The sequence below is a fragment of the Chelonia mydas genome, chromosome 3 (assembly GCF_015237465.2).
Source record: "Chelonia mydas isolate rCheMyd1 chromosome 3, rCheMyd1.pri.v2, whole genome shotgun sequence".
Taxonomy (NCBI): domain Eukaryota; kingdom Metazoa; phylum Chordata; order Testudines; family Cheloniidae; genus Chelonia; species Chelonia mydas.
The window spans coordinates 73,636,730-74,790,162 of record NC_057851.1 but is presented as its reverse complement, the minus strand read 5'-3'; the positions used below and the strand labels follow the sequence as shown (position 1 = coordinate 74,790,162).

The window sequence follows — 1,153,433 nt, the reverse complement described above, 5'->3', positions numbered from 1 at the left end:
CTTTGTTCGCTGTCAAAGGGGACAAAAAGTATAGTCAGAACAGGTGAGAAGAGATTTTAAATCTTAAATTCTCCTTTATGCCTATTTCTAAAGCCACTTTAAGTTTCATTTACAAATATAAGTGGACAAACAATATACTTTTATAGACACCATCATACATGATAATACTTAGAAGTTGCAATACATTCAAAATACATAATAAATGAAATCTAATTAAAAACTTTTTTGAAATCACTGTTTCCAATTAAAAGGAGTACTTGTGGCACCTTAGAGACTAACCAATTTATGCTCAAATAAATGTGTTAGTCTCTAAGATGCCAACAGTACTCCTTTTCTTTTTGCGAATACAGACTAACACGGCTGTTACTCTGAAACCTGTTTCCAATTAATAAATATGGTACACTAATGACAAACAAAGTGCAAGTACATGGAAGGATGTAATTTTCCTGTCTCTCTAGCTATCCCAGCTATGTTGATATTTAACACATCATAGCTCTGCTTAAGAGGGACCAGGTTGATATACTTGAAAAATGTTTAACTGTTTACATTATCCATTGATTGTGGTTTAATATTCAGTGTCTGTAAAATCCTTAATATATATTAATAATCTCCACTGGCATAAAAAAAAAGAGTTAAAAAAACTACCTAGTTTTGTGTGGCTCATTTAGCACAGTATATATATATATATAGTTTAAATAAGCAGATATGAATATTCAACAAATGATACAGAATTTGATATTTTTCAAATTAAATATTAATGCAGTATCTGATAAAAGCAGAAGAGGTGAAGCTCTGTCAGCACAGTTCTTATAAAAGATCTATTATTTTCAAAAATTGTGTATAATATTAGACTGAAGGCATAAAGTAAGGACTCCTGATTTCCAATCAATGTGACAATTGTGGGGTTTTCAACTTTTTTTTCCAAGAAATTGAAACATTAAAACTATTATAATACAATAAATAATAAAAATCAATAGTTGTAGGAGTGAAAGACAACAGGGTTGGTGTGTTTTTTTTAAACAGGAAAACATCTGTTTAGTTATCTACCATTTAAAATAAGGCCTTTTTAAAAAATTAAGTATAATTATAATTAGTTATATCATCCTCTTTCACAGCAAAAGTGGGGAGCAGGAACCAGATGAACAAAAACTCTGAGATTCCCCCTGTAATTTCCTGCAATATCTTCTATTTATGGTTCACCCCTACAGGGGAAGAAGCAGAAGATCTGAGGTGAATTGACTTTAACGGGACCAGGATTTCACTTCTGGTTTCTACTCTGTGTTGATCCACTTTCAGGCTCAGTGCCAAACACTGTTCCATGATTAACATAGTTCTCGCTGGAATCGCACTGGAACTATGATACAAGGACCTCCTCTACTATTGTCTGTCCCTGGAACCTCTAATGAAGGGGATTACACTATGCAAAGGGTTGGAGGGGGAGGGACACAGAAGAGGTAACACAGCCTCGGGATGTATTATCTTATTGATGAAGTTCCTACTAGATGTCCTGGGAAAGAACAATACATGCTCCTGCCCTTGACCTGCCTCACAACATGTGGAACCTCAGAGCTGAGGAGTTTCTTCTGAAATATCTCTGTCAGAAGGAGATGGTGCCAGGGGGTGGCTGACACCATCTTTTGCCTTTTGACCTAGATGTGACAGTTGCTCAATACTGTTATTGGGTAAAAGCCACAGTATGTTAAATTTCAGAGTAGCAGCCGTGTTAGTCTGTATTCGCAAAAAGAAAAGGAGTACTTGTGGCATCTTAGAGACTTACAAATTTATTTGAGCATAAGCTTTTGTGAGCTACAGCTCACTTCATCGGATGCAAATTTGTTAGTCTCTAAGATGCCACAAGTACTCCTTTTCAGTATGTTAAATGTTTCCCATAGGATTAGTGAAGAGACATCTCTCATAAAAGCTCTATACTTTGGATGGGTACCCTATAACTATAAAGCCTGAGCTGACCTCACTCACACCAATGTAAGTCTGGTGCAAGTAAATGTATGCTAATAGAGTAACACCGGTCTAAAACTGGGGTAAGATAAGAATCAGTTCTATAGTTTCCATAGACTTCTAGCAAAACTTCTGAATGAGTAATTACAGTGCATGGAGTTTAAATACACTTTTTAGTATAAAAACTTTTATGATGTAATTAACTTTAATGGAGACTTTAAATATTACATATTTTTAAAAACATCTCTAAATACCATTATTGTTAATTTTTAGAGTACCATCAGTGTGTGTGGCTCTGGATAAGAACACAATATATGGGTAATATTTTTATACACATGAGGAAAAATCACATAGGCCCAACTGAAGTTAATGGCAAAACTCCCAAGGACTTCAATGGGGGCCAAGATATCATTCATAATATTTCTTTTTCACAAAATAAATGATGTTATCCTACATGCCAGATCAATTGATACCTACTATTAAACCACAAATGATTATATTCTAAAACATTACCACGTACATGCAAATATACAAGGCTATTTAGAACAAGGAATCAAACTTCCTCCTTAACATTCCCCATTGGGCAATCCCACACGTTATACATTCTGTGAGCTCTGCATAAATATGAGTGTGTAACTCTTCAGTATGCATCTGGTGCTGCTCATACATTTGAAAACATGAGTGTTAATTTCAGCCTCACTTTGCCCATCTCTAAAATAGGTATAATAATAATTACAACACAAGGAGAGTGTGAAGAATAAATAATGTTTATAAAACACATGGACATCATTGGAGGAAGGTGCTTACTGTGCAAAGGATTAACATCTCCTAGGAATGTTGTTATTGGATTTATCCAATGATTTCCAATAATCAGAGATCTACAGGACAAGAGATTTCTAAAATAGGCTGAAAAACCTTCTCATTTAGTGATATGTTGACTTGACTTGAGAAAACAAAGTATCTTTTATGATAAAGGAGAAGTTTTTATGTTAAATTACATAATCACATTTTAAAGAAGTCCATTGTAACACCAGACAAATATTTCTCTGTGTTATGACCAAATGGCTCTGGAATTAGCATAATCCAGAATATCTCCCTTTTTAAATGAACGTAAGTAAAGAACACAGTTCAAAAGATACAAAAAGAAGCAAAAATGACAGTTACTTTAAAATATTAGGTTGCAAGTAAATATAAATATGGTATTTTGTTTGAGGTAAAATTAGTATGGCTGTCCAGTACTAAGTCACATTTTTAGTCTATCAATTGTGAATGCAACTAATGACTAATCTGTAGGTGATAATTAAAATGAGATTTGGTCCTGTGACTTTAGAACAACTGAGTCACTGGATTGCAGGTTACAATTCTAAGGGTTTTGTAATTAGACAGGCATGCACAAACTAATCTATAAATTGGTATTCATACCGTCATAAATCCATCCAGCAAACCTGAATCAGGTTTAGGAGGTGCTTGCAATCGTTCCATGGACCACTTTTCAATGATGGAGGCCACCTGGCTGTTCTCTGTGTTTAAGATTCTGAATCCAGTCATGTTAACGCCACTATACCGGTAAGGTTCCACATCAAGAGCAAAAAGGTCCTGAAAGAGATGTTTGCAACATAAATGCTTTTTATATGTCATTTCTTAATGCAGGCATTTAACCACCTCCGTGGATATAAGCACTGTAATGTGCCATGACCAACAGTATTGTACATGCTACTAAGTGCCGTATGTTCCATGTACAGGTCTGGTTGGGGTCTATTCCATCTTATGCACACATAACTCCAACTGATGCTAGTGGGAGTTCCCTGTACGTAAAGAGGAAAGAACATATCCCACAGTCATAAACAAAGCACATTAGGAAAAAAATTAAGCCCAGTGGCTGAAATTGCTAGTTACAAATACTCCATAAAATGTAATCAGACTTTAATATTATTTGCTAATTTAACAATCCCTTTTTCTGTAGTTCAGATACTGAATTTAAATGACAAAATAAAATGACAGATTCCTTGCACTTTCCTCAGACTATTTCTCTCTTTTAAGCAGAATACACTCTTCCTGTTTTTATCTTGGTCTATTATCCGTAACATTATTTTTACCTTAATGAGCTACAGAACACCTTGTAGAGAATTAGTCTCCATTATCTCAAAAACAGAATAAATGTTAAAAGCTCATTATTAAATTTAGACATTTTCAGTTGGATGTTGTAGAAAAATGCATATCCCGAGTAACAAAATATTCTGGTTTTTATACATCTTTCATACTGATCTATCACTGAATACAATATTTTCCCGTTCTTCGGAACACATAAATATCTTTAATTAATCTGATCTATTAATTTCTCTATTGTATTACAACATTTTAATTAAGATCTTTTCTAAAAAAAAAATACGCATATGTGTAGGGGAGAAAATAAAGTTAGAAAAAAAGAAAAATAAATAGAAATTTTGGATGGAAAAAGTGATTTCAAGAACAAGGTCCCGATCCTTCACTGTGATTCTCCAGTGCAGACTCCAGCATCTCTGGGGAGTCCAGAGATCTTCACTAGAGTATTCTGATGCAGAATTGGAACTTAAATATGAAGTTGGTGAAAAATATAACTTTTATGACTCAGTAAGCAGAGCTTCAACCAGCAGAAAGTGCTTCAGTACTACATAGCAGGCTGCACCAAGACTGTTCTTTTTTCTGATTTCCTTAGTAATATGTTTAGTGAAGGTGATAGAGACCCTTATTTAGCAGTCCTGCACCAAATTATATTTTGATAAACACTGCATCCTCCATACAATTCAACCTACAGTGCTTGTCCTTCATCTCCTTTTTTTAAATTGCCCATTTAATATATTCTAGTTTTCTGTGAAATTGTAATGTTAGGGCTGATATTTATCAGAATGTATTTATTTACCCATTGAAGAGAAAGCAGAGCAATAACAGGGAAAGCAGTATATGATGAACTGCTCATTGTTAACATTAGAACTCAAACCTAATCTCAAAGATAGTTATCCTTCTGGATTCTAATTAGGGCTTATGGTATTATTTTTCACATACAATGTATAGGATATGTACAAGTATCAGGGGGGGGGGCGTGTTAGTCTGTATCCACAAAAACAACAAGGAGTTTAGTGGCACCTTAAAGACTAACAGATTTATTTGGGCATCAGCTTTCGTGGGTAAAAAACCACTTCTTCAGATGCAGAAGTGGTGTTTTACCCACGAAAGCTAATGCCCAAATAAATCTGTTAGTCTTTAAGGTGTCACTGGACTCCTTAGGATACGTGCAGTGCTTAATTGGTGCCAAGGCTTAACTTGGCTGAGCCCCGTCATCTCTCAGTTTGGCAGTTCATAGCCCCAGCACCGTTGGGCTTGCTGCATGAGTTATGACTGTAAAAAACTTGCTTGAGCTTCAGCACCTAATTGCTTGAGCCCTGGCACCTCTTTCATCACAAATTAAGCACTGGCTATGTCAGAATTCAGAGTGTGCCTGCAGTTTGACATCTATTTACAAATTTCCATACTTGCGTCCTTATTCTAAAGATATTGTACATTTTAGCAGAATAGCTAAAAGTAATAAGAACTATGTTGCAGTAATGCTGTACTCTTACAGAATTTCTTTCCCTTCAAATTTCAGATGCTTTCAAACATCTGCACAAAAAAACCCCAACCTCACAACTAATTATTTAATCCAAACACATTCATGTGTACACAAAAGTATAATAAATATACACAACAACTCGGTGTATTAATGAGCTAGTGCATTAGGCCCCTGAATCAGTCACTGGAGAATACAGTTCTGAAGACTGCTTTAAATGCCGTGATTGGAAAATTTATTTGACAGGCTTTCACTGTGTCAGGTAAGAAGCAATTAATAAATCAAAGCAGCTGAAACTCTGTTGCAAGTTACAGAGCTCTACTGCAGCATCAAAATCTATCACCTGCTGGCGTATGCCAAATTATCCTTTTCTGTCACTGATTCAGGCTGGTCCTTCAGGCATCTAAAGAAACTAGTGTTCCAAGAAGCAAATGGAAATATTTAATTACAGCAAAATCCTGATTTTAAAATTTAGTAAAAAGTCCATTCTAGAATATAAAGCAAAGAAACAAATGCAATGAGATAGAAAGCTCAAGTCACTCAAACCAGCAATTCTCACCAATGAGCCAAATTAAAATACAATATACAAAATTAAAACTGAGATGTCTGGAATCATTTGGTCAGTCTGAGAGCTTTGACAAGGTGAATTATAAACTGTGTGCAATTCCAGCATCTCTGAGTTCCACAAAGGCCCAAAGAAAAGTTATGGTTATGTAAAATCTTCTCTGCTTTTACTAACCTAATGAGGTTCATCTTTAAGAGTTATTTCATTAAAGGCCAGTACTCAGGCTGTTCCAGTGCTGCTCTTTTCCATGTTTTGCAATCTCTATACTATGATTCAGTGATGACTGTTCATTGAGTCCACATAAAGGTCTCATTTCAGCAAGGTACTTGAGCACATGTCTCATTTTAAACACATTACATAGACCCACTGAAGTGGGACCACCCGCATGCTTAAAATGACACACACGCTCAAGAACCTTGCTGAACTGAGGACTGAATGTGCCCATTTGATCCATAATAGGAGTAAGATAAAATAATGTATATAATTTGAATTTTCCTAATGTTTTCCCATTTCTCAGGGTGGAATTTTAAAAACTTCTAAATTCTTCCCTGATAGCCTTCTCATATATCGCTTGGAAGTAATGCAAGAACACATTACTTGAGAGTAGAGTTGAGTGAATTGTGAAAAAGATTGTCACATGAATATTTGTTTAAATTTGAAAGCATATTTAGATTCAGCTTTTCCAGTTCTTGAGTTTAGCACCGAATTTTCAGCATGAATGCTCCAATATTCAGCAAAATTGATTTTTGTGGTGCATATGTAATTCCAGAGCTCTCCATTCTTCCCATGGATGGTACCATCCTTTATGGTATTTACATAAAGGAAAAGAAACAATACCACATGACTTATGTAATTAATCACCACACAGGAAATTTTAAATTGTGGTTTGAAATTATTCACAATGAATTATTTAGGACTCAACCGTGGACCAAGAATTGTTTGCCAAAGAAATTAATAACTAACTTGGAATAATGAATATATCTGAGAATTTTACAACTTGTTCATTGAAAAAACAGTAAGGAGAAAAATGACAAGACTCATAGAATAATTATTAATTGTGGATTGATTATGCTCTCAGCTCTACTCAAAAATTTAAATCTCTAATGCTACAAAATAATTTTCTTAGGTCTATTAGTTACCAGTGTACAGTGTTGAACATTAATTAAAATATCCTCATGAGTTTTCATTGGACATAACAAAACTTGATGGAGAAAACATCCCATACCTGAGAGACCATTCCTGAGAGACCTCTTTCACATTCTCAAATAATGTAATTAAGATAGCTAAGGCCTTTGTTCGATGTTATTGGCATGTTTTTATAAGCTACTTACCAATGTGGTAAAGATATAATGATAGTATTCTGTCATCATTCCCATAGCTAAAGCCTAAAAAAATAAATGAAAGATTAATATTTTGAGGTCACATAACATACTTTTTAATTGCACCTTTACAGCAAATTAAAAAGCAAAAGTGGAACACTATTTGGAACAGACTATAAGGTAGGAATTATACTAAAATTAGGTCAAGCAAATCATTTCTTAATAGTTAGAACAGATTACTGACTATTAAAGGAATTTATGAACCAGATCTTCTGATAAAAAGATTATTATTATAATGTTTAGAGCTGTAATTGTGAAAAAGGCTTATAGTTTTACATATTAATGGAAGCATTAACTTGCCACACAAAATCTGAACTAAGAATATTTTACTTCATTGTATTTATAATGTCTCCACTAACTAATAACCTAATGAGAAACACAATTCTACTTTGATTAACAATATGACTCAATTAAAAACTAGTGTTAGCAAAATAAGTGGGATGTTGATTGATAGACAGACAGACAAATAGATGAACAGATCAAGCTTTGGGCACTTTTACCATATTTCTTTAGCATTAACAGAGCATATCAAATATCGGTACCATTATTCAAAAAGTATAGAAAACTAGCAAGTATGTCTTCCTGCCTTCCTAAAAGCACAACACAGAATAATTTCAGCTCAGTTGTGTATTTTCAATTTCGTATATATTTTTGTTGGCAAAATAAGGGCAAGTATTCTTAAATACAGTTTTAAAGAAGTGGGTTGGGGATCTCTCCTCATTCTAATTCATTATTCTTCTACCTTAAAGGGCAGTTCCAATCCGAAAAGTACTCTGCAGAACAGCCTCCTTTGTGTATTAAGATTTATATCCAATCATTTTAGTAACTAAAACTTTTAGTTACTTTTTTTTAGCACTGAAAAGATAACATAGCTATGGGAGAAGAATTTGGATTCTGTTTCTTTTTGTGCACCAACAGCATTCTTTTATCAATTACATCTGTTCGAACCTACTGATGGCAAGGGGACTACACAGGAGTCACTGTGAACACAATTTGGAAACAATTAATTTTTCAGATATATAAGTGAGATCCTAGTTTGTCCTCCAGAAGCTTTGCTGCTTGTGACACTGCATGAGAAGGCAAGACGCAACTAGACTGTAGTTATGGGGGGGAAAAGTTAGGAGTCTACAAGTTGAGTTCAGACTCAAGCATTACCTCATTTTCTTGCTAAGTGGTGAAACCTCACCACTGGGTACAGCTAAGGAATGTATGCACTGGGAATCCTCATTCACCAAAACTATAGAGCAGCAATGGAGCCACTCAGAGACCACTACTGCACCCTCACGCTGAATGTGCTGCATCACCTTAGACAGGGAAGGAGGATAACTATTACCCACCCCTACCACTTCCCTGTCCCTGTCCCTAAAGAAGTTGGAGGATCCCAGTGGAGTATAACTGTGCAGCATACAGCTGGTGCAGAAAGTTTGGGCAAGCTCTTGTGAATTCTGCCATATGCTCCTTGCATTCCCACGAGCACACAACGGAAATGCAGCAGTTTAACCATGTTTAGGGTCCTCCGCAATCATGGCAGGAGGGCAGAGAGAATTTGGCCCCTAAGAAAATACCCAAGGGGAACTGACAGTATGAGTAATTTTCTCAGTGGAACATATTAGTGTGCTCATCTGGTAAGGAAAAGAGAGATTTAATTTACAAACATACTCAAGTGGTTTGTCAATCAATGCAAGGTTGAGTTTTTTATTATTGAAATACACTATTGGAATTCTATTCATTTGATTATGGAATATACTAAAATTAGAAGTCTAAATTAAAATTGTTCATTGTGCAGAATAACACTAAACAAACATTCTAAATTTGCTTTCTGTTCAGAGTGCCAGTCTATGAGTGTAGAACCAACAGGACAGTCATCATTATAAGATAATATAAAAGATTTTTCCAGGTAACATTTGCCTCCAGAGACTTGTAAATAAAGCTCTTGCTCCATCCCAACCAAATAAAAGAAAAGTGGCTATCATTATAATCTCATATAACATTAGCTCAGGAGGACTTGGTTGATTTTCCAGTAGAAAGAGCTCAGTAAAATTCACACACAATTTTAAAATCAGTTGAGACTAGGTGTTCCTGTTATTTGTTAGGAAATATACTAGGCCATCTGAAGTGATGTAATGATTACCTGTTTTAAAATGCCTGCTGCCATTTCATGACTGCAGTCAAAGATCACATGGAACTCCTTGCCTCTTTTCATCTCCTTTAGTAAAGGCTTAGCATCCTTTGTGTCAGCTGGTAACTGACGGATTTTTAGTCTCAGGTTGTACCGTGATGGAGCTTTAATGAGCTCTTGTAATCGAATAAGGCCTTAAAGAAAATATGAAGGAGACAGGAAAGGAAAATTATTGAAACAAAAATGAAATGACCTGGCAAGAGAAAATAGCTTATTACAAAATATTTGCAATTTCCTGATTCTTTCCCCTTCTTATGAGTACACTACAGTGTGTATAAATTTGTGCTTAAAGAAATGTCTGGGATCCCATCACTTTCTTGTCACAATTCTTTTTTCTTCATTAGTATTAATAGACAGTAAGCAGCCTGAGTTAGGATTACGTCCAGGAATGCAGACAAATCTTCCTTTTTGCATTTTCTTGAAGCTATGATATTCTTCTCTAAAGAATATATATAATTATTATAATTCAATTAAAGCAATATCCCAGACTAATAGTTTGTAATCAGACTACTCATTCTCATGACTAATCTATCAGGTTTATATACACAGTTGAAGTTCATTACAGTACCATGGAACATTTTCACATAATCCACACCAGGCTACTAACAGCGTTAATTTATCTTTCTTAATTATACAATTAACAAGCAGCTTCAAAAGCACAGCAAAAAGGGGTGTAGAATAAACAGTAGGCTCATGTCACTTAATTCCTCTTTAACATACTACAAAACATTTTGAATTACTTATTCCGCCCCCGCCCCCCACCCAAGGAGTTACATATATGGAAATTTCTCAGAAATCTTTTAGTTCAAATCAATGTGACAGTGCAGAGTTGGTTTACAGATCATTGGTCTGTGACCAATACTAAACCTCATGTTGTTTAACTGTATTGAAAATGACAGCGTAAAAGCCGCTCTTCCCTAAAGTAACAGTTCATTTCAGTGTTAGCAAGAAAGATGTATTCTTATGGGTAAACTTTCTTCCTGGCATGTGAAGAATTGAGTGTGCATAACTCACTGGCAGTAATGGCTGTTATATGCCATCAGTACTTCATATGTGATGCTTGGGACCAATTTTCCACCTACCAAAGTCAATGAAAGTTCTGTCTTTGACTTCAGCTGGAGTAGGATCAGGCCCTAAAAGATATCTCCAATGTCTGAAATTACCTACTTCCTTTCAAGATAGAGATATTAATGAGGAAGGTTCATGAAATGATGTTAGCTGTCATGCATTATCATCATGTGTAACTTTACACAGAACAAAAAGCTGAAAATTCACCTTAAAATTCTATGTAGATATTATGCAATAGCAGAAGCTATCTTACATTCATTTGACCTATGGAAAACTTTACAAAATGTTGTCCCTCACCTATAGTTAGTGTGTTTTTACTTTTGTGACACTATGTAATTTATAAAATAAATGTAATTGTTCAAAGCACTTTATAACATGTAAGGAGTGACAAAAAATGAATAGAATATGTCAGTGTCTCAAAAAGCCTATTCCAAACTAAAGAGGCACAAACACTGACAATACAGAACAGTACAGTACAAATCAAATAGAATGACCCATAATTATTATAGATTGAATACTTCATGAAGCTAAGTGTTAAAGAACAGTGTCAGAGGCAAAATACCATGTACTTTATTCCTCTTAGTTTCTAAAACACAATTATTTTATTTGAAAAATTGAAAAACAATTTAACTTAGCATGAAACTGCATTAGCGTGAAACTGTATTATATTCTGAGTAAACCACTGGACTAAATTAAAGCTTTAACACAGGGCTTAAAACATACCTCTTTTCACTATACTTAATTCTTTAGTGCACTTTTTAAGTATATGTACCCAGTTCTCTGGTTCTTTGTTCTTCATCTAAATAAATAACTGTACTCCCAGAGAGACCCATGCACGAGGCAGATGTCTGCATGTAAATATCACCTTCTCCATGCAGGAGATGGAATCAGTCACCTCTGTGGCACCATTTTCTCTTTTTCGGACAGCATAGAGAAATCTACATGAGGGCAGAATCACACTGGGGATGGTGCAGGCCATGGCCCAGGAGTAAAGCCACATCATTCTCCTGACACCCCTGCATAGATTATGTGGAATAGGAAATACCATCTTGTACTGCTGCTACCTTCTCCATTAATCCTGTCGGTGTTGGGACAAACCCTTACAAGGGGTTCAGAAGGACAGCTGCTGCAGGTGCAAAGGCCTTGGAACCATGGCTCCACTGATGCCATGATGACAGGCTGAGATAAGCTCCCAAGACCCCAAACCCAATACAGGGCCACAAGGACTCCACAAAACTGCCCCTCCTTCCTCCTTAGTAAGCAAAGTAAAAAAATTCAATCAGAGACTTTTTTTTCCTGCTAAGGTAACTCTAAATTATCTTTGATTTTAAAAATTCACTTTGCCAAGTCCAAAATATGGTTTAATTGGTTGTTCTACTTTGAAAAGGAAAGTAAACAAACTGAAATATTAAACATTGAAAGTGTTATTTTTCTGTGCTCAGTAACAACTTTTCTTGAAAATTTTTACAAACTATCATATTCCACATCCTTGGATATATATTTACACACTCAAATCAGCATTGCTGTATAAATTACATTGAGTTGGTTTAGAACGGTGGTTCTCAACTCTGGTCCACCGCTTGTTCAGGGAAAGCCCCCTGGCGGGCTGGGCCAGTTTGTTTACCTGCCGCGTCCGCAGGTTCAGCCAATCGCGGCTCCCACTGGCCGCGGTTCACCGTTCCAGGCCAACGTGGGCTGCGGGAAGCGGTGCGGGCCGAGGGATGTGCTGGCTGCCCTTCCTGCAGCCCCCATTGACCTGGAGCGGCGAACCGCGGCCAGTGGGAGCCGCAATCGGCCGAACCTGTGGACACAGCAGGTAAACAAATCGGCCTGGCCCGCCAGGGGCTTTCCCTGAACAAGCGGTGGACCAGAGTTGAGAACCACTTTTTTAGAAAATAGCCTGAAGCATGCTGGATGGCTCAGGAAACATGTGATGAGACACAGAACCTTTTACGTTTAGGTTTCTGGCTTGAATATGATCCAAAACAGTAGTTATGTGAATGCCTTAAGATATGACCACTGATTAGTTGCCTCTGTGCAGCGTATTAGTGATCGCAGTCAACTTCCTAGTGGACAGACTTCCACCTCACAGAAACACCATTACATTCATTAGCACCCTTTCTGTGGAGATGCCATGTGCGGAACAGTCATGGAGACTGACTCACTTTCTCACCACTACTCATACACCCTGCAGGTTAAGACACAGGGTAAGGATAGCTGTGCTATACCTGATTTGGAGATAAATAGCAGATGTCAGTCCACAGGGTTGTAAAACCAGCACTTTCTAGAATTAAAATTAAAGAAAACTTAGCTAAATATTTATTTACCTGACACGCTGTAATGACACCGAGAGCAAATTAATTAAATTATTTCTTTGATGCATAAGTGGGTGTAACATAGCCACTTACTTAATGACTTTGAATAAAAGAATAAGTTAGTTTAAAAACATATTTTTTAATTTAAATTTATAAATATCTCCTATGCAAGATAGGAGTAAGCAAGGGTTATTTTTCCTCTCCTTTGGATCCACTTCTGCTTGCCAATACACACTTTCAATAACCAATCAGGAAAACCAGACTGGACCTGCTACAGCAGCCAAGGTATCATCTATTTGTGGTAATGGATAAGAATCCTTTAATGTGACTATTTATTTTTGCATAAATCACACAAAATCTGGTGCTTCCATCTTTTTTCTTAACCAGAATGACGGTTGAGGCCCAAGAACTGCTTGCAGGTTCAATTATGCCTTCCTCAATGGCCTGTAAGGCCTCTCCTCTTTTTGCTACTGGTAACCAGCAAGGTGGCTATTTTAACAGGCTGGCTTACCCTAGTATCAGTCTTATGCTGGACCAATGCAGTACAACCTATGTCTTTGCTGGATTGGGAGAACCTAACCAAGCAGTCTTACCTGACCTAACCAAAAAGTCTCTGAGGCCCTGGGCCCCTGCACTTTGCTGCCCAGCTCTATTCCTGGCCAGCTCTATCTAAGGGTATTCCAACTTTGGGGTCTCAGAGCCCAGGCTCCAGCCTGAGCCCGAACATCTACACAGCATTTTTATAGCACCACAGCCTGAGTCAACTGACGCAGGGCACCTACAGTGTTTTATTGCAGTGTAAACTTAGATAGAATCGGATGGGAATTTTTAGAGAAAACATTTTTTAAAGGAAAAAAGGTTAATTTATTGAAACCAAAACTATTTGAGAATCACAGCTGATTTCAATGAATTTTCTTACTCAAAAAATGTTGGGGGGAAAAAGGTCTGAAATGGTCAAAAAGTTTTGTTTTGATATTTTCTAAATGAAATATTCTGGTTTTTCAATTTGAAATGACTTTTCATATGGAAATTCTGAGTTTTGACCATCTCTACTACTATCAGCTGGTAATACAAGATACATAGAATAAAGAGATTCTGAGATCCTGTAATTATTTTAAAGCTGCTGACCATTTGGGGGTTATAAGAACCTTAGTCAAGCTAAGAGAGAATTTCTATTGAGTAAAATGCAGACTGGATGTACAAAATTGGTGTAGGAAATATGAGCCTTTCACTGCAAAGAAGGGTCACCCTACTACAGGGAAAGGTCCTGTGCAGCAGTATCTGCAAGCATGGGTGTACCAGTGGAGCACATTTGTGTTGATACACTTGTGCGTCTGCCTGAGATAGAGTCTGACAATAAATATTTGGTGGTAGCTATAGACTAGTTTAGAAAATGGCCTGAAATATACCCAATAAGGCACCAAGAGGCTATGACAGTAGGAGAGATTCTAGTGAATTAATTCTTCACCAGATTTGTGATCCTGGGTGAGTTACACACAAGTCAAGTAAAGGGAAAAACTTTGAATCCAAAGTGTTTCAGGAAGTTTGTGAGATTCCACACCCGTGCACCTGCAATCAGATGGGATGGTGCTAAAATGTAATAGGCCTTTGGGGGTTCAGCTGGCTACACTTGTATCCCATTCCTTTTGATGGTTTATAGACAAGCTGTCAAAGAAAGCAAAAGTGTAACCCAGCACTCCTAATATTTGGGCATAAGCTAAGAATCCCAGCAAACATAATGTACAGCGTTCCTGAAGAGGAACAAAGAGATTTGAGTCATTTGGAAGATGCAGAAACCCTCTAATACAAAACTAAAAAAGTGCATACCTTCCCTAGAGAAAATCTGAGGATAGCCACTGGCAAAATGAAGCATCCATGACGTAGGTCATGCAGGGAAACTTATAAAAGAGCGGAGCTGGTCTGGTTCCACAATACTAGGAGAAAGAAGAGTAGGAGCCCTAAGCTAGATAAAACCTAGGGAAGAACACTATACGGTGCCAATCCAACTAAATGAAATGATGTACTGGATATAGTTGGGAGTTATCCATAAGGACCATCTGCAGAGATATCCGGGGACAGGATTTTAGCATGGTTGCCCAATAACTGAGAATATAGCTTTGGCAACTGAGGCTGGGATGGTTCTGACAGAGATGCGTTCTCCATTAGGACAAAAGCCAGTCAGTTTCACTAAAACAATAGACATTCCTTGAGATCCTGAAATTCCATATGATTGAAAGGAAGTCAGGCAGAGAGAGAACAAGTCCAAAGAGATTTGGATGGAAGTGAAATTACATTGTGTTGGTGGTGTGAAACTGAAAAACACCATGTAAATAGTTACGCTTGTATCACTTGTAATTTAAAAAAATATTTATTTTCTTTCAGTTTTGGATGGATCATACAAGAATTAACCATTTTAGATTCCATCGAGATGATGGGCAGTGTGGATATGCTGGGGCTGGGTGAAACCTTGTTGACACTGGTGGCTGTGACAGCCACCCTTCATTCAGAACAAACGTAAAAAAGCATGTAAGCTTCCTTTATCAAATAGGTAGCTCAAACAATAGGAGCCACCACCCAAAACAGAGGTGACATGCAAGGCTGAAACCGGAGTTGAGCTATTTGGGGTAAAGGAGTTTCCCTAGAGTCTCAATGCAAAGTCAGGGGGATGAATATTTGATGGAGCTGTGTGTGAGTGAGTGAGAGAAGGAGCAGAAATACCACAGAAGCACACAGCTAAGGCAACAAGTAAGCTCCAGAGACTGCTAGAGATGTACTTGTAGCATGACCTTGAGAAAAAGCTACAAGAGAGAGCTTTTTGGTAGAGAGCAAGTTGAAAGACATTTGGAACTGTAAGCAAATATGCTGTCTCCTGTTGTTTGATCCATACTGTGTTCAGGAAAACAGGACTTTATGTATTGTGTTTACTATCTTGAATAGTTGTTACAAACTACTCAAGATAGTTAAGTCCCAAGCAGACTGTGAAGAGCTACAAAAGGATCTCACAAAACTGGGTGACTGTGCAACAAAAAGGCACATGAAATTCAGTGTTGATAAATGTCAAGTAATGCATATTGGAAAACATAATCCCAACTATACATAGAAAATGATGGGGTCTAAATTAGCTGTTACCACTCAAGAAAGATCTTGGAGTCATTGTGGATAGTTCCCTGAAAACATCAACTCAATGTGCAGCAGCAGTCAAAAAAGCAAACAGAATGTTGGGAATCATAAAGAAAGGGATAGATGATAAGACAGAAAATATCATATTGCCTCTATATAAATCCATGGCATGCCCATATCTTGAATACTGCATGCAGATGAGGTTGCCCCATCTCAAAAAAGATATATTGGAATTGAGAAAGATTCAGAAAAGGGCAACAAAAATTATTAGGGGTATGGAATAGCTTCAGGAGAGGAGAGTTTAATAAGATGGGGACTTTTCAGCTTGAAAAAGAGAGGACTAAGGTGGGATATGATAGAGGTCTATAGAATTATGACTGGTGTGGAGAAAGTAAATAAGGAAGTGTTATTTACTCCTTCTCAAAACAAGAACTAGGGGTCACCAAATGAAATTAATAGGCAGCAGGTTTAAAACAAACAAAAGGAAGTATTTTTTCACACAACACACAGTCAACCTGTGGAACTCCTTGCCAAAGGATGTTGTGAAGGCCAAGACTAATCCCACCTTAACACTTTTTAAAGAAAAAATAAGGCTATGACACAAACCAACAAATAGCAGACATTTTAGAGTTAAGGCTGTTTGTTTTTTCTCAGTGGTTTAAGTTAAGAACAGAAACCCAGCTTTACAGTTTCATTTGATAGTTTCTGCTAGTTTATTTCAGTTGGATACTAATCTTAGAGTAATCAATTCCAAGGACTGATCATCTACTCTGACCTCCTGTATTACACAGGACATAGAACTTTCCCAGAATATTCTCCTTCACTTCCTGTCCTAAATTGCCATATGACATTGTTCCAGTGTGTGCTATTAAACAGCTGTCAAGTTTCACCCCAGAAGAGATTACAGTTCAGTGGTTTAGTGAAGAGATTTCCATAAACAGATAAAGGTAAGTATTCATAGATTCTTTTGGAAAAAAGCTGCTATATAAATGTAAAATATTATATTAGAAGATGTTCAAGGGACAGATTACAACTACCCCACTCAGAAATGGTAAAACATTAACAGCTACTTCCTTTCAAAGGAATTCAGAAGGAAATTTTTCATTGTCTCCTGAATAAGCACCGTCAGTTGTGTTTATAAAGCTCAACTGAATTATGTAGGCCACAAAACATGTTCCACTGTACTAAACGGTTCACTTTGGTAGTCCACTGGGCCATAAGCTACAATAAATATTTGTTCATTCCTGTTCAGACTCATAAAATAAATCCATGCTGGCACTAATTCAACAGTTTTCAGCTTGTAAGGCTCCCTGGGGAATGACTTTGAAGAGCAAAAATCTTTCACTAGCAGGAGCGGCTGTCCCTTGCTTAGGATTTCAAGGATTCATCACTTTGTGGAAAATGAACAGTACAGAGAATTGAAGCTAAGTCTGAGGGAGTAGCACTCATTACAGTTACCCTACAGCTCCTACAACAAAGAAATGCTTCACAAAAGAATGATAATACAGTACTTAGTATCCATTTACCCATTGTTTTTATTTGTACATAACAGCCCAGAGTTGCAAGCTGCTGAGCAACATCAGCTCTCACTAAGATTTTACTGAGAATTCAGGTTGTTCAACGTTTCTCAGGTTTAGGTCAAACTTAGAAAGAACACATGCTTGTGCTCATGCACAGTGAAGGCTGACGCTCATTCCTGACACATTGTGTCCAGGACTCTCACTGGTGTGATTTCCACACAGGCTGCAGTAGAGCCTTTTTAATTTAACCTCTTTTGGATCCCAACTTCGAGGCTACAGTAAGGCTTGAATATTTATGTGCGGCAATATTTAGATTAAACAGAGCAGCGGGTGGAGGGATGCCGATAGAGCTGTAAGGACGAGCTTGCAAATGGAAATCTTTCCAGGTAGCATAATTTTCATTTCCCTAAGGGATACGGTGCATGAAAGGAACCCTCAGAACAAAGTATATCATTTACGCGGTGCCCAGGCATTTTTCGAAACTTCCACCCCACCCCGCACCCCAGTGATCATCTGTATACAACTTGGTTGATGGCGAAGGGGATGGATTGTTTTGGAGAACACTGTCTCCTGATCATTTCAGTTTTCTAATATTTTTTGTTTTCTTTTCTGGTTAAACACTTGCGTTGTGGCCCATGATTTGGGTACCAACCTCTGATTAACTTTAAAGTCCTGAAAAAGCTCATATAGAAGTTACCTCTCCCTTATGTTCTTTTACAAATGCTGTGATTTGCTGTGCCTTCTGCTATCAATGCTTGGAGTCTGTTTTTCCAGGACCAGTGATAGCACATGCCACCTTTAAGGCTTTTATCTTTATAATTCCCTCCCTCTATCTATGGTCCAACAGAGACCTCGTCTGGAGAACTTAAGAGCACATTTTTTTGTATAGACAAACTTCTGAGTGTACATCCCTCTGGAAATCCAAGGCAGGCATCCAACGTGCCTCTGGTTTACCATCCATTAGGATGATGCAGCATTTACTATTGTATGCTACGATTCACTTCTTCCTCATCCTCACTCTCCTCCTTTGGACTGACTTATGCCTGCAGGAAAGGGGCAGTTCCTGCAATTGCATCCAGTGGATATACTTAGGGATGGCTCCTTTCCACCCTTCCTTTCCATCCACCACCTCACACACATGTAAAAGGGACAGGCCTAAAAAGGTCTTAAGTAAAAAAATAAAATATAGGCATTCAAGACTAAGAAGAAAGTTATTTTTGTAAAGTTGCACTAGCTCAGAAGATCCCAAACCCAACACATTTCCGTTTATTTATAGTCTTCATTACAGCGGCAAAGAGTCCTGTGGCACCTTTCAGACTAACAGACATATTGGAGCCAGGGCCGGCTTTCCAAGCAGGTGCTTGGGGCGGCATTCAGAATGGGGCTGCAGTCCGTGTCCCGAGGCAGTAATTCGGCGGCAGCTCCACCGCTTTTCCCACTGTGGCGGCTTTTGGGCAGCAGCTCCACCAATCTTCCGGGCGTGGGGGCAATTCGGTGGCAGCCCCGGTGCTGTTGCGGTGGCAGCAATTTGGTGGCAACTGCTTGGGGCGGCAAAATTGGTAGAGCCACCCCTGATTGGAGCATAGGCTTTCGTGGCTGAATACCCACCATGTCAGATGCACGGTATTCACCCACGAAAGCTTATGCTCCAATACTGTCTGTTTGTCTATAAGGTGCCACAGGACTCTTTGCCGCTTTTACAGATCCCGACTAACACAGCTACCCCTCTGATACTAGTCTTTATTACAGTATCTCTTACAAATAAATGAAATAGGCAGGCAGGTAGGTGGTGCAATGACACACGTTTGCCTTTGAGGCCAGCAATGGAAAGGGGAGGGAACACTATAAAACTGAGAATTTTGTCCAATCTGAAGCATATTCAGGACTGAGTGCCCTACATTTCGAAGCAAGCTGCATGCAGCAATTTTCAGGAAATAAATTTCCCAGTGTGGGGCCTTAAATTAGGGGAGGAATAAAGGAAGGAAATTGGAGGACAGCAACAAAACAATTGATTATTTTATCATTTTGAATTATATCTTTGTGCTGACTAATTCCAAATTTCAGCCTTGAGCATTTTAACAGACTTACAATATAACCACATAGAATACAGCCCTGCAGATGAAATTCTGACCACTTATTTTATTGGTACTACAGGACCCTACTATGATGAGAGGAAAACAACTTGGGTAGACAAGCTCTTGAAATAGCTTTACAGCAGTGTGGAAGTGAAATAATTGTTGTATTGTGCGGGTGGGGGGTATATTTTCTAAAGTGACTTGTATCATGGACACCTTTTCTGCCCCTTTGAACTCCTGATTTTCATTTATTTAATTATTTATTTTGGCAGCCACTGTCATGAGCCTTATGTCTGAATGACTGAGAATATAGGCATGAGTCTCCTTTTTCAGAAGCTATAGTTCAGTTTTATGGAGAATCCTGAAGGTGCACTTTTTGAACACTTTAGCTGACATCCTCCTCCAAAGAGATCAATCCCATCACCTCCTCAACATGCTCAACTTCAACCAACTCCAAGAAGCAAGAGTCTCAAGTTTATTCTGAAAGCCAAGCTCAGCTTTACAAGCCATTGTTATACCAGCTGGCCAGCTCATCAAGCTATTTATCATTCTCATTAATGCTGTCTTTGTGGTGTACAAGAAGATATCAAACCAATGTACTTTGCAATGGGCTGTACACATAAACAGTTTTCTTGTATAATAGAAAGTTACACATTCTTTATTTAGATGAAAGCCAATCTTGGCCTGTTCTGAGCAGCAGGACACTCACAATGGGCTAAATATAAATATATTACCTTATTTTGCTGTTTGAGAAATTCCTTTATTTTCAATTTTTTGCCACATTTTCTGTCAGAAAATAGGATACTGGGATAGATGGACCTTTGGTCCCTCCCAATATGGCTGTTCTTATATTTTTACGTTCACAAATCTTGACTATTGGAACAGATTATCTGTGGGCTCCCAGAGTTGGCTCTATTTTCCCCACATCCTCTATTTACAAAAGACCTGTCTTTAATAAAATAATAATAATAATAAATCTTTTGAGAATCTGCACCTGCTGGTAGTATTGCACAGAAGGCGAGGCAACCTCAGTGCCATTCAGAGCCTTCTGGAAATAAAGTCAAAGTAAATGATATTTAAATCCACTTTAATACCCCTCTGTACTACTTAAGTGGTGTCAAGTGGCCTTAGTGTAAATAAACATCTGGTCCCTGGGATTTTTATTTTAAAAAGACAGAAACCTTGAGGTTAAAGGAATGTGATCTCCGAGTGCAACGCTGAGGCCAAAAGGACTAACACAATCCTTGGATGCACAAACAGAGGAATCTTGGGTAAGACTACAGAGGTTATTTTTCCTCTTATTTGGCACTGGTGGAACCAGTGCTGGAATACTGTGTCCACAATTCAAGGATGTTGATAAATTGGAGAGAGTTCAGAGAAGAATCTTGAGAATGATTAAGGATTAGAAAATATGTGTTTGTAGTATACTGAAAGAGACTAATCATTGTGCTTAACCAAGACCATATTAATTGTGACTCGATTACAGCCTATATACACCTACATGAGTGTAGGAATAACTGGCTCTTCAACTATTTGGGGGGAGAGATAGCTCAGGGGTTTGAGCATTGGCCTGCTAAACCCAGGATTGTGAGTTCAATCCTTGAGAGGGCCATTTAGGGATGTGGGGCAAAAATTGGGGATTGGTCCTGCTTTCAACAGGGGGTTGGACTAGATGACCTCCTGAGGTCCCTTCCAACCCTGATATTCTATGATTCTATGAATTTAGCAGAGAAAGGTATAACACGATCTAATGGTTGGAAGCTGAAGCTAGACAAATTAAATCTGGAAATAAGGCATACTACATGTTACCAGTTAGAGCAGGGATCAGCAACCTTTGGCATGCGGCCTATCAGGGAAATCCGCTGGCGGGCCGGGCCGGTTTGTTTACCTGCGGCATCCCCAGGATCATCCAATCACAGCTCCCACTGGCTGGGGTTTGCCATTCCAGGCCAATGGGGGCTGAGAGCTGTGCTGGCTGCCACTTCCCGCAGCCCCCATTGGCCTGTAATGGCAAACCACGGCCAGTGGGAGCTGCGATCGGCCGAACCTGTGGATGCTGCAGGTAAACAAACTGTCCCGGTTTCCCTGAAGGGCCGCGGGCCAAAGGTTGCCAATCCCTGCTCTAAATTTAGAGTAATTCACCATTGGAACAATTTACCAAGGGTCATGGTGAATTTTCCATCAGTGACAATTTTTAAATCAATTTGGGATGTTTTCTAAAAGATTTGCACTCGGAAATATTTGGATTTGCACTCGGAAGTTCTATGGACTGTGTAATACAGGAGGTCAGACTAGATGATCATAAGGGTCCGTTATGGTCTTGGGATCCATTCATTTCCTTCTGAGAAATGGCACTGGCTGTATTTAAATTATTTAGGCTAAATCATGCTTTGGCATAAAAACCCAGTTAGGGTTCCCTCATGAAGTTTCTTCTAACTTAAACCAATCAGAAGGAAGGGTCTGACCCCTTGAGATAGAAGATGGGGGACACAGCTTCAACCCTGAGAATCTGGAGATTCCTACAGATTCACTAAGATGTTGAGGGGAGTTGATGGAGGCCAGAGTCATCTGTGTGGTGGTCCTGTGCCTCCAGGCTACCTATAACTGCTCCGTTGGCTCCCTATCTGCTCTGCAATCCACTGCCCCTAGAACTTCCCTCAAATGGGAGTTCCGCACCATGGAGTGACTTCTATTCAGGAGTTAATACACCTTTACAGGATATTAACTCATGAGTGAATACCCTGCATTACTATGCATGCATCCTCCAGCTCCCCCAACCCCAGACCTCCCCATTTATGGATCCATACACTGGTATTGCAGCAATGAGTACAATGCCTAGGAGACAGCTGATTCTAATATTCCCTCAGAGAAGAGAGATATGCCAAACAGAATCCTTCGGCACAAGGCATGATCTGCCCCTTTAATTTTTTTAACAATATATTCTTCCCAAGTATCTTACTAACAAATGTTTCTGTCTCACTATTTTTTTCTAACAGCAACGCTAAGCCACCATATTTTAGAGTGAAAACAAAAGCCTTATTACTTTCAACCATTTTTCAAGTACTTCTCTCTGTTGGATACAAGCCATGCCAGTACCAGTGAGCACTTTTCAGGTTTTTGCTAGCCTCTTAAAGCACACTTTCTCTTTCTGGCATTTCTTTTTGGAACCCTGTTCTTTTAGAACCCTGTTATAGTTCTTAACCTTCACAACACCTTCTGGCAAGGAGTTTCATAGGTTGACTGTGCGTTGTGTAAAAAAATTCCTTCCTTTTGTTTGTTTTAAACCTGCTGCCTATTAATTTCATTTGGTGGCCCCTAGTTCTTGTGTTATGAGAAGGAGTAAATAACACTTCCTTTTTTACTTTCTCCACACCAGTCATGATTTTACAGCCCTCTACAGTATCATATCCCCCTTAGTCATCTCTTTTCTAAGCTGAAAAGTCCCAGTCCCCTCTCCTCATACAGCAGCTGTTCCATATCCCGAATCATTTTTGTTGCCCTTTTCTGAACCTTTTCCAAGTCCAATATATCTTTTTTGAGATGGGGCAACCACTGCATGCAGTATTCAAGATGTGGGCATGCCATAGATTTATAAAGAGGCAATATGATATTTTCTGTCTTATCATATATCCCTTTCTTAATGATTCCCATCATTCTGTTCACTTTTTTGACTGCCATTGCACATTGAGTGGATGTTTTCAGAGAACTAGCCACAATGAAGCCACGATCTCTTTCTTGAGTGGTAACAGCTAATTTAGACCCCATCATTTTATATGTATAGTTGGGATTACGTTTTCAAATGTGCATTACTTTGCATTCATCAAGAATGAATTTCATCTGCCATTTTGTTGCCCAGTCACCCAGTTTTGAGAGATCCTTTTGTAGCTCTTCACAGTCTGCCTTGTAACTATCTTGAGTGGTTTTGTATCATCTGCAAATTTTGCAACCTCACTGTTTACCCCTTTTCCCAGATCATTTATGAATATGATGAATATGACTGGGCAGAGTACAAACCCCTGGGGGACACCACTATTTTCCTCTCTCCATTCTGAAAACTGACCATTTATTCCTACCCTTATACAAATTATGTTCCTACCCTCATACAAATTATGTTCATCTACATGTCTGACAATTTTGTTCTTTACTATAGTTTCAACCAGTTTGCCCAGGATTGAAGTCAGGCTGACTGGCCTGTAATTGCTGGGGTCACCTCCTGAGCTCTTTTTACAAATTAGAGTCACATCAGTTATTCTCCAGTCATTTGGTACAGAAGCTGATTTAAATGATAGGTTACCGATGACAGTTAGTAGTCCTGCAAACTGGAAGTTTAACATAAAAAATATTTTATTGTGCCACTGAAACTTTTATGTGAGTAATCTGCCACTGAGCTAGATGAGCCTGTGAGATACTTTAAAATTCTACTTCCAGTCTGTGTGTGTGTGTTTTTGAAAGATTTAACTGCTGCCCTAACTCACTTATTGATGAAAATCTATACATCTTAAAATGCCAGTTAATATTTAAGAAGGATTTTAAACCAAACAAATGTGCAATCTTCTATGTATCAATGGGAAACTTGTTTTGCTTAATTGCAAGCATACTTGAATATCTTTAATTCCAAACTTTGACTTGGAGTCTGAGGATCAGATTTTAAAAAGTGTGCAGCACTAGCAGCTCCCATTACTGTCCATCTGGGGACAGTGTGGGTGCTGAGCACTTTTGAAAATCTGACCATTAGATTCAGTGTGCAAGGCTGTGAGAAAACAGAGCAGAAAGGGGGCACAGGGACCATAATTAATGGAAAAAAATAGATACAATTTACAAATATGGTCCAACTACCCATTTGTGCCAGCCTAGTCGAGGGTTGGTTCTCCTATCCCAGGGACATATCCTGTAACTTGAAGAAAATTATTTACTTTTAAAAACCGAATCATTCATTGTGTGTGTATGTTGTGGGGGGGAGTGCTTAAAATTACATTCAGGAATGCATACTAGTGCTGAGACCTCTGTGATGCCAAGGGAGGAAGCTAGATTGATGGTTAAGCCACTGGACCAGGACTCAGGAGATCTGGATTTAAATCCTGGCTCTATCAGAGACTTCTTCCATGATGTTCTGCAAGTCACTTAATCTCTCTGTCCCTTCTTTCCACACAACTTAATGTCAAACTCCAATCCCCTTTGTGTTCCTTCCTTTCAATACAGCCATGGAGAAATGTAGTGTAATATACTTAGCTGCCGCATTTTTTCCTAAATGTATAAGGGCTGAATTTTAGTCTCCATGCCAAATCAAAGTACCTATGTGCACTCCTGCCTTGTGTTTGAGTTCAATAGCCACTCCCTACTCTTTCCATTATTAGCATCAACCCTGTTCCAAAGCCACGGCTCTTCAGCACTGAAAGAGCCCACATGCAACACAGTCCCCCGAGAGGGTATTAATCCACTGTGCATGGTTATCGCAATTCTGACTTTTCTACATTTTCTATGCCCCCACATAAAGCAACTACACTGGTCTAGCTTTAAAGGGCCTCTGTGATCATGGAGCAGGGGCAAGTCTGGTCTTGAAGCATGAGCCATATTGTAAAGTCCCCAGAGCAGGGGTGGCCAACCTGTGGCTGTGGGGCCACATGTGGCTCTTCAGAAGTTAATATGCAGCTCCTTGTGTACGCGACAACTCCGGGGCTGGAGTTACAGGTGCCAACTTTCCAATGTGCTGAAGGGTGCTCACTGCTCAACCCCGGCTCTGCCCCAGGCCCTGCCCCCACTCCACCCCTTCCCCCAAGGCCCCTTCCCCTGAGCCTGCCATGTCCTCGTTCCTCCTCCGTCTCCCCCACACAGCCTCCTGCATGCCATGAAACAGCTGATCACAGTGGACAGGAGACATGGAGAGGGAAGTGGAGGTGCTGATCGGCGGTGCTCCCAGAGGGTGGGAGGTGCTGTGGGTTGGAGGGGAAGCTGATGCGGGGCTGCTGATGTATTACTGTGGCTCTCTGCCAATGTACACTGGTAAATCTGGCTCCTTCTCAGGCTCAGGTTGGCCACCCCTGCCCCAGAGGAACCACAATTATTAAAACTGTCCAGTTTTAAAATATGTAGGGGGTGAAAAGGCAACCAAAAATTAACTCAACAATCTTCTTACCAATAATGTTAAACAATAAATCCTGTGTAGTAAGATGAGAAACAAGAAGATGATAACAATAAATACAATATGTAATGTTTTTTTTCCAGACAGGGTCTCTGTCAGTTTATGTATCACTTAGCTGAATATATTTGAATATATTATTGTAGCACAGTCTTTGAAGGTATTTTTTTTTAAGTTTTGTTGTTGCCAACTTAAATATGTTATGAAAACTTCTGCCTAAACTGCTGAATACAGAAGAGGACAATGACAACTAAAGTTACTCTGAATTTCAATGAGAAAGTCTCAGGAACAGAATTTAATTGAGGGAACTATGCTCTACAAAATGGCTGACAAATATGAGAGGGAGAGATTAATGAAAGCAGGAGGGAAAAGCATGATCTGCTATGGTACAGGGAGGAAGTCAACTCTTTCTGCATCTCAGCTTTCAGAATTATGCTCAAAGGTTGGAGCAAATAAAGCAAACCTTTACCATAAGAGGAACAGAGGCAGCAGTACTGTACCAGTCAAAACAGGATGCTTACAGGAAATAAATACCTACTAGAAATTCCAGTAGACCTAGTTGGACATGTGACATTGTTGAACATTTTCAACTGGAATTTCCACTAGAGTAACAGGAATACTGGCTAACCACATTTATTTTGGGAGACTAAAACAGTGAAATTTGTGTTGCAAAAGTTGACAGAAGAAGAGAAGAATGATTCTAAAAATGAAGCTAAAAAGATTAAGATGGGAACATTTTATCTGAGACTGTGCAGTAAAGAACAGTGATTCCCTCAGTATTAGACATTTTCAACATCTTTAACACCCTCTCTAAAACTAGAGGACAAACTCGTGATACTGAAATGTATGTGAAAAATACAAGTAGTATAGTTAATTGTAAATTATTTATATTTATGATGCACTCAGGATGTTATAGCTAGTAGTTTTCCCTTTTCTCCTCCTTATTTTATTTGTCTTTTGTCTTTGTTTATCTATTTTGAATCAGTAACAAAATTTCAATTTGGCACTTATAGCATTCTGTATACTAGAAAGTAAGCTTGTTCGAAGAACCAATTCTAAGTAGTCAGTGTTCTATGAGACTTAAAAATTCTTAAGTGTGTGTGTTTTCCTCTGAATGGCACAGTACAATTTAAACTGTCATCTGGAGTAAGTTCATTTAATGATCCAATATTTTCTGGAAATATTGGCCCCCATCCTGTTCTCATTGAAGTCAAAGGCAAAACTCCATTAAGCCCATTATATTTTAAAAAATAAAGTTTTTTAAAAAAATACTTGTATTCTGGTCTTTTTCTGAAAAGCAAATTTAAGTCATGATCAAAAAGTTGACTCTGATTGAAATCAGAGAAGTTCTTTGACCCATGTATGGTATGGGCCTAAGTTGGTTTAATTTTTTTCTGCTCTTTTCAAATGCCCCATTACTTTTGAGTTCTAAAGAAATAATCACAAAGAAGCTTTATAGCATGACTGACCACAAAAGAAAAATTAAACATAACCAAAAGTCTCTCTCATACTATAGGGACTCAATTGTTAATCTAAAAACGTAAATAATTCTTAATATTGAGACTATATAACCATCAAAAGTAAAATTATGACAACACAAGATACTCTCTCTGGTTGGTATTTTTTTTTTTTTTTGTATTTTCATTTTGACATCAGGAAAAATACTTTCAAGTTTTACTGGGCAACTCGTCCAATAACCTTCTTGGAAACGTAATATATCAAACTATGTAATCAACTATATCCAAATACAGTAATTAGGTTTAACACATGATTACTAATTGTATTTGTGCTTGGAATTATTGCACACAGCACTAGAAATACTAAGTATTTAGAAGGTACTGCATAATATATAATCAGCCTGAATCTACATTCTCTGACCCTCTAAAAATAGTTCAAAATTATTATTTAATAATAATGAATATTACAGTTCATTCAAAAGCCATATTTATCTAGAATGGGGGGAAACGCCCATGTCCTCAGATGATAATGTCAAAAATATTATGCCTTTAGATATTCATCCATTCCATTTAAAAAGTCAGAATGACCATATTTTGTCTTTCAAGAAACCTAGAACAACAATGGATCTTCTAGCTTATCATAAAGTGCTAAACTCCCCTATCCTATTATAAGTCATACAAACCAACACAACTCTTTAAGTAGTTTGCACAACATTACTAATTTAGACGTGATCCCTCAGTGAAGTTCCCTGTGGCAGATTCTGCGTGTCATTGTTGTGGAACTTGCAGTGAGGATTCCACAGGAGGAATGAGTGGGAAATATGTCATGAGAGCCAAGCTGTGGAAAGAGCCAGAGTGCTGATCAGTGGAGTTGAGAATTTGATTCTAAATTAGGAGGGCTGAACGAAGCCTCACAAAAGATTTATGTTGATACCTTAAACAACAAACTTTTGACAAACTTCTATTTCCCAGGGCAGGGATCTTCACATTTCCCCCCTCATTCTCAAGTTAGTTTCTTTATTTTAAAATAGTAAATTAAAACAAGACTTTTCATAGTCACAGCCTCATCTCACATACACCAGGTAAGGCTCTGATTCAAGAAACCACTCAAGCAGCTGCTTATGAGAGAGGAAGATGGTCCAGTGGCCAGGCCAGTAACCTAGGGCTTAGCTCAATTCCCTGTTCCACCACAGACTTCCTGTTTGACCTCAGGCGAGTCACTTAGCCTCTTCCTGTGTAAAATGGGGACTTCCCTGGTGGTGGTGTGAGGATAAATACACTCAAGATTGTGAAGTGCTTTAAGATATACTGATAGAAAAGCACTAAAAAAGAGTTATGTATTATTAATATTAACTCCAAATTATGTAAGCATGTGACCATGTGCTTTCCCAAATACTAAACCGGGCACTAAGTCAGGAGCAACTCCAGTGAAGTCAAAGGAATAACATCTATTTAAAACAGGTATAAGTGAGATCAGAATCAGGCCCACTAGACTCTGGCGAAGTATTCTGTAATTGTTTCACTTGTCAAAAATTTGATCCTTAATTCTGTATTTATTTATTGTTTCACACTTTTTCTTTGTTATAACTACAATAACCTACCCTGACCTCAGTCTCTTTTAAACAATGAGCACAGGATAGATCGATTAGATATTTTGCTGATTTTATATTGAGGGAAACATAAATTCTGAGTTGTCTCTCTTGAGGCCACATGGCTTCTTTGTCCCCCTTCTCTCTCTGAATTACTTGTTCTTTGCAGTCTTAAACCCCACTTCCTGTCTCCAAGCACTGTTTACAAGACATATTTAAAGAGACAACATAGAGCGACGTAGAGTTAACCTCAGTTTCACTTCCAACAATTACTGAAACACATTCACTCTTTTTGTCTTTTTGTCTTTTAGTGATGACTGTTTCTTTCCCCCAGTTTTTCCCAGATTACTAAATTACCCCCCAAAAAAATTAGAACAGCTGCAAATGCAAGGGAAGTACCTTTAATTTATTATAAGTATATGCACAAGACAGTGTTATCTTTGGATGCGAGATCATATGAGATGTATAATACTACCCAGCACAGGTCCCAAGAAACAAACCCAAACTTTGTTTAAAAATTAGCAAACACCAAATTCACTCTCGTTAAAAATACCAGCAAAATGACACTTTTTTTCTCCTTTTTTCCCACCTCTAAAATGAGCCCCAGTGTATAAAATATCGAAGACCCCCTAACAACAGGTTCATTTCTGAAGACAATTCCATTCCATCTTTCACGTCGGTTCATCCAAGACCACAACAAAGGCTAATTAAGAAAAAAACTCAGCTCCTGTTTTTATCAAATTGATTTGCATAAGCCATTTGCACTATGTAATTGAATGGTATTAGCAACTAATGGCTTATGCAAATCAGGAATCAAGCTAGTGTTTTATATGATATCCACAAAGGGTTAAGCTTGTCAGCCTGCTTCACAGCTTCTTGTACCCCTGAAGTTCTCTCTAGGACTGATTTGATGTGTTTTCTCCTTCTTAGAGAAGGTTATCTCATGTAGTTGAATTTTTGAAAACTAGGAAGAAAGCTCTGGGACACTTTCTCTGTGGAGATATTAGAACTCAGGGGAAAGCCAGCTGGTGTGCATGTCTGCCATTCTTTCCCTTCTTTCTTAAAGCCATCTGACTGCAACATATCCATAAGCCTAAAGGGGACTTAATTAAAACCAATGGATAATTTACATATATCTAACTAATGAGAGGATCAGAAATTACCAAAAATACACTGGATCATATCCTGCCAACAATTCTTATGCAAAGCTCTCATTGAATCAAATATGAACGATGGTATGATACAGTTAAGGTTTTTAAACCTGTATCAGGACAGCTAGAGAGTTCTAGCGCCAGTTTTCATCAATTTAACAGATGGGCTACATCAAGGAGCCACAAGAAAACTGTACTGAGGAACTACAGAGGAAAGCAGGGGCCCAGGTGCCACCTAGCAGCCAAGCAATCAGATACAGAAACATACAGCAATCCCTAAACTTGTTCTTCCCTGAGTATTTTCTCTCCCTCCCATTCCCATGGCTTGATCCATACAATTCTGCCTAAGCAGAAGGCCTTAATATAAAATTAAAAGAACTGAAATCACTCGTATAATCTTCATCCATCTCATTTCTTCCTCCAAACATTTGAAAGTTTTGACCCTTTCTCTGTATCCTACAGCAAAATTCCCATCCATTCCATGATCTCCCATCCATTCCAAGATCTTGTATCCTCATTACTGCAATGTCATTCTCTCGGGTACTCACCTCATCTCTCTCCAACTGATTCAAAACATGGCTGCTATAATTTTCTTCTTGTCCCATTAATCTGACTACATCGTCCCCTCCTTTGAATCTGTTCACTGGCTCCCCTTCTCCATTACATATAACTCAGCCTTTCAGCCTTTCTGTTCAAGCCTGCAAATCTTCTCTCCTGCCTCTTTATCTAACCTTGCCCCTTCTCATGTAGACCCTGCCATCCCCACCACTGACACCCCCTTGGTCTCTTTCTTCCACAAGCCTCTTCATGCCTTTTTCCATGCCACCCCAATGCATGGAATACCCTCTCTTCTATAATCTGCCCAGCTACAATCTTCCACTAATTAAGAGGTCATGCCTGTGAGATGCAGAGCACTCTAGCCCAGACCCAGCAGTGCACTTTAAAGGGGCTTAAGTGAATGCTTAATTGTTTTCTAATATCAGAGCCAGAGCACTCAGCATTTTGCAAGATAAAGCCCTTAGGTTTTATCTGAAAATTCATCTCTTCATAATAGTGAGCCAAAAATAATTCACTATCTTCAATCTTTATCTTCCCTATTTTTGTACATTCAACCCCCACCTCAACCGTACCACTATGGTGTGTACATATCTGAAATGAAAATCCAAGTATTTCTGTAGCCTCATACTCCTTTCCCATCCCAACATACTGCTTATCCTCCTCACTTGTTACATACCACACTGGCTGGGAGTAAGAGGGGGAGGGGTCTATCTGGACCAGCATGGGTCCTAACTGGCATGGGGAGGAGTGTCAGTGCCCCCTGACAGCACCCTCTCTTCATACTTCAGCAGGTTTGCATGTGGACAGAGCTTGAGGGACCTTAATTCCTACCCTCATAATCTAATTGGCCCGTTTGTGGGCCAGGGTAATTTTTTTGGCTCCATAACACCCCCTTCAAATACACGGGGAGGAGAAGGCAATTTGCTACTCCTGGAAATTGGCCATCATTCATGCGCCTCCTTTTTTTGCCTCCATACCCATGTCCCCTCTTTCCCTTCCCCCGTCCTCCCCTTGGATTGTTTCTTTGTTGTTTTTCTTATTGCTAGATTTCCCTTTTTCCTCAGAGATTTGCCCAATGACCCTTTAAGAAAGTTCTTTACAACTCTGCAAATTGGTAGCTACAGATGTCTGGATTTTGCCTTCCACAGAGAACCTATAGGTAGGGCTAGTGACAGGATACTGTAGTACTGATATTTGTGTGGCAGGTGTCTAACGCAGGTTAACTGAGGCAGTGGTGAGGCAGAGTTGCAACAGCAGACATGGGCACTGGCTAGACTTGTTTCAATGTTTGATGCAGAAAGAGGCCCACCTTGATTAAGCCCACACCCATCACATGAGCAAAGGGCAGGGGCGATCTGATCCCTGGTAGGGGAGTAGGGCTAGCCTCACCTTAGGAAATGCTCTGCCTTTATGGCCATTTGTTTGGGGCAGTGGATAGTCTGAGTCAGGAAGATCCGCCGAGCAATTCCTTCTCTAGTTCTGTGTCACACCTAACAAAAACTGCAACTTTTCCTTCATACAAACCTCTGTAAAAGGACAGTTTAGTAGTCAGTGCACTAGCCTGGATCTCCGAACTAGGGTTCAAGTCCCTAGTCTGCCACAGACTTCCTGTGTGACTCAGTCACTTAGCTTCTGTGAAGTCAGGCCTTTAAAATGGAGATAACAATATAACCTACCTAACAGGGCATCATGAGAAAAAATACATTAAAAAGTTTGAGGCACTCAGACATTATGTTAATGGGTACCATAGCAGTGTTTTAGGTAGGTGGATATTTGCAGCAGTACCAAAGCCGAGATCTTTGGGGTCATGTTTTTTTTTTATTATTATTGTTGTTATTGTTGTGTTTCAACGAAGCACCTAACACATTTTGGGGCACTACAAAATAAAAAACTACAATGAAGAAGAAAGAAGATGCTAATACAAATTAATTTCACACTTCAAACCTTTAGGATTTTCCCACTGTTGGTTCTACCTTTATTTTTATAGGGTTGACACTGGAGTTGTGTGTGCTTTTACATCTATTTTTGTGATAGTGGAGTTTTGGGAGCTCATATGTACTTTTGGAACATCGAGCCATCATGATGAAATTTCCCATATTGAATGCAACATCATAAGGCAGTAAATGCAGTAGAGAATGTAGATGATGAAATTTCTGGAATGCTTTTGGGGGAGTGGGTTGGCCCTTTTCATCTAGCAGGGGGATACATTTTTCAGAGCTGCCTCATAACTGCATTACAGTTGAGGCCATGAAAATTAAGATATTGAGATAAAATAGTAATCTAAATTTCCCCAGAGTACAAATACAGCCTTCCAGAACCTCGCAATCCCTCGCTTCTCCCCCTTCTCCCTAACCCTCCCACCACCGGAGTCCTGGCTTTATTTGGAGACTTATCCTTTGAAAACTCTTAAAATCTTTTACATGCATTCCTCCCCAACTGCCCCCACCTTTTTTTCTTAATAAGACTCCTCATTTCCAGCAGTTTCCATCTAAATACAGAAGTAATAGAACTACATAAACGTAAACCTATCAAAAAATAATAATGAACCTTCAATTTTAGCAAGAAAAATATGATGCCGCATACCTGCGACAGCATATTATTGCTATTCCCATGAAAAGTGTCCATTTGGGAAATGTCCATTCAGAAGGAGAAAATCCATTAGTAGAGAACTTTATCATGAAAGTGAGTAGGCATGACTGGCTATCAATCCTAAATAGCTCTTAGAAAGAGGTGAAGGGGAAGGAGTAAACACAGAGAAACAGAGAAAGGGAAATAAGAGTGCACACTGATCCCCACATTTTGGGTGTCTCCTGCCTATGTTAGGAGATTGAGAAGTGCCTACAAGAACACAAATTCTAATTTTGTTTTTATTTCCTTCATTCATTTGAATGGATTTGAAACTAAACAAAATCCTTCATGGTCAAAGGGTCATTATGATACTGAATCTTCCAGTGTCAGTTTAAACTGTCACTGGATGTTTCAGCCCCAGCCTCCACCATTCAATGTTTACATTAGAAGTACCCATGAATTGAACGGAGCCCTTCTTAATCAAAATTAATTACCTTCTTTAACAAATGGTTTTTAAACCTGTTTACAGCCTAGCTTTAAGGTTTAAAGTCTGTTTTTAAGAGGGTTTCTTTTAGCAAAAAGTTGCTCCCATAAGCACTTCAAAAGCAGAAGATGCTGTGGACTTCCCAGCAGCATGCCCTTGGATTTGAAGTCTTTGAAGTAGGGAGATGCTTCCAACAAAGATATTCTGGCAGTTTTTTAAACCATATCCTCAAAATTTACTTACAGCCAAGATCATGAAAAGATTAAAAGTTTACTTTTTACAAGTACTGGTTTCTTTTTGGCATGAGCAGCTTTGCAAGGCAGAGGTACTGGGACTGAAAGTTCTCAGCTGACATTGTGAAGGTTTATGGGATCTTTAGAAATTAATTCAAAAATCATTTTAATACACATACTGATTTCTCATTCATAGTTATTTTAAAAGGAGACTAACCACATATTAAAACATATTTAAATGAACTCAGATTAACATTTCATATAGCTATTTAAAATAGCCATTTTGTATGCAAAATGCTGTATGTATACTGCACAGCAGATGCAAGACACCCAATCTTCATCCTCATTTCTCTTATATGTCCAAGCTGTGTGAATATCTCTCAACTATACGATCACCATATAAAATTCTTTACAGGAGTCTTAGAACCGGCCAAGATATTTTCAATGACATTTTTTCCAGTGGAAAATGCCGATTCATGAAAACCAAAACATTTTTTGGGAGTCAGTTTTGACAAATTTTTTTTCTCAAAAATATTTTGAAAAAAGTCTTGAAATTGTCAAAATGTCTCAACAATTCAGAAAACCTGAGCCAAAATTGATTACCCAGCCATGAAGCTAGCATACCCCACTTGAGAACTGGTTTCCTTCCATCACCACCAACAGCTATCTCCTCCTCTCAGCAAGCCTCGGTAGGGTAGTGACCCCCACTTACTAGATGAGACCTAAAATAAGGAGGTGGTTCCCATGGTTTGTTTTGAGGATAATGGTTCCTGTCAGAACAGCCTGGAGGATGTGGAGGGCTATAACATGGCAAGCTATGGGGAATTCCCCATTGGAGGTCTGAGGTTCAATGTTATCAAATCTGAATCAGCAAATCTGAATTTAGCTATGAAAATGAGCCTTCAAGTTTCATTTGCTTTCACATCCTAGGAGCCAGGCTGCAGGATTTCTTTTGCAAATCTTAGACTGCAGGCTTTACACAGCCCTATCCACGACTGAAACCAAAATAGTCATCATGGTGTGTTTCCTACCTAGCTGAAACCAGTGAGCAGGGCTGGTCTGGTCTTCAGCAGGCACTCACTGGTATCATGTAGCAGCACCTCTTTCAAGCTGCCTTCCTATTGTTCAGAACCTAAGCTTGTATTTTTTTAAAAAAAAACAGCCTCTAGATATTATGGTTGCAGAGACAGATTTGAAAACATGGACCAAGTGTAACTGATGCAGTGATGTCAGCAGAATCTGAAACAATAACTCAAAGAGATATGAACTGCCTTATTTATCTCAGTGGGGCTAACTCAGATGGCCTATGATAACAATGTCAACATTTAAAAGATTAACTATTTCACTACTCAAAGCCTATAAAAAAGGAGAGGGAGGATTATATTAAGGAGATCTACACAAACTACTATGAGTTTGTTCAGTTTGGCACCACCAGGCTCTTTAGATGCTTATCTGAACAATATAGGATTTGAGCTTGGGAGAGTTCTTGCTCATTTCACGGCCCCTTAATCAAGAAGGAGTCAATCCAAGACGCCACGCAGAGTCCTGAGGGACATCTGAGATCTCCCAAAGATCAGCCAAACTCAAGAAATACAATAGGGCATCTGACTCTACACCTCCCACCCGCCACCTTCCCTGCACACCCCCTTCGGGCAATCTGACCCCTGCAAGAAAGTCTGTTTTATGAAATTTTCAGCCCAATTTCTTAATCAAAGATGTTTGTGATAGGTTTGGATAAATATCCAGATCTTTAGATGCTTATCTGAACAAGATAAGATTTACCTATTACTTTTAGATTGATATATGAATAAAAAGGTGTATGTATACGTGTGCATATGAACTATGCACATGCAATAATATAGCTGTGCATATAAAACATACACATGCAGCATAAATGTATGCAAAACTGTTACGTGTTACACACCATTTTAGACAGAATTACCTGTGCTTCACTTAAAACTACATTTAAAAGGAAAAAATACAATAATTAGCAAGCAAAGCACACACATGAATAGTTCTGCACACAGTCCCATGGGTTAGCCTTACCAGTGCTGTCATCATAAACAACAGTGACGGTTTTCCACTTGAAAAACTGCACAAGGTCAAGGATGGCACGACTGAGAGAAGAGAAATCTGGGTAGAGGCTGACATAGAATGAGTCCTTGTTGTCTGAAACTTGATGTTTCCAGCGGGTCTGTATATGTGGAACACCCAGGGCATTGCAGATGGATTGCACGGCGTTAGCTGAAGAGCTATGGGAAGGTCCAAAGATGGCTGCCACCCCAAGGGACAGCTGATCACAGGCTGAAGAGGAGACAGAAGTCTGTCAATTCTGAGAGGAGAGAATGTGCCAGAAAGTATTGTACTATTCCCATTAACTAAATGGCACTTTGTGAAATATATTTTTTCCCCTGAGGGAGCCCCCTTCCTATTCAAGTTTAACATTTTCATTTGTACTGAGACTTTTCCTTTAAATAATGACCAAGTTGAACTACATCTTTAACTTTTCACTGTGATTTGATGAAGAACAATACTTAGCATGCATACAACACAACTACATTTTGTCAAAACTCCCACTAATGTCAATGGAAGTTGCCAAGGCTCAGCTCTGGCACGCCTTTAGAAAATGTAGGGGGAAGGGAGAAATCAAACGCTAATGCACCTTACAGCAGATGTAGGACCATAGAGGGCTGTATTTTTAAACCCAAGCTTTAGAAATGAATTTCCTCCCCAACCTACCCAGACTACTTCCCCAGAGAACCCAATTACTCAGTGGATTTCAACCTATTAAGATAATGTAACATTAAGCAGATACTGACTTATGTTGAAGTGGACTTTTGGGTGTATTGTTTTGAGAGGTATACATTAACTAGTAGAATGCAGGGAGTCAATATTTCTCTTTAAGGAGATTAATTGTTGGTATTCATTAAAGAATTAAATCAATGTACATTGTTACACACATCCTGACAGAATATTTGGAAATATTCCCATTTTGGCCATATATCTCTGAAATGGAACAGGTTTGTTCTTTTAAAATAGTATTGGGCAGTTAAGTTATACGGTCAGAAAAAGATCTCTGCCAGGAAGACGGCATTTACATGAGATGTGAATGATTAATATTGTTACAAAGTCAATACTGCTGACTGCCGATAAAGCAAACAGTAGAAATAAATATATCATCACTCTTTTCACTAATTTAAAATTAATCATTCTCATGTGTTTACATGATGGAGAGTCTACCAAGGTCCTGATTGTGTACTGCGAACTGGGCAAGAACACCCCTGAAGAGCACCAGTGACTTCAGTGAGCTTTTATATAGGCACCGGGACGAACCCACATGGCTGTGAGTGCAGGACTAGGGCCTAAGTGACTACATTTTGCTTCAAAACATAATTCAGCATTGCACTCCAATTTCTACTAATATTGCCCTTCCTAAGTGTAGTCCACAAGCTTTATGCAAATGCAAGTAGATGGGATCTAACACAACAGTGATAGCTACCAGATGGCTTTTCAATGGGCTTTTTATTTTCTGCTTCTGAGATTTTGAGAGTGTGATCGTTTTGCACGTGATTTAGTGCAGCACTTTTCTATAAGAAGCACACCATTTTTTCTAATGTATTGAGAGAGATTTGGATTGCATTTGCATAATTCTTTATTCTAACATCTTGGGAATATTGTGATCTTCCCTGGGGTTATTCTTCTGTATGGTACCTTTAAAAACTCATTAATCTCTCATCTGCAATCGACTCCAAGAGGCTATGTGATTAAGAGGTAAACAGACTGTATTTTTGATGCGATGTCTGCTTGCTCACTAATGGGCATAATCATGAACCATGTAAATAGTCAAATGCATCAACCCAGTTGTTAAAAACCTGCTTTGCAGCCATCATACTAAGTACACCATTTTATGCTAACCTTTAGCCTTTGATTCCTGACTAAAAAACCTTTCAGCACAAAAGTGGTTGTCAAATGTGTGAAAGTACTTTGGATTCATGAAGCCATGAACTGAAAGATTTTACAGAGTTTAATACAGTCTAGTTAACTGCAAATAAAGAAAAGGAGTACTTGTGGCACCTTAGAGACTAACCAGTTTATTTGAGCATGAGCTTTCGTGAGCTACAGCTCACTTCATCGGATGCATATGCATCCGATGAAGTGAGCTGTAGCTCACGAAAGCTCATGCTCAAATAAACTGGTTAGTCTCTAAGGTGCCACAAGTACTCCTTTTCTTTTTACGAATACAGACTAACACGGCTGTTACTCTGAAACCTGCAAATAAAGAGGTACTCTCTCATTTTGATGTACAAAAGGGACATATAAATATACCTCTATGGGTCTGTGAATTGCAGCATAAGAATAACAGGATAGACGGTGTCTTTGGGCATAACCCATGTAAGGAACACAAATTACTATGCTGCTCTAGGAAAATAATTAAGACTCAGAAAATTACGTTTTCTTTCCTGTTCCCTCCTTGTTTCCTGGGAGGAATAAGGGGGTAGAGTATTCCACTACAGACCCTTGCCCATAGCAAGTTATTTCCCAGGCCCCAACCCACCTGCTAGTTCAATAGGACTGGCTGGTGAATGGGCACCCACTCCATGCCACCCACCTGTTTTCTGAGGGTGGGGAGGGAGCAGCAATGCCCCCGATCCTGCTCTAATCTAGTATCTGGAGTGGTAGTCCAGGGAGACTCTGTCAGAGACCGTCTTGTTCCCCCTTCTCAGCCATGTAAGGCTGGGCCACACTCTGGCCCATAACATATTTTAAATGTGGTGTTAAGTAAAATGTAAATTTTGCATACTACCCAACTCTGTACATGTGTATAGTATCAAAATGCACTTGGTACAATTTATTTTAGGGCTGTCAATTAATTGCAGTTAACTCATGCAATAACTCAAAAAAATTGATCGCGATTTAAAAATATAGTCACAATTCATCGACATTGTAATCGCACTGTTAATAGAATACCAATTGAAATGTATTAAATATTTTGGATGTTTTTCTACATTTTCATATAGATTGTGTTCTGTGTTGTAAGTGAAATAAAAGTATATATTATTTTTATTACAAATATTTGCACTGTAAAAATGATAAACAAAACAAATAGTATTATTCAATTCACCTCATACAAGTACCGTAGTGCAATCTCTTTGTCATGAAAGTGTAACTTACAAATGTAGATTTTTTTTGGTTACATAACTTCACGCAAAAACAAAACAATGTAGAACTTTAGAGCCTACAAGTCCACTCAGTCCTACTTCTTGTTCAGCCAATCGCTCAGACAAGCAAGTTTGTTTACACTTACAGGAGATAATGCTGCCCGCTTCTTATTTACAATGACACCAGATTGTGAGAACAGGGATTTGCATGGCACTTTTGTAGCCAGCATTGCAAGGTATTTATGTGCCAGATATGCTAAACATTTGTATGCCCTTTCATGCTTCGGCCACCATTCCAGAGGACACGCTTCCATACTGATGACGCTCATGAAAAAAATAATGTGCTAATTAAATTTGTGACTGAACTCCTTGGGGGAGAATTATATGTCCCCTGCTCTGTTTTACCCGCATTCTACCATATATTTTGTGTGATAGCAGTCTCGAATGATGACCCACACATGGTTGTTCATTTCAAGAACACTTTCACTGCAGATTTGACAAAATGCAAAGAAGTTATCAATGTGAGATTTCTAAAGATAGCTACAGCACTCGACCCAAGGTTTAAGAATCGGAAGTGCCTTCTAAAATCTGAGAGGGATGAGGTGTGGAGCATGCTTTCAAAAGTCTTAAAAGAGCAACACTCTGATGCGGAAACTACAGAACCCGAACCACCAAAAAAGAAAATCAGCCTTCATTTGGTGGCATCTGACTCAGATAATGAAAATGAACATGCGTCAATCCACATTGCTTTGGATTGTTATCAAACAAAACCCGTCATCAGGATGGACACATGTCCCCTGGAATGGTGGTTGAAGTATAAAGGGACATATGAATGCTTTGCGCATCTGGCACGTAAATATCTTGCAACGCCGGCTACAACAGTGCCATGTGAACGCCTGTTCTCACTTTCTGGTGACACTGTAAATAAGAAGTGGGCAGCATTATCTCCTGTAAATGTAAACAAACTTGCTTGTCTGAGCGATTTGTTGAACAAGAAATAGGACTGAGTGGACTTGCAGGCTCTAAAATTTTACATTGTTTTATTTTTGAATGCAGGTTTTTCTGTACATAATTCTACATTTGTAATTTCAACTTTTATGATAAAGAAATTGCACTATAGTACTTGTATTAGGTGATTTTAAAGTACAATTTCTTTTGGGCTTTTTACACTGCAAATACTTGTAATCAAAAATTAATATAAAGTGAGCACTGTACACTTCGTATTCTGTGTTGTAATTGAAATAAATATATTAGAAAATGTAGAAAACATCCCAAAATATTTAAATGGTATTCTATTATTGTTTAACAGTGTGATTAATCGTGTGATTAATTTTTTTAATCACTTGACAGCCCTAATTTCCTCACATCACCCATTGCATTAAACTAGAAACCTCTGATAAAATCTGATTAGCTGACCACTACACCTGTGATCTTTCTACCATTCTGATTGTTCTGCTAACAATCAAAAACCTATGTAATTTCCTCTCTGATGTAGGAAAAAATGCATTTGCATAGAATGTGAGCTAACACAAGCTTGAATCAAACACCTGTGTGTTTTAGGAATAGAAGACCACAAAGACGGATCTCAGAACACAGCAGGACTTCTCTGTTTTACATTACTATGTATGATACCATACTACAGTGTTACAGTATATCTGAGGGATCACAATGAAAAGGTACAGAAAGTATAGCAGCAAGGTCTGAAACTACACAGGATTAACAATCATGGGAATCAGTTTTAATTAAAAAATAATCCATTTACTTTTAAGCAAATTTCGGAGGCCCTGATACAGCAGTCCATCCCTATTTGCCAAAATTCTTAAGCACAGGCTTAACTTATAACCATTGACTTTAAGGAGACTTAAGCATGAATTGAATTGGAGCCTGAATGCACAGGAAGAAGTTATTAGTTACAAATGACGTACTGTCACAAAATTCAGAACTTTAGATTCTGAACAGCCTAAATCAAAGGGTTTGGTTCAGACCTGTCTCTAATTTTAACAGATACTGGAAGCAGCAGCTGGAATCTCAGTGCAGTATGTGTTTACCCCATTGTGATTCATCTAGGTTATAGATGAATGAAAGATCACAACTGGGAAAATGCCTCACAGCCCAGGTGAACAGACTTGTGTTAGCAGGGCTCATGCTAGCATGCTAAAAATAGCAGTGTGGACACTGTGGCATCAACAGAGGCTTCAGCTAATGCTCAAGTGATTCTGAGCTCAGGTGGCTAGTCTGAGTATCCACCAATACTGCAACATCCATGCTGCTGGTGAGCCTTCTAGCATGAGTCTGTCTACTCGGGCTGGGAGGCTCACTTCCAGTTGCAGTGTAGACAGACCTGTAGTGGCCTCAAATGAACTTTGATTTGTGATGTCAATTGAATCAGTTCGTAACACTACCTACAAAACACGCACTTTAGGTGAGCAGGGAAAGCTTAGGTCTGAAACATCATGTTCTGCTAAATAGATGCACCAGCTACTGGGAGATAGGGTGACACAATAGGCCACAGCATGAAGGTCCTAGTCCTGCAAGGTGGTAAGCAACCTCAACTTTCACTGACTTCACCCAGAGTTGAGGGCACTCAGTGCCTTGCAGGATCGGGTCCAAAAAGGCTATTCAGTTTCCAAGGTTGCTAGTCTCTGAGGGTATGTCTACACTGCTATTAGACACCCGTGGCTGGCTCATGCCAGCTGACTCAGGCTCATGGGGTTCAGGCTGTGGGGATGTTTAATTGCACTGCAAACTTCCGGGCTCAGGCAGGAACCTGGGCTCCAGGACCCTGTGAGTTGGGACAACTCAGGCTACAGTCCGAGCCCAGAAGTCAACACTTCAATTAAACAGCCCCACAGCCTGAGTCAGCCAGCATAGGCTAGCTGCGGGTTTTTAATTGCAGTGTAGACATACCCTAAAACCACCCTCATCTCAAAATTGATTCTAAATATATAAGGAAATAATAATCTTTTGATGGGGAAGCAATGCTCACATGTAATTTTTTTTTCAAACTGTTACCTTTAAAGGACCATTTTTAAAACTTTTCTTTGATGTCAGTGGTGCACGCCTTAACCTTGTACAGTATCATTTCTGAATAGTTTACTGACAGGCATTTGTTCAGGTAGGTGAGCCAAGTGAGTTTTAGCTGCTGACATAAAAGTTTAAATATGCAAAACATCACCTTTCTTGGATGCTTCAAAACTGTCATAAAGATTTATCTTTTGGGTGTCATATGTTAATGTGGTGTTTGGCAGGAGAGTTCTGTTTCTGTTGATTGTGTTCACAGCAAATCTGAAGGCCAATTCCTCTGCTCCCATTGGGCCGGATTCCACACATTCAAAAATACCCCCTGGTAATGAGAGAAAGAGAGAGAGAGAACATCCAGTCAGCAAAACAACACCCAGCCAATGTTTCAAGATATGAGTTGAGTATTAGAAACTGGAATTAATAGAAATTTCTCAGTATTTGCCCCAATGGGCCTGATCCTAAGCTCACTGAAACCAAAGGAAAGCTGCCCATGACCTCAGTGGGCTTTGGAGCACATTCTAATTGCACAATATTATCACGTATTTCTCCAATGATCACATTCACAGCCATTTAAATTGTCAACTTTTCTTAATTTTTCTGCAATCCCTGTATTTATGTGATTGAGACCATGTGAGTATGAGTCTGTGGGGGGGGGGGGGAGGTAGATCATTTATAACATACCTAAATAATACTCAACACCAAAATAAAATGGAGGGGAAGAATTCATGAATATTCCCACTGGTGACAATTCTGAAGGGATTCCCTATCATTCCTGCAACCTCCACAAATCAGCTGCTGCACAGAAAGAAATATAAAGCTCCTGGAGGCCCATTTTCCACTGCACCCTAGGCCCTTTAAACAGCTCTGATAGAATAAAGAGCCACAGAGGGGGGCAGAAGCTACCCTAAGAATACTGCCAGTGTAAGAGGGTTCCCCGGGTGAGGGGCAGCTACTGGAATGGTTCTATGCCACTCTACTTGTGGCCTTAGGCATAAGGAAAGGGAGGGAGGAGGCATGATCAAAGAGCACTATGGTTTAGGTAACGCCATCTGATTACAGCCTGCAAGGGGACACTGCAGACAGAATGTAAGTTACAGCAGCCCCAAGCTGCCTCTTATTTATGCTGTGGGCTAGTGAGAACAAGAATATGGAGGCTGTAAAGGCAACTTAAATGAACCTTTGTTCCTATGCCAGCAACAATCAGGACCATTCTGTCCCTTCCTTCCTTCCTTCCATCCTTTCTTCCTTCCTTCCTAAAAGGCACTCCAGTGAGTTTACATATCCACTTTGCACAATTTCAAAACACTTACGACACGATGTAGTCTATTCCCACTTCCAGATACACACACCAGATAGTCTTAGTATGAGATGACTCTGAGGATCTGAAATCCAACACCTTGAAAAAAAATCCCTTGTGCTCATAACTGAAAGGTTTTTTAAAAGGGGAAGTTTCCAGGGCAGCCAAGGGCCACTCTGCCTGGGATCATTAACTACAAGTCAGGTTTTATTTCAGTGCAGCAGACATTTTGAATTCCCCCTTTTGTAATAGCTTGTGCCTGTTCATTTCTAAACTGACATTGCTACCTGGTTCTATATTATCTAAGAATTTCCCAATTCAACACTTCACTGCTTTTCAGTGGGAAGCCCTTGACAGAACGCAGATGTAGAGGGGCTGAGTCAGACGGAACACTGCTAACTACAAGAAACTTATAAACAAGACTGTTGAAGAGCAGAGTAGACAGGCCAGCCCTATAGGAAGAAAGTGGCTAGTTAGCTAGCACCTCACCACTTTCCTCCATCATATATTATAAATACTAAAAGCCTTTTAGTTTTACAACCATCCTACCACTTTCAGCCTGTTTCTCGCCACAGGTTGGAGAATAGGCATTAATTTTTCCCCCTGCAGGTGAGCCCTTAAAATCCTGACCAGACCCCTGGGGATAGATGCTCAAATAATATTAACTTAAAAATAGAAGCACTGCATATTGAGGAGAGAAATGGCAAATGGCTACTTAAATGTTAGCTATTTAAAACTCAAAGGGAGGCATAGGTGGGAGAAGTAGATGTTCCAATTATAGCTAGATATGTACAGAAATGATCAAAACTGACACAGCAATAAAGGCAGCTATATGAGATAAACAATACTACATGAAATAAACAATAATTATGAGATAAACAATACTACAGTAACTACAAAAGGGAATAACTTGGATAATATCCAGGTAAAAGTAATTGTAATACAAAATGATTAGGGAACATGAAAAATGATCACCTGAATAATAATACAACTTAAAGATTGGAGACAACCGAATATCGTGGGGAGTAAGGAAGTTATATTTCGCAGAATGTGGCTTGATAGACAGCCCTCTATATTTATGCTGTTTAGAGGCTTACAGCATCTACACATTAAAAGTCAGACTGTGATGTGTAGGAGGATTCTATTTTGATTTCAGGAGACTATGAAAAATACCTTTGCAACAGAAAGCATAAGATTACTCAGTACAATTGTTAAATATCGTTGCCAACTGTCAAGAAAGTGAAAGGAGGTTGCTTAAATAAGATCAGGATAAAAATAGAATATATAGACTTTGTTAAGATAACTGAAAAATTGTTACTCAAATATATAGATAGCAGGTAAACTGTAGCATTATTTAATGGAAGATTGTATCCAAAGTGACAGTGCATTCAATATCAACAACAGACAAAGCTAATATAATTTCTGGTGACATTTATTTTTTCTGATTTTTACATTGGAAGATTTTTTTTAAAAAAAATCTATGTTGATCTTAGGCTTGTTATCGTGTTTTCTCACTCATTCTTATTTATTGCTGTGTTCTCCTTCTGCTGTCTATGTAATATGCAATCTCTTAGCGATACAGCATAAAACTCACCCCAGGAGTGGGGGAGCTAAGATGGATTTTGGCAACATCTACGCACTCCAAATTCAGGGCTGCTGCCAATGCTGGTGAGTGCCCCCTACAGCAAAACTTAGTACTGCCAAAGTTATGGCAGCTCCTCCCCTACCTGATCTGGGAGGCAGCACCACTACACATAGCTGCAAATACTGCCATGTAACTGCTCAGTATTATTGTTGTTATGTTTACACTTTGTGGCCCTACCCCTCCAACCCCCACATGTTATCTTGCCCAGTCCCTGACATGTCCCCTATCCAGGGGCTTGTAGAGGAGGCTTTGCAGGGCAAAATAAGGTGTTTTGCATAAATTCTGCACCAGAGGAAATTCTCTCCTGGGCATCTCCACTTCCAGGGTTCTAATGTCTCTACAGCAGTTTTAATGGGCTCTACCCACCTTGAACCACTGGCAGCAGGATGATGCTATGTATTCACAGTTAAACCTGACAGTCATGAGAAAAAGTTGCTTGTTAATAAAACTAGCACTTTGAACTTCTGTAATACCTTCCATCAGAGGATCTCAACGCATATTTAAACACTGATAAATTACACCCCACAACACACCTCTGAGGAAAGCTATTTTATTGCAAAAACATGTTTCTTTCTTATTTAACTTTTCTCCTCATGCTACAACATAATTTTGACTATGAACATAATGTTACTTAAACCAAAAGTGAAAACACAAAAGATAATACATAGTATCATAAACTGAAGGGGCTTTAAAAATCAGAAGCTCTGATTCCCAGTCAAACAAGACTCCCTTGGTGTTTTCTGCTGATTCCATTTTTTTCTGTTAATAAACAAGAAAAGCATGTTCTGTGACCTTAGAGTATTACTTAGCAGCAGTGAACTTTCCCAAAGGAGGCACTCAACATCAGATCTTTAAAGCCATTTTTAGGAAAGCTATGATGATCATGTAGTTAGTGTTCACTGCAAAATGCTGCAAATCAAGGGGAAAAGTAAATGTGTTCGCCACAGATATGGTGCAAAACCATATCAACATCCAAATAAAATATCAGTCCATGCTTTTTCAGACGACACGTGTTCAACCCAACCTGTTGCTGAAAGGTTTTACAGAGCTTATGAAAATGCAATACACCTTCCACCAGGTGCGCAGAAATCAAGGAACTGTTTCTGATAAACTTCCAACTGTGGGATAACAATACAGAGTGTTTAGGATAAGGTTGACTGTACACTTGTTGTACCTTTGAGATCTGGAACATTTTGCGTAACAGGGTTTTTTTTGTTTGTTTGTATTTTTAAACAACAACTTGTTATCAGGAAGTTAGCTGCAGCTGGAGCTGGAGCTGGGCTGGAAATTGAACTCAGGAATGAAATAGTGCTAGAGTAAAGTTCCAATCCTTAAATGAGCTCCAGGTGAACACTGTGGTCTGCCCATGCATAGCTCATTGCAGCACTGGGGTCCTCATTTGTAAATAAGTGCTTGAAGCATGTTTTAGATACGTGGGGTCGGATCCACAAAGGGACTTAGGCACAGCAACCATACAAAGCGGACACCACCACCACCAACTAGATTTTGAAGGGGATCCAGTCGGGTAGGTGCTCTCTGGGTATGGACGGTTGCCAACTTTCTAATCGCACAAAACCAAACACCGTTTCCCTACCCCCCGACCCCGCCCCTTCTCCAATGTCACACTTCCCCTCACTCCATCCTCCCTCCCTCCGTTGCTTGCTCTCCCCCACCCTCACTCACTTTCACCAGGCCTCTGACTGGACTGTTAGTGGCCCGATCAGCAGTGCTGACCAGAGTCAACAGGATCCCTTTTCGACCAGGCATTCCAGTTGAAACCCAGATGCTTGGCAACCCTATGAGTATGCCTACCACAGTGGGGCCCCACATGCAAAATAGATGGAGAAGTGACTATATTTCCCTGTTCATGCATCACACTGGGGCTTAGATGGGCACTAGGTGTTTGAGAAAGGCAGCAGTGTGCATGCCCAGAGCCAGAAACTTAGATGCTGAGGGGACTTTTACTGCAACAATGTAGGTGCTAAGTGAGTTTAGGCACTTACAGGGTTAGGCAGAAGCCCAGGGGAGTTTCATAGACCATAGTGGTGCCTAAGTCTAGGACATAGGCACATATGTCTGGGGTTTAGGTAACAAACTATCTTTGTGGATCTGGGCTTTAGTAGTTGTTCTTCTTGTTGTTATTCCGATCCAACGAATAAATACAAAATAAAAAACTTATTGAAGTTAATTTTGAAAAGAGTGGCTCTACTGACTGAATCCTGAGAGATATAACACCAATCATACTACATTACCTGTAAAATGGAAAACAAAAAACAAAATAAGGTTTGACCCCAGTTTTCAGGTGCTCTCGATTATTATAAAGGATATTGGCTTCCAAGAGCTATTACAGCACATTGAGCTATGTTATTCCCTCCCAAGCAGACATTTCTTCTCTACTACTGTTGTGCCTTGTATTCAGGATAGCTTTACTAATAATCAAAGTGAGAGCATGCACATGCTCTTAGATAAGCAGACGGAAAAGGCATAAATCTTACCATTGCTATGTGGACAAGCAGCCAAACTACAATACTATAGTATATACTCACTTTATTTCCAAATCTTTCTGAATTGGAAAGTCAAAATATCAAAAAAATTCACAGAATGAAATGTTCCATATAATTTTGATTTTGAAATGTCAAAACTAAAAATGTTGACACTTTCTATCAAAATGAAATGTTTCAAAATGAAACAAATTTCACATTTAAAGTGTCAATTCAGAACAAAAAATGTGTTAATTATTCCAATAGAAAAATTGAATGTGTTAATTATTCTAATAGAAAAATGGAATCTTTGCTGTACAAGAATTAATCTACTTCTGTTTCTCATTTTTCCACTCAGTATCCTGTGTCTGGGTCACCATAATCATCTCAACATTTAATTGTGAAGCTACTGTCAAGGTTCCTTCCCCACTCTGAACTCTGGGGTACAGATGTGGGGACCTGCATGAAAACCCCCTAAGCTTATTTTTACCAGCTTATGTTAAAACTTCCCCAAGGTACAAACTATTTTCCTTTTTCCTTTGGACTTTATTGCTGCCACCATCAAGCTTCTAACAGATATATAACCGGGAAAGAGCCCGCTTGGAAACGTCTTTCCCCGCAAAATCCTCCCCAAGCCCTACACCCCCTTCCTGGGGAAGGCTTGATAAAAATCCTCACCAATTTCCATATGTGAACACAGACCCAAACCCTTGGATCTTAAGAACAATGAAAAGGCAATCAGGCTCTTAAAAGAAGAATTTTAATAGAAGAAAAAGTAAAAGAATCACCTCTGTAAAATCAGGATGGTAAATACCTTACAGGGTAATCAGATTCAAAACACAGAGAATCCCTCTAGGCAAAACCTTACAAAAAGACACAAAAACAGGAATATACATTCCATTCAGCACAGCTTATTTTTTCAGCCATTTAAAGAAAACAGAATCTAACGCATACCTAGCTAGATTACTTACTAAGTTCTAAGACTCCATTGTTGACTATGAGCCACCAATGTGATGCAACTGTAATCCTAGGATGCATCAGGCGAGGTATTTCAAGGAACAGAGATAGATCAGCATTAATAGCATTGTTCAAGGCAACACCTCATCTGGAATACTATGTACAGTTCTGGTCACCCATGTTCAAGAAAAATTAATTCAAACTGGAACAAGAACAGAGAGGAGCTACTAGGATGAGCAGGGAAATGGAGGACCTATCCTTTGAAAGGAGCCTGGAAGAGCTTGGTTTGTTTAATCTAGCAAAAAGAAGGCTGAGAGTAGATATGGTTGCTTTCTATAAATACATACAGAGGTAAACCCCTGGGAGGGGGAAGAGCTATTTATGCTAAATGGCAATGTTGTGCTATGAACAAATACAGACTGGAAATTAGAAGGTTTCTAACATCAGACAGATGATTCTCTGGAACAACCTCCCAGTTGGTTTTAAGAGAGAGCTGGACAAATTTATGAGTGCAGTTGTAGGACAGTGTTCCTTCTGATGGTAGGGAGCAAAGCTCAGCAAGCCTGAGGCTCACTTCTGGCTTATGTTCCTAAAAGCTCATGCTTCAGGGCTTCATCTAGCCACCTGCAGGCAGTAGGAAGGGAATCCCCCCAATGTAGTCTGGTTTTTGGATATTGGGTGGGGGTGGGTTTTTTTGATCTCCTTCCTCTGAAGCATCAGAGATGTCCATGGCTGGAGATGGGTCAGTGAAGAGAGTGGGCCAGTCCTCTGAGGTGACACTGAGCATTCTCTGGTGCGTGGCCAGCTGGTTCTTGCTCACATAATCAGAGCCTAACGATCGCCATATGTGGGACCAGGAAGGGATTTTCCTCCCATGTCAGATTGTGTGGGGAGGGATTTTGCCTTCCTCTGCAGTGTTCAGTTGCCAGGATTAACTGGGTATATTTCACTTAATCATTTCCATGCCACTGTGGGTGCACTTGAGTCCCTCCTATTCTCTGCCTGAGGCACATAATAGTCACATAATAGTGGGCTGTAATATTTTGGCCTAATTTTAGTTTTTTGTGGTTAGTGTGGAGGTGCTGCAGGATGCTGCTGGCCTGCAACAGACGGAAGATCAGACCAGATGATCTATGTGTCCCTTCTGGGCTTCAACTCTATGACTATGACTCTATTATTATTTATTTTTAAATTTTGCATTATTTTGAAAACTGGCCAATCAATGTTGAGCTGGGCAGGAAATGGTTTTACCATCCCATGGAAATTTGTGATATGCCAAACACTGTTCACATCCCAGATTTGGACAAAAATTGAAAATATTCACAAACTGAAAATCTAGGGGGAAATTATGCCGCATCAGTTGAAATATTTTGTTTCACTTATTTTGAAATATTATTTTGACTGACTTTTATTACAATAATTAGCTTAAATTTAGAAATAAAAGTTATTTCAAACTTGACTATTGGAATTATTTGTTTTGAAAATGTCAAAATGAAACATTTTGACAATTTTTTGAAACTTTTCTGTGAAAAAGGTTTTGAGTTGAATTTTTTTTCAAAACCAACCCTTTCTCATCCAGTCTCAGTTTTGATGAATCAGCATTTTCTGACAAAAAGGGATCTGTTGGAAAATTCCCGGTCATCTCTAAATCAATGTGTAAGAGAATTATAATGATAGCCCTTATTAATGCAAAAGTAAGTTCTTCATATAAACCATCCAAAAATTGAGTGGAGAAATAAGTAAAATCTTTGCACTGCATGTGGGTGACTTAGTTTAGCATAAGTCATGCAACAGAATATGATATAATTTACTTCAGAATGTAATAGCCAGTATCTCATCATTGGAGAAGTTGGTGGGGAGTCAGGATCCCTGGATTCTAGACCCAGTGCTACCACAGACTTGCTCTGGGCCCTAGGGCAAGTCACAACTTATCTGTATCACAAGGATATCTGTTTAACAGATATGGAAAATTTCTCACAGCACTGAACAGACTGAATATTCTGTAATACATCCTAAGCTACCTCAGGTGGCAGATGGGGAAAGCCCATACATGGTATAAGCTGCTCTGAATATGTTGAATAAGGAGCCATGGACCCATGGTTGAGACTCAGGTTGACAACCTGTCCATGTAAATAATAATAATAATAAAAAAAATACAGTTATGGAAGCAACCCAGATAGAAAAATGTCTCTCAATTAGCCATCTTGAAGGAGATCGCTTTTGGGATCATTGAGTTAAAAAAAAAGACAGTGGAGACAATTATTCAAGAAAGAAGGTTGAAGTGGTTTGGGCATGTTGTACAGATGTCAAAAAACATATTCGTAGACAAGCACTTCACTGGATACCACTTGGTGGAAGACAGAAAAGAGGAGGACAACAAATAACATAAGAAAAATATTGAGGAAGACATCACTGTCATGGAAACAGACTACAATGGAGCAAGAACCATGGCACTAGACAGATGGAGACAGAAACAATGGGTTGCCTCATGTGTCACAAGGCACAACAGAATCTAATCTAATCTAATTAAGGCTGTAATTTTATAGATTCCTAGATTCCATGGCCAGAAGGACGCATTGTGATCATCTAGCCCAGTGGTTCTCAAACTTTTCTACTGGTGACCCCTTTCACATAGCAAGCCTCTGAGTGTGGCCTCCCCCCCCCAATAAATTAAAAACACTTTTTTATATATTTAACAACATTATAAATGCTGGAGGCAAAGCGGGGCCAGGGGTGGAGGCTGAAAGCTCATGACCCCAGATGTATTACCCTCACGCCCCCCTGAGGGGTCCCAACCCCATTTGAAAACCCCATTCTAGCCTGACCACTTGTATAACACAGGCCACAGAACCAAAACAATTCTTAGAGCGTATCTTTTAGAAAAACATCCAATCTTGATTTAAAAATAGTCAGTGATGACGAATCCACCTTGATTCTTGGTAAATTGTTCCAGTGGTTAATTACTTTCACTGTTAAAAACTTATGACTTATTTCATGACCTAAAGGGATCCTAGCTATGGTTTGAAGGCCATGAAGAAAAGAATGTGAACTTGTAACAACACTAGTTTGAAAAATACCATATATGCAAAATACCATGCTGATTTTAACTTTACTTGTATATATTGTTTATTTCAGTCAAGATGCCAACAGTCCATGACCACAGATGGCTTATGGAATAAGAACATCTAAACATATGCATCTATATCGTGTAAAATACGTTATTCACAAGCTTCCTTCCCACATTAAATATACTTATAATTATCTCTGCCACACTAAGCAATTTATTAAGCGGCATGTTTGATTATAGTAATTAAATTGCCATCTTTCCTGAATGCCAGCATCCTTCATGACCATTGTATACAAAGGCAAACAAAAGCACTAAATGAAGATTCTTAAAAGCCCAGTTCCGCAAGATTTAGCTAAATTTGCTTTTCATCTTCTTAGCTGTTAAAATGTTACAACAAAACATATACCATGGCACCTCTGGTTCCACCTGGAAAACATGCAGCTGAATGAACAGTGAAACTCTGAGAGGAAAATAATCTCAACCTCTGGAAAAAAAACAACACTATTACTATTTGAGGAGTTTCAGAGTAACAGCCGTGTTAGTCTGTATTCATAAAAAGAAAAGGAGTACTTGTGGCACCTTAGAGACTAACCAGTTTATTTGAGCATTAGCTATTTGAGGAATATTTTAAGTAAATTTAATTAGTGTGAAGATACGAGACAAAGCCCTAGAGACTAAGGCAATATCCAATATAAAACCAATACAGTGCACAAGTTTCCCATACTCTTTCCTGCTAATATGCCTTAAAATTAATATGTTCTGGATGGTTTTATTGAGCTTAGCAAGAGCATCATGAGAATGTACTAAAACATGAACAAAAATCTACTTCCCCAGTTTTCCCATCATGATTACTATTAAAAACTAAATTATATTTTATTAGCTTAGCAAAAATAATTGTTCTTTCAGGAAAATGGGTGAATATAATTTTGAAAGGCTAATTTGAGCTCAGGTCCAGGATTCAAGATCACAGAAAATGAAGAAGCTGTGTACATAGACAATGAAGAAAGAGAAGCTGAAGTGGAATACCCACTGCTAATAATTTGTTTTAGAAATAAATGGAATTCAGAATTATTATTAATGATTAGCTCACAAAGTAATAATAGTTATAGTTAGTTTGAATTTAGCCTTTACAATGTAATTTCATAATTGTAAAGTCATGTGCTAAAGGAAGCAGAGAGGAAAGCTAAAGAAATGGGGCCAGATTCTCATTTACATGAAGGTCCTTTTTCATTGCTTTGACAAGGTATAGATGACTTACTGGAAACGAGAATCAGGCCATTAAAATAGAAATCAATCTGTAGCTAAGAAACTTGGTAAATCTATATAGCAGATGGCTTGATTTAAAGTAACTCCACCTTTAAATTAGATGACCTGATAGAGCCTACTCCTGCTCTGACATAAGTCAATGGAAAGTCAATAAATTCTTACATGTAACTTTTTATGCTATACTACAGAGATGTAATGAAAATTATTTTGTAAGTGAATAATTTGTAGCAATAAAAAATCCATCCAGAAACAATAATCTATATTACAATAGCCTCAAATTACTATAATGCATACCATGGAAAGTTTATTCCATTCTTAAGATGAACTTTCTTACTATGGTAAGTACCTTCAGTAACACTATGGCTCAGCTTTGGGAGTGAAATTCATTTCCGTGCAGAGAATCAGTGGTAGCCCATCTGCACCCATTTCCACACACAGGAAATCCATTATCCTGTAACTATCCATATCCCGGAACTCAATATGTATATTGGTCCTCTGTATCTGCACCATGCCCTGCTGAAGACATTGGCCTCCATTACTGTGCAGGAGTCTGTCCCCATGGATCCAGTTGCAAGATCTCACCCAAGAATAGCATGGTTAAGCAACTACCATCAACTTCTGAAGAGCAGTTCTTATACCTCCAATGACATCTCTCTATCTAATTTGCACAAGTTGTTAAAAGCTGCTTTACGCTGCTTTAAGCTTGCCTGCTGCATCCTTGCATTCCAAGGAAGGCCCTTCCTGGGATTACTTTGAAGATATACTGCAAGCTACTGCACCAACAAAATATCACAGGTTCTTACTCATGCAGTATGCAAATGCCTCTATGATGAGAATCACAATTTAAGTGACAGCAACACTTACACAGGGTAACTACTGTGCTTTTCACAAGCTTGCTGGTAACTAAACACTGACGTATCCTGAAACAATTGTGTTTTCTCAAGAGCTTATATTTTAAAGAAAACATAAGAAAATAAGAATACCAGAGTATTGTTTACATCTCAAAAGAAGTGCCAAATGAAAAAGATCCAAAAGCAACTATATTTGTGCTAAAATATCTTTTTTTTCTTTTATTAAAATAATCCTTCTAAATTAAAAGAACAATTTAAAATTATATTACCACGAGCCATAATTCTTTGGATTAATAAAACAGTTTTTTACAACCCTGGTGTGCAGGAAGTTGCTATAATTGTTTCTTTATTTCGAGGATTCATCCCTCTGATGTCTGGCAGTGATTTGTTTCTTTCCATAGTCAGACCAGATGGAGAATGGAACATTGTTTGTACACAGCAAAAAAGTGACAGCTCAAGGGAAGAACAAAAAATAGGTTTTGGGCTTTTTTTAAACAAAGATGGTATTGCAAAGGAAGGTTGAATAGCACTCTATTCAAGATATTTGGGTACACATTTTGACGTCACTTAAAATTGGCAATTGCATAAAAAGGTTGGTGACCTTTATCCAGGTTTCTTGCCTAAAGATGTTTTTCTGTCCAGTTTACTTTGAGCAATAGTCCTCAAAGAGCATTTCCTACTAGCATTCCGAAGTAGAGTGCCATTCAGTTTCCTCCACTCCTATTATACTAAAGGTCCAAGCAAAATAATGTATTTAATGCACATCTGAAAATTTAACAAATGTGAATTACAGAAATTGCACTTGGTAAAACCATATATATTAAAGAAATATTTTGATTGTGTAACATTTAAACTCTATGGGCCATTAAGAACAACTCTTTGATTTAGCTTAATTCCTAAACTACAGCATTTCTCTGTAAGGTCAGAAAGTAGTCTTGCGTACCAAATGGTATAATGGAGTTAACCAGCTGAATATATAAAATGTATCTGCACGCTGGTGTTTGGATGCTTTGTATTTCACCACAGATTTTACAGCTGAGCTGAGCACTCCTCATTTGCTAACACTATATAAAGCAATTGTCTGATATTTGACAATGTGCATATCTTTAAGGAGTGGTTTCCCTTGGTGAATATGGCATAAAAATAGGATATTCTTAATTATTTATATCACAGTAGCACTTAGAGGCCCCAAATGAGGCCAGATCCTTGTTGTGCAAGACACTGTATTAACACATATAAGAGACAGCTCCTGGCCTGAAGAGCTTACTATCTGAACAGACAACGGTTGGGGATGTGAAACAGGCACACAGAGGTGAAGTGACTTGCCCAAGGTCACACAGTGACTTAGCAGAAAAGCCTAGATGAGAACCCAGGATACCTGATTCCCAGTCCAGTTCCCTACAAATTGGATGACACTGCCTCTGAACATTAGCTTTATAAAGTTAAAGGCAAAGGAAACAGCCTCCACAATTTATTCAGTTTAAGCCCAAAAGCTTTTAATCTCTTTGCTATTGATGACACTGCACATGCTTGGGGAATGTCCATACCGTAAATTTTCACTTGCCATAATCCAATGTCAGTGCCCAAGGAAGCCTAAATTGTGCAGAAGATTAGAAATGGCATATAGCACTTCTCTCTCCTATGTCATTTTTTCAATTTCAAACCCATCCAGATCAGTAATGAGCAAGAGGTATCATATAATTGCTGATCAGTGGCCTATATTTGGCTTATGCCATAAAAAACCACTTGGCATGCACAGCAAAGGAGTCTAAGGTTAAATTGGTCATCTAGGTAGAGAGTGAGGAATATTAGTCAGACAATACAGGAAAGATTTGCACTGCCATGGACCACACTGTACCAGTTGTTTGGGTTAGATAACTTCAGTGTCAGGGCTGTCATTATGGTCCGTCTCATGAACACTAAAGAGATGCATTATATTTGATACATATATAATGTATTTGCAGTTTATATCCCAAGAAACGCACAGAAAGTGTACAGAATTATTAAATACCACTAGTTATTCTCTGGCACTGGTGAGTAAAGATATATGAGTGTGGGGAAAAGCTTGTTATTACTCTGGATAAAAAAGAATTCACACAAAAGAGAGAATTTTCTTCTATTTCACCAGCAGAAATGTTAGCAGCAGCTGCTGTTACCAAAGTGAGCAGATTTATAATTAAAAGAAGATTGAAAAAGACATCTATTCAGATTTCTTGCACTCACCCATTACTTAAGTTGCACCACTAACACAGCAGGTTACATTACGAAATGTAATATAATGTGACTTATGCAGCTGAGTGTGACATATGCAAACATGACATGTAAGCCCAAGAAATTTAAAAAAAGACATGTTTCTCTGAAGAAATGCATCAAATGTACTTTACTAAACACCATAAATAATAAGGAAGATAATTATACAATTCAAAGCTTTTTTGGAAGCTGTTGCTAGATATTTTCTCTAAATATCAAAGGACTAAACAACAGAAGAGTGCTGTCTAGCTTGAAAGCTTGTCTCTTTCACCAACAGAAGTTGGTCCAATAAAAGATATCACCTTACCCAGCTTGGCTTGCTAATATCCTGGGCTACAACAACACTTCAAACAGAATATCTTTTGAATATTTTCTATTTTAGAGCTATACAATTATTACTCTAACATTAACATTCATAACATTTCATTAATGTGTGTAAAAAAGTGAGTGGTTCTGAATCTGAACTGGAAATGCATTGGAATATTCATGTTGTAAATACAGTCTAGTGGGAATTTACATTAATGTAAATAAGCAACAATATTTAACAAGGCACATGAGGGGCTGTTTTAGTTATAGCAGAATATCAGACATGGTGTTTTGCTTTTTCGGTGACAAAACCAATTGGGTTCAATTCACAGAATATAGAAATAGTATTTAAAGGGGGAAAGTGTTGTACTTAAGCAGGGGAAAGTTGGAAAGTAAAATATTTAAGAGTCATGACCCTAAGATTTTACACTTTTATTCTTATTTGCAGCATTTTCCCTGCTGAATGATTTTCTTGTCAGGATCTGAATTGGATGTGCAAACTATACCCTTGACGTTTCCATTTTTCTTCTCACCTGCATCGAAGGCCAATGGGGCATGTTGAGAGCTGAGCACCCCCAGAATTCAGGATTGATCAGACCCAGAGTTTTGGTTCAGGCTCATCATTAATTAAAGTGATTTTCTTGCACTGAATCTAAAACCTAATATGTTAGCAGCTAATATGATAATTATGCTCTAATAAGATGTTCACTAATATGATAATTAGGTTCTAATTACTCTGCCTCTCAGGGAAAGAATTAAAATCTCTTTTTGGCAGGAGACTATAGCTATGTACCTCACCTGATTCTAGTCCTCTGAGAGACATACTTCTGTGAGGCCCACCCAAAATATAAGTGGGGTAAATATTAGCAGGCTGAGATATGTCACAATTCAGGGCAACTGCAGCTGTATTTCCCCCTTGTGGTGCACCAAGGGCTCCCAATATATGCTCCCAGCTCCTCATTCATCACCTATCTTGAGTGAAGAATCACATCTCTCCCCCTCCTGACTGAGGTTTTTCCTGTCTGCACAGTTCCCTGCTACTCTGTGATATCCCCAACAAGCCAGATTGCCTAAACAGGCCAGTGTCTGCACTTAGCCTTCCTCTTCTAAGGCTATGAACAACGTAATTGTCTGCAATTATGAGTTACCAGACAGATCTTTTAAGCAAGCACTTAAAGTGAAAGCATTACAGAGAAAACATAATAAAAGCAATAAAAGAACTTTCACACACTAATAAGCTTACTGAAGACCACCCTCCGCCTCCAGCAATGGTCTTTGGTAGGAGTCAGCCTTTTGAATCCCACAAAGGAGTATTCCTGTGGTTACAAGTTCATAACATCCTTCGTTCAGAACCAGAACACTACAAATAGTTCAGTCTTTCCTTTCATTCAGCTTGGGCCTTTGATCTTCAGATTCTGGGAACAGGTGATCATCAGCCAATTGTCCTCTCTACAGGGTGTAACTTCAAAGGATTGGGTTTTTTCATAACTGAGGGGATGAATTTGTATTCACCTTCCCCTAGATATTTCCCAGGAATTCCACTTCACATGTATTATGCCAAAAGATCATTCTTGTCTGCCACTTTGTTCAGTATAGTCCTTTGATCATCCAGAACCAATAGATAACATTTGCATGTAATACAATGGTCGCCAAAATTGCTTAATATTAATTCAATAAGATTTTCAAGGATATTGCAGGAAATTGCCTTATCTGTCACGCAACAGATAACTTGTTTTTCCCTAATTTAAGAAAACTTCCTCTGAAATATATCTGTGATTCTCACCTTTCAGCATCTGTCTCTGGTGCAGGGACTGCCTTGTTGCCTGTTGTCTTCTACAATGTCAGCATAATACTGGGTTTATAGTTAAAGGGACAATGTCAACTTAAATATCACAATTCTGTCTGCAAATTTTTGAACTACTTTGGTTACTGTTTAGACCCAAAATTACAATAACTAATAGAAGTTAGATAATAAAAACACTTATTTTTCAGAATGCTTACTTCAGGTATTAGACATTCAATTTCACCACTTCCCAATATTACAGTCTGTTTTCTCCTGTCTTTGAGTGACTCTGACACATTGCAAAAAGGGAAATAAAACAACAAAAACTGGACTCATGAATAAGTGTAGAATATGGAACCACTTTTAGTTCATTTTATTGACCAGATTACAAAGAAAAAAATTAATAGGTTTGTAATGTCATGATGGCAACACTTTCAATATGGTAGTTAACATATTTATTTTACATATTTTTCTGCATTTTGACAAGTTTCAGCCAATGGCCAATCTGTTTAGTGAGTTTTGACTATTTTGGCCTTTCTTAAGGATTTGAGTGGTATTTGAAAAGTAGGACATGGATTGAGATTTTGTATATCCTGATCAGTTTAATTCAAAGCATTTATAATAATCACTTTTCATTGTGGGAGATGGCTTGAAACCATCCGTCTATTTTTTTTTTTTAATATTCTGATTTTTTACTTCAATAGGATCGTTCCCAATGCATAAAGCTAAGTATGTGTAGAAGTTTTTATGGGATCAGGGCCTATATTCTTGCCATCTATTCTTATAATATGGAGTTTATTTGGGTACAAAAGATCAAAGAGAACTGCATCAAATATGAATAACAAGCAATGTTATGTTATGGTCATTTTTATTTATATTGCAGTAGTGCCAATCAAGGGTCAAGGCCTCATTGTGGTAGGCAAACAGAAAGTAATACAGTCTCTCAACCAGACAGCTCACAATTCAGGAATGTGACAAGGTGCACAGGTAGAAGAAATATCCCATTCATAGAAAGCACTTAACTGTGCAATTAGCCAGCGAGGCTTTACATCACAGAGGGCCTGTGCAAAGGGTGAATTTCGCCCTTAGTGAAATAAAAGTGTAATCCACAGCAAGCAACATCCTGTAATGCAAACTGTATCTAATGCATAATTTATCTGTTGCAAGAGAATATCTTCAAAATTGCTACCCAAATCTTTTCCATTTCATGTTCATAGCAGTTTGATAGATTTGTTTTACAGAAAAAGTAGTTTATCTACAGTATTTAAAATATTTTAAGCCTAGCTGAGAGATAGAAGTCCCAATAAATATTGCCTTAGTGACAAAGTATAGAACTGAAATATGTCATTAAAATTTATCAGCAATGGAAAGATCAGAGACAAAAATATACTTTGCATTTGCTGGGATATCAAAAACACAGCCACACTGTCAGATTGTAGTGCCGAGGCATAACTCAGAGAATGTATTGCTACTTGTGTTATTGACCTTCATTTTCTCCTCTAGTTTAAATGTTTAGGTTAACACAATTTCTGTTGTATTACAGAATTAAGTGCCTGTTTCTCAGTTTTCATATGAATAAGAGAGGAGCCAATATAGCATCTGAATTAACTAAAACCTCAAATTTGAAGGCTTTCAAATATTTTGCCTAGGAAGGGAATCAAATTGAAACACTGCGATCTGAATTTGGCTCTAGGTTTTGGTTCTGAGTGGTATTCAAAACAAGAGGTAGCTTATTTTTCTATTCTGTTTAAATGCATTGCATAAACAGCTGATTTCATGAGGTTTTCACCATTCAAGATGGCCCTCTTAACATCAGCACTTGATGTGTCAGTGCCCTACAACCCAAACATTAGCTCAAACTTAATGCAAAAGTTGGTTATTGACTTTTGTTGTTGGTAAAGATGCCAACTATTAGACTTGGGCAACATAAAATGCTATCTCCCTAAAAATGCATCTTAGCTTCCACGAATGCCCCACTGTCTTCTCTACAAGCACTGTGAACTAAGGATCAGGTTCACTGCTTATAAACATTAGTTTTACAAGCCAGCTGTGGTTCATCAGACTAGTACTTTCAACTGGCATACCAAAGTTGGTTCCCTAAATGAAATGTGAGCTGAGGAGGAGGACTTTTCTGGAGAGACCTACTGTGGTGGTCATGGCCATGATGGAATTACTGTGAAGGGGCCTGGTTATGTAGCAAGTCAGGGGACATTCAGATGGAAAACTAAATGAGGTGACAGCCCACCATCTGTGCTAGTGAGATGCCTCAACACCAACAGTCAATGACTGAGGCAAGGATAACTGAGACTTAATCATTCATTAACCTCAAAATATCGATGCCATGGCTGGTGTTGAAATGTAGGACTTGTGTGTATGGGCAAAAGGGAGGGAACAAACATTTTTAGCATGGTAAATATATCTAGTGAAGGCCTGAGATGTAAGGATGCAAAATTGTACTTTGCAAGCAGTGCAACTTTTTTGGTGTGACTCTTTTTGATGTATACCTGTAGAATTATATATCAGAGAGAGCAAAAAGTGCAAACTAGCTGAATGCAAGAAAAAATGGATGCTTCAAATAAATTATTCAATGAAAAAATGGCAATTTAATCAAATAAGGATTCTAACAAGAGTATTCAATCAGCTGTAATGAGAGAGATAGGGGAACATGTCTGTACTTACGCGCTTTTCTGAAGTGGTACCTAAATGACTGTGGTGTTCTTTGCAAAGAAGCAAAGATCTCTCATCTTCAACCACCATTTTTAAGATGCATACATGAAATGAAAAAGAGAAACCAAAACCTACTGAGTGGAGCTGCAACCTCCAGATACCGGGCTATGGGAAGGTATCAGTGTGCCTGCATCCCAAAATGGATGACAACCTTTTGACTGCATAAGGGACCAACAATATCAATTGTTTAAAAGTAGTCATCTTCTAAAATAACTGGGACAGAATTGTACTCAATGGGCCAGATCCTCAGCTGGTGTAAATCAGCACAGTGTCATCAACCACAACTTCAGCTATACCAATTTACACCAACTGACAATCTGGTCCTTACGCTGAGGGATACTTTGAAATGAACTCTTAAGACATGAAGTTACCGACCTAGAGTTGTACAGATGTCACTGTATATTTTCTAGACTGTGTAGCAGTATATGTATGTGTGAACACACATACCTACAGCAAATAAGAAAAAACACAAGCAAACAGTTAAATAGAATTTAGAGACACTGTTGCAGTAAAAGTTGCTTGTCCCAGGGAATACAATATATATTTGTAACTCATTTCATAGTTACAGTCCACTAGGTTTATTTTTATTATTCTTTTCTTTAGCAGTAGGATTTTTTATGATTTTTTCTTTTCCTACAGAGAAGTAAACACCTTCTTTTATATTACAGTCTATGCTGTTTTTATTTGTATGGAACAGGTACATTTATTCAACCATAAAACGTTTTGCTTCTATTAAAAAAATGTTCAAAGAAACATCAAAACAGCATGTAAATGTGTTTTATCCTCATACAGGTTTTTCCTTAAAACTGGTCACCTAATGATGATAACAAATGAAAAGAAATGGCATGAACTGGCCTTGCAGTAAAGGAAGAAATATTTTGTAAAATACACTCTCACAAATTATGGCTTTTCCAGCGCTACTTAGCAGCAATGCTTGCTTCAGAACTGACACAGGTGAAAGCAATCACTCCAGTGCAAGGGCATCCGGATTATTTTGTGGTATTTACAGTTATCTATACAATTTAAATTAGATTTAAACAAAGTCTTCTTAAATGACTAGCCAATAACCATTAGTGACTACTCTTAAGAGAGAATCAGGTTTTCTGACGTTTGTATCGATTTATTTAACCACTACCCCAAGTCTCTGCATAATGTGATTCGAAACAGGAATGAGTCAGAGCTGTGGAAAGGCCTACTCAGAATGAACAGTGACAAGTTAGTTGAAATGCTGCTCATGTCATGGAAACAATGAAGTGTGACATTTCATATGTTAAGTCTGGCAGCAAGTTTGCTGGAAAATAACATAAGACTCTCTCATTTGTTTTGTTTTTCTGGAGGGTGGTGATATGGGGGGAGATTTTTTTTTTTAATGGCTATTGCCTTTTCTTACCTTTCTAGAAGATGCTACTCATTTATGTGGTTACTTTCCTAATATTTTTTGGATGCCTTAGCTATTCTTTTAGTGTCTTTTACTACCCAGATATTTACAGGTATCCACATTACACACATCACAGAAATGTAGCATTCTTCTTAAACAGACATCTGATACACTAGTGTGGATGCAATCAAATAGAATATATATTTCCCTTTTGTGGTAATTAAGGCCCAACATCTGCAAGTAGCTCTGCACAGCCAAAACCTCACTATATCATCTTACCTCATAGTAAAAAAATAGAACACCTTTTTGAATTGCTTCCACCATATAGAAGAGTGTGTGTATATATATATATAAAGATAATACACAGTAATTATTGCTGACAATCAGACATTTAAACTTTGTAGAACTATACCTATCTAATGAAGAAGTTAAATGCTAATATGAGGGCTCTGGCTGGGGGCACGGTCTCTGGGGTGGGGCCGGTGATGAAGGATTTGGGGTGTGGGAGGGGGCTCAGGACCAGAGGGCTGGGGTGTGGGTGGTGAAGGCTCTGGCTGAGGAGGGCTCTAGGGTGGGACCGGGGATGAGAGGTTTAAGGTGCAGGCTGCACCAAGGCTGTAGTGGGGAGAGCACCTTTCCCTGGCTGCAGCAACTCCGGGGCTGGGGCCAAGGGGACAGGTGCCTCTCCTGGCTGAGGCAGCTCCGGGGCCGGGGCTGAGGGAGAGACGCCTGTCCCAGTCTGTGCAACCCTTGATAGTCTGCTGCGCAGCTGCACATCATAGAGGGAACTTAGAGGGTAAGTTTTTTGTCCCTTTTCAAGGAACATGATGGGAGTTTTGAAGATTAGATGTTTTTACAGCATGATGAAATATCTTCATGACCTTAATTCTCTACTCTGTTCAAGCTGCATTTGGACAGAATGGGACTCGCAGGGAGGCAGTAGTGGCTCCCTGACCCTGAGCAGCCTGGCCTCAGCACAGAAGTAAACAGCTGACTGGTGCTAGGGAAAGACTGGGTGTAGTGGCCTCTCCACTTCCCACACTTGAATGCCCCCTCCCTCCCTTTACCCTAGATCAGTGGTTCCCAAACTTGTTCTGCTGCTTGTGCAGGGAAAGCCCCTGGCGGGCCGGGCCGGTTTGTTTACCGGCTGAACCTGCGGACGCGGCAGATCACGGCTCCCAGTGGCTGCGGTTCGCTGCTCTAGGCCAATGGGAGCTGCTGGAAGTGGCACGGGCCGAGGGACGTACTGGCCTCTGCTTCCAGCAGGTCTCATTGGCCTGGAGCAGCGAACTGCGGCTACTGGGAGCTGCAATCGACCAAACCTGCGGACGCGGCAGGTAAACAAACCAGCCCGGCCCACCAGGGGCTTTCCCTGCACAAGCGGCGGAACAAGTTTGGGAATCACTGCCCTAGAGAGACTTGATGGAGATTAACTATTACAAGAGCTACATAATGGCCTTAACAGACCCCAGAATCTAGCCCACATACCTGATGTATCCTTAACTAGTTAAAACTATATATCTTTTAAACACACAATATCTATGTTAAAAGAATTAAGGCTACAAAGTGAAGAACTCAGAAATTAGGTACTGTGTGAATAAACATTGCCTGTGCAACCTTAATTCGGCAGCCTTTAATTACATGATCACATAATATTGTTTTCCACAGGACCCCTCTCTCAGTCAGTGTACAGGATGGATGGTAGTTGTTAGTGAAATGAGCAGGCTGACTCAGAGGCAGATTGAGTAGACGGGCTTCTTTGTTGCGGGGCTTGTTCCCCTCAACACAACTGTCGAGTAAGCACTGGATTGGTTACATCACACTCTTTTTATTTAAGTTAGTATGTAAACGCCTACATCTGCTACAACACCCCAAAAACCCTTATTAAGTAATAGAAACACCCATACTATGATTATACCCACCCCTATTGACTGATTACAGGATCACGCATATTATACACACATTTTTACCTTGAAAATACATTTCTTTGCAGTGACTGTTGCAACAAGTTCCGTTAATCAGCAGTTCTCAGAGGAGGGAGGAAGGGGCCATGAGCAGTTCTCAGGGGAGGGAGGGGGAGATAACACTTCTTTACACAAAGGTATCCATTAGACATCCATTCCTTATGCAGCTGCAACATTTATTTATCTCCAATAAGCTGAAAGGGAGGGTGAGGGATGACACTTATCTATCAAGCGATGACCGTGACTGCCTGTGACTCTACTCCCTAATACTACACCAGCACACCAGCGATCTCCCAGCTCTCTACTTAACCCTTATGTATCCCAACACTAGTCCCTTAATGAACAGCTAGTCAATATTCTGTTTTCTCCTGTTGTTCAGTTTGTGGCTCTGGGCCTTATTTACTGCATACTATTCAAACCCTGCTCTGAAGGCAGAATTATTGCTTTCCGCATAGGCTTTTCTATGATGCTTACAACTGTAGCATCTGAGTTCTTCACTAACGTTAATTTGTTTTCAGAATCCCCTTTTGAGATGGGGATATAGTTATCCTCGTTTTATAGATGGGGAACTGAGGCACAGAGAAGTCAAAAAGTTTCCACTAATTTGGGGTGTCCACTTTGAGACACCTAGGACGTGATTTTTCAGAGTACGTGCCATTTTATACATTCAAAGCACAGTTCCCACTGACTCAATTGCAGCTATGAGTGCTCCGCACTTCTACAAATCGGACTAGGGAGGGAGATGGTTGTCTATAGGGCGCCTGCTTCCTTTGTTGCAGAGGTTGGAAGGTGTGTAATGAATGAGGCAGGGGACTGTAGGAAGAGAAAGAACAATCTCATAGTTAACGCAGATTAATGCTGCCCTCAAGACTTGGATTCTATCCCTGCCTCTGCCACAGAGCTCCTGTGTGATGCTGGGCAAGTCACTTAAACCAAACTTTTCAGAGGTGGTCACTAATTGTATGTTCCTCTAATTGTATTTTCTGTGTGCCCAACTTGAGACCCTGGAGTCTTTTTGAGATTGTGGCATTTTTTGCTCAAAGACAAACCACTTTATACTCAGGATTTGGGACTGATGATGACGACAACGAGTGCCACAGCCTGAGCTTGGTGTAGACCACTGGAGTGGAGAAAGGTTGCTCTTTCCATAGCAACTTGATTGTTTTGTGGCAGACAGTTTGCTGTGATGCTGCCAATGACAATCTTGTAATAGATGAGTTCTTTGGCAAGAGAAGTCTTGTACGCAGTGCTTTTCAATGGTAGCACGTTCCATGGGGCAACACAGAACATACCATGAAGGTGAGATTTGGACTCCCAGGAAGCTGGGGTCATCAGGGCTGTGCTTTCTTTAAGTGGGGTTTGAGTCACACCCATCCTACACATGCAAAACATACCCCTCCAGCTGGAGTTGGTTACAGCAGGGGCTTTAAACCTGGAGCTATTGTTGCAGTCTGTCATGACTGGTTGCCCCTTCATTCCACTCTGCCTCCTTAGGACTGGGGACACATACAGGGGTTCTATTTTGTGGGATACTCCACCCCTTTCCCAGAAGTTCTTTTGCCAGATGCTGTTGTTTCCTGAGGGTATGGATGACCTTTACAAAGATCTAGTTTTTCTGCTGCCCTATGCAGTCCACACACCTAAAGTTGTGACCTATCCACCTTCAGCACCATTGGGAACTTGACCATTGTCCACAGGGTCCATTGTTGGCCTTACCTCATTATCCTGAGCAGGAGTCTTTATCATCTATTAGTTACTAGGACCAGTCAGACCCAAGGCTCACCTAGGCAGGGATGACCATACCCTGAAGTAGAGCTTTGTATACCACTACTTACTCACTACCAACATCCTTTAGTGAAATATAATATGGGGTGGACCTTCCCCTATGTCATAATTTTGCTAAACCAAATAAAATATGGCTGTTTTGATAGGTGAAGTGGACACAAATAGAATATTATATTTGAGCTGCAATTACTAAGTGAACTACAGAAACTGAGATTAACTGAATAGAACAATAATGAAAGTTAGTAATAGCATGCTGATCAGGTAGAGAAACACACAGTTGATCGATGATGATGGTAATAAGATTCCTATTAGAATTTCCGTCTACAAAGTGATCAATCACTACAGTCATCTATTTCAAAGTTATCACAATTTTTTCTTTGCACAAAAAGACTATCAACTGTATCCCTCTTTAGTTTCACCCTGCATTTCTTGCCTGTGGAGTTTTTTAGGGTTGGAACAGACAAAAAGGAAGTATGTAATGCTGGAATGCAGGTATATTTGCTAATGGGTGATTTAGGCACATAACAGCACTTTGCAAGTGCATAGTTGGAATAGATGCTGTTTGAGGATCCAAACTTGGAAAGAGATGTACTGCTACAGACCAGATCTTTGCAGAGTGTCATTGATTAGAATGGGACTTCATACGAGCATAAGTGTTTGTACCCATGCATCTATTTGCATGATCAGTGCCCTAAAAAAAGAGTATCTCCACTGCTGCCAGATCTGCATCTGTCCCTCCTGTACTGTTGCCAGGTCTGCATCTGTTCCGCTCTGTAATGCTTGTTATGTAAATCATGTCAATGAATACTTTTCCAGTAGTGCTTTTATTTTTTCTTTGCTTTTAACATAATCTGGCATTAGTTATAGATTGTTAGAAAGGCAATGAACCAAGTAATTAAAAGTTCAATTATGTTTTGTTAAAACCTAAGAAACTTACAAGCAACCAATTATTTTCTTGGAATTTATTTAGCATCTGTTTATAGTATATATTCTGTAACCAAGGGTATACAGAGTTCTTTTGAATAAAAGAACGGGTTGCTAATTGTGGGATTTCATGCAGCACCTTTAATCAGAAATGCATGTGAATGTTAAATTTGTGAATAATATACATTAACTTTAACACAAATGCACTGTAAAATATTTTACCACAGTCTAATATTAGCACAGAGAGAATTTATAGCACATAATTTATTCTATTGTGCATGAATTGTCCATCTGTAGCTTTTAATTTTCTCAAATATAATTTTTATTGAAAATTTCCCAGATTTCTTTGAATAATTCTTGCTCTATAGACTATTTACAAAATGTTCACTGTACTCAGTGTTTGACATTCAAGCTGTATCAGATAGTTTAGTTCAGACAAATAAATACAATTTGGGGCACTACAGTTTATGGTCTGGTTTCTATTTCCTGAATAGATGAGATCACCTAAAATGAGATTTCTGGTGTAAATATTCTTTTTTATAAGTCCACTATTCATTTTCCTGAATATTAAATTCAATTTAGCTGTTTCCTCAAACATTCTAACAAGTAAATTCATTCACTAGAATATTTTCACAGAAAGTTAACACAGTCCAAGCAAGTTTTTATTCCAGTTAATATTCAAAGTGCGAATGATGCAAACACTTATGCACACGATTAACTTTATTAGCAGGAGTAGAAGTCAGTGGGACTATTCAGGGTAGTAAAGTTAAGGAAGTGCATAATAATTTGCAGCATTTGCACCATCCATAGTAAAGTTGAAGTATTTGTAAGAGAAAAATAGCAGAAGAGATTGTGTCACAAAGTATTCATTAATTGGCCAGAATTTTCAGATTCATACACAATAACATATAATTAACATATTATTTAAATTTGCTATATGTAGAAATGATCATGAGTTGACCCTGTCCCTGTCTCTTTCCTATTACCACCCCAGTACACCTCCTACAAAGACCATCAATAAACACAGTCCCTGCACTGAGAGATGAGGCAAGCATGTAGGGCCTGTGGGAGATCCTTTAAGAACCATGCATCTTCACACTCAACTGTGGGCAAATGGCACAACACAGCCCCATACATCTAACGCTAGACTCAGACCTTAGGTGCTTCACATCTGGGCTGGCAGCTGTGCTATCACAAATCCAGAGGGAGTGGGGAAGGGGGAGAATAAAACAACTGTCCTTCAAGAACTGAAAATGCCAAGCTTAAATTCAGTGTCTTTTTCAAAGCAGGCAAAATTTTGGAAGTGTGATGCATCAGTGGTCATACAGTGCTCACTGGGTATGATCCATGGGAGGGTATCTAAAGCAAAGGATGGATTTTCCTCATTAAAATTTGCCAAGACTAGGGAGACTGTGTGCTTGTTTGCAACACACTGCTCCAAGGTGCTTCTTTCACTCATGTCAAACTTTAGTTAATATCATCCAAAATTGTGATATTTAATCCATTTGAAAATGGAATGTCTGTGTACAGCATATAGCCACCTCAACTGGGCTACAGCTGAGTGATTTCAGATACTAAACTCTGGTGTTTTGTATTTCAGATGAGACATGAACAGATGTTTCCCTAATACTTTGAATTGAGACAAAGAAAACATTTGGTGATGTTTCTATTGATAAGTTGCCGTTATTAAGAACAGTGAGATTAAGGAACAAAAAACATTTATTATTACATCGTATCTGAGCTTTTTTCTCCCTCAGTTTTTTCTACCAGTTTCATGAAACTCCATCCCCTCCCTCTTTTAGTAGCTTACTTATCTCTCTTTCCCTCATTCACTGATATTGCTTGGTTCGGTGGCGTGGTAATATCTTTCAATATCCTTATTAGCCTATTTGAAAAATTGTTTTGTTTAAACTTTCTATTTGCTCCTGAAGTTTACATGATATTCTCACATTCATGCTAGTAGTGAACAGTTTCTCTGGATACAATATGTCAACTATATTACAGTTTTGAAATCTTAAATGACTGTAGATCACCATAAAACAAACAATCTGTAAGCACCAAGAAGCCAACAGAAGCAGAATATATTTATAAAGAAAAAAAATCATGCCAAAGTTTTCCACTTTTCCTTTAAATATTATTGCAAGTGTGGTAGATGAGAGGAATTCAGGTATACTGAGGGCCCAATTCTGTTCACACTTAGCTAAATCCAGGCTTCTCACCAAAACCAAGTAGCCAAATGCACTAGGTTTTCCACAGACATGGTGTGGAAGAAAGAATCCCACTAAGCCAGGGCATTGCAATGGAACCGTGGCCACTGCTGCAGCCTGGGGGATTCAGTCGCCCCCATCATGCCTACGCACTCTCTCATTGGACGGTTGATGCCCCCTGGATGTGCACAGCGGATGGATCCAATCCCACCATTGCATCTCCCCCAGCCTGCCCCTCAACTGCCTCACTTAGGCTCCTTCACATGGATTCCTACCTCCCCATGTAGAGGAGCCATACTATTTATTCTGTTCTATGTTCTACCTTGCCCATCATTTGGAATCTGCTGCATCTGGCAACCTCTGTGACCACTGAACTACTGGCATGATTTTCGCCATTGATATCAACGGTGAGCTGGGCCAATAACTTAAAGTAGAACAAGTGAACGCTCATCATGTATGCATCTGTTAGGAAAACATTTGACAGTGTCTCAAATCTGTGCTTGAAAATTTAATTCAAATTGGCTTGGATCTGAGTACTCTCACTGGATGAAGGACCATCAACAATGGATAATGAAATGCCAATGTGGAGAACTGTCCAGAGGAATACCAGGAGAACTGTTAGGATCAACTGTATTATTTGGAAAAAAAAGTGTAAAAGTGTATTAATTACATTCACAGATAGTCTCAATTAGGAGATGCTGCCAACAGTAGAGAAAATGGGGAAATAATAGGAGTCAACAAGAAAAAATGCAGGATAATAATGCATCTGGGAAAAAATATCCCCAAGCAAAGATATTTGATTTAGGGAGTTGAAGGGGAGGCAGGGAAAGCAATAATGCTGAAAGACCTACAGGGGATAGGGGAGAGCACATCAGAGATGAGCTTGCAATGTGATATGACAGAAGAGGCACCACATCACAGGCCATGGAAGTTACATTCTCTGCATGGCAGTGGGAAGACTCCACCTGGAATATTGTGTGCTGCCCTCCTGGGCACGTAAAGATAGAAAAAGAAGAAATCTTGACAAATTGGAGAGGTTTCAGAGAAAAGTATCTAAAATGATTATGTTCTTGGAAGGAGGGACTGATAAAGGTATGTATCACATGCAGCAGACATAGGGTGGAATTTTCAAAAGCACTCAGTATTGGCTCTGCTCCCATTGCAGCTAATGACAGTTTTATCATTGACTTTAATGGAAGCAAAGCTAGGCTAATTCTGAGAGCTTTAGAAAAATCCACACATGATAACCATCTACAAGTATCTGATGGCTGCAATTGCCAAGGGATAGGTCATGCCACTTAGGCACAGGCCAAAGCAAGCAGTGTGCAGAGCCACACTGTGTCAGGGCCAGGGTGTGGGGGGCCTGATCTAAGGCCCTGATCTGATCATCAGGCACAGACCATGGGGCTAGGAGCCAATTAACAGGGATGCCAGGAGATCAGAACCAAGAGACAAACCAGAGGACAGGGATCAAGAGTCTGTTACCAGAAAGTCAGGCTGAGTCAGGATACCAAAAAGAGCAATTTAGGGTGATGGAACCAAGAGGCAGTTACCAAGCAACAGGCCAAGACATGATACCAGGAGGTCAGGATCAGAAGGCAGGAACAAGTAAATAACTGACCAGCAATCCATGGCAGGGTAAGGCCCAGACATACAACAACTTCCTGTTTCAGTCTCTGGCTTAAATAGGGACTGGAACCCTTTCAAGAGCCTCAGAGCTATCCCAATCAGAGTATGGGGAGGGACTTGTGCCTCAGTTGTGCTTCATGAACCCCAGTCCCAGCTGTTGTCTGTGAGCTGCAGGGTGGAGGATTGGAGTATGACGACTCCCAGGACTGCCACGGATCCAGGGCCTGACACACTGCCACAGGGGACAATGCCTCCCTGAGTCCCCATCACATAGGCTTAGCACACCCTCTACCACACTCCTTTACAGTCCCGAGCCATGTCAAGCCACCATGGTTCAGCCATTTATACAGAGGTATTGTATCATTTCTACAGTTTTGAAAAGAAAAGTAGGTTTTCCATTCCCACTTAATAATTGACAGGTTTCAGAGTAGCAGCCATGTTAGTCTGTATTCGCAAAAAGAAAAGGAGTACTTGTGGCACCTTAGAGACTAACAAATTTATTTGAGTCTCTAAGGTGCCACAAGTACTCCTTTTCTTTTTACTTAATAATTGAACATTCTGAAACTGTAAACAAATAGACAGATCCTTATTCGCAGGAGCAGTTCTATTGAACAACGGTTTTTACTATCAGGCTCTCAATTATCAGAGGGTTCCAATCATGAAGGTGATCTTTGTGAAGTGGGTACATACATAGTAAAATCTCAGTTAATGTAGGTTCCCTGAACGGGCATCAAGTGGCAGTGAATTTGGGTGATTACTGACCTGGGTCAGACTCACCCAAGTGTCATTGAAGTTAAAAGCTTTGCATTACTCAGGGGTCTCTTTCTCAGTTTTTTCCATACTTTCTGTAAAGCAAATTAAAACCATCCAGCAGGGTAGCTGAAGAACCTATGCTCTGCAAGTTCAGGGCTCAACCCTGTGAGGTGTTTAGCAACTCCTTCAAGGTGTTTCGTACCTTCTCGCTCTCGCTGACACAGGAAGTGCTGAGCAGCTCAAAGCATGGCCATTAGTGAGCCTATCCAAAGACAGCACTTGGGGGGAAAACCTACTAGAGAAGTCCTGTTCAATAGCTAGCAAGCAGATAAATGTTTTAAGAGAAATTAAATGCTATTAGTGGGAAAACACAATAATTAGGTACAGGGTCAGAGATTCTCAGGACTCTTATTTGGCTCTTATTGTATGCAAGTGCACTTGACATTCAACCCTGTGAATATCATTCAGTGGATAATTCCTTAATAAATGACCAAAGATTCTCATTTTCCTCATCTAATATTACTGTATTATATGGTGAAAGCTTGCACACTACACTTACCATAAGGCAATTTCATGTTCCAGTGCATTTATCATTGTTTTGCAAAATACTTTCACGGTTTATTTTCAGGTATTTCTCTGCATAATATCCAATAAAAATAAACCATATAACTCGAAGATTTTTTTTCATATCCAAAAAACTTTCAGTCTGACTGACTTTTAATTTGTATCAAGGAAATATTCGGTAAGAAAGAACAAATGTAAAGTCTCCATGAGAGAGTTTTTCTCCTCTGTACGCGCAGCAGCAATTCTGAAAATAAAATGGCTGCTGTCTCTGCACACAGACACTGTTATTCGAAATGGGAAGGTGCAGCACAGAAAAAAAAATTGTCAGTTCTACACCACAAAAAGCTCTGGCTCTCTCAATCTGTCCATTAGTTCCTTCAGTTTCTGGACACCAGCTGACATGTATTATCAGTTGTTACAGTGTGTTTTTAAGATTTGTTTACATAACATTTGTGTCTGGGTACATGATATTGCGAGCAAAAATAGACTATGCAAGGCCAGCTCTTTGTGCAAGATGGTACACCTGATATCTCATTGCTTTGGCCCATTGCCACATTATTAATAAAGCATCTCCAGAGTATTCCCTATTGATTATACATTAACAGCAATGCCTTATTAAAACAGAATTCTAAGGTCGGTGTCTGGCTAGGCTTTTTAATCAGTGATGCTTGATGCATTTAGAGAAATAAGCTTACAACAGAGTGCTCAGAATGCAACATTATTTATTTCTTCATTGTAACAGCAGTCTGACATTCTAGACTCAGACAGCTGGTATAATTATAGGCACCAAAGCATCCCTGAGGATATTTGAACTGCAGAGATTGGATGCTAAACTGAAATGCACAATAGTATAAAAAACCTGCCCAATGACATTAGTTTTGGTTCAAAATATTATCGCTGTTGGGCCCTCAATAGCCAGTCTATGAACAACAGAACTAATTAAACATACCAAAAAAAAAGACCTAAATTGAACAAACTAAATAGTACCATGATTTTTTTTTCCTTTTTGCACTTGAGGAGTCCAACACATCACTGTTATTATGTTGAGCAAGACAAAACAGTCTAATGCACAAACAATTACTGAAATGAGTAGGTGCAGTAGAAGCTTAATACTGGACAATGGATTTCTCCTCTGAAGACTAGTAGTCATGGGTGAATACAATTTTCAAGTCACAGGGGAAAATACACAGCTGCCAGAGATCCTATTTAAATACATTTCAATCCAAATGATGCATACAAAGATTTAAGCGCTCCATTCTCCAAGTAGTAGTGAAAGGACAAAGCATGTGGGGATTTTAAAAGTATGCGGGGATTTGGTTTGGTTTGGTTTGATTTGATTTTTACTAGCAACTCAGCACCCCGGAAATTCTGATGTCACTTAGTGTATGGTGTATATGTTTCTTCAGATGCATACCATAAAGTACTAGCTTCCATAAAATACAAGATGGCACAGACTTCTCTTTACACTACTTTATAGTAAAAAGAGTGCGGGAGAGGGGGACAGTGGCGAGGGAAGGGCTGTCATGTTAATACTGATATATAAGGAAGACTCTCCTGGAATTTTACAAGAGATTTGCAAAGAAAGAACCTTGTTCTGAACAAAAACAAAGTCAGATCCTAAAGATAATTTTTTTAAAAAAATCACTTTGAAAGGGGCAAAGTCATTAGATGACATATCTCCAGCAGAAGTATATAGAATATACGTTCACCCACAGTACCAAGTACTCGCTCCCCAGGGATTAGATACCAACTGAGGAACATCTAGCATATTGCTTGAGGAATATATTTGAACATCTCTTTTGTTAAAGCCCAAATTATTTCCCTGCATAAACTCAGTCTAATTTCACATACAGCAGAGAACAAAATAGTAATGAATATTTTCTCCTTCTACCACGGTTGCTGCGAGAGGCCCTGTTACATTAATTAAGAAATGAGCATCATACTCCCAAAGTAATAGAAATTTTAAAAGAGCAAAAGGGATGGCTTTGCTCCATGAATTACTCAGTCAGAAAGCTCTGCCAATTTAATCCAGAAGGAAATCTAAATGTAACATGATGTAATGTGAAAATGGATGCTGAATCAATTAAAATAGTATTCTTCATATTTATTGAGGCAAATATGTTCATACTAAATCTGAAAATATTTGGGTATTAGGAAGGACACAGAGTTCTACTTCTATTCCTTCTATTTCTATATTTTCAGAGTTTAGACCTCAAATTTGATCCACTCTTTCCAGTGAAGAAAGTCTATAGGATCACAGATGTGTGAAACAGCCACTGTTACATAAAAGTGCTGGATGTGGCTGCAGAAACCAAAGGTCAGACTCCACTTTGGGGAGCAGGCTGCAGGCAAACCAGAGAACAGATTGGTTTACAGCAGGCTCTCATTGCTGTGTTATAGTATGGTTAAATACATGCCAATTTTGTTGTTAAATACAAACGCTCCACGGCAAAAGAGGCCCACCATGCAATACTTTGGTTATAGCTGGGATGCTCCTAAAATATCCAAAGATCAACATCATTCAAAGATCAACACACTTTTAGAGGAAATGTGTGAACCTCTGAAGGCAGACCACCAGTTTCTCCAACCTCCCACAATACCTGCTTCCACCAGGAAACTCCTACCACTCGATCCCAGAAGCGTCACTGGTTTGGTATCAGACAGAGAGACAACAAACACAGAGTTACAACCCAGTCATTTCCAAAATACAACTCTTTGCAGCCTGTTCAGAGATCACACTGTATGTACCACAACCTTACCCCTTGCACTTCATGGTGTCAACCATTATCAGGCCTCTTAAAGGCACTGCCTATAATACCATCATATCCACAAGACTCTTGTTATTCTCTTTCCTTCCGACCTTCTTTCTATTTAAACAAGAAGAAATTACTTTATTGCTACTGCTTCTAGTTCCAGCATCTGATGGGGTCCCATTAGCCTAGGGACATATGTATCCCACAACCTTAGGACCAGCTCTGGCTACGAATCTCAGTATGCTGAGGTTTAATTATATTTAGACTCAATATTAGAGCTGAGAAGTATTTTCCACAACTTGTTTTCAATTTTTTTTTTTACAGAAATTTTGTGTCAAATGCAAGGGGAAAAAAGATTTTCTGGGGTCCTCACTTTCTCTCTTTTTGGGTGTGGGGGGGAATCTTTGTTCCACTTGAAAAAAGGGAGAGGGAAACAAACAAAAAACAACCAAGTTTTTCACATTTGAAATTGAAACAGAAGTTTGTTGGGAGTTTTTTGTGAACAATAAAATATGTTTAAAAAATAATAATCAAATGACAAGGAAATAGTCCACAAAAATGTCCATATGGTTCAAGAAGCCATTTTGCATTTAGCTGACAAACAAACAAAACTTTCCAAAGAACAAATCTGGATCAGCAGCACTCAATATATAAAAATTATAGGTTTTCTTTTACCCCTCAACTAGTCACAGAACATGAAGTGGGTCATTCACACTTATGCACCCTGGAGTGGTTGAGCACCATCACAGGTGTACAAATTTGTGTTTGGACTTCATCTTGACTTCACTGTTAGGTAACATAGCCCTAATGCCATCACCTGCCCTGAACTTACTACCCTACAAAAGGCCTGTGAGATGCACTTTTTTTTTTTTTTTTTTTACACACAAGTAACAGACAAGTGTTCTCCAGATTCCCTTCAATCCTCTACCTCCAACCAGAGTTGGCAACTCAGGGCTCTTGTTACTCCCCAAAAGTCAGGGCAGGGGGATCACTGTGTGGTAGGTGTCTTCTATTTCTCCTTCTCATGAAGTGGAACAGATCTGGGAGGTAAGGAACTTCCTTCCTCTTCCACACATGGGGAGCTGGGCTTTGGGGATCTGCTCCACCTTGTTATCAAGAGCCTGGAGATGGGGGAGGAAGAGCCATCAAGTGGCACTTCCTCCCCTTCTCCAGCATGAAGGTACCAACAGGAGGAGGAGAAGTGAGTTCATAGTACTAAGAACATCAACATTTCACTGCTCCTTTACCATTTTATTTTCCTTTCTCTATAACACAAGAACTAGTTTTTCATATATTCCAGCTTTGCAAAACGTTGTATAAGAGTTCTGTTTTAAAATATTTGCACTGTCAGTCAGAAATATTTAAACACAGTGCAGCTTAGTTAAATGTGTTGCTTTTGCCAAAAGGTCTCTATAAACATTCTATATGTTCAAAATTTCACACGGTTAGGGTGAAAATCCCTATCTTATCAATAACTAACCAGCCCTCTCCTGACTACCTCGAACTCCATCCTCCATGCCAGCCTTTCCGGTACTGGTGTAGACGCCCCCTCTCTGGGTAAAAAAGGATGAACACACACACACACACACACATTTGCTCTGCCCCGATCTCCCTCTCCTGTGAGGGGCAGCACAGGGTAAGTGACACAGAGAGCTTTGTTCGGGTCCTTATGGCGCAGTGCTTTTGAACTCTGAATTCATATTTGGCTGTATATACCCCTACAGAGAAAGATGTTCAAGGAAAGAAATTGCCTCTTGTACAAGTTCTCTGTAGAAACAATCCCCTGGTTATGTCAACCAGTCTTGTAAACTTGTTCATTATTGATCTGGAAGTATTTGTATAGGTCATTTTCCTATGCAATTTATCTTGTGGCCTCAGACTCCAGGTAAGGTTTATTGAGAAGGAAAGGCATTAAATATAAGACTTGAAGCTTAATTTCTAAGGTGAGGGTTGTGGGATGGGCTTCCAGGCCATTGTTTTGCCACTTTAGCTAACTGGCAATGATCTTTGCTGTTAGCAACTAAGTTCCAATACATATATTTTAAGAAATAATATGGCTGTGAAGAAAATTAATATGATGAAATGCACTAAAAATAATTAATAGCCAAATTCATTTTCCTTATTTATTTGTATTGTGCCCTAAGTAGGGGCAGTGCAGAGCTTCCACTCACCCCAGGAGAAGCTCACTGAAAGACTGTTTTAGTGAGCTCCTCAGTGCAATGAGGTCAGGAGTTTTGAGATGGCAGGGTACCCCTGATTGGCCCACTCTTTAGGGTGAGAGGGCATGCCTATGTCTATACCTCTTGACCCCCCGCTCTGGGGTAAATCGTTTCCAGAGTGATCGCCACACAAATCAGTATTTGTGCTTCCCTGAGATCTATGAGACTGCGACTGACCTATAGCAGAGACACACATTCTAAGTTCCTGCAGATATGTATGGTTTTTGTTTGGTTTGTTTTTTGCCTGCTCACCGATGTCAGGCAAGGTGGGTCTAAATATGCATGTCTGGTGTGGGAAAGATTGGCTCACATAAAGAAGCTGGACCCAGTGCTGAATGACGGCTGCCCCTACATCACAGGATGTCTAAAACAAACAAACCTGAACAGACTTTATGGGCTTGCTGGAATCACTCTACCATATATTAGTACAGCCATCACAAATGGAAAGTTTACGACAGGTCAAAGATACCCGACATCCTCTATTTGGCCACACCACAGCAGTTAGCCTCCTTCAATTGCAGAAAAACTTTCTAGCTGCAACAGAACCACTTAGAAAATCCCCGGCAGTTACACAACTAGAAATGTGGCACGCACAGCTCAAAATATGCAATGAGTATGTCAAATGCACAATGACATTTCCAAACACCTTCCTGAGGGTACAGAGAAAGACTGGTCAACATGGAGATGTTTAAATCCTCTCCAAACAAGAGTTGGCAGATCAAAAGTCAGTATGTGGGAGTGAGGTTATTCCAAAGACCCAGATGCATGTGACTGCTGTAAAACACAAATCATGGAACATCTGTTGGTGTGCCTGCTCCTGGGAGGAACCATGCACCATGGAAGATCCTGCCAAGGATATAGACAGGCCATATCATGTGCTCAACACTGGCAAAATCTAGGATTGGGGTGGAAGGACACAAGAAGAAGAAGAAGAAGGTGGTGGTAGATCCTATTAACTACAGTCTAGGAATACAAGAGGGATGAGATGTCCCTCTGAAGCAGAAAGAAGTAGGGAAAGGATGTCTTGAGGAAAACCCATGAATATCCAAGGTCTGAAGAAAACTTAGACTGAGGTTTGAGTTGCTTCGATTCGACTGACATTAACATTCAGAAATCAGGCTACTTGCACCTGCCACATACAAGCAAAGGCCAGTCAGAATCTGGACTAAACTAAGTGGGAGGGAAATTAAAACAGGGAAAGATAGATACAAGTTGAAATTTAATGTTTCCTCAACCACTGAAGAGGTGTAAACTTGTTCTTTAAAATAAGATAATAAATAATAATAATATTCCTTTAGTTCACCATTCATCCCTAAAAGGGATCCTTAAGTGCTTTACAAACCATATAGGTTTACAGGAGGCAACTCACCCATCAATTGTGCTAGAACATTGTTTGACTATTGACTCTGGGCTTGTCTACTCTTGAAATGCTACCGCAGCACTACTGTAGCACTTCTGTGTAGATACTACCTATGTTGATGGGATGGGTTCTCCAATCAGTGTAGTAATCCACCTCCCTGAGAAGTGGTAGATGGGTCGATGGAAGAATTCTGCTGTCAACCTAGCATTGTCCACATGGTGACTTAGGCTGGCTTAATTATGTCACTTGGGGTATGGATTTTTCAACTAAAATTTCACCTAAAATTCACCTAGTATTTCAACCTAATTTTCTAGTGTAGACCAGAAATAAGAGTGCCAAAAAAGCACTTAGCTATGTGCTTAATTTCACACAAAGTACCACCAAAGTAATTCAAGCACATGTTTAAATGAAGTGCTTTGCTGCATAGGGATAAGATTACTCACTTCTTAAAATTCAACACGTAGTTAAGTGTTTTACTGAAATAGGGCCTGAATTTCCTGAGGTAAACTGTGAATACCTTGGATGACTTCTATGAAACTACTTGTATTTCAGCCCACTGCATTATGAGCTTACTTCTCTTTCTAGTTCTCAGTAACAATAGTATTTTCAGAAAAGAAATATAATTAGTAATAAACAAAATCACTTACCAAATGGGTAGTTTGCAAGCAAATAAAGATGTTCTAGTTTTCTATTTCATTAATGTGTGTGAGTGTAGTTCCCATAAGCTCTCAAGATATTTGTGTGATAGCTACTCTTGGGGGGATTCTGCGTGACTAGGTGCTTGCAGAAAATGCCCCTCTGCCCCCGCAGAATTCCTGTGCTTCCCTGCAGAAAATGTCAGGGAAGCAAAAGGAAGCCACACAAGGAGGGAAACGACCATGGGCACAGTTTTTTGTGAGGGGAATTTCCCCCTCCAAACAGAGGTGAGATATGGGGGGCACACAGGGTTATGTGCCACAGCCCCCTCCCTCATTTTACAAGCACAGAGCTGCCCAGTAGCAGGAGGCTGAGTCTGGGCTCCCCTGACTCTGCAGCTCAATGCTAGCTCCTCGGTCCTAGTGCCCGTTGTAGTCCCCCCTTCTGTGTGCTGGGAGTCTTCCTATTTTCTGTGCAACAGTGAGTGCCAGTGGTGGGGCCAGGCAATGGGGGGTGGGGGAAATGAGGGAAGGGGGAGTTAGGGGGTGGGAGGAAGAGGCAATGGGGGGAATGTGGGAGTGAAGGGAGGGGGGTGGAAAAGAAAAGGGGATAGGGGAATCGAGGGGGGAAGCGGGAGCCTGGCATGCAGTGTGTCCTCGGCAGCAGCTGGCCCATTGAACCCTCACCATGATAAGCCCTACCCCCCACACCCAGACCCCTTTGATGAACCCCCCACACCCAGACCCCCACGCCACTGATCCCCAACCAGCTGCACCTGGACCCACATCCCATCAAGCTCCACTGTCCCAGCACCTGAGCCCCCACACTGCATCTTCCACACCAAGATCCCCCCACTGAGCCCCATCTCCCCACACCCTGACCCCCACCCCCCCGCTGACCTCTAACCACCTTCACCTGGATCCCTTGCAGAGTCCCATTGCCCCTGCACCCAGAACCCCTCCAATGAGCCCCTGTGCATCCAGATCTCCCACTGAGCTGCCCAGATTGCCCCACCCGGAAACCTCTCACACCACACCTGGATCCCCCCACACTAAGCCCCTCCACACTTGGATACTGCTGGTCTGGGCCTGCCCACCCACTACTGGTGCACCTTGTGCAGAGGAGAAGGACCCCAGGATGTTTCTGGGGCAGGCCCAGCCCTTGCACTGTGTCAGGGTCAGATACAGCCTCACTGCCGAGTCCCTGTACTGGGGAGGACAGTCTTCAGGGTGATCTCTCACCTCAATGCAGCCAGTGGCCTGTGCTCCCCACTGCCATGCTGGAGCCATATTTATTTATTGACAAATAAAATTTGCAGGATTTTGAAAAAATTTAAAATATTGTGTGCATATTTTTTTATTTTTGGCCCAGAATTTTTAATTTTTGCCACAGAATTCCCTCAGGAATCCACAGAATCCATTCTGCTAAACAGTAATAAGAAATCAGTCACCAAAAGCATTTCAACAAGCTATTGCCCTTTTATATCTGGAAAACATATGGATAATTGTGTGTATGTCATCTCACTCTTTAGATATTTATACAACAATACATGAAGAAAGCACTAGAGAAGATAACTTCACATTTAAATATATACATAGATTTATACTTTTTTTTAAAGTGTATGATCTAATTCCATTACTGTTTAACTATAATTGTAGAATCTAAATTTAAACTTCAGAGAGCTCTCTTTATTATTATTTTTTACCGTTGAACATCGCCAGGGTAGTGATAATGATCTTATCCAAATAATTGCATGGAATCAAAGTCAGTTAATTGTTCCTTAAATGTCTTTCTATTGCTCAAACACTGTATCCATACACTGCTAAATTCATGAAAAGTGAGTCCGTTGTTGCAAGGTCTTTTCTTTGGGATGCGTGAATTGCTTTTCAGATTTTGATAAGTAGTTCCTGATACTGAGTTCTCAGTGAAAATGGACCAATTTATAGTTTTGCATTGAGACCATTCAAAATTCAGCTTCTCATCATTTCAATATGAAACCAATAAAAACACATAGATTTTTAAAGGTATTTAGGTGCTTACAGATGCAGATAGATAACAAGTGGAATTTTCAAAAGCACATGGGTGCCTAGCCCCCATTGATTTCATTGTATGATAGAATCATAGAATTGTAGGACTGAAAGGGACCTTGAGAGGTCACCTAGTCCAGTCCCCTGCACCCGTGGCAGGACTAAGTACTATGTAGACCATCCCTGACAGGTGTTTGTCTAACCTGCTCTTAAAAATCTTCAGTGATGGAGATTTCACTACCTTCCAGGGCAATTTATTCCAGTGCTCAACCACCCTGACAGGAAGTTTTTCCTAATGTCCAACCTAAACCACCCCTGCTGCAATTTAAGCCCATTGCTTCTTGTCCTAGCCTCAGAGGTTAAGGAGAACAAGTTTTCTCCCTCCTCTTTGTAACAGCCATTTATGTACTTGAAGACTGTTATGTCCCATCCCCCACCCCCCTCAGTCTTCTCTTCTCCAGCCTAAACAAACCCAATTTTTTCAATCTTCCCTCATAAGTCATGTTTTCTAGACCTTTAATCATTTTTGTTGCTCTTACTGGACTGTCTCCAGTTTGTCCACATCTTTCCTGAAACATGGCACCCAGAACTGGACACAGTACTCCAGCTGAGGCCTAATCAGCACGAAGTAGAGTGGAAGAATTACTTCTCATGACTTGATTACAATACTCCTGCTAATACATCCCAGAATTAAACAAGTAATCTAAAAGAGTACTTGTGGCTCCTTAGAGACTAATCAATTTATTTGAGCATAAGCTTTCGTGAGCTACAGCTCACTTCATCGGATGCATGCTTAGCTCACGAAAGCTTATGCTCAAATAAATTGGTTAGTCTCTAAGGTGCCACAAGTACTCCTTTTCTTTTTGCAAATACAGACTAACACGGCTGTTACTCTGAAACAAGTAATCTAGGCACCAATAATTCTCAGTTGCTGCTTTTTGGGACTGTAGTGGCTCAATCAACAACCAAGTGAGATCTGATGGGAAACCAGTTTTATCTGTGTGGCTGTCTTGCTTGTCTTTCACTAGCCTGAACCATGATTGCCTTGAGCATGCTAAAACTGGGTCCCACACAATTCTGAAAATAGGCTGTGGACAGCTATCTATAAGGCCATGTCCACAACCTTACTGATCTGCATGTGCTGCTAATTAATGAATATGTAAGCTCTGCTCTCACCCAGACATTCCCCTTAAATATTCCATGCATATCCAGCTCCAGCTAGCTCCCCCAAAACATGCTTCTGGGTATTTGCACATGAGCAGGGTTTTGAAAATTTAGTCTCTGTTTAACACTCTGAAAAATGGGGATAAATAATACTCCCTGATCTATCATATGGGAGTGCTGTGCTGGTTAGTATATGGTTGTGAAAAACACTGTAGATATACAGGACTACATAAATGCCAGGTTTTATTCACTATTAACATTCATACAGTGATTTCAGTAACTGAGTAAGATCAACTGAGAATGATCATAAAATTTGTTGCAGTCTTATACTTTCATAGTAACAGCTATGTTACTGTAAGTCATCATTGTACGTGCCTTTGAAACAGAAATTAATGATGTCCTGTATTACACAGGAGGTCACACTAGATCAGGGATCAGCAACCTTTGGCATACGGCCCATCAGGGAAATCCACTGGTGGGTCAGGACGGTTTGTTTACCTGCACCATCTGCAGGTTCTGCCGATCGCAGCTTCCACTGGCTGCGGTTCACCGTTCCAGGCCAATGGGGCCTGTGGGAAGCGGCAGCCAGCATATCCCTCAGCCCGCACTGCTTCCCACAGCCCCCGTTGGACTGGAACGGCAAACCACGGTCAGTGGGAGCTGTGATCGGCCGAACCTGTGGACGCTGCAGGGAAACAAACCATCTGGGCCTGCCGGTGGATTTCCCTCACGGGCCACGTGCCAAAGGTTGCCAATCCCTGACTAGATGGTCTAATGGTCCCTTTGGGCCTTACACTCTATTAATCTAGAGATTTATTTTTAATTTATTTTTAACTTAGATAGCACAAACGGTAAAAGAAAGGATGACAAACTTTCCATAACTTACTCCTTCTGAGTTACTCTTTTATTAATACCAAGAATGAGTAACATTGTTTCATAAACTGATAAAGAGAAAGCAGCAGCCCGTGTCCATTGCAAAAAAGGACATAGAGAAGACAACTGATCACAACACCACAGAAGTGTCTCTCTGAGTACTCTAGTAGTAATGACAATAGAGTTAGAAAGAGAAACATGTGGGGATAATGCTATGACTTCATCAGTGCTGTGCTCCTCTGATACAGTCCAGGAGAGTAAGCAGTGTGACTAATCCACTCTAGATAGTTTATAAACCACTGTGGATTTTATCTGTAAAGCTGATTTTTCACAGCTGTTATTTTTTAAAAATTATACAGATGGCATTGGGAACTCTGAATACATTTCTTCTCAGTTATACCTACCCGTGTTGTTGCTGCAAGGTTCTGTTGCTAGGCAAACACAGAATAGAAACCACTGTTCTGGAAAACAGAGTCTTATGTTACTTTACTACAATGGCACTAGCGTGTGTCACTTCACTTTAAAGAGTGTAGAATGGATTTATCCATTACTTAAGGTCAGTGTTTCCCAAACTTAGGATGCCGCTTGTTCAGGGAAAGCCCCTGGCAGGTTGGGCTGGTTTGTTTACCTGGTGCGTCTGCAAGTTCGGCCGATCGCAGCTCCCATGGCTTCAGGCCAATGGGGGTTGCAGGAAGCAGTGGCCGATACGTCCCTCAGCCCGTACCACTTCCCGCAGCCCCCATTGGTCTGCAGCGGCAAGCCGCAGCCAATGGGAGCCGTGATCGGCTGAACCTGCAGACGCACCAGGTAAACAAACCAGCCCAACCTGCCAGGGGCTTTCCCTGAACAAGCGGCGGCCCAAGTTTGGGAAACACTGCATAAGGTCAATCAACCTTTTTTTTTTTCCTCTTCAGTGTGGAGACAGAAGTACCTTCAGGATTAGAACAGTTGGTTATTACACCAGCTGTAATGTTTCAGATTAAAAACACATATTCAGCATAGACACACTATGATGACTTACAGATTTCCAAACATCTAAAAACACATGCAAAGGGGGCAAAGGCCAGTTACTCCTTGGAGAGAAGTCTAAAAAAAGGGCAAGGATACAACCTTCTGCCTTTTAGCTAAAGATGAGCCCATGCCACAATGTTCTGCTCCAAACTACTCCAACGTTAGAGGCTATTCAGATCTATTGTTTTGGTTCGGGTCCAACACCACATTTAGCCATGCACAATTAACATTTCAAAAATCTTGAATATTTCATTGCATTGGAGAGCCACTAGCACTGAAAAAACTAATGTAATGTGAGAGAGCAAAGAGCGGTACAGAGTGTTCTTCATATGTAGTTGTTCATCTGAGATTAATGGGTGTTACTGGTCTAAGAGCTTCATGGATAGAAGGCTGATTGTTAAAAATAAAATATAAATATTTTATGTTTTGCAGTGCTGAGACAAAAAATGTGCTTGTGTTTTAAGTAAAACTAGCTACGTTAACGTGTTTTACCAACAAAAAATATGGTTGCTTATTCTATGTAACATCTTGTGAAAATCTCCTTGTATCCTTGGCAACTAGTAATCATCTATGTGTAGAGCAGATAAGTGGCTGCTAATGCAACATCAGTGAATCAATCAATCTACATCACTGTTGCACATATTATCTAAAAGTGACGGGGGCGGGTTATTTATAACATTTTAGATTTACTCACAAAGCTGTTAAAAAACAAAAGAAAAGGGGCTATTAGGAACAAATAAATAGTGTGCTTGCTAGATGTACACTATAAACACTGATCATGCCTTTTTATTCTGCAAGTTAGAGGCCTTCTTAAAAATAAAGCACGGACAAATAATTTACATGCTGCATAAAATGTGAATTTTATATATAGAATAGAATATTCTTGGAGTGTGTATATATATATACACACACACACACTCACATACACACACACACTCCAAGAATATTGTATTCCCTGTAAAATTTGACACATACAACTATTTAAAGTGAATATTTACCCTTTGTGAATATTTACAATGTTAAGGTGGTCAGTTTTCATAATAGCCCCACATTTATTAATACTGTTTAAAATATATGGACAATATCCTGCCATCTATCCACAAGCAAAATTCCTCTGGACTTCAGTAGTAATGCTGCTCATAGTAAAATGGTGGGATATGATTTGACATAACAGTACAATACATTTCACCACATAGTTGACAATGGAAAACCATACAAACACCTGAGAAAAGTTACAAGGGTGTTTTGAGTAAATCAGTAATTATGATCCCATAAGTAGCACTTGCCTTCCACGGGCACTGCCACTTTATTTCCCAACTGCTCTCTGAAGTAAAATTTCCATGCAAGCCCACTGTAGTCAATGATAATGAATAAAGTTAATGTGATTGCACTAGTGTGACTGAGGGCAACATTCGGACCAGCTATTTGGGGAATGACTTCACAGGTTCACCTGATATTTCTGGGATTTCATGAATATTTTGTTTTCCAGCCACCTGGTATCAATCAGAACAAAATGTCAGTGAATCATTAAATATTTTGGATGAAATTCCATCCTTGGTGGGATCATTGCCAACACAAAGACTTCAAAAGGTTCTTCAGAGCAAAATGTGGCTCTTTGAAATGAAGGTCTTGTAGTTAAAGCCCTAGATCACCTGAGTTCAATTTGAGGCGTGGTCACAAATTTTCCATGTGAACATGGACAAGTCACTGAATTTCTCTTTGCCTCAGATCCAAATTTTTTGTTTTTATATTGTATCTTTTCTTCCACCCTTCATCTTTCTTCTCTATTTAGACTCTAAATCTTCAGGGAAGGGACAATCTCTCACTATATGTTTTTACCTTGCCTAGCACAATGGGGATACAATCTTTGTTGAGGCTTCAAGGCAGTAGCACAGAAAAAATAACAACAGTAACTTCTGCAGATGTAGGGAATGTCTACACTAAAAACACTACAGTGGCACAGCTGCAGCTGCACTGCTGTAGCATTTCAGTGTAGGCACTCAGTATAGCAACAGGAGGGGTTCCCCCATCACTGTAGTTAACCAGCCTCCCCAAGAAGTAGTAGCTAGGCCGACCAAATAATTCTTCCACTGACCTAGCACTGTCTATACCAGGGCTTAGGTTGGCTTAGCTATGTCCCTCAGGGTATGGATTTTTCATAGTTATGCTTGTGTAAATTTGTAGTGTAGACCACCCTTAGCATAAACAGGGTGTTAATCTGATATAGGTGGATATAAAGAAAAAAGTCATAACTAGGATTTTATCATCAGAAAGGTTAAACCATCAGGAAATGCAACAATACACACTGTCACCTGCACAACATGTAACTCAGTGGCAGACAGGTGAGAATGCCAGGAATATGTAAAATATTCCTACTTGTATGACAGCTCATTGACCCAAGGAAGTTATCCAGGAATTGATGCATGCATAAGCTGCAGTCTAGCCCAGTAATTATTTGTTGCAAAAGATAAAGAGAGATAAGTGGATTAGTCACGAGCCCTCCACTTTATGCCCCTAACCCACCCCTATTCCCAGTGACAATGTAGAGCCATGGGCTGAAAAAAAGAGTAAACTATTTCCCCACTAGGCACAGGCACAGGCAGAAAGCATCTTGATGGGCAGCTTAGGCAGGAGCACATACAAGGAAACGTAGAATACAGTATGTGTACAGGTGCACACATTTTCCTGCAAAAACATCACCACAAACAATCTCTGATATGTCAAAATAGTGCTACTGCTACACTATTTATACTGGCTAAGAGGCTGACTTGTCTTAGGTGGGACTGCTACATACTGGCATGCACATTTTCCCTGCATAGTCACCCATAGTTGATTTTGCAACAGACAGACCCTTTCTTAGCTTGGTCATGATCTCTTTTGGCTTTTGCATGCCATCCTGCATGTTCATGGCATTTGAAAAAAAAATCACTACTGAAAGGGCTAATGGTATTAATATTTTTGCCTTGGGTGGGACCAAAGATGCCCTCTTGATTCACTGCTGGATCAAGCTTTTTGTAGTCACAGATTTTTTTTTATTATTGTCTTGGGTAGATCTGGAACTCATCAAAAGAATGGACTATTTTTCTTCAATTATCTTTGTATTTTTGATAAGAAACATCATCAATAGCTTCCATCCAACTCCAAGATCATTGTTTCTCTTTTCACTCATTGCCGTAAGAAATGATGCAGCTAATTCACATTTCAGTTACCAGCATTCCAACTACTATTCAAAAGTAATCAGAGGAAAATATAGCCTTTCCTTATTTTGATAACTATTCATTTTGCTGTACTTCTGATTTTATAGAAACTGTAACTAACATCTCTACAGGAAAATTATACTGTTATGTTTGTGAGAAAAGGATAGATAAAATGCTATTAAAGCATGACAAATTACATCCTGCCCCCCGCACCTCCCTCCCACACATACAAACACCTCAAAATGGTGTTTCCCTGTCACCTAATTAGGGAAAGCAACCTTCTGAATCTTTTCAAAATAAAATTTAAATACCGGCCAACTGACTGATTCAACAAATAGAACATTTGGCTATTCAGATATATGGCACATATCTGGACTCAAATACAAAAGCATTTACTTTTGATTAAGGATCCATCCTCTACAGCTATAATCTAAACAAAGTTAACCCACCTGACTGAGAAACTGAATAATGACTCTTCCTAGGAAAAACTCAAACATAGATGGCTGCTCCAATCCTGAATTTTTAAGCTACATACGTGGTTGGTTTGTTTGATGATTTGTGTAGGTAGTGCCCTGTATGCAGTTGAGAGGATCTCATCAATCATACAGAATCACATCCTGCCATCCTTAGTCACGCTAAATAATACTTTACTCAGTGAGTAGCCACAATTAAATCACCAGGACTTCTCCTAGAGGAAAGTACAACTTAAAATGAATAAGGGTGGTAGCATGTAGCCCATAATACTTTATTCAAGAACTTGGTGTCTGGCAAAACACAACAATTCACGAGCAAAAAACAAAAACAGCAAGGAAACTGCCAGAGAACCTCAATCCCACAAAGCAACCAATTCACGACTGTCTTTATCAGGACAATACAGTAGACAGGCCGTAGCAGGACTGCAGTCCAGATGAGATCATTTTTCCCTCTATAGACAGTATATGAGAAGAAATGGTACAAATTCCAAATAAATATATGACTTTTAAATGAACTGATGTAAGTAGGGTCTTCAAATGTCTTGCAATAAGGTATTGGTACTCAACTGCCAGATTAATTAAAAGCTGTCCGGAATTTTGGCGCTTCTGGTCCCCCAAACAAAGCCATCTTGTGATGCTGCTGGCTGACTCTTACTTCAGAAAAATACTCACATGTGGACAAGAATGAAATTATGCCTTCATTTTCAGGTAGTGCAACCAGGCAGTTATATTCCTTTATTTGACAAGTTCTGTATTGCTAGCACACTGATATAATCTCAGTTTAAACCTAGTATTTCATGAATGCTGCTCATTTCAAGGCCGGATTTACAGATACCAACAGTAAACATGCTATGCTTTTATTTTTTTCCCTCCCTTTTGTCACACAGTTTTTTGGATACATTTTGTTACATTAATGCAATTCCTACTTTATTGTGCTGCAACTGTACCTATTTTCTTTCAGCAAAATCTACATCAATTTTGTTTCTTGCAGAAAGCATGGGGTATTATGCTTCCAGAGTGAAACCATTTCAGCTTCAGTCATGAGCAATATGTTAATGATGTAGCACAGAGCCCAGCAAAATAATGTCAACATAATCTGCAATCTGCACAGCAAAAATGAAATGTCAGCCAATTCCACCAAATGGCAAATGGTTTTACTGTTCAAGGAGATGGCATATAAATCTATTAGTTCAGGCAACGCAACACAACAATGGGAAATCAAAGGCTTTGGAAAAAAAATCACTAAAACTACAACTTTTACATTTCCTCAAAGACAAGTAGTAGAATTTGGTGGTTGGTGGTATTTTTTCTAGTGGTATGCTTGATTGAACAAACAGGTACAAAGAGAAAAGAATCAATATCATTTTAATGTCCAAACAAAAATTACCCTAAGGAAAGCATTTGTTTATTCTTTGCAGAAGTGCAGCCCTTAAATGGCAGTATATGTGAAGTAAGACCTGTAAATATTTTGTTAAGGTACTATACAAATGGCATGTGCCACTAAGATCTGTGGACCAAATCCTTAAAAGCCTCAGATAGTCATGCAAACTGGCTAAACTTGGATCAGGGCCAGTTCACTCAGCGAGGGAGGTGAAGAGAGTATGCAGCCATGTTGTGGTTGGTAGTAGCACAGAGCAGTTTAGGGCAGGCGGAGGTTTTATGTATATGAGCAGTCTATCCCTTGCTATGTTGAACATTCCTATGAGGACCCTGACTTCTTGTGCCTCCTTTTGGGGATGCACCTGTTAGATTATAACCTTTGGAGTAGGGACTGTCATCAATTGTTTATGTCAGGCACACTGTTGGCACTAAAGAATAAATAATAGTATACTTTTAGTAGGAGATTACTAGGCAGTGTAGAAACTTTCTAAAATAACCCATATTCAACTCCTGAGGAGGAAGTGGGGGAGAAAATTGTTCCCCAATGTCAGGTTGAGAAGTTTGGTCACTGAGGGTCTCTCTCCTGATTCCTTGGGGTGGGCAAAGGGAGAAGATGATGAATCTTTAGCAAACTGACCCACCTTCTTTCCCAAAAGAAAGAAGCCAACAACCAGGGGAATGCAGCCTCTTAAAAGTTTTCTGTGGAGGAATGTCAATCAGTTAGAGAAAACATTTCCCCATCATTCCTCACCAAAATCAAGGTGGCCCAGGATAATTTCAATCTCTACCTCAGTCATCATTATCCAGTGCTAACTGCCACATATGGCTAATCTGAAGTTGGGTTCCACCCATGGTTAAAGTAGGTTCAAAATAAGAAAAAAGGGAGCTTATTAACCCAGCCAAGGGGAGGGGGAGTTGTGGGGGAGCCCTGCTCCTGAAGTCAGGGAAAGGAGTGGGAGCTCTCCCTTTGCTTTAAGCACTCAGGGTTCTAAGTGGCTACAGTGCTTTTGAAAATTTTACCCAATAACATGTAAATTTACAAAATGAATGTGCATGTGCATTGAATTATTTTTCCCCCTTTCCTAAGCTACCGAACCATGAAGTGCCAAATTGTGTTCTCCTTATGCAGACAAAACAGGGTAAAGACATGGAGGATGGTGCTGCGTTCAACAGGAAATATAAGTCTTAGGCATTATCTTCATTGCTAAAAAAAGAAGTGTTTTTTACCTCTGGATAACAAATGCATGTGAGCGTCTCAAGGTAAAAAAACCCACAATAAATACACACACTGTGGTTTTACTGCAAGGCAAACTAAGCAAGGTCAGCTGTATCCCCCCACCTGTGTTGACTCTGCTTAATTTCTCTCTCTAGAAACCAGAGTGTTCTCTTCACTGTGTTTTTACCCTGGGATAGCTTATGCATATTAACCACCCTGAGGTGAGAAACATCTTTTTTTTTTTTTTACCAGTGAAGACCAGGTTTAAGCCAGCAAACTCTACTTCAGTATTGTTCTTGAACACTAGAGACTGGTGTTCGAAACAAGAAAACAAAGTAGATTGAAATAAACATATGCTAAACAGAAAAAAATCCCTACCTTAGAGTTCAACTGACTCTGAACCATGGTGTGGAACATGACCTTCCCTAAAGCATTTGCACACCTCTGGCTAGAGTCTCAGCTGCTGTAAATTGACTTCAATACAACAACATTGATTTAAGCCAACTGAGAACTGGCTCCTTGCGTCTTCTAAGCAGCCACTATTACAGATCTTCCACTGAACATCTGTGCAAAAAGGAGGGGAAAGCTGAGCTGGAATTAAGTCCCCATTTACCAGATAGTGCATAGAGCCCAATGCATTGTCACAGGGCCAAATATAAGTAACAGATAGCCAAGCCTTTGCGTGGAAAAAGAGGGTTTCTACTGCATTCAGTATGCACTATTTCTATGAACACCAAAGATCAAGTGAAAAAACAGATCTGGGAAACTAAAAGTGCGGTGGAAGGTTAGAGAAAATGGACAGCATCAATTGGCTGGTGAGACGGTAATGATTAATAATCAATTTTAAAGGGTTCAGTGGCTCTATTTTATGTAAATATATTTCCCAATAACATTACTCACAGTTTAAAAGTCATTCCGGAAATAGCAGCAGATGTTAAGCTGTAAGCCTGCATCATTCAACAAAGATTAGGTATTTAATAACATAGATATGCTTGGAAAAATCCTGCCCTTATGATACTAAGCTGTCCAGAAAGGGGAGTAGCACCCAAGTGTGAGGTCTACCAGCTATTCTGCCAGAGTTGCACAGGATGGCTCAAGGAGACCGGGGAGTAATGCAAACAAATGGGACTCCCAGAAACTGCTGTAAAAGGCAATAGCATGCACACTTCTGCACCAGCACTTGGTGCCACTGGCAGATTATACATGTGTAAGGGAAGGCTTATCATGACTTCAAGTAGGCTCCCCACCCACCACTCAAAGGTTGGAATTCTGCCCAATTACTATAGGGTTCTGCTGGGCAGACAGAAGCCCCTGGCAGCCTCTCCCCCTCTAGTGCCTCTGTGCAGGATATTGTGTTTCTCAGTTAAGATCTCTTGGCACTACTGTAATACAAGTTAGTAATCCTAAACAACTGTGATAAGAAATATGTTCAACTGGATAGAAAAATATATTTCAAGATCATAAGAAAACATGTTGCATAGAATTACTATGGTTTTGAATGTGGCCTATTGGCACAGAATTTAAACTTCCTTATGACTCTCATTTGAAATATTATGTTCCATGTTGGCAATCCAAGGAAAATAGAAAATATGCACACGTTTACTGCTTCAGACATATACACTAAAAGTAGGTACAAGTCAGATGAGGATGCACAGCTGATAGGTGGACAAATTAGAAACCATAGATGCTAGATAAGAAAACAGAGGAGCTAGAGAAACAGATGTCAACTTTTATGGCTTTGACACAGATTTATACCATAGGAATCCAATAATATTTTTAATGAACAGAGGTCCTAGTGAGAAGGCAGTATGCAATGAGTAAAACTGTGTGAAATATTCAAGTTCAGGTTTCATTATATACTTGATACTTGGTCAGGTTTGCCAAAAAGTTCTCCGGTGTTCAAGAACCTGGGATTAACTCCAGCAAACCTGGGACAATGCATAACTTCTAGTAGAAACTGTTTGGAACTCGGCGAGTTCATCCCCAAACCAGATAAATTTGGCCACTGCAGCAAACTTATCCTTTGACTTTGACTCTGTTCAAGCCTTGAAACTCAAGGAATAATTAAATGGATTTGAACCCACGTGATCTACAACTGCAAATAAGAATGGAATAAATCTTTATGAATGGAAACTGCTGGGCTTTGCACAGCACAGTTCTATCAGTTACACTTTTTAAGATAGATATATTTAATGTAAACCAAATAATGTGTGTAATGTTTATAGGTTGGCAGGAATCTACTATTTTGACAATATTCTTTGAATAACAGAGAAACATTCTGTGCATGAGCAGTACCCTGTTATCGCACATAATCACATGGCACACCAGCGCCGAAAGCATTAAATGGATAGAGGCAGCAAAGTAAGTGCTGCAAAGCACTGGGTCAAAGTGAGCCAATTACATTAACACCACATTGATGGGGAAATAGTATTGTATTCGTGTAATTTATGCACACACACAGTATGGATTTTAGCCAGGTTTGTGGACTCATGATTCATGGAGAACTCTATTAAATCTTGCCTGTACAGATCAGAAGTAAAGTTAACGTGGATCCAGGATTTGTTTGTTGAAACTATTGTCAGGACTAACTCCTATCAGGGTTGAAACATGGTTTAAAGCTGTGCAGTGTGGAATGCATATCATCTTTCTTGCTTTTAAACAGTGATGATTTAAAAGTGGTAACAGAAGGCTTCAGACAGAATGATCGGTACCTGGTATTTAAGCCTCAGGTGTAGAGGAAGATAAAAGATTCTGATGTCTGCAATGAAGTAGGCAAATTTGTTTTCATTTATATACTCGTCCAAGCCCACTGAATTCCATAGAGTTGTCCCGATGAAAGGAATTAATTCGGCACCTATTGAAATCAATGGTAAAACTCCCATTGCCTTCAAAGGACGCAAGATCAGGCACTAAGTGAAGGCAAGATTTGGTCGCAAGTTTTCATCCTATCCATAGCTATCTTGATGATTCTAGTATATTAACTCCATTTCTTCCTTCCTCTGTGTTGCTTGCCAAGATTTTAGAAGAGTTAGAAGTTATTTTAAAATAATTAATCAGATTCTGTGTTTGAACCACTGTTTGGACATCATTTATTTTGTTAAATTATCCTGTCAGAGTGTTTAGTAATTGTCAGATATATTGCAAACAATGAAAGACAAATATATCTATCAACAAATCCCCATAAAGCAATTAGAAAAGCAAATTAATGAATGATAAGCCTAAGAGAATAAAACAATTGGTTTGGTGAGGGGGTGAAAAGGGGATTATTTTTATTTGTATCATTTCTCAAAATGTCTCCCCACACCAAGCAAAGGTAAATTTATGATTGCAATAATCTGGACGCATGTTTTGGTATGTCTGAAGCAGTGGGGATGGATTCATTAGAAGGAATTGTTCCTGTATTTTTTTTTTTTTAGTTTAATGTATTATAAAATGCAAGTGATTTAAGAGATTTAACTCTTTTGTAACTGGTGAAAGAATAAATAATTCATCTTATCAGAAGTGCCATTGTGTTCTCTTGTAATCAACAAGAGAGAACTTCCTTACAGGTGCATGATCATAATTATCCAGACTCTGTCCTTTTTATTAATTATTATTATTTAATTAAGTTATTTTATGTGTTATATTGTTTCCTCTTTTTAAGATAGTATTTCATTATTAAATGAAACAGTCAGAACCTAATTTTTAAAGGGGCCTTAACCTTGTCTCCCTTTATAGAGGGGGAAAACAATGTGGGCAAATAATCAGATTTAGCCATTTAACTAATTGATTTCAGGGACAATTTGGAAATTAGATGTCTAAATCCTGTCTCTGTCAGAAATTTTACATATAATTACATAAGACTGGTTAACTATCTTTTTGCCTGTGTATAAGAAATATTTTTCATTGCTCCTAAAATGGCATAAATGTTATTTTAAATTAGTATTAAAAATGTGGCAAGAAGGAATAAATAAGAAGGTATTATAGATGGTGGCTGCAATTTTCAAAGAAACCTATGAAATCCCATTAAATTTCAATTGAGTTGAGTTAGACTCCTTTGAAAATCCCAAACCAGGGCTGATATTTTGGTTAATTTAGCTGAGTTTCGTTTTCTACTAAATAGAAATGGATGACCCACTGTGTTAGAGACTCCAAAGATTCCTGAAACCAATAGTAATATTGACACAAACGGTGATGGTGCCCTAAATTTTCAAAATTGACTAGTGAAATTTGGGTGCCTCCATTTGTGTACCAAGCTTAACTCTTCAGAATGTACTGAGTACTTTCCTTCTGGAAATCAGGACTTTTTCATGACTCTCAAATTAAACAGCCAAAAACTGAGACACGCAAAATCTCTAGTTACTTTTGAAAATTTAAGCCATCATAAAGCCAAACTGTTCTTTCTTTTTTTCCCTGTGACATCACATACAATTTTTTTAAAACAGATTTCATGGATATAACGAAATATTTTCTTGAATCCTTTTCTATGGTTTATCTACGAGAATTTGCATATGAAACACTTGTGGAACTGATCCTTCAGTTTTCAGTTCTTCAGTGGCGTTTTTATATAAGGAAGGACTGCAGAAATCAGGCCTAGAAAATGTAAGTCAATATAATTGCAAAAGATAGTATCCAGGTATAATCAGAGCCATTCCACAACATCACTACACATTGCTGCTTCCACTATGTTGTTCCATTGATAAGTTGCATGTGGCACTTGAGAGTTGTAATTAGGCAGACAATTAATTATAAAGCTTTATTGTGAAGGTGATAAATGTGTTGAAGAATCAGATGGTGGAAGCATGAACACAAATTAAAATTTGTCTCTGGCTCTGTGAGATTCACTGTAGAATCATTAATATTATGGAAAGGTAGCTGTAATTTTGTTGTTTTCTTTAAAATGAACTAATTTTTCTGTTCTTCCTATTTGAATCATATGAAACTATCTACAACCCATCACACTAGAACCTCTCAATTCAGTTGTCAGGGAGTCAATCATTTCAACTCCTCAAAGCTGAAATTTAGTACACACTCAGCTTTTGGACTAGTTTCACATGCTGGGGAGATTTTCAAATATACAAATGGCAATTAGGCAATCTAGACTGCCAAGTTTAAGACAAGGATTTAATCATAATTAATAATGCCTAGTACATTTCATCAGTAGATCTCAAAGCACTTCACAAAAAATGAAATTAGACAAAGAAAGGTTAAAAAAACTGAGGCACAGAGGGGAGAAGTGACTTGCCCAAGGTCTTCTGAGTCTGATTCTTTCTCTCTCTGTCTTCCTCCCTCACCTCCAAAAGTGTAACCCGAAAGCCAAAGCCCATGTGCCCTTTATTTGAAGGGACACTCAAAAAATCTGCTGAAAGAGACCTCCAAGGCTTATTTCAGAGCCGTGAAGATGTCTGTCAAGATACTATTGTTGTTAATGTTAAGTGTTCTGTATTAGGGAAAAAAACATAAATGCACAGGTGATTATTATTTGTTCAAACTATGCTGTAAATTTCATTTACAATCATTCAGGATAGATTATTAATTATTGTAATCTAATTATTGTAAATAATTATTTGACCCCAATATTTAAAGTATATTGACATTTTCCTTGATTTCGGTGGGCTTTAGATCCGTCCCCACATAATAGATGGGCTCAATCCTTCCAGGTAAATGCAATGGAACTGCTCACATGCTTCAAGTTAAGAACATGCTTATGTGATTTCCTGGATTGGGGCTAGAGTGCTCAGCAACTTGCAGGCTTGACCTCAATAAACTAGTTCTGTATTAATGCAAATATAAAAGAAGAGGTTACTCATCTTGTGTAGTAACTGGGGTTCTTCAAGATGAGTGTTGCTATGGGTGCTCCACTTTAGGTCCTTGATCAGAGCTTTTCCATTAGTGGTGTCTGTTCACCCAGTGCATGTGCTCTATACAACCTCATGCCATTCACTGAGGATGTATAGGGCCACAGAGACAAACCACCCTCAGTTCCTTCTCTATCTGAATGTCCAACAAAGAACAGTCTGAAGCAGAGGAGAAACATGGCTGGTAGTGGAGCACCCATAGGGACACACATCTCAATGAACTACAGTTACTGTAGAATAAGAAGAAGTTACTCACCAAGCAGTGTCCCTATGGGTGCTCCAATTAGGTGGCTCCTGAGCAGTTTCCCCAGAGCTTCAGAGTCAAGTCCAAGATTAAATACAGTACAGCAGATCCAAGTGCCACATCAGAGCTGATGGCATGGACCAAGGCAGAAAAAGTATGCACTGAGGCCCATGTAGCAGCTCTGCATATTTCAGATACTGGAATGTTTTTGAGTAAAGCTGTGGAAGTTGCCCATAATCTGGTAGGGTTTGCTCTTATTTGGTGTTGTAAAGCAGCAGCTGTATCATCATGGCAAGCAATAATACATCCAGCGATCCACCTCAGAACTCTCTATGAAGAAATTGTGGATCCCAGGGACCTTTCTGCAATGCAGACAAACTGTCTAGGTGATTTCCAAAATTGCTTGGGTCCATCCAGATAAAAGGCTAATGCCTGTCTCACATCTAGTGCATGAAATCACTCTAAGATTTATGTGGTTTAGGGGAAAATACCAGTAAATGAATAGACTGCCTCAGATGGAAATCCAACAGTGCCTTAGTTAAGAATTTTGGGTGTGGCCATAAGGAAATCTTGTCCTTGAAAAATACCATAAATATCATCAAGGCCCCAATCTCCCCAACCATGCAGGCTGACATGATAGCTACTAGGTACCTTCATAGATAAGTGAAGCAAGGAGCAGGTTGCAGTAGGTTCAAACAGACAGTCCCATGAGCTCTCTAAGTCCCAGGTTGAGATCCCAAGTCAGAGTAGGATCCTTAACCCAGGGGTTATAGGTTCCCCAAACCCTTAATAAGTGTAGAGGACACAGGGAGAGCAAATATAGAAAACCCCGCTAGTGGGAATGAAATGCTGACATCACTTTTAATGGAGCTAATTGATAACCCTGTTTTTTTTAAGTTCAGAAGGTAATCCAAGATGGCTGAGAGCGGAAAATAGTCAAGCACAATGCAGTGAAAGTGACACCAGTGGTTTAACCTTTTCCATTTCTGAAGATAAGTAATTTGAGTTGACTTCCTCCTCGTGTTTAGTAATACCCATTGTCCTCCTATTCAGCAGGTTGATTCTAATCCCGTGAATCATCTAGAAGCCATTCTTGGAGGCAGAGGAGTCATCTTGGAGCCATGCTTGGGGTCTAGGTTTGGGTGAAACACATGACCTGCATCATGGGAGAGGAGATGTGGGATGATCAGAAGCTTGAATGCTGGTTGGACACATAGGCGAAGCAGACAAGGATATCTGCCAGGCACAGGGTTCTAGGTGGTCAGACTTGGTGTTTGGAGCAGTGGTGGAAGCCAGACATAGAGTCAGGACCAGGCCAAGGAAAGAGTTGAAACTGGGGTCTGTGGATGGCTGTGGGTCAGAACTGGGGTCAGAGTCCATGGACAAGCCAAATCAGGATCACAATCAGAATCAGGAAGCAGGCTGAAGGTCAAAACCGAGTTGTAGTCACTCCAAAGGTCTGGGGGTCAGGAGGCGGGTGCACGTCTGGGGCAGGACATGAACAGGGCTGAAGCAGGCTCAGGGAAGGGTACAGACAATGTTGAAGCAGGCTGGAACTAGGCTGACACTGGCTAGAACTAGTCTCAGGCAAGCCTGGGGTCAAGACCAGGAACCAGATTAAGAGCAGGCTAGAAGCCTAGGGAGTTTGTAACACTGTAAGGTGGCAACAGGGTTCCTAGCCTAGTAGTGCTGTTGCACAGACTGACTTGCAGCTCTAGCAGGGCCAGTGAAATACCTGTGCCTGGGGGTCATCTGATACAGGCCTGTTGAAGGTTGCTGCAGCGTGCCTCAGGGCTAAGTCACTGTAGGCTCTGATGGAGGTACCCCGAGTGAGCAGCCCTAGTCTGGCTGCAGGTTTGCCTCATATTACGAAGCTTGACTCATCCAGGTCAGTACTATAAGGATAACCTGGGTCTTGTCCTGTCTGATCTTGTTCATCACTCTTAGAATTAGTGGTGTGGGAGGGAATGAATGGAATAGGTCCTTCATCATAAGAACATAAGAACGGCCATACTGGGTCAGACCAAAGGTCCACCATCCAGCCCAGTATCCTGTCTACTGACAGTGGCCAATGCCAAGTGCCCCAGAGGGAGTGAACCAAACAGGTAATGATCTAGTGATCTCTCTCCTGCCATCTATCTCCACTTCTGACAAACAGAGGCTACGGACACCATTCCTTACCCATCCTGGCTAATAGCCATTAATGGACTTAACCTCCATGAATTTATCCAGTTCTCTTTTAAACCATGTTATAGTCCTAGCCTTTACAACTTCCTCAGGCAAGGAGTTCCACAGGTTGACTGTGCGCTGAGTGAAGAAAAACTTCCTTTTATTTCTTTTAAACCTGCTACCCATTAATTTCATTTGGTGGCCCCTAGTTCTTATATTATGGGAACAAGTAAATAACTTTTCCTTATTCACTTTCTCCACATCACTCATGATTTTATATACCTCTATCATATCCCCCCTTAGTTTCCTCTTTTTCCAAGCTGAAAAGTCCTAGCCTCTTTAATCTCTCCTCATATGGGACCCGTTCCAAACCCCTAATCATTTTAGTTGCCCTTCTCTGAACCTTTCCTAATGCCAGTATATCTTTTTTGAGATGAGGGGACCACATCTGTACGCAGTATTCAAGATCTGGGCGTACCTTAGATTTATATAAGGGCAATAAGATATTCTCAGTCTTATTCTCTATCCCTTTTTTAATGATTCCTAACATCCTGTTTCCTTTTTTGACTGCCGCTGCACACTGCGTGGATGTCTTCAGAGAACTATCCACAATGACTCCAAGATCTTTCTCCTGATTTGTTGTAGCTAAATTAGCTCCCATCATATTGTATGTACAGTTGGGGTTATTTTTTCCAATGTGCATTACTTTACATTTATCCACATTAAATTTCATTTCCCAATTTGTTGCCCAATCACTTAGTTTGGTGAGATCTTTTTGAAGTTCTTCACAGTCTGCTTTGGTCTTAACTATCTTGAGCAGTTTAGTATCATCTGCAAACTTTGCCACCTTGCTGTTTACCCCTTTCTCCAAATCATTTATGAATAGGATTGGTCCTAGGACAAACCCTTGGGGAACACCACTAGTTACGCTTCTCCATTCTGAAAATTTACCATTTATTCCACCCTTTGTTCCCTGTCTTTTAACCAGTTCTCAATCCATGAAAGGATCTTCCCTCTTATCCCATGACAACTTAATTTACATAAGAGCCTTTGTTGAGGGACCTTGTCAAAGGCTTTCTGGAAATCTAAGCACACTATGTCCACTGGATCCCCTTTGTCCACGTTTGTTTACCCCCCTTCAAAGAACTCTAATAGACTAGTAAGACATGATCTCCCTTTACAGAAACCATGTTGACTTTTGAGCAACAATTTATGTTCTTCTATGTGTCTGAAAATTTTATTCTTTACTATTGTTTCAACTCATTTGCCCGGTACTGATGTTAGACTTACTGGTCTGTAATTGCCAGGATCACCTTTAGAGCCCTTCTTAAATATTGGTGTTACATTAGCTATCTTCCAGTCATTGGATACAGTAGCTGATTTAAAGGACATAGTTGACCATAGATAATAGTTCCGCAATTTCACATTTGAGTTCTTTCAGAACTCTTGGGTGAATGCCATCTGGTCCTGGTGACTTGTTACTGTTAAGTTTCTCAATTAATTCCAAAACTTCCTCTAGTGATACTTCAATCTGTAACAATTCCTCAGATTTGTCACCTACAAAAGACGGCTCAGGTTTGGAAATCTCCCTAACATCCTCAGCCATGAAGACTGAAGCAGAGAATTCATTTAGTTTCTCTGTGATGACTTTATCGTCTTTAAGTGCTCCTTTTGTATCTCGATTGTCCAGGGGGCCCCACTGGTTATTTAGCAGGCTTCCTGCTTCTTATGTACTTAAAAAACATTTTGTTATTACCTTTTGCGTTTTTGGCTAGCTGTTCTTCAAACTCCTTTTTGACTTTTCTTATTACATTTTTACATTTAATTTGGCAGTGTTTATGCTCCTTTCTATTTATCTCACTAGGATTTGACTTCCACCTTTTAAAAATATGCCTTTTTATCTCTCACTGCTTCTTTTACATGGTTGTTAAGCCACGGTGGTTCTTTTTTAGTTCTTTTACTGTGTTTTTTAATTTGGGGTATACATTTAAGTTGAGCCTCTATTATGGTGTCTTTGAAAAGTGTCCATGCAGCTTGCAGGGATTTCACTCTAGTCACTCTAGCTTTTAATTTCTGTTTAACTAACCTCCTCACTTTTGCATAGTTCCCCTTTCTGAAATTAAATGCCACAGTGTTGGGCTGTTGAGGTGTTCTTCCCACCACAGGAATGTTAAATGTTATTATATTATGGTCACTATTTCTAAGCAGTCCTGTTACAGTTACCTCTTGGACAAGATCCTCCACTCCACTCAGGACTAGATCGAGAGTTGCCTCTCCCCTTGTGGGTTCCTGTACCAGCCAGTCCAAGAAGCAGTCATTTAAAGTATCGAGAAATTTTGTGTCTGCATTTCGTCCTGAGGTGACATGTACCCAGTTAATATGGGGATAATTGAAATCCCCCACTATTATTGAGTTTTTTATTTTGTCAGCCTCTCTAATCTCCCTTAGCATTTCATCATCACTATCACTGCCCTGGTCAGGTGGTCGATAATAGATCCCTACTGTTATATTCTTATTACAGCATGGAATTACTATCCATAGAGACTCTATGGAACAGGTGGATTCATTTAAGATTTTTATTTCATTTGATTCTACATTTTTCTTTCACATATAGTGCCACTCCCCCCCTGCACAACCTGTTCTGTTCTTCCGATATATTTTGTACGCCGGAATGATTGTGTCCTATTGATTGTCCTCACTCCACCAGGTTTCTGTGATGCCTATTATATCAATATTCTCCTTTAACATGAGGCACTCTAGTTCACCCATCTTATTATTTACACTTTAGCATTTGTGTACAAGCACTTAAAAAACTTATCACTGTTTATTTGTCTGCCCTTTTCTGATGTGTAAGATTCTTTATGTGAATGTTTCTCCAGGAAAGGAGAAATGTGTATTCTGGAGAGTGGTGAGCTTGGCTTCCTTTTGAGCCAAACAATGGGCACATCTTCTTGCTGAATGTGGTGAATGTGGTGTGCTGAATGTGGTCCATCTCGGGAAGTCCCCACCTTTGGAATATCCTGGGGAGAATTTGAGCATTGAACCCCCATTCATAGTCCTGCGAGAGGCGCCTGCTCAGCTGTGATATTCTTGACTCCAGGATGAGAAAGGGCTGAAATGTGAATCTGATGGGTTATGCACCAGTTCCACAACTTCACATCTTTGCCACACAGTGGGATGAGGAGGGAGAGGCTAAAAGGAAGTACTCAGTATTAAAAATTATCCTGGCCACCGAGGGTGAAACATTGTTTTTTCTGTGTGGGGGATGTATCACTATATGGAAATAGACATCCTGTACGGGAAGAGCCAAAAACCAATTTCCTGCTTCTGGAAAAGGGATTAGCTGCCAGTCACCATCCTGAACTTTTGAGACTTTACAAATTTTTCAGTCATCTTACATCTAAGATCCATCTCCACTCTGCATCTTTTGGTATGAGAAAATCCTTTGAGTTAAATCCTTTCCCCCTGTGAGGAGATGGGACTGGTTCTATCACTCTTAAATGAAGGAGAGAGTGTAACCTCTTGACTCAGTATAGTCTTGTGAGAGGGACAGGGAAGGGAGGTGGGAGGGAGGACTGTAAAGTGGATGAAGTAGTCTGATGTTATAACCTCCATGACCCACTTGTCTGTGCTATACACCATGAGGCCTGTTGGAAATTGGAAAGGTGGTCTCCAAAAATGGGAAGGTGGGGGAGAAGTTGCAGCTTGCAAACTAGAAGTGAGGGAGAAGCTGAACCCTTGACCAAACCATCAGAATTGTTGTTTCAACGATAACTGAGTTCTTGCTGAAGGAGGGTCAGAAGCACTTTTCCTCTGGAATTTTTGTCTCTTTCTAGTGGGTTCGGTGGTTCTGAGAAATCCAGAGAACTGGGTCAGACATGATCTCTGGACAGTTTGAGACCTGCTAAATCTCCTCTTGTTCATAAAGGTGTATAAACCTAGAGACCACAATGTGGCCCTGGAGTCCTTCAGAGTGTGCAGGAACTCATCCCTGGGGAGAGCTTCTGACCATCAAGCAGGAGATTAAGCTGGGGCCACAATGCCCTGCGCATAACAACCAAGATCCTGGTCTCCAGATTACCATTGCTTCCCACTACTACAGGATTCTCTGCACTCTTGTGCTGTCCTCCACCTCACGCCTTGGAGGACATTGAGGAGGATGAAGGAGACATTCAGCTATTCTCACCCCTCCCTCCCCCCAACCCACCCCAAGCTCTCATTTTATTTTCACTTACAGACAAGGCAGTCATGCCTCCACAACCAACAATTTTTGCCAGTTCCAGGACCTTGTGAAGAGTGTGGCTGACACCCTCCAGATACCTCATGAGGGGGTTAAAGACTCAGAACACAAGCTCCTGGACATTCCGCAGTTGGCAACACTCACCAGGGTTGCACTAGCCATTAATTAAGTGCTCCTGGATCCAGCAATGACTGTGGCAAACTCCTGCCACCATCACACCAACATTGTGAATGGGGAAATAAAAAAAAAATGTCCCTCCCTCCCTCCCTGCCCAAGGACTCAGCATTCTTGTTTTCCCACCACCCACCTAATTTCCTGGTGATGGATGCCATAACTGAAAGGGGTAGACAGAATTACTCAAAGTTGACTCCTTATGATAAAGGCCAAAATAGATTAGAACTTTTTTGGCTGAAAGGCATACTCATCTGTGACCCTCCAACTTCAGATCACAAACTATCAGTCAACGATGGCCATGCAGGACTTCACAAATTACAATAAGTTTGCAACCTTTATCGAGCATCTTTCACATAAGCATAGAGATCACTTCCAGACCATCAGTAAGGAGGGTCGGTTATTAGCCAGAATCTCCTTAGATGCCATGGACACTACCACTAGATCCATCTCCACAGCAGTACAGAGAGTCATTCGGTACCCACAGGCAGGGAGGACTCTGACTCGTTTAACACTGATAAGTCCCTGAATTCTGGTGGTACCAAGTGGGTTGATACTGAAGTACAAGTTGAGGCAGACAGTACCTTTGATCTGGCTGAAGGCCTCTGCCATTTTGATTTTGCTGAATGTGAAGGCACCATTGATAAATCTGATGTAGATGGTGCAGTTCTCAAGGAATGTATATCCTAGGCCTCCCTGTCCTTCACAAACAGTACTGGGGGCTTGCTGGAACCACGCTTCTCCAAAGTGTGCCAGGATCTCGTGGCTCCAATGGTATCAAAGGGAGAGTCCTTCACCTCCATGGTACCAAGCTGAGAGGTTGAGGCCTCCAAAACTATAGACTTACTGGGAGATTGGGCCCTTTTGATAGCGGTTCCTTGTGATGGGATATAAAGTGCCTCTTTTTCAGAGTCTTCCCTCTGTCCTCTAAAGTCTTCCCCTTTGTAGTGGAAACCTTAGCCCAGGTCAAAGGGGTGCTGGATCTGCCCAGAGATACATGTATGTGGGAGGGGAGGGATATGGGATTTTTCCAAGCAACAGATACACTTAGATGTGGCTGTCACTGACTGAGATAGCCTCCCAACAAGGGAGGCAGTGTTTGAAACCTGGTAAGCCAGGCATGCCTGCCAGGTCAAATAAGCCTCACAGAAAGAAAGGGGGGGGGAAGGGAAATGGGAAAAAATCCTAAATGTTATCTAACTAATTCTATAACACCACCACCAAATACTAACTAAACTAACTACAGAACAACTGTGAAATGGTGAGGCATGCACGAGCCAGACACGCTAGAGCTCCCTCTAAGGCCCAGGCAGGAGAGAAGGAAATGGGGATGGTTTGCCCACACAGCCCTATATTCCCTCAGTGAGCAGCACAATGTTGTGTAGAGCACGTGCACTGGCTTAACGGACACTGCTAAAGGAAAATCTCCAATCAAGTGCTCGAGAGTCACATGTGCACCTGAGGTGGAGCACCCCTAGGGACACTACTCCAAGAAGAATTATTGTTTTCTTTCACTGCCTATAGTAGCCTTTTCTTGATCAATACTTTTATTTTCTAAATTAATACAGCTAAACTGACCCCACTGTTTTGAAAACAAAGGAGTCTCTCCATTAAAATTAGCATCCATGGGACTATGAGTAAAGATCCAAAAGTCTGTTACACAGTGAAAATGAAACTGAATTTCACTCTGGTGCAAAGGGTCAGCACAAAGCCCTCCAGAGCATTTAAGCCTCACATAAGAATTGAGTGTGCTAAATGCAAACAGGAAGGATATGCAGGGGTGCCTTCCTACATTCTATATAACGTAAGGAGTGTCCTTACTGGCCCATGGCGTACAATGCCAACCTTAGGGGCAGACAATCAAGACGGACCACCCTAGGCACCACATCTTTTTTTAAATCTTTTTGCTTGCACGTTTTGGGGGATAGGGGTGGGGAATGTTTTCCGCACTGGGTGACAAAACACCTTGGGTCAGCCCTGGAGGCATATAAAGCCACAAAGGCATGGGACAGGGAAAGAACCATGGGATTTATGTGTAAGTCGAGCCAGCAAACCAATATCCAATACAACTAGCGCAGAGGGCTGCAGGTGTTATTCAAGCCTAAAGATAGGAATAGAAGCAGCAGCAGGGGAGCTGTGCAGCAGTCCCACTCCCCAGCCTTAGTTTGGAGAGTGAGATGGCACAGCTCCAAATCCTCTACTCTCCAGTTATATAGATCTAAATTACACAGCCTCTGTGCAAGCCCAATGGATTTTGCCTTGAAAGGAAAGGTCTAAAATATGAGTAGACCAAAGACTTAAGGACAGCTCCTTAAAAACATGTACATGATAGAAAAGTAAACCATAGCAATTATTATATATTGCCACAACCACTAGAAACAATACCAAAAAAAAAATCATGAAATAAATATAGCCAAAAGCTCCTTTCATACTTACACCCTCTAAAAAAGCCAGAGAAAACAATACAAAGGTTTGCTTTTCCAGTGTACGCATGTGACAATTATTTGCACAGGAGCAATTTTGTCTGACTTATTAAGAAAGCGCATTGACAGAAAGAAAACCTGGCAAAGATGATGAAAAACCTCAGAAGAACAAGAGAGTAGAATATCATTTAACAAAATAAAACGTTAATTAAAATTGGAGAAAATCTTTAGCTCTGATGCCCCACAAGTGCAAATCAAGTTCAATGATGATATAATTAGATTCTTTTTGTTAAAAATACTCTAGATGACTACAATAACACTTAGTATCATATTTAACAATGAACACAAGATCAGAGATAATCACTTAAATACATGCAAGCTGTAAACAGATCTCACATGCTAATTGCAAATGACTCCATTAGATATCAAAATTTAAGGAAAGGGACTGTCTTTTCCTATCTGTTTATACAGCACCTAGCACAATTGAGCTTTAGTCCTGCTTGGGGCCTTAGGCCCTATTACAGTACTAATAATAATTGCATTATTTATTTTATGTTTACATCAGTGCCATCTATAAAGCTCAGACTGGCATAATTTAGTGGGTATGACAAAGGGGGTAAAACAATCTGTTTCCATTTATACTTCTTTCACCCAAAGAATATGTCTCAAAACAAATTCTTTGTTGTAGTGTAGCTGCACTTTTCCCCCCTCCAGGATTAAAGCAGAAATATCCATGCTTTCTCTAAGAATGCTAGCGGATAGCATATTTTCCTTATTCCTTTCATTCCAGATTATGAGTAAACTGTCCCTACATAGAGTATGCTGTACAAACTGAAAAATGTTCCTTCCTATATTCATTATCACACTGACTTGTTTTAGTATTAGGTAAAATCATGAGATTTTGGTAACAGTCAGGTCACTATACAGTAAAATAAAACAACAAATCAATAAATAAATGCCATGCTCTAATATATCATTTTTGAATGCTATGCTAGACAGTTGCAGCTGGCTTCTGTTTAAACAAAAGGCACAATGGCAAACAGTGTGACTGGACTTTTGCTCAAGCACCAAGAAACTAACAGGAAAAGAAGAATGATTGCAAGACAGCATAGGCTGCTTTCTCAACCAGCATTTCTCCTATCTGCAGCAAATCAGCTTTTCACAGTAATGCTGCGTGATAGATAAATTGTGCATTATTGCTGTCAGGAGTGCATATGAAAGGAATGGATGACAAATTGTAGGCTTTTTTACTCAGAGTTGGGGGAATGGTGGTAACTTTTGCATCCAGTCAAAATGTGTGGGTTTAAAATTAACACACCAGCAAGAATTTCCATAGACAAAGCCTGTGTTATATTCCGAGTAGCACCCAAAGCTCCAAGTTGCATAGGCAATGTCAAGCACAGACATAATAGAATTCTGAGCACCTCAGGGAATGTATGTTGTCAGTGACTTTCACAATGAAATAAGACATCCTATTCCACCAATCCCCAGTCAATGAAAGGATAGAATTTCTAATCAATGTTTATGTTTTGATTATTTGTGCATTGCTTTGAGCTATTGCTAAGCTGCTGTTATGGCAACCCTGAGATACACTGTCCTTGGACCTGGAGAAAGAGATCCATAATGCATTAGGTTCACATTCACATAAACCTGTTTTCTCAGCCTCAAATGACATTGCAAACCAACCGGCAAAATTTAGGTCCATGCAGGTTCACTGGTATGCCAGAAGTCAGAGAGGTAGCCACACTAGAAAATATCACTGAGTTTTATTTAGGAGATAGTGAGGAGAAAAAAATGTACAAATATTCACACGTTTACAAAGCAAATGTTGAGGAAAGTAAGAAGAGCTTGAAGAAGCATCATGTGAAGGAGGAAGAGGAAGCATGAAGAAGAATGATAAGGGGCTGTAGAGAAGGAAAGCGAAAGTGCAGAGGAGCAGGCAATGGGACTGCAAAAGGAAGGGTAAAATGATCCAGAGATGCAGGTCATGAAGGTAGAATGTGATCTGATGCCTGGGATCGTTCTGAATCAAGCTATACCAAGCGGTATGTCATTAGCGAGCTGTCATTGGAGAAGCACGTAGGAATCGTGGCTATATGGGAAGTACTCAAAAAATTACATGGAGTTGTTGGAACAGTAGGATGGTCTTGGGTGGCTGGGTAGGTGGGGCTGAGTTTAAATGGTGCAGAATGTGGCACCACTGGTTGAGTCAGGGACTGCAGTAAGAAACATTATGCAAAATTATAATTCATGAGAGTTAATGAGGCTAAATAATAATGCAGTCGGATTCCACTAACAGAACTAAGAATGACAACGTGCCTACCAGGGCCACTGCCTGCCAGAGTCAGCCAGCTAGAGAGGCTATGATGAAATGTTTTCAAGGGATTTTCTGATTTTTTCCATCTGGATCAGATAGCTCAGCAAAAAAATAATCCATCTCTCACCCTGAGTAAAATAGCTTCTGACGACTTCTTTACTACATAAAGTTTGTTCAGCATATCAGAGGTATGGGGAACTGGGTATTATATACTACAGTGATAAGCATCCTAGATGTTAAAAATAAATTTAAAATTGCATAAAAAGTAGAGCAGGGTAAAAACAGGGTTGTTTTTTTTTCGTGGAGAATACCATGAGTTTGAATTTTTTTCTATTCCAAAACAGAACCAAAGCAAAAAAGTCAGAAATTTCCTGAAGAACAACCCCTCCCCTCAAAAAAAATCATTATGAGTCAACTGAAACATTTTGTTTCTATTTCAACTTTTTATTTTAATTTTATATCATACAAAATTTTAAAAATTGTAACAGTCATTTTGACACAGCACGTCAAAATGTTATGTCCTGAAAAGGTTGAAATAGAATGTTCCATTCTGACTTTATCAAAATGCATTTTTAAATTTTTTCTCTTTAAATGAACTATCGTTGAAACTAACAGATTTAAACAAAATGTTTCTCTTTTGACGATTCGGCATTTTCCAACAGAAATGCATTCCATCAGAAAATTCTCAATCAATTCTAAAAAGTGAGAAACTGCAAGACTTACCTCAAGTGGCCTTTCCGGGGTTTGAACTCAAAATGTGTCACTGAACCACAAACTCAGAATGTTCATTGCTAGCAGCTGGAGCAAATGTTCATTGTTCGATTTTGACAAAGAGTTTGCAAATTCAAGTGCTGATTTATGAACATGGAGTCAAGGCTGATTTTGAGTAAACTCAATGTTTTGAGTTTAAAGTTTCTGACACCTTTAGATAAAACATTTTTGGAACAAAGGACTGTATCATTACCAGAAAGAGCATTCATGAATCTATCATCTAAAATCATGCACAGAAGTCTTTCACTATTTTCCTCACTGTTACAAAATGACAGTTTCACTCCTTTGTTTCTGCAGTGCAACTCCATGAAAATTTTAAAAAAGATGGATCTTCATTATAGCATACTGACATACAGGAACTATTTGCTAGGTCAATATATTGCTGGGTCAATATATGGCTTTCAAATAAATATGTAATTTAAGGCAGCAATGAATGAACATCAAAAGAATCAGTAGTTCTGACTCTTGAGGTTTCCCTTAGTCTCTCCCATTTCTTTGCCTCTTATTCTCTCTTTCTGACCCCGTTTTATTCCCTTATCTACCCAAATTCCTCAACAACCTCCAAACAGATGTATTCAAACTATTTTTTCTACCCACTCCCCAAAAAGACCTAGCTCTCCCTTACAGAATCCTCAGTACTCCCAACACCCAGATGGTCCCAAGTCACTCTCTTTGATGACCACCATATCCCGTTCCTAGGTGATAATATGTCAAGGGAGTCTGAGACTTGGCACTTCCTCTCTTGGGTTTTCTTTGATGATACTATTAAAATCCTCCACCATCTGGGGCTTTCCACAGTCAGAGGAACCCCAGAACTCAAATGACTTGAAGACACCAGCCAGCAAGACTAACTCCTGCTAAGACTTCCCCAGTGGTATGTCTGTCTAGGTACTTATATGATTTCAATCAATGCCAAGAGAAACCAGCACCTACTGGGTGGATTCAACCAAAAACCAAAACTCAGTCCAAGTTCACTCAAAATCTTCACGATCCTTTTGGTGAACTTGTGCCAAGGTTCAGGAACTAGGGGAGTCTTGACTAACTAGCAATTTCATTGCAAACATTTTGCAACACTTGCACATGAATGCTGTACATATAAGTCAATGATTTAACATAAAATATGCAGCAGAATCATTAAAAATGCCTCATGGATCAACCATTGCGATAGATACTATTCAAGTTGCTACAAATATCACTCATTCTAGGTAAAGTGGGGAAATGGTGATACCTTAGATACCACCATGTAAATGTTGGCAAATGCTGATGTTTTAGTAGAACTCACTTTATCTTTTCCCCATGTTATAAACTAGGTAGAAACAGTCTCTTTTCAATTAACTTATTTTGGTGAATTTTGGCATTAATGAAACTTAGTTATACCCTTTTTCTTTCGTATGGCTAGTGTAGAGCAGCAACTACAGTTTCACTAGAAGTTGATCAAGCCAAATGGCTACATCAGGAGTAGCAGAATTTATTGCAGTAATGCCTCCTTCATATTTATAAATTGGGCAGTAGGTAGTTATATGTTCGATGCCTGTCACGGGGAACATCACTCACATGCCGGGGAGTCCTTGATTTTCCATTTCTGCATTAGATGTTCACATCTACCATGGTTGGTTCGGATTCAGATCAGAGTTGACCCAGATGACCGTGGAGGGTCAAACCGAGGAACCCTTCTGCCTGGGATCTGGCACAAAGTGACTTTTTTTAAGTCTTGTTTAGCCCAATCTGCTTTCCAAGCCTCCTTCTGATCATAGCCTGACTGCATGAGGCTACATGAATGTTCCCAGAAAGGCTTGCAAGGTGTTGTCAAGGTCTTAGTGGATAGGAAGTTATACTCTGAAGTACAGAACAGGCACAGTAGGGCAACTGAATGTCACATGCTATCTAGATCACATACTTGAGCTGACATTGAGAAACAACAGGAGGAAAAATGTGAACATAGGGGATTGATTGAGTTTGAGTAAAGAAAACAAAACCAAAAATCAATAAAATAAATGAGTACAAAGGAGAAACCATTACAAATGAAGAGATGAGTCAATTAAGAACTTGATCATTTTCCAGCTGAACTCAGTGGCAAAATTCCTATTTACTTCAATGGAACAGGCTCAGTTAAATGGAATGGGGAAAGGGAAGAATAAAACCTCTGACGTTACACTATTAAAGAAATTTCACGTTTAGAGAACTTAGCGTTCTCATGAACTGACTACTTGACATCTGTGTGCTATGGATCAACACCAAAAAAGCAATGTAGAGTCTCCTTTAGTATAGGCAGTACAAGTGCGTAGACAGATAGCTGAATGAATATAGTCGCACTGCTCACATGCCTAGCATTGTAAAACGAGAGTTTATTTTTTGAATTTTCTCACCTCCCCTTGCACAGATGCCAGAGAAGATAGAAGTTTAAAATCAATAAAGTCTTACTATAGGTTGCCCTAGGCATGATGCATATTGTCATGGGTAGCCTCTTACTAATTTTAGTTGTAGTTGGTTGGTTTTCACTTCAGCTTGAAATGTTCGGTTTCTTTGTGAAAACGTATCCAGGAAACCCGGTACCTGTGCCAGCACCTTTGTTTCCAGTACTCTGATCAACTAGACACTCATAACTAGCTGGCTATGGACAAAGAAAAAAATGATGTAATAATACTACCAGCAGTGATTCTTCTACTAGAAAACACACACATAAATAAATAATGGAAAAAATAAAAATCAGAGTGAAATAAATGCATTCTAGCCTTTTGACCACAGTAACTTAGCCACCTGAGTAACTGAGCAACCCACAAATATTCATTCATTCATTCTTGCAAACTCCCCCTGCCAGGGTATGGAAGCATTATTATCCCCATTTTACAGAAAGTGAGAGACAGAGAAGTAAAGGTCTCACGGGAAGTCTTTAGCAGAGCCACGAACAAAACCTAAGTCACCATTCTGTGCTTCAACCACTAGTTCTCCCCAGTTCTATACATTATTCTGCATTGTGAAACAGAACAAATATTCAATGAGATGTCCATATGTGGACAATTGCTCTGGTTCCTCAGACCATCTAATTCCTATGCACACACCAGTAGGGAGCTCCACAGGAACAGCAAGGAGAGCAACTGCAGCCTGGCATTCACTTAATAGCCTAGCAGCCAGAGCAAAAGTCTGAGGGACACTTCACAGCTGCCCTTACTCAACAAAGAGATGTGGAACTAAAGTGAATTTTACAGCCCCAACTAAGGTTTGACCTAAAGCTGCTACTGATAACACTACATTCATATAGCACCTGTCACATTTCATCCCAAAGGATTCCAAAGCACTTTCAATAAAGTAAAACTGGAAACTGGTAGACCAAAAGGCATGTTCCAGAAAAAAGAAAACCTAAAAATCAACCTTTGCCACTAAGACTTATTTTGCTTTGTTTTAGAAACTGTTGGATAAGGGCTACAGAAACTGGGCTCAGAGGAAGAATCTAAAATTAAAAACCAACCATGAAAGCACGCCTTCCAAATGTACAAAAGGGCAAGTAACCATAAAGATCCTGAAAAGTGTTTCTCATGGAAGTGAGTAGGAGTAGCAAGTATTCATCAGGATTTGGCCCAGATGTTGGTGTTTTCTGAAGAGCAGAATGTATTCAATTGGGAAAATAGCCTACGTGAAGTATTGAGGGGCTACACAGAACACTACCTCAAGGTTACAGAATTGCTTGTTATGTGGAGATAAACTTTCAGCAGAAATACAAATTAAATCTAGAGCAAACATTTCTCCCTGATTAGACCAATACAGTGAATGGTGATGTCTACTTAGGAGTTTCTTTCTCATTAAAGCTAACCAATCTGAAACAAAATGACATTTTCTTTCTTGCTTATTTAATTTTATTTCGTTTCTAGCAGTCATATCTAGAGTTGGAGTTTTTCAACTTCGCAGGCGAAAGCAACGCATCTGAGAGGAATGTGGTTTTGAATGAACGTAAATATTATATTTTAGAACATACTCTTTTTCCATTTAAGTTCTTGCACAGTGTATTCCACTATCATTGGAGAGATATGCAGCTGAACTGACAAAGCATGAAAGACTTGAATCATCATCATCAAGTAGTTTATTCTTAATGGATTTGGCATGTAATTCTATGCAAGGAAACCATGTGTGGTCTGCTGATATTGATCTAATTAATTTCTAATCAGGAGTTAGGCCAATTGTTTGACACAAGTTAGGGCCAAAGCCAATTGTTTGTAGGCAAATGCTTAATCATCCGCATGTCAACATTTTTTTGTCCCCTCCGGTAGATGAACAGAATGGCAGATCTGTCATGATTTGTGAATGGATGGCTGAATAAATGAATGAATACATATTCTTTTTCAGCATTTGCACAGTACAATAAGTTTTAAAAGATTGTATCTACTGTTTGTGCTTGGTTAGAACTACATAATTTTTTAAATTGCACCTGCCATCCACACAATACTTTTTTTGACTTTGCATTCGACATGCAAGGGTAGCAGGACTCCCCTCCAAAAGCTCCGTGGTGGAAATATGGAGTAATCAAAATTTGTGTTTCTTATCATTTTTACTAAATGAAGTCTTCTATACCCACAGGGGGTGAGGGGAAGGCATCTCATCTCATCACTTTAGAAATTATTGTTCTAAAGCTTTTCCATTGTTGCCATAACAGTTAGTTAATCAACCATGTGAGACGTTCTTTTTACCCCCTCTCTCCTTATTGACTTATTTTGTCAACATTTTGTAAAGGAACATGCAAGCAAGAAAATTAAATGTAATAAAAACTCAAAACAACATTGAGAGGGTATAAAGATATAACGTTCACAAAGGCATGAATTCCTGGGCAATTTCCATCTTTTTAACTAATGAAAGCACTTTCTTCCTTTATAAGACACAGAAGTGACATTAAATGTAACAGTACATTAACAGTGACTGTTTTCTCTCCAAATACAATTAAATAAACACTTGCAGTAGCACTTTTTAACTTTACTGCCAATATATTTGTCTTTACAACAAGACACACTCTGATAAACACTTTATCTTTCAATACTAAGATTGCAAAACTGTTAGGTTTCAGGACTTGCTTAGCATAAAAGTGAGTGTAATAGCTTTCATAGTACTCTTTTCAACAAAGTTATTATTTTTTTAAAAAAAAAAGGTTAACTTTTTTATTGGAATACCCAGACAATAAAATGCACATAATTAGATCTGGGACAACAGATACCATTGAGACTATATTTAATTATGGAAGTAGTTAATAAGAAACATAAAATACATACACCTTCAGGGCACTACACCAAAATGCCAGTTGCACAGTATTAATAGTGGCGGGCTACCCACTGTGTAAATATAAAGTGCTTAGGGAACAAGCAAGCTCTATGCATAAATAGTACATAACTCCTTTACCAAAAAAATTCACATAACAGCTAGGAATTCAGTTCAGTAATAGCCTGATTGAGAAATTCTTATTTCTCAGGTTTCAGAGTAACAGCCGTGTTAGTCTGTATTCGTAAAAAGAAAAGGAGTACTTGTGGCACCTTAGAGACTAACCAGTTTATTTGAGCATGAGCTTTCGTGAGCTACAGCTCACTTCATCGGATGCACGAAAGCTCATGCTCAAATAAACTGGTTAGTCTCTAAGGTGCCACAAGTACTCCTTTTCTTATTTCTCAGTTCAAGAAAACATTTAATTCAGGACATCACTTAAGAACATATTTAAATTTTCATCACATGCTTGAGATTATAAGTCCTGTCCTGAACATGGACAGACTTAAGGATGTGGTTAAATGGTTTCCTGAATGTAGGCCTTGATAAGGTGATCAGAACTTCTCAGATAACAGAAGAATTAGAAAATGCTGTTGTACTTGTAGCTGTTTATCATTGTGATGATTCTGGGACAAAATGTCTGTGACTGGTTGTTCCATTCCACTACTGTGAAACGACCAAAGAGACCAAAATTAAATTTGGAACATTTTAAATCTCTTTCCTAAAAAACAAAAGTGTTGAACATTTGGCAGAGTTCATTACAACTGCTTTCTCTCTCTCTTTAACTGAAATAATGTTTTGTCTCCCAACCATATTGCTGGGTAATGCCTACCTGATTAAATACTTTCAAAATGCATGGATATACTTGGCAGAAACAGGTACACTTGGCAGGTTCTATTTGCAGATTAATGACACTGAGCACTCAGTGTAACTTCTACGCTTACAGAAAGCAAAGAACTCCACCAAATCTGCATATCTGCATTTGTCACAGATTATATCTAAATTTTTCATCGATTTATTTTCAATATCTAGAAAAAATATAACATCATTATTAAGAATACTGTGGTTTTGGGTTAGCAATTAATTCTCACTTATGAACTCGCAATATAATGTATCTTCAGGGGTTTCTGATTTAGCTATAAAAATGGTTGGGTTGTTTTTAAGTTATCAAAGTGTAGAAATTGAAGTTTACCAGTTGGGAGATTTCTTCTTCTTCAACCTTCACAAAGGATTTTCATTTTTCTCTTCAACTTAGCGCTTATAAAAATCTAGGGTTGATAGCCCTGGACAGCAGTGGGAGTTAAGAATGGAGAGTCAGTCAGATAGGTTTATGTTATTAATATGTAAATTATTAATCATGCATGGCAAAGATTGTTTAAGACTAATTGTAAGGAGGACCTTCATTATTGTTCTCTTAGAAAGGGAGCATTGTTAAGGGCTATATGCTGAAATAGCTGCTTTTAGAACCATTTATCAAGTAGGATTAAGTTTATACATGCATATTCCATATGTGTATATATTATGAAATGAAAAGAAATTTGTACTAAAACAACAAAGTGCATCTAGAAGCCAACAAAAAGTATAATGAAGAGCACTACTATTGCTTTGTATGGATTGGTGGGTCAAGGACTTGTAGGTTAACTGTCTTCTCCCTTATCCTGGATTTTTAAAACCTTTGTATGAATTTCCTAGATGATTCTAGTTTTAAGCCTTACACTTCATATTACCTTAATATGGGTTGGTTAAGGTAAGACAGGGAAAACACAATCAACTTCAGTTTACAACATGTCATATATATTCCACACTGGCTGAAATTGCTTAACCTTTCATCGTCCTTTATATCTGGCTTACAAAAAAAAAAAAGCTGGACCCAGGGGCAACCAAGTGTAAATAAATTCAAGGCAAGGGGATAAGAAAAGAATATTCAGCCATGGCCAGTTATAAGGCCCCTTTATTTCTGTTTAAGACATACTACAAATCCTGAATTAAAACTTTCCGGACAAACTTTCATTCTGGTTTCTTTTTAAAAATCACATATGTTTGGTGTCTACCTAAATTTGGTACATTAGACAAGTTACCAAAAGTTAAATGTTGTAATATTTTTGATCCTTGGTGTGAAATAATTGCCCCCTTCCTGCAGTCTGAAATGGAAATTTACAAAACTATTATACTGCACATATGATCACAAAAGCTATCCTGATGCACACCACCAATAAAACTTCTAACATTTACAGCATGGTACATACACCAGCAACTGGTGTTTTTAACTGCCTGTGAGCATGTGTCAAGTCAAATAGCTTTGTTCTTGTAATGAACAGCCAGTCTACTGCCAGTAATCATTCCATTCATGGTACTGGAAACAGTTCTCATTCCTTTCTTGAATTAGTAGAGAAACGCCAAATATTCATAGATAGGATTTGAGATATATTTATGTGTAACAGTGATATCCAGAGGACAGGTAATTTAAACACAGGTGGTCTTCCCCTATGGATTTCCAAAAGAACACACATTTTGTCCATTTAAAGGGTGTTGCCAGAATTAAGTAGATATGGAAGTAGTGGCCCTCAAAAGCATCTCACTGCTTCACCAGTTTGCTGCTTATAGTTAGCTGGCTAACTACAGATCTGACCTGTGGCCAACACTTTAAAGAAATCCATTATCTTATCTTATAGTTATAAACAATGGCAGGACTGGCACATGGATCTGTTGATACATCTCAGAACTAACAAGTAGAATATTCATTGCCTTACTCTATTGCTTCCCAGATCAACAACCTCTGAGAGTGGTTTGAATGCCACTTACTCAGCCTCTATGGGAAAAAAGTGTCCTGTATAATTTGGAAGTGGCCTCTTCTAGTTGATTAAATGAGAGGGGATGACTACATACAAAAAGTCCCCATGAGCTGAAAGAATTGTGGATGTGGCAGGGAATCCAAAGGTAGGACACTTCAGGGCTCCAGTAGGGAACTTCTAGGAAAACAAAATAGGAAATGTGAATTATTCGAATTTGAACAAAGATGTTCTTTGCATTTCCAATATACCATATTTTGTTGGAGATGCAAGTGTTGCTTTATTAAGGAAGGATTTAGTGCTTGAGCCTGAAAACTAGTATTTAAGGGGTAGTCCTTACCCCTGGGAGTAGCATAACTAAAGTTATTTCTTCTCAGAATAAGGTAGATAAGATAGTATGTGGAATGAAAACAGAACAATGAAAAGAATGTGAAGAAAAGGGAACATTAAAAGGCTGCTTTACCATTCACTGTAGATATACATTCAGCTTTACAGTGATCTCAAAGTCACAAAGGCAAAGGAAAAAAAGGTGGAATAGCAGCTAGCAGCAGCCTCCACTCCAGACTGCTGGGAGCTGCTGCTGTCCTCCACAAAGGCATGTTATTAGGACAGATATGCATGTTTAATATATCAGCCCACAGAGATTCCGAGAAAGGGGCATGATTTAATTAAAAGCGAATGGTCTTATTCCCATTCACCAGCTGTTTGCATATCCCTGTCTGAAACAGCAGCACATCAGGAATCATGTTTCTAGACGGCAGTATATGCCTTGAATTTGCTGGAGTAAAATACGCACATAAAACTCCTTAGCGGAGCAGTCTCCCTTACATGAGATTTCACATAGCTTTCAAACACCCAAATGCAAAATCTAGCATGTGGATTTATGTCTTGGAAATTTGGGGTTTATAAAAACTAGTGTAGTCATTACTTTCCATTCATATGTAGATTTTATATCTCTGATGGATATGATTGGCTGAATATTTTTTTTATTTAATGAGTAATCCACATGTGATCCAGTGTGAATAACTAACATTTTTATTTTATTTGAATGGTTCAGAACTGCGTGAGAGAATGCAACATAATGAAAATTGTTCATACAGAACCGTAAGTGGTGATTGCAGAACTGTATGACGCAGTATTTTTGTCAGTGAAGTGAAAAACAGTCTTATTTAACTAAAGCACATGACAGCCAAGGTGGCATGTCACAAACAAAATCCATTTTTGACATGCATCACTTTCACTTCAGTGAGAATCATGCTACCTGTCACAAAGTGCTGCAACCCTAAAGCAGGAAGAAAGTTAAAGTACATTCTGCTGAGATATGTAAGTATTTCTAGGCTATATGTAAACTGTGATTTACAACAGTCACAAATAGAATATGAGAAATGGAGACAAAAACTAAAATTCTCTATGCTGTATTTTTGGTTTATACATATGTCAGAAAAGCTTTTTAGAGCTAAGTTTCATATGGACACTATTTCTCAAAATTTCTATAGTTTAATCCAGGGATTGGCAACCTTTGGCACGCGGCCTCCCAGGGTTAGCCCCCTGGCGGGCTGGGCCAGACCAGTTTGTTTACCTGCCACGTCCACAGGTTCGGCTGATCACAGCTCCCACTGGCCATGGTTCACCACTCCAAGCCAATGGGGGCTGCGGGAAGTGGCAAAGGCCGAGGGATGTGCTAGCCGTTGCTTCCCACAGCCCACATTGGCCTGAAATGGCGAACCGCGGCCAGTGGAAGCTGCGATCGGCCGAACCTGCAGACGCGGCAGGTAAACAAACTGGCTGGCCCACAAGGAGGCTTACCCTGGCAGGCTGCGTGACAAAGGAGGCCGATACCTGGTGTAGTCTGTGGTGTAGATGGTGCTGCCCTTGTAGCATGCAGATATCCAAAGATCAAGGAATTAAACTCTTAGAATTTGTTCAAAAATACAGATGTATCTTTGAATAGTAAATTCTTTAAACAGCACTTTTTAAATATTCACAATTTGGCTTTTTTTAAAAAAAAACAGAAGATCTAAAATATATTCTCCAGAAACCAAAGGTGCATTTTAATGAACAAATTTTTAAAATCCTTTTTTCCAAAAAACATATCAGGAAGTTCTGACAGGCTAAAGAACCTGGATTTGCAAGTGAGCTCACACAGGAGATCTCAGAATAAGAATTTGGGCATGCTCTCTCTTTACCCTCTTCCACACATCATAAAAGGCATGAATCAAGCTGAGCGGTGCTTACACTAGTCCTCCTACACCTAAAGCTTGTTTGCCCTGCAAAGAGTTTATTGTTTTGATTTGTATAATAGGAGATCATAGAGGCTTCCATCAAGAGAGCGGATTGATTACATTAAGACAACACATGATCCCAAACAGCTTACAATCTAGACAAATGGTGGGAGAATATAAGTATTTTAGTTCAGGAAATGAAACATAAAGTGATTTGCCTAAGGTCACAACAAGAAGCCTGTAGCAAAACCAGGAATGTTACACAGATCTCAGCAATCCCAATCCAGTTTTGTAATTATAAGGACATTCTCCTACTCCACTTTAGATCAGACTGGCACTGAGAAGGCCTACTACCACCACTCACTGAGATACAAGACAGGCATATGGGGCATGGGAGACATGATTTTTAGGTGTCAGTGGGCAGAGTCTGTTACCCACTGCCAACAAGAAAGGCTTCCTCCAAGTACTCAATATCTCAGCCATTTCATGCTGCATCTGACTGTGAGCTTCCTTTGTTCCACCATCTTGGCCACACCATACTTTGACTAGGGCTGCTTCTGAGGGCCCCACTACCCAACTACTTCTCACTGCCACAAAGGAGTTTCCTCTGGCCTCCAGATCTCCTATGTGCTGCAACCTGCACCTAACTGGAGGCTGCTGAAGGCTGTTGCTTTCTTTCCGCATCCCTGCACACCGTCTCCCACAGGTAGACCATCCCTGTCCTTCTGCCCCCTTTGTTCTCCATCCTGCTGTGTCCTCCAACTTCTTGAGCCCTTTCAGCCTTTCCTAGCTTACAGGACTTATATTCATCATTTTTATAAACTAAAAAACAGATAATTTTAATTATAAGCAGAGGGAAAAGGGGTGAAAATATTACAGGGGACAAAGATGCATCCAAGTGGGTCTGAATGAGTTCTCAGGTGTGCTTGAACCAGCTCTGAAACACATTATTCTTATGAATATCTGCTACAAAATCCATCACTTAAGTAAATATCTGAGGTTTCATAAAGAATATACATGGTAAACAGGGAAATATGCAATAAGAAGACAACTTCCACTGAATTCAAGGGCTTTGGATCAGGCTTCAAAATGCCCAAAATTTCATAACACAACTTAGTCATTATAGTATATTTGATCACTGAATGCAATATATAGGGATCATGAGTGCAGTACTTGATTGCAGACATGCCAAACCCATGGAAAAAATGCAGAAATTGGGCTTGTTTTTGGCTTAATTGGCTTGTGAGTTGCTTGATGGCTAGTTTTTGACTTGTAGCTTGTTTGGCTTCTAGCTTGTTGCAGCTTGTTGCTTCTAGTTTTTTATTGGCTCCCGGCAAGCAGGGGCAAGGGCGGGAGACAGTCAGGGGTGTACAGCGGGCCCACCACAGTCCCAGACTGCATGCCAGGAGGATCTAGTCACATAGAATGTTGGGTTTCTTAGGGATTGACTTGTTTTGGCCTTGTTTTGAAATGGGATTAGCTTGATTTTTGGTTTATTGTGAAAGTTGGGGTGCTTATTTACTGAGTGAATTTTGGCAAGTGTTCTTGATTGCCTTTTTGCTGTTGTAGAATTCCACAATTGGTCGGTGAAAGGAATATAGAGAAATGTGCTATTTGTATTTTTGTTAGGTATTTGATACTGTGTCTTGCATAATTTTACTTGAAAAATATATTTAAATAGACTGGGATAGTAACTGTCATGTGAAGGGAAAAGTACTTGAATGATGGCAACTCAAGTTGGGGAGAAATTTGTAGGCTGTCACAGAGGATTGGTATTAGATTCATAGGTATTTAGGTCAGAAGGGACCATTATGATCATCTAGTCTGTCCTCCTGCACAACGCAGGCCACAGAATTTCACCCACCACTCCTGCAAAAAACCTCACACGTATATCTGTGCTATTGAAGTCCTCAAATCATAGTTTAAAGACTTCAAGGAGCAGAGAATCCTCCAGCAAGTGACCTGTGCCCCATGCTACAGAGGAAGGCGAAAAACCTCCAGGGCCTCTTCCAATCTGCCCTGGAGGAAAATTCCTTCCCGAACCCAAATATGGCAATCAGCTAAACCCTGAGCATATGGGCAAGATTCATCAGCCAGATACTATAGAAAATTCTTTCCTGGGTAACTCAGATCCCACCCCATCTAATATCCCATCACAGGCCATTGGGCCTATTTACCATGAATATTTAATTACCAAAGCCATGTTATCCCATCATACCATCTCCTCCATAAACTTATCGAGTTTAAACTTAAAGCCAGATAGATCTTTTGCCCCCACTGCTTCCCTTGGAAGGCTATTCCAAAACTTCACTCCTCTGATGGTTAGAAACCTTCGTCTAATTTCTAGTCTAAATTTCCTGGTGGCCAGTTTATATCCATTTGTTCTTGTGTCCACATTGGTACTGAGCTTAAATAATTCCTCTCCCTCTCCGGTATTTATCCCTCTGATATATTTATAGAGAACAATCATATCTTCCCTCAACCTTCTTTTAGTTAGGCTAAACAAGCCAAGCTCCTTGAGTCTCCTTTCATAAGACAGGTTTTCCATTCCTCGGATCATCCTAGTAGCCCTTCTCTGTACCTGTTCCAGTTTGAATTCATCCTTCTTAAATATGGGAGACCAGAACTGCACACAGTATTCCAGGTGAGGTCTCACCAGTGCCTTGTATAACGGTACTAAAACCTCATTATCCCTACTGGAAATACCTCTCCTGATGCATCCCAAGACCGCATTAGCTTTTTTCACGGCTATATTACATTGGCAGCTCATAGTCATCCTATGATCAACCAATACCCCAAGGTCCTTTTCCTCCTCCGTTACTTCTAATTGATGCGTCCCTAGCTTATAACTAAAATTCTTGTTATTAATCCCTAAATGCATGACCTTACACTTCTCATTATTAAATTTCATCCTATTACTATTACTCCAGTTTACAAGGTCATCCAGATCCTCCTGCAGGATATCCCTGTCCTTCTCTAAATTGGCAATACCTCCCAGCTTTGTATCATCCGCAAACTTTATTAGCACACTCCCACTTTTTGTGCCAAGGTCAGTAATAAAAAGATTAAATAAGATTGGTCCCAAAACCGATCCTTGAGGAACTCCACTGGTAACCTCCCTCCAGCCTGACAGTTCACCTTTCAGTAGGACCCGTTGTAGTCTCCCTTTTAACCAATTCCTTATCCACCTTTCAATTTTCCTATTGATCCGCATCTTATCCAATTTAACTAATAATTCCCCATGTGGCACGGTATCAAATGCCTTACTAAAATCTAGGTAAATTAGATCCACTGTGTTTCCTTTGTCTAAAAAATCTGTTACTTTCTCAAAGAAGGAGATCAGGTTGGTTTGACACGATCTACTTTTTGTAAAACCATGTTGTATTTTGTCCCATTTACCATTGACTTCAATGTCCTTAACTACCTTCTCCTTCAAATTTTTTTCCAAGACCTTGCATACTACAGATGTCAGACTAACAGGCCTATAATTACCCGGATCACTTTCTTTCCGTTTCTTAAAAATAGGAACTATGTTAACAATTCTCCAATCATACGGTACAACCCCTGAGTTTACAGATTCATTAAAAATTCTTGCTAATGGGCTTGCAATTTTGGTGCCAATTCCTTTAATATTCTTGGATGAAGATTATCTGGGCCCCCCAATTTAGTCCCATTAAGCTGTTTGATTTTCGCTTCTACCTCAAATATGGTAATGTCTTCCTCCATATCCTCATTCCCATTTGTCATGCTACCATTATCCCTAAGATCCTCTTTAGTCTTATTAAAGACTGAGGCAAAGTATTTGTTTAGATATTGGGCCATGCCTAGATTATCCTTGACCTCCACTCCATCCTCAGTGTTTAGCGGTCCCACTTCTTCTTTCTTTGTTTTCTTCTTATTTATATGATTATAGAACCTTTTACTATTGGTTTTAATTCCCTTTGCAAGGTCCAACTCTACTTGACTTTTAGCCTGTCTCACTTTATCCCTACATGTTCTGACCTCAATAAGGTAGCTTTCCTTGCTGATCCCTCCCTTCTTCCACTCCCTGTATGCTTTCTGCTTTTTCTTAATCACCTCTCTGAGATGCTTGCTCATCCAGCTTGGTCTACAACTCCTGCCTATGAATTTTTTCCCCTTTCTTGGGATGCAGGCTTCCGATAGCTTCTGCAGCTTTGATTTAAAATAATCCCAGGCCTCCTCTACCTTTAGATCTATAAATTCTTCAGTCCAATCCACTTCCCTAACTAATTGCCTTAATTTTTGAAAGTCAACCATTTTGAAATCAAAAACCCTAGCTGCAGATTTATTTTTGTTAATCCTTCCGTTCAGTTTGAACTGAATTAGCTCATGATCACTTGAGCCAAGACTATCCCCTATAACCGTTTCTTCTATGAGGTTCTCACTACTCACCAAAACCAAATCTAAAATGGCATCCCCTCTAGTCGGTTCAGCAACTACTTGCTGAAGGAATCCATCAGTTATCGCATCTAGGAAAATCTGAGCCCTATTATTATTACTAGCACTCGTCCTCATTTTATTTAATATCATGCAAAAAGGAAGTAAATAGCATGTTAGCAAAACTCAAGAGATGATACTAAAGCCAAATTCCATCATCCTTCTTCACAGTGACAGGCACCTTTATACTGGGAGTAGCACCATTGATGGGGCAGAGACTGGCCTTAAATTGGGAGGAATTGCAAATGCTGGTCAAGGCAAAGAGCTACTACAAAGGGATTTAGAGAGACTAAAGATGGAGATAGAAAATAAAATGAGATTCAGGTTGGAAAACTGCAGGCTAATACATCTGGGGAAAAACCAGTCTCAGACACACATACTCAAAGGAGGGAGAAATCTAGAAAACTGTGATACTAAGATCTATGGATAACAGCAAACAGCAAATTAGGTGTGAGTTTTCAATGCACTATTGCAGCTAAAATGACCAATACAATTTGCATTGCACACTGTTAAATTTCATATACTTTACAGGAAATAGTTGTGCGGGGGGAAAGCAACAAAAATGCCCACTGTGGCTGGAGGAAGTTATTTATGGGTGGAAATTAAGGGTTAAATTGTGGCATTATGGTAAATCCCTGTGTTAGGAATAATGTGCAGCCTGCAAGTGGGAGTATTGGGAGGCATTATCTCTTAGGGAAGTATGGCAAAATAGCTTCCCAAGAGGAGTGATAGAGCTCACATCACATGGAGCAGCTAAATCTGGAATGGATAAAATAATATGAAATGTACAGTAGGAACAATCCTGCATAGACAGGGAGATAGACTGGATGATCATCTTTCACTTGTACGATTCAGTTCCATTGACTCCCACTAACAGAAGTTTGGCCAGAGTAACAAGGTCCACAATCAGGATGTCTAATTGAGTAAAGGTTTAGAGTGGTAGCTCTGTTAATCTTTATCAGCAAAAAAACCCAAAACAAACGAGGAGTACTTGTGGTACCTTAGAGATTAACAAATTTATTTGGGCATAAGCCTTTGTGGGCTAAAACCCACTTCATCGGATGCATGCAGTGGAAAATACAGTAAAAAGTTTTTTTTTTCCTCCTGCTGCTAATAGCCCACCTTAATTAATTGGTCTCATTACAGTTGGTATGGCAACACCCATTTTTTCATGGTCTCTGTGTATATATATCTTCCTACTGTATTTTCCACTACATGCATCTGATGAAGTGGGTTTTAGCCCATGAAAACTTGTGCCCAAATAAATTTGTTAGTCTCTAAAGTGCCACAAGTACTCCTCGTTTTCTTTTAATTGAGTAAAGATTGCTCGATTTTGCCTGTAGTAACCTATCTTCTGGGTCAGATATAGATTCTCATGGTAACATTTTTTTTAAATGGCCAATAAATGCATATCCAATATTTTGTCATGGCTTGCTGTGGTAGTTTCTTCTTCTCTCTTGTTTTAGTAACGCCTACTGGCTGAATTCTAGCATGTTAGATGAAGAATTCAGCTATAACCTTCAGCAGGCCTAGGAGGCATGAGCCAGGCCTTAATGGAGTATTAGTAGGGCCCTACCAAAATCATGGTACATTTTGGTCAAGTTCACGGTCATAAGATTTTTAAAATCGTAAATTTCATGATTTCAGATATTTAAATCTGAAATTTCATAGTGTTGTAATTGTAGGGGTCCTGACCCAAAAAGGAGTTGGGGGGGTTGCAAGGTTATTGTGGGGGGGGAGGGGTTGTGGAACTGCTACCCCTACTTCTGCACTGCTGCTGGCAGCAGCACTGCCTTCAGAGCTAAGCAGCTGGAGAGTGGTGGCTACTGGCCAGGAGCCCAGTCCTAAAGGCAAAGCCACCACCAGCAGCATTGCAGAAGTAACGATAACATGGTATGGTATTGCCACCCTTACTTCTGCGCTGCTGCCTTCAGAACGGAGCCCTTGGTCAGCAGCCACCACTGCCCAGCTGCACAGCTCTAAAGGCAGCAGGCACAGAAATAAGGGTGGCGTGGTATGGTATTGCTAACCTTTCTTCTGCACTGCTGCTGGCAGGGTACTGCCTTCAGAGCTGGGCCCCTGGCCAACAGCCACCACTCTCTGGCCGCTCAGCTCTGAAGTCAAACACAGAAGTAAGGGTGGCAATACCATGACCAAAATAACCTTGTGACCCCTCTGCAACTCCTTTTGGGTCAGGACCCCCAGTGTGAGAAACCTTGGCTTCCCCCGTGAAATCTCTATAGTATAGGGTAAAAGCACACAAAAGACCAGATTTCACGGTCTATGATGTGTTTTTCATGGCTGTGAATTTGGTAGGGCCCTAAGTATTAGCTCTAACTGAAAGATCAAAACACTATGATCTAATGAGACCACGCTGAAGTGGCATAAAAAGTATTTATAATACATTTAAATTAATTATTACTATTTCTGTAAGGTACAAACACAGCTACATATTTTCTACTGACAGTGCAGACAGACGTTTGACTTCTGCCTGGAAAAATAAATAAATAAATAAATAAGGACTGTCTAGGTCTTTTGAAATTCATTCATAATTCATCAGTCACTTTACAGCCAAGACAGACCATTTTATTTCTTACAGAAGACAAAAGTGAAATTAAAAATACACAAAAGTCCATAATTAATTCTTTTTTTCTAGGGCTTTCCAAGCAAGTAAAAAATTAATCGCGATTAATTGCACAATTTAAAAAATTAATCACGATTAATCACATGATTAATCATGTTGTTAAACAATAATAGAATACCATTTATTTAAATATTTAGGATATTTTCTACATTTTCAAATATATTGATTTTAATCACAACACAGAATCCAAAGTGTAAAGGGCTCACTTTATATTTATTTTTTATTACAAACATTTGCAATGTAAAAAACAAAAGGAATACTATTTTTCAATTCACCTAATACAAGTACCATAGTGCAATATCTTTATCATGAAAGTTGAAGTTACAAATGTAGAATTATGTACAAAAAATAACTGCATTCAAAAATAAAACTATGTAAAACTTTAGAGCCTACAAGTCCACGCAGCCCTACTTCTTGTTCAGCCAGTCTCTCAGAAAAACAAATCTGGTTACAATTTGCAGGAGATAATGCTGCCCGCTTCTTGTTTACAATGTCACCTGAAAGTGAGAACACGCGTTCACATGGCACTGTTGTAGCTGGTGTCGCAAGATATTTAGGTGTCAGATGTGCTGAAGATTCATGTCCCTTCATGCTTCAACCACCATTCCAGAGGACAAGTGTCCATGCTGATGACGGATTCTGCTCGATAACAATCCAAAGCAGAGTGAACCGACACATGTTCATTTTCATCATCTGAGTCAGATGCCACTAGCAGAAGGTTGATTTTCTTTTTTGGTGGTTCTGTAATTTTCGCATCGGAGTGCTGCTCTTTTAAGACTTCTGGAAGCATGCTCCACCCCTCAGCCCTCTCAGATTTTGGACGGCACTTCAGATGCTTAAACCTTGAGTCCAGTGCTGTAGCTATTTTTAGAAATCTCACATTGGTACCTTCTTTGCATTTGGTCAAATCTGCTGTGAAAGTGTTCTTAAAACAAACATGTACTGGGTCATCATCCAAGACAGCTATAAAATGAAATGCGGATAAAACAGAACAGGAGACATACAATTCTCCTCCAAAGAGTTCAGTCATAAATTTAATTAATACTATTTTTTTAAACAAGGATCATCAGTATGGAAGCATGTTCTCTGGAATAGTGGCCGAAGCAGGAAGGGGCATACGAATCTTTGGCATATCTGGCACGTATATACCTTGCAACGCCAGCTACAAAAGTACCATGTGAATGCCTGTTCTCACTTTCCGGTGACATTGTAAATGAGAAGATGGCTGCATTATCTCCTGTAAAATGTAAATAAACTTGTTTCTCTTAGTGATTGGCTGAACAAGAAGTAGGACTGAGTGGACTTGTAGGCTCTAAAGTTTTATATTGTTTTGTTTTTGAGTGCAGTTTTGTAATAAAAAAAATCTAAATTTGTAAGTTACTCTTTCACAATAAAGAGATTGCAGTACAGTACTGGTATCAGATGAACTGAAAAATACTATTTCTTTTGTTTATCATTTTTACAGTGCAAATATTTGTAATAAAAAATAATATAAAGTTAGCACTGCACACTTCATATTCTGTGATGTAATAGAAATCAATATATTTGAAAATGCAGAAAAACATCCAAAAATATTTAATACATTTTACTTGGTAGTCTATTGTTTAACAGTGCGATTAATCATGATTAATATTTTAATCACAATTAATTTTTTAGTTAATCGCATGAGTTAACTGCGATTAATCGACAGCCCTATTTTTTTCCAAAACAGTCCAATTTCAGTTTTGCTGAAGTCTAATTTGCTTCAACATTCATTGAAAGTTGTAAATAGACTTGCAGTTTCTACATAGTGGTATCTTTGAAAATTTACCCACTTGTCCCTTTCTGCCATTAGAGTTTTCCTTTTATGGCAAGACAAATTGGTCCACTGAACAGATAGCACTACAAAAACAAAATAATAAAAGTGTCATCATTTGAGTCCAGTAAGGAACAAATGTCTTAACTGATTGTACAAACTGAACATTGAGTCACTTCTTTGAAAAATTAGGGCCTATTTCTGCTCCCACTGAGGCTGTTGGCAAAACTCCCATTGATTTCAATGGGATCAGGACTGAGCCTTTACCTAATAAATCACTTTCAGCTATTCTGGCACTCAGATACTATGGTGAAAAAGACTTGTATAAGTTCCCATGTAGATAGACAATGTTTTCCTTTGGAAAGACAAAATAGTATCAATTTTTGGCAAAACATTCTTCAAGGTCTTGGTTATGTCACCTGTGTAACAGTATCCTCTGGACTCCATAGATACTGATCCCTGTAATCAGATGGGAAATGATCATTTATAAACCTATCATGTGCCTGGGTCCAATAAATAAAGTTCAGTCTCTTACCTGCACTTCATGCCTTCATTACACCAACTCACCTATTCCTGCAATCACTTAAGCATATGAGAATTACTCACATGAATATTCGCATTGTCTTTAATTATGTAAATCAAGAGAAACACCATTGAAACCAATGGAGTCATATCAGTTTAAGAGAGATCATGCGCGACTGTTAAAATGTGAGATTGCTGATACACTAGGGAAAATAAAACCATATTTTAATATATTGATGTTTTTGAATTGAACTTCTAAAGGTCAGAATCATAAATAAGGCTCTTGGGATTGAAGATGTTTTCAATGATAAAAATGCATTGGAAAAATAAATGATGAACCAGCCAAACACCCTTATAGAAACATCTGAATTTAGGACCCGCTATCTTCTCTTGCTTTGGTCTGGCAGGTACAGAGAAGGATGCGGAGGAAGCATGACCAGCCCCTGGGGAAAGAGCCATCCAAATTTTTATAAATTGGTAACTTCTTACTGATACATGGAATGGCTTTGATGCCTTCACAAGGGAGCAACATCCCCCCAGAGGGAAGGCCACTGCAGTGTTGGTCTTTGTAGGACAAGCTGATGGGAGGTAATGAGGAATCCCAGAGGATCCCTCCTTGAAATAAAAGAAAAGTAAATGGATTTTTTATAAATGAATGAAGAAGGGAATACATGAAGTCTCATAGAAACTAATATGCTGCTAAATTCATGACTGTATATGCCATTAGTGAACTGTGCACTGTACTTATAAATGAGCAAGTGCACTGTAATTCTTTGTCTTTCCTACTGAAACTAAACAGGTTGCAAAGAGCCATGTCCTTTTTATTAGCAAAACAAGTACAGCAAAACCGGCTTTAAACAACAACCCAAGGGACTGGCAAATGTCAGTTGGCTAGCAGAGATGATATTTAACTGAAAATCAAACAAAGCTGTACTAAAAACCTTAGGGATTCTTTCAAATGGATTATTACAACAAGGGCTTGTCTACTACAGGTAGTCTTTAGTGGTGGTTTGATTGCAATATGGTATTTGTGTACTTTACATTTATGGTAATATGCAGGCAGCTTTGTAATAGTAATTGCAAATATTCATTGCCCTTTCTCCTCTCCCACCTTTTAAGAACAGAACTCTCCTAAGCATTAAGAGGCAGTTTAGACAATGTATCAAGGGAAGAATAAAATCACTGCATCATAACATTTCTTTTATTGTAATCTGAAAATTCAGGTTTTATTTGGTGATCTACAAATACACCACACTTAACTGCCACTATTTGATTTCTCTAATGTTTTGCCTATACCAATTATTATTCTTATTAGTATAACGTTATTTGGCATTTAATAAACAACACAGCACATTTACCCACGGAATATTTTTACTGGATAAATATTAACTAATTAACCCTCTCAAACACCCTCTGAGATAAGTACCAGTACCCCAACTTTAGAGAAGAACAATGTATGGCAGAAAAGAATAGTGCCTTGTCCAGGGTCACTGAAAGCATCCTTGTCAGACCCAGAATCAGAAATGATGTGGCCCTAGCTCTCTGTCCTGTGCTTAGACCATTAGACCATGCCACTCACTAATGAAAACCTCTAAAAAGTCATTTAAAATTCAAAGCATATGATGTATTATAATAGCTGTCTGTAGCTGTTTCTGAAGGAGATTTGGAGGGACAGTTGTATGGAGGGAAAAAAAAGACTTAATGGTAGAAAACCAAAGCAATAAATTATCCTCAATGTTATCATACATTTATATATACATATATATCATTCATGTATATAATGCCTTTCAGTGTGAATGATGCTAAAGCCTTTCACAAGGCAAAGGGCACACCACAAGGCAAAGGGCAAAGAAAAGTAAAAACATGCAGGGTCATGCAGGGAAAAACTTGCAGGGTCACTGCATGTGTGGGAAAAGTATTTACATAGGATATTCCCTCTCTTTATAACTGCCTTTAACCCCTTTGCAAAAAGTCCTTCCTTAAATCTGGCTATTGTGACAGGGTCAGGCCAGATGGCTAGAGAAGAGTGATAGAAGGCAGATATATTAGCCCCAGGTTAAGCAGGTCCCTTTTCCCTGGGTAAGTTAACAGAGGCAGTTCCAGAACAATCAGGAACTTTCTGGAACCAATTAAGGCAGACAGGCTAATTAGGACACCTGGAGCCAATTAAGAAGCTGCTAGACTCAATTAAGACAGGCAGGCTAATCAGGGCACCTGGATTAAAAAGGACCTCACTTCAGTCAGTGGGGGGCGTTCAAGGAGCTGAGATTGAGAGGGCGTGCTGCCGGAGGACTGAGGAGTACAAATGCTATATGGCATCAGGAGAAAGGTCCTGTGGTAAAGATAAAGGTATTGGGAGGAGGCCATGGGCAAGTCGCCCAGGGAGTTGTAGCTGTCACACAGCTGCTACAAGAAACAGTAGACAGCTGTGATCCACAGGGCCCTGGGGTGGAACCAGGAGTAGAGGGCAGGCCCGGGTTACCCCTCCCCCGTATTGGATATAAGAGGAGTTGACCTGGACTGTGGGTCTCACCAGAGGGGAAGGCCCCTGGCCTGTCCCCCGACCCACTCGGTGGATCAGCAGAGACAGCGGGGTGTGTTCTCCTTCCTTTTCCTCATGCTGGCCAGTTATGAGGTTAGTTGAGTGAACGACACGTTTGAGCCACTAGCAAAAGTGGCCAAACTGAGGGCTGCCATGAATCTCTAAGGCAAGCAAATCCGCGAATGAGCGCAGGACCCACCATGGCAGAGGAGGAACTTTCTCACACCATGGTTCTGTGCAAGATTTCCTTAGTATTATTCTATTCTGCTTAGACCCTAACAATCTTGAAGGAGCTGGTGAGGAGGGATTGGGAATCGAGATTGTGGCCCTGGGTCCACACAGTCATACCTGCATGAAGTTTTACTGACTTGGTTTTCCTTCCAATTGTTCTCTATACTTATCTGTATAGATTTCTATGCACGGTATAAATCATTTTCCCGACTTTTAAAATACTCTGGGGATGAATCTGGTAGCTCTAATAAATCGCTGAATCACTCCATGCCATTTCAAAACATGAGGTGAAGAATACTGTATTCACATTAAGTCTAAAGCTTACTGCAAAGAGTTACAAAGGGATCTCACCAGACTGGGTGACTGGGCAACAAAATGGCAGATGAAATTCAATATCCATAAATACTAAGTAATGCACACTGGAAAACATAATCCCAACTATACATTGGGGCAGCATGACCCCAGCATTCCAGGGCTGGGGTCACGCTGCCTGATGCTCCAGCCCTGGGGGTGCTCAGGCAGGCTGAGGTGGGGGGGCAGTGTCCGCAGTGGGGGGTTCGGGGGCTCAGGCGGGGGCGGGGTGGTGCTGGGGGCTAACCTCCCCGAATGGGAAGATCACAAGTCGCCCATGCCTGCAGGACCCCACTCGATATGCTTTTCCAGCTCAATTGTGAGCCAATGATAACTATTCTCTGAGTATGATTCACAGGAGACAGTATCAAATGCTTTACTGAAGTCAAGGAATATGACACCTACTGCTTCTCCCCATACACAAGTTTTGTTACCCCATCCAAGAAGGATATTAGGTTGGTCTGATATGATTCGTTCTTGACAAATCCATGTTGAGTGTTTAATTAAATTATTTTTGCCTAGATGCTTACAAATTGATTGTTTGATTATTTGCTCTATTATCTTTCCGAGTACCAAAGTTAAGATGAGTGGTCTATAATTTCCTGGGTTGTCCTTATTCCACTTTTTACAGATAGGTACTATTTTTACCCTTTTCCCAGTCCTCAGGTATCTCCCCCATCCTCCGGTATCTCCCCCATCCTCCAAGAGTTCTCATAGAATCCCACAGATAATCGCTAATGGCTCTGAAATCTCTTCAGCCAGTTCCTTAAGTATTCTAGGGTGTATTTCATCAGGACCTGCCAACTTGAAGATATGTAACTTGTCCAAGTAATTCTTAACTTGTTCTTTTCCCATTTTAGCCTCAGATCCTACCCCATTTATACTGATGTGCTCTATATGAGTTATCAGATCACTGTAAACATTTTTGGTGAAAAATGAAACCAAAAAGGGCATTTAACACTTCAGCCATTGCTTCATTTTCTGTTGTTTTCTTTCCCTCTTTCTTTAGTAATGGGCTTACCCCATCCCCGGTCTTCCTCTCACTTCCCATGTATTTGTAAAATGCTTTCTTGTTACCCTTTATAGCCCTAGCTAGTTTAATCTCATTTTGTGCTTTGGCCTTTCTAATTTTGTCCCTACCTGCTTCTATTATTTATATATTCATCCTCTGTAATCTGATCTAGTTTCCACTTGTATGAATCTTTTTTTTGTTTCAGGTGACTGAAGATCTCTTGCTAAACCAGTGTGGCCGCTTGCACATACTTTCTATCTTTCCTATGCATTGGGAGAGTTTGCTCTTGTGTTCCCAATAATGTCTCTTTAAAAAACTGCCAACTCTTCTAAACAGTTTTTTCTCTTAGACTTGCTTCCCATGGGATCTTACCTACCAATTCTCTGAGTTTGCTAAAGTCTGCCTTCTTAAAGTCTTTATTTGGCTGTTTTCCCTCCTATCATTCCTTATAATCATGAACTCTGTCATTTCACAATCACTTTCATCCCAGCTGCCTTCCACCTTCAGATGGCCAGCTAGTTCCTCCCTGTTTGTCAGATCAACTCAATAATAGCCTCTCACCTAGTCACTTCCTTTACCTTCTGTAATAAAAAGTTGTCTCCAATGCATTCCAAGAACTTGTGGGATAATCTGTACCCTGCTGTATTATTTTCCCAACAGATGTCCGGGTAGTAGAAGTTCCCCATCACCACCCAGTCTTGTGTTTTGGATGATTTTGTTAGTTGTTTAAAAAAAACAAAAAAACACCTCATCCACCTCTTCTTCCTGGTTAGGTAGTCTATAGTAGAGGCCTACCATGACATCATCTTGTTCTTTTAACCCTTTTATCCTTACCCAGAGTCTTTCAACAGCTCTGCCTCCCACTTCTATCTCAGCCTCAGTGCAAGTATATACCTTTGATACACAAGGCCACCCAGACCTCTTCCCTTTTTTCTCAGCATGTTCTTCCAGAAAAAACTGTACCTATACGAATATTCCAGTCATGGATTATCCCACCAAGTTTCTGTGATGCCACCATTATTGTATTTGTGATTATTCATTAGTATTTCTAGTTCTGTTTATTTTCCAAATTTCTTGTATGAGTGTATAGACATCTGAGTTGTTTATTAGATTTCCCTTCTATATTCCCTCTTGTCTTTCCTTTGACCATGCTGCGATTTCCCATGTTCCCCTCAGATTCCAATCCTTCACCCAGGTCTTAAAGTTTTGGACTTACCAGTGGCTTTTGTCTCCTGTCTGCATCAAACATAGTTTAAAGCCTCCCTCACTAAGTGATGTGGTTATGTGAGAATCATCAGAGCATGATGGGTAGAAGCTGTAGGGAGACCATTGGTGGTAAGGAGAAGAGGGATCCATGTGGGATATGTGCTAGAGTAGACAGCAGACGTTACTTTGCACAGGGCCTCATATCCAATATAGTACAGTATATATATCCTATTATAATTTTTATTGTAAATCTGCAACATTTGCTGCTGAAGCCATAGAGGTGTTTCAGAATTCCACCAGGAACACACAGTACCATAGAAATTTAAACGTACATATTAGACTATCCAAAATATTTAATACTGGAATAGGAATTACGAAGAATTCTTGTTTTCTCATTTTCTAAAGCCTGCTTCTCCTAAACTGCTTTTCATAATGTCAAGCACACCATCAAGGCAATTGTTCCAAGATACAATTTAATTGTGTCTAGAAATCTGTTGATGGTTGCCATGGTGTTTAGTTTATGCAGAGACATTATCCTTCCTTGATAACTTACAATAGGTCTTTTCCCTAGATATCACACAAATCTGACATGCATTTATAACTCAGTATTGTAATATTCAAATAGGCTACCACCCTATTCAGTATCTAAACTATTTTTGGTAAACAAATGATATTAAGAGGCATGCAATTGTGTCAAATATGCAAGTTTCCTTAATACGAATACCAGCCCTAAAAGACTAGCAATATATTGAAAGGTTTGTTCTTTTAAAGAGCAGTGGAAGAATTTTTTTGTAAGTTTTATCATGAGCAAAAAAGGTGTAATTCTTCAAGGTATTTTAAGTCAATAGGTGCCACACGAGAGCAATACGAGAAGAGCAGAGCAAAATTTTTCAGCAAAACTCTTTCCTGGCAAAAAAAATTAAGATTCAGCACACCAAAACATGTAATAAATTCATGTTAGTTTTGCCAAATTCTTCATGTTGGGCCCCACCTTTCTCTCCCCCCCCCCTCAAAAATCAAAACATTTTGTTTTGTCATTTTCAAAATGAAACATTTTGATTTTCGGGTTTTGTTTCAAAATTTCTTTCAAGTAACTTTTTTTTTAAAATTAAATGTAAAAACCAATCAAACTCTAAGTAATATTTTTGTTCCAGGTCAAATTAAACATTTTGTTTGACCCAAAATATTTTTTTTCAATTTTTATGGGTTGCCAAAAAAAATATTCAAAATTAATTTTTGGTTCAACCCCAAACAATTTTTTTCCTGGGAAGGCCAATGAACCAACTAATCCATTATTTAACCAGCTATACTCCTAGGTCTGCCAGAACAATTGCCATAGATTTGTGGGAAAGGGACAACTATGGGTAAAGGATTTGGTACCACAGAGCCATTGTGTCTATCCTTCTACCTCCTTTGGGTACTTTCCACCAGTGAGTTTGTACAGTGCCTAGCACAACATGGTTCTGTTCCTGGTTGTGTCCTGTAAGTACTAATGTAATAAAAATACCATGGGATAGATTCGTCTTGATAATCAGATGGCGTTAGTGGTGCATTAATCAAAACTCAGATATTTAGAGCTTGCTAAATTCTACTTAGCACCTCCTCAACTCCTTGGATTTTCAGGTGTTCAGTCACACTGATGGCGACATTTACTGAGTATTGTGCTGCTCCACATTTTTTTTTTTTAATACCAGTGCTTTTATATTTGGTTTCTTGATTATACAGCTCTCCAATAATATGATCAGTAAGGTATTTCCCATTTTGTACTGGACTGTAGAACAGCACACTTCAGTGACATCCTTAGCAATAAATACACTTTACTGAGTAAGTAGGGCACATTACAAACTACTTTTCCAAGTATGAACAAATTTAGCTTCAGTAGGTAACTCTGAAAAGCTCTGGATGACAATATTTACTCTATAGCTCAGCTTCTAATATGTGATACCCCAGTGTGTCGTTGTCATCCTTTTACTTTTGTTTTTTATTATTCCATGTAATCCTGGCCGTTAGACCAGGCTCCCTTCCAAATAGCTTATATATTGGCTATTCATTTTAATGCCTTTGTGATTACTGTACCTGCTACTTTGCTTTGAATCTTTGTTGCTATGACAATAAAATACTCAATGAACAGTAAGAATATGTGTGTTTGTAAGACTTGGCACAAAGAAAAATCCTGTATTTAAAAAGTATATGCTGTCTTTGTAATATAATTCTTTCTACAGTAAGTAATCCAGCACAGTAAAAAGTGCATTAAAATTGAAGAGCCACAGAGAGTGAATACACCCAATTCCATCTTTGGTAAAGTGTGTGAACCAAATTCATCCATTGACACTATCCCTTCACAACCAGCAATGAATTTGATCTGTCCCATGACATCAGTACATTTTGTATAGTCATGATCTTATGTATTTCTCTCTGAACACTACATGCTTCCATCAGAAACACGAATCCAGCCTATAATCCTGACATCTATACTATACTAAATGACTACGAGGAATCTGTACAATGACAGAATACTTCATTAAAGAGCATCTCTTGACAACATGTAATTCCAAACCACCCTAGAGTTTCTGAAAAGAGAGAAGTAACAATCTACGAAGCATTCTATTTTACTCAGGCACAAATTGTTCAATCTTTCACTATTGGTCCTCCACCACACCTCCAGTGCTGCTGTCTTCCATTAATGTCAATGGAATGGCAGGGGACATACCTACTAGTACACAAAACAGGAAAGCAAGTGTTCGTGGATCATTCAGCAACAATTGAGTGGTTAAACTAATGAAATTTTATTTAATTCTTGGTTATGTTTGCAATTTTTGTACACACATTTATAAATTATAGGGCTGAAAAATAGCTGTATTTTTTCCCAATAAGAGGACAAAGGATTTCTCAACACAAAAGACCATTTTGACAATAAAATCAATGAATTACGCCTGGATACAAGTTCACTATTTCCACTGAAGTAAAATAGGAATTATAGCAGCGTACCAAAGGACAGAGTTTGGCACCGAGGTCCACAGTGCATTATTTTAGACCCAGCTACTTGCATTGTCGCTTTATCTTTCATTGTTCTCTCACCCATAATATGGTTTCTGTCTCTTAAAGACAGTTCTGGAGGTGCAAGCCTCTGCTCTAAGTTTGAATTGATTACTGCATTTAATGCTGAGACTTGACCTATTATGTACAAAAATAGACCATATCCTTCCCCGTGTTACAACACTTTGAATACTGAATTAATTTTCTGACAGTTTACAAGTTACTCTGTTGACTAGCTTATGAATTAAATTTTAATTTAAAATAGATCCTTCAACAAAATTTAGCACATTGTTCCAGGCATATTATTTGCCCGACACAGTGGTCATTGTGAAAGAGGACATCTTAACTGACATCAGCCTCTGGCCATGGTCCTACAGAGAATGGGAAATGGTGGCTATTTTGACAGAAGGAAAATCTTCATAGATTTCGCTGAAGGAGAAAGTTTTTGTTGCCAGTCTCTGTTCACAAATAACCTTTCAGTTATAGCATGACAGCATAAAATGATCATTAATACTAATTATTTCTTGTCATAAACTATTCATTGTATCAGATCTACACAAAAGGGAGAGATGGAAGGAAGGAGAAGCTCGGGTTGAGTGTGTGCGTGTGTGGGAGAGGGAGGGATGTGAAAGGCCAGAAAGTGGGGGCAGGAAGAAGGGCAAATCTGGGGGGAACGCGGAAAGGAGGGCAAAACCGGGTATGTGTGCAGTAAATTGGTGAATGAGGGAGGGGGCATTTGAGTTGTGTGTGTGCAGGGTAACGTGCAGGATAGCAGGGAAACTAGGGTATATGCTATGCTTCTTTGTCCTGTTCTGGCAGTGTAAAGAAACTGTAAACCAAGCTTAACTAACTACTGTGATCTGGCTGCTTTGTGCTGCTCTAGCATGGTATAAAGCAGCCAGAACATACTGGGGAATCTAACCGTACAAATTAAAATGAAGACTTTTTTAAAATGAATGTTCCTATTTCATATTTTCAGATCATTAGAAATATCAAATACTAACATTCATTTTGAGCTTACTGTTTAGTTTTCATGTATGAAGTTTTTAACAATTAAAAAACAAACAAAACAACAATGAAGGAAATTCCCAGACTATATTAAGAAGTTAAAGTGGATAGTATAAATGAGATAAACCACTTTACTATATTATTGTTTTAATTACCCCAAAATTACACATAAACTCAGGAAATTCAAAGTTAAGGATAAACTTAAAAGAAAATCCAAATATATTAAGATACGGAAATGCACCTTAGGGCACCGACACAACTTTAATTCTGCTATTTTGCTCTAAAGTACTCCCAACTTTAATTCCATTTTAATGTAGTGTTTGTCTGGGAATAATATTTGCCTCAGATATTTTTGCTTATTGTATGTTACTATCCTTTAAATTACAATAGTTTGTTTTTGTCTTAAATTCCCCATTTACTCTAAATTTCCCAAGTTATCACTTGGTCCCCCTGATTTTTAAGTGTCTTCCCAAAGTGAACAATTAGTCCTTGCACTACATTAATATTATAGTATTTCACTTAGCTCACTTCCAAATCTTCTGCTCTCTGAAGTGACTAAAAGCTCATTCTTCAGCCTTTCATTTATTGTGCGTATTTCTAAAACCTATAGTTGAAATTCTGGTTCCCCTATATTGGAGAGACATACCCCTGTGAAAAAATATCCTTTATGAAAAGGTTACCAAAATGGAACACTGTTCTTGATGGTATTCTATCTATGCCTTGAAGAGTGCCAGTTTTACTTATTTTGCTTTGTATTCTACGCTTTTGGAATATTTCAGTATCCTGATTCACCTCTTTTACTGAAACCACATGCTGGGCTGGTGGGTTGGGTTACAAACTCTTTCTACAATAACCCCTACATATCTTTCTGGGGAATAGCACTCTGCTCAACTCTTGCATGGTTTCTCATGTAGATTGGTTTTAGTGCCTTCCTCCCTACACTTATATGGCCTAACTAGAGTTGTGCTGCTTCCAGCTGAATTGAATTTGGTCCATTCACTTACACTGATCTACGTTTAAAATGTGCTTTCATTTCTGGACCAAGACTCCTAAGAAGACAAAATTTCTTCATTATTTCATATCCATGGAATTTATATGAACAGATTTTGCGATTTTATATTTGATAGTCTTACCAAAAACATATATACCTACCTCTCACACTCCAGTAAAATTCCCAAACCAGACCTTGGTTGCTAACATTCACATAACCCTACGTGATGGAGCGAAGGGATCCTATTCAGCTTCTGGCTGGCAGGCAATGCTAAAAGTGCTGGGCGGGACGGGTAGGGCAGGGGGTGGAAGGTAACAATGAGTTGCACAGGACCCCCCCCCAAAAAAAACAAAAAACCAAGCTTTGGGTTGCTGAGGGGGATACATTAAGCATTGTTTAACAAAAGTTCCTGTTCCCAGATTATGATAGATCCTTAACTTTTTTCAGACCACTTAAGCACTGTTGGAAAGGAGCTAAAACGGTTATCCAAACAAAAATGTTGGTAAGAGGGAGGAGTGGGTCTGCAGCAGCTCTGCACAGGAATTCTGATAATCCGCATTGGTAGAAGGTTTCCTCCGTGGCTGTGAAACCAGCAGCCACGAAGGGAAAGAGGTTGAAACTACAGGAAGATTTGGGTACAGTCTCAGCCTGCATGACAGCTGAAGCAAGCCTTTTATTCTGTTACTTCAGGGACTATGGATGAAACAAGCCCTCTGTCTTTTATGTCTGAACCTTGAAGTGGCATCTCTGTTTTGCAATAACTTCAGTTCCAATCACCCACACTTCAAACACCTATGAATCTAACCAGACATGCAGAGTCCATTGATAGACCTACCTCTGCTCCAAACAGCCTGTCACACCACTTTAAAGCTAGAAAAAAACAACATTTATAACAGACCCTTAGTTTCCTGGTTTGATGATCCAGTTTTCCCTTTAGCAAGCTCTTTTATTTCCATACCATGACTCCACACTTTGATCAAAAGTTTTTAATGCAAAATCCCATTAAAACCTAAGCAAAAATACCCACAGCATTTCTGTCACCTGTTATGGCATCAGGTATGCAGTGAGCCACTAGTCCACATTAATATGACTGTTGAAAGAACAGTCTACTGAACTTGCTGTAAGGACAAAATTGACATCACAAATGGAAAATCAGAGCTTTGTCTTGCACATTTAAAATACATGCTAGGTAGAATATAGTCTGCATAAACATTGTGAACTAAAACCTCACCTGTTTTTTATCAGCATAGCTCCATTGACTTCAATGTAGCTGTGCTAATTTACACTAGGTGAAGGATTTGACCCTATGTTTAGTTGTGAAGAGTACTGTTTGCTTATTACATGTAAAATAACTAGCGTATCAACAGCACACATCTGAAAGATGAGCCGCCTTTGAATCCAAGATCTCTGGCAAAATTGTACTGTGATTGTTAGACTGTTATAAACAATCATTTCTTACTTTTCTAAAACAAATCACAACATCTAAAAACTTATACATACCCTGAATGCTAAAATGAGTTCAACTAATCATGTTCAAATTTAATTCCATAGATTTGTTATTACCATATACTGCTAATGAACACAAACTTTTTCTTTCATTCCATGGAGAAGAAAACTTCTAGCACAAGAAATGAATTAAAGCAGAACTTAGCTTTTGGTGTTTATCCTAAAAGGGAATGTCTTGTATCCACTTATTGTCCTTTGAAAATGTAATGAATTGTACATTACTCATAAATCTTTTCTCAAAGCTGGTGTTTATTTTACTCTTAGATCTATTTAAATACAGAGAAATAGCCTTAAAGAAAAGGCTTAAATGGTCTCACAATACCCACACCTATCCCCTTGGTCAGATCAGTAAACCCAAGAAAGTCTGTTTTGATGCCTCAAGCTGCCACCACCACAAAAAACCTAAGACAATAAAAATGCTCCATTCTTTCATTTTTCCTTCATGAAATCTGTCTGATTAGTGCCTCAACATTGCCAGATCAGCTATGTTCCATATTAGCAGATGAAAACTGAAAAAAACGTTTATTTAACACACCTCTCACTATTATTAATGAAACTGAATGAAAAATGCCAGAGTAGTAAGTATTCTGTGTAATCCAATTAGCAATATGCTGCAATGGACTGATATTTTGAAACATAATACCAAAACCTCCCCCTTAAGAGCATCCCCACAGACTCGTTTTCTGAAATGCACAATTAATTGATTAGCATGTTCTAAAGTAGAGCAAATCCAGACCAAACTAGTCAGTCTTAAGGGAATACTGTACTTAACTCTGGATTCAGGTTACATTCAATTACAAAAATATACTAAAATAAAACAAGTACATTAGCCCTTTTGGAAGTAAATAACTATAGATAGTTATAAAGATTTTAACATCTGCTATTAAATATTGTGGTGAATAATGTATTCAATGTCAAACTAGCATAATATCTTGGCAGTAAAGTCCATATTCCTAAAATTAACTGTCATTTTGGTGCTCTTCCTCTTTCTGATTCCAACCACTATATCCAAGGAATATCTGAAACAAATTAAGGCTATGTTAGCTGCAACCAAAAAGTTATAAAACTATTCTATTAAAACAAAGGTTACAAGCCAACACTGGTAATTTCCCTGGTGTAAAACATTACAAAATACTGTAGGTGGACCTCAAATCCACATCACAGGTAATTGAAAGTGATTTATCTTTACGTCAATGCAGCATTTTTCACAGGTTAGCTGGGCTTTGTTGGGCCTTTATCATCTTATTACACTTCTAGAGCCTATTTTTCATTCATACTAAGGCCTCTTTTCACCACTCTGGCAGTGTGTAAAGGGACCTTAAAGTGGGTAAAAATTTCACCCATTTTAAGGTCCCTTTATGCAGCCATAGAAGTGTAAAGGGACTTTAATATCAATAACAATTAGATCCTGAGAGTCTTGGCTGGGCTGCTGAAATGAAAAGATTAGGAACCATAGCTCACCTTTGATTTCTAGATACTAAACTCTGTGGCCCTTACTCAAGTAGAGTTCCCATTTGGGGCAAAAAGCTATTTGATAATATGCACATATATTCAGTATGATCCTACCTTTGATCTTATTTGTTTCTAGTGATTATTTAATTGTCCTTTTTAATATTGAGAAATCAATTTTATTAAACTAATTACAATACATTATCATCACTAATTGTTTGTATCACATAGGGACCCCGCTGTGTTCCAGAAAAGCACTTTAGCACATACTTCAGTGCAATGTTCCCTCTAATTTTTGACAGGCCATGTGCACAAAACATTTCTTCTGTACAAATTGTTGTGCTTCTGTGCGTGCGGTGTTTCGCCGTGTACGCGGGGTTTAGGATCTGTGCGTGCAGGCACACGCGCACAACTTAGAGGGAACTGTGCTTCAGTGGTCTTCTAAACCAAGGCCATATCTAAAGAGAGCGAGAGAGCTAGTGAGAGCGAGAGCGAGAATGTCATTGCCCTAAATAAGTTACAGTCTGAATAGTTTTTTAATCATTTTTCTTTAAATCTTTTTCAGATGTTCCATGGTTGTTTGTGTAGTCTTGTTTTTTCCGATGTTTGTGGGGCAGATCCTTGCTTACTTCCCACATCACTTGCAGAAAAATGCAGAGAACACACCACATATGGGACTTACCATTTTCTTTAGTATCCATCACCATAGTATCTAACCTCACATAGTTTTTGTGATGCATACTACGGTATTAACATGTAACAATTAAACCCTTAAGGAAGAGTTATGTGTTGGTATATTTGTAATGGAAATACCTCCTTAATAGCTGACTCTACTCCTTAATGAGATTCAGATCTGAATGTTTAAAAGAAGCATATAGATTTAAATCTTACCGGCAGGTTTCAAAGATCCTTCCTCACGTCATAGCACCAATAGCTTACAACTTGTATTATATTTTCCCTAAAGGTGTATTGATGGTAAAAATATTTGCAAAAAGAAAAGGAGTACTTGTGGCACCTTAGAGACTAACCAATTTATTTGAGCATAAGCTTTCGTGAGCTACAGTATGCATCCGATGAAGTGAGCTGTAGCTCACGAAAGCTTATGCTCAAATAAATTGGTTAGTCTCTAAGGTGCCACAAGTACTCCTTTTCTTTTTGCAAATACAGACTAACACGGCTGTTTGAAACCGGTAAAAATATTGTCACTGTATGCACAGACTTCAGTAAACCACTCTATGCTTTGGGAAGAACAGATAATGATGTGAACTTCAAGAGCAAAGAGATTTCATCCCATCTTCTTGCTAAAGAAAAAGGTTTCTAATTAAAAAGAGGATTAAAGATGCTCTCCCTTTACGTTTAATGGCTATAATATCCAGATTTCTAGCACTATAAATATTGCTTGCAACTAAGAGGCTCAAAATCAATCTGTTTAAACAGGTACTGTTTTCTAGTTTCCTGTCAGAAATTCACTAGCATGGCTCATACAGGTATGTCAAAATCCAAGGTTCATGTCATAAACAATGTAGTAAAATTACATTAATATACTATTGAACATTTTCTCAGGAAATAAAAGTCTAAACTGATGGACAGTGACTTGCATGGAATACATTATCTTGTGCAACATTAAATGCAATCCCAGGGGCTTTGCTTGAACAGGGCTGGTTGAAACATCTGAGCCTTCTGCACTCATTCCAGATACTGGGTGGGGAAGGGTGAGGAAGCGGAGAGGAACATACCATAGGTGTAAACCTCAGGAGAAGCTCTTGCCTCTTAATATTCTACTGACCGTTTAATATGACTGAAGGGACTTGAATGATTGTTTCAGATGACGTTTGAAGAAAAAAAATGCACAAAGATATGGAAGGATATTGTCAAAAGAAATTTTAAAAGGCTGTAAAACAAGAAGAATCTGGAACCAGGCTACAGCATAATTGTAATTGGAAGCATGCAAGTACAGAGATAATAATTTTCCATCCTCTGATCTTGCTCATGCATTTTCTCTGTTGTATACTGTTGCCCATTTATTTATTTTATTCTTCAACAACAGTTTATTCTTTTGAAGAAAACTGAATACAGCAGGTTTTATTTTTAACTCAGAGGCTATGTCTGAGCAATATATTTGATTTTCTGAAGCCTGCAGTAAAAAGACATAACACTATCTGATTGTGTTGATTTATACTCTGGAAAGTGACTCTGTACTTTTTATTCAGTAGTCCCTCTTCTGTATTCAGAGTCATCTGCTCACTTGAGCAACAAAACTTTTCTTACTTCTGTTAGCCCTTGTAGTGGGGTGGTCACCCGCTCCTGCCCGTCGGGGACTTAAAGCCAGCCCTTGGGGAGAGCTGTGGGCTAGAAGCTGGGCTGATTGGGGAAGCAGCTGCAGTTGGGCCATGCCCCAATCAGGGCCCAGATGGCCCTTATAAAGGCTGGGAGCCAGAAGCTTAGGCAGAGTCTTTCCACACCCTGCCCCAACCAACCAGAGTAAGGCAGGGTTGGGGAAAGGCCTCAGGAGCTGGGAAGCCCTAGGCCAGCAACTCCTGAGGCCCACATAGGTATTGGGATTGCAGATGGGCAGCCTGATGGTGGGTAAAGGCAGCTTGTCCAAACCCCTTGTTGCCTGTCATGATTGGCTTTTACACTGCAGTCTACCCTAGGGCACGGGGGCTAGACGGTGACTGGCAGTAGTCACGACTGAGGTGATGTGGGGATAGAGGGTGAGGGTTCCCCGGAGTGGGGAGGCCCAGGAAGTGGGGGTACTGCCAGGAGGCAGCACCCAAGCCAAGGGCACCGGGTTCAGGAGGGAGACGGGGGCCAGTGGCAAGGCAGATCACCGGCCTGCAGAGGGTGCTCTGGGCTGGAAATCAAGCTAATTCCCAAGAACGACCAGCAGGAGGTGCCGCAGGGGTGAGTCAGAACTTTACCGCCCTATAGATGCAAGAGAGTTAAAAGAGTGAGCTGGACTCTACTCCTTCTTGGGTATCATCAACTAAATTGCTTATTCTGTTCCCATCAGTTACATTTGTATAAATCAACTGCTGACATTAGGACTGGATAGGTGTCATTGAAGACAATGGAGATGGAACTCAAAGTATAAATGTAGCCTGCAGTAGCTTTTCCACTTGTGATAATACAAGAGTAAAACACAGCTTCTCAACTGCCAACCGAGCCTGAGAGCTAATAAAAACATTTTTTTAATTTATAAACTAAGTATATTTGACATGGAACTCATTACAGTACAATAAACACAGAACCACACCATTTTGAAAGAGTCACTTTTCATAGCAGAACCACATTATGCTCTGTACAAATTTTATGTCTCTCAAGACATAAATCCTTGGCTTGACTAGTACTGAGTGGGAGCAGAGCCTAAACTGTGCGTGCTGTCTGCTACAGGAATGCTGCTAGAGCAGGATTTCACTGTAGTGCAGGCTTTGTTACTCCTGTGAGCAGCAGCTCAGTGCACCCCAGGTTAGTGCTTGTTGATGACTGTAGTGTACATGCTGGCCAGATGTGGGATTAGGTTATCATGCTTTCCTAGGGTCACGGTGCTCGGGCCTCTCTGTTAGCCAACCTTCCCTTCCAACTCTTTCTTGAGAGCTATACCTACTCAAGGGAGATGGATTGCCTAAGCCCTTTTCACACTTATATCCTACCCATTGTGCACCAGCTCAAGACAGGAAAATATTTAGCCTTTAGCATATACTGTACTGAACTCTTGACCTGAACTCTTTTGCAGCTCCACAAACAAGAATTTGAATAATGTAACTGTGACATTGTGAGTCACCAGATGGTGCTATTGCAGATAGTCTTGTTAGTTCTGTTCAACTACTTATGCAAGTAACTAGCTTGAGTGAAATTCTGATGGTTAGCAATGATGCACTTCTTTTCAAAGTCCATTCTGCCTGAATCATTCTAAGAATGACTCTTAGGTGCATGAAATCAAACAAAAAACTATATGGTGCCAAAACATGAAACCATTTTAGCATTAAAAAGTTATAGGAGGGACTGCCCACTGTTGGGAGAAAGCCTGGACCCTGCCACTGACTCCAGTGATGCTACAGCTTAATCACTTTGCCGGATCAGGGACTGGGCACAACACCTTTAAAACTTTGGCTTCCCTGGGCTACTGCCTCTGGAGAAGAGAGGCAAAGACACCCTCTGTGAGTGACTAAACTGGCATCCTGTTCACAAAAGCCTATTTCCCCCTAAACTCCCAGCACTGCTACCAATGGTGCAACTCAGTGATTGTGATAATGTATATGTTTATGTAATGGTGGCTCCAGCTTTTTAACCATCGTGTCGTCTAGACCTGCCCACCTCATTGTTTGCTGAATTAATTTGTTATGACATAACTGTGTTTTTAATTTTAGTTTTTTAAACTTGTATTCCAGGGCAAAGTTTTGCAGTAGTAGTCACAAAACCAATGAGCTATTAAATGTCTATTTTGGTTGAGCCATTTGTGTACACTTGAGAAGGTTTACTCCAATATTTTAGGTGTAATTACTATGCATTTTTCTATTTAGTGTCTTGTGATGGGGGTCATATACCCCATATTAGCAATGAGGAAAGGAATTAAAATGACTCTGTGCACACAAAAGGATTTAAACCGGAATTAATTATAGCCGTTATAAAAGCATGCCCCTTAGAAGGAGAGAGAGGTTCTTCTGGAGAAGGCTGAAGGGGAGAGATTCTCTGGAGATCAAGGAGGAAGAGACCCTGTCTGGAACAGCTAGCTGGGATTGTAACTATTAAAATGCACGCCTTGGAAAGAGGCTATAAAATTAGTGCCTGAGCAGGCCACAGGCTCAGGCACGGATGGCTGCTTTAAATAAAGCGGGGCTGGAGTAAAGCTCTTTGTTAGAGGCTTCCTTACTTTGGGCTCATATCAAAACAGCCAGCTTTTTCCTCTTAAAGGAAAAGTACCAATCAGGTAAATGGTCAGGTAATTTGGAACTTGACTGAATGTAAATCTGTAGTAAATGAAGTTAGAATGACAACTTCTGCAAGACTTGGGCCATCAAACTGGACAAAAAACAAGAAAACCCATTTGAGATAAAGAGCACCTGATAAGTCACAAACACCCATTCTGACAAATCAAATCAAACATCAAGACAAAGAGTTAAACAAATTCAAGGTCTTCAACCCATCCAGCAGGTATGGTAATTCTTTTAGGAAATCTGAAAGGGGTTAGTCCTGATAGAGACAAGGGAGTAAGACATTGGGTATGTCTACAGTGTAAATGAAGGTATGATTGTAGCATGGGGAGGCACAGCCGTACTAGCTTTAATGTAGCTATCACAAGTAACAACAATAGTGAAGAAGTGGTGACAGGGCTTGTATTCAAGTTAGCCACCTGCTAGGAATCCTCGCTGAAGTTCATGCGGCCACGTTTCCATACTACTGTACCCATGCTAACTAGATTAAAGCTAGCGTGGATTTGCTTATCTAGGCTACAATCACACCTTCATTTGCAATGCAGACATATCCTCTGTTGAAATATAAATTTAGTGAGATATTACGAGGGCCAAAAAGAGCTGCAATTGCAGGAATGGTGATGCCATTTTAAATATTCCCCTTGATCACAAGATTAGAAGATGGCCAAAAAGTTGAATACATGTTAGGACACTGGGTATCAGTAAATGTGGATTTAGAATTTTGCAACTATCGGGGTGAAATGAATCTACCTCAACTTTTGGATCCACAAGTATTTGTGTCAGTATTACAAGAAATTCTTGTTTCTTCTGCTACCAAATCAGCAGCACAACAGAGTCTGTATTTTTGTTTATTTTGTACTTTGTGACAATAGGAAGCAATTAATGGTATTGCTACTCACCCTACTGAGTGTCTTGAATGCCTTCGCCTACCCACACTTTGATTGTCCCATTCTATCTACAGCTGATACATGACATCATCTCCCTGTACTGCTTAAGTCTGATGAATACATGATAAGTTTTATTAAAACTTAAGAATTCCATATAGACAACTAATAACTGCAGAACAAATGCTCAAATATGATTTTATCATGACCAGAATGTCTGTAGATGAATAAAGAAGATTTTAAAAAGATATCCAGCCATAAGATTCAGGTCTTATTTTGAAAGGCTACGCAACCTTGAATATAATTTTGAAAAAGCAGATGTTACTAAGTGTGTGTGTGAGAGAGAGAGAGAGAGAGAGAGAGAGCGCGCGCGCGCGTGCACGCTCTTCAATTCCTCAGCTGCAACTGCATCTTTTAATCTCCTTCATTAGTGCGCAAACATTCTGGTCATGAATAGGTCATATTCAATCATTCATTCTGCAGTTATTAATTATGTATTGCATATAGTACATGCACTCTGAATAAATAAGCGTAAGTGTTCTTTATAACCCACAGGACATATGTACATTTCTTTGTACTATATTCTGGGGGGCGGGGGGGAGAGGGGAGATCACAATATACCATATCTTACTTTGCCACTTGAGAGATACAATTAAACTGTTATGAGAAAGATTGCAAATTTTAAACGATATTTTTGTTCAAACATTTCAGATCATATTTGTATAGATTAGTTTAAAATAATGGACCAAATCAAACCTGGTATGAGTGCAGCTCCAGTGAACTAAGATATTGAGTTGGCCATTAATTTTGCAAAAATTTTAGGAAGTACTCCTGAATGCTTGTGTATATGGGCATACTATATATAAGCAGATGTTACTAACTGTAAATAAAGGAAGGAAAGAGCACACTGTATTCCTTGCAAACTCATGAAGGCAGTATAAACAAACTGCTGCTTAAATATAGCTATAATTACAGAACAGCAAATCTGTTATGTAAATGAATTCCTGTGATCTGATAGGTGCTGAAATCAATTAGGGGCTTGCCTATTTGAAGTTCTTTCTGAAAGTGCCTGAGAATGAAAGACACTCTCTTCCTACTGTTGCTCATTTGAAATTGGCATTTCTATGTGGCAGACATGACCTTATCCTTGCAGTTTAGCTAAAATGATTTTTATTAAGCCTAAACAAGTGTGAACAGTACTAATTTCCTGCAGCAACAAAATCTGAATGAGTGTATATAAGTCCTGCCTCATCATATGAAACAGTGTAAATTGTGCCAAGATACTAGACTCCTGGACACAATAGGCAGCTTCTAAGGATTTTATCTGAATTTTCATTTTATCATTAGTCACAAAGCTAGAGGCCCAATTCATTTTAAGAAATCCTTCTAAGGGTTGCTGAGGGTCATTTGTGGTTAGTTCTGGTTCTGAACACTAAACAGGTTATCAAAAAAAGAGAGAGAGGAAAGCATACATGGGTTCTGGTGACTTGCTGATATAAGATGTCCAGTGTGGTGCAAACAGCTAGTTTTCACCAGGAAACAATCTGTTCTCACTGCTATAATGAATGATTAGACACAATTACTCCTTGAACCAACCACTCCTCCTCAGCTAGTTTGGGAGTACTGTCATTCTGCTCTGACAATATAAAAGCACACACGCGATATCCACACAAAGTTACTAGAAGTGATAGTGTACATGCTGACAGGCATCACTACAGTCTTGCATCTTCCGGGCATTCGCCGCAAGGGTGAAAGCATCATATGCTCTCCATCAGAGAAATGACTCACTGTAGGGCTCCTGACTCAATCTAATTGGTCCTCCAACTAACTACTTCAAAGAAAGAATGGAGTTTGGGGACAACTGCTTACGTTTTGAAAATCCTCCCTGGTCTGAAGCAGGTAAATGATTCTTTCCTGTTGAGACATTTATAGAACCTATTCCAAGTCTTACAATATTTATGTGAAGGAAACTTAAGTGAAGCATGATTACTATAGGTTAGATGCATGGCATTTTTCAATGACCCTAAAAGTAAAGAAGTGACGACTGTAATATGAGCCCTTTTCCTGAAAAGAAGAGTGATCTGAGTTTTATTACTGATACCAAGTGTAATTAAATGTGGTACAAAGATATTTGTTGGAAAGATAATGCTGAAGATTAATTATGCATAATGTTTTCAATTCCTTGGCTTTCAGAACAGCTTAAATCCTCAGCAGGAAGGAGAAGATGGTGCTCAATCTCCTCAAGTCAGAAGCACCTTGGTCACAAACAAAACAAAACAAAAAACAAAACATCTCTATGCTAAAAGAAGCCAGATGCTCCTTGGCTCTTCTTATCTCGATTCAGTATGCTGCCTGAGCTGCTTCCATCCATTTAGCAAATCTGGTGAGTAGCCAAAGTAAAAAAATGTACTGATGTCAATTGTGCCGTAAATTCTGTCTGGTTGTGACCTCTTGTATGTGACTGTGGCATGTATTTTTTGATGAGGAAGTCAAGGACACTGAAAGAACTTGTGGATTGAGCATGGGGCTAAAAGTCACCGTCAGACTGAGAAAACATCAGTGTGGATGGAATGAAAGTTTCTTCAGGGAAGAGAAAGAAAGAGGCAGTGGTAGAAGGGAGGTGAGAGAAGAGCGGCTGGCCACATTACCCGGGGGACCACTTCACCTTGAGTAGTCATTATTATTATTTTGACTTTCCAAGACATCTACATTACACTGAAACAGTGGAACTGTCAACCTCAGGAGTGAAAGTCCCATGTGCCAGAGACAGAGATCTCTTGTTGACTGACCCACAAATCTAAAACTCAGTCCTGGAAGACTTCAGCAAGACCATGTGCATCAGCATTTTCAGAGCAAACTATAAAACCTACATCTTCAGTCACATCAGATTAAAAATAGAGAAACTAAACACCTTCGGTAAACAGTGTCCAATCCGTGCTGACTGGAGGGGGAGGATGAGAGAGAGAGAAAAAGGTGTCTTTATGTGTACACTTTATAATTTTGGGAGGCATTCAGTTACTATGGGGGGGGGGGAGGGGGAAGAGGCCACATAAGAACCTAGCTTGATAGATGAAAGAAAGAAGGAGAGAGAGAGGTGGGCAAGTGGACCGGAGAAGGAAGCCAAGTATGTCTTGATGAATGAGTCTGAGCTCTCCTGTAGGGTTTGAGTTTGAATCCTGTTAAGAGTTTGAGTCCTCATGTAGTTTGCCAAGGTAACCAAAGGGAAGCACTTTAATACAGGTACATTACTGTAACCAATTTTATAACCAGAAACTTGCCACTACTACATCAAGTTGCAACATTGCTGGAGTAACTCTTTTTGAGCAGCAGGGTGAGTACAGCAGCAATCTCTTCCTATAGCTTAGACATGCATAGATGTGCATTTCCTTCAATTAGTGTTATTATCAGAGTAAACATAATATAACAATATGTACAACTAGCAGCACATAGGGGGTTGTACAAACATATTCTCAGCTTATTCTAAAAGGATACCAAAGGACACACTTCATAAACAGTATGCAGCCATATCTGGGTCAGAGGATGGTAGCTAAGCTGTGTACTTCACTTGGAGAAAGGGAATATACTCACTGGCAGTAAGTCAAACCCCACTTGTAAAAAATAGCAATGGGATGCTTAGTGTTCCAAGAATAACTCTTGGCTGTCTTGTTCTCTCACCATTGGGAAGAGAGAAGGGGTAGAAAATCTCCACAGGTTTTCTTTGCAGCAATTTGTCCCTCCACTAACTGCATAGATCTTAGGAGAGAGGCACGTGAAGTCTCCTGCTGTATGTGCTGGCTCTATGTCCCTTGTTCCCACTCCCCTTGCCTCCATAGCACTGCAGTTCTCATGGAACCACACTGTTCAGGCTTCTTCAGACACCAAATGCCTTGAGGACCACCACCATGCAGATTAGCCAACAGAAAGTTAATACAGCTGGGGCTGTTTTAACTTTCAGTGGGAGCTGTATTAACTTCCAGTGGGGAACTTTACCGGGGTCAGCGAGTGGGAAGGAAGAACGGTATGCATCTTCTTTGGTCACAGACTCAAGCCAACAACTCTCCATCCACTCTCCACTTGCTCTTTACCATGCTTCTCCTGATCATGCCTAATAGGCTACCAACAAAACCAGAAGCTTTTAAAAAAAAAAAAGAAGAAGAAAACAGAACAAGCTCCACTAATCCAATGGAAAATTCAGTCTTCTAGTTTAAGACCCAAAGAATTCCTAAAACATAATGAACGAGATCCTAAACTGATATAAATCAGCATAGCTCTGTTGACATCAATGGAGTTTCATTGGTTTATACCAGATGAGAATCTAGCCCAGTAATCTAATTCCAAGCCATATCTAATATAATTACACACAAAAAAACTATATAAAAAGAATGTTAAGGTTGTAAAGTCAAGCATTCAAAAGTTGTGAAATGCCAGAATTACGACTGTCTGTGCAACCCTCAGCATATCTATAGACCAGTTGTTAATAGTTAAGTGTCCACTGTCCTCAGCCTGGGAAGGACACACATTCAGGCTTACAGGACATGGGGATACACATATAGGGGAGTATTCATGATACAGCAGCTTTCATAAGAGCAACTCCATAATATTAACTAGAATTCATAAGTTGTAAAGTCAGATTCCCTCAAAATCACCACTCAGGATTGAATCCAGTTCTCCAGAATGGCATTCAGCTGACTTAACCATGAGACCATCTCTTCTCCTCAGCCTGCAATCCATTTCCTCATTCACTACACTCCTTCAAACTTCAGCAACAAATGAGGCAGAGTCCTACAGGCAACAGCCTCTTTTACTAAGTGTCCCTTATTCATGCCCAGAACAGGTCTGTGCACTGAATGAGGCAACCATCCTGTGAAATTAAAAACTATTATAATACATATAGTCTGATCAGCATGAAAAGTTATGAGAGGCTCAGGCATGCTCAACAAAGATGGACTCTTCAGAGATTTTAGCTACTGAAATTGAAGTCTCTACTGAGTATGTGAGATCTGTGATTTTTCAAAGGCTTATGAGTTGGCCAAATTTGTGTGGATTTTCATAAGGACAGCAAAAGATACATGACCAACACAAAGGCAACCCCCTGTCACATTTCAAGTTGCTGGTCCAAAGCATGTGAGGCGGTAAAGCGCTTAAAAGTAAAGGTCACCAGAATTTTTCAACATTGGCAAAACAATCTATTTTTCCCCTATTCTCATGTGTGGAAACGGCTGAACAATTTTGGCTAAACTTTTCCAGCCTGACACAGACACCCAGCATGTAAACTTTCAGCCCAAACAACTAAAGTTTGGCAAAGTTATTAGTTAACTGAAAACAGGGTCTTGTAATAGGACATGTTGTACAACCTTAATAATAGGCAGTAATACCAGCCTGCCTATTATACAATTTCCCTTTTATCTGTGTGCCAAGCTAGCCCAAGGCCAAGTGGTTTGTGTTAGGGGAGAAGTGCATGATAAAGTGAATGAGAAGAGTGCACAATGAGCAAAAAAATACTCCAAATGGTACTTTTAAGCACTTTTTAACAAAAGTAAATGAATAAATAAAAGAAACAGAAGCAATCAGAGCGAGAGGAGAGTATAAGAAGAACCGACCCCGAAACAGGACTTCTAATTGCTATTTAAGTAAAGGGGGGAAGAGTAAAGTGAGAGACAGAGGAAAATAGTACTGAGCAATAAACAATTCATTTAAAAAAAACTATGCAGCCAAAATATGAATATTTTATATTTAACTGCTGGAGTTCTGTACAGCCCAAAAAGAACTCTTAAGCCTTTTCATCCCTACACTGACTTTACTTAAGTGCTATTTATGCTGCAATTCCAAGCAAATTCAGAATTCCTTTTAAAAAAAAAAAAAAACTAAAATGTGACTTACTCACTGAAGGGAGTCCCCCAAGCTTGCCTAGGTATGGAGGTTATAATATTCTAGTCCTTTAAAAATGGCATTGCATCTCCTGAGTATAATACTGCTATCCTAAACATGAGTCAGCTTTGAGGTGCTTTGTTATCAGTCATCAGGAGTAGCCAAGGAAGGCTGATAAACGTTTCTTTCAGGCGGACTTTTTTTTAGAATGCCACAAAGAAAACTTGCTACTATAGATCAAGGCCAGGGTCACTCCTTTTGGTTATCTGGAAAGAACAAATGGCCCATACAATAAGGCACTCTGCAATCTGTAGTATAGGAGGTAACATATTGATTTATCAAGATATCAGGCTAGATGTTCAATCTGGTGACAACCCAGTGTCTTGAACATAAATAGTAACGACAATGCTGGTATAAGCAACGGGACTACACATTGCCTTAAGAATCTTTAAAGAGAAGTGTGATTATTGGCATTTCAATTTTTAAATAAGAAATATAGTGCCCGTTTACAGATTGTTCTCATAGAATATTACTTTTTAAACAGATCTTGGAGTGTTAATCCTCAAAAAGGAGCTGTTTCTAAAGGAGCTGGTTTGCAAGAACAAAAACTACTTGTCCACTGTGCTGGAAAATTTGCCTTCCTTTTTTTCTTAAAAGTGGATATTTTAAGTGCTATGACTATTTACCATAGAATTCTATAAGCCAGTCTCATATTAGCTGTTCGTACGGGTCATTGCCTGTGCTAAATTTTCATTATTATCGACTGCTATTGATACAGAAGATGACAAAAGAGGAAGATTAAACAAAATTACATTATAACTTCATCAAGATTTTCACACCAGTAACGGAACTAATTCTTCTGTTTTACAAAAGCAGAATTGGGCTAACAGTTTGGTGCTCATTCAAAAGATATAGAGCCCGAGGCTTCAACACAGGTCTAGAGAAGTAAAATAATCCATCACACAGTTGGAGGTGCAGAAAGGGTTGTGGGAAAGAAAGCCTTTGCTGCATGCTTCCTATGGTGTACATGTAGCTTGTATGATAATATTTGATTTGTATACTCCACCTTTAAATATACAGAAATCCCTGGAGCTACAGAGATGGCTGCCATTTTGTGTTCAGATGGAGCCTGCTACAGAAGAAAGAACAAAAGTGAAGTGTGTCTTTCTTTTGCTCTTTTTCTCATAACCTATAAAATAATGGTCATCCTAATAGAAAGGTAAATGTTTGTTCTCTGTATATGAAAAAAAAAAACAAATAAACCAAATACCCCTGGACCTAGCAAAGTAGCCCCTCTGTACTTGTACCTTGTTGTAAAGGTTGGGTGTGAATTATTAGATGGAACTGGGGTGCAGCCGCTATTCATTTGAAAGAGCATTCATACATCATCAATGCCTGCTAGCTGCTGAGAAGGAACAGTAAGGAAAAAGGGGAATGGGTCATGAAGACTGAGTGAAATCTCAGTAATGTCTTTGATTTCCCTGAAACTAAATATGCAAACCCTGTTACATTTTTAAAAAGTGGCTATTAGACAGAGGAAATGCCAGCTTAGGAAGTCTGTCTGTCCTATCTCTTTCCTTAGCATAACTTTTACCTGGTTCCATCAAACTGAAGACTGCTGAAAGTAAACAAAAGTGATGTGTAACTACTCTAAAAGTTACAGAGATGGATGTTAAAATAAAAATAAGGCAAGCCAACACTGCACCCAAGCAATTTTTGTTCATTTTTGTTTTGTTTTTTAAGAGTATGAAGACTAAACAATTGATTTTCTTTATAGCTGAAGGACTAGAATATAAGATCTTAATTTAACTTTTGTAAAATAAAGCAAAATGGAAGAATTTGGTAGCTATTACATCAGGTTTTTGTTTTCAATTTGGTGACTGATCACCAAACTTCCTTTCCTGAAGTCAAAGAACTAAGTGCTTTTCTTTAGAGCAGAGCTGATAAATTTTGTATCTAACATATCCAAGGGCACAAAAGGTTCTGTGAACATATCACTAGAACAAAGTGTATACCTGCAACTAACAATAGAATAATAGAGTTTGAGCTGCTTATTTGAGTGCTGCAAGGGCACTGAAAACAATCCAGAAAACCAATCCAAGTTACTTCATGTGTAGGTGACAAGTTATGGCTGAAGTATTACAAAATTAGTCATGGGTATGCTTTAAATGTTTAAAACTTTGTCTTCTCCTATAGCTCTTGAGAGCGGGGGGTGGACTGACATTTTCTGAAATGCATGGGTGCAGCAACTGCATTATGCTAAAACTGGACTCAGAACTTGAGCAATACCTTGAACCAAATTGTCTGCCACTGTAAATGGACAACGTTCTACTGAAGTCAATGGAGTTGCACCCATTTATATCAGCAGATAATTTGGCCCCTAAAATGTGTATGACTTTTTATTTAGCAATAGAGTAACAGTCAATTAATACACAGTTCTGTACAAAATTAAAAGCAGAAAAACACTTTCCCAAAATGGTCTTCTTCCTCACAAAAAAATGTCAGTTATAAAAAGAAAGAAAGCTTGATCAAGGGGGACGGGGGGGATTTGGCGGATTTTTCAGATCCAAAATGCTGATCGCAAAAAGAACAAGAAAACTAAAGTAGTGATCAGTTTAGTGAAGAAACAGGTTTGTTGTCAATTGCACAACCTGAAGCCTGCAGTCAGGCCATGTCTACACTTACAAGCTTACAGTGGCACAGTTGTACTGATACAGCTGTGACACTCTAAGAGTGCTCTTGTAGCTGTATTATGCTGACAAGAGAGCTCTCCCAACGACATAATAAAACTAGTTCAACGAGCGGTGATGGCTATGTTGGCGGGAAAGCGTCTCTCACCGACATAGCACTGTGCACATGAGCGCTTCTGCCGGCAAAACTTATGTCGCTCAGGAGTGTGAAAAAAAAAAAAAAACACATCCCGAGTGACAAAAGTTTTCCCGATATAAGTGCTAGTGTAGACACGGCCTAAATTATACAATCCCCACTTCAAAAGCAGGATTTCCAGGCTTTTGTTTCAATTAAATAAAACTGTACTTTTACATGTCAGATAATATCTCCTTTCTGCTCTCAGCTTTGTAACAGGGAGTCATCCAAATATTGTTCATACACAGAAATGAGGTTCAACAGACTGCAAAAATGTGTTCTTTGTAGAAGAAAATCCATTTCTCAGTACACATGGAAACTGCCTGGAATAGGCTGAATAAATGTGCCCAAATAGGACCATTAATAGATATATTCACAACCTCAAGTGTCAGGCTATTTCCCCACATACACACACATTCAGCCTACTCAAAGAACCATTAAGCTGAAAAACTGGAAAACAATATGGGTGGTAACTATCCAACTCCCTAAAGTACAACATTTCTACAGACGAACCACATATTATTCTTTAAAATTAGCAATCATGGAACTTTGAAAAGGAACAGTAGAACAAATTGTATAATGCTTTAAAAATGATCACGATGAAGGGCTGCCAATCAGCTAATTGTATTTACATACTGCGACTCTTAAAAAGAAACCCAAAATAGAAATCTCTCTTCATTCACACATTTTTTCTTCCCTCATCAACTTCATGAATTTTGAATGGATCTTTGTACCTTTCTATGGTTCTCTCTACAAACAGTCCTTGGCTTTCTATCCTCTAAATACATATATTCGACTTAGGGAAGATAAGATACGTCTCCTAGGATTGTACATTGAATATTAAAGTGAACACAAATAGCTTAGAATGAGTTGAAAAATGACAACAACAAAAACCTATCCTTGCTATTTTTGTTTTAAAGCAATGGTTTCTCTTCACAGGCAAAAACATTTCAAACAGGAATGTGACACAAGTAGAAGACACCTTTGAGAGGACAAATCCTCAACAGTATTAAAATCTCCAAAGGAAAAAATTCTCAACATGAAGAGTTTCAGAAAAAAAAGTAACCACTTTTATCGTCAAGCTTAACCTGCTGCAAGTGATCAAAGATAATTCATAAATATACATAGTCTCCTCCTTAGCAAGGGATCTCTCCAGGATAAACTTTCCTGATGAAGAGACAATCTCCAAGGAAATCCAGTTCCACATAGATGTTCTCAAGTAGTAAAAAACACATGCAAAATCATCTGGCAGAAGATAACCCAAAACACTAATGAAGTTTCAGAGGTGCTGAGCCTGTTTAAAATACCGCAACGTAAATGGAAGACGGTTATTTCTTCTGAAACATGAATTCTCAGGAGGTTATTAAGACGAGGCAGAAGGAACAACTAAATTTTAGAATAAATTGTAAAAGGATGCCACTGAACTCCTGCTGGGTATCCCAAGGGGAAAAAAAAATCCAATGAAGCAGGTCCTTGCTGCTCATCTGCTCAAAATTGGTATCCTCTGCCAAATTATGAGCCAATTAGCAATTGCGGTGCTGCTGCTTTTAATTGCCAACATATTATTGGGCCATTTCTGACACCCTTGTTTACACAGAGTCATGCCTTCCTCTGGAAGTTGTCTCATAAAAGAGGTATTAGAATCTATCCCTGATGAATTTTCAAAAAGATCCCAAAGGTGTGAAATCAGAGAAACTAGAACTGTACAACTAATGAAAATAAATTAATTTGTGATAGAAGAACAGCCACCTTTTAACACTGTCTATTAGTAATCTATCATGTAGACTAAAGTTCTTCATAAAACAGGGGTTCTCAAATAAGTGAGGACCATGTTTTAAGAGAAAGATTGTTTCCTGGTTTACTTCCCATCTCATCTGCAATTGCATGGCCCAGCACCTCTCCCAAGTATTTTGATCTTTTTGAATGAAAAATTAATCACACTGTTGACTTTCATTTCTTATCCTCCTGGTCTGCTCTGTTTCTCTCAGCTGGAAACCAGGAAAAGAACCAGTGTCATGTTACCAATTAGCTCTGAATGGGCTACCAGCAAGTGTCCACAGCCCACAATTTAGGAACCTCTGCTCTAGAGGTTCTTCAGACATAGTTTAGAAAACACATTAAACACTTAATGTCTTTCTGTATTGTCCAGCTTTTGTTTCAGAGAGTAATTTTAAGGAATACAAGAAGCATTGTATTCTCTTCGCTCCAAACCTTCCCCATCCCCCAAATCATGAAATCAAATCACAAGTGTTTATTCAGCTAGTTAGGTAATGAAATCTGGAGAAGTTCGAAAAGGAGAATCTTCAATATATAGGGACAAATGGGAAGAAATGCCCTCTTGCTGCACAATTCTGGTATGAAAGGGAGAGCAGGAATGGACTGTGTAAGCCCAAGGAATGGGTGTATATGTAACACACATCTACTCAACTAGGTACTCTCCATTATCGCACCTCTAGTGGTGGCTGGGCCACAAGGGGGTTGATAAACCTGCTACAGGCTTGACTAAGTCTGTACTAAGGAGGCCAGCTTGAACCACAGATGTGTGCAGTGACTCTTTGGAGGTAGGTGGAAAATAGGCTGGATACATGCTGGCGAATCCACTACTATGTACAGTCTCTGGTCTTTTCCCCATGTAGGTGGAGGGGGAGGCAAAAGGGCAACAGAGACTGCTCAAGCCAATAGGCTGCAATAATGACTACAGTGCAACTCTGCTGCCACTCCACTGCATGGAGACAGGGAGAAAGGAACCCATTGGAAGAATTCCCCAGTGCCCATCTGTCATCACCTCTTGGTGTGGTCTTTCTGGGGTCTTAGCTTTCCTAATTGGCCCTCTTCAGTTTTTTTTGCAATCAGAGCAGCTCATGGATCCCCACTTTAAATGGAAGCTAAACAGCCCTTCAGTTCTAGGGCTTGCAGTCTTTTTCTGTCTCCTGGTTGCTTTCTCAGAGGCAACCTGGTGTGGGACTGTAGCCCCTTTGCTAGCTCAGGCCCTTCTGTCTCCATCTCTGTTTTCTCCCTTCTACAGAAGGTCTTGTTTTTGCTATTGGTCACAGCTGTGGGTGCCTGTCTCCATGACTGGCTGTTCTGGCAGCTGCATGGGAGTCTGTTCAAGATGCTTCCCTGTAAACAGGAGAGGCTCTCCTTTCCCTTCTGTCTATCGTCAGTAAAGGGTTTGTAAACCCCATTGCACCATCCTGGTTGTTTGTGATGGACAGAAGATTTGGACTAATATGCATAGCACAGAGCCCACAGAGTTCTCTCTGCTGCAAAATTCTTACATTACCACCACCATTTTGTAACATTTTAAATTGACTGGTTCAAAAACTAGATTTGTTTTTATGCCGCAGACATTAGTATAACATGCGGATCAAGGAAGTACAAACAAACATCTTAATTATTGATTTAACTGCATGTGCTAGTCTAATCTTTACATGTGAATTTTTGAGATGGAAGAAGACAGCACTACCCCAGTGGACAAGTTTAGAGTCAAGCTTCACAGCCAGTTATTTTGATCTCCTGCCAGCACTTCTTCTAAAGGCTTGACAAGGAGAGTTACTCTGGATGGTGCACATTCAGCACAATGAGAGACAAGAGACTAGGGACATGCATAGATCCTGACATTTAGATTTACGTGTGTGTGTGTGTGTGTGACACTGGGATTTATTCTATCCATTACTTGCATTTGGAAATTAAGGGATGGAGAGCACTATTCAAAAGAATACTTATGAATAAGAAGTTAATTAATATTAAATTCATCCTAGAATATGCAAAGCCCAATTTCTATTCGCTGCATCAAGGGCAAGTGCAGGTTTTAACCAGCAGGTTTATTCAGTCAGTGATTGTAGGCAGGGGAAACGCTAGCATAGACATGCATAAGGAGTTCACTTCCGTGGTTTCAGTGCTTCAAAAGGGATCTCTTCTCCTCTCTCCTAACGTGCATGGGTCAGTCATCTTTTCTGTTATTTTTCCTTCCCAGTTCTCAACCTCTATTTGGGAACAATGGCCATGCAGGGAATAGAAGTAGGTTATCCAGATTTGCAGGTCTCCCAAGCCCAGAGAGGTCTTTTGATACACATCCACTACCCTCTTTTCCCCTCACTGTTCTGCTTCTCCTATATCCTAACAATGGAAAAAGTGACAACTCGAAATAAGATCAGGTCTTTTTTAACCCCTTACCCTCAGCTGTCCATTATCACCCTGTCCTAGTCTTGGCCACTACTAGCGATCAGGGGCTTTCTCCATCATATACACACCAATTTATTTCTGCATTTGTAGCAGTAACAATATGTTTTACCCAAACAATGATATTTTGGTTGTAAACAGGTCTGAACAGCAAGATGTCCATGCAATTTGGTAGTCATTATTCATATTTATGTGCATCCTGACAGACCTGTGAAGAAGTGGTAAATTTACTATATTTGTACCATGTCGACAGCTAGTGAACCAGAAATTTGTCTCAGGCTTCATCCAGAAACTTCAAATGAATTTAGACAGGTTCAGAGTTCACACTCACACTGTCTTCATAAGGAAGGTGTTGATTTCAGAAGTGCATGTGGGGGCACTTGAGCCATATCAGACATGTGAAAAATAAACAGATATTTCTCCTAGTAATGTTCATATTACAGACATTAAACAGACCCAAAGGGATTGATTCGCCATACAAAGTACACCCACTTTGCGCTAATGGAAATGATGACGTGAGCTGCACAACAATGGAGCATCAGGCCCTTTCTAAGTAATGATAACAAAATAAATCAGATTAAACCATCTGTTGCTTTAAGATGTGAACAAATCTGGCTCACTTGAAAGGAATTATAGATTGTAATCTGATTCCCATGTTCACTAAATCTAGTGTTTAACCTTGTATGTATAGTATTTATGTATTATTTAGCTCTTTTTATTGTATTTATAAAATTACCACTACAATCCAAAACCTCCCTTTCAGAATGTTTTTTCTGGCAGACATTAATATAGTTCTAAGATTTTTTGGTCTTTTATTCATATCAAAGATTGAAAGTGTTCCTGAATTTACATACTTAGCCTACTGAATAAAGACCCCCCCAGATTATTTTGCATGATTCATTACAAGGTGTCACCAGTTTTTCATGCAGAAAGAAAGGCTAAAAATTGTCATTTTGTAAAACAAAATGCTCTTAAGAGAATAAACTAAAATTCCTGCAACTGGTTTGACATATAAAAGGTAATGGAAGACTCAACAATGATTTTAGAGAGAATGTTATCAGGAAATATTGATTCTCCTGTCATTAGTGACACATGAGATTTCTACTGGATATTTTAAACATAAGTATACAAAGTATACTATCAGAGTATAAAGTTTGTGAGGCTTGCTGTCCCTGTTCTCTTGCTGGAAGGTGTTTTATGGTTCCCTATTTGATACAGAACTTAAGCATTCCCGTCATTAACTTTTCATATAATAATGACTAACAGGTGCACCCACAGAAAAGCATATGCTTCTATAACACAGGATAAAATAAGCAAAGCCAGTATCTTAAGCTGCTTGCTCAGCTGGTTTCCATTTCTCTGTTTGACAATGGGCTCTTCCACCTAGCAGAGAAAGGTATAACAAGATCCAATGGCTGGAAGTTGAAGCTAGACAAATTCAGACTAGAAATAAGGATAAATTTTTAACAGTGTGGGTAATAACCATTGAAACAACTTACCAAGGTGGATTCTCCATTACTGAACATTTTAAAATCAATATTAGATGTTTTTTCTAAAAGATAATGCTGTAGTTAAAACAGGAATTATTTCAGGGGAGTTCTATGGCCTGTGTTATACATAAGTTCAGACCAGATGATCACAATGGTTTTTTCTGGCCTTAGAATCTATGAATCTCTTTAAAGTTTTAGGGTGGTTGAATCAACAATGCTACCCAAAATATTCTTCTCCATGTTTTGAGGACACTGCTTGTAAAAAAAAGATAAGCACTGATGCACATCTTTTGTTCCATAGCTGAAGTCAATGGCAGTTTGAGTGTTCAAGACATAAAGCACTGGGCCCTAAATTATGCCAAGTTACTTATGTTCAAGGGCCTAACTCCAAATTGGGATTCTGCAGGGCAGAACATGCAAAATAAGGCTCTGATCCTGCAACCATTACAGCTATTACTAGCTCCACTCAATTCAATGAGTGTACTTATGAACATATGTGTTTACAGGATCAGGGTCTAAGGCTGGTATAGATCAAAGGTATAATGGGCAGATAATCTGAAAACAACATGGATACAAGCAGCCAAAAAGAGTACTACACCACTGCTTACATAGGTCAGTTTAGGGGCTGCAGTGAACAGCTTTTCATGTGCAAGGTGCTGAGCATCACCTCAGAGTAAGAGGTCGGTCGGCACCTAACTGGATCACGCCCTCAGTTAGTAGCTTTGAGTCTACAGGCTAATACTCTTAGCCTCTCCATCACATTACTGTAGCTCAATCACTTAATATGTCTGGGATTTACACCTGTCTTATTTAATACTATAATGGTGAAATATCTTAATGCACTTACATCAATATTTTAATCCATAGATCTCAAGGTATTTAACAAATGAAAGCAAGTATCTTTATAGCTATTTGACAGATAGGATCACTGGGCTAGAGACCTTAAATGCTTCCGCACTTCAAAATCCCAACTTGGATTTATCCCATTGAAAACAAATTACACTCATGGGGTTCATTTAGGGCAGGGATCTCAAACTTAAATGACCACGAGGGCCATATGAGGACTAGTACATTGGCTGAGGGCCGAACCACTGACCACCACCCCCTGCTGCCCCGGCCCCGCCTCCACTCCACCCCTTATGTGAGGCTCCACCCCTGCCCCACCTCTTCCCACCCCTTCCCTGCCCCCATTCCAACCCCTTCCCTGAAATCCCCACCCCAACTCCGCCCCCTTCCTGCTCCCAGGGGATGCAGGGTGTGGCAGGGGGCTCAGGGCATGGGGTTGGGGTGCAGGAAGGGTGCATCAGGGGGCTCAGGGAAGGGGGTCAGGGTGCGGTAGGCAGCTCAGAGCAGGGGGTTCAGCTGCAGGAGGGGTTTGGGGGGTGGGTCCGGCCCAGCGTGCACAGGGGGCAGGTCAGGCTGCCCTGCCCGCCCCTGGTGAGCGCTAGGCCGGAGCCGCTCTAGGTAAATGTGGGGGTGCCACGGGGAGCTGGAAGGCCGCAGAAAATAACCCTGCAGGCCTTGTGTTTGAGAACTCTGATTTATGGGTATATATGGGCTTCTTTTGCAGATATACTTGTCAGAATAAATAAATATAATGTTCCTGTTGGTATATCATTAGCTTGTCCTCCTTTTAATTAGCCATACCCCCATTTTTTACAGTGAGCACTCTTCTGATTCATGGCTGTAAGTAGAGTTGCACTTCTTTTGACAACTACAGAATTCCAAATTGACGAAACCAGTTGTTCCAAATTGGTGTTTTACTTATAGTCAAATTCTCACTAATTCACATTGATGTGCTGGCATGTCCACCCATTTTCTGACTAATTTGCATTCATGTATAGTAATTTATGCCACCATTTTTATTGCCACAAAACTGAGCACAGTAATCTTCATTGAATCAGACTCTGATTGTAGATTTCAATCCTAATGCCAAAACCTGGATCAGGATTTTTTGGAACAGTGCAAAATTCAAGTACCTCACACTGCAGGGGGAGGGGGAGAGGAGAAGACAGTTCCCAAAAGATATTTAAGTCCTGTCCAGGCTTCCCGTCCAGCCTGCAATATAACTTGAAAGTACAGCCTGATAAGGAAGGCAGCCAGCTTAGCAGGTATACTAGAGTATTTTGGAACAACTGCACAATGATAGCAATCAATAGAAAAGTAACAGGAGGCCTCAAGAGGAAAAAATAGTATATAAAAGGTATTTTAAGTACCAGGAATCAGATAAATTAAAAAACTGAATAAATTTATTGTAATGTCAGGGAAAAAAGGAAAAGCTAGTCAGTGATCTATACCCTTTAGGTTTAAACCATAGAAGTCAAACATTTCAAACTGTCAGTTAAGATTTATTGTCATAACTAATAGAACTGACATAATCAATGCCCTGGTAACAGAATGAATATTCCTAGGGAAGTACAGAGTATAATTACTATTACAAAGGCTAGTACCATAATTTTATCCCATAACCTCTTGTACAGTGTGTATTAAAGATCTGTCTTAGGGCTACATTACGTATTGCTCTGAACTCCATGTGACCCACTGAATGCGCATATTTAAGGAGTTTAGTTTGCAGCTTTCTGGCATTAGAAAGAACATTTTTGAAATAAATTATGCATTATTTTTAAATCTGCCAAGTGAGGTTGGTGATGGTATCTAATGCCATATTATATAAATCTGAGCATACAATAATGCTGCATAATATTATAATTTATTGCAATTTAAATTGGGTAGGAAAATACATACATATCAGAAATTCACTTTCATTTCAGTAAGCGTTCAGTCTACATTGTGCACGAGAAACACAAGCTTACATGTGAATCTGTTTTCTCCACACCTGAATTAGTTAGGGCCTGATCTTGCTGTCATTAACTGCAAACTTGCTTTGACTTCAGTGTAGAAGAAAAGTGACCTCAATTACTTATGGTCTGATTCTGTTCCTATGGAGGTCAATGACAAAATTCTCCCTTATTTCAGTTGAAGAAGAACTGGTCCCTTTACTAGTTAAGTATATCTTCAGTTTTTTAGAACCCATATATTTTATTTCATTGTGGCTATGTAAGTGCCGAGACCAGCGCTTTCAACTAGTTTATGTGAAGGAGTTCAAACCTATAACACAACCACATTTTAGTGATTACAACATCAATCATACAGATTGGGTTTAGCAGTGCACTAAAACATTAATACAGGCAATTTAAAAGTTGTGAGGATTTAGGCCTCTAAGGTGATCCTGATGAAAGTATGACAGACTAGACACATATGTGACCTGAGGCTACAAAGATCAGCATTTCACATAGAAAGCAACAGTGAAGAAAAGAACTTCAGCACAAAAAAAGAACTTGAATGTGTCTTAATAACAGTGACTAAAATTCTGCCCTCCATTACATCACTGCAATACCACTGAGTGTAAAGGGGGTTACATTGAATGTAACTGACGGCTGAATATGGCACCATGAATTTTCATCTAGTGTCAAGTTGCATAGTGAATGTTCTGTGAAATGGGAGTAAGTCACTCTGAATCCACAAAAAATCCTTTTTAAAAAATAATTTGCTGTATTGTTATGATGTTCTATGGGATGATTTAGAAGACCACAATGTAAATTAATATGCTTTAGAAGGGACATTTGGGAATAAACTGTTCCTCCTGGAAAATTAAAGGGATTAAAAACCTAGCCTAAAAGATCGAATAAGATATTACATGAAACAGAGTATTACTAGAGAGATGGGCCAAAGACACTGTTTTGATCTGAATGTGAACTAGGTTTAGGTAAGGGTTCAGGATTCAGACTCGAAATCAAATCCTGCAAGTTGTTGTCATGAAATTTCAGCCCCAACTATTTGTTTGTATTGTGGTGTAGCACTCAAAGGCCTTGGAAGGCACAAATCTTGTGAGAGCAGTTAATCACATGAGATTCCCATTATCTTAAAATTAAATCTTGCAATTTTTGAATGATTGTGTGAGATTTTCGCATCACCCAAACCAGAACTGGAGCATAGGTACTTTTCAGTTATAGATCTGATTTGGAAACAAAGTTGTAGTTGTATGTCTGAATGAAAGAATTCTCATCTAAATCTGATGACATTTGGATTCATTCAGGTAGGTTGGGACAGTAGACTAAGAAGTACAAAAGGGAGGATAGTACTTGCAAGCAGTAATGTAGAGAAAATATTAATAGCTCATAGTTGGCAAGCAACACAGAAAAGATGGAATTTGACCTGTGTTTCAAAAAAGAATGAGGAATTGTTGAAATGAACAGAAGGATACAGACTGTCCTATATAGCACAACAGAATTAGGACACTGAGAACAAACAAAGCAGAGGAAGCACAAAGGACCATAGAGAGAGATGCAAGTACAGAAGGTATAGCTACAAAAAACCTTGAGTATGAGGATTTTACATAAATGAAGAGCACAGTGAGTGATAAACAATCAACTGAGCAATCAGCTTCTCAGACCTCTGTTATAGTCAATTTAAATATGCACGTTTTCTAACAAGAAAACAGAAGAGAAACTATTAACTTAAAAAGTGCAGCTACTTAATTTACAATATTTATAGAATTCACTCAGCTGTCTAAATAGAACCTATAACATCCCAAAAGCCATTATGCATACCTACTGCTACATCCTAGTTTCAAGTCTTATATGTATAGTAGCTAGGCCAGGATGACTGAACCTTGTAACAGATTTCACCTGATTACTGAATAATTTAAGGGAAAGTATTGTAGCTGTCTTAATGAATCAAGAAAGACCCCTCTTGAAGTGTCTAGTTCAATGCAAGAGAGATTCTTTATCCCAACAGCTCACTACCACTAAGTTAAATATAAACAGGGTTCTTTTTTAGCCACATCAAAATTTGTTTGCAGGAGCATTTGCTTGTTCGTTGTTAAAGATACAAGCACTATAGATGAACAGAATGAATGAATGATGAATCCCTTCTATTTTTCAAATTATTATCCTATACAGACCCAAATGTGTAGAGCTGTGTAAGAGTGACCGACCCACCAGGCATGTACCCAGTTGGCAGACAGGGGATCACGTGCAGACGCAGGGCAGCTGAGAATATTCAATAAGCAGTTGCGGACCAACAAGCAACATCTTTCAGCTGGGTGTGGTGGGATAGGTGGTGGCACGGTTACCTCTGTTAAAAGCCACGGACGCCCTCTGACAAGGATGCAGGGTGAATAAAGACCACCTAAAACAAGTTGTGCTGGGGCAGATGGGGTTTGGAAGCCTTGGCAGGTAGTTCTCCTAGGAGAAGGAAAACTCTGACTTCAAACCAAATGTGTCAGGCGTGGACAGCTAACCTGTATACTTTGTACAGAAGATATGCTCATGTGAACTCATGTCCACGTCAAAGCTAGGGTGTTCCCCATCATGATGTACAACAGCCCTGCCTAACTGTGGTAACTGGGAAATGGCTGCTAACATTAAGCAAAGTTAAACATGGGAGAAAACTACTGAAAAGAATCTTAAAAAGAATCTTACATATGGAAAGGTCAGTATGGATTCATGCCAGGAAGGAACACAATTGATGGCATATTTGTGCTATGAATCTTCATGGCAAAGTTCAAAGAAAAGAGAAGGTAACTGGATATGATCTTGGTGGACCTGGAGAAGGCATAGGATCATATAAGCAAGAAAACTAGTTTGGTGGAATTTGCAATGGACAGGTATGCCAGAAGAATAATATGTCCATCTTATCCAGGATCTGGATGATGGAGTGACTACTCAAAACTAAAAGGGGCTAGAGAAGACAATTTCCAGTAAATACTGGCCCACATCAGGGATCAGGGTTGAGCTTCTTTTTGTTGGCATTGGTCATGAATGTGATACATGAGAATATACGAAGGGAGCAGCCTTGATATAGTCTGTTTGCTGATGACTTGGTGATGTATGCAGAGGATTGTGAGACCCTGCAAGCAAACTTTGAACAGTAGCAACATAGTTTGAGCAATCTGGGCTTAGAGTGAATGTCGGTAACACACAGGCAATGATAACTGAGGTAGGAAAACTCACCATAAAGGATATGTGATTGTGCCATTCACCTCCTGAGCAACTCCTATCATCTGGGTTTTGTGCAGCAATCTTTTCTTCCCTGCTCTTGGTGCCCCCTGTATGTTGCCAACCTCATTAGGTGGATCTTTAGTCGCTCAGCTCACTGGCCAGGTCACACTGTCCAAAAAATTTACCTCTTCCAGGGTAGCTAACAGTTCAACAAACTGTCTGCCCTCACCATGGTCTTCATCCCCGTCTCTGGGCCATTTGAATCCAGCCATTCACTCAGACGTACAAAGGAGCCTTGTCCCCATCTCAGATCTTTGACCACTTTGCCAGTGACCAGTGAGGGAACCTGGGCCAATCCCAGGGACCCTATAAAGAGCGACCACATATTGCTCCCTTCAACTAGCTGTTGCTGCATTCCCTGGGCCTCTTTCTGCCTGGTCCCTTTACTTTCACCTGTTACCTCAGGGTTACAGTTCTCAGGTCCTCTCGCTCCCAGGGCCAGTAAATGTAGCCCATCAAGCTTCTCTGGCCAGAGTGGAGCACCCTTCCTTGCCCCTCTGGTCCCACCCAGGAACATTTATCTGAGATTGCTGGGCTCTGATTGGCTGCCTTCATGAGGCCTCTCTAGACAGGCCTGGAGGACCCCATTCCAGTACTCCTTCCTGGGGTAGGACATAGTAGGGCTACAGGGCTTCCAGCAGGAAGCCACAAAGAGCTAGGTACAACCTATCACAGGATATCACAAGCAAAGAGTTTTGAAGATTGAAAGAAGGGATGTGAAAGGTAACAAGAAGGGTTTCTACAGGTATGTTAGCAACAAGAAAAAGGTCAGGGAAAGTGTGGGATGCTTCATGAATGGAGGAGGCAACCTACTGACAGATGATGTGGAAAAACCTGAAGTACTCAATTTTTGCCTCAGTTTTCATAGACAAGGTCAGCTTCCACACTGCTGTCCTGGGGGCAACACAACATGGGGAGGAGGTGAGCAGCCCTCAGTGGTGAAAGAACAGGTTAAGGACTATTTAGAAAAGCTGGATGTGCACAAGTCCATGAGTCCAGATCTAATGCATCCGAGGGTGCAGAGGGAATTGGCTGATGTGATTGCAGAGCCATTGGCCATTATCTTTGAAAACGCTTGGTGATCGGGGGAGGTCCCGGACAATTGGAAAAAGGCAAATATAGTGTCCATTTTTAAAAAAGGGAAGAAGAAGAACCCAGGGAACTACAGACCAGTCAGCCTCACTTCAGTCCCTAGAAAAATCATGAAGCAAGTCCTCAAGGAAACCATTTTGAAGCACTTGGAGGAGAGGAAGGTAATTAGGAACAGTCAACATGGATTCATCAAGGGCAAGTCATGCCTAACCAACCTGATTGCCTTCTATGATGAGATAAGTGACTCTGTGGATATGGGAAAAGCAGTGGATGTGATAGATCTTGACTTTAGCAAAGCTTTTGATACCATCTCCCACAGTATTCTTGCCAGCAAGTTAAAAAAGTATGGATTGGATAAATGGACTGTAAGGTGGATAGAAAGCTGGCTAGATTGTTGGGCTCAACAGGTAGTGATCAACAGCTCGATGTCTAGTTGGCAGTCAGTATCAAGCGGAGTGCCCCAGGGGTCAGTCCTGGGGCCGGTTTTCTTCAACATCTTTATAAATGATCTGGATGATGGGACTGATTGCACCCTGAGTAAGTTCGCAGATGACACTAAGCTGGGGGGAGAGGTAGATACGCTGGAGGGTAGAGATAGGGTCCAGAGTTACCTAGACAAATTGGAGGATTGGGCCAAAAGAAATCTGATGAGGTTCAACAAGGACAAGTGCAGAGTCCTGCACTTAGGAAGGAAGAATCCCATGCACCGCTACAGGCTGGGGACCGACTGGCTAAGCAGCAGTTCTGCAGAAAAGGACCTGGGGATTACAGTGGATGAGAAACTGGAAATGAGTCAACGGTGTGCCCTCGTTGCCAAGAAGACCAACAGCATATTGGGCTGTATTAGTAGGAGCATTGCCAGCAGATCGAGGGAAGTGATTATTTCCCTCTACTCAGCACTGGTGAGGCCACACCTGGAGTATTGTGTCCAGTTTTGGTCCCCCCACTAAAGAAGGGATGTGGACAGATTGGAAAAAGTCCAGCAGAGGGCAACAAAAATGATTAGCTGGGGCACATGACTTATGAGGAGAGGCTGAGAGAATTCGGGTTATTTAGTCTGCAGAAGAGAAGAGTGAGGGGGGATTTGATAGCAGCCTTCAACTACCTGAAGGGGGGTTCCAAAGAGGATGGAGCTAAGCTGTTCTCACTGGTGGTAGTTGACAGAATAAGAAGGAATGGTCTCAAGTTGTAGTGGTGGAGGTCTAGGTTGGATATTAGGAAACACTATTTCACAAGGAGGGTGATGAAGCACTGGAATGGGTTGCCTAGGGAGGTGGTGGAATCTCTATCCTTAGATGTTTTTAAGGCTGGCTTGACAAAGCCTTGGCTGGGATGATTTAGTTGGTGTTGGTCCTGCTTTGAGCAGGGGATTGGACTAGATGAGCTCCTGAGATCTCTTCCAACCCTAGTATTCTATGATTTTATGAGTATATTCCCAGATTTCAGATCAAGCACCTAATCATGATTAAAAGTATTGGTAACAGTCAGCCACTACCACAAAATACTGTCTCCTTCCCAAGTTTGTGGTGGTTATTAATTATTAGTAGTATTAATGTGGCACCAACATCCTAAATATGCTAGGTGCTTTTCAGACAGAGATAAACACTTCCCTACTCCCAAAACCTAAGTTAATACTTCCCTGTATCATTCAGGATGCCCACATGGAAAAAAAAATCCTGAGAAAAACAAGTCTGATGCCTCTGTATAGAACTATTGCTCTAACAACTTAGAAGACATCTGTCAGAATAGGGTAGTCATTGCTGAACAGCTACGTGAGGTATAAAACTTGGTTTACATTAATATCTCAAGACTGTAAAGCTCCTGGGACAAGGACTGTCCCTCACTTTGTAATTGTACACACCTAACACAATGGGCCTTCATTCCTAACTGGAACTTTGGCTGCTACCACACTACAAAAATAATCACGTCTAATTTTATCTTGTATGGTTACTCTTTTTATCTAATTGTATCACAAAAAGCTAGGACACATCCTCAGCTGATTTAAAGCAGAGCAACTCCACTGATTAAAATGAAGCTATACTTCTTTGAACAACCTGAAGATATATCTCATTTGTACCTTTATCATAATTTAATTTTTCTCTCACACACGTGTCTACATGATCAGTGCCATGGAGCTCTTTGGACTTTGTTTTGTTTAAAAGAAAAAGATATTACATTAATTCATAACATTGTTAGCTATTGGATGATCCAACCCAACCTAAAATTGCTAAAATGACTGCTGACCCTACAATGTTTGTAGATCTGGGAAGTCCCAAGTTTTGTTCTCCCTGGAGCTTCCCAAATGTGCTGTCCAATGTGAGGAATCCACAATTCAACTTAGCCAGATTGCCATGTAGCAATCAGGCACTTGTGAATGAAAGATTTTTAAAGGGTTATCTGGCCCCAAAAGAGATTTCTCTGTGGTAGCTTAAAGCTTTTTTTTTTTTTTTTTTGGATGGCCTGCAAGCTTGACTATCAAGCCAAAGTCACCTTCCCTAATTCATTACTGGAGAAGGGGTGAGGAAGGGATAGACAAAGGGAACTTTTTAATGATGGCAGGAAATCTCTCACTCTCCAACTAACCCTCATTGCCCAACTCAGATAATGTAGGCATAGCCCAAAACCTACATGAATACTTTGCCTCAGTTTTTAATAAGCATAATGAGGAGCTCTGGGATAGTGGCAGGGTGGCTAATGGAAATGAGGATATGGAAGTAGAAATTACCACATCCGAGGTGGAAGACAAATGCAAATGGCTTAATGGGACCAAATCAGGCAGCCCACATAATCTCCATCCAAGAATACTACAGGAACTGGCACATGAAATTCCAAACCCAATCACAAAGATTTTTAACGAATCCATAAACTCAGGGTTCATACCTTATAATAGGAGAATTGCTAATACTGTACCTATTTTTAAGAAAGGTGGAAAAGGTGATCCAGGAAACTACCGGCCCATTAGTTGGACCTCAATTGTATGTAAGGTCTTGGATCAAATTTTGAAAGTGAAAGTAGTTAAGGACAGAGAGGTAAATAGTAGTTGGGATAAAATACAACATGGTTTTACAAAAGATAGATCATGCCAGACCAACCTGATCTCTTTCTTTTAAAAGATAACTGATTTTTACATGATCCTAGGATGCATCAGGCAAGCTATTTCCGGTAGAGATGGAGAAGTGTTATTGCCATTATACAAGGCACCAGTGAGACCTCATCTGGAATACTGTGTGCAATTCCGGTCTCCCATGTTTAAGAAAGATGAATTCAAACTGGAGAAGGGCTACTAGGATGACATGAGTAATGGAAAACCTACCTTATGAGAGGAGACTCAAGGACCTTGGCTTGTTTAGCCTAATCAAAAGAAGGCTGAGTGGAGATATAATTACTCTGTATAAATACATCAGAGGGATAAATACCGGGAAGGGAGAGGAGTTATATAAGTTAAGCGCCATTGTTGACACAAGAACAAATGGGTATAAACTGCCCATCAACAAGTTTACACTTGAAATTAGATGAAGGTTACTAACCATCAGAAGAGTGAAGTTCTGGAACAGCCTTCCAAGGGGAGTAGTGGGAGCAAAAAACCTAACTGACTTCAAGACTGAGGTTGATAAGTTTATGGAGTGGGTGGTTTAAGGAGACTGCCCATAAGGGCACGTGGCCAATTGGTGACTGCTAGTAGCAAAACTCCCCAACACTGGAGAAGCAGCACTAGATGGGGAGGGCTCTGAGTTACTATAGAGAATTCTTTCACAGGTGTCTGGCTAGTGGGTCTTTACTGACATGCTCAGGGTTCAACTGATGGCCATTTTTGGAGCTAGGAAGGAATTTTCCCCCAGGTCAGATTGGCAGAGACCCTAGTGGAGTTTTGCTTTCCTCTAAAGCATGGGGCACTGGTCACTTGCAGGTTTAAACTAGTGTCAATGGTGGAAACTAGTGTCAATACTCTGTAACTTAAAGTATTCAGATCATGATTTGAGGACTTCAGTAACTCAGTCAAAGGTTACGGGCCTATTGCAGAACTGGGTGGGTGAGGTTCTGTGGCCTGCAATGTGTAGGGGGTCAGACGAGATCACCACAATGTTTCCTTTTGGCCTTAAAGTCTATGAGTCTATAAGTGAATTAAATATTGCATAGAATATTTCTGACCTTGTGGATAAGCAGATCTAAGTTTATTATAGTTTGATCTATAGACATGAGGAAGGGGGAGAACCTGTTTGGATACAATCAGAACATTTCTCTCTCCCCTCCCTTACATGTCCATTGCCCAACACTCAAGCCAAACCATTTTGAAGAAAAATCAGTTAGCTTTTTTTCCCTGTATTGTGTGTGTGCCCCCACAATCTCTCTTTTCAGCCAGATCAAGAAGTGGAACTGTTCAATCATTTCAACAAAGGCTGTTCCCTTTGTGTGCCAAGTTTAATCAGAAGTATCAGTTTCCAGAGATATAACAACAAAGCAAGGCCCTGTTCTCATGAGAATTCCAGGCCAACTTTGTAGAAGAGGTTCAGTATATAGGGCCTGATTCTGTAAGACTCTGAGTGCCTTCCACTTCTACTGAAGCAAATGGGAGTTGGGGACAATCAGGATCCTGCAAGAGGCATCTCACAATGTCAGGCCCAGAGTTGACATAGCATCTGGACTTCAGACTGCTTATCCTTTGGTTTGCCCAACACTAGTATATACAGCTGTCACAATTAAAAATAAACATTATTATATTATTAATCATCATTATTGTTATTATTTATTATTTACTATTTATCACTCTATAGTATCTGAGATATTTCCCTTTACTTAGGACAGGAAGTAAAAAAAGCCTCACAGATTATCATTATGTTAAATGCTATATTTTTTTTTTTTAAGAGTTACCACTGTACAGAGTTCTATGGTGGTTCTGTCACTGGATTTTTTTTTAAATGAGCACTTTCTTACCCAGTTCTCTAAGCTTTCCAGCTTAGATCCATGAGATCCAAATATATAAAGTACCAATATATCACAGCCGTATGATTTCATTACACATTACCATGGATTAAGCCTCAGAGGAACTAGGAGCCCTGGAAGAAAATGTATTTATTTATTGCAGTTAAGAAAAATCTTTCCAAAGACACTAAACTCCTTTTCTTTTCTCCTTTAATTGTCTGCTCAGAACAATGAGTTATTAGGATAGCACAAGGAGCAGCTTAGATTTGGCAGGTTTTCCCTCTAGCTTGGAAAGCCTCAGGCAAGCATGGGCAGTCCCAGTTTGCTCAACTCTGCTGCAGTTCATTATGCATTTAACCAGGTTATATCACTGAAAACATTTTCCTCTCTGATCCATTTCCTAAAATCTGTGTTTCTTACAGCAAGATGTCTACTTATGTTTGGGACATGCACTTCATTATTGGCCTATCTAGTTTACTTCAGCTTCTGGCAGGTTTACAGGCATGACTAAAATATATTCTTAAAGCCTTTCATAAATAAAAAATTAAGTTCGGCTGTACTAAAAAAAGCAAGTGTTTTCCTAGCTTTTCCTCTTGTACAGACTTCAATTATTTATGCACTGTTTTCCATTCACATTCTCTTTTTTGCTGGTTCAGTAACAATTATTTTTAAACATATATGTAATTTACATAAAATTTAAAATGGATGATGCTTCCAAAACTACATTACTAAGGATCAGTTGCTGTTATTAGAAAAAGGATCAGTGTAAAGTATCTGGTTTGATGTGAGTTGTTTAGACATCTAACAGTAAACTTTTATGTCACAACTCAAGGGATGGAGGCTTTCAGTAAAATTATCAGCATGTGATTCTAAAAGGAGTGAGTAGGTTTAACAAAGGTTATCTTCAAAAACAAAAGGAGTACTTGTGGCACCTTAGAGACTAACAAATTTATTTGAGCATAAGCTTTCATGAGCTACAGCTTACTTCATCGGATGCATGTTACTTGTATTCTGAAGCAATAAGCTGAAGTGTTAGTGGTACTTAAGTAAAATATCTGTGTGATGAAAGAACCTCATTTCCATGAGTGTTTTGAAGGTGACAAGTGAATTAGAACTTCATTTAAAATTACTTTCACCCACACACTGCAACCTTAATGAATATAAAACAGGAAAATATATTACAATACAAAGACTTTCTCTTCCTTCATACACACTCAATTTACATGTTTGAGATTTCTTTTATGGTGCTTTACTACCCAAACTTGATTAAGTTCTAAATTGCAAAAATACAGCATGTTCACATATGTAAAAAATGTAACTGGTGAACAACTACCTCGTTCCTCCTTTATTAATAACCATTCCCAGTTCCTCAGACTTCACGTGTGGTCCCCCAATTTCTGAGTCAAAAACAATTGGACAGAAATAAACAATACTGTTCCAAAGAGATAGTAATGTCTATAGCTGTTCCAAGGGGTAGAGAGAACCTTAGAATTTTTTTTCATTTTCACAACCTGCAATTGCTGGCATTCAAATTCTCCTGCTAAGGGCAGGAATGTGGACTATAGTATTCTCCTAACTCCTGCTGAAGTGGAATAAGAGGATTTTCCCTGCACCTTCATCCTCTGCCCTGTTGTTTATTTTTCATAAACTAAGTGGTTCCAATAGGTCTGAGAGTTAACCAACTGAAACCTAACTGGTATCAGAATCAACAATGACTTTGCCAACCAAAGCTATCTTTTCAAGTATTCTCAGTTGAGATGGTATTCTTCTACAGCATCATATTATATCATTGCAGTTGGTGATAACAATATAAGTAATTATGGTAATATAAATAGGAAAAAATTGCATCTGAACATAGTAACATTTCACAGTCAACTATCTAACAATCCTACTCATCTATTCAGGAGATCAGAGAAGATGATCACAAGGCCCTTCGGGCCTTGCAATCTATGAATTCTATTAGGCAAGGGAAAGGTGTAATTTTTTGTAATCAGTGCCTCTCTTAGTGTATTTCCTGCACTTTTATTAAAGGTGATTATATAGAATTAAGCCCAGATCCTGAAAACACTTCTGCTCTTGCTTAACTCTGCACGAGAGTGGTCCCATTGAATTAAAAGGGACTACTCAAACACGACCAGGGCCTATTCACTCATTACCTTTATTTGCTGTTTTGTAACAGCTGTGATTGGGCCCTATCCTACTCTCACTATTCAGGAAAATGGAAGTTTTGCTTGAGTAAAGAGTGGAGGACTGAATCCTTTAAGCTGTGAAATGTATATTTCTCTTATCTCAACAGATGTCCACTATATATGCCAACAGGAAATTTCATTGCAGGTGATATACATGAGGCACTTAAATCAGTCACCTTTCTTACCTTCCTACATGTGACAGAATACACCTGTGTCCACTATTGTAATAATCTTTGTACATAGTATACCTTCTGAGGTATCATTTGAAAACTCATAATTTGCTCGTCATTATTATCCTGGTACTATATGTGTGGCCACATTCTGTAAAGTTATAAGATTCCACTGTATGGTGTTACTAATACAAGTTCCAAGCTGGAGAGCGGTCAAACCAGTTCCTCAGTAACAAAAGGGAAGCTGATGACTCAGCCAGATATAAACTAGGCCAATGGGCCATTACCTGCTAAGTGGCCATTCTTTGGCAAGAAAAAAATCTTAGCAAAGAAACAGCCTGAGTTTCCTGTTGCACAGAGTCTGCCTGTCACCAAGCTCTCAGCTGGAAATGCTTCTCAAAGGGGGTTAGAAGACTATAAAAGGGAAGGGGAGACCCCCAGAGATCTCCTCCTCCTCCTCTTTCTCTCTGTTCATCAATTCACTGCACCAGAAGAAACAAAGGAAGCAGCCATTAACTAGAAGAAGGGGTTCTGGCCTAAGAAGTTTGGTCAGTATGACTGTTGAGAGCAAGTGGTGAGAAAAAACTGCTTTGAATTGTTGAATTGAGTTTGTTAAGTTAGGCATTAGTTGTGTTTTATCTTTATTTTTCTTGTAACCATTTCTGACTTTTATGCCTCATTACTTGTCTTCACTTAAAATCTATTTCTTTGTAGTTAACAAAGATGTTTTATTGTTTTATCTAACTCTTTGTGTTTAAATAGTTAACGACAAAGTGATTGGGAAACCCCATTTGGGATAACAAAACGTGTGCATATTATTTCCATTGATGAAATACCAGACCTATATACATTTGTATTGTCCAGGAGAGGGCTGGGCAGTACAGGACATACATTTCTGAGGGGAAAATCTGGTAGTGTTTTGGGCTCACCCTGCAGTATAACTCAGGCTGTTAAGAGCCAAGGTGCAGCACACACAGAGACATAGCTGGGAGTGACTTACATGCTGGGGCTCTTTGTGGGCAGTCCAGACTGGAGGTTACAGCAACAAACCATTGTAAAGGGCACCCCAGTTTAGAGGGTAGGGGTGACACAGCTATTCATCAGTGTGGATTGTACCCTGGGTATGTCACACTATAGCAGATGTGAAGCAGATTATTTCAGTACGACATTATTTTAATATGTTCTTGTTCCTATATTAAGAAATTCAATACATTATTTTTCTTCACATAGATTAACTGTTGTTCAGTGGATGATAAAAACTGAACTGAAGAATCTGGATACATTTATAGATCAAAGCCTTTTCCAACAAATAAAGGAGGTCCAATAGGCAATTCTAAGGACTATTATTTGGAGGAATCTGGGCAATAGTTGTCTATAATGCTTGTCACATTTCAGATGAAAAAAGGAAATACTGTCTATCATTTCACAATGTCTCATCCCCTCTCCACAAACAAACACAAACTATCTTAATGTTCAACAAGATGAAAGTTAATCACTGACACAAATTAAATTACAAATTAAAAAAAAAGAATAAAAAATGAACTAGGAATCTACAGAGAATGCCATAAAGAATTCAACTTCCTCTATCCTTAATACTTGCAATAACCATTGTGTCTTCCTGTCCTTAAGGCAGGAGATACTATCTTACCACAAACACAGTTGTTGAGCTCTTTAAGGTATGTACTGAATATAACTTTCTTCAACAGAGTCATGGAACACTGTATAATTTGGATGTCATCTTTCTTGCCCTGAGATTTCAACAAGACAAATGTATTTCTTGCTGGAGAGTCCATTATTAGTTCCTATAGATGATTTCTTTGAGGAAATTAAGCCATGAACAGTGAAAATTGAAGATTCACTACAGGCGGATATACCTGCTGTTCATAGACTGCACGCAAATTCAAACAGTAGGAGGTTGCCTTATCTCTCAATATGATATTATCACAAAACATGATACGTTCATCCAGTAGTAGGGACAGAATGTCAAATCAGAAGTTCAGTCTGTTTATTTGCAACACTACCCACAAGTGTTAAAGTTACATATTGTTATGTGTAATGTCACACACACAAAAAATCTATATAGTATCAACATGGTATACAACAGACTCAGTATGGAGTTTATTCGCCCATCAATAAGATGTATAACTGCCTTTGACACTAATGGGAATTGCGCACGTATATCGAAAGAAGAATAGACCAACTTAAGTGAGTAGCAGCACCTGTTCTTTACACAGCTAAGAGTTCTCTGGTGCCAAAGCATCATCAAAGCCTAAACTTATGCTCATGCTCTGAGCCGAATAAATACAGGGTTTTTTTTGGTTGTTAAAAAAAAAAAACACCTTTGCTATAAATCCATATTTTGAAGTATCTTACATGTTAATGTGATACCATAAGTATTTCTACAGTACAATAGTTTGATAGTTTGACGTCCAACTGAAACCAAGTTCATGTAAACCAATACATACAAAGTAAATTAATTGAACTGTTAGTATAATAAAATTATTTTCAAGTTCAAAACCTGACATTCCGTGATATTGTAAAGATCATAGATCGACAGATCTCTTTGCAAATGTTTTGGTCTACCATTTTGAAGTACTAATGACATGGCACAAAATCAAAGCAACTGATTCAACATATACACACACTCACAAGACAGGTGATTTAACATTTGCATGCTAAACCAGGTGTATATCTTTATGCTGCTGAACTGGAAAGTATTTCCATATTATTTTCAAAGTGCCAGGTCAGGGTTGAGGAACATTCAGTGAACAGAAACTTATACGTCGACTGGCTCCGGTAGGCCTGATATATGGAATAACTGAGGCCTTCAGTCTTCAGGGCTGTCACTAACGTAACTTTCCCTAAGAGTACATTCAATTCACAAAAAAAAATACCAATAAAAAATAAAGTGTAATTGGATTCTTTTTTAGTTAATTCTTATTTTGGTTTTTAACTATTTAGGTGCCATATAAATGTGTATATTATTAATCCATAACAAACAAAATCCAAGTTTAACCTAGCCACAGGCTTTTTGACAAGTCCATATATTACTAAATACAGAGGCTTTACTTCAGGCAGTATACACTCAGCAAGAGATTCAAAATCCTGGGATTCACAACACCCTGTATCCAAACCAGAGTAAGCTCAAAGTGGAAAATATGTCCTACCTGTGAAGGTGTAAAAACATCTCCCACCAAGTTCCCTCCCAGAACTTGTTTTAATGCTGGAAATGTTGATATATACACTCTAGTACATTCCCAATTATATTTTCTTGCAATTGTACATTATCTGCACTGAGTTTTATTAAATAGGAAAATGGAATCATACCCAGAATATATTTACAAAAGTTGGAACAGTGACTTGGAAAAGATCAAAATAATTCCCCCGCCCCCTGCAAGGTCACTGGCAAATGTATTTAACTCTTAATAATGAAACAATAAATGACTTTTACCACATCAAAAACCATAGAAATGTATGCCTTGTACTTTACTTCTTCCATGGAATGAATCATCAGGAGTCAAAATGAGATACCCCTAAAACCTTTGAATAGTTCCATTGGATTTCATTACTTGTGAAATAAGAAAACAATAAATATAAGTAGACTATCACAATATGGCCTAGAGTTTTAGCCAAGTAGTCCAGTGATGGGAAAAATTCAAAAGGGAAAGATTTTGCATTACGTCTTTCTTTCAGGTGAGCAGAAAATGGAACAGCCTTCCTCACAATCAAGCAACACTTTCACCGTTCATCCCCATCCATAATTTAGAAGCACAGAGGAGTATGAAAATGTAGAGTAATCACACAAAAGTTAATTGGACATTAAATGTTTAGTTGGGAACAAAGATGTAATGAAGGCTTGGATGAAATAAGAGGGTCTTATTTTATCCACTTAACCATGGAGTGTACAATATCTTTTATAGTGATCATCATTCATCTAAAGTAATAGTGAAACATCTGCTACTAACATGCACTTTGTTTTTAGCTTACTTCTGCTACTGTTTGATGGATAGCACACCTTCCCACATTAATGCTTTTGTGATAAAAAGGGAGGAGGAAGACATTTATTTTATAGCTGTGTAAAAATATCACATATATATTAATTGGGCAATTGCCAAATTAGCTAGAAGGTCTGTGCCTACATTTCATATTCCAAACCCAAGAAATGTTTAGCACATATACTAGAAAGTGGCAATTAAACCACAGGGCTGTCTTTTCTCACTTTAGCAGCGATATATCAAGCTAGCCTAAATCAGCAAGACTGATGTGATTTTGTGTGCCTTTAAAGAGGCCTGATTTTCAGAAGGCAAAAACTCAGCACTTTCTCGTAAACAGTCCCCCTTTAAGGTGTCCCAAGTTGGACACTCATAATCACTAGTCACCTTAAAAATGTAGGTCACACATATTTATCTCTTTATACCCATATAAAACTAGCCAAGGACATGCAAAATGAGCAAAACAAAAAGTCAAACCTAATGGTAAAGTCATGTCTAATACTTCATTTCTCCCCTCTGAGCCTGAAATTATATATTTACTTCCAGATAGCACATCAAATATAGGAAAACAGTGCTCTACAATTAATGGATAATAAATCTTGACTTTCTGTAACTAATGACAGATGAATCCTGAAAACTTCTTAAGTTCTCTTTGGTTTGGATCCTTCTCTAACTTCCCTAAATCTTTAAAGTCAGCAAAATTGGGATATAAATCTTGGCCTCTCTCAGAGTATTCAGATCAAAACACAAACATACCAAAGTACAGAGTAATAAATGGCACTTATAACTGCACTCTACACCATGGCAGGGCACTGGCTGAAAAGCAAGTAACAAAGAGCATCAGCTACTCAATCACTAGCCTCACTTCTACCCTATGTTTTCTTGGAAGTGTCCCCTTGTGGCTAGATGTGAGCATAGCAGGCATCCCCTGCTGCCAGCCACTCTGGACCCACGATGGTCTGCTCATGACTCAGCCCCTCAGCTAGGTCATGTTTTTATGTCCATCCCTTTTGAGAGATATAAAATTGTCTGGCAAAGGATAGGCCTAAAGTCATGTGAAGGGCTCCAGGCCTCTCCTGAGCCAAGGTCTCAGGGTCTTGACCCTTCTGGCTGCAGGATCTTCTCTTGCCTAGATTCTCTATGTCAGTGGTAGGCTTTCCATCTTCTGTCTCACCTAGGCATTGGTAGGAGAATCTGGACTCACACTCTCCACCAGTTGCCAATCCAAAATGCCCTGTGGTAGGCAGAGAAGGTCTAAAGCCAAAGCTGCGGTACCACTGCTTCCCTGAATTGCTTACCAGACTCCTTCTACCAAAGGAGAGTAAAAAGGCATTAAACTAAAATAAATCAAAGATAAATCTCAGACCTTTTCTCCTCAGCAGATCTGGTCGAGTCCTACTTACCAGAGGTCCAACCACCTGGACCTCACACAATGCTCCCTCCAGTGAGCTAAGAATTCACCTCTATTGACTGGCTCCTCCTACATGCTTTGAGGGTGCAGCGGGAAGGGAGCTGCCTGGACACAAAGTAGCTCTTTAACCCCTTCCTTTCCAGTCCAGGGTTTGTACACCCCATCACTGTCTCCCATTTAAGTGCTGAGTAGTCCTGACCCCGCTTTGTTCATAAGATTTGAGAAGAACACAGTACTTTGAAGCAATACAATGCAAACAGAAACTAAAACATCTTCTCCATACTTTAGGTAGGTTTTATAGTACTTTTGGGTATCAGAGTAGCCATCTTGCTCACTGACAACAAAAATATGAGTGGTGGTGGGGAGGGTTGGATATTTTTTTTTAAGTCAGGATTGTTCTTCACGTTTATGAAAACCAATGTGTGTCTTTGTCTCCCACTACTGACTGGTCCACCAAAAAGGATAAGAGATTACTTCAGTGGCCAGCTAGAGGAATTACTATTTTAGTGCCAGTGGTATAGCTCATCCTTCAATGTCCTGAATACAAATCCTATTGATAACCCAAGCTGAGTAGTTATTACAAAAAGTGGTACCTGAACAGGTATTTGAATGCTGGCAGAGGTGAGCGTCCTCCAAGAGAGTTTAGTGTATAAACCACAGGCAAAGTGTGCATCACTTCCTCTTATAAAGGCTGCTCCACTGAGGATAACAGACTTCTACTACTAACAGATAATACAATTACTCCTTTGATTTAAGTGGTAGACATTTGTGTTGTGGCATCTGGCTTCAAACCATGCTCATAACTCAGGTCAGGGGCCATTAAACAGAAAACTCAAATTGCCTCTTACCTCATTTGCATATAAAAACCTTTTTTGACAAACTAACACCACAAAAAGGTCTCAAAATTTAGAAATGGCTAAAGAAGGAAAAGCTACTCACAAAAGACCAGTCTGCATTTAAATCTTATTACTTTTACATTTTATCACTCTCAAGTTTGCACAAAGAAAGTGAGATTTTCCCTTTGCTGTAAGATCAGCATTTGGTATTTTCAAGTCTTGTTTCCAATGACATTTTCATTTAAAAATTGTATTTATGTTTTTTAAACAAACAACCGGATAGGCATAATTTTCCTTTAACATTGATATAACTCCATTGACTTCAACGAAGTCATTCCTGGTTCACATCTGTGTAAATGAAAAAATCCAACCATATTATAAGCAGAAACACTATAATATACAACTTCTAATTTTGGTTAGTTCAGAAGATCATTTCTCAGATCCCTTCCAAAAAAAAAAAAAAAATCTCTTCTTTCTGAACAACTTGTCATGCATGTTGGGTAAGTGGTTAAGGTGGGCAGGAAATTAGGGTGGAGAAATGCTAATATTACTAAGCAGCCCAAAATGTCCAATACAAACATTTCAGTGGTAAAGCTTTAGAAATAAATCACTCAAAATAAAATATCAAGAAAGTAATGTTGCAAAATATATTTAAATATTTAATCCCACGTACATATAAAATGTTTATTATTTCACAGTCACTCTGATGACTGATCTAAGATCTTTGAAAAAAGATGTTAATTCTTAACTGGTACTGAGAAATTTAAAAACTATCATGCAATCAGTTTAATATTTGTTTCAGAAGATTAATTGCAGAGGACATTTTCAAGTCCTCTAAGAAACTAAAATTGGAATCTGAACTTGATAAATGTTTTTTTCTAGTACTTGCAGATCGGGAATTTCATTTCTGTTTCAAAGATCACATAGACCTTTACGTCATTCTGGATTATTGTCAGCCTTCAATGTGTACATTGCAAACACTATAGCTATTCATTTGTATAGAACATTACAGAAAAACCTTGTGGAGAGCAGTAAAAACTTCATGGATACTTTGAGGAAGCTTTTACTGTTAAAGAAATGCATATAATCTGGTCTGGACTGGGCATCAGAAGGATGCTGGAAATTTTATTTCTTTTATAATTACAGGATGTGCAACACAGAACCTTATCGTCCGTAGGTTCCATTTTATATGTTAGTACATATCTAGAATGAAGTGCAAGGTTTCCCAAAACGGCTTTCAAAATGGCAAACGCAAAGGGAATGTGATACTTTTATCTATAGTTTTATCTAAGAATACAATACAGTGCATCTGAGGAGCTGATGTATATTTTACTATTTATTTAGCGTGTGCATAGTCATCTAGCCAAGCGATGGCATCTTAAGTGGCGTGAACCTAGTCAGCAGGCGTTCATCGACAATGTGCGTCGTTGTCTGTGTTGCACCACAGCTGCACAAAGGGCTGTCACGAAGGCCTCAGCGATACTGGTTGGCTGCACAGAGACCTTTCCCAGACCAGAACCTGTTCAACAGGGACCATTGGCGATGGGGCAGGTCAAAACCAGGCGAGCAAATTGTGGGGTCGGTAACAAGGGGCTGGTTGGGGATTATAGCAGATATCCATTCCTCTCGCCAGAGTGTTTTCAACCTAACATCCTGGCGTGGCAGATTTTACTCATCCCTATAATCTAAAATTGGAAATTCTGTCTCCAAACATGGCATGAGATTGATTAGTATATTGTCAATGTTTAATGTAACAAATCCCTTAAATAATAGTGTCAGAGATTTTATGCTAAGTGGAAATCTTTAAGATTTTTCTGAACCCAAATATGAGCAACAATATAATTTTTCCTTAACTTCCTCATACATTTAGATGCTGACCTGAGGAAGAGCTCTGTGTAAGCTTGTGTCTCTCACCAATAGAAGCTGTCCCAATAAAAGATATTACTTCTCCCACCTTCTTGCTCATGTGTTTATAAGTAAGTTTCACACTAGAGGTGATTATACTTGTTGCTTCCCATTTTGGTTCCTCGACTTCTTTTCTTTGGATTTTGTGTTGCATAATTTTATAAGGTGTTTTTATGTAGGTCAGATTCAGCTCAGTTGCTGAAAGTCCCCCATGGAAACCAGACATTCCTCGCACCAGTCACTCAAAGAATGGGCAATCTGGGCTAGGCCAGCTCAGTGCATCTCTGATTCTGTGTATCTCAGATGGAGTCTCTCCCGTAGCCAGAACTGAAATATGCTTCCCCTAATGGAACTCCCAGTATAGTGGAGTGGCAGCACCACTGACTACTCTCCTCTGGGAATGAATTACATCTCCAATGCAGCTGGCCCATAGTAAAAGAAAGAATTCAACTTGCACATTCCCACCCTCGCTGGCGTGAATCTTGCCCACTATACTGTAATTTTAGCTACAGGCATTTGATCAAAATTCTGCTGTTTAATATTGAAAGAAACAGAAAGAATTAACATTTGCAATGACAGTCTAATATGTGGGTTTTTTCAAGGATTTCATCATTTTTAAGACAGCATGATTCTGATTAATCTCTTTTTTGCTTTGTGTACCTATTGTATGGGGTGAAAAGTAGAGGAAAATGTGACTGCAGCTGCAAACATTCATCTTCAAGAAACAAGCTAATGAGACGAAAAGGAGACAAACAAATCATACCACACATACCTAACCCAACAGGAATTTCTTAAAAAAAAAAAAAAAGCAGTAAAAACAGTGACTATGCCATACTTGTGAATCGACACCAGTCATATTCAGTTGCTGCCAACATTCTGGCATTCCTTACAGGAACACCACAAGTATAACTCTTCATGCCTGACAGTGACTCAATCATTGCTCAGCAATGCAACAAGAACAGAACCCTGAACTTGGCAATCAGATGAAATTTCAGAGATAGCCTGCATGGAACACAAACCTGCATGAACAGGTCAAAACATCTAACAAAAATACAGATATGACACTAACAGCATGCATGTAATGTTCAATCAACTAACACATCCTGGATCTAATAAATGTAATGTTTTATTTCCTCTCGGTGACCTGTTAAGTTTCAATTTTTAGCACCAACCTATGAGATATGTTCCATGGGAGGCTAGAGAAGTATTTTACAAATATTACAATCCAACTTTAAATACTAAAAATTTTATACCTCCTCCGCTAACTTCAATTTGCATGTTAATTTTATAAAGTAGCTTGAAGAAATTGCCAAAACACTGCCTTTAAACAAAGAAATTAAGGAAGAACATGGTTATTTACATTCGATTTATGCTGTAACTTTTTTTTTATTGTTCTTTCAGTTTAAAACAAAAACCATGCCCTGGATTTTATTTGTTCAGCTTCCAAACACATTCTGTGAAGAATGTCTAGGTACCTAACGTAATGGATGTATTCCCAAAGTAGATCGCCCTCATTTCCCACCATTACCCTCATGCATCAAAGGTGGCACAGATACAAAATATACACTTATAAAGTATTTTTAATACAAGATGAGGAATATATCTTCTAGGAGGCTAGAAAGCTATTACAGAGCTATTCAGGAATGAGGAAGGCTTGAAGCAGGTATTTAAGAATTTAGAAGTACCATTTCCATTTAAAAGCAAACTTTCCCTTTAAAGACATAGATACAGCCTAAGTTCTCAGGTGGCTTAAATTTCTGTTGCAAAGCATCTGCCCATAAGTTGGTTCTGAGGCTCAGCATGGGGAATCCTGCCAATTGGCTCAGCCTGCATCCTGTGTCATGTGAATCATGTGAATTTTGATGTTTTTGAGGAGGAGTCATAATCACAGAGTTTGAGATGCAAGCTGAACACTCAGGGACTGATTATCAGAACACAAGAAGCCCAAGGGCATATGCAAACATGCGAGTGCAGCTACAAGTTTTATTTGAGCATGCAGTTATTGTGAGTAGACGTAAACCAGGAATTTTCATATACAAATGGTCAGTTACGTACAAATTTGACCATCTGTGCACATTCATATCTTGCATATCTGATGTTCTGAAAGTCAGGTCCATAGGGACACATCCTGATGTTGACATCAGCAGGGTAGGGATGTTCTGATTAAGTAAGGATGGCAGGATTAAACACTAACAGAAGGGGGGGAAGTTGAGTTTGTAAAAGCAGCTTTCTGATCTGTGCTGGGAGCAAGGATCTCCCAAAATAGATCAGAGACTTGCAGCCAGGGAACTTCCGCTGACATCACTGGAAGTGATGCATTCACCTGTCAAGGAAGAAATGGGAGCCTTGCTAGGAGCTGTGTTGGCTGCTGTTAAAAACATTATTTGTCTTATTTCAAAATCAATATAGCTGCATAAATGTTTTAATTGTAAAGAAAAGTAGTTTAAGTTCATTTCTTTTTGATGGATCTGCTGCAAAACTCACTTTCTCTGACCCGCTCTGACTGGCAGGTACAGAGGGCTCTGTGAACTGCAATAGACCCACCACGGCTGTGCGCCACAAGGGGAGACAGAATGTGGATGCGCAGGGGGATGTGTTCCATGGAGCCCTGCTCTGGAGTGCCTCTCTCAGTGGCAGCATGGGGAAACAAGCGTTGTAGGCATAGTGGAGGGAAAAGGGATTACCAGTGACATACACCACTGCATGGATTCACAGACCTAACAGATTCCTCACACATTAGGGATGCTTTAGTCTATTAAAGTAGTAGTGGCTGCAGAGCTAGCTGCTCATCTGATCCACTCCAAACCATGAGAGTGAGGGAGCGTGGATTTTTTTTTCCACATTAGTCCTCCTTAGATCTTCAGTATTTACTTGGGCTTAGCATAGCAAGAAAAAGAGGGCAGAATTTAGCATAAAAGAAATAGCCCCTACTCTAGGTCCCAGTGCAACCAGCCATTCAGTACTGAGACAGTAATGGTGCACACTACTTCAACCAGGCTTGATGGCATAAAACGCCTAATATGTAGTCGCAGAAAAAGGAAATAAGTGATTTGTCTCCAAAGAATAGTTAAAGGGAAACATAATATGAATAGCTCAAAATTTCCATTAAAAGATGCGGAGCCAATTCTGCCCTCATTTCCAGTGGTGCTATTGCCATGTCTTCAATGAGATGGCATCAGCATAAATGAAGACAGAAATTTGACCAACTGAACATATGCATTCATTTCTGAATATAGAAAAGATTAATACTTTTCCTTATTTACTGGTAAATTGTAATTTTCTAATCCAGTGTTACAATTTACTTAGACATAGTGTGGAAAAGATCCACCCTCCCCACTTTGGTGGCTTGGAATGGGCCAAAAAAAATTGCGGTTAACTCATCTGCAGCCAGTACTACTTTTAATGGAGACCCTCTGCACTGTGAATGTGTAGGGTATGTATGAGGTGTGTGCTTCCAGTCAGCAGTATATGTCACTGGTAATCTGCTTTCCCTCCACCACAGAATGCACACAAATATTCGTTTAATTGATAATGAAACAAACCATGTTGATTTTAGAACTCTATAACAAAAATTACCTTAGCTCTCAGTCTATGTTCTTTGGTTCTACCTCATTTCATTATATAATCATTTCAAAGAGGTAATTATAACCAAATCATTTCCAGGCCTGTTTTCCTAAAAGATATTCATCAATGGTGTAAAGTATTCTTCATTTCTTTTCTCAATGTTTAGAATATTGATTCAGAATATGTGCTCATGTTCCAAAGCTTTTATGCATTAAATTCAATATTTGACTTAATGATTCTAACTAAAACTCATTGGATCATATTATCTCATTTACAGCCATGCAGTACCATTGACAGGGACTTTCTCTATTAGCGTAAATGAAGACAGAATTTGGCCCACTGACCTTAGAAGACAGAGTCTTTTTTAAAAGGGAAACATTGATGTCTAGTTCTAAATGCTGAATACATTAAGGTTAGTGTATTATTTATAAGATTTCAAATCTTATGCTAGACTTCCTTGTGCATTATAAATAGTGAAATGGTGTCCAACAACTATCAGAATTGGGATATTTTTAAAGATATGCATACTATCAATGTGGTAAGATCAAGAATGTATAAAGTAATTAATGTCATAGGTTAGGAATTACAAGGGACACACGCCTTTTATAATAAACACTTCTGATCACTTTTTATTGCAATTAACAGCCACTTTGATAAACTTATTTTGCTGTTTTGATTGTATACAATAAAATGCCTGATTTTATTTTACAAAATAAGATATGTTTGCAATAATGCATCTCATTTTAACATGCTGTAGACTTCCTATTCTAAACTCTAATTTGCACAGGTGCATTCTTAGCACTCAAATTAAATTTTACTCTCTCAGGATGCATTTATTTTAGTCCAGTACTTGCCATATCTGTAGGACATAGGGCTTGATCCAAAGCTCACTGAAGTCAAAATGAGTCTTTCCATTGACTTCAGTGGGCATTAGATCAGGATCATAATATGTAGTTATGTATGCCTCTGAATCTATACATAGACTGAAATTTAGATACAAAATAATGGAAATTTATATATAAAATCTAAAATGAAAGGATATTAAGATTCTAGAATAAACAAAAAGTCAAAGACATTTGCAGGATCATATTATGTTCCTTTTTACACCAGTACAAATCCAGACTAATAACTTCAGTGGAATACTGCATATATAAACCAGTGTAATTGTCAGTAGAATGTGTCCCATAGTTAGTTCTGCTGTTAACTAGTAACATGCACAATATATTTTGTCCATTACACAGGCATAACAATTACATATTGCCTCCTCTCAGGGCATGTAATAAAATTTTTTAAGGCAGAGTTTGTATTTTTAAAATACTACAGATCAACTCCAGCCATAGAATTTGGACCCATATTTGGACCCAAGTACCTGGTATTTGGATTACAGTTTGACCCACTATGAACATTTGGATTGAGGTCCAGAATTCAAACCCCTCCAAATTTGGGTCCATCTTTAATTAATCTGATTTGATTACACAAAGATGGATTATCCCGCAATAGAGAAAAGGAGGGTGAGCTGTAACTCAATCACACTACCATACATTTTATCATCTTTTGAATCCATATAAACTTTGGTTACCAGTGTTAAGAGGCCTTCTCTTGTTCTTTTGTTTTGTTGTTTAATTCACAGTACATAAATTGGTGTTATTTTATACTGTAACATGATATGATGTCTCAGAAATTTAAGTAAAACCTTGTTCTCCCAAGTGAATACTCACTCTAAGTCAAATTCTGGAGCCTTTATTTAGTTTTTACTATGGTCATAGATTCATAAATTCAAAGGCCATTGTGATCATCTAGTCTGATCTCCTGTATAATACCAGCCATAGAACTTCCCCAAAATAATTCCTAGAATGTATATTTTAGAAAAACATCCAATCTTGATTTTAAAATTGCCCATGATGTAGAATCCACCATGACACATGTTAAATTGTTCCAGTGGTTAATTACTCTCACTATTAAAAATGTATATCTTATTTCCAGGCTGAATTTGTCTAGCTTCAACTTCCAGCTATTAGATCGTGTTATACCTTTCTCTTCTAGATTGAAGAGCCCATTATCAAGTATTCATTCCCTATGTAGATACTTACAGACTATAATCAAGTCATCCATTGACCTTATCTTCTTTAATCTAAATACCTTGAGCTCCGGGGTCTGCCACTATAAGGCCAGTTTTCTTATCCTTTAATCACCATTCTTATGGCTCTTCTCTGAACTCTCTCCAATTTAACACCATCTTTCTTAAACTGTACATTCTAAACGTGGACAAAGTATTCCAGCAGCAGTCACACCAGTGACAAATACCAAAGTAAAATAACCTCTGTACTCCTACTTGAGATTTTCCTGTTTAAGCATCCAAGGATCACATTAGCCCTTTTGGCTACGGTGGTGCACTGGAAACTCACATTCAGTTGATTATGCACCCCAGCCCCCAATTTTTTTCAGAATCACTCCTTCCTAGGATAGAGTCCCCCATCCTGTAAGTACAGCCTACGTTCGTTGTTCCTAGATTCACATCTAGGCATATGAAAACACATTATTTGCTTGCACCCACCTTACCAAGGGATCCAGATCACTCTGTGTCACTGACCTCTTCTCTTAATTATTTACCACTCCCCCCAGTTTTTGTGCCATCTGGAAACTTTATCAGTAATGATTTTTTGTTTTCTTCCAGGTCATTGATAAAAACGTTAAATAACATATGACCAAGAAGTGATTCATGCGGAAACTCATTAGAAACATACTCACTCAATGATGATTCCCCATTTACAATTACATTTTGCAACTCATCTGTGAGTCATCTTGTAATCCATTTAAAATGTGCCATGTTAATTTTATATTGTTCTAGATTTTTAATCAAAATGCTGTGTGGTACCAAGTCAAATGCCTTACAGAAGTCCAAATATATTACATCAACACTATTACCTTTATCAACCAAACTTGTAATCTCATCTATTTTTCATAAACCCATGCTGATTGTCATTAATGATATTAACCTCCTTTAATTCTTTATTAATTGAGTCCCATATCAGTCATTCCATTATCTTGCCCACGATTGATGTCAGACTAGCAGGCCTATAATTATCTGGGTCATCCCGTTTACCCTTACTAATATTGGCACAACATTATCTGTCTTCCAGTCTTCTGGAACTTCCCTGGTGTATCAATTATTAAAAATCAACATTAATGATCCAATAAGCACCTCAGTCAGTTCTTTTTAACTCTTGGATGCTGACTTTAAAATGTCTAACTTTTAGTAGCTGCTGTTTAACATCCTCCTGAGATACTACTGGAATTGAAATAGTATTAAAGTCAGCATGTGATATTGCTACACCATCTGCTTTCTCCCCGCTCTCTCCCCAATACAGAATACAAATATTTATTGAACACTTCTGCCTTTTCTGCATTATTATCGACAATTCTGACATTTCTATCTAGTAATGGACCAATACCATTCTTAGGATTCTTTTTGTTCAGAATATATTTTAAAAACTCTTTAGTATTGTCCTTAACTCCACTGGTCATAGATTTCTCCTTATGACCCCTTGCTTCCCTTACCAATTTTCTACATTTCATAGTTTTTTATTTATATTCATTACTAATTCTACTCTTATCTAGGCAAATTCCTATTGCTTTCAATAGGAGATTATCTATACAAGGACTGGGTAAAAACTGAGGCTCTGATCTTAGCAATAGTTACATATGCACTGGTTAATCTTCTGCCAAGTCAAATTGACTTTAATTGTAGCAGTTACCCATTGGGGAACAGTTACTCATATACATGTAACTGCAAGAGAGGGGCTGGAATAAGAATCTAACTTTCTACAGGTCCATCATAGCCATTTTGTAGGCAATACATATCCTTTTATTGCTGACAAATAACGTAGTAGCCTTAAACATTTTGTTTTAGAGATAAATGTTTTAAGGCATATGCTTCAGGGCTTCCTCACAAGAGTCTTGAAATGCCTGGTTTTTGGTTTCCATTATAGTAAGTGACCCATCCCCAAATCCCCTAAATATTTAGCTATGGCTACTTGAGAAATTTGTAAATATATTGATTTTTTGCTAAACATATTGCTGACTATGAAATTCAAAGCTCCATGCAACAATTGTAATGCATAAAACAGATGTATTTCCCCTTTATCCATAATTATATCTATTCAAAATATAAAAATATGCCTTTTCCCTGCACCGTTTTCAATCAAAATGTTTAACTGTACCAATGTAAATAATGTGTTGTGGCAAATTGCCAGTACGATTATGATGGATCCCGTGCTTCCTCTTCTTGGGGGGGTGGTGTTCAAGGCACAGTTTCCTGCCCCTGAACTAGGGTATCTACTATCCCACTAGTAACCCATAAAAGGGTAGTGGAGAGGAAGGGACCCGAGCCCGCCCTCTACTCTGGGTCCCATCCCAGGGGCCCTAGGGATAGTGGTAAACCACTTGAACTAGTGCTTCCTTCCCCTGGGCTACTTCCCTCTCTTGTTCTTCAGCTTGTGGAGCTTCCTGCCGCCCCCGCCCCCCTCTCTCTCTGCACAAGCCGGTTGTCTTTTACCTAGGGTCTTGGTCTTCTAGCCAGCCACAGCACTTCTCCAAACTCTCCTCTACTTCAACTCCTCCAAACTGCCCCTCCAACTCCAAACCACTCTGCTTCGACTCCTTCCCCTGGCTGATTGAAGCAGGTGTTTTTTATCAGGTGACTAGCTTCAGGTGCTCTAATTGGCTTCAAGTGCTTTTAATCAATCTATAGAAACCTTTCTTCCCTCTACAGAGAATAAGGTTTCTCCTCATCCTGGGACTTACATATCTCTCCTATATCACTCTCCTGCTGCCTTCTGGCCATGCTGTATCACAGTGTTTATAGTAGGCCACTGTGTAGCAAATTTCAAATGAATTAGACATTTGAAATGTATCATTGCTAATAAGACAATGAAACCATTTGCTATTAGACAAAGTTAATAGTGACTATCAATTTAGGCTATATGCCTGACAGTTCAAATATATTTTCTGGCCACATAACAGGTTTGCGAGTCATAAATGGTTTCACATTTCTCTAAACCATACTAAGAGCATCACATGAATATTTTAAGCAGCTTAGCTTTGATTTAAATATATTTGCTCAGGATATGCTGGCAGAAACCCAAAATGCAATGTAATACCCTCAAAGCTGGCAATCCCAGACTCAATTTAAGAAAGCAGATAATATGGACTGGCAGCATTAAAGCAAATAAAGTCAATTAACTTATTTTTTTTTCTTAATTTGTTTTCTCTAGCTTGAAATTGCAAAGGCTGGATAAAGCTGGGGGATTAATGAAGAAAGAAATTAATGGAAAGGGAATAAAAACAAGAACAACAATAAAAAGGAATAAGGAATTCTAACAGCTATTATTTATTACTCAGCTGTTACTAACGAGTTGTATAGTAATACTCATCTATTTAAGGTCACCCCAAGACAGAAAGGAAACAACTCTCATGGAAACTTGTAGATATGTCAGTACCATATTCTAAGAAGCAATATGCTAAACTGAAAACCTTCACTTTCTCTTTAAAAAAAAAAGAAATACAGTAAACATGTAATGATTCAGAGTAAGTATTATATTTACTGTAAATACCCAGTCTGCCAAATTATTTCTTCCCCAGCTTCCCCTCATACAAAGCAGTTTAATCCAATTCATTGTTAAATCAATTATGCAGGCTGCTGTATTTTATGTACATTGAGATGTTGGCACTTAGGTGTTCCAAGATGGGATAACAGTGAAACAGCCAAAATGGGTTGCAGAATACTAACACACTTTGCAATGAAAACAAGTGGTTTGCATTATTCAGTTATTGCTGGAAGGTATTTCAATTTTTGATGCCTAGAATTCACTCAGCATAAGAGTTGAAAAAACAAGTACCTTTTATGTTACACTCACCACACTTCCACTGGAGATGTTCATGAAAAAGTACTACTGAGTGGATTTTTTTATCCTATAGGGATCCGGGAAGTGGGAGGGCGAAGCCCACTGCTAAAGGATCCCTCCTCTACCCCAGCCTAAGAGGGGGATCTACAGGACCTGGAAGCCAAATGAGTATGGGGGCCAACTAATGAAATAACAGGGACAGGAGCGTGGTTAGAGGGTCAAACGAAGGGAACCAGACGGGGTAGTAACTTAACAATGTTTATTGATCTCATGTTTTGAAAGTAACCTTTTATTTTTAAGTAACAGTAAATATTACTGAAGGTCGATAACCTTTAATTTTTCTACCAGAGCATGTTATACTTCACTGTCAGTTACACGCTGGTTTTTTTTTTTTCATTCTGAAGTATTTTAACATAAGGAGAACCATATATTTTGCTTCAACATCTATATGCTTTGATTTGATGTATATGCTTCAAAATAACATTTATTTTTAGCATAAATATTCATTTTCTAGGAAACAAAAGTCTACACATTATCTATTTTAGTTAACAGGGACTAATTTATATCTTTTTTTTTATAAAATAAATTGTTTCAAACTTGTAATGAAAACTGTAAACTCTTTTCCCTTTCTGAAAGTGGTGAAATACTTTTAATCCATTATTATAGAATTCAAATGTAAAGCAAAATTGTCAAAAACTACAAAGACATTTTGTTAACTGAAGCCATCTCTCATGTGCTGTAGGCCAGGGATCGACAACCTTTGGCATGCGGCCCGTCAGGGAAATCTGCTAGCAGGCCGAGACAGTTTGTTTACTAGTAACATCCACAGGTTCAGCCAATCGCAGCTCCCACTGGCTGTGGTTCGCTGTTCCAGGCCAATGCGGGCTGCAGGAAGCGGCGGCCAGCACATCCCTCGACCCACGTCGCTTCCAGTAGCCCCCATTGGCCTGGACCAGCAAACCGCAGCCATTGAGAGCTGCAATCGGCCAAACCTGCAGACACTGCAGATAAACAAACCATCCCGGCCCGCCAGCAGATTTCCCTGACGGGCTGCATGCCAAAGGTTGCTGATCCCTGCTCTAGGCTCTCAGATACTATGGTGATAAGAGCCATATAAGTACTTACATAGCTTGCTAGCTGTCTGGATTTAAGCAGGGATATATGAGTCTTGCATCACAGTTTGATTTACAAGTGGAGTAAGTTCAGGTGACCAGCACAATATTGCAGTGCCGAGAATCTGTTTAAGCCTCAGTATCTGAATTCCTTTTTGCGTTGTGTGGCTGAGCATCGGGAATGTAGTGCTTGCAGTTCTCACAATGGCATGCTTTGCAACAGGAACACTTTCTGTCCATTTAATGCTGTGAGATGATGTACCCTAAGGAAGGCTCATGTCTGGTCTCATGATTGTGGGAATGAACCAGGGGATGCTTATGTTAGAGGATCCGAATATTCTCCTGTTAGGCAACACAACTCCTTGAGAGAGGTTTGGAATAAGAAGCATCAGGTTTATGGTTATCATCCCAGCTGCCACAATTCCAGGACAGCAAACACAGACTAGTTCCATCATATCAAGTCTATCCAGATATTAAAGAGAGACTCCAAAATTAAGGCGAATCCTCAGGGAAAACAGCTACCATTAGGGCTGGAAAAGCACAGAATTAGATAGTTATAGTCACTAAAAGCCAATGAGAATATTAATTACAGTGTATTTAAATGCTATCAGACCTATGCATTTAGGATTAGATTGTCCCTCTGTGCAACAAAAAGCTAAGTAAGGGCGTAAGTTTGACAACCAGCAGAATGCCTAACATCTTTATGCCACTACCAGTAACTGGAATGTCAGTTAATTTGCTCATTGCTAAAAGCAGTTAAGCTAACCAGTAGGCCGTTGCAGGAACTTTAGCATAATTAAGCAAAAGCCAGAGGGGATGGGGGCAGGGGGGTCACAGAGCAATTGTGAGAAGTGAACATGACCCTGCGTCTTTCCTGATAAGCTCACTTTTGAAATTTCCAGGATATGTGTCTTTGAAAAACAGAAAGTCTGGCTATATCTTTAGGATTGTTGTTATGGGGAAATGCAGCTGCAAGACTAATGGCTCAGAATTACTTGCCTAACATTTTTTTTTAAGTGACATGAGGTTTTTTGTAACACTTGCTTCTTGCTCAATGGTTGGTTTTGATTGGTAAGCTACGTAACACTTGTAAGGATAAAAGGGAAAAAGGGTGCTGGGTCAAGTGAACTCTGCTGTGAACCCATCTTAAGGTCCCCACCAGCAGCCGGAAGGCTCACACTGAAAATATGTCATTGGCCACTCGAGACCACTCCAGACCTTTGGGGTAACTATTGATTGGGGGAGATCAATAACTACTGCATTTGTATCTGCTCAAGATGAAATAAAGTAGAAGCTTTAAGTAAAAGCACTCCTGTGGGGGTGCTGGAGACAAATAAAGTAAAGGCTTTAAGTGAAAGCACTTTTGTTTGTGTCGACCATCTATCAGACGGACGTGCTGTGTCTCCATTGATTTATTTCCTGACACTGCTTCACAAAGTTACCAAAAGCTTTGGGTTCAGAAAACCTCAGGTAACAACTTGGGCACTGCAGAGACTTAGCAGCCTTGAAAATCAGGCCAAAGGCACACAATTCAGCAAAACACTTAATCACCTACTTAAGTCCTATTACTTCCTGTGACATCTTGCTCAGGTCATTCAGCACTGTGAGACATTGTGTGACCACTCTGCCTCAGCAAGAGCAAACATTGCTGCTGCTCAGCTCTGTGTCATCTCCCTGTCTCACCAGCGTGTTGCCTGGCCAGCAAACTCTTCAGGACTCTGCTTTCCAGGTAACAATCAGTGAATCCCAATTCCCAAGTTCCCCAGGGTCATCTCCCTTTCACTGGACATTCACAGAAATTATTAAGTTTGCTGCCTCCAAAGAGACAGAGCACACACCAACCTATGTTAGCTGAAGACTCACATTTCATTTTAATATAACAGCACTGAGATGTTTTTGTAACAAAACAAGAATAAGTTTATCAGCAAAGAACAGACATTGAAGTGATTTTGCATAAGAGTAAAAGAGAAATGAAAGGTTACAAATAAAAAAACCCCACACTTTCTAGTGACTAAAACTTAAGTTCAGCAAGTTATAATCTTTGTCTAAGCAGGTTTCTCACCTACAGTCAGTGCCCAGAGATCTCAACCCCCTTTTCTGAAGGATCCACCTTTCTCAAATTTCAAGAGCTCTGACCTTCTGTGTCCCTCAGGTGATAGATGCCAAAATGGCTTTTTGCTTCCATTTATACTTCCCCAAACTCACTGTTTTGTTCCCAGAGTCAGGATGGCTACCTGCTATTCTTTGCTTCCTGATGACTTCCGATCCCCCGAGGATAAATAAATGCTTAATTTACATTGGAAATTATCTTCTTTCCTATCTGAGAGAAAACCTGCATCCCCCTTTGGTCACAGACTTTAAAAGCATAATATCACTGAGTATCCATAATTCCCAATGATATTAATCACCAATGTGTAACCAGCTTTCATAAAAGACATTACTCAATATATTTTATAATACATTAATACTGTATACAATCAGTTGATTCAACTGTATACAATTTATTCTTTGGGGTTCAGACCCCCTGTTCTCCCATAGGTGTATCTGGACCCTGATTCTCACACCTCTTGTCTCCTGTAACACAATTCTCTCTCTTGTTGGGCGAGATTCAAACCTTATGCACCCCATTGACTTCACTTGAGCTGTACAAAGGATTGATTTGGCCCACTGTGTCTAGTGACTTTAAAGTGAGAGGAATAAGTCTAATTTATGCTCCAGTTTTCATAAAACAGTCATGTTGAGGGAGAACAGAATAAATATAACTGACTCAGAAGGGCTAATTATGCCTATTGGCCAAATTCATTTCTATGGTAAAAGGGAGTAACTTTAATTAAATTAATAGAAATAAACACATATACATCAGATCTGAATTTGTCCAGTTCTGATTTTATCCTGGCACCTTTTGGCTGATGTGCATTCCTCTCCCTGTGTACATATAATGCAGCTCATCATACAGACAAACATTCCAGTGGCAGAATTCTGCACTTATATTTTTAGGATTAGATATTTAGTGTGCTAATGTAGATAATCTTAGATATTAGTGTGCTAATGTAGATAATCTCAGCTACTTTAACATATTGATTTGCCAAAAGATTATTCGTGACACAAACATAGGCTGATTGTTTATTCCTGTTTAAAACTAATTTTTGTTAAATTCCCTTAAAATATTTAGAACTAATATTTACAGATCAAAAAGAATCACAAGAATAAATACTGGAAGGGATTTCAAATTACCCAGTTAAGTAAATCCATGACATCCAAGTAATGCATGTCATTACTTTTCCTGACTCCATAATACAAGGTGAAGAATTAATCCCTAAGCACTTCGGTACATTACTTAAAAGATATAATTGTTGCACAATTAAATCAAAATTCTCCTGGCATTAACTCTCAGAGAAGATGTGTGCTGTGTGTGTTGACCTTTCTGTTTACTGCTACTTACTCAGTTATAAAATCCCCTGAGAGAAGACTGCCTGCCTTTGAGGTAATTCCAGCAAAAATATACTCAGAAGTGTGATAGAAACCTGGTTTACTGCCATTCAAAGATATAATATAATATCATATAAAAAGAAAGCATCACAGTAATAGCTTTGTTTCTGGCATGTTGGTGGAATGAGGGGTGCCAGTAAGTCAAAAATTCCAGTTAACTAAGAGAGAGGGAGTTTGGGTGCGGGAGGGGGCTCAGGGCTGTGGGTTGGGGCATGGAAGGGAGTGTGGGGCATGGGCTCTGGGAGGGAGTTTGGGTGCAGGAGGGGTTTCGAGGTGCTGGATCCGAGTGGTGCTCACCTTGGGCAGCTCCCTGAAAGCAGCAACATGTTCCTGCTGCTCCTACATGGAGGAGCGGCCACAGGCCTTTGTGCACTGCCTCCTCCTGCAGGCACCGCCCCCGCAGTTCCCATTGGCTGTAGTTCCCAGCCAATGGGAGCTGTGGAGCCAATGCTCAGGGTGGGGTGGGGGCAGCGCATGGAGCCCCCATGGCCGGTCTTCCATCTAGGAGCAGCAGTGACATATCGCTACTTCCGGAGAGCCACGCGCTGCCAGGTAGGTAACCTACCGGCCCCGGGCCAACTGGACTTTTAATGGATATCAGAAATGCTGGTTTCTAGAGCTTTCTGGTTGGTAAAGTGCCAGATAACACAGCTTTTACTCTATTTGTAACAGTCACTCCAATAACTTTTTCAGACTACTCTAAGACAACAGCAAGTTGGTCTAAATTGTGGCTGTGCCTGGGCAGGAGTACTAGAGGGCAGGAAGATGCCTCAAAGAGCCTCCAAGCACATGCTCACAGGAGGGAGATACACAATAGACTCAGTGTTCCCTTGAGGGCTTAGGATATTTGGCCAGCCAATGGTCATGGAGAAGTATGGCCATCAAGGCAGGAGCTATGACCACTGCCCCATCCTACCCACCATGTTCCAGCTGGAATAGAGCATCATGGGCTGAGGCAGCATTCATTGCTCCTCTTAAAAGCAGAAGTAGTAGAAGACGGGAATGAGGCTGCCTATGACATTCTACCTGGATTTGTTCTGCTAAGGCAGATTGTGCAAGGTGCCAGCACTCAGTCATAATGGTGATAATTCTGATCTCAGCATAAACCAATGAAAATCAGGTAGCTCATTTTAAATCAGTGGCGTAACACTGGTGTAAAGCCACTGAGTTTACTCAGAATCAGGCCCCATCTCTGTACTTTCATTGGCACACATGGCTGCAAAAGAGAGAAATTAACACATTGCATTTAGTTTCTCTAGACCAAAACAGACAGATATATCAATATTACCACCTTTACTACAATGCAGTAGTAACACCTAGCTCTTATATAGCACTTGTTATCCACAAAGCCCAAAGCACTTTACGAAGAGGTCAGTATCACCATTTTACAGACATGAAACGGAGGCACAGTGATACAAGTGACTTACCCAGGGTCACGCAGCAAAGCAGCAGCAGAGCCAGGAACAGAATGCAGGTTTTCTAGGTCCTGATGCATTGCGCTATACAGAGCCCTCAGTATCACTTTATTGTTTAGGCTCCAAAGCCTCAATCCTGCAAGGTGCTGAGTACCCTCAATTCCTATTGACTTCAAAAGGAAATGAAGGTGCTCAGTACTCCATAGGGTTGAGCCCCAGTTGGTCCAGGTACTTAAGCCTGTGCCTAACCAAGCATGTACATAGTCCTATTGAAGTCAATATGAGCACTGGAATGGAGTGTGGAGACCTGGGCGCTATTCCTGGTTTTGCCATTGGCCTTCTAGATAACGTTGGCTAAGTCACTTCACCTCCCTATGCCACAGTTTCCCTATCTGTACAATGGATCTCTTTTGTTAAAGTGCTTTGAGATCTACTGGTGAAATATGCTATATAACATTAATACCTATTTTTATATAGTGCTTTTCATCAGTGAGAGTTAGATATTATTATTAATGTGACTATTCATGCTCAGAGTTAGGCATGTGATTAATTACTTTGCAGAATCAAAGTCGGTGCATTACACACAAAATGCTCATGCTACATGCTCTTATCTGATTTATGGGAAATATATATTTATTTCAGCCATGAAGTTTGGAGGGGAAAAAATCTTTAAAGTCAAAATACAACAGCCCCGCTTCCCTCCTGAAATGGCAAAGTATTATTTTAACTTTCCATCCTGGTTAAAGGTTAAAAGATTTATACAAGGCACCCAGTTATTACAAGGTAAATAGAATAGAATTAACTTACAAGGTGAAAAGAATAAAAACACAAATTCAATGTGTCAGTTTCTGAAACAAATGACTATTGTTGAATAATGAAAATAAAGAATGGCAGCCATTTCCTTTAAAATGGATGTATGAAGGCAGTAAACATGTTTTCATGATGTATACAGTGAAGCAGCAATTGCACGTGTGATTCAGAAATAAAATTTCAAGATCTCAAAAGATGCCTTGGTCATTTGAGCAGGAAGTAGGCAAATGTTCCTTGAATTTGCAAAGCAAATGTAGACTTCACTTGTTATCCAGATGGCTTGATTGTGTGGTAAAAGGCTAAAATGTATTGTGATTCATCAATAATAAATTATTAATACTTTCCATTTTGCTACATTCAGAGAATCTCAGTAAAATGGCTGTCCCTCTTTTCTTTAATGTAATCTTTCATTGTGTTATAAATTGTTAATTGGGAAGAGGAAGCAAAGCAAAGGGGGAGAAATACTTCATGACCTTCTTCAAAAGAAAAAATAGTTGAACCTTAAGACCTAGAAGCAATATGCCAGTTTATGAGTAGCTATAGTTTCCTCTTCAAATATTAAAATAACTGCATGCAAAAGATAACCCATATTGTCCTATTATGAAGTACAAAGAAATCTGTTTAAATTATTCAAATAAAAAAAGAACAATTCTGCTAAGAACCTTTGCCTTCTTACTATGTTTTTAGCTAATCATATTATTTTGAAATTCTGAGCAACAAATGATTAGACTAGATATATATATTCCCATCATGTTATGCAATCTTAATAGCAGAATAGGTTATTTAAAATAGTCACTCTAATCACTGGGCTGATAGACATCTCTCTATTCTCTGACTCTTGTGCAGTTAATGGCACACCTTTAACTGATACATAATATCACAAAATATAACTGTTTTTATTACAATTTTACAGAATTAGCCTTAGGTCAGGAAGTTTCTTTCCTTCTTGATTTTTACTTTTAAAAATTGTGACAAACATGTTTAAATAAACAATCAAATCTACCTAGCCCTTAGTGTCGGACTCAGACCCTTAGATACTTAGAGATGTAGAAAAGCTATGGTTGAACATGATAATCACAAATTCAGGGTCCCCCAAATGAAGGTTGCTAGCTGGATTTCTACAGTCTGATTAAATACCATTTAACTCTGGTGTGCTTCATGGTTTGATTAAAATACAGAATTACCAGGGAAGAAGTAGGAATGGAATAATTTATTACATTCTTGCAGGTACTGACGAAAAAGAGACTGGATTTTATTGAAAAGTAGCTTGATGTTACAGAAACCCACCCAAAGCCAATTCCTGGGAACCGCATCCACTAATGAAAGTATTATGGTTTTATAATGGCTGCAAGATGAAGAGAAGATTTTGGACACATCTAAAATAAAAAAAGACAATAAACATCAAGGATAAAAAGATACTGATCTTTCCAGACGCAAATCTTAAGACGCAAAATATAACAGAGGAATCAGTCGAACCTACAAAGTGATCTTGTATCAGCACTATACCCACCAAAGGTGTGAGTGCTTCATGAGAATAAAACATTCTTTGATTTGCTCTCTTGGCAAGATCTAGCAGGGTGTATCTACACAAAAATTAGAATACTGTTCCAGCATTAATTTGGGTTTGGGTATATATAAAAGAGCTACTAATCTTCCCCTCCCGCACTACAAATGATTGACAGACAGCAATAGATGATAGTGGAGCACACTGCTAAGATTTTCTCTTTTCTAAATAAATGTCTTGCTCTCTTAGCTCATTGCATGTGACATCATTAGACTTTCAAGGGTTAAAATGTGACAATAATCTTCAGCAAAGTGCATTCCTGAACATAAAAAATGACTAATAATTTCTGAAAATTAAACATTGTTTGTTACCTTATGGGTCAGCGCCAAGGCAGGCCTCAGACTGGTTACTAAAATAATCCAAAGTAGTGACTTCTGGTTCTGATGCAGAAATCTTTCCAGTAGTGATCCAACAATGGACTGTGTTGTAAAGGTGCACAAACTTCCTGTTGTAGCCCTTCCTTTACATACTTTTCGTATTTCTTGTACCATTTCTCAACACGTTTTTGACATCCTCAACAAGAGAAATGCTCATCTCATTTGTAGATTCCTAGGGGTCAATATTCTTATGATTGTGATGCAGATAAAGAACTTGCTTAAATATGTTGGCCCTCTAAACCTGATATTTTAGAATCACATTAGCTTCAATTTCTCTATCAACTATTTTAACAATTCTTGTTACATTTCTAGAGGCTTCCATCATGTCAGGTAGGTTTTAATTGTGGTTCCATGATCCAAGAAGTTCCATCTCCAAGAAATTTCAATCTGACAATAGCTAATGCCACAGGATATTTTTACTAGACTTCTTGAAATTCACCTGTAATTAATCTTTGTAGAGTTGCATCATTCAGTTCACAAGGAGCTATACAGTCATCACAAAGTTAATTGAACTTTTCCAGTTTATTAGGTCTGGAGAGAAATATTTCCAGAATTGGCACATGAAGAATTTTGGTATTCTGATAAAAATTATTTATCTTTCTTGCTAATGCAGTGTTTACAATCAGTGTCTAAACACACTGTGCGTAATAAGGCACCGACATCCCCATGAATTCCCCTGTGAAGATGTTAAATGATGAAATCATACTGTTTTACTTTGTGCAACCAGTGAGCCAATTGTCCTTCAGGGCTTTGGGGTTTCAATAGCTGCTGTAGAGCTGTGTGATCATTTTGAGTAATAAACTTTCTCCTATAGAGGTAATGATGAAAGTGATCTATTGATCTTACAATGGCCAGTAGTTCTTTTCTTGTGACACAATAATGTTTCTCAGCAGCAGAGAGAGTTTAATTATAATATAAAACTACTCTCTCTAGCTTCTGTGCTCCTAAAATAGTACTCTTCCCATTCCTAAATCACTAGCATTAGTGTCCAGAAGGAAAGCTGTCTTTCTAGGATGGGTAAGCTAAGATTAGTCCTATTAGTAGTGTCACTTCCAGCTGCTGGAAGCCCTTTTCACATTCTTCAATATAGTTAAATAGATGCCCCTTTTCAGGAAACTGGTGGAAGAAATAGACACTATTTGTGAAATTATGGAACAACTTGTAATGTTAGAAATATTTTGCCCCAATCCATGCAAATCCTTTAGACTGGTAAATGCACCATCGTGGGCTTTAATCTCAGATGATTTATCAAGTGAAATTGATCAGGCCTATTAAGTATTTTAATTGGAAACCTCCATCAAAACACCCAGATTTATTAGGCAACACTCTCCCTTTTGCAAAAACATTGAAATAATGTGCTAGCAAGACATTATGGGTTCACCGTGTTCCTAGGGGCTCGCGGATGACATTTAAAACAGAGCTGTTATGTTGACCACTGTGGTCACTGAAGATCTCATGTCAATATTTTCAAAATTAGGCAGATTAACTCTGGTATCTTGTCCTGTTCCAGATCTAAGTATCTGGTGCAAGGGAATTTCTTCCTATCCTATTCTTAGCTTGTTATTTTGTACATCTTCCATTGTATAATCAAGATCCCAAGTGCATTCACCTGTGATGTTGGTAACCAAAACCTCTGAGTGCTTTCTGCCATGCCAGCATTTATTTTTGCTTATAGTGGAGCCTATTCACCATTCATTTGTTTCTTGCATTATCTAATAGCATGCACTGTCTCTGGCATTTGACTTTTAAATTCTCTTTTTATATAGCATCTTTCATCCCAAAGGATCCATCACAGACTATACACAAGGATAACATTGCATCTACTTCGCCTGCTTTCATAAGTCCCTAGTAAAAGCATAGTAGTTTCCTGACCCATTGGCGCCGGGTATCATAGGCTGGAGGAGGCTGAGCCTCCCCAAACAGCCCCACCCATGCTCCAGCCCCAGGCGTGCCTGTGAGTTCCTGCTCTTTCTGGCCCAGGCTGGGGTTGGACATCCTGCCGCCGGGACTTGGGGAGGCCAGTGCTGGTGCCCGCCTGGCACGCCGGTCAGGGATGCTACAGCATCGCCGCCCACCCCGCACTCTGGGGCTGGGGAATGCTGCAGCGGCGCCACCCACCTGGTTGGGGTTGAGGGCACTGTGGCCGCGCCAACCGCCCTGTGTTGGGAATGGGGTCGGGGGGAGGCTGTGGATGGGGGCTCTGGCCAGAGGCAGAGGGGCCAGTGGCTGCAGTGGGGCTCTGCTACTCTGGGCTCCAGCAGGGGAGGGGGCAGAAGGGGAGAAAGAGCGGGGCCTCAGCGGGGAGGAGAAGGGCCTCGAATGGGAAGGGAGGGGCCTGTGGCAGAAGGGGAGGGGGCTAGACTCCCGCAACTGCCAGTTCACTCGCTGCCCATGCCCTGACCCATGTTTCTGCATTCACTGGTATTTTCTTCTACATACTTTGCTGAATAAAGGTGATGTTTGAACCTGTGCCCAGAACAGTCTCACACAGTATAACTTCTATTTTGTAATCCTTTTGATATTTCACCCCTCATATTGTATTTACCATTTCTTATTATGCAAGCTGGGGCTACGTCTAAAGTTGAAACTGTTCAGAACAAGTGTCTCAAAACTGGCTTACTTGATTTCAGCACTTCGGGACAGATCCATGAAGTGATTTAGATCAGTGCTTCTCAAGCTATCTGATGAGGGGGACCGGCTTTTTTTTTTTTCCAATGTTCGCGCAGACCGGCAGCCAATGGCTCGCGGACCAGCACCAGTCCACGGACCACCACTTTGAGTAGCACTGATTTAGATGACTAAAACACAGGTTTAGGTGCCTAAATCCCAGTTTTAGGCACTACTGTGATCCACAAAAACCCTGCTCTGCTGCCACCTAACCTGTAGGCACCTAAATTCATTAGGCACCTACATTTTCTGTGTAAAAGTTAAGTTCCCTAGGTGACTATGTTTCTGCCTCTGAGCACGTGCACCTCACTCTAGGTGCACAGACAACTAAGCCCCAGTGCAAACCAGGGTAAGATAGGTGGAAAAGCACCTATCTGGCCTGTGGGGCCCAATCGGGACGCATGCACAGAGGCCACCTAACTCTATATGAAGTGACCAGAGAATGAAGGGCCTTCTCTTATTTAGGCCAGTGGGTAGATACCCACTTGGGATGTGAGAGACCCCAGTTTAATTCCCCTCTCTGCCTAATAAGGTGAAAGGATATCCCAATTCTTGCGTGTGTGTATATATAGACTATAGAGTGAGTCTGACGCTTTCTCTGGCCTGAGTATTTAATTAAGAGGAATGTCTTCAACAAAAGAGACCCACATTGGAATATCCCATAGTCCAGTGGCTAAAGCACACCTGAGCTATAGGAGAACCCCTGTTCAAATTCCTTCTCATCAAGCAAAAGGGGGAATTGTTCTGGGGTCTATTACTTGCCATGTGAGTAACCTAACCACGAGGCTAGCATGTTGGCTTACCTAGAACCCATTCTTAGACATCTGACTCTCTCCATTCATTGCACCTAACCCAGGATTTGTGGATCCCACTGATTCTTCAGGCACCTAAAATTGCAAAATGTAAGTCCCTTTGTAGGTCCATGCCTTAGGACCCTAAGTCCTATTTTGTCTATGCCCAAGATCCAGATTTTAAAAGGCATTTCTTCTGCTCAGCATTGCAATGCCTAAGTCTCATTTTCAAAAGTGGCTTAAACACTTAGGAGACTACTGGCCTGATTTGCAAATGTATTTGGGAACCTAACTCCTATTGATTTCAGTAGTAATGCAGTGCCCAGCAGCTTTTGAAAATCACACTAGATGCTTAAGTGCCTAAATTGCTTTTGAAAATGAGATGTAGGTACTTTCGACAATTTTACCCTCTAGCTCACTCACATCTACCTGTAGTCACTATAGTGCTAGCAAGAATAAGGAGCAGTAAAACCTTCCTTTTATTACTAAAGTGATCAGATACTATTCTGAATACAAACAAGGAACAGCTCAATGGATTAAGGTGGTACCACTTGTGCCATTTTTAGAGTAGAATCACACTTTAAAAGAAATGGAAGCTTGGTTACTGTGAGTTTTCTGCCTTAATCCAATTTTAGTCATCTTTCCCTGGCTGTGAAATACTCTCTGATTTCAGATACTCTTCTTACCTGTTGTGGTAGTGACACCAAATTAACTTTCAAATATCTCAAAAGGTGACAGGCATCTAATTTTCAAGGAATGCAGATTTTTTGGAGGTGAAGGGAGGAGTTCAACTAACTCTTGCAGGAACATCATAATTTGCCTTAAATGTAACTGTCATTAATGATGGATGCTTATTTATTCCACTTTGAATTTTCTGTCCATCTTATATCATGGAATATTTTCTCTTTTGGAGGGTTTGTTGGACAGGCATTTTTTAATTTCAAAGTTTATGCCAGAGCTACTAAATGATAAAGGTTTATTTACTTTTCTCTTCAGTTTCTAGTTCACAGTAAGTAGAGCATATGTATATTGATATTGAGCTAAGACATCTTAGAGCTCTTCTGAGACATCTGGAAATGCATGTAGTAATCTGTCACTGTCTTCAGACAGTTCTGGTAGAGAATCCACATGTTCACTAGCACAATACAGGAACTGCACTTCTAGTGAATTTTGTTTGATGCTCAACTCCAACAGAATTAGTTAATGCAGTGACTAGGCTTAACAGCTTTTTCTATTTTTCTAACAAATTTCTTAGCAAAAAAAGTTCAGCTTCCTTTAGACTGGCACCAAGAACTGCTGTTGAAGGGTTTAATTTGACTTCTTTCAAAAGCTTCTCAGGATGGATTTTTCTTCAAAACTGAATGGTCTCTAATGCATTGCCTAAACAACTAAATTGTGTAGGCACATTCCTCAGTTCTTATGCTTGAAAACTATTGCACTGATTCTGCAAATGCTTAAAACGTGTGATTACCTAAATTGAATGGTCACAGTGGTCCCGTATGGCCTTGAACCTATGAATCATGTCTATAAAGTTAAAGTTGTAGAGTTTTGGCCTAACCCAATAAGGATATAATGAGACTCCTCTACTTTATCAGGACCTACCTTCATTTCTCAATAAAGAATTGTGGGCTTGATTCTCCAGTGAACAAAGTGCAGTGGAGGGAGAAGCGGAGTTCTGGGAGTCAGTTGCAGTTCCCTGATTCTGAGCTGCCCAGCTCCAGGACAAGTTAAAGTGGCAGAGGCTTTATGCCTATGGAAGGGGTAGGCCTCAATAGTGACATCTGTCTGCTTTGGATTCACCTTGTGGCACACATGCAAAGTAAAATTGGCAGACTTGAGAATTTGATTTTGTATATTGTAGCTCAGTCTCAAATCTCTGTCTCCTAGCTCTTCCCCAACACTGTTGATCCTCAAGATTTGAACGATTTTTTTTTTAAGTGGGCTTTGGCCCTTGATTCATCTCTCCTCTAGTCCTGGTGTGTTTTTGACAAGCTCCATCTCCTAAACATTTCTTAATAGTTTTTATGTGTGTTTGTGTGCTTCTTATTCACAGGACAACTATAATTAGCTTTTCTTTCTGACAGCATTTGATTTAGAACTGTTCTCCTTTCTTTGTGTGTAATTTGCATTTATTCCCTCACTTGATTTCTGCTGACTTTCATACCGTCTTTCATATGACCCTGAATGGTTCTTTATTTCCACCAAGTCTGTGAAAATACTGATGAAGTCCTCACCATGCTGTAGCAGAACAGTTTCTGCTACCTTCACACCTTTTTTGTTATCCCATTTTCATACCAGTTGTCATGAAACAGATGTATAGCCCATGAGTCCTTTCATGAAGGCTCAAAGGTTTAGCCTTGGGCAGTTCTTCCTTTTCTTCCAACTTATATTTTAAAGACTACTCAGACAAAGGGGAGTTCTTTTTTTCCTGCATAAAGGTTGCAGGATCACGCACAAATATGTTCCTGCGCATGCACATAGGTATGAGCATATATGACTATTGCCAACCAGTGCCTATCCTCAGGTAATAGAGATGCTATGTCAGGGGTGGGTAAACTTTTTGGCCCGAGGGCCACATCTAGATATGGAAATTGTATGGCAGGCCATGAATGCTCACAAAACTTGGGGTTAGGGTGGGGGAGGGGGTGAAGGCTCCCTCTGGAGGTGTGGGCTCTGGAGTGGAGCCAGAAATGAGGAGTTCAGGGTGCTGGAGTGGGGGTGCAGGCTCCGGCTGGGTGATGCGGGCTCTGGGGTGCAGGAGGGTGCTTCGGGCTGGGACTGAGGGGTTCGGAGGACAGGACAGGGATCAGGGCTGGGGCAGGAGGTTGGGGCACAGGCTCCAAGGGGTCCTTACCTCAAGCAGCTCCTGGAATTAGTGGCATGTCCCCCCTCTGGCTCCTACACAAAAAGCATGAGCAGGCAGCTCTGCAAGCTGTCCTGTCCGCAGGCGCTGCCCCTGCACTCCCATTGGCTGCGGTTGACAGCCAATGGGAGCTGCGGGGGCGGCGCTTGGGGCAGGGGCAGCATGTGGAGCCCCTAGCTGCCCCTCCACGTAAACCCCGGAGGGGGGGACATGCTGCTGCTTCCAGGAGCTGCACGGAGCCACAGCATGCGCAGAGCGGGGCAAGCTCCCGACCCCGCTTCTCAGCTGGAGTGCCGGAGCGGGGCAAGACCCAGACCCTGCTACCCGGCAGGGGCTCAAGCACTGGATTAAAACATCTGAAGGGCCAGATGCAGCCCCCAGGCTCTAGTTTACCCATCCCTGTGTTATGTTGCTCCGTCGTGGTTGCCTGCAGGCAACATTTAAAGTAAAAAGCCCAACTAAAGCGAACACAAACTGTTAACGGAGTGTCTCCTTTATCTCAAGTGGTAGATACCTGTAGTTTTTGAAATAAATAGATCCAGCATTCTATTCATGTTTATAAGTGTACATTTTGTTGTTTAGGTCTATGGTATTTTTACACCAGGCTGAGTAGATGGTCAGAACTGGCAATATCTATGATTCAGATGGTCAACGTAGCTTTTAATTCTTTGTTGTTATAGCTGGTTCTTGCTGGCTATAGTAAAGCAATGAAGCGTATACAGAATGAAGGAGACACAATGAAGCGATCTACAGTACTTAGCATGAAAACACAGTATATTTTTACCTTAACCTCCAATAAAAACATTTAACTAACAGTAAGGGTCTGCCTGAAGGTCACAAAAACCTAGACATTCATAACTAAGCATCAGATCTCCAGCATCTAGACACAAGAGGTCACAACTGGATGATGCTGGAGATGATGTCCTGTTGTGACTAGATAATGTTGGTCTGATCCTTAAATGAGATTTTCCTTGCTTTGGTAGGTTTAAGACAGACCTTTTAATGTCTTTTTAATGCAGTTCTGTTGAATTATTTTTTTCTAATCCATAGCACAGACCTCATACTAAATTTGAATGGGCAGACTGAAGTTTACTGCCATGAATGATAGACATTGCCAGGATCTGAAAACAAACTTTATTAAGAGCAATATTTTACATTTTTGTAGTGCTTTTCAACCTCAAGGATCCCAAAGTAATATATAAACTATATGTATATCATTGAAATCCAGCCACATGCAGTTCCCCAGCACACAGGGGTAGCACGTACAGTGCTGCATCCCTTTGTGAAGTGCAGTATATTCTCCTGTACACCAGTCCTGGCTCCTTCCATTCAGGAAATGCAATAATGCCTGTCCCTTACATGGACAAGGGTGAGAAAGACTGCATATGGCCCTAATTATCAGTACTATGTACAATTATGTTCAAACCTCCAAAAGGCAGTTATGGAAAAATCTGACCAGTCGGAAGGATTCCTCCTAACTCCCAAAGGTTGTCCTAGGCTGAATAGCACAATCATTTATATCAACTCCAAAGCTCTCCATGTTTTAATCTTTAAAAGAACAAGTCTGGATAGAAATAGAAATATTAAATCAATTTTGAATCCTGGTAAACCCCTGGTCTCAATGATATCTTGTGCCAATGAGTTCCACAGTCTAGTGTGCATTAATTGTGTATTAAAAGCATTTCTTTTTTATCTGTTTTAAATTTGCCAGTCTTCAGTTTCACTGAATGTTCCCCATTTACCTTCTCTATACCATTCACTATTGTGTACTTTTATCATGTCTCCTCTTATTAATTTTCGTTCTGAGATAAAGCGTTCCCTAACTTTATAATCTCTCTTCATAAAAGATTTTTTTATTATCACTAATCATTGTCATCAACCTTTTTATAAGTGATCATCATCATTAAGCTCTAAAAGCTGATCTATATTCTGTTATACCAGCAATGCTCTCAGATCATCATCAAATTGATTCCAGAATTTTTTGAAAACTTTGACCAGAGTGGGGTAACAAGTGGCCATTTTCAGGCACATTTAAGGATCTCAGTGGAAAATCAGGCACCAAGAAGTGTCTCAAATTATGTACCGTATAACTGAGGTGTCCAAAATCAGGTCACTTTTTTAAATAGTTACTATTTTTTATTTGTACCAAAGAGAGGTTCGCCACATAATCTACCAGCCAAATTCTAATCTCAGTTACACCAGTGTAAATCAAGCATAATTTTATTGAAGTAGCTGGAATTACTTTGCTTACGTGGTGATATAAACGAAGAACAGAATTTGGCTACACATGTCGGCTTAATTCAACTTGTAATATACAGTAATTTTTCAGGTGCCAATTTCAGGAGCTGTGATACAGACAAAGTATTTGAAGTTTAGTTTGATTTGTTTGAGTGACAGTGACAAGGTGACAGTAACTGACTAGCTTTTGTATTAAACAGGAATGCTTAGATTTTTATGTACTTCCTTGACAGAAAGACAAATAAAAAGTGTTTATGGGTCCTCCTTGGCATGCCACCAAAAGTGATATGTGTGGAGGGGAAGGGTTTTTTTCAGGCATCACAGAGAAAGGGGGACTTTTGTGAAGATACTAGGTTATGAAAACTCTAAACAACGTAGAACAGATAAAAATGAGAGAAGTAATAATGCTACAAATTAGCTTCCCTAAGGTGCTGAGTCCTGATATTGGTCCTCGTTAAGTGCTGTAACGTGCAGCAAAAAGAATGAATTATTTATATAACACTCAACTTATTCTATGAATTTCTTAAAGACTCCAGGAGAAGAATATGATTATCTTTCTATTGCTGAGATGAGCAAAATGTATCTGATAGCCAGTTGAATGTGTGTGTTGCCGTTAAGAAATGCAAAGCCTAAATGTAACAGATATAAAAATGTTAATTACTTTTAAAGAACAAATAATCTTGCTGATTTTAGGTAAATAGATGCTTATATTCTAAAAAAACATATTTCTTAACATTCTCACATATAGTTTTTGCTTTTCTCCTTGAGTTACAGACAATGCGGAATTCTGGAGCTGTAAAATTTTAAATAGAGATTTCCTGCCCTGTAGAATAAATGTCATTGAACAACACAGAGTTCTTGCTTAAAAGACACTCTCTTGCTCCAGACAATGTGGAATCTTAAGGCTCCATGACTATATTAGTCACTTTTATTTTACATACTACAGGAAGTGTCTGATTGCATATGAGTTATTGTCAGTAAAATCAGTGGCATTTACTACTACTGAGAGACCAATTCTAAAGCAGCAGGCATAACCTTTCTAGTTAATGTAATAAAGATTCGATCACTAAGAACCAAACCATTACCAACCATTTTCTGAAGCTTTCCCACCCAATATTTTAAGGTCTCGCTCCATGACTTTAATGTTCTTTTTTATGGTGTATTAGCTAACAATACCAATGGCTGGAAATTAAAGCCAGACAAATTCAAATTAGAAATCAGGTACTTTTTTTTTTTTTTTTTTAAAGGGAGGAGGATTAACCAAGGGGATAAACTACCAAGGGAAGTGATGGATTCCCCATCCCCCAAAATCTTTAGATCCAGACTGGATGCCTTTTTGGAAGAGATGCTTTAGTCAAACAGAAGCTATTGGCCTCAATACAGGGGTAACTGTATGAAATTTTATGGCCTGTGTTATACAGGTCACGCTAGATGATCTAATGGTCCCTCTGGCCTTAAAAAAAAAAAATCTATAAAACTATTAATAAATTGTCATTTATTACAACAGAAACACTTAATTTTTTTTGGCTAAGTATCCGTTTTGGTTAATGCTCACTGTATGCCATTTACTTTTGTTTCACAAACTTTAGTGCACAAATGAACTATATACTGCTTAGATAGCTTTACAGAAAACATGAAAGCACAATCCAATCTTTTTCATTTTTGTTTCCTCATATATAAATAGGACCCACATTCAGATCTCATGATATTACAAACAAAAAGCCACATCCCTTTAGCCTCACAAATATATAAAATTAAATTCTACCAGTATAAGGTCTCACATTACTTTAAAATTCCATATGATCCAAAGGGAAACCCCTGATCTGTGCTGGTGTGAGACCAGAATCAGGTCCGTAGTCTTCTTCTTTGGCTGTATGGACTAACAAAGATAACTGGCAGAGTTAATTAGCAAATTTTGATCTCAGCTACACTGGCATAAATCCCATGACTCCTAAAGGTTCCCAAATCTGCACAAATATTTTGTTAAATCAGTAAGACAGAGATAAGATGAGAAAGAGACTAATTAAAAAAGGATCAAAATTCATGTCCATACCTCCTACAATCTTCAGTGATATAGTCCCTGTTGTAATACTGTTTCCTGAAAGGAAAGAATGTACCTTAAAGATAGCTGGCAAAGGAAAATGACCAGAGGAAATTGCCAGACTGATGACAGAGGAAATTGACCACATTTGGGGGTATTATTTGAAGTGGGAGCTGGGGGAAAGCCCACACATGCCAAAGAATAATCAGGTTGGACAAAGACATCTTTCTGCTTGGGTCGTTGAGGATAGCAAAGTTTCAATCTCTGTATCCAGTAAAAGGTAGGGCAGAAAATACAGCTGAACTGGAGGGACAGATGGATATCACACAGACTTTAATTCTGGAACAGGAATAGGATATCACAATATGGAATTCAATAAAAAAAAATGCCAAAAATAAAAAGTACAAGTGTATTTTTAGGAATTAAACTAGGATACAGCAAACCTTTTTCAGGAGCTATAGACTTTTTGCACAAGGCCCAGTCTGACTCTTTTTTCACTCAGGCAAAACACTCAGTGAAATTAATGTGAGTTATGCCTTTGCAAAAAAAATGCACAAATCACAAACCAAACTGTTGATTAATTAGATCAGTAATAATAAGTTTGTATAATTCTTTCAAGATAAAAAGTGCTACATATTATTACATTACAGATGTTGGAAATTCTGAACACAGACACAGAGTTGCAAAGGCAAGCACGCAGAAGTGCACGCATACTGTTAAACATGTCTAATTATGTATATAAGTAACTGATGTGTGATTACAAATGAAGTGCTTCTGTGCACACATGACCATTTATATGTCTAACTGGTCATGGAGCGGAGGGAGGCGCACACATATTATGTACATGCAAGCCAGATATTTGTGTTCAAAACTTTGGCCATGCAACTGTATAAATTTGGTTGTACATGCCTACCTTTAAAATTTGGATGTGTGTGCGCGCGTGCGTATACTACACATGTAATACAAAGATAAAATGTACAGGAACAAATTCAGTAAACACAGCTGCTGAGTGGATGCTAAGTCCATGGAAGTCTGTGGGCCAAATTCAGCAGTAATGTATTCAGTGGTGTAAATCACGTAGCAGGAATAAATTGGTCATAAAACAGTTATAGTGGGGGTAGTGGCAAAGAAGCATAAACTTACACTGACTTAGCATTTAGTGACTGTGTAAAACATGCACAAAGGAGGCAGAAGGAGTATGCAGCAAGATAAACAACTGACGGGAGAATATAAAATAGAGCAACATACTCCCTGCTCCAAACACATACAGAGTCCGATCCTCAGCTGGTGTAAACAAACATAGCTCCATTGACTTCAAGGGAACTACATCAATCAATTTACACTTATGCCTACACACTATTCCCAACATTTCCAGGCAAAGTTGAGACCTGGAGTGAACAGATGCAATTTTCATCGACTTTGGTCTCACGGTACTAATGTGGTTTCTCACAATCGTGAAGTGCCATAGCAGTGTAATTTACACTCATTTTAAAACTCTCTTATAATTTGCAGGTCTGATTCCGATTTCATTTACTCTGATGTAAATCAGGAGTAACCCCACAAAACTAAATGCAGTTACACTCGTGTAAAAACAGTGAAAGTAAAATCAGAATCAGAGCCTACCTGTAATTTACACTGCAAATTAAGTTACTGCTAAATTTGGTACATAAAATGTAATTGTGAATAATGGCTAAATTAAAAGGTGCACGCAATTGATAGTTACACCTATGGCTATGGCATGAAAATAAGACACACTAAAGTGACCCCAGCAGCACTGCACTATCTCACACAGCTAAAGAAAATGTATTTCTATAATAATCTAGACAAGGTGCTTGTTGCTGATGGATGATGCAAAGTTAATTATGAATATAAATCAGTACTGTATCCCCCACCAATTAAAATAACCAGTTTTTTAGTTATTCCAATCTGAATAGTTCAGGTAGAAGTTAGAATTATCTTAACAATACGGTTGATTACTTGCAAAAAAAAAAAAAAAAAAAAAAAAGATGAAGGCCTTAATAAATATGAACACAGTGGGCTGTGGACCTCACACATTTCTTGTTAAAATAATGTGGACACTTGATTATTTTTATTATGTTATGTTCTATAGCCATACCATAATTGTGTTACTTTAAACTAGCAGTATAAATATAGACATATATCAGTTATAAACTATAGCAGAACCATAAAAGCCCAAATGGATGGCAACTTCAATTATAAGTATATCCTTAATAAATTTACTTGAATTTTTCCCTATTAGAGTGTATATACACATGAATGAATATTTTAACAACAGTATTTTGAATTCACCAGCAGTCAGTTTATTATAAAGACAGCTTTAAAGAAAGCATTGTTTTTGTATAAACACAGGATAATATTTTCTTTGAAAATCAAGATTACATGCTGTCCAAACATCTTTTTCTCAGTATGAACTTAATCATTGACTTCAGTTGGAGCTTTGCCATAGAGTTAGGCCCCAGTTCATCAAGGCATTTAAATATATGCTTAAGACTATTCTTATTCAGCACTTATGTATGTGTTTAGCTTTAACCACATACATACATCCCATTGAAATCAGTGAGATTTAATTATGCATTTAAAGTTAGGCATATGCTTAAGTGCTTTGCTTATTAGGGACAGCTTGCTGAATTGGGGCCTTAACCAAAACAGGACTGCATTTTATAGGCCAAGTTTGACAGCCCTTACTCAGCTGCATAGTCCTACTGACTTCAGGAGGACTCTCTTTCTCTGGGCTTCAGAATCAGGTCCTCACCCAGTAATCTCAATTAGTCCAGTAAATGGCAGGTTCTAATTTGCATGTCACATTCAAACGTGTTATGCTGAAAGTAATAAACATTTATTATATCACTGGGGAGTAGGGAAGAGCAAGTTTATAAATCCAGGGCCTGATCCTGCAATCACTTACTACCAGGTGTAGTGCTTACTGCCATTAGTAGTCCTATTGGTATTTTTGCTACTTAAAGGTCTCAGCTCCAATTTTTTCAAGCCTTTAATTTAAAGACAAGGCTGTTGAATGTTTAAAAAAATCTTTTTCTTTAAAATATTTTTCCCCCCTTAGGGAGCTTGAGGTAAGTAGGTGTAACAAAAAACAAATAGCTTTAAATAGTCTGATAAAAAAAAAAAAGAGAGAGAGAGTCACATTCTCTCATTCCGATTTCACTTTCTCCATATATCTGATGTCATAAACTGATTAGCTTTCCAGTCATCCATGGAGTTTCCCCATCAAAGTTAGGAAGTCCACGACCTTGCAAAAAAGAAGTAAAAAATATTTTTATTTTTTGTAAACAAAGGATAGGGAAAAAAAGACAATCCCATTTTTCTTTCCTTTGCAGTTCATCTTTAAGATTATTTTGTGACCATGTAAGACATATAGCTGCTTACTGCTATAATTTGTACTTTTTTACACAGATCAGTCATCTGATCCTGTAATCTTTATTCACATACGTTGAAGTCAGTTGCATTATTTGTGTAATAAATGATTGCAGAATGGGCCTAATAAATTGTTTCCATAAGAGCAAAAAGGTGGGGGAGGGGGAACATGGCATATTTAATATTTATATTATATAATAAATGACAAACACATATTTGGAAAATGTGTTATGCCCTCGATGTAAAGTGCATGTGTCCCTAAGTTGTTTTAGTAACCATAATAAGTAATAAAATCTTCCTTTAAGCAGGGGTTTTCATCCCCAAAAAATTAAAAACAAGTATGTAGGATTTGCTTCACCTACCTTTTAAATGCAATCACCTCTGTGGTGAAATGTAACAAGTTTAACAGAGTTCGGGAATGAACACGAAGAATATCAAATGTAGCAAACTGGAGGTGAATTGTCATGGGCAGAATGTGGATAACCAAACTAGACAGCTGCTGCTTATAAAAATTTGCAATGTTGTTGACCCAATAAATGAAATGAGCTTCTGTTGTGTGGATGCTGACATGGTGTTCTCTACAAAGATCACAGTATAGTTACATGCTGAACTACCCCTCAGCTTACTACAGACATCCAGTTATGGGTCTGACATTATGCAGTGGGAAATGCAGCTACTGTGTATTCATTTAAACAAAACTAACCAGGAAGAAAAAGCTCTGCACCGTTTGAAGAATCTGGAAATTTCTCTCCTAAGCCTATGAGATTCACTTAGAACGGTCAGAATGGATTCCCAAAAAATCTCTACAGAAGAGTGAAGGCTCACCCAAGAAGAATTCTTAGGTAATACTTGGATGCAAAACTACCTTGCTATTTACTTGCAGATTTTGATCCAAGTGTGACTTTTGGATGAGATGTAAAAGTGCCTTTTGGCAACTTTAAGATCCATGAAACACATTGCATGGCAGGCCTGATGTCTTTGTCACGTTCAAATACATGTATTCCAATTCCAGACTAAATAAAATCTCCCCATTAATTCAAGTGAATAAGATAGACTTCATTTACTGCCCTGAACTGCTTTAGCGTTATTGTATGCTGTTAAAATATCACCTCAGTCAACGCAGAGGTGGCTGCACTCCAGTGACAGACGAAGTGATCACTACATACAATGTAATTTTTAAATACGATTGCAAAATGCTTTGAATCTTTTGAAATTAAAAATTTGTTTTACAAACATAACACTATTAACATTATTATTACTATACATCATATCACAAAGGATCTAAAACAACTAAATAGTCAAAAAAAGTAATAAAGTACAAAACTATAATGGGAATTTGCAAGCACTTTAACATCACACTGACCTCTGATTCCTCAAGTTTCAGTTCAAATGTGACCTAATAATGTTATGTTGTGCATTGTTTAATCTAGTCTAACATGCATTACAGCACATGTATAATAAGCATATTCAGCCAACATTAATTTGCCTTGCAGATTGGAGAGTATGAAAATAAGGTACTTACTAACTGAACATATATTAATAGTTTCAGTAGAAGATATTAAGGGAAGGAAAGATTAAAACTATGAAAAACAAGGTATGTAAATCTAAATATGAGACATAAGACTTGCAGTTGTTTGCATTGACTGCAAAACATTTGTTAGTTTCTGATGGGAGTGGGTTTTCTCCTTGTTAAAAGGAAAATCCTTAGTATTCACGTTTAGAAAAGACAAGTAAATCTCTTTCTCTGGTTTCTTATCTCCAGTAACAGAAACCATTTCACTCATCAAGCACATTTACATTGAAAGCATTACGTGAACTTTCCATGACTTCCAAAGATCAGTAACAGTCAATAAAAAAGTAAGTTATACTTCTGATCACTTGATTCATGGCACAGTTGTGTGCAAATTCTTGTACAAGTGTGCTTGGTTCTAAACAGTGGGGTAAAGGGATCCAGGGATATTTGAAAAGCTCAACATCGAAGAGAGCTTACTTCACCTGCATTCAATCTTGATAATGTAATAATGAGTCCTTTAAAAGGATAATTTTAATTCCCCTATCTACAGCAATAAAGACTGTGTACAGCTAATCTTGTTTGCCCTTTCAATTAAACTTGTTCAGGACGTTCTATTTAGTCAGCACCCTGAATGGGTCATTAAAATTCTTGTTCTGTAAGAGTTGTGTGCAGTGCACTGTTGTTTTTAAATTCCATTAAATCCAAATGGTCTTTATCGCCCCGTGACCACTGTGACTTCAATCAGCCAGTTTAATTACCTTACAAAATTGTCAGCAGAAGCAGCAAAGACAAACAGGAAGGGCTGTGACGTTATCAAATTGAAATCTTCCTCTGTGCTGTTTAATCTGGACCAGTCAATAACAATGCTTCTCACCTCCTTCCTTTCTTCCTGGGGCTCTTAACCTTACTCTTCCTCCAAAGATTGCTGCTGCTGCTGCTGTTGTGTTTCAGACAGATTTTGAATACCTCGCTCTGAGGACTTTAATACACATTGAAGGCTCCTTGCCCTTGGCAAGTAAAATTTTCACTAGCTCCCAATAAGCAAAGAAATACAGCAGTCCTGAATCTTTAAGGGCTGCTGAACCCGACAGCTCTTTTCCAGATTTCACCGTTTCCCTGATCTGAAGGCAGATATCCCCTCCCTTCTCCCTCCCCCTTGCCCCCCACATGTGCACATGCATAGATTAAGTACATGTAGAAAGATGGGTAAATAGACTAGATCCTTCCACTTAAACTCAGTCTGACTTTACCTTCCCAGTTTGGGGATTGCAATGGCAATGTACAGTCATGTCGGTGGAAGAGGAACCAAATGGAAAGAAACTCCACACTTGAGATGCCTAACACACTATTGCCCGAGAGGTATAAATGTATGTCTGGGGTGCCTGCAAACTATATGATCTCAGTGTCCAGAAAGCCAGCTTTCCCTGTATGCTACGTAGTGTCTTTGCTAGTTTTAATGATGGTCTGGCAAAATGGTCAGTAATACATAGCTGGCCATCCGTGATGGCATTAGGAGCGAATTCCAGCTGCTGGCCATGTAGTGTCTTCCTTATTCAGGCACGTGGTAAAAGTTTCTATGGAAAGACTCATTTGGCTCAGTGGGAATGAACACAACAAAGCAACAACAGCGATGAACCCCAAATGCCAAATCTTCATTGAAGAAGCCCCTGCTGTGCAGTCATTCCTGTCACTGGGAGCCATTAGAAAAGACCAAAAATAAGGTGAGTTTTCTTTGTTATTTTTAAGACAATAAAACCACTTTCAGTTGTTTTCTGAACATATTTTCCCCAATTTGATGAAGGGCAAACAGGCAAATGTAATACTTGAAGGAGATGATAAGGGAACGGATCAATATTCCCTATGCTTTCCTTGAGATGGTCTCAGTTTAGTTGCTTTTCAGAGTTCAACCTGAAGTTCTTGCAGTCCTGACAGTTCCACCGCATTCCCCTAGAGAGTTGAACCTTCCTTTGCTATTGCACCCTCAGGGGAAAGAATCTGTGCAAGTAAGTTTAGAAGAGTAACTAACTCACAATATTCAGCTACCTCCCCTCATAGGCTTGAAATCTTCTTTTATTGGAGACATCCACAACATCTGAGCAACAAAAGGTCACTTTCTATAGGGAGTTGTAGTCCTGATTCTCAGCCTTCCTTTCTTTTCTGTATGTAGAAGTGGCATTTTGTGATTTCATTTCCTTGTAGGATTGTTTTTACAGTGATATTGAAAATAAAGAGAAGAGAGGGAGTGACATAAGGTCAAGGGACCAGTCACGGTTCAGAACTTTTTGTCTTCAATATACATTCACGGACAACACTTGTAATTAGAGGAAATGTAAATTAATCCCTAGTGACCAAATTCTGTTCTCCTGATTCCAGCCAGTTATCACGCTGATGATGTCCATGCACTACCAGGACAAAGAGAAAACGGGATCTGTCTGGCCTCAGATTCCTGCTGTTAAATATAGGAAGGGCCTAGCATGAATTAGAAATCCTGAAAGGTGTGATTTAAATAAGATGAGGCATGTTAAACTGCTCAAAACATCTAAAATAGGTTACTTGAAGTAGCCAAATGTTTTTAAATGCTCCATTGTCCCATACTACACTGGGGAGTGATGAATTGTTACTGTTGTTATAAACTGTATGTAGTTGTCATGATTAACCTCTTAGCACTAACAGTACTTACTGGGTGCTGCTTTTACACCAGGATTCCTGCTACCTCCCAGCGTCTTTGTCCAGTTTTGTTTTGTTAGAACCAGAGGACTCCAGTTCTTAAACACTGCTTGCTTCTGATCAGCTTGTGGTGCTTTGAAGAAGAGACTGGGGAGGTGATTATGCACTAGGAAAATATTGTGGACATTTAAAAAAAAAATCCAGGAATCCAAGAATCAGTAGTAGGTGCATCTAAACTCAGCATTAGCCAAAGTTGCTTATCTTGGTCCTGAAATGCTTTGGTCTGGAGCTCTCACTAACATAGTAACCCCACTAAGTAGGCTGCTGTGGGCAAACAAAAATATAGTGATAGAAAGACCATCATGAGTGGCGGTGAGGGCGGACTGATTTATGGAGTGGCTTAATGATGTCTACAGAGATGTATTTGTTTCAGGTTATAGGGCCTGCTTTTCTTATAAGTCAACAGTAAATTTAAAAAGTGATCCACAGACCGACTTACCTGTGCATTTCTGCTTTTGTGTAACTCCAAGAGCAAAAGTATGGATTTCTGCCAGAGTTTGACTTAACACAGCAGAGACAACAGTGATGCAAATGATAAGACACCATCCTGACCTTTCCTTTTATTCTAAATTTAGTACTTCGTGTTATAATCACAATACTATTTTCAGTGCCTTGCCTTAATTCTCTTTCAAATTCATGACTATCATGGGTGCAGGCCTCGTGCCTATTGTTTTCTGGGCTTGTGTAAAGGAAAGTATTCAGGAACTGCAACGAGAGATTTGGCTGTATGCCATTTATAAGGGATCGCTTTATTGCGGTGCCAAAATATTAGCTGGTCCTGCTCCAGCAACAGGAGTCAGAAATCCACGCAGACATTTTTCCTGCAACTGGACTGGATGGGTGAAGGGTAGGTTGACTTAAGGCTACTAGAGAGTTAGTTATCAGCCATTCCTGGGTTCGATCAACGCGCGTGGATAAAAATAAGTCTGCCTATGACAAATAACCCGGGCGTTCGGCTTTCCTGTGCTGTTGCTGAAAAGTAGCTTGAAGAGAGAGAGAGGCTGTCAGGACACGCCGGCTAGTCCCAACAGTGGCACAGCCGTGGGAAGGACAACGCGAATCTATCGTGGGTTCATTTGCACAGGAGGAATGAGGGGGCTGGAGCTCTGGCAAGCTACGAGATCTCCCCTGTTGCCATAGCGCTGCTAGCGAAGAAGGACACGCGGGGGCTGGCAGGCTGCCTTTTAAAGGGAATCTTCTGCGCTCCCGCCTAGACCCAGGGAGAACTCCGGTGGGCAACAACAGACAACCCATCAGTTCAGTAGCAAGGGCATTTCGGAGTGGCATGTAGCACGGTGGGAACGGGGGCCGCGGAGAGGGGGGCGCGATAGGATTACCACTTACAATAATTCAAGATTTTCATTACACAGTTGTTATTTCCAGCTTCCCCCAGCCAAATGATCTGACCCTCCTGGGAACGCACAGCCCTTCTCTTACACATTGAGCATAAGGGCAGTTTTACTCCTGGACGAAATTAAAAGCTAAACTCGATCACAACGACAGACATGCAACAGGCCACGCTGACAAGCAAAAAGAAGCCCTTTCCCTCACTCCCAGGACTCCACATGAGAAATAAACAAAATAACTTTGCCGCCCCGCCCCTAACCCGCAGAGACCGAAAGAAAAGGTGACTTTTTAAGCACCGAAAGGCAGCAAATGCTTCCAAAGTGTCTTTCTAGTTTGTTGCAGCAAACCAGTGTGAACACCAGCCATCGGAGTCTAACCCCAAAACCGAGATGTATGTCCGGGAGACAGATTGGGAAAGGAAGTTAGTCTAGAAAAAACACACTATATGCTGCCAAGAGGAAGCCCTTTGGAAAAGGCACCCTATAAAACCCCGCTGTGACCTTAAGATTGTTATTTTTCTAACATAAAAACACAGGTTGATCAATGATATTCTAATAAGTGTTCCAGCCTCACAATTCAACAAGGATGCGGCTACTGACGAGGACAGCTTCAATTACCCCTCAGATCAGCGTTTGTGATGGTGGGGATGGAAGGGTGCTTGTTTTCATAGCTACCTCTGCCAGTAATTCAAACGCACAGATACCAACGCTCAGCAACAACTGTGAACCTGTTTCGGGTACAGACGGATAACTGGGCAGCGCCAGGCGACATTCAGCCCTTGCATGATTACACTGCAATGCCAACGGAGCCGGTTCAATGCAAAATAAACCCCGCGATGATATATGGACCTGTTTAGCCGTGTCCAAAGAAACAAGCATTCCTGAAGATGGTTGCTAAGAGCAACGTGCCTTAAGCACCACCTTTAGACCAGATGAAGGCAAAAGAAAGTACACTAGGAATTCAGCACACGAGATCAATAGCAACCCGTCGCCTTCTTAATCATTACCAGCCTTCCATTCAACACGACAATGATTTTTTTAAAAAAAGAAATGCAAGACATTCTACCTTTCCCAAGCAAACGAGAGCTATTAATGGCTCCTGCAGTTGCTACAGTGTAAACAATGCAGATACAGAAAAGAAAAAGCAGTATTTTCTTTTGCATACATAACAAGCTGGCACACAGGATGGGCTTGTTTGACACGGCAACTTTTCCAAAGTGTGTACAATCTGAGAGAGTAAGTCACACACAAACACTAAGCTAGTACCACTTAGGCTGGCGATTGTTGAATGGATCAGTGCTCTTCGCAATTCTCACCACCTTAACTCTTACTTAGCAGAACTTTTCATGCCCAGGTCTGCCCCAATGGCAAGAAACAACATGAGCTTCGAGCTGTTGTTGAACATTCCTCTTGCTTCTGCTCCCCTGAAGCAACCCTATATGTGGGAGGCTTTCTATCAGAAATGTCACACCCGGTTTCTAATACTAGTTTCCACGAGACGCTGAGGATTTCTTTGATCTGGGACACCGCTACGCTTGCTTTCACGGATCTGCCTGTGACATCTCCCAGTCTCTTTGTCTTACAGGGGAAATAATGACCAAGTCATTTTCCCTGATGAGAGGAGCTTTTCTGAAATGTGTCATAGCCCTGCATCAATGCCTCTTTGGTATCCCACTAACTGTTGATAAAGAATCTGTTCTACTACAGCGGAACCCCCACTAAAGTAAACTAAAAGAAGAACAGAACTGAAGGTCTCTTCCAGTGTCACATTAATATTGAATCTGCCCTGACGCTCCAACTCAGAGAGGGCCATGGAAAAGCTGGAGGTCGAAACTTACCAACTAGTTGTCAGATTGTTAACTAATCAACAGCTATTTTAGCCGCGTTTCCTACTGCTATGGAAACAAAAAAGGCACAGCACGAGGAAGCCACACAAGCTCTGATCACCCCCCAGAGCTTCCGGGAAGCACGTTTGACAGTCATTTTTTCCCTATGGTTATTTATTACTATAATCGGCGACACACAAAAAAACATTAATTTAGCCATGCGGACACAAAATAAAGAGGGTCTTCGGTAACTGACTCCAAAAGCATCCCCCGGAGCCTCATCTCTCTCCCCGCTCCCCACCTATTGACATAATCATGCATATAACTATTCAGCTTGAAATACACAATGTAAAGTGCGGGGGAAATCTTACCAAATCTTAACACATGTGTAGTTCCTTGCGAATATCCAATCCACAAAAAGCAAAGAAGGAGTCTAATGGTGCATCTGAAGACTGGATTAGTTAGAATCGGGGAAATAATCTTCATGGTGTTTCTATGCACACACGCGCTGCCTTACTTCCCCCTTCTAAGCGTCAGGTTCCCCGGTAGGGTAAGAATGAGGATACGTAGACTGTTAGCCCTCAGACACGATCACGGCATGGTCACAGAGAGAGGAGAGAGTCTACGCTTCCCAAACCCATTAGCAATCCCTGCATGTTCTTCATTCACTGCGCCAAGGAGCAACCTTCAACTGCAAGGAATGGTGGGACATCCATGTTAGTCAAGGGAGAATCCTCGCGAAATCCAAACACACACAATGTCCAGCCGGGTAAACCTGGGAGGCAAGAAAGGAGGGAAATCAATAAGTAATCCAGCTCGAGAAATCGCTGAGCTATCGCCACATAGCGAGAGTCAACGAGCTCCAGGCGTTTTAGTAGCGAAGCTTTTGCTGTGCTCCCATTCTACTGCACTGCTGCACAGCTTCTGACGTGAAGCCAAGATTAAGTGAGAAAATTTGAGATAGCTCTTCGCTTCTTACGGCTGCCTGCCAGACAGCCTTCCCAATTTCTGCCATGCAACCGACCTGATCGCCTCGCGTTGTTGAAAAATCAGCTCCGTTTTACTGACGTGCGTACAATTATTATTTTTGTTTATTTTCAACAATAGCTATTTTCCTGCAAAGGGGCAGCTATGGTGTACGTGCGCGCCCGGTTCTATAAAAATCAGTTCATGAATTTTAACAGCTGACTAGCTGGGTGGAAATCACTTAGCCTCAGAGTTCTGCAAGAGGAGGCATTACAAGGGGTGACCGTATGTCATGAAGGGTATCCGGCTAAGGCTTAGGCTAAAAAGGTCCCAATAGTTTAATTCACTTTCTATTACTTATGCACATTTAATGCTATTAATGTAAACGCCATGACTTGTATACTGACTGTCTTTTGGCAACTTGTAGCGGACTCTGATCATTGAACATCCAAGCTTTAGCAAAGTACAGAACAATTTTGCAGTGTTAAAAAATAAATAAATCTAATTCTGAATTGAAAGTCCTACATATTCATTTCGCTCAGTTTGCTTAAAACAACAATGCTATTTGCAAGAGAGGATGTGTGGATTTACAGGTTTCATATGCTACAGTCCAAAATGCCTATCTTTGGTACTAAACTCTCTTTCACTGTGATTTTATTAAGGTTCTACTGTTTATACTTGCATAGCGAGACCTATGGTTAAAATGGGAGTGTAGTCTAAATACACATAATATTCCACTATCCTTAGTAAGTATAACAGTGCTTGCTAGTTTGCTTCTGGGACATTTAATTTGCATCTTAAAACAGCTCTGGACTTTTTTTTCCTCATTGTAAAGGTGCACTCATTTTCGGCAACATTTCAGATTTTCCTTGGAAAAACAATTAAGATACTTTGAATTGTGTATTCGCTCCTATATGCATTCATTAAAACACATTGGTCGAGAATGGACAGCGATTTTAAAAAAAAAATCTGAAAGTGAAGCTTTCACTGAAGCTATTTTAGGTTTTTATTATAGATATTAAGAGACCATTCCTAATATCCCACAAGGAAAATGAAGGCAGATTAAACTGTAGTCTGCCTGGGCTCTGCCCTCTCTTTAGTGCTGAAGAAAATCTCAATGAGAAAGATTTTTATCACAGATGAAGACAGCATAGATTTGGCTTTACAGAACGTCAGACTGAAGAAACACATTCTTGGACCTATCAGGAGTGTAACAACACAGACGTGAGTTATGGTTAATTCTTAATAATTCTATGCATACTTTAGACATGCAGAATAAGTGATATTAAAATGAAATTACCTATGTTCTAGAGGCCCTGTGTCCCTAAAAGTGTTAACAATTCACAATAACTTTCTACCCTTATGGGTTACTGATTTTATCTGCCCATATCTTCTTCAGATATTGTAAAAATGCTGATAAAATATTCTGCGAGGGGATTATTAAACATTACTGATTTCTTGTCTTTAAAATGGAGGCATAACTGCAGTGTCAAAAATAAGTATCATGAATGGCTAGTTCTGCAGTCTAGCAGGGAATTCAGTCAAATGATTTGACTATTGGAGTACTCTAAAAAGAACACCTAGTGCTAAAAGCAAGGATATCTAGCGACTCCTTCAGTTCCCATTTAGAATAACTCTCAGGAAAATGTACAGTTTGAGGTATTCTTTCATGTATTTGCTGTTTCATTTACTCTGAAATATCTGTTCATATCTTATCTTGGTCCAAGGAGGAATAAAACTGACCTGGGTGGTAACTGAGCATTCTTAATTTTGCTACAGTGATGAATTAGAGGAGGTTAGGTATCTTCAAATGCTCATTGTGTTGCGAATTATCAGAATGTAGCACTATTTATAGAGTGAACTTTAAAAAAGCATGGGAAATTATAAGATTCATTGTCTTCTTTTGTAAATGTAGCTCATTAATCAAGAAATGAAAATAAACAATTTTAACCATCTGTTATCCAAACTTATTTTCTAAACTACCTGGACAAATAGGCAGCTATCTGTAATAAAAAAAAACTAACAAAATTCCCAACTTGCCAAGGATCTTATACAATCACTGAAACTTCAAAACCATCCATTATAAATGGCTTTTAAAATTAGATGTTCAGTATTCTACATTCCAAAACCTGTGCACACGCATGACACTCAAATTAACTTTTCACGCTCAATAACCGTCCAACACTAACCTAACAGCACTCACCACCATGGACAGTGACTGGACCTGTCCCGCTGAAATACGGTGGCGATAGGAGGGCTGCATTCCCTTTTCAGCACCACGGAGAGCACCACTCCTTAAGCCTTCTTGCTGTTGAGCTATATTACCTAAGCCGTGTGTGAGTTTAGGTGTCAAAATACATTTTCTCCCTCCAATGGTTTCCCAATACAGAAAGGGAATTAATGTATTTTATCCACACTTTTAAAGATACACTCTATTCTTTACTATGTTGGCTGGACTGTGTTTTTATTGGTATTTCACAGGGTTGCCTTGAATATCTCCTATGTCCTACCATACATTTCTCTAGTATCTTATGAAAATATCTTTTTCTCAAGGAAGATTGTGGTTAACTCAGAATTCTTACATGGCGTCCTTACTTTCTGGTAAGGAATGTCTTGCAAGCCACCGAATATTTAAAACTCAGTAAAAAAAAAAAAACATTTGCCTACATTTGGTGGCTAAAACCCATTTATAAAATATATAATTAGCTAAAGCCTCAAACTCCACCACCTCCAGATTCCCATCTGTTAAGAGGATTTCAGTTTCATTTCCCCATTATTAAGCGCCTTTTAAAAAACCTTTTTTCTCTTCTAAACTATTTTTAGTATGAAAACTGAAAAGCGCCATAGCACCCCTCATTGCATTTTCGTTCCCAGTACTGTACACATCTAAAGGATTAACACGGCTAATTATACAGTATTTTACTGAGGGAGCTGGTCTTTTCAATGCTTGTCAACCCCGCTATTCAATCCTTTTCTGATATAGGGCTAGCTGAAGCTGGTGTCCACTGGGATCCTATCCTCCACATACCAATAATCCGCCACAATAGGGTTGAAATATTCAGTTTCTTGTTATAAGTCTTGTTTTGTTCTTCAACTTCACCATACGGAGCCTGGTAGCTACATGTTTTTAGTATCCAGGGCCAGCGCACAGGGAAGCAGATATGAAAATACATGTTTCAGCTACAAAAAAAACCTAAGTAGACATTGCATAAGTTAATTAAAAACTATGCTGGGTATTAAAAGCCTACTAATTGTGTGTGTGTGTGTGTGTGTGCCCTGTGTATACAATGATCTTCTGTAAATAATGTTTCCTTAGGAAAAGGGGGATTCGCTTAAATTGTGTATTTAAAGAATTACCTTAAGCGATTACATTTAAATGATTACCCTTTTACCTGATTCTTCTTCAGAGCATATATTTATGTCCTTTTCTTATACTAAAAGTTAATCTAGTTCCATTTAGCTGCCACCTGCTGGGATATACATTTTTACCACAACAATTTAAGACAATTCTTTCCATTATCAGCTACGTAACTAAGAACTGACTACAGAGCTTGTATATCATGGGCCTTACATCGCTTAACTTCGTGATCGCTTCCCTCACAAGGATAACAGAGAGAAATGTAGAATCGGCATGTGACATATGGTCCCTGACACGTTGTTCCTTGGACATTTTTCGGTGAATCGTTGCTAACGCCTCAGACTTGTCGGCCACCAGAGTCCTCCTGCTGTTGCAATCTGGTGAGAGGAAAGCACTAGCCTCCTGCAACACCTGACCAACCCCACCAGATCGGTACACAGAAGTATTGCAGATTTGCTGACAAATCAGTAACCCGGTCCACCCCTTTAAACGTTTGCCAAAGTACTAAAATGAATGTTGATGTTATCAGTTAAAGAAAACACAACGCGGCCCACTTGCACTCCACTCCCACAAGCTATAAAAACGGTAGGTCCCCCTTGTCTGTTATTAGCTTAGTCCAGATTTATAACCAAGTTTCTGCTGCGCCGATGATTAATGACATTTTAAGATGGTAATTAATTTTTTAGCTGCTGGAGAGACGTTCATCCTAATTAACGAACTGAGGATGTAATAGATTTACTTGTTCAGGCACTTTTGGACTTCACAGCAATGCACTCTTAGCATATTTTTAAGCAGCAAAAGCAAACATGAACGGCTTTCCCCATACATCAGCTCCCCCCCAACACACACACACACACACCAGTATCTGGGAAAGGTGGGGGAAAGATTTTTTTTTTTATTCCACCAACAAGTTTTTAAGAAAAAATGAAGGGAGCGTTTTCATTTGAACGCATTCCTTCATTTTCACTGCACACGCTGTATTAGCAGTCACGACTACATGGAACAGAAAGGAAGGTTTCCCCTTGAATACAGAGAGCCATAGACACTAGCCAGGTTAACAACGGATGGCTTCTCAAAGAATGTGGAATTTCATCTTCGATCAATAACGACAGGACTGGCTATCATAGAGTAGACGGCTGGTTGTATAATGTAGTAAATGACTGGACGGAGGAAGGGAGGAGAGAAGGGGGGGTGAGACATCAGATGAAGTACAGACTATTGTCCACCAAGTTAGAGCACATGTCTCATCCTTTCTCCTCATATGGCTAATCTTCTAAGGAAGGCGACTGGATGCATTTTTAAGACAAAATCGTGACCCCGGAGAAGGAAGTAAGCAGGGTCACAAGGGGAGATTACACCCCTCAAGCTTTGAAGATAACTCGGATTCTGCCCTGGCACCTCGTGGCGACATAGCGCCGGAGAGCCAAAGCAACAGATATCTCCGGGATACTTTGGGGGAAGCTGGTGTTGCTTTTGTTGCTCTAATCTGGGGGACTGGCTTTGCCAGCTGGATGACTGATATCTAGACAGTCCGTAGGAATCTGGGAGGCAGCGGTGCCCAGCTCAGCCAGCTGCAAGCCGGTCTGGATTTGTTCAAAGAAACCCCGACAATGCCACTTACAACAAACCACGCCCGGGGCAATCACCAGCCCGGCAGCTCCCGGGTGCCAGCTCTTCCGCGGGCCCCCTTCTTGCCCCCTTCCAAAGAGAGCAGGACACAACCACGCACGGCTCCCAAAGAGGCAGCGAGCCCCTCGAGCGGCCGGGGTCCTGCCCCGGAGGGCAGTTCTTACCTTGCGCGGCGGACAGGTGCTCGGCGGGGCTGGCCGTGTGCGCGGGGCAGGCAGAGCCCGGGACGGATGCTGCCCTCAAAGTAGCGCAGCAGTTGGCGGGGCTGTGGGGGCGAGGTGCGGCCGGCGCGCGGAGCGCGAGTGAAAGCAACAGCAGCAGCGGCAGCGGCGGCGGCAGCCCAGCAAAAAGACACGCCTCCTGCCCGGAGCTCTGCACAGCGCCCTTTAAAGGCACAGAGCTCCTTTTCCCGCTCCACCACCGCCGGGCCCCCGAAGCGCCCCACACACCGCTCACACCCCCAGCCCAGCCTGCCTCAAGCACAAGCCAGGCGGGTGGCTGCTTGTGACCCTGCTCTTTTGGCCCAGTCCCTCCCCCGCAGGCGTGGGCAAGCTCTGCTGCAGACACCTCCTGGCACAGAGCTCTGCTCTCGCAGCTGGGGCCAAAGGCAGCCACGAGCCGGACGCCACATTTTGGCTTGGGGGCACCGCAGAACTATAAAGCCGACCCCGAGGGAGTCTATGACACACGTCGGGCTTGGAACCTCCACGATTTGAGCCGCTGCCAATCGTATAGCAACCCTGAGTATTATTTTTTTTAAAGGGAGGGAGAAGGTGGGCAGAATCAGGGGGTTGAAGAGCTAAGGAACTCAAGCTGTCCTTATGTGCAAAATACCATCAAGGAAGCTGAGTTCCCTATAGCCTGCTGTGGGAACAGGGTCTGCATTTATTCTTCAAGAGCAGCTGTCTTGGCGTTTAGGAAGGTATTAACATGTACAAATCTAGTTCCCTTTGGCTACATCCCCCTATTGCTTCCACATGAGGGATTCCTCTTGCCCTCCCTGCTTGAATACACAGTTCTAAAAGTGGGAAGGAACTGAGTTCTGGCACTCTTCCCCCCCCCCCCCCCCCCCAACCAGGCAGGAGTGGAGTCCCAGCACTGTGAGAATGTAAGGGGTGTAGGTGAATTTCTCTGGGGGGGGGGGGGGACAAAGATGCAGAGGCTAGAAGAGTGAACTGAGATGTTAAAGGCCATAGTACTGGAAAGGAAGAAAGAAAAAGAACAGCTAATGGTAGATGTTTGATCAGACCTTCCCATCTCCCTCTCTGACTTGCTCCCTAACGCGACCTGATCCGCAACATTACTGGAGCTCGCTTCTGATAGGTCTAAAGCTCAGAAATTAACTGTAGAAGCAAAGGAGCCTGTCCCACTTGCCCAGCCAGCAAGCCCGAGCCCTGCCCTGCTTTAAAGCAGCGCTGCAGGAATTCCATGCATTCTGCTCTCCCCTGTTCAGGTCCCTATGCAGCATGACAAGAGTTTCCCATTCTCCCTTTGTTTTCTGCCTCCCACTTGAGACCTGCGTGGAAGCATGACAGGAATTCTCCTGCTTTCCTAACTGTAGCTTCCCCCTGCGTTCTTGATTTCCAGCTCAGCTATGCCTGGAAGCTTTAGAGGAATTCCCCGGCTCTCCTATCTTCCCCTGGGTTCTGCTTCCTACCTGGGGTGCGACCTGCAGCATTACAGATGTTGCCCCCCATGAAGTGCTGTTTACACCCCCCCCCCCCAAAGAGCTGCTTAAAAATTACAGAAACAATCTCCAGCTGCAATCAATGAGCTGGTTTCCAGGGGTCGGTGGGGCGGAGGGACCTCAAAGAGTTAGTTTTTTTGGGAGCTGAAAAGCTCCTGTAATTAAGTAAACAGCAGACTTCTTGTGCAGAGTAAATAAATAGTCAATGATTCCATTGTGCAGCAAAAAGCCGGCAGTACAGACGCGCGACTGACTCGCTGCGATTGGGCTCGGGTTGCTGTGACTTGCAGCTTAATCGGCCCCACAGTACACAGCTTAATTACTTCCGTGGCCGACAGAAAATTCATTAGCCGCTTAATTTGCCCGAGGCTGTAATGGCGATCGCTTGTGCACAGACCAAATACACTCGCATAGGAAAACACTCGTATTAACCATACGAGGTTAAAAGTGGTTGGGGATGAGGGGTGAACAGAAGCGGGGAGATCAGGTTTGGCAGAGCTCCCTTGTGGGGTGGGTTAGCGGAGAAGCTGAACCCATTGGCACCCTGAGGTCAAAGAGAAAGGAATTCCGGGGACATTGACTAAGTCTATTAAAAGATCTCCACGACAATGCAAACTGCAGCAGAAATGCCTGAGGGTCAACACTTCAAATCAACGGGGGAGGAGGGGGTGTCATGTTAAATCAATTGAAAAATTAATATTTTGATCTCAAATGACTTGATGGTTCAACCTACTTTGGTTTATTATTTATGATTAATTATAATTATGATCCAGACTCTTATCTCAAAATATTGGCATATATAGATGAGACTCTGATATATGTTTTTAGGAGGAGAAAAGGGGAGAGGGATAAAAGTAGTGTGGCATTTCAGTCCTTAAAAGGACATTGCTATTCCAAGCTGACAATGGGTGGCATACAGGTCAGTTTCACCTCTATTGTTTCTTTGGGGAGAGATCGGTTACTTCACATCTCCCTTTATTGCCCAGGATGAATTAATATGCCCAAGAGATCTATCTCCCGCTCTTTTCACAGTCCGGCAATACCTTTCCCTAAATCTGTCCCCCCATGAGACATGAAATATCAGATTCCCAAAAGCCTAGGTAATATTTTTAGCATTTATCATCCAGAGATCTTAAAGTACTTTACAAAGATTTCATTATCAGCATTTTCCAAACGGAGAAAGTTAAGTGACCTGCACAAAGTCACACATCAAGTCAGTGGCAGACTGGGAAAAGAACCGGGGTCTCCTTAGTTTCAAGTCTTCGCATACTCCGAAGTGGCATACCTTTCCATCTAGTTAAAACTCCAGTAGTTGTATTAGGAAAACAATGGGCACTGACAATATGGAAAGACTCGGAAGGGTCATCAGGAAACTGTAGCTCAAAGTTATCAAAGAAACCTAGATAATGGCATAAATCAGAGCATATAGAATCATGGGCAACAATTCATTAAGCAGAGCTCATTGAAACTTTTCAGAATTTGACTTCAGAATTTCAAATTCTGACACCAGACCCCCGTCCTCCCAAAAAAACAGGATGACTTTTTCAAACACTAAAATCTGATTTTTTTTTTTTTTGCTTGCTACAAAGTAGTCAAAATTGAGTTTTTGAAGTTTTGACTAAAATTACAGATTTAAACAAAATGGATGATTATTTGGCAAATATTTTCATAAAAATGTTTTCTATTGTTTGTCCAGTTCTGCTGTTAAGAACTTTGAATGGAATTACATGGACTCCCACATAGCTATGTCCTATTGCATTAATGATAAAATAGTACTACTCTCCTCACATAGAAAAGTACTCTTTGGTTACTCAATTACTGACCTAAAAGTGGCAATTCTTCAACAAAAAAACTTCAAAAACAGACTCCAATGAGAGACTGCTGAATTGGAATTAATTTGCAAACTGGATACAATTAACTTAGGCTTGAATAAAGACTGGGAGTGGATGGGTCATTACACAAAGTAAAACTATTTCCCCATGTTTATTCCCGCTGTTCCTCAGACGTTCTTGTCAACTGCTGGAAATGGCCCACCTTGATTATCACTACAAAAGGTCGCCCCCCCCCCCCCGCTCTCCTGCTGGTAATAGCTCACCTTACCTGATCACTCTCCTTACAGTGTGTATGGTAACACCCATTGTTTCATGTTCTCTGAGTATATAAATCTCCCCACTGTATTTTCCACTGAAAATCTGATGAAGTGAGCTGTAGCTTACGAAAGCTTATGCTCAAATAGATGTGTTAGTCTCTAAGGTGCCACAAGTCCTCCTTTTTTTTTTGCGGATACAGACTAACACGGCTGCTACTCTGAAACCTATAGAAAAGTACAGTAGTTACTCATCATACAGGACACAATGTATTGTATACCTTTTTATCTGTGTCAAGGTTCCTCCCCCACTCTGAACTCTAGGGTACAGATGTGGGGACCTGCATGAAAACCTCCTAAGCTTACTTTTACCAGCTTAGGTTAAAACTTCCCCAAGGTACAAATTAATTTTATCCTTTGTCCTTGGAATATCCACTGCCACCACCAAACTCTAACTGGGTTTACTGGGAAACGCAGGTTGGACACGTCTTTCCCCCCAAAATCCTCCCAACCCTTGCACCCCACTTCCTGGGAAAGGTTTGGTAAAAATCCTCACCAATTTGCATAGGTGACCACAGACCCAAACCCTTGGATCTGAGAACAATGGAAAAGCATTCAGTTTTCTTACAAGAAGACTTTGAATAGAAATAGAAGTAGATAGAAGTAAAGGAATCACCCCTGTAAAATCAGGATGGTAGATACCTTACAGGGTAATTAGATTCAAAACATAGAGAATCTCTCTAGGCAAAACCTTAAGTTACAAAAAAGACACACAGACAGAAATAGTCATTCTATTCAGCACAATTCTTTTCTCAGCCATTTAAAGAAAGCATAATCTAACACATACCTAGCTAGATTACTTACTAAAGTTCTAAGACTCCATTCTTGGTCTATCCCCAGCAAAAACAGCATATAGACAGACACATAGACCCTTTGTTTCTCTCCCTCCTCCCAGCTTTTGAAAGTATCTTGTCTCCTCATTGGTCATTTTGGTCAGGTGCCAGCGAGGTTACCTTTAGCTTCTTAACCCTTTACAGGTGAGAGGATTTTTCCTCTGGCCAGGAGGGATTTTAAAGGGGTTTACCCTTCCCTTTATATTTATGACAATCTGCGATATACATTTTTAAAATATTACAATTCCCACCGACTTCATTTAGAGTTTGAAGGGTGCATTGGAAGCCAATGTGAAGAGTCTTGCTTGGTTGAATATTCAACACACTAATATCATTTTCCTTCTTTCTTCTTTAATGCCACTGTAAACCTTGAAAGGTTCATGATCCCTCAAATAGGTTTTCTTGGAAGTTTGTGGGCAGAGTTTAACCTAGTCAGGGGAAGAGTCACAAGAGACTGACAAGAACAGCCATTTTGGAGGAGTTCTGACTGTTCTCAGAGGGCTGACGGGGTGGTGAGGCTTATAGATCCAGTGTAATGATTGCTGAATCAAATGCAGGGATTACATTCAGGACTTCTGGATGTAACAGTATAGGCCTCTACTTGAGCTAACGGACCAAGTCCATTAGCTCAGGACCAGTAGCAGACTCAAATCTCCATACTTTGTCTAGCTACTAGAGAGAACAAAGAGACACGCTGTGTTAGTGTGGCTACACACTCCATCTCAACACAGAAATTCCTCCCAAGCTTCAGAGACCTACAATTGTTTGAGTCCCTGTATGAGCCACCACTTGTAATACATGAAATGGCACTCCTGGTCAGGTTGTATACAAGGACTAATCTCTGGGCCTTGGTACAAAACGTGTCTATACAGCTTCAGCTAACAAAGCAGGTCATTTAGCTTAGATTCAATAGCAGTCTCATAAGTGTCCATACATGAGCTAGCCACTAGAAGGGGACAATAAGCCACATTGTGTTAGCATGGGATACACCAGGAGGGTAGTAATGCAGAATTGAATTTGTCATTGATTTTGTTTATGTCCATGTGTTACAGGGTACTGTTAATTTAAAAAAAAAATCTGCCTGACCATCTGATATCTTGCTTCATTTATTGCTATAACTTAATTGTGAGAGATGGCATCAAAAGAGTTTTAGTAAAGCAGTAATATATTTACCATGTCCACAAGAGATGACAGTTCTCTTGGTAATTCATATGTTTGGGTCATTATATGATTTAGCTACTGGCTGTCTGGGAACATGCTTCTCTTCCTTTGCACTGTCAAGGCAGATAAGTTCATCAGATAAGCTTACACTAAAATTCCTATGTCTGAATGTCTGGGGCAGGACCTTTCCAGCAGAGGGCCTGTAACTCTAGAAAAAGAAACGCTTATTTACCATAACTGTGGTTCTTCTAGATGTGATGCAGACATGTACTCCAAATAGGTGTGGGCACACCCCGCATGCCAAAGTTGGAGACTCTTGCCTAGCAGTACCCACAGAGGGGTGGCACTCACTCCTCATTCCTGTAGCCTCTCCCCTGGCTATAGAAGGCAGTGTCGCCCCGTCCCCCTTCAGTTCCTTTGCACTGAATGGCCAGGGGAAGACTCCAATGCAGAGGGGACAAAGGATGGGCCGTGGAATACACATCTGCATCACATTTAGAAGAACCACAGTTACAATAAGTAACCATTTCTTCTTCTTCAAGTAGATGCAGATGTGTATTCCAAGTAGGTGACTCACAAGCAGTACCCCCACCAGAAGCAGAGCTCAGAGTCTACATGAATAAGGATTGCAGGACCAATCTTCCGACATTAGCATCTGCTCTGAAAGAAGCAGCAACTGCATAATGGCCCATAAATGTATGTATAAACAACCATGTGGCCAGCATACAAATGTCCAATATGGGAATATTGAGGAAGTCTACTGACATTGCCTGTGCTTTTATCAAATGAGACCGTATCTGTTGAGGAGGCATAACTGACACTATCTCATATGCAGTCTTGATACAAGATGTTATCCATCTAGAGATGGTCTGTGCAGAGACTGCTTGTCCCTTCATGGGGTCCACATATGATATGAACAGGTGAGGTGAAGCACAAAACCATTTACCCCTGTTCAGATAAAAGGCTAGACAGTATCTAACAGATGGAGGTGTTGCTCCTCTGGGGAAGAATGCAGCTTGGGGGAAAATAGAGGCTAATACATTGCCTGGTTCAGATACTACTTTGGAAACGAACTTCAGGTGTGTCCAGAATGCAATTTTATGAGACAGGAAGGGCAGCAGACAGGAAGCAAGGTGTTGAATGGAGGCCCCATAACAGCTGCTAAAACCGTGTTCAGTTTCCACAGAGGGATCAGCTCTCAGACCAGAGAATGCAGGCAGAGAAGTCCTTTCAGAGATCTCAACAGCATGGCACTGGAAAAAAAACAGTTTCCCTTGGATACAGGGATGAAATGCCAATATTGCTGCCAAATGCACTTTCAGCAAACTAAGCACCAAGCTCAGTTCCTGAAGTTGTAGCAGGTACTTCAAGGTGTCCTGGATGGAAGTCCACACCAGATGGGCCCCAGAGGCCAAGGACCGCACCAAAAACCTCTTCCACTTCGCCAAGAAGGTTTCCTGCTGTTGAGTAGGACCTGTTGGACAGCCTCCAAGCAACGCTCTTCCTCCTTATTTAGCCATGGAGCAGCCACCCCACAAGGTGTGTGCTTTCAACCCAAAGCTCTTGGTAACTCTTGGTGCAAGGTGGTGTCAGAAAATAAATTAGGGGAGACCGATAGATGGCTGGCACAAACAGGACAACACAAGAGTGCTTTCACTTAAAGCTAAACTTTACTTAGTCTCAAGCACTTACACATGTCCACAACAGGTTAGTAAACCACCCCCAACCCTCGATAATTACCGAAGCTGAGTGTGGCTCTCGAGTGGCACAGTGGCAGCCCGTTTGCCGCTGGGGACTGCAAGATGTATCCAGAGGGAGAGTCCAGAAGAGTCCAACTACCTCAAACTTTCCCCCCTTATTTATACATTAGTAATAGAATGATATGTCCCTTAAAGAAAACTTGTTAAGCAAGCAGTTCCAATGGTCAAGCAAGAGGCTTCCTTCTGATTATTGATTAACCAGGTGTGGGTTTTTCGAAGAGTTTGCAGCCTTGAGACCCTGTCAGACACATTCCTGAGGGCACATCCTGCTCTTTTTCTCTGTTTCTTGACTTTAGCAAAGCTTTTGACACGGTCTCCCACAGCATTCTTGTCAGCAAGTTAAGGAAGTATGGGCTGGATGAATGCACTATAAGGTGGGTAGAAAGCTGGCTAGATTGTCAGGCTCAACGGGTAGTGATCAATGGCTCCATGTCTAGTTGGCAGCCGGTGTCAAGTGGAGTGCCCCAGGGGTCGGTCCTGGGGCCCGTTTTGTTCAATATCTTCATAAATGATCTGGAGGATGGTGTGGATTGCACTCTCAGCAAATTTGCGGACGATACTAAACTGGGAGGAGTGGTAGATACACTGGAGGGGAGGGATAGGATACAGAAGGACCTAGACAAATTGGAGGATTGGGCCAAAAGAAATCTGATGAGGTTCAATAAGGATAAGTGCAGGGTCCTGCACTTAGGATGGAAGAATCCAATGCACCGCTACAGACTAGGGACCGAATGGCTAGGCAGCAGTTCTGCGGAAAAGGACCTAGGGGTGACAGTAGACGAGAAGCTGGATATGAGTCAGCAGTGTGCCCTTGTTGCCAAGAAGGCCAATGGCATTTTGGGATGTATAAGTAGGGGCATAGCGAGCAGATCGAGGGACGTGATCGTTCCCCTCTATTCGACACTGGTGAGGCCTCATCTGGAGTACTGTGTCCAGTTTTGGGCCCCACACTACAAGAAGGATGTGGATAAATTGGAAAGAGTCCAGCGAAGGGCAACAAAAATGATTAGGGGTCTAGAGCACATGACTTATGAGGAGAGGCTGAGGGAGCTGGGATTGTTTAGTCTGCAGAAGAGAAGAATGAGGGGGGATTTGATAGCTGCTTTCAACTACCTGAAAGGGGGTTCCAAAGAGGATGGCTCTAGACTGTTCTCAATGGTAGCAGATGACAGAACGAGGAGTAATGGTCTCAAGTTGCAATGGGGGAGGTTTAGATTGGATATTAGGAAAAACTTTTTCACTAAGAGGGTGGTGAAACACTGGAATGCGTTACCTAGGGAGGTGGTAGAATCTCCTTCCTTAGAGGTTTTTAAGGTCAGGCTTGACAAAGCCCTGGCTGGGATGATTTAACTGGGACTTCGTCCTGCTTTGAGCAGGGGGTTGGACTAGATGACCTTCTGGGGTCCCTTCCAACCCTGATATTCTATGATTCTATGATTCTATGATTCTTCTAAGATGCATGTATCAGCAACTTCAACACAATTCTTGTCAGGAAGGATGTGGGGTCAAGCTGCCATTTCTGTGGCACCCAAAACCCCCTCCCCCCTGCCTTGGTGACACTGAGGTTGCTACATGGTCACTTTATGGCCTGCTGACTTGGCTGCTTTTAGCAATAAGCCATAGTGGTTTCAAGCACTTTACTGGTTTGCCAGAATCTCCCCGTACAGGTACAGGGAGCTGATCACCAGATGCAGGGTGTGGTTGCAGTCCTGTGTGAGGAGGCTGAGAAGGAAAAGTGGCATGGAAGGCTGAACCAACAGAACAAGGAGGTCCCAGAAACAGCACTGTCTCGGCCATGCTGGGGTGATCAGGATGAGCCTGGCTCAATCCATCTTGAGTTTGGTGATGATCTGGGGAACGACTGGGATAGCAGGGAAGGCATACAGGCAAATCAACTGCCAGCTGCAGTGGAAGGGGACAACGAGGAAGAAGAACAACTGGAACAGTGCTCTGGACCAACAAATCAAAATGGGTACTTAACATGTGCCAAAGGAGGGCAAACAGATGGTCTGGGCCCCGAACTCAAATGCTTCCTCTTGTGAGACCTGTCCCTCTTCCAGGGGAAGTGTTATTGTCTCAAGGGAAAGGGTTGCACAAAAGGATGCTGTGGCCTGAACAGCTGTTCTTGCTGCACCCCGTAGTGGTGCATCCATGTGGGCAGAGTATATGCCTTAGACCTTAAGTTAGCCCTCAAATCCTTAAAGGAATGCAAGGTTTTATCAGTCTTGTCTGAAAATAACATTCAGCCATCAAAAGGCAAGTCCTCAATCACTTGCTGGACAACCAGCACGATCCCTGAGTTTTGGAGCCAGGAAGCCCCCTTCATAGTAATTGCCAAGGCCATCACACTGGCCAAGGTGTCCTCAACATCAAAGGCATATAGCAAAGTCATCTTGGCCACCAAGCAGCCCTTGGTGACAAATACCTGAAACTCATCTTGATAGGCCTAGGGCAACTGCTCCTCAAATTTGGCCATAGCCAACCAATTGAGAAAGTCCTATTTGGACAGCAAAGTTTGCTGGGTCACAATCCTCATCTGTAGTGATTAAGAGGTGTATATTTTTCTGCCCAAAAGGTCCAAATGTTTAGATTCTCTGTTGTTGGGGGTGGACTTGAACCTGATCTGCTGGGTTCTGTCATTCACTTCCGTGACCACCAGCGAGTTCGGGACCAGATGGGAATAGAACCCCTTGTATACCTATACAAGCACAAAATAGTGCTTTCCCAAGTGTTTGGCCACTGGCATTACTGAGGCCAGCATACTCCAAAAAGCTCTTGCAGGTTCAAGGTTCATTAATTGGGAGGGCCATTCTCCCTGGGACAGAGATCTGGAAAATGTTCACAAGTTTATGGGTATTCTCCTGGAGAAACTCTGCTTGAAAACTGAGGGATGTGTCCACCCAACATAAAAGATCCTGGTACACATTGAAGTCCTCTGGGATGGAAAGGGAGGATGACTCAGACAGCACTGCATCATCCGGGGACTAGGACAAGGCTGTTGTCTGAAACACAGATGGGTCCTGCTCCTGCAGTAGCATCTCCAGACAAGGAAACTCCCGCAACTTCACAGGAAGGAGAACCGTGAGTGCCAGGGCTTGCAGCCAATCCACAGCTGCCAATGCTGCATGAGCAGATGATCTTGCCTTTGACTTGGATGATGAGTGAGGGAGCGAGGAGTTTCCCATTGAGCCCAAGGGGGCCACTGGTATGAGTAAGGCATTAGTGGCAAGAAGGTGCCAGGCCAGGGGCATCAGTCTCGGCCTCAGGGAATGTGCTTACCTTGGTAGCCATAGTGGTTTGCCAGTGGTCTTTGGACCTCCTCTGGAGAAGTGGAGCAGGAGAACAAGGATCCCAACTCTGAAAAAGAGGAGGCCGTGACCTCGGAGACATGCGGGGGGAGAGGGCAACCCTAGATGGGGCCAGCAGACGATCTGACTCCCCTGTGCCCAGAACAAGGTTGGAATCAGCATTCCAGATGTAGTCAGAGCCACTGGTGCTCAATATGTTGGTGCCACAGGCAGGATCAGTCCCAGTGCAAAAAGTGGTACCAGAGCACCTGAATGCCTTGACATTGAGGGTGGTGACAACTGCCATGAAAGCATCTGCAGCATCAATTGTGCCAATGCCAAGGAAGGGCCTGGTACCAAAGATCCCCTGTACTGGCTCCAGTGCTGTGTCCATGTCAACTACCAGGAAGGGTGCTTCCTGTTGCGGTGTGGAAGGTCCTGAAATTTTGGTGGTGTGCTCCAACTGGGGGCCACTGCAGATGCCAGCCATGCAAAGTCTTGGATCAGCGGTCGAGATGTAACCAAAACGCAGATTAGGTCCACTGCAGCCTGATATACTGATGTCACAGACCTCATCAGTACCGGCATTGCTCCAGTTGATACTAGACTCAACAGATGCCCAAACTGGAATCAACGGTATGGGATTTCTGCCCTCTCTACCCTGTACCAAGGGAGAGTCAGAGGTACCCTCACCATCCCACATGCCCAAACCAGTCCCATGCCAGTCGGCAGTCTTCTTAGGGGAGGCAGAACAGCCACCCGGGGACCTGGAGCACTCACAATTTGGCTTGTGAGATCTCTTCTTTGGTGCCAACAATGGAGACTGGCTCCTATGCCTCTCTGAAGAGGCCCCTGCTCCAGAATGAGAGGCAGCAGCACTTTCTGAGCCTGAGCCTGAGCACGATCTGTGGCTTGGGGAAGGCCTTGGTACCAGGTCAGGCCACGTGGCCTACTCAAGCAGGTGCTGCTTGAGGCAAAGGTCCCCTGCCACCTGAGTCCTCTTCTTGAACAATCTGCAAATCAAACAGTGCTTTTAAGGTGGGCTGCATCAAGATAGAGTAAGCACCACATGGGGGGGTCACTGTTGGGAATTGCCACTCCACACAAAGGGCAATGCTGGAACCCCAGTGAAGGCATCACCGGAGAACACTATATAACTTTTTTTAAAACTAACACTAGCTAACTAAACTAGCTATTATCTATGTACAAGGAGCTAGGCTAAGAGAATGAATGTGAGGTTGTGAAACAACCATCACACAGAGCTTCTACTCCAGTCGATGGGTGATGACAAGAAACTGAGGGGGGTCAGGGCAGGATCTTGTTCAGACCCACACTTAAGTACCCTATAATCTATTTTTCAAGGAGCCTACATTTTAGTTATTGAATCATGACTATGTTTAATACCCTGGCTCCAATGAGGCTCCCTTCCCAGAAATTATTCTTTTTGAAAGACAGTGAAGAAAATCAGATACTTGGGAATATGGCTCTTTACAGATTTAAAGGATGTGTATTAACATAACTTGGCAACTGGCAAAGGTTAAGGAAGGCAACAACTTCCTGTCATCGTCTGTAATGCCCCAATTCTACAACCCGTCCTTTATGGATGGCCACTTAAAGGCCCACTGAAGTGAATGGAGCAGTGAATCAGTGCCAGGATCAGGGCCTAAATTTATACCTGGCCCCAGAGACAACCATGATGGGCACATGTTTAAAAATGTTTTTAAAAATGAAATAAATAAGTCTTAAAAACACAACACTTGCAATCAATAATATAATGACTAGTGGGAACAGAGATTCTGGACATCAGACAAAAAACCGGAAAACTGCCCTTTTACAGGACTCTTGACAAAATTTAACAATACATAGTAAAAACATAAAACTGCAACTGGTGAGAAAATTATTTATCAAGTCTAAGGTTTTTCTTGGAATTTAATTTAATAAATTGGCAGTATGTAGATTAAAAATTATCTCCAAAGTAAGATGATGACAAACAGAGGAGGAAATCTGGATCCAGAATATTAAAATGCATTTTTAATAATGAACTGTCCCAAATACAGAATTTTGGGTTTAATTTGCCATTGGCATAGTGTTCCAAAAAAATTCAAACTCTAATAATAATTAATGTACAATTGTAACAGCTTTCTTGGATCACTGCTCAACTTTTGCCCATCTCACTCAGAATACCAGTACTAACAGATTAATAAAGCATCAGTGAACTGCATCAATTGTTTATATAGTTGATCAGATTAAATTAGTTGTATATTTAACATAATCTCTCCAGATTTTGGGGGCTGTGGGTTTGTTGACCACATTTACAATGTGTAAAGGGTTTTTTTAAGTAGATGGAAGTAATTTATGCTCTGAGAATTTATAGACATTATTTTCAGGGGGAAAAGACACTAGAGAGACAATGTATGTTATATATTGTTCCAGATGTCTAAACTTGAAGTAATAATATGAGCATGATTGATAGTTGATATGTTTGTGTTTAATGTAGTGGTAAGAATGGCAGTCTATGCCCACATTGTGACATCTTCAATATCCAGCCTTCTCAAGTAAGCCATTTGTTATATTTTCAGATCAATTACCATTCATCCCTCCTCTCTCCCTTGGACTTAGAAATCACCAAGGTGCAGTTGTCAGGATCCAGATATATGGCATCACACATCATATAGTAGTTACAGTGTTCAAAGTCAAGCACTAGATATTAGCTACTCACAAAGCACAACTGTCAAGAACAGGACCTTTCAACTGACTTTTAGTTGTCAAAGTCAAAAGGTGAAATTCACCCTGTGCAGAGAGCTGGCACATGTTCTATGTACCATTTAAGTCTCATTAAAGATTTTTAATCTAGACTGAAGTGAAATTCAAGTGGTGCACAGACCTTGTGTTGAATCTTTGCACAGGAATGAATTCCACCCAAGTGAGCATAAATTTCTAATCTACTTTGATAATTATTTTACTGAGGCTATATAAAGTAAAATTGGTTCATTTCAGTAGGGCAAGGAAATTGCAGAACTAATTGAACTTAAGCAGTTTATCAGTTATGTAAAGTTATTCCTAGTATGAGAAAATATTTATAAATCCATGTTCCTCCTCAAAATGTTTTTTATTTATACAGAAAATCATATAAGTCATAAAGTCATAAGTCATAAAATGACATTGCATTTTAAAAAAATAATTACGTTTTTTTCTTAGTAAGTGATGCACAAGTAATATGGAAAAATAAAACATTTTAATTAGGTCATGCAAGCTCCTATTTATCCAATATGTTTTCACATTTTCTTAAGCATTTTTAAGTGCTCCTTGGCTTCCTTCATCTCTCTAATGTCTCACTTATTTGCTGGTTGAAGGCACAGAGGATTCTATTTTATTTGGATTTTTTGGTGCTCCAATAGAAAAGAAAACCCCAAATGTCTGAGCTTCAGGGGAAATATCTACACCATTGAAGTTAATTAGACAATTATATGCTTAAAGTTAAGCGTGTATTTACATGCATTTCAGCTTAAGGCAATGTATGGACATTTTTATATGAAGAGTATTTCAGTGCTCTAACAGAGGCTGGATGTGTGGACCACATTTCAAAGACAATGGTTGTCTGCTTATGTACCAGTTTTGGCAAGGCTTGAAATTGACCTAGTTACCTTGATTATTTATGTCCTCATATTGTGAAAGGTTTCATTTTTCAGGATAACTTTCTAAAGCAGCAGCATGGGCGAAGGGCCAAGGAAGAAATTTTTTAATGGGTCAGTAGTAATGTAAATACTGCTGAACTTGAAGTTTTAATCTTTGACAAAACCTGTTTCATTGTTTTAAACACACACACACACACACTTAATACTGAGTGGCTTTTCAGCAGCTTGCTGGCAGGAGTTCCCTTTTCCAGCCTGTTTCCTTCTCTACCACCTGCCCACCCCTCTGCTTCCCAGCTCTTTTACCCTCCCTGTTGCTGTGAGGCTGCCAGTCAGCATTGACTGGCAGTACTTACATTTACCCGTTAGTTGTTGGGTGAGCATGGGATATATACACCTCATGACAGACCTCCCAGCCTTTGGACAGAAGTGGGAACATTCTCTGCAGAAGCAGTGATCCCCCTTTTCTGTATAAGAAATCTGCATTTGGGGGGGCAGGGGCTGGGACAGTGTTCTACTGAGAAGGAGTACAGTTGTAGGCTGATGTACCACCTCATTGTCCATGCATTTGTTCAGCCATTTTAGTGGAGCATAGTCAGTCACCAACAATAATGTGGTTGTCTAGTAGATAATAGCTTAGTGTCCTGGTAGAGCAGTTCACCACAAGGCACTCCTTTTCAATTATTATGTATGTTTTCTGGAGAGGGAGTCATTTACAGCTTAAGTATAATACCACATGTTCTTCACTGTCATGTTCTTGGGATTGTACTGTGTCTTTGGTGACTTCACAGGCATCTGTCTGGAGTGTGAAGGGCCTCTCAAAGTGAGGGGTTCATAGTACTGGTTGGCCACACAGATACTCTTTAATCCTTTGGAAGGCGTCCTGGCTTTTGGAAGTCCATTTAACTTTCCAGGGTGCCACCAGCATTATGAACATAGCCTCAAATTTTCTGTAATAGTAGACTAGACCCAAAAAGGACCAGACTTATTTTTTTGGTGTCAGGGGTCAGACTGTCCCTCAAAGCTTGTACTTTGTCAACTAGGGGTTTGATTATTCAGCCCCTGTAATAAATATAAAGGGAATCCCTCCTGGCCAGAGGAAAAACCCTTTCACCTGTAAAGGGTTAAGAAGCTAGGATAACCTCACTGGCACCTGACCAAAATGACCAATGAGGAGACAAGATACATTGAAAGCTCGAGGGGGGGAGAAACAAAGGTTCTCTCTGTCTGTCTGTGTGCTGTTTTTGCCGGGACTAGAGCAGGAATGCAGGACAGAACCCCAGTAAAGGGCTAATAAACAATCTAGTTAGATATGCGTTAGATTCTGTTTTGTTTAAATGGCTGATAAAATGAGTTGTGCTGAATGGAATGTATATTCCTGTTTTTGTGGCTTTTTGTAACTTAAGGTTTTGCCTAGAGGGATTCTCTATGTTTTGAATCTGATTACCCTGTAAGGTATTTACCATCCTGATTTTACAGAGGGGATTCTTTTACTTTTTCCTTCAATTAAAATTCTTCTTTTAAGAACCTGATTGCTTTTTCCTTGTTCTTAAGATCCAAGGGTTTGGGTCTGTGTTCACCTATGCAAATTGGTGAGGATTTTTATCAAGCCTTCCTCAGGAAAGGGGGTGTAGGGTTTGGGAGGATTTTGGGGGGAAAGACGTTTCCAAGCGGGCTCTTTCCCTGTTATATATTTGTTAGCCGCTTGGTGGTGGCAGCAATAAAGTCCAGGGGCAAAAGGTAAAATAGTTTGTACCTTGGGGAAGTTTTAACCTAAGCTAGTAAAAATAAGCTTAGGGGGTTTTTCATGCAGGTCCCCACATCTGTACCCTAGAGTTCAGAGTGGGGAAGGAACCTAGACAGCCCCGCAGCAGGTCCCCTTGGTATCATGTCTCCTTTCTCTCTGATCGCAAACTTGGCAGGGCTTGCTGTTAACCCAGCAGCCTTTAAGGAATGTAGAACAACAATCACCTTCTGTACATGCATCTCCCAGTCCTGACTGAAAATCACCATGTCATCTAAATAAGCAGCCACAGGATCTTTCCCATTAGGTATTGAAAGGTGGCCATTGCACCCTGTAAACCGAAGAGCATGGCTCCGAACTCAAAGAGTCCCCACAGTGCAGAGAAAGCGACCTTTTCCCAAAATGCTCTTGTTAGGGGGGCATCTGCCAGTACCCATTGGTCAGATCTAAGGTTATTATATACTGCACTTGTCCCAGACACTCAAGGAGGTCATCTACTCCAGGCACTGGGTAGGCATCAAACCTTGAGATTTCGTTGACCTTGCACAAACCTATGCAAAACCTGACTGAGCTATCGGACTTGGGAACCAGGACTATTGGACTACGCCTTGCACTTTGAGACTCTAGAATGACCACTAGCTTCCACATCTTCTAACTCCTCTTTGACTATCGCTTTCATCTTCTTCAGTATGGGCCATATGGCCTCTCTCACCTCCTTCCCTGGCTCAGTTTTGATGTGGTGGAATATCAATTTGATGTGGTGGCAATTTGGCCTGGCACTTCCAAGAGGACATCCTTGAACTCATGGATCAGGAAGTTGGCCCATCTCTTTTGCCTGGCGGGTCAAGTGTTCCCCCAGCTGTACTTTTGAATCAACAACTCACAATCCTATCTGTGATCCTAAGTCTGGTTCATAGGGGTATGGTGCTATTAGGAGTCCTTCTTTCGCTGTCCAAGGTTTTAACAAGTTGACATAATAGTTCTGTTTTTCCTTTTTTCTGGTCTGACTGATGGACTTCATAATTCACTGGACTGACCCAGTGGATAATCTTGTATGGGCCCTGCCATTTGACCCTGTAGTGGGTAATAATATTAAAATGCAGTCGCCCGGTCCAAACTCTTTTAGTCTGGTCCCCTTATTGTAGTTCCACTCCTGGGCTGCTTGGAACCTTTGTGGGTTTTGTTTTGTGCACTCTCACAGAGACTCCAGGCAGTCCCCTAGCTGTAGCACACACTGCACCATGTTGGGCATTGTATTGGCTTGCTCTTCCCAGCCCTCCTCAATTGGGCTGAGTATTCCCCTTGGTTGCCATTCATACAGGAGTTTGAAACTTGAGAAGCCTGCCAAGGTTTGTGTGGCATCTCATATTGCGAATAGAATCGGGGAAGGAGTGCCTCCCAGTGCCAGAGGTCAGTCTTCATGAATCATTTCAGCAATCTCTTCAGGGAACCAAGCTGTCTGTCTGTGGATGATATAAGGAGGTATGCAAGTTCTTGATTTGTAGTAAACTCCACACCTCCTTCATCAGCCTGGAGATGAATTTTGCACCATGGTCCATCAGGATCTCCTCGCATAGTGCTACCCTTGCAAATATTTTTAACAATTCCGGTGCTATCACTGGGGCCATAGCGGTTTGTAGGGGAACCACTCCAGGGTAGTGGATTGCATAGTCAATGACAACCAGTATGTACAGGTAGCTGGCGGAGATCTTATCTGTGGATCCTATAAGGGCTACTCCTATCTGCTCAAATATAACTTCCACTAGTGGAAGGGGAACCAGTGGGGCTTTTTGAACTCCTTTAGGGGCTACCCACTGGCAATCAGGGTAGGAAGCACAATAATCTTTCACTTCTTTGTGAATTCCTGGCCAAAAGAAGAAGGGTATCAGACAGCCAAGGGTTTTCTTCCAACCCAGGTGGCCTGCCATTGGTACCTCATGGCCTAGCTTGAGTATTTGCTGTCTGAATATGTGGGGTACAAGGAGATGTGTATATTGTTCCCCCCTCAAGGGTACCTCACACCTGGCGATACAGTAGGTCTCCTCATAGCTCAAAATGAGCCTCACCACTTCCTCAACTCTGAGAGATGTGCCTTCTTCATAAATGCTCCGGAAAGAATCCTCCCTTTGCTGTTCAACCCGCAAGTTGGATGATCCCAACAGCCTCCCCACATCTACTGGGTCTTGTTCAGGGTTCAGATCACTAGGTGTGCCTATTCCAGTGGAGTTGTCTGATTCACCTAGGCAACAACTTCAGCTTCCTTTATGTAAATCCAACCCCTCATGTCCAGTGGCACATTTCTTGTCTGGTCCAATGTGCCTTTGTCTGGGATAGAAAGTGGTCTTCATCCTTGAAGGGAATGTTCAGCTTCTTTAGTCATCTATGTTCAGCTCCTCAACATGGTTTGTAGCAGTGTCTGAAAGTGGGGCCAGTCTCATCCCAACAGAACTGGGTATGCCAGTTTATGTGGTAGACCTACCATGGGATGGCTTGTTTGTCCACCTGCCATTAGACATACTAATACAGGGGTAATCCCTCATGTCCTTCTGGAGGCATGTCAGTGACACTGTGCCTTCTGAATGGACCTCAGCCTCCCCAGCATGTCTTCTCTCACTAGGGTCTGTTCATAAGCTGAATCCACCAAGCTTGTGCCTCTAGGTTGTTGATGTGCACCTATAATGGTTAATTTCAGGCTGCCTGGTGTTTGGTCAAGGCCAGGGAAGGCCTAGCTGGCTCCATAATTACACTCCATGGTTGGGCAATCTTTTTTTGATGTGCCTTTCTTGGCCCCATTTAAAACAGATCACCCTCCCTAGTGAACCTTCAAATGGTGGGATACTCAGGGCTTCAGCCTGGCATGGCCCCCAAGTTCTGGCCTTCAGAGAATGGGGTGGGCAGTAAGCTAAGACCAGCCTTCAGCATTAGGACTTATCTGTCAGAGGTGAGGCTGGTCTCCATCCTGTGGCCTCGAAACAGCCATTCTCCCTTTGGTTAGCCCTCATTGACTTAGGAGAAGCAAGCTCTGTCCTCCCAGGCTGGGTTGGTGGAGCATCAGCCTCAAAATAGTTTTCGACTAACCTCACTGCTTCTTCCAGAGCCTCTGGTTGGTGTCTCTGTACCCATTCACACAAAGGAGTGGGGAGAGGCCAGAGGAACTGCTCAAAGACATTCTACCTGCTCATCCTGGCCTCAGGCCTCATCCACTTCCAGCCAACATCCTTGAGACTCTGAGCCAGAGCTTGAGGCCAAATAGTTGCCCTTTGAAACAGCGATGCTAAATCTCTTCACTTAATTGCAGCTGATCAGATATCACCACCTTCACCATTGGATAGTCAAAGGCAGCCTCTGGGCCCTGTTAGCAGCTTGTGGTTCTCCGACCAAAAGAGGTGCTAAGCAGATGGTCCATGTCTTGGGGTCCCAGCAGGCATAGGTGGCAAGACATTTGAAGGTCTCCAGAAAAGCCTCCGGGTTATCATCTGGTCCCGTCATGGACAACACAGGGCTTCTGGGCCAACTTGTCCGGTCCACCCTAGCTCCAGGAGGGGATATAGGGGGTGGAGTCATCTAGGTGGGTGACCAAATCAGTATGTCTAGCTGCTGTTGCTGGGTGGCTGCTATGTCCAACATCCGCTGGCTGTATTGTTGAGCCATGGCCTAGGCTTCCTGCTGTTTCCACTTGCAGCTTGTTTTGCCATTGCCGTGTCTGTAACAACTGTAGTGTCAAGGTCTCATCTGTGGTTGCTGCTCCTGTGCCGCTGCTTGCTAGTCTAAGGCATCAGCCTGCTTTTGAGCTAGCAACTGGAGTGCTTCCTCCATCTTAAACCTTGCATATCTGTGCTATGGTTCTGTGGGAGCAAGGGCACAGCAAGATTCCCACTTCTGGTACCACATGTGAGCTGGTGTGTTGGTGCAACAGTGCCCCTTCTGGACATATAGAGTGTTGCACCTGAGTTCACTCAACCTGGCAGGTCTGTCAGTCAGTTCCTGGAACCCAGGGGGTCTCAAAAACCCCCCCTGTTCTTAAGTCTCTCAGGGGTTGGTAGCGCAACCCAGGCCTGTCCACTCTACTGGGTTCCAGCTCACGGCCCTTAAGCTAGCCAGGCAAAATCAGGATTCAATGACTCCAGCTATGCTCTGAACTCCTTCCTACCTCCCCTGGTTTCTGTAGGGTCTTCAGCCTCTTGATCCGGTCATCCCTTCTTAGGTGCTGTCTCTGAGTGGTTTTTCAGCAGCTTGCTGACAGGAGTTCCCTTCTCCAGCCTGCTCACTCCTCTAGCAGCTGCCCCACCTGTCTGGTTCCTAGCTCTTTTATCCTCCCAGCTGCTGTGAGGCTGCCAATCAGCAATGGCCATCCAGACTTGCATTAACCCCTTGGTTACTGGGCCATCGTGGGGTATATACATTTCATGACAAGCATTCTATAAGCACAAACTGTTATATTGTTAATTACTATTAATTATTTCTGGTGTCCCACAGGCCACATCACATACATACTCCTTGCTACAAAGTTACCCACCTATCATCTGGGGTGAAGATAAGTAAAGGACATTAATCAGCTCTTTGCACAATCTTAATTTTCCCAAAGTATTTTACATATCCCTTTCCTTTGTATGTGCTCTGCAGTAAACAGAGAGCAATTCTGCAGGCTTCACATATGTCATAAATATAAAGGGAAGGGTAAACACCTTTAAAATCCCTCCTGGCCAGAGGAAAAACCCTTTCACCTGTAAAGGGTTAAGAAGCTAGGATAACCTCGCTGGCACCTGACCAAAATGACCAATGAGGAGACAAGATTTCAAAGCTGGAGGGGGGAGAAACAAAGGTTCTCTCTGTCTGTGTGTGATCTTTTGCCAGGAACAGAACAGGAATGGAGTCTTAGAATTTAGTAAGTAATCTAGCTAGATATGTGTTAGATTCTGTTTGTTTAAATGGCTGAGAAAATAAGCTGTGCTGAATGGAATGTATATTCCTGCTTTTTTTTTTTTGTCTTTTTGTAACTTAAGGTTTTGCCTAGAAGGATTCTCTATGTTTTGAATCTGATTACCCTGTAAGGTATTTACCATCCTGATTTTACAGAGGGGATTCTTTTTACTTTTTCTTCTATTAAAATTCTTCTTTTAAGAACCTGATTGCTTTTTTCATTGTTCTTGAGATCCAAGGGTTTGGGTCTGTGTTCACCTATGCAAATTGGTGAGGATTTTTATCAAGCCTTCCTCAGGAAAGCGGGTGTAGGGGGGAAAAGACATTTCCAAACGGGCTCTTTCCCGGTTATATATCTGTTAGCCGCTTGGTGGTGGCAGCGATAAAGTACAAGGGCAAAAGGTAAAATAGTTCGTACCTTGGGGAAGTTTTAACCTAAGCTGGTAAAAATAAGCTTAGGGGGTTTCCATGCAGGTCCCCACATCTGTACCCTAGAATTCAGAGTAGGGAAGGAACCTTGACAACATATATGTTAAAACAGCAATTAACTAGCAACATGAAATGTATACTTGGAAAAAAACAGTGTAACTTAAAAAAGGTTAACTGAATGTTTCTTTGCTTTTCAAGCATCACTGTTTGCATCAAACTGGGTTTTATGGGTTTGGTTTGGTTAGGGCTGGGCAGGGGTTGAGGGGGAGACTGATAGGGCTTACTGTTAAATAGAAAAAGAATTTAACAAGATGACCCTGGAATGCCTATGTCCTGATTCACCATTGCACTACACTGTACGTATAGTAATTTATACCAATGCGAAGTGCGAGGATAAAATCCTGTTGTGATTTACTAGCATTTTGTACCCACTTTGCACAGCTCTAAATGACTACGCGAAGTGCAAGACAAAGGAGAACCAGCCCCCTGGAATCTGAGGACAACCCCCAGAAACAAAGTAATTCTTTTTGAGAAACAACATCCAATCTAGACACATGCTGAAAAGCATGACAGCTTCCCAGATTTACCAGAAGCAACAGAGCATGGCCTCTCTCACATCCATTCTTTTTCTTCCAATATCCACTTGCTTTGTCTTAGTACCAAATGGCTGCATCTCATGCTCCGGACTCAACATTCTCTTAAGTCCTTTGATAAGAGCATGCAATTCAGACATATGTAGAAACAAACCTGACAGCGTGTATTTATAATAGGGATAGGGGAGGAGCCAGCACATCATATCCAGACTACTACTTAAAAGTTGGACACTTTCATTTCTGTCCATTCTTTCTTCCTGATCAAGACACACATCCAAGTAGGAAGAAGAGGAAATTATGATGTTCCACTCTTCAGATCTCTTATAATTAAAGTAGATCAAAATGGAAAAAAAAGAGGAAAGAGGATGTACTGAGATGTTATTTGAGAGAGAATCAAGCCAATGCAGAAACAAAGTGGCATGAAAAAATGGCTTATATCTGCAATAATTTCTCAGTGATCACCATACTTAAGCATGGCAATCAGTTAAAAAGTAGCAGGGGCTCTTTTGAATGTTTGCCCTAACTTTTTAGTCGCTTATTTATTTTCATTTGGAAATCTGCAAATTTCCATAAATAATCACAAACTTTCATGTAACTCCCTGCATTTTACAATAGATAACACTGTGAGTCAGATGGTTAGAGAAGGTTCAGGTTTTTAAGAAGTCGATTGTCCCCCAGGTCTTGCATATATAACAATGGAGATAATAGCTTCATGTAGATTTGCCTATGGCAAGGGAAAGCCAGAGGAGCCATTGCCTTATACTGTCTTAAAATGGCTGATCCATAATAAACAGAAGACTGGAACAGGTGGGGAATATATCACATATATGGTACGGATATGAAACTGTGGGAAGCATCTGCTGAGGTTAATCACATCAAGTTTTTTTCAGTAGAAAAACCTGGTATGCAAAAATGAGATCAATTGCTACTCCCGCACCCTTCTATATAGCCCTTGCAAAGCAGGTAAACTGCAGTGAATATTTGCAAAGACAAAGTATTTATAATCTTGCACTTCAGGCAACTATCAGTTGAAATTTTTCAATTGTGTGTATCTACAAATATGGAAGCCTCTTATTGCATGTAAGTGGCTGGTAGTTTCAAAAGTACCTGATTAACCTGGGAGCATAAGTCCCATGGATCCAACCTATGATCATAAAATCATAGAAATGTAGATCCGGAAGAGATCTCAAGAAGTCATCAGGTCCAGCCACCTACACTGAGGCAGGACCAAGTAACCAAGACCATCCCTAACAGGTGTTTATCCAACCTATTCTTTAAAAAAGTCAATGACAGGGATTCCACAATCTCCCTTGGAAACCTGTTTCAGAGCTTAACCACCATTATAGTTAGAAAGTTTTTCTTAATATTCAACCTAAATCTCCCTTGCTTTAGATTAAGTCCATTACTTCTTGTCCTACCTTTAGTGGACATGGAGCACAACTGATCACTGTCCTTTTTATAACAGTCCTTAACATATTTGAAGACTTTTATCAGGTCCCCCTCAGTAATCTTTTCTCAAGTCTAAATATGCCCAGGTGTTTAACATAATCTCGTAGGTCATTGTCATTTTTGTTTCTCTCCTCCGGACTCTCTCTAATTTGTCCACATCTTTCCTAAAGTCTGGTGCCCACAACTGGACACACTACTCCAGGTGAGGCATTATCAGTGCCAAGTAGAGCAGGGCAATTATCGTCCAGGTCTTGAATACAACACTCCTGTTAATATACCCCAGAATGATATTACCCTTTTTGGAAATGCATCATATTGTGGACTCGTATTCAATTTGTGATCCATTATAACCCCCAGATTCTTTTCAATCGTACTACCACCTAGCCAGTGAGAACCCATTTTGTAGTTGGGCATTTGATTTTTCCTTCCTCAGTGAAGTACTTTACACTTATCTTTATTGAATTTCACCTTGGTGAATTCAGACCAATTCTCCAATTTCCAAGGTCATTTTGAATTCTAATCTTGACTTCCAAAGTGCTAGCAACTCCTCCTATCTACATTGGTGTCATCTGCACATTTTATAAGTATACTCTCCACTCCATTATCCAAGTAGTTTAATGAAAATATTGAATAGTACCTGACCCAGGACTGACTCCTGTGGGTCCCCACTAGATATGCCCTCTCAGTTTGACAGCTGCCATAAGTGCAACAGAGAGTTTGACAGAAGACCATTGATCACTACTCTTTGAATGCAGTCTTTCAATAGTTGTTCACCCACCTTATAGTAATTTCATTAAGACTGCATTTCCCTAGTTTGCTTATGAGATTATCATGTGGAACTGCATCAAAAGCCTCACTAAAATCAGGATCTATCAGGTCTACTGCTTCTCCCTATCCACTAAGTCAGCACCCCTTCAAAGACAGAAATTTGGTTGGTTTGGCAGTATTTGTTCTTAACAAATTCATGCTGATTATTCCTTATCATACCATTATCCTATAAAAGTGTGTATGTGACTATTTAAATGAACAAATAAGGATATGTGACAAAGTGTGATATGGCTAAGAAAGTGTGAAAAATTCAGTGTGTGTATCTATCTATGTCATTTCATCTGCTGCTATGCAAAGTTGCTTCTTGATCTCACTTTCACCTCCTAGATTTTGTATGCTTCTTGAAGGATGAATACTTTTGTAACTTCATGTGTTCAGTTATTTTTAGAGCTGTTTGGAACCTTTTTGGCTAAATTAAATTTTGCTGAAGTGTACTTTTTCATGTTTTGCAGAGATGTGTTGGTTTCGACTGAGTTTTGGTCAGGAAGATGTTTTGGGTCCAGGATTCTCTGGAACATTTTTGAGCAGAGAGAATATAAGATACCTGAATCTAAAAGCTCAGCTTTTCAATCTTGAAGTGGACATTTTGACACATTCCATTTTGTGAAAACATCTGAAAGGTTTTGATTTTATTCCAATGCAGAATGAAAACAATTTTCAAAACATCAAAAGTTTCCACATAAAAAGATTTTCATCCTCTGGGCAGCTCTTTGTATTTCTCAGATATTCTTTTATTGGCCACCAAGATTCTACATTCAAGTTATTTCTTTATCTGTGAAAATTTACTCACTGTAAATGCTCTTAGGCTGCTTTCTGTTAGCATGTTTAGTATAACAGGTTGAGGTAATTTTCTACTTTTAAAGTTCTGATAAATGAAGGTGGGGTAGCTCCCTTTTATAGACACTCAGCCAGCCAGTTAGCTGTAAAATCCCTCTTGGTGTCTGTTCTCTGCTTGCTTTACCTGTAAAGGGTTAGCAAGCCCACAGGTAAAAGAAAAGGAGTGGGCACCTGACCAAAAGAGCTAATGGGAAGGCTAGAACTTTTTAGAATGGGGGAAAAAAAACTTCCCCTTTGTCTGTTGTTCTCCAGAGAAGGAGACAAGGAGAAGCAATGCTATAAGTAGGAATGCTGTGTAAGGCTTGAACCAGGTATGAAAATTCATCTTCCATACCTAGAAGAAATTATTGGACAGGGAATTTTTAAACAGATGCGATCAGGTTAATTTCTTTATTTTGGCTTGTGGAACTCTTCTGTGCTAACCCCAGATGCTTTTGTTTGTTTGTAACTTTTAAGCTGGACCCCAAGAAAGCTATTCTTGGTACTCGATTTTTGGAATTGCTCTTTTAAAAATCTAGCAAAAGCCTAAGTTCCAGATGTATTTTCTTCCTTTTTGTTTCTAATAAAATTTGCCTTTCTTAAGAATTTAAGGATTGGATTTTTGGTGTCCTAAGAGGTTTGTGAATGTTGTTTGATTAGCTGGTAGCAACAGCTAATTTCCTTTGTTTCCTATCTCAGCTCTTTCCTAGAGGGGGATGAAAGGGCTTAAGGGTACCCCACAGGGAGGAATTCCCGAGTGCTCCTTCTTGGGTTGAAAGGGTTTTTTGCACATTTGGGTGGTGGCAGCATTTACCAAGCCAAGGTCAGAGAAAAGCTATAACCTTGGGAGTGTAATACAAGCCTGGAGTGGCAAGTATTAGTTTTTAAAATCCTTGCGGGCCTCCAACTTCTGCACTTGAAGTGCCAGAGTGGGGATTCAAAAGTGAAGTCAGGGATTTAACTACATAGGCCACATTTGTCAAATTTGGGTGCCTAAAGTTAGATTCCTGAATCCACACTTAGATACCTAAATAAAAGTGGTCTGATTTTCAGTGGTGATGAGCATTTAGAACTCTCAATGACTTCAGTAGGATTAGGAATCCCCAGCACTTCTGAAAATCAGGCCATCTATCTAATCTAATCTATCTATCTAAGGATCTTATATAGCCCCCATTATAGTAGTATCTGAGAACCTCACAATCTTTAATGTATTTACTCTCTCAAAATTCCAGTGAGATAGGAAACTATTATTATTATTATTCCTATTTCCAGATGGGGAACTGAAGCACAGAGAGACTAAGTGACTTGCCTATGGTCACATTGGAAGTCAGTGACAGAGCAGGGAACTGAAATGGGTTTCCTGAGTCCCAGGCTTCCACAGAAACCACTAGACTGTCCTTCCTCATATTTGGATGATAAATACAGATTTGTGAACTTATTCGTGTATCTGAAGAACAAGAAAGTTGCTATATTTTTGTCATTATTCTGGTTCATGTAAAACATGAAATATATTTGGAAACTGCAATTACCTAAACATACCAGAAAGTTACATAATGTCAGTTGTTTACACACAATTCAAAACTCTGTGTCATGTTATGGGTGTGATCATTACCCGGATGGGTGGAAGAATAAAGGTCATAACTTCTTCATCTTTCATCCTGCAGGAGGAATTGATGGTTGGGAGAGAAAGAGAAAATCATAATTTTAATAATATAATTGAGGCCTGAGCCCCATCAATTGTAAACCAACATAGCTGCCTTGATTTCAGTGATTAGACTCTTGGACTATAGTGAAGCTTTATATTGTAATGTCATCTGGGTGTTCTTGAAAATATAATCCTTTACTAAACTTGTTATTTTAAGGAGGTTCAGCTGCTTGTATCAATTAATGCTCTTATTTATTCACTCCAGCCATAGCTGAAGTGGAAAACATAAAATATCCTTATTGTTACAACTGTTTAAAGAGACATCTATCCCCAACTTCTTTTCTGGAGAAGTCCTGGCACTCAATATATTCTCAGAACATTTTGTAAGTTTTTTGGAGAAATGTATGCCAGAAAGTTGAACTAAGAATAAGGTCTCATATTTATGATTTTGATATGAACATGATACTCAATATTTTATATAACATGAATACTGGTAATCCATCTCCTCTACCATAAATGGTCTTGGGACTTAAAATATCTGGACTGCACAGCTGAAAAAATTGCCACATCATCAGTGAAAGCAATCCATCTCCCTCTGGTTTTCTCATAAAAATGTTGTTGATCTGCTGAGACGAATACATTGCTCAGCTTGACCTGTAGCTCTATCGAATTATGATTGTTAAACGGACAGAACATTTTAAATAAAGTGGTAAAGATATTATCATTTGCTTTAACACCAAGACTAAAATTTTGCACTTCAGCAAAATCTTCCCAAAAAAGTGGTGGTGGTTGGGTGATGAGGGATTTTTTTAAGTTGACATTCAAATGGCTTCAGACAGCTGTAGGCAGCCCATAAAGCATAAAATGGCATTTTCCCTAATTCTATCATCAAAAGAAAAATGTCTGAACATATTCTCATTGCTCTCTCTGCCTCCAATCTAAATTGCTCCAGATGTCAGATTAACATGACTAGAAAAGAAGGAGCAATGGGCTATGAGCATTTTGAAGCCTCTTGTGGTATACAGGTCTTGCGGCTAAGGCTGCACAAGGGCTGAGAGGCAGAGCTGGAAGTCTCTCCTCCAGATGTTTTGGATTATGTTCCCTGATTCCACAGCACTTAGACTCACCCACACAAATCCTCCAAGGTAGGGAAGCCTCTCTCTATCTCACGGTTCTGCTCCTCAGTTAGAGATGAGTTATTCAAAATGGTTGTGAAACTGAAACCAATTTTAGCTCAAAGAAGCAAATCTCTGGCTTTGACTACATCCGCACTTTCAGAGGCCTGTCCCGTACAGGCACTGCACATGTAGCTACACAGCACAGTGAAAGGCTCTGACAGTGGGGATGCAGCAGGGAACATGGGCAATTTAGAAAAATTAATCCAAATGAACTAAAGGTGTGAATTTAAAGTGAATTAAACGAAACTAAATTAAGGGCACTTTAATTCTGAATAAGAGTGTCTACACAGAAATTTAATGCAGTTTAATTGATACACTTTAAATTCACACCTTTAGTTAATTTGGATTAATTTTTCTGAATTCCCTGTGTAGCCAAGGCCTAAGAGAAGACTATAATCATCATGAAAATGTGTAGTTTTTGGACAGGTAATCTTCGGGGGGGGGGGAGGGGGACATTATATATTACACACTAAAAACTATGTTAAAAGAATATTTTTAAAGTTACAAAGTCAAGCACTCAAAAGTTAGGAAATGCAACACATCTTTGATTCTTATGAATTATGATAGTCTTTAATTACATGATCACATTTTTTTCCCTTCCAGGATGCCTCCCTCATTCAGAGCACAGGATGGACCTGCTTTAGGGATGAATTACGGCTGTGTAGTAAAAGAGGCTGTGGTCTGTAGAACTGTACCTCATTTGCTGCTGAAGTTAGAAGCATGAGTGAAAGTGTGTCACAAATGAGGCAGGGGTTTGCCAGGAGAGAACGGATGGTCTCATTGTTGAATGCGACCCTGGAGAACTGGATTCTACCCCTGCCCCAGAGTTCTTGTGTGATGCTGGGCAAGTCATTTAAACCAGACTTTTCACAGGTGGCTTCTCTGTCCTCCTCATTTTCTGGATGCCCAATTTGATACCCTGGGGCAGGGCCGACTTTATGATTTATGGGGCACACCACCCTATGCAGTATTATTAAACTGGTGCCCAGATAGCATCCCGAGCTTGCATGTTTATTTTAGATAAGGGTGGTCTTTTGAAGGATTTATTTAAAAAACTATATGTCTGAAGATCCAAGCATTTAAGGCTAAAGATGAATACTCAGCTCGTGTACCTAAAAATCTATGCAAGGATTCTTTAGAGATGTGATTTTATAATCTTCAGCAACATACAAATGACATATTTTTAAAGAAAATTTTAAACTAAGGTCCTGTAGACTAACATGTTCTGAGTAAATATTACAGTAATGCCCAACTGTTTTTGTCAGTAAATTCAGAAACTGACAGTATATATCTGGGGGTTGGCAAATGCCTGTTAAATGGCTTCATTACCACTTGAATGGCTCTTTAACAGTTTCAGTGTTGAGCTAATAGGTCTGGCAGGCTACTTTCACTTTTAAGTACTAGGTCTCCTCCGGAGGAAGACTCACCAGTCTCTAAGGTGCCACAAGTACTCCTTTTCTTTTTGCGAATACAGACGGCTGCTACTCTGAAACCAGGCTGCAGCAGCCAGCCATGGTGGGAGCCTGCAGGAAGGGTCAGAACAGGGATAGAAAGAGGCGCTAGGACCCAGAGTGCCCTACACACTAGGAGTCTTTAAATGATGGAATGGAAGAAGTTTTCTCTCTGGTTTTGTGGTTGGTCATTGCATGGTATACACAGCCTATATAGCAAGAAAACCTGCTGTTCTGAGATCCTTGCAATGCCTTCACCTAAGTAAGTAAATCAAGGCATCCTGCACTAGGAACCTCTTTGCTTGTATTATTTATAGTCTTTATTTTAAAAGTACAGTGTAATATCTTGTTACAGGGTTATGTCAAATTGTACATTAAAACAGAATGTTGGTGATGTCAGTTTTTATATGAACGTTGCAGTATAGTTAATTCTGTACCACATTTAATCTGTTTATATTCCATGTTTCTATTATCAACATGTCTGCTTGGCGTGTTTTTGTTGTACTGTATTTGTTTTCAGTGTAGTTAAATTGCTAATGACATTTTATTGCCTTGAAATTTATCAGGGTACCAGTGCTGTGACAGCTTTTGAGATAAATTCTGCAAGACTCAATTTATTCAAAAATATCACTAAAAAGTGGTTTATAATTAGAGAAGTGCTTTAAAAATCATAATGTAAAAACCCCTCTAAATTAAAAGTATCCTCATGCCTTTACTTGCAATAATTTTGCAATTTGAGGTACCATCACAAAGTATAGTAACTCCAAAACAAAAAAATCTTAAGCACCCAGTGCTGCCGTCCTATATTAATACAATTGAATGGAAAACAAAATGACCCAAATAAGACTGCTGAAAGTTTTAGAAAATTGATGCTTTGTGTCCATTTAAACCTCTGCCTTATAATAGTGAACTATTGAAAATGTAGTACTGTGATACTCATAATGTGCATTCTTTCTGCAATGGAAGCTATTATGACTACCTATAATCCATGTGATGGGGGTAGTAATTAGAACAATACCAAAAAAATCATGAATGTGCTCCAATGCTAGGTCAGAAAAGATATAGATGAATTAGTTTGACCACCAGGCAGTTTGGATCATTACTAGTTATTTGACTGTTACCAGATGAGTTGTTTGCAGACTGCAACATCAGATATGGCAAGTCACTGTATCTTCACACTGAAGTGCTCTACACATTTTCAGAAAATAACACTCAAGAAAATAATCACAACAATTTATAACATAAGCACAGTGTGTTCTATTTTCAGCTTATGCAGACCTGCCTCAGGGAGGGCTTGCAGGATTAGGTTTTATATTAGCAAACCCATCAGTCATGTTAACTATAGCTTCTATGGGGTATTTAGTTTTTAAAGGGTTGCTTGTAAAATCTTCCACGAGTTCCTGTGCTTTTCATAGGGAAAATCAAGATAAAATGTATTGCAGAGCAGCAGGCTTATGTGTAATAAATTGGTGTTTCAGTACTGTTTCTATTGGAGATGTGTCCACATCACAAGAGCACAGTGGGAGAGTTGTGCCTTAGACACCTTTTAGTCGATCTTTAGTGCACCCCTCAGGTGACGGGCCTGGCTTCCCGAACCTCACCTCTGGGTGGAACCACATGGTCTAACAAGTCTTAGACTGGTTTCAGAGTAACAGCCGTGTTAGTCTGTATTCGCAAAAAGAAAAGGAGTACTTGTGGCACCTTCGAGACTAACCAATTTATTTGAGCATGAGCTTTCGTGAGCTACAGCTCACGAAAGCTCATGCTCAAATAAATTGGTTAGTCTCGAAGGTGCCACAAGTACTCCTTTTCTTTTTGCGAAGTCTTAGACTGTTTCTCTGGGCTTCAGCCTCCTGGTTCCCAACCATGGTAACCCAACAGGCCCACTGGTGTATGGCACCTGTAAGCTCTTTACCTCTGGAAGCCTGTGGCAGTGGCTGACTAGTGACTCAAAAACAGCTTCTTCAAAACAAAGCATTATTTATTCTTTAACCCAAAGGTACATAGCATGCAGAGCAAAGGGCTAACACAACAAAGTCCCATAGACATGTTTCTCCTTACATAGCTCTAAATCTTTCCTTGAAAGCATCTGTAAATTCCTCAGGGGGCAGGGGAATTGGGTTGTCAGACAGAGGTTGACACTCAGATTGACTGAAACACAGAGCCAGAGAGAGCATGCCATGAGCAAGGAAGGCTGCCTACGATGATGGTTAGCTGGACTAAGAGGAATTTACAAATGCTTTCAAGGAAAGATAAAGATGTAGGTAAGGGGAAATATGTGTACAAGACTCCTATCATAGTGCCTTATCTTTGTCACTGTTTAGTTTCCTGTTGGTTTCTCCCTTATAGTCTCCTTTGATTTAATTCTGTATTCAGGTAGCATAACGTCACATAGGTAACCTGAGTAAAAATACTACACAGCTCTCTCCTGCTCCACATACAATGCATTTGTTAGCAGTCTCCACAGAGAGGCCAAATATTGCTGAGGCAATGGTGCTGGCCTATCTTTTACGCCCAGAAGCAGTTCCTCCACATCAGGAGTAAGGCACACTGAAAGAGCGGTTTGAGGAGTCTTGGACTGCACCTGCCTCCGTTCTACTCTTATGTGCATAAATAGCAGAGAAGGCTCCAAACTAAAATACCAGGTTGAGGTTACATAGGCTTCATTCTTGTCTCATTTATATTAGTGTAATCAGGAGTAACTCCAAGGCAACCAGTGAAGTTTTACACTGATGTAAATTCAATGTGAGAGGAGAACAGGCCTCATCTCTCTGTAATTTACTAAATCCCTTAGATTTATTTTAATAGAGCTTCTCCGAAGCTCTAAGCACTTGAAAAACAACAAATTATATAACACTAAAATCAATAGCATAGTATACAAACTTACCCATCTTTTCCCAAACCATCCCCATTTTTCCAATAAAGCATCCATGAAATCCAATCATCATACAATAACCTCCCCAAACCCAATACCACACCTCAACAGAAAATGTCTGAGAAAATAGACTAGCTTTCTAGCATGTCCCAAATGTCACCAAATCCAGGGTCTGTCAGACCAAGGAAAGAAAGTGAGTTGCAGAAGTAAGGACACCAGCGAGAGGATACATTGCCATCATCCCCCTCTTTCTTAAACTTCTGGAGTGAGTTTGAGCACCTCCACTGAAGATAATTGCATGATACCACATAGGCAGTGAAATGCGGTAGGTCCCAAGCCACTTAGGCTTTTTAAAAGGTCAAAACCAACACCTTAAATTCTTCCAGAAACTAATGGAACCAGGGGTAAGCTATGGCACACTTGTGAAACATGCTCATTGTGTGACTTTTCACAAACAGGCAGCCACATTTTGTATGAGCTTAAATTTTCTAAAACTCCCCAACGGTTTGTCTTCTCTGCCAGTCAACTCAGGCTATAACTCACGTGTTGCCCTTAATTCAAGTCTCGTCCACACATAAAAACCCTTAACTTAAGGTGCTTTTAACTAGAGTTGGTTGGCCCTTTGGGAAACAGGCTACTCTCAAGTTAGTGCAACTGATCAGCTGGTCCCATGATCACGCTGTGCAGTTCCAGTGTTATTTTGCAGTGTGGCCGCTGTCACTTGAGCTAGACTAACTCTTCAAACAGGGCTACATTAATTCAAACTAAGAACTTTTTAGTTCATGCCCACTGCATCCGCACATGGAAGTTACAGTGCAGCACTTTGCTATAAACTGATATTCACATACCCTGGATTCCAAACTGTGGAGAAGTGCAGACAAGCCCATAGTCTATGTAATGTAGACAAAACCATAGCCTAAAGTATTGCTTTGTGTAGTATGATCTCAAGAGGTATATCTACACTGCATGGTTGATGCAGGAGCTTACATGGATTTTAGCCTTAACCCCTCTATTGTCCACACAAAAACCACCTGTCACCCAGGTTTGCAGATTGGCTTAGCTTGGTAGGTGTATGGGTTACAGCCTACATTCCACTTTAACTTGCAATGGAACCCACCACTTTGTAGTGAGGATGCAGGCTAAATCATTCAAGTGCTAATAGTCCTCCAAGACCATCCCACAATTCCCACCAAAAGACAGACAAGTTCTCCCACATTTGATAGGGAAAGAATCCTAGATGGCTGAGCACAAAAAAAAAATGGGATATGCCTCCAGACACACATTGGCAAGTGCAGAAAAAGTAGGACACAATAGCATGGATAGGGTTTTGAAATAGGAGTACCTGGTGATCGCTGTAACTTTCCTTAATTCCAGAGGTAGCTGGTCTCTCCATTATATACCCTCATTTCTTGTTTCAGTCTCTGAACCTCAGAAGCCACATCCATCTAGTTTCTCCCTAAGTTAAAAACTCCTGTACACATGATATAAATACACTCATTGTATCTTGTATTCAGATGCTGGTATTTTCTTATTTTATTAGTGTTAAAATCATGGGACCAGATCCTTAGATGGTGCAACTACACTAATCAAACTGCTGGAACTACACTGAACTAACATCAGCTAAAGGACTGACGGATGGCCCTCAAAGTGATCCTTATTTTCTTTAGTTATGGTTTTATCTGAGCTTAATGCAATTTCCTTTTTGCTGTAGTATTATCATGATCTGTGATCCCATTTTTGTCCAAACATATCAGATGACACCTTATATTTCTGTAATAATCCATAAGGAGCATCAAAAACAGATTTCAAGATGATATCTTTCAGTCCTAACAGTATTATGTTAAATATAGTATGGTACAATGTCACACATAGAAATCAGCATACCTGCTGAATATGTTAATTCTAGTAATATATGTATTAATCAATTACCAAAACAACCAAAAAAAACCTCCCCTCAAGCCTCCCCCTACCATATTTAAAATGTCTGACTTAAACCCACAAAAGGAAGAACATCCAGCATTCAGAGCATTCCAATGTTGGCTCATCACACTATGAACTGGAATTGAAGAACACATGGTACCATATGGGAAAGTATAGACTGTTCTGAGACTTCTGCAATACAATGGGTTTTGTTAAGTTTACAACAGCAAACTTAACCAAAAATGTACTTTCAGTCATCAGTTCACAAAATCAAATAATAGAGATGGAAGGGACCAAATATCATCATCTAGAGTAGACCATCTCTCTGTAAATGCAGAATTGGTCTCTATTGTACTTTTTTTTATAAATGCACATCTGATACGTTATGGAAAGAATAGCTGCAATAACTCATTGCATTTAAATAGCTCTAAAATCTTTGGCTGGAATTTTACTACCTAATTTCCATTAGCTGCAAAACCTGGCTTGAAACCATTAATATAGAAAAGATACTATGCAAAGAACTGTGCTGGAACCACTCTGCTGAGCAATAGAAAATGTCAAGGACCTGCAGGTTGGTTTCCCATTAGAGGAGAAATCAGTGACATAGACGGTAGTATATTCTTAGTGCAAATTTTTCATTTTACATTGTATTAGCTAGTTTTTGAACAGAGGTGGTCACAAATAACATGCAGGCAATCCTCTCTTTCAGGGGTCTCAGCCAAAATATCAATGCCCAGTGCCCAAGGAGAAACTGCCTCAAGAATTGACTCTAGTTCGAGAGATTAAGCAGAAATCAAACTCCCTTGCTGCTTGCCACAGCACGCCCCAAAATAAATTATATTACACAGTGAACAAGACGACAAGCATTTCTTTGAAGAATGAACAATGCTGACATACTAACAAAAAGAACTTGTAAGACTATATGTCACAGCTCTATCTGGTGATAACTGCCAAAACAGTATCAATGTGAAAGGTACTGAAGATAATATGGAAGAGTAATTTGGAGTAAAAGTAATGGAGATCATCAAAATTAACTAGTTTAGATTAAGAATTTAGGAACTAGTTCTGGCCTCAACGCTCCTTCAGAAGCACAGCAGATTAAGAGTCAATGTAAAGAGCTACACACTGAAAGACATTTGCAATGCACAATAACTTTTATCGGTCTGACAAAAACTATGAATAATGCTGCATATTATTGAGTGCCATCTACTGGAGCATTATCTACTAACTAACTAAAAATATATAGACAGAACACTCTTATTACATAGTTTCTATGTAATAATATGATAGGAAGAAAGAATCCAGACAGGCAAATTGAGGTCCATTTTCGGTAATAAGTCTCTGGAATTCAATGCAGGGCAAACAGAGCGTTTTGCAACAATCAATAACAGAGGTTCTGTTGATGTATGTAAGGGAACTCTTTCCCAATAACCTGAATTATCATCAACCATAAGAAGATATACTTGATTTCTCACTATGTATAAATTCTTGCCCACCCTTCTTCCACAGCTGATCAGATATTTTGTGCCTCATGAGTTGATTTGTTAGGAATTCATTGCAAGTACTGCAGTGCCTTATAAAATCTTTGACCTCTCTGTTCATGTTTGGCCAGCATAGGACCCTTCTGGCCTTGCATAGTCATGTTTCAGTACCAATGACTCTAGCCTATGCAGGCTAGCATGTCTTTGGGTAACATGAACCCATTGTCTTTATAAAGACCACCATTTTGTACTGTCAGTTGTTTCTCTTTATGTCCAGTACTCCTGAATACTAAGTGGCACCTTTTCCTTCCTCTCTGGCCATCCAGTCATAACAACTGTTTTGAGGGCTAGAAGCACAATGTCTGTTTGGGTAGGTCTCTGTATCTGCCAAAGCCACCTATGTGTCACAAAAAGGAATTCTGCTTGGTTGATGTGTTCAACGTCTTGATGAAGCTTCTTCCCCTTTGGCATATGTTGAGGATTTCATAATCCAGGACCTCAGCAGTCATTTTTATTTATTTGGGCACTACTGCTCTGGACAAAATATCTGCAATAAACGTCAGAGACTCTTTTGTACAATACATCCAAGAAATATTTTTGATTTTTGATTACAATTATTTGGAAATGTTTTGGAGCTGATAAAGACTTTTTGAAGATGGATTCGAGAAGTTTGTGGTCTGTGTCCACATGGATATGTTCCCATCCCAGGAGACGCTGTTCAAACTTGTTGCATGCAAAATCAATGACTAAATATTCTTCCTCTGTTTGAGCATAATTTTGCACTGTTGTAGTGTTCTAGAGGCAAAATTCTACAGGCTGATTATGCCTCAATAATGCTACTCCTAATCCAAATATACTGACATTACATTGAATTATCACAGATCCCTTTCCACTGCAATGGAATAGAGGTAAGGGGACAAGAGCTACAAGAACTAAGTGCCTGATCCAAATCCCCTTGTAGTCAACAGAAATAGTCTTTTGACTTCAGTGGGCTTTGGAGCAGGCACCAGGCACCTCTGCTGGAAGGCTGACCTGGGGGAGGATTCTTTCCCTGAAACCCTTTGAGTAGCACTTTGTGCATGGCCCATATTCTTGGGCAGCGTGATGGTTCCAGGATTTACCCCCAAAGGGATTGTCAACATTCATTTAGTTAGTGCTTATGGAGTTTCTGTGCGCTTGGTACATTCCTAAACTGAAAACAACACAGAATAAAATTAATCTAAACAAAAAAAAGTTCAGTTGAGAGATTTCATGCTGATGAGATTCAAACAGCTGATTAAACGTCTCAGACGCAGGATTTATGTTGAGTGACACAATCATTTCATACAGAAATGGAATGTACATTCAGTGCAATTTTCCTAACATGACCCAGGAGTGATTCTACCCAAGCTGAGAAGGGAGGCAGTTGGTTTAAGAGCAACAGCATGAGTAGGCCAGTATTGGTTTGCTGCTCAGTGTCCCCTGCTAATAAATGTACAAAAGATCCACAGTAGAAAACCTGACTGTCTGGGCCCCCATATACAATGTTCAAGTTATGGTTTTAAAAGAAGGTAGCAGGAGAATTGGATGAAATTTTTTCAGCTAAATTTATTTGTCAAAAAATGCATTTTTTGGTCAGACAAAACTATTTGCAAACTCAGGTTGAATTCAGCCAGTCGGTTCAGCTGAATAAAAATGTAGGAAAGTAGATTCTGAAATGCTGCAACTTTTTCAGTTCAATATTTTCAAAATGAAACATACCGACTTTTGGTTGTGAAATGATATTTCATTTTGAAATTTAAGTGATGCTTAAAAAAACTCACCAAAAAAAGACCATTCCTCCAATCTGAAAATAGTTCATTCTGGGTCAAATGTAACATTTTATTTAACCCATTTCATTTCATTAAAAAAATGACTTTTCATTTTGCCAAGAAAAAAAGAATAGTTGTTCTTTTGGATCAATCCAAATTTCAATTATTCACCTAGCTCTAAGTTGAACACATCAACCAAGCAGAATTCCTTTGTGTGACATACAGGCAGCTTTTGCAGATACAGAGACCTTCTCAAAGCGACAGTGTGCTTATAGCACTCAAAATAGATATGTCTGGATGGCCAGAGAGGAAGGAAAATGTGCCACTCAGTATTAAGAAGGAGTGATAATTATGTCAATCAAATGGTCAAAGAATTAAAATAAAAGAAAGAAGAGGAAGTTATTTATCCTGTGGACTAACTAAGATATGAACAGCTTTTAAGAATCATGCTGAGTTTATCAAACCAAAGAAAATAAGAGTGTGGTAGAGCCGTATATACAGTGGCAGGGTATTAATTCAGATCTGATAATTAAATTCAAAGAACTGCAGATCAAAGAACTGTGTAAACAAATCTGGTAGAGTTCTTCTCCTTATACTAGGTTTGTCTGGATTAGTTATTGGCAACCCTCAAAGGATTGGAAGTTCAGCTCCAATGTGCCTCCTGAATTTGTCCAAACACTTTGAGAACCCATAGTAAAAACAACGTGATATAGAGGTAATGGTAAGTGATTGCTCTTTATTTCCCAGCCCCACTCAAAGGGGATGGGCCTGAGTTACAAAAGGATTTCTCTCACGTAGAAGGAGCTACTGATTCAAATGACTACTGTTTCAGGAAACCTGTCCTTCCATCTCTTACAGTCTTCAGAGGGACCCAACTTCCTCCCTCCGTTGCCCTCATCAACATAGGTTTCATTTCCACCTTCCTAACTATCACTATCTCTTCTCTACTTTTCACAAGCTGAGACAAGTAAGAGTCAGCTTCAGCTCTATGATCCATATAGCATCTCTCTGTTCCAGTATCATGAGTCTGTAGAGAGGTCAGCTCTCCTATTGCTGTAAGTAGGAATTTCATGCAAATATATAGCGGGATATTGCCGTCAGGATCTAGAATGTGGAGCTTAGAGCAAAGTTTTGTTCTAGGAATTCACATTTTGGGCCATATCCTCAGTGGTGTCAATCAGTTTAATTTAAATCAGTTTAATGGTACTATGCCAGTTTACACTAGCTTATGGTCTGGCCTGTCATTTTCAGGACAGCATGCACCTAATGTACATTTGCCAGTAGTTATCACATTTATAACAGTAATTATTTTAGCATACAAAAGAGGGAGCACTTCTGTAGCACTGTGTACTAACTTCTGGCAAATACTGACTTCTCCATGGCGACCTCAGCAAATAGCAGCAGGATTTAAATCCCTCACTAGAATAAAACATTCTGAACTTTGAGAAATAATTACATTCCTAGCCAGAAAAAAAAAAGCAAAGCAGGTTTGTTTAATCCAGTGATAAATCTATGGTTGAAAAAAATGGAAAGTTTCAAAGTGTGGCTAACACAGTATGTGGGCAGCCAAATGCGTGATGCTTAAGGCCAATTATAAATATATTCAGTACACTGTCTGTTTGGACTGACAAAAAATTAGATGAAGTAGAAAATGAACTGTAGGAACTGGGTATTTCATTTCTCAAAATTAACACTCTTGGAGGCATATGCATATCTCACTTTCACACTGATGGAATGCACCAGTAGCTTCCAGCAGCAAATGACAGAGTACATATCAAACAAGGGAACTGTACACTTCAGCTATTTCTTTAAAAGAAGAACCCTTTATAAATATTACACTATTGTAAATTTAACTGTTATTGAGACAGCACCAGATGTAGATTTATCCTAGAGGATTTTATGTGTTTTGCAGCAGCATGTTTCATAAAAACTGCAGTAAATATGCTAATTTTTAATGTCTTTATAGTTTAGTTTCATATTTTATCAATGTATAAAACAAAGATTAAATATATATGGTTATTATATTCTTGGATATTGTTTTCCAAAGTGATATAATAAGGAGAATATCCAAATTAATATTTCAGTAAGGGGTGCGCAATTATTTATCATTTGTTATTTAGAATGCCCAAGTCTTTGGCCACTAGATGCTATTATCAAGGGACATTAGTGGAATTGATCTGATATGAGGTTTTCACCTTCACTTTAATCTTTTGGCACCAGTTGTTCTGGCTCATCTGTGAATAGCTTTGCATGAAGGCATTTAGCATTCGTGCTTAGTGCTGGGAAATCCTGATTCAATGGCAGAGGGTTAAGAAGTGACAGAATATTTAACAGAGGTGGAAGGGTGATGTACAGAAGTATTCTGTTTATCTTTCTAATTATCGGCCATCTGAGGAGGCAAATGCAACTTTGACCTTTCCAGTGAACCAAAATACAAAGTATTACCTGGATGTAATTAACACCCACCATGCAATTTCACAAACAGGTGGCAGGAAATGTCATGCACAGTGTATTTGTAAACCTTATCTACCAAGGCCAAACTTCACCTCTGTGATGCACGAACTTTGTGACAAAGTTCCTAATATGCATAGATATTTACCCATTACGCTAAAAAAGTAAACCTATACAACCATAATATTTGCTTGTCCCTTTATTTGCCTTGATCGTTGAATAGAAATCACTTGTTGGATGAGCTCATCAGTAATAAAATCAAAAGTCGAAGACATTCACATTGCTATTTTACAGAAGTAACAGTCATGAAGCCAAATTCAGGAATCATTATATATGGCAGCATAAATTATTCCTCTCAGTTTTGTTTCACCCCTGCTGACAAAGGGACATGCATCTCCACACACCAGCAAAGGCTGCTGTGCCCTGCCCTCCTCAGGTGGTTCATAGCCAAGTTGGGAGGAAATTACTTGCACTGCCTTCTTCTCTGGTGATTCAGTCAGCTGAGGGCAGCTTTTAACTGCAGTCAGAGCTGCCTGAAATATTGGGGCTGAATTGACCAGTGGAGGGCAGCCTTAACTTGCTGCCAAGGCTTCATACAGCCTTGCCTACAGAGGCTGTCCCAAGTGGGCACTAATCAACACATACCCCAGCCAACTTAGCTATCCCTCATTCAAAAAACCATCACCCACTTTGGGGCACAGCTGATTAGTTGTGGGCCTTCCCCCACCTCTTTAGAGAAACACAGGTTGTGGGTTCCTTGTATCACCACAAACCCATCCAGGTGAACTTTCTGCTGTCAGGAGCATTAGGCCCTGGGATAACAACTGAACTCTGTCCTGCAGGATAGGCTTCATCCCACCACATATCTAAGGATCACGTACAATTCAGTACTGTGGATAAACCAAGATATGGATAGTCTAGCAAAGCAAAGAGTGTAACCCAGTTGCTGAAATGGGGAAGAAGAGTGTTCACAGGCAAGATTTTTATCAATGGGCATTCTGACCTGCACATCAGTGTTTTCACAGCTGGACCAATTTCTGGGATGTATTTTTCTGAGTACTCACATTTGTGTTTGCGATTACAATACACCTGGTTTAGAGGCATAACCCTTCAGCCAGGGGTCATTAGCAGTACTAAGGGCCAGGTTCAAAAAATGCAATTTATTTTAAATGTTAAATTTATTAATTTAAAATAAATAAAATGGTTGGCTCAAGTCCCCATCTAAAACCTTATCTCGTCTCAGGTTTTAGGATCTTTAAATTTTAACTTCCTATCACTTTTAGTGGTAGTTATCTTCCCATTTCACGGGCACCCTTGGAGTCTCATTAACTTGAGAGAACAATCAGGTGTTATTTAGAGTACACAAGTAAGCCCATCAACAAACTACTTGGCCAACTGGTTAGTGCCTAACTCCCTTAAAACAGCAGCTCCTGATTAAAACCTACCTAGGTCTCACCTTTCAGTCCAGTCCAAACCCACCTCTGAAGGGTGGGAAAAGGGGGTTCAACATACCAATAACTTGTGTTTAACTAAAGCATAATTTGTGTTTGGCTAAAGCATAAAGGCATCCAGTCTTGATTTGAGGACATCAACAGATGGAGAATCCACCACTTCCCTTGGTAGTTTCTTCCAATGGATAATCATCCTCATTGGGTTTGTTAAAAATTTGTGTCTAACTTCTAATTTGAATTTGTCTGGCTTCAGCTTCCAGCCACTGGTTCTTGTTTATGCCTTCCTCCACTAGATTAAAGAGCTCTTTAGAACCCAGTATTTTCCCTCCATCAAAGTTTGGTGGGCATCTGCCAAAGTGTAATTCCCTGAGAAATCTGTTGTGGGGGTCATGGACCGAGGAGGGAGTGTGCACATAACTCTAACCCTGACCCTCTGATCTCTACTATCCAGCTGTTATTGCTTTGTTGAGACCAGCCATCAGGAGTCTCAACCTAACATGTATGTGTTAGAAATTCATTTCTCAACTGTTTGCAAAACTGCTGGACAGAGGCTACTGGATGTGCTGTGACTGCCTGACTCTGCTGCACCAGCCAACCACTGCCTCAAGGTGACAACAAGGCTAAAAAATCCATATTTTGAAGACCATTTCCGCACATTTTACCTCTCTGAGGTTTACCACTCTTGGACACTCTGTGTCTGATGGAGTGGATATGGGCATACAGGAGCTTTGCAGCATTTGGCGTATAATCTCTGCCTGATTTATGGCAACAGGAGCAGCCGGGTGGTAAACACTGTGTCAGTTTATAGAAGCACTGAATCATTGTTATTTGGACCCTCCCCCTGACATGAAACCTTTGTTTAAGCCACATCCTTTCACCTCCCTCCCTCCTATTTCTGCATTCCACCCTCACTCACCATCCTCATCTAACTCCAGTTACACCTGCTTACACTGGCTCAGAATTCCATGTGGACAGACTTTCTCCCCTTAACCGCAAATACTTCACTTTACCCCTGACATGATATTTCAATAAGAAATACATTGAAGATTGTGACCCACTTTGATACTATAGTAATGGGAGTCATGTATATACAAGGCCTGATCTACATAAAAATTTTGTACTAGCAAAAAAAATCACACCCTCAACTGAAATAGTTATACTGATGCAACTCATAGTATGGATAAATTATAAAAGTACCTTAGAAGTATAGTACCTATACCCTAAAAGGAGTATAGCTTACTCCCCTTCCCATATGGGAATAAGCTACTCTGGTATAAGCACTTTTACACCCACATAACTGCATCCACACTGGGAGGGGTGTACTGCTTAAACTACACCAATATACTTAAAGCAGTTCAACTTTTGTTAGGTAAATAGTTAAAAGACGCTTAACACAAAATTGTGCCCTCTTCTGTGCTGAACTCTGTGTGTCAGTGGAGGTTCCCAATAACAGCATGCTCAACGGGGAGTGGAGAAGATTGCTGCAGCACAAAAGGTGCATATGATGGAAGAAGCTAGGACAGACTCACTATAAATCCAAGCTCATTTTAGCCCTCCAATACCCAGCCACAACTGCCATTGATTGCATTCAATCCCCATGAACCAAAGTTAGAGAGAAATAGTGTATGTACAACACACACACACACACACACACACACACACACACACCTTGATTCATGGGGATTTAATGCTATGACTATGAAGTTTGGTTGCCAGACAGTAAAAGCTTCTATGTAGGAAGCATCTGTTAACATTTGCTACAAATAAAGCATTTTAAATTCAGGTACCTCTCCCAATCATGGAACTCCACTTGAAAAAAATAAAAAAAAACATGGAACCCTACAATGAGATTATTTTTAATCAGTCTCCTTTCAGAGTACAAACACATTTTAAAGGGACAGACATTGTGAGGTAGAATCTTAAAGAAAAAACTAAAAAAAAATCTGAAAGAGAGACATATGAAAAGGGATTTGGGGATTTATATTTTTTAACTGACAGCTGATCACTAACTAAAAAGAGTTTTAGTGACTCCAGTGTAAGGAGTCTTTTCTTCCCCACCCTCTTCTTGTTGCCATGACATACCCATTACATTAGGATTTAAATGACACTTAAAATTGGTTTATTTTAACAATTCGTTAGTTTATTGTGGTAATCGAAAGAATCAATTTTAACTGTTAATTGCTCCCAGGAGATTCCCATCTTAATTTAAATCTGGACCCATGATTAAGTTCTTATTAAGAATAAATATTCATTTAATGTATGTATATGTATGGGAAATAGTTTGAGGAAGAACAGGGGAAAGTTAGGAAAGTTAGGAAAAACCCTTCAACCTCATTTTTAAATTGTTTGGACTTTAAAGAAGCAACTGGTGGAGTTAAGGTGCTAGGCAGTGTTCCCTCTAAGATGCATGCCTGTGAGGCCACACAACAATCCGTCAAGTGCTGCACACTTGATTATTACAGTCGTGCATATCCTCAGCGATGGTGACTTGTGTTCAAGTGCCCCTCCTCCCGATGCTCTGCTGCTGCACTGCTCCTGTCCTCTGCCTTCGAGCCCCTGGCCAGCTGGTCCTGGGAGCCTCCTGCTTGCGGTGCAGAGCGGGAAGGACGGGGGGCGCTGATGTCAGGGTGTCCCCCTCTCCCCACGTACCCATGTATCTCTTTCTGCAGAGTGGTGGGGGGGCGGGGAAGAAGGGACAGAGCTCGGGAGTGAGATGGAGCTGCTGGTGGCTGCTGCTATGTCTGAACAAGCTTTCAGACTGGTGAGCGCTGCTCTGCTTAAAGTAACAATGCGCATTCTCTCATACACTTCCCCAGCACAAACACACTCTCTCTCTCTCTCTCTCACTCTCACACACACACACACACACAAACACACTCCGTCTCTTTCGCATTCACTTCCCAACACATACTTCTATTATTGTTGTTCTTCTTACTTCTTGGTACTTCCTGCTATGCACATATATTCTCTGTAATTTTATTCTTTCAACATGCTGTTATTGGAGTTTTTCAACTGGTCTATACATTTCATAATTTTATTTCTCTCTTATGCTTAAATTTATTTTTTTGAGTAGTGAGTTCTAAAATGCCTAACCTGTCCTGGCTGGAGTAATTATCCCTATGGCAACTTTTTAAAAATATATATCAGGGATCAGCAACCTTTGGCACATGGCCCTCCAGGATAAGCTCCCTGGTGGGCCAGGCTGGTTTGTTTACCTGCCACGTCTGCAAGTTCGGCCGATCGCAGCTCCCACTGGCCGCAGTTCGCCGCTCCAGGCCAATGGGGGCGGTGGGAAGCGGCGGCCAGCACATCCCTCGGCCCACGCCGCTTCCCGCAGCCCCCATTGGCCTGGAGCAGTGAACCGTGGCCAGTGGGAGCTGCGATCGGCCAAAACTGCGGACGCGGCAGGTAAACAAACCGGCCCGGCCTGCCAGGGACCTTACCCTGGCGGGCGGTGGCCCAAAGGTTTCTGATCCCTGATATATATTATATCTATGTTTTTTGTTTCTGCTGGTGGTGCACATCCACAAATTACCTCAATATTGGTGTACATAACAAAATTCATTCCGCACATGAATCAGAAGGAAAGTAAAATCAACCCAAAATGTTTTTTAATCTCATGATTTTTATGTAAATACCATGATTCTTGGGGGCCCAACTACATATGAAGCACACTCGGGTGACCTCTCATTCTCCCTACTGCATACCCAAATACATAGAGCCATGGGGTTAGATCGTCAGAGGGTGTATATCAATGTGGTTCATTGAAGCCAATAAGCAAAACTGATTTACACCAGCTAAGGACCAAACCCAGTATCCGAGGACATAAAGAATTATACAGATTACAACTCAGGTGTGTTCTCTCCCATACCAGGCATAGCCAAGAATAGCACATGCTTATGCATATGATAGTCAAGCTAACAAATGAGGAAGAGGAGGTAAAAATGGGATATAAAATATTTTAAAGTAAAACTTTAAAACATTTTTATGGCATACAACTAGATTTAATTGCTTTGATTCAATTATTTGCTTCTTTAATTATTACCAGTTACGTATTTATACTTATCACGAGAGTGAAGTGAGCTTTCTTGTGCTATTGACTTAGAAATCATACCACCTACCTATTACATAATCCTTCTCATCAGCAGATCTCAAAGCGCTTTATGAAGGAGATCATTATCTCCATTTTATAGACGGGGAAACTGTAGTACTAATATTGTACAGCCTCTCAGTATTGTAATAGCTTTTTATTATTAAATATGTATTCAATATCATTTGACTACTCTGAATTGATATCTACAGAAATATGGGCCCAGATTTTCAAAAGAGCTCAGCGCTCCAAGTGCACTCATCAGGCTGAGCTCTTCCACAAACCTCACCACCTACTTTTGTGCCTAACTGTGAACTGTGCTCTTTTGCAAATCAGGCCACGGAGAACAGATAATAAAGACAGTATTTCTTATGGACCAGAGAGAACCATCCAGCTTGATATAATGGTTAGCTTAGCTTTAGAAAACATGCTGTAATTTCTCTTAGTTGCCTATTACCAAGCATTTTCTCCGAGAATATGTTTTGCTCCTACAAGCGGGAGTATTTCCAACACTAAATTCTCATGCTGATTCTTTTTTAGCTCCCAAAAATCTCCACAATGTTTCAAGTATGAAACTGGCAGGTAAGCCACAACAAGACACCACAAACTGAGAAAAGAACAAACAAGTATTTGCGTACAGCATTGTCATTTACCAAATGTTTTAGACACAGTTACAATGGACTGAATCATCCATTCCTGCAAAACACACACATACAAAACACAGCAAGAAATCTGGCCCTATGCCCCTTTCCAGTCCATAGATAATGGCTGTTTATGGGATAAGGAGTTCCTATATAATACTTCACTGTGCACATGTCTATAAGATTATTGTTCTTATTTTCATTTTCTTTCTAAAATCACAAAACCATTGATGTAATTGTGTTTCTATTAAATGAAACCTCTGAAAAATAATCTTGTTATCAAATTAACTTTTGGGACACAATCTGCTTATAGCCAAAGGAACAAAACACCAAGGAGAAGTGTATATTTTAACATGGAGTAATAATTGAATCCCCATGGACTAAAGAATATCACTTAGCAGCCTGCACAATATGAGAGGCTAAAAGCTTTTCATTAGACTCTTACTCAACAGTGGTGAAAATATAATTTAAAAGACCACAGCTAAAGCTAAATGGTTAGTTTTAACTTCTAACACAATGAAGTTATAATTAGACTAAATTAGTTTAACTGTTCATTAGCCTTCAATAGAAATGTGGATGCAAAATGACTCCAGGTTACCGTATTTTCAGCCAGATCTTTAATTAGTGATTGGCAAGATGTTTATCTAGTTCAAAATACAGGCATATACAACAGTTTACATGACCACAGTGTATAAACTTTTGTATAATCTCAAATGGTTCTGCTAGGAAATTAAGATTTTATGTGATCAGCATACCCAAGTTGTATTAATAGAATTAGCTCTCTTCTATCTTGATCTTCAAAGTTTAACACAACAGTATTGCCACGTTTTTATTTAGATAGATTAGTAATAGCTAACATGTAGTAGAGCTGTATGGACCACCCACTCTCATGAATGTTAGCTATTACAATATTAAGTAAACAACACTGTAATTGTGTGTTTCCATGCCTCAAGAGAAATTATGTACTAGTCTAAATTTTCTGTTAGACTAAGACAAACTTCAATAATAAAAGGACAAAAATAAAGTCCCCATGAGGGATGAGTGTGTGGGCCACCACACTACGAGGCTACACTCATAATGAACAAAATCCACCTGCTGTTTTTGCAAGCAGAAAGTGTTCTCCAGAATGTAAAGGTGCAGTATACAGAAAAAAAAACACATCACAATCCCATGACTGTACCTATCACAGAGTCAGATACTTTGGCCTCATTGAATTCAATGGCAAAACTCCCATTAACTTCAAGGGATCCAAGATTTCACTCTGGGTATGCACAAAAGCCTAGTGAGTACTTCAGTGCTGCTTCCTCCACTGGTTCCACCTACTTAACAGATTTCCTCAAAAATGTGGAAGAGGAGTCTGATCCAGCAAACAGCTGCAGTTCAGACGTAGGTGCAGAACTCAAACTATGGGAAACCACTGGAGACCTTACCCTGCATTCTTTCAACACCAAAGATCCCCAGTGGGGGCCTGCTCCTGTGACCATTGAATTCAATGGTGTTTGAGGCATGCAAGGAATGCAGCTTTGGGCCACTGATGTTTCTAACTAGTAAGGAAATAAAAGAAAGCAAAAGTAGAAATAAAATCAGAAGCCAAATAGTGCCAAGATATTTTGGAAAAGTTCAGAAGTAAACCTAACCCATCAGGATTGGTTCTTTATGTTGGTGATTATTCAGAGCCAAATCCTGAGGGTTTTACTCAGGCTAAACTCACATTGGGCATCTTACCCGAGTAAGAATTACAGGATTTAGTCCATCGGTAGGTGTTGACTTTTAGCTTCTCTTTGCATATGCAGCCTCTCTCTTCATTTTGAATTGCTTAAGCCCCATCTTTTATTTCAATAGTATGAAGTTTATAAAGCAATAAGCATTTCAGAAATTATGATACACTTTAAAAATACACAAATGGATTTAAGTAATGCATCCTGGGGATAGTGAGTCATACGAAACTACATCGTGATTTACACTAAAATGCTGACATGTAGAAAAGAACATACATTGTGTTTTAAAATATGACAAGTTGATTTCTCTTTCACTCATTCTGAAAGTGTTTTTAAGTGCTGGATAGGAGCAATCTCTCACAAAAGAGCCCACAGAGTAATACTGAAAGTATCAAAGAAGAAATCAGAATCCAACAGCATTTATTAGCTTCCCTTCCAGCATAGTGAATTAGAACCACCTAGCTTGAAGTGTCCATTCAGTCCACAACCATCTCCAATACAACTCTATACCATTGTGCAAACTGCAGGCTTGAGGCCTGATCCAAGGCCTGTTGAGGTCAATGAGAGTTTTCCCACTGACTTTAAAGGGCTCTGTTTGAGGCATTTGATGCACGGTCAGTAGAGAAATTCAGTGACATATAGCAAATGACGACTGCCAAAATGTATTAAATTATCAGAAAGCTTTAGGTTAAGCAGAAATATGCCCACGGCTCCTGTAATACTAGCTTATTATGGTAGCCTCCAAGGCTATGCTGTAGCAGAAACTGTTCCTTAAATAAAGTATACTTTATTCTTGTTTGATGGTAACCTTAATCTCAGTTATTACTACCACCATATCTGAGCGACTGCCACAGCATTTATTTCTTTGTGCGCTAGTTCAGGTTCAAAGCTTAACTCACTGCTGCCAAACTTGCCCCCCATTTATGTTCATTCTGCGCAAATATTCAAACAATTGGGTTTCACTTGCATAAATACTTACAGGGCGTGATGCAGTTGCCATTGAAGTCAGTTGGAGTCTTTTACTTGACTTTATAGGAGTTGGATCAGTCCCATAGAGAGCTAATGCAAAGCTTGCTCACTCAAATATTTGCACCAAAAGTGATTTGTGATATGTGGTATAGGACAACGCTTAACACAGCAAGATTCCCCAAAGCGCCAATGAGAGCTCTGCTGCAGAGAAAATTAAACAGATGAGGATCTAATACCTTTAGCTGTAGGACTGTGTATGCATATGCAACATTTTTGTGCCCCTGACTTTCATGAAGACAGAAAATTACTAACAGCACATTCAATCCACTTGGCATGTTATTCTATATAGGGTGTTTGAGATAGTGTTTAACAAAGCTGGAGGACATTGTTCCCAATACACTCCACCCCGAGACAGAGTCTGAGAAGGATCTGATTGGATACTTCACAACTAGGATTCAACATAAATTAAGTTAAACTGAATTTTAACTTTGCATCCAGGCAATAAATCTTACACTGGTCTAGTTTTCCTAAGAATAATGCCTCAGACAATGCCTGACTAAACCAACAAGGAAAAAATGTTCTAAAATTCACTAACACCGATTATCAGCTACATCTCCCTAAGCAGCTGCCTCTCCCCAAGAAATTCAAAGCTCCAGTATTTTCATCAAGGCCTTCTCCTGATTGTAAGTTACTCTCATCCAATCAAGGTGTGATAGACAAATTTGCTTCTGGAAGATTAATCCTGGGAAAGCCACCATTGAAAGGTTAGCCCAGTAGAATGCACAACCTATAACAATTGCCTTCCCAGTTGTCTTATATGAAGCCCCATACAACAGCTAGAGAAGAAATCACTGCGGGAGGTGAACTGTTCACTTTAGAACTAGAATCACACTTCAATTTAGAACAAGTTTTTTTCTATTCTGCTTCCATTGAAGTTACTGTCAAAATGTGGGCATCTTTACCTTAGGAGAGTACAAACTGGGCCTTCTCTTGATCCAGGAGTCCAGAATAAGTCACCAAACATTGCTGAAAGACGCCATCTTGGAATCACTTGTGGGCCTAGGAATGTTGCTGGTTTATAGACTCCTACAGCCCACAAGGTGGCAGAAATGCAGTATTGCAGCTTCCTATGCAGTTGAGTGGGGAAAATGCAAAACATTGGCTCATGTCTGTTTTTATTTTTCTATCTTTGAATGGCTGGTATTAACTCATGTTGGATAGTACAGATTAGCTTAATTTGGCTAAAACCAACAATCACATGCACACAAATATGAAAAAACAGGTACTATTAGGGAAGTGAGGCATGGGAAACTGAATGGAAAAGGTAGAGAGGGTAGGCTGGCAAAAACCAAAAGGAGGTGGAGATCTAGTAAGAGCTACTATCCATCAGCTATGTAAAGGCATTTGGGCCAGAGCTCTCAACCAAACTTGGTCCTTGGAACCTGAACTGATGTGCAGTAGTAAAACTATATTGTTTTTCAGATATAAAGGAGTCTCTGTCCTCTTTTCCCTTGCTGCACAAGTGATTCCAAAATCCACAGCTCTGACTTCTTGTGTGATCAATCACAACTAACCAGCACAACTCAAATTGAACATTAATACTAGATATTCAGAGTGAACTGATCACAATGCACAGTAAAAAAAATATTTTAAAGAAAATTTGAATCCACTGGGAGATGAGATTGCTCAGTACCCATCAGAAGATACTCAATACTATGCAGGAGCTAGCTCATAAAATCCAACTAAACCTGAAGCTGAATAGATAGAGGTCAACAAAACACACACACAGAGGAAAATCTGAAAAGGGAGAGAGAATTTAAGTTAAGGGATGGAAGATGATATTACCTCATTGGACACCTGATGCCTGGTTGCTCACTCCTCCCAGCCACAAAATGAATTCTGTGTTCATGCGGATCTTCTCAAGATGAAGAACAGGGTATTACTGAGGGAGAAAAAAAGAACAAAAGACAAAACAAACAGGCTAGAATGAAGCCTCTGGCCCCTTCTTAGTTTCTGCTTTTGGATGATATGCACCCTTGTCTTACACCTAGATCAGAATTATAGGGCTTGTCTACACTTACTGTGGGATCAACAAGCGGCGATCGATGCATCAGTGGTCAATTTAGCAGGTCTAGTGAAGACCTGCTAAATCAACAGCAGATCACTCTCCCATTGACTCCTGTACTCCACCGGATCAAGAAGAGTAGGAGGAGTCGACAGGAGAGCATGTCCTGTCGACATCGCATAGTGTGGACCCCGAGGTAAGTAGGTCTAAGCTACGTTGATTTGAGTTACGCTAGTCACGTAACTCAAATTGTGTAGCTTAGATCGAATTTCCCCTGTAGTGTAGACAACATCACAGAAAGTGAAAAGATCTGATACCCTGATACAGTGAGCTGCGAACTGCAGAAATAATTGTTGTGAAAGTTGTTGTCTTGTAAATCAGAGGATTATGGAGCTTCATTCATAGGTAACCCAATGTATCTTTCATTTACAACAGATGCATAGGCCAGACAGTCAAATATTTAACATTTTGAGGGCCTGATCTTTTCAAATCTCCTTAGTCCCACTGTTTCTTGAGATATTTTTAATGATTCTGGCAATAGATGAAGAAAAAGAATGTTCTTCCAGAAAATACTTCCTGTTACAAGCAAGAGGCCCAAAGGAAATGAAGTACCTTCCATTTGAAAATAAAATAAAATAATAAAAAATAATAAATAAATAATAATAATACAGTGTTGTGAAATTCCTAGCTTAGGTGAAACTTTTCCAGAAATTATCAAATGTGCTACTCCTGTTATTTACTTCAATATGAATGGTTTAAAAAAATAAAGATGGAAACAGGAAAAGCAGCAGAAACTCGACTTAAAATAAATTTTAAGAGTATCAAAATGTATATCTATTCTACTCTTGAAGCCTCCTGTGATGCTGACAGAGCAAGTGCCAGCTCATGCCAAGGCCACTGGGCCTCATTCAACACTTCCAAATGCATGGCTGGAAACCCATCTGACTGTTAATTGTTAAAATAGATGTCAGAGTTATAAGAATGTGTTTAGTATTTAGATTTTATGGAATGTTTGTAGGATGCTGCATTATTAATCTCACTTTTAATCTTTGCAGTCCATGTTATAAGGTAAAGTTTAAGTGTTTTTTCTGTAACTATAAAAATGTTTGCTTTAAACCCCCACAGTCAGGGAAGAAGCATTACCAAGTGTGAAATACTAGTTTACCACAATAAATGTTATCTCCTCCTAAACAAATGAAGGCCTAGAGACACCAGACAAGCCACTGTGGAACATCAGTAGACAAAAGACTTTGCCCTGGTCTATACTACGCATTTAGGTCGAATTTAGCAGTGTTACATCCATTTAACCCTGCACCTGTCCACACAACGAAGCCATTTTTGTCTACTTAAAGGGCTCTTAAAATCGGTTTCTGTACTCCTCCCCAACAAGGGGATTAGCACTGAAATCGACATTGCCAGGTCAAATTTGGGGTAGTGTGGACACAATTTGATGGTATTGGCCTCTGGAAGCTATCTCAGAGTGTTCCATTGTGACCGCTCTGGACAGCACTTTCAACTCAGATGCACTAGCCAGGTACACAGGTAAAGCACCGGGAACTTTTGAATTTCATTTCCTGTTTGGCCAGCATGGCGAGCTCATCAGCAGAGATGACCATGCAGAGCTCATCAGCACAGGTGACCATGCAGTACCAGAATTGCAAAAGAGCTCCAGCATGGACCGAATGGGAGGTACTGGATCTGAACGCTGTATGGGGAGACAAATCCGTGCTATCAGAACTCTGTACTAAAAGATGAAATGCCAATATATTTGAAAAAATCTCCAAGGGCATGATGGACAGAGGCTATAACAGTGACCCGCAGCAGTGCTGCATGAAAATTAAGGAGCTCAGGCAAGCCTACCAAAAAACCAAAGAGGCAAACGGCCACTCTGGGTCAGAGCCTCAGACATGCCACTTCTATGATGAGCTGCATACAATTCTAGGGGGTACCCCTATCACTACCCCACCCCGTCCATGGACACCTGCAAGGGGGGAGTCTCACACAACAGGAATGAGGATTTTGGGGACGAGGAAGATGAGGAGGAGGAGGATAGCACACAACAGGCAAGCGGAGAAACCATTCTCCCCGACAGCCAGGAACTGTTTATCACCCTGGAGCCAATACCCTCCCAATCCTCCCAAGGCAGGCTCCCGGACCATGCAGCTGAAGAAGGCACCTCAGGTGAGTGTACATTTGTAAATATAATACATGGTTTAAAAGCAAGCGTGTTTAATGATTAATTTGCCCTGAAGACTTGGGATGCATTCACGGCCAGTACAGCTACTGGAAAAGTCTGTTAATGTATCTGGGGAGGAGCAGAAATCCTAAAGGGACATTATTAAGGGGACATTCAGAGGTGGCCATTCCTGCTGGGCTGTTTGCCTGTGGCTGAAAAGAAATCATCCCCGCTTTTAGCCACGCAGTGGCGGGGGGAGGGGGCCTGTTCACGCTGAGCTGTTCGTGTTTGGCTGGCAGGGATCTTCCCTGATACTAGTCACACGGTGGGAGGAGGGGTGAAGCGATCATCCCAGAGAATGGGGATTAGTTGAGGGGGGTGTTAGTTGGGTTTGTGCCGCACGTTAACCCAAAAAACCACAGCCCCTTCTTTTAAATGGCCAACCCAACGGGTGCTTGGTATGGGAAAGGAGGGCACTGCTGTTTGAAACCATTCCCACATGTTATGAAAGTTGAAGAAGCTGAAAGACTGGCTTACCATGGCTGCCTGCAAGCCGAATTCTGTTGCCTGGCCCTGTGAGTGTGATCTCTCACACCAAACCAGAAGACCCTCAATATAAGAGGCAAAATGCGACCTTGTACCGAAAGCACATGTGCTATGTTAACAGCTTGGTTCACCGTGAAACAGTCTACCCATTGTTCTCGAAAATGTGTCTTTTTAAATACTACTCTCCCTTTTTTTCCTCCCGCAGCTGCATCCCAGAGGCTAGCACAGATAAGAAGGCGAAAAAAACACACTTGTGATGAAATGCCCTCTAAGCTCATGCAGTCCTCCCGCACTGAAAGAGCTCAGCAGAATGCGTGGAGGCAAACAATGGCAGAGTCCAGGAAAGCAGAAAATGAACGTGAGGCCAGGAGGGACAAGCAAGATGAGAGGTTGCGGGAGCAAGAGGAGAGGTGGCAGCAGCGTGATGAAATGAGGCAGGATGCAATGCTGAGGCTACTGGAGGATCAAACTGATATGCTCCGGCGTCTGATGGAGCTGCAGAAAAGGCAGCAGGAGCACAGACCGCTGCTGCAGCCCCTCTGTAACCACCACCCTTCCTCCCCAAGTTCCATAGCCTCCTCACCCAGAGGCTGGGAGTAGGGGGAGGCTCCAGGCACCCAACCACTCCACCCCAGAGGACTGCCCAAGCAACAGAAGGCTGGCATTCAATAAGTTTTGAAGTGCAGTGAGGCCTTGTCCTTCCCTCCTCCCCTCATCCACCACCCCACCTGGTGCTTCCCTCCTCCCCCACCCCTCCCGGGCTACCTTGGCAGTTATCCCCCTATTTGTGTGATGAATTAATAAAGAATGCATGATTTTGAAACAACAATGACTTTATTGCCTCTCCAAGCAGTGATCGAAGGGGGGAGGGTGGTTGGCTTACACGGAAGTAGAGTGAACCAAGGGGGCAGGTTTTCATCAAGGAGAAACAAACAGAACTGTCACACCGTAGCCTGGCCAATCATGAAACTGGTTTTCAAAGCTTCTTTGATGCACAGCCCACCCTGCTGTGCTCTTCTAACGGCCGTGGTGTCTGGCTGCATGTAATCAGCAGCCAGGCCATTTGCCTTAACCTCCCACCCCACCATAAACATCTCCCCCTTACTCTCACAGATATTGTGGAGCACACAGCAAGCAGCAATAACAATGGGAATATTGCAAAAAGAAAAGGATTACTAGTGGCACCTTAGAGACTAACCAATTTATTTGAGCAGTTTCGCTGAGGTCTAACCGAGTCAGTAAACTGCGCCAGTGCGCTTTTAAACATCCAAATGCACATTCTACCACCATTCTGCACTTGCTCAGCCTATAGTTGAACAGCTCCTGACTACGGTCCAGGGTGCCTGTGTATGGCTTCATGAGCCACGGCATTAAGGGGTAGGTTGAGTCCCCAAGGATAACTATAGGCATTTCAAAATTCCCAACGGTTATTTTCTGGTCTGGAAGTAAGTCCCCTCCTGCAGCTGTTCAAACAGACCAGAGTTCCTGAAGATGCGAGCGTCATGTATCTTTCCCGGCCATCCCACGTTGATGTCAGTGAAACGTCCCTTGTGATCCACCAGTGCTTGCAGCACCATTGAAAAGTACCCCTTGCAGTTTACGTACTGGCTGCCTAGGTGGTCAGGTCCCAAGATAGGGATATGTGTTCCGTCTATCACCCCACCACAGTTAGGGAATCCCATTACAGCAAAGCCATCCACTATGACCTGCACATTTCCCAGAGTCACTACTCTTGACAGCAGCAGCTCAGTGATTGCACTGGCTACTTGGATTACAGCAGCCCCCACACTAGATTTGCCCACTCCAAATTGATTCCCAACTGACCGGTAGCTGTCTGGTGTTGCAAGCTTCCAGAGGGCTTTCGCCACTCACTTGTGAACTGTGAGGGCTGCTCTCATCTTGGTATTCTTGCGCTTCAGGGCAGGGGAAAGCAAGTCACAATGTTCCATGAAAGTGCCCTTACACATGCAAAAGTTTTGCAGCCACTGGGAATCATCCCAGACCTGCAACACTACATGGTCCCACCAGTCTGTGCTTGTTTCCTGGGCCCAGAATCGGCGTTCCACAGCGTGAACCTGCCCCATTGCCACCAGAATGTCCAAATTGCCGGGGCTCGTACTTTGAGAGAAGACTGTGTCCATGTCCTCATCACTCTCGTCACCGCACTGCCATTGCCTCCTCACCTGCTTTTGCAGGTTCTGGTTCTGCACATACTGCAGGATAAAGCACAAGGTATTTACAATGCTCATAACTTACATGGTGATCTGAGCAGGCTCCATGCTTGCCGTGGTATGGCGCCTGCAGGAGAGCAGATTTGCAGATGAAGCAGTGGCTGACGACAGATGCCATGAGAATAGATATTTATAGAGAACAACGAGAGGACCTGCGAGGTGGATTCATGAGAGCAGGAAAGCAAAGTTGCAGTGGAAGCAGTGAAGGACGCCGGTTAGCACCACACACATTTCCCGAGGAAGAACACACATACCCGGGAGCCCAAGGCAGACAATATGGAGAAATTCGCTATTGAGACAATAGCAGCAGAGCAGAGTTGCTGCAGAAGCAGTGGATGACGATTGTTAGCAGTCTTACTGCACCGTCTGCTGAAAGCAGTATGGTGTCCACACAGAAAAAAGGGGCAAAACAATTGTTTGCCATTGCTTTCACGGAGGGAGGGGCGACTGACAACATGTACCCAAAACCACCCGTGACAATGTTTTTGCCCCATCAGGCATTGGGAGCTTAACCCAGAATTCCAATGGGCAGCGGAGACTGTGGGAACTGTGGGTTAGCTACCCACAGTGCACCGCTCCATAAGTCAATGCTAGCCATCGTAGTGAGGATGCACTCCACTGACTTTTAATGCACTTAGTGTGGACATACGCAATCGACTGTATAAAATCGATTTCTAAAAATTGACTTCTATAATATTGACCTAATTTAATAGTGTAGACATACTGATTGCTTCCCCCACACTCCTGAAGAGGGTACCTGCACAAGTCCTTATCCCATCAGAGCTTGAATGCTGGGAGATAGGAATAAAAATGCCCGTTAAGGAGAAATTGTTATCCCTATGTTGCTTGAAGATTTCTAAGCATAAGGAAAGGTTCTCCAGCTGTTTAGCTTGGGTTAGCCCTGAATGACATATAGAGCTTGCATATTATAGCAGCTACTATCATCTTTAGGAACCTAAGACAGTATCTCATTTCTGTGTGTATATTTACCTGCTTTAACCTTATGAATAACTCTTATTGCTTTTTCTTAGTTAATAAATCTTTAGTTAGTACTGTAGGTTTTGTTACAGGCATTGTGTTTAGTTTGAGATCTGAGGTACACTTGACCGGGGGTAAGTGACTGGTCCTTTGGGGCTCAGAGTAACCTGAATATTGTTGTGATGTTTGGTGTAAGGGACCATCTATCGCAAAGATAGGTTTGCCTTAGTAGCAAGATAGACCAGAGTTCCCAAAGGGACTGTCTGTGACTCCCTGTTAAGCCTAGTGCTTTAGGAGATCACACTTGTTACTTGGTTGGTAAAATCTAATTATAGAACATACAAGAAGTCTGGGGTTTGTGCCCTGTTCCTTGACAATCTACCCTGAGGTTGGCACTCACACTTGTGAGCCACTCAAGACAACTTCATACTCCCCATGAGAAAAAATAAAAGAGGAAAAGCTCAGTCAGTTGGATTCTCCTCTAACACTATCTTTATTCCACTATATGGGTATTGACTTCAGTGAGATTACTCCTAATTCACAGCAGTGAATTGAGAGTCGGGAGCAGACTCAAGGCAAGGCTATATAAAAACTAAGGCAGAGCGGGGGGCTAGTGGTTATGAAAGATAATGCCTAGAAACAGGTACTGGTCTCTGCTTTACATAAAGCAACCTTTAAGTTGCCCTAACTACAAATTGAGCTTCCCCAAGAGAAAAGGGCCAATGGCATGTCAAGGGGAAGAGGACATAGCGTGGTGACTGCTGATAATCCTTGTCTGCCAAAATGGTCCTTGGGGTCTGATGTACACCAGAGAAAGTTAGAGCAACCTTGAGACTGCTCTAAATTATACTAGGGGACATTTGGCCCTGGTAGCCCTAGGAATCAGGAGATCACAAAGCTGATGTACAGCTGAGTAAAACTGAGCCAGGCCCCAGGACAGGGACCATTGTCTTCATCCAGAATATCACTGTGATATGAGTTACATCAACTTTATTTAAAATAATCAGTAAATTGTCTGGAAAGCAAACAGACAACAAAAGTTATTTAGATTACCATGGGTAAACAAAGAAGCAAACAACCTAATTAGAGCAAGATATAATGCATTTAAAGTACTATTTTTCCATAGTTTTTATAAGTGAAAAACCCAGAATACTGCTACATGGTACCTTTTAGTCATTACTTTATTTTAAAGCATGATTTAAAATATTTTCTGTGTGGTTAACTATAGTTTTACCACAGGCATCAAAATTAAAAGTTAATTGTTTGTATAAATGTAGCACAATTTGCATTTTTCTTAAATGAAATTGCCAGCTACTCACAGCACAGGAACACTGTGAAACTACTGAATGATAACTATACACTGATTTCTTAGTCACACAATCCCCTACACTGACGAGCTAAGGGATCTGATTTGTACAATGACAGCATGATTATTAACCAATAACCACAGAGAATGCAAAGGTATCTAATCAGAAAATTTGTGGGGGCTATTCTTAACCAATAACCCACTATCATTGTACAAATCCTCCTCCTTGATTGGCTACTGCCCTCAGAACTCTCCATCTACCTGCCCACAATAAAAATGGTCACCTCAGCTCTGCCTCCCCTACTCTAACGCAGCAGCTGACCCCTATGAAATGCACTTTAATTATAAAAAATGATAATTACTTTCTTATGGGGAGGGAGAGGAGCAGAAAGCCTTATTCTAGAAACAAGGAAGAGTAGGGACTGAAATATTGAGAAGGATGGAAGGTGGGGAAAGAGGGTCAGAAGTTGAAGCATTCGTGTTTGCAGTAGGCATTTGCATGGGTCACTGTAAAAATAGTAGTCAGTCAGAACAGAGGGAATGATAGCAGACAATCAACGCTCAGGGAGATGGGGACAGAAATTAAGAATTTAAATATTATAATTATGACAATTTGAAGAGGCTCTGTTAAGTGTAGCTCAGTTTATAGCCCAAGAACTTGTCTAGCTTAATGTAGCTTGTAAACTGGAAATGATCATGAGATACTTATATATTGATATGATTTACCAAGAGGGTATTATCTGAAATGATGGCACATAAGAAACCACTGTTCTCCTTAGTTTCAGTAGTGTGAGAGTAAGAAACTATGTAATTAAAATAAAATTGTAGTTTTTAATCAGTGAAACACAATGATATTGGAAAGTGTACTACAGTTAAAGGGAAGAGATAGAATGAGGAGGGGAGTAAAAGGAGAATCGTAAAAGGCAGTGGAGAAAGTAGCTTTTCCTTTATTGCACTGTGGACTTTCTCCTACGGCATCCCAATGAAAAGCAAGTGGTATATGGCCTGATAGCATGTTGGAATCCTTAAGCAACACATGACATCTGGCATCTATGTGTTTGATTTTGTATTTGCCAGCTAGCCAGCAGACACATTTTTCTGAAGTGGATTCACAAACTAATTCTTCGTCACAAGCTTGTTGCTTTATCTGCTTGGTTCATCATCGCACTTCTACTGTGAGTCATAAACAGATACTATACCCTGCCTTGCAGCTACATATAAGGTTGCTTTTGTTGAAGTTAGCTGACTACTCATCGCTGTGTTTCTCCAAATACAATTCCCTACAGTTTATTTAAGTTTTGCTCATTGAATGATTTATTGAGCAGAGCAGGGCTTTTTGGACTTTTGCACAATAAAGGTTCAAACCTACAGTCAAAGAGATCTTACTCAAGTCCCTATTTTATAACAAATCTCTAAACACTCATAGGATTGCTCAATTTTTACTAAATTCTTGCATACCACACATATAGGAGGAAAAGGTGGTGATGCTGGTAGCTCAGGTTGCATAAGACTTCGCAACCTGGGGTGAGCCCACTGAGGCTTACACCCTAACGACTTCTCTGAGTAATTACTGCATCTCCTGAGGAAGCTCATAGTAGGAAGATAATATGGATGGGGAGTGTTCAGCTGTTGTGACCTGCACTGGATGTGCCATGTTTGTCTTTCTTCCACAGGACAGAAGCGACTTTGTGTCTCCATATTGGAAGAGAAGGTTCAAGGTCTGGAGCAACAGGTGTCGTCCCTGTGTTGCATAAGAGAAACTGAAGATTTCCTGGACAGACGTCAGGATATGCTTCTACGGGCAAAAGGTTCTGAAGATTCAGAGCAGGCTGCGCAGCGGGGACAGGAGGACGGTGAAGAAATTTGGCAACATGTGACCTCCAGAAGAAGAAGGGGTAACGTCCATGTACCAGCAACGCAGATACAGGTAAGTAACCATTTTCATGTTCTCTCCACAGGTACCATTGCGGGGAGTGGCCCAGATGATATGTCTGGGGGAAGGGAGCAGAAGGAGACTCCACCAGTTGAAAGGCATGAGATGCACTGTCCTAAGGTTGGGGGTTCCATGACCACCACTCTCAAGAGAAGGAGGCGGGTGGTGGTGGTCGGGGACTCTCTCCTCAGGGGGACTGAGTCATCTATCTGCCATCCTGACCGGGAAAGCAGAGAAGTCTGCTGCTTGCCAGAGGCTAAGATTCGCGATGTGACGGAGAGTCTGCCGAGACTCATCAAGCCCTCGGACCGCTACCCCTTCCTGCTTTTCCAAGTGGGCACCAATGATACTGCCAAGAATGACCTTGAGCGGATCACTGCAGACTATGTGGCTCTGGGAAGGAGGATAAAGGAGTATGAGGCGCAAGTGGTGTTCTTGTCCATCCTCCCCATGGAAGGAAAAGGCCGTGGTAGGGACCGTCGAATCGTGGAAGTCAATGAATGGCTACGCAGGTGGTGTCGGAGAGAAGGCTTTGGATTCTTCGACCATGGGATGGTGTTCCAAGAAGGAGGAGTGCTAGGCAGAGATGGGCTCCACTTAACGAAGAGAGGGAAGAGCATCTTCGCCAGCAGGCTGGCTAACCTAGTGAAAAGGGCTTTAAACTAGGTTCACCGGGGGAAGGAGACCAAAGCCCTGAGGTAAGTGGGGAAGCGGGATACCAGGAGGAAGCACGAGCAGGAGCGTGTGAGAGGGGAGGGCTCCTGCCTCATACTGAGAATGAGGGGCGATCAGCGGGTTATCTCAAATGCCTATATACAAATGCACAAAGTCTGGGAAACAAGCAGGGAGAACTGGAGGTCCTGGCAAAGTTGGGGAATTATGATGTGATTGGAATAACAGAGACTTGGTGGGATAACTCGCATGACTGGAGTATTGTCATGGATGGGTATAAACTGTTCAGGAAGGACAGGCAGGCCAGAAAAGGTGGGGGAGTTGCACTGTATGTAAGGGAGCAGTATGACTCCTCAGAGCTCAAGTATGAAACTGCAGAAAAACCTGAGAGTCTCTGGATTAAGTTTAGAAGCGTGAGCAACAAGGGTGATGTCATGGTGGGAGTCTGCTATAGACCACCGGACCAGGGGGATGAGGTGGACGAGGCTTTCTTCCGGCAAGTCGCAGAAGCTACTAGATCGCACGCCCTGGTTCTCATGGGCGACTTCAATCACCGTGATATCTGCTAGGAGAGCAATACAGTAGTGCACAGACAATCCAGGAAGTTTTTGGAAACTGTAGGGGACAATTTCCTGGTGCAAGTGCTGGAGGAACCAACTAGGGGCAGAGCTCTTCTTGACCTGCTGCTCACAAACTGGGAAGAATTAGTAGGGGAAGCAAAAGTGGATGGGAACCTGGGAGGCAGTGACCATGAGATGGTCAAGTTCAGGATCCTGACACAAGGAAGAAAGGAAAGCAGCAGAATATGGACCCTGGACTTCAGAAAAGCAGACTTTGACTCCCTCAGGGAACTGATGGGCAAGAGAAGTCAAGAGTAACAAGAAGGTATGTTGGCAACAAGAAGAAAGCCAAGGAAAGTGTGGGCCCCTTACTGAATGAGGGAGGCAACCTAGTGACAGAGGATGTGGAAAAAGCTAATGTGCTCAATGCTTTTTTTGCCTCTGTCTTCATTAACAAGGACAGCTCCCAGACTGCTGCGCTGGGCATCACAACATGGGGAGTAGATGGCCAGCCCTCTGTGGAGAAAGAGGTGGTTAGGGACTATTTAGAAAAGCTGGACATGCACAAGTCCATGGGGCCGGACGAGTTGAATCCAAGAGTGCTAAAGGAATTGGCGGCTGTGATTGCAGAGCCATTGGCCATTATCTTTGAAAACTCGTGGCGAACAGGGGAAGTCCCGGATGACTGGAAAAAGGCTAACGTAGTGCCCATCTTTAAAAAAGGGAAGAAGGAGAATCCTGGGAACTACAGGCCAGTCAGCCTCACCTCAGTCCCCGGAAAAATCATGGAGCAGGTCCTCAAAGAATCAATCCTGAAGCACTTACATGAGAGGAAAGTGATCAGGAACAGTCAGCATGGATTCACCAAGGGTAGGTCATGCCTGACTAATCTAATCGCCTTCTATGATGAGATTACTGGTTCTGTGGATGAAGGGAAAGCAGTGGATGTATTGTTTCTTGACTTTAGCAAAGCTTTTGACACGGTCTCCCACAGTATTCTTGTCAGCAAGTTAAAGAAGTATGGGCTGGATGAATGGACTATAAGGTGGATAGAAAATTGGCTAGATTGTCAGGCTCAACGGGTAGTGATCAATGGCTCCATGTCTAGTTAGCAGCCGGTGTCAAGTGGAGTGCCCCAGGGGTCGGTTCTGGGGCCGGTTTTGTTCAATATCTTCATAAATGATCTGGAGGATGGTGTGGATTGCACTCTCAGCAAATTTGCGGACGATACTAAACTGGGAGGAGTGGTAGATACACTGGAGGGCAGGGATAGGATACAGATAGAGGGACCTAGACAAATTGGAGGATTGGGCCAAAAGAAATCTGATGAGGGTCCTGCACTTAGGATGGAAGAACCCAATGCACAGCTACAGACTAGGGACCGAATGGCTAGGCAGCAGTTCTGCGGAAAAGGACCTAGGGGTGACAGTGGACGAGAAGCTGGATATGAGTCAGCAGTGTGCCCTTGTTGCCAAGAAGGCCAATGACATTTTGGGATGTATAAGTAGGGGCATAGCGAGCAGATCGAGGGACGTGATCGTTCCCCTCTATTCGACATTGGTGAGGCCTCATCTGGAGTACTGTGTCCAGTTTTGGGCCCCACACTACAAGAAGGATGTGGATAAATTGGAGAGAGTCCAGCGAAGGGCAACAAAAATGATTAGGGGTCTGGAACACATGACTTATTAGGAGAGGCTGAGGGAACTGGGATTGTTTAGTCTGCAGAAGAGAAGAATGAGGGGGGATTTGATAGCTGCTTTCAACTACCTGAGAGGTGGTTCCAGAGAGGATGGTTCTAGACTATTCTCAGTGGTAGAAGAGGAGAGGACAAGGAGTAATGGTCTCAAGTTGCAGTGGGGGAGATTTAGGTTGGATATTAGGAAAAACTTTTTCACTAGGAGGGTGGTGAAACACTGGAATGCATTACCTAGGGAGGTGGTAGAATCTCCTTCCTTAGAAGTTTTTAAGGTCAGGCTTGACAAAGCCCTGGCTGAGATGATTTAATTGGGGATTGGTCCTGTTTTGAGCAGGGGGTTGGACTAAATGACCTCCTGAGGTCCCTTCCAACCCTGATATTCTGTGATTCTATGATTCTATGATCCCCTGGGAGAATAACATGAGGGGGAAAGGAGTCCAGGAGAGCTGGCTGTATTTTAAAGAATCCTTATTGAGGTTACAGGGACAAACCATCCCGATGTGTAGAAAGAATAGTAAATATGGCAGACGACCAGCTTGGCTTAACAGTGAAATCCTTGCTGATCTTAAATACAAAAAAGAGGCTTCCAAGAAGTGGAAGATTGGACAAATGACCAGGGATGAGTATATAAATATTGCTCGGGCATGTAGGAATGAAATCAAGAAGGCTAAATCACACCTGGAGTTGCAGCTAGCGAGGGATGTTAAGAGTAACAAGAAGGGTTTCTTCAGGTATGTTGGCAATAAGAAGAAAGCCAAGGAAAGTGTGGGCCCCTTACTGAATGAGGGAGGCAACCTAGTGACAGAGGTTGTGGAAAAAGCTAATGTACTCAATGCTTTTTTTGCCTCTATCTTCATGAACAAGGTCAGCTCCCAGACTACTGCACTGGGCAGCACAGCATGGGGAGGAGGTGGCCAGCCCTCTGTGAAGGAAGAAGTGGTTTGGGACTATTTAGAAAAACTGGACGTGCACAAGTCCATGGGGCCGGATGCATTGCATCCGAGAGTGCTAAAGGAATTGGCAGATGTGATTGCAGAGCCATTGGCCATTATCTTTCAAAACTCATGGCAATCAGGGGAAGTCCCGGACGACTGGAAAAAGGCTAATGTAGTGCCAATCTTTAAAACAGGGAAGAAGGAGGATCCTGGGAACTACAGGCCGGTCAGCCTCACCTCAGTCCCCGGAAAAATCATGGAGCATGTCCTCAAGGAATCAATTCTGAAGCACTTAGAGGAGAGGAAAGTGATCAGGAACAGTCAGTATGGATTCACCAAGGGCAAGTCATGCCTGACTAATCTAATTGCCTTCTATGACGAGATAATTGGCTCTATGGATGAAGGGAAAGCAGTGGACGTGTTATTCCTTGACTTTAGCAAAGCTTTTAACACGGTCTCCCACGGTATTCTTGTCAGCAAGTTAAAGAAGCATGGGTTGGATGGATGCACTACAAGGTGGTTAGAAAGTTGGCTAGATTGTCGGGCTCAGCGGGTAGTGATCAATGGCTCCATGTGTAGTTGGCAGCCGGTATCTAGCGGAGTGCCCCAAGGGTCGGTCCTGGGGCGGGTTTTGTTCAATATCTTCATAAATGATCTGGAGGATGGTGTGGATTGCACTCTCAGCAAGTTTGCGGATGACACTAAACTGGGAGGAGTGGTTGATATGCTGGAGGGTAGGGATAGGATACAGAGGGATCTAGACAAATTGGAGGATTGGGCCAAAGGAAATCTGATGAGGTTCAACAAGGACAAGTGCAGAGTCCTGCACTTAAGACGGAAGAATCCAATGCACCGCTACAGACTAGGGACCGAATGGCTAGGCAGCAGTTCTGCAGAGAAGGACCTAGGGGTGACAGTGGACGAGAAGCTGGATATGAGTCAACAGTGTGCCCTTGTTGCCAAGAAGGCCAATGGCATTTTGGGATGTATAAGTAGGGGCATTGCCAGCAGATCGAGGGACGTGATCATTCCCCTCTATTCGACATTGGCGAGGCCTCATCTGGAGTACTGTGTCCAGTTTTGGGCCCCACACAACAAGAAGGATGTGGATAAATTGGAGAGAGTCCAGCGAAGGGCAACAAAAATGATTAGGGGTCTGGAACACATGACTTATTAGGAGAGGCTGAGGGAACTGGGATTGTTTAGTCTACGGAAGAGAAGAATGAGGGGGGATTTGATAGCTGCTTTTAACTACCTGAAAGGTGGATCCAAAGAGGATGGATCTAGACTATTCTCAGTGATAGCAGATGACAGGACAAGGAGTAATGGTCTCAAGTTGCAGTGGGGGAGATTTAGGTTGGATATTAGGAAAAACTTTTTCACTAGGAGGGTGGTGAAGCACTGGAATGCGTTACCTAGGGAGGTGGTGGAATCCCCTTCCTTGAAAGTTTTTAAGGTCAGGCTTGACAAAGCCCTGGCTGGGATGATGTAGTTGGGATTGGTCCTGCTCTGGGCAGGGGGTTGGACTATATGGCCTCCAGAGGTCCCTTCCAACTCTGTTATTCTATGATTCTATGATTCTATGATTTGCATTATAAGACCCTGCCAGAGTTCAATTGTTTGATGGCTTTCATGACCTCTTCAACTGATGGAGGAATGTCAAGATCCTCCTTGATGGGTTCCTTGGGTAATTGATCAAGTACACACTAATGGACTGTGGATGGTCTATTAAGTAGACTACTGATGTGTTCAGCCCATCTCTGGATGATTCCCTCATTGTATTTGATGAAAGTTATGCCATCTGTTGCTTATAAACTTAGCCAAACTCTAACTGTTTGGGCTGAAATTTTCCCTGGTGAGTGTCTGCTTTAGGATCATTATTATTATAAGTTTCAGCATAAGCAGTTCAGCCATTTTCATAGCAAGAGTAGGGGAAAATATTGTACTGCCATGTTAAAAAATGTCTTACCACAATCCATTCTGTGCACTGAATGTAGCAGGGGACTTGCGGAAAAAATAGTATGTGATCATGTAAATAAAGACTGTATCATAATGCATCTATATGTACAAAGGGAACAAATTAAGGCTGCACAGGCGATCTTAATATTGGCATTTCTTAACTTTTGAGTGCTTGAATTTACATGTTTAATGTTCTTTTAACATAGTCCTTTTATATTTTGTTTGCAATGTATTTATAAATCTAAAATTGCAGACCTTAAGTCTGCCGACTCAGTCCCATTAGCATATGGGTGATTTTTAAAAAATGTATGCATATGTTCTGTGAATCTTATTCAGTTTATTCATCTGATAGTGTAGGTGTTAATGTGTTGGCTTCTCCAGTAGAGCCAAGTTAAGTAACTAAGTGTATATCTATACTGCAAATAGATACCTACAGCTGGCCTATGCCAGCTGACTCGGGCTCACAGGGCTTGGACTAAGGGGCTGTTTAATTGCTGTATAGATGTTCAGGCTTTGGCTAGAACCCGGGCTCTAAGACCCTACAAGATAATCAGGTGATAAGTAACAGCATGGATTTGTCAACAACAAATCATGTCAAACCAACCTAACAGCTTTCTTTGACAGGGTAACAAGCCCTGTGAATAGGGGGGGAGTGATAGATTTAATTTATCTCCACTTTAGTAAAGCTTTTGATACTGTCTCACATGACCTTCTCAAAAACAAACTAGGGAAATACTATGTAGATAGAGTTACTATAATGTAGGTGCAAAACTGGTTGGAAAACCATTCCCAGAGAGTAGTTATCAGTGGTTCACAGTCAAGCTGGAAGGACATATCGAGTGGGGTCCCACAGGGATCAGTTCTGGGTCTGGTTCCATTCAATATCTTCATTAATGATTTAGATAATGTCAGAGAGAGTACACTTATAAAGTTTGCGGATAATGGACAAACTGGAGAAATGGTCTGAAGAAAATATGATCACATTCAATGAAGACAAATGCAAAGTACTCCAGCTAAGAAGGAACAATCAGTTGCACACATACAAAATGGGAAATGACTGCCTAGAAAGGAGTACTGCAGAAAAGGATCTGGGGGTCATAATGGATCACAAGCTACATTTGAGTCAATAGTGTAATGATGTTGCAAAAAAAGAAAACATCATTCTGGGATGTATTAGCAGGAGTGTTGTAACCAAGACACGAGAAGTAATTCTTCCTCTCTACTCCACGCTGATGAGGCTTCAACTAGAGTATTGTGTCCAGTTCTTGGCACCACATTTTAGGAAAGATGTTGACATATTGGATAAAGTGCAGAGAAGAGCAACAAAAATGATTAAAGGTCTAGAAACCATGACCTATGAGGGAAGATTGAAAAATATGGGTTTGTTTAGTCTGGAGAAGACTGAGAGGGGACATGATAACAGTTTCAAATACATAAAAGGTTGTTCAAAGGAGGAGGGAGATAAATTGTTCTCCTTAACCTCTGAGGTTAGGACAAGAAGCAATGGGCTTAAATTACAGCTAAGGAGGTTTAGGTTGGACATTAGGAAAAACTTTCTAATTGTCAGGATGGTTAAGCATTGGAATAAATTGCCCAGGAATGTTGTGGAATCTCAATTTTTTGAGATTTTTAAGAGCAGGTTAGACAAACACCTGTCAAGGACGGTTTAGATAATACTTAGTCCTGCCATGAGTGCAAGCGACTGGACTAGATGATTTCTCAAGGTCCCTTCCAGTCCTACAATTCTATGATTCTATGATTCTATAAGGTGGGGGGGTCTCAGAGCTTGGGATGCAGCCTGAGGCTGAAAGTCTACACAGCAATTAAAGAGCCTCGTGAGTCCGAGTCATCTGGCATGGGCTAGCCACAGGTGTCTAATCACAGTGTAAACATAGGCTAATACAATGTCCACAAAGGAATAAAAGGAGTGCCTTCTGAAGCTAGAGGCTGCTTTAAGATCTTTAGAGAGCCTCCCCTGTAGCTGATTCAGATGAATGAGAATAATTAACATGAATCTCCAGTGTCAGAGCAGGAGGCAAGTGGATGGTTAAACAGTTAAAAACTCTGACTTTATGTTACCAAGATTCCCTGTTTGGTTGAATTTGTTTCTATCTTTTTCCCTTGCATTGGAGCACTCTAAAATAGTATAAAGAATCTTACTCACAAAATCAGAACAAGCCAGTGAGCACCATGTTAGCCCTGTCATTACTTCAGTGACTCTATGAATAGTACGTAAGCTTTAGTCAATCAAATAAAACGCTAAGGGTCAATACCAATCAAGTAAACATAATATACAACCTAATCTACTTCTACTGGATTCGATGGCAAAATTCACACTGACTTCAGTGGGTACATGACGGGGCAAACAGTAAGCAGTCTGTAATAAATCTCTTCAATCACGTCATGGCAAACTACTTTGAATCTATAAGTATGAACTCAGATATTATCAAGTTACATATCCAAAGAAAATAGTAAGTAAGTCAGAGCCAATAAATAAAAATGTGAGAAATTAACACTTATGTTACAGTTATTACATTGGATGATGAGCATGTGGATCTCGGACACAGAGTTAAGGAAGAAGGGAGGCAAATGGGAGAATACCAAGTATGACAACAAAATTGGGATGAGGATCTGAGCCATGAGGAGAGTGTGAAGAGCTACATTTAAAGCATATAGTCATATAGGTAAAAGAAGTGAATTCGAGGAGATGATCTGTATATTAATAATTTCAAAGTAACAGTATATATGAGAAAGGAAAATATGCTTCCTTAGAAAACTGGAAAAGGAGAAATGGCCTGAAGCTAAGTAAAGAAGAATTTAAAGCTAAATAGTCGAGACATTCGTTGCCTGAGAGGGAGAATAAACCATACATCACAGATGTTAGTCACATTATTTAATGCCTTACTAGAATGCACCTCAGTGATGAGGGTAGTAACTGAATCTATGCAGAATAGGATAGAATATTAAGATCAAAAAGGTTATAAAACAGAGTCCCAAGGGAGATGGTGGAAGCACTATCACTACAGGGATTCAAGAACAGCTTAAAGATAATGCAGGCTCTGGTCCTGCAAAATGCTGGGGATTAAAATTGGTGACCCAAGTGGTCTCTTCTGACCCCATTTTCCATTACATGAGTTATTTTTATCCATATGTACTGTGTGGTAAGCAGAGAGAGAGAAAATGTTTATATGTCCCTTGACATTTGAGCATATCTAGTCCTCCACACAAAGGTAGCACCGTTGGCCACTTAGTTTTTCTGACTTGATTTGTAACCAAAGATATCATTTGTTTGTTACTACTATACTGCAATGAGTCATAAAAAGTTGCAATCAAATATATAATATCATTCCTCATGCTAAAGCGAATAGTTCAAGAATTATCCAAGAGACAAAAGCAATTTGTTATGCTCGGGACTGGACAAAATCTTGAAGTTTATGGTCAGTTTTCAGAATGGAGAGAGGTAAATAGTGGTGTCCTCCAGTGTACTGGGACCAGTACTATTCAACATATTCACAAATGAGCTGGAAAAAGGGGTAAACAGTGAGGTGGCAAAATTTGCAGATGATACAAAACTACTCAAGATAGTTAAGTCACAGGCAGACTGTGAAAAGTTACAAAGGGATCTTACAAAACTGGCAACAAAATGGCAGATGAAATTCAATGTTGATAAAGGCAAAATAATGCACACTGGAAAACATAATCCCAATGATACATATAAAATGACGGGATCTAAATTAACTGTTACCGCTCAAGAGAGAGATCTTGGAGTCATTTGGATAATTCTCTGAAAACATCAACTCAATGTGCAGCGGCAGTCAAAAAAAAGTGAAAGGAAAGTTAGGAATCATTAAGAAAGGGATATATAATAAGACAGAAGATATCATATTGCCTCTATATAAATCCATGGTACACTCACATCTTGAATACTGCATGCAGATGTGGTTGCCCCATCTCAAAAAAAAAAGATATATTGGAATTGGGAAAGGTTCAGAAAAGGGCAACAAAAATGATTAGGGATATGAAACAGCTTCCATATGAGGAGTGATTAATCACTTTTCATCTTGGAAAAGAGATGACTAAGGTGGGATATGATAGAGGTCTATAAAATCATGACTGGTGTGGAGAAAGTAAAAAAGGAAGTGTTATTTACCCCTTCTCATAACACAAGAACTAGGGGTCTCCAAATGAAATTAATAGGCAGTAGGTTTAAAACAAACAAAAGGAAGTATTTCTTCACACAATGTGCAGTCAACCTGTGGAACTCTTTGCCAGACGATGTTGTGAAAGCCAAGACTATAACAGAGTTCAAAAAAGAACTAGATAAATTCATGGAGGAGACCTTTTGTCTGATCCAGCATGGCCATTCTTATGTTCTTATGTTCACTTCAAGATAAATGTAAGAAACAATTAAGCTCCTTTATGGAATGAGATAACTGCAACAGTGGGAGCCACTGGCCAAAACACAGGCTACATCCAACACCAGTCAAAAACCCAAGCTACAAGAGTGGAAGGGTTTCCCTGTGATCTAAATGCGAATACAGAAGTTCTGGATATTGTTTTCATGGAGTTAGGTGTGTAGGTGAAGAAGAATTAGCTGAAAACACCACAGAAGCTGACAGAGAAGCAGCAGAAAGGAGAGAGCCAGACCAATCACTGGGATCATGGCCCTAGAGAGAGACCTTTTGGGGTCAGTGCTGACTGAAAGAGGCTTGGAACTGTGAGTAAAGAAACTCTCTCCTGCTGTTTTACTCCTATTGTGTTCAGAGAAAAAGCACTTTATGTACACTCATTGTAAATAAAGAGGATTGCATCAAAGAAATACCTGTCTCCATCATCAATTTCTCTTAACAGAAAAAGTCTGCAAGACCCTGAATACTGGCTAACCCCTTGAGTCAAAAGGGGTAACAAAATTTTAGGCACTGTTAGGACTCTTTAATTCTGAACTGCACAGGGAGGGGTAGTGGAATGGCACCATTCACATAAGGGCCTGTGGAGACATTATGTCTTTCCATAGATTCACAGATTTTAAGGCCAGGAAGAATCTCTGTGACCATCTAGTCAGACCTCCTGAGCATAGAATTTCATCAAATGATTCTTGCATCAAATCCATGACTTCTGTTGGGGCTACAGCATCTCTTTTGAATCCCTTGATGATTACCTGTTCTGTTCATTCTCTTTGAGGCACCTGGCATTGGCCAGAGTCGGAAGACAGGATACTGAGCTAGATGGACCTTTGGTCTAACCCAGTATGGCCGTTCTTATGTTCTTAGGATGTCCAATCTTGATTTTAAGTTCCATCAAGAGATAGAGAATCCACTACATCCTTAGGTAATTTGTTCCAATAGTTAATTACTCTCACTATAAAGAAAAATATGTCTTATTTCTAATTCTAATTTGTCTAACTTCAGTTTCCAGCCACTGGATCTTATTATGTCTTTGTCTGCTAGATTAATAGAATTTTTCCCCCATTTAGGAATATATAGCTCATAATCAATTCACCCCTTGCACTCTTAAGTGCTTCGCGGCCAACCCATAGCTGCCTTCTGGGTGAGTGCAATGGGGAGGATGGGGAAGATGGGCATAACTGCATCCTCTCCCCATTCTAGCACACTCATGTCGTGCAGACATAAATTAGCTCTTGCTAGGTAATTTTTTTAAGGGACAGATAATCCTAGCCCAATGAAGTTAATACTGGGGTTAAATTAAGAGTGGTGCAACTCTTCGCCCCCCCCCCCCACACACACACACACACTTCTGCTCAAAGCAGAGAATGAGTTTAACTCCTTCAGAGCTCCCTTCCTCCCAGGCTACTGATTTTGAAGTGGGAGCTGCCCAAGAAGCTGGTGTGTGGCTGAAGAGTTTGTGGGGCTCCCACCTTTCTTGCCAGTGGATGAAGCAGCAACAGAATCTAACAGGGAGAAAGGAGGTGGCCCGGCTAAGAGATCCTGTCCTTAAAAGGAGGATCTGTCCCATGCATTGGGTGTCACTTCCCTCCCTGAGGAGAGGGGATCAAGGAGAACCGCAGATGACTAACCATTCCCTCCAATGCGGAAAGGGAAGGATATGTTGGATCATATTAAAGAAGTTCTGTATTACAATCACAAATGAGTTTGATTCCCCATCGTTTAAATTCCAGGATATGACTAATTAAGAGGTCTCTTGGTTTTTGGTACTGTTTCTCTCCCTCTATGTGTGAAACTTGCAAGCTGCTAATTGTGTTAGTACATTCTAAGACAGAGTCTGTTCTCAAAGCAATTCTTTGTAACAACAACTACTCACACAGAGAGAGGCTCAAAGCAATACTCTGTAACAACAGAAACAGCACCCAGAGACTCCCCGCCCTTTTGTTGTATTCATCTCTCTTTGTTAACAATTGTGATTAAAATAGAGATAGAGGATGTATGTGGATGGATGCTTGGTGTGGATAATAACTGAATGATCAGGGAGGTGCCAGCCTAAGAATCCAGTGTCCATCGGCTGAAGAAGGCGTCAAGTGGAAATAACCAGAGGACCCCCGGAGGGAAGACTGGAATCCAGCCAACAGCCTCAAGGATGGGAGAACTAAAGAACAAGATAACATCTGGCAGCACGGAGCCGTCAGGAATGTGCCATCTGCTGATTGATTCAGCAACAGCATGATGAAGCAATTCCCATAGACTGGCATAGGAAGGAATTTCTATAAAAATGGACTCTAGAAAGTGAGAACTTTGGGGTCTGATTCTGCAAACCAACTTCCAGAAGCATTAGATGAGCATCTGACAATGCTCTGCTCCCTCCTCATGTCCAGCCCACCTGGCCAGTGGCTTGGCATGAGCAACTCTAAGGCTGGTAACTATGATAACAACCTTGCAGAACCTGTGTGTGTGTGTGTGTGTGTGAATGAATGTGTGAATAAATATGAAATTGAATGGAATGTTATAGCTATAACTAACTGCTTACTATGATTCTTTCTGTATTCACAATAAATATGGCATTTTGCCTTTCCCCCTTTAATAAGATCCTGCTGGTTTTTATTTTATTGGTATAACTGACATACTCCACTGTAGCTCCTCTTCACCTCAGGGGAAACAGATAATACATCATACACAGATCCTGCACACAATTTCTCTCTTAAAATTCCTTTAAAACTTATAAAAGGCTGGAAATTGCACCAGGTATTTTAGAATCTTTCAAGGAAGAAGTCCCTGGTCTCCCTATATAGATCTAGATAGATATCAAAAGAAATTCTCTATCCTAAAATCAGAGGGGTAGCCATGTTAGTCTGGATCTGTAAAAGCGGCAAAGAGTCCTGTGGTATAGACTAACAGACATATCAGAGCATAAGCTTTCGTGGGTGAATACTCACTTCGTCGGATTTCTTCTATCCTAAAAGAAATTCTCTATCCTAGTCAAAATTATGGTTGCACATAGTAGGGCTGGGCCCTTGCTCAGAACTGCACATTGCAAGTCCACACTGTACGTATATAGACACTTTTGCTTGGTTGACTATAGGTCTGCTTGGGGACATGAACTCCTTTTGGCCACATAGCTTTTTTTGTAGTCCCTCAGTCTCTTCCCCTTGCTGTAGCCCAACACAACAGGAAGATGCAATTACACATCCTCACCACTTAACACTGAGAGCTGTCCAAAATAAGCAATATCTTCATCCTAGCTCTTTAACCACTGAGTCAGTGGCACCTGTGTTATTGATTAATGAGAGCAGGATCAAGGCCAAACACTTTACAGAAGTAGATATCTCAGCCCTAGAGCATTTTTATGTCAAGTACAAGCATGCTAAATTTACAAGACCAGCTATTGCTTTTACTGACAGAAATGGATAAATGATTTATTTTTTATTCTAAACAGAGTAGATGAACTGAAGAAATGCTTACAAAAAAGACTTTGGAAAGTCCTAAAACAGTCATAAAATAAATATTCAAATAATAATCTCCCCAACAATGTTTTCTTTTATAAAGTTAGAATCTTGGGTCAACAACCCAGCTATACCATAGAAACCATCTTGCCACCATCCTCCCAAGATAGCATGATGATGCCAGCTCCCCATGTTTCTGCTTCTGAGCATGAGAACTGCTGTCTCAAGCAGGCATCCAGATACCTCTCATGTATTCTACAAGGAGCCAGGGCTTTGTGGAGTCCAGTGATTTTCAAGTCACTTGAAAGCTGCAATAGTCAGCATCATAACGCCTAAATCCCTTTATGGATCTGGGGCTTAAAATTCAATGAAGAGAATGATAGAATCATAGAACTGGAAGGGACCTCAGGAGGTCATCTAGTCCAGTCCCCAGCACTCATGGCAGGACTAATTATCTAGACGAGTGGTTCCCAAACTTCTTCCATCGCTTGTGCAGGGAAAGCCCTTGGCGGGGCAGGCCGGTTTGTTTACCTGCCACGTCTGCAGGTTTGGCCAACTGCGGCTCCCATTGACCTGGAGCAGTGAACCCTGGCCACTAGGAGCCGCGATAGGCCGAACCTCCGGACGCTCCAGGTAAACAAACTGGCCTGGCCTGCCAGGGGCTTTCCCTGCACAAGTGGCAGAACAAGTTTGGGAACCACTGATCTAGACCATTCCTGACAGGTGTTTGTCTAACCCGCTCTTAAAAATCTCCAATGATGGAGATTCCACAGCCTCCCTAGGCAATTTATTCCAGTGCTTAACCACCCTGACAGTTAGGAAGTTTTTCCTAATGTCCAACCTAAACCTCTCTTGCTGCAATTTAAGCCCATTGCTTCTTGTCCTATCCTCAGAGGTTAAGAAGAACAATTTTTCTTCCTCCTTCTTGTAACAACCTTTTACATACTTGAAAACTGTTATCATGTCCCCTCTCAGTCTTCTCTTTTCCAGACTAGACAAACCCATTTTTTCATAGGTCATCTTTTCTAGACCTTTAATCATTTTTGATGCTTTTTCTGGACTGTCTCCAGTTTGTCCACATCCTTCCTGAAATGTGGCGCCCAGAACTGGACACAATACTCCAGTTGAGGCCTAATCAGAGAGGAGTAGAGCAGAAAAATTACTTCTCATGTCTTGTTTACAACACTCCTGCTAATACATCCCACAAGGATGTTCACTTTCTTTGCAACAGCGTTACACTGTTGACTCATATTTAGCTTGTGGTCTACTATGACCCCCAGATTCCTTTACGTAGTACTCCTTCCTAGGCAGTCATTTCCCATTTTGTATGTGTGCAACGGATTGTTCCTTCCTAAGTGGAGTACTTTGCATTTTTCCTTATTGAATACCATCCTATTTCTTCAGACCATTTCTCCAGTTTGTCCAGATCATTTTGAATTTTAATCCTGTCCTCCAAAGCACTTGCAACCCCTTCTAGCTTGGTATCATCCACAAACTTTATAAGTGTACTTTGTATGCCATTATCTAAATCATTGATGAAGATATTGAACAGAACCAGACCCAGAACTGATTCCTGCAGGACCCCACTCATTATGCCCTTCCAGTCTCACTGTGAACCACTGATAACTACTCTCTGGGAACTGTTTTCCAGCCATTTTTTCACCCACCTTATAGTAGCGCCATCTGGGTTGCATTTCCCTAGTTTGTTTATGAGAAGGTCATGCAAAACAGTATCAAAAGCTTTCCTAAAGTCAAGATATACCCATCTACTGCTCCCCCCCCATCCATAAGCCTTGTTACCCTATCAAAGAAAGCTATCAAGTTGGTTTGACACAATTTGTTTTTGACAAATTTATGCTGACTGTTACTTATCACCTTATTATCTTCTAGATGTTTGCAAATTGATTTATTAATTGTTTGCTCCATTATCTTTCCAGGTATAGAAGTTAAGCTGCCTGGTCTGTTAATTTCCTGGGTTGTCCTTTATTTCCCTTTTTATAGAATGAGATGGCTCTATGAGTAATGGTGGCTTATACCCACCTACGTTGAAACTCTACCAAACAGACTTCAGTAAAAAACAAACAAAGTCATTATGTTAGCCAGATGAAAACCCAGTTCCACCCACGAATTTAACAATATTGTGGCTAATGCCAAATTACCCAGAAACTAACTTGTTAAAAACACTAAAAGGTTTATATTCCACAAGTAAGGTGAAAATGTGGGAAAACTGGTAAAGAGCTTTTCATCAACTCACTTGTATGATTGTGCCCCCATGAAATTGCATCAGTAGAAAGTTTTTACTAAAAAATCCCACCTAATGTAGTCATAGCCTAAGGCCCCAATCTTGGAAAGACTAAAGAAGTGCTTGACTTTGTACACATGAATCATCACATGCATAAAGTTAAACATGTGCCCAAGTCTTTGAATGGACCTCTTAGGCATCTCTTGCTCTCGCTGTATGCTTTGAGCTGAGTCCTAGACTCACTTTGGGATAAGGGGAGATGCTTGCTGTGAGAAGCCCATTTAAATTTATTTACTGGACTCTGGCTACAGCAGAACTTTTGCCTTCATGTATCTCAAGTCGAAAGCTTCTGTTTTGCCTCACCTCTGTTTAAATGACATCCCCTATGCAGTTATACAAATTAGATTTAAATGACAACAATTTATCCTATGGTAATTTGAATAATAAAATATATATGCCATAGGACAATTATGCAAACACTAATCATTTATGGTCATTACATGACTGAATATTATTAAAGATGTTTTTACATTATTCATGCACTAAGTTAGATGATTACTCAAAACATTTTAAAAAAACAATCTTATAAGCACCAGTTGGTGTTAAATTAAAGGTAGCACAATAGGATGGGAGATTGTAAGACTCTATGTATCTGTTGGCTTATCCAAGGTGCTTAAATCCTTCATTAAGATTCAGGGTAACTACTGAAGAAGCATGCTGAAAGGTGGATCGCTCCAAACAAAAAATAAAAGGGATTGGAATTTCTCCAATTAGTCAAAAAAACTCCTGCGAAGAAGACCTAGGAACAACCAGGTTTAGGGAGAAAGCTTAGACTGAGGTTCATGATGTGTTATTGCTTTTGAGTCGCTGAGAAAGCAAAACCTCAGGAAGGGGATAAGTTTGGATATGAACTCAAGGTCTGTGTGCTATGTTAAAGAAAGGGAGACAGCCTGTTCACAGATGGCAAAAAAATATATTCAAGCAATAGAAAAATGTTTTAGACCTAACACTGAAAGAAGATTCAACTTCAAACCCATGAGAGTAATATTCACACAATAAAAGGTAATTATTGGTTTGGAAAATAAACTAAATGATCTAAAATACAGACCATACTTCAATCTTTTTGATTGATCATTATTCTTACCTATTTGCATAGATCAATATTTTTTGTTTGGGACCAAAAACTGGGGAAAAGAGGAAGAAAATGAGGTGCACAGGGGCCTCCACCCCAGAAAGGACTAAAGAAGAAATTCTCTGCATTTTAAAACATTGTTTTAGTTGTAGTCTATCATTGATTTCTTGGTTTGATTTCTGTCTTACAGAGAAGGAATATAATACTGAAATATTGACTGTTGATATTTTATCCAAAAATATAAAACAAAAATAAATATTTTACAAAACAAAAGAGGTAACAAAAAGTAGCAGATAAAGGAGATTTTATATTAACACTACTTACAATTCAAACAGTGCTTTTCATTTTCAAAGAGCTCCATTAACATTAACTAATTATTGAAGCTTTTGTTAAAGGCTTTTAATGAAGCACCTTACATTTGCTTATTAAGGAAGCTTGATAAATGCTCAGTGAAAAGCAAAGACTGTTCAAGGATCATAGACTGCCTATGAGACAGGACACCAAGATTAGGAATAATGGTCAATTTGCATTGTGGGAAGAGGTTAATAGTGGGATCTGCTAGAGGATGTATAATTAGACCAGCATTGTTCAATACCATCTTGTCTAGAGGAAACCAGTGCATTTTGAGGGATATGCAAGAAGAAATCCAATACATTATTTTGTAAAGAATTCCCAAGGTTTTGGGTTATTGGATCACAAGAAGATTTTATTGCTCATGTATGAAGAGGTTAAATAGCAGATGAATGTATCTCCAACAAGACTGCCTTCTAAATACCCCTCTTGTATAAAGAAAAAAGGAGCATTCCTCTCGTGAGATTGAACTAAGAGGGACAGTGCAGATGCCTGCTCCAAGAGACTGAGTGAACTAAATTGAGAACAGAGAAGTAATATACCTCATGTGGCAGATTCTCATGTTAACTGAGTTTACATTAACAAGGTTTTTAATTGTGTGAAGTATTTCTTTGCACTGTACAATTGTTTGACTTCGTGAATTATTGTAATATCTGAAGGGAAACATATAGGCTAATGGTCACAAAGCCTGCCCTGCACAGACTAGGATAGGATGCAATAAAATCCCAGCCATCTCATCTGAAATATTCTCTTGGGTTACTTCTGTGAAGATTATAGATTAGGGAGAAATTGGAAGGCTGTTTATATGACAAATACATTTATTTGGTGGGCTGGAGGATACTGAAGTGACAATGAGGTTATTCATGACCTGTGATGAGTCCAAGGAACTCTAGAAATAATGTAACAAGGCAAGAAAAGCAAGCAACACAATGATAGACAAAAGTGAATTTAATGTACGAGCAAAAACAAGGAATCCTTGTGGCACCTTAGAGACTAAAAAATTTATCTGGGCATAAGCTTTCATGGGCTAGAACCCACTTCATTATACTTGTACATAGAGACATATCCCGAATGTAAATGTAACAAAAGATGTAGGAGTCATTACTATACAACTGTTAAATATGCACTGGGGTCAAAATTTAAACAAAACATTATGGAGACAGAGCATAATATAAATATATTGGTGCCTTTATGCAAACCAATTGAATACTCTTCTCTTGAATATCATGTTTTGTTTTTATTACCTTCTGTCAAAAGGGAACACAGCAAACATTAAAGATCAAGAGAAATGGAACAAAAATGATTGGCGAGATGAGGGATAACCATTCAGAATATGGTAAAAAAAAATAATGAAGGCTTTCAATCTGTATGATTCAAGGAATAATTTCTTCACTGCCTCCACTAACAGAAATTTCACAGAGGGACAGTTGTGCTCTGCCAATTTTTACTTTCCTCTGAAGCATCTGAATGGTATATACTATGTCAGAAACAGGCTATCAGATGGGATGGACTTCCTTGTTCCACTACAGCACTTTTTGTGCTACAGTATTAATATCGCCAGAACTTACTTCTGGGTTCAAGCTTGCCCTGGGGTATGAAAAGAAATGAAGTGTTTGGTACTTAGGACTGGTTGGCCATTGGATTGAAAATAGGATGCTGAGTTTTTCTTGTCTTTGTCATTGGTTCAAACCCAGACCAGCTAACCAATGGCCTGTGGGAATTGTAGCCTGTGCCTGACTCCAAACCATGCTATCCATTTTTTCTTCATTACTGCTATCCATATTTAATAGATTAAATATATAATGCAGATTAAAACTGATCTGAACCATAGATAGAAAAATTAATATGAGAAGGGACACTTGGGGCTTGATCTCTCTATTTCCTTTGATTGTGCTGACACTTATAAACTAATGAGTTATTTCTATTCTTCCTCTCTCCACTGAAGACCTTGCATAAACTCCTGTTCACAATATACTTACCATAAAATGATAACTGGGAGAGAAAAGCAACATTAAAAAAAGGTGACTAAATCCTTCACCTCTATTAGTTTTTGTTTGTTTAATTTTCAGGGAGTGAAAATGAGGGGTAATCAGAAGGCAGTAAAGTTTTCTGAGATGTGAAGACATGGGTTAGAGGAGTTGAAGAAGCAGGTCCAGCTATGGGCAACGGAAAAGAGGCTGCCTTGACCTGGAGCTTCAGGGAAGAACTGAAGCCTCATCAGGAATCAGGAGATGAGGCCACCATCAGGAAGAAATAGGAGAGGCAGATCAATAGAGGAGGAGAAGATTTAGGTCAGGCAGATGATGAGCAGGAGAGATGATCCAAGGTGGGAGGGTGATACAGAGAGAGGAGAAGAGCTTGACGAGAGAGATTGTGAAATCCAATTGCTGCACTACGAGAAAGCTATAACCCTTTCCTTATAAAGCAGAAGTGACATTTCAGGTTTACAGAGCTAATAAAGAGCTTTGTTTCTGACGCACTCTGAAAATCTCTAGCTACAATATTGGTTGTCATATTTAAGTATAATAGCTGTTTACAGAAGTAGGACCAGGTTCACGAGCCTGCTACAGCTGCTCTGCACCATTCCAGAAACACAAAGCAGCCATATACCTGGTTCAACTCTCCTAGTAAGTGGAGTTTACACATTCTGTGCGTCACTGGAGAAGTGGAAAGCACCTGGATCACATTGGTAAATCTGGTTCTTAGGTTCTCCAACAGTTGTGCTACCTAGCACACTCTAGGCCTGATTTTTCTCTCACCTAAATTGCTGTAAATCAGGAGCAACTCAATTAAAGTCAATGTAGGTAGGCTCATGTAAAACTAATGCAATCAAAAATAATCAAGCCCCAAACCCATCAAAATCACATTTTAATCACTCTCTAGGGAGTAGTAAAATAATATGTATTATATGGTCTAAGGACTATATATTAGTTTATGGAGATAATGGATTGTTTAAGTTTGGTTATCATATCTGAAGTTAGCTACTATCTATTTTCTCCCCTTTTCTAAGTTTCTGAGTTGTCAAACAGAAATGTGTATTGCTGAGCTTCATTCTTTACTCAGTAGGGTGTTTGGTGAGGAAGGGTTGTTTCTGTCATCTCTGGGCCAGACACTCTGAACAGATTTTTCGAAATAGCCAGACTTAGCCTGTGCTATCGGCATGTGTGTGACATGTAAACTGCTTCCTTTTGTCTTGGCAATGAGTACACACCACCCAAAGTTTGTGCTGGAGAGCTGAGAGGGTGTTTGTCTACTTTTCATCAAGCAGTTTCAATATACAGAGATCCATTATGCAGCGTGATGGAGACTGGACTGTGGGGAACTAGAGAAGTAATTTATCTGACTTTTGTAAGACCACATAAATAATGGTTCATTAAATCCTCAGCATGGGCTTAGTGTAGAAGGTCAGAGACGCCACCCATACATCCTTCCCCTACTGGGATTTAAATACCATTTTAGCGTGTATTTTTATAAGACAAAAGTTTCTGGGTGGTCGCATAATAAAGACAAGGATAAATGGCAAATTCTGCATGCACACACACCAAGGGGTAACATATTAAAGAGAAACAGACTTCTGGTGACTGTTGCTGTGAATTCTGACAGCACAATATTACGGTGCTCGTCTTAAGACTACAAGAATATTTAAATATCTTGTGGAAAAGGGTGGAGCAAGGTGGGTTTGTGGGTGAAAAGCTTTTGCTTCCTTAGCCTTCAACTCCTAAAAACACCTTTTTGGAAATTGCAATTTTTGATCAAAACTGCAACTAACAATGTCTAAAAATAAAAAATCCATCAATGCAAAACTTCTCTAGAAATCAGCAGCCTGGAGGGAAGGGACTATTTTTCATAATTGATGCAGAGGTCTGCATACCCCAGCACTCCTCAGACAGTGTCTGGTGATAACGTCCAATATTTGCTAGCAGAATTTAGTATTGGCAGAAAGTCATCATAACCTATTCAGGTGGCCAAAAACTCCCAAAGACGACTCTTAGACTTATTTCCTCAAATGTATTCAGGCACCTAACAGCCATTCAAATCAATTAGGCACCTAAATACCTTTGAGTATCTAAGCCCACATGTCACTACTCTAGAAAATTCCATGGACACATCAAAGCAGACACTAGCACAAGCTGCAAGTGATCTTAAGGAGCAAAGAGGACAAATAATTCAACTCAATATACTATATCAAAGCATTTGCTTTAGCGCTATGTTAGATCAGGGCTCTGGTGAGGGACTTCAGCTTTACGCATGGCTTATGAGATTTGTAACATTCTGTTTCTCTGAGATCTACTCACTAGAAACTTTGAAAAATGCACGTTTACTGTGTATCATTTGAAGAGAACACAGTAGAAATAATAATTTTTCAGCAAACAAAACAAATGCTTATTACAGTATTGCTGCACAACTTGGAAAAGTAAAATTAAAAAGTTTTAAAGATTTTCATTTCGAGTTCTGTTTATTATGTCAAAAGCTACTTTACTCGCAATAGCCTCTTTTTGAGTTAAATTTATTTTCATTCAGTATTTCTAGTTATGGAAAATCTATTTTACAATATAGTGTTATTATGGTGCAATTTAATAAAATGCTAATGTGATTAAACCGATTACATATATAAATTGTAATTTTAGAGGACAAAATTATTATGATTATTGTTCTTGGTAATTACAAATGTTAATTATATTTGAAGTTACCATAAAAACTTGAAGCTCATAAATCAACAACAAATAACTATGCAATTCTTCTGCTAGCATGCCAACAAAGTAGATTCCTTATAGTAGCAGTCAATTTCAAATCCGTTATTAAGTTCAGTATAGACAATATACTATATTTTATAAAGACATAAATGAGATTACATAGCACTCTTTATAAACCAGAAAAAAATAACTTGCTCAGGTTTGATTTATAAGTCAATTTTACTGTACAATTTCCCGGTTTTTTATGCTTTATATATGCAAAGGAACTAAAGCTTAGTAAATAGTCTCTAACATTGGTAATGTGAACTGAATATAGCATACAGGCAAAAGAAAATATTTTTATTCATTTTATTATAGAATATCACAGGATAAAAATATTTGAATTATGCAGATGATGGTAGAACATCAATTTTTCAGATATCTCACATATATATGATATCTTATTGAACATTTGCTTATGAATGGTGACTGTTGTTCTCAGAGTGTTACATCTGCAGTATGTATACTTCAAGAGTTGTCTTGGTAGGAATAACATGTCCTCAAGATGTAGATAATAATAAGATGTCCTCATGTTTGTTGGTAAAATACCAGCTGAAACAGAAAATGTAAATGTTCTTGAAAAAAAAATGCATACACAACAGCACAAGAGAAGATTAAGTATTTAACAGATGGCTAGCTCTGTAGAGATGTTTTAACAGATGGTTGGCATGAAGGTCTGAAAAAATAAAGGGCATTAGCTAGAGTTTGGTAGTTAGATTCTTACTGAGCAAGAGTTTTCTATGTTCCAATGAAGCCAGTAGATTGCATGGCTGCTGTACTGTTAGAATTTGAAAGTATGTCATTTGAATGACATAATTCTGGCACTGTGAATCCCAGTGAAAGAGTAAAAATTATTGGCAAAAAGAACAGGAGTACTTGTGGCACCTTACAGACTAGCAAATTTATTTGAGCATAAGCTTTCATGGGCTACAGCCCACTTCATCAGATGCATCAGATGTAACCCATGAAAGTTTATGCTCAAATAAATTTGTTAGTCTCTAAGGTGCCACAAGTACTCCTGTTCTTTTTGTGGATACAGACTAACATGGCTGCTACTCTGAAACCAGTAAAAATTATGGTATCCGTTCTGTCTTCTGCTTTTGTGGCCAAAACGGAACCCATATCTGCATCTGCTTGCTGAGGGTGCCGCTTCAAGAATATGCTCCTTTCTTCCTCAAGTCTCATAGAAGCCCTCTGTGGGCAAGAAGGAAACAAAATGCTGGAAGCCAAACACAATCCACCCAAACAGACAAACTCCACACTCTTCTGCGATATGTTCCTGGGGCACCATGACTGGGGTTGTTCATAGCAACTATGTTATCCAAAGCCACATATGGATAAACTTCAGCGTGAAAGCCCCTTGCCTCCATAAGATCCTCTATGATCTGAAGGTTTGAGTGGGCCAAATCTTCTGCCACTGCCACGACCCCATCCAAAACACAGAAATGGGAAGAATTAGAGGGAAGCACTGAACAGTTAAAACACAATGAGTTTGTATTCTTCTATTCCTTCTGCAGAGCCTCAGGGAGGTTATTGCTGTGTAGAACATAGAGCCCAATCCTTCACTCTTTACTTTGGCAAAATTCCCTTTGAAGTTGATGGAAGTTTCGTCTAAATAAAGTTGGCATATTGTGCCCTTAACAACTGTTGTGTGACATAAGTAGAGTGGTGAGACTATTTCAGCATGGATAAATTTGATGACCAATGTAACAGAAATGGAAAATTTATCCAAAATGTAAAAACACCTATCAGTTAGCACTGAATCCTGCTATGTTGAAGGTAACAAGGGTTTTGCCATTGACTTCAATCAGAGAAGGACCAAGCCTTATTTACAGCTGCAGTTAAGAAGTTCAGTTACTAAACACTTGATCCACACAATTTTGATTACTTGCTGGTCTTGTTAACCAGTTATCCAAGGATATAGTAACAGTAACTTCAGGTAGTAGGTATTTCCAATCTGACCTTGCTCTCTCTAAGAAAAATCTGCATACTGACTTTGCTTCCCGGGGTTTTGAAAGTTATTGCTTTTTCATTTGTGTCTGAGACACAGGAAGTTTTCAGTAATCACTGCTTCATTCTTAAGGAAAATAGAAGCTTTGCAGTTGTGGGAGGTTTAAGTAATTTTGACAGACAACTTAACCAAAGGAAAGGTAAAGAAACATTGTGTGGCAGGTGAAAGATTGATGAAGGTGATTAAGGAAAGCTTTTGTAGACCTAATGTAATGGGCAAGATAACAAGGGCTCATTTCATTATATGATTTGAGTATGGAGATCCAGGTGGATCCACATGGACAATCCAATTCCAAATGATATTTCTTCATGAATGCTAATGTGTTCTCTCCAATGATTTATTGTTTACAATAGAGTCAGACAGTGAGGATGACATAATTGATGAGATCTTTGATTTTTTTTTAGCCTACAATAAATTACCATTCAAATGGCAGAATGTGGTGACCTAGTAACACATCTTATACTTACACAATGAAATGTAATTATGGACCGTGATAATTAATGAGAGATAGGATCTTGCTATATGAAATATACCAGAAATAGAATTACTTAGTGTTTGCGCATACAATAAAATATTTGGTTTTGTTTGTAACATGATTTAAAATTACAGTAATGTATGGAATGTGAAATAAAAAATTATCCTATAATACATGTATTGTTTTTTAAATACATATGAAGAAGGAAGGGCACATTTTCACAACATATAACTTGAAAATGTTGCTTTCTGTTACTCAGGAAAGGACATCCTTTGCATACTGTTTTAGTTAGCCATATGTCAAACTATGACAATCAATTTAAAAAACACTAAACCAACAGACATGCAGTATGTGGACAGCACAGAGTGAAAGTATAATGGCACTACAGTGGTTTTACAAATACTAAAGAAGCAGAGGTTTGAAAAAGACCTGCAACCATGAGTCTTACACGCCCAGATATTGGTACTGTGGGTATGCAGGCTACAGAGAGGGAGAGAGATTACCCACAACAGACTCAAACAAGAAATCAGAGAATGCTAAAATAATATTGCATGTAAGAGATGAGGTTTAAGATGAAGCTCAAAACTACAAGCATGGGAAGAAAGATAAATACAATATTTTCCAAAGAAACTTCTGAGGAGGGTGTTACTAGTCAAATTTTAAAAGTTTAAATCAAGATATTACCATTATTTCAGAACCATTATAATCCAAAATACATAGGACTAGATTCTGCTACCCTTACTCCCATTGATTCCAAGGCCAGAAGGAGAATTGTAATCATTTAGTCTGTATAATACAAGACATAGAACTTCATGAGTACTCCCACTGAAATGAACTCACTCTATGCCCATGCTTATGATTATGCATGTGAGTCGTTCCTTTGACTTCGATGGCTGAACATGTGCATAAGCGTTTCCAAGATCATAGTCTAAAACAGTAATTACTGTGAGTAAGGGTACCAGGATGTGACCCACAGTGATATTTTTAATACGTTAAATAGTCAAAGGGCTTGTGATCTTTGAGCACATTTTTACAACCAAAATTTAATAGTACCAATGTTAATTATAAAGCACTCCTTGCTGAGGCACTGAGTACTCTGCTACCAAATAAAAACATTTTAGACGACGATCTCTAAGTGCTTTAGAAATAAGGAATGACTGAAGCCTCACAAACCCCTGTAAGGAACAGAGGCCACTATCAAAGACTCCGCAAGTTACATATTCAGGTCCTTTTTTACTCACACCCTTCTAGTAAGGGGCATGCACAATATGCAGAGTACAGAGAAAAAGATATCTTCTGTTTTAGATTCACTACCTTTCCAAGCAAATACACAAAATGGTGTCATGAAAGTTGCAAGCAATGAGTTCTTCAACTCTCCTGAGCTTCTGGCACCATCAATGGATGAATAGCAAGGCACTAATCCCTTCCTCTCCCGCTTCTCTCTCCTGCTAGCTATGGTTCAGAGGCTCCACCTGGTGACCCAGCACATGCATTGTGTGTCACTGTTGGTTCCCTTGCATGAATCTTTCCAAAGTAGCCCTAATACTTCAGCTTTGTAGTCAATATGTTTTCTTGGGGTGGGAGGTTGGCATACATGATTTTAGTTTTAGAGCCATGGAGAATTTTGACTCTTCAGTGGAAATTCAAATACCAATATATTTTTTTGGCCTAAAACAGAAATATTTTTATTTGAAAGTGATGTTGCAGTGCCTCATGGCAGTTGTAATTCAAGTGCCTCACATTTTCCTCCACAGGCCTGGCTCTCTGGTTGGACTATGTATCCCGTGCTGCAGTATAATCTCCCTTTTGGAGAGAAGTGGTGCATCATAGGAGTCCCTGGCTATGGTACATCATGGAAAATATAGTCCATTTGTCATTTTGTCAATTAACCCAACTTTCTGTTGGTAAGCAGTTTTGACCAGCCCTATTTTATATCTGAGTGTAAATAGTTAACTAATAAGGTACCAGAAAATGTCACTCAAGAATAGGGAGCATGATTCCTGGACTTTGTAGGACCCATGAAACTTGTTGTACACTGCAAATGGTTTCCTTTGTGTAGCTCTTTACATTAAGTTCTTTACCATTTTGTAATTTTGTAACTGGAACTTAAGTAGCCCTTGAAAACTACACATCCAAAATGGAAAAAACAGTGTTTTCCCAACACATTTCATTGTGTCTATTTCCCTGTCTTAGGAGAAGCTGGATTTGGGGTAGGCAATGGGTCTTAGTGTTTCATAAAAATAATCTTACTGTTACTTCATTCCACTGAAAATAAAAACAAGTTTATGTAACAATATTAATAATATATAATACTTCAACATTTTAAAGCACCTTGAATCTAAGAACCTTAAAGTGCTTTACAAATATTTACTACAAAGTGGGGGCTGAGGTAACAACTTGCCACTGTGATGACAGTGATTGTAAGTGAAGCACACTGAAGCAGGGATTTGTGTTCTTACTTCTTTAGCTAAAGGAAGGATTGCTGAAACAAAACTTTCCCTCTCTCTCTACCTAGGTTTCAAGACCATTAGAGATACTTTGTAATAATATTGAAGCTGAAAAAAATCTCACACACACACAAAATCAAAGGAATCAATTAAAAAGAATAGAATCATAGAAATGTATGTCTTGAAGGAACCTTGAGAGGTCATCTAGTCCATGCTCCCCCACTCCCAAAGTAGGAGGTGTGACCAACTATGCATTGACTATACCTGACAGCTGTTTATCTAACCAGTTCTTAAAAACCTCCAGTGACAACGACTCCACAATCTCCCTTGGAAGCCTGTTCCATTACTGATCTATCCTTAGTTACAAAGTTATTCCTAATATCTAATCTAAATCTCTTTTGCTTCAGATTAAGCCCATTACTTCTTGTCCTACCTTCATTGGACATGGAGAACAATTGATCACCAATCTCTTTATAATGGCCCATAACATATTCAAAGATTGTTCTCAGATTCCAGTCTCAGTCTTCTTTTGTCAAGGCTAAACATGCCCAGGTTTTTTATAGGTCCGGTTTGTTAAACTTTTTCTCTTTCTGTTTTTCTCTTCTGGGCACTCTCCAAATTTGTCCACATATTTTTTTTAAAGTGCAGCATCCAAAACTGGACACCGTACTCTAGCTGTAAACTTTATCAGTGCTGAGCAGAGCAGAACAATTACCTCCTGTGTCTTACATACAACACTTCTGTTAATACACCCCAGAATTATATTAGCCTTGTTTTCAACAGCATCATATAGTTGGTGCATATTCAATTTGTGATTCACTATAACCCCTAGATCAGTGATTCCCAAACTAGAAGCACCGCTTGTTCAGGGAAAGCCCCCTGGCAGGCCAGGCCAATTTGTTTACCTGCTGCGTCCGCAGGTTCGTCCGATTGCGGCTCCCACTGGCCACGGTTCACTGTTCTCGGCCAATGGGAGGTGCGAGAAGCAGCGCAGGCCAAAGGACGTGCTGGCTGCCCTTTCTGCAGCCCCCATTGGCCTGGAGTGGTGAACCATGGCCAGTGGGATCCGCGATTGGATGAACCTGTGGATTCAGCAGGTAAACAAACCAGCCCAGCCCGCCAGGGGCTTTCCCTGAACAAGCAACACCCCTAGTTTGGGAACCACTGCCTAGATCCTTTTCTGCAGTCTTAGGACCTAGCCAGTTAGTCCCATTTTGTATTTGTGCATTTCATTTTTCCTTCTTACATAGAGTATTCTACATTTGTCTTTATTGAATTTCATCTTGTCATTATCAGACTAATTCTCTAATTTATCAAGGTCATGTTAAATTCTAATCCTGTTCTCCAAAGTGTTCGCAACTCCTCCCAGTTTGGTGTCATCTGCAAATTTTATGAGCATACTGTCCATTCCATAATCCAAGTCATTAATTAAAATATTGAATAGTACTGGATTCAGGACAGACTCCTAGTTTGAGAGTGAACAATTAACTACTCCTGAGTATGGTTTTTCAACCAGTTGAAGCCTATGACCTTCAAAATTAAATTGATCATGCTCAGAAAGGTTGTGGATACACTAGAGAATTTTTAAAAAATTAAAACATTTCCACCAGTTTGAACCAGTTTGAGACACAAGGCACCAGTGGCTTCTAGTAGTTTTATTAGTGATATATGGTCAAACTGGGTCTGGTCACAGGAACCTTGTTTAGCCTAGGGCTCCTACCAGTACTGTTAAGCATGGAGGGTTTTTTTGTTTTGTTTTTTAAAGGATCGGGGTAAAATTTCCTGGTATAGGCTAGACTAAAGAGCAAATGGCCAGTCATAAAATACAGATACGTCAATAACAAACAGTAACAGGCACTATTATGATATAGATTTCCCAGTAGAGTCTATAGTACCTGTAAGATATAATGCCTGTTGAAACCTGTTGCTCTGTTCATCCTAAATTCAAAAATATTATTAGTCATGAATGAAAAAGTTTACAAGCTTCCCCATTTTGGTCTCTAATTGTCTGATTCAATAAGAATCTGCGAAATCCTCACAAAAAGGGATGGAAGGCCCTAGCTTCTGCTCCCTTTGATTAATTACTATGTGTATATATAACTTCATACTGTATAGTAGGTGATCTTTCTCCCCAGCATGACTACCTACACTTTAGGTAGATTAGGTTTTTAACTTTGGAGAAAATGGGTTCAAGGCAGTTGGATTCTCTTTGTAAAACTCTCCAGGTCCATTTTCCTGGTCATTGCTGTGCCTCCATAATAAGCCTTATTATGGTCTTCGTTCCCCCCACCCCACATGTGCAGGGTCTCGATATGCAACCCTGAACCGCCTGTGAAGACTGGATCCTCATGTGGATGTGGCTGTCCAGAGGGCAAGGGGCAGGACCTAAGGAGCAGGGCTCAGGAGAGGTGGCAGGCGAATGGGAAGGAAAAATGCCTGGGGGCAGGCATACAGTGATGAGGTCAGAATTAGAAGTCAGAGGCTGAATTCATCTCTATATGGTGTAGGGTCCATAACAGATGGATGTGAGTAAAGAGCAGATGGTGCCCTGCTCCTTACACCTAAGCACTGCCAGAGTTGAGGGCTGCCCCAATATGCACCCCAGTGCCATGGCTCCTATGTGCCTTACCACAAGCAGGTAATGGAAAGACTGTGGTCACATGACTGACACATCCCCTGCCAGATCCCCGGCATGACCCCTGCTCGAGCAACTCTGCATCAAGGGAGTCTCATATCACCTCTTTGTGACCACATTGCACAGCCATCCAAGGCACAAAGTGGCCATAGCATAGGGGTGAATTCCTTCCTCCCCAGCCTGTAGTCCTGATTTTCAGATTCTGCTCTAAACCATTAGAAAGCACTCCCTCCCTTAATACAACATGACATAGAAACAACTGAAGATTGAGGGGGAGTTGTTTTCTGTCCTGCTGTATATGATACTCGATACAATCTATTTTATTATCTTATCACTACATATGAAGCTCCACGGAGACCCCATTGGCTGTTCTTATTACTTTACAGTGCTTTACCCATTATTCTGCCAGAATCCATCTTACTTTGTGTGAAATTGATTATGAAATTTTAGACCATCAATTAATTAAAAATGAAGGAACAGTAAGTAAAAATATTACTAGCAGGCATAAAGAAACAGTCAACATTGTAATTAAAAGATGATACAATTTATTTCCACCAATGCAAGCCTCAAAATATACAAATGCAATACAAATTTAGATTGTGACATTTCATAAAATTTACTCGGACAAGATTCCTGTCCAGAGAGGTGATATTTTCTAGAGACAAGAAAGTAGCCTGTCCCAAACAAAAGGGAAAATGATGAAATGGAAGATGAATGTATCATATTTTTAATTTGAATGTTATGGGCTACATCCACAAAGGGAATTTAGACTTAGCATTGCAGCACCTAATGTTTAGGTGCCCTTCCGCCTAGTGGAATCCATGGCCCTGAGTCAGGCATACGTGCTCCCTAGGCAATGTATGAAGAAAGTTAGGCACCTAAAAGTTAGACACCACAAAAAGCCAGCAAGCTGATTGGGGCCAACCGCCCCCTCTCAGGCTATGTCTACACTACCCCCCAGTTGCTGCCCATGTTGGCAGCATGTGGGGTATATGTATCTACATGCCACCATGAAAAAGAAAGCTGTGTCCACACTGCAGTGCGTTGCTACACGTCATTGAAAGGCATACTCTGAGCAGATAGGGTCCCCAAGCGAAGTAGGCAGGGGAGCACCTAGTCTGAGAATCCCACTGGGGCTTAGGTGGCTAGGGGCTCAGTGGTGTCAGGACTTAAGAAGCTTTGTGAATGCCTGCCACTAGAAATTTAGGCAGCTACAGGGTTAGGTGGTAGATGAGCAGGGGGGTTGAGGATCTAAATTTTGGATGAAGGTGCTTAAAGAGTGGCAGTTAGGTGCTCAAATCCCTTTGTGGATCTAGTCCTATCTTCCTCCATGAAGCAAAGAAAAGGTTGACTTTAAGACTGGAGATTTTATTTTCTAAGTGGTGTTGGATTCTCCTGTCACATCACCAGATGAGTGTTCAGCTAGTATTGACTTAAGTTCTGAGTTTATTTGTTTTTATGGCTTCTCACGTGGAGCAAGTCCAATCCTGAATTTTCAAATGCGGTTGCGTGCCTTGCAAGTGTAATTGTTGTTGAGGGGAGGGTTTGAGGCATTAGCCTTATTAAGTGCTCTTTTCTCCTGCTAAGAATGTCACTCCTCATGGGACAGAGCTCTCCATCTGGAACTGTCCAGTGCAACAAGTTCCCAGGTTTTCATGTCTATTTTGCATGCTTTGAGGTTGTCCTTCAAGATGTCTTTGTATTGGAGGATGGGCTGACCCTCAGAGCAGGTTCCTGTGCTCAGCTGGCTGTAGAACAATGCTTTTGGTATACAAGAAACCTCCATGTGCACAATGTGTCCGACTCACCCAACTTGAGCCCTGATGAGCATACTCTCAATGCTTTGTCTCTTCTCATGGCCTTCAGTGATGGGGATCTTGTTCTTCCCCTTGATGTTGCAGATAGATCTTAGGCAGTGAAGGTGGAAGCTCTCCAGCTATTTAATGTGGCATGGTTAGAGCATCCATGTCCCACAGCCATAGATGAGTGAGGTGAGTACAACAGTGTAGCAGATTTTTATCTTGGTTCTGAGGCAGACTCCATGCTCCCTCCAGTGAGTGAGCCTGGCAAATGGGGTCTGTGACAGGGTCAAGACTCACCACTGCTGGCACCTCCTGCTGGTTGCTCTGTCCAGTCATGGAGCACCTTTTTCACATGGTGTCTTGCCCTTCGTCTGCTCTGTTGCTTTGGGGACCCACATTGCTCCCCGCTGGATGGCTTCCTCTTTAGGACACTGCTCTCTGGCAGTGCCCACTGCTCCGGTCTCACCTCCTTCCGGGGGTTTGGTGTTATCAGCAGTCTTCGCTCTACACCTGCCCTAGTGGCCAACTGCAGCCTCAAAGTCTAACCCCTTTGTCGCAGGGGCCAGCCAAAGCCTGTGTCAGGCCACGCTCCTCCTTAGCCAGGTGTAGTACAAGGGGGAAGTGGGGGACACAGGCCCACCTGCTACTCTGGGTCCTGAATCAGGGACCCTCTAGCAGCAGCCTCTCTGCCCTCCTTCTCTCCCCTCGTCTGTCCATCCTCCCTGGGTCACTTCCCCTCTGACCCTGTGCACCCTCTAGGCCCTTTGGGTCAGGGTCCGCAGTCTGACAGGTATCGGGCTGGAGCTCTCCTCTGCTCCTCCAAGCCCGCCCAGCACCGTGCTGTCCGAGGTGCTGGTCTCCTTAGCTCAGGAGACAGACCTTCCCCACTGAAGGCCTGGGAGAGACTGCCAGCTTCTCTCCTGAACAGCCTTTATATAGGGCCTAGCCTGGCCTTGATTGGCTGCCCTCTGCTCTGCACTGATTGGCTCCCCCACAGGCCCTCTCTGATTGGCTGCCGTTCTGCGCAGCCACTCTGGCCTGTTGTAGCTCAATCTTGCCTGGGGGTGGGGCACTGCCCCACCACAGGGTCCCATCTTGAGTAAGTGTGAGGAACCCCTAAACCTCTCTACCAGAGTCACGGCAAAGTCTGCATCGGCAGACAATGCAGAGAGGAGAGCGATGAAGTATAGGTCTTATGATAGCACATAAGGGCAACCCTCATTATGTATGCGGACATTGGTAAATCACTACACCCATGGGCAGATGAAATGCTTTAGCTCAAGTTGGCAGATCATCTAGGAGAAGGACAACTCTGAATACAAATCCTGCACCCAGGTCAGCTGCTCTAGAATCTATTGCACCAGCTTGGAAACAGCTGCTTCCGCAAGAGAGTGGGAAAGGCTCTGAACAAACCTCTCTCTAACTAATATCCATTCATAATGCAGGTTGTTCAGCTAATTCATTGAATTTATATAACCAATCAACTGACCAAAGTCCTATGGTGATGGGGAAGTGGCGATGGGAACGGGCAGAGAATGCTGCTGGGAGTCCTTAGTAACAACTCTGCATACACACAGCTTCAGAGTGATGGTCGTTCTCCATATGTCAGGGCAGATTTGGAGTTCATATTCTCCTGAGGTGACAGAGACAGCTTTTTTAGGTGCAGCACTTCCCTCCCAATCCAGGAAAAGGGGACTGAAAAAGAACACAGCTTGACTTGTACATACCAGTTGGGCTACCACTCCTGGCTGGTCATCAACTCAGCGGCCAAAGTAAAACAAAGATTCACAGACTGTCATTTAGGTCATGGAACATCAGCATTCTTGACAATAACCAAAGACCAGAACAAAGGGCAGCCCCTACTGCCAAAACATTGAAGAAGTATAACATAAACATTGCTGCTCTCAGTGAAACCAGACTGGCTGCTAAGTCCCACTTTGAGCAGCTAGGAACAGCCTACACCTATTACTGGATTGGCAAGGCTAAGGATGAGTCAAGACAGTTGGGGGACAGGTTCACCACATGATCTGACATTGCCTGCAAGCTTTACTTGCTCCCCAAGAGAGTCAATGACAGACTTATAGTGCTCCGCATAAACTTGTCCAGAGACCAGAGTGCCACCATTATCAGCGCCTACACACCAACAATGATTTATTCAGATGAGATCAAGCAGGCACTTTATGAAGATATCAGCAGGGTTATCACAGGGATGCCACACCAGGACAAAGTCATTGTCCTTGGAGATTTTAATGCTCATGTAGGAGCTAACTCTGACACGTGGAAGAGGGTACTAAGCTATCACAGCATTGGAAGGTCAAACTCAAATGGCCAGCTGCTTGTCTCCAAGTGTGCTGAGTTCAATCTCACTATTACTAACAAAGTCTTCCAAGCCAGTAAATATATAAAACATTTTCTAAGTACAGTCCCGAAAAATACTAAAGTGAAGAGGATAATTGTTGAAACGTAATATTGAATTTATTGTGCCTCTATGTAAAAAGAATGTCTGGTAGAATACATTTCTGGTGCTTGTCCACTGAACCATTCAATCTAGCTCCAAAAATTGTGTTAAACTATATGTTTGAACAATCATTTAAGTTACACAGCCTACAGATCTGAAATATTAAGGCACAAATTATCTGTGGAAATTTGCCCTATCTTACGTTCTCATCAAAGAGTGGACAGTTAATATGGTCAAGCAAGCTTCATTTAGTTATTTCAGAAAAAGAATCAAAGGACAATTTCGGTGATAGGGCACAAACTTTAAAGCAATAGTAGGAGGAGTTTTTTGTGAAGCTGTTACAAATTACAAAGCAAGCTAGTATCCAGCACATAAAATAAAATAAATAATTTATTAAAGCAGATTCCACTAGTGAGAAGACTTGTTCCAATGGCACTTCAGGACCAAGCTGCTTAGGTGGCACTTCAAAGAGCAGCTGCTGACACAGTGCTTTGGAACTAGCAATAATTTAAAGAGAGTAATGCAACAGGGGCATGGTTTATGATTTCAGAATCCCTTGCCAAAATCAAAATAACAAGCTAGTTTTGAACTATGCTATTATGTCATCTATATATTTGGGAGAAAAAAACATTTCAGATAAGGACCTCATCATCCAATATATTATATGTAGTACACATCCACAAACATGTAAAAATCAGAAACATGCACAAAAAAGAAGGTGAACGTTTGTTACACTGATTAGCGATCCATATCATTTTCAAAAAGGTAAGAAATTATGTGAGGCAGAAGAGATGCTTAAAAGAGACTGATATAAAAGTGTCAGGGATTTTCCTAATATACCTAAAGATATAAATGTAGACTGCTACCATTTGAATTATTATTCAACTCTGACTAGCAAAATCATGATGAATTACAAGGGACCAACTAAAATACTTTTCATACTTTATATGAACCTCTGAATTTATGTGCTATGCATGTGGCTCTCCTCTGTAGTCTCCTCTGTAGCCTGTAAGCTAGCAGGGTTATCACTGTTATAAAAATTCAGAACACTTTAATTACTCTAAAGATTTACAATTAAAGTTCAAGGTTATGAATCTGCTTTGATGTTCCTAGCGGCGAGTTCTCTCTAAATGGCTGCATTATGCTAAAAGGAAAAATCCTACTTCCAGCATTATCAATTTATTTTCTGAAATTTTGGTTAATTTGGATTTCGTCTAGCTACAATTTAACAAATTCTTTGCATAATTAGTAATCTGCCCAGTAGAATTTCTGGAATTACATACTTATACCTCTGCCATAACCATTGTACAGGATAGACGCTATCCTCCTCCCATTGAAACTTTGCCATGAAAGTCAACTGAAACAGGAGTACGTCCTGTTAAAATATATATCCTAAAGCAACAATATGTATACAATGGCAAAATTGAAAATGTTATTGACCAAAAAACCTGAACATCACTTAAAGGCTAAAGCAAGCATGACTAATTCGTGCTCTAAGTAGCAACAAGTGAACCAGTCTGATATAATAAGAACCTATAAACATAACCAGAGGAGTTTCTGAAACCTGAAGTTCAGTCCAGTTTATTCTGGAATGGAAGTGGATATACAGAAAGACTGCTCTTCAGGTATTTCTGGCTTGGGCCATATCAAAACCTTTGAAGATTGAAAAGTCTTGTGAGAAATCCTGATCTTGAGAGATTTAAAGGCCAAATTTCCTGATCAAACTGGCTTGCATGCTTTTACTTCTCATCCTATGAATTTTCTATACAGAGTGATAAGGGAAATTTTTTTTTAATTCTTTAAACATAATTTCACTGATAAAAAATAGGATATTTAATAGGATATTAAACTTGCTAGTAAGATAATTAGCCTCTTTTTACATCTTCAGTGTATATTCTCTAATCAGTACTCTGTAGTTCACTTTAAAATACAAAGCCAGTTCCTGCTGGCCTCACTTACAAATTGCCACAAATTTTGTCATATGATGTACTGTCCTCAGAGAAATCTTCAGTCCTGTGGAGGGTTAGCGACTTGGCCCCAATGGCAATATTCAGATGAGTAAGTCCCGCAGAATTTGACATAGAATACAAATATTTTCTGTCCACCAAACAAACCAATCAACTGTAGAATGATGGAAATCTTTAATCTAAAACATAGTTATTTTAAATTAAGAAGTGAGTAGGATATGACAGTTTGGGAAATCTGTCCATATACAGCTTAGTAATTCTAAATGATTTTATGAATCTGTGGATAACTAACCCTCAGTGTGCACTGAATAAGCCATTTGCTGACAAGGACCAAGTTACATCTCACACATTCCATCAAAAAAGTCATTAACACAGAATGATTTTGCCTGGTAGAAAAATGAATATGTTAAATAGATTGGCCAAGATGAAGGAAACTAATTATTCTAGGTCAGTGGTTCCCAAACTTGGTTCGTGGCTTGTTCAGAGTAAGCCCCTGGCAGGCCACGAGATGCTTTGTTTAACTGAGAGTCCCCAGGTACGGCCACTTGCAGCTCCCAGTGTCCACAGTTTGCCGTTCCCAGCCAATGGGAGCTGTGAGAAGCAGCATGGGCTGGGCCACTCCCTTCCTTCCATCACAGCCATCAGATTCAAGAGGTAGCAGATTCAAGGACTTCTTCTGTTGAGTCATTCTGAAGTCATGTGCTTGAAACCTGTATAGAGAAAGAGAAATTTTTCATGTTCATGTTAGCAGATACAAGTTATCTTCAGCCATGAAGTGAGAAGGGCTGGAGACTCTCCGAGGCAGAGGGAAGTAGGAGGTTGGACATAGGGATCCTACAACAAAAACTCTATGAATAGCTAAGACTGAGGGGAAATGTTTTGTTATTATTTGAATTACTCCGAAGCCAAACCCCAGGAATGGGCTACATTTGGAGCACAATCAGGTTGCCTATCCTTTGTGTGGGTGGGAGTACCCTGCTTACACCCACTTTTTGCTGATATGGAGAGAGTGATATGGTGGATTTATACTTTAAAAAAATAAATCAGTTAACACACACACTCAACAATCATTGCCCAAAAAGAACCTTGAAAATCCATCGAAGCCTGAGTGAACAGAAAGGCCTTCAAGCATGCCCTAACATTTAACAAATCCTGTTAAGCCAACAGGGGAATTAAGTTCTAGAAATGAGAGCCCCTCATCAAGAATGCCTTTACTTCTGTGCCCAAACATATACATTTGGGAACCATTAGCTTTGAGCACCACAGATCATTTCAGGTGTCAGTTTAGAACACTAGGCTGTCATGGATGCCTCATCACCACCCCATGGGTCTCCAGCCCCACCAATCATCTCTTGGGAGGATAGCCAGACTCAAAAGGTGCTGCTGCAAGTGTGAGAACACCCTCACTGTACAGGGGACAACTAGGAATGTAGGGTCTGCCAGCCCCTCACCCATTTGACCAAGCAGAAGTCTAAGAGGACCCTCAGGAGAGATGAGTGGTCACCCAACATGGCCTCTAGGTTCCCCCAATGCAAAACAAATGGAAATTACTCAATCTCTGTCAGGGTTTGGATCCATGTCAACAAAAATGAGTGGTCAATAGTACCAAAGGAATTTGACAGACCTAAAAAACCAGCCTGGATAACTTGGAGCCAAATTCATCCTAAATGTATCTCATTTGACTGTAGTGGGTTTGCATCAGTAATAGAGTTGGCCCTTGTCTTGTCTTTTTCCTTTCCAGAAGAAATCATCAACCAATGAAACGTGTGTTGTGGATGTATCATATCCAGCTCTCTGTACTCCATCCAAGTCTAAAACTATTGCTTATTTTTATACATGTACATAGCACTACATCTTGAGTGAGATGTGTCTAACATAAAAGAGCTCCTGAATGAAAAGCCTACATTAACTCAACTTCTCCAGGTTGTTGGAATCAGGGTATACTTTCCATTCTTAACCAACACAAAGACATGTTGCATACATGCACTTAAGAAAACAAGCATCTTCCAAGAGGGTTTTACACAAAACCTCTTCACATGGATGAGAGAAGAAAAATACATACATATTCTCCTTCCAAGGCTGAGATTGAGATGAATTTATTTTTTACCCTAAAGCTGTATCGAACTGCCAGCAACACAACAGTAATTCTTTCTAAATCTCATTCCATTCCAGATTCAGATTCAACAAAAAGGGATTGCAGTTTGTACAGCAGTAGCAGGTGAGATATCCACAGAAACATAAGTTTGTCACAATACACAGTAAAAGGGCATGCTGACTTAAGATGCTTTGTCACTCAGAATTTTCCAGGCTGTGGCATGAGAAATGCTAAGGCAACCAAATGGATGATTCAGGCTTAGCTGATCTTGCAGAAAGTGTAGTTCTCAGATGAAAGTAAACAGTGAAGTAAAGACAGTACAACTATTAAGCTGCTGTACACAGCCCTTTATGAAGATTCTAGTGGTCTACTGGATGCATCACATGTGGTGTTGACCTATACTAATTCTCCAGACTGGTATTGGACTCTCTAATGGCTGATTCAATCTTTACTGTAGAATGTCAGCTACCCCATCTGCTATATTTCTTCAGTTTCACTTACCCTCCTTTGGTATATAAACAAATTAGTTTTTATAACCACAAAACAGCATATGCTGAGATTCTGACATTAATACTGTCCCAGGCATGTTGATTCTGCTTCCAGGTACAATATATGTGTCAAATGCTTTTTGGTCTTTGTTATAATCTTGTTTTGCATTAGTGCTATACAAGATAATACATTAGCTTTTTGCTCCCCACCTTCACAAAGTGATTTAAAAATACTAAATAATTCCAAATCAAAACTCTAAGATAGAGCAAAGTTTGCATGTTTCTTAAACCAGAATAACCACATTAGAAAAGCTTTGTTAGCAATCAAACAGGTATTTGAAAGCCAGGAAATTTGGAGTTAAGATTCCATAAAGCTGTGTTTCTATAAGCGGTAAAATATTTGAGACTTAGAACTGAGGCTGGGGAGAGCAGCTTTCTCAGCTCTTTTCTAGGTGGCATGTTTCCCAAAGTCATCTCTCAGGTTCTGTCTTCCTAATCCTTTCGTACTGAGGGTTTGAAAGGAGTAGAAGCAAGATGAAATGTCTCAGACCCTTTCTACATTGGGATTTGACAACCAGCTATTTGGTGAAATCTGTTTTAAAATACACTAGTGCAGCATGTGTACACTGGGGTGAACTGTGATCCTCTTGAAATCCGTGATTCCAGTGACTTCACTGGAGGCATGATTTCACCCTAGGGCTTTGCACTAATGCAGCCAAATTGGTGGATCAGAGGCTACAATGCTAGTATAGACAAGGCTTTAGTTACTGCTGTGATTCTAACAATTTTCCCTGGTGTATCTAAACGAAAGTGCACAGAAGGTGAAGGTTTCTCCACCTGTCTCCTTGGTGCACGACTGGACGGGGGAGGAGCATTAGTCACGGACTAGAGTGAAGTTTCTGGTCTGAAGGCTGAAGACAAAGGGTTGTAACTCAAATTAACAAGATTGTAACTAACGCAATTGTAAATGCTAGTGTACTCCATAAACGTGAGTGCTAGGACACAAATATTTGTTCCTGGTCATGGTGAAGAACCACAACTATGGCATATCTAGAGCCTTATGGTGAGCCATAACCAAGAACAAACATTTGTGTTGTGGAACAAATATTTGCAGAGCATCTACATTAACACTTACAATTATGTTAATTGATTCAAGTTAATTTTTTTAATCAATTAACTTGAGTTACAAAACAACTGAAAATTCTCGACGAGACAGGACCCACGATTCTCATCAAAAGAAGCAAGAATTCAGGTTAGTAGGTGTGGTTACCAATGCCTGGGACAAAAACAGTGGTCGGAGCTATTTTGCTGACACTCTTGGAAGGAATACAATCCTGGTATTCAGTTTACATTGTGTACAGCACCTTTTCAAAAAAAAGGGTTTTTTTTTTCTTTTTCTTTTTTCAAATGAAGGTTTAGTCCTCAGACATCTGAAAGCATTTATAAACTCTGTTGGGACCTGATAGAGCAGCTGAGCATAGAAAAAACAGTAGTAAGTACAAAATTTTGCACCAAAATTTAGCAAATATAGTTCTCTGCACTAGATCTTATTTGAGACTAATCTGGGAATAAACCAATTTGAAGTTTCTAGCCTAAACGGTTTCTTATTTTTTCCCCCTTTGAAAATTGACAAACACCTCATTTTTCAAAGTCTGATATTTCAAAAAAGCATTATTCAATTACACTGAAACTTTGCTTGAAAAGTCTCTTATCACAGGGAATATTCCATATAAATTTTAGTGAGAATGGATTTTTTGCTTTTAAGGAAATCAAAATCACGTTTTTAATGGAAAATAGTTGAAACAATGGAATCACCACTGATTCTATAAATAAGTTTCACAATATACTTGTAAAGTAATTTAGCATTATTAAACCCAGGCTATGTCTACACTACAGCCAGGATCAACCCTAGGAGATCGATCGACCGGTGGTCGATTTAGCAGGTCTAGTGAAGACCCGGCAAATCAACAGCAGATAGTTCTCCAGTTGACCCCTGTACTCTACCCCCAATGAGAACAATAAGGTAAGTCAACGGGAGATTTTCTCCAGTTGACTCCCCCCCCACCCCCCCCATGGTGTAGGCCCCGTGGTAACTCGACCTAAAGTACATTGACTCCAGCTACCTTATTCACGTAGCTGGAGTTGTGTAGCGTAGGTTGACTTACCGCAGTAGTGTAGACATAGTCCCATTTTACAGATGGATAAATGCAGACACACAAGGGATAGATCTTTAGCTGGTGTAAATGGTATGACCTCATCTGACTCATTTCAACAGAACTATACTGATTTACACCAGCTGAGTATCTGGCTCTAAGGGCCAGTTTTAAGGCAGCTATACACCTAAATATACATATAGATACCTAATGAGACTTGAAACCAATCAAATTTAGAGACACAAGTGTTTGCTCTGTAACTATAAAAATGTCTACACAACCACCTGTGAATATTCTATCTCCCGAGGAACATAGTTACAGTGCACAGCACTATGTCTGCAGGAGAGCTTCTCCTGCCAACATAGCTTATGCAACTCACAGGGGTTGGTGTTTTTATGCTGACGGGAGAGCTCTCTCCTGTCGGCATAGAGTGTCTTCACCAGACACACTGCAGTGGCACAGTTGTATCAGTACAGCTGCACCATTGAAGCACTGTATGTATAGACATGGCCTATGACTGTAACCCCCTACCGTCAGGGGAGAAGCATTACCAAGTGTGAAATACTAGTTTGCCACAAGAGATATTATCTTGTCACCCACAAAAGAAGGCCCATAGACACCAGCAAGCCATTGTGGAACATCTGTGGAGAAAAGACTTTGTTGATTTCCCCGTGCCCCTGCACATGTCTTTGTCCCATCAAAGCTTGAATGCTGGGGAAAAGGAATAAAAGTGCCTGTTTAGGAGAAATTGTTATCCCTATGCTGTTTGAACTCTGAGGGGAGATTTCTAAGTATAAGCAAGGAGTCCACAGCTGCTTAGCTTGGATAAGCCCTAAAGGACATTTAAAACTTGATAACAGCCACTGTCATCTTTAGGAACCTAACACTGTATCTCATGTGTATGTGTATGTTTATTTGCTGTAACCTTGAGAAATGACTCATTTCTTTTTCCTACTTAATAATCCTTTAGTTAGTTTATTATAGGATTGGCTACTAGCATTGTCTTTGGTGTGAGATCTAAAGTGCAATTGACCTCGGGTAAGTGATTGGTCCTTTGGGACTGGAAGTAACTTGAAAATTGATGTGATTGTTGGTGTAAGGGACCATCTATCACAAAGGCAAGCTTCCCTGGATGGCAAAATATCCCAGAGTGCCCAAGGGGACTGTCTGTGACTCCATGTTAAGACTGGTATAGTGCTTAAGGAGTTTACACACGATACTTGGTTGGTGAAATCCAGTGATGAGCTGCCAAAATCTTAACAACCGGTTTCCTCCTCCTTTCCTTGATGCAGCCCCCCCCCGGACCCATGCCCCATCCACTCCCCTCCCCTGACTTCCCCCAGAACTGGGCAGAAGTGTCTCATGGGCCACCGTAGTGGGTGCCCACCCCGCCCCTAAGAGCCAGAGGGACCTGCCGGGGGGCGAGGTGGGGAGTCCCGGCACTGCTTACCTGGGGCAGCTCCCAGGAAGCATCCGGCAGGTCCCTCTGGCTCCTAGGGGTGGGGGAGCGTAGCTGGGGGGGGAGCAGGGGGAGCAGCCGCTCCCCCCACTGATCACATCAAAGGTGGCGCCTTAGACACCTACTCCGTGGGTGCTCCGGGGCTGGAGCACACACAGGGAAAATTTGGTGGGTGCAGAGCACCCACCGGCAGCTCCCCACCCCGCTCCCGGCCCCAGCTCACCTCACCTCCACTCCACCTCCTCCGCTGAACGCACCACCCTGCTCTGCTTCTCAACTCCCCCACCCCCCCAGCTTCCCGCGAATCAGCTGTTCACATGGGAATCCTGGGAGCCTGAGAAGCAGGTGGCAGCTTCTCACTCAGGCCCAGGGAGGCGGAGGCCAGCTGGGGCGGGGAGCAGTTCCCCTGTGCCCCCCTGTTAGGATATAGATATTCAGGCCTGTCTGTAAAGGCCTATACTCTAATTTAGGTGTATTCTTATCACTGAGCTAGTTATAGAGGTATAAAAGAGAGAATCAAAATCACTGTCTGACTGTATAAGGCCTTTTCCCACTGTGACAGTCTGAGGCCCTGTTCTTAGGCTAAGGCCTCCGGCTAATCAGCAGAAGCAGCCATAAGCTGGGAAGTGAATGGTCACCTGCTGTGGCACAGGCAGCCCTCGTCACGTCCCCCCGCCTCAGCTCACCTCCGCTCCTCCTCCACCTCCCTGGGCCTGAGCGCGAAGCCGCCACTGGCTTCTCAGCCCTCCCAGGCTTCCCGCGCGAACAGGTGATTCGCGGGAAGCAGGGCGGGGGCCGGAAGCGGGGTGGAGAAGCAGAGTGCGGTGGCACGTTCAGGGGAGGAGGCAGAAGCAGAGCAGAGGTGAGCTGGGGCCGGGCGTGGGGCAGGGCGGGGAGCTGCCGGTGTGTGCTCTGCACCCATCAAATTTTCCCCGTGAGTGCTCCAGCCCCAGAGCACCAACAGAGTCAGTGCCTAAAGCGCCACTTTTGCCTGGTTGTTAAATTTAGAAGCCCTTTTAGAACCAGTTGTCCCTCATGGGTTCTAAAAGGGCTTCTAAATTTAAGAACCGGTTCTAGCGAACCTGTGCGAACCAGCTCCAACTCACCACTGGTAAAATCTAAGTATAGAACACACAACCAATTTGGGGGTTGTGCCCTGGTTTGTGGTAGTCTACCCTAAGGTTAATACCCATGTTCATGAGTCACTCCAGACAGCATGACACTAGTTTTCCTTCAGTAAGAGTGCTATGGCCAGATATGATGGGTCTGTCTGGGTTCCCTCATTTGTGTATTTTGAGAAGCATGTAGAAGGTCCCTGGGGTGGGTTTGTGAGGGACAAAGTTGTTGAGTTTCCCTTGGGGTTGTTTGGAGAAGGATTTGATGATATCCTTAAATTCCTGGGTGAATTGTGGTGTGGGATCATCTTTGAGCTCTTTATAGTAGGTGGTGGTAGAGAATTGTTGGTTGGCCTCACTAATGTTGTCATCGCAGTTGAGGACTACAATGGTTCCCCCTTTGTCTGCTGGTTTGATCACTACCTGGTGGTTGGATTTCAGGGACTGTACAGCTGTCTTCTCAGCAGTGGAGGGATTGTGGTGGATGTGATGTTTGTTAAGGATTTCACAAACAAGACATGAGTGGGCCACTACAAAAATAAAAACTTAAAGCATGAAAAAATACCAATTCACTGCATTGGAGTGAACATTGTCATTTGAAGAGAAGCAGAGTTCTATTGTGTTGTAAATATGATTAAACACTGCCAGCTCAAGCAAATCACTTGTTAATGGGGCTATTGTCCGTTTTGTAAAGTAATGTGGGCAGTTACCACATGCATCATCAAAGCTATCTACTAACCATTCATCAGCATTAACTGTCATTGTGGTTTTAGAAGCTATATATATATATATATTATATATATATATGAAAGGCAGGAATTTCAAGCTCTGATCAGTTCACTTCAGATATTTATTGACTACACAGTTGCAACCACTGTATTGTTGCTTTGGAACTCAATTGAAATAATGGCCTGAACGATGAACAGGACTATAATGATACTACCACAGAAACTGAAGATCTTTAAAAGCTTGAATAATTATGCCACAAAGAAATATTATGTAGCTGCTACTTGAAACATCTGTACAATTGCGAAGGCCAAGGCCAAAATTCTACTTGAGTCTCAGAAAGGATGCTGTTATGAGAGTGTGTCAGGAGGGAGGGAGGAAGAGAAGAGGTTGAATAGAAGTGTGAGGGGAAAAAGAAGCCCTTCTGCTTGTATTTCATTGTGAAACAGAAAAAGGAGAATGTTCAGTATTAGTGAACAAGCTAAAATATTTGCTAAGATGTGCCTTGAAATTTACCTTTGTAAAAATTAAGCTTGAATTGTGAGTAGCAGTACTTGCTGGCCATGCTGAACAGGAATTCCTAGCAAGGACCTTTATTTTGGCTCCCTGTGGGGAGAGACCCCATAGTTTCCATCTGTGGGCTCAGATAATTTGGCAGTTTTCCACATATAGCTGCTTCATGGACCTCTGAAAGATACAGTGAGATCTAATATACACTCCTCACTCTGAAAAGAATTTATTGTGATTTACTAACCAAATACCACCCTACATTATGCACTTAGCTTTGGTCAGTACAAATAATACAGAATTATAAGTGTAATCAGGAGCATTTCTAGTAGGCAGCCATAAGTATTTAATAAGGTTTTAACAGTAAGAAAGCACTCTGAAAACCAACACAATATTAGGCCGTAGAAGCAGTTGAAAATTCTAAAAACATTATGCTAGTATTATTCTTACTTTACTGCCACATTGTCTCTGAAGTGTGTAAATAGCAAACCAGAGCTCCCACAATCAAATGGACTCAATTATCAATGGCACAGCCTTATGTGGAATATTATATACATTTCATTACCCTCTGGACAACTTTTTGATTATTATCCACTTCAGGTTTCCTTGCACCTATCTCTGAAGCATCTGTCATTGGACACTGTCAGAGATGGAACATTGGACTAGATAAGTTGCTGGTGTGATCCCAAATGATAATTTCTATGTTCTTCAGTATTATAAATTTTGTATAATATATATATTCTTATTACGCCTGTACTAGGAACTTGCTTCATTTCTCTTCCTAACCTTCTATTTCTCTTATTATTACAAATATATTTAATTTATATTTTTAAACTAATAATTATTTAGCAAGAGCTATACATTTGAGAGACCTATACTGACCAAATATGCTTTAACAGCCCCAGAGAAGCCATTGCTGTTTATCAAGTCACTATATGAACTTAAAGTTTCTAAGTAGGTCATGACACAAGAGACTGTGCTGGCTAAAGAGAGCTGTTATGATTTAATCAGATCTTGACTCCTCTGGAGTTGTTATAACCTATGAGAAGAATCTGAGGTTTTTTTCTAACACATATGTAACACATTTTTAAAAAATCCCCTGAAATTGCAGTTGTTACCCATGAAGGTAATCGCATATTCACTTGGTAATTTGGAGGAATCAGTATGTGAAGTAAATATAACAAGGCATAGTTTTCAAAAATAAAGTCATATAAAATATTCTTTTTTGAATATTATTCTAGCTCAAATATTGTTGTATGCAATGTTGTTAAAGCAGAGATGGTCTCAGAATATTAGAGAGACAAGGGGGGTGAGGTAATATATTTTATGGGACCAACTTCTGTTGGTGAGAGAGACAAGTTTTTGAAAAAGCTCACCAACAGAAGTTGGTTCCAAAAATTATATTACCTCACCCGTCTTGTCTCTCTAGCTCAAATAGACAGTCAGGTACATATAAATAATGCTAGTGGTTTGGTGGAAACTTGTAGGAAGTAAGGAAATTTGGAGCTAAGACAGCAAGAGTCAAGGGTGACACTGACCTTAATGCACCTCATTGTCCCCAGATACTGAATCATGCACGCATCTCAGGCAATAAGGCGAGAAAGCCTGATCTTGCATTTCTTACTTAGGCAAAACTCCCATTGACTGTAGGATTGTGGAATCAAGCCTAGAGAACTGGCCTGCATTTTAGCCTTGCCTATGTTTCTTTGTTTTGTGATTTGCATTAGGACAGATCCTTTCTGTTTCCTGACTGCAATTTTTTCAGATTGCTGTACAGCTACTGTTTTCTGACAATCACTATGCCTAGAAGATTCTGTACACAGCTGGGATTAGATGAAGGTATTCTTTAAAACTAACTCTTAATAATAGTTTGGTTCCTTAAAGTGATGGAAGGAAAATCTAATGAACAAATCTGTATGCTGGACTGTATGACAGGTAGAGATAAAGCAAAGCTTTTGGTTATCAAAAAGTGAAGTAAAAAGCCCTAGTGCTTAAGAGAAATGAGCTGAAATTTGCTGTCTGTAGGCGCTACAGCAAATGCTAAGGTATGGATAACAGGTTCCATTTTCACTTTCTGCTTGCAAAAGATTGATGGCAAGTGCTACATGAAAGAAAGAAAAATTGCACCAATCCTAGATATGTGCACAGTGTATCTGGATGGCTCCCTGAAAAAAGGTTTAACTTATTCTCCTGATACGTAACGATGCATTATGACTCTACCAGGTGATCAAAGAGCACAACTCCAATCAGCATTACAAAGGGTAAGAGATATTGAGGACCCAGTGTGACATGGACATCAGAAACAAACACAAGATGGTCAGAAACGACCACGGAATTCAACCATATATGTTTGGATGTAGGGTGAAAAACTGAAATCACTTCTATTCTACAGCATTTCCAAATTAGAAGGTGACCATATTTTCCATGTACTTTTACAAGTGTAATTGTAATATAATCCATGCAAGTATTCAGCTTTATGAATTCCATATATTTAAAAATCCTAATAAGGCACAGATCCCACCTCCATGTGAGCTCCTGGTGTGGCAGTATGAAGGACTCTGGCAGGGGACGGGCCACAGGACCCACCACTCCCTAGAGGAGGGACACTAAGAATGCAGAACAGCTGATCTCAGGTGTTGGAAGGAGGAGTCATACTCCTTAGACACAAATACATGTCCTCCCCTGCCATTGATCCCTAGTGTCCAGCCCAGCTACTTCTTTACAACTTAAATAATATAGTTTTCCTATCCCCATACAATTGCTAGTAACTTTAGCTTCAGGAAAATATTCTAATCCCACAATCTTTTCCAACTCCCTTTTGGACTGACTTGACTTTCACATCCAAAGGATTAAAGATATCACTGGGCCACTTATGAGACCCTTGCACTGTAGAGGAAAAATAAGGAAAGAGCAAAGCTGTTAAACCTAAACTTTACAGTTGGCTGCCCTGTTCTGTAATGGGGCGAACTAAACTCCAGGATCTGAAAGCCCTGGATTTTGGATCCAGATTTTATATATATATTTGCATATATAATTACAGATTTTAATTATTAAACTTCTGGGTGCAACCCTCTGTTCCAGAGAACTATTAGTTTACCTGCTTTGCACTCTTGATACTAGGAAGTATTTGAAAATGGCTGAGGCTCAATTTTTGGTCTGATTAATAATTTTAACCCCAAGAAGCCATTTTCTATAGAATCATTTTTTCTTCACTGGAACTACTCTAAAAATATTTTGATGGCATGCGTCACCAATGGCTCATCTTACCTCAGTTAAATGTTGTTCTCATTTTAGAGGAACGTAAGAGTATTTTCTCCTGTATAGCTGGTTTACATATATAGCTCATCACAACCTGGCCCAGTCCCCGTCTCTGAACAGACATCAGTGTGCTGTGCTTTGATACATTCACCAAATCCCATGTTCCTCTAAGCCCCCTGAGTCTGGTCACTCTTCCTAACTTTGGATCTCTCCCAGGGTGTCAACATTATGTCTGACGCCATCCTCTGTCAGTGGAATCCTGTAGTCCAGCCACCAGTGCCATATCTGCTCCCACCTCCCAACCCCGAGTTACTTGGACATGTTCTCTCCCAAAGTCCATTTGGCTGAAGGAGGTCTGGTTTCCTAGTTACTGCTTTCAGGGACAATGTGGCAGTAAAACAAGGAAAACACAGGCCTAACAAAGAAATGTCTTAACCACAAACAATTTTACTCTTAAACAAGCAGTAGAGTTACAGGTCTATGGAAAACAAAAAATTCCTGTACTCAGCGCAATCTCCTTCAGTGTGTCCTCACCATCCCTGGGAGTCCTGGGTTTGGTTCAAGTCCTCAGACCAGGCAGCTCTTCCTGCCTGCTTGACCTGGTCTTCTGCAAATGGTGTTGGACTAGCCTCCTGCTTAGAGAAGCAGCCACCTTTTAAGCCCATCTCTGTCCCTTTTCTGCCTATGTGCTGTTGCTGAGGAACTGCAGACCCTTTCCCCAGCCAGCCTTCTGTACAGAAAGACGTTCAAAATCTAGAGCTCTGCCGGTGGAACATTGAATCACTCTTCCATACTGGAACAATGTTGATGGCCCTTAACTGCTTTGTCACAGCATCTCAGACATAGTCTGTGCACAAGGTGTCATGCCACTACTATAAAAATGGATGCTCTATCCACAATGAAGGTTACAATTATAAATGGCATTCACCAAGACAAAATGGAATTCATAATTTGACACAGACATATTCTCCAAACTATCACTGCCCTTTTCTGATCATTTTACCCAAAGTATCATCTGGCCATGGCATTTAAAGAGAGTATCCAATCCCTAAAGCCTCATCGAAATATGGGTTGAACATTTTTCTTGAATATTTGCCACAACTTTGTCATAGGATTCAAAGGTTAGATTTTCAGAGCAATATTGTCACTACATCAGGGTCTTGTGTCATAAATACAAAGGGAATACCTTTAAATCCCTCCTGGCCAGAGGCAAAACCCTTTCACCTGTAAAGAGTTAAGAAGCTAAGATAACCTCGCTGGCACCTGACCAAAATGACCAATAAGGAGACAAGATACTTCCAGAGCTGGAGTGGGAGGAACAAAGGGTCTGTCTGTCTGTGTGATGCTTTTGCCGGGAACAGATCAGGAATGCATCTCAGAACTCCTGTAAAAAGTTAGTAAGTAATCTAGCTAGAAATGTATTAGATTTCCTTTTGTTTAATGGCTGGTAAAATAGGCTGTGCTGGATGGAATGTATATTCCTGTTTGTGTGTCTTTTTGTAACTTAAGGTTTTGCCTAGAGGGATTCTCTATGTTTTGAATCTGATTACCCTGTAAGGTATTTACCATCCTGATTTTACAGAGGTGATTCTTTCACCTTTTCTTTAATTAAAATTCTTCTTTTAAGAACCGGATTGCTTTTTCATTGTTCTTAAGATCCAAGGGTTTGGGTCTCTGTTCACCTATGAAAAATTGTGAGGATTTTTATCAAGCCTTCCCCAGGAAAGGGGGTGTAGGGCTTGGGGGGATTTTGGGGGGAAAGACATTTCCAAGTGGGCTCTTTCCCGGTTCTATTTGTTAGACGCTTGGTGGTGGCAGCAATAAAGTCCAGGGACAAAAGGTAAAATAGTTTGTACCTTGGGGAAGTTTTAACCTAAGCTGGTAAAAATAAGCGTAGGGGGGGTTTCATGCAGGTCCCCTCATCTGTACCCTAGAGTTCAGAGTGGGGAAGGAACCTTGACATGGTGGCAGAGCTGTGGGATTAACTTGAAATCATTTTGAGATCAATTTGAGATTTTTTGAACCAGAAGCACAGATTTTAAAAAAGGAATTTTTTTTCCTTTGGGCTGCTGGAAAGCAGGTTTTAAACTGAAAGCAGTTAGAGTTTTTTTGTCTCTGCTTGAGGGCCAGAGCAGAGACAAAAGGGAATTGTCTTTTGTGAGCTTGAGTTTTCTCTAAAGTTCATCTGTGCGTGGCTACAGACCATTTCTCTAAAGGCAGGGTAGTTAACCTCCTGCAGGGAATTCACAAGTCTTCACAGACCTGAAGAGGTATTTTTTAGCTAAGAGCAACTAGAGGCTTTTTCTGTCTATTTGCCTGGAGACAAAGGTGTTAGTTTTTGTTTTTTACGGATTTTTCTGTAGGCTGACAATCACTATCAGAGAACATAGGTATCCGGTTACAGCACAACCTATTTTTTTTGACAAGCCAAGTTTTTTTGTTTCTTTGTTTGTTTTCTTTTGTTTTGTTGTTTTCTTTCTAACTCTCAGGTTAGTTAAAAACAGAGAGGCTAATACGACAGAAACCAAGGCACAACACAAATTGGAGTTAACCAGACTGGAGGCAGCGAAAGAGGCAGAAAAAGCCCAAGAGGCTGCCCACAGAAGAGCTATGGATGCAAGGGAAAAAGAAATGGAGGCAAAGGAAAAAGAGTGGAAGCATGCACTGGAGATAGAGAAGGCAAAGGCTCAGCAGAATATACTGGATAACCCTAACAATCCTTCCCCAACAATCCACAAATGGGAGCGACTATGTCCACGGTATGATGAATCCAGTGATATTGCTGAATATTTTCTCACGTTTGAGAGACTGTGCACACTCCATAAAATTCCTGAAGCTCACAAGATGACCACATTGGTCGCAAAATTGACTGGAAGAGCTCTGGACATATTCAATAAGATGCCTATTGATGAGGCTTTTGACTGTAATAAATTCAGGGATTTGGTTTTAAAGCAATTTCAAGTTACACCTGAAATTTACAGAGTAAAATTTAGAGCCCTTAAGAGAAAACCTGGACTAAGTAATGTGGCTTATGTAAACCAGATGAAGGATCTGCTAGATAAATGGGTCAAAGGAAGGGGTGTAACTAGCTCTGAGGGAATGTGTGATTTGATGGCTCAGGAGCAATTCCTGAATATGTCCAAGGAGGAAATAAAACAGTGTTTACGGGATAAGAAAATGGACTCAGCAGAAAGTCTTGATTCTTATGCTGATCAATACGAGTGGTCACAGACCGCCAGAGAGGTGGGGCAAACCGGAACAAAACGGGTGGAGGGAGGAGAGAGAAACAACCCTGGTTGCAGTTGGAGCGGATACCAGAAGGGACACCCTCAGACCACACCCTACTACCGAGGGCAGCCCAAGTCCCCAACTACACACCAAGGAACACTCCAGACGCCTTATCGTCCCGCCACACCATTCTCCAGCAACCCACCTAGCCCCAGTGACCCGTCAGATGGATGATGTTTTAAATGTAAAGAGCTGGGGCATATAAAGGCCAACTGCCCCAGGAACCCCAACAGATTACAGTTCATTGCACCAGAATCACACCAGTGGTCCTCAGGCCCAGATACCTCCCAGATACCATCGGAGTGGAGGGAAACTGTGAGTGTGGGCGGGAAGAAGGTCACCGTGTGGAGGGACACCAGAGGACAAGTGTCAGCTATCCATGCTTCCTTAGTGGACCCCAATTTAATCAACCCGGAGATCTAAGTGATGATTCAACCCTTCAAATCAAACTCTTTTGACTTGCCTACAGCCAAGTTGCCTGTCCAGTACAAGGGCTGGTCAGGAACGTGGACTTTTGCAGTCTATGATGATTATCCTATCCCCATGCTGTTGGGGGAAGATTTGGTCAATCATGTGAAGCTAGCCAACACGATGGGAATGGTCACCTGCAACCAGGCTAAGCAAGCTGTCACACCTTGCTCTGTTCCGGAAACTTCTACCAGGCCCCGGTCAGAGGTGATGGAATCGGACCCCATGCCAATGTCTGCAACAGCAGTAGTGGATCCAGTCTGAGAGACCCAGACAGAGCCAGTCCCAGAACCGGAACGGGCGGAACAACCAGCACCAGAACCATTGCCAGCACTGAATCCAGTACTTGCAACCCCAACACCAGAGGGCCCCACCAAACCTGCACCAGCACAAGCGGTTAACCCTTGGATAGGATAACCCTACACAAGAGGCTCAGCCGGAACCTGAACCCCAACATAGTGCACCAGCAGAGCGCGGTTCACAGTCAATGGAAACAGCCCCATCACCTGCACCACTTCCAGAGGGACCAAGCCTAGGTCCACAATCCAATGAGGAACTGATGTCTCCAGCATCAAGGGAACAGTTCCAGACCGAACAGGAAGCAGATGAAAGCCTCCAGAGAGCTTTGGCAGCGGCACGGAGCAACCCACCACCTCTCAGCTCTTCTAATCAATCCAGGTTTGTTGTAGAAAGAGGACTTTTATACAAGGAAACTCTTTCTGGTGGACACCAGGAAGACTGGCATTCTCAGAGACAGTTGGTAGTTCCAACTAACTACCAGGTAAAGCTATTAAGCTTAGCCCATGATCATCCTAGTGGCCATGCTGAGGTGAACAGAACTAAAGACATTTGGGATAGTCATTCCACTGGGAGGGAATGGGCAAGGATGTTTCTATCTATGTCCGGTCTTGTGAGGTGTGCCAAAGAGTGGGAAAACCCCAAGACCAGGTCAGAGCCCCTCTACAGCCACTTCCCATCATTGTGGTTCTATTTCAGTGAGTAGCTGTGGATATTCTGGGTCCTTTTCTGAAAAAGACACCCAGAGGAAAACAGTACATACTGACTTTCATGGATTTTGCCATCTGATGGCCGGAAGCAGTAGCTCTAAGCAACACCAGAGCTAAAAGTGTGTGTCAGGCACTAACGGACATTTTTCCAGGGTAGGTTGGCCCTCCGACATCCTCACAGATGCAGGACCTAATTTCCTGGCAGGAACTATGGAAAGCCTTTGGGAAGCTCATGGGGTGAATCACTTGGTTGCCACCCCTTACCATCATCAAACAAATGGCCTGGTGGAGAAGTTTAATGGAATTTTGGGGGCCATGATATGTAAATGCGTAAATGAGTTGCAGCAGTTGCTCTTTGCCTACAGAGCTGTACCACAGCCCAGTTTAGGGTTTTCACCATTTGATCTTGTATATGGCCGCGAGGTTAAGGGGCCATTACTGTTGGTGAAGCAGCAGTGGGAAGGAACTAACATTCTGGACTTTGTAACCAACCTACAGAACACCCTCCAAACCTCTTTAGCCCTTGCTAAAGAAAACCTACAGGATGCTCAAAAAGAGCAAAAAGCCTGGTTTGATAAACATGCCAAAACCAATCCCATGAATACACCTCTTTTCAGATGACTTTCCTTTCCAGAAGAAGGTATAGCCACCTCCATCTTCTCTCAGTTGGCCTTCATCTGCCTGATGGATCTCATTTAGGGCAGCAATATCAATGTCATATCTTGCAAGTTCTCTAGCTATTACTGCACTTCTTCTTTCAGGACAGATTAATGAAGTCTGCCACTTGGAATGTTCACACTTTGCTTCATATGTTCTGACCATGGGTAAAGTGATCCTGCTGGACATGGCCATCCATCCATCTTCTCTTGTTGAAGACCTCCTTCTGGAATCCCTATGTGGTTTCAGACCATCTCGAGGCACCACTGGCATGATTTTTCTTGCACAACAGATCCAAGAGAAGTATAGAAAAGAACACCAGCCATTGTTTATGGCATATATTGACCTAACTGAGGCCTTTGGTTCCATCAATTCTGAAGCATTATGAAATGTTCTGTCTAGGTTTGGTTGTCCATTGAAGTTCGTTCGCTTTCTCAGGCTACTTCATGATGGGATGGCCACAACTGTCCTCTGTAATGGGTTGGAGATGGACCTGTTCACCATCCGTACCGGTGTTAAGCAGGGCTGTGTTACTGCCCAACCCTTTTTGCCATCTATCTTGCTGTGATCTTGATTATTATTCGTGACAGACTCTCTTTTGGAATTGAGATTGAGTATCATGCGGATGGCTAGCTCTTCAACCTACGGTGTCTTCATTCTAAAACTAAGGTCACCAGGACTGCTATTCCCAACTTTGAGTATGCAGATGACTGTGCCACCCTCATGCACACCGAGGCTGACTTGCAATCCACCCTAGATCTTTTCTCAGTTGCCTGTCATAGCCTGGGATTTTCCCTCAACATTGGGAAAACTGCCCTGGGGTGCTTGGGGAAGGATTTGTGCTTCCTAAGGCATTCTTTACACAGCTTAGCTATCTGGACATGCTTTGCCTAGAAGAGCTTGTGAGATTCCTGATCTGTTGTATAAATAACATAGACTTGATATGTGATTATCCTCTGCTTGGGTGGTGGGGGGTTGACTCTAATACCCAGGCATAGGAAGACAAAGATCACAACTTTTGAGGTACCATACCCACCCCACAAATAAGGCAAAGTACCCACAGTGGAAGAGACACACATACAAAAAGATTATTTTTATGTGTTTTGTTGCATCCTCATGTATACAGAATGATCCCAAACACAAAACTGTGCCTGCCATTAGAAATATGCCATACATACATAGATTGCAAGGCTAAAAGGGACCATTGATATCCAACCTCAATTTAAAAATAGCCAGTGATGGACAATCCACCACAAACTTTGGTAAATTGTTGCAATAGTTAATTACCCTCACTGCTAAACATTTACATTTTATTTCCAGTCTGAATTTATCTAGTTTCAGCTTCCAGCCATTGCACTGTTATACCTTTCTCTGCAGGATTAAATAGCTCATTATTAAATATTTGTTCCCCAAATATAGACTGTAATCAAGTCACCCTTTAACTTTCCCTTTGTAAAGCTAAATAGATAGGCTAAAGGAGTTCAATCACCATAAGTCATGTTTTCTTGTCCTCATGGCTCTTCTCTGACCCCTCTCCAATTATCAATAACCTTCTTCAATTGTCAACACCAAAACTGGACACCTATTCCAGGAGCAGTCACACCAGTGGCAAATACCAAGGGACCCTCATCCTCACCTCAGTCCCTGGAAAAATCATGGAGCAGGTCCTCAAGGAATCGATTCTGAAGCACTTAGAGGAGAGGAAAGTGATCAGGAACAGTCAGTATGGATTCACCAAGGACAAGTCATGCCTGACTAATCTAATTGCCTTCTATGATGAGATAACTGGCTCTGTGGATGAAGGGAAAGCAGTGGACGTGTTGTTCCTTGACTTTAGCAAAGCTTTTGACATGGTCTCCCACAGTATTCTTGCCAGCAAGTTAAAGAAGTATGGTCTGGATGAATGGACTATAAGGTGGATAGAAAGCTGGCTAGATTGTCAGGCTCAACGGGTAGTGATCAATGGCTCCATGTCTAGTTGGCAGCTGGTATCAAGTGGAGTGCCCCAAGGGTTGGTCCTGGGGCCGGTTTTGTTCAATATCTTCATAAATGATCTGGAGGATGGTGTGGATTGCACCTTCAGCAAGTTTGCAGATGACACTAAACTGGGAGGAGAGGTAAATACGCTGGAGGATAGGGATAGGATACAGAGGGACCTAAACAAATTGGAGGATTGGGCCAAAAGAAATCTGATGAAGTTCAACAAGGACAAGTGCATTGTCCTGCACTTAGGACGGAAGAATCCAATGCACCGCTACAGACTAGGGACCGAATGGCTCGGCAGCAGTTCTGCAGAAAAAGACCTAGGGGTTACAGTGGATGAGAAGCTGGATTTGAGTCAACAGTGTGCCCTTGTTGCCAAGAAGGCCAATGGCATTTTGGGATGTATAAGTAGGGGCATTGCCAGCAGATTGAGGGACGTGATCGTTCCCCTCTATTCGACACTGGTGAGGCCTCATCTGGAGTACTGTGTCCAGGTTTGGGCCCCACACTACAAGAAGGATGTGGAAAAATTGGGAAGAGTCCAGCGGAGAGCAACAAAAATGATTAGGGGACTGGAACACATGAGTTATGAGGAGAGGCTGAGGGAACTGGGGATGTTTAGTCTGCGGAAGAGAAGAATGAGGGGGGATTTGATAGCTGCTTTCAACTACCTGAAAGGGGGTTCCAAAGAGGATGGCTCTAGACTGTTCTCAGTGGTAGCAGATGACAGAACAAGGAGTAATGGTCTCAAGTTGCAGTGGGGGAGATTTAGGTTGGATATTAGGAAAAACTTTTTCACTAGGAGGGTGGTGAAACACTGGAATGCGTTACGTAGGGAGGTGGTGGAATGTCCTTCCTTAGAAGTTTTTAAGGTCAGGCTTGACAAAGCCCTGGTTGGGATGATTTAATTGGGGATCGGTCCTGCTTTGAGCAGGGGGTTGGACTAGATGACCTCCTGAAGTCCCTTCCAACCCGATATTCTATGATTCTATGATTCTATGAAAGCAATTGCTCCATTCTTACTTGAGATCCCCCTCTTTATGCATCCAAGGCTTGCATTAGCCCTTTTGGTTACAGCCTAACACTGAAAACTAAGGTTCAGCTGTTTATCCTCTGTGACCCCATATCTTATTCAGAATCACTACTTCTAGAATCTTGCATCTTATAAATATGTCTTATGGGAAATGCATGTGCATAAGTGTCTACAATAATTATTTAAGAAAGGGGGAGGGAAGAGAGGAGGCCCAGGGGGCAGGAAATGAATTCTCCATGATTGGCTGGGACAGACTCATAGAATGTATTGATCATCTTGTCTAAGGCACGTGTGGAAATAAGGGGATAACGTTGCATAAAGCAGAACTGGGGTTTGGCCCTTTGCACTCTGCATCTTCTGCAAAAGTGTGATAAGATAAAGAAGGATTAGCCAACATTTTAATTATAAATGTTTCCCAAAAAAGAGCACCTATTAAATTGATTTTTGTATGTGACTTCTGCATAAAAAAAGCTGTACTAAAAAGAACCAAGTTTTAATGCCTGGTAATTCCAGAACTTCCTATCAAGTTTGGTCAAACATAGATAACAAACAACAGATTTACTTTGCAAATTTGGCTTAAATCACTATCACAACTCTCAGTACAGGTCTGCTTAGGCAACACACACCAGACTGTAATAACCTGCTCCAAAGAATGATAAAAATGTGAGTGGGGGTTTGGGGGGGGGAGAAATCAGTGAAATTCTGACATTTTAAAACATTTCTTATAGTGAAAAGAAATTCTCAAACTAGAAACTTTCAGAAATATATTTATGTGATCAGAAATAACTAAAACAGGAAACTCTAGATATTAATTTAACATGAGAAAAATCTTCAAAACTATTTCATAAGGAACTTTGCAGGACAACACCTGGAGAAGTACAGATTATGGATTGCAAAAATGGATTTTGCACGTGATTGTCATGCTTATCTAGCCTGTTGGAGTTATTTGACGATGTTACTGCTAAGAGATAAGGGGAATTTAGTGGACATAATATATGCAGATTTACAAAAGTATTTGACAAGGTTGCACACTAGGGATTAATGGGTAAGGTAAAGAGCCATGGAATAAGGGGTAAAATAGGATACTGGATAAAAAACTGGTTTGAGACTAAAGTTTAAAGTAGAGCTATAGATGGAAACCTTTTTAAGTTGGAAAGGGATTTGCGATGAGTCAGTTTTAGGAGCGTGTGCGTAAATTTAGAACTACACAATTTTCCTGTGATTTACAGTACCCTAACTGCCAAGGTTCTAGAGGATACTAAAGGCAGAAACAAAACAAATAATAAGAAAAAGATCACTAAGCTTTGAAAGAGTTGGACCAGAGTAGCAGATAAGCAAATGAAGTTCAATTGAGAAAAAAGCTCAATAATTTAAAAAGGAATCAGAAAGCAACATGAGAATATTCTAAATCATGCAGCACACTCATTGGGAAAAGTTAACAAGGCAAAAGTAATTGAAAATATAAATAGATGCGGGTGGGGGGAGAAAAGCAAACAAGATAATGCTACCACCACTGTAGATTTTATTACCAGTGGAATAGAATACAACATTACAGTGCTTATGTTGTTGCTGTATAAGGTACTTGCCAGTGTCCTTCTGGAGTTCTGTACATTCCCATTGTAGTAGAAGAAGGATATCAGTACCTTGTAGGAGTTCATGCTTAAGACAACAACAATTACAGCAGGTCAGGAAAAATATGCAGGAAGGGAATTGGTTTTGTTCTTAGTGAAGAAATAAGGACTTTGAGGCTAATACTTGTTTTCAAAATTCAAGAAAGGATTGACAGAGATGGGGAGGTGAGAAGTACATTTTTACACCACCAAAGAGGTTAATAAACTAGGGCCTTTGAGCCCTATAGGCCTATGAGCTTCCAGGATCCCTCACAGGATCAGGGAATGTCAGGGAGCCAAGCAGTATATTTGGCTTTGAGCATATTAAACTTATGTAGGAGGTGCCCTAAAAGAAATGGAAATATGTCTAGGGCATGACCTATAAAAATATAAAAAATAGCTGCTTAAGGTTGTTTTTGTGCTTGTTATTTCAGTCATCGGAGCCAATTACAAATGAAGAGATAACTGAAACCACAAGAAATGAATACGTTTTGCAGATGCATAGGCTATTCTGACTGCAAAGAGCAAAACAAAATCATTGGTTTAAAAACAAAAAAAAGCGTTACACAGCTAACCATCATATTGTCTTTATTGTTTAGCAGGCCAAAATGTTATGAGCTCTTGTAAGTATGTTAAGTTGGAAGCTTGAATCCTATGTTGTCCAGATCATGAAACATAAGGGTAACATTTGATGGTGATTGGATGGTGCCAATTATGCAAATAACCACAAGCTGTAGAAAGAGGTAGACAAGCAGTCTATAAAAACTGTATACTTGTAAACCACTCCAGACCAGTATGAGCTGACGGGCCTGGACCCTAGATTGGTGACTACCAACTTTCTGCATCCTGCAGTTCTATTTTTAGTTAGAGCAATCTGATTTAATAAACCCAATAGAGCTCGGATAGCTGATGTCTCATTGATTATTAATAATCTTACCTGAACCCATTATTACAGAACAATCTAAAAACTAGGAACCTGAAAGCACATAGGAAAAAGTAGACAGAACAAGTTGATGTTAAAAGGTACTACATGTAAAGAATTAGTCCCAGGGGAAAGTCACTGAAGAAAAAAAATAGCGAGACTTTAAGAAACACCTAGTTTCTGGAGAAGAAAGGGATTGAAGGGGTATAATGATAGAGGAGAATGGTGATACTAAGGCCTTATGTACACTGGGGATTTTTGCCACTATATATGTTACCCGGGGTTCTTTCAACCCAAAGGTCTTTGAGTCTCCTTTCATAAGACAGGTTTTCCATTCCTCGGATCATCCTAGTAGCCCTTCTCTGTACCTGTTCCAGTTTGAATTCATCCTTCTTAAACATGGGAGACCAGAACTGCACACAATATTCCAGATGAGGTCTCACCAGTGCCTTGTGTAACGGTACTAACACCTCCTTATCTCTACTGGAAATACCTCGCCTGATGCATGCCAAGACCGTGTTGCAGGCAAAACGGAGGAATTATCCCCATACTTTCCTGTGTTTTTGTTCTATAGGCAGGCTAGGTTTCAATGGCTCCTATCTTTTACGGGTTTAGGGGAAATTATCCCACTGATCAGTTATTAAATTCATGAGGTGATGTACCTCAGTTTTTCTTCTTATACAGCAGACCAAGTTTGCAATATTCTTTAAGTGTTAAAGAAGCTGTGCTAAGCTTTAAGTGTATTCACAGGTAATAGCTGAGAAGTATCATTACCATATGACCTTTTAGCTTTTTTCAAAAATCATACACACCATCCATTGTTACAGGGGTATTTATTAACATTAAATTTATCCTAATGTTTAATATTAACATCAAATCTATTGAAAACTTCAGATTTCAGCACTGCATACACACACAAAAAGAATATTTTTCCTACTTAGGGTTAACCTGTCCCTCTCTTATTTTTAGGTTTGACTTCTTTTCCCACCATCCTCTATCAGTAAGGTAATTTGAATTTTCACAGATGCTTTCTGGCTTGCTTTTGGATCCAAAGCCATCAGCAGGTCAGAGAGCCTCTCTGAAAAGGGGACACAATCAACTTCCACCTGAGTTTTGATTTCTTTTCACTTTCAGCTTCTGCTTCCAAAACACACAGTGATCTGAAAAACAAAATACAACCTACTCTAGCTCCCTTTAGAGCCCTAATAGGATTTTAGTTAAGTAGCATGTTTTGTTTGCATTTCTTTTACCCCTTCTACAATATACACTGCACATGTCCTGGGAAAAATGCACATTCCTTTCATAGGTTAACTTATATAACATTATATTAGCCATATCAATTTTTACATAAGGTGTAACAGTTTTTTTTGTGCTCACACAAAGTTTTCATGTACCTTTATCAAAGTGACAGTTTGATTACTCAGAGCCATCTTAAGGCTCAGTGTTTCTAATGTTGCTTCTTTTTTTTTTTGTGCACCTCACCCCTGCTGTTGCTCCAGAGGGGCAGTGTCTTCTTTTTAACTTCTTATACTACAGCTCTTATCTGCTATTTTGTTACCAAAAAAAAGGATCCAGAATTTCTCCCCATTCTCCTGGGTTTGACTGCCCTGCTGCAGCCAGGACTTTGGTCTTTAAAAGAAATATTGAACTGTATAAAGCATTGAGGCATCTTAAGGGTTAAATGCTAAATACCAAAGCCAAACAACACTAGTCACCTTTGTCTGGCAAACAAGTGTTTCTCAGTTTTGCAACTTTGAATGAAAGATTCAGATGGCTTTTTAGTGGTGTTATTTAAAACCAAACCAAACCAAAAAACAATTTATCTTAAACCCACAAAACAGAGTTTCACGAGCCAGGAGCGCCGGCCTTGGTCCCAAACACTCCACACACTTACACAGTATATCTATACACACACACACACACAGATACAAGCATGCTCTTCTGCTTCACATCCCTTACACTGCTTTAATTTTTACACAGCTGTACATAGATTACATTGGTATATATTTGGGGTCAGGTAAATTCCAGTAGAAACCCCTTTATGTTTTTTTGGCAAATTTGACTAAATTGTTTGGTCAAATGAGTCAAAGCAGATTGTCTTTTTGCCTGGCTTATTTACAAACATTCCTTTGGAAAAGGGCCCATTTTTCCTTCAGAATGGCTGCAAAGAAACCAAGAATTCTTTTTCTATAACACTTTTTCTGTTAACATTTGTACAAGGTTCAACTGCTTAATTCCCTCCAGCCTCTGCAGAGTTAATTTCTCGCTCTCCTTATCTGTTGCCTGCCTGCTTGTCTGGGCCTGATCCTGCTTTCCTCCCTGAACCGCCCCTTCCCTTGGGCACAGGCTTTGTCCCACTAACCATTTAGCAAGGAGGGTGGGTTCCTCAACTAGCCCCCACCCCTCCTGGTCCCTTTTCTTTGTTCCCTTTCTCTCTTGTTGCTCTGGGGTGGCCACTCTGCCAGATAGGTAGCGACCCTTTCTGACAGAAGGCACAGGTACTTTGCTATTGTTTACGGTGTTAGACTCTATCAGTTCAGTCCAAAAGCCCTTAGGCTGCCTGCATTCGCTCCACCAAATTCGTTAGCTGCACAAAATTCTCTGTTACTCACACATTCAAGGGCACCCACCTTTTCCCCAGTTCCTAGGGCTCCAGGCAAAAAGCACCTAACCTTACCCCTCCATGGGCTCTGGGCTCTACTCCTCCATGGTCTAAGGGCAAGTACCATTCCCTGTGAACTCTGAGCAAACTCCCTTTCCCTGTGGACTCAGGGCTTAATCTTTTGTGGGTTTATGGGGTCTTTTACCAGTGAAAGAGCCTTACACAGTAATATACTATATAACCTCTATTTCTTAATAATCCCAAAACAGAATTCACACACATACAGTGCTCACCACTCCCAATAAGACAGATGGACTTTTCCTGATGGCCAGTCAGAATCAGGTCCATCTGGGGGACTCCAGTTTCTGCACGGTGTCACTGACAGAGTGTTAAGGTCTGGCAGCTCTGATCTTTGGGGCTGTGTCCTGGAGTTGGTTCCCTGTCTCTGGACATAATTTCTCCACTTGAGTAGGCAATCAGCCTGAGTTCTGAGTCCCAGTAATGGAATGTATCCATAAATGAACTCGCGAACTGCGACACAGGAACTTGTAGGGAGCAACCCCACCCCGCCATCTTTTACCTCCTATTGCAATGGACAAACTACAAACTGTTTGTACCATCTGTCTCCTTCCTCTCTACCAATCCTCGCTGGGGCCTCCAAATTCTGTTACCCAGAGTTCTTTCAACCCAAAGCTCTTGGTAACTTTTACTCTGTGCAAGGTGGTGTCAGGAAATAAATCAGAGGAGACACGGCAGTCTGACCGATAGATGGCTGGCACAGACAGGACAACACAAGAGTGCTTTCACTTAAAGCTAAACTTTACTTAGTCTCAAGCACTTATACACATGTCTGCAACAGGTTAGTAAAACACCCCCAACCCTTGATAATTACCAAAGCTGAGTGTGGCTCTCGAGTGGCACAGCAGCAGCCGGTGGGGAACACAAGATGCATCCAGAGGGAGAGTCCAGTCCTGAAGAGTCCCACCACCTCAAACTTTTCCCCCTTATTTATACATTAGTAATAGAATGACATGTCCCTTAAAGAAAACTTGTTAAGCAAGCAGTTCCAATGGGCAAGCAAGAGGCTCCTTCTGATTATCGATTAACCAGGTGTGGGTTTTTCCAGAGTTTGCAGCCTTGAGGCCCCAATAGATATTCCTGAGGGCACATCCTGCTCTTCTAAGATGCGTGTATCAGCAACTTCAACACAATTCTTATCAGGAAGGACGCAGGGTCAAGCTACCCTCTCTGTGGCACCCAAAAAACCCGCTCCCCTCCTGCCTTGGTTAAACTGAGACTGCTGAATGGCCAATTTACAGCTGACTTGGCTGCTTTTAGCAATAAGCCATAGTGGTTTCAGGCACTTTACTGGTTTGCCAAAATCTCCCCATACTTATGCATAGTGTGCATACAGTGTACCAGAGTAAACTATGACTTACGGGTGAAGCTTCCTCCAAAGTGTCTGAAAACGCAATTGTAGACGAGATAAACACACACACACCACAAGTTGGGTCAGTTGGCTTGTAGCTGTTCTTAAATTTCTTGTGTTCCACTGCTTCTGCTTCTTTTTTTCCCTTCTGCATTTGCCAACCATTTCCCTGTTTCAGCTACAAGCTGTGTAAAGAAGCATTGTTTGAGTTCTTTGATTCCAGGAGGCACAAGTTCCTGGCACAAATAACTTTACTTGTAATGGGACATGCTGATGCCAAAGTGCTAACTGCTGCAGAAAACCTGAAATAATTTTGCAAAAGTTAGGTTATAAATGGAAGGGAATGCTGGCAAATCTCTTCAAATTTTCCTTTGACACAAAACTTGCATTGTAATTGTAAAATCAAGAATCATTTTGGCTTCCACCTATTGTACTTTTTCAGTTTCTCCTGTATCCTTTCAATGATCAGAATGGTCCAGAAGTATTGCAAATATGGTCGTAGTAGCATTTTATTAGCCAAGAAGTGTAAGCGAAAATAGAATTTAGCTACACAACACATACAAAATCATCATTTGCTATCTTTACTTATATCATAAATTCATTGTATGTTTCTGACTTGGTAGGTTTGAAATTCATTCAGCTCATACTTTGCTTCTATAACTAATATAAATATTGGTTTACACCCCAAATTGTAGAAATAAATGTTATGGCATTCTACACAGTGCATTCGGCTGCTATTTGTATAGAAATGGTTTATAGTCCAAAACACAAATTTTAAGTCAAAGTAAACTCTATGTCATAAAGTGCTTAGAAAAGTGACTCCATGTAAATAACATTTTAGGACTACTTATTTATTTCTTATAATGATTTCTATATCAATAGTTGTTTAGTTAACATGTGAAAGATTTTTGTCTTTTAAATTGATGGTATAGAAACAACCTAGCATCTGAAAAAAGTCACCCTGTTCTTTCTATCAGTTACAACATCATTTCCAGCAATAATGATGTTCCAATTAGCATTTAGCTGATGATATATATGTGAGGTACAATAGAATCCAGCTCATTCATCTATGGTCTGTTGTCTAATGTGAACAAACATGCCTTTTCAGGCCACTGTGGTCAAATTGCTGAGTAAAGGGGAGTCATCTTTATACATGGTCACTGTTCTAATCATAACTATAGTTCAGTATTATATCTCCAGTATAAATTGATGAAATACACATTTTATTTTAACATTAACAGAGAATTTAGCATACTAGATTAGATAATTGTGCTGTCAAAAGTCTGGAATCCTGCAAACAACAGTGATCAATATACAATGCTTCAAAAGAAGAAAACAAATGGGGTGGGCTGTGCTCTGTAAAAGACAGATCTCAATGTCTGCCCATGGTTTGTCACTTGAGAAGGTGCCAGTAGAGTTGGCTGAAAGACAAGATTTGTGGTTGATGGGATATGTTGCCTTTTTTGAAGTTTGGGGTTGTTATGGATCAGAAAAAAATCCACTTTTTTCCCAAAATTTCCCAGAAATTGGAAATCCTAAAGAAAAAGTGTTTCAGAAACACTAACTGTAATGGGGTTAGCACCCACCTCTCACAAGTACCCCCTTTGGTTGGGTGTGTCTGTAGTCTTTAAACCAGTCCGACCCTGGTATGGGGTTGTATCCCCAGGACTTCCTCCCTGGAGAGGCTACCTTCCTATGGCCCTCCCAGGGCTCAGACCCTACTCAGTCCCCGCAGCCAACCAGGTGTCTCTTCATTGCTCCCCCGGTCCCTGCAAGCCAACTGTCTTTGGCTCATTCCTAGAAGGCAGCCAGGAACCTCTCACTTCCCCAGTCCCTGCCAGCAGTCTTAGCTGTCCGTAGTCCTGCTGCTCTTCCACCCAGGCACACAGTCCTTTCTTCTCCAGCTAAACTAATCTATGTGTTACTGAAACCTATGCACCTGAAACCTGAACACACCATTTTCACTAATCCAGCTTCCCATCCCCTTGTGAAGGGCACACTCACAGTTGGTGGAATAGGGGTTGGAGAGTACTGGTGACTGCCTGACCATATTTGAATAATTGGGAAAGTACTGACTGGAGTTCCTGCTCTTATATCTTCAAAACTACACTGGGCAAAACACTAGAAAATATAATAGAAACAATCCTGCATTGATCCCTGGGACAATAGCCTGGATGGGACCTAAAAAGTCTTTTTATATCATTGGCTTTTTTCATGAATACACTTTTTTCTTTTCTTGTTCCATTTGATGGTTGCATATTTTAAATAATGACATTTTGACTAAATTTGGATCTGTAAGGCATCCCATGTCCAACCTAAACCACCCTTGCTGCACTTTAAGCCCATTGCTTCTTGTCCCATCCTCAGAGGTTAAGAAGAACAATTTTTCTCCCTCCTCCTTGTAACAACCTTTTATGTACTTGAAAATTGTTATCATGTCCTCTCTAAGTCTTCTCCAGACTAAACAAACTCAGTTTTTTCAATCTTCCCTCATGGTTTCTAGAACTTTAATCATTTTTGTTGCTCTTCTCTGGACTCTCTCCAATTTGTCCACATCCTTCCTGAAATGTGGCTCCCAGAATAGGACACAATAATCCAGTTGAGGCCTAATCAGCAAGGAGTAGAGCGGAAGAATTACTTTTTGTGTCTTTCTTACAACACTCCTGCTAATACATCCCAGAAGGATGTTTGGTTTTTTTGCAGCAGCGTTATACTGTTAACTCATATTTATCTTGTGGTCTGCTATGACCCCCAGATCCCTTTCCGCAGTACTCCTGCCTTGGCAGTCATTTCCCATTTTGTGTATGTGCAACTGATTGTTCCTTCCTAAGTGGAGAACTTTTGCATTTGTCCTTATTGAATTTCATCCAATTTACTTTAGACCATTTCTCCAGATTGGCCAGAGCATTTTGAATTTTAATCCTATCCTCCAAAGCACTTGCAACCCCTCCCAGCTTGGTATTGTCTGCAAACTTTATAAGTATACTCTTTATGGTGTGCAAGAACACGCAGCACTTTTCATTGGCTTTATAGAAACAGAAAAATTCTTGTTTTTCACTGTAACTGGCTTCTTGTTGCAACTCTTTATATGCAGCTGTCATAAATATAAAGGGAAGGGTAACCACCTTTCTGTATACAGAACTATAAAATCCCTCCTGGCCAGAGGCAAAACCCCTTCACCTGTAAAAGGTTAAGAAGCTAAGATAACCTCGCTGGCACCTGACCAAAATGACCAATGAGGAGACAAGATACTTGCAAAGCTGGAGGGGAACAAAAGAGTCTGTCTGTCTGTGTGATGCTTTTGCCAGGAACAGAACAGGAATGGAGTATTAGAACTTGTTAGTAAGTAATCTAGCTAGGAATGCGTTAGATTTCCTTCTGTTTAAATGGCTGGTAAATAAGCTGTGCTGAATGGAATGTATATTCCTGTTTTTGTGTCTTTTTGTAACTTAAGGTTTTGCCTAGAGGGATTCTCTATGTTTTGAATCTGATTACCCTGTAAGGTATTTAACATCCTGATTTTACAGCGGTGATTCTTTTACTTTTTCTTTAATTAAAATTCTTCTTTTAAGATCCTGATTGCTTTTTCATTGTTCTTAAGATCCAAGGGTTTGGGTCTGTGTTCACCTATGCAAATTGGTGAGGATTTTTATCAAGCCTTCCCCAGAAAAGGGGGTGTAGGCCTTGGGGGGATATTTTGGGGGGAAGACATCTCCAAGTGGGCTCTTTCCCTGTTCTTTGTTTAACATGTTTGGTGGTGGCAGCATAGGGTTCAAGGACAAGGCAAAGTTTGTACCTTGAGGAAGTTTTTAACCTAAGCTGGTAAGAATAAGCTTAGGGGGTCTTTCACGCAGGTCCCCACATCTGTACTCTAGAGTTCAGAGTGGGGAAGGAACCTTGGCAGCAGCTCTGAACAAAGAAAAGAGTCTTATTTTCACAACCAGTACATGGGTGTTCTGACCTTGGGATCAGAGTAGGAGTTGGCCTGGATCAGGTTACTAGGAGATCAGACTCAGGCAGAAGGAGCAAATCATGCAGGGGAGGCAGTCCACCTATCAGATCCCAGGCTAGAGTCCTCTATCAGAGTTCATTTTCTATCCACTGGGTGACAGGTTGGAACTGCTTAGCTCCTAAGAGCCCTGTGGACCAGCATTCAAGACCCACCGTCCCTGACACTTATTCTCCAGGTTGCTGAGTGCTTTCAATCCCTAAGGGATGTGAATGGGTCCACTCTTGCAGGAGCAGAAGGTAGAGAGGCCAGACTGTGTAACAGTGAGAAGAGAGCTACATGTGGAGACAGAGAGAGGGGCTACATGTGGGGACAGCCTGTCCCCATGCAGCTGGCATCCCCTACAGGGAACAGTTCTTAAACATTCCTTTAAAAAACCTAAGAAAATTTCCCAGGAAAAAAACCATTATGGCAGAGATGAAATTGAACAAAGATAATACTAATCTTTTAATAAAATGCCTTAAAAGAATATTATAGTTTTTTTAAAAAAGTTACTTTAAAAATCCTGGAAATCCAAAGCTCAGTCTCCACTTAAAAATGTGAAAGCAGAAGACATTGGAATGTCTATACCAGAAACCTACTGACTGCTATGCCTACCTACATGCCTCCAGCTTTCATCCAGACCACACCACATGATCCATTGTCTACAGTCAAGGTCTACGATACAACCGCATTTGCTCCAACCCCTCAGACAGAGACAAACACCTACAAGATCTCTATCAAGCATTCTTACAACTACAATACCCACCTGCTGAAGTGAAGAAACAGATGGACAAAGCCAGAAGAGTACCCAGAAGTTTCCTACTACAGGACAGACCCAACAAAGAAAATAACAGAACGCCACTAGCCATCACCTTCAGCCCCCAACTAAAACCTCTCCAACGCATAATCAAGGATCTACAACCTATCCTGAAGGATGACCCATCACTCTCACAGATCTTGGGAGACAGGCCAGCCCTTGCTTACAGACAGCCCCCCAACCTGAAGCAAATACTCACCAGCAACCACACACCACACAACAGAACCACTAACCCAGGAACCTATCCTTGCAACAAAGCCCGTTGCCAACTGTGCTCACATATCTATTCAGGGAACACCATCATAGAGCGTAATCACATCAGCCACACTATCAGAGGCTCGTTCACCTGCACATCTACCAATGTGATATATGCCATCATGTGCCAGCAATGCCCCTCTTCCATGTATATTGGCCAAACCGGACAGTCTCTACGTAAAAGAACAAATGGACACAAATCAGATGTCAAGAATTATAACGTTCAAAACCCAGTCAGAGAACACTTCAATCTCTCTGGTCACGCGATTACAGACCAAAAAGTGGCAATTCTTCAACAAAAAAACTTCAGAAACAGACTCCAAGAAGAGACTGCTGAATTGGAATTAATTTGCAAACTGGATACAATTAACTTAGGCTTGAATAAAGACTGGGAGTGGATGGGTCATTACAAAAGTAAAACTATTTCCCCATGTTTATTCTTCCCTCCCCGCTCCCCCCGTTGTTCAGACGTTCTTGTCAACTGCTGGAAATGGCCCACCTTGATTATCACTACAAAAGGTTCTCCCCCACCCCCCGCAGTCCTGCTGGTAATAGCTCACCTTACCCTATCACTGTCGTTAGAGTGTGTATGGTAACACCCATTATTTCATGTTCTCTATGTATATAAATCTCCCCACTGTATTTTCCACTGAATGCATCCAATGAAGAGAGCTGTAGCTCACAAAAGCTTATGCTCAAATAAATTTGTTAGTCTCTAAGGTGCCACAAGTCCTCCTCTTCTTTTTGCGGATACAGACTAACACGGCTGCTACTCTGAAACCTGTCATTGGAATGCATAGTTATCAGCAAAAATCTGTAATTTGGCCCCCATCTCACGTGAGAGCAACCAAAAAATTAGACAATCTGGCCCAGGTGGGACACACAGGTTCACTTAATCCAGACTCCAAAACAAACAAACATTTTACTGAACTCCCTTATCTTACCTTTACAAGGCCACAGTTCATAGAAGTGATTTGCTCAGAAAGGAGACTTCTGTCTCTCTTTTTCAGTTGGTTTCGTATTGCAGCTTCTCACCTTGCCACCCTGATCTCACTGCTCTCTGCCTAGGTCAGGGACAGTCTGTCAGGGGTCAATTCTACATCTAATTTAAACTTCCTAAAACTTGAGCCCTAAATAATGACATTTGCATGGTAAGAGTAAAGAGAGTGTGGTGGGCCAGGAACACATTTAGGCCCCAGCCTGAAAAGACTTATGTGTCACACATAATTTTGACTTTAATTTGGACTACTCACATACTTTAAGTCTCAAGATGATAAAGGCCAGAGTATCAAAGGCAGACATATATAAACTCAGTATACTGCAGAACACATTTACTATACTCCATATGAAAACAGTACAAATACAATGGCTCTTTCAGATGTAAGAGACCCACAAGTTATTGCTGCAGAAGTCTTGGAGCCTTTATGAAAAAAGAAAACATCTTTAATAAAAATGGTCAGACAAAATCCTTCAACAAAAAACATTATATCTGAAAAAGTGCTAGATATGTTTTCAGGTCAGTGGTGGTACTGGAGAAATGTTAAGGGTTTGGGGGTAAGCTTAAATGTGCATCTCCAAACTTTCCAGTGTTTGGTGGGGATTTTGGTTTTAAGTGGAAACCTCACATTTTGGATTTCCCAGCTTTCCAGCTTTGTGTTCATTTTGCTGTTTAATCTGCTTTGTTTTTTAAACAGCAAAATTATTTTCTGGCATTTTTCAGAGAGGCTAGGGCTATGTCTTAATTTCATTTTAATGGCCTTTCTCTCCCCTGCCCCCACCCTGTCACCCCTTTTGGACTGTTATATGTACTATTCTGCTCCCAGCCCTTTACAGAAAAGATTTCAGAAAAAAATTTTCACTTTGAGCACACAGTTATGCTTCCTGCATTTACCAACAGAGACATTATCATTAGTGCTCAAACAGTGAAGCTTTGAAAGCTATTAAGCCCCTACATGGGGAAAAAAACAACATTTATGAAACTTGCCTGCTGCATTTCAATTCTGCCTGCGCCCACTCAAGGAATGATTCATCTTGGCAGAACGGTTTTTGAGGAACATCAAATAACTGGCTGCAGGTGGTCCCCCAGATAACCTCTTCTTTAAGGGATGTGGATAAGACTGATCGTTTTTGTTAATGAAAAAGAAAAATCATTTTTCTTTTGGGAAGATAGAGATCCACACACACCATTCCCTTCAATTTTGGGCAACTTCCCTCCTGATTGAAGAAACCTGCTTAGATTTCACTTTAACTGATGGAGAGGTGTTTTGTTGCAGAGTCCTTTAGCTGCTCAGAAACTATTCAACATTTGTTTTGATCTCCCAGAAAAACAATCCTAACAAATAAATTCTATGGAGGTTTCTCTTCCTGCTCAAAAATGGCTAGATTTATTCAGTACCAATAGGGAGAATATTTAGGAACTGATTTTCTCTCGAAATATGATCAGTTTTCAGTAACAGTCTTTTTGAAATAATGTTAAAAGTGTATCGGTTCAGGTGCAATAAAAATAATATTGCAGGCAGTGGCTACGGAAGTGGCTGTTTAAGGACACCATCCTGGTTGGCTTTTTTCGGTACAGAATCTATCTAAATTTCTTTTCTTTTTAATTTCAGCAAAATGATATTCACTTTTTTTTAAATGGAAAGTTCCGTTCCTTATTTTCCGATCTCCCGCATCAGTCCTGGTGGCAAAGGCAGAATATTAGCCAATCACTTCATAGTGTTCTGACATCTCTTATGCAGCAGGTGGGGTCAGTTTCAAGTTCAGAGAAAAAAGTACTATGATCATTTTGTACAAAAATGAAAGCCAACAATACTGGAGTTGGTATTTAATTCATTTTCAAGGAATGTCACAGGCTGCATGATGGAAAGAGATCTTCAAAAAGGCAGCTCAGAACAAATTGGGGTGAGATGCATAAATCAGAACAATAATTAGCAAGAATTAAAGAGTAATAAAAGTGGTAAAAATACCAAATGAAACACAGATTTATTGCTATCACTTGTGTTTTAGATAAAACCATAGCCCATAAATGGAGTTAATAGGCACTATAGATGAATCTAGCTTAGCATGGAGTTGGAATAATTGGCAAGGACAAAAGAAATTTTTAAAGGTGATGGGCTGATAACAACAGACATTGAAGCCTTTGATCCTCTTCCTCAACCAAAGACTTGAAATGGCTTCTTTAAAAAGTGTGCACGCACGCGCATCCTGCTTATTATTTCCTATTCTTATACCTATTTGTCTCCTAGTTTCTGATCCCTGAACTCAGTGTTCCAGGTCCACAAATGGCATTCGGAGTATGCAGTTACTCAGGGCCTGCTGCAACATATCTGCCATTTGGACTGCTATTATGTTTTGTTGCTGACTTAACTGGTTCATGATTATTACATGTTTTGCTTGAGCACATACCTGCATGTCTTGCTTCAATTTCCTTGTGTTTTGGGATTGCTATTTTGGGGAACATCAGAATGTAACATACGCCATATCGCCTGACACAGTACTTAAGGATTTAAGTATTGAAATAAGGAAACTAACCCCAAGCCTGAAGTTGGCCACAGGGGATAACTCTTCAGTTCTATTCTTTGGTTGTTTGTGAGATTTTGGTGGTTCATTATATATTAATGTCTGTAAAGAGCTTGGAGAGATTCTTAGGTTGCCATTAAGTCTTCAGAGTAACAGCCGTGTTAGTCTGTATTCGCAAAAAGAAAAGGAGAACTTGTGGCACCTTAGAGACTAACCAATTTATTTGAGCATGAGCTTGCATCCGATGAAGTGAGCTGTAGCTCACGAAAGCTCATGCTCAAATAAATTGTTTAGTCTCTAAGGTGCCACAAGTTCTCCTTTTCATTAAGTCTTCATCTACACTACAAGTATATCCATATTTCTCCAGTCAGATTATGATACTCTTTTCTGACCCAGTTACAACAAACATAGATGACTCGTGTGCATATGCCAGCTTTTTCACAACACAGTCATGTTGGTGTGTGAATACTACCATGCTGCCTAACCATGGCTGGGGAAGTCTGGATAGCTATTCCATGCTGCCTTAGAGTGCTCAGAGGACTTGAATACAGAACAGCACCAGCAGCTAATGAAGCGATGCACTGTGCAATCTGAGACTGTCAGCAGAAGTTTCCATTGAGTTTCTCCACCTTCTGAAGAAATAAAAAATTGTCTCCAATACATTCCGAGAACTTTTTGGATAATCTGTGCCCTTCTGTATTATTTTCCCAATAGATGTCTGGGTAGTTGAAGTCCCCCATCACCACCAAGTCCTGTGCTTTGGATGATTTTGTTAGTTGTTTAAAAAAAAGCCTCATCGACCTCTTCTTCCTGGCTAGGTAGTTTGTAGTAGATCCCTACCATGACATTGCCCTTGTGTTTTACCCCTTTTATCCTTACCCAGAGATTTTCAACAAGTCTGTCTCCTATGTCCATCTTAACCTTGGTCCAAATGCATATATTTTTAATATACAAGGCAACACCACCGCCCTTTTTTCCCCTGCCTGTCCTTCCTGAGTAAGCTGTACCCTTCTGTACCAATATGCCACTCATGCATATTATCCCACCAAGTCTGTGATGCCAACAATGTCATAGTTGTGTTTATTAACTAGCATTTCAAGTTCTTCTTGCTTATTCCCCATACTTCTCGCATTAGTTTATAGACCCTTCTCCCAGGTCTCCATGTTTTGGACTTATCTGTAGGCTTTTGTCATCTGCCCTGTAGAACCTAGTTTAAAACCCTCCTCACTAGGTTAGCCAATCTGTATCCAAATATGCTCTTCCCTTTCCTCAATAGGTGAACCCCATCTCTGCTTCGCTGTCCTTCTTCCCAGAACAGCACCCCGTGATCAAGGAAACTGAAGCTGTCCTGGCAACACCATCCTTGCAGCCAGACATTCATCTCCAGGATGCATCTGTCTCTACCTGGGCCCCTACCCTTGACCGGAAGGATCCAAGAGAACACCAATTTCACCCACAACTCCTTCACCCTTACTCCCAGAGCCCTGTAGTCACTTCTGATCTGCTCAGGGTCACATCCATTGGTGCCCACATGGGTGAGTAGCATGGGGTAGTAGTCAGAGGGCCAGATGATCCTCGACGATCCCTATGTAAGGTCTCAAATACGGGCCCCTGGCAGGCAGCATACCTCCCAGGATACCATACAATACAAATATTAATGTAAATTTTAATAAACTCATGAAAACTTACAGTCACAGATCCTTGTAGATAAATCATGTATCCATGATGTCCCAGGATATGTCTGCACTGCAGCTGGGACCGTGCATCCCTGCGCAAGTAAACAGACTTGTGCTAGGTTGAGCTAGCACGCTAAAAATAGCAGTGTGGACGTTAAAGCTCTGGTGAAGGCGCAGGCTACCCACCCAAGCTCAGATCCAAAAGATTGGGTGGAGTTGAAACCAATGCTGCCACCTGACCTACAATGTTCACAGTGCTATTTTATATATATTTATATTTTGATTAATTTTTCAAAATACAACATATATAGCAAAATACCAGATTCATCATAATACACAAAGTAAAGAAAAGTGAATTAGGATAAAGGGAAGGGAGAGGAAGCAACATATTTATTTTCAGGATCTACATTAATCATAGGTGTCTAAAAAGTCAGCCCAAATTGCTCTAAAGTTTTTGGATGTTCCCCTTCTGTGGAATGCCAGTCATTTGTTAGCTGCAAGTTCAGCCATATCCCTCAGCCAGGCATCAAGGACTGGTGGTGCTCAATACACTGCTATTTTTAGCATGCTAGCTCCAGTCTGTTTACCCAGACTCGAAGGCTCATTCCCAGCTCCAGTGTAGACATGCCCACAAGTTTTTCAGAGCTGTTTATCTTTTACTAAATTATTTGTATAACCAGCACATATTTCCAATATCTGGGTTGGACTGTGGGTAGAACTTGAAGAACTACAACCTTCTGCACATTGGCAGAATGCAACCAATATCTACCCCAATATATGTGGCTAAAATTAAGGATATTTTGTCATAGAATGGGTTGCATAGTTATTTCATTATTGTGCATGGCTTCTCAATGAAAGGGTATTCTCAAAATGAAAGATTCAGTCTACATTTTTAAATTTGTGTACCTACATCCACATTTAAATGCCTAAATCCAAGTGGCCTGATGTTCAGAAGTGCTGAGCCCCCAGAACTCCCACTGAAGTCAGAGGGAAAAAAAATCAATCCACTTTTATCCAAGTACCTAAGAGTGAATTTAGATGCCAGAGTTTGAAAAAGTTGGCCACACACATTCATATTTAATGCAGAGTTGGGTTTTTTTTTTCAAATTACAAGAACGTTTTGATATGGTTATAAACTTGTCCTGCTCTGTCATGTATATCACTATGTTGGACTAATAGAAAAGGAGCAACATTTTATTATTTAATTAAATTTATAACAAAGAGGGGAAAGCACCTATGCTGGATGCTAGGTGCCTTTGAGCTCATTTTGAAAAAATGCAAGATCATAAAAAATAAATATAGAACACCAGCTGCTTCCTGAAAACCAGACATATACCAAACAGATTTCAAATCAAGCAATATTCCAACAATACCCTACCCAGTTATTATGCCTCTTCTTCCCCAAAAGCTTGCAAGAAAAAAAAAGGCCTTATGGTGTACCCTGAAGCTCAACAGATCTTAGTTATCTTGGAACAAGAAAGAGGAGTGAATCTGAGAAGTTGAAGGTCCAAGCAGATCACACTATCTTATATCAAGGAGGGTCCAATTCAAGTGACTCCACGGCCCTCGACTTTAGAAATATGGCCTAGGGGGACAGATAAACTCTCAACTAGGTGGGCCCCGATCGACTTACAATTTTGTAGGTCAATGCTACCACCTTAAACTCCACCAAGATCAGAGTACTGGTGACATGTACTCCTGGAGAGATATACTGCTTACCATGTAGGCTATCCCATTCTGCAGCAGCTTTTTGAACAGACCAGCCTCATATTGGGAGTCACCCATACATCCTTTTGGAGCACTGCCAGCTGTAGCACCCCAGACACATGATGTTGCACTTAAGCACATTTAGAGTTTCTGTAAATTCCTGATTAGTATCACTCAAGTGCTTCAGCCCATTTCCCCAAAGTTACATGCAAATGGCTGTGGCTGTAAACTTTCACACTGTTTTTTGTTGCTAAGTTGAATATTTTATTTAAAACTTGATTATGAGCTACTGCTGAGATGCCAATCAGAAAGGCAATATACCAGGAGGACACACACAACAACCATGAAAACAAAAATTAATACCTACTTTCTTTAATACCATTAGTTGGCTGTAAAACCATTTCTTAGATTTTTCCACTTCATTCCGGAGTGTTCATATCACCAGTATTCAGATATGCTATTTTATGACACCAATCCACAATTTTCTTTTTAAGCTTGCTGCTTTTACAGGTACAGTCTACAAACACATTCATAGAATCATAGAATATCAGGGTTGGAAGGGACCTCACGAGGTCATCTAGTCCAACCCCCTGCTCAAAGCAGGACCAAACCCCAATTAAATCATCCCAACCAGGGCTTTGTCAAGCCTGAACTTAAAAACTTCTAAGGAAGGAGATTCCACCACCTCCCTACGTAACGCATTCCAGTGTTTCACCACCCTCCTAGTGAAAAAGTTTTTCCTAATATCCAACCTAAATCTCCCCCACTGCAATTTGAGACCATTACTCCTTGTTCTGTCATCTGCTACCACTGAGAACAGTCTAGAGCCATCCTCTTTGGAACCCCCTTTCAGGTAGTTGAAAGCAGCTATCAAATCCCCCCTCATTCTTCTCTTCCGCAGACTAAACATCCCCAGTTCCCTCAGCCTCTCCTCATAACTCATGTGTTCCAGTCCCCTAATCATTTTTGTTGCTCTCCGCTGGACTCTTCCCAATTTTTCCACATCCTTCTTGTAGTGTGGGGCCCCAAACTGGACACAGTACTCCAGATGAGGCCTCACCAGTGTCGAATAGAGGGGAACGATCACGTCCCTCGATCTGCTGGCAATGCCCCTACTTATACATCCCAAAATGCCATTGGCCTTCTTGGCAACAAGGGCACACTGTTGACTCAAATCCAGCTTCTCATCCACTGTAACCCCTAGGTCTTTTTCTGCAGAACTGCTGCCGAGCCATTCGGTCCCTAGTCTGTAGCGGTGCATTGGATTCTTCCGTCTAAGTGCAGGACTCTGCACTTGTCCTTGTTGAACCTCATCAGATTTCTTTTGGCCCAATCCTCCAATTTGTCTAGGTCCCTCTGTATCCTATCCCTACCCTCCAGCATATCTACCTCTCCTCCCAGTTTAGTGTCATCTGCAAACTTGCTGAGGGTGCAATCCACACCATCCTCCAGATCATTTATGAAGATATTGAACAAAACCGGCCCCAGGACCGACCCTTGGGGCACTCCACTTGATACCGGCTGCCAATTAGACATGGAGCCATTGATCACTACCCGTTGAGCCCGACAATCTAGCCAGCTTTCTATCCACCTTATAGTCCATTCATCCAGCCCATACTTCTTTAACTTGCTGGCAAGAATACTGTGGGAGACCACGTCAAAAGCTTTGCTAAAGTCAAGGAACAACACGTCCACTGCTTTCCCTTCATCCACAGAGCCAGTTATCTCATCATAGAAGGCAATTAGATTAGTCAGGCATGACTTGTCCTTGGTGAATCCATACTGACTGTTCCTGATCACTTTCCTTTCCTCTAAGTGCTTCAGAATTGATTCCTTGAGGACCTGCTCCATGATTTTTCCAGGGACTGAGGTGAGGCTGACTGGCCTGTAGTTCCCAGGATCCTCTTTCTTCCCTTTTTTAAAGATGGGCACTACATTAGCCTTTTTCCAGTCGTCCGGGACTTTCCCCGATCGCCATGAGTTTTGAAAGATAATGGCCAATGGCTCTGCAATCACATCCGCCAACTCCTTTAGCACTCTCAGATGCAACGCATCCAGTCCCATGGACTTGTGCACGTCCAGCTTTTCTAAATAGTCCCGAACCACTTCTTTCTCCACAGAGGGCTGGTCACCTGCTCCCCATGCTGTGCTGCCCAGTGCAGCAGTCTGGGAGCTGACCTTGTTTGTGAAGACAGAGGCAAAAAAAGCATTGAGTACATTAGCTTTTTCCACATCCTCTATCACTAGGTTGCCTCCCTCATTCAGTAAGGGGCCCACACTTTCCTTGACTTTCTTCTTGTTGCTAACATACCTGAAGAAACCCTTCTTGTTACTCTTAACATCTCTTGCTAGCTGCAACTCCAGGTGTGATTTGGCCTTCCTGATTTCACTCCTGCATGCCCGAGCAATATTTTTATACTCATCCCTGGTCATTTGTCCAATCTTCTACTTCTTGTAAGCTTCTTTTTTGTATTTAAGATCAGCAAGGATTTCACTATTAAGCCAAGCTGGTTGCCTGCCATATTTACTATTCTTTCTACACATCGGGATGGTTTGTCCCTGTAACCTCAATAAGGATTCTTTAAAATACAACAAGCTCTCCTGGACTCCTTTCCCCCTCATGTTATTCTCCCAGGGGATCTTGCCCATCAGTTCCCTGAGGGAGTCAAAGTCTGCTTTTCTGAAGTCCAGGGTCCGCATTCTGCTGCTTTCCCTTTTTCCTTGTGTCAGGATCCTGAACTCGACCATCTCATGGTCACTGCCTCCCAGGTTCCCATCCACTTTTGCTTCCCCTACTAATTCTTCCCGGTTTGTGAGCAGCAGGTCAAGAAGAGCTCCGCCCCTAGTTGGTTCCTCCAGCACTTGCACCAGGAAATTGTCCCCTACAGTTTCCAAAAACTTCCTGGATTGTCTGTGCACCGCTGTATTGCTCTCCCAGCAGATATCAGGGTGATTGAAGTCTCCCATGAGAACCAGGGCCTGCGATCTAGTAACTTCCGCGACTTGCCGGAAGAAAGCCTCGTCCACCTCATCTCCCTGGTCCGGTGGTTTATAGTAGATGCCCACCATGACATCACCCTTGTTGCTCACACTTCTAAACTTAATCCAGAGACTCTCAGGTTTTTCTGCAGTTTCGTACTTGAGCTCTGAGCAGTCATACTGCTCCCTTACATACAGTGCAACTCCCCCACCTTTTCTGTCCTGCCTGTCCTTCCTGAACAGCTTATATTCATCCATGACAGTACTCCAGTCATGTGAGTTATCCCACCAAGTCTCTGTTATTCCAATCACATCATAATTCCTTGACTTTGCCAGGACTTCCAGTTCTCCCTGCTTGTTTCCCAGGCTTCATGCATTTGTGTATAGGTACTTGAGATAACCCGCTGATCACCCCTCTTTCTCAGTATGAGGCAGGAGCCCTCCCCTCTCACGCGCTCCTGCTCGTGCTTCCTCCCGGTATCCCACTTCCCCACTTTGGTCTCAGGGCTTTGGTCTCCTTCCCCCAGTGAACCTAGTTTAAAGCCCTCCTCACTAGGTTAGCCAGCCTGCTTGCGAAGATGATCTTCCCTCTCTTCGTTAGGTGGAGCCCATCTCTGCCTACCACTCCTCCTTCTTGGAACACCATCCCATGGTCAAAGAATCCAAAGCCTTCTCTCCGACACCACCTGCATAGCCATTCATTGACTTCCATGATTCGATGGTCTCTACCCAGGCCTTTTCCTTCCATGGGGAGGATGGACGAGAACACCACTGTGCTATGGTGGAATAGAATATGTATTAACAAATATTCTTCAATGAATGCTTAAGGAAAAGTACTGTTGTATATATACAGTTATAGGACTCTGATTTCCCCTTCTTTCTTGAAAATAACATTAATTGCTTTGAGGGAATGGGATCTCTAACTATAGTATTCAGGTTCTATGCAGCCGTCACCACTGATATATCTCAGCACTGTTCCAGAAGTGAATTAAAGCAAGATGCCGAGTACCTATCATGTGTTTGTGTGGGGGGGGGGGGGAGGGGGAGTGTCTCTATTTCCCTCTCCAGGGGAAATTTGAGGGGGAGGGGTTAATTATTAAAATATTTAATATATGTACATTGTGTGATATCCGCACACATTATTATACATGTAAATTACAGTGAAACAGGGAAACAGACTAGAGCTCAGGTAGTGGAAATTTTGGGGTGAAGCTGATCAACTATACTCTAAAATAAGTGTGTAATTCTTATGATATACCCATGTGGGAGACACAAAAAATACCAATCTTTGATTCCATCGTAGCATCAATAAAATCTTGAACAAAAGATTCGTTTTGAGTCATGGCTAGTTTTGGTCATACTGTGAGCAGTGTTGTTCAGTTGATAAAGCAATGGATCAGGACTCAGGATAGGAGACCGGGGTTCTGTACTTCGCCCTGACACTGGTCTGCTGTGAGATCTTGGGCAAGTCACTTCTCCTTTCAGGCCTCCATTTCCCCTTGTGTACTTCATATGCCTTGTCTATCATGATTATACGCTCTTTGGGGCAGGAACCATCTCTTACTAAAATTTTGTACAATAGATAGCACAATGAAGCCAGATATCCCATTGGGAACTGTTGGTTCTACAATAATACAAATACTAAATAATAATTACTGGCTGTATCCATTCTGTGGCTGATTAGCTCCTCTTATTGTGAGGAAATTGATCATTTTCAGAGGGGAAAAAAATCACATGGATTTGACTCAAACTGTCTGCTACCATGAAAGCAAAACAATGATGTATGAGGACAAATGCTAGGTTGTCTCTATTTTTATTTCAGCCAACTGTGCTCTCTGAAATACTGAAGGTGCTGGAAAAGTTTCATACCATAAACTGAAAGGTATTCTGTGCCTCCTGTGAGGTGCTGAGTGTTCTCAAGTGCATTTGACTAAAAATCATTTACTGCAATGGGAGCTAAAAGAATTCAGCACCTTACAGGAAGCCATTCAGCATCTTGTAGAAGTGGACTATAAGATTGTGAAGTGTTTATGGCCAAGGAACATGCATGACACTTTGTAAAGCACCATATACAGTAAATTTATAGCACTTCCGTTAATATTAATCATACTGCATAACGAAATTACTTTAATCTGAAAACTTCATTTTCTTGGTCCAGGTACAGAAGAGAATTACTTTGGAAAGTTTGAAGAAAATTGGCTCAGCCATTTGTGAGGCATAAGGTAATGAATATGTAACATTTCTGTCTTTCTGCAAAAAGTTAACCTTTTCTGATCACTCATAACTCAAAAAGGGCTGGTTTTGATTTCAGGCTAGACAAATCCTGTTTGTCTACAACAGCTAGGATGACCTTTTTTGCTCCCTCTCATTTAAAGAAAATATTGATTTGTTCAGCAGTGAAAATAGAACAGACATCTACTGCATATTATGCAAAGAAGAAAGGACACAGCATGATGATGTCTGCATACAAAACACAGGAATCAAGTAAAAAAGTACAGGTTCAAAAGAGTAGCAAAAACAACATAATGGTGACATATATCAGTTTCATTAGGGAGTGATCATAAAGTGGAAGAGAAACTTTCAAGTGTTCTCAATTAGCAACTGTAATGGCTGGGGTGTAGGCAGCCAGGCCAATAGTGTCCACTGGGCTGGGGTTGAAGGCAGGAGTCAAGACTAGTTACCAAGGTGAGTCAGGAGACAGGTACCAAGGTCAAACCAGCCTGGGGTCGAAGGCAGGAATCAGATGCAAGATAGGGTAAAAGATGAAGTCTGCAGTAGTAGCAAGCCAGAGTCTGCATTTTTGCTCAGACAGCTCTGTGAGGTAACTCCCTGGTTTAAATATTTGGTGTGGAGGGTTCTGTCGCTCTGGTCTGTTCAGACAGTACTTCCTACAGCGCCTAACCCTCCAGCAATTGTTGGATGCTGCTTTGCCAGATCCATTGGTGTTATGAAGGCATCAATCACCAAGATGCCACAACCCTGCATTCTAGACCTGTAGATCCTTACAGTGGCATGCTGTTATCCCGTTAACATTTAAGTCAATAGACAGGATGGTTCCCAGCAAAATGTTTCTAAGTTGTTATAATCAGGATTGCTATTAAGCAGAATCTATTGTATTGTTATGGTTTCTTATACAGATAAAGGGTCATGAAGAAATCTTGTGCCAGGCCTTCTCCTTAATGATATTCTTTTTCTAATGAGACTACATTGAGAACATGAAGTAATCCAAGTTTTGAAAGCTGGCCGGTTTGAAAAACTTCCAGTATTTTGTAACATTTCTTTTGGCTGACAATAAAACCAGATGTATAAATTTCCTGAAGCATGTGTTGTGTGCAGGATCATTTATACCTTGAACAGGCACATGACACAGGGAGGAATGATGGTAGAACTCAGAATCTCACTGACCGCACGGGCAACAATTTTCAATATGAATCCAGTTCTGCTCCCATTAACGATATTGAGAATTTGGCTGTTGACTTTAATAAGCAAAGGAATGGAGCCTAGATGAAGCCATACCACAACTCGTGAGAAAAGGGCCATTTTAAATTTTGAACATTTGGATGACAACTTATAGTGAAATGAGGTTGTTTTCACTGGATTAAAATATGTGCAGATAATAGTTTATCACATTTTGCCCCACACAGATAGACACATCATTCAATAGCTGAAACAAGTCGTCTCGTTTCCTGCCTAAAGTGTTTACTGTATATGAGTGCCTCACAATATAGGTCAGGTCCAGTTCAATTACGCAATTCTCTTTTTTCCTGGGCACTATTTTGATCTGGCAGCTAAGCTTAACCCCCATCCTCTTCTCCACCTACACCCACTTTTGCTACATATGAAGCTACAGAAAAGACTTTTCAAACACTGTCCTATTAGAATTATGTCCAGAGTTACAGCTAGCGTTTTGTCAAAGGTGGTGACCAAAATGTGTCACAATTGGTCATAAAGGGGTAGACACTTTGCAGAAAGACTAATCTTTACTTCCCTGTAAATTATTTGATCTTTGCTCCTTGTTTTATATATTTGCTGTTAAGATGCCAGGGTGAACCTTGAGGGCCACCCAGTCTTCTTTCTTTTGTTTGTTTTTATTACAAGATTCACCCATCACCCTGTCCCTTATTTATACCCTCTCCCGCACAGCCCCTTGTCACCATGATCTAAATCCACCAAGGCAATCTCGGCATTTAGATATGAGTTATTCCCCTACCTTCCAAGCCAATCACCTGAAGTTGAAGTGGCCTTGGATTTAGGACCCTCTCTCAGCTCCCCACTACTCCTCTCCCCTCTCCAGCCTGCTGATACCTCTGCACAATAAAACTTCATAATTTCACTCTCCCCTTGTGCTGTAGCTCTGGAGAAGAGAAAAGATGAGCTGGTTTTCCCTGAACTCTGGCTCCAAGGGATCGTGAGACATTAGTGATTAGTTTCATTTTGGAAAATCTGTTGTGTGAAGAGTACAGCAGTGAGGGACACAGACAGATTCAAAGGGGGAAAGAAGTCAAAAAGAAGAGGTAATGGAGGGGCTAGTTACCTTCAACCTTCTCTCATCTTTCCAGCACTTCAGGAATGCCCTAGTTCTTCACGATAAAACTATGACTGGTGTTATAAAATCATGATTGTAAACTGCTGAAATGGCCCATCTTGATTATCACTACAAAAGGTTTTTTTTCTCTCTTGCTGGTAATAGCTCACATTACCTGATCACTCTCGTTACAGTGTATATGGTAACACCCATTGTTTCATGTTCTCTGTGTATATAAAATCTCCCCACTGTATTTTCCACAGTATGCATCCAATGAAGTGAGCTGTAGCTCACGAAAGCTTATGTTCAAATAAATTTGTTAGTCTCTAAGGTGCCACAAGTACTCCTTTTCTTTTTAAATAAGGAAGTGTTATTTACTCCTTCTCATAACACAAGAACTAAGAGTCACCAAATGAAATTAATAGGCAGCAGGTTTAAAACAAACAAAAGGAAGTATTTTTTCACACAACGCATAGTCAACCTGTGGAACTCCTTGCCAGAGGATGTTGTGAAGGCCAAGACTATAACGGAGCTCAAAAAAGAATTAGATCAGTTCATGGAGGATAAATCCATCAGTGGCTATTAGCCAGGATGGGCAGAGATGGTGTCCCTAGCCTCTGTTTGCCAGAAGCTGGGAATGGACGACAGGAGATGGATCACTTGATGATTCTTTGTTCTGTTCATTCCCTCTGGGGCACCTGGCATTGGCCACTGTTGGAAGACAGGGTACTGAGCTAGATGGACCTTTGGTCTGACCCAGCATATCCATGCTTGTGTTCTTATGTTCATTCACTTCTACCCTCAGTACTCTGCTTTGCCTGAAACATATGGCCAAAGCAAGGAGCCAAGCCCTCAGCAAGGGAGAGCTCTGCCTAACACACACACACACACACACACAGCTATTTAGCTCTCAATTCTGACCATCTGTTCCAGACGGAGTGGTAAATGCTTATGAGGAGAGGGACTGAGAAAGGAAAGGGAAGGCAGTAAATGGCTCTCCCATAGCATTGTCAGGGTGAGGTGGGTGAGGAAAGGGAGATCTGGGCAGGACTGGAAGTGGGAGGCAAAGTAGAAAGCCAAATCCAAACTCTCCAGTATAGAGAAAATCTCCTTCAGTTCGATGGCTGAAATTTAGGCCCTTTGAATTCCCTCCTGCAAAGGGCTCAGCACATTTTTTTTAAGCAGTGCTCCCATCCCTTGCTGGCCAAGGGACCAAGCCCAGATCCAAATAGCTAAACCCAGATCTGATAAGATGGATCTCCTTTGGGTGTCAAACTTAGGGGCCAGACCTGAACCACTCCCGTCAATGAGAGCTTTACTACTGACTTCACTGTGAGCAGGATCTCACATTTACTTTGTACTGAACCCCTCCTTCTGCACTCACTCCGTCACATGTAATCTGTCCACTCATCCTCAATTATCTTCTCCACACAATCTTTCCATCCTGCTTTTTCCACCCTGGCTCCCATCCTCCCACACTGGTTATCACTTCCATCTCTGCCTCCTCACTCCCACTTGTACATGAATGCTGCCCACCTCCAAGGATACCAATCTACCCCTACTAGCTAAGATTCCTATAGAGCACCTATCAGAGCACATAATCTTTTAGAGTATTTTTCCTCACAACATCCCTCCTAGAATCATCTCCCGGGTGAGTGCCCTAATCACTGGGCTACAGGATATTCTGAAGGGGCCTCCCTCAATCTCTCCTGTTGAAGTCATTCTACTTTGTATTAAATAATTAAATATTAATTGGGCCAGAGACAGAGTGAGAATGACTCTTCAACCCACAGGTTAGAGAACTCTCCTGAGAGTTGGGAGATCCCTGTTCAAATCCCATCTCCTCATCAGACAGAGGGAGCAACTGAGCTGGGGTCTCCCACATCCTAGGTAAGTACCCTAACCCCTGAACTAAAAGTTATAAGAGGGAGGTTGCTGCCACCCCCTCCCTTGGCTGTTTTGTGTGGCTCGGCATGCTCTGACCACACCTACTGGATCAGACCTGTAGGCTAGATAGGTATGGCAACACCTATTTCCAGTTGGTTTGAGGATCACGCTGGGGCTTAGGTGTGAGGTAGGCATCTGGATGTCTGCCTGAGACAGCAATGCACAGGCCCAGAGGCAGAAATTTAGGTGCCAAAAGACCTTCTTCAGTAAAAAGTTGGGCACCAGCTGAGTGTGTGTGTGTGGGGGGGGCAATTGTGGATTTCAGTAACTCCGGCCAGGGTTTAGGCATCTAAGTGACTTGCAAGAGGTCACCCAGGAAGTCTGTGTCAGAACAGACAGCTGAATCCCAGACTAATGTTCTAATCCCAGGACCATTCTTTCTCTCCTCTTCCTCTTTATTACTTAAGCTGGGGTGGACCAACCACCCCCCTTTTCTCCACACAAACCTGGTAGTTAGCATACTTGTGGCAGAGACAGCACAGCATGCATCCATGAATGCCTAAAATGTGTCACTCCTGCTGTAGGCAAGTTATTAAGCAAGGGAAGGAGTTCCTTTGGTTTGAAAGGTGGCATTATTTTATATTTGCTTGCTATTGTACTTGAGGTTTTGATTGTTGGTTGCTGAGGTTCTGTAATTTGCATAAATAAAGTTCCTTTAACGTTTGCACAGCAGTTGTTTGATGTAAAATAGTAATAGTCAAAGGGCACGGATTTCCTGAAAGCTATATGTGCTTTCAGAGAATATTGCACCAAATTGTTATATTGCTACCTTAGCAGCTGCTGACCTTGAAAAATATTTTTAAGATCTGCATTTTAAATAGAGTTATATGTTGTTACCACAATTACTATTTTCCTTTCTTTACTTTTATTGTCTTCCACAAATAAACACTCCCATCTGATTTTTAGGTGCCATCTCATCAATCTATGTGCAGGAAGAATACCATACATTCATTACAGACTAGAAGGATCTCTCTACCTACTGCTTCCCAAATCCTGCTCTATCAGCATGATGCACTGGAATAATCATGCCAAGATGTCACCGTGAAGCAAGGTAAAATCATGGTATGGACATGCACAGCCATCACAGTCATTTTGAATCCCTGATAGGATTGAAATGGATAGCAGTGACAACAGAAATTTTTCTGCAATAAGATATAATATTCAGGGCACAACTGGAATCTGGGTTATATTTTGTTAACTGTGCTCAATTTACTGCTCTTGATGATATGTCCCTTTTACAAATTCCATTTGTATTTTTAAGGATCCTGTGCCACTGTACTTGTTACCGTTGTGTATAACATAGTGTGTATGATTTTTGGGACAGAATATTTATACAATCTCATTGTTGGTATGCAGAACAGAGTACCAAAAGAAAAGAGGACTGAAGAATGTATGGCATATAAGAGAGACAGACAAAGAAAGGGAAAACACTAGTGACTGCCTGAAAAGAGAAGGTGGATGCTCCTGCACAGTTACTTTGTATTTTCTGATAGTACCAGTACAGACTTGCATATTTTGCTATGTTCCTAAAGCAAATCCATCGAACTCCAGCTCTATAAAACTTACCTTGTTTACATAACGATAGTATATTAGTGCCCTATAATCATTACTTATACAGTGTCAGAAAGGTATATGCCCCTTTACTGTCAAATATAAGACACAGTCTCCATCCTGAATAGTTTACAATGGATGGCGCCAGTCCCATAATCTGATGAACGTAAATGAATCCTGCCTCTATGTGGAAACCTGTTAACTTCAGTACAAGTCCATGTGGAAATAAGGTTCCACACACTAGATTGCAGGTTCGAGGAAGAGAGTATGAGGGATATAGCAATAGGATCATGAGGCTGCTTCTATTAGTAATGCAGGCATCTTGAGAATTCCATAAGGAGTTAATGCTTTTTTACTGAGGTAAGACTAGGATTTACAGGTTTCATGGAAAACATGTGTTTTAATGAGAGATTAAAGCAGGAAGAAAGTGAAGACAGGGAGGGACTGGGTCAGGCAGAGGGTTTTAAGCACAGCAGGTCAGCTAGAAGAAGGCACAGGGCTGGGAATGGGAGAAGAAAACAAAGAGATGGTTGTCTTGAGTGAAACAAAGCAAGTGAGAGGAAGTAGAAATATGTCAGAACACAGAAGCTGGTAAGAGCTATGTTGTAAAGACAAGAATGAAGAATATAAATAAGCATTTATTGAGTGCTATATCTCTCTAACTTGCTAAATGTATGTTAAATGCACAGCTCTTGCAACTGGTCCAAAGAAGACATGGGGATTCATCTTGACAGTGCTTAAAGGTGACCGCTTCTGCTACAGTCAGAACAATCAGCAACCATTTGCTTCCAGAAAGAGGGGTCATCTGTAAGACTGAAGATACTGATACCATAGAAAAGAAATAAATATCTACAGGATAATACCTCACAGAAAATATTCCAGAAGAGCTTGTTTCCCTTTTAACTATATGCTATGTGGGACTGTATCCAAAAATTCACCTGATGACATCTCCCATATTCACTATCTGCACATCACCAGGGACATATATTTGATTCTAAGAAAGAGTTTTACAATTTTTCATTTCATCAGTATTTTCATATATGAATTATATTACATATCCAAATGTTGAATATATTGAAAATGTTGCCAACTGCAGCCCAAGACACGAGGCCAGGGGTCAGAAGAAGATACCCCCTGCCACAACTGTTCCATCTGTCCCCTTATTTGCAATGAAGATTAAAGCTGAAATATTTTTGCGAATCCTCAGGCACACAACGCACAAGTTCTGTTGCGTAAGTAGCTTACTTGTGACTAAGCTCTCATGCTCTAATGTTTGATCACTTTCCAAGGATCCTGGGCCTGATACCCTAGGTTTATACTGCACGAGTACAGCATATCCTCTGGAAAGTCCCAGACCCCATGACTTCAGCACGACCACAGATGTATTTCATGATTATTGGTTAGATGCTATCTGAAATGTCTGTCTAATGGACGCACCAATATTTGTTGTACAGCTAGATTAGAGAATATTTATTTCAAGTTTACAAATGCTTGTTTAATCAGAACCCAAAATCATCATCATCTGAAATTTGGCTCAGCTTTATTCTCTCTTTGATGACTGTAGGCCAGCTGGGGATCAGTGTCAATAAAGCATTTTGCTGTATTAAAATCTCTTTAATAAGGAGGAGGAAGTGATTATTACACCATTCCAAGTGATGTGCCATTTTGCATCTGTTTTTTCTTGTTCAGATCATTCACCCCACAGTACTTAGTGTCAGTGGTTAAAAGAACAGATAGTTACAAATTGTTCAGTTTTTCTCATGATCTATCAAATGCAGTCTCCCATCATAAATTTTTCTGTTTATTTTAATCTCATACAGTTCTTCTTTAGTCTCTGATTATTCAAGATGACACAAGCTCCCCCAGTGGTCTCACATACATGCTGACTAGGAAAGGTGACATGGGTTTAGCCTTAGTGATGAGAACGAGTAGCTGCTTATCTTAACACTTAAAGCTTCACTGTATAACGGGTGTCATTTGCTAGGGGGCAGTTCACCATGGCCAACTTTTCATAGGTCCATATGCTCCATTATGTCTTCCACTTTTTGTTCTTTACCCCCAGACTTAGCAGGATATAATTGTTGGAATCTCCCATTGTGGTCGATGTATGAGAGTCAATTTGTTTCAATGCATCTTCTTGTGTGAATGTAAATAGATGAGGGATCTGCAGATGCATCCACATGTCAGCAGATGTGGCTGCATGTTTTTGCCACTGCCTGGTTTCTTCGCTCACGCTTCTTGTTGGCTATTTCTCTTCTGCTATTCTTGGTGATTTTAACTGCAGACAAACAGGTCTGCAAAAACCTGATCTGTCAGCAGCAGCAGCTTCCCTTGTGTTCAGGTCAACTTGGCAAGCATTTAGGTGAACTTTAAGAGTGTTTATATCATATTCATTGGCCTCCCTGCATATGTGCTCCCGTTTTCAACTGTCCATAAAATATGACTTTGGGAGTCACATATCCATACATACAAGGTGACCTGGCCAGCAAAGTTGCACCTGTATGATTAGGGATTCAATTCTAGTCATACAGCACTGGTTCAGGACTTCAGTGTGGGATATCCTGTCTGACCATTTGATGTTTCAGATGAGATGCAGATAGTGAATGTGAAAATGCTCCAGTTGCTTTAAGCACCTGCTATAGAGAGTGTCCATGTTTCACAGCTGTAATGAAGAGTGCTTAACACAACTGAACAATAGACACTAATCTTGGTGGGAAGCAAAATGACTCTCACATTCCACAAGCAGTGACGGAGTAGACAATGGGCAGATCTAGCTTTAGAAACGTACTGCATGATTTCATCATCAAACATGGTATTATTAGATAAAGCGCTCTCAAGATAGCAAAATTTTTCTACTGCATTAAGCAGTATGTTATCAACTGTGATTTCAGGGGCAGAATTCACTTTTCCTGGAGAAGGTGGTAAACCATCTTGGTTTTCTTGAGGCTGGTAGTTCAAATTACTTTGCAAATCTAGACAAGCAGTCAATTAGACGCTGCATGTCTTAGACAGTATGTGCCTCAAGTGCACATCAAAAAAGAAGAATTGCCTGATGAGCAAGTTGATCACTTGAGTGCAAGTATGAAGATCCTGGAGACTGAAGATGCTGCCATCTGTGCAGAATTGCATGTAAATACCCCAGTTGCAGTCTTTGAAGGAATCTAACACCATAGCACCAAAAAGAATGGTAAATAGTGTCAGTGCAAGCACACTGCCCTGCTTAACACTATTTGTGACAGAGAATGATGAAGCACAATTTTCTCTAGCCAGCATGACATCATGGAATGAGCACATGATGATGAACTTGTGTGGTCACCCAACTTTGTGCAAGATCTGCCGGAGACCCTCGTAACTAGTAGCGTTGAAGGCCTTTGTCAGGTCTGCAAACACTATGTAGAGGTCATGGTTTTGTTCCCAACACTTTTCCTACATTTGGCGAGCAGCAACAATCATATCCATTGTTCTGTGTCGCACATGAAAGCCACACTGACTCTCTGAGATGTTGCTATCAGTGATGGTGGAGAATCTATTGAGCAAGACATGCCAAAATCTTCTCGGTAATGGAAAGAAGAGAGATACCACAATGATTGCTGGAGACTATTCGGTCACCTTTGCATTTGTATATATGGATAACTGATGGCATCCATCTCCTGCTCCCAGATGATGTTGAACACCCGCATGAGCATTCAAGACATGCAATATCCACCATATTTACAGACTTCTGGGGTATTCCATGTAAGCCAGGTTGTGCGAGCATTTCAAACATTATATGTGCTTATATTATAGCAGGATATAATATAATCACATATAATATTTGATATGCTCAGACAATTTTCCCTCTCCTCCCCACAATTTTTTCTGAAATTATGCCCCTGTTGGATAAGAATAAGTGGACCCATCTAATAAAACCCTGGTGTAATAGGGTCCCTGGTGTACTGGATATCCTTGGGGTTAACACCCATCCAGTTGTGGGGGAAGTGGTAGGGGAACCCAGGCCCACCCACTCCACCAGGCTCCAAACCAGGGCCCTAGGAAGGTCTGCAGTGTTTGGTCTCCAAGAGGGCCCTCTGACCTACCCTCCTGGGGATACCTCCTACCATTGCCTTCCTCCATCAGCATCGAGTCCCAGATAAGTAAAAAATGAAAATGAAAAAGAAACCAAAGTGTCGGCCCCAGTCAGAATCAGCAGACAGTCCTGTTCCCTCAGGGAGGCTTCTCCAGCCCATTTTGTCAGCAGCCTTCAGAGTAGGTCTGTCCTCCTCCCCAGCCTCCGCCTTCTGAGCTAGGTTTTTCCCTTTTCAACCCTGTCTCCAGTTAGCACATGCTCTGCGGCATTGGAGAGGTGGGGCTACCTGGGCCTAGTACTCTTCTTTAATCCTTTCCACTGCAGTGTGGGGCTTGTATACAGCATCACACCTGGACACTCATGCTAAATCATACAGGCAGGCCAGCAGTACCTCACACTGAATGGTTTCAAAGACTGTTGGTACATCCAACAATGCTAGCATGGGCATTTTACCTCCATCTATGCCAATGAGAAGATCGTCCATCAGAATGACAGCCATACTTTCCATGCCAATTCCAGGCCTAAAGTCAGACTGGAAGTGATCCAAGATGTTGTAGGGTGTAAGGTGCTGCTGAAGTTGGCCCAAAGGAATCAGGGTGGAAGACAGTGGAAGATTCTAGGACCCTATATGTGGAGTCTGATATTGAACCCTGCTGCATCTGTCCCAGTTGGTTAGAAACAGGAACAACAGGTTGAATGAGCAGGAACAGTAAAGAGAACCTCACATTCCCATGAGAAGAATCATTCTATTCAGGTTCTGACACCACACCCATCACCATGGCATCTGAGTGTCAAACTATTATTCATTAGCAGATGTCTGACAGGGTTGAAAGAACAAGACCAAGCCCCATATCTTCATCATGGTTGGGGCTACTATAAGGCAATTTAAAGTAAAAAAAAAATGATACTGAGCAAACACAGTCATGTTCACTATTTGTTCTGTTCACTTCTACTGTCCATACACATCCATTTGATTTTCCACTACACTTCCCCTTTTGTCAAATGATTTGATATATATCAGCTGCTCCAATCACATCACAGTCCCTTAATTTCACAATGCAACGCAGCATGATGTAATGGAGCTTAAACAATTCTACTCTGTGTGGCCATACAAAGAAGTTCTATAGTAATTTTGAAAGTGGGGTTGAATGACTTCCAAAGTATCCATCTATCCTTTTTGTTTGTTTCTCTAAAGCCATCCATCAGAGAGATATCCTCCCCATCCCCAGAAGGAGAGGACAAGACACTCTTCTCCCGCCCCAAGCAGCTGTAATAGAGTGAAATAGTAGCGGTTTTCCACTGGACTGAATTATATAGTCATTTGAATCTAAACAAAGAGGTTCTAAAGAGTTTCAAAAATGTGTCTTGAATGACATACAAAGTGTTATTTAGCAAATGTATTTTTAAAATTGTTTTTCCAGACACATTCCATCAATTGCTGGGGTTAGAGGGAGGGAAAGAGGAAAACAGCTATATTCACAGTACAGGCAGCTGTACAAGGCATGTGAACTAAGACTGTGTAACTGGGCTCAATTCTTTAATTGTTTGTTAGACACTGGACCAAATTCAGACCTGGTGTAAATAGGCAAACTGAAATGGATGGCAGTTTGGATCCTTTTACACACGGGTTGAATTTGACCCATTGTATGTGTTAGGTCTTTGGAGCTGTTCAATTCAAGAATGTTGTCATTGTGTTGAATGTAAATTTGTGGGTGTGTTTTGGATGAAATATTCCATGAGTCAATAGCATTATTCAGACAAAATAGTAATCAATCATGCCTGGGTGAAGGAATTTGAATGGCCAACATGGTCACCCCTTGAGAAGTCTGTCAAAGACAACATTAATATGCAATTGTATTTTCAGTAACATATTCTTTCCTTTCTCTTACTACTGCAAAGCTTTTTTATTACAGATCCAAAGCTTAGCATCCCCCATAACATTAACCTAATTTTCTTTAAATGTACTTTTAATGTAATAGTTGCATAATAATTCCCTTCTTTCAGCAAAGCCAGCCTTGTTTTTAGCTAACGCCACCCCTTCTACACATATCACTCTTCGAAACCACAGAAATGAGATTGAAACAGTTGCACATAAAGAGTGAAGGGCTCCTTAGGGAATGTACGTATATTCAAATATCACATACAATGGGTGGATTTTGAGTGTAAATGGTGTCTAAATGGTTTGTGAATCAACTCTTACTATATGAAGTCACCATGCTAGCTCTACCAAGGCAAAATTAATGGTTGGCTGGTCTAAGCAGGTGTGTGTGTGAATATCTGTTGTAGTTTCTGTACTGCTTTGTGCTCTTGTGGTTTCTGTACCATATTCCACTATTAATTTTATTTGCTTGCATTTTGAATGATACCTTTTTACTCTCCTTTAAAAGCCCAGTTTTTGCTTTCACCTCCTCATTAGCTGGAATAATATAAAAATGTATTTAAGGAAAATAAAACTTTGCAAAAAAGTCACTTTTTGAATTCTTTCCAATCTATTCACTTTTCAAGAGAAATGAAACCCATACATTTAAAGCATTTCCATTAAAATTCTACCCCACAAATTTTATATCACTTTTACAGAACTAAGAATATTTGTGCAGGATATTTCATAATGGTAGGGTTACTTGAACATAAATACATACAAATATATTTTATACGGTCTTGACCCACTGATAAAACAGTACAATAAAATGCAAAAAAATAAAAAAATAAAAAATAAAAATCTAACATTCCAGAGTGAAACCATGTTGGTTTTCGAATGGGTTCAATAAAGAAAAACTTGGAAACTGATTACACTGAGCCCATGAAAAATTAAAGCATTGCAGGTGGGAATGCATAAAAGTTTTATGATGGTTCAGATTAAGGAAATATATGACAACTGCTCTCAGTACGGTGATCAGAGATAAATGAAATAAAAAGGTAAAAATAGGCAAACGTAGTTCTGTCAATGGAAAAAGCTATTTGCTAGCAGGGTACTGGATATGAGGTATTGTAGAAGTAAATGGAACGGTTGGTAAAACATTTGCATCCTCATATGCAGCAGGCTCTCTCACTGATCCATGGTGGTACTTAGAGCCAAATGCCTGGGGGGCAAAAATGACAAAAAATGGCTATGATTATCTGTGCATTGAAGCAAGAATTGTGGAAGGCTGTCTTTGTTTATAGGGGTAAATTTTGAGGATACATAGGGACTTATGCACAAAATTCCTATTTTCATACACAATACTAAATTGATATGCATCATGCCAGATGCGAATAAATTAAAAACTAGCTGGGTGAGGTAATAACTTTTATTGGACTATTTTCTGTTCATGAAAGAGACAAGCTTTTAAGCTCCTCCAAACTCACTAGATTCCTTATCCAGGTCCTGAAGATGAACGCTGTGGATCTTGAAAGCTTGTCTCTTTCACCAGTAAATGTTGGTCCAATAAAAGATTATCTCATTCACCTTGTCTCTCTCATATCCTGGGACCAAAAGGACTACAACACTGCATACAACAATAAATAAAGAAGTTGGGCAGCTGCTCCTCCCATTTAAAAAAAATGACAATTAGTATTACCTGCCCTCTGACAACCAAATTTGATCCTATCTTCTAAGTCTTTGAAGAGTCCAATTTAGAACAAAGTCAGTAGAAGTAGAGGTGTTGAGCTAGCGTCTTCAGCCAAAAGATCACCAAGATAGACAGTAGACCAATCAGACCCACTGGCATAAGGATATGTCACCAAGCTGAAGAAATGCTGATTGAGGATTATGCGAATCAAAAGAACAGGTGGAGAACCATCTGACCAGGAGGAGAGACCAAAGAATGTTGGGGAAAAGAAGTTTGTCGGTCAGAGAAAGAGGGAGAGAGAGAGAGAGAAACAAGAAACAAGTGTGTGAGAAGATGAAAGAAAACTAATAGAACAGGAAGGAGGAAAAAAACAAATGGGAAAGTGAAATAAAAAACAGAAGGGTGAAAATGAGGAGAAGGAAACAAATGGGGGCAAATATAAGGAAGATAAAACCCGGAGAAGCCCAAGGGGAAAACAAATGGACTAACCAAGGAAACAACAGTCATAAGAAAAGTGACAGATTACACTAAAGTGGGAGACAGTAAAGTGAGAAAAATACAATAGATCAGGGGGAAGCAATGGAAAAGAAAACAGAGTAGGGAGAGTGTACTGGAAAGACAGCAGATTCAAATGAGGATTTATTAAAAACAGAACCCAACATTTTAATTATATAAACCATGGTAATCATTTCCCAAAATTCTTAACTAACCTAGGCCTTTGTACTGTTTAAGGGTTTTCCCCCCCTCTTTTTTTTTATGACTGAGACACTGGATACTTATGCTGTTATTAGTGTCCACTGTACTAAAACTTAGATAGTAAAACTATTGCCCAAAAAACGACAAAAATCAAAGTCCATGAAACTAGGGTTCAGTTCCTCACAGATTCAGATCCTTAATCTCCTTGAAGGAAGTCTTGTGTAGTTAGGTATGTGTAAACCAATCTGCTTTTTTAATTTGATTCACTGACAAGAGTTCAAGCTTGCTAGATTCCCTCACAAAATTATGTTTGATAGTGGAGATTGTTGTCATTGACAACGATCACAATCATAGAATATAACGGTTGGAAGGGACCTCAGGAGGTCATCTAGTCCAAACCCCTGCTCAAAGCAGGACCAATCCCCAACTAAATCATCCAATAATGCAGCAGCAGTAATCTCAAGATTTTATACCATCCTGTAAATAGTACCTGAAATAGCAGGCCCAAAGTGCTCCATAGCCGGTTGAATAAAAACCTTCTGGCATATTCAATACATGACTAAAACCAATTGGTTTTATATATTCCCTGAAATGTCACTTTAAGTCATGCAGTAATCATTGAGGATGTACCATTTAGACATGAACCATATCAATAGAAACTTAGATTCTTAATATAGGGTAACTTAGATGATGAAGGTCTATCAGACTTCTGACCATCATGATAAGTACAAAATTCAATACAGAATGGTTGGACTTTTAGCTAATTATTTACAGAAGTCCAATAGCACTGTCATTGTATTTTAAAATAGAACGGTTCTGTGGGTGCTTGTTTGGGATAAAAATCAATTCTACAACCACAAACAGCATTGATATAATTTAGCTTGGTATGTCTGTCCCCCTGGTTAAAAGCAATGAGTCACCTCTTACAGCGTTGTGGATACTTGTTCTTGCTAATGAAGACACCATGCCTTACCAAGGTTTGAATCAACCAGTGTCCAAAGGTGTTCAATCCATGGTTAACAGTTTGTTTTCTCCTCATTCATCACCTTGACGAATAACCAAAAATTAGGTTAGGACTGTTTCATCTAACCTTGACGTGACAAGGGCAGCACTAACAATTTATCTCCTTAAGGAGCTGAACCACTAATCATTTAGAATTTCCCATATATCAAGCTATCTCAAAGACAAAAAAAATCTCAGAGTTTTTATATTCATTGCCAAGTAACTCTTTTAAAAAGAGAGCTTTACCTGGTTGAATTAGCCATCCCATTGGTGGAAAAGCTGGATAGTCTAAAAAAGGGAGTTTAAATTCCTCATAATAGCTTTTCCTTATTAAAGAGGCATATTCTCCTCAGTTTCTCTATAAAAGAAGCTAATCTCATACCCATTGAAATCTTTCACAGCTTTTAAGATACAGTAAATTGCAACTGGAATTAATATGTAACAAATCTTTAAGATAGGAAACACAAAGTCAACAGAATGTATAGCTTGGATTTTTCTCCGCATTTAAAGGTTCCTTTGTATGAGAATACCAGGTATTCTTTTCATGATCATCTGTTACTGGGTATTTGACGGACATTTTCCTTAAATTATTATAGTCATGATATATTTATGAGAGTGAAAAAACAGAACATAACAGATCAGTCATCAATCTGACCAACTTTTTACGCCAACCTCAACCCCCTACTCTTCCACTCTTCCCACAGATATGCTAACACTTTCTTCCAAACCAGACAGGAATGCCGTTCCTGAAACATTCTGAAAGGCTACTTCCCACCTCTGCCTCTGAAATCCTTCACAAGATCCATTTCTACCATATGACAGAAGAAATTGGCCAACATTTAACAGCAGCAATGAATCTGGGACAGGTGGCTGAAGGGTCACTAGAGAAACAATATTTGTTTGTTTATGTAATTAATGAAAAACAAAAGTTAAAAACAGTAACTATATACTATGTATACAGGGATTGTATTAGAAGTGGGGCTGATAGCACCACTTAATACAGGTGTCAGCAACCTTCGGCACACAGCCCATCAGGGTAATCCGCAGGCGGGCTGCAAGACATTTTGTTTACATTGACCGTCCTCAGGCACACCTCTCCCCCGCAGCTCCCAGTGGCTGCGGTTCACTGTTCCAGCCATTGGGAGTTGCAGTAAGCAGTAGCCAGCACACCCCTGCGGCCCACGCCGCTTCCCACAGCTCCCATTGGCCAGGAACTGCGAACCACAGCCACTGGGAGCTGCGGGGGCCGTGTTGCAGATGGTCCACGTAAACAAAACGTCTCACGGCCCACCAGTGGATTAACCTGATGGGCCGTGTGCTGAAGGTTGCCGACCCCGACCTAATATGAAAGTTGGCCAGTGCTTCCCATTATAAGACCTGTTTCCATATGCTTATAACTTTACCAAACTTTTATTGTTTGAATTCAAATTTTCTAAGCCAGGTGTCTCCCTCAGGCTCATTTTTAATTTGTTTTTTTGCAGGGTGGGAGGGATGGGGGTAGGGGAGAATTTCAGCCAAAACAATTCAGCCATTTCCAAAAACAAGGCTAAGGAAAATAACGTTTTTCAGAGTTAAAAAAAACTTGTAACCTTTTCTTTAGAAAGCTCTAGTGCTCCTGTGCTTTGGAACAGGGACTTGAAATTTAGCAGGAGGGTGGCCTATGTGTCAGGAATGTGCACTTTGCTGTCCCCCAAAATCCAACCATATTTGGCCAAGTTATAAGCTGATGAAAAATTGCAATTCAGACATGCTTGATAGAGACTTGTGAGAGTTTAATAGCTAAATTCTCTGAAGATTCTATCCTCACTTAGCATGCTCAAGCCTCTCACAGCTCTAGTGCAGGCCCAACACCATCCCCACAGAGTGAATACTGGGGAGTTGGGGAGACTGGGACTGGTTTGAGACTAGTACTTACTAGGCAGAGAAACTGGGACTGAGGTGAGGAGCCAGTGGTGCAATAGAGACAGGGACAAGTTGGAAGGGCTGGGCTGGTGCAGCTTTGCTACCACCACTACCTCTTGCTGTCAGTGCATTGCTGTGTCCTTGGTCTGGTCAGATCCTGTCCAGTTTCACGGCACCACAACCACCTAACACAGCTATTAGTAATCACTCAGTTAGAACTTCCTGCATATGGGATCACCTTTGCTTCTCGCTCTCTCTCACCACACTGCCTTTAGCCACAACACCATGCTCTGAGGTTTCACCACCTAGTGATTTCATTGGGGGGTGGGGAATCTCACTGCAGCTGCTCTCTGTGTGCGGTCTTTCACCACAACACTGTCTCCACATCAGATCTAAGGCTCAGTTCATAGACCAGCTTTATCAGCGAGTCAGTTCCAGTAGAAACTGAGAAGAGACTAGGACCCTCAATTGAATCATGTTAGCTGTGTCTTTAAACTCTGGAGTTGACATGTCACAACCGTCTCCCTCTTCTGCCCCACTCCCCCATTTCACTTGCATTTGGATCACTACCCCATACTTAATTAATGAGATTTATGTTATGGTGACCCCTCCATTAGGGTATATGAAGTACAGTTCTGTTGATCTTTGTCATAATAAGGATAACAACATTTCATTATCCCTGCATCCATGACTTAAGACAATTTTAATCCAAAACAGCCAAAATTGACCACCTGGACAAAGTAGGTGTATCTATCCAAATAAGGTCTGCTCATGAGTGCTCAAAAGATGGAAGGCGAGAATCCATTCAAACTACTGGCTTACAAACATACAAAAAAACCCTAGGACGTTACATACAAAAAGAGCATTATTAAGGTTGTGAAGTCAAGAACTCAAAAGTTAGGAAATACCCGAAAAAAAGGTTCCCCGTGAAACCTTAATTCATCCCTCTTGTGTGTATGCATTATGATGCAGTCTTTAAGTACATCATCACATCCTATGTTTTCCACAGGACCCCTGCCTCATTCACTGCATATTAGGATGAGGATTAATGATCAGCCTTTCAATATTTTGTTTTCTCCTCATCTTTCAGTGTTACTGTTCACAATTTAAACCCTGCTCTGAAGACAGAATTCATAATTTCCCCATAGCCTTTTTTATGGAATCCATCATACAACTGTGGCTCCAGGAGGAAGCCACAGTTTGCTCTCAACTGGTGCATGTGTGTAGGATTTCCATCTTGTCCTCAATGCCAGGAGGGCTTTTTTAGGAGAAGGTAAATGGGTTGCACTCTAAGACAGTGGTTCTCAACCAGGTGTACATGTACCCCTGTGGGTACGCCGAGGTCTTCCAGGGGGTACATCAATTCATCTAGATATTTGCCTAGCTTTACAACAGGCTACATAAAAAGCACTAGCAAACTAAAATGTCATACAATGACTTGTTGATACTGCTCTATATATTATACACTGAAATGTAAGTACAATCTTTATGTTCTAATTGATTTATTTTATAATTTTATTGTAACAATGAGAAATTAAGCCATATTTCAATAATAGTGTGCTGACACTTTTGTATTTTTATGTCTAATTTTGTAAGCAAGTAGTTTTTAAGTGAGGTGAAATTTGGGGTACACAAGACAAATCAGACTTCTGAAAGGGATATAGTAATCTGGAAAGGTTGAGAGCCACTGCTCTAAGAAGTATCAGTGTACCTGTAGCTTGGTTAAGGGAGCATGGGTTACTGTGTAGTCATGCTGGTGTGGGAGATCCCCCAACTACCAGGATCTTTATGAAGTGGCATGCCCTGATTCTAGTAGAGAGGAGGCTAAAGAGCTCTTCTGGGCTCAGCCAGCACTAACCAGGCACATCTGTAAGGCTTGCTCTGCCTGGAAGTGGGGGAGCTTAAAAAGGGAAAGCCTGTCTCAGAAAGGGGTGGTGAACAGGAAGAAGACCGCTGTACCTCAGCTGATCACAGACTGATCACCAAAGAGGGAGACAGTCACAGGCCTCACCACCCATTTCGGCTTCCATGGAACTGCTGCAACTTTCCAGCAGCTTATGAATAGGATAGTTAGCCCACACCATCAGTATGCTGCATCCTACATAGATGACATTGTCATCTGCAGTCCTACTTGGGAAGATCACCTGCAGCACTTAAAGGCAGTGTTAAAGGCCCTCAAAGATGGAGGGCTTATGGCCAATCCGGCAAAATGTAGACTAGCTGTGACTGAAGTCACCTATTTTGGGTACTGCATAGGCAGTGGCCTCAGGAAACCAGTGGTCCACAAGTTACAGGCCCTAACATCATGCCCAATTCCCCAGATGAAGAGTCAAGTGAGGCATTTTCTCAGCATAGCAGGGTATTACTGAAGGTTTATCCCCAGTTTTGCCTCAATTGCAGCACCTCCCCTTCAAAGGCGTCATACAAGGTAACAACTTCAAAAAAGATCTGATGGGATGAGAAATGTGGGAAACCTTTAGTGAACTGAAAGCGTGACTGTGCCTGATGCCCATGCTCTTCAGCCCTTATTTTGCCTGTGAGTTCATACTTCACGCGGATGCCTCAGAAGTCTGATTCGGTGCCATGTTCTCACAAAACTTCATAGGAGAAAAACATCCAATTCTGTACCTGAGTAGGAAGCTATTCCCTAGAGAAAAGGCCTACTCAATTATTGAAATGGAGGCACTAGTGAGCAAGTGGGCCATCAATTCCCTTGATCACAGATCATGCTCCCCTACACTGGATCCATACCCTGAAAGACATGAACCTATGTATAATGTGATGGTGCCTTGCACTAACAGCCCTATTGTTTCAGAGTGCAACACCGGGTGGGAAAGGACCATACTACTGCCAATTTCTTTTCATGGGAAATCGGAGATGGAGACAACCTGCCCCAGGACTGCCTTGCCAACTTGAGGGTTGGGGTTTGTGAAGGGGCACACCCTGACTCTTGTAGAAAGCGGGCGAATGAGCTCTTCTGGGCTCAGCCAGCATTAACCAAGCCTACTTGTAAGGTTTGCTCTGCCCAGAGGGGAAAAGCTTAAAAAGCTTAAAAAGGAACAGCTTAGAATAGGAAGAAGACTGCTGACCACAGAGAGAGATCAGCCAAGAGAGAGACAGTTGCAGGCCTCTCCACCCCTGAGACTGCATAGATGAGGTATAAAGTGGGGTGACCCAGGAGGAGAGGGCTAGTGGCAGACCCTAATTAAAGACACTATGCCAGCTCATAAGACAAGTCCCAAAGGGGTAACCCTAAAAAGACTGCTTACAAGACAGACCACCTTTGCCTTTCTTTTCTTCTACTCTGATTCCCCCCGCCCTCCCCTCAATGGAAAGAGTGAGAAAAGGACTTTTTTTCCTTTGGCTTGGAGAACGCCTTGTGTGTGACAAACAGAGGAAGGACACTGTAAACAACTTGAATCATGGTCTGGTGGGGACTCAGGAGTCCCCCAACACTCCCCCCCTAAGCCTCCCAATGAAGCCTCCACCATTTTAATTCTTAACATCAAGGGCTATAAAATGAACCTCCACAGGTGCACTACTACCTTTGGGCAGGATAATACTCCATAATCTTCCTGCAGGAGACTAACTCTGATCTGGTTGCAGAAGCCAGGTGGTGGCTGGAGTAGGGGGGCCAAGGTGTACTTCAGCCACATCATGATCATCACCCCATCCAATGACTCAGTGTTCCCCGTAACCCTATGGGCTGAGGTGCTGGAGGTTGCCAAGGTCATGACAAATTGCCAGCTGAACTTTTTGGTCCAGGTGGAGGGGCTGATCATCAACTTCATTAACATCTATGGCCTGATACCAGGCCCCCAGTCAGTGGCAGTGTTCGTCCTGTGCAGGCCCCCCCCAACCCAAAGCTCAATTCCAAAGACCCTACCAGTGTTGCCAGTGTATTTGAAACACTTCTGAGTGGCGAATCCCAGGGAAGCAGGGGATTGCTCACCAAAGAGCCCATCCTGTCCCCTGGCTGTGCCCAGCTCCTGCTCCCAGCCAAGGGCTCCACCATACAGATGACCCCACTACTCAACTCCAGCTCCATCTCTGGGTATACCCCACCCTGGGCTCCTAGCAGCTCCAAATCAGTCCAAGGCTGCAGGGTCCCTGAGATGACCTGCCTCTGAGCACCTTCCCACCCACCCCCAACCCAGGCCCAGCACCTGTCAGCTTAGAGTTTGCTCTACAGGAGAGAAAATGGGCCCACTTGGCAGGAGAGCATATGGGCCAGAGGCTATGAAGCTACTGCAAGGACCTTCCATTTTGCCCTCTGGGGCTTCAGCTGTTCCTTCCTGCTCCCTGCTGAGGGATCCTGTGACACGGTGTGCTGGCCCCGCACTGGAGCAGAAGGGTTCAGGCAGCGCTCTTAGCGGCAGAAGCTATGCCTTCCCTCAACCCTGTTGAGCATGGAGCAGCCTAGCTCAGTCTGGGCTGACTGCCCAGGAGGGAAGGATGCAACTTGCTAGCTGAGGAGCAGCCAGGTACCTGAACCGAGGGAGTAGGAGATGCTGGGGCCCAGACAGGCACCCACAGATGCCCTAGAGAGACTACAATTGCCATCTGAGGCACCCCCAAAGCACAGTAGGAAGCAATCCAGGGAGGAACTAGCCAGTGTCCCGGCAGCCGGCAGCAAGTTGCGGGTGGATTCCACGCTGGCTTCGTGGTGAACCCCACTGCCACTACCAGGGCCCTGGGCTAGGCCCCAGTGGAGCAGGGAGGGCCCAGGTCTCCCTAACTAGCACCCAAAAAAAGGGGGGGTGACCCACCAAACCCCCCTTCTATTGACTCTGGCCATTGGACTGTGCTTCCCTGCAGACAAGGGGAGTTCTATTGACTCTGGCCATTGGACTACACAGCCCTGTGGCTAAGTGCAACCATATTGACTTAACCGCAGTGCTACCTCACCCTTACCCCTCCCCCAGGGTGATGGGGGAGGGGTTACTGGCCCCACAACAGGTCTGCTGTAAATGCAGCTCCACTACCCAACTCCAGCTGGCACCTGGCAGCTCAGGTCTTTGAGCTCCCTGGTTGCCAGGCATCCCCTTTCCCTCCCAGCCATAGAGGATCATCTGAGCCAGCGAGGGCGGAGAAAGGCACTCAGAGGCAGGTCAGGCTGGAAACACTGCAGCTGCGTCTGGGTGGGGAAGTTGCCAGAGCTGCCGAGATCCCAGGGTGGAGCTGGGTAACACAGCTGTCCTTACAGTGGAGCTCCCAGCAGGGAGCAGGCCAAACAGAAGACCAAGCAGAAGTCCTTCACAGGTCAAATCTGCATTTCAGGGGTCCCCCTCACTGCCCCTTGGGATTGCTTGTGTTGCAAGTGCCTAACATTTCCACTGTGTCACAACCAGGATGTTGGTGGTCTGACCTAGCAGTCGGAACAGGTGTTGGAAGTCAGGCAGGGTCAGATGCCCTGGAGGTCAGAGTCCGAGGCAGTCCAGAGGGCAAACCAAGAGTTAGGCATCAGGAGGCAGGCAAGGTAATGTTTCTCAGACAGATATTCCTAAATATACATTTGTTGCTTTTGTCTGAATCCCTCAAGTTTGTATGTGTCATATAGGGATGGTTTAGTCAGTCTGAAATAGTTAGACTTCCTGAAACCACAATATGACAAGTATATAAAGCTCATTGAAACTGATGCAGTTTAGGCCTTGCCTACACTTATGGACTGATTCTCCTTCACACTAAGGCCTCATCACACCATCTGGCAACATAAAGGGACATTGAAGTGGATATAAATTACACGCTCATGTGATGTAAAGAGGCCTTGGTGTCAGTGAGAGTCAAGATCTGGATTTTTTTAAACTACTAGTTTAGTTGTCCTGGTGCAACCCCCTAGCATAGATGTAGTTTACACCAGTGCAATGCAGTTTGTACTGGTGCAGCTTAGAGCTTGTGCAGACAAGGGCTTGGAATAGTTCAGCAATATTATTTAATATGAAATATACAGCAAGAGGGAAAACTGCTACTAATCGATTACTTATTTGTAAAAATAATGAGGAAACTATAACATACTTTCTTGTTTTAATGAATAGTCATGTCATTCATTCCTTACTACTTATCTTGTTCAGTAATAAACTGATAATAGTTTACTAAAAAATTAAAACAGAAAACTTCTTAATTAAGGATTTCAGATGAAAAATTGAAAATATCAAAGAGACTGGAGAATGAAAGAGGAGTAGTGAGTACTGATCAATCAGTTGTTTGTGCAGCACTTTGAAGATGTGACACTGTAAAAGTGCTAATTATTATAGAGAATATAATTAGTTATGTAGTAGTTGCACAGCCAACCATTTTGTACCAACCAGTAGATGTCATACCATTTTGTTAATAGCAGAAGTAGCATGTTGGGGTAATATGTTGCCAACGACCTGCACTTACTGCCACCATTCATTTACTGTGAAATATTCTCCTGTTCTACTGTGAAATATTCTACTGTGAAATATTCAGGGTACAGGAGCTTTCCCTGAACACAAGGTAAAGTTTTGGAAGATGAATTAGCATGTATTGAGTTCCAGTATGTGTTGATATCAGTACTGGAAATCAAACATAACAGTCAACATACAACATAGCTCAGAATTTGTATTATTCAATGTAGCAAGGTGAATAGAAGTAGTATTACATATGAAAATTATTTTAAGTTGTTAGGACTTCATTTTTCCTAGCTATTCACTAAATACATTTACACTGACAAATATAAATGTAGTCATCTTGGATGGAAAACGTATCGACTTCAATTTAACTACATTCTGTCATACCCCACTATCACTATGTAGTTTAAAACCATTTTTCATGGAACTCATTCATTCATAGTGTGTTTGCAGTGTATTATAATATTCACATTGCTCAGCCTTCTTTTAACCCGTCCTTCAACAAGAATTACACTGCTTTAAAGTGTTATTTTTGGAATGTTCTAATCATTAGCTATATCTGTTGCAAAAATATACGACAGTATATGGCACCTTCTACTCACAATGCTCAGCTGAGATGATCATGTAAACATTTATGCATTCATATTTAAATTATAAAGTAAATTTAATTACAGTATGTCAGATGGTTTTTTTAAATTAATAGATTATCTATTATTACAAAGTAATAAATGTCTATATACAAAATTTACAAAATTGCCTGAATTATTAAAAGTCTAATCTAGAAAATGAAACAGTAAATTTTAATAAGGGATTGCTGATATTATAACCACATGAAGTATATGAAAAGATCTAGCATAGCTTCAGTATATACTCAGTACCCATTCACAACCCTGTGCAAACACAATATAAAATAGAGGCTATCTTAGGTTACAATGTTATGAAATATTGCTATATCCTGGAATATCATTGGGCCAAGTTCAGAGGTAATGTAAGATACACATCAGTTAATCAGTGTGAATAAATTTTCAAATTGATGGAATATGTATACGGAGGATGGCAGGGGGTTAATTTGTTGTTCTGTCCTGCCCTATCCCCACCTCCTCGCATAATGTAATCTTACAGCAAAAAGCAAGTAGAGCCAGAACCACGTGCCTTGCCAACTCTTTGTGGACAATGAGTAAGGCTAAGATTTTGTCATGGATATTTTTTAATAAAAGTCACAGACAGGTCATGGCCAATAATGAAAAATTCATGGAAGCCCATGACTATCCCTGACTTTTATTAAAAATATCATCACAAAGTGGGGAGCCTGGGCATCTGCCAGTGGGCTGGGAGTTCCAAGGCCCCCATCACCCGTGGGGGCTAGAAACTCCAGGGTCTCCCTCCACTGGCGACTCCACGCAGCAGGGGTCCACCAGCCACCTGTGGTGGCCAGGAGCTGTGGGCAGTCCACCTGCTGCCCACAGCTGGCCTGGAGCTGCAGGGGTACCCCACAGTGCCCTGCCTCTGCAGACAGCAGAGGACCCTGTAGCTCCCAGCCAGCGCTGGCTGAAGTCATGGATTCAGTGACCTCCGTGACTAAATTACAGCCTTAATCTTGAGCACATGCTCCACAGGCCACAGATTAGAACCCAATAAATAAAAAAAAAATCCTCCCAATGACAATTTACTTTATTCTACATACAGTGCTAATTTCTTACATGTTTTGACTGCAAAAGAATGGATAGATGTCCCTGTACTCATCTTGGCAAATGATCATATTATCCCACTCAAGCCCCAAGAAAAGGTTTTCCTCAGTTTGACTCATTCTCAAGTTGCCATAACCGAACAGTCCACATAGTACAGTAAAAGTATTACAATAGGGTTGAGTGTAGTGGGGAGTTACAGTAGAGATGTTTTCCATAGGGCAGGCTTGCAAAGGAAGTAGATTTTTTTAAGAGACTTTTCACTTGCAGTTTATGCCTCTTCTTCCCATGGCTGGTTTTGTGCAGTGACCTCAACTAGCAAACCACTGGGTGGGTGAGAAAAATCTATTCAGCAATCTTGTCGATTTATTATGAACTCTGGTGTGGGGACTTTCTTTTATTGTGTGTATGTACAGTATCTAATACAATGGGGTTCTGATTTCAGGCAGGACTTCTGGGCAGTAATGTAATACAAATAATTGAAGTAAGCATGTGGTCTGAATGAACTCTCTGCTGCCATCTATTGAGGAACTGAAAGAAAAGACCTCATGAATAGAACGTATTTGTCTTGATATATGCTCTGCCAAGGTGACCAATTCTGGCTGTTTTGGGTTAAAATTCACTTAAGTCTTGGATACAGGCGTCATGAAATGTTGTTTTCCTTACTGTATGACTAAAGGCAACAGAACTGTACTTAATAGGTCCTAATTGAGTGGCCACCATAACATTAGTCTAACTTGCTAAGCATGGGGCAGTGATCCAAATCCAAGTGAAAGCCAAAGGAGGTGGGAGACAAGAGTTTATATCTGGTGGGTAGGGTTGGATGGTGGCGGCTTGCAAAGCAGCAGTGGTAATAGTGGCACACGTTTCACTTCCCTGAGAGCTGAAGATGAACCCATCTGATGTTCCCCTGGACTCTGGGACTTGTCTGACCTCCAACAACAAACCATTAGTGATGTTCAGCAGAGAGAAAGGGGGCAAGATGTACTGAAGAGACATTTGTCTGTTGGACTTTCATACTGCCAGATGGAAAACCGGGGCAAAGGACACTGCCTAACATACGGTGGGGGAGAGTACGGGGTGGGGCTACTTATTGTTTGCATACTTTTGCATGATTGTTTCTGTTTTCCCAAATTAATGTTGTGCTCCCTTTCCCCTTAATAAAAGTTTTCTTTTTGTTATGCACAGACTCAGTGCTTACTAGCAGGGACATACTGCCTATTAGAGGTGCTCAGGGGAGGTATTCAGTTTTTGCAGGTTTCTGGGTTGGGGCTAGAGCAGGGTCTCTTTTGTAATTTTAAGAGAAACCCCTCGATATTGAACCCAGCCCTTACTGCTGCCAACACCATCTGGCAGAAAGGTTACATTAACAATAATTAGTGTGGATATATTTCTGGGTTCCTCCATTGTAAAATGGAAAACAGTGTTGCTACACAACTCGGGTGCTATCAGTCTATTGGTGAGACAATGAGTTGGCCCCTCATCTCACCTTTCCATAAGGTGGGACTAGTATTCAGCAAGAAAGCCAGTTGTTCTCTCCTAGCTGGCTACATCCACTCTCAGTGTAAAATGTTTAATTAATAGTTTATCTGGATTAATAGTTGTCACTAACTGAGGAAAGAGGGACTGTGAGATGTTAGTGAGTGAGCAAACAAAACGAATTAACATCTTTCAGCAGGCGGGACTAGCTCCAGGCATCCTTACCTATAACCAGAAAAACACTGATCACCACCTCTCTAATTTCAGGATAACCCAAGCCCAGAATCATGAATACATTTTGGACATGAGGCCCAAACCCCAGACTGGTCAGATGGTAGCTATAGAAAAAACAATTCTTTCCAGAAAACAAACTGCTACTGAATGAGTGGACATATCATTGATGTGCCAAAACATCCCTGTCCTGGCACTTGGTCAACTAGTTAAGTAGCCCCTGAGTGCTCAGACCAGGCAGATCAGTGATTTTACTGCTCTTCCTTGGGGTTAGTTTTAAAGCATATAAAGTTGTTCTCCACACACACAAAAATCCAATGTGTTTCTTAAATCTGCCCAAACTCTTACCTGAAATGGTCATGTTCTGCTCTCCACCCCGTACTTCCCACTAAAACAAGAGAAAATCACGCTAAAAGGTAAAATGGAACGGAACTCACTTGAAGCTCAGCGTAGATTCTGACCAATGTCCACATTAGCAAAGGAAATAGGAGTTCATGGCTTACCTGTAATCCAGACATCTACTCCTCATGCCTGCCTTCTTCCATTCTGTGAGTAACAAAGCTTCTCACTGCATAAGAGTGAACAGTAACTGTTATTTATTTATGAATTAGACTGACATGGTGTTTTACAGAGTAAGACATGTTCCCTGCCTTGAAGCATTTATAAAAGAAAGAGTGAAATGCCACCAAGTAAACTGTAATGGAGAAAGGAAACAAATTGTGTCACCAAAACCACCACAAAGCTCTGGTTTTGGTCCTCCAGTATCAGCCAAATACACATGCCAATCTTCTCCTGGAAGAAGAGAAATGTATTATTTATTGCATTAGCCACATTCCATTTTCTCTGACCGATGGAATAACCTATCATATATCAGATCATTCATTTACCAAGGTCTCTGTGAAGCCAACAACATCTGCCTCAACCTTATCCTGAAGGTACTAGCAATATACCTATTAATAACAGATCCATGAACTCTGAAACAAATGTACTGTAATAAGCACTGCAGAACAAACATGCATAACAGATGCACAGCCTCTGGGGACTTAGACATGGGATGATAGTCAATATGTACAACATAAGGCCTATCTTTCCCCCCCTCCCCCCCATTTCTCCCACCAAAAAAATCACTATTTTGTTCTTGAGATTAATGGTCTACACTGTATCATAACCAGAATGGGAAATAATTAAACAAGTATATCCCATGTTGCTCATAGGATCGCACATGTAGTGATTTCCATTTGTAGCATACTCAGGAAAGACTGACTAGATTGCAGGTCACAGAGGGATAAATTCACTCACCACTAGATAACTCCTCTGATGTCACAGGAGCTACACCAGGGATGGATTTTGTCCAGAATGTTTAAAATACGTGTTTTTGAAATTATGTGTCCTTTAAAAAAATTAAATAAATACATTAAGAGTGGTGTGATCAAAATTACTTGATAGCTTATTATATCTCATGAATTTACATTATCATTAACAGAAATAATCGCAGACAACTAACAACATTTAGGTGATTAATTATATTGCAAAGAAAAATAAAACATTCCACTAATTGCATGCACAATACAGCATGTATTGGATTTCAGTAATTTGGGGTTGTTTTTCTTATTTGCAATTCTTGTGATAAGATACACACATTTTTCATTAGTTATAAGGTCCTTAAAATGCAACATTTGATGAAATACCCTTGCACAACTTTAGCAGGTTTTCTATTAGGAGAATCAAAGATATCAGTGAACTCATCAGGCTTGGAGAAATGAAGATTAAATGCTTGTTTTTTGTGGATGAGTTAGGCTCATGGATTATGAACCAAGAGTATTAAAACCTTATGACAAAGAAAATCAAACAAGTCTCAAACCCTTCCTGAATTGTGTAGAATTATGGAAGTATGCATTATAAAAATTAAGATATCAGCATGCCCCTCAGCCTATTTCTATAAAGCTCAGCATTTAATCATTTATTTTGATAGTGCTTTACCAGCAGAAAACAGTATAGACTCTCTTCTGTTCAGATTCTTATACCAGTGTCATCACTGTAGTATCTGAGCACCTCCCAGGAGCGTATTGAACAACGACTAACATCTGACAAGCGTGGTTCATCCTTTCTTACCTTCTATACCTGTCCGCACCCCAGGAAAAATTGTATGAGGTGTTTGTTTTTTTAATTTCCATTTTTTAAAATAGCTCCATATATTATATTTACACTATGCTCTGTGTACCTGCACCCTCACTTTACAGATACATACACCCAGATATCACCTGGGTATGTATCATCTCATCAAGAATTTTAAATAGTTAATATCTTCATGGTCCAGGGATGTCCTAACATCTGCATAGGTTGTGAATGGGCTGAGTCCCTACCCTACCCCCAGTACCACACATGCTGTATTAATGTCCAAAGCACACACACAAGCCTGGTCTCCACCTGGGTTTTTCCTTTACTCTTACTTGAACAACTAACACATTTTAGCCTGAGCTTCCTCATAAGCTGGATACTTCTAGGGTTATTCTTTACAAACCCTGCTCTCACACCTCTTACCCTCTCTCTTGTCTTGTACTCTCCACCTTTTATCATCCTGAGTTAGAGCTAATGAGGCCCACCTGATCTGGCCGCCAAACAAACAGAAAAGACCTGCACCTCTGTGGAGGGTTCTAGAACCTGACATCCTGTCACAGACCACAATGTGTTTTGGGTGGCAATTCTAATACTCATGAGCACACAGGTACCTAGGTCCCCACTGCATGAGATGGGGCAGAGGAAATGGGAGCCAGATGGCCTTCATAGTGAGGCCTAGCTAGATCTCCTCCTCTGGAACAGGATCTGGACCCCTTCTTTCTCAGCATTAAAAGGGAGACAAAATTAAACCCATGAAGTCTACAAAACCACCACAAAAATGACAGGCGAACTCAAGAAAGAAAAACAGGAACCCAATAAAATATTAAATTTTAAAGAAAATAGAGTAATAGTAACAAACCCTCTATCTCCTTACCTCTTCAGGCACTGCCACCCAAAGATAGCTTTCCTCATTGCAACAGACTCTGGGCTTCCAGGCACAGATTCCATGTGGCACAAGCTTGGGGTGAAGTGGGTGACGCTGCACCATAGCACTTGCAATTTTAATGTGAAGTTGCCTCTCTGTTTCTTGTGTAGGACAGAGACATTCACAGCATCCATCAGAACAAAGCAGAAGTGTGAACTAATGCAAACAATAATTAGTTCTTATGCAATCTTTTCATCCTTGGATCTCAAAGCCCTATACAAAGGGAGGGAGGTGTCACTATTCCTTTCCTACCAATGGAAAAAACTGTAGGAAAAGAGAGGTAAAGAAACATGCTCAAGATCATAGAGAGGCTAGTATCAGAGCCAAGAACAGAATCCAGATCTATTAATTCCCAGTCCAGTGTCCTAGCCTAGACTAAGGTGGTCTGCCTATATAACAAATATTGTATATTGTAGATCTCATATACTGCTGCAGGAAACTCTACTGAAAATTTTGGGATAGATGCAACAACCTACAGAGCCTGCAAAGCTTTCAGGAAAGATAGTGTGTGAATACAGTGCATTGGATGCACCCAACACAAGATGGATAGCTTGGGCCATTACATTGGAATCTTGGCTGTGTCCATCATAGCAGTGCCAGCTGAAATATAGCAATTCTTTGGTGTAGCCAGGGCTTATCTGTCCAGTGATTTTTGAAAGTCACCCAAGTCCTTGCTCAGTTCCTTAGATATTAATACATTCCAATCAGATACCATACCACATCACCTACAGGTGTCAGCAAAGTTCTATTATTCTCAGCAAAGTTCCATTATCTCCATGACTATAATAAAGAAAGGCAGAACGGAGCTAGACTTTTTAAATTAGATTAAAGGAAGGAGACTAGGGGAAATGAACTTCATTTCTATTCTTATTGCCTTGTTTTCTGATGTACACATCTTCCAAGTTTGATACACAAATGCAATCCCATTAACAAAGTAACTTAATTAGCTTCAACTATAGCAAAGAAACAATTAAATATGTGTGCAGTGAAACATCTTGTTATATACATTTCAGTTTCAAATTTAACACAAAGGAGTTCCTCCCCTGAGTCTCAACTACGTCAAAGATTCTGGACCCGTGTTTTTTATTGAAAGAAATGTGACTTAGGTTTTCTTGGGTTTTTTTGTAAGTATTTTAATAAAATTGATACTATCTCCTATCTTAGCTGCTATTAATAAACTAAACTAAGAACAAAGCAATACAACATTCAAATAGCCAAATCAAAATAAAAACAAATTAGTCTCAATATTGAATTGGAATTAAATCAAATTAGTTAAATCACCAAATTTATACCCACAAATAATGAATCCTTATGCATTCTAGAAATGGCAGACTGATCTTTAAATCCCAAAATTTTACCAGGCAGTCAATCAGATCTATAGTTTGAATGGTTAAATATTGAAACCAAATTATTATCTAATGTCTGGACCATAACCTCAGAGCCAATTATAAAACTTCCCTGTTAGATTCTTGTATGGTGGCTAATCCTTCCCTCCCACTCCACATCCAACCCTGCACAGAGATACTATAATACAGAGTTTTTCAGAAATCTCCTGATAAGTTTAACACCTCTTATTTACCAGAAATTGCAGATGATAATTGCAAGCTTCTTAGGACTTTTTGACATAGAACACATTCTAATGAGTATCTTTATGAGACAATATTTAGAGCTGTTCAAAGCTGGGGAACTTCTTCAGGTGCCTTCCTAACGTGGAGTTGGAGTGTGCTCACATATAGATGCAGGCACAAAGCTGCACTTTCACATCCAAAAAGTATCTGGGATATCTCCCACTTAATAAAAAACAAATGACAAAAAATAAACTAGGAGGAAATAAGATACTTACAATACCCAAAGTGTGGCAAACTCCTCACCTCTTGAACTCTCAGAGTCAGAGCTGGAACTTCAGTCAAAGAGCCACTTAGTGATGTTCTGCTGCCACACAGCTTCTTGCTAGGGGGCCTTCTTCAGGTGCTGCCCGGAAAAGACTGGTCAAAGACTGGAGTGGCCTGGATCCAGAACCTCAAACATATTTAGACTCCTAACTTTCATTGAAATCAATGGGTGTTAGATGCCTAAATACTTTTGAGGAGCTCAACCCTGATGGTTGATGTCATGACTTTCTCTCCCTACAGTGATCAGTCTTGTATATTCTGGAACATGAGTCTTCCCTCAGATGGCTTGTTGACGTGAAAGCCGAGACTTCTCAGCCTTATCCTTGATCCTCATGGTTTAGGAATTTTACTTGCTCTGCCTTACAGCACCTCCCTCCAAGGTCTTTGGACAAATCAGGTGTGAAGTCTGTCTTGGAATTATGCAACTTAGTCCAGTCAGGTTTGAACAATCATCATTAGCAGGTCAATTTGGAAAAGTCCCATTTAACCCAGAAATGTGAAAAATATCCAGTGTTGTGCATACCACAAAGATTGTTAAGTCTGTGACACCTCTCTACCTCCCCTCAAAATAATAAAAAATCTAGGTACATGAGACCACTTTTGAGGAAGCTGGCATGGTCTTATCTGGGTGAAATGTCTTAAAATGACACTAGGTCAGCAATTTATGGAAAATTCAGCATAAAAATCTTTCTAAAAATAGCTATTAGGAAAAACCTAGCACAACAAAAGCACTCATTCAACATTCATCCATCAGCAAAATTAAAATAAATTCATATTTAAGATACATTTAGTCATCTCCAGTCAATATTCTTATTCTTGTTGCAAACAAGAAGTACAGTAATCTTTCTATTTTGGAACTGGACTATAGGTCAGACAGCTTTTCTTCTGCAATCTAAATTGTGATAGAGAAAAATGATTTTACAGCTCAAGATTAAACCCATTTGAAATACAAAATGTAATTGTTATATAAGGTCTGTATTTCCATATATGCTGTTCTCCTCACAGGAAACTCAATGGCTTGTGGGGATTTTCCACAAACCCATAAATTCTCCAGTCATGAATGCACAAAGAAATTGCATGAGGAGAATTATGGAAAGGTCCCATTCCCTATATCTACAGTAAGAGGTGGGAGAGTTAAGTGAAACATTGAGCAGGTAGCAAATAGCCATAAGGCCGGTCATATGTTCCTCAAGATGTGAACATAAGGTCTGTACTGCAAGGCAGACATGGAACTCCTGGTCTTTTTGAAGTCTATAGCAAAATTTCCATTGATTTAATGGCATCAGAATTTTACTCCTATTCCCTTGCATTAGCACATAATCAGCTCTGGTTATTATCCAGGGACTGATGATGGAACTGGACCAGCTTCAATCCCGAAAGAGTCCCCCAGTGGCTTCAGATTGTACTGCACCCTATAGTTTAGCACTCCCACTACACACTATGTGATGTCTTCTACAGTGTGGTTGACAGCTGGGGCATTATTGGTGGGGTTTAGCTCCACCAGCTCATAGTGACCTGGCACTTCCAATAGTATGGATATCATCTTCATCAGAATTGTGCTGCACTGATTTGTGCATTTCAGCAATGTGGTGCCACTTTGCTCTGATGCTACCTGTCTCAACCTCAGAAGCAGTCAATCTACTCTCAACCACACCTTTAACTGCATCAAGACTATAACATGAAAACTGAAGCTCAGAAGTGCTCGGGCTTCATAGTGTGGCTCTGCACTGAAACTACTTACATTAAACTCCAAGAGCTGAGGTGAAGGGCTGCCTTTGTGACAGGCTTTAGAGAGCAGTTTTGAAGGGCAGTTCTATGCCACTAGTCCATATCAATAGGCCTTCCACCATCAAATCTTCCCTACTGTAGAGAGTAGCTTGACAAAGCCTTGGCTGGGATGATTTGATTGGGGATTGGTCCTGCTTTGAGCAGGGGGTTGGACTAGATGACCTCCTGAGGTCCCTTCCAACCCTGATATTCTATGATTCTATGAAAGGCTGGCATTTGGATACTGGGTCCACAACCTGCTCTGAGGCAGACACCTTCCAAGCACTCCAGACCCAGAATGGCTCAGAATTATTAGTCTCTCTTTTGGAGACTTCAGGGCATGGACCTCTCTGCCCAGGGAGCTTGAAGTGATACCTCCATGACAGAGTGATACCCCAAAGTAATCCCTAAGGGCTCTTCACCTCACCCAATACATCTAGCAGACAAGAGATAAAAGCCATAGAAAAATAATCTCCAGACAGTAAGAAAATGAGTCAAAAGTAATTACTTAGCTAGGGAATTCAGCATGTCAAGGGATGTGGCCAGACCACTGATCATCAGCAGAGCACTGAGGCTCCTGAAATGCTGTGCAAAGAAGGAATATCAACAACGAAGGAAAAAAAGGCCAGTGACCCACAATGTGCCATGCATATCGAAGCATATGATCCGTAGCAGCTGAAAAGTCCTCCCTTTCTTAGGATTCAGAGTAGCAGCCGTGTTAGTCTGTATCCGCAAAAAGAAAAGGAGTACTTGTGGCACCTTAGAGACTAACAAATTTATTTGAGCATAAGCTTTCATGAGCTCTCCTTTCTTAGGAGAGGCACTGACAACACAACAACTTCAGCTACTCAGTTAAAAGTTATATATAAATATATATATATAAATAAAAGACAATCAGATCTGTGAAGAGCCACTCCAGAGCCCCAGGAAAATAAAGAAGAACAGGAAAAATCAAGAGGATTTAGAAATGGCATCTAAACCTACATAAAAATCCAAGGAGGCAGCAACGACTGGAAGCAGATGTGACAGCCACAACTCCATGTTGTTATCCTCAGAGAGCGCAGTCTGAATGGGGGAAGATCTGATACACTGGCAGTTGATCTCAGGATAGTGCTGAATGAACGATGCCTCATTTGGCCAAAAATCTGAGAACTAGACAACTTCCATCTCGCAACTACACAGCTGATAAAAAAACAGTGGAAATCCAGTCAATATGATTTCTTTAGAGGACACTTAGCAATAATAGCATTTTCTTTGAACTGGACCAAGGCATTTCTGCTGGTCCTTTTTTAAAAAAATAAGAGAATATCTGACTAAAATTACAAAGAAAAATTATACAATGCAGTGAAATATGGTCTGAATCTCTACTGGCCAATGAATACCCAAGAAATTCACTTTTTGCATGTTAACGTCTCTATCTGGCATTAGTTCAGTCACTGTGTCTTCCACTTATTCCCCCAAGATAAATAAAATAGTGTGTGTTTAAAAAGAATAGGAAATACTTGGCTTAGCACTAATATCTGTAACTTAAGGATGAGTCAATCTGCATTAGTGCTAAACAGGATGGTGCCTGCTAGCAACCTCTCCAATTGTCTTTCATATTTTTGGCTTTTGCATGAAGCTGCACATAACAGGCGCACAACTTCCAATATCCTCTGCCACATCATATTCATTCACATTTTGAGTAATTTCACACATATCAGTGCCTATAATTGTGACAGGCAGTCCAATAGCACATGCTTCACTGATGTGTGCTAATCCAAGAGGATTGTTTTTAGTCAACACATCCACCACAAAGAACGGCTATCAGCTTTAGTAGTTAATTTTCACTGCTCTCTCTCTCTGTTGACAGTTTTTTTTAAGTGTCTTGGCATGTCAAGCTAAGCAGGATAGCTAGTGAGCCCACATCATTGTTTTCTGTAGAGTGTAATTCTCTCTAATATACTGTGTTGCCATGGCTGTTGATACCCAAATTTCCCTGACCTGGTTTCTATCTTCAAGCATAGAGTTATTTGGGGACACATGAGGTATCTGAGGTGGACTTTGCTGCTCATATTAACATTGCCTCTTTGACCTGAGCGGTTAGCCAATATTTGGGGCTATAACTGGGTGGTCTGCTCCTTTAAGGATCAAGAGGTGATAAGCCAGTCAGCCCTGTTCAATTAAGCCCTGTCCTGTTACAACTGTGCAGGGTTGGACTTAAGAGGAAGGAAGCCCAGCAGTGAAGGATGGCTGGAGAGGAGAACAGCAGGTTCTGAGAAACCAGAGGAAAGCACAAGGTAGGTGGGTCTGTGGAAGACACCAGGCAGAAAAGCCTGGCATTAGCTGCCTGGGAAGGAGCCCAGAAGGGTCTGAAGGGAGAGACAAAAAGGAGCCTGGGAAGGGTGAAAGCCGAGCCTGGAGGGTGATCAGAAGAGTGCTTGAATCTGAGGAAAGACGACAGACCTCCTTGGGAAGGAGGGGCTCTGCCCAGTTTGAGTCAGGGACAAAGACTTGGTGTTTTGTTTGTTTTGAATATGGATACATCGGAAGGGGTTGGCTTTTGTTAATGGCTTGGCTGGAGGGCCAAGTCACTGAGGGTAAGCTGAGGCAGAGCTGCTGTAATGCCCCACTATGTCATGAAGGGGCATTCTGGGACAGTGAGATTTGTGACAGGGCCCTGCTGGGTTGTTTCCATTAGAAGGAGAAATTGATTATACAAGTCAGATATATTTGGTGCAATCTTGTTTGTTTAAGAAGAATGTAACAGTCCTGTTTCCCTGAGCACATTAGAAACAAATGGGAGGAAGTTTCTTTGCTCACTGTTTCCAAGTCTGCACCTCCGACCCCCCAGTCAGTTTTGTGTCCCAAGAAGCTCTGTCTTGCTGTTCTGTCTCAGGGACACATTTGTAGCTACTTATCTTGCTGTCTGCTCACTTTCTCCACCCAACACACACATTGAGATTGCCAAACAATTCCCTAGCCCACTCAGAACCCCACAGCTTAGGTTCTGATCAGGCCTTGCCATGCAGCCCAGTGCTTTGGACAGTGGCTTCTACTGTTCCAGCTATCTCACTTAATAAAGAAGCTTAATTTTGCCTTCCATTTAGCCTGAAAGAGCGACGCTTAGCACACCCACCAGATTTATCAGGTCTTTAATAGCCTATAGATCAAGAACCTGAAGGATGGCAGCCATTCATTAACATTTTCCAGCAGAACATTAACTTTAGTGAGTTCTGCCCTGGGGGAGGGGCATTAATATTATTTTCCCCAGAAACACTGCATTCTTGTCAGAGGTGACAATAACATAACAATCCTGTAGCTTAGTACCTCCTTATGTGTCTTGTGAGGCATCTCTTGCTAATCATCTAAAGGACTGTGAGTTCTTTTGTCAAAGCAAGTATGTTCAAACACTGATGAAATTTTGAATTTACTACAAAATATTTTTAAGATTTAATAATAAAAGGATAAAACCTGCAAGAGTTCAAGTCTAGAACATATGTGATTTTTTTTTTGGCTTTCTTTAAAACCCGGTTTAGTCTTATCTTTTCACCTTAATAATGTGGAATTTCACAGCCATCCATAGCAAGGGTAGGTTTCAGAGCAGCAGCCGTGTTAGTCTGTATCCGCAAAAAGAAAAGGAATACTTGTGGCACCTTAGAGACTAACGAAAGGGTAGTACCTTCAAATGCAGTTCATTCTATCCTGTGGAACAAAGGACATTTCATTAGTTCCTGGCAACCTCCTCTTCATCCCTTTCACTTTTCATTATTGGTCAGATTACAAAGAATTGCACAACTCCTACTACCACCATGCTACCAGCTGTGCATCCCTTTGAAGTCTTAATCCATCATCCCTACATTTCAAAGTTTCAGCAGGACTTTAGCAGCAGACACTTGGTCAGTTTATCTTGGTCACAGCACAGACATTAGTGGATCTGCATATATAGGGACAACTTCTGGGGTCTTACATTTAATGCAGTCTTGCCAACCTCAAACATTCAAAAAATCATGAGTCTGATTACCCTCCTCATAACATTTACTTAAAACATCTTTTGGGTTCTTTTTATTTATATATGGTGTCAGAGTCTTTAGAGTTCATATTTTCAAGCTTTTTTCCATAACCATCAGGGCTAGAGCCTCATGTAGTCACACGAATCCAGGAACTGGAGATCTAAGAAAAGCACCAAATATTAAGAGACTTGCACAAATAATGAGAGTTGGCAACACTATTAATAAAGGGATGTACAGAGAGCACAGGGAGCCTTCTCATCTCTCTCTTTCTCTCCACTGTTGGTTGTGAGACTGTGTATCTATGGTGCAATCAGAAATGAGATTGCAGCTCACGTAGGCATATATATGCTAGCTTTAACTTAGCCTACACAGCTAAAAATAGTGTAGTAGTGACAGCACAGTGGGTTCTGCGTAGGCTCGTGCAGCCAGAGCTGAAGCCCGCACTGCCATATCTTCACTGCTGTTTTTAGCTGCACTAACGAGATTAAAGCTAGCAAAGGTATGCCTACACACGTGCTGCATTCACACCTCTGACTGCTGTGTAAATACACCCTTTGTGTTTGGTTCTCCTCGGGGCCTGTTCAAAGCTTGCTGCCAAAGCATGTGTTCAGAGCATGCTGCAGACATATGGGGACCCCCACCAATTCAAAGGCACTGAAATGTTGGTGTGCCAAGAAGTAGGGTACAAGCTGAGTCAGATCTCTGTGCTGATAATTTGAGCCCCCTGGAGAGTCAGAGGGTCTCCACCTTTAATGAGACTGGTTTGAGGTCAAGGGGAACCCTACGCAGCATTTTGGAGCGAGTCTCCCAACCTGGGTGGACAGACTTGGGCTAGTGGTGCTCACATTACCACTGTGTAGACAGCACTGTGAAATTGCGACTGGGGTTCTGCAGAGTTCCAGCTCCAGCCTGAACTGAAATTTCAAAGTGCTGTCTACACAGCTAGGTTTAGAGCCCTGGCATGAATCCCACTAACCCAAGTCTGTCCACCCAGGCTGGGAGGCTCACTCCAAAATGCTGCATAGACATACCCAAGAGGTTGGACAATCAGCAAGGGGCCCTTTGTGTCCTAATGTAAACAAAATGTTTGTCCCATTGCAACACTTTCAAAAGCAGAAGCAGCTAGGGAACAGCTCACCAGCTCTGCGTATCCTTCTCTCGCCTTGAACAAGTAGCTCCTATTCCATCCACAAAGAGGCTAGGTAGCAGAGCAGCAGATGAGCAGCTGCAGACAATTGCCTTCAATTCTGCTAGTGGTCTAAAACTTTACTCCTCAATCTAGCACTCTCATCCCCTGGGAACAAAACAGGAGGCTGGTACCACAATCCCCAACTTTTTCCACTCTGCTGATACATGTGGCACAAAAGAGGCCAGAAGTAACCTGGAAGATTTCTTCTACCCTGCTACCCCACTTATTCTGCCCCTTCTTGAATAAGCAGCTTAGCAGGACAGTACGAAGGAAGCAAAGTCATCTGCAGAGGCTTTGGAGAGAGGGAGAGGTTCTCCAACAGGAGAGAGATGTAACTGAGAGGAGCAATGGGAAGGAGGCACAGGCATGGGTGAGCAGGTATTCCCGAAGGCAGGGAGATGCATTTGAGAATCCTGAAGGCATTGGAAGTAAGAGGTAGAGTCTGCAGCAGGAGTTCCAGGGTCTATCAGATGGAGTGCAAACAGAAGGATTGCTTGCATTGCCCTCAACATTCTCAGAACACTTACAGCTCTGCAGTAAGATATTGATTATAATCAAATCTCATGCTTCATGGCTTCAACCACTCATCTACAGAGGTCAGAAAGACTTTTTTCCTCCAGTGTACAAGTGGCTAGAAGTAGTCAGGTGCAGAGCAAAGGATGGGGAGGTTCACGTTCCTCTGAAGCGTCAGATTGACCACAATGGGGACAAGACACTGGACAGGTGTTCTGAGGTGGTACAGAGAAACTTCTTTCTAGATATCTGCCTGAGATGTCTTGTTCACATACACTGGGTCAAACTGATTGTCCGAGTTGGCATCAAGAAAGAATTTTCCCCAAGGTTAGATTGGCTGGGACCTTGGGGGAGCAAGTGTGGGGCAAGTGGGGTTGGCTTCCTCCACAGGATGGGGCATGGTTTGCCTGCTGTGATCAACTGGGTATATCTCACCTAAATCAATTCCCTGCCATGGTGAGGACCTCAGGCTTTGGTGGTGCCTTGGTTTCTCCTATTCTCTCCCTGTGGCACAGTTTACTTTCCTGATTATGGAAATGTTTTAGTCTCACTAAAGTATTTGGGTAAAAATGAATGGCCAGTGTTATACAGGAGGTCAGACTGGATGATCTCATGGTCCCTTCTAGCCTAAAGTTCTATGACACTTTAAGAGAAGGCATCAGCTTTTACCAGCATGAGCTCCTTTGCCTCTCCAGCTCCCTTTTCCTAAACTCCACATTGGTCCTTACCATTAGAACCCTCCAGTTCATTTACCCACTATGGAGTGATTATATAATTCCAGGTCCTCTACATTTTCCAGAGAGGACCTGGATGTGTTGCCAGGGGAGCTTAATAAACAGAGGGACTTCACATTCAGGTGGGTTTCTAAGACATAGCTCTTTGTGTGTCCCGCTTAAGACATAGCTCTTTTTGTGTGTCCTCACACTACATTGTGTGGTAAGTGAGCGACCCCTCTCTTTAAAGAAGGAGTACAGGAAAGAAGGGAGACTCTCAGACTGCTAGTGTGGAGAGTGGAGAAAGTGGGAAATCGGGGAAGAGACCTATGAAAGCTGTAGAAGGACGGATGCAGTGTCCTGTGCCCGTACAGCAACAGAATCCATAGTGCAAATGGTTGAGCTAGAGAAATTTGATTGTGGAAACTTAAGCATCTAGTCTTTCTGAATCTGGAGTTTGGGGTGAGTCCAGAAGGCTTCTGGTTAACAGAGAAACACAAGAACACCAACCAGGTAAATGGTCTGATATTTGCCATGGGTGATGATGATGATGACGATATCCTCTGTCCTTATCCTGATGAGGAAAAGAAAAAATACAGAGTGAAAGAAGCTTTTATGCTCATTTCACAGAAATAATATCTTATACAAGAGGGTCAAATTTAATAGGAGATGCCAGGAACAAGGGGAAACAGCTGAGGCTTTCATCACTGCATTTTATAGTCTTGTTGAACATTGCAAATATGGAATGCTAAAAGAAGAATTAATAAGAGACAGGATATTTAGTGGCATGGGCAATGGCTGGAGCCCCACTTCGGGGAGGCTAGCCCCCGGCTCCACCCCTTCTGTCCCGTCCTCCCTCCCCCTGCAGCCTGAGCTGCCTTGCCCCCCCATCCCTGTGGCCCAATCCCTGAGCCACCCTGCCTCCCCATGGCCCAAACCCCAAGACCCCAGCCCCACTCTGCAGCCAGAGCCCTAAGACCCTCTCCCCCCCCTCCATAGCCTGAGCCCCGCTCCCACCTCTGCGGCTGGAGCCCCAAGACCCTGTCCCCCGAGGCCAGTGGAGCCCCGGGCCAGTCGGAGCCCTGAGCCCCACCTCAACCTGCTCGGAAGAGCCCTGGGCTGGCAGAAGGCCCTGCAGCTGCGCTTTTCCTCTCCAGACCCCAAGCCGCCCCACAAAAATTCAAAAGCTCTTCTCTTATTCTCTCTTCCAGAAGAAGAACCTGAGCTTTTCCTATGCCCCATGCAGGTTCCGGGGCGGCTGAGGAGGTGGTATGTGTTACTCAGCATCCCTGGAGTCCAGGGCCATCACTGATGAACCCAGGAAGCTGAATAGCACATACTGCCTCCTCAACCACCCCAGAAGCTGCATGGGGCATAATAAAAAGCAAACATTTCTCCCGCCAAATCCGCAACTGGGGGACCTGCAGCAACAGCTGAGCTAGGGGAGGCAGAGCCTCCCCTGGCCTATTATACCCGCCACTGATGTTTGGTGGCATACAAGACACCAACTTATCACAGCTTCAGTTACACCCAGATCTCACATTAGCAAAAGCTACAGCAAAAGTGAGAATGGAAGAAACAAAAGGAACAGCAATAAGACCAAATCACCTTAATAGGGGGAAAGATTGGAAAAGCTGTATGCCAGGTCTATGCTTAAATGTTAGGTTGTCATAGCTATGAGCGCTCAGTGGTGTATGAAATTCACTAGGTTGATGAAAGTATGTTTCCATCAAACTAACTACCATCACTTGTGGATGTGGGTTACATGCAGTAACAGAAAATTCTCATCTATCGCTGTAGGAAACGTTTATACTACAGTGCTGTACGACATAGTAGCTTTACCACTGCAGTGCCTGTAGTGCAGACAAGACTGTAGAAGATGTGGCAAGACACCAAGCCACAGCTGGCAACAACGTCCAGTAAAAGTAGGAGGTACCACAAATTCAGACCTTAGTAGAGGGCTGTGAGGTATGTAACAAGGAAAAAGAAATCAATCACCAGAGCCATTACTCTCTGCAAAGCTACCTGGCAGACCTTGGAAGTGGGTAGCAACAGATTTGCTGTTTCTGGAAAGGATCCACGTATTATTGTAGTTGTTTACTTCTCCTGTTATATTGACTTGGCTATACTTACATAGATCTCATTGGCACTGGTCATCCAGAAACTAAAGTTAATATTTCCAAGGCATGGAATTACTGAAGATTTCATGTTAGATAATAGGCCTCAATTTACCTCCAAAACATTCCTAGCATTTGCACAGGATGTACTAGTAGTCCACGTTACCCACAGAACAATAGAGAGATGGAGAAGGTACTGCAGACTTTAAAAGTATGTCCGCAAAAATCAGAGGACCTGTATAAAGCACTCTGTCATATCGGTCAACACAGCTTCCATCTGGACTGTCGCCAGAAGAACTTCTGATGGGAAGACGAGTAAGGATGCCTCTACCTGTTACGCCTGCAGATACTGCTTAAACCGAAGTGGCCCACCTTGAAGGAATTTCAAAAATGGGATGCTGAAATAAAAATTTTGCAGCAACAAAACTTCAATATTCAGCACAGAAAAAAAGTGTTTGGCTCAAAACATTTGGCTCACAGATATTGGGAACTTAGCAGAAACTCCCAGATCCTACCTAGTAGAGTCTCTGAAAGGACTTCTCTGGAAAAATTGGGTTCACCTTCAGTATTCCCTAACACAACATTAGAAAGTGTATTTTTACTTTTGTTTGTTTGTAACCCTTCCTTTTACTTGGCATCCCTTAACCTATATCCTTTTGTTAATAAACTTGTTTTACTTTTAGACTAAACCAACGGCGTCCTGTGTTTGAATGGAAGTGATTGTTAACTCCAGCTACTGTGGCAAGCTGCTGGGTATTATCTCTTTAAAGGAGCAAACAAACCTTATTCCTCTGAAGGGACCATGAAAGGACTGGACATTGCTGAGCACACTATTTTGGAAAATTTGTGACTGGAGGGTGTTGGTGTCATCTTGCCAGGTGCATCCAAAGCTAGTGGAAACCAGACTGGGGCTGTGGTGTTGTAGGCAGGCTGCTCAGGTCAGAGCATTGAACCAGGGTTGCACAGCACATAGACACTCAGGTTACTGAATGCTTATCTGCTGGCATCTGAGCTGTGAGCCTCAGCAGCAGAGCAGTTAAGGAACCCAGAGTTACAGGACAAGTGGTGACACAACCCCGCACTGGTCTGGATTGCACCCCAGAATGTGATAGAGTGACACCCAGAGTCACACCCCCCCAGGGATCTCTGTAATGGGAAGTGAGGAAAAGATCTTCAGGAAGCTCTCCAGGAAACTCACCTTCTGAACATCAGCTGCCATCTCTAGTGAAATCACAGCCAGCAGGGATGGTAGTGTCATCAGCTGTCCCTTTTGAAGAGACATGCTATTTTGTGATTTAGTTTTGGGTCAGCTGATATTTAGAGGTACATTTTTAGTCACTTAAAGGAAACCAGGTTATTTATATGCTGATTATTCAAGGGCAGGATATGCTGTAAAGACCCAGGGCCCACACCTGTTTCTAAACGGCTACTTTTCATGGGGACCCAGAGCTATGATCTAGGGGAGCCCAAATGCAGCGATGCAAGGGGTTTGGTAGTCTTACTTTCCCCTAATTTCTTTGGTGACTCTACTAAGGCTTGTGAAAATCCATAAGTGCAAGTTTTAAGGGCATCCATTGTATAGACACACATATAAAATCTTCTGTAAAAAATGCTGATTTACAAGAATGTTGAAATCTAATAGATAAGATAATTGGATAGATTAATATCTCATGTGGTAAGGATCAAATACAGGGGCCATTTTTCTGTTATGTGTTTGTTCAGTACCCAGCACAATGTCACTGATCCTTGACTGGGGTGACCCCTGTGCTATTTCTGGCTTAACTGAAATGATTCAATTTGCCAGTTGTATGGAGTTTTTATATGTGGTACATGGTCCCAAAATGGATGAGTGTGTTTTAAAATAATTAATAAATAAGTTCATCTCAAAGTGCTTTCCAAAGGTCAGCATTCACTTTTTACAGATGGGGAAACTGAGGCACAGGGAGTTGAAGTGACTTACCCAAAACAGTAGCAGAGCCATGCATACAATCCAGATCTCCTGCCTCCCAGTATCCTGTCCTTGGGCCATGCTTCCTCCCGGTCTGAGAAGATCATTGGTGATTGCATCAAAAGTGTCTCTGGATACCCAAGACTTAACATGTAAAATACTGGAAGGAGTAAACTAGCTGGTTCCTCTGTAAATATTTCAGTTTCAGTAAGTTGTAAAATAAATCATGGTTTGTCAGGTAAAGCACTGAGTAACTTATTGTTATTAGTTTCAGCTCACTGCTTGTAGCCTGCAGAAATAAAGGTACTACACTGTGTGTACACTTTAAAAGCAATTTCATAACCTTAAAATGCCACTGGTTTACCATCCATGTTGCTATAATTATTTCAAATCATTTTATAATTTTCGAGGAAAAACTGACTAAAAAGTAATTATGTTAGGTCCAAGTTCATTTTGCAGGAAACAATTGCCTGACCCTGAAGCTGTTTCTTTTTTATTCAGGCACCTATTTTACACCTAATATTTATTTTTAAAGTAACAGTCTTCTGGCCATTCAGCACAGATTTAGAAATTAAATGTTACCAAAAAAAAATTGCTAATGCAATGAGGGTTACAAATTTCAAAGCAAGCAGGGAATGAAAAGTGAATGTTCTCAGAGTAACCTTAAGCTGTCCATACTGCCCTAAGTAACAGCCATGAATATGAGTTGGACTGTTGAATGTATGTATATAATAGACATGCATGTACCTCCCTCAACAAATTGACTAGATATAAATCTTATTTCTCATTCTATGGGTGATTGGTGGTACACTATGGTACATCCCACTGTGACAGATTTTCATTACCAGTCTGCCTGGGGCGTCAGTTGATCAAGCTGATGCCGCAGGATCTTTTGCATGGAGATGATGTAACACACCAAGTGTCTAAGTTTTAAAGCTTTATTGATAAAATAACAGCAGAGTGTGCTGGGAACACTCCCACATCACTCAGGGGAAGAAAGAAAGCGTTAACGCCCCAAACCCTAACCCACTTTCATACTCACACATGCACTACCCAAAACTGGCCAGGCCTCGGTGTAACATCAGAAGAAGAGGTGGGGGGGGAGTGGTGTCCTGGGCCCAGGTCGTCCAAGGATCTGTTGATCTTCCAGTTGCTCCAGCTCTCAGGAGGGTTTTAAGTCCTGAGCTCCTCGGGGGGGATTCCACTCAGGACCTCTGCTTCTGGTGCTTTTTGTGCCAGTCCAAACTGGCTTGCTGTGGCCGCCTCAGTTTCCCAAAACATCCCGGCTCCGGAGACTTTGTTTTCCCTTCTATTGGCCTTTGCTGTTGCCGTCTCATTTGTTCTCACTGTTATCTCTGCAGCTCCGCTCAACTTCGTTCTCATGGCTGGGCAACTGCTGATTTCTCGTCAAACCCATGACCTAGGGCCAGGGCCAGCATCTTATCTTCACATGGAGCTAGCTGAAGTGTTGAGTTAACCTGTTCTCTGCTCTTCTTCTTTCTCTCTGCCGCCCCCCCCTGGCGCAGCCTCTCATGTTCTGCAAAGGAAACTTCCATTCTCCACTCACACACCTTTGACCCTTCCCAAAATGCTTTGCAATGTTGCAACAGTGTTAGCCACGTACAATGCTGATCTGCCTTCCTCGGAGACTCCCTGAGGGAGGGGGCCATTGGGGTGGGACACCACCCATGGAGTGACCAGGTCATTATTTACTCAGAACCAGAGATCCACTGGAAGCCAGTTCTCTATAAAAATATCCTGGTGTCTCTATGCCAGCTCTGTGGTCTTCTGTACCTTTTACAGCAGAACCAATGTTTTCAGGCCTTCCCCACTAGTGGATGCCCCTAGAAAAACTGCCTCAAGGGTTTAGGGCTTCCCCAGAGTGGAGGGATCTCCATGATATACTGCTGGTGTCCATGAGCTGACTGTGTCTTCCTGGTACCTCTCAAATACAAATTGCTAGATCCACAGTGGTTGGTGGAGATGGTAGTGTGGAAGATGCTGAGCCCCCTCTACATGCAAGAGTGGATATCAACTCACACTAACCTGAGGAGGAGCTAAAGTTTTTTAAATGGTGTCTGCAAAAAAAAAAAAAAAAATACAAGCTGCATTCATGCTGATGAGATTTTACGAGGACACTGTATTGACTAGACTTACAGTTGCAATTAGAGGATACAAATTGCTATTGTCAGAGAGTCTCTGCCAGAAAAATGACAGACCTTTCAGTTATTGCATTAACATTACACTTTTTCATCAATGACTTTTTAAGAGTAGACCTGCAAATGAAATCAGTAAATCGTACAAACTTCATGAGAGTCCAAAAGTTGCAGAAGTTAAGTAATTCTTTTGGGGCTCTCCAGTCATGTACTGCTGATACTATAGTAATTTTATTCTGCTAAATGAGTTAAATTACTATGCCCAATTCTATTCCATTATTGGGACTGATAAAGACCCAGACTGTTTTCCCAAGAAGTTGTGTTTATAATTTGATACATCCAGCTACCAGACAACACTAAAAAGAAATGTTGGCCCTTTAGGAACAGACATGCTGCAACAAAATAAAAAGTTTATTTTAAAAAGCCATAGATGTTTCTTTTTCCAAACAATAAGGATTACCCTGTAGAACTGTGCACATAACTGATTTTTTTGGTTCATTGGCAGTGCTGGAAAATAAAAATTTTAAAAAGGGTTGACCCAAACAAATTTTTTCAGAACTTTAGGTGAATCAAAAAGTCAGAAAAAAAATTGTTTCATGTTGCTTTATTCTTGTGTCTGGTCCAAAGTGACTGTGCATAACAAGTGCACAGTGCCCTGCCCAGACTGTCTGGGAAATTCAGCTTTTAAAGGCAAATATCCTCCTCTACAAAATGATGCAGTTTATCAGTGGTAAATGGCAGACACCAACAAACACTCATCAGGAACAAACAAAGACACCTATTAACAACCGAAAAAGAACAAGAAATGTGCTGGACAGAGCATTTCAAAGAATTGCTGAACAGGGAGCCACCTATAGAGGAAGCAAACATCCAGGAGGCAGAAGATCTTGATATCAACACAGACACCCCAACGAAGAAAGAGATCATTCAAGCCATCAAATCCTTAAAAAATGGGAAAGCTCCTGGCAAGGATAATTTGAATGTAGAATTGTTCAAGATAAATCCTAAATTTAGCAGCATCTATCCTGGCCCTCTATTTACATCAGTCTGGGAAAGGGAAAACGTGCCAGATGAGTGGACCTATGGGGTTATAGTGAAGATATCAAAGAAAGGAACTCTCCGTGATTGTAATAACTGGTGTGGTATCACACTTTTATCTGTGCCAAGCGAAGTATTGTGTAAGATCATAGTCCAGCGTATATCAGAGGCAGTTGATAGTATTCTCAGAAAAGAGCAAGCTGGGTTTTGGAAAGGGCGTAGATGCACAGATCAGATCTTCACTCTACGAAACATAATAGAACAGTGTTTAGAATGGCAATGGCAACTCTACATAAATTTCATAGATTTTGAAGCTTTTGATAGCATTCACAGGACCAGCCCATGAAGCATTCTGCAGGCATATGGAATTCCTTTCCGTATAATCAACGTCATCAAGAGATTCTATTTCAACTTTACATGCAGTGCTGATCACAGTGAGCTCAGTTTTCAAGTCAAAACAGGAGTACTTCGGGGTGTGTCATGTCAGCAATCCTCTTCAACATTGCCATCAACTGGGTAATACGGCGTACAACAGAAGACATGCCAAGAGGCATTAAATGGACACTCTTCTCATCCCTTGAAGACCTGGACTTTGTAGATGATGTCGCTCTCCTATCACATACCCAACACCATATACAAGAAAAAATAACTCAACTCAATGCATTCAGCCTGCAAATTGGACTGAAAAATCAATCGCAATAAGATGGATATCGTGACCTTTAATATTGCCTCACCATCACCAATAGGGTTAGAGTATTATGTGCTCACCAATGTAGAAACATTCACTTACTTGGGAGCACCATCAGCCAGGACGGTGGAACAAGCCAGGACATCCAGAACAAAATCAATAAAGCCAGGAACACTTTCAGGAGCTCAAATACAGTCTGGAAATCATCAAAATACAACACCTAATTGAAACTCAAGATTTATGAGAGCTGTGTACTTTCAACATTACTTTATAGTGCAGAATGCTGGGGAATGAGAAAGTATGACATGTCCAAACCATCTCCATACAACCCGCCTCAGAAAAATCCTCTGTATCTTTTGGCCCAGAACAATCTCAAACCAAAAATCTATTGACAAAGTGCAGCCAAGAGGAGCTGAGCACCATCATTGCCAGGAGGAGATGGATTGGCCATGTGCTTCAGATGGAAACTGATTCCATCACCAGATTCTATCACGCTGTACCTTCTCCTTGAATTCCCTGGAGTTCTGGAGGGATTGTGCCTCCCAAACACACCATCCCTCCCAACACTCCCTCAGAGCATTGACGCACCACAGCATTGAAGCACCATGCTGTTCCCAATGCAAGGCAGTATGTAAATTGCACACTCTAGCCCAGAGTGTTATTCTGTGCCACAGCAACAGAACCAGTGCCAGTTAGCAATCCCAGCCTCAAATTCTTCACTTCAGCTTTATGCTGGTGTAAATGCATTGATTTCAAGTGGACTTGAAGTGGATGTGAAGCTGGTGTTATGGAGTGGAGAAACAAGTCCAGAATCAGAATGGAATGCATTTGGCCCAGTGGTTACCTATTGTCCAAATTCAAATAAATAAATAAATATTTACTTCATCTAGATGTGACATTGTCTTTCACCTCCTCTCCTGGTTTTGCTTTTATGTTTTTCTCTTTCTCCTTCTCTGACAGACACTCTACTCACACACCAGAGCAATGCAAGCTGGGAGAACCTGCTCCTGTTGGTATGCTCCTGCAGGAGGAGGAAAGAGGCATTCCAGGCAGTCTCCCAGCCTGTCTGACCAAACACCACCATGGGATCATGAAGAAAAGCTGGAACTATTATCTGCTCGCTTCCCAGCTTCATCCCCACCTAGAAAACACTATCCAGAGATTCACAGTTTTTAAGCCAGAAGGAAACATTACAGTAATCTTGTCTGACATCCTGTGCATAACCTAGAACTTCACCCAGTAATTCCAGCATTGAACCCAATAACTTGTGGTTGAACTGGAGTATGCATTCTTGATTTAAGATCTTTATGTCATAGAGGATCCCTACATCCCTTACTATTCTGTTCCAACAGTTAATAACAGTAGAGGCAAGAGTGTAGAAGTTTCTTCATTCCCCACTGCTCCTTTTGTCATCATCTATGTTGACATTTCCTACCACTTTGCCCACCTGCTCTCCCTCTTGTGGGCTACAGAGAGATGGGGGTGGACAAATGGGCCAACACTTGGAGATCCTTTCATTTAACTTTCTCTACTGGTGTTGCAGTCTGAGTGGCACTGATGGTTATGTGGAGATGGACCTGCCACATCACTGAAGTATTCTGATGCCCCATCCCATTCCCCCAGAACCTCTAAAGTTCCCTGTGTCAAAATGCTCCTATAACATAGTCCTCCATGAGCTGACCTGTCACCTTGTTCCATTCTCTCCAGCAAAGATCCTGTTTATTGTTCCCACTTCTCATTTTAGATATTCCCTACAAGAATGCCCTTGTGCCAAGTAAATTTCTGACTGTCTCATGAAGGCACAGAACTCCCCTAAGATACTCTACTCCATTTTACTGAGACTCCCTTTACACTGCCCCTACCTGAACTCCCAACACGCTCTCCAGAAAGAGCACAAGTTCATTTCTCTTGGTTCTTTCCATTGCATGATGGATCTTTCCCCTCTATCAACAGTGAGCTTCATTTTACTATGAACTAATGAAAAAAAATTAATTGTATTTGTTGTAGTAGTACAGTCTTAATTCTGTTGTCTGCTTCCCATTTTCAGGATATGACTAGCTTATGAAAATACTCTTTTTTTAAAAAAATTCTCCCCAAAGTAAAACACAAAGATAGAAAGGAATGCTCAGATTTACACGGTACAAATAGCTCTAACTGGAAGAATAATCAAAGCACTCTTTTCCTATACACAAATGATAATTACCTCTAATAAGCTTACTAGATACAGTAAGTTCATAACACAAACTATCATATGGCAGACTATTAAAAGATAAAGCTGACATTTCTTGTATTCTCACGTAAGCAGTCCAGAATAAAAATCTGCCAGCCATAAATGCAAGGGGATTAGATTGTCAGGTTATATCACAAACTTGATTTTTTTTGGTGCATTTCTTTTTGTAGCTTATTTAAAAAACACATTTCTTGTGGAAGGCTGTAAAATGCTCCTCAGTCACTTACCCAATACACCAGAATGGCTCCTCTGGTACCTGTAAATATATACTTCAGCAGTTTTTAAAAGCAGCTGCTACTCAAATGAAAGAGATCACTCAAAGCTATTTTTTGGTCCACAGAGGGAAGCTGTCCCTATGTACATACACACTTTTATATACGTGTGTGTATGGATTATATAAAATCATAGATATTTTCTTAAATCATATATGATATTTAGCAATGAAATAGCATTAAGATATTCTAACGTACAAGGTAAGTATTCAGTTAATTAGTATTTCTTTTAAACGTAATGTATATTAAATATAGTACTGATAGGCTAAAGTCCAATGCCAATTCACTCCTGGGTTCGCACTAGTGGTTCAGAGGGCTAGAGAGGAGCATGATAATCACAAACTCCCCTGTGCTGGGGGACCCACAACCAGCCAGTACAGAACCCAGTCTGAATGGTGCTACCTGGTGTGGAGTAAGCAATCATGAAATGTTATGATTAAGTACATCAATGAGAGAAACAGCAAGGGAGAGACAGCAGGGATACCGGAGGAATCCTTCCTGGGGTTGAATTTGCATCTTGCTATAACAGCTGTGGGTTCTCACAACAAAATTTTTGGTGGCCTCAGAGTGCAGCCACCAACTCTTGCTGGTGGCTGCTCTGACAATTTTTCCTAAAATACTTAATTAACTTTAGGAAGAAGAAATAAATATGCACATAGACGTGCAAAATATTGTAATTTATTTATGTAGGGTTTTGTTTTGTTTTTGCAGACTCAGTAAAAATAATGTACAGTTGTCTCTATTCTTTACAGGAACCAAACAGAACAGAAACACAAATAAGGTGCTTTGCATATTTTGCTTTTTCAGTTGCTTTTTCCGGGGGTGGGGGTGGGGGTTTAGACTTGATATCTAGTAAGTCTGCTATTGTGAAAAGTGATATTTGCATATTTGTTAGTCTCTAAGGTGCCACAAGTACTCCTTTTCTTTTTGCATATTTGTTAATATCACTTTTCACAGCAGACTTACTAACTATCTGGAGGATGTGAAAAGTGATATTAACAAACATACAAATATCACAGCAGACTTACTTAGCCCTGGCAAGCTGGGGGACAAATTAAGGATGGGTGGGGAGGGGGTCAGGAGTGATGAATAGGGGGCTGAAGGAGGTAGCGGGGCTCGGAATGACGGGGAGTCGGGGGTGAGCCCAGGGCCAGAGCCTGAAGCCCTGTGGCTGGGGGATGGAGCCTGCCATCTCATAGCCAGAGCCTACTGCCCACCCCGCAGGACTGAAGCCCGAAGCCAAGCCCCACTGCCCCTGGGAACGTGGGGAACTCACACTGGCCACCTGCTCCTACAGCGTTTGTGGCTCCAGAATGGGGCAGGGACCACACTGTGCTGGCAGCCCCCAGAGACGGACCGCTTCTTTGACTCCCCACCCCAATCACCGCCAGGAGGCTGTGGCCGCAAAAAAAGCCCCTGGTTGCCACATGCAGCCACAGTGGCCACATTTGAAAAACGATGAGCACCTGTCATGAAGTATACATATACCCAATTACGTAGCTAATGGATTTACTCACGAGTAAGGTAAGCAGGACTTAGCCCAATATGAGTGATAAATCATAACCTAAATCCAAATTTTTACATAGATACTATATAGATGGTAAAATTTTGCTGCTCCTGAATTAGTTTTCCTCAATAGTAAGAGTAGAAAATAATATAGTGGTACAGGTTTCAGAGTAACAGCCGTGTTAGTCTGTATTCGCAAAAAGAAAAGGAGTACTTATGGCACCTTAGAGACTAACCAATTTATTTGAGCATAAGCTTTCGTGAGCTACAGCTCACTTCATCGATGAAGTGATGATGCATCTGATGATGTGAGCTGTAGCTCACGAAAGCTTATGCTCAAATAAATTGGTTAGTCTCTAAGGTGCCACAAGTACTCCTTTTCTTTTTATAGTGGTACAGGCGAATAGCATTCTGCAAGGTTATATAGAAGAATGAAGAACTTATTCTAAAGGTGCACAGCACAGTATTTTTATGATACTAGAATTCATTTTTATTCTAGCCTATGTAAATTCTTTCATAAGATGGAAAAACAAACCACGTGAACAGAACTTTAAAGGTGCAAAGGGAAAAAAAGGTCAAAGTTAAGGTTGCCTGTGAACTCATAATTATGTCTTTTGTGTATTTGCATTACGGTGCAATCTTTAAATGCATGACCCTATAAGTTTTGTCCCATGGATCCTTTGCCTCAAAGGCAGCATAAGTTGGGCAGCATGCAGAGAATGAGGCAATATTCAATATTTTTATCCTCATTATGCCATGAATCTTTGGCTCAATCACTATACACCATCCATCCAGTCCAGTCAGGACATAAATATGCAATCAAAAACACTGATGTAAATCAGTATTTTCTGTACATTTACACTATGGTATTGCAAACAGAATTTCATCCCAATTCTGCAGGATCACTGTGTCATTCACTCTGTAAGCCTGCCTCATTCAACCTATGTAATGAATGAGACAGGAGTCTTGAGGAGAAAAAAATAGCATAAAATCATCTTATGAAACACTGCTGTCAGGCATATGCACAAGAAGGCAGAGCTAACTTTGGGGTGTTTTCTAACTTTGAAGTTCCTCATTTTGCATCTGTATTAGGGCTGTTGATTAATCGCAGTTAACTCACACACTTAACTCAAAAAATTAATCTTGATTAAAAAACTAATCATGATTCATCGCAGTTTTAATCACACTGTTAAACAATAGAATATCAATATAAATTAATTAAATATGTTTTATGTTTTGCCATAGTTTCAAATATTTTATTTCAATTTACAACACAGAATACAGAGTGTACAGTGCTCACTTTATATTTTTATTACAAAAACGACAAACAAAAGAAATCGTATTTTTCAGTTCACTGCATACAAGTACTGTAGTGCAATCTCTTTATCATGAAAGTGCAGTTTACAAATGTAGATTTTTTTGTTACGTAACTGCACTCAAAAACGAAACAATGTAAACCTTTACAGCCTACAAGTTCACTCAGTTCAGGCAATTGCTAAGACAAACAAGTTTGTTTACAAGAGATAATGCTGCCCAATTCTTATTTACAATGTCACTTGAAAATGAGAACAGGTGTTCACATGGCACTGTTGTAGCTGACATTGCTAGGTATTTACATGCCAGGTATGCTAAACATTTGTATGTCCCTTCAGGCTTCAGCCACCATTCCAGAGGACACGCTTCCATGCTGATACTCTCATTAAAAAAATAATGCATTAATTAAATTTGTGACTGAACTCCTTGGGGGAGAATTGTATGTCTCCTGCTCTGTTTTACCTGCATTTTGCCATGTATTTCATGTTATAGCAGTCTCAGATGATGACCCAGCACATGTTGTTCATTTTAAGAACACTTTCACTGCAGATTTGACAAAACACAAAGAAGGTACCAATGTGAGATTTCTAAAGATAGCTACAGCACTGGACCCAAGCTTTAAGAATCTGAAGTGCCTTCCAAAATCTGAGAGGGTCAAGGTGTGCAGCGTGTTTTCAGAAGTCTTAAAAGAGGAACACACCAATGCAGAAACTACAGAACCTGAACCACCAAAAAAAAAAAAAAATCAACCTTTTGTTGGTGGCATCTGACTCAGATGATGAAAATGAAAATGCGTCGGCCTGCACTGCTTTGGATAGTTCTCTAGCAGAACCCGTCATCAGCACAGACATGTCCTCTGGAATGGCAGGCGAAGCATGAAGGAACATATGAATCTTTAGCACATCTGGCACATAAATATCTTGTGACTCCAGCTACAACAGTGCCATGCAAACGTCTCTTCTCACTTTCAGGTGACATGGTAAATAAGAAGTGGGTAGCTTTATCTTTGCAAATGTAAATAAACTTGTTTGTCTGAGTGATTGGCTGAACAAGAAGTAGGACTGAGTGGACTTGTAGGCTCTAAAGTTTTAGATTATTTTATTTTTGAATACGGGGGGTTTTTTGTATATAATTTTACATTTGTAAGTTCAACTTTCACGATAAGGAGATCGCACTACAGTACTTGTATTAGGTGAATTGAAAAATACTATTTCTTTTGTTTCTTTTTTACAGTGCTAATATTTTATAAAAATATAAAGTGTGCACTGTATACTTTGTATTCTGAGATATAATTGCAATCAATAAATTTGCAAATGTAGAAAACATCCAAAATATTTAAATAAATGGTATTCTATTAGCAGAGCGATGTTATCGCAATTAATTTTTTAATTGTACGATTAATCATGATTATTTTTTTAATCGCTTGACAGCCCTAATCTGTATGTTTATTGATAATTGTTTATATGGCATTTCCTTTTAAAAGAAAAATGATAAACCCAAGAAATTCTATCACATGAAGTGCTGTGCCCTGCAGAAGATGATCACTCAGGGAGGCAACTGGACCTTCAAGCATCAGATGGAATGAGACCTTTGGAATGATCCCCCATTCTGTATACACCTATGAATGGACCATTAAACTCTATAGAGACAAAATGCCATATTCACCTCAGTGACTGAAAATCCCATTCCAGTTACACATGCACCCATGTGCAGTATTATCAGAATACTGGGAGATCATTAATGAAAAAACTCATGTGGTTAGTAAAACATGAATGCACTTTCGCAAATTCTGTTCTTTAAACCTTCTGACCTAGTCAAATCAAAGCAGATTTTCACTGGAATACAAAAAGGCACATACTTTTTGAGGCATTAGAACTGTTCAGAAATAGTGAAATACATAATTTTAAAATGACAAAAGTATATTTATTTATAGTCTTTTTTTTTTTTTTTGCTCAGACTTTTCCTAAAAAAATGTTATCTTGGGCAGAGACCTGGCCTGCAAAATTTCTGACCAAAAGATTAAACTTAGCAAGAAATAAGCAAACAAAAAAGCACTTTATAGTGAAAATTCATGAAACCTTCACTACAGGGGTCAGACATTCTGCCTATAGATACATACGTGTGTGTGTATGTAAGAAATAGAAACTGAGCTTTTTTCTTGTTCGCTGAAACAAATGGCATCAGTGTTTATCCTAGTTTCAGACTGTATTCCAAACACACAGCTCTCATTTAGTGCAAAGAAAAATATTCTCTCCTTATTGAAACAGGCCTCATTTCAAGCATAAAACAAGCACTGAAAGCATATGAAATACACATGATTCCAGTGCTGTAATATCTGTTTTATATCTGTTGCCTGTATGGGCAGAATACATCGGTTGTAGTGAAACTATAGGGCATGTTTTTATCCTATCTGCTCAGCATCTGAACAAATTTGTTTCCATATGACAGGTATACTACAATAAATACAACACAAATAAGTGGCTAAACTTTGGGCCTAGATCTGGAAACTCTCTATACATGTAACTTTCATTGAGTTTAAGGGCAGTTCTGTACACAGACAACTTACAGGATCAGATACTACAAACCCAGATTTTCAAGAGAGTGGTGATTTTGGATGCCCAAATCAAAGGAATTTGAGAGCATTGAGCAGCCACCCTCTTAAAATTAAGTCCCTCTAAGGTGTCACAAGTTGGGGATCCAAAAACTGAGGCACCCATATTCATTGCTGTGCTTTTAAAATTTTAGCCGACAGTGAGTCCAGGTCATTATCACAATAGGTTCTAAGGGCTTTCATGGGAAGTAAGAAGTAATAAGATTATAATTTAAGAGGAAAATCTATCAGATTTCTTTGAGAACCGGAAATAGTGGCAGAAAAGAACGTGTCTGTAACGTGGTTAGAGACGGACGGTATGCTACGTTAGACTAGCACTTCAATTATTCGTTCATAGGAGTGAGAGATGATCCATCACCCAGGTCATCTCCTCATCAAATGTGAGACTGTCTCAGCAGCACATGTTTTATTCTGATCCACTTGGAATTGCCCCAGATGATGGGACTTCCCACACTTGCTTTGGGAGACTATTCCACAATGGAAAGCTTTGCATTGATTGGAAGAAATTTATATTATTCAGCCAGAAATTTCCTTCCCTTTATTGCATCTCATTACTCCTAGTTATTCCCCATGTACCACACTAAATACTAAAGAGGGAGAGGATATGAGATTCTGTATTTGTTTGAAATATTATTAATAGTATGGGCATAATTTATTTGACATTTGTCTAGTGATAGCACCTAGAGACCAGCTAGTTTGGGGATCCATTACGTTAGACCCAATACAAACACAGTAAACGATAGACTCTGCCTCAGATAACTTATACTCTAGAGCTATTGCTTAGGCAAGTGATAAAAATTTAACGCTTTGTAATATTTTCTTATGTCAATTCCTCTAGCTTCCGCATCATTTTTATTGCTCTTTGTTTGAATTCCTTCCTCAAGTTTGTCAATAACTTTCTAGTAATGTGGTGCCTGGAACTGAACACAATATTCCAGGTGCCATATACAAGAGCCACCCTGCTCCTTGACTACTCTGTAGTGTGATAACTTTACATAAATACATTGCATCTGTCCATGGCTAAGAGGACATCATTCCCTAGTACTGTTTTAGTAAAGTTTCCTCTTCTGAAGCCTGACTGAGATTAGGTACTGCTGGAGTTATTTTGCCACCAGATTGTCTATTATCCTACCCAAGAAATGGAGGATAGAAATAGGACAGCAGTTAGTGAGATCATTTGTCATTTCATTGTAGCTGGTCAGCTACCCTCCCTGAAGGAGATATTAATTATCTTTGTTAACCAAGAATCCAGATTCCATTATCTGATTTTCAGCACCCATGGGAGACATCAGTGTTCTTCTCATATAATAGCGTAGACATTGCTCAGTGCTTTGTAAATCTCTGGTTACCCAAATGCACCAAATTCAGGGAAATTTTGAGTTTGCTGTGCATTCCTTTGACTCAAATTTATTGGACCCAAGAGAGAACACAAGCTCAGACACAATTGAGCTTTTCCACACACTAGACTGGGAATTCCTCATAACTTGTGTGTGAAGACAGTCAGAGTTGATTAGACAGATCACTATTCAGAGCAGTTCGATAGATCAAGACACAAAAGCTGTAGCAGAAAAGGCTCTCATAGACTCTCTCACAACCATTGAACTGGATTGCATTAATTAGTTTAGCTGTACCTGATTGGTTTCAGAACACATTAAATACCTCTAATCCCCTGCATTTGTACTTTATCTAATGTTCATTAACAGTAACCCAAGGAAATCTGTAGAGTCCATGCAGAAGGTGCGGGTACTTCAGGGCTACCATACCAGCAGCTGTATATTACAAGTGATTATAGTACCTAACAGGTATATGAATATACTGATCCCATGGTGAGACAGCTTTGTGCTGTAGACTCACTGAATCCATGAATCTTCATGGATAGACCAACACATTCTGTTTCACTACCCATAAATACTGCACATATAAAATGATGGGGTCTAAATTAGCTGTTACCACTCAAGAAAGATCTTGGAGTCATTGTGGATAGTTCTCTGAAAACATCCACGCAATGTGCAGCAGCAGTCAAATAGCAAACAGAATGTTGGGAATCATTAGGAAAGGGATAGATAATAAGACAGAAAATATCATATTGCCTCTATATAAATCCATGGTACATCCACATCTTGAATACTGCATGCAGATCTGGTCACCCTATCTCAAAAAAGATATACTGGAATTGGAAAAGATTCAGAAAAGGGCAACAAAAATTATTAGGGGTATGAAACAGCTTCCATATGAGGAGTGATTAATCCGACTGGGCCTTTTCAGCTTGGAAAAGAGATGACTAAGGGGGGGATATGATAGAGGTCTGTAAAATCATGACTGATATGGAGAAAGTAAATAAGGAAGTGTTACTTACTCCTTCTCATAACTCAAGAACTAGGGGTCACCAAATGAAATTAATAGGCAGCAGGTTTAAAACAAACAAAAGGAAGTATTTTTTCCACACAATGCGCAGCCAACCTGTGGAACTCCTTGCCAGAGGATGTTGAGAAGACCAAGAGTATAACAGGGTTCAAAAAAGAATTAGATGAATTCATGTAGGATAGGTCCATCAATGGCTATTAGCCAGGATAGGCAGGGATGGTGTCCCTAGCCTCTGTTTGCCAGAAGCTGGGAATGGGTGACAGGGGATGGATCACTTGATGATTACCTGTTCTGTTCATTCCCTCTGGGGCACCTGGATTGGCCCCTGTCGGAAGACAGAATACTGGGCTAGGTGGACCTTTGGTCTGACCCCGTATGGCCGGTCTTATGTTATGTAGCCATCAGGGAAAGGGGATAGTTGGTTCAGGGCAAAGGCTTACTCCATTCTCCCATACCATACAGAGACACACATTGAGGCCAAAGATTAGATGCAGTGGGTCAGCATTGTGTGCAAGTCTAGAGACAACTTGGAAGAATCACAAGCTAGGCAAGACCACCCTGAGTCCATAAGCCACATGGGTATTGAAGTCTTTCAGGAAATTAATTGAGGAGGCTCCATTACCAAGATGGAGAGCATCTTTGCTAGTGAAATAGTGCTAAGATTTCCCCAATGATAGACATTCACACGCATCACAATTAAAGCTGGTCTGAAAATTTTCAAAGTATTTTTAATAGAAAATGCTGATTTGTCAAAACCAAAACTTTTCACATGAAAGGGTAGTTTTCTATGACCATTGGTGTCACCGGGTGACACTGGCCCTTTAAGAGGGAGCAGACCCAGTGCACCTGTGACTAGGCAGCTGATTCCAATTGAGCTTTAATAGAGGATACCTTGATTTAGAAAGAGAGAGAATGAATGACCTGCTGAGGGGGAGTCAGGCTATGTGCCAGTCAGGAAAGGGATGGAGAGAGTGGGCATGGGGCTGTCACAGTTTGCTCTCTGATAATAGGGTGCTTGGAGAGCTAGGCATTGCTTAATTTGTGCCAAGGCTGATCCCTGGAACTTCTAGGCTTAGCAGTTCATAGCCCTGGCACCTCTGGGCTTGTCACCTCAGTTACGAAAGTATAAAAATTACTTGAGTCCCAGAACCTCTTTCATTACAAATTAAGCACTAGAGCTAAACCAAGTCCTCTGGAAAAGGAGGCAGGAAAGCAGGACTGCTAGTGTCCCCTCAGAGGGGAGGTGGAAGGAATCTAAAGTGGGGAATTTTTGGGAGCTGTAGTCCAGGGCAAGCTGAGGAACTGTGTTTTTGTTGATTTGACCTAACTTTGGATAATAAAATTGCATAAAGGCAACTGTGGGTATGGCAGTGAGCCCTTAGCAAGCTGGAGAGAAGCTCTGCCTTGTTACAGTTAGGCAGGAAGATTTCTGTGGTCCAGGATGAAATTTCTGTTCAATACCAAAGAGAGAGACCGATACCCACCCTAGAATAACAGATAACCTGGTGTTTGGTACACTCCCCTGTGATATGTAAGGCCAAGAGTCAAATTCCTGCTCTGAGTCTCCCACGTCCTAGGGGAGTGCCCAAACCATGGCACTATATAGTCACTGTTTCTCATGGCTTCAAGCAATATTTAATTATATGAAGTGAAACAGCAACAACAAGAGAGACAGACTATATAGCCTAGCCTGCCTAATTTGGAGCAGGGACACGAACATGAATCTTCCATATCCCAGGTGAGTTTCCAAAACACCAGGGGTAGTTCCTCTCTCTCTGGTTTAGACCAATTCAGAACAGGACATGTTTCGAACACTTGAAAGTTATCCTGGTACAGCAAAACCCTTTCCTACCCAGCTCTAATCACCACCACAAAACAAAAATAAAAAGAGAGAGAATTGTGGGAGGAATTTAAACATCACTTAAATGACCAGAAGGAAGAAGCCAAGGCTTTCTCTGTGTATAAGTACAGGTTCAACTGACCCAATCATATTCAGGTAAATAGTGTTTGTGTCTTTGTATCTCTGTATGTGTTTAGTTAAAATATGTTTGGTAGCTATGAGGGGGGCAGGGGCTCCCTCAAGTCCGCTCTATACTCTGCTTCCACTCCTGTAGAATATCTTCCTCCCCTCCACCACACATAGCAGACATCCCACGGCAGGGGAGGGGTTCTTCAAGCAAATAATGATTTTCTTCCTTCCCAGAGGGGAGTCCACAAGAAAACAAAGAGAGGCAAGGGTGACCTGAATCTCAGGCAGTCTTCATGGATCAGCCCTTTGGCCTTAATCTGAAATGGGGTCTACCTCCAACCCCTCCTCTTGGGGCATACTGCTCTGAGGCTGGGTCTTACAGCTTGGGGAGCTGTGAGGACCTGCTACTGTCTCCCTCTCAGTGGACCGGTCTCTGCTGTCTGAGGTAAGACAGCCTTCTTCTTGTGGCAGGTTTTCCCTTTTAAGCTCCCCCATCCTCCAGATAAGACAAACCTTGCAGGTGCGCCTCTTTGGTGTTCAACAGGCCCAGAAGAGCTCATTAGTCTCCTCTCTGGCAGAGTGAGGGTGTGTCCCATCACAGTTGGAAAACTTAAAGTAGCCATAAAGCAAATAGTCTTGAGATCCTTTGATCTAAAATAAAATTATTAAAAAGTATAATAGATATACACAACAAATGTAAAATGACCAAATGTTATTTAAAATCATTGAAGTACTCAAATAGATCAAAATAACATTGACTGATTCCAAAGGTGACTTGGGGTGTGACTTTTATTCCTGCTATGTCTACTCCTCACTCTTGAACATAAGAAATACAAACTCAGAATAATTCCCACTGATTAGCTGGTGAGAGACTGAAGTTTGCATTTGCAAGATTTCTCTGGTTTGAAGTCCAATGTTATCAGCACCTCCAGCCTCTGCATTTATCTTATACTAGAATTGCCTCAGGGCTGTATTACTACTGTAGGCATATGCCACACAGGAATAAAGTTAGTAGAGCCCACGTTTGCTTTCAAATCAGAGCCTCCTGCTGTGCAAGCCTTGCAAATCTTAATGCTTTAGCTTAGTATCAGCTCACTGCAGAAAGAGCAGGACGAACAAAGTTGTATATTTCATTCCATCTTAGAGAAAAATCAATCAAGTCACCTATAGGCATTAGAGATCCCGATGTAGAATTTGAGTAATAATTTTGACCCAGGCTCTTGGGAAACTAGTGCCTATCTCCAATTCCCAGCAACCAAGCCTGTAGTGACTCCGGTATACAAAGCTGTTAATGAATTGTATGCTGTGAATAATCATTGACAATATGCAACATGAAACACTCCACCGAAAAGGGTTCAATATAAAGGGTCTAGCCCAAAGGACATAGTGAAAGCTGGCTAGAGCAAGTATATCAGAGGAATCGCATGGGTTAAGCATTCTCTTGTATCTAGACGGACATTAGCAAGTGAACTAGTTTCCATTGACATTTAGCCTAACCCAAGAGCCAATGGCAATAACAAGGGCTAGGTTCAATTTGTCAAGGGGGCTATTTTCTGAAATAAATAAAACTATGACCTACCTAGAGCTGAACTCTTATTTCTGGTTGTGAGAAATTAAAACCTCCCTCACTATTTTTGCAGGAGGTTCTTCCCCACTCACAAGCACTCAGCTTGGGGAATATGGAATCACAAGTATCTTTTTATTTGGGGAAATGGAAAAACAATCAAAAACATGAAAACCTAGTATATATTTACATACAGGAAAATGAGCAACCCAAATCAGTGTGTTCGGGCGTTAGGTCAACTCCATAGTTTCAGATAATTGTCTGGCTGATTGAGATCCAGAATTCTTAGCCCCAACACAGACCCCATATAAGACCCCACTCACAGAACCAGATCAACTCAATGGTAATTAAGTGGCATCAGTCTCCTCCAGTTCAGAATGAACTGCTCTGCCAGGTCCTGCTCCAGTGTTCAGTTACCTGGTCCTCTGGCCACGCTTGCCAGGCAACAGTGAAGGTTGAACTCTGATCTGGCTCTGATCCAGTTGGGCCTCATTACAAAGTAAGCTCGGCCCAGCTGCTGCTGGACTAGCCCTACAGATTCATTCCACAAAGAGGCACAGAAACTCCAGGTAGGGAACCCAAAGTAAAACAGGAGCCTTAGACAAGAGGAACAGACAGTGTGCTAAAAACTTCAATAGATTCAAGGAAGGGTGGCTACAATGCTACCAAATTATATTCACTCACATAGCTAAATTATGAGGTATGTCATGCTCCTGACTTTGTGTGTGTGTGCGCATGAGTGTGTGTTTGTTTTTAGTATATAAAAATGAAAATTACATAGAGACATGGAAAAGTGACTTATTACTGGTGGCCTAACTAACTCTTCAGCTGAGAATATAACAGTGTCACTTTTTCCTCCAAAAATTATTATTCCTGATGCTGAATGCACTTTCAGAAGTCAGATACTGTCTGACTGCATGGATCCAAAGACCCAAACACTTGAAAAACAGCCACAGAGTGGGCCACAGTTGTTGCTACAATCCCATAATTGCAATAGCAAACACATAGGGGCTGCACAAGTGTTCCATACCCTATCCCTCAACTAAAGAGAGAGATTTCCCTTCCACCCCCACCCCATATAGGCCATATATTTACCAGAATTTGTTTATATGTAAACTTTGATTTTAAAGAAGGTACATACATTTGTGCAAAAAGTTCAGTCCCAGGAGTTAATCATTAATGCACAGAGTTTGCGTAGGTTGAATAGTTACTCAAGCACATTCTCCCACCAGTTTAAAAAAAACCATAAAATCGTTCTCCTCCAGACTTCACTTTGAAGCAAGGCCAAGCTCCTAGCATGTTGGTGAGGGGGGGAGGGGTGGAATCCGTGAGGTGTGATACGTTTCTAAAATGTGTTTGTATGCTCCTATTAGGTTTCTCAGTGCATGTGAGATAAAAGGAAACACATTCATCCTCTGCACCTCCACTACTAATAGTATCTGAAAATTAAGGTAATAGGGGTCAGATCCTATAAGGTGCTGAGCACCCTTATTTCCCACTGCATGAATACCTCCCACAAGAGACATTCAGCACCTCAAGGTCAGACTCAGGTATGTGTCATTTCTGTGGTAATTTGACAGAAGGTTAATACATTTTTCCAATGTAGTGGAATGTGCTTTTAAGGCTATGTCTACACTTGCATACATATTCAGCTAATTGACAATATACATATTTGCGCATGTTCTCCATACAGTGTCGGCATGTGCTGTGTACACTTGAATGCTCATGTCCACACTGCTGCATTTGTTACACATTGTCAGCACTACCATTTCAGGAGTGGTATCACAGGAGACGCCCTTAGGAACTACTTTGCTGGGAGGTGTTGGTATTGTCCACATTTGCTGAAGGTAGTTCCTGCTCAGATCTCCCTCCTGTCAAACTGTGTGGAAGACATGGAGCAAGTGAATGATGATGTGATTCTGCTCATGCTCCTTATTGAGGGACAAATGTTTATGGGGTGCAGCAGGTGATTGGCAAGACACTGGATGGAATTGAGGCAGAGCTTACTAACATGGAAGATGGCTGACCATGAGAGTGATGACATTTTGGTCCCATGGAACAGATACAGTGACTGCCAGTATTGCCATGGTATGTCCATGGATGGACCATCACTTCTGCTCTGGCAGATGGTGTTGTAGGATCATATCATTTTAGAAACAAGCAGTGGCTTCAGAACTTCTGAATGAGGAAATAGACCTTCATGGAGTTGTGAGAGCAGCTCACACCAACCATCTAGCATCATAACACTCAATTCATATCAATACAGAAGCAGGTAGCTATTACCCTGTGAAAACTGGCAACACTGGAGCTGTTTACCAGTTGCAAGCCTTTTTGGGGTTCGGCAATCCACTGCTGGGCTCAGGTTTGCAAGGCAATTAATACGGTGATCTACCCATGGGTGGTTATCATAAGCAAAGTTCCAGAAATAATAGCTGGATGTGAGAGGACAGGGTTTCTGAACTGTGCAAAGGCCACTGATGGCACCCACATCCCAATACTTTGCTCACCAAAAGGGGAAAGTGAGTATGTGAACTGAAAAGATTACTTCCTTGTTCTGTAAGACTTAGCCCTGGTCTACACTAGGACTTTAGGTTGAATTTAGCAGCATTAAATCGATGTAAACCTGCACCCGTCCACACAATGAAGCCCTTTTTTTCGACTTAAGGGCTCTTAAAATCGATTTCCTTACTCCACCCCTGACAAGTGGATTAGCGCTTAAATCGGCCTTGCCGGGTCAAATTTGGGGTACTGTGGACACAATTCGACGGTATTGGTCCGGGAGCTATCCCAGAGTGCTCCATTGTGACCACTCTGGACAGCACTCTCAACTCAAATGCACTGGCCAGGTAGACAGGAAAAGAACCGCGAACTTTTGAATCTCATTTCCGGAGACTGCGGGAACTGTGGGATAGCTACCCACAGTGCAACACTCCGGAAGTCGATGCTTGCCTCGGTACTGTGGAAGCACTCTGCCGAGTTAATGCACTTAATGCACTTAGAGCATTTTCTGTGGGGACACACACACTTGAATATATAAAAAACGATTTCTAAAAACCCGACTTCTATAAATTCGACCTAATTTCGTAGTGTAGACATACCCTTAATGAACCACAGAATCAGGTTCATAAATACCAATGTTGGAAACACTAGAAAGGTTCATGACTGAGTGCTGAGGAGTTCGGGTTCATATATTCTTTCTCTTCACCACTCACTATCGGGGTCATAAGTGGACTTTGCAGATGTTAAGCATCATGACACCCAAGTCTAAAAATGGTCAAGGTTGGCTGGAGTTGGGGGAGGAGGGACCATTTAATCATTGTTCAGTGGCGGATGTTTTTGATGTTACTTTAATTGTGTTTCCTTGTTCCATACATGAACCAAGCCATAAAGATGTTTATGTACCCATTTTCTGTACTGAGACTTCCGCTGCTTTTAAAGCTACCAGTTCTTTCTAAGCACATAACAATATACTTTCCCCATCCCTCTGGTGTATTTTTTGGAATTTGGATATTTATGGACCTAAGGGAGGCAGGGGGAGAAATGGATGTAGGAGGGTCAGAAAAATATTTGCAATACGCTGGCACCAGAGTGTTATACTATTCAAAGACATGTGCATGTGCAATCATTGGGCCCAATCCCAAACTGGAAAATATTTCATGTTCATCATACTCAAAAAGAATCCACACACAAGTCAAGGAACCAATAACATTTATTAAAAGTGGTACATGGACCGTAAAATTGAAACTTTTTTTATAAGGAACTGTAAATGAAAGACAACAGGTCTATGTCCACAAAGAACACCCAAATGCTAACATCTCTGAACTCATCACCTTGCCCTTCCATTCTGCCTGACAAAGTGGGGGCAGGAACGACTGCAGAAAATTGTTTGGGGACAACCCGAGACTTGTCCTGAATGGGGTTTAGAGACCACACATTGGTTGGGCTTCAGAGACTGCCCCAGGCTCATTGTTCCCCTCCTATATGCTCAGGGGGTCCCACTGGAGAGTATTATCCCAGGAGTCCTGCCAGCTCCTCCCAGTCACTCAGTGGAGCAGAGGGATTGGGTCCTCTTCCTCAGCAACATCTTGGGTGGCAGCCAGAGGAGGAGGTGGTGCCACTTCGGAAGAGGAGCAGTGGCCACAGCAGCAGGCAGGCCCTGAACTCATTCAGCCCACCAATTGCGTCACACTATTCGCTCCCATGGTCTTTGGGCAAGCTCCCATTCCTTGTGGCATGTATCCTGCTCTAGAAACTGATTCATCAGTCCTTCTTCCTTTGAAGAGCCCAATCCTCCCATGCCTGAGGAACTGCAATCGTTCCTGGTTCCTCCTGTCCATGCCAATAAGCAGGTCTTCCAGAGTCTCTCTCCATCTACCTCTGCTGTGGTGATGCTCCTGCCCTCCCAGCAGAATGGTTCACCTCTCAGGAGCTGAAGGTCCTGCCAATTCACAGACAAGGGTAGCATTATATATTTTTTTTCCTTTGGAAGACGCTAAGAAATCCCCACACATAACATAATTTGCTGTAGAAGGCAACAATATTGATACTTTTTAGGGAAGAAGGAGGATCTGGGGAACTACAGGCCAGTCAGCCTCATCTCAGTCCCTGGAAAAATCATGGAGCAGGTCCTCAAGGAATCAATTCTGAAGCACTTAGAGGAGAGGAAAGTGATCAGGAACAGTCAACATGGATTCACCAAGGGCAAGTCATGCCTGACTAACCTAATTGCCTTCTATGACAGGATAACTTTCTCTGTGGATGCGGGGAAAGCAGTGGACATGTTATTCCTTGCCATAGCAAATCTTTTGATACGGTCTCCCACAGTATTCTTGCCAGCAAGTTAAAGAAGTATGAGCTGGATGAATGGACTATAAGGTGGATAAAAAGCTGGCTAGATCGTCGGGCTCAACACATAGTGATCAATGGATTCATGTCTAGTTGGCAGACGGTATCAAGCAGAGTGCCCCAAGGGTTGGTCCTGGGGCCGGTTTTGTTCAATATCTTCATAAATGATCTGGAGGATGGCGTGGATTGCACCCTCAGCAAGTTTGCAGATGACACTAAACTGGGAGGAGTGGTAGATACGCTGGAGGGTAGGGATAGGATACAGAGGGCCCTAGACAAATTGGAGGATTGGGCCAAAAGAAAGCTGATGAGGTTCAACAAGGGCAAGTGCAGAGTCCTGCACTTAGGACGGAAGAATCCCATGCACCGCTACAGACTAGGGACCGAGTGGCTTGGCAGCAGTTCTGCAAAAAAGGATCTAGGGGTTACAGTGGATGAGAAGCTGGATATGAGTCAATAGTGTGTCCTTGTTGCCAAGAAGGCCAATGGCATTTTGGGCTGTATAAGCAGGAGCATTACCAGAAGATCAAGGGACGTGATCGTTCCCCTCTATTCAACATTGGTGAGGCCTCATCTGGAGTACTGTGTCCAGTTTTGGGCCCCACACTACAAGAAGGATTTGGAAAAATTGGAAAACAACCAGCGGAGGGCAACAAATATGATTAGGGGTCTGGAGCACATGATTTATGAAGAGAGGCTGAGGGAACTGGGATTGTTTAGTCTGCGGAAGAGAAGAATGAGGGGGGATTTGATAGCTGCTTTCAACTACCTGAAAGGGACTTCCAAAGAGGATGGCTCTAGACTGTTCTCAGTGGTACCAGATGACAGAATAAGGAGTAATGGTCTCAAGTTGCAGCGGGGGAGCTTTAGGTTGGATATTAGGAAAAACGTTTTCTCTCGGAGGGTGGTGAAGCACTGGAAAGGGTTACCTAGGGAGGTTGTGGAATCTCCTTCCTTAGAGGTTTTTAAGGTCAGGCTTGACAAAGCCCTGGCTGGGATGATTTAGTTGGGGATTGGTCCTGCTTTGAGCAGGGGGTTGGACTAGATGACCTCCTGAGATCTCTTCCAATCCTGATATTTTATGATTCTATGATTTCAGGAATGTGACTGTTAGATTATCCTTGCTTCTTAGACAGCTTTTGCAGCCCCCAGAGAAGGAGTCCAGGCTAATAATGGTAAGTGTAGTGGTCCCTCAGTCTCAAGTGAGGAGGGAGGTCACTCTGCCTCACTGCCGCAGTAGTTGGGCTTGGACATCACTGGCCGGGGCCAAGCAACAAGCAGTCTATAGCTTGCAGCCTCCTGGCTGGAGCAGACCTCAATCAACAGTTTAAAGCCCACAGCCTCCTAGCTGGCACAACCAACAATCAAGGCACAGGCCTTCAGGCCGAGGGTGAGTGTGCCGCTAATCCCCAGGTGCAGGGTAGCAGCAAAGAGGGTAGAGGGACCCAGGCCCACCCTACTCCACTGGTTCCCAGCCCAGGGCCCTGTTACACACTGCCTCGCTTCCCATCACCACAGCCAGACCAATAGCCCCGGGCTATTTCCTACCCCACTTAGTTGGTGTTGCCATCAAGCTGGGGCTCTGTCTCTCTGCCTCGCAGTCAGGCATTGGCCACTTCAGCCACTACTCAGAGTCTTCTGTCTCTTCGCTCTGTAGGGTGCTGGTCTGCTCGGTTGGTGGTCCACAGTCCTTCAACAGGCTTGACTCCTTGGTGCAGCTTCAAATGAGCTGTAGGGCCCTCCCTTTATACTTCCTTCCCCACCCCAGTACTTCCAATGAGGAGGGTGGAGCGGGTTTGGTAGAAAGGTAGTAGTCCCTTGCTCTCAAGTCTGGGTGGAGGCCACTCCCCCTCAATACAGTCAGATACATGTAGTAATGTTTTTTAAAAAGTTGTGTTCATAGTGTCTTGGGGGGTTAGTTCTTTCTGGGGGCTATGCTACCAGTTTTCAATTTCTTCTTTAAAAGCTAGCCATCATTTGAGATCATAATGGTTTTCAAGGTACCAGAGAGGGAAAAAAGAGATGGCTTTCTAGTCCCGAGGAGGAGATCTGACAATGTATGCCAGAGAGATGTTTCTGCTAATGGTCACTGTAGCAAGAAGCAAGAAGTTGAAGCATGGGGCCTGGAATAAGGCCGAATGATGGAGATGTTTTGTTGAAGATGTTTTGTTCAAGTAAACAGGTACAAGGTGTAGGATTGGTTATTATCCATGCCAGGATGTAATATGTAACTTATTTGTATCACTGTATAAAAGAGATGGTATAGGATATAGGGGTCTCTGTCCAGCCTAAGGGGCAGCAGAATGTCCTGCTGCTGACTGAAATGAGTGCTTGCCACTGGACACTCATGTGTTAGAGTACCTGTAGAACATTGATCTGGAAAGCTAGACTATGTCTTGAAGACTATAAACCTGGTCGAGCGCCTTCCCCACCAAACTGAGTCTGTAGTCTTTCTAAGTAATAATATCGAGGTCTGATGAGCCAGCTATCTGCACAGAGCTGGGATGGCACATGGAGAGGTCCCACATGCACACCAACTGAGAACACTGGTGATCCCAACCACTGATTTGGTAAGTGGTGAACTATCCACTGTAGGAATCATGATCTAACACGGCAGAAAACTCCAAGATAGGGAACCCCCTTATCCCCTCCCTTCAAATCCCCAGATTTTAATAATGTTTGGACACACTGAGTAATGAAAAAAAGCAGTCTATATGAGTTTTAAAAGCAAAGTGGGGAAGAAATATGGAATGGAATTTGTACGGCTAGAGTAGAGACTGTAGCCTTGAAAAATAATAAGGGTAATAAATATGCAATATTACAAACTATGGCCATGACTGTTAAATGGTTAAGACAACATGTCACAAAATCGGTGGGGCAAGTAACAGAAACAAAGAAAATGTCAGAAGACACAACGGAAGCAACAAAGTACTAGAAAGCACAGGAACAGAATACAAAATTGGAAACAGCGGTAGAGAATCTCAAACAAGAGAAGTGCTGTCCTCCATTATAAATCTTGTTGGGCAACAACAGACTTCAAGTACTTATATAGTGCCTGAAGAATGGGGACAGAAATGGAAAAAAGTGGCCCTAACAAAATTAAAAAATGGAACATTGGATGATTGGAATGGGTGTTGCAATGGGGACACGTGGAATGACTCAGACCAGCAACCTAACAGCCAAGGGCAAGGGCGACTGTATTGCAACCATCAGTGTACGATAAGAATCATGTTCTGGTAAAACCTAAACCAAGACCTGGATTGTCAGTACAGGAGAAATCAGTGCAAAGGATGGAGAAGTAGCAAACAATACTTTCACTGGATTGGTAAATCAGATGAAGTTAAAAATGGAACAGTTCGCAGACTACGTTAAGAAAGAGGAGCTGTGACTTGATTGCAGGGGAGTGGATAAAAAGAATTTCAAAGTTAAAAATTTAGAGTGAGTTGGTTAACACCTGGAATTGATGCAATAGCATATGGAGTTGCCCAGAATCAGTTAACTGCAGCAGGCAAGGGCACTCCTGCAACCCATCTGGCATGCAGAGAAAAACAACAGACACTGGGGAAACAAATTCAGATTTAGCAAGAGCAGGTAACAACCCTCACCCTCCTCTCAGAGCCAGGATAAAAACCAGGAGTATGGGTTCCCAACCGTTTTAACCCCCGGAGCCCCACTCCTTGATCTCACCTAATAATATAACCGTTGTCAAATATTTTTATGTACTAGTTAAGTTTTCCTTTACATCCTCTCTCAGTCTGCTAAACTTGCTGCTACTGCCCGTAGTTTAAGATTAATTAACTCTATAGAGCAGGGATCAGCAACTTTAGCACGCGACCCGCCAGGGTAAGGCCCCTGGCGGGCCAAGCCAGTTTGTTTACCTTCTGCATCCGCAGGTTCAGCTGATCACAGCTCCCACTGGCTGCGGTTTGCCACTCCAGGCCAATGGGGGCTGTGGGAAGCAGCACGGGCTGAGGGATGTGCTGGCTGCCGCTTCCACAGACCTATTTGGAATGAGAGTAATATGAAAAATTATATATATAAACAAAACATTAACTATTTTGACCACCAGGCAGCCGAAATGATCTCTGAACTTGTAATTTATGGTGTTAAGGGCCAGCTACTGAAAAAACAGTACACCACTTATAATGTGCATGACATTGCTAAACTGTTTAACCAAACACAAGTAAAAATTAACCAACTAATTGCAGCAAACAGTAAGAAGGCAAGGAAACAACAAATTGGTAAAGAAATTATTTGTACTACTTATGGAAGTTACACAGTAACTACAAATTGTGTAGACAAATTCCTTGTTAGTACCAGTCATAATTTGGGGTCAGTAACCATTACCAATCAAGCTGTATAATATTACCATGATACAAATCAGCTTCCCAGCAAAACACTGGAATATGACATTCAGAAAAATGCTGAGGGTTTTCTGCACCAAAAAAAAAATTCTGCACACAATATTTTAAGATTCTGCAAATTTTATTTGTCAAATCAATGTGGAGTCTCCAGCACAGCAATGGGGAGCAAAAGCCACTGGCTGCACAGAAGTGGGAGATCACTGTGCTGTTCCTCCACCCCAGGACACAAACATGGACTCAGCAGTGAAGCTGCACCCAAGCCTGACACAGCAGACCGGGCCTGCCCCAGAAACACCCCAGGGCTCTGCTCCTCTGTGCCTGGTGCACAGGGTGTGAGCAGGCAAGCTCACCAAGGCAGGATCCAAGTGTGGAGGGGCTTTGTGTGGGGGGATCCAGGTGTGCATTGAGAGTGTTCTGTGTGGGGCGATCTGAGTGCGGGCAGCGCAGTGGAGGATCTAGGTGCTGGGGGATCTGCATTTACAGGGGCTTGTTGGGCCGGGGGGGGGGGGGGCAGCGTTCTGGTTGCAACAGTAATGGGACTCTGCAGGGAGGTCCAGGTGAAGGTGATTGGGACTCAGCAGGAAGGGGTCTGGGTGGGGAGGGGCCCAGTGAGGGGTCCAGATGCTGGAGGAGTGGTGTGTAGTTGGGTGGGGATCCAGGTGCAGCTAGTTGGGGCTCAGTGGGGTGGGGAACCAGTGCGGGTGGCTTGTCAGGGTGGTCCAGGTGCAGGGGAAGTGAGGCTTATCGGGGGTGGGAGGGTTCTAAGTGCGGGGAGGTGAGGCTTGGTGGGAGAGTCTGGATATGAGGGAGTCTGAATGCATGAGGGTTGGGGGAGCAGCTCTCTGTACAGGGATCCCTCCGGCTGCAGCTGAGGAGCGATGGGTGCAGGAAGCGCGGGTGGGGGAGTTTGCAGAGCTTTCTGTAGCTGGGGGAGAAATCTAGGGGTGGATCTGACCTAGCCCTGGATGCCATGCAGGAGAAGAGGAAATCCCATCCTCCCCAGCCGGAACTAGCAACTGAGCCTGGCGCAGGGTAGGAGCCACCAGCCAGGTCTTCGTCTTTCCCGCCCCCTGCCCTACAGTGATTTACCTCTCTGCTGGCTGCTCTGGGCACCTGAAACATACTCCTGAGGAGGGTCACATGACTGCTTTTGTGGCTTCCCTTTGCTCCCCCGTCAGAAAGTCATTTTTCTGTGGGGATGCAAAGAAATCTGCGGGGGACATAAATTCTGCGCATGCACAGTGCTGCAGAATTCCCCCAGGAGTAACAAGGGTACAGCTAAGCTTTAAGCAATAGAGGGGTTGTATTAAAGGAAAAACAGCAAAACTGCACCCTCACTGGACACTTTAATGGTAACATGTTATCAACATATTTTCACTATGTTATTACCACCAGTTATGGGGATTATTTATTTGTACCCCTTTCTAAAAATGTCAAAAATATGGATAGGTATTTTCTATATCTAAAACCAATAAAGACTGCAAATGTGAACAGAACTGAGGGAAAATATATGCACTTTTAAATTATGAATGGTCACATCACTGATAAATCTCACTCATAGATTAAAAGATCCACATTAATAGTGCATCCCACATCTAGAGTGGCCACATGAACCAGCAGGAACAGCAAGCTGAGCACATGATGAGAAACGGTGCCTTCCTTCCAATAATTCAGCCCATTCACATTAAGAGTCATGAAAACTCCAACAGTAAGAAGGATTCTTTTGTGTCTCTGATTATCCCTGCACTTCCAGAATGAGAATAGAGAACATCTAAGACTCCTACTAACTGAATTATCAATACCTCCTGTAGCGGAGTGGTCACCTGCTCCTGCCCTTAAGGGCTTGAAATCAGCCCTGGGAGAGGGCTGAGACTGCGAGAGGGCTGCTGCTAGGGAAAGCAACAAGCCTCAGCTGATTGGAGAAACAGCCACAGCTGCAGCCACACCCCAATCAGGGCCCAGCTGGCCTTTATAAGAGGGCAGTGGGCCAGGAGGACACAGTCTCTCTCTCTCTCTCTCTCTCTCTCTCTCTCTCTCTCTCTCTCTCTCTCTCTCTCTCTCTGTGTGTGTGTGTTGAAAGGGAGGGGCCTGACTGCTGGGAGCTGAACAGGGTACCTATTAGTGGAGCAGGGCTGGGGGAAGGCCAGACGAGCTGGGGAGCTCCAGCCTGAGAAACCCCCAGGCTGCAGGCCTTGATAAAGGCCTAGGAAAAGGGTACTGGGGTTGCAGAGGGCAGCTCAAGGGTAGGCAGAAGCAGCAGGTCCAGACGCTCCTTGCCGATGATGAGTGGCAATTATACTGCAGTCCACCCCAGGGAGCAGAGACTAGATGGTGAATGGCAGTAGCCAAAGACTGAGGCGAGGTGGGGATAGCGGGTGGGGATTTCCGGGGGGGGACCCAGATCTGTGGGGGTACTGCCAGGGGGCAGCACCCCGGCTTGAAAGGGGCACCGGGGTCCAGGAGGGACTTGGGGCCCACAGCAAGTGGGACACCAGCCTGCAGAGGGAGCTCTGAAGGCTGGAAACACTAATTCCCTGGAGGACCAGCAGAGGTGCCACAGGTATGAGTCCTGCCCCGCCACACCTCCTTTGACTAACAAAATTGATCATGTATCCTAAAACATGCAATTGTCTGATTAGTCTAATGTCTAAATACATTTTCTCTTGACACTAGAGATTTCATGAGCCACTGCCAGTGTCTAATCTTTTGTAAGCAAGCGAATCAAGAAACTAGTAGAAAGCAGTGCCACTTGTCAACTGCCAGTATTCTGGATCACTATCAGCCAGACTTCAGACCAGGTCACCGTACAGAAGCAGCACTTTTTGCCCTGGTAGATGCCCTCCTTCTGTCCAGAAACAAGGGGAAAAAACAGTTACTCGCCTTCTTGTAACTATCGTTCTTTGGGAGGTGTTGTTCATATCCATTCAATTAGAATGGATAATTAGTTTGGAATGGATATGAGCAAAACGTCTCAAAGAAGAACACTTACGAGAAGGTGAGTAACCGTTTTTTCTTCTTCAAGTGATTGCTAATATTGATTCCAATTAGGTGACTCTCAAGGCTTACCTAGGCAGTGGAGTCAGAGTTATGGAATTGCTGATTGGAGCACCGCTCTGCCAAAAGCTGCATCATCTCTGGCATGCTGGATGATGGCGTAATTAGAGGTGAACGTATGTACCGAGGACCAAGTTGCTGCCCTGCAGATTTCTTGTATCGGGATCTGGGCCAGGAAAGCCACCAATGAAGCCTGAGCCCTCATGGAGTGTGCTGTAAGAGCCAGGGCTGGTATTTTGGCCAGCTCATAGCATGTGCGGATGCATGACGTGATCCAGCAAGATAGTCTTTGAGATGAGACTGGGAGTCCTTTCATCCGGTCTGCCACCGCTATGACTAACTGGTTCAACTTCCAGAATGGCTTAGTGCACTCTAAGTAAAAGGCTAGTGCTTGCTGAACATCCAGGGAGTGCAGCCTCTGCTCATGGCTACTGGCATGAGGCTTAGGATAAAAAACAGGCAGGAAAATGTCCTAACTAGTGTGGAAGTGTGATATGACTTTAGGAAGAAAGGCCAGGTGAGGTATGAGTTGCACCTTATCCCTGTGGAAAACCATGTAAGGTGGGTCAGAGGTGAGGGCCTTTAACTCAGACAGCCTCCTTGCTGATGTAATAGCGACCAGAAAGGCTACCTTCCACAACAGATAGAGAAGGGAGCAAGTCGCCAGCAGTTCAAATGGGGGCCCCATTAGCCTGGAGAGGATCCATTAAGGTTCTATGCAGAGACAGGCTGTCTGATCTGGGGATGTAGGCATTCCGACCCTTGAGGAACCGACCAACCATAGGGTTGGTGAAGACAGAGCATCCAGATGCTCCTGGGTGGAAAGGCAAGATAGCAGCGAGGTCTACCTTTATGGAGGATGCTGCCAGGCCTTCCTGTTTCAGGTGCAGAAGGTACTCTAAGATGAGAGGTACAGGTGCCTGGAGAGGGGGTGTATGACGCTGGTCACACCAACAAGTAAATCTTTTCCACTTTGCCATATATGTGGCTCTAGTGCAGGGCTTCCTGCTGCCAAGTAGGACCTCCCTTACTTGTTCTGAGCACAGAAGCTCCATAGGGTTCAGCCATGAAGTTTCCAAGATGTGATGGGGAGGGATTGCAGGTCAGGGTGATGAAGATGACCATGGTCCTGAGTGATCAGGTCAGGGAGAAGAGGCAACGTGACCAGGACATCCACTGACAGTTCTAGGAGTGTGGTGTACCAATGTTGTCAAGGCCATGCTGGTGCTACCAGAATTGTCTCTGCCCCATCCCTGCAGACCTTGAGTAGGACCTGGTGCATGGGAAGGAACGGGGAAAAGGCATAGAGCAGGTGGCCTCCCCAGGGAAGCAGGAATGCATCTATGATTGAGCCTGGACTGTATCTCTGGAAGGAGCAGAACATTGGGCACTTTCTGTTGCTCCGGGTGGTGAAGAGATCGACCAGGGGAAACCCCCACCTCTGGAAGATGGAATGTATGACATCCGGCCAGATGGACCACTTGTGATTGCAGAAGGACCTGCTGAGGTGGTCCGCCAGTGTGTTCTGAACTCCTGGTAGATCGGATGCTTCCAGGTGAATGGAGTGGGCTATGCAGAACTCCCACAGCCGGACGGCTTCCCGACATAGGGGAGAAAACCAGGCTCCACCCTGCTTGTTGATGTAAAACATGGCAGTGGTGGTGTCCATCAGCACTGCTACGCACTGACCTTATAGTCAGGCCTGAAAGGTCTGGCATGCTAGTCACACTGCCCTCCACTCCTTGATATTGATATGGAGGTAGAGCTCATCCTGCGACCAGAGACCCTGCATTTGGAGGTCTCCCAAATGCGCACTTCACCCCAGAGCTGACGTGTCCCATTACAAGGGACAAGGAGGGCTGGGGGTTGTTGAAGGGGACTCCTTTGCACACTGTGCGAGAGTCGAGCCACCATTGAAGGGACTCGGGCACCTGCCCTGGCACCATGACCACTGAATTTAGGCTGTTGCACCCCGGGTGATAGGCTGATGCAAGACACGCCTGTAGAGGCCTGAGCCTCAGTTTGGCATGCTGGGTCGCATAAGTGCAGGCTGCCATGTGGCTGAGGAGACTCACGCATCCCCTTGCTGTAGTAGTCAGGTATTGAGGAGGAGATCCAGTCTCCTGAATGTGGATCTAACCAATCGTACTTGAGACTCCACCTGCCCCCTGGTGCAGCCCCTGAGCAGCCAGTCATCGAGGTTGGGGTATACCTGCACCTGCCTCCAACAGAGAAAAGCCGCCATGACTGACATGTACTTGGTGACATTCAGGGGGCTGTTGAGAGGCTGAATGGAAGGACCGTGAATTGATACTGTTTGTGATCAACCATGAAGCTTAGGAATCGCCTTTGTGCAGGCCAAATAGCTATATGGAAGTACACATCTTTCATGTCAAGCACGGCACACCAGTCTCCCAGATCCAGAGAGGGAATAATGGTTCCCAGGGAGACCATGCATAAGCTCAACTTTACCATGAATTTGTTGAGTCCTTACAGATCCAGAATAGGTCTGAGACACCCCTTGGCTTTGGGGATTAGGAAGTATTGGGAATAGAATCCCTTGCCCCTGAGCTCCTGAGGAACCTCCTCCACTGCTCCCATGGCGAGAAGCACCCACACTTCCTGGATGAGGAGTTGCTCATGAGAAGGTTCCCTAAAGAGGGACGGGGAAGGGGGGTGGGAGGGAGGGTACGAGCAGAATTGGAGAGAATATCCCACTTCCACCATATGGAGAACCCAGTGGTAGAAGTGGGACAGACGATTCAAGAAAGATGGGAAAGGAGCTGGAATTGAGGCTGGTGTGCCATCCTCGGGTGCACCTTCAAAAGGCCTGCTTTGAACCCGACGATGGTTTTGGGCGGGGGGGTTGAAGGCTTTCGACTGCCATTCCTGCCCCTTCTCCTATAAAAGTCCTGCCTTGGCTGAGGAGGAGGAGGGAGGGGGAGGGATAGCTCAGTGGTTTGAGCATTGGCCTGCTAAATACGGGGTTGTGAGTTCAATCCTTGGGGGGGCCATTTGGGATCTGGGGCAAAAATTGGGGACTGGTCCTGCTTTGAGCAGGGGGTTGGACTAGATGACCTCCTGAGGTCCTTTCCAACCCTGATATTCTATGATTCTATGATAGGAACACTGCTGCTGCTGCGAGGGCTTGAATGTTTACATTGGGTTGCCGGGGTGGGCATACCCAAGGATTTCATGGTAGCCCTGGAGTCCTTTAGGCTATGCAGCCTAGAGTCAGTCTGCTCCACAAACAGACCTGCCCCATCAAAAGGCAAGTGCTGCTGGGTCTGTTGAACCTTGGGCAGGAGTCCTGAGACCTGCAGTCATGAGCTACACCTCATGCTAATACCGGAGGACAAGGTGCACACCGCTGAGTCCGCAGCATCCAGTGAGGCCTGTAAAGAGGTCCATGCCACTGCCTTGTCCTCCTCCACTATCGTTCCAAACTCTTCCCTGAACTCTGTTGGCACCAGCTCATGGGCCTGGTGGTACACCCCTGGAGTCCAAAATGGCCGCTGCGCCGGTCCCTGCCACTGAAGACAGGGACCGTGATGGCCAGGGTGGAACTAAATGCAGCTGAACTGGGGAGCGGCACTGCGAGGAATGGTGTCACGATGCTGGGGAGTGGCGCTGTAAGGCTAGGAGAGGTGCCACGATCTGGAGCAGTACCGAGATCGGGATCTGTGCGGGGACGCTGACCAGTGCCGGGATGACTGGTGCTGAGAGCGGGACTTGCTGCACGACTGGGATTGGCATGAGGATCAGCATCGCAATCAGGAGCACTGGCGCAAGTCCAACTGGTGCTGCGATTGCGAGCAGCACCTGGACTCCGAGTGGCACCAGGACTACGAGCAGCACCGTGATTCCACAGGCAGTGGTGAGGGACGGCACATAGCCAGTTTGCCTCGAGATTGTGCCACACGTTGTGGTCCTGGAGGCTTGGCTCGAAGGACTGGGGACCGTGGTGCCATCATGGCGATGAGGTCCCTTGCAGCCTCAAAGGTGTCTGGGGCGGATGGCAGTTCCACCTCCTCAATGACCTGGCTCGGGGAGTCCAACAGCACCGGACTCAACAGTCCCCCTTGCAGGGCCAAAGTCAATGGTACTAGCTCCAAAGTCTTAGGCCCTGGGTGCTCCTCTCTGGGATGCGCCCCATTGGCCGGCTCCAAAAGGGTGGGTCTCTGAGTCAGAGATCCACTCCTCCCTTGCTTCTGTTGCTGCTTCTGCGCAGGGAATGGGACTGGTGCTGGGTTGAGCCCGCTGGTTTCGGCGCCAGGGAGCCGCAGTGTCACGGGTCTCTCCCAGAGTTCTTTCTCAGTGCCACTTCTACCACTGCCGCCGGGACGCTGCACACTGATGAGCTCAGTGTCGTGTCTTGCCGTGCCGATGTAGGTTGCGGTCTAAGTGCCGCCTCCATAAGGAGCTGCTTGAGGTGAAAGTCTTGCTCCTTTTTTTTTTCTGGGGCAAAACCCTTTACAAATCCTGCACTTGTCCACTTGGCGTGCTTCCCCCAGCACTTTAAACAAGTGTTGTGGGGGTCGCCTGTTGGCATGGGCTTGTTGCAGGGCTTGAACCCCTGGGACTAAGGCATATAAGTCCACCAAGTAGAATGCAGTCGGGGTGGAGGGTAAACCCCCCCAACCCAACAGCTAATTAACTACTAACCAGAATAGGGGTGACCAACCTGAGCCTGAGAAGGAGCCAGAATTTACCAATGTACATTGCCAAAGAGCCACAGTAATACGTCAGCACCCCCCATCAGTTCCCCTCCCCCACCGTTCCCAGTGCCTCCCACCCACCGGCAGCCCCTCAAATCAGCGCCTTCCTCTCCTTCCCCCACCTCCCCATCAGCTGTTTCATGGCATGCAGGAGGCTCGGGGAGGAGGGGAAGCAAGGGCACGGCAAACTCAGGGGAGGGGATGGGAAGGGATGGAGTGGGGGCAGGGCCTCTGGCAGAGCCAGGGGTTGAGCAGTGAGCACCCCCTGGCACATTGGAAAGTTGGCACCTGTAACTCCAGCCCCAGAGTCGGTACCTATACAAGGAGCCGCATATTAACTTCTGAAGAGCCGCATGTGGCTCCGGAGCCACGGGTTGGCCACCCCTGAACTAGAACTACAATAACTAAGAACTAACCAGTTTGTACAAACAGTCTGAATAGAAGCTAGGGAAACGTGGAGAGCTTGCAAAGCAAGATACCACAGTTCCAATAACCATCACTGGTGGTCAGAAGGAACTGAGGAGGCAACAGGTTGGCAGGGTCATATATTGAGTGCCATGAAGGTGCCACTCCAGGGGGCTCCACAGCCGACCCGGCAAGTGCTGCTAGGGGGAAAACTTTCCAATGACTGTGCACATGGTGCATGCACACCTACTTGGACTGGATATGAGCAATCACTTGAAGAAGAATTATTCATATTTATTCTGCTGGGACTCTCCACAGCATCCAATGCCATTGATCTTGAAGTAATCCTGATTCCCACCTCCAAGAAGCTGCAAGGCAGAATGCAGATTCCCTGAAATGGTGTGGATCCTTCCTCTCAGACCTAACTTTATTTACCTATTTACTTAAAAGATAAACATTGCAAATATTTTAAACACCTCTCTCTTTTTACATTTTATCATTTCTTGTGGTCCTTTATAGTTTCTAAGGGTGGTACTAATTATCAGCCATTGATTTAGGGTTTCCTGACCATACACCAAATGCAACAGGTTTTCCTCCTAGGCAGGAAAAGCCTTTCAGCTGGTCATGGGCGTGTAAGCAGAGGCCAGACATGGTATGGCAAGACCCAAGAGGGGAGGAAGTTGGGGCTTGGACTGGTATTAAAAGTTATGGTGATTTGGGAAGAGCCAAAGGTGGCATAACTGTTCATGGGTCAAAAGAGGTGGGCTCAAGTGGGGTGATTGAAATCCAGGGACAGAATGGCAATGCCAAAGGTAGGCCAAGTTTCAGAAGGGAATAGATTTATGGAACTGACATCATGAGAACAAGCATAGCTTATCTGATCTGTCAATCTTGATTTGACACTTACTAAAATCAACATACTACTTTAGTTTTTTTTCCAGTTAAACTTTAAAATGTTTCATGGGATGGGGCTTCCACCATGAAACTATTATGAGGGAACATAAGAAAAGACATTCTTTTCAGTTTATAGGTTATGAGACACCACTTGGCTATATGTCTGAGAAGAGGACCAACAAACAGAAACTTCCTACTCAGAAGTTTGCAAACAAAAGAATTCAACAGAAACTTAATTATAAATACTTAGTACTTATGCAGTGAAAATAGATATTGTAAGAAACATCAGGACCATCTACTGAATGAATTGCAAATAGAAATTCGAATCAGGATTAAATAAGAGAAAATTCTTGAAATGAGTAGATAACTCTATGAGGAAAGAGAGTACATTCTGCACTTTTTCCTTATTGTGACATTGGACTATGGCACATGTGGTAAGCATCAGCAGTGTGGAAAGAATTTCTGAGCATCATAATCCAAAGTGAACACTGATTATCAAATTTTGCAGGAAAATGGATATTTACTAATGCAGGCAAGTGCTAAATATTTAAACCACAGATGTGTTGGTGACCCCCATAAGATAAATTGCATATATCAAGCTATATGAATTCCTCATTTGCACTCTACCCACCAATTCATCTATAGCCAAACTACTTCTAACATTACAAGCTTATAAGGCACTATGGTAATACAAATAATAAATCATATTATTAAACACCTTCAAACCACCATATTTTAAATGCCATAGACATATATCCTGCCTTTTTCCTACATGTAAAATTCTTCTCCCTAAATTACAATGTCCCACGGCCAAGGTTGGGCAATATTTAACTGTATACTAATGACAGGCTTGAAGCCTTACAAGCTTATATCTCATAGGGTGTACAAGTTTTATCCCATTGGAAAAGTATGATCTCCCACGTTCTATTGACACACTAACCACTTCCCTCTAGTCTTTGAGGATTCCATAAGATTAGACCTTAAAATTGTGATATTATTAGGTAACTGTTTTAGAATCTTTTTAAAGATATTTTCTATCATTTTAAAACATATTGCCAATAATTCTTCACTCCCTCACAAGACTGCCTGGTTAGACGCACAGCAACAAAGGGAGACTGGTGGAGGGATAAGAAATCCAGTGCCATTTACAGAACTGGCCTTTAAATTCATGAAGCCTGTGACCAAAGTCCCCCAACCCCTGTTTTAGGGAAGCTACAAATGTAAAGAGAATCATGGCTGTCTAACACATAACTAGTCCTGATCCTGGCAAAGAAAATCTGTAAAATGATATAAACCCAAGTAAACAAATTGCTAGTATTAAAAATGCAAGCAGTTGGACGCCAGCAGCAGGCTGGAAGGTACCTGAGGTAAACTCAATTTATTATGAAATTAAATAGTCGAAAGCATAATTTAATGACTTATTATTTATATTTAATTCAATAAAAACCTTCATTGTAATTTTTTTTCCTGAAGTTGCCACAGCATCAGAAGTGTCATGGAATGCCATGTTCTTGCCGAAGAATGTAGGTCATAATTGCCATGGAATGCAAGGAGCTTTCTTTGTGTCTATAATCTGTTATTGATGTGAAAAAGATATCACTCTACATTTCTAGGCCTTATCCCTCCCTTCACACTCAGCAAAAACTCCTGTCTAAAACAGAGGGCAATTTACTTTATCAAGGACTGCAGAAACAGGCTGTGACACTTTGGGGATTGACCCAGACTGGTAAAATGTTCTGTTACCACCTGCCTTGTAATCCTGGGAATCTCTGTGCTCCCAGATACCAGCAGCATGCTCACAGCACAATGATTTTACCCAGGCTTCAGCCCAGTTATTCCTTTCAGGGTGACACCAACAACCCTTCTGGTTCCAAGTCTCCCCAAAACCATCTCCCCTGCGGAGTCCAGTCCTTCTTATTGGGCACACACAGAGGTAACACTAAGTTTCTTGCCTCCAAAGAGCCAGTCCATACAACAGCTTGTTAGTTCAGATGGGGTTATACACTCCACTTTAGCACACAAAGGGGGTAACTGAACCTGGTTCCCTACACAATGAATAGGGAGTGGCTTAAGCTCCTAAAATGCTTGTTATGGGACTGTTTGGCACTTGCTTTACTCCACATGGAGGAGCAGTGGTGATGGCACTGTATACCTATAATTTGTAGCCCTGTGATTTGAGCACTTGTTCAGGATGTGGGAGACCCAGATTCAATCCCCCTCTCCGCTGTAGAGGAAAAAAGAATTTGTAGAGGGTTTTTTTCCCCTCTCAGGAGCATGCACAAACCACTAAACTATATAGAATATTCTGATATCAGGTCTCCCATTGAAGCATCTCCACTGTGGATAAATAAAGACTAATAGGAGCAGGGGGATTGGACCCAGGGTCTTCCAGATGGATGCTATAACCAGTGCAGTTCTAAGTCTCTCTCTAAAGACTGTTCCACTGAGTATAAATACTTAAATGGTTTTGTAGTCCAGAGAGGTTCTCCCTCAATGTCTGTCCTCTTTATAATGCTGTGGTAGCCTAAGGGGCTATGACAGTGCTGTATCCACCCAGGGAACAATTTATCTGGCAGAAGAATTGAGTAAGATAGCCACAGAAGGCCTATGAGGCCTCCTCTGCAAGGCCTGGCACAGGGGTGTGCTGAGGGCAGGATTATAGTGAAAACTGCTATGGTGATTTTGGGTGGTACTGTAACACAGAAGCAAATGAATTTGGGCTGCAGTAACTTAAGCAGCTGGGTGACATTTCAGTTTTCTCCAAGAGACACAGCACAAAGCCTCACCCATATTGCAAACTCTGCTACTTTAGTACAGTTACATAATCTAGCCACAGAATGCACTATAGGATTAAGATGATGACTCACACAGCACTTATAATGAATAAAGAAAAGGAGTACTTGTGGTACCTTAGAGACATGAATAGTGACTTTATATGATGAACACAATTTGAAGGCAACACATAGGCTGAATTTTGTTTCCATTAAACACTCAAACATTTACAAAAGGCAAACAAATTAGTAACAATCTAATTCTTTTTTGTAAGCAGGAAATATGGTCATATTAAAAGAATGAATTGTTCACTACAGATAGTTTGCCCAGCTCTATTCAGTTATATGAATCATATTAACCATTTGAGCAAGAAAACTTCAGAAAGACTTGTAGAGACTTGATTTTGTTGATAATGATGAGACACCTTGAAAAGGCACAGGTAGTAGAAGCAATGGCTTTCCTCAGGTTTATTTAGGCATTCAGAACACAAAAATCACTACACTTATTAAACCGGAAAGAATGTTGCCTGCAGTGTTTATTGTAGCTGTGTTAGTCCCAGGATATTACAGAGATAAGGTGGGTGAGGTAATATCTTTTATTGGACCAACTTCTGCTGGTGAAAGAGACAAGCTTTCAAGCTTACACAGAGCTCTTCTTCAGGACTGGGAAAGGTACTCAGAATGTCACAGATAACTACAAGATGGAACATAGCATAAGGAGTTAACATGAAAGAGACCATTCAGGGCAGTGGGCAATTAACACCTCAGCAGTCATAGGCCAAAGAAGGGTTAGTGGGTTATAGATTGTTGAAATGGGCCATGAATTCAGTGTCTTTATTAAGTCCATGATTGGGGATGTCTAGCAGAGTTATGAATTTAAGCTCCCAGGCCCATCTTTTGAAAGTGTTATGCAGGTTTCCTTTGAGGACAAGAACTGAGAGGTCAGGTATGGAGTGATCATTTTTGTGAAAAGTGTTCACCCCTGGGTTATTTGGTGTTTCTGTCTTTTATCATTTTTCTGTGAGAGTTCATTCAACAGCATAGTGATTGTTTGGTTTCACCCATATAGGTGGTATTGGGACATTTAGTGCACTGGATGAGGCACACCACATGTTGTGATAGGCATGTGTAGAACCCAGGGATCTTGAAAGGTGTGTGGTGGGGGCTATTTATCATCTAGCAGTGGAGATATGTGTGCAGGTTTTGCATCTGTTGTTATGGCAAGGTCTGGTGCCACTTTAATTTTATGGGTCCTGGTCTGTGGGGCTCGGCTTCTAACGATGATGTTGGCAAGGTCGGAGGGTAATTGCTGGCCAGAAGCGGGGGCTTGGGAAAGATTTATTTCAGGATGAGTATGGGTTGTAATTGTGTAATGATACCCCATAGGGATTCCAGAGTGGAGTGGTAGGAGACAACAAGGGGTGTGAGGTCATAGGGTTTTTTTTTTTTCTATATTGAAGCAGGATATTTGGGTGGCCTGCTCTATGATGTGATCTGCTCCTCTGATTGAGTGTCTTTGTTTGGTGAAGACAGTTTTAATGTGTTGAGATGTGTATGCCAGATTTTCTCCTCAGAGCATATTCTGTGGTATCTGAGTGTCTGGCTGTAGATACCAGATTTCTTGTTAATGTTGCCTGCATTCTCTCAAAATTGGTGTTAAGTCAGAAGGGATGCTCAGCTTTCTTGTATATATATTGTATCATTTAATTACCTCATAGTAGCTGGCATGGATGGGTTCAAGCAGTACTTACCTAACACCTGGAGCTTGTTGAAGCATTACTGCTTTGAGAGATAAGTGTTCAGTGCCCTCAATACATTTAGTTGTGTTTTGTTTGTTTAAAGCATCTGATAAAAATGTATTCACAATAGAGTTTAATGACTTAAATAGGGTAAATAGTGTGCTGGATAGCTAACCAGCAGAAAACATGCCAATTCCAAATGTGTGTCACCTGGGATATTTGAGTTAAGAGGCAGCCTTATGTCTGGGAAGAGAAACAGATTCTGGCTTCTGGGAGGATGGACCAAGTAGTGCACCCACACTACCTTCTGCTGCCAGTAAAGCCTTCCTCACCAAACCAGTTTTCTCAGTGTGACCTGCTTCCCCCTGCTCCCAGGTCATGATATATCTCAGAAATTGGAAAACAGCAAGCTAGTAGGCAGGTCATGTCAGGAGATCAGATTGCAATAAAGAGTGGACATCTTAGGCCTAAATCCACAAAGGTACTTAGGTGCCTAAACCCCAGATTTGGGCACATAAGTCCCAGTTTTAGGCACCACTGAGATCCACAAAATCTCTGCTTGGCTGCTGTGTGGCCCTGTAGGTACCTAAAGTTACTTGGCACCAAAATTTTCACTATACAAGTTCCCTGTGTGCCTAAGTTTGTGTCTCTGGGCATGCGCACTGTTGCTTCACTCTACATATCTGGATGCCTAAGCCCCAACATAATCCCCAAACCAAGGGAAAGTCTCTCTTGCCTACGGTACTAGGGCCCATTCGAAATCCAGCTAGAGGAAGTGGTGGTGGTAGTGATATACTTTCCCTTGTAACTTTTAGTCCAGTGGTTAGATCACTCCCTCGGGGTGTGAAAGGCCTAGGTTCAATTCCTTCCTCTGCCTGATGAAGCAAAATGATCTGAAGAGATCTCCAGCTGCCTCAGCAAGTGTTCTAACCATTGATCTCTGGGATACTGTAATGTAGGGACTCCCTCAATCTCTCTTGTTAAACCTGTTCCACTGACACTTAATAGCTATGTTTGTGGATCTTAGGCTGCAAATTGCATAAGGTGTATCTTAGGGTAGATATTTACTCATTATGATTTCCAGACAGTGGGAGCTGCGATTGGCCAAACCTTTGGACGCGGCTGGTAAACAAACCAGCCCGGCCCGCCAGGGGCTTTCCCTGAACAAGCAGCGTCCCAAGTTTGGGAAACACTGCTGTAGAGAAAGCATTCGTGACAGTGTTTTGGCAAATGGATGTGTTGGAAAGAAGCATTCCATCCTGTGAAGGATGGTAGGTTCCATTTATTAATTTTGGGGCTCTTGAAAAACTTGAAATAGAACTTTTGATAAGTTGATTAAATCACCAAAGTTCATTACAAATACAATCCAGAGCCATAGTGGAGCACATGAAGTTATGCAGTTTGTATTCAGAACACTGGGAAAATGAGGTCAAATGCATTGCTGGCACAAATAGGGATAATTTCATCCAAGTTAAATTAATGGAGTTGCGCCTGCTTATGTAAATAGTGAATATGCCTGCTGTTTCTAGGTTCATGGCCAAACTTGGCAGCTTGGCTAAACATTGTAATTATTTTATTTCACTAAATGAATAACTGAGAGATTTTCTGGTACAGTATGAGGTACTGATGAGAACAACAATCAAAGCAAGCTGGTTTCAGAGTCTACACAGGATTCTACAAAAGCATTTGAGGTTGTTTGGTCTGTGGAGTCAGCAACAAGTGATGCATGTGAGGTAAAGGAAATGGCACCATCTCCAGTACCTGTGAGGGAAATGCAGTAGCCCACAGGAGCGAAGTATATTGATTGGATGCTACCATTGCAGAGGGAGTCACTGAGTTGTAGCATTTTAAAGATTTCAGTGGCTTTCGTTCTTTTACCAAAAAAAATAAAAGCTGCTTGTAGAAATGAAGAGAGAGAGAAAAAACAACAACAGCTGCAATGGTAGAAGTAGCCAAAGCTTAACCCTCCTCCCCAAAAATCAAGATGTGCTAACTTAGGTCTGGGAATCTGATGATGCCTATGCCACATGAATGACCTTATAAACAAAAGCACACAGAGGCAATTAATCATGTCTTGGATGATTACTGCAAGAGGTACAGATGACTGGATACTGGTGTCTCTCAGACACTGTTAATGAGGCAATTATGAGTAAACAAGAGCATCTCACAAGTAAAAATAAAGCAGCTACAACACTGCTTAACACAGACACTGGGGAAAACATTTCTGATTCAGGGAAAACAGTGTCCAATTTATCAAATTAAAGGGGATTTGTTTAAATTCACTAGTCAGGGCCTGCTTAGTGGAAAAATATTCAGACTTTTAAAGAATGGTAGTTCTCAGCGTTTCTCCTGAACTTAAGTATTTTTCTGCGCAGTAAATGAGTCTGAATAAGCCAAGTAAGGGAAACATGCATTTGAGCCAGATCAGTTCTCATTGGCCATACCTATCACATCTATGGTGAAAAAGGAAGGAACTACTTACAGCAGTAGCAATAAAAACTCACAGTGAATAGAATCTAGATACATACCTAATAACAAGGAGAGGCAAGCTTTATTTCTTCATTACCAAATAGCTATATTAGTGAACTTGACAAAAATGATGTATATCAATGAAGGTTTCCTGACTAGAACTCCTGATAATATTTATTTACCACAGTCATAGTCACATTTGAGAAAATATGACTAGCTCATGCTTTAGGTACATGAACAAATTAGGTTTTTTGTAAAAAAATACATAGAGATTCAAATTAAACTGATTTTAATTACAATCCTCCCCACCCTTTAAAACTGAGACCTTCTACTCACCCCCTAAAAGCTTAGGAAGGTGGACAGGCTTTGCAATTGGAGAGCTGTATAGAGCCTTTCCTCCACAGAAAAACTCTGATTGGTTAAAGATGAGGTAGGCATTCATCTCCAAGTTTCCTGGTCCTGGCCCACCTCTCATTGTGAAGATAGAGTAGCAGCAGGAGATTGGCTACAAACTGCCTAATTCTCATGAGAGAGGAGGAATGTCACTTCAGGACAAGGACAGGGAATTGGCAGTAGGCCACCTGGTTGGCTCTGGGCCAATCAGCAGACACAGAGGTGGAGCTGGCAAGAATGCTTCTGCGACTTGCTGTAGTTTTGGTTTGTACTAGACTCTGGTTCCCAAACTTTCACAACCTATGAACCCCTTTCACCAAAATGTCAAGTCTCGCAAACCCCTTCCTAAAAATGAATATTTCCAGGGATTTTCTCCTTTACCTGAGTATAAATTATAAAAGCAGTGATCTTAGAAATATAAAATATGTTTTATGACATGCTTATTACACACTATTTATTATTAATTATTTATCATTACAGTATTTTTATTACGTTATGAAAATGGCAACACTCTTCCAAGATCTCACTTTCATAGCTTGTATCACTTTGAATAAGCTTTTTATAAGACAAGGCTCCTATGTTTCATCAAGGAGTATCAGATGTGAAACAGCATGAAGGTATTTAAGAAGCCAACTCAAATCTTTCCTCCTACATGAGCATTCAGGTCTTGAGCAGTCCAGGCAAACAATGCACATTACAACAAAGCTTAAACTTGTTCTTCATAATAATTTTAAAAACAATACTAACTGCCTATTTAATTTTAAAAACAGCAAAAAATATCCATCTCCCTTTCCATTTCTTATAAGGAGTCTTATAAGTTTAAATCTCCTCAGTGTGATAGATATGCTTGCTTTGATCTGCTTAGGTCTTGGAAGTCCAGGGGCTCCGGACTGCTGGCCCCATGCTGCCCGGGGTCCCTAGGGACAGCTCTGTCTGCATTAGGGAATATTTCCCCAAGAACCCCCTGTAACATTTCGTGAACCCCCATGGGTTCACGAACCCCAGTTTGGGAACCACTGTACTAGAGGAGAGAATGAAAACATAATATGTGGCAGAGTGGTCTGACCCAGGGAGCAGCTAGAGCTACCTGGGAAGTCCAGCCCAGCAATGATGGAGACAGTCCTGGCAGCAGACATCAGAACTTGGGACTCTGAGTTCTTATTGCACTCTAGCATACAGTGACAACAGCAGAGGGTTGGTTTGTACTATGTATGGGACAGAACAGGCTGGGCAGTGGATGTTGGGGCTCAATCAGTTGAGAGAGCATCAATTTGTATATTTAGGCTCTGAGGACTGGGCATGTTGTATTATTGCAGTCACCCCTGATACTCACTGAGGGCTTACTATTCAGATAAATATTGCTTTACTGGGGAGAGCAGAGTCCATTCCTGGGGCCAACTTCTGCCTTTCCATGGGGAGAGGGGAGGCTGGTTCTTAGTCAAGGACAAGGGAGATTTATCCTAGGCATACAGTCTAGGATTTGAGAGCCACCAAACCCAACCCAGCATACCCCCACTTGACAAAGACATATCTTAATATTCAACAAATTCAGGCTCCCTCAGACAAACAGGGGAAATTATTCCAGAGTCAAGGACCCTTCACTAAAGATGTTCTGCCATCAGTCTCTCTTGTTTAAATCTGGGGTGCTGTTTCCTACACTAGAGCAACACTACTGCACAAAAGAAAGGAGGTGATTGCTGAGGTTAAGGACCCAAACAAATTGGAGCTTTAAAAGGTCAAAAACACCTCAAGTTACAACTAAAATCAAACTCAGTGATCACAGAGACACATTTTGTTACAATCAGTTGATGTCTGGGTCTATGTTACTTTTGGAATATCCAAATAATTGTAGCCCGCTGACTCAAAGACAGTTCACAGAAATAGTCTGTTTAGGTGATTAAAAGTCCTGATGATAATTTGAGACAAGTTATTAGAATACAGCACTATTGTTTCTACCACTACAAATCATAAGAACATAAGAATGGCCATAATGGGTCAGACCAATGGTCCAGCTAGCCCCGTATCCTGTCTTCATATAGTAGCCAATGACAGGTGCTTCAGAGGGAATGAACAGAAAAGGTCATCATCAAGTGATCCATCCCCTGTCATCCGTTCCTAGCTTCTGGCAAACAGAGGCAAAAGACACCATCCCTGTCCATCCTGGCTAATAGCCATTAGTGGACCTATCCTCCATTAAATTATCTAGTTCTGTTTTTAACCCTGTTATAGTCTTGGCCTTCACAACATCCTCTGGCAAAGAGTTCCACAGGGCGACTGTGTGTTGTGTGAAGAAATACTTCCTTTTGTTTGTTTTAAACATGCTGCGTATTAATTTCATTTGGTGACCCCTAGTTCTTGTATTATGAGAGGGAGTATTTATTTTCTCCTTATTTACTTTCTCCGCACCAGTCATGATTTTATAGACCTCTATCATATCCTCCCTTAGTAGTCTCTTTTCCAAGCTGAAAAGTCCCAATAAAGTCTAATTCTGATGGGGAATTTGTGGTGTGGCTTTGGCAATACCAGCCACTGAATTCCAGTCATTTTATGGGGTTTTGTTGTTGTTTTCGGTTTTTTTGTTTTGTTTTGATGGTTAATTATTTATTTGCATACTTACTTATTTACAAAACCAATCAGTCCAATACAATGGATACAAAAAATAAATTTTCCTGGCTGATGTGAAGTGACTAGTTTATGAAAGTACCTGTATATTCATTGAATTGTTACTTAATTCACTGGAATAATATATAATTAGATTTATTCACATAGATCTGGATAGAACTTAAGGAAATTGTTTGAACATCAGCCCTAATATTGAATTGTAATTAACTTGCCTCCTTGAAATTTCAAATATTGTATTTTTCTTTTGTAAAATAAATTCCCCCAATTTTAATGAAAAAGACTGTATAACCTAGTGAATAAAGTTACTACCACATTTTGAAAAGACCATATATAGAAAACTGTGGCTATGCTGTTTTTATGAGAAAAAAAAAAATCAGATTGCTCATTTTTAAATAGATCGCTACAGTTTCAAAACTTAATTGTCTTTACATTCCCCGAATTCTCTGCATTTAATAAAAAAAAAAATATTTCTCTCAGATGAAGAAAACTCTATTAAACTATAGTTTCAGGATTATTTAAGGCTAGAAAGAACAATCTGATCATCTTGCCAGATCTTCTGAATCTCACAGGCCATTAAATTTCACCCAGCTATACCTGTATTGAACCCAGTGAAGAAAACATTACTTCCAGAAAGGCACCCAGTCTTGATCTGAATTCTCCTTCTCTTCATATTTTCATCATTTCTTTTGGTAGTTTGTTTCAATAGATAATCACCTTCACTGTTAAAAAATTGTGCACAATTTCTCATTTGAATTTGTCTGGCTTCAGTTTCCAGCCATTGGTTTTTGTTATGCCTTTTAAAGATATTTTTGGTATCCAGTCTCCCCATGAAGCTGCTTATACACTAATCAAGTAATTTCTCAATCTCATTTTTGATTAACTAAAATGATGGTACTCTTTATGGCACTGCAAGGCATTTTCTCCAGCCCTCAAATCCTTTTTATGGCTCTTTCCTGCCCCTTCTCCAATTTTTCAACATCCTTTTAAAGTGTTGACATTAGAACTGGACTTAGAATGGTATTGTCAGTCTCACCAATGCTGTATACAGAGGTAAAACTCAGCTCCCTACTTTTTCATGCTACTCCCCTGTATATATATCTAAGCATTGCATTAGCTCTCTATATATCTAAAGATAGCACTGTAAATATATCTAAAGATTGCATTTGCTACAGTATTGCACTGGGAACTCATGCTGGGTTGCTTGTCCACTATGACCCCTAAATCCTTTTTAGATTCACTGCTTTAGAATCATAGAATATCAGGGTTGGAAGGGACCTCAGGAGGTCATCTAGTCCAACCCCCTGCTCAAAGCAGGACCAATCCCCAATTTTTGCCCCATCCCTAAATGGCGCCCTCAAGGATTGAACTCACAATCCTGGGTTTAGCAGGCCAGTGCTCAAACCACTGAACTATCCCTCCCCCCCCCCCCCCCCCGACTGAGCTATCCCTCCCCCAGTATAGAGTCCACATTCTGTTGGTATGGTCTGAGTTCCTTGATCCTATATGTATAACTTTGCATTTGACGTATCAAAATGCATTTTGTTTGAATGAGCCCAGCTTACCAAGTGACCTATATCATGCTGCCCTGTGTTATCATTATTCACCATTTTGCCAGTCTGTGTCATCCACAGATTTTATTAGCAATATGTTTATGTCCAGATCATTCATGAAAATGTTGAATAGCGTCAGGCCTAGTGCCCATCCTTGCAGAACCCACTAGAAACACCCCCTTTCATTGATTACTACTTTTTGACATTGCTTTGATATTTCATAGTGCTAATTTTTAAATTAGAATATTGTATGGTATTAAGCCTTGTTGATTGGCGTTAATTATATTCCTATCCTTTCATTCTTTATCGGTTGAATCCCCAAACAGCTTTTTCATTATTTTACCATCCTACAGTTACCCAGGTCTTTCTGCTTGCCCTTTCTAAATATTGGAACAACATTAGCATGCTTCTAGTCTTCTGGAACTTCTCTGGTATACCAATATTTATTAAAAATTAAAAATCAGCAGACCAGACAACTCCTCAGACAGCTCTTTTAGGACTCTTGAGTGGAAGCTATCTTGAACTACTGATATAAAAATGTTTACACCTAGTAGATGTTGATTTATCTCTTCCTTCATTATTAATGGAATGAAAAGTACTTCAGCATCCTCATAGAATCATAGAATATCAGGGTTGGAAGGGACCTCAGGAGGTCATCTAGTCCAACGCCCTGCTCAAAGCAGGACCAATCCCCAACTAAAATCATCCCAGCCAGGGCTTTGTCAAGCCTGACCTTAAAAATACCTAAGGAAGGAGATTCCACCACCTCCCTAGGTAAAGTTTTTCCTAATATCCAACCTAAACCTCCCCCACTGCAACTTGAGACCATTGCTCCTTGTTCTGTCATCAGCTACCACTGAGAACAGTCTAGGTCCATCCTCTTTGGAACCCCCTTTCAGGTAATTGAAAGCAGCTATCAAATCCCCCCTCATTCTTCTTTTCCACAGACTAAACAATCCCAGTTCCCTCAGCTTCTCCTCATAACTCATGTGTACCAGTCCCCTAATCATTTTTGTTGCCCTCCGCTGGACTCTCTCCAATTTTGCCACATCCTTCTTGTAGTGTGGGGCCCAAAACTGGACACAGTACTCCAGATGAGGCCTCACCAATGTCGAATAGAGGGGAATGATCACGTCCCTCGATCTGCTGGCAATGCCCCTACATATACATCCCAAAATGCCATTGGCCTTCTTGGCAACAAGGGCACACTGTTGACTCCTATCCAGCTTCTCGTCCACTGTAACCCCTCGGTCTTTTTCTGCAGAACTCCTGCCGAGCCATTCGGTCCCTAGTCTCTAGCGGTGCATGGGATTCTTCCATCCTAAGTGCAGGACTCTGCACTTGTCCTTGTTGAACCTCATCAGATTTCTTTTGGCCCAATCCTCCAATTTGTCTAGGTCTCTTTGTATCCTATCCCTACCCTCCAGCATATCTACCTCTCCTCCCAGTTTAGTGTCATCTGCAAACTTGCTGAGGGTGCAATCCATGCCATCCTCCAGATCATTTATGAAGATATTGAACAAAACCGATCCGAGGACCGATCCTTGGGGCACTCCACTTGATACCGGCTGCCAACTAGACATGGAGCCATTGATCACTACCCGTTGAGCCTGACAATCTAGCCAACTTTCTATCCGCCTTATAGTCCATTCATCCAGCCCATACTTCTTTAACTTGCTGGCAAGAATACTGTGGGAGACCGTGTCAAAAGCTTTCCTAAAGTCAAGTAACAACACATCCACTGCTTTCCCCTCATCCATAGAGCCAGTTATCTCATCATAGAAGGCAATTAGATTAGTCAGGCATGACTTGCCCTTGGTGAATCCATGCCCACTGTTCCTGATCACTTTCCTCTCCTCTAAGTGCTTCAGAATTGATTCCTTGAGGACCTGCTCCATGATTTTTCCAGGGACTGAGGTGAGGCTGACTGGCCTGTAGTTCCCAGGATCCTCCTTCTTCCCATTTTTAAAGATGGGCACTACATTAGCCTTTTTCCAGTCGTCTGGGACTTTCCCCAACCGCCATGAGTTTTCAAAGATAATGGCCAATGGCTCTGCAATCACATCCGCCAACTCCTTTAGCACTCTTGGATGCAGCGCATCCGGCCCCATGGACTTGTGCTCGTCCAGCTTTCCTAAATATCCTCATGTGATACCAAAACACCATCTTGCTTTTTCCAAATACCAAAAAGGAATATTTATTGAATACTTATATTTTCTGTATCATTATAAACAATTTTTCCATGTCCATCTAGTAATAAGCTTCTTTCATTGCTAGGTTCTCTTTTGTTCCTAAATATACTTAGTCCTGTCAGCCATGGCTTTTCCCCTGATGTCTATAGCTTCTCTTCTCAATTTTCTGCCTTTCATAACTTCTAGTTTATCTTGATGGCTATTTATTTGCCCCATTTTTCCATTTGTTATATACTGCTGCCTTCACTACACTAGCAAACCAGGATAGGCTGTTAGCCAAAGTTTTCCTCATTCTTGATTGTGGAATTGTGGCTTTTTGTATACCTAATAAAACTCTTCTTAAAGACCTCCCAATTTTCATTCATATTTTTCTGTCTAAATCTGTCTTCCCAGTTTTGCTCATAATTTTCCTCAGCTTTGGGAAATGAGCCATTCTGGAGCACCAAATGTATATTACTGCCCGAGACTGTTCCCTGTTTGCCTGTAATCAGGTTATGATTAGGGAACCACCAACTTCCAGTCCAGTGATCATAATAGATCAAGACGAATTAATGAGGTCCAAAATAGAGTTACCTCATCCAGGCACAATACCTTTTACATTAAAATTATAGATCATTTTTAGAAACTCTGATGATGTTTTACTACTGGCTGCATGACACCTCCAGCATGTATCTCTCAAACTGAAGTCCCTTATAACACCACAATTCTTCTTTCCACACATAAGTCAGGCACTTAAGGAGGAACTCATCATGCTTCTGGTTTAATTAAGTGGTTTATAATAGACCCCCCCACCAGTACCCTCTCCTAGACTTTGTTAGTTAGCATATTGGTCCACATGCATCCAGTGGTTAGGACTTATTCATAATTCTAAAACAGGTAATGGTGTGCTGTGAACCAGGATGTGGACAATCCAGCCTAGTAATCAGAGCAGAGCAGTATGTTCACACCAGGCGGACAGCACCCCCGTCCTGAATCCTTTGCTGAATTCTCTGTCCGTTCTCCTTAATATGGAGTTGCTGATGATGACTGCTTGCCTTCTTAAGATGGTTGAAGAACCTCTCTTGCTAACTCCTTGCTGAACACCACAAGAACCACCACCAGATATGTCCACTGTTGCTTTGTGTTCCATTCCTCCAGAGACATATTCTTTGTAGTTAACTTGCTGAGTATCTGATAAAGATTTCAAAAAAAGAAAAGGAGTACTTGTGGCACCTTAGAGACTAACAAATTTATTTGAGCATAAGCTTTCGTGAGCTACAGCTCACTTCGTCGGATCTGAAAACACTTGATATTATTAAGTTCATTGCTATTTTCAAGAGAAACATAGCAAGAAACATAAGAAAACCACATGGAACAAGAGTATACTTTAATTTTATGTTCACCAGTCAAATAAAAATAAGGTCGTAATACACACAATCTTAAATAGGAGCATTTTACCAAAGCATCTTTATTATTCAGTTCACATGGTAATAGTCCTTTTCTTTAGGCTACTAACTGATTCACTACACAGGCTTCAAATGATGAAAGAATCATGATGATCATACTAAAATTATAAACATGCTTATTTTGTGTAGTAAGAAACATCTGAACAATTGTTGAGTACTTTATGGGACACCAAGAAACAGTCTTAGAAATGGACATGATTTATATTTTTGCACTAAAATATTCTTATAAAAAATGTTTGGCTGGTGTTAGTTTCTAAAACTACACAATTATTGTTTCCAAGCTGATATCTGCAACAGTGTTTGAGGAAGGGCACTCATATTTGGGACCCACATTCAGGCCGTTTCCACTACTAACATATATCGGTATAACTGAAATTCTGTGGCCTGCATTGTGCAGGAGGTCAGACTAGATGATCATAATGGTCCCTTCTGACCTAAATATCTATGAATCTGTAAAACTGCATCGCTTAGGGATGTGAAAAATCCACACCCCTGAGTAAGGTAGTTATACTGACCTAACCCCCTGTGCAGATAGTACTACGTTGAAGGGAGAGCTTCCCCCATCAACAGCTACTGGGAGGTGGATTAACTATGCTGATGAGAGAAACTCTCCTGTCAGCGTAGCAGCATTTTCACTAAAGCACTCCAGTGACAGAGCTGCACTGGTGCAGCTGCACCACTGTACTGCTGTGCATGAAGACAAGCCCTCAAAATCTTGGAAGATTTTTTTAGCTCAATCAAAGGCTGCTTTAGAAAGACCCAACAGCAGCTGTAGCCAAAAAGAAATTTTGCCGTCTGCGTCTGACTAGAAGAGTCTGAGCTTTTTTTTCTGGTACATGCCTTGCTGCCATCATCTGTGTTTTTGCCACTATAGGACTAACCTAATGTGCTCTAAAATGAAGACCACTTAAGTGAATACAGAATGCAGCCACCCAGGAAGGCATCACACAGGGAACATATAACACCAATACACTGAGATGGGCAGTGCTAAGGACTATGGCCCCGTTTCTCCAGTGAGCTCCCAGTGGTGGACACCTGTGCTTGTTTTCAGCCCCCTGAAGTTACTGGGGATATGAGAGGGGGTCACCCACCTATAGCTCACTGCAGCACTGAACTTTGTATAGTACTATACTATGGGTAACTGCATTGACACTGACCTAATATGGCAGACCACCTTGCTTTTCAAAAAAAAGTTATGACGTGTAAGTCAAAATCTGAATTTTTTTTTTGGCAACATCATGACCAGTCTCTGAAGATGAGATAGTGATACCTGTTTGTGATGAAGCAGAGAAATTGCCAGCCAGCAACAAAGGGATTAAAGAGCCTTGGGGACCAGCTAGCCCCGGCCCGCTATACCTGCACCCAGTGCCAGGCCTGGAAGGGGGAGAAAAGAAGAGAGCCTGGCTTAGTTTGTGGTTAACTGCAAAGAGGCAGGAGCTAGCTGTCTCCATGCCTGAGGGGAAGGAGCATTAGCCTGCCAGCCAAGGCAGCCAACAGGAAGCAAGCACTGGCTCCCCAACCAAGGGAGACTGTGAAGGGGACCTAGGAGCTTCCAGCACTGGAGGTAACAGAGTGTGAATCCCAGAGACATTGTGGGGCTTGCCCTCACCAACTTGCAGCTGCCTTGCCCGAAGGAGCCAGGGACTGTGGCAAGGCGCCACCCAAGGGAGGACCCTACGGGAAGCAAGCAACCCAGCAAATTGGACTAGAGGGGCCATGCCCCAGACTGAACAGAGTGGCAGGAAGTAGTCCAGGGCAGTGGATTTTTACTCCCTGCTAGGAGGGCTTCCCCCATTCAGGGATTGATGTACACAGAGCCCTCGGCTGGGGCCCAGTGAGAGGGAGAGCCTGGGTCCCCCGAGCCCACCTGATCTTAAAGACTGAGGCTCCTCAACCAAGCAGTGGGCTGAGAGCCAGGAGCTCTAGTCACTAGGTGGCCTGGCCATCCAAGCTGCCTGTCACACTGTTTCTGTACAGTTTGCATTACTTTGATAAACTTAAAGAAAAATTGCTAACAGTACTGTATGAATTTTGGCAATAACAGACCAGAGATAAAAAAGTAATTCTTGAAGACATACAAAAAGAGAGGAAAGAAACAGAAAAGAACATGAAGTGATAGGTGAAGTCTACCCTGCAGGTTGCAAATCTGGTAGTACAACATCAGCAATCTATATTGTTCACTCCACAAGGATACAAACTTCACTATAGTGACAACAATGAATCAAATGGCTAGATTTCTGGCTCCAAGATTTTTTTATGTATCTCAACTCAATCCTCTTCAAACACAGTGTTGAATATAAGTAAGGCCAGATTGTTATTCATGGAGCAGTCCTGCCAATTGTTTCAAAATTAGAGAGAGTGATAGAAAAAATGAGATATCTGCAGAAAAGTGTATATTGGTAATGATCGCTACTTTCCAATTTATGTTTGTGAGCTGATGCCATTCTCAACCTATTCTTAAACACAGTCCACGCACTATGCATAGTTCAACCACAGAAATTAACAGCACAACACTCCAGTTCAAATCTTGTCCCCTGGCTCAGTTCCTACTCAAGGACTCTTCAGCCTATATCTTAGATCCTCTTGCCACAAAGTGCTCCTTGTACAGCACCTGTATATTCAGATAGGGTAAAGAGACACCTACCTCAGTGGATCACCAGACCCCTCTTAACATTCCCCAGAAGGATTCACTTCTGCTAACAAGGGGCGGCGTTTCAGGCAAATACTGACAGCTTATTACAAAGTTGTTTACTATCCATTATTAACCATACAAGTTGCAAATAGTGATTTTCTTAAAAGAAAATTATTTTTTGTTTTCAAAATGAGATGATGCTCCCATTTGTTTTGCTTTCCTTTTTCATTCCCCTCCGATACAGGAACTGGCAAAACATGTCATTGCAAAGTCAAGAAACATGACAGTGCACTCATCTTGAAAATATGCAAGCATAGTTAAAGCGAGAAACATGACTGAGATACATAAGCACTACGGATCAAGGAAAGCTGTTAAGAATTCAGAGTGGAAGCCAACATTGGAGAAATGCCTTAAAACATTTTCTGGTATTCACTTAGCCTGGTCTCCTGTTGGATATAACATCTAAGTTCCCATCAGAGGGTGTTGGGTGGGTTGTTTTTGTTTTTAGGGGACCAGTTAAAATGTCATGGTTCTGTGACAGAGGAGAGGAAAGAGAATATGGTAACTATTGATGTGATCATTACATAAAGAAAAATACTCAAATGAGATGATATTTTTTCCCCATAAAAATAACAGTATAGCAAATAATCGCAGAAAACTTCAGTATTAGTCCTGAATTAAAGAAAATGACAAAGATTTGTCTAACATTGTTTATACTATTTCTGTCGTAGGTACCTAGCACACTGGCACTTTTGAAAAAATGTAAGGAAAGTCAAGGATATTGCACAATCATAAATGGACAATAAAATAATCAGATATATTATTTGTTGTGAGTTATTCACTCTACTCTAGTAACAATGATATTCACCCACTTCACAGGAGTACTGTGATGATTAATTTTTAGATCCTTTGACAAGATATATAATTGCTATGAAGGTGTATTCTAAGAGTTAAAGAGAGTGAGTGAAGAACAGTTAAAGGTAAATCTAAATATAGTTATACTCAGTGGAAGACAATATTAATAGATTGAAACTAGAGATCAATCTAGAGAATTAATAATTGAGATGATATATTATGTTTATTCTATCCAGTATAAGGATGAAAAAGAATCAAGTCCCTAATAACAAATTAGAATTGTGACTTGTTATGCAGTGGTGGATACAGCAATATACTATATCTCACAAGAAGATATTAAGTTTCAAGGCCTGACAGCCACTTACAATCTCTCTGTGACTTTTAAACAAAGTATTAAAAGCCATGGGAACAAGAACACTAAAGAATTACAGCTGATTTGAATGACAGCAACTCAGTTAGACACAGGAGCTTTTGCAAGCATTGCAGTTGTTGCCATGATCAGCATGATTGCTTCATAATCATGGGCAATAGATGTTGAATGTTTTCTGAGGAAGTCGTATTATCTCCACATAATAACATTGATTTGGGATTCTTCTCACAATTTCTGTAACAGTGGCATCTGCAGAGAGGAGTTTTGTTTCCGTCGCTTGATACTCTCACAACAGAGATCAACAATGAGTCAAGTACGTCTGTCATGTTTAGCCTATAACTGCAGCTGAGGATGAAATTGAGTCTTCTTGACTACAGTGATTTAATAAATAAGTTTGCTGTGATTTAATAAGTTTGCTGCTATCAAAATAAAGAGAAATATTCTAATTAGTAGTCTTTCACTTTTCTGGATCTGAAGTACACTTTAGTTAACTGTAAAATGTATGGTTCGTGTGTTAAACTTACTTTTTTTTTATAGTTTTGAAAAAGAAACCAAAGAGTCCATTTAGTACTCTGTTCTACTGTCATGGTACAACTGTCACCAGCTAGCCGTGGTCACAGTGGCTGGAACTAGACAGCAGCACTATTAGGGACCTATGGTTCCCTAACTTTCATGATGCTTTTCACATGAGAACTGTAAAAATCAACTGACTTGTATACTTTTCCTGAATGTGATATTACTTGGATAAATCTACATGGCATATTGCAAACATGTTGATTGCCCCAATGAGTTTCCAATCTAAGGACCTGTTTTTGTTTTCCCTTACTCATATGCATAAGTGAGGACTTCTCACCTGACTAAGTGTTTGTAGACAAGAGGCAGTGCCAGCCCACTGGGGACCGTAAGCAGGACTATTTGAGGGGGTGGTCTCCCCACACACAACACATACTAAAAAAGCAAAAAAGGGGTTTCCTTGAGTTGCTCTGAGCCCTAAGCAATTGCTTAGTCTGGTTATGCCTGGCACCATCAGTCTTGTAGGCTCAGGCTGTAAGAGCATCCAGAGATAAGATGAGAATTTACAATTCCTTTTGACTTTGTCCTCAGCACCTCTCTGGAACAGGCTCTAAATAAAACACAACAAACACACACAGGACAAGACATGATGGTCAGTAGTTTTAGATAAGGAAGATTATTGATATACAGCTAATGAGGTCACACAAAAGGCAATAAAGGGGGAATGGGATTAAGGATCAACATCATCAGAAAAAACTGAAGGAAATTTTCCTGAGGAACAAGATCCTCATAGGCTTATCTCAGAATGTACATTATTTGGCTGTTTTAGCTTATCACTGCAGTTTCCCTTAATACAGAGTCCCCTTTCTCCTGCTGCTACTTGTCCATAACTACTTTATCCAAACACATTCAAACTTTAAAAAATAAAAACTGAAAAGGTTATATAAATAAATTAACCACTTCTTAAATGACCCAGTGTTCATTTAGGAATCTTTAGTTTTCAATTTGCAGGTTTCTGTACTTAATTTAACAATCATGCTGTTTGAAGCAACAGATTCAATATAACATGGCTCTCATCTGCTTATTCTAGAACATATGAAGAAAATTATTGCTGTTTCTGAAGTACAGATCATAAAATTTACTTATAATATGGAGTCACTGAGAAGCAGCTTCAGCAAAAGTATTTTTTGTGATTACTTTCAGGGTACACTACAATTTTTTTTTTGGAAAGCAAGAAGGTAATTGATCAAACCATTCCTAAATTAGGGATACATAAAAATGACTTTCTTGAAATTTTACTCAGTGTCTAGTGTTTTTGGTTCTACCTGGAGTCTAGCTGAAAAACAGCTTTATTGTAAAACTTGAAATTATACATATATATGAATGATAATAATACAATTTAGGGTGTGGGCTAATTAATAAAAAATCAGTTACAAAAATGGGCTTACAATTTGGTAGAGTCAATGCTTCATAAAGTATGTGTGACCTACTGTTCACTTTAGATCTTTGAGTGACAGGGAGAAATGAGAGATCAGTGGCATGCTTCTAAGTTCTGCTGAGCAGTGCAAGGCAGGGGAAACTGAAGACAGAGCTTCAAAGCACAGCAAGATAAGAAGCAGAATGAAATAGAGTCTCTGTGAACTCATGACATCCCAGAAAGCAGTGTGAGCTCAAGGGGAACAAGGGACTTTGCACAGCTCCTAAATCTTTTACATATATACACGTGTAATGAGTCATTTATTATTGAATATTCCAAAAATAACCTTAACTCTGTCCCTGTATAGCTGTTTACTATCCCTCTAACAAGAAGAGCATTATATGATAACATAACCACAACTTTAGAACATTTTTGTATTATTGACTACAAAAGCAGAATACATTCTGCAGACATATGTACTTCATTCTTTCCTCTATGATAAATAAGCCTCATTTATGGCAATACTGGCCATAATAAGGTTTGATGAGTGACTTACTGAGGCCAGTGACTTGTATGCGCAGAATAGATTGGATGAAAGTAAACATATGATATCTGTAGGGAGGTCTCTGATTCATAAGGAAAGGATGACATGCGAATGTGTAATGGAATTTCCAATCTAGTTAAGTAGGATAGATGAGGTGGTTTGGTTTTTCTGACTTATAAACTGTTCATGACAGGAACCATGTTTCTTGTGTGTTTGTACAAAAGCCTACCATAAGGCCCCAGTCTTGATTAGGTCCTTGGATGCTATCATAATATAAACAAAGAAAAAAATTAACCATAGTGGATCCAGGGGATATAAGAGCTTGCCTCTGGGCTTTGCATGGAGAATACAATGTAGTCAAGTCTATGATATATATAAAGACGGAAATAAGCAAGATGTTGGTGTTTCTAAAAATGAGTGGGTAAACTAAAGGATGGACTGTGGTTGGGTGTATGGATTGTGTATAATAATTTGTAGCCCATATTGAAAATATGATTTAGGATGAATGAGGGGTAAGAATTTCAGGTCTATAGGATGAGGCTGGGTGGGAAATACAGGGACGGAGTTAAAATTGGTTTTGGAATAAGCAATATAATTGTCTTCATAACTACATTTTTAAGAGATTGTATAAACTATGATTGTATTTTAATATTTACCTACCTATCCCTAGATGCTCATTCTTTTTCTTGTACAGTTTTATTATTTTTAAAACTGTATAATTTCTTTGCCTTTTTTAGGGCTAGTGCAATCCCCAGTAAAACATGCATCGGAAGTCACAATGAAAGGAAAATCTGTTATTTGACAGATTAAACTCATTTTACATTCAATCAAAATCATATCTTGTTGTATAAATTAAAAAGTGATCATGTCAATATTTACAGCATACACTGTACTGTAGAAACAGAATAGCTCATAGGAGGACAGTGAATATGCCTTATTTTCCAAGTGTTAGGGATGACGTTTTATTTGTGGTTTATTCACACCATACTGTTGATATATAAATTATTCCATTTTTAGAACATACTTTTCTGTCTTGATCATTTGCTTGTTATGAAGTTATATGATAAATAGTGAAGAGCCAGCTGTGTCCATCAAATGGTTATGGATCACTGATTTTGAGGCTCATTCTGTGCATACTTGGCATACTTTAAACCTACAAATTTTACAGTATGATGGTTGGATATAGGCTCCAAGGGACCATACACAAATTGCAGATTTCTAGTGATTGGTAGCCAGGGCTACAGGATGCGTAGACCAGAGTCAGTATAGCAAGCTCTATGATTATATTTGGCCCTACCAAATTCACGGCCATGAAAAACGTGTCATGGACCATGAAATCTGGTCTCCCCCAGTGAAATCTGGTCTTTTGTATGCTTTTACCCTACACTTTACGGATTTCATGGGAGAGACCAATGTTTCTCAAACTGGGGGTTCTGACCCAAAAGGGAGTTGCAGGGGGCGGGTGTCGCAAGGTTATTTTAGTGGGATCATGGTATTGCCACCCTTGCCCAGCTCTGAAGGAGCACCCCATTTGCAGCAGTGCAGAAGTCAGGATGGTAATATCATACCATGCCACCCTTACTGGGCATCCAGAGAGTGACAGCTGCTGACTGAGGGCCTAGCTCTGCAAGCAACAGTGCAGAATTAAGTGTGGCAATACAATACCATGCCATCCTTACGCTGCACTGCTGCTGGCGGTGGCTTTGCCTTCAGAGCTGGGCTCCTGGCTAGCAGCCACCATTCTCCAGCTGCTCAGTTCTGAAGGCAGCGCTGTCACTAGGAGCAGCTCAGAAGTAAGGGTAGCAGTATTGCAACCCCCCCTACAATAATCTTGTGACCCCACAGCAAATCCTTTTTGGGTCAACACCCCTACAATTACAATACTGTGAAATTTCAGATTTAAATAGCTGAAATCATGAAATTTAAGATTTTTTAAATCCTATGACTGTGAAATTAACCAAAATGGACCCTGAATTTGGTAGGGCCCTATCTATGATACTAGGGAATCTCCAGATAGAGATTTGGATGCTTTGGCGCTCTGACTAGGTGTGGTTGTAATGGTGTATGAAATATGGGAGACACTTTATGATATTGTTAATACCAATATTATAAAATTGGAAGGAATCTGACCAGTTATGCCATGTAAACTATCTGTGAAAATGTTATGATTTGCCAAGTATGATAATCTTGTTTATATGTTTCTATCACCTTTGTATTGTGAGTTATAAATATGTATGATGTATCTGTATTTCAAAACTTGTGCTGTGCATCTGCCTGACACCCCCAGACAGATTGGCATCAGCACTACCTAGCTTGTTCGACGACCCATCAAGAGTCCTCAGCTGTACAAAGAACCCATTGAAGGAAGCCAGGGGCTATACCTTATGAGTCAGCAGGGCTTGTAGGGGCATCCCTATGGACAGGGAATTCCAAGACTTTTCCATGCCATGTGCTGTGAAGCTTGTGTTTGGGACACAGGAAGTACAAGCCACATGGCAAAAGGAATGTAAAGGGCAGCTGCATCATCTCCATTTTGTCTTCATTCCTGCTTCTTACCTCTGGAGTAACTTTTCTACAAACGAAGCTCTGAACAAAGGACTGAATGACCCATCCAAGCTTTGGAGATATTCCAGAGGAACTTTCAAGCCAGCAACTCACCAACCCTGCTAAGAACCTGATATATGGACTTCTGTATGTATCTGATTGCTTTACCATTTAACCACTCCACTCTCTTCTTGTTCTTTTTTCTTTATAATAAACCTTTAGTTTTAGTCACTAAAGGATTGTTTGGCAGCTTTGTATTTTGGGTAAGCTCCAAACTAATATTGACCTGTAACGTGGCTTACCCTTTGGGGTCAGAAGAGCATTGTGTATAGTGAGCAGAGTTTCTGAATAACTTCTCACTATGCTGGATTTAGGTGTTGACTGGGAGCCAGAGAACTGGAATGCAATAAAGGGGGCTGTGTGATTTCTTTTTTTAGCTTCTTGATAACCAGTGTGGGGGATCAGAAGCACAGTTTGTGACTGGTTGGTGAGTTTAACTTCAGTGGTAACCACCAGTTTTGGGAATATCTGCTCCCCCTTTAGCAGCCTGCCCTGACCTTGGTATTTTCAGTGAGGCACACCGGGTCTTAGTGGTGTCACAGGGTTTTTTCTCTCTGAACTCTCGTCATCTAGGTCCACTGGTGGCCAAGTCACCTTGTGACTCCGCCCTCCAGCCAGTCACATTTAGTCTCACTCCTTTTGGGGTAAGCCAGGATTTTAACTCAATAGTTCTAGGACCTTCCATCAGGTCAGCAGCCTAAGCCCACACCCAGTAGGCCTCCCAACGATTTTTGTCTGGGGTGTTCAAGCTGGTCTGCACACTGGGGCTGTAGAAGAACCTAGTCCATCACTCCCTCTGCCCTGGGTTCCAGCCCAGGGACCCTCATAGCAAGCAGTTAAGGCCTATCTTCCCAGACCTCTTGATTCTTTCCCGGGGGCTCATCTCCTCAGAAGAGGTCTGCTCTGAGGTTAAGGCCCTGGTCTGACTTCCCACATAGCAATGGAAAACAAAATTAATAGAAATAAACAGCAGCACCCGCCCTTCTGTCTTATCAGGATGCTTCAGTTATCTATTCTACTGCTCTGTGCTCACAAACACCTAGGCTGTCTGCTGTGCTCCTCTCTGGGAACTGAGAATGATAAGTCTGTCCACCTCCCTAGGGCCCTCTGAGTTGGGGCTCCTTTTCAGGCTCCTCCTCCAACCCCAAGTGTGGTGGGGTTGAGGCCACCTGACCCCAGAGCTGTTCTTTAACCTTTTTGTTGCTGGCACTGCTTTTTAGACTTCAAGATTCTCGATCAGTGTTCAGTGACCATGTTGATGGCACTGGTCTTGCTCAAGCACTTACCAGGGAGAACCACATGAAGATTGCCATCTTCCTTCCCCAAAATAAAAAGAAGAGGAACAATATAATCCACAAAATTAGCTGGGGCCAGTTAGGAAGCCAATGCTCACAACTTGAAGACAGCCACCTTGGCCCTTGTCTTCTCAGCAGTTGAATACTATGTGTTAGTATGGGCAGGTAGCATACATATGAAACTTGTTTTCATGCAATTGAACACTGCTATGAGATTTGTCACATGAGTGCTGAAGTCAACTCTGACAGTCTGTCTGCCTGTCCTCACACATATTTTATCACCATTCCTTCAAAGAGATGCAGCAATAATACAAGAATATAACTGCATGATAATGAACCCAAACTTGCCCATCTATGAAGATCTCCAACCCGAGCCTCCTGGCCCCACCAATCCCAAAGATGCCTCCTTAAATCCAGGAACCCCTTCTGCTTAGTGGCCAAAGCTCTCAAAACCTCAGGCCTGTCACCAAAAGACAAAAGTGGTGGAGGCTGTGAGAACATAGCGTGATCAAGAATCAACACTGGATCACAGATCCTGAAGACCAGCCACCAGGCCTCACCATGCCATTTAAGATATGGATGATGGTGAACTGCATAAAAACCTCACACAGGCATTACAATTATCTGGCTATACAAATGGAAAATGAAGGACAGCCCAATATGTGAATGTGGAGAAAGCATCCAATTCATGGAACATCTAGTGAACCACTGCCTTCTAAGTTCTTTCTTTGGAAGGATGGTCTTGGTTCATTTCATGTCAGTGGAAGCCACAGAGTCGATGACAAACTTGGACATAGTCCTTTAATGCTGCTTTTCAAGAAGAATCCCTCTTGTCTACTTTGTATAGCCCGTCACAAGCCCCTTGTGCTGATGGTTTGTAGAAGAGTCTAGTCCTTTAGCTGTGTGCTTGGACTGTCTTTCTATATCTCTCATGTCTATACAAGCATATACATATAATACATCTGCATTTCAAGAACACAGTAACTGTCATAACAAAACAGACAGAAGATGCATTTTGTCCACTATCCTCTATCTGACAAGGGCAATGCTAAATGCTTCAGAGGATGGTAAAACTGAAGACAGAAGTTACTAGTCTAACTCTGAGTGTTAATATGTATACAGCTAGGTGCTTATAGTAATACGAGTTTTCATGTGTGTATCCAGGGTTCACTTCCTCCATCATAATACGTCTAATTGAACATTATTATGGGAGGCAGGGAAGATATTTCTTCTTTATCCTAGCTAGGTTTTTCCCTAAAGAATGATGACTGACCATCCTTGTAAATGTATCTGGACTTTTCTTCATATTCTCAGCCTTTCTTTTCCTCCCCATGTAATCTCTAAAACCCTGACCTACCAGATACCTCCATGCTAACTTCTAAATCAGTATCAGAGGGGTAGTTGTGTTAGTCTGGATCTGTAAAAGCAGCAAAGAGTCCTGTGGCACCTTATAGACTAACAGACGTATTGGAGCATAAGCTTTCATGGGTGAATACCGACTTCATAGGATGCATGTAGTGGAAATTTCCAGAGGCAGGTATAAATATGCAAGCAAGAATCAGGCTAGGGATAACGAGGTTAGTTCAATCGGGGAGGCCCTCTTCTAGCAGTTGAGGTGTGAACACCAAGGGAGGAGAAACTGCTTTTGTAGTTGGCTAGCCATTCACAGTCTTTGTTTAATCCTGAGCTGATGGTGTCAAATTTGCAAATGAACTGAAGCTCAGCAGTTTCTCTTTGAAGTCTGTTCCTGAAGTTTTTTTGCTGCAGGATGGCTACCTTTAAATCTGCAATTGTTGTCCAGGGAGGTTGAAGTGTTCTCCTACAGGTTTTTGTACATTGCCATTCCTAATATCTGATTTGTGTCCATTTATCCTTTTACGTAGGGACTATCCAGTTTGGCTGATGTACATAGCAGAGGCATTGCTGGCACATGATGGCGTTCATTCACCTGCACGTCCACCAATGTAATATATGCCATCATGTGCCAGCAATGCCCCTCTGCTATGTACATCGGCCAAACTGGACAGTCCCTAAGTAAAAGGATAAATGGACACAAATCATATATTAGGAATGGCAATATACAAAAACCTGTAGGAGAACACTTCAACCTCCCCGGACACACAATAGCAGATTTAAAGGTAGCCATCCTGCAGCAAAAAAACTTCAGGAACAGACTTCAAAGAGAAACTGCTGAGCTTCAGTTCATTTGCAAATTTGACACCATCGCTCAGGATTAAACAAAGACTGCGAATGGCTAGCCAACTACAAAAGCAGTTTCTCCTCCCTTGGTGTTCACACCTCAACTGCTAGAAGAGGGCCCCATCCTCCCTGATTGAACTAACCTCGTTATGCCTAGCCTGATTCTTGCTTGCATATTTATATCTGCCTCTGGAAATTTCCACTACATTCATTTGACGAAGTGAGTATTCACCCACGAAAGCTTATGCTCCAATACGTCTGTTAGTCAATAAGGTGCCACAGGACTCTTTGCCGCTTCTAAATCAGGAGTCTCCTGTGCTCAACATCCTTATATCTTTTCTTCTCTACAGTTCCCCACGTCCTCCTAACAATTACATATATGACTTGAAATAGTGCCTGAATCCACCCACATTCCAATTTTCACCAGCATGTGAAGGGGTATAAAAAGGGGCAGGGAAGTTGTACTGGGTGTATGAGTGAATAACTGAGGCCTGAGGTTGGCTCAGATGTATGTAGATTTAAGTGGAGTGGGGGGAGCAGTATGTAGGGGAAGTCAGAGTAGGGAGCAGTATATGGAAGAAAGGGACAATATGGGTGGGGCTAGGAAAAACAGTGTGTAGTGGGGACTAGGGGTAGGAATATGAGACAATAAATGCTATGTAAAATATGTGGATGAGAACTGTATATGAGTGGGAATGGAGCTGGGGATAGAGCAGCATGAGGGGTGGGACGTATGTGGGTGGAAACAGAGAATGGTATATCAGAGCAGTATGTGGGGTAGTATACATGTGGGTGGGGTGCAGAGAGCAGAGCATAGGATCAATATGCACGCTGAGGTCTGTCTATGCAGGGTAGGGGAATAGCATCGGGTGAGATACAGGGGATAGCATGAGGGAAAGGGTACAGGTGTGGCAGTAGAGGTAGGGCATAGCAGGAGGTAGGGTACAGGTATAGAAGGTCTAGATTAGCACAAGAGTGGCAGTGCGGGTAGCGGATGCCTGGGGTAGGGTACACACATGGCAGTAGGGGTGGGGACAGCAGGGTAGGGGACAGGTGTGGCAGTGGGGATGGGCTAGCGGGGGAAGGGGACAGGTGTGGCAGTGGGAACACAGGATAGCGAGGGGCAGGGGACAGGTGTGGCAGTAGGGATGGGCTAGCGGGGGAAGGGGACAGGTGTGGCAGTGGGAACACAGGATAGTGAGGGGCAGAGGACAGGTGTGGCAGTAGGGATGGGCTAGTGGGGGAAGGGGACAGGTGTGGCAGTGGGGACAGGGGCTAGCAGGGGTTAGGGGACAGGTGTGGCAGTGGGGACAGGGGCTAGCTGGGGACAGGGGACAGTGTAGCAGTGGGGACAGGGCCTAGCGGGGGGGCAGAAGACAGGTGTGGCCATGGGGAAAGGGGCTAGAAGGGGCAGGGGACAGGTGTGGCAGTGGGGACAGGGGATAGCAGGGGCAAGGGACAGGTGTGGCAGTGGGGACAGGGGATAGCAGGGGCAAGGGACAGGTGTGGTAGTGGGGACGGGGATAGCAGGGGCAAGGGACAGGTGTGGCCGTGGGGACAGGGGCTAGCGGGGGGGCAGGGGAGAGGTGTGGCCATGGGGACAGGGGCTAGCGGGGGGGGCAGGGGACAGGTGTGGCAATGGGGACAGGGGATAGCAGGGGCAAGGGACAGGTGTGGCAGTGGGGACAGGGGATAGCAGGGGCAAGGGACAGGTGTGGCAGCGGGGACAGGGGATAGCAGGGGCAAGGGACAGGTGTGGCAGTGGGGACAGGGGATAGCAGGGGCAAGGGACAGGTGTGGCCGTGGGGACAGGGGCTAGCGGGGGGGCAGGGGAGAGGTGTGGCCGTGGGGACAGGGGCTAGCGGGGGGGCAGGGGACAGGTGTGGCAATGGGGACAGGGGATAGCAGGGGCAAGGGACAGGTGTGGCAGTGGGGACAGGGGTGGCAGTGGGACAGGGGATAGCGGGGGGAGGGGACAATGTGGCCGTGGGGATGGGGATGGGGACAGGCGTGGCAGAGGGCACAGGGGCTAGCGGGGGGCAGGGGACGCCGGGGGCGGAGACAGCGCGGTAGGGGACAGCAGGGCAGTGCGCTTTGGAGAACGCGGCACGGGGCAGGAAGTCTGTATCTGTCAGTTGGGATCAGCAAGCAGGGCGCTGCGCGTGGGGCGGGGTCAATACGGGATTAACGTCAGTGCGAAGGGATGGGCCAGACAGGGGGTGGGGGCGTGGCGTCCATCGGGATCTACCCACCGCTCTCCCTCAACTGGCCCCTCCCGCTCTCCCTCGCTTTACGGCCGTGTCACGCCCGGCGCTGTGCTCTTCGCGGCAGCCGGAAGGCAGGTGAGCGGTCGGGATCTCGTGGGAGGGGGTCGGCGGGCAGTGCCTACGTGGCCTTGGCTGCTGGGCCCCGCCATGGGTCTCCTCAGCTCGGAGCGGGGACGCGCTGGGGCCGGGTGCCCTGTTCTCCCGCGGGCGGGGGCTTTATTCTCCTGCCCACGGGGCGGCGCGGGGACGCAGCTTTTCCCGGAGCTCGCCCTGCCCTGTGGCCGCCTGGCTGGTGGGGCGCGCTCCCTCCGCAGGGCTGAGTATAACCGGCGTCACCGCCCCTCTCCGTGCCTCAGTTTCCCTAACGGCGCTGTCTCCTCCCTCCCCCCCCCCCCGGGGGCAGCGGGGGATGAGCTTGCCCGGCGGGTGCGCAGGGTCCGGGGCGCTCTTTGGTGACGCTCCCCGGAGCTTGGGGGCATCGGCATCGGCTCTGTCGCTCCGCAGAGCGGAGCCCGGCCGCAGCTGTCCCACTGCGTCTGTGTGCCGGGCCCCTCCCGGCTGCTCCGTGCCCAGCCGCCGGCACCGGGCTGTCAGTTTCATGTAGCCTGTGCTGCGGCCTTTGCTCTGTGTGTAGCCCCGGGTGTCTCGACTGGCTGTTTTCTGTGCGCTTCCAGTGCACCTGGCTTCAAGATTGCTTGCTTGCTTCCCCAGCCGGCACATTTGTGGGGGTAGATGTTTTGTAGGGACAGTGTCAACGGACAATCATTTGATAACAGTGTCCTTATTAAAATTGTTAACAAGTATGGATTATTAGCCATTAAACATTTTACAAATCCAGTTTACGCTACAGCTCTTACTGTTCTTGTTTCCTTTCTCTTGGACATGATAAATCAATTAAGTCAGTTTCACTTTCGAAACTGTTGTAACACTTTGCAGTTCTTAGTGTTCTCCTGCTTGGATTTCAAACACTGCTGGGGAATATGCAGGTGGAATTTAAAACAAAATAAAGATTTAAAAAAAACTTGGTCAGGTTTTACAAAAGTTCATAAATAAAATTTGTGTGTAATGGTGCTGAAGTCCTGTTGGTCCCAGGATATGAAAAAGAGAAAGTGAGTTTGATGTTTATGGAAGGGACAAATTTACTCAGAGCTCTTCTTCAGGTGTGGGAAAGGTATTTGGCTGTGACACTGAGCACAAGGTGGAACAGATTTTTAAGCATAAAGAGTTAACACATGTTGTTAGAGACTGTTCAAGACCAAGTTGTAATGAGACCTAAAACCAGTGTCTGTTGAGTCTGTGATGTTTAGTGTCCAGCAAAATTTTTTGAAGGTGCTGGGCACATTTCTTTTGAGGCTGAGGACTGAGAGGTCAAATATGGAGTGATCGTTCTATTAAAAGTGTTCATCTACTGGTGATACGGTGTATTTTGCCTTGTGTCATTGTTCTGTATGAATTAATTTAAGACTGTATTGTTTGGTTTCACCCACATAGTTGTTGTTGGGGCACTTGCTGCACTGGATGAGGTATACCACGTGTTGTGATAGGCATTGGACCCTTGAAAGATGTGTGGGGGAAGGTGTTGATTATTGCACCAGTGGAGATATGTGTGCAGCTTTCGCATCTATTATGGCAGGGTTTTGTGCTGCTTTGAACTGGTGTATCCTATAATCTTTAAAGACTCATTGATCCTACATGTGACTATCACAACATGTGGTGGAAGTTAACACTTCTGGAGTTGGGCCATTTAAGTTAAGCTATTAACGTATACATGTTTATTACCTTTTGAATATGAGGGACTCTATACTTGTTACTATTGCTTAAGAAGGTAAAACAAAACACATTAAGATTAATATTTAGGGCTTTTAGCATGTGTTCCTAATTGCTTTGTATGGAATAGAGGTGAGTTTGTAGTTCCTAGCAGATTAAATTGTAGTGGAAATATCACTTCTCTTAAAGCAATATTAGATGCTCTCTTCCTATCTATCTTCTTTGATTAAAGAAGCGGTGGTGACATTCTGGAGGAACCTCATCCAGTTCTCAATCAATAGCAGGAGTGAGTCTGTAACATGGGACTTTAACTGTAGAGAATATAAGACAACTAAAAATGTTGTGAGACCAAGCCAAACAGTTTTCAGGAGGAGACAGAGGGACCTCTTGGAGACATTAAAGCAGGGTACAGGAGACCCTCAAAGATATGAACACCAGAGTTATGGACTTACCGGTCAACTGGACACCCTGTGGAACCGGAAGTAATCAAGCAGCTGGGGAGACCGAAAAAAGCAAAACAAAACAGCAAATACTGTGCTGCATCAGGGCTTTAGTCCTGGGGTTCAGGGCTTCAGCAACTGGGGGTTGGGGCTGCAGCCATGGGGTTGGAGGGAGGGATTGGGGCTTCTGACCCTTAGGAGCAGTGGGGGATCAGGGCTTTAGACCGGGGCAAGCATCAGGACTCGGGGCTTCAGCCCCCCGGCTCTGTTCCCTGCTTGATCCCTGGTGCGCCCTCCACTGGCTGAAACCGGGAGTGAAGCCCTGAGTCCCGGCCCACGCTGTGGGGCAGAAGCTAGGAACAGAGCCGTGGGGCTGAAGCCCTGAGCCCCAGCGCTCCTTGCGAGGCTGAAACCGGGAGTGGAGCCATGGGGCTGAAGCCTCAAGCTCCAGTGTTCCCCCCAGCTCTAAACTCCAGAGCCCTGGTGCTCCCCTGGGGAAGACACCCTGAGGCCCCCACGTGGAGCCGTGGCACCCTGAGGGTCAGAAACCCCACCCACCCACTCAGAGCCTTGACACCCACACACTTTGTGGCTGCAGCCCCAACTCCCTACGTGGCTGAAGTCCGTAACATCTTGTTCCAAGTTAAAGAACATTTCAGAGTTACGAACAATCTCCATTCCTGAAGTGTCCGTAACTCTGAGGTTCTACTGTACTTGCATGTTTTGGAAAGAATATGTGGATTACTGCCTTCTGTCTGAATCAGTTGAATATTGTCAACTGTACATCATGTTCTAATAATAATATTAAATATCATGGAATTTTCTTTCAAGGCAAACAACAAATGATGCTGCGTATTTGTGTTTTAAAATATCTCTGACTTAAGTGCAGAAAAGGGGAATGGACTTTTTCACAACCAACATTGTAGAGGTAACGGGAAACTACGTGCAGGGCAATTCTGAAGATCTCGTCAGTGGTTTCAGAACAATCACCATTTATGTCAGCCTCTTACAAATTTTAAGGAGTTGTTCTTGGAATATAGATGCCAGATTCCATTGTGCATTGAACCCCTTTCTAATTTGCTTTAAGTGCTCTCACTCTTTAAGGTTCATTGTTACATCATAAATTGCTGCCAGAGAAGTGCTTTTTGCGAGTAGGTGAACATTTGAAATAGTACATTTATTGATATTTAATCAAATTCCATGTAATTAGTAAAACATCTGAATTAGCTAAAAGGAATGACAAAGAATGAAGAGCACTTATAAACAGCTTAAAAAAAATCCACTTGCACAGAACAAATAGAAGACTTTCCCTGGATGAGTGCCAACAACTGCAGATTTTAAGTTTTCATTTAAAAAAAAAATTTTTTTAACCTTCTGAGGTTAAACTTGTCAACTGTTTTTCCTACACACTTGTACTCTTGAAATGTTAAAATAAGAGCTGCCACTTTTGTTCTTGATACGGTATTGTCTGCTGAATAGTTGCAGTGTAAACTCGCATAAGGTAATAAATATTATTTCAGAGAAATATTGACTTCATTGTTGATGCTAATACACTGTGCAGAGAGAAGGGCAGAGTAGCATTACATTTTGACTTCAGTACATGTGTTCTTATTTAAAGAATACATTGGTTGATTACCATATCAAATTGCTGAGAACAACTTATTTTATTTCACCAATTGGGACTACATTTACCAAGCAATGTGCCCCAAATGTACGGATGTGTAGAAAGTTTCTGAAGTAGTAGTGACGTATTGTTAGAGAAGTACTGAACACAATTTAATGTAAAAACAATGAGGAGTCCTTGTGGCACCTTAGAGACTAACAAATTCCTGTGTAGCTATACAATATGAAAAAGACGGCTTGGACTAACACATCATGGAAAATCCTAAAAATGTTATAACCACTTCTTGTTTGGCAGATTGCCAGAAATAATACCAGAAAGAATGTTGTAACTGGAAATTGGAATTAATATCACTGAATACCAAAGTATTAACTGATAAATGCACTTCTTAATAAGCTTTTTTGGCTAGTAAGCTCCATAGAACTAAAGTTGACATGACATGCATCAAAATGCATTTTAGATTTTGGAATGCATACAATCTATTTCATGTAACACAACAAAAATACACAGTACTCAAATTTAAGAAAATCTTAAATTGCATTTGTAATATTGAGGGACTACTGTCCTTTTGAGTACAGTTAATTCGTTGATTAATTGTACTTCCTAATATAATTTGAGTAGAAATGGAAATACTTTTTTAAAATTGCTGGAAAACTACATTATACCAAATAATAGCATAGACATTCTCCTGGTAAATTGCTTTTGGTAGCAATATTTGAGCTTTCTGTTAAACACTTTTTAACCAGCATGTTTTCATTGAACACGAAAATGGCCTTTAAGTCAGGCAAAGAAAAAAAAACAAAAAACACTCCATTCCAGAGATATGTATCCTATTACAAAGCAATTTAAGATAACACCTATTAACATACAGTGCAAGCTGGTTTGAAATGAGCTATTTGTGTAGTCTGATCAGTCCTCTTTGAACAGGTATCTGTCAGTTTGATTCAGCCATTTATTACAGTCTTGCAGGCCAAACCTCCCCATAGCAACTGCCACTGGAGCCATCCTGTCTGGTTGCCTTTCTGCTAGCCCCTGGCGTAGTCTTTCATGTTCTGTGGTGCAGTGTGTGAAACCTGCAATTCTGTCTTTTAAAGTAAATATTCCCTCTTAGTTTTCAGAGGTATAATGCCCTCTTAGGTGTACAGAGTAGAGGAAGGATGGGGTGGTGGTTGGGTGTTAGTTGGAGATGCGGGAGGTTCAATTTCCTGCTCTTCCACAGACTTCCGGTGTGACCTTGGGCAAGTGACTTGGGCCTGGTCTAAGCTATGAAGTTTAGCTGGCATACTCTGGCTAGGAGTGTGGAGAAAATTGCACCCTTAGATGAGGTAGCTCAGCTGGCAGAACCCCTATTGTAGATACACACATGCCAACAAAGAGGTTTCTATTGGCATTGTTAATGTTGTTAAGGGAGATGATGTAGCTATGCAGGCGGAGGAACTTCTGCTGGCTTATGTTGTGTCAACACTAGGGGGCTCTGCCAGCATAGTTATGTTGGCCAAGGCTCTATAGTGTAGACTAGTGGTTCTCATCCTTTCCAGACTACTGTACCCCTTTCAGGAGTCTGCTTTGTCTTGAGTATCCCAAGTTTCACCTCACAAAATCAGACATAAAAATACAAAAGTGTCACAGCACACTATATAGCTGAAAAATTGATTACTTTCTCATTTTTACCATATAATTATATAAATATTATACTTGCATTTCAATGTGATACTTGAGTCTCTTTTTTTTATTGTGAGCTTTGTCTGAAGCCTGAGTACCAGGCCGCTGGGCTGAAACGTGTAACTTATCTTTTGTGGGGCACCCTGAGCAGTTGTCCTGCTTGCCACTCCTAATGTCGGCCCTGCACTTGCGACTCCCCTAAACCTGTCCTATGCCCCACCTTGGAGCTGCAACCCTGTAGTTGAGAAACACTGATCTTGAATACCCCCGGAAGACCTCTGAGTACCCCAAGGGGAACGTGTACCCCTGGTTGAGAATTACTGGTGTAGACAAGCCTTTAGTCTTTCTGTGCTTCAGTTCTGCAACTGTAACATGGGGATATTACTTCCCTGCCTCACTGGGGTGTTGTGAAGATAAAGACACAAGACTTTGTGGTGGTCTCATACTACAGTAATGGGGGCTGAATAAGTACAGAAGATATTTCCTTGTACTGTGGTGCACTCATAAAAATATACCCCTACCTTTCTGAAAATTATCTCCTATGGAGAGTAGTATTAAATTCTTGCTGGAATTTTTCTAATTGTGAAATAGGTAAGTGTTAAGGAATGAGCATACATCAGTCAATGCAAAATACACTTTGACACATAGAAATAGCCGTCGTGCTTGAAAGTTGTACATGCATTCCAAGGGGGCATCAATAAATGTCTAACATGCACTTCAAACATTTTACAACTGAAAATTATTGATCTGACTGTGAGATCCCAAGGGGCTATTTCTCCCTTAGTGTCTCAGCCATTCATAGTAAATCTAGACATTACCCTTTTCCTGGAATGACTTTATTTCCTGCATTTAGCAACTGTGATCAAAATATAGTGAAACCTTTTTATATGAGAAATTATACAGGTATCTTTAAAGTGTTCTCATGAGCATATTGCCAGTGACACAGGCAAACCGCCCAGGAGGAGTGTGCAACAGCTGGTGGATTTGTTTCCAGTTAGCACACATTGGAATGTTTAAAAGAAAGCTGCACTTCCTTTCAGTACAAAGAACAGTAAATCAGTGCTAATTTTAAGTTGTCTTAAATATAATACAAAATAATGAAATAGGAAGTTGCCATTTTGCCAGTCAGCTGGCATGTTATGTGTTGAAGGTGCTGCTCAGCCTGTCAGTGCCATAAAACAAGAGGAGACAAGGGGACTTTAACTTAGTCTGTTTATAATTTTGGAAATCAGCATCTATACAGCATGCTTGCAAATATTGTTTAAACCTATTTCCGATTAACAAGTGCTTCTGGTAAATAATTGCTTCTGGTCTTCAGCCTGTTGCATGCCCATCTGTTAAGCAGCATTGCTAGTGGTTCCTTTGTCACAAACTGTCAGAATGGATTTCTTGGTAGTATGTAACAGTAAAATAACAATGTTGAGAGATATTAGAATCTCTGGGTCTTAGGGCACATGCACTTGTTACAGCCCTTGGGCTTTTTAACACTGGGAGATGTTGTGTATGCAGGCAGTTGCATATAAGTGGGGCCCTACCAAATTCAGGGTCCATTCTGATCAATTTCATGGCCATAAAATTTGAAAATTTCACGTTTCAGATGTTTAAATCTGAAATTTCAGTGTGTTGTAACCATGGTGGCCCTGTCCCGAATGGGGGCTGTTGGAGGGAGAGGGGGTTGCAAACCTATTGTCGGGGGGTCATGGAATTGCCTCCCACGCTTCTGTGCTGCCTTCAGAGCTTCCTGTAGCTGCAGGAGGTTCCCGGAGGTGGAGATGAGTCTGATCTCCCCTTTGCTGCTGGGAGTGCCCCAGTCAGGGAATCCTAGCTGCTGGGCCGGCAAGAGAGAGGACTTGTCTTTCCCCTGCATGGCTGCTCTTGGGTGGGAGATCAGACCCACCTCCATGTACCTGTTCGTGCTGCAGGAAGCTCAGAGGCTGATCTCCTCCCCAGGAGCAGCCATGCAGGAGAAGAACAAGTCCTGTCGCTCCCCAGCCCAGCTGGGACTAGCAGCTAGGAGCCCCTGTTTGGGGCACTACCAGCAGCAAGGGAGAGATTGGACCACAAGCCTCCTCCAGCTGCAGGAACTTATGGGGTTTCTGCCAAGCACCGGATATTCCTGCAGCAGGGGAAGGCATGAAAAAATACCTCCCCGCACCCAAGTAAGTGATCGCTCTCCTTACAATGTGTATGATTTGTGCTGGAAATGGCCCAACTTGATTATCATACACATTGTAAGGAGAGTGATCACTTTAGATAAGCTATCACCAGCAGGAGAGTAGGGTGGGGGGAGGTATTTTTTCATGCTTTGTGTGTATAAAAAGATCTTCTACACTTTCCACAGCATGCATCCGATGAAGTGAGCTGTAGCTCATGAAAGCTTATGTTCAAATAAATTGATTAGTCTCTAAGGTGCCACAAGTACTCCTTTTCTTGAATACCATGTGACCTTGATGCCTTAATGTGCTCTTTGAGGGTTTGATCTAACTTTCAGTGAAATCAATGGGAGGAGTTACACTTACTTCAGCATTTGTCTTGATATTTAGGGTATTGGAATCATCTCTATCTAGCATTGCAAATACAGTTAGTAAGAAAGCTAAAATGAGATTAGTCCTTTCTGAGAAAAGCAACTCCATGCAAAGTCACAGAAAAAAGCATCTGGTATAGAAACTGATCAGCTTTGTTTTCAAACATGCACCTGTGCTATTATACTGCTTTTAATGTTGGATGATTACTTCCCATTTCCATTTTCTCACTTTTAAGCATTACAAGACACAAATGGGTGTTGTTTTTTTTTTGGGTAATTTAGGACGACTAGTTGAAATACTCAGAAGAATAGTAATTTTGTTTATAATCTATTAAATAAATCATTAAGAGGAGGGATGTATGTTTTTCATTGTTGACATTTTGTCTTCTCACTGGTCATGGGTCAATGCTCAAAAATGTTTCCTAGTCCTGAAAGCATTTGTAATATGCTGTTGAGGTGTTTCTGGTAATAGCAGTTTTTATAAAACATCACATCTTTTAAAAATAACACACCTTTCCTAACATGCTTTGCTGCTTTCCCTATTTCAATTCTGACATTATTGTAGCAGCTGGCATATCATGAACTGAGATTACTGTCATATGCCATTCAAAACTGGTGTTTGAAGCGCTTAACAAGTTACAGTTACATCATTGTTGTTTTAGCTCTAGCTGCTCTTGTTATGAGAGCCTTTGAAAAATCATTTTGGAATTGCTGGGTCTGGGTCAGGAGAAAGCAAGAGAGCAATCAGGATGTGCTTTTAAGGCCAGGCAACTTGCTGGGTACAGAAACAATTTCTATAACTACTGTACTGAGAAGCAGAGATTTTATACCCAGTGGACTGAGAGGGCTGCAGTGAATAGAGCTCCAGATCTGGCCTTTTACTTTAGTCATTACCATACTTCGGTGGGGATATACTTGTGAATCTGGTGATTGATTTTAAGATGCCAGAATAAGATCTGGCTAGCTCAAGACTTTTGTTTCCTGTCTTTCAAAAGGTTTGGGGTGGGGCAGTAGACCCCCTCCTCCCCCCAAACCATTCAGTTTCCTTTTGGAGAGGTTTCAGAGGGGTAACCATGTTAGTCTGTATCAGTAAAAACAATGAGGAGTCCTTGGGACACCTTAGAGACTAGCAGATTTATTTGAGCATATGAGACTAAATTTGTTAGTCTCTTAAGGTGCCACAAGGACTCCTTGTTGCTTTTGGAGAGGATTACAGATCTGACTGCAAAGACCAACCACAGCACTGGAGAAAAAGTGCCCTTGAAGACACAAATGTCTAGAGAGGAAGGATGGCCAGTGGATATGGTATTAGCCTAAGACTTTGGAGATCTCTGCTCTACCTCAAACTCCTTGTGTGATTTTGAGCAAAACACTTGGGCTGTGTCTGCACTAAGCACTACAGTGGCACTGCTGCAGCGAAGCCACTGCGGTGTAGACACTTGCTGCAGTGAAAGAAGGGGTTCTTCCGTTGCTGTAGTAAATCCATCTCCGTGACAGTGGTAGCTAAGTCAACGGAAGAATTCTTTTGTCGACCTGGCAGTGTCCTCCGGGGCTTAGGTACGTCTTTCAGGGGTTTGCATTTTTCATACTCCTGAGTGAAGTAGCTAGGTCGACCTAAGTTTTAGGCATAGACCAGGCCTTATCCTTTTTGCGTGCCCATTTCCTCATCTGTAAGAATCAGGTTAATAGTACTTCCATACTGCACAGGGTGTAGTGAGAATATATAATGTGAGGTGCTTAGTTACGACAATGCCAAAGGCTATAAAAGTACCCGAGATAGGTAGAATGTGAACATAATCGTTAAAATTAAAGGAGTGGATAAAAATTCAGTTGATGAGTAATAAAACTTAAAAGAAGTGCAGCTTTGGAAGCTTAATAAAGTTTATTTAGCTGAGCTACCCAACGTCAAGCGTAGGGTGTTGAATGGGCTTGAGCTCAGGTGGTAAGCCTGAATCTCTGCTGGAGCCACAGCATCCACACAAGCTGTTTTTTGTATGCTAGCGTGAGTCTGTCTACCCAGGCTTGGAAGCTGTGCTCCCAGCTGCAGTGTAGACATACTGTAAGTGCTTTTGACACTGCTCCAGAATTGACTAGAGCAAGTCCTGGAACTCAGATCAGTGTAGCTACTTCTCATTCACCCACTTTCATGTTGCAGCACTAGAATTCCATGAAAAGAGGAAGTAATTTATTCTTCCTTTAAAAAAAGCTGGACTATTTCACTTGAAAATAAACTGGGTTGTGTGTGTTTGTCATGTGAGTTTAATGTTTTTAGATGGGATTGTTTTGGGAATATTGGATTATGAAAGCAGAGATCCTGTATATTTGTCAGATCTTTCTCTTTTTAGTCCTGAAGGCTTATGGCTATCAGTGTGGAGCATCAATTTGTCTTCCATGTGTGAAGAGAATCCTAAGAGAAGGCTATAACTCCTTTATCTTGAATTCAGCCATGGGTTTTCCCCATTCCACTCATCCCCATGCCAAATGGCAAGGCTTAGTGAGAGATGTCTTAGAAATGTAGTTCTGTTCTGGGACCTCACAATTTTATCAGAATTCCAGGAAAGAACTATCACAGTGCTCAAAGGACACATATCTGAGCCACTTTAAGTTATTCAGCGCTACTTAAAAATTCATATTCTGGGAAAAAGCTTTCTTTTAAACTTAAGTGATTATCTTTTTACTTATGGCTTACAGGCCTACATGAGGATGAGACTGTTTTAAAAAATGAAAAAAATTTGAAAGGAGTAGTGAGTTTTGTGTTCGTGTTGTGTTTGTTTTGAAAAGGAGCACACAAATAGTGGGAGTATTGTCAGTTATAGGATAGATACAGCCTGGGTAATGAGCACATACTTCCCCTCCCTCCTTTTCAGTGCAGAGCTGGAAATATTGCTGTAGCTTATTATAGTAATGTGTTTGTGATATTCAGTGCTGGGATTGCGTTTTTAAAATCTGTGATGCTCTCCAAAAGTTTTAATTAATTCTTGGCTATTCCTATGGTACTGTCACAAAGATGTGTGTTTTGGTGGTGATTTTTTATTATATGAACAACTGTTTACTATGAAGTAGACTGAGAAAACCAGTGTTCTCTTTAAAAAGTGCTTGAGACTTTACAATAACCTGTTTTGATATATATACACAAATAAAATTGTGCCTATTCCATGCCTTGGGCACCCCTGAAGATCATCACTCAGAAGAAGTGGACCCAAGACTGAACTCAAGTGGCAAACTGTTGGCACACACCCCCTTGTTATTTTTGCCATCTCATCTGGTTGCTTTGTTCAGCCTATCAGTTATTTCAGGTTGTTTTCTGAACTGCCTTCGTTCCATGTATAGTAGTCCAATAGTAGTCACTGGCTGTAATACATAGTTTTGGACAGTGTGTCAAGTTCTGTTTCAGAATATACATATTTGCATAACCTCTTAATAGTGTGAGAAGTGAAATATCAAGGGCAGCAAGAGGACTGAATAGCTCAGGGTACGGGGGGGGGATACAAAGTAATTTTTCACTTCATGGTTACAGGTTTCAGTCTGACTTATGGGAAATGACCAGACATTGCCCCATAAAGCAGGTGTTTGCTAGTTTATGTGAAATGTTTTGAGTGCCTGTCATTTAAACAAGCTTATGATTGGCCTAATCTAAAAAACCCCATGGTAGTTAGGATGTGTTTCCCACTCTCAGAAAGCCAAGCTGTGGGGGACCATCCAGTGTGGAAGATGCCTGCTGGTGGAATCTCTCAGAAAGCAGGTGGGAGAGCTACAGGAGGAGGTGGCTAGGCTGAGGAGCATCTGTGCCCATAAGGAATTCCTCGAGAGCAGTCACATGGAAACATCCAAGGCCAAGGAAGCTATCCAGCTACAGAGGACTGTTGTCACACCACTAGGGGAGGAGGATATGGCTCTGTCTCAAAGGGGACACTGGCTTCTGATTACTTCTGGCAGCAGGCAGTGCTCCACCCCTACTCCCAACCCATCCACCATGGTGATGGAAAACAGATGTGCTGCCCTGGCAGCGAGTGATGAGGAATCACCCAGAAAAGTGGAGGAGGAGAAGCCATGTACCCCCACGGCTGGGAGGATCACAGCCACCACTCCCAGGAGGAAATGTAGGGTAGTGGTGTTTGGTGACTCTCTTCTGAGTGGGACGGAGGCATCCATCTGTTGCCCTAATATGGCATCCCGGGACGTATGTTTCCTGCCAGGGGCCTGTATCTGAGACATTACGGAGAGGTTGTCGAGGATCGTCTGGCCCTCTGAGTACTACCCAATGATACTCATCCATTTGAGCACTAATGATACTGCAAGGTCTGATCCTCAGCAGATCAGAAGTGACTACAGGGCTCTGGGAGTAAGGGTGAAGGAGATGGGAGTGAAGGTGGTGTTCTCTTCAATCCTTCCAGTCAAGGGTAGGGGCCCAGGCAGAGACAGATGTATCCTGGAGGTGAATGCCTGGCTGCGTGGATGGTGTTGCCAGGAGAGGTTTGGCTTTCTTGACCACGGGATGCTGTTCCAAGAAGGACTGCTAAGCAGAGATGGGGTTCACCTATCATGGAAGGGGAAGAACGTATTTGGATACAGACTGGCTAATCTAGTGAGGAGGGCTTTAAAACTAGGTTCGAAGCGGGCAGGTGACCAAAGCCCACGGATAAGCCAAAACATGGAGACCTGGGAGAAGGGTCAGAATTTGGGGGAACATGGGCTGTTACAGCAGGGATAAGGAAGACAGAACTAATGGGGGGAATCAAATCAGTATCTTAGATGTCTCTATACTAATGCAAGATGTATGGGGAATAAGCAGGAAGAATTTGAAATGCCAGTAAACAAACACAACTATGACATAGTTGTCGTCACAGAACTTGATGAGATAATATGCGTGATTGGAATATTGGTGTAGAAGGGTACAGCTTGCTCAGGAAGGACAGGCAGGGGAAAAAGGGGAGGAGGTGTTGCTTTATATATTAAAAATGTATACACTTGAACTGATGTTGAGATGGAAATAGGAGACCGACTTGTTGACAGTCTCTGGGTAAGGATAAAAGGGGTGAAAAACAAGGGTGATGTCATGATAGGGGTCTACTACAGATCACCTAATCAGGAAGAAGAGGTGGCTGAGACTTTTTAAAAACAACTAACAAAAGCATCCAGAGCACAGGACTCGATGGTGATGAGGACCTTCAACTACTCAGACATTGGTTGGGAAAAATAACATAGCAGGGCACAGGATATCCAACAAGTTCTTGAAATGTATTGGAGACAGTTTTTTTTTATTTCAGAAGGTGGAGAAAGCTACTGGGGAGAGGCTGTACTAGATTTGATTTTGACTAATATGGAGGAACTGGTTGAGAATTTGAAAGTGGAAGGCAGCTTGGGTGAAAGTGATCATGAAATGATCATGATTCTAAGGAATGGTAGGAGGGAGAACAGCAAAATAAAGACAGTGGATTTCAAGAAAGCAGACTTTAGCAAACTCAGGGAGTTGGTAGGTAAGATCCCATAGGAAGCAAGTCTAAGGGGAAAAACAATTGAAGACAGCTGGCAGTTTTTCAAAGAGACATTATTAAGGGCAGAAGAGCAAACTATCCCACTGTGTAGGAAAGATAGGAAGTATGGCAAGAGATCACCCTGGCTTACTAGGAGATCTTCTATGATCTAAAAATCAAGAGTCCTACAAAAAGTGGAAACTAGGTCAAATTACAAAGGATGAATATAAACAAATAACACAAGTATGTAGGGACAAAATTAGAAAGGCCAAGGCACAAAATTAGATTAGCTAGAGACATAAAGGGTAACAAGAAAATATTCTACAAATACATTAGAAGCAAAAGGAAGACCAAGGACAGGGTAGGCTCGTTACTCAATGAGAGGGGCAAGACGACAGCAGAAAACGTGGAAATAGCAGAAGTGCTTATTTAGGGTTAAATCCTGGCCCCATTGAAATCAGTTTTAAAGCTTCCCTTCCTTAACTTCACTGGAGCCAGGCTTTCACCATTAGGCTAGGTCTACAGTACAGACCTACACAGTAAAATTGGAAATTAAATATGTTTAGAATTATCACAAATAATATAAACAAAAGGCTTGACTTGTAGCATAATCCTTGATTTTCTGTTCTTAACTCAAAATCACTTTAGGGTGCGTCATGTCATGTTTTGCAACAGCTAGGACAGTGGGACTGAGCTGAAGTAGTCTAAACTCTACCTGTGAATTGCCTTGCTTTATACTTAATTTCATCTATTTGTGTTGTAATCTTAATATTTAGGAGTGGCTCATCATTAGCGAGTAAAGAAAGACTTGAATTTACCATAACTTACCTGCAATTTTTTCACGCACTGAAATGTAAATATGCATTTTTTAATGTTTAAGAAATTGTTTCAATTTACACTATATTAATTGTCTATACTGGTCAAATAGTTTGCCTTCTGTGGTTCAGAAATACACAAGAGTCAAAAATACAGTTTTCCATAGACTGAGACACACGAGTAGGGGCAAAGGAGGAAAGTAGGTGTGCTATTTGAGGAAAAGGCAGAAGTGGGAGGGAAATTAAATAGCCAGCTGGAATATAAAGATGAAAATTTGATCCACTATAATGAAATCTACCTGAATTTCATTTTTCTTTAAGGATAATAGCCTGATAAAATTATGGTCCAGGCTTACCTTTAAAGCAGCAAAGCCTGACAAGTTTCCTGCCTGGTGCTGATCGTAGTTAAGATTGTAATCTTCTGTTGTGGCTTCCCCCCTTCTTAAAAATTTTCAAAGGAAAAATCACATGTATTTTAAAAATAAGTATAGTAAAATTTAAAGTACTCAGACTTCATCTGTAGATTTCACAGAGCTTTACAAAGCTCCCTGAATCCCTTTTTTACAGATATAGAAATTCAAGTGTCAAGTAGGTAAGTGACTTTTTTGTAGTAACATAACAAATTAAGGAACAAGTTTCAGTTCCTTGTCATAAAGCATGCTGCCTCCAGTAACATTAAGATTTAAAATGTTTAACAGAATATGTAGTCAACTTCATGTCAAATGGTGACTTTTAAAACAAAGTAATTGAAACCAGTTGTTTCTTCACTTAATATTATTATTAGTTACAGTAGCACCCAGAAGCCTCATTCAGCATTGGGTCCTCCGTGCTTGTCACTGTATAAACCATAAAATAAGACAGTAACTGTCTGAAAGAGCTTGAAATTTAAAATGCAAATTTTACTCTTGCATCTTTATAAGTGAGTCCTCCAGAATAAGGTTAAATTACTGATACCTGCACAACACCTGACCAGTGACTACCTTGTCAATAAGCTTTGACTTGTTTTGGAGGCTGTCCGGAGGGAAACTTAACTATCCTTGTAAGTCTATATGTTAGATGGTGTCAGAGAGACCGTAGAATTAAGACCGTTTCCCAACGTCCTTGGGAGGGTAAGGACTGCATGATGAGGAGGGAGAGAATACATGCATCTATCAGTTGTTCTGCAGAATCTCAGCTTTTATTTATTTATTTTTTTAAGAAAGCTGTTATGGTTGTGTCAGGGTTCCTGCCCCACTCTGGGGTACAGATGTGGGGACCCTCATTAGAGACCCCCTATTCTACCAGCTTAGGTTAAAACATCCCCAAGGTACAATTCCTTTCCTTCTCCTTGGACAGTATTGCTGCCACCACCAAGTGATTTACACAAAAAATTCAGGAAAGGAGTCATTTGGAGTCCCTGTTTCCTCCAAAATATTCCCCCAGTCCCTTCACCCCCTTTCCTGGGGAGGATTGAGAATACTGTGAGTACCGACCAGACCCTTTGTGTCTAGGACACTGAAAATCAAACAGGTTCTTAAAGGAAGAACTTTATTTAAAGAAAAAGTAAAACAATCACACCTGCAAAATTAGGATGGAAGGTAACTTTACAGGGTAATAAAAAGATTTAAACACAGAGGATTCCCCTCTAGGCTCAGCTTCAAAGTTACAAAAAACGGGAGTAAAACTCCCTCTTAGCATATGGAAAATTCACAAGCTAAAAACAAAAGATAATTGAATGTATTTCCTTGCCCTTACTTACAATTTCTCTAATTTTAGATGTATCATTTCAGGTATGTTTTCAGGAGATGTTTTACCTGCCTGGTCTCTCTCTCCATCCAGAGAGGGAACAAACAAAGAGAGCACAAACAAAACCTCACCCCCCCCCCCCCCCCCCCCCCCCCCCCCCCCGACCCCCAGATTTGAAAGTATCTTCTTTTCTTATCGGTCCTTTTGGTCAGGTGCCAAGCTGGTTATTTGAGCTTCTTAACCCTCTCAGTACATCTGGCCAGGAGGGATTTTCTGCTACTGTATACATAAAGGTTGTTACCCTTCCCTTTATATTTATAGCAGGTTGTATAAACCTTCAAAATGTGAGGGTAGTGTAACCAATGCATCAGAGCTTGCCTGAGTTTTCAGAGAACCTGAAAAGATAGCTCTGAGGTGTGAGCTGCCACATTTATTTCAATGGGTGCTACCTCAGATGCAGAGGTTTGTGATACTTAAAATTGTTAATGTTGACCTTTAACTGTTCATTATAGCATGTAAGAATAAGAAAGGAGAGAGAGCATCATATTGCAAAGATGGACAACTCCATTTTCCAAAGTGCGGAAGACTCCAGACAGACTCCAAGGAGAGATTGCTGAATTAGAATTAATTTGCAAACTGGATACAATTAACTTAAACTTGAATAGAGACTGGGAGTGCATGGGTCATTACACAAAGTAAAACTATTTCCCCATGTTTATTCTCTCCTCCTCCCACCCCCCCGGCCCCCCGTTCTTCAGACGTTCTTGTCAACTGCCAGAAATGGCCCACCTTGATTATCACTACATTATTCCCCCCCTCCTCCTCCCCCCCCCCCACTCTTCTGCTGGTAATAGCTCACCTTAAGTGATCACTCTGGTTACAGTGTGTATGGTAACGTCCATTGTTTCATGTTCTCTGTGTATATAAATCTCCCCACTGTATTTTCCACTGAATGCATCCGATGAAGTGAGCTGTAGCTCACGAAAGCTTATGCTCAAATAAATTTGTTAGCCTCTAAGGTGCCATAAGTACTCCTTTTCTTTTTTCCACAGGTAAGTAGCACTTTAGATTTACAGCAAAGCCAAATCCTATAGCCAATCCTTTAATAAACTATCTAGAGAGTGATTATATAGGAAAAGGAAATGAGTTATTTACAAAGTTCAGAGGTACACGTACACAAATGAGTTCTAGTCTTAAATTTCAAAAGTAATAGAAACTTCTATAATAAGCAAGCTCTTTGTGTCCTTTAGGGCTAACCCGGGCTAAGCACTGGACATCTTTTGCTTATGCCTAGTGATCCTTGTCCCATAAAGTCCACACAGCATAAAGATCCAGTTCCTCCTGTTATTTCCTTTTCCCCCTTCCACTTCCAATTGCAAACTCTGTTGATGGGTAAGTCTCATCTCATCTCCATGGAGGTGGGGAGAGTAAACAACAAAGTATTTTGTCCCTTTTAATGTTTCACTCTAGTCCATCTGGTATGGTTGGGCCTTCCTTGTCAAATAGTAGCGTAACAACTTCTGTTGGAGACTAATATTTCACACTAATCATTCTCTCCTGTCTGGTGACTTACACAGTTATAAAGGCTTACAATATAAATGGTTAAATATTATAGTACAGTATGGGATACAGATGTTATATGTGAGATTAATGCATGCAAGAACTTAAAGCATTCAATAAAGTCTAAACACTAAGCACATTTTTATTCCTCTAATACCTATTTTAATAATACTAATACATAGGTGAGTCAGATTGGCTGACCAGCTAGGTATTTGTAAGTGTTCACTGGAGACATGGGGATCTTGGCATGAGTTGGCACCTGGTCCGCCAGTGTCACACTAACACATGGTGAGGATGGGGTGGGAGGCTGAGGGGTACAATGGGTTAACAGAATAATAGAACATCAGAGTTGGAAGGGACCTCAGGAGGTCATCTAGTCCAACCCCCTGCTCAAAGCAGGACCGATCCCCAATTAAATCATCCCAGCCAGGGCTTTGTCAAGCCTGACCTTAAAAATATCTAAGGAAGGACATTCCACCACCTCCCTAGGTAACGCATTCCAGTGTTTCACCACCCTCCTAGTGAAAAAGTTTTTCCTAATATCCAACCTAAATCTCCCCCACTGCAACTTGAGACCATTACTCCTTGTTCTGTCATCTGCTACCACTGAGAACAGTCTAGAGCCATCCTCTTTGGAACCCTCTTTCAGGTAGTTGAAAGCAGCTATCAAATCCCCCCTCATTCTTCTCTTCTGCAGACTAAACATCCCCAGTTCCCTCAGCCTCTCCTCATAACTCATGTGTTCCAGTCCCCTAATCATTTTTGTTGCCCTCCGCTGGGCTCTTTCCAATTTTTCCAAATCCTTCTTGTAGTGTGGGGCCCAAAACTGGACACAGTACTCCAGATGAGGCCTCACCAGTGTCGAATAGAGGGGAACGATCACGTCCCTCGATCCGCTGGCAATGCCCCTACTTATACATCCCAAAATGCCATTGGCCTTCTTGGCAACAAGGGCACACTGTTGACTCAAATCCAGCTTCTCGTCCACTGTAACCCCTAGGTCCTTTTCTGCAGAACTGCTGCCGAGCCATTCGGTCCCTAGTCTGTAGCGGTGCATGGGATTCTTCCGTCCTAAGTGCAGGACTCTGCACTTGTCCTTGTTGAACCTCATCAGCTTTCTTTTGGCCCAATCCTCCAATTTGTCTAGGTCCCTCTGTATCCTATTCCTACCCTCCAGCGTATCTACCTCTCCTCCCAGTTTAGTGTCATCTGCAAACTTGCTGAGGGTGCAATCCACACCATCCTCCAGATCATTTATGAAGATATTGAACAAAACCGGCCCCAGGACCGATCCTTGGGGCACTCCACTGGATACCGGCTGCCAACTAGACATGGAGCCATTGATCACTACCCGTTGAGCCCGACGATCTATCCAGCTTTCTATCCACATTATAGTCCATTCATCCAGCCCATACTTCTTTAACTTGCTGGCAAGAATACTGTGGGAGACAATGTCAAAAGCTTTGCTAAAGTAAAGGAACAACATGTCCACTGCTTTCCCTTCATCCACAGAGCTAGTTATCTCGTCATAGAAGGCAATTAGATTAGTCAGGCATGACTTGCCCTTGGTGAATCCATGATGACTGTTCCTGATCACTTTCCTCTCGTGTAAGTGCTTCAGAATTGATTCCTTGAGGACCTGCTCCATGATTTTTTCCAGGGACTGAGGTGAGGCTGACTGGCCTGTAGTTCCCAGGATCCTCCTCCTTCCCTCTTTTAAAGATGGGCACTACATTAGCCTTTTTCCAGTCGTCCGGGACTTCCCCCGATCGCCATGAGTTTTCAAAGATAATGGCCAATGGCTCTGCAATCACATCCGCCAGCTCCTTTAGCACTTTCGGATGCAACAGGTTTATTTTTCTGAAGTGGGCACTCCAGTTTTTTTTCAAAAATTTGGGGAAACACTGGTTGTTAGCTAATGTATGGTATTTGTAATGATGGTTTTAGTGATGAGAATGCCTTTTCACTAGGAGCTATGCTGAGATGACTAATTTATGTAAGTCACTAAACATCTAACAGAATATATCTTTTGGTGGCCTCGGCCAGAGTTTGAATTAGAGGTGGAAGGCTCTTCCTCATTTCCAGTGTCGTATGCTTTCATTGCTCTTAACTAATTTCATACTTGGAATTTGTGCAAGGTTGATGAGTTAGGGCATGTCCCAAAATAGTGTTTTTCATCGAACTTGTTTGTTGCCTGAAATACTAGTTGGCCGAGGGAGGAGAGACCTTATAGTGAATTTGATGGCATTTCTCCTTTTGTCTGTAATGTGATAATTTTTGAACATTACACTTGGATTTACTTTCAGACTGAACTGTAAGACTGATGACAAAAATGTAGATGAAGCTGTAAAACATTGATGAATGTTAAGGAGACTTGGAAAACTACCAGTTCCAAAAGAAAAGTACTATTTATTTTTCAAGATAATGCACGACTAATAAAAATAATGCAAATTCACTTTCACTCTTGCTGCTCTGTTTCTAGACTAGATCCCACTAAATAAAGTTTAAAAAAAATCTGAATGGCTCTTTAAACATGTTTGGAAGGATTGTTGTGTGCAGACTATTAGATCAGTGGTAGCATTAATAGAATTTTAAAAGCAAATCTAAAACAATATCCATCTCTTATGACTAGTAATTGTGGTTGCAGGCATTGGATTGAAGGAGCTTGAAGTTAGGATTATAAAATGGGGAATTTAAATATATAGATATGAATCCATACATCACATTGTAAATAAGAATGTACACAATATAAAAAATGGTGTTCCTGAGACCCTGTGGAGACAGTGGTGCTGCAGAATAACAGAGGTGTGTTTTCATGTGTGTAGGTGAATGTAGCTTGAGGCATTCTTTCTAGTTGTGCAGTAACATTTTGTTTTTCCTTTTTCTTTCTTAAGAGTTTGGAAGGGTGAATATTGTGAACCTCAGTTTGAGTAAAAATGACACTTTTTAAAATTACTTTGTGTGATCCCTTGATTGTCTGTTTAAAAATTGTGGAGTCATTTCCAAGGAAGAAGATACAAGAGAGCAACAGTGCAATGGTGAAGCTCTCTTTTACATTGCTGGAAACAGTTGAATGAACTGAAATCTGCCAGAACTTCCTGATTGAAAATGAATTCCCAAATAGATAGTAATTCTTTGTTTGTCACTATGTTAGTCACATAGATTTACTGTAATACCTTTGTGTTGATAGTGATAAAGAAGTAATTTATGCTCTTATCCATTACTGGTAACTTTAGTTCATGTAGGTGGGGTGGGGGGAGCCAACCAGAGTAACCCCATCATCTTATTTTATTATGGTCCTTGTAGTTCCCATCCCTTTATCTATTTTCCTGTTTCCTTCTCCATACTTCTTATTTTTGCCTGTTTGTGTATGTCAAGGAAAGGACCCTGTTTTTGCTTGCTTGCATGAAGTCCCTAGCATAGTTTTCAGTGCTCAAAAATAGCGGTTCTTAAACTGTGGGTCAGGACCCTGTTTTAAAGGGGTCGCCAGAGCTGGCGTTAAACTTGCTGGGGCCCGGGGCCAAAGTCAGAGCCCCACTGCCTGGTGCCGAAGCCCAAGGACTTCAACCTTGGGTGGCAGGGCTCAGGTTACAGGCTCCTCACTGGGACTGAAGCCCTTGGGCTTTGGCTCCCCTGCCCGGGGTGGCGGGGCTCAGGCTTTGGCTTTGGCTCTGGCTCCCCTGCCTGGGGTGGTGGGGCTCGGGTTGTGTCTTCAGTCCCCTCTTGTGGGGTTGTGTAGTAATTTTTTTTGTCAGAACGGGGGTCATGGTACAATGAAGTTTGAGAACCTCTGCTCAAAAATAATGAATGTCTGTTTCTACCTGTTTGAAAGTAGGCTTATGTTAATTTGTTTTTAAAGTGTCAGCAAAGTTTCATTTTGTTCTTTTTGTTCTCTTTTAGGTTTCTACAAGTTGGAGTGTGACTTAATTTCTCATCGTATGGATCACTGAATGAGTAACAGATGGCCTTACCTCGTCTTACGGGAGCTTTACGCTCCTTTTCAAATGTCACTAAACAAGATGATTATAGTGAAGAATTGGGTGACTTAATGGTAAAGATACTAAGTTTTATCTTTTTAGGTTTTTTTGTTTTAAATTCTAGTGGATGTTGTAAGAGTCTATTTATTCTGTTTCCTTAAGGTAAACTGCTATTTTATTAATGGCAAGATCAGGAAGACTATTTAAGTATAGATTCCTTGTGCATTTCCTGCTTATCCCATTATGTTCATACAAGACTGAATTTACCTTGGCTTGGAGGGTTTGTGCAAGGCCCTATCTTCTGCTTTGCACCAATGGCTACCCATGTGGGGCAGCTTGGCTGTATAGAAGGGCTTTGCAACTTCATGCAGGAGTAATAAGAGATTGCAGGCCAGACATGCCAAACCTGTGGAAAAAAACACAGAAATTGAGCTAGTTTTTGACTTGAGTTGCTTGTTTGGCTAGTTTTTGACTTGAGTTGCTTGTTTGGCTAGTTTTTGGCTTGTTGCTTCTGTTTTTTTTTTTTTGATCGGCCCCTGACAAGCAGGGGCAAGAGGGGAGAGAGAGTTGGGCCCACCACAGTCCCAGACTGCATGCCAGGGGCATCTAGTCACATAGAGTGTTGGGGTTAATAGGGATTGGCTTGTTTTGGCCTTGTTTTGAAATGGGATTAGCTTGATTTTTGGCTTATTGTGAAAGTCGGGGTGCTTATTTACTGCTTGAAAGTTGGCAACTGTGCTGCAGGCAGAAGTCTATCAACAGAGTGGGGGCTATGGGCAGGTGGCGGATGTGTGTATTCGGTGCAAGTTGCTCCTGGCTCTCAGAGACCGTGTACGTGCTTTGGAGACCAGGGTGGCTGAACTGGAGGAGCTAAGGGAGACAGAGAGGTACATAGATGAGACTTTCTGGGATATAGTAAAACAGTCTCACCCTTGATCTGACAGCCAATTAGACAGGCAGAACTGCAGAGTCTCAATCTGTGGATGAGACAATGGTATAGGGAGGAGGGATTTAGATTTATTAGGAACTGGGGAAACTTTTGGGAAAGGGGGAGCCTATACAGGAAGGATGGGCTCCACCTAAACCAAAATAGAACCAGATTGCTGGCACTTAAAATTAAGAAGGTCGTAGAGAAGCTTTTAAACTAAGGACTGGGGGAAAGCCGGCAGGTGCAGAGGAGGTTGGGGGAAAGACTACATGGTTTGGACAGTGACATCCCTTCGGAGAGGATCTATTAAGGGAGATTCTCTATCTCCTAGTAAGGAGGAGAGGATGGAAGATGATAAAGTACGGGTGGGATCTGGTGAGAAACAGTCTAATGAAAAAGAGTCCCATTCAGTTATATCATGTAATGGCAGACAGCTAAAAAGTGAAAAGTTTTTGAAGTGCTTATATACAAATGCCAGGAGTCTAAATACTAAGATGGGTGAACTAGAATGCCTCATATTAAATGAGGATATATAATAGGCATCACAGAAACTTGGTTGGAATGAGGATAAGCAATGGGACACAGTAATAGCAGGGTACAACATATATCGGAAGGACAGAACAGGTCGTGCTGGTGGGGGAGTGACACTATATATGTGAAAGAAAGCATAGAATCAAATGAAGTAAAAATCTTAAATGTACCAAACTGTACCATAGAATCTCTATGGATAGTAATTCCATGCTTGAGTAATAAGAATATAGCTATAGGGATATAGTACTGACCACCTGACCAGGATGGTGATAGTGACTGTGAAATGCTCAGGGAGATTAGAGAGGCTATAAAAATAAAAAAAAACCTCAGCAATAATGGGGGATTTCAGTTATCCCCATATTGAATGGCTACATGTCACCTCAGGATGGGCTGCAGAGATAAAGTTTCTTGACACCTTAAATGACTGCTGCTTGGTGCAGCTAGTCCTGGAACCCACCAGAGGAGAGGCAGTACTTAATTTAGTCCTAAGTGGAGCGCAGGATCTGGTCCAAGAGGTGAATATAGCTGGACCGCTTGGTAATAGTGACCATAATATAATTAAATTTAACATCCCTGTGGTGGGAAAACACCACAGCAGCCCAACGCTGTAGCATTTAATTTCAGCAAGGGGCACTGCACAAAAATGAGGAAGTTAGATAAACAGAAGTTAAAAGGTACAGTGTCAAAAGTGAAATCCCTGCAAGCTACATGGAAACTTTTTTTAAAGATACTGTGATAGAGGCTCAATTGAAATATATACCCCAAATTAAAAAAACTTAGTAAGAGAACCAAACAAGTGCCACCGTGTCTAAACAACCAAGCAAGAGAAGCAGTGAGAGGCAAAAAGGCATCCTTTGAAAAGTGGAAATTAAATCCTAGTGAGGAAAATAGAAAGGAGCACAAACTCTGGCAAATGAAGTGTAAAAATACAATTAGGAAGGCCAAAAGAGAATTTGAAGAAAAGCTAGCCAAAGACTCAAAGTAATAGCAAAATTTGCTTAGTACAGCAGAAGCAGGAAGCCTGTTAAACAACCAGTTGCGGAGAAACTAAATGAACTCTTTGTATTGGTCTTCACAACTGAGGATGTGAGAGAGATTCCCAAAACTGAGCCATTCCTCTTAGGTGACAAATCTGAGGGACTGTCCCAGATTGAGGTGTCATTAGAGGAGGTTTTGGAACAAATTGATAAATTAAACAGTAATAAGTCACCAGGGCCAGATAGTATTGACCCAAGAGTTCTGAAGGAACTCAAATGTGAAATTGCAGAACTACTAACTGTAGCTTGTAACCTATCATTTAAATCTGCTTCTGTACCAAATGACTGGAGGATAGCTAATGTGGCACCCATTTTTAAAAAGGGCTCCAGAGGTGATCCCGTCAATTACAGGCCGGTAAACCTGACTTCAGTACCGGACAAACTGGTTGAAACTATAGTAAAGAACAGAATTGTCAGACACATAGATGAACATAATTTGTTGGGGAAGAGTGAACATGGTTTTTGTAAAGGGAAATCATGCCTCACCAATCTACTAGAATTCTTTGAGGAGGTCGACAAGGGGATACAGTGGATATGGTGTACTTAGATTTTGGGAAAGCCTTTAACAAGTTCCCTCACCAAAGGCTTTTAAACAAAGTAAGCTGTCAAGGGATAAGAGGGAAGGTCCTCTCATGGATTGATAACTGGTTAAAAGATAGGAAACCAAGTGTAGGAATAAATGGTCAGTTTTCAGAATGGAGAGATGTAAATAGTGGTGTCTCCCAGGAGTCTGAACTGGGGCCAGTCCTATTCACCATATTCATAAATGATCTGGAAAAAGGGGTAAACAGTGAGGTAGCAAAATTTGCAAATAGAAAACTACTCAAGATAGTTAAGTCCAAAGCAGTCTGCAAAGAGCTACAAAGGGATCTCACAAAACTGGGTGACTGGGCAACAAAATGGCAGATGAAATTCAATGTTGACAAATGCAAAGTGATGTACATTGGAAAACATAATCCCAACTATACATATAAAATGAGGGGTCTAAATTAGCTGTTACCACTCGAGAGAGATCTTGGAGTCATTGTGGATAGTTCTCTGGAAACATCCACTCAATGTGCAGCGGCAGTCAAAAAGTTAACAACGTTGGAAATCATTAAGAAAGGGATAGATAATAAGACAGAAAATATCATATTCCCTCTACATAAATCCATGATATGCCCACATCTTGAATACTATCTGCAGATGTGGTCGCCTCATCTCAAAAAAGATATATTGAAATTGGAAAAATTTCAGAAAAGGATAAGAAAAATGAGTATGGAACGGCTGCCATATAAGGAGATATTAAGACTTTTCAGCTTGGAAAAGACACGACTAAGGGCGGATATGATAGAGGTCTATAAAATCATGACTGGTGTGGAGAAAGTAAGTGTTTTTTACTCCTTCTCGTATCAAAAAAACTAGGGGTCACCAAATGAAATTAATACGCAGCCGGTTTAAAACAAACAAAAGGAAGTATTTCTTCACACAACGCACAATCAACCTGTGGAACTCTTTGCCAGAGGATGTTGTGAAGGCATAGACTATAACAGGGTTCAAAACAACGATGGTGTCCCTAGCCTCTGTTTTCGAGAATCTGGGAATGGGCAATGGGATGGATCACTTGATGAGTACTTGTTCTGTTCGTTTTCTCTGGGGCACCTGACATTGGCCACTGTCGTAAGACAGGGTATTGGGCTAGATAGACCTTTGGTATCACCCAGTATGACTGTTCTTAACATTTAATGAAGTTGGCATCTGCACTGGCCCAGAGTACTCTGGTGACCACTGAGATATGGAGATCCTCCGGTGTAAGCCCTATCCCCTCTACCTCCAAATAACATACACGTGCTATTGGCTGGATAGATGGTATTCATCCCTTCACACCATTACGGTGGTCCCTCCATGAGGTCTGATTATACAGGGTTTGGGAACCTTTGTATGTATGTGCCTAAGGTGCATGCCATACTTTAACTAGACAATTGTGTTAAATTGGATTTTTCATATTGGTAAAATTAAGCATTAAAAATAGACCAATAGGAAATTAACTGTGAAACAAAATAATTGCTATGCATAATTAATGAACAAAAAATGAGCTGAACTTCTGGTACTTGATTGCTGAAGAGTAGTTTTTTTTCATGAATTCACTGAAAGATAACCAACTTTTGAAATGCCTTTCCAAGTTTGTTTTATCCATAGGGATTTTTCTCCATCTCTAATATTTTTCCAAATTTAGTCTAGCCAGAGCGGTGGTATGGGAAAACATTTCCTTCTCCCACCAGTAATTGGAAACAGAACATTTATCTGTAATAAAAGTGGGTTGTTGATTCTTACATTTTGCTGAGATAATTATACTCTTTATTTACACACATTTTAAAGCTAAATATGTTCTTGGTTGAGTTTACGCAGAGGTGACATCTCAGAGTAATGGAACATAGGCAGTTGTTCCCTCCACTTTGAGTATTTTTTTAAGTTTTAGTACCATCTCTTAAACCTCCCTGCAGTATGCCCTTGTGACATTTTCTACCCTGAGCCGTTGGACAGCCTGAGAATGGCGTGCCAAACTTTTTGGCCTGCCAGGGGGCACACAACTTTTCCCAACCCAGAAAATCATGCTTTTTGGAAGCAAATTGTGTTTAGCTAACCAAAACTGTGTTCAAGACATCTGACCTCTATCTGTGACAATCTCTCAGTAACTGAGTGATATTAAAAGAAAATAGCCATTACATTTTACACACTTTTTTGTGTGTATGATACAGTATGTCATTGGACTGGCTTAGGAGTTAGAACCTGTTGGACCTGTAATTGCTGTGTGTCTCTTGTAGCATCACTCTTCTAGTTCTACATAAGTTTTATCAACAAACTATGATAACCATTAAAAATATCTGAGTGAGATGATAGTGGCCAGTGTATTTGTTACCCAGAAAGGTTAGTCATAGCCTTGTATCTGTTAAATAAAAATCTTAATCATAGTTTTGCTATCCTGAAAGATGAATTGCTACTTGCAACATTTTTGTGCAGCCCTTTGTGAGAAATTTCAAAGTATATATGCCTCATTAAACAATTTTTTGGGGGCTTAGAGGCTGACTATTAATAGGACTATTGAATGTTAGAGGAGAAATTGATTCTACAGGGGGGTGGAATTACCAATTTTCACTTCACAAATGTCAGTAATGATGTCTAAAAAATTGTGATTTTTCTGAAAATGTTAGCATTGTAATATGGCTGCAAACCTCCGGAAACTGTAGTTTGGGTGAAAAAACACATGGAAATCTGCAAACTCTAATAGAAGTAAATTAGAAGTTTTTATTTTGGTTGTGGGGGAAGCAAAAAGCAAAGGAAGACTTGAGCAAAGCAATACTAACTTAGAGGATCGGTAATGGTATTGTGGAAAATCAGAGTCTGTATGCCTGCATATTGATGACTAAGCATGAAATTCAAATCAAACACGTTGTTCAGTGGTTGCGTATCTTGAAACGTATATGCGTACGTTCTTCCATTAGCAGGGACTACAGATGTGGCTCATCCTGCGAGAATTAAGTAAACTTGTTACCTTAACTCTTCAGTAAGTTTATGTTGGGTTTATAGTAGCTATTTTTAAGTCACTGAAGTTAAGGTGGATGAAATCTTCATTTATCTAAACTGGTGGGCTCTCTATAGAGGGAGACTAGGCTGCTTCCAGTGGCTGACAGATTTGTCTCCAATGCTACAAGTAAGCTGAAGATCGAAGGTTAGAATCTGTGGATTTTGCTACTTGAAAAAGGAAATGTTCAAGTGGAACACAGGTAATTTTTCCTTTTTAGTTTTGTACAGAGAACAATGAGATGCTAATCTTGACTGGACCTCTTAGGTGCTTGTGTACAACTAATTATAAATAATTATTAAGATCAAGGCAAGGCTGATTACTGTACAAGTGCCGGTTTCAGAGTAGCAGCCGTGTTAGTCTGTATCCGCAAAAAGAAAAGGAGGACTTGTGGCACCTTAGAGACGAACACATTTATTTGAGCATAAGCTTTTGTGAGCTACAGCTCACTTCATTGGATGTGGATTACCCGATCACTCTCCTTACAGTGTGTATGGGAACACCCATTGTTTCATGTTCTCTGTGTATATAAATCTCCTCACTGTATTCACTTCATTGGATGCATTCAGTGGAAAATACAGTGGGGAGATTTATATACACAGAGAACATGAAACAATGGGTGTTCCCATACACACTGTAAGGAGAGTGATCGGGTAAGGTGAGCTATTACCAGCAGGAGAGCCGGGGCTGGGGGGGGAACCTTTTGTAGTGATAATCAAGGTGGGCCATTTCCAGCAGTTGACAAGAACATCTGAGGAACAGCGGGAATAAACTTGGGGAAATAGTTTTACTTTGTGTAATGACCCATCCACTCCCAGTCTTTATTCAAGCCTAAGTTAATTGTATCCAGTTTGCAAATTAATTCCAATTCAGCAGTCTCTCATCAGAATGCATCCAATGAAGTGAGCTGTAGCTCACAAAAGCTTATGCTCAAATAAATTTGTTCGTCTCTAAGGTGCCACAAGTCCTCCTTTTCTTTGTACAAGTGTAGCAGCTATAAAGGAAGCTGAACCTTAAGACAATCCTTATAAAAGTCCAAAGGAGTAAAAGTTGCTGACTGTATTCAACAGTCAATTTCTAAAATGAAAGGTAAAGAAAAAAATCTATGGCATGATCTTTTTTGTTGTTGTTGTTAAAAATGTTTCTCTAACCAGCCAGATATCTCTTTAGAATAAATTACTAGAAATAAATTGGTATCTGGCACTTTGGATCTATGTGAAACTCCCACGCAGAGGAGAGCACGTGAGGCCAGATTCTGAATTCATTTACACCTATATAAACACCTAGTAACCTGACTGACTTAAATTTACTTTAGATTTTCACTAATGTAACTGAGATCAGATTTTAGCCTTCTATTCCTGTTGTTTCTAAGGTATTGCGCTTATGCTACTAAGTGAAACGTTAAAAGAAAATCCATCCACTGAACCAAGCATTAGCAACAACTAATACAGCATAAATTGGAGGGAAATATTGCACTGCACTTTATTTAATACTTTTTTGTTAAGTAATCTCCAGTGGTGAATGTCATAGAGTAATCTGAATAATAAACACATTAGTATTCCTGGGGTCCAGCACTTCTAATTACCACTTCTCATCCAGGATGATGCCACATGAATGAATGGAGCTGGTAAAGGAGAAAATACTTTTTGAGGAATGGGATGTTTACGTATTTTAAAATTCCATTCTGTTGATCATTACATCTTTTTTCCTTAAAACAGAAAAAAATAGAGAAGGGCAGTGGTAATAACTAGAATGAGGGATGGTTTTGGTGGTGGGGGGTCTTCCCTTTCAGGAAAGCTTACAAATACTGATATTCATGATTTTGGTTGGGAAAAGAGAAGATAGATAGCAAATAGAATTCATAAATAGGTGATGCAGGTAGCAACGCCTCTAGTGAGGGTTGCCCAATGCTTCCCGTTATAAAGATCCTGTTTTCAGTAGCTTATGAGTGGTGCCAAACTTAAATCATTCAGGTTGAAATTTTTCATGATGGTTGTCTGCTGGTCACCCTAGCAGCATCCCAAAACAGCAAGAGGCTCACTAATACCTGGTGGTAAGTTTCAGTTGGCCTCACCAGTTCAGTGTGCCCCAACTCACTGATGTATCTAGAAGGTGTCATGTAAGATACCAATAGAAAGCTAATACCATGCTGAAAATTAATATTATTGTGCGGCATATGTACAGAGGACAAATTAAAACATTGAAAATTGTTATCAAATTATGTCTGGCAGGCAGGACTAAAGCTATCCCACTCTAGACAAGAGTGCCACCTTAAAGGTACTTCCAAAGTACATTAAGAGACAATGGAAATGTAATTTACATAGATGATAAACAGGATCATCAAGCCAACAAGCAGAGGAAATGACCTTTCAGCATCGTTGCGGGGGAAGGAGATTGAAGGAAACAGATCAGTCTGTATTTTAGCAAATTCCATCAGGGGAAGAAACCAGTCTGGAACTTCCTTTGCCACCAGACTCCATGTCGTTTTCCTCACAGCTTGAATGAACTTTACCTCCTCCCCCAAGTAGTCTTCAGAAGAATCCATTTCAGAGGTGCACTGGAGTATAAAAGAGGGGCAAAGAACCCCAAGTGATCTTTTACCTAAGACAAAGGAACCCAGCAATCTTGACTTTGTGGGAGATCCTGACCAGAGGGGTGGTCAGCCATTTTGCTGGAAAGTAGATTGCTAAAGAAACTATGTTGAACAAAGGCTGTAGCTTGTTTTTTTAAGTCTTAGCCTCTAGAAAAGGTGTTTAATTATGTCTAGCGCTATCCTTTATACTTAAAATTCCCTTAAAATCTTACCTCTTTTTGAGAATAAACTTGTTTTACTTTCAGTATAAACCAGCCCAGTGCTGTGGTTGAGGAAAAGTGAATGTTGGGTATTGTATCTTTAAAGGGACAAACAAACGTTAATATCTCTGTATGGTCCAGGAGAGGGTTGGACATTGCAGAGCACATGCTTTTGGGAAAATTTGGGACTAGGGGATTTTGGGTAATCAGGCAGTAATGTAACAAGCAGGCTGCTGAAATCGGAGCGCTGAACCAGAACTGCTTAACAGACAGATACACAGTGCATTCTTTTATGATGGCTGGAAGTGTCCAGTGAAGAGAGTAGCAGCAAAGCATTTTGAGGCACTTGGGGTTACAGGACAGGCAGTGACACACCCCCTCACTGGTCTGCATTGCACCCCACAGTGTGACACTGCCTCATGCTGAATTTTTTTTTTTTTTTTTTTTGCAAAGTTTTAGCAAAAATGGTTCAGTCCGTTTGAAAATTGGGACTAAAGAAAAAGACATTGATTTGCTCATAATAATGAACTGGTTCGAAGAAGTTATTTTGAGAAGCTCTAACACCTCCAGGCTTTGGAGCAGGCACTTGACATTTGGAAGGGGGTTCGTTATGGTGTCAGGGATTTGCCTTCTACTGTTCTTGTGAAATTTGTCCAAGTTGTGGGCCTTCAAAAAAAAAAAAATCTTGATTTGCACATGCTTTTGAGAGACTTATTAGAGTTCAGCAACTATATTCTCCAAAGATTACATCTGCACTGAGCATGTTCTAGAGTGGGGCTGTGGGAGCTGAGCAAGGCTTTCCTTGGAATTGCTTCTCTGGGCTGCTGTGGGGCTGATCACAGGGGCTAGAGGGTAGAGGCAAGACAGATTGGATGAGAAGCTGGGTGTGTGAGAGAAGTAGGGGACTGTGGCAAGGAGCCAGGGTGGAGAAGGAATGAGGTCAGTTGAGGAGCCTGGGGTTGGGGGACTGGGACTGGATAGGGGTAAGGAGAAGACCGATTGGGAGAGGACCCAGCTTTGTGGAGTGGACTTGACTGACTGGATAAGGAGCTTGTTGTGGAGATTGTGACAATGAACTTAGTGCAGGAGAATGGGGCTGGGAGGAGAGCTTGTGGTGTATGTATGTGGGGACAGGGGCAGAGGCTGATGTCTGGAAGGTGGATGAGGGTGCAGTGGGAAGATGGATCAGACAAGAAGCCTTATTTTGGTCCTGTAACAGGGTGGCCTGCCCCTTTAATGAACAGGGCTGGCTGGCTCCAAGCCTCTGGTCCTTAATTGAATGCTACTAAGAAGTGAATAGGTGTTCCTTTATAAAAAACCTGTTGTCATTAAGGAGAGGTGAACAGGAAGCAGGGTCAGTGGAATAGTTTTTGGGAGAGTGTCAAGGTTCCCCCCCCACTCTGAACTCTAGGGTACAGATGTGGGGACCTGCATGAAAACCTCCTCCTAAGCTTACTTTAACCAGCTTAGGTTAAAACTTCCCCTAGGTACAAATTAATTTTATCCTTTGTCCTTGGAATATCCACTGCCACCACCAAACTCTAACTGGGTTTACTGGGAAACGTAGTTTGGACACGTCTTTCCCCTCAAAAATCCTCCCAACCCTTGCACCCCACTTCCTGGGAAAGGTTTGGTAAAAATCCTCACCAATTTGCATAGGTGACCACAGACCCAAACCCTTGGATCTGAGAACAATGAAAAAGCATTCAGTTTTCTTACAAGAAGACTTTTAATAGAAATAGAAGTAGATAGAGGTAAAGGAATCACCTCTGTAAAATCAGGGTGGTAGATACCTTACAGGGTAATTAGATTCAAAACATAGAGAATCCCTCTAGGCAAAACCTTAAGTTACAAAAAAGACACACAGACAGAAATAGTCATTCTATTCAGCACAGTTCTTTTCTCAGCCATTTAAAGAAATCATAATCTAATGCATATCTAGCTAGATTACTTACTAAAGTTCTAAGACTCCATTCCTCTTCTATCCCCGGCAAAAGCAGCATACCGACAGACACAGACCCTTTGTTTTTCTCCCTCTTCCCAGCTTTTGAAAGTATCTTGTCTCCTCATTGGTCATTTTGGTCAGGTGCCAGCGAGGTTACCTTCAGCTTCTTAACCCTTTACAGGTGAGAGGAGTTTTCCTCTGGCCAGGAGGGATTTTAAATGGGTTTACCCTTCCCTTTATATTTATGACAGAGAGGCTGCCAGAGTCCCCTGGGAGGGGAGGCAATGGGAACCTGCTGGCCAAAAGAGGCTCTAGGGAGAAAGCCCTGGAAGGTGGTGCTTGGTTAAAACATCAAGTAAGGACTCTGCAGAGCCTGGGAGTATTGGCAAAGAATGTGCAGAAGAGGTGCCCAGAAAGGGGGGCAAATTTATATTTTCTTGTGTGTAGTAAGAACTTGCTCTGAACATTATTGAAGGTCAGCATGGGAGAGGAGCCTTGGTGTTGGCAGAGAGCCTACATTTCTGAGTCTGTTGGACATTGTCAGCTTGGACTCTGAGGAGTTTCTTTGGATTTGGAATATTTTGTGTGTTAATAAATGAGCTCAAACAAAGGTGTTACTGAAACAGAGACTTTGTGAAGTCCCTATTCAAGATTCAGAAGAGGGGGAAAACTGAGGCAGAGCACTGCAACGCCAGGTCTCGCTGCGAGAGGGTGTTCCAGGTAGTGTGTTTTGTAACAGGCCCATTTGTGTATTATGATATAGTCTTTAATTATGTGGTCACATAATCTCTCCCCTGACCCCCCCAAGACCCTTGCCTCATTTAATGGACAGGATGGGTCTGCTCTGGGGGTGAATCAGGGTTGTAATGAAAGAGGCAGTTGTAGGATCCTACCTCATTGGTTGCACAAGTTGGAAGATGTGTAGCAAATGAGGCAGGGAACTGCAGGAAGAGAAGGGATGGTCTCATGGTTAAGACAATTGAATGCTTCCCTGGAAAATTAGATTCCATCCCTACCTCTACTAGTGAATTCCTATATGAAGCTAGGCAAGTCACTTAAGCCAAACTTTTCACAAGCGGTCACTGTGTTTTCTTCACATTCTGGTTGCCAGATGTGAGATTCCAAGGATCTGATTTGTGGATGTGTGGAGCACTTACAGGTGCAACTGAAGTCAAAAGCAGCTGTGATTTGATTATATAAAATGCTTTATTATGCTAAGTACTCAGAAAAATCAGGTTCCAGGCATCTCAAATTGGAGACACAACTAGTAGAAACTTTAGACCTTAATCTCACTGTGCCTCAGTCACCCATCTGTAAAATGGGGATATTAGTAGCCCTTCTCATCACAAGAATACTGAGAAAATAAATTCAATAATACTGTGAAGAACTCTCATGCTATAGTGATGAGTACTATAGAAGAGCTTATCTGTCTTCCGAGCAGAGTTTGAATAATGTGCATTAAAAAGGTCTTTAGCACCACATATTGAACAAAGAGAATTTAAAAAAAAAAAAAAAAAAAAAAAAAAAGGGGGCAGCTCATTAGGTGAGCACCATCCATCCTGGGCACTGAATAAGGAAAGTTCCTGTGGGAAATAGTCTTTAATTACATGATCACATACTACCGCCATATATGCACACAAGGAGGCCAAATTAGTTTGGGACTTCCAAACTTTTTGAATGCTTGACTTTGCAACCGTAATGTTCTCTTAACATAGCTTTTTAATAGAAAAATATTAGTGAATGATGTAGAGAGGCTAATCTGGTGTTGCTCTTCATTTTCTCATTTTGTGTGTGTATGTGAGGGAGTGGGGTTCAGACCCAGTGTTGGTGGCTGGGTAGTAGGAACAACACAGCCAGTTTCTGACATGAGGCTGTTTGGGTTTAGAACAGGTAAGTATCACCCAAACAGGAAGGGAAAGGACTGAATATTTACACTTTGGGCCATTTCAATGGGAATACATTAGGTTGCTTCATGTATGCAGTAAAGAATTGCATCTGCACTAACTGGAAAAATAGTTATAAGAATACAGGAAGAACAGCTAGTATTTACATTGAGAATCCCATCTCGTATCTTAAAATGTCAGATAAAACCTTTATCTACAACATATAATTAACCTTTGGAATTTACTGAACTTAGATATTTGAGGCAAATAATGTTAGTAAGATTTTAAAGCTTAGAACACTCTACTGGTATGAAGAAGTCTAAAAACTGCGGTAACAATATGGTCATTGATCCTTCTGCTTCAAGGTATAAACTGACCAGCTGGGGTCAGTAAGGAATTTCCCTTTACGGTATGAAATTGCATGATCAGGGGAATTATTTCATGCCCTCCTGAAGCATTCGGCTTTGGTTATTGTTAGAAATTCAATAGATGAACCGTGGTCTGTTTAGGTGTGTGTGTTCTTATGCCTATCATCCTCTTAAATAGCTTGGGGCTTTTTGGTAACATCTTACTATTCCCCCTTTGTCTGTTCTTTTTAAAAATATGTGGTGTATCAGTATGACTGTTTAATATGTGATGCATCCCATACTCCAGTAAGTACATCTTCAAGGATAAAAGCATAATTCTTGTAGGGAAACTGTTTAAAACAAGGACAGGCTCCGCAGCTCCAATTAGCCTTTGTTTTTACGAACTGCATGTTAATTCCAAACAAAATACACATTTCTAACATTTATTTTCTCTGATTAATCTATTCTTTTTCAGAATAAAAGATCAAAATTACATAAACAGTTAATGAACTCTGAGCTTACATGGAAGAAGATAGTAAAATTTGTTGAAGACAGTTTGGACAAGAAAGAACAGCAGTCTGTATCTGGAGATTTAAGAACTATATTACAGGCTGCAAAACAAATAGGTAAGTCTTAATTTGTTGTTAATCTAATACCATCAGCCTGAAAACCAAATTTTAAGTTGATATGTTTTGTACTCTTCAGTTCTTCCCTCAGATATACCCTGGCAACTAAAGCCAGTCTGTTACACGTGCATATCTAAGGTTGGAATTGGGGCCTCAGGATGTCTTTTAACTTCGATTTAATTTTCCATTTTCTGGAATTGTTGCTTCTCATATTGTTAGAGTGCTGTCTCTTACTTCTCTTTAATCAACCTCCAATAATTAAAAGTTGCTACAGTTACTTTTGGCACATCAACAAGTGGAGAAGAGAACAAGTCTGGTGGTATCTACTTCAGTGCAGAAATAGCTGTAATATTAGAGAATGGATTTTTTTAACAACTTTATCATTCTGAAACTAGGCACGTAGGAAACAAGAGACCGAGAAGAAGCCTCTAGCCTCTCCACCCCTTTTACCAGTATAGGGGACGGAGTGGAGTTACTGTTTTTAGTTTTTGTTGTTTTTTTTAAAAAGCGGTGGAGTGGGGGAGAGGAATTTCCCAGTCAGTCAAAATGAAAATGTTTCAAAAATTTTGAATATTTTTCAATAAACAAAACTTTGAGACAAAATGTGTGGGGAAAAATTTGTTTTCAACAAAACCCTATTTTTTAAAAAAAACTTTTTGTTGAAAAAATTTCAATTAGCATTATTAGTGGGGTTGAGCCCCATTAGCTCCTAGTCACCCCTTGTCAGCATGAGGGTCAAGGAGATGTTTTGTAGGTTTGTTTCATTCATAGTTGATGCTTGGCTAAGGATTATCTCCCTGAGTTTGATGGGGGTAAGCTTAAATTTTCCTGTATTCTTTCCTCGTTACTGTTTCAGAAATCTCAAACAGCAGCCACAGGGTAAATATGACTGGTGGGGATTAAGCTATGTAAATCTGTTATGTGTAAATATGGCAGCCTATCACCTTGGTAGTCCTATGGGATCCGAGTCGTACATCCTTGCACGTGACTGCCTGAATGACATCTGCAGAAAGAAACTGCTTTTCTGTGGTTTGAGACATTTTGCTCCAAAGAAGAAAACCCTTGGCCAGGCTGACATACAAAGTGACCTTCTGTCTGGGAAGCAGTGTCCGTTTTTGCCAGTATCCTCTCTGAGTCCAGCTATACTGGGCTATTTACTTTATCAGAAATTGATGTCAGGTGTCAGTGGCATAGCGAGGATGGGAACACGGGTCGGCCCCGACTTGGAGTGGGCAGGCAATGGTGGGGGTAGGAGTGATCAGGGCCACCTTCCCCTCCTCCAGCCAGCCCTGTGTGGGGAGGAATGACACTCTGGCCAGGGCCCCCAGAAAACTGGTGGGGACCTGTAAAAATGTGCTCCCTGCGCCCCACCTACTCCGCCCCCCTACCTGGTGCTTAAGGCTTGCTCCTCTTCACCTGCCTGGTGCTCCCGCTGGGGAATGGGGCTTGCCCTGCTCCGCCTGCCTGGCGCACCAGCGGGAGAGTGGGGGTGGGGCCTTGCGAGCCCCCACGCCCCGCTCTCTGACAGGAGCGCTTGGCGGGCAGTTGCTGGGCAAGCCCCCCTGCCACGACCCCGCTCCCCAGGTGGAGCGCCGGGTCAGAGGAGTCGGGCGGGAGCAGAGCTGGGGCTGCAGGGTGGTTCTGGATGCTAAGTGGGTGGGCTGCAGGTATACTTGTATTAAGCTAAGGGATAGACCTGGTAGCTATTCCACGGTTCCCACAGTCTCCGCTGCCCATTGGAATTCGGGGTTAAGCTCCCAATTCCTGATGGGGCAAAAACATTGTCGCGGGTGGTTTTGGGTACATGTCATCAGACCCCTCCCTGCTCCGTGAAAGCAACAGCGGACAATCATTTTGCGCCTTTTTTCCTGGGTTACCCATGCAGACGCCATACCACGATAAGCATGAAGCCCGCTCAGCTCACCGTACATCTTCTGGCTGCTGCTGGCAGACACAGTACTGCATTGCTACACAGCAGCAGCTCCTTGCCTTCACGGCAGACGGTGCAGTAGGACTGATAGCCGTCGTCCGTCTCCTGGGTGCTCCTGGCAGACCTCAGTGAGGTAGATTGGGGCGCCTGGACAGACATGGCTATCCTCCTCTTCGAGCACCGAATGGGAGCCAGAGGTCATTCTCTTCTTTAAGTTTCGTCTCATGGAGATTCAGTCCTGCCTGGAATATCATGCGAGCTGGAGGCTTCTGCCTCAGGTTGCTCTCCCAGCCAGCAGCATCGTGCAGTCGCACCTACCCCAGCCTACCCCTTGCTCCCATGGCTCATGAAGCCGGGACAGTTGTAAGTAAAAGTTCAACTATAGGCTGAGCAAGTTCAGAATGGTGGTAGAGTGTGCCTTTGGATGTTCAAAAGTTTGCTGGCGCTGTTTGCTGGCTAGGTCAGACCTCAGCACAACCAACATTCCCATCGTTATTGCTGCTTGGTGTGTGCTCCATAATATCTGTGAGAGTAAGGGGGAGACATTTATGAAAGGGTGGGAGGTTGAGGAAAATCGCCTGGCGTCCAATTTTGAGCAGCCAGACACCAGGGCAGTTAGAAGAGCACAGCAAGGTGTGCTGAATATCAGAGAGGCTTTGAAAACCAGTTTCATGACTGGCCAGGCTTCGGTGTGGCAGTTGTGTGTTTCTCTCCTTGATGCAAACCCACCCCCTTTGTTGATTTTAATTCCCTGTAAGCAACCACTCTCCCCCCCTTCGAAATAAAGTAACTATTGTTTTGAAACCATGCATTCTTTCTGTATTAATTTAAAAAAAAAAAAAGGAGAGATAAAGGACAAGGTAGCCTGGGTGGGGTGGGGTAGGAGGGAAGGACAAAGCCACGTTGCTTATTGTAGCCACACTAAAAATCAAACTTTTTGAATGACAGCCTTCTGTTGCTTGGGCCATCCTCTGGAGTGGAGTGGCTGGGTGCCTGGAGCCTCTTCGACGTTCTTGTGGATGCAGCGGGGGTCTGTGCTCTTGTTGGCTTTCCTGCAGCTCCAACAGATGCTTCATCATGTCCGTTTGCTCCCCCATTAGCCTCAGCATCGTGTCCTGCCTCTGCTCTTCGCGCTCACTTAATTCTTTCCTGGCCTCTGTCACTTAATGTCTCCATGTATTAAGCTGTGCCCTGTCAGTGCTGGAGGACTGCATGAGCTCGGAAAACATGTCATCGCGAGTGCAGTTTTTTTTGCTTTCTAATCTACAATAACCTCAGGGACGGAGATGATAGGGGGAGCGTAGAAATATTCTACGATGCTGGGGGGACTGCATGATCACCTGTGCTGCTAAGTTCGCCACACTGACCAAACAGGAAATGAAATTCAAAAGTTCCCGGGACTTTTCCTGTGTACCTGGCTAGTGCATCAGAGTTCTAAGTGCTGCCCAGAGTGGTCACAATGGAGCACTCTGGGATAGCTCCTGGAGGCCAGTACCGTCGATTTGTGTCCACACTACCCCAAATTTAACCCAGCAAGGTCGATTTTAGCGCTACTCCCCTTGTTGGGGAGGAGTACAGAAGTCGACTTTAAGAGCCCTTTTGGTCGACGGAACAGGGTTGGTTGTGTGGGCTCTGTCATTTTTTAAATCGACCTAACTCAGCTAAATTTGACCTAACCCCGTAGTGTAGACCAGGCCTTACATAAAATAAATCAGAAACATGTTCCCCAATTTTTGCAACATAAATGAGTAGTGGAACTTGTTAAATCTAGCCATCTTATTGAATTAAATTTACCTTATTAACCAACGAGAATGATTTAAATAACTTTTTAAATTACTTTGAAGTTACTTTGAACATTACTAATCTTGCTTGTTTTGAATATTCATTACTCAGTTGTGGCCTGATGTTTCCAAAGGTGCCGAGTACCATTGACTTCAAGGTTTCTTAGCATCTTCTATAACTACTCCATTAAATCCTTGTGCAGAAAATCAATTTATTTGTAATTACTTTCTTCTTATATATGATGAAGAATATTTTAAATCCTGGCTATTCAGCTCTATATACACTATATAACAATTTCTTTGTGTGAACAGATGGTGACATCACAGAACTAGTTACTGAGTCGTCTTCATCATCCCAATTCTTGAGGTTTTTTGTCTTCATGTCCAGTGCTTTTCTGAGGAGGAAGTGAAGTTAAAAGTTGATATACTCAGATCTCAGAATTAATATGATTGAAACCTGTTGGAATTCCTAAGGATATTTTCTCCAATATTTTGGTGCTGACTAGATTAACTCAGCTTTCATTGCTTAGAGCAAGGAGAGATCTAGTTTATTCTATCCTAGATATAGAAATAAGTTCAGGCTGGCCTGCTACTGTGCTTTAAACTCAACACCAATGTCTTCAGTCAGGCACAGGTGCTATCACTTATAGTTAGACAATCATCAGCATTCAGAGTTGTCTTAGAAATATTTAATCAGAACTAACTCGCACTGTGACTGACAGCATTATTTGTTCTACTGGGATACAAAGAAGTAATTGCTCTCTAGCCTATGAACGAAAAAACCTGAAACTTTTCAAAGATGTAGAGCAGCATCATATTCTTGGTGACTTTAAGGAATATGATTTGTATTTACGCATGAATATTTGAGGAGGTGTTTATGGATGGATTTTTTTTGTCATTGGATTCCTAGGATATCTGTGTTTAGTAATGTAACACTTTAAAAAGGATTAAAAGTAACCAGTGATCAGCTACATTGGAAACTATGTAATTAAATTCATTGTTTGCCCTTTTGCTTCCCAAAGCGCCTGATATATTAAAGCTAATTTAGTACAAAGGATTTTTTGGGTTTCTTTGTTTTTTGTTTTTATCCCAGAACAGGGGTAAGCAAATAAACAAAACTTAGGGGTATACAGTGTCTGTCAAAATTACATATTTCATAATTTCACTATAAATGAGTATATTTACGTATTACTTGTAAAAAGAGACAAATCAAGAACAAGGCAAATGAAATAATCATCATCAGAACCAGCAACAGCTAAGTTAAAGGTTCTCTTGGCATTTGGTTCCCAAGGTTCTTCTTGACTCTGATTTATAAATATAGATGGTAAAATTAATATTCTTTATGCTTTTGTTGATTTGAGCACACTGTAAATTTGTTTCTGTCCATAGAAAAATATCTGTATCCAGCATTAACTGATACAGATAAACATGATGTTGCATTAGTTCTAAAATTAGAATGTATGTATTGTACAGTATGCAGTAAATTCCTAATGGCTGAATCGAGCTAGGGTAGCAGAGAAGAGCTTTTGTCTTTGTCTTGTGTTCTAAAGTAAATTAGAACATTCAGTCAGGTTACTTGATTTACATTCTCAACACCTTCTCCAATTTTTAAAAAATGTTGGTTTGTACAAAGAATATTGACGGTGTGAAAATAGGTTTGTTTTTTTTAAGTTCATATAGGACAGTGGTTCTCAAACTAGGGCCGCCGCTTGTTCAGGGAAAGCCCCTGGTGGGCCAGGCCGGTTAGTTTACCTGCCGCGTCCGCAGGTTCGGCCGATAGCGGCTCCCACTGGCCACTGTTCGCCGTCGCAGGCCAATGAGGGCTTTCCCTGAACAAGCGGCGGCCCTAGTTCGAGAACCACTGATATAGGGTATCAAAATGATAGACATAGAAATCCTTAATAAATAAAAGTACAACTAAAAAGAGTAAAATCTAGATGCTTTATTATTACAACACCTTTTGTAACTGTAAAACCCTGCAACGACTTATTCTTATTGTTTTATTCTTAGATTAAAGATTCATGTCACTCTAATTGCTCATATGGCACTATTTGGAGCAACAAATTGAATACATTTATGTGATAGGCAGTAAAAGAGAATTATTGTAGTTGTTAGAATTTAGGTAGTGAAGTTTCTTTTGTTTTTGTGCACAGTAGGAACTGAAAATGGACAAGAGGCAATTGAAAGTGGAGCTGTTTTTCTCTTTAAGACGTTTCACATGAAGGAGTGCGTTGGTCATGAAGAAACAAAGGCAATCAAGCAGATGTTTGGGCCCTTTCCATCGTCGTCTGCTACTGCCGCCTGTAGTGCCACAAGCCGGATTGCTTCTTACTTCACTGAAGAACAGCTTACTGCACTTATACAGATTGCTGAAGAGCAAAATGGTGATAACAGAGTATTCTTTGGTAAAAATATAGTATTTTCATTTGACATGCATGACCTGGATCACTCTGAAGAACTGCCAATAAATGGTGAGGCTGCTGAACAGAAAACTATAAGCTTAGATTACAACAAATTTCTGAATAACCATTTGGAACACTTCCAGAATTGCTATGGCGATAACTCTGATCTCAAGTCCTTGGAAAAAGTGGACGATTCTTTTCTGTGGTATGAGGTTGGGAAGTTTCTAAATGAATCACTAAAAGGAACCCCTGGAGAACCAACAACAGATGATCTCTGCTGCACTTTGTATGAGATGCTTGCATCTAGTAAAAGTGGTGACGAACTTCAGAATGAGGTACAGTAGTTATATTCGTAATACTGTAGGAGAATTTATTTAAAGTGACACAGATATCAAACTTTCCTTTTTTTACTCATTATTTCAAGTTTTCCACATACAAAAAAAAGATGTCCACTTGGCATTAACGGGCTAGAGACAAGTTTCTTCTTGAAGGTAAAAGGCAGTGACTATTCTGGTAGCTTTCAAGACTTGGCATATTGCTAAAGCTGTAGTCCACAGCTGTCAAGGGGCAATAGCTGAGTTGGGTGATATCAATGTTTTTGTCTTTGTGTTAATAAAAATGAAATCACAATATCTTAAATCACTATACATGAGTCTGTATAATGGTTTAAGATACTGCAGTGCACTGGGGCAGAAAGAAAGCATTGTATAAATGTTTTTTCTGTTTATATAGGGAGACAGTTTTCTTTTGGTCACTGTTGTATTGACTTGGATGGAATATATGGGCAAACGGCATTAACATAACACAATGTCCAATGTTAAACCGTATTCAGGTCTGTGATTTGGTGTACAGAGACCTCAGACTGCTTAGTACCATGGCAAACACATCACTAAACATCCTTTTTAACTTTTATTAAAGATTAAAAAAAGAAGGAAAAAACTTAACACTTTTATTTTAAACATTTGAAATGTTTTATTTAATTCTTATAACATCCCTTGTTCCTTTCCCTTTAGCTGGAGAAAATGTTTAGAAGGAAAACCCCCTTGTCCAGTCTCTTAAATGGTACCAAATATGGCAAAAACTGTCATTTTTTGGGGAAAAAAGAACCTAGTTAAGAATGGGCTGGAGCTGTTCTTGTAGCTGTTGTTAAAGTCAGATCCCATGTGGTGGCTGAGATTTTAGCTGGAGCTGGTAGCAATGTTACCTGGGCCCTCCTTTTTGGCCCAGTCTGGTCAGGACATCTCAGGATTAGGATGATGTAGGCCTGGGGTCCGAAGAGACAGTGGGGGTGTAATGGTGAAGCTTTCTTCACTAGTCTGTCTGTTTTTATTTTTCCCCAACAGTCTTTCTTAAAGGACCTAAAAGAGGAGTGATGGGTGGAATAGCCCATTTTGTCATGTCCAGCAACTGGACCTAATATTCAACAAACCAATTTTGGTTCATTAATTTTTGGACCCACATTTTTTGTTTACAAAACATGATTTTAACTTTGGGTTATATTAACAGGCTTTTTTTTGTTTGGATTAATGTAGAGTTTTTGTCTGGCTTTTTTGCACCTATTCCCTTTACATTTGTTATAGGTTATTGTGACACTTTGTGAACTTGCACTTACTTTTTACAGTTGAACTTATGATTAGGGTAAATCTGTAGGCCCTGTTACATCACTCACCCTGTTTTTTCTTTTTTTTTATGGCGGATGCCGTACTGTTCCCCGTGGTTGACATGTCTACTTACACAGTCTTGTTAGGAAGCAACTGTTTTAGATGAGAGGTCGAACTTTTATTATCTTTAAAGATCTTGTTTAACTTCCAAATGTTCATTAATTTTAAAGTGCAGTTATACTTTCTAGCTACACTTTAAAAAAATCATTTGGTACTTTTAAATGTGGAAAAAATTACCTTTTTAATTACTTTTCTGCATTAGTGGTCACACTTCCTGTTGCAGATCCTCTTTTTGCTGCTGATGCAGGAGAGAGAGATCTGCTTTGAGGTGGAAGTAGGGGCAGGTAGCTCTGCAGAAAGACCCATTATAAATCTGCTACCTATTTCCGCCTTTAGAAAGTGGTCCAGGAACTGGTGGAAGCTAGTAGGATGAAGGAGTGACTCCTTCAGAAGGAGGACAGGGGACCAGGCGCGGCCCTAGACTAGCTACCAGCAACTGGCGCCCTAGGCGAACCTTGCAATTGGCGGCCCCACCCCCAAACCTCAAGGGCAGATCTAGGCTGACATGAAATTTTCAGAATAGATTTGTACACGAGAGCTAGATGATGTATCAGTCAGATTTCAAATAAAAATGCATTAAAAATGTTTATAATTTTTTTATTACAAATCCCAAATCATCCATTACGCTAGCCTGCTTTAACTGCCATTACCACCACATCCAATATAGAAAGAAATAAGAAAACTCTTCAGTGAACTTTAACCTGTATTTACAAAACATTCAGAATAAAAAACATTTTGTGCTCTTAAAACATGACTTTTCTTGCTTTAAGTTTTGAAAATTCAGTCACTAGTTCTTTTAGATCCAGTTTTCCAGCTATTTCGTGGTCTGTTGACATTGTGGCAAGTCCAACAAGTCTCTCTTGCACCATTGTTGAACGCAGATATTTTTTATCAATTTTAACTTTAAGAAGCTACGTTTCCCACTAGCTATGGAAACTGGCAAAGTTAAAAGAATGTGTACAGCTATAAAAATATTTGGAAAACTGTCAGAGTTCATTTTCACGAACAAACTTGAGTACTTCTTCAGGAGTGGAATGTTTCTTAAGTCGTCTTGAAAAAACCTGAAGCTCGCTACACAAATCTGTAGCATCAATGTCTTTTGAATTTTCATGAGTCAATGCTGACTCCAGTTTTATACAAAATTCTCTTATCTGTTTTGCTGTTTTCTTTTGCGAGCTGTGGATATTATATAGAAAGCCAAATACTGACTCTAGCTGCTGCATTTGTTGAATTCTTTCGTCAACCGAGTGAATAGCAGTATCAAGGACTGCAAAGTAGAAATTCACTTTGAACCTTTGTTTTGGGTTCTGAATGGGTGTGTCTGTCCTTCATATGAAAAGTGATGTTTCTTTTGCTGAATGCGAACTGGCCCTGGTTCAAATTCTGTTGGAAAGCCTATTTCTTCAGCAAGCCTGAGAAAATCTACCAGTGTTCTTTCGAACCCTTCATCACTTCTGAATTCCTCCAGAATATTTTTAGTTTGCGGTGTTTTTTGAATAGCAGAATGTATGTTCAAGTTCTTTTCCTGAAGCTGCTTACTGGTGAGGTTAACCTTGAAAAGGATATTCTACCACAAAATGAGCGAAGTCACAAATTTAAACTTGGAAAGGCCATTTGCAAGAGCTTCTGCATCTGAATGCGCCATATTGCCAGATGATCCGGTAAAGGTAGTATCATCAGAAATTTCAATTCGGGCATCATAAATGTTTCCAAATTCATAGCGAAGAGGCTTCAAAGCATCAGTGCGATTCTCCCATCTTGTCTGACTAAGTTGTTTCACAGAGAATTCACATGGCGAGTCAGAATCTCCCAATGGCGTGTTGAGCCTGAGAAAAACACGTTGCACCAGGTCAAAGAAACTGCTTGCCTCCAAACACCATCTAGCAGCATCATTGACAATCAAATTCAGAGAATGTGCACTACAAGGAACGAAAAAGGCCCTAGGGTTGATTTCCATTATTCTCCTTTGCACACCATTGTCTTTACTCTTCGTATTACTCTCATTATCATAGCCTTGACCACGTAAGTTTTCAACAGATAATTATGTTTCAAGCTCTTGTAGAATAGTTTGTCATAAATGCTCCAGTCGTCTCCTTCAGCGGTATGAAACCCCAAAAATGTTCCTTTATGAGCACTTCAACATTATCTTCATACTGCAGACTTTTCCATATCCACAAAATGAATGATCGTCATTTATTCAACATGACTCACGTCTGGTGTGCAGTCCAGTATTATTGAGCAGAGAATTTTCTTTTCTTTCCATCCTTAGGGAAGGGAAATTCATGAACTTGTTCGGGTCCATGTTCCACGAGAATTTGCCGCACACTGTCATCACATCTGGGCCATAAAGCTGGGTCCCCATACTGTAACTTGCTTGTAACTTCCTCATCCTTTCTTCCTTCTACTTCATTTACTTCAATTTCTTCACGTGTCTCTGAAGGTGAATAAATTTTCTCCACTTCCATATCAGTCTGATTCTGTGAGCTGCCTTCATCTAGAAGGAAGTTTCCATCATCTTGAGTTTCCAAACTGCTTTTCTGTGGATGTGAGCTACCCTCATCTCCAAGTAATATACGTTCATCTTGATGTTCCAAACTGCTTCAATGCTGATGTAAGCTAACCTCCTCTCCAAGTAAAATTCCTTCATCTGAATGCTGTGAACTGCTTCCATCTTCATTTGGCTTAAAGAGGAGATATTTCAGGAAGGATCCCTGCTGTTTTGCTTGGTCCTTTTCCTTCTCAGCCTTTCATTTACGATACTCAGCTGCTGATCAACAGCAGACTTCTTTCATAGAATCATAGAATATCAGGGTTGGAGGGGACCTCAGGAGGTCATCTGCTCAAAGCAGGACCAATATTTTGCCCTAGATCCCTAAATGGCCCCCTCAAGGATTGAAATCACAACCCTTGGTTTAGCAGGCCAATGCTCAAACCACTGAGCTATCCCTCCCCCCCCAGTTAATACTCTTTGAATGTGAGTAGTGGCTACTAACCTGGAAGAGGAAGGAGTGGGACGCGGACTAATAATGTGTCGGAAGAAAGATGAGTAGAGGTGGAGAGTGGAAATGTGTCCTGTAATAGGACAGTGTTGGGTTGGGGAGACCTGGACCTGAGGAGGAGTCTGCTGAGCGAGAGAGAGCAGACACATTCAACTGGTGAAGGTGGCTTACCCATCAGAGAACACTGGTGTGGAGTACGGAGTGAATTTTGAAGAGAAAACTACCACCTCTTTCTTCCCTTTTCCATCATAATTCTTCAGTACTTCGTTCAACTGAACCTTTTAACTTTCTTTTAGAAAATCGACATTTCAAACTACTTAAAGATCCCTCTGTAGCTTTTCTGAAAGGGAGTAGAAACACTGAAGTGGTGCCTCAGAGTGTTACCTAATTTATCCATGTTTAATGCTTAAGATATTTAAGTAACGGGTTTAAAAATTCCCTTAAAACTAGCTAGAGTGAAAGGGGATTGAGAAGAATAACCACCTTCCATAATAAGTCTTGATGATAATAAAGAAGTCTTGTAAATCAAGTATACAAACCAAAAGCATGCTGCTGATCTGTATGAAAATGCCATCCTCTAACTTGTTTTGCAGGAAAAAATGTTAAATTTCTTTTTCAGGAAATCATAGAATATCAGGGTTGGAAGGGACCTCAAGAGGTCATCTAGTCCAACCCCCTGCTCAAAGCAGGACCAATCCCCAATTAAATCATCCCAGCCAGGGCTTTGTCAAGCCTGACCTTAAAAACTTCTAAGGAAGGAGATTCTACCACCTCCCTAGATAACGCATTCCAGTGTTTCACCACCCTCCTAGTGAAAAAGTTTTTCCTAATATCCAACCTAAATCTCCCCCACTGCAACTTGAGACCATTACTCCTTGTCCTGTCCTCTTCTACCACTGAGAATAGTCTAGAACCACCTCTCAGGTAGTTGAAAGCAGCTATCAAATCCCCCCTCATTCTTCTCTTCCGCAGACTAAACAATCCCAGTTCCCTCAGCCTCTCCTCATAACTCATGTGTTCCAGATCCCTAATCATTTTTGTTGCCCTTCGCTGGACTCTCTCCAGTTTATCCACATCCTTCTTGTAGTATGGGGCCCAAAACTGGACACAGTACTCCAGATGAGGCCTCACCAATGTTGAATAGAGGGGAACGATCGCGTCCCTCGATCTGCTGGCTATGCCCCTACTTATACATCCCAAAATGCCATTGGCCTTCTTGGCAACAAGGGCACACTGCTGACTCATATCCAGCTTCTCGTTCACTGTCACCCCTAGGTCCTTTTCCACAGAACTGCTGCCTAGCCATTCGGTCCCTAGTCTGTAGCTGTGGATTGGGTTCTTCTGTCCTAAGTGCAAGACCCTGCACTTATCCTTATTGAACCTCATCAGATTTCTTTTGGCCCAATCCTCCACTTTGTCTAGGTCCCTCTGTATCCTATCCCTGCCCTCCAGCGTATCTACCACTCCTCCCAGTTTAGTATCATCCGCAAATTTGCTGAGAGTGCAATCCACACCATCCTCCAGATCATTTATGAAGATATTGAACAAAACCGGCCCCAGGACCGACCCCTGGGGCACTCCACTTGACACCGGCTGCCAACTAGATATGGAGCCATTGATCACTACCCATTGAGCCCAACAATCTAGCCAACTTTCTACCCACCTTATAGTCCATTCATCCAGCCCATACTTCTTTAACTTGCTGACAAGAATACTGTGGGAGACCGTGTCAAAAGCTTTGCTAAAGTCAAGAAACAATACATCCACTGCTTTCCCTTCATCCTCCGAACCAGTAATCTCATCATAGAAGGTGATTAGATTAGTCAGGCATGACCTACCCTTGGTGAATCCATGCCCACTTTCCTCTCATGTAAGTGCTTCAGGATTGATTCTTTGAGGACCTGCTCCATGATTTTTCCGGGGACTGAGGTGAGACTGACTGGCCTGTAGTTCCCAGGATCCTCCTCCTTCCCTTTTTTAAAGATTGGCACTACATTAGCCTTTTTCCAGTCATCTGGGACTTCCCCTGATCGCCACGAGTTTTCAAAGATAATGGCCAATGGCTCTGCAATCACAGCCGCCAATTCGTTTAGCACTCTCGGATGCAACTCGTCCGGCCCCATGGACTTGTGCACGTCCAGCTTTTCTAAATAGTCCCTAACCACCTCTTTCTCCACAGAGGGCTGGCCATCTACTCCCCATGTTGTGATGCCCAGCGCAGCAGTCTGGGAGCTGACCTTGTTAGTGAAAACAGAGGCAAAAAAAGCATTGAGTACATTAGCTTTTTCCACATCCTCTGTCACTAGGTTGCCTCCCTCATTCAGTAAGGGGCCCACACTTTCCTTGGCTTTCTTCTTGTTGCCAACATACCTGAAGAAACCTTTCTTGTTACTCTTGACATCTCTTGCTAGCTGCAGCTCCAGGTGCGATTTGGCCCTCCTGATTTCATTCCTACATGCCCGAGCAATGTTTTTATACTCTTCCCTGGTCATATGTCCAACTTTCACTTCTTGTAAGCTTCTTTTTTATGTTTAAGATCCGCTAGGATTTCACCGTTAAGCCAAGCTGGTCGCCTGCCATATTTACTATTCTTTCGACTCATCGGGATGGTTTGTCCCTGTAACCTCAACAGGGATTCCTTGAAATACAGCCAGCTCTCCTGGACTCCTTTCCCCTTCATGTTAGTCCCCCAGGGGATCCTACCCATCCGTTCCCTGAGGGAGTCGAAGTCTGCTTTCCTGAAGTCCAGGGTCTGTATCCTGCTGCTTACCTTTGTTCCCTGTGTCAGGATCCTGAACTCAACCAACTCATGGTCACTGCCTCCCAGATTCCCATCCACTTTTGCTTCCCCCACTAATTCTTCCCTGTTTGTGAGCAGCAGGTCAAGAAAAGCTCCCCCCCCTAGTTGGCTCGTCTAGCAGTTGCACCAGGAAATTGTCCCCTACGCTTTCCAAAAACTTCCTGGATTGTCTATGCACCCCTGTATTGCTCTCCCAGCAGGTATCAGGAAAATTAAAGTCACCCATGAGAACCAGGGCGTGCGATCTAGTAGCTTCTGCGAGTTACCGGAAGAAAGCCTCATCCCCCTGGTCCGGTGGTCTATAGCAGACTCCCACCACTACATCACTCTTGTTGCTCACACTTCTAAACTTAATCCAGAGATACTCAGGTTTTTCTGCAGTTTCGTAGCAAAGCTCTGAGCAGTCATACTGCTCCCTTACATATAGTGCTACTCCCCCACCTTTTCTGGCCTGCCTGTCCTTCCTGAACAGTTTATAACCATCCATGACAGTACTCCAGTCATGTGAGTTATCCCACCAAGTCTGTGTTATTCCAATCACGTCATAATTCCTTGACATCACCAGGACCTCCAGTTCTCCCTGCTTGTTTCCAAGGCTTTGTGCATTCGTATATAAGCACTTGAGATAACCTGCTGATCGCCCCTCATTCTCAGTATGAGGCAGGAGCCCTCCCCTCACAGACGTTCCTGCCTGTGCTTCCTCCCGGTATCCCGCTTCCCCACTTGCCTCAGGGCTTTGGTCTCCTTCCCCCGGTGAACCTAGTTTAAAGCCCTCCTTACTAGGTTAGCCAGCCTGCTCGCAAAGATGCTCTTTCCTCTCTTCGTAAGATGGAGCCCGTCTCTGCCCAGCACTCCTCCTTCATGGAACACCATCCCATGGTCAAAGAATCCAAAGCCTTCTCTCCGACACCACCTGCGTAGCTATTCATTGACTTCCACGATTCGATGGTCCCTGCCCTGGCCTTTTCCTTCCACGGGGAGGATGGACGAGAACACCACTTGCGCCTCAAACTCCTTTATCCTTCTTCCCAGAGCCACGTAGTCCGCAGTGATCTGCTCCAGGTCATTCTTGGCAGTATCATTGGTGCCCACGTGGAGAAGCAGGACAAATGTTCTTTGTCATTGTGGTTAAACTTGAATTTTGATTAGATAAGAAAAAAGACTGCCCCCCCCCCCCCCCCCCCCGGGCTTCCTTCATGAAGGTTGTTGAGCAGGGAAGAGTATCTTTCTTTAGAGTAGCATTTTGGGACTGTCATCAGGGGGAAAAAATATGGCATTTCCTTTCATGGATTGCAAGCAATAATCTCAAGGAAGTTTTTAAAATGTTTAATCACCTGTCTTAATATATTTCTTAACTATTTTTAACTTCTCTCCTTGTTCTGTTCATTTACTCCCCATTCACTTCCAAAAAACCCTTCCCTGCTTAATACAAATATTAGGTGGTTGGCATGTCACCTTTCATCATAACAGTCCCATTAATTCATTGCTCATTTTGTTGTGTTTATGTGGGGCCATTGAGACAGTTTGTAATTCAGCAGATTTTGCGAAAAGCTGGCTTACTTTGTTATGTCCTCCATTAGGGCAATAATGCTTTGAAATTTATTGCTAGTTTTGGGTTGTGCTTTCATGCAGTTTTTTCATTGTAGTTGGTTGTGTTTTGATGTTTGTTTGCTACTGGCATAATCTAGTGTCTTCATGCAAATGAATTTCTGTAACTTAAAATAGTCCTTTTCTAGAACAAAGTGTGCAATAGACTTGTAACTAGCATTATTGAGATAGTGTGACAAGTGGCTGTTTCCATGTGCATGCTCTGAGGATCTTGCATTGAGTGGGTTGATATTTGTCTGCTGAAGTCGCTGTGCTTTGTAAAATTCTCTCATCATTTATACACTGGGAAATAAGGAGTATTTGTATGAATAGTCTGGAATGGACTAAGTGGATGGGAATCTGGGAGGCAGTGACCATGAGTTGGTTGAGTTCAGGATCCTGACACAGGGAAGAAAGGTAAGCAGCAGGATACGGACCCTGGACTTCAGGAAAGCAGACTTCGACTCCCTCAGGGAACAGATGGCCAGGATCCCCTGGGGGACTAACATGAAGGGGAAGGGAGTCCAGGAGAGCTGGCTGTATTTCAAGGAATCCCTGTTGAGGTTACAGGGACAAACCATCCCGATGAGTCGAAAGAATAGTAAATATGGCAAGCGACCAGCTTGGCTTAATGGTGAAATCCTAGCGGATCTTAAACATAAAAAAGAAGCTTACAAGAAGTGGAAGGTTGGACATATGACCAGGGAAGAGTATAAAAATATTGCTCGGGCATGTAGGAAAGATATCAGGAGGGCCAAATCGCACCTGGAGCTGCAGCTAGCAAGAGATGTCAAGAGTAACAAGAAGGATTTCTTCAGGTATGTTGGCAACAAGAAGAAAGTCAAGGAAAGTGTGGGCCCCTTACTGAATGAGGGAGGCAACCTAGTGACAGAGGATGTGGAAAAAGCTAATGTACTCAATGCTTTTTTTGCCTCTGTTTTCACTAACAAGGTCAGCTCCCAGACTGCTGCGCTGGGCATCACAACATGGGGAGTAGATGGCCAGCCCTCTGTGGAGAAAGAGGTGGTTAGGGACTATTTAGAAAAGCTGGACGTGCACAAGTCCATGGGGCCGGACGAGTTGCATCCGAGAGTGCTGAAGGAATTGGCGGCTGTGATTGCAGAGCCATTGGCCATTATCTTTGAAAACTCGTGGCGAACGGGGGAAGTCCCGGATGACTGGAAAAAGGCTAATGTAGTGCCAATCTTTAAAAAAGGGAAGGAGGAGGATCCTGGGAACTACAGGCCAGTCAGTCTCACCTCAGTCCCTGGAAAAATCATGGAGCAGGTCCTCAAAGAATCAATCCTGAAGCACTTACATGAGAGGAAAGTGATCAGGAACAGTCAGCATGGATTCACCAAGGGAAGGTCATGCCTGACTAATCTAATCGCCTTTTATGATGAGATTACTGGTTCTGTGGATGAAGGGAAAGCAGTGGATGTATTGTTTCTTGACTTTAGCAAAGCTTTTGACACGGTATCCCACAGTATTCTTGTCAGCAAGTTAAGGAAGTATGGGCTGGATGAATGCACTATAAGGTGGGTAGAAAGCTGGCTAGATTGTCGGGCTGAACGGGTAGTGATCAATGGCTCCATGTCTAGTTGGCAGCCGGTGTCAAGTGGAGTACCCCAGGGGTCGGTCCTGGGGCCGGTTTTGTTCAATATCTTCATAAATGATCTGGAGGATGGTGTGGATTGCACTCTCAGCAAATTTGCGGATGATACTAAACTGGGAGGAGTGGTAGATACGCTGGAGGGGAGGGATAGGATACAGAAGGACCTAGACAAATTGGAGGATTGGGCCAAAAGACATCTGATGAGGTTCAATAAGGATAAGTGCAGGGTCCTGCACTTAGGATGGAAGAATCCAATGCACCGCTACAGACTAGGGACCGAATGGCTAGGCAGCAGTTCTGCAGAAAAGGACCTAGGGGTGACAGTGGATGAGAAGCTGGATATGAGTCAGCAGTGTGCCCTTGTTGCCAAGAAGGCCAATGGCATTTTGGGATGTATAAGTAGGGGCATAGCGAGCAGATCGAGGGACGTGATCGTTCCCCTCTATTCGACACTGGTGAGGCCTCATCTGGAGTACTGTGTCCAGTTTTGGGCCCCACACTACAAGAAGGATGTGGATAAATTGGAAAGAGTCCAGCGAAGGGCAACAAAAATGATTAGGGGTCTAGAGCACATGACTTATGAGGAGAGGCTGAGGGAGCTGGGATTGTTTAGTCTGCAGAAGAGAAGAATGAGGGGGTATTTGATAGCTGCTTTCAACTACCTGAAAGGGGGTTCCAAAGAGGATGGCTCTAGACTGTTCTCAATGGTAGCAGATGACAGAACGAGGAGTAATGGTCTCAAGTTGCAATGGGGGAGGTTTAGATTGGATATTAGGAAAAACTTTTTCACTAAGAGGGTGGTGAAACACTGGAATGCGTTACCTAGGGAGGTGGTAGAATCTCCTTCCTTAGAGTTTTTTAAGGTCAGGCTTGACAAAGCCCTGGCTGGGATGATTTAACTGGGAATTGGTCCTGCTTCGAGCAGGGGGTTGGACTAGATGGCCTTCTGGGGTCCCTTCCAACCCTGATATTCTATGATTCTATGAATCTCCCTCCTAAGAACAGGTTAGACAAACATCTTTCAGGGATGGTCTAAGTATACTTAATCCTGCCTCAGCGCACGGGGCTGGACAAGATGGCCTTCTGAGGTCCCTTCCAGCCCTACGTTTCTATAATTCTGTGAAATAAAATGCTACTTTCTGGCTAGATTCTAATATGTCCTGTTTTCGATGTAGTCCCTTAACAGTCACTTACAAATATATCAAATGAAAGGCATGTTTACATATCAGTTTCAACCCATAACAAGGTTTCTCTCAGTTCATAACTGTAAGAAATCTGCTTTCATTAAGTATTGCCTCACTCTTACTCTTCGAATACATGCAGCAGTTATTTTCCACGATGAACAAATGTAGTCAAATTAGATTATATACATTACATTGCAGATAAATGATTTTAACATATTTCAGCTTAAGTTTGTTAATGACATAACTGGTAGTGACATGTAAGAAGCCAATTACGTGTATATGAGAGTAGAGAGCCATTGTTATTGACATGGTACATTCGGAGTTTAGCCATGATAGCTGCGTCAATGATTTTTCTCAAGATTTAGTGTATGGTATATTATTCTTAATATCCCATTCACACACACAGCAGCCACCATAATGGCTCTTTCAAAACAATTAAATAATAGGAGTGTTTTAACAAACCTAACTTTCTTAGGATAACTGGAGAATGCTTTGCTCCAGTTAGATTTTAAAACAGAAATCTTGCAAAATTACTGCATCCGCTCTTGACTTACTGAATGTTATTCCCTCAGAGAGATTCTTTCTCCAATTAATACTTAGAAGTTATAAGTAAAATACTGATGCTTTTGAGATTTTTCTTTTTTTTTTTTTTTTTTTTTTTTTTTGGAAATACAATAGAAGTGACTAACACCATTAGCTCGGGGACCATTACAAAATAATCTTAAAATAAAAAGACAACCATTACACTTCCTTCAATTGCTTACATGTTAGAGGTACAGAGAGAAATTAAAGTGGACCCTGAAATTCAGGAGAAAAACGTGAAGAAGCAGCTTATATGAAAGTTCATTGTAAACGTTTATTGAATTCTGTTTTCCACGTTATAGCATGAAAAAGGAAACGTCTGAACAACTAAAACTAAGAAGCTGGAGTGTCATTCAGTATGACAGCAAACTATTCAGCATGTCACATGTATAGCTAGACAAAATGTTAAACGTTATATAAAATATGAGTAGAAGGGAATTCGATGATTATATGAAAATATCTATAATACAAAAGTATATTATTGCCACTTATTCACAATGTATGATGTTCGTTTGTATCTAGATAAACACATGAAATTCTTACACTTTTGCCAGTCTACTAATTTTTGATTGTATGTGTGTGTATAAAAATAGGTAGATACATATTTACAAGCACATAGACTTAGAATCCAAAAACTATATTTATCTAATTTGCAACAGGCATATCTGTCATGAATAGACTGATTGGGCAAGTTTTTCAGTGTTATACAATGGAAAAGATAAATACGAAAAAAATGAAATGTCAGAAGAATGAAAGACTTATAAGAGAAACTTATCCTGATGTTACATATCATTAATCAGTAGATAAACAATCCCAAGGTACCTTGGTATATTGCCTTTGAAGTTTATGGTTTTCTAACAAGATCAAAAGAAGGCTAGAGGATATACACAAGACGTGTTTTTGTTCTGTTTTTTAAAAATAAGTTTTCAAGATTGCACTACTTTGTTTGCCACAGAAGACTGAGGACTGATTTACGAGCTATTTGCTGTTAGCAAATGCTTTTTAAAGTAACTTGTGTTTTTTCCTTTCCCTTTAACACTAATATTAAGTGTATTTTCTCAAAGAGTCCAGAAAACTTCCATGGAGCAAGTTTACCTGGGTCTGGTGTAGGGGGAAATGTGAGCTCCTCTTTGTTTTACTACTTCCCCCTACCTGAGCTCCACCCCAGCCTACATTACCCTTGTTCCCCATTCTTCCACACATAATATGTGTTTTTTTTGGTCCCTGCCTGTCAACAAGGCTCTGGACGGTGTTTATTTAGAAAAACACAAACAAACAAAACTCAGTACTCTGATAAACAGACCCTGCAGTTACCGCAATTCAAATGCAATAAACCACTGACAAAACATTTATAACCAAAATTAATCAATATTCCCCATTCAATCCCCAATAAACTTCCACAAAACCTCTCCCCATCCCTAGGGAAGCCTTGTAGTATGTTCAAACTTGGACAACTGATGGCCTGAGGAGGAACTGAATTTCAAAAGCCCATGGTCCTGACGAAGAATGGCCGCCTCCCTTTCTATCTCCCCCTGCCCCCCCAAACTTATACTGACTGGAGCTTCAGATAAGATGCTTCTGCTGACAGTTTACACTGAGGTATGTCACGGGGAGAGGCAGGTAGGTCCCAAGTCAGTTAGGGCTTTTGAGGTCAAAACTGCTGTCTCAAAATCAAAATGGAAACCACCAGGCAGCCAGTGTCTCTTGTAGAGCAGGTTTAGAATGGACCTATCATTCATTAACTTCAACGTGAAGGTTAAGTATGCTCACAAAAAGAAACACAGCTTAAGAAGCAGGCTGCAGAATTCAGCACCAGCTGCACTTTCTGAATAGCTTTAAGTATTAATTATAGGAGCTACTGGTTGCAGCTTGGTAGTTAAAGTTGTATTCTCAAATAGGCATAAAAAGGGGTCTAAATTACCATTTTTCTCTTCCTGTAGTTGGTCTTCGTGTATGAAATTTCAAATAGTATTAGTTTTAATGTCCTTTGAATTTTCTGTGTAGCAACTGGCTTCCTGACAGCCCTCTTTCAACATAGCATTCAGACACAACTCACATGTGGTTGAAAATCTGATTGAAGCTGATTTTTTTTTTTTATTCCTAAAAAAAGCTTACGATTTTTAAGTCAGTTTGATTTTTTTGAATGCTTCAATTTGGCAGTAGTGCTTCTGTTGGCTTCCTGTATTTCTCTTACCACAATCCCGATTTCTTTCTTTTCTTTGTATCCTAACCCCTAAACCCTACAGAGGTAGGAACAGAGGGAAACTGATGAGCAGAAACTCTAGACAAGTGGAATTCCAGGCTCCATTATTGAGCTGGGTCTGACAAACATCATCCGGTTAATCACAGGGGAAGCTCTGAGTCTGCTGTCAGCTATTCTGAGAATGGGGGAACAGAACGATGAAGTGAAGCAGAGATTGTACGGCTTTTCATGTTGGTGCAATATCTCATGCTTTTAAATATTAAAAAAAAAATTAAAGCACCCTAGGAAACCTAATATACAAAAAAATAACAAAACTTTGGGGTGAAGCACACAAGCCTGGTAAGAACCCAGTATACCTGACACACAAGCAAGAAAACAAAAAGTTAAGCTACCTAGCAGTACATCTCTCTCTCATTCGGCCCACGCCCCTTACCACTGGTTGGAGGTCGCAAGAGATGACTGCGGAAGCATGATATTAGTGTTATAATCTAATGTATTGGTCCAAAGGTTCATCCAGTGTCTGCTGATATAAGGAGGCTGGGGAAGAGGGGGCACATGGGGAGTGAGTCCCTGGCCCTGGGAGAGTGAAGGAGGAGACCAGGTAAGGATTGCAGGGGCCAAATGGGGAATGGCCCCTGATCAAAATTAATCCCTTTTCGCTCTGTTAGAGTATGTTTCTCGTAACTAGGCTAGTTTCAGTGGGGCAGTGTAGCTCCTATTTAACATTTTGACATTGGAAAACCATTATAAAGCTGGTCTAATCAGGCAGTTAAATTGGGTTTATGGAGTGCCCCAAAATAGCTGGAGCGTACCAGAGACTCTTGTCCCATGTGCGGTAGGATCTAATCCTATCTGAATAGTGTATAGCTTAAAGGTAATTAAATATTACAGATCTTGGTGCAGGATGGCATTTTATCTAGTCAGGTAACATTTCTATTCTATGGAAGCAGACATACCATAAGTGCCTGACTTAAACAGTAAAATGTAAAATGGACTAAGTATCATGATCTTTGAAAACTGCTGAGGATGTAATTGTTTTAATAGTTTAATTGCATGGCAGCATGTATCCTTGTATTTGGTTTCTGTGATATATTTGTGACTGTCAATACTTGTTTGCATTTGGTATTCAGCCACATGATTGGTGAATCCAAAGCAAATACTGTTTGTGATCAATTGCAAGCTTTTCCATGAGCAGAATTGTGGGTTGAGATATAAAGATTTATGGTTTGATTTCCCAGTGACAGTACTCCCCTTTTTATGGCACTAACTCATTTAATTCCGTTATAGTAGAGCAGTGATTTTCAACCTTTTCTCATTTGCAGATCCCTAAAAAACTTCAAATGTATGTGCAGATCCCTTTGGAAATCTTAGACACAGTCTGCAGAGGGGTTCCCAGGGGTCTGTGGACCGCAGGTTGAAAACCATTGTTCTGTGGTAATGACAACCTTTTGCGGACCTCTTAAATGTAGTCTGCGGACCCCAGGTCGAAACTGGTGACTCCATCCATTAGGCTTTTTGACTTATTACATGGGTGCTTTGGATGTGTGTTGCTATTTAGTTTAAAGTTTGGAATATAAATGCTGAGTTATTTGTTTAAAAATATCAAAACAATTGAATGGACCTGCTAAGCACAAGAAACAAAAGGAGACTAGTGAGCAAATTGTGAAGTTTCCAAAAAAATAATTTTTTTCTTAAGACTCTCACTACATCAGATACACCCACAATCTCTTCAGCAACCACTGACAAAATCTCAGAAAATTGGCAGTGTATGTTGAAAATGTTTCAATCCCTGGTAGCCCGAAAATATTCAAGCAAGATAATGTTCAAAGAGCAGACTCTGTTCAGAATGGAAATATGAACACCTCTGCAAGAACCAGTAATACCTTACTGACTGATTCCAGTGACATTCAAACTGAGTTGGTTAGAGAAAATCCCAGTGAAAAGTAAAAATTTAATGTTGAAATTTTAAGTTCAGAACAGAAATATTTTATTGTAAAACACGGCCTTGGTCAAAGTGAGGGACTAGTCCCACAGTACTTGAAGACAAGTCAGTGCTCTTCGGCATCTTATTATGAAACAGTGTTGAAAGTCAGACTCAAATTTAAACTAACCTGATTGTGCTGTGGAGAAAAGTTACTGCCAACCCTTTTGGCTCTTTGGGGATTGGGAAAAAAATTCAGATGACATAGCATGTATAAGTGGAAAGAGAGACTGGCAGTATTTTTCTCAAAATATAGCAATACACGAAACAGCTGATTCATTTTGGAGCTTGCTTAATATGTGATCAGTGGCATTTGCATAATATCATTAAAAATCTCAAATTGAAAATAAGGAAAAGAGTACAGTTACTACAGGCAGGTCCTCAATTGTGGTGTTAACAGCATATTCACTTGGGCTATATCTGATCTTGCATTTTGAGGTCATAGAGATTATTGGTGAAGGAAACAGTGGTAATTTTTTTTCTATTGAACTATTGGCCAAATATAATCCTATTCTTGAACTCATAGGGAAGCCAAAAGACTCGACAACCCAGTCCAGTAATTGAAAATGATGTCATACAGCTGCTTTCAGGACACATTACAGAAAGTATTGTTAATGACCTTAAGAACACACTTTGTTGCTTTGTCATAATGGACATGATCCAGAACTTATCCAGAGTTGACCAGCTAAGTTTTTTGGTAGGTTACCATAGAAAAAGATGAAAAGGCAATCCTGCCAAAAAGAAATATTAATTAGTTTTTTAGGATTTCATGAAGTAAGTGGTCAATCAGGTGCTAATCTTGAAAGCTATAAAAAGCATATCGAAGACAAAGATCTAGAACCATTGAAAGGATGAGGATAGTTGAAAGTAAATTTCCAGTTTATTGATTTTCCCTCCGACCCCCCCTAGTTTAAGTTATATACAAAATCAATCTAGGGAAATGAGACAAGTATGAGGAAGTTTAGATTAAAAAAATGAAAACAACTTGAAAAAAGGTTCAATAATCTTCACTTTCCTTCACTTAGTGCAAGAAAACCTGCCTTGTCTCTTAATATCTTGAGACCAACATCTCTACAACAACACTGCATACAAATTAAATGACCCTCTGATTCACACACAATCAAAATCAGCATATGTTCTTTAAGATCAGGAAACTTTTCAGTTAGTAAGGTCACACGGTAAAGAAAATGTAGAGTTGGGTTTTAAATACACTAATGTACCTAGATTTAACCTTACTTACAACACATCTAATTAATTATAGCGTGCAGAAAATAAATAGTCCTCACATTTCAAATCATCTTAATTAAGTTGTAAAGTGATCTTGGCTTCAGTTTTGTAAATTGGTCCACTAAAGTAAGTATGTGTAAATAATGGGCATTCATTATTCAGAGAAGTCATTCATTTAGTTTGCTGCAATAAACAGGAATCTGGCGTGGACACTTTAAGAGAAAATAAGTGCAGTCTTAATTTACATGGCCAAATTGTTAATGCTATTTAAGAATTTAATTTTATAAGTGTGAATATTCAAAATTATTCTGTCTGGCAAGCAAAATTAAGGCTAATGTGAGAAGTGCTGTCTGAGTGACACTCTAGTTTATGAAATTACAATAAAATACTATTCCTTGAGAGATGGTTTTAGAATTTATATTTGCAAGTCAATGGTTAAAACCAATTTTAATATTTCGAACACTCTGTACACTTTATGCGCATCTTGTCTGTTTCATATAAAGCAGCACAAATGCAAATTTATTGCATAAAGCAGCATTTTTCCTTCAAAATACAATGGGAGAAAGTATATGTAGATTTTTACTAATTTCTTGTCATTACTGTAATCTGCAGACGCTCTTCTCACCCTAACATGTAGTTTTTCTGCCAATTAAACTGTTTGATTCATGTAGTAGCCACAATATTACTGTGTGGTAGAGTGACCACTCTTGAATGGTCTGTAATAACGTGGCACCCATCTCCCATGAGCACCCGCTTCTGGCCAGGTGTGTCTACAGTCTTTAAACACACCTGGCCCTGGTATCGAGCTGTACCTCCAGAGCTTTCTCCCTGGAGGCAGTGGTTTTTTCCCCCTCTGCCCTTCTGGCCCGAGCTCTCCAGCTGGACCACTGAGTAGTTCAGATCCCCTTCTGGAGGGTTTATTGCTGTCCAGTTGTAAGCCACTTCTCCAGTGGCCTATACGGGGGGTTGGGGAACCTGGGCCCGCCCACTACTCTGGGTCCCAACCCAGAGACCCTAAGAATAGCAGCCATGTGCTGCTGTATCCCTTTAATGAAACTGTTTTCAATTCCCTGTGCTACTTCCCCATGGCCTTCACCGATGCTTCACCTTTAGCTCAGGGCTCTTCTATGGTTAGGCCCAGCAGCCAGTCAGGAGCTCTTTTTCACTCCCCATGTCCCTGCCTGCACTGAGCTGTCCGTGGTGCTGCAGGTTCCTTTGGCCAGCCAGGAGTACCACCTGCACTCCTCAGGCAGTTTCTTCCTGAAGCCAGTCTTTGACTATGCGGTTTCATTTTATATGGATCTCCTAGGCTCTGATTGGCTAGACCTTTGAAGCCTTTCTAGGCTTCTTGGAGGACTTAGCGTCACAGCTCCTTTCTTGGGACAGGTGTGGGCCTCTGCATTTTTCTGTGAAGCTGCAAGTGCTTTTCCCAGACTTGAAGAAGAGCTCTGTGTGGTCGAAAGCTTATCTCTCTCACCAACAGAAGTTGGTCCAATAAAAGATATTACCTCACCCACCTTGTCTCTCTAATGCCCTGGGATGGACATGGCTATAACTACACTGCATGCAACTGTGTGGATTCACGGGTAATATATTTAATTATCCTGCCCTTGCATTTAGGGTCTGATTTTTAGAAGTTGATGAGCACTTCCTGAGAAGTTTTAAGTGTTCTTAATTCTCACTGATTTAAGTGTTCAGTTTAGCACTTAGTTGGCCTTAACTAAGGATTATCATGGACAGTCTGAATGTTCCATTTGTGTTAAGTCTCTCCTGTGCCATTGCATTATAATATATAAAGCCCTCCTGGGCCATAGTATTAGTGTGTTTGTCACCAAAGAATAGCTATAGCTATTAATATTTTCAACACTAGTACATTCATGGAACGTTCTTTTTCAAATGACATTTGTCATGCTTTCTCTATCCAAGGGGGGATTTTTTTGTAAGAGCTTGAGCAAAATCCTTCTAGCTGCTTTTGAATTAGGCAAAGACAAGGGGTAAAAACATTTTCCCTATGTTTTAATATATATATTTTTAAAAATCTAGCCATACTTTTTCTGATAAGGTTACTTTAGGAAGACTGATACCTTAAATTCAGTACAGTTTTTTTGTCAAAATTACTATTAAAGAAGTGGCTCAAACTATTTAAAATGTACTATAATTATTATTCTGTTTGTAATTTCACTTAGGTCTTTCTTGTTTTTTGGAGGTTTGACTTAGGTTACCTGTTTTCTTTAAAAATTCATTCTTAGTGCACTTTTTTCTTTGTGCCGGTATGGAAGCCTAATATGTTTTTAATTTTCCATATGAATGATATTGAACATCCTTAGTTCTCAAGTTCCCTGAAAGTTTATATCTGAATCAGACTCTCTCTCCCTCCAGATAGGCTGAGACACATTTCTGTTCGATAGCTCTCAGGGCCATGAAGTTCTTCTTTTAAAGAGGCAGAGTTGAATTCCTGAGAATCATCTATTGTATTAATATTTTACAGATCCAAGTAATGGGAAGAAACCGCATTTAAACTGTGTGTGTGTGTTATCTAAGTGATCAGGTTGTGTATCTCCGAAGTATGTAATGTTCAGGGTCTGTCATGTCACAAAGGGATCCAGGTCTGTTCCATGAAGGGAACACATTCTGAACAGAATAGATCTTCAAAGCTACCTTGTTTTTCCCTGTTTGCTACTCTGCTGGGCTTTATGAAGCAGACTTTTATACTTGCGATGCTTCTTGTTACTTCTAGTCTGTCTTCTTGAATGTCATGTCCCATAATTTATAGAGAGATCTCCTCTAACTGAAGATTGATTTTGTGCATACAGACAAAATAATTCTTTCATGTTAAATAGTATTTACATACAGGACAAAGTCAGTGTAATACTTTGCCCTCACTGTTGTGTTTTTAACAATAGTTAAAAGATGAAAACTCTGTTTCTGATATCCTGATTCTGAATTTTGTATCTATTTAGGGAAGTCTTTGCTAGAGTTTGTACTTGATGGATAAGATACACTTTGAAGTTATGTGAGATTCCTTTAGTTTTCTAACTAGGTGTGTCTCAACTTCTAGCTTGTAAATCTGTTTGGGTACTCGAAATGCTATTTGTCTCTTTGAGACTTTTTCACAATATGGACCTTAGAGAGAGTCTGTCTTGGAGATTATCTCTCCTTCCATTGATGAATGTGAGGAAAAGCGGACTGTGCATTTGTGACCGAGTGACATCTGTGTGGCAACAGTCGCAACTGCTAATGTGGCAAATTTAATGTTGGGAAAATATTTAATGTCTTTTCTGATGTCTTCTCATGTGATTTAGCAGAACGAAACAAAGAATATAGAACCATATGATCAACTAGCTTTCCGCAGATCACAAGTGATTACAGACCATGCTTTGGAGCTACTGTGCTATAAGATTAGTACATGGGGAGCTAACCTGAACTTTGAGAAGAACATGGGTGGTGCTAAGAATAAATAAAAATCTGCAATATAATTGGTGTGTCATGCTGACTGCAGTGTGACTTAAGCAAAGGCTCACCTAAGTTATAGGCTGGCCTTTTCCATAGGAGAAATGCCATGTGCAGAAATGAGTGGTGGTGTTTGTTTTCTTTTACTCTAGATAAAACATCATATAAGACACCAGCACTTCACTGCTCTGTGGGATATTTAGTTTGAATTTTGAAGATATTGAGGATTTAAGAATATGGTATTTTGTAATGTTTTGTTTTTGATAGCTTTTATTAGTGCAATCTGTTCCACTAGTACTGGATGCTGGCAGTAATATAATGGACAAAGTAAGTTTCCCAAACCAGAGTTGTGGAAAATAGCATGTGCTGTCATTTACACTAGCTAGAAAATCAGTTTTACTCATCACTAACCAGATGCGTCAGAGTCCCTCACACCTTCATCCTCTAAGCTGGCATGCTGCTCTCTAGCTGAATCCAGGGCTTAGTTTCTCAATATAAGCTGCTGCTCTTTCCATAGTGGAATCCACATCCAAGATGCTTAGATGCTTTCCAGCTGCTGCTTTTTTCCCCTGTTCGAAACAGAACCAAAGGTGCTCTCAGAGGTCCATGTTCACAGCTGCTTTCCTCCCTGTCCTGCATAAAGCTGTTCATCCATTCTAATCAATCAAGCCATTAAGTGAAAGAAATGTCAGGTTAAAATTGGCCCCAAAATTAGGCTTTATAAGTCCTAGATTTTTATCATAGTGTTATAGAAATGTAGAACTGGAAGGGACCTTGATAGGTCATCTTGTCCAGTCATCTGCGCTCAACGCAAATCTAAGTAATAACTAGATAATTCCTGACAAGTGTTTGTCGAACCTTCACTTAAAAACATCAAATGATGGAGATTCCATAACCTCCCTAGGCAACTTATTCCAGGGCTTAACTACTCTGACAGTTAGAAAGTTTTTCCTAATGTCCAACCTAAACCTCCCCTGCTGTAGTTTAAGCCCACTGCTTTTTATCCTATCCTCAGAGGTTAATGAGAACAATTTACTTCCCTCCTTCTTGTAGCAACTTTTTAGGTACTTGACTTTAATAATTTTTGTTGCTCTCCTCTGCACTTTCTCCAATTTGTCCACATCTTTCCTGAAATGTGGCACCCAGAACTGGACACAATACTGCAGTTGAGGCCTTATCAGCAGAGTAGAGCGGAAGATTTACTTCTCGTGTCTTGTGTACAGCACTCCAGCGAGTACATCCCAGAATGATGTTTGCTTTTTTCCAACAGTGTTATACTGTTCATTCATATTTAGCTTGTGATCCCCTATGATCCATAGATTCCTTTTTGCAGTACTCCTTCCTAGGCAGTCCTTTCCCATTTTGTGTGTGTGCAACTGATTGTTCCTTCCTGAGTGGAGTGTTTTGTATTTATTCTTAATGAATTTCATCCTATTTACTTCAGACCATTTCTCCAGTTTGTCCAGATCATTTTGAATTTTAATTCTATCCTCCAAAGCACTTGCAACCCCTCCCTGCTTGATATTGTTTGCAAACTTTGTAAGTGTACTCTCTATGCCATTATCTAAGTAATTCATGAAGATATTGAACAGAACAAGACTCAGAACCGATTCCTGAAGAACCCCACTCAATGTACCCTTCCAGCTTGACTGGGAACCACTGATGATTACACTCTGGGAATGGTTTTCCAACCACTTATGCACCTGCCTTATGGTAACTCCATCTAGTTTGTATTTCCCTAATTTGTTTATGAGGTCATACGAGACATTATCAAAAGCCTTAGTAAAGTCAAGATATACCACATCTACTGCTTCCTCCTTCCACAAGGCTTGTTATCCTGTCAAAGAAAGCAGTTCAGTTGGTTTGACACTATTTGTTCTTGACAAATCCATGCTGACTGTTACTTATCACCTTATCTTCTAGGTCTTTGGAAATGGATTATTTGCTCCATTAGGTTTCCGGGTACTGAAATTAAGCTGACTGGTCTGTAAATCTCCAGGTTGTTGTTATCCCCCGTTTTATAGATTGGTACTGTATTTGCCCTTTTCCAGTGCTCTGGAATCTCTCTTCCATGGGTTTTCGAAGATAATTGCTAATGGCTCAGATATCTCCCCAGTTAGCTTCCTGAGTATTCAAGGATATATTTCATCAGGCCCTGGCAACTTGAAGACATATAACTTGTCTAAGTAATTTTTAACTTGCTCTTTCCCTATTTTAGCTTCAGATACTACTTCATTTTCACTGATGGTCGCTATGTTAGACATCCAATCATTACTAACCTTTCTGGTGTCAACTGAAACAAAGTCATTTAGCACATCTTCCATTTCCACATTTTCTGTTGTCTTTTCCTCCCTCATTGAGTAATGGGCCTACCCTGTCCTTGGTCTTCCTCTTGCTTCTAATATATTTGTAGAATGTATTCTTGTTACTCTTTATAACTCTAGCTAGTTTAATCTCACTTTGTGCCTTGACTTTTCTAATTTTGTACCTATATTCTTGTGGTGTTTTATATTAATCCTTTGTCATTCAATTTAGTTTCCATTTTTGTTGTAGGACGCTTTTTTTTGCGTTTCAGATCACTGAAGGTCTCCTGGTTAAACCAGTTTGTCTAACCTGTTCTTAAAAACTTTCAGTGAGAGAGATTCCACAGCCTCCCTAGGTAATTTGTAACAGTGTTTAATTACCTTTGCAGTTAGAAATCTTTTCCTAATGTCTAAGCTAAATCTCCCTTGCTGCGTTTTAAGCTCACTACTTCTTGTCCTGTCTTCAGCAGTTAAGGACAACAATTCATTACGTACTTGATGACCGATACCACGTTTTGCAGAATTTGAGGCCAATAAACACTGTTTCCATAATCTTTTGAAAAAGTTTGTAGACAAGTTTAAGAAATAAAACCACCTGAAACTTTAAAGCATAATGTTAATGCATGAGAATTAGCGAATTGACTAGAAAACATGAACCGTAGTAAAACTGACTAGTCTTATTGTCCAGAGAAAGACAAATTCAAAAAAGTAATCTGAATACAAAGCAAAAACTAAGTTGGATTTTAAAATTAAGTACAATAGGTAAAGACGACTTGGGTGAAATCCTGGCCCCGTTGATATCAATGGGAGTTTTGCCAGTGATTTCAGTAGGGCCCGTTTTTCCGTTCCTTTATGTATAAAATAAAATGAGTAAATTGACAGTGGCCATGTAACTTGTTCAGCAAATAAGGATTAGCTATCCAGTTGGATGAACTCAAACTCTGAAGATCCAGCCAAATAACTAACACTAAAACAAGATCAATGTGCAAGGTGATACTTATTATAAAATAGTTTTTAAAGAAAGTTACACTATTCTTATATTTTTATGAAATCTCACTCATGGGAATACCTATATACCCACCTGGATCAGAAGTCTCACTAGCTAATCAGCCTTTATTTAATCCAGCCAAATTTACAGTGTTAATAAAGTAGTCTTTAAATAGCTGATGTAAACAGCTCTAGTAACTGATGCATTAAATATTTAACAGACAAATTAAATGTTAGTGTTCACTAGTGCAGGGGAATCATGTTTTGGCTATTTTCCTCACTTTGTTTTTAAGGTGGAAAACTGAGTTAGGTTGCGTTCTGGTTGTTCCTTGCTAAAATTATGAATACCTAAAAAGCTTACTCCAGGTGGGAAAGTTGTGTTCCTGCCTCAAATTGTTAACAGGTACTAATATTCAGTACCACAATTATTGATCTAATGAGAGTGAGAGGATTATGAAGCAACTTTCTGATTTGCATGAAGCTAAGCTCAGTGCAAAAAAGAAAATGCTTCTTATTTGATTAAAAACTTACTGGCAGGTATTTTGCATATGTATATGTAGGCCTCTAAACTTATTTTTAATATTATCTTAATATAGTGCCATAGGTGTGCATGCTGTTTTACAGAACAAATAAAGACCAATCCGTATCTTAACAATTTTACTTTATTATCTGGATATAATACTATGACAGACTGTACCCCTGTATTCACCCTTTGCACACTATTGTAATAATCTTTATACAAAATATGCCTTGTGAGGTATCATTTGAAAATTCATAATTTGCTCATCATTATTGTCCTGATACAATGTCTGTGGCACCATTGTAATAGAAGTTATAAGATTCCACTGTATGGTGTTGTTTAACACCTATTCCAAACTAAGGTTGACAAACAGATCTTTCTCAAACAAAGGAATGTGTGTTCTGCTCAATTTGCATTTAAACGGTAAATGGAGTCATTAAGCAAGAAGGGAAACAAAGGAAGCTCAAATAGATGACGGAAAAAGCAGCAGGAAACATCTCTCCCCATAGACTTTTTGTCTCCTGGTATCCAGCTGGGAATGTTTTTCAGGAGGAGGACTGACTCAATAAAAAGGAGGGACCAACACCCAAAGGAGGCCCTCTTTCAAAGTTGTCCCCATCAGATGGCCTATCACATTCATGGCCCCTGAAGTGACAAAGGGAGCATTTCTTGGATTCTGGGGGAAGAGGTCCCGACCTAAGAAGTTTAGTCAGTGAGACAGCTAAAAGCATGTGGTGAGAAAACTTTGCCTTGATTTTAACAGAATTTATATTTGGCTATGTCTACACTTGCCAGTGTTTGCGTAAAAACCATGGTAGCGTCTTCATTGGGAATCCCCATTTTGCGCTGAAACTGCTAAGTTTCAGTGCAAAAATAAAACCACCGCAACGAGAGTCTTTTTGCTTTTTGCGCTGATGCTTTTGCACGGATGTGCCAGTGAAGACTCTTGATTGCTTTTACCAGTCTAATTGTCCTCCGGAGCCATCCCACAATGCAGAGCAGGAGTGGCCACTCTTTGAAACTCAGCAGTCCTGCCTGCAGGTGTGCACCCTACCCCTTTAGCTGTGTTCTGACAGCTGGTGCTGTCACTGCTCCGGGACACAAAAGAAATAATTATTGTGGAATGCTCCTGCTGCCTCCAACAATGCAACAATGTGCTGAGCAGAGTCAGGGAGGGAAGCAGGGGCTGAGGTGGGGTCTCCCCCTTCCCTACCTCAGGACTGGTTGCTTCCCGTGGCTGTCACACACACACACATCCACCCCTGCCACAATAATGATTTGCTTTGTGTCGCGGAGCAGTGCATAGTGGGATAGTTATCACAGTGTGCTCCTCTCATCTGTGATGCAAGTGCTGCATATGTAAACACACTCTGATGCGTGTGGAAAACAATGTCAACACAAACGAGCGCTTTTAGCGCTTTTCTATCACCGACAAAACTGTCAGTGTAGACATAGCCTTGGGCACCCGTTGTGTTTTATCTGTAATTTTCTTGTAACCATTGCTGACCCTGCTTTCACTCACTTACAGTCTCTCTTTATAGTTAATAAACTTGTTTTATTGTTTTATCTAATCAGTGTATTTAAATGAAGTGTTTGGGAAATGCCATTCAGGGTGGCAAGTTGTGCGCTTATTTCCATTAAAGAAATAACGGACTTTATATAAACTTGTATTGTCAAGGAGAGGGCTAGGCAGTGCAGGACATACATTTCTGGGGGGAAATTTAAGACTGGAGTGTGCTGGAGTATAACCAAGGCTGGTGAGATCCAGAGTGTAATGAAGGTGTGGCTGGCATATTGCACAAACATTAAGGGTGTGGCTTACATGCTGGAAGGCTGTTTTTGACAGCACAGGTGGGAACTCCTTCAGCAAGGCATTGTAAAGCACCAAGATTGCAGAGCAAGGGTAGCACAGCTGCTCATTAGTCTAGATTGTACCTGGGAATGTCACAGATACATATTTAATGAGAGAAGCCCTCAGCTGGTTATTGGGATTAGCTATGTGGAACCTCAAAGTAAGAATGGTAAAAAGAATATGAGATACACTTGTGTTGCATAAATGTCCTATTTATTTTTTTTCTTCTTAATATTAAGAGACTTTTTTTAAAGATAAGAATTGAAGGTACCTGAGTCAAGTGGTATTCCCCTAAGAATTTAAAAGTTGAGTTTGAGATAGCAGGAGAGTCAGTGAGCCTCCTTTTATCTTCTAAGGGTGAATCTTAAGAAGCTGCAGCATATAAACATGCTATATGATGTGCTAACACGTAACCATTTTCAAAACAAAAACATAATATTCCGGGATGCTAGACAAACTATTGTACTTTAAAGGTTGACGAAATGTTGCTGAAAGCACTTAAAAATGGACATGTACACAGTCATGCAGATACTTTTTTCTTAAAAATACAACAACTTCATCTAGGCTGGAAGCAATCCAAAGTTAAATCAACTCTATTTATATCAAAATATCCATCTATAAATAGTGGCATAAAGTGGTGACGAGTAATTAGATTATTAAAACAATATGCCAATGAATACTTTTAGCAATGATTATGCTTACAAAATTACATTGGTGTTCCATCAGATGTGAAGAACCTTTTGACACAGGCTGTCTAGTGCAGGCAAGCCATTAACAAAAGGAATATTTTAATTCCGCCTTAGCCATTCATAATGGTAGAGTGAGCTTTAAAAATTGCTAAAAGGTTTGCTAGGCCTTTGCTGTATAGGAAATAGAATGTAATGGGGATAGAATGTGAAATGAAGGGCAGAAAAACTGAAATAATGCATCGAAGTGCTAGTCTGTCCAGATGTAGAGTATCTGTAGTACAAAATAATAAGCAGCGTGTGGCATACTTAGTGTGGGAGTGACACACCAACAGAATACAACTTTGGGAAAAAAGACACACTAATAGAGGGGAAAATAGCAATACAGTGTAATACAAACGTTTTGTAAATATTGGCAATTTTTGTTAGCCAAGAAAACATTGTTACCATCTTTCAGATTCTAGGCAATGGTTTTCCAGTTATATCATAGCCTTGCCATAACTAAGTTATTAATTACTAAAGTTAATGGTAATATATGAAACTTCACTTCCCAGAACCCTAATGCATAGTTCAATTGGTCTGAAAGATCTTCACTATGTGGAAATGTGCTTGTTATGACCTAAACAAGCAGTCTTCAGCCTTGAGGAGCTGGAAAGCTTATTGCATTAGTGTTAACATTGATTGTAAACATGCCTGAGAAGCATTATAGTCATACAACGTCATTATGAACATACTGCAAAACAATTTCAGAACGATGTTTTACTTGTCTAATGGCTATTCTCAGACATGTGGACTCACAGAGCTCAAAAGAGACATTGGAAATCACAGGTGGAGTATCACTACTGGAGCCAGTCAAGTCAAACTACTTTTATACAATGCATGATTGAAGAGGTTTCCAGTGTTCTCCAGAAGTGGAAATTGGCACATTTTGTATTAGTATGGCTTCTGCATCTCTGTGCAATATATATTAATATACTGCCAAGGATTTTCTTTTGAGATGTTCTGGTTCTGGCTGCAGGGAATGAGACTTGCCATTGAGTCGTTTAATTTAACATCTTTCTTTTAGTAGTGTCTAATGCCTGAATCAGGGAAAAAAAATATTAAAAACTGCACGCTGCACTGACAGAGTTGTATATGGTTTAATTCTGATGATGGGGGAGAGGAAAGGACAATACATTTCTGACCCCCTGAAGATGACAAACTCTTTTGCTGCAGCAGAACATTTGATCACGCTTTTAATCTCAGCTTTCATAGCTACAAATTTGAGTGGATGTAAAATTATCCAGCCCTTTATGAAGTCTACATTCAGTATTTGTCTCAATGACCAACTATGTCAGTGAATTCCGCGCTTCAGCTCTACACCGTGTAAGTGTTTCTTTTTTTAAAAAAAAATACATGAAAATGTATTTTTAATATTTTTAAGAGTTCACTTGTTCTTATAGCTGAGACATGGTAAGGAGGAGGGATTGCTCATATTCATCACTTTAAAACACCTTAAATTCCTTCCAATGCCTTTTCAGGATAAACTATCTTTCTTTGCAATCTCTTATCTTTCAAAAATCCCATCATTACTACTAATTATCTTCAGAGAGCTTTCTAGTGAATAAAATTGGCAAAGAACTCCAGAGACAGTTACATCATTATTCAACATAGTGTCCTAATGTTTTCTGTTTTTTCTATTGTTGTTTTAATGCTTATTATTTACTTTTTAAAAATTACTTCTGGGCACTGAGTTGACATTCGTATTCACATAATGCATAAATCTTTTCTCTTAGAGGATCTTGATAAACGGAGACACTTTAGGGCTTGAGAAATTTAGATAATTTTGCATGTCTCTTACTGTGTTTATTCAAGTTAAATTTTGTCTGCAACCCTATATATTTTAATTATGCAACCCTATATATTTTAATTTCATTTGTGTTTCTCAAATTCCTGTCTTTCACAATTTTGTTAGCCCACTTCCTGTGTTAACTCATTAATCTTCTCACAACGAATGTTTTCAAGCGCTGATTCCCAGTAGAATATTAGTATTTCCTAATAAGTTACCTATTTGCTATACCACATATGACAGTACTGGGAACATTTCTCTACATAACTGGTACATTTGTGAAGCAGTCTAATGACTAGTTAATATTTTAAATATTGTGTCCAGGATTGACATCCCTTGTACTTTTCCTTTCATTTTGAGACTATTTCTTGTTGCTTACCCTATTTTTAATTCATGTCAGACCTTTGCACCTCGTCATGGTTATTTTCTTCAATACTCTTAATGCACTGAATGCATCCGATGAAGTGAGCTGTTGCTCATGAAAGCTTATGCTCAAATTTGTTAGTCTCTAAGGTGCCACAAGTACTCCTTTTCTTTTTGCGAATACAGACTAACACGGCTACTACACTGAAACCTATAAACATCAACTGGCAGGACTGTGTGCATGGGGTGTGAGAATGTGTGTGTGTGTGAAAGAGAGAGGTTGAAAAGCATATGCTAACTGTTGTATTCTCAATAAATACGGCATGCTGCCCTCTCCCCTATGAAGAGCCTGTGTGCTTCTTATAAGTATAACATATGTATCTGTGTTATTTGTTTTGTCCCCAGTCGGGTTTGGAAACAATTGTTCATGCTCAGAAAAGGAGTCCAGGGAAAAAGGAGTCCAGTGAAATATCAATTATCTATCAACTATCTAGCGTGTCTCAACTCATTCGGGGAAAAACTGATAGAGAGTAAATACAAACTAGTATAAAATTTTGTTAAGTATATCCTGAAGGGGTCAAACTGTTACAACAGTTGTAACTGAAAATAAGCTCTCTCCTTTCTGATATACAATATTAAAATGATGCTGTCATTTGGGAAGAAGAGAAAGCTACCGGAAATAAAAGGAACCTGCTCTCACCACCAGCCCAAGAGCTGTTTAGGTGAACACATTTTCTCTGCTCTCACTGTGGTTTCCTCACTCCTTGAGTTCTATCCTCAATACTTAGCACTCAAACACCATTTAATTTGGTTTCTTAGGAGGAGAGATGGAAGGACACTCTTGACACTTGCAAAGCAAAATGTCTGCTTAATAGCATGACTCTGCCAGTCAGTTGCCTAGCATGAGCCCTTCCTCGTACATCTTCAAAACAACACACGCAGTCCGTGCCTTCAAATATGAAGAGAGAACCAGGAAAAGGGAAAAGAATATATAAAATTAAACAAGTTAAAGTTTGGGTTTTTTTTTTTAAATTCAGGTTTACTATTTACAGATGTCTGATCATATAAATATGCATTCTAGAGCCAAAATTAGTGAGACCCATACTTCAAAATGGTAGTTAAGCTTGTCGGTATTGCTTACTTAGACTTTCAAAAAGCTTTTTATAAAATGTCTCTAATAAGAGTTTTGGAGTAGCAGCCGTGTTAGTCTGTATTCGCAAAAAAAGGAATACTTGTGGCGCCTTAGAGAATAACCAATTTATTTGAGCATAAGCTTTCGTGAGCTACAGCTCACTTCATCGGATGCCTTCAGTTAGTTACCATCCCAGAGTCTGGATCAATCTACTGGCCAGCCAGATTGGTCGCAGAGGGGAGCAGGGCTCTGTCGGTCGCTATCCGATGCTTCTGGAGTGTGGCAAGACTAACCCAAAGTCCCATGGCCAGGCACCCTGTTCTTATAGTCTTTTTTTTTTTTTTTTTTTTTTCCCCCTTTGTTGATTTGTGACTGGTTACTTCTTAATTGGTGTATCTTTTTGATGTAAGCATTCTAATACACCTCCAAGAGGGTCATCCTGTCCTAGTTCCCATTTAATCAATTGTCCTGTCTTTAGGGGTGCCAGCCTTCACCTCAGAGTCCTCAATCTGCCCTTCCTTCATTATGGATGCGTGTTGATGGTTCTCTGATGTCCTTAAGTCTCTTCACACTTTCTTAACCATCTGGCTATAACAATGGCCTTCACACCTTATCTTTTCCTGATGCGTGCATTCCTCATTCACACAAACAGTGTTTTACAGAGACCTTCAAAGGTATACAGCACTTTTTATGTTATGCAAGAAAGGCATTGTAAATTAAACCTTCCTCTAATCTCCTTAACATAGACACAATACAAGACCTTGTCACTTACTAAACCTTAAAACAAAGAAATGTATATTTAACTAGAGTGCCTAATTTGTAATACATATGGGAAGTATTGTAATACATAGTAGACATAACTTATCCTAAAACAAAAGGGTGACCATAATCAGTCATAAGGATTGTTCTGGTCTGTCCCTGCCTTAACATCAGTACAGACACTGTCAGTCTGTCAGTTGCATTTCTACCAATGTCCCAGAGGGTTATTCCTTTCTGTTATTCCAATGGGGTGGCTGATAAAATGAAATCAAGACGTACATTAATTCTTATAGTACAAATATAAAATCCTGCTCCTACACATACTTCAATCTTGTGATACCTTCTAGCAGCAAGATTCAAGTAAATATGCTGTAAAAAAACAAATAAAATTGGACTGAAAAAATCTACTTCATCTTATTCCATGATTTAAAAATTCAGTCTATCCATAACTAAAGTCCCATTTTAACCCTGATTTGTCCCCTTTTGCTAAAATCCACAAAGTTACATAAAATCAGTCTCAAAATTGTCAGGCTGCAGGTGGAGGTATAGAATATTCCTACAAAATTTAAAGTGATTTGGGCAAGAGGTTGTTGAATTAGGAACTTCCCAAATTATATTGGGTGAATACAATTTGATGATAATTAATCCTTATTTAGCACTTTGTATTTATTAAATTTAGCCTGAAAGAGAGGTATATAATGGAAGTTTTTCCATTGACTTCAATAGGTGCCAAGATTTCACCTTACTGCCTTGGATCCTAGTGAGCTGTAGCTCACGAAAGCTTGTGCTCAAATAAATTTGTTAGTCTCTAAGGTGCCACAAGTACTCCTTTTCGAGTACTTATTTGCGAATACAGATTAACACGGTTGCTACTCTAAGACCTAATCTATGAAAAGTTATTGCATTTGCTTTTTGAGAAAGAGCAAGGGAATATCTTCTCTGTCCATTTTAGGTGTGCTTATTAGGGAACTCCTTGAGTGCAGAGTTTCCAGGTAAACAAAACAAATAAAACCCTCAAATAAAAAAAAATCCAAAATGGAAATCTGTAGTCCTTTTCTCTGCAGATGGTTACACTTTGATATCTTAATATCAAGAAACTACGATAATGGCAAAAAGAGTGACTAGAACTGAATAGAACAAATTTAGGCAATGTAATTTTCATTTCTTAGTAGTGTTCAGAGTGGTACAAATTGGGCTCTTTTCAAGGTGCCACATAGTTTATTGTAAGGCAGGAACACTTATTCTTGGTTACCTAGTAACATATTACTGTAAAATACAGGGACTTTCTTTTTTCTTCGTTTTATAATAACATTCCATTGGTACTTGTAATGTTCAAAATAGCAAATGCTACATAGTGAATAATTTTGTAGTATTTAAAGCAAAAAGGAACAATTAGATCATAGTCTGACTGTATATTGCCGTCCATTATATTTCACAGAGTTTCCCTTCTGTTGAGCCCAATAGCTTGTTTGACCAACGTGTAATTTGTGTTTTGACAAAAGCATATCTCCCAGAAGGGCATCCAGTCTTGATCTGAAGACATGAGGAGATGGAGAAACCACCACTTCTCGTAGTAGTTTGTTCCAATGGGCTATCACCCTCACTCAGACGTGAAAGTAATATAAAATTCTTACTGGTACGGGGTCGCAGAGCGGGCCCCTGGAAGGGGTGGGGCCTCAGGTGGAAGGGGCGGGGCTTGGGGGGTCAGCCTCCCCAAGCCAGCCCAGTCACGCTGGCCTCCTGGGGTTACGGTGGCGATTTTAAAAGGGCCCGGGGCTCCAGGCTGCAGCTACCATGGCAGCGACTGGAGCCCCGGGCCCTTTTAAATCGCTGGCCCCGAGGCAGCTGCCCCTTTTGCCCACCTGCCCCCAGTTGGAGGCCTGGGGGGCAAAAGGGGCAATGATGTTAAAGCGCTGTGGCAGCTACCGGCCCACTTTCATCCCTGCCCTCACTGTTAATATGTGCTTAACTTCTGATTTGAATTTGTCTAGTTTCAGTTTCCAGCCATTGATTCTTGTTATGCCTTTTTCTGCTAGATTAAAAAGCCCTTTAGTACCCGTTATTTTCTCCCTGTGAAGGTATTTGTAGTTATCAAGTCATCTCTGTTTTCAGTAGGGAAGGGTTTTCCATTCAAAACGTTTAAAAAATAGTTTGCAGCCTTCTGAGAAATTAAGCTTTTTGGCTGAAATCCTAACGATATAGATATTCTTATGCCAGTGGTGATTTTTATATGTATAAATGTTTTATTTTTCTCAGTTTTTGAGTTGAGTGGAAAAAAATCTTTTTTTAAAGAAAATTAACTTTGTGCCTAAGTAACTGAAAGAGAAGTGAAAACTTCCGAGGTGGAATATGACCAAGGCTCTGTGAATACTATTTCCCATGCTAAACTTAAGTAAAACAAATATTTGTGTATGCATAATCCATAACTCCTTGTTTTTTGTAGAGAGGAAATGGAACATTGTTCAATCGAAAAACCTGGAAAAAACAAAAGCAATTAAATGAGGGGGGAGGGGAAGCCTCCAAACTTAGCTAAAGTAACAGTAAGGTTGAACATTTAAATACACAACTCAGGAAGTTCCAAAAGTAGAATTAGGGCCATGAAAATGTGGTCTTTTTAGAGATTTCTTTGCAGAATCAGGATTTGAACTTGCTATAATTGCAGCTTATAACTTGTCAAACATTCCAAATGTTTGTAATGTAACTAACAGAGCTATCAGTGTTAAAAATTAAGACCACAATCCTACAACTTATTCCATGCAATGGATTCTTGTGCCAGATTCACAGTTCAAAATTAATGCCAAAGGAATATATGTGCCATATTGTGAGGCCTAGTTCAGCAGAGGCCTAATCACTGAATTGACAAATAAAATTCTACAGAGGAGCCATGGCTCAGTTTGCTGTTACTGATGTCTTCTTTAAAATGTAACTTACGGAATATTTTTCTAATGATAGGTGTCTTTTATGAAGTGTCTTATGTCCTATTTTTTTTGGTCTTAACCATGTGTTTATATTTGCTATGGCAAATAAAGCAATTTAAAAATAATTTTTAAGCTGTTAAATAAACTCTCCTGCTTTAGAGAGACCACTGATTTTTTTTACTATACATCTCTACCCCGATATAACACGGTCTGCAGGAGCCAAAAATTTTTTACCGTGTTATATGTGAAACAACGTTATATCAAACTTGCTTTGGCCCCCCTGCTCCTTGTCCCCTGACCGCCCTCTCCAGAGACCCCAACTCCCTGTTTCCTGACTGCCCCGACCCCTATCCACTCCCCTGCCCCCTGACAGGCACTCACCAGCAGCGGTGGAAGCGGAGCACCCCAGCTCCAGCCTGCTCCACTCCACCAGCTCCCAGCCGTGGTGCTCCACTTCCTACCGCTGGTGAGTGCAGGGAGGTTGGGGAAAGGATGCCCCGCGCACTCACCGGCGGCAGGAAGCAGAGCGCCGTGGCTGGGAGCTGGTGGAGTGGAGTGGGCTGGGGCTGGGCTGCTCCGCTTCCGCCACTGCCGGTGAGTGTGGGGTGGGGGTGGGGAATCCCTTTTTCCCCCAAGCTCCCTCCCCCGAGCAACATGGCTGGGGTGAGGGAAGTGGAGCGGGCTGCTCCCGGCCCCCCGCCAATCACCCGGGCCACTCTGGGCCTGTGGGGCCCCCAAAAGTGGCCCCCCCATAGCTCCTGCCTCCCAGACCCAGGAGAGGGAGGGCCTGCTTTACCGTGTTGTATGCGAACCCATGTTATATTGGGTCGCGTTATATTGGGGTAGAGATGTATAAACTTTATTGCTTTAGCTAGACTCATAGACTTCAACGTCAGAAGGGACCATCATAATCATCTAGTCGAGTGGTTCTCAAAATGGGAGTCAGGACCCATCAGGGGGTCGCAAGGTTATTACATGGAGGGTTGCGAGCTGTCAGCCTCCCCCCCAAACCCCGCTTTGTATCCAGCATTTATAATGGTGTTAAATATATGAAAACGTGTTTTTAAGTAAAAAGGGGACTCACTCAGAGGCTTGCTCTGTGAAATGGGTCACCAGTACAAAAGTTTGAGAGCCACTGATCTAGTCGGACCTCCTGCACGTTGCCGGCCACAGAACCTCACCCGCTCCCGTAATAGACCCCTAACCTCTGGCTGAGTTACTGAAGTCTTCAAATCATGGTTAAAGACTAAGTTAAGAGAATTCACCATTTACACTTGTTTAAACCTGCAAGTGCACTGTGCTGCAGAGGAAGGCGAAACTAGTTAGTTTTAAAACTGAAAGTTGTGTAAGATTGGGAGGAAGGGGAGGGAAGGAGAGGATCTGATTTAAAGTAAATTTGATTATGCAGAGACAATTTAACTATATCAGAATTTGATTCGCCAGCTAGTTTAATGTCCACAAGAGAGCTGATTTGAAAAACGCTAACAAAATGTAGTTTTAATTGTAATGTGCTGATTTGGCAAAATCAAGATGTTTTGCAGAGACAGTTTGATTTTACCAAAGCTCCAGTGGAATCCAGGCAGGTTTCCAGTGGAACTCTGATTTCCTGCCAGCTCATCTTTCCTAGGTCTGTGGACTACCCTGAGGCCAAGGGACTCCAGGGCTTCTAGAGTCTGCATCTCTGGAGCAGCCTTGGAGTTGGGGAACCCAGGGCTTCCAGGGGTTGTAGCTCTGGAACAACCCACCATGCAGATTGCCCCATTGATGAGATTCAATTCCCTTGAAGAGAGAATTTTGAAATTTGTGTTCCTAATCAGAACAAAACCAAACGTCAAAATATTGCAGCAAAATGCAATTACCTTTCCTCAGCCAGCTCTAATAAGCCATGTGAATCAGATGCCTGACCTATTTAAATAGTTTTTCTAGGCACTTTCATTTCACCATGGAACAACTAAAATAAGTGTTCCACTCTAGTCAGCTAAATCTGTCTGTTAAGGCTGTATTTAGTACATAAGAACTGTCATACTGGGTCAGACCAAAGGTCCATCAAGCCCAGTATCCTGTCCTCTGACAGTGGCCAACGGCAGATGCCCCAAAGGGAATGAAGAGATGGTTATCAAGTGATCCATGCCCTGTCACTCAATCCCAGCTTCTGGCAAACAGAAGCTAGGGACACCATTCCTGCCCATCCTGGCTAATAGCCATTGATGGACCTATCTTCCATGAATCTATCTAGCTCCCTTTTGAACCCCGTTATAGTACTGGCCTTCACAACACCATCTGGCAAGGAGTTCCACAGTTTGACAGTGCGTTGCTTGAAAAAAATACTTTCTTGTGTTTGTTTTAAACCTGCTGCTAATCTCATTTGGTGGCTGTAAGGGATGGCGGAAGACTTTGTTACGGCCTAGGTAGGGAACTTCCGCTTTCTCGGAGCCGACGGGTCACTGTAGGACATGGATAACCAGCTATAACCGGCTTTAGGCCGGTTCTGTCTGCCCTATATGGCCCTTTGCCAGTTTGCGGAAAGCCCCTTTAGGAAAGTACCTAATTTTATATTCATGAGCTGTTTGTGTGTACTGCTTATTATGGCTCGCTGGTCACTCTTTCTTTGGACTCCGTCCCAGGCAGCGCTCCGGTGCGCTGGGTTCCCCGCCTCCGTGACAGCAACGCTTGGAGTCCCCGTTGCGGGTGCGTCACTTACCTTCAATAAAGCCAATAACTCGCTGCTTTGCTGTGTGTAGGCCTCGTTCTTTCGGAGCACTCCTGATAGGCCTGCGGCCTAGCACAGAACAGTGGTCCTTTGTTCTTATATTATAAGGAGTAAATAACACTTCCTTATTTACTTTCTCTATACCACTCATGATTTTATAGACCTCTATCATATCCCCCCTTAGTCATCTCTTTTCCAAGCTGAAAAGTCCCAATCTTATTAATTTCTCCTCATATGGAAACTGTTCTATACCCCTAATAATTTTTGTTGCCCTCTTCTGAACCTTTTCCAATTCCAGTATATTTTCTTTTTGAGATGGGGCGACCACATCTGCATGCAGTATTCAAGCTGAGGGCGTACTATGGATTTATATAGAGGCAATAAGATATTTTCTATCTTATTATAAATCCTTTTCTTGATGATTCCCAACATTCTGTTTGCTTTTTTGACTGCCGCTGCACATTGAGTGGGTGATTTCAGAGAACTATCCACAATGATTCCAAGATCTTTTTCTTGAGTGGTAACAGCTAATTTAGACCCTATCGTGTATGTATAGTTAGGATTATGTTTTTCCATGTGCATTACTTTGCATTTATCAACATTAAATTTCATCTGCCATTTTGTTGCCCAGTCACGCAGTTTTGTGAGATCCTTTTGGAGGTCTTCGCAGTCTGCCTGGGATTTAACTATCTTGAGTAGTTTTGTATCATTCCATATTGTATTATTCCATAGTTGCCAGTGCTATTAGTTTTGTAATGCTTTTTCTTGTCAAGGTGAACATCTGCATTTGTGACTTTCTGGAAAAATTGTTGCTATGCCTACTGTAGCTGTTTATAAATTTACTTATCCCAGGATACTAACAGTTGTTATGGATGATTTGATTCTGACCACAGTCAAAAAATTACTTTCACCTTTTAATGGATGTTTTGCAAGAGCTGTCGCTTGCTTGCTTTTATTTCTAACTAAATATTTGTCCCTGCCACAAAATGAAATTGGTATTTGTTTCCTAGTAACAAAGTTTTTTGGTATCTCCATTTTTTTTTCTTTGTGGGGATCTGGGATTTGTATTGCATAGTACTGATTCAGGCATCTGTGCAGTACCTTTACAGATAATCACTGAGTAGTGCCAAAATAGCCGGCAGCTTACGTTGGAACTGGACCTGCTCTCAATGCTGGGAAAAATGGCAAGTGTGATGGCACGCTAACTTTAGAGGTTTTTCGTTGTTTATAATCCGCTGATCCCTAGGATAGTGCTGGGGATACTTCATGGTAGAACGAGTCACATTACTGATAACAGAACAACTTTTCCTCTAGTTTAAGTAGGTCTTTAGGGCTTTCTTTTTAAAAAGGTCATTTGCACTTTGGCACTCTGCTTTTTCAGCTGAGTTTGAGATTTCTAATTCTGATGGTCTATAGGCTCAACATGCTGCTGGGTTAATCTTGTGCCTATATTATTTCTGGTACACATATATTCAGTACTCCTGGGGGAATTCTGTACCAAAAATTAAAAAATTCTACGCACAATGTTTTAAAATTCTGCATATTTTATTTGTCAAAATAACACAATATAATCACTCTGGTTTCAATTATTTCGGTAATTTATTTAAACTACAATACAATGGATGGAGAATGGGAGTGGGGAGCATTGAAGGAAATCCCCAACCCCCCTTGCCTAATAGTAATGTGGCTAGGTTTGACCCTTTATTCTAGTTATTAGTTAACAAATATATGCAGCCATATGCTCAGTGTTACATCACAGGCAACTGAAGAGCAAGTGAGGGCTGGGGAATCAAACTCACAATTTATATTGGCTACTGACCATCTCCAGAAAGGTCAGTAGCAAACCGTTCATAGAGCACATTTTGATGGGAAATTTTCCAGTCAAAAAATTTAGACCAGATCTAATCACGAAAGCACCATAAGCATTTATAAGGCCATACTGTCCATTACACCCTTCTGGCAATGTGAAGGAGCTTTAAAACTTTAACACCTATTTTATACTCCTGGAGGAATTAACAAAAACAATGGGAACAATTCACTAAGCACGCAGGATGCTACATTCTGCTCTGCCTGAGGGGATAGAGCCTATTCCATGCCTACCTCCTCAGAAACACCCTGAAGCCCTGCCCCTCCATGCTGAGCATGATGCAATAGCAAGCAAGAAGGACAGTGTCTGTCTGTCTATCTGTGTCTCTCACTTGCACGACTGCCCAGCGCCCTTCCTCCCTCCCCTGCCCCCCCCCCCCCCCCCCCCCCCCCCCCCCCCCCCCCCCCCCCCCCCCCCCCCCCCCCCCCGTGGTGACTTACCTCTCTACCAGCTGCTCCGGGCGCTCAAGCCACCCTACCTGTGCTTCCGGTGAGGGTCACATGATCACTCTTGCAGCTTCCCTTTGCTTTCCTTTCAGAAATAATTTTTCTGCAGGGAAGCAAAGAAACCTGCGGACAACATGAACTCTGCGTACGCGCAGTGAGGCAGAATTCCCCCAGGAGTGATTCAGATTTCTAATTTGTTTTATTGGTTAGTAGTTAATGTTAGAAGAATGTCTCCCTTTGCTTATCTTCAACAAGAATTCTAAATATTAGAACTTTCTGTAGACTTTCATGGATCTATTAGCATCTTATTGTCAAATACAGCAAGATATTTTCATGTGGATTTGTTGAAGAAGCTGGAGACACCTTTGAAACAAATCTTTTAAAATTGTTCTGAGACACATTATTCCATTGGATGACTGTCAGAAGGACACGGAAAAAGGGTATTTATCGAGAGCAAAAGGTATTAGGAAATAAAATGTGTTACTTCTTTCTACTTATATTGGATAGTATCTCATATAAGTCTTGTACTGTAAGTCAAAACAGTCTATCCAGTTTTTCTGTAACTGATTAATTTATGGTGGTTTCAGTTAAACTTACATCAACTTAAGGAAAGTTTCCTGTGCAAGCAAGTCTACAGAATGCAGCTTTGTCTAAAACATCTAAGAAATGTTATCACTGTACTTTTACCGAGGTTGTCATCCATTAAATTGCAAAGTGTTCCTTAAGTTCTTTTTTTATTTAAATTCTGTATTTGAGATAGTGTTACGTGTGATGGGAGTAAAAGTTATTTGTTACAGGAGTATACCCTTCCCTCCACTTTAAATAACTTCAAAAAGAAAAGGAGTACTTGAGGCACCTTAGAGACTAACAAATTTATTTGAGCATAAGCTTTCGTGAGTGAGCTGTAGCTCATGAAAGCTTATGCTCAAATAAATTTGTTAGTCTCTAAGGTGCCACAAGTACTCCTTTTCTTTTTGCGGATACAAACTAACACGGCTGCTACTCTGAAACCGTTTAAATAACTTGTATTTTTCGGGGGGAAGGCATTATGTGCTTTATAAATTACATAATTACCTATGGATATGGAAATACAGACCAACCTAGAGGCAAAAGCCCATGTGTTGAAGAGGCAATATTAAAAAAGAGAAAGGGGTTCTTAATAGGCTGGGTAAAAGATACTGCAGTCAGCTGATAAAATTTTCATAATCAAGCTCTGGTAGAGATACCAACATATATTTTTTGTTCATTTCTTTATTCTGATATTTGTTTTTTAACCAGGTAGTGTTCTTCTATACCTCATCAACCCCAAATTTAGATTAGTTCCGGGTTACAGTCACTTTCCAGACTTAGGAGTAAGTAGGGCTTTCGATTAATGGCAGTTAACTCACGCGATTAACTCAAAAAATTAACTGTGATTTAAAAAATTAATCGCGATTAATTGCACTTTTAAACAATAGAATACCAATTGAAATTTATTAAATTTTTTAGATGTTTTTCTACATTTTCAAATATATTGATTTCTCCTACAACACAGAATAAAAAGTGTACAGTGCTCACTTTGTATTATTTTTATCACAAATATTTGCACTGTAAAAATAATAAACAAAAAGAATAGTATTTTTCAATTCACCTCATACAAGTACTGTAGTGCAACCTCTTTATCATGAAAGTGTAACTTAGAATTATAGAATCCTAGAATATCAGGATTGGAAGGGACCTCAGAAGGTCATCTAGTCCAATCCCCAGCTCAAAGCAGGACCAATGCCCAACTAAATTATCCCAGCCAGGGCTTTGTCAAGCCTCACCTTAAAAACTTCCAAGGAAGGAGATTCCACCATCTCCTTAGGTAACGCATTCCAGTGCTTCACCATCCTCCTAGTGAAATTTTTTTTCCTAATATCCAACCTAAACCTCCCCCACTGCAACTTGAGACCATTACTCCTTGTTCTGTCATCTGCTACCGGGGAGAACAGTCTAGATCCATCCTCTTTGGAACCCCCTTTCAGGTAGTTGAAAGCAGTTGTCAAATCGCCCCTCATTCTTCTCTTCCGCAGACTAAACAATCCCAGTTCCCTCAGTCTCTCAACATAAGTCATGTGTTCCAGTCCCCTAATTATTTTTGTTGCCCTCCGCTGGACGTTTTCCAATTTTTCCACATCCTTCTTGTAGTGTGGGGCCCAAAACTGGACACAGTACTCCAAATGAGGCCTCACCAATGTTGAATAGAGGGGAGCGATCGCGTCCCTCGATCTGCTGGCAATGCCACTACTTATACATCCCAAAATGCCATTGGCCTTCTTGGCAACAAGGGCACACTGTTGACTCATATCCAGCTTCTCATCCACTAGGTCCTCTTCTGCAGAACTGCTGCCTAGCCATTCGGTCCCCAGTCTGTAGCTGTGCATGGGATTCTTCCATCCTAAGTGCAGGACTCTGCACTTGTCCTTGCTGAACTTCTTCAGATTTCTTTTGTCCCAATCCTCTAATTTGTCTAGGTTCCTCTGTATCCTATCCCTGCCCTCCAGCGTATCTACCTCTCCTCCCAGTTTAGTGTCATTTGCAAACTTGCTGAGAGTGCAATTCATGCCATCTCCAGATCCTTAATGAAGATATTGAACAAAACCGGCCCCAGGACCAATCCTTGGGGCACTCCCCTTGATACCAGCTGCCAACTAGACATGGAGCCATTGATCACTACCCGTTGAGCCTGACGATCTAGCCAGCTTTCTATCCACCTTATAGTCCATTCATCCAGCTCATACTTCTTTAACTTGCTGGCAAAAATACTGTGGGAGACCGTATCAAAAGCCTTGGTAAAGTCAAGGAACAACACATCCACTGCTTTCTCCTCATTCACAGAGCCAGTTATCTTGTCACAGAAGGCAATTAGATTAGTCAGGCATGACTTGCCCTTGGTGAATCCATGCTGACTGTTCCTGATCACTTTCCTCTCCTTTTAAGTGCTTCAGAATTGATTCCTTGAGGACCTGCTCCATGATTTTTCCAGGGACTGAGGTGAGGCTGACTGGCCTGTAGTTCCCCAGATCCTCCTCCTTCCCTTTTTTAAAGATGGGCACTACGTTAGCCTTTTTCCAGTCGTCCGGGACCTTCCCTGATCGCCATGAGTTTTCAAAGATAATGGTCAATGGCTCTGCAATCACATCCGCCAACTCCTTTAGCACTCTCAGATGCAGTGCATCCAGCCCCATGGACTTGTGCATGTCCAGCTTTTCTAAATAGTCCCGAACCACTTCTTTCTCCACAGAGGGCTGTGGAGCACACCCTATGCTGTGCTGCCCAGTGCAGTAGTCTGGGAGCTGACCTTGTTCGTGAAGACAGAAGCAAAAAAAGCATTGAGTACATTAGCTTTTTCCACATTCTCTGTCACTAGGTTGCCTCCCTCGTTCAATAAGGGGCCCACACTTTCCTTGACTTTCTTCTTGTTGCTAACATACCTGAAGAAACCCTTCTTGTTACTTTTAACCTCTCTTGCTAGCTGCAACTCCAAGTGTGATTTGGCCTTCCTGATTTCACTCCTGCATGCCCGAGCAATATTTTTATACTCCTTCGTGGTTGTTTGTCCAATCGTCCACTTCTTGTAAGCTTCTTTTTTGTGTTTAAGATCAGCGAGGATCTCACTGTGAAGCCAAGCTGGTCACCTGCCATATTTACTATTCTTTCTACATGTCGGGATGATTTGTCCCTGTAACCTCAATAAGGATTCTTTAAAATACAGCCAGCTCTCCTGGACTCCTTTTTCCCCTCATGTTGTTCTCCCAGGGGATTCTGCCCATCAGTTCCTGAGGGAATCAAAGTCTGCTTTTCTGAAGTCCAGGGTCCGTATTCTGCTGCTCTCCTTTCTTCCTTGTGTCAGGATCCTGAACTCGACCATCTCATGGTCACTGCCTCTCAGGTTCCCTTACAAATGCAGATTTTTTTTTTTGTTACATAACCACACTCAAAAACAAAACAATGTAAAATTTAGTTCCTACAATTCCACTCAGTCCTACTTCTTGTTCAACCAATTGCTAAGACAAACAAGTTTGTTTATATTTACGGGAAATACTGCTGACTGGACTTATGACTCATTTTCCTCTTTACACTCCCCAGAAGATCATGACGGCAGGTTGCTCCTATCTGGAAACAGGGAGTATCCAGTCTCCATTGAAAAAAAGGGGTAGTCTGATCAAGAAAGGGAGTGATTTTTAATAATTCTTAATAAGTCTGCTAATGGGCATGTTGATCTCCGTGATATCTTTTAATGCAATATGGAAAAACGTGGATACTTTTCTTGGGCCTGATAGAAAGCCCACTGAAGTTAGATTCTTTTCATTTACTTCAGTGGCATTTGGATCAGAGCCAGAAGGCAACATGGGAGACAGCAAAAAATCTGAGGCATTGCATATAAGACCCAATGACCAAAACAGAGATATTGAGGAGAAACATACGGCTTCTGTTACATTAGAAAAGTCAACACCAAGTAGAACTTGCTGTGCAGAAAAGAATACATAATTCATGACTTACTATTAGGGCCACGTCTGCCACCCTATCTCACATAGAGTAATACAGTACTCCACGTTGTCCCATTGAAGAAAATTGGACAAACTGTGGTGTAAGATACTTCTTAGTGCAAGTGTGGCAGGGTCTAGTGTTTCTTTGATCAGGTGTCCTCTTTCCCCTGTGAATTTAAATTGGATCTATTTATCCCTGGAGAGGTAGGGCAATTTTGTGGCCAGAACAATTCCTAATCCTCTCTCCCTCTCTTTGGATTTATATTGCCACTCATCATAAAATGTGAGTGCTTTCTGTTCTAAAACTGATAGAAGTAGTGAAGGCACTGGATGAATACGAGGTGTGACCTATTTTGGACAGAATTATTTTTGTTTAAATCTCCAAGAAATACAGTGTTACCCAGGGCAAAATTATTATAGACTCTTAGTTTATAAACTCTTGTTCTAATTTGTGGAAAAATGTTTTAGGAGCATGATCTTTTTGTTTTCTATTTTTCCTTAGTTATTTGAGCTGTTAGGCCCTGAGGGCTTTGAACTCATAGAGAAACTCCTACAGAATAGGACTATGATTGTGGAGAGATCTCTGTCCTGGCCAAATGATTATAAGCTGCAGTCTCTACAAGGTAAGAAACTGTTGAAATCTTTTCAAAATCGATTGAAGTCAGAGTTTTTGAGTTTTAAACTGCCTGATTAGATAAATCAAACAAGTTTTCTTTATCCCATTAAAAAGTTTTCACTATATGCATATATTGAAGAAGGGAGCATGCTTTGCTTGCCTCTAATTTTGAATTAAAAAAATAATAGTCTCTTTCGTTTTACTCTCCAATGCTCATTTTTTACCATAGACATTGTGTTGCTCCTTCACCAGATTGTCATGCAGCTGAGTCGATGTTTGGTTATTCTTCGTGTTGCTTTCACCGCATGCTCCTATTGCTCAAATACAAGTCACAGGAGAGTAGCACCTTTGCATTGTAGCCACTTTTCAAAAGAATGATGTGTGAAGAAAGGTCAAGGTGGTTTGTTTTTATAAAGTACATTGCCTTGCATTATAAATAATTAATTTTAAATCAGTGTTATAAAGTAAAGAAAAAATGTCTGAGCGCTCAGGAAAGGCAATAATCCAGGCTATGACACTGACTCCACCCAAACTTTCATGGGACAATTATGGTAGAAATGACAGAAAAGCAAGAGACTGAGCCAGCCGCCTCCTGTAGAAGTTCCCCAAGTGTATGGAGGTTCCAAGCCGCCACCTTATTTATCTTCCTTCAGCTCCTTCCTCACCTTTCACCTCTATTGCAAGGAGTACAGAAAATTGCTATCTGGTAAAGGCTAAGCAGGTGACATGCTTTGATTGCGGCTACTAATTGGCTAAGAACTGTGCACAGTGCTATGCTGTCCTAAAACATCCGATTGTTTTTGTTACCCTGTTTTCCCCCATCTTCCCACTTGTTTCTCACCCTCATGTCGTATCTTTTTTTTTTAAATTGGAAACCATATGGAATGGAAACATTCATTTTGTATATGCCCACACGGTATACAGCAGAATGGGGGCCTAACCTGCTTGAGGCCTTCAGGTCCCACGGCAATATAAAGTTAATGACTGTGGTGCTCAGTTGAGAACCCACCTAGTGATCTGCTGGTTAAAGACTTGGGAGCAGGAAAAGATATCTCAGCTGAAAAAAAGTAGAGCGATCTGCCAAGACATCAGTGGTTTTTCCAGTTCCCTGAAGGCATTATAAACTGCACAGACAGTGGAGACACTACTAACTGTCCTGCAGAACCTACATGTCGCAGCTCTCTCAGGCCACCAGGAGAAGCTGATGGTTAGATTGGTGAGAGAGAAGCTGCTCATACCTGGGCTTCTTGCACACTACCTATATCAGTTCACTTGTTACCGAGTCAGTTACAACAGTCGGAAGCAGTACTTGTTTGACTGTACTGCAGATTATATTAATAAATATGTGCCCAAAGTGTCCATCCAGAGATCCCAGTATGCCAGGAGTTGCCAAGAAATTTAAACTGAAGGATTTGGCAAGATGACCAGTTGGAGAAGGTGTTTTCACTCCTCTTTTTAGAATGGGAAACCCATGAATAGGATCATTACAATTAACTTAACCAGCGGTAAATTGCTTGTGGTTTCAGTTTTACAGATCCTAAATAGAAAGTTTTGCTAGCCTGTAAAACTTATGGCTGACAGTAGTAGACTGCAGAGCGGTGGTAGTTAGAGAAGAGTGGATTTATGTCACAATGTATGCCAGCCTTGTGGAGTTGGTAACCCATGTGGACTCTCAAATGGTCAGGGGATACTGTATTTTTCCTCAGTGTTCAATCTTTAGGTTGCGTGTTAGATTAAAGCCTGAGTGTGTAGAAAATATTTTTGTGCCAGTTAATTTGTCTCCCAATACACTAATTGCAAATATGAAGGAATTTTTTGGCAAAGGGTGGGCGGCACATAGGGTATGTGTGCACAGCCTGTGGCAGCAAGCTTCTCGGTCTGGGTTGAGTGACTCAGGCTTGCGGGACTCGCCCTATTGCACTAAAAATAGCTGTGTAGATTTTGCAGCTCGGGCTGGAGATCAGGCTCTGAAGCTTAGGGAGGTGAGTGGGTTCTGAGCCCAAGATCCAGCCTGACCCTTAACTTCAATATGCTGTCTACACTGCTATTTTTAGCATGGTAGCGCAAGCCCTGGGAGCCTGAGTCTGTCAACCTGAGCTGGGAGAAGGCATCTGCAGACTGGACCTTCTAGATCTTCCCAGAAAAAAAAATGGCAATAGGTGGAGCATGTGAGAAGGGCCCATAAGGGTAGTCTACAGTTTTTCAATGTTAATATTAAATAACAGAATTTTTAACATTGTTTGGTGCAGAGAGCCACTCTGGATAAATATGGCATCACAGCCATGTTTGGAAACAAATTTTTTTTTCTGTCTGCAGTATACGTTAGAATTCCTTTCTCTGCTTCTGAAACACAGCTATGTGTAGTATGAATACAGTGTATGGCAATGGAACATGACAGTGAAGAGTGGGCTGTTCTGGGTTTTGCAGATGCAGCCTGGGAATTTGTCTCAGATGAATTCCTAGTCCCGCCCCCAGTTTACCAAAATGCGTTTTTCAAAGGTTGGCCATAGTTTTATATTTGCAGAATTTAAAATTTGAGGAGTCAGTTGTAAGTTGGAAAAATTGTTGAAAGCAAATATGAGATATGAGGAATTGTAATTGTATTTAATAATTTCAGACCTAATTTACCTAAAATCATTTTCCTTTTGAAAGTTACATTTTAAATGAAAACAACTCTAGCAGAACATTGATTAAAAAAATGTATACCACTGTATTAAAAAAGCAACCATCAAAGAAACGAAATCCAATGTGTAGATCACTAAACACCTAACATGGATAGATTTTTTTTCCAGTCCAGGCATACCTAATACTTCCTGTTGATTAAATCTGTTAATGCCAAAACATTTCTTTACAGAAGAATAACTGTGTTAAATCAAGATGAGTCTATATTTTAACTGTACGTGTCTGATTTTTCTGTCAGAGTGGCATAGTCGATATTGCACGGGACTGTGACTTAGAACAGTGGTTTCCAACCTTTTCTCTGCCATGGCACGCCTTGAGACCTTGAATTATTTTGAGGCACAATACCATATTGTCTCCAAATGAACTCATGAATATTCACGAGCCAATCCAGAACAAGGCTAGCAGATTTAAAATCAAAACAACCATAGCAGCTAACGTTAGATCACAATCTGTCTTTTTTGTGCCAGAATTAACATTTTCAGCGGTGGAAACTAACAAACATTAAAACTCAGCCTGTTTTCGTCCAGAGTTCTGATACACAGTGGAGAAAGTGACATCCAGCCCCCACTTTCCCAGTTCAGCCCCACCCCTGACCTCTACTTCTCCTCCTGGGGTTCTTCCCTTCTCCCAACCCTGGGGGACTGTAGCGGAATACCCACTTCCCTTCTAGGCTGTGTGGGAGTGGCGGCTCCAGAGGCTCATACATAATATTTGAAAGAGGCCTTGTCCCGGAGAGCAAAAGTACAGAATGCAATCTGGCGCCGACACTAATTCAAATACAAGGCAAAGGTTTTTTTGTTCTCATTCTCACATGTAGTTTTTCAAAATATTCTGCAGCACGCCTGTTCAGGCCTGATGGCACACGGGTTGGGAAATACTGAACTAGGAGACCTGGGTTCTATTCCTGGCTCTGCCATGGACCAGCTGCTTGACTTTGGCCACGTCACATTACCTTTCTGTGGATCAGTTTCCCTATTTGTTAAATGGGGATGATAATACTGACCTAATTTATAAAAAAAAAAAAAAAAAAAAAAATCTATAAAAATAAATAATAAAAAATTTATGGTTTTATAGATTGTGGCCAACATTTTCAAACCTGGGTGCCTAAAGTTAAGCTCTTAAACTGATATTTACGCATCTAAATAAAATGTTTTTCAGAAGTGGTGAGCACTTGCAAATCTTACTGAAGTCCGTGTAAACTGCAGGTGTTTTGGCAGCTTTCATTTACATCAGGGCCAACGTTCTCAAAAGTGAGGGCCTACAGTTAGGAACCCAAGGCCATATTTAGGAGTTTAAAGCGGTAGGTTGATTTTTCAAAAGTAATGAGTGCTTAACAGCCTCTGTTCTCTTGAAAGAGCTATTTATCTATTCTACAGTCTTTGAAATCAGGTCATTTATTTACGTGCTTAAATGTGGACTTAGGAACCTGAATTATAGACTCTCACTTTGAAAATAATAGCCCTCATGCCTAAATATGTATTCAGAAGTCTAACTGTAGGCACCTAGATTTGAAAACTCTGGCCTGCTTATATCATAAAATAAGTTCCAGACTTCTATGCTAGGAACATCACTAGCTTTCTACCTACCGCTGATCTATATAACCTAATAGCTATGTTGGAAGAATCACCATTTTCCTTAGTGTATATATGTGAACTATGTAAGACTACTTTAAGTATCCCTCCCTTTGACTATACACAGCTAACTGCCTCCTTTCTAATGTGATGTAAGTGGAGTATTTGAGCATGTTTTAGAGTAAAATGTCTGATATAATGTATTTGCACAGCACCAACATGTGCATGGTGCTTTATAGATAAGTCAAGTAACAGGCTCTGCCCTGAGGAGTTCAGTCTGAATTAAACTTAATACAGTGAGAGATGGCAATAGATACAGGAAGGATGAGGATTACAACAGTAAGAGTTTGAGAAGTGATTAATATAATGTGTGTATCTTGACAGTTTCTCTTTAATGAATCATAACATCAGACTTATCTAATATGGATATTGAGAGAAGTGGGGGCTTAGTCTTTTGGATGTCAGTGTAGGTGGAAGGTATGTGCTGCAAAACTTTTACCCCCATCAGAATTTAACTCCTGGGTTTAGTTGTTGAAGCTGAATAATCTTCTGCAGAGCCAGAATTACCCAACCCCCATGCTCGTAGACACAGACTGCGTAGGGAAGAAATACATTGTGTCGGGTCTGTAACCAGTAGAACATCCATTATGCAGTGCAGCTACATTGGCTGGTACATTGGGAAGGGGCAGACAAAGGTGCCAACCAGTTTCCACTCCGATCTGCCCACTTCAGGCATTGGGTTGTGGGGGAGGAGTTGTTAGAAATTTTGTGGATCTTGCTTACTCTGATGGCATGGATATATGTCTTAGGGTAACAAGGGAGTAATTTTCAACCCTGTACACCCGTTCACCATCATGCTAGGTGTTTCACAATTTGGCCCCAAGTGCTGTTGAATGAAGAATTATGTAGTTGAACACATGAAGTGAAGCATAATATTTTCCTAATGATAATGTTTAAATTGTTTTCTCTCTGGGCATGGGCTGTCTTTTTCATTGTGTTTTGAAAGAACCTAGCACATTTGCAAACTAAATAATGCTAAACAATTTTAAGCATTAGTAGTCTGTCACAACTTGCGTTGTATTTTGAAAAAATTAACAACTTTTTAAAATCATTTAGAAAAATAAGTCAGTCTCTAATGTTCACAGAGAGCCTTATCTATTTCCATGTTGCAGAACAGTGTAAAAAACTCGTAGGGGACAACACTAAACCCAATTATGGTTGTCAAGTCACAATTCAGTCTGAACAAGAAAAGCTATTAATGAAACAATATCGTCGGGAAGAAAAACGAATTGCCAGACGAGAAAAACGAGCTGGGGAAGATGGAGAAAGTTTTGGAGAAGGACTAATGTGCTTTGATCCCAAGGAGCTGCGGATGCAAAGGTAATAAATGCCAAAAGTTGAAAAATGCTTGTGCTGTAATTGCAACTTTAATGTATCATAATCATTTATTTTCTTTTAGTTCACCTTTGGCGATTAGATGATTCTCACTTCAAGTCACGTCTTATTACAAGTCTAGAATTTTTTTTTGTATGAAAACCTTATTTTCTGGGATAAGAAAGCAGTCATCTGCTTAATTAGAATCTTCTTGGTTTCATCCACATGGGTTAGAGATGTAGATTAGGGAGATAAGCCATCTTCCTTGAGTGCTGTGCACACACCACTAGCTTAAGATTTATGAAGTCTGTACCAAGTGTTTCAAATCTCCTTCTCCCCCAGCCCCCAGATTAATGGGTATTGTTTTCCATGTTGTCATGTAAAAGTGGAGTCGGGGGGAGGGAAGGCAAGCAAATAAGGCATTGCCTTTGGTATTGAGAAAAACAGCAGTTGGAATTTTAAATATGGAGAATCATAAATTTTGATACACATTATGTACCTGGGAGTGAGAAGAACAAAAACATCAATAAGAACATTCTGTTACTATGATATTAACATACTGTATTTGTTTGTTGTTGTTTTATTTTTTGGCAAGGTAGGCCTGTGATTGGCAGAATTACTTCAGTTATTTTTCTCTTTACAGAGAACAATCACTTCTGAATGCTCGAAGTGTGCCGGTCCTAAGCAGGCAGAGAGAGATGAACTTTGAAAAAATTCATTATCCACATGTTTATGATTCCCAGGCTGAAGCTATGAGAACGTCAGCATTCATTGGGGGTGCAAAGGTATACCTTTGCTATATGACCTTTTCTCAACAATGCATTTATCCTAGTAAATAATATGCAGCTGGGTTTCTTTTGTTACCTCAGATGTTTTACTGCTAATTGAAGCACTGTACCAAATTTTGCTTCTGCAAATGGTTGAGTATTTTCATATATTTTATTTTCACTTAGACAATAATCTTTCTTCTGATGGGTTGGTTTTCACTTCCATGGAGACTTAAGTCTTTACATATATTTTTTTTTTCTTCCTCAGTTGTTTTTCAGAAGCTGTTGAATTGATTCTAACAAAATGTACACTTCCTGAAAATCCAGGCTTTTAATAATTTCCTCTCCTAAAATTTAATTAGACCTGTCATTTTTAACAGGAAACAAGTATTGTCTAATTCATCTCAGTTTTATGAATGAACCTCTGGATAGTAAAATGCTTGTGGTTTTTTCCCCCCATTTTTTGATTCTGTTGCTACCTGTACAAGTAATAAACATATAGGGATTTTTCTAACTTCAAGTTCAGTCACATTAGTTGTTAACTATGTATATGTAAGGACAAGAGATAAATCACTGGTCACTCAATTCATTATTTCTAGCATATTTTAATGCCATTTTTTCTTTCTTCCAGTAACTTTTTTTTTTCAAATTGTTACAGATGCTTCTACCGGAGGCGATCCAGAGGGAAAACAACAAAATGTATGAAGAAGTAAAGATCCCCCATAGTGAACCAATGCCTGTTGGCACTGAGGAAAAAATAGTTTATATCAAAGACTTAGATGAGGTGAGTAAACCACTTGAAAAGGTAATTAAATGATAGTTTTCTTATTTTTTATAATTACTTGTTTGAAGATAGATTAATACTGAATTTTGCAATGATCTGTGATCCTTTTAAAGTTTTATTTAATAGGTTATATTTAAATGTTAATATTACAAGGAAGTACTACTGGTGAAAGCACAGGACTCAGTCAGTAATTTAGAGCTGTCATTCCATGCTAAAAAAAGCAACAAAACTACTGAATCAGGAGTACAATATAGTTGGTTACTGATTCAATTAAAATGTGGCTGTCACTTGTAGTGTCAATGGTAACATTAACAATGCTCCTGATTGGATTAAAGTCTTATTGAAATGTCCACTCACAGTTCTATGTGACTGAGTAAATCACTTAGCTTCTCTTTGCATCAGGATCCATGTTAGTTTAAAAAAATATTTAATTGAGTCACAAGGATGTTGTGAGATGTTACTCATAAACAGTGGAAAACTGCTCTGGAATCTCAGTGACAATACCTTCAGAATTCAAACTAACTATGAAAACAACAAGGATTCCGGTGGCACCTTAAAGACCAACAGATTTATTTGGGCATAAGCTTTCGTGGGTAAAAAACCACTTCTTTAGATGCATGGAGTGAAAATTACAGATGCAGGCATTATATACCGACACAGGAAGAGAAGGGAGTTACCTCATAAGTGGAGAACCAGTGTCGGCAGGGCCAATTTGATCAGGATGGATGTAGTCCACTCCCAATAATTGAGGAGGAGGTGTCAATTCCAGGAGAGGCAAAACTGCTTTTGTAGTGAGTCAGCCACTCCCAGTCCCTATTCAAGCCCAAATTAATGATGTTAAATTTGCAAATGAATTTTAGTTCTGCAGTTTCTCTTTGAAGTCTGTTTCTGTGTGTTTTGTTCAAGTATAGCTACTTTTAAATCTGTTATAGAAGGTCCAGGAAGATTGAAGGGTTCTCCTACTGGCTTTTGTATGTTACCATTCCTGATGTCCAATTTCTGTCCATTTATTCTTTTACGTAGGGACTATCCGGTTTGGCCAATGTACATGGCAGAGGGGCATTGCTGGCACATGATGGCATATATAACATTAGTAGACATGCTGGTGAATGAGCCCCTGATGGTGTGGCTGATGTGGTTGGGTCCTCTGGTGGTGTCGCTAGAGTAGATAGTAGGGGACAGAGTAGGCAATAAGGTTTGCTACAGGGATTGGTTCCTGGGTTAGTGTTTCTGTGGTGTGGTGTGTAGTTGCTGGTGAGTATTTTCTTCAGGTTGGGGGGTTGTCTGTAAGCGAGGACTGGCCTGCCTCCCAAGGTCTGTGAGTGAGGGATCATTTTCCAGGATAGGTTGTAGTTCATTAATAATGTGCAAAGATAACTAAAAAGATCTTCTTTGTTAATAGGATGCCAAAAAGTTGACCTTTCTGTATTATCAGTTGGTAGAGTATATACAGTATTGGAAATACTATTGGAAAAGTTACTGAAGTGGCATATTGTATATATCCTTTGGAAATAAAGTACTACAGTTTTTGAAAAGGATAACAAAATTGAGCTAATGGAACATGCAGCATTATGCCCACTGCTAGCTGAGGGAATGGTGAATTATGTTAAACACAGTATGAGGACCAAAAAAATGCCACCATGGCTAAACAACAAAGTAAAAGAAGTGGTTAGAGGCAAAAAGGCATCCTTAAATCCTATCGAGGAAAATAGAAAGAATCATAAACTCTGGAAAGTCGAGTGTAAAAGTATGATTAGGCAGGCCAAAAAAGAATTTGACGAGAAACTAGCTAAAGACTCAAACTAACCACAATTTTTTTTTTTTTTTAAGTACATCAGAAGCAGGAAGCCTGCCAAATAATCAGTGGGGCCACTGAATGATTGAGGTGCTGAAGGAGCACTCAAGGAAGATAAGGCCATTGCAGAGAAGCTAAATGAATTCTCTGCATCAGTCTTAACTGTAGAGGCTGTGAGGGAGATTCGCACACTTGAGACATTCTTTTTAGGTGACAAATCTGAGGAACTGTCCCAGAGTCAGATACTGATAGAGGAGGTTTTGGAACAAATTTATAAATGAAACAGTAATAGGTGACCAGGACCAGATGGTATTCATCTAAGAGTTCGAAAGGAACTCAGCTATGGAATTGCAGAACTACTGAGTGTGATATGTAAATTGTCGCTTAAATCAGCTTCTGTACCAGATGATTGGATGATAGTTAATGTGTCCCCGACTTTTAAGAAGGCTCCAGAGGTGATGATGGCAGTTACAGGTTGGTAAGCATAACTTCAGTACCAGGCCAATTGGTTGAAACTATAGTAAAGAACAGAATTATCAGAGACAGAGATGAACATGATTTATTGGGGAAGAGTCACATGGCTTTTGTAAAGGAAAATCTTGCCTCACCAATCTATTGGAATTCTTTGAGTGGGTCAACAAGTATGTGGACAAGAGTGATCCAGTGGCTATAGTGTACTTGTACTTTCAGAAAGCTTTTGACAAGATCCCTTACCAAAGGCTCCTAAGCAATGTAAGCAGTCATGCAATAAGAGGGAAGGTCCTCTGATGGATCAGGAACAAGTTAAAAGACAGGAAACAAAGGGGTCGGAATTAAATGGTCAGTTTTCAGAATGGAGAGAGGTAAATAGTGGTGTTCCCCAAGGGTCTGTACTGGGATCAGTGCCGCTCAACATATTCATAAATAATCTGGAAAAAGGGGTGAACAGTGAGGTGGCAAAATTTGCAGATGATACAAAACTACTTAAGATAGTTAAGTCCAAAGCGGATTGTGAAGAGTCACCATGAGATCTCTCAAAACTGGGTGACTCGGCAACAAAATGGCAGATGAAATTCACTGTTGATAAGTGCAAAGTAATGCACATTGTAAAATGTAATTCCCAACTATACATAAAAAATGATGGATTCTAAATTCACTGTTACCATTCAAGAAAAATATCTTGGAGTCATTGTGGGTAATTTCTGGCTGTAAAAAGAAAGGTAACAAGGAGAAACACCTAAGTAAACCAAGTATATCTACTTCTCTGAATCCTAGTGCTGATAAATCTCATAAACCTGAGGCAAAGGGAGAGAAAATGATTTTGAGTGCGAATTTAGAAATGGTCCGATTTTGTCTCTTGGCAGGAAAGAAATTGTTTTAGGGCACACCCCAGTGTAACAGATGTGGGGGGACACCCCCTCCCCCCAAAAAGTCATCATCCCTCTCAATGGACAAACACGTCAAAGTATATATTGGAAAAGTGGGATATTGTGGCCTTTTGGCTTTTCCTGTTTTTTTTTATTGTTCTAGGTTGTACTTTTAATGTTTTGTAAATACACTTACCTATTCCATGATCTATCTTAAAGTATATTTCAAATCAAATTCATTAAATATGTAGCATTTAAATCTGCCACAATGCATACAGAACATTGCCATCTGATAATGGATGGAGAGGTTGTGAGCGATTAGTTTGCTGTTTATGTATTGTGCATACAGCTATCTCTGCTAAAACATCCAGTTATTGTTAACTCCATCCTCCCTCCTCTCACTCAACTGTTTTATGTTGTCTCTTTAGACTGTCGCTTAATATATATGTGTACAATGGCTAGATCCCTGTCCTAGTAAGCCTGCTAGGTATTAAAATAATAGATGGTAACCTAGACAAGAGGAATTCTTGAGTGTTATTTTTGAGGCACAAGTACTTTAGCTTGTGAAAAAATTCTTTAACCAATCTTATTCTAGGACTAAAAGTGTACGTCGGAAATGGTATAAAGGGGCAAATACTCACACCCTTACTCAGTAGAATATGAGGCTTCTCACAGAGTGAGATGCTGTTTAACTAGATGAAGGCTCATGAAAAATCTGCTAAAAGTTTTCAAGCAATGCAATGAAGGTTTGATAAAGGGGGATGACTGTTCACAAATTACTCGAATGCTTTTGAAGTTGGACCCTAGAGGATTTTTTTTTTAAAACCTATTATAAAACTGGGTTGTAGTTAAAAAGCTTTGTTTGATATATTTTGGAATAAATGAGAGAGCATGTACGTGGAAACTTAAATTAGTTCCTTTTTTTTATATATAAGGTAGAACTTTAATGTATACTTGAAAATACAAGTTCCCTAAAGATACGCACCTATTAAAAGGAAAAATTAAATGCTCTGAAATATTTGCATAATTGAATAATTTCAGGGCTCATTTATTTTAAATGTGTTATATGTTTTGAAATGCGGAAACAGTTTTCATTAGATAGTTAATTCTAGTTGAGCTCATTTATCTGAAATATTATGAACGTCTCTCAGAATTTTAGAACTTCTATTGGAGGATTACAAATTTGCAGAAAGGGTTTAGCTTTGTGCTTTGGATAAGATTTTTCACTGGAGAAAGTTTTATGCTGAATACTGATATTAAAAATGTCACATTTTATGGCTGCAGTAGCTCAGTTTTTCTCTCCATTTATGCTGTCAGCCACTTGAAAAATATGGCAGTAGGTAGTATCAGCCAAGATTACAAAATAATATGGTGAGATTTTTATTTTAGCTGCCTTCTCTTTTAAAGAGGGGGTGTGTGTGTGTGTGTGTGTATGCATGCAAGAGTTTAAGATATTCCTGAAATGTTCTGAGTAAGAGCACTAGATTAATTCTCTTCTCCTCTTAACCCTCAGAACAGAGGTGGGCAAACTGCAGCCCACGGGCCACATTCGGCCCGCGGGACCATCCTGCCCCGAGCTCCTGGCCAGGGAGGCTAGTCCCCAGCCTCTCCCCAGCTGTTCTCTTCCCCCCATGCCCCTCTGCAGCCAAGCTGCCAGCGCTCTGGGTGGCGGGGCTGTGTGCTCATGCAGGGCAGCGTGGCAGCATGTCTGGCTCCGGCCGGGCGGCACAGCTGCCAGACATGCCGCTCTGAGTGGCATGGTAAGGGGGCAGGGGCCGAGGGGTTGGATATGGGGCAGGAGGTTCCGGGGGGGGGGGGGGCAGTCAGGGGACAGGGAGCAGGGGGTGGTTGGATAGGGCAGAGGTTCTGGTGGGGGGACAGGCGATGGAGAATGGGGGGGGGTCCATAGGGGATGGGGTCCCGGGGGGCAGTTGGGGGGGGTCTTGGGAGGGGGCAGTCAGGGGACAAGGAGTGGGGGGGGTTGTATGGGTGGGGAGTTCTGAGGGGGGCAGGCAGGGGCTGGGAAGTGGGAGGGGTCAGATAGGGGGCGGGGGCCAGGCTGTTTGGGGAGGCACAACCTTCCCTACCCGGCCCTCTGTACAGTTTCGCACCCCAGTGTGGCCCTTGGGCCAAAATGTTTGCCCACCCCTGCTTTAGACGATAACTGTACAATCTTTCCATGGTATACATTGGAGGAAAACCAAAAAAAAATTCAAGACTTGGTATCTTCAAGTGTACGTGTGCTTTTCACTCATTATGGTGAATGAGTACTGCTCCTATTGAAGCGAATAGCAAAACTCCATTTATCTCAGTCTTGCAGGATCATTCTCTGTGTGTGTGTGTGTGTGTGTGTGTGTGTGTGTGTGTATTTGATTTTTATTTATTTAAGGACAAACTCTCTATTAAGATCACTACCATTTGTTACAGTAGTAATATACAAAATTCAGGACTTTCTATTTTCAAGCACATATACATGAACACCACTCATTTTTTTAATATATAAAATAGAAAGTCCTGGATTTAGTTTATTACTACTGTGATAAACTGTAGTGATCTTAATAGAGTTTTTCCTTAAATAAATAAAAATCAAATTTTAAATAACAAAACCAAACTAAAACACCTTTCTGTAGGGAAAAAAATGTTTTCACTTTTCCATATTCTCCTAGCAACCATTCAGAATATTCAAATTTACTTTTATTATTTTTTAACCTCTGAATTAGCTATAGTTTTAAGGGGAGATTATCTCTGGTTAAAGGGATAGGAAAGGAAGAAGTTGCCCTGAAGAACACACAGACATAGGCAGTCTATCATACTGTAAATACTAGAAACGTTATGCCCAAATCCCAAAGAGATCATTCAGTTAAGTATGGTTTTTACAGCCTTTATATTTCTCAATTTTCCCTGAAATCCAGCATGTAAGAAAATTGAGCTTTGGCAGTTGCATGGCCAGTCAGGAAAGGTCCTGACAAGATCTCTGTTTTTGGATAAGGGAAGGGGAAGTTAGATCTTTTACCTATATTTCTGGGACAGTTTACTCTGGGACCATGTCTCTGTCTCCAACTACCTTTTAAATATACTAGCTTGGGCTTTAGGTCTGTGGAAATAAAGCTAATTTTTCCTGACTTAATTACCAGCAATCTACAAAGATCTACAAAACCCAGAATGTTATCCATATCTTGGCTGGGAGACGCCAATTCCAATCCAGTCAATGAGCAAACTTTTGTTTGTCCCAAGTTCCATGATCTTTGAGTTATTGATTTGGTGTGCTTGCCTGGTGTGAAAAGACTGAAATTTATGTGCTGATGTGGGAAATTTGCAGTTGAATTTACTACTGAGCTTCCGTTATAATCTTCTGTAAGCGACTCCTTCCTACAATGGTAGCGACAGAGGAGTTGGAACTTGATGATCAGCACTGCTGCAACCAGACATGGTGAATTACTGAATGAAGTTTAAGATGTTGGGGATAACCTATAAAGTCTAAATGGGCTGGGACTGACCTGCCAGAGGCATCACCACGCTCCCTATGCTGCACTACTACAGCTGAGCTGGAGCTGCATCTCCTTGTAAAATAATGGGTGGCTCGCAGGCAGGCAGAGTGTTCTCTGTGAGCTCTCTAGGACTCTGGAATGTGCTTTCTGAAGCCTTAGACTGGAATTGCCTGAATTTGGTGACCTGGGTGGCACGCTACAGAAGAAATCTGTTTGATAGGGTTTTTGGTTAGGGCCCCAAAGAGGTTACAAAGAGGCTGTGTCTGTCTTACAAATAGATAAGACAGACACAGCAGAATGTACAGTGTGCTGGCAGCAAACATTATGTTAGTTCCACAGTTTTATTTGATCATTTTGACTATAGGATAAACTAAATAGAAAAAGGGGGAGGAGTGGAGTGAAACTGGAATGAGGAGACTGAGGAAAAGGGAGGGAGAGGGTTGTAGCAATGGCCAATTGGCACAGAGCAGAGAAAGTCCAGCCAAAACTGTAGAAAGTTCTCTGAATGATGGAAGGTCCTTGCTCTTGTTGCCGGCACCCAGTGCCAGAGGCGAACAACATCGGGGGGGTTCGTTACCCGGTGTGCTTCACTCAATAATCACAACGGGGTGGAGAAAAGTTTATTTGCAGCTGCAAACAAGGTACAGGGAGAATAGAATCTTAAATCCTGCACATCAGAGTAGGTCATTACACACACTTTTATATTCCTTTGCATATTCAGCCAGTCTTTCCTTGGGAAGCATAACCCTATTGTTAGTCTCATGTGCTTTAGGGAGATTTTCCACAGTGTCACTTAACCTGTGGCCTGGCTAGGGCGATACTAACTGAGAAAGCCCAAGAAGCACAAACTGTCCTTTACTGGCTGCCAATAGCGTCCCTAACTTGTCTCATTGTAAACTGCATTCCTTAGTCTGAGGTTAGATAATGTTACCTTCCATATATCAGAGACACAAGGTAGGTCAGGTAGTATCTTTTATTAGACCAACTTCTGTTGGTGAAAGAGAACATTTTTTTTTCTTTTTCGCTAACAGAATTTGCTGCAGTAAAAGGTATTGCATCACCCGCCTTGTCTCTCTAATATCCTGGGACCAATACGGCTACAGCAACACTGCAAACTTACCATATATGGCACATTAGCTAGGTGTGGAACACTGTTCTAAGAGGACAGGTTAAAATGAGGCATGAGTTTGGATTTCTTTGCTTGATATACATCCTGAACATTACTTAAATATAGTTGTGTATTTATAGTAAAAGTGTTGCTTCCCCTTCCCCCCCTTTTTGGCAACTCTTTAACAAATGTATCTTTAAGGTAATGAAAATTATGTAAGAAGATGGAGAAAAAGTGGTTCTGTCTAACAAATCACTGTTGCTGATAAATGGCTCTAGCTTTTCACCTAAAGTGGATGCTCGGGATAGGATTTATTTATTCATTTCATGCTATTTCCATTTCCTTTTACTTACAGTACTTACTGGTCCAAATAAAAAATAGTTTTTTTGTTGTTGCATAATGCTTAGGAATTATTACAAAATCAATACTCCCCTTTTCTTGCTGTAATGCTCTATTGTTTTTATAATTTTACCAAGTAAGCAAGGTGGGTGAAGGTAGAGGCATTAGTGTATAATTTATACTTCTCACATTATCCTTAAGAATGTTTAGCTATTTATTCCACTGTTGATATGGTGGTATATTTCATTTGTACTTTTTCAACTAATATTTGACAGTTGGGCTGCATTGATTAGTTTTTGAATTATTTTTATGTTTAGCGGTCATACCATCATCTAGTCAGTAAAAAATATAGTACAAACTTCTTTAAAAAGTTTACCAAGTACAAAATTGTTAATACAGTCTAAAATTGGAAAAATATGTTGGACTTGAGGTGCATTACCAGCAGCTTAGACTCTTTTACCAGTAATTGCAATTCACTCTTACATTTTATGTGCCAACCATGGAGGATAGGTCCATCAATGGGTATTAGCCAGGATGGTGAGGAACGCAACCCCATGCTTCGGGTGTCCTTAAACATGTTTCTGACTATCAGAAACAGGGACTGGGGGACAGGTGATTTATCACTGGATAATTTCCCTGTTCTGTTCACTCCCTCTGAAGCATCTGATACCAGCCTGTTGGAAGACCGGATACTAGGCTAGATGGACCACTGGTCTATTACACCAATGCAATGCCAAATTACAAAACAAACAAAAGTTAAGTTGGTAAATGGATATCCAAGTTAAAAGAGCATTATGGAATACTGTAGTTATAACAAAAGCAATTTGAAAGTCAAGAAATTCAAAATGGAAATACCTTTGAAAGTTAGGCAACTTGAAAATTGAAGCTCAAAAAACCAAAACATCAACAAATGTGGAAATACTCTGGTTTCCAACTCAAAAGTACATTCTACTCCCTACGATTCCTTCTAACTAAACACACACGTGCATAACTTCAGTAACTACTTGTGTAGTCCTACACATGTACTGACAAGTTTGCAGGATCATAGCCTAAATTTCATATGTAACAGAACCTCTGCTATTCCAGGCACACACCTACATGGTGTCATGCAAACTATAGAGCTACTCACTAATTAGAGGCTCATGTTCAAACCCTCCACCTTTCCAATGAGAGAGGTTTGTTATTCATACCATAGTGCTCCCCCCCCCCCTTTTTTCCCCCCCATACAAACACACATTATCCTGTACCACATCACTATGGGCTGGATATCCAGATCTATCTCGCTATCCATTTCCCCTCCTGATACCTTATGGAGACTCCATATGCAAGTTAGTTATGAACTTTTCCTGTGTAGATCCTGACCATGTAGGTCACAGATATCCCCCGTTTTGCAATATGGAATGTGCTTTCTTCCTGTACTTCACATAGATTATATTAGCATACAGTATAATACCATACTGAGTTCATTATAGTTAATAAATATTATTTATTTCATGTTTCTGGTAGCACCTAGCATGTACTAGAAATTGTACAAACACAAAAGCACATGGCTGTTTCCTGATGAGTTAGACTTTACATAACCATACTTTCTACTATAATTCAATAAGCAATATTAAAATTCCTATGAAGAGGCTGGTAGTTGCATTCTACGAAGACCTGGAGGACAATCAGGGTGAGATAGCAAAATTTAAAATGGAGTGAGAACCCTAACTGTGTGTTTTCTAGCATTTGTGTTTTTGACCTACAATGCATCCTTCTAATTTCTGGACTTTGAAAAATGTGTGATAGCAACAACATTCTAATCTTTTTTTTTCTTTCTGAAAATAGAATGCATTTATGTGTATGTATTTTTCATGTTTATTGATGTCCACTGTGGGAATATTAAAATTGTGATTTATATAGAATGTTTTTTGTACCTATGTTTTATGAAATGTAGATTTAATAGACTCTTTTCACTGATGTATTCTGATGAAATATTGTAATATGTCTTTTTGTTTTAAAACAGCAATGTAATTGTGTGACTAGACACACTTAGGCCATATAGCTGAAACATTAAATTTTTTTATGTACCTTTGCAGTCATGTTCGTTTTAGTAGGCATATCTGCTAATCCAACCTCTGTGGTCATCCCATTAGTTGTTAGTAACCACTAAATTTAGGGTTGAGTAATTGCTTGTTTGTATTATCAACTACTACTTTCATATACCCAGGCTATTTCTGTTTACTTCAATTTCTTTGTAATATATGTGATCGGAAGAGTATTTTGTTTTTACTCATTCAATACTAATGCAATATTTAAAACTTTTTTTCTGAAAGATCAAATCCTATGCAAATATTGTCTCGTTCAATTTTGTGCATTTCGATTTTGCACACCGGATAAGAGTCTGAACTGATGAGGATTTGCATGCAAGCATGTACTGTAGATATAAAGTGATATATTTTATCTCAAAACAGGACTTTTAGTGTAAAATTGTTAGTGTTTTCTGCATTAGCTACAAAATTTTCATGAAAGTGCCTCTACAAATGTCATACCAAATAGATCTGTTGCTGTTCTATAAAACCTGTGAATGCAGGTCATTAAACTATCTATACTTCAAAGTGGGAGAAATGGGAATGTGTATTACTGGATCATGGTTGCTGAATTCATACAGTCAGCAATATTACAGAAGGCACCAGCTGCCAATACATAATTGGAGTAGGCTTATTGCTCTTTAATTTTTAGAGAACAGAAAGAATTTTCTCTTGTAGAGACTGGAAGTATGCTAGAGATTTCTGGGTTTTCCTGTCAAGTTTTTTTAAATTGTCTCAGGACAATTTTGATGATCTTACTACCTTCAGCCTATTTTACTTACTATTTTCATGAACTATAATTCTTCATGAAAACTATAACTTTTTGCCAGCTGGTAAACTAATTGTTAAAATCCTGGGTTTGTTGTGATATATGCAAAAAAGACTCCTTCAGCGCTCTGGTCATGGTAAAGTTATGACCTTCACACAGCATTAGAGAAGGTAAATTCAAATACAGGTTGTGGCTTATTGTTAAACAAAGATGATAAAGACCGTATGGTACAATATAATCTCAGCTAATTATTATTTTGTTTTAGGGGGTGGCTGGTAATTATCTGTTCACTGTCATGTTAGAAGACTGGTCATCCCAAGGCCCTTAACCCCGGGCAGATGGTCCATAACTGTTTCCTTAGGAAATACTACATCAGAGTCTCCGGGGTTTACATGACTTCATTAGCAGTGCATAATACAACACACGTTACATTTGTCCTCTCATCGTGTTTGCAGTTGTTTCCTTTTGAAGATAAGATACTATTGGTACCTGTTCATTGAGCAGTGACCTATTTTTATAAACATGCACCTCACCTATCTGTGTCTCTTCTGAATTCTCAGCACACCACTAATAATGGTATCCTCAATATGAATAAATGTTCTTCTCAAACAGTCAAGTAAACAATACTTCTTATTGAGTAGCAATAATTTTGTGCTACTTTCACTTATGAATCAAACCACTAAAAAAACCCCCTTAATTTTTTATCACAAACTGAAAGTATTTTTTCATCATCGAAAGAAACAATGGAGCCTATAATTTAAATATCATACAGTATATTTACAATTCACAACAACCTTTTTCTAGATGAACTGCCAGTGTGCTTTTTTGCATATAAGAATTTTCTCCTATAAATGTTCTCCATTTTGGGAAAGTTAGAGGCCTTTTGTGCAACACCGTTCTATGGCTATTCATTTTGTAGTTTCCCAAAACTGAGAAACAGATATTAATTCAAGTTATCTCTGTAGTGTTTTTAATAGAAACTATATTTAAATAGTTTAGAACAAGGAAAAAAGGTAGATACAAGAACTCATAAAAATACAGCAGAAGCAGTACACGGTAGACTGGAGCAGAAAGCTTGTAATTCAAATACAAAATATATTAAAGAGAGAAGGAAAGATTTTGTGAATGGGGTAAGGAAAGTATTTGTGGGAATTAATCAAGAGATGAAGCAATGAAGATTTTCATGTGAGATTCAAAAGGGGTAGCTGAGCGGCTCCTAAGGAAGGAAAGTGTGAACGAAAGCTAGAGATGGTGTTATAGGCAAAGAAATGAAGAGGAAAAGGTAAAATTGGCAATGGAGATTATTCCAAACTTTCTAGCTTGGAACAGGCTTTGTATATTTAAGGAGACTGACAAAAAATGTGAGGAAAAAATGGGACTGAACAGATTGTACACAGTAGAGGTAGGGTTTTCAGTGCTGAACAAGTATCAGACATTTATTTAAGTTGAGGAGATGTGGCTTGTAGCTGCTGCTTTCTCGTTGAAAAATGTGATTTTTTTTTTAGTGTTTTGAGACATCTATTCTCCTTTGACCTCTTACCCAATATACCAAATTTACTGGTACCCACATTTTGTTTTAGATTTTTACTATCTATTTTTTTTTTCTGCGTTCAGATTCCATGTATGTGCAGGATCATAGAAACTGGATATGACAGTGCCTTTTTCATACTGTTCATCCCTTTGCCAATGCACGATTTCCTCCAGTGTGAGTGCTTTGTTCAGGTCATTTTTAAATAGCTTTGTAATGCTGGGGCAGCCAGTAGTAAGGACTGTGGCACAAACATGGACTTTGAAGACTACTGTCTTTGTCATGGAGTGAGAAGATGGGGCTAACACTAATTTAATTACAGGAAACATAAGAATGGCCATACTGGGTCAGACCAATGCTCCATCTAGCCCAGTATCCTGTCCTCTGACAGCAGCCAATCCCAGGTGCTTTAGAGGAAATGAATGGAACAGGCAACTGTTGAATGCTGCAGTCCCTTCTACTTCCAGCTTCTGGCAGTCAGAGACGAGGGACACCCAAAACATGGGGTTGCATCCTTATCCATCCTGGCTAATAGACATTGATGGACCTATCCTAAAGGAAGTTATCTAATGCCTTTTTGAGCCAAGTTATAGTTTTGGCCTTCACAACATTTCTGGCAACGAGTCCACAGGTTGACTGTACATTTGTGTGAAGAAGTATTTCCTTTTGTTTTAAGCCTACTGCCTGTTAATTTTATTTGGTGATGCCTAGTTCTTGTGTTATGTGAAGGAGTCAATAATACTTCCTTATTCATTTTCTCCTCACCATTCATGATTTCATGGAACTTTGATATCTGCTCCTTGATCCTCTTTTCCAAGCTGAAAAGTCCCAGTTATCTTAAACTTTACTCAGATGGAAGCTGTTCCATACCCCTAATATGTGTTGTTACCTTTCTCTGTACCTTTTCCAATTCTAATATATCTTTTTTTGAGCTAGGGCAACCAGAACTGCATGTAGTATTCAAGGTGTGGGCATACCATGGACTTGTATAGTGGCATTATGGTATTTTCTGGCTTATTATCTATCCCTTTCCTAATGGTTCCTAACATTCATGAGGCCTCTATATCTCATTTAAAAGGGGCACTATCAATTTGAAACAAAGTCCATTTTAAAATAAAAAGGAATTTAAAAGTAGATTCAGGTATTCCTTGTCCTTGAAGTCCCTGTCCTTCTTTGAGGTTTTAGAGTTGCATTTTCCCAACTTTTGAAATAGGTTTTTTCTCGAGTGTTGCTGTATGAAAGATCTACCCAAACAGCAGAAATTTGGTTCTTACTAGATTTACAACTAAAGTGGTAAACTAAGCCATATCACTCAAAGTATGATTTCTAAGTTAAAGGTCCCTTTAACGTATATTCTCCTAGCAATGACAGGTTTAGAGAAGCAGCCGTATTAGTCTATATTCGCAAAAAGAAAAGGAGTACTTGTGGCACCTTAGAGACTAACCAATTTATTCGAGCATAAGCTTTCGTGAGCTACAGCTCACTTCATCGCTGTAGCTCACGAAAGCTTATGCTCGAATAAATTGGTTAGTCTCTAAGGTGCCACAAGTACTCCTTTTCTCCTAGCAATGGTGAGGGAGAATTGTTTCAAACCATTATTAAAGTAAATTAATTTCTGTTGGAGAAATTTTTGTAGTTAAAGTGGAAATGGATGACAAGGATTGTTAAATGCTCCTAATAGTAAAGTTTTTCACCAGTTGACTGTTCAAGCAGCAAGGTGAGTCCAACTGCAAGAGTAGAACAATCAGTGATAGATATGGATCTGGAAGAGGTTTAGTGGAAGTTATAAACAGGTTGCAGAATTTGTACTACTTACTCCATCCCTTAAAAGATGTATACAAATTGATTATATCCTGACAGCCTGATTCCAAAGATTTTAAGCTTAGATGTTGGCAGTTGTTTGATCAAACATACCTTCTTGTGTGTGTGTATACTGCAAAGATACAGCCTTTATTGTCAGAATGATTTTGAAGACTGAGTTACGATACAGACTTGCTTGAAAACAAACTGCTCCTACAGGAAGCCAAATACTGGTAAATCTCAAACTCCTACTTGAGAAGGCTGGCTGAAGAACATATCCTTTTTTGGGTGAAGGGTAGGGTATAACACAAAATTGCCATTTCGGAGTTAACTTAGGGTTACAGGGAATACTGATGAAGCGTGTAAGCAGCCCAGTAGTATCCATATTCTCAGGTCACAAATGGACATGTCATAGTCCCTGTCAAAGGACTTTCTAAATGACGTAAACAATCACTGACTCTTATCCCCTTGCTATTTAGGATTCTGTCAGAACCACCATCATAGATCCATTTTTAAGGGGTTTAACAACAGGATTGTATGTTTGCTTTGAAACTAGACATAGAGGGAATTGCTCTGTTTCCTTAGGTTCTCTTAGAAACAGCTGGAGGGTACATTCTTTTGGTAAAGATCCATTTGTTGTGGATATTCTGAGAGAATTGTGCCACAGTTCTTTGCTAGCTCTTCTTATGGAAATACTACAGATTTCATCTGTTTTGTTTGGTGGTTTGAAATCACTTTTCCTTCTTTTAAACCCAACTCCTACTCAAATCTTACCTGTTTGTGTAAGTGTAGAATTTGAGCCTGTTTGTTTCTGAGATGTTTTGCTTTGTGGTTCCTTGGATTTTCTGTGGTTCTCCTTGGCTGTGCTTTTGAGTTTCAAAGTGTTCTATATTGTATGGCATTGAAGTGCTCCATAAATGAGTTAATTAAAATGTTAACAAGAATTCTGTGGACCCATGAACACATCCAAGCCCTTTGACTTTTTTACAGGCACCAGCCTTTGAACATTCTGAGAAGAGCATATTTGGTTGTATAGGGTAACCATGTGGGTTTCCAGCATAGGCTAATACGTTTGCATGCTCTCTGAGCTCCCTATACAGCTGTCTGAGGGATATAATGTATGCATGAGCTGGATTTAAGACCCTGGAGATCTTGGGAGGTGGAGTATCTCTGGAAAATTAATAGCTATGTTCTTTGTTGTATCAGCACTATATGTTTCCTCAAGTATATTAAAACAAGTGTTCATATTAATCAGAACAAGTGTTGATGTGTAGTGCTGAGCAGTGTAGTTATAGTAATAGAAAAACCCCCAAATTCAAAGAAAAGGATGTATTATACGTAAATATATTTTTAAAGAACATTTGCTACAGCTTTGCTATTAATTGAAAGTTACTGAACATGATTATTATTTCAGGTTTGTGGGACTGTTTTTATCCCTTACTTATGGCACAGATAGTGAACATGTAGAGAAAAGAATAATTATTGTAGTACCGGGGAAATATTTTAATACGTTGCCAACATTTCGTCATGCCGTTAGAAAACTATATGCTGTAGAGGGATGACCATTGAATAACTATGTAAAACCATATTTGTTACTGTATCTTGCATTCTATATGTATTTTTAGACTCATTGAAAGCATATGTATTGTGTGGCTGAGAATTACATGTTTCACAGATTTCTAGAAAACCTTTTTCAGTGCAAGTCGCAACATGAGATTCACATGTTTTTACTGTTGTTTGGGAGCTTGCTGGTAACTACTGGCCTTGTAATGCAAAATTAATTATGAAAATGAAAGAACAAAACTTTTACCTCGCTTTAACATTAAAATTACATACATCTCACTTGATGCAAAATATTAGCTGTGCTTCTCTTTCTGAACAGCTACTAAGTGTGTCTGTCTGCTGTGTTGTGCTGTGCTTGTGAAAATGGTTGACAGTCTGATGGGAAACTTACAAACAGCAAACCAGCAAAGGGCACCAGCTGCTGAAATAGACCTGCTGAGCCACTGTGGGAGGAGATGCATCTTCCTGTAGCTAGAAATAATTTAACCAAGTACCTATTTTACCTGCCAAAAGGATTTTGGTTCCTTGATGGCTCACATGCTTGTAAAACAGAATAAGGGGTATTAAATACTGAAGAAAAAAATATTTTGTGCAAAATGGCAATATATTCAAGTGATAAGATTCAAAATAGCTCAGCATACCTTTGGAGTATTTTTATAAGCCTTCAGAAGTTGTGATGGCAAAAGTCTTGGTGACCACAACAAACTGAATATTAATCCTGTAATAAAAACAACAATGTGTAGGACTAGATAAATCTAGAGAGGGCACTCAAAAGCCTCAAGTGCATTATGGGTAGTGACATATACTGAGAAACTGCAAGACACAGCAAGTATACAATAAATCCTGCTGTTCTAATGGCAGGACATCACATAACTGTTGGTTCCATTTGTTGAGAGATGTTTCTTAGGGTATGTCTACACTACGAAATTAGATCGAATTTATAGAAGTTGGTTTTTTAGAAATCAGTTTTATATATTCGTGTGTGTGTGTTCCCACAGAAAATGCTCTAAGTTCATTGAGTGCATTAACTTGGTGGAGTGCTTCCACAGTACCGAGGCAAGCGTCGACTTCCGGAGTGTTGCACTGTGGGTAGCTATCTCACAGTTCCGCAGTCTCCACTGCCCACTGGAATTCTGGGTTGAGATCCCAATGCCTGATGGGGCTAAAACATTGTCACGGGTGGTTCTGGGTACATATCGTCAGGCCCCCATTCTCTCCCTCCCTCCATGAAAGCAAGGGCAGACAATCGTTTCGCGCCTTTTTTCTTGAGTTACCTGTGCAGACGCCATACCACGGCAAGCATGGAGCCCGCTCAGGTTACCGTCACCGTATGTCTCCTGGGTGCTGGCAGACGTGGTACTGCATTGCTACACAGCAGCATCAACCCATTGCCTTGTGGCAGCAGACGGTACAGTAGGACTGGTAGCCGTTATCGTCATGTCCGAGGTGCTCCTGGCCATGTCGGCCAGGAGCGCCTGAGCAGACATGGGCGCAGGGACGAAATTTGACTGACTTGACCAGGTCATTCTCTTTAGTCCTATTGAACCATCTTATGGTGAGCAGGCAGGCGATACGTCTAGGGGACTCATTCCTCTAGGTCACACTGCAGTCACTCACAGAGAAGGTGCAGCGAGGTAAATCTAGCCATGTATCAATCAGAGGCCAGACCAACCTGCTTGTTCCAATAAGAACAATTACTTAGGTGCACCATTTCTTATTGGAACCCTCCGTGAAGTCCTGCCTGAAATACTCATTGATGTAAAGCCACCCCCTTTGTTGATTTTAATTCCCTGTAAGCCAACCCTGTAAGCCATGTCGTCAGTCGCCCCTCCCTCCATCAGAGCAACGGCAGACAATTGTTCCGCGCCTTTTTTCTGTGCGGACGCCATACCAAGGCAAGCATGGAGGCCGCTCAGCTCACTTGGGCAATTAGGAGCACATTAAACACCACACGCATTATCCAGCAGTATATGCAGCACCAGAACCTGGCAGAGCGATACCGGGCGAGTAGGCGACGTCAGCGCAGTCACGTGAGTGATCAGGACATGGACACAGATTTCTCTGAAAGCATGGGCCCTGCCAGTGCATGCATCATGGTGCTAATGGGGCAGATTCATACTGTGGAACGCCGATTCTGGGCTCGGGAAACAAGCACAGACTGGTGGGACCGCATAGTGTTGCAGGTCTGGGACGATTCCCAGTGGCTGCGAAACTTTCGCATGCGTAAGGGCACTTTCATGGAACTTTGTGACTTGCTTTCCCCTGCCCTGAAGTGCATGAATACCAAGATGAGAGCAGTCCTCACAGCTGAGAAGCGATAGCCCTGTGGAAGCTTGCAATGCCAGACAGCTACCGGTCAGTTGGGAATCAATTTGGAGTGGGCAAATCTAGTGTGGGGGCTGCTGTGATGCAAGTAGCCCACGCAATCAAAGATCTGCTGATATCAAGGGTAGTGACCCTGGGAAATGTGCAGGTCATAGTGGATGGCTTTGCTACAATGGGATTCCCTAACTGTGGTGGGGCCATAGACGGAACCCATATCCCTATCTTGGCATCGGAGCACCAAGCCGGTGAGTACATAAACCGCAAGGGGTACTTTTCAGTAGTGCTGCAAGCTCTGGTGGATCACAAGGGACGTTTCACCAACATCAATGTGGGATGCCCGGGAAAGGTACATGAGGCTCGCATCTTCAGGAACTCTGGTCTGTTTCAAAAGCTGCAGGAAGGGACTTTATTCCCAGACCAGAAAATAACTGTTGAAATGCCTATATGTATCCTTGGGGACCCAGCCTACCCCTTAATGCCATGGCTCATGAAGCCGTACACAGGCAGCCTGGACAGTAGTCAGGAGCTGTTCAACTACAGGCTGAGCAAGTGCAGAATGGTGGTAGAATGTGCATTTGGACGTTTAAAGGCGCGCTGGCGCAGTTTACTGACTCACTTAGACCTCAGCGAAACCAATATTCCCACTGTTATTACTGGTTGCTGTGTGCTCCACAATATCTTTGAGAGTAAGGGGGAGACGTTTATGGCGGGGTGGGAGGTTGAGGCAAATCGCCTGGCTGCTGGTTACGCGCAGCCAGACACCAGGGCAGTTAGAAGAGCACAGGAGGGCGTGGTACGCATCAGAGAAGCTTTGAAAACCAGTTTCATGACTGGCCAGGCTATGGTGTGAAAGTTCTGTTTGTTTCTCCTTGATGAAACCCCCCGCCCCTTGGTTCACTCTACTTCCCTGTAAGCTAACCACCCTCTCCTCCTCCCTTCGATCACTGCTTGCAGAGGCAATAAAGTCATTGTTGCTTCACATTCATGCATTCTTTATTCATTCTTTCACACAAATAGGGGGACGACTACCAAGGTAGCCCAGGAGGGGTGGTGGAGGAGGGAAGGAAAATGCCACACAGCACTTTAAAAGTTTACAACTTTAAAATTTATTGAATGCCAGCCTTCTGGTTTTTGGGCAATCCTCTGTGGCGGAGTGGCTGGTTGGCCGGAGGCCCCCCCACCACGTTCTTGGGCGTCTGGGTGTGGAGGCTATGGAACTTGGGGAGGAGGGCGGTTGGTTACACAGGGGCTGTTGTGGCAGTCTGTGCTCCAGCTGCCTTTGCTGCAGCTCAACCATACACTGGAGCATACTGGTTTGATCCTCCAGCAGCCTCAGCATTGAATCCTGCCTCCTCTCATCATGCTGCCGCCACATTTGAGCTTCAGCCCTCTCTTCAGCCCGCCACCTCTCCTCCCGGTCATTTTGAGCTTTCCTGCACTCTGACATTATTTGCCTCCACGCATTCGTCTGTGCTCTGTCAGTGTGGGAGGACAGCATGAGCTCAGAGAACATTTCATCATGAGTGCGTTTTTTTTTTCTTTCTAATCTTCACTAGCCTCTGGGAAGGAGAAGATCCTGTGATCATTGAAACACATGTAGCTGGTGGAGGAAAAAAAAAAGGGACAGCGGTATTTAAAAAGACACATTTTATAAAACAGTGGCTACACTCTTTCAGGGTAAACCTTGCTGTTAACATTTCATACATAGCACGTGCTTTTGTTACAAGGTCACATTTTGCCTCCCCCTACCGCGTGGCTATCCCCTCAACCCTCCCCCCTCCCCGTGGCTAACAGCGGGGAACATTTCTGTTCAGCCACAGGCAAACAGCCCAGCAGGAACGGGCACCTCTGAGGGTGCTGAAGAAAAGCACCCTATTTCAACCAGGAGACAATGAATGATATCTCACTCTCCTGAGGATAACACAGAGAGATAAAGAACGGATGTTGTTTGAACGCCAGCAAACATACACTGCAATGCTTTGTTGTACAATGATTCCCGAGTACGTGTTACTGGCCTGGAGTGGTAAAGTGTCCTACCATGGAGGACGCAATAAGGCTGCCCTCCCCAGAAACCTTTTGCAAAGGCTTTGTGAGTACATCCAGGAGAGCCGCGAATGCCAGGGGAAATTAATCCTTTCACATGCTTGCTTTTAAACCACGTATAGTATTTTAAAAGGTACACTCACCGGAGGTCCCTTCTCTGCCTGCCGGGTCCAGGAGGCAGCCTTGGGTGGGTTCGGGGGGTACTGGCTCCAGGTCCAGGGTGAGAAACAGTTCCTGGCTGTCGGGAAAACCGGTTTCTCCGCTTGCTTGCTGTGAGCTATCTACAACCTCCTCATCATCATCATCATCTTCGTCCCCAAAACCTGCTTCTGTGTTGCCTCCATCTCCATTGAAGGAGTCAAACAACACGGCTGGGGTAGTGGTGGCTGAACCCCCTAAAATGGCATGCAGCTCATCATAGAAGTGGCATGTTTGGGGCTTTGACCCAGAGCGGCCGTTCGCCTCTCTGGTTTTCTGGTAGGCTTGCCTCAGCTCCTTAAGTTTGACGTGGCACTGCTTCGGGTCCCTGTTATGGCCTCTGTCCTTCATGCCCTGGGAGATTTTGACAAATGTTTTGGCATTTCGAAAACTGGAACGGAGTTCTGATAGCATGGATTCCTCTCCCCATACGGCGATCAGATCCCGTACCTCCCGTTTGGTCCATGCTGGAGCTCTTTTGCGATTCTGGGACTCCATCCTGGTCACCTCTGCTGATGAGCTCTGCATGGTCACCTGCAGCTTGCCACGCTGGCCAAACAGGAAATCATATTCAGAAGTTCGCGGTTCTTTTCCTGTCTACCTGGCCAGTGCATCTGAGTTGAGAGTGCTGTCCAGAGAGGTCACAATGGAGCACTCTGGGATAGCTCCCGGAGGCCAATACCGTCGAATTGTGTCCACAGTACCCCAAATTCGACCCTGCAAGGCCGATTTAAGCGCTAATCCACTTGTCAGGGGTGGAGTAAGGAAATCGATTTTAAGAGCCCTTATAGTCGAAATAAAGGGCTTTATCATGTGGACAGGTGCAGGTTTACATCGATTTAATGCTGCTAAATTCGATCTAAAGTCCTAGTGTAGACCAGGGCTTACTGTTTCTCTCTGCAGGAGTAATGTGCTCATTGCTAGTGGAGCTGGTTTCCATTTGCTCATAAACTTCAATGTCAGAAAGGACCATCATGATAGTTTAGTCTGACCTTCTGTACATTGAAGGCCACAGAACTTCATCCACTCCTGAAATAGACCCCTGACCTCTGGCTGAGTTACTGAAGTCCTCAAATCATGTTTTAAAGACTTCAAGTTACAGAGAATTCACCATTTACACTAGTTTAAACCTGCAAGTGGCCCCATGCTGCAGAGGAAGGCAAAAAACCCCTAGGGTTTTGCCAGTTTGACCTGAGGGAAAAACTCCTTCCACACTCCAGATATGACAATCAGTTAGATCCTCATCATGTGGGTAAGACCAGGCATATATCTGGGAAAAAATTAAGAGCTCTCCTCATCTAGTGTCCCATCCCAGCAGTTGGGGATTTTTGCTACTGGCAGTTGCCGATGGGCCACATGCCATCTTACCAGTCCCTTCAGAGCACCCCGGTCTTGAAGCCAGTTAGGTTTTTGCCCCCAGTACTCCCCTTTGAAGGGTGTTCCAGAACTTCACTCCTCTGATACTTAGAAACCGTCATCTAATTTCAATCCTAAACTTGTTGATGGCCAGTTTATAGCTATTTGTTCTTTTGTCCACATTAGCCCTTAACTTAACTTGTCTCCCTCCCATCTGATGTATTTATAGAAAGCAATCATATCTCCCCTCAGCCTTCATTTGTTTAGGATAAACAAACCAAGCTCATTGAATCTCTTATAAGGTACGTTTTCCATTCCTCCGATCATCCTAGTAGCCCTTCTCTGCACCTGTTGCAGTTTGAATTAATCTTTGTTAAACATGGGAGACCAGAATTGCACACAATATTCAGTATTCTTCATGAGGTCTCACCAGTGCCTTGTATAATGGTATTAACACTTCTCTGCCTCTACTGGAAATACTTCGCCGGATGCATCCTAGGACTGCATTAGCCTTTTTCATGGATACATCAGGATGATGGTTCATCCTGTGATCAACCAATACACTCAGGTCTTTCTCCCTGTCACTTCCAACTGATAAATCCCCAGCTTATAACAAAAATTCTTGTTGCTAGTTCCTAAATGCATGACCTTGCACTTTCACTATTAAATTCCATCCCATTTCTGACAGGTTTCAGAGTAGCAGCCGTGTTAGTCTGTATTCGCAAAAAGAAAAGGAGTCCTTGTGGCAACTTAGAGACTAGCAAATTTATTTGAGCATTTTTATTATTCCAGTTTACAAGGTCATTCAGATAATCTTGTGTGATAGTCCAGGCCTCCTCCGTATTGGCTATACCTCCCAACTTTGTGTCATCTGCAAATTTTATTAATACTCTCATTTTTTGTGCCAAGGCCAGTACTAAAAATATTAAATAAAATTGGTCCCAAAACCGATCCCTGAGGAACTCCACTAGTAACCTGCATCCAGTGTGACAATTCGCCTTTCGGTATGACCCGTTGTAGTCACCCCTTTAATCAGTTCCTTATCTACCTTTTAATTCTCATATTAATCCCCATCTTCTCCAATTTAATTAATAATTTTCTGTGTGGAACTATATCAAATGCTTTACTGAAATCCAGGTAGATTAGATCTTCTGCATTCCTTTGTCGAAAAAATCAGTTATCTTCTCAAAGAGGTCAGGTTGGTCTGGCACAATCTACCTTTTGTGAAATCATGTTGTGTATTTTCCCAATTACCATTCACTTCTGTCCTTCGCTACTTGCTCTTTAAAAATTTGATCCAACGCCTTGCATATAACTGAGGTCAAACTAACAGACTTGTTGTTCCTGGATCACTTTTTTTCCCTTTCTGAAAAATAGGAACTATATTAGCAATTCTCCAGTCATAGGGTTCAATCCCTGAGTTTACAGATTCATTAAAAATCATTGCCTCTGGGCGTGCAATTCCATGTGCCAGTTCCTTTAATATTCTTGGAAGGAGATTATCCGGACCCCCCTGATTTAGTCTCATTTGTTTGAGTTTGTCTTCCACCTCGGATGTGGAAATTTCTACCTCCATATCCTCATTGCCATTAGCCACCTTTCCACTACCCCTTAGCTCTTCATTAGACTCAGTAAAAACTGAGGCAAAGTATTTGTTTTGGTGTTGGGCTATGCTTAGATAATCTTTAATCTCCATCCTCAGTGCTTAATGGTTCCCACTTCTTTCCTTTTTTTTTTTTTTTCTTATTTATATGGCTATAGAACCTTTTACTGTTGGTTTTAGTTCCCTTTGGAAGGTCCAACTCTGCTTGGCTTTTGGCAGGTCTCACTTTATCCCTACACTTTCTGACCTCTAAGAGGTAGCTTTCCTTGCTGATCCCTACCATCTTGAATTCATGGGCTTTGTTTTCTCTTAATCACCTGTTTGAGATGCTTGCTCATCCAGCTTAGTCTGCATCCCTTCCCTATGAATTTTTCCCCCTTGCTTGGGATGTAGGCTTTAGATAGCTTCTGCAACTTTGACTTAATCATTCCAAGCCTCCTCCACATTCAGATCCTTGAGCTCTTCAGTCCAGTCCACTTCCATGACCTGGGACCTTGTTGGTCCAGGGGAGAGGGGCGGTGGCACGCAGCTCAGGACTCTGCTGGCTCTTGGGTGCGGGGGAGTGTTGGTGGGGCTGGCAGGCTCCCTCCTGGCTCTGACCGGCATGTCCCTGCAGCTCCTAGGGGGAGAGGCAGCTAGGGGGGCTCCGCATGCTGCTCCTGCCACAAGCGGCAGGAACCATAGCCAATGGGCCCTGCGGGGCCGGCGCCTCCGGGTATGGCAGTGCACAGAGCCCCCTGGCACCTCTGCCTAGGAGCTGCAGGGACATGTCAGTGTCAGGAGCAGGGAGCCCCTCTCCGGAGTAAGCACCGGCTCCCACTCCAACCCCCTGCCTCCATGGCCAGCCACTGCAGAAGTCACGGAGCTCCTGGGGGAATCTTGTGCCAAAAATTAAAAATTCAGCTCACAATATTTTAGAATTCTGCATGTTTTATTTGTTAAAATAACACTGCATAATAATGCCAGTTTCAATTATTTTGGTAATTTATTTCAAAATACCTGTGAACAAGTATGTCTGTAACAATAGACACAACAAAAAAGATTCAGGAAATCTTTTTTGACAAATAGATTCCGTCCTAGGCATATTAATGCTTAAATTTGAGTAATTCATTTAAACTACACTACAGAAACATTTCTTGCACCCCTCAAAAGCAATGCAAAGGCTTGGGGGAGTCAGGGGTAACGGAGGAGCTGAGGGAGAGAGAAATATTTGCTGGGAAGGAGCTTGGGAGTGAACCTGTAGGGTTGTTGGGTGGGACAAGTATGGAACTTTTTTTTCGGGGTGGGGAGGGGAAGGGATTATTAGGGAGTTGAGGAGCCTCCCCCATGCAGACGCAGGCTGACCCCTAGCCTCTCCCATTTAGTCAGGCACATCTGCTCTGACCGGATGTGTCCCTGCATCCCCATTCAGCCACTCCCTGCCTCATCCCCATGTCTCTTCAACTTCCTGTCCCCATGTGTCCCTGTACCTCCACTCAGCCACCTCTGTCCCCATGTCTCTCTGTGCCTCTACTCTACTCCAGTCTGACCCCCACTAGCCCTTCTGAACTCTAGTCTTTGACTGCCCCCCCCCCCCCCCCATCCTGTGCCTCCTCACCTGGCCGCACAGGCAGGGTGCTGTGAAGAACGCAGTGTCTGCTGACTGCTACGGCTGGTGAGCCAGTTGCCTCTATTCTAGCACCACAGCTGCTCCTAGTGAGCAAAAGGCATAACTGCAGAGCCTCTCCAGCAGAATATTTTCTGTGGAGGAAAAAAAAACCTGTTGGACACATGAACATGAATTCTGCATGTGCGCAGTGGCGCAGAATTCCCTCAGGAGTAATCTGCTAGTTTTAATGCCTTACTGTGTACTGTGACAGGTATTTTGTGGGTAATCCTAAAGGACACACTGCTTCTACAGCAGTCTTGTAGCTGTTAACACCCCATTTTGCTCTTTCCACACTTACACAGGCATAGATAAGATTAAGCAGTGTCTTGTGGCTTTTTTTTTAAATACTTGTGGATTTTGTGGTCTATATTTTGTACTGGTAAGCTGGAGACAGCCAGTCAAAAGCTTCATTTACCAGTATGTAACAGTTCCAATATCATTGCACACTTGACCTTGAAAGCACTCCATACCTCATGTATAAATGTAACTAAGGAATGTGCTTAGGAGGGAAAGAATACTATTTAAAGTTTTGAGGAAAAATACTTGTGAATAGTAGAAGATATTTTAGAAGTCTTGATTAGTGTCCGTACTGTAAGGCTGATTAAAAGAAGAAGCAGTGTAGTTGTGTAATAGCATGTGGTCTGGGGATTTAGGTTCAACTAGTTGAACATAAAATTATGCATTTTCTCTTAAAAATATGGATGATCATGGTTGCTCTCTTTTTTTTTTTAAGTAAAATTATGGTTAAATGCATTTTACATCTACCTTCAAAAATCACTTTAGTTTCTTCTCTTTTATTTCATTTCATGTTGCTGCTAACCAGAAAGAAATTGAGTCAAAAAATTTCAGAAGATCACGACATCAGTGTTTATTCCTTTAGGAATTTTCTTTCCATTTGCAGATGTCTCATTTTTACTTGATGGGTTAACGTTATTACTACTGTCAGGTATTATTAACTTTAAAGTAGTCTGTTTGTTCTTCCCCCTTTTTGTTAAATAGATATTGTAACACCAAGCTTGAAGAGGTGGTTTATATTTTATATCATGGGATAAAATTTAAATACATACATTAAAAATTACTATTCTTTAGAGATTGAGAGATTTTCAGAGATAAGATTGTTGAAGATGTCTTTAACCATGACTCATACATGAGCAGTTAGAATTCATGCCATTAGCTGGTGTCCATAAGACAGGATTGGATTCACAAAGTTTTTCAAAACAAATAGAAGTTAAAAGGGTGTGGGTATTTAAATATAGCATTAAAACAACTCACAGAATTAACCTAAAGTTTAGCCCTATTGCAGCTTAAAAAAAGAGAGCACCAGTTTAATTCAAAGTTGTCTTTTAAAGAAAAAAAATGCAGATGTTTCAGGCCCACAGTACTGAGAGTCACCGTAGTGATTCAATGTAAATTTAGAAAAAGCACTGCTGCTATTGTCGCACAAATCCGGGGAAATCTATGTTGGCTTGATAGTAACAGTTAGGTTTTGTTACACATTTATGTGAAATATAATTTTCACCAAGAAAGATCCCAAAGAGCTTCAGATATACATATTCTGCCACTGAAGTGTACACATTTCTGGCCTAGGGGGCTCCAGCCTCCAGTTTACAGCACTCTGTGATTTTTTTACACAGCCTTATTCATTCTAGTATTTTAACAGGTGTCCAAAATGAATCTAGCAATAACTAGGTGACTTTATTTGAAGCTTTTGTTTATTGGTATTGATAAAAGGAAAATTGTAAGTAAAATATTTTTGAAGATGAGATGCTCTCCTGGAATCCTTATTTTGTATGCTTTTAGAAAAAGTTTGTTTCATGTTACCTAAACGCAGAGTTGCTCTTCTAGCATATGCCACATATCGGGGTCTGTAATGCCTTGTGTGTGTGGGGGGGAAACAGCTACCATAATTTTAGGCATCCTGGAAACTAGTAAGCTTCATGATGCTTTAATCAGAATATCATTGTAAAACTTAAAGCAGTGTCCCCGTTGTTTTTAATCATTAATATGGCAGTGATAGGAATAGTGTGAAGAGAACCTGTGCATACTCTCCACACACCCTGATTCCGAAAAATCAATGAAGTAAAACTAGTGGTATTGGAGACCAAGATTGATTTGTAACATAAGTCTTAGCTGCTGTGAGCCAGAATAATAGAAACTGACATCTTAGCTTTGGGCAACAGAATAGCTGGAGAGTTGCTAATTCGCTTCTGTTTCGTCCTGTCGTGATCCAGAAGTGGAGCCAGTCAAGGTTTCACAGTGAAAATGTGAGGTTCCGTAGCTGCTAGTATCAACTGTGGAATGAAGAAAACCTCCCAATTCTGCAGGGCATGCGAGGTTGACTTTAATGACAACCCTGCACAATCATTTGAAAGGAGAATTTCGTCCATTGGAGTGTTTGGTCTTCAATTTAACTAGAAATGTAGATTGATGTTTTAAATTCTAATTAAAATTCTACTCAAGGATATAAAATAGTTTGGCCAAGTACAGTTTTTATTTTTGTTGGGTTTAATGTCCATGCAGGTGAGAGATTTTAGATGAGGGCAGAGCATACACTAAGTCTTGCACACTACTGCCTTTAAAAGCCTCAATCTTATTAGCAAATCTTATTTAACATTAACCATAACTTAAGGGATTGTCCTTAACTAATACAGTTTAAGTGCATTATTTTGGAAACTGAACTTTGCTTTTGGGGCGCTGAGATTTCTTTTTCATTCCAGTGATAGAAATGGGGCTTGTTTTGGTTGCCAGAGCCAAGGGATTAATTTAGAAGTTGTCAGGCAGTTTTAAATTTTTTAAAAATTATTTGAGATAAAGAAACTAAAGAGATGTGACTGGCAAAAAGGAATTGCTATCCACATGAGATTTATGGTCTTCATTCACCCCCAAATTACATGGTAACTGCGAACAGTAGAAGGTCTAAATTCTAGAAGATGAATAGTTATAGATTTTACCAAATCACAGAGAAGCATATAGTACGTAGGCTGAAAGAGAATGGCATGTCATTGATATCAGTAATTTTGCTTTCTTCTATATTCTGAAACCTTGTTAAACTAATAATCAAAAATGATCTGTCTATATTCATCTGATGATTAAAATGATTGATCAGTGAGTTTCATGAGTATTACAGGATTTACCTACCCTTTCATCCAAAACATATTTGGAATTAAACTAGAATGGGAAATCTATAAACCTTTCCCCAACCCATCAAAGCAAAAATAAAGCAACTTTTATTCATAGTCTATGCTATAAAATAGATACCACAGAACATAAAATACTTGACATTTCTATACAGTATCTTTCAAGTTACATTTTCAAATTCCACCACCACAGATTTTTGTCTATGTCCTCTTCCGTTGTTTTTCATTGGATCAAGTAGTGTGATATTTCTCCACTTCTTAGCAAACAAGTAATTACATAAGGGCCAGCATTTTCCCTTCCTACCTAGTCTTTTGTTGTTGTTGCTGCCTTGCCTGGGAAGTGCAAAACCCGTATCTAAACCTTCTGCTTTATTTTTCCTTCCCAGAAGCAGTCACCTCTCTCCTAGCTGTGCATGGCATAAAATTGTTTACAAATAGGAATTCACAAATTCTGTACTTTCTCCTCCCAATGGTGTGACTTGAATGAAATGTAAACTTCTTTATTTAAGCCCTATGCATCTTGATTAAATTCTGACTTCTGAAGTTAACTGTTAGGAGCTGCTTCAGCTGCCATGCTGTTCCTCCTCACAAACTTGGTAGGTGTGTAATTCAGTGTAATTTTCTTGCATAAATTAGCGGGCTATGCCATAGAGTACAAGGAGCCATAATAACAGGCAATATGCTGATCTCAATTGCACTGATGTGCATCTGAAGTAATTCCACTGACATCCGTGGAGTTATTCTAGATCCACATTGATGCCACTGAGATCAGAACCTTGCCTAGTATGTCAAATTATATGCCTAAGCCTATGTGTTGCAGTGGCGTATTGTAGAAACGATTTATTTTAAAATACTCGTTTTGAAATGCTTTGTTATCCTATTGCTACAAATCCAGTTACTGGGAGACAGTGACAAACCCACCATTTCACTCTGTCTGAAATCTGCTGCCTCAGTGTAGCTAGTATCAGGAGTGCCGCGCCCACTGTCCTTGACTTAACAATATGCCCTTTTATTCATTCAGGGGATGAGACTCTCTAAGCTCCCATTACATATTTCCCATCAAAATTATGGCCATGCATCACTTCTTGGATATTATAGGTTAAACTAGAGAATATTGTTTAATAATACTTTAATATTATAAAAAGCAGATAAGAGGTAGAACAGTTCAGAAAGAGAATTATAGAAGTTAACAGTAGTAGACGTGTTATTGTGTTAGAATGTCTAAATCGTAACTAAAGCAAGAAACTGAAATATATACATATAAATATATTTAGCTTTAAATAAACATTTAAATATGAGGGATGAAATCTTGGCCTGACTGAAGTCAATATTAAAACTTTCACTGACTTCAATAGGGCCAAGTTTTTGTCCAATATCATTTGTAGATGATGTGCCAATATGCATCTCATTGGATGACAGAACTCTCCTGTTGAAGTGAGCTGTAGCTCACGAAAGCTTACGCTCAAATTTGTTAGTCTCTAAGGTGCCACAAGTCCTCTTTTTCTTTTTGCGGATACAGACTAACACGGCTGCTACTCTGAAAACTCTCCTGAATACTTGCTAACAGCCCTTGCTGCTCATTGAACTTTCTTCCTACCCCTTTTTGGGGAGAAAGTATCAGCCCTAACATTCTTTGGTCTCTTACATTGATTTATTACTTTTGATCCTCTTCCTCTGTTTGTGGGGACTATTAGAAACAAAGCGCTATACTCTATACAAACCCAAAAGAAGGCATGGTCCCTGTCTGGAAAAGCTTGTGTGAAAAAAAAACCAGACAAAGGGTAGGGAAAAGAGGTGCAATATGCAAGTACATTTTGTTGTAATTTATTCTTTAATTAGGCTTCTTTGCATTCCCTCAGGGTGGAGAATGGCTCTATTGTAGTACAAAGTTCCTCTTTCTGGAAAAACACACATTATATGAGCCACTCAGTATTTTTCACTGCTCTGAGAACTGCTTAATTGCTTAGCAAATTGAGTACTTCAGAATTTTGACAATCATGAGTAGTGAAAAACTGGTGAGGACATTGTGAATCAGTATGTAAAAGCAGTAATCCAAAATGAAGTAAAACCTTGGCTCCTTCTTGAGGAGCAGATTGATTATAGTGATTTCTGATAACTTTTTTTTGTTTTCTGATGGAAGCATAGACTATTCTTCAATATGCCGATCTACTTTAAGGACGCTCATCTTTTCATCTGTAAAGGCCACAATTTCTAGTAAAATGCTCTTTGTAGACTTTTTTTCTTGTAACTATCCCATCAAACTCTAAATGAAGTATACAGTGCATGTTTTGATGTTAATGGCTGCAAAATATTACCTGGAAGTAAGGAATATTCCTGAGTTTGTAGTGGATACACTAATTAGTATCCTATTCCAGGACCAGCTTAAATGGTTCTCATTTGCAAGGTCAACTATTCTGGCTTCAGCCCAGACAGCTAATTTTGCTCTGAATGCAAGTCTTTGGACTTCTGTTCCCTCCTGTTGTTGTTACTTAGCTGCCTTTTTATGCCGTAGTCACTTTGCAGCCAGTAGTTCTTCCAGATGCGCCCCCTCCAACCCCGCCAACCAGGGTGGGGCATAATTTGCGGAGCAACTGCAATGCTGACTCTTAAATTTTAATTAACATCCATCCTTATAATTTCTATATCTATACGTATCCTGCCAGTCCTCACAAAACAGTTGTCATTCTGTCTGGAGTGGCTCTCAACTGTGATTGCCTACCTCAGGCAGACTGTCAGAAAACAGGGCAGACACCCCAAACTGGTGGTCTGTTCTATAATTCATTTTCACGAAGCCAGTAACAAATGGGAACTCGTGAGTCACTATGCCAGTCTTACCATAGAGTCACAGACAGTCCCCTCAGGCTATGTCTACACTACAAAATTAGGTCGAATTTATAGAAGTCGATTTTTTAGAAATTGATTTTTATACAGTCGATAGTGTGTCCCCCCACTTAAGACCATTAAGTCAGTGGAGTGCATCCACAGTACCGAGGCTAGCGTCTACTTCCGGAGCGTTGCACTGTGGGTAGCTATCTCACAGTTCCTGCAGTATCCACTGCCCATTGAGATCCCAGTGCCTGATGGGGCAAAAAACATTGTCGCGGGTGGTTCTGGGTACATGTCGTCAGGCCCTCCTTCCCTCCCTCCCTCTGTGAAAGCAACAGCAGACAATCGTTCCGCGTCTTTTTTCTGTGCGGACACCTGACCACGGCAAGCATGGAGGCCGCTCAGCTCACTTTGGCAATTAGGAGCACATTAAACACCACACGCATTATCCAGCAGTATATGCAGCACCAGAACCTGGCAGAGCGATACCGGGCGAGTAGGCGATGTCAGTGCAGTGAAGGGGTGATGAGGACATGGACACAGACTTCTCTCAAACCATGGGCCCTGCCAGTGTGGGCATCATGGTGCTAATGGGGCAGGTTCATGCCGTGGAACGCCAATTCTGGGCCCGGGAAACAAGTCTTGTTTCCCGGGCCCGGGTCATAGTGTTGCAGGTCTGGGACGATTCCTAGTGGCTGCAAAACTTTTGCATGCGTAAGGGCACTTTCATGGAACTATGTGACTTGCTTTCCCCTGCCCTGAAGCGCATGAATACCAAGATGAAAGCAGCCCTCACAGTTGAGAAGCAAGTGGCAATAGCCCTGTGGAAGCTTGCAATGCCAGACAGCTACCGATCAGTTGGGAATCAATTTGGAGTGGGCAAATCTACTGTGGGGGCTGCTGTGAAAGCAACGGCAGACAATTGTTTCGTGCCTTTTTCCTAGGTTACCTGTGCAGACCATACCGTGTCAAGCATGGAGCCCGCTCAGCTCACATCTCCTGGGTGCTCTTGGCCGGCCTTAGTGAGGTTGGTTGGGGCGCCTGGGCAGACATGGGTGCTCCGGGCAGACCTCGGTGAGGTCTGTCAGGGGCGCCTGGACATAAATGGGAGTGACTCGGGTCATTCTCTTTTTAAGTTTTGTCTAATGGAGATTCAGTCCTGCCTGGAATATTGGCAGTGGTTTGAGCATTGGCCTGCTAAACCCAGGGTTGTGAGTTCAATCCTTGAGGAGGCCATTCTGCCTCAGGCTGCTCTCCCAGCCAGCAGCACCGCGAGCACCCAGGAGACGATGACAGCTAGCAGTCATACTGCACTGTCTGCTGCCAGCCTACTCCTTGCTCCCCCCCCCCCCCCGCCACCCGTGAAAGCAACGGCCGACAATCATTTTGCTCCTTTTTCCATCCGGGCGCCATATTGCTGTCAGCGTAGTCATGCACCCGCCGCTTCCACTGCCGCTCTGCTCTCCTGCAGACGCCATACCACGGCAAGCATGGAGCCCACTCAGATCACCGCAGCAGTTTATGACCATTCTAAACATCACGCACATTATCCAGCAGTATATGCAGAACCAGAACTAGAACCTGCAAAAGCAGGCGAGTGGGCCACGGCAGCGCGGTGAGGAGAGTGATGAGGACATGGACACAGACTTCTCTCCAAGTACGGGCCCCGGCAATGTGGACATCATGGTGGTAATGGGGCAGGTTCATGCTGTGGAATGCCGATTCTGGGCCTGGAAAACAAGCACAGACTGGTGGGACCGCATAGTATTGCAGGTCTGGGACGATTCCCAATGGCTGTGAAACTTTTGCATGCATAAGGGCACTTTCATGGAATGTTGTGACCTGCTTTCCCCTGCCCTGAAATGCCAGAATACCAAGATGAGAGCAGCCCTCACAGTTGAGAAGCGAGTGGCGATAGCCCTGTGGAAGCTTGCAACTCCAGACAGCTACCGGTCAGTCGGGAATCAATTTGGAGTGGGCAAATCTAGTGTGGGGGCTGCTGTGATCCAAGTAGCCAACGCAATCACTGAGATGCTGCTACCAAGGATAGTGACTCTGGGAAATGTGCAGGTCATAGTGGATGGCTTTGTTGCACTGGGACTCCCTAACTGTGGTGGGGGCAATAGACGGAACCCATATACCTATCTTGGCACCAGAGCACCAAGGCAACGAGTACGTAAACCGCAAGGGGTACTTTTCAATGGTGCTACAAGCACTGGTGGATCACAAGGGACATTTCACCAACATCAACGTGGGATGGCCAGGAAAGGTACATGACGCTCTCATCTTTCGGAATTCTGATCTGTGGGAATGGCTACAGCAAGGGACTTACTTCCCAGACCTGAAAATGACTGATGGGGATGTTGAAATGCCTATATGTATCCTTGGGGACCCAGCTTACCCCTTAATGCCATGGCTCATGAAACCATACACAGGCACCCTGGACAGTAGTCGGGAGCTGTTCAACTATAGGCTGAGCAAGTGCAGAATGGTGATAGAATGTGCATTTGGACATTTAAAAGCATGCTGGTGCAGTTTACTGACTCGGGTAGAGCTCAGTGAAACCAGTATTCCCATTGTTATTGCTGCTTGCTGTGTGCTCCACAATATCTTTGAGAGTAGGGGGGAGACTTTTATGGTGGGGTGGGAGTTTGAGGCAAATCGCCTGGCCACTGATTATGTGCAGCCAGACACCAGGGCAGTTAGAAGAGTACAGGAGGGCGTGGTGCGCATCAGAGAAGCTTTGAAAACCAGTTTCTTGACTGGCCAGGCTATGGTGTGAAAGTTCTGTTTGTTTTTCCTTGATGAAAACCCCTGCACCTTGGTTCACTCCACTTCCCTGTAAGCTACTACCCTCCCCTCCCCACTTCGATACCCGCTTGCAGAGGCAATAAAGTCACTGTTGCTTCAAATTCATGGATTCTTTATTAATTCATCAAACAAATAGGGGGATAACTGTCAAGGTAGCCCGGGAGGGGTGGGGGAGAAGGGAAGGACAAGGCCACATTGCACTTTAAAACTTACTGAATGCCAGCTTTCTGGCAGTTGCTTGGGCAGTTCTCTGGGGTGGAGTGGTTGGGTGCCCGGAGACCGCCCAACTGCGTTCTGGGTGTCTGGGTGAGAAGGCTAAGGAACTTGGAGAGGAGGGCGGTTGGTTACACAGGGGCTGTAGTGACAGTCTGTGCTCCAGCTGCCTTTGCTGCAGCTCAACCATACACTGGAGCATACTGGTTTGATCCTCCAGCAGCCTCAGCATTGACTCCTGCCTTCTGTCAGCAAGGTAACGGCACCTATCATCTTCAACCCGCCACCTGTCCTCGTGTTCATATTGGGCTTTCCTGGACTCTAACATTGTCTGCCTCCATGCATTCTGCTGGGCTCTTTCAGTTTGGGAGGACTACATGAGGTCAGAGAACATTTAATCGCAAGTGCATTTTTTTCGCTTTCTAATCTTCGCTAGCCTCTGGGAAGGAGATGATAGTGTGAGCGTTGAAACATTTGCGGCTGCAGGAGGGAAAAAAAAAGGGGGAGAGTAGTAGTTAAAAAGACACATTTTAGAGACCAATGGGTAGACTCTTTCAGGGTGAACCTTGCTATTAACATTACATAGCACATGTGCATTCGGTACAAGGTCTCATTTTGCCTCTTATACTGAGGGTCTGCCGGTTTGGTGTGAGAGATCACAAATGCAGGGCTGGCAGGCAACAGAATTCGGCTTGCAGGCAGCCATGGTAAGCCACAGTCTTTTGGCTTCTTTAACCTTCATAACATGTGGGAATGGTTTCAAACAGCAGCGCCCTCATTTCACATACCAAGCACCTGTTGGGTTGGCCATTTAAAATGGGTTGGCAATTTAAAAGGAGGGGCTGCGGCTTCCGGGCTAACATGCAACACAAATCCAACTAACCTCCTCGCCCCCAACACACACACACACACCTAATTCTCTGGGATGATCGCTTCACCCCTCTCCCCCCACCGTGTGGCTAACAGTAGGGAAGATTTCTGTTCAGCCACAGGCAAACAGCCCAGCAGGAACGGCCACTCTAAATGTCCCCTTAATAAAATTCCCCTACTTCAACCAGGTGACCATGAATGATATCACTCTCCTGAGGATAACACAAAGAGATAAAGAATGGATGTTGCTTTAATGCCAGCAAACACCGGGACCATACGCTGCCATGCTTTGTTATGCAATGACTCCAGCTTACATGCTGCTAGCTTGGCGTGGTAAAGTGTCCTACCATGGAGGATGGAATAAGGCTGCCCTCCCCAAAAACCTTTTGCAAAGGCTTTGGGAGTACATCCAGGAGAGCTTTATGGAGATGGCCCTGGAGGATTTCCGCTCCATCCCCAGACATGTTAACAGACTTTTCCAGTAGCTGTACTGGCCGCAAATTAATCATTAAATACACTTGCTTTTAAACCATGTATTCTATTTACAAAGGTACACTCACCAGAGGTCCCTTCTTCGCCGGGCGGGTCTAGGAGCCCACCTTGCGTGGGTTTGGGGGGTACTGGCTTCAGGTCCAGGGTGAGAAACAGTTCCTGGCCCTCAGGGAAAACCATTTCTCCGCTTGCTTGATGTGCACTATCTTCAACCTCCTCCTCCTCCTCATCTTCCTCGTCCCCAAAATGCGCATCCCTGTTGCATGATAATCCATTGACGGAATCAAAGCACGGGGTGGGGTAGTGGTGGCTGCACCCCTTTCCCCCCTCTCCCGATTTGAAAGTATCTTGTCTCCTCATTGGTCATTTTGGTCAGGTGCCAGCGAGGTTATCCCAGTTTCTTAACCCTTTACAGGTGAAAGGGTTTTGCCTCTGAGCAGGAGGGATTTTATAGCACTGTATACAGAAAGGTGGTTACCCTTCCCTTTATTTTTATGACACTAGCACATTTTGGATACTACCACACTAAGTCAAATTATTAGGATACAATTTTAAAGCTAACAGTATAAAACAAAGATAGAGAATATTGTATACGTGATAGTCAAATGAAGATGTTATAGAAGTAACAGTAGGAAACAATGGTATATTTATAAAGAAATCCTTAGAAAGGTACAGTGTATATTCCGTGTGTTTTCCCAACCTGCTCTGAAGCTTACAAATGGTGGGTCTTACAGAGAAAGAAGAAAAGAAGATACTACTAGTAGAAAATAATATACTGAGGAGAATGGCAGACAGAGCATGCATGGAAGAAAGTAAAGGGAAAATGAACTTAGGACTCAGCGGTAGACAGGCTGGAGAGTCCACATTTGTCGTGAACTGGACATGTGATAAGAATGGAAGAACAGCCGGCAAAGAAAATGTGCAAGGAAGAGGCCAGCAAGAAGTGATGTGGAAGACTAAAGATACAATGGAAAAAGTCTGTCAGAAGTTTGCAAAGGACTGAAACTCAAAGACCTATGAGCTGGAAGGAGTGACAAAAAAAAAAATGTGGCCACCTCCAACCCAGTGTAAACAGGAAAAGGAGTTGAGAAGTAAAGTGAAATCATTAGAAAGGAGGTGTGTATGTATGAGAGAGAGAGAGAGCCATCTGTCAGAACTTGCGTGAGAGACAGAAGTTTTGCAACTGCAATGAGATCTTAAAAAAAATTTCTGTTCATTATTAAATATTATTTCCATAACAAAGCTGGCATTAAAATTTCAATTTTCAAAGAAGCAGGGGATCGTGAGGCAAACAGTCCCCTGTACCATTTTAAAAAGTTTCTTCATATTATCCAAGCTAAATATATTCTTTATAATCTTTAGCCATTCTGAAGTCCATTACTCCATCTTATATTTTTCTATAATCATGCAAATCTAATGCCTTTAGAGTCCCACAACAGATCATTTTTTCAAGAATTGTATCATTTCAATTGATCCTCTGAACAAGAGTAACCCAACATGAATCCTAAAATTACAACTAAAATATGGAAAAGAATAAAGCACTTAAATTAGAATTACTTACCTGATTATACTGTTTTAAGGAAAACCACCAGCATAGTGGGGACAAAAATTACAACTGTACAAACAAATGTATTGTGCAGTAATTTTATCTTTATCATCTTGTTTTGGTTGAGTGAATGTATTATTTGAATTGCATTTTCTACAGATGTATATGCCGCAAACTTCACCTTAAAAAATTTGATTTTAAAACTTTTATAGGCATTTTAAGCAATAGATTACAACATGCAAAAGAACTGAACTGAAGGATGGCTGGATCTGTTATTTCTGGTATTACAATCCCATCAGTGAGTTTGATAGACTTTAAGGGACCAGGTTTGTGAGGACTGTCAGGATACATGCCAATATAGAAATTATAACAATGGATGTCAATTAAAATTTAAGAATGACATGACACTGGCAGACGAGGTCATGCTACAGTGTATTCAGGTCAATTCACTTGTGTGTATTGGTATAGATCAAAGCGATTGTTAAATGTTTAAGTGTAGTGGGTGTTTAAACTTCATAAAACTAATGGGATGTTACGTGCATTGTTTTCTCTTATGTATATCCTGTTATGATGCAGTAGCATACAGTAACATTGTAAATACCCCTATAACTAAATAACTCAACAGACATCAAAGAAGCCTTGTGAAATGCTAATGAAGGACTTTATAAAAAAAAAAAGTGTTAATTCCAAAGAACATGGCCATGTGTGTGATGACCAGAGGTCAAAGACTCAAAGTGCTTCCTCACTCATAGTCATCAAAGCAAAAGCCCACATTGGTAGAGACTGTCAGCTTGTTTTCTGTGAGAAGAAGCTATAAAAAAGGATTCAAAGAAAGATCCTTCATATCTGGACTGTTTGGATTCTTACAGGGAAGTGTACCAGATGAAAAGCAGAAATCCCCAAACAGACAGACAATTTGGGCACCCTGAAAATTCTTTTGGGAAACTGGCAGTTTACTACATCACTACCACCATTTGAAGTTACAAACTGTGATTCACCCGTACATATATTTTACCTGCTTTAATCTCTCAATAACTCTCATTTCCTTTTCTTAGTTAGTAAACCTTTAGTTAGTTTACCGTAGAATCTGCTGCCAGCGTTGTCTTTGGTATAAAGTGGAGTAACAGTTGATCTGGAGCAAGTGACCAGTCTTTTGGGACTGGGAGTAACCTGATGTGGTGTGATTTTTGGTTTAAATGACTATGAGCACAAAATCCAGTTTGTTTGGGTGGCAAGATAGACTTGAGAGTCTGAGCCCTGATCTACACTACGAGTTTAGGTCAAATTTAGCAGCGTTAGATTGATTTAACGCTGCACCCCTCCACACGACGAAGCCATTTACTTCGACTTAAAGGGCTCTTAAACATTGATTTCTGTACTTCTCCCCCGAGAGAGAATTAGTACTGAAATCGACCTTGCCGGGTTGAATTTGGGGTAGTGTGGTCGCAATTAGATGGTATTGGCCTCCGGCAGCTATCTCAGAGTGCTCCAATGTGACTGATCTGGACACCACTCTCAACTCAGATGCACTGGCCAGGTAGACAGGAAAAGGCCCGCAAACTTTTGAATTTCATTTCCTGTTTGGCCAGCATGACAAGCCGCAGGTGAGCGCAGATCTCCTCAGCAGAGGTGACCATGATGGAGTCCCAGAATCGCAAAAGAGCTCCAGCATGGACTGAATGGGAGGTACCGAACGGGATCTGATCGCTGTATGGAGAGACGAATCCGTGCGATCAGAACTCCGTTCAAAAAGACGAAATGCCCAAACATTTGAAAAAATCTCCAACGACCTGAAGGACAGAGGCTATAACAGGGACCCGCAGAAGTGCCACGTGAAACTTAAGGAGCTCAGGCAAGCCTACCAAAAACCCAGAGAGACAAACAGCCGCTTGGGGTCAGAGCCCCAGACATGCTGCTTCCAGGTTAGGTTATCCTGAGTGCATACCGAGCTGGTCCAGAGCTTGGTTCAATCAAGACTCTAGCAGGTTGAGAAACTTTGGAGATGGCTAGGACATCAGATAGGAAGATGGAGAGGCAGGAATAACCAGCAACCCGATTTGATTGGCAGTTTTTATTGAGCAATGATTGACTTTAGTGAATCTTCTGTGCAGTCTGGCTTTTTTCTTAAATGCTTTTTATTTGAACTCTTGCCAGTATGCTAACGTTGCTAATGATTCATAATGGTAAAAAATCAAATAAGAAAAATAAATTGTGTACAGCATATATTGCATAACCTAATGCTTAAGTGTTCATAACTAATTAGTGTATAATTGCTGTTTGGACTAAGAGCTGACACAAGTGGCTTAATACCCACACCCCTTCAGATATTGGGATATTTCCCCAGGAAATCATTCTGATCTGGGATTTTCACAGACACACTAGTGTTGCCAACTGTCTAATCACACAAACCCAAAAACCCTTGCCCTATCCCGCCCCTTCCCCAAGTCCCTGCCCCTGCCGTGCCCCTTCTCTGAGGCCCCACCCTGCTCACTCCATCCTTCCTACCTCTGTTGCTCGCTCTTCCCCACCCTCACTCACTTTCACCGGGCTGGGACAGAGGGAGGGGGTGTGGGCACTGGGCTGGGGCTGAGGGGTTCACAGTGTTGGAGGGGGTTTTGGGCTGAGTCTGGGGCAGAGGGTTGGGGTGCAGCAGTGGGTGCATGGTGCAAGCTCTGGGAGGGAGTTTGGGTGCTGAAGGGGGATCCGGGCTGGGGTACAGGGTTGGGGTGCAGGAGGGGGTGTGGAGTGCAGGCTCTGGGAAGGAGTATGGGTGCGGGAGGACGTTCAGGGCTGGGGCATGTGTTGGGGGTGAGAGGTGCAGGCTCCGGCCAGGAGACGCTTACCTTGGGTGGCTGGCATGTCCATGCGGTCCCTGGAGGGAGGGGGTAGGGGATTCTGCGCTCTGCCTGCGCCTGGAGGCACTGCCCCTGCAGCTCCCTTTGGCTGTAGTTCCTGGCCAATGGGAGCTGCAGAATTGGAGCTGGGGGGGGGGGCAACGCGCGGAGACCCCCTGTCCCTCCCCAGGGGGGTGCAGGGACATGCCGGCCTCTTCTGGGAGCAGTGCAGAGCCAGGGCAGATAGGGAGCCTCCCTTAGCCCCGCTGTGCCGTTGGACTTTTATCAACCTAAAATCTCCCTGTTTGGCCTCAGTCTCCAGGAGATAGAGCCTGATTCCGGAAGGGCTGGCAACCCTAACACATGCGCACATGCACACACAGTGCTTTATCAGAAATATATGTATGTATTACCATTTCTGATAAAACATCAGAGGATAGATTTTTTTTTTTTTCAACTCATGTCTACTTGTGTATGCTGAATAATGCATGAAGCCCTTACATGCCTGTGCCCTAGGTAGGTGTAACACCTCTGTGTTAATGCTTGTCTGCACCCTTTAAGTAATCTAAAACCTGTGACTGTTCAAGTATTAGATTTTATTTATTTTTTTTTAGCAAGTATGAGCACTTGCGCAGAGCATGTGAGAGTCTCAGGTACGTGCCAATTTTGTATGTGCAAAAGTGGAGTCCAGGTCGAGCACTGACTGAAAATTCCTATTAACCTAGTTTACTTTCATGGATAAACCAACATGGGGGAGGAGGACATCATAGCATAGAGATTACTTAATCACATGGCTGAGGAATATCCAGATCTTGCTGAGGTTCATAGACTTGCTGTAAGACTACATAGGTAAGTCATGCTATATTAGTGAGATTAATTATCTCCTACCTCAAAGTGCAGTAAGACAAGTGAATACAGCATGGGGCTTGTAACATGTAAAAGGTCCATTGATTATGGCATTTATTCAAATCAAACCAATTAGCAAAAGCTGTATGTTTTAAATTTGTGATCTGAGCTAAATGTATAACATTTATGATGTACGGTGGCTAGGCGCCTGTTTTTTGACAGGAAAGTCTGCTCAGAAAGGGGACCTGACAATGTCCAGTCAGATCTACTGAGTGGACGCCTAAAGTCCGGTTACTGCAAGCGGGGGAGGCGCCGGGTCATCACATGTGCCAGCCCCTACTTCCTTCATCAGGCAGCTGCAGCTCCCAGCCCCGGCTCTGCAGGCCAGTCCCTCTGGACCCGGGCGGGAGGTGGGAGGGAGGGCAGGCAGAAGCAGTGAGCAAAGGGTGGGAGAGGGGCAGAGGACTGGATGGAGGTGGGCCTGGGGGGAAGAGGTGGGGCAGGGTTGTGGCTTTGGGGGGTAGAGGCAAGGCAGGGGAGGTTCCGGCACTCCTGCTGAAGTGCCCGTTTTTTAAATATTACCAGGGTGGCAACTCTATTATGATGAATGAGTAATAAACTCTTTAATTTGTTATATTAAAATAACAGATGTTAGCACTGTAGAACATTTATCTTAATTAGATTATTGTATGCTGTACAATTAAGACACAAGGACTAAATTTTTCATTTAAAATAAGAAATAATCTGAGTCTAGTATTGGGTGAAATCCGTCCAGAGAAATGAAATTGATGAATGTCAAATACCTATTTTTAAATTAGAGCTGTTGAGCGTGTGCTACGGATAAATCAAAGTACTCACACATTTCAGAAAAATAGTACTCAAATCATTGGCTGTGGGAGATTAGTAAAGCAAGGGAGAAAGTGAAGAAATTTGGTCTGCCATTGTTGCTTCAGATGGCTGTGTGAAGAATGCTATTTTAACTCTGTGCCTGGAAGCATTAAAACTGTGAGCTGCTGCTAAAGTCCTAGCATAATAGCTTTAAGCAGACTTAGAAGCATACTGAGCCATCTAGTGAAATTTTGTGATATTAGAGTTGACTCTCTGTGACAAATGGTTTCTGCTAACTATGGTATTTATGCACTACATGTGGAATTTAGCAAACATGGAGAATCCACACAAGGCTCTCTGCTGCTAATGATTGTATCAGTGGTGTTCTGCTCTGGGCAGGAAGGGGTCTATGCACAGACCTAAGAGGCCCGCATGAAAGAAGCTGTGCAGGCCTATTGGAACTATGCTTATGTGGATCCAGTAGCCCTGCGAGAAGGGAGGCTCAGGAAGCTTATGGATCCAGTGCCCTAAAACCACCTGCGTGGCAGGTACTGAGGAGCTGTGGCTTTTATTGCAATCCGTGGGCAGTAAATACTGACTGGTGGTGTAGATGTTTTTCCACCCTGTAACTTGACCATTCACTGGAGGGTGGATTTCTCCAAATCACTGTAGACTTTTCCCATATGCAGCCCAGTTGTTCAGGTGGTTGTGCATGCCTGTGAATTTCACCTTAGATTATTGACTTGAAGAAGATTTTCACACTTAGCAATTTCTGGTTTGTTGTTTATAAATTAGCATAAAAGCACCAAAGTGAATATCTTTTGTGGTGAATTGACTATCCTGACTATCTTTACCTAATCTGTAACCTGGAAAGCAGTGATTCGTAAAAGGATGTAGGGGTCATAGTGGACAAGCAACTCAGTTTAAACTTCCAATACGACATTGTGGCAAAAATGTGTTCCTTGGATGTATAAAATGCTTTTATATGGCATTAATGAGAATGATCTTGGAATACTTCATCAAGTTCTGGTGCCCACATTTTAAAACAGATATTGAAAAATTCAAGAGGATGCAGAAAAAAGCCACAAAAATGATTTCGAGTCTGGAGAAAATGCCTTACAGTAATAGACTTAAGGATCTCTGTCTGTTTAGCTTATCAGAAAGAAGATTGAGAGGTGATTTTTATTACAGTGTACAAGTACCTTCGTGGGGAGAGAATACTGTGTTTTAAAGGGCTCTGTAATGTAACAGAGAAAAAGGCATAACAAAGACCAATGGCTGGAAGTGGAAGCCAGACAAACTCAAATTAGAAATTAGGAACCAATTTTTTTTTTTAATTTTTTTTTTTTAAAACAGTGAAGATGATAGACTGTCAAGGGAAGTGATGTATTTCCCATTTCTTGGCATCTTCAAATCAAGACCAGATACCTTTCTGAAGGATATGCTTTAGCCAGACAGTTGTGCTTTAGTTAAACACAAATTATTGGGCTGAATACAGGGATAACTGGGTGAAAGTTCAGGGTCTTGAATATACAGGAGGTTAGACTAGATGATCTAATGAACCCTTCTGGCCTTAAATTCTATGAATACTAGAACCTCAGACCTCATGTTATGAGGAGCTCCTGTTTTATGCCTAAAGTAGAGTGTGCCTGACAGTGTCTGGTCAGATATACTAACTGGACATACAAAAGTCCTAAATGTCCTACAGCATTTGGGGCACACTGGATTCAAAATTGAAGTGGGAGATAGCTAGAGAGTCCCACTCTCTAACTGATTTCAAGCCCATCTTGAAGATGGCTGTCTCTTGGCTGTGGAGAGAAAGTAGAAGTCACAGTGGTCTTTTATATTATGGATAATGACTATATAAAAATGGTCCCTTCTTACAGCAAAGATCTGCTCCCTGTGTGCATTGAGAGTAAATTTTGTCGGATTCAGTGGCAACAATACTTTTTTTTTTTACCACCCTGTATCTATTGCAGAGACAACACAATTGGACCCAGTTACTTCTCATGTACCTTCAGTCAAGAGTCAAATTTTGTCCGCATATGTCTTTGCAATTCCATTGAGCACAAATGGGTTGCCGAGATGTAGCTGAGAACAGAATTTTTGGCTTGGAGAATTTTTTGCTGCAGATGATTTGCCATAAGATAAGCACCCTGTTTGACTTTTAAACCAGTTTAGGTTTGCAGGGCTAGTGTCAGGGTTCCTTCCCCACTCTGAACTCTAGGGTACAGATGTGGGGACCTGCATGAAAAACCCTCTAAGCTTATTTTTACCAGCTTAGGTTAAAACTTCCCCAAGATACAAACTATTTATTTATTTTACCTTTTGTCCCTGGACTTTATTGCTGCCATCACCAAGCGTCTAACAAATATAACAGGGAAAGAGCCCACTTGGAAATGTCTTTCCCCCCAAGCCCTACACCCTCTTTCCTGGGGAAGGCTTGATTAAAAAATCCTCACCAATTTACGTAGGTGAACACAGACCCAAACCCTTGGCTCTTAAGAACAATGAAAGAGCAATCAGGTTCTTAAAAGAAGAATTTTAATTAAAGAAAAAGTAAAAGAATCACCTCTGTAAAATCAGGATGGTAAATACCTTACAGGGTAATCAGATTCAAAACACAGAGAATCCCTCTAGGCAAAACTGTAAGTTACAAAAAGACACAAAAACAGGATTATACATTCCATTCAGCACAACTTATTTTATCAGCCATTTAAACAAAACGGAATCTAACACACACCTAACTAGATTGCTTACTGACTTTTTACAGGAGTTCTGACCTGCATTCCTGCTCTGGTCCCAGCAAAACACACACACAGACAGAGAACCCTTTGTTTTCCCCCCGCTCCAGCTTTGAAAGTATCTTGTCTCCTCGTTGGTCATTTTGGTCAGGTGCCAGCGAGGTTGTCTTAGCTTATTAACCCTTTACAGGTGAAAGGGTTTTTCCTCTGGCCAGCAGGGATTTAAAGGTGTTTACCCTTCCCTTTATATTTATGACAGCTGGCAATTAAAATCAATAAACTGGGCCTATTTTATATAGAAATCATTGACAGTGAGCTTGGAACTCCATAATACTATTTTAGTCACTTATCAGAACCAAACCACATTAACATTTTTCCAGTATTCATGCTCATTCTTGTAGTTTAAAAAAAATCAAGCTTATTTCTATGCAATTCTCCTACATTTTGTTCAAGCGTAATTTTTTAAAAAGTTAGTCAGTTCGAAGACTCTGATCTACAGTAAAAAGTACTGTTGTATCCTGAGTGTTCAGTATAATTCTGTGATTAAGTATTCCTTAGTGGACGCTGTAACCGGGTTGCCTTCCCAGACCTTCATCAGCTACTCTGCTCCCTCAGTTTCCCCCTCCACTCCTTCCTATTGTACTCTTCCAGTTCTCTCTCAACACAAATAGTGTTTCAAACTAAAGTCTAGTATCTGGTTTATTAATATCATTAAATAAAAAGTATGCCTCCTTTTGCCTCTATATCTGGCTCCTATTTGATCTTCCCCAGTCATCCTTGTGTGAGACTTTGACTGCTCTGTTTAGCAAGGACTTCTGCTAATCTTGCTTCTGGGCTTGTGCCCCAGCTCCCTCTGCGCTTGCTCCACTGGTTGCGTTCTGAACCCTTAGCTTCTGTTCTTTCACAGAGAGTCATACTTCTGCAGTTATCTGTGGAGAGATGCGCAAAAGCTCGTTCCTAGTCCATGATCTCTTTGTTTCTGCTGGTCCCAGCATCCAAAACAGGAAGCTTTGCATCTTGTTTCCTGTCAGTCACATGCCTGCTTCCAGTCACGTGCCCTGGGTCTACAGCTGCCAGTCTTACAAGGTGCCGGGGTTCCCTCCCCACTCTGAACTCTAGGGTACAGATGTGGGGACCCTCATGAAAGACCCCCTAAGCTTATTTCTACCAGCTTAGGATAAAACTTCCCCAAGGCACAAACTTTTTGCCCTTGGAGTGTACGATCCCACCACGAAGTGATTTAACAAAGAATTAGGAAAAGGACCACTTGGAGTTCCTGTTCCCCCAAAATATCCCCCCAAGACCTTACACCCCCTTTCCTGGGGAGGCTTGAGAATAATATCCTAACCAATTGGTTACAAAGTGATCACAGACCAAAACGCCTGGGTCTTAGGACAATAGAGAAATCAGTCAGGCTCTTAAAAGAAACAGAACTTTATTAGAAACAAAGAAGGTAAAAGAAGCACCTCTGTAAAATTAGAAGGGAAGTTAATCTCACAGGGCAATCAGATTTAAAACACAGAGGATTTCCCTCTGGGCCAAAATTTAAAGTTACAAAAAGAAAACCAGGAATGCACCTTCCTCTCGCACAGAGAAAATCACAAGCTAAAACAAAAATAAGCTAATGCATTTCCTTGCTAGTACTTACTAATTCTAATGGAGTTGGATTGCTTGCTTTCTTGATCTCTCTCTGGCAAGCACACAGAACAGACAGAGAAAAGCCTTCCCTCCTCTCCCCTAGATTTTAAAGTATCTTGTCCCCTTATTGGTCCTTTTGGTCAGGTGCCAGCCAAGTTACCTGAGCTTCTTAACCCTTTACAGGTAAAAGGATATAGTGTCTCTGGCCAGGAGGGATTTTATAGTACTGTATACAGGAAGTTTGGTACCCTTCCCTTTATATTTATGACACAAGGCCAAAACCCCTAATAGATATGCTGGGTCACACGTGCGCCAAATGACTAACATTCTGTTAGACTCATTTGCCAATAGTTTATCTTCTAAACATCCTATTTAAAACCAGTCTATTTTTTTCCCATATACCTCTCAAGGTTGCTAAATATAAACCTAATTTTTCTTATAGGTGTCTAAAGTTACTTTCATTTGTGTGTGCTAGCAAATTCCTATTAAAGGTGTTTTTGTATTTCCATACAGCAGTGACGGTGGTCATATACCTATTTAAATGAACCACACGTCGTGTATTAATATATATTATTTTTGTTTATTTGGATTTATAAACACATAAATAAGCACCAACTGCGTACTATTGGGGAACCCTTATATATTTCACAATAAAATACATGAATATAAAGAACTGGCCTGCTTACCCTGTTAAGTAAAGGCAACTGAATATACACCTTCCACAGAAGATATAAAAATCCCTCCCTGAATGCCAGGGGGAAAAAGGATGAACCTTTTGTTGTGTCCTGAATGGTTAACAGACTCAGACTTAATATAGTCTTACAGGCCCTGATTCAGCAAAATAGTAAGCACATACTTAATGTAAGCATGTGAATAGTCCTACTGATAACAGGTGTACTAATGCACTTAAATACATATTTAATTTATTTGCTTAATCGAGGCCATATTCCTTTTTTCACCATACTAAAGGCTATCTCCAGCTGAACTGTTACATTACTTATACCTTTTTAAAAAGACATTCTGGTAAAATCCCATAAGTTACTTGAGTATTTTATTCAGCTTTATTATTTATTCATTACCTATGTATATGTTGTTCTCCAGTAATTCCTTCAGTATGACCTGCAAATAGTTTGCACAGAATGAAAAACCTAATTAAATGGAACTTTAAGAAACAAAGAAAAAAATACAACCATTTTCAAAGGTGTTTTAAGAATTCCTAAAATTAAACAGTGCGCAAATGGGAAACTCAAGACAAATAAAAAGACTATAAAATACATTGATCGAACCCTGATATGGCTGTGCAATCATTGCCTCTGTAGGGAGCTCATTAACACTTTATAATAGCCCCATTGATGAAAATGAAGAGACACTGAGTAAATGTACATACGGCAGTAGATGGGAAACAAATGGCTTTCCATCTACAGTTTTGCAAATAGAATAACCTATAAAAGGATATTACTAGTGAAGATTGCTGCAGTGTTGAAACACAACTTAAAGATATAAGGAGACCTCCTGAAAAGTTCTGGAAATACTTTAAAATAGATCAAGGCAGAAATAAACATTTTTCTGAATCACAAGATTCAGTGAACTATAGCAGACATTCAGGTACACTTGGGATATGTGTAGAAGCATGAACTCAAATGCTGTAAACATAAGTACAGACTGAGTTTGAGTAGCACTGCTACTATTGTGCATAAGGGAAAACTAAGAATTTTCATACACAAATTCTTTGCTAATTAATTTGTGTTCTTGTCCCATATCACTACATTTATAAAAGCATATTTTATATTAAGCTTTTGTGCCATGTGATTTTCATTTACGATAGTATTATTGCTTAAATATTTATGGCTTATTGTGATGAAAAGGCCTGTTTGCCCTTTTGATTAATCAGGCACTCCGATACCAAAGAATATATTCTGAGGAGAAAGTCCGGGGTATACATCTTAAAACATTTAAACTGCCTTCACCAAACAAGGACACTCCACCAAAGAAGTAGATTGCATCATGGAATGTGCCACCCAAATACCCTAAGAGAACCAGCTTCAGTATGGGGGCAGGGAGGAATCCACTGACCTCACACCCCTACGAGTCATCTACCGCCCCACACGGGAACCCAGTGGGGTATCATCAAACAATTATAACCTATATTTCACATCCTGAAAGAAATCTTTCCCAAACCCCCTTGTCTGCCTTTCAAACTCCTGCCTCTGCCCCCAGCCTCTCCAAGCTCATCATCAGAAGCAAGCTGCCCACAGACCAGGACACACCAACTCACAATAGCACTGTACCCTGTGAGGACAGATGGAAAACCTGCAGATATATCCACACAACTACAATGACCTACACTCCCCACAACATGCCTTTCAAGATTCCTGGGTCCTACACATGCAGCATTGGTGTACCTTGTCCAGTTCATCAAATGCCACAATAACTATGTAGGTGAAACCAGATAATCACTACCTTCTCAAATGAACACTCACAGAAAAAATAAGACAAATTCCTGTTGACAAACACTTTTTTTTACAAAAGGGCTGGGGGAGAGCCGACAGGTGTGGAGGAGCACATGGTTTGGGCAGAGACATCCCTTAGGAGAGGATCTATTAATGGAGATTCTCTATGTCCTAATAAGGAGGAGAGGCTGGAAGATGATAAAATATGGGTAGGATCTGATGAGAAACAGTCAAATGAAAAAGAGTCCCATTCAATTACATCACATAATGGAAGACAGCTAAAAAGTGACAATTTCTTAAAGTGCTTATGTACAAATGTTAGAAGTCTAAATAATGGGTGAACTTGAGTGCCTCGTATTAAATGAGGATATTGATATAATAAGCATTAGAGAAATTTGGTGGATTGACGATATACCATGGGATACAGTAATACCTGGGTACAAAATATGTTGGAAGGACAGAACAGATGGAGTGGCACTATATGTGAAAGGAAGTGTAGAGTCAAATGAAGTAAAAATCTTAAATGAACCAAACTGTACCACAGAATCTCTATGGATAGTAATTCCATGCTTGATTGATAAGAATATAGGAGTAGGGATATATTACCGACCAACTGACCAGGATGATGATAGTGACTCTGAAATGCTCAGGGAGATTAGAGAGGCTACAAAAATAAAAAACTCAGAAATAATGGGGGATTTCAATTATCTCTCTATTGACTGGGTACATTTTACCTAAGGATGGGATGCAGAGATAAAGGACATGGCTACACTTGCAAGTTAGAGCACATTAAAGCAGCCCCGGGCTCCCTAACTCATGACCCGTCCACACTGGCAAGGCACTTAGAGTACCTGGACTCTGCAGCTGGAGTGCTCCTGGTAATCCACCTCCATGAGAAGCATAATGCTTGGTGCACCTCAGCTGAAACGCCCCAGGGTCAGTGTGAATAAGGTGTTGCATTACTGTGCTCTGATCGGCCTCCGGAAACATCCCATAATCCCCTTAAGTCAAGTGGCCACTCTTGTCATTGTTTGGAATCGGCTACAGGAATGCAGATATGCCCTATGAAAGCTCCGTTTCTGACATTTGGCATGCTTATCTGCTCTGGGACGAAGCAACCATTAGTGTTGAATGTCGCTTGAGAGGCGGGGGAGAGAGGGGTCTGCTGTTGTCTGAACTTACAAGACAGTATGCTGACATGCTCTCAGCTCCCCCCCCAAACCCTCTCTCTACCCCCACATACACACAACACACTCCCTGTCACATTCCACCCCACCGAACCCCACTCCATTTGAAAAGCACGTTGCAGCCACTTGCATGCTGGGATAGCTACCACAATGCAGTGCTCTCTGTGGCCGTTGCAAGAGCTGCTAATGTGGCCACGCCAATGTGCTTGAATTTGACAGTCTGGACACAGTGCAGCGCTTTCCCTACTGCACTCTCCGAGGGCTGGTTTAACTTACAGCGCTCTACATCTGCAAGTGTAGCCATGCCCAAAGTTTCTTGACACCTTAAATGACTGCTTCTCGGAACAGCTAGTCCCGGAACCCACTAGAGGAGAGGCAATTCTTGATTTAGTCCTAAGTGGAGCACAGGATCTGGTCCAAGAGGTGAATATAGCTGAACCGCTTGATAATAGTGACCATAATATAATTAAATTTAACATCCCTGGGATGGGGAGGGGAGACACCATGGTAGCTTACCATGGTAGCATTTAATTTCAGAAAGGGGTACTACACACAATAAAGGAAGTTAGTTAAATAGAAATTAAAAGGTACAATCCCAAAAGTGAAATCCCTGCAAGCTGCATGGAAACTTTTTAAAAACACCATAATAGAGGCTGAACTTAAATGTATACCCCAAATTAAAAAAAACATAAAGAACCAAAAAAAGTGCCACTGTGGCTAAACAACAAAATAGAAGAAGCAGTGAGAGACAAAAAGGCATCCTTTTAAAAAGTGGAAGTTAAATCCTAGTGAGGAAAATAGAAAGGAGCATAAACTCTGGCAAATGAAGTGTAAAAATATAATTAGGAAGGCCAAAAAAGAATTTGCAGAACAACTGGCTGAAGACTCAAAAAGTAATAACAATTTTTTTTTAAGTATATCAGAAGCAGGAAGTTTGCTAAACAATCAGTGTGGCCGGCCGCTGGATGATTGAGATGCCAGAGGAACACTCATGAAAGTAAATGAATTCTTTGCATCCGTGTTTATGGCTGAGGATCTGAGGAAGATTTCCAAACTTGAGCCATTCTTTTGAGGTGACAATCTGGTGGTTTTGGAACAAATTGATAAGCTAAACAGTAATAAGTCACCAGAACAAGATGGTATTCACCCGAGAATTTTGAAGGAACTCAAGGACTGTACTTAGATTTTCAGAAAGCCTTTGATGAAGTCTCTCACCAAAGGCTCTTAAGCAAAGTAAGCTGTCATGGGATAAGAGGGAAAGTCCTCTCATAGATTGATAACTGGTTAAAAGATAGGAAACAAAGGGTAAGAATAAATGGTCAGTTTTTAGAATGGAGAGATGTAAATAATGTGTCGCCAAGGGGTCTGTACCAATGCTCCCTCTAATTTTTACATCCATGTGTCGAATGAATTTTGCTATGTGCACCAATATGGAGGTGATGTGTGGCTGGGGCGGGGGGGAGTGAGGGGTTCAGAGTGTGGGAGGGAGCTTAGGGCTGGGGCAGACGGTTGCTCTGTGGGGGGGTTGGGGTGAGGCCAGGGATGAGGGGTTTAGAGTGCAGGACGGGGCTCAGGGCTGGGGCAGAGGGTTGGGGTATGCGGAGGTGAGAGCTCTGGCTGGGGATGAGGAGTTTGGGGTGCAGGCTGCCCCTGGGCAGACTCCCCCCCAGCTCTCTCTCGCTGTGACAGCTCCAAGGCTGGGACCAGGGGAGAGGTGCCTCTCCTTGCCTGCGTGGCCCTTGATAGCCTGCTGCACGGCCGTACAGCTTAGAGGGAACTTAGGTCTGTACCAGGACCAGTACTGTTCAACATATTCATAATTGATTTGGAAAAAGGGGTAAACAGTGAGGTGGCAAAATTTCCAGATGACACACAACTACTCAAGATAGTTAAATCCAAAGCAGACTGCGAAGAGTTACAAAGGGATGTCACAAAACTGGATGACTTGGACAACAAAATGTCAGATGAAATTCAATTTCGATAAAAGCAAATTAATGCACATTGGAAAACATAATCCCAGCTATACATATAAAATGATGGTATATAACTATACATATAAAATTAGGTGTTGCCGCTCAAGAAAGAGATCTTTGAGTTATTGTAGATAGTTCTCTGAAAACATCCACTTAATATGCAGCAGCAGTCAAAGTTAACAGAATGTTCGGTATCATTAAGAAAGGGATAGATAATAAGAGGGAAAATATCATATTGCCTCTATATAAATCCAGGATGCCCACATCTTGAATACTGCGTTCAGATCTGGTTGTCCCATCTCAAAAAAGATGTATTGCAATTGGAAAAGGTACAGAAAAGGACAACAAAAATCATTAGGGGTACGGAACAGCTTCGATACGAGGAGAGATTGATAAGGTTGGGACTTTTCAGCTTGGAAAAGAGACAGCTAAAGGGGGACAAGTTAGAAGTCTAAAAAATCATGACTGGTATGGAGAAAGTAAATAAGGAAGTGTTGTTTGCTCCTTCTCATAACACAAGAACTAGCGGTCACCAAATGAAATTAATAGGCAGCAGGTTTAAAACAAACGAAAGGAAGTATTTCTTCACACAGTGCACAGTCAACCTGTGGAACTCTTGCCAGAGGATGTTGTGAAGTCCAAGACTATAACAGGGTTCAAAAAAGAACTAGATAAATTCATGGAGGATAGGTCCCTTAATGGCTATTAGCCAGGATGGACAGAGATAAAAAACCATTCTCTGAAGTGTCCCTAGCCTCTGTTTGCCAGAAGCTGGGAATGGGCAATGGGGGATGGATCAGCTGATGACTACTTGTTCTGTTCATTTCCTCTTAAGTATCTGGCATTGCCCACTGTTGGAAGACAGGATACTGGGCGAGATGAATCATTGGTTTGACCCAGTATGACCATTCTTAGGAGATCATCCTTTCTCTTCCTGCACTCCTCTGCCTCATTGACTAGGCACCCTCCAACTTCTGCCATATACGAAGCAGGGGTCCTACAGAGTATATCTATATTGCACTTTAAACCTGCATCTGTAGGGATCTGGGCTTATGGACTTGGTATTTCCAAATCAGTGCTTAAACATCCACACTGCATCATAAACCTGGGCTTGCAGTTGCTGGACCTGTGTCTCATAGCCGTGCTTACATGTCCATAGTGCACTACACAGACTTTTTAACTCAGATCTGCAGCTTGAGCTGCATCCACACTGCAAAATGACAGGGCTTGGACCAGAGTCACAGCAGGGTCCTAGGACCTGAGCTTGCTTACCCAAGTCAAACTGATTTGTATGTCAACAGAAAGGGGTCTTGGGTTCGAACCCGAGTCAGAGTCTGGGTTTAGTGTGCAGTGTATATATACCCACAAACAACCGTCTCCACTGCAATACCCTGACTGCTGTGCACTGAATAACACAAAGGTCCTGTGGGAAAAGTAGTAGTACTGTCTGATTTAAAAAAAAAAACAAAAAACCCAAACACCCAGGTTTTACAAAAAGTTTTTATTCGTTTTTTTTTTTCTAATTTTCACCCTACTTCTGTATCATTCAAATATATAAAAATAATTTGTTTTATTCGGAAAGTAGGAGATATTTCCTGAGATATGTACTGTGATAATACATTAGTGTGGGTGTATACGCAAAGCTGTCTGTTGAAGTAAGGCTATGTATTAGTCTAGAACAGTGCTACTCAAAGTGGTGGTCTGCGGACCGCTGCTGGTCCGCGAGCCATCGGCTGTTGGTCTGCATGCACATTGGAAAAAAAAATTGCCGGTCCCCCACATCAGATAGCTTGAGAAGCACTGGTCTAGAAGATACACACAATAAACAGGCTCACACTCAAGCTCTGTAGTCCATGCGCATCTTAATGTACTGGTGAATCTCACTCCCACCATGTACATATTTCAAGCTGTTAGCAGAGAATGGTTTAAATATCTGACACAATGGAAAAAACAAACATCTATCAGAATACTTTTCAGAACGCAAGGATGTATTGGAAAGTTTTTAAAAAACAAAACAGGCAAAAAGGATGAAGTTGAGTGTATGCGCTGCAAATGTGTGGCCCCGGTTATTAAATGTAAATATTTATAGGCTAATAGTTCTAAGTCAAAACAGTAAAACTGTTTTATTCAAATGAAAAGTTTTGTTTGGGGACTAGAGATATATTGTTTTCTTAAACTCAGAGTGGCATTTTGTTTTTAGTTCTGCAGCAAACCACATAGAATTCCATTCATCAAAGCATTAATCTACTGAATGCTTTTTTCCTTTGTCCTTCCGTCCAAAAAAATAAACCCTGATTATTTACCCAGAAAAAGTAATAGTTTTTTCCACCGATTTTCACCTGCTTTTGTTGTTGTAGTATAAACACCGATAAATTCCTGGGAAAAATTAAATACAATAAAACAGAAAAATGAAGGGCCCTAATCATATTGCATATGCTAAAGGGGGTCAGCATAAGGCAGAAAAGCAACCTTAGTTCTGGCATTTCCTAATTTTTGTGTGTTTGACTTTGTAACTTCAATATTCTCTTAATATTGTTTTTTAATGTAATAGGTTAGTTTATATTTTTGACTTTTCGTTTAGCTATGCAGTCTATATAGGTAGTGGCCTGACAATGCTCTAAAGGTGTCTCTTCTCATCAGAGAGGAGGAGGAGATTGTTTCCTCGTTATGCCTTAAAATGGCTTTAGGATGTCAACTTAGTACATCTTTCCTAATTTATAAAGTACTATAAAGGTCTACATTTTTTTCACTATAATTATGTAATTATGTTTAAAATACAAAACAATCATATAATCTATTAATACTGTTTTTATGCTAATATTCATTAACTCTTAATGAAGTTTGGTCAGTGTGTTTTTGGTAAAGTGAAAAAACGTAACTGTGTAGTTAAGATTAACTGATTATGTTAATGTTTTAAAAGTTATCCTACTTGGAATACGTAAGAAAAGAAATTTGAAGTTTCCAGCATAGTAGATTTAGCCTTTGGGATTAAAGACTTGTGACTAATTTCTAAGAGGATCCAAAAATTACTCCTTTAATTTTGCTGTCCTTGTATTTTCATTGCAATACTTTGTTTTCTTTCAGATTGGGCAACTTGTTTTTAAAGGCATGAAAAGACTAAACCGAATCCAATCAATAGTTTTTGAGACTGCCTACAGTACAAATGAGAACATGCTGATCTGTGCACCCACTGGAGCTGGGAAAACTAACATTGCCATGCTAACTGTCCTGCATGAAATTCGCCAGCATGTTCAGCAAGGAGTTATCAAAAAGGATGAGTTTAAGGTAGGAATTCAGTGAACCAAAACCAACTTTTTTAACTCATAAGATAAAACCCATTATACAGTTCTACCCATTATATGAAATCAAGAAATTTCCAAGGGTATTATACATCTCCAAGTCTCATAGAAAATGCTGGTGATTTACTTCATTACTATTAAACCAATTCCTATTTGTGTTCTGAAAATCTATTACCCATGTGAAAAGCTATGAAAATACATTTAGCTTTGATGCAGATCCAATTCTCAAAGTAATGAGGCTGTATAAACAAATCCATTGTCCTCTAACAGGGCACACTTATCTAACAAAGATAACTACTTTTCATATATCGCTATTAAGATTTTTCACTGTAAGTGGCTACAATCATATTTCATAATAAATTGTGATTTGTGTTGGTTGCCATGAAACAAATGACATTGTGCAGTTTGCTCATTTATCAAGCTCGTGTCCTTTTGGTGCAGATTGTGTATGTTGCTCCTATGAAGGCTTTGGCAGCTGAAATGACAAATTACTTCAGCAAGCGTCTGGAGCCACTAGGCATCACTGTGAAAGAGTTGACGGGTGATATGCAGTTGTCAAAAGGTGAAATTCTGCGAACACAGGTATGTTTTGTTTCAGATGAATAGTGCCTGTGTGCACGCATGTGTGCACACTTTCATTTGTTAAAAAACTTCGTTGTCAAATGTTGTAGTAGTTGGGATGTAACGTGCTATTAATTATACTGCGTATGTTTAAAATGGGACCAAAGTTTGGAACACATTCACAATGGAGAAAACTTTCAGATAGATCTGAAACACAAACCTGAAATGATCTATTTTTTCACTGAAATTTGAGGTTCAATCTACAACCCTATAATACACCCACAACCTTCCCGGTTTTATTAGGTCCCTGGATAGACCCATGGTCTCTTCATTGCTTATAACCATTAGTAGAACCAGGTCCCTTACTTCTGGATTCCAGCTTTTTAATGGATTATTCCTACCTTTGAATGATTATGTCAGGGATTGTGGTACTAGGTATTCCATTTAAAAAAACAAGAAAAAACAACCCCTCCCCCCACATACACCCAAAAGTCAAGGAGCATCAGGTCCTTAGATGGAAAATGCAAAACAAGTTTGAAATATTACAACAATATTGTTGTGTAAATGAATATTTTGTCAGACGTCTTTTTAAAGTATATAGTGGTGTTGTAGCTGTGTTGGCCCCAGGATATTAGAAAGACAAATTGGGGAGGTCATGTCTCGTATTTGAAGTTGGTTCAGTAAAAGATATTACCTCACCCACCCTGTTAATCATCTTTTTAAAGGGTTAATAAAATTGAAGATTCTGCTGATGACTAATCTCAGTATATTTCCTCGGATAAAGAGCGTTTAAGTGATGAAAAATATCAGGCATCATTAATGAAATTCTTTTTGCCTTTTGAGAAATTCTAGACATTTTAATAACTGAATTTGAATACATGACTTCATGTGCAGGGTTGTGCAGCATGCAAATTTTTCGTTAGCAGATACGACTATTCCCATATTGCCTAATTTGTTTAGAAAAGAGGCTTTTATCAGGTGTACATTTTGGGCAAGCAGTCTTTCAGCCAGTGATGTAATACTTTTTCCACAATATAAAACAAGCATTTGTGTTTTTATGCTTAACTCCTTGTTGTTACCCTTTTGACTCCTAATTCATGAATCCGAATAAGCTTTGGCTGTATTGATTATGTATTATGAACACTTATGTGTCATTAATCCTGTGGTAATTAACATTGATTCAATTGAGATATACTTTTTTCTTCTTAGTTTTGATATGCTTTAAATCTCCGTTATTAGACTGGAGAGTTCTTTTCCTATGTTAAAAAGAAAATGTAGATTTATGGATTGTAAATCCAGAGGCGATGATTGTGATAATCTAGCCTGACCTCCTGTAAAATACAGACCATGGGATTTCCCTGAATTAATTCCTGTTTGAACGAGATGTTTTTTAAAAAACATCCAGTCTTGATTTGAAAATTTCTCATGATGATGGAGGTTCCACCACAGCCCAGGTATGTTGTTCAATAATTAATTACTGTCACTGTTAAAAATATACACCTTACTTTTAGTTTGTCAAGCTTCAAGCTCCAGCAATAAGCTCTTGTTATACCTTTGCTGGACTGAAGAGCCTTCTCATCAAACTTTTATTCCCCATTTTCAGTGCAGACTGTGATTAAGTTACCCCTTAATCTTTTCTTTGTTATACTAAACAGATTGAGCTCCTAGAGTCTTTCACTATATGTAGGGCTCAGTGTCTGTTACGTAGGTCATGGAAAGTCACAGATTCCATGACTTTCCACAACCTCTGTGACTTCTGCAGCAGCCAGTGTGGCTGAATCCAGGGCTGCCCAAGCAGCTGGCTCTAGGGCCAGTTGCTCAGGTGGCCCTGGGGATAGCCACACCAGCAGCTGCTGGAGCGGCCCTGCATCTGGCTTCTTGGGCGGATCCATAGCCAGCTGCACTGGCCACTGCTGAAGTGGCCCTGGGGCCAGCTACACCAGCTGCTGCTCAGGCGGCCCTGGGCAGAGGTCCCGGGGTAGCTGGAGCAGCTGCTGGCCCCACCACGCCCCCCTGCAGTGGACCCCTGGCTTTTTCCTCCAGCAGTGGCCCTTCGTGGCGCACCCCCCATCCCCCCCCCCCCCCCAAGATTTATTCAGGAGTATTTATAGTATAAAACATGGACAGATCACGGGCCATGAATTTTTGTTTATTGCCCATGACCTGTCCATGACTTTTACTAAAAAATACCCATGACTAAATCGTAGCCCTAACTATATGGCATGTTTTCCAATCCTTTGTTTATTCTTGTGGTTCTTTTTTGAACCCTCTTCAAATTTTCAGCATCCTTCTTGAATTGTGGACACCAGAACTTGACACAATATTCCAGTAGCGGTCACACTATTGCCATGTACAGAGGTAATATAACTTATCTGGTCCCCCTAGGTATTCCCTCTTTATACATCCACAGATTGCATTAACCCTTTTGGCCATAACATCACATTGGGAGCTCATGTTCAGCTGGTTATCAACAATGGTCAGAAAGTCTTTTCAGAATCATTGCTTCTCAGCTTAGAGCCCCACCATGCTGTACGTATGGACCACATATGTGATTCTTAGATATATGACCTTACATTGACCGTATTGAAATATGTTTGCTTGCGTCCAGATTACTAAGTGATCCAGCTAGCTCTATATCAATGTACTGTCCTATTAATTATTTACTACAGCCCAATCTTTGTCATCTGCAAGCTTGATAAGTCATTTTTGTTTTCTTCCAAGTCATTGACAAAAATGTTAAATAGCATAGGCCGATCCCCACCAGATCCCTTTACGAACACACCAGCTTGATGATGATTCCTTATTTACAATTACATTTTGAGAGCTATCGGTTAGCCAGCATTTAATCCTTTTAATGTGGACCATGTTGATTTTATATCATTCTAGTTTCTTAATCGAAATATTTAGTGGTACCAAATGAAGTGTTGTATAGAAGTGTCTAAGTATATTACATCAACGCTATTACCTATATCAACCAAACTTGTCTTGTTAAAAAAAAAAATCAAGTTCGTACGACAAGATCTGTTTTCCATAAACCCATGTTGACTGGCATTAATTATATTACCTCATGGTTTTGCCCAAGGAGATAGAGTGCAGCGGGCTGCTGGTGTCTCTAGTTGTTTCTCACTGCTGCATATTCCCACCCAGTATCCAGATTTAGGTACTGGATTATGCTGAAGTTGAAAATCTGTGCTTCCTGCCCCCCGCTTATTTTCCATCAGTGACGAGCACCAGCACTGTTTGTACTGCTTGGGGGAATCCCATATTGCGATAAGGTGCAGTATCTGCCTCTCCTTCCGTGCCCATGCATTAGAAAACCAGGTTCTCTGCCTCAAGAAGCACCTCATGGAGGTTGCCATGGGACCAGCGTCAGATCCTGGCCAGGGAACCTCCCCTTATATCAGCCTGAGTAGGCGAAGAGTGCTCCCCCTACTGCAGAGCCTCCATTGGGTTCCGCTGGTACCAGCACTAAGGGCCCTGCTCCGGGGCCTAGCCATGAGGCAAGGGAGCATGCACATAAGCATGGCAATAAAATTTCCTCCACGCCTAAGAAGGATTTGGCACCATCCACAAGATCCGGCCATGGAGGAACCACGCTTTCCAAGACTCACAAGAGCAAGAAAGCCTGCACCGATCACTGGATCCATTGGTACCGACCGTGGATCCTGTGACTTCGCCAGCCCCTGGGAACCATTGGTCTCCAGACAAATGCCGTTACCAGTACTGGTCCCTCCAGTGGAACGACTACCATTGACTGCTAGGAGACTCTGAAGTGCTCTGGGTCTCCATGAGTTGTCTGCATTTGAAGGGCTGCTGTCATCCTGAGCCCCGACCTGGTCACCCGCTCACAGGGATCCTTCCTCCCGCTATGTTCCTACCACCTCCCATTCTGGTGGCTCCAGCAGCACCACCATTTGGGGAGGTCTCTGACTCCTCTGATTCGGATGATACAGATGTGTACATTGGCCAAACCGGACAGTCTCTACGTAAAAGAATAAATGGACACAAATCAGACGTCAGGAATTATAACATTCAAAAACCAGTCGGAGAACACTTCAATCTCTCTGGTCGCTCGATTAGACCTAAAAGTTGCAATTCTTCAACAAAAAAAACTTCAAAAACAGACTCCAACGAGAGACTGCTGAATTGGAATTAATTTGCAAACTGGACACCATTACATTAGCTTTGAATAAAGACTGGGAGTGGATGTGTCATTACACAGAGTAAAACTATTCCCCCATGTTTAGCCCCCCCCCCCCCCACCACCACACTGTTCCTCACACATTCTTGTCAACTGCTGGAAATGGCCCACCTTGATTATCACTACAAAAGGTTTTTTTCCCCCCGCTCTCCTGCTGGTAATAGCTCACCTTACCTGATCACTCTCCTTACAGTGTGTATGGGAACACCCATTGTTTCATGTTCTCTGTGTATATAAAATCTCCCCACTGTATTTTCCACTGAATGCATCCGATGAAGTGAGTTGTAGCTCATGAAAGCTTATGCTCAAATAAATTGGTTAGTCTCTAAGGTGCCACAAGTCCTCCTTTTCTTTTTGCGGATACAGACTAACACTGCTGCTACTCTGAAACCTGAAAAACTAAAGTCACTGTGGCAAAATAAAACACGTGCATGCCCAAAGTATAGGGACAGTTCTGAAGAACTTGAATTTTAAAAAGTGGTGTTCTCCCGCTGTTGGCTGTACAGCAGCAATTTACAAACTCATCTTATTTCTAGAGCAGTGTGAATATCAAGCAAGGAAGTAAACAAAAAGTCTTATTAATTTTAAGCTTCATTAGGAATAGGGGGGGGGGGGGGGGGAATCAATGCTTACCAGATGGAAAAGGGAAAAAATGGTCAGTGAAATACATCTAATTCAGCTTCTTTTAAGGGGTTTACAGAACTGAAAGTCAAGTGTCTTTTTAATAGTAGTGAACAACTGAGAAGTAATGTTTAAAGTGCTCATTTAGAACAATTTAGTAACATAAAATATATTCAATAAAACTTTGATTCTTCTTGGTACCCTTGTTGCTCCAATAACATCCTTTCTTCTACAAAGTTTGCTATCCAGTTTCTGTGGAAGAGATCAAGAGATAACAAAAATCTGCTAGTGGTGTATATAAATGGGCAAAGAGGAACAAACTTCACTTGAGACATACTTGTTCTTTTTGTGCAGAGATTGGCTGAGGATCCATTTCATCTCTTCATTGAAAGAACAATGAAAATGCAGACTGGTTAGATAGGCAGAGAATGGTCCAATTGAACTATTGTCTAAGGCATCCAATTTCCAAGTAATATAAACATTTAGAATTCAACATGAGGCTTGGTTGCCCAACTGTCACCATACAAAAGCATTCAGCTATTTTTCCGAGGAGAGAAAGTGGTGAGAAAGGATGCCTTTTCTCACCACTAGCCACAATCCTCCCTGTATACATTCCATCTGAATCCTCAGTCTCCAAAGTACTCTGAAGGATGAAATCAGAAAGCACAAAGTAATCCTAAATATCCTAAATTTACTAATAAAACCATGTTGTTCAGACCAGTTAGATGTCTGTAGTCCACACCTGCCTCTACTTCACAGCTAGATGCCCTGTTTCATGGTCTGGTTCTATATGCAAAATCAGCATACTGTGATGTTGCACTCCATATGCTTTATGAAAGTATGCTTATGAATGTGAATATGATGTAACTGGAATATGCTTTATGCAAAAAGTCTCTTGTAAGGTATCGTTACAAAGCTTATAATCTACTGAGTGTGTTCATCCTATTTGTATGCATGTATCATCCTTGTATCTGAAGCTAGAAATATGAAGTATAACTCTGAGGTCCGATTGTAACTGTGCAAAGTGTGGGCCATTAACGGTGGTTTAGAATCTTGATGGCTCCCATTGACTCGGACAGTTGGTTGTAAATGGTTTGTTTACCTGCAAGCCTTCCTGTGTATGTGTGGGCCAGCCCATGGGTAATGAAGAATGAGGTCTCACAGGGACATGTGACCATGTCACCTGATAATGAAATCCATCTTAAATCTGGTACTTTTCCATTCAGAAGGAGGGGTGGTGACCCAGAGAGACAAAAGATTCCAGCTTGTGCCAAAGCTATAAAAGGGACTTGAATAGGACAAAGGGGTTCTAGTCATGAGAAACCCCCTGCTTATCACCTAAGATGTCTGCTGGAACTAACAAGGACTGAACCAGGGAAAGGATTGGACCCAGACTAGGAAGGAGTCTAGTCTTTGAAAGAAACTTATTGGAACATCTCTGAGGGTGAGATATTACCTGTAAATCAGTTTCTTAATGTATTAGGCTTCGACTTGCGTGTTTTTCCTTATTTTGCTTGGTGACTTACTTTGGTCTGTCTGTCTGTTATTACTTGAAACCACTTAAATCCTACTTTTTATACATAATAAAATCACTTCTGTTTATTAATGAACCCAGAGTAAGTGATTAATACGTGAGGGAGCAAACAGCTGTGCATATCTCTGTCAGTGTTATAGAGGGTGGACAATTTGAGTTTACCCTGTATAAGCTTTATACCGAGTAAAACAGATTTATTCGGGGTTGGATCCCATTGGGAATTGGGTGTCTGGGTGCTGGAGCCAGGCAACCTGTTGAGCTGTTTTCAGTTAAGTCTGCAGCTTTGGGGGCATGGACCAGATCCTGGGTCTGTGTTGCAGCAGGCTAGCATATCTGGCTCAACAAGACAGGGTTCTGGAGTCTAGAGTTGGCAGGGAAAACGGGCTCGGAGGTAATTTAAGCACATCAGGTGACAGTCCCAAGCTGGTCTCTGTGACCAAACCAGTAACACGTGTCTGAATCTGACTGCTTGGATCTAAGGGCTTGTCTACACTGGCACTTCACAGTGCTGCAACTTTCTTGCTCGGTGGTGTGAAACCCTCCCCCCGCCACCCCCCCAACGAGTGCTGCAAGTTTCAGCGCTGTAACATGCCAGTATAGACAGTGCACCAGAGCTGGGAGCCGCACCCCTTGTGGAGGTGGTTTTTTTTAGAGCTCTGGAAGAGCTCTCTCCCAGCGCTGTGCCGTGGCTACACAAGCCATGTTAAACTGCTGCCGTGGCAGCGCTTTAACGTTGCCAGTGAAGACATGCCCTGAGACAGACAAGGTGGGTGAGGTAATATCTCTTTAGATGAACTTCTGTTGGTGGAAGAGAAAAGCTTTCAAGCCACACAGAGCTCTTTTTCAGGTCTGGGAAAGGAACTGCCAGTGTCACAGCAAAATGCAAAGTGGAACAGATTGTTTAGCTTAAGTAGTTAGCATGTATTCTAAGAGTCCATGCAAGGTAGAATGGCTCGCTTACACCTTTGCAGTCATAGGACAAAAAGAGTGGGTTAGTGAGTTAGTCTGTTGTAATAAGCCATAAATCCTGGTTTCACTACTCACATAGTTGTTGGGGCAGTTCACACACAGCTGATAGGGTGTTTTTGTCTTTTATCATTTCCCTGTCTGAACTCATTTGAGAACAGAAAAGGAGTACTTGTGGCACCTTAGAGACTAACCAATTTATTTGAGCATGAGCTTTCGTGAGCTACAGCTCACTTCATCGGATGCTGTATGCACGAAAGCTCATGCTCAAATAAATTGGTTAGTCTCTAAGGTGCTACAAGTACTCCTTTTCTTTTTGCGAATACAGACTAACACAGCTGTTACTCTGAAACCTTTGAGAACAGAGTGATTGTCTGACCCAATAAATATGTGGGTGAAACCAGGATTTATAGTTTTACTACAAACTATAACCCACTAATTCTCCTTTTTTGTCCTATGACTGAAGAGGTGTTAACAGGCCACTCTTCCTTGAATAGAATGAATATTCCTGTCTGTGTGTCTTTTTTGTAACTTAAGGTTTTGCCTAGAGGGATTCTCTGTGTTTTGAATCTAATTACCCTGTAAGGTATTTACCATCCTGATTTTACAGAGGTGATTCTTTTTTACTTCTATTAAAAGTCTTCTTGTAAGGAAACTGAATGCTTTTTCATTGTTCTAAGGGTTTGGGTCTGTGGTCACCTATGCAAATTGGTGAGGATTTTTACCAAATCTTCCCCAGGAAGTGGGGTGCAAGGGTTGGGAGGATTTTGGGGGGGAAAGATGTTTCCAAACAACGTTTTCTCAGGAACCCAGATAAAGTTTGGTGGTGGCAGTGGAAGTCCAAGGGCAAAGGGTAAAATAGTTTGTACCTTGGGGAAGTTTTAACCTAAGCTGGTAAAAGGAAGCTTAGAAGGTTTTCATGCAGGTCCCCACATCTGTAGCCTAGATTTCAGAGTGGGGATGCATCCGATGAAGTGAGCTGTAGCTCACAAAAGCTTATGCTCAAATAAATTGGTTAGTCTCTAAGGTGCCACAAGTACTCCTTTTCTTCTTCCTTGAATAGTCCTTTATAATATGTGCTAAGTACTTCTGCTAAACCATCTGTTCCACCTTGCATTTTGCTGTGACACTGGGAGTTTCTTTCCCTGACCTGAAGAAGAGCTCTGTGTGGCTTGAAAGCTTGTCTCTCTCAGGAACAGAAGTTGGTTCAATAAAGGATATTACTTCCCCCACCTTCTCTCTCTCAGATCTTGGGACTAACACGGCTACAACTTTGCTGCTTGGATCTTGTAAGAGAGTTAATAATAATTGAAGCAGTCTATTTTCAGGAGATGTTCCAAATTCTGTTTGCTTCTAGCAAAAGATCCACCTCAGTAGTGTCCTCCAAACAATGGAAAAGGTTACAAAGAAAGTATCCAGTTCAAGAACTCTGGGAATCTGAACATCCTAAAGTTTCTACAGATGCCCTTTCCTTACACTTAATGTAAAGATTCCTAAAGGAACTTGGTACAAAGTCTTTGCATTCAGGGACTTTATCCTTATTCCCCCAAAACTTCACCTGGCTCCAATCCACCTGCAAAACTTCTGGTCTCTCTTCTCCCCAGTATAACTTCTGCAATGCAGTTGTATACTGTCAATGCAGAAATCTTTGCCACATTGGAAACTGACTGTGATGACTGTGAAAAATAAATAATAACAAACTACCGTGCTGTTTCTATTCCTCATTTTTGTAATTATTTCAATTTTTTAAAAATCAGGGGTTTTAGTTGAAATAGAGCTTTGCAGTTTTTCCATTTTGCTTCTCCAGAGTGCAGAATTTAGGGACCTTGCTACAGAATTTAAGTCCAGACTGCTATGGAGTACAAGTTCCTTTCTTGTGTACAGTTGACTGAGTGTGGCTTTGAGTCTATTCTATTCTTTACAGGTTCCTTTATCACCATAGTATATGAGTGCCTACCAGTAGTGCATTAAGTGACATAACTAACATCTGCTACATGTGATTTGTTATTTCCTCATCCTCTCTCCAAGGGGAAATGGCAGTGTAGTAGGATTTTTTAACGTGTACATGCTGCTTAATGTTTATATTACAGAATATATACGTAATGATGGTATTGGGATATCGGCTATCATGGGGTGTTGTTCATTTGGGCTTTACAGTAGCCTCAAAATGCTTTTGTTTTATGTAATTGACAAGAATGTATGCTACAGCTTTGAACAGGGTTTATCAAAACCCCCCGAAGAGAACTATCCTTTATAGTTCTGCCCAATGTCTTACAGTAAACAATTACAAATATCTTTGAAACCCCCTGGACCATGGAGAACGCAAATGGGTTTGAACTAGTACAGATTTGTTTGTAAATCACTAGGCTAGGAGATATAACATGTTTTTGTGACGCTGGGGTATGCTGGCATTTTGTATTATAAACAGATGGCTCTGTTAGCATGATGTCTTAGCCTGTGGTAGACAGCTGTAACCTTTAGAGAATCACAGAAATAGCTTCCTGGCCCCCAAGCATATTAATGCCTAGAGGGAGATAGTATTGAATAATATGATTTGATACATGTGTGGGTTCCACTTTAATTGCATTTATGCTGAATTGTGCTTTTATTAAGGATGTTTTATTGCTGTATATGCAAAGGAGCTGGCTGTTTAAAGATAAGTAGGGAGATCTATGACATGGTAATAACAGGAAAACACATTTAAGATGGTTTCATGTTCACACAGTAGAAACATGGAATTTCTTTACTTTTCAAGAACCATCAAGTCATTTTGCTATTTTGAGTGTGAAGGCCACATTTGCCAAGGTAGGTGCAACTAGTGTATTCACAAAAATGCACATGCCTCTGCTGGCTTTCCCTTGTATTTATGTATGCTGACAGATTTGGTGATGCATATCGGTGGTGGTGGTGGTGGTTGTTGCAGAAAAAGGCTTGTTAGAGAATGGTATGTCAGTCTCTGAGTTGTTGGTGTCATCTTTTTATAGCTGCTGAATTAAAGTGTTAATTGTAGTTTGAGAGTTGTGAGGAAAGGAACTTTTGCTTGGTTATCACAGCCATACTTATAGAATTTATTTTAAACACCACAAAAAACAGAAAAATAAAACATTTGGGGCTCAAAAGTGGAATGAAATAATTAATTTTGAGATTTCCCCTTTTTGTTTAGAATGTCTTTTACTAGTAGCAAAAGTTCCCCTTGGAAGAAGTCATTTTGCTGTTGGATTTCAACTTCAGTTCTTAAGACATTTCTTGCCCCTTAGACACACATGACAAACGTATACAAGAGGGAGAATGAAATAATAAAAGGAAAGGAAAACTTCTGCCTGGCTCATTCTTGCTTCATTCAAGTGCTGTAGGCACGATATGGGACACACAGTTCAGACTAGCACAGATTCATTTCAGCTGCTTGAACCCATGGTGCTTGCGCTTTCTGGGTTGAACTCTGGTGGGCAATGTCTAGTGTCCTTCCAGCACCGGTACTGCTTCTTGCTGGGGGAAGGCTGCCTGTGCTTGTTATGTTGGTAAGATCATGCAGTTCAACTAATACAGAATCTGGCCAAGCTTGAAATCGTTTAGATAGAAGACAATAAGGATAGGAAGGAGAGAAAGCTGGGACAAAGTGACAGCAGAAAGCTTAAACCTTGCATCCTGGTTTAGGATTTAACCAATCTGATGGTGTTTGACCAATGTCCATCTGTGGCCTGGATATATAGGAGAATTTCCCCAAAATATTGTCTTAGATGAGATAAGATAGCAAGGTTCCTCAAAACTGTTTGGCTACTTAGCCTCTTGTATGCCATTACTTTTTATTCACATTTAATCTGAGAAATTAGAACACTCTTAAATTTCATTAAGGACCTGTAAAAAGTGTGTGTTAGCTCCGCATATGGACTTCTGTGCTTTAAATCATAGAGTTCTCATACCCATATGTTTCCCAATTTCATTTTAATCCCAAGAAATGGGGTTTCACCTCCTCAAAAGGATAAGACACTGGTGCAGTTGGATTTGTGCTGTTGCTACTGGTGGGAAATCATGGCTCCTGGAATGTTTCAGAGTAGCAGCCTTGTTAGTCTGTATTCGCAAAAAGAAAAGGAGTACTTGTGGCACCTTAGAGACTAACCAATTTATTTGAGCATAAGCTTTCGTGAGCTACAGCTCACTTCATCGGATGCATACTGTGGAAAGTGTAGAAGATCTTTTTATATACACACAAAGCATGAAAAAATACCTCCTCCCACCCCACTCTCCTGCTGGTAATAGCTTATCTAAAGTGACCACTCTCCTTACAATATGTATGATAATCAAGGTGGGCCATTTCCAGCACAAATCCAGGGTTTAACACGAATGTCTGAGGGGGGTGGGGGGGTAGGAAAAAACAAGGGGAAATAGGTTACCTTGCATAATGACTTAGCCACTCCCAGTCTGTATTCAAGCATAAGTTAATTGCATCCGATTTGCAAATGAATTCTAATTCAACAGTTTCTCGCTGGAGTCTGGATTTGAAGTTTTTTTGTTTTAATATTTCAACCTTTAGGTCTGAGATCGAGTGACCAGAGAGATTGAAGTGTTCTCCGACTGGTTTATGAATGTTATAATTCTTGACATCTGATTTGTGTCCATTTATTCTTTTACGTAGAGACTGTCCAGTTTGACCAGTGTACATGGCAGAGGGGCATTGCTGGCACATGATGGCATATATCACATTGGTGGATGTGCAGGTGAACGAGCCTCTGATAGTGTGGCTGATGTTATTAGGCTCTGTGATGGTGTCCCCTGAATAGATATGTGGGCACAGTTGGCAACGGGCTTTGTTGCAAGGATAGGTTCCTGGGTTAGTGGTTCTGTTGTGTGGTATGTGGTTGCTGGTGAGTATTTGCTTCAGGTTGGGGGGCTGTCTGTAGGCAAGGACTGGCCTGTCTCCCAAGATTTGTGAGAGTGCTGGGTCATCCTTCAGGATAGGTTGTAGATCCTTGATTATGCGTTGGAGGGGTTTTAGTTGGGGGCTGAAGGTGACGGCTAGTGGTGTTCTGTTATTTTCTTTGTTAGGCCTGTCCTGTAGTAGGTGACTTCTGGGAACTCTTCTGGCTCTATCAGTCTGTTTCTTCACTTCCGCAGGTGGGTATTGTAGTTGTAAGAATGAATGAGACTTCATATTTTCCAAGGACCTAAATCACCAATGTTTCTCTATGTATTATTGTGTTGTTTTTTTTTTAAATTCTATGGTGGGGATCATCAACCTCTGGCACGCAGCCTGTCAGGGAAAGCTGCTGGTGGGCCGGGATGGTTTGTTTACCTGCAGTCTCCACAGGTTGGGCTGATCGCAGCTCCCACTGGCCGCGGTTCGCTGTCCCTGGCCAACGAGGGATGCAAGAAGCGGCGCGGGCCTCGGAATGTGCTGGCCACCGCTTCCCAGAGCCCCCATTGGCCTGGAGCGGTGAACCACGGCCAGTGGGAGCTGCGATCGGCTGAACCTGCGGATGCTGCAGGTAAACAGACCGTCCTGGCCCGCCAGCTGCTTTCCCTGACAGGCCGTGTGCCAAAGCTTGCCGATCCCGTTCTGTGGTGTGGGAATTTGCAGTGATATTTGCCTTGAACTTCCACTTCATCCTTCCACATCTATAAATGTCAGTAATCTTTTCTTAAAAGCGTGCAAGTGATGTGAAAATGGTCAGAAAAGAGGGAATTTAAATACCTTGATGTCACTGAGCAAGCAGTATTTCAGTTGCTTATAAGTTTACCAAACGTTAACAGGTTTCAGAGTAACAGCCGTGTTAGTCTGTGTCCGCAAAAAGAAAAGGAGTACCTGTGGCACCTTAGAGACTGACCAATTTATTTGAGCATAAGCTTTCGTGAGCTACAGCTCACTTCATTGGATGCATTCAGTGGAAAATACAGTGGAGACATTTATATACACAGAGAACATGAAACAATGGGTGTTCCCATACACACTGTAAGGAGAGTGATCAGGTAAGGTGAGCTATTACCAGCAGGAGAGCTGGGGGGAACCTTTTGTTAGTGATAATCAAGGTGGGCTATTTCCAGCAGTTGACAAGAACGTCACCTTACCTGATCACTCTCCTTACAGTGTGTATGGTAACACCCATTGTTTCATGTTCTCCGTGTATATAAATCTCCCCACTGTATTTTCCACTGAATGCATCCGATGAAGTGAGCTGTAGCTCACGAAAGCTTATGCTCAGATAAATTTGTTAGTCTCTAAGGTGCCACAAGTACTCCTTTTCTTTTTGCAAACGTTAACAGTTAGGGGTAACATTTTCTATGCAATACATTAGGCTTGGCTTAATTTAGTTTAGTTTTAGTTTAGTTTCAGCAAAAGTAGTTCAGCCATTTTCTAGGACTAATTATGGAAAAAATACATTTTTGTTCATGTTTAAAAAAAAAAACTTACCTCTGTTTCATTCAGCATGCTTTGAAGCAGGGACTCGAAGTTTGTCAGAGTGGGTTGCCCTTTTGTCAGGAATGAGCCTTTTGCTGTACTTTGTAAAATATCAGTTCGCACATTCTGTGTTCCTGTGGTGGGGGGGAGGGAGTCTTTAATTCCATCATCACGTATTATTAGGAAGGTGTTAAACTAATAGCAGAAAGGGAGGGTAAAAAGAGGGAAGATATGAGCATTCAGCACAAAATCAAGATGCTGAGACAAAATTAATCAAGGAACCAAAGGACATGAGCACAAGAAATTCTTTAATTGCCTGTACACCAATGCTAGGAGCGTGGGTAACAAATAAGAGGAATTGGAATTGCTCACTTATGAACATAAATTCAATTTAGTTGGAATTATTGAAACCTGGTGGGTTGATTATCATATTTAGAATATTAAAATCAATGGTTATAACCTCTTTAGGAAGGGGAAGTGGCACTCTGTCAAAAGAAAAAGGTATTACCTATTTCCAAGTCAATTATAATTCAGAAGAAAATGGTTTTGAGTATTTATGGATCAGCATCCTAGCAGATAAAGCACAATGTGGGGTACGAGTTGGTGGCCTGTATTATATACAGGAGATCTGACTAAATGATCACAAGGGTCACTTCTGGCCTTGGAATTTATGAATATATCATAATGCATATACACAAGGGGGACAAATTTATGTTGTGTAATTCTTCCATTTTCTAACTTTGAGTGCTTGACTTTGCAACCTTACTTTTTTTTAATGTAGTTTTTTAATGTATGATGTTTTCTTTGTCTTTTGATTGACAAACAAAGCTTATAAGATGCAAGTTTTTTTATTTAAAATGATCTGTTTTACAGTTCTCTTTAGCGTCCAACACTTTAACTTCTCAGTACTTAAAAACTAACAGCTTTATGTGTTTCATTGTAGGACTAATTGCTTAAGGAGAATATTGTCACATACCTAATGGGGGGAAAAAAACTGCAGATCACAGCCTCCATAGTGACTGATAGGCTCTTCTTGCATGGGTAGACAGGGAAGGGACAGAGTGGTGAGTGGGTAAACCTCCCAATGTGCCAACCAGCAGAGCCTTGCTGGCATAGAGGTGGCAATAATTCACTATTGGCATGGATCCAGTAGCAGATTAATTCTTTCCTGGGAGTCACAGTTCTTTCCTTGTGCTGGCCCATCCCAGGAGTAGAACAGCACTGACATAATTCCCTCTCTTCCTTCCCCCCAATATAAAAATGCCATTTTTATGGAGTGTATTGGCAAATTTAACAGGGCAACATTGAATGTCATAAATACTTTCATGCTTGATATACAAATAATTTTAAGGATCCCTTACTCTGAAAAATTCCAAGAAATTTCAATACAATCAACTTAAATGTTTTTTTGTTTTGCAGCAGTCTGTGTTATAGGGAAATTCTTTGGTTTTATGCTCCTGCATATTTTGTTTCAGTGCAGCCTGCTGAAAAAAAAAGTCATTTTAATCACTTTCATTGTTACTAGCACACAAAGACAACTGACTATCATGTTTGTTCTCTGCTTGCTTGCCAAAACTAAATGATGATGATATTTTGAGCTGATTTCTTAAATTTCCTAGAGTTATATTGTAAATTTTCCTTTGTGAAGATATTATCCTCAGTGGTTTTATTGCTGGAACAGAGCTGATCATCAGGAAATGCAAGGATAGGACACATTAAAGGATTTTAAAACTTCTTCTGCTTGCAACTATCTGTTATAAAATAAAACAAACAAACCAACCCCCCAAGCATTCTACAATATAAAAGTCATGTAGTTTCTGAGCATACTCTGCCAAAGCATTTTTTGTAACCCTGTGTTTAAGAAGCTTTCCTTGTGACTAACACCTTAAGGTAAAGTGTCAAGGACTTACATTACATCATTCAAGAATCTTTTTTTATGTGCTGTTCTCCAGAGGAATTATAATATGGATGCTGTAACAGCACTGGTTAGTTAAAATTATCATTTTCACTGAAACTTTGACTTTGGTAGTTTGAAACTGCAGCATACAGTTTGCCATCTTGGCTATATGAATTTTTGTAAACAAAATGTGTTTAACTTCGAGCAGTGTGGAGCTTGAAAATTGCAATACATACCATTTTAAAGAAAAGCATTTTCTTTAATTTTTTTTTTTGACTGGGATAAGCTGAAATCTACTATCCTCAGAACAGATGCAGCTGTGTCATTGCAATGCTTACATACAGTGTATACCGCTTCTTTATTTTTCTCAAAATAGTAGAAAAGATGAGTAGGTAAATATTAGGTTTATGTTGAAGTTAGTTTTAAAAGGATTAAGACATTTTTGGTCTAGCACTTTGCTTTTAAAGTTTTTATGGAAAGAGAAATATTTTTGTTGTGCAACTGTAAAATAGCCAAAACACACACAAATGACTTGGATAATTGCCATATTAAAACTATATATGAAAACAATTATGACTGTCAATGTATGCCACAAAGTTCAATATTGTGTAGTTTGAAATGGAAGGGAGATTCTTCTTGAAAATTAGAAAAGAGAAGAACATTAATCACCTCCTCGGAAGAGCATAGGTAATACAATACTGATATAAACAATTTGTTTTTCAAAAAGCCACTTTTGAAAAATAAAAACAGAATTTATGCAAGTATGGTTTTTAGGGGCAAAGATAATTGTCTGGTTATTGGTGCAGAGATGATTTTTCTTGAGCAGAGAAAATAGCTTAGAGGACTGAATAGAGTGACATCTTAAAGATTAGTTGATTAATTGTACTTGTGATGACAAAGCAGAAGTGAGAAGTGAAGCAGAGACTATAAGAGTGTCAGAGCTGATAGGGTGAGTGGTACTGAGGATGGCAAATGGCATCAGGATCTTTGAGAAATATGGATGATTACCCTGATGGGTTTTGTCAGCTGATGGACTCTAATATTGAGTCATGAAGGCTTTATTCCCCTTTGAAATCTGATTCTAATACAATGGAATAATGCCTTTCTCTTTTTAAATTCTCACCTGCTAAATAAAACTAATCAGCTCCAAAACTACTTGAAGTAACAGAGAGAGCTATAAGTCTGCAGTGTCAGTCTCTCTTGTCTGAGATCTGCAGTGTTTTACATATTACGTACAAGTCTCATGATCTTAATAAAACAGATTTAGTAAGAATTTGAAACCAATTGTATTTTTCTCTGTGTAGGAGATGGAAAATGGAGACAGTACATTTGTTTCTGCAATGAGTTAGATGGCAGTGTACTGTGTTGAACACCCATGCTACTAACTACATGAATGGACTTACTATTAAAAGGTGTGGGTGTGTGTGGTATATTGATGAGTAGTGACACTCTAGTAGTTGAAATGGAAATTGCACTTTCTGATTATTTTTTGTCATATAAATTTCTCAAAACATTAACCATTGCATTCAGATTCTTCATGCTTCGTTTCAACCCACAAATAATGGGTTTCTTTAAAAAAAATAAAATAAAAAACAATTTAAAAAAATCCAGACTTCAGGAATTATTTGAATTTGAAGTATAGCTTTTAAAAAAATATTTTATTAAACTTCAGAGGTGGCAAAAATTAATGACAGAATTGTTACTAAGCCATTCAGCACAAGGATACCCATCAACTTCTGGATCTACTCAACTGTGTAACTACTCAAGCAGTCTGGATTGAGGACTAGTGTCTCTGCTTGATTGACTAATTTGTTTTTAAGTAACTTCTAGAGGTTTGAAAACGATAGTGTGCATTAGTAATACATTATTTTCCTTAACGTCAGAAAGATGTACTAAGCTACGGTACTCAAAATATGTGATTATTCTAGAAAAATTATGCAAGTGATGTGGATTATTTGGGGGTAGGGTGGAGGGTTTATATAGTGCAGTGCTTCCAATATATACTAATTCAGATACAGTACAAAAATAATAGTTTGGAGAATACTTGTATTCTGAGAAGGTTTGCTTGCCTTTTGTAGATCAGCTCCATCCTTTTGTAGATCATCTCAGAGCTTTGGTCATAGCATGAAGCATGCAGAGGTTTCCATTGCAGGAATCAAGCAGCAATAATGAGGAGGAGTGCACAGGTTTTCAGAGTTGCTGTATTACCACAGTATTAAGTAGCCCCGTATAGTTGGTGTCCTAGGTGAGGTCAGTGAGTGTGAAATTCCACTTCCTGTTGGCCAGTAGGGAAACATCCATATTATAGAACTCAGATTTTTAAAAAGACATTAGATCAGTCATTTCCTTGCTAATGAATTTCCATCTCTGATATGATTCTATGTTTGAGAATACTTGATACACAATTCTTTTCTCAGGGTTTCTTTGTTAGGAATAGAAAGGGGAGAATCAAAATCATGTATTTATCAAATTGTATTCGGGATCTGTCTTGTCCAGGTTCCCTCACTGACTATCATGGTTGGTGGAAGCTTTGTACTCTATATCCTTTTGGCAACTACAGCAATTGTATACATTGAAAATATATTAGGTAAAATGTCACTTGTTGTTCTGTTGGCTCTTTAATACATTGGGTTGTACACTTCTGTTCTCTGTATGCTCCATTGCTGACTAGTCCATTTCTTCCCTACTTTTGCTGCCTGATTGTTAGGTATTTATTTAGCTCTCATCTCTGTAGTGTCGGAATCTGGCGTTCCCCTTCTCCAATGGACATTCATTTCTTGATGGTGACTCCTTTATCTTCCAGCTGGTAAGTCTCAGGGTTTGTTGAAAGCACTAGTCTTGCTGCTGACACCAGACTGTAAGGGTATGTCTACCCTTCAATTCAACAGCTGCTTCTGGCCTGTGTGAATTGACTCAAGCTTGGGCAGCGGGGCTGTAAAATTCCAGTGTAGAAGTCCCATCCCCACTCCCTTACAAGGTCCCAGACCCTGGGCTTCCGCCCAAACGTCTGACACATTTTTACAGTGCCACAGCCCAAACCCCATGAGCTTGAGTCAGCTGACACGGGTCAGCCATGGGCATTTAATTGCAGTATAGACATACCCTCAGAGTGACTCCCTTTTCCCCTTGTTTCCTCCTTATGTTACAGCATCCCCTAAAGGAGACATTTAGACAGGCTCCTCTTCCTTATTTCCCATGCTTTACATTTACTGGGCTTTCTACAGTGAAAACTTTAGACATCTGTGAAGCAGCTGAAGCTAGGAAGACAATCCATGAGCTGATCCACCAGCTCTCTACAGACTACCAGAAATGGTTCTTGGGGCACAGGTGAGAACCACACAGTGGCTACCCTTCCACAGCTTTGCATTTGAAAAGAAGAGTTAAAGCCAGGTAACACTTCTAATATTTCTTCCATTGTGACTAACGTGAATGCACTGCACAGCCACAGAGCTCCAGAAGCAGAATCTCCTCTTTTGATCAACATTTGGACTGGGAGATGTAACTTTACCAAAGGGCATCACAGTCTAATGCTAATAAAAGTAGTAAGAATTTTTTCTTCTCCCACAACATTTCTCTGTGGCATAATCATGCTGAAAGAAAACTTCCTTTATTCTGAATGTTAAAAGATATGATCTTTTTAAAACCAGATTTTTTTCCTCCCTTTAAATGAAGTACTAAAAACTTTTATCTTTCATATGAGACACAGTGTTCCAAAAGATTGATGTGGTGGTCAGAGCTGTGAGATACTTTCTAAAATGTATACCTGTCCTTAAGAAGATCAAAATCTCTTTATACCATATCGTTTCTGTTATCCAAAGTCTTCCCCATCTCATGCTGTGTCATTTTCTTATGGATTTTGCTTTGTATCAGGTGGATTTACACTCCACAGAACAAAAACTTAGTTCCCTGTTATTTCTTCATTCTGCCTTTAGGGCAGAACTATGCATTAGAAAAGCAGCCCATCTAGAATATCTTCTGAGACAGGTAAGACTTAAAAATCTACAGATTCTGTATCAAATTCCTTTGCCTCCTTACTTATTAAAGCATCTTTTCTATAAAAAGATAAGGCGACCGCTTGGTCACTCTTGAGATCAGATATTAGGAGCCTGCTGTGCCTCCGCCTAGGAGCAACTGGGACAGGTAGCCGCTTGCAGGGAGCCACGCGAGGTGAGCACCCCCTGGATCCGGCACCCCACACCCCCTCCCATGCCCCAGCCTGCTGCCCTGAGTCTCCTCCCGCACCCAAACTCCCTCCCTGAGCTTGAGCCCTAGCCCCGCACCCCCTTCCATGCCCCAACCCCCTGCTGGCTCTGCGCCCACCGGACTATAAACCAGAATTTCAATGAAGATCAGAAATGCCAGTTTATAGAGCTTTCCGGTTGGTGAAGTGCTGGATAAAGCAGCTTTTACTGTACCGATGCAAGATCAAAAGGCAATAATTTGAATCAGAAGCATTAGTCTCCACATTAGGAATTGGGGATACTTTCTGTGGCCTGTATTAATCTCTAATTTTATAAAAGCATGAATCAAATCCAGTACAAGTAGCTCCCTTGTTTGCTAACTGCTACTAAACATACATTTGAATTTTATATGTGAATTGATTTCTCTTTCAAACAGTGAGGTCATGGTTTATTAATATTACAGTGTGTGCTGTTTTGCCTAAGACTTCATGAAACATTCATATACAGTAGACAAGTTATCTACTTTGCCTTTAATAATAGATGTCCATAGTCTGAGAAAATACACTATTAAAATTGGTATTTAACATTCTGTGTTTGAGCTACTCAGATCTTTTTATCTGGATTTTCTCAATTTGCCCAGGAAGGGGAGGACAGAGTTAATTTATTGCTTTGTTTCTGAAGAAAAATTCAGTTGAAATGATGCCAAGTAAAATTATAGTAATTTTGTACAGCAACAAACTTCTTCCACTCAATTTCTATAGTTAAATTGTATAGGATTGTCTTTAATTGCATACTTTGTTGTGCATTCTTGTTTATTGGAAGTAAATTTGTTCACACCTGACTATTCTTGTTTCCTGAAAGTTTTTCTAAACCTGTCTGAAAATGAAGTCTCAATCTAATTTTTATTAATAAATGTCTATAATCTCTGTCATGTATTTTATTTCAACACTAAAATCAAACTATGCATAAGTTCAGTTTGGGTGAATAACCATTGCTCTGAATATATATATATATATATATATATATATGTATATATGTATATGTGTTTTTCTACAGTGTGCACCTTTTTTCATTTATTTTAAACTTTATCTGAATAAATTCAGTTTTTAATATATCTAAACTTGAAGCCTTTATATTAGTCACTGTCTCTGCAGAGGCTGGATATTACCGTGGAACTTTAAAGAACTAATGTACAAATATAAAGAAAATAATTGTGTTTGGGATACATGATCGATCCAGACTGCAGCTGAACATATTGAGAGGAAATATTTACTGCTTGTGGCTTTTTGGTTGTGTGGATAAGCCCAACAGTGTCACCTGCAGGTGAAACAAAGAGCTTTCTTAATCCTTCAGATGGGAAATCTAAGATATACAAGATAAAGTATTTATTGAAAATCAGTGAATAATTTTATAATGCATATTTTAATGATTCTTGCCTTTTATTCTTAGTGTCAACTGTGAACAGATGGTAATTTTCTCAAATTAATTTGCTATAAAAAACTGCAAAATAATTTCTTGAAACAATTTGTTATATTTAACTTGCTTGCAAAGAGTTCATTTTGAATATTAAACGAGCTTAACTGTTAGAGTCCAGGGTCTGGTGAGAATATAGGCATTTTTCTATTCATATTCTGCAATATTTCTTTAAAATTCATTTTTAGTGAATACTCCTGTTAATAAATTCATGCTAGGATATTTGCAGAAAGGAAATAAAAATGGAATGCACACCACAAAAGTGTGTTGAATTTGTGTTGAAATTCAAATTAATATTCACACAACTTTTTTTTTAGTTTTCTCCCAACTGTAGAAATATCTTGGAGAATCAACTTTACTTAAGGAAAAAAAAATACGTAGAACAGATTTCTTTCAGTTAAAAACTGGGACAGCTTGCATTTGAATGAAAACTAATATTCATTGTAAGATTTTAGGAAGAAACCTAGTTTGACCAAACTACAATGGGGTGTATTTCGTTTGAGAAGTTATAGTACGTAATGAAGGCCCTTTTTCATTCTAAGAATGTAAAAATATATTGGTATTAGCTTAGTAAATCTGCAGTTTGAATATGACATGGTGTACCATGATTGCATAATGGCTTATACTTTAAATCCTTAATGCTAGGGTTAGAATTATGTTTTTGGTTATCTTTGGAGATTCTCTCAATCCTGAAAGGACTTTCCTTCGCTATTTTCAGATTTTACCTATGTCACAGAAACACTTGTTTAAATGTGTTGTGTTGTGGGATTTTTTTTTTTTTTAATTTTTTCTTTTTTCTTTCCAAAGGTACTCAGCGTGGGTAATGTAGCTAGGAAATATATGTAGGCAAGCGTAAAGCTAAACAACAGTAGACTATTCAAAGGCATGTTTAAGACAGGCATACTTGATCAAGGAAGTAGCAAGAGCAGCAAAGCAGTGATGCATTTATCATCAATATGGCTTCAGTATAAAGAAATAAAGTTTAATTTTTTTTGGGGGGTGTAATCATCTAAAATTCTTCTCTTCTTGAATAGCAGGTATGTAGTAAAAGGCAGCACAAAATAAAGCCAGGTCTCCTCTTAAGAAGTTAGTTCGACCCAGCTACGTCGCTCAGGGTTGTTTCATGACTGTCTATTTGACCAAGTGTGGCCACACATGGTTCAATCCTGAACTCAAAATTTATATCCATTTATTGTTTTTTATTCGCATTGTGGTAGAAACTAGCGACTGCAACTGCACTGTGCAGACATATAATGCAGAGACTGTCCCTGCCCTGAAGAGCTTACAATCTAACTGTAAGGTGAGATAACAGGTGGACACAACAAACAGCGGATAGCACAAAGGTGACCAGTGAGATAAATAACATTCATAACACCTCACCTGCCTAATGAGTAGCGATCCATTATACTGAATACTGGTCTGGTCTATGTTTTATATAGTGTTTCTAAAAGGAGATCATATGCTCTTTAAAAAGCTTAATGCTTTATTGAGAGGACTTGAAGACTGAATAGCCCCCACAAAATAGTGACAGACTAATTAGCTTCCTCACATTGCCCTCCCAGTATGTCCCCACATTTATCTAGAGGGATCATTAAGCTGAGGTAGAAAGAGGGATAGTTAAATGCCTATGACCAACATTATCATCTTTGTCCTCTCATCTAAAACTGCAGGACACAAAGTGATTCCTAGCATGGTGGTGGCTTTCAGGAGGAAAATATTTGTCCATAGTGAGTCAGACTGAGGCGATCAATTCATTTCATATAGCTAATGAATAAGTTTTAAATTACTTTTGATCATTACTGACCTGGATTGTACTTTAGCGTCTTACCAATGGGTACAAAGCTAAACCGCCCATTCAACCTATTCTTTGAACCTTCCCAAAGTCTGCTAACTTAGGCCATGTCTTCATTAGAAACACTGTAGCAGTACAGCGACAGCACTTCAGTGTATACATTCACTACAGCAAGGGGAGAGATTCTCCCATCAATGTATTTAATCCACCTCCCCGAGAGGTGGTAGCTAGGTTCCATCAATCTGGCGCTGTCCTCACCAGGGGTTAGGTTGGCTTAACCACATCATTCGGGTGGTGTGGATTTTTCACACCCTTGAGCAAAGTAGTGGGGTTGACATAACTTCTTAAGGGGAGACGTGAACTTATTTAGTGCTGCTGTTTACTGCATATCTGCTATTCAAGAAGAGAAGAATTTTAGATGATTAACCCCCTGCCCCAGAATTGAACTTTGTCAGGGGTAGCCAACCTGTGGCTCTTCCGAAGTTAATATGCAGCTCCTTGTATAGGCGCTGACTCTGGGGCTGGAGCTACAGGCGCCAACTTTCCAATGTGCTGGGGGGTGCTCACTGTTCAACCCTGGCTCTGCCACAGGCTTTCCACCACTCCATCCCTTCCCATCCCCTCCCCTGAGTTTTCCGTGTCCTCGCTCTCCTCCCCCCCCCCCCCCCCCCGAGCCTCCTGCGAAACAGCTGACCAGGAGGTGGGGGAGGGAGAGGGAGGCGCTGATCGGTGCGACTGCCGGTGGGTGGGAGGAGCGGGGTGGGGGATTGATGAGGGGCTGCTGACTTATTACTGTGGCTCTTTGGCAATGTACATTGGTAAATTCTGGTTCCTTCTGGAGGCTGGCCACCCCTGCTTTATATTGAAGCTGTACTGATGATAAATGCGTCACTGCTTTGCTGCTCTTGCTACTTTCTTGATCAAGTATTCCTATGTGAAACATGCCCTTGGCAATCTATTGTTGTTTGGCTTTACACTTGTTTACATATATTTCCTAGCTATGTTGCCCAAGGTGAATATAACTGGGAAATGCAAAAAAACCCCAAACATACATACATAAAAAAAACACCCACACCAAAAAAATGGGTTGAACCCTCTCAAGGGAAGAACATTTAGAAAAGAAACCTTTATCATGGTATGGTTTCTAATATAATATTAAAAATTCTTATAACCTTATTGCTTTGTAGTATTTTCGGTAAATGGCTGTTGAGTTTTTAGCATTAGGTCTGTCTCAGCGACTTTCATTACTTTCAGAGTAACAGCCGTGTTAGTCTGTATTCGTAAAAAGAAAAGGAGTACTTGTGGCACCTTAGAGACTAACCAGTTTATTTGAGCATGAGCTTTCGTGAGCTACAGCTCACTTCATCGGATGCATCCGATGAAGTGAGCTGTAGCTCACGAAAGCTCATGCTCAAATAAACTGGTTAGTCTCTAAGGTGCCACAAGTACTCCTTTTCTTTTTTCATTACTTTGTTTACTAGAAAATAATAGAAAATTACCCCTTAACCATGTACCTAAACATAAATACCATCGTCCCAATATTACACCTGTAATACTACAGTGTATATTTAAAAGTTTCTGCTGGTAGCTTCCTTAATATATTCCTTTTATGTATATAGAGTGATTGTTAAAAGAATAGCCCATACAACACTATTTTGTTCAGACATTGGGAATGCCTTACTTGCCGCTTGCTTTGCTTCAGGAAATGACATTTATGCTTTATAAATGTATGTCTATAGCTTCCATGTGAAATAATCCACAATTTAGTGGCCAGTAGTTCTCTCTGAGTCATTGGAAATTTAAACAAGTTACATATTATTTTAAACCAATTGTATTCTAAAGAATGACACAAGAAATATATCCGTATGGAAGGATATATTTTACATTTCTGCATTTTGTGAAAATCTGCGTGGTCAGATTTGTGATTCAGGCATGCATTACTTAGGGCAACTAGAATAAAATATAGTTATACACCTCACTACAGTGCTGTCCATATGCTTCATACTTCAGTGAAGGATGATGCAATGCTAATCAATTCAATTACAGTTTAATACGTCACTTCAGTATTATATTTATTTTAAATCTAGATGGCAAACACCAAAGCTTTTGGGTTTCAAGAAAACTCAACAATTCTGTCAACTATTAGTGTTAATCATGTTGTTCAACATTGGTATTTATACCTGTCTTTCCAGTTTTAGATTTTTGCCTTCTCTAGTTAAATTGCATACGGTGTTGACTACTGTGTAGCAATAAATGATGAACAATACAAATTAATTTAGACACCATCCTGCATGTGGAGAAGTTCCTTAATTTTGGGTCTGTTTTGTGTTTGCAGAAGATACTTTATGAAATACATTAAAAATTCTAGCCAAAACCAGTGATAGTGGAGAGGGTGTGGGGGAAAATACAGCTGTGATTTTATATTTTCTAATTTAAGATCAAGGCTGGAAATCTTAATGTTAAGCTTTTTTAAACATTAATACAAAGCTGCAGTAAGAGAAGTGAATAAGTAGTTCCTGAGTTTCTCAAAAGAAGACTATCTAAAAAGATTTAGAATTCTTATATAAAATGCTAATAGATTGAGGCTTGAATAAGTAGTCTTATGAAATGATGTTGCTCATAGGCATATAGTTAATGAGATCAAGCAACTTATTTAAAGCACCAAATATAAAACAAATATTTTGATGCCAAAGAAAGCTGTTTGTCTGCATAGAAGGCATATTATTAAGAAAACTAATAAGAGAGTCCCCTTTTGAAGAATGTCTCATTACTTTTATTGATCACTTAGTTGAAAAATAGTTGTAGCACTGTAGATCCCCTGGTGTTGGTTACTGATTATTTTTTACTTTTGCAAGGTTTAATGGTCTCTCATAAAATAACTTAAAATGTTCTGTGCAAAGAAGTCCATATATGTCTATAAAACTACTGTATAACTGTTTTGTGCTTCCTCACATACAAAAAAAAAGCACTATAAATTTTAAAGGATAAAAAAGCAGTCTTTATAGTTAATGCAAATGATGCATTAAGCTAGACCCTTTTCCCAGAGTACAATTTAAAGGTACTCACAAGTCCAATTATCCTTGATTTAGCTGTAAAAATTGCAGAATAACATCTGTGCCTGCTGAGTTAGAATATTCCTCTGAAGAAAGATGGCTTATTTGAATGGGGTGGAGAGGAAACATGTTCTGTTAGTATTTGCTTTTTCTGGCTCTTCACCAGATTTATTTAACATTTTCTGACCTGTTATGTGTGTGGCCATCTTTCACAGACTTAAATTAAGAAATAATATTAAAGCAGTTTATAGGTTACATTCTCTAAGTTACTTTGCTTTTTTCCACAATTAGTGTATTTTTTATTTAGCATTTAATATGATTATTTATGGAAAAGGAATAACTTTACCTTAAATAAGACTACAGATAAATGTCTGTACATAATTCCAATTTATTTTGTAGATTATAGATATAAAGTGTATTCTGATTCCACAGCTGCATCACAGTGAAAGTCCTTAAGAATCATTATAGAAATCACAATATTTACAGGCTAGTTCAGTAATTATATCTATGTAAAAATATAAACATGCATTAATGTTAATTTATTTCATGTTTGACTGAAATAAGCATGCTTAGAATTTACATTTGAGAGGTTATTAGAAATAGTACCTTATTTTCAGAGAGATTTTAACCCAACCAAACAATAATTTGTGAACACTCATCGATTAAATGTTTAATTAATTGGTGGTCTTAATTGTGAATACTGCAATTAAATTGCAATTTAAGGTTGCATAATAAATGTTTGCTATGGTCAGGTAGCAAATCCTGCAGGAATGCAAATTACTAATTCTCTGGTATGCAGTGGTGGTGTAGCCGTGTTGGTCTCCGGATACTTTCTAGTAACATTTAGGCTTATAGTCTCCCAGTTATGAGTTGTACTGTACTGTAGGTTCACTATTTCCCATTAGCAAGATGACTTGAATATATAACTTTCTCTAGAGTGCAGATTAATATATAGCTTGTATTGTGGTTTTGTGAATAAGTAGAATGATTAGGTCTCTTAATGTAATGTCTGTTCTTCCCCTTCACTCCACCCCTGTTCAACCTATGGGATAACAGCAGCCCTCCTTAGTTATAATTACAATGTGGCATTCCAAAGTAATTGTATTGTGAAACTAACTTAGAAAAACCGATGTTGCAGGACCCTATCCCAGGAGTATGGTTTGCAGGGCAGGACACAAGAGGAACAGCTAGCCAAAAACAGCCCTGTGTTCTAAGAGCAATTCCTGGATAACTGAGGAAAAAGTTGGATACTCCCATTCTAGAGAATGGGATCCCACTATATTTTGGGGTGGCATTGCAGTGTAGTGATGTCCTGAAGCAATTTGAGAGAGATTTTAAGCTTGTTTTAGTACCAACTTGCTCTGACTGAACCCATATTTCTTTCTGGCATAAATTTTAAAAAATGGCAACTAATTAAGGATGCTTGGACTTAACATTAATGGCTAATTATAGATACTCAGGAACACAGGGTATCTCTATACTTCAGCTGGGAATGAGTCTCCCAGCCTAAGTAGACAGACTCACACTAGCTGGACTCGAGCTAACATACTAAAAAGAGCAGTGTGGACGTAGAAACGCAAACTCTCAAGCCAACTCAACCTGCTGGGTTTGAGATCAGGTGGCTAGCCCCAGTCTCTACAGCATCCACACTGGTACTTTTAATGCACTAGCTCAAGCCCTGCTAGCCTGACTCTGTCTACCTGGGATGAGAGGATTGCTCCCAGACGCAGTGTAGACATACTCCCAGATGCTATTGTGATGAGTCCTGGAGAGATGCCCGTAAACAAATATTTAAAATTACGTAGCAAACTACATAATCTTCTAGTGGGACTTTTATTTGTATATTAAATTACACAGTTGAATAACTATTAGAAGTCATTGTTGGCCATTTTGTACCTTTTGAGACAGTCCCTATTATCTCAAAAGGTACAAAAATTGCCATTCCACTTATATTCAATTAAGGAAAAAAGGCATTTTCATAGTGCTTTTTGTCTTTTGCGTTATTGCTAATTAAAACAGCCCCTTATTATTGAATGTACAGGAAAGATAATTATAGGAAAGGAAAAATTACTCATGTGACAGGATTGGGCCGGATGGCTACAGGAGAGTGATAGAAGGCAGATATATTAGCCCCAGGTTAAGTAGGTCCCTTTTCCCGGGTAAGGTAACAGGGAAGGTTCCAGAACAATCAGGAACCTTCTGGAAACAATTAGGACAGACAGGCTGATTAGAACACCTGCAGCCAATCAAGAAGCCGCTAGAATCAATTAAGGCAGGCTAATCAGGACTTTAAAAAGGGTTTAAAAAGGAGCTCACTTCAGTTTGTGGTGCGCGTGTGAGGAGCTGGGAGCAAGAGGCGCTAGGAGCTGAGAGTGAGAATGTGTACTGTTGGAGGACTGAGGAGTAGAAGCATTATCAGACACCAGGAGGAAGGTCCTATGGTGAGGATAAAGAAGGTGTTGGGAGGAGGCCATGGGGAAGTAGCCCAGGGAGTTGTAGCTGTCGCACAGCTGTTCCAGGAGGCACTCTAGACAGCTGCATTCCACAGGGTCCTGGGCTGGAACCCGGAGTAGAGGGCGGGCCCAGGTTCCCCGCAAACCTCCCAACTCCTGGTCAGACACAGGAGAAGTTGACCTGGACTGTGGGTTCATGAAAACAGCCAAACTGAGGGCTGCTGTGAATCTCCGAGGTGAGCAAATCCGCCAATAAGCGCAAGACCCACCAAGGTAGAGGAGGAACTTTGTCACATCTGAAACAACTTCTTTTTAACATGGTCCGAGATAAAGGGCAAATGATCATATTAGAAGTTTCGCACAAATGCCAGTAGATTTCCCAGCAAATACCCTTGTACTTGAAATCTTTACTGTTAATAGTAAATGCTTATCCAGTAAATGGAAGTTGTCATTCTTGACCCAAATACAATCATGAACATGCTTCAAAGTGCATAATTATGTACATTAACATTTATTTATGTATTTGAATGTTATTGCTATTGCAGTATACATTTATTCTGTAGAAGAGGGGGCAGCAAAAGGGAGAAAAAAGGAGCATAGGGAAGACATTAAAGTGAACAGGTTGGTTGGTTGTGCCCCAAGAGACAGACACTAGCTGAAAGTTGTCAGATCTGATTAAAGGGGTATTGGCATCAATCAGAGCTGACAGTGGTATATCTGAGCTTAGTATAACCATAATTAGTGAAGCAATTGACAGCAAAAAGAAAAAAAAAAGTAAGGTAACATTTGGAATTCAAGCTCCTGTTTAAAACATTTAAATCTTTATTTAAACTTACAGGTTGTGTAACTAATTATATATTTTTACAATATAAGAGCTGAACTTAATGAAGCATGCAAGCTGTTCTCTTTCATCTGTAGCCCTGGCTGTTAACATGTGATTTGTACTAACTCCAAACAGACTGTTTTTACCCCAGAAAAATATATGGAGCAGGTGTGCTTATGATATTACTTTTCACAACAGTAAATATGACCCTAGTGCCTGTTGCTCTGCATAGTTGCTCCTTAGAGTTCATGTAACTAGGTTGTATATACAACATTATGTTCTTCTATTAAGAAGCACAGCTTTAATGCTTTCACTGCACGTGAGAAAAGGAATTATCCACCTGATTGTCTGCATTTGATTTAATTCCAGTTTATTATGATTGTCACAGTCCACTATATCAAGTTTAAATGGAATACCTAGAATTTCTAGGGGAATTTTGTAATCCATTTTATCTGTCTCTTATCAATATGAAATTGTGAATCCTCCTGTGTAGGATTTTGCTCTACTTTGTAAGTTATACCTTGGTTGTTTTTAATGTATGACTATCTGAAATGTTAAACATACAATTGACATAAAACATAAATTTATCTAAATTAAAAAAATCTGTTGATTGAGAGTTTTGAATTGATCGTGTTATATATCTGTCATCTAGACATCATGGAATTCTTTACACATGGCCTGTACAGAACTGCAATTTATTTCAGTCAAATAGAGAAAATAATTTTATAGCCAGGACTATGGCGTTTTTCTGGTATCAAACAACTTCTTTATACATTCATGTTAATAGGAAATTCTACCCTCTGTGCCAAATGCGCTGGCAAGGTTTAGCGTAGAGGGGTGGTTCTTCCACTCCCAACTATGAAGCACTAGTGGAACTGCTCTACAGCTGCTATTACAGCTTCATGTGTTCAGTACCTGTGTTTTCCCCTACACAGAGTGGACTGATTGGTGCATCTGCATGTTAATAGATCTACAGTCACATCTCTAATCCATCTGGAACTGGGTACATGAGATCCCTATGTAGCTATTGGGCTTTAGATCAACAGTCCAGGATTCCCAAGTTATGTCTCCTTGTGTAATGGAGCAACACCATTTTTATTATTTGGCAACTTTTCAACTGTAGTGGAGGAGGCAGCATAGCCAATGAGAGCACCAGGTTTTCAAGAACAAGAAAATTTCACTTGTTTTTTTTATTTTCATTCATTACTTAGAAGAGAGAGGCTATCTTCCTTGTTTTGTCTCTATTACCAGTTGGTTTCTCTGAATAATGGTCTAGACCAAATAAATATAAAGCTGAAGCCAATTAAGCCAAACATTTGTTTACCACCTCAAGGAAATGCTGCTTCTAAGTGTCTGGTGACTGTCACTAGTTTGCTGGACTAACTTCCTGGATAATGTGGTTCATCATTAGCTCTGCTACTGATTATGGTTGGCAGATTTAATGGGTTATTAGTAGATTCCCATGGTATAGTAATATCCATCTCTGTTTGTTAAGCTTCCCTCCCCACTCTGAACTTTAGGGTACAGATGTGGGGACCCGCATGAAAGATCCCTTAAGCTTATTTCTACCATCTTAGGTTAAAACTTCCCCAAGGCACAAATTCTCCCTTGTACCTTGGATTAGGTAAATGCTGCCACCACGTAATTTAACAAAGAATCAGGGAAAGGACCACTTGGAGTCCTATTCCCTCAAAATATCCCCCCAAGCCCAACACCCTCCCTTTCCTGGGGAGGCTTGAGAATAAACAAGATGAGCACAGACCAGCGTTGGTTTTTTTAGGACACTAAAAAAACCCAATCAGATTCTAAAAATACCCAGAACTTTATTAGAAAGGAAAAAGGTAAAAGAAGCACCTCTGTGAAATTAGAATGGGAGATAATCTCACAGGGCAATTAGACTCAAAACACAGAGAATTTCCCTCTAGGCAAAACCTTAAAGTTACAAAAAGAAAAACCAGGAATATACCTTCCTCTCAGCACAGAGAAAATCACAAGCCAAAACAAAAGATAATCTAACACATTTCCTTGCTAAATACTTACTAAGGAGTTGGAGTGCTTGCTTTCTTGTTCTGTTTCTGGCAAAAGCCACACGGAACAGACAAAGCCTCCCCCCTCCCCTCTGCCCGCAGATTTGAAAGTATCTTGTCCCCTTATTAGTCCTTTTGGTCAGGTGCCTGCCAGGTGACTTGAGCTTTTTAACCCTTTACAGGTAAGAGGTTTTTGTGCCTCTGGCCAGGAGGGATTTTATAGTACTATATACAGACAGGTGGTTACCCTTCCCTTTATTTTTATGACACTGTTACATCAGGAATCTTCACAGTGGGTTGTTTATCCATCACTGAAAGTTAACTACTAACTCTGAGTCCTCAATCTTCCATCTAACTCCTCAGGTTAAGTGTAATATTCTGGCGAGGTGATAACTTAGTCTTGAAAGCCTCAAAAGCATATGTCATTAAATCCTCTGTCATTACCATAACCTTGATCTTTACTTTGGCCTCAGTGTCATTAAACTGCGGGTTAGCTGTTGATTCAAAATGTGTTATACCAATAAAATAAAAACCAGCAGGATCTTATTAAAGGGAAAAAGGCAAAATACCACATTTATTGTGAATACAGAAAGAATCATAGTAAGCAGTTAGTTATAGTTATAACATTCCATTCAATCTCGTATTTATTCACACATTCATTCATACAAACACACACACACAGGTTCTGCAAGGTTATCATAGTTACCAGCCTTAGAGTTGCTCATGCCAAGCCGGTGGCCTGGACATGAGGAGGGAGCAGGGCCTTGTCAGATGCTCATCTGATGCTCCTGGAAGTTGCTTTGCAGAATCAGACCCCAAAGTTCTCACTTTTTAGAGTCTATTTTTATAGGAATTTCTTCCTATGTCAGTCTATGGGAATTGCTTCATCATGCTGTTGCTGAATCAATCAGCAGATAGCACATTCCTGACGGCTCCGTGCTGCCAGATGTTATCTTGTTCTTTGGTTCTCCCATTCTTGAGGCTGTTGGGTGGATTCCAGTCTGCCCTCCCGGGGTCCTCTGGTTATTTCCACTTGACGCCTTCTTCAGCCGATGGACACTGGATTCTTAGGCTGGCACCTCCCTGATCATTCAGTTATTATCCACACCAAGCATCCATCCACATACATCCTCTATCTCTATTTTAATCACAATTGTTAATACAACAAAAGGGCAGGGAGTCTCTGGGTGCTGTTTCTGTTGTTAGAGTATTGCTTTGAGTCTCTCTCTCTCTGTGTATTGCTTTGAGAACAGACTCTGTCTTAGAATGTGCTGACACAATTAGCAGCTTGCAAGTTTCACAGTACCAAAAACCAAGAGACCTCTTAATTAGTAATGCCCTGGAATTTAAACTATGGGGAATCAAACTCATTTGTGATTTTAATACAGAACTTCTTTAATATGATCCAAACCTTGATCTTTACTTTGGCCTCAGTGTCATAAACTGCGGGTTAGCTGTTGATCCAAAATAGACCAGGGAGACATGAAATGAAATCGTACGTTTTTCTATATATTGTGAGATTTGCCCATCGATCTCCGTAATGATAGGATTTCACCCCATATATCTTAAAATATAGTACTCAGACCACTCTCTCTTGATTCCGGAAAGCAACACTATATGATTTCAACATCTGTTATGTTAATGCTTTCCTACCTAACGCAAGTTCCTATTCAAAATTGCTGCTGTTTTTAGTCTTCATGTAGTTAATCTACTCTCCCTCTTTGACTCCTGATCACGTAGAATTCAAAGGCAAACCTTCCATTGGTTTCCGTGGAAGGAAGATCAGGCCATAAATGTATGGCCATCAGTTTTCTCATTAGCCTATTGGCTCTTTCTGTGAATTTTTACCTAGCTGCATGGCTGTAGCTTGCACTTGACTTCTGTTAGGCCATTTGTCTGCACATGACGAACCTTCCTGTTCATTCTGGCCTTTCCGTTGGCCTCATTAGTGCAATGAGCCTGCAAAATATACTTTTTGGTTAGTTAATTTTTTACATTTCTCCCTTTTCATTTATAGCCTTTGTATATGTCATAAATATAAAGGGAAGGGTAACCTCTTTTCTGTATACAGTGCTATAAAATCCCTCCTGGCCAGAGGCAACATCCTGTAACCTGTAAAGGGTTAAGAAGCTCAGCTAACCTGGCTGGTACCTGACCCAAAGGACCAATAAAGGGACAAGATACTTTCAAATCTTGGGACGGGGAAAGGTTTTTGTTTGTGCTCTTTGTTTACGGGGTTGTTCTCTCTTGGGACTGAGAGAGGCCAGACAGAAATCCATCTTCTTCAACCCATCCTAATCCAAGTCTCCAATATTGCAACCAGTATAGGTAAGCCAGGCAAGGCGGATTAGTTTATCTTTTGTTTTATGTGAATTTTCCCTGTGTTAAGAGGGAGGTTTATTCCTGTTTTCTGTAACTTTAAGGTTTTGACCAGAGGGGACTCCTCTGTGGTTTGAATCTGAATACCCTGTAAAGTATTTTGCATCCTGATTTTACAAAGATGATTTTTACCTTTCTTTAATAAAAAAAAAAAAAAAAAAGAAAAAAGAAAAAAATCCTTCTTTTAAGAACCTGACTGATTTTTCCGTTGTTCCAAGATCCAGGGGTTTGGGTCTTTTGATGATTTTGGAACCAATTGGTTAGGATATTATTCTCAAGCCTCTCCAGGAAAGGGGGCTGAGTAGGGCTTGGGGGGATATTTTGGGGGAAGACGTCTCCAAGTGGTCTCTTTCCCTGTTCTTTGTTTAACACGCTTGGTGGTGGCAGCATACTGTTCAAGGACAAGGCAAAGTTTGTACCTTGGGAAGTTTTTTACCTAAGCTGGTAAGAATAAGCTTGGGGGGGGGGGGTGTCTTTCATGCGGGTCCCCACATCTGTCCCCTAGAGTTCAGAGCGGGGAAGGAACCTTGACAGTATATCATACTGTCCTTTCTGACTGTGATTTTTTTTTTTATTGAACTCAGCTCTGTACAGACTTTTTTGTCGCTATCTTTCCAGGGTATTCAGAGAAGGCATCCCAAAGTTGACAAGTGAGCCCCCCCACAGTCTTTATTCAAGCCTAATTTGCAAACTGGCCCACCTTGATTATCACTACAAAAGGTTTTTTGTTGTTTTTTTCTCTCCCCCCACTCCCCCCACGGGTAATAGCTCACCTTACCTGATCACTCTTGTTACAGTGTGTATGGTAACACCCATTGTTTCATGTTCTCTGTGTGTATATAAAATCTCGCTATTGTATTTTCCACTGCATGCATCGGATGAAGTGAGCTGTAGCTCACGAAAACTTATGCTCTAATACATTTGTTAGTCTCTAAGGTGCCACAAGTACTCCTTTTCTTTTTGCGGATACAGACTAATATGACTGCTACTCGGAAACTTCTCATGTCTTGCTTACAATACTCCTGCTCATGCATCCCAGAATGATGTTTGCTTTTTTTGCAACAATGACTCATATTTAGCTTGTGATCCACTATGACCACCGCATCCCTTTCCGCAGTACTCCTTTCTAGGCAGTCATTTCCCATTTTGTATGTGTGCAAATGATTAATTCTTCCTAAGTGGAGTTCTTTGCATTTGTCCTTATTGAATTTCCTCCTGTTCACTTTAGACCATTTCTCCAGATCATTTTGAATTTTAATCCTATCCTCCAAAGCACTTGCACCCCCTCCCAGCTTGGTATCATCCGCAAACTTTATAAGTGTACTCTCTATGCCATTATCTAAATCACTGATGAAGATGCTGAACAGAACAGGACCCAGAACCAATCCCAGCGGGACCCCCCTCATTATGCCCTTCCAGCATGACTGTGAACCACTGATGATTACTCTGTGAGAATGATTTCACAACCAGTTATGCACCCACCTTGCAGTAGCTCCATCTAGGTTGTATTTCCCTAGTTTGATTATGAGAAGGTCATGCGAGACAATATCAAAAGCCTCACTAAAGTCAAGATATTCATGTGCCAACTTTAAAGGGCAATGAAAAGCAGATAGATACTATACCTCTTATGCTTGCACCGCTGCCTCTTCTAATACAAGTAAATGAATGAGAAGTCAAAAGATTGTGTCCTGCTACTTTGTAGGAGAGGGCATCTCTGTAATTGAAAATTTACCTATATTTATCTACATTTATGCTTCCCCAGCATCCGTGCTCAACTAGCTGGACTGTGGTGGAGTCAAAAACAGGTCCTGACTCTCTGCGTAGCTGGATCCCTCGGTCACTTGTCCCCTGTACTTCTCCTCCTCCTTCCTCATCCACCATCCTTGCTGTTCATTGTAGACGCTTGTTACTTGGGCTCCTCAGTGATATCCAGGGTGCTCTTGGGGGTGGTGGTGGGGTCTCTGCTGAGGATGGCATGCAGCTCTTTGTAAAAACAACAGGTCTGCTGCTTTGCACAGGATCGCTTGTGGGCTTCTCTATCCTTCTGGTATGCCTGCCGCTGCTTGTTCACTTTCATGTGATCTGGTCCCTGTAATACCATTTCCCCTGAGCAATCAGCTCATATGTCGATGTTTTTATGGCTGGTTCGGAGCTGTGCCTGCACAGCTTCTTCTCACCACCAGCCCAGGAGATCCAGTATCTGATGTCCAATCCTGGCAGGTGTGCGTCTGGAGCGTGTTGTGGGCATGGTCAGCATGGGCAGGTGCACTCAACAATGGAGAGCAACTTGGTGTGCTCGTCAAGCTGGGTAATCAGGAAAAGGGATTTTAAAAATTTGTGGGGCTTTAAAGGGCTATGGTGGCTTCTAGTCTCCGTGACCACTGGGCAGTGGAGTTCACGACAGCGATCAGTATGGGGCATTATGGGACAACTGCTGGAGGACACGTAAGGTCAACATAACTAAGATTAAGATTCCATCATGGTTATTTTTAATAAAAGCTGTGGACAGGTCACGGACAATAAACAAAAACTCATGGGAGCCCATGACCTGTCTGTGAGTAAAAATAATCGGAGGGAGGGCTGAGTGGGATGTGTGTGTGGGGGAGACTGACAGCTGGAGTGCCACAGTCACAAGGGGATTGGGGGGGAGACAATCCCGGCCGCAGCTGCTGACAGCTGAAGCCGAAGAAGTCACGGTAAAGTCACAGATTCCGTGACTTCTATGATCTCGTTGACTAAATCCTATCTTTAAGCATAACTGATGCAGTATCTACACTTGCACTGTGTTAACCTAAGTACATTGACTGTTTCTCTGTGCCACTCAGGGAGTTGGTGGTTACTTTTGTGTTGGCGTAGGGGGGTGCTTAAAAAGGTGGGAGACCAGTTGAGGTGTAAACATGTGTAAAATTAGGTTGACATAAGCTGCCTTGCATTGACCTAACTGTGTCGTGTACACCAGTCCTAAGTCTCGCTGAAAGTCAAAGGAGATAAGCTCCTAAATCCCTTTGGCACTCTGAAACATTTTGCTCTGTAATTTTGATATCTGTAAGTTATTTTACAGTATTCCAGATAGTTTCATTAAAGTAAAACTTATTTAATAATCATTTTCACCAAGTGATGAAATAGTTTCCAATTATCTTATCTGACCAAGATTTGTTTGTTAAATGTCTACTTTCTAAAATATCTAATGTATATTTTGCACTAGGGCAACTAGATTTTATTTGTTTCTGACCTATGTTTCAGCTGTTGGCATTATCCCCACAACAAACACATATTTAGTTCCAGCTTCAGTATGTTCAGTCACAACTTTTTCCTTCATCAGCAATATGAACAGCCCCGACATCATCAGTCATTGCACAGGAGGAGCACACTGGGTTAGCATTTAAAAGGCAGAGGCAGCAGGAGAGCATGTGAGCACATATAGAGTATTAAACATGAGGTGCCTCTAAAATTGTTTAAAACACAAATTCTCTGCATTCTCAAGAAAGACGAGACAGTGAAGGCGGTTAAATAATGGAAAAGAGAAAGGAACAAACAAGTAGTGATACAGAATGGAAAAAACAATAGCAATTAATCAAGATAGTTGAAGGAAACAAAGGGAAAGAAAAGGAATAACATGCTGTGGAAAATATCTTTCTGTTTTAGTATATGTGGTTTTGCAAAATTATTAGTAATAATGTGAGCTTTATGTATAAAAAATATAAACAGAATATTTTTGTTTTGTTATCAGGTATTCAAATTGTTCCATAATGAGTAGGATACAAGATTTTTCATATACCTATGTATAGATATGTTATATATGGGATCCCAACCCACATTGTAGATAAGACTTACGACCAGGAGGGTGTTCATGGAGGTCAGTCATGGATCAGAACCTCTAGTTCTGGAGTGAAAATTGCATCTAGAGAAATCCCACAAGGACGATATCTTTTTAACAGTGCCTTGTGGGGCATGTAATGGTCAGAGTCATGGACAGCCTGTTTACCTCTTGCTTATTAGTAGACTTCATTAGATTGCTTGGTCCATTTGATGGAGGGCTACTGTTGAAATAGTGCAGTGTGAAGCTAGTTGCCTAAATAAAAGACATGGTCCTATTTTCCTGACGTTTTATTTATTCTGGTTCTGTCTGCTTAAATAGGTTCTGTTTGCCTTATCATTGTAAAAGCAGCATAAAGTAGCGGAGCTACAAGATGCATATTTTTATGTTGTAGTCACTAAAGTAGTGCTGGACTACTGTGGTAGGATTTTCATAAATGCTCATTGTTGGCCTAATTCTGCCCCTGTTGAAGTTAATCCACCCTTATTCTAGTTTCCCCACTAGCTCTACCGCAAATAACTGAAGTCTTTTGGTGATGTAAATACAATAATTAGGCCTTAATGTTCAAAAGTTCATATGTGCTCTTGCATGCACCCCAAATTTAAGATATATTTTTGTACATGCATATTTGGGTGCGTTTACATAACTGATGTGCAAGTCAGGTGCACACACTCTTTAAGAGCTTGGAGATGGAACAATATGTTCTACAGTTAGTTAAGGTTAACAGAGACATTTGGGCTGCTCTTGGAGAAATTTAACAATCCCTATCACTCACAAAATGCCAGCTGCCCTCAACAGGTGGTAGTTGGGCTTGATACTCAGGGGAAAAAAACACCTTCCATTCCAAGTTCAAGGCACATTTCTTCAACCTTGCGTTTTCTAATATAAACATATGGAAAAGTATGTATTAGTATTATTTTATAACCAAAAAACCCCAAAACATTCTACTGCATACATACCTACCCTTGGGAAAAGAATGAGAAAACAAACACATGACCAATGTTAGTTATGTTGCTTAATGCACTGTTGGAAGGTGCTCAGATACTATAATGATGAGTGTGATGTAAAACCTATATACAGTGCAGGACAATACAACAGGATGTTAACAGTCTTTCAGGTTACTGATTTGTTTTAAACTTACCCGTTTTAGGGGAGTTTGTCAGGAAAGGTGTGGTAAGGTTATTCTATCAAAACTTGCAGGCTATATATTTCTAGAGTCCTCCTTCATCTAGTTTCAGACCGGGGTATGGACTGAGTCAGTTACTATTAATAGTGATTTCCTCCAGGTAGTGGAGCAGGATAAGATGTTGATGTTGATTTTATTAATTATTAATTATTTTATTTTTTATACCTTTTGATTTATAAAAGATTACCAACCCATCGGTAGAGACTGATACAGTGATCCTTCTGTTGTTTGGGTTTTTTTCTTCCTTTGTGAGAGATTCCAGACAGCAGTGTTTTGGCTTACCCTTCATGAGGGATTGTACATAGTCACACAAGCATCCATCTGTCACAAATTCTATTCAACATCTATATGAAGCTACTAGGAAAGATGTTTGGGACTGACATATCACCAGTGTGTTCCTGACACTCTGAGGAGTAAGTCAGCAATGACATTGTTTTAGTAGCAAAATGCTGCCCAAATTTACTAATATCCTTAGAAGAATAATGCATTGGCAGGGCTAAAATCTATATTTGCCTGAATAGATAGAACTTCAGAATCTTGATTTATACTGAAGAGCACAAGTTGATAATTTTATTTTCTGCAGAATCAAGCAAAAATGTCTTAGGGAATATTAGTTCATATTCCTTTATTAAGTTAATATATAGCTCTCAAGGCTCTTATAATTCACTTTAGAGCGACCATATCTGAGCCACTTACACCATAATTTTTTTAGAAAAAAGAACAGAAGGAATGCGCTGCCTTTGGCCCCTAATCAATAAAAGATGCAAGCTATGAATTTTGCAACTGATTCATTAAGAATACTTGTTGCCAAATATTCCCAGGTTACCAAGAGGCTGGGAAAAATGTAATGTAAAGAACTAATTTTATATCTTGTATTGAGAGTTCACAGTTGCAGAAAAAACACTGGAGATGAGCATTGGCATCAACATGAACAGACGATAAGTAGCTATGCGATTTGTTTATGTTCAGGTGGAGAAGGTTCTCCAAAATGGGTTCCTCTGAATTTTCATCTTGTGTTTCAATCCTCTGGAATTTTCAATACTTGTGGTGTACATACTGCCTTGCTAAACTGTTCCTTTTCTAGCCAGAGCTTTTATCCAGGCCCTCAGTGTAATCATCTAGACTTATTTTCTTGGGCATCTTCAGTCTGCATGTGGGAATTGTAGCTCTTCTGGGTGGACTTATGATCTCATAGCTGCTTTGACACTGAATCAGTGGCTCCCTAATATTCTCTGCTCATAGTAGTGTTCAGGTGATTTTAATTTTCAGATTGAATGCATATGGTGGAGGTTAGAGCAATGGTGGCAGGAATTGCTCTCTGAATTGGACTGATTGTGGCATAGAAATGTTTTGAAATTCTATGCTCTGGCAACTGTGGGGTAAAGAAGGTATTATTTGCCTCCACAAGGCAATATCTGAAGTCTAACCCTCTTATCAAATTTAATAAATAAGCGTTTACTTTTCAGTCATGCCAGTTTTGATTGAATTCTATTACATTTAAATAAAACATTTGGAATATCTCTAACAAGGAATGGAGTGCATTTTATTCCATTTTATGCATCATCAACAACACTGTTACTAAGCTCCAATCAGTGATGCCGGTGCAATCCCAATAGGTTACATAGCTGTCACTGAGAGCATAATTTGGCCTGCAGAACTTCTCAACTGGGGATGATGGAAAGAACCCAGCTCAACTCCCAGGACCCAGGCTGTTTTCAGGGCTGTCAGAAAAAAGGGGGAAAACATTCTTTTTTGCTTGTAAACTGAGTACATCCTTGTCATGCTTTGTCCCCCAAGTCATGTGAATTAGTTATATGTTTTGGCTAACTAGCTTACATACCCATTGTTCCAGAAAGGCCTGAGCTGAATGTGAGGTGAGTGATTAGTCCACTTTCTAAATCCAAGTAGATTATAGTTTGAAATTTCATTTTTCAGGATGATCATTGGTTTCCTACTGTCCTAATGATTCACAACCTAAAAAAAGGAATATTTCCTTCTTTGTTGTTGTTGCTGGAATGACAGTATTTATTATCAGTACTTTCAAGAGCCAGGCTTTTTATTATACTTTGGGATGGTAGTTACCTGAGCAGGTATCCATTTCCTGCAGAATTGAGGAACGTGTCAGCCTGCCTGGGGTGCAGTCCAGCAAGTGGTGTTACACAGTATCATAGAATCATAGAATATTAGGGATGGAAGAGACCTCAGGAAGTCATCTAGTCCAATCCCCTGCTCAAAGCAGGGCCAACACCAACTAAATCAATTCAGGTGTGTTGGTGTGGTTACATTGCAGCTTTGGAGACATTTGATTCTCAGAGGGGTTCAAGCTTCGGGGCTCTGGCTATAGAAATGCCTTATGCCTACCCTGTAATGTGGCCGAGCAGGGCAGGGGGAGAATATGAGCTAAATCTTTTGTGCTTACAGTTTTCCGGAAATCTCAGAAACAATGTGGATATCTGGGTTTATAGGCATTAGAGTCTACCAATCCCTCAAAAGGGTAGGAGAACGGCAAATAGGTCGCCACTCTGCTTCGGGTCTGAAGTTGTCCATCCTCAGCGGTTTGGGAGGAGAGCATCTTGTGGGACCAGTTCAGGCTGGTACTGTGCCACCTGATGGGTGAATCACATACCTGTATGTAAAAAGAAAAGGAGTACTTGTGGCACCTTAGAGACTAACAAATTTATTTGAGCATAAGCTTATTTCGTGCGAAAGCTTATGCTCAAATAAATTTGTTAGTCTCTAAGGTGCCGCAAGTACTCTTTTTCTTTTTGCGGATACAGACTAACACGGCTGCTACTCTGATACCTGTATGTTGTTGTTTTAGGGGAGAGCAATCTTAGAATTTGTGCTGGAGTGAATTTGAGAGTCAGAATTTAGCAGGAATGTATGTTGGATTACAGATATGGCTGGGTACCAAATGTGCTTTGGTCTAAAATGATTATAAGGTCTTGATTGTGTGGATCAGGCCTGGAAGGTTGTGAACTAAAATGTCACCAGAGTCATCTTAGACACTGGCAGTGTGGTGATCGCATACTGGCAAATCTGGGATGATGATCCTGAGATTTACATGAAAGATGGGCTCATTTGTCAGACATGGGAACTGATATGTGGTTGGGAGACCTTAGAGATGGGATTGATGGGAGGCAGAAATTAGCTACTGAGGTGGAGGTTGTGACGAAGCTGTTTACTGACACCCTGTGTGACTGGTGTCAAAGGGGCCAGCTCCCATAGGTAGACATGAAACTCAGAAGGATAACTGGTTGACCCTAGTAGCCTGGAGGAGGAAGGAGAGTCCCTACATTTTTGCAAACTGAAGTACATTTCATATTTCTCATTTTCTGTCATAAGGGAAGGGTGAGAGGATTCAGAGGTGGGCAGAATGTTAGGGATTAGTCTGAAGAGGGTCAGACCATTTGGTATGGAGGCCATCTAACGCTGGACTGAACCAAAATAAAAATGCCTGATTTTTGGCAGGGAGATGGGGGGGAAGTGGGGTGTTAGTCCTTCACCCCCGTTAAATTTAAAAGATCATTAAGTTGTGGTCTTCCACTTAGATATCTATCTCCTTGTCTGTGTTTCATTGTTTTGCATGTCCTGATCAAGTTTCAAACCCAGGTGTCTGGAACAGATAGGGAGCCCTGGCACAAAAGATGATTTTGTCCAAAATGACAGTTGTCTGTGTGGTGCTTTTTCTTCTAATCTCCGGCACAACTAGAATCTAGGACCACTGGGATCCTAAGTATTTTCACAGCTTCAGGTCTGTGACCATTTTTTCCTCCATGAATTTTATTAGCCCAAGTCTGCCAAAATTCTGAGGTGGTTTCTCTGGTTAGGACAGCAGATGAAAGATAGATGCCTGCCAAGAGGCTACAGTTTGTGGATTGACTATCAGGATATGACTGTTCTGAGCAGTTGTTGCTGTCTTGGAGCATGAGCATGTTATATCTATGAACGCTGAGCTCCATCATCTTGTTTATCCAGAGACAAAAGGCTGATTTGGGTTCTGAGTATTTCATATTTCAGCTTTGCTCCTGAACTAAGTTTAACTGAAAGTTTTAAAACATTTCCATTTTATGATCATTGGTATAAATATCAAATTGCCACACACTCCTAAACTTGGTAAGCAAGACCTTTTGTATAATTCTGATATCCATGTGTACCTGCTTTGTACGTTTCCCAATGGGCAAGTTAAATCTGGAATGGTTCCTAATAATAATTGGAATACTGCTGGGAAAAAAAAAATTACATGGGCAGAGAGAAATGTAAGTTGACAGTAAAAATATTGACAGTTAACCCATTTCTATTCAGCCATGCCCTAATACGAAAGCCAGATTGAAATGTCTTGCATGAGTTCCAATTCATTAAGCAAATGTGACACTTTATTTTCTCACCATTTCAGTGCTGAGAGAAATGAAGTGGTGAAATAGTGATATAAATGAATGCATTTCTCACTGTGCTGATAACTGAAGTCAAAGGATATCAGAGAATGCACAAGAAAGACATTTTAAGATTCAGTTGTAATTTTTACAAAGGATAAGTAGCGCAGCTTTCTGATGACTCAAAATTTAGAGTTTATAATTTAATGGATGAAACATGTCATTGTCCCTGAAAGCTAATTATGAGAGAAATGCCGGTGCAGCATTTAAAACTAATTATTAGGTGAATAGTAAGAGTGCTTGTTTATTATTTTAATTGAAAAGAGTAATCTGTAGTTTTAGCATTTGCTAGTTGACATTTTTATTTCCGCTTGTATTTTTAATTAGCGTTTAATATTTTTGAATTTAATTTAAAGTTTAGTAGACTTACTGTTTCAGAAACAGTCCACAGAAAGTTTGTTTTTCCAGAGGAATTTTTTTTCATAACTCTGCTTGCTACTTTCAAAATAAATCTAAGAAATAATCACAATTGCTGGCAAGATATTTGCCAGAGGTCTCCAGCTTCCTTAAGTATGCCTATATCTCATGTGGTTTTTTATTTGGGTCATTATTTAGAGCATCTTGAGCCATTATTTTAAAATAAGATTCAAAGACATAAAAGAGCATTCATTGTAGTGTATGGTGAATGTTTAGACATATTTCAAAAACAGGAAAAGAAAGAATATACATCTGTTTATAATTAAAATTTCTGATAGCAAGACTATGGCTTAAAAATTAGTGTGATCTCAACAGTACTAATTTAGCTTTAGCAAATTAGTTAAGTAGCTTGCATTCGTAGTATTTCACACTTTAAATTCTTAATATGCATTGCTAAATATATTTCATCACAGTTTGCTAATTAATGTTCTATGTAAATACAGCTGCTAATTTTTGTGGTTGACATGGCTCATTTCAAAGTGATAACAGCTGCATCTGTAGTAGTGTCACAATTTAGTTAATAAATTATGGTGGTACGTTTCTCCACCTTGAATTACCGTGGAGGTCCTTAAAGTCCACATTTACCAACTGCTAGCACAAAGTAGTATCTGAATAATAAATAAATAATTCTAACATAATATCTATGCTTAGCTATTATTGCATGGTAAATGTTGGGATAGCACAGACTTTCTTGTGATATGACTCTTCAGAAGCAGTTTTAGAATTACTGGCAATTGATAAAAACCTAGTGTATTCCAAAGGCAAATAACACTGCACTGGAACAATATCTGAAGGTGCTCTAGGGATAACTGTCTCTGGGAAACATGACTAAGTAGTGTCAGGAGAGAGGGAGGGAAGGAGTGAAGATTTTCAAAAGCGGCTAGTGATTTTGGGTGCCTCAATTTTGGGGTGTCTTACTTGAGAAATCTTAAAGGGGCCTGATTTTCAGAGATGCTGAGTCCTTGCCCTGTTGAAACCCAGGCAACTTTTAAAATGGCTCAAGTTAAGCAGTTATGGCAGAGGTGCTTAATGACTTCTTTGTTTCGGTTTTCACCAAGAAGGTTGGTGGCGATTGGATGTCTAACATAGTGATGCCAGTGAAAATGAGGTAGGAGCAGAGTCTAAAATAGGGAAAGAACAAGTCAAAAATTACTTAGAAAAGTTAAAAGAAGAGGAGTACTTGTGGCACCTTAAGAGACTAACAAATTTATTTGAGCATAAGCTTTCGTGAGCTACAGCTCACTTCATCGGATGCATTCAGTGGAAAAGTTAGATGTCTTCAAATCACCAGGGCCTGATGAAATGCATCCTAGAATACTCAAGGAGCTGACCGAGGAGATATCTGAGCCATTAGCAATTATCTTTGAACAGTCATGGAAGATGGGAGACATACCAGAAGACTGGAAAAGGGCAAATACAGTGCCCATCTATAAAAAGGGAAATAAAGACAACCCAGGGAATTACAGACCAGTCAGCTTAACTTCTGTATCTGGAAAGATAATGGAACAAATAATTAAGCAATCAGTTCGCAAAAACTAATGATTTTTGGTGCCTCGGTTTATCGTAGAATCATAGAACTGGAAGGGACCTTGAAAGGTCATCTAGTCCAGTCCCCTGCACTGAAGGCAGGACTAAGTATTATCTAGACCATCCCTGACAGGTGTTTGTCCAACCTGCTCTTAAAAATCCCTAATGATGGAGATTCTACAACCTCCCTAGGCAATTTATTCCAGTGCTTAACCACTCTGACAGTTAGGAACTTTTTCCTAAAGTCCAATCTAAACCGCCCTTGCTGCAATTTAAGCCCATTGCTTCTTGTCCTATCCTCAGAGGTTAAAAACAATAATTTTTCTCCCTCTTCCTTGTAACAACCTTTTATGTATTTGAAAACTGTTGTCATGTCCCTCTCGGTCTTCTCTTCTCCAGATTAAACAAACACAATTTGTTTCAATCTTCCATCATAGGTCATGTTTTCTAGACCTTTAATCATTTTTGTTGCTCTTCTCTAGACTCTCTCCAATTTATCCACATCCTTCCTGAAATGTGGCTCCCAGAATAGGACACAATAGTCCAGTTGAGGCCTAATCAGTGTGGAGTAGAGCGGAAGAATTACTTCTTGTGTCTTTCTTACAACACTCCTGCTAATACATCCCAAAAGGATGTTTGGTTTTTTTTCAGCAGCGTTATACTGTTAACTCATATTTAGTTGTGGTCTGCTATGAGCCCCAGATCCCTTTCCGCAGTACTCCTGCCTTGGCAGTCATTTCCCATTTTGTGTATGTGCAACTGATTGTTCCTTCCAAAGTGGAGAACTTTTGCATTTGTCCTTATTGAGTTTCATCCTATTTACTTTAGACCATTTCTCCAGCTTGTCCAGAGCATTACGAATTTTAATCCTATCCTCCAAAGCACTTGCAGTCCCTCCCTGCTTGGTATCATCTGCAAACTTTATAACTGTACTCTCTATGCCATTATCTAAATCATTGATGAAGATATTGAACAGAACCAGACCACTTCCTGTAATCGCATGTTCTTCCAGCAATATTATTGATCTAGCTAAGGTTCCTGTGCCAATTATTCTGAAGATGTTTTGTGGTTTGTGAAGATGTTTTAAGGCAGGATCTTTGGAATCTGAGTCTAGTGATCTGAGAAGGCCTAGAAGAGTGAATTGGTGAAAAATCAATAATTTTTGTAGCTTTCCTAGCTGAGTTGAGCAGCTGAAAGGAAGAACTTATTATGGGAGCTGGGGAAAGATATTCAAGAAGCTATGGAAGAAAGAGGTGAGGGGAAATTGGGAGGAACAATCTCTGAAGTAGACCCCAACATTTTGGGAAGAGGGAGCAAAATTATTGTGGATCCCAGCCCAATTTAATCTTAATCTACCCTTACAGGTCTTGCTGAAAAAACATTAGCGAGTAATGAGAATATTTGGTATATCTTCCTTGTTTGTATCTAGGAAGTGGAGTACTAATTTTTAATAATAGCAAGCAGGCTATTTCTTCCGTTACTGTAGGGTATTTCAATTATTATAAAAATGTGGATAAGACTGAACCTGGCATTCTGTCACAGAATTTAGGAAATATCTTGCAGAAATGGATTGCTTGGAGTCTTACTGTAAAAACTTTTCTTAGATTACAGCAAAATTGTATAGAATGCAAGTAGCTGCTGTGTGAGCTTTTCTAGAGACTTGCTATTCGTACATTCAATCTGCAGACACTGGCATCTGCAGAGATGATTGTCAATTTACTCTTCATGATGTTTCAGTTCTGAGCTTCTGAAAAGCTGAGATTCAAAATTGCATCCGGTTTTGAAAAGTAGGTTTTTTTTTTTTTTTTTTTTAAAGGTTACAAGAACCTGTAAGGAAATTGCAGAATGTTTTTTCTTGCAAGGCCTGAGGGTTAATTCTAATTTTTGGTATGAAGCACTGATTGTTTAAACACGAAACATTAAAGTGAATGTGGCTTTTTTCCGCTGTGCAAAGTTGAGAAAGATTGTTTAGCTATATGTACTGAAAAAAAAATTCATATTTTTTTCATTTAGATGTAAATACATGAAAGTGTCCTGAAAAGTTCATCTTCTGTTTTTAATATAGCTACATTTTATATCAACACTCAAACTAGAATGACTTGGTATGCACTCTCCAAACATACCTTTGAGAAAACCATGTATTCAAAGAGGATTCAGCTTTGAATCATAGATTGATTTTCATAACTTGCAGATAAATGTTTCACAAACATATGATGTATTCATAATATAGGATACCCGTTTTTATGGCAAACTATTTTGCAAATTCTGGGTAGTTTTGAGAATAGCGAAGGGGTATGGATTTTACCTTCTAGATCACTGGCTGAAATCTGGACCACATCAGTAGTAAGCGAAAGCAATCCCCAACTACGCAATGGCATATATAAAATGAATTAGTGGCGTCAGTCCAATTCTTAGATGACAAGTGTATACATTACTAAAACCTCATCAGAAATTGACAATCTTATAAACAGTCATAGCAAAGGGAGCAAATTTTCAAATGCACTGCAGAATGAATTATCCTCTGTTTGAGAGAATCCTTCCTGGTCAAGGGCAATATGGAAAAAATGGTCACTTCTATCCATTTTCTATTATTAAATAGAAATACATTCACTAATAAAAAAAAAAATCCTTAGCCTGTGTTAACACTATAAAGTTAATCAAAGAATCCTTATGCCCCACTGTTGATTAAAACAAGAAGAACAGTCTTAATTTTGCTCTATAAATCATAAGAATATTCTGGTTTCTTAACTCTTGTAATACAGTCTCAATGAAATATCCAGGCCTGAACTGTAATTATTCTCTTTAGTTTACAAGTTGCTTTTCAGATATAATGGTATTACTGTAAGCTTTATTTCAATAGTTAAAAGTTGCTTTTCTACTGAGCCTAAAGAAAAAGAGGCAGATAAGGTTTCTACATGTCCTTGAAGTCTGAGATTTATGACTATCAGGGCAGTGATTTATCACATTATTTATAAGGGCGTAAATAAACAACAAATGACTGTCCTTAACTCTCAGTAGGGTGACCAGGTGTCTGGTTTTCGTCCGGAACACCTGGTCGAAAAGGGACCCTGGTGGCTCCAGTCAGCACAGCTGACCGGGCCATTAAAAGTCTGGTCGGCGGTGCTGCTCAGATAAGGCAGGCTAGTGCCTACCTATCTTGAGGCACCGTGCTGTGCCCCAGAAGTGACCAGCAGATCCGGGTACTAGGTGTGGGGGCCAGGAAGCTCCACGTGCTGCCCCTGCCCTGCGAACCAGCTCCGCACTCCCATTGGCAGGGAACCGGCCAGCGGGAGCTAGCGGGGCAGTGCTTGTGGGTGAGAACACTGCATGGCACTTCCTGGCCCCCCTGCGCCTAGGACTCAAACCTGCTGGCTGCTTCTGGGGCACAGCGCGGTGCCCCAGGACAGGCAGGGAGCCTGCCTTAGCCCTCCTGCTGTGCCGCTGAGCATGAGCCCCCCCAAGGTAAGCCCACGCCCCAACCCTGAGCCCCAACCCCCTGTCCTGACCCCCCTCCAAACCTGGAGCCTCCTCCTGCACCCCCAACCCCCCATCCCTGTCCCCACTCCAGAGCCTGCACCCCCAGCCCAGAGCCCCCTCCCACACCTTGAACCCCTCATCCCCAGTCCCACCCCAGAGTCCTTACCCCTTTGTGCACCCCAACCCCCTACCTCAGCCCACAGCCCCCTCCCACATTCCGAATCTGACAGCTCCAGCCTGGAGCCCCCTCTTGCACCCTAAACCCCTTATCTCCAGCCCCACCCCAGAGCCCTCACCCCTACCACAGCCCAGTGAAAGTGAGTGAGGGTGGGGGAGAGTGAGCCACTGAGGGAGGGGGAATGTACTGAGCAGGGATGGGGACTCAGACAAGGGGCAGGGCTAGGGTGTTGAATTTTGTGTGGTAGAAAGCGGTAATCCTAACGCTCAGCCATAAAAGCCTGGCAGTAAACACCCAAAAAGTTACCATTGTTTGCCAGTGTTCAGTGTTGAGGGGTATATGAGACATCCATTTGCAGAGTATAGCTATAATATTGTTGGAAAATATCTTTAATGGTGGCCATTGTATCGGCAATTTGCAAATTAAAGATGTTGCTTCTTATAGCATAAAGCTGTAACCCGTAGTGTCTGACTGGGTTATCAGACAGTGTACAGAGTGGGGCAGATACCTGTACTGTTTTTTATGCATATTATATATACATCCGCTTACCTGCTTGATATTATTCTGACTGGCTACACAGAGTGAATTAAAAGGGGCAGTTAGGAAGAGCAAGCAGTAAACGAATCAATGGTAGACATAAGACACCTGGGTTAAACAACTTCAAGACAGTGAAGATAACAATAGCTGGGTCATTAATTGGGAAGATGCTGTTTCCAGACACCAGCGAAGTTACTCAGCTTTGGCCAGAGCTTAGAGATCAAAAGAGCCATAAACAATTAAAAGTATACCCTTGGCTAAAGATAGGGTTGGTGAGTCAACAGCACTTCAGGAGGTGGGGATGGAGAGAGAAACAGGACATTGGCGGACACACAGTAAGAGGCCGAGAAGGCTGCAGGGCTGTCTCTCTCCTGTCCCAAAGATTGAGGTCTCTAGGCTAAGTAGAAATCACCAAAACTTGTAAGGAAAGGATAAGGTTTAAGTAAGATGGAGGAGAGGGGGGAGGATGTGTGTGGAGAGAGAGACACACATGTACTACACTTTCATAATTTTAACTCGGGTTTTGTTTGCTTATTATGTACCTTTGTATGAATAAACAATAAGCTGGTTTTGGAAAAAAAACTGTCGTTAGCCACTGGTCACAGCTCCTGAAGGAAAATCTCCTGCAGGGGCCAAGATCACCTGGATCTGCTAGAGGAGCCACAGTTGGTGAATAGGGGAGCTGCAACCCAGAGATCAACCACTCAGACTGGAATAGTGGGGTTCTACTTTGGAGAGAAGTAAAGGAAGAAAATCCTGTCACCTGAGGAGTACCCTCAAGAGGGGCTGCAAAGGGGTCTGAAGTGCCCTGTAACTGACAGGTGGTGAAAATTGGAAACATGCTATTATTTTATTTATCACTGGTATCATTCAGTGAGACTTAGTGTATGTTTACAGTGCAGTTTGATGTCCGTGCCAGCTGACTTGGGCTTGTGCGGCTCAGGCGAAAAGGCTGGTTAATTGTAGTATAGATATTTGGGCTGGGACTGGAGCCTGGGCTCTGGGACCCTGTGAAAGGGGAGGGTCTTAGAGCTCGGGCTTCAGCCTGAGCCTGAACATTTGCACCCCAATTAAACAGCCCATTAGCCCAAGCCCTGCAAACCTGAGTCAGCTGGCACAGGCCAGCCCCAGGTTCTTAATTGCAGTGTACGCCTACTCTTCATCTCCTAAGTCACTTAAATGCTTTTGAAAATTTCACCTGTAGTGTTAGATTGATAGAATTGTTGTTTTTTGTTGTAGCTGGTACGAATTTGCCTTTGCGGATGCTTAGGATTCTTTTTCCTGTTTGACAGATGCTTGTGACCACTCCAGAGAAATGGGATGTAGTGACAAGAAAGAGTGTTGGGGATGTAGCACTCTCTCAACTTGTAAAGCTCCTGATTCTTGATGAAGTGCATCTGTTGCATGAAGACAGAGGACCAGTGCTAGAGAGTTTAGTGGCACGCACCTTACGTCAGGTAAGAGTAAAAATCTTTACATTGACTTTCAGAAATAATTCAAGAATAAATAGAATTTAGAGGTAAAAAATCAAGTATTTTAAAATATTACCTCATGGTACTTTGGCAGCATGTAATTCTTTTAGTTGTAATAAATGCTACAGTACAAAGGAAGGAGGTGTATATTTCATTTTTGTCTAGCAATCGGACTTCCCCTATTGTATCATATTAAATGACTGGGAAGGGATGTCAAAAATTATATAATGTAAATTTTATTTGTGCTACTTTTGGCTACCAGTCTAAGGGGAAAATCAAAGTGTTTTTTATCGTTAAATTAATATTATATGTGAATAAATTTTTTAGGATTAATGCTTCATTAATGAATTATTAGTGTCTTAGCCAGAACTATGAATGGGAACTTACATTTTACTAGCATTTTTCAATACTAAGTGAAATCTGCTGATATGATACTGTTTGACAAAGCATGAATGCAGAGTAGTAGATTGAAACTAAGGAAGATTTATAGTGCTGCTGGAAAAGTATTATGTAAAGGAGTAATAGAAGCATAATCTTGTTATGTGATACTCTGACTGGTTTTTTTCTAAATACCAGAGGGGTGTGTAGCAGAGGGGGGAAAGAGGGAATGGAGAGCATAGAAAAATACCAGATTCTCGTGATTCAGTACAAATAGAAGAAGTTCAGAGATCGACAATGAATATGATTAGAGCCATGGTGCAGGCTTCCATATGAAGAGAGATTTTAAGTGCAGGACTGTTCAATTTAGAGAGGAAGTGAATAAGAAGGGACATGATAAAGTAATGAATGATATAAAGAAGATAAAATGGAGTTCCTATTTATCCTTTTCATAATACAAGAACAAGGGTACCTACAATGAAATTAACTGGCAAAACAATTGAAATAGATAAAAGGAAATATTGTTGTGCTCAACACGTTGATCAAAAAAGGGTTAGACATTTCTTTGAACAATTAGCGCACCCACAAGTACACTGTATAGGACAACAGTTTTAGAAGGACTTATAAACTCTCACGCTTTGTGGCCGAAGCCAACCATTAACAAGCAAGGGCTAAAAATAAACTTCCTTATAGGCAGGCTATTCCATAAGAGCCAACTGAAGGTTGCTTGCATGACAGGATACTGGACAAAATGGACCACTGGTTAGATCTACTATGATAATACTGATGTCCCTGTGTAAGTGCAATATAGGTGATAATTATTACCATTGCTACTGTTGCTACAAAATGTTGGAAAACTCTACTTTGTGCTAAGACCCCTTGTCTTTGAATAAAGCTTTAAACCTTCCAGATCAGTGGATTTTTGATGAGTTCTGTGCAATTTTGTGTACACTGTTCTTTTTTCTTTTGTGGGAGGTATTGTTTGTTATCCCAGATGTCTTATAAAAAAGACCTGGTACTCTAGTGCTGATTTCTCTATTTCTAATGTAGAAGAGCAGCATCTACATACTCTTTTGTTCCTATGAGACTTGCAGCATCATTTTTTCATAGCACAAAGATATTTTGTTTCAAATTGATATCACTGGAATTTTAAGACAATAAAAACTGAACTCTTGAATCACTGTTGGACTTCAGCTAATTTTGTGTCCAGTAAATATGTAATTAAGTAACCCCTCTCTCTCCCAAAAAACAAACAGGAAAAATCTTAAACCAAAAACAAACAGAAAAACACACTACCACCAACCATAGTTAAGCAGAAATTGTAGCATCAGAAATCGAGCCCTTATGAATCGCCACTTGCTTTCATAATGGCAAGAAGAAGAAGAAAAGGAGAGTGCTGCATATCTTCATAACAGAATTTGCAAAATTGGGCGGAAGGGAAAAGAAATGAATATAAAAATATTGAGATAGAAGAAAACCTCACTATGATAGACACACATTCTAGAAGAGAAGGCTAATCAACAGAGAAAACAAAACTGTGTAAACAGAACTTTTTGTAAAAGATTAGAAGGTAAGCGGTAGAAACAAAAAAAGATCAAAATGTTTTAGAATAATGAGCCCTCCAGAGGTGAAGGACAAACAAGCTGCATCTATTTTGAACAACAGCTGCCTAATATTCTTAAAATGGAAGCAAAAAATTTGTGAGTTTGCAATCTGCTTTTTATAAAATTAAAGAGTTCATTGCTGCATGAGGCGCTACAAGGGAAGAAATGCCTATTGTTTCCATTTATATTTGCTTTAGACAGATTAAAGCAGGTTACTGCCATTGACATCCTTTTGGACAGGATTTCACCCTAAAAAATGTAGAATAGTTCTCTCAATACAATCATATATCTTATGCCAAAACTCTATTTTGTTTCAAACAAACATAAAAAGTCTGGCCTTTTAAGACAGAGAGACTGATGTGGACTTGAAAACAATGAGTCAAGAATGCCAATATGGAACGTGCAACTTTATTAACTAACAGGGACTTTTCTCCTCCCCACAACACATGCACAAACACACACACTGTCGCTGTCTCTCTCAAATTACCAGCAGGGCCATTCTAGTGCAGGGCTCTACAAACTTGAGGCTGATATGAGGGCACTGCCTTCTCTACACCTCCAGACCTGGGACTCAGAGTACCAACCCTACTTTCCTTCACTCAGGAAGTAAGAGAGATGAGATGACAGGAGCCATGTGCTATGTGACAGATGGATGCATGCCTCCTCACCATGTGATGTCATGCTCTGGACCCGTACCCACACAGCATATTGGAGAAATATAGTCTAGACAAACTGTAAGCGGTAAACAGGGTTCTCGAGACAGCAGGGAGCGGAGATGGCAGGAGACCAAGAAAATTTGCATTTCGTCAAACACAGGTGAGAAGAATGAACATGGAGCCTCCTTCTCTACCAGACTCCATTTCACCTTCTTTACTGTTGGAATAAACTTTGCTTTGAGCTGTGATTCTCTGAAGAATCCACTTCCAAATTAACTGGACTGTAAAAGAAAAGGGCAGAAAATCCCAAACTCATGCTCTCTCTCTTTGACGTTAGAAGACAAAGGAACCAGCCCTTTGACTTCAGCGGGAGATCCTGACCTGAGAATTTGGTCAGCCATGTTGCTGGGTACATGTGGTAAGGATTTTACCTTGAACCAAATCTATCTTGTTAAGTTTTAGCTACTAGAAAACATTTTATCTTCTTTTCTCATGTAATCATTTCTGACTTTAATTCTGATACTTGAATTCGCTTAAAATCCTATCTTCTTTTGTTATTAAAGTTGTGGCTCACAATTGCGCGGGAAGGGCACATAAAGTGGGGTCCTTCCGAGATCTGTCTTGGGTCCAGGTCTATTTGATATCCTCATGGATTATGAGATAGAGAATATGCTTATGAAGTTTGCAGATGATACCAAGATGAGAGGGATTTCAAGTGTTTACAGGATTAAAATTTAAAATGATCTTGACAAAACAGACAAATGGTCTGACAAATCCTAAGCACTACACTTAGGGAGAAATAATCAGTTGCACAAATACAAAATGGGAAATGACTGCCTAGGAAGGAGTACTGCAGAAAAGGACCTCGGGGTTATAATGGATTACAAACTAAATATGGGTCAACAGTATAATACTGTTTGGGGGAAGAACGCAAACATCATTCTGGGATGTATTAGCAATACACAAGAAGTAATTCCTCCACTCTACTCACCACTGGAGTATTGTGTCCAGTTCTGGGCAGTACACTTCAGGAAAGATATGGACAAATTAGAGAAAGCTCAGAAGAGAGTAATAAAAAAAATGATTAACGATCTAGCAAACATGACCTAAGAGGAAAGATTGAAAAAACTGGGTTTGTTTAGTCTAGAGAAGAGAAGACTAAGGTGTGACATGATAACAGTCTTCAAGTACATAAAAGTTTGTTATAAAGAAAAGGGTGATAAATTGTTCTCTTTAACCAATGGGGACAGGACAAGAAGTAATGGAATTAAATTGCAGCAAGGGAGATTTAGGTTAGAAAAAAATCCTAAATGTAAGGGTAATTAAGCACAGGAACAAATTACCTAGGGAGGCTGTGGAATCTCCATCAGTGGAGGTTTAAAAGAACAGGTTAGACAAACACCAGTCAGGATCTCCTAGATAATATTTACCTCAGAGCAGGGGACTGGGCTAGGTAACCTACTGAGGTTCCTTCCAGTCCTACATTTGAATGGTTACAGAGCCCTCCAATTGGTTCCTTTTTGACCTTGCAACTGCACTGAAACCTGCCACAGAGGAGACAGTAATCAGCTTACACATCTACCTGAATCCTGCCAGGCAGCTAGAAAGGCATCCACCTGCTGCCTGAGGTCCCTTTAAAAAAAAAAAAAAAAAAAAACACAACCCTTTCACCCCATGTTGGATAGCTGTACTCCATCCTGTCAAAACAGTTCATCTTCATCACTCAAGGTTTGCAAGCATGGCAAACCATTCTTTGCTAATCTCTGTGAGTGAATTGTCCTTTTGATCCACCCAAGGTACCACATCATCCATCCATGATCTTCTTTTTCTGCCTCATGTTCCTCCATCAGTTTTCCCTTCTAGTGCTTGTGTTTAGGGGTTGCCTGCTGAACCTCTTAAATTGTATCCTATAAATAGAGTCTTGCATTTAATGAAATCTTTGACTAGTGTTTGAAGAGTTCCAGTCATTTCCAGTGCTTTTTCATTGAGAATATGACCTGTCCATGATACTTTCGGAACTCCTCTCTATCACCATAATTTGAAGGGTTGTAATTTATTGATTGTTTGAATGTCCTTGTTTCACAGCCATCGTTTAACACAGACCAAATGTAAGTTTTTAAGAGCTGGACTTTATTCTTCAGATTTACATCTCTTCTCATCAGATGTTTATTTTTTCAGAATGTCTCTTCAGCTCTTTCTGTTCTGGTGCAGACTTCAGTATCTGATCTTCCATCTAGTGTAATGATGCTTCCTGAGTAGCAGTAGTTTGTCACTTGATGTATGGCTGTGTCACTCACTGGAATCTTGTATGCCATCATAATTTGTCTTGTCCGCATTCAACTCTAGACCATATTCTTTGCCATATTCATGTATAATTTTCCACTAACTTCATTAGATTATCTTCTGAATCAGCCAACTACACTGTCATCTGCATAGTGAATGTTAATCTGTTTTCCATTTATCTTAATATCTTCTTCTGTTTCTTCAATTAATTTAATCAAACTATAAATGTTGAATAAAGTCGGTGGCAATATACAACCTTGTCTCACTCTTCTCTTGGTCTCTTAGATTTTCGCTTCCATCTCTCATTTATAATTGCCTTGTGATTCCAATATAACTGTGTTATTGGGAGTTTATAATAGCGTTTATCTTGACTTTCCACATTTGAAACCATATTGTTCTTCGCATATTTCCTTATCAAACTTTCCTTGTATTTGGTCTTGAACAACTCGCAAAAGTACCTTAGAGGCCTATGACACTAGGCTGAGTGTTCTGTAGTTGTTACAATCCATGGCATTGTCTTTTGGAAGAATGTAGATACCCAATTAAGTTGTAAAGTTGTCCGGTGATTTGCTTGTCTCAAACATAATCTTCGTTACCTCTGATGGGCCTTTCAAGCCTTCATCCCCTATGGTTTTTAACAGTTCAGCTGGTATTCCAATGCAGCCTAGTACTTTTTCATTCAGAAGTCTTTTTTTTTTTTATTGTTGCCATGACTTCATCCATTATTGGAAGGCTTACTTTATTAATCTTTGGTTGAGAATTTTTCAGGGCTATCACCACCATATAGTTCTTCGATGTTGTCTCACCATCTCTCATTCTTACCTTTCAGGGTCTTTAAAATACTGTCAATTTTTGTCCTAATGTGTCATATGGTCACCTTTCTTCTGTAATTGAAAGCTCTTATCTTTTGATTCATCTCACTTGATTTGTTCTTTGTCCAGCTGTTCAACTTCTTTGCATTTCTAATTCAACCATTCAGACTTCACAAATCTCCAGTTATTCTTAATCATTTTATTAATCTTCGGTATTCCTCCTTTTCTGTTCTCAATCTGTGCTTTTACTTTGTGTTATATCCATAAGAGCAATGATTTCATTTGTCATCCAGAGGCTTTTCTTAGTTATTTACTTCTTCCTTACATATTTATCTGAAGTTTCTTTGGTAGCATCTTTCAGACGTTCCAAAGTCAATTTATCTTTATTGTCATTAATGATCCACAACACTTCTTGTGAGTGAGTTTGTATCTCATGATTCCTCAGAGCTTTAGTGTTCCATCTTAGTAGCATTTGGCTTTCTGTAATTTTGTCAGTTTGATATTCAGTCTTATTAATACCAGTCTATTTTCTGATCCACAATGTGCACTTGGCATAACTTTAAGTTTCCTAACACCTTTTCTGTACCCATGGTAGATTGATTTACAAAAATTTTTTGCTTTTTACATCCCTCTTGCTGATTTTCATGTATGCCTGTTGCTTTTTTGTTGAAAATAAATATTGCAAATAATGCAGTTGTATTTCTTACGAAATTATATGAATATTTCTCCTCTGTCATTTCTTTCACCAAGGCCAAATGGGCCAATTGCCACAGTTAGTTTTTACCTTTCTACTTTTGTGTTCCAGTCTCCCATAAGGTTTATCACTCTTTCTTTCTTTTCACCACTGATTTTCATTACTACTTCAATGTTTTCATAGAATTTGTCAGCAGTTCTGGGGAGATAAGTTTACTCTCCGTATGGGAAACCACTGTATCCCCTTTTGTTGTAATATACTTACCAGTTTCCCAGTTCACTTCCAATCTTGCCTGGTTGATCTTGGCAGGTCTGGCAGTTCCTCACCAAACCTATCTTGGAAACATCTCTAAACAAAGACAAATCCAGGGAAAAGAGCTGAAATGAGGCTGACATCTCTCTTTATTCTGATGATCAAATTAACCTTTTCCCTGTGTCTAAATCATTCTCCCCCAGGTGAATAACAATAGTTTGTGAGGAGTGGGTGAGTTCCTGATGGGCAGGATCCCCTGGGAGAATAGCATGAGGGGGAAAGGAGTCCAGAAGAGCTAGGTGTATTTTAAAGAATCCTTATTGCGGTTACAGGAAGAAACCATCCAGATGTGTAGAAAGAATAGTAAATATGGCAGGCAACCAGCTTGGTTTTACAGTGAAATCCTTGCTGATCTTAAACACAAAAAAGAAGCTTATAAGAAGTGGAAGATTGGAAAAATGACAAGGGAGGAGTATAAAAATATTGCTCAGGGATGCAGGAGTGAAATCAGGAAGGCCAAATCACACTTGGAGTTGCAGCTAGCAAGAGATGTTAAGAGTAACAAGAAAGGTTTCTTCAGGTATGCTAGCAACAAGAAGAAAGTCAAGGAAAGTGTGGGCCCCTTACTGAATGAGGGAGGCAACCTAGTGACAGAGGATGTGGAAAAAGCAAATGTACTCAATGCTTTTTTGCCTCTGTCTTCGTGAACATGGTTAGCTCCCAGACTACTGCACTGGGCAGCCCAGCATGGGGAGGAGATGACCAGCCCTCTGTGGAGAAAGAAGTGGTTCGGGACTATGTAGAAAAGCTGGACGAGCACAAGACCATGGGGCCAGATGCGTTGCATCCGAGAGTGCTAAAGGAGTTGGCGGATGTGATTGCAGAGCCATTGGCCATTATCTTTGAAAACTCATGGCGATCGGGGGAGGTCCTGGACGACCGGAGAAAGGCTAATATATTGCCCATCTTTAAAAAAGGGAAGGAGGAGGATCCGGGGAACTACAGGCCAGTCAGCCTCACCTCAGTCCCTGGAAAAATCATGGAGCAGGTCCTCAAGGAATCAATTCTGAAGCACTTACACGAGAGGAAAGTGATTATGAACAGTCAGCATGGATTCACCAAAGGCAAGTCATGCCTGACTAATCTAATTGCCTTCTATGATAAGATAACTGGCTCTGTGGATGAGGGGAAAGCAGTGAATGCGTTATTCCTTGACTTTAGCAAAGCTTTTGATACGGTCTCCCACAGTATTCTTGCCAGCAAGTTAAAGAAGTATGGGCTGGATGAATGGACTATACGGTGGATAGAAAGCTGGCTAGATCGTCGGGCTCAATGGATAGTGATCAATGGCTTCATGTCTAGTTGGCAGCTGGTATCAAGTGGAGTGCCCCAGGGGTCGGTCCTGGGGCCAGTTTTGTTCAATATCTTCATTAACGATCTGGACAGTGGCGCTGACTGCACCCTCAGCAAGTTTGCAGATGACACTAAACTGAGAGAAGTGGTAGATATGCTGGAGGGTAGGGTTAGGAAACAGAGGGACCTAGACAAATTAGAGGATTGGGCCAAAAGAAATCTGAGGAGTTTCAATAAAGACAAGTGCATTGTCCTGCACTTAGGACGGAAGAATCCCATGCACCACTACAAACTAGGGACCGAATGGCTCGGCAGCAGTTCTGCAGAAAAGGACCTAGGGGTTACAGTGGACGAGAAGCTGGATAGGAGTCAACAGTGTGCCCTTGTTCCCAAGAAGGCTAACAGCATTTTGGGCCGTGTAAGTAGGGGCATTGCCAGCATATCGAGGGACGTGATCGTTCCCATCTATTCGACACTGGCCTCATCTGGAGTCATGTGTCCAGTTTTGGGCCCCACACGACAAGAAGGATGTGGAAAAATTGGAAAGAGTCTAGCGGAAGGCAACAAAAATGATTAGGGGCCTGGAACACGTGACTTATGGGGAGTGGCTGAGGGAACTGGGATTGTTTAGTCTGCAGAAGAGAAGAATGAGGGGGGATTTGATAGCTGCTTTCAACTACCTGAAAGGGGGTTCCAAAGAGGATGGATCTAGACTGTTCTCCCTGGTAGCAGATGATGGAACAAGGAGTAATGGTCTCAAGTTGCAGTGGGGGAGGTTAGGTTGGATATTAGAAAAACCTTTTCACTAGGGGGTGGTGAAGCACTGGAATGAATTACCTGGGGAGGTGGTGGAATCTCCTTCCTTAGAAGTTTTTAAGGTCAGGCTTGACAAAGCCCTAGCTGGGATGATTTAGTTGGGGATTGGTCCTGCTTTGAGCAGGGGGTTGGACTAGATGACCTCCTGAGGTCCCTTCCAACCCTGATATTCTGTGAGATATTCTGTGAGTGAGAACAGCCTGCCATAGAGTTAATGGAGGTTCACTCACTTTTTCCACAGTGTCCCTCCTTCTCTGTCCTCTCAGGCAGCCAAACTGGGGAAGCCTAGCTGGAGGTGAAATGCCCTTTTGTGAACCCAATGAATAATAATAAGCCCACATATACAGATAGCTATAGGTCAGGCTTTGCTGCTGGATCCTGAAGAAGAACAAACAATAGCATGTTCAGCCGTGAAAGTTCCAGTTCAAATATTATTACCTTGAGGAGGCTGAATCTAAGACCTAAAGACTTGTGATTGCAAGTGTCCAATATTATGTATCTCATTTGCTGCCTTTCATAACATTGCAGAGAATGTAGCTGACCTGGTTCTAAATGAATAGGAGTCAGTCTTTTGAAGGCAAACTGAGAAACTTGACTTTTCTTCATCACTGCTGTGAACTGAAACATGTTTTAAAAAAAAAAAATCTCATCTTTGTGGATGAACAAAGGTCCTGGACCCAAACACTCAATTGTGATGAATGCTTTTAATGTCTGCACAGGGCAAACTTCTACTTTGCTACTCTCATTCAGCACAATCTTGATATCTCAACCAAGCTGACCTGTTTTTGAGTGATGTGAAGTTGAGCTGACTTCTTCCTTGCTTCACTTGAAAATCTCTCCTTGTACCCTGTCTGACTCATTGTTCTTTAATTAAGAACTAGAGGCCCTACACTAAAATCTTCCCAGAAGACAACTGGGAATAATGCCTTAAAGAAGAGAGCCTTGCTGTCACTCCTATAAATCTAAATAGTGACTGGTTCTTCTTTGAGTGCTGGTCCCCATGTGTGTTCCACATGTGGGTATGCATGGGCACCATGCACCTAAGATTGGATATTTCTATAAAGTAGTGTCTGTTGTTCCATGCCTATGCAGTTACTTTCCTTTTGCTCCAAACTGAGGCTATAAGGGGCAGTAGACCACCAGCAATTCTGCCTTAAGCAGAACTGCTTTGCTGCCACTACTACGAATTTGAATAGTGACTGGTATTCTGGAATCTACTGTAAGGCCTTTTGAACATGACCAGCCTTACAGTAACACATGAACTAAAACCCTAAAGCTTGAATCAAGGAATGCCACCACCCTTGCACAAAAATAAATGTCTGCTTGTCTACCTGCAGTTGCTGATGTCAAACTTAATTAAGCCTATCATAAATTGGACTACTTGAGATTCTAGGATAGACCATATGTGGGAAGGACCAACATTTCTTCTACAAAAATTACCGACAAAAACTTCTTTTTGGGACTTAAGGTTGTTCATTTGATATATCAAAGGATTTTTTTTTAAAGATTATGCTTCGTTAAAAAAAAGATATTTTAGCCATCACCTCATTTATCTTTATAAACAAGCTACATTATAAAATAACTGGATGGAATGTGTTTGTCCATTATCATATACTAATTTAAAGGTGGCAGAATCTGGCCGTTTATGTCATGTTGTCTCATTGAGTAAGATGCTGCTCAACATCAGTAAAGATGGTAGACTGAAATGAATATATAGGATACATAAATTTTTAGACTGCATATATGATAAAACATATTGGTTAGGTGGCTTGTGATAAAATAAAAACTAGGGTGTATTACTTAATAATAGCTAACATTTATGCCCTTAATGTGTATCAAAAGCACTATGAAGCGTAGCAATATGATGGCTGCTGGTGAGTTTAATTATTAACTAAATGGGCAGACAGACCATCTCTTCCTCGGCTAACTCCAAGGAATTGAAAGATACCTTAAAATGTTTTAATTGGAGTAATGTATTTAGGGATCCCCCAACATATAAAGATCGAGTTTCATTCCAACCCTTCTCAAACTAATTCTGGAATGGATATTTCTTTTCATCTTAAACTGTTCAAACAATGTAATCTCTACAAACATAGCATTCATAATCATATCTAATCATGCACCAGTGTTTTGAGGGATTAATAGCAGTGCTACTCACACAAGATAAGAATGGAAAGTTCAACATTGTTATTAAAATATATTCATTTTACACATGAAGTTAAAAAATCTGCAATCCATACTGTTGAACAATAACTACCCATGGAACAAATCACATATTGCTTCCTAGAAAATAAGGAAACTCTTGCAGATAAATAGCCCAGAATGTTGCTTACTATTTACCAATTCCTGTTTTAAAGATTTAATAATATTGTTATATATATTTTCCTTGTTAGTGATTTTACACTGAGGTCTGAAGGGAGAAAATGTGTATTCTAGAATTTCCTGCCTAGTCATACTGCGATATGTATTACCTATTTTACATACTACTTTTGTAGCTATAACCAAGTTTCAAAAATAGGTGGGGGTTTTGCGGGGGGAGGAGCGCATGGGAGGCAGCAAGACATTCTCGGTGCATAGGCATCAAGGAAGTGTCAAAAGTGTTCACTGATTTTGTTGCCAAACGAGACAACTTGGACCTAAGGTTCAGAGACAGCTTCCATTGACTTAACTTGGAAATGTAAGTGATTAAGTACTTATTGTCTGAAGCTGGATACCCAGGAATTGAGGATTGAGGTATGCACAAAATTAGAGGGCACTTGAAAATTTGGACCTTAATGTGTGTAGGGGGAGAAAGAGGAGGGGAAGGATGTTAATTGTAATTTAGAAATAGATAATGGATTTTTCTTTTGAAGTTGTACGCATTTGGCCAAATCCCTTTCTCTGTTACAGCTACTTTGTGCCAGTCCACCAGCGTAAAACATCTGCAAAGCTGACTTGCCAGGCTATCCAAAGATGGTGTTGGTGTGGGGGAATCCCCAGGTGGGCTACACTGGAGAGTAGGAGCTGTGCCCTAAGTTGCACCTAAGGCTAGAGAGGGTGTAGAAAAGTCTTGTGGCCATGTTGGGGGGCCCCTCCTTACCAGGTGTGCTGGGTACCAAACCTGTGACATTGAAACACCTGAAAAAAGATATGTATAATAGAATTGCTGACATAATCTTAGCTCTAGTAGAATGAACAGCTCATTAATGCATTTTTCATTTGCACGTTTCAATTTTTGAAGAATGTTTTTGCAAGTGATTTAAATTGACTTTACTAAACTTTTTTTAGTGGAAAAAATTGCTTTGAGCTCTGTTGATATACTGTGGATATAACATCAAAAGAGTTCTTTGAAACTATTTTGTAGCTTTGATGTTTAAAGTTATGTAGTCTTGAGCATAACACAGATGTAAAATCAAAATGTTTAAACCTTTTTAATCAAAATTTCTACAGCTCTGTAATATCTATTTAGCATATTGGTTTAAAAGACCAGTTGAACTGTTTTCTGAATTGGTGATGCATATTCTGAAGAATCTGGTCATTGTTATCCAGAGATATTGATGGCTTCTTGACACTTTTGCTACTTAGGGAGGTAGCTCCCTCACAAAAGACATACTGGATATTACACTAATTCTTAGCTGAACAGTGGGAATAGCATTTGAGTTTTTGTGATTCTCCCTCCTTCCCAAATGAATCACAGATTAAACAACTAAAATGAAAATAAATTATAAAAATCCTGTCAATAATTGAATAAAACTGAACACAGAGTACCTAGAATTGGTCAAAACATTTTGGTGAAACAAACTTGTCCTCATTTTTGACCAAAAAAAAAAAAAAAAGTTTAGAAATTTTTCAGCCAGCTTGAATACAACTGAAGACAGATACAAATCTCTTTAGGCAGTTTACTCTATCACATTGAAATTGTAGAATTAATAATAATCCTAGTTAATATAATACACAATATTGTAAGGCTTGCAAAAAATAATCCTAATATGTACCTTGTATGTAAAAATCCTAATATGTACATCCTCATCTTAATTCATGTCTTTTGGCCAAAGGAGCAAAATAAATAAAATGAGCTTTGAGGTAATTTTAAAAATGAGGGAGAACACAGTTGTTGGTGTTCTCGTTCACCTTTCTTGCTGTAAGTTATTTTTTATCAAAAACACTTGAGACCTGTAATATGATTCAGGATGTTTAGGTAGTCATTCAGAATATCAGTTTCTCAGAATAATTTTCTGCTTAGTGCCTCTCAAATCCTTTGAGTATGAGTTTTAAAAAACTGGTTTGTACTAAAAATCTCCAATGTATATCTCTTTAATAATAATAATAATAATAATAATAATAAATCTGTCTGTGTTCCTGCAACATTAAGCACTTCTTTTGATATTTCTTTCATCCAAACATATCCTCAGCATAAATATGCTAGATCAACTTCTTGTTATCTACACTTGGAACAACTAAATTAGGTCATAATCATTGGTTGAGACAACTGGAATAGACAGTGTTTATGATTTTAGTTGTAGTAAAGGAAAATGTCAAAGATGATGCTTTTGGGTGAACATTATTCTACCTCTGATATCACGTCTGTATTGTATTCATAACATTTAGAAAATTTATTTTCTAACGTTTATTAGGAGTGTACTTATAACAGGCAGGCAGGCTCCCTGTTTGACTCCCTTGACTCTCAGGAGCACTTGTGATTTTTAGATGTTAGGCTGTATTTGCTATGTTTTTCCCCGACAGAAAAAAGGGAAATAAGCATTCTCAAATCCTCCAGAGTGAGCATATCCTTAAAACATAAATTTCCTAGGTTTCTAATAAAGCCAACTGAACCCTCCCACTAAAATTCCATTATGTGGCATCATATTTACACCCACATGGGCTATCAGAGAGGCTGGAACCTTGAGATTCACCACTCAGAACACTGCTATTTGAGTTAATGAAGTAACTGATAGCAGTGTTCAGAGTAGGAGCAGTGTTAGTCTGTATCAGCAAAAAGAACAGCTCACGAAAGCTTATGCTCAAATAAATGTGTTAGTCTCTAAGGTGCCACAAGTACTCCTTTTCTGATAGCAGTAGTAAGTTATGTTTATGTGGACCATCGTTAAAGTGGGATGAGATACATTGCCTATGGGTTTCATAAATATTTGCTGAGAGTAGAACAACAGTGGTACACAGCAATCTCTGGTTCTGGAGGGGAGTGTGTTGTAGTGGTCACAGACCTTTCTGCCTGTATCCCATAAGTTTGACCCATTCTGCCCCATCTTCTCCAACCTGTCCTTGCCCCAGTCTCTCTCCTCCACCACTAGCTCACCTTATCCCAGTTACCCCTTCTCCCCATGGCATTTTTTATCCCAAACAGGGTCTCTTTGCCTACAATTAATATAAGGCCATCCAGCCTGGGTAATCCTCCTTTCCCTTTCTGAATATTGGCCCATTAGCAATCTTCCAGTCTTCTGGAATATTTCTGCTATTCTAAGGAAAGAAGGAACACAAGCTAGAATAGGGAAAGAATAGATTAAAAAATGTTTAGATAAATTAGAGGCATTCAAGTCAGCAGGGTGTAATGACATTTATCATAGGGTACTTCAGGAGCTAGCTGAAGCAATCATGAAACAGTTAGCAATTATCTTTGGGAACTCATGGAGGACAAGTGAAGCTGTTGAGGAATGAATAAGGACAAGCATGACACCTGCCTTTAAAAAGGGGAGCAAAGAGGACTCAGGGAATTATGGACCAGTCAGTCCAACTTTGATACCAGGAAAAATACTGGAACAAAAGATTAAACAGTCAGTTTGTAAGCACTTAGAGGATAATAGGGTATTATGGAATAGCTAACATGGATTTGTCAAGAGACAAATCATGCAAAACCAACCTAATTTCTTTCTTTCACAGGGTACAAACTTAGTGGAAGGGGGCAATGTATAGATGTGATATATATTTATTTTAGTAAGGCTGTTGACAAAGTCCCATGTGACATTCTCATAAGCAAATGAGGGAAATGTGGCCTAGATGAAATTACTGTAATGTGGGTGCACTACTGGATGAAAAACGATACTCAGAATAATTATAACTGGTTCACTGTCAAACTGGAAAGATGTATCTAATGGGGTCCTGTGGGAGTCTGTCCTGGGTCTGTTAGCAGTCAATATTTTCATTAATGACTTGAATAATGGTGTAGGAAAGCATGCTTATAAAATATGTGGATGACACCAAGGTGGGTGGGGTTGCTGGCTGTTTGAAGGACAGGATTAGAATTCAAAACGACCTTGAGAAACTGGAGAATTGGTCTGAAATCAGCAAGATGAAATTCAATAAAGACAAGTGAGAAGTACTATACTTAGTGGATCACAAATTGAATATTTGCCAACAATATGATGCACTTGCAAAAAAAAGGCTAATATCACTCTTAGGTAAGTAAGTCACTTACTCTTAGTAAGTCACTGGAAGTAATTGTCCCACTCTAGTTGGTATTGGGCGGGCTTCAGCTGGAGTACTGTGTCCAGTTCTGGATGCCACATTTTAAGAAAGATGTAGTTTAAAAAAAACTCCCAACATGTGTTGTCTTGATAAAAGAAGACTGAATGCGGACCTGTTTATAGTCTTCAGATATGTTAAAGGATGTTATAAAGTGATCAACTGTTCTCCAAGTCCACTGACGGTGGGACAAGAAGTAATGGGCTTAATCTGCAGCAAGGCAGGTGACAGGAAAATCTTTCCAACTGTAAGGAAAGTTAAAACACTGGAACAGGCTTCCAGGGGAGGTTGTGGAATCCCTGTCCTTGGAAGCTTTTAAGAACAGGTTAGAAAAACACCTGTCAGAGATTGTCTAGGTGTACTCGGTTCTGCTCAGTGCGGGGGCTGGACTTTATGACCTCTTAAGGTCTCTTTCAGCCCTACATTCGTCTGAATCTAAGATGAATTAAAAATTAAAATCCAGATCCTGATTAGGTTGTGTGCTTTTTGAGAAGACCAATACATTAGACAGTATTTTGCTACTTATAAAAATGAGTCTGAGACCTACTGGGGTTGCATTGCATCACAGAGTCCATCTTTCCTTTTTGTTCACAAGTTAAGGAACATACTCCTTCTGGTAGGGGAAGAAGCAGCTAAAACAGGAACTGCTGTAGTGGGCAGGATCCAGCCAGGCCACGCCCCTCGCCACTTTCCAGCACCACTCAGACGCAGAATTTTGCAGAAGAGAGACCCTCAACGCTCGGGGTACTAGGATCAGTTAGTAGCCAGAGAGCAACCAGACAGAGCTCTTACTTACATGGTTGTCTAATGCTCTCTTCGGGGGTGTGATTTCTAAGAGCATTAATATGCTGCACATTAATTGGTCTGAGCTATGTTAAAGCATGCTAGGGAACCCTTTAATGTGCACCAGCAAGGTCTACACAGATTAATTCATGTACAGCCTGTAAGTGCACTTCAGAAATCACACCCCTGAGAGCATATTACCTCACTGTGAAGACAAGCCCAGAAACTGCAGCCAGTAGGGGCAGAAGCAGCAAAGGAAATTATTTTTGGAAAATTAGAGAATTTTCCAGTTTGACTAGACGTTCTCTCTCCTCTGCTCCTGGTGAGGGGTCCAAACCTCCTGCTCCCTCTTCCTGACTGGGCTTGTTTACATGAACATTTAGTTTGTGGCAAGCTGGGGTGTAAATCTACCCTTCACTAGCCTGCTGCACATTGAGTGTCTGTGTGGATCCTGCTGATGCGCGCCCCAACAGTTCGTAATGTGCTTTGATCTACCCCACTTTGAAAACAGGAGTTAATCTAAATGCAGTAGGGCGGTAGTTCTCAAATGTATTTAATCTGCCCGCCCCCCGTTCTTTGTGTTTGTAGTCATTTAATCCCGCCTTCCCAAGTACATATACCGCCACCCAGCTCTGAAGGCAACGCTGCACCAGCAGCAGTACAGAAGTAAGGGTGGGAGTGTGAAAAGTGAAATTTAGCACCTCATTGCCACCCTTCCTTCTCGGCTGTTGCTGCCACTCTATGGCTAACTGCTGGAGCCCTGCCTCCTCCAGGTGCAGGACGGGGGTTGGGGGAAGGAGAGCCCAAGTCCAGGCTGCCTTCTGGTGAGGGATTGGATGTGGGAGAAGAGTCTGAGTCTGGGCTGCCTTCTGGTGAGGGATTGGGGTAGGAGGAGGAGAACCCAGATGGCGGTGCTCCAGCTGTCACTTCCAGTTCGGTGGGGCTCCAGTTGTCTCCTTTTCCCCTGCCTCCTGGATGTGCATGGCCCTTCTGCATGAGCCCCAGCCATCTGAGCTTTTAAAAAAAAAACCACACAGCTCACATCTTCCTTGACGCTTTCCCGTGCCTCCCTTGGGAGGCTCGTCCCACAGTTTGAGAACCGCTGCATTAGGGAACTGTTAGTGTTGTCAGCATGGTCCAAGTGCATGGTAGGTTAGTGCTGGGTAGATTTACACCCTAGCTTGCCACGAACTAAGTGTTTGTGTAGACAAGCCCACAGTCTCTTCACCTTAACTTCACTCCACACCTGACTCTCTTTTCCACTCCCTCCCCCAACACGCTTCCCTTTTCTTTCCATTAACTGATCCCTCCTAAGTAAACCCATCCAAAAACCAAAACAACGTGGAACTAACGTGACATTTGCTGCCATCGTGGTGTTCACTGTGTGTGTGTGTTGTACCTCTTCCCCATCTTGTGTTCATCATGTCTATTTAGATTATAATATCTTCGGGGTAGGTATCTGAACAATGCCTACCATAATGGGGCCCTCACGTCTGGTCGGCCCATAGGCATGTCCATAATAAACACGTTAAATATTAAGGAACAACAATACGCTTACCATGTGTTTTGCAACTTTGTCATTCATGAGTATTAACATGGGGTTGCACAGGACTGTGATACTTCTCTAATTAACTTTCAAGATTTAAGCCATTGAGAGGCAACGTAACACATACTTAGCATGCTGGCTGAGGGAAAATTATCATGGCTCCTAAGCATGGCAGGATAGTATGAAAACATTGTTCTTCATTTTTTTTTTTTCAGCATACTTCTTGATTTTTGTAAAAGTGCTGTAAGTGGAGAATGGTGAGATCAGAGTATTTTAAGCCCTTGGAGTCAGTGGTGGCAGAATTAAACTCATTTATAAAATTACTCAACCAGGTGGTTGCCTAGTAACAAATGCATTCTGTTCCGAATACTTAAGGGGCATAGATTTTTAAACTGAATCCTATATAAGACTGATTTTTTTTAAAAAGTTTTTATAGTAATATGCTTTTTGATTTTGCAGTTATAACATTTTCTTTTTGCTCTCCCATTTACCATTTTTGTTTATTAAAGACAAGAAATTATATTCATTCATTGTAATGTTACTAACCTTTAATAGAACCACAGTATTTCCTATTGTTTAGTAATGGTGAAAAGGAAACTGTTGCTAACAAAATGGAAGCTTTGTACTGAAACTCTTAACTCCTTTAATGTATGGCTTGGGGTGTTTTGTTAAAAATCATTCCTAAAAGATTTTCATGACTCAACAGTTAAGGTTTTTTAAAAAAGTTTCCATTATAAACCTACTGTTGATCTCCTCCCCACCCATCTTTAAAAACAAACAAAACCAAAGCAGCAACAACGAAAATTAATGACTATTCTTAGCTAGGTTTCAAGGGAATTGTTTTTTATACGAGATTTGATGTTAATTAGATGATATGCTTTGAGACAAGAATTAGGGGAAAAAAGTTAAATTATTTTTTGAAAAATTCTCACCCTTTTCTGTAATATCATGGGGGAGGAGGGCAGGGAGCAGCTTAGTCTTAAAAACTCCAAAAATGTTTTTCTCAGTGAGAAATAATTTAAAATATTTTTTGCAAGTTACGATGATTAATTTGTGAGTTTTGAATTTCATAGTGAATAACTATTGATAGATCTTTGAGGAGTAGATATACATCTAGGTAGGTCTTGCGGAATTACAAACTTGATCTGTGAAGTTTCTAAACTCCTTTGAAATTTTCCTTACTTTTTACTGGAGGGGATTTAAAAAAAAAAAAAAAGTGTGAGTGTTCATGAATTGGGATTGATGCTTTTACCTGGTGATCAAGGTAAAATGATAAGGACTGACCAAGAGAGAGCACTAATGTTGTTACTCTCTTTTCTGTTCATGTCTATTACCATGTGAACAGTATAAACCAGTGTAAATAGCCAATAAGCAGTAAGGCGTGGAAAAGGAGAAACATGTTTAGTGCAGTCACTGTATAGGGAAGTACAGAAATACTGCCCATCACAGTGACCAACTCAGCGGAGCTGGTGTTTCATGACCTGTGCTTCTGCATTGCTGCTTATGGCTGCAGAGAGAACGCTGATGTTAGTACTTCACTGCCTGGTTTGGTTCCTGTGTTTCTTTGCATTCAATTAGGGTTTCATTGGGTCTGTGTCAGTGTTTCTGGTACTCCCAACACCAGCTGGATTATTCTCCCCCCCCCCCCCTTTTTTGGGGGGGGGGGCATCTGGGACCCCTGCTTGAATCTTGAGGTCTGTGTCTGCAGCAGTTCTGATGATTCACCTCAGCACTTTGTGTTTATAGGATGCCAAACTGATCAACACCTAAGAAGGATGGAGAACTGTTTTGTAGCTTACAAACCATGTCCTTGTGGCTGGTTTATGTTGGTGGCAGAGAACCATCTCTGTTGCATCATTTGCCTTGGAGTTGGCTGAAAACTCAAGGGAGGCTAAAGTTACTTGCAGATGTCACTTAGGACTCTAAGAAAACATTGGGAATGGCTCTCAAGTCATCCTTCAGGCATGCTGGCTTATCTGATGAAACAGAATCTCTGCAGAAGGTGTTGAGCCATTGAAAGAGAGCCAGCAACTCATTGTCACAATTCCCAGCCAGTATAGTTACAAAAGTCCCAGATTTATCCCTTCTGCGTTCATGTTTTTGTGGCAGAGATAAAGACAGTGATTCGAGTATATACTGGGTGACCTGCTCATCACAGTGTCCTCTCTGAGGCTTCCATTAAGCCGGGGTGGGAAAACTTTTTGGCCCGAGGGCCATATATGGGTATGGAAATTGTGTGGCGGGTCATGAATGCTCACAAAATTGGGGGTTGAGGTGCGGGAGGGGGTGAGGGTTCTGCCTGGGGGTGCGGGCTCTGGCTAGGGCTGGAGATAAGGGGTTGGGGGTGCAGGAGAGTGCTCTGGGATGGTACCGAGGGGTTCGGAGGGCAGGAAGGGGACCAGGCCTGGGGCAGGGGGTTCGGGTACGGGAGGGGGTCAGGGGTGGAGGCTCCAGGCAGCGCTTACCTCAAGCAGCTCCCAGAACCAGCAGCACGTTCCCCCTCCGGCTCCTACGCGGAGGCACGGCCAGACAGTGTGTGCTGCCCCATTGCTTGGGGTGGGAGCAGTGTGCAGAGCCCCCTGGCTGCCCCTACATGTCGGAGCCGGAGGAGGACATGCTGCTGCTTCCAGGAATTGCACGGAACTCAAGGGTAGGATTAAAACGTCTGGAGGGCCGGATGCAGCTCCCGTGCTGTAGTTTGCCCACCCCTGTATTAAGTCATCAGTGCTAAATTTGAAGCATTCATCTAACTCTGAATGAGGAGTGGTTGGAGGGTTTTTTTGCACAGAAATTAGCACTCACATCTAGATAGTGGTGATAGAGGCAACAATGGCTCGAAGGAACAGTTGCTGCTCACATGGTAGTGATCTGTAGCGTTGGGTTTCTTTTGTGCATTGTGTTACCAATCTGCAATTGCCACCTTTAATAATAGATTATTAGGCTTTCATGGCCAAACGGATTAAATTATTTTAAAGAAGAAGAACTGACTTGGTCAAATCTCTATCCAACAAAAAATACCAGGAACTTAGCAACTTGGTGGACAAAGGTGTAGGTCTGGTCTGGTATCAGATGTAGATAGGTTTTGATGCAGATGATACAGCAGCAAAAGCTAGTGCCTTGGGATTAGGCTCCCATAGGTCTGCTTGGTTTCAGCTTTCCTTATTCTGCTGTCTGATCCAGAGAGAGCTTAGAGCTTCCTTACGCAAGAAACGTCTTGTTTGGGAAGCAGGTGAAGGCTCCATTGTGAAAGGCTAAGTCCATGCTGAGTTCTCCTGGGCCAGTGTGTCATCACTTGGACCCTTTCCACAAAGGGAGGCAGTCCTCTTCATAAATGGACTTTCACATCAGCCACTGGCTTTAAGGTGACAGTGCACATGACTGAATGGTCTGAAATTCTGTTGCTCTGAAGAACTTAAGACACTCATCCACACCTCCTTTCAGTGTCTGGATGTTACTTTTTGTGATGTTTGATTTTTGGCACAAGAATTTTTTTGGCATATGTTAAATAATTTCTATTTAAATTACTTACTACTTTTGGAATCATTGCCTTTTGTGCAATCCATATTTAACTGGAAGTCCAGCAGTTAATTTGAGCAGATAGCATATGATTGGTAATAGGGGGAGGGTCAGGCTTGTGTTCCATTCTGCTGCTGCCACCTTTTGGGGTATACATTTTCAAAACCACGTGGTGTTCTCAATGTTTTCATGTGAGGGAGCTGACATCTGGGACTGAGAGTCCCATCAGAATGATAACAGGTCAGTAATTTCTCCATACCTCTGCTACATTTGGAATTTACTGATATGCCAACATGCCTCTCACGAAATGGGGATTCATCTTTATCAATGTCTGAGTAAATGATCGTTGCTCAATACATTGTTGTGTAGTAGGTCAAGCCAACTGGTGTCACATGTATTAAACCTTTCATTTTCTGTCTTTTTTTTTTTAACCTGTAGAATCAAAAACTGAACTCTGCAAAATTTTAGTCTTAAATTTGCTTCTAATAAAAATTTTCATCTGGCCTATAATGGTTAAAAGTACTGTTGCAATGCGCACTGTGGTAAAACTGAAGCACAATGTCAGAATATCTATAACTCAAAACATGTCTGGAGAAAACAACTCATGAGTAAAATCATGTCTGCAAAGCTAATTTTTAAACTTTAAATCAAAATCCTGCCCAAAAGAATTTAAATCAGAAAGATAATCAAGGAATCATTAAACCAGTGATGACTAGATGGGCTAGATTCACAAAAGGACTTAGCTGCCTACATCCCACTGGGATTCAGAAAACTGCTGTTCATTGACCCCCAAACCCTGAGGTGCCTAAACCTGCCCAATGCCTAAATTTTTGCAGCAAAAGTTCCCTAAGTGCCTGTTTCTACCTCTAAGCCTGTGCACTGCAGCCCCTTTTCAGGCAGCTAGACTCCTAAGCCTCAGTTCAATGCACAAACAAGAGGAAGATAGGCAATCCTTCGCCTAACTTGCCTGTGAGGCCTGATCCAGTAAGGGTGTTCAGACCTCACCTGCTGGATCGAGCCCATATATAGAAGCTTACATGAAATGCTAGAAATATAGTGGGGGGTGCCAGAACTTCCTCCATAACTTTTAGCCAAGTAGTTAAGGTACTCACCTGGGATCTACCTGAGGGGGGGAAGGGATTTGAACTGGGATCTGCCACCCCTCAGGTGAGTGCCCTAACCACTTGGCAATAGGATATTCTGATGTAGGGCTCCTTCAGTCTCTCCTGTTGAAGCTGTTCCGTGGTGGTTAAATTATTTTTAAAAGTAACTGGAATAGCGGGACTTGATTCTGGGCCTTCCACCTTCCTGTTGAGTGCTCTAACCATCAGGCTACAGAGTCATTCTAATGTTTGCCCTCTGGCCTAATGATTCTTTTATTATTTATCCAGGGTGCAACACTGGGCCAGAGTGAGAAAGCAAGCCCCATCCTCCACCTCTGCCTGCACTTCTTTCTAACATGGTTTAGGGTAAGCTTAGGATCTACCCCTCAATTTGGCACCTCCTCTTGGCTTTCTGTAGTCCGGCGTCTCCTACGGTTCTGGACATCTGGGCTGCTCTCCTCTCTGCAGCTCATATATGCGGAACAGTGTTTTGGCATCCATGGTTCCCTCTGCTCCTGTTTCTTTGTCTCCACAGCGGCAGATAGTAACAGTTTTCTTTTCCTTTTTTGTTTTTGTGCTGCTTGGGAAGAGGTTTAAGCTACACCAAAAAAAAGACACACTTGAATAAGATAGGGGGAATTATACCTGTATAACGATATCGATATAACCGGTAAAACTGTCCCATGTAGACAAGCCCTATATCTAATCTAGGCATTACTGTGGACCATATTACTGCATTGTCAGAGTGCCATAAACATGAGCTGGAATGAACAAGAGTGTGTTTTGGTTACAGCATTAATACCTATAGGACTCCTTTCAGGTATCAGTCAAACTAAAGATTTTCCACCTATGCACTTTGTATCTTAGGTGTTCATTAATATCTTCAATTTGCATGGTAAGGTAATGCTTTATAGATGCATAACTGAGCTGCCCAGGACAGAAACCTGTATGAGGAGTAACAAAGTCAGAGGCATTTAAATCCAGATTAGGTGTGTCTAGCAAGCCTCAATTACTGTAGTGTCTGAGCAGCTCATAAGTTTTAATGTACTTATTCTCACAACTCCCCTGGTAGGAAAGTACCATTCCCATTTTACAGACAGGGAACTGAGGCACAGAGAAACTAAGTAAGTGGCAGCAGGGAGATGAACCCAGCTCTCCTAAGTCCCAGGCTAGCATCCTAACCATACATCAAAGATTAATTTGTATAAAGTGTAGTGATGTCTGTCTTGTTTAATTCAATGACAAAATTAAACGATGCATGAGAGATGCATTCTGTTTTTATCAATCTTGATTCTAGGAATACAGTGTCTTAATAGGTGAAAACGGGAAACTTGCTAAGAATATGAAATCTAGTGAGAAGCATGGAAGGCAGATAAAATGAGTCTTCCCATAGACTTTCCATAGTCTCACAGGATGTTGTCTGTCTACTTAAATTGTAAGCTTCTTGGGGCAATCTTAAATTGTAAGCTTCTTAAGGGTTCAAAAAAGAACTAGATACGTTCATGGAGGATAGGTTCATCAATGGCTATTAGCCACGATGGGCAGGAATGGTGTCCCCAGCCTCTGTTTGCCAGAAGCTGGGAATGGGTGACAGGGGATGAATCACTTGATGATTACCTTTTCTTCTTCATTCCCTCTGGGGCACCTGGCATTGGCCACTTTCAGAAGACAGGGTACTGGGCTAGATGGACCTTTTGTCAGACCCAGTCTGGCCATTCTTATGTTCAGAGACCTTCTTTTTATTCTGTGTTTGTACAGTGCCTAGCACAGTGGAGTTCTGGTCCATGAATAGAACTCTTAGGCACTATAGGAATACAAATAATAATATAATGTGATGTTGATTTAACGACACAATAAGAAAGAAAGACCTATCTACTCTGAGCAATCTACACTATAAAGTACATATCAGTTATAAAGGATCAAGTGTGAGCATAAGAGCAGATAGTGCTGGAGAAGGGTGCTCAGCAACGGGTGGCTAATATTTACATCTCTTTTTATATAAGTATAGTGTGTCATAGACTTATAAAAAGATATGGTGTCGGAATCTGGGGGGAGCATTGGCCATTATAGCAGGGATAAAGGAAAGACGAGAGAATAGAGATCGGGGGGGTGGGGGGTGGGGAATCAAATCAGTATCTTAGATGTCTGTATATCAATGCAAGAAGTGTAGGGAATAAACAGGAGGAACTTGAAATACCAATTAATAAACATAACTATGACACAGATGGCAAACAGAACTTGGTGGGACAATAAGCATGGAATTGGAATATGTGTATAGACGGGTACAGCTTGGTCAGGAAGGACAGGTAGGGAAAAAAAGGGAGGAGGTGTTGCCGTATATTAAAAATGTATGTACTTGGACCAAGATTAAGATGGAAATAAGAGACACTTGTTTAAAGTGTCTGGGTAAGGATAAAAGGGGTAAAAAAAACAAACAAACAAACAAAAAAAAAACCAAGGGTGATGTCATGGTAGGGGTCTACTACAGATCACCAACCAGGAAGAATAGGTGGATGAGGCTTTTTTTAAACAACTAACAATATCATCCAAAGCACAGGACTTGGTGGTGTTGCAGGGGGACTCCAAATACTCAGACATCTGTTGGGAAAATAATACAGCAGGGCACAGATTATCTAAAAAGTTCTTGAAATGTATTGGAGACATTTTTTTAGTTCAGTAGGTGGAGAAAGATACCAGGGGAGATGCTCTTCTAGATTTGATTTTGACAAATAGGAAGGAACTGGTTGAGAATTTGAAAGTGGAAGGCAATTTGGGTGAAAGTGATCATGAAATGGTAGAGTTCATGATTCTAAGGAATGGTAGAAGGGAAAATAACACAATAAAATCATGGATTTCAAGAAGGCAGACTTTAGCAAACTCAAGGAGTTGGTAGATAAGATCCAATGGAAGCAAGTCTAAGGGGAATAAAACAGTTTGAGAGAGTTGGCAGTTTTTCAGAGAGATAATTAAGGGCATAAGAGCAAGATATCCCACTGCATAAGAAATACAGGAAGTATGGCAAGAGACCACTCTGGCTTAACCAGGAGATCTTCAATGATCTGAAACTCAAAAAAGAGTCTCACAGGAAGTGGAAACTCGGTCAGATTACAAAGGATGAATATAAAAAGACCCCCACAAATATATAAGGACAAAATTAAAAAAGGCCAAGGCACGAAATGAGATTAAACTAGCTAGAGATATAAAGGGTAACAAGAAAAGATTCTGTAAATATATCAGAAACAAGAGTAAGACAAACGATAGAGTAGGCCATTACTCTGCGAGGTGGGGGAAACAATAATAGAAAATGTGGAAATGGAAAAAGTGTTAAATGGCTTTTTTTTTTTTTTTTTTTTTTACCAAAAAGGTTAGTAGCAATTGGATATCTAACTCAGAGAATGCCAGTAAAAATGAAAATAGGGATGGAACAAGTTCAAAATTACTTAGGCAAGTTAGATGTTTTCACGTCACCAGGGCCTGATGAAATACATCCTAGAATACTCAAGGAGCTGACTGAGGAGGTATCTGAGCTATTATTGATTATCTTCGAAAGCTCATGGAAGACAGAAGAGATTTCAGAGGACTGGAATAAGGAAAATGTAGTGCCAATCTATGAAAAGGGAAATAAGGATAACCCAGGGAATTACAGACCAGTCAGCTTAACTTCAGTACCAGGAAAGATAATGGAACAAATAAGCAATCAGTTTGCAAATACCTAGAAGATAATAAGGTGATAAGTAACAGCATGGCTTTGTCAAGAACAAATCATGTCAAACCAACATAATAGCTTTCTTTGACTAGGATAACAAACTTTGCGGATAGTGGGGAAGCAGTACATTTGGTATATTTTGGCTTTTGATACTGTCTCGCATGACCTTCTCATAAACAAACAAGGGAAATATAACCTAGATGGAGTTACTATAAAGTGTGTGCATAACTGGTTGGAAAACCATGCCCAGAGAGTAGTTATCAGTGGTTAACAGTCAAGCTGGAAGTGCACATAGAATGGGGTCCCGCGGGGATCAGTTCTGGGTCCAGTTCTGTTTAACATCTTCTTCAATGATTTAGATAATGGCATACAGCATACACTTATAAACTTTGTGGACAATACCAAGAGGGGAGGGGTTGCAAGTGCTTTGGAGGTTAGGATTAAAATTCAAAATTATCTGGACAAACTGGAGAAATGGTCTGAAGAAAATAAGATGAAATTCAATAAAGACAAATGCAAAGTACTCCACTTAAGAAGGAGCAATCAGTTGCACACATACAAAATGGGAAATAGAAAGGAGTACTGCAGAAGGGGATCTGGGGGTTACAGTGAGTAAACAGTGTAACACTTGCAACAAAAGCAAACATTCTGAGATATATTAGCAGGAGTGTTTTAAACAAGAAACGAGAAGTAATTGTTCTGTTCTACTCTGCACTGATCGGGCCTCAACTGGAGTATTGTGTCCTATTTTGGGAGCCACATTTCAGGAAAGATGTGGACAAATTGGAGAAAGTCCAGAGAAGAGCAGCAAAAAAATTAAGTCTATAAAACATTACCTGTGAGGGAAAATTGAAAAAAAAAAATCGATTTGTTTAGTCTGGAGAAGAGAAGACTGAGAGGGGACCTGATAACAGTTTTCAAGTACATAAATGGTTTTTACAAGGAGGAGGGAGAAAAGGATAGGACAAGAGGCAGTTGTCTTAAATTGCAGCAAAGGGTGTGTGATGTTCCCCTGGTGTTATCTGGACTGGTGATCTGCTAGGTCACTGCAATCCTTGACTCTGGGAGCCAGTCTTGTCCTGCTCTGCTGTGAGAACCCCCACTCCTGGGCTATTCACACACAGCCTCTAGCATGTAAGTTGCTCCCAGCTACATGAGTGAGCACTTTTGTCCAGCTGCTGCTTGGATTGTGCATCTGAATGACACTAGCCAATATCTCTGGTCCCAGACACAACCATAGGAATCTCCATCTTTTAGTGTACAGTTATGCCCACTGGATACTGCAAGCTTATATTAGTTCGTCAGTGTAACAAAGACATTTATATGCACCAGGCTTGTTATCCCAAGGGGAGTCTCTGACATACTTCAAACCAAACACACTGCTTCAGGTAGAATAAACAAACAAGTTTATTAACTAGAAAGATAGATTTTAAGTGATTATAAGTCAAAGCACAAGAAGTCAGATTTGGTCAAATGAAATAAAAGCAAAACGCAGTCTAAGCTGATCTTAACACTTCCAGTGCCCTTACAAACTTAGATGCTTCTCACCATAGGCTGGCTGGTTGCCCTTCAGCCAGGCTCTCCCCTTTGATCAGCTCTTCAGTCGCTTGGTGGTGGTGTCTGTAGTTGGAGGTGGAAGAGCAAGAACATGGCAAATGTCTCTCCCTTTTATCATGTTCTTTCTTCCATCTTGGCTTTGCCCCTCCCTTCAGAGTAAGGTGAGCATTACCTCATTGTAGTCATAAACTGATCAAGGGAACGGGGGGGTAACTCACTCAAGAGTCCAACAGATCCTTTGTTGCTGTCTAAGCCAGTGTCCTTTGTTCCTGTGAGGTTGGGCTAGATTTGTCCCATACAAGCCCTGATGAGGTGTGAACTGCCCCTCTGCTCCTAGGGTGTTTTGCCTGGGCTTATTTTAAGCCACGAGGACACATTTTGAGCCTCATAACTACTTACGTGAAATTGCAACCTATAACATTACTATAACAACAATGCTTCGTGCATCATGAGCCTTCCAAAGACAACTGATATGACAAACTTTGCATTGGATACCACACAATCATATTATAAGGATGAACAGGGGGGTACTGAGTGTTCCCTCGAGGTACAGTGTGTCACAGGATGGTTTAGGTTGGACATTAGGAAAAAAATTCTTAAGTGTCAGGTTAGTTAAGCACTGGAATAAATTGCCTAGGGAGGTTGTGGAATATCCATCATTGGAGATTTTTAAGAGCAGGTTAAACAAACACCTGTCAAGGATGGTCTAGATAAAGTGCAGGGGACTGGACTAGGTGACCTCTTGAGGTACCTTCCATTTCTGCGGTTCTATGATTCTGTGACAGCATTGGCTAAACGAAGAGAAGATGTGCTGTCACTTTCCCCAACAGAACTGTAGTTTCCTTTGAATTAGATACATATATAAAACAGCTTTATTCCTTGACCTAATCCTGTTTCTGAAGTGTCATAACAGCCTGTTTATCAAACTGATAAGGCACAGTGAATCCTTTAAAGAACTGGACACAGAAACAAGATTGCTATTTATTCCTCAAAAGGAAATCTTGTAACTGTTGAGGTTTCATTGCAGATTTTTCTTATGTGAGATCTTTAGCTCAAGATTATTGAAGACATCCTCCATCTAAACCCTAAGAATAAATTCTTCAAGGACATGTTTCAGTAGAATGCAGAACACACTTAAAGTGAATACCAAGGTCAACTGGTTTAGATTCTAAATTACATTTCTAAAAATAACTGTTTCATTATTTTAGAAATGTTTAGATTTGGGACACTCAAGCAATTTCAGTAGTAAAGGTGTGCCCAGTGCTTAGTACGATGGGGTCAGAGACTTTCTAGGCACAACTGTAATAAAAACAATGAATGACACAGGAACACCAAAATATGAATTTTTATGCAGTGTATGTATATAAAATATGCAAATGGGTGTTAAGGCAGACTTTTCAAAACATACATGGGCAAATATAAACACAAATTAACACGTTCAGAGATTACAAATGAAGACACAGTACACAAAATATACAATCAGTTTTGATTCCCACATTCTAAAAAAATCTGTAAATCATTAGAAAAAAATAAAGTTCACATCTGGATATAAATCACTGAAAGGATAAAGCTATAATTACAGCAGAAAGAGGAGGAGGAGAAAAGGATATACAGTTAACTTTTTTTCTCTGGCCTTTTACAATTACCACAACAGCATTAGGTTAGCCACGCTGTATCTCCTGGGTAGTAGTAGTGTATTGTATTTATAAAGAACTGTAAGCATGCATGATACTTTACAGATAGCTTATGACCCAAATAGCCTTCAATTCAGATTACATATACAAGCACAAAGTAGTTGAGCAAGGAGAGTGATGACTGTCAAGCAATTTGACTTGTTTAGGTTGAGCACACTTCTTGTTGCTCCCTGGTTCTTTACTTATTTAAAAAAAAGTTTGTAGTATTTTGTATGAATAGAAGGACAGAGTGGTGGAGAGCTAGCGGTGGAAGGCAAGTGGATCAAAGTGAGTTTTTAGGAAAGAGTTGGATGTGAGCAAAGAATCTCGGTACATGATCAAAGAGGGATTCCAAGGCACAGGGAAAGGGCACGATGAAAGGAAACAATGAGTCATATTTTATTGTATTGCTGATTTTATATGAAAGTTTTGGTACAGTGACTGTTACTAAAAAGTCAGAATTTTCCAACAATTGCCACACATTTTCTGAGATTCCTATGGCTGACAAATATTGACTTTTCTAATTACTTTTACTATACTGTAGAGCAACTGGTTCCATAATTAAGGTATTTTTAATTAGTAAGCCTTATGTTGATAAACTCTACATTTATTTCAGTAGAGGAAGGATTAGTTTCTGTTGAAGAGCTCACATGCAGACTTCTTTGCACATGGGACTGTTTTGTGTAAATTTGATGTTAATCTGCCAAGATTTTTTTTTTTTTGAGATATTTTGTATCCCAACCTCCTGCTTCCCTTTTATTTTTAAAAGCAGTTCTAGTTCTGGTCCTAACTTTGAGTGCTGAGAACACTTTTGGGGGAGGAATCTGGTGTGGTGTGGTTTTGTTTTTGTTTTTTTTGACCCAGTGCTTAAATGGTTCTCTCTTACCTGTTTTCCTTCTTTTAGATCAGGATTTAGGTTACTTGCTCTTGGGGATGCCCAATAGTGATTAACTTTAATGTAACAGTCCATACAATGTACCACATCATTGACAATAACAAAGATGTGAACTGACCCACCCCAACCCTGAAAAATAATCTTGATAACGTAACAAACTTCATGAAGCCAATGAAATTCCTAGTCGAGGCTCCTACTCTAATGTGTCTACTTTAAATACTGTTGACAATACAGAAAAATCAGAGAAATCTGATTGAACATACTGTGATGCGTGTATTGGAGAACACTGACATATTGAGGGATGATTTTAAAAAGCATCCGATTTAATGTTGAATATTCTGTCACTTGTGGCTTTAAACTAGATTATTAACAGTATTTCAATGAGTATTTTGTTTATATCTTCATATTTAAGCAAAATAAACCCCCAGAATTTACCTGTGGATTTATTTCAGAACTTTCCAATATTTTTATGGGTTAATGTACATGAAACAGAAGAATCGTCGCGCTAAAAACTTTAACTTTCAGATATTTTAAGCATTCTTTTATGTAGAAAAGGAAATTCCATTAGTGATGTTTGATACTTTGAGATATGCTTGCATCGATGTTAATCCTCCCATTTGAGTTTCATATGGAGTTAGAATGCAGGACAGATTTTTTTCCTATCTTCTAATTAGAGATCAAACTAACTCATTTGCCAGATGAATAAATTTTAACTGAAATGTTAAATTTACAATGGTGTCACCAGTGAAGCCTTGCAAATTACAACTGGTATTTTCAAGCTAAAATGGTATAGTTTGAAGACATTGGTTTATTGGTTTGCTCAGAAACCATGGTCTATATAGCACAGAACTATATTTGATGTGCAAGACAGTACATTGTTCCAGAGTTAACATGAAGTGTTTCTGTTAAATGCTTCATGTAGTTTTACTGTGTGTTGAATTAAAGGAACCCACAACTGCATTTTGAAGCTAATATTTTCTTACTTTAAGGGCCTTAGGAAAATTAATATATAGTATTAACTTGTCTAGATCTCAGTTTCTTTATGGATTAGAAGAAAAGAATGCAAGTAGACTTCCAGATTAACATGATGTCATCTTGCTGGTGCCTGTGAACAAGCAGCAGAACTAGTATATCAGCAAATGCCCACTGGTCTTAGTTTCAAGACCAAAAGAGTTGTTTAAATAGAGAAAAATGGAATTGATTTGAAATCAGTTCACATTTTATGCTTCTGAAGAGTTATTAGCATCAGGCATATCCAGCACAGGTTTTTAAACTATAATTTGTTCCCTGTGATAGGTCACTCACCTCTCACGAGCGCCTTCTGTCAGCTAGGTACAATGCTGCAATCTTTCTTGGGTCTGGCACCTCCTGTCGGCTGCTGTTCTCACTAGGCAGGTTTTCAGTGGCTCAGCTGTCCAGCCAAGTTATGCACAGTTAATATGCATGAATGAACCCCTTCCTGGCTAAAAAAAAGATCCAACGAGGACTATCATTGTGCCCTTGTTAGTGTCTTCATTCCTGTCTCTGGGCTCAGTTCTCAGCCTCTTCTGGGCTAACTTTAGGTCCTTCAGCTGCCCTGCTATAGAGCACTGCCCCTAGGGCTTTCTCCCTGGAGACTCTTGTCTTCACTGGTTCTCACTGCCCCAGCCGTCCAGCTAGGTCCTCTCTCAAGCTCAGTCCCCTTCCAGGGGAGAGGGGTAACCAAGGGTTCACCAGACTGTCTAGCTGCTGTTCCCAGGGTCTTCAGCCCCTCCCTGAATTCTTTAAATTCCAGCCCTTTCTTGTCCTCTTCTCAGGTATGAGGCCACTTCCCAGTTGCCAGTGGGTGAAACTGGGCCTGTTCACTACTCCAGGTCCCTACCCAGGGACCCCAGGAACAGTGGTTATATACAGCTCCCTTTAACTCCCTCCATTAGCTGGTACTATTTTTCCTGGTCTTCTTCCCACCAGATCTCTGCCCTGTCACCCATTCCCTTGGAGTTACAGTTCTCAGATCCACTCTATCCTTGCAGAAAGCAAAATGTAACCAGAACTCAATTTCTGGTTCTCTTGAGCTTCTATGGCCAGAGTGGAGCACCCTTCCTTACTGCTCCAGTCCCAGCCAGGAACTGAACTACTTATGCCCCTGCAGCGCTTTTAATTAAGACTGCTGGGCTTTTATTGTCTACTTCATATGAAGCCTCTCCAGAAAGGCATGGAAGACCCACATTTGCTGCAGTAGAGTCATGGGGCCTCCAGCAGGGGGCCTTAAAGGGCCTGGTACACGCTTTCACGTATCTCTTCCTGCAGAAAGGATGGGACGGGGGCTCTATTGAGGATAACATCTCCTCCTATGCAGTCTTTACCCTGCTTGCTCAGGGTCTCTTCTCCGAGGCCTCTCTTGGTGCAAGACTTTTGAATGTAAAATCTTCCTTTTCACAAGGCGACTGGCCCTTAAGGAGGAAATGGGTCCAGCCTCAGGTGTGACACAATTAGCTCTACTTCCCAGGTGCAGAAAATAAGCAGTGTCACATGACAGGCAGGTGTGTGTCTAAATGAGGCATGGAGTGTAGATAAGAGAGACACCTGTACAGTCAAAGGGGAGAGAGGGAATCTCTGGGTACAAAGTCCTGGAAGTTGAGAGATTCCAGGGAGCAGGAGGACTGAATGAGATATTCTACAGAGTGATTCTTCCTGGCTCTTAGACAGAGGGCTGGGGATGCAAGTCTGCACGGAGCAGGAGCCAGCTAGGAAGACTGTAGTGTGAAGAGTAATTCTGCTAGAGGAAAGCAGCAGGGATGGGACTAAGAACCCTGCATAAAGGGTTGTGAATCAGCTTGGAAGGCTGGGTGGGAGTTCTTGTGTTGCCTTTTAAACTTTAATAAACCTAGACCCCCCAAGGAGAGGTGTTACTCAACATATGAAAGTCTGTCAAAGTTATTGAGGTTCCTAAGAACAGGGACCCGAGGCAGTGGGTGGGCGATTCTGCTATAGGTCTGAACCACTGCTTATTCTGGAGATTTTTTGTGTGACCTCTAATAAAGGACTAAGTGTGAGTTCTCCCTGTGCACATCTGTTCTTCTTGCTTTATTGTGTTCTATGAGAACCAATCAGTTAGCTAATGTTACTGTATTCCTATGCTATTGAGTGGATCACATCCACTGCCTAATCATCCAAGTTGTGATCATTGCACTCACATTACTACACCACTTTATAAGTACACTTTGGCCACTTGACAGCTATTTCTCCTTATGCATGTTTGTATTTTTGATCAATTACGGTGCTTGTTGTAACGGTCTCTGTACACAGGTTTTCAAGTTTGGGCTCTCTGTGCATCAGGAATCTTTCCTCTTCATGTCCCCTGAGAAGCGTGTCCTCTCTTTTTTTCTCAAGAATATTTAATCCTTCCACATTAATCAAGACATCACACTTTCTTTGCTTTGTCTTTATGTAAAACACCCTACGATTGAGTCCTTTGCTGCCCTGATATTCAAGACATACTTGATGCTTCTTTGAATAGGACATAATCAGGCAGAAAATCAGGCTCTTTGTTCATCCTTCATGCATTTCAGAGAGACTAATTAGGTATTTAGTGTGAAACTTCCACTCTACCGCACCAATATCCTTAGATTAAATCTATGTCCGTTATTTGGAATTAAAGCCACACTAGCAAAGCAGTTATGGTTCAGACCACAATAATGGTGGTCTGAACCATTATCAGTGGTTTACAACTTTTTAAATTGGGATGAAATCTCTCAGATGTTGGGATGAAAACTCTCTCATATTTCCAGGTCCCAAGTACTGGGTTGTGGGTGTGTGTTTTGGAAATTTGAAGGAAACCTAATGAGCTATTATGCAATAGGGAGTGTTTTTCAGTTGGTGGGCAGGTAGGACCAAAACAAAACCTCTTCTGCAGTTGAACATTTATAAGGTGGTCAGATAACTTTAAAAATACAATTTGTTTAAGATATCACATTTGGCATAGTACAAAGACTTCAGGAAACAAATTTGTTTGAGAAATAAAAATGACTGAGTGAAAACAATATGCTGCATGAGTAATGTTGTTTTTTCTTTGACTTAAATGCACACAAAATGAATTATCCAAATATACTGTATACATTCTGTAAAATAAGCCGCTTAAACTGGACCATATGGGCAACAGAGGCCGTTTTGGAGAAATAAATTAAAGTGCAATGAAAGCATCTTACTGTACACAAATAATTGTTTTTAATATGTTCTTTGTTCGTTATTTGCTTTTATCATACTTTTCATATTATTTTTAACAAATTGTGCTTCCATACATTTGCACGGTGATTGTGTTAATAAAAAAGGACTCATTTCCTGGGAAGCTGAAAAAAAATGTCTTGCTTAAAGGCAGTCTGGCCTGTATATTATTTCTTGTTTAGTACTCTTGGTTTTTTTACGAGAAACCAGACTGTGGTTTTTGTCAGTTCATCTGTTTCTACTAATTAATCCCTGCCTGGATGTACAATCCTGTTTCTGACACTGTCATCATCTCTACACCAATGCATTTGATTTAATGAACAGGTATGATCCCATTTAAGGCATAAGCAACAGGACCAAGTTAGCTCATTAGAGACAAAAGTCTAGTTTTCATATAAGGTGCCCCAAGTAGTTTGGAACATGGGAATTTGAGGTAAGCCCCAAGGGTCCATCACTTACGGTGTGATGTCCTTGACATGGCTAATGTCCAGGAGCTTCGGGGAGGATGGGGGTGAAGGAAATCCTATTAAGGACAATGAAAGAACAACCTGAATATAAGAAATTTTCTTCTTAACCCCATTTTAGTGATTGGATTATGCCCTGAAGTATAAGGGATTTAGATTCCTTAGGGGACAGGTCCTGTGTGTGTGGAATTTTCCATAAACAATCATTTTATGTATGTGTGTGTATATATGTATGTACATATACATGCATATTGTGTGTATAGATACACACGTGTATATACACATGTCTAATATTATTTATGGGAAATTCGTGTGTGCGCACGTGCACATATATATACGCAATCTGTCTGTACACACACATATATAAAGTATTTGTGTGTATAGTGTTCCATAAACAGCTTTTTTCAAAAGGATTTAAGGTTGTGTGTGTGACATCTCACCCATGCAAACTCTAAAAAGCAAGGAAATACCAAGTTATGGGACATCTCTTCATTGACTCTTAATGCTCACACAGTATATTTTCACTGTCAGTGACAGACTCCACAACTGTTCACAAAGTACTTTCTTTTTCCTCCAACAAATAGGGAAACATGCTTCATCCAACAAATTAATCTTCATACTATAATGCAAAACTCTGAGTGCAGCCTGAGCTACGTCGTAGGTAGTAAAAATGGTAAAGGACAAAATGAAAACTTGGCAAAGCACTAGATAGAGCATCTGCCAGTTTAACAGTTTGTGGTCCTGAGAGTCGGAGCAGAGTTTAAGTTAAAACCTGGGATGGGTGCAGATGAAGACAGTCACCTGGCACACGTTGAAAGCTTGTGATGATGAGACGACTGATTAAAAGTACTGAACTTTTCAATAAAGTATGGGACCAAGAAAAGTCTCCAGAAAAATGGCACTGTGATCAAAATAGCAAAAGAAAGGTGATCTAAGTAATTATATTAAATTGAAAGGTGTTACATTCCTTTCAGTGATAGACAAAGTCTTCTACAGTATCATCTTTTGTAGAATAAAGGAAGCAGTTGTAGCAAAGCTAAGGGAAGAGCAGGCTGAGTTTAGAATGAAAATAAAGGTACAAAAAACCAAATAACTATGGCAGCAAGTCTCAGAGACCAGGTTAAGTGATTTGGGCTCACACTCCAGGGCTAAAAGTAGCCCTGTATATGTTCGGGCTGGAGCCTGGGCTCTGAGACCCTCCCTCCTCACCAGGTTTCAGAGCCTGGCGTCCAGCCCAAGCCTGAACATCTACACTATTATTTTTAACCCTGCAGGTCTTCTTTTGCTGCGTAGACTTATCTAATGTCTGTCATGGCAAGTGTGCCATTGGGCAGCTGGAAGAAGACCTAAAAGATGCCGAATGAAAGAATCCCTCCATGAAGTGATACTTAGGGTATGTGTACACTACAGTGGCTATAGCAGCACAGCTATGGTGCTGCCGCTGTGCCACTGTAGTGCCATAATGTCGATGCGTCCTATATCGACCAAAGGGTTTTTTCCATCAATGTATTTAGTCCACCTCTCCAAGAAGCAGTAGCTAGGTCAATGGAAGAATTATTCTGTTGACCTGGGTCTATAGTGGTGTTAGGTCAACCTAACTAGGTTGCACAGGGTGTGAAATTTTTCCCACCCTGACCCATGTAGCTAGGTCGATCTATTTTTTAGGTGTAGAACAGGCCAAAGAGGGGGAAAGGTTTTGAGACTTACAACACTGAGGACATGCAAAGAGTGTCCCAAGATAGACAGGTATGACAGAGCCTTTTTCGTGCCCTAAGTGACATCTGACAGTGCGGAAAGGATCAGATTCTGTCAGAACGAATAGCAGAGTTGACAAGAGAGATAGAAAAGGAAAGGTGTGAAGTTCAGTTTTGAAGAGTGAGAGTTTCAAATGGAGACTGGACATCCAAAAATAGATGACGGGGGGGGTGGGGGGTACGTTCAGATGAAAGATTGAATGTGGAGAGGTATTATTATTAGTATTTAACTCCCCAGAAGTGTGCTGTGTGCTTTAGAGACATGCAAATGACAAGTGGCATGTTTTGAAGAGTTTGTGTTATGTTTAATTACAGCATGATTGATAGCAAACGAGTTGGAATGGGAAGATGCCAATAATATTAGCATTACGTTTGCCAAGTTCATATCTATATTTAGGAACACAGGAATTACCATACTTAATCAATGTCCATTTGTACCAATATATTCTGTTTCTGATAGTTCCAGAACCAGATACTTCAGAGGAAGATGTAAGAACCTAGCAGAAGGGAGACATGGGATAACCTGCCCCCTGCATAGGTCTCATTCTAGACTCTAGTAGTTAGAGATTGACCTATGCCCCGAAACACAGAATTTTTGTCACGAATTATTTTGTCATAACTCCTGGATATTCTTGATATCCATATAAATCTCCAATTCCTATTTGAATCCTGTTAAGTTCTCGTCTTCAGTGATTTCCTATAGCAACAAGGTCTGCATTTTAATCACGTGTTGTGTGAAAAAATATTTCCTTTTATTGGTTTTGAATTTCCCACCTTTTAATTTCAGAGTAATGTTCCTTTATTCTTGTGTTAAAAAACTGGGAACTTCCATTCTGCCTGTCAGCCTTTTCTGTCTCATTCTTTATTTTATACACTTTTATCGTGTTCCAGTCTTAGATGTCGTCTTTCTATTTATTAGTATACTATTTTTAAAAAATCAGGTTAATTTCTTAAATATCTTTTTTTATTATGGAGAAACTGGAGTGTAAAGGAGAATAGCTGGAATGTGACAGCATGAATGTGAACAGATGAAGGGGAAAGGTGAGGAGGTCGGAGGGATGAGGAGAGGAAGATGATGGAGAATGCTGAAAATTTTCTCCCACTCTGGTTTCTCATAGGCTTTGTTTTCTTGAATGCACTCTCTCATGAGAGGAACTTTAACATGCCTTGTCTTTGAAAAATGGAAGTCGTCATGTGTTTGCTGCATTGAATCTCTGGCAAATTTGTCTCAATTTGCCATGGAAGGTAGAATCAGAGATTTCTCCTTAGCTTGGATTTCCTCAACAGAATAATGCATGTAGTTGTATTTTTCTGCATCAATTTTACTCTTCTTACAAAAATCGTAAAATCTGCACTGTTTACAGGGAAGAAAATAAATTTATGTATCAAAAAGAAATCATAATGCAAAGGAGATGATACAAATTGCACAATTAAAAAGTGATTATTTTATGATGGTTTGTTACTTTAAAGATTGCTTTGAGGTTTATGCAAACTAAACTAGAATAGTAAAAAAATATATATATTTGAAAATGGTTTTTCTCTACAAGTACAGGTAACATATAAACTCTTATGTGAAAAGAAATATCTCATGCAACAAAAGCTTATGTGAGTGTATCTGATCAAGACATTTCATACATAATGTCGTTACATTAAAAAAGTTATATAGTTATAAGTTGACATTTTTTTCCAACAGAGACTGTATATCAATTCAGAGGGCAGACAGCAATGTTAGAATGAATTAACCTAATTATACCATTTAAACAGCTATCTTGGTATTGTCTTCAGGTTCATAAACCTCACATTTGTGGTCTGAATTGGAGTGAGGGAGCCTAATTATCTTTTCCTTAACTAAACCCTGTATTGACCTTTTAAATGTGGCTGTTATTACAGATACAACTTTTTTATGGCAGTACAAAACTATTAACTTTGTTGGGTGAAGTAAAATGTTTTAATGAGAAGAGGTATTAGAATGTTTTAATGGAGATGCGGTGTATAGAATAGACAGCAACCACCAGCTTGTGTTCTGTTCTCCTCCTTTATGTTTAAACTATTAGCTGTTTGCAAGAAAAAATAGTGTGACTCACTTATTTTATAAGGTATGTTTTAATCCTTTTCTGTATCTGATTTATAAAACTCAGATTATTTACTCATATCTAAGTCATTTGTTTAATTTTTTGATAGGTTGAATCTACACAGAGCATGATCAGGATTTTGGGCCTTTCGGCTACATTACCTAATTACCTCGATGTTGCCACCTTTCTACATGTTAATCCCTACATCGGACTATTCTATTTCGATGGCCGTTTTCGACCTGTACCACTTGGGCAGACATTTATAGGAATTAAGACAACAAATAAGGTAAATGACTATGGAAAATCTGGAAGATGTTTTTTTGGACATTTATACAGAACTATGGATTCCAGCATGTGTGCTTATAAATGCCTTCCTACCTATCTGGGTAGTGGTTGAATACTCCAGATTATATTATTCTTTTCGTGCAGGAGCCTCATGCATTGTAAGTAGATCTCTTCACAAACACCCGGGCTCAGAAGTTACTTCCAAATTTTCAGAATAGTACCATCTTGCATAACTTAGACTGGAACTTAGAATTTTCACTGTGGTTAAGCACCATTTATCTCCTTTGTACTCTCCTCATTAAGCAGAGTGTTTGATAACAAAGCTCTATCCTGATTAAACAGCAGTTATTATGATCAGTTGGTGAGTTTCCGTACCAAAATCTTGTTGTGAAGTGTGTTTTCAAAGCAGATTGTTCTGTCCAGTTCTCCCATTTCAGTCCCTATCTTTGGTGGAAATTATGGAATTTGGTTTGTTTTGCTGTTAGGATACATAAGAAGTGACAGCACTCAACTCAGTGGAAAGTACTCAAGTAGTTTGGACATAAACGTTAAAAATATGATTTGATGTACTAAATGCCATATGAGTAATTTATGATCAAAACCTGTCATAGGAAAAGCTATCAGCTTTGATACATGCAGTTTTGATAGCGAGACATGAAAGTAGTCTTTAACCCAGTCTTTTATATTCTTTTCCAAAATGAGAAAAAGAGAGAAAATATAACCAAGGTATACAGATCATGTAAAGGTAACTATATTTGTATTAGAATTCATTACTGCATATTAAATCAGTCTGAGATAAATGTACTTGACGCTTAAAACAAAAATACTAATTCTGCAGTTAAATACAAGTTAAATATACATCTTTTCGTGATTTGGCTTGGAAATAATTCCCCTATATTTTACTCTCTGATTGCTAAAGCAAAGTAAGATAAGAAATCATGTTATTTTGTAGGCCAACTTGTCACACTACCTTAGAATATCCTACTAGACTGTAGGTTGCCTATTTTTTTAAAATTACGTTTTCAACCAAAAGTTAGTGTCAGAGCTCCATCGATAACATGGTAGGTTTTTAAAAGCGTGAAAAATGACTTTCTCATTAGGTTCTTTAAATAATTCACTCCATCCGCAATGCAGAAAAGAAAGGTGCCTTAAAACCATAGGGGAGCCATTTCACGTATGTGCACACAAGGATAAGTTTACCATATGGTACTTATTATGATGTGCATATTTTAACCTTCATTAATTGTTTCAAGTACCTTCAATAATATTTGCTGTTGCCTTTCTTTAAACATTTCTTAATACTTCATTTGAATGTTTAGTTTATTCGTACTGTATCATTAGAAAAAGGCAAAGATGTAGTATCCTAATAGCAGCTTTGGAATAAGCTTTATAGCTTTAAAATGAAAGCAGACAACTATGTCAAGTACTTCACAAAGTATTGTTGAAATGACCGTGAAATAACTAGTTCCCCTTTCCCTGCCAAAAAAAAGGTAACAAGGAAGTGAAATTATCAGTGAATGACCCCTCCTCATGTGGACAAAAAAAGGTAGACAGATATGATGTTTCCGTTAATATCACAGGCCAAGAAAAAGTCCTTGTATTGCTCAGAAGAATGTCATCAGACATTTGAGGTAGAAAAAACACTGTGGAGTCAATTGAATGTGCCTTACAGCAGCTGGCATCTTCAATGAGGAATGCAGAGTATTGAATCTCCATGTCAGAAGATTTCTCCCAGGACAATATAGGAACTGAACCTACCCAAACAGAGTGTGAGACCTTGCAGAACCAGGCCTCTGTCTGCATTCTCCCAACCCTCCCATGACCAAGGAGACAGCACAAACATGTTTGTGGGGCCAACAAGCAACTCTTGACACAATCCACTAAAGCAGCTGTTAGGTCTAATAATATTAGCATGGATTCTTAATCGTTGTCCGTTGTTAGGAGGAGATCATCAGCCAACACAATAGATGCAGTGTTTGTAGCTGGTCTGGCAAGTATCAAGGAGCTATGAGGCTGGCAAATATCAAGGAGCTATGAGGCAGCTAGATATTATGATAGTTGCCTTGCCACAACCTTCCCAGTAACCTTATCCGAAAAAGTGAAGATTGGCCAATTAGCAATCTGTTTCCAGATTGTGTGTATAGACTGCTCACAAGGCCCCTTCAAAACAGACAGCATCCTCCTCACTTTAGTAGAAGCAGCCATAATATGAACACTGTCATTTCCCCACATACTTTCAGCAGCTAGGAGGCACATGGGTCTAAGGCAGTGGGGGCCAACCTGGGCCTGAGAAGGAGCCAGAATTTACCAATGTACATTGCCAAAGAGCCACAGTAATACATCAGCGGCCCCACATCAGCTCCCTGCCCCGCCGATCAGCGCCTCCCCCTCCCGGCCCGCACCTCCTGACCAGCTGTGTTGTGGCTTGCAGGAGGCTCGGGGTGGGGGGGCGGAGCGAGGGCATGGCAGGCTCAGGGGAGGGAGTGTAGTCGGGGCAGGGCCTGTGGCAGAGCCAGGGGTTGAGCAGTGAGCACCCCCTGGCACATTGGAAAGTTGGCACCTGTAGCTCCAGCCCAGGAGCCAGTGCCTATACAAGGAGCCGCATATTAACTTCTGAAGAGCTGCATGTGGCTCCGGAGCCACAGGTTGGCCACCCCTGGTCTAAGGCATTAGTCTGATGTTTTTCAGAAACCTTTCCTACCTCAGTGAGTAACAAATGCCAAAACTTAAACAGAAAAGACCTTTGCATTTGTCCCTCTCTGGTTATTGTTCTGGTCAAAAGGGCAGATACATCTCAGCCCAGATTGGAAAAATACCTAATAGTTGGATTGGAAAACAAACTGGTTTTGGGTCCCTAGTGTAGAAGGTGGATAAAACTCTTAGGTACATGAGTTAATGCGTATTTGTTTCTTTGTTATTAAGTCCAGACACTAGACAATGACAGTGCTTTTTTCCCTCTGTTTTATTTGATATGGTTAGAAAACAATTAGCTACAGTGTACAACCTGGCCTGCACAAAATTAAAACTGGCCAAAGAAAGTACAAAATAATTCTCATTCCAAATGATGCTCTTCTGTTTAAGTGAAAACAGAACACATGGTTTCAAAACTTACTGTTATTTGTACAAAAGTTTGGTTCCATACCAGTGTTAAACATCAATTAGGCAAAAATTCCAGTCAGAGATTCTTTCTATCTCCTAACATGTCCTGAAGCACAATTTTGCTTGATAGGACTTTAAATGTAGTATATGGTTAAAAGAAAGATTGAGACCCCATAATAAAATCAGTATATGTGAACAAATGACTTTTCAAGAAATTTCTGAGGTAAAAATAAGAAGATTGATTGAATGCTGTGAATTTACCATATGTTTGCGCTCACTAGCTAAAGAGTCCTGTTCAGTTACATCACATGGTGGCAGACAGCTAAAAAGTGACAAACTTTTTATGAATGCTTGTATGCAAATGATAGAAATCTAAATACTAAGATGGGTGAACTTGAATGCTTGGTATTAAATGAGGATATTGATATAATAGGTTCCACTGAAACTTGGTGGAAAAAATAATAATTAATGGGACACAGTAATACTAGAGTACAAAATACAGTAGAACCTCAGAGTTAAGAACACCTCAGGAATGGCAACTGTTTGTAACTGAATAAAATATTATTTTTTCAAAAGTTTACAGCTGAACCTTGACTTAATGCATCTTTGAAACTTTACTGTGCAAGTGAAAAATGCTGCTATTTTCCATCTTAATTTAAATGAAACAAGCACAGAAACAGTTTCCTTACCGTGTCAAATCTTTTTTAAACTCCCCCCCCCCCTTTTTTTTTTGTAGTTTATGTTTAACACAGTACTCTACTGTATTTGCTTTTTTTGTCCCTGCTGCTGCCTGATTGCATACTTCTGGTTCTAAATGCGGTGTGTGCTTGACCAGTCAGTTTGTAACTCTGGTGTTAATAACTGTGAGGTTCTACTGTATATAGGAATGACAGAGTAGGCTGTGCTAAGGGGAGAGTGGCACTATATGTGAAAGAAAGCATAGAGTCAAAGAGAGGAAAAATCATAAATGAATCAAACAATACCATAGAATCTCTATAGCTAGAAATTCCGTACTTGAATAATAAGAATATAGCAGTAGGAATATACTATCAACCACCTGAGCAGGATGGTGATTGTGAAATGTTCTGGGAGATTAGGGAGGCTATAAAAATAGAAAACTCAACAATAGTGGGGGATTTCATCTGTCCCCCATATTGACTGGGAACATGTCACCTCAGGACAGGATGCAGAGAGAGTTTCTTGTCACCATAAATGACTGCTTCTTGGAGCAGCTAGTCCTGGAACCCACAACATGAGAGGCAATTCCCTTAAGGGATCTGAGGAAGGGGATTGGGGGCTCCTATTTCTGGAACAGTGGGGAGCTGATACCCCCCCCACACACACACACACACACTTTTATGACCTCCTTTCACCTCATATGAGGGGAGGGTGGCAGGATCCCAGGTCAGGGATGGCTGGGATCAGTCTGGGGATTATGTGGACATGAATAATGAAATGATGCTGACTCTGTACTGTATCATTTGTTGCTGGGTACTTCCAGATATTTTAAGTGAATAAAGTTGTGGCCTAATTAAAGCACATCCATGGCCTCCTGCCTTTCTTCCAGCATTGCCAGACAAAAATTTATTTTCCTTTTATTTGTATTTCTGTTCTTGTTTTTCTGATGGTAAGCACATTTAAGTAGTGATGCTAAGCAGCAACAGTGTGCTCAAAACATGAACTAAGGGGTGGTCCCTATTCCAAGAAGTGTATAACTTAAACAGAGTCTGTTCTGTTGATGCTGAGAATGGAACCTTTTACATGCACCATCCTTCAGCTCGGACAGACAAATGGGGCTCTTTCTTTTTGTTTCACCGAAATTCAGATACTACCTACCAGAGTGACCATATTTTCATGTGTATTTTATAAAGCGCCCATGTATGTTTATGAAACTATAAGAAAAGTAAATAATTTAATTTCTTCTAATCCTAAATAGGTCATCATTATCTAAGCTCAGCATTGCTATTAGCATTCACTTATCCTTTATTTTATCTTTTTGATCTACTTCTCACAATTTGTTCATTTCGCTTTTCTTTCCTTTCCTTTCTTAGTATCATCAGCCCCCTCAAAAAGTTTTTTCTTTTCCTTTTTATTAAGTAGTGTGTAAAACCTAAATTGGGATAGTACAGTGGAAATTCTCATTAGCTATGACAATTTGAATGGAAAAGAGGAGGGTGGGCCAGGTAAATGTGTGATGCTCTGCTTATAGAGGATTTGAATGCCATACTGTGCTTTATGCTTTTAACTCATTTTATCTTTTAGAAAGTTTTCATTCACACAGGAAAGACCTAACCCTGTATCATGAAATTAGTCTATAGAATATGAAATGTAATCTATAAAATGTTGCTCTTAGTAATAATGCCATGTTTGAAAGACACATGTTGTATTCTTATTCTCATGGCATTCATGTGACACCATATATGGATATATTTATTTCACCCATGTAAAGTTATTTTTTTCCATTAAATCCATGTTTAACAATTCTTTCAACCATTCTGAATATACCAGAGAGAGGTTACATTTCCATTTTCTGAATGTTGCATGTTTTTCTACTGGAAGATTCAACTCATTTATCAAATGTCACCCCCCCACCCCCCTTAAATGAACAAAATGAGCTAGAGACTGAGTGTCAGCTCTGACTTTGAATTCCCTTGTTTCATTTTGTCACAACCTTAATGTTGTATAACCTTTGTTTGAATGTAAGCAGTGATATTGAGAGAGTCAGACAAATATGTGTATGTTTATATAAATTGCATAGATCTTAAGTTTACAGTGGTTCTATTCAAATGAACTACTCATCCCCATTAGATTGTAATACCTTCCTACAAGAGCTTAATAAGATATGGACAAAGTTATTGGCTTAATACCTTAAATGTTTGTAACTAAAGCCACATTTAGTGATTGTTTGTGAGTCACTGGATAATCTTATTTTAATGTTACTCTTGACATCCTTGCACAGCACTGTCTTCTCTCACTTGCATCATGTCAGAAATTTTGATAGTAAGTTCTTGGTACAGAATTACTGATAAATAATAATGTGATGGATTCATAGAACTCTGTGTAAAAAGGATCTGCTACTCTGCAAAATTCTTTCCACTTCACATGACACTCGTACACCTATAGAGAATCCTCTTAATACTAGCTGGAATTATCTGAATTTATGTGGGGGAAATGAACAATGACTTGGAGAGCTGATCTTATATCTGTGGATGTTACTATATGGATAGCAAATACATTTTGCTTTATTAATCAATTCTTAGATGTGGTTGATATTGAAACACTTGTGTTTGATTTTGATAGACCTACTGTGCTATGTGCATATGCTAGTAGGACTTTATTATGACAGGAAAAAAACTAAGTGTTTTTATATTATATTTTTTATTAGACGTTAATATTTGTTTCTAATAAGTATTTGGGTGGATTCTTTTTAATTGATTTAATATAAAGTATGTTTCAACTAGAATGAAAGATTGCCTTTTACTTTCAGTTGGTAATGTCACTTATTACTATCCAGGTGCAGCAGATGAATAATATGGACGAAGTATGTTATGAAAATGTTTTGAAGCAAATAACAGCTGGACACCAGGTATATTTATTTTTTATTGGTTTTTTTACTCAGAATCTGTTTCTTGAAAAATATCTGAACAAGAATTTCTAGTCTGTATTTTAAATAAATGCTTTGTTTTCCTCTTCTGTGTTCTAAGACAGTTAACTCGGAGACTTAATTTCTGAGTTCTTCTGAGCAGTAAAAGTATTTTAATGAGAAATATTTTCATGCACAAAAACTTAGACTAAATGTTAACTTTTAACTAAGAAGCATAAGGCTGAAAATGTCTAGTATTCTGGTATAGCGCTTTAAAACAACTGATATTACTATATCAAGTGATTATAATTAGTTTTGAATCATAATGCATGGTAGGTCTGGATTTTAGACATATTACATTTTATAATAAAAATAAACTATGTTATAGAACTACATCATAGAATCCCAGGGTTAGAAGGGACCTCAGGAAGTCATCTAGTCCAACCCCCTGCTCAAAGCAGGACCAATCCCCAATTTTTCCCCAGATCCCAAATGGCCCCCTCAAGGATTGAACTCACAACCCTGGGTTTAGCAGGCCAATGCTCAAACCACTGAGCTATCCCATCCCTCCCCTCCCTCAAAAGTGCTTCTGCAGAGATTCCCCATACCAGCTGAACAACCTGCTTTTATTCGGGTTTGATGTATCGATAAATCAACCATTGACAATTGCGGGATGTGTAAATATATTTCCTCCTATAATGATGGTAATAAGGTTCATTACTGAGAAGTCCATCTCTTTAACAGATATCATTTCTTCCTTTCCACTTACATAAGAGGTCATTAAACCATTCATCTCTCATTTGATTCTATTCAAAGTTTGCTGTAAATAGTTTCTCTCTTTCCTGAGTGACAATTCTAAAGTATAGTTTTAAATGTAGCTAAATGTAACTTTAGTGATCAGAATTTCTTTCAGCCTTTCCTAATCCCACCTATGTTTTAAGAGGTGTACTATCCGAGATTAATATGTCCATCACAGGCAAAGAATTCCATTGTTTTTGAAATGTGTAGTAGAGCATCTCCTATCTCTTGCTCTTTGAAATGTCCCATATAAAAATCACAATTAGTCCTCCACTTCAGTCTGCAATGGAGGTTTCTAAAGTGCATTTTTAGGTTTCAGACTGATGTCCAATCAAGAAGCAGTTTGGCGAGGGGTGGGGGTGGTTATTATCCACGTGTCTGAATAGCTTATCACTCTTTTATTTCCTGCTTCTGGATCACCAGCTTGGTGCATCTAAGACAAATGGCCATGGTCCTTATGGTGCATGGCCAGTGCAGCAACAGATGCTAACACGTGCTCAATCCCTGCATAGTAACTCCAGTAAAAGATCTAGAGGTAAAAGAGATTTCAGTTCCCTTCCCAAAAACATCTAAGAATAAACACTTTTTGGAGGGATTTCAAAATATGTTCTCTTTCTCAGAAGAAATATTTGGTCAGGACTAGAGGAAGTGGATGTTGAAATTGAGAGAAATTACTTCAAAGGTCCTCAATCTTCAAGGTCCCCAAATTAGTCAGTGTCAACCTCTTATTCTCCTCCTTCTGATGATGTGTTGTCAAGAAATGGCACCATGGTCCATCTGGCCTAAGCACTAGAGAAATGACTTTGTCACAAATAATGCACACAGAATCTCTGATCTCATCGAAGTTAAAGTAAAGGAGAGGTAGCCCATTTTGTTGTTACAAGCAAGGTGGATTTAGCTGATTCTTCATACAGTACCATTTGTAAATAGAAAAACAAGCATGCTCATTAAGTGCCCGAGCAATTAGGTGAGTTTTATATATCATCTTTCGGTTCTCTCCTGGTTTGCTAGTATTGTCTCTGGCTATGCATAGACCTAATGGTACCAATCTCTTTAACGCCGTAAGATTTAAATATGTACAATTTCTGGTATTGCCACAGAAAAATATATATTTTTACAAGATAATAAAAAATCTCTATTTTGTGATTATATTAGACTATAGTAGATGGCAATAATCCATCTCCAAAGACAATGGTGTAAGCGCCAAAGCAGTTCAGTTCAGTCATACAGCATCACAAGTGGTTAAGAAGTCCACTTCTCAAGCGGCGGTCCTTGCCACAGATAGTGCAAGTGTAAGGCACAGGGCCGGAAGATGAAATGGCACACTATTGGCACTTGAGGCCTGCTGTGTTTTCCTCTTTGCTCTCTTTTTCTCCACAACCTCTCTTAGGCTTCTTTGACTCCCTGGTGCTGCACAGCCCTCCAATGTAGCCTATCACTAGCTGCCTTTTCCCAGCTTTCAATGTCAGTGTTGAAAGTTTTCAAATCCTGCTTGCGATCATTCTTGAACCTGAGCCCAGGTCAGCCCAGTGGCCATGGAGAATCCACAAGTTCTCCATAAAGAGGTCATTTGGAATGTGTCCATCATCCAGCTGGTGCAGATGACTGAGCCAACAAAGAAATTTGTGTTTAAGAATAGTGATTGTTTGGCAATTTTCTGTTTTCAAGTATTTCAGTATCAGGAACTTTGGTTTCTGACTTGATATTTAAGTCAGTGGGTGTGGAAGGTGTTTAGCTTTCTCTCATGTCTGAATACTCAGAACGCATAACTTTGTCAGCTTCCTATTACCTCACATGCACTCAGTCAGTTGGCTGAATGTGATGGCTGGCTTTCTGATGTGAGAATTAAGCCTGTAATCCAAAAATAGATTATCCAAGGTAGTTGATCCAGACATGGCTTGTGCATAACTTCTATCATAATGTCAGCTATTAAAACTTCTTGTGCTATCAATACATCTTGTGCCATAATCATTATCTTCTTTAGACTGATGATTAGTCCAAATTAATCACAAGCTAACACAAAGCTATTGTAAAATTTCTGGAGTTCCTATTCACTGTCTGCAATGAGCACTGCGTCATTGGTGAAAAGAAGTTCTTTCATCAACACATCTTTAACTTTGTTTTGTTCTCATGTGAGCAATGTTGAAGAATTTTCCAACTGATATTGTATAAAGTTGTGTACCCTTGGTGGTAGATGAGAGAGCATGATGAACCACTAAAGAGAAAAATATATTGATGAGTGTTGCTGCCAGATCACATCTTTGTTTCAGACCACTGCTAATTTCAAAGCTGTCATACTGATCACATCATATGGGACTGTAACTTGCTGGCTGATCTACTGGCACAGAAGCCAGATTTATGCTCTTGATGGTCAGCAAGAACTTGCAATCTGTTGAAAGTGACCCAGGAAAATGCTCTTCCAGCAACACCCGTAACTATTTCACATTTGGGGACAATGTATACCTTCAAATCAGCAGCACTGCTATGGGTACCCGCATGGCCCCACAGTATGCCAACATTTTTATGGCTGACTTAGAACAACGCTTCCTCAGCTCTTGTCCGCTAATGCCCCTACTCTACTTGCGCTACATTAATGACATCTTCATCATCTGGACCCATAGAAAAGAAGCCCTTGAGGAATTCCACAATGAGTTCAACAATTTCCATCCCACCATCAACCTCAGCCTGGACCAGTCCAAACAAGAGATCCACATCCTGGACACTATGGTGCTAATAAACGATGGTCACATAAACACCACCCTATACCGGAAACCTACTGACCGCTGTTCCTACCTACATGCCTCCAGCTTTCACCCAGAGCACCTCACACAATCCATCGTCTACAGCCAAGCTCTACAATACAACCACATTTGCTCCAACCCCTCAGACAGAGACAAACACCTACAAGATCTCTATCAAGCATTCTTACAACTACAGTACCCACCTGCTGAAGTGAAGAAACAGATGGACAGAACCAGGAGAGTACCCAGAAGTCACCTGCTACAGGACAGGCCCAACAAAGAAAATAACAGAATGCCAGTAGCCATCACCTTCAGCCCCCAGCTAAAACCTCTCCAATGTATCATCAAGGATCTACAACCTATCCTGAAGGACGACCATCACTCTCACAAATCTTGGGAGACAGGCCAGTCCTTGCTTACAGACAGCCCCCCAACCTGAAACAAATACTCACCAGCAACCACATACCACACAACAGAACCATTAACCCAGGAACCTATCCTTGCAACAAAGCCCGTTGCCAACTGTGTCCACATATCTATTCAGGGGACACCATCACAGGGCCTAATCACATCAGCCACGCTATCAGAGGCTCGTTCACCTGCACATCTACCAATGTGATATGTGCCAGCAATGCTCCTCTGCCATGTACGGTGGTCAAACTGGACAGTCTCTACGTAAAAGAATTAAATGCACACAAATCAGACGTCAAGAATTAGAACATTCAAAAACCAGTTGGAGAACACTTCAATCTCTCTGGTCACTCGATTACAGACCTAAAAGTTGCCATTCTTCAACAAAAAAACTTCAAAAACAGACTCCAACAAGAGACTGCTGAATTGGAATTAATTTGCAAACTGGATACAATTAACTTAGGCTTGAATAGAGACTGGGAGTGGATGGGTCATTACACAAAGTAAAACTATTTCCCCATGTTTATTTCCCACCCCCGACCCCCCACTGTTCCTCAGATGTTCTTGTCAACTGCCGGAAATGGCCTACCTTGATTATCACTACAAAAGGTTCTCTCCCCCCCCCGCCCCACCCTTGCTGGTAATAGCTCATCTTAAGTGATCACTCTGGTTACAGCGTGTATGGTAACACCCATTGTTTCATGTTCTCTATGTATATAAATCTCCCCACTGTATTTTCCACTGAATGCATCCGATGAAGTGAGCTGTAGCTCACGAAAGCTCATGCTCAAATAAATTGGTTAGTCTCTAAGGTGCCACACGTACTCCTTTTCTTTTTGCGAATACAGACTAACACGGCTGCTACTCTGAAACCTGTCACAATAGAGAGTGATTCCCCTGTAGTTGTTGTAATCACTCTGATATCCTTTATTTTTATACAACATTATGTTGTTGTCATCCTTTATGTCTTGTGCTATCACTCCTTCCCCCCAACAAGCAAGGATATTGTACAGATATTTAAGCACAATCTGTCCTCCTCCTTTCAGTACTTTAGTGGAATTCCGTCTTTTCCTTTGGGCTTTCTAATGCTAGGGAGGTGATCACCTTTTCAAGATCACTTATAGATGGTTCTAAACTAAGCTCTTTGATAATTTGGAGCCTGGGGATCCCATTTAGTGCCGCTTCAGAAACAGTGGTTTCACATGAGTAAAATTTGTGATAGTGTCCGCCCAGCATTGCATCTGTCAGTGATGCCTCCATTAGGAGATTTGAGTGGAACAATCTTCTTGGCTAAAGGACAAATTGCTTTCTTGATTTCATTGTGCTACAAACTACAATAACCTTATATTATTATAGAGGAAATTCAAATAAAACTTTGTAAGCAGTGTAATCTCCTTGGAAGAAATTTTTTTGTTTGTGTAACTTTACTTGAAAATCATTTTGAGGTTCAGTACAAATAAAAATATGACTGTGGGTTTGCATTTTACTTTGAGGTCTATACTATGGCTGAGAGAAGTCAAATGAAGTTTGTCATCTTAATGTAACAATTTCAATAGCTGACACAATCACTGAACTCAATTTTTGAATATTATATTTCAAACTAACAGCTCAATAAACAGTACATTTTCACTCTCAGCAGAATTATTGTTTTCTTTGCTATTTAAATCTCAATTTGGTTCCACGTTGAGAGATCCAGATTGCTGTTGATAGTAACTTTTTAAAGACACTATAAGTTTGAGCACTTTCTTGTTTAAAAGTTTAATGTATGGATGTTATATAATGGTTTTAACTAGTGAGTGACAAAAATGCTGTTTAGTGCACAGAGTTGTTTAGCTTACTGACCTTAAAATTTCAGGATAAATATGGTTGCTTGACATTTTCTACTTCAAACCATTTGCAGATGTGTTTTCTTGTCAGTACGTTGAATATCCGGAAGAGAAATTTAAATACTGCATGCATGTAAAATTACAACAAGTCAGTTTATTGTATTTTAATTCAGTGATGCCCACAGTGTATCAGATGTAAGTAGCTGAGGGATATCTTAAAAAAAACAGATGTAATTGAGAAAACAATCTTACGGAAAATGGTAAAATGCATATTGAAATTACCAACATTTTTCTTTTTAATTTGAAGTTTTAAAATATGCGTGTTTCTGTGTTAAGTACTAAAGAAACATAGGATTTACCATCCTGGAATGGGCTGATTGTCTGTGTAGTCTGGCATCCTGCCCCTGACAATGTAGAATGCTTCAAAAGAAGCATAAACCTATCCATAATCCACATGGTGTTGCAATAGAGTATTATAGTTTGAAGATGAAGGAATTTTTGTAATGACTCTAGCTGGTGATTGGTGTTTCTTTCTTTTTATCCTAGCTATTGTAACTGCAGAGTCTATTCTCTGAATATGTGGTCTTTTTTTTAATTCCCACTAATCCATTTGCCGTCATACTACTCTGCAGCAGAGTGTGTTGTAGATTAATATGAACCATGTTAGGCAAATTGGTTGCTTTTTTTCCTACTATCAAGATAGCTTCTATAGTCACTCTTGCTATCTAACATTATATCAAAATGTGTAGTAAAAATGTAGACATTAATGTGTCTCTGGATCCTCTATCCTCTCCCCAGGTGGGAGGACAGATAGCACCCCGGAAGGAATTTTTGAATCCTTTAAGAGTAGCATTTGTTTTTCTAGAATTGTCATTGTGTGACGCTCCTTGTTTTACAAATAAACTTTTTTGCATCCAGGTTGGGCATGAGTGTGTTTCTTTAATATTGCCTATTATGTTTTGCCATTCTATATTTTTATATATGCCTCAAGCTACTTACTTCCTGAGAGTATGGATTGTGTGTACATGGTATCTGCAAATCGTTTCCTCTCCTTTACATGTAAATCTCCTTCTTTGTAAGATATTTTAGAGGATTATTTCACCCAGCTAAGGGTCATGCTCTTTGGAATCTTTCTTTGTATCCTTTAGGCTGTCAGTGTGCAGTTTAGTAACTAGCTGGAAGGTTCTAGGTGCTGAGGAGGTAGTGTATTACTGTCAGAAGAGGGATATCTCATGTTCGTCTCTACTATCACTACCTCAGAGGACCAAAAAGCTGTATGCTCTGTCTCACACTGAAGCAGAAGATGCAATAATGAGAATCCTGTGTGACAGAAACAGAATTAGAGGGAAATAACTATCCTTTTTTTAAATCCAGGACCGGAATTAGTACTTCCCTTTTGTGGTTATCAAGTTTCCTCTGTGTGCTCTTGTGAGAGTCTTTACCAAAAACAAAAGGAGGACTTGTGGCACCTTAGAGACTAACAAATGTATTAGAGCATAAGTTTTCGTGAGCTACAGCTCACTTCATCGGATGCATACAGTGGAAAATACAGTGGGGAGATTTTATATACACAGAGAACATGAAACAATGGGTGTTACCATACACGCTGTAATAAGAGTGATCAGAGAAGGTGAGCTATTACCAGCGGGGGTGGAGGGGGGAACCTTTTGTAGTGATAATCAAGGTGGGCCATTTCTAGCATTTTACAAGAACAGTAGGAGGGGAAATAAACAAGGGGAAATAGTTTTACTTTGTGTAATGACCCATCCACTCTCAGTCTTTATTCAAGCCTAAGTTAATTGTATCCAGTTTGCAAATTAATTCCAATTCAGCAGTCTCTCATTGGAGTTTGTTTTTGAAGTTTATTTGTTGAAGAATGGCAACTTTTAGGTCTGTAATCGAGTGACCAAAGAGATTGAAGTGTTCTCCAACTGGTTTTTGAATGTTCTAATTCTTGACGTCTGATTTGTGTGCATTTATTCTTTTACGTAGAGACTGTCCAGTTTGTCCAATGTACATGGCAGAGGGGCATTGCTGGCACATGATGGCATATATCACACTGGTAGATGCGCAGGTGAATGAGCCTCTGATAGTGTGGCTGATGTGATTAGGCCCTTTGATGGTGTCCCCTGAAAAGATATGTGGACACAGTTGGCAATGGGCTTTGTTGCAAGGATAGGTTCCTGAGTTAGTGTTTTTGTTCTTTCCAACTAGGAACGTTTTTGGTAAGTCTTAGGGCTGGTATACGCTACCGCGGTAAATAGATCTAATTTATGCAACTTCAGTTATGTGAATAACATAACTGAAGTCGACGTAGTTAGATCCACTTACTGCGGTGTCTACATTGCGCTGTGTTGACAGGAGACCTAATTTACTCAGACTAAAGTCAGGTTGGTTTGTTCGTATCACATTATTTTACTACAGATTGCAGTGAGATATTCAGCTGAAGTTGTATGTTCCTATGTTTAATGGATGTAATGTGCATTTTCATTTTTAAAGAGTAAGGACAGTAGGAGGTAGTTGTATTCTACATAGGCATGTGTTAAGACAGATGGAGAAAATCTTTTCATGTTGATTTTTTAACAGTCATACTCTGCAAGACTCAAACTCTTCCTGGCTACTGGGAAATTAAAAGTTGGTGATTCAGCCTTTAATTTTGATCCATCTGCTCAAACTAATGAGACATCTCGTTTGTGGGCTTCACTTTGAATTACAAATGCAAGTGGAGCTATATAATTTCTCTGAGTGAACCCCCCCCCATGGATAATAATGGATGTTTGCCCAACTGTGTTTTGTTTCTGTTTTGTAAACTTTCTTACAGCTACAATACTAAGAAAACAGAGATTAGAAAATGGCTCAAAGGTTTCCATGTGCTTTTTAATTTAAACTGCTCTTTCTGTAGTGTCGACTAAAGATGTAGATTTCCATCACAAGATTTTTTTATCAAAATACCTCCTTAAGACTTCAAGTGACAACTCTTGAAGCCATTAAAATTGAAAGATAATAAAGTTTTTCTGAAAACTTTGATATGTGCCTAGCATCAGCTGTTGTATCTTTGTTCCCCATTCACACACCAAACTTACTGTGTTCTCATTTTTGTATTGTTTTTCTCATACCCACCTGTTGGTTAGATCTTCCTGACTGATTTTCTTTGTTTTTAATAAATGATTTATTCTTTTAAGAAAAACATTTGATAATTACACAGTGATAGAGAAGAGGCTGTAGCAGCAGAGAGGGAAACGGCAGTCCTACTAACAGGATTATCTTCTCAGCCAGTATTGGTGGCATTTCATAGAATGGCATGCAGTTGCTTTGTTCCAAAATGTAAACCAGGCACAAATGATCCTAAAATTGGATGAAGTAATTGAATAGAATTACAGGGATGTTACAATCTTAATATGTTTTATAACTGAAGTGAGAAACCACATACATTTGTTTTTTCTAGTTTATTTCTAAACACAAACTCTGCTTTTCTTATCTATGCAACTTAGCAAATCTTTCTTTTTCAAAAACAAGTTTTATGTTTCTCAGTGTTTCATCCGGAAGCTTCTAGTTACTTTACACATGCCATTACTTGTGTCTGCTGTACACACTGTCAGTCCCACACACTATCAATCATCTGCCTTTGCAGAAATCTCTCAGCTGCTCGAGCAATCAAACTGGTGTTTTACCATACCTTCCCTCCTTCCCTTTGCCCTTCCTGTGCCCAAGTGCTGATCATTTCTGAAGTCCCCACTTGATGACATAGGAAGCCATTTCAGTGCTGCTTTTATAGACTTTTTAATGACAGGTTTCAAAGTAGCAGCCGTGTTAGTCTGTATTCGCAAAAAGAAAAGGAGTACTTGTGGCACCTTAGAGACTAACCAATTGATTTGAGCATAAGCTTTCATGAGCGTTTAATGTATTACCAGTTGAATGGACAAGAAGGTTGCTTTCACATTTTCTTTTTTCTTTATTCTCTTTTTAGTCACAATTTTTCACCGTTAACTACATTTTCTGTTTCATAACTCCACAAGCAGTGCATGGTTGCATACTAAACAGAACCAAAGAAATAACTAGGAGGACTTGTTGCACCATATCCTTAAATTTTGTACATATTTTGGACAGATGTCAGTCTCTGTCATGCATGGATTTTGTTGTAATGAAGGTATTCTGCTACATCTCCGTTCTCCTACAAATGATCTTTCTGAATCAATTTCTTCATGTGCATATGTCGGTGAAAAGATTTGGGGGGTGGCTGGGGATGAGGGATAGTTTGTTTTTTGGAAATACTGGCATTTTTAAGAAATCTTTGAATTGCAGTTTTCAAAAAGTTTAACAGTTTTATGCAATGACAACTCAACATTTGGGTGGAAGACAAATTTGAAGTTTGTTTCCGCCATGATATATTTACAAGATGCAATGAACAGGACAGTTTTTATGAAGTTACACAGGAGATATGAAAACAGGCTGAGTGTCATATCGGGCTGCATGACATCCTTAAGACTGTGACAGATGTTGCAACTCCCTGCAGTATCTTTGGGAGAACATACTGTATTAAGTTTTTAAATGTTTTTTATGGGCCAGGGAGTATATACAACTCCGGGGGGCGGGGGTTGCCACAGCTCCTCTAGAAACTAAAAACAATGAGGCTAGGGGGTGATTAAGGTGATCACTCAGGTTGTAGATACCTCCAGAGAGAGAGCACCTCTTGGAAGGCTTGAATATACTGGTTCAAAGTGAGTTTTCCAGAGACAATTGAAAAAGAAAGGCTTTTCACATAAAAAGGCTGGACTTAAACAGAGTGAGGGCCTTCTTTCTGATACAGCCAATGGACAGGAGTGTATGTCCGAGGGGGGCACCAACCCTTCCAAATGGGTCAGAAAGACTTTAGTCTACTAGGGCCCCATAAGATTGATGGGAGACCTCTGGTAAGCTTTTAACATGTATGTAGGAATGCTTATTTTTTTGCTATGTTTTCTATAATGCTTTTACCTTAAGAATAAAAGTGCTTGCTTAGAAAGAGCTGAATGGTAACTTGTAATTGGTGGGAATGCAATATACTGTTCATAGCTCTTGGAGAGAAAGCAAACTGCAGGTGCTGGCCTTCAGGCAGACTGGCTTGCTGGGGGTATCTCCGTGTAAGGCAGGGATTTGTGAAACCTTAAGACCCCTGGTCAGAAGGGAATGGGACAAGGTTCACTGTCCAGAGACAGATACTGTTGGAGACCTGACTGGGCACTCTGGCAGTGGACCACAGAGGGAGATACAGGTGCAGTTACCCTGAAACTGTGACAAACACATCTGTAGAAAGAGATGCTCAGTCTAACGTGCTTCATTAGATTGTTTAGTAAGGATTTTATTCTCTCTCTCTCCTTTCACATAAAGAATCCTCACAGAGCAGAGGTAGCGAAACTTACTGACCCTCCAAACAACATACAACACAATGTTCAGAAGTTCGGGAACTGGGAGGCACCTCCTAGGGTTTGGGGCTCACGTGCCTCTGCCCCAGATTTTTACCACGGTTTGCTGGCTTTGCTCAGTACATGGTGCCGCAGGTCCCCCTCCCTGAATGGCAGCTGCTGGAGCCAGCGCATGGGAAGAGGCAGTGGTAAACATCTGGGAGCTGCAGGGAGAGCTGCTGCTTTTGCTGCTGCCTCTCCCTGGGGAGCTAACACCTGGGAGCTGCGGGGTAAAGGGGGCATGCCAAGGGTGTGTGACTCAAGCTGTTGGGGGACAGCAAGCCTTTAAATTGTGCTTCCTGTCTCAGCAGGTACCAGTTATCTCTGGCAAAAGGCCCTAGCCCCACCACCCTGCCACATGGTAGAAGCCCCAGGCTTCCCCTTTACCCCCAATCTGATAGGCGGAGAGTGGGGGCAGAGGCAGGGAAAGGCTCTGCGAGTCACACTTTAATTGTAAAAGTTATGTGCCGCTCATGAGCCACTGTCATAGAGGATGGACAATGCACAGGTTTATAATGCAACACAGTTGCAGAGTTAAAGTTGCTTGGGGCACCTTAACTCTTCAATTCTTTGCTTATCTAATTTCTGTCAATTTGAATCTTACACACACATTTTACTACAGGTATAAGTGTTCTCTCTCTCTCACATACTGACATGCATACAAAAAAAATATGTAACACAGACACAAATACATATTATAGAGAGTTTGTAGTCAATCTATAGATAAGGCTATAACCAGTTCTCCTTTATAGTCCTGATATTTTCCTCCCTCTGCATACTCAGAAAAGATAATTTCTGCTTCAAATGTTATACATGCAGATCAGAGGAGGCTTCTTGGTCAAATTCGAATTAAACAAGGTAAACCATTTGTGAAAGATCGGAAAAAGAAAAATTAGGTTTAAATCAGCTTTTGGAACAACTCAGTTTTGTCATGAGTTAAAGGAATGGTATTAGAAATGTTTATAGGTGTGCATATGTGCATCTATAAAAGTTACTGGAAGCTCCCAGTGAACTCAGCTGAAGAATGACAATACAAGGCCAGAATATATTGTTGCTGTCAGCGATGGTTCTCAAACTCTGTAACATATTGTCTAGAGGTGAATGTTATTCCAGTCTTTATCTGCCAACAAAGTGCTTAATTAAAATAATGCATGGTCTGCACTGTGTTTTAAAGACCTAGAAGGAGCACTGCAAGGGAAATTTTTGTCACTTCATGAGGTTGTGGAAGCCATATTTGCCTATTGGCTTGCTACTTTAAATAGGAATGCTGTCCTGATTAGTAAGGAAAAGAAGAGGCAGAGCTGAATGAGATCAGGGGTTATAAATCTCTCATCTGATATTGTTGAGTTTATTGGGAAGGGCAGTATGTTGTTAAGTGAGAGCCTTTTAAGAATTGGAGGGATGGATTATTTTGTATGCTAATGTTTTAAAACCTGTAACGTTTTGGATGCAAAGATTGTTTCTGACCCAAACTAAGGAGAGAAAGTAAATTAACAACAGCGGAGCGAATGCTGCTAGTTACTGACACGTCTTAAAGATCTTTCAGAATATTTCAAATACTGTTGTTTGTATGAAATATAAATATTTTCATACTAAGCAATTGCGTGATTTTTTTTCCCCCTCTGAATATGACTGAGAGGTCTTAAGAGCTAAATTCAGGGTTTTAAATACTGTAGCCTTTGGTTTGATTCCGTATAATGCTTGCTTTCTTGTCTCTGTTTCAGTAAAGATTTAAACTAAGTTGCAGAAAAGGCAATGTACAAGTAGTTGTATATAATTTGCCTGCAATAATCCCAGTTACATATGCTCCCCATCTGTGGCCTGATTCTCCTGCTTCAGGGGTAACTTGGTCTTCTGCCAGATGCTTTACTTTCTGCTTTTTGTTGTCCTCTTTCCTGTAGGTGTTACAACAAAGTGCAGTTCCCTTAAGCCTATCTATTAAAGTTGGTCAAAATTTTTCCATCTGTCTTTCAGACAGAAGATTGGGTATTCAACTAAACAAAACCTTTTGTGAAAAGTGTTTGCTTTCCTAAAGAATCTTTGATATATTTTTTTCCTGTTAGTTTTCAGTTGGCAAAACTGGGGTGAGGGGGATCAGTTTTCAGCTTTTCAATGAAAAGTTGAAAGTTTCTGCCAAAAAAAAACACTTTCTGACCAGCTGTGTCTCTGTGTTGCACTGGACGATGATGCGAGAATGTGTGGCATAACTGGGCATGGAGTATGTGGAAACTTACAGTCTGTGGAGAGCTGGCTGGTCTTACTGTATTGGCCAAATTACATTTAAAGATAAAGTAAAGCCCACTAAATACTTATCTATTATTATTTTTCTTTGTAAGCAGCTGTAAGCAGGGGGAGGGAAGTGAATAACGAATGGGAGGACAGGTGGGACGTGAAACAATTTCTGGATTAAATTGTGGACCACACTGTGAAAACATTTGCCCATGCATTAGGAGTTGTCGATTTCCAGGGTAGTGTGAAGATACCAATGGCAGAAATGATGCTGATTAACTTTACATTTCTGTTTTTTTATTTATTTTTGTAGACGTAATGAATTGCTTAGCTTGCAGGGTTTTATTGATTTGGTTTTTAAACATAACATGGTTTATTAAAGACTCTTTCCTGTAGGCAATTAGTACATATTTGCAACCATAACACCAATTTAAGTTCTTTTGCCTGGAAAAATGTGTTCTTGCACTCTGATCAGGTTTGGGTGTCTGAGTAACTTGGTCCCAAACTCCTTTCCACTCAGATCCCATTTATTTTTTGTGTGGTCATCTTTTCTGTCTCATGCCATTGTTGGCCTCTTGCTGTTTTATCTCCTTGTCTCTGTACAGAGCAAGATCTGATCTCATTCAGGTCTTGAGCTGCTCTCAGATTATCCCCATCAGCTCTGAAAAGGCTTGCTGCTGAGAATTTGAGTCTTATTGTCACTTAAATACATAGGTGTTTTATGGCTGACAGGACTTCCTTTGTAAAGATAGTATACAAAAAACTAACAGAACATTTACCTTTCCTTCACCAAAACATTACCTATCAATAGTTTGTAAAATATGAAATAATGGCATCATTGATGGTTTTTATCAAGGCCTTTTGAGAAAATAATGCTTTCCTCAGGCTGCACTTACGACCCTTTCTGGCTTTTTTCTGAAGTTCCCCGACAGCTTGAAGGCCCCCTCTGTTCCTCCAGCCTTTTTTGTTGCCCAGATGACTTTTTCTTATGTTACTTAAGCCTTCAAAACAAGTCCTTTGTTCCCCAGGCCTCCTATGCTGTTTCAACAGGCCTCTGATATCTACTTCTCTGCATTGTGCTTTTATACCCCCTCTATTGTTTTCTGACTCTTACTGAACTTGGTAATGTTTCTATTGCTTCCCAACCATAGGGATTCTGTTGCTGGCTTCTCTGTTCCTTAGCCACCACTGTTTAATCCTTTGCCATTTTGACTGTTTCTTAGCTCCTAACCTGGGCAATTCTGCCTTAGGTGCTGTTTTCTCAAGTTCTTCCCCTCTTTTGATAAACTTTTAAGAAACATCCTGTCCCAGTTCCTGCCCACAACCTTGTGAATGTTTTTCATACAGCTCTGAAGCTGCTGAGTCTGCTGCTCTTTTGTATTACAGCTTTTCTCCCCCAAGCTCTGCTGCCCATGGGCACCATTGGCCTTTCCTACAGTATAGAGTTGCACTTACAATTCTACTGAAGTGCTATAATTTCTGATAGTGCAGTTTCTCCTCGCTAACTTTGGCTAGTATAAAATTACACAGGATATCTACACATAGCACCCACTGTCAGGGTTACAATACTGGTATATTATGGGTACACATCTCACAGTTCACAGGATAGGCCCGCAAAAAGGAGTGTCAATTCCTAGTTGGAGAGGTGCTGTATCAACATTTTTTTAAGTGTGAACTGCATAAATTACGAGGAGTCCGGTGGCACCTTAAAGACTAACAGATTTATTTGGGCATAAGCTTTCATGGGTAAAAAAAACCCACTTCTTCAGATGCATGGAATGAAAATTACAGATAAAGGCATAAATATACTGGCACATGAAGAGAAGGGAGTTACCTTACAACACTGGAGAACCAGTGTTGACAAGGCCAATTCAGTCAAGGTGGATATGGTCCACTCCCAATAGCTGATAAGGAGGTGTCAATACCAAGAGAGGGAAAATTGCTTTTGTAGTTCGCCAGCCACTCCCAGTCCCTGTTCAAGCCCAAATTAATGGTGTTAAATTTGCAAATGAATTGTAGCTCTGCAGTTTCTCTTTGAAGTCTGTTTTTAAAGGTTTTTTTGTTGAAGGATGGCTACTTTTAAATTTGTTATTGAATGTCCAGGGAGATTGAAGTGTTCTCCTACTGGCTTTTGTATGTTACCGTTCCTGATGTCTGATTTGTGTCCATTTATTCTTTTACGTAGAGACTGTCCAGTTTGGCCAATATACATGGCAGAGGGGCGTTGCTGGCACATGATGGCATATATCACATGTGCAGATGAATGAGCCCCTGGTGGTGTGGCTGATGTGGTTGGCTCCTTTGATGGTGTCGCTAGAATAGATATGGGGACAGAGTAGGCAACGGGGTTTGTTACAAAGATTGGTCCTGGGTTAGTGTTTCTGCGGAGTGTAGTTTCTGGTGAGTATTTGCTTCAGGTTGGGGGGCTGTCTGTAAGCGAGGACTGGCCTGCCTCCCAAGGTCTGTGAGAGTGAGGGATCATTTTCCAGGATAGGTTGTACATCCTACAGGGCTTGCATTAGTGCTCGAGCAATTGTACATGTTCAGGAGAAAGTTCACCATTGCCACATCCAGCAAGGGATCACTCTGCACACTGAGTGCTACTGCAGACAAAAATAGATGGCATTGCAGTTCTGTTCAATGTCTCCTCTACTACTGATAGCTTTTTACTTTGCTGCTGCTACAGTTTAGGTAATTTCATACATGTGCATTTCTAAGATCCAGTGCGTGCAATCTTCAGGCTTTAGATTTTTCCCCAAAAAACCCCAAAAGAATATTTTTATGCACCACTTTAATACACCACTAAACAGCCACCTGATGCTAGCACTGCATATTCGGTTAAAATCAGCAAGAGCATGGACTTTCAAACCCCCTCCTCTTTCACCTTCACTCAGTGGTCCTATTGCTTTTATGACTCACCTGTGCAGGCTGAAAAACTTGTGATGATATGAGAAGGAGCGTCAAAGCATTTTCTGTTCAGCACATCTGAAGGCTTAAGTATGCTTTTCAACTAACATAAACCAGATGACTTGTTTGCATGTTTTTAACAGCCTTCTGTGTGTTAGCAAGTGCCCACCTCAACATGTGTCTCTACTGGGAAATATGCTGTCTGTAGTGCCCTTTGGTGCTTCGTAAATTCTCTCATCCTGGCATTTGCAATCATGTCTTCTGTACTGTTGTTTGAGCCTTCCATTTTGCTTTTTTAAGGCTGTTCATAGGCTGTTTCTCTAATTGTTATCAGCTGTTGGTTTAGTAATCTTCACTATCTTTTTCCTGTCTCCACGGTACTTTTTCAGCATTTTCTTCCCCTCCCACTGGGTCTATTCAGAGTCTTTCAAAAATTTCCAGTAAATTATTAAAATAATTCCTTACCTTCAGTACCAGAATACACCCTCTTCACCCAAGAAATCTGAGATCATGATCCTGCCTTAACCTCTCCTGCGATGGAATTCCACACTTATCCCACTTTTTGACTGGATCCTGGTCTATAGCTCCTTGAGTATCTACAGGGCTTACTCAGCAGGTCCAGCTGGATTTGGCACCTGCAATTCTTTCCTTCCTTATGGGAACTATGGTGAATATAGTGACTGGAACATGGGTTGATGGTTGAAAAAGATTTTGGCAAAGATTTTTATTTATTTGTGACTGATAATACTGGGCAGGGTCAAGTGCAATTAAATAACTGGAAGGGAATAGAGGGAACAGGTTTTGAAATGACTGAAGACTCATTGCAAGCATAGCCTTTTAAAATTATTTATTTGCAATTTTAAGTGCAGAAGATCAGGATGAATAGTTGGGTTCTGGCACATGGAATTGAAGGAGAGATTGGTTATCTGTTCATGTTATTCACATTTTTGTTTGGATGCAGGTATCATGAGAACACTAATATTAGAAAAGAAGTATATTTGTGGGTTGGGCGTGAAACTGAGTGCAATTAAATATCTAACAAAGCTTTCCATTTACTGTTTAGCATTAGACTTCTTTTTCACTGCTATGCATGTGGTCTCCTGCTTGTTAAACATTACATTGACATTAATTTTGAAGGGTAAAGAAATAATGACACTTACCAAAAAACGATAACTTCCATCATTGTCTTTCGTCTTTATTGGTAACAATTTATGGGGTAATATTTCTACCTTCTATTTCATATTGCTGACTAGTCATCATTCAAGGAGATGAGAATGATCTAAAAGTGAGATAGGGCACAAGAGAGGGGATCAGAAAATGGAGTAATAATCTCCTTTTGCAGTAGATTGTTTTAGGCACCTTCTTGTATCCCATTTTTACTGGGAGTGTCTGCAGAATAAGGAAAACTCTCATCAACAGTAAACAGCTGCAACCACTGAAGAGTTCATCAGAAATAAATTACTTCGTTTTTCATGATTTTTCCCTTCTAGTGATAAAAATGTATGTATAGCTAACCCTGCATTTCACAATACTAGGAGATGCTTGCGAACTTATTTTTATTTAATATGTAGGCATTGCACTTTGAATCTGACATTGTTTCTACATTATTGCTTTTATAAAAATAATCCATATTTGGGTTACTTAATAAAAAAAAGTTGAGATTTTTATAGCAGAGCTGGAGGCTAGAGCACTGAAACCTAACTTTACAGATTTCACAGAGGTTAGATCTCTTGGGAAAGTATGTCAGTGGGACTTTGGTTCTTATGTAAATCCCACTACACACTTATCTATGTTTTAATGTGCCCAAATTCCTTTTAAAATCTTTCCCTACATATCTAACAGCAATGTAATATCCTCTTTTCTGCCGTTGGTAGCTAGTTAATAATGTTTTGTGTCAATCTTTCACATACAATATGAAACTCAACATTCTTAGGTCTAAATATCTTGAGAATCCATGCGGGACAGACCTTTCCCTTTCAGAGTGAGTGCAGCATTATGAACACACTTAACTGCAGAGCCAATTATTCCAATGACTATATTGGCTCATGGTGTTGTGACCTGATAGGTCACTGTGGTATCTGCAGTCATCACTGAACTCAAGCAAAACTGTGCAAGTTCTTGAAATGAGATTAACTGGAAGAAATGAGGCATTATTTTAAATCATTTAAAACAAATTGACACCAGTGACCCCCTAAAGTAACAGCAGAGATGCTGCTAAAAATACATATGTTGCTGCACGAACACAACTCTAATAAACAAAAAATATGTGAGCAGAGTTAACATAAAAGGAAACAGTGAATAAATGCTTGAAGGTGCACTTTGAAAGTTTCAAATGTACAAACAAGAGTTCAGTGTAGAGTTAAGATTTGTTCTAAAGTTTGATGTAGAAGAGCTTTAAAATGATGCCCAGAAAAAAAGGCACATTCCTGTATACAGTATTTATCTAATCATTTTTAATTTGTGTATTTTAGTGTGCCTGGTGCAAATGGCAGCAAATACAACCTTAAGCTTCATCATTACAGTATCAAGACCATATTTTCTACCCCTTAGTGCACTTCTGTGCCGTAGGGCTCTTTTCTTTCAAGAGTGATATCCATTGAGAAGTGGACTCACCAATCAATATTGCTAGTTTGTGGGGTATTTGACCGGTCCAAAAATAATTGGTCAGTTGACCAGTCAAATATTGTCAAATAATAAAAATTGTCAAATATTTTAAAGTACTAATTTATTTGAACAGGAACAAAAGAAAAGTAATACTCTGTGGTCTCCAATGGGCTTAGCCTTTGGCAACATCTACACTGCACATGACTGAGGGTAGTGTGGAGGGTATGGATAGCTACACGCTGCAGTGAAAAGCAAGCTGTGTCCACACTGGTGTGTGTAGCTACACGTGTCAATGAAAGGCTGTGGGACGGGAGGGGAGGGGAGAGACAACAGGAAAAGGCTCTGGACGATGGGAACTGCCGAGGACTTTCCCTGCTGCCTCCCCCAGCCAGAACCTTTCTCCGCTGCTGGAGTCTTTCACTGAAGCAGGGAAAGGGTCCAGCAGTGGGGAGCTATTGATTCCCATGCTTGGTCCTTCTCAGTGTTAATACCGCTCTAAAGGTTAAACTGTCCAGTACAGTTGGAGCTCCTGAAAACATTGTGTCTCAGGGCTTATCTAGACAGCATGGAAATGCGTGCCAGTGGCGTGTGAATTTTAAAGCGCACCGACATGTTGCACACTGACTTGTATAGACCCTGCTGGCATACACCGGAAGTTCCCTAGTGTGCACGTTGGTGCACTTTAGAATTCAACACCCTCCCCAAGTGAATTACTGCACTGTATAGACAAGCCCTCAGTAAAGCACAAGGCCTCCAAAAGCAGAGTACGATAATCACCACTATGCTGTCCTTTGACTTGGTGCAGCGTGCATGCCTGCCCCCAGGGTAACTTCTGAAGTTCTGATTTTTTAAAATGCATTTATACGTACTACCTTTTTCAGTTATTTTCTACATTGAGTCAACCTTATGCAGTTTGCTTGCTGGATTATTTCATCAGAATTTACATACTTAATTACAATTTGCTACATTCCTATGCTGTTCTGCATGCAGACTTTATATTGAAATGCTACAAATTAGTTTAATAATGCATTAGAAGAGGCTGAGGATTTATTTAAATTATCACCTGGCACTGATTTTAGTCCTTTATTCTGTCCTCAATCCTCAGGTTATCAGTGTCATGGACCAGGCCTACTTATCATAAAAGGTTATATTTTTAATTCAAATATACAGAGCTGCTGTTTGTGTTACATATATTGTACATCTTGGATTAACTTAGTATCTATAATAGTTTCCTGTTTACGATAATTAACTTGAATTTGGCAGTACTTAGAAATTACGTCTTGTTTTTCTTACAACAGCTACCTTAGACCAGAAAAAGAAAACTAAGCAGCTATTTTAAACCCATTATATTAAATTGTCAGAAGTGAATTTGACAGATATTAATTTCATCTGTAAGAATGATGGATTGAATTTCTTTATTATCTGGTTTCCAGCTGTTGTTTGGGCATAGAAGCCATGGGATGATAGAAGTTTAATAAGCTTAGTTACCACAAGCAACTGTTGACAACATTTATGTAGCTGTGTCATTAGATAAGATTTAATAAACAATATTTTCCTTGGAGGTCTCTCTAGAATTTGGTGCCTTGAGGATTAAACGTATTTAAGGCTTCTTTCAGGGAAGACTACTCTACTTTATACTCACACTTGTGACTACTTAATACTGAAAGATTACCTGATTAGTCAAATTTATATTTTCTGTTCAGGAGTTTTTATCAAGTCTCTAATTCCATAACCATAGCTAGAGGGCTCGTATCAATCTGTCCCTCTTTTTGCTTTCTTGTCCTCTTAATTACTTCTACATTGCTTCAGCTTATTTTACAAATAATTTGTGACACTCTGCTGGGGTTACCAGAATTGGGTTACTGTGTTATCCCTTTCAGCATCAACAAGTGAGAAGTGCTGCTAAGCTATGTGTTAGCTCCCTGACACACCAGCTTGTCTGCCTTGCCAGCAATCTCTTCAGGACTCTGCTAGTCCCACCTTGCCTAGCAGGTACAATCAGTTGAAACCCATTTGCTCCTAGAGACAGCACACAGCAGCTTATTACCTTAACTGGGGTTAACAAACACTTCTAGTAAAAGTAAAATAGTTTTATTAATAAAAGGATATAGGTTTAAATTATATCAACTATAAGGAAATAAAGATAGAAAGAGTTATAAACAAACAAGTAAGAATATGCTTCAATCTAACTTAACAAACTAGAGTGGGGCCACAGGATGATCGATGCACTTAAGGAGCACTCAAGGAAGATAAGGCCGTTGCAGAGCTGGTAAATGAATTCTTTGCATCAGTCTTCACTGCAAATGATGTGAGTGAGATTCCCATACATGAGCCATTATTTTTCGGTGACAAATCTGAGGAACTGTCCTAGATAGAAGTGTTAATAGAAGAGGGGTTTGGAACAAATCGATAAACTAAACAGCAGTGAGTCACCAGGACCAGATGGTATTCACCCAAGAGTTTTGAAGGAACTCAAAAGTGAAATTGCAGAACTACTAATCATGGTGTGTAACCCATTGCTTATATCAGTCTTTGTACCAGATTCTGAAGGGTAGCTAAAGTAACGGTGATTAAAAAAAAAAAAATGGCTTCAGATGTGGTCCTGGGCAATTACAGGCTGGTAAGCCTAACTTCAGTACCAGGCAAATTGTTTGAAACTGAAGTAAATAACAGAATTATGAGAACAGATGAACACGATATGTTGGGGAACAGTCAACCTGGCTTTTGTAAAGAGATATCATGCCTCACCAGTCTATTAGAATTCTCGGAGAGTGTCAACAAGCACGTGGACAAGAATGATCCAGTTGATATAGTTTACTTGGACTTTCAGGAAGCCTTTGACATTGTCCCACATCAAAGGGTCTAAAGCAAAGTACACAGTCATGGGATAAGTGGGAAGGTCCTTTAATGGATAAGTAACTGGTTAAAAGATAGGAAATAATTTTACTTATTAGCAAAACAACTCCCAACCAAAAAGCTTATGGTCATAGACACACAGATTTCCACATTTTCTTTGATTTTTATTAATGTTATGTTATTTCTTTTTAGTAACAACATTGTAGCCGTGCAGCTGTTTTGTCTGCTAAAGCAAAGGCGTGGTGTTCTCGCTTTCAGCTAATGGTGGCTGAGTACACAAATGGCTGAGGTTATGTCAAGTCCAGTTTTCTTGTAACAACCTGAGGATCTGTACTGAGACCTATGCTGTTCAACATATTCAGAAAGAGTTTGAAAAAGGGGTGGTAAAGTTTGAAGACAAGACTAAATTACTCAGGATAGTTAAGTTCAAAGCTGACTGCGAAGAATTACAAGGGGATTTCACAAAACTGGATGGCTGGGCAACAAAATGACAGATGAAATTCATTGTTAAGTGCAAAGCAATTCATGTTGGAAAAAATAACCCCAACTATATATACAAAATGAAGGGGTCTAAATTAGTTGTTACCACTCAAGACAGAGATCTTTAAGTCATTCTAGATAGTTCTCTGAAAAATCTGTTCAATGTGCAGTGGCAGTCAAAAAGGTTAACAATGTTAGGAACCATTAGGAAAAGGATAGATTAAAAAGACAGAAAATATCAGAATGCCATGACATAAATCCATGGTACTCCAGCACATTGTATACTTGATGCAGTTCTGGTCTCCCCATCTCAAAAAAGATATATTAGAATTGGAAAAGGTACCGAGAAGGGTAACCAAAATGATTAAGGGTATGGAACAGTTTCCATACAAGGAGAGGTTAAAAAGACTGGGACTGTTCAGCTTAGAAAAGAGACGACTATGGGAGGGATGCTGGTGGGCCGCGGGCCAAAGGTTGCCAATCCCTGACTTAGGGGTTTGCTCTCCCTCTCTTTATAGTCCAGTGATCCTTTGAAAGTGTATCCCCAGATAAAGTTCCTTTCCCCTGCTGGGTGGGACACCAGGCTGTCTGGTGTAGACTCCATGCTGGTTCTTCCCAGCTGGTGATTCTTTTCAATGTAAATGATCTCTTCCTGTAACCTCTGATACAAATGAATAGCCTATTGAATTTCACCCCACCTGGTTTGAGGTGTCGGCTTCTTTTCTTTGTCTGGAGAAAACCGGTGGATCAACTCCCCCTCCCATGCCTGCTGTAAACACATTTGTCACATATTTCCAGCACATGTGTAAAATTCTTTGTGGGTTAACTGTACATACATTGCACAAGAATATTAATAATCAGTGAGTTACTGTTTTCCAGTGATAGATTACATGCCACCTTTTGGGTAAATACAATGACAACAGTGGTCCATCTGGCCTTGGGGTGCTCTTAGGATCATAGTATTATTGCAGTTTAGAAGTAAAAATACAAAACTGAGTAAAAGCAGCTTGTAGCCAGCACTAGGTTATAGTGGAGGGCAGGCCACATCTCCAGAATGGCATTGCAGTGCCTGCTGGCTAATTACAGGTGCTCTTACTATGAACTGCTATTGGTAAGTTTGGCTATTTTCAATAATTTTTAGAGAAATTAAGTAGTCAGTTTCAGACACACATTTTTATTTCAATTTTTAAACATGGTATTCTCACCAAACTCTAGATAATATTATCTAATTATGATATAGGGCTCCTAATTATCCCTAATAGATCCTTGATACAATTTAAAATATAGTTATGGTAGGTAACAGAATTTTCTGTCTAAAATAGCCCAAGGTTTATATCTGCCTTAGAAGAAATATTTATTGTAATTTAAAAAAAAATCCATACCAATATATCAATTGTGTAGTCAATATCATTCAGAAACTATAATATATATTAATAATTCAAAGAAGCTACAGGGTAGGGGTAATGCTATACAAATACTATTTTTCACTAGCTCTCCTGTTCAAATCTAGTATACGTTCGTGCTGACTGAGTCAGGGACGATTCATGCCTGCTGATAGTGGACAGGCGGAATGAGGGCAGCCTGCTTCAGCAGTATTATTGAGTATGCTCAGTACAAGCCAAGCAGCAAATCTGGGGTCGTGGGGGCATGTGACCCACCATATTACCTCTGCTGAGAGTTATTACGATCTGAGATGTGGTTTTGTTTTCTTAATGCAGAGTTGTAGCATGTTGGTGGAAAAGTTCATTCTGAACTTAATAAATACCAGGACTATAACTTTTAAACATTAAAATAATTTGTTGCGGTGGTGTTCCTATGGTCTTATTTAGGTATGCAATAATTTCTTTATTCTTCATGGGAAATGTTAGTGCTTGAAAGAGTAGTTTCACACAGTAGGAACTGTTCTGCTGTTATGCATGCCATACAGAAATCTTTTTAAATCCTCATCATAAATTTAATTAGGTTCAGAATTAACAGTCACTGTCATCTTCCTCTATGTGCACATTTGTGAAATATCAGAAATATTTGCTCTGTGGTTGGCTAATAGGCTACCTCTGGACATGTTTAAATTTTCAAATGTATGGCTCTAGACCAGTGGTTCTCAACCTTTTCCATAAGGGGGTACCCTTACCCCTCCCCCAAAACAGCCCTCCCACTTTTCCAGGACTTCCTCAGATTTAGCCATAGGGTAGGGGAAGGATAGCATGGCCCCAGTCTTCCTTCCTGACCTTTGAGATTTTGCAACCTCCAGATTAAGAACCTATGCTCTAGACCATGTTCCAAAGCTCCTGTAGCCATGGAAGAAATTGAAATTGTTCATTTAGATATTGGTGAATGTGCATCAGCAGATCAGTGTGTAGGACCATTATCAAACCTCATGCAAACTTTTAAAAGTAGTCAGTCTTCCATTTTGAAGGAACAGATGGTGGTGTCTTCCAAAACCCTATCCTCAAATAAGTATAATCAAATGATCCAGATACGATGATGGTTTTGAACTGAAAACTATACAACTTGACAGACTTTTGTGAAAACAGCAGAGTCTGTCTGGAGAAGCCAGTGAGGCTGGGGAAGAACGGATCCCTTTTGGGATGCAAGAATGTGTCAAGAGTGCCTTAGCATATTCTTTTGCATGGCTAGAGAACACTAACTGAATAATGTCTATGTATCTGCAGGCAGTCTAAGCATCTATTTGTGTAGAAGCAGACCACACTCTGTGTCCGTTAGAGGCAGGTCCAGCTTCATATGTGTATAGGATATGTGCATTTTACCATGTACGTGCATGTAGGATAGGAAGACAGCGTCTTTCCTGGAGTGGGTATTGTAGGAGGCAGTCATCCCCTATTTATCCCCTTTTCTGTGATTACAGGGTGAGTTGTTCACTGCTCAGATGGGATATGGGGCATGCTTTCATCCTTAAAATTCAGACTTCCTCCACTTCTAGTTGAGGAAACCTCCCTCCCACAAATTTCTCACAATTTCTAGCAGTCCTCTCAGTAACTAGGACAAGCTATTGATCGCTGATTATCAGCTGCTGAAATCTTCCTAATGTTCATCACTTTCAGTGGCCAAGTGCCTCACTATATAATCATTTTATATAGTCCAATGTGTTGTTATGACGTCCATAGAATGCATACATGTTTGCAACTTTCCAGCTTGGGAAGATAGTCCAGAGTTAAAGGAACAGTCTCTTGTATACCTGGTGGAGTCTCAGGTTTGGCAGGGGTTTTTTTCTATGGAAAATGTAGTAAAGATGAGCCAAGAAATACACCAAAAACTGATCTTTTACTAATTAGCTGTATAGTAACTTAAAAGACTGACTCCCTGTGCTCAGTGAAGAGGGGCTGGCCACACAACTGTGATGCCTTTTTCTGCTTATTGGAAGGTAAAGGGCAGAGGAGGGAAGTGGTATCAGGATGGCTCGCAGTCCCACCTCTTTCCTTTCCCTTTCCAATGAGGTGAAGGTGGTAGTATATTTGGGGCCAGCCTCTGTCCCTATATGGCATAGCAAACCAGTAGCTATGTTTACAGGTTCCCTAGAGCTGAGCAAGGGAACTTTGGGAGCCACAGCATGGGGCTGCAGATCCCATTTTTTGAATTCTCACTCTAGAATGAAGACTGTCAAATACAACATGGTGATTTTACTGTATTTAGTCAGAACGGCTAATGTCAGAAGAAAAGAAACACTTGAAACAAATTCTTGCATGTTCTTGTTTTTCAGAAATTAGATTCAGTCCACAGCTTCTTATAATGTTGAATAATAACTGTCCTTCAAGTCCATTGGCATCTGCAGAGATGCAATTGTTAGTTGTCTAATGACTTATATTTGCATAATAATAGAGTAGCTGCTCTTGCGTAATTTTCTGTACAAGAACAGACACCATTATTTCTGTGCTGTCAGTAACAATTGAGAGTAATTTCTAGTACCCCTAGGAGTCAGTCAAGTATTAAGTATTTGTGTTCATTCTAGTAAAGAAGCTATCTTCCTTGTTGACCTTCATTCTGTTTATACTACCTTTCAGTTCAATAAGGACAGTGCCTCATATTATTTTAGATTAGCACTGAGCACTTTCTGGAAGCTGTGGTACACCCTCACAGTTGAAGGTGTTCAGCACTTCATAGCGATTGTGGGAGAAATCTTGGCTCCACTGAACTCAAAGGGACTTTTGTTACTGACTTTAATGGGCCAGGATTTAACCACAGGCTCCCTGGGTTCTAAACATTTATTTTCCTTTATTCCATGTACTTACGTAATTTTTCACATGCAGTGAATGCAATATGGCTGTAATACTATTTTATTTATTTATGAAGACAGTAGCTGCAAAAGTAATATTTCTGTAGTTCTTAAAACATGCTTTTTTTTCTTTTCTTTTTCTTTTTTTGAGAATGGACATTAAGATAAATAAGACACTGACAAAAGTGACAGAGAGTAAAAGCCTGTTCTGGTCACATTTAAAGTTTACCAGAATATGATGTATGCAGATCCTTCCTTATGGCTCACTTCCTCCGCAGGAAGTACTGTAAGAAAAGAGAAGTAAGAAAACAAACGTACAGCAAAGCTATGCTCTTTGCACCTCATTTCAAGTGTAAGATACTTCTTGATCCCGAACAAAATCTGTGTTTGTACATCTTGTATGTGGGAGGTGGAGGGGTTAAAACAAGATTAGTTTTGGTGTACAGGTTGACCTGATGTATAGTGGAGACAGAGTCATGGGTGTGAATCAGCTAACTGAGGCTCAATACAGATAGGTAGAGCCCTACCAATTTCACGGTCCATGAAAAACATCTTTCCCCGTGAAATCTGATCTCTCCCAGGCTCTGGGCTTCAGCCCCCCACTTTGTGGCTCCTGCCACAGCTCCAGGCATCAAGCTCGAGGCATCCTCCCATGGTGGGGCTGGGCTTCCGCCCCTCCCTCCACTCCAGCCGGGGCTCGGGGCTTCAGCCCCTGCTGCTCCAGCTGGGTTCAGGGCAGTCCTGGTTTGGGGCTTCTGCCTCCCCAGCCGGGACAGCCTGGGCTTAGGGCTTGCCCCCAAGCTGGGGCTTGGGGAAGTCCAGGCTCGAGGCTGCCCGGGCTCGAGACTTCTTCCCCCAGGGCTACTGCCGGGGCTCGGGTGACCCAGTCAGGGCTTCCACCCTGGGGTGGCTTTTGGGGCTGGGGCCCCAAGTTTGGCTGAGGGGCCTTTCCTTAATCTGTCACTGGCCTGGAGTAGCAGCTAGAAGCCCCCAGCAGCAGCATGGAGGAGATCTTTGCCACCCTCACTCTGAGCTTCCTGCAGTTAGAGGAGGTTGGTGGAGGTGGATATCTTGGGATCCCCCCTGCAACACGTTTGGAACCCCCCCTTGCCCCCCGATCTCATTTTGGTTCAGGACCCCAACAGTTACAACATCCTGAAATGACCAATTTTAAAACCCTCTGTGAAATTGACCAGAATGGGCCGTGATTTTGGTAGGGCCCTACAGATAGGACTGAGGTGGTGCTGTTAGGTTAGCGGAAAGAGCATGAAGATATGGCACAAATTATATCCACTACTTGAGTCTGGGAATGTGACTCTCATTTTTCACTGAAGTCCATAAACTATGTTTTATTAGATGCACAACTGCTTATAGATGATTAGTTAACAGTGGTGACCAGGACATTTTCCCTTTGTGTCTGGTTGGAAGGCTGAGTGAGGCTTTTTCTTTCACATATTGACCATAAAAAGAAAAGGAGTACTTGTGGCACCTTAGAGACTAACACATTTATATAAATTTAAATAAATTTGTTAGTCTCTACGGTGCTACAAGTACTCCTTTTCTTTTTGCAGATACAGACTAACATGGCTGCTACTCAAACCTGAATATTGACCATGTTATCTATGTCAAGAGAATATTATACCAGAGCTAAATAGTCTGCATTAGTGTCCTTTTGGTTTTCTCATGGAATTTGTGGTGTTGGTTTTAACCTGTAACATGTTAGTCTCTAAGGTGCCACAAGTACTCCTTTTCTTTTTGCAAATACAGACTAACGCGGCTGTTATTCTGAAACATGATAAATTATGTGAGACCTGTCTTTGTGAATGTCACCTCTTAATATGCCATACTTCTGCACTTGTAATCAGTGAAGGAATCTGAATTGGAACCACTTTGATTTGGGGGAAGGCTGATGAGAGTATTTTCAGGGAAGGAATTCCCTGAATTCCTTTGAAATTCATTTCCTCTCTGTTTTTCCCATCACCAGTTTAGTCTGAAATAGTCCAAATTTGTTGATCTACAAGGTCCATTCACTTTCTCTGTAACAATTCATAATAAATAACACAAAAAATTATTTTTAAAAATCTTGATGGTATCTTCTGGTAGTTCATATACCAAATCAAATTGTGCATTCTTATTTGTTGTTCTTTACTTCATCTCCTCTTTAGTGTTTTACCCCTGCTCAGCATGTAATGTCTAAAACAAGACAAGATTTTTAGGGCAAGGGGTTTGGCAAATATTTTCGAAAGTGACTACTGTTTTTTCAATGCTTCAGTTGTTTTGGTGTTTAACTTGACACAATTTAATGGGGCCTACTTTTCAGAGGGTGCATGCTCAGCACTGTCTGGAAATCAGACATCTTTGAGTTGACTCAGGTTGAGCACTCAGAAATTGAGGCACTCAAAATTACTAGCCGCTTTTGAAAATCTTGCCCAAGACTTGTCTTTCTGTTTATTCTGTCAAGGGCTGTGGCTTGTTTTGTTGCTGTATAATAATAATAGTTATTTTAATTGCCTTTGACGCAGAAGGCAGGATTCAGTCTGGCTTTCACCAGTGAAGCACAGACTGTGAGTGCCTTGTGGTAGATGGTCTGACTGGAATAGGGCACAAGTTGACCACTAACCTTGCTCTAGGTAGCAACCATGCGCCAGCCAGCCCAGACTGCAAAGAGGGCAGGGAAGGGACAGAGACTGGGCTGTCTGTTAATGTACTGATCTACAACCCAACCTGGGCAGCCGGCAGATCTGAGTTGAAAGCTGCCCTCCTCCCTCAGAAGATGGTGGTAAAACTGCCATCTACTCAGCCTGCTATGGGTGAGTCCTCACTAGGAATCGGGAGTGCAACTGCTTCCATGAGACCGAATCAAGCCCAGTATGTTTAAATATGCGTTATTACTGTTAAATATTTGATTTTCTCTTGACAGATAATATGAGAATTTAAATGAGCAGAAATTAGGTTAGTTGCTTGGTGCAATAGAACCGTTGCTTTGACGGGCTTTGCTTGCAAAATGTGTAAGAGCAGTTTGTCTCTAAAAGAAGTAAAATATCAGATGAAATCACATGACATGAGCAAAGAAGAAAGAGGAATTTAAAACTTGTCAAAAAAGAAAAGCTTTATGTTGGTGGAGAGATTATTGTCCAAAGCATGAAACTGTGGCAAATAAAACATATGTTTCAGCTATTGTACTTTTATATAAGAACCTAATTATCAGAAGTGCTGAAATGCCTTATTTATTGTACACTATTCAGCTCTGAAGACAGACTTACTAATTTTCTCAGGGACTTTTCTGTGCTACTCATCACTATAGTATCTAAGTGACTTTGCAGATATTATTTAATTTACCTTCACAACACCCCTGTGATGTGAGGAGGTATTACCCTGTTTCACAGATGGGGAACTGAGGTACAGAGGAATTAAATTCGAAAGTTTCCACCATGGTTGTTCCCATGGTCCCCACACACATTATTAAAGCTTGTTTTCTCTTTTTGTTTTTGCTTCCCCTCACCCCCCTTCCTGCTGTTTATCAGGTATTGGATCAAAGGCTTTGCTATGCTAACATCTGTCCTCTATGCCTCTTATCCCCCTAGAGTGTCCTTGGAGGATGTGCTAGGGAAAGCCAAACCTCATTTTCCAAAGAAGGAAGCTCAGGAGGTGAAAGGGGATCCCGTAGCACAGGGGCTCTCAAACTGGGGGTCAGGACCCCTTAGGGGGTCATGAGGCTATTACATAGGGGGTCGTGAGCTGTCAGCCTCCACCCCAAACCCCACTTTGCCTCCAGCATTTATAATGGCATTAAATATATTAAAACATGTATTTAATTTATAAGGGGGGGGGGGTCACACTCAGAGGCTTGCTATGTGAAAGGGGTCACCAGTAAAAAAAAGTTTGAGAACCACTGCCTTAGCAGACTGGGAGAGCAGGCTCTGAAAGAGGAAGCCTGCTATCTGGCCAGGTTGCCCTGAGGATGTGGCAGCCAAAGGAGAAAGAGCCAAAAATAGCTGTATTCAGGTGAGATACCCAGGCCTGTTTATCAGGTATTGGATCAAAGGCTTTGCTATGCTAACATCTGTCCTCTATGCCTCTTATCCCCCTAGAGTGTCCTTGGAGGATGTGCTAGGGAAAGCCAAACCTCATTTTCCAAAGAAGGAAGCTCAGGAGGTGAAAGGGGATCCCGTAGCACAGGGGCTCTCAAACTGGGGGTCAGGACCCCTTAGGGGGTCATGAGGCTATTACATAGGGGGTCGTGAGCTGTCAGCCTCCACCCCAAACCCCACTTTGCCTCCAACATTTATAATGGCATTAAATATATTAAAACATGTATTTAATTTATAAGGGGGGGGGTCACACTCAGAGGCTTGCTATGTGAAAGGGGTCACCAGTAAAAAAAAGTTTGAGAACCACTGCCTTAGCAGACTGGGAGAGCAGGCTCTGAAAGAGGAAGCCTGCTATCTGGCCAGGTTGCCCTGAGGATGTGGCAGCCAAAGGAGAAAGAGCCAAAAATAGCTGTATTCAGGTGAGATACCCAGGCCTGTGACTGCTACCCTGGAAATGTCAGACCCACCATTTCAGGAAACTCTTAAGTCACTTGAATCCCCAGGGCAAGGAATGGACATCAGCTCTGACCAAGAGACCATCTGGCCTGGAGAAGAAAAGGGATCACAATACTTTCTACCCCTAAGAAGGGGCTGGTAGAAGTAGGATATTCCACAATACAGCTGTTCAACCCGGAGTCTCCCCATGGGTAGCCCAAGACACAAAGTTCTGCTTGGCTTGTTCCTGGACTTGGAACTGCTGCTGCCGAGAGTTTCCCCCAGAGTGTAGGACTCCGAGAATAACCTCAGCTCCCTAGGTAACTGAGCATAGTAAACCAGCTCTTGCAGAGCCCAGACCTGAAGAAGAGCTCTGTATAGCTTAAAAGCTTGTCTCTTTCACCAACAGAAATTGGTCTAATGAAAGAAATTACTTCACCCACCTTGTCTCTCTAAGAACCCATTGGCTAATTCTTCCCAATAAATTATTTGCATTACAGTTGCACCTAGGAGCCATGATAAAGGCTCCAGTAGTGTGCAAAGCACTGTACAGATGCTTAACAGAAAGACAGTCCCTGTTCCAAAGAATTTACAATCTGTGTATAAAGTGAAACACAACAGCTGGATACAAGAAACAGATCGGGGGAACACAAGGTAACAATGAGACAATCAAGGAGAGCTTGATAAGCAACAGTTGCAGCACCTCAGTTGCCAAGCCAAATAAGACCTTTTCGCAAAGATGTATTTGCATTATTGAAGTGGGGACAGTCTGATATCTCCCATCTGCACCTCTGGGAGAGGAAAGTGAAGTGTTCTAGATAAGTGGCACTCAACCTTTCCAGATTACTCTACCCCTTTCAGGAGTCCGATTTGTCTTGCATACCCCCAAGTTTACACCTCACTTAAAAATTACTTGCTTACAAAATCAAACATTAAAAAAGTGTCATAGCACACTGTTACTGAATTGCTTACTTCATCATTTTTACCATATAACCACAAAAAATAAATTGGAATATAAATATTGTACTTACATATCTGTGTATAGTATATAGAGCAGTATAAACAAGTGATTGTGTGTATGAAATTTTACTGTGTACTGACTTCATAAGTGCTTTTTATGTAGCCTGTTGTAAAACTAGGCAAATATCTAAATGAGTTGACGTACCCCCCTGGAAAACCCCTGTGTACTCCCTGGGGTACTCTCACCCCTGATTGAGAACCACTGTTATAGATTTTTTTAAAATATTCGTTACAGCATATAGTTGTGAATTGGGGCAAGCTTCTATATGACATGTAAATTGTTTGTTACAGGCAATTTCAGCCATATTTTCTAACAAACAGCCATTTCAAAATGTACGGCAGGAAGAGGTGTCAAGGATATAAATCATGTAATATCGAGATGCTTGTCATTGACAGGGAGTCTGCTAGCTTACTTCTTGTCAATAGCATCAGTTAGCCTTGGTACATGTGGCATGATCAAAGAATATACGTAATACAAACCCCACTGTTCTCATACTCCTCTAATCAGTACTGGACCATCATATTCTGGTCCTATTACATTGCAGAGGAATCCAGCACATCTTATGAAATATTTAAACTGTATTATATTTTTATCTTATTTGACTAAAACCATTTGGGCAATTTTAAATCTTGACCAATGTTATAGTTTCAATTTGTACTCCCAGTGTTCCTTTTTTCCTCTTAAGCTTTTGAATTGCTTCCAAAGAGTAATTTACTTTTTGGTAGATCTGTGTATAGTTTTGAAACTAGATTTGATTGTTTCAGAATTCATTATGAAATTTACCACCTTGAAGCTTTGAGTTGGTAAATGGAGCATCAGGGTAAGAGAGTTAGGTATCTGTTTACATTTAGGTTCCTAAGCACAGGGTAAGTTACATATTTCTTCTAAGTTTTTGAAAGACCATGATTCAGCATCCCTGTACAATATGGTTCCTCTCTAATAAGGTCTTCTAAGTCTGCATTTATATTAACACTTCTCCAGATAAAAAATGAACTAGACAATTGGCAAGTTTTGCGGTGCAACCCAGACCAGTGAGAGATTGTCACTGCTTGTTCTGTCACCCTGTATGCCTTAAAATGCTCTGTGGTGTAGATCCCTGACTGGATTCTCCCAGCCAGCATACAAGCATGCACTGAGTGTCTGTATGGATAAACAGACCTAATTCAGCAACTTTTACTCCAGCATGCTGCTCGTTACACCATGGCCACTTTGGTTTCCATCAGCCTTGGTTACTACTAGCCAGGTGGCCACAACACTCCTCCAGTCCTAAATTTCCCCAAAACCATCTGTCCTGAAATGTCCAGCCGTATCCTGGAACATAAGGTCGGATGCTCTTTTAAAGGGATAAAAACACAGCAGTTTTGTTGCTTTAATTGGAGTTAACAATGACTTCAAATAGAGCACTGGGTTGGTTTAGATTAAAGGTAAAACAAGTTTATTAACAAAAAGGGAGAGGATTTTAAATGAGTTCAAGTGTAAGGTGTAAAGTCAGAAATGGTTACAAGCAAAGAAAAGTGAACAGCGCTTTCTAGTGACTAACACTTAACAAAACTACAGTCTTGGTTCAAGGTAAGTTTCTTACCATATCTCCTTCCAGAAAGGTGGCTGACCTCCCGCAAAGTCCAGAGTGCTTGGTTCCTCTGTCATCTTAAGTGAAAGATAACTTGGGGTTCTTTGCCCCCTCTCTTTTATAGTCCAATGAACATTTGAAATGTATTCTTTTGAAGGGTACTCCCAGATAAAGTTAATTAGTTCATGATGAGTAAAAGGAGCCATGAAGTCTGGAAGATAAGGGTCCCTTGTTGTTCCAACTTACTGGTGGTTTCTACTGTGCAAATTCTCTCTCCCTGCTGTAATCTCCTATACAAATTAATAGTCCATTGAATTTGGGCCATGCCTGGTTTGAGGTGTCAGCCTCCCTTTTTTGTCTGGAGAAACCTGTTTATCAACTCCCCCTGAGACGCCTGGTTTAAATGTCTTTAGTCACAGATTTTAAAGCATGAAATTAGTGAGTATCCGTAATTTGGCGTGCAGCATTGATACATGTATTTTAAATTATTGATCAGTGTGTTACTAGTCTTCAAATAATACCTCATGAGGCATATTTTGTATAAAAATTATTGCAGTAGTGTGTAGGGTGTGAATACAGGGCTGCCTAAGGTGGTAGCAATTCTAGTATGTTTTTTGGATATTGGATTTGAGTCCACATTATTTTATTGTATTTAAGAAATGAATTTTCCAGTCTGTTCACTGGGGCAAAGCTAACCTGTGTATTAGGCAAATAGCAAGTCATAGCTAATTTATTAATACATGCTTTTTCTACTGTTTCCTCATCCTTCCTCGGTTTTTTTGTTCGGGTGTTGTGTTCTGTAGTTAAATGGATCATAAGTTCTTTGGGGGCAGAGGCAGGCTTTTCATAAGAGTTTTTTGTACAGTGCTTAACACAATGAAATTCTACTCCTGAAAGAGGTCTTTATGAATTACGGTAATACGAATAGTTAATCATAATGCATGCTGTTTTCAAACTCAAGGGTGTACACATATAAGTTACATCAGGACAATATAAAAGCTCTCTTTGGATTAGTAACTATGAAAATAAATGAATTCCACTACTTACTGTATTTCAGACTTTTTGTTAATACTTCAGTTGTTGATGTTAACAGATTTTTTAAATTTATTTTTCCTTTGGATGATTAAAATTCTATATGCTGTACATGCACAATAACTTTACCCCTTCCCTAATCGTACGTATATATTAACTAGAAATTTCCTACCCAATGGATATGTTGCTACTCTTTCTAGAGGCTGTTTTAACTGATGAGGAATTATAAATGAAAGAGAAATTTAAAATGTATCAAATATCAACAGAAATAGGATTAAATAAATATGCATTATGCTAACGATGAAGTGTGTTCAGTAGGTTCCCCTGTGGATGGGCACACACTCAGAAATCTCAGTTCATTTTATTTAAGCAGGAATGATCAGCAGTGGATTTTTTTTTAAAACTATTGAGTCAACATTTGCAGGAGACACCAGTGAATGGTGATATATAAGAATTAAAAATGGATTATAACATATCTGATGGGGCATTGTGGAGTACTTCACTATTATTGATGAGAAATCTTTTCCTTTAAAATATGACTGCTGTTGCGTACCTCTGTTCTATTTCAGCAAATCTTGGAGACAGTTTTTCTTTAATTTACATATGTATGTAAAGAGAGCTGTTGAGTGATCAGCAAACTAAAAAACATAAGTCAGTAAGACTGTTTGAAGGAAGATTTCCATCTTTTAATTGGACACTAAGAGTAAGTGTAGCCTGCTTTCTAACTTGCCAAGATTTTATGCTCTAAAGACCAAAAAAGTTGTATAGAATATATGCCATTACCTCTAGCTTGTATGCTCTTTCGGCAATTCATCAATTTTCTAGATGCCTTTTAAAAATAGGAGCTTAATTCAAATTTAGTTTACAAGAAATATTCCCTGAAATCTGAGGTAGTTTAATTGTTAATAAAATGGTTGGAAAATACATTTGTATTTTGGAATTTTCTTGTTGCTTAGATAAGTTATAGAGCCTACTTCGCTTCCCCCCACCTCCATATTCTTCTGTGTTTAAAGGGTTAAGACTTGACATTGAGTTCTGTAAGTAAAAGACTGAGAGTCAAATAGAAAATAAGGATTAAGAAATAAATTCAAAAAGAGAAAGCTGCAGCACACATTACAGATGGAATGAGAGTGTGTTTGTTTCTATTCCTTTAATAAATCTTTCAGTTCTAATCAGACCTTCATAAGTTACTAAATTTTAGTAAGGATAAGAGAGGAAAGAGGAAACCCCATTTTCTTTCCACTCTCCCACCAACTTCCCTTATCCTTCATCAAAACCTTCCCTGTTACAGCCCCACCCACATTTCCCAGTTTTTCACTTTGAAAACATGATCAGCTTGTGGGCTAGGGAAGTGGGAATGTATACTGTACTTGCAGCTCCGCACCACCTTTTTCAGCTCAGCTAGTTATGCCCAACAATAGAAGGCTGAAAATAAAGTTTCTTATTGGATAAAGTATGTGAATATATATAATATAGGATTTTAGCATTTTATGGAAACTTTCTCCAATTATCTTTGTTTCTGTCATTACTATCAACAGGTATCAGTTACACTATATAGTTTGAGATATTTATAAAATGCATTTATTATGCTTATAATTTTTAGTTTAATGTCTGAAATATAGTAACCAGTCCTGCAAACTTGCTTGTGTGAATAGTCCCATGCTTAGTGGTAATGATGTTCACTGTGTTATTTCTCACATACTGTGAATAATACTGTCATAAATATAACGGGAAGGGTAACAACCTTCCTGTATACAGTACTATAAAATCCCTCCTGGCCAGAGGAACAAAATCCTTTTACCTATAAAGGGTTAAGAAGATCAGGTAACCTGGCTGGCACCTGACCAAAAGGAACAATAAGGGGACAAGATACTTTCAAATCTGGGGTGGGTGGGTGGGAAGGTTTTGATCTGTCTGTTATGTGTGCTTGCCGGACACAGATCAAGGAAGCAAGCAATCCAACTCCATTAGAATTAGTAAGTACTAGCAAAGGAATGCATTAGCTTATTTTTGTTTTGGCTTGTGATTTTCTCTGTGCTGAGAGGAAGGGTATATTCCTGGTTTTTCTTTTTGTAACTTTAAATTTTGGCCCAGAGGGAAATCCTCTGTGTTTTTGAATCAGATTGCCCTATAAGATTATCTTCCATTCTAATTTTACAGAGATGCTTCTTTTACCCTTTTTCTTTCTAGTAAAGTTCTGTTTCTTTTAGAATCTGATTTTGTGTGTGTGTGTGTCCTAAAAAAACCCAAGGTTGGTCTGTGCTCATCTTGTTTATTCTCAAGTCTCCCCAGGAAAGGGGGTGCAGGAGCTTAGGGGGATATTAGGGGGGAGTAGAACGCCAAGTGGTTCTTTCCCTGAGTTTGTCTAAATCACTTGGTGGTGGCAGCATTACCTAATCCAAGGTATAAGGGAGAATTTGTGTCTTGGGGAGTTTTTAACCTAAGCTGGTAGAAATAAGCTTAGGGGGTCTCTCATGCGGGTCCCCACATCTGTACCCTAGAGTTCAGAGCGAGGAGGGAACCCTGACAAATACACTTTTCAGTACTTTGGTAAAGTACTGCTACTTGTTACAGGGAAACTACAACATGTACAATATAAGGTTTTTGAGGCTTAAGCATACATAATTGTGAAGCTTAAACAATCTTCAGTAAAAGTGGTTTGTTTTTTTAACATACTCTGTATAAAATTTTGCAGTATTAACCTAGGGACATTAGCTTTGTGTTTACTTGGCATATTTTGTCATTAAAAGCCTAGGTTTCATGAGAAGAGCTACACGGACTCTCAGCACTAGACGCCAGAGCTAGCTTTGTACTGCAGAGTACAGATCTAATTACACAGCTTGTAGCTGTGGAACCACTTCTCTATTCTAAATTACTTTCCCTAACTTATTTGCATAATTTAATGCACAGAGGTTAGCCAATGAAATATAACATTCTCTGACATAGCTAGGACTATGTTGCTATTTCCACAAAATAGCTGGCAAATGCTTACCCTGTTTGTTGAAGAAATATACATATTTTGTGAGGACTTTGTATAGTGACCGTTAATCAAAGCTGATTTTTACAATCACATTTGATAATGTACAAGGATTAAAAGTAATCAGTTGTCAGCTCTAGCATTAATCATAGTACTGTGAGCCTGTAGTTAGCTAATAAAGCTGTCCTATTTTTATTGCTCAAATTTGATGCCCATTCTACAGAAACAGAATGTGGAGATCTTATGTTCACTTTCAGCAATTGCACCAGCATTTTACATTGCTTAAGAGTCTGGTCGTAGAATAGACCATCATAAAATTCAAATGTGAATTATTTGGTGAGCATGCATGGGAGGTGAATTTCATACAGAAAAGGTGATTCTTAAAAGTTAAATACATAAGTATTGTAGAAAGATTTCCAAACAAAGGGTAATTCTGCACATACTTGCTTTCCTTTTATTATAGTTTGACCGAACAAGGTCTCTTGAGTTGAACGTTTGCTGTAATATGATATCTCATATGATGATGCTTCTAATAGAAACTGTACAACAGCTATATAAAAATAGTTTCAAATGTGTTTCCAAGATAATGAATGTGGTATGTTTTCCACAGGGCCACTGCCTCATTCAGTGCATAAGATGGACAGTGCTCACATAATGAAACAAATAAAAGGAAGTATTTCTTCACACAACACACAGACAACCTGTGGCACTCCTTGCTGGAGGATGTTGTGAAGGCCAAGACCATAACAGGATTCAAAAAAGAACTAGATAAATTCATGGAGGATAGGTCCATCAATGGCTAGTAGCCAGGATGGGCAGGAATGGTGTCCCTAGCCTCTGTTTGCCAGAAGCTGGGAATGAGCGACAGGGGATGGATCACTTGATGATTACCTTTTCTGTTCATTCCCTCAGGGGCACCTGGCACTGGCCACTGTCAAAAGACAGGATACTGGGTTAGATGGACCTTTGGTCTGACCCAGTAGAGCCATTCTTATGTTAGCTATTGAATCTTTTGTTTTTGCCTCGTTCAATGTATGGCCCAGTGCATTATCTACTCCACACTATTCAAACCTTGATCTGAAGACAGAATTACTAATTTCCTCATGGGCTTTTCTAGGATGCTCATCAGAAGAGTACCTCAGTGCTTCACAAATATACATTAATTTATTTTCGCAACATCCTGTGAAATGATAGAGGATTACTGGCAGCATTTTATAGATGGGGAACCTGAAACACAGAGAGATTAGGGTCAAAAGTTTCCACAAATTTTGGATACCCTAGTTGGAGAATTCCTAACATTATACAGCTGCTCAGAGTACAGCTCCCATTGACTTCAGTTGCAGCTTTGAATACTCAGTACTTCTGCAAATCAGACACCAGAGTCTCAAGTCAGGCACCCACAAAACGAGGAACTCACAATTAGTGACTACTTGTGAAAAGTTTGGTTTAATCCAGTGGGAATCCAGTTCTCCAGGGCCCCATTTAACTGCCTTAACTTTCTCTCTTTGAAATCCCCTGCCTTGTTCCTCAACAAATGAGGCGGAATTCCTACGGAAAATACTTAACTTCATAACCCTGATTCATCTGGTCTTTCATTCCAGGTTCTGGAGAGGCGTGTGCTCTAGTTGTCAGCCCCCAACCTTGACCCCTACTGCCCCATCCCCTCTAACCTGTTTTTGTCCCAGTCCTGTCTCTTTTCCAACCTTGGTTCCTCATCCCAGTCTCCTTCCCAGTAAATCCTACTATCGCCTCCCTAGTCTTTCCATCCTAGCCTATCCCCACTTACTCATGGTCCCAGTCCTGCATCGGGTTTCTTGTCCCCAGCCTCCTTATTCTCTCCGCCCCCCAGCTCTTTGTCCCATCTCAGGAGGTATGCCTTCCGCTTCTTGTCTCAGTTTTTGTCCAGCCAGTCCTAATTCTCCCTCCACAACTTGGCTTCTCATCAGATGTCTCCCCTTCCCTCCTACCACCTTCTTGTCATCCCTTGTCTGCCACTCTAATTGCTCAGACAGTCTCAGTCATGCACTTCAGCTCCCAACCCCAGTTTCCCTTTCTCTACCCTGTCAGCCTCAAGTTCCAGTCTCCCCCCCACAAGTTCCTTTTCCCAGTCTTACTCCACGCCTCTTCCCCTCCATCCCACCCCAGTCTGTCTTTTCTCCCCTCTGTGTTCAAATCAAGCAGCCTCTTCTTCCATGCTGCCTGGGCCCAGCGAATGGGGGAAGGTGGGGTATCATCCGAGAGTCGAGGAGAGATGGGATTGCTGCAGTCGGTTCCAGTGCCCATCCCGTAGCATCCTAGAGATCCTGCTAAGCTCCAGACTGGATCATGCCCAGTACAGATGGAATCTTCTGGTGGTTAGCTGTGAAGCTCTAGCACAGTGGTTTTCAGTCTGTGGACCCCGGGGGATCCGCAGACTATGTCTAAGATTTCCAAAGGGGTCCGCACCTCCATTTGAAATTGGTTAGAGGTCCACAAATGAAGAAAGTAGAAAACCACTGCTCTAGCAAGTCTCTACTGAGACTGCGTACACCACATTTTTTCTGGTTTTATTACTTGGCCAAATCTGGATAGATTTTCATGGTGATGGCGAAAGCCCACACCCCTGCCAAATTTCAGTTCCCTGCTCCAAAGAATGATAGCACTAGAGCTTCACAAAGAAAATGCCACCAGAAATGTTTTTTTTTAACATAGGCAAAGCAACAGATTTTTCCCTAGCTTCATTTTTGGAAATGGCTAAACAGTTTTGGCTGAAGTTCTGAAAAAAATTAAGCCTGTGGCAGACACCCAGCATGGAAAATTTCAGCCTAAGTGGTTAAAGTTTGGTGAGGTTATAAGCAACTGAAAACAGGATCATATAGTGGAAGTAGCAGGTACCCTTAAAAATATACAGTACTATCAATTCCACCTGTAATAAGGGTTAAACTCCAAAAGCGTAAATTAGATTAATTTTACTAACCATAGCTATATATATATGAATGTATTTTAGTGTAAAGATAAAAACATTTGCAACTTTAATAATCAGAACTGGTATACGCAAAAAGTAAAAAAAAAAAAAAAAAAATTGATTCAAGGCCATGAGAATATTGTATGCTACTATAAGAGTAAGGAACACATGGATCCTGCTTCTGCATCTTCCCAATATGAGCATGGGGTGTACATTTGTAATATTTCCTTGTTAATAGTCAGTACTTTCCTTCCAATTTACATACTGTTAAACTATTTATCATTTGAATTAACCTTAAAATGAAAACATAAGCAAGAAATGTTCAGAGTCATTTCTTGATCGCAATCTGCTTAGAATTTGTTTGAGATGTGGAAGAGGAATTAATATCAGGGAAAAGTGAATAACAAAAGCCAATGTCACAATATGTAAGTTTTTTATTTTTATGGGATTGTTTTGCCAAATTGTGAATTTCCATAATAACCCAGCTGAGATTCTGGGTAACATACACATGAGCCCATGAAGCATAGGTATTAAAGTACTGTATTGTCCATAAAGAGCCAGAAATAACTAGAGCAGTACAGGAAATAAGACCGCTAAAGAAGTTAAATTGAAATTTCCTAGTTAGACATAAACTTTGATAGGGTTGCCAAAGGTTCTTGCAAAAGAGTCTAATTGGTAAAATAAAGATATATATAGTCTGATGTGTTGGGCAGGGAATTGATGCCCAATGAAATATGGATTGCACAATGACTGTAGTTAGTATCCAAAAGGATATACTGATAAAGCAACAGTATAATTGTTATAAAATTGAAAACCACAAAGAAATTGTTTAAAATGCTTGTTAAGAAAAGTGGCGCTTCCTTCTTTGCATTGGGACTATGCATGCTGTGCATGGCAGAATGGTGCCAGGAAAACAGTTGGGCAGACAAGGGTAATTCCTCCCCTCACTTCATGGGAATAATGACATCTGGGCCAGTCTGGTGGGTGCCCTGATGCCAGAAGTGCTGGAGATTGAATGTCATTGGCAGGAATTGGAAGACTTTAAACCTGATGGGAATCCAGAATTGGCTTCTGTATTAGTGCACAGAAAATTAAGGTAGTAATCACTGGGAGAGGATTAGAGTCTAGATTTGATCATAAATCTCTTGAAGTCCATGGAGTCATGCTGCTTTAAAATTAGAATCATACAGTGGAGAATCAGGGCCTTGGTTTAAAAGGTCTTTGAGTCAGAACTTTTTTTTAATCTGTCACTTCTAATTTTGTGTACTCTATTTGATTTATTTATGGTATTTTTAAAGTTCCCCTTACCTTGGTACCCAACAAACTCTATAACAGTCAGTGGTTCTAGTGTCCATAACAAAAATGGTGGTTTTACTTTGCATGTATTCTGTGAATTGAGGTGTGTATATTTAAGTGCCTGTTAAGTGCCATCTGCATTTATTATTCTATGTAAATAACAGTGTCATAAATATAAAGGGAAGGGTAAACATCTTTAAATCCCTCCTGGCCAGAGGAAAAACCCTTTCACCTGTAAAGCGTTAAGAAGCTAAGACAACCTCGCTGGCATCTGACCAAAATGACCAATGAGGAGACAAGATACTTTCAAAGCTGGGGAGGAGGGGGGGGGGACGACAAAGGGTTCTCTCGGTCTGTGTGTTGTTTTTGCCAGGACCAGAGCAGGAATGCAGGTCAGAACTCCTGTAAAAAGTCAGTAAGCAATCTAGTTAGATATGCGTTAGATTCTCTTTTGTTTAAATGGCTGATAAAATAAGTTGTGCTGAATGGAATGTATATTCCTGTTTTTGTGTCTTTTTGTAACTTAAGGTTTTGCCTAGAGGGATTCTCTGTTTTGAATCTGATTAAGGTATTTAGCATCCTGATTTTACAGAGGTGATTCTTTTACTTTTTCTTTAATTAATTTTTTTCTTTTAAGAACCTGATTTCTTTTTCATTGTTCTTAAGATCCAGGGGTTTGGGTCTGTGTTCTCCTATGCAAATTGGTGAGGATTTTTATCAAGCCTTCCCCAGGAAAGAGGGTATAGGGCTTGGGGGGATTTTGGGTGGAACAACGTTTCCAAGTGGGCTCTTTCCTAGTTGTATTTGCTTGGTGGTGGCAGCAATAAAGTCCAGGGGCAAAAGGTAAAATAGTTTGTACCTTGGGGAAGTTTTAACCTAAGCTGGTAAAAATAAGCTTAGGGTTTTTTTCATGCAGGTCCCCACATCTGTACCCTAGAGTTCAGAGTGGGAAAGGAACCTTGACAAAAAGTAAATAGGAATCCTCACTTAACAGCCTGTTTTCCTCTACCCTCTTGCCTTTATCAAAGTAATTGAGGTAGGGTCCACATTTGGGCAAGAGGTTCTCTGCTCTTCATCCTCAAGTCTCAAAGCTACCCAGGTATAAACCAGGTCAAGATATGTTCAGTGTTTTGGACTGATGGTCCCAGTTTTCACACAAAGGAGTAAGCCAATCGTAATGTTTGTGGATATAAGAGAGTTTTCTCCTTGTGTACTGCTGTGTTTTTTCCAGCTTCCTCTCATACCTTATGCATAGATTAGTAATAGACAACTGTTTGCACCTTAGGTCATGGTGCAATGGGTTTTTTTTTATGTGATTGCTGTCAGCTGCTATGTTTTATTACAAATGCTCTCGCACATGTTGGGGGTGCTGATGAATGGTAATTTGACATTTGCTAATTTACAATTTTCGATCAATTAGGCTGTATGATCAGCTTTTGTCTATTCTTACTTTACCATCTATAGTCTTACACTACACCCACCGCTTACGTTTAAGGGTGGATGGGACTTCCACGTTAGTACAATTAGAGTAGATGAAGCTAAAACACATACTGAGGTCATGTGTCTTTCATTCTTATTTTAACTCTTTTCGGCATCAGGTTAATTTTTATGCTTAGGTTTCCTCATAAAACTAAGCCTGCTAATAACTGGGCAATCTACTCTGACCTAATCAATAATTGTACTTTCACTTGAGGCTAGAGAGTGTAATTTTTCAAAGTATTTTCTTTAGTTTAAACAGATGTGCTACAAGAAAGATCATACCAGTCTTCAAAGTCTTACCTATTTATTTTATTTAATCATGAATATAAATTGACTAATAAAATAATGGAAAGAGGGTAAAACATTTTCCCAAATTAAACAAACATGTCAATTCTTTAAAATACACCAAAGAATGAATGAATATATTTAATTTTAATGTCCTATTTCTAAATAATTAAATACCAAAAGAACTTGTAAACAACAGCGGACATGGTGTACCAGGTCCCCTAGTTCTGCACCATCCCTCACTTATTTGTTACTGGCTTATGGCTACATCCAACTTGATTTCCTGCTGCTGCTTTGATGTGCGAAGGTTACCACAGTATTATACCCAAATCATATTTGGGAAAGTGTGGTTTGTGTAGTTTGGTTTTGCTTCCTAAGATCCCTCTCTCTTCTTATTTTATTAAAACTAGCACAAATGGCAGGTCCTGGTTAATTACAGGGTCTATTGGATTTAAATATATACTTGCTTACAGACTTGAGCTTGTTTTTTTATATTCTTATCCAGGTGATGTCCCTTCCAAACTTTAAAGATTTCTTTCTTGAGCTTTCTCTTTCTCCTTTTCCTCAACAAAATCATTTTTGTCCTAAACCTTTGTGTCACAAAGCTTGTAGCAATTTTAGGGAGGAGGGGAAAACAAAGTCACAACACACTTTGCTTGTTATTGGATAACGAGTTTACTAAAAATGAGAAGAACAAACTCCGTGTTTATCAATATGATGCCAAAATATGCAGAAATATTTATTTTAATACACTTCAACTAAATAAATTCTAATGCTATATAAATGTCATGTGGGACACAACCTTTTTGGAGCTAGAAATAGGCCATTCCAAAATTGCTGCAAGAATGAACATGAAAATTGAGTCTGAAACAGATTAAATTGTATGTAAAACTAGTGAACAAACCCATTTGGTGGTTAAATCATAAAACAAAAATATAGCTAAAGCATCTGTGCCACTTTTTAAGCAACCAGCATTAAAATGTCAAATACGACTATATTTTCTTTTAATTTTAAAGCTCCCCCCTCTCCCCGACACACACCTTTTCCAACAAAAAAATTACTTGGCTCGAAGCTACAGTTCCTGTCCTGAATTAAGTCCTTATACCTACTTCACTTGAACTACTTCTCAGCTTTCAGTGCTATCTTATCGAGATTATTTGCAGGTATTTTTGTCAGATCAAATTGGGTTGTTTCATTGTATAGATTCAAACGTTCATATCGCTTCTTTTAAATAAGGAAACAAATCAACAAATGATAAAATCAAGTACATTTTTAGATGTTCAAAACCTTGCAGTGTCTTAAGTGAAGCCTGTCAACACACAAGCCTATGATATGAGAGCTTAGTGTTTGTGGTGGGGAGTTGTAGGAAATGGATCCTTTTATAAAAGGAAATTGTTGTTGTCTAGCTATGCTGGAAGGACAGGAGACACTGGATGGTGTTTAATTAGGTCACAACTTAATTCTTAAATGGTTGGGAATACCTGGCAGATAAAAGTGTACAGTGAAAGGTAATTCATAATAATTTCAATATGTACCTGGGAGGCTTCCATGAGTCTTCCCCATCAACCATCCTGGTCCCCAGACAACCCGCTGCTGGGACCTCACCACCCCCTGCCCTCAAATGCAGGTGGGGGATTGGCCCCTGCCTTACCAGTCATAAGAACCCTGTTTCTGCTGCTCAACTAAGCCTCCCACCCCACTGTGGGGAAGATGGGGGGGGGAAAACACTTCCCCTTGGCCAATCTGGCAGTGAGGGAAAAATTCCTTTCCAGCCCCCTGAGAAAGGCGCAATTAGCACAATGCCCACAGTGGAGCCTGAGAAAACCTGCAGTTTCACCACTTCAGTGGGTAGGAGGATGGGTGCTGCTCTACCTAGTCCAGGTAAAAGATTGGTTTTTCTGCCCTGGCATAGACCTACCTAGTCCTCCCTCTCTTCCAGTCACCTGGAAGTGGGGATGGGTCAGCTGCAGCAGAAAATCACTCCCTGGCTCTCCAGTCTTTAAAAAGACACACACCTTTTCCAACAAACCAGACAAGGGCCCCCACCACTTAGTGTGCAGTGAGATCATTTTAAGTTAGGTTTATCCAAGCTGTTCTAGAAAATAAATCACAAAATGATAAACTGACAAGTCAAACTGAAATGGTTAATGAATATTTAGGGTCATAATCTACTTCCTTACAGCTCTGCATGTCTCCGATTTTGGAGAAATTTAAACAAGATTATGCCATTATGTGGCATGTGAACAACAGGAAATTGGTATGCAGCCATCAGTGGTATTTACCACATCCAAGAGTGTTTGTAGTTAAATGAAGGGGTCTAATTGCAAGAGCCATAATGCTATGAAGGATTATTATCGAATCATAAAATAATTAACTAATGAAGCATGCATGACCAACCAAAGTAACCACAATGTTATGCATGCCATCCCATCCCCTTATTGACCCTATGGTCTGACTTCACTTGTCCATTCTTAAATTGAAAACTCTTTGAGACAGGGACTGTGAATTTCAATATGTATAGTGTTGAATAAATCTTTAATAATAATACTTCCTTCAAGAGAAATTAAAAATGTTTTGAAGTTTGGTCTTAAAGAATTAGGATGAAAGTTGTTCTCAAAGAATAAAGTTAAACTTAATCTCCTTATTTTCAAGTACAATTGAAACATTCTTCCTCCAAGTAAAGGAGGTAATACAGTGGGGCAAAAGAAAAGCAGTATCATTAGCTTTAAGGGAGAATGGTCTGAAAGTACATAGGTAAAATACTGTTTTTCTAGTATTTGACCTGCTGAGTATAACACAAAATAAATGTCAAACCGTAAGAAGGAATTGTGTACTGTGTTGGGTAGTATAACAATGTTTTTGCTTTGGATGTTGTCCTCTAGCTATCAGTTCGCTAGTATTTTGAGAGGAAAGATGTGATTTTTAGTTATTTAGCTATTTGAGGGAGGTGTTTGGATTTTTTGCAGAACAATCTGTTTGAGACTCGGAAGGAGTTAGTCTCTTACCCATATAACTTTTTTCAACATGTTTGAATCACATCAATAGAATATTTTCACAAATCGGTTCACTTTGTACATTTGGAGCCCATGAGTTTGTCATATAGACGGGTACATTATTGAGTATTCCCTATACTATTAGGTACCATCTTGAAAAGCAGGGAGTTGGGGATCATCATAAATAATCATGTCACATGAGCTTTCTGTGCAATGCCATGGTTAAAAATGGTTTATGCAATCCTTGAATATATAAAAAGTGGACTATCTAGAAGTAGGGACTTGATCTTGCCTCTATATGCAGCAATGGTAAGAGAGCTACTAAAATACTGCATCCAGATCTGGTGCCCACAGTTCAAGAAGGACATGGAAATATTAGGGTTCAGAGAACGGCTACAAAATAGATTCAGGGGCTGGAAAACAAGCCTTACAATGTGGGGTGGCCTTCCAATGTACGGAGCTCAATTTATTCAGCTTATTGAACAGAAGATTGAGAGTTGACTTGATCACTGTGTATAGGTCCTTACACAGCAGAAGATAACTGACAGTGGAGAGTTATACCTTGCTGACAAAGGTATAACTCAATCCCATGGCTGGAAATTGAACTTAGACAAATTCAGCCTTGAAATAAGACTCATTTTTGCAGCTGTGAGAGTAACTAAACACTGGAACAGCATACGGATGGTGGACTCCCCATCACTTGGAGTCAAAAATGAGATTAAATCACTAAAACATATGCTTAAATCTAGGCTCTGGGCAAACTTCTGCAGCCTGTGTGTGCGTGTGTGTGTGTGTGTCCTGGATGAGGAGGTTCCGCTGGCCTGGCAGGGTGGTCGCATCTGGCCTTGGAATCTGTGACTCTATTAATTCTCCCGTTCATTCCCTACCTTCATGGGGATAACATATAACAGTTGAGGGGAAGGATTTCAAAGGTATAAACTCAGTATAGAATTTAATGGTCTCTGATATACAGGAGATCAGACTAGATGAACGAATGGTCCCTTCTGGCCTTAAACTCTGTGAAACTATGAAACATACGTCTTTCTAGTTGTTGTTGCAAGTTTGGAATTTGCATACTGATAGGTAAGGTTACTCAACTGTATTGTACCATTATATATTCTCACACTAATTTTGCTTCATTTTAAAATGCCCCCTTTCTACCTAATGTCTCTTTTGTATATATTACCTGAGTTGTTTTTGTAAAGATATATATGTTGATGTCTTCACCCTTTTAGCAATATAATCTTTCAGTACATGAACACACAACATACATATGGTAGTACAAAATCCTACATGCCTATATTTAAGGTTATAGAAGATAATGAAGTTCTTTTGTAATAAAGCTGTATATGTTCTTCCCTGCCTATTGAGGTCATTTTCCTTAGTGCATGATGGTGAAATGTGTACACCAATTATGTTTCCATATTCTTCTTAATTTAGAATTTCCTGATAGCATGCTTAAAATTTCAGATTTGCTATTATGTGAATGTAGATATTTATGTATCTGTCTCTTGAAATTATGGTAAAGAAATTGCCATTAATTTACCAGTTTATTTAGTAATTTAATACAAAATATGCAGACAGTGCATTTCACAGATCTAGGGTCTGAAAGATATTCTAAATTGTGATGGCACTGCAGCAACAGCTTCTAAAGGACTGTTCTGGCAACAGTTGACCCAGAGTGCAGGCAGCATTTTGGCTACCCAGTTTCCTCACAAGAGCTCTTCCTACGTTGAGGGATGTTTAAAGCTTCTCTTCTCACTTGGGATTCCTCTACTCCAAAGCTATTCTCAGTTAGCGAGTTAAGGCTTCATGTAAGGCTGTTTTGTGCAATGCAAAATAGCCTTTAGTAGAGGTCAGGATTTGCTCCCGAAATGAGGATTTATTTTTTTTTTTTTGCTACATGTAACAGTTGAGGAGGAGGTTTTCAAAGGTATAAAGGACTATTAAGCACCCAATTTACACTGGAAGTCAATGGGAGTTGGGCATCTAAACTCTCATCTCCCTCTTATACTTTTAGAGAAACACTTCCTCTCTGTTTTTTAGGTATGCTGCTTAAAATAGGTAAACATTGTACTTTGTTGCTGTTTGAAATTGTTTTGGTATTTTTGCAGACTAATAAAGAAGGGTTAGTATAAATTTAAATGGTTTTGCAGAAGTATATGAGGTGAAGCATTTCTAATCTTTTTGTATTACTCAATAAAAGAGAGGTGCAGTTATTTCAGCAGAAATAACTTCATTACCACATGGGGAGTTTAGTTATTTTATTAAGTGTTTTGTTATTTATCAACAACTCTTTCCTTGTATCTTAAGGTGATGGTGTTTGTTCATGCTAGAAATGCCACTGTACGAACTGCCATGGCTCTTCGAGAGAAAGCAAAAAACAATGGTCATATTTGCTACTTTTTGCCAAACCAAGGACCTGATTATGGACAAGCTGAAAAACAAGTAAGTGATACATTAATTTATGGTTGATAATCTTTAAAGCCCTGATTGTCTGGGGCCTGGTCTACACTGGTGGGGGGGGGGGGGGGGGGGGGGGGGGGGGAGAGTGGGGGGTGGATCAATCTAAGTTACACAACTTCAGCTATGTGAATAATGTAGCTGAAGTTGATGTACTTAGATCTACTTATTGCGGTGTTTTCACTGTGGTAAGTCGACGGCTGATGCTCCCCCATCGACTCTGCCTACGCTTCTTGCTCCGGTGGAGTACCAGAGTCAACAGGAGAGCGCTTGGCAGTCAATTTATCACGTCTAAACTAGACGCGATAAATTGACACACACACACCCCCACTGGATCGATCGCTGCCCATCAATCCAGAGCATAATGTAGAATGCCTTGGGACTCAGCAACCTGACAGACTGTTTCTCTAACCCAACAGTTCAGACAGACTTGGATTTTTCTAGCTATAGACTTAGATAGATTTAGTTTCAGTAGTCTAGCACAGCAGGCTTTCAGTATCGAGGGATATTGCTCCATTTGCAGTTCACCAGAGCCCAAATATGTCTGCTATCAGAGTGAAATGTAAGGTGTAATAATTTATTGTAGCATGCTATTTTGGTGTTTCCTGACATAATGGCTTACAGAGTTAGCTGTGACTTCAGTGCTCTCTATTTTGGGTACTGTTGTATTTGCATCCTTTTTACATTTTGTTTGTTTGGATGCCAGGTCTATTGAGGTTTGAGTGTTCATATACCATACATGTGGAATATATTTTCTCGTGATAGTATGTGATTTTAATATAAGAATGTACATAATTATAAAATTTTCATTTTCAAGTTTGAGACAGCTTGAGCTAACAGATGCTTGTTTTCTGTAGCATAGGTGAGATTTTCAAGAGAGCTCATTTTACAGATTTATATTGTCATCATTTGACATGTTTTTCTTAAGTAAAGTTGCATTTGAAGAGTTCAACAGTGGCATATGTGTTATAATATCCTACGGTTATTTATTCTGTGTTGATTGCACTTCTCTAAATATGGCAAATGCATTATCACTTTTGTCAGTGCTGGCATAATCTCAGTTTAATCCAGGTTGTTGTTAAAACAGTATTTCAGATTGTTTTTAAAGAGATAGTTTTTACATTTCCTGAATGCTTATCTTTTTGAATATGTGAGGTTGAAATGATTAGCTCATTAATATTTTTTGGCTTCAGATAGGCTGCCGTTTAAGGTTTACTTTTAATAAAAACTAGGACGACAATGCTAGGTAATACTTCCACAGTAAACGTTTATTTAGTATAAATGTCCCATACAATCTGGCATCAGTAGAGTGATATTGAAACCCTTGTGGCCTATTTTTTATATTGAATTGTTTCCTAATGAAGGCATATCCTTTTGGAATTTGATGTATATTACAAACGCCAGTTAACTTCAAACTTCACCAACACCACTATTGTTGACCAATGCGGTTAAAGGGAGACCAGTGAATGGATTAAAGAACCAAGCAGCAGGCGAGGCCAGGGAAAGGTATATGCAATATTCTTCACCCATTAATTAAAAACATTACACAGATCTGGCACTCTTTAAACCTAGAATACGGCTATTCTCTAAGTACTTGTAGGGCATTGTCCAAACCATAATACACTCAAAAGGTATTGGCCCAGTCTACTCTAAACATTTAGATAGACACAGCTATGTCACTCAGGGGTGTGAAAAATTCACACCTCTGAGAACATTAGCTATGCCAACCCAACCTCTGGCTTGGTCGATGGAAGAATGCTTCTGCTTTCTTAGGTCTGGTCTACACTTAAAAATTAGATCAACCTATGTCACACAGGGCTGAGGAAAAAATTGTGCTCTGAGCGCCTTAGTTAATTACCTACCCTCCAGTGTAGATGTAGCTAGGTCAATGAAAGAATTTTTCCATCCATCTAGCTACCACCTCTGAGAGAAGTGGATAAACTATGTTGACAGAAAAACTCTTTCCAGCAACATAGCGTCTACACTACACATCTACATTGTGCCGCGATGGCCTTGGTAGTGTAGACATAGCTGTAGCGACTGCTGCTCAGGGAGGTGGGGTTCCTATATTAATGGAAAAATTTATTCCAGCACTATGTGACGCATCTACACTAAGGTTGTTACAGCTATGCCCCTGTAGCCCCCTTAGTGTAGACAAGCCCATTGTGTTTGTATGAGTAGGAACTTGTCCATCACACTTTCTTTGTGACCATTACATTCGTAGATAATAGGCAGTGGACACGACTATTACAGCAAAACTTTTGGAGGAGAAATGAGTTCATAGTAATGATTAATACATTTGAAATGGCTGGGAGTTTGGTTCATCTTGTCTAGACATCAAAGATTTAGATGTGTGTCTTATTCATTCATCTTAACTTCCAAAACTGTGGAGGTTCCTCACAGCCACTCAAAATGTAAAACTTCTCCATCCTTTACATCTGCACCCATTCATACTGCATGACTTTCCCTCTAAGTCCCTGTTGGTGACCCGCCAAACAGTGGCTGACTTGAGAGTCTGTGATGGGAAAACAATTTGAATCCTACAAGAGCAGCCTGTCTCCCAACCCAGCTTGATGTTAGCTGTACCATAAAACTATAGATGAACACTGGTCAGGTTTCAGAAGTATTCATATGGCTCACAGGACAATAGTACTTTCAACAGTAGTTGAATATTGACTAACTGTATACAGTACGTTAAAAACTGACAGTAACTCAATATCTCTGTAATAATGATTGGTGCTTGTGTCTCAATCCCAAAGAAATCTTTGAAAAAAGGCAAAACGTTTCCTAAAATATAAGAAATAAAACTTAGGCAAAAGACTTAAAAGTTTTTGTAAACTTTCTCATGCATTTAAATAATGACCTTGTATCTATGTCAAGACAGTGTTATCCTAAATGATTGTTAATTTATTGTATTATATATATATATGACACTTACATTTTTGGTGATAAATTCTTAATCTAGTTGTTAGAATAATATTTAAGTTGTGTGAGTTTTCCCTTAGGAATAACTTCCCTCTGCCACCCAAAGTTAAATATCTGAAAATGAGGGACATGTTCATTAATTATCGTTGTACATGTTTGATGTACATATAAGTTAACTTCTACCACTGAGGATATTCATAGCTCGCCTATGGAGTAGGAATTTTGTGTTTTAGGCTCTATGCCATAGCTCCATTTAAATAACTATGTTGTCTTTGAAGTGTCCTTTGACAATTACTTTATATTGTGTTGAAGGATATATGGAGAGTTTTATTCCAACCCAGTAATTTTTAATGGTACTAAGGTTTTGTGGGTGTTCAGTTCATATTTCTGAACTGCCAAGAATATCTTTACAGAGAATATGTACTGGATTTTTTTAGTATGTTGTTTACAGCCAGATTTGTAAGCGAGAACTATTCTATCCATAAAAGTTGACAGCATTATAAACAGACATGCTGAACATATTTCACTTTGTAACACACTGCAAAATTTAAATTCTATTCCTAATGGTTTGCTAATGTGCACAGAAGTTTAGAAATTAGTCCCAAATTTGAACAGATAATTTGTTTCCTGAACTATTTAAACTAGAAAATTGTTCACTTGAAATTCCTTAAGCCAAAAATATATTTATAATGTATATATTGCTAGAAATTTATATTAATAGGCAGATTTATACTTTCATAATTTCCTGTCTGTGACAGGTTTTCTCTGTAACATCCAAAACTAATCTTGTGCTTTCTGTGGTCAGATTTGTATAGCAAAAGTCTTTTAGGAAATATGAGGGGATAACTAGAATGGGGTTTTTTATGATAATTTTTTAAAATACATTTAATAGATTGTTTGCTCATGAAAGGTGACAGATTGACAGCATTTGAAAATGGAGTTTATCAAACTAGACAGGCAACAGATTAAAATTATAATGTATAGTGTTTAATCTACAAATTATATATATATATATATATATATATATATATATATATATATATATATATATATATATATATATATAGCAGAAAAATACATTAAAAGAACATTATTAAGGTTGCAAAGTCAAGCAAGCACTTAGAAGTTAGGAAATTTCAAAATTAAGGCATAAGCTTGCCTGTGCAACCTTGCTTTTCCCCCTTGTGCGTCTGTATTTTGATACAGTCTTTAATTACATAATCACATTCTATTGTTTCCACAGGACTCCCTGCTTTTCCTCATCACGTCTCATCTCCTTGTCAGATCTCTCTTCCCTCTCCACATACTAATCCCTAGTCCCATTCTCCTTGCCCAAACAGTTCCAGCCTCCCCTTCCCACTTTAGGTCTCAGTTCCAGTCTCTTCAACCCACTGTTCTCCTGTTTCTCTCCCCCTCCAGGCTCCCCACAGCCCTTGATCACCACTAGTAGGATTGCCAGGCATCCGGTTTTCGACTGGAATGCCTGGTTGAAAAGGGACCCTGGTGGCTCCGGTCAGCACAGCTGACTGGGTCCCTAAAACTCTGGTTGGCCTCAGCGGGGCAGGCAGGCTCCATGACCGGCTCCGCAGGGCTCCCAAAAGTGGCGGCATGTTCATCTGGCTCCTAGGCAGAAGCGTGGCCAGGGGTCTTTGCGCGCTGTCCCTGCCACCCTGAGCACCAGCTCTGCATCTCCCATTGGCCAGGAACTGCAGCCAATGGGAGCTGTGGGGGTGGCTCCTGAAGGCAGGGGCAGCGCACAGAGCCACCTGGTCGCCCCTCAACCTAGGAGCCAGAGGGACATGGCAATCACTTTCTGGGAGCTGCCTGAGGTCAGCAGCACCACCAAGAGCCCATACCCCAAACCCGCTCCTGAGCCCCAACCCCCTGCCCCAGCTCAGAACCCGCTCCCGCACTCAAACTCCTTCCCAGAGCCCGCACCCCCCACACACCCCAACCTCTTGCCCCAGCCCAGAGTCCCCTCCCACACCCTGAACCCCTCATTTCTTGTCCCACCCCAGAGCTCGCAGCACCAGCCAGAGCCCTCACCCTCTCTCTCACCCCAACCGTCTGTCCCAGCCTGGTGAAAATGAGCAAGTGAGTGACAGAGGAAGGGGAGAAGGAGTGAGTGGGGGGTGAGGGCCTCGCAGAAGCGGGGGCCTCAGGGAAGGGGTGGGGCAAGGGTGTTCAGTTTTCTGCAATTAGAAAGGTTGGGAACTCTACTCACCAGATTCCTTATCCCAATTTACTTCTCCCACCCCCATCCAGTCTGGCTTTTGCCCCCTCTGCATTCGGATCAGATGGCTTCTTCCTCCTCCTCCACATTGCCTGGGGCACAAGCAGGAGGGTCACTGAAAGCACAGGAGAGACAGGTCCCTTCTCTCAGTTCCGGTCCCAGCCCAGTTTGGAGCAACCATTACAGGAAAAGTCCAGCTTTTCTCCCCTCTAGGCCTACGCCAGAGTGATCACGTTCAGTTGCTCTGTTAGGATGGCACGTATGCAGTCTGGTCTGCACTAGGGACTTAGAGGAGCTGAAGTCTGTGTGATTCCGGTCCTCTTGGCCAACACACTAAGGTTTGAACGAGGGACCTCCAGAGCCAAACGGATGAGCTGCTACAACTTGAGCTAACGAGACAAGATTCTGTAGCTTGGGGCTGTAACAACTCATATTCTGTGTGGATCAGCACATGCACACCAGTGATTACACACTCATTTGGTCTCTGGGGATGGTATATGCACAGTCTGATCAGCACTAGGAATTACAAGAGGTACGAGCATGCTCAGTGAGGACAGAATCATCAGAAATCTTAGCTAATATTGAAGTCTCTTTTGAGAATATGCGAACTGTGATTTTTTCAAAGGCTTATAACTGGGCCAAATTTTGGCAGGTTTTCACAGGGACAACAACAGGCACATGCCTTACACAAAAGCCACCCACTCTGCCAAATTTCTGGTCCCTGCTCCAAAGCATGGAGGTGCTAAAGTTCAGACAAAAGAGTTTTTTTAATATATAGAAAACATATTTTCCCCTTGTACAATAGAGTATAGCTTGTATAGTTCAAGACATGCAACTTTATTGTGAATGGAAGTTGGAAGATAATTTGCCAGGTTGAGGCATGCTCTATGTAATTCATTTGGCTGAGAATGCTCACTTGTGCACCCAATTCTGTCGCAATTTTTTCAGTGAAAATCATTGTGCTGTATTAGACCTCCCTATAACTCTTCATTGTATAACCTGCTTCTTTTTTCAGTGATTAGTATAGGAAAGTTAGAGACTATACAGATTTTTTTTTATTATTATTTGGAATATATAGTAATGCCGAGGAAGTCAGTTGAGCTTGTACAGACTGTTAAGGTGACCCCTATGATATAAATTAACAGTGGTAGATTTAGATCAAAACATTTGTGAATGCTGATTAGGGTTAGGTGGTTGGTATAGTGTCTGAAACAGCTCCTTCTGTTCTCTAAGTGTATTTATCCATCATACTTAAATACAGAAGACACTGAAATAATTTGTGATAGCGAGTCCTCCTGCTGTTTCACTGTTTAGGTGTTCAATATCCATTTGTTTGGACTGAATCCAAACATCTGTTTTAAATCAAAATTTAAATTGTTTGAGGATTGCAGCCCCAAATGTTTATCTGTGCAAAAGGATTGTAAATAAGCTGATTTTGTTTTAAAAGATTTATATGAAAGTCCTTGTACATACCTTCTTTAATTTTTGTAATAAAGCAAAAAAAAATGTTCTTCATAGTGATTAAAAATCTGGGAAGTCCTTCTGTGATGTTTCATATGACCCTCTTATTTAATTGACTCTAAAGTAGCATTATTGTAGTAGGGAAAATATTTCTTACTCTTCTCTTTTCTCTGAAGGCTTATAGAAACTGTATAATATGAAAAGTGATTGGTAAAATATATGAGTCATATGAAGATTAATTTTACATACTGTAGTTTAACAAGACACTATGGGTTTCATTTTACTACCTCAACTTTTTGAGAAGGTAAATTAATAAAACAAATACCAAAATAAGAAAGGAACTTTATCAAAATTCAACTATTTTATTCTGGTGCTCAATAAATTTCAATGGACAGGGCTGGGAATTCTTGGAAGTCTGTAAAAACCTGTCACACAGCAACTATCATATTAAAAATATTATTAATCATTCTTGGAAATGTGTTTGAATATTTGCGTACAGTATTTCATTTTAAAGCTGTGTGATGAATACAGATTGAGACAGGAAGTGTCTAAACGTAGAATAATGTAAATGGTCTAACAATATCAGGTGATTCTTTATTTTAGATAGTATTACCTACTATAAAAGATGAGTAGCATATTTGAAATATCTAGGTTTTACTATTAAGTTTATTATTGTATGATAAACAGCACTGTTAAATTTAAAATACATGAAGGAATTAATTTGTGAATTCATACAAATATATGGCCCACCTTGATTATCATGCACATTGTAGGGAGAGTGGTCACTTTGGATAAGCTATTACCAGCAGGAGAGTGAGTTTGTGTGTGTGTGGTTTTTTTGGGAAGGGGGGGGGGGTGAGAAAACCTGTATTTGTGCTGGAAGTGGCCCACCTTGATTTTCATGCACGTTGTGGGGAGGGTGGTCACTTTGGATGGGCTATTGCCAGCAGGAGAGTGAGTTTGTGTGTGTGGTGAGTGAGTTTGTGTGTGTGGTTTTTGGAGGGGGGTGAGGAGGTGAGAGAACCTGGATTTGTGCAGGAAATGGCCCACCTTGATTATCATACACATTGTGAAGAGAGTGGTCACTTTGGATGGGCTATTACCAGCAGGAGAGTGAGTTTGTGTGTGTGGGGGGGGGGGGGGGCGCGGAGGGTGAGAAAACCTGGATTTGTGCTGGAAATGGCCCAGTGATCTTGATGATCACTTTAGATAAGCTATTACCAGCAGGAGAGTGGGGTGGGAGGAGGTATTGTTTCATGGTCTCTGTGTATATAATGTCTTCTGCAGTTTCCACAGTATGCATCCGATTAAGTGAGCTGTAGCTCACGAAAGCTCATGCTCAAATAAATTGGTTAGTCTCTAAGGTGCCGCAAGTACTCCTTTTCTTTTTGCGAATACAGACTAACACGGCTGTTACTCTGAAACCATACAAATATACAGTTGCTCTTCAACTGTATGAATATATCAAGGGCCATTCTGCAACCATTACTCATGTAAGTAATCCTTTCTCACATAAGTGTTTCCATTGAATTCATGTGAATAAGACCAGTTACTTAATGCGGATGTGGGCTGGAGTTGGTATGTTTCCAGATTATGAATATAGTAAACAATATCTGAAAAATGCAATGCATTACTTCTGCCATATTTTTGTGTTTGGCATTTACTGTAAAACATAAAGCAAAACTTATTTATTTATTTATTTAAGAAAACATACTGTAATTAGATAAATAGTTTAATAAAATATTCACAAACTTTATAATAACTGTAGCTAATAATGAAATTAGTGAACACATTTTATGCTGTCCTAGATTCAAGTACATTTCCATAATAGCTCTTTTCTCTACTTATGCATATTAGTTTTTATTAGTAGACGAAGAAGAACAGTATACATTTTTAATCTAATTTTAGAAACTAAAATGTAAATCTTATGCAGATTTTTAGGTATAGGTGTTTCAACTCATTTCCATTGTTTTTAAATTTGATGTACAACTTGTGGAAGATTTTGGGAATATATGTTAGTGAAACCATGTATGTATTCCTTTCTCCAGTTGCTAAAAGAGGTGTTTTCAGAACCCAGACAACATGTTTTACTTCCCTGTCATATTTGTTTTTCAGTAAATATAACTTGGATGTAGACGTAGCCATAGAATACAGTATAAACCACTGGTGTCAGCATGTAGGGTATGTGTAGCAACACACCACAGTGAAAAGCAAGCTGTGTCCATACTGTGGTGTGTAGCTACATGACAGTGAAAGGTTTCAGCAGCTCCCCACTGTCAAGTTTTCCCTGACGCAAGTAAAGTCTCCAGCAACAGGGAGTTGGTGGAGCCTTTCCTCATTGCTGAAGTCTTTCCCTGCAGCAGGAAGGGCTCTAGCTACAGGGAGTCAGCGGGATACTACACTGCTAAAAATAGTAGTATACACAGGGACTCACTGCATGGGTGAGTTAAGAGCCGTGTAGGGCATGTACTCTGGTACATAACCACATACTTCAGGCATGTCTTTGCCATCCTAAGTTATACCGCGTAGATGTATGCTGCTATTTAAACCCATGCTAAGAGGGCTACCTCTGTTTATATCTACATGCTGCTGGAAGAGGCATGCAGTGTAAAAAAACATAAGAACAGCCATACTGAGTCAGACCAATGGTCCATCTAGCTTAGTATCCTGTCTCCCGACAGTGGCAAATGCCAGGTGCCCCAGAGGGAATGAACAGAACAGGTAATCATCAAGTGATCCATATCCTGTCACCCATTCCCAGCGTCTTTTTTTAATTTAAAAAAAAAAAGCGACATATTAGCTATCCTCCAGTCATTTGGTACAGAAGCTGATTTAAATGATAGGTTACAAACCACACAGTTACTAGTTCTGCAATTTCACATTTGAGTTTTTTCAGAACTCTTGGGTGAATACCATCTTGTTTTGGTGAGTTATTACTGTTTAATTTATCAGTTTGTTCCAAAACCTCCTTGAATGACACCTCAATCTGGGACAGTTTCTCAGATTTGTCACCTAAAAAGAAAGATTCAGGTTTGGGAATCTCCCTCACATCCTCAGCCGAGAAGACCAATGCAAAGAATTCATTTAGTTTTTCCGCAATGGCCTTATCGTCTTTGAGTGCTCCTTTAGCATCTCAATCGTCCTGTGGCCCCACTGGTTGTTTAGCAGGCTTCCTGCTTCTGATGTACTTTAAAAAAAAAAAAAAAAAAAGTGATTACTTTTTGAGTCTTTAGACTCAAATTCTTCAAATTTGTTCTTCAAATTCATTTTTGGCCTTCCTGATTATATTTTACACTTTGTTTGCCAGTGTTTATGCTCCTTTCTATAAACTTCAACTTTTTAAAGGACGCCTTTTTGCCTCTCACTGCTACTTTTACTGTGTTGCTTAGCCACGGTGGTTCTTTTTTGATTCTCTTACTATGTTTTTTTTGTTTTTTTTGGGGGGGGGGGGGGGGAATTACTGCATACATTTTACCCACAGCAATGAATAACTAACAAAGCAGATTCCTCCAGACATATCAAGTCTTCAAATGTCTCTGTGCATTGACTCTAGATGGTGCTGTGTGTTTTGACAGATTTCTGTTAAGCTTGAATAGCATTATACAAATCCATTGCTAGCTGTACGTTAATCCGTTTGTTACGCCATGGTGTGCACATTTAATTGTTAGCATTGAAAACAATTGCAGTTTTGCTTTTGCTCTTATTACAATGGATTGTTGGCCCTGTTTGAATCAATGCCTTACTGTTTTTAATATTTAGTGAAAGTTGCATGTTGATTATTTTGTATCAGTATGTGTGCTCGTGTGGCAGAAGTGGGGCGTAAACCACCACAGAGACGGGGAGCGTCTGTGATTAAGTAAGTTTGAAAACCACTGATTCATAGGATTCAGCTTGTTAGAGAAATGGGAAGGAAGAAGATGGAGAGGAAAATAATAGATTTTCTTCTTAAACCTCATTTGAATTTAAAGAGCTCTCAGAGAGAGAAAAGGAGTACTTGTGGCACCTTAGAGACTAACCAATTTATTTGAGCATAAGCTTTCGTGAGCTACAACTCACTTCATCGGATGCATACTGTGGAAAGTGTAGAAGATCTTATTATATACACATAAAGCATGAAAAAATACCTCTTCCCACCCCACTCTCCTGCCACTCTCCAGCACAAATCCAGGTTTTCTCACCCCGCCCCCCCCGCCCCCACACACACACAAACTCACTCTCCTGCTGGTAATAGCTTATCTAAAGTGACCACTCTCCTTACAATGTGTATGATAATCAAGGTGGGCCACTTCCAACACAAATCCAGGTTTTCTCACCCCCCCCCCCCACACACACACACAAACTCACTCTCCTGCTGGTAATAGCTTATCTAAAGTGACCACTCTCCTTACAATGTGTATGATAATCAAGGTGGGCCACTTCCAACACAAATCCAGGTTTTCTCACACCCCCCCCCCACACACACACACAAACTCACTCTACTGCTGGTAATAGCTTATCCAAAGTGACCACTCTCCTTACATTGTGTATGATTATGATAAGCTATTACCAGCAGGAGAGTGAGTTTGTGTGTGTGTGTGGGGGGGGGGGTGAGAAAACCTGGATTTGTGTTGGAAGTGGCCCACCTTGATTATCATACACATTGTAAGGAGAGTGGTCACTTTAGATAAGCTATTACCAGCAGGAGAGTGAGTTTGTGTGTGTGGGGGGGGGGGGGTGAGAAAACCTGGATTTGTGTTGGAAGTGGCCCACCTTGATTATCATACACATTGTAAGGAGAGTGGTCACTTTAGATAAGCTATTACCAGCAGGAGAGTGGGGTGGGAGGAGGTATTTTTTCATGCTTTATGTGTATATAATAAGATCTTCTACACTTTCCACAGTATGCATCCGATGAAGTGAGCTGTAGCTCACGAAAGCTTATGCTCAAATAAATTGGTTAGTCTCTAAGGTGCCACAAGTACTTCTTTTCAATTTTCAGTGTAACTTAAAACAGAAGTAATACCTGCATCATTCATCTTCCAGCCTGGACCAAATAGGCATAGGTGAACTTTACTAAAGGATACCACCGAGCTGGAATAAGTACAGTCCATAGCATTTTGTAGCCTTTGCCCTCCCCCCGCCCTTTAAAACTCAAAAGCAGTCCCACTTATTCACTTAATTGTTTCTCAAATGTTTTTAAATGATTAGGAAATGAATTTTTAGAGACCATCAAATATTTGCTATTTGCCCATTTGTTTGACATGTAATTATTTCCATGCAAATTCTCATTTTATTTTTATTAATAACATCCAGTATTTGATGTGTTGTTAAAAACGATAAAATAAAATGGATTTGTATCCAAATACATTAGGCTGCATTAAATTTCACATGTACAATGAATATTTGAAATTCCATATTTGTTTTATAATTATTACAATTTTCTTTTTAGTTTAGAAATTAAGGTATTTTAAAGTTCTTGCAGTCAATATGGAAGTTAAGAGTATTTAACTTAAACATAACCCAGTAAAGACCGATGTTATGTAATTAAGAAGGGCAAACACTTTGAGGAACTTTTCAACACTCTGACTTCCCTCCAACTTGATGATCTGTGGCTTCGTGCTTCAGATCACTGGTGAAGTCCTGGAGTCATGGTGAAATCTTTTCTAGTTTTAGGTATACAGTACCACAATAGCAAGGAATTCTTCTTCGAGTGCTGGTCCCAATGGATATTCACTGTGAGTGTACATGCACTCCGGGTGCCCAACTTTGGAAATTCTTCAGTAGCAGTATCCTTAAGTAGATTAGTGAAGATCAGTATACTATCCCAAAAGAAAGGAGATTTCTGTCAATAAAGCTGTCAGATGAATAAAAGAATATCCTTTTTAGAGACTTTCTGATGAGAGTATACTATGAGAGCAAATCCCATTTGAAAACTTAGCATTAGCCATTCTGTTTTATGAAAGGAAATTACTACTCTTACCACACGATCCAAATATTTCCATCTTCTTTTCTGGGTAATTTTAGAGATAAGGGGCTGTTGAACTTTGTTGAATCTTGGCATTTGTTATAAATATACTCCATTTAATTCCTAGTATTTTTCTAAGGCATTTGTTTTTGTATGTATTTAGACATCTGTGTGTACCTTCGGTGGGTTTCCAGCTTTCTCATCCATACGTTAAAAATAAAATAACATTCAGTTGAAGATTCATAGTTTAGTCTTTAAATTGTAGATTTTCAATGACCAAATCTTATTTAAGCTGGTAAATACAGCTGCTGCCATGCCAGTTCGTGACATTGTGCTCACCGCAACTGAATGTGGTTGGTCTTTCTAGATGGCAGAAAAAAAGGAGTTGGGACTCTTTTAGGGGGTCTCTACTACATTTGGGTTATGAGGAAAGGGAATGGGGTACTTACCAGAGTGGAGTCGAGGGGGGAACAGGAAGTGGCTGGACCAGATGGGTGGGGCACTGACCCAGAATGTACACCGGGGGAGAGGGGAGCAGGTATTTATAACCATTCCAAAGCTATGCCCCTCTCTCATTTGTCATGGCTCAGCAGCAACCTCCCTTCCAGCAATGTGACCAGAGTAGGACCTGGCTTTTATAATCTGTGGTGAGCCTGGTACTAGTTGCCTGTTTTCTTGTCGGTCTGGGAAGGAATTTTTCCCTGACTGTCAGATTGTCAGAGGTGGGGTGGTTTTTTCTCCTTCTCCATCACAGTGCAGGGACCAAGTGGGTTAACCTAGAGGATAGGTCGGAAATACCAGGTGTCCTGTCTGGGTACTCATTACTGATATAGTTCCCTGATAAACAGGAGTTGGAGGTGGATTTAGGGGGAGGCAGCCCATAAGGATGTCAGGAAAAGGGAGATGGGTTTGGCCTCCTAACATCTGCGATAGGATGGAGGGAAAAAACCTTTTATTCCAGCCTGTTAACCCTCATACAAAAGAAGAGCAGCGGAGTCCCAGGTTAGGAAGGGGGATGGCTGATGGCAGCCCTCCCAAATAGGTGAAAACTATTTAGGAAAGAATGATGACCTGATCCCTAAAACTTATTGCCGGGCATTTCCATGTATGTTAATAAAATTGTGGCCTAATTAAACCACATCCCCTGCATCTTGTGTTTCCTTCTGCATGGCCAGGACACTATTTCCTTCTGGATAGCCTCATTGGTTTACCTGTTACCCTCAAGGTGGATAAATTGGCAGATACGAGATTAGATATTGGAAATAGTTTGGGACCAAAATCTCTTCTGAGGGAAATTGGCAGACCTCATTTGCCTTCCATAGAGCTGTGCAAATTTATACCGTTAGAGAAGTTGGCTTTATATGGTCACATTGCTTAACAAGGTCTGCAGTTGGTTAATGCTAAATTAGGAGATGTTGTGGTAAAGCTCTCACCCTTGGAGTGAGAGCTTGCGTTGGTGCTGGATGTTGCTGCTATCTCCATCTTCAGTGCTTCCTGCTTGCTGCCTGCCTGCCTCTGACTCTAGGTCTTCTGAAGCTCAGTTCTCCAGCCAAGCACCAAGTTCAAACCTCTTCCGGGGTATCACAAACAAGACAAGATGAATCTGGATACTTCTCCTGCCCCCTTGGGCTACTGAAGTCCTCTCCGCATACTTACACCAGCCCTATCTTGGGGCTTCCCCTGCGGGAGCCTACAATCCCCCTGTAGTGTGCTGCCCACATTAACCCAAGCTGTTACGCTAACACTAGGCTTCTCTGAGCCAGAGGGACCTGTCTCTTCTGGAGTATCTCCCTCAACTGAGCTTCTTAAGGCTTAGTCCCGCCGCCTCTGGTAGGGAGCCAGTTAGCTCCTCACCCTCCCAGGTGCAAAGTACGACTAACTGGGTGCATTGGCTATCTTTCCAGGTAGTAGGGGGTAAGCCCCATCACAGATGTTTATAGTCCAACAAATTCCAATTTAGCACATTAAAGATGTTCATCTAATGACTACCTGATAGCAGCAGTGTGCTGTATAAGTTAGAACCAAGCTGTTAACAAACAGCAAGTCTTTACTAAGAGGAAATAATGTTTTCCTCTGAAGGTACCCAGTTGTTCCTTCATTAGTGAAAATGTAATGACATTTTCAATGCCATGGGAGACAAAGGAGGAGGAAAAGAAGCTCTGGTGTGCTGAAGTATAGGGAAAAGTTTTATTTTTGCTCTTGTATTCAAAGTTTTAACTATCACTTAAGAAAATAGTAAAAATATATATGCAATACAATGTGTCAAAGACTTCACTCAAATGTAACCTTGTTCCGAAGTGCAAGAGTTTAATGCTTCTAGTAGCCTTAGTACATTTTCCCCTCTGCACTTTGGTATTTAAATGCCAAGTTTTAGCTGGATATGAAGTTGTAATGAATTCTGCCATTTCATAGTGTTTTTTTTTTTAAAAAGTGTTCTCTCTCATGATGAGTGAAAATGGAAAATAAGGATTTTCTTTATAACCTTTTTACTTTGCTGAGTGAGAAAGTGTTAGCAACATACTTTTGGAAACTTAGAATTGTTTAATTTGAGGCTGAGTGAACATATCCGCAAAGAAAAGCTTCAGCAAAACATATTGATAACAATATATTTGTTTGTTTTAAGAAGGATTGCTTTTATTTTGCTTCATAGCTACTTACCTAATTTTATTACTATATATTCTATAATGTTGTGCTATTGAAAAAAACATTTCAAAGCTGAATAAAAATCAAATACTTGCTGTGACAGAATATACCTGTGTCCACTATTATAGTTATCTTTGTATAAAGTTTGACTGGTGAGGTATACTTTGAAAACTCATAATTTGGTACTCATTATTGTCCTTGTAAAATAAAATGTGGAAACATTGTAAGTAAAGTTATAAGATTCCACTGTATGGTGTTACTAAAATATGTTCTAAGTCTGGGGAGTGATCAAACCACTTCCTCAGAGACAAAGGGCAAGCTGATGCCTCAGCCAGTTGTAAACAAGGCTAAAGCACCATTACCTGTTAAATGGCCATTTTGAGGGTCAGGAAAGGGGGTGTGCATGAAAAATCTACATTTTAGAGACTGCCTATTGCCATGCTCCAAGCTGGGGATGCTTCTTAAAGTTGGGAAAGGACTGTAAAAAGAAGGGGCAGACACCCCAAGGGCCCCCCTCCTCCTCGCTCTCTGTCCATTGTTTCACTGCACCAAAAGGAACAAAGGAAGCAGCCATTAAACAGAAGAAGAGGTCCTGGCCTAAGAAGTGTGGCCAGTAAGCCTGTTTGAGAGACTGTGGTGAGAAAAACTTTACTTTGAACTTGACATAGTTTAAGTTAGGCATTAGTTGCATTTTATCTTTATTTTTCTTGTAATCATTTCTGATATTTATGCCTCATGACTTCTATTCACTTAAAATCTATTCTTCTCTAATCTAGTATAAACTTGTTTTATCTGATGCAGTGTGTTTGAAATGAAGTGTTTGAGATGCTCCATATGGGGTGGCAAATTATGTGCATATCATTTCTATTAATTAAATGATGGACTTTATATAAGCTTGTATTGTACAGGAGAGGGCAAAGGCAGCACAGGACACACATTTCTCGGAGGAAATCTGGGACTGGGGATGTGTTGGTGTCACCCTGCGGTATAACCAAGTCTGGTGAGAGTCAGACTGTAACCCAAGTGTGGCTGGAAGGCTGCATTTACACACAGGCACTCAGGGTGTGGCTTGCATGCTGGAAGGCTATTTGAGTGACCCAGGTGGGAGCTCCTTCAGCAGGCATTGTAAAGCACCTAAGGTTGCAGCGCAAAGGTGACACAAATAGTCATTAGTCTGTTTTGTATCCTGGGTATGTCAAAGTTGCTCATTGGTCCTTTATACCCCAATGCAGTTTTATCCCTGTAGACTTTTTTTATAGTAGTGCCTCTTTTGAATTAGTATTTTCTCTGCTTGTCCAGGGTCCTTAGTGACTAGGAATAATTAGGGTGCACATTTGCACTTTTTAGGGGATATAATGTGTGCTTATTAAAGTCCTTTGTGCATAAAACCATATATGTTTAAAATAAACAAAGGATATGCTTAGCTTTTTAATAAAGGAATAATCACATATTTATGAGAAACATTTGTCATCTTAAATGCAGTCTGTTACATATAGGAATTAAATAATTCTGTATAGACAAAACATTACAGCTACCATTTATTTGTTTTTTAGTTGAATCTAAGGGTATGTTTTTCACACCATTGTTTTCCTTTTCCAAAGAGAGAGGTACACAAAAGCTCCTTATCCTTTACATCTGCATGGGTGATCTTATAAGGTGTCCTATCCTGCTAAGCAATGTGTTTCTTCATCACATTAAAATAACAAAGCGTGTCTGTTTTAAAAATCTAATTCAAAACTCAAGTATGCCAATTTCAAAGTGGCTTTTTGGGGAACTGCTTTTCCAGCTACATTCAGATCATTTTATAAAGCGATAATACAGTATTTTAAATGTAAATTGCCCTGAGTTTTAATGTCCTAAATTTATATTTTGTGTAAGATTTTAGTATATAAAATACTATATAAATTTTCAGGGAGATCATCCAAAACATGTATGTTCTAAGAATCACATACAAACAGTTTGGGATATTCAGAACAAAGCCATTGTTCTTTTTAACATATTATATTATTGCTCTATAAATTAAGAGACTGCAAGGAGCTGCCCAAATAAGTAGCTTGGTTTTTAGAGTTTCCGAGCATCCCCAACACTCATTGATTACCGTGAGAATTATGATGCTCAACATCTCTGCTAATCAAGCTCCCCATTTAGTTGTGTGCATGATGATTTAGGTGCCCAATTTAAGCACCAAAGTTAGACCTTAGTAGTCTTAGCTCACAACATATGGCACATACTTTTTTTCCCCCTGAGTCTTTTTTCCTATGCTCAGGATTTTTGCAATTAGGGAAAGAAATATTTCTTAAATATATACAATTGACTAATTGGGTGATTAAAAATGTAGATAAAATAATAGATGTATATCTTATACTAGTCTGTCTTGTTTTCTTCATTCATTAATATTAAGATGTTATTGTATCCAGTTTTAATAGTCTACAGAAGTCAAACAAATATGGATTCTGTTATGATCATCTACTCTGACTGCCTACATACTACTGAGTATAGAATTTCATCCAGTAATTCTGTATCAAGCCCAAAAATTACTGGTTGAACTAGACCACATTTGTTAGGAAGACATCCTGACTTGATTTAAAGACTTCAAGTAATGGAGAATCCACCACTTCCCTTGCTGAATTGTTTCAATGAGTAATTAACATCACTGTTAAAAAAAAATTGTACCTAACATCCATTTTGAATTTAACTGCTTTAATTTTCAGCCATTGGCTCTTGTTATGCCTTTTTCTGATACTTTAAAGAGAATTCTATTTTCAGAAATCTTGTCCCTCGATATGTGATCTCTTTTTTAACCTTATCTTTGCTATATTAATTGAGATGCTTAAGTCTCTCATGTAAGGCACATTTTCCAGAACTCAAATCATTCTTGCGGCTCTTGGCTGAACCCTTCCTAATTATTCACCATCCTTTTAAAATGGACAGAGTATATGTTACTGCAACTGCTAGTCAATAATCTACTCCTAGGAGGGATGTTTAATTAGTTAAGTTGCTTCTTAATTCTTGTAGAAATCATATTTCAAAATTTGAATTCTTGAATATAGAGATTAAAAAAACCCCAGATTCAGAGACAAAAGGGGCAGATTGTATACCAGTACCTAAAAACCTTCTGTCTACTCAAGTGTATCAAAATGATACTATATATGTGGTAAAGAGGGTGATTCCAAATAGTTCCTACTGTCAGCATCCTTTTAACTGACATGAATACATAAATAATTTTTTTTAAATATGTTGTTTCTTTATAAAAATCTCTCTCCCACCCCAACGTTTTGGTAATGAGTTGACAAGGATAAGAGCGGATAGCATACGTACTGAACTCTGTTGTCAACTGCAAGTGCTTAGCATCTCTGAAAATCAGACCATTTATTTAATTCTTAATTAAATAAAAATTAAAAATTGTGGCCCAAGTGTGTCTGGGCCACAGGGATGTCTGGGAGCTCTGACTTCCACAGCACTATGGCATAGTGAATATCTTTTCTACAGTATGGTTTGAAAGTTAGAATGGAGGAATTGTTTTGTCATAGTCAGGTATCCTAGAAATCTATTTGCCGTGGAAAAACACAAAATTTGCATTTTTACAGAGACTCTTTAGTTTTCACATTTTGTGAAAAAATAAAAACATTAGTTAATAGTTAATATAAATTTACTGAAAGCACCAGTGTCACTTACTCAGTGTGTGCAACCTCCCCCTCTTGTGGTTGATTTTTGAATGTTCTTTAAATGTACGTAGTTAAACATACTCCAATAAACTGCTTCTGGCGTATAGAGGTTCATGTTTTAATGCATCTCAAATTTCACTTCAGCCTCCAGACATGAGTAATTAAAGTTATGAAAAGATGCTGAAAACTGTAAATATCACCCCCTAAAGACTGTCACTGAGTTTGGTGAGGACAAAGTTGATGGTAATGTACTGTACTGTACGCAGCAAGGCTATAGATTACAAATTGAAATTCTATTCATTTTATTTTATTATAATAATTGATAAGCTTGGTAAGCTTAAAAATTGTAAATCTATCCATAAAACATTGTGTTCAACTGATACCTATATATATTGTGGCTAGGGAAACTAAAGTTCAGCATTTCATTTTAATCATGTTTTTTTTTTTTTAATCTGATAATTTCTTTTTAATTATGGAAAACTAGGATCCCAGTTTATAATCCATGGGCCTGATCATATATTCAATTTTACCTATCATAAGCTACTATAGATTGCCATGCACACATTCATTGCTGGGAACCTGTCCCATGAATATCTGTTCTAACTCTAAAAACTGCGGGATTGCAAATCTGTTTCTAGAATGCTTTTCCAGACTACAACTACGTCTGTTTGATAGCAGTACTGATGTTTGAGTTCAGGGAACAAACCAGAAAACTGGTTTATGCTTTTGTGTGCAGTTTTTCAGCAAGATGCTGTTCAGGCTAAAATCAGTATCAATTCTCTACACTACGATTGGACATTAGGATGATTTTACAGTCTTTTCTTATAAATCCTCAACAGAAATATTCTGTTCAAGTATACGATAATTTGTTGCTTATAGCATCCCCTTTCATTGTTCACAAAAATTCTCATTAAATCCTAAACACAGAATAGGCTATGGAGCTTTGTAAAACTGTTAGAATCAGTTGTCATCTTTATGGTATGATTAAGTTTCTTTCCTTAAATTGCATGTACCACAACCCCCTCAGGATATCTAAAGGATATTGTGTTTACCAGTCTTTCTGTGATTGCCCATTTTGTAGTAAACATGTTACTAAAATATGCACTTTATTTAGTGTGATTGGAAGTATAGATGTTGAAATCCAATGATATGTTGTTTTTAATAGAAGTGATTAGCCTCCAAATTTATAAACAGTAAATCTCTTTTAAAACTATACTAAACTTCACTTTCTCCCTCCCTCACATTCATGCAATTTCTCTCTGGTCTGGACTGGTCAATGGCTGATGTATTACCATGCCTGTACCATGCCAGTCAGTTCCAAAAAAAGAGGGGTTTTCTGTGATGAGGAGACACATTTATGTTAAAATCAAATTACTTATTACTGTAAAATCTAAAAAATATTGCAATTCTAATCAAGAGGAATTAAGTGTTGGTGAGATTTTTATTAGTTACTGAAACTATTTTCAGGAGTTCCTAGATGCATCATTTCTAGGATGCAAAGGCTTGCATATACAGATGCAGATGGCTGTCTCTGTGTACTGGCAATTTTAATTTACAATGGCTCTTTAAAAATTTTACATTAATTTTAAAGCTGTATTACTTATTGAAGACCCTTTAACTTATTTTAATACCTTGTGTATTTAATCAGTATTTTTTTCTGTGTGCATTCTCAGACATGCCTGACAATCTGAATTGGTGAGTTACTTGGTTTTGTCTAGGTTAACCTCATCTTTATGGAAGCCAGAACATCTTGTCTTTTTGACCCTTCACTGTGAAACTTCCCTGCAGTTATCCTTCAGAACATATGGTCTGTTATAGCATTTAAACCAAGCCAGTGAAAAAAGTGTTTGTTGCTGCTTTCAAGAATTGCTAATGACTCATATTGTATAATAGTGCAACATCCTGTTGACATTTTGTTATAAAAATCTTTATTTGGAACCAAAAATACTGTTTTCCTGATAATTGCTTGTTAAATATATTATTAGTAGAACTAAGTTCATTTAGCAGTGAATACATTCTTAAACATTGTTTGGAAAAACAAAAAAGCTTTAATCCTTGACCGTCTAATAACTTCATAGCTGTTGAGTTTACTCTGTGGTATAGCCACCTGGACATTCTCAATGCAGGGGTATAGTATAATCCTCCTCCTGAAAAAGTATAGACTGTTAGCCTCCATTAGTTGTTAGCACTAATTAGTTTATCCGTTCTTATGCAATCCAGTTAATGGTAGTGGTGTGTGTGTATATATACTAGCCAGTTCATCACAATGCATAAGAAAATCTTCACAGAAAAATGGACAAGATTCTTTCCCCTTTGCACTATCTGGAGGTGACGGGTTCAAAATCTGGTGATATCTGGCAGTTGAGAATCCACCCAGGGTGGTGGAGTTCTTGGCTGATATAAAGGCAGTGTAGCCGTTTCCTGCACTTGCCCCCTCCTAGCCCCAGCAAAGAGGTTGTTTTGGGAGCAGGCTCAAGCTCAGCTGTGCTCTGGCTGTTATCAGCTGGTGCGGACTATACCTTTGGAACTGTTGACAGCTGTTGTAGGTTTACAGCAGCCCTGAGGGACCTCTAACCAGAGTCAGATCTGGGGCTGAGCCAGACAGGTTCAGAGAATCATAATTGGCTCATTTATGGCCTTCGGGTCTTATAAACACATATATGCCCCATGCTGTGCCAAGCAGATCTTGGCTGCAGCAGAGATCGTGGTGCTATATGTTTCACAATCAGATTGTATACAGTAGCCAAATACTCAGACCTTTCTTTTTGTGACACACCAGACCACAGTGGCAAATGCCTCTTGTTGTCTGCAAACTGAGTTTAAAGTTGAAATTCATATTTTAAAGGGACACCATCTACTTGAAATTCACATTTGTCGGAAAATGTAGCTACCATAATTTAAAGTAATAAAGATTATAACTGAAAGAACTTATCAGGAACAGTGGTTTTTCTTCTGTTTTTCCTGTTTGCTTACTTTGTGCATATGACAGCCCTTAGAGTATAGTTGATTCACTGATCTGTTAATGATCAGCTGGATTTCGAATCTCATGGATGATTATATTGCTCACATCCAGACTTACTACTGCACACTGATTGTTTGGCATATCTATTAGCAATTCTGTTACCCTTCTCAAGCTTATGCTCTTGGTGACCAGAAGCAGGTAATACTCTTTTGGGACCTGCTGAGTCACACTAGATTTGAGTTTTATTCAGCTTACTGTTTGATTGATGAGGAAGCAGTGCAGAAGTGTCAAGTCTGGTAAGATTACTGAGATGGGCTGTATAAGTAAGTAGATTATACATTTTAAGGTTGATTGGGGGGTGCAGGCCATCAATTCAGTGATGCAAGTTACCACAGAATAATACTTGCTTCAGCTGGGGATTGGAGTGCGGGGGATTCCCATGCCCCACTCGCCTGGCCCTTCTGCCAGGGCTTCTGCTGCCCAGAGTGGATTTCTGCTGTGGTGCCCATTTTTCCAGGGGCTCCCAGTTGGTCATGACATGGGCTCTATCAGCCCATTGGATAATCCATTACTCATCATTTCAGTTCTTTTTATCTTTTATTTTCATCGTCTGTTTTTTAAATGGTAATGGTGAGAACTAGAGTGCTAGAAACATCCTAGGGAAGAATCTGAAAGCTGAAATTTTACTAAACGCTGACACTTTGTAGTTGCTTTCATTTTATTCTATTTTTAGTCATCTTATTTTCTCAGCACATTTCACCAAGCCTCATTGTGTATTCCTTAAGCAGGTGCCATGATATGCAATGCAATTTCTTCATAATAATTTTGTTCCACAGATGAAATTTACTGTATATTGGTAATTTCAAATTACCTGGACATCAGAATCACAAGACAGTCTTCAATTATGTTAAAACTTAAATTCATAATGAAACCTGTACCACACTGTTTAGGCACCCTTGTACACCCAAATATAGTGAGTACAGTTCTGTTTAATCTTTATCCCAGGACACCACCTACATTCAGTGACTATTTTTCCTCAGTCCCTTGCATGGGTCACTTGAGACAGTTTTCATTGTGTGTGCTTAAGTAAAAGGAATAGACATATTCTTATAGGCTGTTAGCTCCTGTGGAAGTGAAGTATTCTACCACTGATTATTTCAAATGGTGCATTTTCATAGATATCCAACTTGATGGTTATCTTCCTTTGTTGTATTTAATGTTATTTTCTATTTAAAGGCATTATTAAAGTAAATACAATAAACAAATGTATACTGTGACATGAAATATATATTAGGCCGATAACAGAACAAAGTATTTTATCCCTCTGCTTAGCACAGACTGTGTAATACATTTGATTTTTTTTCCAAAATACTTTTAGATTCATTTTTTGTTTAGAATACATAGTTTCCATAACAGTTGAAATAAAAACACTAAATTTCAGATACCTTTTGTTCTTAAGATCAGAAATCTTCTCAAAATATAATGTAATTGGATAATCATAGAATCACAGAATCATAGGACTGGAAGGGACCTCGAGAGGTCATCTAGTCTCATCCCCTGCATTCATGGCAGGACTAAGTATTATCTAGACCAGTACTTCTCAAGCTATCTGATGCAGGGGACCGGCAATTTTTTCTTCCAGTGTGCGCGCAGACTGGCACTGGTCCGCGGACCAGCACTTTGAGTAGCACTGATCTAGACCATCCCTGACAGGTACTTGTCTAACCTGCTCTTAATGATTTGACAGAATTGTTTAACTGTTTGTATTCAGTGACTTTGATTTTAATTGTCTTTCCATCTCCTCCTTACCTCCCAGAAAAGCAGTAATTTAAGCAAAGCTGAGTGTTTTTTTAATTTATTTTTTTTATTGTTACTTTCTTTAGTTTATCTACACAATATTCAGAGTAAATCACACCATCCATTCAATGCTTATTGGTACAGATCTTGGCATCTGGTTAAAATGAATATACTGCAAATATGGGTAAAATGAATGTTTTACATAAAGAACTGAGTCTTGCTCAGCTTGCTTATGAAAGTGGGTGAGCTGGATTTGCCTCGTATTCTATAAATAGTGTGTGCTGTGTGCCAATATTGTCTTTTTTGGGGAAAAAATGAGGCTAACCCCAACAAAAAAGAGCGGGAGGGAAGAGAGATGTTGTGCTCTTACTATTTCATCCCTTTAAAAAACAATTTACTGATTTTTACCAATTAATTACCAATAACTTCCTGGATTTCTAAACTGATTTTAGCAATTTGGGGGGTGAAGGGTAGGTAGGAGTGTAATTTTGGTATTTAACAGGGATTTTAAATTTTTGCCATAAGCAAGGTGGGAAAAGAAAACTTCCCTATGGTGGTGAAGCATAAGCTTTGGAAGGTGTTTTGGTGTTTGCGTCTTTCGGTGTTCTTTTCTCTTTGTGCTAAATTCATCTTACTATCCATGGGCCAAACTGCACAAAAATAGATGAGAAGCTCACCTTGAGTAGAATCTCTGCTTCTTGGGCATCAAAGTGCTCTGAAAAAAAAGTTTCTTCTTGTAGCTTAAGCACAAGCAAATGTTATTTTTATTCCTTTTTATTTACCTGCTCAAACTTCTGGCACTTCAAAACTTTTCAAACAATAATATTAAATACATTTTAGAAAGCCAGACCAAATTTATTGACTTACCAATACATAAAACAGATCTGAACTACAGGTTTTACATGGACCATTTTACTTAATAAAAGTGAATCTATGAAATGGTATCACAATATCTTTTGTAGTTGATAGAGATCTTAACAAGATTGTATATATCATATTGTTTAGTCTTAATGGGATAAAAGAAGTGGATCAGAAAGTTTAGTGGACTGTTGAGACTGTTCCACTGGACTACCTAGTGACATCTGTGTGATCAAGTAAGTGCATTGAGTGCTTCAACATTTCATTTTAACAGTTTGAATATTTCAGAAGTCACATATTGGTCACAAACATAAGCCAATGAACAATTATGTTCAAAGAAAGTCAGATTTGTTGTTTAAAAAAAAAAATCTCAAATTGATAGTGTGGCAGGTGACCCCCCCCTCCTTCTGGAATGCCACGTGATGTCCTGGGATTTCACTGAGGCAGCCTGCTCCACTAACCTGAGCTCCCTCTCCCTGTTTTGTTGAATCAGTTTTTCCGGCCTCTGGCAGCACACACATACAGGTAGGGAACACCAGCTGTAGAATCACACAGAGGCTGTAAATAGTTCTCTATGGGAAGGTTCAGCTAGGAAGTTGCCCAACACTCAAGTGCAGCTTCCCTCTGGAAAGTACACCCAAGATAATATTGTCTTGTGCTGTATAGAAAGAACTGCACAGCGCAAGCTCATAAAAATTTTCCCTCTCCCACAATGTGAAGAGAGAGATGCACAACTTCTTGCCCTTTCCCTAGTTATAAATGGCACAAACTGGGTTATGTTATAAACAAGAAATAAGCTTATTAGCTATAAAAGTTAAATTTTAAGTGATTATAAGAGATAGCAAGCAGAACAAACCAGATTACTAACCAAATAAAACAAAACACACAAATTAAGCTTGATTCACTAAAGAAATAGGTTACAAAATGTAATTTCTTACCCTAAATGTTGAATTAGGCAGGATGCAGAGTTTCTGTAGCTCAGAGCTCCAGTTATTTCTCTTTTACTAGACTAGACTCCTCTGTCTGTCTGGACTCAGCTCTTACCTTTCCCCCCGCTCTGTTCCTTTTTCTTTAGGGGAATTTCAGCAGTCTTTCTTCTTGAGCAGGAAGGCAATGGAGAAGAGTCCTGTTTGCCTTACTCCCCAGCCTTAAATAAGATTTACATAAGGCGGGAATCTTTTGTTTCCCAGTCATAGAATCATAGAATATCAGGGTTGGAAGGGACCCCAGAAGGTCATCTAGTCCAACCCCCTGCTCGAAGCAGGACCAAGTCCCAGTTAAATCATCCCAGCCAGGGCTGTGTCAAGCCTGACCTTAAAAACCTCTAAGGAAGGAGATTCTACCACCTCCCTAGGTAACGCATTCCAGTGTTTCACCACCCTCTTAGTGAAAAAGTTTTTCCTAATATCCAATCTAAACCTCCCCCATTGCAACTTGAGACCATTACTCCTCGTTCTGTCATCTGCTACCATTGAGAACAGTCTAGAGCCATCCTCTTTGGAACCCCCTTTCAGGTAGTTGAAAGCAGCTATCAAATCCCCCCTCATTCTTCTCTTCTGCAGACTAAACAATCCCAGCTCCCTCAGCCTCTCCTCATAAGTCATGTGCTCTAGACCCCTAATCATTTTTGTTGCCCTTCGCTGGACTCTTTCCAATTTATCCACATCCTTCTTGTAGTGTGGGGCCCAAAACTGGACACAGTACTCCAGATGAGGCCTCACCAATGTCGAATAGAGGGGAACGATCACGTCCCTCGATCTGCTGGCAATGCCCCTGCTTATACATCCCAAAATGCCATTGGCCTTCTTGGCAACAGGGGCACACTGCTGACTCATATCCAGCTTCTCGTCCACTGTCACCCCTAGGTCCTTTTCCGCAGAACTGCTGCCTAGCCATTCGGTCCCTAGTCTGTAGCGGTGCATTGGATTCTTCCATCCTAAGTGTAGGACCCTGCACTTATCCTTATTAAACCTCATCAGATTTCTTTTGGCCCAATCCTCCAATTTGTCTAGGTCCTTCTGTATCCTATCCCTCCCCTCCAGCGTATCTACCACTCCTCCCAGTTTAGTATCATCCGCAAATTTGCTGAGAGTGCAATCCACACCATCCTCCAGATCATTTATGAAGATATTGAACAAAACCGGCCCCAGAACCGACCCCTGGGGCACTCCACTTGACACTGGCTGCCAACTAGACATGGAGCCATTGATCACTACCCGTTGAGCCCGACAATCTAGCCAGCTTACTACCCACCGTATAGTGCATTCATCCAGCCCATACTTCCTTAACTTGCTGACAAGAATACTGTGGGAGACCGTGTCAAAAGCTTTGCTAAAGTCAAGAAACAATACATCCACTGCTTTCCCTTCATCCACAGAACCAGTAATCTCATCATAAAAGGCGATTAGATTAGTCAGGCATGACCTTCCCTTGGTGAATCCATGCTGACTGTTCCTGATCACTTTCCTCTCCTCTAAGTGCTTCAGGATTGATTCTTTGAGGACCTGCTCCATGATTTTTCCAGGGACTGAGGTGAGGCTGACTGGCCTGTAGTTCCCAGGATCCTCCTTCTTCCCTTTTTTAAAGATTGGCACTACATTAGCCTTTTTCCAGTCATCCGGGACTTCCCCCGTTCGCCACGAGTTTTCAAAGATAATGGCCAAGGGCTCTGCAATCACAGCCGCCAACTCCTTCAGCACTCTCGGATGCAATTCGTCCGGCCCCATGGACTTGTGCACGTCCAGCTTTTCTAAGTAGTCCCTAACCACCTCTATCTCTACAGAGGGCTGGCCATCTCTTCCCCATTTTGTGATGCCCAGCGCAGCAGTCTGGGAGCTGACCTTGTTAGTGAAAACAGAGGCAAAAAAAGCATTGAGTACATTAGCTTTTTCCACATCCTCTGTCACTAGGTTGCCTCCCTCATTCAGTAAGGGGCCCACACTTTCCTTGGCTTTCTTCTTGTTGCCAACATACCTGAAGAAACCCTTCTTGTTACTCTTGACATCTCTTGCTAGCTGCAGCTCCAGGTGCGATTTGGCCCTCCTGATATCTTTCCTACATGCCCGAGCAATACTCTTCCCTGGTCATATGTCCAACCTTCCACTTCTTGTAAGCTTCTTTTTTATGTTTAAGATCCGCTAGGATTTCACCATTAAGCCAAGCTGGTCGCCTGCCATATTTACTATTCTTTCGACTCATCGGGATGGTTTGTCCCTGTAACCTCAACAGGGATTCCTTGAAATACAGCCAGCTCTCCTGGACTCCCTTCCCCTTCATGTTAGTCCCCCAGGGGATCCTGGCCATCTGTTCCCTGAGGGAGTCAAAGTCTGCTTTCCTGAAGTCCAGGGTCCGTATCCTGCTGCTTACCTTTCTTCCCTGCGTCAGGATCCTGAACTCAACCAACTCATGGTCACTGCCTCCCAGATTCCCATCCACTTTTGCTTCCCCCACTAATTCTACCCGGTTTGTGAGCAGCAGTCTTGATCTCCCCCTCCTTTTAGTAGAAAATTACTACAAGTCCAAGGTAGTATTTAGTACTAGGTGATAGAACCACCTGACTTAGTAGTGTCATTGATATGTCCCAGTACGCCTCTCAGGAAGAAAAGAGATTCATATCGTTAAAGTCTTATTGTTTCTTCCTAATGGCCTATCAAAGCTGATGGCCTGTTGTGTGGTTGGGTGTCTCCCAAATACACACACAGTTATAATAGTTACATAATCAATATTCGTAACTTTAGATATGGAAATGATACATGCATACAAATTGGATAATCACATTCAGTAAATCATAACCTTTCCAATGATACCTTACATGACCCATCTTGCATAAAATATATCTTATGCCATATTCATGTCATAACCATATTTTTATGAAAAATATGGGGTGTAACATGACAGATAATGGTAAAGGCAATGAGAAAATGGAAGATTGAGAAGTTTTGCAGTTTTGGATTCAAGAACACATACAAAAGAAAGATGATGAGCATCTGAAATGTAGCCCCAACATGAGATATATGATCTTGCTGAGAGCCCTAAAATTATATAATTCAATTCATACATACATTGTTTTTTGCAGGGCATTTACTTTCTTTGTGGATGACTGCAGGGAACAAAGGTAAAAAAAATCAAGTTAATCATCCAGAAAGTTATCAAAGAGAGGGTAATCAGCAAAATAATTTAAAATATTTATTTAACACTTTACTTTTCAAAAGTGCTATACATACATTAATTTTCACAATTCTTTTGTGAAGTAAGTATTATACCCGTTTTGCAAAGATGTAGAAGTCAGTGAGAGCCAAGATTAGAAATCAGCAATTCCTGACTTCTGGTCCTGTACTCAGACCATTAGATGATGCTATCCCTCAAAATATGTAAATGTAAATGATATAAGCATTTGGAAACAAGATTATGGAGTGCTGGTGAATTAACATGGTATCCAGCTTAGTTTCTGATGAATCAGCACATGCTCAATATCACTCAGGATGTGCATTTGTTGTTCATTTTTGGTTTTCCTTGTCCTGAAGTCAGGTTTTATTTCTGTAATCATGTATGTAATACCTGCATTAACTGAGACCATGTATGCTTGTACAGAAATAGTGATGTCTGTGTATTGTCTTTCCTGGGATGCTGTTATCTCATCAAGCCTAATTATGGCAAAATATGTCAAATCAAGTTGAATTAGGAAACTAGATGTGCTAAAAGAAAAGGAGAACTTGTGGCACCTTAGAGACTAACAAATTTATTTGAGCATAAGCTTTTGTGAGCTACAGCTCACTTCATCGGATGCATTCAGTGGAAAATAAATTTGTTAGTCTCTAAGGTGCCACAAGTACTCCTTTTCTTTTTGCTAATATAGACTAACACGGCTGCTACTCTGGAACCTGTCATAGATGTGCTAAAATTGACTTGTCTTGTCCATTTCATATATGTCTGTCATTACACCAACCCTTATAAGAAACTATTCGTTAGTCTTCCAAGCTATTGATACATGTCAGCAGGAACACTGCATAGTTCCAGGGAATGAAAGAGAGAGCCTAAGTTCTTTAACACAGTTCCTACGACTCTGCCATGTACTATAGATAGACGTGGAAACATTAGCTTTTTATTGGTAAATGTAAGTAAACATCAATTTCACTTACACATAGACTCAGGAAAAAATATTTCCATGGATAACTGAAATTTGCAGATGGGCAAAGCATGGAAAGTGCTGTTTGAGAACTTATTATAGTTTTATTTAAGGATATTTGTTTCGTATGTTTTGACTTGTGAATTTTACAATTTGCGTTTTAAGGTTTATAAAACTTTAACTTTTTGACTCTCAACATCTACTGTCGTCAAATAATTGTCTGACCGCCCCACCACATAATTTCCTGCAATTGTGAAAATTTAAATAGATAATTATTTTAAAAATGCTTTAAAACCATAATGTTGCACAAAATTGAAATAGATAATCTACAAAAAAAATTAAACAAAACATTGATGATATCTGTCAAAATTATATTTTAAAAAATCCAGTTCTACCAAGCCTAATTGTTGATGGGAAAACCATTCAGGTTGGATGTAAAGGACAGTTCTAATGCACTCAGAACATGAGGTAGATGCTAAGAACAAAGGTGATAAGCCTAGAAGAACATTTGGAGACAAAGGAAGCAATTGGAATCCTCAACTCCCAACAGAGGTTCTCAAATACAGAAGTTTTCAGTCTTTTGTCAGCTAACATCTCTGTCAACCTAAGCTAAATTAGAAACACAATATTATGAAAGTAAAAATTATTTATTTTTGACATAGTAATAGAAGATGATCTGCATATGGCTTGGAAGTTTTTCCAAGAATTTTATACAACATTTAATGTGAAAGTACTTTAATCTCAAAATGCACGTCATGCTATGATTCATTTTAGAATACCATTCTAACAGAAGATTGTGCCTATAAGATGACCTTTTTGGCCTCATACTAATATTATCAAAAAGTACTTAAGTCCTTTGCTACTTTACAAGAGTTAGAAAACCCCAGTGAAGAATTTTTTGCATGTAAATCTCCCATGTTTGAAAGTGACATTTTTAATCTGATTGTAGAATGTTCAATTTTAAAATACTCCTTTGTCTTAAGCACATTGCCCTCAGAACTCAGTGGGTTTTAAAAAAATATATTATAGCCATTCTTTTTTTTGCATAAAAGGTTCTATTTATAAATGGTTTATAGATGTGAAATTATAGACATGAGTACCATCTATTATAGATGGTTATAAGCATTGAAGGTGTTATAGGTGTTTATAAAACACTGCTATAAACAATCCATTGGTCTGTTGATTAATCGTTTAATAAAACATATGTTACTGATTTTGCACTCAAGAAGTATGTATTGAAGAACAGTAGAGTAGAGATTCAGGTTAGAACTGTGACATTTACTCCATGCCACCAATCTGGCACAAGCCTCAGAAAACATAGTTTCCCATGTTAGTCTTGTACTACCCACTGCAACAGAGATCAAAGGACCCATGTTGTCCTAACCATTCCAGCTATGCAGGCGATGTCTAACCCTCTCAATCCCCTGAAGGGCCTCATGAAAGAGCCACAGCTGGTTGACCAAGTAAGGGCCTCCAGAGTTAGAAAAGGCTATCTATCTGTAATGTATCTGTTACCCGCATACTGCACCCTTATCCTCCCTCGTGGGTACTCAGGGTGTAATTTTGGGCTCTCACCCCTACCTGTCCTTGTGGATACTCAGGGTATAAGGAACCCAATTGTACCCCTCTGTGGGCTCAGTCCTCTACCCCTCTGTGGGCTCAGAGCAAACACTCATTCCCGGTGGACTCAGGGATTTACAGGTCTGTGAGGCCTTTTCCCAGTGAAAGAGCCTTCACACAGTGAATATCCTTAAACATGTGTGCGTATTTATTAGCAAATAACAATCAATCAATAGAATACACACACCAAGCATCTAATATTTACCACTCCCAGTAAAGCAGACAGACCTCTGCCAATGGCCAGTCAGTATCTTATCTCGTCCTGGGCGCCGGCTTCTACACAGTCTAGTCATGCAGGGGTTAAAAATCCTAGCAGCTTTGGTTTTAATCTGTACCCCAGAGTTAAGTTCCAGCGAGCTTATTTTCTGACCCTCATTATATAGTCAAAATGAGGATTTCTCTTATCTGTGCCTTAGCCAATTATTTTACTTAAAATGGTTAGTGTTTTTTGCATAGCTACAATCATTTTTACTATACAGGGGTTCACATGCCTACGGCTGCCTACTCATTAGCTTTTACATTTTTCAAAGTTAGTAAAACTTCTCAGGGTCTACTTATCTTTGTGCTTCGTTAGGGGGATATACTTGCAACAGCAAAATCTCATACTATTTATTGTCAGGAAGAAGCTGCAGAAACTCAAGATTAGCTTGTCGATTTGCTCCCCATTCTCGTGACTTTGTGAATATATATCTATCCCTGTTAGCAATGCTACCGCTGATACTTTTCTATCTGTATGCCTACTTCAAGGCCTAATTCTCCTGACTCTTTAGTTTTGTTTCCAACTTGTGGTGGTTGTGCATACAAGATGGCTGAGGTTATGCTAAGTCCATACAGAAGATGGCTGTGAGTCATGTCAAGTCCAGGTCTCTCGTTACATATCCTCCTGTAAATCTTAGGAAAAAGTGAGAGATGAACCAAATCAACACAGAATTCATATGCACAGAATATGAAAGTCTTGCAAAATGCTCAGTGGTCAAATGGCATTCTGTGATTATGGAATTTGTTGAGGCCAATATATCTAATAGGATCAAGACAGTGAACTGAAATTTACTCCATGCAGGAGTAAATCATTACAAACCCTGATAAAAGCAGTGTGTGTATTATGGTTTGGCCTAAAACTGAATTGATAATTTCTGGAGTAGCTGACTATCTGATGAGTACTGCACTTAGGACGGAAGAATCCCATGCACCGCTACAGACTGGGGACCGAATGGCTAGGCAGCAGTTCTGCAGAAAAGGACCTAGGGGTTACAGTGGACGAGAAGCTGGATATGAGTCAACAGTTTGCCCTTGTTGCCAAGAAGGCCAATGGCATTTTGGGATGTATAAGTAGGGGCATAGTGAGCAGATCGAGGGACGTGATCGTTCCCCTCTATTTGACATTGGTGAGGCCTCATCTGGAGTACTGTGTCCAGTTTTGGGCCCCACACTACAAGAAGGATGTGGAAAAATTGGAAAGAGTCCAGCGGAGGGCAACAAAAATGATTAGGGGACTGGAACACATGAGTTATGAGGAGAGGCTGAGGGAACTGGGGATGTTTAGTCTACGGAAGAGAAGAATGAGGGGGATTTGATAGCTGCTTTCAACTACTTGAAAGGGGGTTCCAAAGAGGATGGATCTAGACTATTCTCAGTGGTAGCAGATGACAGAACAAGGAGTAATGGTCTCAAGTTGCAGTGGGGGAGATTTAGGTTGGATATTAGGAAAAACTTTTTCACTAGGAAGGTGGTGAAATAGTGGAATGCGTTACCTCGGGAGGTGATGGAATCTCCTTCCTTTGAAGTTTTTAAGGTCAGGCCTGACAAAGCCCTGGCTGGGATGATTTAATTGGGGATCGGCCCTGCTTTGCAGGGGGTTGGACTAGATGACCTCCTGAGGTCCCTTCCAACCCTGATATTCTATGATCAGTAAGATGATACAGAAGTTATAGTACAGCAGTCTTCTCTAGTATCTTTGTCGATAAATGGAAAATCTCTAAATTTTTACACTAACTGTTGTCTACATATTTTCATAGAGTGATAGAACACTTCTGCCTAAAGATGGATTTTTTTAATAGATTTTTCCAAAAAAAAAAAAAGAAATATTAGCAATCTTAGAAGTTATTTGAATGGTGACCTAAAGGAGACACATTGGACAAGGTCCTAAAGAACATGTTGCTGGATGTATTCTACTAACCACAAGGACAGCTAGGTCCATTACCCTTCTGAAGGTGTTAAAGTGTGATCAGAGAAAGATGCAATATAGGCAAAAAAAAAATGTAGGAAGACAGCTTGGCTATAGATGATTAATTTGGGATTTCTACAATATTAGAGAACTGCTGACATAATTCTAAAAACCTATTAGTGGATGGGAAACCCATAAGACCCGACGTTTTAGAATGTCAATAGTTTGAAAAAAAGGCTTGCCTTTGTTTGCCCTTTATAATCATACTTGAAAAGTAATTATCTCTGGAATCTGCAGGGGATTTCCAGTAGCATTACATGTGTGATTACTAAATTTATTAATGTATATTGAACCCCAAATTCCTCCATAGATGGTAAAACTTCCAACTTTTTAACTTTGGTGCATTTATTATTTTACACAGTTTTACCATGGGGAGTGATCAGAAACTGAAGTCTGACTGGGGTGGAGCCATTATTATTACTGATATGGTTCCATAAATGTACATGGTGTGGTTTGAAGTGTAAAGATTTTGTATAAATGAGTGAGCCTATGCCAGAGCTTACAGCTGAAGGATCTAGTTGAAAAACACATTGAAATCCATGGGAAAGGCTCCCATTGACTTTGGTAGGCTTTGGCCCTGGCCCTAACATTACAGCTTGGTGCAATACAAATTAGTGTATATATCTATCCCTGTTAGTAATGCTGCCGCTGATACTTTTCACACAGTGTGGAGTTTGAATGGTTCCCAGAACAGGTGGATTTTCAAGGGATTTTTGTAGAAGGTGAAGGAAGGGCAATTGGAAAATGTTGATTTGGAGGCTGTTCCAACCTTCGGGAGTCAAGATTTCCTGTATAAATGGAATAATATTTTCCATAGTATCTTTAATCACTTTTAAAAATTTGGGGATGAGATCATCACCATGTAAAAGTGCACGGATTAGGATTTTCTTCATGGTTTAAATCTTGTTAAACTCTTTGAAATTTTAAACTTCAGAAATGCAAGCACCCTAGTGAGTACGCAGAGTGCCAACGCAAGCAGCCAAGTATGCACTGGGCAGTACAACAACATAACTTGCGTTGACCAACGTCTGTAGAGTAGGTGTGGCCTGGATCAGAGTAATCAGGGAAAAAGACAGTTGAGGGGAAAAAAGCTTATGGTGCAAAATACAAATTATATTTCTGCCGTGAAACCTAAAACTGTGAGGATTTCTGGCTCCATCAGGTACAATTCTAAGGAGTTACACACAGTTATTGGAGTTGGTCCTCAGATTGATTGAGTTCTTTAAAAAGTGGCCACAGGATTACTCATCTGAGGAACAAATACAAGATGATGTTGTGGTAGGTTTCTTTGGTCCCACAGAGTCCTACAGAGGTTTCTAGAACTTTTCATTGATGCTGTTTACTGTCTGTCTCTCTGTCTGTCTGTCTGTCTGTCTCTCTCTCTCTCTCTCTCTCTCAAAATATGGATTTTTGTTATTTTCAGTGATCAGGTTAATGGCATAATGCCAAAGTGGTGGCTAATGTGTGTAGTCTTCATTGTTTGTGTGAGATGGGTCTTACTGTCACTAGTGGGGAAAACTCATCTCCTGCCTATTGAACACATTGTTTTGATTTATATATTAGTATAATAACAGAGTAGCTTTGCACCTGTTAGGGATTCTTCCTTTTTTTTAATTAGGTGGAAGTTGAAGATCTCACTAAGGAGCACTTGCTATATCACACAGTTAACAAAGAGAATGTTCTTTTTGTTGCTTGAAATATTCTATGTCTAATGAGTTAAACAGGTGCTATTTGTATTTCTATTTAGAAGTTATAACTAACAAACTTCAGTAGTTTGTCACTCATGAAATAGATCCCTCAGTAGACCCAGACTCCTCCTTACTTTTAATTGTCTGTCCTCCTGTCTATATCATTAGGATATATTCAAGGGACATACTGCTAGTTTCCTCCACCCTCCTGTATTTAGAGGACTCAGCCAGACTTAATCCCATTTCTGCCCACCACCATATTTTCTTTCCCCAAGAACAGAATCTACTTGAAAGGCGGCACTGGAGTGAGCCAAACAACATTCCCAACCCCAACCATTCAAAAGTCATGAGTCATGCTCAGAAACTCGTGAGATTGGCTTAAAAATCATTAGATTTTAAAAATAATTACAGGTTTTTTTATATTTGCTATCTAGTTTTTGAGCCTTTAAGATTGATGTTTTCAAGCTTATATGAGAGTTAGATACTTCAAATGAAAGCAGAGATCCTCACATAAATGACTCTAGAAAGCTGGGGTGTGAAGGAAACCATCAAATACCACAAGACTCGTGAAAAAACCCCACAATATTTGGTAACACTACGGAAAACTCTTGAAATTAGACACATTTAGCTTCAGAAGTGTCACACAAGAAAATTTGGGAGGACACTAGTGGCAGACACTTGCTTTTATACCCATACTCTAATGCCCATCTAATAAGGAAGATAAGAAGCTGGCTAGCTAGTGCCTCATAAAAATTTGGGGCATTAGAAAGGGGCCTTCTAGTGACCCATCAAAAGACACACACACAAAAAACCAGATGACAAAGGTAAGGAATACAGTTTGAGCATATTGGAAAAAGGCAGGATGTGTGAGTTAGGAAGAGTTCCAAGCTGCCCCTTCTTTTCTTCAAAGTATATGGTTTGATGTGAATGTTTCACCATGTTGAATTATGATATAGAACTAACTCTCGTAAATAGTTGTAAATTCAACAGAATAATTGACTTTCCTCTTATTTTGTACATATAAAATCCAACTAACAGTAAGAGTGTTAGCATTCTTTTGTGCAGTTTTCTTTTATGAAGATGGTGATACAGCTAAGATGCAATCTGCAAAGGCTCCATCTACATCTTTTACAAGAAGGTTTGATAATATTTTTAATTTATTTTGTTACTTGATTTTCTAAAGCATTTTTCTATCATGGGAATGAGAGGGGAAGCTTCCAAAAATAATTGAGAAATGCTTTTACTGTGTTTCAACTTATTACAACATTTTTTAAAGTTCAGTTGTTAATAGAAATTTTAAATACTGAAAATAAAATTCAGATTAGAATATTATTTTTTATTCAGCTTCAAACTGATCAACTGTATTTTTCAATGTTGAGCATTGAGAGCCACCTTGTGGATCTCTCATTATTGCACAGATACTGTGATCACTGTGTTTGTAGCTTAAATGTTCACAAAAGTGTGGGTAACCTCAAGGCAGTCTTGAGATGTTTTGCAATTAGAGCATAAGTACTTGTGTTTTCAGAAGTTGTTTTCACTGTTCAGCAAGTTACAGTACTGTTTTTGGTGTACTCATATGGTACTATATTGAAATATAATGAAAAGAGACAGGGAAAATGGAAATCCTTGCAAGATTTTAGCAATATCTGCAGGGATTTTATTGCAGAAGTCTATGAAAATCTGCTGGGAATTGGGGACAGGATTCTCTGAAATAGAAGAGAGAAAGAGGCTCATAACAGAAATTTCACAATATTTGTCACCTGTTCTTACGTGTGAATAGCAAATGGAACTGTAAAATACAAGGATTATATATATGTTTTGTATTTTAAAATGGGCGACTGAAACAAGTTATATGCAACTTTTCAGTGTCTAACAAAGTACAGCACAAGAGCCTATCAGTTTTTAGCTAACAGTTTAAATAATCGGTATTTAACATAATTCCAGGAGAAAATGTTCTGATTATCTGAATAAAAGAGAATTTTCATTAGAATCGTTGACTATTTTCGTATTTCAAACTCAGTTGTTTTTTTTCTGAATTAAATGAGCTTTAGCCATCTGACCAGAGGAAGTTGGAGGGATGGGAATACCACCTGGCCCTGTGTAGTAGCTACTTGTCTGGGAAAAATACCTATCAAGGTTTAAATGTGACCCAAAAACAGACCTTGGGTAAGAAATATAAGCCAGTGGTAAGGCCAATAGCCTATAACTTGAGACTTGGGTTAAATACCCTGCTTTGCAGAGGTGATGTGGCGGGAGCACATCAGGTCACATGCCTGTCCCCAGATTTCTGGAAGCGCCAAGCTGCCCTTGCAGGGCTCAGAGCAAACTGATTCCAGGGCCCCACAATGGCCAGGCACTGCGTGACATTGCATGGGCCCAATGTGCCCAGTGCTGTTCCCTCGCCAGCTCCTGTCCCTTCACCACAACTCAGCGGCTGCTCCTGGGCTTGCTCTGGTTGGCTGGGCGGGCGCTATCCTCATGCTGCTTTCCTCCCTGTCACATTTCTGATTTGCTTAGCCCCTCTTCCCAGCAGCTGGGCCCAGGCGCAGCTGATTCTCCTACCAGCTGAGGTGAGCCACTTCAGGTCGCTGCCTCTGTGCAGCATGGTAGCTGCCTGCTAGAACCCAGCTGGCGGTGGTAGCCCAAGCGGCAAGTAACCCTGGCAGGACAGGCAGAGCACGGTGGCCCTGGGCCAGGTACAGGGTGGGAGGTCACCGGGGAAGGCGCCAGGAGCAGGTTCCATGTGCTCAGCCTGAGTTAGGGGCATTGCCCGCACACCTCCCCCGCTAAAGTGTCCATGAGGGTGTAGGAACTCTGAGGGAAAACTTTGTTGCTGTGAGTTCCCCACACGGGGCCAGGGCTGACCCAGCAGCATGTATTCCACATTCCTATGGCCCCAGATCCCCAGGAGTTAGTGGGATTGGTTGCCCTAGGCCCAGGTAGGTGGGGTTCCTGCACCCAGAGGCGATGCGGAGGGCAGTCACATCCCCCGCCCCCCCCCCCCCCCCCCCCCCGAACCTTTAATTTGTGCTCCCCTACTATAAACAATTATGTGTCATGTCTGCTGCTCTGACAGACTTCCTGTGTGGTCTTGGGTCTACACAGGAAGCAGGATCCCATGGCAGCAAGTCTCCGAGCCAGGGTCTACAAAATCAGGCTTGCTCTACAGCACTAAAAATAGCTTTGTAGATGTTTGGTTTTGGGCCAGAGCTCGGTCCCCTCTCTAGGCTTCAGAGTCTGAGCTTCACCTCAGGCCTGACAGCTGTTTTTAGTGCCATAGTGCGAGCCCCTCAAGCCTGAGTCTGAAAACTGGGGCTCTTACACACACTGTCCAGGATCCTATTTGTTGTGTACACATACACTCAGTCTCTCAGTGCTTCAGCTATCCATCTGTAAAATGGTGGTGATAGTACTTCCCTACTTCACAGTAGGTGTTGGGGAATAAATATATTAATGATTGTGAGGTGCTCAGATACTACAGTAACGGGGTCATGTAAGTACTTACAACACATAGGGTGTGTCTGCACTGCAATTCGATACCTGTCGCTGGCCCGTTGCCAGCTGACTCAGGCTAAGGAGCTGTTTAATGGCAGTGTAGACATTCAGGGTTCGTCCAGAGCTCGGGGATCCTCCCATTTTCAGGGTCCTAGACCCCAAACTCCAGCCCAAGCGGGAACGTCTACATTGCAGTTAAACAGCCCCTTAGCTCGAGCCCCATGAGCCTGAGTCAGCTGGCACGGATCAGCCACGGGTTTCTAATTGAAGCGTAGACATACCCCTAGATAGCATTTAGGATTAAACATTCAGATCCTTGAAGGTTATGTTTGGACTTCAACCACTGGAAATAACTAAGGGTTTCACACATTAGAGTTTGTCAGCTAGCTGGCAGAAGGTACTTACTGGTGGCAAGATACAGTTCATGTGAGAAGACTTCATATTCTTTTAGCCTGAGAACCTGTTGCGTATGAATGAGGTTTGAAGGTGTAAGAAGTGAAAATTGCAGGTATTAAAGTTCTGAATATTATGTGGATTAAACCACTTTGCTAATTAATCAAGATAAGGACTTCTGCCACTGTTCTCTAATTCATGGGTGTTGTTTTCATTTGACTCTGTCTTCATGGAGCTCTTTCATAGAAGATAGATCCATCAGTGTCTATTAGCCAAAATGGTCAGGGATGCAACCCCATGCTCTGAGTGACCCATGCCTCTGTCTGCCAGAAGCTGGGAGTGGACATCAGGGGAGGGATCACTCCATGATTGCCTGTTCTGTCCATTGGCCACTGTCGGGAAGACAGGATACTAGCCTAGATGGACCACTGCACTGAGCAAATATAGTTCTTATGTTCTGTAGTGTTTGAATCAACAGGTATGTCCTTCCTCATTAGAGGAATATCTCAGCTAGATATTCATAGTAAAAGCATCATTAGTAAAATTGTTAGTGCTGGCATTTAAAATTCATAATTAGGCTTCAAAATTAACATTCTACTTAAGTAAATGGGAAACTGTTCACATCTCTTTGCTGTTGGTACAGTCTGTTTTTCTGAATGTTTTGAGCAGCTTTTACTACTGTAGCTCCACAGGCACTAGCATTGTAGGCTGTCTGCCAGAGTTCTAGCCCTGCACAAAGCAGATCGAGATAACAGGCTGGTAAAAATAAAGATGGAGAATTTACACTTTTCCCTTGGAACTATTCTGGAGGTAAAGCAATGGTGGGAGAATTCAGAAAATCCTCAATATTCAATAAATAAAATCACTGGCTCTTCACTGCCTCTCTGCAGTTGGCTCAAGATGAGAGAGTATCTCAGTGTTGGATTTCACAATAAAAAGCCCTTCCAGATTTTTAAAATGTATTCGGAGTAAAACGTACAGTATATTTAGCTTTTCATTTGTTTGTTCAGTTTCTGCATGAGGGGAGGTATTAAATGCTCAAGAAGCATCAAAATAAGCAGGGATCAGTATGAGGGCTAATCTTAAGAACATAAGAATGGCATACTGGCATACCAATGATCCATCTAGCCCAGCATCCTGTTATCTGACAGTGGCTAGTGCCAGATGTTTCAGAGGGAATGAACAGAACAGGGCAATTATCAAATGATCCATCCCCTGTTGTCCACTCCCAACTTTTGGCAGTCAGAGTTTTATGGACACTCAGAATATGGGGTTGCATCCCTGACCGTCTTGGCTAATAGTCATTGATGAACCTATCCTCCATGAACTTATCTAATTCTTTTTTGAACCCAGTTTATTTTTGGCCATCACAACGTTCCCTGGCAACGAGTTCCACAGGTTGACTGAATTTTCTGAAGTGCTTCCTTATGTTAGTTTTAAACCTGCATTCCAGTGCAAAATATCAGTGTTATTATCCAGCTGCTCTTCTCATCCCCAATCTGCACATTGTTTTGGAAGTGCTGTTTACATCACTGAGGTGGTATTTATATCTTCAAAGGAACAACCATCAAACTCTCCTCAGAGAGAGATTGCTCACACAGGGCCATGGGGGGGGGGACGAATTTTTTCACTGGGGATCTTTATTATCTCGTACTTGAATGAATTGAACCTACCCGCAATTGGTTTTTATGACTGATAAGAGAACCAAGCTACCAGATTATGTTGTTAATAAACTATGAAAGCAGGGCTCTCGTCATCTTTGTGGTTAAGAAATTGGAAGACTTACTGTCAAGATTAATAATTGCAGAGAGAAAGTTTAAGATATGGAAATAACTGTTGATGAACATAGAGCTATTTTAACAAAGAATAGTATACTGTAAATCCATATGCGTTCAAACTGATGACCTGAAAAATGAGTGATGATAAAGTAATAGTAGGTTGGCTGTCCTGAAACCAAGCCATCTGAGTGAGCCATAATGGAAACTTGTAGAGCACTAGCAATTTCTGGAGTCAAAACTAACTTTTTTTAAAATACTTCATGCAGGTCAGTATTACTACTAAGGTAATGGAACCTTTCACCTCTAGGTCACTGGTCTGAATCAGGAGCATGTTAGCCCTGACCAGCTTATTGCTATCTGATAGCTGTTTGACCTATCTGAAATTGTGAGTTGATTATCTTAGATCCAAGTTGACATGTGTTGACATCACAGAAAGCATTCCAGCAGGGTTTTTTTTTTTTTAAACTATTATTAGGGGGGAAAAGAATTCTGACAATGGTATTTGTCCTCTATTAGATGGAAATGGTAGAATTATCAATAATACAGAAAAGGCAGCAGTGTTCAATAAATATTTCTGCTCTATATTTGGGAGGGGGCAAAAACAGATGGTATAGTTTCCTCATATTGTTGTAACTCTTTCGATTTCTCTAGTATCTCTGGAGGATGTTAAAAAGAAGCTGCTAAATTAGACATTTTTAAATTAGCCAGTCCAGATAACTTGCATCCAAGAATTTTAAGAGCTGGCTGAGGAGCTCCTTGGAGTGTTAATGTTGATTTTTAATAAGTCTTAGATTACTAGGATGCTCCAGAAGACAGGAAGAAAGTTAATATTCATGTCTATTCCACAATAGGTGTGCATGCTCGCCACGTGCACCGGTGCCGGAAGTTTTTCCCCTAGCAGTGCCCATAGGGGGGGAGCGCCCCCTGTGACCCATGGAGTGGCGCCTGCCTAGCGCGGTATAAGGGGAGCTGCGCGCTCCCCCCTACCCCCAGTTCCTTAGTGCTGCCAGCAAAGGTGTGTCAGAACTACTCTGCTCCAGCTTTGCTGTAGCTCGTCCCCAGAACTGTTCGTTCGTTCAGTGTTAGTAACTGTAGTTAGTTAGCTGTTTAGTTAATTTAGTTAGTCAGTGAGCCCAGGCCGGGGCATGCCCCGCGCCCCAGGGTTTAAGTCGTGCAGCTCTTGTAGGCGTTCTATACCAAGAAGTGACCCACACGCAGACTGTTTGCGCAGTTTGGGAGAAACCCATATCAGTGAAAGGTGCAAGATTTGCACGTTGTTTAAGCCTCAGACCAAAAGAGAAAGGGACATTAGTCTCTGAGCCATCCTGATGGAGTCAGCGCTGACCCCAACTCTGGCACGCCGTTCCGAACCGGTACCCAGCACCACGGTGTCAGTACGCGGCCACCCTCTGGTGCCATCGACCAATTGGCACCGCTCCCCATCCACGGGCCATGCCAAGAGGGCCAGGAAGATTCCCTCTTCTCAGCAGCACCAAGGGAAGTCTGGGACAGAGGTTAGGCCCATGTCGGGCAGCCCTCGATCTCCTCCGGGCCCCAGGCCTCCGACTCACATTGAGCGGAGTAGCCCGGCCCCTTCAGAACAAGCCTTTCGGATGCCGTCCACACCTGAAGCTCTCCAGGTGGCCCGGGACATTATGTCCATGCTGGTGCCCAGGGAACTGCCAATGTTGACCCTACGCTCCAGAGGCAAGCTGCCGCTGAGATCTCCGCAGTCGTCTCCAGCCCGGTACTGGTCTCGGTCAAGGGAACATTCCTGACACCATTCACTGCCCAGCGACCGTTCGGGTCGGAATCCATGTGCATCGCCCTCAATGCTGACCAGACTGTCTGGCTGGGACTCTCGGCACTGCTCGACCTCAAGGAGCGAATATTGACGGGACCATGGCAGGCGTCGCCAACAGTCCTCGTCTCGGAGGGGCTACCGCAGTCGGTCGATGCCGTTCCCGCTCCAAGTCTCCACCAAGACATCGAGGCTGTTCGCGGAGCAGCTGTTACCGTCGGTACCAGTCCTCCACGTTGAGATCGCAGTTCCATGGCCGACGTAGATCCTGGTACCGCCACTCCTCCTGGTCCAGAGACAGCAGCAGATCTTACTCCAGCCCGGCCTCCATTCGTAGCCATCGTTCGATAGGCCAGGCCAGCCAACCCGAACAGCTGGCCCTGCCCTGGTGGGAGCTCACTTGGTGGCTGGAGCTTCGGAAGCACCATTGGCCTCCCTCTCCAGACCCCCAAGAAAGGAGTTGGTGGGACGTACGTCCTTGGCACCATGCCCAGAGTCCGACCAGGTGGTGGACCCTCCAGTGCAGGCTGATATCCAGAGCACCCCACTGGCCTCCTTGCCCCGCCCGGAGGAGGCGATTGCAGCCCTGCCTGCTTCCACCCTGCAGAAGGACTTCAGGGCCCATCAAGAACTCTTAAAAAGGGTGGCAGCAAACCTCCACCTCCAGGCAGAAGAGATGGAGGAGCCCTCAGACTCTCTGTTTAACGTGCTATCCCCGTCGGCACTGGGTAAGGTGGCCTTGCCTCTCCATGAAGGGGTGGCTAAGGTTTCAAATGCCCTGTGGCAAACGCCGGCCTCGTTGGCCCCCATCTCTAAGAAGGCGGAACGCAAGTACTTTGTACCCACTAAGGGGCATGAGTACTTGTATACCCACCCAGCGCCCAACTCCCTGGTGGTCGAGTCGGTCAACCATAGGGAACGGCAAGATCAGCCAGCCCCAGCCCCAAAGAACAAAGACTCTCGGAGACTGGACTATTTCAGAAGGAAAATGTATTCATCTTTGAGCTTCCAGTTACGTGTGGCAAACAGTCAGGCTCTCCTGCGCCGGTACAAATTCAATCTGTGGGGCTCCCTGCCCAAGTTTGAGGACTCCCTCCAGGAGCACGATAGGTAGGAGTTCAAGGTGCTAGTGAAGGAAGGGGCAGCGGCCACTAGGGCGTCCCTGCAGGCAGCCTCGGATGCTGCAGACACAGCCGCATGATCCATGGCCTCCGCGGTATACATGAGATGGGCGTCATGGCTCCTGCTCTCTGGGCTGTCCAGGGAGGCGCAGTCTTCCAAGCAGGATCTCCCGTTTGATGGGAAAGCTCTGTTTGCGGCGGAAACAGATACAAGGCTGCATGGCATGAAAGATTCCCGCACGACCTTACAGACTCTGGGCCTCTATGTTCCAGGTCTGACAAAACCTAAGTTCAAGCCCCAGGAGACTCCCTCCCAAGCCGCCCTCCCGAAGTATGAGGCCACCAATAAGAAGCAGTGGGACTACAAGAGACGCCCTCAGAGGCAGTCTCGGCCTGCCCCCCAGCCTGGATCCTCCAAGGGCAAGGAGGCGGGGGAAAGGCACTTTTGACGGAACGCTCGGGGGCACCCCGCCAGTCCTCATTAGGGATCCACCCCAATAAAGCTCTCCTTCTCCAACCGTTTGTGTGCTTTCCTCCGGGAATGGTTGCGGCTAACCTCGGACTGATGGGTCCTCAACACCATCTCCCAGGGTTACATCCTCCAATTTACTTCCTCCCCTCCCAACCACCCCCCTCTCCGTCCCTCTTGGGGGACCCCTCGCACGAAGCTCTGCTCGAGCAGGAGGTGGGGCAACTCCTAGGACTAGGAGCGATAGAGGCGGTGCCCGAGGAATTCATGGGGAAGGGGTATTACGCCCGTTATTTCCTTATCCCGAAGGCCAAAGGGGAGCTCAGGCCCATCCTGGAGCTGCGAGGTCTGAACCAGTACATGGTGAAACTCAAGTTCCGCATCGTTTCCCTGGCCTCCATCATCCCCTCCCTGGATCCCGGGGACTGGTACGCTGCCCTCAATCTACAGGATGCATACATCCACATCCACATATTCAAGGGGCACAGGTGCTTCCTCCATTTCGTGATGGGACAGTTCACTACCAATTCGCGGTCCTCCCATTTGGTCTGTCCACTGTCCCCAGGGTGTTTACAAAATGCATGTCGGTAGTAGCAGCCTACCTCAGATGGTGGGGAGTCCAGATATTTTCCTATCTGGACGATTGGCTTGTCAAGGGCACCTCCTGGTCGCAGGTTTGGGATCACGTGGCACTCCTCCTGTCCACGTGCACTGCCTTGGGCCTTTTGGTAAACAACACAAAGTCCATGTTAGTCCCAGTCTAATGCATAGAGTTTATCAGGGCGCTCCTGGACGCAGCGTCGTCAAGGGCCTCTCTCCCGCCAGACAGATTCGAGACCTGAAAGGTCTCATCAACTCGGTCACAAGATTCCCGGTGACAACAGCCAGGGTTTGCCTGCAGCTCTTGGGTCACATGTCAGCGTGCACATATGTGGTCTTTCATGCCAGACTCAGGATGAGGCCCCTGTAGGTCTGGTTGGCCTTGAAGTTCTCTCAGGCAACGGACAGGGTGGACAAGGTCCTCACCGTGCCAGACTCTCCCTACAGTGGTGGTCCGCCCCAAACAACATGCTCTAAGGGGTCCCGTTCAGGGACAGGGCCCTGTCGTTGAAGCTGGTGTCTGATGCGTCGGACCTGGGTTGGGGGGTCCATGTGGGGAACTTTCAGCCACAAGGCCTGTGGTTGGCTCAAGACCTGACCCTACATATAAACGTCAAGGAGCTCAGGGCTGTGTGGCTGGCATGCATGGCTTCCGCTCACACCTGGAGGGCAAGGTAATCAAAATTTCCCTTAAAATGACGAAAACAGTATAATAGAATTTTGATTACTTTAAGTGTTTAGTTTTTGCCACCCTGTGCCCCCAACAATCCTTTGAACAGACATGATATTATAGAAGCCCAGATTCTGGTTTTAGACGGGAGTGCAAGTGGGGGGTGTACACACTAGTACACAGCACCAACAAGAGATTTTTAGCAGGTATAGGATACCTGAAAGACTTGGGACTAGCCCCGCCCCCTTCCAGAGGGGGGTGGTGTGGGGCTGCGCTCTGCTCCTTAAAGGAACAGAACGCGGCTAGGGAGGGCATTCATTCTTTATATGGTTTTAACAGCACAATACATACGCTAACAAACTTAAACAAAGGTTTCGTTTAAGTTCGTTAACATATGTATTGTGCTGTTACCTTGGTCGGCAGTCCTCAAGAGGGGAGGATTTGGGGGGACGGAAGATGTTTAAACAGTGTTTTTGATTCTGTTTCTCCCCATTGGTCTGAATTATCCATAACATTCATACTGCATCACATCAAGTCCAAATCACTAGAGGAATGTCTCTGCTTGCACTGACCAGAGGATGTTTGGATTCTGATGTCAGCCCAGTTCCTCAGCCTGACAGGAATCAGGTGTTGTCCCCAGTGTACATAGAATTCTTCTTTGCAGCCAAACTCGTCTAACATGCATTTTGTTAACTGGAACTGGAGCAGCAAAACTAAGAAAACAAATGCCTCATTTTCCAGCGTCGTGGGTGAGAGAACTATAAGTGAAGATTATAATGCCAGACACTGATGGCCTTAAACCTGCCGCCTCAGGAATCTGCCAAGAACTTTGCTGAAAATATGTTCTTCATCTTAGTAACAGAGCTAAGACTTATCACACATCTGCCCACCTTTATTCGAATGAAGCTCCTTCTGATCTGACAGCTCAGGCATTGTCAGTTTCATCCAGAACAATTTACAAAGTAGGAACCTAATCCTGTAAACCCTTAATCATTTGATCAATCCCACTGAAGACAGTGGGACTATTTGTGGGACTATGGACCACTTCTGTGGACTGGTAAGAGTTTCAGGAGTCTGTTCCTATAAAGGAAGTTGAATTCCCCATTGAAAAGCAATGTTTGGGTACAATACCATAAAGCAGTTTAGGATACAGTTCTATTTAAAATTTGTCTTTTAATAAGTCATACATATGCTGAAATGGCTCCTCACTCAACTCCCATATTCCATATAAACAGACTGAATACTACATATGTGGGGGGAACGTGAGTAGTTAAGCATGTTGATGTTTGTATATACAAAGCGGGGTGTCGGAGGGGACCGGGAGAGCTTGGGGGCCCTGGGTTGGGGGCAGGGCGGGGAGGAGTCACATGGAGGATCACTGGGGGGGAGGTGGGTCCTGTGCCCCCCTTTGTGTCCCTCCCATGAGTGCAGCACCGGCAAGAACTGATTTCTACTTGCACCTCTGGTTTTAGTTGACAGAATTGTGCAGAGCCTGTTGGGGAAAATGTGCTGCACCCAAAAAGTATATTATTTGGGAGTGAGGGATTGAAGATGAAAATATTCCTTGAGCAAAGATACCAGCTAAAAGTTGTATGCACACTTTCAAAAGACTAACATGGGAGCTTAAATTCATTACTCTGCAAGAAACTAAAAATCATGGACTGAACAGAGACATTGATTTTTTGGCTTATTACAACAATCTGTAACCCACTAACCGGCTTTTTGTCCTGTGTCTACAGAGGTGTTAACAGGCCACTCTACCTAGAATGGTTCCTTATATGTGCTAACTACTTATGCTAAACAATCTGTTCCGTCTTGCAGTTAGCTGTGTTGCTGGGAGTACCTTTCCCACACTTGAAGAAGAGCTCTGTGTGGCTCGCAATCTTGTGTCTCTCACCAACAGAAGTTGGTTGAATAAAAGATATCATCCACCTTGTCTCTCTTGAAAAAGTAAGCCTATTCATCTTTAAGGGGCAAAGTTGTTAATATAATTGCAAGATTTAAATAATTTAAATTCATGGTGTCATAACCATACAGCTAAGGGTAGCCTAGAATTCCTCCTTACCTGTAAGGGGTTAAGAAGCTCAAATAAGCTGGTTGGCACCTGACCAAAAGGACCAATGGGGAAAGAGGATACTTTCAAATCTTGGCGGCGGGAGGGGAGGGGGGCTTTGTTGTGTGTGTTCTCTTGGGAAGCAGAGAAGCATCAGGTCAGAAAACTCCTTCTCCTATAAACCATCCTAAAAGTCTCTCATATTACAAAAATTGTAAGTAAAAGTCAGGCAAGGCGTGTTAGATTATCTTTTGTTCTGCTTGTGAATTTTTCCTTTGCTAGAGGGAGGTTTATTCCTGTTTTTTGTAACTTTGAAACTAAGCCTAGAGGAAGTTCTGCTGTGTTTTTGAATCTTTTGTTACCCTGTAAAGTTATTTTCCATCCTGATTTTACAGAGGTGATTTTTACCTTTTAAAAAAAAAAAATCTTTCTTTTAAGAACCTGACTGATTTCTCTATTGTCCTAAGACCCAGGGTTTTGGGTCTGTGATCACTTTGTAACCAATTGGTTAGGATATTATTCTCAAGCCTCCTCAGGAAAGGGGGAATAAGGGCTTGGGGGGATATTTTGGGGGAATAAGAACTCCAAGTGGTCCTTTCCCTGATTCTTTGTTAAATCACTTGGTGGTGGCAGCGTACCCTCCAAGGGCAAAGAATTTGTGCCTTGGGGAAGTTTAACCTAAACTGGTAGAAATACGCTTAGGGGGTCTTTCATGTGGGTCCTCACATCTGTGTCCTGGAGTTCAGAGAGGGGAGGGAACCCTGACACATGGTATGGCATCTTGTGCTTTCCTTTAACCATCATCACATAATGTGTGTACTGGTAAATAAAGATAATATTCAGAGACTAACATGTACTTGAGCCAGATGTGGCACTTCCTTAGTTTTCCATAATTTCTATGTGCTATTTGGAAAGGAAATCTGAAATTAGTTCATTTGATTGCTAAAGTATCTGTTTAAACTCCTTTTACAATCATAATATATGGATTATGATGTGTTGACAACAGTGAGCTCCGTAGTTTTGATAGGGAATTTTGGCAAAAAAAGGACCAAGCTTACAAACTTCAGATAAGCAGATTATATATTGGTTATGAATTAAACATTGAGACAGTGTTTTTTTACCAAACACTGTTTAAATATGTAATACAAAAATTAATTTGCACAAGAAAAGAAAATGCCCTATGCCAAAAAATCAGCCTTAAAAGAGAGCATCATGTATATTCACAAGAAAAGTGCTTACAGAATTACAGATGTAGAAAAGCATCCTTCAAAGGCAAGATTAATTATGCACAATTGTTTTAGTCATTGTGCCATCTCTTGAATTTTCTAACCAGATATCTTATTGGCTATATGAAATATAAACCAAATAACACTAGTACTGTACTCTCCAGTTAAAATACTGGAGACTAAAGATTTTCTTTTTAAATACAATAATTAAGGAAAGTGGGTTTAATAGGTAAGAAACCTGTCATTCTCTTCCCTTCCAGGATATAAAACTGGTGGGCATATCTTATTTCAGGCCAGATCAGTGGTGAGGAAATTCCCGAAATCTGAATTGAGTCCAGCTGCAAGGAGTGTTCAGTCAGCTCTCAAGAGGTGCCACTGAAGAGTTCCTCTTCCCCTTCTTGAATCAGCTGAATTCCTCTTCATTCTGGCAGTGGGTCTAGCACAGCTGCCTCATGCTAAGTGACATCCTGACCCCAGCCTCCCATCCAAACAGTGTGAACTAGAGTCATAGATGTCAAGGTCAGAAGGAATCATTATGATCATCTGGTCTGAGCTTCTGTCCAACTTCCCCCAAAATAATTCCTAAAACATATCTTTTAAATAAGGGGAGGAGCGGTACTGTAAATATCCTTGACTCCATGTTTCATTCACTGCTGGGCGTGGATGCATGTGGAGATATAATGCTCCTTTATGTGCCCACAGGGATCATGTCACCATTTAGACTGACTTTGTGCCCAGTACTTGACAATCCACAAATTTCACTGGTCTACGCTTGGGCTCCCGCGCCCATGAGAGGGGTCTGGCCAGTAATGTACTACTTTATAGTGTGAGGGCCACGGCACTTTATTTCCTGTCCATACACATCCACTTGAAGGGAGTCCAGGAGAGCTGGCTGTATTTCAAGGAATCCCTGTTGAGGTTACAGGGACAAACCATCCCGATGAGTCGAAAGAATAGTAAATATGGCAGGCGACCAGCTTGGCTTAATGGTGAAATCCTAGCGGATCTTAAACATAAAAAAGAAGCTTACAAGAAGTGGAAGGTTGGACATATGACCAGGGAAGAGTATAAAAATATTGCTCGGGCATGTAGGAAAGATATCAGGAGGGCCAAATCGCACCTGGAGCTGCAGCTAGCAAGAGATGTCAAGAGTAACAAGAAGGGTTTCTTCAGGTATGTTGGCAACAAGAAGAAAGCCAAGGAAAGTGTGGGCCCCTTACTGAATGAGAGAGGCAACCTAGTGACAGAGGATGTGGAAAAAGCTAATGTACTCAATGCTTTTTTTGCCTCTGTTTTCACTAACAAGGTCAGCTCCCAGACTGCTGCGCTGGGCATCACAAAATGGGGAAGAGATGGCCAGCCCTCTGTAGAGATAGAGGTGGTTAGGGACTACTTAGAAAAGCTGGACGTGCACAAGTCCATGGGGCCGGACGAATTGCATCCGAGAGTGCTGAAGGAATTGGCGGCTGTGATTGCAGAGCCCTTGGCCATTATCTTTGAAAACTCGTGGCGAACGGGGGAAGTCCCGGATGACTGGAAAAAGGCTAATGTAGTGCCCATCTTTAAAAAAGGGAAGAAGGAGGATCCTGGGAACTACAGGCCAGTCAGCCTCACCTCAGTCCCTGGAAAAATCATGGAGCAGGTCCTCAAAGAATCAATCCTGAAGCACTTAGAGGAGAGGAAAGTGATCAGGAACAGTCAGCATGGATTCACCAAGGGAAGGTCATGCCTGACTAATCTAATCGCCTTTTATGATGAGATTACTGGTTCTGTGGATGAAGGGAAAGCAGTGGATGTATTGTTTCTTGACTTTAGCAAAGCTTTTGACACGGTCTCCCACAGCATTCTTGTCAGCAAGTTAAGGAAGTATGGGCTGGATGAATGCACTATAAGGTGGGTAGAAAGCTGGCTAGATTGTCGGGCTCAACGGGTAGTGATCAATGGCTCCATGTCTAGTTGGCAGCCGGTGTCAAGTGGAGTGCCCCAGGGGTCGGTCCTGGGGCCGGTTTTGTTCAATATCTTCATAAATGATCTGGAGGATGGTGTGGATTGCACTCTCAGCAAATTTGCGGATGATACTAAACTGGGAGGAGTGGTAGATACGCTGGAGGGGAGGGATAGGATACAGAAGGACCTAGACAAATTGGAGGATTGGGCCAAAAGAAATCTGATGAGGTTCAATAAGGATAAGTGCAGGGTCCTGCACTTAGGATGGAAGAACCCAATGCACCGCTACAGACTAGGGACCGAATGGCTAGGCAGCAGTTCTGCGGAAAAGGACCTAGGGGTGACAGTGGACGAGAAGCTGGATATGAGTCAGCAGTGTGCCCTTGTTGCCAAGAAGGCCAATGGCATTTTGGGATGTATAAGTAGGGGCATAGCGAGCAGATCGAGGGACGTGATCGTTCCCCTCTATTCGACACTGGTGAGGCCTCATCTGGAGTACTGTGTCCAGTTTTGGGCCCCACACTACAAGAAGGATGTGGATAAATTGGAAAGAGTCCAGCGAAGGGCAACAAAAATGATTAGGGGTCTAGAGCACATGACTTATGAGGAGAGGCTGAGGGAGCTGGGATTGTTTAGTCTGCAGAAGAGAAGAATGAGGGGGGATTTGATAGCTGCTTTCAACTACCTGAAAGGGGGTTCCAAAGAGGATGGCTCTAGACTGTTCTCAATGGTAGCAGATGACAGAACGAGGAGTAATGGTCTCAAGTTGCAATGGGGGAGGTTTAGATTGGATATTAGGAAAAACTTTTTCACTAAGAGGGTGGTGAAACACTGGAATGCGTTACCTAGGGAGGTGGTAGAATCTCCTTCCTTACAGGTTTTTAAGGTCAGGCTTGACAAAGCCCTGGCTGGGATGATTTAACTGGGACTTGGTCCTGCTTTGAGCAGGGGGTTGGACTAGATGACCTTCTGGGGTCCCTTCCAACCCTGATATTCTATGATTCTATGATTCTCTGTGAACTATAGCCTGCTCTTTCTAGTGGGGGGGGAAAAGGTGCAAAAGTAAACACAGTATTAAAGGTATTGCTGGTGGTTGAAATGCAATGCTAGTGATCAAAATGAATCCAACAGGTGTCAAGTCCAAGAAATATTTCTATCCAGCTCAGAAACTAAATGCCTAGGATCTCTTTTATGATTCTTTTTATATCATACCAAATCATATGTAGTTGCATTTTATATCATAGTCTGTACTTTAATGCATCATACATATTTGGATTTTGACATACAACTCAGCATTAACAATTACAATTGTAACACTAAATTTCCTTTTAATAGAACATGTATTTTTTTTCTTACGCAACCAATTTTTGTTACAAGTAGAGTTGTACCACCATAAAAAATGTTAGAATCGGTTTCTACCTGCACACACAAAGTACAACTGATAATTAATTCACTTTATCAGATGAGACTATACGCAGCATGTCACATAGAAACACAGTGACACATCTAGTAATGTTTGCCCTAAGGACTAGACATTCTGTGACATCTTGTGAACTGCAAAAATAAGAATTGTTGAGGAATTTCTTTTAAATACTGCCATAGAGTAGCAGTAACATAGTATTTTTTTTGTATAATTCTGTTCATTTTTTGCTTAAAATAAAGAGTTTGAGTTATATTTTGGCATTTCCAAAGAAATATACAAACTTTATAACTTAACGGAGTTGTCATTTATGTGTAGATCAGTGGAATAGAACTGGCTCACCTGCAAAATAAAATAAGGACCTCTGGGTTGTGCTTATTTAGTACACATCCTAAACAGCCTCCACTCCCGGAGCTCCTGTGGAGTCCAAGCATCTCTATTCTCTTCTGTTCTTTATAGGACCATGTACAGCGCTCATTGCCTTATTATCTATGCACCTTCCAGTAGTGCATGAAGCAGTGTGCCTAGCATCTGTCATATGTTGTTCTTTCTTTTCCCCTCCTAGGGAGAGGATGAATGTTCAGTGGAGTGTTTTGTTTTGGATTTTTTGTTTTGTTTTTAGATATATATTTGTGCATGTTTATACACGTTTTAGAGAAGGCAGAGACAAATAAATACACCTTTCACTTAGAGCAGAAGATGGTGAGGCCTGTGATAATCCTTATTATCTGGGGGAGTTCGTTCCGTAGGCTTGGGTTGGCCTCCAAGAAAGTATTGTCTCTTGCACAGAGCTTTACCATTATTGTAGAAAGTGACATTGTGCTAGAGGAGCAAAGTTGGGAATTAAAACTCCCATCATCCAGGAACAAAACTTGAGAGAAAGTAGTAGCATCATCTTCTTGTCCTCCCTCAGGGTAAATCTTCCCTGAGGGTCAGGAGAAGTAGCTTGTGCAAGGAGGTATAAATTATACCCCCACAGAGCACAATCCTCTGTAAATATGGGCAACTAATTTAATTTTTGCAGTTACTTTGCTTTACTTGAATCTTCAAATAATATTAATTAGTATATGAAGAGGAACTTGTGGGTATGAGCCTAAAATGGAATTTTATATTATTAAGGCTTTTTATTTGACACTTTATTCAATTTTAATGTGTGTCCTTGGATTACTATCTTGGGGCTTGGTTTTATACTCACAAAATTCAGTGGCAAAGCTCCTATTGGCTTGAATGATGCAGGATTGTGGCAGAGTATTTGGTGTTTTGGTTAGAATAGTTTGTGTTAGTATATTAATGTCACCTATTGTGAGTCACTAAAATAATTCTGGTTGGCACCTTAGCTTCGAAACATATGCAACTTTTATTTCATTTACTTGTGTTTATCTTTTGTAATCACTGCTTAGTCTGAAGATTTTTCTTTCACCTATAAAATTCAGGAAAAATTCTAAAACCGGAAAAATACTAAAATCAAATTCCAAAATCAAAAGACATTTAATCCCAATATTTTATATCCCTAAAAGGAAACAATTATTTTTTGTTTACGCCTGCCAGAGCTTTGATAACATCCAGTATCTGTCTTTTCCTGATCATACATAGTTATGCCAATCTAAAACTATACAAGGCCTAAAGCCTGTTGATTTATATACCGTGCAATTACCTTCACCGATAAAGTAACCTTGCATGGCTGTTTTTCTCATGCAGGATGAATAATGTTGTGTGTCAGTTAGTACTCCTGGGGGAATTCTGTGCCAAAAAAAAATAAAAATTCTGCACACACTATTTTAAAATTGCAAATTTTATTTGTCAAAATAACAATACATAATCCAGTTTCAATTATTTTGGTAATTTATTTCAAAATATCTGTCAGCAAGTATACCTGTAACAATACAGACACACACAAAAATCTCCCAGGAGTAGAGAGTTAAAGAAACTCCTATGACAACCCAGTTCCTGTTTCTCTGCCCCCTCCCCACCTCCACAGCCCAGCCTTTCAGGCCTGACACCCACAGAGCCCAGCCACAGCGCCCCCCCCCCAACCAATACACCCAAACCCCCTCCCCCTCCAGAGCATAGCCATGCTTCCTCCCCACCCCCAGCCCAGATACCTGCAGCCCCTCTTCCCCAGATCCCATCCATGGGCCACCCCTAGCTCAGACACCCATCCCCTTCCCCCCCCAGAGCCCAGCTGCAGGGTTCCCCGCAGCCCAGACAACCACCCTTCTGCTCCTCAGAGCCCAGGAATCCAGAGGGAGAAACAGCCTGAGGCTCAAAGTCCCAGGCTTGCATGGAGTTTCCTGCGTGCACACTGCCCTCTCCTTCCCCCAGGGGATGTGGGGAACTGCAGTTGCTGGGAACCCTCTAGCCCTCCTCCCCCCATCAGTGTCTTCTATGTGCAAGCTGGGCTCTGTTGGGTCTAGCAGCCCCTACTGGTGGCCAGGAGCACTGCTGCCCAATTCTGTGGGGGAAAAGAAATTCTGCATGCACAGCATTAATTTCTGCAAAATTCTGTGTTGCACAGTGGTGTAGAATTCCCCCTGGAGTAGAACATATCTGCTTTGCCTTTGCACTAAAAAAACACTATGGCACACTCAGAGCCAGCTTTAACATTATTGGGCAGAACTGCAAAACAATTTTTGCCTTCCTCACACCAAACTTAAATCACACCTGTCAACCATATTCACACAACTAAGTAAAGTGATAGTTTTAGGATATTTTGGAAGTGAAGGAAATGATTCTCACATATAATTGACATATTTATGCAAATGAAAAAAGGGTATATTCATGCAAACACCAGCCTTCAGTTGCAACAGAAATGGTTTCCTAGCTCTCGTGCTGAAGTCTGTGCATAGTTGCCAACAATTAGAAAAGGTTCTGAACCCCAAAAGTATTTTGGTGAATTTAAATGTACACTTCTTTATTGTCACAAACAACCTGCAGAACTGAGATCAGAACACAGCTGTCCCTTGCTCTTAGTCCAGTGCTTTTTCTATTGGGTCATACTGCCCTCACGTATCATTGAGCCACATCATCTATGTGGCTGTTTCTTCCTTTTCATGGAGTAGTTTCCCTACTCTCACATTCATACTTAAAACATCACTAATAGCCACAGTGAGCAGGGTGAATGAGAAAGGATTCTTGACTTTCCCTCGAAAGCAGAGACTCCATATGTTGTAAATTGTTTTAACAAAACTAATGACCAGATTTCTTTTCACGGAGGGGGATGAACATGGTTACTTAGCCTTCTATATATCTTCCTAATGTAGGAATCTTTTCATTCCAACTTGAGAAGACAGAATATGTAGGCTCTGTGTGATTTTTACATATAAACTTATTCAAATCCTTTATAAAAACACAATGTTATGATGGTAATTTCTTGGTCTTGAGTAATGTACATTTTCATGACTTAACTAAAATGAATATATTAACTGTTTTCGTTAAGGCTTGTGGCGTTTAATAAGGCTTGATACATGCTTTTCTGTTTGGTGTGCATGTCTGGATTTCCATCTTACTGAAACAATGCAAAACAATATTTTTAAAAATTATATTACTGTTAGATCTTCTATAAAACACTGGAAAGACCCATTTCGTTGTTTATACAATGTGCGGGAAATATCTTTTTAAATTGAGGAACACTTATAATTCAAAATAATCACATTTGCTTTCCTCCTTTAGAGAATTTTTTAGACCACTTTGTGAAATTTACTGACATGATTTCAGTAAATTGATAGGGATGATGGGTCATCAGTTTCAAGACATTCTAACTCTCCTGTAGAGAACCCTATAATAGCTGTGAGAGACATTGGGATTATTTCAGAGTAACAGCTGTGTTAGTCTGTATTCGCAAAAAGAAAAGGAGTACTTGTGGCGCCTTAGAGACTAACCAATTTATTTGAGCATAAGCTTTCGTGAGCTACAGCTCACTTCATCGGATGCACAGTATGCATCCGACGAAGTGAGCTGTAGCTCACGAAAGCTTATGCTCAAATAAATTGGTTAGTCTTTAAGGTGCCACAAGTACTCCTTTTCTTATTGGGATTGTTGATGCTCTTGTAGAAGAAATTCAAACTGACTCATATCTGTGTGCTAGAAATACTACAAATACATCCTTTAATTATAACCAAGTAAAAGAACTTGTGTTGGATAAAGACATTACTGCAGTTAAAAAGTTAATATAGAATGGCTACCGACACTACAGAAGTAGTGGTGAAGATTTAGATAATGACCATGCAGACTCTTTCAAAAAGAGCGCAGTGGCAAGCCTGCCTCCATTAAAAATGACCTGCTAGGTCATCTCTGTTCAAAATACTTCTCCATCTTTTAACTCGCCACAGGGTCCAGCCACAATATAAATAGAGAGCAGAGTCCCCACTCCATGCTAGCAACACTGCTAGCCTCCCCCACAAGGACTAGGAGAGTCAAGGTGAAAGGCCCTCACCTCACGCATGCGCACAGGCACCCCAAAGATTGTAGATGATAATTACGTTAAATCATTACATATTACGAAGACACTAGCAATACTATGGAAGGGTATTAATCCAAGCTATAAAATGTGACTTAGTCTCTTTTTTCCTGCCAGGTATTCCACATTTCATTGTGGTTTTCATCATTATATTTCTATATATATCTGTTATTCCAAATTAGTCAAAGATCAGAATTTTCTATGTCTAGTTGAATGAACACTCTCTCCAATTTTACACTCTTTAAAGCAACTCCTGAGAAAGCAGTACCCTTAGAGTGATCTTCAGTTATCATTTTCTGCTTCCAGTCATAGCTTACCATGCAATCATACTGCACAAGCTGTCTGAAAGAGAATTAAGAAATTTAAATCAGGCTGTAAATTGAGTATCGTACTTCATCTTAGGGTTTGGCTTGTACTGAGGTCACTAACCGAGGAACCTCTCTTCTGAGTCTTTGAAATCTATGGACTTAATATCTATTTTGGAAAATAACCTTCCTACTGGTTATAACCTCAGTAAAGTGGGAGAGCTGTAATTTCGAATGATAAATGGGGCCTTTATAAGTTTCACTAAACAAGCATCCTGAACGAGAGAAACTGCATCATCTGATAGATGGCACTGCTTTGTTTTTGGCTAGAATGCACATTTGTTTGTCTCTCCAGCATATTAGATGTAATAGTATCCATTACAAAACATACCTTACTGAAATAAACAGTCTCACATATTAGAGGTTTACAAAGTTAAAAGTAAGTACTTTTCTTCACTTCTTCATGCTATTCCACAAAAGAGTTAGTAGTGGTTTGGTGTCTTAAAGTAATCTTTAGGACAGCTTCCAGGAAATCTAGTAAAACCTTTTCCTCCCATCGTAAATGTTCCTTTTCCTAGTTCACTGTTCTCTTCATTTTGCTTCCATCATATGACACTCCCAGTTCATCCTTGTCCTAGGAACAATTGCTTGGCAAATTTACTCATTGTGCAAGTAAGGAGGAATACAGGGAATAGCATTAATCCATGTAAGAAAGGTTCTCGCGTATAGCCAGCTCAGAAACGTTGCTTTCTTGGTTTCATCCCTTTATCTCTTAATATTACCCTATTTTTCTGTGTTTTCACTAGCATTCATAAGGTGATGTATAGTGTCATAGCTGAGGACACTATTAGATAACTTTCTCTTGACATCATGTAGTTTCTTAAATTTTTGTTAGATAAAAATGACTATGCATGTTGAGTAAATATTTTTTACATGAAACATCATAATACATTGAGTTGAAACTGCACCTACCAATTGCTGTGATTTTAGTGTTTGTTCTACTTGTTCTCCAATACTTCAGTGGAACAGAGGTTTCAAGTAACTCAGTGCTCTCTAGCTGCCCCTTTAAAACAGCAACTGTAAATTGAATATAAATAGTCTTGGCAGAAATTGATTTGTGTTTTATAATTTTGACGGGTAATACCGATGTTTGTTTTTTTCTATTTTTATCAATTTAAATTTTCACAGTTGCACAAAATCATGGGTTTTAAGATTCAGTTTTTACAGTTGTGGGAAATTAAGGGGGTCAGACAATAATTATTTAGTGACAGTAGATATTGAGATTTAAAAAGTTAAAGCTTTATAACCATTAAAACAAAATTAACAATATCATATATCTAAATATACAATGTAATAGCCTTAAATCAAACACTAATAAGTTTTCAAGCAATATTAAATCCAATTCAAGGAATTTTTTTTCTTTCTTTGCCTATATGTAAATTGTTTGTTGTCAATGGAAATATTTGTCATCAGTTTGTGTGTTTATTGTGAAATTGACATTTATCAATATTTACTCATACAAATCTAACCCGTCCAAGCCTAAATAGAAAATAAATGGGTAGAAATACTGTGTCAAAGGTGTCATGAGCCAATAGGGACAATATTACATTGATTAATGTACTTCTCTCAACCTCTCTGTATTACACTGTGAAAAACAGAAGCCTGTAGAGAAAAAATAAAATGTTGAATCTTCGTATGTAGGTCAGGTTTTTCCTCACTTTGGGTCCAATCTCATTTGCTTCAGTGAGAGCAGGAATGAGACCATTGGCTGTCTTCTTCCCTGTCCTTTTTCCACATCTCTTCCCCTTCAGTCTTTCTGTGTTGCTCTCTCCTTCCTGAATGGCTCTCTGTCCCTTTCCTCTGATGTATAGTGTCATCGCTATATATCTAAAAGTGGAAATCTCAGCAGGCCACTTAAGAGTTACTATTCACACATGTTTAGAAAAGTTATTACATAATTATTTTAAAAATACTGAATTTGCAGCCAGCACTTCAATTTCAAGGGATATGTTAAGAAAGATATAGATGATGGAAGCATGCACATTTACTAAATCTATTACTAATAGCATATTAAACTTGCTTTCTTGGAGTCTGCAGCAGGATTAGTTTGTTTTGGTGGTTGGTTCGTTTGGGAGTTTTTAACTATATTTTGTAATTGGTTCAAAAAGGCCTGTGGTATATGAACACACATATTCATCAGGATGAAGCTTAAGTAGACCTCAAAAAACAGTGGCCAAAACTGTTGAGGTCTTTCAGCTAATGAAGAGTGAAGTAGAGAATGAGAAGGGTGGACTTAAATTGTTCACAGTTGCTCAAACCAATGAAGAAATATTATGCTGCTCTCTGCAAAAGCTAAAACTGATGCCCTGTTGTGAACCTGCAAGGAGGAAATTACAATAATTCAGCCTTGTGGTCTCAAGGATAAAGTTTTGCTGTAGCACGGTAACTATGAGATAAGTAGGGGAGTAGCCAATGCCATTTATGTAGCTGGAAGAAAATACCTACATGTCAATCAGAAACATGGCTTTCTGTAGGAAAGACAACAAAATTCTTGACCTGACTTAGTAGCTGCAAACAAATCCAAACAACTAACCTTGTCCTCGCCAAAAAAATCAGTCATTGCAGAGTTCAGACAAGCCAATGATGATGTACCCAGCCTGTCCTGAACCAGTCTAGAGAAGGAAGATTATAGAAATCATTGTTTTATGTCATTTCACTTTTAATTCTTGATAGGTTGGCCTATGCTTCTTTTTATCAATCTCTATCTGAACATCCAAGTGAAAAAGGTGATAAAGTAAGACAAATATAACCATAAGTCTGTTTCGGTCAAACAAAAAGCAGGTAGTTTGTATTCTTCCATGAATGATGATATCTCTGTACTATCAGATGAAAGGAGAAGGTAGGGAAGAGTGTCATGTTCTGTTTTTTATCTCTGTAGTTGAAAGACACCAATGCATGATTAAATCTTTTTTTCATTTTGTACACCTCACTTCTCATTAAAATTAAGTGGCACATTTTTCTCTGAGTCACTGTAGACAACTCACTGTACTGTTTGTAACACTGCCATTTTTAATGCGCCCTCATAGAAAGCATCATGAAATTCAAGACTCTGAAAGGAGAAATATAGATATTGCCATGGCTATCTTAGCTGTGAAGTTTATTAAATATGTTCTATCAAGTATTTAATACATACTCTTATTGATGCGGACACACGTGAAGCAAAAGGTCATAAATTTGCAGCTAGTTGAGCAATGGGGTTAAAAAATCAATTGTAATTAGGACACTGGAAACAGACTTCGTAATAAGGTACTTCACCATCCACCTTGAAGCATTTACCATTTCAGATAAATTGTAACATAAACTCTTTAAAACTGTGATAAAAAACAAAATGAAGGTAACACATCATTTCATGTTTTACAGCTTTACTTTTCATATATATTAATCACTGGTTTTGTTGCTTCCGGAATAACGTAAATCAGGGTTTAATAGAACAGTGCTGTAATTAATGGAGATGGTGCTTAGGTTTGTCTGCAAAGGTGCTGTCTTTAAAGACTACACACTGGCTAAGAACGGCCATACCAGGTCAGACCAAAGGCCCATCTAGCACACCTCTTCCGACAGTGGCCCATGCCAGGTATCCTAGAGGGAATGAACAGAATACGTAATCATCAAGTGATCCATTCCCTGTCACTTATTCCCAACTTCTGGCAAAATAATCTTCCTTAGGATGATTTAGGAATTTACCCACTTCATTCCTCTTTGAAAATGAGGACAACTTGAGAAATGCATGATATTTCTTACTCGAAAGTGTGTAATTCATAGGGATTAAATGTAGAATTCAGCTGTTCACTTGATCTGTAGCATTTTATCATAAGAACATAAGAGTGGCCATACTGGATCAGACCAAAGGTCCATCCAGCCCACTATCCTGTCTACGACAGTGGCCAATGCCAGGTGCCCCAGAGGGAGTGAACCTAACAGGTAATGATCAAGTGATCTCTCTCCTGACATCCATCTCCACCCTCTGACAAACAGAGGCTAGGGGCACCATTCCTTGCCCATCCTGGCTAATAACCATTAATGGACTTAACCTCCATGAATTTATCCAGTTCTCTTTTAAACCCTGTTATAGTCCTGGCCTTCACAACCTCCTCAGGCAAGCAGTTCCACAGGTTGACTGTGCACTCTGTGAAGAACTACTTCCTTTTATTTGTTTTAAACCTGCTGCCCATTAATTTCATTTGGTGGCCCCTAGTTCTTATATTATGGGAACAAGTAAATAACTTTTCCTTGTTCACTTGCTCCACACCACTCATGATTTTATATACCTCTATCATATCCCCCCTTAGTCTCCTCTTTTCCAAGCTGAAAAGTCCTAGCCTCTTTAATCTCTCCTCGTATGGGACCCGTTCCAAACCCCTAATAATTTTAGTTGCCCTTCTCTGAACCTTTTCTAATGCCAGTATATCTTTTTTGAGATGAGGAGACCACAAATGTACGCAGTATTCAAGATATGGGCATACCATGGATTTATATAAGGGCAATAAGATATTCTTTGTCTTATTCCCTATGATTCCTAACGTGCTGTTTGCTTTTTTAACTGCCGCTGCATACTGTGTGGATGTCTTCAGAGAATTGTCCATGATGACTCCAAGATCTTTCTTCTGATTAGTTGTAGCTAAATTAGCCCCCATCATATTGTATGTATAGTTGGAGTTATTTTTTCCAATGTGCATTACTTTACATTTATCCATATTAAATTCCATTTGCCATTTTGTTGCCCAGTCACTTAGTTTTGTGAGACCTTTTTGAAGTTCTTCACAGTCTGCTTTGGTCTGAACTATCTTGAGCAGTTTGGTATCATCTGCAAACTTTGCCACCTCACTGTTTACCCCTTTCTCCAGATCATTTATGAATAAGTTGAATAGGATTGGTCCTAGGACTGACCCTTGGGGAACACCACTAGTTACCCCTCTCCATTCTGAAAATTTACCATTTATTCCTACACTTTGTTCCCTGTTTTTTAACTAGTTCTCAATTCATGAAAGGATCTTCCCTCTTATCCCATGACAACTTAATTTATATAAGAGCCTTTGGTGAGGGACCTTGTCAAAGGCTTTCTGGAAATCTAAGTACACTATGTCCACTGGATCCCCCTTGTCCTTACGTTTGCTGACCTCTTCAAAGAACTCTAATAGATTAGTAAAACATGATTTCTCTTTACAGAAACCATTATTTTTTATATTAAAAGTGATCATGACCTTATAATGGGGAAATATTGAACTTCTATGTGTAATAGTTCAATAGTAATCAAAAACCAGAAGCTAAAGCGACTAGAGCAGTTACCTTTAAATGAAGTTTGAATATTATGGAAAAGTAAAATTCAGATTGCAAACTAAAATCAAAAGAAGGCCCCCGTGAACTGGAGCGTGATTTCATTTACAGTGTATGTATTAGTAATATGTTCTGATTGATACCGGAATCTAAATCATGTTAGAACCTTTCTGTAGAAATTTGCAAAGCCTAATATTAATCCTCTAAGCTTCTGAGTGAGTCTTGGGACGTGCTGAGCATGTTCAACTTCAGCCATACTTGCCAACATTTAAAAAAAGTTCTGTGCATATTTTTTTTTATAAAAGCTGGCTATCGCTATGGGTCAGAAAATTTGTCTTTATTCTGGTGAATTTCATATTATTTTTACTATGACTGTGTTAATTATCAGGACCTCAACAAGTTGGAAGTTCAGATCAGTCAGTGTCCCCAGCGTGTTTTCTTGTTTGGTTGGTTTTATTTTCTTTGTTTGTTTGTTTGTTTTAATGGTGGTTTTATTTTGTAAAAGCTAATAGCAATCATTCAAGTCCCAGAAACAAAAGTGATAATTCAGTTGTATCACTCATTTAATGACTGGCACATTTTCTTTCTGTTTGGCTCTGCTTTTTTCTTTTAGCTGTTTATATTTAAGAATCTCTTTGGCCTTGATAGAGCAATGTGCAATCCTTCAAACAGAGATTTTGCATATGTTACAGCCGCTGAATATTTTTGCATATCACATGTGTTTTTTCTCTTTGATGCCTATTTGCAGTTCTTGCTTTTAACACCACTTGTTTGATTTGATTCTTTTATGTACAACAGAACTCTTTGCATTGGTAGTTCCAAACCACCAGTGCTTTACATATCATTTAATTTTTCCAGTGCCGTAGATAGTCTGAGTCTAGCCATCATTATTGTTTTTCACAATATCAAATGTGTATTGTGAACTCTGTAGCATACTATTGATAATCTTGCAGTAAAATAAAGTTAATCTCTTAAGTACCTGTTGCACTAAGATAGCCAGCATTGTAAATCTGATAAACAAAACTGAGAACAACTAAATTCTTCAAGAACTTTATTTTAAGGCATTTGGTATATTTTGGGTGCAAATAAATATTTAAATATATTATAAAATACTCAAGAATGCTCAGCTATTTGGAATACTGGAATGATTAAACCTTTTCTCTTAACTTTTGTTTTTCCTCACAAACACACTTCCCATGCTCCTCCTTTGGTCTCCATGAAGAGCCTCCCTCTTCTCTTAATCTAATCTAAAAGAACTGCATGTCAGCACCTGGTCTTTCTTATTAATAGATTGTTTTCCCAATATTAGTTTGACTGCATCTCACCTGGAATGGCTTGCCAGAGGAAGGGTAGTCGTGCTTTACGGGTGAGGGGAGGCAGGAGGTCAGACGCTGCTGCAGGAGGTCAGAAGCTGCTGCTGCTTTACGGATGAGGGGAGGCAGGAGGTCAGAAGCTGGGGGTCAGCGTGGGCGACACTGACTCATCCACTGGGAACATAAGTGCAAAAGTCTTTAAAAGGGGCAGTTTTGGGCATTAAAAGCCCTTTCTCCACGCAGTTAGCAAGGCAGCACCCATCCTTCCTCCCCTCAAGATGGCGAATATCAGAGTGGATAGGACCTGCTGTGGGCTTTGCACTAGTCACTCCTTTTTAGAGTGGTTAGGAAGGTATTTTCCCTCACCACTATGTTCATTTAGGTGGAGTGGGGGTTTTCACCTTCCCTACAGCTGGTTTTAGGGAGGGCTTACTATGGTGAGGAGGAAAAGGGGTTAGTTATTATGTCGCAACTCATTTTGTAAGTGTTGAGTGGATATTCAGTGCAGGTACTGCATAGAGAAGGCATCCAATGACTGGATAAATGGCTGGTAAAGGACTTAAAAAGGAGGTGCTGGTTAAAGGAATGGAATGGGGGAGTCCTATGATTGGTAAGGTAGGGAGCCACCCCCCCTCCCCCGTTACTTATAGCCCATCTTACCCCTCCTATGGGGAAGAAGGGGGTGGATGGTAAGGTCCCAGCCATGGGCTGGCTATGGGAGCTGGATGGAAAATGAAGGGCGGGGGAGGGGGGGGGGTGCGGGTGGAAGCCCCGAATAGTTATTTGAATGAACATGAATTTACCTGCATTATAATTTTTATCTGCTGGGTAGTCCCAAACATCTAATAATAAAGTTCCGGACTGAGTAAATCCATATGAAGAGTCTCCTGTCCTTCTTTCGGTATAGCTGGACAATGATTTTTCTGAAACTTATTGGGCAACTGTTTTAATATCAACAGCTGCTCTTGTTCACTATACCTTGTATGGTTGCAAAAGTGTCTCAAGTTTTGACTAGAGATTGGAAGTTCCTTGGTTCTAGTATTCTCAACTTTGACAGTGAAGCAAATTCACATTTTGCTTACATTAAGACAACAGGCAGATGAAGAGATTTTCTTTTGGGGAGGTTGATTTGCTACATACAATGGCCTTTTGCACATTTGTGTATTTTATAAAATATTTTGTTTTCCTTTTCTAACTTTCAAAGAATAGTTCCCATGAAATGCATTGCTTCATATTTATTCATTCTCAGTTTCATATTTATACATTCTTAAGCAATGCAGCAGTTAAGTTAAATAACATAATGTGATTTTTCTACTGACTTACATAAAAATCCTCGTGAACACTTCACCAATTTGAAGCTTAGTTTGGTTCCCTTCAAATGAATAAATAAAAACTATTGAGACAGTATAGCTCAGGTATTGAGAAGCTTTGTCACCCCCTTCAGTCTCTCATTAGCCCCAATATATTTTTCCCAACAAGTTCTCAGAACCCAGAATTATTAACTCTGAAAAAAGTAGATGAGCTGAATTGCTTTCATTAAGTATTCGTTTTCCTCTCCCCCCGTCATCATTGCACTCCTTCCCGTCTCCCTATTTATTTCTGTGCATGCGGAGACTTATTATGTGTGTTTGGCAACATGCCAATGTAATGATCCAAATTCTGCTCTGCTTTACCTACTGTGCAACTCTATGGGCTCTTGGTAGATATATGATGCGTGCGAGACAGCAGAATTGGGACTAATATATCTAATGATAAAGCAGAAATTGAGATTTGCCACAACTGAACATAAAATAAATTAGTTATAATACAGTATGTAGTGCTGAAAAAACTGTAGTGTCGGGTGCTCTAGAAATCCACAGATAAACATAAAGAGTCTCAGTTGGTAATGAAGTGTAATAAGATGCTTCTAATAGCAGGAAAGTAACAATCATTCTTGCCAATAGAAAGAGTTTATGTTAAAAAGGAAAGAGAAATTCAGGATTTCAAATATCTTTTCATACTGTGAATCGGTAAATCTGAGCCATCTGAGCTTAAATGAAGCCAGTGTAGTATAATGCTCATCTGGCTTCTCTGGGTCCCAGTAAGTAAATTCTTTTGCAAGTAATTATGGGAAGCAATTTGATTCACTTACAGTATATAAACAGGTGTTTGTATGTACTTAAATTTCCCCATTAGTGGAAAGGGTTCGTTTTTATATGGTTCATAATAGTACTGACTAATCTTTTTTTTTCTTCTTCTTGAAATAGTGATAATTCGAATCCTTTTTAAGTATGGTGCTTCCTGTACTGTAGTTCTAAGTGAATTAATGTGTTTCCTTTACCCATTGTAGGTACAAAGGTCCAGAAACAAGCAGTTACGTGAATTGTTTCCAGATGGATTTAGTATTCATCATGCAGGAATGCTGCGGCAAGACAGAAGTTTGGTTGAGAACTTGTTTTCTCATGGACATATCAAAGTCCTCGTTTGTACAGCCACATTAGCCTGGGGTGTCAATCTTCCTGCTCATGCTGTTATTATTAAGGTAAGAGCTTATCCTGCTCTGCAAGTGAATGTGTCTTAAAACAAACCTGTAAAAATGCATGTATAGCAAGATCTTGGTTGTGGGTTGTGGGGGGTCTGATTGACTTGAAATGTTATTTATATCTCGTTAAACTGATTCTCTCCAGTCAGAATCCAGTTTGTATAGTACAGATTTAAATATATTGCAGATTATAAAAGGATTAGTTAAGGTACACTTTTGAGATCATGCTATATTTGCGTAATTTCAGTATTCAGCTCATCAGGATTATATTCGTGTGTGTTTATGGTAATTTTTATTAACTTTTCCTCAACCAGGGAACACAAATATATGCTGCAAAAAGAGGCTCGTTTGTTGACCTTGGAATTTTAGATGTCATGCAGATATTTGGTCGAGCTGGACGGCCTCAGTTTGACAAATTTGGAGAAGGCATCATTATTACAACACATGATAAACTCAGCCATTACCTGACTCTGCTTACTCAGCAGAACCCAATTGAGAGCCAGTTTCTTGAAAGCCTTGCTGACAACTTAAATGCAGAGGTAACATTTGATAAGTTGTTAAGAGAAACTATCTTAAGATGACAAATTTTAATCACAAAAAATGCAATATTCATATATTCAAAATATCTATAAAGTAATAGACACTGCACCCAATAAAGGGATTTTACAGGTGTATATTTTGATTTAAGAGAAATTAACAATAAGTAACACTTTGCACAGGCGTGGTAAGTATCACAAGGCACTACAAGCACAGAAGAAAGTAATTAAAGATATTACAAGTCAAAATATGGAGAGTCAACATAGCAGATATAAGCCCCGGCTACAGAAAAATCTATAATCTTTTTTATATTTTTACCCAGAATTATTTTAGGAGAATCTGAATTTAATTAGCATAACTGGATTGCTCTGTATAAAGTGTATTAATTAAGGGAAAGTATAAAAGTAAAATCAAATAAATATATACACACACACACAGAAAACAAACTAACAAGAAATTTTCTAAAAAATAATAAATTTTTGTAGAAGTTATCCTTTATTTGTGAAAACTCTAATATTTAATTTATTGAACCGGAGCTAGGAAGTCTAACACACATTCTGGTTTGACGTTCTTTCTCTTTGATATTAGTTTTACAGTAGTAATTGAAACAGATTTGTTACAAGTGGCAAGTCATCACTTTGCTTAAATTAAAATCTCAAATGAAAATATATTTTCATTTGAAAATGTCATAGTTATTTGCAGACTACATTTTGCTTTAATCATACTAAAATATAACTTTTCAAAGGCTAGTCATTGTAGTAACCAATTAAAAAATAATTTTTCTGGGACATTCAGAAATCTAAGTAAGTATTCCAAATCAAGAAGGGTAAATCACTTTTCAAAAGCACTTATTAGACTTTTTTTCCCCAATAAAAGTAAAGAAATTCACAGTTATATTTAACTTAAATGCCCTTCAGTAACTTATTGAAACCCTGAAAGCCTTAATGACTTTGTTAATGGATCACATTATGTCTTGATGTTTGGGTATTTAAGATATGTTTCACTCTTTTATCCATGTATTTCTTTGCTTTATTATTTGTCATTATGTTAGTCTTTTTTTTTTTTTGGTAATTGTTGTTTTGTGATTGGAGGGCCAAGTTATATAAAAAAGGAAAAAATATGAGTAATATTTAAAAACCAAACATAAAGCTAAAACAGATGTAATGGTTTCTGAAAAGTGCAGGTCTAGTCCTTGGTACCACTTTTCATAGAAGTGTGACGGTCAGGGTGAACAAATGGCCAGATTTGGTGTCTCTTAGTTTTTGATGGGTTTGGATCTCTTGTTTGAGACTCTTTTCAATCCCTGTTTGCAGGAAGAATGCCCAAGTAGATTTATACATCAGTACAGCCCAGGATATAGTTGGGGCTTCGGCACCTGCCTGAAAAGGTTTCAGCTACTTCAAAGAGCATTAGCCATAAAATACTATGGAAGGGTGGAAATGTTCACATGTGCTTCCCATCCCTCTCCCACACCACCATATAGTTAAAAAAATATCTGGAGGTTTTGGAGTGTAGAAAGAGTTCTGGACAGGAGCACCTCCTAGTGGTGCCCCTCAAGGAACCTGGTGCAGGCTGGGGGGCAAAGGGAGAGAGAACCCCCTCCTGCCACACACCCCAGAAAAGGAGAGAGAGAGACATGAGCGTTAGAAAAGGAAGCACCTGTGACCAGTTGCTATCCCTCTTTCCCCCAAAATGAGGTAGCGCAAAGGGAGAACAGCATTGGAGGGAGATTGGTGGATCAACTACTGTTCTGAGCACTGAGTTCCGCGCATCTGCTGCTACAGAGCTGACAGCAGTCCTGCTGTGCTCCTCTACTAATACACCTTTGATCTGCTTGTGGGAAGAAGAGGAGATGGGGCCTGTGAATCTCCCACCATTTTCCCCCGACCAAGATTTCATACAAACATAGAAGATTTGGGTAAGAAGAGACCTCAGGAGGTCATCTAGTCCAACCCCCCTGCTCAAGGCAGGACCAATCCCAACTAAATCATCCCAGCCAGGGCTTTGTCAAGTCGGGCCTGAAAAACCTCTAAGGATGGAGATTCCACCACCTCCCTAGGTAACCCATTCCAGTGCTTTCTGTTGCTCACTCGCTCGCGCTCTCGATTGAAAGACGAAGGTTAGTCATTAATATACTTTAATAAAAATTGAGGGTCAGGGAAAGAAAAAGGGGAAGTGAAGCTATAAATCTAATAGCTGTGGTAAAATAGAAATGAAACTCTGAAAAGAACATACTGTAGAATCCATCAAGTCTTTCTGCTGCGTAGGTAGATCAAGCATTTTTATTGATTCTTTCTAACCCAGGCTTAAAGAGTAGGTCAATACTCTGTCCATGCAAAAGAATGTAAACAATATGTCTAACAGAGTAATTTGTGCCTCAGCTAACTTACGTTCCAATAAATTGGGCAGGTAACACAATATCCAAAATAAAAAATTCAAGCAATACTGTACCTGCAAATAGCAGACTTGAAGTAAACTGAGCCATTTTGTCAAGCACTTTGAACCAGAAATATCCCCTTGATAGATTTCTGACATATGTCACATTGTGTTATTACCACATTTGTATATATTTGGCGTAACTAGGTTTGTTGTCTTGAACACATCCTGTATGCATGTCTGGAGGGACCTGTGCACAGTGAAGCAAAAATTCCAAAACTTAATGTGAATGGAGATCTTGTCTATTCAGGATCTACTGGAAATCTGTCACCTCAGCACAAGTTGCAGTGGAGTTTTTTCTTAACGCCAGTTCATGAGTTGAGGAAACAGTACCTAACAATTTGAGTTCTGAGTGAATAGATTTTCTCTATTTCTTTTGTATTCTGGGGTAAAAATTTCAAATAAGTGAAGCTACTAGGCTCCACTTTAAAACCGCAGCTACTAGAGTGATAGGATGTATACCATAAAGTGATTTAGCTGATGCTGAAATTTTCAAAGCCAACTAGGCCATAACAAAGTTATTAAGATAGTCAAGTCCAGAAAATACTGTGAGGAACTTCAGAAGGACTTAATCAAGGTAGCAGAATGGTCTACAAGATGGCAGATGAAAAACAATGTTGATAAATACAACGTATTGCAAAGTGGAGGGGAAATTTTCTAGTAATCATAAACCTTACAGGGTTCTAAATTAACTGTACTAATACAGGAAAGAGATCTGGGCATCATTGTGATCCACTCCGTTAATACCTAAGCTCAATGTGCAGGTTTGGTTAAAAAGAGTATCCAGGATGCAATACAGAAAAAAATGAAGAACAAAATAGAAAAAAAAAGTATAGTGTAGTACAGTATTATAAAAATATATCAAAGATGCAGACTCATATGGAATATTGTGCACAATACTGATCACCCCATCTCAAAAAGGATATTGCAGAAATAAAGTGGGGTTCAGAGGAGGGAAGGAATATGATTAAGTGGGGAAAAACTCTCATATGCTGGCTGGAAAGATTGGGATTTTTTACCTTAGAAAGGAGATGAGTAAGAGGAAACATGATAAAAATATATGTCAGATGTTCTCCCTGTTTCATAATGCAAGAAAAAGGAGTTATTCAATGAAATTAAAAGATGGCAAATTAAAAACTTATAAAGGAAATACTTTTACACAGAACATGTATTTAGACTGTGGAATTCATTGTTGTATGATGTCATTGAGGCCAAGAACTTATAAAGCTTCAAAGAGGAATTGGACATGTGTATGAATAACAAAACTTGCAGTTAATGCTAATGAAAAGAACAATGGAAGGATGATAAAATCTCATGTTTCAGGGTTTAAACCAATCTCTAACAATTGGATCAGGATGAGATCTTCTTCAATGACAGGTTACCACATATCTGCTTCTTCTACAGTTTCTTGTGCCTTCCTGTGAAGCATCTGGTACTATCCAGTGTCAGAGTCATGATAGTGAACTAAATGGACCATACATCTTACCCAGTATGGTAATTCTTATATCTCTGTGCATTTTGATACACAATTTCCATTAAAATATACCCTCACTTGGCTTTGAAAACCACAGTCTAAACCTATACCTTAATCTTTGATTTAATTTAGACAATATGGAGATATGGAACGCTTCATATCCATAAGTTAAGGGGTTTTGAGTGTTCCACAGCACACTAAGGTTTCAGTGATCAAGCTAATTGGTTGTTGTGCAGAAAAGGCAAAAAATCCATGAAAGGAGACAACCCTGTTTTGTGTCTCTGTCAGAAAGAAAACAGTGCAAAATTAAATAGCTGTAATATGTAACAGAAGATTGATCCAACTAATAAAGGGCTTGAAAGTTTCCAACTCTCATACCCAGCTATTGTGTCTGACTATTGTCCTTTGAACAAAAGGGGAGGTAACTCCTTTTCGAGTTGAAGAAATCCTATCAATCAGCTGTCTTACCTTATAATATCTGAATACTACATGCCAATAAAAAGTTCAATTGAGTAGGTATGGATAATCCTATGACTGAAAAACTAGGATTTTAGCCAAGATGTTTATATCTGTTAAGCATTTATTCATCTATTTAACTATAAAAAATATTTTTAATAATTAATTAGGCTACCTACGATCTTTTCTGGGGTAGAGATATTAAAATAACAAAACATAAATTATATATGATTGAGAGGTTGGAAAGAGAACTTGGAGAAATTTCTGACAAAACTTTTTGGCCAAGAGTCTTCTGATTTCTAGAAGAGTGATGGGTTCCCCCTAAGTGCTCTGTTTTCCTAGAAATTGTGGTAAATTACAAAATCAGAGTTACTGCAATTTTTAATCATGAATGGCCTAAGAGCAGAGAAGTGTCCGTCTTTATAGAGCTGTTTTAACACCAACATTGGGGCATAATGGTTATTGCCACAAGTTATTGCCAAAACCACTTCAAGTTTTCTAATGTAAGTAATAGTAATTTTCTACCTTTGTGATTTTAAAGAAACAGACAATTGTATTGCCTGTTTTTAAGCAAGTTTTCTGGTATGAACTTACCATAAAAGTGTAGCTGGTTGTGCATTTGTCTTTCTAGAATCTGCCTTTTTAATGTATGGGGAGCTATGTAATTGTATTTTTCCTGTCTTGAAGCATTATGCAAAGACTTTATTAATGAAGCTTTGCCTTTTTTGCACAACCAGCAATGGATGTAGTTTAATTAGGCCTCAACTCTCCTCATTTAACTTATCTGGGAATACTCGAGAAGAAATTGTACAGGGCTTTTCTCAATCATTTCCACTTATTTGTGAGGACTGCTGTCAACTCTCTCCTTTTCTAACCTGCTCCAAGCCTGTTGCTGGGACCCCTCCACCTTCCTCTCATGGGAGGATTAAGAGGAACTGGGGAAAAAAGGAGGGTGGGTTGTCTCCCTGTTGTCTGACTTTAGGAGCTCCAACCCTCCTTTTCCCAGCTTCTTTAGTGGATGACTTCCCCTAAATCCCCATCCAACTGCTGTTTGTTAGGAAACTGTATCATCTCTGTTAACAAGTACTGCACTGGACACCTGGTACCTGCTAAATTGTGGTATCTTGGCTTAACCTCCTTATCTACCCCACTGGATCCCTGACCTGTGGGCAAAGTGAAAAGCTCACCCCATTTCAGCCAATTTGGCAGTGAGGGAAAAATTCTTTCCCAGCCCTGAAAGAAAAATGATGACTAGTGCAATGCCCACAACAGATCATAAAAACGCAGTCTTACTCTGATTCCATAGTTGGAGGGTGGGTGTTGCTGATCTATGATTAATGAGAGAGAGGGTTCCTTCCAGAGTGCCTGGGTATAAATGCTCTCCTCTTGACCAGTGCATGTGGTGGCTCAGTTCCTCCACCTGATCCAGCCACTTCCTGTTCCACCTTTGGTTCCACTCAGGTAAGTCCCATGTAACCCTAATTTAGAAGAGATGCTTAAAGGAGCCCCAAACTTTTTTCTTCCTCCTTGCCAGACAAGACTTTCAGTTTCAATGAGCAATTCTGGAAAACTTAGGTGTGGAATTGGTGTTTTCAAAAGCCTATATGCGAAGTGATTTGTGAGTTCTTTTGCCCCTGGAGAAGTTCACAAAACTGTTACTTGGAGTAGCACAACATATAGGATATGCCAGTTTAGCTGCTAATGCCAGTGTTAATGTGACTGATGTCATGACTCATATATTCTAGTAGAGATAGTAATTACTGGTGGAGGTGAGGAAGAAGGTAGAAGATTGTAAATCACATTGACAGATGCACAGTTCTTCCAGGACAATCACTAATTAATGTATTGTACAGCTATGATATAAATCTTTAACTGTGATGGATGTAGGAGGACCCTTTTGATGGAATCGAATGAAGGTAATTGATAACACCATGTAAGTCTCTCCCCATCTTATTTTCTAGAGATACTATTTTTAGTTGATATAATTTTATAAGATTATATAGGAATTTTTATTTAAATACATAACACACTATTGCTAATTAGCACTTATGGAACAGAGCAATGTTAATTATAGTTAGTTTTTTCCCTATTAAATCAAATGATTATGATTATTATTTTTTTAAATATAAAGCAGGCAGAACTTGTCCAGCTGAACTTTAAAATCTTAGATACATGCTGGCAATTGGGACTGTTGCAAAATGAATGAGTGCCCTCCTACCCAGACTCCACACACGCACATTTTATATTTATTTATCAAAACATACAAATTAGGGCGCTGGATGATGATGAAGATTCTTGAATGCATGCAACCACCTCCAATGTGAAATAAAAACATATCCAGACACGGTAACTAAAATAATTCTTAGGCTGGTCAATGGTTCTGATCCAGCGGTTCTCAAACTGTGGGTCAGGACCCCAAAGTGGGCCGTGACCCCATTTTAATGGGGTTGCCAGGGCTGGCGTTAGACTTGCTGGGGCCAAGGCCAAAGCCAAAGCCTGACCCCCATTGCCAAGGGCTGAAGTTGAAGGGCTTCAGCCTGGGGCGGCAGGGCTCGGGCTTAGCCCCCCACCTGGGGTTGTGTCGTATTTTTTGCTGTAAGAAAGGGGTCACGGTGCAATGAAGTTTGAGAACCCCGGTTCTGATCCAATGAAAATCCATAATATCCTGAAAACATGTGATGAAGTTATGTAAAACTATATAAAGATCTTGATTCAAAGGAAGGTGAGCTAATAAATCAGAACAATAACATATCAACCCACAGTATTCTTGTCAGCAAGTTAAGGAAGTATGGGCTGGATGAATGCACTATAAGGTGGGTAGAAAGCTGGCTAGATTGTCGGGCTCAACGGGTAGTGATCAATGGCTCCATGTCTAGTTGGCAGCCGGTGTCAAGTGGAGTGCCCCAGGGGTCGGTCCTGGGGCCGGTTTTGTTCAATATCTTCATAAATGATCTGGAGGATGGTGTGGATTGCACTCTCAGCAAATTTGCGGATGATACTAAACTGGGAGGAGTGGTAGATACGCTGGAGGGGAGGGATAGGATACAGAAGGACCTAGACAAATTGGAGGATTGGGCCAAAAGAAATCTGATGAGGTTCAATAAGGATAAGTGCAGGGTCCTACACTTAGGATGGAAGAATCCAATGCACCGCTACAGACTAGGGACCGAATGGCTAGGCAGCAGTTCTGCGGAAAAGGACCTAGGGGTGACAGTGGACGAGAAGCTGGATATGAGTCAGCAGTGTGCCCTTGTTGCCAAGAAGGCCAATGGCATTTTGGGATGTATAAGTAGGGGCATAGCGAGCAGATCGAGGGACGTGATCGTTCCCCTCTATTCGACACTGGTGAGGCCTCATCTGGAGTACTGTGTCCAGTTTTGGGCCCCACACTACAAGAAGGATGTGGATAAATTGGAGAGAGTCCAGCGAAGGGCAACAAAAATTATTAGGGGTCTAGAGCACATGACTTACGAGGAGAGGCTGAGGGAGCTGGGATTGTTTAGTCTACAGAAGAGAAGAATAAGGGGGGATTTGATAGCTGCTTTCAACTACCTGAAAGGGGGTTCCAAAGAGGATGGCTCTAGACTGTTCTCAATGGTAGCAGATGACAGAACGAGGAGTAATGGTCTCAAGTTGCAATGGGGGAGGTTTAGATTGGATATTAGGAAAAACTTTTTCACTAAGAGGGTGGTGAAACACTGGAATGCGTTACCTAGGGAGGTGGTAGAATCTCCTTCCTTAGAGGTTTTTAAGGTCAGGCTTGACAAAGCCCTGGCTGGGATGATTTAACTGGGAATTGGTCCTGCTTCGAGCAGGGGGTTGGACTAGATGACCTTCTGGGGTCCCTTCCAAACCTGATATTCTGTGATTCTATGAACTGGTGCCTGCTAGTGCCTACAACAGTAGAAGTTGCAAAATGATCTCTTATAATGCTGTTTTCACATTCATAACTTCCTAACTATTGGCTTTTTTAGATGAAATTGTACATGTTTAGTTTTTGCTGCAATTGATTTTCCTTTTTAATTCATCCATGGATGAGTTAAATAGTACATGTTTAATTTAAAAAAATCTAGCTGTACTCTAGTAAATAGAGCTAATGAAGAAACAGTGTGGGCCAGATCATCAACTGGTGTAAAGAGAGCTTTAGTGGCACCAATTGTCCCTTTAAGTTTGAAACTTTGCTTCAACATAGTGTTCACTGGGGATTAGTGATTTTGCTTGGCATGGGAAAACTTTTTTTAACTATAATTTTTTTAATTGGAAAAACAATCACTTCTGAGCATCGCTGTGTGCCATCTATTAAGATTTTTAGAAGAGCCCTAGCCCTGTTGTGACTTCTCCATGTTCTTGGGCTGCTCAGAGGGCTTGGATTAACATAGGAGATGATGCTCACAACTCTGCTAGGACAATTTGTGTTAGGGATAGTGTACGTATTTTCACTGGAAAAACATACAGCAAAATCCTGAAAGATTTCATCGGAAAATATTGGGTTTATGCCTTTTATTTGTTTCTTATGATTTATGAAGAAGGCCTGAAAGGGTGATACTATTTTTTTACTATTTTTTCCCCTTCCCAAAAAGTATTTATTTTTCCACTTTATTTTTACATTATAAATTCAGGTTTTCTCTGTCCTAGGACGAGTGGTGAATGAGTGAAATGATAGCATCACAAGCATTTGGAATAATTCAGGAGGAACGGGACCTTCAGTTAGAATGTCTAAAATTCTGGGTTTTGTTTCTTTTTCTTAATGTCTGTTTAATTCCAGTGACTGACTAATATTTTGGAGAAAGAGGAGTTTTATTAGAGAATCAACACCTTACCTCTTCAATTAAGGTATAATATCACAAGATACTTTTGCTTTTTCAGCAAAAAGAAAAACCATACCTGACATTGTCAGAGCAAGCAGAAATCATATCTCTTTTTGAGGGAGAGGAGGATTAATTTTTGCAGGCCTTTATAGGGTAAAGAAAAGAAGGGCAAAAGTCCAATTTTTTTTTTAATTAATTTGCACTTTTAAAATCAGACCTAGGTAAACATCTAGCTTCATATCAAGGATAGGTAAACATCATTTTAGGGACATTCTCATTTTTGTTTGCTGTTTTGCTGTATTCTAGAATATTCTGAAAATTCAGTTTCCATTTTAAATGTTTGTTTTGTTCATTGCAAAGACGAAGCTAGTACCTACCATTTATTATGATTTATTATATTCTAGTGTAACACCCAAAGGCTCTAGTTAAATCAGGACTTCATTGTGCTAGGCATTATACAAACACATAACAAATCAATGTACCAAGCTTCTGCTAACCCAGACTTGCTGCAGCTGTCTGTTATCAAACAAATGTGCCGTTAGCATTGTTTTTGGAACCCTAACTTTTGCATTTTCTGGCTTTGTGATTTTAACTGTGATGCTTTAATGTAGCATTATTATTTGTTTTTCTTCCATTTAATAATAAATTATCTACATTTCATTAGCTTAGACACCATCAAACAAAACTAATTACAGAAGACTTGGAAAGGTAAATATCATTCCATAGTACCAGCTGAGCTGGTATGTATCCAAATGGGCACTTAATCCTCATGTAGAAGAGTCATAAGGAAAAGGAGTATTTAAAAGCAAGACAGATGAGGGAGAAAGTGCTCTGTAATGTTGGAATAGTACTCATCTGGAGTAACTGCTAGGCATCAACATACTTAAATTTTAAAAAATGGAGTGCAAGTATTTCATTTTCCTAGTAAGACTAACATCCATAACAAAGTTAGCCTGTTTATGAAGAATTGTAAGTAATCTATAATATTGTGGCTGCAGATATATAACATAGAGGAATATGATAATATTTTACTAAATAGGCATGTATTTCACAAGTGTTCAGTAGCATAATTTAATGTCCTCAAACATGAATGAAATGCATCCTTGGCCCAAAGGTGGACTCAATGGAAATTGAAATGATCCTTAACAGTAACTGAATACTCAAATTGTATTCTGTAAAAACGCTACGGCTTTTTTATCCATAGCAAAGACAATATCATAGATCACACAGTTACCTTCAGTATGAAATGTAAAGCAATGCATTATAAAGTCAGAGATGTTAACAACACGAGCAGGATCACGTAATACATCTGAATCACATAATACATATACTTTAGTAGTCAGTAAGACTGACCAGATCATAAAAAAAATTAGAGAATATGCAATATGCTGAAATATAGTAATTTTTATTGCACTAAGTTAAAAACTGAGAGTGAGAGGGGAGAAAGAAAACTGGCAAACGAGTGGAGAAAGGAATATTTTGTATGCAAAATTCCCAAAATAATAAACATGCATGACTATCTTTTTGTTCTGTGTTTGTACAGCACCTAGCACAATGGGATCCTGGTCCAAGGCGGAGGCTCTTGGGTCCTACAATAATAAAAATAATAATGAATAATAAATATTATGTGACTTAAACGGTTAAAAAAACTAAGAAGTTGTGATATGCTGCAACACTAAATTAGAGAATCTCTTAATTATTGGTCCACCACATAAATAAGCAAAGGAGTAGAATGAAATTTTTAAAGTCTGATTATTTTTTTAAAAGACCAAATGTATTGTAATGTAATTATAATATTTCACTTTAAGGGCTGTATCCCCAGCTGGTGCATGCTAATGAAATTCCACTGGCTTCAGTGCAGCTAAACCAGCTAGGAATCTATTGAGAAGTATGCATTTGTTTATGTTTATGAACATTTTAGTAGAAGTAGCAATACTGTAGGTTAACTGAAAATGCTGAAAAGCCAAAGTAAGGCATTGACAAGACCATGAAACAACCATTTTTTTATGGCCTCTGATATGCAAGACATGATTTATCCTATGACAAGGCAGGAAAGGTTGGTGTTCACGTGATTACAGAAAATCAATAGTAAGTCAAACCAGTTACACTAGTCTATTGTTTTTCTATATGGCAACCTGATCGATTGTCTCTTTGAGTTCAGCAATAGTCTTATACTGATTAGCTCTTTGCATATATACTGGTTAGATATAAGCTTGCAGAGTTGTAGGAATCATCATAAGTAGCAGAAGATGTCTCCAATAGGCCAAAAACACTTCAGAGGAAAAAATAAAATAAAATGCAAATGGGAGACCATTACACTGAACAGTGGCACACCATCATCTGAGGTAGTGTGTTCAGTTTTGATCACTTCAATTAGGCTGTATCTACTCTGGCTTTTTTCCCCCAGAATCTCCCAGCTATTGACTGTGGCAGAAACAATGGGAGTGGTTTTGTAGAGCGGTCACCAGCATGGTACCACTAGTTGTCTAATTCCTTTTAGAGCGAGTCTAGAAGATATGGTGGCTTGAAGAGTTGATGGCCACCGGCACCTTCTCTATACAAGAGTCTCTCCCTCCCTCTGCCCCATTGCTAACTCTGTAAAGTTGCACCAGTGCTAGCAAGATTCACAATTTTTTTTAGGGACAATGAGATGAGTATAGACAAGCTATTTAGGAAGAATCTAACTGAGATAGAATAGGTCCAGAAAAGTTCGGCAGTAGTGGATCTTACATTTCAGAGGAAATGACCAAGCCTGAGATTATTTAGCATGGAAAAGTGAAGAATTAAAGAGAATTTGATTCTGATAGGATTTACTGAGCTTTTGTTTTTTAGCTCTAGCAAAGAGACTATGTTTAAAAGATAGCAAATTGATAGGTTGACTTTATTTGATCTTTGTATAGGAGATTCAAAGAAATGATAAGAAAAATAGTTTTTACCATATTTACAAAATAAAAATCTACTATATTCCTGAACTTAAATATAATGCTTCTATAGTTCAGATTTATTCAGTCAAATTAGCCCTCTTCTGTGTGTCTTTGCCTTTTACTCAAGTTCTTTACCTTTACTGAAGAACGATACAGCTTCCTTCTCTTTATTGGGGTAGGACAGTTTCTCCTTTCAAATCTCAAAGTATTTCTGATTGTACCATATTTATAAAGAGAAATCAGCCTCAGGGCCAATCTGCTGAGTCCTGTGAAAGATCACTTCTGTAAAAATGTTTTTACATAATTAAATGAAAATATACATAATTATGTAAAAACATTTTTACAGATGATGTACTGTTAAGAATATTGACTTGTTTAAACTAAAACTGAAAAATTAAACTGTATTCTGAATTGCTGCTCACCTCTCTAAGCTCTTTGCATATGGCTTTTTTAAATTAAAACTATTTATTATTGCTGTTACAATTTTTTTTCAAAGTCACAGTTGTACTGGCATAAGCCCTTGACTGATTAGTTGAAAAATTCTTAAACTGACTACTTAAATAACCTCCATTTTCACTCTAATACACATTGTGAGCTGAATTTTTAAAACTCAGCCTTTCATTTTTCAGGCACAGTTTGCAGTCACAATTATTTATGTGAGCAATGTAATTATTAGTTGTCTATCCATCAGATATAAAGGTGCAATCAGGCAGTTCAGTTTCAACATGATATGTATTTTGTAAGGCCCAGTGTTTTTTCTTATAACAGCCAAGTAACTGTTTAAGGAGTTAAAAAATTAAAACTGCTGTACTAAGACTATGTTAAATACAACAATTTAGAATTTTGTTTCTGACTTTGTTAAAGATGAAAACACCTTTATTAGTCTTTTCACTCCACTTACCAGTCCTAAATTTCCAAATCTATCAGAAGCTGCCTTCTCATTTTATAGACCATTTGTTTCATAATTACTCTTAAGTTTGCAGTAGAAAGTACTTTGTTGTTAGCCTTTATTGACCTTATCCAACAATCCACAAGAACTTTAGGTGGTCACTAGATGGCAGCAAATATTCAGAAGTAGCTTTCACTGTTTTCTCCATATGGCATTTAGTGAGTTCCATCCTTAAAAGAATGATGAGCATTAATAGGTTTTGAAGCCTTACAAACATTTATAGATTTCATCTGCAACCCATCTACACTACACATTCTTACTATCTTCCTCCTTAGCTTTGCTTTTAACTATGGAAATATTTAATTTTGAACAAATCTAAATGCAAAATGAGTAATTAAAATGAATGAGGTAGAAACAGTGGTTTGTTTTTGACTCGTGTAAGACTTTGCTATCTTCCAGGATAGGAGCTTTATACCTTGATGTTTCAAAATTAGATATTTTCAGGAGGGGTTTTGTAATATTGAAAGATGTCATTATGCTACTTCAGGGTATGTATCAGAAAGGGGTTTATTGAGTCATGGGGAGAAATCAAATGAACAAATAAGTTTGGGCAGCAAATTGAGAATAGGCTTATTCACGAGATAAGATGTCTTCCCTCCCTTTCAACTGAGTTAAAGTAGCTTAGGATAAGTGTGCATTCTTAACCCATTCAGTGTCCCATGAATATATGCACTTATCAAAAATATTACTTATTTGGTGTCCATTTCTATCCTATTGGGAAACAATCCAATCTTATGAAGCATAGCCCTAGCTGAGATTTAAGTATGAAGATTCATTATTGAAATCAAAAGGGGTTACTCCAGATTTAAACTGGTTTAACTAACAGTAGTTTTGGGATTTCAGTAATATTTTTAGGGTAAGGTTGGGGTTTTTGTTTGTTTCATATTTCATAATAATGAATTTCCCTATTAACATATAGATCTGTAGATCTGAGAATTTGAAATTGCTTACCATCGTGTGTGCTTTTTTTCAAGTAAATTTAAAGGATTTATGGGAGAGACAGACTGTAAAAGCAAATTGGTGTTTTAACAATGTTTAGTCGTTGTTAAGGAGTTTGCCAAACAATATGGAGAGAAACAAAGCAAAAGAGTATATTTTGTTTGAGTAGTATAATGAAAATCTTGAATTCTCACAGCAAAGTTAAAATAAAAACAAAAATAATTGTTGCCTTTTGTGACTAGAACTGATAGAGAATAGAACTGAAGTCGCCTTTTTAAAAAAGTAAATACGTAATGTGTCAATCAATTTGATGATGAAATACCACTAACTTACAAAAAGATTCCTGAGTGAAATATTGTTTCAATATGGTTGCATTAATAGTCTACAGAAATAAATTACCCACTCAACTTTCAGTTACATTCTGATACCACAGCTGTGTGCTAAAGTCAGGGGCAGCCCTAGCCATTTTGCTGTCTGGGATGAAAAACGTTTTTGCAATCCCTCTTCCCTCCACACTGGTGACCGGGCCAAATAAATAAATAAATAAGCTGGCCAATCAGCGGAGCAAAAAATAACAATAATTTAAAAAAAAAAAAAGGCTGTCCAGTCATAGCAAAGCAAAACAGAACACCCAGCGGTATGGCACCCCCGGAAGTTGCCACCCATGGTGAGTGCCTTGCTCTGGCTAGTGGCCATGTGTATGTGAATCTTCAAAGATAAAAGGCAGGTGAAACCTATTTTTAAAGTGATGACAATATATGAAGACATGGTAAAAAGCCTTGTGTGCCAATGTTGTTTGATTTGAAAAATATTTATATTAATCTTATTTCCACAATTTCAGGACATTTTCCCTTATAATATGGCTTCTTAAACACATATGAGGATATAATTGAAAAATTATCAATTTTAGTCAGGTTGCAAACATCTCACTTAAACTCAGACAGGAAAGTAAGTTTGCATGGCTTAAAAAGTTTAAAATATGAATTTCACATGAGTCTTGTTCATAGAAGAATTACAGATTCCTTGTAGTAGAAGCCTGTATTGCGTGATCTTTTCTACTGTTTATAAATTTTACATTAAAAGATCATTTAGGTGCTCAGATATCTGAAACCTACTGTGAAAAAAGGTACCATGGTGATTCATGCTTTAGAAATGCAGATATATAGGTGGTTCAGAAGAGATTGTTATATGATTATTATTTTTAGTATATTTTAAATGGAAAGCTACAGACACTTTCTCTAATCTAGTGCTAATGGTCTGAATTCAGTATATTATGAACTTAATGCTTGTGTTTTCCTCTAATATGTAAGTTCAATTTTTGTCTCTCTTCCTACTTACAGGTTGCTCTTGGAACAGTAACTAATGTGGAGGAAGCAGTAAAGTGGATAAGTTACACTTATCTTTATGTACGGATGAGAGCAAATCCATTAGTATATGGCATCAGTCACAAGGCTTATCAGGTAGAAAATGCATTTAAAAAAAAATCTAACCTGCTTTCTGGTTCTGTAAACCTTTCCTGATGTGAGGATAAATATTTGCTATTTCTGCTTTACCTGACATCAGCAATTCTTTAAGTGTATGAAAGGGAGAAGATATTTTCTATAGCAGAGAGTTATTTTTTAGAAAAATAGTAAATTAAAAGGTCCCTTCTGAGTTGTCCTGTCTAACACTTTTACCCACTATCATACAAAATACGTTTTCAATGGCCAAATTAGCCATCAACGCATAGCACTCATTCTTATCAAAACAACTATCATGCTTTAGTCACTGTCAGCATTTCAGTAGTGAAAGTCAGATATGAATTATACAGTCAAGTCTTCTTGAAGCCATAGCTCTGCTCTACACACAGTATTTCCTCTGTCAAGTATTTGTTTTAGAAGATCTCACCACTTGCAGTATCATAAATTATTAGACAGAATATTTGTTAATTTAATAGATTAATAAAATTAATCATTCAATCATATTTGAAGTCTCTTTCTTCTTGGGATCCAGTCATTTAAAGAGTTTTACTCCTTTGTTTTATGTTGTTTTTAGATATTATTTTGTGTATTGGAATAAATCAGAACACAGATATATTTTTTTCATAGTGGAATTCCTTATTTTTACTTTTTGGTGTGTTTCATAGTTTGCAGGAAATGTAAACACCTATCTTTCTTTAACACTGCTGTATATGCTCTACTAGAGCCTTCAACAATAGTAATTCGATAGGTAGGAGAAGAACATAAACTGGTAGGAGGAAAAAACGAAGGAATTATTTCTCTGGAAGATTTATTCATTTATTATTTATTAATAGCAACTGTTCGGAGCTGCTTAGAGGGTTTTGCGGGTAGGAGTAGTCCTGTTGGATGTAGTTTAGTGGTCAGAGTGCAGATGAGATGGTCAGAGGTTCATGATAAATGTAATTTATTTCACATCTCCACAATTTGTTGCATGGCTGCATAGTTTTTCAAATGATTATCAACACCCCGGTTTTGAGTATGTACAGTGTTCATAGCAGTATGCCAGTGTCATGTTTCAGGTCCAAAATCTTTGTCCTTGGGGCTGGAAGTGGGATTTAAACGATAGGGAAAGTAGGTAAGAATTCCATAGTTCTCAATACATTATAGTGAGGTGTAATTTAAATATTTTATGGGCTCTCATTTAGAATGGCTTTCTGAGTGCAGTCATCCCAAATGCATATTAATAAAACTCTTATACTACATTATAGTGTATTTGTATATGGTTAGCCAAACTCACATAGCCAGGGAAATGAAACGTATAATATAACGTGTTATCAAATACTATATCTAGCTGGGGCTCAACAGTGGGAGTTTTGACATATCCTAGCTCTGTAGAATTCCTTCACGCCCATGTCTCTGGCAAGCAGTACTGAGTTCTATGGCAAATTATTAATTGATTTAAGCATATTGGATAATTAATGTAAATCTGTTTGGTAACACCAAATGATAACATTAAAACACAATTAACAGGAATAATTTTTAAAACAAAACTGACAAAAAAATGTTTGTGACATTCTTCAGCCAAACAAGCAAGTTCCAATCCTGAAGGTCCACCAGTGCTCTGCCATTCCTGCAGCTGTCTCCTTCGCTGCCACATCCTGTACTGAAGTGGCCTTTGCTCTTTTGTGTTAAGATAGAAACAGACTATGCCTATTAGAGGTGGTGTTGATTTGAATAGCAGAGAGCAAGTAGGCCTTCAGACCTAGATATTATCTTCTTTCTTGGAAGCATCTGATTTATGGTTTTACATTGCCGTGTTATGTTATACAGAGTGCAGGGCAGTTGTGCAGTTTCAGGTGCAGCATAACTATAGTTTTACCAGTTATGCAATTCCTTTTCCTCCCTATCCAGTTGTGGGTGTTTAATTTTCATAATCAGTATACAGTTATTTCTTAATAATCTTGATAATCTTGTGATTTGCCAATTTATATATCCATATTGGTCCGTCATTATTAGCCAGTCTAGCCATTCAAAGTGCATTGATTTGCATAATCACTTTTGGTCAGATTGTCCCCAGATGTATAGTGGGGATGGGAGTGTGCAACGAACCTTCTCTCTTCCCCCCTGCCCTTTATGTCCTGTGTAAGAGCTACACAGTATTGCAGTTCCTGCTCCCATGAGGTCTCTCAGTACCACAAAAGGTGCAGGAAGGGGGCGAGGCAAGGCCAGGCTGCACACCGCCCCACCACTCCAAGGAGCATGCTTTGCTCCCCAAAGGGCTGTAGCAGCTCTAGGACCTCGGAGTATTGGTTGATCACAGGATGACTATGAGCCGCCAATGTGGTATGGCCGTGAAAAAAGCTAATGCGGTCTTGGGATGCATCAGGCGAGGTATTTCCAGTAGAGATAAGGAGGTGTTAGTACTGTTATACAAGGCACTGGTGAGCCCTCATCTGGAATATTGTGTGCAGTTCTGGTCTCCCATGTTTAAGAAGGATGAATTCAAACTAGAACAGGTACAAGGAAAGCTACTAGGATGATCCCAGGAATGGAAAACCTGTCTTATGAAAGGAGACTCAAGGAGCTTGGCTTGTTTAGCCTAACCAAAAGACTGAGGGGAGATATGATTGCTCTCTATAAATATATCGGAGGGATAAATACAAGGGAGGGAGAGGAATTATTTAAGCTCAGTACCGATGTGGACACAAGAACAAATGGATATAAACTGGCCATCAGGAAGTTTAGATTTGAAATTAGACAAAGGTTTCTGACCATCAGAAGAGTGAAGTTCTGGAATAGCTTTCCAAGGGGAGCAGTGGGGGCAAAAGACATATCTGGCTTCAAGACTAAGCTTGATAAGTTTATGGAGGGGATGGTATGATAGCCTAATTTTGGCAATGAATTGATCTTTGACTATTAGCGGTAAATATGCCCAGTGGCCTGTGATGGGATGCTAGATGGGGTGGGATCTGAGTTACTACAGAGAATTCTTTCCTGGGTGTGTGGCTGGTGAGTCTTGCCCACATGCTTAGGCGTTTATGATCGCCATATTTGGGGTTGGAAAGGAATTTTCCTCCAGGGCACATTGGCAGAGGCCCTGGGGGTTTTTCACCTTCCTCTGCAGCGTGAGGCACGGGTCACTTGCTGTAGGATTCTCTGCATCTTGAAGTCTTTAAACCACGATTTGAGGACTTCAGTAGCTCAGACATAGGTCAGGGGGTTGTTACAGCAGTGGGTGGGTGAGATTGCGTTGTGCAGGTCGTCAGGCTAGATGATCATAATGGTCCCTTCTGACCTTAAAGTCTATGATTCTTCTAACTGTTGGAGAATCCCTGTCTCTTTCCTTTTGAGTCAGCTTAGGAAAACTGTAAATAAAAATGTATTTCAGTTATTCTGAAGGAAAGGCCTTGCTACTTAGGAATATGGGGAAATAAAGAAGAGGATGAATTATATAACGGATTAAAAAGTTTCTAAAATAATGTCCTTTTCAACAGTTTGTCGACAGCCCATATTTGGACTTTGTGATTTTTTTCTCTTTCATTTCAGTTCTGAATATTTCATTAAAAATATCAACATAAGAAAAAACTAAGCTTTCTTCTGATTAGGGCATTGATCCTGCAGACGCATGCTTAACTTTATGCACATGAGTAGTCCAGACCTGTTCAGTCTCTTGTAGTAGCCAGGAGGCTACTGTTTTTAGAGGCATCTGAGCTGCTGTTGAAGTTGCAGGTGCTTGGGAGCTAAAATTGTCTCATTTGGTAAGAACCATTCTAGGCAGGATCTCTATTGTCGAAGTCCTTCAGCATTCCTAACTATAGAGATGCAGCCATGAGGACTCTAACTACAGAGACACAGCAGGCAGGGGCAACCAGTGCTGGACACCCAGCTATGGGCTAGCAAGTCAGCCAGAACTATATTTTAGTAATAAATACAGCAACACCATCATTAGTCTTTCAGTGCTATAACTATCCAGGGTCAAGTAACTTCCCTGTTGTTGTTTTGTTGTTGTTGATGAAATATAGTATAATTTTGATGATGGACCAGTATATTGGCTGCATTTTCTCATTTTTATTCATGTTTGGTATGTGTAGCAGCTTTTTGTGAACTTAGCATCAGTATAACTGGTATTAATAAGGACTGAACTAATTCTTGGTGTGATAGTCATGGCCTTATTTTATTTGTTTTGCAACTGTATTTTGTTTCTGGCTTTTAGAAAAGTTGAATTATCTCGGTGAAATGCCTCATTTGTCACTTTTGTATTTTGTTCATGGTCTCTAGATGGATCCAGGGCTAGAGAAGCACAGAGAACAACTGGTGATTGAAGTTGGCAGAAAGCTAGACAAAGCCCGCATGATTCGTTTTGAAGAGAGAACTGGATTTTTTTCTTCAACAGATTTAGGCAGAATTGCCAGCCACTATTATATTAAGTATAATACTATTGAGGTACAACAACCTGTTCTACTTCTGGTATACTTCTCTCTTTTTAACCCTTTATATAAAATGGTCATGAGAAGATTTTATAGGTCATGTAGCAAATTTAACACTGATATCTTTTTCAAATCATGATTACAAAAGAAACTGTCTGAGCATATGGCAATAGAGAAAGCTCAGCAGCATTGATTTGGTCAGATTTGGTTTTGGATGATGATTTCTACATTCTCTGCCCCTTCTTAAGACTTAGATATCTTATCACCTGTATGTCCATTTGCAGGAAATAGGATTTGCATGCACAGAGCCCACTAACAGAAATGTTTCTGTGGGCTCTGTGCATTCATGTGATAGAATTTATCAGTGCCATACAGGCAAGTGTTAGTGCACTGAAGCGTGTGTAGATGTGCATATATGCCCAAAACTGTTCCTGCTCCATTGGAGCCTGGGAGTTGAAAATGTGTTGTATCGTTCTTTAATTAGGCATTTATCATACACATTCGAACATAGTGTGGACAAGATTTTCAAAAGTGACTATGGATTTTGGTTGCCTCCATTTTTGGGTCTCCAGCTCGAGACAACTTAAAAGCAACTGTTTTTTTAGAAAGTGCAGAGAAGGCCCTCTGAACATTTGGTCCTCTTTAAGTAGTCTGAAGCTGGGTATCCAATAACCAAGACACCTGCTTACTTTTAAAAATCTTAGAGACTCTCTTCTTTGAGTTGTTACTGAAAGCAGAATTGTCTTTAATTTTAAGTTGGTAGGTCAAAATCATTGTTTTTGCATTTTTATTTTTAACAGTAAATGAAATCATTTTATTTTTGATAGACTTTCAATGAACATTTTGATGCTCACAAAACAGAAGGTGATATTCTTGCTATAGTATCTAAGGCAGAAGAATTTGAACAGATCAAGGTAAGATTGCATCACTTCATCCAGAAGGACACTTTTAATGGAAGTAGACCCTAATCCACAGTATCAGGTCCATAAAATGCATGACCAGTGGTTGGAGAATGAGTGCGGCTTTTAACCCTACTCTATGAGTCCTCTGGATGTCAGGTAGTCAGGGCCTGATGGAAATGGCCCCCAACTGGTTCCCTGTAGGGGCCAAACATTTACTGTCTTTAAATAAATTTTAGACTGAGACTGTCAGTCTCAGTAGATTTATGGTGTGTTTTGCATTCTCATCAGTGAGAATGTAAAATGCTATGCATTATTCAAACTGTAGATATGAATATTTCTTTACTTGTATTAAGACTTAATCTTATTAACAGTGAAAACTGTAATATCATGAATCATAGTACTTTACAGTTTTGAGCTAAGAACATATTATGACACATTATATGACTATAATGAATGCATTTAATGTTAATTCAAATTTTCCCTAATCCAGATGGACAGAGGTTTTACTCTGGTCAAATAAAAAATGAAATCTCATCAGATGGAGGATGGTAGGGTCAGAAGATTCAATTTTTGTGGCATATCAAATTTTTGTGTGTCAATGGCAACCTTAATTGATGGTGATGAATAATAAAATGTAATTGTGTCACTATTAAGATAGTTTCAATTAAGTTCTATTAGCTACAGTCTGGAAGACTTGTTTTTTTGGGGGGGGTGGGGGGGTTGTGTGTAAAACTAGACTCTGTTTAAAATAATGTTTCTAAGAGATAATGGAAATTTAATTTAGTGTGAAAGTTTTTGCCAAGTTACTCCAACCTCTTCAAACTTATTTATTGTGTTTTAGGTAAGAGAAGAAGAAATAGAGGAACTGGATGCCTTACTGAACAATTTCTGTGAACTCTCTGCTCCCGGAGGTGTAGAGAACAGTTATGGAAAGATAAATATCCTCCTTCAAACATATATTAGCCGAGGAGAGATTGATAGTTTCTCCCTTATTTCAGACTCTGCATATGTTGCACAGGTAAAAAAAAAAAAAAAAAAATTATAAAATCTCTTCATTTGTCTTTCTTCACATCTTTCATTTACCCAGATATATGGATAGCTATGTGGGCCCAGATTTTCAAACGTATATGCACATATGATTTGAAAATCTGAGCACTAGCTTTTGAGATTTCAACACAGAATATTTTTGATTTAGTGGAAAATAATTGCTAAGTGCTAATTTAGGACGCCAAGTTGTACTTTTTTAGTTGAGTTTGAATTAGTTTTCCAGTATAGTAGCCATTAACTGTTGTTTGTTATCTTTCATAGTTTAAATTGCAATTGCATACAAGATATTAGCCTTAAACCTCAGTGTTTCCTAAATTTACCAAAGTGTAAATTCATTTAACTTTCTTGCATTCTAATTTTATGTTTGTTTTGCAAAGCATTATAAAATTGGTTTACACCAGAATATGTTTTATTAATATTGGTCTTACAAATCTTAAGTAGGTTGCATACACGCTTGTCAGAATTGGCTTTAAGTTCACACCGCATACCATTAAACAGCTAGATTGACCCTAGAAGTTCACCAGTCATATACAGATTGACATTTGCTTAATTTGAACATACACTTATTTGAAAGGGACTAGCCTGAATGATCTTGCAGAGTGGCAAAACATAACTTCAAGCTGATTGTGCATTGTGACTGGTAGTGTTTAGACTTGAAATTTAAAAAACCTGAAAGGAGATACCAAACATTATGGAAGACCTCTCCACAGTTGGGGGGATTACACTATGTTGACACCCACACAGTAATAGCAGACCAGTCCATGCTCTTGATTGATGGCTCAGTTTAACACCCCAAGTGGTCATCAACTTGATGTGTTGCTTGGTCATCACATGGATACAACAGCACTGGAAATCTATGGAATATTGCTGCTTCTTCACAAGTCTAGGATCCATCCCAGGAAGTCAGGGGGCCACTTGAAATTCGTCTTAAAAGGGCATCTGTTAACTGGCTTGAGGACCCTAAAAGAGGCAAATGACACAGCTCATAAACAATTCCATATGTCAACCAATAGTAAATGTATGTAGTGGGTTATAAGATTGTGGCTTTTGGAACAATTAAGAGTATTTCTGTCTCTTCATTAAGCAGCAGCAGCATAGTATGTTCTGACATTGTGCTGTCAGATCTTGCCAAACCATTTTAAGAAGAAATAATAAAAATTGTATTTAAATTATATTAAGGATGAGAGTTAAACATTTAAAAGCATAAATATTCTGAGTTAAGATAGTCATGCCATCTTCGCTTGTTTCCTTGTGTTCAGGTTTTATAGCACACGTGGGCTTGCTGAGATCATTATACATATCATAAAGATTGTGATACATGCACAACAAGATCATTTTAAGAGGGGTCTCTCAATTTCAGTTTATAGCTTTTTTTGTCTCTTTCAACTGTAGCATTTTAAAGCAGGTGGTGTGGTCCCATATGCAGGTGCTCAATTTATAAATGTGTGTAATAATTTACGTGAGGACATGAGTGGTAGTGCTTAGAATCACAATTTTTAAATTGCAGTTCTAATCCAAACAGTGACTAAGGTAACGCCTCACTTAACGTTGTAGTTATGTTCCTGAAAAATGCGACTTGAAGCGAAATGATGTTAAGCGAATCCAATTTCCCCATAAGAATTAATGTAAATAGTGGGGTGTTAGTTTCCAGGGAAATTTTTTTTGCCAGACAAAAGACATTATATACATTTTAAACAATTTTAAACAAGCAATTGAATACAGGTGTACGTTTTAAGCAATTGTAAAGAAACAATTTAATACTACAATCCTCATTGCTGAGTATGAAGCAATGGGATGTGCAGGCACAGGCACTGCCCACTGGCACTGCAGACAGTGAGGCAGGCAAGGAGTCTGAAGGTGCCGTAGGCTAGGAGAAGCATGTTGTGCAGCAGCAGCTTCCCCTATTGTGCAAGCACCAGGGGCGGGGGGCTCAACCCTCAGCCCGCCCACTCCACCCCTTCCCCTAAGCCCCCAGCATTAACCCGCCTCTTCTCCCTCCCCCCACCTCTTCCCCCTTTTCTCTGCACGCCACGTCCTCGCTCCTCCCCACTCCCTCCCCTGCCTCCTGCCCGTGGCAATCAGCTGGTTTGTGGCATTCAGGAGGGATGGGGGAGGAGCAAGGACTCGGCATGCAGGTTCCCCCTCCCTCTCCTGCCCACGGCAGTCCGCTGGTTTGTGGCATTCAGGAGGTGGGGAGGGAGGGGGAGCCTGTGCGCCTAGTCTTCGCTCCTGCCTCCTGAATGCCACAAACCAGCTGATTGCCATGGGCAGGAGGCGTGGGGAGCAGGGGGCAAGGCGCTGATCTGCGGGGTCTGCTGCTGGGACAAAGCAGGCAGCCAAACGACACTACAGCGGAGCATTGCACAACTTTAAACAAGCATGTTCTGTAATGGAGCAGGGACATAAGATCGAAACAATGTTAAGCAAGAGGACATTAAGTGGAGAGTTACTGTATTTTAAAAAAATTGTTCTTTCTACCTCAGTAGAAAAGTAGTAACTGCGTGCTTTAGTGACAAAATATTTTAGTACCTTTTTTTTTTTTTTTTTTAACTCCTGTTAGCACTGCAGAGCCAGCACAAAGTGAATGCTATTCTGCTCAGTGAGTCATCAACAGAACTACTAGCTCATTTCTCACTGTAAAGTCAGATTCTTCCCTCAGTTACGCCTAGGCAATCCCACTGAAAACAATGGGCTTGCATGGGTGTGTAATTGGGCAGAAATGGGCGGCAAAATATTTGTCATTGCCATGTTAGATGAGTATGGATGGATAGATTATTTTTTATGTACAGTCTATGAAGAATTAATCTTGATGTTGAGATTCTAAGTTAAGTTTGCAGGGAATGCAAATAAAAGAAGAAAGCAAACATTTTTATAAACTAAGTAAAAGTGATTGAGAAGTCATTGAGACATAGTGAGCAAAACCCCTGAGTGCTGGTATAACTATGATCAAAACCAAGGACAGGAATCCTGCGGCAGACCTAGCAATTGAACCTACTTCTTCCGACTACCAGATTGGGCTTTAACCACAAGACCATGTTCCCCCTCAGCATGAATATCCAATTTTAAATTTTTTGAGCACGGTCAGGGTTATTGTAACAAGAAAAAGTATTACTATCAACAATTGTTTCTGTTTACTATAACAGTATAACTTTAGTAATTGTTTAATTGTATGTATTTACTGTCATCATCCCATTAAGTAATGATGAAGCACTTTTAAGAGATGCAATTAATCATTAGGTAGAAACTGAAAAATAAATTTTTCAAGAATATTTTAGCTAAAACTTAACAATAAAAATATGTTTTGGGAGTCTGATAGGAAAAAACATAGTATAGATGTGGTATCCAATGAGAAATGTTTGATCTGAATCTAATATTTTTCTTCGTCTCGATGTTTCACTCTGTAGAATGCAGCTCGGATTGTTCGAGCCCTTTTTGAGGTTGCTCTTAGGAAACGATGGCCTGCAATGACGTACCGGCTACTGAACCTCAGCAAAGTCATTGACAAGCGGCTGTGGGGCTGGGCCAACCCTTTGCGACAGTTCTCAGTGTTGCCACCATCAGTCCTCGCAAAGCTGGAGGAAAAGAATCTCTCTGTAGATAAGATGAAGGACATGAGGAAAGATGAAATAGGTAAAAAACATAATAAGCAATGTTCTGTTTAAACATTGGACTCTATGTTCTCCTCTTTACATTGAGTAGGAACTTGCTATTAATCCCATTGATTTCTGACAGTTGACAAACCAGGTCCTTCATTACTTACAACTTGAATATTGTTTATGTGAAAAAGAGTGAAAGTGGGGAATTATAACAAAGGACACTACCAATAAGTGGTTCATGCCTGCTTCTGAATGATCGCATTCATTTTCATTTAACCTGAGGAGTTCATTGCCACAAGATTATCATTCCAGCCAAGAGTTTAGTGGAGTTTAGTAAAGGATTTGATATATATCAGTAATGAGGACATCCACAATTACATTTATAGGAATAAAAACAATATTAGAAGGTGTATATAAACGCTTATGCATTAGCTAGCCACCAACTGATGGGGTCAGAGGGAGAGAGTTAAGAAGAATTTTTCTTTATTTTGAATACTTTTTAACTTGTTACCCTTACTTTGGAGGGATATTTTAGATCCTGGACTTCAGCTGCATTTCCAGGCCTCTGGTCCAAGGTGATACTTTTAACAGCATTTTTGTTATAGAATAATCAGGGTTGGGGCACTTTCAACTCTATCTGTTACAAAAAAGTAGACTGGAATTTTCAAATAGTTCCCAAATGTACAGTGAAAATAGACATTCGCATCTTTTCAGTCTTGGACTGGCTTGACTCAACAACCACAGATGACCTGCATACTTGACTTGGCAGCAGTCTGCAAGTGTTCAGATCACTTCCAAGATAAGGCCCCAATCCCACAAACACCTATGGTACTTGATTCATATGAGTAGTCCCAAAGTTAAGCACCATGCATAAGTGATTAAAAGATGTGGAAAGAGTTTCACTCTCCTAAATTTCAGTGTGAATGGCACTTAGCATTGAATTATGAGTTTAGGTATGTTTCTACATGTAATAGAATATGCATAGTTATATTTTAAATGGACTACTTTTCGTGTGTAAGCAGATGGAGTCTAGTATTTGAACATGGGAATCGATTATTAGTGATTAGATACTGTGGTAATGGGTGTCCTATAGTCCTATAAATGCCTAGGAAAAATACAAAGTGCATCCCTGAGAGCTGTTACTTATTTAATGTCCTTCTCCCTGTCTGCTTTCTCCTTCCCTCCCTCCCTCCCTCCAAGACATTGGAGAGAGAGGGAAAGCATTTGCTGGCCTGCCAGCCATCCTTTTTCTTAATTTAGAATTCAGTGCCACCTTGAAATATGGAAAGAGAGCATTTTCAGGCTGGTAGCTTGTTTTCAGCACCTCTCCCTATTAATTCAATATGAGCCCCCACACCGCTTCTAAGTAGCAGGGTGACTTGAAGTAAAAAAGAGAGGAGTTGGCTGGCAGGGAAACCCTTCCAGCATCCCTATGTAACGATGCTGGTTCTAGCGGGACCCAACTGAGAGTGCCAATTCAGGACAAATTGCTTCAAGCAGGGCAGTTACAGCCCAAAGCTGGGGTTTCTGTGCACACCAAGGCAAACCAAACCAGCCAAACAGAGAAGACTTTGGTTTTACCCCACTGGCTAACCACAAGTCACACAAGCAAATCCCTTAGGCACTCCAGTTTCCAAGTATCACCACCAGTGTCACTTGTTATGGGGACAAATGGTTATGAAAACCAATACCCCAGTAAAAGAAAAAAGGTTCTCTCAATCCCAAAGGACCAAGCCCCAGACCCAAGTCAATATACAAATCAGATCCTACCCACAAATCATGCTGTTGCCAATCCTTTAGAATCTAAAATCTAAAGGTTTATTCATAAAAGGAAAAAGATATAGGAGAGAGCTAGAATTGGTTAAATGAAATCAATTACATACAGTAATGGCAAAGTTCTTGGTTCAGGCTTGCAGCAGTGATAGAATAAACTGTGGGTTCAAATCAAGTCTCTGGAGTACATCCACAGCTGGGGATGGGTCTTTCAGTCCTTGGTTCAAAGCTTCAGTATAGCAAAGTTTCTCCAGAGGTAAGAAGCAGGATTGAAGACAAGATGGAGGAGCTGCAGCAGCTTTTTATATTTTCTTGCCATGTGGTCTTTCTTTCTTTGTTTCAAAGACAAGCTGTCCATCACATGGCCTGGAAAAACCTCAAGAGTTCTGTCCGTAGGCATGTCCCTGCATACCTTGCTGAGTCATAAGGCAAGTCTGCCTTCTCTCAATGGGTCACTTGTATAGCTGATGGTCCTTAATGGGCCATCAAGCAGACTAGGCAGAGCTGACACCAACTTGTCTGGAGTGTTCCCCAGAAGCATAGCACAAGTTTGAAGTACAGACAGTATACAGCCAATATTCATAACTTTAACTATAAAAATGATACACACATATAGACAGCATAATCATAACCAGCAAACCATAACCTTGTCTTAGACACCTCATTTGACCAACTTTATACAAGATTTGGTGCCACTACAGGACTTTGGTTGCAACAATGATCTATACGGTCCCAGCTTATGTCAATAACGTCACACCTTATTCTAATGGGAGATAGAGAAAGACTTCAGGATAATAGGGTAATAAGAGAGAGCCAGCATAGATTTGTCAAGAACAAATCATGACAATCCAACCTTATTTCCTTCAACAGGATTATTGGTCTAGTGGATGGGGGGAAGCTATAGACATGATGGATTTTGATTTTAGAAAGTCTTCTGGTACAGAGTAACAAGGCATTCTCATAAGCAAACTAAGGAAATGTGGTCTAGATTAAATTACTTCAAGGTGGATGCACAACTGGTTGAAAGACCATACTCAAAGAATAGTTTCCTACGGTTCACTGTCAAACTAGGTGGATGTATCTAATGGGGTCCTGCAGGGTTCTTGTCTGGGTCAGGTAGTATTCAATATTTTCATTAATGGCATGGATAATGCAGTGGAGAATATGCTTATAAAATTTGCAAATGACACCAAACTGGGAGGGGGTGCAAGCACTTTGGAGTATTGGAAGACAAGATTAGAATTCAAAATGATTTTGATAAATTGGAGAATTGGTCTGAAATCAACAAGATGAAATTCAGATAAGACAAGTGCAAATTACTACACTTACAAAGGAAAAACCGCATATACAACTACAAAATGGGGAGGAACTGGATAGGCTGTAGTGGTAATAGTACTGCTGCTGAACGCAATCAGGTTTATAGTGGGTCACAAATTGAATGAGAGTCAGCAATGTGATGCAGTTGCAAAAAAAGACTAATATTCTGGGCTATATTAACAGAAGCGTATGCAAGACATGGGAGATAATTATTCTTTGAAAGCTCATGGTGATCAGGGGAGGTCCCGGATGACTGGAAAAAGGCTAATGTCGTGCCCATCTTTAAAAAGGGAAGAAGGAGGATCCTGGGAACTACAGGCCAGTCAGCCTCACCTCAGTCCCTGGAAAAATCATGGAGCAGGTCCTCAAGGAGTCAATTCTGAAGCACTTAGAGGAGAGGAAAGTGATCAGGAACAGTCAGCATGGATTCACCAAGGGCAAGTCATGCCTGACTAATCTAATTGCCTTCTATGACGAGATAACTGGCTCTGTGGAGAGGGGAAAGCAGTGGACCTGTTGTTCCTTGACTTTAGCAAAGCTTTTGACACGGTCTCCCACAGTATTCTTGCCAGCAAGTTAAAGAAGTATGGGCTGGATGAATGGACTATAAGGTGGATAGAAAGCTGGCTAGATTGTCAGGCTCAACGGGTAGTGATCAATGGCTCCATGTCTAGTTGGCAGCCGGTATCAAGCGGAGTGCCCCAAGGGTCAGTCCTGGGATTGGTTTTCTTCAATATCTTCATAAATGATCTGGAGGATGGTGTGGATTGCACCCTCAGCAAATTTGCAGATGACACTAAACTGGGAGGAGAAGTAGATACGCTGGAGGGTAGTCATAGGATACAGAGGGACCTAGAAAAATTAGAGGATTGGGCCAAAAGAAATCTGATGAGGTTCAACAAGGACAAGTGCAGAGTCTTGCACTTAGGACGGAAGAATCCCATGCACCGCTACAGACTAGGGACCGAATGGCTGGGCAGCAATTCTGCAGAAAAGGACCTAGGGGTTACAGTGGACGAGAAGCTGGATAGGAGTTAACAGTGTGCCGTTGTTGCCAAGAAGGCCAATGGCATTTTGGCCTGTATAAGTAGGGGCATTGCCAGCAGATCGAGGGACGTGATCATTCCCCTCTATTCGACATTGGTGAGGCCTCATCTGGAGTACTCGCAAAAAGAAAAGGAGTACTTGTGGCACCTTAGACACTAACCAATTTATTTGAGCATAAGCTTTCGTGAGCTACAGCTCACTTCATCAGATGCATACTGTGGAAAATACAGAAGATGTTTTTATACACACAAACCATGAAAAAATGGGTGTTTATCACTACAAAAGGTTTTCTCTCCCTCCACCCTACTCTCCTGCTGGTAATAGCTTATCTAAAGTGATCACTCTATTTACAATGTGTGTCAAGGTTCCTCCCCCACTCTGAACTCTAGGGTACAGATGTGGGGACCTGCATGAAAAAAACCTCCTAAGCTTATCTTTACCAGCTTAGGTCAAAACTTCCCCAAGGTACAAAATATTCCACCCTTTTGTCCTTGGATTGGCCGCTACCACCACCAAACAATTACTGGTTACTGGGGAAGAGCTGTTTGGACACGTCTTTCCCCCCAAAATACTTCCCAAAACCTTGCACCCCACTTCCTGGACAAGGTTTGGTAAAAAGCCTCACCAATTTGCCTAGGTGACTACAGACCCAGACCCTTGGATCTTAAGAACAATGAACAATCCTCCCAACACTTGCACCCCCCCCTTTCCAGGGAAATGTTGGATAAAAAGCCTCACCAATTTGCATAGGTGACCACAGACCCAAACCCTTGGATCTGAGAACAATGAAAAAGCATTCAGTTTTCTTACAAGAAGACTTTTAATAGAAATAGAAGTAATTAGAAATAAGAAATCCCCCCTGTAAAATCAGGATGGTAGATACCTTACAGGGTAATTAGATTCAAAACATAGAGAACCCCTCTAGGCAAAAACCTTAAGTTACAAAAAAGATACACAGACAGAAATAGTTATTCTATTCAGCACAATTCTTTTCTCAGCCATTTAAAGAAATCATAATCTAACACGTACCTAGCTAGATTACTTACTAAAAGTTCTAAGGCTTCATTCCTGGTCTATCCCCGGCAAAGACAAAATATAGACAGACACACATACCCTTTGTTTCTCTCCCTCCTCCCAGCTTTTTTTTTTTTTGTCTCCTCATTGGTCATTTTGGTCAGGTGCCAGCGAGGTTACCTTTAGCTTCTTAACCCTTTACAGGTGAGAGGAGATTTCCTCTGGCCAGGAGGGATTTTACAGGGGTTTACCCTTCCCTTTATATTTATGACACGCCCCCCAAATCTCAGCTAGGGTGAAACACTGGCTGGGATTTCTTCCTGGAGCTCTAGGAAAAACAGAGTTAATAAGACACATGCATCTCTAAATATACTACCAAGTACATAAAGACTAACAATATTTTCTACATCTCAAGGACGATTTTAACCAGTTGATTCTGGGAAACTTTCACGGGAGAGTGCATCAGCCACTTTGTTAGAAGCTCCTGAGATGTGTTGGATGTCAAAATCAAAATCTTGGAGAGCTAAACTCCACCGAAGAAGTTTTTTGCTATTTTCTTTGACCGTGTGAAGCCACTTCAGTGCAGCATGGTCGGTTTGCAGGTGGAAACGCCGTCCCCAAACATATGGGCGTAGCTTTTCCAGAGCGTAGACAATGGCGTAACATTCTTTTTCAGTGACTGACCAGTGGCTTTCCCTCTCAGACAGTTTTTTGCTGAGAAACACTACAGGGTGGAATTCTTGATCAGGTCCTTTCTGCATTAAAACTGCTCCCACACCACGCTCGGACGCATCTGTGGTTACTAGGAACGGTTTGTCAAAGTCTGGGGCCCTTAGTACAGGGTCAGACATGAGTGTCGCTTTAAGCTTGTTAAAGGCCTTCTGACACTTTTCGGTCCACTGAACCGCATTTGGCTGTTTCTTTTTGGTTAGGTCTGTCAGTGGGGCGGCGATTTGGCTGTAGTGCGGTACAAATCGTCTGTAATAACCGGCCAAGCCTAAGAAGGATTGAACCTGTTTCTTTGACTTTGGGACAGGCCACTTTTGGATAGCATCCACTTTGGCCTGTAGGGGGCTGATAGTTCCTTGACCCACCTGGTGTCCAAGGTAAGTCACTCTGTTTAGGCCTATTTGACACTTCTTAGCCTTAACAGTTAGTCCTGCCTCCCTTATGCGCTCAAGGACTTTTTGTAGATGTTCCAGGTGGTCTGCCCAGGAATCCGAAAATATGGCCACATCGTCAAGGTAGGCGACTGCATATTCTCCTAATCCCGCTAGGAGACCATCTACAAGTCTTTGGAAGGTGGCGGGTGCATTTCGCAGCCCGAAAGGGAGTACATTAAATTCATACAGCCCGAGATGTGTGGTGAAGGCTGACCTTTCCTTGGCAGATTCATCTAGCGGTACCTGCCAGTACCCCTTGGTTAAGTCCAAGGTAGAGATGAACTGGGCCCGTCCCAGTTTCTCTAATAGTTCATCTGTGCGTGGCATTGGATAGTTGTCTGGGCGAGTTACAGCATTTAGCTTACGGTAGTCCACGCAAAAACGTATTTCCCCATCTGGTTTGGGAACTAGAACCACTGGAGATGCCCATGCACTTTCAGAGGGGCGGATTACACCCATCTGTAACATATCCCGGATCTCCCGTTCTATAGCAGTTTTAGCTTGAGGAGACACCCGGTAAGGTTGGACTCTAATTGGGCGAGCATTACCTGTGTCAATGGAGTGGTATGCCCGTTCAGTCAGTCCTGGGGTGGCTGAGAACGTTGGCGCGTAGCTAGTGCACAGCTCCTGGATCTGCTGTCGCTGCATACGCCCAAGGGTCATGGAGAGGTTCACCTCTTCCACACCACCAGCACATTTCCCTTCGTAGTAGACACCTTCAGGCCACTCAGCGTCGTCTCCTCCCTGGGCTGTAAACTGACAAACCTTTAATTCTCTGGAATAAAAGGGCTTTAGAGAATTAATATGGTACACCTTAGGCTTTCGGTTGGAGGTGGGGAATGCTATGAGATAATTAACAGCTCCCAGGCGCTCCTGGACCGTGAATGGCCCTTCCCACGATGCTTCCATTTTATGGGCCTGGAGCGCCTTTAAGACCATGACCTGGTCCCCTACTTTGAAGGAACGCTCTCTGGCATGTTTATCATACCAGGCTTTTTGCTCTTTTTGAGCATCCTGTAAGTTTTCTTTAGCAAGGGCTAAAGAGGTTCGGAGGGTGTTTTGTAGGTTGGTTACAAAGTCCAGAATGTTAGTTCCTGGAGAAGGTGTAAATCCCTCCCATTGCTGCTTCACCAACTGCAATGGCCCCTTAACCTCACGGCCATATACAAGTTCAAATGGGGAAAACCCTAAACTGGGGTGTGGTACAGCTCTGTAGGCAAAGAGCAACTGCTGCAACACTAGGTCCCAATCATTGGAGTGCTCATTTACGAATTTACGTATCATGGCCCCCAAAGTTCCATTAAACTTCTCCACCATGCCATTTGTTTGATGGTGGTAAGGAGTGGCAACCAAGTGATTTACCCCATGAGCTTCCCAAAGGTTTTTCATAGTTCCTGCCAGGAAATTAGTCCCTGCATCTGTGAGGATGTCGGAGGGCCAACCTACCCTGGCAAAAATGTCTGCTAGTGCCTGGCACACACTTTTAGCCCTGGTGTTGCTTAGAGCTACTGCTTCCGGCCATCGGGTGGCAAAATCCATGAAAGTCAGTATGTACTGCTTTCCTCTGGGTGTCTTTTTCGGAAAAGGACCCAGAATATCCACAGCTACTTGCTGAAATGGAACTTCAATGATGGGGAGTGGCTGGAGAGGGGCTTTGACCTGGTCTTGGGGCTTTCCCACTCTTTGGCACACCTCACAAGACTGGACATAGGTAGAAACATCCTTGCCCATTCCCTCCCAGTGGAATGACCCCCCCAAACGGTCTTTGGTCCTGTTCACCCCAGCATGGCCACTAGGGTGATCATGGGCTAAGCTCAAGAGCTTGGCCCGGTATTTAGTTGGAACTACCAACTGTCTCTGAGGATGCCAGTCTTCCTGGTGTCCACCAGAAAGAGTTTCCTTGTATAAAAGTCCTCTTTCTACAACAAACCTGGATCGATTAGAAGAGCTGAGAGGCGGTGGGTGGCTCCGTGCCGCCGTCCAAGCTCTCTGGAGGCTTTCATCGGCTTCCTGTTCGGTCTGGAACTGTTCCCTTGATGCTGGAGACATCAGTTCCTTATTGGATTGTGGACCTAGGCTTGGTCCCTCTGGAAGCGATATAGGGGATGGGGCTGTTTCTGTTGACTGTGAACCGCTCTCCGCTGGTGAACTATGTTGGGATTCAGGCTCCGGCTGAGCCTCTTGTGTCGGGTTATCGGCTGCTGTCGGTTCAGGGTCGGTGGGGCCCTCTGGTGTTGAGGTTGCAAGTACTGGATTCAGTGCTGGCAATGGGTCTGGTGTTGGTTGTTCGGCTGGTTCCGGTTCTGGGACTGGTTCCGTCTGGGTCTCTGGGACTGGATCCACTACTGCTGTTGCAGACATTGGTCTGGGGTCCGGATCCATCACCTCTGACCGGGTCCTGATAGAAGTTTCCGGAACAGAGCTAGGCCTCACGGCTTGGTTAGCCTGGCTGCGGGTGACCGTTCCCACCCTCTTGGCCTGCTTCACATGATTGGCCAAGTCTTCCCCCAACAGCATGGGGATGGGATAATCATCATAGACTGCAAAAGTCCACGTTCCGGACCAGCCCTTGTACTGGACAGGCAACTTGGCTGTAGGCAAATCGAAAGAGTTGGACTTGAAGGGTTGAATCGTCACTTGGATCTCTGGGTTGATTAAATTGGGGTCCACTAAGGAAGCATGGATAGCTGACACTTGTGCTCCGGTGTCCCTCCACGCGGTGACCTTCTTCCCGCCCACACTCACAGTTTCCCTCCGCTCCAAGGGTATCTGGGAGGTATCTGGGCCTGTGGACCTCTGGTGCGATTCCGGTGCAATGAACTGTAATCTGTTGGGGTTCTTGGGGCAGTTGGCCTTTACATGCCCCAGCTCGTTACATTTAAAACATCGTCCAGCTGACTGGTCACTGGGGCGAGGAGGGTTGCTGGAGAACGGGGTGGAGGGACGATAAGGGGTCTGGAGGGTTCTTTGGGAGGTAGGTGGGGCTTTGGGCGGCCCCCGGTAATAGGGTGTGGTCTGGGGTTGTCCCTTCTGGTCTCCGCTCCAACTGCGACCAGTTTTCTTCTTCTCTGCCACCTCCACCCATCTGGCTCCAATCTCTCCTGCCTCGATTACAGTTTTGGGCTTCCCATCTAGGATGTATCTTTCTATTTCCTCAGGAACACCCTCTAAGAATTGTTCCATTTGCATTAGGAAGGGCAAATTTACTGGAGATTCAACACTTGCTCCGGATATCCAGGCATCCCAATGTTTCACAATGTGGTAGGCATGTCGGGTAAATGACACGTCTGGTTTCCACCTTAGGGCTCTGAACCTCCGACGAGACTGCTCGGGTGTTATCCCCATTCTGACTCTCGCCTTGGATTTAAACAGTTCATACTTGTTCATGTGTTCTTTAGGCATTTCAGCTGCCACCTCAGCTAAGGGTCCACTGAGCTGCGGCCTCAGCTCTACCATGTATTGGTCAGTAGAGATGTTGTACCCAAGGCAGGCCCTTTCGAAGTTTTCTAGGAAGGCCTCAGTATCATCGCCTGCTTTGTAGGTGGGGAACTTTCTGGGATGGGAAGTGGTACTTGGAGAAGGATAGCTAGGGTTTGTTGGGATATTCTCCTGAGCCTTTATCTTCTCTATCTCCTCCACATACTTCCTCTCTTTTTCCTTCTCCTCCAGTTCTTTGTCCCTTGCTTCCATAGCTCTCCTGTGAGCAGCCGCTTGGTGTTGTTCTGCCTCTTTCGCTGCCTCTTTCGCTGCCTCCCTTTCTTGTTCCTTCTCCTCCTTCTTCAGCCGCATGAGTTCTATCTGTCTTTCATGTTCCCTTTGTCTTTCCTCAGCCTGAAATCTGGCTAATTCCAGCCGTAGTCGAGCCGCAGATTTTGTCATTCTAACCTCTCTGTTTTTAACTAACTTTACACCCGAGGTTTAGAAATAAACAAAAAAAAAACTTGGCTGTAAAATTTTGCTGTGCTGGAATAGAATACCTATTCTCTGATAGTGATTGTCAGCCTACAAAAAAAAAAAAAAAGACAATTCCCTTGTCTCTGCTCTGGGCCCAAATCAAAGCAAAAACTTCCAGCTACTTTGAAACCTGTTTACCCAGCCCAAAGAAAAACCAAGTTTCCTTTTTAAACTTGTGCTCCTTGTAAAAAATCAAAATCCAAAAAAAAAAACCCTTGCCACTTTTGTCTCCAGGCAAATGGGTAGAACACCCCCCCTTCTATTTACTTTTAGGGAAAAAAAAAAACTCTGGGTTGGAAGACTGTGAATTTCCCTGCAGGAGTTAAGTACCCTGCCTCCAGGCAAAGAAAACCTGCAATTCACAAAGATAATCCCCTTTTGTCTCTGCTTGGCCACAAAGCAGAGAAAAAAACAAGCTGCTTTCAGTTTCAGCTGCTTCTGGACTTCCTTTCCAAAGGAAAGAAAAAAAAAATCTCCTTTTTTTAAAATCTGTATTTCTAGTTCAAAAAAAAAATCTCAACTGGATCTCAAAATGATTTCAGGTTAATCCCACCACTCTGCCACCATGTCAAGGTTCCTCCCCCACTCTGAACTCTAGGGTACAGATGTGGGGACCTGCATGAAAAAAACCTCCTAAGCTTATCTTTACCAGCTTAGGTCAAAACTTCCCCAAGGTACAAAATATTCCACCCTTTTGTCCTTGGATTGGCCGCTACCACCACCAAACAATTACTGGTTACTGGGGAAGAGCTGTTTGGACACGTCTTTCCCCCCAAAATACTTCCCAAAACCTTGCACCCCACTTCCTGGACAAGGTTTGGTAAAAAGCCTCACCAATTTGCCTAGGTGACTACAGACCCAGACCCTTGGATCTTAAGAACAATGAACAATCCTCCCAACACTTGCACCCCCCCCTTTCCAGGGAAATGTTGGATAAAAAGCCTCACCAATTTGCATAGGTGACCACAGACCCAAACCCTTGGATCTGAGAACAATGAAAAAGCATTCAGTTTTCTTACAAGAAGACTTTTAATAGAAATAGAAGTAATTAGAAATAAGAAATCCCCCCTGTAAAATCAGGATGGTAGATACCTTACAGGGTAATTAGATTCAAAACATAGAGAACCCCTCTAGGCAAAAACCTTAAGTTACAAAAAAGATACACAGACAGAAATAGTTATTCTATTCAGCACAATTCTTTTCTCAGCCATTTAAAGAAATCATAATCTAACACGTACCTAGCTAGATTACTTACTAAAAGTTCTAAGGCTTCATTCCTGGTCTATCCCCGGCAAAGACAAAATATAGACAGACACACATACCCTTTGTTTCTCTCCCTCCTCCCAGCTTTTTTTTTTTTTTGTCTCCTCATTGGTCATTTTGGTCAGGTGCCAGCGAGGTTACCTTTAGCTTCTTAACCCTTTACAGGTGAGAGGAGATTTCCTCTGGCCAGGAGGGATTTTACAGGGGTTTACCCTTCCCTTTATATTTATGACAATGTGTATGATAATCAAGGTGGGCCATTTCCAGCACAAATCCAGGTTTTCTCCCCCCCCCCCCCCCCCCCCAACAAACCCACTCTCCTGTTTGGGGGGGGGGGGGCGGAACCTGGATTTGTGCTGGAAATGGCCCACCTTGATTATCATACACACTGTAAGGAGAGTGATCACTTTAAATAAGCTATTACCAGCAGGAGAGTAGGGTGGGGGGAGAGAAAACCTTTTGTAGTGATAAACACCCATTTTTTCATGGTTTATGTGTATAAAAACATCTTCTGTATTTTCCACAGTATGCATCCGATGAAGTGAGCTATAGCTCACGAAAGCTTATGCTCAAATAAATTGGTTAGTGTCTAAGGTGCCACAAGTACTCCTTTTCTTTTTGCGAGTACAGACTAACATGGCTGTTAACTCTGAAATCTGGAGTACTGTGTCCAGTTTTGGGCCCCACACTACAAGAAGGATGTGGAAAAATTGGAAAGGGTCCAGCGGAGGGCAACAAAAATGATTAGGGGACTGGAACACATGACTTACGAGGAGAGGCTGAAGGAATTGGGATTGTTTAGTCTGCGGAAGAGAAGAATGAGGGGTGATTTGATAGCTGCTTTCAACTACCTGAAAGGGGGTTCCAGAGAGGATGGCTCTAGACTGTTCTCAGTGGTAGCAGATGACAGAACAAGGAGTAATGGTCTCAAGTTGCAGTGGGGGAGGTTTAGGTTGGATATTAGGAAAAACTTTTTCACTAGAAGGGTGGTGAAACACTGGAATGCGTTACTTAGGGAGGTGGTGGAATCTTCTTCCTTAGAAGTTTTTAAGGTCAGGCTTGACAAAGCCCTGGCTGGGATGATTTAGTTGGGGATTGGTCCTGCTTTGAGCCGGGGGTTGGACTAGATGACCTCCTGAGGTCCCTTCCAACCCTGATAGTCTATGATTCTCTGTTTGGCCCTGGTAAAGCCTCAGCTGGAGTACTATGTCCAGGTCTGGGTGCCACATTTCAGGAAAGCTGTGGTAAATTTGGAGAGAATCCAGAGAAGAGCAACAAAAATGATTTAAAAAAAAAAATTAGAAATCCTAATCTGTGAGGAAAGGTTAAAAAAAACTGCCCATATTTAGTCTTGAGAAAAGAAAATTAATTGGGGACCTGATAAGTCTTCAAATATGTTAAGATCTACTACAAAGAGGACAGTGATCAATTGTTCTTGATGTCTACTGAAGGTAGGAAAGGTAGGAAGTAATAGGGTCAAGGGAGATTTTGGTTAGATAAGAGGAAAAACTTTCCAACTATAAGGGTAGTTAAGTCCTGGTGCAGGTTTCAAAGGGAGATAATGGAATTTCCATAATTGGACATTTTTAAGAATAGGATAGATAAACTCCTGTCAGTATGATCTAGATGTACTTGATCCTGCTTCATTGCAGGGGCCTGGACTTAATGAACTTTTGAGGTCCTTTCTAGCCTTACATTTCTATGATTCAGTGGGAATAAATGCTGCACTTTATGTGCAGATCCTGGATCCAATCTGCCTAAAAATTAAACAGAAACAAGTTCACTTAAAAAAATAAAAAGCCTTCACATTGAAACAAAAGAGGTAATGAAGATCAAGCGTCTTCCCCTGGAAATTGGCGGGAAGGTTTTTTTTTTTACAGTTTAATTGATTGTCGTATTCTCTGAAAAAGTATTTTAAGTCTTTGTCGAATCAAGTAAGTTTTATGCTTCTTTTAGTTAAAAATGCCTATTTTTAAGCAGCCAATTCCTTGGGTTAGCAGATTGTATGATTCTGAAATTTTGAGAAGTCACAGATTTTTCTTTTAACATTCTCTTGCTGTAAGTCTAAAATAACACCACCACCATCACAGCAGATGGGCCCTAATTCTGCAATGACGTGTGCAGGCAGATCACTGTATAGACCCGCATAGGGTCTTCACACAGACTCAAGGGTTCACCGACATGCGTCACATTGTAGAACTGATTTGCCTGTATAGTCTTATTGAGCTAACTGAACTGTAGGAACATCAATATTTTATATGCCTTCGGAAGTTTTGCTTTTGCCTATAAAAAAAAAAATGACATTATAAGTAGAATAAGGGCATTTTGGGACTGGAAAAGTTGCACCCATTTAAAGAAATTGATTTAAAATCAATCTCGTTAAAATGGTGCACACTCTTAATGTAGATGCGCTTAATTTACAGATGTGAGCTAACTGATTTAAGCAAGGGTTAAACCTGCTTGTGTCTACATGAGGAGTTTGCCTTGCTTTAACTAGATCAATTTTAATTTGAGTAAGGCCTAGTCTATATGATAACGTTATACAGTTTTAACTAAATCCATTTACATATCAATTTAGTTAAATCCGTGCAACCCCCATGCATAGCTATCAGTTTAAGTGCCTCATATTGATGCAACTTAAGTAGTCAAGAATCAACTTAAACAAAATCATATCACCTCATGGGTTAGTATTTATGTGTATAGAAGAGACTATATGTTTTTCTAACTAGCAGGTCAAAAAGTCATAGAAGAAAAAGGAAACTATCTTGAAATAGCAGATTATGCAGCATGAATTCTTAATAGTTATTTTGACCCATTGGTAAAAGCCAGCAGGGGAGTTAATAATGTCTTTTTCTGAGCTGTAAATTGCTAATTCAAATTAAGTATTACAAAATATTCCAGCATACCAGATCAAGAGAGTCATTTACACACAAAACAAGCAAGTAATAACATCCCTCTCTAAAACCCTATTTAAAAGTCTGATTTGTATTATTTTTCCTGTAAATCTACATTTGTTTCACCTGGTGTTTTCTTTGCAGGTCACATGCTGCGTCATGTGCATATTGGGTTAAAGGTCAAACAATGTGTCCATCAAATTCCCTCCATTACAATGGAAGCAGCTATTCAGCCAATTACACGTACTGTACTCCGTGTTAGGCTGAACATCACTCCTGACTTCAAGTGGAACGATCAGGTAAAAATTAAGAAGGGAGTAGAGAAAAGCGCTCTTCCAGCTTTCAGTAATTAAGGTGAAGATTATAGTGAGAATTTAGCTATTTGGATAACGTAAAAAGGTCATTTTAACTATTTATAAAGACAATGTGATCTACAGAGATGAAAAAAGAAGAGGAGTACTTGTGGCACCTTAGAGACTAACCAATTTATTTGAGCATGAGCTTTCGTGAGCTACAGCTCACTTCATCCGATGAAGTATATATAACAAGGTGAGAATTTAAACTAATATTGTTATACCTGTATGATACCACCATCGCCCCCCAAGTGGACACTTTTATTCTGTTTAGCTTATGTCACTTTGGAAGGAGTTTAAGCTAAACCAGAAAAGACAGTCTTATAATGGAATAATAGTGCCCACATGGAGCTGGTATGTGGGCATAAGGTAAAACTCTTCCATAAAGATAAGGCCTTGGGCACAAACAGGCTTTTCTTCTCTGTTAGGCACATATATCTCATTCTCTTCCACCTTTATGAAATTGGAGAGGTTGTACTTCTGAAAACTAGCAACTAAATACCTGTTCTTGGATTAAGTTTCAGGTTCTAGAACTCCATTTTCAAAGCCTACCCCTTTTGTTAAGCAAAAAAGTGCACGTATCAAATTGATCTTGACCACAAAGTGAATATAGTAGACTTTTGTTCTAAAAATAGATTTACACCCTTTTTTAAAAATTGTTTTCCCTGGTCATAAGGGCTTTTACTTTTTCTTTTGGAAAGCTTTTCTGTCTTAGATTGGGAATAGAAGGAGTGGTGATCAAAATAACATGCAGTTTCTTTCTGTTCACTTCCTTGACTGATTACAAAAATATCTTTGAATGAATTCCTAGCCTAATCTTGCACCAACTAATTTTGGTGACTTAATTTTGTACATGTACTGTTTTATATTACAAAAGGAGATAATTTGAAACATTTAGCTGAGTCTCTATCTTGCATCAGTATTACCAATACAAAGTTCAGTACTGATGAGCCAATATATCATTAAGGACAAAACAGTTTAACACTTGTTCTTTAACTTGAATGCATTTACAGCAGTTCCTTCCCAAAGCAAACCATAAAGTATACCAAAGAGGTCTGTACTTGGAAAGAGGAAGCATTAGGGAAAATAGATTTTTGCCCAAGCTTATTGCTGTGACCTTAATGGTTGCTTTGGAAACATTACAAACATTGTGTCAGTTTGTACTATGGAGCTCTTAAAATGTAAATACATATATTTGTATTAATCAAATCGTGAAAATGTTACTGCCTTTTTTGCTTTGCTGTGACTCTGTTTGTATCCGGTGAGCTTATCATTAATTACGAAAGAAACTTTATTATAGTAAATAACTACAATGATTTAAATTAATTATCATTAAAAATTAATCATTATAATTTTAAATTTAACAGTTGACAAACTATTAAAGAATTGCTTTCCCATCAGCATACTACTACTATGCTGGTAAGCTGCCCAGAAGACGACAGTGGCAGCTGTCATCAGCACAAAAACTGACTGCAAGGGAAGCCCACCCGTAATAAAACTAAAAATGCACCAGCAAAATCAGAATTGTAAATATCCAAGTACTTAATTGAAATGCAGTCACTGATGGCTTATGAACCCATCAACTGTACGTTTTCTGCCCTGGATGAGTGTGTGTAAGACAACACACCATCTAATGCAAGGCCCAAAGAGGATGGTAGTCATAGATGTTCTTGCCTGAAAGATTAGAGGGGTCCAATGAAAACAATTTCCACTGTAGCAGCCTGTTGGGAACTTGGAGGGAGGATCACAAGTTGCTGGAGGAAAGAGTTTTTGGAAAAGTCTGTCTGTGTGCACATGGCTTGAATGCTAGCTGCAGTAGCAGCACCTGAAAATAGTTCTCTTAATAAAAAGACAAGTTAGTTTTAGAAACATGGAGTTTTCTTATGTTATTACCCAGTATTTGAAAAACCCACAGAGACAGAACATTCACTCCTGCTTATATATAATGTATCAAACCGGTACAATTATAGATGACTAATTTCAAATGGAAGGGTTTCATCAAAAGTTTTACATTGCTCTCCTGATTTTGTCATATTTTCTATGTAAAAAGTAAACCCACGTCTTACTGAAATATATCCCCAAATATCCAGTGTATTCTGAGAGGTCTATGGGGTACTTGTAACCAGGGAGCCTTTTCTCTTCTTTTAGGTGCATGGCACAGTTGGAGAGCCCTGGTGGATCTGGGTGGAAGACCCCACTAATGATCACATTTATCATTCAGAGTATTTTGTCATTCAGAAAAAGCAGGTAACTGTGTCCTTATGCAGAATTTCAAAGCATGTAAGAAAAAAAAGCTGGCAGGTAGTTTGGGAATAATTATTATAAACCTCTGTGTTGTCCTAAACCTGAAATTTATACAATAACATTGCCAGATTTTCAAAATCTGTTGTCTGCCTTTCAGTTCTTGATGCATCTGCTAAAATTGGTCTTTGACATGGGTGTTCACTAGTATTGTTACAAAAATAAAATCCATTAAAGGATTTGCCTCTTTCTCTGGCTTCTCTGATGGACAGTTATTTGCAGATGAAAAATCAAATCTGTAATGCTTTTTTTTAATTAGGATTATAAATACACATTACTCATTGCTGTTCCATCCCAACAGATACATAAAATAACTTAATGGTCAAGAGCCTGCCCCTTTTGAAGCCAATGGAAGTAGAATCTTCTCCTGAAATTGAAAAGGGAGGGATCACCTACCTGTTATCTATGCTTTCTACACACATGCATGAACATACTGTATTTCATGTTGTGCATGTACTTTATTTCCTTGTGCTGCCTGTGCTTGTCAAAGTATGGCAAACTGTTTTAGCTGTTGTGACAGGGTCGGGCCAGATGGCTACAGGAGAGTAATAGAAGGCAGATATATTAGCCCCAGGCTAAGCATGTCCCTTTTCCCTGGGTAAGGTAACAGAGAAGGTTCCAGAACAATCAGGAACCTTCTAGAGACAATTAAGACAGGCTGATTAGAACATCTGCAGCCAATCAAGATATGATTGCTCTCTATAAATATATCAGAGGGATAAATACCGGAGAGGGAGAGGAATTATTTAAGCTCAGTACCAATGTGGACACAAGAACAAATGGATGTAAACTGGCCACCAGGAAGTTTAGACTTCAAATTAGACGAAGGTTTCTAACCATCAGAGGAGTGAAGTTTTGGAATAGCCTTCCAAGGGAAGCAGTGGGGGCAAAAGATCTATCTGGCTTTAAGATTAAACTCGGAAAGTTTATGGAGGAGATGGTATGATGGGATAACATGGTTTTGGTAATTAAATATTCATGGTAAATAGGCCTAATGGCCTGTGATGGGATGTTAGATGGTGTGGGACCTGAGTTACCCAGGAAAGAATTTTCTGTAGTATCTGGCTGGTGAATCTTGCCCATATGCTCAGGGTTTAGCTGATTGCCATATTTGGGGTCGGGAAGGAATTTTCCTCCAGGGCAGATTGGAAGAGGCCCTGGAGGTTTTTCGCCTTCCTCTGTAGTATGGGGCACAGGTCACTTGCTGGAGGATTCTCTGCTCCTTGAAGTCTTTAAACCACGATTTGAGTACTTCAATAGCTCAGACATAGGTGAGAGGTTTTTCTCAGGAGTGGGTGGGTGAAATTCTGTGGCCTGCGTTGTGCAGGAGGTCAGACTAGATGATCATAATGGTCCCTTCTGACCTTAGAAACTATGAATCTATAAGAAGCTGCTAGAATCAATTAAGGCTGGCTAATCAGGGCACCTGGGTTTTAAAAAGGAGCTCACTTCAGTTTGTTGTGTGCATGTGAGGAGGTGGGAGCAAGAGGCATTAGGAGTTGAGAGTGAGAACGTGGACTGTTGGAGGACTGAGGTGTAAAAGCATTATCAGACACCAGGAGGAAGGTCCTATGGTGAGGATAAAGAAGGTGTTGGGAGGAGGCCATGGGGAAGTAGCCCAGGGAGTTGTAGCTGTCACACAGCTGTTCCAGGAGGCACTCTAGACAGCTGCATTGCACAGGGCCCTGGGCTGGAACCTGGCGTAGAGGGCGGGACCGGGTTCCCCCCAAATCCTCGCAACTCCTGGTCAGACACAGGAGGAGTCGACCTGGACTGTGGGTTCAGAAAACCGGCCAAGCTGAGGGCTGCCGTGAAGCTCCAAGGTGAGCAAATCCGCCAATAAGCGCAAGACTCACCAAGGTAGAGGAGGAACTTTGTCATACTGTTAAAAAATGATTATCTATTCTTTGTTTACATCAGGTCATTCCTAAAGAAGCTCAGCAGCTGGTGTTCACAATCCCTATTTTTGAACCTTTGCCTTCCCAATATTACATTCGAGCTGTATCTGATAGATGGTTAGGAGCAGAGGCTGTTTGTATCATAAATTTTCAGCATCTGATTCTACCAGAGAGACATCCACCTCACACAGGTAAAGTTATAACTAGAAACCTTATTGTTTTGTTTCCTTAAAGATTTGTTAGAACTAGTCTTGCTAATACAAATTTTCATTATTTCTATGCAATAGTGGAAATCCAACTCTTTTAGTTTTAATGAAAAAAGTGTGTGTAGGGAGGGGTTCATTTTTTGTCATGGATTTGTTTGTATTTTTGAGGCTAACAACAACCCTATCACTAACTTTAAATATGTTTGTCTTCACTTCCAAAAAGCTTAATTCTTCTTAACATATTCCTGCTTTTTGGTGACTCCATGCTCAACATCAAGAGCAGGAGAAGTATTATTGTATCATAAAAAATAAGCCAAATTGTGCTTTCTCATTTTTCTTAAATTGAGGTTATATTTTCCGTACGTGACTGCAAAATCATAATCTTATGTCTTAATGTTTCTATAAAATTATGGATCCCCCATTCCTCTAACATTTGGCAGAGGAGAGCAGTTTATACTGAACTTCTTTATAAATTAATTTCATTAGGCATACTATGTATGTCTCAAGGTTTATTTATAGGCCCACCTGTTCACTCAGCCAACAGTTCCTTTTCTCCTTGACTGTCTGTGGAGCTGAACTATCTGTTGCTTTAGATATTAGCTTGTCAGCTCTTCCATTTTATTTCACATCATAGATAATGGTTTTAAATGGTAGCTCAAACTTTCTTACAAGTTTTAACAAACGTTTTGTAAAGTATTGGATTATTTATTTTTCAATTTTTCTTGTGCTCATTTAGTACAGTAGATCTCTGAAATATTTTAGCATTGTCACAAGATTATCATTATTATATTGATGCATATTTTCAGGTAGCATGGTTTCATCAGACATATTATATAGTCACACCTCATATATTCTGTGTTCATTCCATGGCTACGTCTACATTTACGGCGACACATAGAAGTACAGACACTGCACACCCTAGCGTGGGTATAAATAGCAGTGTACATAGTGAGGCACTGCTTAGTGAGTAAAGAAAATACACACCTGAACCTTAGGGTATATATCCTACACAGCTGTCTACATGCCCAAGCAGTACTTTTCACATCTACCGTACTATTTTTAGCAGTGTAGTGTCCCACTGCCTTCCTGCTGCCAGAGTCTTTCCCACCGCTGGGAAAGTCTCCAGCAGTGGGGAAAGACTCTAGCAGGAGGAAGGTCCTCACTGCCTGTCTTTCCTTGTCGCAGGGAGTTGCCGCAGCTTTTCCCCACTGCCTCACCACTGCCAGAGCCTTTCACGCCACATGTAGCTATACACCGCAGTGTAGATGCCACCCTACTTTTCATTGCAACGAGTAGCTACGCATACCCTACACACCGCCACAAGCATAGACAAGGCGTATAACCAGCTCTCTGGAAGAGGGAGTAAACAGCGCCTTAGTGAATGATTCATACTTAAAGTGGATGTAATTACAAACTCCAGAGAGGACAGGAACCTGAATATAAGCATAAGTACTATATACGATATGATTTATTCTGGAAAAATGAAAGGTTAATATCTCCAAGGGAAATTAATTTAAAACACAATGGGGAAGAGTAAGCTGAAAAACAATATTAGTGAAAGAAACTTAGGGTATGTCTATACAGCAGTGTAAACTTCAGGTTAGTGCAACTCGAGTCAGCTGATCCATGTCAGGAAATTCTGGGCTTCAGCATCTACACTGCATTTTAACCCTAGGTTAAGGATTTTCTGACCCATAATTGAACCTAGGGCTCTGGCATCCACAATGCAGTGCACAGACCTGAGAGTCTATCTCAGAGTGCATAGCGCCCCACTCCCATGTTGACACTATAGCCCTCTGAATGTGTTGCACTGTGGGAAAACTCTACTGCCCACCTTGTTTCCTAACTGTGACAGTGCGATTGGTGGGACTTGGGTGCCCATAAGGAGCACGTGATACATAAACTGCATAATTAGCTTATTTGATGCTTGTCTCAGTAGAATGACAGCAGTTTGAGAAGTCTTTAAACTGAACTACCATCTCATCTGTGAATCAGGCTCTCCACCTCTCGGACGAGTCACCCTGGCAGGAAAATGCCCAGGTGGACCTGTTCTGAGCTAATTAGGACATCAGTCTCTAGGGCTGTCAAACCAGTAAAATGAAACATTGCAATTCTTAATTTTTGAAATGGGCTATTTAATAAAGGTGGTTTGGGTTTTTTGTTTATTTTTGTCTGTCTGTTTTGAAGTTTGACATAAAATGTAGGTTTCAGCAGAAAAACACACATACCCCAACCTGGCTGCTGCCATTTGTGAAGTGGTGAAGTGCATCCCCAGGTTCTAGCACCTCCTGGGAATCCCCAGGAGGCTCTGGGGAAGTTTTGGGGCTGGTGCCCACTCACTGCCTGCATAGTGCATGTTGCGCGGGCGCTTCTACACACCAGCCCCATGGAGGGGGGGCGGCCGGGAGCAAGGGACAGAAAGCAGAGCGGTATCAAGCGGCTGCCCGGCAGGGAGGGGGAGCGACTAGGGTATCGAGGGTTATCCTCTCCCAGCCATGTTGAGCCAGGAGCTCTGCCGCTCCCCCTTCTTGCAGGGTAGCTGCTTAGTCCGTACTCCGCTCTCTAGCCATCGTTCCTGACCCCTCCACCCTGCCCTCCCTGGGGCTGTGTGCCACCCCAGTCAGCTCTCTTTGCTAAAAGCTTCTTCAGTTTGGTCTCTATTGAGAACCCTCCAGGCTCTCTGATAATGTGCTTGCCAGACCAGTGTGCAGCAGGCAAGGGGTTAATGCTGACCACAGCTGCTGCTGTCTGCAATGGGAGGTGTGGCTTTCGTTTGGAATAGAGTGCAATTGACTGCCCCACAGATTGTCAGTATAGAGAGAACTAAGAAAGTTACCCCAAGGAATTCTGGGATACATCCGGAAGACTTCTGGGACTCGAGTCACATTGGGACCATGTGTGCACAGGAAAATAATAGGGTTCAGGCCGTAGGTCCTGTTTTAACACAGAGTTGGACCCTCCAGCCCTGCAGGGACCCAAGATTCGAGCCTTGCGTTAACACAGTTGGTATGTGGACGCAAGGGGGGGGTTAGGCTTGAGCTCAGGCTTACATTGCTGTGTAGAAATACCCTGAATAGCAAGAGTGGGCAGTAAATTAGACATGAACTTGTACTGTGATATTGCAACAAAGGAGGACACTGCAATTTTAGGCTGCATAACCAAAGACATCACATCTGTGTGTCTCTGTTGTGGTCATATTTTATGTTCAGTTCTAGCCTCCTCAATTTGGAGTGAGGAGAGAGAAAAATAACAAAAAAGATCAGGAGGCTAGAAGAATTTGAAGAAGAACCAGATTCTGCCAACCTTACTCAACCTCAGTGTGGGGTAGAAAGGAATAATTATAAATTATTGGGTGCCAAGTAATTTTATGTTAAAAATTACTTTAAATATTTTATTTAGAGAAGCAAATGGCAGGCCAACTCTTATTAATCATTTCTCTTACTTCCAACAAAGGAGTGTGACTCCTACTGTTTTAGCTAGAGGGGTTCTGTTGCACACCCGGGGTGACACCATGATTGAAATAAAGCAAAATCACAATTATTAACTATGGCTATTTTATTAGTAAGGAAGGAAAAAGTAAACATTAACACAGCACAAATGTCAGAACACAGTTATTTGCTGTCGTCCGTTTTTTTAACATGCTGTTGAAGATTGGCTTAAATGATGCCTTTGGCTTCTGAATACAGTATGTTATGAATATACAACATTTCTAATTGCCTTTGTGTTACTGATGGCGAAAATCCCAAATAAGCTCTTAAAAGTTAGTTTAACTTTTTCTTTTTATTCAATTCCTTTTCTGAAATATTCCTTCAATTTTATTAGAGTTCAACAGGACATCAAATTCTGTTTCAAAAAGTCTAAATACTCCTATTCCTTACATACAAGCTTTCACTTTTTTAAGTCTTTTAACATTAAATCATTTTTAAAGAGAGTCTTTAGCTTAAAGAGTTATTAAAGAAGTTATTGATTCTACATGACAATTTTAGGAAAGATGAATCTGCTTGTCTTCCAGAGTTGGTTTGTGGGAATTTCTGGAGCACTGCCAGTAATTAGTTTCCCACAAATATAAATATTTTATACTTAAATAACTTCTTATTTTAGTAATTACTTTAGCAAAGGCATTAGATTCCATATTGGTGCATAAAGCATTTTATCATTTACATAACAATGATATTAGGAGCATTGCATTTAGCTAACATATTTGCAAGTATGCATTTCATAAGATGTTTGCCATTTCAACACTTGCAAAATAAACAAAAGGTTTAAAATATTTCCAGCTGCACATTTTTCCTACAGGATTTTCTGAATTAAGTTTTTAAGAGTAATTATAAATTTCATTTTAACAAGGATATTTCTAGACTTCTTTATCTGTGTTTACTTAGAAGTTTTCTTGGAAGGATGAAAAATCCCATGCTTACCTCTAGATTTATTGCTCTGATAACACAAGCCTACATTCCTTTTTCACAACTGGGTGTTATCCTAAAACATGAATGTTTTACGTGGTTTGTTTTCTTGAGATAAGGATTACATTTGTACCAAAATGGTATCTTATACAAAAGGAGAAGTCCTAATCTAGATAAGACACTCTTAGGGGTTTGTCTGTTGACCAAGCTCCTTAGAGTTATAATCTGTGTGTTATAGCAGTTAAACTTCTATTAAATATTTTCTACAAAAGCACAAATTTCAATAACCAGTGCATCTTTTAAACATGTCACAAAAGAAAATAATATAAAGTTAAAGCAAAGTAAAGTTTAAAATGCAGCTTTTTAAAAAACTCTTTGGTATACTAAACATGGTTTTATGGCTAAGGAGGGATTATCTTCTTTACATTGTCTTGTCCTTGGGTCATAGAAGCCTCCTAGAATTTCTTTGATTAGCTTGAACATTTGTCACATAATCAGCTAAACATAACGTGTATTGTTATGTTTTCAAGCATTCTGTCTATAACATACTTCTCGTTATATCTTATATTCAGTAGAGATACAGACAAGTTTGTAATTACCTAGCATCAAAAGAAAATAATAGTTTTATTAATACAGTTTTTGCATCAATACTGAGGTCTCTCTATTTCATCAGTAATACCTTATCAGTTCCCATTGGAAAAGATGGGAATACTCATCAAATAAGGTATTACTTGATAGGAGTAAGAATCTATCTCTTAATCTTGCCTCATATATTCCAAAATTGCATTGACATATTGAATAGTACCTTCCTGTGTGAGGTGTCCAATTGAAAGATATGGAAGTATTCACAAAGTAAAGTGCTACTGGGTGTGAATAAGAGTCAGAATGTGGCTCTAAGAAAGTTAAATGTGGCAAGGAAGTGCTTATGGGGGCAAGATAATATTTTACCTTCTGATGAGAAGTTCAGAAACCAAAGAAGTAAAGGATTATTTAGAGAGATGCTATACAAAAAGATTTAGCTATGAATAATTAAATGAAATTAAGAAACAGAAAATTGAAAATGACAAACAGGAAAAATGTACCACAAGAGTAGTCAGGTGGTGAAGTGGTAACCTTAAGGAAGCAGTGGAAGTCCCATTGCTTGGGGCATGAAAACTAGATTTGACAAAATATCGCTAATTGAGCAACAATCCTGTGTTGCCATAAAAAAGGCAACCTTTTATGTCTTTTTTCTAACTCTGACTTATGAGATTCTTTATTTCTGAGGAGACCTTTAGGGGGACATTTACATATGAATGAAATGATTTATTTGCTTGTTACCTTGATCAAAGAAGTTCAGTTGTTTACAACAGAAATCCAGTCCGTTTCGAGGCATTTATTCCTGAGCATAGAAAGCATGGCAATATGCCTTGGAAACTAGGTTTTCGGTCCTCAGCTTCATCAAAACCTAATTCCCGTAAGCAAAGTATAGGTGTAAACAAATTGAGGGCATGTAGGCTTGATCACGTTTTTCAGAGGATACCTTTGGGACTTAAAATATTTTTAGCGTTTAGTCTTTCACAGCTGGGAATTTAACCTGGCTGTAAAACTTTTTTATTTATTTATTTTTTACCAAAAAAACCCTCCAAAAACCAAAGAAATAAATATAATTGATTTTTTTTCTTGAAAAATATCTTGTTGAAAATTGGAAACGTTTTGACCAGCTCTACTAAAAGCGTATATATTATAGCAGACAGATCTCATACAGCATCATGCATCCAATTTCAACCTCAGCATTAGTGATTGAGTCATGTTTTTTGGCACAGAAGCATATGTTTGTTTTTTTTCTGGATCCTTAAAATGCCTTATACATTCAATGTGCCTGATGTCATTGTAAAGCCCTTCCACTGTAGTCACATTTGGCTCATTTAGAAGTCTGTTAAATGGGAGCATTCAGAAATATTCACTTCCAGTATAGTGTTTTCTTTTGGCATACATAAACTCACATGTGTTTGTGAAGTGTTCAGCTATTGTTATGCAGTACCTGTACTGTCTGGAAAGGCATGTGCAACCTTTTTACCTAATTGACCATTGACTACTATTCAGAAAAAATAGTAAGATATTTACACATCACCGGTTATGGAGCCCTTAGGATTTATGGTAATTGATTTCAATTCTCATCTGGTTCCCACTCAGCAGTGAAGTACTTAGAGGCCCTGTTGAGGGGGGGAACCTTCTCTCCTCTCAACAGACCCCAAGAAATCACAGATTTAGTGGGAATGATAAAACAGACATAAGGTATCAGTGAAAAGCATGTGAAGAATATTAGGCATCACAACCTCCGCAGATTTTATTACTCCTATGGCATACCTTAATGTGGGGCACCCTGAAAAGACAATGAGATCTCCAGCCACAAAAAAAAAACTTCAAAGAAAGCATCTGCATAACAGAATCATTGCAAGTCTCTTTAATTTGATAGGAATCTAAATCTAATCTGGTTATATGTAATCAGCTTCCAAATTCCAAAGTCTCTAATTGTTTGGGTAGCGGATATCTCCAAGATATGTCAAGAGTCATATAATGAAGGGATGTTTGGGTTTTGTATGTGTATTTGTATCTCTTTATTTATCTCTCTATCATATAGTATAAGAAATTACCTATAAAGAGTTCAAAAATACGTTGTTTCCCATCAAAGCACAAGTTCATACCTAACCAACATCTGATTACTTTAGTCTTACAATATTTTACAAGGTTGCATATTTTGACATGTACTAATGATTGCTTCATAATTTTAGAACTACTGGATCTTCAGCCTTTGCCTGTCAGAGCTTTGGGATGTCGAGAGTATGAAACCCTTTACAAATTCACCCATTTCAACCCTATCCAGACGCAGATATTTCATACGCTCTATCATACAGACTGTAATGTTCTTCTTGGAGCCCCCACAGGTTCTGGAAAGACTGTTGCAGCTGAGTTAGCTATCTTCAGAATTTTCAACAAGTATCCCACATCTAAGGTTTGTGAAATGTTTACTAGAAATATGCAATGTCTGTATACTTCTTTCAGCAATCCAAAACTTCACAAAAATTAGGAGTATTACTATGCTATATAAACAAGTATATTCTACCATGCTTTAAATGCATATTGAGATTCTTTTTCCGGGGAGTCCTCTGCATCCATGATGAATTTCTTTGTACGGTTTTGTTCAATATCTGCATCAGTGATTTAGATAATTGCATAGAGAGTACACTTATAAAGTTTGTGGACAATACCAAGTAGGGAGGGGTTGCAAGTGTTTTGGAGGTTAAGATTAATATTCAAAATGATCTGTACAAACTGGAGAAATGATCTGAAGTAAATAGGATGAAATTCAATAAGAGGAAATGCAAAGTACTCCACTTAAGGAACAATCAGTTGCACACATACAAAATAGGAAATGACTGCATAGTAAGGCATACTGCAGAAAAGGGATCTGGGGGCCATAGTGGATCACAAGCTAAATATGAGTGAACAGCATAACACTGTTGCAAAAAAAAGTGAACATCTTTCTGGGATGTTTTAGCAGGAGTATTGTAAGTAAGACAGGAGAAGTAATTCTTCCACTCTACTCCGCACTGATTGGGCCTCAACTGGAGTATTGTGTCCAGTTCTTGATGCCACATTCAGGAAAGAGGTGGATAAATTGGAGAAAGTCCAGAGAAGAGCAACAAAAATGATTAAAGGTCTAGAAAACGTGACGTATGAGGAAAGATTGAAAAAAAAATTGGTTTGTTTAGTTTAGATAAGAGATAACCGAGGGGGGATGTAACAGTTTTCAAGTACATAAAAGGTTGTCACAAGGAGGAGGGAGGAAAAAAAATTTTTGTTAACCTCTGAGAATAGGAGCAATGGGCTTAAATTGCAGCAAGGGCGATTTAGGTTGGATATTAGGAAAAACTTCCTGTCAGAGTGGTTAAACACTGCAATAAATTGCCTAGGGAGGTTGTGGAATCTCCATCATTGGAGGTTTGTAAGAGCAGGTTAGACAAACACCTGTCAGGGATGGCCTACTAGATAATACTTAGTCCTCCCTTGAGTTCAGGGGACTGGACTAGAAGACCTCTTGTGGTCCCTTCTAGTCCTCTGATTCTATGAAAGTCAATTAGATGATGTAGCCACAAAACTCCCACTGAAATTTGCTTTGGAAATCTCAATCTGTATGTGTAAACTTGTTAGTAATAGTTGAGGTGGACCAAGAGAGAATTGTAAAATACTGATAAAATATAAGATTTGAGTGCATCCATAGTTTTTCATATTGGATCTTCATGCCACAATAAACAGCTATTAAAGGAATATTAAGAAATCTTGCTTAATAAATCAGTCTTCAAAATGTATAGGCCAGATTATCAAAAGTGCATCTGAACTTTTCACACACTCAGTACATGTGTATCAGTTTTCGCATGTTCAAACGTACACTCATGCTTTAGAAAACCTGACCCTAAATCTTTAAATGAATAGGTGAGAGGTTTTTCGCAGGAGTGGGTGGGTGAGATTCTGTGGCCTGCGTTGTGCAGGAGGTCGAACTAGATGATCATAATGGTCCCTTCTGACCTTAGTATCTATGAATCCTGTAAAAACTATGCCAGTGTACTTCAGCACACAGAAAATACTTCTCTGGGGAAGTCTTGTGAGGTTTCTTTAAAAGTAGAAAATTTTAAAATGAATTTTAAATGATTTTAGTGATAAAACTAAAGAGATGGAAATCATGTAAGATGATATTATACTAGGAATTCTGGTTATTTTTGTTTGGATTTCGTGCATTAATTTCAGAATCTCAGTTTTCAGGTTTTATGTTCTCAGCAATAAATGGCAATACTTTATGTAGGTCATTTTATAATGACACATTTGTTTGCTTTTTAAAGGTGTAATGATAGTGTCACAGTTTTATAAATTACTCTTTTTATTTATTAATATATGAATGTTATTGGCTCAAGGAACAAAAGAATTTTTGAAAGTATTAAGTCTATCTTCATTAGAATCCTGTTGTAAATTACTAAATGTAATTTTAAGAATTATGCCGTAATCATTTATACTTAATAAGTTAATTCAAGTCCTTAGAGGCATAAAAGAAAGTAATGCTTTGTAAATTAAAATTTTACACAGCTTTTTCTGTTTAATTCTGCTTTTGTGTGTGTGTGTGTTCGCAGGCGGTATACATTGCTCCCTTAAAAGCACTGGTACGAGAGAGAATTGAAGATTGGAAAGTCAGGATTGAAGAAAAACTTGGTAAAAAGTATGTTTCTCCCAGAACAGTCCTGCAAGAGTGGAGAAACTCTGTTGAATATTTTTTAGTATCTTTCTATTTAGTCAAATATGTTTTATCTTTCAAATTGTACCAATGTTCCCTTTAAAAAGTCTGAATGTATCATAACAAACACACACTACATAGAAAAAAAAATAAGTGACACAAAAATGGAAGGTAGCTGAATACATTGCCGATTTTCCTTGTTTTCTCTACCTGGGCAAGCTAACAAGTTCAATTTCCCTTTCTATTATCTTTGTCTTTTTTGAAGTTGCAGTTCAGAATTACCCTTCCTTCAAAGATTTATTTACAAGATCTCTTGTAAGTTGTGTAACCTGTCTACAGCAATGTCCATGTATGATCTTCCATTCTTGCATTCCTCCATTCTTGCATTTTTTGTGCACCTATAATTACCATTGGCTTCATCAGGAGTTTGGTATACTCAAGAAGTGCAGGATTGCCCTTTGACACAAAGGGTATATGAGTAGTTTTAGTCCTTTCTAAAATTGTCCATAATTATCAACAACTTCCAAGTGTGGATTATTTATGGCCAGATTTTGCAATCCTTACTCGTGCTGATTAATAATTTACTCCTCAAGTAGTTTAATGGATTTAAATAGAACTACTCCTAGGAGAAGGTACCGCTCTGAATGTAAATATGTCAGAATCTGGCCTTTACTAAAAGGCAGTTATTTCATTATATTTTCTGTGATTTGTTTTAATGGGGTATGTAAATAAATTAATTGTCCTGATGATTTTGAAAGCTTTTTTTTTGAATGATTTTTTTTGTGAAATTAGCCCCATAGCTGGTGATGTAAACATTGATTTGGGGAGATAAATTTTACTACATGGAATTTTTAGGAAGTGTGAAATTAGGCAGTAGAACTGGCAAAGAAGTTGCCATAAAAAATGTCAAAATAAAAGGATAACATTCAGTCTAAAAGAACCAAGTATCTCAAGGTTAGCCTGACCTAAGTCAGTAAATTGGCGTAGAAGAAATGGTATAGGTGTCAAACCAATGAAAAGACAAGCTAGCCCCCAACAGCAAGAATTAACTCCAAGCTAGTGCCAAAAATGCAGAAAAAGAAAATGAGTGGCAGATTTCAGAAAGAAGAGGAAGGGACCAAAACTTGGTTAGGAATAGAGAAATAAATAAATGGCATTTTCAGTGGTAGCCATCAAAAAAGAGTGAGTTTAAGAGCCAAGGACTGTCAGGACTACCTTGACTGTCCCTGCTGCAGAGTTCTAATAGAACCTAGAGAGCAGAGGTGCTGCTACCTAACCTCTCACAGATAGTCATCACTGCTAGGCAGGTTGTACAGGGCAATATACAGCCACTAGAAGATATATAGGAAGGGCTTAACATACAGGTTCTGAAAGGCTGTTTTGACTTGCAATTAATATCCATAGTAATATTCATTTATCTTTTTTGCATCAGTCTCTACCTTACAAAGTTATGAATAGTTTTGACATCCAAGTAAACTTTTCTTTCTCTATGATATTGCTAAGAAAAGTAAAATAATTTGAAAGTGAAGAAGTTTAAAGACATATTTCCTTAGAATTTTTTTAATTTGTTTTTGTTTGCCAGGTCCATTCAGCCAGGAACACCAGTTTTATTTTGTTTAAGAGTTAATATTTGCACACACCTAACCCAAGAGGTTAGAAAGCTTCATTGGTTTAAAAATAGAGTTTTATCCGGTCACAATGACCATTTCACTCATTACAGGATAGTAGAATTGACAGGGGATGTGACGCCTGATATGAGAGCTATTGCCCAAGCTGACCTTATTGTGACTACACCAGAGAAGTGGGATGGGGTCAGTAGAAGCTGGCAAAACAGGAGCTATGTCCAGAAAGTTGCCATTCTCATCATAGATGAGATCCATCTGCTAGGTAAGCATCGTTTCTTATCACAATTGTTGCTGAATTTGAAAGTGTGTTCTTACAATAGACTTGCATGGAGTTCTAAACATTTGGATTTATTAAATTTTAATGCACATTTCTCTTCTTGCCCAGGGGATGAGAGAGGCCCAGTACTGGAAGTTATTGTGTCTCGAACTAACTTCATCTCATCTCACACAGAAAAGCCTGTAAGAGTAGTTGGTTTATCCACAGCATTAGCGAATGCCAGAGACCTTGCTGACTGGCTAAATATTAATCAGGTATGTGGAAAATTTCTGAAGAAGACATTTGTACATATCTGTGCTGTGCATAGTAATATTTCCAAATAATTTAAGCTTCAACTGAAAGTGTTTATATTTCCAATTTAGATGGGTCTGTTCAACTTCCGACCATCTGTACGTCCAGTTCCATTGGAAGTACACATTCAGGGCTTCCCTGGCCAGCATTACTGTCCTCGCATGGCTAGTATGAATAAACCTGCATTTCAGGGTAAGCTGCCAAAACCAGGACATTTCATACATTCAGTTAAAAAAAAAGGAGGGGAGGCGGGGGAGGGATTTTAGCCATTTTGCATAGGCCATTGAGACACATTTACAACATGTTTGTATGTTTTCTTGGGGTGTTTAGGGGAGATCTGTTTCTCTTGATGACCCAAAAACTATTTATCTCAAACATCAGGTATGGTGTTAATTCAGCATACATCAGAGGAATTGAAACACATTTGGACCAGAATCAGTAAACTTTGTGATTATGAAGAGAGATGTTCTAAAATGAAAATGTATTTTCTTAGGGTTCAGCACTGTAAAAACACATTTTTGTAAAAGTATTTGAGATTTAGAAAGTAATAAAACCATTCACAGTATTTATCTGATTAGGTATTTTCTTACAGATCACTGTAAATAAGATTTACTGTACGTGGCATTTAATTTCAGAAAGGGGAACTATGCAAAAATGAGGAGGTTAGTTAAACAGAAATTAAAAGGTACAGTGACTAGAGTGAAACCCCTGCAAGCTGCATGGAGTCTTTTCAAAGACACCATAATAGAGGCTCAACTTAAATGTATACCCCAAATTAAAAAACACAGTAAAAGAACTAAAAAAGAGCCACCGTGGCTTAACAACCATGTAAAAGAAGCAGTGAGAGATAAAAAGTGGAAGTCAAATCCTAGTGAGGTAAATAGAAAGGCTGCCAAATTACATAAACACTGCCAAATTAAATGTAAAAATGTAATAAGAAAAGCCAAAAAGGAGTTTGAAGAACAGCTAGCCAAAAACTCAAAAGGTAATAAAATGTTTTTTAAGTACATCAGAAGCAGAAAGCCTGCTAAACAACCAGTGGGGCCCCTGGACAATCGAGATACAAAAGGAGCACTTGAAGAAGATAAAGTCATCACAGAGAAACTAAATGAAATCTTTGCTTCAGTCTTCACAGCTGAGGATTTTAGGGAGATTCCCAAACCTGAGCCATCTTTTTCTAGGTTACAAATCTGAGGAATTGTCACAGAGTGAAGTGTCACTAGAGGAGGTTTTGGAATTAATTGATAAATTTAACAGTAACAAGTCACCGGGACCAGATGGCATTCACCCAAGAGTTCTGAAAGAACTCAAGTGTGAAATTGCGGAACTATTAACTATGGTTTGTAACCTGTCCTTTAATCAGCTACTGTACCCAATGACTGGAAGATAGCTAATGTAACACCAATATTTAAGAAGGGCTCTAGAGGTGATCCTGGCAATTACAGTAAGTCTAACATCAGTACCAGGCAAATTCATTGAAACAATAGTAAAGAATTGTCAGACCCGTATAAGAACATAAATTATTGTGCAAAAGTCAACAAGGTTTCTGTAAAGGGAGATCATGTCTTCCTAATCTATTAGAGTTCTTTGAGGGGGTCAACAAACGTGGACAAGAGGGATCCAGTGGACATAGTGTACTTAGATTTCCAGAAAGCCTTTGACAAGGTCCCTTACTAAAGGCTCTTATGTAAATTAAGTTGTCATGGGATAAGAGGGAAGATCCTTTCATGGGTTGAGAACTAGTTAAAAGACAGGGAACAAAGGGTAGGAATAAATGGTAAATTTTCAGAATGGAGAGGGGTAACTAGTGGTGTTCCCCAAGGGTCAATCCTAAGACCAATCCTATTCAACGTATTCATAAATGATCTGGAGAAGGGGGTAAACAGTGAGGTAGCAAAGTTTGCAGATGATACTAAACTGCTCAAGATAGTTAAGACCAAAGCAGACTGTGAAGAACTTCAAAAAGATCTCGCCAAACTAAGTGATTGGGCAACAAAATGGCAAATGAAATTTAATGTGGATAAATGTAAAGTAATGCACATTGGAAAAAATAACCCCAACTATACATACAATATGATGGGGGCTAATTTAGCTACAGCTAATCAGGAGAAAGATCTTGGAGTCATCGTGGATAGTTCTCTGAAGACGTCCATGTAGTGCGCAGCAGCAGTCAAAAAAAGCAAACAGGATGTTAGGAATCATTTAAAAAGGGATAGCGAATAAGACAGAGAATATCTTATTGCCCTTGTATAAATCCATGGTACGCCCACATCTTGAATACCGCATATAGATGTGGTCTCCTCATCTCAAAAAAGATATACTGGCATTAGAAAAGGTTCAGAAAAGGGCAACTAAAATTATTAGGTGTTTGGAATGGGTCCAATATGAGAAGAGATTAAAGAGGCTAGGACTTTTCAGCTTGGAAAAGAGGAGACTAAGGGGGGATATGATAGAGATATATAAAATCATGAGTGCTGTGGAGCAAATGAATAAGGAAAAGTTATTTACTTGTTCCCATAATATAAGAACTAGGGGCTACCAAATAAAATTAATGGGTAGCAGGTTTAAAAGAAATAAAAGGAAGTTCTTCTTCACTCTGCGCACAGTCAACCTGTGGAACTCCTTGCCTGAGGAGGTTGTGAAGGCCAGGACTATAACAGGATTTAAAAGAGAACTGGATAAATTCATGGAGGTTAAGTCCATTAATGGCTATTAGCCAGGATGGGTAAGGAATGGTGTTCCTAGCCTCTGTTCGTCAGAGGGTGGAGATGGTTGACAGGAGAGAGGTATCTTGATCATTACCTGTTAGGTTCACTCCCTCTGGGGCACCTGGCATTGGCCACTGTCGGTAGACAGGATACTGGGCTGGATGGACCTTTGGTCTGACCCAGTATGGCCATTCTTATGTTCTTATGTTTTTATTTTAAAAGAATTATGAACAGAAGTTACAAGTCAAGCTAACCTCACATAATTGTAATTTCAAGGCTATAACCATAAAATTCAGAATTTTCCATTCGTCTAGATTTGCTTCTGTTTTCAATTTTTTATTCTTAACAAAGGTGGCAGGCAGGACAGATTTAAGAAAAACTCTCATATTTTATTGAAACGTTTTGTTTTGGTTACATAAAGAATATTTATTATATCAATTAAAAATAACCTCCAAAATAAATTTTGTAATGTGAACTGCTGTTGATTGTGAGGTGACAGTTGTGAGGTGACTTTTTAACTGCTCTAATTAGACTTATGACAGAAGCAAAGTATTGATTGTGGACCAGAGACCAATTTTGGCAGTTCGTATTATTTACACCTCCACAGGAGTATTGTACAAAAACACTAATGAACAATAAATCTGTCTTGGGCTTTTCAGCCACACCTGTTCCTGAAGCAACAAAAATCCATTAGATGTCAAGCTTTAAAAAAGATAGATATATCGGCGTCTATAATTGTAAGACATACAAGTTATACTATGTATTTATATAATTTTACAAGGATATACATAGATTTCTGTAGATTCATACACATACACACACACACACACAGAGTATTACCAGCAAATTGAGAGACAATATGTTATGGTGGGTAGTATAGAGCATTTGTTTTTCATATATTAGGGATGAATGTGTAGTACTAATTGGTAGACTGAAGCATAAACATCTCAAACATATGTATAACATCATAGAGATAGTATCTGAAGTTATATATATAAGCTGTTTGTTTACTTCTAGCAGCTCATGTTATTAGAAGACCTATAGCAATTTGATTTATTGAGGATTTGCTTTTCCAACTTGTTTAACAGAGTAGTGTCATGGCTGTATCAGCATTTCCATTATTATCCCCATTTCTGAGGTCATAAAAATTTACTGTAATCTGAAAATTTTCAAGGGTAAATAATGCTTTAAAAAAAAGAAAAGAAAAAAAACTATCGTTGGTTTAAGTAATTCCAACTAGTTATTCAAGTGCAGAAATAATGCTCTTTTACCGCACTGTGGCTAGGCTTTGTAGCAACTATGCAAAGGTCACTTTCTGGTGTAGAATTCTTGTCAATGCATAGGCACAAAATGTAAGTGAAGGATGGATTTAAATACTCAACACGTTTAGTTGCAATGCATCCATTGCTAGCAATATATGCTGAATTAGGAAATTCTGGTATCCGGCAGGGATGGATTCGCTCTGAATTTTTTCTTTTCTGACAGCTATTAGGAGCCATTCTCCAGCCAAGCCTGTTCTTGTGTTTGTTTCATCCAGACGTCAGACTAGACTCACTGCCCTAGAGTTGATTGCTTTCCTGGCTACTGAGGATGATCCAAAGCAATGGCTGAAAATGGATGAAAGAGAGGTACATAAATATAATGTGTTTTAGTTGTGTGTTTTTATTTCATTTTTCAATATCAATTTGAAAAGAAAGTAAACCTAAAACACAGTAGTTTTCCTTGACTTTTTTTGCGGGGGTGGGTAGGGCCAAATCTTGAAAACAATTCCACATATGCTTAATTTTAAGCATGTGAGCATCCCACTGACTTCAGCGTTAAGCACATGCATAAATCTTTGCAGGATCAGGGGCTTATGTAAGCTCTTTTATTTTTATTTATTTTATGTTAGTAATAGCAGTAGTACAGTTGAGATCAGGACCACATCGTGCTAGGCATTGTACATACAAATGAATTTAATTCCATCTTTGAAATTGAGTTTGCTCGTGAAATTCATTCAAAGCAAACTCTGTGAAATTCAATACTTTGCCATTTACACTGTTGTGAATTTTCTAAAAATAAATAAATAAATAAATAAAATAGTGATTTACATAATGCCTTAATTATTATCTTTAATTTTAATTATTATCCTTAGTTACATGTTCCACTGGACCCCTACCTCATTCAGTGCACAGGATGGATGATGATCAGTTAATGAGTAGCCATTCAATATTTTGTTTTATTCTCATTGTTCAGTGAATGGCCCCACACCTTAATTACTACACACTATTCAAATCCAGTTCTGAAAACAGAATTATTAATTTCCTCATGGGCTTTTCTATGGCACTTCTCACTATAGTATCCAAGTGCTTCACAAGCAAACATTAATTTAATTTATCTTCACAACACACGTGTGAAACAAGGGAGTGGTATTATCCCCATTTTACAAATGGGAACTGAGGCAGAGAGAAATTAATTTTGAGTGCCCAATTTGAGAGCCTAGGACCTGATTTTTCAGAGTACTTAGCATTATATAGTATTTTTTATATTCAAAGCACAGTGCCCATTGGCTTAAGTTATATCTGTGAGTGCTCAGCATTTCTGCAAATCAGACCCAGGGTCTCAATGTGGGCACCCAGAAAATGAGGAACATACAATTAGTTGTGCCACTTGTGAAAAATTTCATTTAAGTCACTTACCTAGTATCACATAGGAACTCTTTGACAGAGACAGGGATAGAATCCCATTCTCCAGGGCAGCATTCAACAGCCTTAGCCCTGAGACAATTCTCTCTCTTCCTGAATCCCCTCCCTACTTCATTCATTACACATCTGCCAACTTTTGCAACAAATGAGGCAGGGTCCTACAGACAACTGCCTCCTTCAGTACATAGACGTGATTCATTCCCCTCAGGAATAGTATGTGATCACGTAATGAAAAACTATCATAATGCAGATGCACAGTCAGGGAGAAGGTCAACTTAAGGCGCTTGACCGAGCAACCTGAATGTTCTTTAAATATTTTTGTGTGTGTAATTTCCCTGGTTTTTAAAAAACAGAAATTTCATCACATGACATCATATGGACATCCACCTGCATCGTCCGCAGGATTGGAACCTTTCGGTACACCACTCAGACCTCTGCCAGTTGAGCTAACAGAGTAAATGATAGCACTAATAGGCTGACACCTTCTATGTGCACCTGCACTAGAGGGGATCAGACATAGACTGGTCCAGTGGGTTTCACAGATATTTGCTGACAGCAGAGGAATGATGAGATTCAGGAATCTGATTTCCATTCCAGACTATGGAGAAGAGTGTGCTCTAGTTGGCACAGACCCCTGTGCTTGTTCCAGTCAAGCTTGACCCTCTTCTGTCTTATCCCACCAACCTGTCGCAGTCTCAGTGCTCCTCCTCCCAACTCCTTGTCCCAGTGTCACTCTCCTGGCCTATCCCGTCTCCATTCCTAAGGCTTCTCATCCCAGTCCTGGTTTCTTTGCCTCACCAGTCCTAGTGTTCCCTTACCACCATCTCTCCCTTCTCTATCCCCAGTCCCAATCTCCATGCCCAGCCAATCCTGATTCCCTCCTCCTGTCTCCTTGTCCAATATGCCTGTCCCCTCCTCTCCCAGCCACCAGTTGTCCCCCACACATACCATTTTCCTTCCCCAGTGACTCCCAGACCCAGGCCCCTCACACAGTCTGTCTCCCCTCCCTCTTTGGCTTCTTGTTTGAATTTCCTTATCCAGCCAGTTCCCTGTCCCTATCCAGCCAGTTCCCTTATCCAGCCAGTTCCCACCACCAACTCTTCATCTGATCTCCCCACCACCAACTCTTCATCTGAATGTTCCTTCCCCTGCCCACTGGCTCCCTGTCTCTCTCCCTCCCCACCATTCCCTCAGTATGGCTCCCAGTGCCTGTCTCTCACCTCAGCTCTGTCCCAGTTTTTTGCCCAACTAATTCAAGTCTCCCCCACTCTCCAAATTCCTAGTCACAGTTTCTGTCTTCTACCACTCCCCTCCACCTAGGCTTTTTGTCCCAGGCTACTTCTTTACCTTTCCCCAGTCTGCCTCTAGTCCTCTTTGTATCAGACTCAGGTGGCTTCTTCCACCATGCTGCTTGGGTGCCACCACGGAGGTCACTAATAGCACAGGACGGGCTCCCTCCTCTCAGTTCCAGTGCCAGGAGTCCACCCTGGCCCGGTGTAGCTGGGAACATGGTTAGTTTCTCTGTGGTGATGACAGATGCACAGTCTGTTTAGCACGAGGAGCTGTGAAGGGGCGGAGGATGCTCAGTGAGGACAAAATCTTTGAAGATTATACCTGCTGAACTCAAAGCATGTGTCTATTCAGCAAAAGCTCTGCATGGGCTAGACTACCCAAGCTAGTCTGAATCTAGCTAGTGTGGATAACAGCAGCAGTGAAGACAGTGCAGCACAGACTTCAGCGTGGACTAGCAAGCCAAATAGGTTCCTAGGATCTATGCCAGTCTTACACTGCGTGCACTTCTCTGTCTTCACTGCTGTTGCCCTAGCTGGATTCGAGCTAGCTGGAGTAGCCCATGTGCAGCTTTTGCGGTGCAGACTTACTCACGGTCTACTGAGCATGTGCAAACTGAGATTTTTTTCAAAGGTTTGTAACATCCAAATCTGGGCAGATTTTCACTGGCACAGCGAAAGGCACCACCCTGACACAAAGACCCCTCCCTCCCTTTCAAATTGCAGGTCACTGCCCAAACTGCAGGAATGCTAGAGCTTCTCGAGGAAAATGGCTCCAGAATTTTTTAACATGGGAAAAACAGTATATTTTAATAACATTATTCTTTGAGATGGCTGAACTTTGTTGGCTGAAACATTCCAAAAATTTTCAGCTTATGGCAACACCTGACATGGAAAATTTTAGTCCATATTTTTAATGTTTGGCAAAGTTATAAGCAATTGAACACAGGGTCTTATATTGGTAAGTGTTGGACAACCTTTATAGAATGTTGTTATCAGCCTCACCCATCATAATTTAATACTGTTTAACAGTTGAGAAATTGACTACCTTAAGGGATTGGTAACAAAACATGAAGCATTACACTTCTAGGTCACCAACTCAAATTCAGCCCATGTTAATGGTGACAAAGAGTTATTAGGATCTGGTAGCAGCTCTGTACAAAATTGTCTCCATGTCAGAAAAGCTACCACAACTGGCATTTTCATCCGTGTAAAACAGTCTTTGCAGTGAGGCCAAGGATTGTGAATGCAGGTGATCCCTCTGTATTCACTTTGAAACCCATTTAATTCAGCCATTTGCTGGGGAACCTTGTGGACTGGCACTTCCCACACAGTACCTGTTGTCCAGGAGGAATAAAGAGCTATCATTCTGGCTCATTTCAGTGGTACTAAATCCGTGTTGTTGAAGCTCTGCATAGCTGAAGAGGTTAGAGCAGGCGACTGACCATTCTCCATTATACCATCCCTGCTGACCCCATAAATATCCAAGCAGGCATTCAAATGGGTATTCATGCTGTTTAAAACAGTATTTAACTTACCCCGAGGCCTCCATGGTTACCACTGATCAGCCAGAGCAGAACTCTGCCTGTGGCAGCACAGGGATAGGGGGAATAAATGAGGCAGACATTCTTGTGGGATGGCTTCTGCCACCACAAACCAATAGGGTACTCCTCTCATGGTTCTTGGAGATTCATGGGGTTAGGAGATCACACCATCCAGAAGCTCTGTACAACCTCAAACTCCGAGCCCTTAAGGGAGCACTAAGTAGGAGACTCAACAATGAGAGCCATAAGATTTCCTAGTTCTCTGGCTGCTCTTATTGTATTTTTTTTTCCTTTGGAAAGGAGCAATATGGCCATTGTAATTACCTGAATTACCGTTTGTCCTGGATGCTGGGAAATTTCCATCCAAACAGTTATCTACAAATGCCTATTGTATCTGCTTCTATTCTTTGCAACCAACTAGATAGACATAAATCATAGGCAAATACTAATAACTTAGACAATATCTATTTCTTATTATTTTGTGTTTAGGCTAAAACAACTTCAAAAATTACCAAAAGGTCAGGTTTGCTAATCCAGTAAACTTAAATGACTAATGAGAGAGCCCCTTCAGATAAGAGTTCACGCCATAATCCCTGGAATCAAGTTCTGCCAATCTTGACCAGTTGCTCAAAATGTAATTTGGACAGAAAAGTGTCATTTCCTGCATGTGGGAATAATTTGGTTCTGCCTGTACTGGGCAGAAATTATGAGATGGGGGTGCCATCTACATTTCACTCCTTGGTTATAATGGGAAATAGGAATCTTAACTGCCTCCTAATAAAGTAATATCTAAAACACATCTACATTTGATCCTGCTTTTCTGCAGCTGATGATTAACTCACTGAACTGCAACTTTTGTATGGTTTGTGTTACAACCTTAACTTTAGTTTAGACCAGCATAACAATTCCATTTCACTAGAAGACAGTAAGCAAGACAGCAACACAAAAGGCTTAGCTCAGTGCTCCTGCACTATTTGTGCCAGCTTCCTGCTCTTTGAGGAAGCAGTGAGATTACCTGCAGTTTACACAAGAGAAAGAAGAACAAAGAAGAAATTCACTCACAAGTAGAACATGTTATTGGCCCTAAATGGTTTGTATCTACTAACCTTGATATACTCCCTCTGAGTGCAGTTGGAGTCACTGAAGGCACTTGAATTAAAACATCATCTTTCATAAGCAAGAGGGACCTAGTTGGAGGATTATCTAAGTATCTTTGACTTTGAAACTTGCTCCTGACCCGTTGGCCTATCAGGGCCAAAACTTCTCTGCATGCTCTGAACCCATCTCCTTGGCTTTTAAATAAGGGGTGGACGGGAGATTGGCAGAGTTTGCGTCTAGCGTATTATCTTCCTATTCACTGTTGGACATTTATTTGCATTTTAGTTTATGCAGTGGGTGCTTGGAGCACAGAATAGTCATTTATCTATATTTTGTTTTTAATTTAAGTACATAAATATTGTCAGTGACTGTGGGCTTGCCCTATATTTTTACATCTATCTACCAGAACACAGAAGGCAAAAGTTGTGTGTTATATGTTACAAAGAAGGTTTCGCAAAGTGACTTGAGATTGGTGGTGATCTTAAATGAGAGCAAAAATGCAAACAAGCTCTATTGTGATTTATTTTTTATAAATTTGGATCAACAGATTTTTTTGAAATTGAGCAAGATTAATCTGTAGTTTTGGTCTGGTATAAAGACATGCAGGGTTAGTCTAAAACTAATGCTTAGAGCAAAACAAATCCATCTTGTAACATTTTTGTGGATTTAGGTTTTTTACTTGAGAATTCTAACTTCAAATTTAGACTGAAAGCAAACCCAGATTAGTGGAATTAGGCAAAATGCTATCCAAACTGCCATAACTTTTTTCTGAGTATTAAACAAAGCTAGAACTGGCAGATGAACTGGCAAACACTAAGCCTTACTCAGCTGTTTTTCATAATTCCGTCTATGAGAACAGACTACATAAAAAAAGAAATTGTTGTCCACTGGCTGAAAGACTGTCAGTTTTTTGTGTTTGTACATAGGCTTGGAAGGATTAGGGTTTTTTTTTGGTAATAGTTGGTAAATATCAATTTCGCTTCACACCCACAAACTGCCCCAAAAAAGTTTTCATCAATAATAATCAAAATTTATAGATAGGCAAAGTAAGAAAAATGCTGCATGAAAACTTATTACAGTTTGATTCAAGAATATTTACTTTGTATATTTTGACATGTGATATTGACAGTTTGTCTTTTCATGGTTGTAAAGCTTTAACTTTTTGAATCTCAAAGTCTATTGTCATTAAGTAATTATTGTATAACCTGCCCTAATTTCCAACTACTGTGAAAACTTAAATTAATAAAATAAATAGTGCTTTAGTTACATCATTTTGCACAACTGTGAAAATTTAAATTGATCGAAATAGAGAAAATGCTTTAAAATAAACCTTGATATTCTCTGCCAATTTTTTTTTTTTAAATTGAATTCCACCAAGCCTATTTATGCATTGCCAAACTATTGTTTCTGTAGTAGCTGCTTGCCATCTAATAGCTTTATTTTCAATGAATTTGCAGTTGGTGCAAGTGAAGTATCTTGTGAGATTTAACAGGAGAGTATTAAGTGGGGGAAATATAAACTACCCATTTATGTAAACAATTGACATCTTCAAGCTTTACCCTAGACTTTAGTGGTTTTCTTTTGTCTTCAGCTGGATAGAAAATCTTATTTGTATAATATTTACTTTAAAAAATACAAGAGCACTCTCAGAAAACTCCTGGATTAGTTTTGTTTACTGATGTCATTGGTGCTGCTACATCAGAGCTAAATACTGGGTTCCATTTGCCAGTCAATAAACCCCATAAGACTGCTTAAACTGGCTCCACACCAGTCTGATCAGTTGCAGGGCTCTCTTGCCTGGAATGCAAGGGAGACTGTGAGAATCTGTGCCTGTTCCATAGACAGGAAGCAGAGAGAGCCTCACCTCCATTACCAGCTGATGCCCCTCTGTTTACTTAACAATGGGTCCGCAGAAATTGGCTGCACTCACTCTGGCATAGCTTCTTTTGAATGGAGAAGGTGCGGAGGTGAGGGTTCTTCATCTTTGTGAGGCTGAGAAAAATACAGATTTGTTTTCTGGATCTATGGCTGGAACACGCTGTGTGAGAGCTAGGTATTTTAATTCCTGATGATGAGGGGGCATCCAGAATGGGCCACTGGGAGATCAAAGCCTCCTTCTCACTCTGCCCTCCTTGGATAGCCATGAGGTGATACACTGCCTTGCTAACAGCTCTGGTTTGTACCTGTCAGCCAGGAGTGAATTGTTCAAGCTGATGGCCCATTCACTCCTTTTAACTGCATAGGAAGCAACCCCACCTTTGAGATTTTGAAAGAGATGCTGCCACCTCAAGGTCCCAGTTTACCATATACAGCAGTAGGACTGGGTGACACCATGGATTGTGACCCAAGGAGGAGGTGGGATTAGGCAACTGCTTGGGGGATGGAGGGAAGGCATGGGGAAGGAACCAACCCTTTCCCCCTCCTCCAAATTGTGCTCACTTCTGTGGATGTGTGGCTGTGGAGTGGATCAGTGCTGCTGTTTCCATACTGCAGAAATTATTAGAACCAATTTTGTTAGCTCTTCTTTTCTTTTCCTTTTCTGTCATGTTTGTATTGCTTTTTGTCTTAAGGACAAAATAGAAAATTAAAACTAATTAAGAAAGTGGTACATATTATTATTGAGCTACAATATAATTAAATAATGCTTACCTAGCAAAAGAAAGTGAATTTAATACTTTCTAGGATTTAAGCCCTCCCTTGCCAGACTTCTGAATTTCTTCTCATATTTAAACGTAATGGGGGAACAAATCAACTACCAATGTACACCATTTGAACTACAACCACAATAATTTTCGCATAATATATTCATCATTTTAGTGTCTTGCATTTTGTTAAGATTATTCATTATGAAACCTCTGGATACTACTAAGTTACCAAACACAAACATACCTTGTGTAAATTATGATCTTTAATAATATTCATACAGGGCCACATCCAACTCCCACTTAGGTCAGTAGAAAGACTCCTCCTATTGATTTCAGTGGGAATTCGATCAGGCCCACAATGACCTCTGAATTCAGAAAGAGAAACTGTGTGTGAGAGAGATAATTGTATGGTTATGTATATGGCATCTGTGTGAGAAAATTATGTGTATGTATATTGGGGGGGGGGGGCAATATGTATACATATATATGAAAAAAAATAGGAGACCTAAAAGGACATTTGGCTTTTCTACCTCTCACCCTTAAATCAAAAAACCCATTGCCTACTCATAGATTTTAAGGTCAGAAGGGACCATCATAATCATCTAGTCTGACCTCCTGCACATTGCAGGCCCCAGAACTTCATCCACCCACTCCTGTGACAGACCCCTAAACTCTGGCTGAGTTATTGAAGCCCTCAAATCATGGTTTAAGGACTCCCAAGTTACAAAGAATCCACCATTTACACCAATTTAAGCCTGCAAGTGACCAAAGCCTCACGCTGCAGAGGATGACAAAAAACCTCCTGAGTTTTGAAGTAATGCTATGATATAAAACAGGGGTAGAGAAATCTTAGACAAGCATATTGCTGCCTTTTAAATATTTTAATGCTAAATGTGTAACTTTATTAATGTATCTCAATTGTGGTAAATGCATATACTTGAAAGCACTTTCCCTGGTTAATCTTGTCTGGGGTTTTTTTGGGAGGGGGAGTGGAGTTTTGATTTTGGTTTTTTTTGTTGTTTTTTTTGGGGGGGGGGCGGCGGCGGCAGCAGCATATTTTTGTTTTGGAATACTATCACATATGAATACCTGGTCCAAAATAATAATAAGGGAACTTGATTGTATGTCTTTAGCAATTATCAAGAATGATCTCTAAATGTTTTTCGTTATTGAAGTTTAACTTCCTTCTACAAGATGTTGTTTTTATGACACAAAAGTGTGTCATAAAAAATTAACATTTAGGTATAACAAGGAGATGTTTTTTATTTCATTTAACATCTGTAGCAGATGTGAAATATGTAATTATTTTTGTAAAAGACTTCATAACTTTCACGATTCTTTTGTTTGGCACATCTTTCTTTTATTGGGCATTTTAGACAATTGATAAGCATTATTCAGTGGCATATGGTCTGAGTCTGACGTGCTTTGAAAAGTGTACAGAGTACTAATAATGAGGATTCTGTGAAAATGGGAAAACCAGCACAACAGATATGCTTTGAGAAAGTATGGGGTTTTAGCATCTTGAAACAATATATCACACTCAAAGGGACAGAATTGGGCTGCACAATCTGTTAGCTCATTCTTGTCCAATCTGGTCTCCTCCTTTCTTTTGGAGCCAGCATTGTCATCAACTTGCTGAATTATACTCTGACTGGAATGTATTTCAGGCACAGAGTAATGTATCTACTTAAATGGAATCCTATCTTTCTACAAAAGCTTTTTAAGTATAATAAATTTTAAAATATAAAAAACAGTTCTATTAACTTAAAGTAAATGGTTCAACAGTTTACATATGTGCAGGAACAGAAAATGACTACTTACTAGTTTCAAAAAAATCTAGCATGTCTCGAGAAAAGTTTATTTCTGCCATTTATAATCTTCCTTTTTTTTCTTTTTTTTCTTTTTTTTTGGTAATTAATGTTATGCAATGATTACAGACTCCACTTCAGATTTCAGAGGTGTTTATTAACAGCTAGCTTCTTAATCAAGCGATATTATGGGGAAGAATGGGAGGGGTTTTGTTCATATTTCAAAAATCTATGCAAGTTAGCCCAGGTTACCCAGCATGAGCCCAATTCTCTTTTCATTGGAATCCAGAGAAAAATTCCCCTTGACTTCAATTGGGGCAGTTTTGAGCCCAAAATTAGTTTAATATTAACATATGTTAATGTGTGTACATATACACATACCCCAATTTCAATGAAATTTACATTTCCTTATAGCCATGTTTCTGTATTTAGAATGTTCTTTTTTCTATATCAAGAGTTTAAAAAGATATGTATTACTTTTTTAAACTTTAAGAAGGATGATTAAATTTATATTCAAATATATTAAAATATATAGTAAAATGTAGAATGATGTGGAAACTTTGATGCGTCTTACAGTATGTCATGTTGGTGTTAGTGTATTTTTTCTGACTGAGTAAAAAATATTAAATGTAATATTTATCTTATTATGTAGAGATATTTAATACTTATGCAATAAATAGGCATAGGGAAAGGAGTTCTGCTTTAAAATAAATTGTCATCAGAATTTTAAGCCCTGAATTGTGATATGGGTAGAAATAGTTTTGTTTAGTATATTGATTTATGTAAAAGTAAGGGGGTCAGCTAGCAGTGACTAGGATTCTCTGCTGCTAGAATGACAGGATAGTAATGCATGTGCCAGCTCTCCTATAAGGGTTCTTTAGTTTTTCTGTGGTAAATTACACTGCTTTGCAGGTATGACTAACATCACCACAGGACGCTGCTGTAATACAAGTCAGGAGAAGAAAAAAGTAACCACCGCAGATTGCAAAAAGCAAGAACAACAACTCTGAATAAATTCCCGGCAATGTGAATTTGGGATATTTTATGCTGGGAAGTACATGACCAAAAGGAATAGTACAGGTTCTCAGCTGAAGATAACTACATTGTAAAACTGTTATTGCTGAAGAAATATTCTGATTGGGTGTAGACCAGGGGTCTCAAACTCAAATGACCCTGAGGGCTGCATCACTGACACCCCACCCTTGCTGCCCCGTCCCCGCCCCCACTCCTTCCATGAGGCCCTGCCCCGCCTCTTTCCTCCCCTTCCCCGAAGTCCCCACCCCAACACCGCCCCTTCCCTGCCCCCAGGAGGAGCAGGAGGGGTGTGGGGTGTGACGGGGGCTCAGGTGCAGGGTGCGGCAGGGGGCTCAGGGCAGGGAATGCAGGAGGTGTGCAGGGTGCAGCAGGGGGCTCAGGGCAGGGAATTGAGGTGTGGGGTGCAGGAAGAGTGAGGCGTGCAGGGTGTGGCGGGGGCTCCGGGCAGGGAGTTGGGGTGCAGGAGGGGTGTGGGGTGTGGCAGGGGGTGGACAGGGAGTTGGGGTGCAGGAGGGGTTCGGGGGCGGGCTCCGGCCCAGCACCACTTACCTAGAGTGGCTCCGGGGTGGCAGCGGCGCGCGCCAGAGCCAGGCAGACTCGTTCCCTGACCCTGCACTGCTCTACTCTGCTCCAGGAAGCAGCCGGAACCACGTCCCTGGGGGTTGGGGGGAGCACCGTGTGCTGCTCTTGCTGCTCCTACAGATACCTCCCCCGAAGCTCCCATTGGCCACAGTTCCCCATTCCCGGCCAATGGGAGCTGCTGGGGGCAGTGCCTGGAAGCAAGAGTAACGCACAGAGCCCTCTTCCCCCGCCCCCGGGGGCACAGGGGCATGGTTCCAGCTGCCACGGGGTAGGCAGAAGGGCGCGCGGGGCGGGGGGGCATGGGGAGCTTGGCGGGCCTCATGAAAGAACCCTGTGGGTCACGTGTTTGAGACCTCTGGTATAGACATGATAATCAGCCAATTTAATCCCTGTTCTTCATGGAAGAAAAAGATGCCCAGATTCTGGGTTAACCTGGTATCATAATATAATGTTCTTATTAACTAAGAAATAAATGTCATTTGATTAATAAAAGAAAATAAATCAGTCCAAAGCTTATAGTTATCATGAGATAATTGTACTAGGAGCCAAAACTTTAATGATATTTTAGGAAATTGGAATCTCTATTACTTCCATCATTGCTAAAGTAACTAACACTTCAACTAAAACTCCTTTTAAAATTATTTGAAATGCATTGCTGTGCTGGCCAAACTAGATTGTCTAAGTAGGTCAAATATATCAATATTCTATAAAGTGTATTTTTATTCTCAGACCTTTGTAGAACTTATTTTTTAAAAGTAATGTGTTTTCTATCACATTAGGAGGAGTCTGTGGAACTACATTGTATGTGTTTGCTAGATATCCAAATCATTTTATTTGCCTTAAGAATATAATAAAGATTAAATCCCAGAAAACAGTTTTCAAAAAAATTTATGTTCTGAGCATCAGAAACAGAACATTTGAAAGGCTTTGAAGCAGTGATTATTAATATAACTAATGGACGGCTGCTATTGTCAAAATTTCACCACAATATTTTAAATGATGTAGGTTTTTTTATTAATTTTCTCAATATGATGTATATATTCACCAGATGTTGTATTGTATTGTTTCACTGGTCCTTTGTTTTGTTTTATTTGTTTGTAGAGATAGACACACAGTGACTATGTCATCTAGTGTTTACAATTAACAATGTTACAATAATCTGTGGTATAATATTGTTGATGGTACTCACGGTGGCATCAAGAAACCATTGACTAGTGACTAGGTTTAAAAGCCACTAGCTGTAATTGTATTAAAACAACACGAAACAATAAATAGCATTAGCAATAAAATAATGGAACAAATATTTAGGGACAAATCAATAAGCATTTTGGACCAGAATGTGAAGCCTTTGCTTATATTGATGAGCTGTTACTCATAAGAGTAATCCCAGTGAAGTAAGTAGGCTCATTCATGTATTTAATTAATCATCTAGGCAAGTAAGGGGTTCACAATCTAGCCCTAGAGGTTAATGGAATCATGAGCAGTAAGCAGCATGAATTTGTATACAATAAATCTGTCCAGAGAAACCTGATCATTTTTTTTTTTTTGGCTAAAATTGCAAAATCGTTGAATAAAAGAAAAGTAGTAGCTGCAGTGTGCTTGGATTTACTGTAGGATTTGGTACCATAAATTACAAAATCTCATTTGAAATATTAGTTGAATTGGACTGGATAGGAACATACGAATTGGAAACTGACCATTGAAAATGGCTAATATAGCTAAATAAATGGTGTAAATGACAATTTATTGAGTTGAGGGAACATGTCTAAGTGGGTTACTTAGGATCTGAGTTAGACCCAGTTTTATTTTCATCATAATTAATAATTATGTTCTGAATTCGTTCTGAATAATAATAATTCGTTCTGAATAATTCGTTCTGAAAGACGAAGTAAGCAGCACCCCTGACTACAGGGCTTGAAAGGGTTGTCTTTCTGATACTGGCACTTATAATTGAAAACTCTGCCAGGCAGACAGGGCACATACCAGACAGACCAGGATTCTTTCAGCATTCTCTCTGTGAATATAGACAATGCATAGCAAATTGTGGTTGCTGATAGAAAACAGGTAATTTATCAATAACAAGAAAGCTAAAATGTTAAAAACTTCTCAGAAGAATATTTAGTACTGTTCTAAATCATGTAACCATCCTCTGTGTTTCAGATGAACGATGTTATAGTGACAGTAAGAGATTCTAATCTGAAGCTGACTCTTGCATTTGGAATAGGCATGCACCATGCTGGCCTACATGAAAGAGACAGAAAAACTGTGGAAGAACTATTTGTGAATTGCAAAATCCAGGTAAATTTGTGTTTTTAATAATACCAAAATGAGATTTATATGCAATTTTAAAAGTTGTCTCTTTGTTACATTAATCTTTCTTTCTGTTTTAGGTTCTTATTGCCACAAGCACATTAGCCTGGGGTGTAAATTTTCCAGCTCATTTAGTAATTGTTAAGGGAACAGAATTTTACGATGGAAAAACAAGGCGCTATGTGGATTATCCCATTACAGGTATTCACGTTAATCATACAGATTCTTAGTTGCTGAAATGCATTTCAAGCATATGCAAATGTGAACTTGAATAATTTATAGTTTTAGGAACTGAACCTATAAAAATCTATAATGGACACATGTTGGGATAGATTATTCGTTGTGTTTTTGTTGTATAACTGTGACTTATGAGAGAACTTGTTAAAGGTTTTTCATATATTCGTTTTTCCTTTTATGGAAACCTTTCTCTTGCAAAACTACTGAGTTGGTATCATCCTAAGAGGCCATTTTAAAAAAAAAAAAACTAAAAGCAAAGGACAGTTTTAACATGTACAGTACACTTTAAAGGAACACTGTAAAATCAAATTTGGCCTGCAAATAAATTATATAAAATAAGTTTTTAAAAAAAGTGTGAAAAGTAAATTGCTTCCATGAGTTTATTTTGTTAATATCCACTCGAAAAAGGTTTTTAAACAACTATGCATTCCTGTGCAGTGTTTGCAGTCGAAACATTGCAGCACTCTTAATGCATGAGAATCTGAAATTCCAATTGACTAATCTTGACTATAAACAAACTAATATAATTTTATTGGCCAAACTCAGTGAAGCTAAAAAGTAAACAAAAGCATAAACAGTGAAAGCTAAATAAACTGTATTGCAACCATTTTAGAAAACTCCAGAGAAGTAAGACAGGAACAACTTTGAAAAGTTCAGACAAGGGAGAACATTAATTTGAATGGTGCTAAGCTTGGAGAGCCAGGACTAGCTAAAATTATTACAGGTTTCCTAGTCCATTTTATCTGTTATACTAAAGAAAGATAGTTTGATTTTAAACTATTTGAAGCTTGGCCAGAAAAATGTATTCCTAGGAATAATCTAAATGTTATTTGTAACATAGGTGGAGATTGGTTTCTTTTAACCAAGCAGTGTCACTTTGATAGAAGACAGTTGGAACTCAATACATTATAGAGGATGCCCATCCAACTAGTCCATCGTAGAGCTTAATTTAGTGTTAATGCTCTACACTCTTATGCAGGAAACTTTGGATCAATTTCCAGGCCAAGTCTCTTGCTTCTGAGTTCTGGCATGACCTGGGAGTATAGCTATAGCAGCATGCTTAACACTTTTGAGAGTCCTTTGTATCATTCTTTGGCTGCTCTAATGAAAGTACTAACAGTCTCCGGATAAGAACATATCTAGCCCTCCTCAGCTGTAAGAATAGTGATACCTCTCTTTAATACTAGTTGTGAAGAATGAGCAAGAAAGAACCCAATTTGTCTTTCAGCTCCCTAGCTGAGTCTGAAGGACTGGAAGTTAGAAAACCCTTTTTTTTTTTTAAGTAAATAAATAAATTAAACAAAATCAATATGGAATCAGTGAGGCACAATAAACACAGAGCCCCATTATGCTTTTTTTATAGACTTGCCTTTCAGAGTATAGCTGCACACTTAAGTTTATTGTGAGTGGATTCTCGAATAGGCTTTGGGTATTGTGGATCTGTTGATTCTTGAATGAGCTTTCAAGGGAAATGCCACATTCTGTACCAGTAGCATTTTCCCCCTTTTTTGATAGATTTAATTTTCCTGTCTGTAATTTCACAGAAAATTATGGTATGGGAAAAGGCTAGTTTTAAAAAGATCTAATAATGCTTTCACGTGGTCTGGTTTGAAAAGGTATTTTTTTGTTGCTGTTTTACCTTTCTATAAAGTAGTGTTCAGGGTATTTGAGAGTTGTGGTGAAAAGGGATTGATGAGCAGTTTGATGAGCAGTGCGTTCTTTTTGCACTTAACACAAATTATCATATGTCCCTGGTCTTGTCTGCGATACAGGGTTTGTCTACACTACAAAGAAGAATCTGCATCACCAAGTCTCAGAGCCCAGGTTAATTGACTCGGGCTCACGGGACTTAGGCTGCAGGGCTAAAAATAACAGTGTAGATATTTGGGATCGGATTGGAGCCTGGAGTCTAAGAACCTCCTCCCTTGCTGGGTTTCAGAGCATGGGCTCCCACCCAAGCCTGAACGTCTGCACTACTATTTTTAGCCCCGTGAGCCCAAGTCGGTTGATCTTTGCTTTGAGACTTGGTGCAGTGCGTTTTTTCTTTTCATTGTAGACATATCCACAGAGCCTTTGCTGGCATAGCTTTGCCAGCAGAGCCCCCTAAGGAGATTGAGCATATTCTATGAGAAGGAGGTTTTTTCTACCAGCATAGCAATACCACGTCCATCAATGACATTAGTTATGCTGACAAAAGCACTCTTATGTCTGCATAGTTGCATCTACACCAGCAGCTCTGTCCGCTGAGTCCACGCTCCTAGCCAGCCGCTATAGTTACACCAGGAAAACTTTGTAATGTAGACCAACCCCCTGTCTCGCTTTCAGATCTGCCCTTAGGATTGCCTGTTTAACTTCTGTTTAACATCTCATAGGAGCATGGCACAAATTCAGATGTGGTATAAACTGATTCATCTCCATTAAAGTTACCTGCCTATTCTAGGACTTAATTTGGTGCCTAGTGTACAATTCAGGGCAGAATGAGGTCCCTCAATTTTACTTACTCATAGGCCCATAATTTGAAAATAATAGCAGTGCCTGAGTTCACATCTGAATTTAAGCATGGCTGGAAATAGTACAAATCAGAGGTTTTGAGGTGGGCCAATCTCTGATACAAGACGTTCACTCAGCCAGTTGGATTCCTTTGACATTTCAATAGTTTAATCCGGTAGTTAAGAACAGTCCAGGCAGTGTATAGTCAGTAAAGAAAATGTTGCGTTTGGCTAGCTCTCCAGTGGATATTGGCAAAAATAATTTCCTGACGCCTTTTGGTAAATTTCATATGCACTATCGTACACTATTTTAATGCACTATCAAATAGCAGGAAATATTTCATCATTCTCCCTTGTAGGCATCTATTCATAAATACCATTTGGGAATCCATTTCTTTTTATAGTTGAACATCAGTCTTAATTTATCAATGAACAAACTGCGTAAAGATAATTGTTGTCGTTTATATAGCTCATAGATACTACAGAACAGAAAATATAGAAAAGGTAAACAGTAATTCATGCTTGAAAATTATTTTCTGGTTTCATTTATATTATTCATATTGAGGTAAAAGCTAGAGGCCCCAAACAAAGCTCATGGCTCTATTGGATGTGATGTAATACAACTCAATAAAACAAAATCGGTGCTTGCTCTTGAGAACTCGGAGACCCAAACAAATGGATAAACAAACATACAGAGTGGGGTGGGGTAAGGGACAAGGTAACAACAAAGACAGGTGTGTTTGTATAATTTGGTAACCTTAGTGCTCATAGCAGTCACAACTGGGCACCAGCCCAACTTGTATCTGTCAGTGTGTTTTATAGACATCACAGTAGAAGTGGATTTTAAGGACAGATTTGAGTCTTTTCATTTGAATGTTACTGTACCTGCTTGAATTCTTATCATAGGGGGAGCTAGTTGTGACCCCTGTGTTTAGGTTGTCTAATACTTTCCAGTATGAAGGATTCTTGTGACCTTTCTTTAAGAAACAGCAACATCTCTATTGTTTGCAGTTCTTTGATAGTCCACAGGGAGAAATGCCTCAGATGATAGAAGATGCATTTTCTTTTCCTGTGAAATTCCATTCAGATCTAGCTGAGGTTGTAAAGTGTTAAAAATCACAATGTCCCTTCTCTCACTTGCATTCCTCACAACATTTTTGGCAGCCTGACAAAACTACTGAATGTTCTAAAAACCTCATCGCTTGCCAGCACCAACTCACCAGCGGTAGAAGAAGACAGGAGGAGCTACCGAGCAGCTGTAGTCGGAGCATGGGGAGGGGGAAAGCCAGAAAGCTCCCCCCCCGCCCCGCCCCAACCTAGCGTATGCCCCCAGTGTTCTATTTCCCGGCATGAGGTCAGATATTCCTCCAACTTCCAGGATGAAGACACAGAGAGAGTGAGCATTGAACTGGGCTCCCCTGTAAGACCCAGGGATCCACTGTCACAGTGCCCTTCCCACCTTTGGGCGTGGAGCAAGAGCACCCTCCACTCCTAGAGAGATGGGGGAAGCAACAGAGAGAACAAAATCAGGCTCTCTTCCATAATGTCCCCCACCATGCCTAGTATTTCACCCCAGCACCCCATCTATTCTGTGGGGACCCCACAAGAGGCAGGAGCTACCACCTCCTGGCAGGGGAAGAGACAGCTCTACCCAGGTACTTATCTGGCCTTATACATTATCATAATATCATAGAGCTTCACAATCTTTAATGTGTTTATCCAAACAGCACTGTCACACCCCCACGGCCCCCCCTCAGGGGGTTCCCTGGGAAGGTAAATCAGCACTGTATGTTGCTAACGCTGTTGTAGGCATTGCAACATATTCTGGGAAGGGTTAAAGGTGTGAGTGTGGGTGAAAAGTTCCTTTGCAGGTTGCAAAAGGCCGAAGAGGGAGGGAAAGAAAGCAAAGAACAGGTTAACTCGACACCTCAGCTAGCGCCATCTGAAGATAAGACGCTGGCCCCGGTCCAAGGTCATGGGCTTGACAAGAAAATGGCAGTTACATTCACATCTTACCCAACCCCCCCCGCCAGCCGTAAAAAGAGTAGAACTAAGCGGAGCAGAGCTGTAAAAATTACAGTAAAAATAAATAAAATGACAAAGGCCAACAGGAGGGAAAACAAAGTCTCTGGAGCCGGTGTGTTTTGGGAAAGCCGAGGAGGCCACAGCGAGCCGGTTTTGGACTAGTACAGAGAGCACCAAAAACAGAAGCCACCAAACAAGAACACCCCTTAGAGAACCCAGGACTTAAAAACCCTCCCGAGAACCACAACAAGTTGTAAATCAACAGTGGACCCTAAACATCCTGGGCTCACAGGACAAAAACTCCTGTCCACCCCTCCCCCTCTTCTTCTTATGTTACGCCCAGGCTTGACCAGCCTTGAATAGTGCGGGTGTGAGTATGAAAGTGGGTTAGGACTTGGGCCACTAACGCTTTCTTCCTTCCTCTGAGTGACAGCCCCCCCCCCCCACCCACCTAGCACTCTCCCCCTGCCCAGCACTCTGTTGTTTTATTATTTTATCAATAAAGCTTTAAAACTCAGTTATGTGGTGTGCTCCGTCATCTCCTCCCTAAAAATCCTGCGGCCTCAACCGAATCACCTGACACCCGGGGCAGATTGGTAACATAAATCTGTCACAACACCCTTGTGAGGTCGGGAAGTGCTTTTATCTCTATCTTACAGATGGGTAACTGAGGCACAGAGAAGCTAAGTGACGTGGCCCAGATGTCACAGAGAGACTGCAGCAGAGCAGGGAATTAAACCCAGATGTCCCAAGGCCCAGGCTAGTACCCTAGCCACTGACCATCCTTTTTCACTATGTGTGGGAGGCTCCTCTGAGCACCCTTTAGACCAGTATGTGGTACCATTCCCCTATTCTGGCATGCTAATGTAGCTAGTCCTGAAGCTCAAATGATAGAAGTCTGTAGTTGTTCCCACAACTCTGGGAAATTACGTTAAAAAAATGTTAACATAGATTTCATAGAATATCAGGGTTGGAAGGGACCTCAGGAGGTCATCTAGTCCAACCCCCTGCTCAAAGCAGGGTCAAGCCCCTAACTAAATCATCCCAGCCAGGGATTTGTCAAGCCTGACCTTAAAAACCTCTAAGGAAGGAGAAAGAAAAGGAGTACTAGTGGCACCTTAGAGACTAACCAATTTATTTGAGCATAAGCTTTTGTGAGCTACAGCTCACTTCATCGGATGCATCCGATGAAATGAGCTGTAGCTCGTGAAAGCTTATGCTCAAATAAATTGGTTACGCATCCGATGAAGTGAGCTGTAACTCATGAAAGCTTATGCTCTTATAAATTGGTTAGTCTCTAAGGTGCCACTAGTACTCCTTTTCTTTTTGCGAATACAGGCTAACATGGCTGCTACTCTGAAACTTGTCATTAAGGAAGGAGAATCCACCACCTCCCTAGGTAACCCATTCCAGTGCTTCACCATCCTCCTAGTGAAAACGTTTTTCCTAATAGCCAACCTAAACCTCCTCCACTGCAACTTGAGACCATTACTCCTTGTTCTGTCATCTGGTACCACTGAGAACAGTCTAGAGCCATCCTCTTTGGACCCCCTTTCAGGTAGTTGAAAGCAGCTATCAAATCCCCCCTCATTCTTCTCTTCCACAGACTAAACAGTCCCAATTCCCTCAGCCTCTCTTCATAAGTCATGTGCTCCAGCCCCCTAAGCATTTTTGTTGCCCTGTGCTGGAGTCTTTCCAATTTTTCCACATCCTTCTTGTTGTGTGGAGCCCAAAACTGGACACAGTACTCCAGATGAGCCCTCACCATTGTCGAATAGAGGGGAACGATCACATCCCTCGATATGCTGGCAATGCCCCTACTTTACAGCCCAAAATGCCGTTAGCCGTCTTGGCAACAAGGGCACACTGTTAACCCATATCCAGCTTCTCGTCCACTGAAACCGCTAGGTCCTTTTCTGCAGAACTGCTGCCTAGCCGCTCGGTCCCTAGTCTGCAGCAGTGCATGGGATTCTTCCATCCTAAATGCAGGACTCCTTCCAGTTTAGTGTCATCTACAAACTTGCAGAGGTTGCAATCCATGCCATCCTCCAGATCATTAATGAAGATATTGAACAAAACCGGCCCCAGGACCGACCCTTGGGGCACTCCGCTTGATACCAGCTGCCAGCTAGACATGGAACCATTGATCACTACGTGTTGAGCCTGACAATGTAGCCAGCTTTTTGTCCATCTTATAGTCCATTCATCCAGCCCATACTTATTTAACTTGCTGGCAAGAATACTGTGGGAGCATTTGCAAAGTTATTTGCAATGTCACATGCTGGAAAATTAGGAGCTGCTAAATCTATGGATGCCTTTGAGTCCTTAATTGAGCCCTCGTGTGCAAATTCATTATGGTCTTTAATTACATAAACACATAACTGTTTTTTCCCCCAGGACCTCTACCTCAGTCAGTGCACAGGTTGGATACACAAGCAGGCCAAATTACTATTGCACAGGCACCGTAAATCTAGCATTTTGTAACTTTGAAGTGCTTGTCTTTGCAACCCAAATAACATTCTTTACCATAGTTTTTCATGTGTAATTATTATTTGTATTTGAGGCCCCAGTAAGATTTGCATTGTAGTTGGTCCCTGCCACAAAGAATTTTCAATATGATTTTAGACAAGATTTAGCCAGTGGGAGTAACAAACAAGGATGGGTAAATGAGGTTATAGAGAAACAATATATCCTATACTGTAAATTATATTGAAATAAATGTATTTATTATCTGTTTTGTAGATGTACTTCAGATGATGGGACGTGCTGGTAGACCACAGTTTGATGACCAAGGCAAAGCTGTGATTTTAGTCCATGATATTAAGAAAGATTTCTACAAAAAGTTTCTTTATGAACCTTTTCCAGTCGAATCAAGGTGAAGTTTGACAGGGGGAAAAAAAACAGATAAAAGTGCATACAGCAAATATGAAGTAGATGAAATGGGACATAGATGCATCAAAATATTGGGACCTCTAAAGACAGTAGTCCTTCCAAGTGTTTAGAGCATCCCTAGATCAATGTTACTCTGCTTCTGGCTGCTTTCTCAGATGAGGGAGAGGCTGTTTTGAAAGAGAATGTAGAATAATAATTTATGCTCTCGACAACTCCAACAGAAAATATGGTCACAAAAGTGTTTAGTAGGAAGAAAAATCAGATAAAGCTTAATACTTTTCACATGGCATTTTCATACCATTCTAGACCTGTTAAAAGATACAGAGACATCAAGCTCAAAGGGAAATGTATCTTGTAAACAATTGCTAATACTTCTTTCAAAGTGGGAGCTGCAAGATTTTTGAAAAATAGGAAAACAAAGCAATATTTCGGATTCTCTCCAAACCTCACCAGTTAATCCATGAGCTATCATTTGTTAGTCAATTCAATGTAAGTAAATATAACGGTAGCTAGTATAATCCCCTCTATCACAGACAATCATATACCCTTTTTTTCTTAAGGAACAGCTAGGGTTTATAAACCTTTAATCAATCAAATATTACCCTCAGATGTGCTTTGTTTCAAATACTTATGCTCAGTGTTTGGCACACTAGGAAAAATGCATAGAAAAGTATATCAGTAGAAACAAAAAGAAACTGAAGGAAATGTTCAGTATGATGTAATTCTAGACAAAAAGGGCATTAAAATGCAAATTTTTTACCCAGACCATATGATTTTGGCAATAAATGAGGAAGCCTTTCTACGTGATTCCTAAGTGGTATCTCTAAAAATAGAAACATTCTCTTAATCAAATACACAAATGATGATCCTAATGTTTTCATTGAAATATTATAAATGTTCTTTGTGATGCTATTTAATATAAACAGATAATATGCTGATAAATTTCCAGACAGAGACTTAGATGTTGACCTTAATCTTATAAATCTCTGATTAGTTGAGACACATCTTGGTCTCTGGTAATGATCATCAAAGGCTTTTGAGTAGGAGGCTCTCTGGTTTAAAAGAGAGGTTGCCATTGACATGTTGTTGTTTTTTTCCTGAAGCTTCCTTAGCTTTGGAACTCCTTCCCTCCTTCTCTATACCAAAAAAACAGATTTATTAGCCTTATATGTTATTCCCTTTTGGTTGCATTTACCGTTACATTTTCAGTAAACATTTTAGAAATAAATTGATATTTCCATGTCACGATTACAGGAATAGCTGCACTTTTGTCCCCTGTCTGGTCTCTCTGAGCACTCTTCCTCAGGTGTCAGGCCTCATGTCTTTACCTCTCCCAAGATGGAATTGCAAGCCAGCTTTCCCTATCTTAGATCTGGCCTTTTCCTACAATACTCCATAGGAGTGTCTACGCTGCATTGTAAACCTGGGCCTGTTGAATTCCGGCGTGTGGATTTGGTGTTCCCAAACCCATGATTGAGCATCCATACTGCACTGTACACTTGGATTCACAGTTGCTGGACCTGGGTTTCACAGTTGTGCTAACATGTCCATACAGCACTATGCAGACTTTCTGACTCGGGGCTGCAGCTTGACCTGCATCCACATGCAAAATAACAGGGCTTAAGCCTAAGTGACAGCAGGACTCTGGCTCTTATCCATCTCCTTAGCAGGGTTCTAGGATCTGGGCCTGAGTTCTTGCTGACCTAATTCAGACTGATCTTTATGTGTGTACAGAAGGGGGACTTGGGCTCAACCGGAGTGAGAGCTCGGGCTTAGTGTGCAGTGTAGACATACACTGGGTATCAACCATGTTTATCCAGCAGATCCAACTGAGTTCAGACACCTGTGGTTCTTCCCTTTGGGAGTCTATAGTCAGTGATGTACAGTTACAAAACAGCCTTTATAAAACCAAAATATTGTTTATTTTAACAGTAGGAACAAAATATTTAGAGGAAAAGAATTTTAAAGCAATAAACAGATTACAAACATCTATCTCACCTAAAGGTTTATTATTCCCCGATGGTAATCTAGGCAGGCCTAACTTCTTCAGACCCCGGAACCAGGTGCCTGTGTTTCTGGCTGGCTACGCCAAACAACTCCTCCTTCACTTGAGAGAGAGAAATCCTTTTTAAACTGTCAACATTCTTTTCTTCTGCTGCATTCCTGGGCTTTACCCCTTCCAGCCAAAACTAGTTTTGCAGTTTGGCTCCAGAGAAAGTAAAATCTTCAAACCTTAACATTTGGGCATTGTCTCTTAACAATCCTCAAGTGTTTGCTTCAGGGATTGCTTACCTTGAGCCATTATTTCCATGCCCGCTTGGGTTTCCTTACTGCCTGCTATCAAACTAAACCAATATATTCATACAGTAAACATCCCAGCAACAAGGTAAACATGCAGTATCCATAAATTATTTCAGACGGCTACAATTCCATCCCATTCCAAACATGTCCGAAGAGTACTGCGTTTTGGATTTAATTGTCGACTAATTAAGTTACAACCCTTTAGCATGCACAAGTTGCATCCCATTTGGATGAGATGGTTGCTCTAACATGCAATGATGATTGTGACATTACAAGAACATTTCCCACCCCACCCCTATGGGAAAAAAATATTTTTAGATTAAAAATGTTAAACTCTTTTTAAAAAGGTATTTTTGCTTTTTATAGACAAGGGCTGTGTGTGTTGGTTATGTACAACTCCACGAAATACAATTTTTGTAAAGTTAACTGATGCCTTTTTCCATCATGTCCTTTAGTTTGTTGGAAGTGCTCTCTGATCACTTGAATGCTGAAATTGCTGCTGGAACTATTACTTCCAAGCAGGATGCGATGGATTACATCACCTGGACTTACTTCTTCCGTCGTCTTATCATGAACCCTAGGTGAGTGTAAAATGAAAAAGTAATGTAACTGAGTTCCCATTGTTTATCATTAGAGTCCAGAATACTCAGCATGTCTGACAATCAGGCTAATACAGACTCAGTCCTAGGAAAGAAAGGCACATGCAAATGGTTCACAACATTTCTCTAAATATGAAAACGTCTGTTGGTAGATAACTTAGACTTTAAGTTTCAGAAACAATTAAAAAGTCATATTATTAAGAGGGCCTAATCAAAATTGCTAACTCAGTATCCCTAAATTAAAAGCCCAGATGGTCAAATTGCTTTATATATTTCTCTTTAGTGTTTTAATAATGTTTTTTAGTGATCACAGTGACATGTTACGCACGGCTTCCTATAGGCAATCTATCACCAGCTGATTTTCTTAGTCATTGATGGAATAGCTATCAGCTGTTTCTATGTGATGTTTACCTTCTTTAGAGGAGATTGGGAAAGATGTATTTGACCATTATTGTCATCTTTCCTTGCTCTAGCTGTTATGCAATCCATTGTGAGTTGTTCTAACCATGTATCTCCACCTTTGCTTCAACATTGTTTTGAGTATAATATGTTCACCAACCAAAATATTGTAGAGAACAAAGGATTAGTTCTTATACTATTGCCATTTCATAAATACCATCTGACATACGCAGGATCATAATACTCGTGGAACCACATAACAAACGCCATAGCACATGGCAGCATTTTTAATTTGAGTTCCTTATAAGCAGTGGGGACTGCTATGTTCGAAGTGGAAATAGTCAAATAACAAGTTGCCTTAACTCCAAGTTTAGAGCTTTATTAGTTCTATATTCTCCATCTAGGCCTTCAGCCTGAATCTTTCTTAAGTAACCTTCGCAAGTTCATTTTGAAAATGGAAAATACAGAAAGTCTTTTCTCGTATGAGTTTGTTTTTGTGCTTATTAAGGCTACTGAGATAAACCAGGTTGTGGATTTGCACGCACAAATGCTAATTTGGTGTAGTGAGTAATCATAGGAGAACTTTATAAAGAAATGAATTTTAATACTGGATTTTGATGTTTAAATGATTTAATTAGTGGATCTAATTTGGCGAGTTTTCTATCCAGCAGTATCAAGCTCCAACATAAGTCTCCTTTATAGAGAGGTTTCTTGGATACAAAATAGATTACATAGGTTGATATAGATATAATACAGTTATTATTTGACTAATGTGCAAGATGTCTAGATGATACAAAACATTCCTTACCTGAGGTCAACAGTTACTGATACGCCTTACTTCTGAAGCATTTCTCTAATGATGGGACATAATATGAAAACTTACATTTCAAGTTATAACTCAACATTAATTTTTAAGGACAAATTGCTGCTTTGAGCCAGAATCCCTGAATAATCTTGGCCAGGAGAGCAGCACATGTGATAAATGGAATGCAGAGTTTTCTCAACAAGTGCTGAGGGAGAAGGGCCAAATCTGACCTGGAGTTATCTGTGCATAGTGGTGGTGTGGGTGGGGAATAGTCAAGTGGATGCAGAAGTGGAAGGGATAGGGATACTTACAGAATGGTTTTGTGGGGGAGATTAGGATCTGATTGTATGGGGAACACAGAATAATGTGGAGATGTGAGTCAGATAGTCCAGAGTCTTAACAGGGTAGATTCGCTGAGCTGGTGGGGGCCGCTTCAGAGTGGAGTCTGTTAGGCATTGCTAATGTGGTTGAGGGAACAGCAGACCAGACTGAAAGGCAATTATGAAACAGGAGTCCTGCATCAGTTTGTGAGTGCCACACATGGAACACTACAGATGCAAGTTGAAGCTATCAACAGCCTGCTCTTATTTCCTCCCTCCTCCACCTGCATTTATGCACACAGTGTTCTTTCTAGATTCAGAGAGGCCTCAGAGAAGTGGCAGGACAGGGCTAGGGTGTTTGATTTTGTGCAATTAGAAAGTTAGCAACCCTAGTCAGGCCTGGTCAGTATTTCATTGAGAAGCACCTAACGAAAACCCAGGTGCTTCAGGAGGAGGACTCCAGATTCATGCAAAACCACGCTTTTCCTTCTAAGCTAATTCCCAGTGTAGTAATGGAGAGTACTGTGCCATAGAGGAGCTTCATTTTTTGAATGACATAAAATCAATCAAAACTTGTGGGCCTTAAGGATCTCATGTCACTTTTCACACTAGTAGAAATGTTCTGGATATACTCCAGTTTTGATGCTTACAGTTTGTCCACAGTATCTGAATTCCCCCTGCAGTTGCAATTGGCGATATTCTTCTTCTTCACTTCTGGTCCTGAGCCGTTTTGTAGCCTTCCTCTCCACTGTGAAACAGCTAATGCTTTTCATCCAACAGGTGTTTGCATGGTGATGAGTGAAGTAATTCCTGCATGCGTGATTTGTAGAGTGCTTTGGGATTCTTTGGGATGAAAGGCATTATATAAATGCACACTGATGTCATGTTTCCAAATGAACAGGCTTAGATAGTATGTAATAGACTTAAATTCTCATTTAATTTATTGCCTATTATGTGCTACTGCTGTGTAAACAAATTTAGAATCCGTCAAACTACACCTACGAAGTCCAATAATAAAAAGTCATTAGTCTTATTGAAAACTCATGACTATTTAAACCATATTAATTTGATTTTTACCTTTTCTGAGAGAGAAATTAAGATCAAAATACATTTTCATTTTAAGTATCCAGGTATCTGATATAGTTGAACCTCTCTCTTTCCATTGCTGAATAGCAATAAAAAGTTTGCCACAATATTCAAAATGTTGAAATAAATCCCCAAAAATGAACTAAGAACTTTTCATTCTTCTAATTTTGTGGGGCACCATATCAGACGTTAACATCTCAATACTTTAGCATGCATAAAATAGATATTAAGAAAATGTTTCTGCAACAAATTTTAAATAATCTGTCATACCTGATATAGTAATATGTTTGGTATAGCATTGGAAATATGTAAATATTACATTATTTACTTTTATTGAATTATTTTAGTTTCCCTGGTCTGTTGAATTGTTGAATCCATCTCTCCTGTTATCTGTAAGATGGGTTCCTAACTTTATTGATAAAAAGCATAATTGAGCCCATGATTAGAAGGGTGGGGATGTTGGCAGCTGGTATTGTTCAGGGAATGCTGAATAGTAGCCACTTTGTTAAATAGATCATGAATAGGCCTGGATATACAAATGAGAGGGGCAATCCAAATAAATATATCACAACATGCCAAGTTTCCAGTCCATTGTTTGTTTTACTAAGAGCCAGTCATTTCTAAATATTCTAGGGATTTGAAATTTGTGTTTTGAGTTAAAGCTTTTGTGTTGATTGCAAGCAGGTACTGTACCATGCCACAGGGTGCTTCCACGTCAATCTTTATTTATAGGGCTGTGGCCAGAGAGATTGGCCAAGAGTTCTGTTCTGTGAAAAAAATAATAATGTGAGATTAACCTATCACAGCTGGCAGGTAGGAGACCTAGATAAAGACCACATCTCATCAGCAAGGAAAGGAGATCCTTGGCTTTGGGTGAAATTAATGGACTCTGTCCATTCTATTAACCTTGTGAAAGGATAGAGTTCATTAGTCCAACTTTTTCTTCACAAGGAATACACCCATTTGAAACATTTTTGAAAATCAAACTCCAATATTTTATGCTATACACTGAATCAAAGAAAGAGGGATAGAAACCTAGTACATATGTGGACCTAAACAGAATCAACTTTGCAGTTGGAACATTAATATGATGATAAACTTTCTCTCCATACAGCTACAAATTGAAGTGAGGAATTTAAATCACTTCTCTTTATGTAAATTGAATGCTCAGTAATGACAGATTTTATTGTTGATTCATTCAAAGATTGTCCTTAAAAGATTTTCCATTTTGTGACAACCTTGGAGAATTTACCACAGTGAAAGAACAGAATAGCATAAATTATAGTAAAATGGAATTGTCTCAGTCAATTAGATGTTCTTATTAGCACACAATTTTACATTATATATCACATATGCAGTTTCTTGCACATTGATTGGCTAAGTGTGTCTAATTTGCATATTATGGTTATTTCTCCTTCAAAGTGCAGATTCTATTACTAGACTGAGGGCTATTATTAACCATTCAAAGTAGCATAATTTGCATAATCAATCCATAGTTATTTCTCAATGACCAAATAGCAATTATGCAAAACCCTCATCTTTCAATGACTAATGCCTTCATGTTACCCATCTATTTGCCCACAAGTTGCAAGGGCACGTAAATTTCTGACACTCCTATCAATCCTGTCGCTGCAGGTAACTCTAGAAATTAAATACAATGAGAATATAATACTCACATTTATGATACATATAGTCCAGTGATTTATGACATTGGCCAAAAACAGATTCTTTGGAGAAAGGTGTAAGAAATCTCATAATGGACAATTATTAAGTGACCCATACATAGAAATTTTCTTCACCACCATTTAGTTATTGGCATGTATTCTGTAAATAGGAAGGTTTGTTTTCTTTACAAATGTAGTGTAACTGTGAATTTTCTTACTATTCACATAACTTTCTGATATTTTTAAAATCCCGCTAAACTCTTGCCATCAATAATATCTTGTGGTCATGAGTTCCACTGGATAATTTTTATTTGTGACTAAACATTTCCTTCCATCAGTTTTTAAATGTGTTGCCTTTTAATTTCATTGGATGTTACTTTGTATTAAGAGAAAAAGTAACTAGGAGGACCAGAACAGCCTTCTCTATACCATTCATTGCTTTATGCAGCTCTTTCATGGCTCCTCTTATTCATCTCTTCTCTAAACCATGTAGTATTAGGGCTTGTCTACACTTGGGATTTTTCCACTGATGTAGTTGCACTAGTGTAACTCCCTAATATTGGTATATTTCAAAAAGATAGGTGACTTTCACCAGGATGATTTATGCTTGTGTCAATCTGGGGTTAAGCTGTGCTGACAAAAGTCATTTTTTTACACCCATATAGTGAACCTATATCTATAGAGGGTTGCAATAGTACAAAAATTCCCAGAGTAGACAAGCCCCTAGACTTTTCCACCTTTCTCTCTCATTTTACTTTAAAAAGAAATTGTTCTTAATAGTTGAAGAGGAGCTAAGCCTTCTTCAAAGGAAAAAGAGATGTGTATCAGAAGGTTAGGTGAAATGAGAAGAACAGAAGGGAAGAAGACTCAAAAGTTTATGAATGGGAAAGTTTAGAGGCTGTAGCCAATCAGAATAGAGGGATTTATATTAATCAAAGTCCAGAGGTAAGAGGATGGGACTACATTGCAGCATGATAACTTATTAATACCCCTAACCAGGACTAATAGACCATGCTGATAAACACCTATTTATCTCCTTGGGGCTTTTGGCCTCTGAGTTTTAGTTCAGGATATTGGTTTTTACGTCATAAATATGAAACACACTTATGTTACTATTTAAGTAGTGTAACAAGACTTTTTTCTTCCCAATTACCTTGGGAAGCACAGAAATATGATGCGACTCATACTTATCTGGGATTGTGTATGGAAGTGTAGTACTTTTTATTGACAGATTAACATCATGTTTTGAGATTGTGAAGTTGGTTCATTTCATTACGAAACAAAAATTGTACTGTATGTCAGTTTCACAAAACATTAGTTTCAGTTCAGTGAGTAGAGAAGGGTCATAGAGTTGATAGGGTTAGTCAGAAATCTAGATGATGAGGAATTTCTGCAGTACAGCCTTGTCTGTTGCTCATAAATCTTGGCGTGCTGGGCGTTTGCACAAGCATGACCTTACTTCTCCTCCTCAATCTATTGTGAATGGTGAGTTCTTCAGACCCCGGAACCAGGTGCCTGTGTTTCTGGCTGGCTACCCCAAACAGCTCCTCCCTCGCTTGAGAGAGAGAGAGAGATCCTTTTTAAACTGTCAACATTCTTTTCTTCTGCTGCATTCCTGGGCTTTACCCCTTCCAGCCAAAACTAGTTTTGCAGTTTGGCTCCAGAGAAAGTAAAATCTTCAAACCTTAACATTTGGGCATTGTCTCTTAACAATCCTCAAGTGTTTGCTTCAGGGATTGCTTATTGTGAGCCATTATTTCCATGCCCGCTTGGGTTTCCTTACTGCCCTCTATTAAACTAAACCAATATATTCATACAGTAAACATCCCAACAACAAGGTAAACATGCAGTATCCATAAATTATTCCAGACGGCTACAATTCCATTCCATTCCAAACATGTCCGAAGAGTACTGCGTTTTGGATTTAATTGTCAACTAATTGAGTTACAACCCTTCAGCACAAGTTGCATCCCATTCGCATGAGATGGTTGCTCTAAGCTGTAATGATGATTGTGACATTACAAGAACATTTCCCACCCCACCGCATGGGAAAAAAATATTCCTCTGAGAATGTTGTTAGACCCCAGAACTTGCACACTGAGAAGCCAAATTACGTGATCCAGCTGCTCTTCTGGATCATGCTTTGTCCAAATAGACTATGAATCTGGGCATACAACAGGAAAAGTATCTAAGCAACATGCAAGCCGTGCCTCAAATTTACAGGTGCCCGGTATTTCTGAATTTGTGGTTAAAAACTCCCTTGTGTAGAAAAACTACTTGTGAAGGTCTAAATTAAGGCAGTAAACCAACTGGCAAATTCCTTTCTGACCACCGATAAAGTGGGATCTGATGTCTTGGAGTCCTCTGATGAACATAATCCAAATCAAGAAAGTGAGACGTAGCAGAGTTCTTGCTACCATGGTGCTATATAAAGGAATACAATAAAATAAGTATATAACCTGCCAAAAGTAATTTTTATTAGTTTTCAGTCATAGAACAAGTAAGCAAATACGAGACAGTAATAAGTAGACAAATGTACTCATAAAGATTATAACCTACACATGCAATGGTAACACATCAGCTCTGTAGTAACAGGCTCAAATGAGACCAGGCAATTCCCTTCCCAATCAAACATTGAATCTCAGCCACTTCAAGAGGATGTCCCCAACACAATAAACACCCACAGACACTGCTGGGACTTGCATACTGTGCTTCCCCTAACAGTGATGTGCTCAATAACATGGATTCACCACAGACATCTCACTGCCAGGAATGTGATCAGAAGGTGCCGCTTCCAATGAATTCCTCTGGCTGCCTAGGGCCACAAGCCAAGGGAAAGAACATATGAAGATGACTTTGAATGTGTATCCCATATTAAAGCTTGTACTTAAAGGATATTGTGTTTTCAGAGTTGTAAGTCTCAAGAAGTATACATTGAGGTTGGTATTGAATTTAGTAGATTTTGCTTAAAAAAAAAAAAAAGAAAAGAAAACCTTCACAGTAGCAAGATTATTTTCAGTAATATTAATAAGTAATATTTTCAGCTGTCTTTGCAACCCACTTACATTATGTGTGTCATTATTACTACCGTATAACCTGAACACAAAAAACATGGGGCTGTAACAAATGACTTCACAGCATTGACAGTTATAGCAGGACCATTTCAAGCCTGATGAAAAATTTCCCAGAGATCTCAGGTCAGGTTTACATAAGCTAAACAGGAAATGATTGCCACTGTCCACATTAAATCCAAAATGTTTTGTGTAACTTCATCTACATTTTATGTTGCTACACATGTCTCTATCATTCTCAACTGATGAAATTCCACACTTGCTTAGATTAGATAAATAAGTTCATGTTTCATGATTTATTATTCTTGCTAAACTCTACTAGGTTTGTGGGGAGGGGGAGGGGGTTAAATATATTATTTTAAAGGACAATAAAAAGTTAGTTCCTTCAGTTTTTCATTGTTTAAATTTTATGTACTTTGTACATTTTTATGTTACTAAGGGGTTTGTTATTGCTGTTTCCCAGTGGACTACTAATGGAAGTTAGCCTGTCTAGTCCATGTGCTAGATGGTGTTAGTATAAAACTGCCTTTGACTTTCACACCTCTCAGGGGACGAGTAATTGTTGTGTTCAAACAGCCTGTAATTGTGATCCCGCTGGCTTTCTCAGTACGCTTCTGGCTATTAGAATCATTAAACAACTCAGCACCTGTTAACAGCATTGTAAATATTCAACCCTGCTTGTGTGCAGGTTGAGCCCAATATAGGAAAAGGCTTACAGAGCCCAGCCTCATAAATTAGAGCTTCTGACAAGTCAATTATTGTGAAACTGGGTTTCACAGTGAAATAAATGAAATGGTGTGCTGATAAAAAGGTAGGCTGACTGTTTATAGCAAAGGGAAAATAATGACTAGATGGTTCAATGCAGGGAGCATGAAACGGCATTGTTTTTATTCTTTATCTGTAATTAAATAGTTAGGTAATATAGCTTCATAGCAGAACTGATGTAAAGTACAGTTTGTATACTTTGAACATACTAGCATGCAAACAGATCTGCATTTATCAAAATACTATATAATCTCATTCATAAAATCATTATTGAAAACAAAGTAATATAGTCTTTTCAGTTGGATGGCTACACTATTTATTGGGACAAAGGTACACTGAATGACTGAGAAGCTCCCTTGGGTGTGGTTAATATTATATTTACCCTATTACAGATACTAGTTAATATACGCTGACAGTACTTCACTCAAGATCACAAATAACTGTAAAATTCTCCTTTTCATAGTCAGATTTGCATTGGGAACTTGGAAGATTTTTCCCTACAAAATTGCCAAAAGTGTAGATATCAGCAATTTTAGAAAACATCTGAAAAGGTCTGCAAAAATATTACATTTTGTAGGGTTCTAAGAAGAAATTTGCCTATCATGATTTCTTGTTAAGCTGTAAAGAACGGCAAATTAGGCAAAGAACATGTAATACAACAATAGTGACAAAGCTATTTTCAAGAATTTGATAAGATTAAATTACTAATACAGGTCCTGATCCTGAAAAATTCATTACTTAGTGCTGTACGTATCTCATTTTTAAAATAACAGCATTACTAAATTGTCACTTCAAGAGGACTGCACAGAGCAGTACTAAAAATATTCTAGTTTTTGGTCTGAGCTTTCGAACACTACATACTACTCTGCACCCAGAAATGAGCATTAGCAGGATGAGGCCCTAAACTGAGATCATTTTAGTATTGCTGTGTGCAATCCGAAAGAGGAATTTTAAAAAAGATATGACAATGAAAATAAAAGATAAAGATAAGTAAACTGCTTTCCATTTTTATCAATATAACGTTGTTTTGAAAATTCTGAAGGTTCACTGAGATAAGTTAATGATGTGTTGCTGAAAGGAATACAGGAATAACTTTCTTACAAATTAGCTTTTCTTTGGACAGGTCAGTTGCTCTGAATGCATTATCACCTATGATACACAAGTTTTTATCTAAACACATTAAAGGTGGTTTGTTTGTTTTTTAGTTGGGCAGCACTCTTGCTTTAAATCTATATGATGAATACTTGCTTTGAACCCAGTGTAAAATGTATACCGAAAACATTAGGGTCTTGTAGTCATTTACACTTGTGCAAAATTAGTTGTAATATGCTACCAAATCAGAATTTTTCACTCACTGACACTGGGTTTTATACCCACTTTGCCCAGGAGTAATTAAATATGCAAGGCAGCAGAGAATCATGCCCCTATTTTGTGTCTGTGTATGATTACTAGAAAAGAAATCAGAAGATGCCTGTGTAGCTATTTAACACGCTGTTTCTCTCAGGTAAGCTGCTTGAAGTAAAAACATGTAATCAGATAAAGAGGCTGCTAAAAATTCAGTGTTACAGAAAATATTTTAAAAAATCAGTTGAACTTCTACAGTCTCTGTTGCTCATGCTAGATTAAAGGAAACCTGTAGCAATTAACTAAAGAGTGTGTGGAATGAGACTTATTTTTCCTTATAAATTTTCCCACCTATGCTAACACCAGTGCATCAGCAATAGTCAGAGCAGTAGTGGAAACGGGGCTCTCGTCTGCTACTGGCATTCTAGATGCCATCAGAAGAGATGTTCAAAACACTGGCAGCAGCTGGACTACTCTAGAACTTTCCATTGTTACCAGTGGTGGAGCTGAACGGGTGGCAGCAATGCTGGGATATTTTAGGAAGAGCTCTAAAGTAACTGAAGCAAAAGTGTGAATGAAAGAGCGTCTCATATAAGCATTTCATATTTAACTGCAGGCTCCATTTCAATGTGCTATTTTTGAATGACGTAAAAAAAATCAACTATTTACAGATTTAAGAGGCATAAGTTCACAGCAGCTCAGTGTCCTCTTTTTTTTAATTGTGCTTTTGAATTGTTGACCTTTTCTATATTAAAAATGTTTGAATTATACTTTAAAATAGTGTTTTAATTGCACTGCTTGATTTCAGAATTTATTTTTAAAGGTTTGAAACTAAACTTTAAGAATATACTCATTTCCTTTTACCAATTGTAGAGCCAATTCCTCACTTTCTTTCTTGAGTGGTCATATGGGGCCAGATTCATATGTCATTACTCCAGTTTTATTCAGGCAAAATTCCCATTGAAATCATATTAATTTTGTCTGAATAAGAACCTGAGGTTTTGGCCCACAGGCTTCAGTTCTGCTAATAAGGAGTGCAGGAGTTGGTCCAAAACGTCAATGAGTCTTCTATTATTATGCATAGCTATAGTCAAATGTTCTGGCTCATTTAGAAATATCTTTCTTTAGTTCAGATAGCTAAGAAATATTATTACTGTACAGTGTGATAAATGTACATAAATAGAAGAACCAGGAGACTATACACTACAGTGTGTACTAAATACTCCTAATGTAAAATGCCTTTTTTGATTAATTTCAGTTTTGTGAAAAGTTAGGCTGAAAAATATTAGTGTTTAATAAATCAAAACTTGGGTGTTCTGTGTGTTTTCAAAATGTATCAATACAGCTAGCTTTATTATTGTCACTTCCAAAATACAAAAACATTTCTTTCTCCATCACTTCACTGGTTAAAGGAAATATAGCCTTACCTGAGATACTATTACTTATTTAAGCTTGGAGCCACACAAGCTGGAAAACACTCCAGTTTACAGAATAAAATGTTTCATATTGTTTGATTTATCCTCAGCTATTTAATACTTAAAATGTTATCTTTTCATGTATAGATCCTAGTATCGTTTTGGCTACTCCCAGAGTCCATTTAAGAGTCAGCAAAAAGAAGCATGGATTTCTCATTAGACTCGAAAGGGGAAAAATTCTATGTTTACTTGCATGACCGGTGTGGATTCTTGCTTCATCCACGCTGCTTGTGCATGTTTGTAGAATGGCAGTCTAGTTACATTCATAGTCTTTTGAGAAGATGTCTTTATTGTTAAATATTGACGGTGTGCTTATGTAATTTATCTAGTTACTATAATTTAGATGATGTGAGCCATGACACCATGAACAAGTTCCTTTCAAACCTTGTTGAGAAATCCCTCATTGACCTGGAATGTTCCTACTGTATTGAAATCGGGGAGGTAAGACTAATTTATACTTCCTTAAGAATCCGTGAGTAAAAATACAGTAGAGGTAATCTTTAATGTCAGTTTATTTTTTTCAGCAAAGTTTTGTTTGTTCTTGTGTTGCTCTAATTATTACACAATTCAATAGATTTGCCCTGCATTAACCCAAAACTCCTGCAATAAGGAGACAATGGGAATCCCCAATTCCTGCTCTTAGATCTTGAAATTTCCTGTCTGACTTCAGAAATAGAGCCTCTCACAAGTTTGTCAATGCTGAAAACTGGGTTTTTCCAATCAGTTTGGCAACTGGACTGGTGTGAGGCTGTTGAACCATTTTGCAATCTCATTTTCATCGCTGTCTATTTTAAAATACAATCTTAAAAGCTTTTCACGTGTTTTTATACATTTCATGGTATATTTTCTTCCCTTCTAACAGGATAATCGTCGCATTGAACCTCTAACATACGGCCGCATTGCTTCTTACTACTATTTGAAGCATCAAACTGTTAGGATGTTCAAGGATCGGTTGAAACCTGAATGCAGTGTTGAAGAATTGCTCTCAATTCTGTCAGTAAGTGATAACTTTTTCTTCATCTTAATATATGTAGCTCTTAATTTTAAAAGGCACAAATAACTTAGTGAATCTGTACACGTGCATGCACATACACAAACATGATTAAATAGCATTTCTACCCTGTCCTTGAAGTAGTTAATGACCTACATTGTCTCCAAAGTTTGGTAGTTTTCCATTGCCTCATGTTGAACTCTGTCACCTACCTTGTTAGCTGAATGTCAGACAGAAATATGCAAGGCACCATAGCTGCATGTCTATCTTATCGATGATAAAGACAGGTCCCAGACTAGGAGTATATTGGAGACATCTGAATTGTCTTCTTGTTTCTCTAAGATTTTACTGGTGTAGATTGTGAACAGCAAAATCTAGTCATCCAAGAGTTGAACTGTCTGAGAATTTCTGGGCTCCTCCAAGTGAGCCATGAGCTTTATTAATAGAGGTGCTCCCTCCTCCTTACTCAGAAAGGGGAAAATATCCATGAATGACTCCTCCGTACAGAAACATAGACATTGTCACATTAGATATGATCAGTTGTCTGTATTTTAGAAGACAATGTGAAATCCTCATAATGAACAATAATCCAAGGGAGAATTTTCGCCATAATGCGAGAAAGTTAGTGAATCTCTTTTTTAACAAAAAATGTGGTTTGATAGTCGTTATATAAATATGTATATAAGTATTATTTTGGCTATTGTAACCAAGGATGTTATAGCCCATATATTGTAAACGTCTAATCCTTTATTGGATGCTGTGCTCTTTGCCACTTGGGTGGGGGGAAAGTATTTTTATCAGTTTTATGTTTATTATCTTTTAATTTTATTGGAATGTTCCCTTGTTCTTGTGCAATGAGGGAGAGATTAAAAAAAAAAAAAAAAAGCCTGATTGACCTCCTCTTTAGTATTTACTATACCTCTACCGTATACCCCCAGCAGCTATGTTTACACTGCACACCACTGGCAGCAGCATGTAGGGTATGTGTAGCTACACGCTGCTGAGAAAAGCAGGCTATGTCCACACTGCAGCATATAATTACGCACACCAGTGAAAGGCTCTGGCAGGGGGAAGGCAGCAGGGAGCTGCTGGAGCTTTTCTCTTCTGCCTTCCCTTGCCAGACCCTTTCCCTCCAGCCAGAGAAGGAGAAATTTCTCCTTCTCCTTTCCCTGCAGTAAGGAAGAGCTCCAGCGGCAAGGGGCAGCAGGACATTATACTGCTATTTTTAGCAGTATAGACGGGGAAGACATTGCTTGAGCGTGTCGAGAACCGTGTAGGGTTCAGGCATGTCTTTACTCACCTAAGCAACGCCTCACTATCTACAGTGCTATTTATACTTGTGCTAGCGAGGTGTGTCGTATATGTGCCTTTAGTTAGCTTCTCTCTCAACGAGGTAAGCTTTTAAAGTCTCTCTTCATGTGGAAGACTTTTCATGTCTCTAATCATTCTCATTGTCCTTCTGTAGGCCTTTTATTTCTGAGAGATAGACTGTATTTACTAGGGAACCCAAGAGAACAGTGTTCCAGATGAGGGCATACCATAGATTTACCTAACAGCATTATAATATTTATTATTATTAGTCTCTATCCCTTTATTAATGCAGGCTGACCTTTTGTTTGTTTTTTTCCACTGTTGGGCACAGAGCTGTCTATAGTGTTGCCCATGTGTTTTTCCCTAGTGATTACAATTAATGTAGAGCAGTGGTTTCCGCATTAGGGGTCCCCTTTGTTCAGAGAGAGCCCCTGGCAGGCCAGGCCGGTTTGTTTACTTGCTGCGTCCACAGGTTCGGCCAATCACAGCTCCCAGTGGCCATGGTTTGCCGTTCTCAGCCAATGGGGGCTGCGGGAAGCAGCGCGGACCGCGGGACATGGTGGCCACCGCTTCCCGCAGCCCCCATTGGCCTGGAGCAGCGAACCGCGGCCAGTGGGAGCCACAATCGGCCGAACCTGCGGACACAGCAGGTAAACAAACCAGCCCGGCCTGCCAGGGGCTTTCCCTGAACAAGCGGTGCCCCTAGTTTGGGAACCACTGATGTAGAGATCCATCAGTATTTAAATTTTTCCTTCTCTGTGCATCACCTAGTATTTATCTATATTGAATTTCATTTAATATGTTAAATAATGCTGGTCCCACTACATATCCTTATTTGCCAAGGTGCTGGTAAAAAGGGAAGTTTCTTCCTAACCCCAGGTAGTTAGTGATAGATCCAATTTCAAACACCTTCAAACTCTGGGGAATTTCAGAACCAAACTTTGTGGCTGAGGCCCATTCCTACATAAAAGTTTTGCTAAAAATCCAAGAGACTGCTGCAACTTATAAAATGTTTGTTTACATTCTTAAAACTAATTAGACAAAATAAAATCAATTAAGGTCCAAATTCTTTGATATGTAAACTTGAAAAGGTAAAACAGAGCAAGGGAAGTATGGAATCCTTATTATGTTGATGGTGAATAACTTTTATAGCCTACAGTTTTACTTATTTTTATGCAGATGTTGGTTTTCATAATTGCTAGTTAAATTATTATTCCATCTTTCTTTATTAAAGGTGTAAAATGAGTTTTTCACAATTGGATGCTGTCTTGAAAAGATTAGGCATTTTAGCAGAATTATCGCCAAGTTTGTTCTCAACACTGAATTAATGAGCTCTATAATTAAGGCAGTTGCTTCACACCACTATTGTTAACCAATAACATTACATCTGTCTTGCTCCATTGATGCCCTCTTCCTACTTATTGAAACATTTAGCAGTTTTGGCAACAGGGAATTGCATGGCATGGGGTAAGTAGTCTAATTAGATGTAAGTGAAAATCCTAGGAGAAAAGGATATTTAAAAAGTAATTTGAAAAATCTCTTAATGATGCTGGCACTGAAAGCTGTAGCCTATAGTAGAAAAGGCATGTCAACATTGCAAAACATGATTATAATTTTAATCATTCTGCTGATGTGACTTACTTTTAAAGTTTTGACTTCCTTTGAATACATTAATTAAAAATAACTTCCTTAAACTCTTCTAAAATGTGTCTGCAAAAGTCTGTAGCATTGAATTATAGGTGTCTTTTTTTATTCATTGTCTTTCAGAACTACAGACTTTACAAAAATTAATTCTATTGTGCAAAATTCAGCAGTGACATATGTGGTGGTATAATGTAGACATCAAGGAGCATTGTTGTAATTTGCAGGCTGTGAAAGCAGAAGTGTGAGATTGTAAGAGGGAAAGTAATCAACATGAGGGTTTAGGATGGAAGTTACACTGATTCATGACAAATTACCAACATGTAATTTACATAGCCTCTTGTCACCTGAATGCAGAAATTACTGGGTGAGGTGCTTTGGTCTGTTTTATTCAGGAGGTTAAACTCGGTGACCATATTGGTCCCTTCTGGCCTTAAAATCTGTGAATTCCACCAATTCTATTTAAGAGCTCCAGGGGCATATTTTCCCTCAATCCAGTATTGCATACAAATGATCATTCCAAATTATGCACCAGACAGCTACCACTGGGAACCTGCAGTTTATCTCATGGTAAACTGGTTCGTATTCACTCAATCCATAGCACTGACAGTGTCCCTTCTCTCAAAACGAAAAGTCATTGGAAAAAGCAAGATTTTCTTCAACTTTCTTCCCAGTGACCAAGACAGTTGCTTTCCTGTGAGCCCTGCATCCCACTCTCATAATCTGTTTTTTGGGTTTCATAAGAATGGCCATATTGGGTCAAACCAGTGATCCATCTGTCCCAGTATCCTATCATCCAACAGTGGCTACTGGGCATGCTTCAGAGGGAATGAACAGAACGGCAATTATCGATCCATCCATTCCCTGTCATCCAGTCCCAGCTTCTGGTTGCCAGAGATATAGGGACATCCAGAGCATGGTGTTGTGGCACTGACCATCTTGGCTAATAGCCGTTGATGGACCTATTCTCCATGAACTGTTCTAATTCTTTTTTTGAAGCCAGTTATACTTTTGGCCTTCACAACATCCCAAGACAGTAAGTTCCACAGATTAACTGTGCGTTGTGTGACGAGATAATTTATGATGAGATAACTGGCTCTGTGAATGAGGGGAAAGCAGTGGATGTGTTATTCCTTGACTTTAGCAAAGCTTTTGATATGGTCTCCCACAGTATTCTTGCCAGCAAGTTAAAGAAGTATGGGCTGGATGAATGGACTATAAGGTGGATAGAAAGCTGGCTAGATCGTCGGACTCAGTGGGTAGTGATCAATGGCTCCATGTCTAGTTGGCAGCCGGTATCAAGCAGAGTGCCTCAAGGGTCGGTCCTGGGGCCTGTTTTGTTCAATGTCTTCATTAATGATCTGGAGGATGGCATGGACTGCACCTTCAGCAAGTTTGCAGATGACACTAAACTGGGAGGAGTGGTAGATACGCTGGAGGGTAGGGATAGGATTCAGAGGGACCTAGACAAATTAGAGGATTGGCCAAAAGAAATCTGATGAAGTTCAACAAGGACAAGAGCACTTAGGATGGAAGAATCCCATGCACCGCTACAGACTAAGGGCCGAATGACTAGGCAGCAGTTCTGCAGAAAAGGACCTAGGGGTGACAGTGGACAAGAAGCTGGATATGAGTCAACAGTGTGCCCTTGTTCCTAAGAAGGCTGACGGCATTTTGGGCTGTATAAGTAGGGGCATTACCAGCAGATCGAGGGACGTGATCGTTCCCCTCTATTTGACATTGGTGAGGCCTCATCTGGAGTACTGTGTCCAGTTTTGGGCTCCACACAACAAGAAGGATGTGGAAAAATTGGAAAGAGTCCAGCAGAGGGCAACAAAAATGCTTAGGGGGCTGGAGCACATGACTTATGAGGAGAGGCTGAGGGACTTGGGATTGTTTAGTCTGCAGAAGAGAAGAATGAAGGGGGATTTGATAGCTACTTTCAACTACCTGAAAGGGGGTCCAAAGAGGATGGATCTAGACTGTTCTCAGTGGTAGCAGATGACAGAACAAGGAGCAATGGTCTCAAGTTGCAGTGGGGGAGGTCTAGGTTGGCTATTAGAAAAAAAGTTTTCACTAGGAGGATGGTGGAGCACTGGAATGGGTTACCTAGGGAGGTAGTGGAATCTGCTTTCTTAGAAGTTTTCAAGGTCAGGCTTGACAAAGCCCTAGCTGGGATGATTTAGTTGGGGATTGGTCCTGCTTTGAGCAGGGGGTTGGACTAGATGACCTCCTGAGGTCCCTTCCAACCCTGATATTCTATGTTTCTATGAAGTATTTCCTTATGTTTGTTTTAAACTTGCGACCTATTAATTTCATTGGGTGACCCCCGTTCTTGCACTGTGTGAAGAGATGAGTACCGCTTCCCTATTTCCTTTCTCCACACCATTCATGAATATTTTGACCTCTATCATATCTGCCCCTAATGTCTCTTTTCTAAGATACAGAGTCCCAGTCTTTTTAATCTCTCCTTTTATGGAAACTGTTCCATATCACTCATCCTTTTTTCCCCCCTTCTCTGAACCTTTTCCAATTCTAATGTATCTTTTTTTGAAATGGAGCAACCAAAACTGCATGCAGTATTCAAGGTGTGGGTGCACCATGGACTTACATAGTGGCATTATACTATTTTCTGTCTTATTATCTATCCCTTTCCAAATAGTGCCTAACAATCTGTTAGCTTTTTTGACTGCTGCTGCACATTGAGCAGATGTTTTCTGAGAACTATCCACAATGACCTGAAAATCTTTCTTCAGTAGTAGCAGCTGATTTAAACTCCCATCATTTTGTAAGTATAGTTGGGATTATGTTTTCCAATGTGGATTACTTTGCATTTATAAACATTGAATTTAATAGATTTCAGCTGAAATTGAGTTGGTTTTGTTTCCAGGAGATCTGTAATCTAACTTGGGCTGGGAGGTGAAACTCAGATTCTTGTCCTTACATAATTGACCTTTATTGGCATACCTAGAGTTTTTCTGATTGCCACAATTGGGAATGGGAAGGAGGTTGCCCTGCAGAGCTCCTCCCCCTCACTTTCCTGTGGTCACATTTTAGATGGCGTCAATCCAAGTTAGTTCAGTTGTGAACACTGCTGTGTTACGGTGCTTGCTACATCGTTTATTGATGGGAAAACATTAATGAATTATGACTGAATGACTGGAGTCTTCTGTAGTGGTGTTCAAAGATTGTCTCCTTTTATTCCCCAACAAAGGTGGAGAGGGTGTAACAGAGATCTAAGTTTGGATTTAAGGCATTGAACTATAATTCTATTAAATCATTTTGTTGCTTTTGCTGGATCTCAAGAGAAGATATGTGTCTTCTCTGTATATGGGCCTGATTCTTCGCATGGGAAAATGTCTGGCTAGCTGATTCCTGGCTTCAGGGGCAGATTTATGGCAGAGAAATCAGGACACAGTGATTAGAGTCTTTGTGTCCACTAGCGTTAGTAAAATAAGTGATTAACCACTGGTACTTAAGAGTGCTGCTTGGTAACTATTAAGATTAGTTAAATATGGCCTGATCCTGCAGCCTTCACTTACATCATAGGTTTTCAAACAATGGGGCATGCCCTCTGGTCACAATGAAGTTATCAGAGGGTGTGTGTGACCTGGGGCAGGATGGATGGGAAGAGTCTGGTCCCAGAGTCTGTCCCCCAGCCCGGGCACCTGTTACCATTACCCAGCACAAGCACTGCCGTGCTGCGCTGCCATCCTGCTGTCTGCTGCTGCTGCACCCCTCCTGCTCTCTGTGCACTGCTTGCGCCAGGTGCTGTCACAAGACACCATCTCTCTGGCTGAGATCTGACTCCCCCGCTTCCTGTGGGGCTGGCGCCCCCCATCTTCCAGGGCACACTGGGCACCCGCAGCTTTGAGGCCATGCACTGCAAAGCCGGGAATGCGGGGTGGGCAGTAAGAGAAGGCTCTTAGAATCGTAGAAGATTAGAGATGGAAGAGACCTCAGGAGGTCATCTAGTCCAACCTCAACTAAATCATCCAGGCCAGGGCTTTGTCAAGCCGGGCCTTAAACACCGCTAAGGATGGAGATTGCACCACCTCCCTAGGTAACCCATTCCAGTTCTTCACCACCCTTTTAGTGAAATAGTGTTTCCTAATATCCAACCTAGACCTCCCTCACTGCAACTTGAGATCATTGCTCCTTGTTCTGTCGTCTGCCACCACCTTGAACAGCCTAGCTGCATCCTCTTTGGAACCCCCCTTCAGGTAGTTGAAGGCTGCTATCAAATCCCCCCTCATTCTTCTCTTCTGCAGACTAAATAAGCCCAGTTCCCTCAGCCTCTCCTAGTAAGCCATGTGCCCCAGCCCCCTAATCATTTTTGTTGCCCTCCGCTGGACTGTCTCCAATTGGTCCACATCCTTTCTGTAGTGGAGGGCCCAAAACTGGGCGCAATACTCCAGGTGTGGCCTCACCAATGCTGAATAGAGGGGAATAATCACTTTCCTCAATCTGCTGGCAATGCTCCTACCAGGGGCGGCAGGTTTGTATAATTTGTGGTGGTGCTCAGAACGGGTCCAAGTACTGCCCCCCAACCCCATCTAAGGCTCTGGGGGGGAGTTTGGGTGTGAGCTCTCAGCTGGGGTAGGCGGTTAAGGTGCGGGAGATGGGCTCTGGGAGGGAGTTTGGGTGCGGGGTCTGGGCTGGGGCAGGTGGTTGGGGTGCGGGAGAGGGTGAGGGGTGCAGCACTTAACCTTGTTGGCTCCCGAAAGTGACCCGCACCCCTCTCTGGCAACAGCTCCTCGGTGGGGAGGTTTAGATTGGATATTAGGAAAAACTTTTTCACTAAGAGGGTGGTGAAACACTGGAATGCGTTACCTAGGGAGGTGGTAGAATCTCCTTCCTTAGAGGTTTTTAAGGTCAGGCTTGACAAAGCCCTGGCTGGGATGATTTAACTGGGAATTGGTCCTGCTTCGAGCAGGGGGTTGGACTAGATGACCTTCTGGGGTCCCTTCCAACCCTGATATTCTGTGATTCTATGGGGGACCAGAGGAATCTCCATGCACTGCTGCCCATAGGCACTGCCCCCGCAGCTCCCATTGGCTGCAGCTCGAGGCGGGGACAGCATGTGGACATGTTCCCCACCCCCAGGGGCTGCAGGAACATGCTGGCCGCTTCTGGAAGCAGAGCGAGCAAGCAAGCAAGTGGGCAGGCAGCCACCTTAGCCCTGTTTCGCTGCCGGTAGTGGTGGCGGGGACCCCTGGCCCTTTTAAATTGCCCAGGGGTAGCAGGCGGGGCCAGGGTGACACTCTGGGGGAGGTGCACAGGGGCAGTTGACAAAGCCAGGGAAGAGACCCGGCACCGAACTTTGATGCAGCTGGGTCCCTGTGCTCTCATATTGGTGGAGCACAAGCACCACAAACCCATAAAACTCGCCACCCCTGGCTCCTACTAATGCAGCCCAATATGCCGTTAGCCTTCTTGGCAACAAGGGCACACTGCTGACTCATATCTAACTTCTTGTCCACTGCAATCCCCAGGTCCTTTTCTGCAGAACTGCCACTTAGCCAGACATCCCCAGCCTGTAGCAGTGCATGGGATTCTTCCGTCCTACATGCAGGACTCTGCACTTGTCCTTGTTGAACCTCAACCAGATTTCTTTTAGCCCAATCCTCCAATTTGTCTAGATCACTCTGGATCCTATTCCTATCCTCCAGTGTATCTACCTCTCCCCACCCAGCTTAGTGTCATCTGCAAACTTGCTGAGGGTGCAATACCTCCCATCATCCAAATGAAGATGTTGAACAAAACTGGCCCCAGGACCGACCCCTGGGGCACTCCGCTTGATACCGGCTGCCAACTAGGCATCAAGCCATTGATAACTACCTGTTGAGCGTGACGATCTAGTCAGCTTTCTAACCACCTTATAATCTTCTTGGAGAGTAGGGACCTGGGCGTAGTGGAGATGGGGGCTGTGCTGGGTGGAAACAGGCCAGCCCTGGGGAGCTGCCACAGGGCAGCAGAGCCTGCGGCAGGTGTGGGAAGGTGGTAGTTCTCTCAGGGAGAGATGGAGGCCAAAGGGGAGGCAAGGAAGTTGTACAGCTGCTAAGAGGATCCAGACTGGACATTGTGCCGGGGGAGGGGGCAAGGCAGGGGGTGGTCCCTGGGGTTGGATCTGGCTGCCCACTGAAGGGCCCAGATGCTGGATTTGCCTCATCCAGTCACCCTGGACTTCCACAGATCTGTGAGGCTGAGGAGCTGCCCCTGCCCTAAGGACCCCTTGCCCAGAGCCAAACCTATGGGATCCATGCACATGTCACCACAGGCCCCTCTTCTCTAGCAGCTCCCCTCCTCCGCAGGGGAGGAGCCCTGAAGCTCTCTTGTCACATGGGGATTTATCTCTTCTTTCCCACCCCCATCCCACTCCCTAGCATGGACTTCAAACTCAGCACTTTGAAGGGTTCCCCTCTTTCCCCTGTGCTGAGTGAGGTGCTCAAGGGACATGAATCTCCAAAAGAGGGCACAGCAAAAATAAAAAGTTTGGGAATCTCTGACTTACATGAATAGTTCCAACAGCTGCAGGATAGTGCTTAGTTATCTGACTTAATGTGATTATGTGGCTGGGCAAATGGACACAGGTTTTACCTTTTTGTAAAGACCTCTGATCAGCTTACACTACTTTTTCTTGCCATCTTCTAGCTCCTTTGCTTTGCTGCCTGTCATTTTGCTCTTTTATTTCTGTTTTTCTGTGTTTTCCCCACAAGAGGGAGCTCATCTGTGCTTATTCCTATACCTTAAATGTAGGCGTGGAAGGATTAGATTTTTATTGGTAAATGTTAGTGAATGTCAATTTCAGGATGCACACACAAACCGAAAAAAAAAAAATTCCATTGGTGGTAATCAAAATTTATAGATAGGCAAAGTAAGAAAAATGCCAATTGATAACTTATTAGAGTTTGATTTAAGGATATTTACTTCGTATATTTTGGCATCTGATGTTGACAATTTTTGTTTTAAGAGTTACAACATTTTAACTTTTTGAATCTCGGCATCAAATATCATTAAATAATTGTCTAGCCTCCCCCAACTGTCTGACTCCCCCATAATTTCCTGCAACAGTGAAAATTTAAATAGATAAAAAAGCTTAAAAATAAATATTGATATTTGTCAAAAGTATAAAAAATATAAAAATTAAAATCTACCAAACAAATGCAAATTTTGTGCAGGGCAGGCTTTTTTTTCTTCTACTTTAAATCCTGGAGGTTTATAATCCTAAAAGACCACAGCAGTGAGTAGGAACTCTGCTGTAAATGTGGGGTTATAGCCCTTCTTCCTGTGATTTAAGCATCAATTCATCCTCCAAGTGCCCACATATCCAACAACTCTCTCTCTGCCTGAAGTTGGCAATATACTGTTGCAGTAGCTTGTACTGGGTTACACCTCTTGGAATTAGGCGGAAAACTTGGCACTGGCTGTGGTACTAGATTGGGTCTGCTAGTGAGACAGCTATTGTACTTCCTGGTATGTAAGTACCAATAATAGGTGGGAAGTCAGTTAAAACAGAAAAGGTCTATGATCACCTCCCCCTATTTCAACAACTGCTATGACTTTCTGTTTTTAGGGTTTATTTCACTGGTTTTTACCGCCATTCTTTATATTCTGTATGTCACTATTAGTGCATGTCCTTGGCAATCCTATTCTAGTCATAATTAAGCATTTGTGAGTGTTTGCAGGACTGTATTAGAACAGAGTAAGTTTTCATTGTAGAACTGGAACCTTACTCTGTATCAATATGTAAGTTATTACTGCCCATGTCCAGTTTCTAGCAAGAACCTTTTGAGGCTGGTTTCGCTTAGTTGGGAGGAAAGAAATTAATGATTTGTGAAATAATTTTCTACAAAAAAGTGGACAGTTTTGCATTTTACTTTCTCCACAAGAAGCCATAAAAACATTATTGGTCCCGCCCTGTTGTTAGCAAGTAAAAATGTATAAGGCATTAAGGATTTAAGGCAATAAGCCATAATTTTATTAAATCATTTTTGCTTCTGTTCTCTGAATCTATTCATGAAAAATCAGATCACTTCTACAAAACAAGTCAGGTTCTAAGAGATGCTTATTGATGTATTGATCAGTTTCAAAAGAGGTAAAGGTACTATTGTGAATTTCTTATGGATATACATCTAAAACTGACTGTTTCCAGCATGTTGTTGTTTTTAGGAATGGATTTCGGTGTAGGGAACCGTTGGTTACATATATTTTACCACTCAAACTTCATTTCACATGAAAGAGCAATTAGTCCCTAGTCCTGTAAAGGTTTATGCATATGCTTGATTTCATATACTGGGAGTTAATTCTAATGACTTCAATGAACTACTCACAGCACATAAAGTTAAGCACATGCATAAGCTTTTGCAGGATCAGGGCCTTAGTTTGTATACATCATGTTCTCTCCATATCTTTTCATTAGGTGTTCACATACGCAGATCCATTTGTAGGCTCAGAGCTTTAATTTGTAATCATAATTTTTCCAAAGAGCATGACAATAAACAATTAATAATTAAGGCTGCAGTTTTGTCGTGGACGTCTGTGGTGGTGTATGCACATCCTGTCCTCCTTCAGGGTGGATTGTGGATGTGCTGACACCGTGGTTACAGTCTGCCAGACTGTCTTGGGCCTCCCAACATTTCAGCCCAAAGGCCAGAGTCAAAGCAGCAGCCCTTGGGTTCTGGCATGGCCTGAGACAATATGGCCACCAACGAGCACAGGGCAGTGTGGCCTAATGGCCGGAATCAATACAGTGGTCCTTGAGTGCAGGATAGCACAGGCCTAATAGCCACATCCGAGGGCCATCACCAAAGTGGATGGCACCCGGGGTAGGTGAACCCAGGCCCACCCAACTCCACCGGGTCCTAACCCAGGGCCCTAACAGTGGTGAAGTGGTCTGCCATTGGGTCAGCTGGGCCTTCCATCTCCACCTACAGAGGGGAGGACATGCCAAACCTTAGTGACACTGCAAACCCCTTTCCTAGGTCACAATGCCTGGTTTGGGAAACTGGGCCCAGCTCCACAGGACAGAAACCCCCATTGTAGGGTGAGCATGGTGTGGGCTTGCTCTCCAAATATCCTCTCCTGGCTCCCTGCTCCCCCTTAACATTACAAGTTTGTTGTTTTCCCACACCTCTGCTGTAAAATTTATTTAAAATTTCTGTGACAAAATCAAAGGCCCAATAATAATATGTAGCAAATGGGGGAGGTAATCCAAATAAGGGATTTATGGGAAGGGATAGCTCAAAATAGACATGGAATTGTTATATGTAAGAATCTTTGCAACAATATTGACTTGTTTTATGCCGAACTTTATGCACTTCTTTCATTTCCTGTGCTATAATAATAAAACATAATAGAATTCAGATGACTAAAAGTTAAAAATGTTAAACATGGGAACTAGCAAATAATAAATTTTCAATATTAGTAATAGACAATGATATGCAGACAAGCTGTATATTTTCACAAAATTTCACAAAAATCTTTACAATTTTGTTGGAGGCCATTTGAATAAGCAAAAAAATTGTCTTGTGCAATATTGAAAAGAAATGACTGCTTTTTGCATTGAATCATATAGTATGTTATATTGCATGTTCCCATGTGAAATGTGATGTTCTTCAAAATGAAATTTTGCAGTACAAAATTGTTTTAAAAATCCAGGTGTTTATTCATAAATAGGACCATTTTTAATGTAGTTTGGCCATCTGTGACTATTTTGACCATTAGAACTGCTTACTTATGCAAAAGTACCTATCTTCACTATTATCTTGTCTATTGTTTGTCTGCCCTTCCATCTGTTGCATATCGTCATCATCCTAGACAGTGAACTCTCTGAGGCTGGTCTTTGTTTTACTCAGTTGTGCAGTGCCTAGTGTAGTGGAGACCTGATCCCTGGTTGGAGTCTATAGGTCACTACCCCAATTATATCTATATTAATTACTTAATGAGTCCATTTTCACTAAAAAAAAAAAAAAAATGTCCTATTCTCAAGTAGAAATAAATTTAATCACTCTCATGAAAGGAAAACAAAATACTACAATTTCTATATTTCATGATTTTCATATCTCATTGGCGATCTCTAGCTCAGCCCTAGTAACATATACTTTTTAACAGAAAACAGGGAGTTAATTCGTAAATGAGAATTACCTTGTTTTTCGCTAGTCCCAGTAGATGGTGCAGCTTGGAACACAGCTCATTCTGTAGTACTTGAACATAGTCATTTTTCCAAACAAGATGGCATAGTGAATTTTTCACTGCAGGCATTCTAGTCTGATGACCTCAATTCTGAGTGTCTCCCAGACATAAGTAATACCATCATTGTTTGATTTTTAGTTCTGGAGCTAACTTTAAACTAAAAACACCTGGTGCTGCTTGCCTTCCCAGCAAAGCACAATCAGTAGGTAAATCAAAATGACAATGCCCACCACTCATGGCTGGCTGACTGTGGCATATTGTATTTTTTCTTAGCTCTTCCCTCCTTGTGCTATAAGTTAAAAAGCAGAAGAAGAAATCTGGCATTTGTGAAATAAAATGTGAGCCCCATTAGTCCTATAGACATTTACTCTTTCACCTCTGATAAACAAACTTTTTTTCTTCTGTTAAAATTATGTAATTCCATATCTGTTTCTCCTTGTCAGTTTAAAAAAACTAGAAAGAATGCTCAAGCAAAGTTAAAATTAAACCTACAGAATCAATTAAATTATTTGTTTATAGTGAAAGGTTTGTACTATATGCTTCCTAGTGCCTAGACAGAAGGCTGTAAAATGGATAAATGCTCCCCATTACTATAGCATAATTTAATTTAATTTAATTTTTTGTTTTTATTGTATTTAAGGGGAAAAATCTTATGAAAGAGAATATCACATCACTTTGTTAAATTACTATACAGTCTTATTGTTGATATGTGAAAATCACTGTTAAATTTCAGTTTGTTCATTAATTGTATACATACAATCTCAGTGGACGTAACATACAGTATGTTTTATTGTATGGCTCTGAGGGTTAATCTCCCAGGTTATCCAGGTCAATCATTTTATTTCAGTAGCTTGTGATAATGAAGTATTTTCTTTCTGTCTTTCTTTCTTTCAAATCAAGTATTTTAATGTCGTGCACTGTGTGCACAAATCAGGCAGTGGTCAGACTTGATGGGGCAGCCATTGCTGTTTTCCTGGCTCTCTTTCTGAAAGTGATCCCATAATCCTGAGCGTGCTACACTTGTCTTTCAGGTATCTATTCGGTTTCAGGGAAGGTATTTCTTCCCATTTCAGTGGTTAGGCCTGTAGCAATGCTCTTAAATGGAGGGAGAATTAAACTGAGATGAGAGTTGGTCCTTTGTGAGTGGCAGCTGTCAGTCTGGAAGCCAGCCGGTGGGATAGTTTAAATGGCCAGGGATGTCCCTTGCAGAACTACTGAAAGGGGCCTTACTAGATTAAACAAACTTCTTTCCTGCTCTCGTCACCTGGGAATTTTTCCTATACTTGTTCTCACATCTGTTGTGTTTTCCTTTGTGGTCGTGTGTGCTCACCAGTGGGTAATTTTGGTGGTTTTAAAAAAAGGAGCTTTGCTTTCCCTCCCTGGCTCATTTTCTTTGTGTTGTGTTTCCCTCAAGCACACCTGGTATTAGATTCCAGCCATCTCTGAGGTCAGGAAGGAATGTCTGCTATCCTCATTTGGCAGATTTTGGATCGTTTGCCTCATGAACAAGTTTTCACTTTCCTGAGGGAGTTCCAGAGACACACTGCACCTTTATACTTGCGTCACTGTTTTCATGCTGTTGTGTGTGAGCTTTTTTATGCCCAGGCAGATTGTCCTTGTTGAGGAAACATGATCCAGAAGAGCAGCTGAATCAAATGACTCACCATCGCAAGTAGCATATGCTCAGTGGATTTGTATGTACCAGCATTTGCAGGGGGCCACACCATTTGCAACAGATTGGAGGAGTCTATCTGTACAAATACTCATGAAGGCTCAGCTTACCAAACTGTGCCATTGCATGGCCACAGATATCCAGTGTATTACTTTAGACATTAACCTTCTTTCATTTATTTACTTCACCTTAGACTTTACCAGTAGCTGCCAGCCATGACAGATCATTGCAGGGGGAGGTCACCAACTCAAATGTTCTTGAGGCAAGTTCAGCAAGGACTGGTTTGGTTTTGGTTGATTTGGTTCAACTGTCTACTTAAAATTGCAGACAATTTGACCCTGTGCAGGTTTGTGTTTGTATTGCGTATGTCTTCAGTTACAGTCTGGCACTTGGCATGGCAGTTAGTCATAATTAAGGTATCAGTGTAGGTACAACGGTCTCTTGTCAAAGCATTTCGATCTAATTATTAAAAATGGAATCCAGGTCACTTAGTGTTAGTTGTGTGAACTCTGCATTGCTGACAGGAGTGAAAAGAAAAATATATTTTTTGCTTTGTGAAGTAAGCCGCTATTAGTCTGAATAGATACAAGAAAGAAGGTGCCATTTTTACAGTCACTTTTCAGAGCAGAACCTCAGTTTTGGTGACAAAGAAGCTAAACTAATTTTGCTCAAATAATTACAACTAACATTTATACAAAACTGATATCTTGCATGTGATGATGTAAATCAGTAGTTTAAAAGGTATTCAGGAAAGAAGGATTTTATAAGAAATGTTGATTGGCCCGTAATTAAAATGACCCTAATATTGTCTTTATTTAACATTCATACTTCTCACTCTCATTCATTCGTTATCTTTTCTTATTCAGCCTTTCTGGCTGCTGGGTTGTTTAGTATCAGAGACAAAATTTTGAGAAAGCAATCTTTGATTCGCATCGGGCCTGGTACTGGGAGATGTCCTCAGTTCCCTAGAATTCCTAATTATTACAACACTTTTCACCATTCATAATGTTAAAATAAAATGTAGACCATTTCCTGCAACCAAAAAGCAAAAATTGTGCTTAAGGTTGTAAAAAAAAAAAAAAAAAATAGAGAGTTTGTGTATGTACCTGTGAGAAGCACATTATAGTAAAAGTGCTTTTAGTGAACAAACAGATCCAGATTTTGCTTCACCTCAGCAGCCTTTCCACCCACCTGAAATGTTTATTCTTTTATGTCTGTCAAAGTAATTTTTTTAAAAGAAGTGCATTATTATTTCATAATTTGATGTATCTTTAAGGCCGTAACAGACATTGGTACTGTGGATAAATCTGGCACTCCCTGCTAGAAGAATTGGTTTGGATGAGTAGATATGGGTACCCAAATCTCCTGTGCAGTCATTTCATCTTACTGATCAAACAGATTATGATAATAAATTAGAAAAATCTTTACTAGACAGGTGCCATCATCTGTTAACAGACAGGCAAATAAATGCTGGCAGTGCATTCTCATATTAGGGACCCTGGTTTGGGTTGTAATCACCTCACTTCTTGGAGCAGTAGTGACTTGAACAAATACAGAGAAGGAAGACTGGTTAGCCAATAGACTGAGTATTCTGTGAGGACAGTGAACACAAAGAAGGAGGAATTACTATTTGGAAAAAATCGTGTCTTAGGAGAAAGGAGTATGGAAAAAAAAACAAGGTCATTGCTCAGATTGACCCAATTTAAGTACAAGTCCATTTGCTGAGGAATTCAGAACCACTTGGCATGTACCCAACAAAGTTAAGCAGGCTTGGAAGAGACAAGTGTTTGATGCCTTAGGCCCCTTCCAAAAAAATAACAAACTGTGGGCCTGATTTTCAGTTCTTAGTGTCTAAATATTTCTTTGATTTGAAACAAGGTAACTTGTGCATACAGCTAGATAACTCTGGCTGCAAATGGGTATTTGTGAGCATATTTCTTGGAGTGGGAGCAGATTACCACCCACTCCACCTGGCAGAGACACACCAACTGTCAAAGAAGCAGATCCAACAGTCCCTACTGGATATGGATTCATTGTCGCTGCCCTTCTCTTGCTTCCCCTCAGGGGAGCAGGACTGGAAACAAGGCAAGAATCAGGAAGGATTCTCTACCTCCCACCACTGTGGATACCTTTGCCTGCGCCAGCATGAATCCTGCTACCATCTGAGGCCAGTCACTCCTCAAAAGGCCACCTGCAAGACACCACTAGACTGAGCCAGCGCCCTACCAGGTTGGCCAACATGGGATGTGCCAGGGAATCGCCTGAGCCAGTTGCTATGGCTCTGGGCAACTCCATCCTATATTTGCTGCTTGCAACATCACAAAGGGTTATAAACAAGAGCTTAGGAGTAAAATACCTTCTTGCCCGAGTGGGAAAAGGTGGGGAGCCAATGGAGAGACACAATCTTCAAATTTGCCAACCTTCAGGGGGAAAAAAATATCCCATCAAGCCTCTCTCTCTCCCCCCTCTCCTGCCCCTCACCCCCTTCCCCCAGAAGGGTGGAGGAATAGCTAAATTCCCTCCCATAGTAGGTCTTACCCAGCCCTTTTCCTGTTGAGGTGAGGCATTTGTACTTGCATGTATTCATTTAATGTGTGTGTATGTGAGTACACTCAGTGGGAGCGCACATACATTTGCAGGTATAACTGAAATACAAAGTCTTGAGACATTTCCTTTTATGTCTTAAATCCCTTAATTTATGATACACTATAGGTTACTAACATGACATTCAAGCTATGTTTGTCATTGTTAAAAGTACTAAAGAAAATGTAAACAAATTTAGGTGTAGGTAGTGGATTAATTTATTCTCTTGTATATGATTATCTTAATATTTACTATTCATGATGCTATAAGATGTTAATGGTGAAAGCTACTTTAGCTATAAGAATGTATGTTTGCTTTCTCTTGATTCACACAGAGCAGATGGATGCTTGACTGTCTACTAATCCACAGCTGGAATGGTTTCAGCAGTTTCCACGTTGCTGGGTTAGAGTGGCTTTTCTAGTGGACTGAGAGGGCAGCAAGAGAGGGATATCATTATTCATCAGTATCCCAGTGGGATTGCTGCCAGCAGAGATTAATTTTTTCTGTTATGCTTGTAAAACAAGCTCAGGTGGAGTCTCTAATCCTCAGGGCACGGGTGGCAGATCAAGGAAGATGCTACAAAGCTAGTTAATTTTCAGATTCTAGGGGAAACAGAAGCTCTGTTAGATGTATAAATACATGATTGCAAATTTAAGTAGCTCAAATCCAAATGGGATCTTCCCAGACATCTGGTATGGAAAATCTCTATTTTCTTTCTCTTTTAATAGAAGTTCTTGAAACTTTACACCAGTGCCAACATATTTGTAACTCTTTTAATTCTTAGTTATCTTTCCTTGTCAGTTTTGGCAGATGATACCCTTACAATTTAACTCTGTTTCTTCATATATTTATAGGCTGAGAGAAAGACAAGATAGAACAGTCTTCCCCTGACAGTTACCCTACTGCCAGCTTCACTCTCTCCTGCCTCAGCATTAGTTTGCATCTCATGAGTTCTTCAGAACATTGGGCCAGATCCTCAGCTGGTGCAAATTTACAAAGCTCCATCGAAGTCAGTAGAGATATGCCAGTTTTAATCAGCTAAGGTTCTGGCCTAATAAATTTAGTTGCAGCAGCTGTCACTTCCTCTTACAGCTTTTGGTGTGTTTCTTCTTACTGTTTTTTTTTTTTTTTAAACAATTTTTGGGTAAATTTTGTGCGCCTGCAAGTGTGAGCAGTAGCACTGACTTGCTAATCAGACACTGTGTAAGTAAGTACCTTCCAAGTTTTCCATATATTTCTCCCAATTTACATTGTTTTTCTGTTATTCCAGGCATGAGCCTCTCTTGAACAGAGGCTGCTAGTCATTTTACCACATGATGACAGGTATTCATGCTTTTCTTCCCTTTCTTCTCTGATCACGTAGTTGTCTTGATCCAGAGAGTTTAATCTTGTAGAAAAATGCACCAATGTGAATCTGTGGTTCCCTAATCTGGAAGCTGCCACAGGTCAGCAACTCTGAAATCTATTTTTCAACACATAGAGCTTTTACTGATTAACATTAGTGTATAGAGGGTGTAAGGCCCCAATCCTGCATCAAGATATCTAATGAAGATCCCTTCCTCTGAGCAGAGTCCCACCGGCTCAGGGATCTGCACTGAAGGATCCCAGTGCAGAATCAAAGTCTAAAACAGAAAATGATTGATCTCTTTTTTGGAGACAGCTGCTAGGAACGGTCTCTTCTGCAGTTCTGCTATTATGACTTATTACTAGCATCATCTCAGTCAGCAGCTTAGCTAAACCTGAGCCAACACAGTCAATTCAGCCAAATTCATCTTCAAAATGTGGACAAATCTCAATGGAACTAGGGAAATTTACTTGTCTCATGACAATCATATTTCAATACATACTCACAGAGATTTTCTTAATTGTGTATTATCACATTGTCAATGTCATGCACGGAAATACTTTTGAATATTAAGGCTGATATTTCAAAGCTACTTGAACTTCTCAGCCTTTTTCATGTTGTAAGACCTCATGTTACAAGAGGAGAGAGTTTCAGGTCCCCATCCTAGCTGACCATAAAAAGGGAAGGGTGGGTGCGACATCCCTGGTTTTATTTACCATGCCAAAGTTGAGAAACCATGGAAAAGATTTTGATGTTCATTTTCCATGGAAGTAATGGGAATTAGTGGCCAGATCCCTTAAGCAACTTTGAAATTTTCATCCTAAATTTGCAATGACAAATGTAATGCCTTGCAATAGAAAGTTCTCTTCTTACACCAGCATTTTTAAAGTGCCACAAATATACATTCACAACTATATAAATGCTTCCTGGCTGATTTTGGAGAGGAGTCACTTTATCAAAGTTGGCTGTCAATTTATACCATGTTGTATTGTCCTCAGTAACTGTAATCATATTTATTTTCCACGATTTGAATAAGTGTAACTAATTAAGAGCATACATACATGCTGTATCATTCTGATGTTTGCTTTCATGGTTTTGTCTTAATTTTTTTAATTTAAACCATTACAGATACTTGCTCATAAACTTACTGATACACACTAATGCAACTTCAAGTTTTTAAGTTGAATTACAGCTTATCTTTAACAAAGGTATACCATCTCAGTCCTGTGACTGGCATTGCTGAAAGGGGCAATGTATGGGGAACAGAAAGGGAATTTTAAGGTCACTACACCACCATAATATTCTAGTTCTTCTTTGAGTGATGGTCCCTATATGTATTCCAAATGTGGGGGGTGCCCATGCATACTGTGTGCCAGAGCTGGAAGTTTTCAGCAGCACTGTCCAGTGACCCGCACGGGCATCTTATGTTGCCATGTGCTCCAGGCAAAGTTATAAGAGACTGTGTGGGGTGATGCATACTCAGTTCCCTCTTACCACCACGTGGTCAGAGTCAGAATCTTCTCTCCTCACGCTCGTAGCTTCTACAAGAGACCCATCCGTTATATACGGTTAGTTGTCTTCATCGTACACTGTAGTTAGTGTAGAGAGTTGCCCCTTTTGGGGCTCACCCCAACTTTGTCAGGGGCTATGTCCCATGTCCCGGGATTTAAGAACTGTGCTTCATGCCCTCACTTATTCTCAGCAACAAGTACAGCCGCTGCCTCTACTTCCTGGGGGAAGCACATCCAGCAGACTGTTGTGACCCCTGCAGGTCTTTTCCACTACGGACCGGTGAGGCTCATCTCTTGTGCCTCTGCAGATTCCTCGTGGAGGAAGTGCTCTGATCCCCTGCTGCATCAAATCCTGGACTGGCGGAACCAGCAGTACAATGCCCTTCACCAGCAGTGAGCACCCCACTCTCTACCTCCCGCCCTGATCCGGCGGCACCGCCAAAACACAGCGAAGGCAAGAAGGAGAGCCGCAAGCGCTCCCATGGACATCGCCACAGGTCCCCGTCAAGGACTCCTGCGACGTACAGCATTTCATCCCTGAGCCGTACCCGGTTGAGTGAGATGTCATGTGCAGAACCCACCTCACCACTCCCCTGAATGCCACACATGGGCAAGACCAAACGGAAGAAGGAGGCTCCAGCACCATTGACCCCTCACACCGGGCGTGCAATGTGGCAGCCCTCTGAGGCATGCTTCTCCATCTCAGTGGGAGTCCCCATACCCTGCTCCATACACCCTCCCTCCTGCTTTCCCTCCTCCACCCTGGACATCCAGATAGGCTTGAACCATTGATGGCACACCTTCATCTGCCCTACCCATCCTCCCCACTTCTCTTGGCTCCATGACCACCTACACCAGCAGATGCACCACTTCTCTTAGGCCAAGATCTTCACCCAGCCGTCGCTGGACTGCCTGCACCAATGGCCCCGCCGCTGCTGAAGGCCTCTTTGGACTCAGAAGACTTTTCGGTGGAGCAGCTTAGACTCCCAGGTGCATCCACTGTACCAGATGGGCTACCCCACAGTCCTGCCTCAGTGGTACCCTTGTTCCTGTGGTCTGCAGTATCCACTGGACCCTACCCCATGGCCGCGTGGGATACATACCACTGCCTGTACCCATCTCCGCCAGCCTCGCACCATTCCATCCATGCCCCTCCACCAGAACAGTTAAGAGGAGGACCCGGAGCATGCCCTGGTCCCAACAGCAGCATCCTCCTCTCCAGGCAAAACTCGGATTTCCCCTCCCACCCCCGAACCTTCTCGCCTCCTGATGGTCATCGCCAGTACCAGGATCTGCTGCAGGGGGTGGCCCTTGATCTTGGTATTCCCTTGGAGGAATATCCAGGACCAGCCCCATCAGCTACTGGACATTCTCCAGCCTTGTGGGGCCAGCACACATGTCTCTGCCCATTAACGAGGCCATCCTCCACCCCCATGGGAGGTCTGGCACACGCTGGCATCCTGTGCCCCAACCCCTAACAGGGCAGAACGCCATTATTTTGTGCAATCGAAGGGAGCTGACTTTCTTTTCTTCCACCCTGCCCCAGCCTCACTGGTGGTGCATGTGGCAACAGAAAGAGCAAGACAGCACTCCTCCAACTCCACCCTGCCGGATGAGGTGGTGAAATGCCTGGACCTGCTCGGCCATAAACTCTTCTCTTCCGCAGCCCTGCCATTCCACATCTCAAACTACCAGGCTCTGCTGGCAAAAGTACGATTTTAATAATTATGCCAAGCTGGCAGTGTTCTTGGAGGACCTCCTGCAGGACAAGCAGCATGGGTTCCAGGCCCCGGTGGGGGAAGGCTGCCTGATGGCCAAAGTGTGCCCACAAGCAGCAGTGGATGCGGTTGACACACCCTTCCGCTCCCTGGCCATGGGCATGGTTATTGTTATATGCTGAGAGGCCTGGCTACAATCCTCAAACTTTCCTAGGGTGGTCCAGTCCACCATCCAGGATCTCCCATTCAAAGAGGACAAACTGTTCTCTTCCAGGACACTGAAGGACTCAAGGGCGACCCTCCAGTCTCAGCGGATCTACAGTCTGGCCCCCCATCACCAGCAACCTAATCTGCCATTCTGCCCGAGCCTCTACCCCCCCATACCTGCCCACCTACACCCAGGTCCCAACGGCGCCCAGATTCCAGCACATGCGCCCATTGACCACCACTACCTCCTCCGCCATGCTCCAGCACCACATGAAGGCCTAATTTTGACACGTCAGTCAAGAGCTACAAACTCCCTGCATCATCGCCACAGCCCCCCCCTTACCACCTTCGGGGGCCATCTTACCCTGTTCGCCTGCCACTGAGGCAAGATCATCATGGACCGTTGGGTCCTGCAGATCGTATGACACCGCTACTCTGAATTTCTCACCTTCTCCTCCCACCAGAGGCCCCCCCTCCCTCCAATGCCTCCAGGGAGTCTCACCCATTACACCCTCCTCCAACACAAGGCGGACACCCTCCTAACGAAGGGTGCAACCAACCCTCACTGAGACAGCGGCTTCCATCGCTGCTCTCCACTCACTCCTCACCTCACTGGGTGTCTGTGTCAATGAGGAGAAATTCATTCTTCTCCTGATGCAGACGATCCATTTCATTGGAGCACGGCTGGATTCTGTAGCAGCGCGAGCCTTTCCCGCAGCAGACCGCTTTGCCACCCTCATGGCTCTTGTGGTAGCCCTGCGCTGCAATCTGTGCACAACAATATACTGCTGTCTCTGCCTCCTAGAACTCAGGGCAGCCTGTACCCATGTGATGCTGCATGCTCACCTCCACATGTGCTGTCTACAGCTGTGGCTCCTTTCAGTCTGCAGGCCCCACCTCAGGCACCTGGACTCGCCCTTGAGTGTTCCAAGTTGGGTCCATGCCTCCCTCACCGGGTGGATCAATCCCACCAAAGTGCGCCACTGCATCCCATTCACCACTCCTGTCCCTCTGGCCACCCTTGCCATGGACACCTCCCTAGCAAGAAGGGGCACACACCTAGATGGCCAAGCCACGCAAGGGACGTGGACACCCCAAGAAGCGCATGCACATCAACATCTTGGAGTTGCACACAGTCTATCTGACTTGCCACATGTTCCTGCCTCTTGTCCGCTTCCACGCCGCACCACCCAGCAGGATCATGGCCCACTCCGCAAAAGCGCATGCAACCACCTCTGCTTCCCTGGCAGATGTCCCCTGGTATAAGATCTGCCACGTGGCGACCTGGTGCTCCATCCACACCTTCACAGTGCACTACGCCATTGACCAGTGGGTGGCTGCAGACTTGACTGTGGGACATGCCATCCTGCAGCAGGCATTTTCTATTGTACCCAAGCTGATCTCTGCTTCATACTCACCCATGCTTGGAATTTGTATAGTGACCATCACTCAAGAAGAATAGAAGGTTATTTACCTGTAACTGGAAGTTCTTTGAGGTGTGTGGTCCCTATTTGTATTCCAGTACCCATCCACCATCCCTTCTGCTGCAGACTTTGAGGGTGACCGTGTTGCTCCTCACAGCCTCTTGAAACCTCGCCTGGAACATATGGCAACATAAGATACACATGCAGCTCAATGGACACTGCTGCTGAAACACTGCAGCGCATAGCGCACATGCGCACCCCCTGCATTTGGAATACATATATGAACCCCACATTTTGAATAACCTCCAGTTGCAGCTAAGTAACCTCCTCTTATGCACCCAATGGCCTCTTCTATTTAAATAAATCTATTTTATTTAAAGATTCAGTTTACTTATGTGAGAAATTTATTTCACTAATTTTTAGCTGATATTAGAGAATACATTTTAGGAAAAATATTTCCTAAAAACTTACCGGGATCTCCTAAAGAAGCAGCATTGAACTGTCTTTTTCCCCTCACTTTTCATGGTGATCATTCCCAAATTTCCAAGAGAAACATTGTAGACTGTGAGAACCAAAAGTCAGTAAGCTATCAATAGTTCATTCTTCATTTTTAATATGTTTTATCAGTGTGTGCATTTTACACTAAGAAAATCTTTTTAAAATGCAAGTAATTATTTTTAATCAGTATTCTATTTACCCAGCTGTAAAACAAGTACAATAATTACAATACTTACTGTATTTCACTGGTGCTGTGAAACTTAGTGTTTGTAATGTGCTTTGAGGGCTTTAAAAATGCACTAAATAAATTCAATTTCTTATTGCAGATGTCACTAATATGTGCTAAACACATTTTTTTTCAGATATCAGATCATTGTTTTGGACGCCAATTTCTTTCCACTGTGTTAGCACTTTTTCTCCTAGCATCTCCCATGCTGAAGCAAATGTCTGTAATTTAACTTTACACTTTAGATATATTCCAAGCTGTTGAGTCATTCCCCAGTACTGGTAGCTAAGATAGCTGACCTTCTATTGCTCTGTGCACAGTGGCAAAGGTCTTTTAGACTCCTGACCTCTGGTCATCAGAAATGCCATTAGTAGTTTGTAGCTTGAACATTTAGGTAAGAGGTGAACTTGTGAAATCTAAACCCTTCATGCAGTTTTAAGCAATCACTGCACTGTTTCACTGCTCCAGCTTGTGCTTCACATGAGATTTCCCTTATTATTTTTATGGCGTTTGTAATTGTACAATGAATGGTGTTTATCAGATGCAGCCATTTAAAAAAAAAAACCAACTGTGCTGTGTGCTCTTCTTTCTTCACTGTAATTCATTTAAGTAAGAAGCCTTGGAATTCAAATATAGACTATTTCTCCTGGCCATTGATATATGTGGTGTTCTCAACAAAGTAAAGAGCCCACTGCTGAAATTTTTGATGCTTTAGATCCCAACACTTAGTTACAAATTAAACTTTAAATATTTCTTTTCAGAAAACAAATTAAGGCAAAGATTTGCATGACTTACAAAAGATAGATGTGTTCCATAGCTTCAGGTGTTCCTTAGAGGTCTCCCATCCTATCCCGGTTCAGTTTTTAAAATCAGGTCAGATGAAAAATATTCAGACCAGCACTGCCTCACTCAGGGACATGCACAAGGGGGAGCAAGCCGGGCACAGCCCCACTGACAATCGGTGGGGACACAGAACTGCCCTGGCGCTGCGGCAGGGAGAGTGAGCTCCTCCGGCCCCGGGGCCATGGCTGACAGCTCCTCCATGCCACAGCAGGGACAGCGCGCTCCTCCTGGACCGCGGCAGGGGGCACAGAACATGCCCCTCCAAAAGCTGTCCCCTGGCCCCCTTGTTCAGACACTCTGCTACTGCCTTTTAAATTGTGATGTATTTTGACTCCCACAAGATATGTTTCTATCATTTATTTTTTAGCTATAAAAATGTATAAACCACTACTCAGATGGCAAATAGAAAAGATACAGGAGAACATTTGTTTCACAGGAAGGGCATTGAGCTGTGCTTGTTTCTCTATTAAAGGTCCAAACACATGAGAAGATTAATACAACTAGCTGTGTTGCCAGTAGCATATCTGAAGGACTCTCTTCAGCCCTCATTACTATCCCTGGGGACACCAGAACACCTGAGGAAAATTAGACACCCATTGTGCTTACCCTGAGGGCATTAAACTTAGATGCATGTTTAAAGCTATAAAGAACCTTTACAGTACTGTGTATGCAGGGCCATCCTTACCCATATGCATCCTACGCAGCTGCGTAGGGCACCAGGAAATTTGGGATACCAAATTGCCCCAAATTTCCTGGTGCCCTCCGCAGCTGCATGCTGCACCAGCGGCCAGCCCGATCCGCCAGCCGGCTGAGCCGGCCAGGAAAGCTGCATCCGCCTCTTCCCCAAAGCCCCGCCCCTGCTCCGCCGCACCTCTGCTCCACCCCCGCCCCTCCCCCACTCCGCCCGTTCCCCTGAGCTACATCCTGGGGGACTGCAGCAGAAGTCAGGCGCGTCCTGCACTCACTGGGCAGCGGGAAATGGAGCAACCCAGCCCCAACCCACTCCTCCAGCTCGTGCTGGGGGGCGGTTTTCCCCTTGCCCCCCAAGCCTGTTCCTGCACCCCCACGGAGGCTTGGGACCAGTCGTCCCCACCATGGGGGGGCTGCTTAGGGCATGAAAATGTCTAGGGACGGCGCTGTGTGTATGCACATCGCTGTAAGACACAGCGATCAGTTGTTAACTTTATTTCAAACCAAGTATTTTCAATTATAGCAAAGCAACTCTTCACTCTTTCCCCTTTAAAACACCACTAAAATATATCCCTTCCTCTGCATCTCTAACACTAAAGCTGTTGTCCATTCTTTTGTCATCTCTCAGCTTGATTCCTTCAACTGCTTCCTTTGCAGCCTCCCTGCTCCCATCCCTCATCTCCATTCAAATGCTGCAGCTAAAACCATCTTCCTGACCTACTGGTCAGACCATGTCAGTCCTCTGCTGGAATCCCTTCACTAACTTCTCCTCACTTTTCAGATCTCGTTCATGCTTTTTATGCTCACAGTCAGTGAGTCTGCACTCATTTCCTTCTCTGCCTCGCTCCATCCAATCCTTCCTCCTTGATCACTCCCTTTGTATGTATTATCTAAGGCAGGGATCTCAAACTCAAATCACCACGAGGGCCGCATAAGGACTAGTACATTGGCCTGAGAGCCGCATTACTGATACCTTTTCATACAAAGTTACAAAAGCCCCTCCCTCTGCCCCTGGCCCCGCCCCCACTTCACCCCTTTCATGAGGCCCTGCCCCTGTCCTGCCTCTTCCCATCCCCTCCCTGCCCCCATTCCAACCCCTTCCCCAAAGTCCCTGCCCCAACTCCCCCCCCTCCCTTTCCCTATTCTAACCCCTTCCCCAAATCCCCGCCCCAGCCACACCTCTTCTCTGCCTCCTCCCCTGAGCGTGCAGCGTCCCTGCTCCCTCCTGGAAAGTCCTAAGCGCTGTTTGGCGGCAGGAAGCGCTGGGAGGTAGGCAGAGGAGTGGGGATGGGGGCGGGGGTGAGGGTGAGGGTAGCTATGGCGGGCCGCAGGAAATGTGGCCTGCGGGCCGCGTGTTTGAGACCCCTGATCTCAGGTATGTATATGATACCATGACTGTAGCACCTGAATGTCTCACAAATGTATTTATCTTCACAACACACCAGTGAGGAAGGAAGGAAGTACTTTTTACAGATTTTACAGATTGTGATTTGCCCAAGGTCACCCAGGAAGTCTGTTGCAGAGCAGGGAATTTGAACCTAGGCCTCCAGAGCCCCAGGCTAGCACCATAACTATGTTTACTTTCCTGTTTTCATTCCTTCTTCACTGTTCTCTATTCTTGGAATAGACTCCACCTTCTTGTGCACCAAGGGATCATACTGTGTTCATTTAAATTCATCCTCAGGACTAGCTTTTTCTGCACAGCCTTTCCACAAAAGGAAATTCTGCAGTGATTTCAAGGATGACCTTCCTGACTCTAGCGATCCTGTGGCCTTAGTAGCACAAAGCTATAATAGGCGAATAAAGCATGTATGCTGTGCGTGTGAACAATCATACATTGTACATATACGGAGGTGATATCCATGCGATAAATGTGTCTTGCACCTTTCCTAAACTTGCCTACCTACCAGTCTGTTTCCTTTGGTAGTTAATCTTACATTCCAAGCCTGCACCAAGCTACTATTTAATAATTTCCCCACAAATGTAGAGCTTTGCCCCTCAAAAATTACCCGTTGAAGTCAATGCAGTTATACTGAGGTTGAATAACTATAACAGAGTGAAGAAGGTCTCTATCCCAAAGGGTTAGTCTAATTAAGAGTTTCCATTCTAAATACAAATGTGTAGTGCAGGGACTTCAGCAGTCTGACAGAAATCTCTTTTCTTTTGCCTAGAATGGGAAGCTGGAAAACGTGCATGATATTTGTCCCTAAAACAGCTCAGAATTAATAATGCCCATTTATTACTCTTTTTAATTGGGATACTGTCCTAGACCCTTTATATCTGTAAGAATGAAGAAACATCTAAATGGATTTTTTAAAACTTTAAAAACATAAATTACATCTTGTGAAACTGAAACCAAAGAATAAACTTTTATGGGCCAGCAATAAACTCCTTAAAAATGGAATTTATAATGGAGTCACTAATGCTGATATAATTTTAGGTACAGTGATGCTAGCGGGTAGTTCTCTAATCTAATTTTTCAATATAATCTAATTTTAAGGATACTCCTGAAATCCAGCTGTTAACCATGTGGTCAGTTTTGGCATGGGTAAAAAAGAGGTGTTTCTTCATGCATATATTAGATTTCTGCACATAAATCTGCTTGACTGAATTCCAGCTGCTTGCACATCTGTGTAAGTTTGATGTTTTCCCTTATAAATCTGTTTTACACTTGTAACAAAACAAAGATATGAAGATAAACTATACTAGTATTGGTCATATGGATATATTTTTCATAAATTAGTCCCGAGGTGTGAGATGTTTTAACTGTCTGCATGTAACAATGGCCTGGACTTTGGGAAGAGCCTGGACAGTGAAAGAAAGCGTGGCCAAGAAACTTGTGGTGTTTGTGTTACTTTGTATTATTTTGTATTGTTTTAATTATAACTTAGGCAGCAGTAGAGAATTAAAAAACATATGCTTGAGATTCTTAAAGCAAAATAATGGGAAATATGTGTCTAAACTCCCCTAGACTGCTTTGAAAATCAACTTATGTATATACCTATTGGTAAACTAAACAGAGGTATAAACAAACAGGAAATGTGCAGAGAAATAATACATTCTAAACACTGGAAATTAGCAGAAGAATAAATAAAACAGAAAAAAGCTGAGGTTTAAAAACAAACAAAAACATGCTGTAAACTAGCATAATTTATTAGAACTAATTGTTGGAAATAGACAGAGGTTTAACAATAATAATAATCTCTTGTAACTGATTAGGAAATCAAGGTGTGTGCTCCAGCTTCCTATGAAATTTCATATTATCACTATTACTCTTGTTCTCCCCCCCCCCCCCGGTTGCTGGGTAAACCTTCTTGTTCCATCTTGTTTTAAATTGGGCCCCTGATCCTGTGCTGAATCTGTATGAGTGGAGCTCTGTGCCTTTGTGGAGCCCTAGGGACTACTCACATAAGATAAGTTACACACAAATGCTTAAGGCCTTGTCTACACTGGCAATGGCATGTAGGATGCGTGTAACTACATGCCTCAAGGAAAAGCAGGCTTGGTCCTCGCTGCCGTGTGAGCTTCTGGAGTCTTTCCCCACTGCTGGAGCCTTTCTCTGCAGCGGCCAAAAATAGCATCATAGACCAGGGAGGCACTGCCTGGGCATGTAGAGTATATACCCTAAGGTTCAGGCGTGTCTTTACTTGCCTAAGCGATGCCTCACCACCTATACTGCTATTTATACCCATGCTGGGTGGGGAGGGGTGTATGTTCTCTATATGTTGCTGTAAGAACAGACATAGCCTGTGTGTTTGAAGACCACAATCCTCAATTTACTTACACAGGCAGACTGCAGCATCCACATGGAGCCCCACTGATAGGACAGGGCCTTATACTGAAAGTCTTTGTGGTAGGAGCAGTCTTTGCACAATCGAACCCCAGTCTTGACTGGGGCCTCCCGGTGTTGTTACAATATAAATAATAATAGTACCACAGTGAATGTTAATTTCTTACCCCCATTTCTAAAATGTACAGGAATTGATTTGAGGATAAAAATTGAAACTAAAACACTTAGGTATTTTCACCTGGAAAAATCTTCCTGAAATTCAATATTGGCTTACCTTTGAACCTTAAGTTACATGGAAACAAATGTATACTGTAGTGTAGATAAGTGATTGCAGAATACTGTACAATATATGACAATCCCTATGAAAAAATTAGTTAAAGTTGTAGCAAGTTTTATTTTTCTGATTCCATGCAGATTTGTATAATTTGTGCAATTAATTAGAAATGAATACCTTTATTGGGCCAACTAATGGATTATGTAAAATAATGTAAAAACTCCTCTATCTTTTTCATTTTACATAATAGCGAACATAATGTACTTAAATGTAACGTCCTTCTAGGCGGTGAAATACCGAAGAAATCCATCACAGTATCCTTTAACTTCAAAAAGGGAAACTACACAAAAATGAGGAAGTTAGTTAAATGGAAATTAAAAGGAATAGTCATAAGAATGAAATGCCTGCAAGCTGCCTGGGAACTATTTAAAAATAGTAATAGAGGCTCGTACTAAAAATTCAGAATCTATTCAATCCATATCCTCTCCATAATGCTGTACGGCTGCAAAACATGTACGCTATGCTGCTCAGACTGGACAAAGGTGGAGGCTTTCTACACAAAATGTCAACGTCCTATATTGGGCATAAAGTGTAACAACTTCATTCGTAATGCAGAGTTGAACGGTCGCTCCAGTCTACATACTACTGGGGCCATTGTCCACAGATAGCATCTTACGCTTTTTGGACATGTCACCAGAACGCCACAAGATGTTCCGGCAAACACCATTCTCTGGGTGGCTTGTAACATCTGGGATAAAATTCCACCAACTGAAGGGTGTAGGTAGCCCAGCGGCAGACCCCGTATTACATGGGTGCATCAAGTCTGTTCCGACATTGTACTCTTGGCCTGTCAAGCCCTTGCAGCCCCACAGGAATGAACCAAATGTCAAATTATCTCTGTGGCCAACTGTTGGCGAAGCATTGAAGAAGAACTAAATGTATACCCCCAATCAAAAAGGAAATTAAGAGAATCAAAAAAATGCTATCATGACTAAACAGAATAAAAAAGGCAGTTAGAGGCAAAGAGACATCCTTTAAAAATTGGAAATCTAATTCTATCAATGAAAATAGAAAGGAGCATAAACTCTGGCAAGTTGAGTGCAAAAGTTTAATTAGTCAGGCCAAAAAAGAATTTGAAGAACAACTAGCAAAAGACCAAAAAAACTATCAGCAAAAAAAAAATAATTCTAAGTACATTAGAAGCAGAAAGCCTGCCAACCAATCAGCAGAGCCATTGGACAATCAAGGTGCTAGAAGAGCACTCAAGGAAGACAAAGCAGTTGTGGAGAAACTAAATTAATCCTTTGCATCAGTCTTCATTGCAAATGATCTGAGGGAGTTTGCCACATCTGAACCACTCTTTTTAGGGGACCAATCTGAGGAACTGTCCCAAATTGAGGTGTCTCAATAAAGGAGGTTTTGCAACAAATTGATATGTTGAACAGTAATAAGTCACCAGGACCAGATGCTATCCACCCGAGAGTTCTGCTGGAGCTCCAATATGAAACTACAGAACTACTAACTAGGGTATGTAACCCACCGCTTAAATCAGCCTTGGTGCCAGATAACTGGAGGATAGCGAATGTAACTCTGATTTTTTTTTTAAAAGGCTCCAGAGGAGATCCTGGCTATTACAGGCTGGTAAACCTAGCTTCAGTACCAGCCAAATTGGTTGAAACTATAGTAAAGTACAGAATTATCAGACAGACAGATGAATACAATATGTTGTTTTTTGTAAAGGGAAACCATGCCTCACTAATCTATTAGAATTCTTTGAGGGTGTGAAAAAACATGTGGACAAGGGTAATGTAGTGTACTTGGACTTTCAGAAAGCCTTTGATAAGGTCCCTCACCAGAGGCTCTTAAGCAAAGCTAACAGTCCTGAGATAAGAGAGAAGGTCCTCTCATAGCTCAGTAACTGGTTAAAAGATAGGAAACAAAGGGTGTTCAACATATTCATAAATGATCTGGAAAAGGGATTGAACAGTGAGGTATCAAAGTTTGAGGACGATACTAAATTATTCAAGATAGTTAAGTTCACAGCTAGAGTTGCAAAGGGATGTCACAAAATTGGGTCACTGGGCAACAAAATGGTAGATGAAATTCATTGTTGATAAATTCAAAGTACTGCACATAATCCCAACTATACATACAAACTGATGGGGTCTAAATTGGCTGTTCCCATTCAAGAAAGAGATCTTGGAGTCATTGTGGATAGTTGGTGAAAAACGCCTGCTCACTGTGCAGCAGCAGCCAGAAAAGCTAACAGAACATTAGGAACCATTAGGAAAGGGTAGGTAATAAGACAGGAAATATCACAATGCCATTATATAAATGCATGGTGCTCCCACACCTTGAATACTGCATGCAGTTCTGGTCACACCATCTCAAAAAAGATATATTAGAATTGGAAAAGTACAGATGAGGACAACAAAAATGATTAGGAGTATAGAACAGCTTGCATATGAGGAGAGACTAAGAAGACTGGGACTAAGGGGTGATATTATAAGAGGTCTATAAAATCATGAATGGTGTGGAGAAAGTGGATAAGGAAGTATTATTCACCCCTTTACATAACACAAGAACAAGGGGTCACCCAATGAAATTAATAGGTAGCAGGATTAAAACAAGCAAAAGGAACTACTGTGTCGCACAATGTTCCGTCAACCTGTGGAACTCATTGCCAGGGGAAGCTGTGAAGGCCAAAACTATAACTGGGTTCAAAAAAGAATTAGATAAGTTCATGGAGGATAGGTCCATCAATGGCTATTAGCCAAAATGGTCAGGGTTGCAACCCTGTGCTCAGGATGTCCATAAACTTCTGACTGCCAGAAGCTGGGACTGGATGACAGAGAATGAATCACTCGAAAATTGCCTTCTTCTGTTCGTTCCCTCTGAAGCATCTGGCACCGGCCGCTGTCAGAAGACAGAATACTGGGTTACATGGACCATTTGTCTGGCCCAGTATTAATTAACACTTAATTAGTTAATTAAGATAGCTTGATTGACATGTGACATTAAAAACTTTCCCCATCATTTTTCTCATCATAACAGTTACTCCTTTATTAGTTTGCTTTAAAAATTTAATATTGGATAATTCATGACAATTAATAAATAGTTATAGGTAGCAGATTTTTTTTTCTTTAACATTGGCTTGCTTAGACACAACAAATGTGTATCAGGATATTTTTAAAAAATATTAAAGATATGTAATATTTGTGTTCACTTGATCAACCCAAAAAAAATAAACACAAATTCAGTTAGTCAATTCCATGGTGTTTACCAATATACTGTTGCTTAAAAATAAATAAATAAAGACTACAACTTCAGTCCTGGAATGTGAGAAACTAATTTTGGTTTCTTTTAGAGCCTCATTGTTACAAATTAATCAACTGCTACTTAAAGTCTAGAACTCATTAACTTTTTAAGTTTTACTGTTCCATGACTGAATTTAAATTAAAACATAAAGCTTCTTTTTTTGTTCCTATTGATCCTGTAATCGTCTACACTGCACAAGCATCCTCTTGTGTCTTAGTTAAATGTAGATGGCAGCGTGTGCTAGCTGCTTAAAAATAAAAAACTTCAATTTTACAGAAGATGTACTAGCAGTGTAAATCCACATTTCATCATTCATTTTATATGATGTGATTGAAATAACAGAGACTTGGTGGGATAACTCACATGACTGGAGTACTGTCATGGATGGATATAAACTGTTCAGGAAGGACAGGCAGGGCAGAAAAGATGGGGGAGTTGCATTGTATGTAAGAGAGCAGTATGACTGCTCAGAGCTCCAGTATGAAACTGCAGAAAAACCTGAGAGTCTCTGGATTAAGTTTAGAAGTGTGAGCAACAAGTGTGATGTCGTGGTGGGAGTCTGCTATAGACCACCGGACCAGGGGGATGAGGTGAATGAGGCTTTCTTCCGGCAACTAATGGAAGTTACTAGGTTGCAGGCCCTGGTTTTCATGGGAGACTTCAGTCACTCTATCTGCTGGGAGAGCAATACAGCGGTGCACAGACAATCCAAGAAGTTTTTGGAAAGTGTAGGGAACAATTTCCTGGTGCAAGTGCTGGAGGAACCAACTAGGGGCAGAGCTCTTCTTGACCTGCTGCTCACAAACCGGGAAGAATTAGTAGGGAAAGCAAAAGTGGATGGGAACCTGGGAGGCAGTGACCATGAGATGGTCGAGTTCAGGATCCTGACACAAGGAAGAAAGGAGAGCAGCAGACTACGGACCCTGGGCTTCAGAAAAGCAGACTTTGACTCCCTCAGGAACTCATGGGCAGGATCCCATGGGAAAATAACATGAGGGGGAAAGGAGTCCAGGAGAGCTGGTTGTATTTTAAAGAATCCTTATTGAGGTTACAGGAACAAACCATCACGATGTATAGAAAGAATAGTAAATATGGCAGGTGACCAGCTTGGCCTCACAGTGAAATCCTTGCTGATCTTAAACACAAAAAAGAATCTTATAAGAAGTGGAAGATTGGACAAATGACCAGGGAGGAGTATAAAAATATTGCTCAGGCATGCAGGAGTGAAATCAGGAAGGCCAAATCACACTTGGAGTTGCAGCTAGCAAGAGAAGTTAAGAGTAACAAGAAAGGTTTCTTCAGGTATGTTAGCAACAAGAAGAAAAGTCAAGGAAAGTGTGGGCCCCTTACTGAATGAGGAAGGCAACCTATGTGGAAAAAGCTAATGTACTCAATGCTTTTTTTGCCTCTGTCTTCACGAACAAGGTCAGCTCCCAGACTACTGCACTGGGCAGCACAGCATGGGGAGGAGGTGACCAGCCCTCTGTGGAGAAAGAAGTGGTTCGGGACGATGTAGAAAAGCTGGACGAGCACAAGTCCATGGGGCCAGATGCGCTGCATCCAAGAGTGCTAAAGGAATTGGCAGATGTGATTGCAGAGCCATTGGCCATTATCTTTGAAACCTCATGGCGATCGGGGGAGGAACCTGATGACTGGAAAAAGGCTAATGTAGTGCCCATCTTTAAAAAGGGGTAGAAGGAGGATCTGGGGAACTACAGGCTAGTCAGTCTCAGCTCAGTCCCTGGAAAAATCATGGAGCAGGTCCTCAAGGAATCAATTCTGAAGCACTTAAAGGAGAAGAAAGTGATCAGGACATGTCAGCATGGATTCACCAAGGGCAAGTCATGCCTGACTAATCTAATTGCCTTCTGTGACAAGATAACTGGCTCTGTGGATGAGGGGGAAGCAGTGGATGTGTTATTCCTTGACTTTAGCAAAGCTTTTGATACGGTCTCCCACAGTATTCTTGCCAGCAAGTTAAAGAAGTATGGGCTGGATGAATGGATTATAAGGTGGATAGAAAGCTGGCTAGATCGTCGGGCTCAACAGGTAGTGATCAGTGACTCCATGTCTAGTTGGCAGCCGGTATCAAGCGGAGTGCCTCAAGGGTCAGTCCTGGGGCCGGTTTTCTTCAATATCTTCATTAAGCATCTGGAGAATGGCGTGGACTGCACCCTTAGCAAGTTTGCAGATGACGCTAAACTGGGAGGAGTGGTAGATATGCTGTAGGATAGGGATAGGATACAAAGGGACCTAGACAAATTAGAGGATTGGACCAAAAGAAATCTGAGGAGGTTCAACAAAGAGTCCTGCACTTAGGACGGAAGAATACCAGGCACTGCTACAGACTAGGGACTGAGTGGCTAGGCAGCAGTTCTGCAGAAAAGGACCTAGGGGTTACAGTGGACAAAAAGCTGGATATGAGTCAACAGCGTGCCATTGTTGCCAAGACGTATAAGTAGGGGCATTGCCAGCGTATCGAGGGACGTGATCGTTCCCCTCTATTCGACATTGGTGAGGCTTCATCTGGAGTACTCTGTCCAGTTTTGGGCCCCACACAACAAGAAGGATGTGGAAAAATTGGAAAGAGTCCAGCGGAGGGCAACAAAAATGATTAGGGGTCTGGAACACATGACTTATGAGAAGAGGCTGAGGGAACTGGGATTGTTTAGTCTGCAGAAGAGAAGAATGAGGGGGGATTTGATAGCTGCTTTCAACTACCTGAAAGGGGGTCCAAAGAGGATGGATCTAGACTGTTCTCAGTGGTAGCAGATAACAGAACAAGGAATAATGGTCTCAAGTTGCAGTGGGGGAGGTTTAGGTTGGCTATTAGAAAAAACGTTTTCACTAGGAGGATGGTAAAGCACTGGAATCTCCTTCCTTAGAGATTTTCAAGGTCAGGCTTGACAAAGCCCTGGCTGGGATGATTTAGTTGGGGATTGGTCCTGCTTTGAGCAGGAGGTTCGACTAGATGACCTCCTGAGGTCCCTTCCAACCCTGATATTGTATGATTTAAGCAAAATATGTTAGTAATTCTTGTGGGTTGAAGAAGAATCTGAAAAAATAAATAAGGGCCCAGTCCTATAAATACTACTAAGCTTGGTACTTCTTATCTTGAGTATCTACCATAAAGCTTAACGGGGCCACTCAAGAGCCTATAGATGATGATGTGTGTTTGTAGGATCAGGGTCTAACTCAGTAGCAAATGCTTGCAGGATCAGGCCCTAAGTTGGGAATTGGCTGAGACTTTGATTTTAATGGGCCTTAGGTCTGGCCTTTAATAATTACACAACTATCAAAAGGATAAACTGGCTGAGAAACTCTCTGGCCCATTAATGTTGATTTTCAATACTTCTTGGAACGCTGGGGAAGTTTCAGAGGACTGAAAGAAAGCTAATGATGTTCTAATATTTAAAAAGGGTACACAGCATGACCCAGGTAATTATAAATCTGTCAGCCTGATATTGATCTTGGGCAAAATAATAGAATGGTTGATAGGGGACTTGATTAATAAAGAATTAAAGGAGGGTGATATAACTAACACCAGTCAGCATGGGTTTATGGAAAACAGAGTTGATCAAACTAACTTAATATCTTTTTTTGATGAGATTACAAGTTTCATTGATGAAGATAATTGTGTTGACATGATATACTTAGAGTTTTGTAAGGCATTCACTTGGTACCACATGAAATTTTGATTAAGAAACTAGCTTGAAACAAAATCAACATGGCACACATCAAGTGGATTAAAATCTGGCTAACAGATCTCAAAAGGTCGTTGAAAATTGGGAATCGTCATTGAGTGGATGTGTTTCTAATGGGGTTCCCCAGTGCTTAGTTCTTGGCAATATGCTATTTAACGTGTTTATCAATGACTTGGAATAAAACATAAAATCATTACCAATCATGTTTGCACATGGCACAAAGATTGGGGGAGTGATGATTAATGAAGAGGACGGATCACTAGTACAGAGTGATACGGATCACGAGGTAAACTGGGCGAAAGCAAGCAGTATGCTTTCAGGATGTCCAAATGTAAGATCATACAACTAGGGGAACAAAATGTAGACAATACTTACAGGATTAGTGACTCTATCCTGGGAAGCAGTGACTGTGAAAAGGAATGGGCAATCTTGGTTGTAATCGGCTGATCATGAACCCCCAATGTAATATTGTGGCCAAAAAGGCTAATGGGATGTTTGGATGTATAAACAGGAGAATCTGAAGTAGGGAAGTTATATTATCTCTGTATTTTGGTACTGGTTAAACTATTACTGGAATACTAGTATTCAGTTCTGGTGTTGAGTTTTTCAACATTCTTCTGAGCTGTGGAGAGGATTCAGAGAAGAGCCACAAGAAAGATTAAAGGTTTGGAAAACATGCCTTAGAGTGGGAAATTCAAGGAGCTCAGTCTTGAATCAGAGAGAAGGTTAAGGAGTGATTTGATTGTAGTCTGTAAGCCTCTACGTGGGGAAGAGAAATTTGTTAAAAGAGGGCTCTTCTATGTAGCAGAAAAAGGTATAACAAGTGAATGGCTGGAAGTTAAAGCTAGACATATTTAGACTGGAAATAAGGGGCACATTTTTAACAGTAAGGGTAATTAACCATTGGAACAATTTGCTAAGTGCTTTGGTGGATTCTCAATCACTGGAAATTTTTTTATAAAGATTAGATGTTTTTTCTAAAGGACATGCTCTGGCTCAAAGAGGAATTAATGCAAGGAAGTCCTATAGTCCATGTTATGCAGGAGGTCAAATTAGATTATCACACTGGTGCCTTTTGGCTTTATAGTCTATGGGTATAACATAGCTGTGAAGTTTTGTGCAGTTTCAGATGTGACATTTCCCACTAGTGAGAACAAGCCACTATTTGTAATCCCTCAGAAGCAAGCATGGAGTTGCAGGAATCAGGACCATTGGTCCATAGAGGTGATGTGGGGGAGGGGTTTAGGAGAGTCCCAGGCAGGGATTGGGAAGCTAGAGGAAGTGATGAAGTAGCCTGAAGTTAGTAATGATGTTGGGGGTGTTTCTGATGTGAGCCTGGGGTTCACGGGTTCAGGGAGCAGTTAGGCGATCTTGGGCCATCCTCGGTAAGGGATCTTGGAGCAGCCTTCCCTCTTTTCTGCCCCTTTCAAATTGTTCCATGCCTTCTGTGTTGCCTTTTCGGGCCCTGATCTAAACTGTCCTCCCCATGCTGTCCCTTCAGCCCCTCCCACGCCTCCTGCCCCTTGCTGTCTAACCCATCTGTTCCTGCCACCGTCCCATCTCCCCAGTATCCCCTCCTTTTGATTGTGGGCTGCAGCTGCCGCCTTAAGCTCCTGGCTGATACCTTGTGTAGGTCCCACAAGGGGACCACTAAGAGCAGAGGAAGAGAGGGAGGCAGCTTGGCTGCTTGAAATTCTTTGCCATCTCCGGGGCCAGAGGAAGATATTGTGGGTGAATCCCATAACATTCCAGCAGGGCTGTGGGAGGTGCAACAGGGCTACAAATGTATGATTGTAATGTACACAATTAAAATCTGTAGTCAACTGCTGGTTATCATCCAAGCAGGTTATGCTTTACAACAGGTGTTCATATAGATAGAGATTATATGGCATGTGAGCTGTAAGCTACAATAGTACTGATTTAACACAACGTCAGAGAAAAACAAGGAAAGGAAAAAAATGTATAGCAATGCTTTTTGGTCTAATTGTAAAGTTTGAACTAAGAAGAGTCATAACATTGAATTGTTATGCAACTTAATCCATTTCATCAGACCTTGAATTATGTACAGTATTCAAATAAAATGTAGTAAAATATGTATTTTTGTACATTGCTTGGAATAGTTGAGTCTATAGCATTTGCAGAACAGATTGAGGTTTGTAATGAAAAGGGAAACGAAAATGGAAAATACTGAGTGAACAGCAGGACACATTTGAGGTGATTATGAAGGATGTTTCTTTATTCTGTCCTTTCTTGTGCTATCTGAAAACAGTAGCAGAGGGTTACAAGCAGAGTTCATCATAGGGTTGTCAATCACTGTCATTTAACATTTGCAATGGAAGATGTCTTTATTCAAGGACAGCTGGGCAAATCAGAGAAACAGATTTGCAGTTAGTAGTCTGTCCAGCCTACACTAAACAAACAAGGACAGGGCAGACATACCGGCCTCTCACATAAAAATATAATGGACTCTGCTGACCTTGGTGCCCTCCATTCAGCTTTATTCCCAGTTGCATAAAAGCTTCGCTACCCATTCTCAATTTCCTTTAATTACCTACATGATGCAGATAAGAAAATGAACCTCACTTACTTACAGTCAGCAATCACACACAGGAAATTAAGTGGGCAAGTTGTTTGAAATAAGATGACTGTTTTGGAAGTAAATAAAACACATCGTACTGGGGAAAAACCAGTGAGAACGTATTTTTAGGAATACCAGTCAGGCTGGAATCGCCCAGCTGATCCTGCTCCTGTCTCCTGCTGCTGCTTGAAACTGCAAGGCAAAACTCAGTAAAAAATCTCCTTGGTAAATATTCTTTAAAATATCTTTGAAGGGGATGTGAGCTAAATAAAAGAGCCGAGCAAACATGCAACATTCTATAGGGCTTTAAAAGATTGTGACCTTAGGTTTAGAGAATAAATGACCTCAGTTTTCACAAGAGATCTGGCAGAGACATCAAGGATTAAGCAGCAGTTGTCTTTGGTCAGTCTTCACTTTTAATCTGTTCTCAAAGTATGAAATAAATTAATGACACTGCTTTTATTTCTGATTATCCTTAAACTTTCTAGACTCGGTCAGTCTTTCACATTTACGTTACAGTATATAAGTGTAATTTCAGTGTGCCATAAATGTAACTTGAAAATAATGTTAATGGTGTTTATTATTAAACAGGCTAACAGTAGAACATTTGTCAAAGAAGTTCCAAAGGTGTCCTATAAATTGGGACATAAATCAGGTGTTAAGCTACTATGAATTATGGTAGTCCACCAAGGTATACTAAAAAGAGCATTTTTTTTCCCTATATCTCACTCTGAATTATTTACCGTTGTGAACATTTAATTAGTATGGATTTGCAGGAAGTCTGATTGGAGACTAAAGCCCATAGTATCAAATCTGTAGTGCAAGATAGATACAAAACCCTGAATATTTTATCTTCAGTTTCAGTCTCTTTGCTGAATCCACAGTTATGAAGGCATTCACCTTTTATTACAGCATTGTCTTTCAGACTACCAAAATGTTCCTTGACCCAGTTGCTAAAAGGAATCTGTTTGCTTTAATTATAGGCACAAAAGATATCACATATTTATTTGATTTGCAAAATTTCATACTTTTAGGAAATTATGAAATCCTTCCCATACCAAGCCAGAGTAGACGCGCTTGGTGCATGTGAACAGTGAAGAAAAGGAATCCTCCCCAATTCTAAGTCCTAGAACTACAGCAGAGCCACTCAGTGGCCAAAGCTACAATTTGGAGGATGCAGTATTCCTGCTGCTGGATTCCCAGTCCACTTGGGACAGTTGATTAGTACACTACAAGATTCACGGCCCTGCCCTTGCTACTAGCCCAGCCTGTCCCTAGCTCATCCCCAAAAGCTTGCATGCAGACACACAGGGAACTCCTGTTGTTACTCAGGCCCCCTGTGCAGGTTCCAGAAAGCCCTTGCACACACATCAGTTGCAAAGCATAGCCAGCATGTGTGCCCCTCTACAAGGCACAGAAGAGAGGTAGTGTTTAACCCCTAGTAATTAGTTTGCAGTTTTAAGAATCTTTTAGACATTGATCATCTATTGCTTGGACGTTAAATATTTGTAATATTTAAAATAAACAGACTAGAGTTGTTAGACTGATTTCAAACCCACTGTGTGTCTTGAATGTGTAAAGAAAAGCCGAAACATTTGGATATTCTCTGAAAAATGAAAATGTGCATTACTGACGGTTTGCTTTAAGTCTAAGATGGGCTTCATTACATCACTTTATGGGCCATTTAGGGTGATAGATTACCTCTATTAGGTTATGTAGTAGATCTCAAATACTGTATTTGACTAAAGGGCATATTTCAGTACTTACTATGAAATCTGCCCTATTCTGCTGTAACATAAAGATCAGATATATAAAGAGTATTTCAAACACTTTAATGGTTCCTGAATATTTTAACAAACTGTTTTTCTTATTAGCCTCTTTTTTTTATTTTATAAAGGAGTGAGCAAAAGGATGTTTAAACATCACTAGCCAAAATGGTTGTTTTTAGCAAAATCTCAGCTATATACTCTGTCAAGGCTGAATCCCCACTCTGGCACTTGGAGTGCAGAAGGTGGGGGCCCACAAGGATTCTAAAAATTAATACTTGCTGCTCCAGGCTTATATTAAACTCCCAAGGTTACAGCTTCTCTCTGACCTTGGCTTGGTAAATGCTGCCACCACCCAGGAAGGAGCACTTGGGAATTTTTCCCAGTCAGGTACCCTCAAGCCCTTTCACCCCACCCTCTACCCCCACCTGAGAAAGAAAACAAAGGAAATTAGCTGTGGCTACCAGCTAATCAAACAACATATGCACAAACCTCTTAGGGACACACAAATCCAATCCTGTTCTTTAAAAAGGTAAAATTTATTAAAAACAAAAAGAAAGGAAATACATTTTGAATTTAGGCTTTTTGCTCGATCTTAAAAGAAACAATTACAAAAATTAAGTATCAAGATAGCTCTCTTGAGGTTCAGCTTAAAGGTTACAAGCAAAACAAAAACATCTGGGGTTAGCACAGAGGAGATCCACAAGCCAAAATAAGAAATAAACCTGATAGCGTCTAACTAAACATTCCCTATCCAAATTATTTCTTCTAGGTATGGAAGATACTTTTTCATACCTGGTTCAAACCTTACACAGCATTTTTGCTTATAGCATTGCTGCTGCATGTCCCTGCAGCCCAGAGAACAACAGACAAAGGAAAAGTTTCTTTCCCAATTTTAAAAAGTTCTACCTTCCCATTGGCTCTTTTGGTCAGGTGCCTTCCTTTTCTTTTCCTGGAGGACTTTTTTAACCCTTTACAGGTAAAGCAAGCAGAGAAAAGCTACCAAGAAGGATTTTATAGCTAACTGGCTGGCTGGGTGTCCATCAAAGGGAGCTACCCCACCACTTTATTTATTACATACTTTGATTTCCATGTAGTTTGTTATAAATGTCCTAAAAGAAGCACAGTGCAAAAAAGTTCTACTTAATTGCAATTGCTTTCTTGCATTTTATGTACTAAAAAACCTATTTTGCCTCCTTTTTAATGTTTTTTTGTTAAGGATGCTGAAGAGTATGCAGATCTTCCAGTGAGACACAATGAAGATCAGATGAACAGTGAGTTGGCAAAACATCTTCCCATTGAAGTCAATCCTCATTCATTTGACAGTTCCCACACAAAAACACATCTTCTGCTGCAAGCCCATTTTAGTCGTGCCATGCTGCCTTGCCCAGACTATGCTACTGATACCAAGACAGTGTTGGACCAATCTATAAGAATATGTCAGGTACAGTAATCCATTTCGTACTTTATCTGATGCTTTACTCTTTGGCATTAATGTGTTAGAATATTTTTTTGGTCCAGGAAAAATTCACATTGTTTTCTGGAGATGTATTGCAATATGATTTTGTTGAGGACTGGAACCACCTCAGACAGACACAAATTTATTTAGAAAGTGACCAAATGCCCACAACATTACAGAACTGAACATAAATAAAGATAAAACTGAATGGCAATAAATATTGGTACTGGTTTGAAAGAGACAGTTGTTGCCACTGGTTTCACTACTTCCACCAACACTAACTTTGAGTACAGTTAATGCCGAGTACGTAGGTGCTGACTCTGTGGGTGTTAACAATCTAATTTTAGATGGGATTTTCAGTTGCTATATTCTCCAGTTGTCAACTACCACAGGGCTGAAAGAGCAGGTTGCCACTATCCAAACTGATTTTAAACCACTCTCCAGGTTTGGGACTTTTGCAGTTCCACAAAAAGCCCATACCCCCAGGCATTCTAATTTGACCATAAAGAAAACCCATAACACACAACCACATGCACAACTGTCCCCATCAAGGACATTTTAGAGCAGCAGTGTAAATCTGGAATAGAGTAAAAGGAATATTTACACAGTTCTATGGGGCAGGTAAAGTGCAGCTGTAGTTTGAAGCAGAAATAGGCCAGCTTCTACCTGCTACTTCTAAAGAGGAAGAAAAGTATTGTGGTTAAAATACAGGACTCGGACTCAGGAGATTGGCATTCAGTTCTTGTGTGACCTTGGACAAACCTCTTAATCTGTCTCTGCCTCAGTTCCCCATCTGCGAAACATAGGGATAGCAATATTTCTCTTGTCTTGTCTACTTAGATTATAAGATCCTGAGGGTGGTCTTACTATTTGTATGTACAGCATATAGCACAGTGGTGGGCAACCTGCAGGCCGCATGCGCCCCAGCAGGGTAATCTGATTGCAGGCCGCGAGACATTTTGCTAACGTTGACCGTCCGCAGGCATGGCCTCCCGCTGCTCCCATTGGCCAGGAATGGCAAACCGCAGCCACTGGGAGCTACGGGGAGGCCATGCCTGCGAATGGTCAATGTCAGCAAAATGTCTCGCGGCCCATAATCCGATTACCCTAATGGGCCGCAGGTTGCCCACCACTGATCTAGCATAAGTAGGTCCAGATCTTCATTTTGCATTTAGGCACTGTTCTAATACAACTAAGTAATAAGAGTCATTTTATTGGCTGTGCCAAGCTGCCAGTCTGTAAAACCAGTTCATGAGAGAGGTCCCATGGCAACACTCCTCCCAAAGAAGGTGTGCCATTGTCTGATAAGGGTAATAAGCAAATCATATCACAGATATTTTTATTTCTGTAGCCAGAAACTTGGCAAACAGGTTTTGAAAGGAACCCCACTCCCTATATTTCTAATTACTAAAACAAAGGTGATGAAGATTTGTTTTAAAGAGAAATTCTTTTTCTTTAAACTTTGATTATGAACGGAGTCCACAGGATAGACATCATTAGTTAGGTCAGAAATTTCACTTCAATTTCATATAAAGCACGTAATTCATTTAAATAATATTTTGTCGTATCCATGAGTTTTTACTACATAGAAATAGTTAGGGAAAAAAGTGAACTAAAGATCTTTTTAGTTATTTTTAGTACAAATATTGTACTAATGTGCTAATCCCTATCACAGGATAGGGATTTTTAAAAACTGTTGTCACTTTTTAAAAATGAAGTATTCAGGAGTTACATTCAGCAGAAAAAAAGGTTCCTGAACAATATCTTACTATAACAGAACTTGTTTGTGCCTTTGTCCTCTACCCATAGATATTGATGTATACACAGCCATATGAGGCAGGAAAGAAAGAGCAAGAAAAAAAAGAGAGAAAAACATTTTTGTGTTTTGAAACTGTCACATGGTTTACCTCTCTTGGGAGAATATTTGCTTCATCTTATTAGTCATGGTTTCCAAACGAAGGTTAAAGTTCCTAAAGCTTAAACAATAGACAGAGTTACACTTTCCGTACTGGTTGTTACCTTTTTCCCTAGCATTGACCTGTTGATGAACTCTGGGTCAACAGGGGTGGAGAAAAAAGATCTTAGTTGTGAGAAAGGAACTGATCGGAGAAGGATCAGTTGATGATTTGTGTGTGTGTGTGTGTATGGTTCTCTCTCTCTCTCTCTCTCTCTCTCTCTGTGTGTGTGTGTGTGTGTGTGTGTGTGTGTGTGTGTGTGTGTGTGTAAAAACCATTGTGGGGAGGGGCAGAGGCGACATCAGGAGTCAAACTGGTCAGATTGTGACAGCTCAGTGAGCCATTATTTTTTCCTAGAGGCTTTCTTCTTGTGTTCAAAATGCTAAGTTTTTATTTATTTACTTATTTTTAAAAAGTCTCCAGCTGTCAAGTTTGTGCAGATAACCTTCAAGATGTGAACAAAATGTAAACTGATGCAGTGAAGCCTGCCAATGGGCACATCATAGAATATCACGGTTGGAGGGGACCTCAGGAGGTCATCTAGTCCAACCCCCTGCTCAAAGCAGGACCAATCCCCAATTTTTGCCCCAGATCCCTAAATGGCCCCCTCAAGGATTGAACTCGCAACCCTGGGTTTAGCAGGCCAATGCTCAAACCACTGAGCTATGGTGGGCTCCCCACAGCAGTGCTGCGTTGGTGCTCCAGGGAGCCATTGGAGGAGAATTTCAAATGCTTATGTCTCAGCAGAGAGGCCCTGAACTCCCACCCCATCTCATGCCCACTGCAGAATGGAAGATCCCTACTTTCCACCCCCACATACAAGCCTCTTTAACCCCAAATCTCCCACATGTTTCTCACCCACTCCATCATTCCTTCTGTCTCTGAGCCTGCCCCTTGGTTCTTAGGCCTTGTCTACACTACCGCTTAAGTCGATGTAAGTTACGTTGCTCAGGGGTGTGAAAAAACCACCCCCCGAGTGACATAACTTACATCGACTTAACACAGTGTCTACACCATGCTATGGAAGTGGGAGACACACTGTCGCCAACATAGCTTCCGTCTCTCATTGAGGTGGATTAATTACGTCGACTGGAGAGCATGCTTTCATCAATGTAGCGTGTCTTCACCAAACGCACTAAATCGATTTAGCTCGGTAGTGAAGACAAGTGTCTCTGTGCTGAGCAGAGCTAGCGATGAGTCAGGAAAGCATGCTAGCAGTGTCAGATAACAGCAATAGTTGACAGATCTGAGCAGTTCTATCAACTAATCTTTGTAAAATTCTATTAGGTTATTTTTAAATGTTCCTTCTGCAATCATTAATCGACCTTTTACTTAAAAAATCAAGTTGTCCTCTGAAAATGTATTGATCCAAATTTGGAGACTAATTTCACCAAATTCATTTCACTTAATTAAAGCATAAGATGGGGACGGGGGCAGGGGGGATTAATCCTGACTGAAGTTCAAATCTCAACACATTTACTGGTGAATTACTAGCAGTTCCTTCATAACACACATCCGTGCACACACAAATGCCCTTCACACACATTGTGCATGCTTGTTATACAAATACCATGCTTTGTAAAAGGAAAATAGTCGTCAAATACTGTCATCTAAAATTCATATTACTTTCCTATGTGTACACCTGAAGTCCTGAAACTTTTGTAAACATAAATGCAGCATAATCAGACAAACAGGAACTGTTCATAGGCTAATCACATAAATCTATTTAAATCACTAAGTTTATTTCTTGGGGCTTCCAGTGCAGAAATCCTCCTAAGGGCAGGTCTTCACTGCCCGCCGGATCGGCGGGTAGTGATCGATCCTTCGGGGATCAATTTATCGCGTCTCATCTAGACGCGATAAATCGATCCCGGAACGCACTCCCCGTCAACTCTGGAACTCCAGCTCGGAAGAGGCGGAAGCAGAGTTGACGGGGAGTGGCAGCAGTCAACTCACTGCCATCCTCACGGCCAGGTAAGTCAACCTAAAATACGCCGACTTCAGCTATGCTATTCACATAGCTGAAGTTGCGTATCTGAGGTTGACCCCCTCCTCCCCCGCTAGTGTAGACCAGGGCTAAGTTTTCCTTCTCCTCTTTCAAGTCAGGTGTCTTTAAACAAAGGTATCTTATTTAGTGGTCATTATATAGATCCATAGATTCTAAAGCCAGAAGGAACCACTGTGATCATCTAGTCTGACCTTCTATATTCCACAAGCAATGGAACTTCCCCCAAAAATATATATTGCAATTCCCATGAGTCTGCTGTTTTCCTGGATCCTTCAGGGACCAACAAATGTTCACTTCCATCTTGGAATAATTTCTTTTAAGGCTGAATGTCCCCTGATCTCTTTTAAAGTTTAATTTCTGTTACAAAAGCCTCTTTCAGAGTAAGCAACGGTAAATATGTTCAAACAAGCTTATTTTCATTTGGGTACAGGTCTAAAACCCTTCACTCTCCCAATCCAAAGCGCTTGCAGCCTTTATCATAAAATTGCTTTTCTTGAAACAGAGATTTCCTCTGCCCCTTTAAACGTTTTGTTTTTTATATTACAGCTCTATGCTGAAATATGCTCAAGATGGAAAACAAATTCATAAGCTCAAATGTCAGTTAAAGAGCTTATTCCCCCACCAAAAATAATCCGGTTCCAGCAGTCTTACTGCTGTCCCAGTAAAGAAATACAATTGTTGCCGCAGAAAGGGGGACAAACGTGTTTCACTATAGCCTTGCTATGATTGATATCATTTAGACATTGGGTTTAGTTCATTGTAACAAGGTGTTTGTTACAGTGAAATTTGTCATATACTTACCTGGGACTGGGTGAGGGGCATGTGGTGTCCATTCCTATTTGCTGCACAAATCCCGGGAATGTTGTTGTGTGGTCTTCCTGGCAGCTGAATGACAGCTTTGGCAGTTAATGGCTTTGGGGTCATTGATGGGACTGCAGGAATTTTCTGTATGAAAGGCTGTGCCCCACATTTAAAAGTAAGAGACGAGGACTAATGAAGGCACTTCCAGTGAGAGGAAGGATGGATTTAGGCTTAAGGCATAGGACTGAGGCCTGGGAGATCTGGGTTCAGTTTCCAGCACTGCTACAGACATCTTGTTTGATCTTGAGTAAATCACTTCATCTCTCTCTGTCTCAGTGTCCCAGCTGTAAAAAGGGGATATTACTCCATTTTTCCTACTCTTTGTCTGCCTTTTCTATTTAAATTGTTCCTGACCCAAAGAACTCAGTCTTTTGCTAAGTGTAATGTACAGCATCTAGTACAATAGTAATTAATTTCAGCTAAGTTTCTGGACATTACCATAACACAAATAATTGTTTTTAAAATTATCTCCACATGGTCTTCATATGTCCCATACTCCACTCCTATCCTGCTTCACTAAAAGAGGACATATGGCTCTGTGGAATAGTGCTGAACATGCCAACAGTTGCATGACAACTTGATATTTCTTCAGAAAGACAAGGGTGAGGGTAATATCATCTATTGGACCAACTTCTCTCGGTGAGAGAGACAAGCTTTTGAGCTTACACCGAGCTCTTCTTCAGGTTCTGTGCCTGCCAGGTCCTAAAGAAGAGCTCTGTATAAGCTCATAAGCTTGTCTTTCTCACCAGCAGAAGTTGGTCCACTATATTACCTCACCCACCTTGTCACTAATATCCTGGGACACCGACATGACTACAACTACACTGCCTACAACAGAGGATTGTATTTCTTCAGTCTTGTGATGAAGACCATTATACCAGAAGACAAAATTTGTGTTTATTCGAACTAAATGATTCATCTAATATTTTGATAGTGTAGTAGTATTGCTTATTATTTTAAAAGCAATGCCCCATCTTTGTTCCTATTCCTGATTTAATAATATGTGAAATAGAATAAATCTAATCTCCTTTTTGCTTCTCTTATCAAGCCCTATACTTTCTGGCAGCGTATTCGGTGATCAGCTCTTACTCTCCTGTTCTGAAACTACCTACTATATTTGTATTAATTGAAATGGATAATTGAGATAGTAATACAATCCATCTCATATTCAGCAGGGCAGTCACTTTCACTGAGAAATAATATGACAGCAGCTGGCTTTGCATTTGGATTGGCTACGAGCCTCCACTTGTAGTGTAATCGTTGATAAAACATTTTAGTATTTCCAGGGAGTAGGACTGCCATAGAGCTCAGCCTTAACCTTTGAAGAGTGTTTGCCTATGGATGTGTTAAGCACATCTCAGTAGGATACCTGTACATTGAGAGAAGACAGAAGAGAAGTCAGATTTGGAATTGTAGACAGAAGTACAGTGTGCAGTGAGAAATATGCACATCCCTTAACTGAGTAACCATGGGATTGTAGTACCGTAACCCTAACTGTTTATCGCTGTTTTGTTATCCCTTTGCTATCTCGTGTCCAGACTTAAAGTATAAGATCTTCAGAGCAGGGACCTTAATTCCTTGTTTGAACTGTGAGGCCTAGCACACTTTGGGGTACTGTAAAATAATGAATAATAATAAGCTTATGGTAGTTGCCTTGGATCTTTTGCATTAGCTGTCTCAGAAAGCACCTTAAAAATATGACAGAAACAAGTATTCTGCCCCATTTAACTAAATTTAACATATACACTACCTTTGTACACACAAGTATCTTGACAGGTTTCAGAGTAACAGCCATGTTAGTCTGTATTCGCAAAAAGAAAAGGAGTACTTGTGGCACCTTAGAGACTAACCAAGTTATTTGAGCATAAGCTTTTGTGAGCTACATCCGATGAAGTGAGCTGTAGCTCACGAAAGCTTATGCTCAAATAAATTGGTTAGTCTCTAAGGTGCCACAAGTACTCCTTTTCTTTTCACAAGTATCTTGTGACTCACCGGATTCAGTGACGTGCTTTAGAGGGAGCTATGTCTAGCACTCCTCAGCTGGAAGATAGGTTGCTGTCATATCAGCACATTTGTGATCAGCAGAGGTGCCTGAACCATAGTCCTGCACATATAAGACAGAGACTGTGCCCCTCCACTTTAGAGCTTGCTTTCCTCATCACCTTCATCATTAAGAGCCCTAGTTTTAGAGCATGTTCCAAAGTCCATTTGTTTTCCTTAGCTGTGGAGAAGTGGGAAGGCTCTGATGGGAGATCTTAAAGATCTTAAGTATGTTTATAGCTGCTGTGTTATTGCTGGTTGCTGTAGATAATGTGATTAATAGATGAAGAGAGGCAGCTACAGGAGCGGTCTATTTTATGGTTGTATATTTAAGAATTGTTGAGAAGTGCCTGGAGCAAGGGATAGTCGCTCCATTTTAATGGATGTGTGTATTATTAAAAATAAACAGGGCCTTTGAAGGAGGGAAAGGAGGAGAAAAATTAAATAAACTTTAAAATATAGACAAAATTTCTGAAGCACATTTATTTAGCCAGTACATATACTGTGTATGAATGTGTGTAGCACACCGATGGTGGTAGCCGAATTCAGTCATCATTGTAATACTAGCTGCTTCCACATTTGGACTGATACTGTCCTAGCTCAGAAGGGCAGAAGCAACAGAGTAATGAAAACCCTTCACCTAGGATGTGTGCTGCACTGATCGTGTTCATTTACAGATAATAAACACACATGTGTAGTGCTGTAGAGGGAGTACCTCTGCATACTAGATGTTCAGGGGAACTTACATGCCAGCTCTCTTTAGAGAGGTAATTTATTTTGTAGGCCTATGATATTTTTTTTTTACCTGTTTTTTTTGTTTTTGGTTTGGGGGGAAGGGGAGCACACCACGGATAAACTTGTAAACTGTTGTATGGCAGCACTTGGTGACAGTTTAATGATGATATGGTGCTGCTTATGTACAATCCCTCCCCCACCCATGACAAACCTTTTCCCAGTTGGGGCTGGAGGAAATGACTAATGCTTAACCCATTTGTGTGATCAATTCACTTAAGCAGCTACTGTGAAATGTTAATCACAACTTTAATTTGTACTGCATTAGCATTTTGATTAACTTGTAGGCTTGCTAGCACACTTGAAGCACTTTTACTCATAGTTACTGCTCGGAAATGACTTTTTGATTAATTAAGTTTGTTAGACAGCAGCTGAGCTTCCTGAATGCTAACCTTATGGGGCCAAAAGTTCAGGAGAAAGTTACTGTGAACAACTGCTGCTGTTGAAAAAAAATTCTTATAAATGCACTTAAAATATTTTAATTATTGACAAAATATTGTACTATAACTTGGAAATTGACCTTAACCTTTAAAAAAGGCATATTTATCTTGAGAAAATGACTGTAGCTTTTTGCTGCATTCAGTATGCTGGTGTAAGCTCTGAAATTGGATATAATGGTATCTTTAAGAACTTGGAGCTTGTTTATATTGGTGAGAGTGGGTTTTCATTGCCATGGGAATTTCTCAAAAGTACTTTATTGTGCTGTTGGATTGATCAGCATAGTGCAGTATATCAATTTATAAATTAATAACAATTTAAGAATAAATTGGATTTCTGGAACTTAACAAATTTTTGATCAATTGGATAAAATACTGTAATGTTCATGTTCCCAGTATTGCAATCCATGGCTGGATCTATCTCTGTAAAACTGTTTAAAGCAAAACCAGTAAGAAACTTAGAGTGTTGTGCTCAACCAAATATATACAATAGACCAGTGGTTCCCAAACTTGTTCTGCCGCTTGTGCAGGGGAAGCCCCTGGCGGGCCGGGCCGGTTTGTTTACCTGCCGCATCCGCAGGTTCAGCCGATCGCGGCTCCCAGTGGCCGCGGTTCGCTGGTTCAGGCCAATGGGAGCTGCTGGAAGCGGCGCAGGCCGAGAGACTTTCCCTGCACAAGCGGCGGAACAAGTTTGGGAACCACTGCTATAGATGATCAATGCCTTCCATAGTTCAGATCACATTGATAATATTACTTTAGAGACTGAAGTAGCAAGAGAGAGGGTCTTATAAAGCATCTGGGAGGTCTTAGTTTGCATGCATCAGAGAGACTTTCAAGGAGGTGGGGGATGGAAAAGAGCGTGTGCAGTAATGGGTGTGGCAAAGCAGGTGGAGGAGGGAGGCGAAAATGTGTGAAAGAGATGGGTTACAGAGAATAATGTAAGAGGAGTGCCATCTGCCCTACTGGCTGCATTCCTATTAACTGCAAATAAGTAAGCCAGCTGTTCCTCTGAGACTATAGCTATACAGGTATACAATTCCAAAACTGCATTTGAAAAAAAAATGTATTTAACTTTTGCAGAGCAAAAGTAATTACATTTTTTCTCAAAAGTTATCTTCTTAGGCCCAGTACTCTGAAGTAGAGCTGGCCGAAAAAAGAGAATCCCTTTCCGTGAAAATTTTCATGCTTGAGAAAGTTTTGTCCTGAAACAGGGCAAAACATCAAAAACTATGAAAATTTTCACAGGAAAAATTCCATTTCAGGAAAACTGAAACAGAATTTTTCAGTTTCCAGGGAAGGCTCTTGCCAATTGCACAAAGCCTTCCAGCCCACCTGCTGGAGAGAAAGAGAGCCCACCACTCTGCCTCCCTGCCAGCTCCAGAAGCCAGGGAAACATTGCCCATCTCCCAGACTGGGGATGGTGAATGCAGGAAAGTAGCGCATCTCAGTGCTCTCTCCATCTCCCAGAGTTGGCAGATGAGGCGGTGGCTGTGTGCCTTAGTGCTGCTTCAATAAAAGTTTAGTCAAATGTGCAAATGTGGTCACGCCATCTCAAAAAAGATATATTGGAAAAGGGCCACAAAAATTAGGGGCATGCAACAGCTTCCATATGAGGAAAGAGTAATAAGACTAGGAATTTTCAGCTTGGAAAATGCAGAGATAAAGGCAGAAGGAGGCATGCCTCGGGGCCCTAATTTACCCTGGGGTGTTTGCTACTTCCCACCACCCAACACAGAAGTAATGAGGTTAAGTGGTGTTCATATAAAATAAGTAAGAACTACTAATTATTTTTTAAGACAGGCTTTTAATGATTTTTGACTGTAATAACAGCATAGACAAAACAAAAAAAGGAAGACCAAAGACCAGCACTGAATAAGAATTAATACAAAGGCAGATTATATTGAGGACAAGCGCAAGTACATGTAATATTGTGGACCATTTGCGAGTTTCTGAACAGTGACTTTACATATGCTGGTTCTGGCAGGTCATAATAAAAGCCCAGAAGACAAGCATAAGTAAAGCTTTTATTTACCAGTTTTATATTTCTGATAACAAAATATTGTAAGGCAAACACAACTATACATATAAGGAGCTAATGAACAACAGCATTATGTGCATTCTCTCAGCCTACTTGAAAGACCAACATAAATACATGCAAAGCTATTGTGCATCAGCCACCTACTATTGATTTTATGCTACAGTATTGATACAACTATGATCAATTTGGCTTGAGCAACCAGACTTTTTTACTTTGTAGACTTACCCTGCATTCGTCCGAAAATACATTACCCTTTAGTTGGCCGCTTTTCTCACTGTCCAGGTACAGACAGTTGAGAAGTGCACATTCCTTCGGTTTAGGGGGTGTGGGTTAGGTTTTTTTATGACCGAAACACACACACACACAGTCCCGTGCCTTCGTCCTTTTTATCTGATTTGACGGCCGTGTTTTAGAACAGACCAACCAATTAGGGTGGGCCACATTGTTTATGTGGTTGCCCTAGTTGTATAATTGATGCATATTTAATTTTTATTTCCAGTTGTTAGTTGTTTGTATAATTTAGGCCTGGTTTTTTTTTTTTGTAGCCAATTGGATCTTGAATGTGGGTAATTTGGGGCTGATAAGTACATAAGAGTCAGCATAAAATGTTATTTGGTTGCAGCCCGTCCTCACCACAAGCTTAAGCGTTGTTTTTGCAAGGCTTGCATTTTGAAGTATACGAAAGTTTAAGGCCTAACATTTGCAATACCTTGATTCCGTTCAAGCTTAACAAAATATTTGTTCAATTTATTCACAGAAAAGAGACTATTAAGGGGGCATATGATCAAGGTCTATGAAATCATGACTGGTGCTGAGAAAATAAATAAGGAAGTGTTATTTACCCCTTCTCATAACACAAGGGGTCACCAAATGAAATTAATAGGCAGCAGGTTTAAAACAAAGAAAAGAAAGTATTTCTTCACACAACCCACAGTCAACCCATGGAACTCTTTGCCAGAGGATGTTGTGAAGGCCAAGATTATAACAGGGTTCAAAAAAGAACTAGATAAATTCTTGGAGGATAGGTCCATTAATGGCTATTAGCCAGGATTGGTACGGATAGTGTCCCTAGCCTCTGTTTGCCAGAAGCTGGGAATGGGCAACAGGGCATACCCGTTCTGTTCATTCCCTCTGGGGCACCTGGCATTGGCCACTGTTGGAAGACAGGATACTGGGCTAGATGGACCTTTGGTCTGACACAGTAATGTGTTCTTATGTTCTAACACTGATGCAGTAATAAATAATCATTATTAAAAATAATCAAATGCTTATTAATGTTTTAAAAGCAAATGTTTGTACTTATACAGTTTGTAAGGGCTGTTAAACATCTGTATTCTTAAATACTTGGTGAGGTGTGTTAAACCAAATGTGTCCTATAAAAAAATGTTTAAGGTACAAACATATATACATATGCATATTATTACATATGCATTTACATATATTTATGCATACCAATATTACCCATATATTATCATTTATCACAAGTTCTATAAAAATATAGCTGGTATTTAATTATTCAAACAAATCATGTAATCCCTCATATATATATATATATATATATATATTAGTATATATACCCATAATATTCTGTAAGGTATAATCACAATACACTTATAATCCTAACCAAAGCCCATCTCACTGACCACCAACTAAGCATAAAGGTCTGTTTATGTCACCCACAGGTTATCAAAGCACAACTCTACACCTCACACCTCAGTCATGGTCCCAGGCCTAACATTCCCAGGTTCACTATAAAAAACTAAAAACAATTAAAAATAAAATCTGTCCATCAGTCATATGAGGGAATGTGTAAACTAAGGAACAAATGGGGCATAAATGTGTAAATAAAAAACTAAGGTGGCTACATAACAGTGTTTAGCCCACTGGGCCATCTTCAGTCTATGCATTATGCTTTTCCAGGACAATGGGTAAACATCCTCCCCATAAAAAGACAAAAATGGGGGGAATAAGTAGGAAGAGAGTCTGAAACATAAGCCATTGTATCAGAGGCCTGGTTTGAGGCCTGGGCTAAAGTGGTAGTCAGAGCTTTTCTAATACAAAGCAAAGACTAGCTGTGAGCAAAAGGCAGGACCTGCTCACAAAATCTGGCAAAAACAGAGCTAATATTACAAAAAAACACATTTCTAAGAAGTGCTAGGCACAGGGTACTCACACAGACACATCCCAATATAAAGTAGTACCAAAACATCCCAATATCAAAAATGGTACAAAAACATTCCGCAAGAATAACAGAAACCTACTGACCCCTCCTAAAAGATAAGGTCAGAATAACAGAACGTAATAAAATGTTTTACTCAAACCAACATGTACAAGGTGATAGGTGATAACTAGCAATGTCAGGGGGTAGTAACTAACTATGTCAGTGGGGCAGTACATAACTTGTTTGTATCAGGATATAAAAATGTATCTCAAAGGAATTGTCTTTGTCTAGCCTAAAAAGGAACAGAAAGTCCCACCGTGCACTAAGCTGGTCCATTGTTACGGGCAAACATGTATTAGTGGTCTGGAAAAGTCTGCGGGATACTAATACCGTGCTTCGCTGACAATAAACCTGGCCTGGTGCCTTTGTACCTTGACGAATCTTTTGCCATTTGCAGTTCACTCATAAAGTAATTAACTGATTTACTTGTTTGTAAGTGCTGTACTTTTTCAGCGGATACACTGTATTCTTCCTACTAAGCTAAGAGGTTGAATCTCTGCTTTAAGTGCAAAACAGAACTCAACCTTAATTATGGAGTCACAACCAGTACCTCACAGTCACAGTATTATAAAGTTTAACCATGGCGAAAATAAGAGATTCCCAAAATTCATGTGAGAAGTAGGCCTTGCCCTCTAAGGTCCAAGATATTGGACTCTAACGCTTCAATGACACATGTAAAAACATTTAAGTCATTTTAGAGCTCCTAAACTTGTATTAATTATGCAATTTGTCTTCCACCTAAGCCTGTACAGTTGGACTTGAATTACAAGTGGCAAGATATGAAATCTAGTACCACAAAAAAATTTAAAACTCTCCAGAACATTTCTAAAATGACAGATTTCAAAGTAATCGTAATAGCTCCTATGAGTGGATCAGTTTTACAAGGGTGTGTATGTTTTCAGTATGTAAATGACATACTTTATTTGAACATATGTTCTAAAACTGTCTCGAAAGCACATGGGTAGAAGCTTCTGCCACTGCTATTTCTTCCCATGTCACATTACTTCCTCTTTTGAATATATGTATTAAAATAGTGTCAGGAGGAGTTCTATATCTCTCTCTATATAAAAACTACTAAGGAAAAAAGACTATATATTTTAGACCAAATTCCCAGGGGTAGACGATAACATCCACTTTGACCACTAAAAGGTGCCAGACCCTGTGGAACAGTTCCTGTTTCCTATTTGAGCAGGAAGCCATCAGTCAATTTGAGGAAATCACTATTCGTGGCACATAAGAGGGAGAGGAATTATTTAAACTCAGTACCAATGTGGACACAAGAACAAATGGATATAAACTGGCCACTAGGAAATTTAGATTAGAAATTAGACGAAGGTTTCTAACCATCAGAGGAGTGAAGTTTTGGAATAGCCTTCCGAGGGAAGTAGTGGGGGCAAAAGATCTATCTTGCTTTAAGATTAAACTCGATAAGTTTATGGAGGAGATGGTATGATGGGATAACATGGCTTTGGTAATTAAATATTCATGGTAAATAGGCCCAATGGCCTGTGATGGGTTTTAGATGGGGTAAGATCCAAGTTACCCGGGAAAGAATTTTCTGTAGTATCTGGCTGATGAATCTTGCCCATATGCTCAGGGTTTAGCTGATCGCCATATTTGGGGTCGGGAAGGAATTTTCCTCCAGGGCAGATTGGAAGGCCCTGGAGGTTTTTCGCCTTCCTCTGTAGCATGGGGCACGGATCACTTGCTGGAGGATTCTCTGCTCCTTGAGGTCTTTAAACTACAATTTGAGGACTTCAATAGCACAGATATAGGTGTGAGGTTTTTTTTGTGGGAGTGGTGGGTGAAATTCTGTGGCCTGCGTTGTGCAGGAGGTCAGACTAGATGATCATAATGGTCCCTTCTGACCTAAATATCTATGAATCTATGAATCTATAAGAAGAGAAGCTGACACTTTCAGTTCCCATCCCCCAGATTAGAACTGACTGTGAATCAGCCAGTTGGCGCTAGAGTTCAGAATCCCTAGTATGAGCGGCTGAGAGAAACAAATGTATCCATTCACATCAGGACCCAGCAGACTTTGAAGGCACAATAGGGCAGCTTTTTGTGTCCTCTTGATGATTGACCTAAACCTCTGTGATGGAAGATTCTATTTAGATTCTCACTGCCTTTCCCTTCAGATCTTGCTGGAAGTGACAGCTAGCTTGTCAAATTCCTCTGATGTTTGAGACTGATAATTAGCTTAACTTTCAATGTGAGAGACAAGAGTCCCTGTCACCTGCATAGACTGCACTCTACAAGAGATTTCTATCTATCTTTACTACCATTACGCATAGAGGAGCCAGGGGAGCCCTGTGGGAAACATAGGACGTCACTGGTCTCTGATGTAGCATAGTGAGGAGGAGCAGCTGAAAGGGTTGGCAGAGAGCCAGGAAGAGAAGAGACAACTCCCTGTTGCCTTGTACCATCTGCCTTCAACATCAGTAGACCAAGCTGGAGAAGGGGGCATCTGGGACATAGAAGGCACCACAAAATAAAGATACGTATGAGAGAAAGGGGGGAAGCCGCACTTGGTCAGAGAGGAAAAGAAGAACTTAAGGAGGGAAGGAAAATGAAGACCCCCAGTGATGACAACAGAGTGGACCCTATCAAAAAAAATTGGGATTAGAAGACAAAATCTATATATGGCTCCCCCCCACCAACCACTGACTGAGAAGCAGCCACCCACTGCCCCTTGAAAATTCCTTGGCGGTAGCAGAATCACCTGAAGTGGGCACTGAGGCTCTCATACAGGAGGCGTTCCTGGGGAAAAGCGAAATAGTCAAAATCAATATCAGAATCAAAATATCACTCAAATATTTGGACTCTGAAATCTGAATATCAACCTAATACAAATATTTGCTCATCCCTAATGACTGATACTATCTTACTCTGCACCTGCTTCATTACAGAGTGAGCCAGAATTCCCATTTATCCAACGCCTACAGTTGATCTTTATAGCAAATGAACTTTCAGTCCCTTTGATGTTTTCTAGTCAAGCTGTGTGACATGAAGGCCAAAATAGTGCTTTAGTACACCTCCTTAACTGTTACTGTGATTATTTATATAGCATCATTGGAGCACATGGCACTATAAGACAAGAAGCACTTAAAAGGCTTACAAGCTAAGGCCTTAATCCTGCATTAAGAGCCATGTGAGTGCCCATATCAGTGTCAGATTGGGGCCGAAATAGTGTAGGATTGGGGCCAATATATGATTATGCACATTTTCTACTTTCTTCCTTTATGTCTCTGTCATTCTTTATAACAAAATCAAGAATAATACATATTCTCTGTGCTCCCAGGTCCCTACATTCAGCTCATCTTCTCTTCCATATTAAAAAAAACAAAAGATGCTTTCATGTACTTATTAATTTACTTTAAACCTTTTGTTTTACTCTACTACAAGAAAATTTCTTGCATGATCTGTGTCACTTTCATCTCATGCTAATCTTTTTTTAAAATCTCATAAATTTAATTAACATATCCAGCTTCATCATGAAATCTTTGTGAAGTTCAAATGAGATGCTCCAGCAAACAGATTTATCCATGTGCAATTTTTCACTCTGGAACAACATTCTTAAAGTAGCCTAACCTGTTATCAGCTGTAAGATATTTATAAAATTACTTACTTAAAGGTTTGGCTTACAAGAATTAAAATTATAACGTACCATGTATTTCGGCAGGCTGTTACAATATTTTAAATGATTTATGGGACAAAAGACCAGGTCAATGAGAAGAATTGTTTTCTGGAGCACATAAACAACCATTTATCTCTGCAAAATATTAATAACTCATAATGAGTTGGTGTTGAGTGAGGTGAAAAGAAAAGAGAAAATGATGGGAAACAAGAGAAGGAATAAACCTTATTCGTACGATACAGGAGATCTGATTACACAAATAATAAGTAGTAGTAATAATTATTATACTTGGAAATAAATCTGTTGAATTTTTTTCTAATGTTTAGCTACTAGGTTTTATATATGGCCAATTTGGAGGAAACTGAATGACTCAATTTGTTATCTTGAGTATTTACAGGAATTACAATTTCCATTGAGTATCAAGCATGTGTATGTTTTACACTTAGCTAAAAATGAAAATGTGTGTAGGTTTCCAAGATAGCAAATAAAACAAGCAAACTTTACCATTGTCCCTACTCCTTCACAATGTCACTGTCTTGTATTTCACATCAAGACCGAGATGCTGTGAATAAATTATATGGGTGAAGGAGAAAAATATTAAAGAGGAAAAGAGGACTTGCTATGTGGGTTCCTAGTAATAATCTGGAACACACAGTCCCCCACACACAGGTTTTTGGTACCCCATAGGGGATATCTGTAAGTTGGCCTCTGTCCATTTCTATGAGATATTCTATAAAAAGGATCCTTCCGTTCATTCTGTGAACTCTTTCTCTCTTTACCCATCTTTCCCTCCCCCCCAACCCTCAACAAAAATCTAGTTTATTTTAGGTAAAAACAAATGTTTACAATTGTCAACAAAAGTAGATTACAAAAAGAAAACCAACTCAACATACTGGAAGCATAAAGAAAGTCATGCTCATATAAGCAAAAGAATAACTTCTATTCACACAGTTGGAGGCTATCCTTCGATACGAGCATGATGTCTGCCATGGGGAAAAGTTATTGTTGAGACTTAAGATGGCTGAGGAGTCCAGTCTTTGCTCGACAGGATTTTCCACATGTGGGACAGATGGTTGCTTAGAGAGAGCACAACTGCTGGCCAGGATGCTGTACTCTTTCCTTTTCCCTCTGCCATTTCTCAGCATCTTGAGCAAGACGATTCTCTTCAAAATGGGCTAAGGCTTAATGTGTGATACAACGCCACTGCAGTCTGTTGCCAGCCAGCTCCTCCCAGTTTGTGAGGTCAATGCCTCCCTTCTTAAAATATATTGTCAGTGTGTCCTTTTAGTGTTTCCTCTGTCCCCCACAGGTCCTCTTACCATGACTAAGAAAAGATAACTTGCTTCAAAAAATGAGTATCAGCCATCTGCACACAATGGCTAGCCCAGCGAAGCTGATATTTCATAATCTTTGCCTCAACAGTGGTGGTGTTAGCTACAAAGAGAACGCTGGCATTGGTGTGACAATCTTCCCATCTGATATGGAGAATCTTCATAAGGCAGCGCTGTTAGTATCACTCCAGACGATTAAGATGGCTTTGCTATGTCACCCATGTCTCGCACCCATAAAGAAGAGTGGGGATGATTACTGCATTGAATACTAGCATCTTCATTTTCCATCCACAGATCTCTGTCAATAAAGTCATGACAAAGCAATTTTTCAAAGGATGCACGGGCACAACGGATCCTATGTTCGATCTCCACAGCAAGATTGGCTGTCTGGGAGAGATGGTTACCAAGTTAAGGGAAATACTCAACATTTTTCAGGGGTTCACCACCAATGACAATTTGGGGGTAAAGGGGTGCAGCTTGTGCTGCGGCAGGCTGGTAAAGCACCTTAGTCTTCCCAATGTTAAGGAAATGATAAGCACCTGAGAAAAGATCTATCTACTTGCAAGTCAGCCCCAATGTGCGTGAGCGTGGCACAGTCATCAGCATACTCAAGGTTGGTAATAACAGTCCTGATGATCTTAGTTTTAGAATGAAGACGCCGCGTGCTAACAAGCTGCCAAATTGTGCATCTGTCTCACAAGTCCAAGTGCAAGACGACCAACACACAGCCTCCACCTCCATGCAGATTTGTGACTAGGGACTCCCAGAGATTACTACTCCTGTCCCCATCACCACAGGACTTTTAGTGTGAGATGTTAACACCCTTGGCAGAGGCCTGCATATGAAATCTTTTAACGTGAGTGAGCTGGTGCACCCGTGGCAGCCTTATGAAACTTAGCAGGAAGGAGGTCTGGACCCGGTAGCAAGGAAGTCTGTGAAACCAGAGGTCTCTGTCCTGCTGCAGCCCTCATTCACCTTCACAGCCGCAGAGAATTGACATGTCCTCGAATACACCTGTTCCGCCGTTGGGGTCTGTTGACACAATAGACAAGGTAATTAGGTATCACATTGTTGCCCATGTATGTTAGTTATTGCAAATTGGGGGATGAGGCAAGTGCATAGGTAAAGATTAAGTAAGAGTAGCAACAAGAAGAAAGGAGAGAAGGGAAGGAAGGAAGAAGAGTGGGAAAAGAGAAGTGGCCATTAGAGGTATGGCTGTCTGGGAGAGCGTTTGATGTAGCTACTCTTTGGTAAGTGAGATTTAGGGGCTAAGACATACCTTGTACAATCTACAAGCAGAAAAATAATTAATTTACCAGTAAGTTGATTTTTGAAATGGCAGTCTTCTCCTTGATAAATACTGAGGGTGTCTCCTCCTTCCATATGTCTAGAAATCTGTGTGTGAACAAACACACAAGCTCGTAGGCTGTCTGGTTGCTCCTTTCAAATTTGGTTTCCAGTATCATCAGACTTTCTATAGCAAAAAAATGCAAAGCAGCTTGGAGGTTCTTATGAGAAGATCATAACAGTGTCAACATTGATAGTTTTGCCTTTACAGGTATATTTATAGGGCAAATGGAAACATTTCAGATTTACTCCCCAAAAAGATTCCTTGCATGCAGAATATTATTAACTGCAGGACACTTTCCCACATCGTTCATGAGAACTGGGGCAAAACCTATGCAATTCAGGACAGCATTTTAAATATTTTTCTATATGTCGGTGATTCTATCACGCTGGTCTGGAACAAAACCTGTTGAAATTGCAGTGTAATCTACTAATGTAAGATGTGTGTCTGACCATGACTGAAACCAACTTGTGTGTTTTTAAAGTCAGCATTTCTCCGGAATCAGAGTAATTTAATTGAAATAGCTCAGCATGTGTAAACAACTCCTTTGTTTAAAGAAGATTTCACTGTTTAGTTTGCCTTAAGTAAATGCTGCCTTTTGTTTGTCTGTAAAACATTTGATTAAATGTACAGGCTAATATACACAGCTCCTCATTATTCCACTAGTGGGCTGTAAAATGAGCTAGAAGTATTGTAAGTTTGTACATTCTTGAGGAAGCATCAAACAATGTCATTTGTCTTGAAAAAACACAAATACGTCTTAAGCATGTTCTTTAAACGAAGACTACAGGATTCTAGTATCAAAACTAAGAACCTAAATTAAAAAAAAGTATGGAGACTGTCCAGTACTCCCAAACATTCCAGACTGAAATGATACTGAACATTCCTACTCTTGCTTCTTTTTTTTAAACAATTTTCCAAAATTTTAATGAAATTTCAAATTTCTTACCTAATTATTGCTTTTGAAAATACATCTTTACATGAAATTAGTACAAAGAATCTGATTTTATTGTTGTTTTAAGTGTTTCTGCAGTTTGCAAACCAATAAATGTATTTTAGCAGAATCCCTTACCAACTGAAATGTCCCAGTAAATTCTAATAATTGTTGTAATGTACTGTGCACAGTGTGAAACCTGTATTATATATTTAAATATTTGTATTCACTGTAAAAGTGTTATATTGAAACTAAACATGTCCTTTTGAAAAGTTCTCAGATTCTCTTTTGGTTCAACAAGAAAAAACTTAGGCACACTGTTACAAAGACTTACACATACACTTAATTTACGTTTTGTGAGCAGTTTCATTGAAGTGAGTGGGGCTACTCGCTGTCCATAAAGTTAAGCACAAGTACCCATCTTTGCCAAATTGGTCCTCAGTCATGCTACTTAGCATACATTTTGATTTCCAGTTTCTATTAAAAAAAAATCAACTGAATAAAAATTAGAAATGGGCCTGGAAAGTAGTAATGGCCCATTTATAGTGTTGAGAGTCAATGTTGTCTGAATGAAGAGGAGGTTAGGAGTCAGGAACCTTCTAAGCTTAAATCCCAGTTCTGATACTGACTTGCTCTGTTTGCCTTAGCAAGTCATTTTACCTCTGGCCTTCAGTTTCGTCATCCATAAAATGGAACTAATACTAGTAGCTAATATGATGAACTATCATTAAATATTCATTTGGGGGACAAACTTTTAATATTAATTTAATTTATTTGAATTGGAAGTGTTTTCAATAATTCTGAAAATATGCAAACTCTTTCTTATACAGAAACCTTCAAAAACCATTTTGAATTTAGCTGTAACTTTTCATCCCTTTAAAGCAAATCCTTAGATGTGCACCTTACAGGCCGTGCTTGGACTGTACTCTGTCACATTTTATGGTGCTGTAGTGCCCCAAACCAGTGATTTGTTTTTAAAGGCAAACTCTGAAATGGACCACTGCTGTTACATTTTGGGATACGTTTTAGTGATGATTTAGGACCTAATCCAACTCTCATTAAGGTCAGTAGAAAGACTTCAATTGACTTCAATAGGAGCTGAGTTAGACCCACAGTCAAACTCCCATTTTATGTGCAGTAAGTCCCTGTACATTTAACATTAAAGAAATGTTGTTAGTTTGTATCTGGAACACAAAAGGAGAGGTAGTTGCAACTGTATTCCTGTATTTAATGTCTTGTTTGTTTAGGCAATGCTGGATGTTGCAGCAAACCAGGGTTGGTTAGTAACTGCTCTGAATATAACCAGTTTGGTGCAGATGGTTATCCAAGGCCGGTGGAAACACGACTCTTCCCTGCTTACTTTGCCCAATGTAGAGCAACACCATCTTCACCTTTTTAGGTATGTAATTATTCAAAATGTTTATAGTTCTTTCCAGCTCTTCATTTTCTCATATTGATTGTCATTGTGTCCTGGAATGTGTTAATATAGCAGAAGCTAAGCCCATCCCACTTTTGCTATTTCTCTCCCAACAATTTGTTTGTTTTAATTATTTCTAAGTTCACCCACCTCTGCAGAGTTCATTAAATATTTCAGGCAACCCTGGATGGTATTTTAAAGGAGTGTGATTTAAGATAGTGGAATAAGGGATGAATTTCTGGAAGGATTCCCAATTCCACCAAATCTAACTGTGTCTCTGAAATCTGTTTATATATTGCATCTTTACTTTGGTCCACCGTAAAATTATACCCATACGTTGGCCTATCTCAACTTGGCCATGCAGCACTGTATATCAAACTAATGTAATGCACAGGTAATGTAATAATTAACACAAAGCAAAAAGAAATTACTGGTATTTAGTATCAGAGGTCAGTGTTGAGTCTTAATATCAAAATATGGAAAACAAATATTCAGTATCTCCAAAGAATATTCTTTGTAGAAAAAAAATTTCTAAATACCTATAAGAATGAGAATTTGAGTCTTCTGTGTCAGTTGAGGCTGCTTATCATACTGATAAGACTGCTGCTCCTGTTTTACTCAGATTGGGGATTTCCTATATGTAAAGTGTAAACTGAAATTATTAACGTTAAAGATTAATGGGGAATATCTCTTTTCTGATTATTAAACTGGTTTTAAAGAAGAATGGCAACTGTTTAGTGATCTTTGACCCTAAACTACCACACAATTAGTGTCACAGTTGATGCCATTTTTAAATGCTGTGTCCAGCGGCATCTCCAACAGCCTTAATCAGACTTTCAGATTCTAGTATTTATAACTAATCAAGAAGAAAGATGCTTCATTCTCATCATGGAAACTTTCAAGACAATAATCTGAGCAAAGGGGGTCAAGCACTTTTATGTAATTTCTACCTTCTCTTTCTTTCTTTCCTTCTTCTTACCACCCTTTGCAAATCTCTCTCTGTATAATAATTTTTTAACTCCTCACTGGAAATACGTTTTGTTGTCTTTATCAGGAAGTGGAACCAAGGAAAAAGGAAGCACTTGTGTGGAGGTTACCAAGGACCTATTGAGTGTCTTCCTGAATTGATCGCTGTCTCTGAAGGAAAAGAAAACATTTTTGCTTCCATTGTAGACCGTGACTTGCAAGCTGTACACATTACACAGGTAATGCTTCCTGTAGTGATTTCAGAGTTCATTGTAAATGTGATTGGGAAGGAAAAGTAGAAGGGAGAAAGAGCCTTTTTATATCCTTTCAGCAAATATCACATTTTCTGCAGAAAGTATGTAAAAACTGCAACACATTGTTACTCTAATTCAAAGAAAGACCTACTTTTACAAGGGTTTCTTCCCCCCCCCCTTTCTTTTCTAGTTATTTTCCCCCCCTTCCCTATTATCCAGCAACACCAATAAGGTTCATAGCTGATGTTAATGCTGCTCCTTAGCCTGTTTGAGGTATTTGCCTAGAACATTCAATCTGATAGTTATCCACCTTTTTTGTAGTCAGCTCTGCACTAAGATTGCATGCATTACAAATATCATTGTAGCTGGTTCCTAAAATATTCTTTCAAACAGAATATTTTTGGGGAATATAGTTGGTAGAAGATCCAATGTTCAGTTTCTGTTTGGAAGAGAAAAAGCATATCAGTTTTCCCCTCTTCTCAGAGGAAAAAAAAACTATAGTCTCAAAGTATTTAAGATATTATTGCCTTTTATTTGACTGTAGTCTTTTTAAGCTGTTTCCAGTCTAAAGCATAGCAGTATACCATAGTATTCATCACATGAGTGTATGATTGCAAATACACATAGAAAGGAAGAAAACATCAAAAATGAGTTTTGTGGATTTTTTAAAAAATTCTTCATAATTGAAAGTGAAATACTGAACTTGACTGTTCAGATTTTGTTAAATCTAACGCTGGCATGCAAACAAAAAGGAAAGTATTTAAATATCCATAACAGACATCTGCATTTCTAACTAAATTACCATCAAAATTTTGAATAAAGGAAAGTTATTTAAATCAAAACAAGGCCTCTTTTAACAACAACAGATTTCTAACATAATACACATTGATTTCAGTCCAAGTTTTAGATGTGATGAAAAATTAGAACATTGTCATAATTAGTTCAGGGAGAACTCAGAAGTAAACTTACTTAATTTATTTGCATAAATTGCCATTCTGTTATCTTTAAAAGCAAATGCAAATTGGCTCTGTCTGATATGATGATGGTTATTTGGCTCAAAAGTGCTTCAATTTGCGTAGCAATCTGGTGTCGTCTCTGCAGTGAGGCGATCCCAGGTAACATACAAATCCTGAATTATTCCAGAAATTAGTATGTTTAAAGCATCAATTTAAGTGCTAATTGCAGTAGTAATGAGAAAAAGCAGTACTACTGTGAGATTTGCATCTACTGCCCCATCAGTATGCCTGGAACGGCTGCTGACTGGCAGAGGATTTGGCTGCTAATTAAATAATTGTATGCATGGCAGTGTTCTCATCTGATTCAATAGATGAAGATTAATCCTCAGATAAATATGTTTGGCTGGTATTGAAATGTCTTAGCAGTTTCTTCAAAAATAGCGTGTGTGTATGTGATGTATACACACCGAGTGTGTGGGGAAGGCGATGTAAATGTAGATACATGTAGAGAGGGGATATATATGATGTATTACAGTGCAAAGGAAAAGTTTCAATCACCTGAGTTTGGGATGACCACATGACTCGTGTATGACAGAAGTGTGAACGAATCATGCAGGCCATCTCAAATATTCGCTGATAAAACCTTTCTATTGTATCATTATGTATTCTGTACATGCAACACATCTTTCACAAAGCAACTATTTCAGAAATGGTTTAGAGATTTTGGGGGTTTCTTAATTCTATTGGGATTATTTTTGGCACTCCATCTGTAAAGTCAAGTGTCCTAGTGATGCATGCGGTCAAAGGAAAAGAAAAAATATTAAATATACAACACTTCTTTAAAAGACCAAAAAATTGTTTTCTGTACATAAAAATATGACAGATTTAAAAGCTGATATCTTGGAACCATCCAGGGTTCAAAGCAAATGATAAGTGTCCCATGGGGAAGCCTAGAATATTCCCTTTCCAATGGTACAAAGCTCTTGCTTCTAGCCATGATGGATTGTGAGTTCAGAATAGCACTTAAACCTGCCATTAATGCAGAACCAAATAGTGACCAGCCTGAGCTTAGATGAGTGAAATTTTGGGGGGAGGGAAGAGGAAGAAAACCCTACATCTGGGGAAAAGATTGATAATTTTTAAATGGCAGCTCTTAAAGCTGGATTTGAAATGCTAGAATAAATCCTGGAGATAAGGATTATTAGTAAAAGTGCCAATGATGACATCAAAGATACATGAAAAAATGCTGTACAATTTATTATGTGGTTATCACTATCCTATATGGGGTAAGTCCCTGTGTTAGTGGGTGCAAGTACTGTACATGTATATATACCCACACAAATATACACGTTCTTCATATGTATATATAATATATGTGTAAAAGTGTGTGTAATTTTGTATAGCAAAAGACAGAGTACAATTTTCAAAAGCATATGAGTAATTTAGGAGCCTAAGTTCCATTTTGAAAAGTGATTTACGCCCTTAAGATCCTGAATCTCACTGAAAGTCCTAAGTGCCTAAATCTCTTTTGAAAATGGGACTTACATTTCAGTAGACACTTTTGAAAATGGGACCTATTAGCTGTACAGAATAAGTCTGAATGTTAGCTAATGCCCAAAATATTTTTTCTAATGAAAAATGAAAGTCCACCAGACAAAAGAGTTGCCATATTAACACCATATGAGAGAGAGAGAAAAGCAAGTGATTTCTCAATTCATATCAAAAGTATCTGCTCCACAACCTAGTATTAGCTACCTTCACTCTGGAATTTATTTTATTATGGCCCTGTCCCCACTTTTTAGCAACCACCACTTGATATTTTTCTTGAGCATTATTTAATGAAGAGCATTATTGAAGAGCAAGAGAATCTCTCCACATCACATGACTGAAACAGATGGCATGCCACAGTTGTTATCTCAAGATCTAGTTGCTAATCTTGTCTAGAAGATAGAATTTTCAAAACCATACCACAGGTCAAAACTTCAGAAAGCAAAATCGTTCTTTAGGCCTGGAGATTGATTGTACTAAATCTACATTGTAGTTAGTTCAGTTTTTCACTCAGTGCTGCTTTGTTACACTATGCTCCCGTTTGCACAGTAAAAACCTACCATACTGTGGAACTAGATTACCATACAGTAGCCTCTGACACAATCAAAAACATGGTCAGGTCACACAATCAGCCTATGTTCTTGAACCATAATACAGCTCTGCAAAGTTTCAGGCAGTAACACAGTTAAAACAAGGTTTCTACAGAATCATTTGGATTGAGCTGGAAATCTTTTTTTAACCATATTGTATTGAGGTCCTTGGACACAGTTGTTTTAACATGTAAATGAGACTTCATGTGTAATTAAATGGTCAGATGCTCAGTTAGTATGTGTCAGCATGTCTTCACTGAAGACAGTGGAGCTATGCTGATTTACCCCAGCTGAGGATCTAGCTCAGTAGGTATAAAATATTTCTACAAATAAAAAATAAAGCAGAAAGCCATCACATGTGGGGCTGAAGGAGCACTTTGTTCACCCACACAATTTGCATGTCCCTAGTACCAGTTCAAAGTAGTGGGATGCTGGGGGAGAGAAAACTGAGAGACTGTTGCAGATTCATAAAGTGATAAGAGGAAGACTTGAGTGTCTTTAGGATGATTGTAAGGACAAGGAAGCTTCATGGGGATGGATGCAAGAAAACCTTAAGTATGGTTAACTTTGGATAAGCATTTGAACTTTTGAATAATTATCTGAACTGATCCTCTGAACTCTCTGAGGTTTGCCCGTCACTAATTAGCACTGCACTGACTCACTCGTTATGGATTATGTTGAGGAAGTTTAATTCAGACCTTAATTATACTAGTTTTTAGTAGCTTATAGAAAAAAATACTTTAATCAGGAGTTGTAAGGATTTTTCCTTTTGTTCAGGAATACCATAATCTTGGTGAAGCATGTATAGTACACTTGAGGGAGAAAGCATTTTCTAGGAATGATCTTGAGTTATATCATATAAATACATCAGACTTGTTAATAACATAATAATAATAAGTTCAAAATGTACATGAATGTGTAGAATACATCATGACATTTTTACGGTTATGACAGCAGAATGCATTTTAGAGGTTTGTGTTGTAGCTGAAACTGAACTTTGTCATTTTGTGCGTGATCTCTTCTGCCACAGGCTTGGAATTTCTTGTCCCATTTGCCAGTTATAGACGTTAGTTTGAGCATTAAAGGATCATGGGATGACTCATCTCAGGAGCAGAATGAACTTCCTATCCCTACTTTGGCAACAGATATGCGGGATGACAAAAAGTGGATCAAGTTACATGCTGATCACGAATATGTCCTCCAGATAAATTTGCAGAGTGTCCAGATGAGGCATCACAAGGTAGGGTATTCATAATTTTCATTCTGTAATACACCAGATTCTGATACTCAGTCACTGAGTTACTGGAAGTGTAGTGTACCATACAGTAAGTTTCTGTTGGACTATTAATGCTTTCATATAAATCATTAGTTCTGTGGTAGTTTCTTTGGCAGCCTGGCTCAAAGACAGGAAATGCTAGTAGTGAGGCTGGTAATTTTTCCAGTACTGTAGGATAATGGCTTGAATATTTCATTTGTTTGTTTTTGCCTTGCTAATTGGTTGAAAATCCTAAATGAATCAATATTTTCTAGTTTTTTCTGACATTTGGATTAGTAACTTGATTTCCTAGGGTCATAATAACAGTATTTAGTTTCGTTTTTAAAGCATTATGATCCTCTGCTAAGTACTTCACTGTTTTTCTGTAATGTGCTCAATAAAAATTTAACTTTCTTTCCATTTTAGTTCCTACCTTGGATTCTCCTTGTGATCTTCCTCTGTCCATAACAAACATACAGTGATGTCATTAAACTTCATTAGGCTTTGCCCCTTCCTTTTTACTCTCTTACTCATACATTCTGCATTTACTAAAGTGTTCCGCATTCTTTGAAAATCAGGTCCTTTTAACTACTCTGAAGTTTAACACACAGCAACTGAGGTACCAAAATCATTCATCACTTTTGAAAATACAAGCCATTTTCTTTTAGCTTTAGATCTCATACCCAAAAACACAGCAGAAGATTAAGTGGTGCTGTAGCCCTTTCATCATGATTCACTTCTCAGTTGTAGAATATCTGCATTCATCCATGTACGATCAGTGAGTTCAACATCTAGGAGAGCCTGAACCTTCAGACTCTCAAAGAATTTCTTAAGTAAATGCCAAATAGTTGGACACCAGGGACAAAATCCTAGCGCCATTGAAGTTGATGGCAAAACTCCCGTTGACTTAAATGGGGCCAGGATTTCACTCTAGTTTTCTTTTGCTAATTATTTTTGGGGGAAATAATGCCATTGTAAGTTAAAATTATCAGCAAAATTATTTGTTCACAGTGTATGAGCAAAATAGTTCTTAATTTCTCCTTTAGGAAAATTTGAGACAACTTTGTTCTTGTAACCTTAAGTGTAAAACAAGAATAACAGAGGCATATGTTTTAACAACAGGGCTGGGCTTATAATAGTATTAGAAGTTAACTTTCATTCATGCAAGAACGATATCCAAAAAATACCTTTCTTTTCCAAACAATAACCCTGACTGCAACGGCAACACGATCAGACTCTGCATGAAGCTTCATTGCTCTGTTAGTGCTTTTTTTTTTTTTCCTGTGGATCTTTAGTAAAACCTTTCTATCTACAGTACACTAAATGAATTCTGATTGAGTGTGCCTCATTATTAGTACATGCAACTTTCAGCAATAAAGTCACTGTTTTAAAGAATCACTGAAATAATCTTCCATTTTGCTACATCAACCTAAAATAAAGACTTCAAGTACTGTCATTGTCTTTATATTAATCTGAGACAATGTTGATTAATATTATTTAAAGATACTAGGAATACAATTAGCCATTCTTGAGAAAATAGCGTTCACTGTGTTTTAGATTAAATTATCAAAAGGAACAGATTTTTCATTCATAATTTGATTTGCTTAGAAAATAGAGAGCTACCTATGCAACAAAATTTGAATAATATATTGTTTTCTGTTCTGCCTCACATTTTTTTCAAAAGGCTTTCTCTAGAAAAATGATAAAAATGTTCTCGTTCTAATTCAGTTCTAGTTTTCTGTAAAAATGTATCATCTTGTCCTTTATGGTGTGGTTACCCTACAAAGACAAATGATGGTTTGACTGGGAGATTCCCAGTTGCGTTAACTTGTATTTTCTGCCTAACAGGGAAGGCAAGACAGTAAAGCAGTTGCTCCTCGATTCCCCAAAGCCAAAGATGAAGGGTGGTTTTTGATATTGGGGGAAGTGGATAAAAAAGAACTCATTGCCCTGAAAAGAGTTGGATATGTCCGATATCGAAATGCTGTCTCAGTTGCTTTTTATACTCCGGAAACTCCTGGAAAGTAAGATGAGCTTTGACTTAAAATTATCCAGATGTTTAAAATTAAATGTTGACGTCTTTGAAAAAGAAACTGATGCTGCTGCTATTATGTTTTAGGTATATCTACACATTGTATCTCATGAGTGACAGTTATCTTGGCATGGACCAACAGTATGACATTTATCTGAATATCAAACCACCCAGCATCTCAGCACAGATCAGCACTGAGGTCTCTGAAGCTGTGAGTCACTTGACTCTGAAGTAACGTTACCTGAACAATCCATTTGAAGGAAGTGGTCTTGAAACCTGGATGTTCAGTCATTCTGGACAAGAGAGAAATTATGTTTGCCTTAGTCGAATCAACTTCTAACCTCAAGACACCTAGGAAATTGAAAGTGACTGCTGTATTGACTCTAGTAACACAGAGTTAGCCACAGTGGCCTTAGTCTTTTACAAAGTGCTACCTTTTATTGTTTCAGCTTTGTACGATTCTTGAAATGTAAAATGGATCTGTAAATGCCATAATTGTATGTTGGCAGATCAAAATAAGAAAATAGTAGCTATTTTAATTTGTATACATTTAGTGCTATAGTCTTCATTTGAAAATGATTAATCTGTGGCCACTCTGTTGGTATTGTTTAAATGGTCTTTTTTTCTTAATTTATGAGGAGAATTCAAAACATGAGCTGAGAACAGAGAGAAAACATTGCTGATATATTAATAGTGTATAATAAGACATATCTGTACGAAATTTGCTACACTAGACTTTTCAATGTAAAATGTATAGGATATATCAGGGGGGTCAGCAATCTTTGGCACACGGTACATCAGGGTAATCCACTGGTGGGCCGCAAGACATTTTGTTTACGTTGATCATCCACAGGCATGGCCCCCCACAGCTCCCAGTGGCCGCGGTTTGCTGTTCCTGGCCAATGGGAGCTGCAGGAAGCGGTGACCAGCACATCCCTGCAGCCCGCGTCGCTTCCCTCAGCACCCATTGGCCAGGAACAGTGAACCCCAGCCACCGGGAGCTCTGGGGGGGCCAGGCCTGTGGATTGTTAACATAAACAAAATGTCTTGCAACCCGTCAGCGGATTACCCTGATGGGCCATGTGCCAAAGGTTGTCGACCCCTGGGATATATAGTGACAAAACTCAACTCTTAAGCATGCCCTGTGTTTTGAAGGTGATGAACATTTTCAAAAACTTATGTTCATTGTACATTTAATAAATCTGGTTGTAAAATCATGCCAAATAATCAAGCTGTTGATTTCAAAATGAACAAATATACAAATACAGTGCTTATAGATACAAATTTCTCTTTTCACATTAATATACCAATTTCCTGAATGTTAATGTTTTTCTGAATGAAGAATGAGTCGCTGAGCTGCTCATTAGTTACTTTATTTTGCCAATCTAGTGTAAAGCAGTCAATGCAGCTCACAAAAATAAATTATGGACACAATAGCCCCAAAAGTGAATAGAATCTCATATAGGTTTGTAAACAAAATACTTTGTTAAAAAGCGTTAAGATTGAGAGTGGCTCAAGAAAGCCTAGCTAACACACAAAAGCCAATATTAGACTTTTGTTACAAAAATTCTATACCTTTAAAAACACGTGCACGTGAATGTCTGAACACTCACACAATATACCTACCTTTGATGTTTTGCTTAGACATTGTCTGAATGTTACTTTGTCTTGTATTTAGATTGTAAGCTCTTTGGACCAGAGACTGTCCTATGTGTTTGTATTACACCTTGCATATTGGAGGGTGCTGCAATACAACTGATATATAATCCTTCCTTGTTTCTCTTTTGGTTTGCTTGTCACCTTGAATGAGGAGTTTTGCTGTTTCACTCTTCATTATGAACTTTGCTTCACTGGTTTTATAAATATTTGGGAGCTGTAGTGCCTCTTCTTTTTCTAATGTTTTGTGTGTGTTATAGCACAATCCATTTAACTAAACCTCGTGGCCAAAATTTTCAAACCTGTGTCCCTGAAGCTAGGGTTCTAAATCCCATATTTATTAGAAGTAGCCTGATTTTCAAAGATATTGAGCTACCCCCACTTGGAGTCAACACCTTTAAAACATCACACCACTTCTATTTAGGTGCCTGAATGTAGATGGGGGAGCCTAACTTTAGGCACTCAAGTTTGAAAATGTCAGCCCTCCGTTTTAGCGAAAAGTAAGTGGTATCCCCTGTGGATTTGCTATCACCTTCATTGTATTTCACGTGTCCAAAATGCAGTGAAATGCAATGCAGTGGAAAGCTGCTGCCTGCCAGCTTCCTGCAGAAAATGATGCAGGCCTTGCTTTAGGCATGAGACTGTGCCTGCAGTGCACTAAAGAGAAGGCCAGCTGTTCTTGCAAGGCCAAATGGCATCCTCTAAAATTTAACGGAGTGGGGGTGGAAAAAAGATTCATATCCAGTGGTTCAAAGACCTGCAGATAAATGGGCCTCTTCTATATTCAGGTTACAACTAAACATTAAATTTAAATTGTTCAAAAAAGCATGACTATTTCCGTTTATATTTGAGTATTTTTAGGTATGATGTTAAATGAAATGTAACTATATGTTTCACTAATCCAATGCAACTTTATTGCATAAGACCTCAATCAGAGTGATGGCAACATCATTATGACAGGAAATCCAGTAATGCAATGAGGAGTTTGTCAGCATCTGTTCTAGCCTGCTTCACCCTTATGGTAAGACTACATCCTGTGTAATTTTGGGAAAATAAAATACTTAGGCAAAGCTTCACTCATTCACCAAATACTTTAGAAAAATGTATTTCCATGAAAACCACATTACTCTGCACGTGACTTTCAGAGGAACTGAGACACAGTTCTTAAGGGAAATCCTTGGATTACAGCAAACAACATTTTCCGTCAACAGTTCTAGTTAATTAGAAGAAGTACAGCTCTGCCATAATCACATAATATACCATGGTGATGATCTTGGTTCTTGCCAACTTTGTAAACTGCATGTCACAAAAGTGTGTTCTGCACCTGTGTTATATGTCTTTTTCATAAGATCTTCAATCTTCTGTCTGAACTGATTGGAGTTTTTCATGCTGGAATTCAGTTGTACAATTTGGATTTCAGTTTCATCCTTTAGTTGTGATTGCCTACTCTGTTTATGGATAGTTCACTCTGTCTCTAAATACTATATTTGAAACACTCTTGAGAATTCATTGGAAAAATATTGGATTTGTAAGGACAAGAGTCTGAAGTAATGCAATATGAACTGAAGCAAATTGATTGGAATCAGCTTTTATCTAAAAAATCTACTAGGGGAAATTATGCAGTATTTAAAACAGGTGCTCAGAAGGAACAATCAATATAGTCAAGCCAATGATATCTAAGAATTAAAAGTGAGAGCAGCAGTGACTTGTTTTAACAAGAATGTGAAAATCAGACAAAAAGGAACAGAAAACAAATACAAATTACCTATACTGTTCTGTGATGTGGCTGCCAGTACTGTGAGTTGTCCTAGTCAGGCAGGCAGGCAGGTGATCACCAATCCAGATTTTAATCCCCAGTTTCTTGTTCCAATTTGTATGCAGGCTTCCCAATTGTTGTTCTTTTCTGAAAATAGCTGCAGTTGGTGCCTCTCTGCTGAAGTTCCGTCTTTCTTCCAGGCCGCAGAATGACATAGGACAGAAAAGGACAAAGAGAATTTCCTCCCAGAAAAAGCCAGGGAACAACCACCAAAAATTACCACCAATTGGGTCAGTCCTTCCCATCTTGCTCTGCTGTAGCCTTGTGTGGCACCATTGTAACCAGGCCTGCGTAGGGATAGGAGAAGCTCTGAACCAACTCTGCTTCAGCAGCCTCAGAGGGCATGTCTCCACAGCAAAGAAAAGCCAACAGCTGGCCTGTGACAACCAACTCGGGCTTGCAGGGCTCAGGCTGCATGGTTGTGTCATTGCTGTGTAGACTTCCAGGTTTGGCCTGGAACCCGGTCTCTAGGACCCAGTGGGGTGGGAGGGTCCCAGAGCTCAGGTTCCAGCCTGAGCCCAGAAGTCAACACAACAATGAAATAGTTCAGACCCTGTGAGCTTAAGTTAGCTGGCATGGACCAGCCGTGGGTTTTTCTTTACTGTGTAGACATACCCTGAGTGCCTTCAGAGGCCCCACAGGAGGTCCCATCTCTTCTTAGCCAGTTTCCTTAAGGCAGTCTCATATCTTAGGTTCTTTAGTAAATCTCTTGTTCCAACTTGGAACCTGTGCCTGGTGATAAATGCAGTCTGCTTTGAGATGACCTTTGCTGTTCCAGTCTTTTCCTGCATTGAATATAGTCTTTTCAGGCCCACCACCTCTGCCAAGAGAACTGAGGCACTTGCACCCCTGATTTGCAATCCCCTGTACCTCATTTTCCATAAAATAATTCTGAATGTACCTTAGTTTTCTCACAGAGATGGTCTCTGCCCTTCCATCTTAATCAGGAGATCTTGTTCCATAAGTTCTGTCCCAATCCCAAGGCCAGACTTGAGGTCCCTGGACGTGTATCAAATGCCATGAGTCTTCCTTCTCTGAAATGAATCTTTCTACAATTCCAAGTTTCTGTACTGTCTGAAGGGCCTGTGTGATGGAGTACACAAACCCCACACTGAGATGGAAGAGGTTAAAGGACAGTACTCAGCCCAGCTAGCCATGCCCCTCCAACCCTGCAGAGCATGCTCCAACTGGAGACAGGATTTAAAAGGGAGCAACCCAGCTCAGAAGGCTGGAGGCTGGGGAAGAGTAGAGACCTACCCTGAAGGCTCCTGCCAAAAGAGGCTAGAGAGACCTTCTTGAAGTACCAGAACTGTATGCTAAGCCCAATTGGGGCTGATGGTTTGGGTTTCCTTTTCCTTTTTCCTTATCTGGGACCGGAAGCAATGGCAGAAAGTGACCCAAGGACGGTAACTCAGAGGATCCTCCTCAGGGGTCAAGTCTTGCTGACCCCTCTAGGGCCCTGGGTCCGAGCTGGTGGAGTCGGTAGGCCCGGTCTCCGCTACAACTGCTCCACGACTGAGTGGAGCTCGGCCTCGCAGCCCATTGAGGATCCTATTACAGCCTCACAAAAAGGAGAATGTATCCAGGTACATCTCTTCCTGCTGCATCTGTGGCTAAATCTTGCACCCTCATACCCTTACCGGCCTCCCCATGCCCAGAGAAATTTCAAAGACACTTTACCGAACCAGTGACCACAATACCCAAGTGTGGGAAAGTCTTAGTGGACAAGCTGTGCTACACTGCTAATTGGTGTTCAGCTCCTACCATGGCTGAATTCACTCGTGGGAAGCTACTGCTTTGGGAAGAGGTTCACTTGTTGCAACAGGCTCAGACATCGCCTTTCCCTAGTTTCTTCCCTACTGTCACTTTAGCTGAACTCCCACTTAGGTTCCCCGCAGTTACTCTGTCCCTGCCTGGGTATGGTCACTGCTAGTTAGGCAAATTCATCATACTGGTGACAGGCACATCACAGAAAAATAAAACAAATCTTTACCTCACTAATTGTTTTCCATGATATGGCAAAACCAGTGCAGCCACTGTTCAAGGATGCCCAGTGGGTCACTGGACTCAGGCAAAGCATCCAGGGTAGGTAAGCAAACACAATTTGTTTCCAGCTTTGGAAAGTCTTGGTGGGGGGAAACCTGAAAGCAGGCTGCAAGGAGGAAGAACTTGGCATAACAAGCCTGCATCCAACCTGGCTGCCTAACTGACCTGAAGAGAATTTACCTATTCATGCATATTGGTATTGCACCTCACCTATCGCACTTAATGAGGTTGTGTAAGAAAATTGGACAGGTAGTTTAAAAACTACATCATTTTAATAAAATAATTGACAAGCTAAAAAGGAAAGGGGGACTCTGAGAACACCCCAAAGAGCTGCAGTAATAGTAATAATCCACAAGCTGTGCAGCCAGAGTAGATAAGGGATAAAAGGATTATTCCCACTAAGAAGAAAAGTGAGGGACATAGAGATAAAGGGGAAAAAATGTCAGTTATAATTGCATCCATTTTTATAAAATGATGGGGAAGGGGAGTTTGTCTAAACAAAGCTTGGATGTCTTGGGATAGAAGATGAGGATTAGGAGCATGTGCAAATGACACCAAGGATGGTAATTAGATTGGAAGGTCAGAAGTTCCTAAAAATGACAACCTATCCATTGAGGATGACATAGAGCCAAGACTCCACAAGGGTAGACGCAAAGAGAGAAATTATAAATTCTTTATTAAACAGGAAATCCCAGGGTACTGCCAAGTGTCATTATTTTAAAGTACTGTTGTTTAAATGCAGTGTAGAAAGAAGGCAAATTAATTTCCATCCATTCTTTAGAAATTCCTAGGAATGACTACTTATATAAAAAGCTTACCTAAAACTTCAAACTTGGTTTCATTGAGGGATCATCATTTTATACATAACTGGCATTCTACTGCCAGATTAAACCAAAATTGAAGAGGACATATATTATAAAGCTTTCCAAAAAAATTATCAGCACTCTGCAGTGGAGAGGAAGCCTTCAAAATATGAACTCTGATTGAAAGAAACTCACTCTGAGGTGGAAGGGTGGTATATGGCCCACTGCATCACTTAAACCCTGCATTGGGGCTGTACAGAAAGATCACAAGTGCTTCAGCATCTCCTCCGTGCTGTAGAAGGGAATCCTGTGCCAGCTCTGAATATACCAGTGAGCAGGGGCAATTTGGAGATGGAGCCAGGGAATATGCACCTACATGAATCAAGTGGGCCAAAACTCCCATATGGAGTGATGAGAAACTGCACCTCTACCACTAGACCCTTCGCTTGCCTTCACTTGTGTAGTTCCAGAAGGATCAATTCTCTTTCCAGTCCTTTTCAACATCTATATGCAACCATGAGGTGAACTGGTCAGATGACATGGACTCTGGTGCCAGCAATATGCAGCTGATACACAGCTCTACCTATCCTTCTCCATGTACAACCACACCACTACCACCAAGATAGTCCAGTGCTTGGATGAGATCCGTTCTTGGATGAACCCAAACAAGACAGAGGCTATGCTGATGGGCAGAGGAAAGTATGCTGAAGAGCCTGCAGCCACCGTGCAGTCTCCATTGGTTGAAGATACACTCCCACAATTGGTCAGTTCAGTGCATAGTCGAGTGTGCTTGGATTTCTTGCTGATGCTGAGTTCTCACATAGCAGCATCTGCTAGTAACAGTTTATACCATCTCTGTTTGGCTAGGAGTCTCCATCCTAGCCTATCAGACACAGATCTTATGCATGCTTTTGTCATCTCTCAACTGGATTACAGCAATGCAATATATCTGGGCATGAAGCCTTCAGCAACACAGGCTACCACAATCACAACACATCTGTCCTCTTCTCTCTGCACTGGTTTCCCATAGAATTTCGAAACAAAGTCAAGGCCTTAGTCCTTATGTTCAAATCCTTCATGGCAGGGGCCCAGGGTGTGTCAGTTCAGGATAATACACCTATATTTCCCCTTTACGGTCCAGCAAGGGCACCCACTCTACGCTCCTCAGCTGTCACCTCCCTTGAATGGAGATACATATCTCCCTCCAGACAGGGTTTTTTCCAGGCTTTACAGTTCCCTGACTATACTGATATTCCCAGACTAGCCAGCATCTGCACTTTGCTTTTTCTCCAGCTATAGTTGCCAGCAGTCACAGTTACAATACAGCTCTTTCTAAGCAAGCCCATTTATACCTAGGGTGAAAGCATTATGGAGTATACATATTAAAAACAATAAAAAGTACCTACGCATATATTAATAAGCGCACCAGAAATCACCCCCTAACTCCAAGTGCTCTGTTGGGTGATTAGTCCTTCATACCCCACACAAAGGTTTTTCGTGGTGTCATCAGTTCAGAACATCTGTTGTTCAGAACTAGCCCTCAGTGGGGCCAGGAAATATGGGGAACTATGGGGCCTCAGTGGGCCAAAAACCTTCCAACCCTTCCCTAAGTATTGGGGCCTCCTTTGGACTGGAGGCCCTGTCTGTTTGCTGGATCAGAAAGAAGGCCCTGAATCAGTTTCAATGCAGGCTATTTAACCAAAAATCTTTTCTTTGTCTGTTGGTGCCTGGAAAATCTAGTTTGAACCAGTATATATTTAACCTGTCTCCAAATGGTGGTAGCTCTCTAAAAATGTTACAACCTGAGTGAATTTGCCTAAATAAACCCTACTGTTCCTAGTTCCTGGAAGGCTGCGTTCCCCCTCCACCATGGAAATATAAACAATCCCTCAATTGTACATAAGCATTTGCATTTTTATTACAATGAAAACTCCTAAAATATGTAAACTTAATTCAACAAGGTTTATCTAGGATTTGTCATAGCTGTCACACAGGGTATCTGAAAGACCATCCAAAGCTCCAAGACAAAGACCATGATTGACAACTATGCTCCTCTGGCACAATAAAACTCTCAATAATAGTAGTACAGCTTGTCTGTGTGGGAGACAGAACCTTCTCCAGGGCAGTCCAAGAGGATGGAATGAACTCCCCCAAGAAGTAAGGTTGTCCATAAACCTCTCCACTTTCTGCTCCAAGTGCAAAGCACATTTCTTTGATCTTGCCTTCGCGAACGTAAACACAGAGCAACAGGTATATTTATATAACAGCAAAACTACTACCAAAACAAGACACCGCATGTGCTTCTCCCTCGGGTGAGAGGAGGAGAGAACAAGCAACACGTGACAGCTCAGTAGTCATATTGCGTTACGTACTACTGGAAGGCCATTCAGATATTACAGTGAAGAGTGTGGTATAATAACCTAGATAGAATAGAGTCCCAGCGAGGGGCAGCAGCTGACCATTCCAGCCAATAGATACTAAGTAAGAATTTGCAAGGGGATGGGGGGAGGAAAGAAAGCTTATGACTAGGTAAGTGATTGGATAATTTGTGGTATATTGGGCAAAATATCTCTCCTGTTGAATGGTGGATGACAAAGCAAGATGATAAACTAATGTAATGGAGGGGAAAGATAAATTGGCTTGAATGCCGATAGGTTGCACAGAAAGGCTTTTTGTGCTGCAGTAGTAGGCTAAGCAGCACCTTTACTGAGAATAGCCCTCATGACATTCATCTTCCACTCCTGCATACTAATGTCCAGTCTGTCAGCTACCTATGACTCTGCTCCTGTCTGTCTAATATTCAGGTTTAATAAGTTAATGTATCTTTTTTAAAGATCTGATCTTAGTCATAGTCCTTAGCCCAGAGACTACTGGATTGCATGGGTGCTGCACAGATATAGCACCAAATTCTCTACTGCTGTAATAATGCCTTTGACATCAGTAAAGTTACACAAACAGAGACTTTGGCCGCACAGTCTGGTGAAGTACTTTGGGACATTTGGGGATGAAAGATGCATTATTATTATTAATGTCACATACTGGTGGCAGTGTGAAGTTAAACATCTGTGTCTTTGAACTTTTATTCCAAGAACAACTTTTGGAAGAAACTGTAGTGTTTTCTACCAGTTAAATCTCTGTGTAAATATTTCCTATAGAGGATTCAATCTAGAGAGAAGTAACAATCTCTATAGAGGAAGGATTCTCCATCGTGATTATATCTCACAGCAATTAAATATGTTTACAAGAGTCTTGCCCTCAAATCTCATAATGAGTTCCATAGTTCCTCAATGTAATTTGAATCCAGTACTCTCAAAGTTAATGAGTCCTCCTAATAAACCCTTTCTTCTGATTTTATAGACCTGGAAAACCACAATCTTCCCTGCTCTGGCTGTTTTAAAACTGAGATCAACCCTTTTCCTACAATCTTATATTGTCTAATCATTTTTCTATTTAAGAAATCAAATTATCTCCTACCCACATACTAAATATAGACCAGAAGTATGAATAAATTATTTTGTCAAGATTCTACTCCATTATGCACTCAGAAAGAAGAGCTAAATAAAATTTCTCTTAATAAACCCAGAATACACTGATGGCGTTTAAACCCTAATTGAGAGTATGCAGCAGACTTCACTACTCTGATATTTTTATACCCTCACAATTTCTTGTCTCTCCTTAGCTTGTTCTATGGAAAGATTTGGAATATAAAATACTGAATAAAATGTAAGGCCCACTTCTTCCCTCAGTCAGGGCCACGTCCATCCCTGCTTTCAGTGTGGTGGAAGCTCCCTAGGCAGCAGGACTAGTGAGGTTCCACTGCACAGTGGGAGCGCTGGATGGGGAGGAGTGCAGAACGTGTGCAAGTGAAGGTTTTGGATACAGGAGGCTGGGCTTTGGTGGGGAATGGAAATCATCGCTGTCTCAACTGGGCCATCAATGTGTGGATTCTCTTATTACTCCCCAACACCTGATAGGCCACTTCAGCCAAAGGGTGGCCACATTTAGTTGAAAAACCTGTGCAGGTATTCTTTTGCTGAGTCACTACCAGAGCTTCATTAAAATATTCAAGCTGTCTGACTCTGGAAGGCGTATAAGGCCAGGAAGGAGAGAAGCCTAACTCTTCATTGTAGTTGATTACAAGGTACAGCTTCCATTTTCACACTCAGGTTGATTTCTTTCCAGCTCAGACTTGTTCTTGCTGTTCATTAGTTATATTACTGAAATGCTGAATCACGAAAGTGAGACGATGGAATGTGTTAAAGAAATGAAACTTGCTTGAGTTCCGGTATGTGCTTTCCACGTGTGTTAGTCTTTGGGGCCATCTTCAGACATTTTGTGCTTGGCAGGTTAGGAGTTATGAGAGAAAGCAGATGGGTATGGATTGAAGAGTCAGGGCCACTCTACAACAGCATATTTAAGCATGTGCATAAGTTTAAGCATGTGAACTTCTATGGGCATGTCTACACTACTGTGCTACATTGGAGCTGCTGTACCAACGCAGCTGCACTGCTGTAGCATGTCTGGTCAAGACGCACTCTGCTGATGGGAGAGCATCTCTCGCTGACATAGCACCGTGTGGACGGTGCCTTTGGTCGATGTAACTTACGGTGCTCAGGGGGTTGTTGTTTTCACACCCCTGAGCGATGTAAGTTATGTTGACTTAAGCAGTACTGTAGGCCAGCCCTACCAGACTTCTTTCAAGTATAAGTGCCCAGATCAGGGCCCAGATTCTATGAGATGAAGCCAGTGAAAGGAGGAAAGTGCTCAGCCCCACACAGGATCAGTCCCTCTAAGGCAAACTGAGAGAAAGGAGTACAGAAAAGAAGAGCAAGTTGTGACTGGGTCTGTGTGCCCTGCACTGGAGAGGAAGGGGTTAAGCCAGCACTCTTGGCAGTGGAAGCATGTCCCTTCGCCCCTGCTGGGCATGCTCTAACTACTGCAGTATAAAAGGGAGTGTCACAGCTCAGTCTGGGCTGACCGCCGAGGAGGAAGGACACACCTGTCCAGCGCTAGCCGAGGAGCAGCCAGAATCCCAGGCGATGGGACTGGAGTGGAAGATGCTGAGACCCTAACCCACCCCGCCCCCCCCGGGAGATTGCAATTGCCAGAAGCAGTGCTGCCCAAGGGGCCTGGAGACTCGGAGGATGCCCAGACTTCAACTGCAGGAGTCACAGTAGGAAGTAGCCCAGGGAGGGACTAGTCCCTGCAGCAGTCAGCATGTTTCAGGCAAATTCCCCGCCGACTTAGTGGTGAACCCATTCACCACTACCAGAGCCTCGGACTGAGACCTGGTAGAGCAGGGAGGACCTAGGTCCCCCTACACAGCTGCCCCCTTTTGGGCTGGTGACCCACCAAGCCCCCTCCTATTGACTCTGGTCATTGGGCCGCACTCCCCTGCAGGCAAGGGGAGTCCTATTGACTCTGGCCATTGGGCCGCACTTCCCTGCCATCAAGAGGAGCCCTATGGACTTTGATTCACACCGCACTGCAGCTGAGGGTAGTCCTATTGACTCCAGCCATGAGGCCTCACTGCCCTGCAGCTTGGGGTAGTCCTATATTGATTCTGGTCATAAGACCATGCAGCTCTGAGGCTAAGGGTGGCCATATTGGCTTAACCACGGGGCTACCATGCCCTTGCCCCAGCCTAAGACACAAGAGAATAAGAGACTACAAAAAAAAAGGAGGATGCCTAGAAAGGGGAGATGAGAGCAGGCTTGGATAGTGGGGAGAATTTTCTCGTACCCTTAACGGGAAGGATTGCAAACGTTTTTAAAAGTAAAAATAACAAAGGAGCTCAGCTTGAGAGATGCAGAACAGCTACCATTAGATTCAATAGGAGCTGGGGGGCTTAGCACCTCAGCATTTCACCAGCAGTGCAGTTCATTTGGGAAGTGTCAATAACAGCAATCCTTTTAAACTCAGTGGCGGTCTGATGCTTTCTGCCAATCGCTGGCTAAAACCTGAAATGGGAACTGGACAGAGCTGTCTGAACCTGTAAGATTCTTTTTGAAGACTCTGAGTGATGCACAGGTATACCGTGCACTGTATGCACAATGTCGTCAAAAGGAGCAGTCCCCACAAGTGACATTTTTTTGCTATTGAAGCCACTTTTCCAAATAGCCACTTTCCAAAGCCGCCGGATTCTTCGATAAACCCCAAGTGCTGGGCAAGCCCCAGTTTTTGTGTCAATGTAACTCTATTGGTTTATATATTAGAAACGGACATAGCCAGCTGTGTGGACATAGTTATACCAATATAAAGCGCTTATATCAGTGTCGTTTTTTCAGAAACTCCGTATTGGTAGAAAAGCTGCTTGCAGACCAGCCCAAAGCCAGTGAGGCTGCATACAGAAAACCTGGTTGATATTAATGCTATAAATCAGCAGTGTACATACCTACCCTTAGTTTTTAATGGTGCTCATGATATACTCGGCACTGTGAAACTACTAAAGAAAATCCAGCCCCTGCCCTGAAGGGTTTATGTTCTGCAAAAAGAGAGCTGAAGGGCAGGAGGGAGGGGAACAGCAAAGAAGTGCATTGGTCAGGGAGGGACTTATCTCTGTTTTCTCAGAACGTGGTCAAAGTTTTGGGTTTGTTGTTTGTACATTTTATGGTGGGATTTTCAAAAGCACTCAGCAATGTCATAGCTGCTTCCGCAGAAGTAATGGCAAAACTCCCATTGACTGTAATAGCAACACAGTTAGGCTGATACGGAGCTCTTTTGAGAATCCCATGCTCTGCCCCTCTCTCTCTCTCTCTCTCTCTCTCTATGTATATATGTATGGAGAGAGAGAGACGGAGACTATGATCCTAAGTTATCTTACAGCCATGCCCTTATAGTTACTTGTAGGTGGCACAGTAGAGAGGTGGGTCTTCAACAGGGTAACATGAAGCACTGAATTTTTTTTTTTCCTAACCACATTTTAAGCCATAGTTTTAAACAGCATTCTTCACCCACTAGCAAATTAGCACCTTGGAATTGAAATAACTCATTAGCTGGCATATCTTGCTAAAGTGGGGAGATTGTGTGCTTTCTCATTTAGTTCCCAGAGATGCTTTCCCCCAGTTCACGGGTTCAACTTGTTTCTGATGCCAATAACACATGGCAAGTTCCCTTCACACAACTCAGTTTATCTGACAGCAAATCCAGCTCATTAGGGCCTAATTATATGTAATATTGCAGCAATATCAGACTCCGATAAACGTTCATCTTTGTTATTGTGAGGATTCTGCAATTAAGCCTTATTTTATTTTCGTAAATGATTTTGAAGTAGGAACTTGGAGAACAGTGAGAGGACCCTGACGTCTAGAGAAAGAAAAGACTTTTGTATTCATCAAGCCGAAGGCAGGATATTTTTCTAATGTACCTTTTGTAATGCTTTGTCCTATCAATTGTAAAGTGCCCTGTGCCATAGGTTTCCACCCCAACCATTGGAGACTTTGACAGTCTAAAAGAGCTTACCATCACGCAGTTTTTCCAAATAGTCATTGTAATTTGATCCCATTGCGTCTAGATATACCCCTTTCACCACCTGAAATACTGCTTTCACCCTGATGTTTACCCTCTTCAAGTGTTTGTAGAGGCTTATCATTCCCCCAAACATGCACACTGTACAGGCCCTGCTCCAAAGTGCACTGAACTCAATGGAAAAACCCCCATTACTTCAATGGACTTTGGATCACGCCTTGAGTCGTTGCTTAGCTGAGCTACACTGTACATCCTCATTAATTAATCCGTCCCTCCAGCCCCCAAATCACTGTGTGTCACTCTTCCCTGAATTCCTTCTCTGGTACTAAAGTGCCCAGAATTGAACAATGTATTAAAACTGCAGCCAGTGGTGGATTAACACTAACGGTATGTCTACACTACAAAATTAAGTCGATTTTATAGAAGTCAATTTTTAGAAATCGATTTTATACAGTCGATTGTGTATGTCCCCACTAAGCACATTAAGTTAGCGGAGTGTGTCCTCAATACTGTGGCTAGCATCGACTTACGGAGTGGTGCACTGTGGGTAGCTATCCCATAGTTCCTGCAGTCTCCGCTGCCCATTGGAATTCTGGGTTAAGCTCCCAATGCCTGATGGGGCAAAAACATTGTCGAGGGTGGTTTTGGGTACATGTCGTCAGTCGCCCCTCCCTCCGTGAAAGCAATGTTTCACTGCATTTTTCCTGGGTTACCCGTGCAGACGCCATACCACGGCAAGCATGGAGCCTGCTCAGCTCGCTGCTGCTGTTGTGAGCATTGTAAACACCTTGCGCATTATCCTGGAGTATGTGCAGAACCGGGCTTAGAGACGCCAGCATGAGGATGATTGTGATGAGGACATGGACACAGACATTCCTGAAAGCATGGGCTGTGGCAGCATGGCGGCAGTGGGGCTGGTTGATACAGTGGAACACTGATTCTGGGCCCGGAAAACAAGCACAAACTGGTGGGACCACATAGTGTTACAGGTCTGGGATGATTCACAGTGGCTGCGAAACTTTCGCATGTGTAAGGCCACTTTCCTGGAACTCTGTGAGTTGCTTTCCCCTGCCCTGAAGCTCAGGAATACCAAGATGAGAGTTGCCCTGACAGTTGAGAAGTGAGTGGCAATAGCCCTGTGGAAGCTTGCAACGCCAGATAGCTACCGGTCAGTCGGGAATCAATTTGGAGTGGGCAAGTCTACTGTGGGGACTGCTGTGATCCAAGTAGCCAATGCAATCACTGACATTCTGCTATCAAGGGTAGTGACTCTGGGAAATGCGCAGATCATAGTGGATGGCTTTGCTGCAGTGGGGTTCCCTAACTGTGGTGGGGCAATAGACGGAATGCATTTCCCTATCTTGGCACCGGACCACCTTGGCAGCCAGTACATAAACCGCAAGGGGTGCTTCTCAATGGTGCTGCAAGCACTGGTGGATCACAAGGGATGGTTCACTGACATCAACGTGGAATGGCCGGGAAAGGTGCATGACGCTCGCATCTTTAGGAACTCCAGGCTGTTCAAGCAGCTGCAAGAAGGGACTTACTTCCGAGACCAGAAAATTACCGTTGGGGATGTTGAAATGCCGATAGTTATCCTTGGGGACCCAGCCTACCCCTTGCTCCCATGACTCATGAAGCTGTACACAGGCAGCCTGGACAGTAGTAAGGAGCAGTTCAACTATAGGCTGAGCAAGTGCAGAATGGTGGTGGAATGTGCCTTTGGACATTTAAAAGCTCGCCAGTGCTGTTTGCTGGCTAGGTCAGACCTCGGTGCAACCAACATTCCCATTGTTATTGCTGCTTGCTGTGTGCTCCATAATATCTGTGAGTAAGGGGGAGATGTTTATGGCGGGGTGGGAGGTTGAGACAAATCGCCTGGCATCCGATTTTGAGCAGCCAGACACCAGGGCATTTAGAAGAGCACAGCTAAGCATGCTGCGCATCAGAGAGGCTTTGAAAACCAGTTTCATGACTGGCCAGGCTACGGTGTGACAGTTGTGTGTGTTTCTCCTTGATGCAAACCTGCCCCCTTTGTTGATTTTAATTCCCTGTAAGCCAACCACCCTCCCCGCTTCTATCACAGCTGGCAAAGGAAATAAAGTGACTATTGTTTTGAAACCATGCATTCTTTCTGTATTAATTAAAAATAAAAGTGAGATAACTGACAAGGTAGCCCGGGTGGGGTGGCGTGTGGGAGGAGGGAAGGACAAGGCCACATTGCTTATTGTAGCCACACTACAAATCAAAACTGTTTGAATGACAGCCTTCTGTTGCTTGGGCCATCCTCTGGAGTGGAGTGGCTGGGTGCCCAGAGCCTCGCCTTGCCTCTCCCCACACCCGCATTCTTGGGTGTCTGGGTGAGGTGGATATGGAACTTGGGGAGGAGGGCAGGCGGTCATACAAGGGATGCAGCGGGGGTCTGTGCTCTTGTTGGCCTTCCTGCAGCTCCATCAGACGCCTCATCATGTCCATTTGCTCCCCCCATTAGCTTCAGCATCGCATCCTGCCTCCGCTCTTTGTGCTCACTTCATGCTTTCCTAGCCTCTAACACTGAATGCCTCCATGCATTCAGCTGTGCCCTATCAGTGCGGGAGGACTGCATGAGCTTGGAAAACATGTCATCGCAAGTGCCTTTTTCGCCTTCTAATCTGCGATAACCTCAGGGATGGAGATGATAGGGGGAGCACAGAAACATTTTCACCTGGGGGGGGATAAAAAGGGAGAGTAAAATTTAAGATGATACATTTCTGAGAACTAAAGGGAGACTCTTTCACAGTGAATCAAGCAATTCACAGCAGACAGCACATGTGCTTTAGGTACAAGGTCGCATTTTGTCTTTTATATTGAGTGCCTGCCAGTATGGTGACACATCACACATGGCTGGGCAACAGAATTTGGTTTCCGGGCAGCCATGGTAAGCCTTTTGGTACACGGGGTTGGCTTCTTCCACCTTCATAACATATGGGAATAGTTTCAAACTGCAGCGCCATCTTTTCCCATAGCAAGCAATGCCTGTTGGGTTTCACATTTAAAAGGAGGGGCTGCGGTTTTCGGGTGGACGTGCAGCACACACCTCCCCCACACCACCACATGGCTATTCTCTGGGATGACCCCTTTGCCCCTCCCCACACCACACAGCTACTCTCCAGAACGATCCCTTCTAGCCAAGCGCAAACAACCCAACATGAACGGGGTCCTTTTACTGTTCCCTTACAAAAATTCCTCTATTTCAACCAGGTGACCATGAATGATATCACTCTCCTGAGGCTAACACAGAAAGATAAAGACCGAATGTTGCATGAATGTGACCGAAACCCAGGACCATTCGCTGCCATGCTTTGTGTTGCAATGATTCCAGACCACTTGCTACTGGCTTGGCATGGTAAAGTGTCCTACCGTGGAGGACGAAATAAGGCAGCCCTCCCCAGAAACCTTCTGCAAAGGCTTTCAGAGTACCTCCAGGAGAGCTTCATGGCGATGTCCCTGCAGGATTCCCGCTCCATCCCCAGACACGTTAACAGACTTTTCCAGTAGCTGTACTGGCCGCGAATGCATCCCAATTCTTCAGGGCAAATCAAACATTAAACACGATTGCTTTTAAACCCTGTACTGTAGTTACAAATGTGCACTCACCAGACCTGCCTTCTCCAGCTTCAGGGTCGGGGATCCCGCCTTGGGAGGGAATTGGCTCCAGGGTGACAAAAAGGTCCTGGCTGCCGGGGAGAACAGATTCGCCGCTTGCCTGCTGCGCACTCTCCTCCTCCTCCTCCACAAAATCCTCCTCCCTGTTGCGTGAGACTTCCCCCTTGCAGGTGTCCATGGACAGTGGTGGGGTAGTGGTAGGGTCGTCCCCCCTAGAACGCCATGCAGCTGAACATAGAAGCAGCATGTATGGGGCTCTGACCCGGAGCTACCGTTTGCCTTCTTTGTCTTTTGGCAGGCTTGCCTCAGCTCCTTAACGTTCACCCTGCACTGTTGTGTGTCCCTGTTGCAGCCTCTCTCCCAATGCCCTGTGCGATTTTGGCATATAGATTAGCATTTCTTCTTTTGAATCGGAGTTTGGCTTGCACAGATTCTTCTCCCCATGCAGCAATCCGATCCAGTGTCTCTCGTCTGCGATTCTGGGGGGACTGCATGGTCACCTGTGCTGCTGAGCTCGCCATGCTGACCAAACAGGAAATGAAATTCAAAAGTTCCCAGGGCTTTTCCTGTGTACCTGGCTCGTGCATCGGAGTTCAAAGTGCTGTCCAGAGCGGTCACAATGGAGCACTCCGGGATAGCTCCCAGAAACCAATACTGTCGAATTGCGTCTGCACTACCCCAAATTCGACTCAGCAAGGTCGATTTTAGAGCTACTCCCCTCGCAGGGACAGAGTAGAGAAGTTGATTTTAAGAGCCCTTTGGGTCGACAGAACGGGGTTGGTTGTGTAGACGCGTTCATTTTAAAATCGACCTAACGCAGCTAAATTCGACCTAACCCTGTAGTGTAGACTAGGGTTAAATGGGGCACCACAGATTCAGTCTCACCAAAGCCCCACCCACAGTAATTGTGGCTCATGCATTTCTAGCTGATTCATGTACAAACCTCCTCTTTCAGAACACAGCTCTCATTCCTGCAGAAATGGAGACAACACAGCCGCCTACGCAAAGCAGAACCTCATTAATCTGCACACTATCCAATTTGTACCAAAAAAGTCAGTCTCTCCCCACTTCTCAAAAGTTTATTAGCAGCGGGTTTGTAGTGCCCTCATGTATTATTTTTGCAAGGCACATTACAGTCTATAGAGGGCTATATTCTGCAATGTTATCCAATAATTAAAAATAAATTAAACTTGGGTGAGGGTGTACAGAACGGTTTGCTTATTATGTTAGCCTTCTATTAAGGATTATTTTTCAGAGCGGAATGATACGTTGCTTAACCCTACGCTGCTGCACACCCTCCCACTCTCTCATGAATCACTCAGCTTTCATAACGTTTTTTTTTCTTTAAATTGAGCCGCACTCTAATAGCAATAACTTACACCTGAGGGTGCATTAGCACATGATTGTTGCACGTCTGAGGTGGTTGTAGGCACTCTGGCTTTGGCATCATACTGCCTGATGTACCTGATACATGCAGTAATAGCTTTCTAACGTGCACCCCATTGAGGCTTATTGCTACACTGGTCATGAACTTAAAACTTGAAGGAAAAATGAGAGAGCTTGCTCAACAGGTGGGTTTTTCTAGGCTCTCTCAGCTGTATTCATTAGCTGATTACTGCATTCTCATACTATAATCCAAGGACCTCTGAGAATTGGTGAGAGTTTGCTTTTACAACGCATTTTCTGGTCCTGTCACACTGTCTCTGTGAGGGGGAAGCAGGAGGTAAAAGAAGAAATATCAGAAGAACCTTGAAGACTTGACTTAGAGATCCAATTTGCAGAGCACTTAATTTTCCAGTGGGTATCATTTTACAGCAGCTACCCACAGAGGAAGAGAAAGAGGGAATGATGCTGGCAGTTTAAAGTTGGAGAAAAGGAGGAAAAATATATTCTAGGTTGTATGCTGAGACAAATGTTTAAATTGAACAAAGGCTTGTGTAGGATGAACATTGCATGTCCTTTGGGGAAAGCTGACTGGGTTAGAGTGGCATCATCCAGCCATCTGGATGAAATTCCTTGACTTTCCTGTTCAAAGCATCTCTAGAATTAACCAGTCTGCACTATAAACCATCCATCTCATGGTATGCCAAATGAATATATGAATTTATTATCCTTATTTAAAACCCATGGTTCAGGTAAGAGAAAGCTCTAGTGAGTCATTTTAAAAAAGTAAATGATGATTGAAAGAATTTTTGTTTGAGAAAGGACCTGAAATATTAGTGAACTACAATAAATCAATAATTCCCTTAATCCAGCCCCAAAGAAGCAAGAAATGTTACAGATTTCTTGGGATTAGGTTTGTCCATTCAATAAAGAAATGAGATATAAAACAATGATATTCAAAAGTGCTTACAGTAGTAAGAGAAAATATTTGTGGTTATGCAAGCTGAATGCAATGTGACTGTAACATCACTTTAGAAAATCATTAGCAAACTCAAATTAATTCTTATGTGGAGAAAATTGTCTTTACATATATTCAGTTTGTGATGGAAATGGCAGACTTCCATGATATCCTTGGCATTGAGACAGAGCTGATTGAAAAATGGGAGAATTGTCACAAAAACTTTCCAAGAATAGCTCATCCTTTTATTAATTATTAGTGTTGAAAAATGTAAATGGCTCTTTTACACCAGGATTCCACTCCTAGGGCCTGCTCCAAGGCCCAGTGAAGCCAACGGAAAAGCAAAATTTCCCAAATTTACTTAAGCCCTGATACTGGAAACACTCTTGCACATGCTTAACTTTGCTGTTGTGAGCAGTCCCAGTGATTTCAGTGGGACCACACACGTTAGTAAAGTTAAGTGTGTGCATAAATGTATGCAGGAGCAGGACCTTAGTCATTAGTCTTCTATTTCTGAAGTTTTACTTTAAAGAGTGTGGGGAAGGTATTTGTATTCAGGAGCATCCTGTTCTTGTTGTAAGTACTTTGCCTATTGGTTTCCTTCACGACAAGCTGCTGTTGCCACCAGGCAACTTTTGCTTGTCGTCTGAAAAAAGCTGCAAGACCAGCTTTAATGAGGAACTATGCCTGTGACTCACAAATAGGATGGATGGATGTTGAAAGCCTTGACCATTCCGGCCGTGTATTGCTGGGTTTGAGATGACAGACCGCAGGCAGCGGGATAACAAAGTGGTTGTACAATATTAGAAAATCTGGGCAACAATGCTCTACATAAAACCCTGAACAGTTTAATTCTACAAATAGGGTAGGGAGTTTCACCTTGTATAAAGTGTTTTCTTTTTTGCCCTTCATTCCAAAATAACTAACTAACTAAATAAGAAACCAGACCAACTGCCCCCCACTCTGCCCATGACTAATCTTTTTTAACATCTTTGTTAAGTTCTTTAGCAGGAGGTCTACTCTCCAATGGTCTGAGCCAAAGCCTATTGGTGTCAATGGAAAGATTCACCCATTAGCGTCACCGGGCTTTGGATCAGGCCCTATGCACCAAATCCTGGGAGGTGTAAAAAGCCGCAGCAGCTAAGAGGAGACCCTCAGAATCCCGGGATGGGATAGAGCTGCTCCAAATATTTCATATTGAAGTGTTTCCACACCAACAAAAGGAATGAACTACTTTGAAAAGTCTTGTGGCAATTCTTCCATTTTCCTGACATGTTAAACTTTAAAGAAAAAGGAGTTTGTTTCAGTCTTCCCGAGAAATAATGGAAGGGTCCAACTGGGGTACTTCAGAAATCAGTTCAGTACAGCTGAACAAATGAAAAGAAAGCTCACTTGCCAAGCAGACACTAAGGGGCAATCCAAATACTTTGTTTTTTAATTAAAAAAAAAACAGTACAGTACCAAGCCATGTATGGGAAAGTCTTAAGGGACAGCTGCAGTAACTTAGTGAGTGAGTCAATGGGGCTCCATCTAGAAATATGGGTCCATGTATACAAAGCAGTTTGCAGGATCTGGCTCTAAAATTTTCTCTCCATCACCACCTACCGAAAAGTAATTTAAAGAATATGGCAAAGCTCATTTTGATGCATTACCCTTTGCTAAAACTTGAGGGGCCAGAAGATGAAATGCATTCTCAACACATGTTGTTGGTGGATCAAATTCAGTTTCTAATATCACTTTCAAAGGATTTGGCTAATAGACAACAGCATTAATCTAAACATCTCATTCCTCGCTCAGACCAACCACTCAGATTAAAAGCTGCAGATTTATTTTCTAATATGTCTTATTTATGATCAATAAGATTTTCTTAAATTAGACAGCTTGCTAATGTTTTAAAATTATTTCATACCTGACAGTCATTGCCATTAAAGGAAAATTGCCACCAGGAAAGTCAGGCCAAGAAAAAACTGCTTTACAAAAATAAGTTTATAAACCAAGTGGATGCAAAACCCCCCTCTGTTAACAATAGAACAAGCACCACAAGGGCGGAAGTTTGGATTCACCCCAAGAATGCTGTAGGGCAATGGCCCCTTTAAAAGCTGCTTTCATTGTAGCACGTATGATGTTCTTAACAGTTGTTTGGGGGTTGGACACATTGTAATCATCACAAGTGGCTGCTCCTGATTCTTAGGAATCCTGAATATTATTATTTATTGTATTGTTTTATTATTGATTTGTAAATGGAAGTGCCTAGAGGCCGTCAATTAACTTAGGGCCCTATTGTACAAAGCAGGGGACAGTTCTTTGCTCCCAAACAGCTTACCAATGAATAGACAAAACAGGCTGAGAGTAGAAGAAAGGAAGTATTATCACCTCCTTTTACACACGAGGTGCTAACGTACAGGGAGAACAAGTGACTTGCCCAAGGTCACACAGGAAGTCACTGGCAGAGACAAGCATTGAATCTGGTCTCCTGAGTGCCAGTCCACTGCCTTAAACCATCAGACCATCCTTCCTTTCTTACAACCCTGGGGGAAGTGACAACTTCAGGAAAATATTGTGCTTGGACCAGCATAACAGAAATGGGGGGCAGCCAACTTTGGTGGTGGTTGTTTTTTTTTAGGGTAATGTTAATCTGGGGGGCAGTCACGGTACTCCAGTTTGGAAGATGAGAAAAACAAAATTCTGGCCTCTGGTGAGAAAGAAGTCTGGGCACAGAAGATGGACTGAGAGGTTCTTTACCTGGAGCACTGGATTCAGTGTATAGAGCAAAAAGTCCCAAGAGATGCTGACACTTTGCTAGCTGGGTCAGTGAAACACACAGGGGATCATTCTGAGTGACTGAAGGTGACTAAGATTTAGTCAAAAGAGGGCAGCCAGCTGGAAGGCTTTGAAAAGCCTGGGTCCCCACTCCACCTGCACCAGGAGGAGCTAGCCACTGTTGTGATATTAACAAATTTACCCTAGCTGGGAGTTCAGCTATAAAAAGTGAATGAATGTTTATAAAGTGTCTCAATAACCTATAACAACAAAAGTTGATGGGAAAAGGTGCAAACACGAGGCAGTCTGAATTTGTCCGAACAAAAAGTCTGACTGATAGAATTCAAGGACTCTATTAAGATCAAGCTTGATAAGTGTGGAACTGGAAATCAGAGAACCAGAATCGGTGTGTTGGAAACTAGGTCTAATTGGTGGGCAAAATGATGAGGATTGGCGCTCCGCCCATCACACCCTTCTTGGGATCCTCTGAAAGAGACGCTGGGGGGGGGGAGGGGGCTGGTTTCCGAGATGCTCGTTGACTGAAAGGAGAAGGAGCGAGCTGCGCCAATGGTTGCCCCATCCACCATTTCCTGGCACCCTGAGCTTCCTTGTCCTCATCCTAAGAGGTGCCCTGGCCAGACCAGGCCAAAGAGAGGGACCTAGATGACACCACTGGCTCCAGCTGAATCCTGAATACCACTGGGGATGTGAGACATTGTGTCTCTGTACCCCACATGAGTCCTTTTCCTTCCCACCTTATTTCTTCTCTTTCCTCTCTCTCTCACCTGTTTTCTTCTGTCTGATAAGAATCGGGGTTCGCCGGCCAAGATGGTATACTCTTCAGCACCACTGGGAGCCTTTGACCAGAGAGGTAGTGAAAAGCAGGGCCCTAAGCAGCTCAATGCTGGTACGAGTTTGCCAAGTCTCAGAGTGACTTTATGAGACCGTGTGCAATACCTGATTTTTTTCACACAGTGAGGTTGCAAGTGGGAGTCAAACCGGAATGAGCTGCTACATTTCCTCTCTTTGCTGCTCTTTCCTCTTTCCTTTAGCATGTGTGTGTGTGTGGGGGGGGGGTGTTTGTCTTCTAAGAAATGGCATCAGAGTTATCAGTGATAGGTACAGTTCATCTTAACTAACTTATCTTTTCCCAAAAAGGACAGTTATTTCCATCTTTAATCCATTTTACCTGGCTGTAAAGGGGTTTATTACTTTTAAAAACTCTCTCCAGCTGAAGAGAAAGGGAACAAGGGTTGTTGTTGCAATGAACACATCACTTTACACAGTCACTGTTTTCCTTTCTTTTAATTAAAGGTTATAAGGATTTTGAATGGGGTTCACCATGGAACTAAGCAGGCTGAGGTCTCTGTACACCAAGCCCCAGATCCTGTTTAATACTGTTTAAAGGTGAGCAAGGACTTGGTTATGTTAACACCTTTAGCACTTTGGGCCCATTATTTCATCTAAATTAATACACCACAACAATCCCACGCACACCTGTTGAGGAGACAACCCCATTCTGCTGTGAATAGTGGGTTCAAAGGTTCTGCACTGCAATTAGTGCAGCCTATTTAAAGACAGCAATCAGTAATGTTGACCAGCACTACCTTCGCTGCCCTTTTGGGCTGGGAAATGCTGAGAAGACTGGGCAATTCCCAGGGCATATAACCGAACTTTGCTCCAACAGGAGCGTTGGTAAATCAGGTTAGTGCCATATATCATTAGCATAGCATGTAAAAGAGCTTTTCTCATTGAGAAACCAGAGCCCCATATGTGAGGAAGGAAGTGTGATCTTTCGCACTAGGCTTAACCAGGAGTCTGGGCTGACCTTCAGCTTAGAGACTCTCTGATAGGGGCAGAAGAAAGGTTTGATCTTGAGAGAACCAGACCTTTATAGCCAGCAGGTTCTATTACTCTGCTAGAACCTGGCATCTTGTGGTTTTATTCCTGGTCACCTGTAATGACCTCCTCATGCAGCCAGAAAGCAGAAAGGCCAAGTGGACCCAACTGGCATGACATGAAGCAGGAGCCCCCCTCCTACCATCTTCTGCATAAGTGGGCACTTAGCCCTGCAAGGGAATTTTAGTGAGTTAGTGGGAGTAGAGGAGGATTTTGTAAATAATGGAGAATATGTTTTTGTAACAAGATTATGTGACCTTTAGCTTGTAAATCCCACCTGCCCATGCTTCTGTTTTCCCTACCAAAGGTTGTAGCTCTTGTGTGTTGCAACACGCCTTCTGGTAGCATATGAACTATCCAAGCCAAGGACGGTGTCTTCCTATATGGTTGGGAATAATGTGGTATACCTATATTGTGGTACAGCAATATAAACACTGTCAATATTTCTCAGGGGAGGAAGAAGAAATGGGATAATGTCAAACAGCTTCAGAGGGGAAATAGCAAGGGTGCAATGACGTGACTGCAGGAAGTCTCTTCATGGAACCTCTGCTGTTGTATAGGCTTAATTTCAACTATATCTTTTTGTCCAAAGTTAAAACAGTACTGCAGAAATTATTGAGTACAAAGATTGCTCAGCTCATACCTATGTAAGGTAGGGTGATACAATTGCCTTTTCACTTGTTTATAAACAAGAGCACGTATTCCCCCCTTGAAATACAGTAGTGGCTAGCTCGGGTTGATCTGTATGGAATCACAAAGGGATTAGACAATCAGATGGCTAAGGAGGAAGTCCACAGTCACACTAGGTAGGATAAAAATATATAAGACTATACCCTCATGCTTCAGGTCATGCCTGAGGGGGGTTAGGATACAACTCCCCGATGGGCAAATTGGTTTCTTATTGATCATTCCAAGGTATCTCTGATGTATTTTCTACTGTTGGAGTCATGACACTGGTCTGATTTGATATGGTTATTCCTGTATTGTAACTGCATCAAATAGAGCTGAAGGTAACTGTGTAAACCAGTCGGAACCTGTGCCTCTTTTCTGTCTTCTACCATGCCTATATACAATACCAGGGTTTTGATCCAATGCAGTACTTCTCCAGACAAGTCAGTACATTTCTCAGTAAATATTTCATCTTTGAGATGGATCCAAAAATATGAACCAGACCCAACTGAAAATAGCTTGCCTGGGCACATGTTTAAAGTAGACACACACACCTTCATTTGTGCATAATCATGAATCTATACTATAGATAAAAGCTCAATTTCTGTGATTTAAAATGAGGAAAACCCCATATAAAGAACTGAAGATAACACAGACAATCTCTAACATAAATGCTAGTTATTAGGTGTCATGAAGAGTCAGGAGTTGCCATGGAATCCATTTGTTTCTAAACCAGCTCCTCCTGCTGGAATACTTTCTCATTATTATTTCTTTCTGTAGCACAAAAGGAGCTGTCTGCACAAGACATGTTACTTTAGGGGGAAACTTGCTATGCTCAGACAGTTTCCTCAGACAGGAAATTAAAATCTAAATATAAAACTATGTTTCAGCTCTGGTTTAGAGTGATCAGAAGAATGAACTTGTGGTCAAGGAGTCTTTTCAGACACACCTGCTAATACAGAAAGAATAAATGATGACTCAGGTCTGATACAACATTTATCTTCACAAATGAGTTTTCAGATGTCTTTTCGTCAGTGACAATAAATGTCATATCAGATGCCTGCCTATTAGGTACATTTCTCCTCTACATTCTCCTGTACATTTTTATTTTTGCTTAACTTATTTTAATTTTAAGTATTTTAATACTATTTTAATACTAATTATGTGCAATACTAGCCTAATTACCATATGTCCTCTTTTCTTGATCTCATGGTGGGTGGGATGTTTATGTTCATGCCAAACTATGATTGGTTAGACTAAGGCCCTCATGTTGTTAGTTAAGATTCAATGTTTTGACTAGTGGATTTTAGAAATAGGTGTGGTCACCTCTGTAAACTCCCAATATGATAATCACTAGGTTTCAGTTTACTTGGAGAAAATAACGTCAACGAAATTAATCATGATGAGACGAGAGAAAATATCGGAAAGTAATTGCTGATTTTACTGTAGTGTTGTCTGGGGTGCTAACATTATTTGTTTACATTATTGTTTATTATTTAACGTGTTTACTATGATAGTGCCAAGAAGCCCTAATCAGGACCAGAGTCCCATTATGCCAAGTACTGTATAGAGGTAGACAGAGTCCCTGACTCAATGAGATTCTATTCTGTGTCGTTTTCTATACCGCACTGATCACTGTAGTATCTGAGCACCTTCCAGCAGTGTATTACACAATGTGACTACACATGTGTCACAGCACTCCAAGGCACCATTCCTGCAAATGGATCTGTGTAGGTAGACATCTGTACTTGAGCAGAGTTCCATTGTCTACCCACATGAACCCAGTTTCCTATGAAATCCTCAGATTCAAGGAGAAGGGACCACAAAGTTCCTATGAAAGCTGCAGCCGTCTGGGGTAGACTTTTCCTTTCCTCGTTGCTCTGGTACTCTTCAGCCCCCGGCAGCAGGTCTCCTACAATAACCTTCCCACAAGTGACTGGCCCTTGTGCAGCTGCTCAGCAGCAGTCACTCCACTAAATAAGGCATAAAGCCACACACTGAATGATGCAGATGAACAGAAGTATTGAACAGCTGCCTCATTGCCTGAGCACCAGCCATCCTGGGTACTGAATGGGGCAGGGGTCCTGTGGGGGGCAAAAAAGGTAGTATGTTATCATGTAGTTACACACTGTAGCCTACTGCATAATTGCATGAGCAACCTTAATACTGGATATTTCCTTATTTGGCTGTGCAACCCAAACAACATTGTTTTAATGTGTGTGTGCGTGGGGGGGGGGGCGGCTAAATGTAATTTCCATGGTGGGGTTTAAAGGAAAGATCAATTATATCCTGTGCAATTGTAACATACCCCTCTACCCTAATAATGTATCCTCAACAGGGTCTGCATCCTGAACCCTCAGCACCACATGCTATCACTTGAGCTACTGGATTAACTACATTAGCTGGCTGTAGAGTAAGCTGTTGCCCCTGTGAACCAGACTTTAGCAGCGAATGCATAACACATTGAAACAGTGGGCTACCTATAAAATAGGGCTACTCAGTCACAAACAGCACAGCCAAAGACAAAGTGGCTGCTCTATATAGTACTTAGCACATGGGACTCTGATGCTAATTAGGTCTTAGAACTGTGCCTCAGTAGGTCACAACTGAGAATGCCAAACTCAGGACAAACTGCTGAGAAAGAGGGCAAACAAAACCCAAAACTGGTGGTTATTCTTCCTTAAGATATACCAAACCAGCAACAAAAGTAAATGTCTGTTTTACCACACTGCCTAACACGAAGAAGTCATAAAAGCAGTTTCCTTGGGCATTCCAGTCCTCATATTACCACTGAAAACACTGGATTTAAAAGTGAGTGGTTTTTTACAACCAGTCTCATCAAACAAAAGGTTCTTCTGATCCCAAGGGACCATCCACACACCCAGGTCAATATATAACTTAGATCTTACCCAAAAATCACTCTGATGCCAATCCTTTAGTATCTAAAATCTAAAGGTTTATTCATAGAAAGAAAGAGAAAGATGAGAGATAAAATACATACAGTAATTGCAAAGTTCTTGGTTCAGGCTTGTAGCAGTGATGGAATAAACTGCTGGCTTGATAAGTCTCTGGTTGCTTCTAAGTCATTAGAAGGTCCTCAATAGGAAACACTATTTCACTAGGAGGGTGATGAAGCACTGGAATGGGTTATCTAGAGAGGTGGTGGAATCTCCATCCTTCTAGCTGTTTAAGGCTCACCTTGACAAAGCCCTGGCTGGGATGATTTAGTTGGTGTTGGTCCTACTTTGAGCAGGAGGTTGGACTAGATGACCTCCTCAGGTCTCTTCCAACCCTAATCTTCTATGATTCTATTACTTCCTTGGTTAGAATGCTCCCATTAGTATAAGTTCATAGTCCAGAGGCTTGGGCAAAAAAAAAAGGCTGGAACAGGATAGAGGCAAAATGGAGGGGTTTCCAGGGCCTTTTATATCCTCTGCCATGTGGAGGGAAACCCATTGTTTCAAACAAAAACCTCAACACAGCAAGTGGAGAATCACAGGTGACCAGATAGCATTTGGAGTCACATAGACAAGTCACATGTTCATGGTCAATTTCACTCAGTCACAGCAGGAAATTCCATTAAGTGTATATGGGCATCTCCCATGGTCCATTGTGAATTAAATGTTCTTTTGAGGGGCCACTCAGTTTGAATAGTCCCTCCAAGATGTGCTGGCTAACTACTTCCTGGGCGTTACCCCAGGAGCAAACATTTGAAATCCAGGTATAGAGCCAATATTCATAACTTCGAATACAAAAATGATACATGCATACAGATAGCATAATCATAACCAGCAAATCATAACCTTTTCATAGACACCTCACTTGACAACCTTTTGTACAAGATTTGTTTTTCTGAGGTGGTGATTTTGGAAGAAGGAATTTTCTGGGGCAGGGTGGGGGAGAAAGTGTACTTGGTGTTACTGAATTAATCTAAAATGGCATGTGTTTATACTTGCCCCCATTCCATGTAGGCTGCTCTTATTTGTTGGAATACGGAAATACTCTAGCATAATGTGGCTATTGGTGAACTCTAATTATTGGCTGGATCACAAGAACCACCCCTGGAGCTGTGCCTGCTTTTACACATTACTCTTTGGGGTGCTGAAATTTACACAGACTTCTGCTGACAGATTCCCTCCCTGCAGAGTCCCCAGCTAATGTAATAATTTATTTGCTAATGAGAGTCAGGCCCTGGGAAAGGAGATTTCATTGGGAAAGGCCAGGCCCAGGAGCAAAGCTGATGTATGGCTGCAGTTGTACTGATACATATGAATGAAAGGAGCTTGCTCTAGCGGGCAATTGGATCTGGAGCTTGGTAAGGAGCCCAGGCCTGGAGGGAAACATGTTCCCCAGCAAAGTGACTTGTTCCTTCTCCCTGTAATGTTCATGGGCAATAAGTGAGACGAGTCAGGTCTCTGAAGCTAGCCGCTGTATTCCTTCAGTTTGGGCATGCGCCAAACAGCAAGGCCCAGCCCCAAAGTGGTCATGTGATCTGGGTTGCCTCCTCTTCTTGAGAGGACAGCCACAAACCGCTGAGCTGCCGTGCCTAAAGGCCAGTGCCCTCTCTCCTACCAGCATGGCCCCATGGCCACCTTGAGGGCAGCCAAATGGGGCCTCCAGTAGAATTTGGCTTGGGATGAAAGTAGGGGCCTTCCCAAGAGAACTGAGATGAGAAGGCAGCTACAAGGAAAGATTGGCAGCAGGGATTGTATATGGAAATGGAGCCTCTAGCCCAAGGGTGGCCAACCTGAGCCTGAGAAGGAGCCAGAATTTACCGATATACATTGCCAAAGAGCCACAGTAATATGTCAGCTGCCCCCCCTCCAGCCCTCAGCACCTTCCCCCTCCCCCCCATGTCTCTGGCCTGCTGTGATCAGCTGTTTTGCATGAGCAGAAGGCTCTGGGGGTTAGGGGGAGGAGGGAGGGTACAGGACATTCAGGGAAGGGGCAGGGGCTTTGGGGGAAGGGGTGGAGTGGGGGCAGGGTCTGTGGCAGAGCCGGGGTTGAGCAGTGAGCAGCCCCTGGCACATTGGAAAGTTGGTGTCTACAGCTCCAGCCCCAGAGTCAGCACCTATGCAAGGAGCTGCATATTAACCTCTGAAGACACACAGGTTGGCCACTTCTGCTCTAGACAGACATCAGTGGCAAGGAAGGGAAAAAGGTCCTGTTACTCACAGGGGTATCCCTTTTCTGGCTATATATCCCCCCCAACACCCCAAAAACCCAATCCCACCCTCCTTGCCAGTAGTATCATTGTAAGTGCTGTAACAGTATCTGTCCCCAATCACAAATTGATTCTAATATCTGCTCCCCAAGAAAACAGCAGCCACAGCTGGGTTTTGGGGGACACTTGTCACGCGGCAGCTCCCCTGCAGCTTTGACCCTGTCGCATGTGATTAAAATATTTTGCTTCCAAGTGGCTCAAAATTATACGCTATTAACATCAATCAGGCGTCGCCAGAGGAGTAATTATCGTATTTACTCCGCGTTCATTTTGTTCCCCTTTCTCCATTTAACTGACTCTCCCTCTGCGTGGAAATGTGGAGTCCAGTCTTCCGGCAAGCGCTGCTCCCCCCACCAGATCTGATTTCTCCTGGTCCTCCCTTGGCTGCCGGCTAATTAGCACCAAAATCCCATTTTACCAAAAGTGAAAGCAGTGCAGGCCACTCTTCCCACCTCATTAGCGTCCTCCCAGCCGCTCTCCAGGCTAGAGGAGCGCTAACTGGGACCGCAACCCGGAGTTTATGAAAGTGACGCGTTTGTGTGTGTGCAGGGAGCGATCGCTGTCACTGTTGGAGAGAAGCTCGCGGCACAAAAGGCACTTGTGTGTCCTTTATGTGCTCTGCGCTTCAGTCGTTCAAACCTTGGAGGGAACACAGTGCAGGGAAATCATATACATCGTATCTATGTGTTTACAATGTAAAAATAAGGGTATGCACGTGGCTCGGCCGGTACTAACTTTGGGGAATTTTGCATGCTCAGAAAAAGTGTACAGCCCCTGGATTTCTGCACGTGCCTTTAAATTTCGCTTCTCCCAACCACTCCCTCTAAATACTTCAGGGGATCCGTCAACTGTTCTCTATAGCAGCTTTGGGGAACCGTGTTTTCTTTCCATGTAGAGTACACTGTGCAGACAGCACATGGTATAGGAATTCGGCATCACGCTCACTGGAAGGCTCTGGAACAGGATCTCGAAATGTTCATGAAGAATAACCGCAAGGCAGTTTTTGTTTGTTTGTTTTAATTTTAAAGGAGAGAGAGCGAAATGGTCATCAGACCCGTTGCTCAGCATCCCGGGCTAGTTCATTTTTAGGAAGAGGGACATAAATCGCAAAGAAGGACACAAGCCATTGGCCATCCGGAAATAAACACCTCTACAAGGAGAGCTAAATAGCGCCAGGAAGGGCTAAAGGGGAGAGGTCATCGGTAATCTAAATAAAGGGAATGTACACTGAAGAGAGGTGGATTTCTCACGTGTGTGCATCTATACATATAACTTGGTTTAATTCCTAAAATCCACCCAAGCAAGAATTATCTAGTATTTAACTGAAGAATCTCACTCTGTGTAAGGAAGACAAGAACTCTCGGGACCAAACAATCACCTCCGGCTACAGACTTTCTCTGAGTGCACAGACAAGAATCTGACTGCAGTGGTAGGCAGTGAAACATTACTTTAAATGTCGTCACCTTCTAGTTTGGGCATCTGTTCAACAGAGAGAGAGAGAATGTCCACAAATTGGTACAAAACGCAGAAGTGTATGTAAAGCAACAAAATGTCTGGAGAGTGAGATAGAGAGGGGAAGGGGATACTGTCTAGAAGGTTTGTAGCAGTAACTTTATTCAAGTACTCTCTGCTAGGAGTGTTTCAGCTTCTGCCTTGGTCTTAGAGTCAAACAGACAGAGATGTAAGTGTAAACACAGAGAGATGAAAGTGCGTGGGTGTGTAATTTGTACTAACATAAAATAGATTTTCTGTTACCGCCCTTACCCAGTACAACAATCAAATGTATAGAATTTGATTACCAATAGAGGATTAAACAGATTAGCGCTAAGAATAATTGACTCGGGGGAAACATGAATGTAAACAATCTTGTTACGTTGATGCTAAAGAAGAAACAAAAGCCAGGGGCTTAACACGGTTAAGAGAAATACCCCATAACGGCGTAGTGGGATTTTTTGTTTGGTTGATTGTTTTTTTGAAGGGCATATATAGCCTAAATATTATTTAATAAGGTGACAAAAATGCCGGACCATGTTTATAGTAGTTAATCTAATTTCACAATAGTCCTGTAATTATTTTAAGTGATACTTACAGAATCACCTAGCGCTACAGGCTAGCTTTCTAGTGTCTATCAACTGTTACCTGCGTTGTTAAAGAGAATCCGCTTTCTCGCTTTCCTACTTGGCTGGACAAGCTACCATCAGCTGAGAAGGAGGGATACGTACCTAGACCAGAAGGGGAAAAAAGCCCAGATCAGTTAAACACGTTAATTGCTTCTGAGCGGATCAAAGTGCATTCACTAGGTATATTTATTTCAGTACAGTCTTGAATGAGACATGTATGAAAACACACATAATATAAGGCGTTCCTAAGGGTATCTGTTAGTTCTGGTGCATGCGTCGTCTATAAATTATGGGTCTCATAAAACTAGACTTTCCATTGCCATATGTGCCGAGGTTTTCAGACAAGCGCACTTATACAAGGGTCCCTGAGGTGATGCCGCTCAGAGAAAGGAAACGTGTCCTTATCTCATTAAAAACAGCGTAGATTCAGGGCAATGTCTTCAGTGCTCTAGGACCAGACAAGGGCGGGTTCCGCATTCCTTGACCAGCGCTTTGGGAGCTCAAAATTCGGCCACAGGTACCAGAGGCTATTTCTTTAAGCAACCCTGGGACTGGCCAGAGCGGTTCCCTCAAAATCCCTATGCCTGTGAGTCGCCAGAAACAAACAAAAAGTACCAGCCATTTCAGAACGTTTAAAAGACTTTTCCTTTGCATTAAAAAGTGCCCTCTTGGTCCTTTTGGCGCTGCAACACGGTTCCCTACTTCACAAGCCAATCCAAGCACTAGAGAACCGGCTGGTTATGGAACAGTCCTGCCCTGCAGGCTCACGTCCAGCTCTGATTTCTGTGGCATTGTATCTACGGTGATGCAGGGTACACTGCGCGTTATGATGCCTGGGTGCACAAGTTTTTGCCTGATTGGGAAACGAGCCTGTTCGTTTCCCGCAAGCCCCTCTTAAAATGTTCCCTTTCACAGCGAGCGCCGCATTGAACCGCAAACTAGGACCCACAACCTGCTCGTTCAACTTTCCCCTCGCTGGCTAATTTCCCAGTGTAGGCTCCGCTGTGGAGTTTGCCCAGCAATCATTTTACCCCCTGGTGTCTGCGCAGGAACTGACGGCAAGAGCAGGCTGTACTGGAGCCCCGCTTTTACACTGACCGTGACCACCCTTGTGCCAATGGACGGCGCGCCTGCCCTCCCGGGGCAGTGCACAGGGCGCGTGGCGAGGCTTACGGTGAACCGGAAAGAGAGCTGGATGTGTTTAATAACCTGTCTCTTTCCCCTTCCTCGGGCTTCGAAACTTAGGCTCACAGGTGTGTCTTCAAGTGTTCATGCCCTCTCCCTTTTGCAAACTGTGTCCCAAGGAGTTGCATGCTGAGGATTTACTGTGGTACAGCGATGCATTCGCTCTGTTTATTAAACAAAATAACCCGCTCCCTTCTTGGACAAATCAGCTTCACTGGGACACTAGAAGAGCCTTGCTTAGCCCACCGTGACATCGGGCTTTCCATTGATTTGCAGACCTACATGCTAATTTTGTAATTGTAGACGAAGTATTGGATTTCTCTGTATACCAACCCTACAGGCACTGGTGTCAACAGAAAAAAGTCACTTAGGGCACAGCTTATTTTTAATCAAAATATTTATGTAAAAATAGCCCAAATTTCCTGATTTTCAAACAATTAGGTGACTGACTGAAATCTGTTAGAAAAAATTATTAGAAATGTTGTTCTTGTCTACTGCGGGTCCTGTTACTGTACTCTGACAGCTGAATAAATATCCTTTATAGGCTGCTCCTTTTTCTAACTTATACTTTATCTACCATAGCATTTATTTAAAAAAAAAATAAAAAAGAAACAAGAATGAGCATGTTTAGGACTCATCTACTCTCAGTACTTGGGCTTTTATCAAAATTCCCCCCCCCCCCACACCCACATCGACAGCCATTGTAAATAAGAGACTGGGTCCTGTGTACTTTGGTAAACTAATGTATGTGTGCGTTACTGTAAACGCTGATGCTATCTGCAATTGTCTAGGATGGGTGCCCGTGATTTCCCCGTTTAAATCTGCAAAATTGTGACCACCAGAATCTTTTTCAGAACCAGAGGTGGCATGAAAGGAGCTTTATGCGGTTCAAGCTGACATAACTCACGGGATACCTGGCAATGCTAATCCAGTTGTTGCCCAGATGTCTAAATAGCCTCCAAGAAATGTCAGTGTCATTCTGCAAGTTTATTGCCCTCAAATGGAAACCCGGAGGCAGATGTCAGTATTTTTTAGCAAACATTTGAACGCTCGGTCATAGCAACAGGGGAGGTAAATGTTTAAAATCTGGTATTTTCTCCCTCCTCCCACCCCCCCAGCAGCGAGCCCTTTAAAACGTGCGTCTGTTTGTCAAATCCCTACCTCCACTGGATGTATTGAGTTTGTGTTCGTTCAGCAATGTGTTGCTGTAATAGACCCCCCCCCCCAAAAAAAATTTTTTTTCAAAAGAAAAATGGAAACTAAGAGGGTACATTTCTTTGATGGAAGAAAACGTCTAGCTACTCAAATGAGAGTCTGTTCTTTTTCTTTCTACTATTATGTCCACTTTATTTACCAAAATGGATAGAGGGAAAGCTTTTCGTCAAAGGGCGGTTTAATGCGCTCAGCAGCGACCAGTAGTCAGCACCTAGAAGACGAAAAGGCACTGTGGAGACTTGAAGTGGTTTATGTATTCTGGGGGGTATTTTGCAAACACTTTCGTTCGTTCGAAAACATAATCGTTTCTTTTTGGAAATGGTTTGCGTAAACAGCAAATTGTTCGCTGTAATTTAATTTAAAAGAAATAATTGTCTTCATTAAATTCCTCGACTGATCTTTAGCGTTTATTTTTTTTAAAAAAAAGAGTTTTCACATGCGTGTGGTTTGAACGAACTATATCCAAATCCCCAATGACTCTCCCCTCCCCCAGGAATGAACAGGGAGAGCTGCCCGGCTTTTTCAAAGAAGTTACCAAGTTCTCCCAGTTTTCACTCACTAGGAGGGGACGCCCCCATGATGTGAATTCACTTTCAGGTAGTTTTAAAGTGTCTAATCCTCGTGATGAGGGCTTCTGCAGGGGGTGTATCGAGGAGCCCTCCCTCACCGGTGCTTCTCCCCCAGCCTCAGTGCATGGTGCCACCGAGCCTGACAGCTCTGGGCTCTGCTGGGTCTCAGTTTGGGCGGTGAAAAGGTAACATGCCCGCTGCACTTATTTCCCTCTCCCACCAAACACGGCTGCTCGCGAGAAGAAAAGTGGTTTGAAACACTGATCCGCATCATACACAATAGGAACCAAGCCGCTGGAGCCGGAGTGCTCCTTTCCTACGGGCTGCTGCTGAGAGAGCTCAACAGGGAGACCTCGCCGCTTGCAGTGGAGGTGGTCAGCGGTGACTGCTCCCGCCCTAGGACTGGAGCATCGCCTCGCCCCGGGCTGGACCGCACAGGCTGGGAGCCGCAGCGAAACATCCTGTCCCGAGCACGCCGTCCCCGCCGCCGGCCGGTGTCCCAGCCGCGGCGACTCGCCTTTCCCAGCACCCGCTCCTTAGGGGAGCCGGGAGCCTGGAGGTCAGAGGCCGGACGCTGCAGACACAGCCCGGCACAAGGGGAAAGGGGGGTGTGTCCGGAACGCGGCGGCGTCACCCTGCCTCTCAGCCAGTGGGAGACCGACCTTTGGGAGACTGGGACCAATAGGAGGCGAGGTGGGCCTATGAGTGGCACTCGGGGAGGGCTCGGCCGAGGCAGGGAGAGAAATGAAGTTGTGCTAAAAGCCTTTTAGCTATAAAGAAGTTATTAGGCATTTCCCAGCCTCAAATTAGGGCTTCTTCATTAATATCAGCTTCAGAGCCATGACTGGGAAGGGAGAGTCTGAAACCACATAAAGGGGATGGGAAGGAAGCAGTATCTGTCTACCCATCGGCGTGAGAAGCCGTGAGAGAAGCCAACTTTCCCTCTGCTGCTATTAATGATTTCAATTAAAGAGTTGGGCTCCTCACCGTGAGAGAGCTTTCCGCAGACTGCCGGGTGCAGGGACTGAAGGTAGGTAAAAGACGATCAGCCTCACAGACCAGTGGCAATGTTACCTGTGCAAGGGAGAAATCATTCGGGTCTGTCTAATTTTGCTTTGCTTCCCCCTTGTGTGATCGCTTTTTGGCTAGTTCTGACTGTGCGCCGGGTCTAGTTGGACACTGTGTCGCTCTTTGTTTAATATGCTGTTGTTACCTGAATTCCTAGGCAGGACGGGGGGATAGCAGGCGTCCAGAAAATCTAAAAATGTAACTTTAATTCACGGGTTGTAGGGTTGATTTAGAAATTAGACTCCGGCTCACACAAAGATGAATTGAGAGAACACATGGAAAAAGTACAAATGCGTTGGGATTTGAACTGTTTGCACGTTTCAATGGGTGTAGTAATGTATTAAGGGCTTCTGTTCTGCAGTCCGGGCACTAATACTTAAAGAGGAAGAAGGAAACAATCTAGTTTACTTTGCTATGAAAAGAGGGCAGAATTTCCCTATTCTTTAAATAAAAACCTGTAACTTCATTTTGGTCATAAAATGTTTGTCCGTGCAGCCGAAATGTGGGTGGAGAATAGACGAACATTTATTTTTTCTACTCATTCTCAGCCGCCACTCACCCAGAGATGCAAAAATACACTTTCCATTGTGGGCCCAGTTGAGAAAATGCAACTCGTAAGAGGCTGTTTCTTGATGATTTATTTAAGGTGTAATAACATGGTTACTTGTGGCACTGTGTAACAGATCTCTCATCCCAGGAATGCTGTTGTCTTCACAGTGGCACGAGGGAAGTAACCGGTACCTGTTACCCACTGAAGGAGCCGGAGGCCAATCATTTTGGGCATCGGATTGACAGCGGGGAAAAAAAGAGAGGATTATGTCTCTTTTTCGAGAAGCTATGTTTGCAGCATTGAGTAGAAGAAAAGGACAGAATACCTTGATTTGCTTGCTGTGTGGTGCAGGCATTTAGTTCTCTCCGCAGTTACTGGGATTCTCTGAGCTGCACTGGACCTTTTTCTATCCATTTGCATTGTTAATGTTATTTTTAAGTGAATATTTTTTTAAAATTATCACTCCTGGTCTTGAATCTTTTTTTATACCATTTAAAGATTTAGAAGAATAACCCGCTGCATTCAAAAACAATGTTTGATGCTTCTGGAAGATGAATTGTAATTGAAAGCTTTCCCCCTCTTTGGATGAATCTGGGGAGCTTAAATTGTAAGAAAGAAGGGGGGAAAAAACACAATGAAAGAGAAGTCAAAAAATGCTGCCCGGACTAGACGGGAGAAAGAAAACAGTGAATTTTATGAACTGGCTAAATTACTGCCTTTGCCCTCCGCTATCACCTCTCAGCTGGATAAAGCCTCAATAATCAGACTCACCACCAGCTATTTAAAAATGAGGGTGGTTTTTCCTGAAGGTAGGTGACTTTACTGAAAATGAATATTTGCCTCCATTCTAATACCAGTACAGATGATCGTTTACTCTTATGTTAATTTCATCTGGCAGTGTATAATTCCTGAAGGAAGGTGTCCTGTGTTGTCCCTTTTCTCTGCCGTAAATACTTTCACTTCACTTCAGTACATTTGGGACATGTTTGGTTGGGGACCAACAGTGCTTTTGTCAACACTTCAAGATACTGAGCTCAGCTGCGTATTCTACTAAAACAAACATGACTTTTTCTTTCCTACTATGTAAGATCTGCATCCCTTGCGAAGCACGTGTATAACAAAAAAGGGCAATCCACCCATATTTTATAGCTATATGAAGGGGAGTTAATATATGGGTAAATATTTACATAAGTCTATGCTAAGTCCTAAAGCCTTAGTTCAAGAACTGAACCACAGTTTACAGGTACAACGCTATACAAATAAATAACAAATCCAAACAAACCTTGATTGCATTATGAATGTGGTGTCTCCTGGTCTGAAAGTCATTAGGACGGTTTGGTGAGGTTAAATGGTCTCCGAAATATTTAATAGAAGTTCTACCCTCAGTAGAATTGAAAATCCCTGTAACACTATGAAAATAGGGTCCAAGTTTGGGCCTGATCCTATTCCCATTGAAGTCAATGGCAAACTTTACGTTGATATCAATGGAAGAAGGATCAGTCTCGCTTGTCTAGTAAAAACAGGGTTCGGAATTCTTATATACTTTTAAAAGTCATGCCGTTAACCGAGTCTAGGATTTAAAGTTAATGTTTAAAATGTCAAGATCCGCTGCCAAGCAAAACAAACACCAGGGAAAGTTAAGAGGGACTATTCATCGGTAAAGAGGGACTATACAAAGTTCCCTTGTATCTTGAATCTATTTCTTTTAATGTGAGAGAAAAATAAGTGCAAAAGCCTGTAAGAATATTTTATGTGGAGTCTCCTGAATGGAGTATCCTGTATGTGGAAGAGAAAACTATGAAACGGGAAATTCTTCCAATCGAATAAATTACATGAATCCCATATACAGCTTGAACAGCTCCCAGGATATTGTGTTTTACAAAGGAAGACTGGCTATTTGATCGAGTCTATGTTTCTATCAGGAGATGGGAAAAGTAAGGCAATAGATTAGTCTTTGCATTTTTAAAAGTCTGGTTGAAGTAGTGCGTTATTAAATTTATACTTTTAGTATAAATACGTGAGGGGTGATATCTATATTTGGATAAGGGAAGATTTTAAAAATTTTCTGTCAGATTGTTTATAACTGCTTTTTTGAAGGGGGCGAGGAGGGGGGGGGGGGGGAACAACCTTGACAGTAACTTCTAATCTATTGCATCTTGAAGTAATTTCCTTAAACAATAAAATCCATCTCCTAATAACTTGAAACCAAGCGAGGAGATGAATCAAAGCTGTAGCACCTGAAAGGTAACAAAATAAATGAAACTGCACATTCCTATTGTGGCTGTGATTTGCCGGCTTGAATATCATTAGACGAGGCTGCCTTCTGTTTAAAAAGTGATCGAGTTGTCCTTTATACTGTCAACGCGTACCTTATAAAAACAAAGCTATTGCAAACTCTGATGGCCGTGATGTTCCTAAAAGGATTATTAGCAATGATTTGTCAACTCCTGCAGTCTCAGTAGGCTACCTTTCTGCGTGATTTCGAGCAGGTCTCGTCAATTATTGGTGCCTCTGTAGCTGGTTGTTTGATCAGAAGAAGCATATGGTGTTTCTTGTAGGCTGTGAGTAATCATGGGAAGAGAAGAATAGCTGATCCCAGTCCCTCAGTGCCAAAGCCGAATGTTTGAATGCACTAGGGAATTGTGTGGCAAAGTGCACCAGAACCAGAGCTGCTGCTGTCCAAAACATATGCCAATTTGTGCAGAGAGACCAGGGAGGAGGCTAAATGAGGCTTTTAAGGTAGCAAACCCCTCGGAGCCTAATTAAAGGCAAACTGCAAGTTAAAATTATAATAAGGAAGCAGGGACCGAAGTTCTTTCCAGTGCAGTTCTCGAAGAGCGCGGATATTGTGTAGGAGAGAGAGACAGAAACGAGCACAAGCCCGTTGCGAGGGCTTGATTGTTGTAGACAGAGCCACAAGGCATATGTCCCCCCCCCGCCCCTCTCTATTTGCCCCTCTGTCTGCGTGGGGCAGACACAAAGCCACCGAAACAGCAGCGCAAACGCGCGCGTCGTAGGAGCGGTGCTTGTTTCTGCAGCCAGAGCCACGCAGGATATATTGCCCTGCCTGCGTATTTTCCACTGGTTCTGCGCGAGTGCGCGAGAAGGGCAGACCCGCAGTCACGCCCAGGCACTGTGGCACTGGACGCTGCTCGTTTCTGGGGAGATGAATACGGAATCGAGTCTGCTCCTACCTCCAACTCCACGCGTGTCTATGCAGGTGTAGAAGCGGGGCCCTGACTCCGGGTACATCGTTTATTTCCCAATGTATTGATGACCTCGAAACTCACCGGCCCTTGGGCAGAGAGAAGCCACTGGTGAGTTCTGCCAGGCCATCAGTGAGGAGTGGTGGGTCCACCCTTCCCAGCCTGAAAGGATCCGTCTAAATTCGGAGCGGAGGGACTATTTTAGGACATTTTCTATGTTTAGGGGGAAATCTCGGGGTCGGTCGGCCTCGCCAGCAAAGACAAGAGTGTGAAATTAACGGTGGGATGTGGGTACAGGGAGGCAAATAAAGTATGTATCAGAAGCAAAGGAGTTCCTGAAGGAGGTGGAAAGGTACAGAGAGGGGGTATATTTAAAGGTGGGAACCTTCTCGTCATATTTTCCCCGGGAAGGGAAAGCCTACAAACCTTTGGGAGCGAGACAGGTTACTGACTAAAGCCTACGGATAAGAGGCTGAGGAAGATAGCGAAATAACGTGTCATCTCAAGGCTTTCTACGTCACAAACCTATTATTTAAGTGTCTGGTTGGAATAACTTTACCTGTATCTAACTAACAGCTCTTGTGCAACTACTAAAACAATTTCCCTCTTAAAACAATGAATTCAAATTTATCTGGGCCGTGATAATATGTGAACGGAGTGAAGTGGTTATATGAAGAAAGATATAGATACTATCTGCGCAGGCACAGAGCTGTGCATAGACAGACACATAGTGTGTGAACGTCTTTCTGGGTATAATTCCTTTTAAACAGCTTTTATATAATCGGTATGCAGAGACATTTTGGATTCATTATTTTAAGAAGGAAATTGTTTTACGACTAAAATAAAGGGAGTGGGTGGATGGATAAGGATAGAGTGATCCTGGTGCAGTCTGAAAAATATTTGAAAAATAGGAATAATTGTATATTGAATACAACTCAACGTCCCTAATGTAAGAAAGAGCGAACGTTCCATTTCAGTAAGCAAAGATTTTTAGATGAATTGTATAATTATCCTCCTTGGTTCATGTTTAAGATCCAATTGAATTCTTCAATACCAGTGGAAAAAAAGCTCGGTTAAAATACTTAACATTTCCCGTTTTCCCCTTCACAAGTCTGCTGTAAATTAAACCTCTCAAGGGGGAACTCTGTTATAGTTGAAAACAGCGGCTTGGTCAACTTGCATCCTTTTGGTCCAGGGAGTTAAACCTCCATGGAGAAGACAAACAGGAGCTTTCAGTGGCCAGCTAACTTTTGGAAGGCCTGCACTTCTGGTAAATCACTAAGGGGCCGTACCGTGCCATCAATTTTTGAGCATAACTCCATGTTGAATTCAGTAGGGAGTTCTGCTTTTAAAAACAAACCGACGACAAGATATGGCCCTGAAATCGCGATTTACCATTAAAGAGTTGAAACGCCGAGTCTAATACAGCTTCAGAAAATTGTAAGGAGCAAACACCCCCCGTGTGGCAAATAACTCAAAAAATTTCCTTGAATCTTTTTCCCCGGGTACATGTAGCCACATATATATTGCGTAGAGAAAGAACTAGTAGTTTAACATATTTTGATAAGCCCATGCTAATGTCTCGTTGCGAAAATAGTTTAGAAAAACGATCACGAAAATTGCTATACATTTGTAGGTAGCCTATACGGAAAGGCGCTTAAATTCCCAGACTCAAGCAAAGGGCACTGTTTAAATCAAACTTTGCAGAATAATAATGGCTAGCATTTCAATACTGAAATCCTTACTCTTGTTTTATTTTAGGGGCTAAAAGACTAACCGAAAAAAAATCCGTTTCCCACGTGGATAGGTGATTTAATGCTGTTTTTCTTGCTGCTAGGGGAAATGATTGAGCATTAGGTTTCAGTGTTTATTTTCTTACAGAAGTTTTTCTCATTTAAAAGCCTTTAAGCTGCAGTTTACTCTCCACGCTGCCTCTCTGTGTTTAATTCTAGTTTTGATGTGGACTTAAAATGTGAGGTGCAGAACTAAACTTCTTGCATAACAGTCGCAAAAGCAGATTTATGTGCCAGAAAGCGCATATCAGATCAATGGTGAAATCATATTTTCTTCAGCAACAGACCCGCTCTTTTGCTAATAAAAATTGGTTTGAAATAAAACTTGGCGGATGCTTTTCAGTATTCATATGTGAAATAGTGACTTGGTACAATCGTGGTCAGGATAGTTACCTGTGGGGGGAGGGGAGGAAACTTTGATTTGGATTATTTTATAATGCCGATCTTCATGAAATTCAAAAATTGTGGCTGCCGTTTTAGTTTGGCATTGCAGAGCCTGGCTTACATTGTAAAGTGTCATTACATTGCCTTGTGTGTGTTAGAAGCAAAATGCTGGTATTTTGTTGTGTAGTGAAGCAGCGCCGGCAGCATTTCCCTGTCGTTCCCCTAGCAGTGATGCGTCTGTAGGCAATATTTCTTTAGGGAATAAACATGGATATTAACTACATCTTTCAGAGTAGCAGCCGTGTTAGTCTGTATCCGCAAAAAGAACAGGAGGACTTGCGGCACCTTAGAGACTAACACATTTATTTGAGCATAAGCTTTTGTGAGCTGCAGGTCACTCCATCGAATGCATCTGATGAAGTGGGTTTTAGCCCACGAAAGCTTATGCTCAAATAAATGTGTTAGTCTCTAAGGTGCCCCAAGTCCTCCTTTTCTTTTAACTAAATCTTTGTTTCAAATGAACGCTTTTGGTTTACCGGGCTAATAAATTGTTAGAAATCTTTGGTAATGGCATCCGCAGACACTCTGAAATGAGCAGCAATTTTTTTAAAAAAAAAATACTTTATTTCATTTCATCTGGACCCTCCAAGGAGGAATTGATGCTTCCTCGCAGTCTCAAAGGTCTGGGATTTTAGTTACCGTTGATTAGTGCCTGTAGGATTAACTAAGAAATCATCCATGGCAGGGCTATGTGCTAGGAGGTAGCAAAACAGGCCACGGATAGTAAACCAATTAAACGGTTAATAGACTCGGGTTGGTTCCCGCATGCAACACCCTGTGCCTTTTTTGTTTCGCAGTGACTAGGGCGGGTGGGGTTTGATCTTTGAGAGTGGAAGAAATGACCCTCTGGTTAGCTGGTCTTCCCCCAAAGAAACTGCAGTAAGAGAGAGAAGAAAGTAACCACCTGCGCGTGGGGCTATCAGGAAGGACGAAAGGTGCCGCTTTACGAGCGGCGTACGGACGATGGGGCGAGATGCCTGTGCACTCGTACAGCTTTGTGAGGGGCTTCACCTGGCCGGCTGCACGGAGGCAACATATGGGGAAAGGCAGGTGCTGCTGCTTACAGGGGTGGGCCACGCACTTTGCTCCGTCCCTGGGCTTCCGGGCCCCTAGGGCAGCCTTCTTCCTCCTCCCTGGTGCCTCTTCGCACACAGGCTTTCGCACCCATTTGTAGGGTCCCACTGCAAAGACGCTGAGACTCCGGATGCCAAACAGCAGACAACTGGGGATACCCTCGAGCTAGAGCTTCACTTATAATGGCTGCCTGTGTCATTTAATTCCTCTGGGTACGTGAGTGCGTGTGCCCGTCAGGTTTGCAGAGGGAAACAACTCCGAAGCAAGAACATTAGGTGTCCAAAGAGAACAGCACAAATCGAATTCAGGTGTGCTGTGCTCTCCTCCTTATTAAAATGTTCATTTAATTACATCATATCGCTTTGTTGGGCCTGCTTTGCAGTCCTTCCCCAGGCAAAAATGACCTACTGAGGTCCCTTCCAGTCCTACACTTCTATGAAAAAAGCAATCCTTTTGAGGTCAGGGGAGAGTCCATTGATTTTATATATTTTACCGGAGTAAGGACCACAGGATAGATGGGTCCTATTCTGTAGCCTTTACTTAGGCAAAACTCCCTATTTAACTCCATGAGACGTTTGTTGGGTAGGCGGTGCAAGATCTGGTCCAGGGTTGGAGGGGTAGATGGATATATTTTGTTCAGTAGACAGTACAGAGCACCAGAATCAAGACGTGACTGAGGCAAAAGCGCCTGCTGATTTCAAGAAAGCAGAATCGGGGCCCAATGCTATAAAATAATCTCATGTTTTTTCTATTCGAATTGTAATCTTGGTCGTATTTTAAATAGATTTAACATATCGCTGCTTTATTTATCTGGCTGTAGGCCCCCACATCTCACTAAACATATATTTAGTGCACTTTTTTTTTTTCATGAGGACGGTTGTGCTGGCATTGCTTAATTTTGTATTCAACATTATAGACTTCTAGAGGGCAGCCTGGAAATGCATTCCCCACCAAAGGCCAAACACTTTTACAAAGTTTAGTGTAAACGAGGATAAAGTGCATAGCAAAAAGGCGTCTAATTTTTCCGGTAGTGACCAGCACCACTCCTCTGAAAACAAAACTCCTTTCAGGTGTCTGAAAATGGGAACCTTCAAAACTGAAGCATTCACAACCCCTAGTCACATCTTAACCATTGTTTTTACTGCACTTCTGAAAGTGATTTCCGAACTGGAGCGCGAAGTTTGTTGTTTTGTTTTTCTCTCCGCTGAATACGGATTGTCTGACCCAGAGTTTATTGGGGAAATGATTATTTCCAAAGCCAGCAAGTGAAAACAAAGCAGATAAGGGCTTGCATCTCCAGCCAGCCCCTCGTCACTACTCCCAAACAAAGGAAGGGGAAGAAGGTAGTGGCTGCTTCAGAGCTACAGATGCGCACAGAGCTTCCCGGCCTAGCAGATCTTCCAGTGCAAAAGAGATGGATGTGCCTTTTGGAATCTCATTCTTCCTTCCCCTCTCCCGGTTTAATTAGTTGATTTTATTTTTTCCTAGATCTAATTAGAAACAATTGGAAGGGATATCTTCTTCCATTCCTTTGCCATCGTTGCCTGGGGGCTTCGCCCTTGGATGGCAAATAAGCGCTCGTGTATATGGCAGCCAAAATGCCATTGGGCAGAAACTATCTATCAGCCCAGTTTTGCCCCTGGTTGCTAGTAAGGACTGAATCAATCGAATGGCGGGGGTGAATATAGTTAGATCAAAGCTGTTGTTTCTTAAAGCGTTGAGGAAGGAGGTGTCCGTGTGAATTCCAGAGGTCTGGGGGATGGGAATGAAACCTCTTAAAGCCCAGAAAGGTCCCTTATGATTCATCTGATGTGGCTAATACACTGACACCAGGAAAGGCAGAGAAACGTTTTCTGTGGCCTTTAATGTGTGAAAGTTTAAATGCATTTCCACAGAGAAGTTATTAAAATAAAGAATGAGTCAGCGTCCTCAGTCCCAAATATGGCAGTGTCCTATGATATATGCCTGCAAAGCGCTGAAACTGGTTTAATAGCCGAAGCAACATTCCAGGCTGGCTAGAATGCCTTCTGCTCTCTCCTAGAGATGGGCACTTCCTTGTAGCCTAAATTGTTTATCTTCTTATAAGAAATAACCTCGAGTGGAGGAGGCTGTTATGTAGGGGCTATAATCTATATTTTGTCAAGAGTAGAAAATTCATTCCGAAAGAAAAGCTCGATCAATTTATTTTTGCTGCTTGCAATAACACAGCTGGATGATGCCTTGAGCCCACGCTAGACTGTGGCTCATCATTCATTCGCCAAGAACTGGCTTAAATGGTGCCTGTGGGATTAGGTCAATTTTAGTGGATCTACTTCGCCTCATTTGGTTACTAATTGGTTTCTTGTTTTATAAATCGAAATCTCATTTTCAGGAAATTACAAAGCCCATGCAGCCAGTCCATTGAGGTAATCCACGGGTCAGGGGGTATTTTAATACAATGCATCAGGTATAAAGCAACAGTAAAACTTCGCCTAGATTTTTCAAATGAAATGTGAGCCAGCTAGCGCCTTAGATCCATAATAGATACATCCCTTCTAAGGCTACTTATGTAAATATGATAAACCAGACTTTGACAAAGGTGGGGGGCTCGGGGAGGAAAGCAAATTTTATCTACTAAGGTTAATGTGGCATATCTTGGAAATCGTCCAGAATAGATTATGTTTTGCTTTGTCTTTGGCCACTTTAGCTGGGAAAATCCTTTGCCTAAAAACGCTTTAGTTATCCGTCCCCTCACAAAGCTGCTTGTTTCTATTCCAAACCTATTATTCTGTTCGCCTCTCCAGATTACAAGAGAATCTTTAGATCTTGTTTCCAGTGTAATCCTGAAGCAAAAGGGAAACTGATTTCCTTGTTTTGTTTTAAATAGACAATCAAAGGATTTGTAGAATTTTCTGCGGTAGGTCAAGTGCAAGAAATCACAGTTTACCCCCCTCGCTAAAAGGAACTTGGGTGTTAAAACGAATAGAGAGCCAGATTTTTTTTTTTTTAAAAAAGTTACATCAATGAAGATTTTTTTCTGCGCAACCCTTTTAGAAACAGAATTTTAAAGGGCATCAGGATAGCGATGGGGGCGGGGGGGCTGACGGGAAGGATTTGTCAGTGAATAAAAAAAGTCTCTAACTTGAAAGCACTGAAACATCTGGAAAATACAAAGAGCTGTCTCATGTGGTAGGGTTTCGAAAAGCCGGTTCAGGTAGACAAGTGAAAACATTTAATTATAAAACATTAACTTAGACACAGCTGAACAGCGAAAGGTTTCCACCTGACACATAAAAAAAGGAGTGCAATGCTCCGTGGAAAAAAAAAAGTGTCCTGAAAAAAAGTTAACCTGTAATGTAGATGGGCTATTCATTAACCCGCAAGGGTAGGGATATTTTCCCTTTTAGGACCAGAATAATTAGATCCGTTAACTCGGCTTAATAAACAACTTCGAACTTTACGCAAGGAGTTCAGCCGCTGTGTTAAATACAGAAATCCGTCTTCCTGGTTCTCCGGGTAGGACATTTTATGCGGAGTGGTGCTTTTGTCTCACTTTAGTGGGCTTTATTGTTAAGCACAACCAAACCAAAACTCCTGAACATGTACTGAATCAAAATTTCATAGAGGAATTTTCGGTCTTTCTCTGGAAACGATGCAGCCTTTGCAGGGTTTGATGTTAGTGCTTGCTAATTTCAAGAGGGAATGTGGTGCCTGTTAATTTGATCAGACGCTTTCCGCAGTTTGTATGCTCTCAAACAGTATCTTCCCCGCCACCGTCTCATGAATGAAATCGTGTACTACGGCATTTGGGGAGTCACAAGGGTTAGAAGTCAGCTGTGTCTGCGGTTCGCTTGCTGTCTAACGGGGAGAGGGGATGATTGCATTCGGGGGCAGCACAATTGTCAGTTATTATAGAAGCGCTCAAGGTGCGGACTTCTCCCATAACCCTTTACCCCGGGGCTCTGGAAAGTCACTGGGTACCTGCTGTTGAGCAGGAGGAACTAATCCCAGGGACTCTGCTGCCGGCCGGCATTTGGCGAGTTGAAGGATCAAGGGATAGAGACAGAGATGTACGTATTGGGGGGGCGGGGGGAAGGCAGTCTATTGAGGCCCCTGGCCTAGGGAGAATTGAGGAGAGGAGGGGTAGTACCCCGTTTGCAGAGGAGGAGAGAATAGCGTAGAGGCAGAAAGGAGAAGAGAGATGCTGGCATGCTGAAGAGGGGAGGGATGTAAACAGAAGAGGAAGAAGCAGGAATTTAAGGAGAGAGAATCTTGTGGAGAACTGAGAAGGGGGTAGGAGAGAGATGGTGAGCAAGGAGGGGCTGGGGCTGCTAATAGCTCTGGCCCGTTGAAGCAGGGATGGAGAGGAGAAATGGAGGAAGGGATGGCTAGAGAGAGAGAGAGAGAGAGACCGAGAATGCACGGCCTTAGAGTGGGCGCTTCAGTGTTTGAATAGCGGTGGAGAAATCGTTAGCTTTATTTAGACGTGTAAACACCCAAGTGAGCCCGGTCAATACTGAGGGGGAGTTATCTGCTCCACATCGCCTCCATTCCCATCCCTTGTTTGTTTGCATCTGAATAAAAGAAAAACAAGCCACAAGGAGTTTGTAAAGGGCTAATTTTGCGGGAGGCTGTCCCTGCTTGGACCCCGTGTTCGCCTTGTGGCGATTTGCTCTGCGTTGCCATCAATCACTTTTTTTTGGGGGGGGGGGGGGTCACGCTAAGCCTTGTTTAATGGAGTAAGCATAAAAGGTTTTAATCACCAAGTTGAAATTATTTCAGCAACAGCATTGTTAAACTGTTTATGGGTAATGCCTTTTAACTCCGGCACAGTCCGTTCCATCCGGCCCTTTGCATATAGGAAAACCAGCACAAACTGAAACGTTAGCCACGTCCGGGGAGATTCCTTGTCGAATCCAACTAGAGTATCTGGAAGCAGATCATTCACGGTGAAGAGAGGTCATTCCTTCAGTGGGAGAGAGAGGGCCTTGTATGTTGTGGGGAAGAGGGTTTGATTGGGAAGAGAGAGCTGGTACCTTGGTTAGTGAGTAACTCCAACCGCTTCGGAAGTACATTTATGCACTGCCTGGCGTGTCTTAGTGCTGTCGTGACACTGCAGCTGCGGGAAGACGTCGGGAAAGGTAGATTACTTTTCGTGGGCTTGGCATATGCTAAGGTGGAAATACTTTTTAATAAAATGCACTGCAGGGGTCCGATCTTGCATTCCCGGCGCACCCAAAAGCTCCTATTGAAGTCGATAGATAGGTGAGGAATGAAGGATCGGGGCCTTCTTCGGGATTTACACCAGATCGCTGATCAAATCAGAAAGTGATCTTGATGGCCAGGGTTACATTTTAAAGCCCTCTCAATATATAGCCTGGTTTACATATTCAGTTTGTTAATTTCTTGGGAGGTTGTGCGCAAACAATACAAAGCATTAGTTTCTGGGAGAGTCGGCAAACACACTAAATAAAATACTCACAGACCTGAGTGATCCTTTTGTCTAATCGAATAATACTGAATGACATCAATGTTGTATTTCATTGGCTTTATAACATTTAAATCATTCTGAAGTGTATTCACGTCCGGTTAATCGCATCATTCTGTTGAAATTAAATATTTCTTTTTTGGTCTCATTTGGATACCTCGCAGTGATGTTCTGTCATTTTTCAGTGAGGTCAGAAGCAAAGATATTGTACTACCTTTTCTTCCAGGAAGCAACTTTCTAGAAGCCATTGTCCAGGTCGAATAACGTTTTATCTGGAGCGGTTCCTGGCTTAGTTGAATTCACTCAGTTCTTATTAATGAACTTTACTTGTTTATGATACCAGCATAGATATCCCCCCAAACAGGAAATAACATTTTAAAACAATCAACCAGGGAATTATTTGCGTTTATTCAGCTATTAGAAAACGTTTTAAAGTGTTTGAAACTAAAACAAAGAAAATCAAATCAACCAGCCCTGACAGGCCAATGAGAATTTGTATCTTGTCGTCTCACCTTAATTTTTGTGTGTCTTAAATAAACAGGACTTGGCGAAGCCTGGGGCCACACTAGTCGAACCAGCCCTTTGGATAATGTTGGACGGGAACTGGGATCCCATCTTTTGCAGGTACTGGCCTGGAAACGCGAGCCATTTGGTATTAATGATTAAAGAGATCGTACCATATTCTGAGCTTTTAATTATTCCCTTGTCTAATCTTTAACTGTTCACGTGCTTCACAAAAGGAGAGTCCAGAACTGTGGCGGAATTTATCTGTCACGATCCTTCGCTTCTCACACGGTACTGTGGGTTGCGCAGCGCAGCTCAACTTGCAGGTGGCCATTCTACGTGTCCGAAGTAGAAAGTGGTGGGTTGATTTGGTCCCTAATCTCAACAGCCTTGTCAGTCAGCAAGTTGACAAGATTTGTGAACGTAGTTTTCTTGTTCTGAGCAATCTGGTGAGCGCAAAGACGCGTCTTTAAAGTGGTGCAAGGTGAAAAGAAAAGTGGGAGAAACCGTAGAGGGGATTCAGGGGGCTATTTGGAGGAGCACATATAAAAGCTTAGAAAGCCTTGATCCCATGGTAGTTAGAATAAACGTTGATTAATTGAAGACACAGAAAACCTTAATTCAGCTACGACACAATTGAAAACTCGCTGTGGCCTAAAGGATTAACAAAGGAATATTAGTGTTTATAATCTTAGCTATTCAGGCATGTGGTACTGTGGGGTCTTGTAGCATTTTATACCCGCCTCTAATAAACAGAGGCCTGTTCTTCTCACAGTGCATACAAATAACACTTATTAACATCTATCCATCCATCTATCTATCTAATCTTAACAGGCCTTTTAAATAGTTCTGTCCGTTTCAAACTTTATTTACATTGTGGAGAGTTTTAGATCGCCCCTTGCTCGCTGAAGTCTCTTAATCAAATATGTAAGAGTTAAAATCTCTACTGAAATCGTAGGTGGGGGGTGGAAGTGTTCAGTATTTCTCCAGGGGGAACGGTCAGCAAAGCCGAGGCTGGGAGCCCTACAGGCTGGGAGCTTCTATTCTTGCTGCTTTGGAGTCTTAGGTTGATTTATTGTCACATTTCGTTACAGAACCATTTCAAACAGGTCCCCTGTTTTGAGGTGCGTTATGTTCATATCCTGCCCCTTTTAAGCGGATCTACTGAAAGGATGTTCCAGCTTCCTCCCACCCTCCAACTCTTTTAGTAGTGAAAGCCAGGCTGGAATCCCCGATCTGCTTAATCAGTCCCAGGTACACCTAGTTCACAGATATCTGGTGTCTTCTTTCCCTCATAGACCTTGGATGGTTTCATATTTGTTGTGGCTCCAGACGGCAAGATCATGTACATTTCAGAGACGGCCTCCGTTCATCTGGGTTTATCACAGGTAAGTGGACAGGTTACCCACTAACGGCTTATGCGTGCGTGTGACAGGGCATAATCCCCCGTCTATATCCCTGTATTTTCCATAGGAGATGTGCAGCTGCCTCTAAGCTATTTGCCTCAACCGGAGGTGGTGTGAACCCAGACAAAGCCAGGACACTGTAATTGTCTGTGTGTTTATAGAGCTGGACCACGGCAGCAGATGGCCCCACATCCAGCGCCGGCTACACACGCACGCTATGTCGATGGCGAGAAAGTTGAAACCCTCCTCTTCCTTCACAGGTAGAGCTGACTGGAAATAGCATTTACGAATACATCCACCCTGCTGATCACGATGAGATGACCGCGGTGCTCACAGCTCACCAGCCCTACCACTCTCACTTCGTGCAGGGTAAAGTACATTCCCTCTCCCGGCTTGGCCTCCGCGCTTGTGCGGGTGTGGGCTCTGCAGGGGAAGCGAAGCCATCAGGTGCCACCAGGTCCCCCTGCCCTTTTCTCACCGGTGCCTCTGCCTTTTCCCTTAGAATACGAGATCGAGCGCTCCTTTTTCCTAAGGATGAAGTGCGTCTTGGCTAAAAGGAATGCGGGGCTGACCTGCGGGGGCTACAAGGTGCGTGGACATGGACAGGAGTCACCAGCGGTTCCTGCTCAGAAGGCTGGGAAGTGCATGCTAGAGAATCCCTGACTATGTGGATGTGCCCGTGCTTGGCTAGGCTGCTGGGTCTTTGCGGTGTGAAAGCAGGGGACCAGCAGTCAGAATGAGACCTCAGCCCATTTGAGCGGTTTCAGCTGGCAGGACGTTTTTTGAAGTGTGGGTTTCCTGTTCAGGCCCAGAAGTTTCTCTTCGGGTTGCAGATAAATGAACACAGGCCACAAAGCCAAACTCAGCCGAATCCCCCCAAGTTTTGCCAGAGTTTGTAGTAGAAACCAAGCAAAAACCACGGAAGTTCCCGTGTTGCTGTGGAAACGGTAAGCTGACCCATTGCAAACCTTGGGGCGAACTTGGCTGGACTTTTAGAAAAGTTTGTAAAGACTCTTCAAATTAGGTGAAGTTCTCCTAGACTAAGGCCCTGTTACATAGCTCCTCCTAGTCTTAGTTTTATATACCTCTGCTCAGGACTCCTGGGTTCTGTGTCTCACAGACATCTTATGTGACGTTTGCCTCCCAGCATCTCTCTTTGCGTCAGCCTTCTCGTCCGCAAAATGGGGAAGAATAATGATTGTGAGACTAAATTCATTAATGCACATACACCGCTTTGAGTGCCTGCAGAAAAAAGGCGTTATAATAAAGCATGATTATAACATCAAAATATAGGTACTATGAATGTGTGTAAATCTATATCCACATACATATCCATAACATATATGCTGTCTGATACACATCCATGTAATGAACGCCGTACACATATTTATATACCTATATACACGCACCTAATCTGCACTCACATACATCTTGTGTGTATAAAATTACCAATATCAGTTGTGAACAACCTGACACTTCCCCGTCCTTCTGACTGTTGCAATGTTTAGAGGGATGATAAAAGCATAGCTAGGCCTTGATCCCAATCCCCATTTAAATCCCTGGAACACCCCCCTCGCCCCTCCGACTTCGATGGGCTTTGAAGCAGGTGCTGAACGCTGAATTGCTCTGTAGAGGAAAGAACGTCTCTCTGTCCAGTTCCTCCACCAGGGCCAAGGTATCAGGCAAATTCCCGCGACCCAGCGCTACTCTCCAGTAGGCGGTAGATATTCCGGGTGCTGGCTGCCTGTAAGGTGCCCGCCCGCTCCCGTGTGGCCTAGGTGTGTTTTCAAACGCGAGCTGTTGCCCTGCTGCACGCAGGGCGTGACGTGCCCCTGTCTTGTGCCTGGCAGGTCATTCATTGCAGCGGCTACCTGAAGATCCGCCAGTACAGCCTGGACATGTCCCCCTTCGACGGCTGCTACCAGAACGTCGGCTTGGTCGCTGTGGGCCACTCGCTGCCGCCCAGCGCCGTGACGGAAATCAAGCTGCACAGCAATATGTTCATGTTCCGGGCCAGCCTGGACATGAAGCTCATCTTCTTAGACTCCAGGTAGCCGGTCTGCTTTTTAAACTCCGCCTCCAGCCCCGCGCCTCCCCGTCAGGCTTCGCTCTCCGCCCGCTCACTTACTGGCGCCTGCCTCTGGCTCTCTCTTCCACAGGGTGGCCGAGCTGACGGGTTACGAGCCGCAGGACCTGATAGAGAAGACCCTTTACCACCACGTCCATGGCTGTGACACCTTCCACTTGCGCTGCGCTCACCATTTGCGTAAGGAGTCCCGTTCCCTAAAGCACCAGGGAGTAACCCTTCTCCCCCCGCCCCGGCAGCCCCTCTGGGGCCCGATGTTCGCCTCCTCCCTCCAGACCGGGACTTGCTAGATTTACACCTAGGACGAAATCGGGGCTGACTGGGGGCGGGGAGTGTAATACACAAGGAGCAGTTGCAGCGGGTCTCTAACTCACCGCTGCTTTCCCCCAGCAACCCGTTATGAGGAAAGAACTAAAACGATCAAATCTTTTCTTTTTGCGGATACAGACGAACACGGCTGCTACTCTGAAACCGATCACATCTCAGATATTTCAGTCTGAAACCGATCAAATCTCAGATATTTTTTTCAGCTCCAAACCGGCGTGCCAGTAAAAGCCAGACTCCCTTTCTCCGGCCCCACACTGTCACACGACTCCTATGTACACACTTCTTTGGAACTGTGGTATTCCGATTCGTAGATCCGATTTTTATTTCAGTATCACGCTGACATGAATCCCCGGGGGGAAATGAAAGAAAAAGATATTAGTTTCCTGTAAGATTTCTTCCAATTTACAGAAAATGTAACGGGCACAGGTAGAGGCAAAACCCATTTTAAATATTCTTTTAAAAATCTTGATGACAGAGAGATCAGAAAAAATATCCCCCCCCCAGTAGTGGACCGTGCATTTTTATTCATTATTGTGAAACAGTTAGTGGCATGTAGCTTCCTTTAGAGTCCGTGAACGTTGTGTTTTTGTAACGGTGCTGACATGAATTGATTAGGCCGGAGACACATAAGTGATGGGATCCGTTATCCGGAAATGTCCGGACGTGAATTTATCTGCGCTAAGCCTGCACCTTTGATGTCAGTGGGAGCTGCCTCATTAGCTTCAGTGGGCGCAGGATCTCTCTCTCTCTCTCTCTCACACACACACACTCGCTCTCCCTCTCTCCGGATCTATATTTTTGCCTTTACTAAAGCACCCGTTTGCCCTGAGCCAGCCTCCTTGAGAAGGAGCTGTAGCCCTTTATCTGAGCTCTGGCTAACAAAAGCAACGGGGGCTTTTTCAGTGAGTGGGTAACCCTTCTCGGGGGGAGCGGGGGGAGGATTGCAAGGGGCAGCAGTACTCCACTGAGCTCCTTTCCCTCCCTTTCCTTCTTTTGTATCTTCCGCAGTGCTGGTGAAAGGGCAGGTGACCACCAAATACTACCGCTTCCTGGCCAAGCACGGCGGCTGGGTGTGGGTGCAGAGCTATGCCACCATCGTGCACAACAGCAGGTCCTCGCGGCCGCACTGCATAGTCAGCGTCAACTACGTCCTCACGTAAGTGAGCCCAGGGGCTGCTCTAAACTGTGCAGAGCTAGGCGCGACGGAGGGGAAAGGCCTTGTGGAAACGCATGGATAAAAAGGGGCCCTGCCCCACCACAGGGAAGCTCGTTGCTTGGAACAGACCTAGCTCCACGGTCTCTCCCTGCCTCTTGGTCTAGGGCTGCTAAATCCGCTCAGTGCTGCAAGTGACCAGGGCTCGCACACCAGGCTGGCGAGGAAACCCAGGGAGCACTTTCATCTCGATGAAGGGTTCCCGTCTGATTTTTCTTCCCCCCCCCCCCTTTCGCTAGGGAAAAGATTTAGTGGTTTGTCACCCACATATTCGGCTCCCTCTCGCTCTCTTTTTACAGTTTAAATGTACCCAGCTTTAAATAAAATTTAATGCAGCGTCAGAAAAAAAAAGGGGTGGTGGTGGAGGTTGAATGTACGGAGTTATTTATACTTAACAAACAGGACATCTGTTTTTCTTTTCAAAAATCTGGGGTTTGAAGTTCTTAATATCATCCAGAGTCTCTATCAAAGCTCAGAGATTTCTTTTTTGTTCTGAGAGAGTGAGCCTTATATTGAACCACAAAGTGACCAGAAGGTTCTCAGTTTAACCTACCCCCATTACCCCTCCCCCAAGGCAAAAAGGTTCAGAGTTAATGCTGAAAATCTTGGCTGTACTTCTTAATTCATCTCATCGTACTTGGGTATTGCAGGAGTATCAGACTTGTATGGTACCTGCTGCATAAACTGCAATACCTAGGTCCAATGAATGAGTTATAATTCCCTCCGGCAGGTTGGCTGGACTTATTTATTATGATGATATTAATACTATTTTCATTGAAATAGTGATTGCTGCTGGCAGAAGTGATATGCCATTCGAATCCGTGGCCTGTTGTGTTTGGTTTGGTAGTGAAGAAAACATTCATGCTTACTGAAAGTGCAGGGTACCTGCACGTGTACACACTTGTAGTCCAACGCGGATTTTTTCATTCTTTTCTCAAATGTAACTATTGAAAATGGATAAGCTAAATCTTCCTCTTCCCCCCCCCCCCCAATGGATGAACATTCTGCCGAGATTTTCAGCCTTAAAGCAGAATTATCTTACTTTTGGGGGCTTAATGTACACACAGGTAACTTTATCGTTTTGGCAGTTAGTGTTTTAAGGCAAACATAAAAATGAAGTTGTTCATTTGGAAACAGTGACTATTGTCTTGCAAATGGTACTTTTCTAAGGAGCGTGCACTTAATTGGATGGGGGAGGCTCCTTTATAAATAAGAGTCCCAGTATTGCAGAGTTAAATCTCTGGTCATTAGCAATTGTGCTCGACAATAAAAGTATGTATTCTCTGCTTGATTCAATTTGGAGAGTTCCCTGTTCATGGAGGAATAATTATGAATTCGGTTTGGGTGAGCTTTCCTGTGTATGGGGAAAACCCTTGTTTTCCTTCGTAGATGGACTCCTACACTCACAGCTGGTAGTTAGGAAAATCCTCTTGATTCGCCTTAAAAACAGCAACAACAACAAAGCAAAGTAGGGGTAAACACTCTTACCCAGCAGCGGCAAGACTGGAGAAGGAGGAGATTGACACAACACACGCATTACAGCCTTTCCATACATTTCCATCTCTACACTCCCAAAGCCGAAGTCCCATCAATGCCTGTATTTCGCAAATGTTAGACTTTTCAGCTAAACACAAGGTGAGAGGCCCAAATGTATGTCGCGGATTAAAACACTCGTAAAACCTGAAGGTTGAGCCGCGAAGAAATGTGTCTGTGTATTGTAACCATTTTTCAAAGAAAAAGAAAATAACATACTAAGGTACTTTGTATGTCAGAGGCTTCACAAGTACTAGGCTTGTTTTCCTGTGGGGGGCCAGTGGTTGGCAGTCATATTTTATCCAAAACCAGAGCACCGCCCTACCTTAAATGACCTGCATGGAAATGAAACCTCCCACTGGATAATTAATTTCTGCTTTTGGTCATTTTGAAAAAGTCTGTTTTGTTTGCTTGGGAATAACTGGATAGCTTTTTCCTATTGATTGTCACTTGTTCGCTCTGCCTAACAACTATTCCAGTGTGTAGGGGAAACAAGACAGCGATTGTGAAGGAAAGCATTTAATCACCAGAATAGTTACTTGCTTTACCGGGGAAGAGAGGAAAAAAGAGGCTTCAAAAATGGTGTAAATCACATTGGGACCGATCTTGCCGTCCTTTCTCAGGCAAAATTCCCAGTGATTTTAATGGGCATAATTGCCTGCTGCGTAAGAACAGCAAGATTGGACCTACTGTTAAATCCATATGCAATTCCAGTATCTTTAGCCGTATACAAATGCTTCGATCACTAACAATGTGCCTAAGGTGGGTAATATACCATAGAGTGGTTCAGGGTCTGTTTTTCACAGTCAAAGATGGCAGTTTGTTTGCTGTGGACATCCTACATCTGGTTGCAAAGAGCTGATTTACATTGCTTTAGCCAATTAAGTAGATTTGTATTGATTCTTCATGGTAGCAGCGAATCTGAGCATAGATGTGTTCTGTATGCCCCTTCTTTCTAAGGTGATAGAGTGATAAGTGAGTTCTGTTCAAATACACACCTTTAAATACAGCGGCACAAAGGCAGAACACCCAACCGTGGTTCAAGCAGACCTCGAAGCAGAGGCTTAAAATATTCCAAAACTGTCAGACTGTTGGAGAACACTAGGGGGCCGATCTTGCTCCTTTTGAAGTCAATGGAAAAACTTCAGTTGTCTTCAATAGAAATAGATCGGGCCCCCTGAGTACGGGGTGTGTGTGTGTGTGTGTTATGAAAATAGCGATACCATTTCTTTAGCTTCAATTAATGTTTCGGTATTTTTTATGAGGCGGTGTCTTCCTTTTCACTCAATATACAATATATATTTTAAGTACATTTCTATTTTGATATATTTTTAGCCAGGCTGCCATTTATTGGAAAATTATTTATTAAAAATCCCTCAGATGTTTCCCCTAAAACAATGGATTATGTAACAACTTTACGATGTATCGAGCTATTTAAGACTCTCCCCATGCTCTTTAATTAATTGTCTCAAGTGCAGAAATAGAAAGAAAAAACAGCTTATGTCAAAGGCAGATGGTAAATGCTGTGATGTCTGTTACTGGCAACTACAACTGCCATGTGCTGTAGAAGGCTGAAATTCACAATGCAAAGATACTATGACTACATTAAAATCTTGTTTTCGTATGTCTAGGTCCCCGAGGTTCAGTCAAGTCTGACCACCTCTTCATTAGTGGTCTGTCGAACAAGAAATCATGTAATATTTTTCTGCAGTAAAGTTACCACAATAATAATAACCACAACAGATTCCCAAGACACGCGCATCGTTTATTGCCCTTTTTAGTCTACTGATAGCCTGCAGTTTGGAAGCTAAGTGATAAGAACAGACAATATTCTGTTTCATAGTACTTTGCAGGTAGATAAGTGGATGGCTTTTTAGAAATGAGATATAGCCAACCTCAGAAACAGTCGATAACACTGTGACTATCAGACAGAAGTGGATGAAAGCTATTGTAGAAGAAAGTTCACATTTAGAAGAGTCAGGGGGGTTTGCTGAACTCACCTTATGTAGCGTTCAGTTAATTGTCTCTATTAGCTATTCATAGTTACTCCTGCCTGTCAGCGTTTTATCACTCAAATGTGGAACATAGGGACTGAAAACAGAGGGGGAAAGAGAACCAGACTTCTATTGACTTCAATGGACTTTGGATCTGATCCATATTATAGATCTTGTTTTCAGGAAATCAGAATAAAGGTTCTTCCGTTGCTCTCAAAGTATGGATTTTTTCATATTATTTATTCTAATATAAATTCTGTAGCTACTAAAGTTCCTTAAGGATGACACTGGATTATTCCACTAAACCAAGAACAGCTGTGAGCTATGTGTGTTTGGTGTGGGTTCTTTTCATGCTTTTGTTATATAGCATTTGATATATGGAAAATCACTTGTACAGATGCAGTTCTTGGCAGAGACATACCGCACACAAGATACAGTTGAATAATGGTGTAAAATCAGTTAGGAGAGATCTGCTTAGAGGCGAAATAGGAACGTTTCTTGACTTGTTCTTTGCAAATAAATTGGTGTACATTTAACTCAAAAATATAATGAGAAATGCAAACCAATTGATTTTTTGGCTCGAAATAATAACGCACCATGGTTAGGACTACAGCGTGATATGTTAATTTCAAGCGTAGAGGTTACTTTGGAAATACTCTAGCTGCTCTTTCTCACTGCATTTTGATAAAAAGTAATCAAAGAGGGATCGCAGCTTTACAGAAAGGTAATTCACACTATTTTGTCCTTACACTTTGAATAATACTTTATGCCTGCAATGAACCAACTGGTTTCAATGGGAATGTTGAGTGAGTAAGGTACTACTATTGAGCATGAGTAAAAGTATCACAGTCTGGCCCTACTGTTTTTAGACTAAGGGTCATTGACCTGCACAAGTGTTATCCTTGTGAAAACCAAAGCAGTGTCAAAATCAAGCAGTGTAACAAAAGGCAGAACAAATATAGACAATTTGTTTCACTAACCAGTACTTGCTGTGGCTGAATACCTAAGGTGGTGTAAAAATGAGAGAAGAAGAAAGCTAGAGGTAGGGATCATGGAGATCGGAGTTCTCAAACTTCACTGCACTGCAACCCTCTTTTGACAACAAAAATTACTTCACGACCCCAGGACGAGGGATCGAAGCCTGAGTCTGCCCAAGCCCCACTGCCCCAGGTCGGCGTGGGGGCAAAGCCTGAACTCCACCACTCTGGGTGTGTGTGTGTGGGGGGGGGCAAAGCTGAAGCTCCAAGGGCTTCAGCCCCGGGCAGGGAACTTGCCACCTTAGCCCTGCCACTCAGAGCTGAAGCCCTCAGGCTTTGGCTTCATCCCTGGGCAGTGGGGCTCAGGCTTCAGCCCTGGGCCCCAGCAAGTCTAAGACAGCCCTGGCGACCCCATTCAAAGCTGGTTGCAACCCACTTTGGGGTACTGACCCACAGTTTGAGAACCACTGATAGAGATGATAAAAAACAGTTTGCTCTATTTAAAAAAAAAAATCCAAAATTGCTATGGTCCATAAATGTCTAGCTTTGAAAAAGTGCATTCTAGGATTAAGAACAACTATTTTTAATAAGTGTAAATACAGAACTATTTACAAAGGATACTACAATCAGGACCATTTAAACAAGATTTTTTTTTAATGACTATATCAAAAATAAATAGGGCACTTGAGATTTATTTTAAAATATACAGATTTACTGTTCTTTTGTATTTCAGTTGACATAGTAAGATCTAATGTAGACATATTTGTTTCTTTTCTTATTTGTTCTGTGTATGTAGTTTTCATATTCTTATCAGCTGTGCGTGTTTAGCTTAAAGACAATTCAAGTATGTTTCAATTAATATAGACTGCAACTGCTGAAGTTTTAGTTTATATTTAAATTGAAACAATCCCTTTTTAAACAAATGGGTAATTTAAAGTGCAGATCTTTTAGCTTTTTGAGCAGCAAATGTAATAATTTATCCCTAGAGAATGTTGGAGAGCTTTTGCTGTATACGTTTAATTTTTTCTTTATCATTTAAAATAGCAGCTGTAACACTAACATATACAGATAAATTGGATTAGACGCTTAATTGCACATAATCTCTGTTATGATAATACAGTACATAAAAGTCCCACTTGCCACCTTCAAATTATCTTGTATTATGTAACAGACTGATTAGAAGCACAAATTGAAGTATGCAGTTTGTATAAAAGATAATTTCAAAAATAACATATAAACAAAAAAAATTAGTTCATGATAGATTAAATGAAGTTTAGGATAAATTAACTGTTAATTGCATCTATAAAATATGCCTTTTAACTTTAGTGCATAGTACATTTTATAGTTGTGTGTCTTATCAGATTTTTAAAAAATAATTACATAATCAAATATGTTATCACTTTGCATGATCGGTGAAATTAATGAAATCCATAAAAAGCCAGAATAAGTGGGCTTTAAGTGTTAGTGGGTGACAAATCCATTTCTACAACTCTGGGGGCAGACAGCTCCCCATGGCCTTTACTTTAGCCTCTTCTTATTTGGGATTTCCTATCAGTTGGATTTACATTACCACAGGCCCAGTGGTTGCTCACCATCCTGCTTCAATGTTCCCATCTCTACTAAAGTATTAGACGCTGGTGCAATGTACATCTTCCCACCATACATGTATATTCCCTGTAACACGGTGTACTCCCTATAGCGATCAAGTGTCCATGTGAAAGAGTATATGGCATAGAGAATATACAAAGACTTTTAAAATACTGTTTAAAATTTTCTGGGAATTTCAGTGTTTATTACAAAAACAAAAAACAGTGAAAATCTGTGCAAAAATTAATTTCACGGTTTAGGTAAATATAGGGGTTAACACTGGAGAATGGGAGGACAGGAAAAAAACAGATAATGAAAAATAAGAGATTGAAAGTAAAAGCAATTTAATTCTGTAGTTTATTTCATTAATTGTGTATTAACTGTTTGTACACACGTGCACACACATACATATGTGTGTATATCTTTAGTATTTTCAGGTAAAAAAATAAGTAAAAGCTGAAAATGGAGGGCCTTAGGAACACAATAGTAATGTTAATTACTTGCAGATAACAGGCTTAACTCCTTCACTTACACATATGAACTACTTTATTTATGAATAATACCACTGAGTTATGGAATTACTGATGTGAGTAAGTGTTTGCAGTGTAGGCTCACAGTTACATAGATTTAACTGTGGCCACTGTATTTGCCCCCCAAATATGTACGAACGGTAAGCTGAGCATAAAAACTGTTGCTTTACCTTACTATTCCTTAGTAGGAATGGTCCAAACCTATTCTCCAATAAAGTCATTGGAAGTTTTGCTATTCTCACATTCTCTGCCCATTTTATTTACTCGTATTATTTGATAGATGTAAAAAGACCCCATTATCATTCAACGGATGATTTGATTAGAAGTGTAAAGAAATCACATAACTGGATACTGGTCTTTACTCAACCACAGCAGTTTACAGGTACATACTGCAGAGAAAAAAAATAAAAATATTAAATCTAATAAGAGTACTGTTGAGCTTCTCTCTTCCGTATTTTGTTTGTCCACCATTAGCTTCCCGATGTCCACAACATGCTACTTCAGTTCTTTGTGCATGCAGGTTTTCTTAGCTACTGTTTTCTTTAATTCACTCCAAATTACTTCTTGGGCTTTAAACCAGGTGACATTAATGGCCAAGACACTAAAAACTATGGGCTAAGTCCTGAAACTCTTACTCATACAAAACTCCCATTTACTTCTGAGGATTTTTTCTCTTTCTTTCATTTTTTGTGAGCTTTTGACCATTGTCATATGCAAAATAAATCCACTCCCAGGCTTTCTTCCCAAGGGAATCTTTTTTTGATGCTAATAATAATATCCCCTAATGCACTTCACTGTCGACTCGACCATCACGGAAACACAGATTGCCAAGAGGTTCAGAAAAGATTCAGTCATGCTTCATGATAGTACTTCCACCAGCTGTATAATAAGGGACCAGAGTGGTGGTCTTTTGAAATTTCTCCTTCATGCTTCCATGTACAGTATAAGCCTTGTCCTCAGTGCAGTTTGTTAGCTTGTATTTCATCAAATGATAAAACTTGAACCTTCCATCCAAGTTGTCTGGAGAAGGCTGCAACTGCTTTGCATTGGGCTGCCATGTCAGGCAAGGTTTCTTACTTGTTACTCTTCCATTCAGATCGTTACTCCTTATCACTCCTCTTTCTGGGCCAAATGGTATAATCCCCCCATGTCTCTGCAGGCAGGTAGGAATAGAAAACCCTAAGGAGCATGTCAGTGGTCCTGCTGCCTGGGTGGAACAGGAAAGGACATAATGTACAAACTCTGAATGTCTCAGAGCTATGTGTAATGGAGCCTCTCTCTGTGGCAATGCAGCAAGGGCTTGATGGCGGCAGCAGGCCAGGTGGAGGAGCAGCCAGTGGATTTGCCACTATCCATATATCTTCCCCACCACATGCTGGGCTCCAACTGCTGCTACATTCTATGGCTTGCATTAATGGCTGTGCAGCATCTTTATGCCAATCGATTGAGTTGAGTGCTGGAAGACTCCTTCCAGACCAACCTCTTCTTGATCTCTTGTGCAAGGTTTGTTGGGGTTTGTGCAGAAGTGGCAGGAGGAAGGCTATTGGTCCATAGCTCCTTCATGGATACCTGCAACACTGTATTCCTGAAGCAATTTTACTAGTTTGGGTTCTCCCGTTTCCTTAGTCTCCTTCATTCTTTACTCTGCTGTGTATCTTGGTTCAGTAGGTTTCCCACTTCTTTGTTTTGTATGTAGTTTCATTGTAATTTCCATGGGTCACATTGGGTATTCAAAACTAGTGGCTTATTTTTTTTTCAAAGACAAACTATTATTCTGCTTCTGATTTCAGGCCTCAGCTCTTCTGTCTCCCTCAGGGCACGCACTATCTCTCTGTGTAATATATATATATGTATATAAATAAACATTGTCAGTGACTGAGATATGGGCGGTTGTGCCTCGTGGTTGGAGCAGGAGTCAGTAGTCAGGAATTGGAGCCCAGGGTCAGAGTCAGAAGCCAGGCCCAGAGCCAAGGGTCAGAAGTCAGGTATTGAAACCAAGGGTCAGGATTGGGTTACCTGGAGAAAGGCAAGGCAGGCGCTCACACAGCCATGGGTAAATCGTCGTATAAGCAGCCATCGAACTGCTGCTGCTGGGCTTAAGAGCCAGTTTATTAACTCTTCCCAAAAATCAGGCAGTGTAGCAGCCATCAGGCAGCTTATTAGGCTATGTCTACAAAGCAAAGAAAACTCTGCGGCTGGCCAGTGCCAGCCAGCTCAGGCTTGCAGGGCTGTGGCTACAGGGCTGTTTCACTGCCAGGTAGAATTCCACTTCAAAGGGTTAGAACCCGGGCTCCAGCCAAGCCCAGAAGTCTACACAGCAATGAAACAGCCCCACAACTCGAGCCCCACGAGCCTGAGCCGGCTGGCATGGGTCAGCCATGGGTTTTTCTTTGCTGTGCAGAATGTACCCTTACAGGCCAGCTGCACACATTAAACTGCCTGGAGATTGGCTCTGCTGCAGGCCCTGCTTCCTGACAAACATGCCCTAAATTAAGTGCTAAGTAACTAGTCTCTTTTCTCCTTTCACCCATGGCAAGTACGTGCTTCAAATGCGATCTGTTTTAACTTTTCAGCACGAACCAGATTCTGGCACCAGTACTCACACTGAATAAACTACTCCAGAAGTAGCCTCATTCACTTCAGGGTACTAAACTGCTTAAGATAGTTAAGACCAAAGAAGACTGTGAAGAACTTCAAAAAGATCTCACAAAACTAAGTGACTGGGCAACAAAATGGCAAATGTAAAGTAATGCACATTGGAAAAAATAACCCCAACTATACATACAATATGATGGGGGCTAATTTAGTACAACTAATCAGGAGAAAGATCTTGAAGTCATCGTGGATAGTTCTCTGAAGACATCCATGCAGTGTGCAGTGGCAGTCAAAAAAGCAAACGGGATGTTCAGAACCATTAAAAAAGGGATAGAGAATAAGACAGAGCATATCTTATTGCCCTTATATAAATCCATGGTACACCCACATCTTGAATACTGTGTACAGATGTGGTCCCCTCATCTCAAAAAAAATATACTGGCGTTAGAAAAGGTTCAGAAAAGGGCAACTAAAATTAACAGGGATTTGGAACGGGTTCCATAGGAGGAGAGATTAAAGAGGCTAGGACTTTTCAGCTTGGAAAAGAGGAGACTAAAGGGGGATATGATAGAGGTATATAAAATCATGAGTGGTGTGGAGCAAGTGAATAAGGAAAAGTTATTTACTTGTTCCCATAATATGAGAACTAGGGGCCACCAAATGAAATTAATGGGCAGCAGGTTTAAAAGAAATAAAAGGAAGTTCTTCTTCACTCAGTACCCAGTCAACCTGTGGAGCTCCTGGCCTGAGGAGGTTGTGAAGGCTAGGACTATAACAGGGTTTAAAAGAGAACTGGATAAATTCATGGAGGTTAAGTCCATTAATGGCTATAAGCCAGGATGGGTAAGGAATGGTGTCCCTAGCCTCTTTGTCAGAGGTTGGAGATAGATGGCAGGAGAGAGATCACTAGATCATTACCTGTTAGGTTCACTTCCTCTGGGGCAGCTGGCATTGGCCACTGTCGGTAGACAGGATACTGGGCTAGACGGACCTTTGGTCTGACCCAGTATGGCCATTCTTATGTTCTTATGTGGAAGCGGTGTGAACAAGGATACAGCGTCTGGCTTTTCTGAAAACTTTTGTGGTGACTATAGTCAGATGTCAATCACATGATTTTAAAAATGGTTAAATGCCTAATTAATTGCTCTTGGTGTCCTTTTGATATCAGCCATTTAGTACAATTAAGTAACATGGGTAAAATAACACAGTATATAGTGTTCAGGCCTCGATTTGGCAAAGCACTTGAGCATATAATCAGCTCTTAACATATTTAAGCTTAACTTTAATTTAAGCATGTGCTAAAATTCCAATGATGTCAATTTTGCAATCAATGAAACTTAAGCACGTGCTTAAAGATAAGCACATTCTTAGGAGTGTTGCTGAATAGGGGTAAATTTAAGAATGGTCTTGCTTTGTTGAAGCCTAACAAAGAACAGCCATAGTTTTTATCTTCAGCCCACTGTGTGTAAATCTTTGGGGCAACTTTACCAGCAATATTGAAATTAACTGCTATTGTATTGCTGAAGTTTCAGTACAGCTCTGGTAATTGAAGTGTCTAGTTAATCAATGTTCAGCTATATCCCTTAGCCTTATGTGGACACTTTGAGTTAACCCACAGTGAAGTTCTTTAAAGCCACCCACCATTTTTGTATCTGGGCTGTGCCCAGAGTTGCAGCCCTTTCACAACTAGCCTCTGGTAGGGGACTTTCTATCCTCTCTTTACTGTGCTCTGGGGTTGGGGGCCTGCAGTGCTTCTATTTCAAAATTCTCTCAGGCTGGTTCTCTCCTCCATCTAGAGCAGTGGTTCTCAAACTTTTGTACTGGTGACCCCTTTTTCACAGCAAGCCTCTGAATGCAATCCTCCCCTATAAATTAAAAACACTTTTTTTTTTATAGTTAGCACTATTATAAATGCTGGAGGTGAAGTGGGGTTTGGGGTGGAGGCTGACAGCTTGAGATGCCCCATGTAATAACCTCGTGACCCCCTGATGGGTCACATCCCCAGTTTGAGAACCCCTGATCTAGAGCCCTATTTATCCAAAATCCAGCCACAAGCTTTGCACAAACAATGTTGTACTCTATTTCCAATTACTGTTGTATATACAGAACAAAATAATATAGTCCTTATTCAGTCCTTCCTTGGGTTCTCAGATGTTTTGAGAGAGTAAGGACTAATAAGTTGATCCAGTTCTCCTTATTCAGGGAAAAGTGCCATTAAAATCACGGAGACCTTTTGCCTGAGTAAAGCATGCAGGATCAGGAGCTGGGTAAGGCTTCAGGACTGAGTCTCTGCATTTGAAATAATACCAGCTACTAATAAAGTTTGAAATAATGCTCATAGAGGGCTAGATCATACAGTTGCAGTAATAGAACATTCCACTGTGCAGCCTGACAAGTACACTTCTGAATCCAAGAGCTACAATTTGTATTGCATGTGTCAGTCAGACTCTTCAAAGACTGTTCATCCAACTTGGATTATAATATTCCCAGTATTATTCTGTTGATATTAAATCAGGTTAGAGGAATTAAAGAAAAAGTTGCAAACTATGAAGTGGTGTTCGAGAAGGACTTGATCCTGCCAGGTGCTTAGCACTCTTGACTCCCTTGTAAGATTGGGCCTTTAGCATGCTAACTAGAAAACTGGAAATGAATTGAAAAGGACGGAATGTAGCTTGACATTATCACGATTTTTTAAATTGTATTTATTTGCTTGGAAAAGTGCACTGGATAGCCCCTATACCTATTATCTTGTAAACTTTTTATTACCCAGTATCTGTACCTTTTCACCTGTTCAGCTTCCACAAGACTTACTTTTGGTGTCTCAACATAAGTTTTAAGTGCTGTGTATGTTGGTGAAGCTATATAAATTCTTGTTATTATTTTTAATACTAATTTTTATTAGGTGAATTGTAAAATAACCATTGCTGACAAAAAATTGTGTTTTTCTGTGTTTGGCTGTAGGCATAAAGAGCCCGCTTCAGTGGTGATATATTCAGTGGTGAAAGTTACACTGTGGGTCATAAAAGTGAGTGGGTACAAATAATAAAGCCAAGTATCTTGCACCAATTGTGACATTCAGTGAGTGTGCAAAAATAATGTAACTTATAGTCCGAGTATGGCTGGTTTAAAAACAAGAATTCCATTTAGCAAAAATTGTTGGGGTTTCAACATTTATTTCTGTTCCAATGCAGAACAAAACCAAAACCTTGAATGAGAGAGACTGAATCAGAGAGAGTGGGGACTTGACATCGGTCTTTCACATCCTGCATGAGTGCCCTAACTACTGAACTGTTGACTATTCTGGGATCAGGGTATCTCTCTCAGGGGTTGACCAGAAATTGCGTTCTGGCCCAGAGAAACTTTTCAGATGAAAAAATATTTAGTCAGAAAATTCCCAACCAGCTCTAAGTCTGAGGAGACAGAAAAGGTGTATAGCAGGAACAGCAATTAGTAGGAGGAAGTAAATAAAACAGGAGACCCTGCTTTATTTCACAGCCTACATTACATTTTTTGCCACATCTCTCTTCTGTTCCCTTAGCATGTATGTTACACTCATTTTGCATGCCCATTGAAGGTCCAATCAAAATCGGCGCAAGTTACATGATTTTACCACTTACGCCTGACCAATCTGCATATGCTGTGTAACCTACAACACTGTTTATGCCACATCTGAATTTGGTTCTTAGACTTCTGTGGGAGCTGCATCCGCTTATACCAGGCCTAGAATTTATTATCAGTGACCTCAGTGCCATGTTGTGGCTCTTAATTTCAGGAGAGTGCTCTGTGGTGAATGCAGAAACTATAAACGATAGCATTTCTCTCTTGGATAGGGGCCAAAGGTCAAGAGTTTCAAAAATAGGAGCCTGAAGTTAGACTCTTCAGTCCGTATTTAGGTGCATAGGATGAGAGTCTGTGCTGTCCTCTAAGAGATGCTGCACAAAACTCACAGCCCAGTGGTGGGGGGCTAGCATGGCTTTAAGCCATTCTGGTGCCCTCCCAATCTTTGGCTGCTTCTGGTGCTGAAGAAGCCCCTAGAGTAACTTAGATAGCTCTGGGGGACTGTTAAAGTTACAGCAGCCTCCCCAGGCTGCAATGTGGGCTACAGTGCTGTGAGGATCTTCTGCAGCGATGTGGCCCTGCCCCTGGCATGCCCCTCCCATCCCCAGCCTCACCCTTATCCAGGACTTTCAAAGAGGTCCTGGAAAGGCACTACCTGCAGTAGGTGAATCCTCTTGCAGCCAGAACTGGGGCTTTTAGCACTTTTTTACGCTGCTTCTGCCCAGGGGTAAAGGAGCCAGAGTTGGGGGGTATCTCACCTCTAAATAATTGAGTTGATTTTAAAATAGAAAGCACTGAGCATGCAGCATCTCCTATTGAAGCCAACGGAAGCTTCTCGTTGCTCAGCACTTCTGAAAATCAGACCAATTTATTTAAGTTCCTAGCTGTGGACTTAAGAGCATAAATTTAGCCTCCTATTTCTGGGAATCTTTACCAAAAAGTCTAAAGCAACCACTCTGAAGCCTTTTTTTGCATAAGCATCGCAAGTGCTTATCTATTGAGTTATTTTTAATAATTTCTGTTCAGGTAGGTACATAATAACAGTGGTAATACATGTGTTCAATCAAGTACTTTTATTCATAGAATACATCTCAAATTTATTTTAGCAGTTTAAATAGGAGAGTTTAATGTATATTTAGTCAAGCATTACAGTAGTGAGGGCTTAAGCAGATTAGAAATAAATGAATCCAATTAAAGAACATGTCTCTGAAATTTGATGTGTCATAGGTGTGAATGAACTGTTTGCACAGCAACTGTAAATAAATCATTAATGATTAACTATCTAGAAAAGGTTTAATCAAGGATAAACGGTATAGGACAGAGTCAAAAACATTTAGGTTAAATATATGGAGATGCTCAAATAATAAGGAACACTTGGCATCAATAGTGGCTTTGGTACTGTTTTCTGTAAATACACTTAATAATAATAATACAATAATTTGCATTACTATAGCACCAAGGAGCCCTGGGTTCTGGACCAGGACCCCATTGTGCTAAAGACTGTACAAAGACAGAACAAAAAGATAGTCCCTGCCCCATAAGACTTATTATTTGTGCTACAGCAACAAATAGAGGCCACAAATGAGATCAGGGCTCTGTTTTGCTATATGTTATTCATACTGATAGTAAGAGACAACCTCTGCCCTGCAGAGCTCATATTTTAAATAGACAAGAGAGACAGAGGACGAGAGAGAGGAAATATTATCCCCATTTTCACAGATGGGGAGCTGAGACAGAAAGATTACAGGTGGGATGTTCCAGAGCTCTCAAGGCTCTTAACTTTGTTTCCATTGAACTAATCGGTAAAACTCCCATTGACTTCAGTGGGGGCAGAGTTAGGCCCATGCTGGGTGCTTTTGAAAAATCTCACACTTCGAGACTTGGTAAAGGTCACACAGGGAGTCTATGGGAGAGCTGGGGCTTGAACCCAGATTTCAAGGGTCCCAGTCCAGTGTCTTAAAAGTGTCAGTGGTACTAAAACAAAATAATTTCAGCATATAAAAATGTCATTGATAAAGATTGAGGTGAGAGGTGTAGCCTGTGCAACAGTAAAATGCCCGTAGTAATGGGAATATTCTCATACTGATGTGTGAGAATTTATATCTGTGCCAGTGTGCCATTAATACTAATAGGAATTACTGCGCATGCATAAATCATGACACACTGAAGTGAGAATGTAGCCAAAGATCAATTTCCAAAGGAAGCATTTTTTAAAGAGAAGAAAATTCCATTTTACCCCTCATTTAGCAGGGTTTTAGTTCGTTCTAGAATGTGCTTTAAAAAGAATTACGAATTTAAAGTAATGGAAAACAATGTTAAAAAAGTCAATCAATCCAACAACATATCCAGTGCTGACTTTGTAGGGGTGTGCTGTGAGGTTCTTCACTGTTAGAGTTGCTGTCAAATGAAATGTAGAACTAAGCTCCTTTCTTTATGTATTTGGTGACTGTCCAAGTAGATGTTAGAGTTCTCATGGCACTTTTCAAAAAGTATAGCAGACAGCCTTTCCCTTAGCCAACTTCATCATTATCAAGAAGGTTCTAACATCCAAAAGCCTTTGAGAGCTCTACACAAATACATATTGCTCCATTTACTTACACAATCACTGGATATATACCAGATGTGATTTTGGCCCACTGTGTTCTGAGACACCTTACATTTGAAAGATATACTTTTTATAGACTCACATCACAGAATGAAATTAGTGTCATATTTTGTTACATTTATTTTATGAATTCTACATTTTTTCCAAGTTACATGTGAGTACAGACGTAAATGATCTTTGTATCCTAAACTATCATGAGCATTTTATTTATAAAACAATTACAGATCTTTGACACACATTTTCATTTGGGCAAAAGCGTGTGAATTCAAGCATACAAAGTGTTGCGGTTTGGCTGACAATCATACTACTTCTGTGTATACATGTAGCTGGGAATGACAAGCTGCATCTCCTAATTGTTGGAAATGCAGCTGTACTATGATGATCTAGAGGCCAGAATTCTCTTTTATTTAACTGTCAGACCAATCTGACAGCAGGAGTGACTAACAATCTGGGAGAAGACACCACGCAGGAAAAATACAAAACTTGCCCAGCAGTAGCTTTTTGAAAACATCTGCAGGCATCTAAATGTTTCTTTATATGAAACATCATGCCTGAATTTTCCTGAAAATACCATTTATTTGATACAGCCCCTTTGGGCTTGTTAACGGGGTGTGGTAGTATGCATCAGTGTGTGTGTATGTGGAGGAATTCTAATGCACACCAATGTGTTGCACAGTAACTGGCCCAGGTAGACCCTGCTGACCTGTTTCAAACAGTACTACATCAACGCACAGTAAAGAGTTTTTAGTGTGCAAAGCAGGGTCCACGTGGGCCAGCTAGTATGATACATTGGTGTGCACTAGAATTCACACCCTTCTAATGCACACTACCGCACCGTGTAAATAAGCCCTTAGTTTGCAGATTGTTCAGTGTTTGAAGGTTTGATATGATTTGCAGTGTGGGACTCTCATGATGGGAGAAGATATGTCTGTGACTCCACAAGCTGTATGCTACCAATGCAAACGTCTGAATGCCACTTGTGAAGAAAGAAATGCCTGGAACTCAGAACGATAGCTGCCCAAACTAGTCTTATTATTAACAATAATAGTAAGTAATCTCTTGAAGGGCCTAATGATCCAAAGCCCACTGAGTCAGCGGGAGCCTTTTCATTGACTTCAATGGACTTTGGATCAGGCCTCTGTGGTGCTTTTCATCTAAAAAGTGTTTTAAAAAGGAGGGTAAGTATCATTATCCCAATTTACAGATGGGGAAACTGAGGTAAGAGAGGTGAAGTGATTAGCCCAAGGTCACACAACAAAACACCAATGAAGTCTGGTAACAGATGATGAGGGAACTGCAAAAGGTTCAGAGGTTCTTTTCAGTTCAGGTAAGCACTGTAAAGTTTGGATACTTATTCAAATTAAACAAACCCCTTGAGTATCCAAAACTAAAGTCTGCTCTTGATCTCACTGATTTTTGCCATTGGCGTAAATGGGTTCAGGACTGGGCCCTTAGCTTGGAAGTCTTACAAGAGCTGAGCTCTTGCAAAATGTTTGATACTTCCTGCTTCTGGTTAGGTGAGAAATGCCAGAGAGCAGCCTTTCGCATTGTATATTGGCACTTCTGCTTCTGGTCCTGGCTTGAACTTGGAAGTTCAGAGGTGTATTAAACTGAAAACTAAAGGGAAGGTGGGTAGGAAACATCACAAAATGTTTTTGAATTTCAAAAAGAGTTTGCTTTACATTTAAAATGAAGGGAGTAGAGAGTGGAAAAGTGTTTATTTTATCTCCAGTGGTTCACCAATCACTACTAACAGCATTAAGGAAGGTTACATGAATGCCCCTCCTGACATATCTCGTAAGCAGACTGTGGCTTTTTTCAGCACATATACTGCTGATATACTCTGTACAAAGACATAACAGGACATAACAGATGAGAAAATTGTCCAGTCTGTTGTGCCACCTGCTGCTTCAGAAAGTAATGGAGACAACAAAGAGCAAGAATCTGTTTTTCTTTTATTCATCAGCTGAATGAGGCTTTGTCAACACTGAGAGGGGGTAGAAAGCAGCAATGATACAAGTGGACATTTTTTCAAAAGTAGAAAAATGATTTATTATAGAACTGTGCTCGGACACAAAGAAAAGTTAGACTTTTTTTCTCGATCCTGGCGTAATTAAACTAAATGGCAGGAACTCAGTGAAACAGACTGAGTATGGATTACAGTGAACTTCCAGCAGTATGGGTTTCCTTTCTTATTTCAGTTTAACATTCCCATTTCTATTCCATTTTCTGTCAGATTGGCAGAACTAGCTACTGTCACTAACCAACATAAATGCCAATTGCAGAAATATGTTATTTTTAAAACAACAATCCAATACCTGTGTATACGCACAGGGAATGATGACTATATGTAATTAGTGGATCCAACCCATAGCTCAATAGCTTGAACAATTAAAACTACAACACGCTTTCTGCTGTGGGGACAGATGCTTGCTATGTCTCCTCAGTAACATTACATAATCACATTTACAATGCATAACCCTATTGTATAAATAGCCCCTTACACTCACATTTATGTTCGGATAATACCAAAGTCACATTGTACTGAGTCAACGTGTGTTAGTGGATTAACGCTAATTCAAGGCATTGCTCTTAGAATATGATTGTGTAAAAGGGCATACTGGCCCTTTAACATAAACTACAGGCTCTTTTCTTGCTTTGTCTTAGGATAGAGAAATTCTGGGAGTTGTAGTTCCCAGGACTAATGGGAATTAGAAGCTGTTACAGCAAGGAGTGCTGAGAGGAAGTGCTAGATGATATAAACATCTCCCTTTCCTGAAGAACAAGAAGAGGCTGTAGAAGGAGAAAAATTCTGGGCCTTTCTAGTAAGGGCCCTGGAAGTAGTAAAGAGGTGTAGAGGGCATAGAATTTGGGCCTGGTCACTCTGGTGACCACCTTCAGGGACTCAATGCCAGAACTTCTAGCAGAAGGTGAAGAAAGTTCTTCCTCCAGTTCTCTGTGGCAAAGGTGAGAAGACTTGCTGTTGTATTACAGAATGGGTGGAGTATGGGTTGAGCAGGATGGATAAATTACCCAGCGAAGGAAACTGAGCCAGCAGCCACAGTACCACAATAGAGAGGTAAGCCACTGCCACAGATCGGCAAGTACTGATATGACAATTTGCTCTTATCACCGGTGTGGTGTTACTGCTGTTAAGTTAGACTCCCATGCTCTATGGCATAGGGTTATGATGCATCGATACAGATGTGTATCTGGTGGTAAGAGTTGATGAGTTAGAACCTTTTTAACTTTTGTGAGCAAGAGTTTGTTCCAATACTTTTATATGTCTTCTGCATAAATTATTAGGCTATATTCTGTTTTTGACAGAGCACTCATGGTCCCCAGAGATGCTTTCATCACCATGGTGAAACACATTCAAATGAGGCAAAGGAGGGCCAATCATGAAAGAGTCCAGCAAAAGGCTGGGTTTTGAGGATCCACTGAACTCTTTTATTTCATAGGCAATAATTTTTCTGCATGAATCTCCCTTCTCTTATGTCACTGCAGGTTGTAGCACACTGCCTATCTGCCATGCCGTGGTCTCTTACTTCCCAGTGGTGTGTGTAATCCCCAGCTCCAGCCTTTTTCCTTGCACAGGCTCAATAATTCAGAGCCTCAGCTGGGGAGTAAGGAGGCTTCCTGTCTCATTCTCAGAGTCCAGTTGCTCCCTCTGGTCAGGGAGAAGGGGAAAAGGAGCAGGGTCAAAACCCAGCCTAGTCTTACTCGCAGGTTCGGTCCTTTTCCTGTAGATCACTCTGCTTCAGCAGCTACCATATGTCTGCCTTCTTGCAGCCAGTCTCTCCTTCACTCTCCCCCTGCTTGCCTGCTAGAGCTCCCTTTTAAGCAAGTCCTCCATAGGGAGCATGCCTGGCAACTGCTCAGTGACAGGGCCTTCTTGGTCCCGTACAGTTCCACCACCTTTAACCTTAGTTGGGGGTCGGTGAACCCCATCACAGGGGATTAATAGCACCTTGTGGTCCACTCTGTCAAAGAGGTCCAACAGAGGTCCAACAGCAAAGAGGTCCAACAGCATGACCATGAAGGTCTAACTTGTGTCCAGGGCCAGGAGGAGATTGTCTTTTGGTGCCACTAGAGCCATTTCTGTGTTGTGCCCTGGTCTGACCCCTGATTGTGAGGTATCCTGGATGTTGGCTGATGTCACACGTTAGTGTTTGGTGATTACTACATTCTCACTTATTTTGCCCAGGCATGGGAGGTTGGAGACAGGACACTAGCTGGAGAGATGTTCCGGGTGTTGGATTCTTGAGGACTGGGATAACTATTGCATTTTACAAGGAGTTTGGTAGTTGTGCTTCTCGAAAGGAGACATTGACTACTTCTGTTAGTTGCAGGCATAGTTCTTCACTGGCTTTTACCAGCCAGGAGGGGAATGGATCTTTTTCACATGGGCCTGGAGCATTTTCATCTGTAGGTCTGGTATTTTTCAGAGCTTCCTGAGCTTTGGCATGTGTGATAGGACCAAAATTAGTTGGGGTAATGGGATGGATAATACAACCTGGTCAGGGGTGGAGTTTTTCCCCAGTTAGCTCAATATGTGTTTGGTTGATCTTATCAGTGGAGACAGCTCTTCACAACAGTCAGTGCTTGGTCTGGTGTCGGGGTTATGCAGTCTGGGCTGACTAGCCAGCTCACTTCGCAAAATAACTTGTCTGGCCATGATTCTGCAATGCTAATTGGGGAGGGGTAGAAGGCTGGTTGTGCCTCCGTTATAGTAGTGGGGTTGTCCTATGGGTGTTTGTGCTGCAGGTGGAGGGAGTCAGAATGTATTTTTGCACCACTGCCATTCTAACTTTGTGCCTGTGTGCTTAATCTGCTGTAGTTCATCTGTGAACCACTGTGATCTTCTTGGTCACTGTGGGTGAGTGGCTAGCTTGGGGCAAAGGCATCAATAGTAGTGGAGAAAAGTGACTGTATATTGTACTAACTCATTGGTGCATTGGCCTTGTATTTGGGTGGCTTGTTCAAATAGGGTGAGTTGGAAATTGAGGAAGCTCTGGAGTTTTTCAGGAGCAGACCCACTTTGGTTGCTCACTACCCTAGTGGGAGGGAGGGAAAGCTCTGACCTCTGCCTGGATAGATGGTGACCAGACCAGGATAGTGGTATGTTGGTGATATCTTCAGCCTAGCACTGGATACTGGATCTAACATAATGTCTGGCTGCATGTATAGGTTGGAGACTGACTGGGAGAATCCTATGGTTTTCATGTGGGCCATGAGATCAAGTGCTACTGTATCACTGAGACAGTCTATCTGAAGGTTGAGGTAATTGAAGACAAGGCATCTGGGGGATTCCAATGCCATGGAGGGCAGCAGGTCTGTACGTTCGTCCATGAAGATGACAGAGTTTTCAGCTGCAGTTACGTACCTTACTAGCAGTCTGATGTTCCTCTTATCGTTTGCCTCACAGATCATATGGTTTCAATCAAATATTGTTGTGTCTTAGATGAAATGTCTTTTGCATCTGAGGTTGGAGGGGAGCAGAACTGCTACTCAATGTCTTGTCTTTTTTCTGTTGCATTCTGAAATCTGTCTTGAGTTGTGATGTAGAGTATCCTGTGGGGATTAGTGGGGTAGGGTTGTAGGTGGCATTGAACCATGTCTTAATGATGTAAGCAGGGCCATGTGCTCCATCCAAAATGAGATGATAGATGGTGACCACTGACTTTGCATTCAGTTGCAGGAGCTTCAGGCTCTTATTTTCTTCTTTGCCTTTGTTTACTGTGGTTTCTGACTGAGCAGTTGGCTTTAGGATTTATCCTAGTGTATGGTGTTCTTGTGGGACATCTTCTCAACCCAGTGATAGTGGAGATTAGGGAAGGGATGGGGTATTGCAATTCAAGATCATTTTAAGGTGCTGTTGTTACAGTTCCCCAGATCCTGAGGGCCTGGCAGTGTTGTCCTGCATTGTAGCTTGGAAGATTTAAATGTTGGTCCTTAAACAGGCGCAGCTGACAGAGGATGGTATTGGAGTAGTGGATTGTGACGCAAGTAGTGGTGGGGGGCCATTTCATCCCATCTCCTTTTATCTTCTTCTTTGTTATAATGAAGGGGTACTTTGCATTCCTGTGAAGGCTTCTGTTCCAGGGTGGACATGGAGCTAAGAGGGCTAGGTTGTAGTAGGAGGAGTGGATAGCCAACAAAGTTGTATTAGCCATTTAAATCATATAGATACTGGGGGAGCAGAAGACAGAGACACTAAGAAAACAACCCTGGTGTTTACTAGTAAAGTTGTGAACATCTTGTCTCCTTAGTTTTGTCCTAATATTAATTTTCCCTGCTGTCTTGTTGCCACTGGAAAGGTGTTTGGTCAGAGTTGGAAGTTATGAACATTTTTTGAAGACCACTGATAATACATTGGGACGTTTTAATAATTAAACATAAAGACTAGGTACAGAATGTTAGCATCCTTCATTTTAATATTGCATTTGACCTTTCATGCAATTGAAGAGAAAATTGGTAGTACTCAACTGTGCAGAAACAGATACCTTGTGCGTAGAGATAGGCTTGCACCACAACCCTGAATCCAAACACTCCCAAAATTAATGAGGATAAAAACAGAGCTCCAAATTTTGTTGCTGGGCTTTACTTCTCTAATAAGCCAAACCAAAATCCTGGATCCAAACACTCTCAATATTTGGGGTATTTGAAACACAGATCCAAATATGGCACAGGCCCATCTCTATTACAGCCAATGTTTGGAGAAATGAATTCCTCAAAGAAGTAGCTAAGCATTACAAAAAGTTAATTATACACTGTGGAAACATCTGTCTGTTGTAAACGGGAGATACTGTACGCAGCTACTGCTCTAATTACAGTGGCTTATTTATACTGTACGGTATGTTTCTTTTCGGAGAGACAAGGCCTTCAATAGGAAATCTGTTCTACTAACAGGTTTGTTGATTACCTGGTACAAACAAGTTTTAGTCTGGAAACAGATGTATTGACCATAAATTAATTTGTCTGTTCAGCAGGTTTATTTGTGTAGCTATTCAGAGATTCATTATATTTAATCATTTGAATATATGGAAGCTTTCAGTCATTTATCAGGTTTATCCCTGCAGCCATGGTATTTATTTGAAAGAGTTTCATTGTACTAAGCAGAGAGATGCAGAGGCTGGGGCACAGTTCATGTATATTTTTAACTGGCATGGCTTACATCAATGTATGTATGATTATGGTTCAGGATACGGTAGGTAGAGATTGTTGAATGATTTGTTGTTAATAGTTTTCATTAAGGGCTAGACTGAACCTTTAGATTCAGTTCTGAGTATGAGGCAATGTGCAACTGCATTGCCCCAGAAAAGAATTGTGAGTCACAATTCCTCCCCTGTCCTCCTCTTGCTCTGTTGACTGGCACAAAGGAGAGGCTGAGCCATGGCTCCTCCCACTTCCCTGCTGGTTTGTGGGAGGCAGGATGAGGAATGCAGCTTCTTACTTTCTTCCTTCTCCACAAGACATGATCAGAGTAGGTTCTACGTGATCATGCAGAAAGATGGGGGCTGCTCACTTCCTATTCTCCTCACAGAGTCACATAGATCAAGGGCATAATTCTATCCTAAGAATTTATCCCCTGTTTTGGTGAGCAAATCTGATGAAGTGAGCTGTAGCTCACGAAAGCTTATGCTCAAATAAATTGGTTCATCTCTAAGGTGCCACAAGTACTCCTTTTCTTTTTTCAGTATGAACTATTGCTGATTTTCTTAGACTGTATTTGTATACACTATTCACTAAAAAGTTGGAGTCAATAACCTTCTGACTTTGTGAACTGGTATTTTTGGCTACTCAGTGATTCGTCATTTAAGTTTTATGGTATTTTTTTTTAATTCTCCCTGATTGGATTACTGAAGATCTTTAAACAGGGGAATAATGAATAGTAAATTTTTGGATGGATATTTTGTGAAAGTTTCAAGATTTGCAAACATATTCACAAATATTCATCAATTGCCAGAATACTTGGGAATAATGAATGATATGATCTCACAAATCACAGCAGTCTGAATTCAGAGATTGCCAAAATAATATTCACAAATCCCTTGATTTACTGCTCTGTCACTGGTAGTTGTATATGTGTCAGTTTTAAAAAAAAACCAAAACCCACCATCCACACCCCTTTAACTGCATAGCTACAAACTCACTGCCTCACTAATATTTTCAAAAGTCCCCATCATCACTGCTTTGTATTACTGAAGAAAGTGGAGCTCCAAGATGGGGAGAATGCGGTGTATAAGGTAACCATATTTTCAAAATAAAAAAACAGGGACACTTTTTTTTGTGTAGACATTTTTTTTAGAGTCATGAAATAGTCATAGGAAAGTCATTTTTTAAATGTGTGCCACCATAGCTACTCCCAGCTTCTAGCTAGACCGTGAAATATGCATATTTTTTGGAGTGGAGGATTCCCCTTCCCTCCCTCCCAGTAACATAGTGTTCTGAATAATTTTATCATGAAACATTAAACAAGTGTATTTTAACGTTCACTTTGAGCAAAGAAACAGCTTTGACAGTGTGTATGTGCGATCATTCAACTTTGGAGAATCTGGCCCCTTCTTTTATTCTTCTCTGATAACTGCATAGCACAGCGTTTGTTACTTGTCTGCACATCTTTTGAGTAATGCTGTGCGGAAAGACAGGAGTTCCGTTTTGTGAAGATTTTTTTTGGCTCTGAATCTGAGTGAAACCTGAAATTTTTGAAATGCTCTGTGAAGGAAAATTCCAGAAAAAAAATTCATTTTGGGGTGATTGAAATATTTTGTTTCAAAAATGTCATAACAGTCTGTTTTGACGCTGGCAGAACTTTTATCCTGTTTTCCTTCCAAAATGAAATTCTGGGACCAACCAACCAATCTTATGAAGCATTTTGATTTCAAAGGAACCATATATTCCAATGGAATATGGTTCTGTCAAAGTTTCTCTGACCAGCTCTACTTCTGAGTCCACTATTTCTCTGTATAATAGAATGAGACATTAGTTTCATTTTTAGGCTTTTCTAATTATACATATTGTAGAGAAAAACTAAAGCTATACAGTTGTCCTGGATGTCTCCACCCCAGATACTAATTGTTTCCATCCCCCATCAAACAGGAAAACGGGTCTGACTAAGATATTGAGTGAGTTTTTGTCTTCTACTTCTACCTTTAATAGGGATACCGAATATAAAGGACTACAACTCTCCCTGGATCAAGTGACAGCAACCAAGCCATCATTCTCATACGCAAATTCAACTCCAACCATAACGGACAATAGAAAGGGAAGCAAATCACGGCTCTCAAGCACAAAGTCAAAATCAAGGACATCACCGTATCCACAGGTAGCTGTCTTTGAACAACATATTTATATTACAAAGCTTTCTTTACTGCATAACTTGATTTTGGCTGACTTTCAAGTAGGAAATTAGAAAGGGCTGAGGAAAGTACTCCTCAATATGAGTAAAGAGTGGCAGAATTGGGTCCTTAGACTATAAGATCTTGAGGGCAGGGATGTGTTGTTAATTGTCTGTAAAATACCATGTACAGTATGGTGCAGCATCAATAAATCATCATCATCAATAATACATGGTGGATATTTCATAGGGGAGTGACAACTGGAGAGTTGAAAAAGCTCTTGGTGTAGCATTTTTGTTGTTTGGTATCTGGGGACTTTGAGTTGTGCCCATTTGAATGATCCAGTTATGATATGATCCTATTTTTTCTTAAGCTATTTTTCTAGCCCTATAATTATCAGGAGAAGGAAAGGCAGTAGGAAGCACGTGAGTGGAGACTAGTGGTGAAATGTTTGCTAAAAGAAGTGAGTTTCTGGGAAGGGTGAGGATGATGTGGCTTGGTGCACTGGAGGAAGAAGGTTCCTCCAGGCACAAAGTTGTGAATGGAAAAAGGAAACACAGGCAGATGGTGTTAGGTTTCAATAGACGTTAATTCCCTTTTTTTCATATTCAGGCTTACATTTAAAAAAAATCTCCTGACTATTGTGTGGGGTCAATTTTCCAATGGCTCTCCAAAGACACGTTTGCAAAAATCTGTTCATACAACTCTTTGGCTGCACAGAACCCCATATTTGATCAGGAAGGTATGGTTTGTTAAGCATACAAACTGTTGTGGCTACCAAATATTGAGCCCAGGCCTGTGGGCCTTACTCAAGTGCCCCAAATGGAGATACTTGCATGAATAAGCGGTGCAGTCAGATAGCTGTGGATGCCTGTAAGGAATCCAGCTGAATACTTGGCTCATAGTGTTACCTCTTGATATGATTCCCCTGCAAGACCAATATTTGCAAAACTGGGTTCTTAAAGTGAGGATCTCTAGTTCATACTGTGGTGCTTAAATAAGTGGCCTGTTTTTCAAAAGTTCAAAAGGACCCAGTAGTTTTAACTTACTGCAGTGAGAGCTGCTGGGTATCAAGCACTTTTGATAATGGGGATACTTATTTGGGCACCTCAGGGTGAACTCGGACTCCTAACTTTGTGAAGCCAGTTTTGAAAATGGCCATTATAGTTACTGTTACTTCATATTTTGATCACATTACACTTGTGTGTGTTACTCAGGACTTGGTCCAGAAGAGCCTTTCCTCTTGAATGCTCCACAATGAACAGTTCTAATAAAATGTGTTTACAATTTTGAGAAATTGTAATCTACAAAATATTCCCAATGAGATATTCAACTGTTTTATCTTTTGGACATCTGAACTCATCCATTGTTTTGCACTGTCGCTTGATAGTCAGTGTTCACTACTCTTAGTTTCATCCAAAGGCGCCCCCCTACCCCCCAACTCTCTCTCTCTCTCTCTCTCTCTGACCTGAGATTAGTATCCGTACAGATTCCTCTTCCTTGCCACCAACACTTTTCGTTTGCTAGCATCTTTAGCAACCCTCATGCATTTGGGCCTTAATTTAGTAGTGGTTATTGCCTGAATGGCTAGTCTCCAATTCAATTTACATCCTTATCACCAGTTAAACTGGTAGTAAAACCAGAGGTTTTGTCATACATAAAGCGGGAACAGTGCTGGTTGTCAGTTTATTGAAAAACAGTCATACTGTATATTATAGCACCCCACCACAAGCAGTGCTGGCAGCTTGTTTGTACCTCATCCCTTCCAGTCACTGAATAAACTGTTGAAAGACCAACCAAAGCTGTTGTAAAGAACTTGCAGCAGGTGGTATTGCCTGTGCCCATCAGTTTCCAGCCCACATAATCTGTCACTCAGTTGTGGAGAATTGGAGAGTGACTCAAAAGCATGGTTATAAAATGACGGTAAGGGTTTTGGCTCACATATAGAGCCTGTTTTTTTTTTTTTTTTTTTTTTTTGGCGGGGGGGATTCTTACTAAAATTAGTGCCATTGGACATGGAGATCCCTTGGGGTTACCCAGCTGTCAGTGGGTATTTTTGATGGTTTTTAAATGTGTGTACTTTTCTTTTTTTTTTGCCTTGCTTCCTTACTCTTAGAAGAAAAATGGGGAAAAATATGCTTTACTGAGTGATGCCTGAGAATCTACTCCTTTGCCAGCTGTGTACCACTAGGGCAGCTACGTGAGATGGGGACTGTAAGAAAAACAGATTTTAATAAGTCTCAGTTGCATGGTCATTACTTGGGCAGGAGGAGAGGAGCTCGGCTCACTTAACACAGTGTTAACATTTTTCTCAGACCTCACATTACCGCTGAATAAGGTGGACTAGGGTATTTGCAGAGCAGAATCCTTCTACTAGACTCTCTTTCACTAAAAGTGACTTTGTCGAATTTCAATTCTTGTCAGAATTTGTTTAATTCAAATTGACTATAGCAGAACAGGGACCTGCAAAGCCTGCCTCAGGATGGGAGAAGGGCAGACCAATATTCATTATGTGATTGTGGGGTTTGCTGCTGTCTGAATGCATTGATCAGTACTCTGCTTGTGAAGCCTGATTAAATACAGGAGAACGGATAAGAGACTGATGGGGTTATTAGAGAAAGGAATGACTGAGTTGGCTAAAGGATGTCTCTTTCCTCCTCCTCTGCCCCATTACTATAAATCTATTTGGGTTCTCCCAAAATCTAGCTCTGGACCTCATTTATTCTATATCCCAAAGAGCTAGCCCTGGGCCTCATTTATTCTGTACACAGGAAATAGCAACAAGATTGGCAAAACATTTTAATTGTGATCGTCTGAACAATTGCTTTGGAGTTTAATCTTCCATTAGTAATGATCATTTAAAGGAAAAGTTGAAAGTTCTCAGCCTCTGATGGAAACATTTTATGGTCAGATTTTGATCAGCCTTTATTGCTTCATCTAAACCTCTTCCTTAGTTCTCTTTGGCGAAGACTATATTCAATAGCTGTTGGGTTTTTAGTAATTATTAGACCATATACTTTTTTTACTGTAGCAATAACACTACCCTATAAGAGCACATTAATTATTGCTAAGTTGCCATGCAATTGATGTTGATGCCAATTTTGCTCTACTTTCACTAAAAAGGAACGGTCGGGATTCGTTCTGCAGCCCTTACTCATTCTCACTCAGCCAAATCACCCACTGTTTTAAAGGGCTATGTAAGGACATTAGGATTGGGCCCCTGCTGGACAGCCTCTTATTTGTTTACTGTTTCTTGCTGTAGCCTAAAGCTTTGGCAACTATCAATGTATTCCAAACAGCAAAGCAAAACCCTTTTTTATAGTAAACATAACTCCTGATCTGGTGAAGACTCACCAGCAGTGGGGGTTATTTTAATGGACATGCTGTATTACTTTAATCTAAGCCTTTCACCATCTGTTCTGCCTATAATAGTGAATACAAAAAGAACATATTTTACATTTCAGGGTTACATTAGTAAAAAGTAAGATAAAAGTGATTTAAAAGCATGCATATGTTCTTAGTACAATGCAGCCCGCATCTGTGATGTTTTTTCTCATGGCTAAGACACAAATCAAGAGGAAAAGCTGCTAACGCCGCATCTAGTGAAAGTTTTTCATGGAAAAGAGGACTCCACTCTGAGAGGATTTCACTATATATTTAACAGTTTATAATGATAAAAACCTGAGCAGGCTGCCAGGAAATTAGGTAACTGTAACATCCATCGCATGAACATCTGGCATTGTGTGTGAAGCTGGCTGCTGTTGCTATCTATGGAAGGATGGGGGCTGAGGCCAGAGAGACACTTGTATTCAGTATTATGGCATGAGAGATCAGGTGTGTGTCTGATGGGGGAAAGTGACAAAAATATTGTAGCCTAATACATTTTTATGGCCTCTCTTAAACTAAGCTTTAGATAGCCATGGGAGGATTGATTTCTTCCTCTTTCTATCCCCCAAAATAAAACCTTCCCAAAAATTCTCCTGGGATAAAAGGGGCATCAGTGAGTCCAAAAGATCCCTTGCTGGGTCGATGCTAATCCTCTGATCACTTCTCATCAGGCTGGCACACTGAACTAGTGCTTTGGAAGACAGCTCCAGTGTCTGGAAGTGCCAGGTCAGTCTATCAGGAGCTGGCAGCCCAGCAGGAAGCCGTTGGAGGACTGGAAGTGGTCTGAAATAGATCATTTGAATTCGTAGTTGTTCCTTTTCTGCCAACTACATTTTTAGCTTTGGAAGGTGTGATTGATTTCAGGTGTTGCTTCAGGCCAAAGAAGTCCTTCATCTTGTCCCAGCCTTTATCTCCTAATTTGATTAGACAAGCCACACGTCTAAAAAGTACTGCCTGAGAGCAGACACGGAGAAAAATGAGCAAAGCAGAACACTTTCAATTATGCAGGAGCAGTTTCTTTACAGAAGACAATGGTTTCAGTGCTTCTGATTGGCCAGATTGCTATTGAAACCAAATTCAGTTTTCTGTGCCCTTTCATCACTTGGGCTAATTGAGCCTAATTCTAATTTGAGGGGTGCCATTTTCATTTCTGTTTCAGCAGAGCTTGGAGCTGCTGCTTTACAACCCTACTTCAACTACCACTGAGGAAAGTCACACTTACCCACCTAAGTGATCCCCACCTGTGAACATCATGTTCCCAGAAGACATAAGGGTGGTAAGGCAGCAGTATAGACAGCTTGACAATGCCAAGTGGAGAAGCTTTAAAAGAAAGTGTTTTAGGTTATGTCTGCCTGTGCTGTGGACTGAGGAATTTGCTGTCATATACAGACAGGCTTTCTAGACCATGTGGGCCACAAAAAACTCATTGTGTTAATTTAATTTGGCCCAGGGCCTAGCAGCTGCACCAGATCAGATCTCAGATAATCACCCTTTACACCAAGTACAAAGTCTTGCTGTTTTTGGTTACATGGCTATGTCGCCATTACCTGGTGCATTTCTGACACATTGGATATGTGCCCTTTGGAATAGTTCCTTGCTCTGTGAGATAAGTGTGTGAGACCTGTTGAATTCACTCTTATTTTTACCTATGTGAAGAAGATTCCCACAGAAGTCAAACAAGTTGTCACTGCAACCTAAATATATATATTAGTGACAAAAACTCTTTCCATGTTGGTAGCAATATAGCTGCAGAATAGAGCCAGGAGAAAAAAATACCCATGAAAGCTGAGCAAAATTTGGAATTTTCCTGTGAGAAATTCTAACATTTCAACATTTTGTTGTTATCCCAAATTGGAATGAAAAGTTGAAATTTCAAAAACTTTTTTAGAACAGAAATTCTGAAAAATTGCTATTCGGAAATATTGAAATGTAACATTTTGACATTTTTGATTGAAATTAAACATTCTGATCTGGGAATGTCAAAACACTTCATTTCTAGTCAGTACATCATTAAACTGCATTTTCCCCATTGTGGAGCATTGCCTCATGGGAGTAGTGGTTTGGAAACCTGGTGCCCCTAGTGCCCCTTCCTATGGAAAATTTCAGTTTTCCATTGGAAATTCATTTTGACAAAAAATTCCCAACCAGTTTAATGCCAGTTATTTTTCATGTGAAATCTTGGGGTTTTTTTTTGTTTTTGTTTTTTGTTTTTTTCAAAAAAGTATCTTTTTTTTAAAATAAAACACTGAAACCATTCTATTTTTGGTAAAAAATTTCAGTTTTTGAAAACTGCAATCTAAAAACTGAACCAAAAAGCATTTTTTATTTTTAGTGAAAACTTTTACTGGAGCATTTTCATTTTTTTGGTTTCCATTTTTGTGTGGAAAATTTTTTTAAAAAAAGTGACCAAAATAAATTTTTGTGTTTAAAACTTTTGTTTTAGTTGAAAAGCCGTATTTTTGCCAATTAATTTTTTTATGAAAAAATTTCAAAACAAACTCTATGTCCTTGTCACAGAAAAGTTTGAGGATGTTTGTGCTAGGAAGAGCAGAGAAGAGTTTATTTACTAGTTTGGCACACAATGCTACACCAATTAACAAAAATTCACAGCTAACTGAAGTCCATTTATGTGAGCTAAGCTAGAGTAAGACATAATATCATGATATTATATACCAGCTAAGGGTAGCCAACAAAGGCCGAGAAGCCTATATCCCAGGCTCAGAATGTTGGATGGTTTTCCAGACTGGTTTTAAAGAGACTAATTTGTTGCCTCTTGTTCCCTCACCTTCATCTAAAACCCTATATATCTGAAAGGGTCTGGTGTCCCCTAAGACTGAGAGATAAATAGGGTTGTACTGGACTGTTAGTCTTTACTCTACCCCGCATATCTTCTGCCCGTAAGTCTGTATGTAGGTCTTTTTGCATTGAATTTTCTTTTGTGAACAAATAACAAAACATGACTGGACTATGCAAAGCTGCTACCATTTCTCGGTTAGACTCATATTAGCCTTTTTGTCAGCAAACAGAGTTCATAACTCAAAATGCTGCAGAAATAAGCAATTAAAAACACACACACAACCTGCCCCCCTTCCTACCCAAATAGTTCCACTGCTGGAGTTGCACAGATGGTTTAACTTTCCTGAAGTCAAACATATGGTCAGTAGTTTTGATTGGTAAGTGCATTGACCTTGATTCTGTTCGATAATGAAGAGTTTCATAGCAACTCAGTTTAATGAAAGAGACGGTAGCTTATGTTTTTAGGAAAGAGATTTGATTTGTACCAAAAGAAAAGGTTACTGGATATTTACGGGGGGAGTGAGAGGAGTTGAGAATTACAGGTTCTTTTAAGCATATTGAATAAGAACTAACCCAAACTTTTATCCAGAACCAAACCTAAATTTAATATGTTTTGTAGTTTGAAAAAAATTGGAGATCTTTTTTTCCCTCTTTTTTTCTTTTTAAACTTACAATTTGTGGCATTGATATGCAGTACTAGAGAGATGAGAGTTGCATGTTTGGTCCCATCCCACTCCATGATCTTGGATATAGCTGATGTAAGAAAATGATCCATATATTTTGATGGCACAAATTAATAGAAATATACATAAGCTATAATAAGCATTACTTATTCAGAAAAGCATCCAGAAATTCATATGCTTATCCTAAATGTAGCATTACCTTTAACTCCCGCTAAGCACAAGCCTTGCTCCAACTGGCCCCATATATCTTGCTCCTCCTTGATAGGTCCTGATTCTGTCTGCCTTTTGTGCTCTCCTCCCCCACCATTCAGTACTATTCTCAAGCGGGGGTGACCAGATAACCCTCTTCCCCTGCTCTGGTAAATAGTCTCCGCTTCTGGTAAATAGTCTCCAGTAGTTTGTTTCCTTGCTTTCATGCAGGAGGGGAGTGTAGCCCTTTGGGGTCCTGCTGATCCACTGCTTTAAAATTTAGGAGCACTCTGGAGCTTTTCTCCACAGTATTTTGAAATCCCTGAGTGCCCCGGAACCTTCCTTTCCATCAGCAGTGGGTGAGAAAGGAAACTCTGAGAAGACCTGCCACCACAGGTGAGAAAGCGAGATATGTGGAAGGGATAGGGATCATGAAATAGGAATTTCAAAACAGGTTCAATTTTGGTTTGGAGATGAGCACGTGTCCAGGGCGAGAGGTTATTTCAATCCATTTTAAAACTGCTTTTGAATGGAAGAAGGGAGCTGAAGTATTGAACTATTGAACATCAGTGTTGAATTTGGTGAGCTAGACTTTACAAGTCATAAGAGGGCTTTTTAAAGGGGAGAGGGGAATGTTTTCAGACTTTTCTAATGTCTGCCTTGTTGGGTATGGGCTCATCACAGAATGCTGTACAGGAAAAGACTGTGAGATGTGTCCCCATCAGAAGAAGAGCAACCTTTCCCCCAGTCTAGTTGCTTATGTTGTCTTGTTCTGGTTTAGTTATGCCTCTGCCTTTCCTTTTGTGTTACAGTATTCTGGATTTCACACAGAAAGATCTGAATCTGACCATGAGAGCCAATGGGGTGGAAGTCCACTAACTGATACTGCCTCTCCACAATTAATGGAACCTGCTGAAAGGCCAAGCTCTCAACACCATGACGTCTCCTGTGCCTATAGACAGTACTCAGACCGCAGCTCTCTCTGCTATGGTTTTGCACTTGACCATTCCAGGTTGACCGATGATAGACATTTCCATACTCAGGCCTGTGAAGGAGGCAGGTGTGAGGCTGGTAGATATTTCCTGGGCACACCGCAGCCTGGAAGGGATACTTGGTGGGGTTCTCGTTCAGCATTGCCCCTGACAAAAACTTCCCCTGAAAGCAGAGAAGCATATGAAAACAGCATGCCCCACATCACTTCAGTTCACAGGATACATGGTAAGAGATAATTGCTGAAATGATGGTATTGCAGTATAGAGACAGAATTTCAAAGGACTGACTTGAACATGCCTGACTTGTATACATGTGACTCCTGATGTGTGTGCTCAAGTCAGGGTTCATGTGTATGAACTGGGAGTTGTAAAGGTGCAAGTCTGGGTTTTGATGATCTAGCCTAAATAATAAAATATTCTATTTGTTCCATATTTTTTTAACTGTGAAATTTAGTTAGGAACACATAATAAGTGAAATCATAGCAAACATGTGAAGAAGTGCTCTTAGCATACGTATTTTATTACCTTGAGTGAAGGCTGTGCAAGTTTGGATAGAATAAGAACTAACCCAAACTTTTATCCAGAACCAAACCTAAATTTAATATGTTTTGTAGTTTGAAAAAAATTGGAGATATTTTTTCCCCCTTTTTTTACTTTTTAAAGTTTTGATCCCTTCCACTGGTCCTGTCTTGGACTAGAAGTAAATATACTGGATAAAAAACTCAAGGAAGAGTTTCTTCCAAGTAATTCCAGCCAGAGTAAAGGCAAGGAGTATTGGAAACTTCAAAAGAAACCCTGATCTTGATTTGATAGAGTCAAGAGGTTTAGATAAAATTCACATAAACACTCAGAATACCAGGTGCTTATCCAAACCAAATTGTACTTCCAAACTTTTTGAGGGTTATCCATCACAACCTACCTTGTGCTGCAGATGTTTCATATACAAATTAGCGAAAAAAAAAAAAGCCATGAGAAGCATAGAGATAATTATAGACTATTTGTGGCAGTCCATTGTTGCAGTAATTGTGCATATTGAAAAAAGAACTGGATTGCACCACTAGGTATTACCTAAAGAACCCATGATAGCACTTTATATAGGGCCAAATCCTCAGCTTTTGTAAATTGGCATAGCTCCATTGACTTTTAGCATCTGGCATTATAAGTTCAGAAAGAATAGGTACTGTTTCATTCCAATAAGAAAAAAATTATGCAGAGAGAGAAAATGAAATAGCAGATTCAAGGAAATACAGTCTGAAAGAAAGAGAAGGAAGAATAGAGGCCTCTAATTTGCTTTGGTTAGTATTGTTCTGCGGCTTTCTCTTTGTGATAAGCTATGGCACTTCCTTGTATTCTGCTCCCTAATGCTGATACTGATGAGTTCAGCTAGCTTTTTCTTCCCAATATGAGAACCGAGATGTGTGAGTTGATTTCACAGTAGCTACAGACATATATATATATATAAAAAAAATCAATTTCTAATGTTATAATTGTTGGTGATCATGCTCATGGTGTAATGTAAAATATTATTTATGGATATAGTGTAGTTCTTACAGATACGATAAAAATATATTTATCACTTTTTTACCACAGACAATCAAAGAAAGCTGAAAATAGAGCTTGGTTTTGATTTGTTTGTTAGTTTAACTTTTATTCCAGATGCTTCAGATAATTCCTCATTGTATGAAGCTCCACAGATCTATTACAGTGGATCTTCAGCCTGCATGTAGCTTTGGGGGCAGAACCAGACCTCTCCGTCACTATCAGGAGGGGAATGCCCCATGTTCTGAAGAACCTACCAGTTTCATTCTGCCTCCACAGTTGCAGACAGGCAGTTCCAAACCACACTACTACAGAGCATCAGTCTTTCCCCAAACAACCCCCCTTTGAACTGACTGGACTTAAAACATTTGAACTTTGCTTCCAGAGCTGCTTCTTTGGGTAAGAATGTGATTTTTTTCTTCTCTTTTTCTGAGGTGTACTTGAGTGGTGATAGTGCATTGTCACCCATGAACAAGCTAATAATGGTGGTCAAAGCAAGAAGGGGAAAGCAAAATTAATGTGCCTTCTACACTTCTCCCCTCTTTTTGTGGGCAGGCCCCTCAGTAATGGTTCATTCCAGGCAGGAGTCACCTAGGCCTCTTGTGCCAGGGCAGGCCATGCTGGAGAAATAGCAAGTGGCAACTCCGCATCTACTCCCCACAAAGATCAGCATCAGAAGATCAGAGCACGGAAGGAGTCAAGGAAAGATACTTCCAAACTACTGGAATCAACCTCTTGTATCTCCTCAGAAAAGACCACACAATATTTCTCATCTGGATCTAAACTGGAACCATACATCCCTCTTCATGAAGCCCTGGAGGATGTCACTAAGGAGAAATGGGTGTCTCCTCCAAAGCCAAGAAAGTTTAAACAAACAAGACGAAAGGTTCTAAAAAGTACCTTTGTCTACATAAAACGTGGTGTTTCTCCCCCAAATGAACTCAGCTCTTTTCTTTCTTGTAAAGGACACAGCAATCCCCACAAAGGGGGATTTTCTTCCAAGGGTTCTGTGGACTGGACAGTTGATTCATGCCTTAGAAGAAATTATGAGGCCAGTTTGGCCAACCTTGAGGGCTTCAACTGCCTCCAAATATTTTGCCTGCTCTACCTTTTCATGGACAGATATGTTTTAGCATCTCATTCTCCTTAAGACCAACGAAATTTGTGTTCTAGGGCCCTTTGTCTGAAAAATCTACTTGGTGACAAAATTGGTTTTAGATGCATCACTTGATGCACTACATTTCTCAACAAGAACAATAGGTTACAATACAATGTTCTGCTTCTGGTTTCCCTTGTAGAAAGCACAAGTGCAAGAGAACATCTCTCATGTGTTTCAAAATACTCTCTCGGAATGCATTTTGGAGAACTGACAAACTCCCGGAGGGGGTGGGGGAGTAGAGTATTTGGAGAAGACAAAAGAACATTAGCCTTTGGCAGGCAGTAAAGAAGAGGGAAAAAGCCACATTTCAAATATTAAAAAGCCTTTCTTTGTACAACTAGAGGGAAAACCAGTACAGTAGAGAGAGAGAGAACAGATTGGAGGAAGTTGTAGTTTATCAGACAATATCCAGCCTCCTTAATGTCATATCCTTTCCAGTGTGCAGAACAATGGCCACTGTTCATATTGGATAAACATGTCCTGGACCTCTCCAGAAGAGATACTCATTAGAATTTCATAAGAGACCTAGACACAGATTCATTTTCTACTCTAACTCAACCTTTCCAGGAAAGAAATGGGAGAGGAAAAAGCTATTTACACCTTCTCCGTATACATAAGGGGCTATAGAATCAGTCTCCTCTTACGAAGAGGGCAAAGACCTATGCTCCATCCTGTTCAAAAAGAGTTATAAAGAGATTGGGCAGAAGCAGCGAAGTGCTGGATTTTAAACATTTGAACACATTTAAAAATAATGGAAATTCAAGATGGAGACTCTGAAATTCATCCTAGCAATAATCAGCAATAATTTTCTGTTGCTTGTAGCCGAAAGGTACATAAGTCCATATTCTACCATTACCATCCCACAGAAAGTTATCATGCTATGTCAAAGGATAACATCACTTCCAACACAAGTCCTTACCTTTTGGATAGTGTGCAAAGACACTAATGGTCCTAATAATAGCTCTCAAACAAGAAGGGAACCATATTTATCCCTTCCTCAGGGTCCCATCCAGAGCTAAAGTGATCCTAGATGCTCAGTGTAAGATTTGGATTCCAAATAAGCATAGGGTGATATTTTTGGAGGAGTGGCAAGACAAACTGTAAACACTCATACAGGAAGTCAGTTGTACTACAGTGCCTCTAGTACAGTCATTCATGTTCCTCCTGGGCATGATAGCATTGTGCATAGATACACTACAGTGGACCACAGACAAACTGAGAACTCTCCAGAATTTTCTTCAGTCCCTTCCATATTCCAAATTATCCCACCCATCAGTGAAAGTGGGAAAAGTGCTTCATAAATCAGACACAGTTATGACAATGCTGCCAGCCGGGAAGAATAGGGCACTTCTTTGAGGGGTCACCGACAATCCAGACCCCTGACATGGCCCTGACAGAAGATGTACAGCATGAGAGCTCAGAACTATTTGTTATGGACGTAGGCAACTGGTTCTCTCCATGAACAATGGGCGTATATTGGCCACGACAGATAGTATATCCACCAAGTCTTTTCTAAACAAGTAAGAACCAGAAAAGGCAAAGCTACTGTCGTCTTGGGCAGAGAAAAACTCTGACTTCTTGTGTGACCTCGGGCAAGTTACTTAGGGCTAGATTTTGAGCCACTTACCCTTGAGGATGAACACTTACACAAATAATCCATTTGGGACAAATTCTGATACCTTCACTCACATTGAAGGCTTTCTCCATAAGCATCCACGTGAAGCCAATGGGCGCATTTGGGAGATAAGGGGCTGCTCAGAATCTGGTCGGTAATTTTGCTAAATTTCAGTTCCCCATCTATAAAATGGGGATATTAATGTTAAGAACTTTGAGAAAGGACTATCTTCTCTTTATTCTTTGTACAGTGACCAGCACAATGGAGTCCTAATCCTGACTGGGTCCTCTGAGTGCTGCTGCAGTACAGACAAATAATAATTCCCTGTTTCGGAAGTGTATATTAAGGATAAATTAATATTGTGAGGTGCTTGGATACTATGGTGATGGGCATACAGCTAACTGATGTTGCCTTCAGCAGTGCTCCACAGCACAGTATCCCAGCTATGCGCTGAGAGTGGAGTGTATATAATATTTGCCCACAGTTATTAACTTTATCACCCACACTAGAGGCACACTGGTGATAACATCCCATTCTTACAGATATGTGGACCTTAATACAAAGAAGAATAGAAAAATTTATTTGTGTTTACCTGAAAATTTTCTTTCTTTGAGTAATAAAGGTCCACAGATCCTGCCCTCCCAACCAGACAATATTGTTTATATAAGCTGAGGCAAAACACAGCATTCAGTAATTTGCAGAAGTCCTTCTTGGGCTCTGCAATGGACATGCATATTAGCAGGTGTTTTACCAGTTCCATTATTATATTGTCTCTGTAGTTGGGTATTATCCTCCGTGGCTATGGAAATTCTTTCAGTTGTTAGGTTCTTCAGGGGTAGGGTTACTCCCCTCCTGCCAGTGATGGATGGGTCTGGTTCCACCCACTCTACTGCATGCCTACTTGAATGCTCCCTGTAGCAGATCTGTGGGCCTTATTACTTGAAGAAAGGGAAACTTCAGGTAAGCATGGTTAAATTTCCTATTCTAAAGGTTTGAGACAACAAATATTCTTGCATTACAAAACAAAGTACAGCGCTAACTTGCTATATCTATGAACACAAAGGCAACTGTTTTGTTGTTTCTCTTTTTTATTGCCAGGTAGCATGTATAATGTGGTATGTAAGACCACATAAAAACCCAGTGTCTGGATTCATAATATACTTTACCGACATCTTAAAGCACAGAAGGGGTTAAAAGGGCAAAGTCTAATAATAATAAGAAGAATAAAAATGTATATAGCCTTTTGTGGGCCTGATTTTCAGATGAGCCTCAATCCACTTTCTGATTTTCTCAATGCAAAAAGGTACTTAGACAGCCAAGTGCTGCCAGCTCTACTTGTCATTCACTGGAGGTGCTAATTACACCCTGAAATTACAGACCATCATTGAAAATCAGGCCTTTAGATTCAAAATCTGATCAAGGAGACTTTCTCCTCAGATCACCCCTCTGAAGAAGTAGCATTACCTGCATATTACAGGTGAGGGTGGTAAATGTACATTGGTTAAATCAAGGCTAGTGGCGTTAGACCCAGGACTAGAACTCAGAAAGCCTGAATTGCAGTTTTGTGCCCAACTGATGTTTTATATCCTTTGCAGAAGAAATATTGCATTAAGAGCTCAAGCACATACGTTTGGGTCAATTAGCTCAATTGGCCTATTTTGAGAACAACACTTATGTGGTAGGAAGAATGGTCTTGAGGTTAAAGCACTTGACTGGGTTTCAGGGACCTGTTTGGAATTCCTGGCTCTTCTCTAGGCTTCTTTTGTGACCTCGGGGAAGCCACTTAACCTTTGCTTCTGTTCCCCATCTGAAAAATGGAGATAATAGTACTTACATTGACTCTTGTCTACTTTTTGTGTCAGGGACTGACTGTCTTTTATGCACAATGGGGCACTTATCTCAGTTTGGGTCTCCAGGTGATACTGTAAAGCAAACAATAACCAGAAAGACCAACACAATCCATCATTGCATTAAAAAGAGGACTTTAGATTGTTTACCTTCTTTCTGAGATCCACATACAAACCAAAACTGATGACTTGTTCCCTTTCTTTATCTGTTCTGCAGGGAGAGGACACTGGGATGAGGACAGTGTTGTTAGCTCCCCAGATCCTGGTTCTGCTAGTGAATCAGGAGACCGATACCGTACTGAGCAGTATCAAAGTAGTCCACATGAGCCCAGCAAAATTGAAACGCTAATAAGAGCTACCCAACAAATGATTAAAGAGGAAGAAAACAGGCTTCAGCTACAGAAAACAACCCCTGATCAGCTGGTCTCCATTAATGGAGCAGGGAAAAAGCACTCTATTTGTTTTGCAAACTACCAGCCACAACAGTTGACAGGGGATGTCTGCCGTGTTCCTACAGTTGCCAACACCTCTCCTTGTGAACACATCCAGCAACGAGATGGAAAGCTTATGAGCCCACATGAAAATGACTATGACAACAGCCCCACAACATTGTCTAGGATAAGTAGCCCAAATTCCGACCGCATTTCTAAATCTAGTTTGATACTAGCTAAAGACTACCTGCATTCAGACATGTCCCCTCATCAAGCCACAGCGGACCATCCAGCAGCTTCTCCAAACTATTACACTTCACACAGGCAGTACTTTGACAAGCATGCTTACACGTTAACTGGATATGCTCTGGAGCATCTATATGACAGTGAAACCATTAGAAACTATTCCTTGGGCTGTAATGGATCACACTTTGATGTGACTTCTCACTTAAGGATGCAGCAAGATCCAGCACAAGGACACAAGGGGACATCCGTTATAATAACCAATGGAAGCTGATGTTTTTTCTAAAATATTTTGTGCTCTAAAAAAATCTTTGAAATATAATTGGAAGATATATAAGTTTTAATGCCCTTGTTGTTACCAGCATTTGATATACCACACTGCACTAGACAGAGTAACCTAAGGTACTGGGGATGAGTGAGTTGACATGTTACTGTAAAAAAAAAAAAAAAAAAAAAAAAAAAAGGAATTGGCATTCAGGGTTATAGTGAATGGAGCTAAAATCAAAGTTGCTGCCACATTATATAGAAAAGAAGATAGAGGAGGTCTGTGTTGGGAGCACATTGTGGCAGGCCGGCTGAGCAATTCATGCATATTGTGTTGGAGTCAGTTGATGAAAATACTGCCAAGGGCCGACTCTCTGAATTGCATGTGCCCCACAGGTCTTAGTCACCAAAACAGCTATGCATTCTTTACATGCAAAAATGTGGATCATATATCTTTTCAAAATACACATAAAATGGGTACGTTAACTGATTTGTTTATTTGCTAAACTCTAGCCATGTTATGTTGCTTAGTGGTGTAAAGTGTCCAGGACTAGCCAAAAGGAAAAGAGAGAGAGAGATCTTCAAAATTATTACTTTCTTGAATAGCCACACGCATAGTTACACACTTGCTGGACTTGAACGACATAAATTGAGCAACATAGTTATGACTGGCTACTGGACTGCTTGCTCATGCAATATTTAAAAGAAGGAATCAGAAAGGGGGGATTTCTCAGCCTGGTTTTGAGAATAGATGATTGTAACGGGAAGATACTTTGAACTGTGATCACATTCTGGATGAGTGCATGAGATGTCTGGTAAAGTGAAAGGGAAGCAAATTAGTGAAGGGAAAGGGGGGAAAGGAGCTGAAATAGAGAGTGGTCCAAGATGAATTAGTTTAATCTCATATAGTGATGTATACCATGTAACAATAAATATGCTGTGAGTTCCAAGTGGCTGAGCTAATCAGGAGTGAGTTAGAACCATAGGAGGAACTGCATAAAATTACTGGAAATTTGGCTGTAAGGACTATAAAACACAACTATATTAATGGAATCATATAAGAGACAAAGACAGATAAAGTGAAGACTGCAGGGTGACTGTGATAAATTCAGAGAAAATCTTTGGGCTCATTAAGAAAGTGAAGGAGATTGTAAGGACTCAAAGTTGGAAGAGGTAACCTGTTGACTGAAGTGATGGGTGTGATTTTGAAAAAAAGCATACATTCTTGTCTTGTTCACAAAGGAAAATAGGGAAGAGATGTCAGGAACAGTCATATAGTAACCAGGGGAAGAGAGAAAAGATACTACAGGAAAAATCAGGGTCTTGAGAGAATATGGGGAATAAGAAACCCCAGTGTCTGATGACTGACTACAGCATCTGGGCCTGCATGGACCTGCCCTAGATTAAGAGATGTGTCAAATGAGGTAAGTAAATATATTTTAAAACCTCATGATCAGGGAGATACTGTTGGACTGGAGATGAGCTAATATAACACCTGCACTTAAAAGGGCAACTAGGGAAGATCATAGTAACAGTCATTGGCACAATCCTTCTTCAAATGATTTCAGTGGGAGCTGGACCAGGCCCCTTCTGATTATACCAACCTAGAGTATGGCCAAGGGGAGGGGGGATGTTATAAAAATGAGATGAGCACTACAGAATGGCTTAATTTGTAATGTAAAGAAGATAGATGTACGGAATTTTACTTTCAATGGTCATAAAACACAGTCCACCAAGTAGAAGGTTGCTCGGAGAGTTTGGATAGATTACAAAAGTATCAATCTCCAAAGCATGGCTAATCAGTAGCAAAATAATAATAATCTGGGTCACCAAGTAGAGATTTACTTGAAAACCGAAAAAATCACATAGCCAATTTGGAATACTGATGTATACAGTTCTGATCACTTTGAGGCAGATTGTGATACTCTTACATCACAAGCAATCCCATTTGACTTCAGTGTGATCATTCATAGTGAAAGATACTGTACTCTTCCAGAAGAGAAAGATGTTACAATTTGGCCTTTATTATCTAAAGCTTATAATAGAAAAGGTAGAGCAGAACACAAAGCAGAAAGATAAAGAGAATGAAAGAGATCTAATAAGTGTTTAAATAAACTGGGTTATCTTTGGAAAAGGAAAGATTTAGAGGGAATGTCACTGATGTGCACAAAGTTCTGCATGGAAGAGAGGTGAGATAACAGTATAAGGTTATTTGAATTATTAGCCGATATAAGAGCCAAAGGGCATTATATGTTAGCCAAGGAAAAATGAGAACAAAACAAATTTGGAGAGAATTATATTAAATGAAACCTAATAAGTTGAATGAACTATAAAGGTCATAAACAGAAGCAGCTAGTATAAATAATTTTTAAAAAAGATAAAAAACAAGGCAAATATTTAATGCTGTTGGGGAAAATGCTAACAACTGCTAACTTAAAGGGGTGGATGGATCAAAATGGATTTCTTTCAGCCTAACGATTTTATATATTCCTAAAAAGTTAGGAATGAGAGGGTATTTTTGATAAGTCTAGTTCTGGATACATCTTTATTTAGTTTACACCTATGAATAGTATTAACTTTTTATTTGGAGACTCATTGTACAGTATTAAAGTGTGACTTGCTGAGTAAAACAGAATAGAAATACATGCTATCATATGTCCCTTGGCATACTGCAGTACATTACAAAAGTGACTCTAAGTAAATATGAATATTATACTAGATTACAGTATGAAAGGCACCTTCATAAATGACTGTACTTCTAACAGTTTGTTTATATATATTCTTCATTTTAAAAAAAGCAAGTAAGCTATGCAATAAAGATTCTCTGTTACTATTTACTGTGATCCCATATAGAATAAAAGTTTCCAAACAACTATTGTTAAATTAAATTTCTCCTATGCTGAGATTTTCCATAGTTTCATTTCACTAAAATGGCAAATGCAGGAAGGTGCAATGTAATAAATATAATATTTAAAATATCAATACAGTGATCTGGTGCCCTTCACCTGCAGCCATGTTGTAAGACAAGCAAGACGAACACTTGCTCATTCCCCATGCAAGATGGAAGCAACTATTGCTCCTCCTTAGTGTATCATTGTCATTGACTGGAGGCACTTGCCTGTTACGGGCTATCTGGTTGGCCATCCTGCTCCCTTAAAGGGCCAGCTTGAAGGGAACAATTTTCTCTGTACTCCAAAGCTGGCAAGGAGCTTTTAATGTGATTTTGAAAAAGTATTACAAATTAATTGTAAGTATAATTATTATGTAAGCACAGGGACCTGCAGCACACTATATCCTGCTTGATACTAAATGAAAGTCAGTTTGCAACCCTAACTGTAGCATTCATTACTGCAAGTGGTATAACATGTACTTTCCTGTAGGGCACAAAGCTTACACTTGTTCATGACATCAGTGCTTATTGTATGACATACTTTTAATGAACTTCATATTTAGTTCAACTCCCCACTTAACCTCAGTGATAAAATGTAAAAATCCTCAACATCCTTCAAGGAATGTATGTTTAAAAAAAAAAGAGATGAGCAATTTTGGAAAATTTGAAAATACAAGATACAGTATTTGCTTTGATATTTTTCAAATGTATCATATTAGGTCATTGGTATCACTTTATATCTGAGACATTTTAGGGTATATTTCAGTTCCACAAGTGCAACTAATACTATACTGATTGCACTGTAGTATGCTAGCATTTTATATCGTAATAGCATTATGTCAACAAACATAACACCAAGTGAATATGCTAATAAAACTGCAAACTGCTTATGACCCTTATCAAAAGCTTGTTGAACCCAATGGGAGTCTTTTCATTGAATTCAGTGGGCTGTGGATTAGGCCTTCTATGTCTTTATTTGATGTTAAGAAAAGAATGGAACTGTCTCTCATTTATATACAGTTGCACTCAGTGGGCATAGTGTACAAGTTTAAGGCCACAAGCTTATACAAATTCTTAACTTAGAGTAAGAAACCTTACTCCTCAAGCAGTCCTATTGATTTCAATGGATATATCTGTGGAGTAAAGTGCTAGTCTAGCAGAATCTGGCTCCTAGTGATTTGGCTCTAGTTTTTTTGTGCACCTGGAAGATGTAACTATGAAAACTGTAAAGGGAAATGCCCCCCAAATGGCATGTACTACTAATGCAGATTGTTTTTTCTATACATGCTTTGAATACATTTAGAAAAATGTGGGCAGCGGTGAACATTGGCGGGTGCCAAAGCCCAAGGACATTTTGCAGTTGGCTACTTCTGGGGAGTAGCCAACTTACTTTTTTGATGATGTTCCCACAAGTACTACCACTCAGTGTAGTACATTTAAAATCCTATTTATCCAACACTATTTACTCCACAAAGCCCTCCTCTTATCTGAAGTTCAGTTGTATCTCTCCTGGCATGAAGCACTTATTCAATAATTTTCAGGATTACCTGAACCACCATTTATCCGAAAGGATTTGAGAAGCCCCCAAAGTGTTCAGGAAATGGCTTTGTGTGGTATTTCTGCCAAAGGCATGGATGCACTGGAAAAGCTGACTGTCTGCTGCAGAAACACCAACTTTTAATTGTAGCGCCAAAATTCAGCTAACTCCTGGCTATCAGAATGTGGCTTCAGACCTTCCACGTGAAAGTTCCCTTTGGCTTCAATTGGGGTTCCTGTTCACCAAACAATTCTAGGATCAGGCCCAGTTGTGGGTATTTTGGAGGCAGTTATGGTTATTGTCTGGTAGCAAAAGTATTTCAATTCAGGTTTATCCATGGAATTCTCTTAAATGTACACATAGCAGCATAGGGTTGTATCCTGTTCCTATTGAAGGAAATGGAAGTTTTGCTATTGACTTCGGTAAGAACAGGGTTGAGGAATTTATTTCCACACACATCCGCATGCTGGTTAGCCCCAAAGTAATCCAGACTGTGCTATTCAGGTAACTAGAACATTTATTTTATATACTGTTTTATTAAAAATGGCTATTAAGTAATCGGAGTGTCTGCACTTAAAAAAACCCCAACAGTGCTGTACTATTACTCTGGTACCATATACATCATTCAGTTTGTTGTGAATAAGGCACCCGGAGCTCATGGATTAGCAAAATATTTTTACTGCTCAATGCTCCAAAGGGAATTATTATTTTGGACAAGGAAAATTAAGTAGAATTTTCTGCAGTATGATGAGTGACAGTGCAGCTCCCTTTCCCCAAAAGCATCCTTGGAGTGTCTGACAGTGAAAAATTACATGCGAGGAAATTTAACTATGGTGTTCAGTGCATGCACACAATGGTTGTGTGGATAAATCTTGGCTCCAACTGGTAAGAATGCACCCCTTTCTGAAAGAAGGTTAATTTATGGCTCCTGCCATGAGACTATACTTGAAAGGAAAGATCAAACATATAGGCATTATAGGAAGAAACAAAGGTTTTTTGGCTGGTTGTATCCACTACTTAACCTCTCCTTTCAAATGGTAAACATAGGATTCTAGGGTTTAAAATACAATTTTTTAACATTTTTATTTATTGAAATTTTGAGTGCATGTGATTTTGCTCTTAGACTCTACAAAGGTAGGAAGTTTGGAAACACACAAAATAATCTCATTAACACATTATAAAACAGTACAGCAGTTCCATTTCTAAATAAATAAAGTCAATGGGGAAAAGTTCTTTTAAAGCACTGTAATTTTTTCCCCAATGGTAAGTATTTCAGCACATAAAACTAGAAAAAGGCACTTCAGAAATAATGACATGTTCATATTTGTTTTGACCAGCATATTTAAAAAACCCAAACAAACCCCAGCTCCCCAAACCCAATGGATTATATTTATGAAAAAAGACAAAGATTGCCAACATTTCAAATGCCATGCCTTGCAATGTATAGGTTCTAGTGACACTGTAGCATAACATCTGTAATTTGAAGTTTTCCTTTGGAATGTAATGTAGGAAACACAATTTAGCTATGTTAACAATATCTTGCAAAGTGTTCCCATTTATAATTATTTATATTGTAAATAGCTTTCTGAAGTAAATTTGAAGTTAATGTGCATAAGATGTATTTATTATGTGAAGATTTTTTTGGTTTAAAATATAGTTACCAATATGCAGTTTTTGTCTGGTTTCATGAGTTTTTAAGCAAAGGACAATCCTTTACATGGAAACATTTTCAAGAACGAATTTTAATCAGCTTATGAATACCTAAGAATTTAAAGGATGTACAGGAGAAATTACTTAATTGGATTCCATTGGCTTTATATTTGAACAAAGTTTATTGAAATGGTACATAGCACTGTTGGCACGTGCCTTTGAAATTCATTGAATCTAAATGAAGCATAGTTACATTTATTCTTCATTTATAATTTGCAGTTTATAATCCACTTAAAATACCAAAACCAAGGACCACTGGATGCTAGGATATGGTGAGGCTGAGACATATCAGTAACTCGCCAGTTATTAGCAATATTATACACGCTGTTTAGCATTTGTATTATGGCTGCTGTACTGAAGTTCCATCCACTGCCAATGCGCAATTCCTGGTATGATTGGGTCTTCCCCTCTCCCTGGAAGCTTTGGTGGCTGCAGTCCACCTGTCTCACCTTACCTGGAGTCCCTACAGCGTGTTGACTGCAGGCTGCAAAGGGAAAGCGCTATTGCAGGCCTTTGTGGGGGTAATTAAGATTAGTTGCACAGTATCTAGGGACACATGCTTCCTGCAGCTACAATCCCCACATGCTACCTCTGCTTCTTCAAGCCCAGCAATGGTTGTTCTGGAGAACGGCAGTTCTCCAGAAAAGGACCTGGGGATTACAGTGGATGAGAAGCTGGATATGAGTCAGCAGTGTCCCCTCGTCGCCAGGAAGCTAACAGCATACTGGACTGCATTAATAGGAGCATTGCCAGAAGATTGAGGGAAGTGATTATTCCCCTCTATTTGGCACTGGTGAGGCCACATCTGGAGTCCAGTTTGGGCCCCCCACTACAGAAAGGATGGGGACAAATTGGAGAGAGTCCAGCGGAGGGCAGTGAAAATGATTGGGGGCTGGGGAACATGACTTACGAGGAGAGGCTGAGGGAACTGGGTTTATTTAGTCTACAGAAGAGAAGAATGAGGGGGGATTTGATGTCAGCCTTCTACTACCTGAAGGGGGGTTCCAAAGAGGATGGAGCTAGGCTGTTCAAGGTGGTGGCAGATGACAGAACAAGGAGCAATGATCTCAAGTTGCACTGGGGGAGGTCTAGGTTGGATATTAGGAAAAACTATTTCTCCTAGGAGGGTGGTGAAGCACTGGAATTGGTTACCTAGGGAGGTGGTGCAATCTCCATCTGTAGAGGTTTTTAAGGCCCGGCTTGACAAAGCCCTGGATGGGATGATTTAGTTGGGGTTGATCCTGCTTTGAGCAGGGGGTTGGACTAGATGACCTCCTGAGGTCTCTTCCAACCCTAATCTTCTATGATTCAATGATGGTTTATTTGCTGTGTATCAAGTAGGAGGAAGAAGGATTCTGAGCCAGAAGGTTGGAGTGGAAGGATAAAGAACCTGAGGGTGGGGAAGAGGGGTTTCTGAGCATGAGATGGGAGGAGTTGTGAGCTTGGGGAGGGTGGGAAGAGGAAGGTGTCCTGAAGCATGGTGCTGTGGGGGGAGTTAAGAGCTGGGAAGAAGGGTTCTGAACTATGATAAAGTTGGGAAGGAAAGGTGGATATTCTAAGGTAGGGTATGAGGGAGGAGCTAAATGTTGGGTGTGGTTGGTTGAGGTGTTTTGAGCAGTGAGTGTTGTGTTGGAGGTAGTGAAGATTTAGGGGGCTGTGTAGCTGGGACGAGGTGATGGGTTGAGTGTGGGTGAATGGTGGTATGTGTGGATGAAGGGTGAGTGGAAGCTGGTAGGATAGGAGCTACCTTGGAGTGGGTGAGAGAGAAGTTAGATGCTGGAATTGGAAGAAAACTGACAGTCATAGAGAGTGGAAACTGTTTAATCCACTCCTGTTCTTACTGTAAAATGTCACAACTTTTCAGTGTGGAAAGAGGGGTGGGGAGTTAAGGAGCTGGGGAAAGAAGGAGGGCTCTTTTCCTCCATTGTCCCCATTAGCTTCTCTCATCCCTCACCAAAATCCTTTCCCAGGACACCTCTCCCTGGTCCCCCAATTTTTTAATGTTGAAAATCTGATTGCATTAGAAAAGTAGGAGACATGAGAGTGAGGGCTGCTGGTAAGGAGGAAGTGGGGCTTTTAGTTCCTGTAGCCCCATTAGTTATTTTGGGCACTTTTTTTTAGGTTACTACATTATGAGACAGTCAAATAACAAAAGTTGTGAGAACTCTGTGACCTTTTACTGCCATATTCTTACCTCTGGCTGTGAATTGAGGGAGTACTTTAAAGCTGCAAAATCATCTCAGCAAAGTGGCTAGAGCAATTACAACTGTCCTGTTAAAACCTAAATATTGATTTATTTTAATAGGAGAGCAATTAATTTTCTGTGGTTTGTCACTTTAATGTGGCTTTTCCAATCACTGGCAGCACCCTCAAGCTTGCAAATGCCCCCACCTTTTTGTGTGGCCCATGCAAAGATCTGTCACAACTGCAGTCCCTATGGTTCGTGGAGCACAGGGACTACTTTGTTAGCATGGTATGGGGGTCAAAGAGCACCCCAAAGGGAGCAGAGGCAGGTGGAGAAGTGGGCCTCTGCACAACAGCTAATGGAATAGACCAACTACAGTGGCACCATCCTAAAGACTATACCAGACCTTATACAACTCACCATTTGGTATTGAGACTCAGTACCAGCTGCTACTTGGACCAGCTGGTATTTGCCACAGTTTGGCTCTCTGAAATCTAAAAAAGTAGCTGGTTCTACATGCAAAGAGAGGAAACAACCTTAAGTGTAAACATTCCACAAACAACACTTAGTTCTCTTTATAGATGTGACAAATGTGCATTTTTTTTAAACAGCAAGTGTTGGGTTTTCTGAAGTGCTCATCATTGCCTAAACTCTGCTCCCATTGAAGTCCATGGTAAAACTCCCAGAGTATGTCTATATGGAACACTAAGCCCTGGCTGTGACTCGGGTATAAGCCCAAGCTTCCACTTCCCTCCACACAGAAATCAGTCTGACTTGGGCCTGGAACTCCTCTGGACTTGGTCCACTGGATCCTGTTAGGGGAGTGGGTTGGAGTACGAGTCCCACAGTGATGTGGGTCAAAGTCCAGACATTTTTGCAGTGTGGACGCAGCTCAAGTCTGGGTCACCAGAATCCGGTCTGGAGCATCTGCCAATGCTTGCATTGAACTGGCATCAGGGCAAGCACTGGAACCAGAGTCAGAGCTGAAGCTTGATCAGTTTCTGCCACCCTGTTTGTTGTTAATATGTGGATGGGAGAGATTTCCAGCTTGTGGCCCTATTAAGTTATGAACACAAGCCATGGGTTTGGTGTGCTTCTATTCAGGCTGGAGCCCAAACCATTTCCCTCACGTTCCACCCGACACCACATGGGATTTAAAATGGACACTGTGAAATGAGGAAAACAGTTAAACAAGCAGTTCTGAATTTTTTTTACTAGTTAATGGCTGTTTGTTATAAGTAGGGGTTGGAACTCCTCAATTAACAGCCTCGCATTCCCCTCCTATCTAATACAGCACACTTTATAAATCACCAATGCCTGCACTGTCCCAGGCAGCCTATAAACCAGTCCCCAAAATCTGCAGGTTATGAGTCCAAACAAAAATGAAGTGTGTATTTGGTCCCTAGGTGGCTTAAATATATGAGTCCAAATTACAGTGGAAGTTGGCTGTCTGGCTCTGTTAGCAGTCACTAGATTGTCAGTTGGGTCTATGCCTGAACACAGGGTGCTAGTATGGAGGCTGTACTGTGTCTCCATGCTAAATCAGCATCTTTTTGATTTTACCATGAATTTTCACCCTTGCTGCCTGGTGATGAAAGAAACTTCTCACAAAGTAGGAACTCCAAGAGCAGGGAATACTTATCAGGGCCAGTTCTGTAACTCATGAGGCTCCTCCACTCTGAGATATGCTGGTCATCAGTCACTAGTTACCTAAATATCTCCTTAGCATAGACCGATAGTGGTTCTCTGATGATTCCACTTGGGGACATCCAGAATGTCAATGTTCTCCAGAGCTTGCCCAGCCTGAAAGGATTGAAAAGCCATAGTCGGTGATTAAATCCTTTGTAAATCCATCCCCCCGCTCCCACTCCACTCCACTCCAGAAAAAAAATAAATAAAGGGGAAGGAGAAATCATTTCAATTGAATTTTGTATGTATATCTTACCACAGTGTGTGATGGCTTTCAGTGCTGCTCCAAAAGACATCTGAAGTGGTTGATGTTTTTTTGTGTGAATAAAATAAAGCCCTTGGATAAAAAATATCATATTTTGACTGTGAATTAAACCAGCCCCTTTGATAGAGTGGAAAATGTAATTTTGTCTCAAGGTGAGACAATAATGGGCTCCTTCATTTTCCTTTCAAGGCCTTTCCACCTCCACAGGGCAAACACACAGCACCAGGAGACTGGGGGAACAGACTCACTTAGTGCAGGCAAGGAGAAAAAGAGTCCAAGATGAGTTGATGGGAGAGATTGTAGATAAAACAAATCAGCAGATAGAGTTGCAGAAGGAGCAGATTGATATCAGAAGGCAAAAGATGCAAGAAGGGTGGAAAGAGAGAGAGATGTTGCCTAGCGCAAGCAGAGATTGGCAGAGAGATTCATGGAGCATGACTACAGATTGAGGGAGGACAACATTGTACAGTAGAAGGAGCTATTTGAGCAATTACTTGCGCTTATGGCTACCAGACTGCAGGCTCCACAGCCAACTTCAACTCCTGCCCCATGCCCTGAGTCCCTTCCACACTCTTGTGTCCTGCAGACTATGCAGTCTTTGGACAATTCAGGGATTGTCTGGATTGTGTCAGAGGCAATGAATAGTAGCACATAGAATGGAGAAATGTACCCTGAACATTCATCCACTCTAGTTCAGTCATGGCCCACACATGTAAAATGTATCAGAAACTCCAAGGAGAACAGAAAGACCGAGGACACTGAGAAATAGTTGTCCATGTCATTTGGCAACATGCACCTTTCATTGTTTTGGCACTGAGTTTGGTTATTGTGTTGTACATTTTGATTGCAGCTGGTCAGCCTTTCTGATTCTCAGACTGGTATGTAAATACAAATGTAAAATAAAGCATTGAATTTGCTAACAAAACTCCAATAGCTAGTTTTATTAATAATGTTAAAGTAATGTTAATGTTAAAGGTGGCACAAACTTTAATACCATCCCCTGCCTATGCTCAATAAATTTCATAATAAAAATGTAATAATTGTCATCACAGTAATTCATAAAGTGTGAGTTGAAGTACATGGCCAGTATTTACAAAATTCATAATACATAGCACCAACATATTTTAAAAAATCCCACAGCCACCTCCCACGCATAAACAGCACAACTTCAAATACCATTTTATTCCCCCTCGTCATAGGAGCATGCAAACCCCCTATGTGGGAGCACAAAGCATCCCTGATTTCCATTGTGTTTGTGAGTCCGGCATCAGTCATGACAGGCACACTGTTTGATTGCACTGTTGAGTATAGTCCCCTATTTATGACAACTCCATTTGCTGGGAATGTTCCAGCTACTCCACGAAGGTAAAGTCCCAATCTCCAGAATACCCTGGCATCATGAATCCTGCTAGTGCATCCACTGTCCATGAATCTGCCCCTGTGGATGACCAGGGTCTGCGTAACGATGGAGAAGTACCCTTTGAGGTATATGTACTCATGTGCTTCTGGTGGTGGGCAAAAAATAGGCACATGAATCCCATCATTGTCCCCAGCACAGTTTGGAAAGCCCATTTTCTCAAAACCAGCAAATTCTTTCAGGAACATTTGTAATGCCCACCAGCTTTGGGTATAGGGTGGCCAGGTGTCTGGTTTTCAATCAGAATGCCCAGTCAAAAAGGGACCCTGACGGCTCCGGTCAACACTGCTGACTGGGCTGTTAAAAGTCCGGTCAGCAGTGCAGCGGGGGCTCAGGCCTAAGGCAGGCTCCCTACCTGCCCCGGCTCTGCACTGCCCCCGGAAGTGGCTGCCCGGTCCTTGCGGCTCCTAGGCCCTGGGGTGGCCAAGGACTGGGAGGCTCCACACCCTGCCCCCACCCGTAGAGCCAGCTCTGCAGCTCCCATTGGCTGGGAACCATGACCAATGGGAGCTGTGGGGGGTGGCGCCTGCAGGTGCGAAGGCAGCCCATACCGTGCAGAGCTGGCTGCCCATGTGCCTAGAGGCCGCAGGGACCTGGTGGCCACTTCCTCAGAGCCTCAGTAAGCACCACTGGGACCCCACACCCCCTCCTGTACCCCAGCCCAAAGTCCCTTCCTGCACCCCAAACCGCTCATCCCACCCACCCATCCCAGAGCCCACAGCCCCAGCCAGAGCCCTCACCCCTCCCAAGACCTTCTGCCCCAGCTAGCAGCCCCCTCCTGTGCCCCAAACCTCTAATCCCCAGGCCCACCCCTAGCTGGAGCCCTCATCTCCCCGCACCTCAACTCCCTGGCCCAACCCGGAGCCCCCTCCTGCACCCCAAACCCCTCATCCCCGGCCCCACCCTCAGCCTGAGTCCTCACCCTCCCTCACTGCAACCTCCTGCCCCACCCCACAGTTCCCTCCAGTACACAAAGCCCTCATCCCCAGCCCCACCCCAGAGCCTGTACCCCCATTCCACAGCGCACATACCTCCCGCACTCCAACCCTCCTCTCCCCCCGCCCCAGCCTGGTGAAAGTGAGTGAGAGTGGGAGGGGGCATGGAGTGAATGGGGGAGGGGCCTCAGTGATGGAGCGGGGCATGGTGAAGGGGTGGGGGCAGGGGGTGGGGCAAGAGTGTTCAGTTTCTTTGTGATTAGAAAGTTGGCAACCCTATTTGGGTACATCACAGTCCTGAGTGCCTCATAAACCTCTGCACAACCCCCCACAGTTGATTTGCCAACTCCAAACTGGTTAGTTACAGACCTGTAGCAGTTTAAGGCAGCCAGCTGCCAGATAGCTATATTGACTTGCTTCTGGCCCAGCATGGCTTCTCTCATGTGGATTTTATGGCATTAGAGGCATGTGGGTTAGGGCAAGTTGACCACAAACCTCTAGGAATGTCTTCCGGTTGACGCGAAAGTTCTGGACCAACTGCTGGTCAGTACAGTTCCTCATGATTACATGAGCCCACCAGTCTGTATTTGTGGCCCTGCTCCAGAAGCACAGATCTAGTAGAGAGAACATGCAGCTAAGATAACAATCATGAGCAGTTGGATCGCAGTTGGCAAGGCAGCATTCCACGCTGAAAGTTTCCTGTGGCAGGTCAAAAACAGCCACTGAAATGTCCACCAGTGTCTTGCAGATGCTTTGACTGATTCCAGAACTAGGACTGACAACATGAGATGGAGAAGTTTTTCCACCCGGTAGGGATTCGTGTTGATGGCTCTAGCTGCTGGGAGCGTGTGGACACAAAATGGCTTGGCTGGATGTGTCGGTAAGTTAAAAACCACTCAAAACACTTCTGGTTGACTCCTGAGGAATAGACAGACAAGGTCTCACACAACCCACCATGAACCAAGCCCTAAATCAGCTACAGGCGGCAAGGGCTCTAGGAATTCTGAGATATGATGGTATATGCCTACAGAAGCTGAAGTTCTGCCTTGGGGCTGCATAGTGCAGTATGGACACGCCCACATTGTTGTTAAACCTTGGTTTCCAGTGCAGCTCATGCCTGGGCTTGGAAACACAGATTCTGCAGGGGTGGGAGGGGGTCACACAGGTACAGGCTTACTGTGCTATGTAGACAAAACCCAGTGGCTTCAATGAGAGCAGAGTTAGGTCAACATTGAGTGCTTCTGAAAAAAAATCCCACTATAAGTATTTTAGAAATATTACAACACTCAGGGGCAACTCTGCAGCATCTAGCCTGCTTGTTGGTGCATCTGTGGTAAGAGCCACATTTTACTTTCTTAATCATTTTTAGATGGTCTGAAAGGTGGTATAGAACTTCTGTAAGTTACATGACACCTACCATTAGACAGTGTTGCTATTCTATGGTAACCAGGGCTTGTACTTCAGGGAATGAATATATCATAGCACTATTGTCCAATGTTCTCATGTAATTCCCAGAAGCACCATGTCACCTGTTTCTAGGAATCTGGCAGGAATAAAAGGTGGCTCCTATTAGCAGATATACCTGCTGATTGGTTGGATCCCAAATGAGGGAATGCTGTAGTCAGCTGAGTGCTTGAAGGATGTCAGCACTTGCTGCTCAGTATTTCTAGGGCCTTATTTTTTAGAAAAGTCTTCCCATTTGTACTCATCATTTTGCTGATGCAAATAATAAGTACGAAAGAGGAAGTGAAAAAAATGTGGATGCAACAGGAACAATTTTCAGATCCAAACAGGTAGACAACACTTGCATCCACATTTATTTGTGACCATAGTGAAACTGTAGGTGCAAAACGGAAGGCTAGGTTAAGGCTCCTTTTAAAATCAGGTATATAAGTTCAAATGGCCCCTCAAAATTTAGGGCTAGAGGCTCAGGTCACTAGATGCACTTCCAAGTGGGGGAGGCATAGGTAGCCTTCTGCCACCTCTCCTTCTCTCTGATCCTGGCAGCAGCAAAGGACCAGTTTGTCCCTGGCACAAATTAGAGCAACCTTGAGGCTGCTCTAATTTTACTAGCTATAATGGCCCCTTAGGTGTCCTTCAGCTGTAGGGTGACCAGATAGTAAGCATAAAAAATTGGGATGGTGGAGGGTGTGTGTGGGGGGTAATAGGTGCCTATATAAGGAAAAGCCCCCAAATTGGGACTGTCCCTATAAAATCAGGACATCTGGTCACCCTATTCAGCTGGTTCTGGATCAGTGAAATGCCATGTGTTCCAGGCATGCCTTTTCTTGCCCTAGTATGTCCCCTCTGACTGCAGGGAGGCCAAGAATGGGAGGCTTCAAGTAGTGCAAAGGGGATGAAATGAAGGTCAGGATCCAGCCCTTATTTTTAAAAAATAATAATGTGACTTTTTAATTTAAATATTGTCTGTTTGTAAGGACAGAACAATTTACTTTGCATTCATGCATCTTTAAACCTATTAGCCTCACTACCCAAAAAAGGGTGGGCAGGAGCAGGGAGAGTATGAATCCATGTTCCCTTCACCTCCAACATTGGCCAGCAGAACAGACTGATTGAAGCAGGTAGTGCACACTGCACTCTCTTGACGTGTGTAGTAAAGGGTGCATGCTCCCTGTGGGGCAGTGCTTTGAAACCACAATCAATCCCTAACTAGATTTAATTAATTAATATAAATATAACAAGTATTGCACCCATACCAAAGGAAAAAAAATCCTAATCCCATTTCCAGATACTAGATATGTTGTCAATTATTTTACAAAAATAATCTAGCACCTTGACACTATGGTGATGAGTCTAGCTGGGATAACTGCAATTGTTTTTAGTAGCAGATGTTTAACACAAATTTTTAAAGTGTTCTTTCTCCATGGAGCTTTTACATTCAATGTCGTCAGATGTGGGTGAAAAAGAGTATTAATGCATACAACTACCTGAGTTAAGGGCATAATCATGTATTTAGCTGTCTGATTTCTGTCATTTTTACCCACAAAATCAGAGGTTTTTTTCAGTGTACCCCTTTCTGTCTAATCTGCCAATACAACTGAAAAGTATTAGAGTGATTACTGTATCCTCCCCAGTATGAAAATGTCCTTCGCTCAAGAGAAAATGCCCGCAGTTTAGTCAAGTTGGTTATCAGACAAACTGCTCATAGAAAACAGCTGATTCTTATTTTTCTAGCTGAACTGAAGCTTTGGCTTCCTGTGATCAATCTTCCTGGTCGCAGCAGTAAATATGCTAAACTGCAGGTGCCAGCAAGTTTTGAGACTGCCTGAGCGCAAATATGGCACGACGGTTCTGCTTTGTTTTGTGTGTCATCAAAATAGCCAACCTTGGCCTTGGCCTTTTTATAACTGTGCTTTAGAACTTAATATGTGTGGTATTTACTGATAGAATTAGATCTCATGTGGGAGAGATGCAAAACAGCCAATGGTTTAGGAGTATAGTAAATAATCTGAGCTTTGTTCAGTTTTTGCTGTAGGTCAGACTCTCTACATGGAGTAATTCCATCTGGCAACCTGACTTGATCTTATTGAAAGGAAACCTTAAAATGGTTCTTAGCAAAATCCATCCAGGCATCAGGAAACCATTCTGTTTCCAGTGAGGATTCTCTGGTAACTTTCTTTAATTTAGTTATTAAAGCAACCTGCAAACAAAACACCACTTAAAACTTTTTTATAGGGTTCACTTAGGAATGTAAAAAGAAAGCTCTAACTCATGTCAAGGGCTGTAGACCCCAAGAAGTGTGCAGGTGGTTTAATGCTGCCAAGCTGCACTTTCTGTGCTGTAATTTCTGAAGGGTGTAGCAGAAAGTCTAGCCCAGTGTGTTTTAGAGACATGAATGTGTTTGGTGGGTGTGGCTTCTTAATCCCGCTCTTTCCCCTTCTCTTGAGCACCCACACAGAGCTGGGCACAGTATGGCCTCTAATGTGCTCATTAAGGGAATGCTGCCAAAGGAGTGCTATAGCTTCACTAATGTTTAGTTAATTGGACCAGGTAAAGAGTTTACAGAATTTTGCTTGGTTTGAAAGTCCACTTTAGTGTACCCCTCTGCCTTTAAAGGTCGGGGTGAAATCCTGGCCTTACTGAAGTCAATGGCAAAACTCACCTTGGCTTCAGTGGAGCCAGGCTTTCACACACGACGAGTAAAGTTTTGGGAAGTAGTCTCCTGAGACAGTGTACTCCAAAATAGAACAGAACAAACCAAAGTCTGAATAAATGGCGAGAGATCTACTCAGGCTCCAAACAAACAGAATTAAAAAAAATGTGTGGAAGAAGAAATAAACACAAATCCAACCCTACTCCCGCCGCCACCCCCATGTCATTTAGCTGAATGGGTTCAAATATGAATAAAAAGCCCATGATAAAACTTTGGATAGACAGTAGCTATCCAAATTCTGACAGGGCTATTTTTGAAATGAGGCTCTGAGGAGAAAGCTGCTGATTAAAATCAATACAGCAAGACCTGGAATTTGAAAAGACCATTTCTAAGACCTGAAAGGGTCACTGAACAGAAGTGTCAGTTGATGGTATTCAGACCATGCAATTGCCTTCACCAAGGTGCTTCACTGTTTGCTTAAGTGACTTGTTGTATTTGATGGCTGAGCATACATTTAACAATTCTACCTGAGATTATACAGAGGGGGATGGTAGGCTTAAAAAGCCTTCTGTAGTTTAAGGGTATATAATGCTGTGAACTGCAGAGCCCCTCAGCACCTCACAGGCTTTAGCCCTTAATGAATAAAGTTTAATTAATATACTGCACAAAATGAACTGAAGAGATTATTTTTCTGGAGAACACTATAAAGGGCTTGGATCCTGCTACATATTCCAGCTGCTTTTCTTAGAACATATTCCTTCACTTGGGAGTGTCTGTTTTAAGAAGTTGTAATTTATCTTTTGGACAGACCTCAGTTAATGTTTCCAATTTACTTCCAGGCACAAGGAATGATTTCTTTTTGTATAATGTAGCATTGCGTTTGGTAACAGCTTCCTGGGGAGTGGTAAAATACAGTTGCTCTCACATAATTTGAAATTTCTTTAAATAGCAGTTGATAGTTAATTTAATTATCATGATTAAGACTGAGCAGTGTATAGAAAAAAATAAATAACATGCGCTTTAATTTTTAAAGAATGCCATCAGTGTTTCTGTACTGACATCCAACAACTCGATGTTTTAAAACTATTTCAGAAGTCAAGGGCGGGCAGATGGGAAAGAGATAATTAGTTTCCTGTTTAGTCCAAAATGAATTAATGGCACTTTGAGACCCTTAACACCAACTATTTTCACAGCGATTACATTTTTGGCACTATTCATGACATTCATTTTAAATTTACCTCCTTTATGAAGTGTTTCAGAGTAGCAGCCGTATGATTGGTGGTTGATCTTGATCTTCATTGCTTGGTGGTGGCAGCAATAAAGTCCAAAGGAAAAAGGAAAATAGTTTGTACTTTGGGGAAGTTTTAACCTAAGCCTGTAAAAATAAGCTTAGGGGGTTTTCATGCAGGTCCCCACATCTGTACCCTAGAGTTCAGAGTGGGGAAGGAACCGTGACATGACAAAATTTCCACTGAATGCATCCAATGAAGTGAGCTGTAGCTCACGAAAGCTTATGCTCAAATAAATTTGTTAGTCTCTAAGGTGCCACAAGTACTCCTTCCTTTTTACTTTATGAAGGTATCAGGAACTCATTCAAATTCAGTAATAGCTTATTAGTCTGACAAGGAAGTGTAAAAAGAGAAAGAACCCTTGGTACAATTTGACCAGTCTAGGGCTTCACAGTGTGTTGTGGGGTTTCCTGTGTCCATTTTTAACTATTGTTAGTTGGCATAACGCCATTGATATAAATGAAGCTATGCCAGTTGACATCATCTGAAGATCTGGTCCTAAATATCTGAAGCTATCTTGGTGATACCTGTTTTACCGAAGCCTAAAGCAGGATGGCAGATCATTTTATGTGGCTGAGCCTTGCTGAGGCTGTTAGTCTTCCATGCTGGGGGGGGATTCTCAGCTAATTGGTCAAACTGACTTCGTGAACCATTTGAAGTACCGGAATCTGCAAAATAGCAGGAGCAAAACTGAGAATCTGACACAATGTACATTTTACATCACTATTTACATCAGTATTGAATGTGAAACCAATTTCAGAGGAGTTACGCTAGATGTATGCCAGTGAAATTAAGATCAGAATCTAGCCCAACTCCATTGGGTCTCAGACTGCTAAGTATTGGTAGCCACTGATCCTAAGCTTCCCTTTATTGGATTTATGATTTTGTCTGAGGCTAGGTTTAAGACACATTTGTTTGTGGATTATTGCGTTTCAGTTCAATTGATTTTTTAAAAATTTACTGTTACATCACTTAGGATGTGTTGCTTGATACGAGCTAAATAGGAGAAGATTTTATGTGTGTTTTGTTGCAATGGCCTTATTTTACTGTAATCCTTTAGTTGATTTTCACTAATTGTAAGGAAGCTGTATATTTAAGGATTTATTTAGGGGTATAATCAAGAATGCCATAATACTGTCTCCAGAAGCAGACCAATTTAAAATCCAATTGTAATTAGCAAGAAGATATTCATTGTATATACCAGACATTATTACAATGGCAATATAAATTCCATGAGGTGAAACAGAACCAGGAAAAGAGGCTGCAAATTCATCATGGTATAATGCATTTGCAATATGGATTGCACTTATCTTTTTATTTGTTACAGACAATGTAAATTATGTGCAACAGAATGGAGATTCAAATAATTTAGCATCTGCATGACACTATAAATTATGGTGTATTGCATACACTAGAGGCAACAGGAATTTACTGATATCTGACTCAAGTGAAATGATATAAAAGGCAGTCTCCAAAACTGGTGATGAACTGACCCCAACAGATTCATTTTGGTTGAGATAAATTTTAGGGGTGGGATTTTCAAAAGTGCTCAATGATGCCCTACCTCTGCTCCCACTGAAGTCAATGGGAGTTTTATTGTTGAATTCAATGGGAGCAGAATTAGACAAATGTTGAGCACATCTGAAAATCCCATCCTCCATTTTGGGGGAGATTGCATGAATATATCTGAGTTCTTTAAGATCTTCTACCTTCCCCATCCTTTGCTGTCTCTCATCTTTTCCTTATGCTTCTTCTCTGCTCCCAACATTATCCCCTTTCCGTCCTTCCACCCCAATTCAATTCTTCACTTATTCTTTCTTCCCCAACCTAATCCCAAACACTTTCTCACATTCAGCTCTTTCTCATAGCGCAACTGTATTTGACAACTTCTGTAATTCCTTCCTAACGTGTTTTTTTTTTTCTTCTGCTTGCCTGGTCCCTAGATCCTGATTGTTTCTTCTCAGTTTTCAGGAGGTTTACTTTCCTTGCTGATATTCCTGTCATGAATTATCAGGTTCTCAGCAGATCTGGCAGTTTTTTGCTTATCTGACTTTGCTCCTATATTCTAACCTTGCAATCTTTAGGGCTTCCTCAAATCAAGAGATCCCTAGGATGAATTTCTCGGCTCTGACACGAAGAAGCGACAAACTGCACAAATTTGCATACAAGTTGGCGTTGGTCCAGTAGATACTTCTAGAACATAGAGTGCTTAATAGGGAGATAAAAGTATATTGACTAAGCTAGGAGTCATTTGGATGTTGGAAAGGAATATATAGAGGTAAGGGGAAGCAGAGAATAATTGTATTTATAGGTCAGGTTGGAGATTGACTGATACAACTTTGAGACAAGTGGAGGGAGGGACAAAAAAGGAAGCTGGGAAGGAAGTTAGGCATTTAAACTTTTTCAGATTTTAAAAAGAAATGTTCAAGGGCAGGACCAAGACAGGATTTTTTGTTTGTTTGATTTTGGTTGAATCATTATACTCCAAGCTACTGACTCATTTACGATATTATAATAAACCTGCACAGTTCCACAATCCTTACTCATAAAACCTCCATTAACTCCAGCAGGAGTTTTGCCTGAGTAAGGAGTACTGGACCAAGCCCTTAATGAAGAGAAAAGAAAATGTGCCACACGGAACGAAATGGCCTTTCTCTCAACATAAAGGCACTAAACAGCCAAGTCTGACGGGCTAAGAAAATATTAAATAATTCCTGTTTCAGTCATAATGCATCTCACAGGTTCTGTCAGAGGTGGTTAAGCATTTCATTTAGGTTTCAGTAAGACAGGTTTACTCCCAAATGATCTAGAAAGAAGGGTGCCCTTCAAATTCTTTATATTTTTGTAACCTTTCTCATGTGATAGATGATGACATTATTGTCAAATATTTTTTAAATGATGGCCTTATGATTACCATACAGCCAAGTGAGCAATCAAGGCAGAAATGGTAAATGCTGCTAAACTTGTCTGTGTGCCCAGTGCATGGTTAAAGCCCAGTTTCACTGTCTTCAGTGCTCAGTTCATCATCATCATTGTCATCATCATCAAGGCAAAGGGACATAGCCAGCTTGTAGATTGAGTGCCACCTGGATCGATCTCTAGGTAGGTTCTGAAGATGGTCTGGCTGGGTAGTCAGTCTATGTCCATCATTGGTGATCTTCTCACATGACTGAAGCTTTTGGTGACCATATGATCACAGCCCATGTAGCAGCATCCCTTGGTAAACAAGATTTGTCATTCATTGGTCTTCCATCCTAATAACATGTCAGCATCAAGAAAGCTGCAAGAAGTAAACCAGTGCTGATGGAGGTAGTTGCTGAGTTTAACCATGAATATCCTCATTGCTGATCTTGTCCTGCCACTTAGCAGGACAAGCTGATGAGCAGCTGATGATAACAAGCATCACAGTTGATATAACTGTGGTTCTATAACACTATAGCTTTTCAGAAAGCTTGATGTCCCAGCATCTCCACAGAAGCCACTGAAGGGTCCAGAAGATGGAGCAACTGCTGCTCTGTGAACATCACATCTTTAGAACATCCTCCAGTGCTGTCTGTGACACTTCCCAAGTCTTTGACAGTTATCACCTTTTCAAAATCCCATGTAGACAGGTTATTTCTGAGTTGTTTGTTATCTAGAGTTGGAGGCTGCTTGATGGTAATGGCCAAGAACTTAGTTTTAACCAGATTGGTAATGAAACCAATGTGCGCTCCTTCTTGCCCAACCATCAGCTGAAGCGATTCACCAAACTGAGCCAACAAAGCAGTGTCATTGGCATATTTGAGATCTCAAAGCAAAATGGTGTTCGACTGAATGCCATCGATGGCTGCCTCCTCAAGTTTATCCATCAACCAATCAATGCCAATATTGAACAATGATGGTGGCAGCATGCAACCTTGTTGAACTCCTGTGGAAATAGGAAATCCTACAATGTATCTCCCATTGACTCATACACAACTTTCTGTTTCATTACAGAACTCTTCTATCAGTGACATTATCTTTCCAGAGTTGCCAAGTTGCCTCATCAGATCACATCAGCTTGTTAGATGCAAAGGCCTGAAGGAAGTCTATAAAAGTGTTGCACACAGCTTTTTACATTTTCAGTCACCTTCTCAAAAAGCTGTCCCAAGGTAAAGATCTGGTCAGTAGTAGAACAACCAGGACTACATTGCATATCCCAGCCTTTTGCTATGAAGTGCATCCCTGATTCAAGACATTAACACCGAAGCAAAGATTTTCTCTCGGACCAGCAACAGCGTGATACTCTAAAGTTGCTACATTCAGCTTTTACAGTCTAAATGTATGTATATGGGGAAAATATTTAACAGTGGGCTCTCAAATTTAACAGAGAAAAGTATAAAATGATCGAATGGATGGAAGTTGAAGTTAAACAAATAAAGCATACATTTTTAGCAGTTTGAGTAAAAAAAAACAATGGGACACTTTACTAAGGTTAGTGGTATATTCTCCATCAATGACCATTTTAAAATCAAGATTGGATGTTTTTCTAAAAGATTTGCTCTAGTAATCATTTTAGCTGGTGTTGTACAGGAGATCAGACCAGATGATCACAACGGTCCCTTCTGGCCTTAGAATCTATGAATCTGTTAATAACCTTTTTTGAACAGAGGCAAAATAACACCCTTTCCCAGTCACTGGGGAGGGTATTAGTGTACCAGATGGTCTGGATGAACCTATGTAGGCATGGTACAAAAATACTCTTACCTGTCTTCATAACTCAGGGATGATGTTATATATCACACGTGCTGCCCGAGACTTCAGTTTATGTACTGTAATCTGGATCGCTTTGTGGCTGAGGGAAGGTGGCCCTACTGGAACTTCCCACCCGACTTCAAGAAGAAGAGGGGACCATCAATACAACTGATCTTGCAGATTCTGTCTAATACTGCCACCCCAATTCTAAACTGGACAAACTGGTGCTACAATTCTACTACAGACTCCACAAAGTTGAACAAAGGCTGTAGAAATAGTGCCTGGCTACAATATGTTCTAAACTGGCTGTCTGAGTCAACCACCAGAATGCTTTATTTTTCTTACACAATAACTTGATGACATTTCTGAGTCGAACCAATTGTGTCTTTGCTTTTGCTCTCCACAAATGTGTCTTTGAAGACTCAAATTATAGCCTCGCTTTTTTTCTTAGCTCCAGCTGCTGTTAGCATCTCCTCACTGATCCATGGTTAATATTTGGAGGGCTAAGGGACATAGCACTGAGCTGACAGCAATCAGCAGAGATGATTTAAAACAATGCCATTCCTTATCAGATGACAGAGGAAATGAGACTTCATTTGATCTCAGTTACACTAATGTAAATCTGGACTAGCTCCACTGATTTCAGAATCCATCCTCCTAGGTACACTTATGAACTGATTCACCTCTGAGACTGGTTTTATTCCAATGTAACTCCATTGACTTTAATTGAATTACTCCTGATTTAAGCTCGTAAGAAAAAAGTAACTCAGATCCAATGTGTGTAATGCTTGCACAAGGACTGTAAAACCAGCCTTTGACAATAACACCCACTGTGCACACTAATTTTGAGATGTTGTGCAGTCATTGTAAATCAAACCACAGCTGGTTTTAATTGATCAAATTATCCTTACTAATTTTTAAGCTGTCACGGGTAGATCTGAGGCAAGTATTGTGGCCAAGTTAGACTGATGGCTTTTCTTAGAAATGTACAAAGCATTTTGTCTTCAGTTCTGAAAGTGGAAACATGACTTCTTCCTGCCTTGCCTGGCTATGCAGAGCTTTCTGGCTCAAAGGTGAAACAAACAAACAAAAAAAACTCTAAAAAGGTCAGTTCACATATCCTCCATAAGATGTGTAGTGCTCCTTTATAATAATAGAAAGGAATAATTCTCTCAGTTCTTATACCAATCTCTAAAAGGGAAACACAGATGTATATTAATAATATCTTCCAAACATTTTCTCTTACAACTGGTTATTTAATTACTTATATTCCACAAGAGAGCACGCGAGAAAGACAGACAGTGAACCAGGGATTGCATTAATAATGTAGCAGACAGAGAATCTATAAATAAGGTTGTCATGAGGAGGGAGGAGGGGGAGCTGGCCCTTTAAAGGGGGTTGAGGCTCAGCTGCACCTGTGTCAGGCTTAGCTCAGGTGAAAGCAGTAAGTCTACATGATGGGAGCATGTGATTCAGAACCAGGTCTCCTGGGAGATATAAAGGGCAGCTTGAGAGCTATGAGAGAGAGTTCAGGTAGAGACTTGAGTCAGGGCTATGTGAGTTGTTTTATACAAAGGGATGTGACTGCTGGAGTAGGGACAGGACTAGGGGTTGTGAGCCAGCTAGAAAGCCTGGGCTGAAGTTTTTGGTGGGGTTTTGAACTTGATATGAATGAACCAGATTTCAGAAAAGGGGAGAGATATTGAGAAAATGCCAACAATATGAAGTTCCTTTTCTTGAGGAAGAACAGCAACAAGGTCTGAAGCCAGACTGGATAAGACCTGCTACAAAGCTATTATAAGAAAGGGGGCGAGAGAGTTTTTAACTTATGGGCCAGACTCTGACCCTCTTACTCATTTTGGATAGCACTTTACTCTATAAGTAATCCCACTACTCTTGCAGTAAGGTACTATTCAGTACGAATAGAGGTTTCAGAAATAGGCCTTGGGTGTTAAATCCTTAGTGAGCGTGGACATCCTTGTCTAAATCAAAATAAACTATTTCCTAGGACAGTCTTTTTGGCCAGCTTGTTGAGGGCCTTGATCAATGATCTGCTACAGGCATTTAAACACATAAGTATGTCCTTACCTTTAAGTATACACTTAAGCCTCAATGAAGTCAATGTTAAGCATATGTCTAAGTACCTTGTGGACGCAGAGCCTTAATTAAAGCAGATATATTTGAACTAGGACTAGGAAAATCCATTTGGGTAAAATAAGAACAAAACCTAACTTTTTCCAAAACTTGAAGTGAGTCTTTTTTGAGGTTCAAAATACTTATTTCTTTTTCTCTTTGTAAAGGTGCCTTTCTTCTTCCTGCTTCCTACTTCTATTGGCCAGAAGAAATATCAAAATACCACAAGAAGGGCTGTTTTTTCAGTATTAACCACACAGAATCAGGAAATACCAGCAACTGGAAAACATTCTCCAACTTCTAAATAATTTTTGCATTAATTTCATAGCATAACTTTGATGGTTACCTGGACCAAACTGAACCTCCAAGAGTTGCTTAACATTTAGATGAGGCACTGAAGAATCATTACGAAGTGCATACATCTCCATAATACACATTTCTTCATTCTGGTTTATCAAGAAATAATAAACACTATAAAAATAGTACAAGTAATATTTGAAAAACACATGCAAATAGAATCATAGGGCTCCAGTTACTTATGCTTGTTTTTCTTTTGTTTCTTTGGGATAGCTACACAAGACATGAATAAGGCAAACTGAGAACCAAGAATGGTTGACCCTAAAAAGTAAGGCCCTGATTCTGCTCTTGATTACTGTGGGTGAATTATGGCACTACAGCAATGTAACAACAGTGAGTAACAGCAGAAGCAGACCCTAAGAGGCAGATCCTCTTATTGGTAAATTTTCAGAGCTCCATTGACTTCCATGTTGTTTAGGTTCTGTCCCCAAATTTCTATTGTAACATGAGACTGATCTTATGATAAACTGCAATATTTTATGAGTGTGCTACAAGAAATCTCATGGTGAAGTGTAACAATGCATAAGCCAACATTCGGGTCAGTTAAACACCAATTAATTCCCCACAGAGTGAACCTGATGGGGCCGAAAGAGTGGATAAGAATGGACTGGGGGGATATTCATGAACCAATTGGCCCATTGACAGAGGAGGTATAAGAAGGCACAGGAAGGAAGTGTAGGAGAGAGAGATGCTAGCAGAGCCAAAAACAGGAAGAATCTCTGGGTAGAGAGATCCCTTCCCTCTCTTCTTCTTGGTGGAGGACTTAGGAGAAACTGTAAATAATATGGTATATGAATCAGTAAGGTGGTGGAAAAAGCAAATGTAAATTAAACTGCACTGGGGTGTTTAACATGTGAAGGTCCCCGAGTCTGTGTTGGCAGAGCAGAAGACAGGAGCTGGACATTGCCCTGTCACATCAAGTATACTTATATGCTAATGTTTTATACCAATATATATATCTACAGAAATCTAGAAAATTAGTTGAATCCCGTACTTTGACATGGGTGGGTCATGTGAAACAAATTTACATCATGGGGATAATATACTTTAATGTATTTGCCATTTACATTTTAATCTTGTTTTGCTATGTTATATTTTAGTGGGAAAACACTCTTTGGCCCAGTGTAGTAACAATTTAATAAGTGGGTTTTCTGTATGTTATCCACAGTTCAGTGGAGCTCTGTAGAACAACAACCCACTAGTGGACCACAACTCATTTTGGCAAGCCATTTTGTGTGCATTATTGACCTTTTCTTGCTGTCCATAACTCCTTGACAATGCTGACACAAATACGCACCAAATGACCTTTCAGAAATGTTGGAAGTAATCTGTTCCAGCTGAAGATGGAAGACAATGACCATATTCGAACATAAATCTCTTCATCTGTACCATAGACTTTTGGCAACAACAGCATTCATACTCCCCACTCTGATTCTCCCCACCCAGAAGTCCAATGTCACTAAAAAGTGGGGATTTCATTGATTGTCAACTGAAAAAGAATCAAAAGCTGATTAGTTAGTTTCACCTCTCCCAACAAGGTTCAAGTAACCACCGCAGAAAGTATTGTGTCTTCTGATTGACCCCTGAGAGAGACAAGGGACCCATTGGCACAAAAACATTGTTTCCAAGGGGAGGAATCTGAGGCCTAGTCTACAATTAAAACTTACTGATCTAGCGCACACCTCTGAAAGACATAGTTATGCTGACCTAAGCTCCAGTGCAGATAGCGCTAGGTTGATGGACAGATGCTTCTGTCGACCTAGCTACTGCTTCTTGGACAGGTGGATTTACTACAGCGATGAAGAGCCCCTTCTGTCACTGTAGTGAATGTCTTTGCTAGAGCAGTGCAGCTGCAGTGTTGCACCTGTTCTGTTATAGTGTTTCTAGTATAAATGTGCCCTGAAACACATGTTCTTTGTTTGGGGACTCTCCAGGGCAATATGGGACTGACGAGAGGACACTAGCAAGTTAGGTCTTTCACAGTAACTAGCTGGGAGACCACGAAAGGTCATCAGGCTGTTATCTATTCTGGGGAAGCACTTCTAGGTTAGGGAAAGCAGAGTGACTGATCAAAGAACAGATATTAAGAAGTGGAAGATGGTGGTAAACTGTAAGCATAGGAAGCAGCATAAATCCAAAAGGCAACTAGATTAAAAACAATATCCAAGTGAAACAAAAGGACTTGTGTAGCTCAGGCTTGCCGTGCTCCAGGATGCTTTTTACACAGATCATTGGGCCTCAGAATGGCGGGAACTCAGTCCCTTTACTAGGAGCTACTTTATCTCTGAATAGTTTCCCACCACTAGGCTTAAGAGTTCACTCTCTAATAGGAGCCTTTCTCATCGTGTTTTCTGTCGACAAGCAGTAGTAGTGTATCTGCCATCTGAGTGCTTTAGGGTGCATCTCTTTCTCTTCCAGCTAGTTAGAATTTTTCTCTTACTCCTGAAGATATGGTATATTTTCACAGGGATCATCGGTATGAGAAGCAGAGCATGGGTGAGTTTTGGAAGCAAGCATTAAACATTGCCATGTGTGAATGGGACTAGTGAGACAGCAAGATAGAAAATAAAAGAATTCAGTTTGGATAAGGATCTAAATGTTTTCCATAGAATATTAAGGCCAGAAGGGATTATTATAATAATCGAACCTGATCTCCTCCATAAATAGGCCATAGAACTTCACTTACTAATTTCTCCACTGGGCTCAGTAACTTGTGGTTGAAGTAAAGTATATTTTCTGAAAAATATCCAGTATTGATTTAAAGACTCCAAGGGATAGTGAATCTACTACATTCCTTGGGTAAGATGGTCCAGTGGCTAATTACCCTAACTGTATTGTGGATTTATTCAAATTTTTCTAAATTTTAGATGATTTTCAGGTTCACCCAGCCCTAGTTACAGACTCAGTCAGATCTAGTCTCACTGCCCTTATACTAAATCCAAGCAAATGGACTAAATTTTTCTGTTGTCCAGAAAGGCACATATAGCTTTAGGTCTGCTTCAAAGGACTTCATCTGAAGACATCAGGTAGCTTCTGTGCAGAGCTGAGAAACAAATGCAAAGGTAACTGTAAAGAAACATTTTTCCTCTTTGCAGATAAACTAATGAAAATTACTAGTTCCCTTCCTGCAGCAGATCTATTAAAAGTGTGTTAGATAATAAAAAGGAATAGCTCTTTTTTCAATATATAACTTTTCATGGTGTATATACTGGTCAACCTTACATAAACAATGCAAGCAATCTAATAGAAGCTGGCTGCAATTTAAAGGGGGTTTCATGTTTATTGTGCCTCAGTGATTCTATATCAAATTCACTATGTTTAAAATTCACCCAAGATCTGAAAACCAAGTTGTGTTGTTTCTGTATCTCATATCATCACCAGTAATAAAGATTCTACAATTAGCTAACAATTATTTTGAAGACATTCAAACAAGAATAGAATCCAGCTCCCTTTCTTTTGGCTTTATTGGCATTGTAGAGCTAACTTAAGTGTTTTATCAAAAAGTAAGCAAATTGGTTTCAGAACAAATACATACAGGGCATTTATCTGTTAACTATAATGATATTTTTGCACAGTCACTTTTCTGGCCGTATAAGCAATTTTAAATGGAAAAATCTAGAAATCAATAACAGACAAGTTTATTAAAGTATGGTTCCCTAACAAACTCATTAAGTCTTAGTAATGAAAATAACTCCTTCCATTGACTGCTAAAGAGATGAGGACAACTTATGTAATAACATCTATTAGTAGGGTACCCCTCCCAGTAGCATCATGGGATGACAGTATGCACTCCAAAATTCAGAGGTACACAAATACTGGAGGAACTCATAGGGTACGTTATGCACTTGATTCATACTGAACAATTGATTTATGCAGAACCCATCCCTATGATGATGGGCACCAAATACATCTGTAAATGAATAAATAGATGGCTTGTCTGATTTATTATGGCCTGTTTGCTTGAATGGGGTACTACAAGCACTGAATGTATTCCGAATGCTCAGTTGCTTCAAGACTGTTCCTTTATTCAGTGATGTTAAAGGGGAAACTGTTTGGCTGGATCAGGCTGAATACTAGAAAAATTATTTAGCTCATTTATTTGATGAATAATAACATTTTCCAAAAATGTGCTCACAGATTAATAATATTTGGCCAGGCCTACTGTTCATGCTAATGGATTGCACAAAATCACAGCATGGTGTGGAACAATCCCATCACTGAGTCCTCAATGTACACAGCACTCAAATATTTGCCTCACTCTTTGCCAACCAATCTGACTGTTGCAGATGAATGATATTTAACCCAATTTCCTCAATGAATGATGAGAAAAGCCCTTAAAATGAAAGTGCTTAACATGCTGTTTAATCATTTGCACTGCACCAGTTCACCTTTTTTCCTTAATGTCTTCCGTAACACAGCATAATTATTAAGCAGGATATTAATGTCTTTTGATTACATTGCATCTGTTGTGGGAATGGTACCATAAACAAAAGGATGTCATATTTGTTTTGCAAAAGAAGGATGTTCAATGACTACTGTTGAAGTTTCTATTTCGCTCTTTAGCTGAGACATCAAATCAAAAATGCTGTCCATTTCTTGTGGTTCTCCAAGAGAAGTTAGGAATTCCATGGCATGCTTTGTCAACTTCCCTCTTTGAGTTACACCTCCAAACATTCAAGTTTCTGTTTGAAAGTTCTGGATTCTGAATGTTGAATACTTATTCCTATTTCCAGGATTGTATTGCTTGAGACATTATTAATGAAAAAGTGAGTGCTTTCTAGTTTATGAATGAAGCTTAACTCAAAATTCTTTTTGTATTTGTAGTGTTTGTATTGGTTAGGAACAGACATTAGCAGCCTTAACTCCATATTAATGCAACTTTTTGTGTTGTAATTACTTCAGAAAGAAGAATGAGACAATTTGAGTACAAAAAGTGTAATATTAAACATTATTTTACAATATGTATTGTACAAATTATTATATTTGATTCAATCATTTTGCCCATAGATCATTGATGATTTATCACCAAAACATAAGAAGATCCCAGAAAAAAATATCTCTTTCTTACAATGATAGTACTAACCTAGATTTTCTAATGTGACACACCATATCAAAACAGGAAGTGTTAAATGGGATTGATGAATATACTGGACCTGATTCTTATTTATATTAAGGCTACTTCATACTGCTTTGGCAGCATAATAAGTTCTTAAAGTGTAAATGAGAATCAGACCCATGAGGTCAAAGGATTTATGCAAAATAAAATTGATAACATCATAATATTATTCTTTTTAATGACAGATGGCAAACATACCAAAAAAAAACTGCCTGAGGAAGATCATGTTTTTCAATGGTAACTAGAGAATAACAACAGATTAAATTTGATATTTGGAGCCAATCCCCCAAAGCAGAGGGGGAAATGGTAATAGTTGCAAAAAAAATGGTAACTCTTCTAATCCTAGGAAGAAGATAACAACCATCAGATAATATAAAAGCTGAGTAAGCTTATGGTTTGGGTGTTGGTTTGTTGTTCCTATATATCATTGGCATGTCTGCTTCTTGTTGATACATATTGTCAAGGGGGGAAGCATGAAGGACCATACATCGTTCCCTCTAATTTTTGGCGCAGAAGAGAAGAAATGAGAATGCACCCCACTAAAATGGCCTTTCAGAGGGAGGGGAGCGGTGCTGAAATCTGATCATGCCCCAAAGAGGAGATTTTAAAGGTGGGGCTGAACTGCAAGATGGTGAAGCTGGGAGAAAGCTGCTGTATGCAAGCATCTCCCTCAGCAAATCATTAAGAACTGCATTGCTAATTAGCATTCAAAGTAGTAACGGCTTCAGTAACTTCCGCAGGTCTCTGCACTTTCATGTTTCTGCTTTAGTAGCTTCAGCAACTGATGTGGTCTCTGCTGCCTGTCCTTATGCTATCTGTACAGCTAGGTATCTCAGTGTCTGAGTATTCAATCTGCACAGGTGTATGGCCCACAACTGCTAACGCAGGGCGGTGTTTCCATAGGTTCCATGTAGTTCTCATGTTCCTGTGGCAATGCTTGGTCACGCAGTTTGTCCCTTACATTGCTAGAATGATTTGTTGCAAACACTGTGAGTGGAAACTTGCAGATTTTACTGCTTAGCTATGAACAAAATCTGGCCTGTAACAAATTCTGGCTTCACTTACAACTTTGTAAAAATCAGAGTAGACCTTGGACAAGTGAATAAACTGATGTTCACTGGATAAAGACCAGGTGACTATATTACATCTGATTCTATCCCCACATTTGTAACAAAGGACTCATGTCACCACTTTTACCCATTGGAAATATATTTCACAGGGTGCAATGCTGAATTCTAATGCAAATTAACTGGTTCCATTTGCATGGTTAGAAGGTTAAAAATGGAAAATAAAAAATATTATTTCAATATCTGTGGCACACTTCATGATCTGCTAAGATGGTAGCAACTCTGTCCCTTTATTGCCACTCTTCAACATATACACTTAACTTTCAGTTAATTGAAATTAACATTCTAGGGGTTTCTTTCCAGATGGAGTAATTTCCTCCAGAACATTGTACCTCACAAGTGCTGCCCCAAATCAATCCAATGCTGTTACTCAGGACCTAGACAAATCTTTTAAAAAATGTATTAGGTGCAGGATTCCTTTCCACTAATTTAACATTCTGGGATTCTCAGCAATGGTAAATTGATGTATCTCCATAGACATCAGTGGGCCTACTCCAATTTATACCAGCTGAGATTCTGACTCAGAATGTAAAATTGATGACAAGGGGTCCTGTGCCTTACAGCTATAAAAGCAATTGAAGCTCAGAAAAGCTTAGACAATCTAGAAAGGCATACTCTGCCTTCAGTCCATATCCCGATGCCTCTGTTGACATTGTATGGTTTCCTTGTATAGATCAGAGTGTATAGCTAGGGTCCTACCAAATTCATGGTCCATTTTGGTCAATTTCACGGTTATAAGATTTTAAAAATTGTAAATTTCATTATTTCAGATATTTAAATCTGAATTTCCATGGTTTGTAATTGTAGGCATCATGACCCCAAAAGGAATTGTGTGTGTGTGTGGGGGGGATCGCAAAGTTATTTTAGGGGGGGTTGCGGTACGGCTATCCTTACTTCTGCACTGCTGGGTGTCTGGAGAGGAGCGGCTGCTGGCTGGGAGCCCAGCTCTGAAGGCAGAGCCGCTGCCAGCAACCGCACAGAAATAAGGATGACATGGTATGGTATTGCCACCCTGACTTCTGCGCTGCTGCCTGTAGAGCTGGGCCCTCAGTCAGCAGCCGCCACTCTCTGGCTGCCCAGCTCGGAAGGCAGCAGTGCAGAAGGAAGGATGACAGGGTATGGTGTTGCAACCCTGACTTTTGCACTGCTGCTAGCGGGCGTCGCCTTCAGAGCTGGGCACCCAGCCAACAGCCACCACTTTCCAGCTGCCCAGCTCTGAAGGCAGCAACGCAGAAGTAAGGGTGGCAATACCGCAACCCCCCTAAAATAACCTCACAGCCCCCCTGCAACCCTTTTGGGTCAGGACCCCCAATTTGAGAAACGCTGGTCTCCCCTGTGAAATCTGTATAGTATAGGGTAAAAGCACCCAAAAGACCAGATTTCACAGGGGGAGACCAGATTTCATGGTCCGTGACATGTTTTTCATGGCCATGAATTTGGTAGTGCCCTATGTGTAGCACGCCTATTAAGACTGAAGGTTCAAGAAATCTGGATTTTTATGCAAATGGCTTAATGTTCTAATTTGCATATTTGATGAACATGCATCACCTTATGTATGTAAATGACAGCAAATATCCTGATTACTCGAATGTAAAACTGATAAGGCTGCTGCAAGTGTTACGAACACAGGGATTTGTATGCTACTAGTGGCATTCTCCTAGGTGGCTGTCCAGGTAATTCTGGTGGCTCCTTGAAGCTATTCCCTGGTGTAGGGTTGTGGCTGCGTGTTTAGCCTCTGGCACTGCCTGCTGCACGCTTTGGGACAGGATGGGCATCTGGATGCTTTTTGCCATCGGCTGGCAGATGATCTGGCTGAGCTGCTAGCCCAGAGCTGGGTGCTCCTGCCTGCTACCCTCGTGCTGGGGGTTGCTCTGGATGCTGTCTGGTATTGCTCTAGCCATAGGTCCAAGTTTATGGGCGAGTGGGTTGGAGGACTTTGCTCTATGGACTTTCTGTCTGTTTGACTAGAATGCTCCTAGCTGGGTCTCTCTGCATGGACTCTAACCATAGAGATCCCAATGAGAGCACCCCAGCCACAGAGAGACAGCCAAGAGTGTCTTCTCAGCACTTCAGATTAGGAGATTTCAGCTCTTTGGTTTCTGCAGCAGCAGGAGCTCAGACACAGCTAAAGGCAGGCTCCTCCCAGCCAGAACAGGTAGAGGAAAGGCTCTGGGAGAGGCAGGGCTTTTGGGATGTGTCTAGACTATAAAGCCTGATCCTGTACTGTAGGCATTGCCGTGGCAGTGATGCAGGGTAGAAATGCCTACATCTAAGGTTCCTGGATACTGTGCATTATAAGACTCTGTTTTTATTTTCCATCTGCCTCAGACTGAATATTTTTTAAAGTCCAGCAAAAATAGTTCAGCCGTTTTAAAGAATGAGATTAAGGAAAAATATATTGTTTTACCCATGTTAGAAATAATTCTTACAGCTGTTTTGTTGACGCCTTAGTGCCCCTATGTTTTGGAGAAAAGACGTGGAAGTTGGCAGGGGTGTTGCCCTGATGTCAAAGATTTGCTTTTTGCTGTCCTGGTGAAAATACTTGCAACTTTGACTAAGCAAAAAAGCCTCTGAAAAATCCCCTTTCACACATACTTAGTAGGTGGTGGTAGAGGCTGACAGTAAAATCTCCTGCTATTCTCTCTGCACTGGGCATGCTCTAACTCAGGCTGCTGGGACTGAGCAGGACTTTCTGTGCAATTGCTTCACTCCTCCACCACTGTTGTGGGGCTGGGCACTGAAACTGAGAGCAGGGAGATTGTCCCTCCTCTTCTCTCAAATGTCCCCTTGCTGGGACCCAAGCAGTGTGGAGGTGAAGGGATAGCAGTGGAATGCAGAAGGTGAGGAGCAAAGAGAGAGAAAGAAGACTGAGGGTTGTACTCTGGGGGTGACACAGCAGAGGTGAAATAGGAGCATGGGGATCAGGGACAAAAAGAGTAAAGTGGAAGGGGCATGCTAAGAGACAGGGACAGAAGGGGGCATGCTAGGGGGCCAGAGACAGAAAGAGAGACCACTAGGACACATTCCCCTCCAGAACCTGGAACAGAATCCAAGATTCCTGAGTCCCAGTATTCCTCTCCTGAATAGCAAATACTTGTGAAACCTACTGACCAAGTGTGTGGGTCATCTCCCTCTAGTGCTGGTAAATAGAGAGGATGACAATCTACTGGTGCTATTAGTTACTTCATTAGCTCAAGTGGCAGAGGTCTGTGTGGCACATCTAAATGTTCCAGCCCTACTGATGACCTCGCTGGATGTCAATATTGTTCCATAGAATGGAATTTCTGTTTCGCTTTTTTAGTTTGCTTTTTAAAAAAACAGAAGAAATTACATACAAAAATACATGAAAGGAACAATAGGTTGCAAAGTTAACTATTCAAAAATTAGGAAATGCCATAAGGTTGCCTGTGCAGCATTAATTCAGCCACCTTGTGCATACACATAATGATATAGTCTTTAATTACATGATCACATGCTACGTTTGCTAGAGGACCCTCACCTCATTCAGTTCAGTGGACGGACGGTACACAGGGAATGAATCGAGACTGTGTCGTGAATGATGCTGTTGTCTGTTATATCCCCTGCCTTATGTGTGGCAGAAATTTGGAAGGTGAGGAGTGAAGGAGGCAGAGGACTGCTGGAAGAGAAAAGATGGTCTGGTGGTTATGATAACTGAATGTCAAATTGAAGAACTGGATTCTATCCCTGTCTCTGCTACCGAATTCCTGTAGTCAGGTAAATTAAACTAATGTTTCTCCAGGTGGTCACCAATTGTGTGTTCCTCATTTTCTGCTGAACTTGAGACACTGAAAGCTTGCCTTGCTGAAGTGCAGAGCAGTGAAAACTGCAACTGAAGTCAATTGGAGCTGTGCTTTCAACATATAAAATCCTATAAAAATACCAAGTACTCTGAAAAATCAGGACATAGGCATCTCAAATTCGGCACCCAAAACTAGTGAATACTTTGGACAATTCTGGCCATGTTCTTTCTATATCTCGGTTTCCCATCTGTAAAATGGCAATAATACCGCTCCCTCCCACACTTCCCAGGGATGTTGTAAAGATAAATTACATGTTTGGAAAGCACTCATAACTAATGTGATTAGCACCATACAAAAGCACAGAAGTTAATGAATAAATAAGTTCTGAGCAGAATTTTGCTTGTGTGCAGTTGTTAGGGCATAGGGGCTGCACATTGAATGATGGGGATAAAAATAAATATTGAATGGCTACACATTCAGTGAACGTTGTCCCGCCTGTACACTCAATGGGAGGGATCTTATGGAAATAATAGTATGAAATCATATAATTAAAGAAGGTATTATAATGCAGATATATAAGGGGCCTGAATTAAGGTTGCACAGGCAACCATAATTCTGGCATATCCTAACATTTCAGTGCTTGACTTTGCAACTTTAATGTATGTTCTTTATATGTGTGTATCTATATATCTATATAAATACACAGAGAGAGAGAGAGAGAGAGAGAGAGAGAGAGAGAGAGAGACTAGCTACACTTTTTCTTAAATAATGGATACAAGGGCCCAATGTAATATTGGTAGAAAGAAATATGCTACACTTGATCTGACTGAAGTATATATTATGTGCAGAATTTCCCCTTTATTCCAAATAAAACAGTACCAGAGTAGATTCTCCAAAATCCTTTAATTGACCCTCACTTCAAAAACCTGGCAATACCTAAAAAGAATGTGGTACATGAAAATCCTATTTTATTTTTAACCCCTGATTCAGAAACTCTGATTTTTCTCCCTGTGGAGCCTTATTGAGTTAATCAGAGCTGGCACCAAGTCAATATCTCACAGCTGAAACACTTTATTTTTCATTATTATGATTTTATATCCCTTCCAGACTTTAAAACTTTTTCCATCTTGCAGACAATTTTTGTTTTTTTCTTGTTGGTGGATCAACCACTAAGTCTTTATTGAACATAGCTTAATGTTCTTTAACTCCTAGTGAACAAAAATTGGAGGAAGAAACATCCTTTTTCCGCAAAATAAATACTTGTGACTCTCCTAATTCCCACCAACAAAAACCTATGTGAAGCTCTCAGGAAATGTTGGTTCAAAAGCACTTGATACATATTTCTGAAGATGAGTGGCTGTCCTTTGGGAAAACATTTTCTGCATCTCATGTTGCGTTGGATTGTATGGTGTACATTAGTGTTTAATAATACTTTTTGCATATAAAACATAACTCCTTTCAGCTGGAAATCTCAAAGTAAAGTCTAAATATTATGACACACACAGCGTCTCGGAGAAGTAGGTAAAGTATTAAAGTACAACCCTGATCTAGTGACCATGAGTTAACGAAAAGTATGCATACTATAAGGAATAACTGATGTATCTGAGATACCACTGTGTGCTATTTGAGCGTTAATGTTGACTTTTAATGGTTGTCTGTGTATGACACAGTGGGTGATGGTACAAACTCAAAGTGGTGAAGAAATCTTGCTGGGTTCATCCTTCAAAGACATTGCTGGAGGAGTACATTTTAATGCATACCTAGCATGGGACTGATCCTACTGTGGTTGTCTGCACGCATGATTGACTTTCACAGGCATTATGCACACATAAGGCTGGGATCCTAAATATGTACATATATAAGTTCTGCATTTCCTTTATGTAAGCAGGGTGTGAATTAATGCTTCGCTGACAGCTAGCTGGGATGGGGAGAGACTTTGGGTGTGTTTATGTAAATACAGTTTGCTCCTGCTCTGCTTACATATTCAGCAGATACAGTGGTGTCAAAGTGATCAGCTTTGGCTGGTGTTGGGGAAAATAACCTTAGTACTGAATGCAGGGATAGTGAAATATGGTTACCAATGTTGTAATTATTGTTAGAATACAGGAAAGCAGGATTGTGCTTAACCTGTCCCAAATGAGGGGGGCCACCCTCAGTGGAAAGAACCTCATTAAGCCAGGGGCTCGAATGTAAGAGCCCTGTGAAAGTAAAAGGTGTAGGGACAGATATCCTAGCCAGGAGGCTGCACAGCTCAGTAAAGGTCTTTTCTAGACTGGTTTAACCTGTTCCTCCCCATATTAAAAGAATAGAGCTAAATAGACTTCATTATGAGCCTCTTTGTTATTTTAATTGCTCAATCAGCACTGAAACCAGTTGTGGTAGGACTGTGTTTCTGCCTTGCCTGCCCAGAGCTTGAAATCACTTGTCACAGGACTGTGTTTCTTCCCAGCCTGCACAGAGCTAAAATCAAGAAGAGACTGATGTGCAAAGGTCACACCAGAGAGGCAGGTGGTAGCAGAAGGTGATTGACAGCTGGTCAATGAGTGGTTGGTGAGGTTGAGAGGCGCAATGAGTGGCCAGCAGGGTGGCTGGTGGAGAGGCATGGTGAGGCAGCCAGCGAGTGAGTGCCCGAGCAGCGGAGCGAGTAAGGTGCCTCTTTACCCCACCTGGGGGGTTGGGGGGGGGGGGAGGGTGAACTCTGCAGATGCACTTCTGAACTCTGGGTCTGCATTGACCAAGGACAGCAACTGTGAGCGGGCTGCAGAGAAGGGTCGGGCACGTGAAAGGGACTTTTGGGTTGCGGAATTTAAGAACCTGAGGGGAAAAGGACACTGCCCAAACTACTTGAGGGTGGGTCTTTTACTCATGGTTTATATTTATGAACCCTGTTTGTGGTATTTTCCCAAATTAATGCCAAGTTACTTCCCTCCTTTTATTAAAAGTTTCTTTTCTACACTCAGACTTTGTGCTTGCAAATGGGGAAGTATTGCCTCTGAGAGGTACCTGGGGTGGCGTGTAAATGTACCGGGTTACTGGGTCAGGGCTCGAGCCGGTTCTGTGTTGTATCGATGAAAAGGAACCCCTAGCTATTGAACCCAGCCCTGGTGGTTGCTGACTCCACCTGGCAGAGGGTTACATTTACAAGTTTCTAATGTTTCTTTAACAAGAATCAGTGATAACCAAATACATAGATTTACATATAACATGAGTGTTACCATTTTCCCAGGAATAAATATTGTATAACTAAACTGTCCTGCAGAATGGCTATTTTAAGACATATTAGGGAAGTAATCTTTAAAAAACCCTCAAATATTAAAATGGTAAGTTCCTTGGGGCACGGAGTGTCTTTAATTATAGGTATTATTAAAATAATATTGCATCAATGTCTTGGGATAAATTAAGTTGCCAGTAATCCATTTTTCTTGTTTTATAGCTGTTTTATTTTTCTTGCTCTTCCTTCATTTATAAAACAAATTACATAAGCTCCCACTGCAGGCAGTAGAAGTAAATTCTGGAATATATGACTGTCCATGAGGAACAGTTTAAACAGATACAGTGGACATGGTATAGATTTTTTGGAGGAGAAACTGTCCTGGCCAGAATGCAAACCTAGCTTATGTACACATAAAAGACTATTTAAAAACATGTATTATATCAGTCACAGTATTAAAAGAGGGTTCAAAGGGACTCATAATAAAATCATATGGGGCTGTAGACCCGCCCAGCAGCATTCTGCAGAATTTTACTAACAGCTACTCATTATACTGTAGAGGTCAGATAAAGGCAAAATGGTGTAGTGCCAGACCGTGCGACAGAAAGGTGTTAATCTGCAGAAAATGTGTGGAGGGAAGTTTCTGTGCCTCTCTCATGGTCTGGTGCCATGCTGCTTTTGCTAAGGAGTAGCATTTTCTGCTTGTCTGAATGGAAGGACAAGTTGGGAAGGGAGCAAGGTGAGAACTATATACGCCAAGGAGTATGTAGTAGTTGCAGCAGCTCCTGCTATGACTAACATATGGCAAAATACTACAGGAACCATTCATGGAAGGGAGGAAAACTACATAGGCCAAATTAGGGTAAGCACCTTTCGATGGCAGTGAGAGTTTTGCTTGGCTCTGAGTCTGGGCTGCACGATTTGAGGAGAAGAGAGAGGAGAAGGTCGCTTATCAGTTCACGCCATCTGGAGCGCGGCTTTTGTTGAGGAACAGTATAGAGTGCATTCTGGTTCACTTTGTGTGTGTGTGTATGTGAGAGAGAGAGAGAGAGCAAGCGAGAGAGAGCAGGGGGCTAGGAGGAGAGGGGACTTGTTGACTACTATGTGACCTTAAAGTGAGATGCTGCTGTGCTACAACTGTAAGTCTCAGTAGCCCTAACACAGGATAACATATGGCTTGCCCTCTTACCCGCGCCCTCCCACAGCATTAGAAGGGCCAGTTCCATTGCAGTTATTCACAGTACCTTATTCCTGTGCCCCATCACCCTATCAGTGTATAGCATGGCTTCCTGTCTTTGCATTCAGCATCAACATCCTCGCCTTCCCTCCCCAGAACTTGGTAATTCAGCATACTCCTCTTTTCCCAATCAACCTATGCTTTCCCCATTATCTACAGTCAGCTGAACTCTCACTGTCTCTTTGGAGGTTCACGATGCATGCTGGTACTCCACAAGCCCTCCTCAAGGAGGTGTGGGTGTAGTCTTTGTGACACAGTAGCTCCTTGGCCAAGGGGCTCATGTTCTTTGCAAACATCTCTCACCTTGGACCGGACAAGCTCACCAAACCCATGTCTTACAGGATATTTATCCATAAAGAGTAACATGTAAGGTATTTACAGAAAGACGCATAATCATTATGCGATGTATTTAGAAGTAATATTTATGGAATAGCATATTTATAGTGCAAGTATGCTTTATGGACTTGGAGTAAAAATTAGGCACCAGAGGTAGTGTGTCACAATGATGGCCCATTTGGGTGGGAGGGGGCATTTGTTACCCTGCCTTGTTTAGCCAGTGAGATACTGCGAGGTTCAATTATCTAGCCTTGCTCCCTCCCAAGACTATCAATGGAAAACCATCTGAGGCAATTACAAACAATAGAAACCACTTGGAGCTGAAAAAGGAACATTACAACAGACAAAGGTTCACACTGTCTGTGAACAGAAACAAAAGCTTGAGGAGGGAGAAGCACTTTATATCCATTCACTGAGGGAAACCCCTTTAGCAGCAGGGGGCTTCTTCCAGGAATGTTTGGATCCTGGTTCTTGTGACCAGCCAGCTCTGAAACCAACTAGACTTTGGAGGTAAAGCCCATTTATTATATAGGAAAGATCACTATTGCTAAGTATAGACCCAGGTTTGCATTTTATGATTTTGTTCTGAACTGTAACCAGTTGTTCCCAAAAAGAAAAGGAGTACTTGTGGCACCTTAGGGACTAACCAATTTATTTGAGCATAAGCTTTCGTAAGCTACAGCTCACTGCATCGGATGCATAACGGCTGCTACTCTGAAACCAGTTGGTCCCATCACTTTCTCTCACTTCTAGTTAAATCTTTATTCTTTTTTAAATGTATCTACTTTTGTTTTATTATAAGTGCTGTGTGGTGTACAGGAGTGGTGGTTTAAGGTTAGTTGAGGTATTTGGGTGCAGAGGAGCTGGAATACTTGTGAGTAGCCAGTTTAATGGACCGGATATCAGAGGGGGACTATTCAAAGGGGCTCAGGGATTGTGGTGCACCTACTGTTAACCTGCAAGGCTAAATTAGGGCTGGCATAGCCCAGAGGAAAGTGCTTGAAAGGCTGGTGGTGTTAGGGAGTTGACACCCAATTACCACAGGAAAGATTCCCTCTTTCTGGAGGCACAGGTAGTAGGTGACTCTCAGTCCTGGATGCCCCGAGAACTGTTGCAATGATCTCAGGCTCTGCTCATAACTCCTATTCAAATGTAAGGTTTCAGAGTAGCAGCCGTGTTAGTCTGTATTCGCAAAAAGAAAAGGAGGACTTGTGGCACCTTAGAGACTAACCAATTTATTTGAGCATAAGCTTTCCTGAGCTACAGCTCACTTCATCCGATGAAGCAAGCTGTAGCTCACGAAAGCTTATGCTCAAATAAATTGGTTAGTCTCTAAGGTGCCACAAGTACTCCTTTTATTCAAATGTAAGTTACATGTCTGAGGCGGACCACAGCTTTGTGGTGCAAAGGAACACATACTGAAAAATCAGGTATGACAGATATAACTTATGCATTGGGCCAAATTCTGCCCTCAATTACACCTTGCAAACCCACTGAAGTCAGGTATACCATGGCTGGGTGCAGCATGTGGCCCACTATTTGTATTATAAAGCTTTCATTCATAGTTCTAAGGTGGTACTTGATGATTAAAGAAAAGCTTTTTTGAAGATACCTCCCCCTGCCATTTCTGTTCTTTCTGTCAGTTTTCCTGTCATTCTTCTCCAATGAATACTTTTTCTTTTAGTTTCCTGATACAGGTGGTTACCATTTGTAGTTCTATCAATTTCTCTGCCTGCTCTAAGGCAGCTATTATTTATGCCAGTCCCTGCTTACCCTCCTTTTTATTCATTTAGACAAGAACAGCTACAAAACATTTTAAACAGCTTGAGGTAAGGGTTAAGCATAAAGATCACATGTTATCAAGCACAGCTTCAGGATAAATGGGTTAAGTCTGTTCCAACCCAATGTTTAGAAATTGTGTTTTTAATGTGCATTTAATTTGTGCCACTCTTTCAGATGTAAGAAATGTGAAAACACGAGCCAAGTTATAAAGCTATGGCCCATAAAGGGAATCATCTGCAGTAGCTTAAAAGGTACACTGTGCATTTTTCCCCCTTAGTCCTCTTTTGCAGGATCACGTAGAATTTTTAAAAACCTTTTAAAAACAGTGTTTATAACTGTGTATTTTACTGATAGGGTATGTGTCTTTGGTATATATCTCACCATAGAAGTGTGATTGCAGGGAGTCCTGTATTTATCCTTCAAATAATATTTTTAGAAGTTTTCACATTAAATTAATGGCTGGTTCACAGCCCTTGTTACAAACAATAAATTATCACTACATGTCTTTCTATTGAAATATATTACTTAACCATTCACGATTTGCCATGGGATGCTCTCCAGATGTGTGGCGTATGAAGTTCTCTGAATTTTTCACTTGAGTGCTATCAAGTTAATCTGTTGTTTAGCACACCAAAAGAATTGCTGAATATCTACTAAACATCATATGGGTCTGCAGTGATCTGTTGTGAAGCTTTTTCTTTTTTTGGTGCTCTTTCTTCTCTCCATTTCAATGATGATCTTTAACAATACCCCACTGTTGCATTGCTGTACTTTTCCTCCTTCAAAGTATAATTTTATGCTAATCCTTGAGCTGCTGAGGAGGGCATTAGCTTTCAGTTGGTTTGCTAGCACAACAACTAAGAAAAAACTTAGTTACTTACAACCTGGATATCGTATAGACATTACCTATTGCTTGCATGGTTTAAACACTTTGAATTTGATAAACATTACAGAATAAGGATGTATGGTTCTTCTGTCCACGATCTCACGATCCAATTGTTGAGAGAACTGAACTTTCATCTCTATGTTGGAATATGGCCCAGATTCTGGATTTCAAAGCAGCTGAAAGGAAGACAATGTTCCCTCAAATCCCAGTTCAAATAATCTCAAAGTCTATGCAAAACACAAATGTCGACCCTGCAGAACATCCCAACCTCCAGAATAACCCACAACACTTTGGAAACACTCCCAACATATTTCTAAAACTTTTTTTTTATTGTTGGCAAAATATCCTTTTGGTTGCCATTAGTTTTGCTTAAATCCTTTGGAAATATTCAGCGCTCCATGGTGTATTCAACAGTTCAGAAAAATGGCTCATCATCTCAGCTTAGCTCAGTCTGCATGATTGCTTGTGTACTTAGTTCCCACTTATTTTTTTCAAGTTCACTATCAGACTAGACAGCTCTGTCAACTCGAAAAGACATTCTTTTTTCAAACTATTGATCTCTGGTGCTCTTCCAAATCCTTTAGTATTGGCTCTTAGGATTACTATAATGCTATAATCATTCTGTTAAGGATTCAGATTCGTGGTGGACTAAAAGATGGTAACATCAAAAGGATTGAAATGCCCTTGAAGCAATCAATTTTTGTTCATCAAATACAAATGCTGAGAGGCTGCTTTCAGCTAATAATTTATAACTGAATTAATGACACATGGCTTCCGTCAGTAATGGTCTCTCTCTCTCTCCCTCTCTCTGGGATCTTTTTTTTTTCCTTCTGTGATCTGATTTCATATTCTGGGAAAGGAAATCGGAGTGCTAAAGAATTCAATCAGAAATGAGGACTCTCTGAAGTTAAAAGCTTAGTTTCCTTGCTTCAAACGCACAGTGCTGCTGAAATCTTTCTTTCTTTTTTAGCAAACTTGAATTCTTAAACTAATCCCACCCCTTCACTTTTAATAATATTCCCACTTCTTTCTTGGTTATATGCAAAGCTAGTAGAGTTGTGGGAAATATATTTCAAAAATATAAACACACTTCAAATGTGTCCCTGTTGAGTTTGCAGATCTTCTATCAAAAAGCTGTGATTCATGCCAAATTTTTCATGTTACCTAAAATGTCAAAAGATGGATGCAACGTTTTCCCCTTCCTTTCTGAAAACTGCACCACCACCATTTCTGGATGTCAGCAAAATTTTCAGAGAAGCTTTGTGCAGTGTGTTTCAAACTTGGATGGTTGGGTTTCATCTCACGGTCAAAGTCATATTTCTTCCAGTTCCCTGATTACTTGAGCCCACTCCATGTGTTCAGAAGGGCCATCAAAAACCATTTATAGTCTTGTTATTTCAAGCCTGTGTGGAAAGGGGAATATGCCCTCAAAAGATGACAGAGTGCCACATATTCTGGACAGGGATAGGATCAAGAAGACAATACCAGGTAGGGGAGAACTGAGGGATGTTGGGGGGCAAAATCTTTCACAATGGCTTTTGTGGAGGGGGGAATGTTTGGAGATGGAGGGCCATGAGCTTGAATAGGCATCAACATTTTTGGATGCTTTAGATAAACCGAACTCTGAATCTTTTGTTTCCTCATCCCTGGATTTATTACTGTATTTTTCCAACATTGAGGCTGTTCTGCTGTAAACCCTGGAATGTAGCTTTGCTATGGTGAGGTGCTGGTTTTAGAGTGTTTTTATGTATGTAATCTTGGTCAGTTAAAGACGTGGGTTTTTTTAAATTCCCTATATTACTAAAAGCAGACTAAATATTACTTGTGGGACAGGGAAAGAGGAATATGTTTGTGCAGCGGTGGAAGTGTGAAATTCCCTATCTTCTTATGGCCTTGAATCTAAAACAAAACCAGTTTATCCTCCCACTTTATTTTTTCATGAAACAGAACAATTGTAGAATTATGCAAGTAATTTTCATTCAGTTTTGCTTCTTTTTCCACTTGGGAATTGTCCACAGGAAGCTTATAATTTTCTTGAACGTACTATCTGGTGCATAATTGGTATGAATAATCCTTGGGCGGTAGATCATTTACAAAATGTTCAGTGTGAGTATCTGCCGTTCAGCATTTAGAATTTGAGATGGGCTGATTGGTTTTGGTTGGACACCTAGGACAAGTGGCATATTTCAGTTCCCTGAGCATAATTCTTATAAATTAATGTGACAGTCCTCATTCATCCTGCCAGGTAAATTATCCCCAAATATGGACACTCTGTCCCCACTTCTTCCATCCTCAGCTGCATCCTCAGCCACCTCTTCCACTCTGTTCCTTTTATCCACTTCCCTACTCCTATCTTCTTTCCCACTTCTCCAACACTCATGTTTGTGTATATATACAGAAACTCATGTTTCTTTCTTTCTTTCTTTCTTTCTTTCTTTCTTTCTTTCTTTCTTTCTTTCTTTCTTTCTTTCTTTCTTTCAACAGGATCACGTTTTTTTTAATTTAATAATGAAAAGTACAGAAATCCATTCACATTATAAAACTCAACCATCCAAGTTTGAAATACACTGCATAAAGCTTCTCTGAAATTTGTTGAATTTGTTGAATCTCAGACAGAAATCAACTGATCAAATCCTGCAGGTGCTGCATGCCCTCAATTCCCACTGAAGTCAATTACTACTCAACATCTTGCAAGATCAGGTCCTATCTGAATAATGAATGTAGATGAATTTTTATAATACCAAATTATAAATAGATTTTCCAAACTTAAACTATATACATCAAACCAATTCCATACACTATTTATATTACTTGAAAAAAAACTGTGTGTACAGTATTTTTTCAAAACCCTTTAAATAAAACTAGACTTATTCCAAATAAAAGTTACAAAATAACTAAATTATAATAAAAATGAACAATAAAAAAAGCTTTTAAACTAATTGAAAACATCATAACATTAAGCTTTATGACAACCATGGGTTTTTTAAAAGCAGCCAAACATGCAGTCTTTGGCAAGAAACATTTTGTTTTAAAATTCCCTCCCACTGAACATTTAATGCAGTCCAAATGTCTTTGCTGTTGTCTTTGCCCCATCTCAACAGTATTTTTTCTTCTTGGTGGGATGAAGGGGCTGCTGGTGGCCCAGTGGCTCATACATGACTCTCTATAATTTTTTCAGCCAAATAGTCAGTGACTTTCATCTTCATTTCTCTCTCCTGCTGTCCCCTTCACGCCTATCCTCTTTTCAGTGTTTTTAAGGGGATGAAGATAGGTTGCAGGTTAGTCCTCATCAGTGGCATAGCTACGAGTGGAAATTTGGGTGGGCCCCAACTTTCGGGTGGACAGACTGTGCTAGCTGAGCTTCTCCCCCGATGCCACGCCCTCTTTCTAGCCCTGGTGCCTCCAGACATAGGGCTTCACCTGCTGAGCTGGGCATGCGCCTGGGGCGGCTCAGAAAATGGCAAGGCAGAGCAGCCGGAGCGTAGCTTTCTGAAGGGTGGGCGCATAGCTCTGTCCTGGATTTTAGGTGCCCAAGTGACACTCTGGGCTGCTGTGGTAGCACTGCACCCCTCCTCAGATTTGGGTGGGCCTGGATGCTAAGTGAGTGGGCCACGGCCCACCCAGCCCCACCTGTGGACGCCCCTGGTCCTCATCTAAAGAATTGTGGAAGAGACCCTGGAGAAATCCCTAGAGGGCCAGAAGATGTACAACAATCCTTGGTTCCAGGGCAACAGAGAACAATGGCTCTTTCTTCAGCGTGTGGTGTTTAATGATAAGGCCCAATGTCTCTGGGCTGTTTTCACTGGTGGTGAGGGGAGGAATCAGATTGTGTATGGTGCACCTGACTGTAGTATCTCTGTGCCTCACAAACATTAATAAATGCATCCTTACAGCAGTGCTTTAACAGAAGGGCACAGCTGGGCACAGATACTGAGCCCCTGATCCTGCAAACACTTGGAAATGCACTTAATTTTATGCATAGGAGTAGTACTGACTTCAGTGGTGCAACTTGCATGCATAAAGTTAAGCTTGTGTTTGCAGGACTGGGGACTAAATGTCTTGCCCAGGATTTCACAGGAAGTTTGCATCAGATCCAGGAGTAGAACCTAGATCCCATCAATCCTACAATATCTTAAACTCTTCCATAGGTGGAATCATACATCAAACATTAGGGGAATAAGATGTGTGAATGCATATGACTTGGAGGCATGTTATGAGGGGCATCAACAGGATAATAAGAAGTTGAATGACATACCACACCCCCCAAATGCTGAGTGATCGCTCCTCTGACACCTTTCTCACTATGACAGTGTTACTAACTAGAGTATTTCAGTGATGACTGAGTCACTTTTAATGTAGTTTACATCAACAAATAACTTACAGAGTAAACAGAATACTAACATGGCTATTTATGATTGTTTCTGCATATAAGAGTTTTCGACCCTGTCTTGGCTAGCAAAAAGGTTGTTTTTCATTTGTGCTGGGTCAATCAGATTAGCATAACATGACTGAAAGGCATCATCAATAGTTGGCTATGTTTTAGTCTAAATTCCCCCCCAAGCAACAACATTTTTGTTGTCCTGTTGCTGCCCCATCAACCCTGCTGCAAGACTAATCATTCTCACACATAGCTCCACCCTAGGTTTTGTATGTGATTGCACTTTTGGAAGACCTCAAATTACCACACATGTTTAAAGTCTGAATTTTTTCAGAAGGTCCGTATTTGCATACACATATGCGTGCCTAATTTTTTTAAGGCCATTCGCATGCCCATAAACAGGAATTTATGGTTGTAGTGATTGAGCACAAATTAGTCACAAAATGCCCAGGCATTTTTGCGCATGTAGTTGCAGTCCTCACTTTTTGAAAAATCAGAACCCTGACATTATTAACATTTGCAAAGAAATATTAATATTGATGGAGTTCATGTTGAAAAGCAAAAATCTCCTGAGGTTGACTGAAAAGCACATTGCTCTTGAAGAAATTGGAGAAGAGTCTTTCAGGTCTATCAGACTGCCATCCATGTTCATACTTATGTTCTTTGCAAGCCGTGCAAAGAACTAGCTTGAACTATTGCTAGGAAGCATGAGATCATGTGATACAGAATCATAGTTGCTAGCCAATGGAAAAAGGCTTGCAATGAATAAATCTTCTTACAAAGTGGAGTTTTCCCATCCCTATCCTAAACAATATAAGGTCAAGTTGTATTGTGGTCTGAAGAATGGCTTATCCTTGGATCTTCTTCATCCAGTAATGGTATTGTAAGATGTGATCACTTATTTGGAATTATTTTGGTTATAAATATTGTGACAAAGTTCCTCCTCTACGTTGGTGAGTCTTGCGCCTATTGGCGGATTTGCTCGCCTTGGAGCTTCACGGCAGCCCTCAGTCTGGCCGTTTTCATGAACCCACAATCCAGATCAACTCCTCCTGTGTCTGACCAGGAGTTGGGAGGTTTGGGGGGAACCCGGGCCCGCCCTCTACTCCGGGTTCCAGCCCAGGGCCCTGTGGAATGCAGCTGTCTAGAATGCCTTCTGGAACAGCTGTGCGACAGCTACAACTCCCTGGGCTACTTGGCCTCCTCCCAACACCTTCTTTATCCTCACCATAGGACCTTCCTCCTGGTGTCTGATGGAATGCTTGTACTCCTCAGACCTCCAACAGTCTGCGTTCTCACTCTCAGCTCCTAGTGCCTCTTGCTCCCAGCTCCTCACACACATGCCACAAACTGAAGTGAGGTCCTTTTTAAATTCAGGTGCCCTGATTAGCCAGCCTGAATTGATTCTAGCAGCTTCTTGATCGGCTGCAGGTGTTCTAATCAGCCTGTCTGTCTTAATTCTTTCCAGAAAGTTCCTGATTGTTCTGGAACCTTCCCTGTAGCCTTACCCAGGGAAAAGGGACCTACTCAACCTGGGGCTAATATATCTGCCTTCTATCACTCTCCTGTAGCCATCTGACCCGACCCTGTCATATATCCCCCCTGCCCTCTGCTCAACACCATGGGGTTGGGCAACTTGGGACGTCAGGCAGTGTACTCGTGACAAGCCATCTGCATTGCCGTGGTGGCTTCCAGCCCGGTGTTGTATGGTGAATTGTAAAGGTTGTAGGGACAGGAACCATCTGGTCACCCTTGTGTTCTTCTCTTTATTTCGCTGCATCCACTGGAGGGGTGCATGGTCTGTCACAAGGGTAAACCATCATCCCAGAAGGTAATAACGTAGTGTTTCCATGGCCCATTTCACAGCTAGGCACTCTCTTTCAACCACGGCATACTTCTACTCTCTTGGGAGGAGTTTCCTGCTGAGGTAGAGGATTGGGTGTTCTTCATCTCCGACCATCTGCGATAGGACAGCTCCCAATCCTACTTCAGATGCATCTGTTTGTAAAATGAATTCTTTGTTGAAGCCTGTGGCTATAAGCCCGGGGTTACTGCAAAGGGCTGTCCATAGATCCATGAATGCTTTCTCTGCTGCATCTGTCCACTTCACCATGTCTGGACCCCAGGCTTTTATCAGGCCTGTCAGGAGACTCGCTCTGGTAACAAAATGGGGAATAGATCGTCGGTAGTACCCCACCACACCCAGGAATGCCCGGACTTGCTTTTTCCAATTTGGCCAGGGCCAATTTTGGATAGCCTCTAGTTTGTTTAGTTGGGGCTTGACCATGCCCCTTTCTACAATGTAGCCAAGGTATTTAGCCTCGGCTAGCCCTATAGCACACTTGGCTGGGTTGGCTGTGAGGCCAGCTCGTCTTAGCATGTCCAGAACCACTTCCACCTTTTCTAAGTGGATTTCCCAGTTGGGGGTGTGAATAATCACATCATCCAGGTATGCGACTGCATAACTGGTATGGGGCGGTAGGAGCTTGTCCATAAGATGCTGGAAGGTGGCAGGTGCCCCATGCAGTCCAAAAGGAAGAACTGTATATTGAAACAGACCCTCCACCAGCTGTTCCCTTCACCAGCTCTGCAGGGGCCCCTCCCCCGGCCCCCAGGGCATACGCCCAGGTGGCAGCAGCCCCCCCGCCTGCCACTACGTCATCTCTCCCTCCCACCACCTCTGCTACCATCTGTAGCAGCCGGGACCCCTTCCCCACCTTGACCAGGAAGCACGGTGTCCATTGCATCCTGGTGCCCACCTCGCCCCACGTGGAGACCTACGTGCAGGCATTGGCGAGGGTGGTGGGGCCCATGGCCATTGTGGCGGCCTCCAAAATGTATGGAAAGGTTGTCTTCTTTTTAGCATCGAAGGCCGCCACCCAGGAGGCAGTGGAGAAGGGCCTGGTGGTGGTGGTGGGGGGGTGTTCATCCTAGAGCTGCTAGAGGACCTGGGCGTCCGACTAGTCCTGACCTCTGTCCCTCCCTTTCTTCCCAATTTTGCCCTGTTACCCATCCTCTCTACCCTGGGGAAACCCATTTCTGTTGTTAGCCCTCTCCCACTGGGCAGCAAAGACCCCGCCCTCCATCACATCCTCTCATTCCCCCGACAGGTGCAGCTTCAACTGCCGCCGGCAGCGCGTGATGGAGAGGCGCTCAAGGGGTCATTCCTGATCCCTTACCAGGGGGCCCGTTACCAGGTGCATTATTCTATGGGGGAGGCCCGGTGCTACCTCTGCCGTGCGATGGGGCACATCCAGAGGGTCTGCCTCTTGGCCTGGCAAGGAGGGGCATCCGGGACCCCCAAGCCCCAGCAGGGCACCGACCCTGTCATCGCCGGTGCCCCTGGCTGCCTGGCGCCTGAAGACACCCCTCCTCCTTCCCAGCCCACCACTGCTCCTGCTCAGGCCCAAAGGGCACCTCCCCCACTAAGCCCAGACAAGCGGGAGAGCCCTGCCTCCGCTGCATGCAATCTGGAGGAGCCTGTGGAGGAAGGTGCAGCAGGGATACCGTTGGGCCTAGGAGAGGGACCACCCCAGGGGGAATCTTCCCTCCCTTGCGTTGCCCCACCATTACCTCCCCATGTCC

The 1,153,433-nt window shown here is 40.8% G+C and overlaps 3 protein-coding genes and 1 long non-coding RNA gene across 17 annotated transcripts in view; 2 read left to right on the top strand and 2 right to left on the bottom strand.

The window, feature by feature from the left end:
* Nucleotides 1-230,181, bottom strand: part of GRIK2 (glutamate ionotropic receptor kainate type subunit 2) — a 603,576-nt gene extending 373,395 nt beyond the window's left edge. For 3 of the 8 annotated variants that reach the window (XM_043542704.1, XM_037894531.2, XM_043542709.1), the window contains exons 1-7: nucleotides 229,984-230,181; nucleotides 224,238-224,641; nucleotides 42,271-42,438; nucleotides 35,983-36,240; nucleotides 9,615-9,796; nucleotides 7,436-7,489; nucleotides 3,379-3,552 (exon numbers count right to left, since the gene is read on the bottom strand). In XM_043542704.1, the coding sequence (XP_043398639.1) occupies nucleotides 3,379-3,552; nucleotides 7,436-7,489; nucleotides 9,615-9,796; nucleotides 35,983-36,240; nucleotides 42,271-42,438; nucleotides 224,238-224,352 (951 nt within the window). In that variant the 5' untranslated portion in view covers nucleotides 224,353-224,641; nucleotides 229,984-230,181. Of the gene's footprint in view, nucleotides 1-3,378; nucleotides 3,553-7,435; nucleotides 7,490-9,614; nucleotides 9,797-35,982; nucleotides 36,241-42,270; nucleotides 42,439-53,948; nucleotides 54,036-143,166; nucleotides 143,251-224,237; nucleotides 225,021-229,983 lie in introns of those variants that run through there. The other 5 variants (XM_043542707.1, XM_043542705.1, XM_007059389.4 and 2 more) reach the window with 4 other exon arrangements.
* Nucleotides 230,182-479,641: 249,460 nt separating this feature from the next.
* ASCC3 (activating signal cointegrator 1 complex subunit 3) lies at nucleotides 479,642-1,010,130 on the top strand. 4 transcript variants are annotated; one of them, XM_037894528.2, is made up of 42 exons: nucleotides 479,643-479,791; nucleotides 501,205-501,355; nucleotides 514,783-514,933; nucleotides 520,801-521,381; nucleotides 565,780-565,900; nucleotides 571,319-571,526; nucleotides 572,164-572,305; nucleotides 572,946-573,071; nucleotides 627,529-627,729; nucleotides 628,185-628,325; nucleotides 678,963-679,127; nucleotides 717,828-718,004; nucleotides 724,617-724,688; nucleotides 773,646-773,780; nucleotides 839,651-839,842; nucleotides 840,157-840,381; nucleotides 855,706-855,825; nucleotides 860,083-860,247; nucleotides 861,059-861,145; nucleotides 861,975-862,151; nucleotides 865,585-865,810; nucleotides 880,346-880,500; nucleotides 882,703-882,801; nucleotides 884,776-884,944; nucleotides 892,137-892,357; nucleotides 894,528-894,613; nucleotides 896,349-896,515; nucleotides 896,639-896,784; nucleotides 896,893-897,013; nucleotides 901,015-901,157; nucleotides 914,375-914,512; nucleotides 914,605-914,725; nucleotides 922,018-922,150; nucleotides 924,924-925,049; nucleotides 936,326-936,437; nucleotides 936,859-936,993; nucleotides 979,500-979,724; nucleotides 1,000,592-1,000,743; nucleotides 1,001,816-1,001,966; nucleotides 1,006,106-1,006,315; nucleotides 1,008,179-1,008,354; nucleotides 1,008,450-1,010,130. In XM_037894528.2, the coding sequence occupies exons 2-42, from the start codon at nucleotides 501,266-501,268 to the stop codon at nucleotides 1,008,595-1,008,597; spliced, it is 6,636 nt and encodes a 2,211-aa protein (XP_037750456.1). In that variant the 5' UTR covers nucleotides 479,643-479,791; nucleotides 501,205-501,265; the 3' UTR covers nucleotides 1,008,598-1,010,130. The 4 variants fall into 4 exon arrangements, with proteins under 4 accessions (XP_043398637.1, XP_037750458.1, XP_037750456.1 ...); XM_037894526.2 differs by having other exon boundaries at nucleotides 520,798-521,381; XM_043542702.1 differs by lacking the exons at nucleotides 979,500-979,724; nucleotides 1,000,592-1,000,743; nucleotides 1,001,816-1,001,966; ... (1 more) ...; nucleotides 1,008,179-1,008,354; nucleotides 1,008,450-1,010,130 and adding an exon at nucleotides 955,243-959,399 and having other exon boundaries at nucleotides 479,642-479,791; nucleotides 520,798-521,381.
* Nucleotides 1,010,131-1,044,462: 34,332 nt separating this feature from the next.
* Nucleotides 1,044,463-1,108,877, top strand: SIM1 (SIM bHLH transcription factor 1). Of its 4 annotated transcripts, XM_037894523.2 has the most exons (12): nucleotides 1,044,463-1,044,807; nucleotides 1,045,563-1,046,204; nucleotides 1,057,921-1,058,003; nucleotides 1,059,182-1,059,271; nucleotides 1,059,550-1,059,658; nucleotides 1,059,792-1,059,877; nucleotides 1,061,140-1,061,339; nucleotides 1,061,449-1,061,555; nucleotides 1,062,711-1,062,858; nucleotides 1,087,457-1,087,622; nucleotides 1,095,503-1,095,908; nucleotides 1,102,060-1,108,877. In XM_037894523.2, the coding sequence occupies exons 2-12, from the start codon at nucleotides 1,046,030-1,046,032 to the stop codon at nucleotides 1,102,788-1,102,790; spliced, it is 2,301 nt and encodes a 766-aa protein (XP_037750451.1). In that variant the 5' UTR covers nucleotides 1,044,463-1,044,807; nucleotides 1,045,563-1,046,029; the 3' UTR covers nucleotides 1,102,791-1,108,877. The 4 variants fall into 4 exon arrangements, with proteins under 4 accessions (XP_037750451.1, XP_037750453.1, XP_037750452.1 ...); XM_037894525.2 differs by lacking the exons at nucleotides 1,044,463-1,044,807; nucleotides 1,045,563-1,046,204 and adding an exon at nucleotides 1,048,415-1,048,712; XM_037894524.2 differs by lacking the exons at nucleotides 1,044,463-1,044,807; nucleotides 1,045,563-1,046,204 and adding an exon at nucleotides 1,056,508-1,057,032.
* A 16,390-nt stretch (nucleotides 1,108,878-1,125,267) lies between these two features.
* LOC122465011 lies at nucleotides 1,125,268-1,131,434 on the bottom strand. The gene is made up of 3 exons (XR_006289521.1): nucleotides 1,131,422-1,131,434; nucleotides 1,126,402-1,126,406; nucleotides 1,125,268-1,125,332 (listed from the first exon to the last, which is right to left on the bottom strand). It is a non-coding gene; the product is annotated as an uncharacterized LOC122465011 (long non-coding RNA).
* Nucleotides 1,131,435-1,153,433: the final 21,999 nt, after the last annotated feature.

Coding starts and splice junctions, on each gene's coding strand:
- ASCC3 (XM_037894526.2), top strand. CDS start 501,266: ATGGCCTTACCTCGTCTTACGGGAGCTTTACGCTCCTTTTCAAATGTC. Junction 521,382..565,779: donor GTGACGAACTTCAGAATGAG/GTACAGTAGTTA, acceptor ATTTTTCCTTAG/TTATTTGAGCTGTTAGGCCC. Junction 979,725..1,000,591: donor AATCTATAAGAATATGTCAG/GTACAGTAATCC, acceptor TTGTTTGTTTAG/GCAATGCTGGATGTTGCAGC.
- SIM1 (XM_037894523.2), top strand. CDS start 1,046,030: ATGAAAGAGAAGTCAAAAAATGCTGCCCGGACTAGACGGGAGAAAGAA. Junction 1,059,272..1,059,549: donor TTCATCTGGGTTTATCACAG/GTAAGTGGACAG, acceptor CTTCCTTCACAG/GTAGAGCTGACTGGAAATAG. Junction 1,061,556..1,062,710: donor GCGCTGCGCTCACCATTTGC/GTAAGGAGTCCC, acceptor TATCTTCCGCAG/TGCTGGTGAAAGGGCAGGTG.